The following is a 1,138,244-nucleotide window of genomic DNA, read 5'->3' on the forward strand; positions in this document are numbered from 1 at the left end:
CACCCTATAAATAGGACTCACAGGGACACAGCAGGGAAACTGCAAGCTTAGCAGGGAGTCTTAGAGGAGACAGGGCAAGCAAGCAAGGGACAGGCTGTGGGAGGGAAAGGGTGTGGAAGCAACATGCTGCCCAGGGGGCGTGGTGCACACTCACTCATTATGCTAATAGGCCTGTGTGGGGCAGCTGTGATGTGGGCTGTTTAGGTACCCAGACAGAGAGGTTTACTGGCAGGCGGCTACTTGCTACCAACACTGGGCACAATGGCTGGAACGCAGGTGGGGCTGCATGGACCATTCCCGGACCCGCAGGTCAGGTCGGGCACAGACTCGGATTCTGATTCAGACTCAGAGGGTCTGGGCACGGGCAGTGCTGGACCAGGCTCAGGCTCCCTGCTGCATTCGCAGGTCATCCACAGCGGCCACTTCATGGTCTCCTCGCCGCACAGCGACTCGGTGCCCCGCCGGCGCCACCATGGTACTGAGCCAGAGCCAGCTGATCCCCACACCATCGACCTGACCCTCACTCGGCTCTTCGAGTGCATGAGCCTGGCCTACAGGTGAGTCTGAGGATCCTTTTGCCCGGGACCCTTGGCTTCCCTCTCCCCTGGGATCAGTGATCCCCTTCCCCAGGATAAGCCTTCTGGCCCAGGACTCATGGGATGAGGAGGAGGGGGGACAGACTGGGGAGGCTGCTTAGGAATTTCCCCAACCAACCAGCCAACCTTCTCCCTCTTAACCAAGAAAGGAAGCAGCAAAGGCCCACAGAGCCCCATTTGGCTGACCAGATTCCCCGTCACCCTGCAGCCCTTTACAGGGCACACACTGGTGCTAAGGAGCTGCAAAGCAGCCACACAAACCCTTGGGGAAGGCTCCTGGGGCAGTAGGGTCACCCCTTCCCAGTGCAGAGCTGGCTTTGCTAGCTCTGGAACCTCCCCTCCCCCAGCGCTCCCTGGCTCAGGGCACATTCTAGGTGAGTGAGGAGCGTTCCAGAGGCAGAAAGGGGTATGGCTGTGGCAACTACATCCTGGCTGCCACTAGTTCCATAGGGACCCTTGGAAAGCCAGGTACAGGGTAGGGCAGATTTCAGGGCTGCCCTCAGTTGTGCCTGGGGCAGGAGGCTGAACGGAGCCCTGGTGGCTCTGGGATAGAGTGGTGCAAGCTTCAGCCCTGCACTCGGCACAGTGCTGAATTCAGCCAGCATTCACACTGGGCTCCTGCTAGTGCAGCCGGAGTCTGGGCATGGGGCAGAGGGGCAGGGGAGAGAAAGCCCTAGTGTTTCTGCTGAGTCTTTTCCCCCTCCCCGTCTCTGCCCTCAGCCAGCTGGGCACCCCACAAACCCACACCAAACAGGGATTACCCTTTTCCCAATCCCTCCCACTCCCTTTCCCACACTGGCTAGTGGGACAGAGGAGAATTTGGTCTTGTTTTGCGTTTTCCTTATTCAAGCTGCAGCCCGGCTCCTGTTCTAACCCGTTTACAGTCCCTCTGCACGTCCAGGCCTGGTCTCTGACCCAGGGGGGTTGTTCCCATTGGATCATTTGAGGAGGAGCCAGTTGTCTGCATTTGAGAAGCAGAGTGGGAAGCCAGTACTGTCACCTTTCCAGGGCTAGCTGTGCCTCTGTCCCTCACAGTGCACGCACCTCACATCTTAGGACTCCTGCCCCTACCTGTCTCAGGGCCCACATTCTGCATGGCAGGGGTTGCTACAGCTTGGCAGAATCTTGCAATTCTTCCGCTCTTAGACCGGGACATGACTACCCTACCCTGTGTCTACCAACCATTACTATCCTGCAGGTCCCACTGCATTTTGGACACCTGCAATCAGTAATACTGATCACCAGCCCTCTTCAATTATTTTTAATTAGTAACTGGAACAAAGCATTAGAGAAAAAAGATGATAAAAGCAAACAGGTGACACACATTTACTCCTACACTTCCCCACCCCAGAGATCAGCTTTTCTCTTTGGTTACAGGAGGAGACTAGAAACAACTCCTGTTCTCCTATCAAGCCCAGATGCTTCTGTAACCCAGGCTGGTGACCATTCACAGCATATCCTCTTGTTCTTCTCCCCACAATTGTCTGTGCATCTCTCAGGCCTCATCTACACACAAGACCTGCATTGCTTTATTTACACCCCTAGAGTTAAAGTGGTACAACCCCTTAGTGCAGATACACTGATACAGGTGTCAGAGTGCCTTATAGCAGTATAGCTAATTCCGCTTATTCTCTACAAGAAGACCTATACCAATGTACAGCGTCCTTATACTGGTATAGCTGCAGCCACACGAGCAGTTGTACTGCTATAACTATTTTGGTAACTAAAAAAAAATCACTCCTCTAACCAAAATAGTTATACCTGTGCAAAATCTGTGTAAACCTGGCCTACATCTTAGGAGTCAAGCACATCTATTGCATTTCGGATACAGATCAAAATAGACAACTAGTACAGGTGCTTCTGGCCACGGTTCACCCTGCAGTCACTTTTCCTGTTAGAAAATAGCTCCAGCAGCCTTCTTGTTTTTCTTTCAGAACAGCCCTGCAACTGAACATACTGAGGTTGAAATTGGCAGGGAGAAACCTTTGCATGTTAACACTGCCCCCCTTTTGTGTCCCTGTGGGGTGGGCCCTAACTCCATGATCACGGGCTCATTTGGTACTAATCTGATCTCATAGCCCCCAGCAGAATGATGGCAGATTCTGTGGCTTTGCAGTAGGTCAGTTTCTTATTAAAAGAGAAACTGGTGATGCAGACTTGGCAATTCCTGGTGTGATTTTCTGTTTACACAACTGCCCCGAATCCTGTTTCCCTTCATAGGGGGCCAGAACTGCACCCAGGCAATTGAACTTGCAGAAAGCCCAGCTATGGACTCACTGAGTCTTTGCTCCTGTTGCCAAGATGCAGTCCCCTTCCCTCATCCTTTGTCTTGGTCCCTTTGCTTTTAGAACACACTGTCTTCTCCTCTTTTCTGCCAGTGCCCTGGATGTTTTTCCTAGGTGCTGTGGAGTCACATGGCACTCATGTTCACAACGCTCTGCACGGGCTAGTTCACGTGGCCCCGGGCACCAAGCCTCCTCGTGAGCAGCTTGCTCTCACTGCTACACTCCTCAGCTAGACCCCAGCCAGAGAAGAGAGCATAATCCATTCTTCAGTGCACACCGCACTGTGACTGTGGCAGCCACCCCCATGGGGCAAACTCAGCCTGGACTCATTGGGCCCAATTCACTGCTGCCCTACACCTAGAGTGCTGATGTGCACATGTGCAAGGGGGAGCGGAGGGGTGGGGGGCAAATTTACCCCCACCACACCCCCTCCTGGCTGGATGTGGCATTGCAGCATGTTTTGCCTCCGTTTTACCCACCTTCCTATTGCTACTCCAGGGCAGGAATAACCTGGCACTCTGGGCAGACCACGTTACAGATGCCTGCCCCTGCTGGGGCTTCAGAGTGTCTTACCAAAGCCTGACAGAAATGCATAGAAACCAAACCTTCCACTCAGCTGGTAGCCACCTCACGGTGAGCGCCCCTCCGCTGCTCTAGGCTCTCCACCTGTGTGACCACAGACTTCTATGCCTCAATCAGTGCCCCATCCTGGGGCTGGCACACCTTCCTCTCATTCAGGGGTTCAGGCAGCTACAGCTCCACAGGGCCGCTCTCCTCACTCACGGTGAAGGAGCCAGCCTGCCTGTGTGCTCTTCTTAGCTGTGTTTCAGGCTGCCTCCCAGAGAACCTCGGAGGAACAATCTACTTCACCTCTTCTGGGTCTCCTCCCTACTGCTGGGCTCTTCAGCTGTTTATGGGGGGAGCCATCTCTCCCCAGCTGGGCTGTACTTCTAATGAGGCCTGGCCCACCTTCCAAACACAGGAAGACAGGTTAAGTGTCTTCCTGTTCAGGTCCATAGTAACTCTTTCACAGGGTCTGTGAGGTAAAAAGTCCAGCACAAGCTGTAAAGGGCTCCCAGTCTCATTTGTTAGCATTTTATACTTCCTTTGCACTGGTGTGAGGACAGCACAACATGCTGTGCACTGGAGAGGCAGGCCTTTGTGTCTAACCCTTTCCGTGGAGTTTCCCTAATCTCTCACATGCATTTCGTTAATGCCTTTACGTCCCGTCAGCACAGGCACACATCTCACCTAGAAACATGTTTAGCATCTTCTGCTAACGAGGCTGCCAGAGTTCAGCTCTGTGACTTCCAGGAAAGGACTCGGTAAACAGCACAGCACTGGGTCACGGTCGGCACTTTTCATCACAACAAGTTTTTAAGAGAAGCCTGTTCTGTTCCCCAGGACGAAGCTTTGCACCGACAAGCTGCAGTTTGGTAGACACTTTCCAAGTTTGGGATGAAAAGCCAGAAATGAAGAAATTTTTAATGTTTCTTCTTTAGGCAGCTTGGGCCTTTGCTATTTTTCTTCTGTACCAGGTAATCAGCAGACAAAGACCCATTCCTCAGAGCATAGCTTCAAAGGGCTCGGTTTTTGCATTACCTCTGCCACAGGATTCCCCAGGAAATCCACTTCACACTTATTGTCCCAAAACTCCATTCTGGTCTGGCACATTTTCACTATAACCTTTTGAACTCTTAGATCTTATATTTGTCACCCTAGAAAGGTTACACACAACCCCGGCCCACAATAATATGTACGCTTAATACAATATCCAGCTTCTCATCCACTGTAACTCCTAGGTCCTTTTCTACAGAACTGCTGCCTAGCCACTCGGTCCCTAGTCTGTAGCAGTGAATGGGATTCTTCTGTTCTAAGTGCAGGACTCTGCACTTGTCCTTGTTGAACCTCATCAGATTTCTTTTGGTCCAGTCTTCTATCTATATCCTATCCCTACCTTCCAGCATATCTACCACTCCTCCCAGTTTAGTGTCATCTGCAAACTTGCTGAGGGTGCAGTCCATGCCATCCTCCAGAACATTAATCTTATGGGGTTCCAGTGGCTTCTGTATAGATCATTTAGATTAATCTTTCTATCTACCTGATGGGACTCAGTGCTCAGTCTAGAAGATACCATCAGAGATGCTTAGTTTTGCAGTTCTCAAACTGGATTTGTGTGTCTAGAGATAACATGCTTGTTAACAGCAAAAATGTTTTTAAATAAACAAATAAATAATATATTGAGGTGAGAAATAACGGACCTCAACCCTATGGTGAGGCCTCATCTGGAGTACTGCGTCCAGTTTTGGGCACCACACTACAAGAAGGATGTGGAAAAATTGGGAAGAGTCCAGCAGAGGGCAACAAAAATGATTAGGGGGCTGGAGCACATGGTTTATGAGGAGAAGTTGAGGGAACTGGGATTATTTAACCTGCAGAAGAGAAGAACGAGGGGGGATTTGATAGCTGCTTTCAACTACCTGAAAGGGGGTTCCAAAGAGGATGGATCTAGACTGTTCTCAGTGGTAGCAGATGAAGAACAAGGATTAATGGTCTCAAGTTGCAGTGGGGGAGGTTTAGGTTGGATATTAGGAAAAAACTTTTTCACTAGGAGGGTGGTAAAGCACTGGAATGGGTTCCCTAGGGAGGTGGTGGAATCTTCTTCCTTAGAGGTTTCTAAGGTCAGGCTTGACAAAGCCCTGGCTGGGATGATTTAGTTGGGAATTGGTCCTGCTTTGAGCACAAACATCCTTGATATATGCCAGGCCAAACTCCCACAACCTCTCCAGTCACTGATCCTCCAGCTGCTGGAAGGGAATCAGGGCTCCCTTGAAGCCAAAAGGAAGCACCAGGAACTTAAAGAGCTGTGTTGGGGTGGCAAATGCCAATCTGAGCCTGGCACCTGAATCCAAAGGCATCTGAGTGAGGTCACTTGTGGTCAGGAATTGGCCTTTCCCACCTGGCCTGGTAGGACACCAGATGATTCTAGGCACGGGGTATGCATCCACCACAGTGACAGTTGCGACCTGTCTACAATCCCACAGCATCCGACTGGCACCAACGCACAGGGGGATGCCCCTGGAGTGTCTGACTGTTGGATCACCCCTAATTCCAGAATGTCAGTGATTTCCTCCTCTAGGCTCTGCTCTGTTTTCCCAGTAACCCCAAAGGGTGGACTCTTAGCCAAGGCTGGTCTCCACCCAGCGGACAGCAAAGTGATGCGTGTCCAGGCTTACTGGAAAATACCTGGTGCCAACCCTGCAGCACACCCCTGATCTCTGCTTGCTGTGCAGAGTTCAGTGATCACGGAGGGCTGTGGAGTCAGGGGAGGGGCAGTCCTCTGTTTCTGCCCCCAGATCTCTTAGAGGATCCTCTCCCTCCTCCTCCTAGTACTCGCACCCGGCCAGCGCTGGAGTCCTCGGAGCTGTTTCATGGTTTTAAAGGGCCCTTCCCAGGCAGCCTGGAGTTTATTCCACCACAGTGGAATGAGAACCAGCACTCAGTCCAGGCACATGTTGTGGTCAGACCAAGTCTCTGTTTCTCCTGAGTGCTCACTGGATTCTCCTGGGCAAAATCCAGTGGTTAAGTGAGTACTCCCAGAAGGCCAGCACGTACTGCAGCAAGGACTCCCCTTGGGAGAGGCTGTACCTTCCCACTCTGCCCTCATTAGGTTCAGGGGCCCCCATAATCTCCTCCCATAGAGCAGTTCAAAAGTGGAGAATCCTATGGATTCCTGGGGAACCTCCCAATAGGCAAACAGCTGGTAAGGGCACATTTATCCCAGCCAACAGGGGTTTGGTCCACAAAAATTTTCAGCATCATTTAAGGGTCCTATTAAATCTTTCATCAGCTCATTATCTTGGGGTGATAGAGAGGTGATGGTAAGTGCTGAACTCCATGTTTTTCCAATAGACCGACATGCAGGGCAGACATAAAGTTTGCCTCCTGGTCAGTCAAAACCTCCTGCAGAAATTTCACCCAGCTGAATAGTGCCAGCAAAGCGTCAGCCAACTTTTCTGCCTCTGTGGAGGATGGAGCTGCTGCCTGTGGATAGTGGGTGGTGTAACCTACTACCACCAGAATAGCCTTTTCCTCATATCCTGGCCCTTCGCCACCTTCTAGCAGGGGTTACAGGACTTACACTATTTTTTCACTGCCTCACAATCCCCAGGCCAGTGTGAAACATGTAGTAAGTGCCGCTTGGCGCACTATGCATGTGCCTTATGGCCAGACTTATGGCAATAAAAACACCTTAGCTCCCTGGGTTCCCTTTTTGGGTTTGCCTCCCATCCAGGTCTGGATCTAGCCCATTCTCCCTTCCCGGGATGTCCCCCTCTGGGAGGGCCAGATTGGGGTCCACTTTGTGGCTATCTCCCTTGATTTTCCTCTTAGATCCAGGCCTGCTATCTGCGTATTTGTTGTTCCATTCCCCAGCTATGGTCATATCTCTAGTATCTTGGTCTATTAACCATTATTTCAGGCCAGAGGGGTAGAATCGAGAGAACTGTTCTAAACCCATTAATTCACCGGCCTCATTGACTCTGGTAACCCCTTATCCAGTTCCCCATTTTCTTACATAACCCCTAATTTGAGCTGAAACCTCAGCATAGGTCATGTCCCCTTTTTTCTAAACTCCCCAAACCTTTTCCTGTATGTGTCAGGGGTCAGTTTAAACTTTTGCAACAGAGTTTGTTTACATTGCTCATATTCTATATAGTCCTCTCTATCCAAAAGGGTGAAAATGTCTAAGACCTTTGTCCCTGACAGCAGTGGAGCCAGATACCAGACCATGTCCTTCTGCCCCACCTTGTTCTATTCACAGCCCATTTCAAAAGCATTTAAAAACACGCCCATGTCATCTCACTCCTAAAGCGAGGAAATAATTTGGCATCTATGCCACGCACCATATGGGAATACAGGTGCACTTATCCTGAAACTGGGACACCAGGGATTCTATGTGTCCACCCATTCCCTCTTCTAGTTTCCTGATTCTCACCACAATCACTAGGGCTCTGCTCTTAAATGTGTTGAACAGTCCCTGAAATATTGGAATGTATTGGATGCAGTGGTCACATGTTATCACATTTCAGACAGAGAAATGCCATTGAATTGAGAGTAAGGCCTCACTTCGCTTGGCCAACTATATTTACACAACATACTGCTCTATGTGTACAACATAGAGGGAGAGGAAAAACTCCGGCATACATAGGTTCTTATTTGGGCCCCATTACTGTAGTTTCTGTGCACCTCTCCATCTTTAACACAGACACAGAGCAGGGTAGGAAGAACAGATGGGATGTGGAGGCAGAGAGACTAAGGCCATGTCTACATTAATTCATTAATGATCTGGATGATGGATTACACCCTCAGCAAGTTTGCGATGACACTAAGCTGTTGGGAGAGGTAGATACACTGGAGGGTATGGATAGGTTCCAGAATGACCTAGACAAATTGGAGGACTGGGCCAAAAGAAATCTGATGAGGTTTAACAAGGACAAGTGCAGAGTCCTGAACTTAGGACAGAAGAATCCCATGCACTGTTTCAGACTAGAGACCAAGTGGCTAAGCAGCAGTTCTGCAGAAAAGGACCTGGGGATTACATTGGATGAGAAGCTGGATATGAGTCAGCAGTGTACCCTTGTTGCCAAGAAGGCTAACGGCATTTTGGGCTGCATTAGTAGGAGCATTGCCAGCAGATCGAGGGAAGTGATTATTCCCCTCTATTTGGTACTGGTGAGGCCACATCTGCAGTATTGCATCCAGTTTTGGGCCCCCCACTACAGAAAGGATGTGGACAAATTGGAGACAATCCAGTGGAGGGCAATGAAAATGATTAGGGGGCTGGGGCACATGACTTACGAGGAGAGGCTGAGGGAACTGAGGTTATCTGGTCTGCAGAGGAGAAGAGTGAGGGGGGATTTGATAGCAGCCTTCAACTACCTGAAGGGGGGTTCCAAAGAGGATGGAGCTCGGCTGTTCTCAGTGGTGGCAGATGGCAGAACAAGGAGCAACGGTCTCAAGCTGCAGTGCAGGAGGTCTAGGTTGGATATTAAGAATAGGATATTTGGCTATTAGTTGCCAAAATAGCTCAGTCAGGTGTGCAGTAGACTGAAGATCTAGAAGTCCCTGGTTCAATCCCAGGCTTTGGTACATTGCTTGGGGGTGGGGAGAGGGATAGCTCAATGGTTTGAGCATCAGCTGGTTAAACCTAGGGTTGTGAGTTCAGTCCTTGAGAGGGCCATTTAGGGATCTGGGATGAAAATCTGCCAGGAGATTAGTCCTACTTTAAGCAGCAGGTTGGACTAGATACCTCCTGAGGTCCCTTCCAACACTGATATTCTGTGAAAAACTAGGAATGGGTTCCCTAGGGAGGTGGTGGAATCTCCACTTTTAAGACCTGGCTTGACAAAGCCCTGGCTGGGATGATTTAGTTGGGGTTGGTCCTGCTTTGAGCCCTAATCTTCTATGACACACTGGGGCACTATAGCAGCATAGCTACACTGCTGTAGCTATGCCTCTGTAAACCCATAGTGTAGACACAGACTACAGCCAGGGAAGGGGTTTTTCCATCATTTTAGGAGCTTCACCTCCCCAAGTGACTATAGCTAGTTTGACCAATTCTTCTGTCAGTCTAGCTGCATCTACACTGGAGTTTATGTTGGCATAGTTATAGCACTTGGAGTGTGGATTTCAGCAAACTAAATTCTAAGTGTAGACCAGGCCTGAGTAACTTGTCCAGAGTCACCCAGGAAGTCTGTGGCAGTGCAGCAAATTTAACACTGGCCCACACTTCCTTCCTGTGTAGGATACTAAATATGTGCATCGACGAGGCCAAGGACGAGGGGCCAGTAGTCACAACAGAAGATAACTAGGGCATGGACATGTGTTGTAGTTGTGTGGACAGGAAGAAAGGGATGGATTTTGGGGATGGGAAATGCAGTGGGGATGTGTGTAGGTGAGGAAGGGGGTTTGAAGATGAATCCAAGGTTGTGAGCCTGAGAACCAGCAAGGATGGTGTCTGCTGTGACAATGGTGAATAGACAGTTTTAGGGGAAACAATACAAAGCAGGGTTGTGGCTGTGGTTATCTTAGCTGAAGGATATGGCAGGGAAAGAGGACAAGATGAGGATCTGGGACAGGTCTGCAGAGGCAGCTCAGAGAACCACCAGCATAGACCCGAGGAGGAATGCTAACAGTTTACTGCCATAGCTACAGGGTATTTCAGGGTTCTAAATGCACCATGGAGCCTGCACTCTCAGGGGTGCATGGGGAGGGCAACCATTAGCATTCCGGGTCTCTCAATGCACCTTGAGGAGTGTTTGCCCTGGTGCCAGGATGTGAGCCCTGGACATGGCGAGAGCTCTCTGCAAGGGGAAATGAGGTACTAATGGAAGGGGTGCCCCTTTGTTACGCACTGGCGGGGTGTTTGTTTCAGGAGAAACAAATACAGGATTCAGGTGGAGGATCAGGATCAGCAGTTGAACAGGCCTGTGGAAGGCTGAATTCTGAGGCCAAGGATTTATCATGTGACCTGACAGCCAGGCCAGGCTGAGGTGGCTGCGTGTGTGACTGGCATCATATTTAATTGAAGTGGCATTTTATCCCAGGAAAGCAGTCAGGAGGGCCTAGAGGAGTCTTGTGCAACTCCACCTTGTCCATTCTCCCAGAGACCCAAGAGCAGGATGGTCTCTACAGTGCATTGCTGGCTGCTTTGTCTGGTCTCATTTAAATGGCTCAGGTCCTGGGGTTCCCGCTTCCCTTGGGAGATTGTTCCCCAGGCTCCTGGATCTCCCTGACAGGAAGGAAGATTTTCCTGATATTCAGCCTAAATGTTCCCTTTCTTCATTTCATTCCACTTCTCCTTGGTCCAGCCCTGAGCCCTAACCTGATTAATTCCTGCCCCCCTGGTATTCATCCCCATCACGTGTGCACAGATCACATTCCCCACCCCATGTGAAGTCATTTAGCCAAGCTCTGCAAATCTAGTTTTTCACTCTTCCTGCAGTCCCTCCATTTTTGTTGCTTCTTCTCAGAGCTCCTTCCCAGCTGTCTGTATTTATCTAGTTTTGGGAGATCCTGCTTTGAATGCCATATTCCAGTGGCAGTTGAACCAGAGCCACAGAGAACCACCAACCTGTCCCCTACCTGGTCTGTGATGTGATGTCTCCAGGTTTTCCCTGGGCTGGTCACGCTTACATTTCCTCTAATCGCTACCTGCTCTCACCCTGTAGTCTCAGGCCAGGGTCTCTCTCCCTCTGGTTACAGCCTTGCATGGGGGAGTCACTTGTGTGTCACAATGGTTCTCGTTCTGTTTCCTGGCCCTGTTTCTGGTCCCTCTGTTGCTCCTGCCTCCCACGCTGTGCAGTTTGCACCAACATTTTCTGAGTGTGCCTGGGAAAGGGCTGTGGTGTGGGCAGGGGGCTGTTGTGCTTGTGCGGTTGGGGGTGTTTTGGAGGGTGGGAGGGGTGCATGCATCGATCTGGGCACAGCTGAAGTTAGTGCTGTGTTAGGTCTCAGTGACATTGCTGCAAACTCCATCCAGGACCCTCCTTCACTGAGCTGCACTCAGGAATAATCCTCAGACTTGGCACTTTTTGACCATAGATCCCCCCCACCCCAAAGCTCCCCACTTCTGTAAGTACGTTGGTCCCCATTTTACAGGTGGAAAACTGAGGCACAGAAGTTAAGTGACTTGCCCTAAATCACACAGTGAGTCAATGGCAAAGCTAGGGATAGAAACCCGGAGTCCTGTGTTCCAGTTCCTTCCCTTTTCCATTATGACCTTATTGTTGTGCCTATTCCCTGGGGGCTGGCACTTCCTAGGCACCTAGATACATTTCCCAGCCTGGCTGAACTGACTCTCAGTGCAGGGTAATGACACCATGGGGAACTGACCATCTGGCTTGAAAAGAATCCCAATCATTTCCCATCTCAGGCCCAGGCCATGAAGGGGAAGCTGCCTCTGGACCTCCATGACATGCGTGTGATCAGGAGTTGAGGCTTCCCTTTCTGAGTTTCAGGTGGCTGGTCAAGTGGCTCATCTGTTTCTTCAAGTCCTGCTCCCCAGCTCAGCTGCGCTCTCCTCCAGGAGTTGTTTCTGAAGGGGTAGGGCTGTCTTCAAGGGTGGATCAGGGAGCAAAGATCAGCCTGATGAACTTGACAAATGATTACATGATAATTAATGTTGGGAAACAACATAAGGATAATTAAGCCCTAAATCCATCTCCCTCTTCTGTCCATGTTTCTAAGGGGGGGCTCCGTGTCCTGCCACAGGGAAAGAAGCTGGCACCATGTCCATTGTGGGCATAGGGGATTCTTTAAAGCCTTTTGCATAAGGGTGAGTTGCTATCTCTTTAAGGGGTCAAAGTTCAGCACTTTTGGCAGTGACTGAGCCTGGGTAACCTTGGCCGGCTGGCACTGGCCAAGCACCCAGGAAATTCTGCAACTCAATTGGCTCACCCGCTTGGCACTGGCAAGGTGTTTGCTTTGTAGCTCTGGGGAAAGTTCAAATTCCCTGGTGATAGCAGTTGCACCCCTCTGTGCACTTGTCTCCTGACCGCCTGATCCCCCCACCCACAGCTTCACAGCCCTTGATGGGCACTCCAGTGAGCAGGTGGCACTCACACCATCAGCACAGGAGCTACCCCGAAGTATAACCCCACTGCGCTGGTCCCTCTGGCTTTGCATTGCCACTGGACATTTGCTCCTCTCCAGTGCACCTGCCCTTTCTCAGTCAGCACCCAGGCTTATCACACCCTGGGCTAGAAAAGGTCCAGGCAGAGCTGAGGGTGGCCATAAGCTGTTTGCTTTCTCACTGTCTTTTGTTCTTGTGTGGGAAGGAGCAGCATGGAACATGGAGAGACCCCACCACCCCTTCCCTAGTGTGTTCATAGAGAGTGTGTGTGTGGGGGGGTCCTAACTGTACATTATAAACTCCCTCTCCCCTTAGCAGGGGTGATGGTGAGAGACCCTCCTAAGGGCTCACAGGCACACACCTCACTGTGCTAGGATTGGGCAGCACCTCTGAGGAGGGGGAAATCACAGGAAGCAGCCCCACCATACAGCCAGCGGATACTGAGTAGCTCTAGTGTGCCCAGCCTTCCAGCAAGGGTGCACCGCCAGGAGCTCCATATGCTGGAGCCTTAGAAATCCCAGGGGTCTCCTGACCTCCCTCCAGGAAGGGGTTCTAGATGCATGTGGTTCTTGCAGGATCCTGTTGTGCCCTCTGTCAATGACACAGTCGATGGCCCTAGGGACACTATGCAGAACTGATCATAGACACCATAGGCCAGGTGTTCAGAAGGACACGGCATGGCAGGTGCATGCTGGATGCTGAGCTCTTCTGAAACTCGGCTCCTGGAGCCTAGGTCACAGGAAATAGATTTCAGAGGAGAACATGCAGGAGGAGTGTTTCGTAGATTTGAATATACAAAGGAGAAAGCTGCAGGAGCAGCCTGCCTCAGGGCTCTCATCTTAGTGTGTCTGGCGGGACAGACTTTGCTCCCATGACATTCCCATAGAGACACACCAGGATGGTGCCTTCTCAGGCCCGGTCAGGACACTGCACGCGGGGGCAACTCTAGAAAGCTAGTGGGATGCTGGGAACAGCAGGGTGTGTTGCTCCCACTGCTCTGTATAAAGAGAGGATCCACGCCTCCTGCTTCTACATCCTGTGCATGGGAGGAGTCTCTGGAGAAACTGAGCTCCGCCCCCAATGCCAGACAAAACATAGCCTCACCTGCTTGCAAGGGACCTTTCCTGGGCTTGTCCCCAGAATCCTGAATGACATCCAGAAGCTAAAAGAACTCCAGTTCAGATCCCTGGCATCACATGCTCACTTCAGCTCGTGGCCCTGCCCAACTCAGCTGTCCCATACCCCTAGCCCGGAAGCCTGCCCTGCCCCAGACCTGGCTGTCCCATACCCCAGGCCCCGGCTCCAGAGCCAGCCCCTCCCCGGGCCTTGGCACACTCTTGCTGTGCACAAGCAGCCTGGAAACCCCTGAATGAAATTACACTTGGGGTGACCGCCCTGAACTCTGGTACCAGACATGGTCTCCCAGGGTTGCGGCTGCCCAGCTGCTCTCTGGGCTGGAAGTAGATGTGCTCTCCTGAGCCCGGGTACATGGATTAGTGTAATGAGGCTGCCAGCACCGCAGGCCCATTAGGGGCACACAGCCACCACAACAAGCTGTAAAACAAACACGGCTGCCTCTGGGAGCCTGGATACCGGGAGAGAGGGTGCAGGCCAGGCCCTGGAAGCAGGGAGGGGAAGGGAAGGGAGGCAGAGAGCAGGCCTAGACCCAGGGGAGGCAGAGATGAGGGGGAGCTTTTGAAAAATCCTAGCTGCAGATCTTCAAGTAATGGCCATAGATCACCACCAATGGAGCTGCACAGACTTTGGCAGCGCTGAATGGACACAGCCCAGTACTGTGTTCAGCCCCAGAGCAGTATGCAATCTCCGGCTGCCCTGTAGTTTCTTTTGGCTATGTACCCACATATGTACCCACAAACCCAGGGTTTGTGAGGCACCATTACTGCTGGTTTATAGAGCCCTGGAAACTCCTCTGATGGACAGTGCGGCTAGGACCAGCCATCTCCCATAATAGAATCACAGAATCTCAGGGTTGGAAGGGACCTCAGGAGGCATCTAGTCCAACCCCCTGCTCAAAACAGGACCATCCCCAACTAAACCAATCTCACCCCGTCCCTCTCCTGTGCGTGTTTCAGTGGGAAGCTGGTGTCTCCAAAGTGGAAGAATTTCAAGGGTCTGAGGTTGCTTTGCCGAGATAAAATCCGCCTCAACAACGCTATCTGGAGAGCCTGGTACATCCAATGTGAGTACACAGCCCAGCTGCCGTGGGGCCGGGCCCTGAATCCTCCCCAGGAGGGCGGACCTGTGGCTCCGAGAGCCTGGCCCTAGTCTGGGAGTCCTGGGGGAATGACTCTGGAGAGTGGGAGAATTCTCTCCTATGGTAGGGGCAGGGCAGATATTCACCCTGAGGAGGGACTCAGAGGGGGTGGGTGACTGAGTGAAAAGGGCAAGTCCTCTCCCTGGATGACGTGAGGGAAGGGGCAAGGCCTGTCCCTGGATGGCATGGGGGGGGTGACTAGACTCTAACTCGAGCCTCTTGTGGGCAGATGTGGAGCGGAGGAAGAGTCCCGTGTGTGGGTTTGTGACCCCCCTGGAGGGCTCCGAGGCGGAAGAGCACCGGAAACCCGAGGTATGTACACAAGGGCTCTTCCCAGCCACATGGGGGTAGGGTGGGAATAGATCTAGAGCCACTTGCTGGCGTCTGGGCTGAGGGTCTCTACTGGTCTGGCTCTGACAGGCTGGGGGCAGTGAGGGGGCGGTGGGGGCTGTTTCTGCAGTTCCCAGGGTCCAGCATACAATGGCTTCTCTTTTGGCTGAGGTAAACCAGCCCTGAGGCCAAGCGCCCAGATGGGAGCCACATTGCACTCCCGCAGCTGGGGAAGGGGATATGTGTGTGTCAGGCCTGCCCCAGCAGGGGATGCTGTGGGGAGGAGGCCAGAGCACTGACTGAGGGGGGGGGGCTCCCGGCTACGCCAGCCCAGCCTCCCCCAGCAGGGGTTGCTGTGAGGAGGGGGCAGGAGAGCTGGCTGATGGGGGGGGCTCCTGGCTATGCCAGCCCAGCCTCCCGCAGCAGGGGACTTTGTGGGGAGGAGGCAGGAGCGTTGGAGGGGATGGGGCTCCTGGCTACGCCAGCCCAGCCTCCCCCAGCAGGGGTTGCTGTGGGGAGGGGGCAGGAGAGCTGGCTGATGGGGGGGGCTCCTGGCTATGCCAGCCCAGCCTCCCCCAGCAGGGGACGTTGTGGGGAGGGGGCAGGAGCGCTGGCTGAGGGGGGGGCTCCCGGCTATGCCAGCCCAGCCTCCCGCAGCAGGGGACTTTGTGGGGAGGAGGCAGGAGCGCTGGCTGAGGGGGGGGCTCCCGGCTACGCCAGCCCAGCCTCCCCCAGCAGGGGACGCTGTGGGGAGGAGCTCTGGTTGTAGCAGGAGCTAACACCCAGGTGCTGGCTGAGGATGCCCGTGACCTATGTGCTGGCTGTGTCCTTGCTAGGCTGTCGTGCTGGAGGGGAACTACTGGAAGCGACGGATCGAGGTGGTGATGAAGGAGTATCACAAGTGGAGGATTTACTACAAGAAGCGAGTCAGCATCTCCCTTCCCCGCGGTGCTCATTGCTTTGGGGCTGTGAGGCCAGAGCGGGAGACTCCCGGGTGGCGGGGCCCAGACACTACAGCACTGGGCATGCTTGACATGCCCAGATCCTGAGCTGGCCCCTGACAGACAGTGGTGGCAGCTTGTTGGGAGCTGAGGGCTGCACCTGTCGCTGTGTAGGGCGGATTGCAGATGGCCCCTTGTCTCTGATAGAGGGCAGACCTCAGGTCTCAGCAGCCTGGCACAACTCACTCCCCAGACCACACATGGCCTGGCCTGGCCTGGCTTGCCTGCAGCAGGATCCTGGGGCTGCGATTCGCTGGGCGCTGATGGGCCCCATTGCCCCCATCAGCCACCCCAGGAGCAGGTGACCTGGGACAGAATGAAAGAGGGAAAATCAGCAACCAGAGTTCTGCAGTAATCTGCCGGCACCAGGCAGGGCGGTGATGCCACCCACTGGTTGTCTTAGGTTCCTGGTACGTGCCCTGTCTGCAGAGTCTCCCATTTTGAAGTGCTGCAGTGGCTGGCTGTGTAAGCCAGGAAGAGCAGCTGCTCCCCTGGAGGAAGGGTCTCTCATTCCCTGCTGCTTACCTACTGGAGCCAGCGTTCCAGCAAGACAAGGGGAGGATGCTGCCAGGCACCTGTGATATCCCCTCTATTCCCTGGGCAGCCCTTGCTTGATTCTCCTGGGGTTTGGTGAAGGAAAGGATCAGAGCCTTTATAAAATAAATATGCCAGTCACTTGGCCAGTGCATGAGGTCATGGTCCTGGCCAATAATGGGGGCTATCCATGCTGAGGGTGGCCAGAGTGTCTACTTTGGGGTGCCAGGGTACAGATGCCACCCTACAGCACTGCCCTTTGCCAGGGCACACCACATCGGGGCTGGAGACCACTGCTGTCTCGTCAGCCCTGCCCAAAGGGAAGCGCCATGGTGCCCTTGTTGGCTGCTTGGGGTGCACTGCCAACCTCGCCCTGGCCTGGCTCCCCCATCAGAAGGAGGGGCTGACAGGCCATGTTTTCTGTGCAGCTTCGAAAGTCCAGCCGGGAGGGTGAGATCTCCAGCCCGAAGCAGGTGAGTGCCCTACAGGGGTGAGGGGCGGCCCTCCGCAGGAGGAAGTGGTGGGAGGAGTGGAGCTTGCTCCAGATCCCCAGCATTGCCAGCTCCCATGGTTTGATCACTTGTCTCGTGGTACTTGGTGTTTTCTTAAAGCCCTAGCGGCTGGAGTCTGGTGATTACACTAGCATCTCAGCTTTGATGTCATTTAAAAAGTAAGTTTCTAGCCCTCATGGCTCTGTGAAAATGCCAGAAAGTGCCTCCAGAAGGCTCAGATCCCAGAAGGCAGGTACCACACTCCCCAAATACAGTGGTCTTTTCCAAAGGGCTCCTGGCTTTTAAGCCAGTCTCGTGACTTTTTGGGACCCAACTCTTTGGAGTTCATGGGCTGGAAATGCTGGAGCCTCATCTTCACAGTTGGAATGTATGAAATTAACAGGCGCAATGTCCTGGCAATGAGGGGTTAAATAAAGTCCTGTGCAGGTAAATATTCATTTGGTTAAAACCACTGAGCTGGCTTGGTTGGCTAAGCCCCCTACTCAGCGCTGGAAGGGGAAGCATTTCTGCAGCTTCAGAGCTGCCTTTGGGAATGGTTTGAAACCTGGCCAGCACCCAGGGGCCAGCATGCCCCTCCGGGACCCAGCTGGAGCACTGCTTCACCTCCTGGGCTGAATTCAGCTCCAAGAAATGGGACCTGAAATGGAGAGAAGAGTCCAGTTCTAGACTCCAGCCATCCTGCCCCTGGCCCCACCCTGCCTCTCTGAGCATGGCATCCTTGCCATCAAAAGCAGAGAAGAGACATGCCTCAGCTGGCTGCACAAGCCTGCCAGGTCTAGGAACTGGAGAGAGAAGTGGTAGAACTATGGCAGACCCCCATCGTGTCCCCCAAAAGAGGGGATTCAGACCAGGGTCAGAGAGAGCTCGAGGCCTGAGTGTGTGACTGGGAGACACAGTGGCATTCGACAAGTGTCCTTTCTGGGCTGCCACGTCCCCATTGTAAGTGGGGCTGTGAGGATGAAAGGAGACTTGTGTTGGTAAATGCAAATGTAGAGCCCTTCACATGGGCTAATTGTGCTCCCCAGACTGGCTGGCTGTGGGTCAGAGGGGGCTGCTCCTTGTCTGTAAATGTGGTCGGGAGGGACCGGACAGACTGTATGTTTGTGGGTAATCAAAAGGCTGGGGGCGGGTAGAGGGGTGATATTGTTCCATTTGCTGCCACGGTTGGATGAGAGCTGGGCCTGAGCTGCAAGGTCTCCTGGACTTGGCTCTGTGGTTTGAGTTTGGACCCTTCTGTGTCTGGAGTCAGGCGAATGTCGAGTGACCCTCATTCCAGCACTGATTCCTCTGGGTCCGGACGGCACTGCAGCCAGCTCTGCAGGTCCAGATTGTCCCGTCCCACCCTGCAGCCCAGCTGCCTCCAGGAGGGCAGTGGCTGACCAGCCCCACACATTGGATGGCTCCACTAAGGCAAGGGAGGGGAAATGGTGGGATTCCCCCAATGCCCCAGAATTCCAGCTGAATGCATTTTGCTCTGACTATCCCAGACTCTCTGGGTTTAGACAGGGGACGTGAACCAGGAAAACTTTCTTCAGGGAGAGGTCTTGGGTACAGAAGCATAGCAGCCCCGCCTGCTGAGGAAGGCTCTAGTACAGGAGTCATTTCCCATCGCAACATGCAGCCATTTCTGGGCTAAGCGAGGGCAATTGTTCCCGTGCATAGCTACACCCCAGCACTCTCGGGCAGGCAGCAAAGGACCGATGTCAGATCAAACTGCAGGGAAATGGGATGGAGCGCAGCAGAAGGTCCTTGCCAGAGTTTATGTGTGGCCAGGGCAGGGAGGTTAACAGCTCCCACCCCCCGGATTAAAGGCTCCCTGAGGACTGCAATGGCTGTGAGGGCAGAGGACCTGGAACCAGCACCAGCCAGGTGGAGTGAGACCAGGGGAGGCCGGGGGCTGCCAGGGAAGAGAGGTTGGGTGGGTGCCTGAGGAGAGGGGCTGGGGGAAGCTGGGGGCTGCCGGGGGAGAGGGGCCAGGGGGCTGCCAGGGGAGAGGGGTTGGGCAGGTGCCTGGGGAGAGGTGTGCAGGGAGAGGTATCTGGGGGGGCTCCTTTGATGAACTGTCTTGTGCAGGATGAGGGTGTGTGGAAGCCATCGGAGAAATGGTGCAACCAGCTGTTCTCTAGCGTGGTGCCCATGCTGCTGGGGGATGAGAATGAGGAGGCTGGAGGGAGGCAGCTTTTTGACCTGGACAGCTTCCTCTCGGACATCTCAGATACACTCTTCACCATGACGCAGTCCCCCTGCTCCCACCAGATGCTCCCAGAAAACGGTAAGTCCCTCAGACCACATTCTCAACCATGAACCTCACAGGCCAGGGTGTGTAGCTGAGGGGTTCTGCGGGGAGTCCTGCCCTAGTTACATTAGCTTCTTCACGTTTTCTTAGCACCCTCCCCACCCCCAAACGAGGCACTCTGATCCTGCCCTGCGCTAGCCAGGCCTGGTCTCCGGAGCAATCACCCCAGCGTGGCTCCTTCCAAAGCAGCCAGGTCAGGTTAACGAGGTGCCACAGACAGTGCCCACATCCTTTCCTCCAGTGCCCTGCCCCCACCCGGCAACCCACGAGCCATTCAGGCGGGCAGGGGCAGCACTTCCCATACGTGCAGCAGAGCAAACGATACAGGGTGCTAGTCCCAGGAGCAATGGCCCAGCACTAATAATAACAACATACACTTCCAGAGTGCCTTCCTGCCAGGGGACCTCAGGGCTCCACTCAGCCACCACGGACATACAGCCCCATCTGGGGTGGAATGTGGCCATTGTGTACCACTGCACAGCAAGGTGGAATGGCAGGCAGAGAATGCCATGCCCTGCTGAAAGTGGGCGCAGTGTAAAGCATGCTGATTGGTAGCCTCTTTGGTAGCCCCCTTCTCCCCCAGTGGCCAGGGCCATGGGCATGTCTCAGGAGGTCAGTGGGAGAGGTGGGGCTGAGACAGGAGTGTTCCCTAGCAGCTGCTGTAAGAGCCCCAATGGGGCAGAGTTCCAGGAAGGGCTTCAAGCTGCCAGAGCTTTACAATGGAGGGAGCAAAGTCACTACTGGCCCTGCAGGGAGGCAGTGTGGCCTACAGGCTGGCACACTAGGCTGGGACTCAGGAGCTGTCAATGTTCCTTCCCCACTCTGAACTCTAGGGTACAGATGTGGGGACCTGCATGGGAACCTCTAAGCTTAACTACCAGCTTAGATCTGGTTTTGCTGCCACCACCCAAATTATTTATGAGTTATTTGGGAAACTCTGTCTACCTCCCCTGCAGAATATTTTCCTCCCAAGTGCTATAAGCCTTCCCGGAGTAGCCCTGAGAGACTTCTCCACCAAGTTCCTGGTGAACACTGATCCAAACCCTCGGATCTTAAAATAAGGAGAAATTAACTATTCCCCCTCCTTCCACCCCCACCAATCCCTCGTGAGTGCAGATCCAACCCCCTTGGATCTTAAAACAAGGAAAAATCAATCAGGTTCTTAAAAAGAAGGCTTTTAATTAAAGAAAGAAAGGTAAAAAATCATCTCTGTAAAATCAGGATGGAAAATAACTTTACAGGGTAATCAGATTCAAAGAGTCTAGAGGAACCCCCTCTAGCCTTAGGTTCAAAGTTACAGCAAACAGAGGTAAACCCTTTAGCAAAAGGAACATTTACAAGTTGAGAAAACAAAGATAAACCTAACACACCTTGCCTGGCTGTTACTTAAAAGTTTGAAATGTGAGAGACTGGTTCAGAAAGATTTGGAGAGTGTGGATTGATGTCTGGTCCCTCTTAGTCCCAAGAGCGAACAACCCCCAAAACAAAGAGCACACAAACAAAAGCCTTCCCCACACCAAGATTTGAAAGTATCTTGTCCCCTCATTGGTCCTTTGAGTCAGGTGTGAGCCAGGTTACCTGAGCTTCTTAACCCTTTACAGGTAAAAGGATTTTGGTGCCTCTGTCCAGGAGGGATTTTATAGTATTGTACACAGGAGGGCTGTTACTCTTCCCTTTATAGTTATGACAGGAGCCCTGGGTGCTATTCTCTGCTGCTGGGTGACCTTGGGCAAGTCACAACCCTTCTCGTGCCTCAGTTTCCCCAACTATAAAATGTGTGTAATGACACTGGCCCCCTTTTCAAATGTGCTGAGACCCGTGGCTGAAAGGTGCAGGATAGGGGCTGGAGTTTATTGTTAATATCTCCCCTTCCAGGGCAGTTGTCCCCTGCCACATCCTTTTGCCTGGCTGAGCCCTCCCTGCCTTGTTCAGGGCAGGTCCTCTCCCTCCTGCTCCAGGGGCCCTGCCATCTCAACCCTCCCCTCCTGCCTGAGGGAAGGAGACTCTCCCACCAGAATGCAGCCCCCCTCCTGGGCTTCTGTCTCCCTCAATCAGCAGGAAGAGGGGATCCAGCCCCCAGGGCTGGGAAATGCCTTCCATCCCTTGTGCAGATGATGGAGGCTTCAGGCCATGGGAGGAACAGCAGGGGATTCTTGGGGGGGAGTGGAGGCTTCAGGCCAGGGGGGAACAGCAGAGGATTCTGGGGGCCTTCAGGCCATGGGGAAGAGGGGGCTGCCCAGCATTAGCGATGGAGCAGGTGAGTTCTCAGCTGCCCCCCTTTTACTGTCTAGTGGCACAGATACATTCTCTGCGAGGCCATGAGGTGAACGGTCTCCCAGAAGAGCCCGATAATGGGGCAGGGCAGAGAGGCAGGGCAGGAGGCTCCTTGAGGGCTAACAAACTGGCAAGAGTGAGCCAGGGAATGTGGGGCACAAGTGGAGGACTATGGGGAGCAGGAATCAGGGACCAGGGAAAGGGAAACTGATGGGCTGGTTCTGCCCTTTTGCAGCCTACACTGGGAACGCCGACATGATCCAGCCAGGCCTGACCCCACTGCAGCCAAATCTTGATGATTTTATGGAAATCTCAGGTAGGAGCCAGCCCTGGCAGAAGACAGTCTGTTTGTGGAAGCTGGATTTGTGCAGCGGGGATGGGGACGCATGGCCCATTTTCCCAGTGCCTCAGAAAGTTTAGCCACAGTGGCCTGGAGCTGAGTACTGTCCCCTGGCCTAGCAACAGAGGGGGCTGACAAATGGCAGTGGGTAGAGCTGAACGGGAATCTGCGGGGCCCCTGGAACTTCACATCAATGAGCCGAAGGAGGGGAAGCAGTGGCACTGCGGTGAAACAACCCAAGGGTACTAAGGTGGGGGGAGTTGCAAACAGAACAAGGACAGAGTATATAGCTGGTCCTGGGGAGCCAAGCTGCGCTGGGGCAGGAGGGCAGGAGGCCAGGTCCTGGGGAAATGAATTTCTCCAAATGTAGCTCTCTTTACAGGAATGTGAAACCACAAGGGGGTTTGGCTGCAGACAGAGGAAGGAAAACTCTCCCCACAAGAAAGAGGAAATCTCTTTGGGGCGAGCAGCTTTCTGCTGTGCTGCCAGGGCTGGGGAGCGGGATGGGGGAAGGAGCCTGGGGGGGATGGGAGGGAGCTTTCGGAGGGGCCCCCTCGTTGCCCCTGGAACTCTCCTGTCTGCCCCTGCACCCCTGGGCCATTGAGACAGCCTATGTCTGGCTGCATGGGGGCTGGGTCCCCCCAACAGGACCCTCAGAGAACTCTAGGTCACTGTGCATGGTTCAGGGCCCGGACAGAGGTGCAGCCCTGTGACAGCTGCTCCTTGCAGCTGAGAGGAAAGGAAGTAGGATCCTGATGGTGGTCCCCAGGGTATCAGGTCCTGATGGAGCTGGGCAGTGATTTGCTGCCAGGGGAGGGCAGTGACTTAATGCATATGGTGGCTGACCCTGCAGGGGGCTGTTCCTGCATCCCCTGGGCAATGCCATCCTCCCAGTGCTGCTCATGGAACCAGCTTCCGCATCTGGGGGTTGGGCTTGCAGGCAGGTCATGGGCCACCTGTGCAAGAGAGGGAGAAGGAAGGGGAGGGGGCACATCCACTAGGTGATGGGCTTCTCCATCGCGCTCCAGCAGCTCAGCCCCCAACTCTGCCCCAGAGAGAGAGGCAGTAAGGCCAGACTGGGCCACTGGGCTATGGGGCAATAGTTAATGGTGGACTTGCCCCATGATGCTCGCGCCACCAGCTCTGCAAAGGGGAACAGCCTAACCTGAGAGCAGGGGTGCAAGGGCTTCTAGGGGGTAGGAGTCATGGGATGCCCCATCCGGAAGGAGGGGCAGGAGTGTGAGCATCTGGGGGCCTCTGCCTCCACTGCTGGAGCGGGGCTAGGAGGAGAGAGGCCGCGGAGGAGGCTAAGAGAGCATGGGAGGTGAGAATATGCAGGCAAGAGTTTGCAGGGGGAATGGAGACAGAGTCAATCCATGAAAGCTGGACTAACGGAAACGCAGCTCTAGAGACTGGTGAGGGAGAGCAGAGACTCCTGCTCACAGCACTGCAAACCGGGCTAGAGCGAGACGCTGAGCAGCACTGAGGAGGGGGACAGGGAGCCAGGGGAGGAACACAAATAAGAGATACAGCTCAGGCCCCTCTGCACCTTTTTTTGGCCGTGGGGCAGCCCCATCTCAAGGCTCCAGCATGACCCCTTGCCTTTGATGGGCCCAACCTGTCCCCAAACCAACCTGCAGCTTTGGGCTTCAGCTAGGGGGAGTGCCCTAGGTGTGAACATGGAAAGCGCCCAGCCAGCACAACCTGTTGAGCTCAGCAGAGGTCAGTAAGAAGCTATGTAGAGGGCCAGTCACTGGCTGCACAATATCTCGCAAGCCAGGGGTGGCTGTCCTAGTGGAATGGCCTGGGCATCGGCACAGCTCTTGTGCCTGCAGCTTCGTGTGGGCTCAGGGCTGACCTTTGAGGAGGCTGGTTGGCCTGGGCCTCCTGGAGCTCTATTGCCAGTATCCACTTCCCACTTTCCTCCTTGAAAGGAAACAAGTGACCTTGCATCATTTGGCTGATGGCTGATGCAAGACCAGACGCTGGCAGAAAGCTGAGGCTGGGACGGCAGACGGTAGCGCAGCCTGCAGGTGCATTCCTGGGGCGCCCTGTGGATGAGCCAGACACGGAGGAAGTGAATGCAGATTCTGCACTCTTACACCACTTCCTGCAGCCCTGCTTGTTGGAGACACTGGGGATGCCCCACTTCTGGCCAGCCCCCCCTAATTCGTTTCCTACAGCACCCCCTGAGGGGAAAGGTCAGGACTGGAGCAGCTGGAAGCTCCCCACGGCCAGTGTTCCTGCAGCCAGGAGCTAGGGCTGGTGGGAAATTTTCTGCTGAACTTGTTTTTCGATGAAAAATCGGGTTTTCAGCAGAATGCTCCTGAAGACTGTCTGCTTTCCATGGAAAATTCCCACATCACTGAGAAACAGAACTACCTCTGTTACGTATAGCACCATGGTACCTCTTGGGAATTGTCGTGTGCATGCCTCACACTCCCATTCTCCTCCGTGGGCCGTGGTGTCTGACTTCATTGCTCATGCTGCACTATGGGCAGGGAACCTGAGATTCCTAGATTAGAAGGCCAGAAGGGATCCCTGGATATGACCTGTATAACACAAGCCATAGACCTGTCCTGAATTAAATCCTGGTTGAACTAGAGCAGAGCTTTTAGAAAAACATCCCAGATGTAACAATTGTGAATGCTCGAGAATCCACCATGACCCCTGGTAAATTGTTCCAAAGGTTAGTTACCCTCACTATTAAACATTTGCACTTTATGTCTAGACTGAATTTGTCTAGATTCCACCTCCAGTCATTTTATCTTGTTCTGCCTTTGTCTGCTAGATTGGAGAACTCACTAGCAAAGTTTTATTCCCTGTAGAAGTACCTAAAAACTATGATGGATAGATTGAACTCCTTGATTGTGTCACTAGAAGGCAGGTTTTCCAAACCTTTAATCATTTTCATGGCTCTTCTCTGAACCGTCTCCAAATTAGCAACATCCTTCTTGAGTGGTAAATGTCAGAACTGGACACAGTATTCCACCACTGCCAAATGCAGAGGTAAAATAACCTCTCTTCTCCTACTTGAGATTCCCCTGTTTGTACATCCCAGGATCACATTAGCCCTTTCGGCCACCGAGCACTGGGAGCTCATCTTCAGCTGATTATCCACCATGACCCCACATCTTTTTCTGAGTCCCTGCTTCTCAGAGTCTTTTGTCCTGTAAAGTATGGCCTACATTCTGGGGTCCTAGATCGATGTATGACTTTACATTTGGCCAAGTTAAATTGCATATTGTTTACTGCATTCAGCTTACCAAGTGATCCAAATCACTGTGTATCAGTGGCCTGTCCTCTTCATTGTTTACCGTCCCCTCTAGCTTTATGTTGTCTGCAAACTTCATCAGGGATTATTTTGTTTTCTTCCATGTCACTGACAAAACTGTTAAATAGTGTAGGGCCAAGAACCAGTCCCTGCAGGACCTCACTGGAAACACACCTGCTCGATGATGATTTTCCATTTCCATTTACATTTTGAGCCCTATCAGTTAGCCAGTTTTTAATCCATTTAATGTGTGCCATGTTAATTTTGTATATTCTGATTTTTTAATCAAAATGCTTTGCAGTTCCAAGTCAAACACCTTACAGGAGCCTAAGGATATTACATCAAGCGGAGTGCCACAAGGGTTGGTACTGGGGTTGATTTTGTTCAGTATCTGCATTAATGATCTGGACGATGACATGGACTGCACTCTCAGCAAGTTTGCAGATGACACTAAATTGGGAGGAGTGATAGATACGCTGGAAGATAGGGATAGGATACAGAGAGACCTAGACAAATTAGAGGATTGGGCCAAAAGAAATCTGATGAAGTTTAACAAGGACAAGTGCAGAGTCCTGCACTTAGGACAGAAGACTCCCCATGCACTGCTACAGACTAGGGACCAAATGGCTAGGCAGCAGTTCTGCAGAAAAAGACCTAGGGGTTACAGTGGACGAGAAGCTGGATATGAGTCAGCAGTGTGCCCTTGTTGCCAAGAAGACTAACAGCATTTTGGGCTGTATAAGTAGGGGCATTGCCAGCAGATCAAGGGACGTGATCATTCCCTTCTATTCAGCATTGGTGAGGCCTCATCTGGAGTACTGTGTCCAATTTGGGGCCTCACACTATATGAAGGATGTGGAAAAATTGGAAAGAGTCCAGTGGAGGGCAACAAAAATGATTAGGGGGCTGGAGCACATGATTTATGAGGAGAGGCTGAGGGAACTGGGATTATTTAGTCTGCAGAAGAGAAGAACGAGGTGGGATTTGATAGCTGCTTTCAACTACCTGAAAGGGGGTTCCAAAGAGGATGGATATATCATTAGTTTGATGGGAGCTATTTTCCATAAACCTGTGCTGATTGGCATTAATTATATCACCCTCATTTACTTGTATATTAATCGAGTCCCAGATCAGCTATTCTATTATGTTGCCCACAATTAATGTCAGGCTGACAGGCTTGTAATTACCTAGATCATCCCCTTTATCCTTTTGAAATATTGGCCCAACATTAGCTTTCTTCCTGTTCTCTAGAACTTCCTCCAAGGCTCCTAGAGTTATTGAAAATCAACATTAATGGTCCAGCAAGTTTCTTGGCCTGCTCCTTTAAAACTCTTGGATTATGTTATCCCATCCTGCTGATTCAAAAATATCTGACTTTAGTAGTTGCTGTTTAACATACTCTTATGTTTCTATGGGAATGGAAAGTATTTCACCTTCATCTTCATCCTCATCTCTGACATGACTACACTGGCTGTGTTTTTTCCCAAATACAGAGCAGCCATATATATTAAGCACTTCTGCCTTTTCCTTGACAGCCCTGCCAAGAGGGAGAAAGGGGTGCTTCATGGGAGAGGTAGCTAAATAGGCTAACATAAGGCACCCAAACCACAGTTCCCCTCAGGCACCATGGCACTAGTTTGAATAAAAATATTTCAGTTTTTAGCCAAAATATTTGGCTGAAAACTCAAAATTTTCCATGACCCCCCCTTCCCTAATTTCCAACTCGCTCTGCTGGGGTCTCCCCACAACCGGCACTCCTGAACCATGGCCTACATCAGCCATTCCTAGCCTGTGGTCCATGGAGCATGTGGCTGTGGCTCTGTGGAGGGCAGATTGGGAACGTGATGGTTCTTATTTCCAGCTGCTAAAATGCATGAATGGAAGCACAAGCTCCCTTTCCTGTTCTCTGCAGCTGCCCCGCACAGGTTATGTCATTGAGGAGCAGTGATGAATGGGAAGAGACGACTCTATGGAACAGTCTCCAAGATGCGACAAAGAGTCCTGTGGCACTTCATAGACTAACAGACGTTTTGGAGCATGAGCTTTCGTGGGTGAATACCCACTTCCTCAGACGCATGTAGTGGAAATTTCCAGATGCAGGTATATTTATACATATTTATACCTGCCTCTGGAAATTTCCACTACATGCGTCTGACGAAGTGGGTATTCATCCACGAAAGCTCATGCTCCAATACCTCTGTTAGTCTGTAAGGTACCACAGGATTCTTTGTTGCTTTTTACAGATCCAGATTAACACGGCTACCCCTCTGATATTCTCCAAGATGTTTCCTTTCTTGTCTTTCCTGGGGACAGCCTAGTGTGCTGGACAGGTGGAGTGACCACTCAGCCCAGCAGGGCTCTGAGCTGAAGCAGCAGTTCAGTTTGGCCCCTTCATGCTTACTCTCTCTGGGCCTGTGCTGCTGCTGCTGCTTTTGCACGGAGGCTGTGGGAAGTCGTAGCATTTCTGATTAGCACAACCAGAGAGGAAAATAACCTCCTGGTGGGAGGGGCTGGCTGGCTTAGGCCATATTTCTAGTGGGCACCAAAGGCCGAGTGCCCACCTGGTCAGTGCTCCTAGGCCTGGGATGGAGAGAGAGGCAAAGGTGTAGTGCGGGAGCTCGCTGCATGCAAATAGGAAGAGAATTGTTCAGATCCAGGACTCTACCCAGTGCATGGGAATGACACATCCCTTTCCCCAAAAAGGTTATAATCCAGGATCACAGCCTGTGGAAAAACCTGAAATGTGAGTGTGTGTGGAGGGGTATGTGTAGACGTGTGTGTTGGGGAGGTGCTGGGGGTAGGAGACATCGCAACACCCCCATTGCCAGGAAGGCTGCTGGAGCCAGACTTCCAGGTGCTCAGCGCTGTTCTCAACAGGAGCTGCTGGGTGCCCACTGCTTTTGACAATCTGGCCGCTTGGCTGAGTGGACTGAGTGGGAGCTGAGCTGCTCTGGAAGTCTGGCCCTGGGTTTCCTGAGAGATGCCTCACCCAGTGCTGGGAGACAGAAATGCGCAGAGTGTGGGAGAGTGCAGGGCCAGTGCAACCATTTAGGCGGTCACCTAGGGAGCTGGGATTTGGGGGGGTGCCATTTTCTTTGGCAGTGACTGCGGCGGCTGGGTCTTTGGCCGCCCCGGTCGCCACCAGCATTTAGGCGGAGGGAGCTGGGGCAGGGGAGCACGGGGAGGGCCGCCTGCAGCAAGTAAGGGGGTGGGGGCGGCACGACGGGGAACTCCCCACCCCAGCTCACCCCTGCTCCACCTCCTCCCCGAGCACGCCATGGCCGCTTCACTTCTCTTGCCTCCCAGGCTTGCGGCGCCAATCAGCTTAAGTGCTGCAAGCTTGGGAGGCGGGAGAAGTGAAGCGGCCACGGCGTGCTCGGGGTGCTTGTGCTTGTGTGTGGAGCAGGGGTGAGCTGGGGTGCCTCAGGATGGAGGGTGGGGGGTGGGGAGCTGTCACAAGGGGGGTGCCTCAGGGCAGAAGGGGGGAGCTGCCGCAGGGGGCGTGCCTCAGGGCGGGGGTACGGGGGGTGCAAGGTGGAAGTTTTGCCTAGGGCGCGAAACATCCTTGCACCGGCCCTGGGAGAGTGAGGTGGGCCTGGGGGGTTGCTGGCCCCATCACTAGCGTCAGGCAGGTCAGTACCTCACAGTGGAATAAAACAAGCAAAGCCCAAGAGGGAGACACAAGCCTGAGCTGAGGCTAAGCCTGAGCCCCGTCGTGGTGCCGTGTGCCTGTCAGTCAAGGAGCAGAAGCCAGTCCGGAATGAGGAACCACCCCGTGCCCTTAGGGTGCGTGGGAGAGGGGTCTGAGTCAGATGGAGAAGTCCTGATGGCAGAGCCAGGGGAGCAGCTGGGCCTGGTGTCTGACAGCTGCCTGCATTCTGCTTCAGGTAGGACCCTGCTCTTTGCTCTTGGGACTGCTGTGGGGCTGGGCTACCCCGGCTCTTCCAAAGGACAGCCCCTCCCTTCTCCACGGACTGGGGGCGGGGGGGGGTTAAAGCCCAGAGATGGCACTAAAGGGGCTTTGATTTGGAAGCTGGGGAAGGTGGAAAAGACATAAGAAGGAGCTGTACTGCCCCCCAGGAGTCTGCTGAGGACCGCCCCAGTACTCTTGCCACTGGGGCAAAGGGTTTGGAGCTCAGGTATTGGGCTGTCAGCGTGAGCTCCTGCTCTAAGCAAGAACTCCAGCCACCTGGTTACCGTCACCAGCCCAGGGTGGCTCAGTGGAAGGCAGCAGCCAGTGCCCAGGACCATGTGCTAGGGGAGGAGGGGAGGCGTGACTGGGACAGAGGGGTCTGGGGAGAGCATTGGACTGTCCTGTGGGGATAGGGGCACATACAGTCCCTGCACTGAGAAGCAATTGGGCAGGGCTTGCCGCCTGTCTCTGTTGTGTGCTTGGAGAGATCCCCCGAGGAATTGAATTGAGCACCAGGGAAATGCCTAAAATACACACAACCCGCTGCCGTGCCATCAGCTCATTCCCTTGGCCATGGGAACAGCCCAGCCCCTCTGCCAAGGATGACCAGGCTTTGCCGTCTCTGTGGATGATTGTGGGGCTTTGCACTTTGTATGGCTGAGCTCCTGGGATACTGCATCGAGTAAGCCAAGATGCCCACCCCAACACCTCCTGCATGGCCCCATGACCGAGTGGCACAGGGCTCCTGACTCTGCCCTGCAGTGGAGTTACTTACCCCTGTGCAAAGTGGGTGCAGAATGGCTGCCTTGAACAACCACTGTGGGCAGAGCAGAGCTGGGTCCCTCCTCTCTGGGACCCTAAAGGAGGCAACTTTACAAAGGTGAAAGTGGGGCCTCTGGGGTTACCAGCTCTGTAGAGAAGAGAAGTGTTTTCCAAGGCACCAGCACAGGGCTTGCTCCCCAGATCCTAGAATCTCAGGGTTGGAAGGGACCTCAGTCCAACCCCCTGCTCAAAGCAGCACCAATCCCCAGACAGATTTCTGCCCCAGATCTGTAAGTGGCTCCCTCAAAGATTGAACTCACAACCCTGGGTTTAGCAGGCCAATGCTCAAACCACTGAGCTATCCTTCCCCCCTCAGCCTGAGGAAACATCAGAGCCCAGGGAATCCCTTCCAGAATTATCTGCGCAGCTGCTGGGAGCTGAGCGCTAGAGACTAGGACCCTGCTGCACTGAGGAGTTTGCAGTGGACACGAGGCTGAGTGGGTCGGTTAGTGGTGGGGTTGGCCTGTGGCTGGTTAATGCCGGGATTCCCCAGGGTAGCTCATGTCAAAACAAGCTCTTGGATCTGCTGGGATCCCCGTTCCTTAGTGAATTCCCTGCTAGACACAATGCCTCTGGTCTCTGGGGTACGGCTTCGCTGCAGGGAGCAGTGTAAGTCCCATCTCAGACAGACATGCACGCACTGGTGCTTTGACTGAGCTAACATGAGACAACTAGCAGAGTAGCAGCAGCGGTGTGGCTAGCCACCTGAGCGTGTGCCTGGGACCTGCGATGGAGTTGTCATCAGGCAGCTGTGCTGCTGTTCTCAGCGCACCAGCTCCATCAGAGCTAGCCCATGTACATCTACCTGAGCTGGGAATTGCACCTCCAGCTCCAGTGTGATGAACCCTAGAGAGAACCAATCAGCTCTCCCTAGCCAGGGCAGTGCTGAGATCTGGGGGTTGGGTTGTGATGGGGCCTATGGCATCCCTGGCTCCAGCACATGGCGAACACCCTGCCACAGGCTCCTGGGGACCGGCACCCACATGAGGTCGGGGGCTGGGTTCACGGCCAAGGGATCATGCTAGGCAGTGCTGTGCCATAAACAGCACCCCTGGGGCAGTGGAAGGGGAAGCAGCAAAGCAGCAGACACCCAACAGCCTGTCCAGGGGAGACCGGTGCTGGAGAACTGCAAGCGTACGTGTGATAGGGCTGAGGAAATCTGGGGGAGGGGTGTCTTTGCCAGGCTGAATGGGCAGCTCCCAGGGGGACAGCAACTAGGCTATAGGACCAAGGTACAGTCCTGGTGGAGCCCAAATCCCTTCTTTTCTGGAGAGGCTGAGCTCAGTGAGACCCACTGCTGGGTGCTTGTGTCAGACATGGCCCTGTGGCATGTGTACAGATGCCTGGGCACAACCCCGCCTGGGCAGCCAGCTGCCCTCGCGCGCCTACCCTCACATGGAGCAGAAGGCTGCGTCCTTTCCAGCAAATCTGTTGTTGGGCTTGCAGCGCCCTGACTCCTGCTGGAGACCTGAGCACATGTCCTCAGCACTCTGGGATGCACAGTGCACAACCTAGGCCAACTCCACCCTGGCCCTCCTTCCTCTGATCTGTCTCTAACGGGGCCCCAGAGGGCAATGTGTGGCACAGAGCCCCTTGCCAAGGGGCATGAGGCACTAGCATGATCAGTGGCTGGGGCTAGGTGCTCAGCCAGGTCAATTAGAAGCCCAGGAGTCCCATGTGCCTGGTACTGCCCCAGAAGAGAGGGGGCAATTACAGGGCGAAGGTCATTCCCCGCATGGAGGTGGCAGGCCAAAACTGCCCGCCCAGCACTTTGTGCTGTGCCTGTCTGAGCTTGCGGAAGGAGCGGGGTTGGAGATGCGGAAAGGAAGGGAGAGCGGAGTCGCATCAGGGTCATGGGGCCTGGTTTCGGGAAGGCTGCAGGATGTGGTTAGCCACAGGCCACATGCAAGGTTAGAGCACGGGCATGAGGGACTCAGAGCCTACAATGAAAATAAACCTCCACCCAGACCGCCAGCGAGGTGTTAGCCTGTGTGATGGAGTAGGGGCTGTCTGTGTGGGGGATGGGAGAGCCGGGGATGTCTTTAGGTGAGGGACAGGATTTTTAAGCCTGTAACCTGAGCCAGATAGGAGGGAGGGGGTTAGCACCTTGGCCTGGGAAGCTGGACAAAGGAATCGGCCGGCTGGAGGAGGGGCAGTTCAGTTTCGGTTATGGGCTGGGTGAGGGGAATTCTGGGGATCCTATGCTGGGATCCAAGCGCCCTGAACCCTGAGAAGGACTTGATTAGGGGGTCCTGGTTGGGCCTCCAGGCTCTGCTGTAACCTGCATTCCTGTGTCCAATAAACCTTCTGTTTTACTGGCTGGCTGAGAGTCACTGTGAGTCCCAGGAAGAAGGGTGCTGGACCAGACTCCCCCACACTCCATGACAACTGGTTTCAGCGGTGGGATATACTGCACCCCGTGGACGGCGCTTCCTGCAGTTAGTGACTGGGGAGCAGTAAAACGAAGGGGTGATTAACCCCTGGGAGTGTGTGCCCAGTAAGAAGAACTTTGCAGTAACAGGGTCCCCCAGGGGATTGCAGCAAGCGGTCCCAGGGGCGGAGGAGTCTGCAGCTCCACCCTGGCAGAGAGGTGGTGACCTCAAGAAGGGCTGGTGCACTAGGGGGTCTCCCTGGAAACCGTGGGAAGTGACAAGCACCCCGGCCTGTGAGTGGCCAGCAGGAAGATGTATGCCCAGTGGCGCAAGTGCGACCTGGTGGAGCTGTGCAAGCAGAGGGGGCTGTGCAGGGGGAGACTCGCCAAAGACCAGCTGATTGCCCAGCTGGAGGAGGGAGATCGCTTAAATGAACTGATCACTGTCTCTGAGGGAAGCAGCCTGGCAGATGCAGCGCAGGCACCAGTGTCTGTCCCCGTTGGGAGTGATCAGCTGGCGGCTGAGGGCTCCCTGAGACCCCCCATTCCTATGCCTAGGGGAAGGGTGGGGAGGAGCCCAGCGGCTACCGAGGGCACTGTGACCCCCCCCCGGCCAGCAGAGGATCCTCCCGGCGAAGCTCAACCCCAGCAGGGGATCGTCCCGGCGGCGCTCGGCATCCATGGAGCGGAAGCGGCTGGAATGGGAGAGAGAGCTAAAACTGAGAGAGCTGGAGGATCATGAGAAACAGAGAGAACATGACCAGGAGGAGAAAGAGAGACAGAGGGAACATGAAGCGAGACAGAGGGAACATGAGGAGAGACAAAGACAGTGGGAACTGGAGGAAAAAGAGTGACAGCGTCATCATGAGCTGGAACTGGTGAGGCTGAGGGGCAGCGGGCCCCCAGCTGCGATGAGTGAGGGGTGCCCAGGACTGTGCGGAGCTTTGATAAGTGCATCCTGGCCCCGTGTAAGGAGGGGGAGGACATGGATGACTTCCTGGATGCCTTTGAGATGGCCTGCGAGCTGCACCAGGTAGATCCTGTGGACAGGCTCCAGGTTCTCACTCCCTTACTGGACCCCAAGGCCATGGCATTGTACCGCCAGCTGGGAGAGGAGGAGAAAGGGAACTATGAACTATTCAAGCAGGCCCTGCTGCGCGAGTTTGGGCTGACTCCTGAGATGTACTGGGAAAGGTTCCGGAGTCCGTATAAAACCCCTGAGGTCTCATACCTGCAGCTAGCCGTCCGCATGGAGGGATACGCCAGCAAGTGGGCAGATGGGGCCCAGATGAAGGGGGACCTGGTTAAACTGCTGGTACTGGAGCAACTGTATGAGCGGTGCCCATCCGACCTGAGGCTGTGGTTGAGGGACCAAAAGCCAGAGAACTCGCGACATGCAGGGCTGCTGGCTGATGAGTTTGTGAAGAGCCGGTCGGGGGGTGGCAGGGAGGAGTCCCAAAGGAACAGGCCCACAGCGATGCAGAGAGAGAGTCATCTTGGGACCTCCCAAAGGGGGAATAGGGAGAACCCCCTCCCAAGGGGAACGCCCAGCGTCAGGGACAACCGATCGGTTCGAGGGGACCAACGGGACATGAGCTGCTATCAATGTGGCTAGAGGGGCCACATATGGTCCCAGTGCCCTAGACTCAAGGACAGACTGAGCAGACCGACCCCACACCAGGTTAACTTGGTAGAGACCCAGCCGGATGAGGGGCAGCGTTCGCAGGAAAGGGGGGCTGGCCGCATACCACCTGCAAAGGAGGGAGGAGGGCCCCAGGTCAGCTCCTCTGGGGGGCTGGATGCTCCAGGCTCCGAGTTTTTGGTTTACAGGGTGGGTGCGGGGCTGTCCCTCCGGAAAGAGTGCCTGGTTTCTCTGGAGGTAGATGGGAGGAAGGTCTCTGGGTACTGGGACACAGGCACAGAGGTGATGCTGGCCTGGCCCGAGGTGGTGGCCTCAGATCGGATGGGGCCCGACACCTACCTGACCCTGATGGGCGTGGGCGGGACCCCATTCAAGGTGCCCGTGGCGAGGGTACACCTGAAGTGGGGGGCCAAGGAGGGCCCCAAGGACTTGAGGGTACACCCATATTTGCCCACAGAAGTGTTAATGGTGGGGGGGACCTGGAAGTATGGCCAAGTAACGCCCGAGGTGCTCTGGTCGTGACCCATAGTCAGAGTCAGCGCAGGGCACTGCCCCCTGACAACGGGGAAGGTACTCTGCCCGAGGCGCAGGACCGTAACCTGGTGGGGAGGGAATGCCCAGGGACACGGCTCAGACAGGCTGCGCCCTTAGACCCAGCCGATGAGAGAGAGCAGGTCCCCATCCCTGTCCCAGCTGCTGAGTTCCAGGCCGAGTTGCAGAAAGATCCCTCCTTGCGGAAGCCCAGGGACCGGGCTGACCTTAGTGCGGTACAGACCATGAGGAGAGGTTGCAAGGAGAGGTTCCTGTGGGAGAAGGGGTTCCTGTACCGAGAATGGGCTCCCCCAGCAGAAGTGGAGTCATGGGGGATCAGGAGGCAGCTGGTGGTTCCCCAGAAGTTTCGCCACAAGCTACTGTACCTGGCCCATGACATCCTTCTCGCAGGGCACCAGGGAATCCGGCGCACCAGGCAGAGGCTGCTACAGAACTTTTACTGGCCTGGGGTCTTTACCCATGTCCGACAGTACTGCCAATCCTGTGACCCCTGCCAGAGGGTGGAGAAGGCCCGGGACAAGCGGAAAGCGGCTTTGAGGCCTTTACCCATCATAGAAGAACCTTTCCAGAAGGTGGCCATGGACATAGTGGGACCTCTCAGCAGGGCGACCCAGTCGGGGAAGAAATACATCCTGGTGGTGGTAGATTTTGCCACTCGCCAGCCCGAGGCGGTGGCCTTGTCCTCTATCGAAGTAGACACCGTGGCAGATGCGCTGCTGACCATTTTCAGCCGGGTGGGGTTCCCCAAGGAAGTCTTAACGGACCAGGGGTCCAACTTCATGTCGACCCTACTCCGGTGCTTGTGGGAGAAATGTGGGGTCCAGCACAACTGGGCCTCAGCGTATCACCCCCAGTCCAACGGGCTAGTGGAAAGATTCAACGGGACGCTAAAGATGAGGCTAAAAACATTTATGAACCAGCACCCGCAGGACTGGGACAAGTACTTACCTCACCTGCTGTTCACGTACAGGGAGGTACCCCAGGAGCCTACTGGGTTTTCGCCTTTCGAATTGTTATATGGAAGGTAGGTAAGGGGGCCCCTGGACCTGATGAGAGACGAATGGGAGGGGAAGGCCACTCCCGATGGAGAGTCAGTGGTGGAGTATGTCCTGACCTTCCGGGAAAGACTTTCTGAGCTTATGGGCCTGGCCAGGGAGAATCTAGCCCGAGCCCAGAGGAAGCAGAAGGTCTGGTATGACCGCATGGCGCGGGCCCGCACCTTCGCCACCTGGGATCAAGTGATGGTTCTCATCCCCATGAGGAAAAACAAACTCCAGGCTGCCTGGGAAGGGCCTTTCAAGGTTGTCAAGCAACTAAATGAGGTAAACAATGTGGTGGAGCTGTCAAACCAAGCTCATTACCGCCGGGTGTACCATGTGAATATGATGAAGCCACACTATGACAGGGGGAATGTGGTGTTGGCCGTGTGTGGACATTGGGAGGAGCAGGGAGATGACCCTTTAGTGGATCTATTCCCTGGGACAAAAGCTGGTTCCCCCCTGGAGACAATTCCCCTCTCTGATCAGCTGACCCTGGCCCAGCACGCTGAGATCAGAGGGGTGCTGCAGCTGTACTGACAGCTGTTTTCCAACCAGCCTGGACGCACTAATTTGACTGTCCACTGGGTGGACACCGGGTCACATCCCCCGATAAGATGCTCCCCTTTTCGGGTCACTGGGAAAACTGCCCAGGACCTAGAAAGAGAGGTCAGGGACATGCTGGCTTTGGGGGGTGATCCAGCCGTCTTCCAGCCTTTGGGCCTCGCCTGTGGTACTGGTCCCCAAAAGGGATGGGTCGATCCGGTTCTGTGTGGACTATCGAAAGCTCAATGCCATCACTGTGTCTGATGCCTACCCCATGCCCAGGCCTGATGAGCTCCTAGACAAGCTGGGAGGCGCTCGGTACCTCACCACCATGGATCTTACAAAGGGCTACTGGCAAGTGCCACTAGACGCAGATACCAGGCTGAAATCGGCCTTTATCACCCCTCTGGGGCTCTACGAGTTTCTGACCCTGCCCTTCGGCCTCAAGGGAGCACCAGCCACCTTCCAGCACCTGGTGGATCAGCTACTGAGGGGGATAGAAAGTTTTGCCTTGGTGTATATTGACGACATCTGCATCTTCAGCCAGACCTGGGAGGACCACGTGTCCCAGGTTAAACAAGTGCTGAACCGACTCCAGGAGGCTGGGTTAACCATAAAGGCTGAGAAGTGCAAGGTGGGGATGGCTGAAGTATCTTACCTGGGCCATCGGGTGGAACCAGCCAAGGTGGAGGTGATCAGAGACTGGCCTGCCCCTCAAACCAAAAAGCAGGTCCAGGCCTTTATTGGGATGGCAGGGTACTATCGAAGGTTCGTGCCCCACTTCAGCGCCATAGCCGCCCCCCTCACTGAGCTGTGCAAGAAGGGGAAGCCAGACAAGGTGGTCTGGACCGAGCAGTGCCAGCAGGCTCTCCGGGCGCTGAAGGAGACTCTGGTTAGTGGCCCAGTTGTGGCAAACCCAGATTTTGACAAGCCCTTTATGGTGTTCACCGACGCCTCAGACACGGGACTGGGGGCGGTGTTAATGCAGGAGGATGTAAAGTGGGAGAGACACCCCATCTTGCACCTGAGCAAGAAGTTGCTACCCCTGGAGCAGAACTACATGGCCATCGAGAAGGAATGCCTGGCCATGGTGTGGGCCCTTAAGAAACTGGAGCCATATCTCTTTGAGTGACACTTCACCGTGTACACCAACCACTCTCCCCTGACCTGGCTGCGCCAGATGAAAGGAGCCAACACCAAGCTCCTGAGGTGGAGCCTGCTCCTGCAGGACTATGACATGGACGTGGTCCATGCGAAGGGAAGTGCCAAACCGATAGCGGACACGTTGTCCCGGAGAGGGGGACCTGGACTTCCCCAGGTCACTGGGCAGAGTGACCCTGCTCAGTTCAGTCTCGAAGGGGGGAGAGATGTGATGGAGTAGGGGCTGTCTGTGTGGGGGATGGGAGAGCCGGGGATGTCTTTAGGTGAGGGACAGAATCTTTAAGCCTGTAACCTGAGCCAGATAGGAGGGAGGGGGTTAGCACCTTGGCCTGGGAAGCTGGACAAAGGAATCGGCCGGCTGGAGGAGCGGCAGTTCAGTTTCGGTTTTGGGCTGGGTGATGGGAATTCAGGGGATCCTATGCTGGGATCCAAGCGCCCTGAACCCTGAGAAGGACTCGATTAGGGGGTCCTGGTTGGACCTCCAGGCTCTGCTGTAACCTGCATTCCTGTTGTACAATAAACCTTCTGTTTTACTGGCTGGCTGAGAGTCACTGTGAGTAGCAGGAAGAGGGGTGCTGGATCGGACTCCCCCACTCTCCATGACAGCCTGGCACTACCATGCTAGGCAGGGCCCGATCCCCCGGCACCGCTCTTAAGCCAGGAGCCTCATTGGGATAAAGCTCACCGTGGTGATGGGGAATGGCTGCAGGAGTTAACATGGCACCCAGAGCATGAGGGACCTGGACTGGCCGAGCTGTGGGAAGGGACACACATGGGACCCAGGCCTGGGGGAGATTATACATGTTGGACTCAGTGCTGGCCAAACTGGGGAAGGGGACACGTGGACCCAGGGCTGGGGGAGGGGACACACATGGGACCCAGGGCTGGGGGAGACGACATGTGGGACCCAGAACTGGGGGAGGGGACACACATGGGACCCAGGCCTGGGGGAGATGACATGTGGGACCCAGGGCTGGGGGAGGAGACACACATGGGACCCAGGGCTGGGGGAGATTATACTTATTGGACTCAAGGCTGGCTGAGCTGGTTACATCCCACTCAGCAGCGCATATGCTGACCCCACCAGCCTGTGGAATTGGAGGCTGCAGCTGGGGCTGCAGAGCTGGGTGATGTCTCCCTTCTGTTGTCCAGGGGCTTTCCACTCTGCTCAGGCTGCTGCAGGATGGAGCCCGGAGGGGCTCAGCCGTGCTGCAGGCTGGCCTCGCCCCGAAGACCATGCTTGCCATGGCTGGACGGATGGGTGAGGGAAGGAGGGTCCTGCCCTGCTGTAGGCGGTGGCTCCCCTGTGGTGTGGGAGGGTTTTCCTGTGTCCCTCTCCCTGTATGCAGCACAGCTGGGCCCCTGGTATAGGGGCTGCACGGAGCTGCCTCTTTCCTCTTTGCACCAGAAACGCCAGCATTTCACAATTGCTGCTGCCACATAAATCATGGGGAGCTAGGAACTCCCTTAGCCCCACTCCACTGCCCTGAGCCCCCAGAACCCACAAGGGAGAGCCAGGGGATGCTGATACCCCTTCATGTCAGCTAGAGGCAGAAAAATTGGAGAGCAAAACCCTGTCTCCCCAGGATATTCTGGAAGGCCCCCACCTCCGCCATCATCAGCATCCCCCAGCCCTGAGGAGATGCTGAAACGCCTGCAGTGGGCCTGTCCACATGGGCCGGGGGGTTAGGGAGGAGGAAAGGGCGAGGCTGCTTCTGAATTTGGGAAAGAAAGTTCTGTGGGGTGAGTGAGAAGCACAGAAAAGCCCAGGGTGTCTGGGGCCAGGTGTTACAGCTCCTGGTTATTGGAGGCTTGGAATGCCAGGGCACAGGCAGCTGTAGGAGCAACCTGCTATGCCTGTCTGAGCAGGGGGCAGGTGGGCACACTGCTCATCCAGTCTGATTATGTGGGGCAGCAGCTGTCTCTGACTGGCCTGGACTTTGTGGTTGGAAGCTAGGCACGGAGCCCTGCCACAAGCTGGGTTGTATCTGGCAGGATCTGGCCCAGCATGCCAGCTTCACCCTTTGCTTTAAGGAGTGTCTTCCCAGTTCCCAGCATCCCCACAGAGAGTCCCACCGCCCCCCCCACGGGAAAGTAACACCCCATCCCACTGTGCTGGGCCAGGAGAGTGTGCAAAGCCCCGGCCGATGCAGCCTGGGAGGGAGGCACTTTGTGGGACTGATGGAGGGATGGTGCTGGGAAGGGGAGAGTGAGCCAAGCAGCCCTCCCCTTGAGACCACCCCCAGCACCAGGGGCCACTCCCGGGCAGGAGACATGAAGGGGGCTGGTCCCCGGCAGGCAGGAGCCTGGGGAGTACGATACTGTAGCTGGGTTAAGGTGGGCTGGAGGCCTGCATGGCTTTAAATGTACGGAGCTGGGCTCTGACACAAGAGTCCCTCCCACGCCACAGGGGAGCCACCGCCTGCAGCAGGGCGGGACCCTCCTGTGGCTCCTTGCTGGGGTGCAGGGAGGAATGATTTTCCCCACGTCAATTCTTGCACAACTGCCTAGGCTCATGGTACGTTTTCTCTGCACCAGGGTGGGCTGCTGCGGCAAGCAGGCTGTCAGACTGCTGTGAGGGCAAACCCTGTACCTGCCCAGTGGGCTGGCTAGCATGAGCTTGGGCTGCCTCAGGAGGTGGGGGTCACCATGTCTCTGCTTTGCCTTGCAGATCTCTTCACCGGCCACCGCCCACTGCCTTCACAAATGCATCTGAGCTACCAAGAGCAGCCCTGCTTCACGCCCATGGCTGACACCCTATACAGCAGCAGCAGTACCCCACCTGCCAGCCACGCAGACCCACTGATGGCCTCCAGAGCCCTGCCTGCCAGCTACGTTGATGCCCCAATCCCGCCCAATGGCCACCTACAGGTGAGCAGGTCTCCAGGCAGGGATCACGTCCTAGTCTGCTTCTCTCTGGCCCTGCGATTGCTCTGCCCTCTGTGTTTGCTTCACCGAGGCAATGGTGCCAGGCCCCTGTGCTGCTGCGCAGCGGGTTCTATCCCCGTCTCCCCTGCTGTCTGTTATCCCTGTCCCTCTCGGTCCTGGTCCAATCCAGCAGTCCAGGGGCAAACGCTCTGTAATCTGCCTCTGTCTCTTTCAGTCTAGCAGCAACTGCTCCTCCCGGCTCAGCCTGCCTGGCTCCTTCCTCAGCTCTGATTTCCAGCCAGCCCCGCGGCCCGTGGACCCCCGCAGCGGCCTGTGCTCTGACCTCAAGCACAAGCCCCCGCTCCATTATGGGCTCCCCAGCAAGAGTCTCAGCATGGAGCCCTTCGGCCCTTCCTACTGCACCCCAGCAGCCCCCCAAGGAGCCTTCGTGCTGGGCCAGGACCCCCTGTACCCACCGGCTTCAGCACCGAGATCCAAATTCCATTACTCCAGCTCCATTAGCGGCTCTTCACTCTCCACGCCATGCTTTACCCAGCACACGCCAGGCTTGAGCTACAGCGTGGACCTCCTGCCAACAGCATACTCTGCTCTGTCCAGTGCCCAGCCCCTGCCCCCAGTGATGCTGAGCGGCCCCACGTTTGCCACCCCCAAAGAGCAGTTGCCGTCTGGGGGCAGCAGCCCAATGGTGAAGCCAGCCAGCCCCAAGACAAAGAGACCCATGAGACTCCCTGTGCCCCCTTCCGTGGCTGTGCCTAACCCTTGCCTGACCCAGCTCCTGACTGCAGGTAACAGGGTAGGGGATTGCTTTTGGGGGGGTTGCCGTTTGCCACTGGCTGAGGGCATCTGACTGCCCCCATCTGGCCAGCTGACTTTATTCAGCTGGAGCGGGAAGCTGGTACTAGGCTGTTGGGCCGGAGGATTTTGGCAGATGGGCTGACTCTGCGTTCTAGAGAGGGGAAAGGGAGCTGATATCTAGGCATGGGCTGGTAGTGCCCCCGCTTTAGGATCAATACTCATCTCATTCAATGCCACTATCCTGCCACGCCATGCTCCATGGCACTGCGTTGCTGCAGGCACCTAGCCTCCTCTCTTCATACCAGCGATGCTCTTTCCCTCGCCTGCTGATCCACAGGCTGCCATGATGTGGAAAAAGCATCTAGAGCAGGAGAGAGCTGGTGGGGGGGGAGTGGGAGCAGGAGGCCTGGTGGAGGAGGAGGAGTGCAGAGAAATGAGTCTGAGATGGTGGCTGAGCTGTAGGAGGAGTCACATTGGAGCTTGAGTTTGGGAATCGCTGCCTGCAGGAGGCACTAGGAGTGAGAGCCTTGAACCGCTGACCAAGGGCGCAAGGTGCTAACAGGGCAATGGTGTCTCAGCAGGCAGGTGAGGCTGGGTGATCACAGCACCTGTATCTGAGGCTGCAGGGAGCCCCAGAAGGGCAAAGGGCTGTGGTGACTCCGCCTCGGCTGGGAGGAGACCATTGGCGACCCTGGTGAGGGCAGGATGGGTGCAGTTGTCCACAGGGTGCTGTGAGTGCCCGGCTGTGGGGCAGGATCTGAACCCTGGGGCCAATGCTAGTCACACAGATTGGGAGATTGATTAGCACTGCCGTTTCATCCCCTGGGATCGTTCACCTCCCAGTGCAGTGCCCTGCCCCCAGAGCCCATGATAGTGACTGCCCTCTTGGGAGAGCCAGGGGACCTGCATGTTGAGCAGTATGGGAGGAGCTGCCCTGCCCCAGGCCGGGTACCTAGAAGAGAGGAGGAACTCAATGGCTGCAGTACCTCAGCAGGCACAGTCTGGGCCAGACATTCATAAGAACATAAGAGTGACCATGCTGGGTCAGACCAAAGCTCCATCTAGCCCAGTGTCCTGTCTTCCAACAGTGGCCAGTGCCAGGTGCCCCAGAGGGAGTGAACAGAACAAGTCGCCATCAAGTGATCCATCCCGTCGCCCATTCCTAGCTTCTGGCAAACAGAGGCTAGAGACACCATCCCTGCCCATCCTGGCTAATAGCCCTTGATGGACGTAAGAACATAAGAATGGATATACTGGGTCAGACCAAAGGTCTGTCTAGCCCAGTATCCTGTCTACTGATAGTGGCCAAAGCCAGGTGCCCCAGAGGGAGTGAACCTAATAGGCAATGATCAAGTGATCTCTCTCCTGCCATCCATCTCCACCCTCTGACAAACAGAGGCTAGGGACACCATTCCTTACCCATCCTGGCTAGTAGCCATTAACAGACTTAACCTCCATGAATTTATCCAGTTCTCTTTTAAATGCTGGTATAGTCCTAGCCTTCACAACCTCCTCAGGTAAGGAGTTCCACAAGTTGACTGTGTGCTGTGTGAAGAAGAACTTCCTTTTATTTGTTTTAAACCTGCTGCCCATTAATTTCATTTGGTGGCCCCTAGTTCATGTATTATGGGAACAAGTAAATAACCTTTCCTTATTTACTTTCTCCACATCACTCATGATTTTATATACCTCTATCATATCCCCCTTTAGTCTCCTCTTTTCCAAGCTGAAAAGTCCTAGCCTCTTTAATCCCTCCTCATATGGGACCTTCTCCAAACCCCTAATCATTTTAGTTGCCCTTCTCTGAACCTTTTCTAATGCCAATATATCTTTTTTGAGATGAGAAGACCACATCTGTATTCAAGATGTGGGCGTACCATGGATTTATATAAGGGCAATAAGATATTCTCCATCTTATTCTCTATCCCCTTTTTAATGATTCCTAACATCCTGTTTGCTTTTTTGACCGCTGCTGCACGCTGCATGAATGTCTTCAGAGAACTATCCATGATGACTCCAAGATCTTTTTCCTGATCCGTTGTAGCTAAATTAGTCCCCATCATATTGTATGTATAGTTGGGGTTATTTTTTCCAATGTGCATTACTTTACATTTATCCACAGTAAATTTCATTTGCCATTTTGTTGCCCAATCGCTTATTTTTGTGAGACCTTTTTGAAGTTCTTCACAGTCTGCTTTGGTCTTAACTATCTTGAGCAGTTTAGTATCGTCTGCAAACTTTGCCACCTCACATTTTACCCCTTTCTCCAGATCATTTATGAATAAGTTGAATAGGATTGGTCCTAGGACTGACCCTTGGGGAACACCACTAGTTAGCTCTCTCCATTCTGAGAATTTATCATTTATTCCTACCCTTTGTTCCCTGTCTTTTAACCAGTTCTCAATCCATGAAAGGACCTTCCCTTTTATCCCATGACAACCTAATTTGCATAAGAGACTTTGGTGAGGGACCTTGTCAAAAGCTTTCTGAAAATGCTAAGTACACTATGTCCACTGGGTCCCCCTTTTCCACATGTTTGTTGACCTTTTCAAAGAACTCAGATTAGTAAGGCATGATTTCCCTTCACAGAAACCATGTTGACCTTTGCCCAACAATTTATGTTCTTCTATGTGTCTGACAATTTTATTCCTTACTATTGTTTCAACTAATTTGCCCGTAACTGATGTTAGATTTACCTGTCTGTAATTGCCAGGATCCCCTCTAAAGTTTTTTTTAAATATTGGCTTTACATTCGCTATCTTCCAATCATTGGGTATAGAATCCGATTTAAAGGACAGGTTACAAACCATAGTTAATAGTTCCTCAACTTCACATCTGAGCTCTCAGAACTCTTGGGTGAATGCCATCTGGTCCCGGTGACTTGCTACTGTTAAGTTTATCAATTAATTCCAAAACCTCCTCTAGTGACAACTCAATCTGTGACAATTCCTCAGATTTGTCTCCTACAAAAGCCGGCTCAGGTTTGGGACTCTCCCTGATATCCTCAGCCGTGAAGACTGAAGCAAAGAATTCATTTAGTTTCTCCGCAATGACTTTATCATCTTTAAGTGCTCCTTTTGTATCTCAATTGTCCAGGGGCCCCACTGGTTGTTTAGCAGGCTTCCTGCTTCTGATGTACTTAAAAAACATTTTGTTATTACCTTTGGAGTTTTTGGCTAGCCGTTCTTCAAACTCCTCTTTGGCTTTTCTTATTACATTTTTACATTTAATTGGCAGTGTTTATGCTCCTTTCTATTGACCTCACTAGGATCTGACTTCCGCTTTTTAAAAGATGCCTTTTTATCTCTCACTGCTTCTTTTACATGGTTGTTAAGCCACAGTGGCTCTTTTTTAGTTCTTCTACTGTGTTTTTTAGTTTGGGGTATACATTTAAGTTGGGCCTCTATTATGGTGTCTTTGAAAAGCACCCATGCAGAATGCAGGGATTTCACTTTAGTCACTGTACCTTTTAATTTCTGTTTAACTAACCCCCTCATTTTTGCATAGTTCCCCTTTCTGAAATTAAATGCCACAGTGTTGGGCTGTTGAGATGTTCTTCCCACCACAGGGATGTTAATGTTATTATAATATGGTCACTATATCCAAGTGGTCCTGTTATAGTTACCTCTTGGACCAAATCCTGCGCTCCACTCAGGACTAAATTGAGAGTTGCCTCTCTGCTTGTGAGTTCCTGTACCAGCTGCTCCAAGAAGCAGTCTTTTAAAGTATCGAGAAATTTTGTCTCTGCATTTCGTCCTGAGGTGACATGTTCCCAGTCAATATGGGGATAATTGAAATCCCTCACTATTATTGAGTTCTTAATTTTGATAGCCTCTCCAATTTCCCTTAGCATTTCATCATCAGTATCGCTGTCCTGGTCAGGTGGTCGATAATAGATCCCTAATGTTATATTTTTATTAGAGCATGACATTACTATCCATAGAGATTCTATGGAACATGTAGATTCACTTAAGATTTTTACTTCATTTAATTCTACATTTTCTTTCACATATAGTGCCACTTCCCCCCACATGATCTGTTCTGTCTTTCCAATGTATTTTGCACCCTGGAATGATTGTGTCACACTGATTGTCCTCAGTCCACCAGGTTTCTGTGATGCCTATTATGTCAAATCCTCCTTTAACATGAGGCACTCTAGTTCACGCATCTTATTATTTAGATTTCTAGCATTTCTGTACAAGTACTTTAAAAACTTGTCACTGTTTATTTGTCTGCCCTTTTCTGATGTGTCCGATTCTTTTTTATGTGACTGTTTATCATCTGATTCGGCCCTTACATTATCCTCTTCCGTCCTCTGCTCCTGACTAAAACCTAGAGAATCTCTATCAATAGACTCTCCTCTAAGAGAAGTCTCTGTCTGATCCACATGCTCCTCTGCAGCGGTCGGCGTTCCCCCATCTCCTAGTTTAAAAACTGCTCTGCGACCTTTTTAATGTTAAGAGCCAGCAGTCTGGTTCCACTTTGGTTTAGGTGGAGCCCATCTGTCCTATATAGGCTCCCCCCATCCCAAAAGTTTCCCCAGTTCCTAATGAACGTAAACCCCTCCTCTCTACACCATCGTCTCATCCACGCATTGAGACTCTGAAGCTCTGCCTGCCTACCTGGTCCTGCGCGTGGAACTGGGAGCATTTCTCAGAATGCCACCACAGAGGTCCTGGATTTCAGTCTCTTCCCTAGCAGCCTAAATTTTGCCTCTAGGACATCTATCCTACCCTTCCCTATGTCATTGGTACCTACATGTACCACGACCACTGGCTTCTCCCCAGCACTACACATATGTCTGTCTAGATGCCTTGAGAGAACCACAACCTTCACACCAGGCAGGCAAGTCACCATACGGTTCTCCTGGTCATCACAAACCCAGCTATCTACGTTTCTAATGATTGACGCTCCCATTACTAACACCTGCCTTTCCTAGTGACTGGAGTTCCCTCCCCCGGAGAGGTAACCTCAGTGTGAGAGGACACCCTAACACAGGAGTCGGCAACCTACGGCATGTGAGCTAATTTTGAGTGGCACGCAGCTGCCTGCTGCGGACCCGACCCCCACCCCCACTCAGCCCCCCTGCCCACCGCTCTCTTTTGGGGGGGGCAGGAGGCAGAAACTTGGTTCTGCGGCAGCCAAGCTTCCCCCTTCCCCGCTTCTTTCCCCAGCATGGTGCTTTCCTGCCCCGCCCCCTCTTCTTCCCTGCGCCACAGCTGATGGCCCTAGCGAGAAGGGGAGGGAAGGGGAAGAGCGGCAGTGTGAACACAGCTCTGTAGAGGAGACAGAGAGAGGTGGGGACGGGGCCTTGGGGAAGGGGGTGGAACAGGGCACATCCCTTCCAGCCCCCTGTCCTGAGCCGCTCAGGGCAGGGAGCTGGGAGCACCCCCATGAGCCGAGAACCCCAACCCCCTGCCCTGCACCCCCCATGCCCCCAGCCCTCTGCCCTGCACCCCCCATGCCCCCAGCCCTCTGCCCTGAACCTTGCACCCACACACACACCCAGACTTCTGCCCTGCACCCCCAGCCCTCTGCCCTGACCCCCCCCACACTCAGCCTTCTGCCCTGCACCTCCCACACCCCCAGCCCTCTGCCCTGAACCCCCCCACACTCAGCCCTATGCCCTGCACTCCCCGTGCCCCCAGCCCTCTGCCCTGACCCTTGACCCCACACACCCCAGCCCTCTGCCCTGATCCCTGAACCCCACCACCCCAGCCTTCTGTCCTGAACCCCGTCCCCCAGTCGTCTGCCCTGACCCCTGAAACCACCTCTGCCCCCAGGTCTGGGGTCCCGGCCGCAGGCCCTGCTCAGCCCGCTGCCGGCCTAGGTGAACAGAACCCCAGGCTGGCAGCGTAAGATCAGCATTGTAATTTAATTTTAAATGACACTTCTTAAACATTTTGAAAATCTTGTTTACTTTACTTACAATAGTTTAGTTATATAATATACACTTCTAGAAAGAGACCTTCTAAAAACGTTAAAATGAATTACCAGCACTTGAAACCTTAAATTAGAGTGAATAAATGAAGACTCGACATAGCACTTCTGAAAGGTTGCCGACCCCTGCCCTAACACCATCTGGAAGGAGGGTCCCAACTATGGGAAGGTTTCCCTCTGCTCCTATTGACTGCTCTCCTTCCCTGGGCCTTTCATCCTCCTCAACAGCGCAGGGGCTGTCTGACCGGAGGTGGGACAATTCCACAGTGTCCTGGAAAACCTCATCAACATACCTCTCTGCCTCTCTTAGCTCCCCCCTTTCCGCCACCCTGGCCTCCAAAGCCCGTATGCCGTCTTTGAGGGCCAGGAGCTCCTTGCCCCGAATGCACACATACGCCACCCGCCCACAGGACAGGTAATCATACATGCTGCACTCAGCGCAATAAACTGGATAGCCCCCACTCTGCCGCTGGGCTTCTGCCTGCCTTGTCTCCTACAGCTGCCTAAGTTAATGAAAGGGTTTTGTTTAAATCGAGAAGTTTTGAATATAGTTTAGTTTACAGGTTTTAAAGAACGACAAGTGAACCTTGCCCCCTTCCCACTCCCCTTCCAAAGTCCTTTGTGAAAGTCCCTGTTAGCAGTCTTGTTCCTCCATGAACTTATCTAGTTCTTTTTTGAACCCTGTTATAGTTTTGGCCTTCACAACATGCTCTGGCAAAGAGTTCCAGGCACTGGTAATCTGTGTGAAGAAATACTTCCTTTGGTTTTTTTTTAAACCTGCTACCAGCTCCACGCTGAGCCTTGAGGTCTGCAGCCAGTGTCAATGTGAGCACATGACAAGCTCTGTCCAGCGTGGGGAGGGATCACACAATGCAACATTTGGTGATCATGTCAAACCTCTCGCCAGCCCTGCTTTGCCTGGATGCAGGGCCGGCTTTAGGAAGTGCGGGGCCCAATTCGAACAGTTTTGACAGGGCCCTGGCAGAGATGACTTAAAAAAAAACCAACACATGTAAAAAAGCACGTGGGGCTTGTACTCACCAGGCAGTGCTTTGAGACTTCGGCGGCGGGTCCTGCACTCGCTCCAGGTCTTCAGCGGCACTGAAGGACCCGCCGCCGAAGTGACGTCGAAGACCCAGAGCGAGCGAAGGACCCGCCGCCGAAGACCCGGAGCGCCGCCAGGTGAGTAAAAATTTTAAAAGTGCCTCTAGCCAGGGAAGGGATTCTCACTGGGCGCGGGGCCCGATTCAGGCGAATTGGTGGAATAGTCCTAAAGCCGGCCCTGCCTGGATGCTGTGCCTCATTCTGCTGACAAACCCTGCGGTTTCCTGGCCTGTATCTCTGTCTCTGTAACACCAGGTACCCTGGTCCCAGGAGTCCCTGTGAGTAGGTCAGCACAGTCCAGATCAGCTGTGGAGTGTCAGCACTCAGCCCCTGTCCAGTCCCTGTTTGGCTTGATTTGCAAAGAAACAAAGGTTGGAACCTTCATTCCAGCCCCACCCTAATCCCCAGGCTTGGCCAGCCCCTGCAGCACCTCCCTGGGGCTGCTGGGCCTGGACTATCTGCCCTGAGAACCAGGAGGCGGCGGCAGCAGTAAGTCCGCATCTCCCTGCAAGGCTTCCTTGTGCTGGCCACTCACTCTGGTGGGAGGGATGTCGTAGAGCCCCAGTCTGGCTCTCTCTCATGCTGCGTCCTCACCTTCTGCTGCCTTCTGTCTTGCAGCTAAACCAGAGCTGGCCCTGGACCCTCCGTCCACTCCCAGTACCACCCTTATCCCCACGTCGCCAGCCTCCCCGGTAAGAGCTTACCAGCAACACCCTCTGCAGGGCAGCTGAGGGCATCGGCCGTTCACCGCCGCGTGCTGGGTTCAGACATGGGCTCTGGCAAGCAGCAATGGGCAGGGAATGGCAGTGAGATCACCAGTCGCTTCTGTGGGTGCCTCAGTCCTAACAACAGGCAGGGCTGGACCAGCAGGGGGTTTCTCAGGGCAGGAGCGAGGTGCACTGGTGGAGCTGGGGGGCATTGGGGCTGGATGAGTAGGGGTGGGTCAGGGCACGAGCAAGGAGCATTGGTGGAGCTTGGGGGCATTGGGGCTGGACGAGTAGGGGGTGGGTCAGGGCACGAGCAAGGAGCATTGGTGGAGCTTGGGGGCATTGGGGCTGGACGAGTAGGGGTGGGTCAGGGCAGGAGTGAGGGGCATTGGGGCTGGACTAACAGGGTACATCAGATCATAGATCACAGAACTGTAGGGCATGAAGGCACCTCGAGACATTGTCTGCACTGAGGGGGGTTGTCTAGACCATCCCTGACAGGTGTTTGTCTAACCTGCTCTTAAAAGCTCCAGCGATGGAGATTCCACAACCTCCCTAGGTAATTTGTTCCCATGCTTAACCACCTTGATAATCAGGAAGTTCTTCCTAGTGTCCAACCTAAACCTCACTTGCTGCAATTTAATCCTATTGCTTCTTGTCCTTTCTTCAGTGGCTAAGGAGAACAATTTATCACCCTCCAGCTTATAACAACCTTTAATGTACCTGAAGACTGTTATCACATCTCCCATTCCCAGATTTGAAGAAGAGCTCTGTGTGGCTCGAAAGCTTGTCCCTCTCACCAACAGAAGTTGCTCCAATAACAGATATTACCTCACCCACCTTGTTTCATCATATCCCCCCCCCCGTTTTCTCTTCTCCATACTAAACAGACCCAGTTTTTTCAATCTTCCCTCATAGGTCATATTTTCTAGACCTTTATTCATTTTTGTTGCTCTTCTCTGGACTCTCTCCAGTTTGTCCACATCTTTTCTAAAGTATGGTGCTCAGAACTGGAACAATACTTCAGCTGAGGACTAATCAATGCAGAGTAGAGTGAAAAAATTATTTCTTGTATCTTGCTTACGACACTCCAGTGAATACAGCACAACTGAATGTTCGCTTTTTTTACAACAGTGTTACATTGTTGACCCACGTTCAGTTTGTGATCCACGATAACCCCCAGATCCTTTTCTGCAGTACTCCTTCCTAGGCAGTCATTTCCCATTTTGTATTTGTGCAGTTGTTTATTCCTTCCTAAGTGGAGCACTTTGCATTTGTCCTTTTTGAATTTCCTCCTCTTTACTTTAGACCATTTCTCCAGTTTGTCCAGATCATTTTGAATTATAATCCTACCCTCCAAAGCACTTGCAATCCCTCCCAGTTTAGTATCATTTGCAAACTTTGTAAGTGTACTTTCTATGCCATTATTTAAATCATTTGTGAAGATATTGAATAGAATTGGAACGAGGATAGATCCTTGCAGGACCCCACTCGCTATGCCCTTCCAGCTCGATTGTGAGCCATTGATAACCACTCTCTATGCACAGTTTTGGAGCCAGTTGTGCACTCACGATATAGTAGATTCATCTAGGTTGTAATTCCCTATTTATTTATGAGGTCATGTAAGACAGTATCAGAAGCCTTACTAAAGTCAAGATATACCACATCTATCGTTTCCTTCATCCACAAGTCTTGTTACCATGTCAAAAAAGGATATTATATTGGTTTGACACGATTTGTTCTTGACAAATCCATGTTGACTGTTGCTTATCATCTTATTATCTTCTAGGTGCTTAACAAATTGATTGATTATTACTCCATTATCTGTCCGGGTACAGAAGTTAAGCTGACTGATCTGTATTTCCCTGGATTTCCTTATTCGCTTTTTTATAGACAGATACTATATTTGCCCTTTCCTGTCCTCTGGGATCTCTGTCGTCCTCCATGAATTCTCAAGTATAATTGTTAATGGCTCAAAGATCTCTTCAGTCAGTTCTTTGAGTATTCTAGGATGTATTTCATCAAGTTTGAAGACCTCTAACTTGTCTAAGTAATTCTTAACTTGTTCTTTTCCTATTTTAGCCTCAGATCCTGCCCCATTTACACTAATGTTCTCTATGTTAGTTGTCCAATCATTGCTAACTTTTTTGGTGAAAACTGAAATAAAAACGGCATTTAACACTTCAGCCAATGCTGTATTTTCTGTTATTGTCTTTCCCTCCTGATTTAATAATGGGCCTACCCTTCACCTGGTCTTCCTCTTACTTCTCATGTGTTTGTAAAATACTTTCCTGTTACCCTTTATGTCTCTAGCTAGTTTAATCTTATTTTGTACGTTTACCTTTCTAATTTTGTCCCCACATGCTTGTGTTGCTTGTTTATATTCATCCTTTGTAATTTTACCTAGTTTCCACTTCTTATATGATACTATTTTGAGTTTCAGGTCATTGAAGATCTCCTGGTTAAGCCAGGGTGGCCTCTTATATTTCCTACCTTTCCTACGCAGTGGAATAGTTGGCTCTTGTGCCCCTTAATGATGTCTCCCTGAAAAACTGCCAACTCTCCTGAACTCTTTTTTTCCTTAACCTGGCTTCCCATGGGATCTAACCTACTGATTCTCTGAGTCTGGTAAAGTCTCTGCCTTCTCAAAGTCCACAGTCTTTATTCTCTGGTTTTCCCCTCCCTCCTCCCATTCCTTAGAACCACAAACTCTGTCATTTCATGGTCACCTTCACCCAAGCTGCCTTCCACCTTCAGAGTCTCAGCTAGTTCCTCCCTGTTTGTCAGAATCAAATCCGGAAGACCCTCTCCCCTAGTCGCTTTCTCCACCACCTGTAATAAAAAGTTGTCTCCAATGCATCCCAAGAACTTGTTGGATAATCTGTGCCCTGCTGTGTTATTTTCCCCAACAGATATCTGAGTAGTTGAGGTCCCCCATCATCACCAGGTTCTATGCTTTGGATTTTGTTAGTTGTGTAAAAACCAGTCTCATCCACCTCTTCTTCCTGGTGAGGTGCTCCATAATAGGCCCCCTCCATGACATCACTCCTGTTTTTTACCCTTTATCCTTTCTCAGAGACTTTCAATAGGTCTGCCTCCCACTGTTGTCTCCGTGCAAGTGTAGATATCTTTGATATACAAGGCAACTCCTCCTCCCCTGCCTGGCCTTCCTGAACAAGCTGTACCTTTCTGTACCAGTATTCCGGTCATGTGAACGATCCCTCCAAGTTTCTGTGATGCCACTTCTGTTCTGTTTATGATTATTCACTAGTATTTCTAGTTCTTCCTGTTTATTCCCCATACTTCTTGTATTAGTGTACAGACATCGGAGATATTTATTACGTTTCTCCTCTATATTCCCTCTGGTTTCTCCTTTGTCCATGCTATGATTTTCCATGTTCCCCCCAGATTCAGATCCTTCACCCAAGTCTCCATGTTCTAGACCAGGGGGAGGCAACCTATGGCACGCATGCCAAAGGCAGCACACGAGCTGATTTTCAGTGGCACTCCCACTGCCTGGGTTCTGGCCATCGGTCCGGGGGGCTCTGCATTTTAAATGAAGCTTCTTAAACATTTTAAAAACCTTATTTACTTTACATACAACAATAGTTTAGTTATATATTATAGACTTACAGAAAGAGACCTTCTAAAAACGTTAAAATGAATTACTGGCATACAAAACCTTAAATTAGAGTGAATAAATGAAGACTCGGCACACCACTTCAGAAAAGTTGCCTACCCTTGTTCTAGACTTACCTGTGGGCTTTTGTCTGCCACCCCTGTTGGACCTAGTTTAAAGCCCCCTCACTAGCTTAGCCAGTCTGTGTCTGAAGACACTCTTCCCCTTCCAAGGCAGGTGGACCCCATCTCTGCTCATCAGCCCTTCTTCTCGCAACAGGATTCCTTGGTCGAGGAAACCAAAGTGCCTGGTGACACCATCAGGGCAGGAGCGAGGGGCATCGGTGGCGTGGGGGGAAATTGGGGCTGGATGAGCAGGGGATGGGTCAGGGCAGGAGCAAAGAGCATCGGAGGAGTGAGGGGGCACTGGGGACTGGACGAACAGGGGGTGTACCAGGGCAGGAGCAAGAGGTATCAGCAGAGCTTGGGGAGGAACTGGGGACTAGACAAACAAGGGGTGTGCCAGCACAGGAGCGAGGGGCACTGGCAGAGCTTGAGGGACAGTCAGGATGATATTTTATGCCCTGTATTTCCAAGTGGAGAACATTTCCTGAGGTTAAAGAAAATTCCTTTTCCCCCCCATGCCTGGCTCAGGGCTGGCAAGGGGTCCATTGGCTGCCAAGGGGGCTGCATCACATGAGAGGGTCTGTCCAGTCTTTGGGAGCCCCAGGGCTCATGCCATGTTGCTGTAACCTTGTGAGAAATTAGGGGCCCTTCCTTCTCCCTATCCCCTTAGGTGTAGTTTGACTGTGAGCCTCGCGGGCAGTGACCTCGTCTACTAGAGTCAAACTGCTGTAGGTACTTCAGTGACTGTCTCCTGTGTGCTGGCTGGGGAAAGGCCCTGGCCCCTTCTCACCCTTGGCCTCCTGGGTCACGGGTCTGAGACTTTGAGCTGGGGAGCCCAAAGTGCAAACTCCTTCTCTCCGGCTTCTCTCTTTGCAGGCAGGGGGCCTTGCTGAAGTCCCCTCTAGCTTCCTGCCCCGCATGGCCCAGCTGAGTCCGGGGCTGTCTCCTGGCTCCAGCCCTTCGCAGTCTGTCCCCATCACACTGGCTGTGGTACAGCCGGGATCCCTGCTTGTCCCCAAGACGGAGCAGCTTTCCCCCACATCGGCCTGTGGTGAGCGGGGCAGCGTCTCTGACACCTCCTCTTTGATTACCAGAGAGAAACAAACACCCCTGCAGGTGATGCAGGCTCAACAGCCTTTCAGTGGTGGAAATCCACCTGAAGGCGGCTCCCCAGCTCCATATTGCCAGAGCCAAGCAGTCTGCTGGTGCTTCCCCCCCGAGATCCTTTTGAAGATCCACCGCACCCCTCAGTTCTGTTTGTTAACACAAGAGATGGATGGGTGGGTGTTGACAATACAGAGCGATTGGGGTTAGCAGAGGCTAGGCAGGCAGGCGAGAAAAGAGCTCCAGAAAAGCCAGGACATGGAGCCACACCAGGGACACAACACCAGAGCCAGCCCTGCTGCCGCACTGCTGTCCTAGAGTGGGCAGAATGATGCAGATAACTTGAATCAGCTTGAATTGCTGACAGGGTCCTGGTGGGCAGCTGCATGCAGGGACAGTGGGCAGTTCCAGGGGGAACTGGTGCCAAATATTGGAGAGTTGGTCACCAACAGGGCAACCCAAGGCAGCTGGTTGGAGTCTCTCAATGTTTTTTCTGCAAAAAAAAAAAAATATGTGCCTTTCACCAGATGGAAAATGTTCACAGTAACTCTTCATTCTGCTTGAAATGTTCTGCTTTTACAGTGGAAAAAAAAAGAAAACTCAATTCTTTCAGTAAAAATATCAACTTGGGTTAAAATGTTTGGTTTTTGGAAAAAGTAATTCAATATTTCATTTTCAAAAACCAAAAGTGTTTACTTGAATTTTTTAAAAAAAAAAAAACAAGCCTTTTTGGGTTGTGTAGCCATGCAGACTCACCCCTGCAGCACCTCCTGCTGGTCTGTTCTGGGAATTAGCTCATTCCAGCTCCAGAGCACCCTCTGTAGGCCAGGACCCACCTGTCCTCTGACCCCCATGTCCCTCCCAGGACCCAGTGCCCTGTTAGCTGGGGTGCTGCCCCCTGGCAGTAACCCCTTTCTCTCAGGATCTCCCCTTCCTGGGAAACCCCCACCCACTATCCCCACCTTGCCTCAATATCAGACTACTGCCAGTCGTCATCTAGCCCCCGCGCCCTGGGGCAGACTGCAGTATCAGCCTCTCATCACTGGCAAGGTTGGGTTTGGACCTGCTGCCTTTGCCTACCCCTGGGCTGCCCTCTGCAACCCCCAGTACCTGTTGGCCTTATGCTAGGCCACAGCCTGGGGCTTTCCAGGCTAGAGCTCCCCAGCTCCTCTACCTTTCCCCAGCCCTGCACCACTCAGGTACCTTCTGTCTCACTCCCTCTGTCCTGGCCATTCCCCCTCAACAGACAGAGAAAGACTGCCTGGGCCTCTGGCTCACAACCTTTATAAGGGCCAGCTGGGCCTGAGTGGGGCATAGCCCCAGCTGAGCCTACTTTCCCCCAGTCAGCCCAGGCTTTTAGAGCTGCAGCCCTCTGCAGGGCTGCTTTTAAACCCCTCAGGGCAGGAGCAGGTTGTTTCAGGTTTTCTTTGAAAAGCCACATTTTTTGCTGAAAGTTTTTGAAAAAAAAAAAACCACCTAAAAAAGTTCAACATTTCTCAGGGAACATTACTGGCATTTTTTGAGTAGCTCTGAAATTGGTGGGGATCTTCTCACCCGCGCTGGGATTCTGTACCCACATCAGGTCACTCATTGCAGCGAGAACAGAAAGGGGCAATGAAAGGTACTAGGGGCACCACTACTAGTTAGTGTCAGCTTGTAGAATCTCTCCCGGCTCTGCTACTGACCTACTCTGTGAACTTGGGCGAATCACTTAATTTGCCTAATGAGAATAGCTCATGCCTGCCTCCTGGTGGGATTGAGAAGAGTCAGTAAAAGCACTGAGGTTCCTCTGATGGAAAGTCCTACTGATGGATACGATGCTGTTAGCTTGTCAAAGACAAGGCCTGTTGGGATCAGAAAGGAGCACAGGGAGCTTTGACAGAGGTATGGAGAGAGGAATGAATTCACACACACACCCCCAATATAGGAACACAGGGACTCGTGGTGAACCCAGAGGCACCATAGAATAGCTAGAGTGACTCCGTTCTTTGGATGCAGTGTATAATCTGTGGGACTCACTGCTGCAGGACATTATGGAGGCACATAGCTTAGTGAGATTCATCAGTGATTAGACTGTGACCTGAGTGAGGCTAGGATTGCAGGGACAGTGTCTGGGATCAGTGTCAAGGGCCATCATCCCCTTCCTTCAGGGCATAGGCTGCTCTATCACTGCGTGGTCAGGAAGCAATGCCCCCCCCAGCTCTCCCTTGCTCAGCGTGGTGCATTATGGTGAGGTAACCCCTTTTCCTGAAGCCCCTGGCACTGGCCAGTCAGTTCTGGGCTGCTGCATCAGTGGGGCTCTTGGTCTGCTCCAGGGCACCTGTCCCTCTATCTCTGTGGCGCAGTGGGACAGGACCCTGAGTCATTATGACTGAGCCTGCCCTGTGCAGGAGGCTTGCAGGACCCAGCCTAGGCAGTCATGCCCCCAGTCCCAGCCCCTGCACTGGGGCAGGTCCTGGAACCAGTAGGTGCTGCCCACAGCCCCACCCAAAGAGTCTTGTTTTATCTTCCAGCCAGTGACTGGCTGAAGCCTGGACAGGTCTCTCCGGTGCCGGTTGGAGTGCTGACTGCCGGGATCTCGCTGCATCACTCCACCCCTAGCCGGGGTAGGCCGGAGTCCAGCAAGGTACGGAACAATCCAGGGCTCCCAGGGAGACTGTCTCCTCTCTGCCCACCCGACAGGCACAGCCCTCTTCTCCCCGCCCCTCCAGGGCTCCAGACTGCCCACTTCCCTCCCTTTGTGTTCACATTGCATCGCACCTGCTCCCCCCGTTGCAACATCGATGGATCTGCCCTGGCCTTGGCTCAGGTGGGCAGTGCTGGGGGGTATCCCCCCCACCCCTTGCAGTGCCTGACTCTGCCCCTGCCCTGCAGACAGAGAGCCGCCGCATCACACACATCTCCGCTGAGCAGAAGAGACGCTTCAACATCAAGCTGGGCTTTGACACCCTGCACGGGCTGGTGAGCACTCTGAGTGCCCAGCCCAGCATCAAGGTGAGTGAGAGGGTAGTGAACGCCAAAGCAGGCTCTGAGGGCAGGACTGGCAGCTCTCCAGGGGACACCCAGTGCCCAAAGTACCAAACCTCTCCTATGCGTGGTGCCCAGCCCCCCCAGAGAGTCCCCAGAGCTAGGAGAGGGAGTGCCAGGTTTGGGCTGCATCAGCCATTCAGCTCTGCCGTGGCCAGGCAGCTCCTGGGTGCCCCTGCGGCTCTAGGCCCCCAGCCAACCGCCCCCCTCAGCCCCTTTCCCCAGCTACAGACTGTCCCTTGGCCTCCTGTTGTGGAATGGGGCATTCTGTGCTGACCAACCATCTAGGTCTTGGAGCCCCTGTAGGGGCACCTGGGGGAGGCTGTTTCTCCCAAAAACCGTGATAGGCCCAGCCCCCTGCTGTGGAGCTCTTTCCTCCTGGGAGACAGAGAGGTGGGAGGGAGATGAGGGACAGCTGCAAGAGATCAGCGTCACTCAGCCCCCACATCTGGCCCCTCAGGTCAGCAAGGCCACCACACTGCAGAAGACAGCAGAGTACATCTGCAAGCTGCAGCAGGAGAGGGCCGCCCTGCAGGACGAGGCGCAGCGGCTGCGGGAGCAGATCGAGGAGCTCAATGCAACCATCAAGTAGGATGGGGGGAGAGAGGAGGGAGGCCATGCCAGGGGAGGGGAAAAGCAGGGAGGGGAGGGGAGAAGACAGGGAGTGTGCTGCAAAGGGTTACCACTCAGTAGGGGGCGCTCTTCCCTTGTCAGTGTTGAACTTAATCCCCCAGCATGATGCAAATGGGCACTGGGCTGCTGTCTGCTGAATGAGACATCACATCTAAAAGGGGGCCCTTCCCATGAGGCTGGCGGTGCAGCGTTGCTGTGCAGTGTGTGCTATCAGCAGCTGCTGTGTTCCACCCCAGAAGTGGCAGCACATCAGTCATGTGGGAGGAGGTTTCCCACTATGTTTGTAATGTATTTTGGGATCCAGAGATGGAGAGTGCCCCAGCAAGGCAGAGTTATTATTAATGGAGCCAAGGCACACTGCCCCTTTCCCTGAAGCGCCCAACCTGCCATGGTGTCAATGGAGGGGGGGGAGGATTAGCCCATCTGGGCACAGTTCCCCATAGAGCCCCAGGTCCTCTCTCCACAATTCAGTCACTCTAGTTCGATTGTAAACACCCCACATAGTCATGCTGGAAGTCTGGGGCTGCCTCTGCTACAGCCCTGGGAGACAGCCCCTCCAGAACGGGGCAGAACCTGGGGTCTTGAGAAGGATCACCTTCCTGAGGGGAACTGCGGAGCCTGCCAGCCCACCCCAGTGGGCCCCAGGTACCAGGGACAGGATGAGAGCAGAACGCTATGCACAGGCAGATAGAGGATGGGGAGCAGTGGGTGGATGGGGAGCAGTGCCCCCGGCAGTCTTCTCCCCCATGAGGTGGAGGGTGGCACCAGGAGCCTGGCACCTCTTAGAGAGCCTGGCATGGCCATCAGTATGGGGCAGCCCTCAGCGGGAGAGAGTGCATGGGGAGGTGGGCAGGAGCTGTCCGCTGCCCCAGGGATGGGGTTGCTGTCCACCACCATCTCTTGCTGACTCGTCTCAGAAGTGGGGCTTTCCTCAGGTGACCATCAGCCATGGAATCGCTAATCGCTGGTGAGCAGCTCGGCCGTGCTTAGGGCATGGTGCCAGTCCATCACTCCCTGCTGCAGCATCCCTCCTGGACAAGGCTTGGGGGTGAAGGCGGCTGGAGAGCTGGGCCTGAGGGTGGGACGTTGACTGTTCTCCCCAGTGCCAATCTCTGTGTGTGTGTGCCTGTCAACCGAGGCAAATGCCATCTTCTTGTGCCTCTGCAGCCTGTGCCAGCAGCAGCTGCCCGCCACAGGAGTGCCCATCACCCGCCAGCGCTTCGACCAGATGCGCGATATGTTTGACGAGTACGTCCGCTCCTGCACGCTGCAAAACTGGAAGTTCTGGGTTGTATCCTTGGAGACGGGCGCCCCACCCCATTGTCCCTTGCCCAATCATGTGGGGTCCTGCAGCTTCTTGGGGTGCTGAGGAGGGTCAAAGATGTTACTATGGTGACAGCCTCCTGCAGGTAGACACCTCACAGCCCCTCCCCTCTTCTGTCACCTCTTGAGGGGAGACACCCGTGCCTGCTAGAGCCTGGCTGCTGGGAAATGACTCTGAGTCCATGGTTTCTATGCCCTGCTCACACACCCCACACACGGGGACCGCAGGTATCAGCCTGCTCCCTGGAGCCAGCTGGACATTTTCAAGACTTTGAAGCCCGCTCCCCTAGGCTAGTCTCCAGATTCCCTCTGCAGCCCCCAGGGACCAGGGTCCAAGCTTGAGTTTTGAATAGCAGTGTCCCCTTGCTGCTCCCGCCTAGGGTGTCTCTTACACTGTTCTGCTAGTGAAAAGCAGCCCCTGCAGGCTCCTCTCACACAGCCAATAGCATGTGAAGGCACACCCAGCAAAGTTACACAAATGCTGCCACAGCCACTCCTTAACTGTATTACAAGGTGACACCCGCAAATCCCCCAGCCCCAGCCTTGCACCTCAGAAATGTGCATCTCACACTGCTTAAGGCCCCCTTGACAAGGGTAAGCTCATTAATTAGTTCATCATTTCATCAAAGGAAATGATCATGCCCCAGCCTCTGTTAACCTGAGTAGAGATTCCCCAGACACTTCAGTCAAAACACGCTGTCTTGGACAAAATATTAAAATAAGTTTATTAACTAGGGAAAGAGATTGTAAGTGATAAAAGCAGAATTTATTACAAAAGGAAATAAAGTGATAAAATCGCAAGCTAATTCCTACGCATTACCAAGGCTAGTAGTCAGGGCCAGATTAACTCTTCTGTGGGCTCGGGGCTATTACATTTTGTGGGCCCCTGGGGGTTTAGAGTGAGGGAGTGGGCTCAAGCCTGGGGCAGGGGATTGGGATGCAGGAGGAGGTGCAGCTCCAGTGGGGGGGGGGGCTCTGGGGTGAGGCCAGGGATGGGACAGGGGGTTGGGGTGCAGCAGGAGGTTCAGGGTGCAGGTTCTGGGAGGGAGTTTGGGTGCAGGCAGGGGCTCTGGGCTGGGGTAGGGGGTTGTGCTGCAGGAGGGGGTGTGGGATGCAGGCTCCGGCCAGGAGGTGCTTACCTCGGGTGGCTCCTGGTCAGTGGCGCAGCAGGGCTAAGGCAAGATCCCTGCCTGCCCTGGCTCCGCGCTGCTCTGCTACCCGAGGTGGTCAGCCCCTAGACAGAGGGGCCAAGCCACTCTGCACAGTGCACACTGCCCATGCCCACAGGTGCCACCCCTGCAGCTCCCATTGGCTGCGCTACCAGGCCAATGGGAGCTGCGGAGCTGGTGCTGGAGGCGGGGGTAGCACGCAAAGCAGAGATTCCCTGAATGCCCCTTGCCTAGGGGCCATGGGGATATATTGACAAGCTGGCGCTCACGGCTCCAGCCAGTGCGGAGACTTGCCGCTGGCCAGATGAAAAGAAGGAGCAGGACACATCTGGCCTACAGGCATGCAATGCCCCCCTTAGCCCGCGGCCCTGCGCTGCAGCCCCTAAAGCCCCTGCATTAACCCAGCCTTGCTAATAGTTCTAAAAGCAAAACCTGTTGTCGCACCATAAATTGCAATACATTTCACAGGCTGTTTCTGCTGAGCCTGGGACAGTGGGGATAGCTCAGTGGTTTGAGCATTGGCCTGCTAAACCCAGGGTTGTAAATTCAATTCTTGAGGGGGACACATAGGGATCTGGGTAAAAAATCAGTATTTGGTCCTGCCTAGTGAAGGCAGGGGGCTGCACTCAATGATCTTTCAGGGTCCTTTCCAGCTCTATGAGAGAAGTTTATCTCCATATATAACCCCTCCCATAGGTGCTGAGTTTCTAATCTGCCCAGGCTTCCCCCTCCCCCCGAGCCTGCTGCATCTCACTCCTCCCCCCAGCACCTCCTGAGCCTGACACCACAAAACAGCTGATCTGTAGTGGGGTGGGGAGGTTCTTGTAGGGGGGACTGCCAGTGGGTGCTCAGCACCTATCATTTTTTTTCCATGGCTGCTCCTGCCCCAGAGCACCCATGTAGTCAGCGCCTATGACCCCTCCCACAGTTCAATGATACATCTCGGTCTTTCAAACCATCTTGCTTCCATGTACGGAGGTGGGAGAAGAAAGGTAATGGGGAAGACGTTGTCTCTTATACTCTTTATACCCTCCTTTCTGTGAGGCACACCTACCCTCGGCTGCGGTTCAGACCATCACTCTGTGGTGGACTTGAGATTCAAAGCCCTTTTCAGGTGAATTGTAAATTTCTTGCTGACACCATCTGTGTTCTTGATGTTTGAAGCATTTTCAGGGATGACATGCAAGGCCTTTGTTTACAGTCCTTTTGTTATTTCTAAGGACCTAGTCTATGGGCATTCCCCAGACTCAAAATCATGTTTCAGTAGCAAACATATAGCAAAATCTCATGGCTCCCTACACAATAATGATACATCAGTTAACAGGACAGCAGTATTCTGTAGATCATGAGTTTTCAAATGATACTTCGTAAGGCATGCTTTGTACAAAATATATCAGAACAAAAGTGGTGAACATGAGGTACGGGGTATCACCTGATACCCCGCACACTCCTGGTAGCCACATCCCCTGTAGTCCCCCCCCGCAATCCCGGTGTTGGCCTCAGGACACCTGTTCTTGTTCCCAGCAAGATACTGTGAGCTTAGAGCTCATGCTCCTGCCACCCAGATGAGCCATGGCCTGGTTTGGCACCACGCGGGGTGGCACTAACTCTGCAGCCTGCTGTGTCGCTCCCCAAGTGCCAGGAGCCAGCAGGAAAGGGGCAGCAGCAGAGGGAGGGACATGGTGGCTGGTCAATCAGTTCTGCCTTGTGATGGGGAGTCCTTAACTGCTCTGTTCGCATTAGTTCAGCATCATCATCCGGCCTTTGTTTGAATCCTTCAATGGCATGGTCTCCACAGCCAGCATGGACAGCCTCAGCGAGACGTCACTAGCCTGGCTGGACCAGTATTGCTCCCTCCCAGCACTTCGGCCTAGTACGTAGTCTCACTTCAGCCCTTGCCTGCCCTGGAGAAGACGGGGGCTGGCCCTGCCTGCCATTTGCTTGCAGCCCCTGCTGTTCGCACCTGAGCTGGGTGGGAGGTCTCATAGACTCATAGACTTTAAGGTCAGAAGGGACCATTATGATCATCTAGTCTGACCTCCTGCACAATGCAGGCCACAGAATCTCACCCATCCACTTCTATAACAAACCCCTAACCTATGTCTGAGTTACTGAAGTCCTCAAATTGTGGTTTGAAGACCTCAAGCTGCAGAGAATCCTCCAGCAAGTGACCCGTGCCCCATGCTGCAGAGGAAGGCGAAAAACCTCCAGGGCCTCTGCCAATCTGTCCTGGAGGAAAATTCCTTCCCGACCATAAATATGGTGATCAGTTAAACCCGGAGCATGTGGGCAAGACTCACCAGCCAGCACCCAGGAAAGAATTCTCTGTAGTAACTCAGATCCCATCCCAACACAGACCACTGGGCATACTTACCTGCTGATAATCAAAGATCAGTTGCCAAATTAATTGCTGTGGTACACCACCCCATAAATGCAATAACTAAACAATGGAATAATTTCCCCTAAACCCTTAAAATATAGAAGCCATTGAAAGCTGGCCTGCCTATAAAACAAAAACACAGGAAAGTATGGGGGCAATTCCTCTGCTATGTCTGCACTCGGCAAGGGTATTTGTGAAAAAAAAAAAGAGGGCGGGGGGATATTCGTCTCAGTGCCGTGATCAGGAGAACTGCACTATGATGGGGGCATGTGAGGGGGCTGTGCTCGCATTGAGGGATGCTGTCTCGGGGGAGTGGCACTCTCAGGGCTAGCTCTGGGGCTGCCCAAAGCTGCTCTGGCAATGCTCTTCCCCCCTGCCTTGGGGTCAGCAAGGGATTCGCTTCCTAGCTCCATTTGGACCTGGTTCTCCCGCTCCTGAGCTTGGTCAGAGGGAGGTCCAATCGCTGCACTAGATGGGGTTCAGGGGCAGGGACCCACTAAACTGAGATGTGGTTCCGGGAGCAAGGTCAGGATTGGAAGGATGGGGATGGGAAGACTGGCTTGTTGGATATACAGTCTCCTGGTCTGCAGCTGCAGCAAGAGACATTGATGGTTTCCCAGTCTCATACTGTGGGCAAAGGGAAAGGCTGCGCATTGCAAACCCAGAGGGAGGAGCAGTGCTTTTCTCATCACACAATTAGCCTGTGAAATTCCCATCCACATGAGCTCCCCAAGGCGAAACTTAGCAGGATTCAATAGGGGATCGGACAAAGGTGCAGATAAAGAGAAGAGCCATGGGTACATGGGACAGGATTTAAACCCTGCCAGGGGTTAGGAGGACACCTCCCCTGGGGAAGGTTATGCCATAGCTGCCTATTAACAGGGATCTTCCTGTGCAACAGCTGGCCCAGCCAGTGTGAGAGCTGGGGTATGGGTTAGATGGCTGGGCCCTGTGCCCTATGGCAAGCGGACAGGCTGCCTGAAGCAGCTCAGAGCCTATCAGCAGAGGACACCGACCCGTCTCATTTGGTTTTGTCTCCCCAGCTGTCCTGAGCTCTCTCCGCCAGCTGAGCATTTCCACCTCTATCCTGACCGACCCGGCATGTGTACCCGAGCAGGCCACCCAGGCAGTGATGAGGACAGACCCCAGCAACAACTCCTCCTAGTTACAAGGGAGGGGCCCGTCACACCTGGTAAGATGCTCCATTTCTGCAAAACAACCACTCGCCTTTACCAGCAAGAGTCTCCTATTGCAGTCTCAGTCCCGCTGTCACCATACTGCCTCCCCCATCCATGCGGTGGGAGGCCGTCAGCAAAAGGAAAGACAAAATCAGTGCATGATCCAGGACACCTGCTGCATGGACACGTTCCACCACCCAAGATGCTGATGTCCAGAAGAGCTTTTCCTCAGAAAATTCCTTACCTGAAAATAGCACCGTGCAAGGCTACACGTGGGAAATGCCGACGGTCTTGGAGAACCTGGTTCCTTCACAACGACTCCCTCCAGGTGCTGACCTCAAATTAAAACACTGGTATACTCTAACTTGAAAAGAGGCAGAGTGGCAAAGCTTGGTGACTTTAGGGAGAGGGATAGCTCAGTGGTTTGAGCATTAGCCTGCTAAAGTCAGGGTTGTGAGTTCAATCCTTGAGGGGACAATTTAGGGATCTGGGGCAGAAATCTGTCTGGGGATTGGTCCTGTTTTGAGCAGGAGGTGGGACTAGATGACCTCCTGAGGTCCTTTCCAACCCTGATATTCTATGATTCTATTCTAAGTGGAAGCTGAGAGATGACCCTAAATGTGAACATGGAGAGCTTAGGTGAACATTGGCTGATGCAGTGCCCTGGAAATCATCCTGTACTCCTAAGGAATTGAGATCAGTGAGAACACCAGGTCTTGGCTGCAGTTTTGGAGTGACAAGCTATGATGATGACCAGTGAGAGTAGGGGCTCAGAGGAGTCCAGGGTGCCCACTGAGAGAAGAGTGCCTTCCCCAACTTACTGCTCAGCAATAGAGGCAGCAGCCACTGACCAGGGGAGGGAATCACTCAGCTGCCTCTGGCTCCTAAGGAGAAGGATTTGGGCCTTCAGTCTCCCTGAAGCCTTATCTTCTGAATCAAGCAATGGAACCTGGTACTGCATCCCCAGAGACCAAGGGACAGGGAGACCACAAGAGCTGCAGAAAAGCCCATCTCAGCAACAAGATGCTAGTGCCTCATCCCCGACCTGTCCTAGGGATGGAAGTGCCCCTGGAGAGTTGCAAACAATGAGGCTGGTGCATGAAGCTCTTTGTGGTTCCATGGAAGATGCCCCATGAGAAGGTCAGCATCTCTCACTGCCCAAGCCTTATCTTCACAAATATGGCTGCTTCCGTTCAGTATGCGAGGTCCTAGACTCTGGATAACCAACTCTATCCAGACTCTGTGTGTTTGCTTTAGTCTCCAGCCCATTGTTAATAGCTCCCATGTCCACACTAGGTCTGAGTGGTTACTCTGGCTGGTGGGTGTTAAATTCTAAGCAGTGGTTGTTCTGGTCACATCTCTGGTGGAATCCCCACCTCCCTTTCAGTCAAATTTGAACTCAGAAGCTGGCTTCTGGAGTGGAGAATACTGTACAAATCAACAGAAATCTCCTGTTCATATTGTTGTTGTGCTCAGCTGAATAACTGGGCTGCTCAGTTGTCTCCTGCTGCATTTTGTTGCCCTTTTGCTCCTTTTCCTGTAACGTGAGCAACATAGCCTCTTGTCTCTCATGTTTGGAACAGTAGCTCAAAGGCAGCTGCTGGATTTCCCCTTTATGGGTGTTTCCCAAGCAAATATTTTCTGTCTTTTAGTTTTAGGATGTTCTAGAATGCAGAAGTTTTCCCGTGAATGTTGTCTGATGTCATGTTGCCAAAGGAATGTCCTGTTCCTATATCCCATGCTGCATGCCCTGGCTCTGTAAGCAATGGCAGATCCTTTGTGATAAAGAGACTTTGTTCCTTCGCATTTTGATAGTGTATTTCTTAAGTTTTTCAGCATTTCTCACCCTGTTGCTGCCTCTGGAAATATACACAGAACTGAGCAACAGGGGCTCCTGCTGCCAAAAGCCCACACCAAAGAATTACTCCTTTCCCTGGGCTCTGTAATACTCCAAGCAGAACATACTGTGAATAGATGGTTTGCAAAGGAGCAGTGCATAGTAACCTGTACCAGCCCCAGGCAGACTTCAGGTGCTTATGACTATGCGGGTGTCTCCAGCTGCTGTGCCTGCATATGACCTGCTGATCCAAGAGCTGGAGCCACAGTCTGTGTAAGAAGCGGTGGAAATGCTCCTGTAGTATGTAAGGTGCGAAGGAATCACAAAAAAAGGAGACAGTCCAACTACAGGGAAGAATAATAGTAATAGTTCTGGGAGGGGAGGAGCCGTGGACGCAGGCCACACGTGGAGCAGTAGGATGGGGACAGGGCCGGTGCAACCATTTCGGCAAACTAGGCGGCCGCCTAGGGTGCCTAGTGGTTGGGGGCGCCTAAAAGCCGCCTCAGGCGAGGAGGTGAAGTGGAGGTGAGCTGGGTGGGGGGGCGCGTGGGGAGGGCTGCCCGCAGTAACGGGGGGGGGGCGCACAGGGGAACAGCCCCCCACCCCAGCTTACCTCCACTCTGCCTCCTCCGCTGAGCACACAGCCCAGCTCTGAGTCTCCTCCAATCAGCGCCGCAAGCCTGGGCGGGGAGGAGAATTAGAGCGGCGCCGGCGTGCTCAGTGGAGGAGGCGGAGCCGAGGTGAGCTGGGGCGGGCTACCCAGGCAGGGTTAGCTTCCGCGGGGGGAGTCTCCCCAGGCAGGGTTAGCTGCTGGGGATGGGGGAGGAGACAGGGTGAGTCTCCCTGGGCAGGGTTAGTTGCTGTGGGGGGACAAGGGGGAGAGGGGTTAGCTGTCGCAGTGGGGGGGTAGCTGCTGCGGGGGGGGGCTCTCCAGGTGGGGGGCTGAGTTAGCTGCTGGGCGGTGGGGTGTTAGCTGGGTGGGGGGTGCAAGGTGGAAGTTTCCTCTAGGGCGTGAAACTTCCTTGCACTGGCTCTGGATGGGGAAGCCACTCACCAGAGCAGAGCCATCTCCGCCAGTAGTGACGCACTCCTGCACCCTTCCTCCTGGACTGTGCCTCATTCCCACACTCACCACCCCCCTGCTGGAGCCCCCAGAGCTCCCCTTGCTTGGCACTGCTGCCTACAGGGTTGTTGTCTCCTGGGAACAGTCCAGGGTGGGTGTGACGGGCTCAGTCACAGAGACCTCCTTGGGACTGTCACCTGACATGCTGAAATTACCTCTCAGCCCGTTTTCCCTGATGGGTTGAGACTCCAGAACCCTGCTTTGTTGAGCCAGACACACTAGCCTGCTGCAACACAGACCCAGGTCTGAACCACACCCCCAAAGCTAAAGGCTTTAATTGAAAACCACTCAGCAGGTTACGTATCTCCAGCACCCAGACACCCAGTTCCCAATGGGATCCAAAGCCCAAATCTGTTTTACTCTGTATAAAGCTTATACAGGATAAACTCATGAATTGTCTGCCCTCTATAACACTGATAGAGAGAAATTCACAACTGTTTGCTTCCCCAGGTGTTAATCAAATACACTGGGTTTGTTAATAAACAAAAGTTATTTATTAAGTATAAAAGTAGGATTTAAGTGGTTTCAAGTGATAACAGACAGAAAAAAGTAAGTCACCAAGCAAAATAAAGCAAATCCATACAAGACTAAGCCTAATACATTAAGACACTGAATACAGGTACATCTCACCCTCAAAGATATTCCAATAAGCTTCTTTCACAGTCTAGACTCCTTCCTAGTCTGGGCCCAATTTTTTCCCCTGGCAATTCCTTGCTAATTCCAGTAGGCATCTTAAGTGAAAAGCAGGGGCTTTTTCATGACTAGGACCACTTTGTCCTGCTCCACCCCTTTTATAGCTTTGGCATAAGGCAGCATAGACCCTGACTCCACCCCTTCCCTGCCCCCTCCCACCCCCATTCCAACCCCTTCCCCAAACTTTCTGCCCCAACTCCACCCCCTCCCTGCCTCTATTCCAACTCCCTCAAATTCCTGCCCTGGCCCCACCTCCTCCCCTGAGTGTGCCATGTTCCCACTCCTCCCCCTCCCTCCCAGAGCTTGCTACAGCTGTTCGGCAGTGGCAAGCACTGGGAGGGAGGTGGAGGAGCAGGGATACCGCGTGCTCAGGGGAGGAGCTGGAGGAGGAGGCGAGGAGAGGTGGGGTGCTTGGCTGCCGGTGGGTGCAGAGCACCCACTAATTTTTCTCCGCGGGTTCTCCATCCCACTGAGTCAGCACCTATGCAAGGTGGGGATCCTTGGTTTCTCTGGGTCCCCACTCCTCTTTCTAAATGGAAAAGCACCAGGTTTAAGATGGATTCCAGTATCATGCGACATGGTCACGGCCCTAAGACCCCATTCTTCATTATTCATGTCAAGTACCCAGGAAGGCTTGCAGGTAAACAGACCCATTCACAACCAATTGTCCTAGTCAATGGGAGCCATCAAGATCCTAAGCCACATTAATGGCCCCCACTTTGCATACTTACAATAGGACTGCAGAGCAATACTTCATATTTCTAGTTTTAGATACAAGAATGATACATTCCTACAAATAGGATGAACACACAGTAGATTATAAGCTTTGTAATCAACAAATGTAATCAAACAAGAGACTGTTTGCATAAAGCATATTACAGTTACATGATATTCACATTTATAAACATATTTCCATAAAACAATGGAGGAGTGCAATGTCACAGTGGGTCTGCAGTTTTTCCCACTGTCTCTGTGTGCAGAGGGAAGGGCATGAAACTGGAAAACAGCAGGCAGTAGAGTGGCTCTGGTGGCCCACTGGTATGGCACATAGTGGTGCTGGGTTCTGTTCCTGGCTTGGTGGCTAGTCATGTCATCATTTTGTGCCTCAGTTTCCCCATCTGCTAAACAAGGCTACTGGAACCAGCCTCTTGGGGAGGGTGCTGTGCACAGGGCACTGCTGCCAAGAACCACACGACAGCCTTCCCCGTCGGTGCAGACAGGCTCAGCCAGGTTCACACAGAGGTGTGCGGCGGAGCTGGGATCCGAATCCACGTCTCCAAACTTCCTCCCGCACAAGCGTCTACTCATTGCCTCCAGGGCGCATGCGCACAGGGGACGGACTGCAGCGCACCTCTCCCGCAGCAGGGGTCGCTTTGCACGGACTTGTCAGGATGAGCGACTCATCCAAGAGAAGCCTCTCCGCGCATGCGTAAAGACGACTCCTGATGATGACACGCCTCTTCCCGGACTATGCGAGAAGTGCGCGTGCGCGGGTCGCTTCCTCGTCATTGACTCGCAATGCCGCCGGCGTGGTCTCAGCGTGCGCGTGACTGCGGCGCCGCGCTCGGCCCCGCGCGCTGACGTGGCGGCGGCAAGATGGAGGCGGCGGCGGTGATCGGGGTCTCGCTGTTCCTGGGCGCCCTGGTCCTGCTGCTGCTGGCGGGGCTGGGGCGGGGCTCGCCGGGGCAGCCGGCCGGTAAGCGGCGGGGGGAGGCGGCTCCGGAGCAGAGCCGGGGGGGGGCGAGGCGAAGCCGGCTGCGAGCTGCAGGATTAACGCCGGGGCGCTCGCCCCGCTCAGCGCCTCCCAGGCAGCCGGCAGGGCCGGCCAGGGCATCCTCCGGCCCGGAGCCAGGGACACGCTCTTCTAGTCATGCAGGGCGGCACACTAGAGCTTCCGAGCCCCTAGTTCCGTGCCTCAGCCCCAGTGCCCGTGTACCCATCGCCCGACATCACCCTGCGGGGTGAGCAGCCTGCTCCCAGCCCAGGAGAGCTCTCTGCAACACCCGCTCTTCAAACTTCTTTTCTGGCGACCCAGTTAAGAAAATTGTTGAGGCCTGTGACCCAGCAGAGCTGAGGATGAGTGGTTTGGGGTGTGGCGGGGGGCTGGGAATGAAGGCTCAGGGTGTGGGAGGGGGCTCTGTGCTGCGGCAGGGGGCTGGGGTGTGGGAGCAGGTCAGGCTCTGGGCTGGGGGTCTGGGCTTTGGCCCCGGGATGAGGGGTTTGGGGTGCAGGGAGGGGCTCTGGGTGTGATGGAGGCTCTGGGCTGGGGCAGGGGTTTGGGGCACAGACTTACCTCCAGTGCTCCCAGTCAGCAGCATCCCGCCTATTCTGGCACTGCGGATCTCACTATGCTCCGTGAGCAGCCAGCAGCAAGTCTGGCTCATGAGCAGAGGCATACAAGTGGCCCCTCGTGGCTCTGTTCCGCAGGCACTGCGCCCCCAACTCCCGGCCGGCCGGTGGGAGTGTGGAGCTGGTGCTCAGGGTGGGGGCAGCATGCGGAGCCCCGTGTCCTTTCCGCCTAGGAGCCAGATCTGCTGGCCGTTTCTGTGCACAGCACAGCATCGGAACAGGTAGGGACTAGCCTGCCTTAGCCAGGCAGCGCTGCCGCAAGGCTTTTAATGGCCTGATCGGCAGTGCTGATCAGAGCTTCTCTGACCTAGTACTGGGTTGCAACCCACAGTTTGAAAACCACCGCTCTACAACAGACAGCAGATTTTGATGAAGAACAGAACTCAAAAATCCACTTTCTGTTGTCCACCTGATTGGTAACAGCAGCATTCAGACCAAAGCATGCCGTTTTGTGGGGTTTTTTAACCAGTGTAGTTATGCTGATAAAAGTGCTAGTGTAGATGCCGATATACTGGTCTATTGTGCTTTGCCAAACCTGAATGAGTTATACCACTAACTGCCAGTGTAGCTGCATCCACATTATGGGGTTTGCTGCTTTGCCTATAGTTAAAACAGAAACTTCTAAGTGTAGAGAAGGCCAAAACCCACTAAATTAACAAGCTTCATAGCAAAAGGGCATCACGTGCAGAGGTTTTAGTCCTCTGAGACACCACCTTACACTGTAGCTCTGCCCCTCTCCTGGTTGCACTCTTAGTAGGACTGTACCTTTCCTGGGGTCTCTAAAAATGCATTCTTGCTCTGGTGGGAATCTGTAGTTTTGCTGGCACTAGCCAAATTCTTTTGCTTAAAAGAGTAAACGTGACTCACCTGTAGGAAGATCCAGATTTGCTGGCCTGGGTGTGAGTGCTTTCTTCCTTCTGGAGAGCAGCCTTCTATCTGTTTCTGGGGTCTGGGCCCCAGGAGCTATTGAATATTAATGTCAGTCCTCATAATCGGGAATGCAGTATGTCACCTTGATGTAGCTTCAGTCACTGCTTGTGGAGCAGGATAATGTACCAGGCAATCCTGAGTTAAATCATTTCTCAGGAATTTAGGAATAGGAACTCTTAGGAATAGTGGTGTGTATTTGATTTGCTAACATCATTATAATCCTGTTTTGTGTTCTTTTCTTCAGTAAATACACTCTGCTCTTGTTGATTAGGGCAAGAGCTGGTCTGCCTTAGTGTCCAGGATAAAAAGAGACCAGTCGTATTTTTGCTTCAAGTAGAAATCCAAGAGCCTTTTTTTTTTTTTCCCATACCACATGTGGAGAAGGAGAGGGATATGAGTGCAGATTACTAGTGGAATACTGTCAGCATGAGAAGGGGAATCTAGGCTGAGTTCCTAGTGGTGATTTTTGTCATTAAACTACGGTGTTTTTCTACAACTTTGCACCTGTAAATTACTGGTAAAAACTCTCAACCCTAACTCCAGCATATCATAGCATGGTATGTTAACTAGTGAGAATAATTTTCAGTTTTATGTTTCTAACAATAAGTGGTGCAAGCAATTGCTCCTTATGTTATGTACAAGCTTTCATACCTAGACAAGTCAGGGCACGTTAAGGGGGCAGTTAATTTCCCACACTCTTCCCAGGAACAATGAATTTATTTTGCTTTACCATGAGAATATCTTTTTAGGGGCTGTCTGTCAGGTGGGAATCTTTTAGCAAAGAGGAGGGAGCAGGCTTTCTAGGGCAGGGGTCTCCAAACTTTGAGACGAGGGCCATATTAGTTTTTTGAAGGGGTTTCGTGGGCTGAAGCGACTGTGAAAGAAATTAAATATATGCAAAATTGTTTTAAAAAAACCCACTATACTGTGTCAGTGTTGCATTAAATTTTAAATCAGATGTAAAAGTTAATCGATGCAGGTACTGTGAAATCACACAAAATATTTGTCAATACATTAAAAATCATTTCACTTTCTTTTATTTTATTTCTAAAAACTCACATTTGTATCATACAAATACTGTTTGGTTTTATTAGTGTTGTAGTTAAAATTTAACCATTATGAAATTGTTAATTTCCGTCTTCTTTACTCCATTTATTGGAGATGTAATTAAGCATCTGGCTTGTATTTTTACTCTAAGGCAGGGGTCCGTCTCTGCTCGGCTGTAGCAGCAACTCTCCCCTAAGTTGGCTCCCCTTCTGAGGGGACACTGGCTCCCGGGGGCACTCACTCCTCTGCACAGCTCAGCTGAGCTACCCCCCCCCCCCCCACGAGCTGCTGCTGGCAGTCCCTCCCCCTGCCTGCTCAGGGTGCCTACTCAGCTGCAGCCTGCCTATTTGCTTCTCCTTGTACCTGCTCGGCTGCAGCAATGACTTACGCCTAAGTTGTCTCCCCTTCTGGGAGGACACTGGCTCCCAGAGGCACTCAACCCTCTGCACAGCTCAGCTGTGCTGCCACGCGTGAGCTGCTGCCGACAGCCTGCCTGCGGGGTGCCTACTCAGCTGTTCACTTCTCCCCTGTTGGTTGGAGGGCTGGACAAATGGAAGCCCAAGGCCAGATCCGGCCTGTGGGCCGTAGTTTGGAGACTCCTGTTCTAGGGAATGCCTTAGCATCAGAGGTGCTTCATAACTCTTTCATGTGTCCCACTGTGCATGGTGGCTCTGGTTTACTCAATTTGTCTGTCTCTTTGTTTCCTAATGAGAGACAGATGTCAGGAAATCACCTTGATGCCTCTCCCTCCTCCTGTTTTTTTCTAGACCAGAAAGTAAATGGGGAAGCAGTAAGACAGACAACGGGACTAAAGAGACAAAAGCAGCACCAACGAAGCCGCAAGCATAAGCCCCAGCAACACAACTTCACACATCCACTCCTAGCTGCTGCTCTCAAGGTAACTGGCATATCAGTTGGTGAGCATCAGCACCTGTTTTTTTGCCTGGCAACGGACACTGACCTACTGTTATGCATGGGGACAGGTACCAACAGACTTCCATGCATCTGCACACACCTGCTGAGAGATCTGCCATTCAAGCATTAGGCGCAAGTTCCCTGCCCATTCCTGGATGTGCCCTCTTTGGGACTGCTTCGTTTAATGTCTGCGGCCCCTGAGCAGCTGTTTCTGGGAACTTGGAAAACAAACACTTCTTGTCACGTCCCTGTCCCCATCCCAGTCTGTGATTGCTGCTGCTCCTCACAGAGCTCGGTGCCTCTGCATTCCTCTGCTGGGCTTTTCTCTGCTGCTTCAGTCCCCACTGAAATGCTGAGAGTTCCTTAATGATGGGTATGTCTCTCCTTTTGTCGGTAGCTGCCTCCTGAAATCAAGCTGCAGGAAGGTGCTGTAGGCAGTGACACAGGCAAGGGGTAGCATGACATGATATGAAAAAATGCTATATAATAGCTTGGTGGTATTTTGGGGAGGCAATATAGCCTAGTGGAGAGGGCACTGGATTGGGACTCAGGAGACCTGGGTTCAGTTTCCAGCTCTAACACTGGCCTGCTTAGTGACCTTGACTTCCTTGTGCCTAAGTTTCCCCATCTGTAAAATGGGGATAATTATCCCAAACTCCTTTTGGAAGTGCTCTGAGATCTAGTGTTGTGTAAGTGTTAGGAATTATTATAATTCTTCCTATTGTAGCCCACCTCATTCTTCACACATAATCCTGTGTCCATTCCCTTTGATTTACTTGCCTAGTGCCCTGGAGAATCAGCTGTGAAAGGTGTGCTCTGGAACAGCAGAAGAGCAGGGGGAAGGAGAATGGGTGTGAGGACCTAGGGATGGTTATTGCTATGTTTGGATGGGAAGAGAGTCTTTGTCCTGTGAGTTTTTGCTCTTGAAGCAGATGGGATTCATGTACGTGGTTTTTCTCTCTCTGTGTCTCAGCTGTGGCCAGTGGTCCCTTCAGCAGGCCTTGGAGCCCTGGGATGGAACAGGCAGATTACCTGTTCCATTCATCACACAGAAAGCTGGTGCTAATCATGTTGGTTTTCTGCAGGGTCACAGTGGAAGCGTAACCTGCCTCGACTTCAGTAGCAATGGCAAGTACTTGGTGTCCTGCGCTGATGACCGCACTGTCCGGATCTGGAGCACCAAGGACTTCTTGGAGCGTGAGCACCGCTGCATGCGAGCCAATGTGGAACTGGACCATGCCACACTGGTCTGCTTCAGCCCAGATTCCAGGTGAGAAGTGACTGCTGGGGTAGGGCTGGGAAATCAAAGCAGGAGACTTACAAGGAAGGATTTTCTTTTCCTAGCTTAACAGGAAAGCCCTTCTTATTACAAAGGCCGAAGTGGGGGAGCAGGATCTTGTCCAGCACACTCTGCCCCTGAAGATTTATTAGATCCTTGCTGATCTGAACAAGTAAATTCCCTCACCTGAAAATTAGTTCCCCTTTTCACAGGGTTTAGTGAGTTCAGAATTGGCCTGTTCCTACTCCTGCAGGCTCCTAATGTCCCAGGAGCTAGGCTCTAACTTCAGCTTCTTTCTCCCTCTCCACACTTTCTGGGTCTGGCAACAGAAAAATGGATTTGAGTGGGAGGTCAACTGTGCAGGCCGGCGAGCTGCAGCACTTTCCAGGCTTTCAGGCCAGTGCTGTGAGCAGAGCTGCAGCTGTTTCTCAGCAGGTTTACATCACGCAAAGTGCAAATGATCCTGGAGTCTTTGTTTTATGACTTGTATTAATGTAGCTCCTAGGAGCCCCAGCCCTGGACCCAGCCCCCATTGTGCTGGTCACAGTACAAACCACAAAAAGACAGTCTCTGCCTCAAGGGCTTTACAATCAAAGTGCAAGACAAGAGACATGAGATGTATTCCCATCTCTCTATACCCAAGGAAACAAAGAGAATATTGCTCAGCATGATAAGCTGTGGTCTTTAAATATAAAAACTGGCCAAACCCCTTAACTGCAGTAATGACCCCAGCCATCTCTCCTAGGTTGTGCCTGATTACATGTAGCTGTAACCCTCTGCCTTATTGGTTTGAATCCAGCCCAGATTGTAGGGATCAAAAGTTTACCTCTGACTCTGACCTGTATGCAATGAGTCTTGGTGTAATACCCAGTGGGCAGGTGCCTGCATCACCAAAAAACACCATCAAAATGGGCACTAGGTGTCACACTTGGCATTCTCACAAAGGGAGTAGGAGCTATGGAGCTTATTTGACTGTGTCTGAGAGGAGGCATCGCTGGGTCAGAGCTGTGGTGATGGGGAAGCTTGCCCTGCAGCTGCCCATGTTCTGCCTACTCTGGGGACAAACGGAGGATTCAGTCATCAGAGCTGCCATCTGGAACTTCTCACCAGCACTAAATTCCAGACAAAGAGCTACACTCAGACCATTGCAAATGGGAGACAGGCTAGGAAAGCTCTAATCACATTTCTGGATTGGTTGCCTCTAGTCACCCAGCTTTATCCCTTGCAATCTAGCTAGGTGCACAAAAATAAGCTTAGTGTGAGATGAGTGTGCCTACATGTGGTCTGTGACATTCTGCAGTGGTTTGTTCATTATGTTGGCTACAGGAAATGACTGTCCTTCCTTCATTCAGAGCCTTCATCACCTGGCTGGCAAATGGAGAGACCATTCGTGTCTTTAAAATGACCAAGAAGGGGGATGGCAGCTTCACTTTCACTGCAGCCCCTGAGGACTTCCCAAAGAAGCATAAAGCCCCCATCATCAACATTGGAATTGCCGAGACAGGTACAGAGACAGGCCTGCCCCCTTTCGTCTGGGCTTGTGAGCCATCTGCCTTGTACTTTCTGAAGAGCAACAGCTGCTGGTTTGAGCATTGGTTACGCTTTGGATACAATTCCAACTCAGTAACTGACTGAGTGACCTTGGAGAAGTCAGTTAACACTTGTCTCCATGTCTCATGTGTTAAGTAGTTATATTTTTCCTGTAAGAGCCGGGAACATTCAAATTCACTTCCCAGTGCATATGTTCTCCCTTCTTGACTCTTCAGAGATTCTGCTTGCAAAGTAGTCTGGTCCCTAACACTGTACACGCTGTGTTCTGACACACACGTGTTTTTAACTGGTAAGAATTTCTCCAAGTGCAGGTTGATAGGATGAGGAAGGGGGTGCTCACCGAGAGCTTCTGGGATCCATGTAACAAAACATTGTTCTCAACGGTGGGACCTCAGCTGCTGTACTGTATACACACAGGTCCTGATGGATTAAGACTTACCTCTGAATGTCCTGTGACCGTGCTCAGAGTTGTGGCTGCAAGAGAGGTCACATCATCGTTTGTAGGAGTCCTAGCATTTCAAGGGACACTGTTGACCTGTGTGTGACTCCAGAGTGAAATGAGTATTTTCACTGGATTTATTTTTTTAGAGTTGTGGAGAAATGTTAGTTTTTAACACAACACTTGGCTGTGATGTTGGAATCCCAAATATTGCAGCAGAGAACCTGAGGGCAAACCTGACTGAACAAATGGGATGATGTAGCTGTGTCAGTCCCAGGATATTAGAGACAAGGTGGGTGAGGTAATATCTTTCATTGGCCAATTTCTGTTGGTGCGGGAGACAATCTTTCAAGCTTATACAGAGTTTTACTTCAAGTCTGGGACGCTTAGAGGATATGTCTACACAGCAGTGTAAGCCTAGAGTTAGTGGGACGTGAGTCAGCTGGCCTGTATCAGAGAACTCTGGGATTGAGCATCTACACTGCATTTTAACCCTAAACTAGGGATTTTCTGTCCTATGTTCAAACCGAGGGCTGTGCAGTGCACAGACCCAAGTCAAAGTAACCCTATCCCAGAGTGGCTAGCGTCACTCTAGCCCTGTGACTGTTTCACTGTGGGAAAACTCTACTGTCCACCCTGTTTCCTAACTGTGAGGTGCTGTTGATGGGACTCTGGTGCCATAAGGAGCACATAACTGCATAATTAGCTCCTTTGGTGGCTGTCTCAGTAGAATGACTGCAGTTCGAGAAGGCTTTATCCTGAGCTACTATCTAACCTGAGAACTGGGCTCTCCAGCTCTAGGTTGAGTCACATTGGCAGGAAAATGCCCGTGTGCGCCTGTCTGAGGATAATTAGCACATCAATCTCCAGGGCTGTCAAACTATTAAAATGAAAGGTTGCTATTCTTAATTTTTAAAATGGGATCTCTAGTGAAATTGTTTTTGTTTGGTTGACTTTTTATTTATTTTTGTCTGTTTTCAAGTTTGACATAAAATGTAGGTTTCACCTCTCTGCTGCCAGAGAGGTGAAGAGCTTCTCCAGGGTTTGGGGTGCAGTGTGCTCTAGCACCCCTTGGGGTTCCCTTAACCCTGCCACACCCCAGGAGGTAGGGAGAAGGGATTCCTGGGGGGCTGTGGAGAAGTGTTGGGACTGGCTCCCACTCACCGCCCTCACAGGGTACACTGCCTGGGTGCCCTTGGACACAGGCCCAGGGAGGGTAGGGGGACCCAGGAGCAAGGCGGCACCAAGCAGCTGCCCTGCAGGAAGGGGGAGCATGGTGGGGGAGGGATGACCTCCAGTACCTTGGCAGCTGGGAGCCATGTCCCAGGGCTGGTCAGCTTTGCTCCCTGATCCGAGCAAGCTCTGTGCAGCGGCAAGGAGAAGCTGGAGCCACCGCCACAGGAGGCTGCAGGGAGGTTTTTGGGCTGGCTCCTACTCACCACATGCACAGTGAGCCAGGGTTTTGGGGTCTCTTGCCCCCACCCCCTCTGAGCCGGGAGCTCTGCTGCATCCAGTCACTGCTGGGCAGCTACTTGGTCCCTGCTTCGCTCTCTGTCCCCTCCCCACCAGGGGGTGGGGGTGGGAGGGGGCAGTGGGGGCTATGTATGCAGGGCGCCTGGGGAGCATGCGTCAAAATCTGGCTGTGTTCTTGTGACCAGGGAATAGCTCTCTTTGCAAAAAGCTTCTTTGCATTGAAAACCCTGCAGGTCCTCTGATAGTGTGCTTGTTCAGCAGACAATGGGTTAACACTGATCTGAGTTGCAGAGGCAGGTGTGGCTTCTGCTGCAGTAGAGTGCAGTGGCATGAAGAGGACTAAGGAAGTTACTCCAAGGAACTCTGGGACCATGTACACACAGGAAAGCAATAGGGCTTAGAGACCCTCTAGCCCTGTAGGGTTCTGGGACCCTAGGTTTGAGCTGTAGATTAACAATTGGTGTGCAGATGCAAGGGGGCTTAGGCTTACATTGCTGTGTAGCCAGACCCAGCGTGTCTGAGCTAAATACCAGAGCATAAGTAGTTAGCATATCTTTCAAGGGACCATTCACGGTGAAGTTGTCTGTTATCTACAGCCAGGTACTCGGTTACTACAGAAAATGCTCCCAACACCTTAACACAGACAAAACTGCCTTCACCAAACAAGGACACTCCACCATTGAAATAGATTGCATCATGGAACGGGCCAGCCAAATACCCTGAGAGAACCTGCTTCAATACAGAAGTAAACCCCCCTCTGACCACATACCCCTAGTTGTCATCCACCACCGCAAACTGGAATCCATGTGGGGTACTATCAAACAGCTACAACCCATACTCGATGGGGACCCCATCCTGAAAGAAATCTTTCCTGAACCCCCTCCTCTAGCCTTCAGATAACCTCTCCAAGCTCAACATCAGACGCAAGCTCCCCACAGCCCAGGGGACTCCCAATGCAGAGCAGCACCAGACCCTGCCAGAACAATAGATGCAAAACCTGCAGACCTATCTCCACTGCTACAGCAATCAACAACCCTCCACAACACACCTTTCAAAATCCATGGTCCTATACATGCCTACCACAACACATGGTGTACCTCTCCCCGTGCACTAAATGCCCCAATAGCAACTATGTGGGTGAAAGTAGACAATCACTGTGCTCTCGAATAAACTCACATGGGAAAATGGTAACAGACAAAAACACCCTCTCCCTAATGGGTGAACACTTTTCACAAAGCCGTCTCTCTCTCACCTGTCAGTCCTCATCCTCAAAGGAAACCTAGACAACACTTTCAAAACGTGAGCTTAAAATCATAACTCTGCCAGACACTAGGAATCATGGACTGAATAGAGACTGGATTTATGGCTGCTTATAACAATTTGTAACCAGCCCACTAACAAACCTCCCCCCCCCCCCAATGCTCTTCCCACCCTTCCTTTCCTCCCTGTGATTGGAGGGGTGTTAATGGGCCACTTCACCTTGAATGGTCCCTTTGGTTAAATACCTACTTAACCCTAAACAATTTGTTCCACCATGTATTTAGCTGAGACACTCTGAGGCCAGGTCTACACTACAGAGCTATGTCAGTATAACTAAGTTGTTCAGGGGGGTGAAAAATCCACTCCCCGAGCGACATAGTTACACTGACCTTAACCCTCCATGTAGACAGTGCTATGTCAGTGGGAGAGCTGCTACCTCTTCTCGGGGAGGTGGTTTAACTATGGTGTAGATTCATAGATTCTAGGGTCAGAAGGGACCAATGTGATCATCTAGTCCGACCCCTTGCACAAAGCAGGCCACAGAACCCTACCCATCCACTTCTATAACAAACCCCTAACCTATGTCTGAGTTATTGAAGTCTTCAAATTGTGGTTTGAAGACCTCAAGCTGCAGAGAATCCACCAGCAAGTGACCTGTGACCCATGCCCCACGCTGCAGAGGAAGGCGAAAATCCTCCAGGGCCTCTGCCAATCTGCCCCGGAGGAAAATTCCTTCCCGACCCCAAATATGGCGATCAGCTAAACCCTAAGCATGTGGGCAAGACTCACCAGCCAGCACTCAGAAAAGAATTCTCTGCAGTAACTCAGATCCCATCCCATCCAACATCCCATCACTGACCACTGGGCATACTTATCTGCTGATAATCAAAGATCAATTGCCAAAATTAGGCTATCCCATCATACCATCCCTTCCATAAACTTATCAAGCTTAGTCTTGAAGCCAGATGTCTTTTGCCCCCACTACTCCCCTTGGAAGGCTGTTCCAGAACTTCAGTCCTCTAATGGTTAGAAACCTTCGTCTAATTTCAAGTCTAAACTTCCTAGTGTCCAGTTTATACCCATTCGTTCTTGTATCTACATTGGTACTAAGCTTAAATAATTCCTCTCCCTCCCTAATATTAATCCCTCTGATATATTTATAAAGAGAAAGCATATCCCCCCTCAGCCTTCTTTTGGCTAGACTAAACAAGCCAAGCTCTTTGAGTCTCCTTTCATATGACAGGTTTTCCATTCCTCGGATCATCCTAGTAGCCCATCTCTGAACCTGTTCCAGTTTGAATTCATCCTTCTTAAACATGGGGAGACCAGAACTGCACACAGTATTCCAGTAATCAAACAAGAGACTGTTTGCATAAAGCATATTACAGTTACATGATATTCACATTTATAAACATATTTCCATAAAACAATGGAGGAGTGCAATGTCACAGTGGGTCTGCAGTTTTTCCCACTGTCTCTGTGTGCAGAGGGAAGGGCATGAAACTGGAAAACAGCAGGCAGTAGAGTGGCTCTGGTGGCCCACTGGTATGGCACATAGTGGTGCTGGGTTCTGTTCCTGGCTTGGTGGCTAGTCATGTCATCATTTTGTGCCTCAGTTTCCCCATCTGCTAAACAAGGCTACTGGAACCAGCCTCTTGGGGAGGGTGCTGTGCACAGGGCACTGCTGCCAAGAACCACACGACAGCCTTCCCCGTCGGTGCAGACAGGCTCAGCCAGGTTCACACAGAGGTGTGCGGCGGAGCTGGGATCCGAATCCACGTCTCCAAACTTCCTCCCGCACAAGCGTCTACTCATTGCCTCCAGGGCGCATGCGCACAGGGGACGGACTGCAGCGCACCTCTCCCGCAGCAGGGGTCGCTTTGCACGGACTTGTCAGGATGAGCGACTCATCCAAGAGAAGCCTCTCCGCGCATGCGTAAAGACGACTCCTGATGATGACACGCCTCTTCCCGGACTATGCGAGAAGTGCGCGTGCGCGGGTCGCTTCCTCGTCATTGACTCGCAATGCCGCCGGCGTGGTCTCAGCGTGCGCGTGACTGCGGCGCCGCGCTCGGCCCCGCGCGCTGACGTGGCGGCGGCAAGATGGAGGCGGCGGCGGTGATCGGGGTCTCGCTGTTCCTGGGCGCCCTGGTCCTGCTGCTGCTGGCGGGGCTGGGGCGGGGCTCGCCGGGGCAGCCGGCCGGTAAGCGGCGGGGGGAGGCGGCTCCGGAGCAGAGCCGGGGGGGGGCGAGGCGAAGCCGGCTGCGAGCTGCAGGATTAACGCCGGGGCGCTCGCCCCGCTCAGCGCCTCCCAGGCAGCCGGCAGGGCCGGCCAGGGCATCCTCCGGCCCGGAGCCAGGGACACGCTCTTCTAGTCATGCAGGGCGGCACACTAGAGCTTCCGAGCCCCTAGTTCCGTGCCTCAGCCCCAGTGCCCGTGTACCCATCGCCCGACATCACCCTGCGGGGTGAGCAGCCTGCTCCCAGCCCAGGAGAGCTCTCTGCAACACCCGCTCTTCAAACTTCTTTTCTGGCGACCCAGTTAAGAAAATTGTTGAGGCCTGTGACCCAGCAGAGCTGAGGATGAGTGGTTTGGGGTGTGGCGGGGGGCTGGGAATGAAGGCTCAGGGTGTGGGAGGGGGCTCTGTGCTGCGGCAGGGGGCTGGGGTGTGGGAGCAGGTCAGGCTCTGGGCTGGGGGTCTGGGCTTTGGCCCCGGGATGAGGGGTTTGGGGTGCAGGGAGGGGCTCTGGGTGTGATGGAGGCTCTGGGCTGGGGCAGGGGTTTGGGGCACAGACTTACCTCCAGTGCTCCCAGTCAGCAGCATCCCGCCTATTCTGGCACTGCGGATCTCACTATGCTCCGTGAGCAGCCAGCAGCAAGTCTGGCTCATGAGCAGAGGCATACAAGTGGCCCCTCGTGGCTCTGTTCCGCAGGCACTGCGCCCCCAACTCCCGGCCGGCCGGTGGGAGTGTGGAGCTGGTGCTCAGGGTGGGGGCAGCATGCGGAGCCCCGTGTCCTTTCCGCCTAGGAGCCAGATCTGCTGGCCGTTTCTGTGCACAGCACAGCATCGGAACAGGTAGGGACTAGCCTGCCTTAGCCAGGCAGCGCTGCCGCAAGGCTTTTAATGGCCTGATCGGCAGTGCTGATCAGAGCTTCTCTGACCTAGTACTGGGTTGCGACCCACAGTTTGAAAACCACCGCTCTACAACAGACAGCAGATTTTGATGAAGAACAGAACTCAAAAATCCACTTTCTGTTGTCCACCTGATTGGTAACAGCAGCATTCAGACCAAAGCATGCCGTTTTGTGGGGTTTTTTAACCAGTGTAGTTATGCTGATAAAAGTGCTAGTGTAGATGCCGATATACTGGTCTATTGTGCTTTGCCAAACCTGAATGAGTTATACCACTAACTGCCAGTGTAGCTGCATCCACATTATGGGGTTTGCTGCTTTGCCTATAGTTAAAACAGAAACTTCTAAGTGTAGAGAAGGCCAAAACCCACTAAATTAACAAGCTTCATAGCAAAAGGGCATCACGTGCAGAGGTTTTAGTCCTCTGAGACACCACCTTACACTGTAGCTCTGCCCCTCTCCTGGTTGCACTCTTAGTAGGACTGTACCTTTCCTGGGGTCTCTAAAAATGCATTCTTGCTCTGGTGGGAATCTGTAGTTTTGCTGGCACTAGCCAAATTCTTTTGCTTAAAAGAGTAAACGTGACTCACCTGTAGGAAGATCCAGATTTGCTGGCCTGGGTGTGAGTGCTTTCTTCCTTCTGGAGAGCAGCCTTCTATCTGTTTCTGGGGTCTGGGCCCCAGGAGCTATTGAATATTAATGTCAGTCCTCATAATCGGGAATGCAGTATGTCACCTTGATGTAGCTTCAGTCACTGCTTGTGGAGCAGGATAATGTACCAGGCAATCCTGAGTTAAATCATTTCTCAGGAATTTAGGAATAGGAACTCTTAGGAATAGTGGTGTGTATTTGATTTGCTAACATCATTATAATCCTGTTTTGTGTTCTTTTCTTCAGTAAATACACTCTGCTCTTGTTGATTAGGGCAAGAGCTGGTCTGCCTTAGTGTCCAGGATAAAAAGAGACCAGTCGACTCGTTTAGTCATATTTTTGCTTCAAGTAGAAATCCAAGAGCCTTTTTTTTTTTTTCCCATACCACATGTGGAGAAGGAGAGGGATATGAGTGCAGATTACTAGTGGAATACTGTCAGCATGAGAAGGGGAATCTAGGCTGAGTTCCTAGTGGTGATTTTTGTCATTAAACTACGGTGTTTTTCTACAACTTTGCACCTGTAAATTACTGGTAAAAACTCTCAACCCTAACTCCAGCATATCATAGCATGGTATGTTAACTAGTGAGAATAATTTTCAGTTTTATGTTTCTAACAATAAGTGGTGCAAGCAATTGCTCCTTATGTTATGTACAAGCTTTCATACCTAGACAAGTCAGGGCACGTTAAGGGGGCAGTTAATTTCCCACACTCTTCCCAGGAACAATGAATTTATTTTGCTTTACCATGAGAATATCTTTTTAGGGGCTGTCTGTCAGGTGGGAATCTTTTAGCAAAGAGGAGGGAGCAGGCTTTCTAGGGCAGGGGTCTCCAAACTTTGAGACGAGGGCCATATTAGTTTTTTGAAGGGGTTTCGTGGGCTGAAGCGACTGTGAAAGAAATTAAATATATGCAAAATTGTTTTAAAAAAACCCACTATACTGTGTCAGTGTTGCATTAAATTTTAAATCAGATGTAAAAGTTAATCGATGCAGGTACTGTGAAATCACACAAAATATTTGTCAATACATTAAAAATCATTTCACTTTCTTTTATTTTATTTCTAAAAACTCACATTTGTATCATACAAATACTGTTTGGTTTTATTAGTGTTGTAGTTAAAATTTAACCATTATGAAATTGTTAATTTCCGTCTTCTTTACTCCATTTATTGGAGATGTAATTAAGCATCTGGCTTGTATTTTTACTCTAAGGCAGGGGTCCGTCTCTGCTCGGCTGTAGCAGCAACTCTCCCCTAAGTTGGCTCCCCTTCTGAGGGGACACTGGCTCCCGGGGGCACTCACTCCTCTGCACAGCTCAGCTGAGCTACCCCCCCCCCCCCCACGAGCTGCTGCTGGCAGTCCCTCCCCCTGCCTGCTCAGGGTGCCTACTCAGCTGCAGCCTGCCTATTTGCTTCTCCTTGTACCTGCTCGGCTGCAGCAATGACTTACGCCTAAGTTGTCTCCCCTTCTGGGAGGACACTGGCTCCCAGAGGCACTCAACCCTCTGCACAGCTCAGCTGTGCTGCCACGCGTGAGCTGCTGCCGACAGCCTGCCTGCGGGGTGCCTACTCAGCTGTTCACTTCTCCCCTGTTGGTTGGAGGGCTGGACAAATGGAAGCCCAAGGCCAGATCCGGCCTGTGGGCCGTAGTTTGGAGACTCCTGTTCTAGGGAATGCCTTAGCATCAGAGGTGCTTCATAACTCTTTCATGTGTCCCACTGTGCATGGTGGCTCTGGTTTACTCAATTTGTCTGTCTCTTTGTTTCCTAATGAGAGACAGATGTCAGGAAATCACCTTGATGCCTCTCCCTCCTCCTGTTTTTTTCTAGACCAGAAAGTAAATGGGGAAGCAGTAAGACAGACAACGGGACTAAAGAGACAAAAGCAGCACCAACGAAGCCGCAAGCATAAGCCCCAGCAACACAACTTCACACATCCACTCCTAGCTGCTGCTCTCAAGGTAACTGGCATATCAGTTGGTGAGCATCAGCACCTGTTTTTTTGCCTGGCAACGGACACTGACCTACTGTTATGCATGGGGACAGGTACCAACAGACTTCCATGCATCTGCACACACCTGCTGAGAGATCTGCCATTCAAGCATTAGGCGCAAGTTCCCTGCCCATTCCTGGATGTGCCCTCTTTGGGACTGCTTCGTTTAATGTCTGCGGCCCCTGAGCAGCTGTTTCTGGGAACTTGGAAAACAAACACTTCTTGTCACGTCCCTGTCCCCATCCCAGTCTGTGATTGCTGCTGCTCCTCACAGAGCTCGGTGCCTCTGCATTCCTCTGCTGGGCTTTTCTCTGCTGCTTCAGTCCCCACTGAAATGCTGAGAGTTCCTTAATGATGGGTATGTCTCTCCTTTTGTCGGTAGCTGCCTCCTGAAATCAAGCTGCAGGAAGGTGCTGTAGGCAGTGACACAGGCAAGGGGTAGCATGACATGATATGAAAAAATGCTATATAATAGCTTGGTGGTATTTTGGGGAGGCAATATAGCCTAGTGGAGAGGGCACTGGATTGGGACTCAGGAGACCTGGGTTCAGTTTCCAGCTCTAACACTGGCCTGCTTAGTGACCTTGACTTCCTTGTGCCTAAGTTTCCCCATCTGTAAAATGGGGATAATTATCCCAAACTCCTTTTGGAAGTGCTCTGAGATCTAGTGTTGTGTAAGTGTTAGGAATTATTATAATTCTTCCTATTGTAGCCCACCTCATTCTTCACACATAATCCTGTGTCCATTCCCTTTGATTTACTTGCCTAGTGCCCTGGAGAATCAGCTGTGAAAGGTGTGCTCTGGAACAGCAGAAGAGCAGGGGGAAGGAGAATGGGTGTGAGGACCTAGGGATGGTTATTGCTATGTTTGGATGGGAAGAGAGTCTTTGTCCTGTGAGTTTTTGCTCTTGAAGCAGATGGGATTCATGTACGTGGTTTTTCTCTCTCTGTGTCTCAGCTGTGGCCAGTGGTCCCTTCAGCAGGCCTTGGAGCCCTGGGATGGAACAGGCAGATTACCTGTTCCATTCATCACACAGAAAGCTGGTGCTAATCATGTTGGTTTTCTGCAGGGTCACAGTGGAAGCGTAACCTGCCTCGACTTCAGTAGCAATGGCAAGTACTTGGTGTCCTGCGCTGATGACCGCACTGTCCGGATCTGGAGCACCAAGGACTTCTTGGAGCGTGAGCACCGCTGCATGCGAGCCAATGTGGAACTGGACCATGCCACACTGGTCTGCTTCAGCCCAGATTCCAGGTGAGAAGTGACTGCTGGGGTAGGGCTGGGAAATCAAAGCAGGAGACTTACAAGGAAGGATTTTCTTTTCCTAGCTTAACAGGAAAGCCCTTCTTATTACAAAGGCCGAAGTGGGGGAGCAGGATCTTGTCCAGCACACTCTGCCCCTGAAGATTTATTAGATCCTTGCTGATCTGAACAAGTAAATTCCCTCACCTGAAAATTAGTTCCCCTTTTCACAGGGTTTAGTGAGTTCAGAATTGGCCTGTTCCTACTCCTGCAGGCTCCTAATGTCCCAGGAGCTAGGCTCTAACTTCAGCTTCTTTCTCCCTCTCCACACTTTCTGGGTCTGGCAACAGAAAAATGGATTTGAGTGGGAGGTCAACTGTGCAGGCCGGCGAGCTGCAGCACTTTCCAGGCTTTCAGGCCAGTGCTGTGAGCAGAGCTGCAGCTGTTTCTCAGCAGGTTTACATCACGCAAAGTGCAAATGATCCTGGAGTCTTTGTTTTATGACTTGTATTAATGTAGCTCCTAGGAGCCCCAGCCCTGGACCCAGCCCCCATTGTGCTGGTCACAGTACAAACCACAAAAAGACAGTCTCTGCCTCAAGGGCTTTACAATCAAAGTGCAAGACAAGAGACATGAGATGTATTCCCATCTCTCTATACCCAAGGAAACAAAGAGAATATTGCTCAGCATGATAAGCTGTGGTCTTTAAATATAAAAACTGGCCAAACCCCTTAACTGCAGTAATGACCCCAGCCATCTCTCCTAGGTTGTGCCTGATTACATGTAGCTGTAACCCTCTGCCTTATTGGTTTGAATCCAGCCCAGATTGTAGGGATCAAAAGTTTACCTCTGACTCTGACCTGTATGCAATGAGTCTTGGTGTAATACCCAGTGGGCAGGTGCCTGCATCACCAAAAAACACCATCAAAATGGGCACTAGGTGTCACACTTGGCATTCTCACAAAGGGAGTAGGAGCTATGGAGCTTATTTGACTGTGTCTGAGAGGAGGCATCGCTGGGTCAGAGCTGTGGTGATGGGGAAGCTTGCCCTGCAGCTGCCCATGTTCTGCCTACTCTGGGGACAAACGGAGGATTCAGTCATCAGAGCTGCCATCTGGAACTTCTCACCAGCACTAAATTCCAGACAAAGAGCTACACTCAGACCATTGCAAATGGGAGACAGGCTAGGAAAGCTCTAATCACATTTCTGGATTGGTTGCCTCTAGTCACCCAGCTTTATCCCTTGCAATCTAGCTAGGTGCACAAAAATAAGCTTAGTGTGAGATGAGTGTGCCTACATGTGGTCTGTGACATTCTGCAGTGGTTTGTTCATTATGTTGGCTACAGGAAATGACTGTCCTTCCTTCATTCAGAGCCTTCATCACCTGGCTGGCAAATGGAGAGACCATTCGTGTCTTTAAAATGACCAAGAAGGGGGATGGCAGCTTCACTTTCACTGCAGCCCCTGAGGACTTCCCAAAGAAGCATAAAGCCCCCATCATCAACATTGGAATTGCCGAGACAGGTACAGAGACAGGCCTGCCCCCTTTCGTCTGGGCTTGTGAGCCATCTGCCTTGTACTTTCTGAAGAGCAACAGCTGCTGGTTTGAGCATTGGTTACGCTTTGGATACAATTCCAACTCAGTAACTGACTGAGTGACCTTGGAGAAGTCAGTTAACACTTGTCTCCATGTCTCATGTGTTAAGTAGTTATATTTTTCCTGTAAGAGCCGGGAACATTCAAATTCACTTCCCAGTGCATATGTTCTCCCTTCTTGACTCTTCAGAGATTCTGCTTGCAAAGTAGTCTGGTCCCTAACACTGTACACGCTGTGTTCTGACACACACGTGTTTTTAACTGGTAAGAATTTCTCCAAGTGCAGGTTGATAGGATGAGGAAGGGGGTGCTCACCGAGAGCTTCTGGGATCCATGTAACAAAACATTGTTCTCAACGGTGGGACCTCAGCTGCTGTACTGTATACACACAGGTCCTGATGGATTAAGACTTACCTCTGAATGTCCTGTGACCGTGCTCAGAGTTGTGGCTGCAAGAGAGGTCACATCATCGTTTGTAGGAGTCCTAGCATTTCAAGGGACACTGTTGACCTGTGTGTGACTCCAGAGTGAAATGAGTATTTTCACTGGATTTATTTTTTTAGAGTTGTGGAGAAATGTTAGTTTTTAACACAACACTTGGCTGTGATGTTGGAATCCCAAATATTGCAGCAGAGAACCTGAGGGCAAACCTGACTGAACAAATGGGATGATGTAGCTGTGTCAGTCCCAGGATATTAGAGACAAGGTGGGTGAGGTAATATCTTTCATTGGCCAATTTCTGTTGGTGCGGGAGACAATCTTTCAAGCTTATACAGAGTTTTACTTCAAGTCTGGGACGCTTAGAGGATATGTCTACACAGCAGTGTAAGCCTAGAGTTAGTGGGACGTGAGTCAGCTGGCCTGTATCAGAGAACTCTGGGATTGAGCATCTACACTGCATTTTAACCCTAAACTAGGGATTTTCTGTCCTATGTTCAAACCGAGGGCTGTGCAGTGCACAGACCCAAGTCAAAGTAACCCTATCCCAGAGTGGCTAGCGTCACTCTAGCCCTGTGACTGTTTCACTGTGGGAAAACTCTACTGTCCACCCTGTTTCCTAACTGTGAGGTGCTGTTGATGGGACTCTGGTGCCATAAGGAGCACATAACTGCATAATTAGCTCCTTTGGTGGCTGTCTCAGTAGAATGACTGCAGTTCGAGAAGGCTTTATCCTGAGCTACTATCTAACCTGAGAACTGGGCTCTCCAGCTCTAGGTTGAGTCACATTGGCAGGAAAATGCCCGTGTGCGCCTGTCTGAGGATAATTAGCACATCAATCTCCAGGGCTGTCAAACTATTAAAATGAAAGGTTGCTATTCTTAATTTTTAAAATGGGATCTCTAGTGAAATTGTTTTTGTTTGGTTGACTTTTTATTTATTTTTGTCTGTTTTCAAGTTTGACATAAAATGTAGGTTTCACCTCTCTGCTGCCAGAGAGGTGAAGAGCTTCTCCAGGGTTTGGGGTGCAGTGTGCTCTAGCACCCCTTGGGGTTCCCTTAACCCTGCCACACCCCAGGAGGTAGGGAGAAGGGATTCCTGGGGGGCTGTGGAGAAGTGTTGGGACTGGCTCCCACTCACCGCCCTCACAGGGTACACTGCCTGGGTGCCCTTGGACACAGGCCCAGGGAGGGTAGGGGGACCCAGGAGCAAGGCGGCACCAAGCAGCTGCCCTGCAGGAAGGGGGAGCATGGTGGGGGAGGGATGACCTCCAGTACCTTGGCAGCTGGGAGCCATGTCCCAGGGCTGGTCAGCTTTGCTCCCTGATCCGAGCAAGCTCTGTGCAGCGGCAAGGAGAAGCTGGAGCCACCGCCACAGGAGGCTGCAGGGAGGTTTTTGGGCTGGCTCCTACTCACCACATGCACAGTGAGCCAGGGTTTTGGGGTCTCTTGCCCCCACCCCCTCTGAGCCGGGAGCTCTGCTGCATCCAGTCACTGCTGGGCAGCTACTTGGTCCCTGCTTCGCTCTCTGTCCCCTCCCCACCAGGGGGTGGGGGTGGGAGGGGGCAGTGGGGGCTATGTATGCAGGGCGCCTGGGGAGCATGCGTCAAAATCTGGCTGTGTTCTTGTGACCAGGGAATAGCTCTCTTTGCAAAAAGCTTCTTTGCATTGAAAACCCTGCAGGTCCTCTGATAGTGTGCTTGTTCAGCAGACAATGGGTTAACACTGATCTGAGTTGCAGAGGCAGGTGTGGCTTCTGCTGCAGTAGAGTGCAGTGGCATGAAGAGGACTAAGGAAGTTACTCCAAGGAACTCTGGGACCATGTACACACAGGAAAGCAATAGGGCTTAGAGACCCTCTAGCCCTGTAGGGTTCTGGGACCCTAGGTTTGAGCTGTAGATTAACAATTGGTGTGCAGATGCAAGGGGGCTTAGGCTTACATTGCTGTGTAGCCAGACCCAGCGTGTCTGAGCTAAATACCAGAGCATAAGTAGTTAGCATATCTTTCAAGGGACCATTCACGGTGAAGTTGTCTGTTATCTACAGCCAGGTACTCGGTTACTACAGAAAATGCTCCCAACACCTTAACACAGACAAAACTGCCTTCACCAAACAAGGACACTCCACCATTGAAATAGATTGCATCATGGAACGGGCCAGCCAAATACCCTGAGAGAACCTGCTTCAATACAGAAGTAAACCCCCCTCTGACCACATACCCCTAGTTGTCATCCACCACCGCAAACTGGAATCCATGTGGGGTACTATCAAACAGCTACAACCCATACTCGATGGGGACCCCATCCTGAAAGAAATCTTTCCTGAACCCCCTCCTCTAGCCTTCAGATAACCTCTCCAAGCTCAACATCAGACGCAAGCTCCCCACAGCCCAGGGGACTCCCAATGCAGAGCAGCACCAGACCCTGCCAGAACAATAGATGCAAAACCTGCAGACCTATCTCCACTGCTACAGCAATCAACAACCCTCCACAACACACCTTTCAAAATCCATGGTCCTATACATGCCTACCACAACACATGGTGTACCTCTCCCCGTGCACTAAATGCCCCAATAGCAACTATGTGGGTGAAAGTAGACAATCACTGTGCTCTCGAATAAACTCACATGGGAAAATGGTAACAGACAAAAACACCCTCTCCCTAATGGGTGAACACTTTTCACAAAGCCGTCTCTCTCTCACCTGTCAGTCCTCATCCTCAAAGGAAACCTAGACAACACTTTCAAAACGTGAGCTTAAAATCATAACTCTGCCAGACACTAGGAATCATGGACTGAATAGAGACTGGATTTATGGCTGCTTATAACAATTTGTAACCAGCCCACTAACAAACCTCCCCCCCCCCCCAATGCTCTTCCCACCCTTCCTTTCCTCCCTGTGATTGGAGGGGTGTTAATGGGCCACTTCACCTTGAATGGTCCCTTTGGTTAAATACCTACTTAACCCTAAACAATTTGTTCCACCATGTATTTAGCTGAGACACTCTGAGGCCAGGTCTACACTACAGAGCTATGTCAGTATAACTAAGTTGTTCAGGGGGGTGAAAAATCCACTCCCCGAGCGACATAGTTACACTGACCTTAACCCTCCATGTAGACAGTGCTATGTCAGTGGGAGAGCTGCTACCTCTTCTCGGGGAGGTGGTTTAACTATGGTGTAGATTCATAGATTCTAGGGTCAGAAGGGACCAATGTGATCATCTAGTCCGACCCCTTGCACAAAGCAGGCCACAGAACCCTACCCATCCACTTCTATAACAAACCCCTAACCTATGTCTGAGTTATTGAAGTCTTCAAATTGTGGTTTGAAGACCTCAAGCTGCAGAGAATCCACCAGCAAGTGACCTGTGACCCATGCCCCACGCTGCAGAGGAAGGCGAAAATCCTCCAGGGCCTCTGCCAATCTGCCCCGGAGGAAAATTCCTTCCCGACCCCAAATATGGCGATCAGCTAAACCCTAAGCATGTGGGCAAGACTCACCAGCCAGCACTCAGAAAAGAATTCTCTGCAGTAACTCAGATCCCATCCCATCCAACATCCCATCACTGACCACTGGGCATACTTATCTGCTGATAATCAAAGATCAATTGCCAAAATTAGGCTATCCCATCATACCATCCCTTCCATAAACTTATCAAGCTTAGTCTTGAAGCCAGATGTCTTTTGCCCCCACTACTCCCCTTGGAAGGCTGTTCCAGAACTTCAGTCCTCTAATGGTTAGAAACCTTCGTCTAATTTCAAGTCTAAACTTCCTAGTGTCCAGTTTATACCCATTCGTTCTTGTATCTACATTGGTACTAAGCTTAAATAATTCCTCTCCCTCCCTAATATTAATCCCTCTGATATATTTATAAAGAGAAAGCATATCCCCCCTCAGCCTTCTTTTGGCTAGACTAAACAAGCCAAGCTCTTTGAGTCTCCTTTCATATGACAGGTTTTCCATTCCTCGGATCATCCTAGTAGCCCATCTCTGAACCTGTTCCAGTTTGAATTCATCCTTCTTAAACATGGGGAGACCAGAACTGCACACAGTATTCCAGGTGGGGTCTCACCAGCGCCTTATATAACGGTACTAACACCTCCTTATCTTTGCTGGAAATACCTCGCCTAATGCATCCTAAAACCGCATTAGCTTTTTTAACGGCCATATCACATTGGCGGCTCATAGTCATCTTGTGATCTACCAATACCCCAAGGTCCTTCTCCTCCTCTGTTGCTTCCAACTGATGCATCCCCAATCTATATCTAAAGTTCTTATTATTAATCCCTAAATGCATGACCTTGCACTTTTCACTATTAAATTTCATCCTATTACTATTACTCCAGTTTACAAGGTCGTCCAGATCTTCCTGTATGATATCCCGGTCCTTCTCCATGTTAGCAATACCCCCCAGCTTTGTGTCATCCGCAAACTTTATTAGCACATTCCCGCTTTTTGTGCCAAGATCAGTAATAAAAAGGTTAAATAAGATTGGTCCCAAAACCGATCCTTGAGGAACTCCACTAGTAACCTCCTTCCAGCCTGACAGTTCACCCTTCAGTACAACCTGTTGGAGTCTCCCCTTTAACCAGTTCCTTATCCACCTTTCAATTTTCATATTGATCCCCATCTTTTCCAATTTGACTAATAATTCCACATGTGAAACCGTGTCAAATGCCTTACTGAAATCGAGGTAAATTAGGTCTACCGCATTTCCTTTGTCTAAATAATCTGTCACCTTCTCAAAGAAGGAGATCAGGTTGGTTTGGCACGATCTACCTTTAGTAAAACCATGTTGTAATTTGTCCCAATTACCATTGACCTCAATGTCCTTAACTACTTTCTCCTTCAAAATTTTTTCCAAGACCTTACATACTACAGATGTCAAGCTAACAGGCCTATAGTTACTCGGATCACTCTTTCTCCATTTCTTAAAGATAGGAACTACATTAGCAATTCTGCAGTCATACGGTACAACCCCTGAGTTTACCGATTCATTAAAAATTCTCGCTAACGGGCTTGCAATTTCATGTGCCAGTTCCTTTAATATTCTTGGATGAAGATTGTCTGAGCCCTCTGATTTTGTCCCATTACGCTGTTCAAGTCTGGCTTCTACCTCAGATGTGGTAATATCCACCTCCATATCCTCATTCCCGTTTGTCATCCTTCCATTATCCCTAAGCTCCTCATTATCCTTATTAAAGACTGAGGCAAAGTACTTATTTAGATATTGGGCCATGCCTAGGTTATCCTTAACCTCCTATCCATCCTCAGTGTGTAGCGGTCCCACTTCTTCTTTCTTCGTTTCCTTCTTATTTATATGGCTATAGAACCTTTTACTATTGGTTTTAATTCCCTTTGCAAGGTCCAACTCTACATGGCTTTTAGCCTTTCTCACTTTATCCCTACATGTTCTGACCTCACTAAGGTAGCTTTCCTTGCTAATCCCACCCTTCTTCCACTCCTTGTAGGCTTTCTGCTTTTTCTTAATCACCTCTCTGGATAAGCTTGCTCATCCAGCTTGGTCTACAACTCCTGCCTAGGGTTTTTTCCCCTTTCTTGGAATGCAGGCTTCTGATAGTTTCTGCAGCTGCGACTTAAAGTAATTCCAGGCCTCCTCCGCATTTAGATCCACAAGTTCTTCAGTCCAATCCACTTCCCTAACTAATTTCCTTAATTCTTTAAAGTTAGCCCTTTTGAAATCAAAAGCCCTAGTCCCAGATCTATTTTTGTTTATCCTTCCATCTAGTTTGAACTGAATTAGCTCATGATCACTCGAACCAAGGTTGTCCCCTACAACCATTTCTTCTATGTAGGAGCATCTTAAGTGCTACAGTGGTGCAACTGCGCTGATGCAGCGTTCTAAGTTTAGACCCGGCCTAGGTAAATTTCCCAGACCTGAAGAAGAGCTATGTGTAAACTCAAACGTTTATTTCTCTCACCAACAGAAGTTGGTCCAATAAAAGCAATTACGTCACCCACCTTTTGTCTCTGAACAAATGGGAAACATTCAGTGTGTCCAAGCTGAAAGAAATATACAAAGTAAATGGCATCAGCAGCAATCTGCAGTGCATTAGTAGCGTGGGTTGTAACCAAATCAGTTTCTTTATCCATGACTTTTAAATGGGCAGCGTCCCTTCAATTTTTTTACTTGCACCTGTCAGGGTGAGTTTCTTGTGGGGAGTCAGGTCCTTTAACTGCATCGTTATCCTGCCACCTCTGTAGACTCCAACTCTGACAATGGACTCTGAGAGGTGCCAGGCCCAAGAAGCTGTGACGTCCCAGGCAGCGCTCAGAATTCAGACTGGCAGCCTGTATGTTGGCTGCTGCTTCGAGTGATTGCTCATGTCCATTCAACTTCGGGGTGTGCGTGGTTGCCACATGCACAGGTGCCGGAAATTTTTCCCTCAGCACTACAGGTCTGTTGCAGCTTACACGCATTTAACATGCGCAATTTCAGTTTTATGCTGTAGGGCTGGAGTCGGGGGCGGGGGGGCGGGCGTGACCTCAAGATTTAAAGGTCCTGGGGCACCAGCTATATGGCTGGGAGTCACAAGGCCTTTAAATCACCCAGGGGCTCCCAGCTCCCACCCGCAGCTCCAGAGAAGGCCTGTAAATGCTGCCCCGGCCCGGCCACCAGAGCTGCGGGCAAGATTTAAAGGGCGTGGGGATGTAATTTTGAGTATACGTGGTTTTCGCTTTATGCCCTAACGGAAGCCCCGCGTAATATAAGACTTCCCTGTATCTGTAGGGGACTGGCTGTGGCGCCCCCTGGAGTGGCGCACATATGCCACAGCATATAGGGTGCCGCCAGCCCCCTCCACCCTCAGTTCCTTCTTGCTGCCAGTGACGGTGCATAGAACTGTTGCGGCTTCAGCTAGCGCTGTTGCTTCTCGTTTGTTTGAACGCATTTACCTCTTGTACATTATTGTATGTAGTTACCCTCTGGTTTTAGTTTCCCTATTTGTTAGTTAGAGACTTAGTAGGTCCCGAACGGGACTTCGCCTCGGGATGGGGCGTGCCCGTTCCCCAGGCTTTAAGCCCTGTGATCGCTGTAAAAGGCCCGTGCCCATTAGCGATCCACATAACAGTTGTTTACAGTCCTTGGGCAAAGGTCACATTAGTGATAAGTGCAGAATCTGCAAGTCCTTCAAGCCCAGGATGAAGAAGGAGCGTGACATTCGCTTGAAAGAGCTCCTTATGGAGTCTGCCCTTACCCTGATGCTGGAGCAGCACTCTGATTCAGCACCAAGCACTGTGACCTCAGTGTGCAGTGCCCCGCCAGTACCGTCTGTGAGCCAGCACCAATCCCCTTACGTGGCTCCAGCCAAGAAGGCGGGGCGAAGAAGGTCTCCAGCTTCCTGCAAGGGAAAGGACAAGTCTGGGGTGGATCAAGACCCTGTCTCGGGCACCTCTTTACCCCTTTCAGGATCTCAGGCCCCAGCTCAGGTCGAGTGGTGTACCCTAGCCCGCTCCCCGCTGGCTACCCTGGATAGCAACAGAGGTCCTTGTCAGCTCCAGGTGTCATCCACACCAGAGGCCTTGCAAGTGGTGCAAGAGATTGTCCCTCCCACTCTGCTGCCCACTCTGGCCCCTGTGGGGTCCCAGTCACAGGGTAAACCCACGTTTGGACCACCACAGTCTCCACCTCTACAGCAACACTCCCCATCGTAGGAGACATCCCGCCAATGGTCGCCCTGTCGCAGCTGACACGCTTCTGACCATGATTGGCAGAAGCTTCCAGCCCCATCTGGCCTCTGGACCTTGGACAAGGGCAGAGAGACTCATGGGGTGGCTCGCCAATGACCAAGTGCAGACCTCTGGAGGCACGCGTCCACCAGCAGGAGTTTGAATCGGCGCCCAGAATCTCTGCGGCACTGGTACTGCTCCAGGGACAGGTTGAGGGACTGATGGTACCATTCTCTGGAGCGTTGCCGATTCTCCAGGGCAGCATCACAGCATGCGGCTGCATCTTCATGACGCCAAGCCTGCTCTGGTTCCCAGTACTGCTCATTAAGTGTAAGGCGTAGATTGCCAGCCCAGGGCCATCGTGGATCCACCAAGTGCTGCCAGTTGCCGAAGCTCTGATCCAGGCGCTTGTCGAAGTAAGCCAGATCCAACTCTGGGAGGGGTGGCTGGTACCTCTCAGCCCCGTCTTGGTTGCAGGGTGCGACCGCTCGGGCTCTAGCTAAGGTTCGGAGCAAAGTTCCCTAGCTGCAGGACAAGCTCCCAATACCTACAGTGCAGACTACATTGACAGCACCACAGCCGGCCCCGTGGCCTCCGACTCCTTGGCCGGCACAGTGGTATCCATGGAACTCATGGGGGTTCACTCAGCCCCCCCCCAGGCTGCCCGCTTGGTATCCAGAGTTTTGGAGAGACCGGCTACCTCCCTCCTCTGTTCCCCTCTAGTTCAAGAGGCCTCGGCTGCAGGCACCCCAAAGGCACAGGAGGAAGTGGGCGAGCAAGCTCTGGACCACCTCTTGTTGTGGAGGACCCTTGGTACTGGTTTCCTCCTCATTGTTGCCAGATGAGGCTATAGTGGGGCCTCCTCCAGTGGTTCCCCAGGATGATGCTAAGATGCATCAGGAGCTGTTAAAGAGGGTCGCCACCAACTTGAGCCTCCAGGCAGAGAAGTTAGAGGAACCAGCAGACTTCCTCTTTGATATTCTCTGTTCCATAGCCCTGGCCAGGGTAGCTTCGCTCCTACATCCAGGGGTTGCAAAAAATACAAATGCCCTCTGGCAAACCCTCTGCTCCTTGCCTCTGATCTCCAAGAGGGCAGAGCACAAGTACTTTTGTGCCAACCAGGAGTCACGAGCACCTTTATACCCACCCTGCTCCCAATTCCTTAGTGGCAGAGGCAGTCAACTACAGGGAGGGAGAGAGTCAACCAGGGGCTACACCTAAGAATAAAGACTCAAGGAGACTAGACTCGTTTGGGCGTAAAGTTTTTGTCCTCCAGTCTACAGTTGCAGGTGGCCAACCATCAGGCCCTCTAGGCCGCTATGATTTTAATATGTGGCAGGCCATGACCAAGTTCAAGAGCGCCCTTCCTGAGGCCTCGAGGAAGAAGTTCTGGGTGATCCTGGATTAGGGCTCGACTGTGGCCAGAGCAACTCTCCAAGCAGCATTGGACACCACGGACACCGCCACCTGTACCATGGCATTGGCCATCTCATTGTTCAGGGCTTCTTGGCTGCTCCTCTCTGGTCTTTCCTCAGAGGCTTAGCAGTCAATGCAAGACCTCCCTTTTGACGGACACACCTGTTCGCAGAACAGACAGAGAATAAACTCCATGACCGGAAAGATTCCCACATGACCCTAAAAACACTGGGCCTTTACATCCCTGGCCCTGCCCACAAGCGGTTTAAGCCGCAGCAGCCTCAGAGCCAGGGGAGCCACCCTCACCAGAAGCTTCCCCATAAAAAATCCAGGGGTTACAAGAGGCACCCTGGCCACCAACCCCTGTCTACATCACAGTCAGGCTCGACCTGCAGTAAGCAGATGGGCAAGCACCCATTTTGAGAGTATGTCTGAGGGCGACCTACTAGCCTGTTCCCCAGATCCTTCCTCCCGTGTTTTCTTCCTTCCTCCCTGCATGGACGTCTATAACATCAGACCAATGGGTCCTCAATACAGTGTCACAGGGTTGCACCCATCAGTTACCCTCCTTCTCTGACCCTCTTCAGGGACCCTTCTCATGAGAGTCTTCTCACGCAGGAGGCAGAGGGTCTACTGCAGCTGGGTGTGGTGGAGGTAGTTCCTGTGGAGTACAGGAACAAGGAGTTCTATTCCCAATACCTTTTAATCCCCAAGGCCAAGGGTGGTCTATGGCCCATACTAGACGTGTGGGACTTGAACAACTACTTAGCGAAACTGAAGTTCCGCATGGTCTCCCTGGCCTCCGTCATCCCCCTCCCTGGATCTGGGGGACTGGTACGCCACTCTCGATTTAGAAAGATGCATACTTCCATATCGCTATCTTCGAGGGACACAGACTCTTTCTCCGGTTCATGGTAGATCTCAGCCACTATCCGTTTGTGGTCCTTCCGTTGGGCCTAATGACAGCACCGCGGGTATTTACCAAGTGCATGCCAGTGGTGGCAGCTTACTTCAGACATTGCGGTATCCAGATCAACCTCATAGAATATCAGGGTTGGAAGGGACCTCAGAAGGTCATCTAGTCCAACCCCCTGCTCAAAGCAGGACCAGTCCCCAACTAAATCATAACAGCCAGGGCTTTGTCAAGCCTGACCTTAAAAACCTCAAAGAGAGGAGATTCCACCACCTTCCCTGGTAACCCATTCCAGTGCTTCACCACTCTCTGAGTGAAAAAGTTTTTCCTAATATTCAACCTAAACCTCCCCCACTGCAACTTGAGACCACTACTCCTTGTTCTGTCATCAGGTACCACTGAAACAGTCTAGATCCATCCTTTTTGGAACCCCCTTTCAGGTAGTTGAAAGCAGCTATCAAATCTCCCCTCATTCTTCTCTTCTGCAGACTAAAGAATCCCAGTTCCTTCAGCCTCTCGTCATAAGTCGTGCTCCAGCCCCCTAATCATTTTTGTTGCCCTCCGCTGGACTCTTTCCAAGTTTTCCACATCCTCCTTCTAGTGTGGGGCCCAAAACTGGACACAGTACTCCAGATGAGGCCTCACCAATGTCGAATAGAGAGAAATGATCACATCCCTTGATCTGCTGGCAGTGCCTCTACTTATACAGCCCAAAATGCCGTTAGCCTTCTTGGCAACAAGGGCACACTGTTGACTCATATCCAGCTTCTCATCCACTGTAATCCCTAGGTCCTTTTCTGCAGAACTGCTGCCTAGCCATTTGGTCCCTAGTTTGTAGCAGTGCATGGGATTCTTCCGTCCTAAGTGCAGGACTCTGCACTTGTCCTTGTTGAATCTCATCAGGTTTCTTTTGGCCCAATCCTCTAATTTGTCTAGGCACCTCTATATCCTATCCTTACCCTCCAGCGTATCTACCACTCCTTCCAGTTTAGTGTCATCTGCAAATTTGCTGAGGGTGCAGTCCACCTCGTCCTCCAGATCATTAATGAAAATTTTGGACAAAAGAGGCCCCAGGACCAACCCTTGGGGCACTCCGCTTGATACCGGCTGCCAACTAGACATGGAGCTATTGATCACCCGTTGAGCCCAACAATCTAGCCAGCTTTCTATCCACCTTATAGTCCATTAATCCAGCCCATACTTCTTTAACTTGCCGGCAAGTTGATGCTTGCATGGATGCTGTGTGGCTGAACCCTGAAGAATGGACCTGTTCGGAGGGGATCCAGCAGGTCCTCCTGGAGAGTAGAAAACCCTCGATTAGACAGACCTACCCAGCAAAATGGAAAAAGGTAACTGTCTTATTTCAAAGTCAATCCTTCCTAGCCTGGTGCACCCTGTGGAAATTAAAGGGACTCAGCATCAGTGCAGACTCAGGTACTGAGCCTTCTTGCAAGTGATCTTTGCGGACACACTTAAAGCCTTATGTCACTGAAGCTTGTAGAATCCGGTTGGCATATTCTGTGCACTATGGGAAAGCTTTATCTGGCTGAACGCAGAAAGCCCATGGTCTGCTTAGTTAAAAAAGAGCATGCCCAGGGACAGAAGCATTTGGGACCTTTAGTTCCTGCCCTGTTCTTTAAACTCCTGCCCCCCCCCCCCCACTCCAAAAAATGTTAAGCCAGTCAAGTGCAAGGATCCTGCTCAGAGGGGAGAGTTTGGGTCCAACGGCAGCTGAAACTGCTGTCAATGAGCATTTGCCAGCCTTGTACCTCTCTCTGCCATTGCATCCAGGAAGAGGGGAGCTCAGAGTGGATCTCTCCCCTACCCCACAGCTCTCAGAATTGGGGAGTTCTTTTGCTTTTTCCTTCCCCTCCCTGATGTCTGGGAATGGATCACTTTCTAGACTAGACATTCCTCTCCTGGTGGTGGGTGGGACAGCCCATAGGAAGCTTGAGTGATATGACTGGTTGGCTGCTAGCATGTTCTTCTGCGTGGCTAGACTTAACACTAGACTTGGGAGACTACTAATCTTTGTCCTTCATTCCCTAGGGAAGTTCATCATGACAGCTTCCAGTGACACAACCATCCTGATCTGGGACCTGAAGGGTGAAGTCCTGGCCAACATCAATACTAACCAGATGAACAATGCCTATGCAGCTATATCTCCTTGTGGGCGGTGAGGAACACAAGACTGCTGCCAATGGGATGGGGGATCAGGATGCTATCTGCTCCGATCGGGGAGTGTGAGGGACACAAGAAATAAAACAGGCTAAGAGCCTCACTCCTTCCCCAAGGGGGCATCATCAACTTGAATTGTTTGCAGCTGATTAATTTTTAAATTTCAGTAAATTCACTTTTAAACAGTACATGCTACCCCTAAAAACCTTTGAGAAGCTATGAAAGGTCATGTTCGCCTGCTTGTTTAGAAGGGCCTTTGGGCAGGTCTAAAAGTGGTACCACCAGGCATGTTCTGGCTCATCTCTCCTTCCCTTTCTACACCTGCTTGCTGCCCTTTCACCTTCAGCATTGCTGCTGCTGTTACTGCTAACCGCACTCTTGAAGTCTGGGAAAGAGCGTACATCATCAGATCTGCGACTGACTAGACTTGTGCTGTCAGAGATGCAGAAGTGTTGCTGTTTTTTTCAAGTTTAAGGACATTGTAGGGGTTACTTTTACTAAATCTTCTGATGGAAATGTGATTTTCGTAGTGGATATTGTCCATTAATCAAGATCACTCTGTAATGATCTCTCACCACTGAGGCCATGAGCTCATCAGGCTCCAAGCTTAGGCACTAAAGGATCTGACCTCTGAGGGCAGGTGTTTGGGCTCCCCTTTCGCTGGGCTAAAAACATGCAGTGCCAGGATTTCCTTTATTTGGAGTGGTCACTCTGCATCGTCCTGTCCCATACTGACCCTTTGGGATTGCCATTCACCTGTCACTGCAGTGACTTCTTGGTGGCAGGTTAAACTAGTTTTCCATGTGACTCAAACTGTGATTCACATCTCCACACAGGATCAGCCAGCACCCTGAATGCTTTCTTATACACACTCATTTTTTGACACCCCCAGCTGGTTGCTTTTTATTCCTTCAGTTTGTTTAGGAGGGATCCAAAAGTGGAATCATGCTGGTGCTGTCACAGGCCTGGGAGATGCTTAGTGACTGGGCTGGCATAACTGATGAACACACATTTTCTCTCTCTCCCTCCTCCCCAGATTTGTAGCATCGTGTGGTTTCACCCCTGATGTGAAGGTATGGGAGGTGTGCTTTGGCAAGGGAGGAGACTTCCGGGAGGTGACCAGGGCCTTTGAGCTGAAGGGCCATTCTGCTGGCGTGTACTCCTTCTCCTTCTCCAATGACTCCAGACGGTAAGGAGCTACCCTGAAAAATATCAGTATCCTATGCCTTTGTGGCTTGTTAGCTGGTGCCTTCTAATGTATAGGAGCAGTAAGCCTGTATGGACTCCCCTTTCCCAGCAGTGTGTCCCAAAAGTGTCCATCCTGACCAACAGGAAGCTTGAGAAAAGGAATCCATAGCAGCAAATCTCTGAGCCAGCATGGAGACTGCACCAGGCAGGGTCCCACTTCTTCCTCTCCCACTCCAGACAGATTGCACTAACCTTGGTACATAGCCATTCTTCCCCACTTGGATGGAGAATGAAGACTCTCGTTTATATTAACATTTGAGATTTCCTGTTCCTTCAGTTTTGACCCAATAGGTGACAGGCTCATATGCTCGTGTTTGAAGGGAATTGCTTGTCTGAGCACTAACCTTCCCCTCTCCCCAGATAATGGGGACAGCTGCTCTCTACTTGCGGTCTGCACTGTTCAAGAGAGTTGTTCCTTCTTTCTGGTCCATAACGGGCTGTGGTTTGTGAGAGTGGAGAGAGAAATGGTGCCGCTTAGTCTCTTTGCAGCTGAGACATGTGTGCTGTCTCCTGCCATAGGATGGTGACCGTTTCGAAGGATGGTACGTGGAAGCTGTGGGACACAGATGTAGAATACAAGAAGCAACAGGATCCTTATCTGCTCCTGACAGGGAAATGTGAAGTGATGGAGCCTTGTCGCATTGCCCTGTCCCCTGATGCTCGTGTGCTGGCCATCTCTAGCGGCACCAGCATCACTGTGTACAACACCCGGAGGGGGGAGAAGGAGGAGCACTTTGTCAGCGTCCATGGAGAGTACATCATGGACTTGGTCTTTGACATTAACAGTCGCTACCTTGTGTCGTGTGGGGACCGGGCCATCAGGGTGTTCCATAACACGGCGGGTTATCGGGCTGTTGTGGAAGAAATGAAAGGCATGCTGAAAAAAACGACTACTGTGGCTACTAGAGAGAGACTGCAGCAGCAGATCACAGGTGCCCAGAATGCGCTGGACAGTATCTATGCCAAGAAGGATTAAACTTCTCTGGGAACTGGGTATGTTCAGACTCCTCCAGGCCAGGGAGCCTAATGCTGTGTGGTGGGTTTTTTAATAACTGAATGAGTTGTAATAAAAGAGTTTACTGACAGCCTGATCTCTCCTTGTGGTTGCCTTGTGTTGTTTCTGTACAGAGTTGAATGGAGAGTTACAGAGCTGAGTGGCTGGTGCCTTTTACCTCGTCTTGGCGGAGGGGGAGGGGGGCTGGGGCTCCGTGCTGCGAATTAGCTGCCTGGGGAGGAGAACTGAGAGGAGGAAGACTACTAATAAACTGCACCTCAAGCTTGGGCCACAGCGTGAGAGATTGTGCGCCAAATGGAGGATTGGTTTTGTGTGAGGAAGCTAGAAGGGGCTCACCAGTGCCACTCCTCAGGAGCAATGGAACTGTCTGGCAGAGGTGAAGCTTCTCCATGTAGGAGATAGGCCTTCCTAGGGGATTGCCCCAGACTGTTGAACTCTCACAAGACCTAGAAATGTGTACAGCTGTTACTCCAATGCAGTTCAAATGCAAGACCCATTTTTTTGACTTCATCTTCTCAAAGAACAATGCACAGCTCACTAACTAACCCACACACGCACATGCTGGGGGAGAGGGAATGGAGAGGAGCTGCATTTGATAGACATTTGCATTTGTTTCTTTTAGTTTAATGACTCTATGTTGGATTTCTTTGTGACCTCTAAGCATCACAAAAACAATTTGAAGGGCAAACAAAATTGAATAATAAATTTGTACAGGTATTGAAATGTAATAGCGTTGGGTGACTGACATTCTGTACCTTGGGGGGAGAATGCTGTAACCCCCATATTCCTCATTTTCATATAATCATGATCTTTCATATAAAACATGCCTTGTAAGGTATTGGGAAAGGTTACGATCTGCTGAAAGCCATTTCTCTATCCATAGATGTGTATCATTCATGCATTTAAAGTTAGGGGAATTGTGTTGTCTGGTCACTGAAACATGCTGTAAATTGGGGAATCAGCCAGATATTAGCTCCCCAGAGGCAACAGCAAGGAAAGTAACCAACGCCCGGGCAGGTGTCAAACAGCCATCAACAGCCACTGTCCAGCAAGGGAGCTACAATGCAGTGACTCACCTGCATGAGGCCCCACCAGGGGAATTGCTCAGCCTTGCCTGGGGACTCAGCAATGCCCCCAGACATGCCTGGACTCGTGTTCCCCAAGCACATGGACTGAGGGTATAAAACAGACAGAGTGGACAAGGCTCTTCTGCCCCCACCTCTACTGCAAGCAACCAGGACACTGAGAAAAAAGACAAGACTCCAACACAGGAGATTGGCCCGAGTTTCAGGAACAAACCTGTATATTAAAACTGCAATATCCAGTGGGGTCAGAAAAACTGCTTCATCTAGTTGCTTCCCAGTCTAATAGGGCTGAGAGTTTAGACTCTGTGCTTATATTTTATTTTCCTTTGGTAACCACTCTGACTTCTTATGCTTTGACTTACAATCACTTAAAATCCATCGTTATAGTTAGTAAACCTGTTTGTTTGTTCTACCTGAAGCAGTGTGTTTGGTTTGAAGTGCGGCAGAGGCTCCCCTTGGGATAAGAAGCCTGGTACATATCAGTTTCTTTATTAAATTGATGAACTCGTATAAGCTTGCAGTGTCCAGCGGGCATAACTGGACACTGCAAGAGAGAGGTTCCTTGGTTGTGCCTGGGACCGCAGATATTGTCATTTGGTTGCACAATCCAAGGAGCAGCTGACATGCCAGAGGCTGTGGGTGAACAGTCCAGGAGTGGGGTTCTCACAGCAGAACAGGGTCAGGCTGGCTCCCAGAGTCAAGGATTGGAGTGACCCAGCAAGTCACAGATAACACCAGAGGGGAACGTCACAGTGGCGCAGCAAGCAGGGTGTACGTACAGCTCGTTACTCAAAGCGAAGTTCACACTTTAAACACTGATCTTTGTGATTTTTAAATGAGTTTTAAGTGCAGTGGCTAAGAACAGTCAGGAGGAGGAGGTCATAGTTTTTCTTATTTTCTGTTTGCTTATTTCAGGAAAGGGACCTAGGGACAGAAAAGTAGGAAAATGAATGAAAGCAGCGAAGTGATTTGTGAAGTTGGAGCTTTTTAGGCTATAAATTGCAGAAAAGGAATAGGAGCACCAGAGATTACTGCAACTGAAAGAACTGGAGAGAGAACAAAATACAAATTGGACCTGCTAGAGAAGCAGAACCAGAACCCCCGACCCCAACGACTCCCATCACTCCAAAAATCCACAAGTGGGAACACTTATGTCCTGCATACAGTGAGGACGATGATATTGCTGAATATCTGACTATCTTCGAAAGGCTGTGTGATACATGAAATCCCTGACAAGAGAGTTCCTACCCTGATTGCAAAATTAACTAGTAAAGCTCGAAATGTATTCAATGGAATGCCTATTGAAGGTAAATTTAAAGACACTGTAAGTTTTCAGATTACCCCCTGAAACATATAGAGTTAAATTTAGGAATCTTAGGAGGGATATTGGGATGAGTAATGGGGAATATGTAAACAAATGAAAGATTTGTTGGGAAAGTGGGTGAGGGGTAAAGAGGTGGTAATTTTTAAGGGAATATTGGATCTTGTTGCTCAAGAGCATTTCCTAGGTATATGTAAGGCTGATGTAAAGCAGCGTCTCTGGGACAAAGATGTAAAGTTTGTGGACGAGAAGGCATCAGCTAAAAAAAGCCATCTAACAGAATCAGGTGTCTGTTGAGGGCAGGCCACAGAAAGAGGGGGTTAAAACTGGTGGGAAGGGAGGGTCCCATTTTGCCCCTGGGAAAAGGGCTGGGAGCCTGAACATTCTCTTACCCAAAAATGTTCCTCTAGTCCTCATCCCAAATCTGTAAAAGCAGAAGAGCCCAAAAGGTGCTGTTATAAAGAAAAGGCTGACAGCCTTTGTGTGTGCAGTAGCATGGAATCCGTCCTGGCCAGATGTACCGAGGGGGTCAAGAAGTTCAAATAACCTAGTTGGCACCTGACCAAAAGGACCAATAAGGAAAGAATCTGGGGGCGGGGAGGGAGGAGGCTGTGTTTGTGCTCTCTTTGTTGTTCCCTCTCTGGATGGAGAGAGAGACCAGGCAGGTAAAACATCTCTTTAAAACATACCTGAAATATACATCTAAAATTACAGAAATTGTAAGTAAGGGCAAGGAAATGTGTTTATCTCTTGTTTTAGCTTGTGAATTTTCCCTATGCCAAGAGGGAGGTTTATTCCTGTTTTGTAACTTTGAAGTTGGGCCTAGAGGGGAATCCTGTGTTTTTAAATCTTTTTATTACCCTGTAAAATTACCTTCCACCCTGATTTTGCAGGTGTGATTCGTTTACTTTTTTTCCTTTAAATAAAGTTCTTTCTTTAAGAACCTGTTTGATTTTTCAGTGTCCTAGAGACAAAGGGTCTGGTCGGTACTCACATTATTCTCAAGCCTCCCCAGGAAAGGGGATGAAGAGGCTTGGGGGAATATTTTGGAGAACAAGGGACTCCAAGTGACCCTTTTCCTGAATTTTTGTCTGAATCACTTGGTGGTGGCAGCAATACCATCCAAGGACAAGGAAAGGATTTGTGCCTTGGAGAAGTGTTAACCTGAGCTGGTAAAAATAAGCTTAGAGGTCTGTCCCCACATCTGTACCGCAGAGTTCAGAGTGGAGAGGGAACCCTGACAGGTTCCATTGATCACCTGAGGAATAAATGCCCTGTGCTAGGAGGAAGCAGGCAAACAATAGCTCATGTTAGTTCTGCTGTCCTCAACACAGAAACCCCCTCCCCCAAGCAATTGAAACCTGTCATACTGGTTTTGTGAGATTCGCCTGTGCAGAACCAGAGGTGGAGAATGTTAAGGTTGTCAAAACTAATGGCAGGGAATACTTGGGGCAGAGGGATACAGGTGCCCAGATCTCTCTGGTTAAGCAGAGTAGTTCCACAGGCCAATATGGTACCTGGCCAAATGGCAGAGATTATAGGGGTGGGCGAAAGCCGATTCCTTGTACCACTAGCTAGAATCCATGTGGTGTGGGAAGCTTTGGAAAGTGTTTTGACTGTGGGGGTAATGGAACACCTCCTAGTCCACCTGCTCCTTGGTAATGATTTTTTCCGTGTAGCTCAGGTTAAAGTATTTGCCTGCAGCAGGAGAGAGTTTTATGCTGGGACCCTGAGGGAAAGGGTAAGGTCTCAGGAACTGCTGAGAGAATGGGAGAGAGTCTCCTTGAATCTTCTGCAGCAGGGGGAAGCCATGCTTCCATGTGGGAGGGTGGTTGAGACCAACTTCTGCACTGCAGCTGGAGGCAACGCCACATCAGGAAGGGACGGGGGTGTGATGCCTGCCAGGGAGAGAACTGTCCAGCTTGTTAGCTGCCAGCAGCTTGCAGTTAAACCAGAGGCAAAACCAGCTCTAGGAGCATAGAGCAACATGTCCCAGAGGAGAACCCAGAGAAGGGGCAGGGGATCTCAGAAACCACTGAGGTGGGTGCGGATTCCTGTGACTCTGTAACACAGGGAAGCAGGGTGCTTCCAAGTATGGGAGGGGCTGAGCCTAGCTCCTTTCCAGCAGAAGCAAACATGCCCTGAGGGGCAGGAGAGGTGTTGTCAGCTGGAGTGACCAGACAGCAAATGTGAAAAATCAGGATGGGGGTGGGGGTAATAAGAGCCTATATAAGAAAAAGACCCAAAGATCGGGACTGTCCCTATAAAATCAGGACATCTAGTCACCCCACTCTTAGCTCATGGACTCTTTTCAGCTTGAGCTTCCAGCTGATGCCCTAATTCAGCTTTATCTGTTCTTCTAACTGTTCCCTCAGCATGGAGGAGGACCATTGTTGCAGGGGGGCAACAGTTGGGGTTCGTTTGCCCGGTGTGCTTATCCCCAATGACCACACCGGAGTGGAGAAGCAAGTATCTTTATTTGAGTCAAATAAGGTGCAAGGAGATATAAAATCTCAGATCATGCACCAATCATTATCCTTTTCCCCACCTTATATACCCCACTTGTTTACAAAGATGCTCACAGGTGCCACAATTCATCATTTACAATTCATTAACTACCGGATCTTTTAATTAACTATATCCTTAACCCATGCTACTGACCCCCCCCCTTTGATCGATTACATCTTGTACCATAAACAAAAGAACACAAGAAAATGATAAATGATTACATGTACTCATGCTAACTTTAAAGGAACATATTGTTTAGCTCGAAAGGCAGTCGTAGGCCTGAGAATGTAAACTTCTGACCCCACGCCATATTGCCAGTTACCTGGAGCCCTGCACCCCCCAACAATCCCCCCTTTGAGAATACTCAAAGGCCTTTCGTTGAGTTTTCTCATATTCATTACTTAGAATAAGGTCAAAGGGCAAGCCACCTGATGTTGGCAGCGAGACTTCCCTAAGGGGGTACATTTCTGTTGGTTGACGGAGGGCAGACAGACAACTTATACAACAAGGCACTCCTAACTGCAGACCACAGCAGAAGAGCAAACCAATCGCTATCACTACTAGCAGGAAGGTAAAAATGCTTTTAAGCCACCCAAACCAATTACCAAAACCCGAAGAACCCCACCAATCATTGTCACTATTTTGCGTTATGTGAGTGACAATGTCACGCAACTTAGCTAGTCTATTTTTAATGCTTTGGCTGTGATCAGAAAGGTTAAAGCAACAGAGACCTTTAAATTCCTCACAGCCATGATTATGCCTTAAGAGGAGGTAATCTATTGCAGCGCAATTTTGGAGTACCCCTTCTCGGACCCCTGTGAGTTCCAAGGCCAAGTCAGAGATTAAAATGGAAGTTAGATTAATGGACTTGGCAAGGGCACAGGGCACTTTAGCAAGCTAGAGCTCTGCATCTAAGGCCAGGCCTGGGACTCCGACCAATGAAGTAGCAAGGGCTATGGCCTGAGATTTAGACACCAAGTTTACCTTAGAATCACATGTTTCATCCAGAGGCAGGCCACGCCAAGCCCTCCGGGCTCGGGTAGGTCTAGGTGTCTTTAAAACTAGAGCATGGCCAGGGACAACCCCCATGGTTAATCGTCCGAGAGAACAAGGGCCTCCAAAACTGTTAGCTGGGACATAGGTAAATGTGGTTAGTCCGCAGAGCAAAAACCACCCACGGGAAGGTATAAGTGTGCAAAAAAATAAGAAGTCGGGGTTAGGGAAACAGAAGAATTCATCTCATGGTTGGTTAAATTAGTATCAACCTTCTGTGCCCCTACAATAGTAAAACAGGAAGTAACATTTGAGGACACGGCCATTAGCCTAATCTGAAGACGATGCTGGTTCGTATAGGGCTTAGGATTTGAGATAGAGCCAAACCGAGACAGATGCCCAGCTGTCAATTTAATATTGAAACCAGCAAGTTCAGTATATTTGTGAATTTCTTGCAAGGGCATAGCCACCCCCACAAAACAAGTAGTAAATACAGACCCTAAAGTGTAACCACTCCCTACACAAAAGTGGGAAGAATTAGAGGCTGTAACAGCTAACAGGGCCCACCAGTTATTTTCTGGGGAGCGGAAGGATAAAGGGGCCAGCTGTCCAGAAACAGTAAACACCCATACAAGTATTAAAAACATGGCCAAATTAGAGTGATTTGAGTTTAAACAATAACTTGAGTCCCAAATCTTCCGATGCTCTGGTTCCGGTCGGCTGAACCATCCACTGCTCGGGGTCTGGATTCTGCGGTGGATGTACAGCTTTTAGTCAGGAGTAGTGAATTCAGTTTTTGTGTCCCTCTACTTTAGCCGCCGTGTGGGACACCAGTAAGACGAGATAGGGTCCTTCCCACTGTTCCAGGAGGTGTTCGTCCTTCCAGGTACGGACAAGGACGAAGTCATCTGGCTGTAGAGAATGGACAGGTGCATCCAAAGGGAGTGGCTGAGAGTCCTTAATGTATCTGTAAAAAGAACGTAAAACAGCAGACAGAGAACACATATACTGAGACAAATATCCACACCCAGCCTCCCATTCCCCTAGCAGGATCGGGGTACCATTCACAGGCCATGCCCTTCCAAACATAATCTCGAAGGGGCTTAAACCAGTTCTACCCTTAGGAAGAGCTCGGATGCGGAGTAAAACCAAAGGTAGGGCATCGGGCCACTTTAAAGACATTTCCTGACATATCTTGGCTAGATGCCCTTTGAGTGTCTGATTAGTGCGCTCTACCACTCCACTGGCCTGTGGCCTCCAAGGGGTGTGAAGTTTCCAGTTGAGCTGGAGGATATCCAAGACATTCTGGACAATTTTGGAGGTGAAGTGTGTTCCCTGGTCAGACTCCATCCATCGAGGCAGGCCAAATCTAGGAAAAATCTCTTTAACAAGTTTAAGAGCCACAGTCTTAGCAGTGTTCCTCGGTTAATACTGTGATCCTTCTTTTGATGATCCTGTAGTGCATTACTGCTACCTTTAAGGGGAGTTGTACGGCCTCTAAAAGCCGAAGAATTTGTAACTCGTGCTTGACCGGGGATCCCTGAGCCATCAGTAATCCCCTTTGTTTCCACAGACCTGCGTGGGCATGTAGCACACCAAAAGCATATTTACAGTCCGTGAAGATATTAACTCTTTTCCTTTTGACAATTCAAGTGCAAGGGCTAAAGCCACTATTTCGGCTAGTTGGGCTGAGGTTCCAGGGGGCAGGCTTTTTGCCTCCACAGTTTCATGGGGAGACACAACAGCATAGCCCGCCCTTCTAAGTCCATTTACAACAGTGCTACTGCCATCCGTGTACCACTCATAGTCTGCGTTAAGGAGAGGTCGATCTTCCAAATCCTGACGGCTGGAATACTGGGCATCTATAACTTCCAAGCAGTCATGTTCTTGGCCCTCTGTTTCTGGCAGCAAGGTGGCTGGGTTAAGGGAGGGGCAAGCCTGCAGGGTAACTTCGGGGTTCTCTAAGAGCTTAGCCTGATACCGGGCTACCCGAGCTTGGGTGAGCCAGAGACCCCCCTTTGTGTCCAGTAAGGCTTGGACCATATGTGGAGTGTATACTTGAACAGCCCCCCCCAAAGTTAGTTTTTCTGCTTCCTCTAACACCAGAGCTGTAGCTGCAACTGCCCGTAAGCATGCCAGCCACCCTTTAGCAACCTGATCCAATTGTTTGGAGAAATAAGCCACTGGACGTTTCCAAGAGCCCAATAACTGTGTAAGTAGTCCCAGGGCCATCCCTTTTCTTTCATGTACGTACAATTGAAAGGGCTTAGAAAGGTCGGGCAGACCCAGGGCTGGGGCTTCCATCAATTTTCTTTTTATTAAGGTAAAGGCATTATTCGCCTCTGTTGTCCAGTAAAATGATTCCTGATCGGTCCCTTTAACACATTCATACAGTGGCTTAGCTAGTAGTCCAAACTCTGGAATCCATATGCGGCAAAATCCTGCCATTCCCAGGAATGCTCTGAGCTGCTTGCGATTCCGGGGAGTAGAAACTCGACAAATAGCTTCAAGCCTTCCCCTTGAGAGCTGGCATTCCCCCGTCTGATCTGGAAGCCTAGGTAACGTACTTCGGGGAGGGCAATTTGGGCTTTATTTCTTGACACGCGATACCCCCGCAGCCCGAGAAAATTTAAAAGACTTACGGTTGCCTAGAGACATACTTCTAGTCCCACTGCTGCGATTAATAAATCATCAACGTACTGCAGGAGAAGGACTTTGTTCTCATTTTCCCATCCTTCCAAGTCCCGGGATAAAGCTTGGCCGAAGAGAGTGGGGGAGTTCTTAAATCTTTGTGCCAGCACCATCCAACACGGCTGCCTTTTATTCCTGTTTGCATCTTCCCATTCGAAGGAGAAAATTTCCTGGGACTGGGGCATCCTTTAAATCAAAAACTGAGAAACATGAATACTGTCCCCCCACAGAGGCTAGCAGCTTCTATGGCTTGGGCATGAGGGGGTGTAGAGTCTTAACCCGCTCGTTGACTGCTCTTAAGTCCTACACCAATCGATAACTGCCATCAGGTTTCTGGACTGGTGAGATAGGGGTATTCCAAGCTGAGTGACACTCCTGTAATACCCCACACTGCAGGATTTTATCTATAATTTTCTGTAATTCCTCTCTGGCCTCCTTCTAAGCATCAGGACTTTGTTCATATCTCCGTTCTGCTTCTGCCCGTGCCTTAGCTAAAACCTGGTTTCGCTCCACTTCATAGAAGAGTGTTCACAGAAGTACCTGGCAGTCATCCCAGTCAGGTTTATGACTAACCAGACAGCCTTCAAAAACTGAAATAAATCGGGAGGGGTTGGTAGAGAATTCCCCTGCCTGCGCTTTGAAAGTCGCTAGATCCACAGAATTAAAAGGAACATGAGAGTACACCTGCATAGTGGTTAACTCCTGAGTAGCCGTAGCATTGCAAGCGATTCGGGTTTCAGTAATTAAAGGGTACAAACCTGTGGTGGGCTCAATTGGCGGGATTGATGGGAATTTGTCACCATACAATGGGGGTGCTGTGGCCGAATGTGACCCCGCTCCTGCTATTACAGTAAATGAGTTTTAAACATTTTCACAACTCTTCCCTAAGCCTGTTGGAATCAAATTACACTGCTTCAAAATATCTGTTCTGTTCCATAATAACATAAATATCTGACCATACATATGCTCATTCCATTTACCAGTTTGCTGACAAAATAAAAGAAGTTGGAGGATTGTATTATAATTAATCAAACCCTCCGGTGGCCACCGTTTCTGATCCTCCAGCTGATATTGAGGCCAGTCTATTGTAGAATATCTTTTTAGTTTACCTTTAGTTAGTGGATCCATTCCAAAGATTTTCCAATTACCGAGAATGCAACCAGAATGCATTCTAAAGGCGTGCACGCTACCTTATCCTGTGACTGTCCCTGTCCCATTCCTTACCGGGAGACCCTGGGCGTCCCCAGGTCTTAGCAGGTGACAGATTAAACCCTTTAACTTTTATCCTACCTTATCCCCGAGACCGGTTCCTCACCGTCGCTCGGGACCAAAGCTTCTCCACCTTCTGGGGCGTTGCACCGTTGTGCCTCCCGGGGTCGACCCTACCAGACTTCGCTGAGGCCCCCGGTGAAAGCACCGGTGCGCGCTGGGCATCAGTGACTGTCTCAGTCCGTCGGCCACCGGAGAGGGTCCGGGCAAGGCTAATTTTTCAGCCTCAGACCGTCCTGCCGCGGTCGCCAAAGCTGTTGCAGGGGGGCAACAGTTGGGGTTCGTTTGCCCGGTGTGCTTATCCCCAGTGACCACACCGGAGTGGAGAAGCAAGTATCTTTATTTGACAGATACTTGCTTCTCCACTCCGGTGTGGTCACTGGGGATAAGCACACCGGGCAAACGAACCCCAACTGTTGCCCCCCTGCAACACCATAGACACAAGTGCTATTGGGTGACTAAGAACAGTTGCCACTGAAACATCTCTTATGTCTCGCTAAGGACAGGGCTCTGCGGAAAACAGTTTCTGGACTTGTCGTAAACAGACAGTTAAGGGTTAATGCCTCTTTTACCTGTAAAGGGTTAAGAAGTTCACCTAGCCTAGCTGACACCTGAGCATAGGAACCAATGGGGGAACAAGATGTTTCGGAAGGAAGGAAGGAAGTTTCCTTTGTTTAGAGTCAGTTTCAGTTTTGACCAGAGTGGGAAAGCTCCAGAAATCAGCCTCTTATCAAGTAGTGAGTACTAGTGAAGGGAATAAATAGGTTTATGTTTATTTTCTTTGTAACTTGTCTTGGCCATTAGGGAATAATCAAATTGGGTGTTTTTTGTGTAACTAAGTTTTGCTCAGGGGAACATCCTCTGTGTTTTGAATGTCTTGTCTGTGAGATCAGCTTGTATGCTGTCTCCCAGAGGGTTTTCTTTACCTTTCTTTTCTTTTAAGTGTCTTATTTTTAAGAACCTGATTGATTTTTCCTTGGGTTAAGATCCAAGGGGATTGAATCTTGACTCCCCAGGAATTGGTGGGGGAAAGGAAGGGGGATGGTTAAATTCTCCTTGTGTTAAGATCCAAGGGTTTGGATCGGTGTTCACCAGGAAATTGGTGAAGAAGTCTATCAAGACTACCCAGGGAAGGGAGTTAGTACTTGAGAGTGGTGGCAGCAAAACCAGATCTAAGCTGGTAATTCAGTTTAGGGGTTCACATGCAGGTCCTCATATCTGTACTCTAAAGTCCAGAGTGGGGGTGAAACCTGTGACAGGACTGATAGCTGCTGTGGTTGTCACGCCCTTGCCAAACAAATTTGGTGGCCTTGGCCATGTCAATATGTAGTGCAGATCAAATGTTTACTGGTAAGCAAGTCACTCTACGTTGTTTAACTCTGCATTTGAGGCTCTGAATGCTCTGAAACTTTAGTCATTTGTTAAATGGTGTGAGCAGCACTCATGTAGTTCCAGCATTTGTCTGGCAAAGGTTAGCTATCACTCAAAAGGTGTTCGAGTCTGAAGACATTAAGTTCTTACATGTCCTTAAAGAGTCTGATGATGATGATGTAATTCAGCATATGCTACCAGGACTGCGGGGATTTCAAATGCCGGGTATGCCCAGTATCCTACATTCAAGTTTTGGGGTTATTTTCATCAAGTTATGCAGATATTACTCCTAAATGTCCATGCAGAGGGGCACGGATCAGCATTCATGTTGCGCTATCAGTAGCCGGCAAGCTAATGATCCAACCAGCTGCCCAAATTCAGTGCTGAGTCCCGGTCACATGCCACCTGAAGCATGTCGCGCATACGCTAAGGAGAATGTTCATACAGAGCGAGCATGTGATTGGAAACTTCACCTAGATACACAGCATGCTATGTTTCCATACTTTTTAGTCCAAATAGGCACAACTATGCCAGGTGAATAATAATCTACATTCTTTATATGTTAAAGCTGCCTGAAGAACACAGTGCCTCTGAATCTGGGAATTTACAGTCTGTTCAACTTCTTGTTCTTTCAGTGGAATTTGGAGTCACATGGGAAGAGAGAAAACTGTCATCAAAGACTGAGGTCAGCATTGGGACTGTAGGACTGATGAGAGAGAAGCCAAAAATGTCCTGAGTAAATATGCAAAAGCTACCAGAGAAAGAAGTGGCCTAACAAGTAGTGAACACAAAATCAACAAAATTCCTTGCCTCTGCACTGAATGGGGATGAAGAGTATTGTTGAAGAAAAACTTAGTTTTTACTTTTTGGTTGGGTGCAGCAGAGTCAGGGTTTGGCTACACCTGCAGGTGTGCAGCGCTGGGAGTTACAGCTGTCTTCGTACAGCTGTGTAGGGAAAGCGCTGCAGTGTGGCCACACTGACAGCTACCAGCGCTGCAGTGTGGCCACATTTGCAGCGCTGTTGAGAGTGTTGCATTGTGGGCAGCTATCCCAGCTTTCAAGTGGCTGCAACGTGCTTTTCAAAACGGGGGTGGGGTGGAGTGTGACAGGAGCGTGCGGGAGACAGAGAAAGTGGATTTTTGGAGCTGACACTGTGTCAGCTCCCTGCCTTGCAAGTTCTAAGGACTTGAAGATACATAGCACCAACCTTCAATCATTTTAAAAGTTGCGACCCCTTCCCCCACCCATCTCTCATTCACTAAATGCAAATAGCCTTCAGACCAGATAAGCAGCCGCTCCAAAACAGATCCCCTCTCCTCTCCCCCGCTCCCCCCACTCTCCTCAAGCAAACACTAGCTGTGGACATTCATCCCCCTCTGCTGGAGCAAACAGGAGCTGTGTTTGTGTTTTAGATAAGCAGCTCCGGGAGCCCCGAGTTCACAACAAAACAAAGAGTGTTATCTTGACTTAAAAAGCATTATGGGAAGCTTCCGGAGGTCAGTTACAGCGTAGTAAGATTAATCACTGTTTACACTGGCACCCCAACGCTGCAAGAGCTGCGCTATAGTCGTTATTCCCCAGGCCGAGGTGGAGTACAGCCAGCGCTGTAGCCAGGGAGATACAGCGCTGTATGTGCCTTGCCAGTGTGGACAGGGAGTAAGTTACAGGGCTGTAAAGCCACCACCAGCGCTGCAACTCTCAAGTGTAGCCAAGCCCTCAGATACTTTATTTTGTTTAGCAGCTATAAAAGGGAGAGAGTGCACTAGGACATTGGGTGGTTTTTTTAGACAGGTTTTTTAATAGGTAAATAATTATAGCAAGCATTTATACTTTTGTTAGACAATAATAAGCAACAGCGGCATTCTGTTTATACATAGGTTATTTTGATATTTTGTTTTTTTATTTAAGAGATTTTAGTTTATATTTTGTATTTATACATTATTTACATAAGGTCAAAACAACTTTTTACATAGTTTATTTGCTTTACATAATTTTTGTTTTTACAAATTTTGCATTATTAGGGTTACAGTTAGCCTAACTCTTGCTAACAGAGACTGTCATGCATTAAGATCCCCTGCAAATCCCTGTCAGTTCTTTCTCTACTTCCACACTCCCCCTTTTGTACTTCTGCTAGAACAAATATTTTTAAACCTTTATTTGCATTAAGCCATGGATTTCAGATTTTACATTAGATGTTTTAATTGTAATTTTAGAGGTTTTGATTGGATGTAATGACAATGCATTATTAGCTTGGACATGAAAGGTATTTTTTACTACAACAACATAATTTTAAACTAAAAAACAATAATATAAAATAACATTTTGATAATAACATGATGGGGCTGTTGTCCAGTTTTAGTGATAAAGCACAATACTTTATAAGCTGTATGGAAAGCATTTTTTTAATTTGGTATATATTTTGAAGTATATGAATTTGCTTTTTTGTTTTAGAGATTTTTTGAATTTTTGGTAACAATGAAAGCAAATTTTGAAACTATTTAGGTACTAAACTAGTTTAATTAAAAGGTATTTGGAACTTAAGGGCTCTTGACAAAATTTTATTTGCAGGCCAGTAAACAATATGATTGCCTGCAGTGGTAATGAGAGTAAAATGTATATTTTGCAATGTGGTGGTTTTAACATACATAGCTATTATTAGCTTGAAAAAGTAGGTGTTTTGTTAGGGTAGAGTTTTGGTTTTTATTTTTTTAATAAACGTTATGAACAGTGACAACTTTTTTTGGCTTTAGTTTATGGATACACTGAAGCTGTAGGGGTTTTAACAGCCAAAATGTTTATTGATTTTTTATTTTTATTTAAAACATTAGGTGTTACTTTAGGGGCACTGACTATAAATTGGCTAGGCATACCAGGTGGTTTAATTTTTTAGCTGTTAACGGTGAATAATTGAGTTTTATATGTATTTTTTTTGTATGGACCTGGCAGGATTTGGTATGTGGGAGCCCACACCCCAATAATTGGTCTAAATGCTTGGAAGGAGCACTGTGAATGTTCACATTTTTACCTACAAAGTGTTTAAGTATGTTTTTATGGTCATAGATTAGGTGGTACTTTCGATGTGTTTGTAAGGGCAGTGGGCCAAGCCTGGTGCTTAAGATTTTGAATGGCCATTAGCTGGTTATTTAGGAAATTTTGAATTTTTAAACATGCTAGGTTTTAGTGCAATGCTTTTTTAGCCTTAGTGATATTTAATACTATTTTTGTTAGCAACTTTTGGGTTATTGAATTAAGGGTGGAAATAACATGTAATTTACCAACTTTAGCCTGTCCTTGGGTTAGCTGAGCTTTAGAGATAAGGCTAGTGGCCTTTTCTAGTTGCTTTAATTTTTTATTATGTTTTTGGCTTTTAAGAATATTTTAAATGGCTGCTGCACTATTAACCAAATCCCTATGGGATAGGGCCGAGTTTTTTTTTTTTGAGGAAATAACTTGGGTTTTTTGTTGTGCTAATTTAATGGCAGCTTTTTGTGAGCAATTTGGGTATGTAGAGGTGATTTGGAAACTGGATAAGGGCAATGTAAATTTGATAGTTTTTAATGTTGTATTAATTATAGTTTATTGATATTTTAATACTTTTGTGGTGTAGTATATTATATTTATTTAACTAATTTTAGGTATTTTTAAGAGGCATTAACATTAATAGCATAGGAGGGAGTGTACTGAAATAAGGTATAGGTTATATTATTAATTACTGGAATAATTTTAATACAAGTAAAATTTTTAGTGGCAGAACACATTTTTTGGATATTTGTTTAGTTATTAATTGGGTGACTAAATAAACAATATGGGCTTTTTTATGTAATATATTGCAAACTTTAGGAATAGCTATTTATTTTATTATGGAACTTATTAATTTTAATTACAGATTTTGGGGGGTTATTTGTAGTGGTATTATATATTTTTATTTTTGATTTTTTTTTTTACTTGTTTGCTTATATGGGATATTTTGAACTTTAAAACATTTTTAAAATAATTTTTAAATAAATCACTAAAGTGATTTTTGACCATTGGTTTTATTAAATATATGGCATTGTCTGTATTTGGATGTATTACAGGGGTAATAGTGTAATGGAGGAGATGGCAGAGACAATGGCAAAAAGGTGCCTTTGGTATTTGTTATTTAAAATCCAATTAGGGAGGGCAATACATGCTGAAAGATTTATTTAAAACACAGGGCACAGCCTATAGAATAAACCCCACAACAACATAATTAATACCACATTCCCAAGCGTGGGTTTTACAAATTTCTTCCTGCCAGTGTACAATATTTTGTGTTTTTATTAGGGTTAGTTTTTAATGTTTTTTTAGTTAGGAATTTTTGGACTTTGGCAATTTTAGTGGAGTGAGTGTTTTGTTTGTTTGTTTTTTTAAACAGTTGTGGTTTAGCATTTTACAGGGGAGAGGTTATTAGCACATTACCCTGTAATGGTTTTGCTTCTTTTAGAAAAATTCAAAGGCACAGTAGGTTTGTTAGTGGACAAGGGAGAGGTTATTAGCACTTTACCTTGTCCTATTTTTCTGCTGTCCAGAAGGCACGGTAGAGCTAGGAGAAATAGGCTGATTATTAGTTGGAGAATTTTTTCGAAGTGGAGGGGTCTTTTTGCAGTGAGAGGCGTGGGTTTAGGCAGTTAGTTTTTGGCACTTTACGACACTGTTGCTGGTTAACAGGACTTGGAAAGGGCCCTTCCAGTGTGGAGCCAGAGCAGTTTTTTGCTGATGGACTTTTACATAGATTTAGTTTTTTGGTTTTAAGGAGTGGCAGGGCTGCTAGGGTTTTTGGGTAGCGCTTTTTTACCTGTGAGAAAAGAAACTTAACACATTTTATTAATGCCTGGCAGTGTTTTACAGATTTTATAGCTGCTTGGGCTTATTTAAGCCCTTCTTTTTTTTTGGTTGTTAGCTAAAGTTTAACTGTGAGCAGTGTCCTTGAATGGGGCTAGTATTTTATTTTTAGACTGAGCATGCTAGCTATTTTTTTTAGTGAATTAATTAATTTTTGGCTTTTTAATTTATAAAAAATGTTTTTTATTTATATATATATATATATATATATATATATATATATATATATATATATATATATATATATATATATACACACACACACACACACACACACACTTTTTAATAATGAACACAAACATTGCCATTATATAGTACATTAGTTTTATTATTTAATGTATGCCACATATACTTTTTTACTAAAATAACTTATTACAGAGCTTTGGAGCAACAAGCTAGGACAAGAACACCCACTTTTGAGGAGTTCACATAGTACAACCTCTGGTGTTTAATAGCTTTTTATTTCTTTTAGCCCTCTGGCTAGAAATTAGAGGGGTAGCCAGGAGGATTTTATGTGCAATATGGGGAGTGGGTTAATTTTTTTATGTTTTTGCTTTTAAAGAGTGTTGGTATGAAAATTTTAACAACAATTTTTTTTAAATTAACAATTTGGCCAATGAAGTTTTTTTTTACTTAAACAAATGTATTAGACTTTAGTATATTATGTTTTTTTGATTTATTCAAACACTTTGTATTTTAAATTGAATAAAACGAGTATTTGCATTTTAATTTTTTTGTTTGATTTTAAACTAAACTATTTTATGAAAATATTAAACACAACAGTTTTGGCCATGAGACAAACACCACAAGACAGGACATAGAACACAGAACATAATTCCTATTGTGCCAGTAAATGCATGGTACGTTGAATGCTGTTCAGCTGTTCAGCATCAGTTTTTTTTGATTATTTGAAAGACAAAAAACAGAGGTCTACTCCTTTTGGGCAGTTAGTTATTGCTTAAAATATACAAATACCCTTGTTGATTTTAGGCAAAACAGAGGAATTACTCCATATTTTTTTGTATTTGTTTTATAGGCAGCCCAGGTTTTAATGGCTTTTACCTTATTAGTTACATAATTTGTATTAATAGAGATGCTTTTTGGTTTGGTTTTGGATTTAAAGCTATTTACAGCTTGAAGATTTTTACTTAAAAGGGACACAATTGTTTTTACCAGAATTTTGATTCTTTTACTTTTAACTTTTGCTTTTAAATACTGAAAGAAAACATTACTACTTATAGTAGCTCTTTAGAGTTAATAGGGTTTTAATTACATAGCACTGTATAAATTTTTTTTAGCTAATTTGACTAAATTGTTTATAGCCAAATAATTTCAATTAGATAATTTTTTGCCTGGATTTATTTATAAACATTTTAAAGACACCAAGAACTTTTTTTTAAGCATTTTTACAAAGTTTAACTGCTGTTTTTTAGCAACTACAGAGTTAACTTTATTTTTTTTTAATTACTTGCTTGTTTTTTTAACAGCCACTTATTATCTTAAATCACCATTTTAAGTATTGTTTTGGGTATTTGACATTTTTATGCTTACACTTATTTACTTTTTTTATTATGCCCTTAAATTTTTTTAACCTTAATTTTAGTTAAGTACACTTTTTTTTTTAAAAAAAAAATTTATTTCCCAGTCCTACTATGACTGGGAGTAGATTTACCTGCCATTCTTTCTGGTCAACGAGGGTGGAGAGAGGAATGCTAAACCCGTTTTTAGACTTACTGTGGCTGAGAGTGGGCACATCTTTAATCATGCAGTTCTCAACATATAACACCAACAGTACTAAGCAAAGCAAACATAAAATAACAAGGGTAAAACAAATGGATGGTGTAAATTTTGCAGGGCTCCTCCCTTCTTAATTGCTCACCAAACTGTGACAAATTTTGGTTACCAATTTATTTTTTGTGTCAAGTGATTAGGCTGACACTACAGGATTGTTGGGGGAAGATAAAGAAAACACACCATATAACTGCTTTATTAATAAAATAATAAAAACAACAATAGTATTGGGAATGCTCCCACATTATTTAGGAAAAACATTAAATTCCCCAAGCCCTAAGCCACTTTTATACTTACACATGTGTGTCCAGACTGGCCACGGCTGTGTGTAACATTTAGAGAAGCGGGAGAGGGGGATGGGAGATTATTTTGTATACAGCTTGTTTAGAATTTCCAACATGCTTTTGCTTTGGGGAGGGCTGCTTCTTCAGTGTCACCAAGCCACACCAGCTCCAAGGTCGCAAAGGCACACTGTTGAATCTCACTGGACAGTTAAGCTTTGCAAATGTAATTTCAGTCCTGTAACTTGTATTGCCTTTGGTTTGCTTTTGTTTATATTTTTTTACAGCCAGCTGGGGCCGAAAGCAGTTTTTTTGGTACTTAGCATGGTCTGCGTTGATTCCTGACCTTGAACGCAGAGCAACTTTCTCTTTATTTTTGGGCTAAGCTGAATTTTAAATTAACCAATTTTTTTTATAGACAAATTGCTCACACTGTGTTAGAGGCTTTTTTTGATGATTAAAAGCTTTTCTGAGATGTATGATTTTATTTAGATTGAAGGTACCTTCTAGTTGGCATTGTTTAGATGGATTTTTATGCGTGTAAAGATTTTAATTTTTTAAATATCTGCAGGTTTTAGGACTATAATGTACATACATGTAATATGCTGGGGTGGGGGGAAATGGTCAGTGATTTGAGCATTGGCCTGCTAAACCCAGGGTTGTGAATTCAATCCTTGAGGGGTCATTTGGGGAACTGGGATAAAAATCTGGGGATTGGTCCTGCTTTGAGCACAGGGTTGGACTAGATGACCTCCTGAGGTCCCTTCCGATTCTGTGATTCTATGATTTTTAGGGGGTGGGGTGGGATGCTTAGACTGTTTTTTACCCATTTTTTAATTACACACACAGGGAGGATGCCCTGTCCGCGCTAGCAGCATATAAACTAAGGGTCTCTCCTTACAGGGTACTTACACAGGAAAGGCTAACGAGGATGGCCACGACCTTTTTACACCTCCCTTCAGCAAAGAGCGTCGGCTAGTCTCAGGGAGACAGCACCACTCACTTTTGTTGCATTTAATGAGATGATCAGACTGTCAGTAGCCCACCCGGAAAGGAAGAGGGAGGGAAGATGGGTTTACACGCTTTTAGACCCAGGTAGCTTCCTCACCGGACGATGCCAGGCTGAGTCAGCCACCCTGGGTCAGATCCTCTACAGATTCTTTAGTTACTGGGCTTGCATTAAGAGTAGTTCTGGTTATGAGTTAAACAATTTCGCAGATTACTCTGGACATCTTCCAGTAACAGTTATTTACACTGGTGTGTACACACACACACACACACACACACACACACACACACACACACACACACACCCTCCTCAAGGCCTCTATTTCTAAATACCACGATGCAGCTATACCTGATGTCCGGACTCAATACACATGAGGCGGTAAGAACCCCTCAGCACCGGTGCACCTAATGCATTTCCCTTATGCATTAACCTTATTGGGGGTGGCCAAACTAAGTCCTTAGTACTACTTTAAACTAACCTTGTTGGGGGCGGCAAAACAGTTTTTCAGTACTGCTCTGCATTTGATCTTGCTGCACCGTTAATAAGTTCAGATGGCATAAGCCCAACAGGGACAGATGGCCCCATGGACAGTTCTTCTCCGATACCCCAAAAGAGATTTTAAAAGGTCTTATACCTTTTTTGTGGTGCCATGGGGTTCGAAGGGGAATGATCCATAGCAGCTGCCTGTGTCTCGGTAGGCGTTGCCATCCCGGACGAGCCCCCAACTTGTTGGAGAAAAACTTAGTTCTTTAAGTGCTTGCTCATATCCTTTCCAGTTAGGTGTGCACGCACCGCGTGCACGTTCATCAGAAGATTTTTACCTTAGCAACACTCGGTTGGTCAGCTGGGTGCCCCCTCGAGTGGCGCCACCATGGTGCCGGATATATACCCCAGCCGACCCAACCACCCCTCAGTTCCTTCTTACCGCCTGTGTTGGTCGTTGAAACAGTGGAGTGCGGTTTCACTGACCTCCACCTCCCTAGCTACTCGTAGTTCTCTAATTATTTTGTTGTGTATATAGTTCAAAGTTATATAGTTATAGTTAATTTTTATTGTTCATAGTTAGTGTATAGTTAAGAGGGGTTCAGGGATTAGCCCCTTCCGCGCACCCGGTGCTGGGGCCCATGCCCGGTTCACCGGGTTTCAAACCGTGCTCGGCTTGTCATAAGCTGATGCTGACAGGAGATCCACACAACTCCTGCCTTAAGTGCCTCAGGGAATCTCACCTGACAGATAAGTGTCACATTTGCAAGGCTTTTAAGCCGAGAACAAAAAAGCAGTGGGACTTTCGGCTAAAGCAGCTCCTCATGGAGGCGGCTCTTACCCCTCCGCCTTCGGCACCGAGCGCTGGTCAATCGGCGGGCAGAAGAACCTCCTCGGCACCGGACTGCGCCAGTACTGCCAAGGCCTCTCAGCACCGGCCGTCGCCGGCACTGAAGTTGACTTGGCACCACTCCCTCTCCCCGAGGTCGAGAGAGCCTAAGACTCCTGCTGCTTCCGTGCCACCTGCACTACAGCCAGAGAGCTCGTCTAAGTCGGATCGCCTGGCACCGCCACCTGCCGCGGCACCGATGACGTCGGCACCGTCGATTCCGGTCCCACGAGGGCCGTCGAGTCCGGTGCCTGACAGCTCCCCGGCATGCACCGTGGTTGAGCCTACTGTTCCCTCCATGCTGGAGACATTCCCAACGGCGAGGGATCTGATTGCCATGACAAAGTCGACGCTGCCTCAACCCCCAGCACCACCGGTGCGGGTAATACAGTCTATCGGCAAGCCTGCCTTGATACGACCATCCTCTGTCGGCACAGCAGAGCGGCACCGTTCACGATCACGGTCCCGCAGACGCTCCAGGTCCCGTCAGCGCTCTCACTCCCAACGCTGCTCGCAGTCCCGGTACTGTTCTCCTCCTCGGTACCAGTCGCACTCGTGGCACCGGTCGATATCCCATTCGCCGGCCCGCTACTCTCGGCACCGTTCCAGCTCCTAGCACCGCTCCAGGCACCATGACTCCCGTATCCGCTCCCGACATCGAGCCTCGAGATCTCGGTCGACCTCCCGGCACCGCTCCGGTCGCAGGTCCCGATCTCGTTCCCGGTACCGCTACGCCTCCCGGTACCAGTCCCCGGTGCCGAGTAGGGCAAGGTCCACTAGAGACAGAGACTCTGCCCAGGGCTTTTCAGCACCTCCATGGCCATCCAGACACGCATCAGTGTCGTCCCAAGCGGACAGCTCTTATGCTCAGGACCGCGATTCTGATGTGCCCACCAGAGTCTTCCAAGAGACCCAGGCCCAGGACCAAGGACCCCATCAGTGGTCTTTCTGGACACCTTGGACGTACCACCAGGCCCAAGACATACCAGTAGTTCCATCCCACTCTGTCTCATCAGAGCACTGAGTGCCAGAGGCGACAGTTAGCTGTCCCCCTCCGACTGCTGCGGAGGAAGCCCCAGTTCACCCATCGGACTCCCAGGTTCCTCTGGAGCAGGAGATCGCCCAAGAGCAACAGTACACCCAGGACCCACTCGTCGCCGGCATCTCCTCTTCCTCTTCTCCAGATGAGGCGGTGGCAGGAACATCCTCCTTGGGCCCTCCTACAATCGACCCGAGAGCCCATCAGGACCTCCTAAGGAGGATAGCACTCAATATGAACCTCCATGTGGAGGAGGTCCTGGAGGTAGAGGACCCGGTAGTGGACCTGGTAGTGGACATTCTATTGGCGGATGCCCCCACTAGAGTGGCCCTACCGTTTATTCGGACCTTCCAGGCCAATGCCGATACTATATGGCAGTCCCCAACTTCTATCCCTCCTGTGGCCAGGGGAGTCGAGCATAAATATATGGTGCCCTCTAAAGCGTACGAGTACTTGTATGTCCATCCTCCTCCCTGCTCACTAGTCGTCCAGTCCATTAATGAGAGGGAACGCCATGGCCAGCAGGCACCAGCCCCGAAATCGAAGGAGGCTAGGTGAATGGACCTACTCGGCCGCAAGGTGTACTAGGCAGGGGCCCTACAGCTCCGGGTGGCAAATCAACAAGCCTTGCTTAGCCGCTATAATTATAACACCTGGGTGGCAGTGGGTAAGTTTACGGAGCTTCTCCTTCAAGACTCCCGCCAAGAGTTCGCTGCCTTCTTGGAGGAAGGGAAAAAGGTGGCCAGAACTTCCCTCCAGGCTTCGTTGGATGCAGCAGACTCAGCAGCCAGGACTCTGGCCTCAGGTGTTGCCATGAGGCGCATCTCATGGCTTCAGGTTTCAAACCTCCCAAACAGGGAGGGACACGGTCCTCCCCCCTTTGTCAGGAGGCCATCCAACTCTGGGATTTTTGCATAGCCCACTTGATAGATCTGGTAGTGTCCTTTCTCCCAGGCGTTCGGAACACCCTAGTGGATCGACTCAGGTCTTTCCTGTCTCACGAGTGGTCGATCTGCCCGGATGTTATGCATTCTGTTTTCCAGAAGTGGGGATTTCCCCACATAGACCTGTTCACTTCCTGCGAGAACAGGAAATGCCAGATGTTCTGCTCCTTCCAAGGTCTCTCCCCGGGATTGATCTTGGATGCTTTCCTGATGCCGTGGAAGAGCCAGCTCCTTTGTGCCTTCCACCATTCCCGCTGGTTCACAAGGTCCTGCTGAAACTCCGCAGGGACAGAGCACGCATCATCATGATCGCTCCAGCGTGGCCAGTCAGCACTGGTACACCACGTTGCTCGACCTGTTGATAGCCAACCCAATTACCCTGCCACTCCACCCAGACCTCATAACGCAGGATCAGTAAAGAAAGCTACCTTGCTGAGGTCAGAACATGTAGGGATAAAGTGAGGAAGGCTAAAAGCCGCATTGAACTGGAACTTGCAAAGGGAATCAAAACCAATAGTAAAAGGTTCTACAGCCACATAAATAAGAAGAAAACAAAGAAAGAAGAAGTGGGGCCGCTATACACTGAGGATGGAATGGAGGTTAAGGATAACCTAGGCATGGCCCAACATCTAAACAAGTACTTTGCCTCGGTTTTTAATAAGACTAGTGAGGAACCTTGCGATGATGGAGGGATGATAAACGGGAATGTGGATATGGAAGTGGATATTACTGCAACTGAGGTAGAGGCCGTACTTGAACAGCTCGATGGGACGAAGTCGGAGGGCCCGGACAATCTCCACCCGAGGATATTAAAGGAACTGGCGCGTGAAATTGCGAGCCCGTTAGCGAGAATTTTTAAGCAATCGATAAACTCGGGGGTTGTGCCGTATGACTGGAGGATTGCTAATGTAGTTCCTATTTTTAAGAAAGGGAATAAGAGTGATCCGGGTAATTATAGGCCTGTTAGCTTGACGTCTGTAGTATGTAAGGTCTTCGAAAAAATTTTAAGGGAGAAAGTAGTTAAGGACATAGAGGTCAATGGGAATTGTGACGAATTGCAACACGGATTTACTAAAGGTAGATCGTGCCAAACCAATCTGATCTCCTTCTTTGAGAAGGTGACGGATTACTTAGATAAAGGAAATGCGGTAGATATAATTTACCTAGATTTCAGTAAGGCGTTCGACACAGTTCCGCACACGGAGCTGTTAGTTAAATTGGAAAAGCTGGGAGTGAATATGAAAGTTGTAAGGTGGATAAGGAACTGGTTAAAGGGGAGACTCCAGAGGGTCGTATTGAAAGGTGAACTGTCGGGCTGGAAGGAGGTCACCAGTGGAGTCCCTCAAGGATCGGTTTTGGGACCGATCTTATTTAACCTTTTTATTACTGACCTTGGCACAAAGAGCGGGAATGTGCTAATAAAGTTTGCGGATGACACGAAGCTGGGGGGTATTGCTAACACGGAGAAGGACAGGGATACTATTCAGGAAGATCTGAACCACCTTGTAAACTGGAGTAATAGAAATAGGATGAAATACAATAGTGAAAAGTGCAAGGTCATGCATTTAGGAATTAATAATAAGAATTTTGGATATACGTTGGGGGCGCATCAGTTGGAAGCGACGGAGGAAGAGAAGGACCTTGGGGTACTGGTTGATAGCAGGATGACTATGAGTCGCCAATGTGATACGGCTGTTAAAAAAGCAAATGCGATTTTGGGATGCATCAGGCGGGGTATTTCCTGCAAGGATAAGGATGTGTTAGTACCGTTGTATACGGCGTTGGTGAGACCCCATCTAGAATACTGTGTGCAGTTCTGGTGTCCCATGTTCAAGAAGGATGAATTCAAACTGGAACAGGTTCAGAGACGGGCTACGAGGATGATCCGAGGAATGGAAAAACTGCCTTATGAAAGGAGACTCAAAGAGCTTGGCTTGTTTAGCCTGGCCAAAAGAAGGCTGAGGGGGGATATGCTCGCCCTATATAAATATATCAAGGGGGTTAACGTTAGGGAGGGAGAGGAATTATTTAAGTTTAGTACTAATGTAGCCACGAGGACAAATGGGTATAAACTGGATATTAGGAAGTTTAGACTTGAAATTAGACGAAGGTTTCTGACCATTAGGGGAGTGAAGTTCTGGAATAGTCTTCCGAGGGAAGTAGTAGGGGCAAAAGACTTTCCTGGCTTTAAGACAAAGCTTGATAAGTATATGGAGGGGATGTTATGATAGGATCATTAATTTGGGCAATTGATCTTGAATTACCACCAGACAGGTCTGCTCAATGGTCTGCGGGGAGATGTTGCATGCGATGGGTACTGAGTTGCTGCGGAGAATTCCTTCTTGGGTGCTAGCCGGTGACTCTTGCCCACATGCTCAGGGTTTAGCTGATCGTCATATTTGGGGTCGGGAAGGAATTTTCCTCCAGGGCGGATTGGCAGGTGCCCTGGAGGTTTTTCGCCTTCCCCTGCAGCGTGGGGCATGGGTCGCTTGCTGGTGGTGTCTCTGCAGCTTGAGGTCTTCAAACCATTTTTGAGGATTTCAATAACTCGGTCCTGGGATAGGGGTTGTTATAAAATTGGATGGGTGGGGTTCTGTGGCCTGCCTTGTGCAGGAGGTCAGACTAGATGATCAGATTGGTCCCTTCTGACCTATGAGTCTATGAGTCTATGAGAGACCTGTCTAGGAAGGGGAGACCCTATGTCCTAGTGCACTCTCTCCCTGCTGTAGCTGCTAAACAGAATAAAGTGTCTGACTCTGCTACATCCAACCAATAAGTGAGAAAAGACGGTTACTCACCTTTGTAACTGTTGTTCTTCGAGACATGTTGCTCATATCCATTCCAGTTAGGTGTGTGCGCGCTGCGTGCACATTCGTAGGAAGATTTTTACCCTAGCAACACTCAGTGGGTCGGCTGGGCACCCCCTGGAGTGGCGCTGCCATGGCGCCGGATATATACCCCTGCCGACCCAACCGCCCCTCAGTTCCTTCTTGCCGGCTACTCCAACATTGGGGAAGGAGGGTGGGTTTGGAATGGATATGAGCAACACATCTCGAAGAACAACAGTTACAAAGGTGAGGTAAAGTTCTCGAACGTTGTTAGCATTCCACCGTCACTGTTTTTTGTATAGCTATACCATCTTGTGCTAAAGTTAGATATGTTAGTATCACTGTATATATGATACGATATGTATCAAAATCGCCATTTTCTTTAGTGAGCACTTTGAAGTCCAGTATGAAGCTGTGTATTGTCATCTCTAACACTAATACTGAACTGTGCATTAGTACTTAGGCGCCAACTTTTCCTGGCACTGGTGGGTGCTCGTGCCCCCTTTGCCCTGCCCCACTCCAACCCCTTCCCCAAAATCCCCGCCTCCACCCTGCCTCTATTGGACTCCTTCCCCAAATCTCCGTCCCGGCCCCACCTCTTCCCTGAGCACACCATGTTCCCCCTCCTCCCAGCACTTGCCACCACAAAACAGCTGTTTTGCGGTGGGAAGCTCTGGGAGCTAGGGGGAGAAGCGGCGCACTTAGGGGAGGAGGCGGAGGTGGAGGTTAGCTGGGGTGGGGTAGGGAGCTGCCGATGGGTTCAGAGCACCCACCAATTTTTCCTCTTGGGTGCTCCAGCCGCAGAGCACCATGGAGTTGGTGCCTATGCTTAAATATCTGAATTGAAAAAAAGTTTCTAGAATATTTCAAAGGCTAGTGCTGCATGCATATGCATTTACAAATCAAAACCTTCTGTCAGGCACACTAGATGCTGTTTTGTATGTACAAAAGCTTACAAATACAGAAGCATTACATTAGGACAGCGTTTCTCAAACTGGGGTCCACGAGGATACTCCAGAGGGTCTGCGGGCCCTGCTGATCAACTCCTCTCCCAGTACCTCCTGCACGCTGTGGAACAGGTGCTGGGCGGGAGGGAGAGGAGCAGGGATGGGGCATGCTCGAGGGAGGGGATGGAATCATGTCTGGGGCCGCTGGTCCCACTGATCATCTCCTCCCTCTTCCTCCTGCATGCTGTGGAAGAGCTGTTCAACGGCATGCAGGAGGTGCTGGGAGGGAGGGAGGGAGAGGGATGGAGTGAGGCTTTGAAAGAAGGTGTGGATTGAGGGCTGGGCCTAAGGTGAGCGAGGGGCTTGGGGGTCTGAAAATTTTTAAATCAAAATGGGGGTCCTCAGGTTGCTAAAGTTTGAGAATCGCTGCATTAGGAATTAACATACATTTATATCTACCCACTATGCAGTACAAACTATAGGCATGCAATCTACTGCTACTGGTTCACTACCTACAGTGTGAGACTGATCTGGTCAGCGAATTTCAATTGAAAATATAGAAAAATATTATCACTTGTGACATACTTTGACAATTAAGAATAGAATATTACAAAATGTTGATATTTGCCATTTTTGACACATGCTATACAAGCAATTTCTTTTCAGAAATTATTAAGAATGGCCATATTTGGTCAGACCAGTTGTCCATCTAGTTCAGTATCCTGTCCTCTGATGTGGCCAGGGCCAGATGCTGCAGAGGGAATGAACAGAACAGGGCAATTTTTCCAGTCCCAGCTTCAGGCAGTTAGAGGCTTACGGACACCCAGAGCATGAGGTTGCCAATAAAAGCTTTTAATACATTGTGGTTTGGTAACTTTGCCAAACACCACATTAAGGTGCTGAAATTAATTTCAACAGTAAAAACTGTAGTTGTAGTCATGTTGCAATGTTTTTGGATCTTGGGAAAAAAAAAAAAGACTTTCATTTTGGGTACCATTGTTTCACCTCCGCTACAGGCTTACAACACCACCTGACAACTCCAAATCATCACACCTCATCTAAACATGCATAAAATAAGCTTTCAAATTATGCATGATGTAGGGGTGTTTGGGTAGGTACATTAAACTCCAAAAATACGACTTTTTAGAGAATTGCCTTGTGCCTAAAGAGAGTGTCTGAGAGAGCTGTTTCCTGCAGCTCTTAAATGACACAAGGCTCCTGCTTGCAGAAGAAATGCTTGTTGTCATGTTAAATATGTGAAATAGCAGCAAACAATAATCCTGGAGACTGGACATGAGATGGCAGCTAGTCTGAATTGAGGATTTGTAAACAGTCTAGTCCTGAGTTGTGCAGCTTTGCACTCAGCTGCTTCAGAAAGTGTTCCCACAGCTTCCTTTGTAAGTGCTGCTGCTAGAATAGCAGAGAGAAATTAAGTAGTCACTATTACCAGAGTCATTCCTCAGGTATGGCAAATTGGGTGACTGCTCTGGGCCCCACCGGCCAGTGCAGTCAGTCGCAGAAGTGACATATCAGTCCCGGAAGTGATGCATTCGTCACTTCTGCCCCAGGCCCCACACCCCCCTACAGACAGTGCTAACTATTACGTTACTTACTGTTCCTTTTGCAGCTTGAGCTCAAAGACTGTTTGGTGATAAGGCACATAGTCACACAGTTTTCTAGAGCACTGAAAGAACATTAAGGTTGCAAAGTCAAGCACGCAAAAATGAGGAAACAGGATGAACTACAGTATGGTGTGATGTGATGGACTTTTTTTCTTTCCAGTTTGCTTTTTTAAAAACCTAGGAAATTACACACACAAACTACTGTGACAAAGTTCCTCCTCTACCTTGGTGGGTCCTGCACTTATTGGCGGATTTGCTCGCCTCACAGATTCACCCTGTGGGTTGGGAAACGGCCCTGAGAGCTGCCCCTCTGGTAGAAGCCACAGTCTAGGTCAATTCCTCCTGTGTTTGATCAGGAGTTGGGAGGTCTAGGGGGAACCCATACCCGCCATTTATTCTGGGTTCCAGCCCAGAGCCCTGTGGACTGCAGCTGTTTTGAGTGCCTTCTGGTACAGCTGCGCAACAGCTACAACTCCTGGGCTACTTCCCCATGGCCTACTCCCAACACTTTCTTTGTCCTCACCACCGGACCGTCCTCCTGATGTCTGATAATGCTTGTACTTCTCAGTGCTCCAGCAGTATTCCTAGACACTCTCAGCTTCTTGCATGCCTCTTGTTCCCAGTTCCTCGTGCACACTTCCTCTCCTTTGGCCTGACTGGAGTGAGCCCTTGTATAGCATCAGAGGGGCCTTAATTAGAGTCAGGTGCTTAACAGCCTCACCTGACTCTTAGCAGGTTAATTGGAGTCAGGTGTTCTCATTTCCCTGCTCTGGTCACTCAGGGAACAGAAAACTGGTTATTCAGTGGCGAGTATATCTCCCTTCTACTACTCTGCTGTTCCCAACTGGCCTGGGTCTATCACATATCCCTCCCTCCTGCTCAACATCAAGGGGTTAGGCACCTTAGGACACCAGATAGTGTACACATGGTAAGCCATTGGCGTTGCCATGGCGACTCCCTGCTCTGTGCTGTATGCGGAACTGGAAAGATTGGAGGGATAAGAACCACCTGGTCACCCTTGTGTTCTTTTCCTTGTTCCGTTGCATCCATTGAAGTGGGGCATGGTCAGTCACGAGGACAAATCTGCGCCCCAGCAGGTAGTAATGCAACATTTCCATGGCCCATTTTACGGCGAGGCGCTCTCTCTCTACCACTGCGTATTTTTGTTCCCTCAGAAGGAGTTTCCTGCTGAGGTAGAGAATTGGATGTTCCTCTTCCCCAATCATCTGCGACAGGACAGCCCCTAACCCCACCTCGGATGCATCTGTCTGAAGGATGAATTCCTTGGTGAAATCCGGTGCTATCAAGATTAGGGGTTACTGCAGAGGGCAGTCCGTAGGTCTGCGAATGCCTTCTCTGCTGCGTTGGACCGTCTGACTGGATTCGGACCACAGGCCTTCAATAAGTCCATTAGGGGACTTACCCTTGTGGCAAAATGGGGGATGAAACGCTGGTAATACCCCACCACCCTTAGGAATGCTCGGACTTGCTTTTTACTAGTTGGTCGTGGCCAATTTTGGATGGCCTCTAACTTGTTCAGTTGAGGTTTTACCAGACCTTTTCCTTCATGAAGCCAAGATATTTGGCCTCCATGAACCCCACAGCACATTTAATAGGGTTTGCCGTAAAGCCAGCTCACCTGAAGGTATCAAAGACTGCCCCCACCTTCTTCAAGTGGGTTTCCCAGGCTGGGGTATGAATCACCACATCATCCAAGTAGGCCACAGCATAGCTGGCATGGGGGTGTAGTAACTTGTCCATGAGGTGCTGAAAAGTAGCTGGGGTTCCATGTAGTCCAAAAGGAAGGACCGTATACTGGAAAAGAACCTCTGGTGTAGAGAACGCCATCTTCTCCTTTGCATCTTCGGCTAGGGGAATCTGCCAGTACCCCTTTGTCAAGTCTAGGGTCATTAAGTACCGGGCATTCCCTAGACGGTCCACTAATTTGTCTATGTGGGGCACTGGGTAGGCATCAAACTGAGATCTCATTTAGTCGACAGAAGTCATTGCAGAACCTCATGGTGCCATCAGGTTTGGGCACCAACACTATTGGGCTGGACCACTGACTGTGAGATTCTTCAATGATCCCCATCTCCAGCATTTTTCGGACTTCTGCTTTTAATTTCCTCTTTTGGCTGCTGGCATCCTGTGGGGCCTCATTGTTACTCTGGCCCCAGGGTTTGTGATGATGTGGTGATATGTCCCAGTTGTCCGACTCGGCTTTGTTGACAATACGTCTTGATATTGGCCGATCATGTCAGTTACCTCTTTCTTCTGGGCTGTCGTTAGATCGGGAGACACCCTCACCTGTTCAGGATTTTTGTTCCCTGGGTGCAGGTCTTCCCAAACCACTGTGCCCACCTCTCAGGTATGCCAGGGTTTCAGAAGGTTGACATGATATATCTGCTCTAGTTTTCGATGTCCTTGTTGTCACACCTTGTAATTTACTTCCCCTATGCGTTCAACTATTTCATAGGGCCCTTGTCACTGGGCCAACAGCTTACTTTTGGCTGTGGGTACCAGTACCATTACTCGATCACCAGGCTGAAACTGATGAACCTCGGCTTGATGGCTGTAGTAGGTTTGCTGGGCCTCTTAGGCCTTCTCTAGGTGCTTCCTCACTATGGGAGTGACCCGGGCTCTACGGTCCCTCATCTGTAGCACATGCTCTATTCTGTTCTTCTCCTCACTGGGTTCCTCCTCCCAAATTTCCTTGGTTAGGTCCAGGATGCCTTGGGGGTTGCGCCTATATAACAGTTCAAAGGGGGAGAATCCAGTTGAGGCCTGAGGTACCTCCCAGATAGCGAACATAATGTAAGGTAGTAGGGTGTCCCAGTCCTCCCTGTCCCGACTTACCACCTTCCTTATCATAGCTTTGAAGGTTCGGTTAAACCTTTCTACCAACCCATCAGTCTGCGGATGACAGACTGAAGTTCTCAAGGTATGTATATGGAGCAGCGTACAGAGGTCCTACATTAGCTTTGACATAAATGGGGTTCCTTGGTCTGTTAATATCTCCTTCGGTAGCCCCACTCGGGCAAAGATCCCTACCAGCTCTTTGGCTATCATTTTAGAGGCCTGTTCCGCAGGGGGACAGCTTCTGGGTAGCGAGTAGCATAGTCCAAAACAACAAGTATATATTGGTGGCCCCGAGCTGTCTTCTCCAGGGGTCCCACTAGGTCCTGGCTATTCGCTTGAAAGGGATCTCCATGATGGGAAGGAGTACTAAAGGTGCATTCAAGTGGGGACAGGGACTGTGCAGCTGACACTCCGGGCAGGATGCACAGTACTTCCGGACTTCTTCATGTACTCCGGGCCAGAAGAACCGTCGTAGGACCTGTGCCAGGGTCTTCTCTACCCCCAAATGCTCCCCAAAAAGATGACTATGGGCAAGACTTAATACAGCGTTCTGGTGTTTTTGAGGTCCTAGGATCTGCTGTACCTTCTGCCCCTGTTCTGGTGCAACTCGATATAAGAGATCCTTCTTCATTATGAAGTAGGGTCCTGGCCCCTGAGTTTTCCCTTCCATGGGGACCTCATCTATTTCGGTTACCTCCTTCGTGATGTTGTCATACTTTAGGTCTTCTGCCTGGTCCCGTTCAAAATTTCCTCTCCCGGGGCTAATCTGCCCAAGATCTAGGGGCCTAGTCTCTGTTGCCTCTACTGGTTCAGAGGCGTTAGGTGGGGGTCAGACTTGGGTGCTTCTCCCTCCTGGGCGGCCTCCTTTTCAGCTGCTCGGGTGCGCCTGCCTACGAGAGCGACTCTCTGGCTTTGGGTCAGTATTCAGGTTCCCAGGGCCTCAGCTGCCCTCCTTTCCCTTTTCATCTTTCTACCCTGTGTGAGAGTGGAGAACAAATCTGGCGACATTTCAGAGAAGATTCGGGGTTGACAGTCTGCTGTGGATGCCTCACTAATTTCAGGCTTTCCCCTTTTCTCCAATTCCCCTACCGGGGGAGTAAGTCTCCAAACCCTGGGAAGTCCTTCCCTATAAGCACCGGGTGTGGGAGTTTAGGGACTACACCTGTTACTACCTCAGTAATGTTCCCCTGAATCTCGATTTTTACTGGGATGGTGGGGTAATAACCAACTGTCCCATGGACGTATGTTATCCCCGTACGCTTAGCCTGCAGCAGCTGACTACACTTCACGAGCTTCCCCGAGACAAGCGTGATAGCACTCCCCGAATCAACCAGTGCCGTGGTCTCTACCCCGTTTAGCTTTACTGGTCTGGTGTACATATGTGGGGTTAGTGAGACCCCACAAGGTGGATTAGGGAGCATGGGTCTGCCCAGTTCACCAGGTTACACTGCATAGGCTCCTCGGCATTGGGACACTGTGCAGCTATGTGTCCCCGCTCCCCGCAGGCATAACATCTGTATGGAGCCCTAGGTGTTCCCCGGTCTCTTGGTTTGGGCAATCTAACGTCATGATCTTCTTCTCCCTCCGTGCTCCGACTCTTTGTGGCCTCTGGTGGGCCTTCAGCCCCTCTCTTTCTACCTGGGCCCTCCTGGTGGCCCAGTCACCTAAGCTTTAGGGCTTAGTGCTGCTAGTTTAACCCGGGGTGCCTCTTCCTTAACTGGTCGGGTCAGCTCCCTCGCTGTCTTTCGCCTCTCTACCAGCGCAACAACCTCATCACAGGTGGAGGGTTCGTTCTGGCTTACCCAGGCACGAAGGTCTGGTGGTAGTCCCCTCATGTATCAGTTGATGACCAGAACCTCCAGTATCTCTTCCAGACTCCAGGACTCCGTTCGCAACCACTTTTGTGCGAGATGGATAAGGTCATACAATTGAGACCGCGGGGTTTTGTTTTCCTGGTACCTCTACTCATGATACTGCTGGGCCCGCACTGCAGTTGTTACCCCAGAACTGGCCAGGATCTCTGCTTTCAGCTGGGGGTAGTCTGCTGCAGCCTCTTCAGGCAGATCATAGTAGGCCTTCTGGGCCTCCCCACAAAGGAATGGGGCTACGATGCCAGACCACTGATCTCGAGGCCAGGCCTCCCGTAGGGCTGTCCTCTAAAAGGCCAGAAGGCATGCCTCTACATCATCCTCCTGCGTCATTTTCTGCAGCCAATGGCTGGCCCGTATGATCTGGGTCCCCTCATGATGGGGTTCAGCTCTGTAAGGGTCTTTACCTGGTTACCAGTTCCCACAACATAGCTCTGTCTTGAGCAGCCTGGTCTATCAGCAGGAAATGAGTCTCTTGCTGCAGCTGCACTGCCTCCAGTTGGGCGGCTGCCTGGAAAACGGGTAGCCTCCTGCTGGGCCACCATAGCTTGCATCAATGCCCGCACTAAGTCATCCATTGTGGTGAGGAAAAAAAACTTTTTTTAAAAAAATCACCCTCCTTCTTCTGCCACACTGTGCACACCAAATCCCACATCTAACACAAAGTTCCTCCTCTACCTTGGTGGGTCCTACGCTTATTGGCAGATTCGCTCGCCTCACAGATTCACCCTATGGGTCGGGAAAAGGCCCAGAAACCTTCCTTTCTGATAGAAGCCACAGTTCAGGTCAATTCCTCCTGTGTTTGATCAGGAGTTGGGAGATTTGGGGGAACCCAGGCCTGCCCTCTACACCGGGTTCCAGCCCAGGGTCCTGTGGACTGCAGCTGTCTAGAGTGCCTCCTGGTACAGTTGCGTGACAGCTACAACTCCCTGGGCTACTTCCCCATGGCCTCCTCCAAACACCTTCTTTATCCTCACCACAGGACCTTCCTCCTGGTGTCTGATGACGCTTCTACTTCTCCGTGCTCCAGCAGTGTGCCTACTCACTCTCAGCTTCTTGTTTTGTTTTGTTTTGTTTTTTGTTTCGTTCCGTTCCGTCCCATACCCATACCCATACCCATACCCATACCCATACCCATACCCATACCCATACCCATACCCATACCCATACCCATACCCATACCCATACCCATACCCATACCCCCTGGCTCCCATTGACCTGGCTGGAGTGAGCCCTTTTATAGCATCAGAGGGGCCTTAATTAGAGTCATGTGCTTAACAGCCTCACCCTGACTCTTAGCAGGTTAATTGGAGTCAGGTGGTTTCATTAGCCTGGAGCAGTCTGGTCACTCAGGGAACAGATGCTTGCTTCTCTAGTGGCCAGTAGTGTATCTCCCTTCTACTCCTCTGCTGTAGAGGGAAGGAGGAAGTGGGCTGCTGCTGCTCCTGCTGGGTATAGGGCCCTTGCTGGGCTAGACACCACTACCCACCCCCTTTCTCTGCTACCTGCTTGCTGACTGGCTAGTGAACCCCCCCACCCTCGGTTGCTGCTGTTACTCCAACTGCAGACCCTTGGGGGGGGTGCTGGCCTGCTCCCCAGAGGAGGGGAGTGCAGGACCCCAGCTCCAGCCCTTGTTGTAGAGCATACCACCACCACCACCACCACCACCATCTGAGCAGGGTCCCTCCTGCCTGGCCACCAGACCGTCACCTGGAGCTGCTGTGTATGTTGCTGGGGAGCTGCTGAAGCCCTGAGGAGAAGAAGAGGACCGCCTGCTGCTGGGGAATGCACAGAGGCTCTGAAGACCACTGTGGAGGGGGCAGTTAAGGACTGAGTATTTTTCAAACTGTGCTCTTGTGGTGGGGATTTGGACTGTGTTTGTGAGGACACCGGGGGTGTGGCATGGAGCCTGCCCCCGGTCTATCCGTGTCCCCCTTCGCCCCCACCACCATTGTTGCCCCCTTCACCACCCCTGCTGGCTGTTTTCCATCTCCCTCGACCTCCTGCCTCTGGGACTGAGCTGCTTGCCACACCCACTTCCACCGTTTGGGCCTGCAGCAGCAGCAGCCAAACATTGACTTTTTGCACAAGTGCTCGTGGGCGCACCCCCCACACCGCCTGGACTGACCCCCTCTCCTTTGCGACAGGCCCTCCCCGACTTTATCCCTTGCTACCTCTCCCATTTGCCCCTACAGCCTTTGCGCCTCCTCAACCTCAGCTTTGGGTTGGTTGCCTGCCCCGCCCGTTTCCCGCTGCAGCCCTGATTGTCCTGCCCCAGCCCTGAAGCCAGCCCCTTGGTCCCTCCGCCCCATTCCCAACTCGATCCCTGTGGTTCCCCCAGCCCTGATTAGCCCCTCCTTTCATGCACCCATGCCCCCTCCCATGCGCTTGTGCCCCTCTTGTTTGAGTTTACCCTTGTTCACTGCACTCCCCTATCCCGTTAGCACCCCCGATCCCCTAGTGCAGCTAGAGGAGCCGGACTTCCCCTCTGAGTCGGTGACTGACACCCTTCCCCCTAAGTCCTTGATAGCTCCCTACACCCATTTAGCCCTCCCCTTCTGGTGCCCTCCTCCCCTGCCTGCAGCCTAGTGGGGAGGGGTGGTTGCCTCCTCTCCCTCCCCTCCCTGCTCTCATTATGGTGGAGGACACGGTGGGGGAGACTCCTCGCAATGCTCCCACCGCCCCTCCTCCACCTGCCCTCGTGTCCATTCCCCAAGCCTCTACATCAACCGCCGCTGCCAGTCCATCTGCTACTGCCCTCGCTGGGGCACCAGCAGCAGCAAGTACCAGGGAGACCTCTGCTGCTGCCACGTCCCTCGCCCCTTCCGATTCGGGGGGAGCCCCCCCAGCCGGTGGGAAAGGTCAGAGGAGAAAGAAGGGTAAGGGTCCTGCTAAAAAAAACCAGGCTCTCCACGGCAGGGGCTACCTCTGTTGCCGCAGCCCTGCTACCGGCCGCAGCATCCCTCCCCACTGCTCCCTCCACCAGCTCTGTGGGTGCCCCTCCCCCAGCCCCCCAGGGCATATGCCCAGGTGGCGGCGGCCCCCCTGCCTGCTGTTACTCCTCCGACTACTGCTTCCACTACCATCTATAGCGGCCAGGGCCCCTTCCCCACCCTGACCAGGAAGCACAGTGTCCATTGCCTCCTGGTGCCCGCCTCGCCCCACGTGGAGACCTACCTGTGGGCGCTGGTGAGAGTGGTGGGGCTCATGGCCATCGTTGCAGTCTCCAAACTGTACGGGAGGGTGGTCTTCTTCCTGGCATCGGAGGCCACTGCCCAGGAGGCGGTGGTGATGGGCCTGGCGGTGGGGGGCATGTTTGTCCCCCTGGAGCCGTTGGAAGACCTGGGGGTCCACTTAATCCTGATCTCCATCCCTCCCTTCCTGCCCAATGCCGTCCTGCTGCCTGCCCCCTCTGCCCTGGGGCGCCCTAGTTCTGTCATCAGCTCGCTCCCTTTGGGCTGCAAAGACCCTGCCCGCTGTCACATCCTCTCGTTCCGCCAGCAAGTGCAGCTTCAACAGCCGCCAGCGGTGTGTCATGGAGAGGCGCTCGAGGGGTCCTTCTTGGTCCCCTACCAGGGAGCCCGCTACCGGGTACATTATTCTATGGAGGAGGCCCGGAGCTACCTCTGCCGGCTGATGGGGCACGTCCGGAGGGACTGCCCCTTGGCCCGGCATGGAGGAGCGTCTGGGACCCCCGGCGTGGCACCGGCCCGGTCATCGCCGATGCCTCTGGCTGCCCGGCGCCTGGAGCTGCCCCTCCTCCTTCCCGGTCCACCACTGCTCCCGCTCAGGTCCAAGGGATACTCCCTCCAGCGTGCCCAGACAAGCGGGAGAGCCCCACCTCTGCTGTCTGCGATCTGGCGGGGCCTGTGGAGGAGGGTGCGGTGGAGATACCGCCCGGTGCGGGAGAGGCCCGCCCCAGGGAGACTCCTCCCTCCTACATGCTGCCCCACCGTTGCCTCCCCGAGTCCCTGAGCCATCACCCTTGCCCCCCAACCCGACCTCTGTTAGCCAGCCCTCGGATGATGCCATGGAGGGGTGGTCCTTAGTGCAGGGGAAGCGGGCCAAGTGGAATGCTCGGGCCCCTTTCCATCTTTCAGATTCAGAGACCCCCCCTGGAAAAGCAGGAACGGGGGCACCGATTCCAAGCCTTCTGCTTTGCCCCCTGACAACTCCCATTCGTTGGTGCCAGCTGGGGACAACGTGGCAGCACTGGAAGGTAACTTCGCCCCTTCTCCAGAGTCCTTTCCTATGGAAGCCCCCGATGGAGCCCCTCTCGCCCCCCTACCTTCCAAACCCCCTGCTAGCACTGAGGCGAGCGTCGCTTCGGGTGCTGGCGGGGAGAACCCTGGGGTGGTGGAAGAGGATCTCCCCTCCATCTATGAGGAGATCGAGGTCCTGGGTCTGACTCCGATCACCTGAGGGAGGATGACCCTCTGCCAGCGGGCCTCGATCTGAGTGATCTCACCCCGATCCCCCTTTCCCTGGGTTCCCTACCCCTAACTGTTGCTTCTGCTCCCACCTCTGAGGGTCCCTGGAGTCTTCCATCTGCCCGGCCACAAGTGGCACCCTGCTGACGGCCGCTGAGCCTATTGAGGCGACAGCCGGTGCCACGCTGCCGGGACCTGAGTCCCCTGGGGTGTCCCTCTTAGGTGTGGGGCAACCGACCTCCTTCCAGGACAGGGACCCCACTGACGGCCATCCATCTCCAGATGCCATGGCTGCTACACCAGCCATAGTGGCTGAGCCCTGCATCATTGAGGGTCCTCTTCCCACTCCCCAGATCCCTGAGCCAGACCGAGAGGGGCCACCTTCCAGCGGCCCAACTACTGAGGCTCAGGATCCTGCTTCTGCCCCTCTCCCCGATTCTATTCCTGATCCCTGCCCTGCCCCTACCTGACCCCTGCCCTGTCCTGTCCCTGATGCCAGCCCCATCCTTGTCCCCTCCACTTCCCGTGCTGGGGCTGACTCCTGGGGCTGACTCCTTCCCACAGGATAACCCCCCCCCCCCCGGGAGCGGCCTCTGTATTTCCCTGTCCCGACCCACCAGGGGCTGCTGTTTTCCCTCCGCCCCTCCCTCCCATTGAATTGGGGAGCGGGGCAGGCAGTGTGGCGGCAGCCCATCGGAGCCACATCGGGGGTCTGCCCCCTGCCTGCCCACCTCGGTGGGCCATGGGGCTGTGACAGGGGCCCCACTGGGGGACAGTCATAGAGCGGTAACCCCACCCCCCCATACGCTGAGAGATGAGTTGCGGGAGTTCGAGGACGTCCGTGGCTCCCGTAACAAGGTCCAGCTTGTGCTCCAGTGGTGGGGAGATTTCCATCAGATCCTCTGGGCCGCGAGGGCCCTCATGGGGGAGGGTAAGAGGACTGGGAAGCAGGCCACCGTGGCCTACCAGCAGGTCCGCCTCTTCCGTGATTCCTTACTCACCTACGGGGTAGGTCACGGATTGCTGCGCAGCCCGACGGAGGCCCAGACGTGTCTGCTGGCAAGGGGCTCCCCCCAGCCCTCCTCATGGCACCAATCATCTTTGCATCATTAAACACCTGGGGCTGTAGGATGGGTCTCCGCTTTGCCCACCCACTTCCTGGATACCAACGGGACTACTCTGCTGTTCCCAACTGGCCTGGGTCTATCACACCACATTAAGGGAACAGTAAGGTTGCAAAGTCATGCACACAAAAGTGAGGAAATGCCAGAGTTAAGTGTGCTTTGTGCACCTGCATGTAACCTTAACTTTTGATATTTCCTAACTTGTGACGTTGCAAACTAAATGTTTTTTTAATGTCGTTCTTTGTGTGTAATTTCCTAGCTTTTTAAAACAGCAAAGTGAAAAAAAAATTCCATCATGTGGCATCATACTGACACCTATGTGCTCGATTAGCAGGATTTAAATCTTTACATCTGCCATCCCAATCTCTGCCACTTAAGCTAGTAAGTGACTGATAGTGGTAGGCTGTGATTCTCCGTGGACCAGCAGTAGAGGGTGTGACGAACTGGGAATGTTCTTGATGTTTCCTCTGAATACTGTGTTGGTGCCTCAGTGTCCCCTATGCAGTTCTTAATATCTAGGTGGTGGAATAAGGGTGTGTGATTGCTGCAGAGCAAAGGGCCAGTGCACCTAAATGCCTGGCACTCTGTCTCCTAGCAACTGATGGCCTGGGCCCCTTCTCTGCAAAGGTGCCAGCTGAAGGTGTTGGAGACAAAGGGATCAGGTGACCCCCTGGCCCGGGAAAGGAGCTGAGTAGAGAGGAGGGGCTGGGGGGGATTGTTAGTCTGGAGCTGTCTGGGGTTGAGGAGTGGAGGGCAGATGTGGAGGGTCTGGCTCACTGCCCCCCAGAATGGACCCGGCCGAGGGGTCCGGTTCACTGTATCTACAAGCTCTGTTTTAGACCCTGTTCCTGTCATCGAATAAACCTCTGTGTTACTGGCTGGCTGAGTCACGTCTGACTGCAAAGTGGAGGTGCAGGACCCTGTGGCCCCCCCAGGATCCCGCTGGGGCGGGCTCGCTGTGGGAAGCGCACAGAGGGGCAGAGGATGCTGAATGCTCCAAGGAGAGACCCAGGAGGTGAAGACATGTGAGCTTCTTGCCCTGAACAAGTCTGCTCCAAGGGAGAGGAGGCTCCCCAAAGTCCTGACTGGCTTGGTGGGGAGCAGTTCCAGAGCATCGCCCGGTGACTCCGTGACAGAGGGGGATGGGACTCTTTGCCAGTGGGTTTCACAGATATTTGCTGATAGCAGAGGAATGGTTGGCAACTATAGTTTCGGTGAGTCCTATTAAAAATTAGGGTGGCTTCAATTTGCTCCGTTTTATGTAAAAATAGCAAGATCCTAATGCTGGCAATATACAACCCTTAGAACCACACTGCTTGCAGCAAAGTTGGGATATTACGTGAAGCTAGAGAGTGAGTACGCTGTTTGAAAGAAGTGCCAATACTGTGTTTATTGACCAAAGAAGATAAATGATGCAGCCTGGTAAAAACTTTCCCTACTTCCATGCTCAGAAGGCTCTAGTTGTCAGTGTAATAGTGAGACTGACGAATTTCCTCATGAGCTGAACTAGGAAGTAAGAGAAAAGCACCTGCTGTAGAATTGAATCACGTGAACCTTGCTCTGTCTGTGAAATGCGATCTCAGTAAATAGTCATAACAAGCCCTAAAACTTGACAAGTGATTTTAGTGTATTATGGGGAGGTATAAAACTGGACAAAAGCATCAGAGAACACCACATGGCTAGCAGGACCCTGGACTAGATGGGACCGATTAACAGGGAGCAATGGATTCCCATTGGTGTATTCCTAGGTGTGTGACAGCTGCTGTCCCCAGACACCACATGGTCAAAGTACCCTGAGCAGACACATTGAAAAGCTGCTGTGAAAGGGGCATTTTGTTCTGTGGCTGCCCTGCTAACCGACTCGGGGAAGGAAGCAAGTTGTTGGAAATGGGTCGCTCTGAGTCGACTGCAGCTGACACTTGCTGGGCTGCGGGGCCCCTCTGTTGGAGAAGAGTTCCCTGCACAGGAGAAACAGCTCTGTGTTTTCTGCTGTATGCTGGGCTGGAGGCTGCAGGACTGTTGAGTGTCTGCCTGGGCGCTAGGAGACAGTCATGGCCTGCCCTGCCAGGGAAAGGCTGGCTGCCGCGCAGGGCTCTGTGCCCCACAGCAGGGGAGGAGCTGGGTATGCGGCAGCCGCTGGCCTGGCCCGTTGGGGAAGCAGGTGCCACCCAGCCCAGGCTGGGTCACTTCAGGGCAGCAACGCCCCGTTGCCCGCCTACTGGGGCAGGAGCTCTGTGGGGCGATGACCTCTGACCAGTGCTGGGTTTTCAATGGTGCCAGCGGCACCATGGAGCTGGGCCCATGCTCCGAAGGGGCCCTGACCTGCTCCGCTTGCTGGCTTCCTCCTGCGCACCACTTGCTTGTCTCATCCTGCAAGGTTGTCTGCATTTGTAGGGGGATCCTAGGGGGGGCTCTGGACATAGGGAGTCAGGGGGAGGGTGTTGCTGAGGTGCTGAATTTCTGATTTCCCCACAGGTGCTTGACCTCAGCTCTGTCCCAAGCCCTGTCCGCAGTCCACCCTTTCCCTCAAGGCCCTGCCACCACCGGCTTCCTGCCCCCGCTCCACCCCTGCCTCTTCCTGCCCCATTCCACACCTGCCCAGAGTGCCCCCACCTCTTCCTGCCCCTTCTCCTCCCCTCCCCCACAGCATTTCCTGCCCACTGCTGAACAGCTGATCAGCGGCAGGTGGGAGGCGCTGGGGATGTGGGGGAGGATCTGATCGGCAGGGCTGCCAGTGGGTGCTGAGCACATACACTTTTTTTTTCTGTGGGTGCTCCAGGGCTGGAACCTATGGGGCTTTGGGTGGAGAGGAGTCTGTGTGGCGCGGCACAGGCCAACCCTGGAGAGAAAGGGGCAGGCTGGCAGCACAGGGCTGGGTGGGTGACTGTGTCTGGCAACTGCCAGCTTGTAAATAGTGTCCTCACACGCAACTGGGCAGAGCGGGGCTACTCCTGCCATGCCCCATTGCACCCGGCTAGCCCCTTGCTCCGGGGACTGACCACGCCGTGCCCCACTGGCCCCGCCCGGCCCCTCGCTCTGGGAACTGACCACCCCACGCTGCGCCCCACTGCTCCTGGCCGGCCCCTCACTCCGGGGACTGACCGCCCCGCCCTCGGCCGGCCCCTTGCTCCGGGAACTGACCGCCCCGCCCTGTGCCCCACTGCCCCCAGCCGACCCCTCGCTCCGTGGACTGACCACCCCACCCTGGGCCCCACCGCTCCCGGCCGGCCCCTCGCTCCATGGACTGACCACCCCGCCCCGTGCCCCATTGCCCCCAGCTGGCCCCTCGCTCTGGGGACCGACCACCCCATGCCCCATTGCCCCCGGCTGGCCCCTTGCTCTGGGGACTGACCTCCCCGCCCCGCGCCCCATTGCCCCCAGCTGCCCCCTTGCTGCGGGGACTGACTGCCCTGCCCTGCCCCCCATTGCCCCCGGCTGGCCCTTTGCTCTAGGGACTGACCACCCCGCTCCATTGCCCCCGGCTGGCCCCTTGCTCTGGGGACTGACTTCCCCCTACCACACCCCATTGCCCCTGGCTGGCCCCTTGCTCTGGGGACTGACCTCCCCGCCCCGCGCCCCATTGCCCCCAGCTGCCCCCTTGCTGCGGGGACTGACTGCCCTGCCCTGCCCCCCATTGCCCCCGGCTGGCCCTTTGCTCTAGGGACTGACCACCCCGCTCCATTGCCCCCGGCTGGCCCCTTGCTCTGGGGACTGACTTCCCCCTACCACACCCCATTGCCCCTGGCTGGCCCCTTGCTCTGGGGACTGACCTCCCCGCCCCGCGCCCCATTGCCCCCAGCTGGCCCCTCGCTGCGGGGACTGACTGCCCTGCCCTGCACCCCCATTGCCCCTGGCCAACCCATTGCTCTAGGGCCTGACCAAAGAGCCCCACTGCTCCTGGCCTGCCCCTCACTTCGGGGACTGACCACGCCGTGCCCCACTGGCCCCGCCCGGCTCCTCACTCCGGGGACTGACCGCCTCGCCCCGCCCCCCATTGCCCTTTTGGGGGCCCACAAACATGTTTGGGGCCAGGCTCTGCCGCTGACCTTTCATCCCCCGGCAGTACCGCTACCGTGCCCACCGGGGGTGGGGCACGTTCCTGCCCGCGAGGATCCGACTTCCCCGGGGCGAGGCTCCACCACCCACAACGGCAGCATCGCGGCCGCTCTCGCACCTCCTCCCCACACGCGTACAGCCAAGGGGGCGGGGCTGCGCATGTGCACTGGGTAACAGCGCTCTTCCCTCTCGCTCCCTTCCCCCGGCGGGCGGAGCGGGCGCGCTGACGCATTACGCGCGGGGTGTGGGTGGGGCGGGTCGCGCGCATGCGCGGGGGGCGGGCCGTGGCGGCGGTGCTGCGGAGCCGTGGTTGCCGGGGCTCCGGACGCCATGTCGGGCCGCTCCGTGCGAGCTGAAACCCGCAGCCGCGCCAAAGATGACATCAAAAAAGTGATGGCGGCCATCGAGCGGGTCCGCAAATGGTGAGAGGCGGGGTCTGGGGGCGGGGCCTCGAAGCTTGTAGCCAATCACCGTGCCTCGTCGGCTTCGGTGGTGGGACTCCGATGGAGACTAGCCAATCAAAGCGCCTCCAGAGCCAGCGGCGGGGCCAGCTGGGGGAACATCCAATTACCTCTCCTTACGGTTTGAGAGGGGCGGGGACACGAATATTCCCGATTGGCAGGGGCTACGCCCAATCACAACTCCATCCAGGCGTGCTCCTCTGAGGGGCTGTAGATGGACATGTTCCGCGGTCAATCAGGCTCCGCGGGCTGAGGAGGCGGGCTCTTCTGTTACCAGGGCCCCCGGGTTGCCCGCCCACACGGACCCAACCTGTCCCGCGTACCGCGGGGTTATTGGCCGGGTGGGAGCGGCCCAGGGTCGCAGGCCGGGCTGGGCCCCGCCGCTGAGTGCGTAGCTGGCAAGCCCCGCCCCTCGCCCTGCCTCAGTTTCCTGCTGCTCTACCCCCCCCCCCCCGCCGTTCACAAGACTGAGTCAGTCCCAGGTTCGACTCCTGCCCCCAGCTGACGCCTGTCGCGTGACCTTGGATCCTAGATCGGCTGAAGAACGAATCCCCCCTGCTTCGACACAGCGCCGGGCGGTGGTGCGGGCTGCAGCTATTGCCAGGAACGGCGGTCCCGGAACAGAGCCGTGCAGAGCAGGAACAGTCCCTCCCCGGCAGGCTGGGAGCGGGGTAGCAGAGATCCCCCCTCTCCTGTCCTTACCGGGGGGAGAATAGCCGGGGTCATTACACAAGGGAGAGCTCCTGAGTAGGGACTAGAGCTGGGCAAATATCTGGTTTTTCAGTTCACTGGCAATTCCAAATGTTGGAAAGGAAACATTTTGTTCCAGTTTTGGGGTATTTTAAACTGTTTACAAAAAAAAAAATAGGTGGAAAGTATGTCACAGAATCTAGGTAGTCACCTCCCTTACAGTGATTAGGGCACTCAACTGGGATGCAGGGGACGTGAGTTTAAGTCTTTGCTTCAAAATAGGTGTTTTTCCCTTAGTGTCCCATATCCCTAACCACCAGGCTATCGGATGTTCTGAAGTGGGTGTCTGTCAGTCTCTTGTCGAAGCTGTTCCACTGTGGCTAAACAGTAATTGGAGCAGAGGCTGGAAGGTGGGAGTGCCACCAGGTTAGAGCGTTACCCTCCGCTATCCTTGCTCTGGCACAATGACTTTTAGAGTATTTTATAAAAAGTGAAACTGCTTCTGCAGGAGAGCCTTCCACCCCCTTCCCCAGTACCTAATGGCCCGAAGACAGTTCCCTTAGATGGTGGAGGCCCTAGTTCAAGTCCTTTTGCTTTGGAGCCTATGGTAAGGATTCAAACATAGGTCTCCCATATCTCAGGTAGCCCTGGGCTATTGGATGTCGTAAGAGGGGACATCACCTCCTTCGTTTTCGGAATGGTACCCAAGGCCCCTGTTTATCCCACCATCCCAAACTGCTTCCCACCCTCTGCAAAGTGCTGAAAGTCCCATCCACACCTGCCAAAACCTCCAGCGTCCTCCACCTTGACAACTTTAGGAAGCAGTTATTCACTGTCAACACACAAATTTGCCGCATACTGAAAATAGAGGAATACTCTGAATTTAATATCCAAATGAATAGCACAGGTTACTGCATTATTATTTCAGTAGCACCCACAATGTGTTAAATGCTGTTCTAATACAAAAGACCACCTCCTGCCCCAAAGAGCTTACGGTACTGATTGATGAACTCACAATTTTGTCAGAGAGAGAAGTCATGGGTAACTTTCAGACAGACGGAGGCGGCTGCCCCTGGTCAAAGTTCCCCTGAGCCAAGAGCTCAGCAGGCTGACAGTTAAGGCACATCAGTTTCATAGCCAATGGTTTAATGTGGCCAGCCTAACATTCAGGTGCCTTTAACTGCCCTGACCCACTGGCTCAGGCACACATTTTGCAGTTGGGTGAACTGGAGGTAGCCTTTCAGTGTGAGATCAAGCAAAATTAAACCTGTGGCTGCCGTAAAAGCCCATGGAAGTGGAACACCAGGGTGGCCAAGTTTTCATGGTTTTCTTTACAGTCCCAAGGGCCCACAGACCACTGTAAATCAACTCCTGCTCTGAGTGGATCCTCTGCAGAATGTCTAACTCTCCCATCCCCAGTCAACCACTACATTCCTACCCTTGTTTCAGCAAGGAGGGATTGATTCCGTCACTGCAAACCAGTTCTGCAGGCAGAGTGCAGATTTCGACACCACTGCACCTTGGCCCTGGTGATGGGAAGGTGAGAAGCACCAGTATAAAAACTAGGAAAGAGAGAGAGCCATGCTGAGCATCTGAGTGAGCAAAGACCCCCTCTCTTTTCCAGCCAAATCAGTGGGCTAGGAAAGCCCTGCTCTGGAAATAATTCGAAAAGGACCACTCTGGGGGGTCAAGGAGATAGTGGTCCCACAACCCCTGATTCCAGAGGAGTGTTTGTATTCCTAGCCCTCAGTGGTCCCCTAGCACCTTTTCTGCTGCTGTTGCTTTTCTGGAGAGTTTTGTGGTGAGATTGTGTCCATTTCACTCTGTTTCTCATCCTGCCTAGGTAAGTATATGCAGAAGTAGCAGCACAGGCATGATCCTGATCTGAATTTAATGGCTGGGTCCTGAGTAACTGCCAGGGCTTCCTCGGTTGTGTGGTTGGGAGAGGTGGTTGGCTCTGTTGGTCGTAACCTGTCTCCTGCTTGGTGGTAGGGAGAAGAAGTGGGTGACGGTCGGAGACACATCCCTTCGGATATTCAAGTGGGTGCCTGTAGCAGACAGTAAGGAGGTAAGTGCTAGGTCTGCTGTAAGGAACGCTCTTGAGGATTGTATGCGCTGGCTGGAGAGGAGGAGGCCATGCCTCACTGATGAGGGGAATGGACTCTAGTTCTGCCCTTCAGAATGTCAGCTCAGCTCCCACCAGGAAGGTCTGGTCTTGGGGATCTCCTCTGCATGGCTCAAACAAACCTGTGGGGCTCCCAGAAAAACAAACAAAGGGTGTGGTTTCCCCTGGCTGCCCCTCGCTAGTCAGAGAACAGTGAACAAATTGTTGCTTTTCTAAGGGGGTCTCTAGGACAGGAGTTTTGGGGCAGATGGGTCTTTGGCCAGTGTGCTCATTGGGAAATCCCCAGAGAGGATCTGGAAGGCAAAACCTTCCTTTTGCAATGGACTTCAGGCTCGGGGGTAGGCCCAGCAATCCACACAGCATCTATGATGTGACGTAGCCCCACCATTCGCTGCACTTGTGGCCTGGGCAGGCACAGTGTCCATAGGCGAATGCCCCTCTGGCTCTGTGCTGTTCCTGCTGCCTGGGGAGGGCAGTGCTCCACAAGGGCCTGCTGCCTCTCTCCCTTCTGCTTGCTGAGTGTGACTCTGTTAATCTCATGTTCTCTCTCTCCAAGAAAGAGAAGTCCAAAACAAGTAGCAGCACTGCCCGAGAACCCAATGGCTTCCCAGTGGACTCATCTGCCAACTCCTCCCTCCTCCTGGAGTTCCAGGGTGAGTCTGCCTACCCCCAGAATGCAGGCTGGCAGGAGGAGGGCACTGCTGCCATTCACACCAAGAGGATTTTGTAAATATTGAGGTGTCATTAGTATTTATGTCTTGCATATTCCCCCAGGAGCAATGCAGATTTCCACAAGGGATATTGTTCTGATGCGTAAAACGGACATATTGTGTCAGACCAATGGTTCATCTAGCCTAGTATCCTGTCTTCTGACAGTGTCCAATGCCTGGTGCCCCAGAGGAAATGAACAGAACAAGTAATTATTGAGTGATCCATCCTGTCATCCACTCCCAGCTTCTGGCAGTTGAAAGCTAGAAACACAGAGCATGGGCTTGAATACCTGCCTATCCTGCTCCGACTCCCTTCTCTCCAGTGTGTGCTGTGGGGAGAGGCTGTTAGCGGCCTGCAGCCAGCACACCTGTCCTACACCACTCCCTGCAGCAACTGGCACAGGGATCTCCTCCACTCTTATGAAGAAGCTCTTCTGGGTATGTCCCTCTTTAGGACAGTGGCTCACAAACATTTTACCGAGACGACCCGCCAGCTGCATTTTGTCTTTTTTAGCCATCCGCCCAGAGTCCAAATTCATGGGTGGATGTGTGTGCGCAAAATCATAGGTCAGCCTCCTCCTCCTCCACTGCTTTCTCTGTCCTCGCCCTGCCAAGGGGGCACTGACCCCCCACAGCTGCAGATGTGGCCAGGCCAAACATGAGCAAGTGGTGCTGTGACCCCATGAGCCAGGTTGCAATACCCAGAGCATGGAGCTGTGCCCAGCCCCATAGGACACGAGCCATCACTGCAGGGTGAATGTGGGGCAGGCTTGCTCTCAACCCCTTCCCCTTCAGGGCCTCTCCTTGGAAAGGCTGCTGTAGGAATCCTAGAAGCAGGGAGGTAGTCCTGGGGCTTCCAGGTAGCCTTTGTTTGTGTCTCACAGCAGGTGTTGCAGGCAGGAAGGGGGACTGTGCCCAGTATTTTACCCCCAAGTCTGTGGTGGATCCAGGATGGATTTTAATATTAAGGCCAGTCTTGTTCCTTGGCCCATTCCATTCAGCCATAAGGGCTTTAGGAGCAATGGAGGTCTCAGCCCCAGGGATTAGGAGCACTCTGTGATGAAAGGATTCCAGGAGGAGATGTGCTTTGGCACTTCCCTACCCCTCCAGTTCTGTCAAAGGCAATTCCAAGGTCTCCGGAGCTCATAAGCTGCTGAGAACTCTGGCCTCTCTGCGTCTCTGTAGGCAGAGTGGAAAGGCCTCAACATCTCATAGCCATGCACACTGTGGGGTTGGCTGCCTGCGAGGGGAGGTGTACAGGAGACTTGGCCAGCCTGAGGCCACCTGGACTGTATTCCCTGATGTGCTCTGTGACTATACCTGGTAGAGCACGGGTCCTGGATGGGGATGGGAGTCTAGGGGTCCAGCCAGTCACTTCACGGTGATGTCAGACAGTGGAACAGGAACCAGTACAGCCTGGGAACTGCTGCTGAACAGCTTTGTGTCCCATTGCCACGTCAGGTGCTCTTTGCTCAGCAAACACCCCAGGACCCCTCCTCTTCCTGCTCTCTCTTCCCATGCTTGGGCCTTTTCTTCTCTCGGAGGAGTGGTATCCTGGGGATTGACCATATAACTAACCCTGGAAATCCAGGGCAGCCTAGCATACACGGCTTGAGAGCCCCATAGGGAGAAGTGGGTGCAGAGCTCTTCTGCTGGCATGGGAATCCTCCCTGCTCCCTTGGGCTGTTCTCTGTGGGTGCTAACTTTCAGTGCTGCCCTCCCCCACCCCCCCCGCTGGGCTTCTTGTGTTGCTGCAGCTGTGAGCCAGGCATCCCCCCTAACATGCTGATGGTTTTTCAGATGAGACCAGTAACCAGAGCTCCTTATCGGACGTTTACCAGCTCAAGGTCGACAGCAGCCCAAACTCGAGCCTCAGCCCCCAACAGAGCGAGTCAATGAGTCCTGCACATACGTCCGACTTCCGCACGGACGATTCGCAGCCACCTACACTGGGGCAGGAGATCCTGGAAGGTATGATGCGGCCAGCTGCACTGGGAGAGGAGATGCTGGCGGGGGCGGGCCCTGAGGAAGGTGCAGTTCAGCCAGCCATTCTGGGCCTGGTGAGCCCTGGGAGAAGCACAGTGCAGCTGCGCATGATGGGCTGGGTGAGTTTCTGCTCCTTGCCCCGGGAGGGCATTTGCTGCCATGTTCCTGTGCAGGAAGCATGGCTGGGCATGTTTGGAGCAGCACTGCTATGTTAATGCTGCTGCATGTCCAACACGGTGCTGGCTTTTCCTAGGCCTCTCTGTGGTGCAAGGGCAGCAGAGACCTGAATGCCCTGTAGGCATGGTGCTCCCCACTGAGTCCTGGGAGTGTTGTGCCTGCAGGCAAAGGGGCAGTAGCTGGCTGGCTCACTTGGTGAGGCCAGGCAGAGCTCTTGCTGCTAACATCAGGCTCACGGGGCCAACACATCCGTAATCCTCTCCCTTCCCTTCCAGAGCCCTGCTTGCCTCCCTCGGAAGTTGCAGATGAGCCTCCCACTCTCACGAAGGAGGAGCCTGTCCCTCTTGAGACTCAGGTAAGGGGAAGGGGAACCAGAGCCTTCCCTACATATGTACAGGCGCAAACTACACCCTTCATCCCTCTGGTGCATTGACTCTGAAACCTAACAATGGCACATGATGTGTCAGCATTATGAACTGTTTCACTGCTGCTCGTTTGAGCAGAAGCATCCAGCTAATATACTTTCCCCACAGTCTTGGGCTGCCCTCTGCCCAGCTTCTCCAACTGTTTCTGTGCTGCAGTTTTGAGCTGTGAGTGCCAAAATCGATAGTGCCTGGAAAACTGAAAATGTGGGGACAGCCTGAAAGAATCACAATAAATATCCCGGGTCATTGCCCTGAGCCTGCTGTTCTTATCAGGTGTAGTTCATTAAAATGCTTCCCTGTGTCAGGTCATTGGAGCTGCCCCAACCAGAGGCCTGGCCTCAGAAGTGCGAGCATTTGCCGTGGAGTGTCCTGGGCCTTGAATCCAGGCATGGCACTGCTGGGAGCAAGCCCGTGCTGTTGGTGCCACTTGTGGCCCAGGCAGGATGCTATGGGCCGCTGAACCTCATGGTCAGAAAGTAGCCTCTGCCCTTCTCTTCAGTGCTGTTGGCTCCCTGTGAGCAGAGACCCCAGGGCCATGGCAGAGTTGTGCGCAGAGCTGGGAGCTGCATCCCGCATCGCCCATGACCTCTGCTTTCCTGCTATTCCAGGAAACTGAAGAGGAGGATTCTGGGGCGCCGCCTCTGAAGAGATTTTGTGCTGATCAGAACTCTGTGTGCCACACAGCCTCGGAGAGCTAGGGATGGGCCCCTCCCGCCAGCTCCTCCCCACCCACCCCACCCCGCTGCAGAGCCCTCTCCTGGGACCGGCCCCTCCTGTCAGTCCTGCCTGCAGAGCCGGCCTGCCCTTCCCAGAGATAGGCCCCTCCTGCCAGCCCCCTGCAGAGCCAGTCTGCCTTCCTCAGGGATGGGCCCCTCCCGCCAGCCCCCCGCAGAGCCAGTCTGCCTTCCCCAGGGATGGGCCCCTCCCGCCAGCCCCCCGCAGAGCCAGTCTGCCCTCCCCAGGGATGGGCCCCTCCCGCCAGCCCCCCACAGAGCCAGTCTGCCCTCCCCAGGGACGGGCCCCTCCCACCAGCCCCCCGCAGAGCTGGTCTGGCCTCCCCAGGGATGGGCCCCTCCCGCCAGGCCCCAGCAGAGCCGGTCTGCCCTCCCCAGGGATGGGTGCCTCCTTCCAGCCCCCCGCATGGCTGGCCTGCCCTCCCCAGGAATGGGCCCCTACCACCAGCCCCCCGTCCTGCCACAGTGCCCGCCAACCCTATCCAGGGATGGGTCCCTCCTGGCAGCCCCCCACAGAGCCAGCCTGCCGTCCCCAGGGACAGCCCTCCCCGCCCTCCTCACCCCTCTGAGCCTGCCTGCCCTTCCCGGGGACAGGCCCCTTCCACCAGCCCTGTGCAGAGCCTGTCTGCCCTCCCCAGGGATGGGCCCCTCCCACTAGCTTTCCGCAGAGCCGGCCTGCCCTCCCCAAGAATGGGCCTCTCCCGGCAGCCCCCCGCAGAACCAGCCTGCCCTCCCCAGGGGCAGCCCTTCCTTCACCCCCAGAGCCAGCCTGCCCTCCCCAGGGACGGGCCCATCCCAGCAGCCCCCCACAGAGCCAGCCTGATCTCCCCAGGGACGGGCACCTCTCTCCAGCCCCCCACAGAGCCCACCTGCCCTCTCCAGGGATGGGCCTCTCCCACCAGCTCCCCGCAGAGCCAGCCTGCCCTCCCCAGGGATGGGCCCCTCCCGCCAGCCCCCTGCAGAGCCGGTGTGCCCTCCCCAGGGATGGGTGCCTCCTTCCAGCCCCCCCCCCCCTGCAGAGCCAGTTTGCCCTCCCCAGGGTCGGGCCCCTCCCGCCAGCCCCCCGCAGAGCCAGCCTGCCCTCCCCAGGGACGAGCCCCTCCCGGCAGCCCCCCACAGAGACAGTCTGCCCTCCCCATGGATGGGCTCCTCCCTCCAGCTCCCCACAGAGCCGGTCTGCCCTCCCCAGGGATGTGTGCCTCCTTCCAGCCCCCCCGCAGAGCTGTCTGCCCTCCCCAGGGACGGGCCCCTCCCGCCAGCCCCCCGCAGAGCCAGCCTGCCCTCCTGAGGGATGGGATCCTCCTGCCAGCCCCCCACAGAGGAACTAGTCTGTCCTTCCCTCAGAGACAGGCCAGGGCACCTCGCACCATCAGTACGTGCAGACTTTTTCCCACTGATCTGTGCTGGTGCAGCAGGGGCAGAGCTGGTCATGCAGCCTGCTCATGTGAGAGGCTGAGTCCCCTGGGTCTCCTGCTCTGCCCGGGCCCCACCCACCAGCCCCTCTCCCCAGGGGTGGGCCCCTCCCACCAGCCCCCCTGCTGCAGTGCCCGCCTCCCCTCCCCAGGGATGGGCCCCTCCCACCAGCCCCCCTGCTGCAGTGCCCGCCTCCCCTCCCCAGGGATGGGCCCCTCCCACCAGCTCCCCGCAGAGCCCACCTGCCCTCCCCAGGGACGGGCTGGGCGAGAACTGCAGCCCGGCAGATTTTGTTCCCCTGCAGGACAATGGCGTCTAGGGCCCCATGCCCCCAGTTGCCGGGAATGGAAGAGCCGTTCCCACTCCACTAAGTAGTTTCTCTTCCCCCTTGTAACCATGTCCTGGAGCTTCCCCCAGTAAACGAGCCTCACTGATGGGCCGGGAGGGGTTAGGTGAGCATTCAGGGCATGGGACCTCCCAGAGCTGGAGCTCTGACATAGGCCTTCGCCCTGCGGGGCAGGAATCCCGAGCTGGGACACTGTGCAATAGCTGTTGGTTTAAGCCATTTGTGCTGGAGGAGACAGGAGCCCCTGCAGATGAGTGTGTCAGGGCACACTCCGCCAGGCATGTGCTATGGGGCCTCTGGACGTCTTGCCACTCCACCCCAGCCCCTGCAGGGTGGCAGCATTCAAGGGTGCAGGCTGTAGACACAGAGCCCTTAGTATTGGATCCAGGGAGGTTGCCACCAGGTCCCTGGCTGGCTCTGCACCCGACATGGACCCGTGGTTCCTAACGTGAGCGCCCATGGGAGAGGCTGAGGCAGCATAGAGTTTCTTCAGCTTGAGGGGGGGGAGGTCCTGCTGTGAGGCCCACTCCAAGTCTACCTCAGGGACAGGGAAGGACACAGCAGGGGCTAGGGTCTCTCGCAGAAAACCCAGGGGCCTTAGTTCTCACTCTCCCAGCACTGTCAGGGTGGTGTCATTTCCCAGTGCACCCTTACACTGCCTGCCCTTGGTGCCGGATCTGCACACCCTGGCACATTGCTCACCCGGCTCCCAGTCAGAGCTGCTCCCCAGGCTTGTTTACCATCGAGCTCCTGTCCCACCTCTCCAACGCCATGGACCTGTTTCCTCTTCGTTGCGATCTGCATGTCAAATAGAGTCTGTGATTGAGCCTCTGTTGAAACCGAAGGCGCCGGCTGTGCGTGGAAGTGGAGAGATATTTTAGCACTGAATAGAATATTTTTAAAATTAAACTATTTGAAATACAGTGTGTGAATTTCTCTGCAGCAACCTGGAGAGGGCCAGATCCCCACCATTCTCTCCATGGACCTCTGTGAGGGCAGAAGTAACAGGACACAGGGACAGCATCTTGCCTGGGAAGGGGTGTCAGGGGCTGCTGTGTTCACGTCTTCGAGTGGATGCAGCTGCGTATTCCACTTAGTGTGTGTGCCCTGTGTGCCGGAGCAGAAGGATTTTCCCAGCAGTGCCCCTAGAGGGGCAGGGCTCACGCTGTGTGGCCATAGCCCCTTCTCTGGCTGTATAAGGCGGTACTGCCTTGACCCCTCCGTACAGTTTTTTCTTACCACTCATGGCTGGGGTTGCAGCACTCTGTGTGTTTTACCTCTCCCTCTACTTAGTGATGTTTCAAGTTGTATGTATGCGGTTCATTAGGACCGTAGTACAGTGTGTGTTAAGTTACTGTCAGCTGTAGGTTGTGTTTTCCTGGGATGCCCCCATCAGCATTTAAACATTGTCCATGGAACACGGGGCATCCCCACTAACAATCCCCACACACGGTGCTGCTTGTGTCCAGGCATAGCCCATATCAAGGTGCGCTGTTCCATTTGCACTTCGTTCGCTACCCAGACTCAGGTGGCGAGGGATCTTCGTCTGAAGCAGCACCTGCTCCAACAGGCAGGAAGATTTACACCTCCTCTTCCTTGCAGATGCAGATTGCTAACCAGCAGCCACTGCTGCCCAAGAACGACTTTGCTACCTGGACAGTTGTGTCTAAATTTGCAGACCAGCTGCCTGAGGCCTCGAGGGAGGAATTTCAGGCATTGGTCACCAAAGGCTGTTTGGGGGCTAAGGCTTCTTTGCAGTCCACAGTGAACATTGCGATAATTCAGCCAGAGTGAAGGCACCTGCAGTGCCCATGAGGCGGTGTTCTTGGCTGCAGAATTCTGGCTTTGCTCCTGCTGTCCAGCAGGCCACTGAGGATTTGCCCTTCGATGGGCAAGAGCTGTTTCGGATAAGATGGATGAGACTCTCCACTCTTTCAAGGACTCTAGGCTGCCCTACGGCCCTTGGGGGTGTAAGCGCTGGTGGTGCAGAGGCCATTACAGCATTCAATGGCAACAACAGCAGTATTGTCCACAGCTCATCTTTAGGCAGCTTTTTGCTCCCGCAAGGCAGGACTGCTCCAGAAAGGGCTTAGGCCCCACAGGAATAAGCAGTTGGGTTCAGGATTCAGCCAGTTCACATGCCATCCCCAGCACCCAAGCACCCATTTTGACTCCTTGGTCCAGAGAAGTGTTCCAGCTATTGGTCTCCCTCCCCTCCTGCTCCCCCATCCACCTCTCTGTGGATGGGCTGACTCGCTTTTACAATGCTTGGGGCTCGATCACTACTGACAGCTGGTCCTACGCACCATCTGATCGGGAAGTGCCACCCAGTTCCTCTCCATCTTCAGGGACCCCTCTCACAAGATACTGCTCCTTGAGCAGGTGCGCTCTCTGATGGCATTGGGAGCAGTCGAGGAGGCTCCGCCAGAGCACCAGAGTCAGGGTTTCTACTGGTAGTTTCTGTGGCCCAAATCCAAGGGAGGGGTAAGGCCCATTCTTGACCTCTGCGGCCTCAACAAATATATCAGGTACACGAGGTTGCAAATGGTCTCTCTAGTGCCTATCCTCCCCACGTTGTATCAAACTGGTTTGCTGCCCTGGACTGTCAGGACACCTGCTTTCATACGGCCATTTTGCCGAGCCACAGAAAATTTCTTTGGTTTGTTGTGTTAAGAGCATTTTAAGTCCACAGTGTTTCCCTTCAGCCCCTCTTCTGCCCCTTGGGTTTTTATCAAATGCGTGGTCATCATCACGACATAGCTCCAGAAGAATGGGATCCACGGTTTCCCATAGCTGGATGACTGGTTGCTGAGGGGCAGATCCAGAGAAGAAATCCTTTCTCATGTGGACACCACACTGCGCTTGCTTGACCATCTAGGTCTTATCCTGAAGTCCATCTTGGTTCCCGCCCAGAAAATAGAGTTCCTTGAAGCACTAATAGACTCTACATGTTCAGTAGTGTTTCTGCTAACTGTCTGTTTTCAGGTGATTTGCCACCTCTGTCTCACTACAGCCTCAGCCTTCCTCGAGAGGTCGGATGTGCCTGAGGCATGCAGGTGGTCTGGTTTGCAAAGCTGTGTCTTCACCCCTTTCCAGTGTGGCTCAGGGCAATTTACTGGACTCTTCACTCCTTACACAGATTGGTGTGTCTCCCTCTCCTGGGCCTGGACTCCTTGCAATGGTGGATGCTTCTCAGGAATGTTTATCAGGACATTCCCTTTGTCCAGCCCTTGCCAACCAGGTCTGTTGTCACTGAAACCCCCCGGTGGGCTGAGGGGCACAGGTGGGGTTGCTGAAAGTCCAAGGTGTGTGGTTGGAGCAGGAGACCTCTCTGCATATCAATGTGCTAGAGCTTTGGAGCAATGCTTGTCATGCTTTTTGGGACCGTATCAGGGGCTCAGTTGTTCACATACTTACCGACAATACCACCGCAATGTAGTATGTGAAATTGAGGTGGCAGATTTGTATAATTTTTGATGGTGCCCCGAACAGGTCCAAGTCCGGCCCCCCACACACTCACACGCCTGCTTAAGGCTCTGGGAGAGAGTTTGGGTGTGGACTCTGGGCTGGGGAAAGGGGTTGGGGTGCAGAAGGAGGTGCAGGGGGCAGGCTCTGGAAGGGAGTTTGGGTGCGGGCTCTGGGCTGGGGCAGGAGGTTGAGGTGCAGGGAGCAGGCTCTGAGGGAGTTTGGGTGCAGGGGACAGGCTGGGGCAGGGGGTTGGGGTGCAGGAGGGAGTGTGGGGGGCAGGCTCTGGGAGGGAGTTAGGCTGTGGGCTCTGGGCTGGGGCATGGGGTTGGGGCACGGGGTTGGGGCACAGGGTTGGGGGACGGGGTGGGCTCTGGGAGGGAATTTGGGTGCAGGGTCTGGGCTGCGGAAGGGAGTTGGGGTGTGGGAGAGGGTGAGAGTGGAGTAGTTACCTCGGGCAGCTCCTGAAATTGACCTGCATCCCCCTCTGGCAGCAGCTCCTAGGTGAGGGGCTGGAGGGGTCTCCATGCGCTGCTGCCTGCAGGCATCACCCACACAGCTCCCATTGGCCAGAGTTGGCAGAGTCGGCACTCGGGGCAGGGACAGCATGCAGAGACACAGCCTTTCCTCCCCCCGGGGCTGCAGGGATGTGCCAGCTGCTTCCGAAAGCAAGGTGGGCAGGAAGCCACCTTAGCCCTGTTGCACTGCCGGTGGTGGTGGCTGGGTGCCCTGGACCTTTTACATTGCCTGGGGGTAGCTGATGGGGATGCTCCAGGGGAGGTGCGTGGGGGCAGCAGGCGGGTAGAGGGAGAGACCCAGCTCCGAATTTTGGTGGAGCCAGGCCCTCGTACTCTCATATTGGTGGAGCACGGGCACCACAGGCCCATAAAACTCACCACCCCTGTGTGAACTGGAAGGGGGAGAGGGTTCCCTGCCACGGTGCAATCAGGCTGTGGCAGTTCTGCATTGAGGAGAGCATCACTCCGATAGCTGACCACTTGCCCGGGGCACAGAATCAGCTCACAGACTGACTCAACAGGAATTTTTCTCTGAGTCACAGGTGGTTCCTGAAGACAAGTATCCTCTGGGCCATTTTTGTGGCTTGAGTTTCCTGATGATTGACTGTTTGCTACAAGGGACAACAAGAAGTGTCATCTGTTCTGCTCTTGAGGGGGTCTCAGGCCAGGCTCCCTGTCTGATGCCTTCCATCTCAGCTGGGAATTGGCTCTCTTCTGTGCCCTTCCTCCAATCCCGATCATCCACAAGCTGAAGGCAGATGGGGCCACGCTCATTTTCATTGCCCTGGCATAGCTAAGGCAATGCTGGTTCTCCAACCTTCTCACACTATTCAGCTTCCTCTCCATTCTGACCTACTCACTCAGAATCACAGCCACATATTGCATCCCATGCTCTGCTCCCTGCATCTCATGGTGTGGCTGCTGCATGGCTGAATGAGGAGGGAGGCCAGTGTTCGGTAGTTGTTCACTAGGTTCTACTCAACAGTAGAGAGCCCTCTGCCAGGATGGGATAGTCATCTAAATGGATGCAGTTTTCGGTGTTCTCATTGGTCTGTGGAATTCAACCAATGCTGGCTTCTGTCCAGGACATCTTTGCATACCTGCTGCACCTTCAGTCCTTGGGACTTGTGCATCTGAAAGCGATATCAGCATTTCATCCCCCCAGCCAGGGAAGATCAGTTTTCTCCAGTGCCATGGTAGCAAGGTTCTCAAAAGGGCTTGTTTGTCTACATCCTCCTGTCCAGGAGCCAGTTCCTCTGTGGGTCCTTAACAAAGTGCTAGCAGCTTTGATGGGACGTCCATTCGAGCCCCTGGCATCTTGTTTCTTTCCATTTTTATATCAGACAACTGTGTTCCTGGTAGTGATAAAACCCACAAGGAGAGTGTGTGAATTGCAGGCTCTGATGGCAACGGCTCCTTATATGCAATTCTCCAAAGTGACTCTATTACCACACCCAAAAGTTGGGTTTAAAGTAATTTCTCAGTTTCATTTTAGCTAGCTGGTATACTTACCTGTGTTCTTTTCTAAGCTACTTTCATCTCTGGTGGAGAAGTGCCTTCAGACATTAGACGTCAAGTGATGTCTAGCCTTTGATCTGGGCAGGACTAAACCGTTTCATGCTTTGCCTCACCTGTTTGTGTCATATTCAGATCATATGAAGGAGCAAGCAGTCTCTTCTCAGACAATCTCTAAATGGATAACATCCTGTATCAAGACCACATATGAAATAGATTTGACTATGCCCCCTTAGTGGGTGTGAGCTCAATCTAGAAGAGCACAAACAGCATCAAGAGCATTCCTCAGTGATGTTTTGAGACTGGACATTTGCAGGGCTGCCGCGTGGTCATCCAAACAAATGTTTACAAACAATTATGCCATAACGGCATCTTCCAGAACGGATGCATGCATCGGAAGGGTGGTCCTGCCGTCCTTGGTTAGGTGGACTTCAAGCCCTGCCTCCTTGTGAGGGGTACTGCTTCGGAGTCACCTAAGTGGAATCACGGCTGCATCTAATCGAAGAAGAAGAAATGGTTATTTACCGTACCTGTGATTCTTGGAGATGTGATGCAGATGTGTATTCCACCCTCCATCCCCTCTGCATCAGTCTCATCTTTGGATGTTCGGTGTGAAGGAAGTGAGGGGGTTGCGGCAGTGCCACCTCCTATAGCCACGGGAGGGGCTATGGCCATGAGGTGCAAGCACCGCCCTCTGGGGTACTGCTAGGCAAAATTCTCCGGCTCTGGTGCACTGGATTGAGTATGGTGAACCTGAACTACTGAGCTGCCATGTCCCCTTAGTTCTCTAGCCTAGGCTGTTTTTTCCAGTGCTTTGCTAGTGAACAACAAACCACTCCAGGCTCCATTCACTCATAGCCACCACCATGCAAAGTCTGTCCCAGCTGAATACATGAATGCTATGCCCAGCGATTCATGAATAGACAGGGCTACTACCACATATCCCTCAGTCCCAGCCTTGCACCCCAGAAATATATCTTGCACTGCCCAGCACACTACTGAACAGAGCAAGCTTATTAATTAGTTCATTTCTTTTTAAAGGAAATGATCATGCCACAGCCTTTGTGAACCTGAGCAGAGATTACACTGGTCTAGCTAAAATAGTAAAACAAGTTTATTAACTAGAGAAGGAGAGATTTTAAGTGATTGTAAGGGATAAAGGCATAAAAGTCAGAATTGATTACAAAAGAAAATAAAAGATAAAAACCACAATCTAATTCCTAAACATTTCCAAGCTAAATAAGATTTGAAAGCAAAAAGGTTTTTCTCGCCCAGCTTTCAGTAGTCCATGCTAACTGGATGGTCTTCCAGCTAGGACCATTCCCCCCACCCCTCCACTAGTTCAATGATAGTTCTTTGTCTTTCATGTGATTATGCAGCCATCAATAGAGATTGGGAAGGCAAGGTAAAGTGCATGTTCTCTTGCTGCCGGGGTGTAGACAAAACAGGCCCCTATGTATGTGAGATTCAGAGCATCTTTCAGGTGAATTGTGAATTTCTTGTTCACGCCTTCCATGTACGTGATGTTTGAGATGTCTTAGGGATGCTATGTAAATAGTTTGTTCACAGCCCCACCCCCCACGGTGAATGGTTGCTTCAGTAGTTGATAGGACTGACCTCAGATGTCAGAAAGCTTTGTTGACACTGAGGAGCTAGGCTGTGGTCATTTCCCAAAATTACAGCATATTTCGGTAACAAACATATAGCGAAATCTCAAAATTCCCTATACAATGTTGCAACACACTTTTTAACAGGACAATGATGTTTAATAGATTATGAGTTTTCAAATGATACCTCACAAGGCATAGTTTGTACAAAACAGATCATGACCATCTACAAGTGGTGAATATGGGGGTACAAGGTGTCACAGGTGCACACACCAAAGTGGAGTACATGGCCACATCACATCTCGAAGAACCACAGTTACAGTAAGTAACCATTTCATCTCTAGCCAGCTGCCAGCATGGCCCTCCCCCCCCCCCCCCCCGAGAATGGTGCTAGCAAGAAGCTCCTGCATAGCAGGACTGTTGAGTAGTCTCAGCTCTCCATGTCAGCTGCTGTACCTTGGAAGGAAGGTCTTGCCCAGCTGGAGACTGGAATCAGAAGAGCATAAGGTAGAGAGATCTCCACACAATAGCGATCACCACCACTCTGGTGGATCCCGCTGTCTTTTTTTAGCTCTGCATATTGTTTGGGAATCTATGACACTGGGTGGACCATGGTCTCCCCCATTGTCTTTTGGTCTGGATGGTCTTTGGGGAGAAAGATGGACAATGAGCAGCCCTCTCCCCACACTGAAGCTTCTCCCTGCGGCTGCAAGATTGTTGCTTGGGGGGAGGGCCTTTTTATTTATTTCCCTGAGTGTGAGCCACACTGCACCCACATCCCAGCACACTAACAACCGCAGCCAAATCCCATGAGAAAAATCATTCAACCGGGATTCAGCTCCCCCTCTCCCCTCTGCCTTACCCTGGGGGACAGACTTGGCCAATCTGACCCACTGCCATGTGAGTTGTGACCAAGTGCAATGTTTCAGCTCTTTGCAGTCCCCCTTCAGAGTTCTCCGAGTCTCTCTTCGCTCGGGAAAACAAGTGGCCTGGCAGTGTGCCCTGAACGTTGAGACAGTGACAATTTCTGACCAGGGTTGGGATGTGAAGCAAGTTGCAAAGCTGAAGGGCCCTCACAGAGACCAACCTGTCGGCAAGTCCCCCCTCCAATCTTGCTCAGACATGCCCTCTCATTTCAGCTATGGCAGGAGGCTCTGGGCTCTCAGATAAATAGGTCCTAAATTTAGGCTTTAATAGATGTAACTGTGCCATAGTGGGTCATAATTGAGAATGCCAAATTCAGGACAAACTGCTGAGAAATAGGGCAAACACAACCCAAAACTGGTGGTTATTCTTGTATAAGATATACCAAACCAGGCACAAAAGTAAACTCCTGTTTCACCACACTGGCTAACAAGAAAACATAAAGACAGTTTCCTCAGGCATTCCAGTTCTTATATCACCACCAAAACCACTGGATTCAGAGAGGAGTGGTTCTTTACAACCAGTATAATCAAATAATAGGTTCGTCTGATCCCAAAGGACCAGCCGCACACTCAGGTCAATGTATAACTTAGATCTTACCCCAAAATCACTCTGATGCCAATCCTCTAGTATCTAAAATCTAAAGGTTTATTTATAAAAAGAAAAAGAAAGGTAACAGTTAAAATTGGCTAAGGCAATCAATTACATACAGTAATGGCAAAGTTCTTGGTTCAGGCTTGTAGCAGTGATGGAATAAACTGCTAGCAAGTCAAGTCTCTGGAGTACATCCACAGCTTGGATGGTCATTCAGTCCATTGTTCAGAGCTTCAGTTTGTAGCAAAGTTCCTCCAGAGGTAAGAGGCAGGATTGAAGACCAAGTGAAGGTGTTTCCAGGGTCTTTTATAGCTTTTGCCATGTGGAGGGCATTCCATTGTTCTTACTGTGGAAAATTACAGCAACAAGATGGAGTTTGGAGTCACATGGGCAAGTAACATGTTCAAGCCCAATTTCCCTCAGTCATTGCAGGAAGCCATTACCTACACGCCAGACAACATGTTTACATGACAGTCCACTCAGTGTAGATGGGTGTCTCCCATGGCCCATTGTCAACCAAGTGTTTCTTGATGAGCCACTTAATTCAAATAGTTCCTCCAAGACGTGCTGGGTGTTTGCTCCTGAGGTAACGTCCACAAGGTAACATTTGAAATCCAAGTATAGAGCCAATACTTGTAACTTCAAATACAAAAATGATACATGCATACAGAGAGCATAATCGTAACCAGCAAATCATAACTTTTCAAAGACATCTTATTTGACAAGATTTGCTGCAAATATATAACAGTGGTTGCAACAATGATCTATATCGGGGTCGGCAACCTTTGGGACATAGCCCATCAGGAAAATCCGCTGGCGGGCCGAGATGGTTTGTTTCCCTTCAGCATCCTTAAGTTCGGCCAATCGCAGCTCCCACTGGCCACGGCTTGCCGTTCCAGACCAATGGGGGCTGTGGGAAGCGGCAGCCAGCACATTCCTCGGCCTGCACCTCAAATATGGCTCTTTTCTGCACCCTCTCCAGTTTAACCTAAGGTCATGTTAGAGCCCATTAAAGCAGCCCCATGTACTCACGATGCGTCCACACTGGCAAGACATGTAGAGTGCTCTGACTCTGTGGCTACAGCGCTCCTGGTACTCCACCTCGGCGAGTGGAATAACGTTGGATGCGCCCATGCTGGAGCGCCACAGTGCCAGGGTGGATGCCCTTGTCTATTAATGTGTTCTGACTGGCCTCCAGAAGTGTCCCACGATGCCTGTTCTAGCCACTCTGGTCAGCACTTTGAACTCAACTGCCCTGCCCTCAGGTGACCAACTGTCAGACCTGCCCTTTAAATTCTCTGGGAATTTTGAAAATCCCCTTCCTGTTTGCTCAGCCAGGTGTGGAGTGCTCTCAGCGAATCTTTCCAGGTGACCATGCCTCCACGCACCAGGTGATCCCCAGTATGGAGCAAGGGCGAGGTGCTGGACCTCATCAGGGTTTGGGGGGAGGAAGCTGTCCAGTTCCAGCTGTACTCCAGCCTTAGGAATTACAATACCTTTGGGCAGATGTAGAATCATAGACTTTAAGGTCAGAAGGGACCATTATGATCATCTAGTCTGACCTCCTGCACAACACAGGCCACAGAATCTCACCCACCCACTCCTGTATCAAACCCATGTCTGAGCCATTGACCTCAAATCATGGTTTAAAGACTTCAAGGTGCAGAGAATCTTCCAGCAAGTGACCCGTGCCCCACGCTGCAGAGGAAGCAGTAGCGTAGCTAGCGGGGTTAAGAGGAAGCTGCCGCTTCCCCTAAGGGCGGCAGGCGCGGAAGTGCCGCCTGCCGAGCCGACGCTGCCAGCAGCATGGCCCGAGGAGCCGTGGGGGGGCGGCAGACGCGGCTGGAGGAGCGAGGGGGCCGGCTCCTTGGCTCAGAGTTCGGCAGCCAGGTGCTCCCCGCACCCCCCCTTGCTAATGCAGCGGGTGGGGGAAGGTGAAAGGGCCCCTGCTCCTTTAAGGCCGCCTGGCTGGCGAGCCCCGCATGGAGGGCACTGAGCACCAGGAGCAGGCCGGGGACAGGCGGCGGTGTAGGACGGAAGGTGAGCCGGGGGGGCGGGTCCAGTGCCTTGCACTGGGGGGTCCAGGTGAGGGGCTCCCCGGGGTTGGGCCCGCAGGACAGGGGCCCAGGCCATGCTGTCTGGACGGGAGGGGGGGCTGTGGCGCGGCACAGGAGCCTGGAGTCTGTGGGGGGGGAACCCAGTGGGTGGGGCCGGCGGCACAACATGGCGGGGGATACCAGCAGAGCGCGCTGGGCAGGAGAGACTCTCCCGGGACCATTGGGGGATGGGGGGGTATCCACACCCCCGGGAAGCCTGCAGGAGTCCTGAGCTGGTCCCAGGATTAATCTAGAGGGGGAAACGGGAGGAGCCAAGGGGGTGTGGCCAGAGGAGGAGCCAAGGGAGGGCGCCTTTTTTATGTTTGCTCCCCCTACACTGAAAACCTGGCTACGCCACTGGCACCAAGCAGACTTAATCCAGGCGCTTGTAGCCATGCAGGCGGAGCACTACCGTGCTTGCCCCCCCTTGCAGCCCTTGTCCCAATACTCTTTCCCTTGTGCCACCATGTCACCTCCAAACCACTTTCCCCAACATCCAGGTTCTTATTGCCACCAAGTGCCTCCAACACCTGTAGCTTCACCACCTATCCCTGAAATCTACAACCCCTACCCACTGCACTCAACCCCCATCACCATGCAGTATAGCCATCCTGAAGCGTAGCACCCATTGTACAGCACTCCAGACAGGAAGGCTGAGTATGATAACAGGACACATGCAAATCTGTTCCCCACCCCACCCGCTTGCCCTTTCTGTTGCCCAAGCAGTTGTGTTCCTTTTCAATAAATGAATTTTCTTTTCAATAAATGTTTTTTTTTTTGGCTTCGAAAACATTCTTTATTATTTCAGAAAGTAAAAGATACCTTAGCCCAGGAAAGCAACAGGCACTGCAAGTCAGTGTAGCAAGCACAAATTCCTACTAACATTGGAACCACTGCACTTCACTCCCGTGCAGGACAGCTAACATTACTGGTGGCTTTAGGCCTCAAATGGCTCCCTCAAGGCATCCCTAATCCTTGCAGCCCTGCGCTGGGCCCTTCTAATAGCCCTGCTCTCTGGCGGCTCAAACTCAGCTCCTAGGTGTTGAACTTCCGAGTTCCATGCCTGAGTGAATCTTTCACCCTTCCCTTCACAAATATGGAAGGTACGGCATGTGGATATAACCGTGGTGTAGCAGGGTGCTTACCCTGCTCCAGCCCTGAAGGGCTTAAAACAGCTTTGGGGGAAGGTTGTGGCTGGGACCTGCTAAGCTGGGCTGCAGCTGGGCCATGCCCCAATCAGGCCCCAGCCGGCCTGTGTAAAGAGGCTGGGAGCCAGGAGCTCAACAGTCTCTCTCTGTTTGTAGAAGGAGATGGGCTTGGCTGCAGGGACCTGAGTGGAGTAGGGCTGGGGAAAGGCAGAGGAACTGGGGAGCTCCAGCCTGGAAAGCCCCAGGCTGCGGCCTAGCATTGGGCTAAAAGGTGCTGGGGGTTGCAGAGAGGAGCCCAGGGGTAGGCCAAGGCAGCAGGTCCAAACCCAACCTTGCCAGTGAGGAGAGGCTGATACTGCAGTCTGCCCCAGGGCGTGGGGGCTAGACAATGACTGGCAGTAACCATACACTGAGGTGAGGTGGGGATAGTGGGTGGGGGTTCCCCTGGGAGGGGAGACCCTAAGACTGAGGGGTTACTGCCAGGGGGCAGCACCCCAGCCAACAGGGCACTGGGGTCCAGGGAGGGACACGAGGGCCAGAGGACAGGTGGATCACCAGCCTGCAGAGGGCGCTCCGGAGCTGGAATGAGCTAATTCCCGGAACAGACCAGCAGGTGGCGCCGCAGGGTGAGTCCACACCTCTACACCTGGGAATGCTGTCATCGGCCAGGTCCAGCTTCCCAAACAGAGAGCACCAGCGGCCCTTTAAACGGCCAAATGCACACTCCACAGTCATTCTGCAATGGCTCCGCCTGTTGTTGAACCGCTCCTTGCTGCTGTCAGGGCTCCCTGTGTAGGGTTTCATGAGCCATGGCATTTAAGGGTAAGCCGGGTCTCCAAGGATCACAATGGGCATTTCAACTTCCCCTACGGTGATCTTCTGGTCTGGGGAAAAAGTCCTGGCTTGCAGCTTCCTGAACAGGCCAGTGTTCCAAAAGATGCGTGCATCATGCACCTTTCGGGGCCAGCCTGCATTAATGTCAATGAAACGCCCACCGTGATCCACAAGCGCCTGGAGAACCATAGAGAAATATCACTTCCGATTAACATACTTGAAGACTGGGTGGGCTGGTGCCAGACTTGGAATACGCATCCCATCTATCACCCCACCGCAGTTAGGGAAACCCATTTGTGCAAAGCCAGCCACAATGTCATGCATGTGACCCAGAGTCACGGTTCTTCTGAGCAGGATGCGACTAATGGCCCTGCAAACTTGCATCAACACAATTCCAACAGTCAACTGTCCCACTCCAAACTGGTTAGCGACCAATTGGTAGCTGTCTGGAGTTGCCAGCTTCCAGATTGCAATAGCCACCCACTTTTCCACCATCAGGGCAGCTCTCATTCTCGTGTCCTTGCACCGCAGGATGGGGGCGAGCTCCTCACACAGTCCCATGAAAGTCATCATCCCAGACTTGCAGGATGATGTGATCCACCACTCAGTGCTTGTTTCCCAAGCCCAAAAGCAGCGTTCCACAGTGGTGAGCATGTCTGTGAATGCCCCAAGCAATCTCGTGTCATATGTGTTACTCAAGTCAGTATCATCATCGGAGTCCTCACTGTCAATTTGGATCTTAAGGAGTAATTCAATTGCCAAATGTGACATGCTGGCGAGACTCGTCAACATATTCCTCAGCAGTTTGGGCTCCATCCCCGCAGATCGAAAGGGAAGACAGAGTGCGCAGTACAAAAAACCTTGTAAGATGGCACCAAATGTGGATGGAAGCACAGGGATTGCTGGGCTGCGAACCAATGCATCACGGGGCATTGGGACAGGACCCAGAATGCCCCGCCCCCTTCCCACAAGCCACAGCCCCAGAATGAGAAGATGTGCTCTGTGGAATAGCTGCCTATAATGCACCACTCCCAATGCCACTGCAAGTGCCACAAATGTGGCCATGCCAGTGTGCTTGCAGCTGTCAGTGTGGACAGACTGCAGCGCTTTCCCTACTGCACTCTCTGAAGACTGGTTTAACTCAAAGTGCTCTACATCTGCAAGTGTAGCCATGCCCTTCTTCTTGAAACATGGACACCAGAACTGGATGTAGTTTTTTAACATGGGTATGTAGTGGCTTGGAGTGATTCGTCTCTGTCAGCATCGGAGGGAAGTCACTTCACCCCACTATGCAAAGCTGATCAACAGGGAATTAGCATGTGCAGGCTCAGGCCCCCTGGGCAGGGCAGACCAAAAACAGTCTGTGGCCCAGCTCTCTGGATTGGGGAAGAGGGTGGCAGACAGCAAACAAACACAGGCCATCCAGCCTAAGGTAGGTATGAGTAGGCTGCCACCCCAGGGGTGGGGTTGGTATCAGGAGAGAGGCAGACCTGGACCCACCCACCCTGTTCTATCAGGTCTCAGGAAAGGACCCTAACAGTGGCAGGGAATCCCACTACTCAAGTGAGCTGGGATCCTGCTGAAACACACTGACTGTAGTTCCAGCAAACATGACCAGACTAATGTCTGGTTTCCCTGGGCTACTTCCTAACTGTTCATAGGGCATCATCACTCACAGGCCCTCAGGCTCCTTGGGGTACTTGGCAACCAGCCATTCAAGCAGCTCCTTGGGGAAGTCACCCTGTGATGAGTTGGATCACAGAACCCCCTTTGGGAACTGCCAATCGATGTGCCATGACTACTTCTGCTCCTGCTTTCCCTGCCAGCTTGGGATTCCAGCACGCTGTCCTGTTGAGCCAGACATGCCAGTCTGCTCCAACACAGACCCAGGGTCTGAACCACGTGCCCCAAAGCTGCAGACTTAACAGAAAGCAACTTAAGAAGTGTTCCTGTCTTTAACACTCAGATGCTCAACTCTCAATGGGATCCAAACTCCATATAAATCTGTTTTATCCTGTATAAAGCTTAAACACGGTAAACTCATAAATTGTTCACCCTCTATAACACTGGTAGAGATATGCACAGCTGTTTGCCCTCTCTCCCAGGTATTAATACATACTCTGGATTAATTAATAAGTAAAAGTGATTTTATTAAATATAGAAAGTAGGATTTAAGTGGTGCCAAGTAGTAACAGACAGAGCAAAGTGAATTACCAAGTCAAATAAAATAAAACAAGGCAAGTCTAAGCCTAGTACAGTAATAAAACTGAATACAGATAAAATCTCACCCTGAAAGATGTTTCCATAAGTTTCTTTCACACACTGGATGCCTTCCTAGTCTAGGTACAATCCTTAACTCCTGGTACAGCCCTTGTTCCAGCTCAGGTGGTGGCTAGGGGATTTCTCATGATGGCTTCTCCTTTTGTTCTCTTCCATCCACCTACATATCTTTTGCATAAGGTGGGAATCCTTTGTCCCTCTGTGTTCCCACCCCCTCCTTCTCAATGGAAAAGCACCAGGTTAAAGATGGATTCCATTTCAGGTGACATGATCACATGTCACTGTAAGACTTCATTACCCCCTTGCCAGCACATGTATACAGGAACACTTACAAGTAAAACAGACCCTTCTGCAGTCAATTGTCCTGGTTAATGGGAGCCATCAAGATTCAAAACCACCATTAATGGCCCACACTTTGCATAATTACAATAGGCCCTCAGAGTTATATTTCATATTTCTAGTTTCAAATACAAGAGTGATACATTTATACACACTCAGTAGATTATAAGCTTTGTACCTTACAAGAGACCTTTTGCATGAAGCATATTTTAGTTACATTATATTAACACTCATCAGCATACTTTCATAAAATCATATAGAGTGCAACGTCACACACCCAGTGACAGGAGTTGATACAACTCAGTCCCTGATTCAGGAAACAGCACATATACTCATACCTCCTGTTCCAACTCTCTGCTTCTGGCACAGGGGATGGGCCCATCCTGTCTCCACCCACCAGAGGGCAAGGAGTGTTTCCCCCCCCCCGTCAGAGTCAGAGGGAGGCCACTCCACCTCAGTACAGAGTAAAATCATGTATTCTTCCTTAGCCTCTCTCTGGCTCAGTGGTCTCAAGGTGAGACAATAAGTCTATGGTGGCAGCCTTCTCTCCTCCATAACTTTGCCTAGACATATGGGCAACCAGATAGCAAGTGTGAAAAATCGGGACAGGCTTGGGAGGTAATAGGTGCCAGTATAAAAAAAAGCCCCAAATATGGGGACTGTCCCTATAAAATTGGGATATCTGGTCACCCTAGTGTTGAAGGTCATTCCTTTGACTGGCCTGTTTCTGTGGATGGGGACCTTGCTTCCTCCCCCAGGGCTATGAGCTGCAGAACAGCCCAGTGGTCACCTGCCAGCCCTTTCTAAGCAAGCGCCTTTATTCCACAGGTCACAGTGTGACCGAGTGTGACGCGGCGCAGCCGCAGTTTGTCCCGCAGCAGGGCTGTGGGATATCCCACCGCCTCGCTGTCAGTAACCTTAAGCCCGGGCCCTGATCAGGGCGGGGCCACAACCAACGTGAGTCGCTACACTCGGGCCCTTAGGCAGGGCTGAGAAGCAAGCACAGTAAGTCAATAGGCTCAGGCCCTTAGGCAGGGCTGAGCAGTAACAGTTCTAGGCTTGGCCCTTAGGTCAGGGCGGGGCAGCAAACACAGCAAGTCACTAGGTGGCTTTCGGCCTCTTCAGAGCAGGGGGAAAGGGGGGCCTGCCACTCCACTGCGTCCCGGCCCGGGGCCCTAGCCGCGGCGGGGAATCGCTGCTGTCAGTGGGGATCCTGACCGCAACCCACTGACATTGGTTCTGACAGTGTTGCAGCCAGACTGGGGTCGGCTACCCCCGGACCACTTCCACTCTCCCCCTCATCGAGTACTTGAGTTGTCGTGATGTCAGCAGAGGGGTCAACCACCATCGGCTCCTCGGGGTAAGTGTTCACGGGTGGGCTTAGCGGGTCCTCTGGGTAGCTGGAGCGAGGCAGTCCCGGCCAGTCCTCCTCAGGGTCGCTGGTGCGGGGCAGGCTCGGCCAGTCCTCCTCGGGGTAGCTGGTGCGGGGCAGGCTCGGCCAGTCCTCCTCGGGGTAGCTGGTGCGGGGCAGACTCAGCTCTTCCTCCAGGTAGCTGGAGCAGGGCAGTCCTGGCCAGTCCTCCTCGGGGTAGCTGGGGCGGGGCAGACTTGGCTCTTTCTCCGGGTAGCTGGAGCAGGGTGGTCCCGGCCAGTCCTCCTCGGGGTAGCTGTCGCAGGGCAGGCTCAGCTGGTCCTCCTCAGGATAGCGAGCAAGGGGCAGGCTCAGCTGGCCGGGTGTGAGCGTTGGCTAGCAGGGGCCACAGGCCTCTGGCCACTGCAGGAGCTGGCAGCCCACTGAGTTCTGCGCGTCAGCTTTTGTACTTCCGGGTCTGCGTCGTGACCTCTGAGGGGCGGGCGCAGGCCCCGGTGGCCCCGCCTACAGCGGGGTTGGGAAAGGTTCGTCCCGCAGCGGGCTGTGGGATATTCCACCGCCTCGCTACCCGGAGAAACCATGAAAACCTACACACGGGCTCTGCTCAACATCACTACCCTTCTGAGCTGGGTGCATCACATGAGTACATGCTACTTACATCTAAGTGGGAGGACTAAAAGGCATGATATAATGTGTTCTATGATAGTTGTGGCAGATGCAGAAGAGGGTATCATAGAATCATAGAACATCAGGGTTGGAAGAGACTTCAGGAGGTCATCTAGTCCAATCCCCTACTCAAAGCAGGCTCAATCCCCAACTAAATCATCCGAGACAGGGCTTTGTTAAACCTGACCTTAAAAACCTCTAAGGAAGGAGATTCCACCACCTCTCTATGTAACCCATTCCAGTGCTTCACACCCTCCTAGTGAAATAGTGTTTCCTAATATCCAACCTAAACCTCCCCCACTGCAACTTGAGACCATTACTCCTTGTTCTGTCATCTGCCACCACTGAGAACAGCTGAGCTCCATCTTCTTTGGAACCCCTCTTCACTCTTCTCTTCTGTAAACTAAATTACCCCAGTTCCCTCAGTGTGTCCTCGTAAGTCATGTGCCCCAGCCCCCTGATCATTTTTGTTGCCCTCCGCTGGACTCTCTCCAATTTGTCCATATCCCTTCTGTAGTGGGGGGAACAAAACTGGATGCAATACTCCAGATGTGGCCTCAGTCACCAGTGCCGAATAGAGGGAAATAATCACTCCCTCGATCTGCTGGCAATGCTCCTACTAATGCAGCCCAATATGCCGTTAGCCTTCTTGGCAACAAGGGCACACTGCTGACTCATATCCAGCTTCTCATCCACTGTAATCCCCAGGTCCTTTTCTGCAGAACTGCTTCTTAGCCAGTCCATCCTCAGCCTGTAGTGGTGCCTGAAATTCTTTCATCCTAAGTGCAGGACTCTGTACTTGTCCTTGTTGAATCTCATGAGATTTCTTTTGGCCCAATCCTCTAATTTGTCTAGGTGACTCTGGACCCTATCCCTACCCTTCAGCATATCTACCGCTCCCACCAGTTTAGTGTCATCTATGAACTTGCTGAGAGTGCAATCCATCCCATCATCCAGCTCATTAATAAAGATGTTGACCAAAACTGGCCCCAGGACCAACCCTTGGGGCACTCCACTTGATACTGGCTGCCAACTAGACATCAACCCGTTGATCACTACCCGTTGAGCCTGACAATCTAGCCGGCTTTCTACCCACCTTATAGTCCATTTATCCAATCCACACTTCTTTAACTTACTGGCAAGAATATTGTGGGAGACCGTATCAAAAGCTTTGCTAAAGTCAAGATATATCACATACATTCTATTCAGTTATTTAGCTTTTCCTTTCCTTGCTTTCATTTCTCTTTGTGACATGTGTTAAGCGTGTTGCAATCTTAGCTGTTTCACAACGTATTTATAAAATAAATGCATTTCCTAGGTTTTTTTTTTGTTTGTTAGTTATATTGTTTAAGCATTTGAGGTGACACCTACATACTGGGGAATGAGAATGAACCCAGACTTGGGATGTGTGAGGCAGAGGAGGGATTAGACAAAGCATGGATTGTAAAGTTTTTTAAGTGTAGCAGATGTTATTTTACCATCTCCTCAGTTTTCCTAGCCCTGCTCCATGGCTAGTTCTACTCACAAGATCCTCAGCCAGTCTCTATTCCCTGCTTTAAGTCATAGGTTGGCACCTTCAGACCCCATCCATTTTCCTTTTTCGCTGTCCTGTCCAGGTTTCTGCTTCAAAGAAACTGAAAGGCAGCAGATTTTAACATGACAAAAGGAAATGCTTTTTTTACACAAAAATGAGCCAATGGAATTTACTGCCACAAGATATAATTGAGAACAAGATTTTACCAGGGTTCTACAAGGACTGGAGCATGCTCTGGATGAGAACATTCACAGTTACTGAAAATAGGATTTAAACATTTATGATCAGGCTTATAAGGATTACATTTGTATTTGGAAATGTCAGTCATTGTCAATTTCACCCTAGACAAAGTGGGTGAGGTAATATCTTTTTATTGCCTCAACGTCTGTTGGTGAGAGCAACAAGCTGCAAACCCCATACTGACCATAGACAGAGTGGGAAGGAGAGTCTCTCCTATTTACGAGCCAGCAGCTTAATCACACAGCAGCCAGAGGTACCAGTCCTGCAGGCAGGCACCCACAGCTGTAGCCAATAGAGGAAACCAGGCTTGCTATAAAGGGGAGAATGCAGCTACAGAAAGGCCTGTGATAGCAAGGTGATGACAAGGTGGCACCAGACTGCTTCTATGAAAACAGCCAGGAGGGCGAACGCAAGCCCAAAAAGTGAAAGGCTGACAGGCTTTAATTGAAGGTGAGGGTCCAGGAACTGACCTGGCTGATCGCAATCTAAGGAGGGTCAGTCATAGAATCATAGAATATCACAGTTGGAAGGGACCTCAGGAGGTATCTAGTCCAAGCCTCTGCTCAAAGCAGGACTAGTCCCCAACTAAATCATCCCAGCCAGGGCTTTGTCAAGCCTGATCTAAAACAACTCTAAGGAAGGAGATTCCACCACCTCCCTAGGGAACCCATTCCAGTGCTTCATCACCCTCCTAGTGAAAAAGTTTTTCCTAATATTCAACCTAAACCTCCCCCACTGCAACTTGAGACCATTGCTCCTTGTTCTGTCATCTGATACCACTGAGAACAGCCTAGATCAGGGGTCGGCAACCTATGGCACACGTGCCAAAGAAGGCACAGGAGCCAATTTTTAATAGCACTTGGCTGCCTGCTGGGACTCCGCGTGCCATTAAAAATCCTGCCCGCACGGCAAGCCGCAGGGTCCGCGCTCCGGGGCCAGAGTGTCCGGCAGAGCGCAGCAAGCTGCCGGCCCCTTCCCCACCTTCCCCTAGAGCCCTGCTGCCACGCACGCAGCGCTCTGGGGACTGGGACTGCGCACTCCGCGGGGCAGCATTTGGCTCCGCTGGGAGGGGAAGACGCTCCCCGCTCACGCAGAGCTCTGCTGCCTCGCGCACAGTGCTCTGAGGGGCAGGGTGGGGCGGGGCTGCGCACACAGCGGCAGGGCTCTGGATGAGCGGGGAGCCTCATGATAAGGGGTCTGGGACCAGGGGGTTTGGGTAAGGGATGGGGGCAGTCAAGGGACAGGGAGCAGGGTGGGCTGGATGGGGTAGTTGGGGCGAGGGTCTCTGGAGGGGGCAGTCAGGGAGCAGAGGGGGTGGATGGGGCATGGGAGTCCTGGGGTCTGTTAGGGGATGGGGGGTTCATAGGGGTCAGGGCAGTCAGGGGACAGGGAGCAAGGAGGGACCTGGGGGAGCAGTTAGGGTGGGGGGGTCTCTGGAGGGGGTGGTCAGGAGACAAGGAGCTGGGGGGGTTGGATGAGTTGGGAGTTCTGGGGGGGCTGTCAGGAGGTAGGGGTGTGGAGAGGGGTTGGGGCAGGCATGGAGAAGGGGGAGTTGTATGGGTCCAGAGTTCTGGGGGTCCTGTCAGGGGGTGGGGAGTGGTTAGATAGGCATGGCAGTCCAGGGGATTCTGTCTGCGTGTGGGGGTGTGGATAAGGGTTGGGGCAGTCAGGGGACAGGTAGGGGGTAGGGTCCTAGGAAGGCAGTCAGAGGACAAGGGGCAGGGAGGCTTAGATAGGGAGTGGGATCCCAGGAGGGGGTAGTTGGGACAAGGAGTGGGGGGGTTGGGGGTTCGGGGGGGCAGTCACCCAGCTCTCTGCCCTGAGCCCTGCATCCCCACACACCGCCAGGCCCCTGCCCTGAGTCCTGTGCCACCCAGCCCTCTGTTGACTATTTCACCCCCGCCCCAATGACCCCAGCCCTGACTGGCACCCCCACACATACCCAGCCTCCCTACCCTGACACCTGCACCCCCCTCACATGCCCCCAGCCCTCTGCCCTGACTCTTGCGCCCCCCACATCCCATGCGCCCCGCATATCTCCACCCCCACCCTGAGCACCAAACGGGAGCTCCTGCACCCCCACTCACATTCCCACCTGCACTCCTCACACCAAATGGGAACTGCCCTGGTAAATGTCCCCACACCCAAACCTCCTGCCCCAACTCTGAGCCCCCTCCCTCATTCTAGCTCCTGGCCAGACCCTTCACCCCCAGCCTGTGCTCGGTCCACTCCGACCCTCAGCTCAGTGCAGAGAGAGGAAGAGAATGGGCCAGAACCAGGGAGAAGGTAGTGAGCAGGGCCGGGACCCCAGACCGGCAGCGGGCTGAGCAGGTCCGGCAGCCAGGATCCTGAAAGGGGGTTCCAAAAAGGATGGATCTAGACTGTTCTCAGTGGTACCTGATGACAGAACAAGGAGTAATGGTCTCAAGTTGCAGTGGGGGATGTTTAGGTTGAATATTAGGAAAAACTTTTTCACTCAGAGAGTGGTGAAGCACTGGAATGGGTTACCAAGGAAGGTGGTGGAATCTCCTCTCTTTGAGGTTTTTTAAGGTCAGGCTTGACAAAGCCCTGGCTGGGATGGTTTAGTTGGGGACTGGTCCTGCTTTGAGCAGGGGTTGGACTAGATGACCTCCTGAGGTCCCTCCCAACCCTGATATTTTATGAGGTTGATCTGGATACCCCAATGTCTGAAGTAAGCTGCCAGCACTGGCATGCACTTGGTACATACCCGCGGTGCTGTCACTAGGCCCAAAGGAAGGACCACAAACGGATAGTGGCTGAGATCTACCATGAACCGGAGGAAGAGTCTGTGTCCCTTGAAGATGGCGATATGGAAGTATGCATCTTTCAAAATCGAGAGGATGGATCTAGACCAGGGGCGGCAACCTTTCAAAAGTGGTGTGCCGAGTCTTCATTTATTCACTCTAATTTAAGGTTTTGCGTGCCGGTGATACATATTAATGTGTTTTAGAAGGTCTCTCGCTACAAGTCTATATATTATATAACTAAACTAGTGTTGTATTGTAAAATAAAAAAGGTTTTCAAAATGTTTAAGATCCTTCTTGTAGTGTGGGGCCCAAAACTGGAGACAGTACTCCAGATGAAGCCTCACCAATGTTGAACAGAGGGGAATGATCACGGCCCTCGATCTGCTGGCAATGCTCCTACATATACAGCCCAAAATGCCGTTAGCCTTCTTGGCAACAAGGGCGCAGTGCTGACTCATATCCAGCTTCTCATCCACTGTAAACCCTAGATCCTTTTCTGCACAACTGCTGCCTAGCCCCTCGGTCCCTAGTCTGTAGCAGTCAATGGGATTCTTCCATCCTAAATGCAGGATTCTGCACTTCTCCTTGTTGAACTTCATCAGATTTCTTTTGGCCCAATCCTCTAATTTGTCTAGGTCTCTCTGTATCAGGAGAAGCTAGGTGACCAGATGTCCCAAGTTTTTAGGGACAGTCCTGATATTTGGGGCTTGTCTTATATAGGCGCCCGTTACCCCTTACCCCCGTCCCAATTTTTCACACTTGCTGTCTGGTCACCCTAGGAGAAGCTGAGCTGCCTCAAGAAACCACCCCAGGAGATGGTGACACCTACCTTGCCTCCCTAATATCCTGGAGCCAACATGACTAAACCAACACTGCATACAATCAAGTATCAGCAGGTAGCCGTGTTAGTCTGTATCCACAAAAACAACAAGGTGTTCGGTGGCACCTTAAAGACTAACAGATTTGTTTGGGCATAAGCTTTTGTGGGTAAAAAAATCTCACTTCTTCAGATGCATACAATAATTTCACCATATACATACATACCAACAAAAAAAAAATACTTCCATTGATAGACTAAATTTACAGCTAAATGAGGAATGCTTGTTTGAGAATTTATTAGCTGTATGATGACAATTGGTGTTTTAACAATTAAGTTTTTAAATCTCAACAGTTACCGTTAATAATTGTTTGACCCTCAAATTCCCACAAGTGTGAAAATTTAAATAAATAAAAATGTTTATTTTAAGCATTATGTGTTAGCATTTTTATACACACACACATAGAGAGATGTGTGTGTGTAATTCTGCCAAGTCTATTTATGAGGGCTCTAAATCCTCCAGCTTCAGCTCTCGTGCTCCCCAGTGCCAGAGGAGGGGCCTTCCTCTGTAGGACAGGCTCCTCCAGACCCTCTGATGGGGGACAGCACTTGCTGCAATCAGAGGCAGGCTAAGGGGAAGCTGGGTGAGGGAGCAGACCAGGCACAGGACTGGAACTCAAGGCAAGGGTCTGCACCCAGCACAGCCCCGGGCATAGATGCTGGAACAATTTGCTTAGTGGGGGTGCTGAAAGCGATTAAAACTGTAAACCCTGGACATCAAACCAGGGGTTGCTGCTGCTGCTGCTGCTGCTGCTGCACCCCCCCCCCCATTCCAGCCCCTATGCCACTGGGCTGCTGAGTGACTTTGGCTAAGCCACGTCCCCCTCTGCCTCAGTTTCCCGAGCAGTGAGATGACGGGGGTGTGGCTGCTCCTTTACCAGCGCCTGTCTAGGGGCGGGACTGGCCCGGCCCGGGACAGCCCTTCCCACGGGACTAGCCACACAGCTCTGCCCGCAGCGAGCGCCGCGCCCCGGCCAGCTGGAAACAGACCCCGCGCGCTCCCGGGCCGCGGGCGGGCTGCGCATGCTCATTGGGGAGCACGCGGGCAAGCCCCGCCCCCGCCCATCTCCATGGTGACTCGGCCGCGCTTTCCGGCGGGACGGGCCCATGGAGGAGGCGGGCTGGAGCTCGGACGCCGGCGGGGCGGTGTATCGCTCCCGGGACCCCGTGCGGAACCTGCGCATCCGGTCAGGGCCCGGCCGGGGGGGGGTGGTGGGAGCCCGCCCCCGGGGGGGGGGGGTTGGTGGGAGCCCGGCCCGGCCCGGCCCCGCCCCGCCCCGCCCCGCGGGCTGGGGTCCCTGCTGGGCGGCCCAAGCAGGCGGCCCCCGCCCACCGCCGGGCAGCGCCCCGGGCTCCTCCCCCGTGGGGCGGGCGGTCCCGCCCCGCCAGCAGCAGGCCCGAGCTGCCCCCTGCGCTCCCGCGGCCAAGCGGCTGACTCCTGCCTCCTCCTCTCCCTGCCAGGGTTCACATCCAGCGGGTCACTTCCGCCAGCCTCCTCCTGCGGCAGCGGCAGCCGCCCGCCGGCCAGCGGGGCCAGGAGCTCGTCCGCTTGGCCACCTTCAGCTCCCAGCCGGCTGCAAGTAGGTGGCTCGTGGCCGATGTCTGCTCGTGCGGGGCCTCGCAATGGCCAGCTCTGGTTTCTGCCGCTGGCTAGGAGCCCTGGAAGGCAGAGGCTAGAGATGGGGTTGCATCCCTGACCATCTTGGCTAATAGCCACTGCGAGCTCAATTCATGGAGGAGAAGTCTGATTCTTTTTAGAAATCCATTATAATTTTGGCCTTCGCAACATCCCCGGGCAACAAGTTCCACACATTGTGTGTGTTTATTTTAAACCTGCTGCCTATTAGGTTAATTAGGTCACTCCTTGTGATATGTGAGGGAGTAAGTAACACTTCCTTATTCATTTTCACCACACCATTTTATAGACCTCCGTCATATTTCCCCTTAGTCGATTCTTTTCCAAGCTGAAAAATCCTAGTCTTTTAAATTTCTTGTCATATGGCAGCTGTTCCAAACCCCTAGTCATTTTTGTGGCCCGTCTCTATACCTTTTCCGCTTCTACTATATCTTTTTGAGATGAGGCAACTAGAACTGCACACAGAATTCAAGCTGTGGGCATACCATGAATTTATATAGGGGCACAATGATATTTTCTGTCTTATCCCTTTCTTAATGGTTCCTAACATTGTTAGCTTTTTTGATTGCTAGTGCTCATTGAGTGGATGTGAAGTGAACCCCCCTGGCTGGTTTCTACTTCTCAACCCAGAGACCCGTAGAAAGCAAAGCATAAAGGAGGAAAAGTAAATTCCCTTGAAGTGTTTAGGAACCCCCAACTTAGTTATTCCAAGAGCATGAACCATGGGGACACTTTCCCTATCATCCACTGTCAACCAGCTTTCTACCCACCCCCATCTGCTATCTCTTAACATCCCTGTTGCAGCTACAGCAATTGCTTACCTGGAAAAATATTAGGCCAGGACTTGTAAAGACTTGAATTTGTAGCTTCTTTAATGCATCTGGCAAAGAGGAGAAGGAGCCAGTCCAGTAACTACTTAGTTCTCAGTGGCCTATAGCTTGAGAACTGATGATCTAAGCTAGTGTTTGTAACACAGCTAAAGAGAGACTCTGACCTGGCTGTGTCACTTCTACTCTTTCCTTTCAGATCTAGTCCCCTCAGTCATTCCCCAGTCCTGGGATGGGTTGGTGGTGCTCTATGAGCTCAGATCAAGTGTGAGTAGTCTCTTGGCTTATCCAAGGCCATGATCAAGTGTCTTGATGTTTTTGGTCTTTTAGCCTCAAGATGAAAACCTTGTCTGTGTCTCTGGGACCTTGCAGTAAAAATATTATCTAAGTTATTTTTGCCCGCTACTGGTGCCATTGATGTTAATAGTTGCACCATCCCTCTCAAAGGCCTGCAGGAAGCTGAGTGCCAAGTTTCTTGTTCATTAGGTGCAGGTGACTTGGAAATCCCATGTCTGGCAGTACAGCTAGTTTCTGGATTACAGGTCCTGCCGTTGAAACAGAAGAGAGGATGCTGGGAGGACTGTTGTGCTGCACAGTGCTCTTTGCTGGGGGGGAAGAGGCACAGGTGTGAAGAAGTGACCAGCACCCTCTTGTCTTTCAGGTGGCTATTGTCCTGATGATGAAGAAGAGGCAGTAATTGGCTGGCAAGAAAAACTGTTCAGCCAGGTGAGTAAGTCGAAGGTTGCCTTGAGTGGCAAATAATACTCAGAATTTTACAGCTGCGTAGTACCCTATTGGCACTAGTGCAAGGGGCCCTGGCTTCATCTCCAGGTCCCTAAAAGGAATGGAGGGCCTGTTCCAGTTAGATATGACACTCGCTGCTGCAATTCAGGAGGGGTCTGTGTTCTCTAACCTCTCATGGCCACTGCAGCCTCAAAACACGAGGAGGAGATGGAGCATGTTTCTGATCTAGAATTATCCCAGCTGGTTCCCTGTGCCATCTCGTCCATGTCTGTAAGGGATGAGTGGAGGGTACATGTAAAAGCTGTGGAAGTGACTCTGAACCGAGAGAGAAACAGCACTATGGTTACTGTCTGTCTCGGATCTAGCTCCTGGGATAGCAGTCTATGGCCCCATAGTTACAACCACAGCAATCTTAAATCCTAATCCTACAAACAAACAGTTAGGTATGTGAGTAGCTTTACACACTTGAGTGGCCCACTGGTGTGTAACAAACAATGAGCTGTGTCCTTTGTATGTATGTCATATGTATAAGTATTTGCAGATTTAGGGCTTAAGTCTTGTGTTTAAAAAAAAAGAAAACTCACAAACTAATTGCTCCAATATCACATTAAAAGCATCAAACATAATCACTCTGGCACGTACGGGGAGGGATAGCTCAGTGGTTTGAGCATTGGTCTGCTAAACCCAGGGTTGTGAGTTCAGTCCTTGAGGGGACCACTTAGGGATCTGGGGCAAAAATCTGTCCAGGGATTGGTCCTACTTTGAGCAAGGGGGCTGGACTAGATGATCTCCTGAGGTCCCTTCCAACCCTGATATTCTATGTATTATTTACAGAGCAATTTAGAGGCAAAATAGATTTTTTTTGAAGAAGCAAAACAATAAAAATGTAGTTTGATTTCCATGAAAACATGTCAATGTGTACAGAAAATCTTTAGTGTTTCCTTCCAATTAGTACAAGAAGTGGCCACCCTCATCTTACATATTTAGCTGCAGTGAATTCCCTTGAATGTTAACTGAATGCTGTGTAGCTCTTACATTCCATACTGATCTCATCATGTTTTGTGCTGTATTGTATTAAAAGGGCTCTGTAGCAGAGCACCGGCTCCTCAACTCTGCCTGTCCTAGGTACCCTGGTTGGTCTCCCAGGCAGCTTGGTCCTCTCTGCTTCCTAGCTGAACCAAGAATCTCTCTCCCACTCTCTCAGCCTGCCCTTTTATCAGAGTCAGCTGTGCCCTAATTGATTACCCAAACAGCCTCCCTTGGCTGCTTTTAACCCCCTTTCTGACTGGACTAGGGTGACCACCCCACTACAGTCTCCAACTTAATCTTTACTCTCCAACTGTAGGATGTCCCCAGTGTAATACTATAGAGATTTTATGCACTCTATCTGATTTCAGAGAGTAAAGCACCAAACCCACCTAAGGGACAATCCCATAAACACATATGAGCAGCTTGACTCAAGCAAGTTGTCCCACTGATGTCAATGGGATGCCCTGCATGAGTCAGGTTATTCATATATGCAGTATCACACCTCCCCCCCCCCCCCCAAAAAAAAAAAAACAACAAAAAAACACATGGGCATATAACTAGGAGCGACAGGGTGAAACCATGACAGGGAAAATGGAGGCTAAATGCAGAGTATCACTACCTGGCAGGGAGGTGTGTCACACTGTGGAATCACACCCCAAGGGAGTGGGGCATGCTGTGTCCTTTGGTACGTGCTAAAAATGAAACCAGATCAAGCCCAGGAGGGAGTGGACATGTAATAGGGAGTTAAAGGGGATGGAGGAACTGAGGTTATTTAGTCTCCAGTAGAGAAGAGTGAGGGGGGATTTGATAGCAGCCTTCAACTACCTGAAGGGGATGGAGCTTGGCTGTTCTCAGTGGTGTCAGATGACAGAACAAGGAGCAATGGTTTCAAGTTGCAGTGGGGGAGGTTTAGGATGGCTATTAGGACACACTATTTCACTAGGAGGGTGGTGAAGCACTGGGATGGGTTACCTAGGGAGGTGGTGGAATCTCCATCCTTAGAGGTTTTTAAGGCCTGGCTTGACAAAGCCTTGGCTGGGATGATTTAGTTGGTGTTGGTCCTGCTTTGAGCAGGAGATTGGACTAGATGACCTGAGGTCTCTTCCAACCCTAATATTCTAAAGGTCAAGACTGTGAGCTAGAGATACTAAGTGGGTTTTGTTCCTATTTCTGTCACTGATTGTGTGTGACCCCAGGCACACACTGTTTAATGCCTTTATCAGTGATGTGGAAGAAAACAAAGTTATCACTGCAAAGTTTGCAGATGACACTCAAATTGGGGGAGTTATAAATAGTAAAGAGGGCTGCTTGGTAAGCTGGGCACAAACAAACAATATATGTTTTAATGCAGCTAAACATAAATGTATACGTCTAGAGAACAAAGAATGTAGTCTGTACTTGCAGCATAGGGAACTCTAGCCAGGAAGCAATGACTCTGAAGAAGATGGGGGTGGAGGTAGATAATCAGCTGAACTTAAGCTCCCGGTGCAATGTTTTGGCCAACAGGGATAATGAGATCCTTGGATGCATAAACAGGAATCTCGAGTAGGAGTAGAGAAGTTCTTCTATCTCTGTATTTGACACTGGTGCGACTGCTACTGGAGTCCTGTGTCCAGTGCTGGTGTCCACAATTCAGGAAGAATGTTAATAAATTGGAGAGAGATCAGAGAAGAGCCACAAAAAATGATTAGAAAACATTCCTTATAGTGATAGATCAAGGAGCTCAATTTATTTTGTCTAACAAAGAGAAAGCTAAGGGCTGACTTTTTATAGTCTGTACGTACCTTCATGAAGAACAGACAATAATGGGCTCTTCACTCTAGCAGAGAAGGGTATAACATGATCCAATGGCTGGAAATTGAACCTAGACAAATTCAGACTGGACATAAGGTGTTCATACTTAACAGTGAGGGTCATTAACCACTGGAACAATTCACCAAGGGTTGTGGTGAAGTCTCTGTCGCTGACAATTTTTAAATCAAAATTGGATGTTTTTCTCAAAGCTCTGCTCTAGGCATTATTGTGGGGCAGGTCTCTGGGTTATGTTACACAGGAGGTCAGACTAGATGGTCCCTTCTGGTCTTGGAATCTAGAAATCTATTAAAGTCATGTCAGCCCCTGAGGGATGGACTAGGTATGCTCTAGTTCAAACAGGAATTATTTGGAGATGATCTCTGGCCTGTGTTGTGCCGGAGGTCAGGTCAGGTGATCCCAGTGGACCTTTCTGGTCTTGGGATCTATGAATCTGACTAGGTTGGAAGTAAGGCTGGAGGGTATGATTTTAAAAGGAACTTAGCTCCCTGAGGATCCTTTAAGAATCCCAGCCTAAAGGCCCTTCTTATCTCTGATCTCTTGTGATATGTTTTATGCCAAAGCAGCCCTTATGCTTTCTCTGTGCTGGTCTCAGTTTGAGGTGGATCTGTACCAACATGAGTCAGCCTGTCAGACCCCCTTGGACAGGCAGTACCACCAGGAAATCCTGAAGCTGGAGAAGTCAGGAGGCCGGAAGAATTACCGCATCTTCACCTACACAGACCATGACCGATTCACCAACCTGGAGGAGGTATCTGCCCTTAGTTGTGCCTAAGCTGCTGCTGTCTGTGCAATGGTAGCTCTCAACATGGCCAGGTCTGCAGTCTTTAGGAAAGAGGGATACATTCACCAGGTGATGGGCTCAAGAAACTGAACTGAATACCCTGAGAGGCCAGCTCCAGGGCAGCAGAATATATTTTAATGCAAGACACCTCTAGCCTCTGCCTCAACTCCAGGCTGAGTTCTGGGCCTTTCAGAAAGGTGCATGTTGAAAGTCTGGACAGAGCTATCAAGCATATCCAGCTATCAAGCCACTGCCATAACACGTAGAGTCTCAAATGTGCCCTGTTCAGAGAATGTAGGATGGATCAGTAGCATTTTGAGGGCTAAGCTTAGGAACTGGGCTTTCCCCTTAGAGGCCTTCCCACATTCACTTTGACTTTGGATCAGCTGAGAAGGGTGCGTGTTGTGCATGTGTGGCTGTGCACACATGTATGTGCCTGTTCCAGGACTGAAGTCAGGTCTGCCTGCAGCTAGGAAAGAAAAATCGCTTGTGGTGTGAATGCTCCTGCCTTTCCAAGGGGAAGGAGAGGCTTTGTGTATAACTGTAAGAGTTCCACTCCCTGCCCTCTCTTCCAGCGCTGTCAGAAAGTTACCAGCTCAGAGCAGGAGGTGCCATCCTTCCTGGCAGAGAGGATGGCCAATTTAAGGAGAAGACAGGACCGCAGACCAACGTGAGTGCAGAGAAGAGCTCAGAGCTCACTTCAGCCCTGTCTCAGAACTCACTAATGCAAGATTGCCAGCACTGGTGCCTGGGGGGTTTGAGTACCCCAGCTCAGGGAAGCTAGCAGTGTGGATTCCAGCACGTGTGCCCCCAAGGGTCTGGCTTCCAGAGCTTGGGATTCTGGCTCCTTGTTCTGGTGCTCCAGCATGTGGATCCCACCATGCATGTTATTGTCTATGTTGGGGCTGTATTGCACTGGGGCTGTGGGGTTTTGTACCTGGCAGCTTTGTAGACCATGGATAATACTGTTCTGTGGCTTCCTTGGCAGGGAAGGAAGTGTTTTGAAGTCCCGCATCATCACCTGGAAGCCCTCAGAAGAATTTATTAAGAATAACCACGTCATCAACACCCCTGTTCAGACCATGTATATCATGGGAGACTTGGGACCATATGGGATGTAAGTAAAGACTTGGAGTAACCTGGTCTCCTAGATGGGAAACCCCTGCTCTCCCCCTCCCTTATGAAACTACATCCCCCTGGCACCAGTCCTAGGAGGGGAATTCCAGGATCATCAGCAGTTCCAGCTGCTGTTGCTCCAATCCCTTATTTCAGTGGGAAACATTGTACTTGTCCCCCCACCTCAACCATCTTACTCTGATCAATAAGGGTATGGCTGGGTTTGTTTCCCCTCCCCCACATGCACAGGCAGGGCCATAAGTCCACTGGCAGCTGGTGCGCATGGACTCTGTTCAGGCTGGGTGTCTGTTTTATGGTCTCTCCCCTCAGGCTCGGCCACAGAGAGTATGAACACGTACTTTGCACAGTCAAGGTGGATGGCAATGGGGTGATCACAGTGAAACCTGATTTCACGAGCACTAAAGGTGCTTACAGGTGAGCAAAGCAGCGTGGGGCTAGTGCTGCAGGTGGGATTGGTGCAGAGGGGCTAAAATCACTTTTCCCAGGGTTACCTTGTATACTGTGGAATGGGGGACCCTGCAGCCTAGCACCTAGAATGGGAAGCATGGTCTCCAGAACTCAGGCAGGATCACAGCATGCTCCTCTCTTATACATCATGGGATCTGCTGAGCCTCTTGACCAGGCAGTCACCTCCATGGGCATGTAGGAAATGTAGGAGCAGGGACATCATGGGAGTTACCTTAATGATCCCTTGCTGCTGAGCAAACCCCCAGGAGTGTGAATGGTGGGACATGGCTGCTCCTGGGGCCGCCACCTCAGCCTTAGGGATGGTATAGCTGCTGTGGGCACTGCCTGTCCTGTTCTGAATCTTGCCTGTGGTGCTTTGGGGATGTGCAGGATTGAGCTGGATGGTGAGAAGCGGGAGCTCTGGAGGTACACCGTTGAAAATGCCTCAGCCCAGGCGCAACGAGAGGAGGAGGAGCGGGAGCAACGCATGTTCAGAGATGTAAGGATCAGCTTTGACTAAAGCCCTTGGGGACTCAGTTCAAGAGACTGATCCCATCACAACTGTTTCTGAAGTGGAGAGACCTTCCCAGAAAAAGCCCTGCCACTAACTCCCTCCTATTTAAATGGAGGCGGCTCAAGATCAAGCCCCTCACTGACTAATTGTGCCGACAGTAACACTGTAACAGTGAGAGCTGGTCTCTCAGGTAGCCAGATCTTAAGCTAGGTTAAATCCAGCACTGAGTTCCGCTGAGATGCCTACTGAAGGCCCCAAAGCACAGCTCTCATGTGCTTTGAGGCAGCTTGATAAGCAGGCATTTTGCACTAGCTTCATTTTCTGAATGGTTTTGCTGTGGAGCCCATTGCCTCAGGCCAGTCTGGATGGGAGTAAGGCCTGGATCATAGTAGACTCCTGTATCTGGAAGGAAAGGATGTTTTTCTAGCAGAGCACAGATGGGGAAAACCCTCTCAGGACTGCTGCTGTCTTGGGGTCCAGTAGTAACTGAAGAGCTAAGAAAACAGCCAGGTTGCAGACTAGAGTTACAAATGGTGGACATGTTCCTGCACTCTAGGCAGCTGATGCAACCTTTACCAGCTCTTCCTGCTGCTTTCCTCAACCTCTTATCCAGCTAAATTAGCCCTTTTCTGCGCACCAATCTCATAAGCGTTGGGTCATTCTTTCCATCTGCGGAGTTCTTGTGCTCCTTGCATGTGTGTGTAGATGTTTAAGTGTATAAATGTTTTATTTGAACTCTTATTCTTAATTTTGAGTTTCAGATTAACTTCCCCCTCTGGATTATCATGTAAATATTAAGAACAAGAATGCCCATACTGGGTCAGACCAATTATCCTTCTAGCCCAGTATCCTGTCTTCTGACAGTGGCCAGTGCCAGGTGCTTCAGAGGAATGAACAGAACAGGGCAGTGTTGAGTGATCCATTCCCTATTGTCCAGTCCCAGCTTTTGGGAGATTTAGGAACACGTGGAGCCACGTGTTGCATCCCTGATCATCTTGGCTAATAGCCATTGATGAACCTGTCCACTAGGAACTTACCTTGAACTTTTTTGAAGCAGTTATACTTTTGGCCTTCACCTCATCCACTGGCAATGAGTGCTGCAGGTTGACTATGTGTTGTGTGAAGAAGTACTTCCTTCAGTTTATTTTAAACCTGCTCATTACTAATTCATTGAGTGACTCCTGGTTCTTGTGTTTATATGAAGGGTAAATAACACTTAGAATCATAGAATATTAGAGTTGGAAGAGACCTCAGGAGGTCATCTAGTCCAGTCCCCTGCTTTGAGTAGGACCAACACCAACTAAATCATCCCAGCCAAGGCTTTGACAAGACGGGCCTTAAAAACCTCTGAGGATGGAGAGTTCACCACCTCCCTATGTAAACAATTCCAGTGCTTCACCACCCTCCTAGTGAAATAGTGTTTCCTAATATCCAACCTAGATCTCCCCCACTGCAACTTGAGACCATTGTTTCTTGTTCTGTCATCTGCCACCACTGAGAACAGCTGAGCTCCATCCTCTTTGGAACCCCCCTTCAGGTAGTTGAAGGCTGCTATCAAATCCGCCCCCCCTTCTTCTGCAGACTAAGTAATCACAGTTCCCTCAGCTTTTCCTCGTAAGTCATGTGCCCCAGCCCCCTAATCATTTTCCTCCACTGGACTCTCTCCAATTTCTCCACATCCCTTCTGTAGTGGAGGGACCAAAACTGGATGCAATACTCCAGATGTGGCCTCAGTCACCAGTGTCAAATAGAGGGGAATAATCACTTCCCTTGATCTGCTGGCAATGCTCTTACTAATACAGCCCAATATGCCGTTCGCCTTCTTGGCAAAAAGGGTACACTGCTGACTCATATCCAGCTTCTCATCCAATGTAATCCCCAGGTCTTTTTCTGCAGAACTGCTGCTTAGCCAGTCAGTCCCAGGCCTGTAGCAGTGCATGGGATTCTTCCTTCCTAAGTGCAGGACTCTGCACTTATTCTTGTTGAACCTCATCAGATTTCTTTTGACCCAATCCTCTAATTTGTCTAGGTCACTCTGAACCCTATCCCTACCTTCCAGTGTATCTACCTCTCCCCCCCAGTTTAGTGTCATCTGTGAACTTGCTGAGAGTGAAATGAATCCCATCATCCAGATAATTAATAAAGACGTTGAACAAAACCAGCCCCAGGACCGACCCCATGGGCACTCCACTTGATACCGGCTGCCAGCTAGACATCGAGCCATTGATCACTACCTGTTGAGCCCGACAATCTAGTCAGGTTTCTACCCACCTTATAGTCCATTCATCCAATCCATACTTTTTTAACTTGCTGGCAAGAATACTGTGGGTGACTGTATCAAAACACTTCTTTATTTTCTTTCTCTACACTACTCTTGATTTTATAGGCGTTTGTCATATTCCCCCCTTCGTTGTCTCTTTTCCAAGCTGAACAGTCCCAGTCTTTTTCGTTTCTCCTCGTATGGAAGCTGTTCCATACCCCTTGTCACACTGTCTGGAGACTCGTGACCATGCATGCCTACCTCAGAGCAAACTGTCAAAAGCAGGTGGTATGTTTCACCAACTCAGTACAAAATGTGCATTCCCAAAATACCACAGTAGTGTTATAATGAAGTCAGACAGTCCCCATAGACCCTCTAATCTATCTTGCCACCCAGGCAAGCTGGACTATGTGATAAATGGTCACTTACACAAAAAAATCACAAATATTCCAGTCCCATGAGACCACTCACTCACTCACATCGATTGGCATCCTACACCAAAAACAACGCTGTTAGCCAATTCTTTAGTAAACTAACTTAAGATTTATTAGCTAAGAAAAAGTAATGAGTTATCGAGAGATTAAAGCAGGTAAAAATTTATGTACATGTGAGTCATAGTCTCTATTTCCAAATGGTAGCAGAGATGTAGTAATCTGCCAGTTTCCCAAAAGTCTGAGCACAAAACTCCCCCGTTTGCTGCTCCTGTTCGCTTGATCCTTTCTCTTTTCCTCACCTAATTGGTAGCCTGCCTGATAATCAGCCTTGCTGTTTGAGCACAGTGGTTGGTGCCCCATCTGCTAACATAGACTGTAATTCAAGAGGCACGTCTCACTGCAGGAGGGATTCCAATATGCCAAGAATCTGAAATGTATTTCCACGCCATCAGCACTTGTATCAGATGACCTATTGTCAGGCACGAGAAAGCAGAGAAGTTCATGCATCCAGCCCATCTCTAGCTGACTTCCCAGGTCCCTAAAAACACCGGATTCTTGTAGGTTTCTTCACCCTGTCACTTGTTCCCACGTGGGATGCACCCAGCCGAGGAACTCTGTCACCTTTACAGACACTTCTGCAGCACTGGCACTGGTTTTCTTTATCTGTGTCCTGGACGTCTCGAGCCATGTTCCTCATACATCTCCTAGTTTGGGGCTGATCTCTGTAACATGTTTGGAAGTTGAAATGACTGCTTCATGATGGACCTTTTTCTAATCCACTCTTTTTCTTTAGTTGTATAGTCGGCACAAGGAATATCTCAACGGCCTTGTTGGCTCAGACTTTGAGATGGTGAGTAACAGATGCAGTAAGAATACGAATTCATCGGTGATCTGAGGCCAGAATTGTTAATAAATTGCTTTTGGAGAATGGTGACTCCAAGTCTCCTGGGGCAGTGTTGGCCCTGGTCTACCCTACAAAGTTAGGTCGATATAAGACAGCTTACGTTGATCTAATTATGTCAGTGTCCACACTACAGCCTTTCTCTCACTGATGTAAGTGCCCTGTAGTACACTGACATCATAACTCTACCTCCATGAGGCATGTAGGGCTTTTGTTGGTGTCATTAGGGAAACACAATGTCTGTATAGACCAGGGGTCGGCAACTTTTCAGACATGGTGTGCTGAATCTTCATTTATTCTATCTGATTTAAGGTTTCACATGCCAGTAATACATTTTAACATTTTTAGAAGGTCTCTTTCTATAAGTCTGTAATATATAACTAAACTATTGTTGTATGTAAAGTAAACAAGGTTTTTAAAATGTTTAAGAAGCTTCATTTAAAATTAAATTAAAATGCAGAGCCCCCTGGACTGGTGAGTGCCATTGAAAATCAGCTCGCATGCCACCTTTGGCACCGGTGCCATAGGTTGCTTATCCCTGGTATAGACACTGCGAGTTACTTACATTGGCTGTTGGCTGTCATTTTTGTGTCATGCTGGAGCTGTGAAATTGACAAGAAAGCTGGGCTCACTACCACCTGCCTTTAGTGTGAAGAAGTCTTATCTGGGCTCCAACTATAGCCCGGACCTCTCCCAGCCTCTGGGCTCCATGCTCCCAGTTGGGCTGCTGCTTAGGCTCCCTGCTCGGAACCGGGCTGCCTTTGGGTCTCGGCTCCCTGGTTGCTGCTGTACTGAGGCTTCCCACTGGGAGGATGGCAGGCACTTGGTCTCCAGGCGGGGAGCGTGGAGCCAAGAGCCCAGGGATCTGGCAGCCAGGCTCCCGGCGGGGAGTGCAGAGCAAGAGTCCAGACAGCCGGGAGCAGGGAATCCAGAGCAGGTGAGGGGCAGCTGGGCTCCCGGGGGGAGCAGGGAGCTGAGAGTGGGGGGAGGGGACAGCTGGCAGGGAGCTGGGAGCCCAGTGGGCAGCTGGGTTCCCAGTGGGAAGCTGAGAGCACAGGTTCTCAGCCCCCTACGCTGCCCCTGTTGGGTCAGACAGAAGTGCTCCTGGTGAGGACGGGCACCACCAACAGAGGGAGGGTAGTGTGGACATGAACCACCACATTAATTGCTGCTGTGGTTGTAAGTTGACTTAACATAGGTTGATTTACATTTCTAGTGTGGACATGCCATTAGTTACAGTGATGGCTGAAGAGGCACAGACGTTATATCTGAATTTTCTCCTGATCTTAGCATGGCATCCAAAGATTGTCTGGCTTGGGCAGCATGCTGACAACTAGCAGCGCTGTGATCCCTGCCTGCTGACTTGCATGAAGTGAAGTTGATTGTAGCAGCCTTTATCTTTAATATGGCTACTTTGCCTGCAGAGACTACCAGTCCAGCATGCCTTGGTCTGAGACAGAGCTGCCAGGATCCCACTGCTTGCTGAGAGTTGTAGTCTCTGTGGGACTGCACTCTTTGTAGGCCTTGAAATTAGATTCTGTGAGAGAAAAGGAGCACCACTTTGTTCTGGGGATCAGCTGCCACTGCCTTTTCAGAGCTGTGGAAGGCTCAGCGAGAGCCCAGGGTGTTCTATTCAAAGCCCCTATTTTCAGTCTCATGTTTGTTGCTCAGATTTTTGAAATCTCTTCTGCTTGGTCTCAGCCCCAGGGAGATGGCAAGTGTTTGAGCTGAGCGGGAACCAAGTGTTTTCTCTGTTTTAACAAAACTTCTAACGCTTTTTTTACAGGCAGGCTTGAGTGGAAGGGACAAGAGCCAGGATTTCCTGAGTGCTATGACTGGGACCAGTCTGAGATGCTGTAACGGGCCTGGTTTTAGCGAGGGTTGAACTGTCTAAGGAACATTGAGTTGGGCACTCAGATTGGCTGGTCACTTTTGGAAATCTTGGCTGGATCCTATGGGAAGCCAGGACACTCCCCCAGGGAGTCTTGTCGTCTTATGACCAGCAGAGAGAATTCCCTGGCTGGGGATTTTAGTGTAAATGACTATGAAGTGTCCTGCAGTGATGCCCTGGCTTAGGGCAGGGCCCTTTAGGGAAGTGAACGCCCAGTGATCAATCAGCTATTGCTGAGCTGCTTCTTACCATTCTGTTCTCTCTGTCACAGACTCTCCCTGGTGCACTTCGGCTGTTTGTGAATGGAGAGATAGGTGAGTGCCTGTTATAGACTCTCACTTGCTGTCATGTAAGGCTCTGCACTCAGTAGAGACCTGGGGACTAAGGTCTACAGTTCAGTCTAGGTCAGAAGCGCTTTGTCCACTGGGAAGGGTGTGAGCTGATTCCCTGCCAGTGACCCACATCTCTGCTGACTAATCCCAGGAGAAGTGTTTGCACATTGGAAGGTGCCTTTTGCCATCCCAGGCAGACATATAGGTGTGCAACAGCAGTAATGGAGACCATAGCAAAGAACAGAACTGTGAGGATAGAACCTCTAAGACTAGTATGCTGCTGGTGGGGAGAGGTGTTGCAGTCAACACCTCTCCCCACCAGGATTTGATAGCTGCTCTCAACTACCTGAAAGGGGGTTCCAAAGAGGATGGATCTAGACTGTTCTCAGTGGTACCAGATGACAGAACAAGAAGTAATGGTCTCAAGTTGCAGTGGGGGAGGTTTAGGTTGGATATTAGGAAAAACTTTTTCACTAGGAGGGTGGTGAAGCACTGGAATGGGTTACCTGAAGAGCTGGTGGAATCTCCTTCCTTAGAGGTTTTTAAGGTCAGGCTTGACAAAGCCCTGGCTGGGATGATTTAGTTGGGGATTGGTCCTGCTTTGAGCAGGGGATTGGACTAGATGACCTCCTGAGGTCCCTTCTAACCCTGATAGTCTATGTTTCACACAAGGAAGCCCCCTTTGAGAAGACCCTGGCTTGTCCCCACCATCTGCATTCTTCTTTCCTTATTGGGACCTTTGGGAACCCTCTATAGGACTGTCCCAGCCTGTGCAAATGGGGGATTCTGGAGGGCTTGGGCTGTGGTTAGGAGACCCCATTGTCATTGTCTTGTCTTCTCAGTTTCAGCCCAGGGCTACGAGTATGACCATCTCTATGTTCATTTCTTCCTGGAGCTGCCCAGCCGTGAGTAGCCGTGGTCTGGTTCCTGAGCCAATGTCTCTGCCACACTGCAGAATTACAAACTCTACCCTGCTTATAGGGTCCACCAGATCAGTCCTTCCCAAAAGCAAGCATAGCAGCAAGCAAGCAATTTGTTGGCCACCATCTTGGTTGGCACCAGGGATTGAACCAGATACTTTCAGAGCATGAGTCTCTATGGCTTGAGCCAAGCTTGATGCATCTGGGGGTACCTAGGGTTGTGAGCCAGCTCCCTGCCACCTGCCTTTAGTGTGAAGAAGCGTTATCTGTGCCTGTTGGGGGACAGTTTACCAACGCAAGCAGTTTCCTCCAGGTCTACCAGTCTTGCTCGCTCTCTCTCTCTCTCTCTCTCCAGGTTAGCAACCCCCAACCCCACCAAGCATTCCCCTGAAGTGACCAGCCCCTAGTCCTACTCACTCTCAGGATTCACAGATCTGTTGCTCCCAAAGAAGCAATGCACGCTAGCATGGCAGTTTCCCTTCAGTTCACTGCTCTGTTTAACACACAGCACTTCAATATGGGTATAGTGAAAACAAGTAAAAGTTTATTTAACAAAGCATAGAGATTTAAGTGATAGCAAGTAGAAATATTAGAAACAAATGGTTACAAGTAAAATAAAATCGTAACGGAAATTCTGGAACTTAGACTTACTTAACTAGGTACCGTTATGTCTTAGAGTTGCTCATCAGCATTTTTCAGCCAGGCAGGCTGTGATTCAATTTTCTTGAAACAAGTCACACTCTCAGCTTGCCTCCTCAGTGAAGGATACCATGTGTCTCTCTGCACTGTCCTGATGTGCCAGACTATTTCTTTCATCTTAATTGTAAATAGGACGCCCTGCTGCTGTGTGTTCCGCCTGTAGGTTGTGATCGCTTGACTTAGCAGTTGGCTCTGCGTACAAATAGACTTACGCTGTTAGATGCACGATGAACAACCAGGGAGATAAGTGTGTACTACCCCCTGCCTGACCAGAACTGTTTTATCACCTTGTGGCTGACCTGCTTAACTTGCATATCTTAAAGCATAGTTTTCAGCATAGACACACGGCTTTTTAAATAACATCCTTACAAACATTTAGCAGTGATTTGATGACCAGCGGGCTACAGGTTCTCAGTGAAGACCTTACATGCCTCCTTTTAGCTAGCTATTATACAGATGTTAGACCCAGGTGAACCCTTTAAAACCCCATGCACCCCTTATGCTCTTGGCCAGTCAGCACCAAGGTGTCCCTGGGTCACAAGGATGTGTAACATTTGCTGATCAGTGGATTACCCTTACTTTTCCCTTTGCAGTGTTGTGGTCCTTCAGGCTCCCCGAGCCCCCTCCTGAGCATACTGTAGAAAGCAGAACTTGACACCTCTTCCCCATCAGCACTGGGCCGCTCTCAGATCTCGCTGCCTGGTGGTGTCCAGTTTCCATGTGCTGCACTAACACTGAGCCATCAGTCCTACTTTTCTGAGACTGAGAGAGGCAGGCCACTGGCCCTAGGGTCGCTGTGGGTTGGAGTCGTGTTTGCAGGATGCTGTCAGCTTTCTGCTGCATCACTCTGCAGCCTGCCCAGCAGGCTTTGATCAGTGTTAGTGGGTTAGTTTGTCTGCCCCTGTTTTTAAACCCTTGGCTTTCCCAGTTCACGGGCTCTCCCAGGAGATGCAGCTAGAAAGGCAAGAGGGCAGCGAAGTGCCTAACGGGAGCTCAGTGAGAGAGGACTAACACTCTTGGCTGCTCCAGGACAGCCCACCCTGCTTTTCTTACAGCACTAGTCATTTCCCTCACAGCCTCCTCTTCTTCTGCCAGGTTGGTCGAGCCCAGCATTCCAGCAGCGCTCTGGCGTGACGCAGACCTGTGCCACCAAGACCCTGGGCAGAGTAAGGGGCAAAATAGGGGACTTTTTGGTGGTGTGATTTTGAAGGCTGATGGGGCTTCCTACTGCTTGTGAGGAGCTGTGTGCGCCCACTTTGGCTCCATGTGTTGAGTGTTACAGTGGGAGGTGTTACGGGGGTTCCTCATACAGCTCAATGGGATAGAGGTCTCAGGCCTGGTGTTATGTTGTGGATTCTCCAGGGTTGAGAGCACATTGAATGCCCTCTGTGTGACTGATCTTGGCCAGGAGTCACTCCCCAGCAGGATCTTCACCCCACACAGCTGGTTCTCTCAAGCCCTTGCCATGTACCGCATGCTGCTGGTGACCCTGCTCAGGGTCTGATCTCTGCCCTCTCATCTTCTTCTTGTTCCTCTTTCCCAGGACAATGTGGCATACTTCTCCTACCCCTTTACTCTGGAGATGTTTTTCACCCAAGAGGATGAGTCAGAAGGTGAGTCGCTTGCTGCCTGGGCCTTGTTTGCCAGAATCTGCTCGGGGCATTACACCATAGGCACTGCACAGCCTGACACAGACAGCCCTGCACCTAGGTTCTCCCTCACCCAGAGAGGAGCAAAGGAGCAAAATTCTGTATCTGGCAAACATTGTCCCCATGCCACATGGACCTGGGGCATCTGACGAATTAGTCGCTTCCCACACCAGGGAATATGAAGGGATGGGACATTCCTGCTAACGAGGTCCTGAGTGGCCAGCAGAGCTCTCGTTGGCTCGTTTATGACATTGCTCTCCCTCCTTTTAGGCTCTCTCCCACAGTGGCCTGTGATCTATTTTGAGGTTCTCTCGCTGGATTATTGGCAGAGGTATCGTGTTGAAGGTTATGGCTCTGTGGTGCTGCCAGCAGCTCCAGGTAAAACCTCTCCAGGTGGCCAGCTCCTCTTCAGCCTGGGGCTCAGCTGATCATTAGGCACTGGGAAAGGATTTCCCCCACTACTCAGTGAGGGGGCACAGTGGGCCTTCTATGAAACAGTGAGAAGGAGTCAGGTGGGCGTGTCCCATGCCGTGCTGCTGCTGGGGAGCAAGAAGCAGTGGTGACCTTTGTTTTGTCTAGCCATTCCCTTGGTAACGTCAGGCAGCCAGTCTTGATAAAATACTTCTGTTACTCACTCCCGCCCCCATACAAGGGGAGTTACCCTTCCCTACCCTACCTGGGGCTGTTTGCCACAAGCTCTGAGGCCTATGGGCAGAAGGCCCTACAGAAACACAGGGCATTCCCCTCGTGTTGAACAGGGAAATGTAATTGTTCTACTCAGGAAAATGCAAAGCTTGGCTTGATCTGAGGTGCCTGTGTTGAGTGCATGTGGTATTTCCATTGTTAGCTGTGTGTGCATGGGGGGCAAGGGTAGGTCCTATCACATGTGGTATCTCCATTGTTTGTTGCACGAGAACAGAGTGGGAAGGTCTGTCTCACATCCATTCCAGCCCGTTTGTGGAGGGAGGGAATCGGTGGACATTTGTCCTTCCTACCTTCCTCCCTTGTGATTCTCAATGGGTTTGTGGACATATCTCTCTAACTGGCCTCGTCCTTCTGGAACAGGGTTCCACACCCTGACAGCCCCCACCTGGCGACCCACTGAGCTAGGGACGGTCTCTGAGCTGAGGAGGTTTTTCATTGGTGGGTCCCCTGAACTGGAGGACATGACCTACGTCAGAGTGCCAGGAATCTTCAAGGTGAGTTCAGCCTCGGGGCTTGTGCCGCTTGCTCTAAGTCAGATTCTTCTCCTCTCACAGGAAACCCTTGGGGTGACTTGGGCCAGATTCCAGCCTGCTGCCCAGTGGCCATCGCCAGAACCATCATGAGAACTAGCCTCTTTGTTGGCTGTCTGAACAGGATCAAATGGGCTATGGAGATTGAACCATGCCCTGGGCGCATTACCATGGGGTGTCTGTAGGAGGCTTGTACTGCCCTGGCACGTTCTGGGCTTGCTCTCTGTAGAGTGGCTGTTGATCCAGCATCTTTCCTTTCCCTAGCACTAAACTCCCTTGCATGTGTAGAAAAGCAGGTGCAATTCCCCTTGAGAAGTGGAGCTGTGCTATAGCTGAGCTTGCTCCCTGGAGATGGGACTCATTGTGGGGAGAGGCAGGCAGGGTGCCCATGTGCTCTGGAGACTTACAGCAGTTTGTAGGGGAACAAACAAGGTGGGCTCAGTACGAGGCTGGATTCAGGACAGCCCCCGAAGAGCAGTGAGTGAAGTCTTCCACCCCCACTGCATGGTCAGCCCCCTAACAAGCCCTAAGCAGCGAGCCCTGCCCCAGCATGGCCTGGAGCTCTGTGTGCCCTTCTCAGCACCACTCGGGGGTGCCTGGCCTCAGTGCTTGTGACCTGCTGCAGGGAAAGGAGACTCCATGCACCCACCCTGTCGTTTACTGCTCTTGCAGGGGCCATGCTCACTCTCCCTGGAGGTCAGTCTGGCACTGCTGACTGCAGACAAGGGCTGCTCTGACTTGTGCTTTCCCCACAGGGAAAGTGCCTGAGCCGCTTTGGTTTCCGCACAGAGACAACAGGGAGCGTCACATTCCGGCTCCACTGCATGCAGCAGTCCAAGTAAGTGCTGCCTCACCTCCAGCTTGTGTGCCAGCGGCTCCTGCCCAGCCCTGACCTGATGTTTGTGCTTCTGTGCAGAGCCTTCCTGGAGTCTAGTGCCCTGAGGAAGCGCATGCAGAGTGTGCTGGACCGGCTCGGGGGCTTCAGCCAGCAGAACTCCCTCTACAGTGTCCTGGGTAAGGCTCTTTCCTGTCAGTCTCGGCCATGTGGAGAACCCCTGGCTCAGCTTGCTCCCTGCATAAGGAGTGGAGAAGCTGTCATTCCCCAAGAGCCCCTCTGACACCCCACCCCACGCATCTTCCCTCCTCCCTGCAGACTCCTTGTGCCTGACTCCAGCAGGGCAGAGGTTAAACCATGAGACAGGGAGTTGCTGGAAATGGCGAAGAAATGTCAAGCAAGTGGCAGGATGGAGTTTCTGTCTGGGCTAGCAAAGCTAATGAATTGTCTATCCAGTGCCCACCAGCACCTGGGACCCAGCATGACTAACTGCTTTGACACCAGATCCCAAGAGGAGGTTTGCTGCTCCCTGATGAAGTCAGAGTAGATAGAACCCCCAGTGCTGAGTGGCTGTTGAAGTGTCCTCTATATTCCCAATCTTGGAACTTCCGCCGAGGGTGCAGCAAGACAGTAAGTAGCACTTTCTGATAGCAGTGCCCATTAGGGCACCCATGTGCCCTCCCCCCTGCTCAAGCATGCTCTGAGAGTATGGGTATAAAAGGAGAATGACATTCATTGCCACCTCAGTTCTCCTCCATCCAACCACAGCAGCAAAAGGACGTGAACCTCTTTGGGTCTCCTAGGTTCATAGACTGTTAGTGCTCGTAATTACATAGTTTATCTAAACTAATGGTGTTAGTTTTTATCATTAGTAGTTTGAGTAAATTATATTACAGTTTAGGTTAGTTGGATAAAATCTTTATATATTTTCAATATGGTGGACCCTAGCATGAAGAAACATGGGTTCAAACGCTGCGTGTCTTGCCAGTGGTTCTCCTGGCATCTGATACACACGTTTGTTGTGTAAAATGCTGAGGGAAGAATCATTCCCCAACAAGTTGTGCTACCTGTGGCTCATTCACACTTTGGGCCTGCAAAGAGAAACAAAATAGACTTCAGACTTTTCTATTACAAAGAGGCCTTGTCAGCCTCTTGGATCCGATTGTTCTAAAGGATCTGAAAATAAGGCTAGGAGACTGGAATCAGCACTGAATACATCTGAATCTAAGAAATTGGCAACAACAAAGTCTTTGGCCTTGGTAATGAGGTTCAGTTCCAGGCTGACTGATCTTACTGGACCCCAGTCCTCAGACCTGGCTCCAAAACTTCTAAGACCTCCCTTGGGACCGCTACCAGACAGACCACCAAAGTATTCAGATGACTTACAAGAACCTACTATTTCGGTCCCCAGAAAAAGAGAGACTAAATTTAAGCATGTGTCAGGTAGGTCTTCAGACCATTCACACATGGATCTGAGACCTACCAGTGTTAGATCTCTGGATTGTTCCAGTAACTCAAACCTGAAGAAAAGACCATCGGATCCAAGCACGGCAGCTCAACAGCGTACGATCAGAATCACAGCACAGAATCACTCAGACCTGTATCTTCTCTCAGATCCAGCTATATTCATAGAATAATAGAGTTAGAAGGGACCTTGTGACAAGCTTCTAGTTATGCAGCACCTATGGCTTTATTTACACAATGTTCCCCCACCACCAGTGTTATGCTATGTACAGAGCTTGTAGGCCTGATAATCTCCTCTCCTAAACAGAGTCTGCCCTCAGCCTGGAGACTGACCTTCCCCTGGCCATTCCCCCTTCCTCTGACTGCCAGCATTTATAGCCCTTGAAGCTTCAGGCCCACAGGTGCAGCCAGTTCTAAAGGCCAGGCACCAGGCTTCTCCCCAGCCCCAATCTATTTCCCCTGATTGGGGCTAGCTGAGCAGGGGCTAATTAGGTGCCTTTGCACCAGCACCCTGCTATAGACCTCAACAGTCCTTCCTGAACAGTTTATACCCATCCATGACAGTGCTCCAGTCATGTGAACTGCCCCAGCAAGCTTCTGTTATTCCAATAACGAGTTTGTTCCAATAACAAGGGCAAGTGCAGAGTCCTGCACTTAGAAAGGAAGACTCCCATGCACCGCTACAGGCTGGGGACCAACTGGCTAAGCAGCAGTTCTGCAGAAAAGGACCTGGGGATTACAATGGGCGAGAAGCTGGATATGAGTCAGCAGTGTGCCCTTGTTGCCGAGAAGGCCAATGGCATATTGGACTGTATTAGTAGGAGCATTGCCAGCAGATTGAGGGAAGTGATTATTCCCCTCTATTTGGTACTGGTGAGGCCACATCTGCAGTATTGCATCCAGTTTTGGTCCCCCTACTACAGAAATCATGTGGACAAATTGGAGACAGTCCAGCGGAGGGCAACGAAAATGATTAGGAGGCTGGGGCACATGACTTACGAGGAGAGGCTGAGGGAACTGGGGTTATTTAGTCTGCAGAAGAGAAGAGTGAGGGGGGATTTGATAGCAGCCTTCAACTACCTGAAGGGGGTTCCAAAGAGGATGGAGCTCGGCTGTTCTCAGTGGTGGCAGATGGCAGAACAAGGAGCAATGGTCTCAAGTTGCAGAGGGGGAGGTCTAGGTTGGATATTAGGAAACACTATTTCATTAGGAGGGTGGTGAAGCACTGGAATGAGTTCCCTAGGGAGGTGGTGGAATCTCCATCCTTAGAGGTTTTTAAGGCCTGGCTTGACAAAGCCTTGGCTGGGATGATTTAGTTGGTGTTGGTCCTGCTTTGAGCAGGGAATTGGACTAGATGACCTCCTGAGGTCTCTTCCAATCCTAATATTCTATGCTTCTATGAGTCTAACCCCTGCCAAGATTCAGGATTGTTGTGTCTACGCCATCCAAGACAGATGGCTATCCATATCGCATTGCTCTTCCAAGAAGTAACTGAAATGGGATATTGAGTGAGGAGGATCCCCAGCAAGCAGGATCTCCAGTGAATAAGACCCAGTGAGTTTATTAAGAAACATAAAGAAGTGATTAATTCTATCTCAGATCCCTACCTCAGTCGTATCATCTGCTGCTTCAGGATCAGATCTTCATAGAATTAAAAGCTTTAGGTCCTCTTCCAGTTTGTTTATTTCATATAAAATAAACTGCAAGAGTAAGGCCATTTCATCCCAGACCCTATCTAGATGGGTTAGCCAGTGTATTGAACAGTGTTGTAGAGGGTCTGTCTCCTAGGCCTGATCCACTTAGAGTTTATTCTTCTAGAGCTGTGGCTGCAACTACGGCATTTGCCTAACATATTCCTCTTACTGAAATATGCAAAGCTGCTACATGGAAGACTTTGACAACATATTATGCATTGAATTTGGCTGCTAGGTCTTATGCTCATTAGAGTGGTGCTTCAGTCTCTGTTTAATTAAGACTTCACATCCCTCCTTCAAATCTACTGTACTGCTTACCAAACTATCCCAAGAGTGGGAATATGCAGAGGACACTCAAAGAAGAAAGGAAGGTTACTTACTTGAAACCAGAGTTGTTCTAGATGAATTCTGCATATTCACATTCCCCACTACTGCGGAGTCCAGATTTCAGTATCTTGGTATTCTGAATCAGCAGTGGAAGGAACTGAGGTGGCAACGGGCGCTATGCCCTTTTATACCTATTTTCTCAGAGTGCACTTGAGCACTGCAGCAGGGAAGAGCCCATGGGCACTCTAACATGCACTGCTACCGGAAGGTTCTACCTTCATGCTGCACTGGTCCGCACAAGTTCCAAGAATGTGAGTGTCAAATCCACCTCAAAGGACACCAGTTACAAGTAAGTAGTTGGCATTTATATTGTGCAGGCTGGCTGAGGGGTGCTGCAGTGTAGAGTCATGGGTGGAGGGGAAGGAATTTCAAGAGAGCAGCCAGGGTCTCATGCTTCGTGGATGGGAGAGTTTGTCATAGCCAGCCAGAGAGAGCACAACCGTGTTAGCCAGACAAGCCCCCATCCCTCCCCTCGCCTGACAGACTTCATTAGCAGGAGTGTCAGTGGGTCCTGAGCCCATTCTTGGATGCTCTGTTGCAGAGGCATTCCAGAGGGCGCGGCGCCGGATGCAGGAAGCACGTGAGAGCCTCCCTCAGGACCTGATCAGCACCTCTACCTCTGCCGTGCAGCAGCCATGAGCATTGGGCTCCCAGCGGCTCCACTGGCACTGGGCCTGGCTGGGCACAGCAGCCTCTCTTCTAAAAGCACCTTGTGCAGCAAGAGTTTCAGCTCCAGCCCCTTTAGGCTTTGCAAGTGCCTCCCACTGCAGTTGTCAGCGTCTCTAGAATGCCCAGCCCCCATACTCTCCTCTTGCATCCCTACTGGCCCCAGTAAAGGGGCATCTTCCCTTTGAGGTGATGTCTGCCTCAGGATCCCATCTGGTGTTCCAAACTGGAGCCAGAGCCACTTCCCACCAAAAAGCTGGGTGTGCTCAGCACTGCCTGGTTCCCTGCATGACAGGGTAACGAGTTGCTAGGCTGACCCTGGTGCTGATGTCCAAGCACTGTTTTAGAGCACTTCATACATGTTTGGTCCGAGGTAAAGCTCTGGGTTTTATTTGCTCACTTGGGGGTTCAGAGAGCCTCCCAAAGCCTGGGAGGAGCACTCAGGCCCTGGCTTTGGTAGCACCCTGTTTCCTCTGGGTAGTACCTAAGAGAAGTTTCATATATCACCAAAGATAGACACAAGCAAGCCCCTACCATTCCTTTCCAGCAACCCCCAGGGTTTGGTACCAGCAATCCCCTCCTTCCAGACCCAGAAGGTGGAAAGCTGGAGGCCCCTGTCCGTGAGTGCTGGGGTTACAGTAGGAGCACAGATGCCCAGCCAAGGTGAGAGCATGCATGCAGAATTCTGATGGGCAGTGGCATCCCGGCACTGTCAGAATTATGTCACACACCCTGCAATCCTGCCTGCTGCACATTTGCAATGGGGGCTGTGCAAGAGAAATGGATGTTTGATCAGATTGCCAGGAGTTAATTCTAGCCCGAATGGTTCTGACCACGCTTCAGGAATCCTTTTTCCTGACCACATGGCAGTTCTCTGTACCAGCAGCACTCATTGCTGGCCACAGCTAGAGATTTGTCGCCGAAGTCAACAAGGCTGTAAAACCATCTGAGACTGGATGTAGGAGCACTTGTTAATTTCTATAGTGATTGAGCAAGCAGCAAATCTCTGGGCTATATTAGTAACTGACCTGATTAGTTCTCTTTCCTACCGTGAGAAGGGGGATGATGTTGGAGATCACGGGATGGTGCCATTGTAGAAGTTCTGCTTAACTGAATGAGTAAGCAGATAGGTCCTTGAGAAATGCTAGTTGTTGGCAGTGATACAGTTCTTTGTAGAAACCAGGTCTACTGCTACTAAAATTGATTCTCTCCACCTGAGCCTTATGACTGGATCATTTCTCCGGTGTAGTGCTGCTGCCTACGGGTTATACATGTAAGCCAGCCAAAAACATGACAAGGAGTCAGAATAATGATAGGAGTAGATTCAGGGCCCATATTCTCTGGCCTCTGTCTCTGAAGCTCCCAAGGGTACAAGACCCCATTATGCTGCTGTTTCCAGGGTGTGCCCTGTAGTCTGTGAAGTTGTTTGCAGAAGGGACCTTTGGACTGGGTTATAAATGCAGAACTCCCTATTGCCCTCAGTTCACAGCAGAGCTCTGCCTGGGAGGTTTGCCCAGAGAGCAAAGGTAGAATGTGGCCGTCTCAGTTATCACTGTTTTATTAGTTGTTCCATCTCACTATGACAGGGTGTGCTGGGCCCTTTGAGGCTCCCTGCTTGCAGTCCTGTTACACCAGAGGTGGGCAAACTATGGCCTGCGGGCCACATCCAGCCTGTAGGACCCTCCTGCCCGGCCCTTGAGTTCCCGGCCGGGGAGGCTAGTCCCCGGCCCCTCCCCTGCTGTGCCCCCTCTCCCAGCTACACCACCGCACGGGCAGCACTCTGGGCGGCGGGGTTGTGTGCTCCTGCCGAGCACTGCGGCAGCGTGTCTGGCTCCAGTGAAGGGCGTGGCTGCCAGACATGCTGCTCTGAGCGGCATGGTAAGGGGTCGGGGGGTTAGATAAGGGGCGGGAGGTCCCGGCGGGCAGTCAGGGAGCTGGATGGGACGGAGGTTCTAGGGGACAGTTGAGGAACGGGGGGTTAGATAAGTGGGAGTCCCGGGGGGGCTTGTCAGGGGGCAGGAGTGTGGATAGGGGTCAGAGAAATCAGGGGACTGGGAGCAGGGGGGTTGAATAGAGGGTGAGGTCCCAGGGATGGTTAGGGGACAAGGAGCAGGGGGGGTTGGATGGGTTGGGGATTCTGAGGTGGGCAGTCGGGGAGGGAAGTGGGAGGGGTTGGTTAGGGGGTGGGAGCCAGGCTCTTTGGGGACGCACAGCCTTCCCTACCCGGCCCTCAATACAATTTTGCAACCCCGATGTGGCCCTTGGGCAAAAAAGTTTGCCCCCCCTGTATTACACCCTGCCCAAAAGAAGAGCAGTAAAGGTGGGTCCTCCAGGCCTGCCTAGAAAGGTTGCAGGGAAGCAGCCAATCAGAGCCAAGCAGGCTCAGTTAAAAGGAGCTGAAGGGCCTATGCAAGTCAGTTGCTTACTAGGACCAGAAGGATGAAGGAGGACTGACTGAAAGGCTATGAAACTCTGCAGATAAAGAGACTGGGGAGAAACCCTGCTCAAGCAGGGACAGGACTGAGAAGCTCTGCAGGCAGGGCAAACGAGAGAGGGGGAAGCCGGTACCAATTACCGGGGCCTGGCTTCGTCAACCCTGTTTAGCTGCTCTGCCCTTGCTGGGGGGCCCAAAATAATTTTTCACTGAGGCCTGAACCCGCTCTCGGCAGCCCTGTCTGCAGGTGCAGAAGCCTGGGAGTGAGAACCCTGATTAAAAAGGGGACAGAAGAACCTGAGAGAAGACCCTGAGACATCAGGACAAAGACAGAGAAACTCCAGACAAGGAGGTCTGGGAGAGACCCTGCTCAAACATGGAGGCCTACACAAGCAAATCTTCTTCAGCCACCCCAGGAGGTGCCTACATTAGTCTGGTTTTCCCAAGTAGCTTCCTAGAGAGAGTCCCTTTTTATCCAGCAAGTTTCTTTGTTCCTGTAATTTCCCAGACTCCAGCCCTGCTTCTCAAAACCAGTTTGGTAGGCCCTTCAGGAGGTTGAGACAGACTCCTTGGAGCCAATGGTTCCAAGTGTTTAACCACCAGTTTTGGAAGGGTTTGAGGGGTATCTTATCTTGACGCATTCTTCTTCCCTTCCTGCTTGTTTTTCCTTATATCCCATGTGACCCAGCGTTCCTGGGGCAGCCCTCACTGGAAATGCCACAGTCAGGGCAGGCTGAAAAGGGAGAGCAAACACTTCCAAAACTGGTGGTTAAGACTGAAGTTAAAACTCTTCAACCAGTCACAAACAGTGATTCCCCACACTGGTAATCAGGAAGCTAAATAAATAAATAAAGGAATCATACAGTTTCCTTCGTTACATTCCAGTCTCTGGCCCCCTCTCAGCACCTAGGTCCAGTACAGTGAGAGGTGGCTTGAAAATTTTGCTCACTCCACAAAATGTTCTTCTGACTCCACAAAGTGTCAGCTGTGTTACCAGGTCAATATTAGTTTGGTTCTTAACCTAAATACCATGCTGCCAGCCAATCCTTTAGTGTCTAAAATGAAAGGTTTTTTACAAAGAGAAGAAAAAGAAAGAACAAGAAGAGGGTTGTTAAATGGTAAAGCATTCACATACATACTGGTCTACACGACGAGTTTATTTCAAATTTAGCAGCGTTAAACCGAATTAACCCTGCACCCATCCACACGACAAAGCCCTTTATTTCAATATAAATGGCTCTTAATATCGATATCTGTACTCCTCCCTGACAAGGGGAGTAGCGCTGAAATTGTTATTGCCATTTCGGATTAGGGTTAGTGTGGCTGCAATTCGATGATATTGGCCTCCGGGAGCTATCCCACAGTGCACCATTGTAACTGCTCTGGACAGCAATCTGAACACGGATGCACTGGCCAGGTAGACAGGAAAAGCCCCGCAAACTTTTGAATTTCATTTCCTGTCTGCCCAACTTGGAGCGCTGATCAGCACGGGTGACCATGCAGAGCTCATCAGCACAGGTAACCATAACCATGCAGTCTGAGAATCGAAAAAGAGCACCAGCATGGACTGTATGGGAGGTACTGGATCTGATCGCTATATAGGGAGAATATTCCGTGTTAGCTGAACTACATTCCAAAAGACGAAATGCCAAAACATTTGAAAAAGTCTCCAAGGGCATGATGGAGAGAGGCCACAATAGGGACTCACTACAGTGCCGCGTGAAAGTTAAGGAGCTCAGACAAGCCTACCAGAAAACCAAAGTAGCAAACAGAAGGTCCGGGGCAGGGCCGCAGACATGCCGCTTCTACGCGGAGCTGCATGCAATTCTAGGGGGGGCTGTCACCACTACCCCATCCCTGACCGTGGATTCCGAGGAGGGGGTAATCTCAGCCACGCCTGGGGATTCTGCAGACGGGGAAGATGAGGAGGAGGAGGACAAGCTTGCAGAGAGCACACAGCACTCCATTCTCCCCAGCAGCCAGGATCTTTTTCTCAGCCTGACTGAAGTACCCTCCCAAGGCAGTATCCCAGACCGTGAAGCCATGGAAGGGACATCTGGTGAGTGTACCTTTGTAAATATAAAACATGGTTTAAAAGCAAGTGTTTTTTAATGATTAATTTGCCCTGGGGACTTGGGATGCATTCGCGACCAGTACAGCTACTGGAAAAGTCTGTTAAAGTGTTTGAGGATGGAGCAGAAATCCTCCAGGGACTTCTCCATGAAGCTCTCCTGGAGGTACTCCAAAAGCCTTTGCAGAAGGTTTCTGGGCAGTGCAGCCTTATTCCATCCTCCATGGTAGGACACTTGACCACACCATGCATGTAACAAGTAATTTGGTATCATTGCATGACAAAGCCTGGCAGCGTATGGTCCCGGTGTTTGCTGGCATTCAAGCAACATCCGTTCTTTATCTTGCTGTGTTATCCTCAGGAGAGTGATATCATTCATGGTAACCTGGTTGAAATACAGGAATGTTAGATGGGGTGGGGATCTGAGGTACTACAGAGAATTCTTTTCTGAGTGCTGGCTGGTGAGTCTTGCCCACATGCTCAGGGTTTAGCTGATCGCCATATTTGGGGTCGGGAAGGAATTTTCCTCCGGGGCAGATTGGCATAGGCCCTGGAGGTTTTTCACCTTCCTCTGCAGCATGGGGCATGGGTCACTTGCTGGAGGATTCTCTGCGGCTTGAAGTCTTCAAACCACAATTTGAGGACTTCAATAACTCAGACATAGGTTAGGGGTTTGTTATTGAAGTGCATGGGTGAAATTATGTGGCCTGCATTGTGAAGGAGGTCAGACTAGATCATAATGGTCCCTTCTAACCTTAAAGTCTGTGAGTCTAATTAAGGGAACAGAGGGGCCGTTCCTACTGGGCTGTTTGCCTGTGGCTGAAAAGAAATCCTTCCCTGCAGTTAGCCAAGCCAGGGAGAGGGGCATTGGTGCTGAGCTTTTCGCGTTTGGCTAGGAGCGATCTTCCCTGATACCAGCCACGTGGTGGGGGGAGAGGTAGAGATCATCCCAGATAATTGGATGAGGGGAGGCAGTTAGTTTGGTTTCCGCTGCTCCACGTTAACAGGAAAACCGCAGCACTGAAAGGGCTTTGCTTAGTATGTGGGAAAGGAGGGCGCTGGATATGTGAAGGCTGCAGAAGCCGAAAGACAGTGGCTTACCATGGCCACATGCAAGTCAAATTCTGTTGCCTGGACCTGTGTCTGTGATCTCTAACACCAAAGCCATTACAAACATTGAATCTATCTCCCCTTATAAGTATTTTCATACTTCTTATCAAACTGTCTGTACTGGGCTATCTTGATTATCACTTCAAAAGTTTTTTTCCTTACTTAATTGGCCTCTTAGAGTTGGTAAGACAACTCCCACCTTTTCATGCTCTCTGTATGTGTATATATATCTCCTCAATATATGTTCCATTCTATGCATCCGAAGAAGTGGGCTGTAGCCCACGAAAACTTATGCTCAAATAAATGTGTTAGTCTCTAAGGTGCCACAAGTACTCCTGTTCTTTTTGTGGATACTGACTAACATGGGGGCTGCTACTCTGAAACCAAAGCCACAGACGCTCAATATTAAGATGCAAAATACGACCTTGTACAAAATCACATGTGCTATGTAATGTGAATAGTGTTCACCATGAAAGAGTATAACCATTGTTCTGTAAATTGTATCTTTTTAAATACTTCTCTCCCTTTTTTCCCTCGCTCCCGCAGCTGCAAATTTTTCAAGCCTTCGGGACGGAGGAGGGAGGCTATCTCAGATAAGGCGGCGAAAAAAAAAGGACGCGAGACGAAATGTTCTCGGAAATCATGGAATCGACCTGCAATGAAAGAGCTCATCCGAATGAGTGGAAGGTCACCCTATCCCAGTACCGGAAAGCTGCCAGTGAACATGAGACCATAAGGGACAAACGTGAGGAGAGGAGAGACGCTCGAGATGAGAGGCAGTGGGATGCAACGCTGGAGCTGCTGCATGATCAAATTGACATGCTCCGGTGTCCGGTGGAGCTTCAGAAACGGCAGCAGGAGCACAGAGTGCCTCTACAGCCTCTGTATAACCACCCTCCCCCCTCACTATGTTCCATAGCCTCCTCACCCAGAAACGTAAGAACACGAGGGGGGGAGGCTCCATGCACCCACCCACTGCACCCCAGTGGACAGCCCAAGCAAAAGGCGGTCATTACTTTGAACTTTTTAGTGGCCTTTTCCTTTCCTCCTATTCTCCTCCCAAACCCAACCTGGGCTACCTTGTCAGTTTTTTCCCTCGTTTTATAATCAATTAATAAAGAATACATGATTTTTAAATGATAGTGACTTTATTTAAAGCCGACCTCATCAAGAGGGCTTTAAACTAGGAAGTTGGGGGAGATGGTTGGGAGATGTTCAGGAGATCTCCACGCCAGAATATAACCTGGAGAGGGAAGTAAACAAAGTGAGCAGGGATACCCTTGCGGCCCCAAGATTTGATCCAAGGAGGAATAGTGGAGTAGAAACCAGAGTAACGGGTGATGCTGGTGGTAGAAAGTTTGTGCACGACGGGGGAAAGAATGTCACTGACACCAAACGCCGAAAATTAAAAGGTCTGTAAACTAATGCGAGGAGCCTAGGTAACAAGATGGAGGAACTGGAGTTACTCGTGCAGGAAGTGAAGCCGGATATTATAGGGATTACCGAAACCTGGTGGAATAGTACTCATGACTGGAGCACGGGTATTGAAGGCTATGTGCTGTTTAGAAAAGACAGGAAGAAAGGCAAAGGTGGTGGAGTAGCCTTGTACATCAGTGATGAAATTAAATGTAGCGAAATAAGAAGCGATGCAATGGATAAGACAGAGTCTGTCTGGGCAAAAATCACACTGGGTAAAAAAGCAACTAGAGCTTCCCCTGAGATAGTGCTTGGGGTGTGCTACAGACCGCTGGGATCGGATTGGGATATGGATAGAGACCTCTTTAATGTCTTTAATGAAGTAAACACAAAGGGGAAATGTGTGATTATGGGGGACTTCAACTTCCCGGATATAGACTGGAGGACGAGTACTTGCACGAATAATAGGGGTCAGATTTTTCTGGATGTGATAGCGGATGGATTTCTTCATCAAGTAGTTGAAGCACCTACCAGAGGGGATGCCATTTTAGATTTGGTGTTGGTGAGCAGTGAGGACCTCGTAGAAGAAATGGTGGTAGGGGACAACCTTGGTTCGAGTGATCATGAGCTGATTCAGTTCAAACTAGATGGAAGGATAAACAAATGTAGATCTGCGATTAGGGTTTTTGACTTCTCGAGGGCTAATTTTAAAGAGTTAAGGAAATTAGTTAGGGAAGTGGATTGGACGGAGGAATTAGTGGATTTAAATGTGGAGGAGGCCTGGAATTACTTTAAGTCACAGCTGCGGAGACTGTCGGAAGCCTGCATCCCGAGAAAGGGGAAAAAAACCATGGGCAGGAGTTGTAGGCCAAACTGGATGAGCAAGCAACTCAGAGAGGGGATTAGACAAAAGCAGAAAGCTTACAGGGAGTGGAAGGAAGGCAGGATCAGTAAAGAAAGCTACCTTGCTGAGGTCAGAACATGTAGGGATAAAGTGAGGAAGGCTAAAAGCCACATTGAACTGGAACTTGCAAAGGGAATCAAAACCAATAGTAAAAGGTTCTACAGCCACATAAATAAGAAGAAAACAAAGAAAGAAGAAGTGGGGCCGCTATACACTGAGGATGGAATGGAGGTTAAGGATAACCTAGGCATGGCCCAACATCTAAACAAGTACTTTGCCTCAGTTTTTAATAAGACTAGTGAGGAACCTTGCGATGATGGAGGGATGATAAACGGGAATGTGGATATGGAAGTGGATATTACCGCAACTGAGGTAGAGGCCGTACTTGAACAGCTCGATGGGACGAAGTCGGAGGGCCCGGACAATCTCCATCCGAGGATATTAAAGGAACTGGCGCGTGAAATTGCGAGCCCGTTAGCGAGAATTTTTAAGCAATCGATAAACTCGGGGGTTGTGCCGTATGACTGGAGGATTGCTAATGTAGTTCCTATTTTTAAGAAAGGGAATAAGAGTGATCCGGGTAATTATAGGCCTGTTAGCTTGACATCTGTAGTATGTAAGGTCTTGGAAAAAATTTTAAGGGAGAAAGTAGTTAAGGACATAGAGGTCAATGGTAATTGTGACGAATTGCAACACGGATTTACTAAAGGTAGATCGTGCCAAACCAATCTGATCTCCTTCTTTGAGAAGGTGACGGATTACTTAGATAAAGGAAATGCGGTAGATATAATTTACCTAGATTTCAGTAAGGCGTTCGACACGGTTCCGCACAGGGAGCTGTTAGTTAAATTGGAAAAGCTGGGAGTGAATATGAAAGTTGTAAGGTGGATAAGGAACTGGTTAAAGGGGAGACTCCAGAGGGTCGTATTGAAAGGTGAACTGTCGGACTGGAAGGAGGTCACCAGTGGAGTCCCTCAAGGATCGGTTTTGGGACCGATCTTATTTAACCTTTTTATTACTGACCTTGGCACAAAGAGCGGGAATGTGCTAATAAAGTTTGCGGATGACACGAAGCTGGGGGGTATTGCTAACACGGAGAAGGACAGGGATACTATTCAGGAAGATCTGAACCACCTTGTAAACTGGAGTAATAGAAATAGGATGAAATACAATAGTGAAAAGTGCAAGGTCATGCATTTAGGAATTAATAATAAGAATTTTGGATATACATTGGGGGCGCATCAGTTGGAAGCGACAGAGGAGGAGAAGGACCTTGGGGTACTGGTTGATAGCAGGATGACTATGAGTCGCCAATGTGATACGGCTGTTAAAAAAGCAAATGCGATTTTGGGATGCATCAGGCGGGGTATTTCCTGCAAGGATAAGGATGTGTTAGTACCGTTATATAAGGCGTTGGTGAGACCCCATCTGGAATACTGTGTGCAGTTCTGGTGTCCCATGTTCAAGAAGGATGAATTCAAACTGGAACAGGTTCAGAGACGGGCTACAAGGATGATCCGAGGAATGGAAAAACTGCCTTATGAAAGGAGACTCAAAGAGCTTGGCTTGTTTAGCCTGGCCAAAAGAAGGCTGAGGGGGGATATGCTCGCTCTATATAAATATATCAAGGGGGTTAACGTTAGGGAGGGAGAGGAATTATTTAACTTTAGTACTAATGTAGACACGAGGACGAATGGGTATAAACTGGATATTAGGAAGTTTAGACTTGAAATTAGACGAAGGTTTCTGACCATTAGGGGTGTGAAGTTCTGGAATAGCCTTCCGAGGGAAGTAGTAGGGGCAAAAGACTTTCCTGGCTTTAAGACAAAGCTTGATAAGTATATGGAGGGGATGTTATGATAGGATCGTTAATTTGGGCAATTGATCTTGAATTACCACCAGACAGGTCTGCTCAATGGTCTGCGGGGTGATGTTGCATGCGATGGGTACTGAGTTGCTGCGGAGAACTCCTTCTTGGGTGCTGGCTGGTGACTCTTGCCCACATGCTCAGGGTTTAGCTGATCGCCATATTTGGGGTCGGGAAGGAATTTTCCTCCAGGGCGGATTGGCAGGTGCCCTGGAGGTTTTTCGCCTTCCCCTGTAGCGTGGGGCACGGGTCGCTTGCTGGTGGTTTCTCTGCAGCTTGAGGTCTTCAAACCATTTTTGAGGATTTCAATAACTCGGTCTTGGGATAGGGGTTGTTATAAAATTGGATGGGTGGGGTTCTGTGGCCTGCCTTGTGCAGGAGGTCAGACTAGATGATCAGATTGGTCCCTTCTGACCTATGAGTCTATTTCCTTAGAAAGCAAGCTGTGATCGAAGGGGGAGGATGGGTAGCTTACAGGGAATGAGTCAATCAAGGGGGCGGGTTTTCATCAAGGAGAAACAAACAGAACTTTCACACTGTAGGCTGGCCAGCCATGAAACTGGTTTTCAAAGCTTCGTTCATGCGCAGTGCTTCCTGGTGTGCTCTTCTAATAGCCCTGGTGTCTGGCTGCGCGTAATCAGTGGCCAGGCGATTTGCTCCAGCCTCCCACCCCGCCATAAAGGTCTCCCCCTTACTCTCAGAGATTGTGGAGCACACAGCAAGCAGCAATAACAACGGGTATATTGGCTTGGCTGAGGTCTGAGTGAGTTAGTAACATGCACCAGCGTCCCTTTAAACATCCAAATGCACATTCTACCACCGTTCTGCACTTGCTCAGCCTGTAGTTGAACAGCTCCTGACTACTGTCCAGGCTGCCTGTGTATGGCTTCATGAGCCATGGCATTAAGGGGTAGGCTGGGTCCCCAAGGATAACTACAGGCATTTCAACATCCCCAACTGTTATTTTCTGGTTTGGGAAGTAAATCCCTTGCTGCAGCCGTTTAAACAGAGCAGTGTTCCTGAAGACGCGAGCGTCATGAACCCTTCCCAGCCATCCCAGTTTGATGTTGGTGAAATGTCCCTTGTGATCCACCAGTGCTTGCAGCACCATTGAAAAGTACCCCTTGCGGTTTACATACTGGCTGCCCTGGTGCCAAGATAGGGATATGAGTTCCATCTATCGCCCCACCACAGTTAGGGAATCCCATTGCAGCAAAGCCATCCACTATGACCTGCACACTTCCCAGAGTCACTACCTTTGGTAGCAGCAGCTCAGTGATTGCTTTGGCTACTTGCATCACAGCAGTCCCCACAATAGATTTGCTCACTCCAAATTGATTCCTGACTGACCAGTAGCTGTCTAGCATTGCAAGCTTCCAGAGGGCTATTGCCACTCACTTGTGAATTGTGAGGGCTGCTCTCATCTTGGTATTCTGGTGCTTCAGGGCAAGAGAAAGCAAGTCACAAAGTTCCATGAAAGTGCCCTTACGCATGCGAAAGTTTCACAGCCACTGGGAATTGTCCCACACGTGCAACTCTATGTGGTCCCACCAGTCTGTGCTTGTTTCCCAGGCCCCAAATCGGCGTTCCATGTCTAGAACCTGCCCCATTAACAGCATGATCTCCAAAGCGGTTTGAGAAAATTCTGTGTCCATGTCCATGTCCTCGTCACCGCACTGCTGTAGCTGCCGCCTCCTCGCCTGGTTTTGCAGGTCCTGGTTCAGCATAAACCGCATGATAATGTGCGAGGTGTTTACAATGTTCATGACTGCTGTCTTGAACTGAGTGGGCTCCATGCTTGCCGTGGTATGGTGTCTGCACAGTTCACCCAGGAAAAAAGGCGCAAAATGGTTGTCTGCCTTTGCTTTCACGGAGGGAGCTGGAGGATGTACCCAGAACCACCAGCGACAATGTGTTTTGCCCCATCAGGCACTGGGATCTCAACCCAGAATTCCAATGGGCGGGGGAGACTGAGGGAACTCTTGGATAGCTACCCACAGTGCAACGCTCTGGAAATCGACGCTAGCCTCGGTACATGGACGCATACCTGCGAATTAATGTGCTTAGAGTGGCCGCGTGCACTTGACTTTATACAATCTATTTCCAAAAATCGGTTTCTGTAAAATCGGAATAATCTTGTAGTGTAGACATACCCATAGACTTCAAAGTCCTTATACCAACTTCTTAGCAGTATTGGTGAGTTTGCTGGCTTGAAAGTCCCACAGTTTGGATGGGTCATTCAGTCCTTTTTTCAGAGCTTGGTTTGTAGACAAGTTATTCCAGAGGTAAGAAGCAGGATTGAAGATAAAATGATGATGATGCAGCTGCCTTTTATAGTCTCTTGCCACGCAGCTTTGTCCCAGACACATGGCATGGAAGCCTTAGAGTTCTCTGTCCACAGGCTTGTCACCTACATGCCTTGCTGACTCAAGGTGTCTTCCCTGGTTCCTTTCAGTGGGTTCATTGTACAGTTGATGTCCCTTGATTGGCACCAGCACTGCCTAGCCTGTTCGAGGGCCTATCTTTCTGGGGCTTTCACCCAAAAACACTGCACAAGTTTGGAAATACAGATATACCCTACTCATCTATAAGTCAATACAAAGATGACACAAACATATAGACAAGATTAGCATATTTGGCAAATTATAACAATTTCACAAATACCTTGCATGGCATATTTGGTCAGATTCTTTGCAATTTTATAATATTGGTATCAACTAGATTATGAAGTGTCCTACATATTCCATACAGCGTCACATCCCACTATTAAACTGACCTAACGTGTCCATAGTAACCATCCTGATAATCCACTCAATATACTGTATTAATAAATAGCTAGACAGCAGCTCTACTTCTGTCTCACTGACTATAATGCTCACTTTATGCACCTTAGCACCTATTTCAGCATCCAAATGTGGGATTTGGACATTTTGTTAAGGTCCATACCTTTGAAAATTGGGCCTCAGTAAAACTCATAAGTCTGATTGGCTATTTACTTGCACATTGCTGGTAGTGACCACCAATAAACAGGTGGTTCTAGTAACCAAAGCCCTGCACTCTGATTCAGTCCTGTCCTCAGAAATCACTATCCATATGCCCAAAATAAATACGAGCACCTCAACTTGTTTAATCTAGGTATTATTTTAGTTTTACTTCCCTTTCAAAATAAACTTGGAGCCAACTTCTGCTCTCATGTACATATATGTGCTGTGAACAAAATCAGTAGAAATGGACTATACGTTTGAAGGCAGAATTTGGCTTGTAATTCAGAACTAATTAGAGCTTAACTATCGCTAATATCTTTAAATATTTAATGATATTCAGTGGAAGTTTTGCCTATGGTTGGGTAAAGACAGCAGGATTTGGTCTATTAATGAAAATAATAGTATTATAATACTGACTGGTGCTTTTTAATTTATTTCTCGTTTGTGGTTATCTTACAAACAGAAAGCATACTCCTTTCACATTAAAGTATACTATTTCATAGTAGGAAAAGTAAAAAATACTTAAAATATAAACTAACATAGATCTCACTACAGATGAGAACCTCAAACCTGGAGCAGCTAATCCTGGACCCACAAGGGGAGAAGCGATTCTTGCTTTAGTCCTAAGTGGAGCACAGGAGGTGAATGTAACTGAACCACTCAGTAATAGTAATTACAATAATATAATTAAACTCACCACCTTTGGTGGGGAGAGGGAGGAAAATACCAAAGAAACCCACCACAGTACCATTTAACTTCAGAAAGGGGAGCTATATAAAAATGAGGAAGCTAGCTAAATGGAAATTAAAAGGAATAGTCCCAAGATTGGGGAGAGGGATAGATCAGTGGTTTGAGCATTGGTCTGCCAAATTCAGGGTTATGAGTTTAATCCTGGAAGAGGCCATTTGGGGCAGAAATCTGTCTGGGGATTGGTCCTGCTTTGAGCAGGGGTTTGGGCTAGATGACCTCCTGGGGTCCCTTCCAACCTGATAAATGATTCTAAGAGTGAAATAGCTGCATAGAAACTATTTTAAAACACCATCATAGAGGCTCATATATGTATCCCCCCACCAAAAAAAATTAAGCAGACTGAAGAATGCCACTGTGGCTAAACAACAGAGTAAAAGAGGCCGAGGCAAAAAAATATTTTTTAAAATTGAAAGTAAAATCCTACCGAGTAAAATATAATGGAGCTTAAACTCTGGCAAGTCAAGTGTAATCAGGCAAACCAAAAAAGAATTTGAAGAGCAACTAGCAAAAGACAAAAATTACCAACATTTTTATTTAAGTACATCAGAAGCCTGCCAAAGAGTCAGCGAGGTCACTGGTCAATTGAGGTCCTAAACACACTTAAGGAAAACAAGACTGTTGTGGATAAGCTAAATGAATTTTTTGCATCGCTCTTCACTGCAGAAGATGTGAGGAAGATTCCCACACCTGAGTCATTCTGGAAAATTACGCACAGAAATGTTCAGCTGCTTCAGAGAGAGGCTGAGGGGCAAACCATGGTTTTACCCATGTTAAAAATTTCTGGTGACCTTTTCTTTAAGGAGGTCTGGCACCCCCATGCTTTGGCACAGAGACTTGAAATTAGGCAGGGAGCAGCCTTTGATGTCCCTGTGAAAATCTGCCCAGATTTGGCCCATTCATAAACCAATGAAGAAAAAACTACCTTTTGCACATGCGTAGTTAAGATGTCTTAGATTTGAGAAACTACAGTCTCCAAAGATTCCATCTGTACGGAGCATGCCCCAGCCTGGGCAAGAGCTGGACTCTCCTTGCAATTTCAATTCTGGGCTGCTGCGAGCTATGCCAGGTCCAGACATCTGAAATGAGAGCAGAGATTGGCTTTCCTGAGTGCTCAATGACTCCTATCCCTTGCCGGGCCCAGGAAGCAGGGAGGAGGAAGCTGTCAGATCTGAGCTCAGAGGAGACGACCTGGATCTGTGGAGGGTGCGATACAAGGGGCTGTAAAATGGAACAAGGAGCCTGTGTGGGAACAGGGAGGACAGAAACTGGAACTAGAGGCGGGCGGGGAACTAGGATTGGGAGTTGGGGTGGAGACTGGGATGCGGAGCCCAGGACAAGGAAGGGGGAAACAACACCAATTGGACAAAGAGACTGGGGAAGAAGTTTGGGATTGGAGGCCAGGATGGGGCAGAGAGACCAATCGTATGAGGAGAAAAGATGGAGGAACTGGCTGAGCAAGGGGACTGGGATGAAAAGCCTGAGAAGTGACAAGCCAGGGAAGGAAGACTGAGAGTGGATGAGGAGCCCATAGAGGGAGATCAGGGTAGGGAGACAGTTTGGGTGCAGAGCAGGGAGAGGCACAACTGAGACTGACTGGGCAAAAAGATGGTGAATGGGAGAAAATTGGGATTCAAACAGTGAGCCAGGAGACTGGGAGTGGGATGAGAAACCTGGGGAGTGGGTACTGGGACTGGGTAGACAAGGAGCTAGGGAGGGGGAGGAGACAGGACTAGGGCAGGGCAGAATGCATCAAGCTTGTGGGAAAACAGGCAGAAGTGTCTGTGCCCACTGGAGCACCCTCCCCCCCAGAGCCTGGAATGGGACCTGAAGTCCCTGAGTCTCACCATTCCTCTGCTGTCAGCAAGTATCTGTGAAACCCAGTGGCAAAGTGTCTCATCCCTCGTAAGTGCTGGTCCACAGAGATGACAATCTACTATTGCTATCCTTTTGTCCATTAGGTCAAATGACAGTGGTCTGTGGAACAGGTCAAAAGGCTCCAGCACTGCTGATGATCCATGTGTGTGGCAATATGATGCCATGTGATGGAATTTCTATTTGTTTTTGTGTTTTGCAAACCTAGGAAATTACACAAAAACGCCATTAAAAGAACTTCATTAAGGTTGCAGGTTTGAGGACTCAGAAGTTAGGAAATGCCAGATTTAAAGTTGGCTGTAAAGTCTTAATTCAGCCCCCTTGTGAACATGCACTGTAATACAAACTCACTGGGTGACCTTGGCGGTTAACTCACTTCCCCTTGGTGGATCTGTTTTCTCCACTATAAAATCTACACTAGGGAAGAAGGCCATGTGTCCCAACAATCACCTTCACCTGAGGGCATCTGGCACTTAGAGCTTAAACCAGTTGGACTTTCTGCCCCCTCACCTAAAGTGTCCCATCTTAGGTCCTTGTCCTGTGTGCTCAGCCTGGCCCCTTCCTGCTTTTCCCCTGACCTTTAAAGAACTATCCATGTCCCCCCCAAGACTGGTCCTGTTGGGGTCTCTCTCCTGGCTGAACACAGGCTGCCCTTATATCTCCAGCAGGCCTGGGTCCTTGGGGCCAGCAATACCATCTACCAAAAAAGCTGCCTGAACTGCCGAAGCAAGAAAAAAAAAAAGTCTGGACTGTGCCGCCCCAAGAATGGACGGAGTGCTGCCCCGTTAGCATGTGCCGCCCCAGACACGTGCTTCCTCTGCTGGTGCCTGGAGCTGGCCCTTGATGCTAGTCACATTTTGCTCCATGTCATAGGAGGGGGAGGGATAGCTTAGTGGTTTGAGCATTGGCATGCTAAGCCCAGGGTTGTAAGCTCAATCCTTGAGGGGGCCACTTAGGGATCTGGGGCAAAAATCAGTACTTGGTCCTGCTAGCAAAGGCAGGGGGCTGGACTCAATGGCCTTCTAAGGTCCCTTCCAGTTCTAGGAGATTGGTCTATCTCTAATTACTTTATTTTTATTTTTTATTCTCTTCCCCTGGGGAGTTCATAACCTGGGATAGGGCTGTTGAGCTTCAACCCCTTTAATGGCCATCTCACCCTTGGACAGGCTGAAGCTGGAAAGCGTCAGTCTAACAGTAACTGTTTGCTATCAGAGGGACTGAAGACACAATTGAAAAGGAAATGCTTTTGACTGGATTTAAATTATTCCAACTAAAATTGAATGAGAAAATATGTCCAGAGTTCTCTTCCTAGCAGAGCGAAATGAATAGATTCATCGACTTTAAGGTTAGAAAGGACCATTACGCCCATCTAGTCTGACCTCCTGTACAACACTGGTCATAGAATGTCACCAGGTTCCTCCATTGCGTTAGAGCCAGCTGGCTAACAGAGTCTCTTTCTTCTGCAGTGATGTGGAGTTAAGGGACATGGAGAAGAAAACATTTAGTTGGGCTGTGACTGAAGTTCGAGCAGAGAGGCCAGGATAACCAGAGCTAGGGCCCAGGACTGGCAACCAAAAAACCTGCCATTTTCTATTCCTGACTTTGTGGCTATGAGTAGGTCTCTTCACCTCTGTGTGCCTCATATGCATCTGACGAAGTGGGTATTCACCCACGAAAGCTCATGCTCCAAAACATCTGTTAGTCTATAAGGTGCCACAGGATTCTTTGCTGCTTTTACAGATCCAGACTAACACAGCTACCCCTCTGATACTGTGTGCCTCAGTTTCCCAAACTATAAAATAGAGAAAATCAAGGTTTTATTAATCCTATTTTACACACACAGTTGGGACCTGTCTACAGACCTGTCTACACTACAGCTCTGTAGTGCATTTATAAGCTGCTGACCCCGACATGTTGTTCAGAGGCTGAGCTCCTAAGCATCTGTTTGTTCTATGCTTAGCCCCTATGTAACAGCAGGGCTGGATGGCCTTTTCCCACTGTGCTGTGGGGAGTAGGCACTTGGTACTAAGGGTCTGAAGAGGCTCTCAAGAACTAATTTTTTTAAATCATTTTTATCAGCGAACTGAAAGAAAATATAAAATACCTGCTGATACCATTAGTGGATGGCAGAGTGGTATATAATCATGATAGGGCAGTCATACAGAGTGAAGTGGATCACTTGGTAAGCTGGACCCATTCAAACAAAACAAGTTTTAACAGCGCCAACTGCAAGCACCTAGCAACAAAGCATGGCAGCCACACGAATGGGGGAACTGTATCCAGGAAAGCAGTGACTCTGAACAGGATTTAGGGGTCATATTGGGCAAGCCACTCAACATGAGCTCCCAGTGTGATGCTGTGGAGAACGGGGTGAAAGCCACCAGTAGACATATGCACAGAGTATTGATTGGGTAGGAAGGTGACACAGCATTGGTGAGACTCCTATTGGAATATTGCAGCTAGTTTGGGTGTCTGCATATTTAAAAAGATGTTGAAAAATTGGAGAAGGTGCAGCAAAGAGTCATCAAATGTTTTGAGGGTTGGAGAAAAATGTCTTCTAGTGAGCTATTGAAAGAGCTCAATCTGTTTAGCTTATAGAAAAGATTGAGAGGAGAATTGATTGCAGAGTTTAAATGCCTTCACAGAGAGAAAATATCAGGTATTAAAGGCCCCTTTAATCTAGCTGGGAAAGGCATAAAAAACCCCCAATGGCTGGAAGGTGAAAACAGACCAATTCGTATTAGAAATAAAGCACAGATATTTAACAGCGAGGATGATTCGCCACTAGACCAAACTACCAAGGGAAGTAGTGGATTCTCCATCTCTTGATGTCTTCTAATGAAGACTAGATGCCTTTCTGGGAGGTGCTTTGGCCAAAAAAACAGTTATTGTGCTCTACAGAAGGCCTATGATATGTAGGGGTGAAGATGAGATGCTCTAATTCAGTGGTTCTCAAAGTTTTGTACTGGCGACCCCTTTCACATAGCAAGCCTTTGAGTGCAACCTCCCTTATAAATTAAAAACACTTTTAAGTATATTTAACATCATTATAAATGCTGGAGGTGAATCAGGGTTTGGGATGGAGGCTGACAGCTTGCGACCCCCCCATGTAATAACCTCCTGACCCCCAATTTGAGAACCCCTGCTCTAATGGTCTCTTCTGGCCTTAAAGTCTACAAATTATGAAAAACAGAGTGTGGCAGGGGGAGCAGCCTATGATCTTTTACTGAGTAGCTGGCTTGCTCCTCACACTCAACAGTGAGTGAGCAGCATGATCCACAGGGAGCAGCTCAAACATCCAAAGAGGCTGGCCAGGGGCAGGACATAAGCCTTGCATGGGAGGGGTGGGTGTGACAGTGACATCACTAGAGCTTTTTTCAGGACCTCAACCTCACTTCCTCAGCCAAAGGCCGTGACCTAACAGAGAGCCCCATGATTCCAGACAGGCAGGACAGGGCTGCAGGGCTGGGGCAACCTCGGAGACCCCTGTGGCTTTGCTGCAGCAAGTCTCCTTCTCGAGATCTCTCCTTGAGGACTGAGAGAGAATTCAGGTTCACATGCCTGAGCGCGAGGAGGAACCTCTTCAGAGTTTTCTCCTTCCCTGCTACTGATTTTGCTAGAAAATGGACATCCCTGGTTTAGAAGGGAAGAGCCTCAGAGCGCTTTGGAACCTGTTCAGTCTGATCTATGTGTTGCCGGCTAAATTCTAGGCACATAAAACACTAGGTTAAGGTGGCGGAATTTTATTTCCCATCTAGGACTTTGTCTCTTAGAATCACTGGGAACACTGGGGTTTGTCCTTTTAGTTTCCCTTTTCCTCCGTCCATCCCTGCTGGACTGGTTTTGGACTGGGCTGCTGTACATCAGTTCTCTTCGGAGCTGCTAGGAAAAAAAGTATCTTCCTATCCATTAACAAGACAGTACTTGGGGCCTTAAAGATTAGTCAGGGTCACTTGAATACCTGGAAAGATACTGGAACAAATTATTAAACAATCAGTTTGTAACCACCTGCAGGATTGTAGGGTTATAAGGAACAGTAAGCATGGATTTGTCAAGAAAAGATCATTCCAAACCAATCCTATTTCCTTCTCTGACAGGATTACTGGCCTAGTGGATTGGGATGGTGGTGGGGGAGAAGTAGATATCCTATATCTTGGTGTTAATAAGACTTTTGACACAGTCCCACATGACATTCTCATTAGCAAACTAGGGGAATGTGGCCTAGATGCAATCAGTATAATGTGGGTACACAACTGGTTGAAAGACAACTTTATATCAACATTTTGCTGCCAGAGTGTATCTAGTGGGGTTCCGCACAGGTTAGTCCTGGGTCCGGTCCTATTCAAATATTTCACTAATGATTTGGATAATGGAGTGGAGAATACGCTTATAAAAGTTGCAGATGACAGCAATTGGAGAATTGGTTTGAAATCAACAAAATGGAATTCAGTAAAGAGAAGTGCAAAGTACTTAATTTCGGAAGGAAAAGTCAAATGCACAACTACCAGAGCCATCTACAGTTTCTTTGGAAATGTCCCAGCAATGGACTCCTAGTCCTTCCCTTGTAGGAGGCTGTTCATCAGGCTGAGAGTCTCTGAGCTGAGCCAGGCCCTGTGAGCTGCTGTGGAGATCAACAGGAAACAGGGGCCCTGAGCTTCATATGATTAGGGAGGTTGTGAATTTGACGTGGGGAATGGTTTCCCAGGAGAAGTCCAGACTCCTGGGTTCTGTTCCTTCCCTCACCTGGCGGGAGCATGGCCTGGGATGGGACAAGGGGGCTGCCTGTCCACACTTAGGGTGACCAGACGTCCCGATATTATCGGGACAGTCCCGATTTTAGGGGACTTGTCCAGCATCCCGACCTTACATTGGTTGGGACGTCTGGTCACCCTATATGAGGGGGACTGCGGCAAGCCAGCGCCACCGGCGCCACTCACCTTTCCTCTCTGGGCCCTGGGGCAGTGTGCAGCTGAGCTCCCGGCATGGCGGCACCACTCAGCAGCGGTTCCAGGCCCCGCATGCCAGGATGGCCAGGCTCCTGCAAATGTTCAGGAAGAAGGTTCTGCAGGTGGCCCCAGAGCCTGAGGGAGGCAGCCGCCATCTTCCCCAGGAGCCGAGTGGCCCCTCAGTCTCCACTGATGGGGTAGCAGCTCCTGGCCAGGCCAGGAGGAGGAAGTGCCCAGCCTTCTGGAGGAGGAAACCAGCTCCCAGTGCAGGTGCCGAGGGAGAGAGGCACTGGCCAGGCTCAAATGGAGCTGGCCCAGGATGCAGTTGGGCAGGGGGGGACCCAGCGCAGGAGGGGAGCCAGGCAGGGTGGCTCTGGGGCTTCTTGTATGGGAAGCACCGGCCCCAGGAGCCCAGCCCTGATTTGCAGCAGGAGACATTTCCCTGGTCACTGCGGACCTTCCAGCCTCCCCAGGGCAGGAGGTGGAGGATTCCTGTCCCAGCACCAGCAGTTCAGCCCACTCCCCATGGGACAGCGAAGCTGATGGCTGCCACTGTTTTGTTGCAGGTGAGGAGCCCGGCTGAACTCAGGGAGGGAAAAGGTTGGGGCTGTAGTGATATGGGGTGAGGTATCCCAGCGCAGGTGTCTGGCCTGAGCCACATGAACTGCGATGACACCAGCAGGAGTAACACAGCTGTCCCCGGCAGGAAGGGGATCTGGGGGGTTGGGAAGCAGCAGGAGCTGATGCCACTTGGGTCCCAGATTCCCCATGGGGGCAGGGACCTCCCATGGAGACCAGGACAGTGGGAGGGTCTCTCTGAAGCTGCTGGAGGCCAAAGGCATCCCTCAGAGTGGGGAGTGTGGGGCTGGTCTGCCCTGAGTCTCTGAGGCGGGAAGGGGGGGGCATTAACCCTGCTATCCACACCACACCCTGTCCTTGCCCTGGGTGCCAGCAGGCATCACCCTGTCCCCCTTCTCTCCCTGGTGCAAGGACCCCCAGGGACACATTAGAGGAGGTGGAGAAAGGGGTGGACATGGCCACAGAGGAAACTGCCCTGCAGGTCCTGATGGAGCAGCTCCAGGGCAGAGAACAGGTACAAATGTTCCCCAGCTGGCCTGGAACCGACATTGCCTTGCCCCTTGCCAGCATCCTGATCCCCTGCAGGGGGGTCTTGTGTCAGCCGATCCACCACCCCAATGGGGATTTTTGTCCCAACTGATCTGGGACCCCCCAAGATGGGGGTGTTTGTCTCATGCAATCTGGGGTCCCCTCCCCAGTACCTGACTCTGTCTGTGCAGGAGTCATGGGTGATTTTGAGAATGAGGGGATCCTCACTATCCCCCCTTGAGGCCCTGGAGCTGGTGTGCATGGGGCAGGGCGGTCCCTGGCTAACAGGCTGTCTCTCACCCAGCACCACTCCTGCAGGGTGCAGAATGAGGCCGAACAGCTCAGATTCCTGTACACCATCCCTCGCTTGTGCATCGCCGCACAGCAGTCAGGGCAGGACACACTGGAGCTGCACTGCTCCAAAACAGCTGCAGTGGAGAGGATTGTGGTAAATGAGATACGGCGGCCAGCAGCTGGAGGGAGGCGAGACATGGGACAGGCAGGGGCCTCCCCACAGCCAATGGGTGGTGCTGGAGGACGCAGCAGAGGGCAGGGATTGCTGGGGTGACAGTTGGGGAGAAGAGAATGGTCATTATTGGGGCTGGAGTGGAGTGGCAGCTGAGGCTGGTGGAGAACAAAGAATCAGATCATTCCAGCTCGCTAGTCAGGATGGAGTCAGAAGGGGGCAATTTTGACAGGTAGGAAGGGGAAGGGGACAAGGGGCTAATTTTGATTGGCAGGAAGGAATCAGATCAGGGGATGCAGTTAGGGGGATCATGCTGGCAGTGTGGGGCGCTGGCTGTGTAATCTCACTGGGAAGCATCAGTGGGGCCTGAATCTCACATGCTCCTTTGGGTCTCACAGGAGCTCACTCAGGAGTTGCCCAGTGACTCTGCACCCAGCGCTGTCCTCGCCCACTCCCTGATCGCTGTGGGCAAACTCAGTTACTGAGACCCTCCCACCTGGCTCCCCTAATCCTGGTGCAGCTCAGGCCCAGGCCTGGGAATCACTGCCCCTCCCCCTCCCAGGTCACCCCCAGGTGTAGCTCCTCCACCAGAGGGGGCAGGAACATTCACCCTTTCCTGGCTGGGCTGTTATTTTCACTTCAGTAATGTTACAATGGCCTTGGGGAGAGGCTCGCTCCCGGGGTCAGATACAGGAGGAGCAACAGCCTGTGCCTATTTCTCTGTGGTTTCACATCTGTGTTGATGCCAGTCGCACCCCTGCACTGCATAGTCTAAACCCGGCTCTTCTCTCTTGCCAGCACAATGAAACTTGCCCTGGAGCCAGAGCTGGAGACCCACCTCCTGCGAGCTGTCCTGCATGGTGTCTTCATGGTGTCCTGCATGGGCACGGAGAAGGACACCATCCAAATCCAGGAAGGTCATTCTTCTACTCCTCCCTGACAGGAGCAGGAGTGGCCTCTGGCCCCTGCTCTCTTAATTAGCTGGAGCTACAGAGAGAGAGGATTGGGGTGGACAGAGATGGAACAGGCTACAGGGTTGGATTCCATCCCTCTGGGGTGATTACTTTACCCATCCAAGGAGGATTCCTTCCACGTGCTGTGTTTTGCCCAGCTTCCATACATAGCACCTTGGCTGTTCCGTACTCTGCTGCCTATGAGGCCCTCTCAGAGACCTGCTAAGGGCATTAAAGAGCCAGCTGTCATCCTGCCATGAGTCCTTGCTAATTGCCTGCAGTGGGGCATGAATGTGAGAGGCCAGGACATGTGTTTGGAGGCTCACCAGTGCTTCATAGAGAACCCTCTTCCTATCCTGTGGCAGGTGTAGACCCAGTTTCCCTAACGCTGACCCATGGCTCTCCCTTCCTTTGCAGGCTCTGCACAAGGGCTTGGCAGAGCTCCTAGCTGCCATGCCGGGGAACCCGCTGGCAGAGTCCCCAGACACAGACAGGCTCCAGTACATCTTGGAGGTGAGCCCAAAAAGGAATTGTAGGGAGCAATTTCCCCTTAATCATAGGACTAGAAGGGACCTAGAGAGGTCATCTAGTCCAGTCCCCTGCCCTTGTGGCTGGAGAGGACTGGAAAAGAGAGACTGGAAGATCCATTTTCTAGTCTGTCCTCCTAGTTGGGATCCCACTGGGCCCTCCTTGGTCAGGGCAGTCAGTGATCCTCACAAAAAAATCACTGTCTCCTTCCTAGAGAAACCAGAGGACCCCAGGGAATCAGCCCATCTCTCCTATGGGCATTGAGAGTCCTGAGGGGATTGTCGTCATAGTCACTCCCTTCATCCCACCAGGATTGCAGAGTCGGAGAAGAGTCGGGGTCTTTCTCCTTCCTGATGAACTGTTCATGAATCAGAAGTTCAGAGAGGACCGACACTGAACATTGTCCCAGTCTAGAGAGACAAAGGCAAGTTGTGACCTGCAGTATACATGGATCAAGCTGGGTGCAACAATCTCCTTCTAAAGCTTGACACTCACTGAATCAGATATTCCACCCTGAGCACGTCTCAGCCCCCTGGACATGGGGAAGGGCTCATTTGCACAGATGTGCACCTGCCCATTGACCCTGACCTGCTTCCTTCCCCCACAGCATGTCAACTTCTGGATTGGGTCCAGAGGGTCTCAGGAGAGAACCAGGGTCATAAGGAGCAGCACATCCCTGCTCCGATTCACCATCACCCTCCCTGTATTTGGTGTATGTGATGTCTGACTCCAGCTTCCTGCCTCCAGGTGGGGGTGGATGGCTCCGACAGGCTGTAGGATTTGCTGCTGCAGGGGCTGTGGGTTCAGAGTGTTCCCCTTGGGCAAGTGGAGTCAGAACAGGGAATGAGATGGGCTTGAGTCAAGTTCTTCTTTTCCTGGTTCAGTGGTGACCCTGGGCCTTAAGGGGACCATGGTCCAGCCCCTGCTCCAGCCAGGTTCGTACCTGGCCTTGTCATCCTGCAGCAGCCTGGGGTGCAACTCCTCATGGAGGGCTCTGCCCACATCCCTTTGCTCCAGGATCCCTTAGGGGCAGAGAGAACTAAGGGTCTAGTTCTAGCTCCTCTCCTCCAGCATCTGCTGCAGAGGGACCCAGGGGAGAGAGACTCCTGGCCCAGGGGACACTGGGAGCTGACAGTATAATGCTGATGGAGCCCCCTCTCCTCTCCCTTCCACTAGAACTCAGCACCGTTCCCCAAGATGGGGAGCCTCATGGCTCAGCTGTGTCTCCCAGCCATGGAGATCAGCAGGGATGCCAGGGAGGGGATTTACCACCTCTGCTGACGGCTGCTACACCAGAGAGGTAAGGAGACCTAGTTATGAAACAGGACCCAAGAGATAACTAAGACTTGCAGAAGCTGGGCAATGGGACCCCTAAAAAAACGAGCCCCTAGACATCTGAGATTGACCCCAGCTGGGTAATGGAACCCCTGCCAAAACCCGCCGACTCCTCTGAGATTGACTCCAGCTGGATGATGAGTCTTTCTCTATCTTTCCTTCTCTCCCTCCCCAATTTAGGATCAGTCCCCCCACCCGCACCCAGGATACTCCGTTCACTGGAGGCAGCCCTGCTATTCTGTTGGCAAGGGATGCAGCAAGGGTTCCTCCCACTGTGTAGACACCAGTGGGAATGGCAAGAGACAGACACCAAAACCAGCATGACAAACCTGACAAATGTGTGTCTCTCTCTCCCAGGGTTCACCATACATGAAGCTGAGGACCTGTGGTGCTGGGATTGACAGGCTTCTGGGATAGGGTGGGGGAGGTAAGGATGTTCTGCCAGGGCATTACACAGCTCAGAGCATGGGGCTGGCTGGGGCTCCCAGTGCTGGCTGGAGACTGGACAATCTCTTGCTACTTAATTCCAGCTCACTGAGTTCCTCATTCAGCCCCCATGGGAGAGGCTGGCGTTATAGGAACAAGGCTGGAGCCTTGCTAATGGCCAGGTGGGTGAGTTACTGCAGAATTGTGTCTCTGGGGAGCCGGCTCCTGTCCCTGCCTCACACCTGAGCATCTGAGAGGGGAGCCATTGGGTCAGTGAGTGGGCAGGACACACCCAGCTATTGCCTGACCAGATCCTTTTGGGATTCCCTGCTCCATGAGGAAGGAGGTGGGGTTTGCCAAGAGCCCGCCTAAGTCAGTAAGCAGAATCCCCCCTTTGCCCCTCCTCCCCAAGACTATTATTTTTGTCAGGCTGCAGGTTGGATTCCCCTTGGACCAAACCCACAAGCTGCAGACACTGGAGCCAGTTACTAGAGAAATCCCTGAGGGGAGGGGAATAGACCTTTGGTCTGTGGGCTCCAAAAACCCCATGCCCCTAGCAACAATTTCCAGGAAGTGTCTCTGTTGGACGCACTAGACTAAAGGCTTTAGGTCTTTGGAGATATATTCTTGGAGGGGCAGAAAAGATGGTTCCTCCAAACAGCAATGCTGGCCCTTTATGACCCCCTGTTCCAGACCAGCCAGGCTGGGCTGGTCCTAACCTACTCCATTCTGATGGGGGACGAGGTAAGCAGCTGGATTAGACTCAGGAGTTTGGGGGCAGCACCTGCAGCCTTTTGCCTGTAGGCCAGGGAAAGTCATTCCCATCCTACCACTGTTTGGTGGCTGGGGAGCAACAGGCCTGGAGGGGAATGAGAGTCAGAGCAGGTGCCATTGGGAGGGTAGACGAATTCACCTCCACCACCAGGATGGAACCAGCTTGTCCCTGAGCAGTGCAGAACCAGTTATTTAGCAAGGCTATTTAATTACATGTGTTACATCAGAAGGAGAAGCTGCCATTCTGCATGGTAAGGGCAGAAGAGTCCCCTTGTGACATCTGCCCACGGCCTCAGCCCAGTTCCCAGTGGCCTAGTGTCCACGTCACATGTCATCCATATCTGCATCCCCAGATGGCTCTGGAGGTGGAACAGCTGTCAGAGGGAGCCTGAGGGAATGGAGGCAGGAGCTCACCCTACAATGGGGTAGGGGGTGTTTGGCACTGGAGGTCACTAGAGAGGAAGAAAAGAGTCCATCCCAGGGGTCAGGAGGGTAAATCAGTCCCTAAGACATGGGCAGGTGGAAATGCTGCTGGTTCCAGTTGCCATTAATCCCCCCATTCCTGGGGGCATGCAAGACCGTGACAGGTTCTTGTTCTCTTGCAGCAGGAGGACATCATGGCCAAGGTGATGTGTCAGCTCCATGCCATACGATCCCTTCGTGGGTGCTTGAGGCTCTACAGGGGCTGTGCCTGACAGGCTGTCTGTATTGCGGGGGGGTATAAATCCCACACCTGGGCCAGGAGGGGTTAGAGAGCTGTCCTTGGCCACTGTGATCTGCCCCGCTGCACCTGCAGAACCTGCTCCAGCTGGAGGAGGAGTGTGGGGAAGCAGAGAAACTAGCATGGAAGGGGTTAAAGAGAGCCAGGGATGGGCCTACAATAAATGGGCTAGGATGTGACAATTTAAACCCAGTGACAGGCTTTGTTGTTGCTGCCAACCTCAGAGTCAAAACTGCTGGCCAGATGGCAAGTGTCAGGGGACTGTTGCCCCCTTACTAACATTCAGTGGGGGTGTTTGGTTGCTAGCTCCCAGCACTAAAACGGGAGGGGTCGATGGGAAATCAGGAGCCTGAGACTGACAGTCTCCAGGAATAATGTGGAGAGGCCAATGCTCCAGGTCAGCCTGATTGACAGGGCGGGCAGGCTAATCAAGGAGTCAGGAGGCCGAGAGGGTCCCGTTCTCCGTGTGAGCTGGAACTGTCTGAGTCAGATGGAGTGAGGCCGAGTTAAGGATTCAGCAGGGGCCCAAGCTAAGCTGATGGGAGCGGAGCTGCAGCCCAAAAAGCCAGAGCAGAGCCCAGAGAGAGCAGACCTGCCCTGGGAGCAGAGCTGCAGCAGCCAGAGCCAGAGGGACCAGACAAGCAGCCCAGGGAGCAGATGAGAGCTCAAAGCAGAGTCACAGAAGCAGCCTGCAGAGCAGCCCTGCCCTGGGAGCAGAGCTGTAGTAACTGGAGCCAGAGAGGCCAGAGAAGCAGCCGTGCTGAGGCAGTGTGGAGCTGGGGCTGGAGCAGTCCAGAGCTGGGTGCGGTGAGCAGCTGGGGAGAGCGAGGGGGACCCTGGGCAGTGGGCCCAGCACAGGGAGACGCCTCAGCCAAGAGGCTCTGTAGGCCAGACTTGGAGGGGACTTGTAACCCTGACAGGGTGGGGGTTACGCTGGGGAGAAGGGTCCTGCCACCCAGAGCCTGAGAGTGTGTGGCCACCGCCAGAGCAAATGTCCAACCCGCAGCGTCTCTGCAGCACAGCCAGGGCCTGAGAAGGAGGCCGGGGACCTACAAGGAACAGACTGTGAACTGCCCTGACATGCGAGACACTGTTTGTGATGTTCCCTGCCACAGAGCAGCATGATGTGTTTTCCTTTAACCTTTCCCATTTTTTCTTATTCTTTTTTTAAATTAAGTGTTAATTAAATAACTTGTATTTGCTTTAAATTGTATGATGTGATCAGTGGGTCAGGGAGGTGCGCAGTGCAAAGAGAGTACCCCGGAGTGGGGACACCCTAGCCCCTGTCCTGGGTGACCACAGCAGGGTTGGGGGTTGAGCCCCCCAGGAATCCTGGGCCCAGCCTTGTTTGGGTTATGAGGACTCTGCCAGACAGGAGAGTGGAAGGGGAGTCCTCAAGGGCAGGGAGGCCTCTGGGTAAAGGAAGTGGGCGCGAGGATTCAGATCTTTTCGCTAGCCCACTTCACCGGGGTAGTGCAGAAGCCAGGAAAGTTCCCCACAATAGTGGGACCTTTCCCCCGCTTACACAAGGACCATTCAACGCGGTAAAAAGGGCAGAGGCAGTGGATTATGAAATCCGCCATCCAGGGTAGAGAAAGGAGACACAGGTATACCACATGGACCTGCTGGAAGGACCAATAGAGCCTACTTATAATTCCTTTTCCACCAGATCCTGAGCTCAGCCCACAAGCGCCCTTAATCCATGATTCTGGCTCTAACAGAAACAGCAAATACAATGGCTAATCAAAGACTTTCCCTCGGTGTTCTCAGCAATGCCTGAACAAACCCACCTAGCCTACCATCATGTGGATACCAAACCAGGGGAAAAAGTTCCTGAGAATCTACAACCCATTCCATGGAAGTTGTGGGAAATGGTCTGCAAAGGGCTACGGCTTTGTTGGACCTAAGGGTCGTTGGGGAATCCCCTAGTGAGTAGAGGAATCCCATTGTACTTGGGCTAAAGCTGAACAGATCAACCCATTTTTCAATAGATTTCTGGAAGATAAAAGCACTCTTGAAATGTGACCCATATGCTATGTCTAAAGTGGATGAGTTGCTGGAGAGTTCAGTGGCCACCAAATGTATCTCCCCTTTGTCAGGTCAAGAGTGGGACAGGCAGATTCCTTTGATAACCTGAGTCACAGGAAAAGACTTTATTCTCCACCTCATTTGGCCAATACCAGTTCAAGACTAGGGCTGACCTGAGTGGTGGGCACCGTGTTGGGGGGTCATGTGCCAAGAGACAAAGGGCTGAAGCTCCTCCTCACTGCCTGCATGGTGCAGCATGGCACGGCAGCAGCGCCAGCCTCTTTGCTCCCAAATGGAGCCCCCCTGATCGCTGCCCCACCTGCTTTCCCAGCCCGACTCCTAGTCCCACCTCCCCATGCTGCAAGCCGGCGGGCTTTTCTCCCCCGCACCCCTGACTGTCTGCGCCTTCTGGGACTGTCCCAAGCCCAGGCTGTTCCTCCTTCCTGCCAGCTGGCCAGTGAACTCTGGCCCCTGTGCAGCGCCACAGGCAGTAGCCCAAGAGGAAATGCTGCTCACAAGCACCCTACACCCAGCCCAGACAGCAGCAGGGCTCGGGGCCAGCCTTATACATGGGCAACATGGTCAAGAGGGAAGGACAGGGCGGGCCTGGGATATGAGGCCGTGGAAGGGACCTTGGGGCAATGGGGGAGGAGGCAGCTGAGCCCAGGGGCAATGGGGGCGGGGGAGCCTAGGGAGGCAGTGGGGGCCAGAGGCACAAAAATACAAATTCACCCAGGGTGCCATTTTCCCTACACATGAGGGTGGGATGGGATTCAGCAATAAGACACAGAGCAAATAACACAACTGACACTTTACAAACATCTGGCATTTCGGAGCCAGTCCCCTGGTTTGGAGGCCAGGCTGGTGAATTTTGGGTCATGTCAGGCTCCCATCTGGGATGAATGGGTGCAGCACCATTGGGGTCAGTGGGGTCATGCCAGGCTCCCATCTGCGGTGAGCAGGTGCAGTGCCAGTGGGGTCAGTGGGGTCGTGCCAGGCTCCCATCTAGGGGGAGTGAGTGCAGTGCCAGTGGGGTCAGTGGAGTCATGCCACGCTCCCATCTGGGGTGAGCGGGTGCAGTGCCAGTGGGGTTGTGCCAGGCTCCCATCTGGAGTGAGCGGGTGCAGTGCCAGTGGGGTCAGTGGGGTCATGCCAGGCTCCCATCTGGGATGAATGGGTGCAGCACCATTGGGGTCAGTGGGGTCATGCCAGGCTCCCATCTGGGGCGAGCAGGTGCAGCGCCAGTGGGGTTGTGTCCTGTTACACCAGCTCTGCTCACCCACAGGATAAGGTTCAGAGTAAAGTGCCTCTGCCCCGAGGAAAAGCCCAGGAGTTTGCTTAGAAGAGCCACATCCCCTGCTCCAAAGAGACATATGACTTCCTGTCTGGGGTGGGGCCTCTCCAGGGCACTCTCTGGGCTAGGGCTGAGATTGTCAAAGCTGCCTAGGGGGGTTAGACACATCGCTCCCAGTACAAGTTCCAGGCAGCTGCCTGTGAAACCTTGGCCTCCCTCGCTGTCTGCTGCTTTGACCCAATGATGCAGGAGCTCCTGAAGCAGCTGAGGTCCTTCATGCTGCCAGGGGAATTTCCCTTTGTTAGAGGCTTTCCCTTCACCCTTTCCACTGGTTCTTGTCACGCAGACAGAACGCAGAAGACCAGAAGTCCGAAGTGCAGACAATGCGATGTTTATTGGGGTTTAAGTTTCCAAGCAAGCATATTCTGAAGCCCTTCACGCCAGTCGGGCTTATCTCTATACACCAATAGAATCCATTCCCCAGTGCTCCATTCCCAGCTCTGACACCGCAGAGCGTTTACCCCACGTCCGTTCCCTGTTCCTGTTCCCACCCCCCAGCAAACGATTCCAATTTTCCCTTCCACTTCCTGTTTGACCCCAGTTTATATAGTAATAGTCTTAGCTATACCTTAACCAATCATTTTACTGAAATTTAACTAACCAGTCCTAACATTGTAACATAATTTTCTAACCAAATATATCCCACTACCCTAATTAACTTACACCTAGCAACATTAATTATACAGCAGACAGAAACAATTCGAGACTCAAACAGACTAACGATAGAAAAGTGGGGGCCATAAAGATAAAACATAGAGAAATGAGGGTTTCACAACCACAGCCATTGAGAAGTGATTTCTTGCCAGACAGGATGCTCTCAAACTAAGTTTTCTTTATCCATCTTAAGCTCTGTTTCTTTCTCTGCTGGTGATGGGCACTATCAGGACAGGATTGTCTTCCTAACAGCCCTATAGCACCTTATTTCAGTGTGATGGGTTTGGGACGTGAGGATGTGATCATACGCTTCCCAGCTTATGGCTGCCCCTGCTGCTTAGCCAAAGGCCTTAGCCAAAGAACAAGGCCTCAGACTATCCTAGTCAGAGAAGGCCGATACACAGGTGGACTTGTGATTTTGATTATTTGTTTTTATACCTCTATAAATAGCTAAGTGATAAAAATACACCTAAGTTCTTAAAGTATAGGCCTTTACCGACAGGCCTGACTATCTATATTCTAATAGCCCTCCTTATCCTGGGCAAGGTCACAGCCGTCAGGGGTACGGTACCACCCTGTCACCCATTTGGGCCAAGCCTTTGTTCTACACGGTGGGTAGAGACAGAGCCGATCTGGTCCTGGATCCCAGCACCCTGTAAGCCTGGGGGTTCCCACCCCAAAGCCAGAGCTGGACACCAACGGCACAGATTGAACCCGTCTTTATAAAGAGCTGAACAAAACCCTGGGATCTGAACAGCCTGGGGTTGTGGGTGAGAGTCGCCCTCTCCCCACCTTTAGCTGAGGTTTTGGTTCCCTCCTGTGTCTCAGGGTCTATAGCTGCTGGGTCTGGGCGCACTGATGGGGTGTCACCATTGGCTCCACAGGCCTTGTCTCTGTCACACCCGCTGACTGCAGGAGACTCACGTTGTGCCCCGAGGACCCGCACTGTTTGCAGAGACCCATGTGTCCTGGGGCTGGAGGCTACAGCAGCATGAGCCCAGGGGGCATTGGGGGAGAGTCTACAGCATGAACCCTGGGGTGAGGGGGCGAGGCAGGGATGTACCTGTGCAGATTGGTTCCTGAATGTGGCAGGGTTTGTCCCCAGTGTGGTATCCCTGATGAGCCAAGCTGCTCTGTAATGAACTTTGTCTCAGTCCTGGACCAAGCCTCCTTTCTCTGCTCCCCCACAGCCATGTCGTGCATATGTGGAGCCATCTGTGTCTACCTGGAGAGCTGGGAGAGATGCTTTTACCCCGAGTAACTATGCAGAGCTCCTCCTACCGTCTTATGGGTCAGTGCTTCTGGTTGCTGAATCTGCCCTTAGTGATTATACTCAGGATACTCGGTCCATAGCTGCTTCGGGGCTGGAGCACCCATGGCTTTTTGGTGAGGACAGATGTGGACATGGGTTCAGGAAGAGAGGGCCTGAATCCACATGGGTCCTCACAGTGTCCTCCTGCAGCCCCTAGCTCCCCTGTTCCACTCATGTGAGGCAGGGGGTGACTCCATCATGGCCAGTGAGCTGCACCAGGATCAAAGCAGAATTTGGCCCTAGTCTGGCAGGGCCTCTGCATTGGGCAGAGTGTAACCCACACACCTCCTGGGTGTGGTGCTCTGTACCATCTAGTGACACCAAGACCACTTAGAGCAAGATTAACGAGTCTGCTCTACAGCCTCAGCTAAGGACCACATGTCTTTTAGCTCATGCACTAAGCTCCGGAGGTCCCAGGTTCAATCCCGCCCGTCAACAACTGGGGTCTGTTGGTGTTACAAGAGCTCCCCACTTCACCCTTTCCAGAGATAGTGAAGCAAACACACACAGAGACTCAGGTACCTCAGGAGTCTCTATGAGTGTCTGTGCAGCTCAGATATGCTGCTCCCCTGTGCCATCTCCACCTGATGCATCTCCCTATCTGTTGCAGGTTCTGGGACAGATCGTGGAGGCCTCTTCCTGCAATAACGACCCGATCTCAGAGGTGCATGTGGAGGCTATCTCCCATACACTGAGCTGCCAGGTGAGGAAAAGGGGCTGGCATAGGACTGCTGGAGACAGCAGATCTCAGGGACATCAGCAAGCATCCGTACAGTGCACGGTGCTCCCTCCCCATTCTGGAGACCTCCCTGTGCCCTCAGCACTGCAGGCAATGAGAGTCAATGGCACTCAGCGCCACAGAGGATCAAGCCCTTCATATCTATGAGCCCAATTCTCCTTTCCTGCATGGAGTCCAGTGGTGTTTCTCCTAATTTATCCAGGTGTAAGTGAGAGAAGGATCAGGCCCTTTAGTCCCTTCTCAGGGCTCTGCCTGTGTCATACGCAGTACGTACCGCAGGGCCTTTGCATGAATTCTTAAGTGTCTGTGATGGTCACATGGCCCAATCTGGTTCCGAATCCTACTCCCAGCCCCATCAGTGTGCATTTGCACTGGCGTCTGAGTCATCACTCTGCATTTACACCATGGGACTCAAATCAGAATGAGGCCCTGGGCCTTTTAGGAGATTCCTGTTTGAATGAGTAGGCTCCTCTGACCTGGTCCCATCTCCCCTCAGGTCACTTCCAAAGCATAGCATAAGAACATAAGAGTGGACATACTGGGTCAGACCAAAGGTCCATCTTGCCTAGTATCTTGTCTTCCAACAGTAGCCAATGCCAGGTGCTTCAGAGGGAATGAATAGAATAGGACAATTATTGAGTGATCTATCCCCTGTTGCCCATTCCTAGCTTCTGGCAAACAGAGGCTGGGGACACCATCCCTGCCCATCCTGGTTAATAGCCATTGATGGACCTATGCTCCATGAATTTATCTAGTTCTTTTATGAACCCTGTTATAGTCTTGGTCTTCACAACATCCTCTGGCAAAGTTCCACAGGTTGACTATGTGTTGTGTGTGAAGAAATACTTCCTTTTGGTTGTTTTAAACCTGCTGCCTATTAATTTCATTTGGTGACTGCTAGTTCTTGTGGTATGACAAGGAGTAAATAACACTTCCTTGTTTATTTTCTCCACACCAGTCATGATTTTATAGACTTCTATCATATACCTCCTTAGTCATCTCTTTTCCAAGCTGAAAAGTCCTAGTCTTATTAATCTCTCCTCATATGGAATCTGTTCCATACCCCTAATCATTTTTGTTTCCCTTTTCTGAACCTTTCCAATTCCAACATATCTTTTTTGAGATGGGCTACCACATCTGCATGCAGTATTCAAGATATGGGCGTACCATGGAATTATATAGAGGCAATATGATATTTTCTGTCTTATTATCTATTCCTTTCTTAATGATTCCTAACATTCGGTTCGCTTTTTTGACTGTTGCTGCACATTGATAGGATGTTTTCAGCAAATTATCCATGATGACTCCAAAATCTCTTTCTTGAGTGGTAACAGCTAATTTAGATTTTATATTTATAGTTAGGATTATGTTTTCCAATGTGCATTACTTTGCCTTTATCAACACTGAATTTCATCTGCCATTTTGTTGCCCAGTCACCCCATTTTGAGAGATCCGTTTGTAGCTCTTTGCAGTCTGCTTTGGACTTAACTATCTTGAGTAGTTCTGTATCATCTGCAAAATTTGCCGCCTGACTGTTTACCCCTTTTTCCAGATTATTAATGAATAAATTGAATAGTGCTGGTTCCAGTACAGACCCCTGGGACACAAATATTTACCTCTTTCCATTGTGAAAACTGACCATTTAGTCCTACCCTGTTTCCTATCTTTTAACCAGTTACTGATCCATGAGAGCCTCTTATCCCCTGCCAGCTTACTTTGCTTAAGAGCAACCCCGTTGGCTTAGCAGGGTGTGATGGGTTTATAATAATTTATGACTACTGTATGTTTACCTGATTATAGGGATCTTTGCTGTGTGAATATATTGGGTTAATTTAATGGTGGACTGTTGGGAAAACAAGCAGGAAGGAAAAGTGGCTCAGGATAAGCCAGTTCTTAGCAAACACTTCAGAGATGCTAGGAGACAATGCCAGGACAGGAAACGGCCCGGGGAGCAAAATAATAGTGATAGGTTTGAAAAGGAGCACTCTCCAGCTGTCTGGGGAACCAGGCTGAGAAACAGCCATCCACTGGAGTACTAAGGAAGCCAGGTCTGTGTAGGTACCATTATCGGAGGTTAGCCTTTAGATAGGATAAGCGTGTGTAGCCTGTTCATTGTTTTAAAGTCTGTGTTCCTACTGCTAAAATAACAGCACTTTTGCTTTACGCAGGCTGTCCAATCGCTGTAATAATTCTAGATAATACTTAGTCCTGCCATGAGTGCAGGGGACTGGACTAGATGACCTCTCGAGCTCCCTTGCAGTCCTGTGATTCTATATACACCACTAGTCTCGAAGGGAAGAACTATAGGTGTGAGAGCAGAGTTGGACCTGCAAGGTAAGAACAATGGATATGTAGATTGCCACGTACTTTAGGGGCGAAAGAAAAATGCAGACCTGTTATTTACCAGGCTGCACATGGCAATAGACTGTATAGGTAAGGGATGCAAGGAGAGTCTGGGTCACGATGCAAACTGCAGGCACGCACACAACTAAAACTAATTAATTTAAAGTTGTATTGGGGATAGTTACAAGGGGTAGGGGAGCAGCGTATGATTAGCTAATAGGGTTAATGGAACTTAAAACATACAATGGCTAAAGTATTTACTATCAAACAATATTTATAAACAAAGATGCAGTAAACAATATTTATAAACACAGATGCAGCATTTAGTAATAACCAATGCTTACGAATACAAACCAACTCATAACGACCGGCAGACGTAGAAACTCTGCTTAAAACACGTGAGCTGAGAGAGGCTTCGAGGTGATCAGGCTCAGTTACGGGTGTGCACAAGGTACACAGGATTCGTTTTTCTTTCTCCTCTTCTGCCTGCACATGGCAGATCAGCCTAAAGTACTCACTGTGACATCATAGAAGTGTCATAGCGGACAGGGCCCAAAAACTGTGTGTGTTCGTTTCTGATTGGTACAAGCAAAGTTTACACCAAGTAGGGGAGCAGGTGCCTAAAAGTCTGGCTTCGCCCCCAAAAGGTAAGGAAATGCATATAGTTTAGAATGCGTTTAACACTGAATGACAAAAGAAGAGGCCAGGGCAATACCGGTATGGGCAAGTTTTTAGGATGCAGACAGGAACTTATCTTAACAGGATACACAGGGTGCTGTAACCCAGGGCTTGGGCTAAGAGTGGGAGAATTACGGAGTTCCACTCCAGTAAAGCTAAAGGCCTGACACCTGTGGAATGCACACAGAGAGACCAGAGAAAGGTCCAGAGATGCAGAAATCTTGTAATCATGCCAAGTTACAGGGACAACCACACTGAGATCTGGATCTTCCAGCTACTCGGTAAGGTGAAGTGAGATGCTGCAGCCTGGCTGAATGGAGCAAGGAGTTGCCTCTGGCTCCTGTGCTGGGTCAGGATCCCTGATTCAGCACAGGCGAGGAGAGCTCACTCCTGCTGTTTTGCTTTCTGCTCCAGGCAACCCATTCCCACTCACTGGACCTGACAGGGATCATCCAGACCAAACTGGAGATGGGCAGGGGAAACACTCATATTGGGATCCTGGCCTTGATGGGAGAAATCATTCGTGTTGAAAATAAGGAGCAGGTGAGTGAGAGCTCAGAGATTTCCCCTTATATCCCATCAGTGTGAGAGCCTGCTGCAGCATAGGGCCCATGCAAAGGCAAATGAATGGTGCTGTGTAGCACTGCAGTATCGCCTCTGTCAGCAGCATCCAGTACACATACGGTGAGAGTAATAAAAAAGCTGAACGAGCTCCATGGTTGCCGTGCTATGGCGTCTGCCAGGGCAATCCAGGGAAAAAGGGCGCGAAATTATTGTCTGCCATTGCTTTCCCAGAGGAAGGAAGGAATGACGACATTTACCCAGAACCACCCGCGACGATGATTTTTGCCCCATCAGGCACTGGGATCTCAACCCAGAATTCCAAGGGGCGGGGGAGACTGCAGGAACTATGGGATAGCTACGGAATCGCTACTCACAGTGCAACGCTCCAGAAATCGACGCTAGCCTCGGACCATGGACGCACACCGCCGAATTAATGTGCTTAGTGTGGCCACATGCACTCGACTTTATACAATCTGTTTTACAAAACCGGTTTATGTAAAATCAGAATAATCCCGTAGTGTAGACATACCCTTTGTCTCTTCCAGTTCTTGGACTGGCTAGCCGGAAATCCCTGTTTGTGAAAACTTTGAAATCAGTTCTTACCAACGGGACCCCGCAGGGTGAGAGAACGAAAGTGCTGGGTGCAGGAGAGGCGGGCAGTGCTGGGTGCGGGACAGGTGGGCAGTGCTGGGTGCGGGAGAGGCTGGCAGAGAGTGATTAGCTCAGGCAGAGATTCTTTGGCCAGCATAAACCTCACAAGCCCCATTCCCTTCACAATCATACCAGCTTGACCACAGCATCTCTACATTGACTCAGTGGGTTACTCTTGATCCTCGCCAGGTTGAGAGAGAATCTGGCTCTGCGGGAATAGGGCAGGGTTCTTAGGGGTCCTTAGTGACACCAAGTTAGTGTCCAGTCACTGAGGGGTTAACTACAGCTCAGCGCCCCCTCCCCATATGCAGGAGTCAGGGTGGGGCTATAAACCTGGGGGCAGGCCACAGGTACAGGGACCCAAAGGGAGGGGGGCCAAGATCCAAGCAGGGATATGTGCTGGTTATTCTCTGATCATGTGAAATTTGGCTTTCTCTTTGTCCACACGACCCCCGAGTTGAGACCCTGTTGAATCCTGGCCTCTGCACTGAGTCACCCGCTGCCTTCCACAGCCAAACCTGGCCCTGCTGGGACTCCACTGGCCCCGGGCCATGAATTTGGCCCACTGTTTCCGTGAGCGAAGGCAGCAGAGCAGGGCTGGTGTGCCTGATTTCCCACTGATGCTGGCTCCGAGGAGCTGTGGTGCTGAAGGCAGCTCCCTGGCCATGTGCTGCAGGGACCAGGAGGGGCAAAAGATTCAGGCCCTGATCCCATGGAAAGGCCCCCATTGACTCTAGTGGGCTATGGATCAGGCTCTCAATTGGGCTCCAGGGGGAAATTCAGCTCTGGACCCCTGGGGCGGGGACTCTCTTTGGACTCTCAGCGGCACAGCGAGGCAGGGTCTGGCCCCAGAGGCTCAGAAGTCTCCCATCTCCTTCTCCAGTCCAGCAGGGCCTAGTGCTGGTCTGTGAAGGGACAGTGCCCAGCACTGCTGCAGGGACACGCTGGTGCCTGTGTTGCTGCCAGCCGTCTCGCCCTATATCTCACCACCACCAGTGGCAGTGTCTCGTCCTGGTCCTGCAGGCAAGAGAGCCATCCTGTAGGCCATTGGTACCCCTGTCAAATCTAGGCCTCTAAATTTAATCTCCCTGTAGCTTGGTGTGGGGGCCAACACTCTGGTAATGAGCAAGGTCAGTTCTCCACACCATGGACCCTGGAGTTACTCTGCTGCCTATGGCCCCTGAGCTCAGGATCTGGCCCGTTGAGTGACGCGATGCTATTTGCAATCAGAGATAGGGCTGAGTCATAGGATTTGGACCTGGATTTGCCTCCCTGATTTCTCCTTCCTCCTGCTGCAGCTGTTCCAACCATTGCCCTCCCTCCCCATGGCATGCGAGTCACACTCCTTTGCATCCCCCCAGCCCCCGAATGAAAAATCAGTGCAAATTGGCACCTCATTCCCAGCACGGAACTCTTTCCCCTAAATCCCTAGCTAATGCTCCTGTTGGATTTACCCCAGATACCCTTTCAGGATCCCCCTGGCCTCCAGGCTACGTCACTGTGCTCGTCTCTTCCTGGAGGATCCAATGCAGAGCCTGCCCCTGGGAGTGCTACAGGGGTAAATGGTCCAGAAAACTTGCCTGGACACTTTAGAAACAACCATTGTTTCAGCCAGGGGGACGAGCCAAGTGAGTGATCTGCTGCTGCTTCCTCAGGGCAGGGAGAGCCTGCTGTATGCCTGCTCCCCCATTGTCCCCCCCACTCCCTGCCCCCATGTCCCTCTGTCAAACCTTAGTCCCAGATTTGGACCTTAGCATCCAAAATATGGGGGTTAGCATGAAAACCTCCAAGCTTGGTTACCAGCTTGGACCTGGTACTTGCTGCCACCACCCAAAAAATTAGAGTGTTTTGGGGCACTCTGGTCCCCCTGAAAAACCTTCCCTGGGGACCCCAAGACCCAAATCCCTTGAGTCTCACAACAAAGGGAAATAATCCTTTTTCCCTTCCCCCCTCCAGGTGCTCCTGGAGAGATACACAGACACAAGCTCTGTGAATCCAAACAGAGTGACTCCCCCTCTCCGTTCCCAGTCCTGGAAACAAAAGCACTTTCCTCTTCACCCAGAGGGAATGCAAAATCAGGCTAGCAAATCCAACACACACAGATCTCCCCCTGATTTCTTCCTCCCACCAATTCCCTGGTGAGTACAGACTCAATTTCCCTGAAATTTCCCAGTAAAGAAAACTTTAACAGGTTTCAAAAAGAAAGCTTTATATAAAAAAGAAAGAAAATACATAAAAATGGTCTCTCTGTATTAAGGTAACAAATACAGGGTCAATTGCTTAAAAGTATATTGAATAAACAGCCTTATTCAAAAAGAATACAAATCAAAGCACTCCAGCAACTATAGACATGTAAATACCAAAGAAAAGAAATCATATAACTCACTATTTGATCTTTGTCCTTACAACTTGGAAACAGAAGATTAGAAAGCAGAAACTACTTCTCCAAAGCTCAGAGAAAGCAGGCAGACAGAAAACAAAGACTCAGACACAAACTTCCCTCCACCCAGAGTTGAAAAAATCCGGTTTCCTGATTGATCCTCTGGTCAGGTGCTTCAGGTGAAAGAGACATTAACCCTTAGCTATCTGTTTATGACACCCTCACAGGCGGTCAACAGCTGTGCTGTCAGGTGTGTAACTGGAGACTGTGGGCCTGATCCTGTTCTTAATTACACAGGGGTAAATTCAGAGCAATTGAAGTCAGTAAGCCTGATTCTGACCTCACCTCTGTGCAACTCCATCACAGTTACTCCTGATTTACACCAGGCTAAGTGAAAGCAGGACCAGGCCTGGGAGTTAGAGCACTTACAACAGGGTGAGTGAGAGCAGGACCAGGCCCAGCGTTATGGCCCAAGGATTAGAGCCTGCTCCCAGTTCCAGCTTCCCCACCCCAACCCTCCTAGTGCTCCCCGGGGGAGATGCTGTGCAGTGAGGTGTGTGTGTGTGCCTCACAGTTGACGTGAAATGGCTAGCCCACTCGGGCAGCCTCTCGTGGAGTGTAATGGCTGTGCAGTCCTGGGAAAGGGGACCCTGCAGCTCTGGGGCTCGGCTTCCAGCACCCCTGCTCTGAGTTACAGTATCCCAGGGCCAGACCCTGCTCACTCCCTGAGTTCAATGGACCTAATTCTCCTTTCACTGACCCACTTTCCCCTCAGCAGAGCCCCATTGATTTCAGTGGAGTCTCAGCAAGTCAGGACGGAACTGGAACTATTGGCTCCCAGTCCTGGGGTGTCTGCTGGATCCCATGTACCTTCCACTAATAACGACTCGAGTGCTGTCTCTTGAAGACGCATATGTCTGCTGTTTGGCAAGCTATTGGAGAAGCACTGGGAAGACCTGGCCTGTTCGCCTTGACTAGTCTAAAAGAGGGAACCAGCCTCCTTCTACTCTAGCATCAGGAGCCTCTCAGAAGTATCACGTCTCCTCAGTGACTTATCCTGCTAAGTGTATGTGCATGCAAGGATCCCCCCGAGCTCTCTCTGAGGAGTGACCCCATGTCCCCCTCCCATGTAACCACATTCCTTCTTGCCTTGCCCCCTCCTCTCAGTCTCTCTTTGTGCCCCTTTAGAGGCCCCTTGTGTTCCCTAATGACTCACTTCCCCCTGCCCCAGCTCGCCAGGATATTCTCAGCCAGTAAGTATTTATATGGCACCAGCGCTGTGCTAGGTGCTTTAAACAGTTGCTGCAGCCCCATTCCCTTTGGGGGGTGGGTTGTACTGCCCACCTGTGCCCCAGGGCAACTGGCATCCACGCTTAGCCCAGCCTGCCAGGGCAACCTGAGCAATTGCCATAACCGACACTTTGGGAAGGTACCGTTCCCATGGGGCAGGGAAGCAGGTTAGAGAGACTGCCCTGACCTGCAACAAAGATAAAACATCTCCTTTGCCTATGCACACCCCATTGAAAGAGCGGGCACAGAAGGGATTGGTGGTTCTCCATCAGCTGTTGCGCCTTGCATTGCCCCTCCTCATACCAAGGCAATGGGCCTTTCCCCCAGTTTCGGGCACGAGGGAGGGATAAAATGAGGCGGCCGTCGTTTGGTTCCCAAAGCAAGCTGAATATTTTCCTCAGATCGTTTGGTTGGGTTAATTAGTGATCAGGGGGTTGGAAAAAAACTCTGGGATTTTGTTTGGGGAAAGCCACCTCTTCCCCTGCTCAGCATGAGCATGCTACCTCCCTGCCCAGTGTGGTAGTTTGTTATTGACCAGCCTCTCACCGTTGGTGGGGGTGGGGGACGGAGCAGCCCTGGCTGGATTGGGGGAAGGGAGCTTTAAACAACACCCTGTGGATACAGGGGGTGACCCTGATTCCCCGTCTCACGTGATCTGTGTTATTCCACACCCAGCTAATACACGAGCATTATAATGGGTTAAACCCCCACTTTGGGGCCATTTTTTTATTATGGACCCAGCATCTTGTGATGTGCATGGCACTGTATGCACAAATGGCAGATCAACACTCGCCTCCAGTCTGCTCTGCATGGGTGGTAACACACCCAGGGTGCCTTATAGCAGGGCAGTTCACCCCTTCCATGTCTCTGGTGTCAGTTTCCCTGTGGCCCTCCACCCCATAAGACAAAAGACTGTCCTGTCCGCAGGAGTCTATAATCAAACCCCTTCCTCCTGCAGTGGGAGCTGCTGGTGCAGACCCTCATGTGACCAGGCACTGGCTCCTAGCACCTCAACCCAAGCTCCCACTCAGCCACTGAAAGTCTCCCAGTCACTTCCCAGAGACAGGAGACCACAGCTGCACACATCTCCTGGATAGCAATCGTGATGCCTGACGGGTATCACACATGCAAGGTATCACACATCCAGCCCAAAGTATAGGCTGGAATGCAAGGCTGGCCACTGGGGGAGCAATTGGTGAAGAACCTGGATGCCAGAGCCCATTTTCCCCAGAGCACGGACAGAAGTGGGCTGGCTGCATTCAGAAGCAGCTAATTCACAGGAGGCTGGGGCATGGCCGTCTCACAATAGGATAGCTGGGGGCAAAGGGGAAATGAGCCATTATTGGGCACACGGTGCCTCTATAAATGTATTTAATTGTTGCTGTGACCTGAACCCCTGTAAACAATGACGCTCAGTTCAATGACTGCCCACTAGATGGGTGGGAGTTTGGGGCACATAGAGCACCTCAACCCAAAAGAGGAATATGCCTCATCCCTTGCTTGCTATGATGCTTGAGAAGGATCTTCCTATTGATCTCTCATGGAAACAGCAGAGGGGTGGCTGCAGGGTGCAGCGAGAGAAGAATCCATGATGGTGTGAGAGGTTTAAAGCAGGCGATCCATAACCTATGGGTTGCAACCTGCAGTTGGATCATGTAAGTTTCAGGGGTGAGAGGTCACAACACCCTCTCTTTCCTTTCCTTTCCTTTCCTCTCCTTTAAAAATGTATTTCTAGCCTCATGGTTGCAAAGAGAACCTTGAAAATGTGAGGTTAACATCAGTGAATTCAGTGATGTCTGCCGGGATCTGCAGCCAGCCTGAAACAATCACTCGTAAGAGACGTGATTGTGAACTGCCCCATTCATCTCAAATCAAGGCCATGTGGATGCTGCAGCTATGGAATTTGGTGTTTTTGAAATGCCTCAGAATTCATCATTTCTGTCATGGAATCTGTCCATTTGCTAAAGTCAAGCAGCTGACATTTTATTTTCCATTCTCCTGCCCTGTGGAGACCTGCCTGCAGCTGCCTCTTACTCTCCAGCTTTCCCCACATCCTCCCTGTGCAGTACTACGGAACCAAGCAGAAGGGCAGTTGTGACCACTTCCTTCCCCTTTCTTCACTCTTCTAGGAATCTGCCATTTGTAGCCTGACTTCCCTCTCTGGTGGACTCAGACCATTACACCTGTGATCTACCAGGATATATCAATGGAGTTAGTCATGGCAACTGGCAAAGGATTGTGGGGCATGCATACACTCATTAGAAAGAGAGAGCTCTGAGACATTTGGAAACCAAGAATCCATCTTTATGAAAGACTCCACTGAATTCTCCAAGCAAAGATTTGTGGGTTTACAACATCAGAATACTATTTTCTGAAATGGCAGTTCTGTAAACATGAACATCCTCTGAGCACCAACTTGGAGTCGCTATGAAGAGCAATAGTCTGTTACTCCCAGACCAGGGGCCAGGGCCAGCTCCAGGCACCGGCTTAGCAAGCAGGTGCTTGGGGTGGCCACTCTGGAGCGGGGTGGCACATTCAGGTATTCGGCTGCAATTCGACAGAGGGTCCCTCACTCCCTCTCGGAGCGAAGGACCTCCCACTGAATTGCCACAGATTACGATCGTGGCTTTTTTTTTTTTTGTCTGCTTGGGGCAGCAAAACCCCTGGAGCTGGCCCTGCCAGGGGCTGTTTTCAACTGGAGCATTGTAGTTAAACTTTTGGCTGAATCCAAGCAAAGATACAGCTTGCCCCGTGTACTGTTATATTAGCAAACATATTCTAATTTTGGAGTGGTAAATAACTAAAGGGCCCACAATTAGTGGTATGTGTCCATCATATTTATTGTTAAAGGTTAGAGGAGGGTATCAGGGGACTGGCCCTTTCAAGGGAGTCAGGCATCAGCCTACCTGTGACAGGAGAGAGTGAACTCAGACGGCAGCTAATTAGCTAACAAGCATGGAAGTGTTACCAGGGCTCAGAAGGGGAACTCCTAGAGACAGGAACCTCCTGAGGAGAGGAGTTGCCAGGAGAGCTGAGGAGGCAGGCTCACCAGAGAAGGTGTGTTCTGAAGGACAGGGAACTCCCAAACAGTGGCAATTAGTCAAGCCTATCAGGAGCCCCTCACTGTAGACTCTCTGAAGCTCCCTGGCTCTGGTGAAGGATTATCCCCAGGTAGTGGCAAGGGGCCAGACTTCTCCAAGGATAGGATCCAAGCTGAAAGAACCCTGCTTTACGGGAGTGGTAGACCCAGAAGGGAACCAATAACAAGTGGTTCTCAACCAATTACCATTGTGGGCCACATCCAGTACTATCTGTATAGCCCTGAGGATGTCACATGCAGCTGTGTGCTGATTGGACCACAAGTGGCCCCTGGGCCGCAGGTTGAGAACCACTGCAATAAATTAAGAGTGACTCTATCTCCCAGATAAGAGCCTGGGGTGAAGGTTTGCTTGTATTTTCACTGAGTTTTGGTTAATAAACTATACCCCTCAGAAGGGGCATCATTCCCTATATACAACCTCACTGAACTTACTGATGACATTAGAGGAAACTGAGGCAGGGATCACCTACAGTGCCATACTTGGCCAGGAGGAGGGCACTATAGAGCAGGTACACCCTATGACAGAGGACTGAAGATTTTGGGAGCACTAGCCTTTTAAGGAATTGGCTTAGTTCTGAAAGCTTCTGTCTTGGCTCAATTCCTGTTCCCAGTTGGTTCAGAGCAGAGGTGAGTGTGCCAATGTCTTTTCTGTCCCACAACACAGGATTTTTGTTTACCTGTTTACCCAGTGGGACTGCAGATTGCTATATATATCAGAAATGTAAGAAAACCATTGAGAAAGATGCTGCTGTCATGGAAACAGACTATAACAGCAAGAAACATGGTAGTGGACAGATGGAGGTAGAAAGACTGGATTGACTCATCTGGCACAAGGCACAAGGGCATCTAGTAAAGAATTGCTATGGGTTGTGCACAGTGCAGGCCACGTGACTAAGTTTTTCAAGGACACTCATGGATATTTTCACAGCACTGCATGTACAACTCTCATACTCTCCTCTAGCTCAGAACCCACTAAGGGCCTGAGCACAAGTGACTGGAGGAACAGGAAAAGGCCATCATGCACAGCATTCTGGCCCTACACAGCGTTTAACCAGTGAGCAGCAGTCCAAGGCAGTGAGTCTTAGAACCTGGGGCAAGGGACACAAGCTCACAGGGCTCACAGCACAGTGTTAAAAATAGCAGTGTAGATTTTGTGACTCAGGCTCTGAAGCATCCTAAGCTCCAGCCTGGGCCTGAATGTCTGCACTGCTATTTGTAGCACCACATTGTGAGCCCATGTCTGTCAACTCAGGCTCTGCGAGTCATTGCTGTGGGCTGTGTAGATGTATCCTTAGTGGCTTATCTATGTTAGCTCAATTTTAACTCCTGGAGGAGGCATTTCCCCCAATGTCCCTCACTCCCCCTTCTCCGGGTGCAAATCTAGTTGACCCCAGCTCATCAACACTCTTAGGGCAGTGCTGAGCACTTACAGCTCCCATTGACTCCCACTGGAATTATTTGTGCTCAGCACCAACCAGCCTGATTGGGAAAAGAGTTTTCTTCCCATTAAAATGTTCGTGAATTTTTTTTCATTTTTTCCCCCCCAAATTTTGCGGGGGGGGGGGTAGGTTTGTCAGAAAATCAAAAACTTCCCATTTTTGGTTAAAGTAGGTTTTTTTTTCAGTTTTCAGATGAAAACTCCCTGAATGCTGAGGAAAATGGATTTTTTCTTCCTTCACAAATTTCTCTTAGGGGTAAAGCCACTCTCCATTAGAAGACCATTCTGAGTGGAAATTTTTCTCCTGGCTCCATTCTAATTGATCTAAACCTCAAAGTTCAGGGCCAAGCAATCTGGGCTAGGAGGACAATGGGTAATTCACAGTCTCTGGAGATGCGGTCCCTGAGGGAGACCGCCCACTTTTACAGTGTGGGAGAGACAAGTATCTAATGTCTGGTTTGTTATACTTTGCTCTTCTTGATCTTCAGAGGTTTGAGACCTCCAGAACTTTGATGCAAGATTGATTCTCTTCAGGACAGGCATTTTTACAACATTACACAGGGTCACTGGTTCCTCAAGCTTGAGATGGGAAGGGATGTGAAAAGGGAGGAGAACCTGAACCATTTGTGTGGTTTGCTGCTACACAAGAAGTGTCCAGATGCCACAGTGATGGGCAATATAAATATTTGTTTATAACAAGGAGAATAAAGACTAGTGATATTTTCATGCCTTTCTGAGAAGAAATAACTAAGTGAAAAGGGGAGAGGAGATATGACAGAGCCTTAGGGAAAGAAAGAGACAAAGAGACAGAGACACATGTCTTGTCTACATTAGAAGGGGGGTTACTGGCATAGCCACACCACTATAGCTGTACTGGCAAACCCTCCTAGTGGACATGAAGCATATACAGGGGGAAAGAGGACTGTTGCTAGCAGGGGCGGCTCCAGGCCCCAGCACGCCAAGCACGCCCTTGGGGCGGCAAGCCGTGGGGAGCGCTCTGCTGGCGCGGTGAAGGCGGCAGACAGGCTGCCTTTGGCAGCGTGCCTGCAGAGGGTCCGCTGGTCCTGCGGCTTTGCCTGACCTCCCGCAGGCGTGGGACCAGCGGACCCTCCGCAGGCACGCCACCGAAAGCAGCCTGCCTGCCGTGCTTGGGGCAGCAAAATGCCTAGAGCCGCCCCTGTTTGCCAGTATAGCTTACACCAGTTCCCCAAAAGAAATAATGTAAATGGACTTTTTTTTGCCTGCGTCACCATAGCTACACTAGGGCTTTCTGCTGGCATAATTTTCTCAGTTAGATGGGTGATTTTTTTCACATTCCTAACCAACATAGCTCTGCTGGCAAAACTTTTAAGTGTAGGACAGGCTAGAGCTAGAGACAGGAAAGGGGGATAGAAAGTGTAAGCCATGGCGAGAGAACAAACCTGCTGTCAGTAACACATGCTGATTTATGCCCTTGGGATCCCAGTGGAGCTGGGGCTGTAACTGTAAATGGAGAACTGTCATGGAGTGGGTTTGTTTCCAGTGGGGTCCTGCAGGAATCAGTTCTTGGCACTAAGCTATTTAACATTTTTATCAATGAACTGGAAGAAAACATAAAATCATCACTGATAAAGTTTGCAGATGACACAAAGACTGGGGGTGCGGTAAGTAATGACAAGGCTAGGTCACTGATACAGAGCAACCTGGATTGTTTGGTAAACTGGGCACAAGTAAACAATACGAATTTTAATACAGCTAAATGTAAATGTACACATCTAGGAACAAAGAATGTCGGCCAGACTTACAGGATGAGAGACGCTATCCAGGAAAGCAGTGACTCTGAAAAAGCTTTGGAAGTCATGGTGGATAATTAGTTGAATGTGAGCTCCAGATGTAATGCTGTGGCCAAAAGAATGAATGCGATCCTGGGATGCATAACAAGTAGCAGCAGAGAGGTTATTTTACCTCTGTATTTGGCACTGGTGCGAAGGCTGCTGGAATCCTGTGTCCAGTGCTGGTGTCCACAGTTCAAGAAGGATGTCAATAAACTGGAGAGGGCTCAGAAAAGAGCTACGCGAATGATTAAAGGGTTAGAAAACCTGCCTTACAGTGATTATCTCAAGGAGTTCAATCTATTTAGATTAAGAAAAAGAAGGTGACGGGGTGACTTGATCACAATCTGTAAGCACCTACATGGGGAACAAATGTATAACAAGGGGTATGTCAGTCTAGCAGAGAAAGATGTAACAGATCCAAGGCTGTAAGTTGAAGTTAGACAAATTCAGACTGGAAATAGATGTACATTTTTAATGGTGAAAGTAATTAACCATTAGAACCATTTACCAGGGGTCATGGTGTAGTCTCCATCACTGACAAATTTTAAATCAAGATTGGATGTTTTTCTAAAGCTCTGCTCTACGAATTATTTTGGGGTAGGTCTATGGCCGGTGCTATACTGGAGGTCAGACTACATGATCACAATGGTCCCTTCTGGCCCTGGAATCTATGAACATTCAGCAAAGAATGTTTCTGTCCTCAACCTTACCAAGAGTGGGAGAGGCTGTAAGGGGACAATCTGCTCTCCTCTCTGACTCTGATTCACATAGATCCACTCCTGCAGAGCACAGGACAAGACAGAGACCACGGTGGGGAAATGGGGATCCCAGAGCACAAAGAATGTCGCAGAAGGCACAGAATCCTTGGCAGGACACAGCACAGGAGATCAAGGAACATGTGGGGAGAACACATGTTGTCCCACAAACTTACACAGGATCGTTTTAGGGGTTAAGATAAAGATGCCACATTTATTATTAATCCGTAACTATTAGCAAATACCTTAATGCTTATACACATACACTCACACACACACACACACCCCAAAATGTTCTGCAGCTGCTGGATAGTTACCAGTCCTGACTGCAGTTTGAGTTCGCAGCTTGGGATCGGAGCTCGTGGCAGCTAACTGGCCAGGAAAGCTGAGCACGAGGAGGAGCCGGGTCTCTGTCGGGCACGCACCGATGCTCCTTGACGTTGGTAGCAGAACGTTACCCAAAGTCTCTCATCTCACCCTTCCCTTTTTACAGGAGTTTAGTTTGGATTCAAAGTTCCTAGTCTCGCTGTGTCACGCCGCCTCTGGGTTTGCTTGATCACCCGTCAATTTCAAGCGTGACTGTCAGCCTGGGACCTGACTTTGATCTTCCTTCTGTTGTTTCTTTTTAGGGTGGATGCTTCTTGCTTGAGTTAGGGCTGTTGTCTAGTTCTTCAGCCGTTGGTATTTGAACTTTATCTCATCAGGACGGGCTGGTGCTGGAGGTTGATTCTATCACCCATGCATACCTCATTCACACATCTCAACTAGACTAATAAAATTACAGTATGGCTTGCAATAATGGGGGCTGCAGCACAAGCCTTCTCCAAAATGGAGTCAGCATTTTAAAATGGGTTTTGAGTTACAATATTGCACAGAAGTTACAATGTTACAATGTAGGCAAAATGGCAAGTGTAATGAAATGGTGAACAGAAGTTACAATGGTACAGTGACTAACTAAAAACAATTTCATTCACATTGGTTCTACACACAGCGAGGGACCTGAGGGTTAATTGCAGCAAGCTCACATGTCCAGACCTCTTTGTGTAAGTACTAAGTGGTGAAAAACATATTAACTAACATTTCAGTTAACAAGTTTCAAAATACCACTCATGTTTCCAGGGCAGAGAAACCCTTATGGTACACTTTAGGGTGTGGTGCTGCTGGGAGGGCTTTCAGGAGGAGGGGAAGGAAGCTGCTCTGTAGAAATCAAGACCCAGCTTTCAGCTCAACTAGCCCGACTGGTTCCCTCATGCTCCCTCTTTCTGGTGTCTGTACCTATGGGAACATGAACTTTACCAAGCACCAGACTCACTTCTTTTACTAACTGGTGTTAACAATTGTGTCTCCTTCAACACTGAACAAATCTCACAGATTACACAAGCTGACACACAACTGAAGCTTATTTGTACTATGTCTCCAGTCCGTTTGGTAGAACTGGCTACATTGTCCACAGAAAGTGACATTTGCAAGATGCTAGACTCCAAGGACATGAATTCGTCAATAGTGCACTCCATTTCTCAGTATAAATAAGGTCAGAAAAACTTATTTTCCCAATAGATATCCACTGACTAGAGTAAAATGTGACATGTAATTTATATATTTATTTGTTTAGCTTTGAAGGTATTTGCAGCCAATAACTAGTTGTGGATTTCTGTAGGTTATTATTTGCATACTTGGATTAAATTGGTAATTCAACATTATTAATGGAAAGGGACCCTTCTAGATTCTCTCACAGGGGGCTTCCAAATTTCTTGTTATGGCCCTGCTCCTGACCAACTGCTTGGGAAACATTGAATTACTGCTCTCTCTTTGCATGGTCCACTTAGTTCTACTTTGCTGGGGTTGATGCTGGTCCTCCTCAGTTTCTGGTCATTATGTTTGTAAATAAATGTTGGGGCAAACAGAGCTGTCACTTGTGGTTCTTATGGATGGCCTTGAAATGTCTTCTTCAGATTTATCATTTCCGCTGAGGGAATCAGGAAAAATACCCAAAGTGTGATTCAAGGTCTTGTGATAAAATTTCATAGCATGGAGTTAAATTGTTGATGATTGATTAATGTTTAAACCATGAAAAATTGGTTGTGGTCCCAGTCATGGAGGAAGGACTACTCTGAAGTGTGCTTTGTATGTGGAATGGTGGGACACATATTAACTGACTGGGACTTTGGGCAAAGTGGTAATTTCTGGGTGTGTCCAGTGATAGGGGTTGGACTCTGCAGAAAGATGTCTCTGGAGATCTTGGGCACTGGGGTTCCCTGAATGTCATCTGCAAGTCAAGATTAAGACTGCCAGAGTCTCAAGGAGTTTGCTGGGGATGTGGGCAGACTGGCGTGGCGGGGAGCTGACACACAGTCTAAGCTCCAGCAAAACTCTCCTTTGCTAAGGCAGAGGGGTAACAATGGCTTATGTTTCTGGGCGCCCTGAGGAGAGTGTCACATGCTGAAAAGAGGACACACCTTCCTTTCAATCCCTCTGCTCCTAAGCCTACTGCAAGAACCTATTTCTAACTAAACTGTCTCAGCCCTTTAAAGTGATCACCTGACCTTTTCCCAGCTGGGTCTAATAATCAAACAGGGCTGACAGGACCCAGGACCCCAAAAGGCCAGCCCACCCTGTTACACAGAGGACGATGAACATGATGCCCAAGGAGATATTTCATCACAGGATGACCCAGGAGACACGGACATCACTCTTCTTGATGACAACATGGGCTGGTCATCTGCATTTCCACCTGGTAATCTGAAGCAGTCCATGACCTAGTGGGGAGAGTGGCAGAAACCCTTGGACTTCAATTTCTATCTGACCAGCAGGAGGAATAGGGAATCATTGCTATACTCCAATCCAATGAAAAGGGGAAAGTTGAAGTTACCTCTCTGCGGTAGACTGCTGCAGTCTGCCAAGGACATCTTGCTTTCACCTGTATCTACAGCTACAGTAGAGAAACAGGCTGATTGCCTTTATCGGGTGGTACAAGAGAGAACCGACTCACCTCTGCCCTTCCTAACAGAGAAGCCAGGAAACCAGACTTTGTGGTCAAGAAAATCTACTCATGTGCTATTCTGTGCATGAGGGTAGTGAATTATGCAGCCACTATGTTCTGAGATCTTTTTGTCTTTTGGGATGAAATCACCCCATATTTGGATCTGTTCCCAGATGCACAGTAGAAGACAGCTAAGGAGCTGATACAAGTGGGCAAGTTGGTCTCCACACACAATATGCAAGCAGCTTAGGACACAGCTAGGGTGGGAGGGATAGCTCAGTGGTTTGAGCATCGGCTTGTTAAAGCCAGGCTTGTGAGTTCAATCCTTGAGGGGACCACTTAAGGATTTGGGGCAAAAATCAGTACTTGGTCCTGCTAGTGAAGGCAGGGGGCTGGACTCAATGACCTTCCAAGGTCCCTTCCAGTTCTAGGAGATAGGTCTATCTCCAATTATTATTTTATTTATTTTTATCTGACACAGCTGTAGGGCTGTGGTCTCCAGCAGCTCTCTGCAGAGGTATTCACGATTGTGCTTTGCCAGTCTCTCTGCTGATATTCAACAAATATTGAGGACCTCCCCTTTGAGGGTGAAGGACTGTTCAGAGCTATCACAAGATGCTTCTTCAGCTACCCAGTGAGCAGCGCTGCCTAGCCTGTTTTCATGGTCTACTAGTCACAAACATACATAGTCTGTTTATCGTTCACCATGTGCCCCTTTAATCCTCAGTGTCCAAACATGGCAGGAGGGAGCCCAGGTATGCAGCAGGAGGAGCCTTCCAAAGCTCTCTTTCCTCCACCAAGCTCACTCGCTGACCTTTCCTGATGTCCTGTTCCTCCCAAATGGATATCTTCTCAGTTACTGTGCCATTTATCTCATTAGCCCCAGTTATTGCCACCAAGTGTCAGTGATCCCCCTCAGTGGTCGGTTGGTTGATTCCAACTAAGCCTGCAACCTTCACTGTTCTGCACCAACCTGGATGCTACAAATGGCCTCTGTTACACACACACCCCTTATTTCAATTTAGACCTTTTCTTGTCTCCAGAAGAGACCTTCTTCACCCTCTGAGCTCTGCCCTCTTTATGGGGTTCTATTGGAGCTCCCTAGGCCCTCTCAGACTGGGCTTCTGAGGGCCACAAGTGAGGGTCTCCTGCCTTCCATCCACACATCCCATGGACCTTTCCTCTAGTTTCCTTTGTCCATGCTCTGTAACTACTCTAGGAAATTGTCCCTCCAGAGACTCAATATTGGGATCCACTTCTCTTGCCCCACGCTCCAGACTACATCCTTTCCCCCCTTCTTGGTATATCTTTCATCCCAGGCCTTGCAACAAGATTCTGTCCTCCTCTTCCTATAGGTGTCCCAGCTTTTTCACTCCTGGATCCATTGCCTCCTTTTCAAGTTCTTCTCCTGAAAACCTCAAGTGTGTCGACTCTGAACTTGTTATGGTATATCTAGGGTCCTTAAACCTTGCACCTGGAGGGTTAGTTGGAGGGCCTATCATTGAGATTTCTTTACACAGACCCCACCATTGGGGTCTCTTTGTGTGTCCTGCTCTTTTGACATAAGGGAAATGGATTCTGGTCCATTCCTATCATCACTGCATAGGACAATGACTTTACAACACCCTCTCAGGCATTTAAACTTTCCCCCCACTTCCAGTGGAATGACTGCCACGGGGTAAGTATTCTTTTCCCCGTGTACATAGTGGATTGTTATAATCACCCCCTTCTGCTGCCACTGCAGTCTAACCAAGGTTCTTCATACAAGGAATATATGACTTCTGAATCCACCACACTCCTTGTCATTCTCCAGTCTACACTGATAGGGATTTACCCCAGGTTCACCTTTTACACCTGTCCACCCACAGAACTGCGCAAACCCACAGTCCATGTGTAGGCATGTCCTTTGCTATCACATTGGTAACAAACCACTGAGTGGGCTCTAGGGCCCCCCTTGTTTGCCCCTTGCATTTCCTTCCAGCACTTTGAAGACTGAAGTGCCTCATCCTTCTTTCCCTCTTCCACATACTCCTCCGTTAGTTTTACAGTGGACTCCAGTGATTATGACTGATGCCTTCAGACCCAAACTCTCATAGCCTCGGGGAGGCTCTGGGTAAACTGCTTAAGAACAACTGAGTCCATTATGGCCTCTGTGTCCTGCCTATCTGGCCTCACCCATCGATTGGCCCAGTCAGATCATTTTTGCACAAAAGTCCAGGGATGTATCCTGTCATTTCATCTGACTGCTCTAAATTGCTGGTGGTATTTCTCCACTGACAGGTCCACCCTGTCAAAAATAGCAACCGTCAGCATATCATAGTCTTCAGCTTGGTGCTCTTTCAGGGCCATCTCAGTTGTCTGAGCCTCACTGGTCGGGTAAGGGGCTAGTTGTAGTGCCCAGGCACCCTTGGATCATCTGGCTCAAGTAACCACCCACACAAAAGTTAGCAAAAAGGCTTCAGGGTCATCCCTGAGGCCATCTGACATAGTCCCAGGCTGCCTGACTTCCAGTTCTCTCACTGGAACTCACCAACCTCTGCCGGAGCTGCTGCTACTGTACCTAAAACTGCTCCTTGATGAATTCCTGCAAGACAGTGCAGAGAGGGTTGTGACACAGCTGGGATACCCCGTTGGGTTGAAGGATCTTCAGGTAGAGGGGAGAAACCAGCTCAACTAAGGAGAGGCCACACCCGAGAGCAGGAGGGTGGTCCTGGAGGAATGTGTCAGGGTAGGACTTGGGAGTTGAACACTGCAGGGGGCCTGCTTTCCAGAAAATATCCACTGACGAGAGTAAAATATGACAGGCAATTTATATATTTATTTGTTTAGCTTTGAGGGTATTTGCAGCCAATAACTAGCTGTAGATTTCTGTACGTTATTATTTGTATATTTTGATTAAATTGGTAGTGCAATATTATTACTGGGAAGAGGCCCTCCTAGGTTCTCTTACAGAGGGCTACCAAATTTCTCGTTAGAGCCCTGGTCATTGGTCACCCTTTGTTGGGGTGTTACCAGCTTTGCCCATTACTTTGGGGTATGCTCATTTATTAGGAAAAAGAACAGGAGTACTTGTGGCACCTTAGAGACTAATAAATTTATTTGAGCATAAGCTTTCGTGGGCTACAGCCCACTTCTTCGGATGCATAGAATGGAACATATATTGAGGAGATATATACACACATACAGAGAGCATGAAAAGGTGGGAGTTGTCTTACCAACTCTGAGAGGCCAGTTAAGTACGAAAAAAACTTTTGAAGTGATAATCAAGATAGCCCAGTATAGACAGTTTGATAAGAAGTGTGAGAATACTTACAAGGGGAGATAGAGTCAATGTTTGTAATGGCTCAGCCATTCCCAGTCCTTATTCAAACCTAAGTTGATTGTATCTAGTTTGCATATCAATTCCAGCTCAGCAGTTTCTCCTTGGAGTCTGTTGTTGAAGCTTTTCTGTTGCAAAATTGCCACCCGCAGGTCTGTCATTGAATGACCAGACAGATTAAAGCGTTCTTCTACTATTTTTTGAGTGCTATGATTTCTGATGTCAGATTTGTGTCCATTTTGCGTAGAGACTAGGTTTGGCCAATGTACATGGCAGAGGGGCATTGCTGGCATATGATGGCATATATCACATTGGTAGATGTGCACGTGAATGAGCCCCTGATGGTATGGCTGATGTGATTAGGTCCTATGATGATATCACTTGAATAGATATGTGGACAGAGTTGGCATCAGGCTTTGTTGCAAGGATAGGTTCCTGGGTTAGTGTTTTTGTTCAGTGATGTGTGGTTGCTGGTGAGTATTTGCTTCAGGTTTGGAGGTTGTCTGTAAGCGAGAACAGGTTTGTCCCCCAAGATCTGTGAGAGTGAGGGATCATGTTTCAGGATAGGTTGTAGATCTTTGATGATGCACTGGAGAGGTTTTAGTTGGGGGCTGAAGGTGATGGCTAGTGGCGTTCTGTTATTTTCTTTGTTGGGCCTGTCTTGTAGGAGGTGACTTCTGGGTACTCGTCTGGCTCTGTCAATCTGTTTTTTCACTTCAGCAGGTGGGTATTGTAGTTTTAAGAATGCTTGATAGAACTCTTGCAGGTGCTTGTCTCTGTCTGAGGGATTGGAGCAAATGTGGTTGTATCTTAGAGCTTGGCTGTAGACAATGGATTGTGTAGTGTTTCCTGGATGGAAGCTGCAGGCATGTAGGTAAATATAGTGGTCAGTAGATTTCCGGTATAGGATGGTATTTATGTGACCATCACTTATTAGCATAGTAGTGTCCAGGAAATGGACCGCTTGTGTTGATTGGTCTTGGCTGAGGTTGATGGTGGGATGGAAATTGTTGAAATCATGGTGGAATTTCTCAAGGCCTTCTTTTCCATGGGTCCAGATGATGAAGATGTCATCAGTGTAGCACAAGTAGAGTAGGGGCATTAGGGGATGAGAGCTGAGGAAGTGTTGTTCTAAGTCAGGCATAAAAATGTTGGCAGACTGTGGGGCCATGCGGGTACCCATAGCAGTGCCGCTGACTTGAAGGTATATATTGTCCCCAAATGTGAAATAGTTGTGGGTGAGGACAAAGTCACAAAGTTCAGCCACCAGGTTAGCTGTGACATTATTGGAGATACTGTTCCTGATGGCTTGTAGTCCATCTTTGTGTGGAATGTTGGTGTAAAGGGCTTCTACAGCCATAGTGGCCAGGATGGTGTTTTCTGGAAGATCACCAATGGATTGTAGTTTCCTCAGGAAGTCAGTGGTGTCTTGAAGATAGCTGGGAGTGCTGGTAGCGTAGGGCCTGAGGAGAGAGTCCACATAGCCAGACAATCCTGATGTTAGAGTGCCAATGCCTGGACATCCAGGATTTCCAGGTTTATGGATCTTGGGTAGCAAATAGAATATCCCTGGTCGGGGTTCTAGGCATGTGTCTGTACAGATTTGTTCCTGTACTTTGTCAGGGAGCTTTTTTAGCAGATAGTGTCATTTCTTTAGGTAACCCTCAGTGGGATCAGAGGGTAATGACCTGTAGAATGTGGTGTTAGAGAGCTATCTAGCAGCCTCTTGGCCATATTCCAATTTATTCATGATGACAACAGCACCTCCTTTGTCAGCCTTTTTGATTATGATGTCAGAATTCTCTGGTCAGCATAGGGATAAACAGAAGATGGGGAAAGGGGTAAACAGAGGGTATACAAGGTCTCAATCCATCCCAGAGCAACAACTGAAAGCCCACAATGAAATCAATGTGATGCTGAAAAACCCCATTCACCCCCAACGAGCCCTGTAGGCCTGATCTGGCAGTGGGGCTGGAGCTCGAAATGGAGGGCTGGGTCCCCTCGGGCAGCCTACCGCTCTCACTCCAGCTGGACGGTGTCCCAGGCAGGATGAAGCCCTGGCCAGTCGCTGGTTCCTGGTGCAGGGGGCTGTGGGTGTAGCAGTATCTTGGGGCTTGAACTCTGGGTTGTGGAACAGGGACCTCTGCATTGGCCTCAAGCTCCATGACAGGGAGAGTCAAAATGTCTGTCTCCCCTCCAGTGCTTTCTGCCTCATCACACAGCCCCTCAGACTGAGCCTCATAGGAGTAGGGTTGCCAGGCATCCAGTTTTGACCTGAACACCTGGTCGAAAAGGGACTCTGGTGGCTCCAGTCATCACCGCTGGCCAAACCGTTAAAAGTCCAGTCAGCGATGCAGCAGGAGCCCGGGGCTAAGGCAGATTCCCTGGCTCTCCGTGGCTCCCGGAAGTGGCCAGCATATCCCTGTATCCCCCTAGGTGCTGGGGCAGCCAGGAAGGCTCTGTGCACTGCCCCCGCCACGAATGCCAGCTCTGCAGCTCCCATTGGCTGGGAACCATGACTAATGGGAGCTGCAGGGGCGGCACCTGTGGGTGCAAGGGCAGTATGTGGAGCCTACCTGGCTGCCCATGCACCTAGGGGCTGCACGGATCTGGCAGCCACTTCCTGGGAACCACAGTAAGTGCTGCCGGGACCCTACACCTCAAGCCCCCTCCCACACTCCAACCCCTGCCCTAGCTCAGAGCCCCCTTCTGCACCTCAAACCCCTCATCTCCAGCCCCACCCCAGAGCCTGAACCTCCAGCTGGAGTTCTCACACACATACCCTGCACTCCAAACCCCTGCCCCAGCCCCAAGCCCTCTCCCGCACCCTGAACCCCTCTTTTCTGGCCCCACTCAGAGCTCACACCCTACCCCCCACAGGACTGGGCGCAGTGCCAAGGCAGGCCAGTGTAAAGGGGGAGAAACACCACAACACGTAGCTGAGCCGGAAGCTGCTGTCCCAGGAGCAGGGCTACGTGGCCACAGAGAAGGAGTGCCTGGGCATGGAGTGGGCTCTTAAAAGGCTGCAGCTGGATCTATTTGGGAGTCACTTCACTGTGTACACTGACCACTCGCCCTGCCAAGCTCCTGAGGTGGAGTCTGTCCTTCCAGGACTAGGAAATGGAGGTGGTCCACATTAAGGGGAGTGCAAATGTTATAGCCAGTGGTGAGCTGGGGCCAGTTCCCACCGGTTCGCAGGAACCGGTTGTTAAATTTAGAAGCCCTTTTAGAACCGCTTGTCCCAGTTCTAAAAAGGCTTTTAAATGTAACAAAATCTGTGCCAGCTCCCTGCCCTGCCCTTGGCCCCAGCTCACCAAGCTCCACCTCCTCCCTTGAAGCTCCCCCTTGCTTCTCCTCCCCCTCTCCTGCTTCCCACGAATCAGCTGTTTGCGCGGGAAGCAGGGCTTCCTGCGGGTGAACTGGGGCGGGGGCAGGGCACGAGGAGAGCTACAGGTGCCATAGGGCCCCACTCTGGCCGCGTGGCGCAACTCTGGGCCAGGCCCCAGCCCAGGCCCCGATTCTGGCTCTGGGTCAGGCCCCGGGCCCTACTCCAGCCGTGCGGCTTCAGCTTGGGCTGGGCCCTGACTCCAGTCCCCAGCCCCGACTCTGGCCGTGCGGCGCAGCTCCGGCCCGGCCCCGGCGGGGGTAAGAGGCCGGGGTTGGGGGCATTGGATAAGGCAGGGACAGGGACAGGGAGCGGGGGTGGGTTGGATGAGGCAGAGGCTCTTGGGGGGTGGTCAGGGGATGGGGAAGAGGGGGGTGGGTAGGCACCGCGTGGGGGTTCTAGGGGTCTGTCGGGGTGTTGGTGGATGGGGTCAGGGCAGTCAGGGGACAGGGAGCAGGGCGAGTTGGGCAGGGGGTGGAGTCCTGGGGGAGCAGCTAGGGTTGGGGGTCTCGGGAAGGAGTGGTCAGGGGACAAGGAACGGCGGGGGGTTCTGGGTTGCAGTTTCTGAGGGGGGCAGTTGGGGGCAGGACATGGGTGGGAGGTGTACTCACAGGGCGGTTCCCTACCAGGTATTCGGCGGCGAGTCCTTCACCCGCCGGAGCCGTGCCTCCAAAGACCCGGTAGGGAACCGGTTCCTAAGATTTTGGCAGCTCATCACTGGTTATAGCTGATGCTTTGTCCCAGAGAGGGAGGCCTGAACTTCCCCAGGTCACTGGTTAAAGTGACCCCACTCATTTGGTCTCAAATGGAGGAGAGATGTGACGAAGTGGGGATTTTCCCTTATTACGTTGTGTGGGTCCTGCTGTTTTGCATGGATGCTGTGTGTGACTTTTGTGGAGGCTGCTCCAGCTGCCTGCATGGATGCTATGGCCGCCCCTTCATAATCTGAGACCCAGGAGAGGAATGTAACCAGGTGACTCTGGCCCAGGAAGCGAGACAAAGGCCAGAGGAGGTGCAATGGGCAGGGCAGGGTCCAGGCAGCTGGATGCGAGTCTCGGCTGGCTTGAGGTCAGGGGGAGGACCAAAGCCCTGGCTCTGGGCTCCCTTCCCGCCAAGATGGACGTGGTTGAAAGTCACTGATTTCTGTACTAACAAGTTCTGCCCTATGTTGTGCTCCTGTCGACTAATAAACCTTCTGTTTACTGGCTGGCTGAGAGTCACGTCTGACTGCGGAGTTGGGGTGCAGGGTCCTCTGGCTTCCCCAGGAGCCCCGCCTGTGCGGAGTCGCTGTGGGAAGCGCACGGTGTGGAAGGGGGTGCTGAATGCTCTGAGGTCAGACCCAGGAAGGTGGAAGCTGTGTAAGCTTCCTGCCCTGGAGACAGTGCGCTCAGAGAGAGGAGGCTCCCCAGAGTCCTGACTGGCTTCCTATGGAGTAGTTCCAGAGCATCACCTTGGTGACTCTGTGACAGCCCACACCACAGCCCAGAGCTCATATCCCCCCGCATCCCAATCCCTTGCCCTATCCCGAAGCCCTCTCCCACACCCCAAATCCCTCATCCCAGGCCCCACCCCCAGCCGGAGCCCTCACTGCCTCCCACACCCCAACCCCCTGCCCCAGCCTGGTGAAACTGAGTGAGGGTGAGAGAGAGTGAGTGATGGAGGGAAGGAGCGAGCAGGGGCAGGGCCTTGCAGCAGGGGCGGGACAGGGGTGTTTGGTTCTGCACAGTTAGAAAGTTGGCAACCCTACATAGGAGCCTGCCCAGTGCAGGCTCTTCTGGGCCTGGTTGTGGTCAGCTTGGCATGCCAATCAATTCCAATCTGGAGGTGGGGGGCTCTAGTACCAGCTGGCATTCTCAGTGGTAATTACAATCTTTGCCTCTGTGAGCTGGGCTGAGGAAGCCCCAAACTGGCGGAGCTACATAACAGTTTGTTGCTAGCCTGCAGCTGCCATGTCCTATTTATGTGGGAGTCTGCTGGAGCCCCAAACTCAGCAGCCAGGTACATACTGGCAGGTTTGGTCTGTTGTCTTCTTCCTTTCTCCAAAGCCACCCTCCTTTGCTTTTGCTCAGGAAGCCACAGCACAAGGCTCAAATTAGCGCTGTTGTTCTTAGTTCAGAGCAGAGGGGAGGGAGAGGCACCTCTCTTGGCATGCCTTCTCATCCCTCCTCCGCCCCCTTCCTGGAGTACAGCTGAGGGGAGGCAGAGAAGGCTGGAGAAACACAAAAGCACAGGAAGAAGGTGGACTTCATAAGCCATCTTGGTGGGAGGCATCGTGGGTGTGATTACAAAGGGAGCAGCGTCTCCTCTGGAAACACAAAATGATCTTGTCATGCAGCTGATTTAAACTCTGTTAGTGCTGAAGAGAAACTTGCTCCAGATCCCCCCATTTATTATTCTGCAGGCTAGTCAGGTCACAGCATGGGCCCCTGAGCTACCATTAGGACTTCAGTTCCTGTGGCAGATGGCTTAAACAGACCCCAAGAGAGGCAGTAGGGTGCGTCACCATGACACCAGGGGGCTGATTTGGACAAAGATCAGACCTAAAAATAAGTCCTGGAACTGCCTAATCTGCCTTGTTCTTCAGAGACTGAGGCTGCATTTCTGGGCCTAGCAGGCTTCTTGACAGGTGCAGCGGGTTGCCTGGCACAGAGAATGTTACAGCTAATATCTGGCACGACACACTATAGAAGCTTTTATTCCATAAGTGATGACCTGAGTGTCCACTGAAGTCACTGTGCAGAAAGGACATGCCTCGTCTAATGGAAGAGCAGGCCTGTTCCCAGTGCATTGTGGATACAGGAGAACCTCATGGCTACTGACACCTCACGAATGGAGGTTGTGAGTAACTCTGAACAAAACTTTATGGTTCTTTCAAAAGTTTACAACTGAACATTGACTGAATACAGCTTTGAGACTTTACTATGCAGAAGAAAAATGCTGCTTTCAACCATCTTAATTTAAATGAAATAAGCACAGAAACAGTTTCCTTGACATTTTTTTTTAATTTCCCTTTATTTTTTTAGTACTTTATGTTTAACTCAGTACTGTACTGGATTTGGTTTTTTTGGTCTCTGCTGCTCCTGATTATGAATGGGTTCCAAATGAGGTGTATGGTTGATCAGTCAGTTCATAACTCTGGTGTTCATAACTCTGAAGTTCTACTGTAGTTGGGGCAGCCTAGTAAGGGGGCCACTTAGGCACCTTTCACTGTATAATACAGCATCCTACCTGGCTTAACTACAGTGCACATTGCACGTGTACAAAGAGCAGCTGGGGGTTGAAATGGACTCACACTTGGACTTGCATGGCTATTACTCTATGAAACAGGAACTGTGCCTCAAGCCCGTTGAGAGAGAGCACAGGAGGCCTGGTGGATGGCTCCTTAAACACACATCTGCATTTTCAGCCACTCTACCTGTTTGATCCTGCTTAATGCTTCCTGGGAGGTGCTGAGTGCCCTGAACCCACTTGGGTGCATTGTGGGTCTGTGGCTTGGCAGTGCCTTTACTACATATCTTGATGAGATTTATTTTGAATAACAATCAGCATTTCTGCAACACTCTTCACATGCAAACATTAATTCAGGCCGAGCGCAGAGTAGCACAGGATCCTGATTAGGGCCTCTAGGTGCTACCACCAGTGCAGAGGGATACTAAATAACAAGGGTCACTAATTTTCCTAACGCTCCTGGAAAGGGCACGTTATTCTCTGCTTTGCAGGTAGGGAAATCAAAACCAAAAGGAGCTAGTTTGAACACCTGCAGCTCCCATTGACTTCTGAAACGTGCCCAGATTGCCTATGGACAGACAGGGAGCCAGCGGCAGAGCCAGGAACAGGGTCTGTGGGTTCAGAGTGGCCCAGCTCTTTCCAGACCATGCTCTGCTCAGGCCTTGCAAACACTGCCCAACATTTTCAAACAATCAGGGGGCCGCACGTTAAACACTTAAGTCCGAGGCACCGAGAGCGTTTCATAGTATTCTGTTTATTCAAAATTCCCCTTTTCCTTTGCCACACATGAAACCAAACTAACCCACGGTTCCCTTGCCATTTGCTTAGTGCCCAAAAGAATGACCAGATAACCCTTGTGGGCCCCTCTAGCCGTCTGGTTCAATGACTTCCCCATGCCTCTTCCCTGCTGCTTGGGGTTTCAGTACATCAGCGCAGGGCCTGTTGGATGGCCGTAGTGTCTCAGCCTCATGCATAAATCCTGTTTTGAGTCCATCAACCACAGTGGAAAGAGATATTGCTTGACAAGGAGAAATGCCACAAAGACTCAGGTATTCCTGTTCCATTTGGGGGTGAAATGGGGTGAGTAAAACCCCAATATTCATACCTAGCTCTGTGCCAGAGAGTCTAATGAGTACAGATGGTCCCAGTTTAGCCTGAGGGGACCAGCACACCTCTTCTTAAGGCCAGCAGCAGTATTTGTCCGTGGCTGTGGAAGCTCCTGTGCTTGCTTGTTCCCCACTTTGCTCTGGCCTTCTTCCAGTCCTGCCTCGCTCTGCTCCAACCATTGTCTCATTCCAGGTAAGCTAGCTTTTCCCCTCAGCTCCAATCCCTGACTTCTGGCTCTGACCTCTGCCCCTCAGCTCCGATTCAGGATGTCCAACTCCTGCTCCAACCACTAGGCATGACTCGTACTCCAGTCACAAAGCACCCTGGTCCCTGACACCTAGCCAGAGATTGATCCGAGTGGCGATCAGTCTCAAGGAGGCCACATCCCTTTGTGGGATTTACCATGACAATGATGATGACTGACACCAATGGTACAACTTGTATGGGGAAGGTAAGCATGTGCCAGGGCCAGCTCCAGGCCCCAGCACGCCAAGCGCGTGCTTGGGGCGGCATGCCGTGGGGGACACTCTGCCAGTTGCCGGGAGGGTGGCAGGAGGCTCTGGTGGACCTCCTGCAGGCATCCCTGTGGAGGGTCCGCTGCTCCCGCTGCTCCAGTGGAGCATCCGCAGGCATGCCTGTGGGAGGTCCACCGGAGCCGTGGGACCGGCGAGCGGCAGAGCGCCCCCTGCAGCGTGCCGCCGTGCTTGGGGCAGCCAAATGGCTAGAGCCAGCCCTGGCATGTGCGTAAGCATTCATGGCATCAGGGGCTGCAATTTTATTTGTATTAAAGGTTTCTTTTAGTGGCATAACATCTTTGTCCCTTCAGAACAAAACAGTGATAGCAGTGGAAGCGATTGAGATTTTCAGTACATTCACTAAGTCATTGGGAGCTGTTTTATGCCCCACACGAACATTTTCAGAAACAGAAGCTGAAGTTAGACTCCAGTTCAGAGCTCATATTGAGAGGCCAAAGGGTGGTACTGGGATGGCTTAGGAGCACAAGTCCCATTGCCTTCCAGCCATGATGGAGAAGTGTAGCTTGATGGAAGTGTGCCAGCTTTCTCGGCTTGTGGCGGCTCAAGGCATGGGAAGGCAGTGGTGAGTATAAATAAAGCACAGGGTATTTTCTTTTTCATTTAGCATTTGGTTAGTGGTGTTCTCACAGTAAAGACATTCATGCTATTGTGATGCTGACTCTCATCCCTGCTGCCAATGATGTCAATCTTCACTGCCTACTTGTGACATTTTCAAACAAGCACCTTTATGCTTCCTCCCACTCCGCCCCTCACTTGGGAGGAGCTCCCCTGGAACATCCAGGAAACCACCTGATTTCCCTCCTTCAAATCCCTCCAGTGCTGTGATGCCAACAAAACCTTCACAACCAGGCAGCTGGTGTGCTGAGACCACTGTCTGCCATGCTGATCAGTATTGCCTCATTGTTTTCTTGGGCTCCCCGTCTGTCTGTCTCCAACTGTTGTCTCTTGTTTTAGATTGTAAGCTCTCTGGGTAGGGACCATCTTTCTGTACAGGTCCTGGCACAGTAGTTCCTTGGTGATACACTTATTATTAATGTCCTAATGTCCTTTTCCAGCAGAGATGAACATTATAAGTGTGAAATTTCTTAGTAGAAAAAGTCTTTATTCTGAAATTCTTTTAACAATCTGGAAACTGATTAAAGAAACAAGCACAAAATATCCATGTAGCAATTTAAGATTATCAATAGGCTTTGCAGAATTTGATTTTTAGTTTTTGATAATTTTGACAATGTTTATTTAAAAGCTATTTTTTAGCTTTTCATTTATTTAAATGTTCACAGTTGCAGGATATTGTGGGGCTCAGATAATAATTATGTAATTAGAAGAAGACACAGATTCAAAAAGTTAAAGCTTTAATAACTGTTAAAACATAAATTGTATATTTTGACATGTGACTCTGACAAAGTAAATATCCTTAAACTCTAATATGTTTCTCAAGCAGCATTGCCCTTACCTTGCCTATCTGTAAGTTTCGATTATTACTGATGGAAATATTTTTTCATCAGTTTCTGTGTGTACAGTGAAATCAACATTTATTGACATTTACTGATAAAAATGTAATCCCCCCCAGCTCAACTATAAGCCTGGGAAGAAAATGAAGAACTAGCGACATGCAAGTAAAAAAGCCGATTTAGATAAAAATTAACAATCATGATTTAAATGTATTAAATTTTTTTTTGTTTTAAATCAGGATTTTTATACTCTTGTAGCTTCAGCTGTCTTGGCTCTTCTGATAGCTTAGGTGGGCGACCTACGATACTGTTTAAGCCCTGCAGGTGGCAGCATGTCCTCACTACTGGGTTACAAGAGGTCAGTGGCTTTTTACCGTGCTGAGACCACAGCTGTCCATAATACTGCTGTATGTTTTCTCTGAATACTGTGTTGGTGCCTCAGTGTCCCCATGGCAGTTCTTAAGTATCTGGCAGAGTCAAGGGCCAGTGCACCTAAATGCCTGACCCTCTGTCTCCTAGCAACTGATGGCCTGGGCCCCTCCTCTGCAAAGGTGCCAGCTGAAGGTATTGGAGACAAAGGGATCAGGTGACCTCCTGGCCCGGGAAAGGGGCTGAGCAGAGAGAAGGGGCTGGGAGGGGTTGTTAGTCTGGAGCTGGCTGGGGTCGAGTGAAGTGCAGACCTGAGGGTCTGGCTCACTGACCCCCAGAATGGACCCAGCCGAGGGGTCCGGTTCGCTGTACCTACAAGCTCTGTTATAGACCCTGTTCCTGTCGTCGAATAAACCTCTGTTTTACTGGCTGGCTAAGAGTCACGTCTGACTGCAAAGTAGGGGTGCAGAACCCGGTGGCTTCCCCAGGACCCCGCTGGGGTGGACTCGCTGTGGGAAGCGCACGGAGGGGCAGAGGATGCTGAATGCTCCAAGGAGAGACCCAGGAGGTGAAGCTGTGTGAGCTTCTTGCCCTGAACAAGTCTGCTCCTAGGGAGAGGAGGCTCCCCAAAGTCCTGACTGGCTTGGTGGGGAGCATTTCCAGAGCATCACCCGGTGACTCCGTGACAATCACCCAATTCCCTCCTGTTCCTTACAAACATGATTTGCTTTTGCCTTTGGTTTGGGGTCCTAGTTGGAGCATGAGTTCTTCTCATTGAGCTAGCCACCTGGCCCCATTAGAGGCAGCTGGCCCGGCATCAGGGACATGTTGGACAATGTACACCACGCTCACCTAGGGACCCTGCTGTAAACTTGAATGGGATTCTTGTGAAGGCATCACCATCTCTTGCTCACGGCATGCAGCAACAGAGGGAAATTGAACAGGAAGCGTTATCCTCTGGATAAAGGGGAAAGGCCAGCCAGTGTCACCTTGTACCATTCATAGCCTATAGATAAAAGAGGATGGCTCCAGTGTGGGACAGAATATGGCTCTTAAATACCTTCTTATTCTGGCCATCCAAATCTTGTTTCCTATAAAACCTTCACCATCACCTGGATTCAGTTATAGGCCCTGGGACTTACTCTGGGGCCAGAATGGAACCAACATCCTCTCCCAGTAAAGGTACCAGTCACCTCTCTCTTTCCCTCTTGTACAGTCACCATGAGTTGGATCATCTAGTCCAGCGGATCTCAACCTGTGGGCCGCATGTGGCCCAATTAGCATAAAGCTGTGTGCTAAAGGCCACTGAGCCACACAGCGGGTTGGGTCTGGGGCTGCCTACCGGCCAGCCAGTCCCACCCAACAGGGGTCCAGGGTCGGGGCTGGCCGCCGGCCCCGCCCAGCGGGAGTCTGGAGTCAGGTCTGGGGCTGCCACCCTGCCACCCAGCCCCATGTGGTGGGGTCCAGGGTCACTGCTGCCTGGCCCCCCGCCTGAGACTCTGCTCCTGGCCCCACCGTGGAGGGGTCTCTGGGTGGGAAGCACTGGGCATGGGGGGCATCTGGGGTCTTTGGGGGTGATTCAAGGGGCCCGCTGTGGTTCTCAACCTGCAGCCCAGGCCCAGCCCCGGGGAGAGGAGCCTCTCCCCTGGCCCAGGCCTGCCAGAACTGCTACAGCTGGGAAGAGGCGCTTCTCTCCTAGCCCCGAGTTGCTGCAGCGAGAGAGTGCTAGGGGGGGAATCCTCTATCCCTGCCGCAGCCTTGGGGCAGACTTTACCCTAAAGCCCTCATCCTTGGCCCCATCTCAGAGCCCGCACTCCAACCCTCTGCCCCTGCCCGCACCCTGAGCCCCTTATCCCCAGCCAGAGCCCACACACTCCCACCCCCACCATATTGGTGCACATAACAAAATTCTGCACATGGATGTAAAAACTTAGAGAGAACTCTGATGGTGATCTGTTCAAAGGATGTCCCCACCATCAGCAAGGGCATCAGGGGGGCCTTCGGGGTTCCTACAGGTGCCACCCACTGGTATTTGGGGCAGGATACGCAAAAGTTCTTAACATCCTGGTGCACCCCAGAAGAACTGGGCCGGTATTCAGGCTAAGGTCTTCTCTTGGCCCAAATGGCCAGTGGCTGGGACATCATGGGCCATCCTCAACCCCGCCCATCGATGACAACAGGGTACAACCAGCTTGGATTGGCGCTTGTGGGTGTGAGGGTCCTGGGAAACCTGGCAGAGGCATTCATCATCAAGTCCGAAGCATGGCCACTGAGTTGCGCATCATGGGTCTGTAGCAACACCATTGACATAGGCCAACTGGTCATAGGCAGCTCTTCTCCAACTGAGCTGGAAGGCCTGTCTTTTATATTTCCAGTTCCTGTCTCGCCCCTCTGCTTCTGGCAGTGCGGCCAGCCGTGGTTCTCTCCATCAGGGCGGGAATAACACAGGGTTTAGTTTGCTCAGAGTCTCACCAGCAGCAAGTTTCTCTGGCTAAGGTGCTCTCTGGTGAAGCAAATACGGAATGCATCTCTGCATTCTGGAGTACTGTATCCAGTTCTGGGCCGCACACTAGAAGAAAGAGGTGGAAAAATTGGAGAGTCCAGCGGACAGCAACAAAAAATGATTAGGGGGCTGGAGCACATGACCTATGAGGCGATGCTGAGGGAACTGGTTTAGTCTGCAGAAGAGAAGAATGAGGGGGGATTTGATAGCTGCTTTCAACTACACCTCTACCCCGATATAATGCTGTCCTCAGGAGCCAAAAAAATCTTACTACATTATAGGTGAAACTGTGTTATATCGAACTTGCTTTGATCCACTACAGCGTATAGCCCCGCCCCCCAGAGCACTGCGTTATATCTGAATTCATGTTATATCGGGTTGCGTTATATTGGGGTAAAGGTGTACCTGAAAGGGGGTCCAAAGAGGATGGATCTAGACTGTTCTCAGTAGTGGCAGATGACAGAACAAGGAGCAATGGTCTCAAGTTGCAGTGGGGGAGGTTTAGGTTGGATATAAGGAAAAACTTTTTCACTAGGAGAGTGGTGAAACCTAGTTACCTAGGGCTTCCTTAGAGATATTTAAGGTTATGCTTGACAAAGCCCTGGCTGGGATGATTTAGTTGAGGATTGGTCCAGCTTTGAGCAGGGGGCTGGACTAGATACCTCCTGAGGTCCCTTCCAATCCTGATATTCTATGATTCTATGATTCTTTCTCTCCCCTTCCTTCCCAGCTGTGATCCCTGGCAAAGGCTCCAAGATGGGATAGGTGTCCTCAAGGCTACATTTGGGGGCCAACAGGAAGCTTAACCCTTCCCTTGCTGTGCCCCATGGGAGACCTGGGTTTTTATCTTGCTGGGAGAAGATGGGGCGAGTTTTGCTCCTTTCCTGAGTTGCTCAGTCAAAAATCAAAGCTGTTTGACAGCTTGGCTTCTGTCTTGTGTTTTCCTGTCAGGCAGAGAGTTGCAGAACAGGCTTGCCATGGCTCTTGGCACCCCGCACATGGGGCCCGTGTTTGTCCCAACCCTGTGATGTGTCCACACCCACTAGGGCCCTCCCCTAGAGGCATCTGGGTGGCCCCATCACCATTCCTCCTGGACCAGGGTGGGTCTCTCGCATCTTCAGTCCCTGTCTTTGGGAGGGGCAAGGTCTGTCCCAAAGGAGGGAGGACTCAGCCCCCAACCATGCTTCTGCATGGGGCTGCATCCTAGCAAGTTCCACAAGTTCACATTTCACCTTTCACATGAATGAGAGGAGGGGGTCCAGAAATGTAGCCAGATGCGGCACGGGAGCTCTGAAAAGAGTGAGTCACTAATAACATCTGTAAGAGTCTGATCATAAGTTACACAGTGAAGTGTATCCTTTGCATCTCAGTTGGTGTAGCTCAGCTAATACCCCTACCCTAATCTCTCTAGCTATCCTCATACCACCCATCTATCCAACTGTCCTTCTATCTAGGTATCCTCATACACACCCATCATCTATCTGTCCATCTATCCCCATACACACCCCTCTCCATCCATCTATCCCCATACACACCCATCCATCCATCCATCTATCCATCCCCATACAAATTATCTATCTTCATACACACCCCTCTATCTCTCTATCTGTTAATGCTGCTGCATCCAGTGCTGGGCTGCACCGTGAGGAAATGCCATTTGTTTCTCACTCCAGTTGCTGTTCGTTCTTGACGAAGTGTGGATTTAGGGTTAGGATTAGGCTGCTCAAATACACCTTTGCATAGAGCCACAATGCTGCTGGTAAAATTATGCATATCATTCTCTGTTCAAGCATTCTGAGCTCTGAATGCAGAAGTATTGGTGGAGTTTAATAAAGCTGCTACAAAAATAAATCCCAAGGTGTTTAACAAAGCTAACAAGTAATATTTCAAACTCGATGACAATCACAAAACTCTCCATGCAGTGCACCACTCAACTGAATAACCAGATCATATAGACTAAAGTAGTACCCCCAGATCAAACCCACTCTTACTCCGCCTCTCAGTTCTCCAAATGCCAAGGACTTGCCTCCTCCGTGCCTTCCTTATTGTGAATCCTTTCCCGCATTTCAGAGCTTCACACGATTCGTCTCCATTTGCAGAAGAATATACTCTTAGATGAGAGAGCTCTTAAAGATACTGGGGCACACACACATCCCTGGCTTAGTCAGTGCAATTACATCCGGAGGAGGGGGATTTGGCCCATTCTGTTCAATAAAGAGCTGTGCATTTGAAAAGGGGGCTTGAAGTCCCCTGGGCTGGGGGAGGGGCTCCTCTCCCCTGGGCCAGGCCACACAGCTCCTTTCCCCAGCAGCTCTGGTGGGGCTGGGCTGGGGGAGGGGCTCCTCTCCCCTCCTGTGCAGCCACACAGCTTACAGGGAACGTAGGTCACCATGGATCTGCTAGGACCCCTCGTGAAGAGTGCTGAGGGCTATTGCTACATCCTGGTAGTCAAGGTCTATGCTACACGCTTCCTTGAGGCCATCCCTTTGTGTCCCCTCCGCCGCACAGAGCATCTCTGCTGACTTGCTGAGCTTCTAAAAATCTTTGCTCTGGTAGGCTTACCTAGTGACATCCTAACTGACCAGGGGACCAATTTCACCTCCCAGCTGCTCTGTGAAGCTTGTGGCCTTCTAGGGATCCAGAAATTATGAACCTCGGTTTACCACCCTCAGACACATGGCCTCATTGAGTGGTTCACTCAGACCCTCGCGGGGATGTTACGCAAATCCCCCCCGGAGGACTTGCGCTATCGGGACTGACTCCTCCCACCTTTGCTGCTTGCCATTTGGGAGGTACTGCAAGCCCACATCCAGTTTTCCCCATTTGAGCTGCTTTACGGGTACCAGCTGCAGGGGCTGCTAGATCTGATATGGGAGACTTAGGAGCAGACCCCATCCCTAACCCAGGGACTCCTTCAATACGTCATGTGACAGTGCACGAGAACCTGACACAAGCCGGGGACCCAGCGAAGGAAAACCTGCAGGCTGCCCACAGGGGCCCAAGCCTGAACCTACAACCAGGGAGCCTGAGCATGGACCTTTGAACCTGGGGACCAGATCCTTGTTTTGTTCCCCTCTGAGGAGTCCACACTGGGGGTCTGCTGGCAAGGCCCCTAAGAAGTCATCCTCCTTTCTCTGTTAGACTGAAGAACCCATTATTAACTATTTGATCCCCATGTAGGTGCTTAATATAGGCTGTAATCAAGTTGCCCCTTAACCTTCTCTTTGTTAAACTAAACAGACTGAGTTCCTTGAATCTATCGCTACAAGGCACGTTTTTCAATCCTTTCATCATTCTCACAGCTCTTCTCTGAACCCTCTCCAATGTATCAATATTCTTCTGGAACTGCGGCCATCAGAACAGCACACTGTTTCAGTAGCAGTCACACCAGTGCCAAATGCAGAAGTAAGTGTTTGACTTAGTACCACACCACATTCAGATTATAAAATTAGCATTGTAAAAATCAATATAGCCTTTATTATCTGGATTAAAAACTCACTGACAGATCAGAAAATCTAATTGTTTATGGGGAATTGTAAAAAAGTGGGATTGTTTCTAGTGGGGCCTTGAGGAGATCAGTTCTTTGCCAATATTATTTAATATTTGTATCAGTGATATGGATTAAGACATCAAACCACTGATGACAACATATGCAGACAACACAAGGATGGCACAGATACAGAGTGAACTGGATTGCTTGGTAAGCCAGCTCCACCGAACATGCACTGTAATATGGCCAAATGCAGTTTTCTACATTTAGGAACAAGCAGGCCATACTTACAGGACAGGAACTCTACTTCTGGAATGCAGAGACTCTGACATGGATTAGGGCTCACGGTGGTTAATTAACTGAGCTGGGCTCCCAGTGTGATGCTGTGGTGTTCATATGACACTTGGCTAAGCAAACGGGAATACCAGGTAGGAGTAGAGAGGTGTAGTTACCTCTGTATACAGCACTGGTGAGACTACTATTGGATTAGTGTGTGCCATTCTGGTGTCCATACTTTTAAAACAATGATGAAAAAGTAAATATATTTCAGAGAAGAACTATGGCAGGGGTGGCCAACCTGAGCCTCAGAAGGAGACAGAATTTACCAATGTAGATTGCCAAACAGCCACAATAACACATCAGCACTCCCGCCACCATCAGCTTGCCATCCCAGTTCCCAGCACCTCCTGCCAACCAGCAGTCTCGCTGATTAGAGCCTCCCCCTCCCTCCCTGCACCTCCTGATCAGCTGTTTCGTGGCATGCAGGAGACTCTGGAGAGGAGGGGGAGGAGTGAGGGCACTGCAGGCTCAGGGGAGGGGGTGGGAAGGGGTGGAGTGGGGGCAGGGCCTGTGGCAGAGCCAGGGGTTAAGCAGTGAGCGCCCCTGGCACATTGGAAAATTGGTGCCTGTAGCTCCAGCCCCCAAATTGGTGCCTATATAAGGAGCCGCATATTAACTTCTGAAGAGCCACATGTGGCTCCGGAGCCACACGTTGGCCACCCCTGAACTATGGGAATGATTTGTGGCCTGGACAATATGCCTTACAATGAGAGACTAAAGGAGCTTAATCTATTTTGATTATGGAAGAGAAAGCTAAGAGTTGCCTTGGTCATGTTCTGTAAATGCCTACACACTGCCCTTAGGACAGAAGAATCCCATACACTGCTACAGGCTGGGGACCAACTGGCTAAGTGGCAGTTCTGTAGAAAAGGACCTAGGGATTACAGTGGACAAGAAGCTGGATATGAGTCAGCAGTGTGCCCTTGTTGCCAAGAAGGCTAACGGCATATTGGGCTGTATTAGTAGGAGCATTGCCAGCAGATCGATAGAAGTGATTATTCCCCTCTATTCGGCACTGGTGAGGCCACATCTGAAGTATTGCGTCCAGTTTTGGTCTCCCCGCTACAGAAAAGATGTGGACAAATTGGAGAGAGGGAGTCCAGCGGAGTGCAACAAAAATGATCAGGGGCTGGGTCACATGACTTATGAGGAGAGGCTGAGGGAACTGGGCTTGTTTAGTCTGCAGAAGAGAAGAGTGAGGGAGGATTTGATAGTAGCCTTCAATTACCTGAAGGGAGTTCCAAAGAGGATGGAGCTAGGCTGTTCTCAGAGGTGGCCGTGGCAGAACAAGGAGTAATGGTCTCAAGTTGCAGAGGGAAGGTCTATGTTGGATATTAGGAAACACTAGAAGGGTGGTGAAGCGCTGGAATGGGTTACCTAGGCAGGCAGTGGAATCTCCATCCTTAGAGGTTGACAAAGCCCTGGCTGGGATGATTTAGTTGGGGTTGGTCCTGCTTTGAGCAGGGTGTGGGATGACCTGAGGTCTCTTCCAACCCTAATCTTCTATGATTCTAAGGTTTCTCATAGTAGAGGGCTATCTAATCTAGTGCAGTCAACAACAATCAAACTGGCTATAAGACAGACATGTCTGACAGTGAGAGTATTTAACTACTCAAACACATTATTAAGGGATGTGGTGAATTCTGAATTCAGAGTCTCCCAGTGAATGAGTCTGGCTGTTTTTCTAAAAGATATGCCTTAATTTAATCACAGATTGCTGGATTAGATGCAGGAATGACTGGATGAAATTCTAAGGCCTGGTGCTGTGCAGGAGGTCAGACTAGAAATTAGATGACCATAATGGTCCTTTCTGGACTTAAAAAAAAAATCTATGAAAAATTTAACCACAGGGTGGCATACTAGAGTCATGCCATAGACCATGGAGTTTCTGAAACTATTCCCACATAAATAGCCTGCCTTCACTTTTCTAGGTTAGCTTTGTGAGAATGAGCACCATCTAATCAACAAATGTCCTGACTGCAAAACAAATATGAACAAAAGTGGCTTGCTAAATAATTAAGGATCCTTCCCAAGCTCCAAAACACAATGCAATCCCTTCCAGAGCCATTTAGACTTCAGTAATCACTCCCTAAACACAGTAGAATTAACAGCTTGCCCACAGTATCTTAGAAATGTCTGATTTTTATACAGCAAACTGTCAACTTATAATAGCCACCAATACAGATCCACACAAAATACACCTTTATTGGATTGGGACAACTCGACTGTGACTTTGGTTTTGAAGAAAATCATTTTAAATTTCAAATGATGCTCCAGAGTTGGGACTTTTTGTAAACCTAAGCTGCTAGATGGACTGGAGAGGCTGCAGAGGTTGGTAATACATGAAAGCTTCCAACATAAACTGCCAGTTACCTCAGAAAATATATATATTTACACAACAGATAACTAAGTGTAGGAATACATGCTGGTGAAACATCCCAGCAATTAACACTGACAGCCCAATGACAGGTTTGTACAGGCCTGACACGGAATATGTCACAACCAAGAAAGTAGAATCAGTTTTACTGTTAATATTTCTGCACGCAATGCAGAGAAGTCTAGTAGTGCTCTAGGAAAAGTCATTCTGAAAAGCATTAACTCATTTGGCTCATCATCCAAACTGGTGCCCCTGACATCTGTGGCTGTTCAGTAATAATTAATCCACCTTCTCAGCTAGAACAGTTTATCACCTTGAACAATAGCAGCCATTCACCAAATTACCGAGACTCTGGGCAATAACTTTTCTCTTTGATGTGATAAGTTCCTTGAAGTTGGGTCGCAAACAGTCAGCAGACTTTTCTCTTTCCAGGTCTTCAGCTTCTGAGGCTGCTCTACCAGTGAACAGGAGAGCTCAGTTGGGTGGGACCAAAGACACAATGGCACTATACAGATGCTTTTCCTGGCACTTTTCCTTTTACCATGTGTGCCCCTGTATCTCTGCTTGTCTTTGTGGGAAGACTGCTACCCTGGGGTTGGTTCATCCTGTCCATATAACATCACAAACCCCCAGAATCAGTGCCCCTCAGTTTACCTTCCTCAGGATCACCCCCAGTGTAACACACCTGGGTGAGGGGCACAGCTTGCTCAATCCACTGCAAACCCCAGGGATTGCTCCTCCACTGTAACCCCCATGGAGTTGCTGACTCCCACTTGAAATGCCCCCGAGATGGTTCCCCTCATTGCAACCCTGGGAATGCTCCCTGAAGGGTCAGCCTGCAGCTCTCCCCCTGGGATGGCCTCACTAGCTGGAGCCCCTCACCACTGCTTCCCCTACTACCTCTGCCCAGCACTTTGTGTTTGTTGTAAGCCCACACTGACTAGGGTTGCTACCCTCAGCGCATGCACTGCTCTCAGGGGTGCTTCCCTCTCCCCCGGGGTCACGCCCCAGCAGCACTGTGCCCATGCCCTCGCTCTCCCTGCTTAGCCATGCCACCCCTGGGACTGGTGCCCCTGAAGTAAACCCCTATTTGGCTCACCCCCCCACCCTGTGTAACCTCCCATATGGGCACACCCTCACCCAAGGGTAAATTCCCCCCATATCCCTAGGTGCAACCCACCCACAGGCATACCCTCACCCAAGGGTAAATCCCCCCCACCCCTTCCTGCAACCCCTTTGCCCCTGCATCCCTCACCCAAGGGTAAATCCCCCCCCAGGTGTAACCAGCCCTGCTGAAGTGTAACTCCACCCCCCAGTGTAGCCCCCCACTCCTGCACCCCCCACCCAAGGGTAAATCCCCTCCCAGGTGTAACCAGCCCTGCTGAAGTGTAACTCTGCACCCCAGTGTAGCCCCCCCTGCACCCCCCACCCAAGGGTAAATCCCCCCCCAGGTGTAACCAGCCCTGCTGAAGTGTAACTCCGCCCCCCAGTGTAGCCCCCCCTGCACCCCCCACCCAAGGGTAAATCCCCCCCCAGGTGTAACCAGCCCTGCTGAAGTGTAACTCCGCCCCGCAGTGTAGCCCCCCCTGCACCCCCCACCCAAGGGTAAATCCCCCCCCAGGTGTAACCAGCCCCGCTGAAGTGTAACTCCGCCCCCCAGTGCAGCCCCCCACCCCTGCACCCCCGTGGGACCCCCACGCGCACTCACACCTCCCAGCTGCCCCCGAGACCCCGCAGCCCCAGGCCGGTGCCCCCGATCCCTCGCTGCGCCCGGCGGCCCGGCCCGGCTGAGGCGCATGTGCCGCGCCTCCTCCCCCGCCCCCGATCGCGGCCGGAGCCGGGGAGGCAGCGCCGAGCCGAGCGGGTGCCGGGCGGAGCGAGCATGAAGGACCGAACGGGGGAGCTCCGCGCGGTGAGCGCCGGGCGGGCCCGGGGTGCGGGGGGGCCGGTCCTCCTGGGGGCGAGATGGGAGCGGGGGGGCCGGTCCCTCCTGGGGGCGAGATGGGGGCGGGGGGGCCGGTCCCTCCTGGGGGCGAGATGGGGGCGGGGGGGCCGGTCCCTCCTGGGGGCGAGATGGGGGCGGGGGGGGGGCCGGTCCCTCCTGGGGGCGAGATGGGGGTGGGGGGCTGGTCCTCCTGGGGGCGAGATGGGAGCTGGGGGCTGGTCCCTCCTGGGGGTGAGATGGGGTGTGTGTGGGGGAGATGGGGTGTGTGTGTGTGGGAGTTGGCCTCTCCTGGGGGTGAGATGGGTTGGGGGGGCTGGTCCCTCCTGGGGGTGAGATGGGTGTGTGTGGGGGAGATGGGGGGTGTGTGTGTGTGTAGGGGGGAGCTGGCCTCTCCTGAGGGTGAGATGGGGTAGGGTGACCAGATGTCCCCATTTTATAGGGACAGTCCTGATAATTGTTGCTTTTTCTTATATAGGCTCCTATTACCCCCCCATCCCAGTCCCAATTTTTCACACTTGCTATCTGGTCACCCTAGATGGGGGTGGGTGGGCTGGTCCTCCTGGGGGGGAGATGGGGTATGTGGGGGGGAGATGGGGTGTGTGGGGGCAGAGATGGCCTCCCCTGGAGGTGAGATGGGGGCTTTGGTGGGAGCTGGTCCCTCCTGGGGTGAGGAGGGGCAGAGGGCCTGGCCTCTTCTGGGGTGAGATGAGGGGTGTGGGAGGGAAGCTGGCCCCTCCTGGGAGTGAGATGGGGGCTGGCCTATCTTGGGATGGGAGGTGGAGGGAGGTGTATGTGGCTCTCTGACCCCCTGGATCCAGGCGTGCAAGAGTCGTACCCCTCTAGGGAGGTGTGTGTGTGTTGAGGTGACACTCCCGGATGCAGATGACCCCCAAGCACTCCTGTCGCCAGGGGGTGGCAGACCCTCAGCACCCCAACTTTGACAGCTCTGGCACATGGGATGATGACAGATTGTGTGTGTCTGGATGGGGTGGGTCTGGCATTTCTGGAAAGACGGAGGTGGTGTGAGGGGAAGTAGTTGCGTTTCTGCAGTGGGGTGGAGTGGCCAGGGAGGTTGTGTGAGTGAATGTGACAAACAAGTGATCAAACCCTAAACACATTGTGATGCTCCATCCCGGGCCAAGGTTTGGGGTATGGGTGTGTGGTGGTCACATCAAACCCTGTCATTGCTGGGTTGGGGCTTGGTGTGTATGTGTGTGGGGGACTGGATGTGTTGGAGCAAGAGGGGGCCTGCACTGGGGAGCTTGATGTGTTGTGTCTGCGTACAGAGGTGATCTGAAGTTTCTGTTTTGTATGCTCTGACAACATAGAGCTTGACATGGCAATGAAGTATTATTGAATGTGACACGCTTGCTGCAGGGTCTGGGTGGCCGATTGCGTGAGTGGCTCTGACACATTCGCAGGTGTGGAGGGAGGGCGCGCTTGTGTGAGTAGATTGTCATGACTAGAATAAAAAGTCTCCCCACATCCCATATGGCAAAGGAGGGCAGTAGCGCCGTGTAAGTTTTGACACCCTCTAGGGTAGGTGCAGCATACTCAGGGTGGGGAGAAGAGATGTGAACCTCTGTGAGAATGTTGGGGGTTGAGGGAGGGGAAAGACCTTGGGGGAGGTTGTGTAAGTGGACTTGACCCACTTGCTGGGGGTGAGAAGGTTGTGTGTGTGGGTCTAAAATTCTTCCCAGGAGCTGTGGGAGAGGCTGGCTGAATGGCTGTTCTGAGGAGTGGCAGATTGACAGGAGGCTGTAGGAATGGATCTGAATGTGCATTGAACAGTGTCTTCGTCCCTGATCCCACCTGTGAGGCTGCTTCACCTTGACTTCCAGAGGGCTTTCCATGGCTGCTGTGTGACTGTTCGAATCAGTTGGGCCAGGTTTTATTTGTAATATCATGGAATCATCAAAGTGTATGTGGCGCTGGGCCACATAAGCACTTTTGGGGAAGTGGGGTATAGCTTAGTGATTTGAGTATTGGCCTGCTAAACCCAGGGTTGTGAGTTCAATCCTTGAGGGGGCCATTTAGGGATCAGGGCAAAAATCTGACTGGGGAGTGGTCCTGCTTTGACAAGGGGGTTGGGCTAGATGGCCACTGAGGTCCCTTCCAACCCTGATATTCTATGATTCACCTGTTCTTGTCATCCTCCCTCTGGTTTTTGCTACACCCATGTGTTGCAGCTTGTACTCCCACACTGCTGCAGTTGAATCAATGCAGACAGACCCTTGTGACCACACAGAACCCCCTTAAAGTTAAGGGTCCATCCATGTGGATCCAGCTGTAGGATTGTAAGCTCTTTGGGTCAGGAACCATATCTTTCTGTGAGTTTATGCAGAACCGAGCATAATGTAGCCCAGATCTTCATTGGAGGGTCTGGGCACTATCCCATTATAAATAGTAACACCATTAACCCAGATTTTACCTGACTCTCTGCATCTCAGCAGGCATCTTTTGCCTACAGTCTGGAGAGTATTTATGCTTAGTTATGTTTCCTAGCAAAGGCATCTGCTTCAGAATGAAACTGAACAGAGTTGCTGAGGTTTTGCCTTCATAATGGTGCTTGGGGGCTACTTGCAGAAAAGTTCTTCCAAGAAGCTGGAGCAGATCCCCAGTGACAGAGAAATTAGAGATTGGGAATCTATACAAAAGATCTCGCAAATGATTTCAGATATCCAGACTGTTTTCCTTTGTGGAATTTCGTACCATTTCTCCTAGTTTAATTGTCCTTTTTGAGATCTATTGGTATTCTTGCTTTTCAGGTAATTGTAGTTTGATATTGTAGCTTTTTAGTTGCTATTTAACCCGGGTGTACATATTTAGCTATTTAACTCTTCATAAATCAGTCCCTCTGACCCTTACTCATTTCTATTTTTTCATTCTCTTTGGTTTGCAGGTATCGCTCAGATAATGAGGAACCAAGAGCTACATAGTAGTAGGCACAGATGCATTAGTGCCACTGAGACACTTTTGCTTTCTTGTTTCTGACCTGATAGTTGCAACTGTCCATTGCCATCATATCACACATTTTAATTTTCTCTTCACTATTGCCAGCATCCTGTGTATTCTGTGAACATGGAATTGTGCTGCAGAATCTCAGCTTTTCCTGAAGGTGGGGGGAAAGGGGAAATGGTGCTTCTTGCCTTCATAGTTGTGAAGATAACTGAAAATGTGAGACCAGTGTAACCAGTGTCAGGTTGTCTGCTCTGAGAGACGTGAACTGGCACATTCGGGTCCAACAGAGAGTTGGCTCAGAAACCTAACAATGCTACTTTAAATGGAGGCGTTAGCTTTGGCATTATTGGTCACGTTAAAAGAAACACTCAGTTAAGCTGCCAGCCTCATCCCGTTCCTCACCAGTTACCACAAGCCCAGCAGCTAAAACCTCTAGATTCCCCTTGATAACATCTATGATGCAGTTACTCATAGTCACCAAACCCCTGCACTGTGGCACATGAAAAACTGAACATGTGGTCAGGGCTTTGGAACTGTGCTCCGGCTCTGCTCCAGCTCCAGGCAAAAACCTGCAGCTCCACTGCTCCGGAGCTGCTCCGCGCTCCGGCTCCGGGCTCCGCTCCAAAGCCCTGCATGTGGGGACACAGTAAATGCACTTTGTCTATCAAAATAAATAACGCAAGGGCCACTGTCATAGTAGTGAACATTTATATCCTGGAAGCCCCCCAAAGGTCCCAGTCGGGACTGGAGCCCCATTGTACCGGGTGCTGTATAAATGGGTCAATTGCTGCTGCTGAACCAAAACATATTCTTCTTGTTTGTCCTGCCAAAATAGTGGTGATGCTTGTTCACAGGTCTGCCTCTTCTGGAGTCCTGAGTTCAAATGTGCAGCTAGGTCAGAAATAAGAATGAAGTAGGTTAATCAAAGTTTTACAGTGTTAGACACTAGTATAGAGCGACATTCCTGCTACTCCCCTCTCACCCATATTTTGAAATTAGCAAACTAGTGCAAATAGCAGTTTCTGCTCTAGGAAGTCCAAGGACTAGAGTAGATGGGGTGTGGGATGTGTGTCAGGGTTGAAGTCCACTGTCAGAGCTGTGATTGATGAACTCGCTCAGTGCCTGTCTGTGGAGTCTCTGCTGCAGGCAGTGCTGTTCCTCAGTTTCGTGAATGCTATTTGAAACGTGTTAATCCCAGATAGAGAGAGAAATCATTTAGGAATGATACAATGGGGTTAAACCTAGGATGAATAGAGGAAAATGAAGAAAAGGAAAATGTAGGCTGAGTGCCAGGGGAAAGTTGTAATGGTGAGCTCTATAGACTGTGCAATTGTCTCCCAAGGGAAGGGGTAGATGCCCTGCTACTTTGGACTCCTAAAACTGGGATGGATGGAAAACTATAAAACGTACAATAGGGAAGTCTCTCTCTTTTCGATGATTCTAAAACAGAAAGGCGTGTGTGTGTGTGTGTGTGTGTGTGTGTGTGTGTGTGTGTGTGTGTGTGTGTGTTTTGAGGGGGATGGATGAAGGAAAATTGCAGCCATTCTGTTCAACAGAAGCAATTGGAAAGCTCCCAAGGCAAGGAACTCTTCCTCTATGTACAGTGCTGACTGTGAAATAGGTTTGAAAATAGAGTTTTAAATAAAGAAATAAAGTCACATGAGTGCCCTGTTGGCAGCCTCTAGCTGGCTGAGGAGTGACACTGGCAGAGTATTTGAAATATTTATTTTTAAATATTAAAAAAAAAAAAAAAGAGAACGGGCCATTCAGTTTCTATCCTGCTGTGTTATTGGTTCAGCAACTGAATGAAATAAGCATAGCTTAATGTTGAACGTTTTTAAAGATTGTAAACATGAATGTCCTTCTGGTCCTGACAACAGCATTCCAGCAGGACTGTGTCTCAGTGGGACCCCTTCTCTGCCAGTATCATGCTGTGTGTGTCTTCAGCAAGATGGCTGCCACCAGGTGTATGCTTGGAAAAAACATTTTTAATTAAAGCCTTCAGCTGCAGATCCTTTCTGTTCTCTGAATGGCAGGAAGGGCTTCACACCCTGTGAACGTCTGAGCCAAATGGGAGCTGGTCTTTAAGCACCTGTGTGTCCCTAGAAGACAGCATTAAGGTCCCGTGGGCTGGGAATGTGTATCGTGATTAGAGATGAAAACCCTAGGGCTAGAGAAGCGAGAGGTGAAATTTCTGCAGTAGGTGCAAACAGCACGTCAGATAGGCAAAGCATGAAAGTAATGTTTATTTAAAGAAATGATAAAGGGGGCTCTATCTGGGGAGATCTACTCATTTGCTAGTGGTTCCTCTAATGAACTGAAGTTAAGAGGAGGCTAGGCTTTGCTTTGCCTGTACTTGAGATGCAGGTCTCTCTAGCCAGCCTCATTAATGATCTGGGCCAATTTTTTCTCATTTTCATTGAACTTGTAAATTGAGCTAGTAAGAAGATGAAAAAATGGCTTCAATCAAAGCAAAAGGAGAACAGCACAAGGGTTCTGCTGCCCCATAGGCTGTAGCATTGCATTTTAATGGGATTCTAAAAATTACACTTGAATTTTAAAATTTAAAGTGCAAATCCTTGGACTTCCCTGCAATGTTCTGGGTACAGTGACTTTTAAGCCCGTCTAATGTCCTGGGAAGGGAAGGGCCCTGCTCACAGAAGAATGGGCATTCAAAACAACCAGGGAATGGGAGATTCATATATCCCCTCAGAGCTAAGAAATGTACTCTAATGTGAAGAAAGAGTCAATTGGAGACCTGATCTTGAAAGGTTTTTATACTGACATCAGCCCTGGTGTAAGCAGATTGCAAATCCTATTGAAATCAGTAAGAGGTGAGCCTGTTTACACCAGGGCTGAATTTGTCCCTTTGACTACAGAGTAATGTGTTGCCTCTCAACCCCATCTGTTCCCTTATATCTAGGGTTAAATTCAGATGTGCACGGGCGTCCCCAGTGAAAGGGGCAGCTGCTGACACAGTCTGATTCTTCCTCTGGCAGACATCCTTGGGGAAGTATAATTTGAGCAATTGCCAAGTTCTGAGCTTGCTTGGGAGCCAGAAATCCAAGATCAGAAAGTCCCAGGCCTGCTGAATTTGATTGGTTGCTTTAAAAACCATGGCACAAGCTGCTGCGCTCTCCTGATATCGCCTCTTACCTGTTGCATCCCACCGTCTCTGAGATTTCTCCAAATACTCCCAAGGAGACATAACTGAGGAAAGGAGCGCAGCCTCCTCTGATCTGGGTGACTCATTGTTTCAGAGCAGCATCCAAGTAACTTCTTTTACCTCTTCACAGCGACTGATTTGGGCAGTACGACCCTTGGACCAGCTAGACCTGTTCCTCTTCAAAGAGCTGCATCTTCTTTAAACTGCCGTTTTTCTTAACATTTCCCACCATTGCACAGTTGTGCTACCATCAATGCAGCTCCACTGCTGGGAGTGCTAGTGTAGACCAGCCACTGGCATTCATGGCATTGTGTCATCTAGATGGGCCTGAGGGAGGCTAGATGCCAGAGTAAGAAAATGTCTATGCTGGTGTGGCCAGTTAGATGATTGGAGATTTTCAGATACACTCTAGTGTAGACACAGGCTATAACACTTTCTGCAGGTGTCATGCTAATATAGCAGGCCATTTGTTCTCATTGTTGTTTCTTTAATTTAGCCTCATTGCAGCTGCTTTTATTCAGACCCAGGCCTGTGGTGGGGAAACTAGCTAGTATTCCTCTGTGTGACGTACTGGGCACAATCCAGGCTAGATGGAGGCTGTAGTAGCTCCAACCTGTGTCACTCGCAAACAGCCTTCCAGCATGCAAGCTACGACTGTGTGTAACTGCAGCCTGCCAGCTGTACCCTGGCTCTCAGCAGCCTGGGTTACACTGCAGGGTGACCCTAACCCATCCCCAGCCTTGGATCTTCCCCCAGAAATGTGTGTCCTGTACTGCCCAGCCCTTTCCTGGACAGTACAAATATATAAAGTCCATTATTCCTGTAAGGGAAAAATATGGCAGTTTATTACCTTAAATAGTTACTCAGACACTTTAATTTAAACACTCTGAATTAGATAAAACAGTAAAACAAGTTTATTAACTACAAAGAACTACAAAGAGAGAGATTTTAAGTGGGTACAAATAATGAGGCATAAAAGTCAGAAATGGTTATAAGAAAAATAAAGATAAAACTCTTACTAGTATCTACTTAGGGAATTATCTTAGTTGCAAAGCACCCGTTCTGACCACATGCTCCAGCAGATTACTGACCAATTTTCAGGTCAGGACCCTTCCCCTGAGTCCAACAGCTGTTTCCTTTTGTATTCTCAGGTGCAGAGAATGAGGTGTGCAGGGGGAGAGAGAGGGGTTTCTTGGGGTGTTTGTCCCTCATTATTATAGTTTCAGTCACCCTCTCAAAAAACGTTTCCAGTTGAGAACAAGCAGACACAGAGTCTATGAGGAAGGATGTTCCCTGCTGGATTTTTTCATCTGTTTGAACGTCCTTTGTTTCCTTTTGTGCTTGATGACTCTGTTGACTGCTTAAATGCAAATTAAAGCAAGCACACATTGCTTTGTTTAGGACAGATCGGTCTCCTGACTTCTGCTTGGGTGGGGCTGTTGGTTTTGGAACACGGGTTAGTAACATCATCCAAGGGAATTTTATAACTTCACATACATGTTACCACACATATTTTATCAGGACAATACTGACCAGCAAATTATGAGTTTTCAAATGATACCTTAGAAGGCATACCTCATACAAAGATTATTGCAATAGTGTGTAGAATGGGAATACAGGGGTGTATTCCATCACCGTCTGTCTATACTGCAATCCAAGGGTGTGACTGCATCTTGTGTAGACACACCTGAACTAGATTCTGTCTAGCTAGCTTGTGCACAGGAGCAGGGCAACATGCGCTTCCTTGTGGGCTAACCTGTGCTAAAGTGCACACTGCCATAGCTTCACTGCTCTGGTGCTCAAGCTAGCTCAGATATGTTTACTCAGTCTGCAGTCACACCCAGTGACTGCAGTATACCCAGACCCTAAGGCAATGAGTGCTAGTCTACGCTACACAACACACACTATTTGAACTGTGCAGTGTCAGGTTAGCTGACATGTTGACCATGGGTTTGGAGTCAGTATAGACCAGCATCGTGTCAGCTAATGCTGATTAAACCTGGTCTGTGTTGATTGCAAAATCATGCTTAGTGTCATGTCAGCTAACTTGATTCTTCACATCTATATTCAAAGATGGTAATATTTTGTAGTTGGAGGCCAGCCCTGAGAATCTCTGCCTAGCCTCTGTAGGCCTGAGCAAGTCTGTCTTTCAATAGAATACCAGGGTTGGAAGGGACCTCAGGAGGTCATCTAGTCTAACCCCCTGCTCAAAGCAGGACCAGTTCTCAGCTTCCTAAATGGTCCCCTCAAGGATTGAACTGACAACCCTGGGTTTAGCAGGCCAATGCGCAAACCACTAAGCTATCCCTCGCCCTGACAGATACACTCTGCTGAGGCTGGAGCATGGGTGTTCTTTGAAGATGAGTCCAAGTAGCCATTGACACCTTCATACCTTTCCCTGACTCTGAGAGTAAGAAGATGGTGTGTTGGAATATGTTCTAGGAATTATCATGGGGAAGTTCAGGGGGTCAGACTAGGTGATCATTGGTCCCTTCTGTCCTTGAAATCTATGGATTTGTCCCTGTGTCTCTAGCACAGCGCACTACAGCCACTACAGTGGAGTTTAGAAACCTGATCCGATTTAAGTGCTATTCACTGTGATCTCTTAAAATGCTGTATGAAGCTATCAGTTTTACAGGGTCTGAAATTCTGCACTGGTAAAATAGTGAACAGCAGGAATTCAACAGTAGAACTCAATGCAATATAAATATGGGAGATATGACGCGGAATTGATGGGAAATCCCTTTGAGGTAACAGCAAAAATCAGCGCCTTGTCCTAACTAATAGCATAAGAACTCCACAATTAAAGTTGTAAGATAAGTTCCATTATAAGACTGATTACTGACAACTCCTCTCAACTTCCCTCAAGAGGTCCTTTCCAAGTGGAATTCTCCCTATATGGTGTCCTACCATAGGAGGATTTATTTATTTTTTTTAGATTGAGGTGAGATGGGAGAGAAGTGAGTTCAAAAATCAATTATTTCACTTTTGGAAGAGAGTCATCATGCTTTTTTGGCCTTTAGCTCAATAATAAAGCTTACAAGAAGTGGAAGATTGGACAGATGACCAGGGAGGAGTATAAAAATATTGCGCAGGCATGCAAGAGTGAAGTCAGGAAGGCCAAATCACACTTGGAGTTGCAGCTAGCAAGAGATGTTAAGAGTAACAAGAAGGGTTTCTTCAGGTATGTTAGCAACAAGAAGAAAGTCAAGGAAAGTGTGGGCCCCTTACTGAATGAGGGAGGCAACCTAGTGACAGAGGATGTGGAAAAAGCTAATGTACTCAATGATTTTTTTTACCTCTGTCTTCACAAACAAGGTCAGCTCCCAGACTGCTGCACTGGGCAGCACAGCATGGGGAGAAGGTGACCAGCCCTGTGTGGAGAAAGAAGTGGTTCAGGACTATTTAGAAAAGCTGGATGAGCACAAGTCCATGGGACCGGATGCGCTGCATCTGAGGGTGCTAAAGGAGTTGGCGGATGTGATTGCAGAGCCATTGGCCATTATCTTTGAAAATTCATGGCGAATGGGGGAGGTCCCAGATGACTGGAAAAAGGGTAATGTAATGCCCATCTTTAGAAAAGGGAAGGAGGAGGATCCGGGGAACTACAGGTCAGTCAGCCTCACCTCAGTCCCTGGAAAAATCATGGAGCAGGTCCTCAAGGAATCAATTCTGAAGCACTTAGAGGAGAGGAAAGTGATCAGGAACGGTCAGCATGGATTCACCAAGGGCAAGTCATGCCTGACTAACCTAATTGCCTTCTATGAGGAGATAACTGGCTCTGTGGATGAGGGGAAAGCAGTGGATGTGTTATTCCTTGACATTAGCAAAGCTTTTGATACGGTCTCCCACAGTATTCTTGCCAGCAAATTAAAGAAGTATGGGCTGGATGAATGGACTATAAGGTGGATAGAAAGCTGGAGCACATGACTTATGAGGAGAGGCTGAGGGAACTGGGATTGTTTAGTCTGCAGAAGAGAAGAGTGAGGTGGGCTTTGATAGCTGCTTCAACTACCTGAAAGGAGGTTCCAAAGAGGATGGATCTAGACTATTCTCGGTGGTAGCAGATGACAGAACAAGGATTAATGGTCTCAAGTTGCAGTGGGGGAGGTTTAGGTTGGATATTAGGAAAATCTTTTTAACTAGGAGGGTGGTAAAGCACTGGAATGGGTTCTCTAGGGAGGTGGTGGAATCTTCTTCCTTAGAGGTTTTTAAGGTCAGGCTTGACAAAGCCCTGGCTGTGATGATTTAGTTGGGAATTGGTCCTGCTTGTAGCAGGGGGTTGGACTAGATGACCTCCTGAGATCCTGTCCAACCTTGATATTCTATGAATGTCTTAGTTGAATGTCAAATGTGCTGTGCTTTCCATACTTCAAGGAGAGCTATATGCATGAGGGTATATTGAACTCACTTTGTGAACAATAAAAGCTATTCATTGGGTGGTGGTGGGGCGGGCGGTAGGGAAGCCTGTGTTCTAGGCGAAATCTCTGCAAATACTTTGCTCCTTGTGAAGAGTCTCCCACATCTCAACAGGAGCAAAGTGGGAGATGGTGTGAAATGCCCCAGTAGCTTTTAAACTGTGCAAGACCAGAGAAAGCAAGAATGGGCTAAAATTTCCGTGGAGAATATTGATTCCAGAAGAGTCTTGAATCATTCTTCTTTGCTCCATACAATAGGAACTCTCTGAACAGGAGACATTTGCTCACCCAGGATATAAAAGAGTTTAAAAAAATAAGAAAATTCACAAACATGTTAATATGGATTCAAGAGGGGGTGGATGTGTCCTGGTGGCTGGCTGCTGAAGGGCTGGGGCTAGCCAACCCCGATTACAGAATGAGCGTCACCTTGGCCTATAAAGAGCTGCAGTGAAGGGGAGAAGCTCAGAAAGTGGTAGAGAGACTGCAGAGTGCGAAAAGCTCCTGCAGGGAAGATCCTAAGCCCAGGGGAGCTGCCGTGATCAGGAGGCGCCTGCTAGGGTTCCTGATGGAGGGAAAGGTTTGGGCCTGGAAGCCTGACCCAGAGTGCTGAGGGAAGACTGCGTCTGGTGGTATTGGGCCCAGGTCTTGCTAGAGATCCTGATTGAGAAGATGGGGCCTGGAAGCTAGGGGGCTGAGGAGGGCTGAGCTCTAGCCAGGTGAAGCCTGAGAGAGTTTGAATTGGGACCTAGCTCTGGGAAGGAGGACTGGGGACTACGTAAAGGGAGAAAGCAGGTGAACTGGGTTTGGGGCCTGGAATCCCAGTATGCAAGGACTCAATAAATGGGACCCCAGGAGGGAAAAGTTCAATTACCTGTGGACTGTGAGTTAAGGGGCCCGGAAGAGAGGAGAAACTGGTGGCCGGATACCACATAGTGACCTCTGGCCACAAGGAAGTGCTCAGGAGGCAGCCAGCCCTGTTACGGCATGGGACAGGGAAGCAGGAACTCCTGGCTCCCAGTCCCAGCTCTGGCACTTGGGGCTTTATGCATATGTTTTTTAAAACAGTCTGCATCAGTTTCCCCATCTGAAAACATGGATTGGAGCTGTGGAGTTGGAGGCCACTGTGCCACTCCAACGAGACTTCATGGATCAGAGGTTGGAGGGTCTGAGAAGGCAGCTAGTGTAGGGAGAAGGTGGGTTCATGGCTGTGCAAAGCCCCAGCCCTCGGTAACATTCGCTGATGTTTCAGGAACCTGGATAGCAGAGTGGGGCTCTCCAGTTTATTACAGTGGATGCAGTATGTGTGATTACCTTCCTTGTGGACACATTACATGTGTGTGCATTCAGTGCATGTAGCTCATGGACCTCAGAGACTGAGTATGCGCTGTTGAGATGAGCGTGGCTGAACTGGAGGAGCGAAAGGAGACAGTTACATACATGAGACTTTTCAGTAGAAGCAGATCCCACCCCCCGTCTGACAGCCTCTGTGCTGTTGCGAAGGATGAAAGTCTCAGGGAAGGAGAACATCAAGCTGGAGTGGAGGGAAGCGATCCCATAGTTGGGACCCTCCTTCCAGATGATGTCATGGTGTCTTCTTGGCACTGAGACTGTCCCTGCAGGGTTTCAATGGTGGATAAGACAATGGTGTTGGGAGGAGGGATGTAGGTTTATTAGGAACTAGGAAACCTTTTGGGAAAGGAAGGAGCTGTAAAGGGAAGATGGCCTCCATCGACACCAAATGGAATCAGATTGCTGGTGTGTATAAGAAGTTTGTAGATGAATTATTAAACTAAGGGCTGGGGAAAGCCGACAGTTGCAGAGGAGCACATGGTTCTGATAGAGACATCCCTTAGGGGAGGATTTATTAAAGGGGATTCTCTATATCCTAGTAAAAAGGAGAGAATAGAAGTTGATAAAGTACAGGTAAGAAAGAGGCCCATTCAGTAAAATCCCATGAAAGCAGACAACTAAATATTCACACATTTTATTAGTGCTTGTCACAAATGATAGAAGATAAATATTAAGATGCGTGAACTTGAGTGCCTGGCATTAAATGAGGATATTAATGTAACAGGCCTCACAGAACCTTGGTGGAATGATGATAATCAATGAGACACAGTAATACCAGGGAACAAAATACATAGGAATGACAGAGTAGGTCATGCTGTTGGGGAAGTGGCACTATATATGAAAAAAAGCATAGGGTCAAATATAGTAAAAATCTTCAGTGACTCAAACGGTACCATGGAGTATTTATGGATAGAAATTTCATCAGTAGGAATATACTGCTGACCAGGATGGTGATGGTGACTGTGAAATGCTCAGGAAGATTAGAGAGGCTATCAAAACAAAAAACTCAGTGATAACGGGGGATTTCAGCTATCTCTGTATTGACTGGGTATTTGCTACCTCAGGATGGGATGCAGAGATAAAATTTCTAGATGCCATTTATGACTCTTGGAGCAGCTAGTCCTGGAACCCACAAGGGGAGAGGCTATTCTTGACATAGTCCTAAGTGGCAACTCAGGTTCTTGTCCAAGAGGTGAATATAGCTGAAATGCTTGGTAATAGTGACTATAATGTAATTAAATTTAACATCTTGTCTGGGGGAAAATATCAAAGAAACCCACCACCATATCATTTAACTTAAAAAAAAAAAAAAAAAAAGGACCTACACAAAAATGAAGAAGCTGGATAAATGGATTTTCATAAGAGTAAAATGCCTGCAAGCTGCATGGAAGCTTTTAAAAAACACCATAACAGAGCCTCAAACTAAATATATACCCGACCCCATCCTCCCCAAGAAACAGTAAGAGGACCAAAAAAATACTACCAGGCTCAAGAACAGATTAAAAGGCGTGGTTAGAGACAAAAAGACAGCCTTTAAAAATTGGAAGTAAAACCTAATGATGAAAATAGAAAGGAGCATAAACTCTGGCACATCAAGTGTAAAAATATAACTAGGCAAGCCAAAAAAAGAATTTGAAGAGCAATTAGTAAAAGATGCAAAAAATAACAGCAAAAAAACTTAAGTACATCGGAAGCAGGAAGCCTGCCACTGAATGGTCAAGGAGCTAAAGGAGCACTCAAGGCAGACAAGGTCATTCTGGAGAAGCTAAATGAATTCTTTGCATCAGTTTTCACTGCGGAGAATGTGAGCCAGTTTCGTACACCCAAGCCATTCTTTTTAGGTGACAAATCTGAGGAATTGTCCTAGACTGAGGTGTCAATAGAGGAGGTTTTGGAACAAATTTATACATTTAATGATAATAAATCACCAGCAGCAGATGGTATTCACCACTCAAGTATGAAATTGTAGAAGTACTAACTGTGGTATTTAACCTTAAATCAGCCTCAGTACCAGATGGCTGGAGGATAGCTAATGTGACACCAATTTTTTAAGAAGGCTCCAGAGGCGATCCTGGCAATTATAGGCCAGTAAGCCTAACTTCAATGCCAGGCAAATTGTTTGAAACTGTAGTAAAGAACAGAATTATCAGACTCATAGATGAACCCAATATGCTGGGGAAGAGTCAACATGGTTTATCAAAGGGAGATCATGCTTCACCAATCTGTTAGAATTCTTTGAGATGGTCAACAAACATGGTCCAGGGTGATCCAGTGGCTATAGTGTACTTGGACTTTCAGAAAGCCTTTGGAAGGGTCCCACACCAAAGGCTCTTAAGTGAAGTAAGCAGTCATGGGATAAGAGGGAAGGTCCTGTCGTGGATCAGTAACTGGTTAAAAGATAGGAAACAAAGGGTAGGAATAAATGGTTGGTTTTTACAGTGAAGAGAGGTAAATAGTGGGGTCCCCCAAGGATCTGTACTGGAACCAGTGCTGTTTAACATATTCATAAATGATCTGGAAAAAGGGGTAAACAGTGAGGTGGCAAAGTTTGCAGATAATACAAAATTATTCAAGACAGTTAAGTACAAAGGTGAAAGCACAGAGTTACAAAGAGATCTCACAAAACTGGGTGACTGTGCAAGAAAATGGCAGATGAATTTCAATGTTGATAAGTGTGAAGTAATGCGAAATGGAAAACATACTCCCAACTATATATACAAAATGATAGGTTCTAAATTTGCTGTTACCACTCAAGAAAAAGATCGTGGAGTCATTGTGGATAATTCTCTGAAAACATCTGGACAATGTGCAGCGGCAGTCAAAAAAGCTAACAATGTTATGAACCATTAGGAAAGGGATAGGTAAGATAGAAAATATTATAATGCCACTATAAATATCCATGGTACACCCACACCTTGAATACTGCATGCAGTTCCGGTCGCCCCATCTTAAAAAGATATACTAGAATTGGCAAAAGTACTGAAAAGGGCAACAAAAGTTATTAGGAATATGGAACAGCTTCCATCTGAGGAGAGATTAAAAAGACCGGGACTGTTCATCTTAGAAAAGGAACGACTAAGAGGGAGTATGATATAAGTCTATAAAATCATTACTGTTGTGGAGAAAGTGAATAAGGAAGTGTTATTTACCCCTTCACGTAACTCAAGAGCCAGGAGTCACCCAATGAAATTGATAGGCGGCGGGTTTAAACAAATATAAGAAAGTATCGTTCGGTAATTGCCCTGCTCTGTTCATCCCCTCTGAAGCACCTGGCATTGGCCACTGTCAGGAGTCAGGATACTGGGCTAGATGGATCATTGGTCTTACCCAGTATAGCCATTCTTATGTTCTTATTTGATCACTTTCCCCAAGTTAATTGTGTTCCTCAAGACAATGCAGCTGGATCAATGCAGATAGTGACAGGTGCTGCAGACAGAGTGTTTTCAACAATGAGACAAGTTTTGTGAGATGCTGCCGAAAGAGAGCAGATTGTGCCCAGGTCTGATGGCATTCAGATCTAGATGGAAGTCTCTCCAGTTTAATGGAGGCTTCCACTGGGAATGGTGCCAGAGACAGGAGAAAAGCAATTCACGCCCAGACAATACGTGCAAGTCACCCACCTATTGGAAGGGGGAAAGGAACACACCTCTTTTTGGTTGGAGTTTTCTTCTCTTAATTCTGTCTATGCTTTGATACCATGGTGATAGGTGTCTTTTACAAAGCTGAGCTCTCTAGCTGGCTAGTATGTTATCCACATAATGGGCATATCTGACTACCTTACTGTGTGGAAGCGAATGAGCTGCAACAGGAATTGCCACTTTCCTCTAAAGCAGGAAAGGGTTTTTAGGGTTGACCAGGGCTTTAGTCCTGCGGATGCTCACACCCGGGTAATGTTATATACTCAGTGGGACTGCTCACATGATCAGGGCCCGGACTGTTGTGTATTATTTCTTTTTCATTGACAGTGTTATAGAACTTACTTAAAGAGTAGCTTGTGGATCCCATCTGCTCATTGGATCCAATTCTCATCTAGCTCAAACCAGTGTAAATCAGGAACAACTTTACTAAAGTCATCTGTGTTGCACTGGTATTAGTGAGCTGAGAACTGGGCCCGTTGTTGTTATTTTTTGAGGGAAGGGTCTGAGAGTACCACAGCAATAGCTCAGAGGTTCTTAACTGAGACGTGCATGAATTACAGCCCACTGTTGAGGGGTGTGTAGCATATTTACCTTCTCTTTGCGCTAATGGGAGGGGGGGATATTGGGAGTGGAATAAGGAGTCTCCTTTTAACAATCCCTGTTTCAGAACAGTAGCAGAAATGGCTGTGCATCATCCTTTCCTTGTGAAACAGTTATTTTTTGGTAAACCTTTAACATTACTTCAACATACCCCTCCCTAGAGCTGTCCATGTGTTTCTACCACACTGTATAATTCAACTGCAGCAGGCCACGAATGCTCATATTCTCTCTGTCTATCTGGTTTGCATCCAGTTTGCAAGTCTTGCTTTTTGTCTTTGGGAGTGGATGGGTGTGTTTTTGAAAAAGATGTGACATTCAGAATCCAGCTCCAAGGATAGCTGTGTAGCTACACCGCCTCCCTTCTCCCACGGCCCCAGTGAAATGTCAGGGGGGTTTAAGTTGTAAATTAAAACTTGCAGCCAACCCTTGCTCCATCTATTGTCATTAATAATACATTGTTGCTTCTGGAAATGACTGCTCTGTTCCAGGCACAGTCATGAAACATGTTTTTCTTTTTAGCAGGAGTAGTGTGCCTTTGTTCTTCATCTGGGTAACAAGAATTTTAGTAACATACTATTGCCAACCCCAAGCCTTCAGAATCCTGAGTCTGGCTTAACAATCATGAGATTTTTATTTGGATTGGATTTTTGGATATTTGGATTTTTTTTTTTGCCTACTTGTTTTCTGAGCTTATAGGGCGCACTTGCTTCATGCTTCCAAGCTTTTCTCTGCAACCATGAGCACTAGAAACTTGCTTTTTTAAAACAAGAAAGCTGAGTTTCTCATGCCATCTGTTGATACCAGCAGCTGGGGCTTTAAGAAAAACACCAAATATCATGAGGCTCACAATAAAATCACAAGAATTGGCAACACTGAAACTTTCATTAGGCATTTTTTATTTTAAAACTATTGTGCTGGGGATATGGTGGGCTGAAGAGCAGGTCGTTACCCCTCTAGAGAACTGAAGTGCTGTCCTGCATCACAAGGGCAACTGTGTTGCTGGTTTTCATAATCTTTAGTGAACATTTGGTTCACTTCACAGGGAAACTTCCCATTTTGGCTTGAGTGTAACGTGATCAGGTAAGACCCAGGGCTGGAGGTTAAGGTTGAGGTGCACTGGACGGATTAAACAGCAGATGTTTCAAGTCAGGGTTGAGGTGCATGGACCTTATTCTTAGCAGATTGAACTCCTGCTTCTCAGATTCAATCTTTTAAACAGGAAAACAAGAGACCCTCAGATAATTGTTGTGGAATCCTTTTCTTTTTGGTTTTGCTGCTTTTTTAAGAGCACATGTACATATTTTGGAGCAAAGGTGGTTGTTCTGCTTCCTTGCATGTGAGACCCCCTCAGGGCCCCTCCCTTGGGATTCACTTGACAGACCTTGGCAGCGTGCGCAGGCTGTGACTGCCAGCTAAGTGTCAAATGCTCCCTGGCGTTCCTGAGGTAACAAGTGAGCAGAGCAGAGCCTGAAGCTCGCAGCTCCTTCAGATGGCTGTGAGGGTCTGTGGGTGAGGTGAATTGGCAGCGCTGTGTGGGGAGGAAGCCTGCACTGCTGCCCACACAATGCCAGTGTTGTTAGTTCCTTACTTTCAAATATGTGTCGGCAGGGTCAGAATGAGCTCTCCCCTGACATCTGGTGGTGAGCTGTGGAAAAGGACTTCAGGGACTGACATCGTTTGCATGGGCACATCCACCCTGCCTAGCGTGAAGGGACTGCTTGTCCAAATGGTCACTTTGGCTGCTGTGGGATCCCCAGTCTCTTTGTTATTGGGGCAGGAGTAATAAAGGGGTGTTATCCTGGTTATGTGAATCAAAGACAGTAGAACTGTACTTGACATTTTATGATGGAGGGACTTGCCCTCAACTAAGTAGCACTCGCTAGGCAAGGGACATGGGTTCCAAAGCCCAGTGTATTGAGAGGTGCTGGGGATAGGTATGTGCTCCTTTTGAGAGCCCTAAACAACACTTTTATATCTCCTCTCTCTAGTGAATGATAACAGCTAATTTTGACTTGTTTAGGAGTCTTCTTACATGCTGCAGAGCTGAAATCAGTGATACCTAGGTCTAAGTGTTAGACCTATTTTGGGCTAGTGGTGTACGAGCACTGAGGCTCCCCTACTACCAGCTAAAATCATTGAGAGCTGAAGTCACTAAAGAGCTGAGATTGCTGAAAGCTGTGTTAAAGGGTGGGGGCTGAAGACAAGTTGGTGAGCAGCTTGCAGGATGGCTAGCAGAGAGGAGCAGATAGCAGAGAGGTGTGGTGAGCGGAGCAGATAGCACAGTGGCTGGCGAAGAGGAGGGGCTAGCAGGACTGCTAGCGGAGAGGAGCGGATAGCAGGACGACTGGCAGTGAAGACTGTAGTAGACCCCCCCAGAGAGGTGTGGCAATCAGCTGTCAACCCAAGCAGCGGAGCATGTAAAATGCCCCCGCCGATACCTCCCCCCACTTCCACTCAGGCTGGGAGATAAACTCTGCAGAGGAACTTCTGAACTCTGGGGGCTGCACTGACCAAGGTCAGAAACTGTGGGTGGGGTGACTGTTGGGTGGCTGGACTTAAGACCCCGAGGGGAAAAGGACACTGACAAACTTACTTGGGGGTGGGTCTTTTGCTCATGGTTTGTGTTATGAATCCTGTTTGTGGTGTTTCCCCAATATAATGCCACATTGTTTCCCTCCTTTATTAAAAGGCTTTTTCTACACTCAGACTCCGCTTGCGAGAGGGGAAGTAATGCCTCGTAGAGGCATCCACGGGAGTGGTATGTAATTGTCCCATGTCACTGGGTGGGGGCTCGAGCCAGTTTTGCACTGTGTATTTGAAAAGGAACCCCTGGATACTGAATCCGGCCCTTGTTGCTGCCAACTGTGACGGGCAGGAGGATTACATATGCGACATTCAAATAGATAATTAAAAACATCAAAAATCCCTAAAAGCTGAACATACGTGATCTGGGAGAGAGCGTGAGCAGCTCAGCTTCCTGCCTGAAGGGCACCAAGTGTGGTGTCAGGGCTGAGCAAACGGAAGCAGAGGAAAACGTAAGTGACTAACTCCGTGTCTCCTGACCCTGTCTTCTATCCACTCTGACCACCCTTCTGCCCTATAACAACTATAAATTGTACTGCCCCCCATTCATTAAGCCAGCACTTGTGAAGACTTTAAAATATCAAATAAATAGACTTTAAACCGATCAGGAACATCATTTCTTCTGCTGTGTACCTGCCTGGTCCTGAGTTCAAGTGTGGTGTCGCCCCTGGTAGTGCTGATGTCTCTAGCACCCAGTCCAGGGAAAAACGAGCTGCTCTCTGTGCTGTTTGTGCTTTAACTGATGCTTCTGCCTGCTGTAGAACACAAGCTGGAGTTTCTATCACCGGTTCAGCTCTGCTTGTGTTAGCAACAGTGGGAGTGCTAGTGTAGACAAGCTGCTGGTGTTTCAAGCACTGCATTGCCTAGGCCATGTCTGAGCATGATTAGTGTAAAAACAACAGCAACTACCTTGAGCCCTGTTCACCCAAGAGCTCCCACCATTGGAGCCAATGGTAGCAATGTTGGGGTTTTTGGCTAAAAGGCCTCGTGCAGAACCCATCATAGATCCCTGCGATCTTTGGGATATTAGCAGGTTTTAAAAAGGATATGTGTAATGTTTAAGGCTGCACAGGCATCCCCATAATGATCGGGGTTGGAAACTGTGTTGGTATTGGGAGAATTTCAATTCCCATTAGAAACAGTTAGGTCCTCTGAAGTGTCTCATTCAAATGGCACCTGAAATGCATGACAGAGTTAAAGAATAGTTCTCTGCCATTTAAGAATGTCAAGGCAAGCGTTGAGAGAGCGAATCCAGCTTCTAAATGGATTGCTTCTCATGTTAAAGATGTACATCCTGTGAGCCAGTGAAAATGGAATGCAAGCCAGATAATGATGTCTGAAGCATCTGGGCCAACAGGTGTATTCATCCCTAAGTTCGCATATGCATGAATTTGATGTGTGTTAATAGTGCTGCCTTAGTACAGTTTAACCGGCTGCTGATCTTTTGGGGCAGCCCAGAATGCCTTGTATGAGGAGGTAGTTCCTTTAGGGCTGGGTTTTTGGGAGTGGTAATTTGCAGATGGGACACATGACAGTGGAGTCATATGACCACAGGATGGAAACAAGGTGTACTAGAAAAGAGCCAGCTGCTCATAGTAGGTGAGATCAGGGCTGAGGCAAGACCTGAGGGTAAGATTCTATACAGCCACCAGGCAGAATGCCTGGAAACAGAGTCCCAGGGTCTTAGCACGAAGAAGGGAGGAATGGAAGAAACCTGAGGAAGGGCTGGGGTAAAGGATTTAAGAGTAAAGGCAGCCAGCCAGAACAGGAAATAGCCCTGTGGGAATAGTGATGCTGATTAATGAGACTGAAGCAGGTGACCTAGATATAGGGTGACCAGATGTCCCAATTTTATTGGGACAGTCTTGGTATTTGGGCTTTTTCTTCTGCAGGCTCCTATTACTCCCCACTCCTTGTCCTGATTTTTCACACTTGCTGTCTGGTCAGCCTACCTAGATAGGGCTTCAGGGCTGGAGCACAGGATAGAAGGGGGGGGTGAGCTCCTTCACATCTTTGGCTGTACCTCCTGGAGGGGTGAATGGACAATGCTGTGCCAAGGGGAAGAGAACGGGATGGAGAGTCCTGCATCACGGAGCAGAAAGAGCTATGCCTAGAGGGGTAGAAGCAACATGCTAATTATGAAACCCTGTTTCGCAAGGAAGGAACTGCTTGTGCCTGTGTTTGCTGTGTCATGTCTTAATAAACCTGTCCCTGGCAGGGAAGATTATGTTCAAAATGTGTGCATGCGAGAGAATTCTTCTGAGAACCAGAGGGGAAATGGAGACATGAATGATCAGGCTCTGCGATGGACCTGTACTACACAGCTAAAATCGACATAGGAGATGAGCTGGGACAAGCTCTTCTTTAGTTATAAAATGGTAACGAACATGAATGTAAAATGTAACCCAGTCTTTACAGGTTGGGTCTGAGAGCTACACGTTTAGGTTAGAACTGTCAGAACAATGGGGGAGACCTTATCTATCCCCTTGAGATTCTGTTCATCTGTGCACATGGGGAAAGAGTGACAGGCACAATGACCTTCATTGTGAGCATGAGCTTGATGGCTAGTCCTAGTGTCTGTGTCCTAGAGCAGTGGTTGTCAACCTTATTTCATTTGGGGACCTCCCAAAAATTTCAAATGGAAGCACAGACCCCTTTGGAAATCTTAGACATCGTCTGTGGACCCTAGCGGTCTGTGGACCACAAGTTGAAAACCACTGTCCTAAAGGATTCTTCTGAAGCAAAGAGGGCATCGTTAGTGCCAACTGGGTTAATGGTGTCCAATAAGAATTTGAAGGCATTGCAAACACACTGCTCTCCACCTCCACCCCAGAGAGAGGGAGTGGATGGCCAGCCTTACTCAGATGGAGCCAGGGAGATGTGTTTGTAAACATAGCCAGCCAATTTATGGATTCTGATTCATATAACACACTTATCAAAACAGCTGTAGGTGCATGCACCATTTACAATAAAAACATTCTGTCACATCTGAGCTGAAATAGGCCACTTACAACGCTACAAGCTGTGAATGCTAAAGTATGCCCCCCCACATTAAAAAGCAGTGGAAAATGGGCTTTCCATGGTGTCCTGAAGGTCAACAAATTGGGACTCTGCTGGATTGAGGTGGGGATTACACAGATGGGTTTAGGACTAATGTTTGTAAATGTATGATGCCGTGGTGGCTGGAAGGATTGCTACACTAGGAAGGTTTCATCTTTACATGTGCTTTCTACCTTCAAGTAACAGGTCACTGGGTTTGCTTTGTTAGGTGAGGTTTTGGTTTTTGGGTGGGTTTAAGAGGTTGGCTGATCTGTGAAAGGAGTGTGTAGCTATCTCTTGGTTGTATACTGTTATCCTTGGTAAAGACTTAATATTAAAAATAGGAGCAAGAAGCTGTATGAAGACTGAGACTGTAAAGGGTAGTACATGTACTCTAAGGTGACAGATGGAGTCTCTCCTACTGAAGACTGTTGCTTTTACTAGGGGACTCTGAGCCTGATCTGATGGGGAGCTGAGTTCCTTGTATTTCCATTAAAGTCAATGGGAATTGAAGGCACTCTTCACCTCACAGAATTAGGTCCCATATGATTTGAGTTTAGAAGAATGATGAGACACTGTGGTTACAAACCATGGTTCATTTGCTGAGTAGGTGCTGATTATCTGAAGATATATAAGTCAAAGGGGGTTTAGCATGAGTTCCCATTGCTTTGTGAGAATGGCTTTGTCTTTGTATGAGTCACACAGATGCTACACAAATGTTTGGTTTACTACATATCTCCTTAGTTAACAAGGGCCTTACAGTTTCTAAGGAAATATGCAAAATTATCACTACAGGCAGAACATGTACATTAAGGCTTATTAAGCTAAGTACTGTGATAAACTGTTACTTCCAGAACATGTATGCATATTAATAAAGAGGAAAGTTAGCAGAACTGTGCGTGAGGCTAGGAAAGGCGAAATCTGCAATAGTGTATGGACTCCAGCTGGAGCCAGAAGCTTACCTTAAGCAAACACAAATGGCAAGAGACGTTAGAATGTCCCTTGGCTTCAGGAATGATATGTAAAGCAAATGCACAATGGAGGGGAAGAAAGCAGGGAAATATGGCTGAGGAAAAGGAAACTGAGTGACAATGTGCAAATATCAAGCCAAGCATAAAGAGGCATCAGGCCAGAGAGCAAAATTTTAAGGTAGAAGAAGTGATGCACATTAAATAGAGTCTGAAAAGGCCCAATGATAGAGCGGTAAGAACCAAATGAGGGGATAGCGGAAAAAACAGAGGTTTAAAGGAGGTTATGGAACAAATCAATCAGTAGGGGACAGAGACTGAGCAAGTCTGGAAGCACAAATGGTTAAAAGACTCAGTGAATGGGAAAGTTTGGGTATGTATTCAATGGGACGTGTAATAAGCTCCCTGCACATTCTCATTAATACTAACTGGAGCTGTGTGGCTGCATTGCAGCAGGTTAGAACATAAGAACAGCCGTACCAGGTCAGTATCTGTCTACCGACAGCGGCCAATGTCAGATGCCCCAGAGGGAGTGAACCTAACAGGCAATGATCAAGTGATCTCTCTCCTGCCATCCATCTCCATCCTCTGACAAACAGTAAATAGTCCCATGTAGAACAAGAACTTCAAGGTAAGAGTGGGAGAAATAAACCTAATAAAAAGAATGTTTGTCATCGTTACAGGGTGGCTGGCCCTTTTAAAGGGAGATCGGTTTGAGCCCACCTGTGGCACAACGGGTTTGTCTGCTCAGGTTGAGGGAGTGAATTAAGTTATGTGACAGATAGTCATGTGACTAAACCAAGTCCTTTTCTGAGGGGAGGGGAAAACAGAAGCCTGTGGGCAGCTAAGAGGGGATTGCAGGGTGACACTGAGGGACGAGAGTATCTTCCGCAGTGCTCCCTGAGGAAGGGAGTCAGGCTGGAAAGCTGTAGCTGGAAGGTTTGTCCCTGTTGGGGGAAGGTAAAGAAGCCAGAAGAGATAGTACCTCAGGGAGGAAGGGCTGGGCTCAACCTAAGGCTAGGGTAGAAGACTTTTGTGTTAATTTTGAAGTTCATCTCAATAAACCAGACCCCAAGAAGGGCTGTTGCTGGGACTTGTGAAAGTCTCTCATGAGTATTTGAGGAGTCCAAGAAGGGAGACTGAGAGAGGAGGCTGCAGAGCCACTCCTGGCGACCAGGGGTACTTGGGAGACAGCTGATCCTGTTACAGTGGTTTAATGTTGGGTCTCGTGGGAGCCCAGGCAGGTCAGAGCTATTGGAAATGCAAGTCCCTGTCTGAAGTCTGCTATAAGTCTGTCTTTCTGCTGTTGTCAAAGGTGTTGCTGTTGTTTAAAAAGGCAATTGTAGGAGTGATGCTGACATGGAGAAAAGAAACACAAATGTTACCAGGGCAAGGACTGGATCTCCCTCTTCCTAGTGTATGATACAGGAGCACAATTGGTGCTCAGGAAATAAACACAGAGGTACTGAATACTTGCACCTCTAAGATTAAACAGAGAGGAAGCAATAGGCAGTGTTTTCCTTTCTCTGAAGTCTGTTCACCTGTATTACGCTTTGAAAATTGGTCAGTGTTTGGATAAAGAAAATGAGGAAAGGTTGTCAGCTTTAAGCATGCGCTGAGTTTCTGGCTGGATTCCAGTCCAGGATTAAGGGTCTGCAGAGCTCTGGTTGCAGCTTTTCCATTTCCTTTAAGTGTTCCTCACTGCCTAGGGTGACTGTATTTCCCAATGAGACACCCTCAGCTGCTTGCCTGAAACCCCCCCACACCTACCCTCAGTGCAAGGCTGTCGCCAGTTGCTGGAACCCTGCCTCTCCCCACCCCCCCATGCTGGAACACTGCCCCCCTGCTTGGGCCTGGCATCTCCACTCGCTCCCCGCATGTTCCTTCACACCGCACCCCTCTCTTTTGATAAAAGTGGGCATTTGTCCTGTTTGCTCTTGCCAACTGATCAAGTCGGCAAGAGAAAATGGGACAAATGTCCACTTTTGCAAAAAAAAAAAAAAAAAAAAAAGGTTGGGACAGCCGGGACAGAGCTTCAAAAAGGGACTGTCCCGGCCAAAACAGGACGTATGGTCACCCTGTCACTGCTGATTACTGAGCTTCTCTTCCAAAGTTCCGGGAGCTACAGGCTGTCATTTGGAGCCTTTCTTACCAGTCACCTTCTTTTTTTGGTAGTACTTTAGGATGCAAGGTTGCTGAGTCATGGCTGCTCCATGCTTCAGTTTTGTCACTTTGTAAATTATTCCCATGGAGCTTGATAGTACCGTGTGTAGTAAGACCTTTCATAGACCAGCTGGGCTTTGGGCGGTTAATTTCAGACTCCCTAGGTCTGATGATGCTGTTTTGAGCCCAAGTTATTCTAAGGCTGTGGTTGAGTGTGCATCTTGTCCTTAGCTGCCAAAATATCACCCATCCCAGCTTTGTGAAATGCTGATTGCAACACAACTGCCTTTCAAGTAGGTTGTAATACATGCTGATAAAATAGCTAAATTGACCAGATTTGACATACTTTCTGGGACTGAATTTAGAAACTGACCATGGTTCTGTTAAAATGAGTGGGCTTTATGCCAAGGGTTGATAACAGTATTTTCACAGTAATAAAAGTTAGCGCCTGAGGATGAAATTCATTTGGAAGCCTTATGATCCGTTGCATTACCATTGCTGTCAAGTGCTGAAAAATGTCTTCACTCCGACTGGATTTCAGCTGCTACTGTAGCTGGTTTCTGACATTTTATTCGCTGAAATTTCTTCTCTGAAATCTGGGCTGGTATCAGTGAAAGGTGAGATCAGATGTCTCAGAGCTAGAATCACTGTACAGACTGTAAAATATACAGCTCTTTATGTTGAATATATGTTCTAGACATACAGCCCATAAAATGTGTGACTGAGACCCTATAGCTATTGACTTGAGCGTTCACTCCCAAACCCTGGTACTGTTGTCCCTTTCCAGAGCAGGTTCTCTCAATGTGCAAATTATTAGGGAACTGTAAGGCATAGGCTACACTAGGAAATTAGATTGATATAACTGTGTCACTCAGGGGTGTGAAAAATCCACACCCCTGGACGACGCGGTTAAACTGACCTAATCCCCAGTGTAGACAGCACTAGGTCATTCTCCCGTTGACCTAGCTACCTCCTCTCAGGGAGGTGGAGTCCCTGTGTCATCCAGAGAACCCCTCCCCTCGGTGTAGGTAGCGTCTTCCCCGAAGTGCCACAGTGGCACACTACGCCGCTGCAGTGTTTTAAGCATTGACGCGCCCTGTGTGTTTTCTTGTAACGACTCAGGAAATTTCTTGTCACTTGCCTGACAAGAAAGTAATTGGAACTGGGCCTGAAGCAAACTTCTGGCTCAGGACACCCCGAACTTTGAGGAAGGATTTGACTTTTGCCTCTTGGGCCTGTCTCTAAATGTAACCAGAAGGTGAGTGGTAAATGCCACACTGCATAGCAACAGAAGGTTTTATTTTATTTGTAGCAGAGTAAAATAGCAGCCTCTGGATTCTTGAATCTAATTTACATGAAGTTCTAATGGCAAAAATGCAGTAAACTTCTCTCATCTTTCTGCCTAGCAGGGAGTCTAGGTCCAGGGGTGAAAGTACCATAAAAGACTTACTGGTACAGGGGCCTGGCCCCGGGCCCCCAGAGCCTTGGGTGGAAGGGACAGGGCTGGGAGTCAGCCTCCCCCAGCCAGCCCTTCAAAGCTGCCCAGCGCACACCGCCTGGAGCTCTGGCAGCGATTTAAAGGGCTCAGGGCTCCAACCACCATCCCAGTAGCAGCAGCAGTGGCCAGGAGCCCCGGGCCCTTTTAAATCACTGGGCCCCAGGATAGCTACCTCTTTTGCCCCACCCCGTCGGCGGCCTGGAGGGGAGAGGGAGGGGCAAAAGGGGCAGCGACGTTAAAGCGCTTTAACGTCGGCTGTGTATGGGCTGGTACCGGTGGCCACTTCTTACCGGTACACCATACCAGCCCACTTTCGCTTCTGGCTCGGTCAGACTGCATTTCCAGGGAGTCTGGCATCCAGTCTCTTTAATATGTGCCTCATAGCATTTTGAGGGCTATGGAGAAGCTTCCATGTGGCCAGGGCTGGCTTTAGGCTGATTCCCCCAATTCCCCTGAATCGGGCCCCGCGCCTAAGAGGCCCCCATGCCCGTGCCTAAGAGGGCCCTGTGCCCTAAAGAAGAGCACCTAACTTTTTAATTTTCACTCACCCGGTGGCGGTTCGGCACTTTGGTGGCGGGTCCTTCACTTGCTTCGGGTCTTCGGCAGCATTTCAGTGCCGCGGAATACCCGGAGCGGCTGAAGGACCCGCCGCCGAAGACCCAGACTGCCATCAGGTATTCGAATTGGGCCCTGCACTTCCTAAAGCCAGCCCTGCACGTGGCTCTCTGCAGAATTATTTTTGCCTTGTGCATCTGTTGCAGCTGCTAAACTGCGTGTGCAGTAGCAAACCTGTGCTCCATGCATGTCATGAGAACTGGCTTCATTTGTGTACTCAAAATTACAGCCAGAGCTTTGTGATTGGAGCACATTAGTGTGGGTTCCTTTGGCTTGAAAGGAAAAATTAGTGAGCTAATTACAGTTCCGTATAGCGTGATTCTCTGTACGTGCCAGTGAACACACTGCTCTGTGTATACACATGCCAGGCCAAATCCTGCAGTCTTTGCTTGGGCAAAATCCCCCTGCAGGAAGGGGCCTTCCTTCCTGCTTTGCTGAGAGCAGTGGGCTGTATTGTGTAGTTTGTTCCAAACAGTATGTTGCTTTCCTCATAAGAAAAAGACAGACATTTTACAAAGTGAATCAGGTCGAAAGTCTGAGATTTCACAGTGAATGGCAAGGTGCAGCTTTGGAAGCCTATATACATCAGTGGAAATGTGTCTGATAAATGAGAATAAACTGTCAACGCTGAAGATGGGAGCCGGTAGGTTAAGTCTCATGGGGCCATGGTCTGTTCTTATTAAAGTTAATGGCATTTAAAACAGGTAACCGACCTGTAGTGGCCGCTATTTTTTCATCCAGCTTGTTGTAAAGCTCCCAGTGGCTCTTTTAGGAAAACAGTCACACCAATATATGTTGTTAAATCTTCTCTCTCCCTCACACTACATTTGCATGGGTTGTTGGGGGGAACATGATCTGAGCTAATGAGCTAACTTGGCCATTTCTCGTCATGTTTTTACTGTTACTCTAGTTTGTGTCCCATGCTAAGTGATGGATGTTACTCTGGAGCTGTCGCCCCAGCTGAGCTGTACATGTGCTGTATCCAGAGGCAGGATACACCCAATCTGTTGGCTCAACTGAGGATGCCCACCTGACTTTAGTATAACAGCACTGAGATGATTTAATAATATAAGAATAATGTGTTAATAAAGAACAGAGATTGAAGTGATCTCACACAGAAATGACTGAAACAGAAAATGGTTACAAATAAAAATGCTTTTTACAATCTAAAATTTAACAGATGACACTCCTGGTCTCAGGTAATTTCACACCTACAATCAGTCCGCAGAATCCTCATCCCACATGGCTGGGGGGATCCACCTTTCACAGATTCCAAAAGGGCTGGCCCCTTTTGTCCCTTAAATGACAATGACAAAGGCATCCCCTTTCTTCCCTTTAATAGTCCAGCAACCCTTCTGAAATGTATGCTTTGGAAAGGAAGCCCAGACAAAGTTCCTCTCCCCGGCTGCTTTTTCATCCTCTGATCAATTGGCTTTTTCAGTTGGCTTGATGACTTCGTTTATCTTAAATGCAAATGTACTTTTGTTGTCCTTGACTTGTGATCAAGCCCTGCTGTTTTCTCATCCGCCTGTTAGCTTGGTCCATGTAGACGTTTAAAGCCACATCACTTTGTGTAGGGTAGGCTTGTTTGTCAGCTGCCTCCATAACACATTTTAAGAACATATTTCCAGCACACATACATAATTCTGTAGACACTCCCTGTACATATATCACACAATGATACTCATGACCAGTGTGTCACCAGTTTTCATACGATACTGTACAAGGCACCATTTGCATAAATATTCTGACAACAGTACGTTGGGTATTGTAAGTTTGTCAGACCTGCTGGGATTTACTGTTACACAAGTGTGCCCTTTACCCATTGGCATAACTGGGCTCTTGGGGCTCACAGTGCCCTTATCTGACCTGCAGTAACTTGGCAATAGTGGCAGGAGCCCACAAAACCATGAGGCTCCATCCTTGTAATTTCCCCTTAGCTAGGCTTCCGTCCAGCTTGCGGTGTATTCAGGAGGCAGCAGTATGTGTAGTCACAGGCCTAAAGAACCACCATAGTGCCATCTACACCTTGCATTCTTTACACCAGCTGCTTGGAAAATAGTGGTTTGAGTTTAACATGGTAAAACCCTTTAAAATGCTGGCTGGGGCTATATCAGAAATCCCCTCCTTGAGCCTCGTGTTCATTTCTGATCACCCTATCCCAGAAAGGACATAACAGAAATGGAAATAGCCCACAGAAGGGCAATGAAAATGATAGAGGCATGGCAAGTCCTCAGGAGGAGGAGAGATTGTTCCATCTAGAGAAAAGAGGAGTAAGAGGCAACAAGAAAGAGAGATCTACAGTAATGCATGGCAAGGAGGGTAATTCTACTGCTCCGGTTTACTCTCTTACAATACAAGAACAAGAGGGCACCAGGAACTATAAAAGGCATGTATTTAAAACTGCTGAAAGGAAATATTTTGAGCAAATAACAGCCCATGGAACTCAGTGCTACAAGGTATTATTTGGGTTAGTAGGATTCCAAAAAGGGTTAGACACTTCTTTGAATGAAAATATCCTCGGAGGTTAAACATTTATAGTGGGTATAACCGTCCTGCTTCAGGACAAAAGCCAGCTGCTCGCTGCCTGGGTTTGGATGAGCTTTTCCTATGGATAGTTATTCAATCACATGGCCAAAAGGGTTTGTTTTTTTTTAACACTTTCCTATGAAGCATCAGTTGCTGGCCACTGTTTGAGAAACCCACTGGGCTGGGCTGGATTGATTACGTTATACTATCCTCTCTTTGGGACTGGGACTCATCTCACTCTGTGTTTGGAGAGTCTCTAGCCTGGCAGAGTGTGATTCTGATTGGAGCCTCTGTGCACTACTGCACTGCAGATAATTGGCACTAATAGTGGATCTTTGGTCTCATTGTGTGTGGGGATTTCTCTGTGAAATGGCTTGAATTAGTTTATCACCTTACTTTTCACTTCCTTCCCAATTAGAAAGCTCTGCTTTTGTATGGAGATAGGGAGCTGTCCCTCCTTCAGTGTGAGTGGGATGCTAATAGTAGTCATAACTCTCTTAAGAGGTGTCGAGTTGGGAAAGTCTCACAGGTCCTTTTCAGCCCAGCCTGTCCGATAATTTTAACCAGACCTCGGAACTGATGATGGCAGTGTCTGCATCTGAGTCAGAGCCTGGCTTGGATAAGCACCCTCCCTTTCTCATCATGGTGTGTCTGCTACACATGCAGCTCTCCAGTGAGCTTTTATTCTCCTGCATCATTCTGGGTTGTGAGATGGCATTCTTCAGTGACATAGAATTGGGGACCCATGGCCCAGAGTTCACTTATCCAGAGAAGGCCACAACCCTAGGGGAATCCAGGAGTTAGGAAGGGGATTCGTTAAAAAGAGGGATAGGTTACCAGAAGTACTAATACGATCCGTGTTCCATTTATACTTATGAGACAAGTTGGTTTGATTGCGTAACCTAGCTCACAAAGAGCGGTTTTGCTGCAGGGTTTAAATGTCCCTTTTCAAGGCCGCTGTATTCTAAAAATGCTCCATCAAAATGTGTTTTAGTTAAAACGAGGGAGCTGGTGTCTTGCCTGTAGTAATTGGCCGAGGTCTCATTACAAAACGTGGGTGGATGAAGATTGAGTGGCTCTATTCTGAGAGTTCCCAGCCTGTTTCTGTCCGGAAGTGGGTCAAGAGGGGTAGCACCAACCTTAGGGCAGGCTGTTACAAACCAGCGCACAAACCTCAAACTGGCTGAGAGTTCTATACTTAGATTTCACCAACCAATTATCAGATGTAAACTCCTCAGGCACTACCACTACAACAGTCTTAACATGGAGTCACAGACAGTCCACTTGGGTACCCCAGTCTGTCGTGCCACCCAGGTGAACCTACCTTTGTGATAAATATTCAGGTTACTCCCAATCCCAAAGGATCAGTCACTTATCCCAGGTCAATTGAACCTTAGATCTCACACCATCAATCCCTTTCTTAATGATTCCCAACATTCTGTTAGCTTTTTTGTATTAACAGGAAAAGGAAACGAGAATTATTTACACGGTTAAAGCAGGTAAATGTACATATACAAATGAGTTACATTTCTAAGTGTCAAAAGATAATAGAAGCTTCTATAATAAGGAGGGGGAGGGATAGCTCAGTGGTTTGAGCAGTGGCCTGCTAAACCCCGGGTTGTGAGCTCAACCCTTGAGGGGACCATCCAGATGCTCATGAACTTCAACAGAAGCAGGATGCCATCCAGGGCCTGTTTAATCCTGAGGTAACTTTCCCTGGGATATATTGGTTAGAGACCTTGGATTTATTTCACCTTCCTCTACAGCAGTGATCAAGGATCATTTGTCAGGATTAAAGGGCACATTGTCCTCACATCCAGACAGCTTCCTGACGTTGCAGGGGGATTGGCTTTGGCAGACGTTGGTGTTTGTCATCTTCCGTGCCTGGTCTTGCCAAAACTGTTTGTGAAGTTTGCTGGTTAATCTGGGAACCTGTCCTTGAGAACACATGTCAGATGTGCAAGGGTTTGGCTGACTAGGGGACCCGCACATCCCAACATTCTGCAGCAAGCCACAGGGTACTGAGAGGAGGAGCTGCTGATGTGAATCTCCCTAAATGCAGTTGCGTGTCTCTTCTAGTGAAACAAAATGCATTTGCTAACTGCAGTGTGGCAGCCTGGAAGATTTGTTCTAACAGAAAATACAGTCATATTGCTAAAGGGTAAATAAAATGAATTCACAAGACTGCCTGTCTCTTGTGCTTTCTCACTCCCATTTCTGATGTGTTCTCCTCTCCAGCCAGTTTGTCACCATCGCTGTAGGAACATCTCAAGTCAGCCTGTCCCCATGACGCTTTGTAGATTACACTTGACAGGAGTACCGTGACCCCTAGGGGTGTTATAGATGATGTCTTCAGAGTTAGAACGATGTTGAGGCCACCTCCCCTGACCCAGTATTCATATGTATTTGGTATAATGGGGCCTTCCTATTGTGTGGGTATGTTTTTAGCAATGAGCACTGAGGGTTGAAACATGTGGTAAAGAAACAGGCATTTTAGGTGAATTATCTCCCTGCTGGTGTGCACACAGACCCAGCAGTCTGCTCTGATTCAGTCTCATGGGACCTAGATACCTTGGTGCTGTGTGCCTTAGAAATGTTGCCACCCAAGAGAAATGTTCATGTCATCTCAGAAAAGAGATAGGAAAGGTGGATATGAGCCCCTTGGAACTGAAGTGATTGTGTGTTTAATATTTTCCCAAGGGACAAGCCCCTTGTGTTCTCTGCATTAGGAGGGGTTTCCTTTGGTAGAGGCACCAGGTGTTGTCCTAGGTGAACCCAGAGTAGAAAAGGGAGAAGGCTGCACCCACACTTCGAGGTTGGGTTACAGTGCCATTTCAGGTGTGTCTACACAGCAAATGAACACCTATGGCTAGCAGGGGTCAGTTGACTTGGGCTCACGGGGCTCAGCCTAGGGGGTTGTAAAATCGCTATGTAGACACTCGGCCTGGAGCCTGAGCTCTGGGACCAAGCCAGGGAGGAGGGGCTCCAGCCTGAGCCCGAATATCTATACTGCAATTTTTAGCCTCTGAGCCTCAGTCCAAATCAGCTGAGCCAGGCAGTGATGTGCGGTGTGTCGTGGGTCTTTTGTTCCAGAGTCGACCTATGCTTTGTATAACACTAGCTGATCAGTATTGATGTATTCAGTTGCGTACACTGGGCAGATGATTTTCTGATTAAATCTTCCCTGGCATGTACAGGTGTTGAGAGTCCGTGCGACAGGCTTACTAACTTTTCTCGGATTCTTCCTAGCCATTTGGCAGTTTGAAAATGCAGTCCATTTTAATTCAGCATAGAGAGTCTGCAGTGAAACCTAAGTAAAGTGCAAAACAAATAGATTATCTGGTGGCACAAAGCCAAATGACTAAAACAGGCTATTATACTAGTTCTGGGAGATGATGAATTTATAAATATATAGAGGAATTGATAATTATTTATGGGAGCATGTGCATGAGACACTGCCTCATTTGTGTGCAAAGCTTGTTTGTGGATCCTGTGCAAACATAGGGATAAAGTAGCTAGGGTATATCCTGCCACAAATCAATAAGCGAATGAGTGGGAGGAGATCTGTGTTTATCCCCATACTGACCTGGCTTGGGCCATCAGGAGAAGGGAAAGGGAAGAACATAGAATAATAGAATATCAGGGTTGGAAGGGACCTCAGGAGGTCATCTAGTCCAACACCCTGCTCAAAGCAGGACCAATTCCCAACTAAATCATCCCAGCCAGGGCTTTGTCAAGCCTGACCTTAAAAACCTCTAAGGAAGGAGATTCCACCACCTCCCTAGGTAACCCATTCTAGTGCTTAACCACTCTCTTTGTGAAAAAGTTTTTCCTAATCTCCAACCTAAACCTCCTCCACTGCAGCTTGAGACCATTACTCCTTGTTCTGTCATCTGGTACCACTGAGAACAGTCTAGATCCATCCTCTTTGGAACCCCCTTTCAGGCAGTTGAAAGCAGCTATCAAATCCCCCCTCATTCTTCTCTTCTGCAGACTAAACAATCCCAGTTCCCTCAGCCTCTCCTCGTAAGTCATGTGCTCCAGCCCCCTAATAATTTTTGTTGCCCTCCGCTGGACTCTTTCCAATTTTTCCACATCCTTCTTGTAGTGTGGGGCCCAAAACTGGACACAGTACTCCAGATGAGACCTCACCAATGTTGAATAGAGAGGAATGATCACGTCTCTCGATCCGCTGGCAATGCCCCTACTTATACAGCCCAAAATGCCGTTAGCCTTCTTGGCAACAAGGGCACACTGTTGACTCCTATCCAGCCTCTCGTCCACTGTAACCCCTAGGCCCTTTTCTGCAGAACTGCTGCCTAACCACTCGGTCCCTAGTCTGTAACAGTGAATGGGATCTTTCTGTCCTAAGTGCAGGACTCTGCACTTGTCCTTATTGAACCGCATCAGAGTTCTTTTGGCCCAGTCCTCTTATTTATCTAATTCCCTCTGTATCCTATCCCTATCCTCCAGTGTATCTACCACTCCTCCCAGTTTAGTGTCATCTGCAAACTTGCTGAGGATGCAGTCCACGCCATCCTCCAGATCATTAATGAAGATACTGAACAAAATCGGCCCCAGGACCGACCCTTGGGGCACTCCACTTGAAACCGGCTGCCAACTAGACATGGAGCCGTTGATCACTCCCCGTTGAGCCTGATGATCTAGCCAGCTTTCTATCCACCTTATATTCCATTCATCCAGCCCATACTTCTTTAACTTGCTGGCAAGAATACTGTGGGAGACCATATCAAAAGCTTTGCTAAAGTCAAGGAATAACACATCCACTGCTTTCCCCTCATCCACAGAGCCAGTTATCTCCTCATAGAAGGCAATTAGGTTAGTCAGGCATGACTTGCCCTTGGTAAATCCATGCTGACTGTTCCTGATCACTTTCCTCTCCTCTAAGTGCTTCAGAACTGATTCCTTGAGGACCTGCTCCATGATTTTTCCAGGGCCTGAGGTGAGACTGACTGGCCTGTAGTTCCCCAAATCCTCCTTCTTCCCTTTTTTAAAGATGGGCTCTACATTAGCCATTTTCCAGTCATCCGGGATCTCCCCCGATTGCCATGAGTTTTCAAAGATAATGGCCAATGGCTCTGCAATCACATCCGCCAACTCCTTTAGCACCCTCGGATGCAGCGCATCCAGCCCCATGGACTTGTGCTCGTCCAGTTTTTCTAAATAGTCCCGAACCACTTCTCTCTCCACAGAGGGCAGGTCACCTTCTCCCCATACTGTGCTGCCCAGTGCAGCAGTCTAGGAGCTGACCTTGTTTGTGAAGACAGAGTCAAAAAAAGCATTGAATACATTAGCTTTTTCCACATCCTCTATCACTAGGTTGCCTCCCTCATTCAGTAAGGGACCCACACTTCCCGTGACTTTCTCCTTGTTGCTAACATACCTGAAGGAACTCTTCTTGTTACTCTTAACATCTCTTGCTAGCTGCAACTCCAAGTGTGATTTGGCCTTCCTGATTTCACTCCTGCATGCCTGCGCAATATTTTTATACTTCTCCCTGGTCATTTGTCCAATCTTCCACTTCTTGTAAGCTGCTTTTTTGCATTTAGGATCAGCAAGGATTTCACTGCAAAGCCAAGCTGGTCGCCTGCCATATTTACTATTCTTCCTACACATTGGGATTTTTTTTCATGCAATCTCAATAAGAATTTTTTAAAATACAGCCAGCTCTCCTGGACTCCTTTCCCCCTCATGTTATTTTCCCAGAGGATCCTGCTCCCTGAGGGAGTCGAAGTCTGCTTTTCTGAAGTCCAAGGTCTGTATTCTGCTGCTCTCCTTTCTTCCTTTTGTCAGGATCCTGAACTCGACCATCTCATGGTCACTGCCTCCCAGGTTCCCATCCGCTTTTGCTTCCCTTACTAACTCTTCTCTGTTTGTGAGCAGCAGATCAAGAAGAGCTCTGCCCCTAGTTGGTTCCTCCAGCACTTGCAGCAGGAAATTATCCCCTACACTTTCCAAAAACTTCCTGGATTGTCTGTGCACCGCTGTATTGCTCTCCCAGCAGATATCAGGGTGATTAAAGTCTCCCATGAGAACCAGGGCCTGCGATCTAGTAACTTCTGCTAGTTGCCGGAAGAAAGCCTCATCCACCTCATCCCCCTGAACTGGCGGTCTGTAGCAGACTCCCACCACGACATCACCCTTGTTGCTCACACTTCTAAACTTAATCCAGAGACTCTCAGGTTTTTCTGCAGTTTCATAGCGGAGCTCTGAGCAGTCATACTGTTCTCTTACATACAATGCAACTCTCCCACCTTTTCTGCCCTGCCTGTCCTTCCTAAACAGTTTATATCCATCCATGACAGTACTCCAGTCATGTGAGTTATCCCACCAAGTCTCTGTTATTCCAGTCACATCATAGTTCCTTGACTGTGCCAGGACTTCCAGTTCTCCCTGCTTGTTTCCCAGGCTTCTTGCATTTGTGTCTAGGCACTTAAGATAACTCGCTGATTGTCCCGCTTTCTCGATCTGAGACAGGAGTCCTCCCCTCTTGCACTCTCTTGCTCATGCTTTCTCCCTGTATCCCATTTCCTCACTTACCTCAGGGCTTTGGTCTCCTTCCCCCGGTGAACGTAGTCTAAAGCCCTCCTCACTAGGTTAGCCAGCCTGCTTGCGAAGATGCTCTTCTCTCTCTTCGTTAGGTGGAGCCCATCTCTGCCTAGCACTCCTCCTTCTTGGAACACCATCTCGTGGTCAAAGAATCCAAAGCCTTCTCTCCGACACCACCTGCGTAGCCATTCATTGACTTCCACAATTCGTCGATCCCTACCCAGGCCTTTTCCCTGCGCAGGGAGGATGGACGAGAACACCACTTGCGCCTCAAACTCCTTTATTCTTCTTCCCAGAGCCACGTAGTCTGCAGTGATCTGCTCAAGGTTATTCTTGGCAGTATCATTGGTGCCCACGTGGAGAAGCATGTGAAGGAGGGCACCAGGTGGGTGAAAGCACACTCAGAATAATACAACTGGACATAGGTGACATTTTATAAAGGAAAATGTGGCTTGGGTTTGGTTTTTTTGGTATTTAGAAACAAAGAGGGAGGCAGCAATATAGGATTGTCGACAAGGGATGCCCTCCAGCTTGCATTTGGAGGAGTACCAGGGCATGATAGGTAGTGTTACAGAGGGAAACACAATGTATCCGGTTTCTGAAAGTCCCCCGAGTGAACTTCTTGGTCATGGATAACAGTGACCATGCCACTGAAGTGGGTGGATTGGAGGACTCCTGTTTTACTGAGGAATATGAGCAGTGCAATCTATGTTGAAGTTGGGGAGCTTAGGGGAGACACCTTCCTATCTCTCTGGATGAAGTCAGAACTGGACTAATGGGGCACAGTGGGTGGAAGTGAGGTGTAGAGGTGAAGTTGTATTGTAGCCCAGTAATAGAATTTCCAGGAGAGGAAAGCTGCAGACCACGACTGAGATACATTAGATAAGGGGTCAGCAACCTTTGGTATGCGGCTCGCCTAGAGCAGCAAACTTCACAATATACACACAGTGTACATTTTAAACAAACAATTTAATACTGTTCACAGCTATGATGATTGTGAAGTGGCCAGTGGGAGCTGCGATTGGCCGAAGCTGCGGACACGGCAGGTAAACAAATGGGCCTGTCCGGCAGGGTGCTTACTCTGGTGAGCCACGTGCCAAAGATTGCAGACCCCTGCATTAGCTAGAGCCAAGGGCAGGCTGCTGAGAGAGGGAGAAAGGCAGGGACAATTGTACTGGGGCACTGAGCTCAGCTCCGCCCTCCATCCTGGTAAAAAAAATGTCTGTAACCAGGGTGAATTGGGAAGGGGTAGGGATCCCAGAGAACATAATGTACTGGGGACCCAGATTTCTTGTCAGGCCTGAGGGATGGTCTGTGCACTAGAATAGCAAGGGCATTGCAGGCCAGAATTGTGCCATATTGGCGTATGTGTGGAAACATCCACAAAATGTCTCCATGCCCTGAAGAGATGCTAGGGCCACGAAAACATACATGAAACATCAGGGGAAACATGAACTGTACAAATTGCCGAGAGAGTCTGTGAGATGCGAGGCTGGACTTCATGTCTGTGTGTCTGCCTGTGATCAATTCGGGTAAACAAATCAAGGCTTCCAGGAGGCAGAGGGAGGAGGGAAGTGACTTACTGGTGCCCCTCAATTCAAATGATTCAATTCAAATAGGCCAAATAAGCTCGTGGCTCCATACTGAATAGCACGTGGCTCCAAATTCCTAAGTTGCTTTAAAAGCAAACTTAGGAATTTCCGAGTTTGTGCTTGTGCACCTGGGAGTTAGACTCACATACGTGTGTTCTATGTTGCCTGCTTGTACCTCTGTATTGCCTGCGGCAGGGGAAGCTAGGAATGGGCGACAGGAGATGGATCACTTGATGATTACCTGTTCTGTTCCTTCCCTCTGGGGCACCTGCCATTGGCCACTGTCAGAAGAGAGGATACTGGGCTAAATGGACCATTGGTGTGACCCAGTATGGCCATTCCTGTGTTCTGGAAGCTCTGTTTCTGTTTAGCTTGATATGACTGATACAGCGTTGCCAATGCTTGTGGTTGTATCACAGATCTTTCCATATTTGGTGTTTTTCTCAAAGCCCCTGCTCCTGGAGTCAGGTGAACACATCAGAATCTCAACTTGCTTTTACAAAAAGCAAACAGAAATAGAGCTTGTAGCCCTCAGACTTGCTGAGAAAAACTTTAAATGTGACCTCTCAAGGTTCGAAAACCAGAAGGAAAATGAAAAAAACCAAAGAACCCAATATTTGTTTCTAAAAACTGATGATTATTTGGAGTTTGACTTGTCATTTTTGAAGGCTTGAAGTTGACAGTATAGAGGATACTACTCTTGCCAGGGAAGGGACTAATCCTTCTAACCAGTCCTGCAGTGCAGCTTTCCAGGAAACCCACAGGGCTGAGTCTGTTATGTATGTAACCCCAGGGGCTGGGCTGCCTGACAGCACAGCCGGAGTCCTCTGCAGCACCATGTGAGCACACTGGCTTGGGTCACTGCGCCTTCTGGGTCTCCTGCTTGCCGGGGCTGGTGGCTCTGTGGAGGCAGCATTCTCAGGTGTTCGAGGCAGAGGAGTCCTTATGTAACTGAACTGCAATCCCTTTCTGGTGAGGAAGGAGCAGTGGTAATGGGCTCCGTGGGTGTCTTTGGAGTCAGGCTTCGTGGGTGCAGGGTTGGATTTGGGAGGAGGAATGTTTAAAGTTTAGGGGGCTTAGAAATATGTGGGACAATTGGCCTGCACAGAGGTGGAGGATTGTCATGCGGGGGAGGAGGGAGGGTGTCGTCCCCTCCCATCCCTAGGCATTCAGGTGTGAGGGTTATTTGCTTTGCTTGATGAAATCATTTATATGATCCTTTAGCAATCGTGTGTGCTTCAGTGCATCTGCAGCTCTAGTGACTGCAGAGTGCCCTGGGCTGCATGTGAGGAGTGTTTAGGCAGTGCACTGTACAGGAACTCCTCGCTTAACATAGTAGTTTGTTCCTGAAAAATGCGACTTTAATCAAAACGATGTTAAGTGAATCCAATTTCCCCATAAGAATTAATGTAAATGGGGGGGGGGTTAGGTTCCAGAGAAATGTTTTTCACCAAACAAAAAACTATATGTTATATAGATATACACACACTATACGTTTTTAAACAAACAATTTAATACTGTTTACAGCTATGATGATTGTGAAGCTTGGTTGAGGTGGTGAAGTCAGGGGGTGTTGTTAATGTAGCCTCTCACACAAGACAGCACGAACACGAGGGAGGGGAGCCAGCATAGCAGACAGAGACAGACACACGCCTTGTATGTGGGAGAGAAAGAGATGCACACTGCCCCTTTAAGTAAGCTGACCCACTCTTAAGTGCATTGTCTTTTTAAGTGGGTCAGGAAGTTTTGATAGCAGCTGCTGCCCCAGGCTCGCTCTGTCTCTCTCCGTCTGTGTCCCCTCCCTGCTCTATATGGAGAATGGGTAAGGGGAGTGCAGGAGTGGGGGGAGGGGGTCACCCTGACATTAGCCCCCTCCTTCCCCCCCCTGCACAGCAAGCAGGAGACTCTGGGAGCAGCTCCAAGGCAGAGGACAGGAGCAGCACATGGCAGTGGAGGGAGGGACAGCTGAACTGCTGATTGATAGCCTGCTGAGTGGCTGCAGCACAGGCAACTTAGGGGGGCAGGGAGCTGATAGGGGGGCTGCTGGTCCACCCTGGTTCCAAGCCCCCACCAGCTAGCTGCAAGGGGCTGCTCTTCCTGCAAGCAGTGGACAAAGCAGGTGGCTGCCAAACGAGTTAGAAGGAAGCGTTGCACAACTTTAAATGAGCATGTTCCCTAATTGGTCAGCAAGGTAACCATAAAACAATGTTAACCGGGACAACTTTAAGTGAGGAGTTACTGTACCTTTGCATGATCACATAGTGCTCTCTTGACTATCTCCTTTTAATTTAATAGCCCTGTAGGTCTGGGGCTGATTCAGCACATCTTGTTAGCTGAGCAGATGAGGGTGAGAGTCTGTTAAGCCTAAATTGTTCTCTGACTTAACCTCACAGGCTGCTTTCTGGAGTTGTAGCCTGGAATGCAGAGCTCTGCGGGAGAAGGGCCTCAGAGTCTGCACCTGAGAGAGGCTGTTCTGGGGCTGGGCTTTTCCTCCTCCATGTGATGTACATGCATGTTCTGAATATTGATACACCTGCCCCCTGCCCATAAGCAATACTCTTGGAAACAAAACAGGCTCTGTCAGCGACAGCTGGAGAGGCTTTTGCCTCCATAATAGCCAATGAGAGTTTGTGCTTACACTGTCTGTGTGTTGGGTCTGAAAGTGCTTTACAAATACAGCTTGATGAAGCCTCGCCCCTGTAGTCGAGATTTAGGAACAACCAGTCTGAATCAGATCAGGGTAATGGCTACTCCAGGATCCGGCCTCGAAGGTCATGTCTTCACTCCAAAGAGGTGTGTTTTTACAGTGAGAATCCTGGTGAAGACAGGGCAAGCTTTAGTTTTATCATGGTAAAGCTGGTTGAGGTGCCCCCAAGGGGAGATTAGAGTTCACCTCAATCAGTTATACTGAGGTAAAATGTCAGTTTGCCTTGTCTTGGATTTTCACCATGTCAGCTATATCAGTGTATGATGCACCCTTTTGTAGTGCGGATGTGGCTTGACAGTGCCCAGCACCAGCTGCTGTAGAAGAAGGTGTATAAAACCCCTATAACAGACAATGCTAGAATCACTTGCTCTTCCTAACTCCAGACAATTCATGGTTGGCTTGTAGACTGAAGCACTGGGGTTTAGAGCCCTTCTATTTTTTTCCTGTCTACAGTATTTGTGAATATTCTCATTATCCACATGCATGTCAAACTCTTCTTAGGATCCTGGTAAGCTCCTGGGCTCCAATACCATGTGACAGGGAGTTCATGGGTTAATTCTGCATTGAGTCAAAGAGAATCTTTCTTTTTGTTAGTTGTAAATTTGTTCCCTTTCAATTTCATTGCATCTCCCCTTGTTTCCATTGAGTGTGAAGGTAAATAGGAGCTTCCTATCCATTCATTATTTCCTCTCTCTCTCTCTCTCTCATGTCTCCTCTCTGCATAAAACCTTTTAACTGTCTCCTTACACTAAAGAGGAGGTGGGTGAGTTCGATATCTTCCATTGTTGTGTGCAGTGCTGTAGCCCTGTTAATCCCAGAATATTCACGAGACCTTGTCTTTCTAATATGCTGGGAATAACACGGCTATAACAACTCCTCATGCTGAAGACTTTCTAGATCCATAATTTTGGTCCCCTGTCTGTGAACCTTGCCTCCTCTATTTCTGCTAAAGTTTTACTGCAGTAGGACCACCAAAAGTGAATATTGCATCCATTTTCTATCCCATGTTTTGTGCATGGAGCAGATGTTTTCATTGAGCTGTCCTCTGCTGTGTGTATGAGGACATCAAATGATTCATTTCAGCACACTTTGGAAAGATGTAAATATCATTATTCTTATTTTATACTAGGGTAAACTTAGGCACAAAAAGCTTAAGTGACTTGCCCATGAGTTGCAGTGGTGATTTTCACCATGCCTATGTGTGTGAGCCTGATCTTGATATTTCTTTAACTCTTTTAGTAACACACTAAATACAGTGTCCAGGGGTTGATTCTTTCCTAGGTTTTTCCTGTTCCATTAATTTAATTAGTCCCCACAGCTTCTAAAGGGTCAGCATTTACTTCTCGCATCACAGGAGTAAGCTGTTCCCAGGCTAAGTTCAGGGGGAAACCCACATTCTGCTGACTCGAGAGAGGACCATTGGGCTAAGTGCACAGTGACATTTGTAGAGAGCAGCTTGCTAATGTCTGGGTTTGTGTCTGCACAGGCTAAGGACAGCGATGATGATGATGAAGTCACCGTTAGCGTGGACCGGGATCGCTTCATGGATGAGTTCTTTGAACAGGTGAGATGTTTGTTCTCTCAGCAAAGCTCAGAGCTGGTCAGAACTAAGTGGTGCTCTCTCCCTGACCTCCCACTGGACTCTAGCCACAGAATACATGGCCACATGTGTTCTCATCCCTGTCCCTTAGTTGATGCCACTGTTAGGATTCACAGTCACATGTGTAGGAATTGCCAGTGGGAACAGAGTCTTTTTCCCATTGACACAAGGTCTGCCAATGCTCAGACTTCAGCCGTTGTTAGCTCCTCCTCGGTCACACTCTGGAGCATGCCCCATAAAGGTTTAGGCACCAATTAGAATCCTGCAGTCTTCATAGCAGAACCAGGGTTGTAATGTGCAGTTACAAAGCCTATGATGTAATGTAATTTGATCCTCTAGGTGCGTCCATCGAAACCACAGGGACAGCTTTAGCAAGTGTTGGTAAATTAGAACAGATGCCTCTATGCTGGTGTGGAGGAAAGCCACTATCTTTGGGGCAGCAGAAAGCCTCAAACCCTGCAACCTTTCTTGCCTCAGTACTTTGATTAAAGCAGAAAGGCACTAAAACAACCCTGAAAGTCCCGCTGCATAGGACTGGTTGACTTTTTCTGTACATATCTAGCTTACAGATGAGAGGTTCTATTCTGGCATGTGGGTGGCTGTGAGCAGTGCATGCAGCTTTTTAGAACACCTTTATCATAGTGTGTTGGGGTGTGTGAAGACATCTCAAGTTGAATGTAGGATATAAAACCCCATTGGAAAGTCACTCAGTGAATTGAAGGTAGAGCTATTCTAGATAGGCAGCCTGGAAAAACAGCATAATGCAAACCCTGACTGCACTTCCCAAGACATCAGGAACCTTCCTTAAAGTGCAGTATGATGGAGAAGTGCATCTTCTCACTCGCTGTCTGCTCTCCCAGTGTATCGGCCAAGTGTGTTTTCCTTAATGACTAGAAGGTTAACCCTGTGGATCCAGCAGTTATGGAGGAGCAAGCTGGTCTGCAGTTTAACTTGTGCATTCAAACCTCCCTGCTGCACTTTAGAGAGTCTCTTTTCATGGTATAGCCATGCTTTAAGAAGCCAGTCAGATGGTAGGCAGCTAAACGCTCCTGCAGGAAGCAGCCTATGCTGGCCCAGGTCTCCTATGACTGCTTTCAGATTGGGGAGCACTTGAGTCTAGCAGGCTCTCCCCTTCCCATAGATTCGACTGTCATGAATATGCTGAACAGCTGTGTTCCTTTGGGCCATGTCTCCATAGGTGGAAGAAATTCGAGGGTTCATCGATAAGATTTCTGAGAATGTGGAGGAAGTGAAGAGGAAGCACAGTGCTATTCTTGCGTCCCCCAACCCAGATGAGAGTGAGTGAGGCGTTCTTGGCTTTCTGCTCCCGCAGGCTATGGGGTGTGGGGAACACAGGTGTGCTCCCGTGGCACATGAGGCTTGATCTGCTTTCTTGAGTGGATGGGTGGGACGTGTGCAAAGAATTAGATGCTGGTGTAGCGTGACAATGGTCATGCTGGTTGTGATGTAACCAGAGGGAGGTGTAAAGTAGGAGGCTGATGAGGTGTGTGATGACCATGGAGCTGATAGAAGCCATCTGGGGAAGAGGGAGACCGGAGATGGGCTGGGCAGCTAGGAAGGGAGACTAGATGACTTGCTGGGGGCTCTTTTGGCTGGTAGGAAAGGAGATGAGGAGGAACATTGAGGGCTTCTTAAGGCTGGTGCAGAATAATTCTGTGCCTAAGGCTGGTGGATGCAGTGAGGCTGCCAAGAGCAAATGGCCCCTTTAATCCAGGTGAGTCATTTTCCTGTTCCACTCAGCTAGAAAACAAATGTAATTTTCTGGTTATTGCTGCTGAGATCTGGAGCTTGTACTCTTGCCACTTAGGTATCAAATATACTAACTTACAGACACCGTTGCCACTTCCAGACTGTGTCATCACTAGGAAAAAGTAATGTCCTCTGGCTCTGCAAAGAGAACGAACAGGAGGGTTTGATTGAGAGAACTGGTGATATGCTGCCTGCTTGCTCCCTGGCAATAGCTCCTGGCCAGACAGGCTGCTAAAGGAGAATACACTAATGAGGCAGGATTCTCAGTGAGTTCCCAGCACTGTAGGCACAGCGTGAGAACTGATGCAATCCTTTCTGGGCCTCCAGATTTGCAGCCTGGGTGTGTGACCACCCTCTGGAGCTGGGTCTCTGAAATGCCTGCTCTGGAGTGTAGAGTGTATGGTTGGAAGGACTCCCGCTTTATACCATCCTTTCTGCTCCTCCTGGCTAGATTACAGTTTTCACCAAGGGTGGGTGAACCAATCAGGTTTCAATAAGAATTGACTTGAACGTTATTCTGAACTGCAACCTAAGCCCTCTTAAAGATTGCCTGAAGTTCTGTTTCTATCTGGCTATGGTGCCCATCCCTGTGGTCTCTGAGTGCAAACATTCAAGTACGTCTTTTCTCTCCCCCGTCACATGCTGATCCTTGGTATAAATGAAGGCTCAGTCCCCTGTAAGGTAGCTAATAGCTATTATCTCCATTTTACAGAGGGGGAAATTGAGGCATTGGGAGGTTGAGGTTTGCCTGAGGTCACAGGAGTAGCTAGTGGATTCCCAGTCCCAAGCGCTAACCACTAGATAAGAGAGCGCGTTAAATGCAGAGGATCTGAACTGGCAGATGCCTGACTGATCATCCCTGTTCGTGCTGTTGCTCAGCGGACAGGCTTTTACTGGACAGTTTTTCCTGGCCCGATTTCTGGAACCTGCCCCCATGGGGGAAAAGATTTAGGAAATGTGAACTGGAAAAAACAGTCTGTGACTTTGTCTTCCCACAGCGAGCGTTTGGGTGAGTTAATATGCGTGGGGCAGTTATTCAGCACAGCTTGGTGGGACGCAACTGGGCCTGCTGCCATGTGCTCCCGACAGGCCGTTCCATATGCTACTAAGGTACAGTAGGCAACACAGAAAGAAATGCTCCTGTTTCAAAAAGACCCTGTTTAAACTGTACAGTTACAGCCTGTGTTGCTCCCCAAAGTGCTGCCCCCCACCTTCCTTTGGTATCTGATCATAGGAACGTAAACCAGTGAAGAGTTTCAGTTTCCAAACACTTGCCTCTGGAGGTCTCCCCCTGCTACCCTCCAGTATTGTGAAGAGAGCCCTGGGGGTGCTGAAGGACTGAGACTGGTTCTGGTTGACAGCAGTTTAGCATCAGATCCCTTGTCAGGAGGGCTGCAGTGGGGGTGACCGCGAGGGAGAAGGCTGCTTTTCAAATGATGGGAAGCCTTTGTCTTTGGCAGTAGAGTAACCTTTACAGGCTAGATTGCAATTGTTCCTGATTTGTATACTGTGCGTATGCTGTGGGTGCAATAGGACAGCTTCCTTGCTGCAAAGAGCTCATCTCAAGAGGGGACACAGGGGAGGGCAAGGATGAGGGAGAGGATGTGAAGGTTCGATGTTGATCGATTGGCTTGTCCTTCCTATCCCCAACCTCCCTTCTTCCTCCTTTTGTTTTCATCCTCTTCCCTTCGCTCCACACACTCTCTCTTTCTGCTCTGTCCTCTGCACACCTTCCTCTTTGCCTCCTTTCTGGCTCTTCTATCTACAGTGTCAAGTGCTAGGACACCCAGGCCCTTAATCCCTAATTCCACTGGAACAGCTTCTCAATTAATTTTCACCAAGCCTTCAGCCTGATAATGCAGTTCCTCCGTGCCTTTACATTCATCCCTCACCTGCCACCTTGGCTTCTTTGTCCGTGTTTGCACCATGAGGTCCTGCAGTAATTATTTAGGGGCCTCTTTCTGAGGGATCGGCTGTGTTCCCAACACAAAATGTTGGGCTCACTGTGGGACTCCTCGGGTGGTGGTTTCTGGCCTGGGATGTGCATTAGGTCAGAGTAGATGCTCAGATTGGCTCCCGTTGACCTTACAGTTCATGAATCTATTTAACAGACTGAGAGCTGATAGAAGGTAGGAGCTCATGTGCGGTTTACAGCATCCCAGAGTTGGAGACAGGATTTTAAAAAGTGCCCAAAAAGTTCGAGCCCAACTCCCATTGTCTTTCAATGGGATATGCTTCTGCTCCCCTCAGTGATTTTGTAATTCCTGCCCTACATGCCCATTGGGTAGTAAAAGTAGAGCCTGTGTTTTTTCCTCTCACATCAGTGCAATGATTTAGCATGAGCTATCTTGTCGGGAGGGCTGCAGTGGGACTTAATTAGGTGCTGGAAGCCAGGAGCCTTGCAGCAAGTTACAAGGAGTTGTTAGTAAAAACCTGCTGAACCATGAAAGACTCTCATCTAGAAGGGTAAGTGCCAGCTTCAGTCTCAGGAGGCCAAGGCCCAATGAACTCTGCTCCTCTGCATCATTATGACCTGGAGGAGCTGTGGATGTTAGCTACATTCAGGCTTTAGGATGGGGCATGACCAGCACGTTCACGAATGGATCGCTGAAATAGATGTCAGAGTGGTAGTCGTGGTAGTCTGCATCAGCAAAAACAATGAGGAAGTCTTGTGGCACCTTAGAGATTAATAAATTTATTTGGGCATAAGCTTTCATGGGCTAAAACCCATTTCACCAGGTGCATGGAGTGAAAAATACAGTAAGACGAATATATATTATAGCACAGGAAAAGATGGGAGTTGTCTTACCAAGTGAGCGTACCCCCACTTATTCTCTCAGTTTCCATTTGTCCTCGGGAGGAGCTCTCCAACCTGCTCTTGTGAGGTGCTGCAGAAGTGCAAAGGCTACTCTGTGATTAATCCTGGTGTCCCGTTTACCTTGAGCGCAAATCTGTGTCTCAGTTAGAGAGTGTCAAAGAACCAATGCCTTTCCATTCCAGTAGCAAGTTAGAGGTCAGGAGAAGATGCCTCTTTCTGCTGCTTCCACCCACTCTGCCAAAGTCTAGCCTGTTCTTTTGTGCTTTCCAGGATACTTTGCCTTGATTTTGTGCTCCCAGAAACATCTAGACCTCTTCAGACTGGGGCTAAGAAATGCAGTTGGGAAAGTGAGGCTCCCTTGTCTCGCTTCTCATTCCAGATGACAGAGCACGCAGTATGCTGGTTCAGAGCGATCACTAATGTGCCATTCAGCACAACCCAGAGTCAGTCTGGAGGTGCTGTGCTTTCAGGAGGCCATTGTGGTAACTGATTACCAAAGGCTAGCAGGGGGCTGGATAGTCTCCATGTGGTAAGCATGGCAGCTGGCATCAGCTGAGCAGCATTTCATTAATGTCTTCTGCTTTTTGACATCGCATCAGGCATTTTCACTCAGCAGATTGCTCCTGCCCTGAGCTTTCTAAGCAGGTACCGGAGGAACAGGGGGGAGATGCTGTTTGCAGGACAGATCAGACAAGTAAAAGGAAATTTGCTAATTATTTGTGTCAGTGGGAAGAAGGCTTCAAAAGGGAATCTGGAGCCAGCTAATAATCAGCAATGAGAAACGCAGCTTTGCACTCTTCAAACAGACGGATTTGAAAGAAAGTGATTATAGAAATTGCTTTGCTTGAGCAATAAGTGATTCTGTAGCAAAGGATTATTTTGGACAGAGTTTAATTATTTATAGGGGAGTTCAGAAGCTGCTAGGTTGATATTTTATTCTGATCTGACTGAGGAGGATTTTTTGATCCTCTTGTATATTAGGGGTGAATTTTGTGCTAATAACTGAGGGATTAATAGCAGCGATCTCGTGGCTAGGCAGGCCCAGTGCACTCAGTGCATGCCATGCCACTGCCAAACAGCTCATGCCTGGAGCGGCTGATCATACCTACTTGCCTTGTGATGTGAAGTTGAGACCAGCACAATGCCCTTTTACTTTCCATATGAGTCAGAGTTTGAACCCAGGAGTCCAGAGGTGAAAGGCCTGGTGCATTTCACCACTGATCTGTCTGACCCTCCCCAGCCCTATCCCCAAGTGCTCTGTGGTCCATTAAAGATGCGTCATCAGGCTTTCTTGTAATCATGGCCTAGTAACTTGATATCAGGGACTGAGAGGTACTTCCAAACTCTGCTTGGATACATATCAGGCACTCTATTTAAACTACAAGGAGTCTGGTGGCTAGGGTGACCAGATGTTCCAATTTTATAGGGACAGTCCCGATTTTTGGAGCTTTTCTCTACACAGGCACCTATTACCCCCCACCCCCTGACCTGATTTTTCACACTTGCTGTCTGGTCGCCCTACTGGTGGCACTTATTTAAACTGACTTTGATATCAGTACTCTTGCTTTAATAATATACAATGGGGCCATTTAGAAATATCCGTATTAAAAGGATAGAGCGTTGCGTGTGTTTAGGTGTTTTCTTTTGACCAGGCAGTATAGCTGAGCTGCAGTAGTGATCACAGCAAAGGTAAGAGGCCACCACTGTCTGAACAGGGCCAGACTCAATGGTGATTTGGGTGCATTGTTTTGACAGTGCCATGCAAAGGAAAGTATTATAGTCATTATTTCCAAACAGACCTAATCACTTTAGCAGCGTATAAAGTAGCCCACAAAAACTTATGTTCAAATAAATGTGTTAGTCTCTAAGGTGCCACAAGGACTCCTGTTCTTTTTGCAGATACAGACTAACACGGCTGCTACTCTGAAACCTCCTTTTGATAGGCGCCCTGTTTGAGGAGGCATTTTAAAACCGATTTATAGGGAAGTCAGTCTGCATATTTTTACAAGAAAGTAACTGACGCCTGACTCATGTATCATGGAGATGTGGCTATGAACCGTGCAGGATAGTTTGCTTGCACTTTATAGCCCTAACTTTAAAAACATGTCCTCTTTAAATGCTTGGAACCAAGGTGCATGGACCGAACTGCCTGGGGCCCAGGACTGAGATGGCATAGAAATAACAAGTGAACAAGCAAAGGAGAAGTGGGGCCATTAGGCAGTGAGGAAGAAATTAAATATAATCTAGGTATGACCTAAAAACTAAATTAATGCTTTGCCTAAGTTTTCAATAAGGGTGATGATGTAGAACATGGGGGCAAAGGCAGGATGGCTCATGGAAACGAGTGTTTGGAAATGGAAATTGACAAATCTGAGGTGGAGGCAAAACTCAAGGAGATGGATGCGCTCAAGCTGAGGGGACTGGATAATCCACACCCCAAAGCACTGAAGGAACTGGCACATGAGACTACAAGGATTTTAATCAATCTGTCAGATCAGGGATGGCATTGTATGGCTGGAGAATAGCAAAGGTAGGGTCTATATATAATGAAGGGGGGAAGAATGATCTGAGCAGCTAGAGACTCATTATTCTGACCTCAGTAGTATGCAAGGCTTTAATTATTCTTTCCTTCAAAATTTGTTCTGAAGACCTGGAGGTATATGGGAAATGGGATAAATTACAACACGGGTGTACCAGAGATAGATCGTACCAGTCTAGAGTGATAGCTTTCTTGGATACAGGGCCGGCTCTAGGCATCAGCGCTCCACGCACATGCTTGGGGCAGCACTTTCCAAGGGGCAGCATTCCGGCTTCTTTTTTCTTTTTTTTGGCTTGGGGCGCAAAAAGCCGAGAACCAGCTCTGAGCAGAGGTGAGCTGCGGCAGTGGGGAGCGCGGGGAGGGCCGCAGGAAGTAACCCGGGGGGAGGGGCAGAGGAACCTTTCTCCCCTACAGCTCATCTCCGCTCCACTGCTGCTGCTCCCCTGAGCACGCTGTTGCTCCGCTTCTCCCCCCTCCCTCCCAGGCTTGCCACATGAATCAGCTGTTTTGCGGCAGGCCTGGGTGGGAGGAGGGAGAAGCGGAGCGGCAGCAACGCACTCAGGGAAGCAGGCTGAGTGGAGGTGAGCTGCGGTGGTGGGGGGTGCAGGGAGGACCTCAGGAAGTGACTCCAGCTCACCTCCTCCTCCTCCCCTGAGCACGCCACCACTCCGCTTCTCCTCCCTTCCTCCCAGGCAAGCCTGGGAGGGAGGGAGAGGTAGGAGGGGAAATGCAGCGCGCCCGGGGGAGGAGGCGGGGCCGTGGATTTGGAGAAGGGGTTGGAATGGGGTGGGGAAGGGGTGGGGCTGGGGGGCATGGGAAAGTTTTTTTTGCTTGGGGCGGCAAAAAACTTGGAGCTGGCCCTGCTTGGATAAAATAACTAATTCTCTAGACAAGGGAAATGCATATCTCATCTATCTGGATTTAAGTAAGGCATTTGATACAGTGCCACAAAATTATTAGTCAAGATGGAGAATATTGTGGGGATTAGTACAAAAATTGTAATGTGGCTACAGAACAAGAGAGAAAACAAAGGTTGTGCCGAAAGGTGAACTGTCAGGCTGGAGAGAGGTTCCTAGTGGATTTTCTCAAGAGTTGGTCTTGGGATCAATCTTATTTAATATTTTCATTAATGATCTTGGGACAAAAAGCAGGAGTGTGTTAACTGTACTTGCTGATGACACAAAGTTAGTAGGCACTGTCAACCCAGAGGAGGATTGGAATATCACACAGGAAGAATTGGATGACCTTGAGGACTGGAATAATAGAAATGGGATAAAACTGAATAGTACAAAATGCAAGTTCATGCACTTAGAGATTAATAACAAGAAATTCTGCTATAGACTGGGGGCTCATCGGTTGGAAATCGCAGAGGAGGAGAAAGACTTGGGTGTTTTAGTTGATATGACTATAGGATATGGCCATGAGCTACCAATGTGATACAGCCACCAAAAAGGCAAATGCCATCCTGGGATGTATAGGATGTATTCACACTGGCACAGGTGTAGTGAAGGGCTACTAGGATGATTGGGGAATGGAGACCCTATTTTATGAGAGGAGTCTGAAAGAGCTGGGCTTGTTTAAGCTAGGGCAGCAAAGGCTGAGAGGGGATCTGATTGCTCTCTATAAATACACTGGCGTGGTAAACACCAGGGAGGGAAAGAGCTATTTAAGGTAAAGACAATGTTGGCACAAGAACACATGGGGCTAAACTGGCCAGCAATACACGTAGGCTGGAAATGAGAAGAAGGTATCTAATGATGCAGGAGTGAGGCTCTGGAACAGGCTGCCAGTAAGAGAAGTTGGAGCAAGAAACATGAATGGCTTTAAGATGGAGTTTGGTAAGTTTACACACAGGATCATGTGACTGGGTTGCCTGTGATAGCAGAGAATTGTATACTTTCATGCACAGCAGCCCAAGGAGCAAAGGGTGAAGTGCTTAGGTGCCATGGCACTGAATGGAATTTGGTTTGCTACTTCTGCCCTCCTATGGATATAGAGATTGAGTTAGGTCTCATCACTGTGAAAGGGTAATCTTTTCCTACAGTTCTCAAGGATTTCTCTTCTGGGACTGGGTATGTTTGAGTTGTAACTGCTAGTGTCATTTAGATTCTGGCCTCCTGTGGGTGTGCATCTGGCTCACTTACCTATCATGCTAGTGAATTCTTATTCCATTAACTGACATTTGTTTAATTTACACTGTATGGCATCTTTTGTGATCAGAACTCTAGATCGGTGGTTCTCAATCAAAGGTTCATGTGCCCCAGGGGGTATGCAGAGGTCTTTTGAGGGTACATCAACTCGTCTAGATATTTGCCTAGTTTTACAACAGGCAACATAAAAAGCACTAGCAAAGTCAGTACAAACTAAAATTTCATACAGTGACTTGTTAATACTGCTCTATATACCATACACTGAAATGTAAGTACAATATTTATAATCCAGTCATTTTGTTTTATAATTATATGTTAAAAATGAGGAAGTCAGCCATTTTTCAGTACTATTGTGCTGTGCCACTTTTGTATGTTTATGTTTGATTTTGTGAGCTAGTCGTTTTTAAGTGAGGTGAAACTTGGGGGTACACAAGACAAATCAGACTTCTGAAAGGGATACAGTAGTCTGGAAAGGTTGAGAACCACTGCTCTAGATCATAATAATGGCAATCAGCTGTGACTCTCGATGTGCACTTCCAGAGCATATAGGAAAAGAGAGGGTGTCTGGGAGCTAGCTGTGTGAGTGGTGCATGGACTGGAGTGGACAGCAGCAAGCTCCACAAGATGGCAGTTGGACTGCAAAGTTTGGTAACCTCAGGGAGAGGCTGCTCAATGAACGGAGATTCCCTTTGCCCAGCTTAAAAGAGATGTACAGTAGAGCCTTAGAGTTCAGAACACCTTGGGAATGGAGGTTGTTCGTAACTCTGAACAAAACATTCTGGTTGTTCTTTCAAAAGTTTACAGTTGAACAATGACTTAGTGCAGCTTTGAAACTTTACTATGCAGAAGAAAAATGCTGCTTTCCCTTTATTTTTTTAGTAGTTTATGTTTAACACAGTACTGTACTGGATTTGCTTTTTCTCCCCATCTCTGTTGCTACCTGACTGTGTACTTCCAGTTCCAAATGAGGTGTGTGGCTGACTGGTCAGTTCATAATTCTGGTGTTCATAACTCTGAGGTTTTATTGTATTTATAATTCACTTGGCAGTTTCGTTTTTGTTAAGGTTTGTGATTTGAGTCCCAAGTCCCTTGATAAATCAGTCCTTAAATTTGTTCCAACTGACTGTTATAGCTGTTGTTACTTTTTGTCACTTAAGAGAATGTATTTTGTTTCAGACTCTAGGACTCAATTCTGTCCATGCTCCCAGCAAAGAGAGTTTAGATGTTTAATGGGGAAGAGTTAATTGTATTTTGGAGCCATCGATAAGCATGCTGAGTGATTTCTGCCATGCCTTTTCTCCATACACAAGTTTTCCTTACAGGTTCCTCACTAACGAGTCTCCTTTACTGCCTTGTTGTATAATGGATTATGTTCAGTGAATGAATTACTCCTGGGAGCATAAATCCTCAAATCCCATAGCCAGTTTCCTTCAGTCTGTCAGTTCAGTCCATCTCCAGTGGACTTCAGAATGCTTGATAAATATTTAAAACCTCTAAGTGCTTTTGGGTAACAGACAGCAAGGAACATTTCAGTTACACATAAATTTAAATCCAAGTTGGAGTTCTACAGTTCATAAATCTAAATTACATGAGACTGAGATGGTGGCTTCTAGAAATCAGGATGCACTTTGCTTGTACATTTTTCTTTGGGTTCCTCATCTTCAGAATGGGATTTGACTGAGACTGTTTCTGATCCAGGGAGGTAAATGGGCGTCATCATGCTCTGTAAGGTACTGGGGCCATGGACATGGTTCATTTACAGAGTAGACTGGTAGGGACCATTTTGATTAAAAAACTAGAAGGATATAAAATAAAGATGGCACATGTTAAAAGGATTAAAAGCTGGCTAAGTGATAAGTCTCAAAATTTAACTGTAAATGGAGAAACATCATTGACTGGGTGTATGTCCAGTAGGGGCGTGCAGAGTTCGGTTCTTGGCCTTATGCTATTTAACATTTTTATCAACAACCTGGAAGAAAACAAAATAATCACTGATGAAGTTTGCAAATGACCTAAAAACTGGGGGCGTGGTAAATAATGAAGAGGACAGGTCACTGATACGGAGAGATCTGTATCGTCTGGTAAGCTGGGCCCAAGCAAATAAATATGTATTTTAATATGACTAAATGTAGGAACAAATAGTGTAGGCCTTACTTACACAATGGGGGACATTATCCTGGGAAGCAGTGACTCTGAAAAAGGTGTGGGGGTCATTGTGGATAATCAACTGAATGCGAGCTCTTAGTGCTGTGGTCAAAAGGGCTAATACGATCCTGGGATGCATAAATAGGGGAATCTTGAGTAGGAGCAGAGAGGTTATTTCGCCTGTGTATTTGTCACTTTTGTGACCATTACCTTAATACTGTGTCCAGTTCTGGTGTCCACAGTTCAAGAAGGATGTTGATAAGTTGGAGAGGTTTGAGAGAAGAGCCACAAGAATAATTAAAGGGTTAGAAAACCTGCCTTCTAGTGATAGGTTGAAGGAGCTTAATCGATTTTACTTAACAAAGAGACGGTTAAAGGGTGACTTGATAACAATCAAATATTTAATCTTCAATCTAGCAGAGAGAAGTATAAAATCCAATGGCTGGAAGTTGATGCTGGACAAATTCAGCCTGGAAATAGGGCATACATTTTCAGAGAGAGATGAATTAACCATTGGAACAATTTACCAAAGGTCGGGATGGATTTTCCATCACTGGCTATTTTAAAATTGAGGTTGGAAGTTTTTCTAAAATCGTTGCTCTAGGAATGATTGTGGGGCAGGTCTCTGGCCTGTGCTATGCAGGAGGTCAGATTAGATGGTCACAATGGTCCCTCCTGGACTTGGAATCTGTGATTCTTCTTTAAGCACTTGCACGTATCCACTCACTGTAAGTGTGTGAGTGCCCCGTGCACAGTTGTCAGAGAACTTTTTCCTCTCGGCAGTACCTGCTGGGGAGTCTCAAGTTCCCTCTGCTGTCACACACCGCCGCATGCAGGTATAGAAGAGCAGAGCCCTCCTCCTCACACCAGTCTTCATCAGTTCCTTCTTACCAAGTAATGTTGTTGGAGGGCTTCCAGGCTTCTTGGAGCAAGTTCCTCTCTCACTTCATTGTATATACCATTCTCTCTGAAAATTCATTATTTTCTTAGGTATATTTTAGTTAGATATTAGAATTATTTTTCAGTTTTTAGGTCTTTTTGACCAAAATTTAAGATTTGGTCCTGGGAGTGAGACCAGAACACTGCCTTGATCTCTGGGGTCCTGTAGTGAGCCAGAGCTGGTCAGCAGCCCACACCCCGCCTTCCTGAAATGCTGGGGAAAATCCCACGCGTGACATGTGTCACATTTATAAAGGGCTCATGCCTCACTTGAAGAAAGCTAGAGTGGCCGGGCTCAGGTGTTTGCTTATGTAGGCAGCACTTTGCCCTCTGTCAGAGCCATCGCATTCGGCACACAGTCCCGGTACTTCAGCTTCAGTGTGGAGTGCCCAACCAGAGATGCCTGTGGCTCCTTAATCTCTTTCGCCAGCACTGAAGAAGAGGCACAGGCCCTCCTCAGGCTTGGTACCCTGGTCAAGCTCACTGATACTGAAGGCAGCTAGAGGCAGAGTCTCAAGAAGTGGATCTGAGAAGAGGCACTTCCTAGAGCACTCATCAACTAAAAGGAGGGTTTCTCTGTCCCTGGAACTTGTGCCAGGTCCATCAAGGCTATCCCTGAAAAATCTTTGCATCCTGGATAGGAATCATTACTGCTACCAACCACTTCAGAGACATATGCAGCCACAACAGACCTGTTTAGCTTCTTGGTGCTGGTTCCCCCGGTGGTACAGGAAGGATTCCAGTTGGTACTGTGATGGGGCAAGGCCAGATGGCTACAGTAAAGTAGTGCACAAGGACTCTTAGTTAATAGGGACAAATCAATCCTAAAAGTGGTACAGAGAGTTGGGTTTATTGGAGAGATCTTAGATTCCACAAAGGCCAGGGCTGTTCTATCACAATTAGGGTTTGAACGCTATGGGGCTTAGGGCTGGAGCTGAAAGCACATGCTTTCACCACCATGGCACGCAGTTGCTTCAGGCTCCTTCAGGCTCACATGGCAGTGTGTACCTATGAAGTTCAGCATGTCAACTGCATCTCAGAAAGCCACAAGGATGGCTAGCTTCAGTGTATGTCCTGAGTCATCATCACTTGGACAGAGTGGTTTGAGTGCTGATGTTAGTTTTGTTATCTCTGGGTTGGTAGGTGGATCCTCTGAAAGTTGGTAAGGGGTCCCTTTTGTTCCCCCACTACCAACTCTCATTTTAGTCACAGACATACCATCCCTGGGTGGCGGGGGAGCGGGGCACTATGGAGTCCCTGCAGACTGGAGGTCTCTGGTCTTCGCAAGATCTAAAGGGTCATGTAAATGTCAGGGAGTTGAGAGCTGTATGTCTAGCCTGTTCAGCCTTCCTTCCGCATAGGGGAGGCAATAATCTGTTAATTCTAACAGTCAACTCTGCAGCTGTTATATATAAACAGGCAAAGAGGGGCACATTCAAAACAGTTGTGCCAGGAGATAATTCGTCTCTGGGACGCTAGCATAATCAGTTAGATTCACCTCACAGCTGCTTACCTTCCAAGGAGGCAGAATACCTTGATGGATCAGCTAAGCAAGTCCTTCTCCAATCACCACGAGTGGTCATTGCATTCAGATATTGCCAGATCCAACTTCTAGCTCTGGGGAACTCCCCAGGTGGACCTGTTCGCAACAAAGACCAACAGAAAATGTCACCAGTTTAACCCCCATGGAGGTCTCAGCCCAGCCTCACTGATGGATGCTTTTGTACTATCCTAGAAGAGCTCCCTCCTGTACCCTTCCCTCTGATTCCTTTGTTACCCAGAATCTTGTTTCATCCTTATAGCGCTGGCATGGCCTGAACAACTCTGGTACTCGTCTGTACTGGCCTTGTCAATCAAAATCACTGCTGTGTCTGTCTGATTCAGATGTGATTTCCCAGCACATGGGCACCTGCTCCATCCCAACCTGCGAGCCTTCCACCGGTTGCTTCACAATTACACCAGTAGAAAGAGCTTATTCTAAGGAATTTCAGGAGGTACTTTAGTAGAAAGCCTTTGACTAGGGCACTTCCCTGGCTAAGTTGAAGAGTTTTTCCAGCTGTTCCCATCACAAAGGCATATTTCCGGAACAGGGTTCCTTGAATCTCAGACTGAACTATCTTCTGTACCTAAAACATCAGACTCTGGCTATTAGCTCTGTAATCTGGCAGCTATTTTGGCCTTCCACTCTCGGTGGATAATAGCTCATTTTTCTCCAACCCCATTGTCAACAGGTTCCTAAAGGTCTTGGACAGATTATACCCATAGGTACAAGAATCTATCCCTCCTTGGGACCTGAACTTGGTTCTGGCAAAACGGATGAGACCACTCTTTGAGCCCCTTACAACTTGCTCTCTTGTCCACCTCTTTATGAAGGTATCCTTTTTAGTTGCCATTATCTCAGCAAGAAGCATGGTGAGTTGAGAGCCCTGGTGTCAGAGAGTCAGTATACAGTTTTCCATAAGGATAAAGTGTATCTCCACCCTCACCCTAAGTTCCTCACAAAGGTGGCCTCCAATTTTCATGCTAACCAGGCAGTTTATTTGCTGACTTTCTTTCCAAAGTCTCACGCTCTTGGCAATGAGGAGAAGTTTTATTCGCTGGATGTGAGAAAAGTTTTAACTTTCTACCTGGACTATATTATGTCTTCTATATCCTCTGTGCAGTTGTGGACAGAGTTAAGGGTTGACCAGTTTCCTCTCAGAGGCTTTCATCATAGATTTCTTTGTGTATTTGGTTATGCTACCAATTGGCTAATATAACTCCACCTGCTAGGATATCAGCCATTTTGCTAGCGCACAGGCACGTTAGTGGCTTTCCTGGTGCAAGTACCTACCATAGACATTTGCAAAGCAGTGACTTGGTCATCAGCCCACACCTTTGTTGCTCAGTATGCTATTTCCCATCAGTCCAAGGATGATGGCAGTTTCGGAAGAGTTGGTCTACAATAACTGTTCAGGTAGACTTCAAGCCCACCTCCATGTTAATTTGCTTGTGAGTCACCTACAACAGAATGGACATGTGCAAGCACTTGAAGAAGAAGAAACAATTACCTACCTTTCCATAGCTGTTGTTCTTCAAGATGTGTTCACATGTCCATTCCATGACTTGCCCTTCTTCTCCTCTTCAATGGAGTCTATCCGCTGGGAAGGAACTGAGGGAGGTCTCCACTTTTTTATACCTGCATGCAATGGCGCGTGACAGCATAGCGTGCTTCAGTCATCTCAAGATATATTGCTAATGGAAAAAAGTTTGACAACTGCACATGGGGCATAATCGTTTTGTCTATAATCTTGCAGCTTCTATTAGAATAAGCTTCTTGGTCTTCAAATACACACCTAGTTCTTGATCGCCTTTTCTTTTGATGCAAACCTGTCTGGTGCTGAAATTGCAAGGAGCAGTTCTGAGGCGTGTCTGTGCATGGGCAGTGAAGATAACGTTTCTGAGCAGATTCCTTTAATACTATATAGCAGAAAGGGTGAATTCATTGCTGTATATTCCCTCATTGATGGTGACCTCTGGCATTCAACAGATTTCCGTAGCCAGCCCATATAATAGGTGTCACTGGTGGAACAACGCCTTGTTGTTTTTGTGGATACGGACTCACACCCAGGGCCGTCCTTAGGCATAGGCAACATAGGCAGCTGCGTAGGGCACCTGAAAATTTGGGGCACCACTGGGTCTTAGTGTCCACCCTCTTGTTTTCCTATCCCTGTTTTGACCCTTCCTGCAGGCTTCCACAGATGGCTGGTCTAGCCTGGTGAGTCTTCCTTGGGAGGGAATCTAGTAGTTAAAAGTGAAAAAACCTCCAGCCTGCCAGACCTGTTAGCACAACATTGAAACTGTTAAAGAGACATTCAAGGGGTAATAAAGCCATTTAACAGGCATTTGCCAACCCCAAGGTATATACTGACAGGTTTCAGAGTGGTGTCTGTATCAGCAAAAACAAGGGTGAGTCCTTGTGTCACCTCAAAGACTAACAAATTATTTGGGCATAAGCTTTTGTGGACTAGAACCCATTTCATCAGATGTCCACGAAAGCTTATGCCCAAATAAATTTTTATACTGTCAGTCTCTGACTTTACTGACAAAAACAGTTGTGCAGTAACGTAATAATTTACCTAGAACATGTCAGTCTACAGGACCTTAGTTTAAAATTTGCTTTAAAAATATTTCATTAGTGAGCTGGTGAAGATTATAAAATCACATTTCTAAAACATGCTTGCATAGAGTTTTAGATGCACATTCATCTTTAGCCTTAAATGTGTGGATCTTCACACATAGTTTTTTAAATAAATCCTTCAAAAGACCTCCCTTATCTAAAATACACATTTTAATTACTATAGTTAAAAATAAAAGTGCTTCCAAGTCTTCCTGTCCTTTCTGTCCATCCCTTCACCACCTCTCCCCTCACTCCCCACTGAAGAGAGCCCTTAAAGGGACAACAGTCCTTCCCTTCCAGATAGCTGGACAAAGAGTTCCCTTTCTTTACTTCTGACTATCCGACAAACTAGTTTTAAAAGAACCCTCCAGCAAAATCAGTACCTTAGTAAGACAAAATCCTTATTATACCTAAAATCTTTGGAAACATATTTTTTTAAAGTTGGTGAAATTTCATAACCATGTCTCTTGTTATGGAGATCACACAAAGTAAATTACTGTTCCCTTTTTCTAAAAGCAATGAACATTGTTATGAACACACTAAATCTCTCTGATTAATTTAAAAGAATGCCTTTGTTTCAGTGAGTTAAATATGTAGTAATCTGGAATGCTGGTTTAAGATTTGAGTACATTTAAAATATAAATTCAACTTAGAAATACTGATGAAGAAAATGTAAAACAGAGAAGAGCTGCATCATGTATTCCATTATATGTAATGTTGTATTCAGCAGGACAGCTGACTCACCCTTACTATGAAGTTTTTGCAAATAAATCTCTGACAAACTTCAGGGCATATCAAAAAACCTGTGACTGACATTTTTTATTCCCAAATTTTAGTGCTTTTAATTAGGTACTTTCTTCATGTCCATTCTGCATGAGGGAGAGTGCATGGAGGTCTCTGCGGGGAACTGTGACTCTCCGCCACCATGAGGCAGGCTGGGCATCTCATTATCCTTTGCTGTCAAGTCTCTCCTCCCCCTCCCCCACCAGGCTGTGAGCTTGGGCTGTGATCTGGCATAGGGGCACCAGTTTAATAATACTGCCTAGGGCCCCATAAATCCTAAGGACGGCCCTGCTCACACCCGTCTGATACTGATGGAATTCCAACCTACTGAGAGTGCTTGATACTGCTTGTGGCACTGATCGCTCACTTAGACACACCAAACTACCAAACAGAACGACAAGCTGCTTCTCTTTGCTACAGAGAATCTCACTTCCTTCTTGCCTTTGCCCCCGCTTCTGTGGCTAACTTGTGCTTCACTCTCTGGTGTAATAATAATAACAGGCATTCGCTGTCAGGGCTAGAGTCTATTGAGACTTTGTGTGCGGCAAGCTGGGGTGTGAATATACAGTGCGGCCGCCTGGTGCACACGTGTGGACTCTGTTCTGAGCACTAAAAGTTCACTAACATGCTATGATGGCCTATTGCTGTTTCACTTCAGAATGAACTACAGAACTTTTAGGCTAGGTCAACGCTACAAGCTTGGGGTGTGATTCCTGGCTCATGAAGACGTACCTGCACTAGCTCTTACGGAGCTAGTGTGAATCTAAATAGTAGCCTAGCTGCAGTAGCATGGACAGCAATGGCATGGCTTATCCATGGCAAGAACCTGCCCATGGGGTTCAGGTGGGCTTGTACTCGACATGGCTGAGCCACACTCCCTGTACTACCACCACTATACTGAGAGGGAGCACAACTAGAAATAGTAGGGCAACTGCGGTAGTATGGGCAGCAGCGGCAGGGCTTATCGTTGTGGAGTGCAAGACCACCTGAACCCTCAGGGTATGTACTTAGCATAGCTCAGCTGTGCCACTGCTGCCCGTGCTGCTGCGGCTAGGCTATGATCAGGGCCGACTCTAGGATTTTTGCTGCCCTGAGCATAAAAAATCCCTCCCCCTTTTATTTTGTGCCCCCCTGCCCCCAGCCCTGCCCCAACTCCACCTCTTCCAAACCCCTTCCCCAAATCCCAAGCCCTGCCTCCTCCCCCAGGAGTGCTGCATTTCCTCCCCCATTGCTTCCTGGGGGCCCCCCGCGACCTCCCGCCCTAGCTCACCTCCGCTCCGTCTGCTCCCCCGGGTGTGCCGCTGCTCCGCTTTTCCCCCCTCCCTCTCAGGCGAGGGAGGGCGTTGCAGCGGCGCGTTCAGAGGAGCAGGCAGAGTGGAGGTGAGCTAGGGTGGGGGGGCGCAGGAAGTAACGGGGGGTAAAGGAACCGCTCCTCACTCCAGCTCATCTCTGCTCCACCACCGCCGCCTCCCCCAAGCACCCGCCGATTGGCTTCTCCTCCCTCTCTCCCAGCCTTGCTGTGCAAAACAGCTGTTTCATGTGCAGCAAGCCTGGGAGGGAGGGGGGAGAAGCAGAGCAGTGGTGCATTCAGGGGAGCAGGCGGAGCGGAGGTGAGCTAGGGTGGGGAGGCACAGGAAGTAATGGAGGGTAGAGGAACCGCTCCCTGCTCCAGCTCACCTCCGCTCCACCACTACTGCCTCCCCCGAGTGCCCTGCCGCTCAGCTTCTCCTCCCTCTCAGCCTTGCTGTGCAAAACAGCTGTTTTGCATGCAGCAAGCCTGGGAGGGAGGGGGGAGAAGGGGAGTGGCAGCAGCACGCTCAGGGGAGCCAGGTGGAGGCGGAGCGAAGGTGAGCTGCGGCGCAGAGCTGGTGCGGCGGGGTCACTTTTCCCCCATGCCCCAGAGTCAGCACCTATGATGGCCGGAGCCAGAATGCCGCCCCTAGAAATGTGCTGCTCCAAGCACCTGCTAGTTTTGCTGGTGCCTGGAGCTGGCCCTGGCTGCGATTTATACTGCGTAAGAGCTAGTATGAGTATGTCTTCATGAGCTGGGAATTGCACCCCTAGCTCACAGTATAGACATCGCCTTAGTGCGTGGAGCAGGGTCCACATGATGACGTAGCACAAAGCAGACTAGAGTGCTGTAGACTTACGCCCTAGGTTTGCCGAGCGCTAAGTCTCCAGACAGATGAGCCTCTGTGTTCAGTCCCTAACGCAGACCTCACTACGCCTCTATGCCAAAACGAGGGAAAGTCGAACAGAGCAGGAGTGATTCATGGCTAAGAGCATATACTCCCTACGTGTCACTGAGGCACTACCACTCGTGAGCCATTGGCTCACGTGCCTTTGATGAGCTGGGCCTGGTATGTGCTCTGAGACCAGACTGGAAAGCCCCTGTGTTCCTGTAGTTAATGTGGCATTCCTTTGTAAGATCGGTGCATGAGTAAAAATTAAAAGGAGTATTTCTGTGAAAAAGACATGGATTTGTTCTCCTCCACGTTCTCTTCAGTTCTCTTGCCTTTTGCCCTGGATCTCCCCTCAAAGTTGTCCTTCGTAACCTCTCCCTCCCTGAAAATGAAACTCACTTCAATTAAAATAAAAACAGCAACAAGGGAATGGAGCAGGACAGATCAAGTGGCTGCAGCGAAAGCTAGCTGGCTGGACCAACACGCCTGCCCAGCTCTTAGGGGTTAATAATTTTGTAGCTTCGACAGGGTGTTCAGCTTTGTACAGGGCACAGAAAACAAGCTGGTGCCAGTCCCTTTCTGTGTCATTAGATTCCGCTCTTATCCCAGCTCCCTTATGTGCTGTCGGCTTTGCGTATTGCTGCTCTCTTTACCCATCATGAGTCGCATTGCCAGCACAGGGGATGTGTTATGTCTTTGTTACCACCTGGCTGGTGGCAGTGTCTTGAGGCCACAACCCCATTGTGCTATCTGTGTGAGTCTCATTGCCAGCACAGGGGATGTGTTATGTCTTTGTTACCACCTGGCTGGTGGCAGTGTCTAGAGGTCAAAGCCCCATTGTGCTAAGTAGTGAACAGATGTGTAACAAAGACAGGAAGTTACAGTCTTAAGTGCAGAGCTTACAAGTGCTCTACACACCTAGGTCACTGCAGACATTTCAAGGAATAGCAGAGTTTTTAAGGAGGCCTGACTGGAAAACAAGAATTCCATTTCACACAAAAATTTGAGGTTTTGCCATTTGTTTTTGTTCCGCATTGGAATGAAAACTCGACCTTTCAAAATTCTTCACGAAAGAGAGAGAGAGAGAGATTGAGAGCATACCATCCCAGAACAGCCAATTGGCCTGGGATGTGAAGGACCCAGGTTCAAGTCCTCACGCCAAGTCAGGCAGAGTTAGGATTTGAATCTGGGTCCTCCACATCCTTGTGTGGGCTATTGGCTGTTCTGAGGGGTGTTTCTCACTCCCTCGCACTCCTGACATCAGAAATTCCATCCTAGACTGAGAACTCATCCTGATGGAAGTTTTTTGTTGAAACTGATAAGGTTCTGCAGAAAGTTTTGATTTCAATAAATTGGCATTTTTAGTGAAAAACATTTTGCTGAAAAATTCCCAACCAGCTGTTTTTAAGTGCCTCTTACTTGCTGCATGAGTGCCTACACTGTCCAGGTGAAATTTCCTTCTTGCTGACTTAGCAACTGCCCCAGTCCAACAGTCCAACACCCTGCCTTTTACATCTTCGAAACAGGCACACAGATTCTAAAAAGAAAGGGAAGTTGTGTCATCACAAAGACATGCTTTACTTTGCAATTTGTGCCAATACCACTGAGCATGAGAGAGGGATCAGACTGCTCCTCTGGCAAGCGGTGGAGTCGAAGAGGTGTTGTCTGTTGCGCTATTGCTTTGTGATGCCCTGGTTTCATGTCTTTGACATTTTTCTTTATGTTTGTATGGAGGGAGATGGTAGGTAGGCTGATAAAAGTTAGATTGAGCTGTTTAAGTCTTTCTCTTCCTATCCCCTGCTTAGAATTTCCTGGCGCTGTGGCGTGTGCACAAGAACAGGGCAGGTTTGTTCCTGCGGTGAATTGTATGGGATGAGTGTGTGTCTGTGCTTCATGCTTCATTTCTCATTTTCTGTGGATTATTTCCAGATTCCTGCTTTGCACAATTGCAGGAGGAAGGGATTTTATTGTGAGTTTCCTTGTAACAGCTAGTCGAGGTGGAAGCACATTTTCCAAGTATCTATTATTGTTTAACTGTGCGATTAATCGAGATTAATTTTTTTAATTGCACAACAGCTCTAGTGATTTCTCATTGCAGATTAGGAGTTTTACAAACATTTATTTTCCCTTGAAGGCACTGGGCATTGGAATTTCAGGGTTTCCAGACTGGTTTCCAGTTCCTGTGTCAGTGGTATGCTGAGGTGTTTCAAGGGAAGGTGAAGTGGTCTGTGCAGTCCGTTCACTCCTTCCCCTCTCCCACTAATGTCCAGGACAACCCTAACATCCCAACACTGCGTAAGGAGCTGAGATTGCTGCTGCCAGGCAGGGAGATTCTGATTTGGAACAAATAAACAAGAAAATTCCTCCATACGGTAATTTCTAGGGACACAACTTCATGTCAGAATAAATGAAGCAAGAAGATTACATGGGGGTGAATTCTTATGCAATCATTTTCTGGGTGACTCACACTCTGTGGACAATTGCATTTGTCTCAAGGGTAAGTAAATCGTTCCAGTTCATGGGATCCTTTTACAGTATGCCTTCCCCTAGTATTTCTGTAGACAAAAATTGCATCCTCACTGCTAGTCAGTTTGTTCTGTGCATGTTCAGTGACCCTTTGTGGAAAGGTGTTTGCGTGGAACTGTCGCTGCTCAGGGCTGCTCAGTTATTAGAAGTCCCAGGATCAGAGGAACACTCCTTCTCTGCTCAGATAAATGTTACTCAGCGCTGGGGCCATGCTCCAGTTGTGTGACTGCTTCACAAGGGTCCCAGTGTCTGACGTTCTGTCTCGCTTAAAGCCTCCTCTCAAATGAGTCATGGCCGCCTGACCAGAGCTGTAATGTTTATTATTGTGATTGTTTATGTGTTTTATGGGAGTGCCTAGTAACCAGCCACAGAGGGGTCTGTTCTCCTGGTGCTGCACATGCCCACTGGAAGAGCTTACAAAATATCGCCACCAAAGTGCCTTGACAGGGTAGGAGGATGGACAAGCAGGTCGAGCACTGGACTGGGCCTCAAGAGACACAATTCTCAGCTCAGTCAGACATCGGGCAAATCACTTCCTCTGTGCTATAAAATGCGACACCTCACCTCACCTTGTGAAGGGCTTTCAGATCTCCTGATGAAAAGTGCTTCCTAAGAGCTAGATATTTGTTATTATTCATTTAGCCTGTGCCTCAGATCCCCCATCTGTAAAATGTGCATCAAATTCATTAACGTCTGTGAGGCGCCCAGGTTCTGTGGTGGAGGGTGCCCCATAAGGACCTAGATAATGTGTCAGTTCCTGTCTAACCCTGAGGGATGAGGAAGCTCCTTGCTTGTTTTCTTCTTTGTCTGCCATTATGTGGCACTGTTAATCTTCCGAGCTCTTTGTGAACATTCCTCCTCCTTGGAGAGGATGAGCCTTTTCATTTTTGCTAAACGGTTAGTGTACTAATCAAAGCCACAGCCCTTTTGCTACATGCAGGAGGTCAGGCCTGCATCCCTGCTTGGTACCTGTCTGCCCTGTTCATACAACATACACCATTTGCTCAGTTCTCATGCGCGTGCACAGCCCACCTTATGGCAGTGCTTATACCAGTGCATTCTAACACTGCTGGAGCACCAGGACTGAACTCCAGGCCTCAAAAAAGAGCTAGATAAGTTCCTGGAGGATGGGTCCATCAATGGCTATTAGCAGGGATACAAACTATGCACTGAAGTGTCCCTTGCCTCTGACCGCCAGAAGTTGGGACTGGGCGACAGGGGATGGATCACCTGAAATTACCCTGTTCTGTTCAACCCCTCTGAAGCCTCTGGCACTGGCCACTGTTGGAAGACAGGTTACTGGGCTAGATGGACCATTGGTCTGACCCAGTATAGCCGTTCTTACCTGTTCTGTTGTCTTCAGCACTGTTGTGAAGAGCAGGGGCTTTTGGGTAATTTCCTTCTGCAAGCCATTGAGTTGTTAGCTGGAATCAGAGGGCTGGGTAGTTGAGAAGGGTAGTGGGTGGACTGGTACAGCTGCAATACTTGTGGCTCTCTGTTTGTACTGGAGAAAAGCACGGTAAGCTGTACTGGCGAGACTGGAGTTGGGCAGCAAACTTCATGCCAGGGATTTTATTGACTCTTTGGAGTCAGCTCTTGTGGAGCACCTGTGCTGGCAGTTGGGTATGGCTGCATAGCGTTGTAGCTTACGGTGTCCCAGGCTGTTACTAACTGCAGCCCTTTTTCACTTAGGGCTTGTCTACATCAGAAAGTTGCAGCGCTGGTGAGGGAGTTACAGCGCTGCAACTTAGGAGGTGTACACATCTGCAGGGCACCACCAGCGCTGCAACTCCCTGTTTGCAGCGCTGGCCGTACTCCCGTTTTGTCTCGGGTGTAGAGGATCCAGCGCTGGTGATCCAGCGCTGGTAATCAAATATAGACACTTACCAGCGCTTTTCTTGACCTCCGTGGAATAAGCAGGTATCCCAGCATACCTGAGGAAGCCTCTGGTAATCAAGCTGGTCTCCTTCCCCGGCTTGCTCTCGCGTTCCCCGAACCCCGAGCAAGCAGGTCTCCTTCCCTGAGGTTTGCTGGGTGGTTCCGGGAAGGCGAGAGCAAACCGGGGAAGGAGACCAGCTTCGCCGCGGTTTGCTCTCGCGTTCCCCGAACAAGCAGGTCTCCTTCCCTGCGGTTTGCACGGTGGTTCGCGGAACGCGAGAGCAAACCGCGGCGAAGCTGGTCTCCTTCCCCGGTTTGCTCTCGCGTTCGCCGAACCCCCGAGCAAGCAGGTCTCCTTCCCTGCGGTTTGCAGGGTGGTTCGCGGAACGCGAGAGCAAACCGCGGCGAAGCTGGTCTCCTTCCCCGGTTTGCTCTCGCCTTCCCCAAAACCCCTTGAAGCCGCCCAACAGCGCTGCAGTGTGGCCACATCTAACACCACTTGCAGCGCTGGTTGCTGTAAGTGTGGCCACTCTGCAGCGCTGGCCCTATACAGCTGTACTAATACAGCTGTAACGACCAGCGCTGCAAAATTTTAGATGTAGACATGGCCTTAGTCTGGGTTGGTGGAGGCTGTTAGGGTGACGAGTTTCACACTGAAAAATGGGAGCAACTGTAGCAGAGGAGGATAGCAGTTCTGGTAAGGTGTCAGGGAGGGTTTGGAAGTTCTGTGTGAACGAGGAGCTGGGGGCTTGCTGGAAGGCGAAGGGTAGATGACGGTATGACAGGCTGCTTGGAGGTCATCCTTGAGTGAGCACGCAGCCAGCCAGCATGCCATCTGTTTCCTGGCTCAGCCAGTTGATGGCTTCAGGGCTCTCCAATTGGCAGGGGTTGCCAAACCTTGGACAAAACACTGTATTTTTGTGAAACCAGCAGAGTCCCTGGCAAACGATCAGTCTCAGTCTTCCAGACACATGGGGTCTGTCTACACTGCCGTCAGATCCCTGTGGCTGGCCCATGCCAGCTGACTCAGAATCGCGAGGCTCAGGCTAAGGGGCTGTTTAACTGCAGGGTAGATGTTTCAGGCTCAGGCTGGAATCTGGACTCTGAAACCCCGTGATGTGGGAGGGTCATCTTGAAGCCCAGGCGCCAGCCCAGCAGGAAGCTATGCTGACGTTTTTAGCCCCACAAGCCTGAATCAGCTGACCCGGGCTCTGAGACTCGCTGCTGCAGGGTTTTTTTTTGCAGTGTAGACGTATCCTTTGGGAAAGAGCCCACAGGGAGGAGCAAGAGACTCAAGCTCAAGCTGGCGTAGCTGCTTCAGGAGCAGTTCAAGCAGGGCCCATGGGATGGTGATTATGTCATCAGACTGCTGTTTGCATTTTTCACTGGACATCCTCTCCCTGGTGCTAATTGGCTGTCTGCTCCAACTCCTCCCCTCCCCACTTTACTTCTCTTTCCATCTAGCTACCTCCCCCCGTCCCCCGCCTTATGTAGCCCCACTGAAGGGATTTAAATAACAAACAAAACATTGCGGCACTCCCAAGCTGTTTGCAGCCCTCAGCTTGTTCTCTCTGTGTGTTCTGCCCCTTTCCCCTACCCTGTAAGCTCTTCCGGACAGGAACTATTGCATATTATGTGTTTGTACAGTATCTAGCACAATAGAACCCATCTCACAGTGTGCCCATAGGCCAGGAGTTGGCAACCTTTCAGAAGTGCTGTGCCGAGTCTTCATTTATTTACTCTGATCTAGGGTTTCGCGTGCCGGTAATACATTGTAACATTTTTAGAAGGTCTCTTTCTATAAGTCTATAATATATAATTTAGCTATTGTTGTACATAAAGTAAAAAAGGTTTATAAAATGTTTAAGAAGCTTCATTTAAAATTAAATTAAAATGCAGAGCCCCCTGGACTGGTGGCCAGGACGTGGGCAGTGTGAGTGCCACTGAAAATCAGCTCACGTGCCGCCTTTGACACCCGTGCCATACGTTGCCTACCCCTGCCATAGGCACTGCTGTAATAAACATGATAAATCATAACCCCAGTTCCTGGTGAGTAACCTAGATACTGTCTATCAGGAGAGCTGCAAGGGTTGAACAAAGCCAGGTTGTTGAAATGCACAAGGGTGTCATGTAAGCAAATAATATGAACATACTGCAAAGAGTATGTGCTCTGCCACGGAGATAGCACTGAGGCCGCACCAGGAGGCCACTATGCTGTTAGCAGATTGTGCCCTCGCTCATGTGTTCTCACATCTGCTGTTTGACAAAGCCTTTCACATGCTTTGTGTTATCCCAGGTCGAGTTCTCTTTTACCAGGTAGCTGCCATTGCCATATAGAACTTTCTGTATATTTAAGCTCTGTTGTTACTGATGCCTATTGTCTGTGCTGTCAGCCTGAACAATACTGTATTATCTGAAATACCGAGTGTATGCGGAGTAAATATCAATTAACTTTAGCCTGATTCATGTGAACATAAAAAATAAGCTGCTCTGTAATTATTTCTGCCTTAATTTAGACCACATAGTTAGCAGCGCTTTGGTAAGGCATGTTCTGACTGCAGCAAGCTATTCATAGCAGAGCTGGGTAGTTTTGGAGGAATAGATGTGTGTCCCCTTCACTGTATGCACCCCACTGCACCCCAGAGACTACATCTCAGTTCTCAGCAGAACATTGCCCCAGCATTGGGCCCTTGGGAGATTTTCAGCAGGGAGCTGTCTTCCTGACCAGAGTTCAGTCTGTTACTGCTGGAGGTAGGGCTGCTTTTTCACTGTAAGAGGCAGCTGCTGTGCCTCATGTAGGGTTAACACTGCGTAAAAAAGAACTTGGTGGTGGTGAATAAACACTGAGCTGTCTCAGTTTCTGTCCCTGGTCTCCTGCTTTTGTCTCTGCAACTCTGCCTTAGACTTGTTGCCCAGTTGCACGCTCTCTTTCCCGAAATACCTGCCTAGCTGATGTAGTAGTGTTATGTATGTAGGGACCCTTAGCATTCAGGGAGCTTTACTGATAGCTTTCAAACAGGTCTCTGCCCTGAGGCTCTTACAATCCAAATATTTGTGCACTAATCTCTGAACTCCTTGGTAGAGGTGACTAGAGCCAATTAGACCCTTAAAAGGCCAGTGCATGCTGTTACCCTGGCATTTTGGCCGCGGGCTGGCTGCAGTCTCCGGATTCTGAGGAGAACAGCAACTAAAGGTGAATGTGTCATTAGGGTGACCAGATGACAAAGATGAAATATCGGGATATGGGGCGGGGAGGGCGGAGGAGGAAAAAAAAAAAGCCGCCAGAGTGCCTCTGCCTGCCACTGCCGCCAGGGGGCACAGCCCCATCTCCACCCGACTCTGTGGTGGCCGCAACAGCTGAGTGCGCCCTGCCCAGGAGCTGCCAAGCCCACATGCTGCTCACCGCTAGATCCCTAGGGCAGCCCGGCTTGCTTCCCGGCTTGCTTCCCGGCTGCCCTCCCCGCCCGGGCTGGGCCGCTCCATGAGCCATAGGCGCGGCGCAGGAGGCCCAGGCCTGCCTCGCCTTCTCGGGTGGAGGGAGCTGCTGCGGGATCTCTGCTGGGCTGTGCTCACCTTCTGGAGAAGCTGGACTGGAGCAGTTCACAGGGTGAGTGCTGGGGACCACCCCCTCCCTCCAGGCTTGCATCACCATACAGCTGATCAGCACAAGCCTGGGAGGGAGGAGGAATGCAGCGTGCTTGGGGAAGAGGCGGGGATTTGGGGAGGGATCCAATGGGGGAGGGAGGGGATGAGGCTGGGGGGGGCGAGAGCCCCTCTGGGCTCTGCCTGTGCCAGAGCAGAGGGCAAAATTGCTTGTTTGTCCAGTGTCCCAACCGAACATTGGTCAGGACGTGGGACAAACAAGCAAATATTGGGACAGTCCCGATAAAATCGGGATGTCTGGTCTCCCTAATGTGGCATAGACCTGAAATCTACCTGGTTATCCCAGTTCTAGATACAGTCACCCACAGACTTGCTTCAGAAGGTCTCAGAGCAATGGCTGAACACTGTTACAAGGGATACAAACCAAAGGCTCCACCTTAAAACTTGCCAAAATAGGACCCTTTTGGAGGAGTGAATAGCAAGAGGATTTAGGTAAGGGGAGATGGATTGCACGCCATGAACAGATCTACTTCTTGCAAAATTACAGCTAGTGTTTGCTGTCTGGGCTCTGAGCAGGGCTGGCTCCAGCTTTTTTGCTGCCCCAAGCAGTGAAGCAGAAAAAAAAAAATGAAGCCCTGGTTGGTGGCACTTTGGTGTCAGCTCAGTCACGCCGCTTCATTCTTTGGTGGCAATTCGGCGGTGGGTCCTTTGCTCTGAGCAGGGTCGGCTCCAGGGTTTTTGCCGCCCCAAGCAAAGAAAAAAAAAAGTCACGATCAGCGGCAGGTCCACCGCGCCTGCTTTCTTCTTCGGCGGCAATTTGGCGGCAGGTCCTTCCCTCCGAGAGGGACCGAGAGACCCACCGCAGAATTGCCGCCGAAGAGCCTGACATGCCACCCCTTCCCTTGGCTGCCCCAAGCACCTGCTTGCTCAGCTGGTGCCTGGAGCTGGCCCTGGCTCTGAGAGGGACTGAGGGACCTGCTGCTGAAGACCTGGACATGCCACACCTTTCCATTGGCCGCCCCAAGCACCTGCTTGCTCAGCGGGTGCCTGGAGCTGGCCCTGGCTCTGGGATTTTTCATAGTTCAATTTTCTTTAACCTTGAGTTAGGAGAGAGGTTTCCAGTCCTGATTTCTTTTCTGCACACTGGCAGGAGCCCTGAGTTGCCCTTCTGTTACAGCGTCACAGCTAGTGTATCCAGCGTTGCTGTGTGGCTGCAGCTCATGCTGTGCACTTGTGGCTTGGGCTGTAGATCCACTGTCCTGTCTTGCTTCCAGTTGGGTGTAAGTAATTTAGTTAACAAATGAGAGGGGAATGAAGAGGGAAAAGGCCGTGGAGCGGAGTGACATCCAGCAGGTGCTGAGCATTTTAATCTCTAGCCTGGCTCTGGGTGGGTGAAGAGATTGCTGCAGGATTGCTGGGACATGGGGTCTGGCAGGGACTTGTTTCCCTGTCACCAGCCTGCTACGATGCAGGCTTGGTCTCACATTAAACATTCATCTCTGGTAAATTAATTGAAACAGCTATTCCCCTGTTCCTTTCTGCTCAACCTCATTTGCCTTCCTATGCTGGGCTCTGCTTTCGGAACTCCCTGTTCAAAATGGATAAAGGGGATTGTTTATCCCAGAGTATTCCTCCTCCTCCTGGGGCAGCAGCAGTTAATGGCTGTAATGGGGATCTGTGGTGAGGTTGCTTGTCAGGTGCCCCCAGTCCCCACAGCACAAGGCTGTCTAAACGCAGCTCTTGTTTGGGCAGAATATAGCAGCAACTGAGGTGAGCATGGAAGTGGGCCAGCTAACAAGCGGGGATGTGGGAGTGTGGAGGAAGCCAGCCCTTCCATGGTGCTCCCTGGAAGGTCCCTTCTCATCCAACATCTGCTCAGATTTGTGAGGCTGGGACTCTCCCCAGCAAAGCATGGAAAGTCTAGCCAGAGCCAAAGCTGCTTGCTGAGGCACTTGGCCACAAGTCTGCCCCTCTCCCTTCCCCTCTGTGCCCTTGAATGTATAGGGGCTGGCATAGACAGGGCACGAAGCCACAGTTACCAGATGTGCGAATTAAGCAGCTGTACTGCGGAGGCAGCTGTTCCTTCTGCTGACTCCCTAGGTTTGCCAGAAGGGAGCCCTGCTGCTGTGACAGTCACCAGGAAGCCCAGGAGGCTGAGACTCTGCAGGAGGTTGGGTTAGGAGATCATAATGGTCCTTGTGGCCATTAAAGCTAGGAATGAGGAATGAGAGCAGGGGTGGCCAGCCCAACCCTGAGAAGGAGCCAGAATTTACTAATGTACATTGCCAAAGAGCCACAGTAATACATCAGCAGCCCCACATCAGCTTCCCAGCCCCCCGCTCCCAGCACCTCCCACCCACCAGCAGCTCCACCAATCAGCACTTCCCGATCAGCTGTTCCGTGGCATGCAGGAGGCTCTGGGGGGGAGGAGTGAGGGCACTGCAGGCTCAGGGGAGGGGGTGGGAAGGGATGGAGTGGAGGCAGGGCCTGTGGCAGAGCCAGGGGCTGAGCAGTGAGCACCCCCTGGCACATTGGAAAATTGGCGCCTGTAGCTCCAGCCCCAGAGTCGGTGCCTGTACAAGGAGCTGCATGTTAACTTCTGAAGAGCAGTGTGTGGCTCCGGAGCCACACGTTGGCCACCCCTGAATTAAGGAACGACTGCACTGCACTGCACAATGTGAGCTGTGGGACGTGTGGGGCTGGTGGGTGCTGAGGTAGAGAGAGGAAAAAACTGTCAGACTGGGCACATTTTTAACATGTTCTGTCTGCCAAGGCTAGTCGGTATTTTCCTTAAATCATCCCATGAAGAATTCAGGACCCTCTGCACTGCTATTGTTTGGTTCTCACCATAACACAGAAGGCTGGGGCTGTGGAGCACCACTTAAAGTGCGGGAGCCATAGTGGAGTCACCGCCAGTTCTTCTGTAATTCAAACCTACACGCTGCATTCTTGGTGTGGCAGTCACTCATAGGCTGTTCAATGCGAGAACCTGAAACGCAACCTTAGTGCTGTGTGCATACGGGAGAGAGAATCACATGGTGCTGTTTCTGTTCCCTGATTGGATGATTTATGTAATTAACCCACAATGTGCTGCTCCAGCAGCCTGTTGCCTAAATTGCAGTTTGCAGTTTCAAAATCACACTGTTGTTGACTGAACAATTTGCTTTCAGCAGGTATTTGACTGGGCAAAGTAAACTTTTTCTTTTGCAAACCCGCCACCCTGTCCTCCAAATCCCTCTGTTAGATTTACCTCTGCCAGAAGGCTGGCAGCTGATAGGAGCTTGGAGGTGATAAACTGTGACTGATTTGCTTGTCTCCATGTGGAAAAATCCAAACCTATGTCTATACCTGATGATGCAGCTTGTCAGTGAAAACACCTGATTGTGTAATTAATACCCCCACCTCTCTCTCTCCCTCCAGCCTGTGCATTGTTTCACTCATTACATCTTGTCTTAATCTAAGGTTATGCACTCTTTGGTGGACAGGGATTATGTCTGTACACATCAGCGCAAAGGGGCCCTGGCCTAGTTGAACCCCTACGCGGTATTTAAATGGAGGGATTTGTTGGAACTCATCCTGTTGAAGCTTGTTCTTGAGAATATTTACAAAAAGTGAATGCAATGGGGTCCCACTCACAGCTGGAGCTAGCACCTGACACAGTCCCAGATGGTCTGCGCAGTGCTGGCCTAGTTGAATGGATGAACCTGGCAGAACAACCCCCTCCCCCCCCCAGCTGTTCAGACACAGCATTGAAACCCTCCTGTCCAAATCATACCATGCTCTAGATTAAGCAAAAGAGAGGCTGTGTGAGTGTGACATTTTGTGATTCAGCCCAGACCAGTGAGGGATTGTCCCACAGCTCTGAATTCCTGAAATGCTATAGTGCTGTGACATCAACCTCCCGCAGACCGCATGCACGTCACTGCCTGGCTTCCAATTCCCAGTTACTATTTGCAGCATGACTCCAACACTTCCAATCCCAAATTCCCCCAAAACTGTCTCCCTGCAGTGTCCAGCCCTCTCCTGGAACACTCCTAGAAGTTATTCAGTTTACTGCTCCTTTATCGAGAGAGAAACAGCAGCTTGTTATCTTGACTGGAGTTACCAATCACTGCAATTCAGTCAAAGCACTGGGCTGGGTTAGAGAAAAAGTAAAACAAGTTTACTCAATTAAAAAGTGAGAGGTTTTCGGTGAGTTGAAGGATACAGGACAAAGAAAGAAAGGGTTACAAACACACACAAGTAAAACTACGCTTCCCAATGGCTACGACCTAACTTCACAAGTCACAGTCTTTGTTCATGGTAGTGTCCTCGACAGTCTTCCTTTTCCAGCAGTGGCTGACTAGCCCTCTGTCCAGATCCCTCCAGAGTCCGAGGCACTGGTTTTCCTTGTCTCCTCAGGGTTCTCTGTCCCTCTTTTTATAGGCCAGTAAATCTTTGAAAAGTCTCTCTCTCAAGTTCTCTGACCTGCTTCAAGAGGCAGAAAGGAGTCCTGGGGGTGCAATCTCCATCCGCCATTAAGAGATTTTCAAGTGATCACTTTTTCCCCAAGGGCTCTCCTGATAGCTTTGTTTGCCTGGCCTGCAAATATGCTTTTCTTTGTCTCTGGGCACACCTTGCTCTATTTGCATGGAAGAAACATTCAAGCAGGTGGAACCACATTCTTATGCCTGGAAAAAAGCATTTTATCACTTCCTCTGACAGGCCTGGTTTAAACACGTTAGTTATCATTCTAGCACATCTGTATAATCCTTTGTGGGTTGGCCCTAAAAACATCATGCAAGAATATTAGTGATCAGTGTTACGCCTCTACCTCGATATAACGCGACCCGATATAACAGAAATTTGGATATAACGCGGTAAAGCAGTGCTCCGGGGGGGCGGGGCTGCGCACTCTGGTGGATCAAAGCAAGTTCAATATAACACGGATTCACCTATACGCGGTAAGATTTTTTGGCTCCTGAGTACAGCGTTATATCGAGGTAAAAGTGTATTAGTTTTCCAGTGACATCTCACATGACACCTTTAAGATACAGATTGGAACAATAGAGCGCTGGGGATGCTGGGCTGCTCAGGCCAGCTGAAACTCACTGCCCCTTTCTGGGTGATAGTGAGCAACCCCCATAACTCCCTGTAATGCAGTGCACAGATGGGTCAACTGCCAAATGCTGCTTAAACTGCATCCCTGGGCTGGTACTGCTGCTGTGGTGCATCACAAAGGTTTTCCTGCCGTTTATGGCTCAGATTTTCAGATAACAAAGGGCAGAGTCCCCTGAGGTCAGGGGAGGGTGTTGTTTATTGAATCAGATGTAAATCACATGGCATATGCTTTGCTGTTGGATCTCATCTTTAGCCTGGTAATTCTCGACTGTCTTGACATTGACAGATGGGGATAATCCATCTGCTGAGATTAAGTTAGGAAGGCTGAGGTGAAAGTGAGCCCCAAATCCATTTGCTGTGGTTAACTGGGGTTATTCTGGAGCTGCGGCATGCTGCTAAGCCAAGAGCGGGCTCTCTGCTGTCAGAAAATCCTGAAAACACAGCTTCATCCAGCAGGCTGGTGGTCAGAGGAGGTGAAGCCTGGGAGCTGGGATCCCACGTGTATTCAGGGAGTGAAGTTTGAAAGCATATTGCATGAGGCTGTTTGTTTCTGTTCTCGACAAGTTGCTTAAAGATGTGTGAGGGGGAAAGGCAGAGGATGCCAATTACACAGTGACTGACTTGCTCCAGTGCAGTGGTCCCCAACCTTTTTTGTCTGGCGGGCGCCAGACGATGAGCCACGGAGGACTCTGGCAGTGGACGAGCATCTGCCGAAATTCCACTGACAAGTGGCAATGTCAATAGGCGTCGCTGCTGAAATGCCGCTGAAAATCGGCAGCATTTTGGTGGCAACGCCTGTGGATGAAGCAGCTTGTCGGCAGCATTTCGATGTATGCTCGTCCGCCGGCCAGTACGTGGGTGCACTTAGATGCCCTGACGGGCACCATGGCACCCGCAGGCATCGCACCGGGGACCCCTGCTCCAATGATTAACAGGCAGCTCTACCTCTCTGTACCAGATGGGTTGCTGGAGCTTTGGAAGGTGCTCTCACATACGTGAACTGTAGAAGTAAATCTGACACAAACTACAGGACAGCCATCCCAGTCAGAGAACTGTCCATCCCACTTGCTCTGCAGAGCCCTTCTCCGAATGGGACCTTCCAAGCAGCCAGTGGGAGCTGTGTATGGAGAATTGTCTGCTGTATTTTCCTGTGAGTGGTACTTCCAGGATAAGAGACTCTACCCTGGGAAGCAATGACTACGAAAGACTTGGGGGTCATGGTGAATAATCAGCTGAACATGAGCTCCTAGTGTGATGCTGTGGCCAAAAGGACTAATGCAGTCCTTGGTTGTATAAAGAAGGGCGGTTATTTTACCTTTGTGTTTGGCACTGGTGCAGCTGCTAAAGGATAGAAAACCCTCCATAGAATGAAAGTCTCATGGAGTTCAGTCTCTTCAGCTTCAGAAAAGCAGGGCAAGGGGTGACTATAAGTACCTAGATGGGGAACAGAAGTTAGGTAGCAAAGGGCTCTTCAGTCTAGTAGACAAAGATTTAACAAGATCCAAAGGGTGGAAGTTGAAACTAGACAAATTTGGTTGGAAATAAGGCACAAATTGTCAGTAGTGGGAGTTATTAGTCACTGGAACAACTTGCCATAGGCCAGGTAGGGGAGAGCAGCGCTGTGGGGGCCTGGGTCCCTACACCTGCCCTGGGTGGAGGACCCAAGCAGCCCCCAGTCTGTGTCCCTGCCCCTCAGGCCCCCAACCTAGGGCAGGTGGAGGGACCCAGGCTTCCCATAGCTGCCAGCATTGCTCTCCCTGAACCAGCTCCAGCTGGGAGGGGTGGGGCAGAGCAGGGCGGTGCAGCTCAGAACTACAGCCTAGCCACAGTAAGAGCCGGGTGGGCAGCTGTGGGGAGCCTCGGTGGACCTTCCATTTGCCCTCAGTGGGAGGCCCGAGCAGCCCCCAGGCAGCTTGACAGGTCACCCCGCCCCCAGCCAGGCCAGTGTGGAGCCCAGCCAGGTGCCACAGCAGACCCTACATCTGCCTGCCATGCGGGGGCTGGGGGAGGGCTGAGAGCAGCTCCCGGCTGTATCCCCACCTCTCAGGCTCTCTGCCCAGCCAGGGTAAGTAGAGCCCTGCAAACTGGATATCTGGTCCATGGATGTGAATATCTGCAGAAAATTTTTGCGGATTGTGGATGGATGTGAATATACATATTTGTATCTGTGCAGGGCTCTAGCAATGGGTACCTGGGAGCTGGCGCACCCATAGTAGGTGCTCAGCACCCACCAGCAGCCCTGCAGATCAGCTTCTCCCCCTCTCCCCAGCACCTCCCACCCGCCACGATCAGCTGTTCAGTGGTGTGCAGGAGATGCTGGGGGAGGGAAGAGGCGGAGCGGGAGTGGGGCTTGGGGAAAGGAGTGGAGTGGAACCGGAGCAGGGGTCGAGCACCCTATGGCAAATCACAAAGTCGGTGCCTCTGATGGTGGTGGATTCTCCATCCCTGGCCATTTGAAGATGAAGATTGGGTGCTCTAGTTGGAGTGGGTGTTAGTTCAGAGAAGTGCGATGTTCTGTGTACCACAGGAAGTCAGACTGTGATGATCACAAGGGACCCCGCTGGCCTTCTGATCGGTGAATACAGCAGCTTCCCTTTGTCTGTAATAAACTCAGTGCTCTGAGGGGGAGGACCTGGAGAACTTTTCACTACACAGAACCCCAGGGAGGAAAGGAGAAATCTGTCCCCTGGCTGTGGTTGAGTACATGCAGGTTTGTTCCTGGAAACTCTGTGACTCCCTCCTTGTACTGACATTTACAGCGGTACCAGCAGGTGCCAGCACAGGGTTACACCTAGCAGTGCCCTGTCTGCACTAGCTTTGGAGCTACACAATATGACACCAGCAAGGGGAAAACGTTCTCTCCACTCTCGCTGCGCTCCAGGCATGCACTTCTCGCCTCCGCTTTCACAGCCCCTCCTGCAGCATTTAGAGGAAGAACCTAAAATGATGTGTCGTTCAGGGGCCTGGGTGTTCTTGGTGCTGGCCCAGGGCCCACAGTTTCCCTGCCTATCAGCTGGTACCCCTGCCCACAGTCTCGCTGTCTAGGCATGCCTGTCCACCCCTTCCTAGTACCCACCATCTCAGTGGCTGCTTGCTCACCCGCTGCCTACAGTCTTGCTGTCTTCTGACACACCCACCGGCATCAGCTGCTGGCCATGTGTCTGTCTGCTGCCCACTCTTGCTGCTTACCACCACGTCTACCACTCCCCAGTTTCTGTTGCTGCCATTACACCCCCAGCATGTTTGCAGGCTCTCTGCCTACCTGCTCCATTGCTCTGCCCTTGCTTTGGTGCCTGCCAACTTGCCCGCCCAAGGACCCCTGTTAACATCAGACCTGCACAGCCTGCCTGCTTTTTGCTTTTTAATGTTAGTTTTTCAGTAATGGTGCAAATACTGATTGGAAATAACAGTCCAGAAAGATGAGTGTTTGCCGCACAGAGCTGAGACATTAAATCCATTTGCAATTAATTGGGAAACCTACAATGACCATAAGAGTGTTGGCCAGAATGCTGGCAAGCTGCTCTTCCATGTGAGTGCAGAACATTCCCCGACTGAGTCAGCAGCCTGTGCAGCGTGGAGAGAGTGCGAAGTGCAGCGCTGACTATCGCTAACCATGTCTAGAGCCTGGCTGCCCAAGGAGAAGCTGCTGTGACCTCCTGAAAAGGGTGGCTGGATGGCTAGTGTGGGCAGTGCCAGATCCTAGGAATTTCCCCGATGAGAGAGCCAGAACATTCGTGTGTGGGCACTGGAGTTTGCCTGCATACAACTGTGCACACCTAGCTCCTGTGCACAAGTGCTGTTTGTGTGCACACGCCAGGTGTCAGGCTGGCTTGTCCGTGCACGTGCATCTTCGACAAGCTGGCGGCAATGTCTGTGAGAAAGCCACGTGCTTACGTGCAACACTGAATTTCCCAAAGCTGGTGAAATTGGTAGTTGAGGGCTCCTCTCCCATCAATAAACCTGCCTTTGTGCTACTGTGAGGTGGCTGCCCAGCTCCCTCTGATCTCCCCTAAAGAAAGTGGGTTTAGTCATGCTTTGGCTGCAGGGGTCAGCACCTGGCTTGTTTGGGGAGCAGGAATCTCTGAGTATCAGTGAGAGAGGAGATTCAGTCCTGATCTAATGTATACGTTACATGTGCCTCCCCCTCAGTTCAGCTGCTGCCAGGCCCATCTCTGATTACCATGGAATAATTATGGCTGTTTAGCAGAGAGGGGAGTTCATAGAATATCAGGGTGGGAAGGGACCTCAGGAGGTCATCTACTCCAACCCCCTGCTTGAAGCAGGACCAATCCCCAACTAAATCATCCCAGACAGGGCTTTGTCAAGCCTGACCTTAAAAACCTCTAAGGAAGGAGATTCCATCACCTCCCTAGGGAACCCATCCCAGTGCTTCACCACCCTCCTAGTGAAAAAGTTTTTCCTTATATCCAACCTAAACCTCGTCCACTACAACTTGAGACCATTACTCCTTGTTCTGTCATCAGGTACCACTGGGAACAGTCTAGATCCATCCTCTTTGTAACCCCCTTTCAGGTAGTTGAAAGCAGCTATCAAATCCCCTCATTCTTCTCTTCTACAGACTAAACAATCCCAGATCCCTCAGCCTCTCCTCATAAGTCATGTGCTCCAGCCCCCTAATCATTTTTGTTGCCCTCCGCTGGACTCTTTCCAATTTTTCCACATCTTTCTTGTAGTGTGGGGCCCAAAACTGGACACAGTAACTCCAAATGAGGCCTCACCAATGTCGAATAGAGGGGAATGATCACGTCCCTTGATCTGCTGGCAATGCCCCTACTTATACAGCCCAAAATGCCATTAGCCTTCTTGGCAACAAGGGCACACTGTTGACTCATATCCAGCTTCTTGTCCACTGTAATACCCAGGTCCTTCTCTGCAGAACTGCTTCCTAGCCATTCGGTCCCTAGTCTGTAACAGTGAATGGGATTCTTCCGTCCTAAGTGCAGGACTCTGCACTTGTCCTTGTTGAACCTCATCAGATTTCTTTTGGCCCAATCCTCTAATTTGTCTAAGTCCCTCTGTATCCTATCCCTACCCTCCAGCGTATCTATCACTCCTCCCAGTTAAGTGTCTTCTGCAAACTTGCTGAGAGTGCAGTCCACACCATCCTCCAGATCATTAATGAAGATATTGAACAAAACTGGCCCCAGAACCAACCTTTGGGGCACTCTGTTTGATACCAGCTGGCAAATAGGTATGGAGCCATTGATCACTATCCATTGAGCCCGATGATCTAGCCAGCTTTCTATCCACCTTATAGTCCATTCATCCAGCCCATACTTCTTTAACTTGCTGGCAAGAATACTGTGGGAGACCTTATCAAAAGCTTTGCTAAAGTCAAGGAATAACATATCCACTGCTTTCCCCTCATCCACAGAGCCAGTTATCTCCTCATAGAAGGCAGTTAGGTTAGTCAGGCATGACTTGCCCTTGGTGAATCCATGCTGACTGTTTCTGATCACTTTCCTCTCCTTTAAGTGCTTCAGAATTGATTCCTTGAGGACCTGCTCCATGATTTTTCCAGGGACTGAGGTGAGACTGACTGGCCTGTAGTTCCCCGCATCCTCCTCCTTCCCTTTTCTAAAGATGGGCACTACATTAATTTTCCCAGTCATCCGGGAAGCTCCCCGGATCGCCATGAGTTTTCAAAGATAATGGCCAATGGCTCTGCAATCACATCCGCCAACTCCTTTAGCACCCTCGGAGGCAGCGCATCCGGCCCCATGGACTTGTGCTCGTCCAGCTTTTCTCAATAGCCCTGAACCACTTCTTTCTTTTTTCTTGAACATGAAGGGGCTCCCCAGGGGGTGTGATACATTCTGTGTGCACCGCTTTGTTCTGATAACAAAGGCTGTGGATCTGACATCTCCACGTTCTGCCTGTGCCCAGCCTCCACCCCAGCACTGGTGAGATTTTCTACCATTAGAACAGTCTTATCTGGAGCTACACAGATTGCTGGTGACAATGGCACTGTTTGCCCAGGAAAGTGGCATTGAGTGGTGAGGAATATTGTTTCTTGATACATTTGGGAAGGAGAAGCCAGCAGAGAGAGATTGAGGATGAATTATAGCCTTGTGTTCCTCCAGCTAATAGCATCGCTTGAGTCACCTATGCCATTATCAAAGGAAAGAGTTGAGTTCTGCCATATAAATGAATTCTGGGTAGCAGGCAAGCACTGGGCCTGAGTGCGCAGAAAATCAGCATTCAGTGCCTCTTTATCCTTTTAGTGCAGGACTTTGTCATTTTGCAAGCTCCCTATTCAGGGGTTGCAGATGGTGTCATTTGTATTGTGGAAGCCTGTAGGGGTCCCCGTCAGGACTGGGACCGCATGGTGCTGCACCCTGTACAGACATGTGGAAGGATACAGTTCCTGCCCCAATGACCTTGCAATCTACTTTAAGTTGTGTGCACAACTAGTTGGTTTCTGATGATTTCAAATAAGCTCTCTCACCTGCTGCTTGGTGGCTGATCTCTGTCAGGTCAGGTCAGAGGTGGGTTGGAGGAGGGATTTGAAGACAGACGGCTAATGGCCTTCTGGATCAATTCTGTGCATAAAGAGTAGGATGGGAGAAGCAGACAAAGGAACATTTAAGGCCGTTACCATTTGACTCACTAAGAGATGATTATTTGTTGCATTTGAGATTAATGCTGAACTAAGAGGCCCATCTCCACACACAAGTAGATAATTGAGAGCTGCCTAGATGCCTGTGAACTTTTGTTTTCTGCCTGTCCATGACTTTTACTAAAAATGCCCATGACTAAAATGTAGCCTTAGTTACATGGGTACCTACTGCAGCCTTTCATAAGGGAGGGGGCATGCAAATGCTTTCCCCCTATCCCAAGCATCTTGAGACCTGGGAACCCTGGAATTCCCTGCCGGGAGATTATTGAGTCAGATCTAGTGCCTGGATTTTAAAAAGGGACGCTGTCAGCTGGGATTTTGTTTGGAAATGCCCTAATTATGATCGAGCCCCTTTACAGAGTGTCCTGACTTTTTTTTTTTCCAAGAAATCATTTTGCAAAATGTATTCCTAAGAGGTTTTGCTCCTTGATTATGTTCATTAGAGTCTTTTCAGCAAGGGAGCCTTTGTTGGTGCAAGGGAAACTGAAAATGATTGGACGCAAAGTGCTGTGAAATGGACAAACCAAAATGAGTGGGAACAAGAGAGAAATTGTTTTCTCTGCTGTTGTCTTTGACTGATAATCCTGGCGCCTGCTTGTCACTCAAGTAGGCATGAAATTTTCACACAGAGAGGCTACCTTCATGAAAGCAGCATGTGTTTAGAGCCAATAATAAATCCATGACCCTCTAGGGTTTGGTTGGACCAGTCAGCTTCAGGCCTTGGTCCCTCCACTCCATATTCCATCAGGCTCAGTTGGTGCTGTGGACTCACCATTGATTTCCTTCCATTTAATCCGTCAATTATCCTGTGGGTGTTTATCCACATATCCTTCCCATTGGTGCCCTTCTCTGTACACTGGACATGCAAAAGACCCTCAGTTTTCATCTGAGGAGGATGGAGTTTTGCTGTCAGTTGCCATTAATGTGGTAGTATAGTTGTGTTGGAATGCATTCCTCATTTCTATTCCATAACAGGTTTGAACCTTCAAGGTATGTTTAATTGTTTGTACATCAGCAACTGTAGCCACCTGGAGGTCAGTCAATGTCTTAGAGACCTCCAGGTCCGTGTGTGGCATGGAGCTCTCACTTTTACAGAACACTATCGATTGAATTCATTGTTGCAACATATATTTAAACCTTGTTATCACATCTCCAGGCACAAGTTTCAACTGAGTGTTATATTGGGTGGTTGGATTTCGTTATTTTGTAACTTCCTCATAAGCATTAATCAGGGATCATCAGTAAAAAGGGAAATAATACTAACCAGGGTGTGTATTGCACCTCCTTTTCCTGTGATTGCAGAAGGAGAAGATGGGCAGCTCATCCTGTACCACCTGTCATTAAGGCTGTCTACACTACAGACCTTGCAGTGACACTCAATTTTGTGTATTGCTACAAAGCAGCACCAGCAGTCAGTGCAATTATTGTCCCTTGTGCTTTCTGCTGTCGAGACAGCGTAATATGTCTGCATTTTGAACTGGAGACGTTCTGACCATATGGTGCCCATGAGTTCTGGTTTATTACATATTATACCTTTTCAGAAGTGCTATGGTCAGAAGGGCCAATTCACTTCCTCTGGTCTGATCTCCTGCATAACCCAGACTCATCCCAGGAGTGCTGCATCCTTGCTGGAAACAAGCATAGTGGGAACGTAATGATCTCTGTCTCCTTTCTTCCTCTCCCCCCAACATGCTGTGACTGGTAACTCAATTAGTCTCATTCATGAAATGAAATCAATCAAACAGCAGTTTGGATATAACTTCCTGTGTGGAGACCAAGTATGATGAATTTCAGCCCCAAGTAATTATTTTTTGGTTAGGCTGGTGCACATGGGTGGTTACGCCAGTAGTGCTGAAATGGGGCTCCATAGGTCTGCAGGCCCAGAGGGACCCCTGTGATCATGATCTGACCTGCATAACAGAGGCCCGAGAACATCACCAGTGTTGAAAGGGCATCCAAGACCCTGTGAAGCTGGACACCTGTCGCTCCATAGTCACACTGGGATTTTCTTCTATTAGGGCATATAAAATAAAAAAAAAACAACTACCAGGCTTAAATAATCTGAAGAATCCCAGCTAGTGAGCTAAGCACAGAGCAAATCCAGGAGGGGAGATGATTTGTTAGGGCTGTGGATATGTGCAGGTTAGGAGGAATGTTCATCCCCTGGTTAGGGTACTAGCCTAGGACTTGAGACACCTTGGTTCAATTTCCTGCTCTGCCACAGACTTCCTGTGTGACTTTGGGCAAGTCACCTAGCCTTTCTATACCTCAGTTTCCCATCTGTACAATGGGGTAATAGCACCTATCTACCTCCCAAGGGAGTTGTGCAGGTAAATACATGAAAGAGTGAGGCACTCAGATAATATGGTGATGGGACCATAGAAGTACGTAAGACAGACAGATAAGAAAACAAATAAATGGATCAGCAGATGGTGTGTTTCTGTCCCTGCTGCTGGCTGCCTTTGTTTGAGGCCCGAATTTGCTGAGCCCGCCTGGAGAGTGGAGGAGCAATGTGGCATGCACACATGCACTAACATCAGGACATGCTTCTTGCTGTGATTTCCAGACTGCTGCAGCCCTCATTTCTGAGGTGGGGTGTTTCTGCACGTGGCCATGTTCTTTTAGCTAAAGTGGCACTGAAGGGAGACAGCTCAGAGGCATTTCTGTGTTAATTCATCAAGCAAACAAAGCAAATGTCCTTAACAGAGGTCTTGAAATCACTCAATTATGGGCAATGGGGTTAATGAGAAATTAAGGGAAAACACTGCAATGATCCTGTCTAGCGGCTGGCGGTGAGCTAGAGATTATTCAGAAAGAAAGGGGAAAACCCTCTTGACCTACCAGTTAGCATATGCCCATATAATTTGTTGTTTAATTGTAAAGGCTTGATCCTGCCTTTCAATAAGTGAGAGTTCATTGCTATGTGCCATACATAATCAGCTGCTTTGCATGCAGCTGAGAGCAGGATCCAGTCCTTAAAGCTTCATTTTCAGTGTGATTGACATAGCTGTTTTTAAAGGCTCCTGGAGACCCTTTCCCTAGCTCAGTGAGCAATCCAGCCCACTGGAATTATTACACCGCCAGCTGAGAACTGCTCCACTGGGGGTGGATCTGGCTGTTGGTGCTGGCTCCTGTGGTGCATCATTTGACAGTTTAGTAGGCTAAAATCCAGTAATGGAGCAGCTGTGTTTAATTTCTCCACATTCTGCCTGACAGGGCCATCTCCCCGGAAAAATTCACACAATCTTTACAACTCGCTGGACTGACCTGTCAGTGACCTGGATAGCTGTCGCTGCTTTCGGTGTCTGCTCTGTGATCAGTGGCTCGCAATGAATCAGCCAGTCCGATTTCAAGACTAACTCCAAAGGGCACTTGAATCATTGAAATTGCCCAGGAAAGTGGCATTGAGTGGTGAGGAATATTGTTTCTTGATACATTTGGGAAGGAGAAGCCAGCAGAGAGAGATTGAGGATGAATTATAGCCTTGTGTTCCTCCAGCTAATAGCATCGCTTGAGTCACCTATGCCATTATCAAAGGAAAGAGTTGAGTTCTGCCATATAAATGAATTCTGGGTAGCAGGCAAGCACTGGGCCTGAGTGCGCAGAAAATCAGCATTCAGTGCCTCTTTATCCTTTTAGTGCAGGACTTTGTCATTTTGCAAGCTCCCTATTCAGGAGTTGCAGATGGTGTCATTTGTATTGTGGAAGCCTGTAGGGGTCCCCGTCAGGACTGGGACCGCATGGTGCTGCACCCTGTACAGACATGTGGAAGGATACAGTTCCTGCCCCGATGACCTTGCAATCTACTTTAAGTTGTGTGCACAACTAGTTGGTTTCTGATGATTTCAAATAAGCTCTCTCACCTGCTGCTTGGTGGCTGATCTCTGTCAGGTCAGGTCAGAGGTGGGTTGGAGGAGGGATTTGAAGACAGACGGCTAATGGCCTTCTGATCAATTCTGTGCATAAAGAGTAGGATGGGAGAAGCAGACAAAGGAACATTTAAGGCCGTTACCATTTGACTCACTAAGAGATGATTATTTGTTGCATTTGAGATTAATGCTGAACTAAGAGGCCCATCTCCACACACAAGTAGATAATTGAGAGCTGCCTAGATGCCTGTGAACTTTTGTTTTCTGCCTGTCCATGACTTTTACTAAAAATGCCCATGACTAAAATGTAGCCTTAGTTACATGGGTACCTACTGCAGCCTTTCATAAGGGAGGGGGCATGCAAATGCTTTCCCCCTATCCCAAGCATCTTGAGACCTGGGAACCCTGGAATTCCCTGCCGGGAGATTATTGAGTCAGATCTAGTGCCTGGATTTTAAAAAGGGACGCTGTCAGCTGGGATTTTGTTTGGAAATGCCCTAATTATGATCGAGCCCCTTTACAGAGTGTCCTGACTTTTTTTTTTTCCAAGAAATCATTTTGCAAAATGTATTCCTAAGAGGTTTTGCTCCTTGATTATGTTCATTAGAGTCTTTTCAGCAAGGGAGCCTTTGTTGGTGCAAGGGAAACTGAAAATGATTGGACGCAAAGTGCTGTGAAATGGACAAACCAAAATGAGTGGGAACAAGAGAGAAATTGTTTTCTCTGCTGTTGTCTTTGACTGATAATCCTGGCGCCTGCTTGTCACTCAAGTAGGCATGAAATTTTCACACAGAGAGGCTACCTTCATGAAAGCAGCATGTGTTTAGAGCCAATAATAAATCCATGACCCTCTAGGGTTTGGTTGGACCAGTCAGCTTCAGGCCTTGGTCCCTCCACTCCATATTCCATCAGGCTCAGTTGGTGCTGTGGACTCACCATTGATTTCCTTCCATTTAATCCGTCAATTATCCTGTGGGTGTTTATCCACATATCCTTCCCATTGGTGCCCTTCTCTGTACACTGGACATGCAAAAGACCCTCAGTTTTCATCTGAGGAGGATGGAGTTTTGCTGTCAGTTGCCATTAATGTGGTAGTATAGTTGTGTTGGAATGCATTCCTCATTTCTATTCCATAACAGGTTTGAACCTTCAAGGTATGTTTAATTGTTTGTACATCAGCAACTGTAGCCACCTGGAGGTCAGTCAATGTCTTAGAGACCTCCAGGTCCGTGTGTGGCATGGAGCTCTCACTTTTACAGAACACTATCGATTGAATTCATTGTTGCAACATATATTTAAACCTTGTTATCACATCTCCAGGCACAAGTTTCAACTGAGTGTTATATTGGGTGGTTGGATTTCGTTATTTTGTAACTTCCTCATAAGCATTAATCAGGGATCATCAGTAAAAAGGGAAATAATACTAACCAGGGTGTGTATTGCACCTCCTTTTCCTGTGATTGCAGAAGGAGAAGATGGGCAGCTCATCCTGTACCACCTGTCATTAAGGCTGTCTACACTACAGACCTTGCAGTGACACTCAATTTTGTGTATTGCTACAAAGCAGCACCAGCAGTCAGTGCAATTATTGTCCCTTGTGCTTTCTGCTGTCGAGACAGCGTAATATGTCTGCATTTTGAACTGGAGACGTTCTGACCATATGGTGCCCATGAGTTCTGGTTTATTACATATTATACCTTTTCAGAAGTGCTATGGTCAGAAGGGCCAATTCACTTCCTCTGGTCTGATCTCCTGCATAACCCAGACTCATCCCAGGAGTGCTGCATCCTTGCTGGAAACAAGCATAGTGGGAACGTAATGATCTCTGTCTCCTTTCTTCCTCTCCCCCCAACATGCTGTGACTGGTAACTCAATTAGTCTCATTCATGAAATGAAATCAATCAAACAGCAGTTTGGATATAACTTCCTGTGTGGAGACCAAGTATGATGAATTTCAGCCCCAAGTAATTATTTTTTGGTTAGGCTGGTGCACATGGGTGGTTACGCCAGTAGTGCTGAAATGGGGCTCCATAGGTCTGCAGGCCCAGAGGGACCCCTGTGATCATGATCTGACCTGCATAACAGAGGCCCGAGAACATCACCAGTGTTGAAAGGGCATCCAAGACCCTGTGAAGCTGGACACCTGTCGCTCCATAGTCACACTGGGATTTTCTTCTATTAGGGCATATAAAATAAAAAAAAAACAACTACCAGGCTTAAATAATCTGAAGAATCCCAGCTAGTGAGCTAAGCACAGAGCAAATCCAGGAGGGGAGATGATTTGTTAGGGCTGTGGATATGTGCAGGTTAGGAGGAATGTTCATCCCCTGGTTAGGGTACTAGCCTAGGACTTGAGACACCTTGGTTCAATTTCCTGCTCTGCCACAGACTTCCTGTGTGACTTTGGGCAAGTCACCTAGCCTTTCTATACCTCAGTTTCCCATCTGTACAATGGGGTAATAGCACCTATCTACCTCCCAAGGGAGTTGTGCAGGTAAATACATGAAAGAGTGAGGCACTCAGATAATATGGTGATGGGACCATAGAAGTACGTAAGACAGACAGATAAGAAAACAAATAAATGGATCAGCAGATGGTGTGTTTCTGTCCCTGCTGCTGGCTGCCTTTGTTTGAGGCCCGAATTTGCTGAGCCCGCCTGGAGAGTGGAGGAGCAATGTGGCATGCACACATGCACTAACATCAGGACATGCTTCTTGCTGTGATTTCCAGACTGCTGCAGCCCTCATTTCTGAGGTGGGGTGTTTCTGCACGTGGCCATGTTCTTTTAGCTAAAGTGGCACTGAAGGGAGACAGCTCAGAGGCATTTCTGTGTTAATTCATCAAGCAAACAAAGCAAATGTCCTTAACAGAGGTCTTGAAATCACTCAATTATGGGCAATGGGGTTAATGAGAAATTAAGGGAAAACACTGCAATGATCCTGTCTAGCGGCTGGCGGTGAGCTAGAGATTATTCAGAAAGAAAGGGGAAAACCCTCTTGACCTACCAGTTAGCATATGCCCATATAATTTGTTGTTTAATTGTAAAGGCTTGATCCTGCCTTTCAATAAGTGAGAGTTCATTGCTATGTGCCATACATAATCAGCTGCTTTGCATGCAGCTGAGAGCAGGATCCAGTCCTTAAAGCTTCATTTTCAGTGTGATTGACATAGCTGTTTTTAAAGGCTCCTGGAGACCCTTTCCCTAGCTCAGTGAGCAATCCAGCCCACTGGAATTATTACACCGCCAGCTGAGAACTGCTCCACTGGGGGTGGATCTGGCTGTTGGTGCTGGCTCCTGTGGTGCATCATTTGACAGTTTAGTAGGCTAAAATCCAGTAATGGAGCAGCTGTGTTTAATTTCTCCACATTCTGCCTGACAGGGCCATCTCCCCGGAAAAATTCACACAATCTTTACAACTCGCTGGACTGACCTGTCAGTGACCTGGATAGCTGTCGCTGCTTTCGGTGTCTGCTCTGTGATCAGTGGCTCGCAATGAATCAGCCAGTCCGATTTCAAGACTAACTCCAAAGGGCACTTGAATCATTGAAATCTCATCAGGTTGTCTCCTGCTGCCCTGTAGCAATAGTTACTTTGTCAGGGTCCTTCCAGCCTACCTCAGGAGTGGTTCACATTTTGGTCTGTGTTTTCTTGGTGACAGATATAGTCCGGGCCTTGGATGGGAGATTTTGTTTACTGTCTCTCTTTGCCCTTTCCTCTCAGAATGAAGATTAGAGCACTCAGGTCTGTTTCTTCACGTTACTGGGATGTTCAGATGACTGCAGGGATGAATATTTCGAAGTGGCTTCATCTTGTGGCATTAGATCTTATTGTTTCCACACTGAGTTGAGTCTTCAGTGGTTTCTTAAAAGCTCGGCATTCTCCCACTCCTCCCCATGTTACTTCTGCCCACAGAGGGAGCTTTGATGTGATACATCTGATGGGTCATTATCAAAGCACTGGTGACAGAAGTTAGCAATACTTTGGCTGCAGAGCCAAACCGCTGAACTGGATCATTCTTGAGTCCGTGTGTAGTAACATGTCATTATCTGAGAAGCATTAAACTGCCAGCAGGAAAAACATTCCTGGAAGATGCTTAAAAGATGTGGATGTTCTGTAGCAGCAACAGCTGCCACGTTTTGGGCCCTTGAGAGTCTGTGGGGACAATGTGACATCAAGCTTGAGCCCAAGTTGCGGCGCTATAGACCCACAGTTGTAACCGCTCTGCTGTATGGAAATGAACCGTGGGTGGCAAGAGAGGCTGAAGAATATTGGATTGACATTTTCAGTTCTCTGTCAGCTCCTCCATATCAAGTGGCAGGACAAGATGAGAAATGAAGATATTTAAAGCCAAACCCAGCAACTGCCTCAGTCAGCACCAGTTTGATTTCAGTGGCTTTTTTGGTGTGGACAGATTATAAGACTAGAAGACCAACAAATTCTGAAGTGTGTGTACCAAGTAATGCTGCTACATGGCCAATGATCACATGGGTGCTAAAGTTCGGTGGTATGACGAGATTCCCAATGATGGACATGAATTGTACAATCAATATTGTACCATAAGCACCTTGCCAGAGATTGATGTGGGTGGTGCTTGATTTGTAAGGAGGGTGCATCCCGTTAGAGTTTGCTGTGATGATGATAAGGGCAGGGGAATGTCACATTCTTTGCTGGCATGGTCTTTTTAAGAAAATTTTGTTGCTACTCCAGAGTGACTTGGTTTGATAGGCACTTTGTCTGGACCTCACATTGTTTGCTTGTGTCTGTGTCTGGTATTGGAATACTTTCTTTGCTTCTTATTTTTACCCCAGACCTGGGAGCTGTGAATTGTACACTCTCTTTTCCTGATTGGACTGCTCTGACATGGCTAAATGCGGTGGGGTGGAGTAGAGTGTCTGCCTTTTCTCTATCCTCATTAACTCATGAAACGTGGACTCATTTTCTAAACAGGACTGTTTCTGAAAATCCATAGTCAATGAAAAGGAAAGGTCTGTGTGTCAGGGAGGATGGTCAGAGCAGGAACACCTGGCTCCTACTGCTAGCACAAAGGTTCGGTGTCTATCCCCTGTGCCTCTGATCATGGGGTCTGAGCCAAAACCCTCTGATGTCAATGGGCGTCTTTTCACTAAATGAGTTTTGAATGAGGCCTATGAAGCCCCTGTGATGCCCTCTAGTGGTGTCCCATTACCGCCACCCCAGGACTTCTGTGAGGGGAAGCTAATCCAAAGCCCATTCTTTGTAGTAAAAAGGAAAGGAAGTAACAGGGATGAGAGAACCTGACAGAGCTGAAATAAAAGGTAATAAAGCCCGGTAAATAAGCTCAAACACCTTATACTCTGTATGCAGCATACGCAGATAACTCTGGTAACACAGCGCAGGTGACTCTGAGATCAGCTCTAAGACTTTCAAGTTGTCTCATTGGGCGTTGTGGAGTCTTTTAGGTATGTTGCTACTTTCCCATTGTTCTGACCTAAGCTGCTGTCCTTCCTGCATCATTTGTAGCCAGGGATTACAGGACCTTATCGATTTTTGTTCTTGTTGTCATTTCACTTTGTTTCAGTAGTGCCGTTTCTGGCAAGCTCCTCTTCTGTTGCTAGGAGTTCTCCTGCACCTGGTTTGGCTTTCAAGCTTCTCACGCTGGTGTCTAGTCACTTACAATTTTACTCTTGGTAATGAGCCTGTCTTTATTCTGTTATCCAGTTACTTTTCTGGCTTGTTGCTCCGTGAGCTCTTGTTTTTCTCCACCAGTCCTGCAGTAACTTCCCTTCTGTCCTTCACTGCCGGGAGACCCATGTGCGACTTATCTCCGTAAAGGTTGTCTTTGTGTCTCCTGAATGCCTTGCAGCACCTGGCAGCTTTTCTTCCTAGGGTATGTCTACACTACGAAATTAGGTCAAATTTATAGAAGTCTATTTTTTAGGAAGTGATTTTATATAGTCGATTGTGTGTGTCCTCACTAAGTGCATTAAGTCGGCTAATTGCATCCACAGTACCAAGGGTAGCTATCTGTAACTTTCACTCCATACATCTGAAGAAGTGAGGTTTTTTACCCATGAAAGCTTATGCCCAAATAAATCTGTTAGTCTTTAAGGTGCCACTGGACTCGTTGTTGTTTTTGTGGATACAGACTAACACGGCTACCCCCTGATACTTGATGGGGAAAAGACATTGTCACGGGTGGTTTTGAGTACATGTTGTCAGTCACTCCTCCCTCTGTGAAAGCAATGGCAGATCATTGTTTCGTGCTTTTTTTCTGTGTGGGAGCCATACTGCTTTTCAGCAGACGGTGCTGTAGGACTGCTAACCGTCGTCATCAAACGACCACTTCTGCTGCAACTCTGCTCTCCTGCTCTGGCCACAGACAGTGCAATAGGTTGGAAAAACTAGTCTTCCAACCACCGCTTCCACTGCCACTCTACTCTCCTGCTCTTGTCTCAATCATTAGTGAATTTCTCCATGTTGGCTGTCATGGGCTCCTGCTTCCGCTGCAACTCTGCTGTCCTGCTCTCATGAATCCACCTTGCAGGTCCTCTCATTGTTCTCTATAAATATCTATTCTCGTGGCACCTCTATAAATATCTATTCTCGTGGCATCCATTGTCAGCCACTGCTTCCGCTGCAACTCTGCTCTCCTGCTGTCCTGCAGACGCCATACCATGGCAAGCATGGAGCCCGCTCAGATCATCATGGCAATTATGAGCATTGTAAACACCTTGCACATTATCCTGCAGTATGTTCAGAACCAGAATCTGCAAAAGCAGGCGAGGAGGTGACGCAGCGCGGTGACAAGAGTGATGAGAACATGGACAAAGAATTCTCTCTAAGTATGGGCCCCAGCAATTTGGACAACCTAGTGGCAATGGGGCAGGCTGATTCTGGGCCTAGGAAGCAAGCACAGACTGATGGGACTGCACAGTGTTGCACATCTGGGATGATTCCCAGTGGCTGTGAAACTGTTGCATGCGTAAGGACACTTTCATAGAACTTTGTGACTTGCTTTCTCCTGCCCTGAAGCACCAGAATACCAAGATGAGAGCAGGCCTCACAGTTCACAAGCGAGTGGCAATAGCCCTCTGGAAGCTTGCAATGTCAGACAGCTGCCAGTCAGTTGGGAATTAATTTGGAGTGGGCAAATCTACTGTGGGGGCTGCTGTGATTCAAGTAGCCAACGCAATCACTGAGCTGCTGCTAAGAAGGGTAATGACGCTGGGAAATGTGCAGGTCATAGTGGATGGGCTTTGCTGCAATGGGTTTCCCTAACTGTGGTGGGGCGATAGACGGAACACATATCTCTATCTTGGGACTGGACCACCTTGGCAGCCAGTACATAAACTGCAAGGGGTACTTTTCAATGATGCTGCAAGCACTGGTGGATCACAAGAGGTGTTTCACTGACATCAACGTGGGATGACTGGGAAAGGAACATGACACTCGCATCTTCAGGAACTCTAGTCTGTTGGAACAGCTGCAGGAAGGGGCTTACTTCCCAGATGAGAAAATCACCATTGGGGATATTGAAATGCCTATAGTTATCCTTGGGGACCCAGCCTACCCCTTAATGCCATGGCTCATGAAGCTAGATACAGGCAGCCTGGACAGTAGTCAGGAGCAGTTCAGCTATAGGCTGAGCAAGTGCAGAATGATGGTAGAATGTGCATTTGGACATTTAAAAGCGCGCTGGTGCAGTTTACTGACTCGGTTAGACCTCAGCGAAATGCCAGTTACGGAACAGGTAATTGTCCTTTCTCTAAAAAGAGAACAGGAGTACTTGTGGCACCTTAGAGACAAACACATTTATTTCAGCATAAACTTTCATGGGCGTACAGCTCACATCTTCAGATGCATAGAATGAACACACAGACAGGAGATATTTATACACACAGAGAACATGAAAAGGTGGAAGTAGCCATACCAACAAGAAGACTCTAATCAATTGAGATGAGCTATCATCTGCTGCTGATAGCTCATCTCAACTGATTAGACTCTTCCAGTTGGTATGCATACTTCCACCTTTTTCATGTCTCTGTGTGTATAAATATCTCCTGTCAGTGTGTTCCATTCTACGCATCCGAAGAAGTGAGCTGTAGCCCACAAAAGCTCATGCTGAAATAAATTTGTTAGTCTCTAAGGTGCCACAAGTACTCCTGTTCTTTTTGCGGATACAGACTAATACGGCTGCTACTCTGAAACCTGTCCTTTCTCTGTGCCCATCTCTCCTGAACAGCCACAACCTCTCCCCAAAGTTCCCCAGTGCCTACGAAACTTAAATCCTTTCCCTTTCTGCTGCCGTCTACTCTCTATACTCAGACCCTGACGTTCCCCCCACCTCAGTGGTATTGCATGGTGCAAAGCAGCATTTCAGAGTAAGCTACTGAAGAAGCTCTGAACGTAGGCCCTCTGCTAGCGACTAAGCTGAGCTTCCAGGACCTCGCTCTTACAGCTTCCTAAATCATCGGTACCAGTATGTGCCATGACCACAGGCTCCTCTGCTTGGCAAGTCACTGAACGAGTTGCCAGTTGCTCAGTGGTTGATATTTCTAATGATTGAATCCCCTTTCACCATAGCCTGTCTGCACCTTATCACTGGATCCCAGCTCCCGGAGGGTCTGTCTTGGTGCATGGGGATTGATCACTAACCAGCTGAGCTAGGGTGATCAGATGAGAGGGAGAAAATATCAGTACACATGGCGGGGTGCTGCCAGTAGAGGAAAAAAAATAAAAATAAAAATAAAAGGCAAGTGCTGCCGGCACAGAGCAGCAAGAGGAGGAAAAAAAAAAAGCCGAGTGCTGCCAGCAGAGCAGCAAAAATAAATAAATAAATAAAGGTGAGTGCTGCCCGTGGAACGAAATATCAGGGACAAATTGCGTCCCCGACCAAAGATCGGTCGGGACGCGGGACAAGCACCTAATTATCAGGACGGTCCTGATTTTATCGGATGTCTGGTCACACTTAACTGAGCTAGCAGCCCTACTTGCCTGCAATCAAAGTGCCCTGTGCTCCTTCCATCAGTGCTCTTGTTGTCACTGTCGGGGGCCCCCTCTTGGCTCTCTTTGAATGTCTCCCCTTACCCTGGGATCATGCAGTGTGTCCTGTGTCCTAGTGTCATGTGATTGAATCAGTGGGCCGATTCTAAAGTGAGTGGAAGCACCGATTCAGAATGGAAGCCCCATCTTCTCTGTTGTGGTGCAGTGTGGTCACTGCTATGCTGCTGGCATTCTTCACAGGGCGAGAGCATCATGTGGCCAGCTAGGACGAAGGACGCACTGTTATCGGGGGAAGTGGGGAGAGTTTAACTTTGTTTGTTAGACTCATTCAGAATCGCGATTTCAGCTGCAAATGGTGGCCTGGTGGCAGGGAGTGAGGGTACAGCTGGGAACACAGACGCTGTCATCTGGTTCAAACACTTCAAACAAGAGCCCAGAGGGAGCAAGAGGGCTGGGGGCTGCTTGGCCCCCTTGCAATGCCAAGGGGCAGATCCCTGGCAGGAGTTGTAGGCAGTGTGGGTGATTCAAAATGAAATGACAAGAAGGGAGGAGAAGCAGAGACATCAAGGGAAGAAGCTGAATTTACTGGAGGCTTTGCATCTAAAATCTACTTGCCTGTGTGCTGGGTGAGGGATGGTACCTATAGGTCACTGTTCTCCCCTGGACAATTCTCTGTGATTCTGCTGCAGCCTGGGAGCATCCTAATGCAATAAGAAATGTGACCCCTTCCCCTCCCCTTGGCTCATCGCCTTGCAGATGCTGCAGACACCACTGATATTTGTAAACATAAAATGGTTGGCCACAGTCACATGGTGTGAGGCCAGGTTCTCGCTAGTAATTTGCATTCATATTGAGTGAGATTGAGTGTGTTATTGTAGTTCAAATGCTTCTATTGAATTAATAGGGAGGCCATCCACAGAGAGCCTGGCAGCTACCCTGAGTATAATTTTACTTTTAACAATTTAACTAGCTCATCCCAGCGCTGCATGATTTCTCAGCATCTAACGGCATCACTACCAAGCAGCTCAGACATTACTGCAGATCTTCCTAGGCTGTCTCGAGGAGTGAGTGACAAAGCAACTCCTTGGCATGGTATTGACTGATTTTTCCCGCTCCATGGGAAATGCATATAAGTCCATGTAGTTCAGGTTTGTAATAGCTTTGTGAGGGTGTTAGCCCTTTCTACCTCCTTCCCTACAGAGAGAAGCTGGGAATGGAAGGCATATAGTATTAATATTACAGTGTGTGGCAGCTAAGCAGGAATGGAGCAAACATGGAAGATCCATGTAAAAACCCTACCAGTAAATAGTCAAAACTCTGGCTCTTGTTTCTAACGTGTAAGAGAAATGAGGAAAAGGCAAGTGAAACTCTACGTGCGGCAGTTATGTCCTCATCGATGAGGACTCCCTGACCTTGTACGCTGTAGACTTGATGATGACTCTGGCCATGGAGGAATGGGCACACCATGGTAGAGCTGAGGAGTTAGGTTGGCATTTACATCCTGCCCAGCCTCTCTGCTCGGCTTGCTAGTGTGCATGGCATCAGGAGGCTGTATGTGATCAGTCCATCTGTGTTCTTTCTGTTTCAGATGCCCCGTCTGTAATCAGTGTGCTGGGAACTGAAACGCTGGTAGCTTTGTTGGTACATATGGCAGAATCCCAGCTCAGCTCACTCCCTGCAGCCAGCTGGGCTCAGCAGTGCTAAGAGTTGAGGACCTGAAGGAGTTGACTTACAGTGGGCTCTGCAGGGCCCATGCTCTCTGAAAAGCCATCTAAGCATTTTATGTAGTCAGTAGTGACCAGAACTAACTGACATGGAGAAAAAAATAAGCACAGGGACAAGTTGCATAGATCTGCCCATATGGCACGTTTAAGCGAGTCCAAGCTGATTGTAAAACTAAATGTGAGCGTTGTCTAACTTGTATTACACTGGGGCTATGTGAATGGACCGGAGTATCCTGGGACTGTCTGTATCCTGAAGAAGAACTCTGTAGCGCAAAAGCTTGTCTCTTTCACCAACAAAAGTTGATCCAATAAGAGGTATTACCTCACCCGCCTTGTGTCTCTCATGGTTTATTTATTATTGGCTTTTCTTGCCTTAGGGGAGCCCTTTGTGGGCTCAGAATAACATCAGATCCGTCTCTTCATGGTATTTCTGCCATCCAGGAAAACTGAGGGAGTCCAGCCTTCAAATAAAAATAAATAACTAAATAAAGCCCGTGGAAAAATATCAACACAAATGCCAATAAACCCAGATAGTACTGCTGGAATCTATGCACACTCCTAGGGAATATTGAAACTAACATTCTGTACGTCTAGAATAAGTAAAATGATGAGCCACTGAAGTAAAACAAAAACGGTGTAGATCTAATGCAGTTGGTTGTGAATTCTAGGGACGTGTCCTCCTTCAGCAGGGGCAAAGTTTGCCCTGGCCACAGTGCCAGTCGTGTTTTTTCTGTAGTCTTTGCAGTTGGGAGATCTGCAGTGAAGTATAAACTCATTGTGCATAGTCACATACCATAGGGTCTGTAACATCCATGCACTGGTGTCTGAAGTTGTGCTATCAATTTACCAATACATTTGTTTTTAAAAAATTGCTTGTGCAAAATTTATGTTGCGTCCAAAAGGATTCCTTTGGGTCCCCAATTATCAGATGCTAGCTCCAGTATCTAGAGGCTGAGGATCTCTGATGGAGGCGAAGCTTGTATGCGCCACTCTTTTAGTAGCTGTGCCCCCTGAGGCCTCTTAGACTCTCCTAGCCCAATTGTGTCTCAGTGTGTTCAGGTCCACTAGAGAGAAATAAGTTTCCTGAAGACAGACAATATAAATCTTGTACTGCTTTAACACCAGCAATGCCTAGTTAATAAATTTAAGCTTCTTCCAATCTCAGAAAGTCATTACTATGTCTCCAGTCTCTGTTCAAGTGTGGCAGTGCCTATTTCCCTGAGTCATTAGATTATTAGCAAAATGCATGTAAAAAACTGCTTTGGTGGTAATTCAAAAAGTGACCCTCTCAAGGTGCACTCCACTCCGAAAGCCAGAACTTTAAAGCCCATTGGGGGTGGTCTAGTAAAAGGAGAGAGACAAGGTGGGTGAGGTAATATCTTTCATTGGACCAAGCTTTGGAGCTTCCCAGAGCTCTTCCTCAGGACTGGAGAAGGTAACCAGGGTGTCTGAGCTAAATCCAGGGTGGGCAGATTGTTAAGCATAAGGGGTTCACATATGCTGAAGGAGGCCACTTACAATGAAGTGGACAATTAAGGGTTAGCAGGCAGCAGGGGTTGTTACATGTTGTGGGAATGAGCCATAAAACCAGTGTCTCTGTTACCTCCATACCTTTTAGTGTCCAGTTGAGTGATGAATTTCAGTTCCCAGGCTCGTCGTTTGAAGGTTTTCTTTGAAGACAAGGCCTGAGAGGCCAGAGATGGAGTAATGCTTTGTGAAAAGTGCTTACCCAGAGGTGATAGGGTGCTTTTGTCTGTTACCATTTTTCTGTGTGAGTTCATTGAAAAGCGCAGTGATTGCGTGGGTTTTCACCCATGCAGTTGTTGTTGGAGTAGGTTAGAATTATTGTGTGTGAGTGAGAGAAGCTAATTAGGATAGCCATGAGTTGGCCTCCTGCCTGGAGCTGGACCCTGAATTTCTCATTAATGATGTGAAACTCTTTCACACTTTATAAATGTACCCTAATGTAAAGAATATGTAAAGGGTTAATAACTGATTAATAGATAGTGTTATTAATGCCTAAGCAATTCTTCTAGAGTCCAGCAGGTTAATAGGTTGCTTATAACCATCTAGAACAACTTCTGCTGAAGTGCTTTTAACCATCTAGAACACATACTACTCGTGTAACATGCTTTTAATATATATTAATCATTTATTAACACGCTATAAACTTTTATAGATATACCCTTAATATAAAGTGTGGCCCATTATTGTGTTTCTCAGTTAGCTGCTTGCTTAGATTGTCTGATTTCTAATAATGACACCTGTGTAGTACTCTTCATTTGTAGATCTCAAAGCACTTTAAAAGGAAGGTAAGTAATGTATCATTATTCCTAGCTTACGTGTCGGGAAGTGACTGGCCCAAGGCCACTGTGTGTGTCCAAGCCTGGAACTGAATACCTTTCTCCTCGAATCCCAACTCCAGAGCCCTATCCACTGACCATGCGGATAAAGCTCTTGTTTGCAATAGCGGCTTCTGTAGGTGTTTGGCATTAGCTTGCTGCTCTTGGTGGTAGAACTCACTTAGCAGCAAGTAAGAATTAATCACGTATGGGCTGGGAAGAAGAGAAGCGATGTTGGGCAGCAGGTTTGGAAAGAGTGGCTGAGAATGGCAGTGAAATAAGGGACAAAGGCAAAGAATAAAGAAATGCCATCTCAGCTTGCATAGGGTTTCAAAGAGGGGAAGTTCTTTTTGTACCTGAATAAATTCAGAGCTCTCACGTGTTGTGGATTTCACAGGTTGTTCGGTGTGGTAGCTGAATTGGGCTGCCCGTTACACTATGCAGCCCTATCAAGCAGTGTTCTGTGGATATGAGAGAGAGAGTGACCATCTCTTCTGGAATACCCTGACTATCTGGAAAGGTGCACTGAGCTGGGAGTGAGACCATGCATTCTGAGCTCATTGGCACGGACTGTTCTTTATATTTCTATGCACTTTAGACACCCTAAAATTGAGCAAAGGCTCGTACTCTACCTTAGAAGACAATCGAGTGTCAGGGTATGTCTACACTACGGGGTTATTCTGATTTTACATAAACCGGTTTTGTAAAACAGATTGTATAAAGTCAAGTGCACGCGGCTACACTAAGCACATTAATTCGGTGGTGTGCGTCCATGTACCGAGGCTAGCGTCGATTTCCGGAGCGTTGCACTGTGGGTAGCTATTCCGTAGCTATCCCATAGTTCCCACAGTCTCCTCCGCCCCTTGGAATTCTGGGTTGAGATCCCAGTGTCTGATGGGGCAAAAAACATTGTCGCGGGTGGTTCTGGGTACAGCCTCACCCCTCCCTCCGTGAAAGCAGCAGACAACTGTTTTGCGCCTTTTTTTCCTGGGTGAACTGTGCAAATGCCATAGCACAGCAAGCATGGACCCTGCTCAGATCAAGACCGCAATCGTGGATATTGTAAAACACCTCGCACATTCTCGTGCAGTCTATGCTGAACCAGGACCTGCAAAGCAGGCGAGGAGGAGGGCGGCTACGGCAGAGTGGCAACGAGAGTGATGAGGACATGGACACAGAATTCTCTCAAACTGCGGGCCCCTGCACTTTGGAGATCCTGCTGGTAATGGGGCAGGTTTCTAGCCATTGAACGTCAATTTTGGGCCCGGGGAAACAAGCACAGACTGGTGGGACTGCATAGTTTGCAGGTTTGGGACGATTCGCAGTGGCTGCGAAGCTTTCGCATGTGTAAGGGCACTTTCATGGAACTTTGTGACTTGCTTTCCCCTGCCCTGAAACGCCATAATACCAAGATGAGAGCAGCCCTCACAGTTCGCAAGCGAGTGGCAATAGCCCTCTGGAAGCTTGCAATGCCAGACAGCTACCGGTCAGTCGGGAATCAATTTGAAGTGGGAAAATCTATTGTGGGGGCGGCTGTGATGCAAGTAGCCAAAGCAATCATTAAGCTGCTGCTACGAAAGGTTGTGACTCTGGGAAACGTGCAGGTCATAGTGGATGGCTTTGCTGCAATGAGATTCCCTAACTGTGGGGGGGGGGGGCGATAGATGGAACCCATATCCCTATCTTGGCACCGGAGCACCAGGGCACCCAGTACATAAACTGCAAGGGGTACTTTTCAATGGTGCTGCAAGCACTGGTGGATCACAAGGGACGTTTCACCAATATCCACGTGGGAGGCCAGGAAGGGTTCATGACGCTCGTGTCTTCAGAAGCACTGCTCTGTTTAAACGGCTGCAGCAAGGGAATTACTTCCCAGATCAGAAAATAACAGTTGGGGATGTTGAAATGCCTGTCGTTATCCTGGGTGACCCAGCCTACCCCTTAATGCCATGGATCATGAAGCCATACACAGGCAGCCTGGACAGTGGTCAGGAGCTGTTCAACTACAGACTGAGCAAGTGCAGAATGGTGGTAGAATGTGCATTTGGCCGTTTAAAGGCGCACTGGCGCACATTATTTACTCGCTCAGACCTCAGCCAAACCAATGTCCCCATTGTTATTGCTGCTTGCTGTGTGCTCCACAGTCTCTGTGAGAGTAAGGGGGAGACCTTTATGGTGGGGTGGGAGGCTGAGGCAAATCACCTGGCCGCTGATTACGCGCAGACAGACACCAGGGCGATTAGAAGAGCACACCACGAAGAGATGCGCATCAGAGAAGCTTTGAAAATGAGTTTCATCACGGGCCAGGGTACGGTGTGACTGTTGTGTTTGTTTCCCCTTGATGAACTCCTCCCCCTTTGATTGACTCATTCCCTGTAAGCAACCCACCCTCTTCCTTCTATTACAGCTTGCTTAAGGAAATAAAGTCACTATTGTTTAAAAATCATGTATTCTTTATTAAAAAGTCATTATAAAAAGAGGGAGAGAACTGACAAGGTATCCCAGGTATGGTTTGGGAGGAGGATAGGAGGGAAGGAAAAGGCCACTAAAAATATTTCAAAGTAATGACAGCCTTTTGGTTGGGCTGTCCACAGGGGTGGAGTGGGCGGGTGCACGAAGCCTTCCCCCACGCGTTCTTACACGTCTGGGTGAGGAAGATATGGAACATGGTGAGTGGTGAGGGTGGTTACACCCTGTGACCCTGCTGCTGTTCCTGAAGCTCCACCAGACATCGGAGGATGTCAGTTTGATCACGCAGCAGCCCCAGAGTTGCATCCCGCCACCGCTGATCTTCCTGCCTACACCTCTGATCTTCCTGCCGCCACCTCTCATCTCGAGCGTCTCTCCTCTCCTCACGTTGGTCCCTCCTGTCCTCACGTTCACTGGCATCTTTCCTGTAATTTGATACCATGTCCTTCCACTCATTCAGATGAGCTCTTTCATTGCAGGTTACTTCCATGATTTCCGAGAACATTTCGTCTCACGTCTTTTTTTTCCTCCAGCTTCGGGGGTGGAGTAGGGAGGCTTGAAAAATTTGCAGCTGCATGAGGGAGGGAAAAAACGGAGAGAAATATTTAAAAAGATACATTTTACAGAACAATGGTTATACTCTTTCACAGTGAACAACACTATTCACCTTACATAGCACATGTGATTTCACTACAAGGTCGCATTTTGCATCTTAATATTGAGTGCCTCTGGCTCTGGTGTTAGCGATCTCACAGACGCAGGTCCGGGCAGGCAGAATTCAGCTTGCATGCGGCCATGGTAAGCCATTGTCTTTTGGCTTCTTGCAGCCTTATATACTCGGTGTCCTCCTTTCCCAAATACTAAGCAAAGCCTGTTTAGTGCTGCTTCTTTCCTGTTAACATGCAGCAGCAGAAACCACCCCCCCCATCCAATTCTCTGGGATGATCGCTTTACCCCTTCCCCCACCGTGTGGCTGGTATCATGGAAGATCACTGCTAATCACCCCCTTCCCCCGCCACCGCGTGGCTGGTAGCAGGGAAGATCCCTGCTAGCCAAACGCGAAAAAGCTCAGAGCCATTACTCCCCCACCCCCGCCCCCGCTTGGCTACCTGCAAGGAAGGATTTCTTTTAAGCAACAGGCAAACAGGCCAGTAGGAATGGCCATCTCTGTCCCCTTAATTAAATTCCTGAATTTCAACAAGGTTACCATGAACGATATCACCCTCCTGAGGATAACACAGCAAGGTAAAGAACGGATGTTGCTTGAATGCCAGCAATCACCAGGACCATACGCAGTTAGGCTTTGTCATGCAATGATACCAGATTACTTGCTACATGTATGGCGTGGTCAAGTGTCCTACCGTGGTGATGGAATAAGGCTGCCTTGCCCAGAAACCTTCTGCAAAGGCTTTTGGAGTACCTCCAGGAGAGCTTCATGGAGATGTCCCTGGAGGATTTCCGCTCCATCCCCAGACATGTTAACAACTTTTCCAATAACTGTACTGGCCGCGAATGCATGCCAAGTCCTCAGGGCAAATCAATCATTAAAGAACGCTTGCTTTTAAACCATGTTTTATATTACAAAGGTACACTCACCAGAGGTCGCTTCCATGGCTTCGTTGTCTGGGCTACTGGCTTGGGAGGGCTGGGAGGGTAATTCCGTCTGGGTGAGAAAAAGCTCCTGGCTGTTGGGGAGAACGGAGTGCTGTGTGCTCTCTACAAGCTCATCCTCCTCTTCCTTCTCCTCATCTTCCCCGTCCGCAGAATCCTCAGCCATGGCTGAGATTACCACCCCCACCTCGGAATCCACGGACAGAGGTGGGGTAGTGGTGGCGGATCCCCTAGAATTGCATGCAGCTCCGCGTAGAAGCAGCATGTTTTTGGCCCTGCCCCGGCCCTTCCGTTTGCTGCTTTGGTTTTCTGGTAGGCTTGTTTGAGCTCCTTAACTTTCACTCTGCACTGCACTGAGTCCCTGCTGTGGCCTTTCTCCATCATGGCCTTGGAAATTTTTTCAAATGTTTTTTCATTTCATCTTTTGGAACAGAGTTCTGTTAGCACAGAATCCTCTCCCCATATAGCGATCAGATCCAGTACCTCCCGTGCGGTCCATGCTGGAGCTCTTTTTCGATTCTCAGGAGACTGCGTTGTTACCTGTGCTGATGAGCTCTGCGTGGTCACCTGTGCTGGTGAGCTCTCCATGCTGGCCAAACAGGAAATGAAATTCAGAAGTTCGCGGGCCTTTTCCTGTCTACCTGGCCACTGCATCCGAGTTCAGATTGCTGTCCAGAGCGGTCACAGTGCTGCACTGTGGGATACCGCCCGGAGGCCAATACCGTCGATTTGCGGCCACACTAACCCTAATCCGATATGGTAATACCGATTTCAGCGCTAATTCTCTCATCGGGGAGGAGTGCAGAAACTGTTTTAAAGAGCCCTTTATATCGATATAAAGGGCCTCGTTGTGTGGACGGGTACAGCGTTAAATCGGTTTAACGCTGCTAAAATCGGTATAAATGCGTAGTGTAGACCAGGCCTCAGCCTCTCATTTTACAAATAAGTTAACAGAGGTTGCACAAGGCACCTCTTAGCAGAGCTGGGATTGGAATCAGACTACAGGTATGTGAGATCTAGGTCTGAGCTGCTCAGCCTCTCAATATGAATGTGCCAAACCTCTGGGCTTGACTTTTTTTGTCTGTAACCACGTCTGTGACCACTCTCCTCACCCAGAGCCAGGATGATATCCCAGGACTCCTGATCTCCATCATTCTACTGCTGGTTAGCAAATAGTTTTGTTGTCCGCTGGCAAAGTGTGTGTCATGCCCCCTCTTCTAGTTAGTCCACCTAGAGGATAGTAGCTACGTCTTCCTCCCAAGTGGAAGAGATCTGTTCTGAGGTCCAAGATTCAACCCCTGCTAATGACAATGTCTTGAGTTCCTATGGTTGCACAAGACAGAATTTAATTTTCAAGTTTCCTTTGTATTTAATTCACAGCGAGAAAGATCCTTACCAGGTTCTCTATAATTAAAAATGTAATCTGTTAATTATGGCATAACATGCAACAACCCAGCTGTTCCCCTTTTTGTCACTTATCGCGCATTTGGATTGTTTGTGTCATATACTGGCAGGCTTGCAAGTTGAGAGATATGAGTAAAGTGAAGATTGCAGAATCTTTTAATAGAGTGAGAAAGAGGTGAAAGAAGATACAGGCTGCAGGTGGTTCAAGGGAGAATATGGACTGGGTAGCAATAGCATTTTGTATCTTTGATCTTCACAAACGATAAAGTAGTAAATTTTTCATAGTGCTCAGAGGAGAAGGGGATGGAGTGAGACGTGCTGGGGTGCCAACGATGGAGAAATTCTTTCACAACAGGTGCTAGCACTCAGAATGAAGATAAATGAGAAAACTGGGTCTTCATACTGTGGAAGAAGGTATGGTAGACCTTGGTCGGTGATTTCTACTTTTCTTAATATGCCAGCATCTCCCCAGACTTCAGCAACTGGTTTAAAGTTTGCGAAGAACTCAAAGAAGGAAAAAAAAAGGAGGAGACAGACAGCAGATTCATAGGATGAAAGGAGGGAATTGGATTAAACCATGTCAGTTTATTATTTGCATATTTGCACAGATATTATGGTGATAAGTGTGATCTAAGTACATAGATAAATAGTAAGTGATTATGGTGAGTGGGTGGTGGGAGGAGGCTCCACACTGCCAGGGAGTAGTTAATGATGAATACATTGAAAAGACAAAATTATAGGTATCAAAAAATGAGTTGCTGAAGGAACTCAGATCAGGGGAGGTTAGCAGGGGAGGACTCAAGCAGATGTATTTATTATTTTAGTGTATTCATGTGATCTCTAGAGAAGGGTGACCTTTCCCCATTCATCTCAGTGCAGGATTAATTTTGCAATCCAACAGCAGTGCTGTAAATATCAGCATTGTTACTTATGTGACTGATGATTGTCTTGTTGGATACAGCCAGCAACACTGGCAGAGCTAGATAGGAAACCGCACCTCCTCCCCAATCTGGCCCAGAAGCTTTGACTACTGGTGAACCATAGAAGGGAAATGCACTTCACACAGCTGCTAATCCAGGGGCAGCGGGGATGGATCCAAGATGTTTCCAAGACTGATATATGCAGACAGGCCTTTCCATGAGGTGCTTCCCTTAAGGTCTGTATCACTATCCCTTCTGTCTTATCTGGATTGCAGCTCAGCTGGATTTCTCCCATCTGCTGCCTCGTCATCGGTAGAGCACAGAGACCATAGTATTTGGCTGCAATGAAATAGATTGCTTATAATGGTGACAAGTGCAGCCCTAAACATCTCACTCTCTCCCTATACACTCAGTTAGAGGGGCAGGAGCGTGGGCCGCTGAGGGATCCCACATGGCATGCTCTTGGGGAGGAAGAGTACGTGCCTGTTACCTCTCTTTGGGGACCTCTTATCGTTGCTACAAAGGGATTCTTAGTCACAGATGACAGCTTCTGTATTCTGCGCACATCAGCACCCAGGCTGTGAGGGATCCGACATTCATGAAATCAAGATGTGACTGGTGCTGTTTCTACTCTCCTTTTTATTAACCATCTCCAAAAATGGCAGGTGTGAATGAGTGATAGTGAGATTGTTACTATCAAAGGCAGCCTCATTAAAGAGCATTGTCACAGTTGTCCCCTGGCCCTCTGCGAAACAGGAGTGTTAGAGTGAACCTACTTAAAACCTTTCCCTTTCGGACACTTTCCAAGTGGTGATGAAAGTGCTGCAACCTCTTCTTCCCCAGTCTCTCTAATCAGAGCCACCCAGAGAGCAACTTTGGGGGGGAACTTTTGATGGAAAATAGTTTAAAATGGAAAAGGCTGTTAAGCGCAGACTCAAATCTTTCCTCCGTTGCAGCCCTTCTCTAATGCCTTTTAAACATGAAATCATCATTCGTTCCATGCCTGTGATTTGATGCTTTAAATATTACTTGGCTTTTCACTGCAATTTTAAAAGGTTCAAAGTTCCATTAATATTTTAAAAAACCCATAATAAACAGCTGGGGTGTTACTTACTGCTGGAACGGTTGCACTGAAGGATTTAGAGTTCACTGATTTTATCTTCAAGACTTAATTTCCACTTCAGAGGATTATTGATCTTTGATCTCTTGAATTAAGTGCCTTCTTAAATGATACCAGGACAAATGGATTGGGAAAGTAGGGCCTAAACCTCATAAAGAGACGTCTGAGTTCAAGAAGGAGCTAGCCCACTGTGAAATCTCTAGCAGCATGGAAAAGGGGATGATGGTTCGGCTTAGTGTGTGTGGAGATCATTAGAGAGAATGAGAAAGTAAAGTACTGGAAAGAGTGCAGTTGCTGTCTCTCTAATTAACTGAAATGGACTGAATATGGACAGAAAACTGAAAATGCCTCTCACAACTTCTTGGGTCAAAGGTGAAGTGGAGGCAAACTCGCCAGAACTACAGGGATTAATTAAAACTTTCTCTTTGCTTTTCTTCTTTTCTAGTGGCTTTGTGTATGTTGTATTGGAATTACTCCTGGTACCTTAGCGCTCTTCTTGGCTCTAGTGAGAGCACTAGATTAAGTCCGCTGCATCTTCTCCGCAAAAGCTTTGTGTTGGAGGGGTGTCGTATTGGCTCGGCTGACTCTTCTGGGGTGATGTAAAACTGGCGTGCTAGAACAAGAAGCAGCTGGTGAGAAGTCAGAGTTTACGCTGTCCCTGTTTTGTTTTGTTTCCAGCACAGCAGGGAGGTTTTGAGAGGAAGAAGAGATGCCAACATTTGGAGAGAAGTCTCCTTTCAAAGGGAGAGGGGTAGGAATATCCAAACACTAACTCAGGTTTTCTGTTCAAGCAGCAAGTTCAGAAATGCGGTGGACCAGGGTTATGGTGCAAGGGTTTAGAAACGGAGGCTGGTGCATGGGGTGGGATTATTCACTTTCTGCATTCTAGGAAGGGAATATTTTTGATGACTGAATTTACTCCGTCCAGCTCAGGTGTGTGGGTGCACTGAATAAAGGGTAGGCACGTGCAGTCTGTGAAAAGTCTGAGGGGAACTATGGTATCTTTTGAGCACTTGACTGCCCTTTGCCCAGCTGATGGGTTAGTATTAAAATATAGCTCCTCTTCTGGCTTCCCAAATTGGCCGTCCTAGCGAATGGGAAGAGGAATGGAATCCCTGCTTGCACTCTTGACATCTTCTGCACCATCATATATGGGGGAAAGTACATTCTTTGCGGGAGGAAATGTCAAGGTTGTTATTGCCAGGACCAGCCTGGGTGGATATTGGGTAGCAGATTAGATGTGTGCTTCTAATGTAATATGGAGATAAAAGACCATGCTTCTGGCTTCAGTTCTAACATCACAGGCTGAGGACAGGATGTATTTCTCTTTGCAGAAGCCTGGTTGGCTACATTAGGAATAATACATGCAATATAGCGTGCTCCTCTTCTGAGGCTTGGAGTAAATGAATCGTGAAGAAAGAGCTAGTGATATAAATCTGGCAAAAAGGTGATTCAAGGGGACAGGCTAGTCTACAGCTGTCTCTAGGAGGCCATGCTGAACTTTCCTTCTGTCTGCAGTGCAGATTTCCATCCAACCTGAGTGACCACAAGTAGGGCTCCATGTCTGTCACGGAGGTTGCAGAAGTCATGGATTCTGTGACTTTCCGCAACCTCCGTGACTTCTGCAAGGGCCGGTGTGGTTGATCCCAGGGCCGTCCAAGCAGCTGGCTGCGGGGCCAGCTGGTCAGGTGGCCCCTGAGACAGCCACACCAGCTGCTGCCCCGGCGGCCCCAGGCAGTGGTCCCCAGACAGCTGGCCAGATCAGCCCAGTCTCCAACCCCAGGGTGACTGGAGAAGCCACGGTCCATTGGCCCCAGCAGCAGTCCCCAGGCAGCTGGCTGGAGTACCTGCGGTCTGCGACCCCTGACATCTGGTTCTGCTGGCTGCAGGTGCCCCCACCAGCAGAAGCTCCCCTGGGATGCCCTCCCAGCAGCAGCCTCCCCACAAATCCCCAGCACAGCGGGAGGGATAGCTCAGTGGTTTGAGCATTGGCCTGCTCAATCCAGGGTTGAGTTCAATCCTTGAGGGGGCCACTTAGGGATCTTGGGCAAAATCAGTACTTGGTCCTGCTAGTCAAGGTCCCTTCCAGTTCTAGGAGATAGGATATCTCCATTAATTTATTTTATTAATTTAATTTACCCTCCCCCAAGATGTAATCACAGGTATTTTTAGTATAAGTCATGGACAGGTCATGAGCCATGAATTTTGGTTTATTGCCTGTGACCTGTCCATGACTTTTACTAAAAATACCTGTGACTAAATCGTAGCCTTAACCGCGAGTAACTCACACTGGGGTTAATTATTTGTACTGAGGCAGTGTGCAGAGGCCTCAATCCAGGACTAGGGCCCCAGTGTGCGAGCCAGGCTCCTCCCAAATAATGAAAAGATGGCCCTGGCCCCAGGGAGTTTGTAATCAAAATGCAAGTGACAATAGAGACATACCACAAACGGATGGGGCAGCACAAAATAGGTCAGACAATTATGATCGGTGTAATAAGCAGTGGTTCATTCCACCATCCATTCACACTTCCTGCACGACAGTATGTGGAGCAGGGAGGGAACAGTCCAGAGTACAGATGGATGGATGGACACAGTCACAGAGTCTCAGGTTAGATCGCCTAGATCACAGTAGGGGACGTCAAAATGCCCATTGTGATCCTTGGAGACCCCACTTACCCATTAATGCCGTGGCTCATGAAACCGTACACAGGGAGCCTTGGCAGCAGCAAGGAATGGTTCATCTACAGGCTGAGCCGGTGTCGAGTGACTGTGGAGTGAGCTTTTGGCCGTTTAAAGGGCCGCTGGCATCTCTGTATGGGAAGCTGGACTTGGGGGAAAACAGCATCCCCGCTGTCATATCTGCGTGCTGTACCCTTCATAATATTTGTGAAGGGAAGGGTGAAAGATTCAGTCAGGAATGGACCTCTGAGGTTCAATGCCTGGAGGCTGAATTTGCACAGCCATAGAGCAGGGCTGCTAGAGAGGCCCAGCACAGGGCTGCAAGGATTAGGGATGCCTTGAGGGAGGAACTTGAGACTGAAAGCCAACAGTAATGTTTGGTGCCTTGCATGGGAGTGAAGTGCAGTGGTTACAATGTTGGTAGGAATCTGTGTTTGCTAAGCTGATTTGCAGTGCCTGTTTCTTTCCTGGGCTAAGGTATCTTTAACTTTATGCAATAATAAAGACTGTTTTCAAAGCCAGAAATTCATTTATTGAAAAGAAAATTATTTTATTGAAAGAAACACAACTTCTTTGGAATCTGAAAGGGCAAGGGGGTCGGGTGGGTAACTGTACAATCATAGATTTGCATATGTCCTGTCTGGAGTGCTCTGCAATGACTGCTGCACTTCAGGCTGCTATACTGCATGGTGATGGGGGTTGAGTGCAGAGGGTAAGGGTCATAGTTCTCAGGGCTGGTTGGTGAACATACAGGTGTTGGAGGCAGCTGGTGGTGGTAAGAACCCGGATGTTGGGGAAGTGGGGTTAGAGCTGACATGGGGGCACAAGGGAAAGAGCTTTGGGACAAAGGGTGTGGGGGGGGCGGGGGCGATAGTGCTTCGCCTGCATGGCTAAGAGCGCCTGGATAGAGTCCGCTTGGCGCTCCAGGATGCTTATCAGCTGCTCCATGCTTTGCTTCCTGTGCATTGCATTTTCCTTGCGGATCCTGCTTTCCCCATCCCTCCACTCCTGCGCTTTCTGATTCTCTGTGAGAGATTAGTGCATCACTTCATGCAGCATCTCGTCTTTGCTTTTTCGCAGTCTCTTCAGGAGGTTTTGCAATCTCTCAGCCGGTGATAACACAGACAGCCGAGATCTCAAGGTTGCATCTGTAAAGGCAAAATGCAACACTTGGCAGAGGCAGCATTGTTTATACCAGACAGAGTAATTCCCCCGCACTTAAGGAGGGCACATACAGTCTTCACAATACCATAATTTTCCCATCTCAAAGAGAGCGCACATAACCCATGGGAGCCCCGAAATGGTGAGTAAGGGGGACTGATTGTGTCAGGGCTGTACTGTCCTCTGGGTTTCTGTGCATTGGGGAGAGCCAACAGCTGCAGGGAGCACATACACTGAACACTATCCCAACATTTTCCACAGGAGTTTCTCCTGGAAGATAGCTCGCTGCTGCGGGTCACCTGGGAAGCACTGGAGGGTCTTCTACTGCAATGCGGATTCCGCCCTGGCCCCTATGCAGCTTGCCTGTGTGCAGCAATGGTCCCCCCACCCCTCGTGGCACAGTGGCACGGACACGTTAGCCTGACTGGGACAAGGACCACACTGGCTCTCCCAATAAACCTGAGCAAACGCATTGCCCACACTCTGGATGAGACTTTTGAAGAGATTCCCGAGGCCGATTACCACGACGTGATAGACCACATCAATGCGCTGTTCCGCATCTAGGCATGACCCTCCCTTCTCTCCCGAAAAATTTCTATCATGAATATAAAAGCTGCTTACCGGGAACCCGTTTCTCTGTTTGTCCTCCACCAAGTACCGGCTGCTGCGACTGGCTACCTTCCTCCTGGCTTGAGAAGAGCTCCTGGCTGCATGCCTCCTGGGACTCCGGGGTGTCTCCCCCCACCCCAGTACCCTCACTCTCACTTTCTTCCTCCTCCTCCTCCTCCCCCCGCTCTGAAGTGTCCATGGTAGTCCTCGGAGTGGAGGTGGGGTCACCCCCAAGTATCGCATCCAGCTCTTTGTAAAAAGGGCAGGTCGTGGGGGCAGTTTCCCTCCTGGGCTTTGCAATAGGCACTCCGCAGCTCCTTCACTTTAATCCTGCACTGCACCGCGTCCCGGTCATGGCCCCTTTCTATCATGGCCCTTGATACCTGCCCAAAGGTATCGTAATTCCTACGGCTGGAGCGCAACTGGGATTGCACAGCTTCCTTCCCCCAAAAACTGATGAGGTCCAGCAACTCGCCATTGCTCCATGCTGTGGCTCGTTTGCCGTGTGGAGGCATGGTCTCCTGGAAAGATTCACTGATTGCACTCCGCACCTGGCTGAGCAAACAGAAAGGGGATTTTTAAAATTCCCGGGGAATTTAAAGGGCGAGTCTGACGGTTGGTCACCTGAGGCCAGGGCAGTAGAGTTCAAACTGACGAGCAGAGTGGCTAAAACAGGCATTCTGGGATACTGCCGAATACTGCTGGAGGCCAATAACAGCGCTTTTGGTGGCCACACTGGCGGGGGAGCGCTGCATCAGCAGCACTATAGTCTTTATTCCTCTTGCAGAAGTGGAGTATAACCAGTGCTGTAGCCAGGGAGATACAGCGCTGTATGTGCCTTGCCAGTGTGGACGGGAAGTGAGTTGCAGTGCTGTAAAGCCACCACCAGCGCTGCAACTCTCAAGTGTAGCCAAGCCCTTAGGCAGTTGGTAACCATAGGATAATGATTGTTAAAATCACTGTAAATCTACAGAGTGCTTTATGAATACAGAGCAAGGTGGAGCCCCTGACTGGAGAGCTCCTGGTGGGAGTGGTGAGCTGCAGAACTGTAGCTCCGGAAAGGAGAACAAGCAGAGATGGCTGGGGAGGAGAACAAGCTGGAAGTAGTCCTGGCAAAGGGAGACTGTAGGGAGGGATTTGAAGCGGGGCTGGGCTCTACAGATGGGGACTGAGAGTCTGTTCCCAGCCTGGAGCAGCCTGGTAGGAGCTGTGAAGCTGAGTGTTTGTGACAGGAGCAGACCCAGCAGCAGCTGACCAATGATGTCATCCTTTGGCAGGTTTCCCTGTGATTGTCTCTCTCCTCTACTGATTGGCTGGTGACCTCAGTTCCCTCTCTTCTCTTCCCTGCAGTCTCACCCCAGCTGCCCCCCCATCCCTTTTAGACACCCTCCCCTCAGCCCCTCTCTGTGTTACACAGTTACAATAAACAAAAATACCCTTTACAGCAACCCACCCCCAGAGTGTGAAAACCAACCAAATGAAAAACCCTGCGGCACTAACCTGAGGCTGTCAGACTATCGCTCGTTGTGCTGCTGTCTCGGTTCCTGGGTTTGTCTGGTTAGACAGTAAACTCTCTGGGGCACGGAGGGTTTCTTAGTTTGTGTATACAAAGCACCTTGCTCAACAGACCCTGATCTCAGCTGGAATCGCTAGGCGGTCCCATAACACAGATGATAAACAGAAAGCATGGGGCAAAGGGAGAGAAAAGGTAGTACAAAACTCTCAGGGAGGCAAATGGATTGATGTGTGTAGTGGAAAATTTTTGGCTTTTTTCCTTAGTGGAAAGTCCCTCTTCAAAGTCTTGTCATCACCCTGTCCTGTTACTTTCCAATATGAATTGCATAAAAGGCAGTGCCCCAGCTTTGCTGACACTGTGTGGCCCAGTGGATAGAGTACTGGACTGGAACTCAGGAGATCTGGGTTGCATTCCTGGCTCTGCCATTGGCCTGCTGGGTAACTTTAGGCAAGTCACTGCCTATCCATGCCTCAGTTTCCCAATCTGTAAAATGGGAACAATGATGCTACCTTCCTTTGAAAATGCTTTGAGAGCTACTGGGGAAAAGCATGATATAAGAGCTACATATTGTTAGCTTGCTAAGGAAACATGTTAGGATTCAGCCTAAGCCACGGGGAACCAGCCTTCACGCCTTTGTGCCTTACTTTCCCACATGCAGCATGGAACATAGGCCCCAAAATACCAGCTGTGCTTGTGCACTGCAGATCAGCTAGTGATACATCCAGGGCACTGTTACACAAGCCAGGAGCAGGAAGCACAAAGTGCTCAGCCTAGGGGCAGGAGATCTTACCTGTTTGCTCCGGCAGAAAGGAGATACCTTCACAGCTGGGAAGCTGCAGAAGAAATTTCAGCAACTAATTCTTAAAATTTTGCAGACTCTTTTTGGTATCTGGTAAAATGTGAAATAGTTAATGCATACAGGAAAAATGGGTTTGACCTGAATAAGGTACTAGCCGTGTGAAGTGTGCAGGGGCAACTGCTCCAGTCCTTATCAGCCACATATGTCTGTAATCCAAGACCAAGGCCATACTGAACTAGCCTTTGACTATGTTAATAGTCTAGACAATGTTTTAGTGTGAAAGCTTCAGAAATATATGGTGAAGTAATAGGTCCTAGAAGCGAAGTCCTTCAGAAATAGGGCTGACAATCCTAGTGCTTCTGGAACCAGGAAAATTTTTCCTACCATTGCATTTTATTGCACAGCCAGGTTATTGCTTAATTCTACAGCGTTGTGGGCATGCATAGTGCTTTACAGATAAATAGGCACACTGCAGCTTTTTTATCTTCCCCTAAAACATCGGACATTGGTCTCTGCCGGGTATGTGAGCTACTTGATAGACCACACACAGAGAAAAGCTGCTTTTAGATCCTGCAGGCCCTTTGAGTTGCTGGTAGCTGGTTTGGAAAGAAGCAGGACGATGTACTCACATCACATGAGAATGATGAAGTATTTTCTAGTCCATTAGTGACTAAGGAAAATGTTAGCATGTATTTAAAAAACATTTTTAAATCAGCAGGCCTGGTTACCTTGCACACAAGGACCCTAAAAAAGTTGGCCGAGGAGATCTCTGACCACTCCTATTAATTTTGAATACATCTTGTGTGACAAAGTTCCTCCTCTACCTTGGTGGGTCCTGCGCTTATTGGCAGATTTGCTCACCTCAGTGATCTTCCCCACAGTCTGGATCAACTCCTCCTGTGTCTGATCAGGAGTTGGGAGATTTGGGGGGAACCCGGGCCTGCCCTCTACTCCAGGTTCCAGCCCAGGGCCCTGTGGACTGCATCTCTCTATAGTGCCTCCTGTAACAGCTGTGTGACAGCTACAACTCCCTGGGCTACTTCCCCATGGCCTCTTCCAAACACCTTCTTTATCCTCACCACAGGACATTCCTCCTGGTGTCTGTTAACGCTTGTCCTCCTTAGTCCTCCAGCAGCACAGCCTCTCACTCTCAGCTCCTTGTGCCTCTTGCTCCCAGCTTCTCACACGCACTTCCTCTCCTCTGGCTCCTCCTCGCCTGACTGGAGTGAGCTCCTTTTTAAACCCAGGTGCCCTGATTAGCCTGCCTTGATTGGCTGCAGGTGTTCTAATTAACCTGTCTGCCTTAATTGGTTCTAGCAGGTTCCTGATTACTCTAATGCAGTCCCTGCTCTGGTCACTCAGGGAACAGAAAACTACTCATCCAGTGACCAATATATTTGCCCTCTACCAGACTCCTGTACCCCACTGGTTTGGGTCTGTCACACTTGGAATAGTGGGGACATTCCAGAAGACTGAAAGAGTGCTAATATATAAGGCTAAGTTTTTGTCATGGATATTTTTAGTAAAAGTCAGGGACAGGTCACAGGCAATAAACAGAAATTCATGGAAGCCCATGACCTGTCCCTGACTTTCACCAAAAATATCCCTGATAAAAGGGGCAGGTGGGTTCAGCACCCATCTCTGCTGGGGCTCCCGGGTCCCCCACTGCTGCAGTGTGTGGGAGCTCCAGGGTCCCTCTGGGCTGGGCTGCTGTGTGGTCCCTTCGCCTGCCCCTGGGCAGCTGAGAGCTGCATGGTCCCTGAGCCACTAGTTGCCACCCACTGCGGCTGGGCAGCTGTGGGGAGTCCCTGCTGCCCACCACAGCTGGGAAGTTGCAGGGAGTCCCCCCACCAGGGTGGAGCAGAAAATGTCATGGAGGTCAATGGAAGTCATGGATTCCATGACTTCCATGATATAATCATAACCTTACTAATGTACTGCCAGCAGTCAAAAACTCAATCTGGATGACTGGGTTAATTGTAGGCTGGTTAGCCTCATATGAATCCCAGACAAAGTAATGGAAAAGCTGGTACAGGATTCAGTTAATAACAAAGGAAAGGATGGGAATATAATTAATGCCAGTCAACAAGGTCTTATGGAAAATATGTCTTTTCAAACAAATCTGATTTCATTCTTTGATGAGATTACATGTTCAGTTGATATAGGTAACTGTGCAGATGTAATATAATTAGACTTTTGTAGAAGATTTTTCTTAGTAACGTGACATTCTGATTTTAAAAATTAGCATTAGACAACGTCAGTAGAGCACATGTTAAACGAATGAAGACCTGGATGCCTGACGTATCTCAAAAAGTAGTCATCAGTGGGGAATCATCACTGAATTGGGGTGTTTCTCATGGGGTTCCAAAAGGACTGGTTCTAGGTCTAGAACTGGCTGCAAGAGGCCTCCAGCATGTTTCCCAAATTAAAGTCCCTATACCAACATCTTTGTCTTTCCACTCACTGCAGACAGGTGTGTATGGAGCAACTCATCCTGTTCTCTGGTTTGATTTGATGGTCTGTAACAGAGCCCCACGTCCTGGGTGCAGTTCGCGCATTGATCCATATGCATTCAAGACCTTGCACTTCTGAGTAATCATTAACTCTAAAACAGCGAATGGTGTCTTTAATACAGAGGGCTAACCCCTCACCTCTGTTATTCACTGTGTTCTTCCTGAACAGATTATTATAACTAGTGATATTACTACTGCAGGTGTATGAATCATCCCTCCAGTTATGTCAATGAGAATTTTCCAGTTCCTCTTGCTTCTTACCCAGACTCCTAGCTTTGGTATATAAACAATTGGAAAATGTCTTCTTTCCACATTCTTTGCCATATCAGTTCAATGTGTTCTGAATTTGTACCATATTTGTCTCCATAGCACCCTCTCATTGCATTATTAGTTAAACAGCTTCCTGGTTGCTGCAGCTATTTTCCAACCAAGATGATTAGCTCCCGCCCGCATAACCATGAGATACAGGCAGTCCCGTTCATACAGCCCCATCTCCCAGTCGATTGTGGCCCAATGTTCAGCAAAACCAAAACCTTTGAATTCACAGGCAGTGGTTCAGCTCTGGTATTTTTTGCCTTCGCTCACTCATGGGACCGGAAGGCTGTCTGAGAGATCACTTGGATTTTCCAGTTCTTCAGCTGTCTTCAAGATTCCTGCAGTCTTTGATAATCTGTGTAATTCCATGCAGTGCAGTGTCATTGGTTCTAATGTGTGCCATCACTAGTGGAGACTTGCCAGCCTGCTTCAGAATCATAGAATATCAGGGTTGGAAGGTGTGATGCAGTAGGGACTGTCTGTGTGGGGAGTGGGAGAGCAGGGGAGGACTTTAGGAGATGGACGATGCCAGGGCCTGTAACCTGAGCTAGGTAAGGGAGGGAAAGGTCAACACCTTTGCCCGGGAAGGGGAACAAAGGAAGGGAGTGGCAGGAGGGAAGCAGTTGGAGTTGGGGCTTGGGGCTGTGTGGGTGGAATTCAGGGCATCCTAGCTAGGATCCAAGCACCCTGAAAGCCAGAAGGACTCGGTGGAGGGGTCTTGACTGTGCCTGCAAGCTCTGCTGTAACCTGTGTTCCTGTTGTCCAATAAACTTCTGTTTTACTGGCTGGCTGAGAGTCACTGTGGGCCCAGGAAGAGGGGTGCAGGGCCGGACTTCCCCACAATCCGTGACAACTGGTGGCAGCGGCGGGATATACTGCACCCCGTGGACGGCGCTTCCTGCAGTAAGTGACTGGGGAGCAGTAAAACGAAGGGTGATTAACCCCTGGGAGTGTGTGCCCAGTGAGAAAGGACTTTGCAGTAACAGGGTCCCCCGGGGGGATTGCAGCAAGCGGTCCCAGGGGCGGGAGGAGTCTGCAGCTCGACCCTGGCAGAGAGGTGGTGACCTCACGAAGGGGCTGGTGCACTAGGGGTCCCCTGGGAAACCGTGGGGAGCGGCGAGCACCCCGGCCTGGGAGTGGCCAGCAGGAAGATGTATGCCAAGCGGCGCAAGTGTGACCTGGTGGAGCTGTGTAAGCAGAGGGGGCTGCACCCAGGGAGGCTCAGCAAGGACCAGCTGATTGCCCAGCTGGAGCAGGGAGACCGCATGAATGAACGGAGCCCTGTCTCTGAGGGAAGCAGCCGAGCAGATGCAGCGCAGGCACCAGTGACTGTCCCTGCTGGGAGTGGTCAGCCGGCAGACGAGGGCTCCCGAGACCCCCCCTTCCTAGGCGTAGAGGAAGGGCGGGGAGAAGCCCAGTGTATACCGAGGGCACCGTGACACCCCTGGCCAGCAGGGGAGCCTCACGGCGAAGCTCACCCCCCAGCAGGGGATCCTCCGGCAACGCTCGGCATCCGTGGAGCGGATGCGGCTGGAATATGAAAGGGAGCTGAGACGGGAGGAGCTCGAGTTAAAGAGGCGAGAGAGCCTGGAGGAGAAGGCGACCAATCAGGAGACAAGATACTTGCAAATCTCGGTGGAGGGAAGCCTTTGTTTTGGGCTGTTTCACAGGGTTTTTGTTCTCTCTTGGGATTAAGAGAAGCCAGACATGTAACCGATTCCTCCCATCTTCTGAAACAGCCTATTCTGTTCAATTTAGTAAGTACCAGTTAGAAAGGTGGTTTAATCTTTTGGATTGTTTTCTTTATATGCAAATATGTATTTGCTGGAAGGATTGTATCTCTGTTGCTGAAACTTGTATTTGTGCTGGGGGGAGGATTCTCTCTAGCGTCTATAAGCTAAAAGACCCTGTAATATTTGCCATCTTGATTTTACAGAGACAACTTTTACTTTTTTCTTTCTTTTATTAAAAGCTTCTCTTTTTAAGAACCTGATTGATTTTTTGGCTATCTTGTGTAAGACCCAAGGGGAGAGAGTCTGCACTCACCAGGGAATTGGTGGGAGGAAGGAGAGAAGGGGGGAGGAAAAGCCTGATTTCTCTCTGTGTTAAGATTACTGTCTCTCTCTCAGGGAGAATCTGGGAGGGGGAGAGAAGGAGGGGAAGGTGAATTTCCTCTCTTTTTATGATTCAAGGAGTTGAATCAAAGGGATCTCCCAGTGTTACCCAGGGAGGGGAGAATCTGGGAGGAAGAAAGGAGGGGGGAATGGTTTATTTCCCTTTGTTGTGAGACCCAAGGGGTTTTGAGTCTTGAGGTCCTCAGGGAAGGGTTTGGGGGCCAGAAAGTGCCCCAAAACACTATATTTTTGGGTGGTGGCATCTGTATCATTTCTAAGCGAGTAATTAAACTTAGGGGGGTTCATGCTGGTACCCCATCTTTTGAACGCTAAGGTTCAGAGTGGGGGTTCATACCGTGACAAGTGTCATCTGCAAACTTGCTGAGAGTGCAGTCCACTCCATTCTCCAGATCATTAATAAAGATATTGAACAAACCGGCCCCAGGACCGACCCTTGGGGCACTCCGCTTGATACCGGCTGCCAACTAGACGTGGAGCCATTGCTCACTACTCGTTGAGCCCGAGGATCTAGCCAGCTTTCTAGCCACCTTATAGTCCATTCATCCAGCCCAAACTTCTTTAACTTGCTGGCAAGAATACTGTGGGAGACCATATCAAAAGCTTTGCTAAAGTCAAGGAATAACACGTCCACTGCTTTCCCCTCATCAACAGAACCAGTTATCTCCTCGTAGAAGGCAATTAGGTTAGTCAGGCATGACTTGCCCTTGGTGAATCCATGCTGACTGTTCCTGATCACTTTCCTCTCCTCTAAGTGCTTCAGAATTGATTCCTTGAGGACCTGCTCCATGATTTTTCCAGGGACTGAGGTGAGACTGACTGGCCTGTAGTTCCCTGGACCTTGTGCCTTCCTTTTTTTAAAGATGGACATTACATTAGCCTTTTTCCAGTCTTCCGGGACCTCCCCTGATAATCACAAGTTTTCAAAGATAATGGCCAATGGCTCTGCAATCACATCCGCCAACTCCTTTAGCACCCTCGGATGCAGCGCATCCAGCCCCATGGACTTGTGCTTGTCCAGCTTTTCTAAATAGTCCCGAACCACTTCTTTCTCCACAGAGGGCTGGTCACCTCCTCCCCATGCTGTGCTGCCCAGTGCAGCAGTCTGGGAGCTGACCTTGTTTGTGAAGACAGAGGCAAAAAAATCATTGAGTACATTAGCTTTTTCCACATCCTCTGTCACTAGGTTGCCTCCCTCATTCAGTAAGGGGCCCACACTTCCCGTGACTTCCTTCTTGTTGCTAATGTACCTGAAGAAACTCTTCTTGTTACTCTTAACATCTCTTGCTAGCTGCAACTCCAAGTGTGATTTGGCCTTCCTGATTTCACTCCTGCATGCCTGAGCAATATTTTTATACTCCTCCCTGGTCATTTGTCCAATCTTCCACTCCTTGTAAGCTGCTTTTTTGTGTTTAAGATCAGCAAGGATTTCACTGTGAAGCCCACCTGGTTGCCTGCCATATTTAGTATTCTTTCTACACATCGGGATGTTTTTTTTCTGCAATGCAAGCTCAATAAGGATTCTTTAAAATACAGCCAGCTGTCCTGGACTCCTTGCCCCCTCATATTAGCTTCCCAGGGGGTCCTGCCCATCAGTTCCCCGAGGGAGTCGAAGTCTGCTTTTCTGAAATCCAGGGTCCGTAGCCTTTCTTCCTTGTGTCAGGATCCTGAACTCGACCATCTCATGGTCACTGCCTCCCAGGTTCCCATCCACTTTTGCTTCCCCTACTAATTCTTCCCTCTTTGTGAGCAGCAGGTCAAGAAGAGCTCTGCCCCTACTTGGCTCCTCCAGCACTTGCACCAGGAAATTGTCCCCTACATTTTCCAAAAACTTCCTGGATTGTCTGTGCACTGCTGTATTGCTCTCCCAGCAGATATCAGGGTGATCAAAGTCTCCCATGAGAACCAGGGCCTGTGACCTAGTAACTTCTGCTAGTTGCCGGAAGAAAGCCTCGTCCACCTCATCCCCCTGGTCTGGTGGTCTATAGCAGACTCCTACCACGACATCACCCTTGTTGCTCACACTTCTAAACTTAATCCAGAGACTCTCAGGTTTTTCTGCAGTTTCATACTGGAGCTCTGAGCAGTCATACTGCTCTCTTTCATGCAATGCAACTCCCCCACCTTTTCTGCCCTGCCTGTCCTTCCTGAACAGTTTATATCCATCCATGACAGTACTCCAGTCATGTGAGTTATCCCACCAAGTCTCTCAATCCTATCCTTTCCAATCTCTCAATTGCATTTTGTGTCTTTGCTCCAGGAAGGCAGCATGCCATCCTGTTGTCCTTGCGTTCCTTGCTGAATTCTCTCTACATTCTACTTAATATGGAGTTGCTGTTGGTGATTGCTTGTTTTCTTAGGAACATTGAAGACCTTCTCTTGGTAGCTAAATTCATCATCTATGTCCCCTGTCGCTGTCTGTTCCTTTGCTCCATGGAAATGGGAGGCCCTTCATGCTCACTTGGACCATGGGTTGGTTTGGGCCTGGAGCTGGCAATGGCACTATTAAATGCAGCTGCTCAGGGGTGGCCTCCTCCATGTTAATAGCCTCATGCTTGGTACAGGCAATGCTCCCTGTTAATGTAATCCATTGCACAGGAGTATTTTGCTGTTTTGCAGCAGCACTGCCTTTTTGGCGCATATCTGATTTCTCCCTGATTCTAGCCCCAGGCCCTTCTCTGTGGTTCTGTTGAAGACCCAGCATCCCTCGGGCTGTATGTAGTCATTTGCTTATTCCTTTCCAAGCTCCTTTAGATTTGTCTCTTATCAATACTACCATGATTGATTTTTAGCCCGTTTTGGAAATTAATCCAACTGGTGCTGCTTTAAATCATTTACTCAGAGAATGCCTGGCTCTCCCTGTTGGGAATCCTCAGTGCATTTGATGAGCAGACTCTGATCTAACCTACTGGTTGGTGATGAACACATTGAATTGAACTGAATCTGCCCCCTGAGCAGGCCTCATCTGGAAACTTCCCCCAGCCTAACTCCTTATGAACTGTTCTCTGTGTTCTGTTTTCAGCGACTGTATAAATCATATTGTCGTTCCCCCACATCCATAGCTCCCTATTTATCCTATGAGGGTGTCAGGTGGCACTTTGGTATATGCCCAATTAAAGCCCAGAGAGTCTCTACCTGTTGCACATCATTTATTGACAAACCTTGTTATTTTGTCAAAGAATGTAATGTGGTCTGGCATGATTTTGCTTTTGATGAACCCATGTTACCTCCATCTCCAGGCATTCAGCAGCAATAGGTCTTCTGTCTCTCTATATGTCCTATTCCCACTGTCTGTCCTCAAAATCGGCTATCTGTATGTAATTCCAAGTTGTTTTTCACTCACCGTGCTGTAATGTTACCAGAGACGGATCAAATACACTTGAGTTTTATATCTCATGAGTAGGAAGTCCCCTTAACTGAAATGTATCCCTCCAGCAGTACACTTTACTGTACAGTGTTTGCATTAGGTTGGAGCCCAGGTCTGAAATAGCTGTTTGTCATCACAGAAGAGTCAGATACTTTTGGTATGAATGCCTTTATTTTAGACTAAGGAGGCATTGGGGAAAGATCACAACCGAACAAAACTAGAGTCTCAGTGAGAGAGCCCATGATATGTGTGTCTCCTCTGTTGTAGGGTGCAGCTGAGCTGAATGCATACATTTCAGTGTCTCCAGCAGAACTCCTAGAAACGTAAAGGTGCCGTGCTCTGCTGTGTCCCTCACAGTTATCATACAGCTCAAAGGAGAGTGCAAAGAGACCAGGAGGAGGTTAAGAAGTGACTTGAGCACAGTCTGTAAATACCTACACAGGGGAAATATTTCTGATAATAGATGGCTCTTCAACGGTTAATGCAGACAATGCTCCGTTTATGTCACTGTTTTTAAAACCTGGATTGTGAAGCACTGGTGTTAATCCTGGAACAGTTATGAGGAGCAGGTGTAGCTGAGGATGATGTGTGATGCAGAAACAATGCAGTTCAGTTTTCATAAGCCATATTGACCTCTGGGGATACAGTGAGAAGGAAAAGCGAATCATTGCTGGGTCTCTCCGATTCTCCACTGCAGTCTGTGCTGGCCTTCAAAGGTAGCCTGCTGAGAACATGTTGCAGCGTTCCAGCATGGAGGTTGCTCAGGGCTGGCTGCTGTGAGGAGGTGGTAGCTATCTAGCCTGGTGCAGATGGCATTGCCTACAGAGTAGTTAAATTTTAAATAGACTTCTTTAAACTATATTCAGATGATTAGACATATAGGTAGCAGTGTTTGGCCTAACCAGCTGCCACTACCAGATGTGAGTGGTAAAGTGTGAATGCTGGCACTGCAAAACCTTCTGTAGTGTTAAATAATTAGCAAAGAATGAGTTTGCAGAAGGCAGCAGTACAAATGGGGATTAGATTCAGGAAAGCAAATCTTGGCAAACTAAGGAATCTAGTGAGTTAAGGGGCAATGAGAGGGGGCATTAAAATCAGTCGGTGGGGAGTGGCTGGGGAATCCTAAAAAACACACCTTAATTAAGGTGCAACAGACTGTGATTCCTCAGCAGAGGAATAATGCAGGACCAGGAAGAGTCTAATGGGGCATCATAAGAGGCTGCTCAGAGATCTGAGAGTTGGGGTTGGGGCAGAGAATCTGAAAGTCAAATGAGACACATGAAACAGCCAAGGAAGAGTCCACAAAGTCATTGTGATAGGGGAAAAGAGAAAAGCAGCAAGTGTGAGCTGTGAGCCAGTTCCTGCACAGTCCTGGAACGCATGCCCTCTCGCCTCACCCATCGCTGGTGTTCAGGGGTGATGCTCATTTCCTTTCAGTCTCTTTATCAGTGGTTGATCTGGCAGGGGCTCCCTTGCTGTCCAGTTGTTCAGACTTTGTTTATTCATCTTGTTAAAGAAAAACATTTAAAACTGGTTCAGTATCTTAATCATTAAATTCATCCCTTCCTCATATATCAATGGATCTGGTTTCTCACTGATATTTTTGTCATAGCCCTTCTTATTCAAAACCGTTGGCATGTTCACTTGCTCTGCTTTATGACTAATGTGGCATGAGGAAGGTTGGAGAATAGCAAATGTCACATGAGAAGAGTGAACCTGGCAGGCAGTACCCAGCAGTCCAGTCCTCCTACCCTTCCTAGCTACGTGAGCTTTTCTTGGCACATAGAATGGGATGGTTTGGCAGGTGAGAGTGAAGCCCGCTGAGGTGGGAATTGTGTTTTACTGCAGGGCAGGAAAGGGGAAAACAGAAGAGCTGGAAAGACAGATGCTGGGGAGTCCAAGAGCGAGTCCAGAGAGGGCTGTTCTGACACCAGTGTAATGGGCAGAACATTGGTGAATGGTAACACACAGCTGTCAGTGTGACACATTACACACATTACAACCCAGTACTGGCAAATTCCACCTTCCCCCATGGACGTGATTGCAGTTCTCCCCCCACCCCCTTTTCCTGTTTAGCTGCATCAGTCCCTCAGTCTTCTCTGAGGCAGGCCTAAATGCTTCTTTGTTGCGTTTAGCTAGCAGGAGACATTGCAAAGCAAAGTAGTGAAACCCGCCCTCCCGCGATCTCTAGCCTGCAGTTGGTCTGGGACCCTGGTTCTCTAGCCTGGCAGTATGGTGGTGTTGCTGCTGTGCTTGTTGGCCAGTCATTTTCTGTAATCAGAACATTACTGGATCTGCAAGAGAGATCTTGTGAGGTGCAGTCCAAGACTCAAACTGGGGATCAGGACCCTTCAGGGGGTCGTGAGGTTATTACATGGGGGGGTCGTAAGCTGTCAACCCCCCTTTGCATCCACCATTTATAATGGTGTTAAATATATTTAAAAGTGTTTTTAATTTATAAGGGGGGTTGCACTCACAGGCTTGGTATGTGAAAGGGGTCACCAGTACAAAAGTTTGAGAATCTCTGCCATAGAGGTTCTGGGGATGTAAGTCCCACTTGCTCAAGCCAGACTCCGGGGAGCCTCCTGATCAATAGTAGTTTGCTTTCTGCGTGTAAAAAGAACAGGAGTGCTTATGGCACCTTAGAGACTAACAAATTCATTTGTGCATAAGCTTTCATGGGTTCAGCAGCTTGAATTAATATGCAAACTAGATACCATTAACTTAGGTTTGAACAGAGACTGGGAATGGCTTGGACATTACACTAATTGAATCTGTTTCCCCATGTTAAAGTATCCTCACATCTTCGTGTCAACTATCCAAAATGGGCCATCTTGATTATCACTTCAAAAGTTTTTCTCCTCTGCTGATAATAGCTTCTCTTAATTAATTAGCCTCTTACAGTTGGTATGGCTACTTCCACCTGTGATGAACTGGGAATGTTCTTGATGTTTCCTCTGAATACTGTGTTGGTGCCTCAGTGTCCCCTATGCAGTTCTTAAGTATCTAGGTGGTGGGATAAGGGCATGTGATTGCTGCAGAGCAAAGGGCCAGTGCACCTAAATGCCTGGCGCTCTGTCTCCTAGCAACTGATGGCCTGGGCCCCTGCTCTGCAAAGGTGCCAGCTGAAGGTGTTGGAGACAAAGGGATCAGGTGACCTCCTGGCCCGGGAAAGGAGCTGAGCAGAGAGGAGGGGCTGGGGGGGGGTTGTTAGTCTGGAGCTGGCTGGGGTCAAGGAGTGGAGGGCAGACCTGGGGGTCTGGCTCACTGACCCCCAGAATGGACCTGGCTGAGGGGTCCGGTTCGCTGTATCTACAAGCTCTGTTTTAGACCCTGTTCCTGTCATCAAATAAACCTCTGTTTTACTGGCTGGCTGAGAGTCACGTCTGACTGCAAAGTGAGGGTGCAGGACCAGGTGGCTTCCCCAGGACCCCGCTGGGGCAGGCTCGCTGTGGGAAGCGCACGGAGGGGCAGAGGATGCTGAATGCTCCAAGGAGAGACCCAGGAGGTGAAGACGTGTGAGCTTCTTGCCCTGAACAAGTCTGCTCCAAGGGAGAGGAGGCTCCCCAAAGTCCTGACTGGCTTGGTGGGGAGCAGTTCCAGAGCATCGCCCGGGGACTCCGTGACACCACCTTTTCATGTTCTCTGTGTGTATAAATTTCTTCTTACTGTATGTTTCAGTCTATGCATCTGATGAAGTGAGCTGTAGCCCACAAAAGCTTATGCTCAAATAAATGTGTTAATCTCTAAGGTGCCACAAGTACTCCTGTTCTTTTTGCTGATACAGACTAACACGGCTGCTACTCTGAAACCTTTCTACTTGTGTAATTTATGAGCAGATGGAAACACTAAGCTAGCCGCCTGAGGATTAAGTGCCACACAATTCCATGGGAGGAGGAACAGTTTCAACCTGGTACTTTGGCTCCTTTGGGCAGATCAAGGCTAAAGGTATTATGAAGCAACTGGTTAGCACATAGGTGCTGACTTTTATTTGTCCCCATGGGTGCTCCACCCCTGCCCTGCCCCAAGGCCCCACTCTCACTCCTCCTGTCCTCACTCCACCGCTTCCCCCAAGGTCCTGCCCTTGCTCCACCTCTTCCTGTCCCTGCTCTGCCCTCTCCCCTGAGGCCCGCCACTCTCCACCCTCCCTCAAGCACCTTCCGCCAGATGCTGAATAGCTGATGGCGGTGTAACCAAATAGCTGTGGCTGATGGGTGCTTGAGCTCCTATGCACCTACCGAGTCGGCGCCTATGGCCCAGAGTGCTGCTGTACAGCCATGGAGGAGACTGATTGCACCCAAGACCTCAGACTCAGCACTGTGAAAGGAGAGACAGAGGAAAAGATACTGTTATTAGGTCACAGCAGTGTCTCCAGAGTGAAGTCAGTGGAAGCAGAATTTGGCCCCGAGTTTACATGAGGATTTGGACTGCTCCCAATGAAGAGTGAGGATGAAGTGGCTCTCTGAGATCAGGCTGCAGCTGGCACTGCTTCATGGCGCTTTCTGAGAAGTCTGTGGGTGGAAGGGGCCTCAGTTCATCCCCCAGCATTGTGCCAGCAGAGATCCTTTCCTCCTAAACCATTGCTGACAGATGTGTGACTCATCTAGCCCTGAGTCTACCCAGCGATGCCAATTCCACAACCTCCACTGTTGTGCCATCGGTTGTTTTTTCAGTTACAAGATTTCCCTGATATTTAACCTACATTCTCCCAGCATGGCTTAGGCCCAGTGATATCATATGACTTGGTAATTACACATCGTTTCCATCTGAGGACCTAGAGCTGTTTTACAAACACTGATGAAGTTAACTTCTCAAGCCCCTAGTGAGGTAGTGAAGTGTTAAAAAACCCATTTTACAGATGGGGAAAGTGAGGCACCCCCGGTCACCAGGCAGTAACCCTTTGGCTTGGGAGGGCTGCCTAGGGACTGCATTGATTTCTGCTGAGACGCTTACAGGGAAAGGACCTGGTTTCAAATGCGCAGTGCAGTGCAAGCTCCAACATTCATATTCAAGCTGCAGTTCAAACCAGTGAACGCTGCCATGCGTGCACGGTGAGGAAGAAGCCCTCGTTTCCAGTGATGTGCCCTACTGCAGCTCACAGATACTTTGAGGACTTTTTCTGTTCCCATCACTGAGGAAACAAACCACTTAGCATAAGAGTCATGCTTCTCTGTGAATTCCTATGGACAAGTACCAGGAGTTCTTCCCTCTGGTACAGAGTGGCTGGGCTCTTATATGGACCCACACCATCAGCAGGGTTAGGAAGCTGCTGAAGTGCTGACTCATTAGGGACACTGCACTTTGAGCTGGAGGTGTAGCTCCCAGCTCGAGGAGACATACCCTTGCTAGCTCTGACTGAGCCAGTGTGCTAAAAATAGAGTGTAGCTGCAGCAGTGTGCATGGTGGGAGGGGCTGGCCGCCCATATGAGTACCCGCAGCACTGGATTTACAACGATGCCAATGGCTCCATAGCCGGGCCCAAGCTCAGAAGGGGGCCCATAACACTGACTTCCTCCCCTCTCGTGCAGCGCTGCAGAAGCGAAGGCTCTGAGAGCGAGCCTTGGAGCAGCAGGGATCCAGCATGAGAGCTGACAACCCATGGGGCCCTGGGAACTGTAGTTCCTTGGCCAGCTCCCTGCCTATAGAGCCAGCTCTGGAGTAGGGAAGGAACTACATTTCCCAGCATTCCTTTGGCAGCTATCAACAGGAAAGGAAGGGGGAGGGAGTGGGGAAGCTGTGAGACCCCATGCACCGCAGCTTGCTGTGGGTGGAGAGCTGGCTGCTAGAAGGGGATGGCACTGTGAATGGGGAAGAAGTATGCCCAAGGAGTGGAAGGATTTGGCTCGGATAGCACCCTCAGAAGACATCCCCAGACTGGATTAGGGATGCTGATGTGACCTTGCCTGGCAGCCTCCAAAGAAGGAATTGGGTGGACTAAATGGACAGTGCGCCCCTCCATCTGAAGCCTAGCAAGGGAGGTATGTGGATGCCACCAGAAGTTAAAATAAGTAAGGGAGGGAAGGCTCTTCTAGAGGACCTGGGCAGCTTTAGATACAGTACAGGAGGATTTCCACTTCTGAGCCATGGAAGCAGAAATTGGCTTTTCCTTTCCAGATTTATCTAATATTCAGAAAGGGAATCTAGCACCTGCCTTCCAGATTTGAACAACTTCAAAATTCAGGAGTACTCAAGCTCAATTTAGGCTGCTGTTACTTTATTTCTCCCAAATCAAATATGCTGATCCACTGTAATTTGCTTTAGAAAAAGTAGGATAAAATTCAAGTATCAGGGGGCAGCCGTGTTAGTCTGTATCCACAAAAACAACAAGGAGTCCGGTGGCACCTTAAAGACTAACAGATTTATTTGGGCATAAACTTTTGTGGGTAAAAACCCCACTTCTTCACATGCAAGATAAAATTCAGCAATAAATGCTGGCATCTTCCCAGTGCTAACTAGGGCTGGAATTGCTATTTTCAACAGCCATTACCATTTTTTTTTTTTTAGTTTTGTTTGTTTAAAAAAAAGACAGTAATATTGCATTGGCAAATTCCCCACAGAAACGAAGAGTGAAACAAAAGAATAATAAAGACACCTTATCTTTTCCTCATTTATGTAGGACAGTCTTATAATATGGATCCAGATATTCTCCAGTCACACAAGCTGAAAATTGTTCCACTTTACTACAGGCTCTGTAACCATGCAGGAACCAGTCCTGTCTGTGTTCTGTGCACATCCAAAATTCCTGCTGAATTCAGAAGTACCTTGCTTTTGTAACCATACTACATGATATTTTCAGCCCTTGTAAGCGAAGCAGGTTCACATTTAGTAATTGGGTGGGAAGCCTCTCAGAAAGCGTTAGATGCTGTAGGAGGTGCTGCTTATTCACTAGGTAATGTGAGATCTTCCTGTTACAATAGTAAACCAATGCAGCATAGAATGCACTTTGCTCCTAGAGTCCAGAATGGGTCTTTGCTTCTATACACAGCCCATTAAAGACAATGAAAAGATTCTCACTCACTTCAACAGGCTTTGGACAGAACTGTTATACACAGGGTAACTCCACTGTCTTAACAGGGTCCTGGTGCCACAGTGGAGGGGGGCCGTGTGAGCTTGTTGCAGAGTGCTGCTCAGGGATGGGAACCCCCTGGGACCCCAGCCTCCAAAATCATTCAGGCTGCACTTTCTGCTCGACTATGTGCTAGCTGAGGGGTGCGTGGGAATTGGTGGCCTCTGCTGCAGGTGATGGGCATCTCAGGTACTTAAAGCCAGGGCCTAGAGGAGGGAAGTGCTGAACTGCAGAGTCGCAGCTGCCTAAGGCCAGCGCTGAGGATTTAGAGTCCATAGTGCCGCCGTTGCAAGGTTCAACCATGCTCAGCCTTGGAATTGCCACCCCTCCTGTGGCTAGTAGCTGCAGCTGTCTAAGGCTGGCCTCAGGCAACTGGCCCCATGGCTGTAGCCAGAGCAGCTGCAGGTGGCTGTGTGACTACTGGGGGCCATTAAGCTAGAGCAGATAAAGAAACTGGAGTTAACCTCAGGGAACAGAGGTCACCTGTAGGAAAGGAATGTCAAGGGAAGCAGGGAAAGAGGAAGCAGGTCAGGCTTGCAGGGGAGAATAGTGTCCAAGATAGAAAGAAAACAGGCATGGGGAGAGGTAGTGGTGACCAGGTAGCAGACTAGTGTATAGATGGGTGCAAAGGGAGAGAGGCTGGTGACTTCACTTTCCCAGGGGCTAAGTCCTCACTTTGGGGAAATGGTGTTTGCAGGTGGCTTGCTCAAATGGCAGGATGGGGCCTGAGGGAGGCATTTGTCAGAACTGATCACGTATCTGCTGGCTGTGGAACTTTATTGAGCTGAAACCAGAACCACATACAGTGACTGGTGACATAGGATGGTACTGGAGACATGACTATAGAAGGTATGAATGAGGAAGGAAATAAACCTGTAGCGCGTTTCCCCTGATCACTATGAAAGTTCTGCTCGCTGTGGACACTGGCAAACACACATGGGTGTACAGCTCAATGAAGTAAACTGGGAGCTGAGGGAACTCTGTATGGCAATGCATATAGTCGTGCAGAGGTGTGTGATCAAAATGAAAAATGTCTCTGAGATTCAGTACCAGGTATCACCAATGGCACTATTACACCAGGCCCACACTTGGAGCCCACAATGACTACAATGGCCGTGTTGTGGGGTGGTTACCCACTCTTGCCCTTTGGGATTAAAGCAGCCCTGGAGAGGGCTGCAGCTCTAAAAGCTGAGCTGATTGGGGAAGCAGCCGCAGCTGGGCCACGCCCCAATCAGGCCCCAGCTGGCCTGTATAAAAAGGCTGTGAGCCAGGAGCCCAAACAATCTCTCTCTGTTTGTAGAGGGAGAAGGGCCTGGCTGCAGGGAGCTAGAGACAGGATACCTGAGTGGAGCAGGGCTGGGGAAAGGCAGAGGATCTGGGGAGCTCTAGCCTGGAAAGCCCCAGGCTGTGGCCTGGCATAAGGCCACCAGGTACTGGGGGTTGCAGAGGGCAGCCCAGGGGTAGGCTAAGGCATCAGGTCCAAACCCAACCTTGCCAGTGATGAGAGGCTGATACTGCAGTCTTCCCCAGGGCGCGGGGGCTAGATGATGACTGGCAGTAGCCTGATACTGAGGTGAGGTGAGGTGGGGATAGTGGGTGGGGGCAGCACCCCAGGTAAAAGGGGCACCAGGTCCAAGAGAGGGACATGGGGGCCAACAGCAAGAGACAAGTGGATCACCAGCCTGCAGAGAGCGCTCCGGAGGTTGGAATTGAGCTAATTCCCTGAGAGACCAGCAGGAGGCGCCGCGGGGGTAAGTCTGCACCCTTACAGGCCCACTAAAGGTTAATCCGGCCATGAGTACCTGTCCCAGACCTTGGGCATGAACACAGGGTGGCATGCAGTTAGCTCAGTTAGAACCAGGAATTAAAGCAGCTTAAAGTGTAGCCCTGCCACGTGGGGCAGGTGTAGCTTGTTATCTCTGCTGGGGTAATAGGGAGTAGGGGTGAGCAGTTTGGGAGGTAGGAAGTGACAGCTCTGGAGAGAAGCTCTTGTAAGCTGACTGATGATGCTTCAGTTGAAGATTTATGTTTTACTATGGCTGAGTTTCCCCTAAAGCCACCGCCCCGGGGAGGGGAGTTTGGACACTGGGGGCCTGCATGCCCTGTTGGGAACAGCAATCTGGTGGGCACCTCTAGAGAACCTTCATCTGTTACCATGAGGAGCAGAGCAGAGCAGAGCAGAGCTGCCATGAAGGAAAGTGGCGAAGAGTGTGTGGGACACGGAGGGCTTCTCTGTGCAGGACGCTCAGGAAAGATCAGGCAAGTCAACTAGAGTGTGACCGCCCTCCACCCTATGGGGATGCTTCATTCATAGGGATCAAAGAGAATTACATTACAGTGAACTAAGACCCCTTGACTGGTGAGTGAAAGCAGTTTTTTGGGAAGAGGGAGGTTTGACACACTTTAAATTCCCTGCATTAACTTCACACCTCTAGGTGAGCTATGTTAACGTTCCTGACCGTCCCAGTTAAACAAGCCCTTACAGCGAGACAGGCCAGAGGAAATGTGCAACAGGGACTGACCCTGCTATGCCGAGAGAGGGACGAGGGCGTCCTTCCATGTAGGATACCAAGTCTGCCTTTTGGGAGCGGCGTGCCTCTGCCTGGAAGCTTTGGCAGTGGAAGGCGACACTTGTGTGTGATTTATACTGATCTGGCCTCATGGCGTTTATGTGCAGATTAGAGCACCGTGAGGAATGCAGGCAACCGCTGGTCAGCCAGCATCTGCTCAGCAGTCAGAGGAAAATGATTTAGATATGCTGTGTTCTTTCAGAAACATCGAGTTCATAGAATCATAGAATACCAGGGTTGGAAGGGACCTCAGGAGGTCATCTAGTCCAACCCCTTGCTCAAAGCAGGACCAATTCCCAACTAAATCATCCCAGCCAGGGCTTTGTCAAGCCTGACCTTAAAAACCTCTAAGGAAGGAGATTCCACCACCTCCCTAGGTATAACATTCCAGTGCTTCACCAATCTGAGTGAAAAAGTTTTTCCTAATATCCAACCTAAACTTCCCCCATTGCAATTTGAGACCATTGCTCCTTGTTCTGTCATCTGATAACATTGAGAACAGTCTAGATCTATCCTCTTGAAACCCCCTTTCAGGTAGTTGAAAGCAGCTATCAAATCCCCCATCATTCTTCTTTTCTGCAGACTAAACAATCCCAGTTCCCTCAGCCTCTCCTCATAAGTCATGTGCTCCAGCCCCCTAATCATTTTTGTTGCCCTCCACTGGACTCTTTCCAATTTTTCCACATCCTTCTTGTAGTGTGGGACCCAAAACTGGACACAGTACTCCAGATGAGGCCTCACCAATGTCAGATAGAGGGGGATGATCACGTCGCTCGATCTGCTGGCAATGCTCCTACTTATACAGCCCAAAATGCCGTTAGCCTTCTTGGCCACAAGGGCACACTGCTGACTCATATCCAGCTTCTCGTCCTAGGTCCTTTTCTGCAGAACTGCTGCCTAGCCATTTGGTGAATGGGATTCTTCCATCCTAAGTGCAGGACTCTGCACTTGTCCTTGTTGAACCTCATCAGATTTCTTTTGGCCCAATCCTCTAATTTGCCTAGGTCCCTCTGTATCCTATCCCTACCCTCCAGCATATCTATCACTCCTCTCAGTTTAGTGTCACCTGCAAACTTGCTGAGGGTGCAATCCACACCATCCTCCAGATCATTAATGAAGATATTGAACAAAACCGGCCCCAGGACTGACCCTTGGGGCAATCCTCTTGAAACCGGCTGCCAACTAGACATGGAGCCATTGATCACTATCCGTTGAGCCCGACGATCTAGCCAGCTTTCTATCCACCTTATAGTCCATTCATCCAACCCATACTTCTTTAACTTGCTGGCAAGAATACTGTGGGAGACCATATCAAAAGCTTTGCTAAAGTCAAGGAATAAACACATCCACTGCTTTCCCCTCATCCACAGAGCCAGTTATCTCCTCGTAGAAGGCAATTAGGGTAGTCAGACATGACTTGCCTTTGGTGAATCCGTGCTGACTGTTCCTGATCACTTTCTTCTCAAAGTGCTTCAGAATTGATTTCTTGAGGACCTGCTCCATGATTTTTCCAGGGACTGAGGTGAGACTGACTGGCCTGTAGTTCCCCGGATCCTCCTCCTTCCCTTTTTTAAAGATGGGCACTACTTTACCCTTTTTCCAGTCATCTGGGAGCTCCCCCGATCACCATGAGTTTTCAAAGATAATGGCCAATGGCTCTGCAATCACATCCACCAACTCCTTTAGCACCGTCGGATGCAGCGCATCCGGCCCCATGGACTTGTGCTCGTCCAGTTTTTCTAAATAGTTCCTCCTGTTACGTCCCAGAACAGATGTGTTTGCACAGATTATATATTGCAGAGCTAATCCTTTGTGCTCAGTACATCTCTCTGGCAGTGCTCTGGGAGTTTAAGATCATCTCTCATTATTGTGCAAAAATGTCCAGCAACTGTGGGACTGAATGTTGTCCTGACAAATATACACTTGTGCATTTGCCTTTTGATGGCAAGTCACCAACCCTGGAGGCTGTAGTTTCTCTTCAGCAGAAACTGTCACACAGAACTCATTTCCATGTGCTTTATAACTTACTCCTTATGTGTTCTGTGCTGGGACCTAGACTTGGCCTGATGGCAGGTGCGAAAGGACCACCACCAAAGTCTCCAGATATCACAAGGGGGCCACTTTCTGTTTTGATTAAGCTCATTATATTTATTGTCTGTTAAATGACTATTAGAATAATCAGCCTGCCGAGCACCACGTGACCTGGCATACTCTGGAAGATGTTCCCACTCAGCGAGTTAGCTCTTCCTTAACCATACAAAAACTAGCCCTTTCTGGCAGGGCCTGTCCAGGGCCAGGGCCAGGTAGCTGTACGTTATGGGTGTCACTGGAATACGGACATCACAGGATGATAAGCAGAGTATTCAGTAATTCCAAGATGTTGTGTCTTAATTAGTCACACACTGGGGTTTCTCTGTAGTTGAATGAAAAGTGAGGAAGGTCCCGAGAGAGAGAGAGGTGTGGAGACACCCTCTCTAATCAAGACAGGGAGAAAAGTTTGCAGAGGAAGGATCTTGAGTGCGTAGGCTCATCTGCTATAACTTAGCATTAAAGCTATGTGAGTAATGCACAATGAATAGTTACCTGCCAAATTTATCACTATGATTTGTATTATGCTAGAGATTCCAACCAAAACCCACTGGCGAAGCACTGTATACCCACACAGTAAGAGATAATTCCTGCCTGAACAGTTTACAACCCCAATAGACAGGCAAGACAAAAGTTGAGAGGAAGAAGAGTATTATTTCTGTTTTACAGATGGGGAATCTGAGGCACAGAGCGACTACGTGGCTTGTTCATGATAACACAGGAAATCCATGCAAAGCCAGGAACGTAGCCTCTCTCTGCTCCTGAAATAGCTGAGAGCAGAGCATGATTGCCTCTTATTTAGTCCAGATTCAGTAGTATCCAGTGTATCTTTGTGCATATCTCAACTCTCGACTGATCTGGAGCCGTTTTCAGTGCGTGTTAGATAAGTGACATAGTATGGATTTCCCTGGTTGGATGAGTAGTGCACAGCCACTTCTGCCATGAATACCTACAGCATATGTATTAATTTTAAAATTCAGGATCTGTAACTACTTGTTTATGAGACTCAGTCCCTTGCTCTGCGTAGGTTAACAGCAAAGCTGTATTGTAGGGATGCTATAAGTGAAAAACACAAACCTGGTCTCAGCAAATATTCTTGACACGTTTTTTAGTACTCTGCCAGTTCTCCTTATCCATAAATAGTGTCACCAACTCTCCCAATACTTGGTGTTTTTCTTAAAGCCCCAGTTCCTGGAGTAATGTGATTATGTGAGACTCCCTTTTGTTTCCCTTTATGTGAACGTTCAGTTTGTAGCTTGCATGATTGCAGAGGAAGCTTGAGAACACAACCCCCAGAGGCTCAAAACCTAAAGGGAAAGAAATACTACCCAGAATGTAGTATCTGTAAAATCTCATGATTTGGGGGGGTTAGAGTCATGATTTTTGAATGCTGATGTCATAAACAGATAGTTAAGGGTTAATGTCTCTTTTACCTGTAAAGGGTTAAGAAGCTCAGTGAACCTGGCTGACACCTGACCAGAGGACCAATAGGGGGACAAGATACTTTCAAATCTTGGTGGAGGGAAGTCTTTGTTTGTGGTGGTGGTTGTTGTTGTTGTTCGCTCTCGGGACTGAGAGGGATGGGACATCAATCCAGGCTCTCCAAATCTTTCTGAATCAGTCTCTCATGTTTCAAACTTGTAAGTAATTAGCCAGGCAAGGAGTGTTAGTCTTATGTTTGTTTTCTCAACTTGTAAATGTTTCTTTTTGCTAGAAGGATTTTACCTCTGTTTGCTGTAACTTTGAACCTAAGGCTTGGGGGGGCCCCTCTGGTCTATAGGAATCTGATTACCCTGTAAAGCATTTTCCATCCTGATTTTACAGAGAGAATTTTTACCTTTGCTTTCTTTTTAAGAACCTGATTGATTTTCCCTTGTGTTAAGATCCAAGAGGACTGGATCTGAACTCACCAGGGATTGGTGGGGGGAAAGGAGCGGGATGGTTAATTTCTCCTTGTTGTAAGATCCAAGGGGTTTGGATCTGTGTTCACCAGAAAATTGGTGAAGTCCCTCAAGGCAACCCGGGGGGGGGAATTTTGGGGGGACAGAGTGCCCCAGACACTGAAATTCTGGGTGGCGGTAGTGTATACCAGATCTAAGCTAGTAATTAAGCTTAGAAGTGTCCATGCAGGTCACCACATTTGTACCCTAAAGTTCAGAGTGGAGAAAGAAACCTTGACAGCTGAGGACTGGCCATCCTGCATAAATTACTAAGGTGGGGAACTCTGAAGCTCTTTTAAAAGTAGAACAGTGAGATTATGATGTAACACGGAGCTCTGGTGAGCACAAACTGTCACCTATGTGGCTGCTGGGTGTGAAGTGGCAGCATCAGTGTGCTGAGAAAGCCACTGTAGAGTAGCTGTTTGGATTGCATGAGCTGTTCCAGGGCCAGGTATGTTTCTTTTGTCACCCATTATTAAAACCATCTTCCTTCTCACTGCAGATAATACCTGCTCTTCATCACAGAGACATGAGATTCTAAAAATAACCCTCCCTTGGCTGGCTGCTTTCCTTCACTGCCTCATTGCTCTGTTCGTTCAACTGGGGCTGCCCTCACTGCAGTTAAACACCTACCACTGGCCTGGGTCAGCTGACTCAGACTCATGGGGCATGGGCTAAGGGACTGTTTAATTACAATGTAGATGTTCAGGCTTGGGCTGGAGCCTGAGCCCTGGGACCCCGCAACGGGAGAGGGTCCCAGAGTTTAGGTGTGGGCATCTACATATCAAGTAAGCAGCCCCTTAGTCCGAGCCCCATGTCAGTTGACCTGGGCCAGCCGCAGGTGTCTAACTGCAGTGTAGACATACCTTGTGTATGGTAGCTAACCCACAATACCAAAAATTAAACCAGGGTGTTCCTCTGCCTCCACGAATGCACATTGTGGGCCTGAGTCTGCTTCCTGCATGTCACTGCTTCTGCGGCTTGCTCCCAGATTGCTAAATATTCAGGGGTCCTTTTCACTTCAGACTCTATCACATGGACCCTCCCCATCAGCTTATCTCTGGAAATGAGCTGCATTAATATAGCATTCAAACATCAGAGCGTCACTGCAGAGGCCCTGGATCAAGGAAGCCAGGGACGGGATCATTTGGAAGGTTGCTGAGAGAAATGTGCAAGGAGTTAGCTTGCTTATGTTTTAGCTGGGGGAGTGGCAGTGGGGAGACTTGGAGTGAATGGGAGCTGCACAGAATATGGCTGTCATGGTCCCCACACAAGCTGTGACTCTGGGCCCCACAGAAAGCTGCTGCTACTTTTGGGGCTCCAACCGGTGCTCTTGTCTTCTGGCTGGTAGGAGTCTGCCCTGACCTGCTGGAGGAGGAGTGCTTCAAGGATGACAGCTTTGATGATGGGATCCTGCATGATCAATAGTTCTCATTTAGCTGGCGCACGAGTTGTGGAGGTCTGTCCGTGGGGTGAATTGAAAGCAGCCCACCCCAGAGCCGATGTCCATTGTGGTGGGAGGGGGCTGTCTCTCAGCCAGTGTTACCTGCTTGGAGCGTATGAAAAGAAGGCTGGTGGCTCTTGCACTACTTTGCATTCTGCAGGAAGCTACACAGCTGTCAACTAGCCACCAGAGAGACCTGATCAAGCAGAGGAGAGAAAAATAATCATAGAATATCAGGGTTGGAAGGGACCTCAGGAGGTCATCTAGTCTAACCCCCTGCTCACAGCAGGACCACTCCCCAGTCAGAGTTTTACCCCAGTTCCCTAAGTAGCTCCTTCAAGGATTGAACTCACAACCCTGGGTTTAGCAGGCCAATGCTCAAACCACTGAGCTATCCCTCCCCCTCCCAATGGTGGTGGTGGTGGTGGGTGGTGGTGGTGAGGGGGGGTCACTTCTGCTCTGCTTACTGGGCATGGAGTCACTTCCATTGCAACAAAAAAAAGATGTGTAGAATTCCCATGCAGAAAGGGAATCGCACCTGCCAGCCCTATTTGTGTTCTGCTCAGTAACGTCCCATCCAGAGCCCAGAATCACCATGCGCTCCTTTGGACTCTGGGTGGAGGGGCAGACTCTGCAGAGCCATCTAACTGGTTCACAATCAGGTTTTAACTTCATTCCAGGGATATCAAAGGCTGAGAGTCTATCAAAGGAAAGGAGCTGGAAGGTGAGACAGGAAGGAACTCTGGCTGTGGCCTCAAAGTACGGCCACCAACTCTTGCTGGTGGCCGGTATGACAATTTTTCCAAAAACTTAATTAGCTTTAGGAAAAACAAACAAATATGCACATATACCTGTCCAAACAATTGTAATTTATTTATGTAGGGTTTTTTTTTTTTTGCAGACTCAATAATAACAACAACGTACAGTTGTCTCTATTCTTTACTGGACCTAAACAGAATAGAAACACAAATAACGTGTTTTGCATGTTTTTTTCTTTTTTTGTTGTTCCTTTTGTTTTTTGTTTTGTTTTTTTTAATAGTATTGCTAGCTAGTATCAGAGGGGTAGCCGTGTTAGTCTGGATCTGTAAAAGCAGCAGAGAATCCTGTGGCACCTTATAGACTAACAGACGTTTTGGAGCATGAGCTTTCGTGGGTGAATACATGCATCTGATGAAATGGGTATTCACCCACGAAAGCTCATGCTCCAAAACGTCTGTTAGTTTATAAGGTGCCACAGGATTCTTTGTTGCTAGCTAGCAAGTCTAGTAAGTCTTCTGTGAAACGAGATGTTTGTATCTTTGTTAATATCACTTTTCAAAGCAATAGACTTGTTTGCTGGCTGGGAGGCAGTGAAAAGTGTTATTAGCAAACATACAAGTATCACTTTTCACAGCAGACTTACTCAGGCCTGGCAAGCCAGGAGACAAATTAAGCCTTGGATGGGGAGTTGGGTAGGGAGGCATTGGGGGCTGGGGTGATGGGCCGGGGAAGGCAGCTGGGGCCAGAAACAATGAGGGGGGTGGTGATCCTGAAGCCCAGTGGCTGGAGCCTGCCACCTCAGAGCTGAAGCTGGAAACCTGAGCCCCACTGCCCATGGGAAAGTGGAAAATTGACAGCAGCTGTCTGCTTCTCCGGTGTTTGTGGCTCCGGGGGGTGGGGCTGGGAGCAGGGGCAGGGCCCAACCCATACTTGCAGATCCAGGGGAGAGGCAAATGCTTGGTCCCCCCCAATCACTGCCCAGGTGGCTGTGGCCACAAGAGAAGCCTCTGTGGCTGCATTTGAGAAATTCTGCTCTAGGGTATAAAACAAAGCCTCACTTGTCTTCTTGAATGGGTGGGGAGAGGGAGAGGCACAGAAATGCCCTGGGAACTACGTCCTTGCACACTTCCTTCCAGGGCTAGAAAATAAGTTCCTGGCTCCCTGGCAATGGTGAGGAATAACCTGCGAGATGTTGTGCTGACAAGTGAAAGAAACCCTTCTTGGTGCTGTTTCCAAAGCTGGGTCTTTGCTTTCAGTCTCTCTTCTCCTGCTATGGCACCTTGCTGTGCAGAGATGGATGGCACTGTAGGCTGGCGCTGGTTTAGCCAGGACAGGAGGTGACCTGAGGGACATTAATAAACTGCCCTAGCAGATTATTGATGTGTCCCACATTAGCAGCACTTGCCATCTCAGAGGTGCCTGCAAGAAACCAAACACTCGCAACCTGAGAGCCAGGGAGTGCAGCAGCACCACCAGCACCCCTAGCTGCAGCAGCTGTGCTGAGAACTGTCCCTCCACGGGCTGAGGCTGAACTAAACCATTTCCTGGGGCACACAATAGGCTGAGGCAGCCTCCTACACCTGCTCTGTTGCAGTAGCAGCCTGCTCCAGGCCTCTGTTATCCAGGAGGTCAAACTGGATGAAACTCTGTGACTCTATCAAGGCCCCACAAACTGATATTTCCCCTGTCCTAGAATAGCTAACTTCTCTACAGAGCCTTGCCTCGTCACTAAACTTTCCTCTTCAGCAGTCTGGCCAGTAGGCTTTCTTCAGGATCTCACAGAGGTCCCAGGCCCAAGTAACATAGCTAAATATCATCTGATCCAGGCAGCAGGAAGTTAAACAGTGGACTGGGCTGCCAGCCCCTGGAACTGCCTTGCTGGCCTCTGGTAGTTAGATCAGCATGGGGCCTTGTCAGAGTTCCCTCCCCACTCAGAACTTTGGGGTACAGATGTGGGGACCTGCATGGAGCTTATTTCTACCATCTTAGGTTAAAAACTTCCCCAAGGCAAAAATCCTTTCCTTGTCCTTGGCCACCACAAACTGAGTTAGACAAAGATCCAGGAAAAGGACCACTTGGAGCCCTATCCCCCCCCAAATATACCCCAAGACTCTTCACCCCCTTTCCTGGGGGTGGGGGGAGGCTTGAGAATAATATACTAACCATTAGGTCAACAAAGTGAGCACAGACCAAATCCCTGGTTTTTAGGACACTGAAGATCAATCAGGTTCTTAAAAAGAGGATTTTTTTTTTAAATGTAAAAGAATCACACCTGCAAAATCAGGATGGAAGATAACTTTACAGGGTAAATAAAAAGATTTAAAACCCAGAGGATTCCCCTCTGATTCTGCTTCCCAGTTACAAAACAGGGAATAAAATTACCAGTACCTCTTAGCATAGGGGAAATTCACAAGCTAAAAAAAAAGATAATCTAATACAATTCCTTGCCATTATTTACAATTTGTACTCTTAGATACGCTTAATTCAGGTAGGGCTTTAGGAAATGTTTTCTTTTGCTGTCCTGGTCCCTGTCTGTCCAAGAGAGAACTACAAAGAGAGCACAAACAAAAACCTCCCCCCACGGATTTGAAAGGATCTTCTTCCCGTATTGGTTCTTATGGTCAGGTGCCAACCAGGCTATTTGAGCTTCTTAACCCCTTACAGGGAAAGGAGGGATTTTGTGCTCCCCTTAGCTGTGTGTTTATGACAGGCCTGCTGGATTTAGCAGCTGGGTTGGCTTCATGCCTTAGCGCTTCAGTAATGTTTCCGCTCTGCAAACTCCCCTGTTGTTTTGCTCTCTGTTCCCGTGGGTTCAGGGCTGGGTGGGTGCTGCGAAGTGTCATGTAATTTCTATGTAAGTGACCCTTTGAATTCTTTTTGGAATAAGTAAGCTGGAAGAGCATAGCACTGACTTCCTCTGGCTTATTATTGTGTCCCAGATCAATAACTCATGGCACAGACCTGCATCAAATGTGTGTGTGAGAGTCATGCAGCCACTCCTCACATGAGAAGAGCTCCGTTCTAACCTCCAAGCTTACAGAGCCTGCTGTAGAGCTCATCATTATGCTCAGGCCTTGGTTTCTCGCAGCAGTTTGCTTTGATGTTCATTTCAGAGATGTAACTTAGGTACAGCAAATCTATATCCAATGACAGCTCCTGAGACAGCTGCTGTGTTCCTTGAAGGTGAGAGATGTGCATTCCCTCATGCCTTGGCAGTTCTTTTCTAGAAATCCCTAATAGGAAACCAGTTCTTAAAACCACCCCTGCCTGGGCGTGTCACATGGCACAGCAGCAAGCACACGGTAGCACATTAGCGGTTTGAGCCAGTGCTCCAGTCACTGCAAAGCCTTCACTTGTGACTCCCTGATCCTGGGGCTGGTTCTGCCTGCTCGCTGTGGCCCGAAGGGGCTAGTGCCCTGGCCTGCCAGCATTGGAATGCAGCAGTGCTCTGACAAAGCTCCTTTTGTCCAGCACACCCGGATGCCAGAACACAGGCGTGGTGTAGGACTTACTGGGCAGCAGGTGCGGCGGAAGGCCCCTAAAAGTGGGATGGCCACTTGTGCTGGAACTGTGGCGGTGGCCCCTACACCACCCCTTCCCCTAACGCTCCGCCCCCATGCCGCCCCTTCACCCAAGCCCACCCCTGCACCTCTCCCTGCTCACTCCTCTCCGTCTCCTCCCTCCCATTGCTTGCATAGCTCTCTCACTTTTAAAAGTGACAGGCCATGGCCCCCAGGCCCCGCCTGTTCCAGCACCCCTGCTGGGCCGGAACTGAATCGCTCAGGGATGCTCTTGACACCAGTGCTCTGGTACACAGGCAGTGACCTTCATCTTTCTCTGCTTCTGCCATGGTCAGATTTCAGCCACCTCCAAAGAAAACAGGTTGCAGCTGTCCCATGTAATTCAGATCATGCCCAACTCCGTTCCTTTTCGACAGAATTGGTATTAAATGGCAATCGTATAGGAGTATAGAGAAACCTATCAAATAAGAATACATCCCCTCAGTGGGATAATATCAAAGTAGTAGAATGCTGGCATTGCACTAACTGTTCCAGGGTATGACAAGATTACCTGGTAAATTTCCCACAATGAAACTCTGGCTTCTGGGAGAGATGAGATAAAGCAGAAATGGCAGGTGTCTCAGCGACAGATCCAACGGAAAGAGGGAAAGATGAAAAGGGGGAACCGATGAGCACTCATTTAGAGCAACAGCAAAATGTTCTGAACAAAATTAATCAAGGCACTAAGAGATGTGAAGAGAAGAGATTCTTCAATTGCCCATGTGCCAGTGCTAGGAGCCTGGGTAATAAACAAGAGAAACTGGAATTACTTATTTATAAGCATAAATGTGACCTAGTTGGTATAATTGAAACCTGGTGGAAAGTGTCACAGGTTGGGAATGTTAAAATCACTGGTTATAACTTATTTAGGAAGTACTGAACGGGCAAAAGAGGAGTGGGAGTGTCAAATACCATTCCTTGTTTCTGAGTTACTGACAACTTTGATACAAATAATGTTGAATGCTGATGGATCAGTATCCTCACAGATAAACACAGCATCAGATGGTAGCTGATGTGTGCTGCAGACAACTGAATCTCACACAGGCACAAGATAAGCAGCTCCTTGAGCACATCCCTGTAATGTGTAGGGGAAAAGCAGTGTTATCATGAGGGATTTCAGTCTGAGTGACATAGTCTGGAGGTGTCATGTTGACAGTACAGTACTAAATTGTCCTTGGAATTTGTGACATTCTGTACCTTGGGGGAGCGTATGGTAACCCCATAGCCATCATTTTCATGTAACCGTGATCTTGCATATAAAGCATGGCTTGTAAGCTGTCAGGAGAAAGGTTACGATCTGCTGAAAGCCATTTCTCTATCTATAGATGTGTATCATTCATGCATTTAAAGTTATGGGAATTGCGTTGTCTGGTTGTCACTAAAGCATGCTGTAAGTTGGGGAGTCAGCCAGATATTAGCTCCCCAGAGGCAACAGCAAGGAAAGTACCAATGCCCGGGCGGGGTGTCAAACAACCATCAACAGCCATTGTCCAGCAAGGGAGCTACAATGCAATGACTCACCTGCACGAGGCCCCACCAGGGAAATTGCTCAACCTTGCCCGGGGACTCAACCTTGCCCGGGAACTCATAAATTGTTCACCCTCTCTAACACTGATAGAAAGATATGCACAGCTGTTTGTCCCCACAGTTATTAATACATATTCTGGGTTAATTAATAAGTAAAAAGTGATTTTATTAAATACAGAAGGTAGGATTTAAGGGGTTCCAAGTAGTAACAGACAGAACAGAGTGAATTACCAAGCACAATAAAATAAAACACACAAATCTATGTCTAATCAAACTGAATACAGATAAAAACCTCACCCAGTAAGCTTCCTTTTACAGACTAGTCTCCTTCTAGTCCGGGTCCAGCAATCACTAACACCCCCTGTAGTTACTGTCCTTTGTTCCATTTCCTGTTAGGTATCCTTGGAAGTGGAGAGGTTCTTTCTTTAGTCAGCTCAAGACAAAATAGAGGGGTCTCCCAGGGGTTTAAATAGACTTTCTCTTGAGGGTGGAGACTGCCTCCTTTCTCCTATGCAAAGTCCAGCTTCAGTATGGAGTTTTGGAGTCACATGTCCGTGCATGACTCAGTTTTTACCAGCCAAGCCACATTCCTGGGAAGTCTCAGATGTGGATTGGCATCTTCAAGTTCATTTTTGGCTTAAGTGGTTTTTGATTGGGCACTTAATTTGCACTTTTCTCAAGAAGCTGACCAAATGCTCTACTAGGCTAGTTAAAATCAGAGAATATCAGAGTTAGAAGGGACCTCAGGAGGTCATCTAGTCCAAGCCCCTACTCAAAGCAGGACCAATCCCCAGACAGATTTTTACCCCAGATCCCTAAGTGGCCCCCTTAAGGATTGAACTCACAACCCTGGGTTTTGCAGGTCAATGCTCAAACCACTGAGCTATCCCTCTCCCCTATAATCAAGGGGGGGGGGAGGGATGTACTGGCCACAATCAAGCCAGTACACAGACAATATTCATAACTTCAAATACAAAAATGAGACATGCGTACAAATAGGATGAATACATTCAGTAGATCATAACCTTTATGTAGCTATGTTACATGGCATATGTAGCCTAAAACATATTCCAGTACAATCATATACAATCATAAGCATATTCCATAAAGCCTTATGGGGGGCACCATCACAATGATGATAGAACACTTTCTGTTCTGGCAGTAACCCATGAGGTTTTTAGGGACATAGGACTGGAAGAGACCTGGGACACTGATCCAGTCCCCTGTGGTCACAGGTAACCCTGTCAAATAATCCTATTCATACACTTATCAAGATACATCTTAAAACTAGTTAGGTTTCTTTCCCCCACTACTCCTAGTGGGAGACTGTTCCAGACCCTCACCCCTCTGTTGGTTAGAACCTTCTTTTCATTTCCAGCCTAAATGTATTCTTGGCCAGTTTATCCCCATTTGTTCTTGTGCCAATATTGTCCTGTAACTTAAATATCTCTTCCCCTCACTGGTGTTTATCCACCTGTTATATTTACAGAGAGCAATCAGATCCTCTCAGTCTTCCTTTCATCAGGCTAACCAAGCCAAGTTCTTTTAGTCTCCTCTCAAAAATAGTTCCTCCACTCCTCTGCTCATCCTACTAGTCCTTCTCTGCACCTGTTCTGGTTTCAATTAATCTTTCTTGAACATGAGTGAACAGGATTGTACACAGTATTCCAAATGAGGTGTTACTAGTGTCTTGCATGAACACTTCCCAAGGGTGGTGGTAGATTCTCTGTCACTGTCCATTTTAAAATCATGACTGGATTTTTTTTTTCCTAAGATCTGTTCTAGAAATTATTGTGGGGCAGGTCTCTGACCTGTCACACACAATGGTCCCTTCTGGTCTTAAACTCTATGATCTCTACTGGAAATTCCTTGCTGGCTATATCCTAGGTTCTCATTTGCCTTTTTCATGACTACATCACATTGATGGCACACAGTCTTCTGTAGTGCAATCGACTAATACAGCCATGGTGGGTGATGTGTTTGATATATTCAATTGTTGTATGCAGTGTAGTTGTCAACCATGTCAGTCCCACCTTGTCTCTCTAATATTCTGGGATCAACACAGCTACAACTTCACTGCATAATACAGCCACGTCCTTACTCTTCCTTTGTCATTTCCTACAGATGAGCCCCCAATTTATAGCAGATTCTTGCTATAAGTGCATTACCTTGCATTCAGTACTATTACATTTAATGGAATTTCTATTACCATGTTAAATGGGAGCATCTGTATTTCTAAATCAGCAGGTCCAAATAACGTGCATCTGAAAGTTTTAAAAGAGCTGGCTGAGGAACTCTCTGGACCAGGGTAGGCAACCTATGGCACGCGTGCCGAGCTTATTTTCAGTGGCACGCACACTGCCCAGGTCCTGGCCACCAGTCTGGGGGCTCTGCATTTTAATTTAATTTTAAATGGAGCTTCTTAAACATTTTAAAAACCTTGTTTACTTTACATACAACAATAGTTTAGTTATATATTACAGACTTATAGAAAGAGACCTTCTAAAAACATTACAATGCCAGTAATCTGGCATGCGAAACCCTAAATTAGAGTGAATAAATGTAGACTCAGCACACCACTTCTGAAAGGTTGCCAACCCCTGCTCTGGACCATTAAAATGGATTTTCAATAAATCTTGGAACACCAGGTAAGTTTCAGAGGACTGGAAGAAAGCTAATATTGTGCCAATATGTAGAAAGGATAAATGAGTTGACCTGAATAATTATAGAGCTGACAGCCTGACATCAATCCTGGGCAGATAAAGGAACAGTTGATAATTGACTTGATTACTAAAGAATTAATGAAGGGTAATATAATTAATGACAATAAACAGATTAATAGAAAATAGATCTTATCAAATGAACTTTATATTTTTTATGAGATTATCGGTTTCATTGATGAAGATAATAGTGTTGATGTAATATACTTAAACTTCAGTAAGGAATTGGTTTTGATAACTGCATGACTTTTTTAATAAGAAACTAGAACAATATAAATTCAACATTACACATATTAAATGGTTTAAAATCTGGCTTACTGAGATGTTTCAAAATGTAATCGTACATGGGGAATCACCATCGAGTGGGTGCGTTTCTAGTGGGGTCCCACTGGGATTTGTTCTAGCCTAACAGTATTTAAACATTTTTATCAATGACCTAAAAGAAACTTTTAAAATCATCACTGATAAAGTCTGCAGTTAATGCAAAGATTAGGGGAGTGATAAATAATGAAGAGAACAGGTCACTGATACAAAGCGATCTGGATCACTTGGTAAGATGGGTACAAGCAAGCAATGTGTGTTTCAGTATGGCCAAAAGTAAGGTCATGCATCTGGGAACAAAGAATGCAAACTACGCTTGCAGGATGGGGTGCATTGTATCTTGAGAAACAGTGACTCGGAGAGGGACTTGGGGATCCTGTTGGATAATAAGCTAGACATGAGATCCCAGCATGATGCTGTGGCCAAAGTTTGGGCTAATGCGACTGTCATAACATTTTTTCCCAGATCTGGACCTTAGCGTCCAAAATGTGGGTGTTAGCATGAAAACCTCCAAGCTTAGTTACCAGCTTGGACCTGGTATCGCTGCCACCAGCTAAGAATTATACAGTGCCTAGCTCACTGTGGTCTCCCCAAAACCTTCCCTGAGGGACCCCAAGACTCAGATTCCTTGAGTCTCACAACAAAGGGGAATAAACCATTTCCCTTCCCCCTCCTCCCCTCCAGGTGTTCCCTCCCTGGGTTCCTGGAGAGATATACAGAAGCAAGCTCCGTGAATCTAAACAAAGGGATTCTACCCTCCCTGTTTCCAGTCCTGGAAACAAAAGTACCGAGAGAGCTAATCTCTCTTCCCCCCTCACCCAGAGGGTATGCAAAGTCAGGCTTAGTAAATCTAACACACAGAGATTTTTCCCCTGACTTCTTCCTCCCACCAATTCCCTGGTGAGCTGCAGACTCAATTCCCTGGAGTCCCCGCTAAAGAAAAACTCCAACAGGTCTTAAAAAGAAAGCTTTATATAAAAAGAATGAAAAAAGGACATAAAATGGTCTCTGAAATAAGATGACAATATAAAGGGTCAATTGCTTAAGAAAAAAAGTGAATAAACAGCCTTATTCCAAAAGAATACAGTTGAAAACATTCCAGCAACTACACACATGTAAATACAAAAGAAAAACAATATAAACCTATTGTCTTACTATCCTTGTACTTACAACTTCTAATTAGAAGATTAGAAAGCCTGGAGATAGAAAAATCACTCTCAGAGCCGAGAGGGTCAGACCCAAGACAAAGAACAAAGAACTCACACCCAAACTTCCCTCCACCCAGATTTGAAAAAGTCTTGTTTCCTGATTGGTCCTCTGGTCAGGTGTTTCAGGTTCCCTGTGTTAACCCTTTACAGGTAAAGAACATTAACCCTTAGCTATCTGTTTATGACAGCGACCCTTGGCTGTATAAGCAGGGAAGTCTCAAGTCAGAACAGAGAGGTTATATTATCTTTGTATTTGGCACTTGTGTGAATGCTACTGGTTATGTTTTGGTGTCCACAATTCAAGAAGGACAGTGAAAAATTCGAGAGGATTCAGCCAAAAATCACAATAATGATAAAACTATTGGAAAGCATGTCTTCCAGTAGAAGTCTCAAGGAGCTCCATCTCTGTAGCTTAAGAGAAGGTTAAAGGGTGACTTGATCACAGTCTCTAAGTCACTATGAGGGGAACACAAATTTGTTAATAGAGAGTCTCTTCAGTCTAGCAGACAAAGATATAATAAGATTTAATGTCTGGAAGTGGAAGCTAAACAAATTCATACTGGAAATAAGGCACCAATTTTCAGCAGTGAGGGTTTTCAGTCATTAGAACAACTTACCCAGGGTTGTAGTGGATTCTGCATCGCTGGGAATCTTTAAATCAGGACTGGACGTTTCTCTAAAAGATGTGTTCTAGTTCAAACAGGAATTAATTCAGTGCAGATCTCTGGCCTGTGTTATTCAGGCAGTCAGATTAGATGATCACAAATGGTCCCTTCTGGCCTTATACTCCTTGAAAATATGTAGCTAGCTACCTCTTCCAGTGTTCTCCTCCTTCCTTGTAGATCTTGTATGACAGGGCAGTTATTTCCAGGGCTTCATGTCTGCTCATTAACAATGAGAGAACAGTAGGCATTTACTGATAAAAGATCCTGTTTAAACTGTGTTTCTTGCTCTGAAGAACATACCTGGAAAGTAGGTTGCGCATGGAAGCCTCCATTTCTCCAGTCTACATCAAATGTTCCAGCTCTGCTCCCTAGTGTTGTTGTTTATTTCCACTGTGGCTCTTCCCGATACAGATTTCCCCACAAAGAAATGCTGTTGTTTTTCCCTAAGTCTTATTTGCATATCCCTTAGCTTCTCTACATAGCACCCCAGTGATACTATATTGCTATGCAAATAGAAGAAAACTCTAATTTGCAATATAGCTAAAAATAAAGAAGCATTATTAAGATTAATTATTAAAATCTTCGAGGGCTGTCGATACAATTTAAATGTTCTTACGTGCCAAAACAGTGACCTGTCAGCAATCTGATTGGCTGCAGTTCCTTTAAAGTTGACAGTCACCTCTCATTTCCCAGGCCATTCTGCACAAGCTGGCTTTGAGGAACATCACAGGCATTCTGAGGTGGCACTGTGTCAGTCTGGGAGGTCACAGTACAGTGTAACAAAGCTGTGATACCCCAACTACAACGTTTTCTCTGGAAGGCAAAACTCTAGTTTGAGCTCACGCCCTCGAGGACAGCTCATAAACTCCATTGCCTTCTTTCACCTCACTGCTCGCTGGAGGGGAAGTGAAACTTAAAGAGGCTCTTGCCTATTCATTTCTAAATGATTCTTTCCTTTAAACATGCCACTGTTGGAAATGCTTGTCCCATTCCATGTCTGCTGTATCTCCTACACTGCTCCATGTGCTCGCAAGTGTGTGCGGTCGTCAGTGTTTGCATTTGAATATGCCTCTTGTGCAATGTTTTGAACTTCGTGACACAAATTTTAATGTCACTGAATTTATATAATATGCAAATTAGCCCGTCATATGGAGTCATAATTGCTGAGCATAATTTGCATGCCAAGTGAGTGCAGGCTTCAGATATGAAGTTTGAGTCTTAGTGGCTCCGAGGGGTTGTCGCTGTATGAACTGCTTCCGTAGGCGGCAGCTGCTCTGACAGGCTACCCAGCTACTAGCTGAGGGCCTGTTGTAGGACAGGTATGCTCAGGAAATCATGCTATGGCAGTTGTGCTTATTTGGCATGTCAGGTCCTAGTTTACATTAATGGCCAGACTGTGCCTGCCTCTCTTCTGCCTCCACCTCCTCGGCGTGGAGCAAAGAATTGTTATTCTTGGCTCATCATAACTGTGAGGAAAATCAAATCCCATCTGTTTCTTTCAAAAGGAGGGAACAGAATGAGAGAATCGGCAGCAAACTCCTCTTGCTAAACACCCCCATCCTGCCCATCACCATCTCTAGCCTTGCTGTGCCTCATGCTTGGGTCAGTGGTATAAACAAAGTGCCTTTCCTCCTGGCACCATCAGTCATCTGGCTGGTCCCCAGGGGGCCATCCGAAGCCACCTTGATAGCTACCTACCGTGAGCATTAGCCTGGTAGATGGCACTTCTGTGCACCTCAGTATTAAAACAACATTTGTTGGACTACTGTGCAAGTTAGAATGCTCCTACAGCACCAAGCACAATGGGGCTCTGGTCTTTATTGGGATTTTGAGCACAGCCAAAGTATAAATAGCTCTAATAAGTAATTAGCTGAGATTTCTTTAGCTCTGTGGCAAAACAGGCAGTTCTTCAGTAATCTCCTGTTTACTCCTATGTTACATTGTTCACCTAAAACCCAGATAAGAATCATACCAGTTTCCATACCCGTTTTGTTTGGTCTCCAGAGGACAGTTGTGCAGCTCACTTAGCTGTTTGCTTCTTTTTCTTTTTTGTACTTAAAAAAGTGAATATTTGATTAAAATGTTTGGAAAACGAACCTGCGACTGCTTCCTGCTAAGTCAGTAGCAGCCACACCTCGGGCCCATGAATTCCCTTCTATAAAAACCTGGGCCTTCAGCCTTGACATGAGTTCTGGGACTCCAACGCCTGAGTTCCTTGGATCTGCCTGTGCGACTCAGGCAAATCACTTAATTTCTTTGTGCCTCAGTTCGGGGTAATGAATCTCCCTTTCATCCTGTCTTTTCTCTCTCCTCTCTTTGAGGAGGGAATTTTCAAAGGCAGACCTGGGAATTGATGCCTAGTTCCCATTTGAGAAACCACTTTCCCACCTCCCCCTCAACTGTTCAGCTCTCTCAGGTAGGGCCTGTCTCCTGTGTGTGTTCAGCACCTAGAAAAGCGTGGCTCTGTGCTTTGTTGGGGTCCAGGCACTGCCATATTAAAAATGATTACAGCTGGGTAAAGAATTGAATTCCATTTTTGCAAAACATTTCTAACAAGTCTGAAAATTTAATTTTTTAGTAAACAATGTTTTCAGTGAAAAATTAAAAATGAAACTTTTTTCAAAAGACATTTTTCTTCCCTACTCCCCCACTTTCTTCTTGGAAAAGGGAGAGGGAAGCAAGTGAGAGAAAATTGGAGGGGGAACCTTAAAAAAACCCCACCCAAACAAATAAAAAAACCCTAAACTAAAATTTGTAAAAGATTCAAAAATTTTCATTGGAAAAAATACAAATTTTACTAAAATGATTTTTTTCTGTAAAAATGTCATTTTGGTCAAAGAGCCTCTCATCCCCCCAACCCAACAAAAAAACTGCCAAAAAGTTTTTGATTAGCTCTACACATTATAATAATCATTGGAGAGATGGATGCCTCCCAAGTGGAGAGCACACAGCTTTTTCCAGCATTTGTTCACCTTCAAATACAAGGAAAGAAATCAGTGAAGCTCAGAGACTGTAGAGTTAGGGTAGAATTTTCAAAAGTATCTAAATAACATGAGAGCCTAAGTGCTATTTTCAGAAGTGACATTAGTCCCTTGTGAGCCTAGATCTCATTAAATGTCACTGGGACTTAGTCTCCAAAGTCACTTTGAAAAGGGCAACTTAAACTCTGAGATCTTTTAGGTGCTTTTGAACTGTTACTTTTAGCTAATACATCATCCCCCTTCCCATCACTGGCACATCTTCCCTTTAAGCCACTTGTGCTGATGATATAGCCTCAGTGGTGGGAACCGTGTGTGTAACAGCACGTTTTATTATTGCTCATTGAGCTTTTAATGGAAATACTGCTCAAGCAGCAGTTCAGCATACACAAGAAGACCCAGGGGACTGACTGTTCTTTGGACGCTGTGAAGTGCTGTGTTATAGACATTTCGAATTGACAATGTTTTGTAACTATTACCTTTTCCCTTCACGTCTGCAGTCAGTGTAGCAACAAACGGCAGTGACTTTCAGATCTCACTGCTGAATAAATTGTCCCAAGTCCTCTGCTGGAATGATGGGGAAGAGAGTGGGAGAGTGCAAGTTTCTAATCTCTCCTTCCTATGAGCCTCCCTTAGTGGCCTGGGGCAAGTCTGGTAGCCTGCTGGTGCTTGGTTTCCCCGAGACAGCTTTGAAAATATTGGTCCGAGTATTATTATTTAATCATAAATTGGTATTTTCTCTTCCTAGTACGTGGATGGGAGGGAATGGCGTTCCTGTCGCCCCTGGTACTGGTTAGCAAGTGTTTTCCTGTGTCTCAACAGGAGAGCCTTGGTAGTCTCTCTCTGCTCTGAAGAGTGGGCATAGTTGTAATAAGGCAAAACTCACATTTGAGTGAGTGCCCTGCTCTCAGGAACCAGGAGTAGGAGAGGGAGAATTGAAAGGTGAGCCAGGCAGGAGCCTCTGAGTTCCTTGGTACAAAGTCTGGCGTCTTTGTCTTGTTATCTGCAAATAGGCAAGAGGAGAAATGCGTGTGAAATGACAAACCGTACAATGATGTGATGGATTTGCCTCGAGCACTTTGGGGCAGACATGAGGGGAAATTTTTTTTTCCAGATGATGTGAGGAAGGCTCCTGGCTGAAATGGCTGTTCTAACAGCTCCTCTGCCTGGAATTTTATTAACACTGTTTTTCATTTTTATTACTTTGATGCCATAAAATGTTATGAAAAAGGTTCACCTAGCTCTGTTAACCTCCAGGGAGGAATCTTTGGGGTTTGCACTCTCCTGCCTCTGAGGCCAGATCAGCTGTGAAGCACCCTGCTGGGTATAGCTGGAAAACCCTAAACACCTCTGTGCTTTCCGCTTTGCTTTTTCTTGTACAATATATTGTTCTTTTTGCAAAGAAAGCAGCAGGATAAATAGTTACATTAAAGCTGACTTGCAGAGGAGAATAGCAGTGAGATTGTGTCCTTTCCTTCTCTCTAGGATTAACAAAGAAGGGTTGAAAGGTTCTTTTCAACCTTTAAATATAAATAATGTTAAATATTGTGTTCCCTGTTTTTTCTGGAGGCCTCCATCGGGAACTTGAGAATTAGAGTTTTCTCCGCTGTTAACTGGAGGGGCTGAATCATTAAAGAAAAGAAATTTTCTCCCAACTCTTCATCAGACATTTTGAGTTAAAAATGTTCAACAAACAAAAAACCTCCAGAGTTTTAAACAATCTGATTAAAAATCTCTTCCCTGCCAGTTACTCAGGTTTCACTTTGTGATATTATGTCATGATCCTATTAATTCTCTGTGGAAATTATCTGTAAAGCCTTCCAGGTAAACAAGATCTGAATGTCTATTAATATGATTAATAATCCCTCCCCCCCAAAAGTTGTATCACATATATCATAAAGATGCAAAAATGGTACAAACCCTTATCTTTCCTTTTGAGGCTATCTTTATTGTAACAGTAGGATCTATTTAAAACTCACAAGACAAAGGAAAGTGAGTTTTTAAATTCCATCTCAAAATATATTAATACTTTGGCAGAATTTGCATGCTGTACGTTACAATGGCACAATAGAGCAGATACTGAATTTCAGACATCTAATGCAGTGCTATGTGGTTTGCAATGATCTTTTTATTGTTTTTCCCTGCTTAATAAAAGTTAAATATACAAATTTGAAATTAACATGCTATTGTCTTGGCAAACAATAAAGCATGTTCTTAATCACCACTTTGGCCTGTATGGCACCTTGCTATGACAAAAAAATCCTTTGCTTCACTATCATTGATGTCTGGGTGGCTCTGGGAATATTGTTGGCTAGTGAACTGCTGGAGGGACAGTATGGGGAGCACAAACCATTGGGCTGAATTCTCCCCTGCATCCGCCCTCCTGTCGGCACAGGGGATGGGGTCTGTCAAGGCAGCCAGTTACATCCAATGCTGCATCCACCCAGTGTTAGTTATGGCACCACAGGAGCAGCTCTAACATATACCACTGGTTGCCCTGAATGATCTTATGTGAGTGGAGGGTTAGCAGTGGAGCTCTGCTCTGCCTTGCCCACTCCCTCCCCTGTGCATGGGGTGGGGCATCTGGCACAGAAGACGGCTGTGCTGGGCTGTATCCTGTGCCTGGGGAATTCTCTGCTGGGAAGCAGTAGCCATAAAAATCTCCGCACTGTCCCTTTAAAGTGGTTTTATCGTCATGAAAATGACTGTAGCTGTAATTATAATGATCTCGTAATGTTGTGTGTAATTTCCTGTTGCTATGTATTCCTTGCAACCAACAGTAAAACACGCATGAAAGAGAGTCACTTAAAAGGACAGCGTCAACTTGAAAACAAAATCCTGACTGAAAAGCCTGGATCTCCTAAATTTACAAGTTATCCTGAAGATTATTATAACTCAAAGGTTGGCCAAAAAGAAATGTGTTCTCTCTTTTCAGTGTGTGAGCATTGTCCGTTTGACAACACGGTGGGTAAAGGAAGCTTCACACTCCCCTTGGATAGGAAGGTAGGGAGACCCAATCCCGTCTCACTTCCTAACATGAGTCCTCCTGTTGGCATTAGTGGGGCTTCTCATGGGATCTGTGGCCTCCTTGTTGAAAAGACCCCTCCAGAAAATCAGCAGCTGAACAGAAACCCCTTTGTGAAAAAGTAAGAGGGTTTTTTAAAAACTTCCTACATGCTGTTCTTAGGAGCCTCTGCCAGGAACTGGATTTTAAAAAATTTAGTTCTAAAAGAAGTCGCACTAACAGCGTCCCTTTAATCTCTCTGTGCTTGTGTTTACGTATGTGAACTGGGTAGTCAGACTGATCTCCCAGCAATAGGGCATGGCACTCACAGCCTGCATGAAAGCACTGCACAAGGAAGGGGGAGTTTTACTCTTCTGGAACATCCCTGAATCCCACAGGAGCCTGTGCTTGAGTCAGAGATGTGAGCTGCTGATGGACTGTCTAACGGCACGTCAGCATCATGATGAGTTTTCTAATTATGGCTAGAGATTGCCAGCAGAGCACGTGGCCTTGGGGCGGCTGCAGCCATTGAAATGCCTCAGTTAATGCAGTGAGTGTCTATTAAACAGTTTTATTTAATCAAAATATGCCTTGATCTCATCAAAACCAAGAGGAACCATGGCTGGGTGGGCGGTTTGTTCCTTCAGTCACACTTGGACATGAAGAAACTGCAGTGTCCTGTCCATCTGCTTCATCCTGACATCTTCCTGCCTCCTTGGGAGAACCTGTAGCTGTGTCAGGGTCACAGCCTATGGCAGCACTTCCCTGGAGACAGCAGCATGAGTGCTGATAGGGTCTGTCAAACACTCTGCTCCATGTCAGCACAACTGGTTAAACTTCTCCCTTTCCTGGGTCCCTGGGAGAGCGTTCCCTTTCACAGGGGGTTCGCTGGAGAGCTGTGCAAGTGCAGGTGTGTTGTCTCTGGCTCTGTGCACAGCATACTTAATGTGAAGGACTCGCACATGCACGGTGGAGTCCTGATGCTCATGTTTGCTAACAATATGCAACACACGTGCTCTAGGTACAGGGCTTCTGGAACACAGTGGACAGTGAGGGCAATGAGAAGGCTCACAAACTATTTAAAGCGATACACTCAATTCCCATGCACGACAAGATTTATAAATCTACCTGCTTCAGGGGGAATCAAATCAAATCTGACTGGAGCACTCGGCCACATCACACCTCCTCTTTCCCCTCCCTTCCTGGATCTAGTGTCATGGGTGGCAGGTGAAGCCCCCTGTTGGGAGGCTAGCTCCCCATCTCCACCTCATCTGCCTGAGGCCCCATCCCTCCTGTGGCCAGAGGATCCCCAGCCAGCCCAGCCCAGCCCAGCCCAGCCCAGCCCAGCCATGCTGGCTAGCCACCACCCAGGACTGCTGACCCGACTCCCTGGCTGTCCCAGCCCGTGGCTGCCAGCCTGAGTTCCAGGCCACCAGCTGGAGCTGAGTCTCCGTCAGCTTCAGGGGAGAGGGGGAACGAGAGTGGGGCCTTGAGTGGAGCGTGGGTGGGGCCATGGCCTGGGTTAGGGAAAGTTTAGCCTTCTCTGGCCTTTGGTACCTGTCGCCCATGTCTAGTGTCCTAGTTAGATTTAGCATGTCTAGTTTGGGCAGCCCCAAGTCCCATTATTTCTAAGCAGGGATCTCCCTCCCCATGACAGGCCTTTATGGGTTGCTCTTTATTTCATAGAGCAGGTTTTTAAAAATCACTTTTTGCTAAGACTGCAGTGAAAAGCCCAAGCCCTTGTGCCTGTGAGAAGGGGGCGGCCAGCGCTTCAGCTCACCCCACGGCCCTGAGCGCTGCACCGCCTGCCGGGAGGGCTCCGTGCCACTCCGGTCAGTGGGGAGAGAAGAACCCGGGCTGCCCTTTCGAGTTTGCTGCGGGTCGCTCTACTCCTCCGCCCCGCCACCCCCTACGGGGCGATGGGAGCAGTGAACAACAACAGTAAAAAGCGGCCGTGCCGCCCTAGGTTTGGGCAGAATGCTGCCCCCTAGAATCTGCCTGGAGCCGGTCCTGGCCTTACCCTACTTTGCTGTGAGAACCCCCACTCCTGGGCTTTTCATGCACAGCCTCTGGCATGTAAGCTGCTCCTTGGATTGTGAAACTGAATGACACTAGCCAATATCTCTGGCCCCAGACACAACCCAGGAACCTTCATCTTGCAGGGTCCAGTTATGCCCACTGGATGCTGAAAGCTTATATGAGTTTGTCAATTTAACAAAGATATTGATATGTACCAGGCTTGTTATCCCAAGGGGAGTCTCTGACACACTTCAAACCAAACACACTGCTTCAGGTAGAATAAACTAACAATTTTATTTACACAAAGATAGATTTTAAGTGATTATAAGTCAAAGCACAACAAGTCGGATTTGATCAAATGAAATAAAAGAAAAACACATTCTAAGCTGATCTGAACACTTTCAGTGCCCTTACAAACTTAGATGCTTTTCACTACAGACCGGCTGGTTGCCCTTCAGCCAGGCTCTCCCCTTTGATCAGTGCATAGGTCACTTGGTGGTGGTGTCTGTAGATAGAGGTGGAAGAGAGAGGAAGAGCCTGGCAAACATCTCTCCCTTTTATCATGTTCTTTCTTCCCTCTTGGCTTTGCCTTCCCCCCTTCTTCAGAGTCAGGTGAGCATTACCTCTTCATAATCCCAAACTGACAAAAGGAAGGGGAGTGACTCATTCAAGAATCCAAAGGATCCTTTGTTGCTGCCTAGGCCAGTGTCCTTTGTTCCTGTGAGACTGGGCTGGGTTTGTCCCATACATGCCCTGAGGACGTGTGAACTGCCACTCTGCTCTTGGATAGTTTTTGCCTGGGCTTGTTTTAAGCCATGAGGACACATTTTCAGCCTCATAACTATATACATGAAATTACAATCTATAACATTACTGTATTATTAAGGATGAACATTGGGGCATAGGGTGTTCCCCCGAGGTACAGAGCATCGCACCTCCCCTCTTAGTTTACTGCAAGAGGGTTAGTCACTGACTAGCCTGAAGGCAGTTTGTGTTATAGTTATCTTGGCATCCAGCACCTGCCATCATAGGCATGTCTACACTACGATATTAGGTTGATTTTATAGAAGTGGATCTTTAGTAACCGATTTTATACAATCGATTGTGCATGTCCCCACTAAGCCACATTAGGTCAGCGGAGTGCATCCTCAATACCATGGCTAGCATCAACTCATGGAGTGGTGCACCGTGGGTAGCTATCCCACAGTCCCCACTGCCCATTGGAATTCTGGGTTAAGCTCCCAATGCCTGATGGGGCAAAAACCTTGTCACGGGCGGTTTTGGGTACGTCATCAGTCGCCTCCCTCCCTCCTTGAAAGCAATGGCAGACAATCATTTTGTGCCTTTTTTCCTGGGTTATCCATGCAGATGCCATAGCACAGCAAGCATGGCGCTCACTCAGCTGCACACTGCTTTTGTGAGCATTGTAAACACCTTGCGCATTATCCTGCAGTATGTGCAGAGCCTAGCTAGGAGCTGCCAGCATGAGGAAGATTGTGAGGAGGATGTGGGGACAGATGTTCCTGAAAGCATGGGATGTGGTAATTGTGATATCATGGTGGCATTGGGGCATGTTGATACAATGGAACGCTGATTCTGGGCCTGGTAAACAAGCACAGATTGGTGGGACTACATAGTGTTGCGGGTATGGGATGATTCCTTTGTGAAACTTTCGCATGTGTAAGGGCACTTTCCAGGAAGTTTGTGAGTTGCTTTCCCCCGCCCTGAAGCACAGGAATACCAAGATGAGACCTGCCCTGACAGTTGTGAAGTGAGTGGCAATAGCCCTGTGGAAGCTTGCAACGCCTGACTGCTACCGGTCCGTTGGGAATCAATTTGGAATGGGTAAATCTACCGGGGGGGCTGCTGTGATCCAAGTGGCCAGGGCAATCCAATACCCTTCTGCTAAGAAGGTTAGCGACTCTGGGAAATGTGCAGGTCGTAGGGGATGGCTTTACTGCAATGATGTTCCCTAACTGTGGTGGGGCGATAGATGGAACACATATCCCTATCTTGGGACTGAACTACCTTGCCAAAGAATACATAAACCGCAAGGGGTACTTCTCAATGGTGCTGCAAGCACTGGTGGATCACAAGGGTGATTTCACCAACATCAACATGGGATGGTTGGGAAAGGTGCATGACACTCGCATCTTTTGGAACTCTGGGCTGTTCAGAAAGCTGCAGGAAGGAACTTTCTTCCCAGACCAGAAAATTACTGTTGGGGATGTTGAAATGCATCCGACGAAGTGGATATTCACCCACGAAAGCTCATGCTCCAATACGTCTGTTAGTCTGTAAGGTGCCTCAGGACTCTTTGCTGCTTTACAGATCCAGACTAACATGGCTACCCCTCTGATACGAAATGCCAATAGTTATCCTTGGGGACCCAGCCTGCCCCTTGCTCCCATGGCTCATGAAGCCAGACACAGGCAGCCTGGACAGCAGTAAGGAGCAGTTCAACTGTGGGCTGTGTTACTAGATCTGCCCATTACTTTGGGGTACGCTCATTTATTAGGGTTACCCTTCTGGGGAGAGGGGGTGTTCTGTAATTATGTCAATGTACCGCTTGTGTCATGTGTTTTCATACGGAGCTCTACTTCTCCCTTATGCAAGTCCACTCCCAATGGACCTATCCTGCGGGACTTAGCTTCCCCAGGGCTGGGTTTCTCCAGCCCCAGCACCGGATGAGCACACCCACCCACACATACGTTAACAGAAGAAGTCTGAGCAGACTGGGGCAATCAGCACTGCCAGGCTGACCCCTTACATGTCTCTGGACTCACTGAGCTGGATGAAGCAGCACTTTCAAACAGTTACCCTTATGTGTCCCTATCCCCACTCTCACATCACAATTGTACTGGCAGTCACCTACTTGATGAGCAAACCCCACAGTATTCTGGGAGCTGCAGGGATCTTTAGCTTAGGGAAAAGAAGCTTTGCTGTAGAGTGAATGGGGGAAGCTAAAAACACAAAAGAGTAAAGTTCAACAAGAGAGAGAGAAGCAACCAGCTTAACCATACAAGTTATTTATTGAATACTAGTGATAACTACACAAGGAGCCTAAACCTACATAACATACATTATTAAAGGTTAATACCTAAGGTAGAAAGGAAAACAGAGCGAGAGAGGGGGATCTCACCCAACCCATGAGGCTTGAACGGGTCAGAGTTCCCAGGTTATGGTGGTAGCTCAGGATCCGGTGCTTTTCCTCTGGATCCCCAAGCCCATCTCGATGTAGACATGACAACAGGAGACGATCCCACTCCAAGTCTAAGCCACCCAAGAGAGAGTGGAAGAGACCGAGTCCATCGCGCAGACCTACCAAAGTGCATGTTGGGAGACTCACCAGAAATGTGACCGAAGATAATCAGCTGTACAGGAGCTCGCACTGCAATGCTGTGACCAAAAGAGCTAATGCTCTCAGAAGGCCAGTACCATTGAATTGCACAGCGCTGTGTCTACGCTACCCCAAATTAAACCCAGGAACGCTGATTTTAGCGCTACTCCCCTCATCGGGGAGGAGTACAGTGGTCGATCTTAAGGCCCCTTTAGGTCGGCAGAACTAGTGTTACCATAAGGTTTAACATCAGTAACAAAATTCTTATCCCAAAATGTAACATTAATACCAATTTTTTTTATCACAGATGGGTGTTTACAAGTATCTTTATGACACCACGCCCTCTGTTCAGATAGTGTAGTTTGAGGTTAGTTTGTTCATTACCCATGGTGTTCTTCGAGACTCTCCCATGTAATCAGTCACTGGCTTTTCTTTCCCTCCAGTGTTCCCCTCTGTGTGGAATTTAATCATGTTTCTGGGATTTTGATATCTCAGGGTCTGGCAAGGTAAGGGTCCAGGGGGATCCTGCACATTGGCTGGCCCTTTGGGGAGTGGTCTCTGAACCCCAGGACTGTATATATATACAGAAAATCCAGCTCCCTTTTTGGGATTACCAGGTGTTTCCCCCTCCCAGCACCGAGTCCTTCCTTGCCCCTGTTTCCTAGAGGACTATGATCTGGGCTCTGTGGGTTAGGTATGTTTACCCTTTCATCAGATGCACCTTTTCCAAGCAACTTTCCCATAACTGCTCCCTGTCTCTCACCAGCCTAGGGGAAAACACCACCTTCTCTGTCAATTGGGTTATTTGTATTCTGGCAAACTACCACCTGGCAATTTCCTGGTCCCAACTCCTCTGTTATCACAGGCCTTGGAGCTGCATCTTGATTTAAAGAGACACAGTTACTTTCCTTAAACTTTTCAGCCATAAGGACACATTTTCAGTCTCATAACCATATAAATGAAATTACAACCTATAACATTACTGTAATAACAATGCTCGGGGCATTATGAGCCTTCCAAAGACACCTGACATGACAAACTGTGCATTAGATACCACACAATCATATTATAAGGATCAACATGAGGGTGTAGAGTGTTTTTCTGAGGTACAGAGAGTCACAACAGTGCCTGGAACAGATTGGTGCCTCTAAGCCAGTGGTTCTCAAACTGTGGGACCCCAAAGCTGGTCGCAACCCTCTTTTAATGGGGTTGCCAAGACTGGCTTAGAGTTGCTGGGGTCTGGGGCCAAAGCTGAAGCCCCACCAGCCAGAGCCGAAGCCGCAGCCCAAGGGCTTCTCCTGGGTGGCGGGGCTCAGATTACAGGCCTTGCATTTGGGGCTGAAGCCCTTGGGCTTTGGCTTTGCCCCCCCTGCCCCTTCGGAGCAGTGGGGCTCAGGCAGGCTCAAGCTTTGGTCCCCATTCCTGGGTTCATGTAGTAATTTTTGTTGTCAAAAGGAGGTTGCAGTGCAATGAAGTTTGAGAACCCTTGCTCTAGGCATTACTGCCACACAAATAATGGTCATAGAAATGCAGGGCTGGAGGGGACCATGCGAGGTTATCTAGCCCAGCTCCCTCCGCTGAGGCAGGATCAAGTCGATTCACAGATCTCAAGGCCAGAAGGGACCATTGTGACAATCTAGTCTGACCGCTGTATCACACCGTCTGGACAGACTGGAAGAGAAGAGTGAGGGGGGATTTGATAGCAGCCTTCAACTACCTGAAGGGGAGTTCCAAAGAGGATGGAGCTCAGCTGTTAGTGGTGGCAGATGACAGAACAAGGAACAATGGTCTCAAGTTGCAGTGGGGGAGGTCTAGGTTGGATATTAGGAAAAACTATTTCATTACAAGGGTGGTGAAGCACTGGAATGGGTTCCCTAGGGAGGTGGTGGAATCTCCATCCTTAGAGGTTTTTAAAGCCTGGCTTGATAAAGCCCTGGTTGGGATGATTTAGGTGGGGTCCTGCTTTGAGCAGGAGGTTGAACTAGATGACTTCCTAAGATCTCTTCCAACCCTAATCTTCTGTGATTCTATGGCACCTGCCCCAACATGATTACTATAGCAGAGCTTTAGAAAAACATCCAATCTTCAGTTAAAAATTGCCAGTGATGGAGAATCTACCACGACACTTGGTAAATTGTTCCAAGGGTTAATTACTCTCACTGTTAAAAGTACACGCCTTATTTCCAGTGTGAATTTGTCTAGCTTCAACTTCCAGCCATTGGATCATGTTAGAACTTTTTCTGATTAAAGAGCCTGTTATTAAATATTTGTTCCCCATGTGAATACTTATAGACTGTGAACAGGTCATTTCTTAACCTTCTCTTTCCTAAACTAAGTAGCTTGAGCTCCTTGACTTGGTCACTGTAAAGCAGGTTTTCTAATCCTTCAGTCATTCTCATGGGTCTTGTCTGGACCCCCTCCCCCGGGCCACTGGCAGGGGGCAAAAGGAGCAGCTGCCCCGGGGCCATGATTTAAAAAGGCCCAGGGCTCTGGCTGCCGCTGCTGCTACTGGCCCCGCCCCTTCCGCCTGAGGCCCCACCCTAGTCAGCCCCCGTGTCGGTAACTGCTTAATGTTACTTTTATCCATGGCTGGCAGCATGTGTCACTCAGATTGAAGTCCTGCCTGATCATGCAGCTATTTTTCCTACGTTATACATAGGTGTGTAAGAAGATAGTCATTCTGTGCCTATGTGTGATTTGATGGTCTGTAGCAGACACCAACTAATACCCTGCATTGTGCTTTATCTGTTAGGACATTGCTCCATAAGCATTCCAGATCATTTTCTTCCAAGTTATCAGTGACTCAAAAACGGGTAATGCCATTTTTGACAGAGTGCCACTCGCCCTCCGCTTTTGCCCACTCGATCCAGCCGTTGATTTTAACATTCCAGTTGTGTGACTCATCTCATCAGGTTTCAGTAATACCAAGTAGAACAAACTTATGCCCATAAACAAGCAATTCCAGCTCCTTGTGTTTGTTACCCAGGCTCCTAGCACTGGTGTGTAGGCAAATCAAGAATTCCTTCTCTTCACGTCCTTTGGTTCCTTGATTAATTTTTCTCAACATCTTGATTTTGTGCTGAGTGCTTATGTTGTCCCTCTTTTTACTCTCCCCTTTTGCTATTAGTTTAGCGCCCTCCCGACTCCTCTGAGCAGTAAACCTAGAGCATCCCTGACAGGTGTTTAGCCACTGCCAATGGTGGGGATTCCGCATTCTCCCTTCAAAGCCTATTCCCTAATTTAAATCCCTGTGTAGTTTGAAAGTTTTCCTAATATCTAACCTGCATATCCCTTGCTTCAGATTAAGCCCATTACTTCTTGTCCAACTTTCAGTGGACATGGAGAACAACTGATCACCGTCCTTTATAGCAGCCTTTAATATATTTGAAGGGTGTTGTCAGAGCCCCCCTCCATCTCCTTTTCTCAAGTATAAACATGCCCAGTTTTTTAACCTTTCCTCACAGGTCAGGTTTTCTAAACCTCTTATCATTTTAGTTGCTCGGCCCCAGAACCACACACACTACTCCAGCTGAAGCCTCACCAGTGCCAAATAGAGTCCTATAATGTAATAACAATTGTGGCTGTGCCTAGAGACATTCTAATTATTCAGATATAATAATAATTATTAAGTGAGTGGCGCTGATCCTCCCAGCCTGGTTTCTGCGTTCTCCCCAGTTAGATAGAAAGGATAGTCTTGTGCATAATAACATAAAGGAGTCGGGAGCCCTGAATTCTATTCACTTCCCTTGTCTTTGAGCAAGTCACTGGTGAGCTCAGTGCTTCAATTTGTTATTCTGTAAAAGGAGGTGACTATTCCCAGCCTCACAGAAGTGCTGAGGTTTAATCACGTCTATGGAGCACTGTGAGAGTCTTGGATGGAAGGCTCTAGAGGAATACAGAGAATTATTATTGGTGCCTTAATGCTCAGCAGGCCTGCTCTTCTTGGTGGAGCGTGCATGACTGAGGTGAGTTGCATTGTCCATATCCTTGGAACTGATGCAGCTGGTTCCTGGAGGGACGCTGAGTGATATGTGCTCGTTACATGAAGATAATTTGGAGAAGCTGGGTTGCTGATGGAAGGGAAATGACTTGCCTTCCCCTATGAGTATTTTTGTTTGCAACTGTAAGTCTTTTGTTCCTTCCAGTGCTGAAAAAGGAGATTTGTGTTAAGCTGTCATTCTGCTGACAGAAACATTCATGAGAAGTGGGCCTGTGAATGTGCTGAGATGTGGTGCCATTTCAGGGCCTATATTTCTGCCGTAGGCAGTGAGTTCTGGGGAGCAGGTGGGTGTGCAGTCTGGTAATTAGCAGAGCAATGTCTTTGAAGGCTGCAGGCTTCGGGGCAGAGAAGAGGCTGGCTGCTGCAGAGAGGCCTTAGGGCTTTGACTGAGAAGGATGAACCATTTTATAGTGGCCTGTGGAGAATTGGCCAAGTCAGGTCAGATCCTGCAAGGTGCTGGGCATGGCGATGTGGGCACTTGGCTGTGTTTGTGTAGCTGAAGCCTGGAGCAGTGCCACTGCTCTCACACGGCCTGGAACTCTGGACAGCATCTCTCTCCTGCTGTGTTCCCGGCTAACCTGCTGCAGTTCGGATCTCAGGGGACTGCTCGGTTCCCTTCTCCCTGCTGGTTGACAAGGAGGTGGCGAGACGCCTGCCTGCTGATCGGGCCCCTACTGAAGTGACAAAAGCCAAGTGATTGAGTTCTGTGAGAGTCTAGTGCTGATAGGGTGACTGGACAGCAAGTGTGAAAAATCGGGACGGGGGTAGGGGGTAACAGGAGCCTATATAAGAAAAAGACCCAAAAATCGTGACTGTCCCTATAAAATCGGGATATCTAGTCATGCTGCAACTAACCCTAGCACATCTGACAGCAAGGCTCAGCCCACTCAGTGGCTGGGTGGGAGCCTTGGCACAGGCATGCGGGAAGCCCAGGGTCGGTTCTGGTCCCATGGGTCTCGCTTTCAGGCTGGCAGAGGCTCCTTGGAGAAGGGAGCTCCTGGCCTGCTCTGCAGTGTGACCCTCTGATCTCCTTCCCTAAGCGAGGGGAGGAGTGCTGCAGGGGCTGGCTGCTCAAGCCCAGTGGGAGGCAGGTGGAGATTGAGTCCTGTCCAGTGACCAGGGGGGCGGGCTGAGGGCAGATTCACTAAGTGTCTCCAATGCATCCATCTTTCTTCTCTCCTTTCTCCTTCTAGAAACAAAGGAGGAGCTCGAAGAATTAATGTCTGACATCAAAAAGACAGCAAACAAAGTGCGCTCCAAGTTAAAGAGTGAGTATTAGTCTGCAGCGACACAAGGGAACTGGCCCCTGGCTGCTGCTCGTCTGTCCCTCAGCTGCCTGAAGGGTCCCTGCTGGACTCAACGCCTGCTCCCAGGACTGCACCAGCACTGCTGCAGCTGTGCGCAGGCCCCACACAGAGTGGGTGAGCCTGCAGACTTGGTTAGCTCTGCTGTTGCCCCTCGGGTCACTGCTCACTGGCTTTCAGGAGACATGGGAGATGGGTTTCTGGTGATTAGGTGTGAGGCTCCAGAGGTTTGTTCCATGTTCTCTTTCCGTGCTGCCAGCTCTGACCTCCGTCAGCACTGCAGTCTGACAGCCCCAGCTGCTCCCAATTGTCTTCTACAAACCAGAGACCAGCCCATGATGTAGAGTATTTGAATTTTCCTCTTTGTGCATCTGTATGGTCAAGACTCAGAGGTAGGTATTGTTAGCATCTCTAGAGCTTGGTTTGGCTGCAGAGAGCCAGCTCTACTCTTGAACCATATGGCAAGGGCTCTTGGATCCTCTCCCACAGAGTTGCCAGGTACAGTACACAGAGTCACTGCAACCCCGGGCCCATGTCTCCTGAGCAGTGACTCCGGTTTATTGACACTAATTTCACTGAACTGTGGTCAGAGCCCTCTGTGTTCTGTGGTTCCACGGGTGCACAGTGTGCCACAGGATTCACACAGTTGTGTCCAAAATCTCAGCTTTCGCTTTTTACAAAATATGTGTCTAGCCTTTCAGTTATGAAGATAACCTCAAAAATGGGACCTGGGCTGGGTCTGCAAAGAGCCCAGAACAATGGCCTTGAGAGGTGGGAACTCCTCCAGCCATCTCACTCTGGGCCCCCTGGACTCTGTGATCATGTGTCTGTGGAATATGGAATTTTCCCAGGGACCACAGAATTCAGTATTTTGCAGCAGAAGGAATATTTCCAGCTGTGAGCCATAGCGGTGTGAGTGTGGGAGGATGGGCATGAAAAGCATTTCATGGATGTACAATTAATTAACTTGGTTGTAGAATTTCGGGGTGCTTGCCTCAGTTTGGTCCCATTGTGCTGTGGTGTACACAGGGCCCTGCCTGGGTTTGGCCCTATTCCTCCGTGCATTGGCAAACTGAACTAATGTAGGAAGGGCCAGAGAAATTAGAGTAGAAAAAGCCATAGTAGGTTGCCCAGTGCATCCCCAGCAAATGCAAGCTGGGCCCCTACAGTATTTTCACTAGTGTCTTCTCCAGTCTAATAGGAAATATCCCAAGCATGGATCTCCCTCCCCTCCTGGTGAGAGATGGCTCCACAGTCTGACAGCTTCGTGAGCTATTTAGCTGATTCTTGTATGTGAGGCCTTGGTTGTGCCCCACTGAATCACACTGAACATTTGCTCGCTGGTCTTGGTGGTTGCACCTTTCTCAGGTAACCCTCTGTCAACCATTAGACATCTTTAGCTTTTAATCTGCCCTCGTAAATACTCTCTCTAGTCCTCTAACTCGCTTTTGCAGCCTGAGGACAGGCCCACATTAACAACGGCCCAGGCAGAGGCAGAATGACAACCAGCTGGGCTGGAGCATAGCTCCATTGTACAGACTCAAAAATGAGCAACAAAAATTATTGGGGGGCTGGAGCACATGACTTACAAGAAGAGGCTGAGGGAACTGGGATTCATTAGTTTGCAGAAGAGAAGAATGAGGGGGGTTTGATAACTGCTTTCAACTACCTGAAAGGGGGTTCCAAAGAGGGTGGATCTAGACTGTTCTCAGTTATACCAGATGATAGAACAAGGAGTAACGGTCTTAAGTTGCAGTGGAAGAGGTTTAGGTTGGATATTAGGAAAAACTTTTTCACTAGGAGGGTGGTAAACCACTGGTATGGGTTACCTAGGGAGATTGTGGAATCTCCTTCCTTAGCGGTTCTTAAGGTCAGGCTTGACAAAGCTCTGGCTGGGATGATTTAGTTGGGAATTGGTCCTGCTTTGAGCAGGGGTTGGACTAGATGACCTCCTGAGGTCCCTTCCAACCCTGATATTCTATGATTCTGTGATTTCTTAACGGTCCTGTGAGGGACATACCTGCTGGAGGGGCCTTCCCTGGGGCCCTAGCAGTGGATGCAACTTTCCAAGGGTGGAGAGGAATTATCTCTGCTTTATGACATGAGGCCTCTTCAAAATATGCAGGTGGAGCTGGCACGTCCCCGCCGAGGTAATAGGGGAAACAAGTTGGTGTGCTGAAGCAAAGAGGCACCATCCTCTGTGTGTGCAATGGCAGGGTGTAAGGGTCCTGAACAGAAGTTCTTTTTCAAGTGCAGTCCTCTGGGTGCTCCACTCCAGGTGACAGTGTGTCCCGGCACTGCTGATCGGAGATCTTTGGTAGCAGTGCCTGGTCGGGATGCACGTGCCCAGCTGCTGTCTCGCAGCAGCGTTAGAGTCTGCCTGAGCGTGTGCAACCCGCACCCCCCTCAGTCTCAACCATCCTCGGCTGAAGACGGGACACAGGGCAGTGCTCATCTCTTCCCTGGTTACTGTAGGAAACAGGTAGAGAAAAACAGAAATAGTTAGCTAGCCATTTCCCAGTTCTCCCGTTCTATTAGCATAGTTTGTTAGTTAAAAAAAAAAATTTCCCCCCTCAATTTAGTCTCTCGTTGAGACTTCCCCGGCCGCTCATACTTTCATTATGGTGGGGTCTCCAGGCTTTAAGAAATGTGGCTCCTGCAAGGAGTCTATGCTGCGGTCCGGTGGGCACTCACTCTGCATCAAATGCCTTGGCGAGACACACGTCCCTGCAAAGTGTGTCCACTGTACCAACTTAAAAACTAGAGCTCACCATGACAGAGACTTGTGGCTAAAAATGCTTCTCGTGGAGAAAACTCTGCAGCTGCCTATGGAGAATGACAGTAAACCCTCTCCCTCACGCTCCCCTGCCAAGTCAGAACCATCTGGGAGCGCGGCTTCGCCCTCTCACGAGAAGAGTCAGGAAGCCCTAATGTCTCCTGTCAGAGACACTCAAAAGGGAAAAAGATCTCCTGCAAGGTCTTTACCTTGGTGCCAACAGTGGCGAGAACAGGCAACTCTGATCGCCCCAGCACCCCAGCGGCAAATCACACAGGACGCAAAAGCAGGGACCCGACTTCCCGCAGCGGGAAGCTCTCCTCAGCACCAGTCCCGCCAGCACGGATAATGGCCCCAGTGCTGGCAACGTGTTCCGCCCCTTTCCAACAAGAACGTCGGTATCGAGCCTGCCCGCCGCCCCCACTGGAGCAGATTCAGACCCCCTGTGGGGCTCTTACAAATGTCTCGGGGCTCCTACTAAAGCCAAGTAAAAATCACACCGGGTTGCCGCTCACACTCCACGCTCTGCAGCACACCAGCCTGGGGAGCAGCAACAATTTCTGCACCAGCAGGATATCTCTGTGGCCGCTGAGCCTGATTCTCTGCTCCTAGACACAGAGCACTCACTGTCTGAACAGCAGCACTCGCCACCTGACCTGGCTACTTTAACTGACAGTGAGAACGACATACAGTAGCTGGCAGAGTTCTCCCCGTCTGAGTCTCCCCCTCCACCGGAGCCATACATATCCCAAGACACAGCACATCATAAGAACTAGCCTCAGTTTCCCTACTTTGTCCCTCAGTGGCCGGGACCCAACTTTTCCTACCCGGTGCCCTGGCCTCAGTGGTACCCGTGGTCGGCTCCTGCCACTGCTCTTTTTTGCGCTCCTTCTACCAGGCTGCAAGCTGGTCCTACGCCTATATCCCCAGCTCCATCAGCATCTAGAGCTCCTGAACCCCCTCTTGAAAGAGGTGAGCTATGAACCCTTCCCAGATTTACCAGCTCCTGCTTCGCCATCATCCACAGAGGACACCCTCATGCCTCCACCTCCACAAAATGTGGATGACTTTAAGCAATACCAGGAACTTTTCAAGAGAGTGGCACTCAGCCAGGACATCCCTTTAGAGGAAGTCCAGGAGACACAACATAGACTCCTCAAAATGCTCCAACCCTGTGGACCCTCAAAGATTGCACTACCCATAAACAAAGCCCTCTTAGAACCGGCTGATACTATCTGGCAGACCCCTGCCTCTGTCACCCCAAAATGCAAGAAACCTGAATGTAAATACTACATGCCCGCGAAGGATGTCGATTTCTTATTTTCCCACTCACAACCCAATTCTCTTGTGGTGGATCCAGTGACACATAGCACAAAGCAGCCACACTACCGGCCCACTCTGCAAGACAAGGACCTCAAACGCCTTGATCTTCTGGGCTTCAAGGTTTTTACGTCTTCCACTCTGCAATTTAGGATTGCAAATTATTCCGCCCTCCTCGCAAGCTATGACTATGACAACTACAACAAGCTCTTTGATTTTACCTCCCATATCCCAGAGGACAGGAAAGTGGACTTTAAGTCAGTCCGCATTGAGGTCAGTTGGTGTCTAGGATGGCTCTACAAGTGTCCATGGACATGGCAGATACAGCAGCCCGCACCACTGCCACTGCAGTGGCGATGCACTGGTCTTCCCGGTTGGCTGCATTTGGTATCCCCAAAGATTTGCAGACCAAAGTGGAGGCTTTCCCCTTTGACAAAGATAAACTCTTTTCCAAAAAAAATGATGAAGTCCTTCACACTCTGAAAGAATCCAGGGCCACTTTTGCGCACATTGGGCATATACCCATCAATCGCTAGGAGACAGTGGCATCAACCTTATCAGAGGCCCTGCGCACAACAATATCACCATCCCCAGTCCAGACCGTATGACACTGGGAGAAACCGCAACAGACCTCCTAGGTGCAGGCGCAACCAACTACTTCCCACTCATCGGGACATAAACAACAATTTTGAGGTGCTAGTCGGGGGGTCTGCATGACCACCCCTTGACTCTGCTGCCTATTTGTCCATTTGGCCACCACCTCCAGGCTTTCCAACGTCTGGCAACAGGTCACGCAGGACCGCTAAGTCCTGGAAATAGTTCAGTCAGGTTACTCCATTCCTTACTTATCTTCCCTGCCCACTTTTCCCCGTCCCTCTTCAGAGACCCCTCTCACAAGCGTCTCCTCTGTGCAGAGGTTGTTCATCTTCTCCACCTAAGTGCAGTGGAACATGTACCGACACAGCATCCCACTACTTTCTGACCCAAAAGAAAGGCAGGGGATGGAGACTTATATTAGACCTACACTGACTGAACAAGTTTGTATGTGTACAAAAATTCAAGATGTTTACACTGAATCATAGAATACCAGGGTTGGAAAGGACCTCAGGAAGTATCTAGTCCAACTCCCTGCTCAAAGCCGGACGAATCTCCAAACAGATTTTTACTCCAGTTCCCTAAATGATTGAACTCACAGCCCTGGGTTTAGCAGCCAATGCTCAAACCACTGAACAGAATAATACCTGCGCTGGAACAAGGGGACTGGTTCACAGCCCTTGACCTACCAGACGCCTATTTCCATATATCCATTCATCCAGCACACAGATGCTTCCTGCGATTTACACTTGGACATGACCATTTTCAATACAGAGCACTTCTATTCGGTCTCTCCACAGACCGAGGGTTTTCTCCAAGACCCTAGCTGTATTCGAACCCACATCCGCACACACAGGATTATACTTTTCTTCTTTGAGTGCTTGCTCATGTGTATTCCACAGTAGGTGTGTGTGCTTGCCACGTGCACCGGTACCAGAAGTTTTTCCTTCAGCAGTACCCGTGGAGGGAGCGCTGCTGCGAGTGGCGCTGCTATAGCGCGCTAAAAGGGGAGCCGCACGCTCCCCCCACCCTCAGTTCCTTCTTGCCGCCAGTGACGGTGCATTGGAACTACTCACTCCAGCTTTGCTGCAGCTCATCCCAAATCTTGTTCGTTGTTCAGTAGTACCTGTATCAGTTAGCTTGTAAAAGTTCTAGTTTAGTTAGTTATTCTTCAGGCCAGGACATGTCCCAGGCCCCAGGGTTTAAATCGTGCGAGTCTTGCAAGTGATCGATTTCCAGGAGTGACCCACACACGGACTGTCTCCGCTGCCTGGGTGAATCCCACATAGCGACTTCTGTCAAATCTGCAGGTCCTTCAAACCCAGGACAAAAAAAGAGAGAGACATTAGACTTTGGCCATTCTCATGGAGTCGGCACTGACTTCGGTGTGTGGCGATCCCCCAGCACCTTCTGGTGGCTGGCACCACTCTCCATCAAAAAAGCAGAGGAAGGCTTAGTTGTCTCAGAAGTGTAGAGAGAAGGCACGGGGGGAGGCTATACCCACGTCGGGCAGCCTCGGTTCCCCCTCGGGCTCTAGAGCCCCAACTCAAGTCAAGTGGAGCAGCCTGATTGTGTTGACTCAGACCTCTCCAGCTAGAGTTCACATACCTTCGAACCCGGAGGCCCTGCAGGCAGCCAAAGATATTATGACCCTGCAGGTGCTGCTGGGATTTCGTCAGCCAACGCTGACCAGACGTAGATGCCGGTCAGGAGACTGCTCTCGGGACCGCTCGTCACCCAGTGTCCTATCAGGACACAGCCCCCAGCCTCCACTCTTGTTGCCTTCCAGGTTGTCTGGCAGGGTGCCATCGGAGCACAGTTCTAGTCACTGCTCCACACCGAGTGCAGAGCATCGACAGGACAGGTGCTGATGCCGTAGATGCTCCCGCTCTCAGCGGATCTACCGGAGCCGCTCCCAGCTTGGACGCTGTCACTGGTCACGCTCCAGCTTTCGCGGGTTTAGGCACCGTGCCCACGACTCCTGGCAGGGATCGCCAGCTTGGGGTCATCGTGGATCCAGGATTCAAAGCGTCTCGAGGAGTAGCAGCTCAAGGCAGCACAGTTCGTTGACATCGGAATCCTGGTCCCGTGGCAGACACCATGCTCGGTACCACCACGCGTACCGCTTGCACGGCACTGACATGTCATTGGTAACCCAGAGCTTGACCCACACACAGCGCCCTATGCTCCAGTCGGGCCAACCCAACCAGCTGGTGCTGCCAGTGGCAATGGCAGGTACCCTCATGGCAGAACCAGTGGTGCCAGTGTACCCCCTGGCTCCTGTGCATGCCCAGCAAGGCCTTCAGTTGATAGCAGGAGCATTGGAGGCTCCATCAGCCGCGCTATCCAGACCTCCGAGGGATAGATCAGCAGGTCACGGATCCTCGGCACTGCATGAGTCCAATCAAGGAGTGGACCCCGTGGCACCAGCTGATATTCAGAACCTGGTACCGGCCCCCTCTCCCACACCGGATGACAAGATCGCAGCTCCACCCCCCTCCGTAACGCAGGAGGACTTCAGGGCTCATCAGGAGCTGCCAAAGCAAGGAGCATCCAGTCTCCATCTCCAAGCTGAGGAGATGGAGGGACCCTCAGACTCGCTGTTTAACGTGCTCTCATCCTCAGCACCGGGCAGAGTGACCCTCCCACTCCATGAACGGGTGGCCAACATCTCCAATGCCCTCTGACAAACACCAGCCTCCCTGGCCCCGATATCGAAATGGGCAGAGTGCAAATACTTCGTGCCCACGAAGGGGCATGAACACCTCCATACTCACCTGGTCCCCAACTCCTTAGTGATGGATCTGTGAACCACAGGGAAAGACTAGGCCAACCAGGACCCGCAACCAAGAATAAAGACTCCAAAAGATTGGACTCGTTTGGCAGAAAGCTTTATTTGTCCACCAACTTCCAGCTCCGAGTGGCCAACCACCAGGCCCTCCTCAGACATTATGAGTTTAACTTGTGGGGGTCACTGCCAAAATTCAAGCCCTCCCTTCCGGAGCACAAAAGGAAGGAATTCAAGTCGCTGGTGGAGGAGGGCGCCGCTGCTGCAAAGGCTGCTTTGCAGATGGTGTCAGATGCAGCTTACGCAGCTGCTCGATCCATGGCCTCGGTGGTGTCCATGTGCAGGACATCATGGCTTCTGCTATCCAGGCTCTCCGCGGAGGCTCAGTCTGCGATGCAGGATCTTCCCTCTGATGGCAAGGACCTGTTCGCGGAACAAACAGACGTGAGGCTCCACGGCATGAAGGACTCACATGCCACCCTTCAAACCCTCGGGCTCTACGTCCCGCCCAAGGAAAAGCCTAAGGCACAAGCCTCCGTCCCTGCGCCTCAGCCTAGATACGAGCCCACCTACAAGAGGTCCAAAAGTTAGAAGAGACGACCTCAGAGGCAGTCTCGCTCTGCTCAACAGCCTGGGTCCTCCAGGGGCAAGCAGCAGGGCAAGAGGTGGTTTTGATTGGCTGCGGGAGGGTACTCCGGTGACCCCCGAAAGGACCCTCCCACCAATAAAGTTAGTTTTCAGCAACTGCTTGTCTGCATTTCTTGTGGAGTGGTCCCGAATAACATCAGACCAGTGGGTCCTCAGCACCATTTCCCAGGGTTATTTGCTACAATTTACCTCACACCCACCCTCCCTCCCCACTCCCTTGGACAGCAGGGGGGACCCGTCACGTTTACCCCTGCTACAGCGGGAAGTGGGTTGGCTCCTCAGCCTGGGAGCTGTGGAGAAGATTCCATGGGAATTCCGGGGGAAAGGATTCTACTCTCGTTACTTCCTGATCCCCTAGACGAAAGGGGGGCTCAGAGCCATCCTGGATCTGCGAGGCCTCATTGATTCATGGCAAAATGCTGGTTCCGCATGGTCTCTCTGGCATGTATCATACCCTCTCTGGACCCTGGCGATTGGCATGCGGCCCTGGACCTTCAGGACGCTTACTTCCATATCCACATATTCGAGGGGCACAGAGGCTTCCTTTGCTTCCCAGTAGGACAGAACCACTACCAATTTATGGTCCTCCCCTTTGGCCTGGGTGTTCACAAAGTATATGGCAGTAGTGGCAGCCTACCTCAGATGCCAAGGGGTACAGATATTCCCCAATCTCGACAACTGGCTACTCAAGGGCAGCTCATGATCCCAGGTACGCAACCACGTGGACCTGCTCTTGGCCACATGTGCCAAACTAGGCCTCCTAGTAAACAAGGCCAAGTCGACACTGGTCCCGGTGCAGCGCATAGAATTCATAGGCGCTTTCCTGGATGCCTCCAGTGCCACAGCCTCCCTTCCCATGGACAGGTTCCGGACCTTAAAGGGCCTTATAGCCTTGGTCACGGGTGTTTCCCATTACCATGGCCAGTGCGTGCCTACAGCTCCTGGGCCACATGGCAGTGTGCACATATGTGGTCCGCCATGCCAGGCTTCGTATGAGGCCCCTCCAGCTCTGATTGGCCTCAGAGTTCTCCCATGCCCAGGACAAACTCGATAAAGTCCTCTCGGTACCGGCGCAGGTGAACTCCATGCTACAATGATGGTCCTGCCCAGCCAATATGCTTTAGGGAATTCCCTTCTGGGACCCTTTCTTGTTGCTGAAACTAGTGTCCGACGCGTCGAACTTGGGCTGGAGGACACACATAGGGATCTCACTGACCCAAGGTTTCTGGTCCACCGGAGAGGTGTCCCTTCACATAAATATCAGGGAATGCAGGGTGATACATTTAGCCTGCGTGACGTTCAGCTTGCAGCTACGTGGCAAGGTGGTCAGAGTACTCAGGGACAACACCACCACTATGTTTTACATCAACAGGCAAGGTGGGGCGAGGTCCTGGGCCCTCGGCCAGGAAGTTCTCATCTTCTGAGAGTTTTGTATAGCCCACAACCTCTCCCTGAAAGCTTTCCACCTGCCAGACGCCAACAACACGCAGGCCGATCGCTGGATCAGGGTTTTCTCCTCCCAACACGAGTGGTCGCTTCACCCGGAGGTCACTCATCAGCTCTCTTCCGAGAGTGGGGCACTGCCCAAGTAGACCTGTTTGCGACCTGACAGAACCACTGCTGCCAGGGGTTCTGCTCCAGGGAGTGTGTGGGGAGGAACGTGATCTCGGACACCTTCCTCCTGTCGTGGTCAGGTCAACTTCTTTACGCTTTTCCCCTGTTTCCCCTCATTGCCAAGGTCCTGGAGAAAGTAAAAACGGATGCGTCCTTTTGATCGCCCCAGCATGGTCCCGACGGCATTGGTACAGGACCCTCTTAGACTTACTCGTGGCCCCTCCCCGGCCATTGCTGCTTCTCCTGGACCTACTCTCTCAGCACGAGGGCTGCCTCCTCCACCCCAATCTGGCCAGCCTCCATCTGACAGCGTTTCTGCATAACACTGACTCCACCCCCAAATGTATTGGCCTCCCTACGTTTGTGGACAAAACCAGAGAACCTATGCATGGGTGTTCCCTTCCATCCACACTCCCCAGTACTCATGCTCACCACAGACGCTTCCCTGATAGGTTGTGGAGCGCACGTAGGAGACCACAAGATACAGGGCTGCTGATCCCTATCTGCACATCAATCTTCTCCTTGACACCGACACACTCAGCAGACACTTCTCCGAGGAACACAAATGGGAATTACATCTCACAATACTGCGACTGGGGCTCTCCGTCGATAGACATGTTTGCCACTCCTCAGAACCGCAAATGCCATCTATTTTGCTCCAAAGTGTGACTTAGGAACGCATCTCTAGGGGATGTGTTCCTCATTCCTTGGAACAGCTCTCTCAGGTATGCTTTTCCACCGATTCTCTCAGGTATGCTTTTCCACCGATTCCACGATACACAGGGTTCTACGCAAGATCACAGAGGACAAGGCCTGGGTCATACTTACTGCCCCATCTTGGCCCAGACAAACATGGTATCCTTACCTGCTATGCATGTCCATCCGTCCTCCAAGGACTCTCCCCAACAGACCAGATCTCCTCTCCCAGAACTGCAGTTGGCCTCTTCATCTGCAGCTCCGGAAACTCCATCTGATGGCGTGGTTCATTCATGGTTTCAATCCCACGAATTAGCCTGCTCGGAACAGGTCCAATATGTCCTCCTGCGCAGTAGATGGGACTCCACTCATAAGACTTACCTGCAAAAATGGAAACGCTTCTCCCTCGGTGCTTCCACAGACGCCTGACACCCCAGACTGCAACCTTCCCTCACATCTTAGACCATCTTTATGAACTAAAACAGGACGGGCTTTCGCTCAGTTCTATCAGAGTACACCTCACGGCTCTTACCACCTTCCATTACACTCTGGACAGCTATTTACTTTTTGCCCACCCTACCATGAAATGCTTCCTCACGGGCCTGCAAAATCTCTACCCTGAGATTCATTCACCAGTAGCTTCCTGGAATCTCAACCTAGTTCTCTGCGATCTCACGAAACCTCCTGGCTACCTCATCCCTGCTCCACATGTCCATGAAAGTGGCTTTCTTAGTTGCCATAACGTCAACAAGAAGGGTTGGTGAAATAAGCACCCTGATGGCCTACCCTCCCTACACCATTTTCTCTAAAGGCAAGGTTACAATGCTACCCCACCCCAAATTCCTCCCCAAGGTGGTGTCTCCCTTCCACCTTAACCAGCCAATACACTTACCTGTATTCCATCCCAGGCTTCACACGACTCCACAAGAAGTGACATTACATACCCTTGATGTTCGATGGGCCGTTGCATTTTATCTTGCCAGAACTAAACTATTTTGTAATTCCCCTAAGCTATTTGTTTCTACTACCGAGAGATCAAAAAGTGATGCTATCTCTAAGCAAAAACTCTCCAAGTGGATCTCAGACTGCATCAGATCCTGCTATCAGACCCAGAATGTTCAACCACCAGAGAGTATTAGAACTCACTCTACTCGGGTGATGTCAACATCTGTTGCCTTCCTCCACAACATACCTATTACAGACATATGCAGGGCGGCCACATGGACATCTAATCACACATTTGCCAAACATTATGCTGTCACACGGGATACCACGGCAGACGCCATAGTCGGCCAGATGGTACTGTCTACCACTGTCCCTCACGCAACTCCAAAATCCCACCAACCATAGGGGTACTGCTTCACATTCACCTGGAGTAGAGCACCCACAGGGATAGCACTCAAAGCAGAAGAGAAAGTTACTCACCTTGCAGTAACTGAGAGTGCTCCCCTACCCACCCTCCTCCCCTCTCAGACAACTCTACAGTAGAGAAGGAACTGAGAGGGCTGTGGGATGCACGCGCTCAGGCAGACCCTAATGATGCCACAAGACAGCAGCTGAGCGTGTACATCCTGACCAGACACTGCTATGAAGATCTCCTATCAACGGCGCCAGGATGCACCATCACCTGGAGTAGAGCACCTACAGGGACACACATCTCGAAGAACCTCAGTTACTGCAAGGTGAGTAACTTTCTCTTCTACCTTGTCCTGGGTTCACATCACCCGGATGGAAATGGACTCGTCTTCACTAGGTCCACCATCAGCTGCACAGGCTGCGTCTCCAGTGTCCAGCACAATAATCAGAATCTTCCAGACATAGATTTCTCCCTTCCTGTGTCTCTCAGACTGAGATCAGGTGCCTGTTGAGAAAGCATGGGGCTCTGGAGGGGAGGACAGGAGTGCGGGGAGAGAGCAGACATAGAGTCAAGGAAGGTAAACTTATTTCATCAGTGTGCTCCGTTTTGTTAGCATCTTCCTGCCTCAGGGAAACACAGAAGGGGAATGGAGTGAGCTTGATTGACAGCTTTCATTACCAGAAGAATCAGTCTTTGTAACAACTAGGAAGTGAGGACAATGAAAGCATCGACCTGAGGGTTATATTACCGCGTGTTGGGGTGCTCTGATTAGGAGAGAAAACATTTGAACCAAAGAGCATGGAACCCCCCAGGAGCCCATGAGACGTGTTCAGCTAGGGCTGCACTGCCTCTCCAGCCAGGATTTGGGCAACCACAGTGGCTGGAGACTGCAGCCCAGCCACAGTTTAACTGCAGTGGATATAGGGCCTTATATGAGATTGAGCTTGCTTTGGTCAGTGAGCGCAGCACAAAGTTGCAGACTGCTTGTCCTTTGGGAATGAACACAACCCTCCTGCTGTTCTTAATGGAAGAATTGGCTGCGTCCTGTAGGATTAAGAAGGCAGTTCCATTGTATCTGTATTCTGTGGATTTCAAGAGAAGGAATTAAACATGGCTGGCCTGTAGAATGCCCTTCTCCGGCTCTGTGGCCCGGTAACATCTGGAACTAGCATGTTTTGATCTGGGAGTGAAAAAAGGGCATCCCTGTTTTTCATCTGAGCGCAGTCACATTTCTCATTCTTTCTCTGTGCAGCAAGCAGAGCAGCCCTTCTCCCACATGGCTAAGCAGTGCTAGACCCTCCCTGGCTCTCTGCTTGATGGGGACTGATACAGTTGCTCCTCTCTGTACAGTAATGCATGTCCTTTGGGGCAGGTGAAGCATTAATTTCACTTGGCTGCAGTACCAGGCATAGTTAAAAAGGCAAATCTCTTTTTTGCTGCTGCTGAATAACACAAATATTGGGGGTTGGTAAATAACAAAGAGGACAGGCCAGTACAGGACTGGATACACAGCAATCTGGTATCAGAGGGGTAGCCGTGTTAGTCTGGATCTGTAAAAGCAGAAAAGAATCCTGTGGCACCTTATAGACAAAGTGGTTATTCACCCACGAAAGCTCATGCTCCAATACGTCTGTTAGTCTATAAGGTGCCAGAGAACTCTTCACAGCAATCTGGATCACTCGGTAGACTGTGCACAAGCAAACAATGTGCCTTTTAATATGGCTAAATGTAATGTATACCTCTAGAACAAAGAATGTGGGCCACACTTACAGGGTGCGGAGCTCTATCCTGGGAAGCAGGGACTCTGAAAAGGACTTGGGAGTCATGCTGGATAATCAGCTGAACGTGAGCTCTCAGTGCTACGATGTGGCCAAAAGAGCTAATGCAATCCTGGGATGCATAAACGGGGGAATCTCAAGTAGGAGCAGAAAGGTGATTTTACCTCTGTAGTCGACACTGGCGTGACCACTGCTCAGATACTGTGTCCAGTTCTAGTGTCCACAATTCAAGAAGGGTGTTGATAAATTACAGAGGTTTGAGAGAAGAGCCACAAGAATGATTAAAGGATTAGAAAACCTGCCTTATATTGAGAAACTCCAGGAGCTCAATCTATTTATCTTAACACAGAGCAGGTTAAGGAGTGACTTGACCACAGGGGGAAGAGATAGTTGATCATGGGCTCTTCAGTCTAGCCGAGCAAGGTATAACACAATCCAGTGGCTGGCAGTTGAAACCAGACAAATTCAGAGTGGAAATAAGGTGTAAATTTTAAACAGAGTAATTAACCACTGGAACAACTCACCAGTGGTCATGGTGGATTCTCCATCACTGGCCATTTTTAATCTAGATTGGCTGTTTGTCTGAGAGAGCTCCTCTAGGAATCATTTTGGGGAAGTTCCATGGCCTGTGTTACACAGGTCAGATGATGGTCCCAGTGGTCCCTTCTGGCCTTGGAGTCTGAGTCATTCCCCAGAAATGAATAGCACAGCCCCAAAGTCCATCCTTTAGTGTTACTGGATCACTTCCTAATACAAAGCCTCCTGTGGACAGGGACTAGCCACCTGGCCTGTTTTATTTTGTAAGTGTGTCTATGTCACTTTGAGCGTGGCTCATTTACTGGGGCCTTTCAGCTCTGGAATTTCTCACTGCATCTAGTGATGTGCAAATGATGTTGTGTTCCATTGGGGAGTCCATGTGAATGCTTTAGAAATGCAGTGATGACTCTAGGTGAGCTCTGGAGGGGAAGCCATATCAGTGCACTCACATCCCAAGCTGAAAATGGCTGGCACGGTTATAGAGAGTGTCTATCGGAGAGGGAGGTGCACACAGTGACTCCACCAAGTGTCCATTAACAACTTGCTTATACTTTGGCCCGTACAGACAAAGTCACTTTGAGAATTGCTGGGTATCATTCCAGCTTCAGAGGAGCAGCATGATCTCTTACCAGGGTGAGAGGTTGGGGGCATAAGTGGGGAAGAGCTAAATTAGAAAACAGGTGAGGGTTCTGTACAGACTACCAAATCAGGAGGAGGAGCAGCTAGATGAGGCATTTCTAGAACAAACTAAAACATCCAAAAGATGGGACCCAGAGTAATTTTACTACCCAGAGATCTGTTGGAAAAACAGCACAGCAAAAACTCAGTGTCCAGGATCTGGGGATTACAGTGGATGAGAAGCTGGATATGAGTCAGCACTGCGCCCTTGTTGCCAAGAAGGCTAACAGCATATTGGGCTGCATTAGTAGGAGCATTGCCAGCAGATTGAGGGAAGTGATTATTCCCATCTGTTTGACAGTGGTGAGGCCACAACTGGAGTATTCTGTCCAGTTTTGGTTCCCCCACTCCACATCCCCCTTTTGTACAAATTAGAGAGAGTCCAGCAGAGGGCAATGAAAATGATTAAGGGACTGGGGCACATGACTTATGAGGAGAGGCTGAGGGAACTGGGCTTATTTAGTCTGCAGAAGAGAAGAGTGAGGTGGGATTTGATATCATCCTTCAACTACCTGAAGGGGGGTTCCAAAGAGGATGGAGCTCGGCTGTTCTCAGTGGTGGCAGTGACAGAACAAGGAGCAATGGTCTCAAGTTGCAGTGAGGGAGGTCTAGGTTGGATATTAGGAAACACTATTTCACTAGGAGGGTGGTGAAGCACTGGAATGGATTCCCTAGGGAGGTGGTGGAATCTCCATCCTTAGAGGTTTTTAAGGTCAGGCTTGACAAAGCCTTGGCTGGGATGATTTAGTTGGTCCTGCTTTGAGCAGGGGGTGGGACTACATGACCTCCTGAGGTCTCTTCCAACCCTAATCTTCTATGATTCTATGATAAGTGGGGACTGGTTTCACACCTTTGGGGATGACGAACCAGAGGGGAAGGGTCTGAGTGTCTGGTGGTTAAGAACTGAGGAAGGATGGATTTGGGAAGACTCAGGACTAGAAAGGCTGCTGAGGTCACGCTGCAAGGAGTAACTAGGCTGCAGAATTGCTGCTTAGCCAGTCGGTCCCTAGTCTGTAGCAGTGCATGGGATTCTTCTGTCCCAAGTGCAGGACTCTGCACTTGTCCTTGTTGAACCTCATCAGGTTTCTTTTGGCCCAGTCCTCTAATTTATCTAGGTCCCTCTATATCAGGCCTGCACAACATACGGCCCGTGGGCCGCACGCGGCCCGCAGAGGCTCACTGTGCAGCCCGCGGCAGGGATTCAAAAGGCTCTGGGCTGCCCGCAGTGGCGGGGAGCTCAGAGCTCTTTAAATCTCAGCCATGGCAGGGATTCAAAAGGCTCTGGGCTGCCCACAGCGGCGGGGAGCTCAGAGCTCTTTAAATCCCAGCCGCGGCCAGGATTCAAAAGGCTCTGGGCTGCCCACAGCGGCGGGGAGCTCAGAGCTCTTTAAATCTCAGCCGTGGCCAGGATTCAGAAGGCTCTGAGCTGCCCACAACTGCGGGGAGCCCAGAGTCCTCTAAATCCCAGCTGCGGCTGCAATTCAAAGGGCTCTGGGCTGCTCGCAGTGGCGGGGAGCTCAGACCTCTTTAAATCCCAGCCGCGGCCAGGATTCATAGGGCTCTGGGCTGCCTGCAGCGGTGGGGAGCTCAGACCTCTTTAAATCTCAGCTGCAGCCGGGATTCAAAAGGCTCTGAGCTGCCTGCAGCGGCGGTGAGCCAAGAGCTCTTTAAATCCCAGCCGCGGCCGGGATTCAAAAGGCTCTGGGCTTCCCGCAGCAGTGGGGAGCCCAGAGCCATTTAAATCTCAGCCGCTGCCGGGATTCAAAAGGCTCTGGGCTGCCCGCAGCGGTGGGGAGCCCAGAGCCATTTAAATCTCAGCCGCGGCCAGGATTCAAAAGGCTCTGAGCTGCCGACAGCTGCAGGGAGCCCAGAGTCCTTTAAATCCCAGCCCCGGCCGCGATTCAAAGGGCTCTGGGCTGCCCCCAGCGGTGGGGAGCTCAGACCTCTTTAAATCTCAGCCCTGGCCCAGATTCAAAGGGCTCTGGGCTGCCCACAGCCACAGAGAGCCCAGAGCCCTTTAAATCTCAGCTGCCAGGGCCGACTTTAGGCCAATTCATCCAATTCCCCTGAATCAGCCCGCCCCTAAGAGGGCCACATGCCCAAGCCCCAGTACGGTGTACCGGCAAAAGCTTCCCCAGGGGGCTATTTAAAAGGCCTGTGGCTCCCAGGCCCTTTAAATTGCCACCAGAGCACCACGGCTGGAGCCCTGGGGTAGGACTGTGGGGCTCTGGGGGCTATTTAAAAAGTCCAGGGTTCCTGTCGCTTCTACCACCCCGGCCCTTTAAATAGCCACCGGAGCCCCACCACTTCCCCAGGGTTCCCGTGGCTATTTAAAGGGCTGGGGCAGTAGAAGAAGGGGAGCCCCGGGCCCTTTAAATACCTCCAGAGCCCTGGGGTAGCGGGGGGCTCTGGGGGCTATTTAAAGGGCCGGGGCTCCAGCTGCCTCTGCTGCCCCGGTCCTTAAATAGCCGCTGAAGCCACACCGCTTCCCCAGGGCTCCCTCAGCTATTTAAAGGGCTGGGGAGGTACAAGCAAGGGAGCCACGGGCTCTTTAAATAGTCCCCAGAGCCCTGGGGTAGCGGGGGGGTGGGTGTCTCCAGATGCCTTTCCTGCCCTGGTCCTTTAAATAACCCCTGGAGCCCCACCACTTCCCCAGGGCTCCTGCAGCTATTTACAGAGCTGGGGCAGTGGAGGCAGGGGAGTCCCAGGCCCTTTAAATAGCTCCTGAGCCACGGGCTGCTACTGCTACCCTGGTAGGGGAGGCAGGAGGAGGGGGCACTCACCATACAGGATGGGCTATACCCCCTGTACCTGCACCAGTTGCCCGCAGCCAACCCCTGCCGCACCTCCTGCCCTGCCTGCACCAGTTCTTGTCTGCAGCCAGCCCTGCATCCGCTGCCCACAGCCAGCCCGTCTCCAGCCAGCCCCTCACCCCCTGCCTTGCCTTCAGCCCTGCACCAACCCCTGTCTCCAGCCAGCCCTGCACCCCCTTCCCTGTCTCCAGCCAACCCCTGCCGCACCCCCCTGCCTGAAGCCAGCCAGTCCTGCACTCCTTTATCTCCAGCCCTGCCAACCCGTGCCGCACCCCCCCTGTGGTCCTGCCTGAAGCCAGCCAGCCCATCCCAAACGCTGTCTCCAGCCTGCCCCACAGCCCTTGCCCAGCCTGCAGCCAGAGCCTACCTCCAGCCAGCTCCATGTCCACTGGTGCCCTGTAGTTCCCAGGGAAGTAACCCTGCACACCTGCTTCAATGAGGTGGGCAGGATGGAGCTGGGACCCACACGTGCACCCTAGCACACCCTCAGGGAGTGGCAGAGCTCATTTCTAGTTCAGACCCATCTTTTTAAAAAAGAACTTTAGGTAGGGTTAACATACATCTGTACTTTCCCAGACATGTCAGGCTTTTTGGATCTTAAATCGCCATCCAGGAGGAAAATACAGACGTATGGTAACCCTACTGGTACAAAAAATACATACTGTGGCAGAACTTTTTATAGGGAACCAGTTGCTAAGAAATGAAAGGCTTTTTTTTTACATGTGTTTTTTTTTTCAGTCATCCCTGCCGGGGCCCCACCGAAAATGTTTGAATTGGGCCCCACACTTCCTAAAGCCGGCCCTGCCAGCTGCGGACGGGATTCAAAGGCTCTTGGCTCCCCACAGCCGTGGGAGCCCAGAGCCCTTTAAATCTCAGCCGCGGCCGGGATTCAAAGGGCTCTGAGCTGCCCGCAGAGATTCTCAGCCGCGGCTGAGATTTAAAGGGCTCAGGGCTCCCCGCCGCCACGGGCAGCCCAGAGCCCTTTGAATCCCGCCGGCGGCTCCAGCAGATGCGCTGGGGCTAGGATTTAAAGGGCTCAGGCTCCCCTCAGCAGCAGGAGCTCTGGGCCCTTTAAATCCCTGCCCCAGCCCCACAAAGCTCCGGGTTCCCGCAGCCGCCGGAGCCCCGGACCCTTTAATTTGACCCTGAGGGCTCCCAGCCAGCTGTTCAGCTGGGAGCCCATGATTGATTTAAAATCAAGTATCACCTCCCCACCCCCAACCTTCCTTTTTGGCCCACAGCTGTTCTGGTGGGGCAGCATTGGGAAAGGAGGGTTTGTTTCTGCAGGGCTGAGCGGTGCTGGGGCGGAGTGTTTCCGCTGAGCCCGGGGGGGGCGGTGTTTCCGCGGTGCCGGGGGATTTCGGCCCTCAGCTGTTTTCTTTGGAGTAATGTGGCCCTCGCCGCTTTACGAGTTGTGCAGGCCTGCTCTATATCCTATCCCTACCCTCCAGCATATCTACCTCTCCCTCCAGCTTAGTGTCATCGGTGAACTTGCTGAGGGTGCAAACTCACTTTGGCACTCACACTCCGCACAGTCTGCACACCAGAGGACTGTGAGGAGTAAAAATAAACAAAAGGTGTATTTAACAGAAAAACCACAAACTTGGAGATGACAGAGGAAGGGAGAGCACACAGATACAAGTTACACAGTAAATAAATGGCACCACACTTCTGGCTTCACATTATAATATTAGATAAAATCCCCTTTCTAATACAAGTTCGCAATTTCCTTTGAACAGTTTCCCAGCCTACCCACTAGCCATAGGCTGGATCCAGCATTCACAGACAGCCTCCCACCTTCCAGACAGTCCCCCAAATTCTGGATGAAAAGCCTCAGACACAAGCCTGTTTTGAAAAGGCTTCCCCCACCTGCCTCGCTTTTCTTTGTCTCTTAGTCCATGGTGACTCATATTTATTCAGAACGTGGAAAACCCCTCTTGATTTAAGAGCCAGGATGTCTGTGTCTTTCCATTAAATTTAATGATTCTCCTTTGTACTTCGCTGGGCTGGGTGGGTACCCGAAGTTGGTTTCATGTAGACAAATGACTTGGGAGGTGCCTCTTCCTTTCTGAACACTCACTGTAGTGTGAGCGTGGGGAGGGATAACTCAGTGGTTTGAGCATTAGCCTGCTTAAACCCTGGGTTGTGAGTTCAATCCTTGAGGAGGCCAAAAATCTGTCTGGGGATTGGTCCTGCTTTGAGCAGGGGATTGGACTAAATGACCTCCTGAGGTCCCTTCTAACTCTGCTATTCTATGAGTCTTGCTGGAGCTGAAGTTTTATGAGCACAGTTCTCTATAGACACAAATGAAAGCATCACAAGCATGGCCTGCGTACATACCTCATAATGATTATTAAGTTTAGAGCATGAGAAGCTTTCATAAAAGACCTTCGTTTGCATGTGGTTCTAGTGTATTAACATTGTGTACAATCAGTTTGTTCAAGTACTTTTTCTTTCGGGTTCAAACTCCCTGTTCTCCCATTGGGGTGTCTGGACCCTGATTGTCACAGGATCCCATGGGAAGAAAATCAAGGGGAAAATGTAGTTCTGGAGAGTTGGCAGTTTCTTGAAGAGACAATATGAAACATAACACCAAACGATACCAGTACAAAGGAAAGATTGGAAAAATAGTAAGAGGCCAATATGGCTCCATTAGGAACTCTTTAATGACCTGAAAATCAAAAAGGAATCCCACAACAAGTGGACATACGACAAATCACAGAAAGAATAGCACAAGCATGTAGGGACAAAATCAGAAAGGCTAAGGGACAAAACAAGTTACTAGCAAGGGACATAAAAGGCAATAAGATCAAGTTCTCTAAATACATTATGAGTGAGAGAAACACAAAGTATAGGCCCGCTACTTAGTAGGGAAGGAGAGCTAATAATTGAAGATCTCAAGTAGAAATGTGTTTAATGCCTGTTTTGCTTCAGTCTTCACTAAGAAGGTTAATTGTAACTAGCTGTTCAATACAATTAATATTAACAAAAGACTAAAGGAACCCCAGCCAGAATAGGGAATGAACAGTTTAAAGAACATGTAGATAAAGTAGATGTAGTCAAGTTGGCAGAGCCTGACAAAGTTCACCGTAGGGTATTTAAGGAACTAGCAGAAGCAATCTCAGAACCATTAGAATCTCTGAGAACTCACGGAGGATGGGTGAGGTCCCAGAGGGCTGGAGAAGAGCTGACATAGTACCTGTCTTTAAAAAGGGGAACAAATTGGACCTGGGGAGTTACAGACTAGTCAGCCTAACTTCAATCCACGGAAAGATTCTGGAATAAATAATCAATTTGTAACCACTAAGAGAATAATTGCAAGGATTCCAACAAGGACAGTCATGGCCAAGGATCAGAGCAAGGGCAACCCTGAGGTGGGGAGTTGCAGAGGAGTTTGTAGTCAGGTCCAGGCCAGAGTCAATACCAAGGGTCATAGTCCGAATCAGGTGGTTTGAGCATTGGCCTGCTAAACCCAGGGTTGTGAGCTCAATCTTTGAGGGGGGGCACTTAGGAATCTGGGGCAAAATCAGTACTTGGTCCTGCAAGTAAAGGCAGGGGGCTGGACTCAGTGACCTGTCAGGGTCCCTTGCAGCTCTATGAGATAGGTATATCTCCATATATTTTGTAAAGGGAGGAGGGATAGCTCAGTGGTTTGAGCATTGGCCTGCTTAGCCCAGGGTTGTGAATTCAGTCCTTGAGGGGGCAACTTAGGGATCTGGGGCAAAATCAGTACTTGGTGCTGTTAGTGCAGGCAGGGGGCTGGACTCAGTGACCTTTCAGGGTCCCTTCCAGTTCTATGAGATAGGTGTATCTCCATATTTTTTTTTTAGATGTAGTCTTCAGCTGTTTAAATTAGTAACCAGTACTGCACTTGTCTGTACTTGTCTGGAAAGGTAAGAGACAGCTGGAGCTAGTGGTTGTGCTCAGGAAAACTGCTTTCAGCCTGGGATAAAATGGGCTAGTATCTCAGGACATGAGGATTGCAGTGGGATCCAGATGCGTCTCAAATCCACATGTATTCTGGCTTTTAGAATTGGTTTGCAAAGCAACCTTTATTCCCTTCTAAACAGTCTAAAATAAGCTGCATTCTTCTGTCCACAACCAGGTATTGAACAGAGTATTGAACAAGAGGAAGGATTGAATAGATCATCTGCTGACCTGAGGATAAGGAAAACACAGGTGAGTCTCTATCCTGGTGAATCTTGGTTTGGGAGGGTGGAGGTTGAGACAAGCTTTGCACACTAACGTGTCCCAGAAGGTGATGGAGGCCAAAGGCTGCAGGTATTCTGCCCAGAGCCCTGAAAAGCACTTCGCAGTAATGGGGCAGATTGCTAGGTGTGTCTGCAAAAGAGTGTGCATGCTTTGTGCACCCCCAGCCTGTATGCCTGAAGACCCAATGTGACTCCCATGATCTGTGTCTGTAATGTAAGAAAGGGGTGTGTGCATCCAATTCCTCACATAGGTGTGCACATCAGGGCTTCTGTGTGAGTAACTTGCGTTTGGAGGGGGTGTTGCACATGTTTTGAAATATCTGGCCCAGTGGGATTTTATTGAACCAAGAAATAAAGTATAGTACACGCACTTTGGGGACAGAAAGGTCCCTTCTGCAGTGTGTGCTAAACCTGGCTCCTCAGTGTGCTTTAAAGAGCATGTGCGGGATCATAAGTGATGTCAAAGCTGAATGACACTGTCGGGAAGTTTACGCCCTAAAAGTGATTAGAATATAAACTTCTGGATTGCACTCTGCAGGCCCATAATCTGCTCCTGGAAATTCACTACCTTAATGGGGCACCGCCCTGGCTGGCAGACAGGGAAATAGCAGTGTTTGAATAGTTAAAACAATTCTATCTCCCATTGCAAAGGAGTTCTTTGGTAAGTGGCATCATCTCAGTTAGCAGGTTTCTTACTGTATTGTCACAGCGATGTGGCAGTAAGTCCTACTTTATTAGCAAAGGGTTTTCAAAGGAATAAGAGGAAATTGCTGTAAGTATATTAGAATCGTTGTAAAAGCAAGTCTAATGCTGCCCTGGGTTCCATTAATGGGAGCACCAGGTGAAACAAGGGGGTGATTACTTCCCCCTACTCAGCACCAGGGAGACCCAGGGCTCATGTTATATGTTCAGTTTTAGGCACATGGACAGAGAGATTCCAGAGGTGAGCAACAGTAATGATAACTTAAGAGTTGTGAGAACAGAAGAGGAGATGTGGGATGTTTGTCACAGAAGAAAGCCAGACAGAGGGTGGACACAGTGCTGGTCTACAGGGACATCCAGGCAATGCTTAGATACTCCAGTAGTGGGCGCCATAGCCAAATCTTTTACAGATCCATAATAAGCTGTTCTGAGGAAGGCGTAGCACTAGAGGGCACTGCCCCGGGCGAGGCATCTGTCAGCATATCTCCTATACCAGTGAAGAGCAAATTGGAGGTGGATATAAACTGGCTATCAACAGGTTTAGGCTCAAAATTAGGTGAAGGTTTCTAACCATCAGAGGAGTGAAGTTCTGGAACAGTCTTCCAAGGGGAGCAGTGGGGCAAAAACCTAACTGGCTTCAAGACTGAGCTTGGTAAGTTTATGGAGGGGATGGTATGACAAGACTGCCAGTAGCAAAAATCCCCAAATGGCTGCAGACGGGACACTAGATGAGGAGATCTCTGAGTTACTAGAGAATTTTTTTCCAGGTATCGCCTACATTCTCAGAGGCTAATTGATCTCCATATTTGGGGTCAGGAAGGAATTTTCTCCTGGGTCAGATTGGCGGAGACCCTGGGGTTTTTCACTTTCCTCTACAGCATGGGGCATGGGTCACTTGCAGGTTTAAACTAGTGTAAATGGTGAGTTCTCTGTAACTTGAAGGGTTTAAATTGTGATTTGAGGACTTCAGTAACACAGCCAGAGGTTAGGAAAGGGACCTCAGGAGGTCATCTAGTCCAACCCCCTGCTCAAAGCAGGACCAACCCCAACTAAATCATCCCAGCCAGGGCTTTGTCAAGCCTGACCTTAAAACCTCTAAGGAAGGAGATTCCACCACCTCCCTAGGGAACCCAGTCCAGTGCTTCACCACCCTCGCAGTGAAAAAGTTTTTCCTAATATCCAACCTAAACCTCCCCCACTGCAACTTGAAACCATTACTCCTTGTTCTGTCATCTGATACCACTGAGAAAGGTCTAGATCCGTCCTCTTTGGAACCCCCCTTCAGGTAATTGAAAGCAGTCACGGTCTTTTGGAACAGGATGTGATTAATGGCCCTGCACACTTCCATCAACTCAAGTCCAACGGTTGACTTTCCCACTCTGAACTGGTTAGTGACTGATCGGTAGCAGTCTGGAGTAGCCAGCTTCCACAGTGCAATCGCCACATGCTTCTCCACGACAGGGCAGCTCCCATTCTCTTGTCCTTGCGCCGCAGGGCTGAGGCGAACTCTTCACACTCCCATGAAGGTGGCTTTCCTCATCCAAAAGTTGTGCAGCCACTGCCCGTCATCGCAAACATGCATGACGATATGATCCCAATGCTCAGTGCTTGTTTCCTGAGCCCAAAAGTGGTGTTTCACTGTGGTCAACACCTCCATGAATGCCACAAGCCATCTCGTGTCAGAGCTACTGCATGTGTCGAGATCAATGTCGAACTCCTCTTGCCTTTGTAGTTTAAGAAATAACTCCACTGCCACTCGTGACATGTTAGTGAGAGTGAGCAGCATATTGGTCAACAGTGCAGGATCCATTCCTGTAGAGGGAAGAAGCATAGCCCGCAGTACACAAACCATTGAAAGATGGTGCCAGATGCAGACAGAAGCACAGGGATTGCTGGGATGCAAAGCAGGGCATCACACGGCATTGGGACAGGACCCAGGATGCCCCCCTCCACCTTCCCACAACTCTTAGCGGCAGAAGAGGAAGAGATGCTTTGTGGGATAGCTGCCCAGAGTGCACCACTCTGAATACCACTGCAAGTGCCGCAAGTGTGAACATGCTATTATGCAGGCAGCCGACAGTGTGAACACACAACAGTGGTTTCCCTTCAGCGCTCTCTGAGCGGCGCAGTAACTGCCAGCAATGTAACTCTGCTAATGTAGACATACCCAGACACTTTTTCCCTGATAAAGTTGTAAAAGTTCTTTAAGGGCACCTTTAAGAAAAACATGTTGGTTATATGCCCTTTGCTGCTGCTTAGAGATCCTAAAGGGACCTAAATCTTTTTTTCTCCTGCTTGTTATTTTACCTGAGAAATAGCAGGAATATCAAATCTTGTCTTCTCTGTTTCTATGGATGGATTTCATAGCTTTTAACTGGAGAGCTTAGGTGCTGGAGCTTTGAGGGGGAGAGAGAACTTTTCTTCCATCTGTTCAAGAGTTTGTGTTAAACAGTGTTGACCATTTTTTTAATATCTTTTCACTCAGTAAAAACCCCTTCCCCTCTCAGTTAATCCTGTTTTATCTTCCTTGGTATCGTCACCCTGCTAGTTCTCCAGACTCATACAGAGTCTTCTGAGTTAAAACAGGGTAGGCAAGAATTGAATTTCTAATGAAAAAAGCAAACAGTACCCTCCTCCCACTAAAAAACAAACTGTTCCAGCCCCTCTCTCTGCATTATGAAGAAATTGAGTGGGGGAGACAACCTCAGCGTTCCCCTGTGCAGATCACCTGTAGTCCCTTTGGCAGCATTACACTGTTCTGGACCAACCCCTGCTGATCTGAGCCTGTGATGCAGAGGACAGCTGAGCAGTAATTGACTTGTAGGTTTTGGAGCTGAACTGAAAAATCCCAAAAACCCCTTTGGTTCAGTTGAAACCAGACCTGAATGTTTTCAGTTTTTCTCATCAAAAAGAAAAAAATAAATAATTTGGGGGGCAGGGGTCAAATTAAACTAAATTTGTTGAACTAGAAAATTTTTTTCAGTTTGTTTTTGGTGGGGTTTTTGGTTTTGGGTTTTGTTTTTGCTTTTTAAAAAATCAGTTATTTTCAAAATAAAATGTTGTTTCAGAACAAACAAGCAAATTGAAACGTTTCATTTTGAATTGGCCAAAGTGTAACATTTTGGCATTTCCATTTTCTTTTTCTGGCCAAAACTGTTTGCTGATTTGACTTGAATGCGTGAATAGTTTTGGTGCCCTGAAACATGCGTTTTGCCCAGCTCTTGTGCAGAGCACCCTCAGGTCGAGGCACCTTGCAGGACTGGCCTGGCCCCTTGGCCACAGCTGTGCAGCTCTGTTCAAGCCATGGAAAGAGCACTGCTGTTGTAAGTGAGGGCACCTCTGCTGGTTTATCTTTCCCTGCAAGTCCTAAATGACTGGTAGATTCTTGCTGGGCTCTCGCCGCTCCATTCCCAGCACAGATTTTAGTTTTGGAGCAGCTCACCATGAAGCCACTTCAGCTGCTTTTTGTTCTTTATATTCTCTCTCTCCTGAGCAGCTGTAGCCGTAATCGCTGCTCAGATTCCACAAGTGGCCTTCCTCTCGTTTGGACTTGTAAGAAGCCGTTGCTCAGTCCGAGTCCCCCGAAATGTGCTTTCTTGAAATCTAATTGCAGCACTGGATGTGACTGCTGTGGGAGGGGTCACATCCCCTTGTGCTGCTGTGTCCTAGGAACCCATCACTTCACGCCTGTTAAGCCTGCTGGTTCCAAGGGCTCAGATTTCCGTGTGCAGTTCTTGGTCGTCACATTGCTCCCAAGGGCCTTCATTTGTTCAGTGCTCGAGGTGCCTTTTTCTGATGGGTGCATGCTTGTTTGGGGGTATGCCTTGGGAAAGAGCAGCAGCATGTTTTAGTCCTTTACATTCAGCAGCATTCACTCCCTGTCTCCTCCTGAGGAGCCTCAGCACGCACCAGTTAGCTCAGACTTGTTTCTTCAGGGATAAGGATATTTCGATGCACTGGGATCCAGATGAATTACTGTGAAGGGTCCCCCATCCTTGGGTCTGGAGCTTAGTGGCATGTAAGGGGCTGCTGGTTCTCATGCACCCTAGTCTTATCCAGGAGGGAGTATTTCACAGAGATTGTGATCTTCACTGGGCTAGTAACTGATTATGTAATCCCTAGAGATTTTGCAGAGAGGGCTTGCTCCACAGAAACCACAGGTACGCCAGGAACAGCTTTGGAAAGTGGAGGAGCAGCATGGCGGGATCCCAGGTGCATTCTCTTTCACTGATTTCCAGCTCACATGTGCTCTCGTTACAAGACACTGTGCCTAGCAGCCAGCACCACAAACTCCCTCCTTTTCAGCCCAGGATATCAGGCTTCAGTGACACCTGTGCACCCCCAAAGAGTTTGTACAGTGGCAACTGACTGGCACTAAGGCTTTGTCTTCACTGCCAAGAGAAGGGCTGTGCTTATCGCAGGATAACTAATGCAGGTTAGCAGTTCCAGCAGACACAAGGCACCTGATTTTTACTGTAAGATAGCTAGGCAGGTCAGTGCTGTACTCCCACCTGTGGTAGACCTCACCTTGCTATGTCATAGTAAAAACTACAGGCTCTCTCTCCACTAAGGTTTATCGCTGGATCGCGAACATGCATTAGTTCTCCCTCTAGAAAAAACAGCTTTTTTGTAGTGAAGCCTTAGTAAACGATTGTATTGATGATGGCAGCGTTCCTCAAATGCGGCTACTGTGGCCGCATGCGGCCACCAGGGGCTTTTCTTGTGGCCACAACCTTCTGGGCAGTGATTGTGTGTGGGGTGGGCGGGAAAGCAGCAGCCCCTCCCCTGGGGCCGCCCAGAGGGGTTGGGTTCTGCCTCCATCTGGAAGCACAAATTCCTGAGAAGCAGACAGCCAGCGGTGGAGCTCAGGCTTTCAGCTTCAGCACAGGGGTGGCAGGAAGCAGGCTGTCGCCCGCACAGCAGCAGGCTCTGGCCATGGGTTCCGGCCGCATGGCGGCAGATTCCAGCCATGAGCTCCCTCCCCCAAGAACAGGGCTCGGCAGGCTCCATCCCCCAGTCCCTCAACCATCCACCCTATCACCCCTGACCCCTGCTGCCTCCCTACCCACCTCCCCATCCAAAGTTTAATTTGTTCCCTGGCTTGCCAGGCCTGAGTAAGTCTGCTGTGATAAATGATATTTGTGTGTTTGTTAATGTCACTTTTCACTACCTCCCAGCCAGCTAACAATCTGCTGTTGTGCAGAGTGATATTAATGAATATACAAACATCACTTTTCACAGCAGCAGACTTAGTAGCTAGCAAGTCTAAAAAAAAAAAAAAAAAAAAAGGCAAAAGAAACAACAACGAAAGACAAGAACGTGTAAAGCACTTTATTTGTGTTTCTCTTTTGTTTAGGTCCAGTAAAGAATAGTCACAACTGTACATTATTTGTATTATTGAATCTGCAAAAAAACCCTACACAAATAAATTACAATGATTTGGACCTGTGTATGTTGTTTGCTTTTCCTAAATTTAAATATTTTAGGAAAAATTGTCAGAGTGGCCACCAGCAAGAGTTGGTGGCTGCACTCTGAGGCCACCAAAAAATTTGTTTTGAGAATCCCTGAGTAAACAACATGGAAATGACCCCAGCTCCCTCTCCCATCGCTGGGCTGGCTGGGCAGGGCTCACGGGGGTAGAATCCAGCTCCCTCTCCCATTGCTGGGCCGGCCGGGCAGGGCTCATGGTGGTAGAATCCAGCTCCCTCTCCCATTGCTGGGCTGGCCAGTCAGTGCTAATGGGATAGAATCCAGCTCCCTCTCCCGCTGCTGGGCCAGACAGGCAGGGCTCATGGGGGTAGAATCCAGCTCCCTCTCCCATCGCTGGGCTATCCGGGCAGGGCTCATGGGGGTAGAATCCAGCTCCCTCTCCCATCTCTGGGCCGGGGCAGGACTCATGGGGGTAGAATCCAGCTCCCTCTGCCATCGCTGGGCTGGCCAGGCAGGGCTCATGGGAGTAGAATCCAGCTCCCTCTGCCATCGCTGGGCCAGCCAGGCAGGGCTAATGGGCTAGAAACCAGGTTCCTCTGCTCTTACTGGGCCGGCCGGGCAGGGCTTATGGGGGTCGAATCCAGCTCCCTCTCTGGCTGGGCCAGCCAGGCAGGGCTAATGGGATAGAAACCAGCTCCCTCTCCTGTCGCTGGATGGTCAGGCAGGGCTAATGGGATAGAAACCAGCTCCCTCTGCCATTGCTGGGCTGGTCAGGCAGGGCTAATGAGGGTAGAATCCAGCTCCCTCTCCCTTTGCTGGGTTGGCCAGGCAGGGTTAATGGGATAGAATCCAGCTCCTTCTTCTGTCGCTGGGTCGGTTTCATGAGAGTAAAACCTAGAAAAAACCTTCAGCAGTGAAGTCAGTAGCTCTGATTTTGGGCTGTGCACCCTTTTTCTGATGCCCTCACACTGTCACCACCATTGGCTTAGGTCACTTCTTCCTAGCTTCGTCACCCCAACCAGTTCAGGAACTCAGTAGCTGCACTGGCTTTGCCCAGGGTAGGCAACAGCAGCCTTATCTGTGCATGGACAAATTGATATTTTAATGTAGTGCATCAATGTAGCCGATAACTTCGCTTCAGGCTCAGCCTGTCTGAAAACCCCTTTCAGAGGAGGTGAGAGTGGTTTCAACGTTTGGGGTTTAATCTCATTTTCCTGCTTGAAACTGCTGCATTAGGTCTGATAGTCCGTTCTGCAGCTGGTGTCTAGTCAGTAGAGCGGCCTTCAGCACTCGACATAATAGATTCTGCCATGCCCTGCGCAGCTGTGGTAGGCTCTTGTCAGCTCCACCCTGATTCAGTCTGGGAAAAGTTCTACACAAAACTGATTTAAAGCAAATGATTGAAAGGAATCCCTCCAGACCATGCTGCAGCTCCCACCTACTGGGATGTTCGTTGGAGCAGGACATAACAAAGCTCCCAACTTTTGCCACATCACAGCACTTCCTTCCTGACCCAGCCAGGGGTCTTCGGCAGACGGCAAAAGCAGCTACTCACTAGCTCTTCCTGGGACAGTGTGCATGTGGGCAGTAGTGAGCATCTTGTAGCAAAATCTTCCCATTATACAAATAACTGCCTGAAAATCAGGGAGAGGAAAATACAGAGGGCAGGAAAAAAAAAACACAGAACCCATGATTTTAAGGGGGCTCCATCATTTTTGCTGCATTCTACAACATGCTGCTAATTCTAAACTTGCTTTTTAAAAATTGGTTTCTGCCCTTTCCCATTGCAAAGTGTGACAAAGTTCTTCCTCTACCTTGGTAGGTCCTGCGCTTATTGGCGGATTTGCTCACCTCAGTGATCTTCCCCTCTGTTGGAACCCACAGTCTGGGTCAACTCCTCCTGTGTCTGATCAGGAGTTGGGAGGAACCCGGGTCTGCCCTCTGTTCCGGGTTCCAGCCCAGGGTCCTGTGGTTTGCTGCTGTCTATAGTGCCTCCTGTAACAGCTGCATGACAGCTGCAACTCCCTGGGCTACTTCCCCATGGCCTCCTCCAAACACCTTTATCCTCACCACAGGACCTTCCTCCTGGTGTCTGATAATGCTTGTACTCCTCAATCCTCCAGCAGCACAGCCTCTCACTCTCAGCTCCTTGCACCTCTTGCTCCCAGCTCCTCACACGCAAATCTCATTGACTAACTGGGAGGCTTTTAACTAGTTCCAGCCATCCCTTGATTGGCTTCAGGTGTCCCAATTAATGTAGCTATCTCCACTGCCTTCTAGAAAGATCTTAATTGGCCCCAGGTGTCTTGATTAACCTGGAGCAACTGCCATTTGGTTACCATGGTACCAGGGATTTGTGTAGACTGGGGCTAACATACCTGTTCCTCACTACTTTACTGTAGCCATCTGGCCTTGCCCCATCACAAAAGATACAGCTGCTACTATCTGAGTGCAGTAGCGCCCACAAACCCCAGCCTAGGGTAGAGCCCCACTGTGCTAGGCACTGTGCGCACACATCCTGAGAGGCAGTCCCTGCCCTGAAGAGTTTGAATACATAGACAAGGACAGGGAAGGGAACCGAAGGAGGGATAGCTCAGTGGTTTGCACATTGGCTTGCTAAACCCAGGGTTGTAAGCTCAATCTTTGAGGGGGCCATTGGAGGATTGGTCCTGCTTTGAGCAGAGGGTTGGACTAGATGATCTCCTGAGGTCCCTTCCAACCCTGAGATTCTGTGAGGCCCAGAGAGGGGCAGTGACTCGTCAAAAAGCAGTTCATAGGGACAAGAATAGAAGCAAGATCTCTCACTTCCAGTCTAGTGCCCTACCCACTAGATCACACTCTGTGAGCTGCCTGTTAGGCCTAGTCTACATGGGGGGGAGGATTGATCTAAGATACGCAACTTCAGCTACAAGAATAGCATAGCTGACGTTGATGTGACTTAGATTGACTTACTTCACGTCCTCATGGCGCAGGATCGACGGCCGCCGCTCCCCCATCAACTCTGCTTCCACCTCTTGCCCTGGTGGAGTTCCAGAGTCAACGGGGAGCATGTTCGGGGATTGATCACTACCTCCCAATCCAGCGGGTAGTGTGGACATACCCTTAGAGCAATCTTGTGGGAAGTGCAAGCAATTATCAGCCTACCTGGAGCACTCTGCTCCCCGACCCCTTCACATCTTAGCAGGGACCGTACGTGAAGCACGGGCACTTTCTTTTATCCTCTCTTTAAAAAAGACCTTCCCATGAATGCAGTTGGGAAATGCAGGAATGACATTTCCAGGCACCAAGTGATCTTGGCCATGTTGTACCCATGGAGTATTTTCTAGCTCTGGTTTTGTGAGCATATATGTTCCCATTTGTGGCATGAAATGCTTCTGACAAAACTAGAGAAGGCTCCAAATGGGAATGTCCTGGTCCAATCTTCCTGAATTCTGGGAGGATTCAGATTTGTAACCCCAGAACTTAACTCATCTAATGAGATGAAAGACGGCCCAGTGGGTAGGGCACTCACCAGACTTGGGAGACCTGGGATCAATTCCTTCTTCCACCACAGAGCTGTGTGACCTTGGGCTAGTCACTTAGTCTCTCTTGGCCTCAATTTCCATCTGTACAATGGGGATAATGGCACTGCCCTGCTCCTGGGGGGTAAGATGCTCTGATAATGGGGTCTGTATAAGTACTGGAGATCTGGTCGGGAATTCAGGTCTCATCCAGAACCAGCAGGGGCCTGTTTGCTTGTCCCTGCCCTTTGGCTGTGATTTTAGTACCAGTTTCACAAACCAGTGCGGTGCCACTGCCAGGGGTAATACAGGCTTGTTGATGTGAGAAAATTGTGCTCCTTTCCTAAACTGTACAGCTTTATAAACCAATTTAGTTAAAATGGGACAAACCCCATGTGCAGATGCTCTTGTCTCAGTTTAAACCATCTTGTATCGATTTGGGTATTGTTTTGTTTTGGCTGAAACAGTTTAGTGAATTTTACAAGAATCAGTGAAATGATTCCAAACCCAAATCTAACTTTGGCCAGCTAGATCCACCCAGCTCTACTCATAATCTGAAATTTGAGCTGCAGCTACTTAACTAAATAAAAAAGAACAGGAGTACTTGTGGCACCTTAGAGACTAACAAATTTATTTCAGCATGAGCTTTTGTGAGCTACAGCTCACTTCTTCGGATGCATAGACTGGAACACACAGACAGGAGATATTTATACATACAGAGAACATGAAAAGGTGGAAGTATGCATATTTCATGTTCTCTGTATGTATAAATATCTCCTGTCTGTGTGTTCCATCCTATGCATCCGAAGAAGTGAGCTGTAGCTCACAAAAGCTCATGCTGAAATAAATTTGTTAGTCTCTAAGGTGCCACAAGTACTCTTGTTCTTTTTGTGGATACAGAACACAGCTGCTACTCTGAAACTTAACTAAATCAGTTTCTAAAGCAATTTCGTTACATCAGTGCAACTTTGTAGACCAGGCCCAAGACAATGTCAGTCTCGCACATTTCGAGCAAAGTACACAGAGTTCCTGAGGCAGCCTTTACTAGCGGAGCAAAGTGAGATCAGAGGAAAATGTGTGTACACGCAAATCCTCCAGGGCGCCATGTCTGATCCTAGACAATCCCCTTTACGTTCACTCTCAAGAAACTCCTGCTTTGGATCCTCATGGTCATTCCCTTCCTCCCATGAGGACCCTTGCTTAGAATTATTGTAGTCTTCACGGAACTCCAGCACTTTGTCAGTTGCTCCCAGGTGTTGTCCTAGCCGCTAGCTGGGAGCATTTCCTGGTTCTGCCCTCCCAGTATGCTAGCGTTTATACACCTTGTGTGGGCTCTTCCTGAGAGAGGTCTCTGGAACTTCTCAGAGGAGGCAGGTGCAATGTTGTCCCCTTCTGTATCAGTCTGAAGGGGAGTCTGAGAAACAAAGTCCTGTACATCAGGTGATGCCGCAGGGCTGCAGACTCTGCTGTGTCTGTACTGAACATTACAGGTAGACAGAGCTGCACTCTCTCAGGCTGCAAGCTCCAACAGGGTGATCTGAGGCTGTAACCAGGGAAAGAGCATGGTGGCCTTGTGTCAGGCAGAGGACACTGAGAGCCTGCTGTGTCTGCCCTGAGCACCAGGTGCCGCTGTTCTCCTAGGGGGACGGCTGTAGCATTTATTTTGATGTGTAGCTCTTTGGACAGAATACCCTGTTAGGAGTGTAAAAATCCTCAGTTACTTGGGTGCGACACCATGTGGCAAAGGGTCGTTTCCCCCTTCCCCTCCTTCAGCATGTGTCCCATGAAGCCTGAAATGAATGCCGTGGAACAGCTCCTCAGCGGGTGTACATTATTCACACTTACAGCAGTGTTCAGTGTACAGCATAGCCACTGCCCTCAATACAACTGCAGGAACAGGGCTTGTTTGTTTCATAGCCCTCTTTGCTGGCACAGCCCTGAGCGAAGCATAAAACATTATAATCCCTTGGCATTTTATAGTGGGGCAGGCGGGGGGCGGGGGAAGAGTGAGAGAAGTGATGGGCAAAGGAAAGAACTGGTCCTGACCAAACTCTTAACGGTGTGATGGTTCTGAAGATGTCATGTTTGAAGGCAGCCCTAAATTCTGGGATTGCTGCAGAGAGGACTGTAATTGCTATATGTGTGCCCTTTCCATTCCTGCATCGCATTGTCAGCATGAAAATAGTGGTACAGTAATAACTTGAACTTAGTAAAACTTACTGGTGCCTACTCACCATTTTGGATTCACCAACCTGAGACCAGAGAAGCACGAAATTTCCTGCTTGCAGGATCAGTCCGCTTCACTTAGGTGACTGATCAGCAACGAGTGCTCTCCCATTTGAGCCTAAGGGTTTGGCTACACACAGATGTTGCACCAGTTTAACTAAAGGTGCAATGTTAAACAAGTGCAACTTTGTGTGTGGATGCTCTGAAATGAATTTAAACCTGGCTTATATTTATAGAAGGAAGCCAATCGGATAGAAGCCAGATTTAAACTGATTTCAAATCTTGTCTACATGGGATGTTTTCACTGGTTTAACTTCAATGGGTTTTAAAACTGAATAGTTAAACCGGTACAAACCTGTGTGGACACTCTTATTCTGGGGTGGCTTAAACCTGTTCTCAGTTGTCTTTCACTAACCCTTAAACCAAAAAACATCTGTCCACACAGTTTGTAAACCATTTGAATTAAAAGTGTCTTAAGTCCATAAGTACCCAAATGGCAAACAGAACTTTGATAATGGGCCCTAGCAGACAAAGGTATAACAAGATCCAATAGCTGGAAGCCGATGCTAGACAAATTCAGACTAGAAATAACAGGCAAATGTTTAACAGTGAGAGTGATTAGCTATTGGAACAGCTCACAAAGGGATTCTCCATCACTGACCATTTTTAAATCAAGTTTTTCTAGAGCTTCAAACAGGAATTCATTCAGAGACGTTCTCTGGCAGAGGTCAGACTAGATGGTCACAATGGTCCCTTCTGGCCTTGAGAGCTATGAATAAACTGGTGCAAACTGGTGCAAATGTGTGCTGTGGACAATCAGGGGCAAGCCCTGCTCCTGTGGGCTACTCTGGGACTGGCGGCACTGGGTCACTGTAGCTTAGCCAGCAGTTGGGGGAAATTCAGTCAACATCCCATCAAATGTGCTAAGCTGTCATGCTCCTGGTGATGGCTAGGAAGCCTGCCAGATTCTGACGGCCATTCTGACCTTCCAGGTTCTGTGATTTGTAACTTTCAAAAACTTGTCTACTGACCACAGAGAATGGGTGCCAGCCCTGAAGCTGAAAGGGCTTTGGTGGGGAGGGGTTGCCAGGGAATGGCCAGGGGGCAAAATTGGGTTTATAGTGGAAAATGAGACACCACCTTAAGCACTTAACTTCTGCTACTCTGCATAGCAAATGGAAATGTATCTTTAAGCTGGTCCCTAGAGCTTCATTTATGATGTACTAATCAGAAGCTGGACTGTTGGGGCTACAGAGGAAGAAACATTTGAACTGCCTTGTGCATCAGTGATTCTTGGCCTTGCAGAGCTAGAGCAATAATGCAATAGTGCAGGGAGTTGTGGAAATTCGACTGCAGCATTTGCATGCTGACATCAAACATGGCAATGTCCTGATGCAAACATGGCAATGCATCAACCAGCCGTCAGGTCAGGATTATTGTGTTACCTTCCTCGCCACATTCTCTGACTCCCAGCAGGCAGAGTGGGGGATGTGCTGAAGGGTGTTTCTCACTTTTGCTTCTCACCCTGCTCCTGTCTGCTTGAAAAGGTGGAGTGGAATTTTGGCTGCCTGAATCGATGAGCTCAGCACTCCCTCTGCTCCCTTCTCTGTATCAGGCAACGTGGGGAGCACTCCTGTGATCGGTGCTCCACTTGCTCTGCCTGAGGCTAAGCTCTACCATAACAGCCACGTGTTGTGTGGGGGCTGGGCCAGTGGCTCGGGCACTGGACTGGGACTCAGGAGATCTGGGTGCAGTTCCTGGCTCAGCCCCAAATGCTGCGTGGTCAGTCATCTGCTCAGCCTCAGTTCCCATATGTAACATGGGGAGCAGAGATGTTTCCCCACCTTCCAGGGTGCTGTGAGGGTCATCCTCAGTGCTTAGTGGTCCCACATCTTCTTTCCTTGTTTTCTTTTTATTTATATGGCTATAGAACCTTTTACTATTGGTTTGAATTCTCTTTGCAGGGTCCAACTCTGCTTGGCTTTTGGCAGTTCTCACTTTATCCCTACACTTTCTGACCTCCAAAAGGTAGCTTTCCTTGCTGATCCATCCCTTCTTCCATTCCTTGTAGATTTCTGGTTTCTCTTAATCACCTCTTTGAGATACTTGCTCATCCAACCTGCTCTGCAACCCTTCTGGAGAATTTTTCCCCTTGCTTGGAACGCAGGCTTCAGAGAGCTTCTGCAACTTCGATTTAAAGTGATCCCAAGATTCCTCCACATTCAGACCCTGGAGTTCTTCAGTCCAGTCCATTTCCCTCACTAATTCCCTTAAGTTTTTTTAAGTTTGCCCTTTTGAAATCAAGGCCCCTAGTTACAGATCTGTTTTTGTTTATCCTTCCATTTACTTTAAACTGAATTAGCTCGTGATCACTCAAACCAAGCTTGTCCCCTACAGCCAGCTCTTCAGTGAGGTCCTCACTACTCACCAATACCAAATCTAAAATGGCATCACTTCTTGTTGGTTCAGCAAGTATTTGGTGACAAAATCTGTCAGCTATCAGCTCCAGGAAAATCTTGGCCCTGCTGGTATTAGTAGCACTTGTCCTCCAGTCTATAGCTGGGAAGTTAAAGTCTTCCATAATCACCCAATTCCAAGTAGTATTTATTTCATTAAAAGCATTAAAGAGGTCTCTATCTATATCCAAATTGGATCCTGGGGGTCTGTAGCACACCTCAAGCACTATCTCAGGGGGCCTCCAGTAGCTTCCTTCCCCAAAGTGATTTAGGCTCACACAGACTCTGTCTTATCCATTCCAACACTTCCAATTCCTTTACAGTCTACCTCACCATTAATATACAATGCTACTCCACCACCTTTGCCTTTATTTCTGTCTTTCCTAAACAGCACAGACCCTTCCATACCTGTACTCCAGTAATAACTACTGTTCCACCATGTTTCTGCTATCCCTCTAATATCTGGTTTCATTTCCTGTACCAGTAGCTCTAGGTCCTCCATTTTGTTACCCAGGCTCCTTGCATTGGTCTACAAACATCTTACCTGTTGCTGCTTGGCTTTGCCAACATTCTTCACTCCATTGCGTATAGTCATTCTGAGGCCACTATCACCTATCTGACTGGTGTCAGCACTATCCTTCCTCATAATGCCCATTCTCCTATCCATTGCTGTTCCTTTCTGCATTGCTGCATCCTTTCTTATTTGATTTTCTTCCCTCTCAATGTTAAAATCAGGACTAGAGATTACATGAGCATCTCCCAACTGTCTCCCCCAGCTCCAGTCACGTGAGACACGTGTGAATCCAGCACCTTTCTGAATGGCTAATACTGGGAAATAACAGTGCTAATCCTGTCATTCGTTCAGTAATGCCATTTACTGCTTCCCCAAACGCAGAGTTTGAAACCTCCTTCCCAAAAGTTTTGGGGTGTTCAGACCTGGCGTTCTAGTTCTGACCCACTTCTAATGCTCTAGTAACATTGGTGACCCCTGTAAATTACAGGTGGAACTCCAGGTGGGAGACCCAAGTTTGTCATATTTATATCATTAATCAGTTACATTCAGTGCTCTCTCCTTTTCTCCCTTCTCCTCTCCTCTGCACCCCTTTCTCTCCCCTCTCCTTTCCCTGTTTCTCTCTCTTCATGTCCTCTTCATTGCTCCCTGACTCTTCTCCTTCAGTCTCTGTCCATGTAGAGTTGAGAGAATTATTTGCAGGAGGTGACATATTGTGCTCCTGGAACCTCCCTTTGTGCTTATGGAATGTCCATGAGCCAAACAGTTTCCTCCAATTTGTTTACTATTGACTTTAAATCTCTGATTGAGTGCAAGTCGTTCTCTGCAAGTACTCAACAGTCACTGCTCAAGCTGGGTGTGTTCATTGTGATTGGTCAAATAAGTCCCCTGGTATTTTGTGTTACCTGACTGAATGAGTGTGCAAGCAGTTCCTGCACAACACGTCAATGTAAAATTTGGTTTCCACAGATGCTTGTGCACAAGACTTTGAAATCTGCTTCTAGTGAAAGCTCAGTCACTGACATGTTGGCGGAAAGCGATCACAAACATGCTGGATGTGGATTCATTTAGCAATTGACTTGATCTTCCTAGCATACATTTGGGGCTATTTTCCCAGCTCTGGTATTAGCTAGATATCTAAATCAGGTACTGAGCAGGATCCCGGAGACTACATTCCTGCCTGACCAAGCTCCCCCCTTAGCACACACCACAAATTACAGTCAGTGAGTTCTGCAGTGAGCACCCAGCTGTGGTTAGCGTCTGTATTCCACTTGGGTCTTGTTAACTGTTATTCACAGATTTTCTGGAGCACTTCCCTGGGTAATGGAAAGAAAGACAGCAAGATCACAGTGTTCTGTCTGCTGAGGGCCTGTGAATCTGACAGGCAGCTGAGTTCTTGGAGAACAGTCCCTGTTCACCAGCTGAATGGAGAACAGTTAAAACGTTTAAGGCCATAGTCATCGTGGTGTGCTCCAGCAAAGCGTCCCCCAGGCCTCAGTGATAAACAGAGCTGGCGGGTCTATTAGAAAGGAAACATTGGTTCAGTCGTTCTTTCCCCAGGCTGTGCTGTGAACTAGAGCTGGTGTTACAGGGGAGCCACAAAGATTCAGCATAAACCAAACATTCTGCATCAATTGTAACTCCATATCCACCCGCACTGGAGAGCTACACACATAGCCCTGAGCCCCCCCAACCCAGAACCCTTTCCTCCACCCCAAACCCCTCATCCCCAGCTCCATCCCAGAGCCCTTAACCACCCCCTGCATCCCAATCCCCACCCCCAGCCCTGAGCCCCCCCAACCCAGAACCCTTTCCTCCACCCCAAGCCCCTCATCCCCAGCTCCATCCCAGAGCCCTTAACCCACCCCCTGCATCCCAATCCCCTGCCCTAGCCCTGAGCCACCCCCAAACCCGGAGTCCCCTCCTGCACCCCAAACCTCTCATCCCCAGCCCCACCCCAGAGCCTGCACCCCCAGCCCTGACCCTCTCCCACACTCCTGCCCCAGTTCTGACCCCCTCCCACACCCTGAACCACTCCTTTCCAGCCACAGCCCTCACCCCAACCCTCTGTCCCAGCCCTGAGACCCTCCCATACCCCAAACCCCTCATCCCCAGCGGGCATCAACAATTTTCTTCAACTAGGTGGCCAGAAAAAAAGTTTGAAAACCACTGCTCTTGAGAGTCCAATCTAGATCTAGGGCCAGCAGTGCCACCTGTTGGCAAAGCGCTGCAATGAACTTTGAACATTCATTGTTCCATGTACATTGTTGTGGCCAGTTCTGGAGATCCTTGTTTCACAAGTAAGGCTGCGTATTAGTCACTGGTGTTTTTTGGTAAAAGTCATGGACAGGTCACGGGCAGTAAACAACCTGTCCATGACTTTTACTAAAAATACCCATGACTAAAACTTGGGCGGGGGGGAACGCAGGTGCTCCCGGGGGTGTGTGTCTGGGGGTGCTGCAGGTGCTGGGGGAGGTGGCTTGGGGGACCCCGCTGTTGCTGGGGGGAGGGGGTGGACAGCACGGCCCAGGACCCCCGCTATTGCTGGGGAGCAGGGGAGGGCTGGCAGGAGCTCCCTACACAGCGCTGCATCCCTGCAGCTCCTAGGTGGCGGAGGGCTCAGAGGGCTTGGTACCCTGCGGCGCAGAGCCCCCCTTTGCCCTCTAGGAGCTGCAGAGCCATGGGAGCTGGGGAGCCCCTCCACCCCAAGGTAAGTGTCCACCCCAACCCGCTGCCCCTAGCCCCTTCCCACACACCCAAACTGCTGCTGCTGACCCAGGAGCTACCCGGCTTGGGCAGCCCCTGACCCACACCAGCGGCTGCAGAAGTCACGGAACGTCACGGAATCCGTGACCTCTGTGGCAGACTCGCAGCCTTAACAATGAGTGACGCTGAATGCAGGTTAAGGTGAACAACTGCGGCTTTGTTAGCCTGTGTGCACTGCTCTGCTCGCATGGCTGAGTTACTTCCAGCCTCATTCCCAGGGTGCTTGTGTCTTGGTATCCCCTCAATAGCAGTCCCTCCAGGGCAGATGGACCCTCTGACTCCAGTTCCACTGTTCTGCTCTGCATCTTCCCTATTTTACAAACATTTTAAACATTAAAAACAAATAACTGACACCCAGACCCCACCCTGTGCCCCTTCAGCCAGCGGCTGGCAGCACACAGCCAAGTTGGAATCTTGTCTTTCCCACAGACTCAGCTGGTTACATAGGCTTTGGTTTCTTCAACAGATGACGTATCTCTGTCTCTGAGTTTTGCATACTGTCTCTCTCTGGAGTCTCCTCCCTCCCTGTGGGTTTGTCTCCAGTGGTTCCTTGTCTGTCCACTCTGTAATGGGTTTTCTCTGAGTGTTGTGTCTGCTCACTTGGAAGTGTCTCCTTGTATCACTTGTCCCTCTTTATTAGTCACTTCATATGACCTGGTTGCCGCTGCACCCCTCACTACTCCTTTAGTCCTCTCCTTCTGGTGTCTCTCTAATGGCTGGCTCCTCACAGAGGTGCCTGTATCCAGGACTTACAGGTCCTGGGCTGACCAGTTGTACCCTAGTGCTTGATTTCGCTGGCCATCTCCTCTCAGTGATATCTCCACCCTTCTGGCTGTCACGGGTCTCCCCACATTGGTAGCAGGGTCCTTTGTCCCATAAGTGTCTGGGTTCGATTGTTTGGCACCCCTGTGCTGGGGTATTTCTGTGTGCCAATGTTAACAAGGGATCCAAACCAGAAGAAACAGCCTTGGATAACAGTCTTGTAGCCATTTTCACAGCTGATCCTATCTCACCATTGCTCTGTGGACATGCTGGGCTGGAAATGTGTGGTCAAACTCCCATATGCCTGCAAATTCCTTGACTACTTCTGAGGCAAAATGAGGCCCATTGTCAGTGAATACAGAGTCTAGAGTGCCATACCCCGCAAAGTGGGCCCTCAGTTTCCCAATCTTGACTTGCTTGTGTCAGACAGGGCATTGACTTTCCAAAAATGTGAGTAGTAATCCACTGACCTCAAGTATTGCTTTCCCTTGAAGGTAAGTCAGTCCACTCCCACTTTCTTCCATTGTTGGGTGGGCAGCTCATCTGGTAACAGTCACTTTGTGCTGGCGGTTCTCACGTGACGGACAGGTGTCACACTCTTCTGTCAAGGAGTGGAGTTGTGTATTCATTCCTGGCCGGTAGGTGCACACACAAGTGTGCCTCAGACAGCTGTCAGTGCCCAGGGATGAGGCACGTATCTTTTGCAAAAACACCCCATGACAAGCAACTGTCACCTCTTGTGAGTGCTCCCTGTCACCTGAGTGCAGTGCTGCGCCTGGTGTTGCCTGTAAGTTGCCAACCTCGCTAGGCGGGCTTCAGCGGCTCAGCCCTCCGGCCATGTCACACAGTCAAAATGTACAAGTCCCTTCTGGGTTAGCAAAAGTCCAGCAAAACTCTCTGCCCTCACCAGGGTGTCTGGACCCTTTGGGTCTAGCCCCTTTCCTTGGGCATTTTAAACTAGCCTCGTGCCCTTTCCAGGGCTTAGGCCACTCCAGCACTGGCTGGTCAGGGGCCTGGGCTGGCCCATTACTCTGGGCCCCAGCCCAGAGACTCTAGACACAGCAGCCATGTACCGCTGCCTCCAGTTTGCTGCTGCTTTCCCCGAGCCTTTTCCCACATAGCCCCTCTCCTTTCACCTGTTCCTTTACAGTTGTCAGGTCCTCTCCTTCCTGTGGCAAGAGCAGAGCCAGCGTCCTCGCCTCGGGTCCCAGACAGGCTCTGACCTGCTCAGTCCTTTCAGCTCCTTTTATCTGAGCCTGCAGGGCTCTGATTGGCTGCTTTTATGCGGTCTTTTTAGGCAGGCCTGGAGGACCTTTTAAACTAAGCTGAGGGAAGAGGTAGATATGCTGGAGGGTATGGATAGGGTCCAGAGTGACCTAGACAAATTGGAGGATTGGGCCAAAAGAAATTTGATGAGGTTCAACAAGGACAAGTGCAGAGTCCTGCACTTAGAATGGAAGAATCCCATGCTACAGGCTGGGAACCGACTGGCTAAGCAGCAGTTCTGCAGAGAGGGACCTGGAGATTACAGTGGACGAGAAGCTGGATATGAGTCAGCAGTGTGCCCTTGTTGCCGAGGCTAGCGGCATATTGGGCTGCATTAGTGGGAGCTTTGCCAGAAGATTGAAGGAAGTGATTATTCCCCTCTATTTGGCACTGGTAAGGCCACATCTGGAGTACTGCATCCAGTTTTGGGGCCCCCACTACAGAAGGGAGGTGGACAAATTGGAGAGAGTCCAGTGGAGGGCAAAAAAAATGATTGGGGGCTGGGGCACATGACTTACAAGGAGAGACTGAGGGAACTGGGCTTGTTTAGTCTGCAGAAGAGCAGAGTGAGGGGGGATTTGATAGCAGCCTTCAACTACCTGAAGGGGGTTCCAAAGAGGATGGATCTAGGCTGTTCTCAGTGGTGACGGATGACAGAACAAGGAGCAATGGTCTCAAGTTGCAGCGGGGGAGGTTTGGGTTGGATATTGGGAAACACTGTTTCACTAGGAGGGTGGTGAAGCACTGGACTGGGTTCCCTAGGGAGGTGGTGGAATCTTGATCCTTAGAGGTTTTTAAGGCTTGGGTTGACAAAGCCCTGGCTGGGATGATTTAGTTGGGGATTGGTCCTGCTTCGAGCAGGGGGTGGGACTGGATGACCTGCTGAGGTCTCTTCCAACCCTGATAGTCTATGATTCTATTGCCCACCTCTGCTGCGCCTTCCTGAGGTGGGGCATAGTAGGACTGCACGGCCTCCAGCAGGGGGCACCAAAGAGCCAGGTATACCCCATCACACGTCCCTTTGTCTAATTCTATCCTGCACACTCAGCTCATCTTTAATTTGACAGTATAGAATCAGATTCATAGAATCTCAGGGTTGGAAGGGACCTCAGGAGGTATCAAGTTCAACCCCCTGCTCAAAGCAGGACCAATTCCAAACTAAATCATCCCTGGCTTTGTCAAGCCAGGCTGTAAAAACCTCTATGATTCTGTTCTGGCAGGTACTTGGCTTTTGTCATCTAGCCTCTCTGCTAGGATCACTCGTTGGACTGTCTGTAGTTGGATGTCCTTTGCAGTAGCCTCGTTGATTTCCGTCAGCGTAGGGTTGCCATTTTTCTAATTGCACAACACTGAATCCCCTTGCCCTGCCTCTCCCCTTCTCTGAGGCCCGGCCCCCACTCACTCCATCCCCCTTCCCTCTCTTGCTTGCTCTCCCCCACCCTTATTCATTTTCACTGGGCTGGGGCAGGGGGTTGGGGTGCAGAAGGGAGTGTGAGCTGTGGGGTGGGGCCAGAAATGAGGGGTTCAGGGTGCGGAAGGAGGCTCCGGGCTGGGGTAGGGGATTGGGGTGTAAGACGGGGTGAGGGCTCCAGATTGTGGTGCAGGCTCTGGGGCCAGGGATGAGGTGTTTGTGGAGTAGGAGAAGCTCCAGGCTGAAGCCAAGGGGTTTGGTGTACAGGAGGGGGCTCAGGTTTGGGGCAGGGTGTTGGGGTACAGGGTGGGGTGTGGGCTCCGGGAGGGAGTTAGGGTGCAGAAGGAGGTTCCGCCCTGAGGCAGGGGGGTCGGGGTGCGGGCTCCAGCCGAGTAGCGCTTACCTCAGACGGCTCCCACTCAGTGGTGCAGTGGGGCTAAGGCAGGCCCCCTGCCTGCCCTGGCTCCATGTGGCTCCCAGAAGTGACTGGCATGTCCAGCTCCTAGTCACAGGGGCCAGAGGGCTCTGTGTGCTGCCCCTACAGCTCCCATTGGCTGCAATTCCCAGCCAATGGGAGCTGCAGAGCTGGTGCCTGGGGCAGGGACAGTGCATGGAACTTCCCTGATCTCCCCTGGGCCTTCGGTCTGCAGGGACATGCCAGCCGCTTCCGGGAGCTGTGTGGAGCCAGGGCAGGCGGGGAGCCTGCCTTAGCCCTGCTGCACTGCCAACCAGACTTTTAATAGCTCCACTAGGGTCCCTTTTCAACCAGGCATTCCAGATTCATGTCCTAATCCCCTTCCCCTGTCTTGTGGGTGCTGGGTATGTATCCCCTGCTCAGGGTGTCAGCTAACACTAGTAATTGTCCTGGACAATGTCTGATCTCTACCTGTAGCACTGGAAGTGCATCAACATGCGTTGCTATCTCTTTGGAGCCCTAAGAAAGGACTTTGCCAGGATTGTCTCTAGGGGTTTGTGGGCTGATTGCACTATTACTGGGTGGCCATAGGGGCACTGATGGAATCGCTCTGCTCCAAATACGACAGCCAGAAGCTCTTTTCCTGTTTGGGTCCAGTCTCTGACAGGGCTCTGCTGGCGTAAGCAACCAGCATCCTTTGTCTGACGCATCATACTGGAATGTCCGTGTGACACTGCCCCTTGAACAGATCCGGGGCTTATCACTAAGGATAAGATTTGGTCACAGGTTCCGTGACTTTCAGAGATCTCCACAACATTTTCTTCAGCTTCAGCTGGAGCTGTCAGCTGCTGGGTTGGAGGCTGGGAGCTCTCAGCCACCTTGGGTGGCAGGGGCTCTGCAACTCTGAGCCACCAGCCCCAGAGCTCTAAGCCATCGCTGGCAATGGGGGCCTTGGAGCTCTGAACCATGCAGCGGGGACCCCGGAGCTATGAGCCATGTGGTGGGAGCCCAGAATTGTGAGTCACCGGGACCAGAGCTGTTATTCCCCCTTTGTCAGCTCCCCCCATTATTTTTAGTAAAAGTCACAGACAGGTCACAGCTTTTGTGAATTTTTGTTGATTGCCCATGACCTGTCTGTGACTTTTATTAAAAATACCCGTGACAAAATCTTTAACCTTACTTCTCGCTGTGATCCCCCTGACGGGCCAGCAGTGCTCACCATCCACTACCACAAACCTCCGCTCTGCCCTCTGTTATTTTTCAGGTGAGTTGCGACGAGGTCATGTTTTCCTACGGGCTGCATTGTGCTCTCCTGGTACGTTATTAGATTGTGCCTGCTGTCTGTAATGGGTGTGTCTGAGACCAATTCACCTCAAGGAATCCCACCGCAGGAGGCCCCGCTGCAGGGTTCAGAGCAAAGCCCGTTTTCCTGGTACCATTGTTGCATGCACAGAGGTTGGTATTGTCCCTTGTTGCTTTCCCGGCCTGACGGCCTGAACCTGATACGCTCTCGGACTCAAGGAGAGAGTCATAATGTCATCACCGGTGTCTCATGTCCCCTCCCCCACTTGTACAACCTCCTCTTCTCTTGCAGACACTGCTGCCAGGGTCCAATTTGCCCTGTTCCTTGCAGTGCTGTCCTAGGGCGGGGTACTTCTCCACTCGCTCATGCTCTCCCACAGGATGGGAATGCATCTCACTATGGATATGGAACCCTGGCTGCCTGCCCTCCTTTGCTGCTGTACTTCCGGTGTGTTGGGCCTTGGGAAGCTTCCATCCTTTGTCTTGAGGCTGCCGCTGCATGCCCCAGGACTAAGCATCTGTCTAATGTGAGATGTACTTAGCAGCTGCTCCTGCAGGTGGTGACCCCAAGTGCTGCAGGCTGATCTGAATTAGGTACTCTGTCAAGTCCCCAAAATTGCATGGAGCAGCCTGTGTGCATACGGCAGTGACACTGGGCTCTATCCTCTCCCCTCTGCATCCCTCTCAAGTGAAGAACCTGTGTTGCTCTACCGTTTAATTCAGTGTTGAGGAGCTGTAGGCCTGCTGTGAGGCTTGAGGCAGTGCTGAGCTCCCCAGGGGTGCAGCCCTCTCTTCCTTGTTCCCCAATAAGGTAAAATAACTGTTTTATTTTCCTGCTGATGTCATCATCCTGCATGGCCAGGTCTGTGCACAGCTCGAACTCCTCCTCCCACCAGGTCTGTTGCTGGGTTAGGTTTGTGTCTGCAAAACCCGGGGCTCCGGACCCAGTCTCAGGGCTCACGCAGCCAGCTGCTGCACTGCAGATGCTGTGTTAGCAAAGAGCGAAGCTGCTTGCAGGTTACATTGAATAAGTGGAACTTCTGCAGGGCTCTCTGTCTATGTGGCTGCCTTGCTTCCAGCCCTGATGCCTTGGTGTCCCCTCAATAACAATCCTTCTAGGGAACAGGGCCCTCTGACTGCAGTGCCACTGATCACGAGAAACTTGCTTAACTTTCTGCTCAGCAAATCTCAGTGACTTCTCTGGGCATCTTCCTGAGTAAGGCAGGAGTAACGTCTGAGTGTAGCTCTCAGATTTAAATTAGAACAGCGACGTTTTCTCTTTCAGTCAGCCTTGCCAAACTCTGCTCCCAGGCAAATATTTTCCTTTGACAGGTAAAGTATCATCAAGTTTGTGCTTAGAGTGATAAATATTCATGACAAGCTGTCTTAACCCCACCTGGCTGATGTCATCAGATGATATTTCTGCAGAAGCTGTAAAATGTCTGTGCAGTCATCACCTGAGTTACTGTGTCTGGAATGGAAATTCCAAGTGTGGTGGGGGAGTTTTAGTAATGTGGGGTTCAGAGCTGTGAATTTCTCATCCTGACAAAAGCCTTGATGGAGAATGGCCCCTCTCCCTATGAGACTAAGTAAAATGTGACTTTCTTTGTTACTCTTCCCTCTCCAGCATTCCACATTGTCGCGCAAGTTTGTGGAGGTGATGTCTGAGTACAATGCCACCCAGTCTGACTACAGGGAGCGCTGCAAAGGGAGGATTCAAAGACAGCTGGAAATCAGTGAGTACAACCACCCGCAGCAGCAACCCTGGGCAGCTCAGTGCCTGGTGTGTCCAGAGTGCGGGTCGATTTCTGGGCTGATTAACAGGCAATCAAAGCTGCTTCAGGGTTTCAGTGCTTCATGCAAAGCTCACTCACTGTAAATCCTGTGTCTGCTGGCTGTGCGTGCTGCAGGAGTGGGCCGCGGCTGCAGCCACTTGTGTGTGAGGATGACGTTGCCCTCCAGCAGCTTGGCCTACAGAGAAGGTAAGGGACATATTTGCTACTAGAGAGACAAGGAGGGTGAGGTAATTGCTTCTATTGGACCAATTCTGTTGGTGACAGAGACGATACAGAGCTCTACTTCAGGTCTGGGAAACTAACTCAGTGTCACAGCTAAAAACACTGGCAGCTAAAGGACTTGACACATATGGTAAAGGTCTGTATTTCTTCAGCTGAAGGGCTAAGTTCTGCAGATATGTTTGTGATTGATATAGTAAATGGCTGCTTTTGGCAGACATGGCCTCACTCTGCCCTCTTCTTTCTCTTCTTCCCTTCTTTCTCGCCTTCAGAGTAAGAGGGTCTCATAGATTTGCGAAGCAGAGGCATGCTGGGATCCTGGCTGAGGCCCCTGTGCGTGTGTGTCACTAATACAGCATCACTTCAGGAGTACCTCCTCTTACAAGTGCACAGCTCTGGCAAGGCTCACTGGGCCCGCCACCTTGTGCTGCAGGGGAGTTCAGGGCTAGTGTGCTCCCTGGGTATTCAGACGCTGACAGTCTTGGTAGAGGGAAAAGCTGTTTTTGAAGGGAGCTCCAGACTGCTGAAAGGTGCCGGGTTGCCAGCGCAGAAGACTGGAAATGTCTGCACCAAATGGGTCCTGTACAGGGAGCCTGTGGGCCTGAGCCCTGGCTCCAGGAGCTATTTACTGTCAAGGGTGTGAAGGAATCCTGTCTCCAGGGCCTAATTCATCCTTGGCTTTTCTGCTGAGTCTGATGGCAAAGGGGCCAATTGGTGCCAGCTGTGATGGTAGTTTCGTGAGAGGTCACATATCCAATGAGGGGAGAGGGATAGCTCAATGGTTTGCTAATCCCAGCATTGTGAGCTCAGTCCTTGAGGGGGCCGTTTAGGGAACTGGGGTAAAAATCTGTCGGGGTTGGACTAGAAACCTCCTGAGGTCCCTTCCAACCCTGTGATTCTATGGACTGGCATCCCAGGGGCCTCCAACTCTGGTGCACCCACATTTTCATTTCCTGTCAATGTTACCTTGCTCTCAACTGCAGGTCATAGCATCATAGACTATCAGGGTTGGAAGGGACCTCAGGAGGTCACCTAGTCCAACCCCCTGCTCAATGCAGGACCAATCCCCAACTAAATCATCCCAGCCAGGGCTTTGTCAAGCCTGACCTTAAAAACCTCTAAGGAAGGAGATTCCACCACCTCCCTAGGTAACCCATTCCAATGCTTAACCATTCTCTGAGTGAAAAAGTTTTTCCTAATATCCAACCTAAACCTCCCCCACTGCAACTTGAGACCATTGCTCCTTGTTCTGTCATCTGGTACCACTGAGAACAGTCTAGCTCCATCCTCTTTGGAACCCCCTTTCAGGTAGTTGAAAGCGCTATCAAATCTCCCCTCATTCTTCTCTTCTGCAGACTAAATAATGCTAGTTCCCTCAGCCTCTCCTCATAAGTCATTAGCTCCCTAATAATTTTTGTTGCCCTCCGCTGGACTCTTTCCAGTTTTTCCACAACCTTCTTGTAGTATGGGTCCCCAAACTGGACACAGTACTACAGATGAGGCCTCACCAATGCTGAATAGAAGGGAACGATCATGTCCCTCAATCTGCTGGCAATGCTCCTACTTTTCCAGCCCAAAATGCCATTAGCCTTCTTGGCAACAAGGGCACACTGCTGACTCATATCCAGCTTCTCATCCACTGTAACCCCTAGGTCCTTTTCTGCAGAACTGCTGCCTAGCCACTCAGTCCCTAGTCTGTAGCAGTTCATGGAATTCTTCCGTCCTAAGTGCTGGACTCTGCACTTGTCCTTGTTGAACCTCATCAGAGTTCTTTTGGCCCAATCCTTTAATTTGTCTAGGTCCCTCTGTATCCTGTCCCTACCCTCCAGCATATCTACCACTCCTCTCAGTTTAGTGTCAGCTGCAAACTCGCTGAGGGTGCAGTCCATGCCATCCTCCAGATCATTAATGAAGATATCGAACAAAACCGGCCCCAGGACCAACCCTTGGGGCACTTCTCTTGAAACCGGCTGCCAACTAGACACGGAGCCATTGATCACTGTCCATTGAGCCCAATGATCTAGCCAGCTTTCTATCCACCTTATAGTCCATTCATCCAGCCCATACTTCTTTAACTTGCCAGCAAGAATACTGTGGGAGACCATATCAAAAGCTTTGCTAAAGTCAAGGAATAACACGTCCATTGCTTTCCCCTCATCCACAGAGCCAATTATCTCCTCATAGAAGGCAATTAGGTTAGTCAGGCATGACTTGCCCTTGGTGAATCCATGCTGACTGTTCCTGATCACCTTCCTCTCCTGTAAGTGCTTCAGAAGTGATTCCTTGAGGACCTGCTTCATGATTTTTCCAGGGACTGAGGTGAGGCTGACTGGCCTGTAGTTCCCCGGATCCTCCTCCTTCCCTTTCTTAAAGATGGGCACTACATTACCCTTTTTCCAGTCATCCGGGACCTCCCCCATTCGCCATGAGTTTTCAAAGATAATGGCCAATGGCTCTGCAATCACATCTGCCAACTCCTTTAGCACCCTCGGATGCAGCGCATCCAGCCCCATGGACTTGTGCTCATCCAGCTTTTCTAAATAGTCCCGAACCACTTCTTTCTCCACAGAGGGCTGGTCACCTTCTCCCCATACTGTGCTGCCCAGTGCCGCAGTCTGGGAACTGACCTTGTTTGTGAAGACAGAGGCAAAAAAATCATTGAGTACATTAGCTTTCTCTACATCCTCTGTTACTAGGTTGCCTCCCTCATTCAGTAAGGGGCCCACACTTTCTTGTTGCTAACATACCTGTAGAAACCCTTCTTGTTACTCTTAACATTCCTTGCCAGCTGCAACTCCAAGAGTGATTTGGCCTTTCTGATTTCACTTCTGAATGCCTGAGCAATATTTTCACCCGTGGATTTGGATACAGAGCATTTGGGCTGTTTTCTGTGTTTTGTCAATGAAGGAGAGCTGCCGATTGCTTTCAGATGGAGCAGGCTAAGGGATAAAAGAGCCTGTGAAATCTAGGCCTGTTATGTGTGGTGGGGGGACCCCGTGTTCAGCTGTGCGTTCACCACACTCTTCCCTGCCCCGCCACACAGGAGTTTACTGTCCAGTCAGCAGACCCAGTCTGGGGAGTCCCTGCGTGGCGGCCCCTAGCAGCTGGAATTACAGGAAATAAGGAAATGTCACTTCAGTGTGGTCAGGGAGATGGTGAAGCACATGGAGGGGGAATAAAGCTGTTTCCTGGCTCAGCCCCTCGACTCTCCTCCACCCCTTTGGCAGCACTTTTCCTGCACACGGCGAACACTGGGATGTGCCTTTATTTTGTAATGCTAGCTGGAAAAGCTGCCCGAGTGTTACTCTCCTTTTCAAGTGTAGGGGTGTGCTGCCTGGCACACCCTCTAATTGCTTCCATGTTGGCAGTCAAGAGTGTTTGAGGGAAATGTGCAAAGGTTTCAATTAATAGCTGCTAAATTAGCGAGGAGGGAGCCCTTTTCAGCACAGAGACTGGGTTATTGTTTAATTAGTGCCCTGTTTTTAGAAAGCCAAGTTGTTGAGTCTTGCTGAGGCTTCTCAGTTGTGTCTAGCCAATGTCCTTATCGGGCTGGCATCCTCCCCAAAACTTCCTGTACTGTTCCTCACATCTCCTCTCTTTACGCTTGGAAGGATTAGATTTTTATTGGGAAATGTCAGTAAACGGCGATTTCTCCACTCACACACAAAGCCACCAAGAAATAGTTTCAGCAATAATAATAAAAATGTACAGACAGACAACGCAAGAAAAATGCTGCTTGAGAATTGACTAACATCCCCCCTCAGCGTGTTTAAAGTGTGATGCAATGAATGCTGCATGACCCACGGCTTGACAGTTCTGCTAAAACAGCCGACTGGGGCATTAGCGCAGCTGGAGCTGCAGGGAGCTGTCCAGCACTCACAAAGCTGCTACTTTCCCATCAACGTTACTGTCATTAAAAAATTAGTGTCTGACAGCCCCTCCCCCAATAATATCCCACAACAGTGAACATTTAAATAGCAAAAAATCTAAGAAAAGTTGAAAGATAAACTTGAATCGAATCGAGACAAATACAGTTTGAATTCTGCCAAGCCTCTGTAGCCAGGAACTAGCAGCCTCTCATCATTGGCAAGGAGGTTGGACCAGCTGCCTCTGCCTAACCCCGGCTGCACCCCTGCAACCCCAGTACCTGTTTTAGGTCTTGCACAAGGCCTTCAGCCTGGGGATTTACCAAGCTGGAGCTCCCCAGCTCCTCCTGCCTTTCCCCAGGCCTACTCTGTTCCCCGTACCCTGAACTCCCAGGCATTCAGGCCCTTCTTTCCCAAGAGCTAGAGAGAGACTACCCCAGCTCCTGGTTCACAACCCCTTTATAGGGCCAGCTGTCTCCTACTTGGGCATGGCCCCAGCTGTGGCTGCCTTCCCAATCAGCCTATTCTTATTGGCTCTCAGGCCCAGCCCTCTCTAAGGGCTGGCTTTTAACCCTTTCAGGGCTGGAGCAGGGTGACTTCCCCGCGACAGGGCCCTGCGACCCTCTGACCACACTCCTGTCCCTGTTCTTTTAGTAGTTGTCCCCCGAACTCAGCTGGGTTTTGAGGTCCTGTGGATCCTTCCCTTAGGCTGGAGGGGGGGATCCTTAAGCCCGCTCACTTCCCGGAACCCAATAGGTACAGGGCCCTGCGGGCTGGTGTGATTGGCCAGCGCAGTCGGTCCCGGATTCATCACCTCCGCCACGGGCCCCGCACCCCGTTAGGGATGGCCCTGGCCCTAAGGCCCGACATTGCTGTCAGCGGGCCTGCTCCTCCACTCGGGAGCAGGGGTGGAAACCCTCCAGAAACAGAAACTTAACAAAGCACCAGTCCCATTCAGTTCAGTGTGAGAAACGCTGCTTGGAACAGCTGAGCTGAAGGGTAGGCTCGTTTCATCTGGGCTGTAAACAGGGGCTACAGCATGTGCCACTTGTATGGAAGGTCTTGAAAAGGCTCCTTTAAACCTGATCCTTTCTGCTGGGCTGTGGAGGAAGCAGAAAGCTGAGTCAATTCCTGACCTTCCATTTTTCAGCTGCCAGATCCCCAGGTAGGAAGCACTGAGGGTGAGTTTGTAAATAGCTCATGTTTTAGAACATAAGGGGAATTACTTCTCGGCCTTTCCAAAAACACTGGTTGAGCTTCCTTCCAGCAAAGTGAGTGAGTTTCATAGTGACTGCAGCTTCTTCCTGCACTGGAAACTGGGCAGTTAGTTAAAGCTTCTCCTCTCTGCTTTTGTTTTTTGTGACAGATGCCTTTTCTGTCAGCGCCAGCCTGTTTCTCACACCACCCTTCACTCTTCTCAGGGAAGATGGTTGGTGGACAGATACAGAAATAGCTCTCAGCCACAATGAGAATGGAGGACTTCAGTCCCATTGGCAGATTTTCCCTTCTGGCAATGTAGATCTGTCGTGGTAAATGGCAGGGAAACGCAGGGTGGGGCGCTGGTGGTGACATCACAAGCCAGGAAAATCCTGGCAAATACCTGAAAATCACAGACTACCCTAATTATGAAAGAGTAACTGTCCCAAGCCCTGCAGCATTCCCCTTGTAAATTGGGAGATTATGGCTCATAGAGTGGTACTGTTTTCAGTAAGGAGTGTTTAATAAGGATCAAACTACCTTTGCAGAGCCGAGCCACGCTTCTAAAGAGAAGCACATCAGAACCACTGGACTCCTGCCTCCTTATATAGTCCTCCTGGTATTTTTATGTCCCACAAACACTGACTTAATGACTTTAGTGGGCACCTTTTTCTTGTTGCTCTCCTGTGTCCTGTATATTGTGACGGTCTAGTCTAGTGCTTGGTCATTTCAGACTCCTTCAATCTGATCCTTGAGCCCCTGCAGCGTGGAGACTGGTCCCCCACTCTCTAATCACTTCCAGAGCAGTTTTCTGGGCCATTCGCATTAGACGCAGTTTAAACAACTTCACCTGCTCTTTCTCCACACGTCAATCCACCCACGCACTCACTCACTCTGCCTCCAAAATCGCCAAGACACCAGATGTCATGGAGATTTTTTAGATACATGGACATCCTGGAATTCATGACAGCCAGACAAATTCCTCCAGAGCCATTCTCCTGCCTCAGCTGGGTTCTATTGAAATTGCACTGGGAGAATCTAAGTCAGCCTTGATTAGGAGCTTTCCCTAAGTTAATGTGTTGTGAAGTCTGAGCATTACATGCTACTTATGACGGGATGACGTGCTCTTATTTCCTCTTCAGCTTTGCCGGGTAGGAGCAATGAGGTTTGAAATCTAATTTGATTTCTGCTCCCTGAGAACGTTAAATGAGGGCTGGATAAAGGCCTCAACTTCTGTGTTTCATTAGCACTTCACAATGGCTTGCACTGAGGGGCCCTTGGAGCCCTGCCCTCTCGGACCTGAGTGACCAGCATTTGGATAAAAGGAAAAGAGTAAGAGGGAACAGGGCTCTGGCTGCGACAGAGAGCATGCCCAGTGCACGTGTACCCATGTAGCAGGGGGGCGTCCCAGAGCATCCCCTTGTGACATGGCATGGCCCTGCACGCACGCACGTGCGCACACACTCACACACACACAGAGCTCCCTGGTGGTTCTTGCAATAACTTGCTCCTAGGACAGAATACTTAGAGTAACCTCCCGCTGGAGGGGTCTTATTAAGTCTTTGCAGAGTGCAGACTCCTTGGCCCCTCCATCACAAATCTCTTCGCCGAAGAGCCCTGCAAGCGTTTTCCGTGGGGGGGCTGACTGGCATTCTCCTTACAGGCTCTCTGCCCTCTCCCCTTTGCTTCATAGGAGGCCTCTCTTTTGACTCCAGGCCTGCACTGATTTAGCTGGGACCCTCCTGTCATGTGGTGACTGACTTTCCGCACCTTGGGAGGAGAGCTGACTGAGTCACAGTGCCTCTGACTGGGCCACTCACCCCCTGACATCCCAGTAACATCCTGCATTAATTCTGCCTCACAAAATGGCAGCTGCAGACAGACGCCTTAGACATGTAAAGAGGCAGTATGCTGAAAACGAAGCCTTGAGTGGTCAATGCCCTGCCCTGCCGGGAAGGTCTGAAGAGGTATTCAGTGACCCAAGCCTGTGTCCGGTGTGGAGAACAGACGGTGCAAACGAAGGCTCCCTTAACGACTGGGCACTCGCAACAGTGTAGACTTCTGGCAGCAGGGAGGGGATTCTCCTTCTCCAGGGGTAAAACTCTGTCTCCCCCACCACTATACAATACATTTAAACAAGCCCATTAGCCACCGGGGGCCCTGGGGAGCTCTGGAACTGCAGAGCAGAGGGCAGTCATGCCTGAGACGTCACTCTCACAAACCTTCCCAGCTCCACTGGCAGGTTTGGGGAACCCTCACACTGTTGCACCAGTGGCAGCACAAGTGTAGACAAGCCACCCACATTTTTAACACTGTGTTCGCCCTGCACCGATGATAACAGCGTACAAACGCCTGAGCCCTGATTGGCTCCATCACCAGTGGAGCTCCCCAGGTGGGAGATCTCCCCTTTCCAGTTCTGCTGCACTAACACTGGCTGTATGTTTGGGTTGCAAACATTGAGGGAATGTTGACATCTGAACCAAAAGCTATCTGCATTTGAATTACAAATACACCGTGGAAAGATTTGTATTGCTCACAGGCTTGGTAAAACATGGATTATACACAACCTATATGCAGGGCCCAAATCTCCCTGGTGCTCTCACTAAGGGACAGACTGGGCGATGTGTGGCGCACAGGCCTGGGAGCATAGGAGAGATTTGTGTTTTTCTAAACTGAGGATACTGTCCCTAAAAGATCGTGACTAGCTTCAGGCTGCCTTGCATGGATGAGTACTGAATCAGCCTGTATCCAGGTCAGGGATTTTTGATGATGGGGGATTTTAATCTCTCCATGTTTTCCTCTGTTTCTTGTATTTATAAATTATTGTCTTGTGTGTTAGATTGAAGGTCCAAAAGTCATAGGCTCCTCCAACTCCAGCAAAACCAAAACATCAAGGGAATCAAGCTGACTTTGTGTCCAGCACCCTAGTCTCTTAAACATAAGAACGGCCGTACCGGGTCAAACCAAAGGTCCATCTAGCCCAGTATCTGTCTACCGACAGTGGCCAATGCCAGGTGCCCCAGAGGGAGTGAACCTAACAGGCAATGATCAAGTGATCTCTCTCCTGCCATCCATCTCCATCCTCTGATGAACAGAGGCTAGGGACACCATTCTTTACCCATCCTGGATAATAGCCATTTATGGACTTAACCACCATGAATTTATCCAATTCTCTTTTAAACACTGTTATAGTCCCAGCCTTCACAACCTCCTCAGGTAAGGAGTTCCACAAGTTGACTGTGCGCTGTGTGAAGAGCTTCCTTTTATTTGTTTTAAACCTGCTGCCCATTAATTTCATTTGGTGACCCCTAGTTCTTATATTATGGAACAAGTAAATAACTTTTCCTTATCCACTTTCTCCACATCACTCATGACTTTATATACCTCTATCATATACCCCCTTAGTCTCCTCTTTTCCACGCTGAAGAGGCCTAGCCTCTTTAATCTCTCCTCATATGGGACCCTCTCCAAATGCCTAATCATTTTAGTTGCCCTTTTCTGAACCTTTTCTAGTGCTAGAATATCTTTTCTGAGGTGAGGAGACCACGTCCATACACTGTATTCGAGATGTGGGTGTACCATGGATTTATATAAGGACAATAATATATTCTCAGTATTATTCTCTGTCCCCTTTTTAATGATTCCTAACATCCTGTTTGCTTTTTTGACCGCCTCTGCACACTGTGTGGATATCTTCAGAGAACTATCCACGATGACTCCAAGATCTTTTTCCTGACTCGTTGTAGCTAAATTAGCCCCCATCATATTGTATGTATAGTTGGGGTTATTTTTTCCAATGTGCATTACTTTACGTTTATTCACATTAAATTTCATTTGTCATTTTGTTGCCCATTCACTTAGTTTTGTGAGATCTTTCTGAAGTTCTTCACAATCTGCTTTGGTCTTAACTATCTCGAGTAGTTTAGTATCATCTGCAAACTTTGCCACCTCGCTGTTTACCCCTTTCTCCAGATCATTTATGAATAAATTGAATAGGATTGGTCCTAGGACTGACCTTTGGGGAACACCACTAGTTACCCCTCTCCATTCTGAGAATTTACCATTAATACCTACCCTTTGGTCCCTGTCTTTTAACCAGTTCTCAATCCATGAAAGGACCTTCCCTTTTATCCCATGACAGCTTAATTTACATAAGAGCCTTTGGTGAGGGATCTTGTCAAAGGGTTTCTGGAAATCTAAGTACATTATGTCCACTGGATCCCCCTTGTCCACATGTTTGTTGACTCCTTCAAAGGACTCTAATAGATTAGTAAGACACGATTTCCCTTTACAGAAACCATGTTGACTATTGCTCAGCAGTTTATGCTTTCCTATGTGTCTGACAATTTTATTCTTAACTATTGTTTCAACTAATTTGCCCGGTACTGACATTAGACTTACCTGTCTGTAATTGCCAGGATCACCTCTAGAGCCCTTTTTAAGTATTGGCATTACATTAGGTAACTTCCAGTCATTGGGTACCGAAGCCGATGTAAAGGACAGGTTACAAACCTTAGTTAATAGTTCCTCAACTTCACATTTGAGTTCTTTCAGAACTCTTGGATGAATGCCATCAGGTCCCGGTGACTTGTTAATGTTGAGTTTATCAATTAATTCCAAAACCTCCTCTAGTGACACTTCAGTCTATGACAGTTCCTCAGATTTGTCACCAACAAAAGCCAGCTCAGGTTTGGGAATCTCCCTGACATCCTCAGCCGTGAAGACTGAAGCAAAGAATCCATTTAGTTTCTCCACAATGACTTTATCATCTTTAAACGCTCCTTTTGTTTTTCAGTCGTCAAGAGGCCCCACTGGTTGTTTAGCAGGCTTCCTGCTTCTCATGTACTTAAAAAACATTTTGTTATTACCTTTGGAGTTTTTGGCTAGCCGTTCTTCAAACTCCTCTTTGGCTTTTCTTATTACACTCTTGCACTTAAGCTGGCAGTGTTTGTGCTCCTTTCTATTTGCCTCACTAGGATTTGACTTCCACTTTTTAAAGGAAGTCTTTTTATCTCTCACTGTTTCTTTTACATAGTTATTAAGCCAGGGTGGCTCTTTTTTAGTTCTTTTACTGTGTTTCTTAATTTGGGGTATACGTTGAAGTTGGGCCTCTATTATAGTGTCTTTAAAAAGCACCCATGCAACTTGCAGGGATTTCACTTTAGTCACTGTACCTTTTAACTTTTGTTTAACTAACCCCCTCATTTTTGTATAGGTGCCCCTTTTGAAATTAAATGCCTCAGTGTTGGGCTGTTGAGATGTTCTTCCCACCACAGGGATGTTAAATGTTGTTATATTATGGTCACTGTTTCCAAGCGGTCCTGCTATAGTTACCTCTTGGACCAGCTCCTGCGCTCCGCTCAGGATGAAATCTAGAGTTGCCTCTCCCCTTGTGGATTCCCGTACCAGCTGCTCCAAGAAGCAGTCATTTAAAGTATCGACAAATTTTATCTCTGCATTTTGTCCTGAAGTGAAATGTTCCCAGTCAATATGGGGATAATTGAAATCCCCCATTATTATTGGATTCTTAATTTTGATAGCCTCTCTAATTTCCTTTAGCATTTCATCATCACTATTACTGTCCTGGTCAGGTGGTCGATAATAGATCCCTAATGTTATATTTTTATTAGAGCATGAAATTTCTATCCATAGAGATTCTATGGAGCATGTGGATTCGCTTTAGATTTTTACTTCATTTGAATCTACATTTTCTTTCACATATAGTGCAACCCTCCCCCTGCACGACCTGTTCTGTCCTTCCGATATATTTTGTACCCCGGAAAGATTGTGTCCCATTGATTGCTCTCAGTCTACCAGGTTTCTGTGATGCCTATTATATCAATATACTCCTTTATCACAAGGCACTCTAGTTCACCCATCTTATTACTTAGACTTCTAGCGTTTGTGTACAAGCACTTTAAAAACTTGTCTCTGTTTATTTGTCTGCCCTTTTCTGATGTGCCAGATTCTTTTTTATGTGACTGTTTATCATCTGATTCGGCCCTTACATTATCCTCTTCCGTCCTCTGCTCCTGACTATAACCTGGAGATTCTCTATCATCAGACTCTCCCCTAAGAGAAGTCTGTGCCTGATCCACATGCTCCTCTGCAGCAGTCGGCTTTCCCCCATCTCCTAGTTTAAAAACTGCTCTACAACCTTTTTAATGTCAAGTGCCAGCAGTCTGGTTCCCCTTTGGTTTAGGTGAAGCCCATCTCTCCTGTACAGGCTCCCCCCATCCCAAAAGTTTCCCCAGTTCCTAATGAACGTAAACCCCTCTTCTCTACACCATCATCTCATCCACGCATTGAGACTCTGAAGCTCTGCCTGCCTACCTGGCCCTGCGCGTGGAACTGGGAGCATTTCTCAGAATGCCACCATAGAGGTCCTGGATTTCAGTCTCTTCCTTAGCAGCCTAAATTTGGGTTCCAGGACATCTCTCCTACCCTTCCCTATGTCATTGGTACCTATATGTACCACGACCACCGGCTTCTCCCCAGCACTACACATAAGTCTGTCTGGATGCCTCGAGAGATCCGCAACCTTCGCACCAGGCAGGCAAGTCACCATACGGTTCTCCCGGTCATCACAAACCCAGCTATCTATGTTTCTAATGATCGAATCTCCCATTACTAACACCTGCCTTTCCTAGCAAGAGGCAACCCCAGCACCATCTGGAAGGAGGGTCCCAGCTATGGGAAGGTTTCTCTGCTCCCATTGACTGCTCTGGTTCCCTGGGCCTTTCTTCCTCCTCAGCAGTGCAGGGGCTGTCTGACCTCTCTTAGCTCCTCCAGTTCTGCCACCCTGGCCTTCAAAGTCTGTACGTGGTCTCTGAGGGCCAGGAGCTCCTTGCACCAACTGCACACATATGCCACCCGCCCACAGGGCAGGTAATCATACATGCTACACTCAGTGCAATAAACTGGATAGCCCCCACTCTGCTGCTGGTCTTCTGCCTGCATTGTCTCCTAGTTAATGAAAGGGTGGTTTAAAGAAAGAGGTTTTGAATGTAGTTTGGTTTATAGGTTTTAAGGGGACTAAACGGGCACAGATAGAACCAACAAGGGACCCCTGCTCCCTTCCCACTCCCCTTCTAAACTCCCTTGCAAAACTCCCTGTTAGCAACCCCTGGTCGCTTGTGCCTGGCTTTATAAAGCCCTGGCCTGAGTGAATGCCCCACCCACTGATTAAGGCTCAGCCAATTACCAGAGGCTTCTAGCTTTCAAACCTTCCTTTGAAACTCAGGGCCTCCAACTGCCAGCCACAGCACACGGTCCTTCAACCAACCAAACAAACAAACAGACTGACAAACACAAGCTCAGCACACAGCAAGTAACCCCCAACCACAAACAAACACACACTACAGACAGTCATTTACCGTACAGATGCTGTATTTGCTCCTCCTTCACCTGGAGAACTCCCTTGCGAAACTCCCTGTTGGCAGCCCCTGTTCGCAAAGCTCCCTGGTCGCTTGTGCGCAGCTTTGTAAATAAAGGTGCAGACAGATGTGTCGTGGGATTTTTGAAAGCCTGTGGGTGCCTTATGTGGTTTTGTAAATCTTACCAAGTGCCCATCTGCATCTTTAGGCACGTCCATGCCTTTACAAATCTGGCCCTCAGTGAATGGGACATAGGTACTTGTGAAAATTTTAGCAATTTGGATTAGTTCTGACCTTGATGAGCTGCTCCTCCTGGACACTTACCAGGCTGCTGTACTGATCCAAACCTTGGGTCCCACATGCACTTGGCTGGCTGGGGCAGGGCAGAGATGGGCACTAGCTCTCTGGTTCTGGGCCCCTAGGCACACACTCCAGGAGCAGATTCTGTGTCTGCGACCCCACAGTCCAATTGCCTAGACCCTGAAATTAGTGCAGGCTTTCCAGAGGCTGCTCCCCTCCTCCCCAGTATCTTCTGCATGCTCCAAGAGTTCTACCACAAGTGGGGACCCTCTGGCTTTCTGTTTCTCTCTTCACGGGTACATGACAGTGTAACACCCACTTTGCAAAGGAATTCCTGAACCCATGCACACTTCACTCAGAGAGAAAGCCCAAGAGAGAGACAGATTTCCAGAAAAATATGCTCCTGCCTCAGTTTCCTCACCTCTCCTGAAAGTCCTTTGAGTCTAAGTGTCTTCCAGGGAGTCTCCTGGATTCTTCTTCACCCCGTCTCGTCCTGCCCAGTCTTGTCTTTTGGTGATGGTCTCTGCTCAGGCATGCACAGGTCCCTCCTGCTTACCAACATAGTTTTGAATCCCATGCGAGTAAGAGAAGAGCGCATGCCCTAGCCAAGCAGCATTCACATGCCCAGCCCTTTTTGTCTCAGAGTAGGGGTTGGACCATAAGAGGCATTAGCAAATCAATAGTTCTTCCAGGGAGTCTCCATTGTCCTGCTAGAGCAAGATTGTTCAGTTGTTGATGGGGCATTCAGGGGCAGACACCGAGGTGCCAATTACCCTACCCTTAACACCAGATAGGAGATCTCCATAAGGGGATGAGCAAACGAAGAGTACATAACATCTAACTGGAATTCGTAAATTCCCACTGGCAGATTCCGAGACTGTCACAGCATTACAATAAAATCTTTGTTAGCCTGGGGTTAATCTGCTTCTGAGTCCCCAGATGAAGTCATAAAAGTGTCTGTGACATCATAATCCTCTCCAGAACAATAAGTTAAGATATCACAAACATGGGATTATGGCTTGAAATGGGGAATAAGGAGCAGGAAGAGAGGCACTCCAAAGCACTTGGGCTGCTCTTTTCATTACAGTGTCTCTAGGGCAAGAGAGAAATAAAGGAGGCAATGAAAAATGAAATTTTTGGAGACAATCTTCAGTGCGGACTCAGCCGCCTGTCAGGGATTCATGACTCTCACAAGGGGATTTGCTGTGGAGCTGCAGACAGACCTGGTTTATTCTTCTAGCAGGAAGCCCCAGCTGGTGGAGCCAGACAGAACCCAATACAGATATCAACGCCAAATATCACATGAGAAGGCCTGGAGAAGAACAGCAACGTTCAGGACTGGTGCAGCTAAACTTCTGCTTCCATCCAAAACTGTGACTGCTTATACGCAAAAGGCATTCTGCCCTTAACCCTCCCCTTGCCTCGTCCATCCTTGTGTAGGCTTGGGATCCTGGCTCCACGCCAGAGCAGCCTGTTGCACTGCAGGAGTGTCTGTTCAGCCCTGCATGACACTGTGGCGCTGTGCTCAGCAGAGCTGGTATTGTGCATGGACACTCCAGGAAGCTCAGTGTCACCCTCTCAAAGGTTAATGCAGTGTCGCTCCCATTCAATCCATTTCTGGACCCTGTTACTTCTCAGTTGCAAGTTCAGTTTGTTGATTGTTGCCCCATTTCACAAAAGCTCTTTCAGGAACAATTTGGATTTTTGGGGTTCTTCGTGCTTGCTAGCAGATTGCGGTAGATGCCTAGAATCATAGAATATCAGGGTTAGAAGGGACCTCAGGAGGTATCTAGTCCAACCCCCTGCTCAAAGCAGGACCAAACCCCAACTAAATCATCCCAGTCGGCATTATCAAGCCTGACCTTAAAAACCTCTAAGGAAGGAGATTCCACCATCTCCCTAAGTAACCCAGTCCAGTGCTTCACCACCCTCATAATGAAAATGTTTTTCCTAATATCCAATGTAAACCTCCCCCATTGCAACTTGAGACCATTACTCCTTGTTCTGTCATCTGGTACCACTGAAAGCAGTCTAGATCCATCCTCTGTGGAACCCCCTTTCAAGTAGTTGAAAGCAGCTATCAAATCGCGCCTCGTTCTTCTCTTCTTCAGACTTAACAATCCCAGTTCCCTCAGCCTCTCCTCATAAATCATGTGCTGTAGCCCCCTAATCCTTTTTGTTGTCCTCTGCTGGACTTTTTCCAATTTTTCCACAACCTTCTTGTAATGTGGGGCCCAAAACTGGACACAGTGCTCCAGATGAGGCCTCACCAATGCTGAATAGAGGGGAATGATCACGTCCCTTGATCTGCTGGCAATGCCCCTACTTATACAGTCCAAAATGCCCTTGGCCTTCTTGGCAACAAGGACACACTGTCGACTCATATCCAGCTTCTCGTCCACTGTAACCCCTAGGTCCTTTTCTGCAGAACTGCTGCCTAACCACTCAGTCCCTAGTCTGTAACAGTGAATGGGATCTTTCTGTCCTAAGTGCAGGACTCTGCACTTGTCCTTGTTGAACCTCATCAGATTTCTTTTGACCCAATCCTCTAATTTGTCTAGGTCCCTCTGTATCCTATCCCTACCCTCCAGCGTATCTATCACTCCTCCCAGTTTTGTGTCATCTGCAAACTTGCTGAGGGTGCAGTCCAGGCCATCCTCCAGATCATTAATGAAGATATTGAACAAAACCGGCCCCTACCTAAGCATGATGTGCAGGCCAATGCTGGACTCGGGATACTTCTCTGCATGGATAATTGCTCTGGCCTGCTATGCAACCCCATTGTTCTAGTTCAAATTGCCAGTGAAAAAAACCCCAGCGGAACATGGGCTTTTGCTTGTGTGTGAGCAGCAATTACATTGTCAGTGTCCAGGTGTGGCCTGCCCAGCAAGGAAAGCTCCTCCCTACCTCCAGCACCAGCACACAAAAGTGGAGCAGTTCCATGGTAGAAATCTCTGCAGGGTCCTACCTGGGAGCAAACTCATGGCTATTTTAGAAGCTGCCTAGCACTGGTAGGAAGCAGAGGTATGGACTGTAAGAGCGTTGTGTATAGTACAACGCACCTTGACTCTCAGTAGTGCACTGACAGGCTGGGTGACCTGAGGAAAACTGTTGAACCCCTCTGTGCCTTGGTTTACCCATCAGGAAAATTAGGATCATACTACAGTCACTCGCAGGGGGCGCTGTGAGCCTCAGCTAATGTTTCTCAGTTGTTTAGGAAATGGATCCCTGATGAAATACCTTTCAGTGCAAAGTACATTGAAATAGCTCGCCACATTGACTGGTGTTTGCAGCGCCTCCTGATTCAGTGCAGTTTGCAAATGCAGAGATCATGTTATCTGGCTTTTTCCAAGTGATTAATAAAGGTACTAAATAACTGGGACTGGAACACCCACTGCAGCAGCACCCGCTAGACACCACCCTATTTCCCATGGGGTACACTGTCCTCATCCTTTGCTGGCCTTCAGCCACTTTCCAGTTCCATCCTCTGTGGAATGCTCGAAGGACCTGCAGCAGTGCTCACAGAGTGTATGTCCACGCGACGGAGCGCTGTGCTGGTATGACCCTGTAATGCAGGCACAGCCTATCCTGAGGGAAGGGGTTTTTCATTGGTGTAGGAAACCCCCACCCCCAATGAGGAACTATGATGTCAAAGAATTCGTCCGTTGGCATAGCTGCGTCTGCAGTGGGGAGGTAAGTCAACATAGCTGTTGCACTCAGGTGTGGATTTTCCACATCCGACCAACCTAGTTCTGTAGGCCTAACTTGGAAGTATAGAACAAGCCTGGGAGGTGGCCGTTGGCTTGGGTGGGCGTTTTACAGCTCGTGATGTCCAAGGGGTTTGACAGTCAGACCCCTAAGCCCCATTAATAAGGCGGCCTCATAAACCCAGCACTTGTGGGCTCCTTTTGGTCAGTTTCTTCCTCTGTGTCCCCATCCCATCTGTGTAGCCTGACTCTGGCCAAGTTCAACATAATATGACATAGCTACAGCACTCAGGGATGTGCAAAATCTGCCCTGTGCCGCCCCAACCCCTGTCTAGACACAGCCAGTTTAACGGCAGAATGCTGCTGTCAGCCTAGCTACCCTCGCTTGGGGAGGTGGCGTTCCTACAGGACAGAAACCCCCTAGTCGCCGTAGGCTGCATCTACATTACACGGTTATGCTGGCACAGCTATGGCTACAGTCTCTGTAGTGTAGACATGGCCACAGGCAGCCATTGGCCTTTCCTGTCGCTTCTCGTTCATTAAACAAGCCTCATTTGAGCGCTCTGTATTAGTTCAGCTCTGTTCTCTCACTTCCTTAGCTGTCACTTCTTGAGTCTCCCCTGGGTTCTCTTTTCCCCATTGTTAACACAGCCCGATACCTGGGCCCTCTCTGCTGACCTTCCCTGAACCTGTCCATTAATCAGGAGACTCCTAGGAGTCACTAACCAACACTAGCAACCCTGGCTTGTACATGAGCCTCTTCGTGGGGCCTGTCCAGCCATTGGCCTGGAAGAATCCAGTGTAATTAGATGTGGCGTGTCTATGAGTAAGTTGCAGAGCCATTACTGCATCTCCCTCCTGCAGCTGCATGAAAGGGATCTGATGGTGGCTGCCCTGCAGGACAGGGAGGACACAATTAAACAAACCACTTACCCCCAAAGAAACCCTGGGGCCGGGGTACACACTGAGCCAGAGGGATGCGTGTGGGGCGCAGGAGCGTATCTGTTAATTCACAGCACTGTGCAGCTGAGTGGGCAGAATGCTTTGGCCTAGACGTGCACAGCACTTCCGAGCACGCTCAGCACAGGACCTCCCGACAGCAAGGGCAGTAGCTGAGGAGATGCAGCAATATCCAGCCTGGCTTCTTCACGGGGAGGGGCGGGGTAGCTGGGTAGAGCAGAGCAGAGCTAACTGCAGACTAGACCTCCCCATCCTCCTGGTGCTGCTTCCAAGGTTAAAGCTCACGCGCCAGGGAGCCATATTGGACAGTATCTCCATCGGGAGCACAGAGGGTGCCCTTTGCCAGCGCCCGGCCAAACAGGGACATCAGCAGGCAAACCCTTGGCTCAGATGGCAGCAGGAAACTGCAGCCCTCCCTTGATTACATGCCAAGCTGCTGCTGCTGCCTCCCTCCTTCCTCAGAGCCGTGGAGATTCCTCCAACAGGTCAGAAGGAAACTGATTAGCCAAAGGTGGGCCTCCGAAGTACATATGGTGCAGCGGTGCGGCAGCCCAGTCCCCTAGGGCAGAGTGTGAATTGGGTCTGTCCGACACCAGCCGGCATAGGCACTTGGCTAGCAAGGCGGTGGCTGTGGGGTTGATACTCAGCTAACTATAAATGGCACTTTTCCGGCATGTGCTAGGCCCTCTTCTGGCAGCATTGCCCCCTGCGCTCTGGGAGACCATCCTGCTGGGATGACATCTAGCAGTATAAGGGCGTGATTGATGTGTGTCCCTCCCTCCCCAGCTTCTGTAGGGCTGCGGGCAGCCGTGCTGGAGCTCGGCTTGCCACCTTGAATGAGCCAGACAGGAGAGAGGAGTCAGCTGAAAGCCAGCGCATGCTGCTGCTTTCCACCTCCCCCATATTTGTGACTGCACCTCCCTTCCTCCCCCCAGGACGGGAGACTCGGGGCCTCACTGAAGCTGCAAGGTGTGGGCCAGGCATCGTGCTTCTGGTGGCCTGGCTTGTGTTCCCTCAGGAGGACTGACTAGCTGTGGAAAATGGGCATGGGAAGGGCCGAAGGAGCTGAGCTCGCTCTCCTGCCAGCGTGAGGGTGGTAGAGGGTAGGGTTGCCACGTTTTCAAGCTCTTTTAACGTCCAGATGTTAATAGTCCAGTTGGCGGTGCAGTTGGCGCTCTAGATCTGCACGGCTCCTGGAAGCGGCCGCCAGTTCCTTGCAGCCCCAGCCAATCAGCGCTTCACGCTCCCTACCCACAGCTCCTGATCAGCTGTTCCGTGGCATGCAGGAGGCTCTGGGGGGGAGGGGGAGGAGTGAGGGCACTGCAGGCTCAGGGGAGGGGGCGTAAAGGGGTGGAGTGGGTGCAGGGCCTGTGGCAGAGCCAGGGGCTGAGCAGTGAGCACTCCCAGCACATTGGAAAGTTGGCGCCTGTAGCTCCAGCCCCAGAGTTGGTGCCTGTACAAGGAGCCGCATGTTAACTTCTGAAGAGCCGTGTGTGACTCCAGAACCACACGTTGGCCACCCCTGCCCTACGCACTAGGGCGGCCAGGGAAGCTCCACACACTGCCCCCGCCCCAGTGCCAGTTCCACAGCTCACGTTGGCCAGGAACCAATGGGAGCTGCAGGGGCGGCGCCGGTGGGCACAAGGGCAGCGCGCGGAGCCTTCCTGGCCGCAAATATGCCATGGGGCTGTAAGGACCTGGCGGCCGCTTCCTGGAAGCCACAGTAACCCTGAACCCCTTCCTGGACCTCAACCCTCTGCCCCATCCCGGTGAAAGTGAGTGAGGGTGGAGGAGAGAGAGCGTTGGAGGGAGAGGGAATGGAGCGAGCAGGGGTGCGGCCCTGGAGAAAGGGCAGGGAAGGGGTGTTTGGTTTTGTGTGATTAGAAATTGGCAACCCTAGTAGAGGAGTCCTTTGGGGACAAGGCCCCTCTGACCAGCTGGGGCAGGGGAATCATAGTGGGACAGGGGACTGCTGTCCTGTGGAGGGACGAGGTTAGTGAATGGTTCAGGACCAGGACCCCCGAGGATCAGTTGGGACCAGGGTCCCTTTCCAGCTGGAGGGCAGGTTGGTTTGGGACCAGCCCCTTTTTCCTTGGGTCAGGTTCCCACTTATCCTGCTGGAAGTAGGGGAGTCTCAGGTCTTCACACCTTCCTCTGATCACATGACACACAGGCCATCCTGCCCCATAGGGAGAGCCATCCCGCAAGGCTCTGGGGCACCAGTGTGTGTGGGGGGGAGCTCCTCTGCCTTTACCCTAAGCCCACCCCTGATGTCACAGACAGGGACCCATCAAACTCCTGCTGCCAGTTTGAGCTGCTGACACAGCCCCCCCCACGCGCAGGTGTCCCAGCCTGGCTTGAGGTACAACGTGCCACCCGTGAGCTGCTAGAAGAACCCAACGTGCTGTACAGGGGCATCTCCAGGCAGGGTGCCGCACGCCGGCTGGAGAGAGCTGCGCTGTGGCCTTGACCAGCTTGTTCAGCTCCCAGGGCACCAGCCAGCTGCATGCACTGCCAGTTACAGTTGACCTTCCCTTCCCTTCCCATCAGAGCCCAGAGCTGTGCAGGGTTAGTGAGCCCTTTGGGGCATCAGACCCAGTGTGGGGAACTCCCCAGAGTCGTCTCAGCTGGGAAAGGCCAGTCGGGGGCGTGCACCTTCCCACTAGGCCGGGCTCCTCTCTGAGCCCGGCTGGGCAGCAGAATAGCGCCGCCCCAGTGCTGTTCGAGCACTGGCTACCAGGGACCTGAGGAGGGGCATTCGGAGACAGAACTTTCCCGTATGGGCAGGGATTTTGCCATGGGACTCCCACTAACATTCACAGCAGTGCTCGTGGCTCAGCCCCGCCTGCACCCCTGAAGGCCCAGACCAGTGCTGGGTGGCCTGGGCATCACCTGGAGCTGGCAGGGCCCAGCTTGGAGAGAATGTGCCCAGCTGCCCACACATTGCTGGGATGCAGCATGTGATGAGCTAGCTCAGGGCCTAAACTGCCCTTTACATGTTTCTCAGACCTTAATGTGGCCCTTTGAGGTGGGACCTGCCCCAGTTCTCCCTGCTCTGCGCTGGGGCAGGTGGCCCTGGGCGGTATCAGGTGTGACAGAGGAACCTTTCTGCCTTTCCCCGCACCCTGCTCAGCAAGGTTGTGCTAACGGTAAAGCAGATGTGTCCTCTGACCTCTGCTTAGCCTCCTGTGGTCTCAGTCCTGACATGCCCCACTGATTGAGCGGGGAAGATTTCACAGCCTTCCTGTGCTGCTGTCACAGTCGATCCCACTCTGTCCACCTCCTGTCTGTGGGAAATTCATCTGTGCCAGGCTACAGATGACTCTGCACCCTCCCACCACCAGTCCTAGGTCTGCTAACAAAATAGAAGAGCACCTCGGTGTACCATGTTCTGTGTCTGAGCTGGCTGCTGCCCGCCACCCCAGAAGCAGCTGCATTTCACTGACTGTGAATCTGAGTACTTTGTGGTTAAAAGAGCCACAAAAATACTGAAAATAGTAGCAGAGAAAGTATCAGGTTCATGCTGTCAGCTCTTTGCGCCAGGAGCTGGTTTTGCTCCATGTTTGTACACATCCTAACACAGTGGGGCCTCTGGGAGCTGCCTGCTTCTGCTAGCCCCAGTGGACACAGCAGCTCTGTCCAGGTGGCAGGGCCGGCTCAAGGTTTTCTGCCACCCCAAGCGGCAAAAAAACAAAAAAGCCGCTGCCGCGTGATCATGCCGCTCCACTCTTCAGCGGCAATTCGGTGGCAGGTCCTTTGCTCCAAGACGGACTGACGGACCCAACACCAAATTGCCGCCGAAGACCCAAACGTGCCGCCTCTTGGAATTGGCTGTCCCAGCACCTGCTTCTTTAGCCGGTGTCTGGAGCCGGCCCTGCCAGGTGGGCCAGCTCCGAGGAGAAGGTTGTGCTGGTGACTGTGTTTTAGATACTGAGATTCCTGTTGTCCTTTCTTGTGCTGCAGAACCAGTCCCGAGAGCTAACACGGCCCAGCAGTCAGTGCCTCCCAGCTCGGAGTGCTCAGAAATACCAGGCAGGGCCGGAACATAACACGCCAATTTTCAGTTTGTTCCAGGAGCCAAATCCTCAGCTGGGGTAAATCAACCAAGCTCCATTGCCTTCAGCAGAGGCTGGTGGATTTACTCTAGATGAGGGTCTGGCATCAAGGCCTGAACTAAGCAAAACTCTTTCAGAGCAGCTCAGGAAGTTTCCCGTGTTGGAAGAGAAGATTTGTCAATCCTGCTGCTGGGAATGCAGGCCTTGCCTCTGCCCCCGTCTGCCTCCGGCCCCAGGTCCAGCCAAAGTGCTGGCACTAGGTGGCTCCACGACACTGCCCAGCCATCCCAGGCTCTGATCTCTGCAAGGAGTCAGGAGATGGCAATACACGGAGTGAAGCTGAAACCCACAGGCAGGTACATTCCTAACGCCTAATGACAAAGTGCCCAGAGTGCCAGCCACACTTTCCTAGGCCGGGGTGCCCGAGAGAAATGTTACACCAGGGATCAACAACCTTTCACCAGTGGTGCGCCGAGTCTTCATGTATACACTCTAATTTAAGGTTTCGAGTGCCGGTAATACATTTGAACGGTTTTTAGAAGGTCTCTCTATAAGTCTATAATATATAACCAAACTACTGTTATATGTAAAGTAAACAAGGTTATCAAAATGCTTCAGAAGTTTTATTTAAAATTAAATTAAAATTCAGATCTTATTAGTTTAGTGTGATCCTTGCCCTTGCTTTTCCTTGCTGAGTTTTCCAGTGTCTGGTGGCACCTATTTAGATACTTTAAACTGCAAACAGGCTTCTGAGTTATAAGTTGATAACCAGCTGGCAGAAGGTCAGTGGCTGGAACCCCTGATCCGCAGCTGAGGTGAGTGGAGCTGGCGGCTGGTAGGGCTGAGCAGGGCCAGAAGCCTGGACCCTGTCTGGCAGGAGGCCTGTGCTGAAACTCCAACTGGAAGCAAGGTGAATGGGGCTGAGGGGACCCCGGCTGGCAAAGGAGCCAGCAGCCAGAACTCCAGAGCAGCCGGGGGCTGACTGCCACCTCTCTGGGGTTTCCACCACCAGCTCCTGCCAACTGGGGTCTCAGCCCACTGGCAGCCTGGGGTTCCATCCCCCAGGCCAGCAGCTGGGCTGAGTGGGACTGGTGGCAGGACCCCGGCTGGCAGGAGCCAGCAGCGGGAACCCCAGAGCCGGGGCGGGCTGAGCAGCTCAGCCCGCCGCTGCTCTGGGGTTTCCACCACCACCTCCTGCCAGCTGGGGTCTCATCCCGCTGCCAGCCTGGAGTTCCTTCCCCCAGGCCAGCAGCAGATGCTGAGTGGGACCCCGGCTGGCAAAGGGCCAGCAGCGGGAACCCCAGAGCGGCGGTGGGCTGAGCAGCTCAGCCCGCCCTGCGTGCCATGAAAGATCAGCTCTCGTGCCACCTTTGGCACGTGTGCCGTAGGTTGCCGACCCCTGTGTTACACTACCGGGCTCCTCGCAAAGTGCAAGGATTCTGAGACTGCCCCAGGGCATGAGAACCGGCCCCTGCCGAGTGCCTGAGTATGCGGGAGTGGATTGCTACCGGTGATCACCTCTGTGGCAGCAGGCACTGCTGAGCCCCAGGAAGGAAGGAATATCTGGGGGGAAGTGGGAACTGGCACTAGGGAACTAAGCCCAAGATGCTGATAAAACGCTGATGGAGCAGTTTGTTACAGGGTGATATGCTGATACGTTACGGAAGGTTACTGCACAGTGTGGAAAGCCTGCTTGTCCCATGCCTGCCTGAGTGCCCCTTGGCTTGGGCTCTGAGCAGGGTGGTGCTACACTGTTGCTGAGAATCCTCTATCCTCAGCAACTCTCTCCAGGGGCATCCTCCCTGTGGGGTGAGCTGTCTCTGCGGGTCCCTGAGGTGGAGGAGGTCTGTGACGTCACCAGCTCCCTGTCTGCTAAGAGCTCAGGGGATGGGGGCCAGGACTTCAGATTTAGTCCTGACATGAATGGGAAGCCAGTGGAGTTTGTGGCACGCTCAGTCCGACATGCCCACCCAACCCACATTGTGTATGAGCTGAGCACCAGTGGCAGGCTTTGTGTAGCTAGGTGCAGTGGTCCAGCCTAGAGGCTGATGGAAAGGCCTGTCATTGCAGCCAGCACCCCCAGGTGTGGGAAGGGTCCTGTCTGGCCAGACAAGCACAGAGGGAAGGAGAGGGAGGGAGAGTCTGGTCCATCTCCCTTCCGGCAGTCAGAGGCAGTCAGAGGGCTCCATGTGTATCAGACACCTGAGCAGGGCGAGGGGCTGTGACATCCCAGCCTTGCCCCACCCCTGCCCATTTGGACACCCCATCCCAGCCTTTGCTCCTGGGCTTTGGCTTGCAGGGTGAGCGCTCCAACTGCTAGGCCTGTGTGCAGGGAGGAAGTGAGCAGGGGAACCAGTGAGGGGGACCAGGAGGAGAGATGGGAGACGTTGGGAAAGGAAAAGGGGCGATGGAGGAGGCACAGGGTGAGAAAGAGAAGGGTGGGAAGAGGGGAGGTGGAAAAGGGATGAAGGCACTGCAGGGAAACCACTCCATGCCTGGTCCAATGTGCTGGACAGAAAGAGACTGAGCATGTGTGCCTGGCCCTTGTGTTCCTTGAAAAGGTGAGGGCCATGCAGGTATTTCCCCCGAGCTGTGGGGTGCATTGAGCAAGCTGTAGGGAACGTGTGCTGCTTGCCCTGTGTCCTGGCCCCCAGTTCTCTGCAAACCAGAGAAGCCTGTGAGCCTGTGTCAGCTGCCAGCGGCCCTAGTCGATTGCCAGGGCAGAGGACAACGACAGCCCCGCCCGCAGCAGCCAGGAGGATCCCGCTTTCCTCTGACACTGGGAATCGGGTGGTCCCCCCATGGTGTAGCTCAAAGCAGCAGCCCTGGGCCTATGAACCCACTGCTCAGGACACTTGCCAGGCCAGGAGCTGGCCCTGACAGTCCATGAGCGTAATCCCCCTTTGGGCAGTGTCACCAGAGCCCTCCCAGGAGCCAGAAGAGGGAGCAGTTACAGTGGGGTGACCATGGGGGCAGGAGACCCCAGTGAGGACCAGACGCGTGGAACCACTGTGCCTCAGAGATGACCTTTAAGCTGAGGGGAGGAGGTGGATTTGCTCTTTTTATCTGGATGTGTGACTGGCCCCCGCCTGTGCCATAATACCATGGTGATTGGGGCATCATAGAGACACACAGCATCCAGCAAACCCTGGCTAGGCTCAGCCTCTGGACCGTGCCAGTGGGCATGGCTGGGTCAGGACTTCCCCTTCCTCTGGCTGATGTTGCCCAGGGGGAGGGGGAGCTGCTGTGCTCTGCTATATCCACATGAGCGTGAACACCAGCTGGCTAGCACGGTGTGGCAGATCCCAGCTCCCACGGCCACTGGGAGAGCGTTAGCCACTGGCCAAGGGGGTGACTCATGCAATGGGCGGAGCTCCTGCTCCATCATAGGTAAGGGGTCTTGGCCGCCAGGCCAGCCAGCGGTCGGGGAACTGTTCTCAAGAGCTCATTGGAGGCCTTGGCTTGCTTTGCCTTCCAGCAGGCTCTGTGCTTCGCTGGCTGGAGCGTGTCCTGTCTGCTCTGCCAACGCAAGGCAGATCTGGCCTGTAGTGTTTGTATCTATACCCCACAGCTATGTGGAGCTGGACAGGGGCTTCTAGGAGATCCCTCGCTACTTTCTGCCCTCCCCCTGATTATTGCCATTTGTGTGCATTGCAGCTGGCAGGACCACAACCAGTGAGGAGCTGGAAGACATGCTGGAGAGCGGGAATCCGGCCATCTTCTCCTCCGGGGTAAGTGCCCGGTGATTTTGCCCCCTCAAGCCCACGCTTAAACCTCAGCCCTCAGCTTCGCCAAGAGGATGGTTCTGACAACAGCACCTGTGTGCAGTGACGCCCAGTCCCAGCCTGACTTGGGTGTGTGCTGCAGGCCCTGCCTGTGCTGTGCAGCCGTCTGCACCCATTCACTGACCCAGGTTGCTGGGCGGATTGTGTCCACAGCAGCTTTCTTCAGAGCACGTTGCAGGGGAGCTGCTGAGTCTGCACCAAATGCACTGCCGAACTCTCTGGGTGTTCTCAGAGCATGCTGGGAAAGTCCGGGCATCTCTTCCATAGTACTGCAGCAGGGACAAGGCACCAGAGAACGCCCACACAGCGGCCCCAGCAGCACGGGGGCAATGCACCTACTCCAGACTGGGAGGAAGGGGCACCGGCTAGCTCAGGCATGGCTGGCAGGTCCTCTCTGCCCTGTAGCACCAGCGTTACAACCAGGGAGACAGCCCTGTGTTAGCCCAGGCTTCTAGCCGTGATGAAATGGCCGCCAAGTATTAACCTGCTTGCAGCAGGTGTGCAGAGCACGTCATGCCTCCCATCTGCCCTCCACGCTCAGACACCACTCCAAGCCTCGTTGCAGCAGCATCTCCCCAGGCTTGAACTCATGGATGCGTCCACGCAGGGCCTACGTGCTGCTCTGCTTGTTACGGCAGGCCAGTGCCGCTCCAGCTGGCCATGCTTTCCTTAGGCATACGCTCCAGCGCCGCCTGGCTTGTGCGCCCTTCACAGACCAGCCCCTCTGGGCGCAGCGGAGGTGAGATGAGGAGGAAGTCTGATTTTTCCTTTGTCCCTCCCTGCTGCTGGGTGTTTGTCTGGCACCACAGGGCCTGGGCGAAGGCAGCTAGGGCACCACAGGGCCTGGGCGAAGGCAGCTGACCTGCAGGCAGCTGGGATCCCGGAAGCAATGACTGACCAACGCTCCCAGTAAATAGCATGAGCCGCCCCTTGATCTGTGCCAACGAGCCTCTGCTGCCAGTCCCCTGGGAGTCACTTGATGCCTACCAAGAAGTCAGGGTTTAAGATACTGTTGTGGATTTCTCTGCAGCTCCCACATGGAGCCTGGGGATGCGAGTATCACTGGTGAGAGCCCTGGATTTACGCTCTCCACATGCAAGCGACTGATGCCAGCACTGACTGTTCTGGTCACGGGCATAGGATCAGCATCAGGAAGCTGCTCCCTCCGCAGTCTCTCCAGTCCTGCTGGGTCACTAGATAGCAACTTACAGTCCCGTCATTGTTACTGCTGCCCCACTTCAGTCCCTCGAGTAGCCTGCATCCCCTGAGCTACTAGAGCTGCAGCTCCTTGCTCTGCATGGTCTGGAAGCCGGGATTCAGGGGCTAGGAAATCAAACCAGCCGCTTGCCAGGCCACAAGCGCAGTGAGGGAAGAGGCAAGTGTTGGGTCAGAAGGATGTGCTTTCACGGTTCGCTGTCTCACTCCCTGCTCAGACTAGAGACAGAGGCAATTCACCACCAGACGCTCCCCGGCTGGATCAGGCAGGGGCTTCATGAGACCATAGACCTTAAACTCTCACTGTTTCTATGGCCCAGCCACCCTTTTGAAGGCTAATCCCAGGCTGAGCCTGCGAAATCCAGCTTACCTGCCAGTGCTGCCTAGGGTGAGCCAGCAGCCCAGACCCCGTCCAGGAAAGCGATGGCAGTGAGAGAGGCAGGACAAAGCACCCTGGGAGCAGAGCCCCTTGCACATGCAGTGCCACCCAAGGTGAGGTTCACCCTGCTCCAGCCTGCTGGAATCAGGGCCAACACCCTGCCCTGGCACAGGCATGAGCATGGGCTGTGCCGAGTGTGTCTGAACTGTAAGGGGACTGGATTGGCCTCCATTAGCCACAGATCAAATTGAAGCACGGGCAGTGGCAATACTCTTCCCTCTCTCGGTCCTGCTCTGGAGAGACCAGCACTCTCCTGGGCCCCCGTTCCAAGCCGGGCTGGAGCCAGGGCTGTAGGGCACGAGCTATTGCCCTGAGACCCCCCATCATTTCACACAGGCACTGAGCAGCGTTAGACGGGGACCGCTTCCAGCCATGGCTAGTCTGGGCTCTCTTTGGCCTGGAGGGGAAAGGCTCCAGCGCTGGATCCCAGAGCCAGGCAGACCCCTGGCTAACCAGAGCCAGGGCGGCTGCATGGAAGAACAGCCCCATTTCCCAGCTGAGCTGCACCCCTAGAGTGGGCAGGTCCCTGCCCTTCAGCAGGGCACTTCCCTGGGTGCCCTCTGCTCCGTGTGGCGTGCAGAAACGCCCAGACCTCTCACCCACCCGTGAGCAGGCAGGGATACAAGTGGATCTGCCCAGCCCAAGGGAGGCCTGCTGGCCCCAGCGCTCTGCTAGCTAGTCTCAGGTGCGTTCACACAGACAGGCTGGCAGGGTTCCACGCCCCACATCCCATCCACTAGCACCACTGAGAGGAGGCTCCAAGCCTTCAGCTCCCCGCAGGGAAAGGAGGCAGAAGCCCAGCTCAGTGCAGAGGGTTTCAGCGTCTCTCGTGGGAGCAGCTCGAGAGCCTTCTGGGGAGCACATCCAGCTTTGTGCTGTGGGACAGCGTCACCAAGTCCTGGCATCACACATGGTCCCGGCCCCAGAACGACACCTGGTTGTGGGAGCCAACTCCAGCCCTGTCAGCCCTGTCTGCCCATGTGCCCTAGGCTGCGTGTGATGTCTGGGCAGCCTGTGGGCACAGTCACTGCAGTAACACCTGCATGCGGCTAGGTACCCGACCCTAGTGTCTCTGCACAGGCCTATAGAAAACATGGCTAAGGAACCTGCCTGGGCTAGTGCCCTGGGAATGGTGCATGGTGCCCGTGCTCAGGAGGGCACTCCCTGCTGGCGGAGCCACCCCCCAGGAATGGTCCCTGTCTCTCCTTCTCCTGGCAGATCATCATGGATTCCAACATCACCAAGCAGGCACTGAATGAGATCGAGACACGGCACAGCGAGATCATCAAGCTGGAGAACAGCATCCGGGAGCTGCATGACATGTTCATGGACATGGCCATGTTGGTGGAGAGCCAGGTCGGTGGGGGCAGGGGCCACACCCGCTCCACGCTGCTTGGTGCTGCAGCTTCTGCTGGGCCTTAGGACCCCTGCCAGGTGCAGCAGCAGAGACAGATCCTGTCTGCTCCAAGGGAGGGCACTTGGGCCATGTGCATGACTCTCCTCTCCTCTAGTGCCCTGCCTACTGCTGAGGAGATGCTGGCCATGGGGTCGGGGTGGAGGGCTTTGATCTGACCCATGCACCCTGGCAGGGAATATGTGCCCCACGTCCTGCCTCGCTGCAGGCAGGCACGTGCCACTGACTTCAGCAGAATCTCAGCTGCTGCCCCACGGCTGCAATTGATCCCTTCTTTTCCAGGTGGCCATGTGGTCATTTTCTGGGGGCAAGGGAGATGATGTTGGCACCCACTTCCCCATTATCTGAATGATCCCTGTGTTCCACCATGGCTTCAGAGCCTGCCATGTGCTAGCAGGTCCCAGCAGAGCCCTGTGGCAGACGGGGCGCTGGGGGCGGTGAGGCAGGGCCCTGGGGGGAGAGGGTGTAGAACAGAGGAACGGAAGGACCTTGGGGCACTAGGTGCTGTACGTGGGCAGGGAGGTGGAGACCTCGCAGAGAGGCCTGTCTGATCCTGGAGTCCCTCTGCAGGAACCTTCTGTAAATGGGTTTCTGACCCCGTGGCTGTGGACCCCAGGCTGGGCCCTGGGAACCCAGATGGAGGTGCCCATGGGGATAGGCCCCAGAGCATGTCCTCCGGCAGAGGCTCACACTGCGCTCTCTGCAGCAGCAGGCAAACAAGCCCAGCCAGCTTCCTCGGGCAGTGAGCATGTAGCAGTAGGCCTGGGCTTCCTGGCAGAGCCTGTGAACCTGGCCTGCTCTCGTAGGCCCCTTCCTGACCCCTCTTCTTGCCTGACATGCTGCCACCAACTCCTTGGATGAGCGTGTCTCAACCAGCAGGTAACGTGCATACCCTGGTGTGGGCCAGACATCTGCATGATCTCGTCTGCATGGCCTGTGCTTCCTGCATGTGTGTGCGATGCCTCCCCAGCCCAGAAACCAGCAGTGAGGAGGGGCAGGATCTCGGGAATGCTGGGCACCACTCACTCCAGCTCCCCTGGGACTGCAGCGCATGGGTACCTTGAGGTGGTGGAGAGTGAGGCCGGTCCACCTTCCTGGGCTTTTGCAGCTGGGCTCTAGAGGGGTGGGGCCATGCACCTCAGCATGGGGGACAGGTGCCATTGCAGCCAGGCAGCTCCCAGAGGAAGAATCCCCCCCAGAGAAGGAGCCTGGCTCCAGGGCCATGAAGCTGCAGGACACTGGCCCCTTGGCAGCCTGCTCAGCCCTCCCTAGCTGTGCGGAACGTCTCAGAACTAGCAACCCATGGCTGCGCAGGCTTCAAGCCAGTCCCCCAGTGCGCCAGGAGCCTGCCTCTGCCTCTGGAGATGCTCCAGCAATTCCCTTCTCCACTCATCACCTGGCTGGCTCAGGGCTCTGACAGCGCGGGAGGGTAGTTCCGTTTGTCTCCTGCTGGCCCCCAGGGAGCCCCTTGCAGAGTGTGGGCTGTGCCTCGAGTGACCAGATGTCCCGATTTTATAGGGAAAGTCCCAATACTTGGGGCTTTTTTTCACATAGGCTCCTATTACCCCCCACCCTCGTCCTGATATTTCACACTTGCTATCTGGTCACTCTAGCTGTGCCCAGCCTGGGATGGCATGTGAGGGGACACTGCTCCATGCAGAGGACTGGGCCTGGAGAGCAACAGCCTTGCGCCCCCCCACGGGCATTGGCAGGCCTTGCAGGATCCAGGCTGACCCACCCCCTCACCTGGTGCTGAGCTCTCACTGCTTTGATTGGGTGTCAGATCTGAGGGCAGAGCTGCCCTAAGCCATGTCCCCTACCCAGGAGGACCCCACGCAGCTGGCACTGCCTTGGGAGTGTTTCACACGCCCGGGAGAACAGCCAGGACTCCAGCTGCCTGCCGCTAACCCAGCACCACTGCCGCCCACAGCCAGGCACTTCAAGTGACACCATGCCCTTACACCAAAGCAAGGCTGGGGGGGGTCTCAGTGGGAGGTTCCAGCCCCCCCCATCCATTGTGGAACTGTCCTGGATCTCCCACACGCTGGGGGCCTGCTGGCCCCGTGACACCAGTCGTCCGCACAGCATGGTGGTGCCAGCGCAGAAGGGTGCTGCATTGCCACACAAGCCCATTGCTGAGGCCACCTGCAGCATGCTCCATACACTGTTACTGCCCTGCGGTAATGCCTACTGTTACTACCCCTCTTCCCATCTGGGGAAACTGAGGCAAGGAGGAGCTGAGTGGCTTGCCCAAGGTGTCATGAGTGGAATGCAGGGCTCTTGGCTCCCGGGTCCTGCTGGGACCACTAGCCATGCTGCCTGCCTTTGCTCTCTGATCGCCCCACGGGTCACCGGGAGGGCAGCTGGGGCACGGGGCTGTGCTGGGATGAGGAGCAGGGAGCGTTCCCAGCTCTTGGGATATGGGACATGTCAGGCACTTGACTGGGACCGGTCCTGCCCCACGTCCCATTGTGGGATGCCCCCATCCCCTCGATACCTGACCTCAGGCAGAGGGGTAGCTGTCAGCCCATTGGGATGGGGTGTTCCAGTGTGTGATGGGGGGCTGAACGGTTGGGATGGGGCGGGCGTGGGCAGGGAGGGGGTATCAAGTGCTGGTGGGGTTGAGAGGGGTGAGATGGGGCAGGCGTAGGAGGCAGGGAGGGGGTATCAAGTGCTGGGTGGGCGAGGGGCTGGGGGGGAAAGGAGGGGGGTATCCAGTGCTGGGGGGGGTGAGGGACTGGGATGGGGCAGGCATGGGGGGGCAGGGAGGGGATATCCAGTGCTGGGGGGGTTTGAGGGGCTGGGGGGCAGGGAGGGGAGTATCCAGTGCTGGGGGGGGGTTGAGGAGCTGGGGGGGCAGGGAGGGGGTATCCAGTGCTGGGGGAGGTTGAGGGGATGGGGTGGGCATGGGGGGGCACTGAGGAGGTATCCAGTGCTGGGGGGGGAGTTGAGGGGCTGGGGGGGCAGGGAGGGGAGTATCCAGTGCTGGGGGGGGTTGAGGGGCTGGGGGGAAGGGAGGGGGGTAACCAGTGCTGGGAGGGGTGAGGAGCTGGGGGGCAGGGAGGGGGTATCCAGTGCTGGGGGGGGTTGAGGGGCTGGGGGGAAGGGAGGAGGGTATCCAGTGCTGGGGGGGGTGAGGGGATGGAGAGGGCGTGAGGGAGTAACGAGGGGGGTATCCAAGGCTGGGGGAGTGAAGAGCTGGGGGGGGCAAGCGGGAGTATCCAGTGCTGGAGGGGTTGAGGGGATGGGGAGGGCGTGAGGGGGCAAGGAGGGGGTATCCAGGGCTGGGGGTGATCAGGAGCTGGGGGGGCAGGGAGGGGGGTATCCAGTGCTGGGGGGGTTGAGGGGCTGGGATGGGGTGGGCTTGGGGGGGCAGGGAGGGCATAGCCAGTGCTGAGGGAGGGGTTGAGGGGCTGGGGGGGAAGGAAGGGGAGCAGGGAGGGGGTATCCTGGGCAGGGGGGGTGAGGAGCTGGGGGGGCAGGAAGGGGAGTATTCAGTGCTGGGGGGGTGAGGAGCAGGGACGGGGGTATCCAGTGCTGGGGGGGGGTTGAAGAGCTGGGGGGGCAGGGAGGGGGTATCCAGTGCTGGGGGCGGTGAGGAGCAGGGAGGGGGGTAGCCAGTGCTGGGGGGGGGTTGAAGAGCTGAGGGGGCAGAGAGGGGGGTATCCAGGGCTGGGGGGAGTGAGGAGCTGGGGGAGAAGGGAGGAGGGTATCCAGTGCTGGGGGTGGTGAGGAGCAGGGAGGGGGGTATCCAGTGCTGGGGGGGCATGAGGAGCTGGAGGGGGCAGGGAGGGGGGTATCCAGTGCTGGGGGGGGGTTGAAGAGCTGGGGGGGGCAGGGAGGGGGGGTATCCAGTCCTGGGGGAGGTGAGAAGCAGGGAGGGGGGTATCCAGTGCTGGGGGGGGTTGAAGAGCTGGGTGGGCAGGGAGGGGGGTATCCAGTGCTGGGGGGGTTGAAGAGCTGGGGGGGGCAGGGAGGGGGGTATCCAGTGCTGGGAGGGTTGAAGAGCTGGGGGGGGCAGGGAGGGCGGTATCCAGTGCTGGGGGTGGTGAGGAGCAGGGAGGGGGGTATCCAGTGCTGGGGGGGTTGAAGAGCTGGGGGGGGCAGGGAGGGCGGTATCCAGTGCTGGGGGTGGTGAGGAGCAGGGAGGGGGGTATCCAGTGCTGGGGGTGGTGAGGAGCAGGGAGGGGGGTATCCAGTGCTGGGGGTGGTGAGGAGCAGGGGGGGCAGGGAGGGGGGTATCCAGTGCTGGGAGGGTTGAAGAGCTGGGGGGGGCAGGGAGGGGGGTATCCAGTGCTGGGGGGGTTGAAGAGCTGGGGGGGCAGGGAGGGGGGTATCCAGTGCTGGGAGGGTTGAAGAGCTGGGGGGGGGCAGGGAGGGGGGTATCCAGTGCTGGGGGTGGTTGAAGAGCTGGGGGGGCAGGGAGGGGGGTATCCAGTGCTGGGGGGGTTGAAGAGCTGAGGGGGGCAGGGAGGGGGGTATCCAGTCCTGGGGGAGGTGAGAAGCAGGGAGGGGGTATCCAGTGCTGGGGGGGTTGAAGAGCTGGGGGGGCAGGGAGGGGGGTATCCAGTGCTGGGGGGGTTGAAGAGCTGGGGGGGCAGGGAGGGGGGTATCCAGTGCTGGGGGGGTTGAAGAGCTGGGGGGGCAGGGAGGGGGGTATCCAGTGCTGGGGGTGGTGAGGAGCAGGGAGGGGGGTATCCAGTGCTGGGGGGGTTGAAGAGCTGGGGGGGCAGGGAGGGGGGTATCCAGTGCTGGGGGTGGTGAGGAGCAGGGAGGGGGGTATCCAGTGCTGGGGGGGTTGAAGAGCTGGGGGGGCAGGGAGGGGGGTATCCAGTGCTGGGGGTGGTGAGGAGCAGGGAGGGGGGTATCCAGTGCTGGGGGGGTTGAAGAGCTGGGGGGGCAGGGAGGGGGGTATCCAGTCCTGGGGGGGTTGAAGAGCTGGGGGGGCCGGGAGGGGGGTATCCAGTGCTGGGGGTGGTGAGGAGCAGGGAGGGGGTAATCCAGTGCTGGGGGGGTTGAAGAGCTGGGGGGGCAGGGAGGGGGGTATCCAGTGCTGGGGGGGTTGAAGAGCTGGGGGGGCAGGGAGGGGGGTATCCAGTGCTGGGGGAGGTGAGAAGCAGGGAGGGGGTATCCAGTGCTGGGGGGGTTGAAGAGCTGAGGGGGCAGGAAGGGGGGTATCCAGTGCTGGGGGGGTTGAAGAGCTGGGGGGGCAGGGAGGGGGGTATCCAGTGCTGGGGGAGGTGAGAAGCAGGGAGGGGGTATCCAGTGCTGGGGGGGTTGAAGAGCTGGGGGGGCAGGGAGGGGGTATCCAGTGCTGGGGGGGTTGAAGAGCTGGGGGGGGCAGGGAGGGGGGTATCCAGTGCTGGGGGAGGTGAGAAGCAGGGAGGGGGGTATCCAGTGCTGGGGGGGTTGAAGAGCTGGGGGGGCAGGGAGGGGGGTATCCAGTGCTGGGGGAGGTGAGAAGCAGGGAGGGGGGTATCCAGTGCTGGGGGGGTTGAAGAGCTTGGGGGGCAGGGAGAGGGGTATCCAGTGCTGGGGGGGTTGAAGAGCTGGGGGGGCAGGAAGGGGGGTATCTGGAGAGTGAGAGGTTCAGTGGAAGTGACTCAGGAGTGTACTGAACCCGCGCCCTGCGGACAGGCGCCGACCCTGCTGCCGTCATTCTCCCTGGTCCTTTCAGCCTGAGCCGTTAAATGGCTGCCAAGAGCCTTCCCGCGGGCGTGGAGCAGGGGCTTTTCTGCTAGCCCTGCCTTGGGGCTGCGTCGGGGCCAGGCCATCCTCCGGGTCCACGGGCAGGGCCCTGGCTGCAGGGCAGGCTGAGCAATAGCAAGGCCCCTCCGTGCCCTGAGGGAGTAGCTTGGGCAGGCGCTCGCTGTCTTGGCTCTGGGCAGGGGCAGGGAGCACTGTGGGCTGCCTGCTGGCTGGGACGCCCTGCTCCTGCCCCAGGCACAGCAGGGACAGCAGAGGTGCCCCATCCTGAGCGAGTCTCTGGCTCCTTCCTCCCTCGTGCACGGGTCACTTCTAATAGGACCTGCACCAAAAGCAGGGTAGGAGCCATCCTCCCTATCAGTTCGCTGAGGCTGGCACTGCCAGCCATATGCCAAGGCCCATGGACAGGGTGATGGGGCTCTGCGGGTGTAGGGGGGACTCCCTCTCCCATATAAAAAGCCATAGACCCAAATGAATCCTGGACCAGCTGGTTCAGAGGCAAGGAACAGGAGACCAGACAGCCTGGGCTAACACAGGACACTGCAGTACCACCCCACTGTACACGGCCAATCCTTCCCCTAGACCCACATTGCACCCCCATTGCCGTCCCCCATCCTGCACCTCCTGCTGTAACTGCTGACGCTCTGACGGAGGGCACAGGATTCCCAGCCGGGATCAGCCTGCCCCAGGCTGGTTCCCTGTTGTTACAGACGGGAATGGACCTCAGCCATGTCTCTCTCCTGCCCCGTCCCACAACTCCCCAGAACTGGCCTTTGCAGCCGGCAGAACCTCTCACCGTCAGGGCAGGCCTCACTCTGCTCTTGGCAACTTGGCAGCCTCATAGGTCAGAAGGGACATTATGATCATCTAGTCTGACCTCCTGCACAATGCAGGCCACAGAATCTCACCCATCCACTCCTGTAACAAACCCCTAACCTATATCTGAGCTGTTGAAGTCCTCAACTTGTGATTTAAAGACTTCAAGGTGCAGAGAATCCTCCAGCAAGTGACCCGTGCCCCACGCTGCAGAGGAAGGTGAAAAAACCCCCAGGGCCTCTGCCGATCTGCCCTGGAGGAAAATTCCTTCCCGACCCCAAATATGGCGATCAGCTAAACCCTGAGCATATCGGCAAGACTCACCAGCCAGCACCCAGGAAAGAATTCTTTATAGTAACTCAGATCCCACCCCATCCAACATCCTATCACAGACCACTGGGCATATTTACCTGCTAATAATCAAAGATCAATTAATAGCCAAAATTAGGCTATCCCATCATACCATCCCTTCCATAAACTTATCAAGCTTAGTCTTAAAGCCAGATATGTCTTTTGCCCCCCACTACTCCCCTTGGAAGGCTATTCCAGAACTTCACTCCTCTGATGGTTAGAAACCTTCGTCTAATTTCATGATTGAATGGTGCCCAGAGCCAATCCCAGGGACCAGGCTGTGGGTTTGCACGGTCCCAGCTGATGGTGCAGAGCACCGCCAGCAGAGGGGTTGGCTCCTTGTGGCCATGGGGGGTGTGCAGAGTATTGCTGCGGGGGGGGGCGGGGCGCGGATTGTGCATGCATGGCTGTAGCTTTTGTGTCTGTCTCTGTGCAATGTCCGCTGTATGCAGGCCGGTGGCTGTGGCTGCTGGGGCCTGCTTTCTTGGTAGAGTTGTGAGTCCTTGGTGACAAATGCCAAAAGTTTCTCTAGTAGCATACCCTGACCCCCCAAAGTCCTATGCCGACGGGTCAGTCCCGGACGGGGAAAACAGCCCTGCCAGCCCACCCATCTGGGTCGCTTAGACCAAAGCAGGCGTATCTGCCTGTCCCACTGAGCCACGCAGCCAGGAACTGCTCAGTCTTCGCACTGGCACCTGGCACAGCTTGGCCACTTGTCTGCCAAGGGACTGCCTCAGAGCACATCACTTGCCACTGTAGGGTTCTGCAGCTGCCTGGCCACTGGGGGGAGCTGGAGTGTCCAGTGGGGCAAGGAGCTGGGGGTCCAAGCAAGCTGGCAGCTGCAGTGCAGACATCTCCATGCGACAGCTGGGTCTGGGGACTCCCAAACGGCCTGGGCACTGAAGTTCTTCATCCCCCAGCCCGGCTCAGGCCCCCGAGTGCAGGGCAGGGCTCAGCAGGAGGCAGGCTGAGAGACTCACACACACTCGCTCTCTCTTTCCTGTGCAGGGGGAGCAGTGACCATGGTGCAGTGGGGAGCCCCTGCGTTCACACTGTGGAGTGTGAAGTGCCAGGAAGGACCCTGGCGTGCACTGCAGAAGGTGCAGCATGAGAGCAGGCAAGTAAGGGGAGCAGGTGGGGGACGGGTGCCTGGAATTCACGTGTGTCTCTGCCTCTGTGTGCTCTCTGGCTTGGCTGTCTGTGTGTCTCCGATGCTGCGCAGGGCGAGATGATTGACCGCATTGAGTACAACGTTGAGCACTCTGTGGACTACGTGGAGCGGGCTGTGTCTGACACCAAAAAAGCTGTTAAGTACCAGAGCAAAGCCAGGCGGGTGAGTAGCGTGTGCGGCGAAAGCCCCTCTCCGCTCTGCCCCAGGGGCTAGGGATGTGCCACCCACTGCTGGATAGCACACAGCAGGGCTCCTGCTGTGGGGAGCGACCCATCAGCCCTAGGGTCCTGCTCCCCATTGTCTGGCACAGGGTGCTCCAGCCGCCATGTGGGCTGGGGAGCGGGCAGGCACAGGGAGCAGGTGGTGTGGGCTGGAGAGCAGACCCCAGCAGGTCGTCACCCAAATCACAGGCAGTGCTGAGAGCGGAGAAGGGCTCCGAGCGAGAAGGCGTTAGGGCCGTGCCTGCACACTAGGCTGGGCCCAGGAACTGGGCTCCAGGGCTCAGCTCTGGAGAAGGCCTGGCCTTGCCGTGCCAGCTCCTGTGGAGGGACAATTTCCTTCCCTTCAGAATGGGCCGGAGCAGACCTGGGTCTAGCCTGTCCGACGGGTCAGGGACTCAATGTGGAGAACTCCGGGCAGAAAGCACAGCTGGGGAGTGGAGGGGCATGGCAGCTCCCACCCACAGCGCAGCCAGCTGGGCGTGGAGATGGTGGGGGACATGGCAGCTCACAGGGGGCAGCCGGCCAGGCGTGGAGGGGCGGACGTGGCAGCTGGGCGTGGAGATGGGGGGAACGTGGCAGCTCACAGGGTGCAGCCGGCCAGGCGTGGAGGGGTGGATGTGGCAGCTGGGCATGGAGATGAGGGGGACGTGGCAGCTCACAGGGTGCAGCAGGCCAGGCTTGGAGGGGCGGACGTGGCAGCTGGGAGTGGAGAGGGGGGGAACGTGGCAGCTGGGCAGGGAGATGGGGGGGACGTGGCAGATCACAGGGTGCAGCCGGCCAGGCGTGGAGGGGCGGATGTGGCAGCTGGACGTGGAGATGGGGGGGACGTGGCAGCTCACAGGGCACAGCCGGCCAGGCGTGGAGGGGTGGACGTGGCAGCTGGGCGTAGAGATCAGGGGGAATGTGGCAGCTCACACCGCACAACCGGCCAGGCGTGGAAGGGCGGACGTGGCAGCTGGGCGTGGAGATGGGGGGGAACGTGGCAGCTCACAGGGTGCAGCTGGCCAGGTGTAGCGGGGCGGCCATGGCAGCTGGGCGTGGAGAGGGGGGGAACGTGGTAGCTGACAGGGTGCAGCCGGCCAGGCGTGGAGGGGCGGATGTGGCAGGTGGGCGTGGAGATGGGGGGGACGTGGCAGCTCACAGGGTGCAGCCGGCCAGGCGTGGAGGGCTGGACGTGGCAGCTGGGCGTGGAGAGGGGGGGAACGTGGTAGCTGACAGGGTGCAGCCGGCCAGGCGTGGAGGGGCCGATGTGGCAGCTGGGCGTGGAGATGGGGGGGACGTGGCAGGTGGGCGTGGAGATGGGGGGGAAAGTGGCAGCTCACAGGGCGCAGCCGGCCAGGCGTGGAGGGGTGGACGTGGCAGCTGGGTGTGGAGATGGGGGGGACGTGGCAGCTCACAGGGTGCAGCCGGCCAGGCGTGAAGGGGCAGATGTGGCAGCTGGGTGGGGAGGCTCTCTTAGGCAGAAGCGGTTCTGTCCTGCTCCCTGCTCGGCTACCAGGAAGAGCGGCCAAATGTACGGGGGAGGTGCAGGGAGAGGACAGACCCTCGCCCCTGCAGGTACCCTGGGATGGAGAGCGGGTCACCGGGCAGAGGAGATACATGGGGTGGTCATGTGCCCCCACCCTCTAGATTGTGCCCCCCCCAGAGGCACGAGTCGTCTATGCTGGCAGGAAGTCGGGACTCGCAGCCCGTACAGGCAGGCCCGCGCCGTCTGCGATTGCCCTGCCCCAGTTACACCCCAGCCCTCCGGTACCATTGCCGCCAGGGCTGTGGGCTTCGCCCCAGACCAGCTGGGATCTGTCACACGGCGTCAGAGCATCCAGTGACTAGGCCAGGGTCCCCACCCCGGTGGTGGCCACAGGCTGCTGCTCCAGAGCCTGGCTGGTTCCCTAGTGCTGAGTGGCGGGTGATCTTTGGTGACTCACAAGGACCCCTCCTGCCCGGAAGCATGAGCACAAGGAACACCCGGGAGATGCTCTGGTGAGGTGCTGTGGGGGCGTTTCTAGCCCCTGGAACAATGTGTCCATCCCTCTCGGGGCAGCTCGGTCCAGGCCTCATGGCCCTGGGCTCTCTGTGACCACGCCTGGCCCCGAGCCCTCAGGCACGAGCAGCCACAGATGGGCCAGGTCCGCAGCAGCCTAGTGAGCAGGGAACGACGCCCACGGTGACAGAATGGGCAGGCTGGGGCTAGGCCTGGCCAAGCCTCGGGGCCACAGGGTGCATTCCCCCTCTCCCCCAGCCCTCTGGCTTCGAGGCCGTGGGGCGAGCAAGGCCCTCCTGAGAGCTACCAAGCGAACATTGGCTGAACCCAGCTCAGCGCTGCCCTGCAGGCATTTGCCCAGGGCAATGTAGGTGCAAACAGAGCCTCTCTCTGCCGCCCCGTGTGGCCGGCTTCGCACGGAGGGAGCCCCTGGCCCAGGGATCCCGGCTGGCCTGGCACTGACATGCTCTCCAAGCAGGAGAGAACGCGCAGTGGTTCTGCCCTGGTGGCTGCATGGGCGGAGGGGGGTCTGAGCCCTGCCCCCGGGCTGCAGAACAAGCTCAGCCCAGCTGGTGAGACAGAGGTGCTGGAGGATCCTGTATCTGGCTGAGCCTGGGTTCCAGGCGGGCACAGCCCTGCAGGGGGCACTGGGCGGCTAAGGGGCTCATCCTGGGTGCCGGGGTTTGGACTGTAACCTCTCCCCCTCTCTCCCCTGTCGGTGCTGTGGGGCGGCTGAGCAGAAGAAGATAATGATCATTATCTGCTGCGTGGTCCTGGGCATCGTCATCGCCTCCACCTTCGGCGGCATTTTCGGCTAGACCTTGCCAAGGCGAAACGTTCTCTGTAGACAATGCGATGGAGCTGCTGAGCTGCCAGGGCCCAGCTGTGCCTGAGGGGGGGCCAAGCCCTGCAGCTGCCAGGGAGGGGCCTTCCCAGCAGAATTTCAGTTTCTAATGCATGATCGTTTTGTAACACTGTGTGTACGGTGCGGTGCGTCTGTGTGGTGAGGGGGGGCTGGGCCATGGGGGGAGCTGGGCCCAATGGAGGGCAGAGCACGCATGCAGCACTGAGCCTAAAGCAAGGCAGCCAGCTGGTGCAGTGGGGGGGAGGAGGGAGGCAAGCTGCCCTCATGTACTGAGTCTCCTAGCATGGTGCCAGGCACAGGACAGCAGGGCATGCCAACGGCACTGGGCGAGAGAGAGCAAGGGGCAGTGCTGTGTCCCCCACAGAGCAGAGCTAGCCAGCCAGTCCCCACCCAGCTTTGTAGCCTGGCACTGCCAGTCTGCGTTCACTGGCAATCATAGCGCCTTCTGCATCTGCTATGCGAGGGCATTACTGACAAAGTGCCACATCCCTCTGCCTGCTCCCTGCAGTGCCCCATCCCTAGGGTACAGCTGGCCTGCATCTGCCCCACTGCGGCTTCCCGCAGTGCCCCTCTCCCTAGGGTACAGCTGGCCTGCATCTGCCCCTCTGCGGCTTCCCGCAGTGCCCCTCTCCCTAGGGTACAGCTGGCCTGCATCTACCCCTCTGCTGCTTACCGCAGTGCCCCTCTCCCTAGGGTACACCTGGCCTGCAGCTCTGCGGCTTACCGCAGTGCCCCTCTTCGCAGGGCATGCCTTGCATTGCTCCTGCCCCTCTGCTGCTTCCCGCAGTGCCCCCCTCCCCAGGGCAACTCTGGCACTGCACCTGCCCCTCTGCTGCTCCCTGCAGTGTTTCCCTCCCCCAGCCATATGTGGCACTGCACTCACCCTGCTTCCTGCAGACAAGGCGCCATACACACCTCTACCTGCTCCCCACAGTGCATGCCTTCCCCGGCCATACCTGGCACTGCATCCACCCCACTGCTTCCTGCAGTGCACCCCTCCCCAGGGCATGCCTGGCACTGCACCTGTCCCTCTGTTGCTTTCCACAGTGCCTCCCTCCCCAGGGCACTGCTGACAAAGCATCATGCACACCCTGCCTGTTCCCCACAGTGCTCCCTCCCCTGACCATACCTGCCACTGCACCCACCTCTGCCTGCTTGCTGCAGTGCCCACCTCCGCTGGCTGGCTCTGACCTCCCCTCTCTGGCTGTTTGGTGCAAGGCCCAGTCCCTGGTGCTGCCCCTTCCCCTCCCCTCTGGCTGGCTGCAGGGGGGCTCATTTCCCTTTGCTGCTGTCCTGCTGTGGCTGGAGTGTGTTTTCCACAAGGCTAGAGTTCCTGTGTGGTTGGCTGGGCCCGGTTCCGGGGAGAGGGGGCCAGGGGTTGGGGTAGGATGGCATGTGCTCTGGTGCACTGCCCCCCACCCCCAGCGAGCACTAGGACCCTCCTGTGCTGATGCTTCCCAAGTGCTGGTGCAGGTTCCCTGGGGGGCTGCACCCCTTTAGAATCGGCCCACGGCATCAGCACTCCCTGGGCTGCTCCGTGCCCGGTTGTCCTAGGGGAGATGGGCAGCGCCAATCAGGCAAGGAGCTTGGTGGCCACTGCATGGGCCTGGCGCCACCTGAGGCTGGGCAGGAAGCATCTAGGGATGAGGCTAGAGCAGAGGCTCAGGCTGTCCTGGGTGTGGGTCACTGGGGAGCCCTTCCAGTGCTGGGGCTCCTGCAGGCCCCTAGCCCCCTCACCCATGGTGGTAAGGGGCACCAGGGCCCTGCACTGCCTTGTGGCTGCATTCAGCCCTCTGAGGCTGGCACATGGGGGTGGAGAGGTGACCAACTGCTTGGCACTGCCCCGGGGAGGGATCCCACTGGCTGCTCTTTCCTGTCCCCCTCCCCGCTGAGCATGGCACTGTGCACCTGGGGTGGAGCTAGGTGGGATTTCCCAGCCCCCCATCACCCTCCCTTGCGACAGACCTGGGCTCTTAGGTCTCCCAACCCTGCTGTGTCTGGCCCATTGGGGAAGGGCACAGGCTGCACATGGGAGCCCTGAAGCTGCCCCCCCCCCAACAGCCTGAGGCCCCCACAGAGCAGCCAGGCTCCTGCGCTGCCCGTGGGCAGCTGCCGTTGGGTGTTGTAAGCTCCGTCTCTTCCAGCTCCGTACAGGACAGTATTGCAGGCAGGGCCGGCGCTTCCATTTAGGCTACCTAGGCAGTCGCACAGGGCGCCGGGATTTGGGAGGGCGACATTTTGCGGCCCTCGGCGGCAATTCCGTAGCAGGGGGGTCCTTCCATGCTCCATGTCTTCAGCAGCAATTCGGCGGCAGCGGGTCCTTCTGCGCTCCAGGTCTTCGGCAGCAATTCTACGGCGGGTCCTTCACTCACTCCGGGACCTGCTGCTGAAGGACCCCCCTGCTGCAGAATTGCCACCAACTGGGAGCATGGAAGGACCCCTGCCTAGGGTGTCAAAAATCCTGGCGCCGCTCCTGGTTGCAGGGCTGGCTCTGGCCCTCCCCCAGCTGGGGCACCCCCCTCACCTTGGCAATAATGCAAGAGCCATGCCAGCCCCCTGGCCTTCCCCTGGGGGTGCCCCGCCCTCACTCAAGGGACCATTTTACCAAGCCACCCCTAGCTTCGGGGCACCACATTCCCTCCCCCCAAGGGCTGCAGTGAATGTGTGAGTGGGGGCAGCCTGCACACCTGCTGGAGGGAGCCCACAGCAAGAGCCTGGCCCCCTGACCCTTCCCAGCCCGCGGCCCTGCAGCTCTATGAGCCTGGAGACAGCTGGGAGCAAGAGCCCAGCTGGGCTCGCCTGCCTGGAGTGGGGCTGCACCAAGGCCCTGCCTGGATCCCCACAGCGAGTGGGGAGGGGCTTGCCCTGTGCATGGCAGGCGAGGGCTTTCACTGGAGCTGGTCATGCAAGTCCACGTGCCTATGCCAGTGCCAGAGGGTTCGTCCCTGGGCTGGGAGAACAGCCAGGGCTAGCCCTGGGAGCCAGGCCCCACAGACCCCCATCATCCAGCATCAAGGCTTGACCTGCAACGGAGTCACCACCACAGCTGTGGGGCTCCGAGGGGCCATCCCTCCCTGCCCCACCTTTGGCATCAGTTCTGCAGTGCCATCACCAGAGCACCTGCTCCCTGGGAGACAGCCAGGCAAGGGCTATGCTGGCACCTCCGGGCCCCGAGGGCAGCACCCCAGTGAACTAGCAGAACACCCCTTGAAAGCCAAATCCCCAGTGACTGCCTGAGGCTGCGCTGCGACTAGTGGCAGGGGGAAGGCTGCCCAGGTGGGTTCTGCCATGCCAGTGTCTGTCGTGCCCAGCTGTGCAGCTGGGACTGTGGGGCCAGGGGCTGTGCCCATACCCCCACCCCCGGCACTGCTGGGTGGGGCTGGCCCTTAGCACCCTGGGGAGAGGAGCTGAGGGGCAGTACCTGGAGGGTGACCAGCCCTAGCAAGCAGGGCTCACAGGAGGCCAAGATTTGAGGTCAGCAGGTGGCTTTCAGGAGGTGGCCAGCTGAGCTGCATCCCAGCAGGCTGAATGGAGACGGGGCTGACCCAGGCCTGCTGGGCCCCATCTGCTGGGGTGCAGTGGGACACTGGCCACCCAGCCTCTGCCTTGGTGTGATAGCACCTGTGCTGCACTATTTAGTCCCCAGCGGCCCCAACCTGCTGAGTGGGCCTAAATGAGCGGCCCCACCTTGCACCACCAGTACTGAAGGCCCTGCAAAGCACCTGCCCCCCCCCAGGTGCCAGGCACAGCCTGGGTATCGGGGTACATCTGGCTGCTGCCACATGAGGCGTAAACTCCAGCCCCCTCCCCCCGCAGCCTGGGGGCCACTGCGAGAGAAAGGCAGCATGTCTTCGGTCTGGGCTGGTGCTTGGCCAGGCTGCTGCTGGTGCCTCCAGGTGTGGCAGGGCAGGCCGAAGATGGTGCTAGAACTGGCCTAGGCTGGGCTCCCTCCAGGTAACCAGCCTCTGGCCTTGTGCAGCTTGAGTCCCACAGGGGTTCAGGGCCTAACCCTGCTGTAGTCCTGAGCTGCGAGCAGCTACTTCACAGCAAGCTTGAGTAACGGGCAGGGGCAAGGGGCATCTTCCCCCTGGCGCTGGCAGCCCTGCTAGGGGAGAAGGGCTGCGTATGGTCAGCTCCTGGGCTAGGCTGGGGCCCGGATTCCAGAGCCCAGCGCCAGCAGAGATTTAATACTATGCTGCTCTGCTCTGCCTCATGCAAAGCCTGGCCCACGCGACCGCCAGGGGAAGGCTCCTGCCGTAGGCGAGGGCTGGACAGCCCCTGGTGAGCCAGGACTGGTGGTCGCCCCTTCAAAATGCAGCTGGGGTGGAGGCTGACCAGCTGTTTCTTCCTAACCCCCCCTTGCGGGGGCGAGGCACCACAGCACCGTTGCAGCCTTTAGCAGCAGGGCTAGACCACCGGCCGGAATGAGCCAGACAGCCCTGCCCCCATCCTCAGGTGCAGGGGCTGCATAAGACCCCGCTGCAGGGACCCCCTGCGCTCAGCACAGAACCCTGCGGCCGAACAGCTGAGCATGCAGGGGCCTGGGGAGGGGGGCAGTGAGGAAACCAGCAATACAAAATGGGCAGGTACAATTGGGGACACAGCAATACAGCAAGTGGGATCCTGCCCAGCTAGGGCTCTCCTCCCAGCAGCTGCTCCCACCGCTGCCATAAGCACCAAGCAGTGGGGCTGAGAAGCCTGCAGCAGGCCAGGCTTAGGGGAGGGAAGGGGGGTTGGTGCAATAGTGCAATCTCTGCACCTCGGGAAGCCCTGGCCTGTCCCTCTCCCACCTACTGCACGAGGGGATGCAATTAGCCAGGCTGTGCTGGGCGTGGGGAAGATGTTTTACTTTTCCTTTGGAAACATGTCTTTTCTCAAGAAGCACCTGTGCTATGTGCCCCCAGGCCTCCCAGTGCCAGGGGCTTGACACAGTATTGCAGGGGAGGGGAGCACATGCAGCTTTCACTCATACTGGGATTTGTTTTTTAATTAATGTACTTGAAAGAGTTCAGAGCAACCCCTTGGTTGTAACATCGCTGTACCGTGAGCTAAGTGTCCTTGTTTTCTATGTGGACCTTGAACCTGACTTGCTCTGCCCCCATGGCTAGAACAACATTGTATGTTGCCTCCTGTCTACACCCAGCTCCCGGTCCCACCCTCAGTTCGCTCGCCGCCCCAGCTTTGGGTGCAAAACAGCTTCCCACGGGGTGGAATTTTTATGCAGAATAAACATTTGTAGCCGTAAACCCAGCAGTGGGCTCCTCGCTCTGTTGCGGCTGAGGGGAGGGACGAAGAGAGGGCACCTCCATTAGCTGGCTGGGCAGGGCCGTGCTGCAGCCAGGAACAGAAGTGCTCCTCCAAGGGCCCGTTGAAGCCCTCAACTAAAGGAGGAATGGGCCTCTGCGGAGTGGGCAGCATACAGCAGCCCCTCACCTCCAGCTGCCAGCCCAAGAGCGCTGCGGAAGTGCTTAGTCTGGTCGACTGGTAGGTTTTCTTAGTGCTCACTGAGCACACGCGACACGAGTGGAGTCTGTAACCCTGCAGCAGCCAAGCAGAGGGCACAGCACTGTGCAAATACTCCTGTGAACCAGGGAGGAGCAGTGGAGACCAGCGCTAGGTCCATCAGCCCTTGCTGTGCACAGAACCACCCCCGGAAAGATGACAGCTCTGCAGTACTCATAACCAAGGGCCTATTTACTGAGTAGGCTGGAAGCTCAGCAGGAAAGGTCCCATCACCCAGGGCACTTTGCACCCATTACTGGGGCAGGCCGCCCACCAGTGTTTCTGACTCCCCTCCAGTTGGCTCTCATAACAGATGGCCAAAGAAAGGGGGTCTGCAAGTGTCAGCTCAGTGTCAGCACCCAGCACATAAAAATAGATGCAGAGTCTGTTCCCAACCGGCATCATCCCATGAAATACGACCAGAAGCATCAAATGGACAGCAGCAGAGATGGCCCAGCCTTCCACTGCAAGGGCCACAGACAGACCCGCTCCATACAAGCAGCTTTCAGACCAGGGGGGTCCTTCCAGGGAGGCACAAGAGCTGCAGGGAAGTTCCACAGGGGCTGTTGCATGGCGACCATCGAGCTGGAATATGCAGGGCAGTCAGAAGCGAGGCCGCCGCTTTCGGCCAGTGTATCTCGTATCTGCCCTCACTTCCCTGCAGAGCAAGGCACAGAACAGATCACGCTGTAGGGAGGGGTGGGCTAGAAGCGAATCAGGCCACAGAGCCAGAAGGGCTGGAGCCTTCACTGATAGCCAGGAGAGGGGTCAGCAGAAGCATTAAGGACAAAAGGGTTGTGGCCATGCCGCCCAAAGGCAGGTAGTGGCTACAGTGAAAGTGAATTGCTGATGTCCTTGTTACCATGCCCTGAAACAATGGTGGTAGCCACTGTCTGCGTGGGAGACAGAGGCAGCCGGGTTACAACACATACAATGCCCACTACTCGCTCCCTCCCACCCACGGGAACCTGGGCAAGGGGAGGCACCACGGTACGTACTTGCCCTGCCGCCGTCTGCGTTCCTTCTTCTCCAAGACCCAGTCCCGGCTTTTCTTTACAGACTTGCCCTTGACATTTCTGAACCGTGTTCTACAGAGAAACAGAAATGATGGCGCTGATGGGGGTCCACGCAAGGAGGATCAGTCTGGAGGGCTCTGGGCTGCCTCTGGAGGGCTCTGGGATTCAGTTCCTAGCACAGGACAGCTTTTGTTCCCATGTGTCAGGGCAGTGAGCACTGGCCAGTATTCCCCAGCCCCTCTCAGGCCAGCCAGGACAATGACAGCCCAGGTGTGGGGGAGGCTGGAAGCTAAGGCAGCCAGCAGCGGCATGGGCAAGCAGCACTGGCCAGAGCAGGACAAAGATGCAGGCAAGGAAAATGGTGACAAGTCCTCAATCAAGGCAACCACTGCCTCCAGCACTGGGCAGGGCTCAGTGCTACCCCATGCGCTCTGCGAGAGCACAGACCAGCAGGCCATCACCACCACAGGCGGGTAGAATACTCCACAAAAAAAAGCAGTTAGCTGTCACCTCAGCTCAGAGAGGAATGCACCTGGGTGGGGACTGCACATCCCAGCATGCAGGGCACCAACTTTACTGGAGCAGACTCTAGCCTGACAGCCAATTGCAGGCGGGAACCACGGGTCTCCATGGGACATAACCCCAGATTACAGAGGAAGGCAGCTGCAATCTGGTTTTTTGTAAGCAAGTTGCCAGAACGCTGCCCTGGTAATTAGGAGCCATAAGCTGGGTACTGTTAAGGAGTGGAACAGTGTCAGAGGCAGGAAAACATGGCAGCCAACAGCTCCTGGCAACCACGACAACTATCCTCTGGCTGGTGCTCTCAGTCTCTCCTACTGGCTGCAAGGGGAGCTTTGCCCTGCACCACCACCTAGGGAGGAGACATGCCAACAGCAGAGAAATGCAGCAGGTACCCAGAAAGCCTGGTATCACAAGAGACACGGTCAAACAGCTGAGAAGGAAGGGAATTTAGGGCTACAAAAGATAACTTACTGGCACAATTATACCAGTATGACTGCCCATGTGGACATTCTTATGCCAGTGAATGTCCCCATGCAGACAAGCCCTGGGCCAGCCTGCCTGAACAACTACCACGCACTGAACTGGGGAGAAAGGACATCTTAAAAATCCAACAGCCCCACTGCACGTCATGCCCAAACACTCACAACTCAGCCCCACCCCAGAATTCTCCCAGCCAAGATCAGACTGGATGGTCTAAGGTATAAACAAGCAGAACGGACCCCTTCGGGCCATCTTATATGCCATGAAGCAGCTACATCTTCTGCTACTCCACAGTGGCCTAAACCACAACTGGAAATGTCTGGGTCAGGAAAGGCCAAGGCCAAGGCCAAGGCCATCCTGAAACTGAGCACCCAGAGCTAGAGTCCTCCCACCACAGGGTCCTGGCCCTCCAGCTCCCTGACTCCGCAGCCCAGCATCAGTGACACCCCCCTCCCCACTAGCCAGGCCCCCAGAGGCGCTCTCTCCCCCAGGGAGAACCTTGGTGAACATGGTACCTTTTGTTGGTGAACTTGGCGTGCTGGGACTCCTCTCCATCAGCGCACTCAGCACCAAGGGCCTGGAAACACAAAGCGATGGGCCTCAGTGCCACAAAGCGCAGCCCCAGCCACCGCCCCTGGACAGAAGGGGAAGGGGGCCTCTGCAGGAGCAAGGACTGGTATGAGGCCCGTCTCAGCAAGCCTCAGGGACAGGCTGTGCCGTAGGGAAGGAGCAAACTGATCTCCCAGTGTTTGAGGCAAAACCAGGCCAGCCCCGAGCTGGCTCAATGGAAGGTCTGGAACAGGATGAGCCAAGGCTGGCAAGGCAATCCTGGTACTAAGGACACAGGGTTAGGTCCCCTCTCCCATAGTGCTGCTGGGAAGGGACCAGTGCACGACAGGTGGCCACAGCAGACTTCAGGCACAAAGGCCACTGGAGCTGCACATCAGGGATGGCAATCAGCCCCTCCGTGCAGATCCCTTTTCCAAAGGTTTGATTCTGAAGCCCAGGTTGGCCCCGTGGTGGGACGATGTCACATAGCCCACTGGAGCCTCGGGCCAGGCTCCCTGTGTTAAGGTTACCTAGCAACCACACCTACCAAAAGAGCATCCCTCAGCAGGAGATCCTGAGCACTACCCCCCTGCTCCCTCCCTCTTTGCCAGCTGCACCATTGTCTCTGAGCCGCAGCTCATTACCTTTGGTAACGCACCAGCCGTCCCAACAAAGAGACAGAGGAAGAACCTGAAAGAGAGAGAGAGAGAGAGATGAAATTCCTGGGCCTCAGATTGAGAGTTTGGGACTCTGAACATCCAGAGGCCTAGTCAAGAGCTTCCCACACAGCTTCCAGAAGCTGACTTGAGGCTAGATGTCCTTCACAGGCCATCTACCTCACAGATCAGTAGTAGGGTCTGTAACAGGAACTCCTGCCTCTGTCATGGGGCAGTATTTCCACACGGGGGAGACAGCCATGTCAGAGTCTCCAGTAAAGTAACACTACAAGGATGGGCTCACCCCAGCTCAGATCAGTCAATGGCCCCAGCCCAGCAGGAGACAGAACTCACTTCTTGGCTTTGGCGCTGTTGGGATAATCCACCACCATTCCTCCCGTGAACCCTGCCTTCATGGCCTGCGCAGTGATGAGCTCCAGCTGACAGAGACAGAGAGAGAACATGCTTTCTGGAACTGTTCAGCCATCACCAGGCCAGCAATGTACAGCACAGCACCTGAGTGCAGCTTACTGCGGGGTCTAGCCGGGCTAGGACTCCCCAATGGTGAGATCACCCCCGCTTTCATAGCAACCCCTAAATCCACCCCCCAGGCAGCAATCCCTCCAGAAACCACTCTTTGGCTGTATTTTTTTTTTTAACTCCTCTCTCCTTTCCCCACCCCCGTTCGTCTGTTGTCTTCATGCTCTAGCTCAGTCTAACTGACAGTAAGTCTTCAGGAAAAGGCCTGTGGGTTGACACTGCAAAGCTCTGGTGCTACATAACACTGAATAGCATTCAGCCCAGCGGCCTGCCCATGGCTCCTCGAGGCCCCGGCTTTTCCCAGTGCCAGTGAACAGACCTCTGGGAAATCTTGCAAACCAAATGCTCAATGCTGTTCTGCTGGGTCCTTAAAGCAGCCCATCTTCACACACTCACCTCAGCTCCCAATGCGCCCTGGAAAAACAGCCAAACTTTGAACAGGGCTTCTCTGCCTCCTCCCTCCCTGCATCCCCTCTCCCCATCAGCCAAAGTCACCTGTTCTGAGTTTTCAGGGTACAACTGCAGGATGGCTCGGGACCCTCGGGCCTACAGGAAACAAAGGTGGTTATAAACCCCTAGTTCCAGACCAGGCTTTCCCCCCAGCACACAGTCTCCCAGCCCAACATGGCACGATCAGAACTGGGAGTTCTTGTTAACGGTGCATGGACATTACCACCCACTACAGCCTGCTGGGGAACGTCACCTGAAAGAGGACATCTTTTCCCTTGACATTCTGGGAGAAGGAAGGGACAGCTGGCTGGCTGAGAAGGCACCACTTACCAAAACAGAATAAAGGATTAAGAAAACTCAAAGTTCTAGAGTAACTGCACCTGTTTCCCCCTCTGAGATCCATCAAGGGCACTCAAAAGTTTCTAGCTCTCTCGGGCAGAGACCCCCACTTCTCTCCCTCAGCAGGGTTTTTCCAGGCTGCACAGTTCACTGCCTACACCAGGGGTAGGCAACCTATGGCACATGTGCCAAAGGCAGCATGCGAGCTGATTTTCAGTGGCACTCACATTGCCCGGGTCCTGGCCACCAGTCCGAGGGGCTCTGCATTTTAATTTAATTTTAAATGCAGCTGCTTGAACAGTTTAAAAACCTTATTTACTTTACATACAACAATAGTTAGTTATATATTACAGACTTATAGAAAGAGACCTTCTAAAAACGTTAAAATGTATTACTGGCATGGGAAACCTTAAAGCTGAGTGAATAAATGAAGACTCGGCACAGCACTTCTGAAAGGCTGCTGACCCCTGTCCTACACTGATATTCCCAGCAAGTCAGATGCCTAAACAGGCCAGCCTCTGCGCTTTACTTTCACTCCAAAGGCTCTGACCAGCGTATTTACCAGGAGTTAAAAGTTACCACGCAGCTCTTTCTAAGCAAGCACATTTATTCTGACATTGCAGAGGAAACATATTAAAACAATCAAAGAACCTACACACATGCTAAAAAGTTACCAGACATGACCCCAACTCCAGCCTTGGGCTCTGGCAGGAGTTAGACGTTCAGTGGGGGATTCACTGTGGTTACAAGTTCAGAACTGTCTCACATTCAGAACCAGAACTGAAACTGGGAAGTTCAGCTGCTTCTTCACCCAACCCGGGCCTTCCTGGGTAATCAGCAGACCATGACCCACTCCTCAGGACATAGCTTCAGAAGGCTGGGGGTTTGCGTAGCTGACGGTGGGAAACTTGCATGAACCTTTTCCTGAGGATTCCCCAGGAAATCCACTTCACCCTTATTGTTCCAAACATCCACTCGTGTCTGGCACATTTTCATTACAATCCTTGAGCTCCCAGGCCCCACATCACATCTCCCCCCAGGGAGGTTACACACAATCCCACTCACAATACGCTTAATACAATAAGGTTTTTCAAGGACATTGCAGGAAATGGTCATATCTGTCACTCACCACTTACCAAGGCAGAATAAAGGGTTGAGAAGAATCGATACAGGCGTTTTGGGGGACTGTGTGTCTTCTTATCAGCGTTACAGAGCCATTGCACTGCAGAAATACTGAAAGAGAATGCATGACCTAAGTGACACTGAGCCACCAAGCCTCCCACGTGGGCAACCAAAGCCACATTCTTTAACAAAGACTCGAGTCCCCTAACATCGTCCTCCTACCAGTGTCCCTCACATCTATTCTGTAGTCCAAGATAGCATGTGACATACTGTTGGGCCCAAGACAACTACTGCATTTGCTTCATCAGTGCATTGCCTCTTACTTTTTAGGAGCAAAGGTGTTGTATAAGCCCATTCTAAAGAGATGCTGTCTAGCACAGGAGGTCACGTATTTGATTCGCAAGTCATGCCTGACCCATTTGGTGTACTTATCTGTCAGATCTAGATTCTGCAGAACACAAGCTTTCATTACAACAGAGTTTCTAGTCCTTATGGATACAAAACCTTCCAGATTTGAGTGGATGTAGTGCAACCGTAGACCAGGAGTGCTGAGAAAGACATTTATAGAAATGGTGGGGGTCACTCTGGAGCCCAGCAATGACACCTCAAGGGCATTCGACAATAACCAGAGTCCATAATTGTGAGTGATGCTGTGAGAGGAAGTTGGAATTTCCTGTAGTATTATGGATCCTATATATGCCTCAGTTTCCTCCCATACCCTCCACTGCTATCCAACGAGGGCTAAAAGGCTAAGTCTGCTCTTGGAGCAGCAGGAGACATGGGATGGGAGGGTGGGTGGGGGGTTATCTCGCTGCCTGGGCACAATGAATTTTAAGGACCTGGCTGGAACCAACCCAAACCAATCAAGAATCATAGAATATCAGGGTTGGAAGGGACCTCAGGAGGTATCTAGTCCCACCCCCTGCTCAAAGCAGGACCAGTCCCCAGCTAAATCATCCCAGCCAGGGCTTTGTCAAGCCTGACCTTAAAAACCTCTAAGGAAGGAGATTTCATCACCTCCCTAGGGAACCCATTCCAGTGCTTCACCACGCTCCTAGTGAAAAAGTTTTTCCTAATATTCAACCTAAACCTCCCCCATTGCAACTTGAGACCATTACTGCTTGTTCTGTTATCTGCTACCACTGAGAACAGCCTAGAATAGATCTATCCTCTTTGGAACCCCCTTTCAGGTAGCTGAAAGCAGCTATCAAATCCCCCCTCAAGTCATGTGCTCCAGCCCCCTGATCATTTTTGTTGCCCTCTGCTGGACTCTTTCCAGTTTTTTCACATCCTTCTTGTAGTGTGGTGCCCAAAACTGGACACAGTACTTCAGATGAGGCCTCACCAATGTCGAATAGAGGGGAATGATCACAACCCTCAATCTGCTGGCAATGCTCCTATTAATGCAGTCCAATATGCCGTTGGCCTTCTTGGCAACAAGGGCGCAGTGCTGACTCATATCCAGCTTCTCATCCACTGTAACCCCTAGGTCCTTGTCTGCAGAACTGCTGCCCAGCCACTTGGCCCCTAGTCTGTAGCGGTGCATGGGATTTTGTCATCTTAAGTGCAGGATTCTGCACTTGTCCTTGTTGAACTTCATAAGATTTCTTTTGGCCCAATCCTCTAATTTGTCTAGGTCTCTCTGTATCCTGTCCCTACCCTCCAGCGTATCTACCGCTCCTCCCAGTTTAGTGTCAGCTGCAAACTTGCTGAGGGTGCAGTCCACGCCATCCTCCAGATCATTAATGAAAACATTGAACAAAACCAGACCCAGGACTGACCCTTGATACTGGCTGCCAACTAGACATGGAGCCATTGATCACTATCCGTTGAGCCTGAGGATCTAGCCAGCTTTCTAGCCACCTTATAGTCCATTTATCCAGCCCATACTTCTTTAACTTGCTGGCAAGAATATTGTGGGAGACCATATCAAAAGCTTTGCTGAAGTCAAGGAATCCACAGAGCCAGTTATCTCCTCACAGAAGGCAATTAGGGCAGTCAGGCATGACTTGCCCTTGGTGAATCCATGCTGACTGTTCCTGATCACTTTCCTCTCCCTGAAGTGCTTCAAAATTGATTCCTTGAGGACCTGCTCCATGATTTTTCCAAGGACTGAGGCGAGGCTGACCGGCCTGTAGTTCCCCGGATCCTCCTCCTTCCCTTTTCTAAAGATGGGCACTACATTAGCCTTTTTCCAGTCACCTGGGACCTCCCCCGATCGCCATGAGTTTTCAAAGATAATGGCCAATGGCTCTGCAATCACATCCGCCAACTCCTTTAGCACCCTCGGAGGCAGCGCATCCGGCCCCATGGACTTGTGTTCGTCCAGCTTTTCTAAATAGTCCCCAACCACTTCTTTCTCCACAGAGGACTGGTCACCTCCTCCCCATGCTGTGCTGCCCAGTGCAGCAGTCTGGGAGCTGACCCCAAGAGGCGATGGGAAGCCCCAGTGACCAGATAATTCACACCTAGCAAACAACCATCAAGAGGAAGATTTCCCCCCACCTCTCAGCAGGGAAGCTGAGCAGAGGCCAGCTCCAGAACAAGGGAATAAGAGGCACCAGGCAGGGAATAAACAGTAGCTTTTGAGAGAGGCTGGGCTGCTCTCCCTGCGGAGGGGCAAAGGGCCCAAGAGCCTGAAATGGAACCTGGAGCAGCTTGGCTGGCGGATTGCTCTGGCCTGGCCAGATGCACTATATCCTACCCTTGATTTCTCTGTGCTAACCTAAGGACTCCCAATGCTGCCTTCCAGATGACTCAGGCCATGTCTACATCTAAAATTTTGCAGCGCTGGTTGTTACAGCTGTATTAGTACAGCTGTATAGGGCCAGCGCTGCAGAGTGGCCACACTTACAGCAACCAGCGCTGCAAGTGGTGTTAGATGTGGCCACACTGCAGCGCTGTTGGGCGGCTTCAAGGGAGGTTCGGGGAACGCGAGAGCAAACCGCGGCGAAGCTGGTCTCCTTTCCCGGTTTGCTCTCTCGTTCCCCGAACCCCGAGCAAGCAGGTCTCCTTCCCTGCGGTTTGCAGGGTGGTTCGGGGAACGCGAGAGCAAACCGCGGCGAAGCTGGTCTCCTTTCCCGGTTTGCTCTCGCGTTCCGGAACCACCCTGCAAACCGCAGGGAAGAAGACCTGCTTGTTCGGGGAACGCGAGAGCAAACCGCGGCGAAGCTGGTCTCCTTTCCTGGTTTGCTCTCGCGTTCCCGAACCACCCTGCAAACCGCAGGGAAGAAGACCTGCTTGTTCGGGGAACGCGAGAGCAAACCGCGGCGAAGCTGGTCTCCTTTCCCGGTTTGCTCTCGCGTTCCCGAACCACCCTGCAAACCGCAGGGAAGGAGACCTGCTTGCTCGGGGTTCGGGGAACGCGAGAGCAAACCGGGGAAGGAGACCAGCTTGATTACCAGAGGCTTCCTCAGGTATGCTGGGATACCTGCTTATTCCACGGAGGTCAAGAAAAGCGCTGGTAAGTGTCTATATTTGATTACCAGCGCTGGATCACCAGCGCTGGATCCTCTACACCCGAGACAAAACGGGAGTACGGCCAGCGCTGCAAACAGGGAGTTGCAGCGCTGGTGGTGCCCTGCAGATGTGTACACCTCCTAAGTTGCAGCGCTGTAACTCCCTCACCAGCGCTGCAACTTTCTGATGTAGACAAGCCCTCATAAACCCTATTCTGCTTTGAAAAGGCTGCCTGGTGTCCCTGCAAATACCTGCTGAGGTGCAGTAGCCCCTAAACAGTGTGAAAGTGTGACCAGGAGTCCAGCGCAGTCAGACTCACTGGACAGAGCCTATGGTGTGAATCACAAATGCTAGACCCAGGAGCACATCAGAGGCAGTGAGGCTGTGGGCCTAAACTGAAGGAAGATTGGGCCATTTGAGGATCTGGCACACCAAAGGGGTTCCTCCAACAGACTGTTTAAAAGCTGGGGCACAGCACAGATCCTATGGATCTGTGACACGCTAAATATAACAGCAGCATTAACCAGCGAACAGGTTATATGCTTGGGCAAACCACCCGTTAGTGTCAGGGGTTCTGACCTTCCCATCCCTCCTCAAGTGAGCAGCATGACCATGATCTAGTTTCTTATGGCATGTTCAGCACAGGTAGTCAGCACCTTCTTCTAGCCTTAGTTATCAGTGACTCTCAGAAATTCCTCGATTTCTGGATAAGTCGTTCCCTGTTTTCACAGTCCAATATTATGAGAGTCAAAGGTAATTTTCCAGCAGCTGCTCCCAAATACGGGAAGAAGCATCCCTAATTCAAAGCCTGTCCCAATTTCAACGACCTGCTATGGAGTGCCAGCTAACAGGGCCAGGCTTGTGTTGTGTCTTCCTGCTAGGCAGAGCTCTGAGAACTAAGAGAAGAAAGCAAAGAGCAATGTCTTACCTGACACAGCCATCAAACATGCCTGGCCTGAAGGGAATCCCCTGCCCCATGTCCGCGAGGATGAGGTCTCCTTCCACCTCTCTCTCCATAGCAACATCTGCACAGCACAAAAGACAAGTCAGGCAGATGGCCACAAGTCTTCAGATCATTATCCAGGGCTGCATTTTATACCTTTCTAACTCTCCCACTGCACATATGTATTGTCTGCCCACTAGGGCATGCAGTGGAAGAGAATCTGCTTACCCAGCATGGCAGAACTGATGTCCATCCCAACCCAGTGATGTCCCTCTTCAGAGATAAAATCTCCACTCAAACCAGAGCCACAGCTAAAAGCAAAAGAACAGGTCTTAGAAATGCAGATCTATCCCAATATCCAGCCCTTTTACTGACTATGACAGGTTGGATCACAGAAACCCCCCGGGAGCTGCCACCTGATGTGTCAAGACTACTTCTGCCCCTGCTTTCCTGCCCTGGCAGCTTAGGACTTCAGTGCCCTGCCTGGTTTGAGCCAGACCTGCTAGCCTGCTGCAAACCCAGATCTAGTGTCTGAACCACGTCCCCTAACAGCTGCAGACTTACCTGGAAGCAGCTTACAGATGTGTTCCTGTCTTTAACACTCAGATGCCCAACTCCCAATGGGGTCCAAACCCCAAATAAATCCATTTTATACAGGGTAAACTCATAAATTGTTCGCCCTCTATAACACTGATAGAGAGATATGCACAGCTGTTTGCCCCCCCCAGGTATTAATACATACTCTGGGTTAATTAATAAGTAAAAAGTGATTTTATTAAATACAGAAAGTAGGATTTAAGTGGTTCCAAGTAGTAACAGACAGAACAAAGTGAATCGCCAAGCAAAATAAAATAGAACACACAAGTCTATGTTTAAGAAACTGAATACAGATAAAAACCTCACCCAGTAAGCTTCCTTTTACAGACTAGTCTCCTTCTAGTCTGGGTCCAGCAATCACTCACACCCCCTGTAGTTACTATCCTTTGTTCCAGTTCCTTTCAGGTATTCTTGGGGGGGTGGAGAGGCTCTCTCTTTAGCCAGCTGAAGACACAATGGAGGGACCTCGCGGGGGTTTAAATAGACTCTCTCTTGTGGGTGAAGACCCCCTCCTCACTTCTATGCAAAGTCTAGCTCCAAGATGGAGTTTTGGAGTCACATGGGCAGATCACATGTCCATGCATGACTCAGAACTACAGGTAGCAGCCATGGTTCACATGCTACCTTGAACATCCTCAAATAGACTTCTTATGTGGATTGGAGCATTCCAAGATCCATTTTTCCTTAAGTTCTTCTTGATTGGGCACTTAACTTTGCAAATTCCTTTCTAAAGAAGCTGACCAAATGCCTTACAAAGCTTACTTAGAAATCAAGCAAGTATACAGCCAATATTCATAACTTCAAGTACAAAAATGGTATATGTGTACAAATGGGATGAATAGATTCAGTAGACCATAACCTTTACAGAGAAATCACATGGCACATGTAGCATAAAACATACTCCAGTTATGTCATACTCCCATAAAACATTATGGGATACGTCGTCAAACTGACATGTCTGCAAACCGTTCAGGACAATGATGTTCTTTCTCCTCTCTCTAAGCAGCAACTGTGGAAATTAAGTACTGAGACACCCACGTTCTTTCTAGATATTTGAGCCATGGTCGTCATCATCATAGCATCCACTATAATTTGTAGTACATACTTAAAACCCTTACACTGACAATTCAGAGTTCTGTCCTTCTCTAACTGCAACATGAAGACCAGTGAGGTTAGGTGGGAGGAGGAAAGCAGCATCCTTACAGTTCTACACAGCTCATATGCATGGTCTTACCCAACATCCAGAAGGAAACATGGCCGATCGTCTGGCAAGCCCAAAAGCTCCACGGCCCGCTCTGACATCTGCGACTGGATTGCAATCATTCGAGAGCTGAGAAGAAAGAATCCTCCTTAGAATCACAGAATCTCAGCGTTGGAAGGGACCTCAGGAGATCATCTAGTCCAACCCCCTGCTCAAAGCAGGGCCAATCCCCAAATAAATCATCCCAGCCAGGGCTTTGTCAAGCCTGACCTTAAAAACCTCTAAGGAAGGAGATTCCACCACCTCCCTAGGTAACCCATTCCAGTGCTTCACCACCCTCCTAGTGAAAAAGTTTTTTCCTAATATCCAATCTAAACCTCCCCCACTGCAACTTGAGATCATTACTTTTATTCACATGAAAGCACTAAGGAAAGATCTAAGTGGCATCTGCTCCTACCCAAAACAAAGTCACAGCCAAGGTAACCTCCGGCTCAGACCTTATTTATTCATGAAGACAATGGAGTACTTGGAAGCACAAGGAAAGGCCTAAGATGGGAACCGGCCTTGTGGTGGAAATTTCCATGTTCCGCTGGGGGCCCATGGGCCCTGCATAAACTGACTTAGGCGTTTTTCAACCACCTGCTCTTTAGTCAATATAGCTCTCCACATAATTACTAAGACTGAAGTCAGGCACCCAGCTCTGCCATTCCTCAGGAGTTTAGAGCTAAGAGCACAGCAGCAGACGGCACTCCAGGTGCTCTGGACACCAACACAGAGATGGGCCAAGACCCATCCTCAGCACCTCCACTGGGGACTGGCCATGGGCACCGCAGCAAGGGGGCAAGCACGCCGGGGAAGTGTCCTTACTTCTGGGAGTATTTCCGGGCCTCGGCCTCATCGTAGAACTGCAAGAAAAACAAAGAGCGTGAAACCCGGAGAACGACAGGCTGATGCTCCCCTCCCGCCCGGGCCCAGAGACCTCCGCTACTTCCCGCGGGTCAAGCCGCGCCCCTGAGCCCCACAGAGCCCAGCCCCGCGCCCCCCCCCGGGGCACAGCCAGCCCCAGCCCCAGCCTCACCCCCACCCCCACCCCCACTCCCCAGGGCAGCCCCTCCACAGGCCGAGACCCTCCCGCCCGAGCCTAGAGACTCCGCTACTTCCCGCGGGTCAAGCCGCGCCCCTGAGCCCCACAGAGCCGAGCCCCGCCCCGCCCCCCCAGCCCCGCCCGGGGCCCCCCCAGCCCCACCCCCGGGGCAGCCCCTCCACAGGCCGAGACCTCGCCGCCCAGGGCCCCCCCCACACCCAGGGGCGCCGGGCCCGGACTCACCAGCTCCGGGGGGCCGCGATGCTCAGGCCTCCGGCCGCTCCCCGCCATGCTGACGTCATCTCCCCGCGCCGCGGCGCACTGTGTGAGGCTAGCGCGCCGGCAGCTCCCATTGGTCGAGGCAGCCGTCCGTCCGCGCGACTTCGTTCAGTCCATTGGCCAGGGCCTGTTGCTGCCCGGCCCTCAGGGGAGCGCTCCCATTGGCCAGGCCGAGCCGGCGGCCCCGGAAGTCGGGTTGAGGCGGGCGGCCTCGCTCCCGCTCCCGCTCCCGCATGGCGCCGGCTCGCTCCGCTCGGGGCTGGCCCCGCGCGCTCCTGGGCCGCGTCCTGCCCGCCCGGCCCTACGGCCGCAGCGCCGCCGACGGGCGCCCCGCGGGGCTGTACGAGCTGCTGGGCGTGCCGGCCAGCGCCACGCAGGCGCAGATCAAGGCGGCCTACTACGAGCAGAGCTTCCGCTGCCACCCGGACCGCAACGCGGGCAGCGCGGAGGCGGCCGCGCGCTTCACGGCGCTGCACCAGGCCTACGCCGTGCTGGGCAGCGCCGCCCTGCGCCGCCGCTACGACCGGGGCGCGCTGAGCCGCCAGGAGCTGCGCGCGCCCGCCCCGGCCCCGGCGCCCGCCCGCCGCCCGCCCGCCTTCGACTTCGACGCCTTCTACCGCGCCCACTACGGCGAGCAGCTGGAGCGGCAGCAGCTCCTCCGCCAGCGGCGCCAGCGGCTGCAGCGGCAGCGCGAGGAGGCGGCCCGGCGCTGGCAGCCGGACAGGCTGGCGGAGTTCTCGGTCGCCGTGCTCCTGCTCTCCGCCATGGCGCTGCTGGTCGGCACGAAGTGACGGGCCGCCCCCGGACTCGGCCCAAGGCTTTGGCGGTGCCGACGGACAGGCCCCGCCTGGGGAAGGGTCGCTGCGGAGAGATCTACGGATGGGGCCGCCCCGGGCCTTGTGCTTTTGCGGGGACACCTTAGGGGAGCTGGGATGCCATTAAAATGTCTTCACAAATCGCTTTGAGATCCCAATTCCTTCGCTGCACGTCGGGACAAACACAATCGCCCTTCCACATGGGAAGGCTCCTCTGACACTTGCCTGCTCCCAGCAGAGTTCAGGGAGCTGCCCTGCACCTGCCAGCGTTGGAGATGTTTCTGCCACTCACTGCGGGGGAAAGAATGCAGCTTGCTGCTGGGTTTTACTGTTAATACAACTCTCTTCCCTGAACTGTAGTTCTAGTGGGTATAAAATGCATTTCAAAGTTCACCTTTTGAGGCTCAGATCCTGCAATCTCATCCAAACAGAGTCCTCTGGACCTGCCCACTTCAGGTATGTCTACACTTGAAATGCTGAAGTGACACAGCTGTGCCATTTTAGCGCTTCAATGTAGATACTATATACACCGACAGGAGGGATTCTCCCATCAGTGTAGGTAATCTGCTTCCCTGAGAGGCGTTAGCTAGGCCGATGAAATAATTATTGTCAACCTAGCGCTGCCTACACTGGGGTTAAATTGATATAACTGTGTCTCAGCAGTGTGGAGTTTTCACAGCCCTGAGAGGTAGCTCTACTGATGTAAATTCCTAGTGGAAAGCAGGCCTAAAATCAGATTGTAGGGTGAGCCTAACTAGGCAAAGACTGGGTCCTCCCTATTTTTTGCACTTTATGAATGAGTAGATTGTATTCTCAGTGGTACTGAAGAATAGTTTGCTGTGGGTCTTGAGTTATCAAGAACTGACAGATGCTGTCTCCACAATGTATAGGTAGCTGGGTGCTCTTACCACCTCTCTGATGTACTGTATTTCAGGGCTACCGGTGTCTGTCACTCAGCTGGACTTGCTGCCTTTGTTATTGGCTCCCCTGCGCCTCTTGGAGACCTGCCTGACTTCTAGTACACTTGGTACCAAAGGTTTTTGGGTTCATTAGAACAGCTCAGGATGGCGGTAGCAAATATTCTGTCTTGTGGTGTGAGGCCACCTGCCTGGGTCTACAGGTAGAGAAGGGTTCCTGTCTCCCCACTTTTTAGGGTCTTCCATAAGCACTGCTCAATGTTTAAGCTGTGGGGAACCTGCCCTGTCTAGGGCTGATGTACTTGGCTCCAACCTATCTTCCCAGAGGGCTTCGTAACTTGGAAGCGAAGCATTCTGAGTACTGAACTTCATTGTGTCCTGATCTCTGTGTCCTGTGTGTAAGAGGTGTTCAGACAAATAGGGATATTTATATTTATATGTAATGAAATGTTGAGGTGGTTTAAGACAGAGAATGTTGCAGTGGAAGCTACCTTCTTTCCTCTGCAGGTGAGGGTTTTACTTGTGTTTCACTTGCACTTTGCCACACAGTATGGAGTGAACAAAACCCATAGCTGAAAATGGGCATCACAAGGTAGCTGTTGGAGTGCCAAGGATTTCACTTTCCTACTTTCTCATTTGCATTGGATCCACTGTGCTTGGCTCATAGCCTTGAGCACTGAATCCCAGCACTCTGCCTCTCACTGCAGGAAATTATTTCCCTGTAAATAGGGAAATGCATAGAACAGATCCATGAAACAACCACAGAATCCAGAGATGCCCTCTGTCTGATCAGAGGAACACTTGCCCTGTGGGTGAGGGTTCTGCCACAAGGAGTGTTGTCAGGTAAAAGGACTACTTTGCTTGTCCCTCTCTCATTTGGTATTAGGCACTGAGTCTAATCCCCCTGGCTGGCCTGGGGGGGCGGGAGTTCTAGCTCCCAGCATTGCCATCTTATAAGGAGATGCTAGGAGTCTGGGAGAGAGGCCTGGATTAGATTCCATGGAGTGAGGGAGGTTTGGAGTGCTGGGACTTCCAGTCCTACTTCTATTAATGCTCCTTCTCAACTGAGGGTTCTCTAGCTGCATTTGGTCTGCAGTGTGGACTTGACACTGTTGTATTTCAGGCCAAGTCTGATTAGGATTTGGCCTTCGAATTTGACAACTCTCCCAGTCATAGTATCTGGAAGAGGCCAAGTCACGTGGAAATGTGATGGAGAAGTAGGTTGGAGAAACTGCTTCTCCCTCTGATCCCCAGTGCAAAGGTTTATGGGCTCCTCATGCAGTCCTGCTCAGGGCCCTTTGAATTGGCACTTCTTTTATGTCTGCGGAATGCCCAGTATCTGGGGATCTTGGGTCTTCCCCTGCACGCAGACTCCATGCACTATTGTGAGCTCTGCTGCTGGGCTGTGCCATGGCTTGGTACGGTGCAATGAGGATCTTCCACACTGGTGCCTGGGAGGATCCTGCAAAGAACATTTTTGTTCCTGATTCATTTAATGTTGCCATCTTCAATTGGGAGTAGGAGTAAACCTGCACAACTGTGCCAGACATGTGCACTGCTCCTGGCACACTTAGGGTGGAAGAGGGGCCAGGTTATTCCACCAAAGTAGCACCTCTGTGAATTGCATATACTCTTGGTGGATGGCTGGGTCTGATTCAGAGGTGGAATATACTGAAACAGATCACTGTATTAACCCATGTGCTCTAAGAATATGCCTTAGAATGTGGATCTGTAAAAGGAAAATGCAGCTGTTGCCAAGAATATTAAAAGTTGGACATATCATGTGCAGATGAAAACCTGTGTCTCTTCCTTTGGCACAGTGAGACAGCCCCTGCCCTGAGGAATCCCAGTTCAAGAAAAGGGAAATTGTGGGGACAGGCAAAGCAGATTTGTTATGAACAGACAACGTAAGAGTCTTTTAGCCTAGCTGGCCATCATTAACTGGCTGATTGCTAATAGGTATCCCAGCAGAGAGAGGTCTGCAGGAGGGGTTTGAAGAAGTGTTTTCATGGATTAGATTCCTGAGTAAGGGGTAAGATGGAGAAAGGCAGCATGGAGATGATTGTGGGAGAAGCTAGCAAGCTGGTGTTGGTGGAAGGGGGGTGTAATAGGAGAGGACAAGTTGGACAGTGCAGAGTTGTGGAGAGACTTGAAGACAAGGGTAAATGCTATAAGGAGAGGACCTAGCAAAGCCTGCAGTGAGCATGCTCTGTTATGGGGAAAGAGGGACAGAGATTTCCCCTGCTCGGATTTGGGGCTTCACTGGGTTCTCGCTGCCATTAAAAGCTTCCACTAGCATGTGTCCTGGTGCTGTCACCAGCTGGTGGAACTGGTAGCAGTGCTGTCAATCTGAGCCCCAGCATGAAAGTGCTGTGCTCACTAAACTGGTCCTAGCAGCTTTGTGTCTCCATTGCTTCACGTCACTGTCCCCAGGGAAAGGTGCATCCTGTTTGCAGTTCGTAGATTCGGAGGCCCCAAAAGACCATTGTGCTAGTCTTACCTCCTGTGCCAGAGAACTTCCCCCAAATCACTCCTAGATCAGAGCTTTTAGAAAAACATCCAGTCACGATTTAAAAATCACCAGTGAGGGAGAATCTGCCATGACCCTGGGTAAATTGTTCCACAGTTAATTACCCTCATTGTTAAAAATGTACACCTTGTATCCAGTCTGAATTAGCCATGCTTCCACTTCCAGCCATTGGATAGCACTGTCAGGCAGGTTTTCTAATCCTTTAATCGGTCTTGTGGCTCTTCTCTGAACCTTCTCCAGTTTACCAACATCTTTGAATTTTGGCTACCAGAACTGGACACAGTTTTCCAGCAGGGGGTCGCACCTGTGCCAAATACAGAGGTAAAATAACCTCCCTACGACTCCTCAAGATTCCCTGTTTGCTCATCTTGGGATCCTATTAGCTCCTTTGGGTCAGAGTCATTCCATCCCAGGATAGAGCCCCCCGTCATGTAAATCTGGCCTATATTCTTTGTTCCTAGGTATGCGTGTTTACATTTAGCTGTATTAAAATGCATAGTTTGCTTGCATCTGGCTTACCAAATGATCCAGATGGCTCTGAATTGGTGACCTGTACTGGTCATTATTTACCATGCCCCCAGTTTGTGTCATCTGATGAGTTTCAGTGGTAAGTTCGTTTTCCTCTGGGTCATTGATAAAAATGTTAAAAAGCACAGCCCAAGAACTAACCATTGTGGGATCCCACTAGAAAAACACCTGTTTGATGACTGCCCATTTTACCATTTTGAAACCTATCCATTAGCCAGCTTTTTATCCGCTTGATGTGTGTCGTGTTAATTTGCTGTTGTAGTTTCTTAGTCAGAATGTGCAGTAACAAGTCCGATACCTTACAGAAGTCTAAACTTATGTCGTCAACACTATTACATTTCAGCTAAACTTGTAATCTCATTAAAAAAAAAGTCAAGTTTGTGTGACAGGATCTATTTTCCATAACCCATGTTGATTGACATTAATTGTATTACCCTCCTTTAATTTTTATTGAGTCCCATATCAGCTGCTCCATTACCTTGCCTGGGATCAATTAGAGTCTAACAGGCTTATAATTACCTGAGTTTTCCAATTTACCCTTTTGAAATATTGGCACAACATTAGCTCTTTTCCAGTCTTCTGGAACTTCCCCAGTGTTCTAAGACGTGAAAATCAACAGCAGCAGCACAGCACGCTGCTCAGTCAGCTCTTTTAAAACTCTTGGATGGACCTGCTGATGTAGAAATGTCTAACTTTAGTAGTTGCTGTTGAACATCCTCCTGCGATACTAGTGGAAGGTTGAGTTTTATCATGTAATGAGACTATCTGTGTCTTTCTCAAATACTGAACGGAAATATTTAGTCAATGCTTCTGCTTTTTCTGCATCATTGCTGATAATTCTACTATTTCCATGTAGTAATGGATCAATACCATTGTTAGGATTTTTTTGTTCTTAATATACTTTAAAACCTTCCTCCTCCCAGCTGATTTGGCTGTGTGAAATCAGCCCTTTTAAAGCAGGGCTTTGGAGCAGAGCAACTTTGGAGCAGAGCAGTGGGGCTGCAGGTTTTTAGCTGGAGCGGAGCCGGAGCACAGCTCCAAAGCCCTGTTTTAAAGCACCAAGTATATATATTACAGATCTGGACTCTTTTTGTTTGCTCATTACAAATGTGATCAAGTCATGATCACTTGTACTTAAGCTACCATTAATTTTTAGTGCTGTGATCAGTTCTCCATCTGTAAGGACGAGATCTAATATAGAATTCCTTTGTGTTGGATGCAACAGTTTATTAGGAAATTGTCATTTCTAATGTTTAGAAATGCCAAGGATGTGTTCCAAGTATTAGCAGCATGAGCCCTCCAGTATATAGCACTCAGTTTGAAATCCCTCAGGATCACGTGGCTTTTTTCCCCTACCTATTACAGATAGGTGTGTAAATCCCATTCTCGTGTGATTTTAGTGTCTGTAGCAGATAAACTTTTTGGTCCAATGGCCACATTGCAAAACTCTATGGAGGGCCAGGTAGGGGAAGGCCATGCCTCCCCAAACAGCCTGGCCCCTGCCCCTATCCATCCTCCTTCCACTTCCCGCCACCCTACCGCCCCACTCAGAACTCTGACCCATCCAACCCCCCCGGCTCCTCGTCTCCTGACTTCCCCCTCCCGGGAACCCTTGCCCCTAACAGCCTCTGGGACCCCACCCCCATCCAACCCCCCTGTTCCCAGTCCCCTGACTGCTCTGACCTCTAGCCACACCCCCACCCCTTGACAGGACCCCACGCCTATCCAGCCCCTGCCTGTTCCCCTTCTCCTAAACCCTATCCACACCCCCGCCCCCTGACAGGCTCCCCTGTGACTCCCACACATATCCAACCACCCCCCAGAACCTCTGCCCCATCCAACTACCCCCTACTGTCTGTCCCCTGACGGCCTCCTGGAACCCCTCTGGCCCCCTTACCATGCTGCTCAGAACAGCGTGTCTGGCAGCTGCACTGCCTGGCGGGAGCCAGACATGCTGCTGCTCAGCTCGGCAGGAATGTGCAACCCCATCACCCAGAGCGCTGCCCAGAGCCATGGTGGCGTGGCTGCAGGGGAGGGGGGACAGCGGGGGAGGGCCCAGGGGCTAGCCTCCCTGGCTGGGAGTTAAGGGGCTGGGCAGGATGGTCCCACGGGCTGGATGTGGCCCATGGGCCATAGTTTGCCCACCTCTGAGCTAGTACCTCTTCATGTACTTTACAAATCTTGAATCCTAACACATAAGCATTCAAGATCACTTCCTTCTGAGTTATCAGTGGCTCGGAAACAGATAATGCCATTTTGGACAGAGTGCCTCTTCCCCACCCACCCACTCTTTTTGCCCACTCAATCCTTCCTACGTAGGTTATAATAATTGATTTTAACATTCCGGTCAGGCCATCCCACCAGACTTTAGTAATACCAATTGGATTGAGTTTATGCTCTTAAAGAGCACTTTGTCAAGTATCAGAGGGGTGGCCGTGTTAGCCTGGATCTCTAAAAAGCAGCAAAGAGATCTGTGGCCCTTTATACACTAAGAGTCTGTCTACACCATGAAATTAGGTTGAATTTATAGGAGTCGTTTTTTAGAAATCGTTTCTATACAGTCGATTGTGTGTGTCCCCACACAAAATGCTCTTAAGTGCATTAAGTCGGTGGACTGCGTCCACAGTACCGAGGCTAGCATCGACTTCTGGAGCGTTGAATTGTGGGTAGCTATCCCACAGTTCCCGCAGTCTCTGCTGCCCATTGGAATTCTGGGTTGAGATCCTAATACCTGATGGGGCGAAAACAGTGTCAAGGGTGGTTCTGGGTACGTGTAGTCAGACCCTCCTCTCCCTCACTCCCTCTGTGAAAGCAACGGCAGACAATGGTTTTGCGCCTCTTTTCCTGGGTTACCTGAGCAGACGCCATACCCCGGCAAGCATGGAGCCCACACAGCTCACCATCACAGTACGTCTCCTGGGTGCTGGCAGACGTGGGACTGCGTTGCTACACAGCAGCAGCTCATTGCCTTTTGGCAGAAGATGGTGCATTAAAATTGGTACTCTTGGGTGCTCTTTTAGCCGACCTCGGTGAGGTCGGTCCGGGGTGCCTGGGCAGAGATGGGACTGACTCAGCCAGGTCATTCCCATTTTCTGCCGAGCAACCAGGAGATGACGATGGCTAGCAGTCCTACTATACCGTCTGCTGCCAGTCTAAGATGTAAAAGGTAGATGGAGTGGATAAAAACAAGAAATTGACCCGTTTTGTTCTGTGAAATCAATGGCCTGCTAAACCCAGGATTTTGAGTTTGATCCTTCAGGGGGCCATTCTGTGTGATCGTTGTTTGCGTTTCTCCTTGATGCGAAGCCATCCCTTTCGTTGATTTTAATTCCCTGTAAGCCATGTCGTCAGTCGCCCCTCTCTCCGTCAGAGCAACAGCAGACAATCATTTCACGCTTTTTTTCAGCGCAGAACCAGAAGCTGCAAAAGCAAAACCAGATTAGGAGGCGACGGCAGTGTGGTAACGAGTGATGAGGACATATAGACATGGACTCAAGACTTCTTACAAAATACAGGCCAGGCAATGTGCCCTGGCAATGTGCACATCATGCGGATGAGCTCTGCATGGTCACGCGTGCTGATCAGCTCACCACGCTGGCCAAACAGGAAATGAAATTCTAAAGTTCGCGGGGCTTTTCCTATCTACCTGGCCAGTGCATCTGAGTTGAGAGCGCTGTCCAGAGCGGTCACAATGGAGCACTGTGGGATAGCCCCCGGATGCCAATACCATCAAATTGTGTCCACGCTACCCCAAATTTAACCCAGCAAGGCCGATTTCAGCGCTAATCCCCTCGTCAGAGGTGAAGTAAAGAAATCATTTTAAGGAGCCCTTTAGGTCGAAAAAAAGGGCTTCCTCGTGTGGACGGGTCCAAGCTTAAATCCAGGTAACACTGCTAAATTCAACCTAAAATCATAGTGTAGACCAGGCCTAACAGACATATTGGAGCATAAGCTTTCGTGACGTGTGTCTGACGAAGTGGGTATTCACCCACGAAAGCTCATGCTCCAATACATCTATTAGTCTATAAGGTGCACTGGACTCTTTGTTGCTTTTTAAAGAGCACTTTGAATTCCCTTTGTTTGTTAGCATTGTCATATAGGCAATTCATTTTTTCTCTGCATGTTCTTTGGTTCCTTAATTAAGTTTTTTTCTCCACATCTCAACTTTGTGCTAAATGATTGCCCATTTCTTACCTCTTTTTGCTCCTAGTTTAATGCCCTCCTGGCTAACCAGCTTGTCCCTAAGGAGATTAGTTCAGATTCTACTGCAATGAAGGCCTCCTCTCCTCTTAGAAGGTGGACCAGTGTTCCACAAAATCAAAGCCTTCCACCCTACACCACTAACCTAGCCAGCAGTTCACTTCCAAAGTTTTCTGCCTTCTATCCTCGTCCACTTGTAGGAAGGAATGATCTTAGGGAAGGTCTCTTTGAATATTCTTCTTCAATATGGTTCCAAGTTCCCTGTTATCTATCGGATATCCCTGTCATGCCATGTAGAGTGGCTCACCGAGTGCCAACCTCACTCAGGGCAGACTGTCAGAAAGCAGGGCAGACACCTGAACTGGTGATACATTCTATATTTAGATTTCACCAACCCAGTAACAAGTCTGAACTCCTAAAGCACTATTACAGTCTTACCATGGAGCCACAGACTGTCCCCATGGGCATTCCAGTCTGTCTTGTCACCCAGGCAGGCTGGATTAGGTGATAGAGGGTCATTTTACACTAATAATATCAACAATATTCATGTTACTCCCAGTCCCAAAGAATCAGTCACTTACCCCAGCTCAGCTGTACTCCAGTCTCAAACCAAAGACCATGCCTGTAGCCAATCCTGTAATTAATTAAGATTTATTAACTAAGAAAAGAAATGGCGTTATTTACCAGGTTAGAACAGGAAACACACATGAGTTACAGTCGTAGATTAAAAAAGGTAATATGAGCTTCTGTAGTAATCATCTCTGTGTTTTTTAGGGCTGACCATGGGGATCTCTTGCTTATGTGTAGGAATCTTTGCCCCTCTGTCATAGTATAATTCCCCAATCTGAACCTTAGAGTCCAAAAGATGGGGTACCAGCATGAATTCCTCTAAGCTTAATTACCAGCTTAGATCTGATAAGCTGCCACCACCCAAAAATATAGTGTTTTGGGGCACTCTGGTCCCCCCCAAAACCTTCCCTGGGGACCCCCAAACCCAAATTCCTTGAGTCTTACAGCAAAGGGGAATAAACCATTTCCCTTCCCCCTCCTTTCTTTCTCCCAGATCTTTCCCGCCCTGGGTACACTAGGAGAACCCCGTGATTCAAACTCCTTGAATCACAACACAGAAAAATTAGGTGTTTTCTCCCCCTTTTCTTGGTATTGAATCTTGGTATTCTTGCACTTCAGGGCAGGGGAAAGCAAGTCACAAAGTTCCATGAAAGTGCCCTTATGCATGCAACAGTTTCGCAGCCACTGGGAATCGTTCCAGACTCGCAATACTATGCAGTCCCACCAGTCTGTGTTTGTTTCCTTGGCCCAGAATAAGCGTTTCACAGCATGAACCTGCCCCATTAACACCATGATGTGCACATTGCCGGGGCCCGTACTTTGCGAGAAGTCTCTGTCCGTGTTTATAAGTCCTCATCACTCTCATCACTGCGCTGACATTGCCTCCTCGCCTGGTTTTGCTTTGGCAGATTCTGGTTCTGCATATACTCCAGAATACTGCGCGTGGTGCTCATAATTTGCCGCAGTGATCTGAGCAGGCTCCATGATCTCAGTGCTGTGGCACCTGGGCTGAAAAAAGGCGCGAAACGATTGTCTGCTCTGATGGAGGAAGGGGCGACTGACGACATGGCTTACAGGGAATTAAAATCCACAAAGGGGGTGGCTTTGCATCAAGGAGAAACACAAACAACTGTCACACAGAATGGCCCCCTCGAGGATTGAACTCAAAACCCTGGGTTTACAAGCTGTTGATTTCACAGAGGAAGGAAACAAATGAATACAAAACAATCAGGTCTATTTCTTGTTTTGATCCACTCCATCTAACTTTTACATCTTTAGGCTAGCAGCAGATGGTGCATTACCACTGCTAGCCGTCATCATTTCCTGGCTGTTTACCAGAAGACAGCATAGTAGGACTGCTAGCTATTGTCATCTCCTGCATGCTTAGCAGAGAGGGGAATGACCTGGCTGAGTCACTCCCATGTCTGCCCAGGTGCCCCTGACTGACCTCACTGAGGTCAGCTAAAAGAACACCTATAAAAATGCAATGATGATGGTCACCCATTGTAACACACTATCTGCTACCCAAAGGCAATGAGTTGCTGCTGTGTAGCAATGCAGTCCCATGTCTGTGAGCACCTAGGAGACGTACGGTGACGGTGAGCTACGCGGCTTCCGTGCTTGCCCTGGTATGGCGTCTGCACAGGTAACCCAGGAAAAAAGGCACGGAATGATTGTCTGCCATTGCTTTCACAGAGGGAGGGAGCGAGACGGGGGCCTGACGACATTTACCCAGAACCACCCGCAACACTGTTTTTGCCCCATCAGGCAGTGGGATCTCAATGGGCAGCGGAGACTGCAGGAACTGTGGGATAGCTACCCACAGTGCAATGCTCCGGAAGTCGACGCTAGCCTCGGTACTGTGCACGCAGTCCACCGAATTAATGCACTTAGAGCATTTTTTCTGGGGACACACACAATTGACTGTATAAAAACGATTTCTGAAAAAATGACTTCTATAAATTTGACCTAATTTCCTAGTGTAGACATACCCTTAGAGTGATGTCCGAGATCTTGGCTTCAGAAAGGTAGCACGCCACCTGTTGTCTGCCTGTTCCTTGCAGAATCTTCTTTTAATTCTTCTGAGTACTGAATCCCCAACAACAATCCTTTGTCTTCTCTTCCCTGGATGATTTGAAAACTCTGTGTGGGCAAGCTTGCTTTTTCCTACAGGGTGACCAAGCTGCCATCCTCAGGTGTACCCGATGGATCTCTCCACTCCTGTCATAAACAGATAGTTAAGGGTTAATGCCTCTTTTACCTGTAAAGGGTTAAGAAGCTCAGTAAACCTGGCTGACACCTGACCAGAGGACCAATAAGGGGACAAGATACTTTCAAATCTTGGTGCTCTTTGTTTTGGGGGTTGTTCACTCTTGGGACTAAGAGGGACCAGACGTCAATCCAAGCTCTCCAAATCTTTCTGAATCAGTCTCTCATGTTTCAAACTTGTAAGTAATAGCCAGGCAAGGTGTGTTAGTCTTATTTTTGTTTGCTCAACTTGTAAATGTTCCTTTTTTGCTGAGAGGATTTTACCTCTGTTTGCTGAAACTTTGAACCTAAGGCTAGAGGGGGTTCCTCTGGGCTATATGAATCTGATTACCCTGTAAAGTATTTTCCATCCTGATTTTACAGAGATGATTTTTACTTTTCTTTCTTTAATTAAAAGCTTTCTCTTTAAGAACCTGATGATTTTTTCCTTGTTTTAAGATCCAAGGGATTTGGATCTGTGTTCACCAGGGAATTGGTGAAGTCCCTCAAGGCAACCCAGGGAGGGGAAAGTTTTGGGGGGACAGAGAGTGCTCCAGACACTGGAATTCTGGATGGTGGACAGATTTAAGCTAGTAATTAAGCTTAGAAGTGTCCATGCAGGTCGCCATGTCGGTACCGTAAAGTTCAGAGTGGGGAAGAAACCTTGACAACTCCCTTGGACTAGCTAGATCTTGAGAGGTATCTTCCACAGTTTTCATGCTGAGAACCTGGTATTGATTGGAAACATCTAGGTGTGTGGAATTCCTCTGGGTCGTCTTCTACCTGATGGCCACAGCCTGCCCAGCTCCTCGTCTCCAGACAAATAGAATGCTACTGTGACATCTTACCACTGGTGGGTAAATATCTTCATTATACATATGGGGAAACTGAGGCATAGCAAAGTGATAGGACTAACACAGAGATCTTATGGAGCCAGGAATAGAATGTAGATTTCCTGAGTCCTGTATTTTGGCTTTAACTGCAAGGCCTTCCTCTGATGGACATAGGAGGTGCTTGTAATAATTTGTGGATACTACATGTTCTATGGCATGAACTCCCTCAGGAACTAAGGACCCCCTACCTTCTAGTCTAAGTGCAAGGTGCATGTCTTTGTCTTGTTTTCTCTAACATGAACATATAGCAACATGTATGTTAACCCCACCACCACCACCAAACACGACACTTCACGTCTCCACTTGGGGAGGCGATGAGAGACCAGCACGTGCCAGATGTTAGTCACATTACTTAATGCAGGACTGGAAGGTGCTGAGGTGCGACGGTGCTGAGCGCAGGATAGGAACCTGGATAGAAGAGAATTTGCGCGCGCGCTCTCTCTCTCTGAGTGTTTTGTTTGCACTGTGATTCCAAGGGGTTGATTCCAGCAGGAGCTGACTGCATGTACACAGGAGAGTGGAGAATAGCTCAGCCAGCCCCATTCACCAATATTTGAAGGACAGTGCGGGTGCACCTCCAGCTGCGCTGAGTTTGTCTGGCCCATGATTGCAGCAGGGGGTATCCGGGTGGGGAAAACCGGAACCAAGAACATTGGGGTGAATAAAAGGACAGCCCTGAAAAACAGAGAGTGGGAGGCAGGGATTGCTGGGGAGCAGATGGAACCCCAGCCCTCTGAAGCAGAGATTTCTGGGATAAGCTTAGGCCTGTCTAAGCCTGTAGGTAACACAGATATGGGTGTAGAACTGTTAGTGTGTTGAAACTTTCAGCATTTGTTCTGCTTTGTTTTGGTGTTCAGATTAAATGCTATGTTGTTCAGAAGGAGCGGTGTGGAGCTTTGCATTCACCACTGCTTGCAGCTTCTTGAAGGAAAGACGGGCAGGATGCAAACCCAGCGATCAAGGTTGGCACACAGGGAGCTGCGCCCTGAGGCCCTTGTCTGAGAGTGGGAGAATCACGGGATTCTCACCTGAAAGAGGTGGAGGAGCAGGGCCTGTCACCTGAAGGGATGCTCTCAGCAACGAGAGCAGGGCCGCAGCTATATCTGTAACCGGGACACCTCTTTCCACACATGCCCCAATGATCTAATCCAGTGTGGCAAGAGTGAGGTGTAGGATTATGTGCATCATTGTTCTGCCAGGAGCCAGGGGACTGCACGAGGCAGGACTGTTCCATAGTGCAAGTCTGGTCCAGTCTGCAGAAGGTGGGATACCAACCTATGTACAGCAAGGGCTGTTCCAACGCCGGATCCGGTATAACCACAAATGGTTTTGGAGTTGAACTGCTGTTCCTCAGTTGTCCTGCAGACGGAGCCCGTATCCCTCCTGCTGGAGCCTGCTGTGTGTAAAACAAGTGGAGATTCCTGCTTCGGTTCCTTCCAGCAGCTGAGCTGTTAGCTGCTGGTGCAGGGGGCAAGCAACCCTGGCATGGGGAGAAGACCCATTAGTCCTAGATTCAGTCATGCAGCAGGCTTCCTTGCTCTGCTCCTTTCTCTTGAGTGCTCTGTGGGGGAGCCGTGTTCCCCATGGCCCCTCACTTCAGGAGAGCGTGTGTTATGCTGCAAGGTTGAGGGGTGGGGCTGGGGCACCCGGCCAGCACTTGGCCGTATCATGGGCAGTTGGGCTTCTTACACATCTGTTGCTACAAGGCGCTGGGAAGGGATTGGAAGAGGGAGAGAAAATGGCCACAAAGCCCCAGAGCTAATCCAGCAAGGAGGTGTCCCACCCTCTGCCTCTCCAGCTGGCAGCCTGGGCTTGTCCTTGAGTTCTGGGCTTGACTGTGGCAGTTGTCATGCTGCCACTGGCAGGAATCCTGCTGAAAGCCAAGGGGGGGCTGAACTCCTGGAGGAACTGGGGCCAGCCACTCCGCAAGTTTCTTACTGCAGCGCCAGCCTGTGCTCCACCAGCTGTCTGTCCTGGCCACTTCCCGACTCAGCAGCACCTCCTGGAAGTGCTTAGCAGACACACCTCCCCACTGGTGTCAGCGCAAGCTGGTGGGTCCGCAGCTCTGAAAAATCCAGCCCTACTCATGTGCCAGCGGGAATTGGAGTGATTCAGCCCGCTCCACTCTACTCCCCCGGCTCGCAGCCTTGGGGCTCGGGGGGGGGGGGAGGGGGATCCACTCCCCAGCACTCACCAGGGTAGCAGAGCAGGCTGAGGCCAGGTCGCTCCACTTACCGCTGCCGGTGAGTGCAAGACCCCAGCTCAGGGTCTGACAGTGTGACAGCTGGGTCCGTTAGGCTCTGTGCCTCAGTTTCCCCATCTGTAACATGCAGCTAGCACTAGCTGCCTGTGTCCCAAGGGTTGTTCCTGGGAAGGGGCTTTGAGCTCCCAGAGGATGTGGTAGAGGGGCAGAGGATTATTATGGGATGACTTGGAGAGCAAAGGGCTGTTCCGGTTCCAACACATTTCCCCTCGCTCAGCCCTTCACGGAGTGGGCAGTCAGGGTAGGAGCAGAGTGTGGGTTTGCTTTATGCTGACAGCTGCTGTTCCTCATGTGGTGACCTTGCTGTGACCCCAGAGGAATGAGGAAGGGAGTTTCCATGTCCTCCCCCTCCTATACTGGGTCTGCAGGGGACAGGAGCTGCAGCATGCTGGCTTATCAATACTGCAGGAGTCCCTGGGAACGGCTCTGCGCAATGGTCAATGCAGGGATCCATGCAGGGGTAGCCCCCAGGACTCAGCCACCGCTGTCTGCTTGTCCTGCCCAGGGAGCAGGACACTGAATTTAAGGCACCTGCTTACTTGTGAGGACAAGCTGGATGGAGCTGCTCTACTGTGTGGCAGGGAAAGAGTTAAACGTTTTTGCTGGTGCACAGAGCAGGGGTGCAGGTTGCTGCCCTTGGGGCAGGGCCTGGTCTGGGGCCAGCTAGGTGGGAGGAGGATGGAAGGGGCAGGGTTGAGGGAAGCCAGCGTGCTCCGGGTAGGGCTGTGGGCCTGTGACACCCCCACCCACCCACACACTTTGCAGCAGGCAGGGCACTGCACCTGTGTGCTGGGTTTGAAACAGCCCCATCTCAGCAACAGACACAGCCCAGGGCAGCAGCACTCCTGGTAGTGTGACTATATTTCCCAAAGTGAAAAGGGGACATTGTATCTGTAGAGCTCCCCCTCTCCCCAGGCTGGGATGGCCTGAGCTGCCTGGGATTGTCACTGCTAAGCCCTGCTGCCTGGGGTTGGGGTTGACACCCCCAGCCAACCCTGGCACCCAGTGCCTGTTGCTGCTCCCTCCTACCCCAAAAGGTTCTCTGCATTTGTCAGTTTTGCCAAAACAGTTGGGATGTCCTAGAGGGGCTTAAAAAGGGGCGTCCCCCAGCCAAACCGGGCTGGACGGGCACCTAAGTCCTGGAGATGGGGTCACTAAGCTGGGGCAGCAGGCAGGAGCGCCGAGGAGGGAAGGGTGGCAGATCCTAGTGCTCACAGAGAACCCAGCCCAGTCAGGGCTAGTAACGCCAGGAAGGGCTGGACTCCGAGCTCTTGGGCCTCTGGCCACAGAACCTCCCAAGCACCCCCACCCTGGTAAAATCATCCATAGGCAGGGGGCTGCTCCAGCCCCTGCTCCGCCTCTTCCCCATGGCCCCAGGACTGCCGCAGGGGTCGGGCGCAACCTGCACTCACCGGCAGCGGTAAGTGGAGTGACCTGGCCCCAGCCTGCTCTGCTCCCCTGGTGAGTGCTGGGGAGTGGATCCCCCTTGCCCCCCCAAGCCCCAAGGCTGCGAGCCGGGGGAGTAGAGTGGAGTGGGCTGGATCACTCCAATTCCCGCTGCCACGTGAGATGGGTCTGCCCTGCTGTGAGGAAGTGGGACTGGTTTTAATGTTCCCTCTGAATACTGTGGGGGGGCCTCAGTTCCTGGCTGACCCTCTGTCTCCTGGCAGCTAATGGCCAGGCCCTTCTCCCCTGCAAGGGGATGCTAAAGGTGTTGGAGACAGAGAGATCAGACCTCCTGGCCCAGGAAAGAGACACAGCCGGAGAGGAGGGGCTGGAGGGGATTTGGGAGTTTTTGGAAGCTGGCTGGGAAATGGAGGGGAGCCCCGAGGAGGCTCTGGCCTCCCAGCAGGGTGGTGGCCTCCTTGGGGCCCCAGATGGACCTAACTAAAGGGGGGTCCTGTTATCTGTACCGGCAAGACCTGTTTTGGACTGTGTTCCTGTCATCTAAATAAACCTCTGTCTTACTGTCTGGCTGAGAGTCACCTCTGACTGCAAGGTGGGGGTGCAGGACCCTCTGGCTTCCCCAGGACCCTGACTGGGCGGTCTCGCTGTGAGAAGCACACAGAGGGGCACATGCTGAATGCTACGTGTGCGCTTCCTGCCCTAAAGACAGTCTGCTCCAAGGGAGAGGAGGCTCCCCAAAGTCCTGACTGGCTTTGTGGGGAGCAGTTCCAGAGCATGGCCCGGGGACTCCGTGACACTTGCAATCACTGGGTGGCAGGAAGTGGAGCGACCTGCCCCAACCCACTCCACTCCGCCGGGTCATGCTGGGGGATGGTTCCCCCCTGCCCCCCCAAGTCTACTCCTGCCCCCCTGGTGGAGGCCTGGGGCTAGCCCCACACAGCCCCTCCCCGCCCCCCCCCCCCATGCGGGGGCTGCATAGGGCACCAAAATGGCTTGGGATGGCCCTGTACGTTCCTGCTCTGATTAAACACAGGTCAAACCGCACTTAAGGGAGCGGCCAAGGAGTGTTCCACCACGGGCTAACCTGGGACCAGTGTGGCCTGCTCTAGCAGTGATGGCCAGAGCACAGCACCTTTGGAGGGCCCCGCTAGCTAGCCAATGGCTGATGAAATACGTACGCTCCCCGGTGAGGAGCCCCAGGCCCAGTAGGCCCATCTGGAGATCCTGCCTTGACCCTGGTCCACTTTCTGCATGTGGGCAGGAGGTGTTGCCGGGGGCAGTGCTAGGGTCAATGGAGGGCCCAGTGTGGCAGGGCTGGGTGGGTCTAGAGTAAGCACCTTCACTGCTTGGTGCCGACACTACGCTGGTTAGTCGGCGTAGCTCCAAGTACGGCCCTTCATTCAATGCTCAAGAGGAGGATCTTGCCCTGCCCCCCGCCCCACATGTGCATCTGATGCTGAGCCCATGCTGCAGCGGGGGCTGCCTCTGACCACGGCGGGCCGGGGCAGCCATGCAGAAGAGACCAGGGGGAGGGTGGGGCTCTGCCCCAAGGGCACAGGGCACTGATGGGGAAGCATAGCAGTGCCTCAGAAAGGGCTGCTCTGTACAGGGGCCGGGAGCACATAGAGGGGGGGGTCACGGTGGGGCAGCTAATCCCTCGAGCTGAGGAGGGTCTAGCTAGCACTCCTATGCCCCCAGCCTGCTGTGCCAGGCTCGCCCTGTCCCTTCTCTCAACTCTCTGCCAAAGGGCATTCCCATCCACACCTGTTCCTAGCAGCCCACCCCCATGGCAGCTTTGTCATCAGAGAATGCCCCGTACTGCCCTGGATCCCCCATGCTGGGCCCTATGAGGACCCCAAGTCCACGCAGCTCCTGGCTGAGCCTTCTCCTGACCCCTGGAGGTGCCAGGCCAAAGTCTATGAGCTCCCCAGAGCTGGCCATGCGTGGCTGGACGTGCATGCAGGCTGCAGGGCTGGATCGTCTCACGTAGGCAGGAACCCCCTGGAGCGACACTTCTGTTAATGCCGTTCCCTATTAACCTGCTGCCTGTGATGCCAGCTTCCCACCCAGCAAGGAGCAGACACTGCCTGTGGTAGACCCCAGCCCCAGCTCTCAACCCCCGTCACCCTAGTGCACCCCACACTTGCAGGTGATCTGCCTGCCTGGCAGGGTGTGCTGGCCCCTCCAGGGGTGCAGCACACCTCGCCTTCCCTGGCATTGTGGGTTTTTCCACACCCCCACCCCCAGGTACACAGCCTGCCTGGCCCAGCCTGGATCTTTTGGGGGCACCTGTCCTGGACACCCTGGGTTTGCCTGCCTTGTGCCTGCATGCAGTGGAAGTAGTGGGGCTTGGGGGAAGGGGACACTGCAGCTTAGCGCAGGATGTTTCTTGTAGCATTGCTGGTGAAGCTGGACCGGGGCTGGATTTGGAACTGAGATCGGCCCAGCCCTCACCGCCAGGACCCCGGTCGCACACCAAGGAGCTGTCCCAGAAAGAGTCACAGGCAGTGGGGAGGGCAAAGCTGACTAAGATCCTAGGGCAGGATTGTTCTCCCTGACTGCCGTGCTCCCTGGGCTGCCCCTCCCCGTGGTCTTGGCTGCACACCAGCTGGCAGCAGCTGCTTAGCCTGGCCCCCCGGGCGCAGCGTGGATGGATGGACGGAGCTCCACTGAAATGAATGCAGGATCACGCCCGACCAGGCTCCACTTTCAGAGCAACCCAAACCCTCCCCACAGGGCTCAGTTTAACTCTAGTCCCCCAGAGAGAAGCAGATTCCCACTGTGCAGACCACCACAGAGACCAAACTCCCCAGTCCCTGCAGTGCTTGCACTCCCTATACCTTGTTGCCTCCCTCCAACCCCTAGATCTGGCAGCTGGAGAGACCTCGAGCACATCCCTCTGGCGTGTGGCTGGCTGGGACAGGGCTGGGCTCTGAGGAATCGCTCCAGCTCTTGGACTCTGTTCCAGTCTATACACTCTCCTTAACAGATCTACCTGCCTTCTTCCCTCACATCCTGCTAGGGGCTGACCCTCTGCCCTTAACTTTGCCTTTTGCTCCAGCAATGCAAGGATACAGAACTCTGGCTGTGTGCATCCCTCAGAGAGCTGCTGGGACAGCGCCCCCTAGAACAGGCAGGGGGCGGTCACTGACACTGAAAGGTGGCAAATTCAGAACAGATACAGGGAAATACCCTTTTCAGATACAGTTGACCTGAGGAACTCACTGCCACAAGATCTCACTGAGGCCAAGAGCACAGCAGGGTTCGAGAAGAGATTGGAGAGTTCTACGGAGAACAAGCCTAGCCACTCACAACAGTAAATACTTAAACCCAGAGAAGAGCTAGGAAGGGACCGGGACTCTCTGACTCGGGGCATGAGCCAAGCACTGGGATTGGGAGGAAAATCGCCCCCGCCCCCCAGGGGGCTGGTTACCTCATAACCCCCAACTCTAGTGAACATGCTCACAAGGCGTGTGGCCAGGGATGTCATCCTTGTCTAAGGACCCCTGGTGTCAGCTCAGTGGTAGTTTATCTGGCCTGTGCAGAAGGGGCTGAACTGGGTCATAAAAGGTTAAAACAACTATGCTAGGCTTGGGCTAGGCCACATTTCTTGTACCAGGTTCTAGTGGATTGACCCAGTCCACATCATCCAGCCAGAGCCAGGAGGAGACCAGGGATTCCTGGAGCACCTGGGCATCTAGTCTGCCTGCCCAGAGAGGCGAGCGAACTCTCCCTGAGCAGGGGCAGCTCCAGGCATCAGTGCTGCAAGCATGTGCCTGGGGCGGCAAGCCGTGGGGGGTGGCCTGCCGGTCGCTGTGAGGGCGGCAGGCAGGCGGTTTTCGGCAGCGTGCCTGTGGGAGGTCTGCCGGTCCTGAAGGCTTCGGCAGCAATTCAGCGACAGGGACACCGATGGTGCGGCACTGATGGACCTTCCGCAGGCGCGCTGCCGAAAGCCACTCGCCTGCCGTGCTTGAGGGTGACAAAAAACGTAAAGCTGCCCCTGTCCCAGAGTCCCTCACAGAGCAGTACAGTGTGGTTGAACTAGAGCAGCTCTTACAGAACGATACCCAGGAGAGGCGAAGGGACTTGGCCAAGGTCACCCAGAGGTCAGTGGCAGAGCCAGGACCAGACCCCAGGTCTCCAGAGTCCCATTCATACTGCCTGCTTTGCACCATTATCTGCTAATGAGATTCATTAATGTGTGTTTAAATGCAGTTTTTAAAGCAAGTTAAAAAGCGACATCAACTGGATCAAAAAGACAAGGCAATTTTGATTGGGGTTCAAGAGTCAGAGCTTGGCACTCGTGAATCCAGCTGGACAATAACCCAGTGAATTGTATTTTTTAAGAGTCAGTGTGTTACTCCCACACCAGCCTTGGTCGCTTTCAAGCAGCCAGGAGACTAGCAGTCAATTACAAGACAGAGGAGTTTCAAATTGCCTGGCGCTGCTGGTGTCTCTCTGGTTTCTACTCTGCACCTCACAAGGCGACATCTCTGGACAGAACCCAGTTTCTGTTGCATTTGCAAAACATCCCCAGAAATGGGACTATTCGGGATCACACGGATGAGAGGAAAGGAAACGGGGTCTGTTCAGGCTTGGAGGGGGAAGGTGTAAGGTGCTGAGCCTGCAGAGGTGCATGTGATTAACTTTACCCATAGCTATACCGGTTACCTGTGCTGTTGATAGCACCTCATTGCTGTCGGCAGCCACTTCTCTCTGCCAGCTGCACGTTTGTGCTCATACGCCAAGGTGCGGACTCCGCCAGCATGTGAAAGGCCAGTTCCAAACCCACAGTCTGGGGCAACAAGCCCAGGCAGTGGTCAGCTTGACCCAGCACACTGATGGCCAAGCAGATTGTGGTCACTGACTCTAGCATCACCCTGCCAGGCAGCCAGTGCTGGGGGTGACGTGCAGGACACTCAGTATCAGCGTACCAGCCAGGAGCCACAAGTTTGGGAATAATCAGATCACCTGCTCTGCCCAGGATGAGCTGGATGCTGTTCTCATCACCCGGGCAACAACCTGGCCATCCATGTACTTGAGTGCCCTGACTCTTCCTCTGATGGGAGAGTGAGGTCAGCAGCCAGGAGCCGGCGATTCCTCAGTCACCATTGGCTGAGGACGTCAGCAATTCTTGCAGGGTTTCCAGTTAGCCTTGTGCAGGGACAGCTGGCACTGGGCCAGGGGCGGGTCCCAAGCTGGGGTGTGGTTGCTGGGTTCTGGGCTGGCACGTGTCACTGACAGCAGCACCAATGGTTACTGAGCAGAGTCACTAGTGCCTGCGGCGCCTCTTACTGCCGCTGTATGTTCACTGCTGCCAATCCATCACTAGCCTGGCTGGCCCCAAAGCCACATGGAATACCTCTCCCAGCCCTAGAACCCAGCTAATGCCAGCCACAGACACAAAATCCCGCTCCCAGCCCCCAGAACGCCACTCCCCACCAATGGTTGTTCTTTGGGGCAAACCACCACAAATGAGGACAGGAGCCCACTGGCATTCACAGCCATTATGGCATCTGCAGAGAGTTACCTGCCCAGCAGTGGGGCCTGGACTCGGAAACATTAATAAGCATGAATGACACATGAACAACGTATTCCACTGAGGGCCACCTCAGCACACCCAGCCCAGGCACTAGCGATGCCGTGTTACCAGCCCATCCCACTCAGTGGCAGGAGCTGCCCAGAGAGCTAATGGAGTGGAGAGGTGACCTCTGTCCAATCTGCAGCTCTCACAGCAGCAAATCCCTCAGCCTAGGCTCTGCATGGAGTTAGGCGGCATGGCTGCCTCTCTTCCTGCTGCTCCTGCTCAGATTAACCAATCCATGCAACTGGGCGAGGAGCACCAACGTGAGAACATCACCAGGGAATTTCGCTCCCAGACAGTGCACAGAAGGGTGAAGTTTCACCAGTGAGCTCTCTGGAAAGGGCAAGCCATTTCGCCTTCGGGCTTCCTTCCCTACCATGGGCTTGCCAGGGCTAAAAGCATTAGCCCAGAACACTCAGTCTACCCACTAAAAGCTGGATAGTTCAAAATAGCCATTGGGGGAATGTAGGACCAGAGTTTTAGAATTTAGCATGAGTGATTTGCCCTCACATATTCACAGCCATTGTGCCTATGGGCAGAAATGTCATCTGCATGTACCAGCTGCTGCGACTGCTCATGCATTTCGTCTGCACAAGTCTAACTATTCGCCCCACCATTCCCAGGCTGGCTGCAATTCTTGTGCTCCCTAGTGTTTGGAGCCTGAACGCACCCTGTGTGTAAAAGTGCTGGATAAAATTCTCCAGGCCACAGGACACTAAGCAATGTGACGTTTCTGTCACAGCCTTGTGAGGATACAGGAGTGGTCTGTTACATGGGTGTGTATTAAAAATTATCCAGCAGTATCTACGTCAAGGGCCAGTCACTCTTTTTCAATGGGTGTATCCATAAATCTAAATCAGTACACATCCTGGAGGAGCTTTCCAGTAACAGAGGCTTTCTCCTCACACCCACATTGAGAGAGGAAGGAGCAGGGAGGATGGGAGAGGGCTCAGGCCCCCTCCTCCTGCAGCTGTCCGCTAGAGAGATCAGAGCACAACCAGGAGTGCTGCCCTGGGGATCACAGGTGCAAACGGTCTGAGCCACTGGCAGAGTTGGAGTGAGCTCCCTCTTGCTGTGTCCAACCAAGAGCAGCCTCAAAGAGGCAACCTTGCTCATCAGTTAGGCAGGCCCCAAATGGAGCTGGAGCCAGGAGAGACTGGGGATGCAGGGCCGAAAAGGCCTGAATTTCTACTGTAAAGAGTGCAAGCAGTTAATACCCACCCAGACTGGCCTGATCCCCACTGTTACTCTTTGCTGGTAACCTCTGAGGACACAGGTTTTCTATTTGCTACCCAAGATCCATAAACCTGGGAATCCTGGATGCCCCATCATCTCAGGCATTGGCACCCTAACAGCAGGACTGTCTGGCTATGTGGACTCTCGCCTCAGGCCCTACGCTATCAGCACTCCCAGCTATCTTCGAGATGCCACTGACTTCCTGAGGAAACTACAATCCATCGGTGATCTTCCAGAAAACACCATCCTGGCCACTATGGCTGTAGAAGCCCTTTACACCAACATTCCACACAAAGATGGACTACAAGCCATCAGGAACAGTATCTCCAATAATGTCACAGCTAACCTGGTGGCTGAACTTTGTGACTTTGTCCTCACCCACAACTATTTCACATTTGGGGACAATATATACCTTCAAGTCAGCGGCACTGCTATGGGTACCCGCATGGCCCCACAGTCTGCCAACATTTTTATGCCTGACTTAGAACAACACTTCCTCAGCTCTTGTCCCCTAATGCCCCTACTCTACTTGCGCTACACTGATGACAGCTTCATCATCTGGACCCATGGAAAAGAAGGCCTTGAGGAATTCCACCATGATTTCAACAATTTCCATCCCACCATCAACCTCAGCCTAGACCAATCCACACAAGCGGTCCACTTCCTTGACACTACTGTGCTAATAAGTGATAGTCACATAAACACCACCCTATACCGGAAACCCACTGACCGCTATACTTACCTACATGCCTCCAGCTTTCATCCAGGAAACACCACACAATCCATTGTCTACAGCCAAGCTCTAAGATACAACCACATTTGCTCCAATCCCCCAGACAGAGACAAACACCTACAAGATCTCTATCAAGCATTCTTAAAACAATACCCACCTGATGAAGTGAAAAAACAGATTGACAGAGTCAGAAAAGTACCCAGAAGTCACCTACTACAAGACAGGCCCAGCAAAGAAAATAACAGAACGCCACTAGCCGTCACCTTCAGCCCCCAACTAAAACCTCTCCAGCGCATCATCAAAGATCTACAACCTATCCTGAAAGATGATCCCTCACTCTCACAGATCTTGGGAGACAGACCTGTCCTCATTTACAGACAGCACCCCCAGCCTGAAGCAAATACTCACCAGCAGCCACACATCACTGAACATAAACACTAACCCAGGAACCTATCTGTGCAACAAAGCCCGATGCCAACTCTGTCCACGTATCTATTCAAGTGACACCATCATAGGACCTAACCACATCAGTCACACCATCAGGGGCTCATTCACCTGCACATCTACCAATGTGATATATGCCATCATGTGCCAACAATGCCCCTCTGCCATGTACATTGGCCAAACCGGACAGTCTCTATGCAAAAGAATAAATGGACACAAATCTGACATCAGGAATCATAACATTCAAAAACCAGTGGGAGAACATTTCAACCTCTCTGGCCATTCAGTAACAGATTTAAAGGTGGCAATTTTGCAACAGAAAAGCTTCAAAAACAGACTCTAACGAGAAACTACTGAACTTGACTTGATATGCGAACTAGATACAATCAATTTAGGCTTAAATAGAGACTGGGAATGGCTGAGCCATTACACACATTGAATCTATTTCCCCATGTTAAGTATCCTCACAGCTTCTTGTCAAACTGTCTTAAATGGGCTATCTTGATTATCACTACAAAAGTTTTTTTTCTCCTGCTGACAAGAGTTTATCTTAGAGTTGGTTGGGCACCTCCCACCTTTTCATGCTCTCTGTATGTGTATATGTATCTCCTCACTATATGTTCCATTCTATGCATCCGATGAAGTGGGCTCTAGCCCACGAAAGCTTATGCTCAAATAAATGTGTTAGTCTCTAAGGTGCCACAAGGACTCCTGTTCTTTTTGCGGATACAGACTAACACGGCTGCTACTCTGAAACAGGTGTTGCAAGGGTGCAGGAGGCCCAGTGTCTGGTTTAACACTGACCCCCACCCTCGGGGGGAAGGGGCAGGGGGATAGCATTAGTCTTGAAACAAGCCCCGGCAGCCTTCCTCTGAGACGCGTACAGTGCAATCACTGTCCCAGTTGTTCGCCAGCCCTTTCGCAGAAGCCGTATTATTGCTAGGAGATCAGGGAACAGCCACAGCCAATTGTGGATGACCGGGGCTGTTTCTGCTCCTTTCAAATGCAGACTTTGCAACCATCCTTGATGCCTTTGTCACCTTCAGATTAGACTGTCCGCAGGGCTATGCAGTGAATCTTGGCAGAACCTGCAACTGGTGCAGAATTTGGGGGGCTGCTTGCCCAATGATCTCTCTTTCCAGGAATGCATTAACCTGTGCCCTACAATCAGCACTAGCTGCCTGCGGGTTTCCAGGCTGCCTGTTGGTTTTGACCTCCAATGTCCTAAGGGGCCTGTGACCTGCCTATCCACAAGACCCCTCTCCCTGACCCACTACACAGCTCCATCAGCAGAGGTATCTGAGCTGAAGCCCTGCTGCTCTAATAGAGATGGTGGCTGGCAGGGCCTCCTTCCCAATGCACTGTGACCCCAGGCCTAAGCCACATTGTCTGTCACCCTTCAGGGCACGGAGCCAGCCTGACCCATTCCCCCTTCCTTTGCTGCGATAGGCACAGGCTGGAACAGGTGGTGGGGGATGCTAGGGGCACGGAGGGGAGATCAATGGATTAAGGTTGTATTTCCACTCTTGCTATTGATCTGATCTAGGGGAGCAGACAGCTGTTTGTGTCTTCAGGAGGCTCTGTAGGGCTCCCAGCACAAGGGGTGGGTCGTTTGGGCTAAAGGTGTGTCAGGCCTTCCTCCCCACACACAGCAGCTCTAGCACCAAGACTCGAGGAGCTCCGCTACCTCCCACGGCGGGCGGCACAGTCGGCCCCTATCTAACGTGAGCGACTGCCAGGGGGCCCGAGGAAATGCCTGCTCCTGCCAGCCCTCTCTGAACGAGCCCTTTGTGCTGCTAACCTCAGTGTCTGAGTAAAACTCCACAGCCCCTCCTCTCCTGCTCACTCCCATTGCACTGAGATCCTCGCTGAGCAAACGCTTACAGCTCTGCTGTAGCCGCCCAGACCTGAGGGGACAGAGCCTCAAACAATGGGAGACACAGGGGCTCAGCACCTCTTAGGATTGGGCCTGTAATGATTGAGAATTCCTGTTAGTTCATCCAGAGATTGGGCTGCTGTCCCCTATGGGCCACCTACGAAGGCACTTTCCCTCTAGCTTCCATGTCCCAAGCATGGGGCCGAAACCCCTCCCTGGGAGACCATTCCACAGCCTCCCAGAGCCCACTGGTGGGAAGCTGGTTTGATTCCTGTGCTACCCACACACCCTCAACAACTGCTGCCCTGCCTTGGGGATTACACCCATCACAGAGCTGGAGCATGTTATGATGCACCTCCAGAGCCGTGACAGCCCCAGCTCCATATATCTGCACATGGAGACAGCTCTTTGCACGGCCTGCAATCTTCCCATATCTTCCTGTGAGCCAGGCCAGAACCCTACACTGAGTGTTATTGATCTGAGCCATGGAGGGCAGAGCTCTCCCCTCCCTGATCTGTGACGTGACAGCTCTGCCCATGCAGCCTAGAAGGGCATTGGCCTTTTTGGGCAGCCATAAGATATCGCAGGCTCCTGGTGAATCCTTCTTGGTTCCCATTATTCCCAGATTTTATTAGGTTAGACTTTCCTATGCTGACTCTCACTGAGCAGTTACCTGTCCGTGTGTTCTCCAGTATCGATTTCCAGCTCCATCTGCCAATTGCATGAATGTAGTGCTTAATCCCCACATCCAGATCATTAAGGGAGGGGTCAAGTAAGACTGGAGTTTATCCTTCCCCCTGCTAGACACTTCCCCATAGCTAATACAGTGCATTGGTCTTTGCCTGTTGCTTAAGGTCATTCTAGCAGTTTTAACTCCACTTGACCCTGTTTTTATCCAAGCCAAGGTTGGATCAATTCTGTAGGAATTTGTGAAACAGCATCAGATCCTTTACAAAACCCCAATATACTACAGTCACTGCACTCCCATGAGCCACAGCCTGGGATTTTTCTATCTGTGCCATCATTTTACAATTAGAATTATTTATATTTATGGTAGCACCCAAAAGATGCCGGCCGCTTCCAAAGGAGCTGCAGTCTGTTCCAGTCATTCCTGTGTCCTCATTCATTTCAGCCCCTTATTAATGGGCCTACTTTTCTCTGCTGGGCTTTCCCCCTGCAATAGCTGTCAAATCTCTTATGTCTTGCAACACATTCACTTTGCATTTCTGCTGCCCTGCCCCTGAGCATTTCTGTCTGGTCACCTCCCCTTTACCCAGTTCTTGTCTGTAGCTTTCTGAGCAGCCTTGAAGCCACACTGGTCACCACCTGCCTCTTGCACTCTTCCAATTCAGAGGAGTCATGGTCTGTCACCCTTTAAGATTCCCAGTCTTCTCGCCTTTGTTCCTTATTCATAAGGGCCCCAGTCCTTCATTGCACACTCCAAGAGCTTTCAAAGGGGGTTCTGGCTACACAAGGCAATCCCCCAAAATTTGCTTCCTGAAATCTGTAATTCTCCTTCATGAAAATGTACACAAATAGCTCATGATCACTGGTTCCAAGACTTCCTTTTAGTCTCAGTCAGACAAACCCGAGCTAGGGCACCTTCTCCTCAGGGTTGGGATCTTTAGGTTAAGTTGGGCTATAGTTGGTTGCTTAGATAAAATCTCATATGCATATATCATCTTTCATTCCCGGTGCCTTAAGAACTAAGGGCTTTTTCAGTCTCACTGCTCTCCAGCCCTAGTGGCCTGTAGTAGATACCCACCCTCATTTCTCCCATTATATCCTTGCTTACTGGAGTTCCCCACCATAATCTTGCCAGGGCTTCCCTGCAGGACATGGACCAGAACACAAAAGACTCCAAGGAGTGCTGAGGACACCAGGAGGGAAATGCACTCAGATGTCTGTTGTTTTTCCATCACTGTGGGTGCTGTCTATGAGTAAAGTGTGTACACGCGGCTAAGAAGTTCCTTTGCAAAACCTGTGTTCCTTGCTTTACCTGTCACATAGTCCCCACAGAGCTAAATTATAACCCCGACCACACATGGAGGATGGACTCTGGGGATAGCATGCACAGGTTGGCAGGTTCTCAGAGCTGAGGGCAGTTGAACTGCAGGGTCCCTCAGTGCCAGGGATAGAGTCTGCTCCTCAGCAATGTGCCTGAGAGGCAGGACTAGAGCCAGTGCCTTGGCACTGCTCTGCCCCAGTTGGCTTACAAGGATAAGGGATCCAAAGGTGGGATCCAGTACAACCAACTGCAGAACATCGCTGGGGGCTCAGCCAGGGCAGTAAGCGATAATAATGCTTCCTCCATGGCAGGGGAAGCATAAGTGGGATGTAACATTGGCAGGAGGACACTGGAGTTAAAAAGCCCACGCTTGGTGAGACCCACTATAGGGCTTCCATGGCCACTAGGGGTTGGGAGCTTGCCCACGCGGCAGCAGGGGTGGGAGGCTTCTGTCTAGGTACTCTCCTCCCTCCGGCACAGAGGCTCCCAGGGATGAGAGGGCTGTCTCTGGTTACCACAATTACACACTCAGTGAAGGGTGAGAGAGACGCAGAGCCACTGGGAGAAGGGCCCACAGATACTGCCATTAGGGGAAACCTGAGATCCCTGTGACAGACAGGGCCACAAATCGACCTCTCTCTCCATTGTCCCTGGCAGCAGGCTGCTGGGCTGTACTGAGCAGGGAGTCAGTGCAGTCTGGATATCACAGCAAGGCCTGGGACACCCAGGGGAACAGGGGTGTAGCTCCCACCGCAGCACCAGAGAAGAGATGCGGGGAGAAGGAGCAGGGACAATGGAGACTTTCAAGATTTCCCTTTGATAAATTCATTCACTCCATTAGCCCCTCCTACATCCTAGCGCATCTGCCATTTCCCCCAGGCTGTACTCTGGTGCCCCGTGGAGCAATCTGCCATAGCTGCTCCCCTTCCCACAGCACAGACTCCCCCCTCTCCCCCAGTCCCTTCCATTTCCTCAAGCACAGCACAATGCCAGCCAGGATTAAACGGCTCCCTCCCCAGCACAGCCCTCCCCCCATCTGCCCCCTCTTCCCTGCAGCACAGGGCACTGCTCCCCACTCCTCGAAGCTCAGTGCTGGACGCTGGGATCCCTCCTGCTGCGAAGGGCACTCAGTGACCTGCCTGGGAGGGCAAATTCCCCTCCTCTCACAGCACAAGAACAGAGACTGGAAAGTGCCTTTATTTGGAAAATGATCTTGGTGCCCCGTGCTCCCCGACAAACTACCACGTACCTGCCTGGGAGGCCCTAACACTGTACAGCATGGCACCAGGGCCCTGCACTGTCGTCCTCAGCCCTGCCCCTCACGCCTCCCACACCCCTGCCCCTGGCTATCGTGCCCCTCTCTCGCTCTCTCTCACACAGACAGGCTGGCAGAGCAGGAAGGGGAGGGAGACAGCAGGAGCCCTCCTTCCATGAGTCATCTGCACCCAACATGGCCCTGTTCTTATCCTGCTCACTGTAACCTCAGCCCCCTGCCTGGGTCTGCATTCCCCTCTGTGCCCCACGGACCTGCTGTGGCCCTCCTCCCTGTCACCGTAGCCTCCTCTCATCCGCATTCACCTCCAACCCATGCAGGGCAGCTGGGATCCTGCCCTGTGCCTGTAATCTGCCAGCCAGCCCCCACGCTGTATATCCCCCGACCCACCCAGGCCTGCTGCGCGCCCACTGACACTGCCATCTGACAACCCCCCTCACCTCAGCTTGAATTCCCCCTAGCCTGCTGCCCCCGTGCAACATCTGCCCATTATAATTAGCCCCTTCCAGGCTGCCTCTGACGCTCCCCCTCTGGCCACGTGGCAGCCACACAGACCCCCGGGAGCTGCATCCTGGAGCAGTTCATTACATCACCCCCGCAGACTGCAGCGCCCCCTGGAGGCTTCCTGAGAACGCAGGGTGGGAGTGAAGAACGGCTTCGCGCCGCCCAGCTGGCAGGGGCGGTGTTTGGTTCACGTCCATTCTCTAGCACAGAAAGCTCACGTGCACTGGCCGGCTGCTGTGTCAAGGACTTGGGTCTGAGGACATCTCATCGCCCCAACAGCTACCGGTGGGGCGGCTCCTGCTTCTGTGGGTAAGACAGGTGCGCATGCTGCACACGGAAAGGCCGCGGGCTGAGCAGGGGGATGTGTCCAATCAGACGCAGAGGGGAGCCCAGGCATGGGATGCTGGAGTGCGGTGGTGGCGACTGGCCTGAGCAAGAGGCCAGGGGAGGCAGGTTTCGGCTAGGAGGGGCAACGGGCACAGGGAATGGTATGATGGCGTCAGAAGGCACCAGCAGGGCAGGTGTGTAGCCATAGCGGAGCTGGAGCTTCTTGGGAGAGGCTGCGTTTTGCACCAGGGCAACTTGGGCTCGGGCTGGGTTCAGCGGGGCAGCTCGCTGCCCCTCGCAGCACGTGGGGAGCCACCTGGGCTGCTTCTCCTTCTGCAGGAGCTGCTCCAGTTTCTCCACCTGTGTCCTGCGGAGATGGGACAGCATCCGGCTCTCCTGAAAGAATTCCAGGAAGGCATCCAGGGGCAGTTCCCGGCCCAGGAACATCTCCACCTGCGCCTGTGGGGCACGGAGAATGAGATGTCAGCCTGGGGTGGGGGCAGGAGGCAGGAACACACAAATCTGGGAGGGCCCATGGGACCTCCGAGACCTACAGCAACAATGAGCCAGAGAGCAGGCAGGAGCCATGCAGAGCAGCAGGGAACTCCCAGGAACCCGATGGGGCAGCTGTAGGAGAGGATGCTTTGGGGGTGAAATCCTGAAGTCAGTGGGGGTTTTGAGATCGACTTCAGCAGAGTCAGGATTTCACCCATGGCACATGCAGTCTCCTGAGAGGACGCAGGTGACACATGGCTCGGTGGCCAGCTCCACGCAGCTCCCATCGCTGACAGACAGTACTGACAGCGGCACCAGGCTCAGAGTCAGAAAGGGCCCCAGCCAGTCCGATCCCCCAGCTGGCTAGGAAAGCCACCCCTGCTCCACCCCCACCTCTTCCCACCCCTGCTCCGCCTCCGCCCCACCCCCATTCCACCCCTGCTCCGCCCCCACCTCTTCCCACCCCTGCTCCGCCCCCACCTCTTCCCACCCCTGCTCCGTCTCCGCCCCACCTCCATTCCACTCCTGCTCCGCCCCCTGTCCTTCCCACCCCTGCTCTGCCCCCACCTCTTCCCACCCCTGCTCCGTCTCCGCCCCACCCCCATTCCACTCCTGCTCCGCCCCCTGTCCTTCCCACCCCTGCTCCGCCCCCGCCTCTTCCCACCCCTGCTCCACCGCCGCCTCTTCCCACCCCTGCTCCACCGCCGCCTCTTCCCACCCCTGCTCCGCCTCCACCCACCTCCATTCCACTCCTGCTCCGCCCCCGGTCCTTCCCACCCGTTTCACCCCCACCTCTTCCCACCCCTGCTCCGTCTCCACCCCACCTCCATTCCACTCCTGCTCCGCCCCCGGTCCTTCCCACCCCTGCTCCGCCTCCACCTCTTCCCACCCCTGCTCCGCCTCCGCCCCACCTCCATTCCACTCCTGCTCTGCCCCCGGTCCTTCCCACCCCTGCTCCGCCCCCACCTCTTCCCACCCCTGCTCCGCCCCCGCCCCACCTCCATTCCACTCCTGCTCCGCCCCCGGTCCTTCCCACCCCTGCTCCGCCCCCACCTCCATTCCACTCCTGCTCCGCCCCCGCCCCACCTCCATTCCACTCCTGCTCCGCCCCCGGTCCTTCCCACCCCTGCTCCGCCCCCACCTCTTCCCACCCATGCTCCGCCCCTGCCCCACCTCCATTCCACCCCTGCTCCGCCCCCACCTCTTCCCACCCCTGCTCCGCCTCATCTCCATTCCACTCCTGCTCCACCCCCGGTCCTTCCCACCCCTGCTCCACCCCCACCTCTTCCCACCCATGCTCCGCCCCCGCCCCACCTCCATTCCACTCCTGCTCCGCTCCTCGGTCCTTTCCACCCCTGCTCCACCCCCACCTCTTCCCACCCATGCTCCGCCCCCGCCCCACCTCCATTCCACCCCTGCTCCGCCCCCAGTCCTTCCCACCCCTGCTCCGCCTCCACCCCACCTCCATTCCACTCCTGCTCCGCCTGCGCCCCACCTCCATTCCACTCCTGCTCCGCCCCCCGTCCTTCCCACCCCCACTTCTTCCCACCCCTGCTCTGCCTCCGCCCCACCTCCATTCCACTCCTGCTCCGCCTCCCGTCCTTCCCACCCCTGCTCCACCCCCACCTCTTCCCACCCCTGCTCCGCCTCCACCCCACCTCCATTCCACCCCTGCTCCACCCCCACCCCACCTCCATTCCACCCCTGCTCCACCCCCACCTCTTCCCACCCCTGCTCCGCCCCCACCTCTTCCCACCCCTGCTCCGCCTCCGCCCCACCTCCATTCCACCCCTGCTCCGCCCCCGGTCCTTCCCACCCCTGCTCCACCCCCACCTCTTCCCACCCCTGCTCCGCCCCAGCCCCCCACATTCCACCCCCGCTCCACCCCCACCTCTTCCCACCCCGCTCCACCCCCACCTCCCCCACATTCCGCCCCCGCTCTGCCCCCACCTCTTCCCACCCCTGCTCTACCCCAGCCCCACCCCCATTCCACCTCTTCCCTTGAGCACTGCAGCAGGGGTCGGGCCTGCCCTGCACTCGCTGGGTGGTGGTAAGTGGAGTGCCCCAGCCCCAGCCAGCTCCAGTGCCGCTGGCTCCCAGCTGCGCTGCTGGTGAGTGCGGGAGGGCAAATTTTATTTGTGGCAGAATTTTAAATTGTTTGGTGCAGAATCCCCTTACGAATATGAGGTGCTGTGCAGCTGTGATGGTGGGTCTGTGAGGAAGGGGGTGGGCAGCTCTATGGGGGGTCACTGGGTGAGGGGTGAGGTGTGCAGGATGCTGTGTAGCTGTGATGGTGGGTCTGTGAGGAAAGGGGTGGGCAGGTCTATAGGGAGGCGCTGGGTGAGGTGTGCAGTCTGCTGTGCAGCTGTGATGGTGGGTTTGTGAGGAAGGGGGTGGGTAGGTTTATGGGGTGGGGCGCTGGGTGAGGGGTGTGGTGTGCAGGGTGCTGTGCAGCTGTGATGGTGGATCTGTGAGGAAGGGGGTGGGCAGGTCTATAGGGGGGCGCTGGGTGAGGTGTGCAGCGTGCTGTGCAGCTGTGATGGTGGGTCTGTGAGGAAGGGGGTGGGCAGGTCTATGGGGGGGGCGCTGGGTGAGGTGTGTAGGGTGCTGTGCAGCTGTGATGGTGGGTCTATGAGGAAGGGGGTGGGCAGTGGCCAGGTCTAGGGGGGGGTCACTGGGTGAGGTGTGCAGGATGCTGTGTAGCTGTGATGAGGAAGGGGGTGGGCAGTGGGCAGGTCTATGGGGGGGTCACTGGGTGAGGTGTGCAGGATGCTGTGTAGCTGTGATGGTGGGTCTGTGGGGAAGGGGGTGGGCAGGTCTATGGGGAGAGGGCAGGGCGAGGGGTGTAGTGTGCAGGATGCTGTGTAGCTGTGATGGTGGGTCTGTGAGGAAGGGGGTGGGCAGGTCTATGGGGAGAGGGCAGGGTGAGGGGTGTAGTGTGCAGGATGCTGTGTAGCTGTGATGGTGGGTCTGAGGAAGGGGGAGGGCAGGTCTGGGGGGGCACTGGGTGAGGTGTGCTGGATGCTGTGTAGCTGTGATAGTGGGTCTGTGGGGAAGGGGGTGGGCAGTGGGCAGGTCTATGGGGGGTCACGGTGTGAGGTGTGCAGGATGCTCTATAGCTGTGATGGTGGGTCTGTGAGGAAGGGAGTGGGCAGTGCGCAGGTCTATGGGGGGGTCACTGGGTGAGGTGTGCTGGATGCTGTGTAGCTGTGATGGTGGGTCTGTGGGGAAGGGGGTGGGCAGTGCGCAGGTCTATGGGGGGTCACTGGGTGAGGTGTGCAGGATGCTCTGTAGCTGTGATGGTGGGTCTGTGAGGAAGGGGGTGGGCAGTGCGCAGGTCTATGGGGGGGTCACTGGGTGAGGTGTGCAGGATGCTGTGTAGCTGTGATGGTGGGTCTGTGGGGAAGGGGGTGGGCAGGTCTATGGGGGGCACTGGGTGAGCAGTGTGGCGTGCAGGGTGCTGTGTAGCTGTGATGGTAGGTCTGTGGGGAAGGGGGTGGGCAGCGGGCAGGTCTATGGGGGGTCACTGGGTGAGGTGTGCAGGATGCTGTGTAGCTGTGATGGTGGGTCTGTGAGGAAGGGGGTGGGCAGTGGGCAGGTCTATGGGGAGAGGGCAGGGTGAGGGTGTAGTGTGCAGGATGCTGTGTAGCTGTGATGGTGGGTCTGTGGGGAAGGGGGTGGGCAGGTCTATGGGGGGTCACTGGGTGAGGTGTGCAGGATGCTGTGTAGCTGTGATGGTGGGTCTGTGGGGAAGGGGGTGGGCAGTGGGCAGGTCTATGGGGGGTCACTGGGTGAGGTGTGCAGGATGCTGTGTAGCTGTGATGGTGGGTCTGTGGGGAAGGGGGTGGGCAGTGGGCAGGTCTATGGGGGGTCACTGGGTGAGCAGTGTGGCGTGCAGGGTGCTGTGCAGATGTGGTAGGAGGCCAGTGGGGAAGGGGGTGGGCAGTGGGCAGGTCTATGGGGGGTCACTGGGTGAGGTGTGCAGGATGCTGTGTAGCTGTGATGGTGGGTCTGTGGGGAAGGGGGTGGGCAGTGGGCAGGTCTATGGGGAGAGGGCAGGGTGAGGGGTGTAGTGTGCAGGATGCTGTGTAGCTGTGATGGTGGGTCTGTGGGGAAGGGGGTGGGCAGGTCTATGGGGGGTCACTGGGTGAGGTGTGCAGGATGCTGTGTAGCTGTGATGGTGGGTCTGTGGGGAAGGGGGTGGGCAGTGGGCAGGTCTATGGGGGGTCACTGGGTGAGGTGTGCAGGATGCTGTGTAGCTGTGATGGTGGGTCTGTGGGGAAGGGGGTGGGCAGTGGGCAGGTCTATGGGGGGTCACTGGGTGAGCAGTGTGGCGTGCAGGGTGCTGTGCAGATGTGGTAGGAGGCCAGTGGGGAAGGGGGTGGGCAGTGGGCAGGTCTATGGGGGGTCACTGGGTGAGGTGTGCAGGATGCTGTGTAGCTGTGATGGTGGGTCTGTGGGGAAGGGGGTGGGCAGTGGGCAGGTCTATGGGGGGTCACTGGGTGAGGTGTGCAGGATGCTGTGTAGCTGTGATGGTGGGTCTGTGGGGAAGGGGGTGGGCAGTGGGCAGGTCTATGGGGGGTCACTGGGTGAGCAGTGTGGCATGCAGGGTGCTGTGCAGATGTGGTAGGAGGCCAGTGGGGATGTCTCTGGGAGGGATGGGGGCTGGACATAGAGATCTGTGGTGGAGGTCTCTGGGCGAGGGAGCACTGGGCACAAGGGTAGGGCGCTTGGCAAGTGGGCGGTGTGGTGCGGGCCCACCCTCCAGGGGAAGGGGCTGGCAGCACAGGGCTGGGCAGGCTAGTGTGCGTCTGGCAGCTGCAGGTTCGTGAACAACGCCCTCCTGCTGGGCTGCGAGCGGCGGGGCGCCCCACCCTGTGCTGTGCCTCATAGCCCCCAGCCCGCCTGTCACTCTGCAGACTGACCATCCCGCCCCCCCTGCACCTTGCCCCGGGGGGCCCACAAATATGTTTGGCGCCGGGGCCCAGAAAAAGTTAATCCAGCCCTGCTGAGACATCCCAGGGACTGAGTGGGGGGAAGCTGAGTAGCTACAAGGTGTCCGGAGTCAGGCAAGTCAATGGCAAAGCAGGTCCTGCAAACTCACCTCCGACTCCGCCTCGGCTGCCTCCAGAGCAGCTTGGAGTTGCCTCAGGGCGCTCTGTGGGCTCCACTTCCTCAGGCAGGTCTCTGCTTGGGGGGAGAGCAGCTTCAGACAGGGACATACAAGAGAACCCAGCCCTGCAATGGGCTCCAGCCACCTTCTCCGGCTAGTCCAAGGAGAAGCCTCCAACCCCATCGCCCAGCCTGTTCCTGCCCTTGGGGGGCTGTCACTTGGTGAGCCAAAAGCTCCTCCTGCAATGGCCATCAAGGCAGGGCTCAGCCAGTGAGTAACAGGCCAGAGCCGACTCCCTCTCTGCATCCCAGAGCCAGAGCCTGGGGACAGCAGCCCTCAGGGACACAGGGTGGCTCCACTCACCCACTCGCTGCTGCTTTTCCTGACACGCCTCCCTTGTCTCCCGCAGCTCCTGGTACTTTATGGCCAGTGAGGCTTTGCCGTTCTCCAGCCGCGGCTGCAGGGACAGGTTCTCCTTGGCCAGGGCATGGTTCGAAGCCAGGCACGTTTCCCGTTCCAGCTGCAAACTCTGAAACTGCAGGGACATCATAGCTCAGAGCTAGCCACTCCACAACTCAATGCCACCACCACCTGCAGGGCCTAACCTCACCCTCCAGAAAACACCCCTCAGCACACTGCCAGCCCCACAACGCTCTTCTAACGCTAACCTCACTGACCAGCCCATCACAGCTCAGCCAGCCAAGTACAAAGGGTGTTAACCAGAGCACTGGCCAGAGCAGCCAGCTCCTTATCAAAATAAGACCTTTTACCAGCTCCACCTCTCAGTACCATTCTGCTCCCTCCGCCCCGGCTTCCCCAGAAGCAGTGGGGGCCGGGGGCAGAGTTCCTGGCAAGAGGCTGCAGCTGCATTAAAATCCAGCCACATGGGTAGGAGCCCCACACACCAACTGGCCTGGGGGAAATTACACAAAAACTCCACACATCTTGAATGAGTGAGACAGCTTCTCCGAGGGCTAAACAGGCTAACACTCCCTATCCCCCCCACGCACAGGCACGAGCCAACCACGGAGATGGGTTTGCTTTCTGACAGGCCCGGGGAAGAGATGCTGGAAAACAGGCTGAGAAAGACTAAAAATAATCTGACCTGATTCTCCAGGAACATATCCCAGCACATCAGAGCCTAACGAACCTTCACAATTAATTCTAGAGGCACTAGCATTCCTGTGCAGAGCCTGGAAAATGAACTGGCCATCTACCAGCCAGGGATCTGGCGGTCAGAAGAGAGAAGGGTAACTACCTGCAGGGTCAAGGCAGCAGTTCAGCTTCCCTGTTCGCCCAGCGGCTGGTGCAGGGATTTCCAGCAGGATGTCAGCCCCAGGCCATGCTGAGGCTCCACTTTTCATGTCATCCTCTGGCTCAGATAAATTGTGTCTGATTACAGGAACTCCTCACTTAAAGTCATCCCAGTTAACCTTGTTTCGTTGCTGATCAATTAGGGAACGTGCTCGTTTAAAGTTGTGCAATGCTCCCTTCTAAGGTCGTTTGGCAGCTGCCTGCTTTGTCCCTGCTTGCAGGAAGAGCAGCCTGGTGGAGTGAGCTGGTGGGGGCTTGGAACCAGGGTGGACCAGCAGCCTTTTTGTCATCATTGGATCGATGGACTACCAAGGAGGGACCGGCAGCCCCCCCATCAGCTCCCCACTCCCCTAAGTTCTCTGTGCAGCAGCTGCCCAGCAGGCTAGCAATTGCAGCTGTCCCTCTCCCCATTGCCATGTGCCGCTCCTGCCCTCTGCCTTTGAGCTGCTCCCTGAGACTCCTGTTTGCTGTGTGTGTGATGGGGGGAGGTGAGGAAGAAGGGGGCTAATGTCAGTATTAAATTGTTTGTTTAAAACTTTGTGTGTGTGTGTGTGTGTCTGTCTGTGTCTCAAGGTTCCTTCCCCACTCTGAACTCTAGGGTACAGATGTAGGCACCTGCATGAGAACCTCTCAGCTTAATTACCAGCTTAGATCTGGTTTTACTGCCACCACCCAAATCCTTTAAGAGTTATTTGGGAAACTCTGTCTACCTCTCCCGCAGACTATCTCCCTCCCAGTAGCCTTGAGAGACTTCTCCACCAAGTTCCTGGTGATCACCGATTCAAACCCCTGGATCTTAAAACAAGGAGAAATTAATCATTCCTCCTCCTTTCCCCCCACAGATTCCTGGTGAGTGCAGATCCAACGCCCTTGGATCTTAAAACAAGGAAAAAAATCAATCAGGTTCTTAAAAAGAACACTTTTAATTAAAGAAAGAAAGGTAAAAATCATCTCTGTAAAATCAGGATGGAAAATAACTTTATAGGGTAATCAGATTCAAAGAGCCCAGAGGAACCCCCTCTAGCCTTAGGTTCCAAGTTTCAGCAAACAGAGGTAAACCCTTTAGCAAAAGGAACATTTACAAGTTGAGAAAACAAAGATAAAACTAACACGCCTTGCCTGGCTGTTACTTACAAGTCTGAAATATGAGAAACTGGTTCAGAAAGATTTGGAGAGCATGGATTGATGTCTGGTCCCTCTTAGTCCCAAGAGCGAACAACCCCCAAAACAAAGAGCACAAACAAAAGACTTCCCCCCACCAAGATTTGAAAGTATCTTGTCCCTTCATTGGTCCTTTGGGTCAAGTGTCAGCCAGGTTACCTGAGCTTCTTAAACCTTTACAGGTAAAAGGATTTTGGTGTCTCTGGCCAGGAGAGCTTTTATAGTATTGAACACAGGAGGGCTGTTTCCTTCCCTTTATAGTTATGACAATATAAGATAGTCTTTTGTCTGGTGAAAAAAAATTCCCTGGAACCTAACCCCCTCATTTACATTAATTCTTATGGGGAAATTGGAATCACTTAACATTGTTTCGCTTAAAGTTGCATTTTTCAGGAACATAACTACGTTAAGTGAGGAGTTCCTGTAATTTGAAGCACTCCCACTTCCCTCTCAGCTGCTTGAAGGTAAAAGGAGATTCTTGTCTTGTTCCCCCCTGACTTGTCAGAGCCTCCTGGCTGATCTTATGCGGGGAGGGGTCAGTCTCCATTGCACTGTCTGCATCAAGAGGTGGAGAGGCAGCTGCTACTCTCAGCTCCCATTTTTCTACCCTGAGTAACTCCAGCAACTGTACCTTTCCCAAGCAGCAGCAGAGTGAAACTGAGTTGGTTCTGGTTATGATCACTGATGCTCAAATGGTTCTGCACAACCACTGCGTAACTGACTAATTTTCAAATGCTTGGCAAAGCTCAGAGCAGCAGCAGAAGCTCTAGAGCTGACTGCAGGCTCAGTCACACAGCCCTGCACCGGTTGTCTTTGAAAGGTTTTCTTCACAACCATAAGGATTTTCATTTGTCAGTTACTGAAAGCTTAAACTCTGCAGAAATAGATGGTGCAGGTCTTCAAACTCACCAGGGAGACATTCCACTCTCTGCAAGCACGGACCCTAGGAATTCTTCAAGCCCTGATGTAATGGGAATAAGTTACCTTTTCCCAAACAACCTGAACTTTGGGAATATTCTGGTGCTGGAATATCTGATCTTGCAGACTTAGCATTGCAATAGTACCACCTGCAAGGACATTAAATGCAGGTGCTTGGCTGCTGGACACTAACCCTCCCTGGAACTGACATGCCATGTCCCTGCAGTTGTTGGTGGCAGCCTGGGAAATATTACTCAGCTGGGCTGGGGGTGGGTGGGATATTGAGTGAGGAATTGCTTTTCATGTCTGTCCTAGAAGCTATGTGATAGGCATGAGGATTTGCTGGTGCATTCTGTCAGCACCTTCTGGGGGCAATTTCTTTGGCTCTACATTCTGGCCAGAAAGCCAACAAAGTGCAGACAGAAAGATCCACATAGCACTTCCTCTGGGGTTGTTTTCAGTGATGCCCCCACCGTACCAAAGGGTAGGGAGGAACCGGCTTTGGGAAAGAGGCTAATTAACCACTGGAACAATGTACCAAGGGTCATGGTGGGTTCTCCAAGGGTCACTGGCAATAAGAAAAACCTCCAATCTCGATTTAACAGATCTGCAACAGGAATTACTTGGGGCAGGTCTCTGGCCTGTGTAATACAGGAGGTCAAACTAGCCGGTCACAGTGGTCCCATCTGGCCTTGGCACCTATGATCTAGATTAGTGGTTTCCAAACTTTTTTGATCGCACACCCCTATCAGTAAAAAAAAAATTTAGCACCCCCCCCCTGCAAAAACAAACAAAAACCTCGGACTCCCACCCAAACTGCCGAAGCAAAAAAATAAATAAATAGAGGCTCCTCCTGCAGCGCACCCCCAAGGATCCTCTTGTGCACCCCCTTTGGATCCAGATCAGCAGTTCTCAGACTTTAGCAGCCCAAGGACCCTCATTTTGATTTAAAATTTTTGCAGACTCTCAAGACCCCCGCTCAGCCCCAGACCCCACCCCCACTCCACTCCTCTCCCCCCCCATGGCCCCACCTCTACCCTTCCTCTTTCCGCCCCCTTCCCCGAGCGTGCCCCGTCCCTCCCAGCACCCCCTGCCCGCCACTGAACAGCTCTATCGTGGCATGCAGGAGGCACTGGATGGATAGGGAGGAGTTGATCAGCGGGGCCGGCAGCTCTGGACAGGACTCGCGGACCCCCTGGAGTACCCTCACATTAATCTATATATTTAACAAAAGGCAAGCAGGCCTCTGGAGGGGAACACTGGCTTTGGGAGAGGGATCCCTTTTCTCCCTTCACACCTAGCTTTTCCCCGTGCTGACCCAGGCCTACAATTTGGGATATTTTGCTGGTCCAGCTGGAGATGATGGGGAACTCTTTGGACCATGGCGACTCTTCCTACCTAATTACCCAGCCCAAGGCAAGCTCCCTTGGTAGCTCCAATCCTCACCATGGCCTACATTAGCTTTTAGCACTATGAGTAGTCAGGGTGGCTAACAGAAAGTCCAATCCTTTGGAACAAGTTACTGTATCTAGTAATGACTTCAGACCAATTCCCACAGCTCCCCATGCTCCCACCCGGTAATTAGCAAATCTTTAGGTGACAAAGTCAACACTGTAAATCTCCCAGAAAAAACTCAATTCCAAATGACAGAGAAGGACTTTGTTGATATGGAAGCACAGGAAGCATCAAGACACTAAACTAGAGTCTTAATTAAAGGTAATTCCTCACTGCCTTGGAATATACCAAATCGAGAAGATTGGAGCAAGAATATTGGATTTGGCTTTGATATCTGGGTGGGGAGCTTCTAACTCTCCCTGTTATTAAATTCTTTGCTAGATTGTAATCCTCTCCTCTGGCTATCTAAGATTTTCAAGATATCCAATAAAGGTTCTGCACTGAAATCTTTAGACAAATCTATTCTCCCTCCATCCTATTACTGTAACATTTACACATCTTTTGAGATAAGGGGTATGGTAATAGTCAAGAAAAAGATGGAAACATTACGTATGATAACAAGCAAATATCTTTCCAAATATATCTAAACCCACCCACGCTAGATGGAAACAACTATTTTTGCTTAAGGATGCTTTTGATTTCTTGCCCTCCCTTCTCTTCCCTGCCAAGCTCGGATTAATCAAAGCTCAAAAGCATGACATGTCTTCTGAGTACGACAATGGGAAAAACTTTCTGGGTTCCATTAGCTCCCATTCAGTTTTTGTGATTTGATCCTTCTTAGACGACTAATCTCATCTCTATTTAACAATTAGTCTTGCATCAATTTGAGCAAATTCAACTGCTTTTTTGAGACTTGCGTAAGATTTTTTTTTAAAATTAATTTTGAATGATTTTTCCTTGTTATCCTTCAATAAGTCCTTGCCTGAGGACTAATCTCTGAAAAATGTATTCAAGAATTCCTGCAATATTGATCTTCATTCAACTTTACTCTGTTGTTGATTATGAATTAAAGAACAAAAGGCAAAGGCCCTCATTGATATAACTTCGATGTTGAAAATTAAACCACAGCACACTCAGGAAATGAGAGCGTCACGGGCCTCAGAGCCCACACAGCACATCCTGTGCAGCTTGAAGTAAATCTTTAACAGCCTACCTAGAAACCAAAAATACTCCCTATGTGTAATATGGGTAAAGCGACAACGTTTGGGAGTGCGGACTTCTGCATTTCTTGGCCTGACATGTTTCCTTTTGCAACATTAATATGGGTTTCCGCATTTCACTGGTATATTATTGACTCGCTATCTGGGCCAGCCATGCCGTGAAGAGACTCAAGGCCCAATACAGCATCACCTGCCCCAACATCTCCAGCATGACCAGGAAGAGGTATGAGGCAGTAGGCACTGGTCACTGTGGGGAGACAAGGAAGAGAAAGGCTCTACGCTCCCACAGCTGGTGTTCCCCTCTGTTGGTCTCCTACCTCTTCTTCTTAACCCAGGTCCCGGGGATGCCAGATCATGAGCCTTGCAGGACAAATCTCCCCATGGAAGTGCCAGCTGCATGTGGTCTGCCTGCCTGCCTCCCTCCCCTCCTGGCAGCTGCCCTAGCCTGGCACAAGACCAACAGCAGTAGTGCTAAGTGGTGGCAGAGGGATTGGCTCTCAGAGGCGGCTGAGGAGGAAAGCATGGTGCCTAGCAAGGCCCAGGATCTGGCCTGGGGCAGAAGGGGTGAGAGATTTGGGAAGCCACCTCTAAAGTGCCAAAAGGGAGCAGACAAAAGCCCCCCTCAGACTCCCCCACACTCAGACCAGGGGAGGACGGGAGCAGCTAGGGGTGAGTTTACAGGATGGAGTCTGCCCCAGCCATCCCTGCAGGCTAGGTGCTAGGGGCTGGTCGAGGGGCTGAGTGGGAGGAGTGTTTGGTCCCACTAAGCTCGGAGGGGGTGAAGTCCCTGCAGCTGTGTGCTCACCCCAGCGGTGCCTTGAGAGGCTCAGCCAGGCCTTGCCACAGGGCCCACCCAGGAGACTGCCGGGAAATACGAAGGATGCTGGTGTTTACATTAAATGAGTTGTCTCCATTTCCCCCCTGGCTGACCCTTACGGACAGAGTGTTGGGGAGCCCAGCCTGGCCCCCAACCCCCATCACCTGGGTAAGGGGCTGCAGTGTAGACCCTCACAGCACCTGCCTCTCTGCCAGCCAGGTGTGATCTCACCTTCATCCTCACAGCATCTGAGCCCCGCATGGCGCACCCCCGTCCCTTCCCATGGGCGGCTACAGGCCGGGGCAGCCCCAGAGTGTGGCCAGACCAAACTGGGAGGAGAGGGATGCCCCATGGAGGGCAATGGGGCACAGGAGGAAAGAAGCCAGGGGATGGTGGGGTGGAGGGGAACAGGGTACGGGAAGGGAAGGTGCTGACGGGAAGGACAGGGCATGGGAGGAAAGGAGACCGGGGGATGCAGGGAGACAGGGAGGAAGGAGGGGGATGGGGGGGGAAGGTGCTGAGGGGATGGGAGGGGACAGGGCATGGGAGGAAAGGAGCCCGGGGGATGCAGGGAGGGGATGGGGTACAGGGGTGATGGTGGGGTGGAGGGGAACAGGGTATTGGGGGGGGAAGGTGCTGAGGGGATGGGAAGGGACAGGGCATGGGAGGAAAGGAGCCCGGGGGATACAGGGAGATAGGGAGGAAGGAGGGGGATGGGGGGGGGAGGTGCTGAGGGGATGGGAGGGGACCGGGTATGGCAGGGAGACAGGGAGGAGATGGGGCGGAGGGGAACAGGGTTCGAGGGGGAAGGAGCTGGGGGGATGGGGGGGGGACAGGGCATGGGAGGAAAGGAGCCTGGGGGGATGTAGGGAGACGGGGGGGATGTTGGGGTGGAGGGGAACAGGGTACATGGGGGGGGAAGGAGCTGGGGGGGACAGGGCATGGGAGGAAAGGAGCCGGGGGGATGTAGGGAGACGGGGGGGGGGATGTTGGGGTGGAGGGGAACAGGGTACATGGGGGGAAGGAGCTGGGGGGGTGGGGGGGGGGACAGGGCATGGGAGGAAAGGAGCCCGGGGGGATGTAGGGAGACGGGGGGGGGGATGTTGGGGTGGAGGGGAACAGGGTACATGGGGGGAAGGAGCTGGGGGGGTGGGGGGGACAGGGCATGGGAGGAAAGGAGCCCGGGGGGATGTAGGGAGACGGGGGGGATGGTGGGGTGGAAGGGAACAGGGTACATGGGGGGAAGGAGCTGGGGGGGGGGGATGGGGGGGACAGGGCATGGGAGGAAAGGAGCCTGGGGGGATGTAGGGAGACGGGGGGGATGGTGGGGTGGAGGGGAACAGGGTACATGGGGGGAAGGAGCTGCGGGGGATGGGGGGGGACAGGGCATGGGAGGAAAGGAGCCCGGGGGGATGCAGGGAGACGGGGAGGGGATGGGGCACAGGGGGGATGGTGGGGTGGAGGGGAACAGGGTGCATGGGGGGAAGGAGCTGGGGGGGTGGGGGGGACAGGGCATGGGAGGAAAGGAGCCGGGGGGATGTAGGGAGACGGGGGGGGATGTTGGGGTGGAGGGGAACAGGGTACATGGGGGGGAAGGAGCTGGGGGGGTGGGGGGGACAGGGCATGGGAGGAAAGGAGCCAGGGGGATGTAGGGAGACGGGGGGGGGATGTTGGGGTGGAGGGGAACAGGGTGCATGGGGGGAAGGAGCTGGGGGGGTGGGGGGGACAGGGCATGGGAGGAAAGGAGCCCGGGGGGATGTAGGGAGACGGGGGGGGATGGTGGGGTGGAAGGGAACAGGGTACATGGGGGGAAGGAGCTGGGGGGGGGATGGGGGGGACAGGGCATGGGAGGAAAGGAGCCTGGGGGGATGTAGGGAGACGGGGGGGATGGTGGGGTGGAGGGGAACAGGGTACATGGGGGGAAGGAGCTGGGGGGTGGGGGGGACAGGGCATGGGAGGAAAGGAGCCCGGGGGGATGCAGGGAGACGGGGAGGGGATGGGGCACAGGGGGGATGGTGGGGTGGAGGGGAACAGGGTGCATGGGGGGAAGGAGCTGGGGGGGTGGGGGGGACAGGGCATGGGAGGAAAGGAGCCGGGGGGATGTAGGGAGACGGGGGGGGATGTTGGGGTGGAGGGGAACAGGGTGCATGGGGGGAAGGAGCTGGGGGGGTGGGGGGGACAGGGCATGGGAGGAAAGGAGCCGGGGGGGATGTAGGGAGACGGGGGGGGATGTTGGGGTGGAGGGGAACAGGGTACATGGGGGGGAAGGAGCTGGGGGGGTGGGGGGGGACAGGGCATGGGAGGAAAGGAGCCGGGGGGGATGCAGGGAGACGGGGGGGATGTTGGGGTGGAGGGGAACAGGGTACATGGGGGGAAGGAGCTGGGGGGTGGGGGGGACAGGGCATGGGAGGAAAGGAGCCGGGGGGGATGTAGGGAGACGGGGGGGATGTTGGGGTGGAGGGGAACAGGGTACATGGGGGGAAGGAGCTGCGGGGGATGGGGGGGACAGGGCATGGGAGGAAAGGAGCCCGGGGGGATGCAGGGAGACGGGGAGGGGATGGGGCACAGGGGGGATGGTGGGGTGGAGGGGAACAGGGTGCATGGGGGGAAGGAGCTGGGGGGGTGGGGGGGACAGGGCATGGGAGGAAAGGAGCCGGGGGGATGTAGGGAGACGGGGGGGGATGTTGGGGTGGAGGGGAACAGGGTGCATGGGGGGAAGGAGCTGGGGGGGGTGGGGGGGACAGGGCATGGGAGGAAAGGAGCCGGGGGGATGTAGGGAGACGGGGGGGGATGTTGGGGTGGAGGGGAACAGGGTACATGGGGGGGAAGGAGCTGGGGGGGTGGGGGGGACAGGGCATGGGAGGAAAGGAGCCGGGGGGATGCAGGGAGACAGGGAGGGGATGGGGCACAGGGGGGATGGTGGGGTGGAGGGGAACAGGGTACATGGGGGGGAAGGAGCTGGGGGGGTGGGGGGACAGGGCATGGGAGGAAAGGAGCCGGGGGGATGCAGGGAGACGGGGGGGATGTTGGGGTGGAGGGGAACAGGGTACATGGGGGGAAGGAGCTGGGGGGTGGGGGGGACAGGGCATGGGAGGAAAGGAGCCGGGGGGGATGTAGGGAGACGGGGGGGATGTTGGGGTGGAGGGGAACAGGGTGCATGGGGGGAAGGAGCTGGGGGGGGTGGGGGGACAGGGCATGGGAGGAAAGGAGCCGGGGGGATGCAGGGAGCCCGGGGGAAGAAAGGGGACGGGGCGGGAAGGAGCCCGAGGGGAGGGACGGGGCGAAGCACCGGGGGGAAGATCTGGGGCGATGGAGGGGGCCGGGGAGAACGAGGGAAGGAGCCGGGGGGGGGGGAGGGGAGGGCGCAGGCGGAGGGAGGCACCGGGGAAAGGATCCCGGGGGACGGGCGGCACCAGCCGGATCCGGTCCGGCCCGGCCCCGCCGCTGCAGCCCCAGCCCCAGCCCCAGCCCCAGCCGCGCCCGGTCCCGGTACCTTCCTGCTCATGCTCAGCCGCACGATGCGCTCCAGCTGCGGCTCGTCCTGCAGCAGGCCGCGGAGCTGCGCGGTGCTGAGCCCCGGGGCGCCGGAGCCGGAGCCGGAGCCGGAGCCGGGCTCGGCCGCCCGCGCGCCCGCGCCCCTGCCCCGGTACATGCCGCCCGCCGCCCCGAACCGTCCGCGGGGAGCGGGCTGCGGCCGCACCGACCCGGCCCGCCAGGGGGCGCCGCGGGGGCTCTTAAAGGGGCCGCGCCCCTGTGGGCGGGCACTGCTGGGGCGAGCGCAGCAAGGAGCCCCTGTGCGCCAGGACCGGGGGCTCGCTCCTCAGTGCTGCCTGGGCAGCTGGTGCCATCGCCCCCTTCATACGTGGAGCAGCCCCGGGGCTGCCAGGGCTTCAGGGGAAGCTCAGCCCAGCTGCTGGGAGGCCACAGGACCCTACGCCGGGGATCGGGTGCAGGGCCCAGGACTCCTGGGCTCTATGGCTGGCCGCGCAGGTCGGCATGCACCTGCCGTCCCCTCTGCCTTGCAGTGAGGGTCGTGCCTGGAGCTGTCCCCCTGGAAGGGCTCCGCCTGTCTCCGGTTTCTCGCTCTGTGACATTAAAGGGACATGTTCAAGGTTGCAGAGTGGAGAACTCAAAAGTCAGAAAATGCCAGAATTACAGCTTAGAGCCCCTGCACTGAGTGAGAGAGGGGCCCATGGGGTGCTGCCATCAAGGAGTGGGTCGTCATGCACAAGGGGGCAGAGTCAAGGGTGCCCAAGCAGTCGTAAACCTGGCCTTTCCTAAGGTTTGACTGCTTGGCTCTGCAACTGGAACATTCTTTTCATGTAGGGGGTTTGTGTGCAATTTCCTGGGGAGTCTGAAAAAGATAGAAATAAATTCTGTTATGTGCAATTAGGTGTCATCAGTATCAGGGGCAGCTCCAGGCCCCAGCACGCCAAGCATCCGCTGGTCCCACAGCCTGCCTGCCGTGCTTGGGGTGGCAAAATTCCTAGAGCTGCCCCTGATCAGCATATCATGTGTCACCAGTAGGGCTCCAGCCCAGTCTTCAGCAATGACTTACACCACTTGAACTACAGGACTAATTACATAGGATAGCAGCAGAAGGCTGTTATCCCTGGGGGAGAAGAGTGGGGATGGGCTGTGCCCCTGTGGGTAGGCACTGCTGTGTAAAGGAGGTAGGCTCCAGCTTTCTGTCCCATCCCCCTAGGAGGTGATGCTCCATGTGACGTCCCAGGAGAGGAGGATGGGATACTAGGACCATGTGCAAGGCCCAATGGGTGCAGATCCAGGGCCAGCTATTACTCCAGCACCTCCCACTGCAGCCTCTGCTACTGTGGTGGCAGGGCCCAGTTGTCGAGAATGTTCTTGTTCAGTCATTTGTTTGGCCTGATACCAACATTTTCTGGAGAAACACAATCCAGAGCAGGGAAATGGTGTATCCCAGCCAAAGCTGAATGGACAGGGAAAAAGAAAAGGCATGCTCCTGCCCCCAGGGCTTTCTCCCTGAGGAATTTCAGAGACCAGCTGGAAACAATGGAAGTGCTGGAGCTTCTCAAAAAAGGCTCACCAGAGTTTTTGATAATGGAAAATGATAGGCAGACTAAATATAGAGGCCTCTACCAGCTTCCCTGCAATTATTCCTGGTATTCTGGAGATGACACTTAGCATGCTGCGAGCTGTCCTCACTGCAGGCTTCCCTGTCACACTAACACTGGGGGGGTGGGGAGGAGGGAAGACCTGCATTTGCTTTCCCCTCCTGGCCCAGTGATCCCTGTTCCTGTGGGTATGCTGGGTGCTCCGACCAGCCCAGCAGATGGCATGGAGTCACTGCCAGGCTCTGAGAGGCTTCTGTTAAAATCAGTCTGACATTCCTGATGCCCATCTCCCTAGCAGAAGGGCTTGATCTGGACTTTCAGTGAAAGGATGCAGTGCTGTGGAATCATAGTATCAGAAATATCAGGGTTGGAAGGGACCTCAGGATGTCATCTAGTCCAACCCTCTGCTCAAAGCAGGACCAACCCCAACTAAATCATCCCAGCCAGGGCTTTGTCAAGCCAGGCCTTAAAAACCTCTAAGGCTGGAGATTCCACCACCTCCCTAGATAACCCATTCCAGTGCTTCATCACTCTTTCAGTGAAATAGTGTTTCCTAATATCCAACGTAGACCTCATCCACTGCAACGTGAGACCATTACTTCTTGTTCTGTCATCTGCTATCACTGAGAACAGTCTAGATCCATCCTCCTTGGAACCCTCCTGCAGGTAGTTGAAAGCAGCTATCAAATCCCCCCTCATTCTTCTCTTCTGCAGACTAAACAATCCCAGTTCCCTCAGCCTCTCCTCATAAGTCATGTGCTCCAGCCCCCTAATCATTTTTGTTGCCCTCCGCTGGGCTCTTTCCAATTTTTCCACATCCTTCTTGTACTGTGGGGCCCAAAACTGGACACAGTACTCCAGATGAGACCTCACCAATGTTGAATAGAGGGGAATTATCACGTCCCTCGATCTGCTGGCAATGCCCCTGCTTATACAGCCCAAAATACCATTAGCCTTCTTGGCAACAAGGGCACACTGTTGACTCATATCCAGCTTCTTCTCCACTGTAATCCCTAGGTCCTTTTCTGCAAAACTGCTGCCGAGCCACTTGATTCCAAGCAGTGCATGGGATTCTTCTATCCTAAGTGCAGGACTCTGCACTTGTCCTTGTTGAACCTCATCAGGTTTCTTTTGGCCCAATCCTCTAATTTGTCTAGGTCCCTCTGTATCCTATCCCTACCCTCCAGCGTATCTACCACTCCTTCCAGTTTAGTGTCATCTGCAAACTTGCTGAGGGTGCAGTCCACCTCGTCCTCCAGATCATTAACGAAGATATTGAACAAAACCGGCCCCAGGACCAACCCTTGGGGCACTCCGCTTGATACCATCTGCCAACTAGACATGGAGCCATTGATCACTACCTACTGAGCCCGATGATCTATCCAGCTTTCTATCCATCCAGCCCATACTTCTTTAACTTTCTGACAAGAATACTGTGGGAGACCATATCAAAAGCTTTGCTAAAGTCAAGGAATAACACGTCCACTGCTTTCCACATCCACAGAGCCAGTTATCTCCTCATAGAAGGCAATTAGGTTAGTCAGGCATGACTTACCCTTGGTGAATCCATGCTGACAGTTCCTTATCACTTTCCTGTCCTCTAAGTGCTTCAAAATTGATTCCTTGAGGACCTGCTCCATGATTTTTCCAGGGACTGAGGTGAGGCTGACTGGCCTGTAGTTCCCCGGATCCTCCTTCTTCCCTTTTCTAAAGGTGGGCACTACAGTAGCCTTTTTCCAGTCATCTGGGACCTCCCCCATTCACCATGAGTTTTCAGAGATATGGCCAATGGCTCTGCAATGACATCCATAGTCATGTAGGGCCACCTGGGGGGGGAGGGAAGAGCAAGTGGGGCAACTTGCCCCAGACTCCGGGCCCTGTTGAGGCCCCCATGAGAATATAGTATTCTACAGAACCCCCAAAATTGCTTTGCCCCAGGCCCCTTGAATCCTCTGGGCAGCCCTGTAGTCGTGGCGGTGCTGGGATGCTAGAGAGACGAGGTGGGGGAGGGAATATGTTACTGGACCAACTTCTGTTGGTGAGAAGGGCCTGAAGAAGGGCTCAGGGTGGTTCCAAAGCATGTCTGTCTCACCAACAGGAGATGATCTACTATAGACTTGGCCAAACTGCGGCTCTAGCACTTTTACGATTAAAGTGTGACTCTTGGAGCCCCCCACGCCTCCCCTTTCTCCACCTACTAGACTGAGAAAGGGGCTCAGGACCTCTGCCTTGCAGCAGGGTGGTGGGGTAGGGCCTTCTACCCTGCAAGAGGGGGCTCTTGGGGACTCAGCCTTGTGGGGCACACCTTCTGGGGCTTGGGACTTCAGCAGGAGTGGGGCTGAAGCCCCATCAGGTCAGTGGCAGATTAACAAATTTGGCACCCCTAGGCCCTCAAAAAATTGCCCCCCTCCAGCTCACCTCTTCTCCCCTGTGGTAAGCCTGGGTGGGTGGGAGGGGGGAGAAGGGGAGTTGTGGCATGCTTGGGGAATGGCAGTGGTGGCACAGAGGTGAGCTGGGGCAGGGAGCGGTTCCCGGCCCCCCCAGGTTACTCCCTGCGCCCACAGGCCCCTGCTCACCTCTGCTCTGCTCTGCCTCCTCCAAGCACACCGCTACTCGCTTCTCCCTCCCTCCCAGCGCTTTTGCGCGGCAAGCCTGGGAGGGAGATGGAAGGAGGGAAGCCTAGGCGACGAAGTGGGCTGGGGATTTGGGGAAAGCACAGAGTTGGGGTGGGGGTCACGAGCAAATTTGCTGCCCTAGGCCTAGGCCTTGTTGGCCTAGGTGATAATACGCCGCTGTGTCAGGTGTGCCCCGGTTCTCAAACTTCTATTACCTCCCACCCTTTTCTCTCTGTCCCAGTGACAGGGCAGGAAGGGTCAGTCCAGGTCTCCAGGGTGGGGGCATGCAGGAGGAGCAGGATATCTGTTAGCTAAAGAAACCTGAGGTGCCAGCTGGGAGAGTGGCCCTGTAGCAGGGTGACCACTCGCTCCAGCCTGGAAGGGGTTAGAAAAGCCCTGCAGAGGGCAAGGTAAAACCCGGGCTGACTGGGGGAAGTGGCTGCAGCTGGGGCCACGCCCCAAACTGAGCAACAGGGCCTTAGAAGAAGGCCAGAGAAGCCAGGAGTCAACAGCCTTCCTCTGCTTGTAGAGGGAGAGGGGCCTGACTGCAGGGAGCTAGGGACAAGTTACCTGAGTGGAGCAGGGCTGGGGACAGACTGGGAAGCTCCAGCCTGGAAAGCCCCAGGCCGCAGCCTAGCATGGGGGGGTTGCAGAGGGCAGCCCAGGGGTAGGCCAAGGCAGCAGGTCCAAACCCCTTTGCCTATGATGAGTGGCTGATACTGCTACTGCAGTCGGTCCCAGGGAACGGGGACTAGATGGAGACTTGGCAGTAGCTAAAACTGAGGCAAAGTGGGGATAGTGGGTGGGGGTTCCCCAGGGAGGGGAGACCCTAAGACTGAGGAGCTGCTGCCAGGGGGCAGCACCCCAGCTAAAAGGGCACTGGGTCCTGGGAGGGACACGGGGGCCAGAGGACAGGCAGATCACTGGCCTGCAGAGGGCGCTCCAGAGCTGGAACAAGCTAATTCCCAGGAATAACCAGCAGGAGGTGCCATAGGGGTGAGTCCGCACATCTACAGGCCCATCCAAGCTATTAAGCTGCTCGCTGGGGTGAATGCAAGTTGCTGGGGATAGAAGTGAAACACCTGGTGCAGAATGTGTGGCCCCCTGCCCCAGTAGCACGTTCCCCAGCCCTCCTGAGGACCCTCCCTGTGCCAGTCACTTAGGAGCCAGGAGCAAGAGCTGGAATTATGCTTGCTCTTGGCAAACTGTATCCTTTCCTGTGTGCTCAAATGCAACCCACACCAGCTCAGCTGTTCACATGGGGGCCACTTGCTGGTTGGATGCAATTGTTTCCGATTGTCTTACATCTGCAGGCTCAGGGCTGTGGGTCAGCTGTGGGGGGAGAATAGCACCTCACACTGAAGTAGAAGGCAGTGGAAAGGCTGATGAGAAGACAGAGTTGTGTCTGTGTGCAGGTGACTGCCCATGTGTGGGGAGGCTGTGTGAGAGAGGGTAGTGTGTAGCCACATAGCAGGGAGATGAGGCATCTGTTTCCACCCAGACTGCTATCTGAGTATTAATGAAAACACATTTCAGAGGCATTAGGCTCTGCTGTCCCTGCAGCTCTCAGCCCGTATGCAGTTATGTTCATTCCCCATATCCAGCAATGCAACCAAGGAAAAGGGAGCAAAGGCATCTGGCCTAGTCAACGAGGTCAGTTACCTGTGTAGTGAACCCAGTGCCCCATGCTAGGGCAGGCAGGTTCTATGCCCTGCCTGTTGTCAGAGTGAACATAGGGCGGGAAGTATCAGAGGGTAGCCGTGTTAGTCTGGATCTGTAAAAGCAGCAAAGAATCCTGTGGCACCTTATAGACTAACAGACGTTTTGGAGCATGAGCTTTCGTGGGTGAATACCCACTTCCTCAGATAGGGCGGGAAGGGACCTCAAGAGGTCACCTAGTCCAGTCTTCTGCACTCAGGGCAGGACTAAGTATTATCTAGACCATCCCTGACAGGTGTTTGTCCAACCTGCTCTTAAAAATCCCCAATGATGAAGATTCCACAACCTCCCGAAGAAATTTATTCCAGTGCTTAACCACCCTGACAGGAAGTTTGTCCTAATGTCCAACCTAAACTGCACTTGCTGCAATTTAAGCCCATTGCTTCTTGTCCTGTCCTCAGAGGTTAAGAACAACAATTTTCCCCCCTTCTTCTTATAACAAACTTTTACATGCTTGAAAACTGTCCCCCCTCAGTCTTCTCTTCTCCAGACTAAACAAACCCAGTTTTTTTTTTCAATCTTCCCTCATAGGTCATGTTTTCTAGACCTTTATTCACGTTTGTTGCTCTTCTCTGGACTTTCTCCAATCTGTCCACGTCTTTTCTGAAATGTGGCACCCAGAACTGGACCCAATACTCCAGTTGAGGCCTAATCAGCGCAGAGTAGAGGAGAAGAATGACTTCTCGTGTCTTGCTTACAATACTCCTGCTAATACATCCCAGAATGATGTTTGCTTTTTTTGCAACAGTGTTACACTGTTGACTCATATTTAGCTTGTGATCCACTATGACCCCCAGATCCCTTTCCACAGTACTCCTTCCTAGGCAGTCATTTCCCATTTTGTATGTGTGCAACTGAGTGTTTCTTCCTAAGTGAAGTACTTTGCATTTGTCCTTATTGAATTTCATCTTATTTACTTCAGACCATTTTTCCAGTTTGTCCAGATCATTTTGAATTTTAATCCTACCCTCCAAAGCACTTGCAACTCTTCCCAGCTTGGTATCATCCACACACTTTATAAGTGTACCCTCTGTGCCGTTATCTAAATCACTGATGAAGATATTGAACAGAACTGAACCCAGAACTGATCCCTGCGGGACTCCACTCGTTATGCCCTTCCAGCATGACTGTGAAGCACTGATAACTACTCTCTGGGAAAAATTTTCCAACCAGTTCTGCACCCACCTTATAGTAGCTCCATCTAGGTTGTTTTTCCCTGATTTGTTTATGAGAAGGTCATGAGACACAGTATCAGAAGCTTTACTAAAGTCAAGATATACGACATCTATCACTTCCCTCACATACAAAAGGCTTGTTACCATGTCAAAGGAAGCTATCAGGTTGATTTGACATGATTTGTTCTTGACAAATCCATGCTGACTGTTACCTATCACGTCATTATCTTCTAGGTCAGGGGTCAGCAACCTTTCAGAAGCGGTGTGCTGAGTCTTCATTTATTCACCCTAATTTAAGGTTTCCCATGCCAGTCATACATTTTAATGTTTTTAGAAGATCTCTTTCTATAAGTCTATAATATATAACTAAATGATTGTTGTATGTAAAGTAAATAAGGTTTTTAAAATGTTTAAGAAGCTTCATTTAAAATTAAATTAAAATGCAGAGCCCCCTGGATCAGTGGCCAGGATCCGGGCAGCGTGAGTGCCATTGAAAATCAGCTCACGTGCTGCAGGTTGTCTACCCCTGTTCTAGGTGTTTGCAAATTGATTGCTTAATTATTTGCTCCGTTATCTTTCCGGGTATGAAGTTAAGCTGTCCGGTCTGTAATTCAATGTGCCCTCCTTACCCCCTGGCTCACTGGTGCATCTTGCAGGCACTTGGTATCCCACAGTGAACATGTCCTGTCCCCTGGCACCAGTATCTGCTAGGGTCCTGCAGGTGCACAGTGGCAAAGGTGCCAGCTGAGGCTGCATTGGGCAATGAGCACCCGTTAAACACTGTTCTTGGAGGAGTAATACAGAGCCAGGACCCTGAGCACCTCTTCTGGGATGGCCACACTCACGTTTCTGACAGGACATCGGAAAAGGGAACGAGCCCTGTGCTGTGCGTTCAGGCCACTCAATTGTGCCCTGCCTGCCCAGCCATGAGTGAGGGCAGCTTCCTTGCTTGATGTGAGGGGAACAGGTGAAATAATGTATTATATGCGTGAGACTCCGGCCCCATCTCTTCTAGCCCCTTCTCTGTCAGCAGCACCAACAGCTGCAGTTCCTTCTGCTGCCAACCCAGAGCTTGTGGCTCAGGCTCAGGAAACTTTTGTTAACGGACTGATAAAAAGCTTCAGAGAATGTCTGAGATGCTGCAAATACCCAGCTTGGCCAGGGGCCTCAGCACCCAGCTCCTTCAGTGCACAGCCTCTTTGATATACACACAGTCCTCTGTGTGCATTGCACCACACACACACACACACACACACACACACACACACACACACACACACACACCCTCTGTGTGCATTGCACCACACACACACACACACACACACACACCCTCTGTGTGCATTGCACCACACACACACACATCCTCTGTGTGCATTGCACCACACACACAGCTCTCTTGGTGCACTGCACCACACATGCACACACACATGCACACACAGAGCCTTCCGTGCATACTGTACCACACACACAGCCCTTTGGGCACACTGCAACACACACCCACATACACACACAGCCCTCTGTGTGCACTGCACCACACACACAGCTCTCTGGGCACACTGCAACACACACCCACATACACACACACAGCCCTCTGTGCGGACTGCACCACGCACACAGTTCTCTGGGAACACTGGACCACACACACACACAGCTCTCTGTGCACTGCACCACACACACAGCCCTCTGTGTGAACTGCACCACAGACACAGCCTTCTGTGCACATTACACCACACAAACACACACACAGAGAGCCCTTCTGTGTGCATTGCACCACACCCCCACACACAGCCCTCTGTGCAAACTGCACCACACCCCCACACAGAGCCTTCTGTGCACACTGCATCACACACACACACACACACACACACACACACACACACACACACACACACACACACACACACACACACACAGCCCTCTGTGTGCACTGCACCAAACACACAGCTCTCTGAGCACAATGCACCACACACACACACAGAGCTCTCTGTACACACTGCACCAAACACACACACACATCTGTGTGTGAGAAAGAAAAGGCAGGAAGGCACTGTGGAATACAAGGTCTATCTATTCTATCTATCCCCATACACACCCATCTATCTACTCTAAGCTATCGAGCTATCTAATTTCCTTCTATAGCTTTGTAGATCTATAAAGGATTTTTTTTTTGTAGTTTTAACCTGGGGTCGCAATCATCAGTCCGTATGTGCAGAGCTCAGAGGGAGAGAAAATAATCATCTGAATAAATCTTACCCCCACCACCTCCAGCATGACCCGAGTTCTCTAAACTGGAATCCCAGGGCTCTGAGGTCTGATAGCGCAGGCCCAGCGAGTGGGAACTGGGAATCTCTTGGTGGTGTGTGACAAATGTGGGAACTTTCGGTAATGTTTTTATGAGCTATCTGTATGACACTGTCCCAATCATGGTGACACTGTGACCCCTCAGGAGAAGAATCCGTTGTCTCCTTAGCACATGGACATCAGCACAGGTGTTTCAGACATAGAGTGGCTAGGATTGCTTGGGCTGGAATCAACACATTGGAGTGGCAGCCCCAGGGCCGGCCCACAACATTTTGGCACCTGAGCTAAAATGACACCCCCATGCCCCTCGCTTGGGCCAAAACTTTGAAAGGTCTCAATTCTCCCTTCTTCCTGTTCTACTCCTCTCATGGTACTGCTCTGCTCCTTACCCAGGGCTGGTGCAACCACTAGGCAAACTAGGCAGCCACCTAGGGTGCCAAAAAGTGTTGCCCAAAACGTCTGGGATGCTCACCCAGTGCCAGCTAAACGTGTAACCCTCTTCCCGCAGCTGTGCGAGGGGGCGCTGCGGCTTTGATCAGCTCTGGCCGTCTGGGAAGTGATGTCATTCCTCCTCCGGCCCCCGGGGGCGCTGCGCTGCTCTGGCTCTGCCCCAGGGCCCCCGCCCCGCCCCCACTCCCCCAAGCTCTGCAGTGGGGGCGCGGGGGCTGCACTCATCGGCGGGGGGAAGTGCGGAGACCCGGCCCCAGCTGTGCTGCCGGGGGCTGCTGGTGGGTGGTTCCTCCTGCCCTCCAAGTCAGCCCTGCCCCCCCTGTGGATGGGCCTGGTACCCGCCACCCTGCCTCCAGCCAGCCCCTGTCTCACACCCCCTGCCTCCAGCCAACCCCTGCTGCACCCCCTGCTCAAAGCCAGCCAGCCCCACACCCCATCTCCAGCCAACCCCTGCCCGAAGCCAGATAGCCCGCCCCACACTCCCTGCCTGCAGCCAGCCCCTGCTGCACCCCCTGCCCTGTCTCCAGCCAGCCCCACACCCCCTGCCTGCAGCCAGCCCCTGCTGCATCCCCTGCCCTGCCTCCAGCCAACCCCTGCTGCACCCCCCTGCTCAAAGCCAGCCAGCCCCACACGCCATCTCCAGCCAACCCCTGCCCGAAGCCAGACAGCCCGCCCCACACCCCCTGCCTGCAGCCAGCCCCTGCTGCACCCCCTGCCCTGCCTCCAGCCAACCCCTGCTGCACCCCCTTGCTCAAAGCCAGCCAGCCCCATACCCCATCTCCAGCCAACCCCCGCCCGAAGCCAGATAGCCCGCCCTACGCTCCCTGGCTGCAGCCAGCCCCTGCTGCACCCCCTGCCCTGCCTCCAGCCAACCCCACAGCCCCTGCCTGAAGCCAGCCCCGCCTCACCCCACTGCTTGAAGCCAGCCAGCCCGCCCCACAGCGCCTGCCCGCAGCCAGCCCCGTACCCCTTTGTCTCTAGCCAATCCCTGCCTGAAGACAGCTAGTTCCACACCCTGTCTCCAGCCAGCCCCTGCTGCAGCCCTCTGCCCGAAGCCAGCCCCACGCCCTATCTTCAGCCAGTCCCCACAATGCCCCCCTGCCCGAAGCCAGCTAACCCTGCATTCCTGTCTCCAGCCAGCCCCTGCTGCACCCTCTGCTCAGAGCCAGCCAGCCAGCCCCACATCCCGTCTCCAGCCAGTCCCCACAATGCCCCCCTGCCAGAAGCCAGCTAACCCTGCATTCCTGTCTCCAGCCAGCCCCTGCTGCACCCTCTGCTCACAGCCAGCCAGCCAGCCCCACATCCCGTCTCCAGCCAACCCCTGCCGCACCCCCTGCCTGAAGCCAGCCCCACACCCCGTGCCTCCAGCCAGCCCCTGCCACACACACCCCCGCCCAAAGCCAGCTAGCCCCACACCTTGTCAGGTTATTCATTTATTTTCATTAAATATGTAGACTAAATAATGAAATTAATAAATTTTCAAGCCAAATGTGTATTAATTCTAATGAACAATGCCACATTATGCAGTATTCATTTTTGAAAGTTTATAAAGTGGGGGTGGGGGGCGCAAGGTGGAAGTTTCGCCTAGGGTGCAAAATATCCTTGCACCAGCTCTGTACCTGCCCCAATAAAGGAGAACTAATAACTTAAAATGCCTTGTTCAAAAATTGTAAGTAACACTTAACTTTCAACCCCCTGAGCAGCAAATGTAACTTTTCTTGTCTGCATAGTAAACGCTGGCATTTTTATCTGTTTGAATAATCAAAGTGGTGCTTTTCGTGCCTTCTTGGCTGAAAAGATCTGAACGGCTTCCTGAAGGTTCACAGTCTGGGCTAGCTCATGCTCTATTGAGATGGTTGGTTGCAAGCCGACCAGCCTCTCCTGTGTCATTGTGGAGCGTAGATGTGTTTTTATTAACTTCAGCTTGGAGAAGCTGCAGTCTCCACTGGCAACTGTTACAGGAAGCGATAGAGCAACAAAAGCATTTGGAAAGAGGGTGGTCATTGTAACGAACTGGGAATGTTCTTAATGTTTTCTCTGAATACTGTGTTGGTGCCTCAGTGTCCCCATGGCAGTTCTTAAGTATCTGGCAGAGCAAAGGGCCAGTGCACCTAAATGCCTGGCACTCTGTCTCCTAGCAACTGATGGCCTGGGCCCCTCCCCTGCAAAGGTGCCAGCTGAAGATGTTGGAGACAAAGGGATCAGGTGACCTCCTGGCCCGGGAAAGGAGCTGAGCAGAGAGGAGGGGCTGGGAGGGGTTGTTAGTCTGGAGCTGCCTGGGGTCGAGGAGTGGAGGGCAGATGTGGGGGGTCTGGCTCACTGCCCCCCAGAATGGACCCGGCTGAGGGGTCCGGTTCTCTGTATCTACAAGCTCTGTTTTAGACCCTGTTCCTGTCATCAAATAAACCTCTGTGTTACTGGCTGGCTGAGTCATGTCTGACTGCAAAGTGGGGTGCAGGACCCTGTGGCTTCCCCAGGACCCCACTGAGGAGGGCTCGCTGTGGGAAGCGCCCGAAGGGGCAGAGGATGCTGAATGCTCCAAGGAGAGACCCAGGAGGTGAAGACGTGTGAGCTTCTTGCCCTGAACAAGTCTGCTCCAAGGGAGAGGAGGCTCCCCAAAGTCCTGACTGGCTTGGTGGGGAGCGGTTCCAGAGCATCGCTCGGGCACTCTGTGACAGTCATCTTATTTGTGCACATATGGGGTGGGGAGATAGTTCAGTGGTTTGAGCATTGGCCTGCTAAACCCAGGGTTGTGAGTTCAATCCTTGAGGGGGCCATTTACAGAACTGGGGATTAGTCCTGCTTTGAGCAGGGGGTTGGATTAGATGACTCTCCTGAGGTGCCTTCCAACCCTGATATTCTATGATATATTCCAGAACAGCCTTTGGAATTGATCCTGAAATGTATCTTGAAAGGGCTTTCAGTTCATTACCTAAATCATTCACATCAATATCACACATCAACACTGTCTCTAGTGCCCTGCATTGTTGGTATAAGTGGTCTTCAGGTATAGTGAGGAGTTCTAGAATATCATAAACATCCCAAATATACTGCTGTGTTCCTTGAGCTGCATGAAACATTCTTCAACTGACTGTATTAAACAATCTAGCACCTGGTTAAAGAATTCAACTTTGAAATGTTGTTTGGAGTCTCTTATGGGATTATCCCATGCCTCATAATCAAAATGCCATCTTCTTTGGTGACTGAATGGTTGGGAAAATAGCTTCAGCATGAAATTCCTCTCCCAACTTCTGAGCACTCTTCAGAACATTTTGAAATCCCTCATCTGATCAGTAAGACTGTAGCTATGATTTTGCTTTGTCCAGTTGTTCCATTGCTCCAGATATATCTAGGTCAACACCTTGGAACCTCTTGCTTACATTTATTTTAAACCATATGTCACGCCACAACACTAAGCCACATAGAAATTTGAAATTATGCATGTTTCTGGTGATTCCATTTCCCTCTGCCACTGTTCTCCCATGAACAGTTCCTGTCATAGCATTGTCCTCCATAATGGCAACTATGGCATCATCTATCTTCCCAGTTTGGTATTCTATAGGCTTTATCGCCTCCACTCGACTTTCCCATGGTGTGGCACGCAGTGGTTTCAGTGTCAGAGAGAATGTTCCCAGATGTCGCTTCAAAATTTGCCATTGATGAGTTGAAAAATACATAGATGCTTTGAATTACATTAAAAAATTCAGCAGCCTCACTAGAAGCTGATGCTGCATCACTGACCACCAAGTTCAATGAATGAGAACTGCATGGGACAAAAAAAGCTCGAGGGTTTAACTCTTGGATCCGTGTCTGCACTCCTCTGTTCTTTCCTCTCATGTTGGCACCATTATCATAGCCCTGACCTCTCATGTCAGCTATTGCAATTCCCGTATCTTCCAGCTTTTTAAGAAGCATATTTGTCATACCAGCTCCTGTAGTATCATCAATGTCAATACATTCTAGAAAATGTTCTCTTGACAGTCACCATTGCAGGGACATTTTCACTAGGTTCTGTTGTTGTTACAAAACGCACCATTAAAGTCATTTGTTCTGTATGGCTGATGTCAGGTGTGCAGTCCAGAATAACAGAGTAATATCTTGCTGACTTCAGATCTGCCACAATCTTCTGTTTGACTTTTGTTGCCAGTAACTGTATGATCTCATTTTGAATGGTTTTTCCAAGGTAGTGGTGTGTGTATATTTCTTTGGTGGTGACTCTTCTTAGATGCTTGTGGAGTACAGCATCAAACTCAGTCATCAGCTCCATATGTGGCTAGAACATTAGACTGGAAGAGTCTGCAAAAAAAACTGCATGCAGCATTCTGGGTTTTTGAATACATAAGCCATGGCCTCTCCACTTTGTCACCGTTAGGGATTTCACACCAGTAATGTGTTGGATGGAAACTTCTATTTTCATTGTCTTTGGGGAACATAAAGTTTTTCACTTGCTGTGGCCCACGCAGCACAAGGAAGTCCCTCAGGCTACTGCTCAAGTGAGTCCACAGCCCTGGCTCATCTAGACTTAAGGAACTAAACTCAGCAGCAGCTATTTCTTGGGCCTCCACCACACTCTTCTCTGATCTACACTTTTCTTCAGGAATGTGCCTGGTTCCATCCATTTCAGATGGAGATATGGATGCTGCAGTAGCTGCCAGGTCACCTGCACTCTGACTAACTGGAAGATCAGGCATCTCCTCACCACTCCCATCCTCACTGGGGCCGGAAGGCTCCCCGTGACCATTTGTGTCTATGTATCTCAGGAGAGCTCCTTCCTGCTTAGATCGAAAAGCTTCCTTTGCTTGCTTTCTTTTCTTTCTTTCACTCATGACTGCTGTTCTGTGCCAGCTAGAGTGGCTCTCAACACTCAGTTGAAGGGGACGAATAAGCAGGCTGGTAGCAGGGTCTGAGTGAGGGAAGATCTCAGTGTCTTAAGGGCCTAACTGGCTCCCACTACTTCAGTTGACTGCCTGTTCTCCTCAAGTGGGTTCAGGGAAGCAGCAGAAAACAGAAAGCTCCCTGAGAAGCTGGTGTGAATCAGTCCGGGCTCCTGGGGGTTCTAGAGAGGTATATAAGAGGCTCCTCCTCCTCTCTCCCCCTGCAGCTCCTGCTGCTTTCTGTTATTCCCTCTCACCTTTTCTCCTGCCGGCTTGTTATGTCTCTTGTGCCCTCCTTCCTCCAGCACAGCACTCCACCATCTCTGTGCAGCTAGAGCAGAGAGAATACATCTGCACCAGCAGCAGACACAATTTTCTACTATCTGGGTCCTAGTGGCTGTCACGGAGTCACCGGGGGATGCTCTGGAACTGCTCCCCACCAAGCCAGGCAGAACTTTGGGGAGCCTCCTCTCCCTTGGAGCAGACTTGTTCAGGGCAAGAAGCTCACACAGCTTCACCTCCTGGGTCTCTCCTTGGAGCATTCAGCATCCTCTGCCCCTCCGTGCGCTTCCCACAGTGAGCCCGCCTCAGTGGGGTCCTGGGGAAGCCACCGGGTCCTGCACCCCCACTTTGCAGTCAGACGTGACTCTCAGCCAGCCAGTAAAACAGAGGTTTATTCGATGACAGGAACAGGGTCTAAAACAGAGCTTGTAGATACAGCGAACCGGACCCCTCGGCTGGGTCCATTCTGGGGGGCAGTGAGCCAGACCCCCAGGTCTGCCCTCCACCCTTGACCCCAGCCAGCTCCAGACTAACAACCCCTCCCAGCCCCTCCTCTCTCCTCAGCCCCTTTCCCGGGCCAGGAGGTCACCTGATCCCTTTGTCTCCAACACCTTCAGTTGGCACCTTTGCAGAGGAGGGGCCCAGGCCATCAGTTGCTAGGAGACAGAGTGCCAGGCATTTAGGTGCACTGGCCCTTTGCTCTGCCAGATACTTAAGAACTGCCATGGGGACACTGAGGCACCAACACAGTATTCAGAGAAACATTAAGAACTTTCCCAGTTCGTAACATCTCTCCCCCCTTCGAGACCGAACTGAGCGAGGTCACTCCAGCCAGTGACCTGGGGAAGTTCGAACCCACCAACGTTCCCATGGATGCCCCAGCATCTCTCCCATTCCTTGGTGTGAGTTACGCCAGGACAGTCCAGTCTCACGCCCTCCCTTAGGTCGGGTGTGCTTGATGGCACTTGCAGGCCGCAGGTGGGAAAGTTTATGCAGCCCACACCCTTTGCCACCCCAATACCCCTGGGGTTCAAGCTGGGATTGGGTCTTTCCCCAGCCCTTCGGTCTGTGATTCGGGCTCTCTTGGTTAAGAGCCCTCATCTTGGCCTTTGCCAGCTCTGGGCTTGGGCAGCCGCTTCCCACTTTGTGGCCCAGACACAACACCTCTGCCGTCCCCCCTTACACTTTCCAGCTTTTAAGGTCAGTCCCACCTCCTTGAGGCAGCCCAGCCCCCTCTTCACCTGGGACACCTGTTCCTCCCAGGTCTGGCTAAAGATGCACATGTTATCAGTGTCTGCCAGGGCCAAGTTCTCCATCGCCCTCTGCTTGTCTAGAATCTCCCCAGGCCTAGGCATGGGGTCGGCATCGGACACTGTGATGGCTTTAAGCTTCTGATAGCCCCCATAAAACCAGATCATCCTGTCTCCCTTGGGGATCAGCCCCACGGGTGAGGCCCATGGGCTGTAAAACGGCTGGATCCCATCTAAAGCCAGCATGTTCCAGACCTCTCTCTCCAGGTTCTGGGCTGCTTTCCCAGTGACTCTGAATGGGGAACACCTGATGGGGAGATTGTCTCCCACCTCAGGGAAGAGATCCCCCGGGGGTCTTCCCCCTTCTTCATCCAATCCTCCCTCTTCAGGTTCAGGGGTCCCCTCACTCTCCTCCCATCCAGCAGCTCAAATGGGAAGAACCCTGTGGATTCCTGGGGCACCACCAGCTGCCTCCCGATTACCCCCAGTTCTACTTCCCCTTGGGGAGCCCATTCCCGGTACAGGAATCCCTTCTCTTGCAGGACTCTGTCCCTGCAGCCTTCCCCAAGGGGGTTTGCAGCGCTGTGGCCAGCAAGTTCCCTCAGCTTCTCCAAGGAGGGATCCCTCTGCAGCTCGGTCTGGGATTCAGCGGCTGGGGCAGGGAGTGGGACCTGCTCCCTTTCGCTGGCTGGGCCTGGGGTCACAGCCCCCCTGAGCCCTGTCCCTGGTAGCTCCCTCCCTGCTGTGTAATCACTTCCTAGCAGCACGTCTGGACCAGGCAAACCTGTTTGGCAGCTGACCTGCCCTGCCTGGGTGTCCCTGCACTCAGCTGGGGTCTCAGCTCCCCCTGTGCTCAGCGCTGCCCTTGCTGTCCCAGTGGGGGCAGGCAGCGAGCTCTCTGCTCTGGTCACAGCATCAGAGCCAGCCTGAGCCCCGTCTCCGGTGTGCAGGGGCGCGGGGAGCATCTCTCCCTCCCACTCAGCCTCAGGGGGCTGGTTACAGGTAGGCAGGTATCCTGAGCCCAGCAGCCCCTCCCCCCTGCCAGCCAGGTCATTTGCATTTTCACTGACCATTTCCATCCTAGCCAATTGGTTCCCTGGATTTGAATTCAAACCCTCAGCCGTTACAGGAGCGGGGCCTGGATCCTGTCCCAAGGGGAGACAGTCACCCCCCAACAGGGCCTCCCAGCCGATATCCCGGAGAACCCCAACCACCAGCCAGCCCAACCCCTCCTGGGTCTGCACAGGGATCTGGGCCATAGGCAGGGTGAGGGGCTTCACCCCAGGGAACTTCACCCAGGTTCCACAGTCCCTCAGCATCTGGGGCTGCACCACCACAGTTCTCTCTGTCCCAGGGTCTCGCCCCCGCAGGCGTGTTTCCCCACTAACCCCTGGGCAGCCCCCTATGTCTCTCTGATCCACCATCACCAGTCCACGCTGCTGCTGCTTCTCCTGCAGCTCTTCCTCGGGCTCTTGCTCTCTCTCACGGTCCTCTCGCTCTCTCGGGCTCTGCTCCCATCCCATCCGTCTCCAATCTCCTGATGGGGAACCCAATCGTGAAGACCCTCGTCTGATTGGGGACCAGACTCCCAGGGATGCCTGGCTGATGCTCCAGCCGCTCTCAGATCCTCTTGTAGCCCCATCTGGGCCAGTAATCTGCTCCTCAGAGCGGTCCTTCTCCTCCAACTGCATGATTAACTGTGCCTTGGTGAATTTCCCCATGCGTAACCCTCTCTTTGTGCACAGGATCACAATGTCCTTCTCAAGGAGATGGTGATAGGCCATCACTTCACCGTTCCCAAGTGGCTCTGGACTCACAGGCCTGTGTGCTCTTGGCTCCCCCACGGTTTCCAGGAAGAACCCCTGGTGTGCCAGCCCTTCTCGTGATCACCACCTCTTTGCCAGGGTCGAGCTGCAGACTCCTCCGCCCCTGGGACTGCTCCTGCAATCCCCCGGGGAACCCTGCTACTGCAAAAATCCTTCTCTCTCCCAGGGTCGAGCGGCAAGCTCCTCCGCCCCTGAGACTGCTCGCTGCAATCCTCAGGGGGACCCCGTTACTCCAACAGTCCTTCTCGCTGGTCACACACTCCCAGAGGTTAACTGCCCCCTGAAACCGTCTCTCTTTGAGCCTTCAGCACGCCTGGTCCTCATTATCCCTCCTCTGTTTTACTGCTCCCCAGTCACTTACTGCAAGCAGCGCCATCCACGGGGTGCAGTACGTCCCGCCGCTGCCACCAGTTGTCACGGAGTCACCGGGCGATGCTCTGGAACTGCTCCCCACCAAGCCAGGCAGAACTTTGGGGAGCCTCCTCTCCCTTGGAGCAGACTTGTTCAGGGCAAGAAGCTCACACAGCTTCACCTCCTGGGTCTCTCCTTGGAGCATTCAGCATCCTCTGCCCCTCCGTGCGCTTCCCACAGTGAGCCCGCCTCAGTGGGGTCCTGGGGAAGCCACCGGGTCCTGCACCCCCACTTTGCAGTCAGACGTGACTCTCAGCCAGCCAGTAAAACAGAGGTTTATTCGATGACAGGAACAGGGTCTAAAACAGAGCTTGTAGATACAGCGAACCGGACCCCTCGGCTGGGTCCATTCTGGGGGGCAGTGAGCCAGACCCCCAGGTCTGCCCTCCACCCTTGACCCCAGCCAGCTCCAGACTAACAACCCCTCCCAGCCCCTCCTCTCTCCTCAGCCCCTTTCCCGGGCCAGGAGGTCACCTGATCCCTTTGTCTCCAACACCTTCAGTTGGCACCTTTGCAGAGGAGGGGCCCAGGCCATCAGTTGCTAGGAGACAGAGTGCCAGGCATTTAGGTGCACTGGCCCTTTGCTCTGCCAGATACTTAAGAACTGCCATGGGGACACTGAGGCACCAACACAGTATTCAGAGAAACATTAAGAACTTTCCCAGTTCGTCACAGTGGCGCCCTCACCCCCACAGTCTGGCACCTGAGATGGCTGCCTCAGTTCGCCGCAGCCCCTACTGAGACAGTGGGCACCCCAGTGACTGAAAATGCATCCCTATGCGCAGAGGCAGCTGAACATGTGCACACAGCATGCTTGGGGCTGGCAACCACAGACAAGAGGGGGCAGGTGGCTGTATTAAGAGCTGAGCTTTCAGGCTATGTCTACATGGCAATGTAAGCCTGGCCTCAGGGTCAAGCCCTAAGTCCCCTTCAATCTGCATACAACTCTCTTGGACTCTGGCTCAGACCCAGGGCCCTAGGGCCCCCCGGGGATGGAGGGTCTGAGCCTGGGTCCAGTCGGGACCCAGGGTTCTTGTCCTGTTGTTTTGCAGAGTGGAGGCAGCCAGGCTTAGAGATAAAGGGCTCTCCCCTGGGCCCGACTGCCCCGGGCCAGAGACACAGAGTTAGCCAAGATGACTGGAGTCGGAGTTCTGCCTTAGCCTGAGCTTCTCTGTGCTGACCTCAGGCCTTTCAGAGGCTGTAGCCAGGGGACTAACATGGGACTGTGTTTTGAAAAGGTGCCTGGTGTGGCTACAAATACTCACTGAGAACACTGCGCTCTGAAGGGGACAGGCCAGATCTCCCGCTGGAGCCTGACTCGGCTGGCCTCACTGCAGGGAGCGCTGGCACCTGAAGGTCCAGGTTCAGTGTCTTGGAGGCGGCAGGCCTGCCCTGGCTCCTGGGGCCCAGCACACTGGGTCAGGTCATGGGGATCAGTTATCTCCTCCAGGGAAGAATAACCTCCAGGAGCCAGAGTCTGAGCATGCAGGAGCCTCCACACTCCAGCTGTGCAGCAAAACCCAACATTAGACAGCTTGTTGTCCTCAGCAACCTGCCTGCCTGCGCCCCCGCCGCTCCCCAGCTGCCTGTGCCCCCGCTGCTCCCCGACTGTCCGTACCCCTGCTGCTCCCCAGCCCTACCCAGGGCCATGTGGCGGAAGGAACTCAGGGCTCAGAAATGCAGAGAAGCCATCTTGAATAACTAGGGGTCACACCTTTTGTTGTCTCTGCAGGCTGAGCTCATTGCACAAGCCAGGGCCCCGTCGTGTCCCTCTGTTCCCCCCTTACCACAAGCTCCCTTGTGTGCCACCCTCCCATCGCCCTCTATGTTAGGGGCTCCCTACAACCACCCCACACCCACTCCCTCATGCCAGGAGATGTGTGTGTCTCCTATCCAGGGCCCCCATTCTACCTCCCATCCAAAGGGCTCTGTATGCCCCTCATATCCCCCTTTCCCACCATGACAGGGGTTCTGTATTCCTCCCCTTACCCACCTTTTCTCGCTATGCCTCCCATTCTCCCCTCTGCCACATACCAGGGGCTCTGTGTGCCTCCAACTCCTGCTCCTCCTATGACCTCTATACCAGGGTTTCACCGTTCTCCTTCCCGGAGGGGTTCTGTGTGACCCCCAGCCTTCCCTCAGGCCAGGTGCTGTCTGTGTGCCCCATTCCTCTGCCCCCAGCACCTTTCTCACTTCTTTTCTGTGTGTCCAGAGGGAGATCAGTCATTCAGAGTGTCGACATTTCCCACTGTATTGGGAGGATGGGCAAAGCTGAGCTGGGGGTGGCTGCTGTCAACCAGACCTCCCCGCCCCCAGAATAGACCATAGACCAGCACACGGGGCATTTCTAGGCTCAGACGTTATGGAGCAGCCATGACTCCAAAGCACTAGGCAGTTGCCCCAAAGGTGTATTCGTTCCTTCAAACGCTCGTGACCCCTGAATGTCTTCTCTGACTTGCTTCCAACACCCCAGAGGAGAGTCTACCTGGACAGAAATTCATCCAGGTGAAATGTCAGCTTCAGTTCGGGGTTAAAATGGGGCTTGGGCAGATTCACGCATCTCCGGCACGTGCCAGCACTTGGCTGGGGCTGGCGCCTTTCAGGCCAGTCGGGCCCTGGCTGTCCCAGAGCTACGCTGCTGCGGCAGGATCGGGTCAGAGGCCTGAGCAGGGCTGTAGTGAGCGCTCTGCTGCCGTCTGGCCGAGGCTGAGTCAGGCTGCCCCAAAGGCTGCAGAGCGAGGAGAAGGGGGAGGCCCTGGGCTGGTGTTCGGGGCAGTGGGAGCAGACAGAGGGGCACTTCTAACTAGCAGCTGAGGAGCACGGGAGCAGCTGGCCAGGTTCATGCTTCTCTGCACCCCAGCACTTCTCCCCCCAGCTTCCCACTCAGCCTAAGCCTGGGCTTAGTGAGATCTGCAGCTCACCAGCCCTCTCTGTGGGCAGGTGGATGCAGTGCACGTGCTGAGGCTGTGCATGTGCTAGGTAGAGTTCTCTCATTCTGAATCGCGCGTTTTCTTGGTAACCCGCCCAAAACCAGACACCCAGCCCCGAGTCGTGTCACACCAAAGGGCAGCACCACGCTCCGGAGCACAGGGCAGATCACAAATCACCTTGAATTGTTCCTTGCAGACATGAAGTGTCTGCAGTGAAAAGATGCAGCCATGACCAGGACCAGATTAACTCTCCCGTGGGCCTGGGGCTATTACATTTTGTGGGGCCTCTGGGGGTTTAGAGTGGGGGAGTGGGCTCAGGGCAAGGGATTGGGGTGCAGGAGGGGGTGCAGCTCCAGCTGGGGGTGGGTGAGCTCTGGGGTGAGGCCAGGGAAGGGCCAGGGGGTTGGGGTACAGCAGGAGGTTTAGGGTGCGGGCTCTGGGTAGGAGTTTGGGTGCAGGCAGGGGCTCTGGGCTGGGGTAGGGGGTTGTGCTGCAGAAGGGGGTGTGGGATGCAGGGTCCAGCTGTCAGGCGCTTACTTTGGGCGGCTTCTGGTCAGTGGCGCAGCAGGGCTAAGGCAGGATTCCTGCCTGCTCTGGCTCCGTGCTGCTCTGCTCCCCAGGATGGTTGGCATGTCTGGCCCCTAGGCAGAGGGGCCAGGCCACTCTACATGGTGCGCACTGCCCATGCCTGCAGGCGCCACCCCCACAGAGTCCATTGGCATGGAACTGGGCCAATGGGAGCTGCAGAGCCAGCGCTGAGGCAGGGGCAGCACGCAGAGATTCCCTGAATGCCCCGGGTGTGTGTGTGTGTGTGTGTGTGCGCTGAGGCTCAGGGACTGGTGTCCAGCCCACAGCACAGAGACTTGCTGCGGGCCAAATGAAAAGAAGCAGCGGGATGCATCCAGCCTGCGGGACCCCCCTTAGCCTGAGGCCCTGGGCTGCAGCCCCTAAAGCCCCTTCATTAATCCGGCCCTGGCCACGACCAATCCCAACAATTGGTGAAGGATGGGCCGCCATGCCCTTCCCATCAGCCCCAGGGCATCCAGTCCTGGGTCCTGCCTTGTCAGGGACCTGTCCCCTGACCAGGAGTCACCACCTTTCACATGGCCCTGAGCCACATCCTCAGTGCCACAGAGCTCGCAGGGCCTTCAGCTTCGCTCATGTCCGCTCCCCAACACAGCAGTGAGAACACCCAGCCAGAGCCCATGCGAGAGCATGTGGCCACGCGGGTGGGGGATGACACCGTCAGGGATGAAGTAACAATGTCTCGCCAGGCAAGCTGTCTGACTGGTGTCTCCAATGCTCCTGTGCCACTTCCCAGTGGCTGGTAGGGAACCCAGGCCTGCCTGCTACACTGCCTACGACAAACCCAGCCAGTGGGGCTTCCACTGTCATCCATGGCTTTGCTGCTGGCTGTGTCCCAGCTGCACCTCCGGCCCCACTCCCAGCCATGGCCCTGATCCCAGCCCCTGACCGCAGCCCCTGGCTCCACCGCGACTCCCAGGACACTCTCCTGGCTCTGGCCCCAGCTCCCATGGGGGCACAGGCCAGGTAAGGGGAAACACAACCAAAAATTTTTTTTGCCCAAAAGGGGCTGGGGGTGGGTGGGTGGGAGGTGAGCAGGGGGGCTCAGGCTGGCCCTGTCTGCACGGGAGAGGAGGCTGAGCAAGTGGCTGAGGCTGGTACCGCATGTGGGGGGAGGAGGGAGGGGAGAGGGGGCTTGGCCACTTCCGCTCAGGGGTATAGAGGAGAAGGGAGAGGGCACGGGCCCCGTCAGCCCATACAGTGATCTGCCACTGCTAGCACTCATACAGTATGACTGGGAGTAACATACATGCTAGAGGCTGTGTGTGAGCAGACCAGGAGTGGTGGCCCACACTGCAAAGCAGTGTGAAAGGACCTCCAGGTTAGAAAACTGAGGGGATACGGCTGAATCCAGATTGTACCCTGGGTAATGTCACATCCTGTCCTGCAAGAAATTCCCATAGTTCAACATCTGTTTTTGCCCCACAAGTTGAAATACTGACTGAGGAATTTTGATTTGGAAGTGGTGAAATATTTCATTTTGAGTCAGTTCAGCATTAAAGTAGGGTGGCACATTGCCTCATGGGGGGTGTAGTTCAGGTTACCTGCTGCAACCATTCTCCCCTGTGGGTGAGGCTCCCTGGCTGACTACATCTCCCATTACACCTGTAGCCACTTGACCCCCATGAGCTCCCAAGATGTGCTCAGTCTGTGAGGACACTGTTAGATAATGGAAGATGCAGTCCAGCCAGGGAGCCCCTCCCATAGCAGAGAACGCGGTCCTGGGGCCCAATGAGGGGAGCACTACAGTAGACTGAGGTTTAAAATGGAGTTAAATTTGAACCAAACTGAAATATTTTATTTTGGGGGGTTTCTGATAATTTTTAGGGGGCAAATTTGAAATTTCCCCAAGGAAACTGCATTTTCCATTAACTCCCATTCAGGTGACAATTCCAGATCTACGGATCACACAGTGGGACCAGCAGGGCAGGCAGTCACTTTAAGATGGTATTGCTCTGCCCTCTCAGCTGTGGTGTACCGAAGGTGGAGGGACCTGGGTTTTCACCCCCACCCATTTTCAGTAGTGTCTGCCGTCTGCAGAAGCGATTGTTTGACCTTGTCCAGGGGCTGCTTGGAAGTGAATGCTGAGCTGTATGTTTGGTCTCCGAATAGCGTTCCTGAGGGGTGCCAGAATGTCAGGGGAGAAGGGAGTTTCAGCACATGCCCCCAGGCACAAGGTCAGGGAAAGTCACTGAATGGGCTGAAGTGTCTAATGGACAAACAATGGAGCAGCCACCACGGAGGCGTTGTCTCCGCCAGCCTGGCTGGGCAACTAGGAAAAACCAGACTGGCCAAAGTGACCATGTCACACCTAGGCCCTATAACAACAACCACTGAGCAAAACGGTAGCTGGGCTCTGTGACAAAGTGGGACTGTTCTTAATGTTTCCTCTGAATACTGTGTGGGTGCCTCAGTTTCCCCTATGCATTTCTTAAGTCCTGACTGACTTTGTGGGGAACAGTTCCAGTGCATCGCCTGGGGACTCCGTGACAACTGGCGGCAGTGATGGGATGTACTGGAGCAGCAGCCAGGCATCCCCAAGAGTCTGGTCCCCAACCAGACGAGAGTCTTCACCATCGGGTTCCCCATCAGGGGGTCGGAGATGGATGGGATTGGAGCAGAGCCCGAGAGAGTGAGAGGACCATGAGAGAGAGCAAGAGCCCGAAGAAAAGCTGCAGGAGAAGCAGCAGCAGCATGGACAGGTGATGGTGGAGCGGAGAGGCATAGGGGGCTTCCCAGGGGTGAGTGGGGATAGACTCCGGGCTGCCGGTTCCACAGGGAACCTCGACACTAAATTGCTGCCCCTGGTTAAGGAGGGAGGGGATGTGGATGCCCACCGCACTACCTTCAAGCAGGCGGGTGATTTGAACCAGGGGGACCCTGTGGAAAAGCCCTGGTATCTAGCTCCCTTGCTGGGTCCCAAGCGCCGTGACTGGCGCTTCTTGCAGTAAGTGACTGGGGAGCAGTAAAACGAAGGGGGGACAATGAGGACCAGGCGTGCTGAAGGCTCAGAGAGGGACAGTTTCAGGGGGCAATTAACCTATGGAAGTGTGTGACCAGCGAGAAGGACTGTTGGAGTAATGGAGTCCCCCTGGCAGAGAGAAGGACTTTTGCAGTAACAGGATCCCCCTGGGGATTGCAGTGAGTGGTTCCAGGGGCGGAGGAGTCTGCAGCTCGACCCTGGCAAAGAGGTGGTGACCACGAGAAGGGCTGGCACACTAGGGGTTTTTCCTGGAAACAGTGGGGGAGCTGAGAGCACATGGGCCTCTGAGTCCAAAGCAACTTGGGAACAGTTAAGTGATGGCCTATCACCATCTCTTTAAGAAGTACATTGTGATCCTGTGCAAAAAGAGAGGGATACACATTGGGAAGTTCACCAAGGTACAGTTAATTGTGCAGCTGGAGGAGGAGGACTGCTCTGAGGAGCAGATTCCTGACCCAGATGGGGCTACAAGAGGATCTGGGAGCAACTGGAGCAGCAGCCAGGCATCCCCAAGAGTCTGGTCCCCAACCAGACGAGAGTCTTCACCATCGGGTTCCCCATCAGGGGGTCGGAGATGGATGGGATTGGAGCAGAGCCCGAGAGAGTGAGAGGACCATGAGAGAGAGCAAGAGCCCGAAGAAAAGCTGCAGGAGAAGCAGCAGCAGCATGGACAGGTGATGGTGGAGCGGAGAGGCATAGGGGGCTTCCCAGGGGTGAGTGGGGATAGACTCCGGGCTGCCGGTTCCACAGGGAACCTCGACACTAAATTGCTGCCCCTGGTTAAGGAGGGAGGGGATGTGGATGCCCACCGCACTACCTTCAAGCAGGCGGGTGATTTGAACCAGGGGGACCCTGTGGAAAAGCCCTGGTATCTAGCTCCCTTGCTGGGTCCCAAAGCCATAGATGCTGTCAACCAGATGGGTGGGGTGGTGGACAGGCTCCCACTCTTGGCCCTGGCCTATATGTCTGCATAGAGTCTCCTGGGCTCAGGCCCCTCGGACCCCCAGTGGGAGCAGAAGGTGGTGGTCAATGGGGAGACCTGCCTGGGGTGGCGAGACCCTGGGACAGAGAGAACTGTTGTCAGGCCCCTGGTGGTGCAGCCGCAGATGCTGAGGAGCTGTGGGACCTGGGTGAAGGTCCCCGGGGTGAAGCCCCTCACCCTGCCTATGGTCCGGATCCCTGTGCAGACACAGGAGGAGTCAGGCTGGCTGGTAGTTGAGGTTCTCCAGGATATGGGCTGTGAGATCCTGTTGTGGGGTGACTGTGTCTCTTTGGGACAGGAGCCAAGCCCTGCTCCTGTAATGGCCGAGGGTTTGAATTCAAATCCAGGGAACCAATTGGCTAGGATGGAAATGGTCAGTGAAAATGCAAGTAACCTGGCTGGCTGGCGGAAGGGGCTGCTGGGCTCGGGATACCTGCCTACCTGTAACCAGGCCGCTGGGGCTGAGTGGGAGGGAGAGATGCTCCCCACCCCCCTGCACACCGGGGAGGGGGCTCACGCTGGCTCTGATGCTGTGACCAAAGAAAGGAGCTCGCTGCCAGCCCCCACGGGGACAGCAAGGGCAGCGCTGAGCATGGGGGGAGCTGAGACCCCAGCTGAGTGGGGGGACACCCAGGCAGGGCAGTTTGACTGCCAGCCAGGTTTGCCTGGTCCAGACGTGCTGCTGGGAAGTGATTACACAGCAGGGAGGGAGCTACCAGGGACAGGGCTCAGGGGGGCTGTGACCCCAGGTCCAGCCAGCGAGAGGGAGCAGGTCCCACTCCCTGTCCCAGCTGCTGAATTCCAGACGGAGCTGCAGAAGGATCCCTCCTTGGAGAAGCTAAGGGAACTTGCTGGCCACAGAGCTGCAAATCCCCAGGGGGAAGGCTGCAGGGACAGAGTCCTGCAGGAGAAGGGATTCCTGTACTGAGAATGGGCTCCCCAAGGGGAAGAAGAATTGTGGGGAATCGGGAGGCAGCTGGTGGTGCCCCAGGAATCCACAGGGTTCTTCCCATTTGAGCTGCTGGATGGGAGGAGAGTGAGGGGACCCCTGGACCTGAAAGGGGAGGATTGGGAGGAGAAGGGGGAAGACCCCCTGGTGGATCTCTTCCCTGAGGTGGGAGCCAATCTCCCCATGAAGTGTTCCCCATTCAGAGTGCCTGGGTAAGCAGCCCAGAACCTGGAGAGAGAGATCAAGGACCTGCTGGCTTTAGATGGGATCCAGCCGTTCAACAGCCTACGGGCCTCACCCGTGGGGCTGGTCCCCAAGGAAGACCGGACGATCTGGTTCTGTGGGGACTATCGGAAGCTTAAAGCCATCACGGTGTCCGATGCCCATCCCATGCCTAGGCCTGGGGAGATTCTAGACAAGCTAGACATCCAGGGGGATGGAGAACTTGGCCTTGGAGTACGATGACGTGTGTGTCTTTAGCCAGACCTGGGAGGAATATACATCCCAGGTGAAGAGGGTGCTGGGCTGCCTGAAGGAGGCAGGACAGACGGTAAAAGCCGAAAAGGGCAAGGTGGAGGTGATCAGAGATTGGCCCATTCCCCAGACCAAGAAGCAGGTCCAGGCCTTTATCAGGATGGCGGGTGCTACTGGAGGTTTGTACCCCACATTAGCCCCCTAGCTGCCCCCATCCCTGAGCTATGTGAGAGGGGGAAGCCAGATGAGGTGCTCTGGACCAAGCAGGGCCAGAGGGCTCTCTGTATACTGAAGGAGGCTCTAATTCAGGGCCTGGTAAATCTGGTAAATCCAGACTTTGCTGAGCTTTTTGCTGTGTTCACCGACGCCTCAGACACAGGGCTGGGCACGGTGCTGATGCAAGCCGATGCTGACGGGGGGAGACATCCCATCGGGTCCCTGAGCAAGAAACTGCTGCCCTGGGAGCAGAACTATGCGGCGACAGAGAAGAAAGGCTTGGTCATGGTGCAGGCCCTTAGAAAGCTGCAGCTGGATCTATTTGGGCAGCGCTTTACTGTGTATACTGACCACTCTCTTCCAACGTGGCGGCGTCAAAAGCAAGGGGCTGATGCCAAGCTGCTGGGGACAGAGACAGCTGTTCAGAGAGTGGCCAAGGTTAAGCTGGGGGCTCTTAACCAAGAGAGCCCCAACTGCAGCCCTCCAAACTGGAGTGCTGGGAAAAGACCCAATCCCAGTTTAAACCCCAGGGGTACTGGTGTGGCAAAAGGGCACAAGCTGCATAAACCTTCCCACACGCAGCCTGCAAGTGCCATCAAGCACAAGAGACCTACGGGAGGGTGTGAAACTGGAAGGACCTGGTGTAACTCCCACCAAGGAATGGGAGAGATGATGGGGCATCTATGGGAACGTTGGTGGGTTTGAACTTCCCCAGGTCACCAGCTAAAGAGACCTCGCTCAGTTCAGTCTCGAAGGGGGGAGAGATGTGACTAAGTGAGACTGTTCTTAATGTTTCCTCTGAATACTGTGTGGATGCCTCTGTTTCCCCTATGCATTTCTTGAGTCTCCAGTGTGCATAAATGGCCGACACTCTGTATCCTGGCAACAAATGGCTGGGGCCCTTCCCCCCTGCAAGGGAATAGCTAAAGACGAACAAAGAGATCAGGTGACCTCCTGGCCCAGGAAAGAGACAAAGGCCAGAAAGGACGGGTTGGAGGGGGTTTGAGTTTGGAACTGGCTGAGGATGGAAATTGAGGGCAGACGGGATGGTCTGCCTTGCTGGGCCCCAGAATGGACCTGGCTGAGGTGTCTGGTTCTCTGTATCTACAAGCTCTGTTTTAGACCATGTTCTTGTCATTGAATAAACCTCTGTTTTACTGGCTGTGATGCAGTAGGGACTGTCTGTGTGGGGAGTGGGAGAGCAGGGGAGGACTTTAGGGGATGGACGATGCCAGGGCCTGTAACCTGAGCTAGGTAAGGGAGGGGAAAGGTCAAACACCTTTGCCCGGGAAGGGGAACAAAGGAAGGAAGTGGCAGGAGGGAAGCAGTTTGAGTTTGGGCTTGGGGCTGTGTGGGTGGAATTCAGGGTATCCTAGCTAGGATCCAAGCACCCTGAAAGCCCAGAAGGACTCGGTGGAGGGGTCCTGACTGTGCCTGCAAGCTCTGCTGTAACCTGCGTTCCTGTTGTCCAATAAACCTTCTGTTTTACTGGCTGGCTGAGAGTCACTGTGGGTCCCAGGAAGAGGGGTGCAGGGCCGGACTCCCCCACACTCCGTGACAACTGGTGGCAGCGGTGGGACATACTGCACCCCGTGAATGGCGCTGCTTGCAGTAAGTGACTGGGGAGCAGTAAAACAAAGGAGAGATAATGAGGACCAGGCGTGCTGAAGGCTCAGAGTGGGATGGTTTCAGGGGGCGTTAACCTCTGGGAGTGTGTGACCAGCGAGAAGGACTGTTGGAGTAACAGGGTCCCCCTGAGGACTGCAGCGAGCAGTCTCAGGGGCGTCGACCCTGGGAGAGAGAAGGATTTTTGCAGTAGCAGGGTTCCCCGGGGGATTGCAGGAGCAGTCCCAGGGGCGGAGGAGTCTGCAGCTCGACCCTGGCAAAGAGGTGGTGATCACGAAAAGGGCTGGCACACCAGGGGTTCTTCCTGGAAACCATGGGGGAGCCAAGAGCACACAGGCCTGTGAGTCCAGAGCCACTTGGGAACGGTGAAGTGATGGCCTATCACCATCTCCTTGAGAAGGACATTGTGATCCTGTGCAAGCAGAGGGGGCTGCACCCGGGGAGACGCACCAAGGACCAGCTGATTGCCCAGCTGGAGCAGGGAGACCGCATGAGTGAACGGAGCCCTGTCTCTGAGGGAAGCAGCCGAGCAGATGCAGCGCAGGCACCAGTGACTGTCCCTGCTGGGAGTGGTCAGCCGGCAGACGAGGGCTTCCCGAGACCCCCCCTTCCTAGGCGTAGAGGAAGGGCGGGGAGGAGCCCAGTGTATACCGAGGGCACCGTGACACCCCCGGCCAGCAGGGGATCCGTCCGGCGAAGCCCACCCCCCAGCAGGGGAACCTCCCGGCAACGCTCGGCATCCGTGGAGCGGATGCGGCTGGAATATGAAAGGGAGCTGAGACGGGAAGAGCTCGAGTTAAAGAGGCGAGAGCTGGAGGAGAAGGCGAAACAGCGTGAACATGAGGAGAACCAGCGTAAACATGAGGAGAACCAGCGTAAACATGAGGAGAACCAGCGTAAACATGAGGAGAGCCAGCGCCAGCGTGAGTGGGAGGAGAAGGAGAAACAGCGTAAACATGAGCTGGACCTGGCCCAGCTGAGGAGCAGTGGGGCCCCGGCTGCAGTGAGTGAGGGGGGACCCAAGCCTACAAAGAGCTTTGATAAGCACTTGCTGCCCCGGCGTAAGGAGGGGGAGGACATAGATACCTTCCTGACGGCCTTTGAGAATGCCTGCGAGCTGCACAGGGTTGACCCTGCAGACAGGATCGCAGTTCTTACCCCCTTACTGGACTCCACAGCCGTGGAGGTGTACAGCCGACTGAAAGGGGCGGAGGCAGGGGACTACGAACTGTTCAAACAGGCCCTGCTCCGCGAGTTTGGGCTGACTCCTGAGATGTACCGGAAAAAGTTCCGGAGCCAGCGTAAAACCCGTGAGGTCACATACCTACAACTGGTCAACCGGGCGCAGGGGTATGCTCGCAAGTGGACAGCTGGGGCCCAAACTAAAGAGGACCTGCTTGACCTATTCATACTGGAGCACCTGTACGAGCAGTGCCCGTCCGACCTGAGGCTGTGGTTGATGGACCAGAAGCCGGAGAACCCACAGCACGCAGGCCAGCTGGCCGACCAATTTGTGGACAGTCGGGCAGGGGATGGCAGGGAGGAGTCTCGAAGGAGCAAGCCTGCCTCAACGCAGAGAGAGAGTCATCATGGGACCTCCCAAAGGGGGCCTATGGAGAACCCCCCCAAAAGGGGAACATCCAGCGGCAGGTCCCTCCGACCCACTCAAGGGGACCCACGAGATATGGGCTGCTATCGCTGTGGCCAACAAGGTCACATACGGGCCCAGTGCCCCAAGCTCAGGGACAGACCAAGCAGACCCAACCCGCAGAGGGTGGACTGGGTAAAAACCCAATCGGAGGAGGGGCTACATTCCCAGGAAAGGGGGGTTGGCAACATACCACCTGTGGATGCTCCCGGTTCCGGGTTTTTGGTTTACCGGGTGGGCGCGGGGCTGCCCCTCCGGAAGGAGTGCATTGTTTCCCTGGAAGTGGATGGGAGGAAGGTCACTGGGTACTGGGACACGGGCGCAGAGGTGACGCTGGCCCGGCCCGAGGTGGTGGCCTCAGATCGGATGGTGCCCGACACCTACCTGACCCTGATGGGCGTGGGCGGGACCCCATTCAAGGTACCCGTGGCAAGGGTACACCTGAAATGGGGGGCCAAGGAGGGCCCCAAGGATGTGGGGGTACACCAATATTTGCCCACTGACGTGTTAATGGGAGGGGACCTTGAGGACTGGCCTAGTAACACCCAGAGTGCCCTGGTCGTGACTCGTAGTCAAAGTCGGCAAATGGCACTGCTCCCCGACAACGGGGAAGGTACTCGACCTGAGGTGCAGGACCCTAACTCAGGGAGCGGGGAACGCCCAGGGGCACGGTGCAGAGAGGCTGCGGCCTCAGACCCAGCCAGCAAGAGAGAGCCGGTCCCCATTCCTGTCCCAGCTGCTGAGTTCCAGGCCGAGTTGCAGAAAGATCCCTCCTTGCGGAAGCACAGGGACCGGGCTGACCTTAGTGCGGTACAGACCATGAGGAGAGGTTGCAAGGAGAGGTTCCTGTGGGAGAAGGGGTTCCTGTACCGAGAATGGGCTCCCCCAGGGGAAGTAGAGTCATGGGGGATCAGGAGGCAGCTGGTGGTTCCCCAGAAGTTCCGTCACAAGCTGTTGTACCTGGCCCATGACATCCCTCTCGCAGGGCACCAGGGAATCCGGCGCACCAGGCAGAGGCTGCTACAGAACTTTTACTGGCCTGGGGTCTTTACCCATGTCCGACAGTACTGCCAATCCTGTGACCCCTGCCAGAGGGTGGGGAAGGCCCGGGACAAGGGGAAAGCGGCTTTGAGGCCTTTACCCATCATAGAAGAACCTTTCCAGAAGGTGGCCATGGACATAGTGGGACCCCTCAGTAAGACGACCCGGTCAGGGAAGAAATACATCCTGGTGGTGGTGGATTTTGCCACTCGCTACCCCGAGGCGGTGGCCTTGTCCTCTATCGAAGCAGACACAGTGGCAGATGCGCTGCTGACAATTTTCAGCCGGGTGGGGTTCCCCAAGGAGGTCTTAACGGACCAGGGGTCCAACTTCATGTCGGCCCTGCTCCGGTCCTTATGGCAGAAATGTGGGGTCCAGCACAACTGGGCCTCAGCGTATCACCCCCAGTCCAACGGGCTGGTAGAAAGGTTCAACGGGACGCTGAAGATGATGCTAAAAACATTTATGAACCAGCATCCGCAAGATTGGGACAAGTACTTACCTCACCTGCTGTTTGCGTACAGGGAGGTACCCCAGGAATCTACCGGGTTTTCACCTTTCGATCTGTTGTATGGAAGGCGGGTGAGGGGGCCCCTAGACCTGATGAGGGACGAATGGGAGGGGAAGGCCGCTCCCGAGGGAGAGTCAGTGGTGGAGTATGTCCTGACCTTCCGGGAAAGACTGGCCGAGCTCATGGGCCTGGCCAGGGAGAATCTGGCCCGAGCCCAGAGGAGGCAGAAGGTCTGGTATGACCGCACAGCACGAGCCCGTGCCTTCGCCACCGGGGATCAGGTGATGGTTCTCATCCCCGTGAGGAGAAACAAACTCCAGGCCGCCTGGGAAGGGCCCTTCAAGGTTATCAAGCAACTGAATGAGGTAAACTATGTGGTGGAGCTGTCAAACCGGGCACATCACCGTCGGGTGTACCATGTGAACATGATGAAACCATACTATGACAGGGGGAATGTGGTGTTGGCCGTGTGTGGACATTGGGAGGAGCAGGGAGATGACCCCTTAGTGGATCTATTCCCTGGGACAAAAACTGGTTCCCCCCTGGAGGCGATTCCCCTCTCTGAGCAACTGACCCCGGGCCAGCACGCTGAGATCAGAGGGGTGCTGCATCTATACCGACAGCTGTTTTCCAACCAGCCTGGACGCACTAATTTGACTGTCCACCGGGTGGAGACCGGGTCACACCCCCCTATAAGATGCTCCCCTTTTCGGGTCACTGGTAAAACTGCCCAGGATCTTGAAAGAGAGGTCAGGGACATGCTGGCTTTGGGGGTGATCCAGCTGTCTTCCAGCCCTTGGGCCTCGCCAGTAGTGCTGGTTCCCAAGAAGGATGGGTCAATCCGGTTCTGTGTGGACTATCGAAAGCTCAATGCCATCACCATATCTGATGCCTACCCTATGCCCAGGCCTGATGAGCTCCTAGACAAGCTGGGAGGTGCTCGGTACCTCACCACTATGGATCTTACCAAAGGCTACTGGCAAGTGCCGCTGGACGCAGATGCCAGGCTGAAATCGGCCTTTATCACCCCTCTGGGGCTCTATGAGTTTTTGACCCTGCCCTTCGGCCTCAAGGGAGCGCCGGCCACCTTCCAGCGTCTGGTGGATCAGCTACTGAGGGGGATGGAGAGTTTTGCCGTGGCGTATATTGACGACATCTGCGTCTTCAGCCAGACCTGGGAGGACCACGTGTCCCAGGTTAAACAAGTCCTGGAGCGACTCCGAAAGGCTGGGTTAACAGTAAAGGCTGAGAAGTGCAAGGTGGGGATGGCTGAAGTATCTTACCTGGGCCATCGGGTGGGGAGCGGCTGCCTGAAGCCGGAACCAGCCAAGGTGGAGGTGATCAGAGACTGGCCTGCTCCCCAAACCAAAAAGCAGGTCCAGGCCTTTATTGGGATGGCGGGGTACTATCGAAGGTTCGTGCCCCACTTTAGTGCCATAGCCGGCCCCATCACTGAACTATGCAAAAAGGGGAAGCCAGACAAGGTGATCTGGACTGAGCAGTGCCAGGAGGCTTTCCGGGCGCTGAAGGAGGCTCTGGTTAGTGGCCCAGTTCTAGCAAACCCAAATTTTGACAAACCCTTTATGGTGTTCACTGATGCCTCAGATACGGGACTGGGGGCAGTGTTAATGCAGGAGGATGAAAAGGGGGAGAGACACCCCATCGTGTACCTGAGTAAGAAGCTGCTACCCCGGGAACGAAGCTACGCGGCCATCGAGAAGGAATGCCTGGCCATGGTGTGGGCCCTTAAGAAACTAGAGCCATATCTCTTTGGGCGACACTTCACCGTGTACACCGACCACTCTCCCCTGACCTGGCTGCACCAGATGAAAGGAGCCAACGCCAAGCTCCTGAGGTGGAGCCTGCTCCTCCAGGACTATGACATGGACGTGGTCCATGTGAAGGGAAGTGCCAACCTGACAGCGGATGCGTTGTCCCGGAGAGGGGACCCTGAACTTCCCCAGGTCACTGAGCAGAGTGACCCCGCTCAGTTCAGTCTCGAAGGGGGGAGAGATGTGATGCAGTAGGGACTGTCTGTGTGGGGAGTGGGAGAGCAGGGGAGGACTTTAGGGGATGGACGATGCCAGGGCCTGTAACCTGAGCTAGGTAAGGGAGGGGAAAGGTCAAACACCTTTGCCCGGGAAGGGGAACAAAGGAAGGAAGTGGCAGGAGGGAAGCAGTTTGAGTTTGGGCTTGGGGCTGTGTGGGTGGAATTCAGGGTATCCTAGCTAGGATCCAAGCACCCTGAAAGCCCAGAAGGACTCGGTGGAGGGGTCCTGACTGTGCCTGCAAGCTCTGCTGTAACCTGTGTTCCTGTTGTCCAATAAACCTTCTGTTTTACTGGCTGGCTGAGAGTCACTGTGGGTCCCAGGAAGAGGGGTGCAGGACCGGACTCCCCCACACTCCGTGACACTGGCTGGCTAAGAGTCATGTCTGATTGTGAAGCAAAGTGGGGGTGCAGGACCCTCTGGCTTCCCCAGGATCCCGCCAGGGTGGACTCACTGTGGGAAGCGCACGGAGGGGCAGAGGATGCTGAATGCTCCAAGGTCAGACCCAGAAGGTGAAGCGGTGTGAGCTTCTTGCCCTGGAGACAGTCTGCTCCAGAGGAGAGGAGGCTCCCCAAAATTCTGACTGACTTTGTGGGGAGCAGTTCCAGAGCATCGCCCGGGGACTCCGTGACAAACTGGGCTCAGGCTCACACTGGGGGCAGGGGGAGAGGCAGCACTGAGACAAGACATTTCCCTGGGGGAGGCAGACAGATTTGGAAGGCAAACTGGGACCAGGCTGGGTCTGAGAGCACCTGGGCTTGCTATGCAATGTAAGCTGGGTCTGTCTGATCCCGTAACAGGAGGGAGACCCAGCTAAGGGCCTGTCTAATGTAGCTTGTAGGGACGAGACTAGTTGTGTCAGCTGTTTGGTTGTGTCATTCTCTCTGGTGCTTCGTTCCATCTGCTAATAAACCTGCTCGTTTCAGGGAAGCTGTTGGTCACTGGTCTCCAAAGAGAGGACCAAACCCGTGCCTGAATCGCAATCAGCAATGAGCAGTTGGCAGAGCTGGGACCTGTATCAAGATCCTGGTCTGAGAGTGGGAGAATGGCAGGACTCCACCCCAGCCAGCGAGGGCAGGAGGCCGGACAGCGGAGGGGTCACTCAGAGAGCCCAGCAAGAGGACACTCAGCCATGTCACTCTGCTATATATGCTACTGTAGCAACAGGCCCCAATTCTCTCCCACCATGTTCCTTGTGGCATCAATGACAGCTCTGGTGCCAAGCAGGCGGTAAATGCTACAAACGCCAACATTCCAATCCCTGGTGGGAGCGTGGAGGTTTCAGACTGGGCAGCGCTTTGCCCAGGTGTGAACGATGACACAGGAGACAAGCAGGGGAGAACCAGGTACTGTGTGCAGGGGCCTGACACTCAGTTCTACACCTCCTCCATGAGCCAGGCGGAACTGGGTCCTGGCTCTCCCGATGTCTGACGGGATAGGAACCTGGGCTCCCTCACTGACTTTGTCTCCCCACCTGGATTACAGTGCTGGGAGCCTGGCAGCATGATCTGCCTCCATCCGCAGAGCAAGGACGGCGAATAGAGAGGTATGAACTGGGAATGGCAATATCTAGAAATGCCAGTTTATTGGCAGCTCCAGGGGCTGGGGGGGGGGAGCATTTTGAGGAAGTGGCAAAGTCTGAATATGCCTCAGCTGAGAGCATCAGCCTCCCTGTGTCAGCAACGTCCCCCTGAGCCTCTCTAGGGTCCCTGTGCTCCTGAGTCCCCAGGCAGCAACAGTGGCCAGGAACATTTCCTTTCTCTTTGCCTGGCCCAGAGATCACATCCCTCCTCAGATTTGGACCTTGCCACGTTCACGCCCACCCTCACCATCTCAAGCACAACACCATAATGTGTGACAATCCTTCTCTCTCTCACTAAGAAGAGGATTTTTCAATGTGAAAACCCTTTAATAAATGTCCTACACTGCGACACATCTCTCGTGTTTAAACTCAGTCACCTGGATTTAATTTCCTTATTTGGATATTTTAGTTTTTATGTATTAATTGCCATTGCACTGCAGTCCCAAAGATCTGTCCTTGGGAATGACTTCTCTAGCTAGGTTAGACTGGGTGAGCCTCTCGACACGTGGAATGGATATCTGCCAATTGGAGAGAACTTTTGAAAATGCGATTTTATTCTGAAGCTTCAACACCCACTACAGAAGAGACACAGAGTGTGAGAGAATTCTTCAGCCTTTATGGCCTCCTGTTTCTGGTAACCTCTAGGGGGTGCTCGTTCAATCTAATGAACAATCACGGCAGGGTTGAGCGTGTTTTCTCCACCACACCACATGCTTGGAAAAAACAATTTTTGCAGACAACTGTTCTGATTTTTAATATAATTAAAATGAATCAACCCAAAGCCCAAAGGGGAAGGGCAGAGAAGAGCTCAGAAAGTCTGCAGGGAGGGAGAGGAGAAGGAAAAGTGGCCCCATTTCCTTGGTAACCCGGGTACCTTCCCCAGCAAGGCCTGTGAGGGCGGGCAGGAGGTTTGGCCATGACACACTCTGACCCTTTCTATCCCTTCGTGGAGCAGAGGTTGGCCTCACTGCAGACAGAAGGGTAGGAAAGGGGTAACTAACAGTAAGATGCTGGTTTGATGAGGATGGCAGAGGCTTGGCAGTTCCCACTACAGAAACTACCCCAACGGATGCTTCCTTTGACGTTCAGTTGAGCAGAATAACAAGCCGAGTACCACCAGCCCCCACCATAGCTAGATGCACAGTTCCCACTGGAAGTGTCCTGATCCAGGTCTTTAGTGGAGAACTTCATGTTGTCATGCATGGAGTTAGCATTGTTTGGGGCCATGGCGTCCCCTGCAGTCCCAGTGTAAGAGCCCAGCCTCAGCCTGTAGCCGTTGGACTCGTCTTCCAGACCAAAGAGGTTGTAGTCTGCATATTTCATGGTGCCGGATGAATCGTGGATGACAAACCTGACCTGGTAGACCTTCTGCTTGGCGATCCGATAGATGTACTCCGTCCCCAGCCAGTAGTCATCCTGCACGTTGCCAAAGCCATACTTGTAGGTGCTCCAGGACTCGGCCCAGGTGATCTGCGTGTTGCGCTGGTTCCGCTGGAGGACTGTCCAGCCCCCGGCTGTTTCGTTCATGTCACAGTACACCACGAGCTGGTGCAGTCCTGTGGGCTGGATGAGGTAGATGCCGCTGGGGCTGCCTGAGGGGATCTCACTGCAGTCCTTGGGCCAGGCTGATGGCAGGAGAGAGAGGCTAATTTAACCAAATCCCCTGACGCTAGACGCCAAAGCATTCAACAAGGCCATAACCAGGGCGAGGCAAGTGGGGCAGCCAACTAGGTTGCAAAATCACGGGGCCATAAAAGTGGGGTCATCATGGGGGGCACGTGGGGTTGTGTGTCCCACCAGATTTCAGCCTTCCCTTTAGCACAGAGATTTTCAAACTGGGGGGCATGTCCTCCCAGCATGCCCCCCCAGTTTGAAAACTATCACCTCCTGCCAGGAGCCGGCAGATTGGGAGCTTGGCCTGGCCTGGTCTGGCCCACCCCAAACACTTTGACTGCATGTGGCCCCCTGAGTTTGGATTCTCTCCTGAGAGGTGGCTAAGCTTCCATCAGCCGCAAGGGCTTGGGGGCTCTCCAGTTACTTAACACTAGAATCCAGAGCAGCCAGGAATAGTAATAGTGGAAGTGTGCTCAGAAATGCTGCCCCACCCCTTTACTCCGCAATTTCAGCCCTCAGAGTGCAGCTGCAAGGAAGTACATAACATAAAGGAGCAGAAATGAATCAAATATAAATTAATGAGACTAAAGTCCTATTTTTTAAAATTTTTTTTGCTTGGGGTCTTCTTGCATTTCTTTAACCTCCTTTCCTCTGCAGCGTGACACCATTTATTTCCTTATTTCTGGGCTCTGTCTTTTCTCTCTCCTATTCCTCTTTCCCCAGACTGGTGAAGTATTCATTATCAGTTCTCTTATTCATTTAACCCCTTTCTGGTTAGCAGATAATTCACAAACCAACCCTGCATTTTGTTCATGGTTTTGCAGTTCCCAAGTACATGTCAGATGCTTTCAGCCAATGAGGCATTTGCAAACTATTCACTTTGGCTGTCACATAAGACAGGCCATACTGGGTCAGACTAAAGGTCCATTTAGCCCAGTATCCTGTCTGCTGACAATGGTCTTCCACCATGCTCCAGAGGGAATAAACAGAACAGGCAATTATCAAGTGATCCATCCTCTGTTGCCCATTCCCAGCTTCTGGCAAACAGAGGTAGGGACACCATCCCTGCCCATCCTGGTAATAGCCATTGATGGACTGACCCTCCAGGAACTTATGTTCATTTTTTGTTATTTATGGTGTGTGATTTTGTTACTCATGGTGTGGGACTGGTCACCTACATCACAGATTAGATGTCTGAAACAGCAAATAATGAGTCAGGCGCCCTATAGCAGTTCACTCACGTTAAAAGATGAGCTGCTGTGTCTTCACTGGTATTTTAAGCTGAATTAGCTAATGTGAATCAGCTCCCCCAAATTATGAACACACCTTTGTTTGCAGTGAAGACCTCACCATAGTCACGCCCGTTCAGGGCTGTCCTTCCCCATGTTACTGTACCCTCTCCCTCACTCTACTTCTTTTCGCTCCCTGTGGTCTCACCTCTCTGCCCCCCTTGCTCCCACCTGGATGCCATCAGCTCTTCACATTCCAGCCCAGCTCCCTTGCTCCTACTGACATAGGTGGTGCGTAAAACCTCACACCTCCACTGGGAGGGGGGGCAGTGATGGATTGCGGCACAGGACCCCTGTGCCCGTCCAATTTGGGGCCCTGGAAAAATCTCCCCCCTGTTATGGTGCCAGGACTGGAGGAGCTCTCACTCCCTGCTGCGACCCCGGGGCCATGGTCGGGGAGGGTGGTGCAGGGCTTTTGTGGTCTCAGGGCTGTCGTGTGGGGGTGGGCAGAAAGGAGCGAGTAGGGGCAGGGCCTCAGCGGGAAGAGATGAAGTGGGGAAGGAACAGGGGCAGGGCCACAGGGGAAGGAGCAGAATAGGGTGAGGCCATGGACAGGGGAATGGCCATTGGGTGGTGCCATGGTCCCGTCCGGGGCTGAGCCCTGCAGTGGGGCCCGGCTGGAGTGGGAGCCTATGCCTGTGACACAGCTTTCTCCAAGGGCTAACTGGTGTGGTGGTGCTAAGATCTGGGCTTGTCTGCAGGGCTGGGAGTGGAGAAGGACAGGTAGATCCAGTCCCTGGGCTCCTCCGGCCTCAAAGAACTGGTACCTGTGGCCGCAGCAAGAGCCCCTGGGGTGCTGTGCTCCACCCTGGACAGACAGTGCAGGCTCCTTTGTGGGCCTCTGGTACCTATGTAGCCTGGCAGAGGCTGGGGGCCCTCCATACGCCCAGAGGAAGGTGCGGTATTTGGGCGCCTGTGTTTGTGAAGCTCTTCATGAGCCATGGACAGTGCTGTGTGAGTGTGATGTTATCAGTAATGCTCCGAGTGACTCCATGTGCTGGTCTGCTGGCTTGCTCCCAGGAGATGCCCCCTACAATGGGCCTAAGCCAGCCAGATGGGGTATTCTGCCCTTTGCCAGCCCTTTGCAGCCTGATGCTAGCTGAATAGGGCTATCTCCAGTTCTTCTGGGCTCTCAGCTAGGAGCTGGTGCACTGAGCAGACAGATGTTCCACAGTGCATAGGCGGCAAGTTTGTATAATTTTTGGTGTTGCCCAAAATGATGGTGCCCCCCTGCCCTCCCGCTCCCACCCTGTAAGCCGATATAAAATGAAACTACAACGCGTCGGCACCACAAGATTACAAGGGTCAATTAAAAGTGGAAAGTCAGAAGCAGCACTTGCCTGCTTCAATATACGGTGTTATATTTTGTTGCACCTGTTGTGACAAAGTGGGAATGTTCTTAATGTTTTCTCTGAATATTATGTGGGTGCCTCAGTTTCCCCTGCAAGGTGCCAGCTGAAGGTGTTGGGGACAAAGAGATCAGGTGGCCTCCTTGTCCAGAAGAGACACAAAGGCTAGAGGAGGGAGTGTCAGTTTGGAGCTGGCTGGGGAAATGGGGAGAGGCCCAGAACTTGGGTCTAGGCTCCCCACCCTCCAAGATGGATCTGACTGAGGGGTCCTGTTTTCTGTACCTACAAGCTCTGTTTTAGACTGTGATCCTGTCATCTAATAAACCTGTTTTACCGGCTGGCTGAGAGTCATGTATGACTGCAGAGTTGGGGTGCAGGGACCTCTGGTTGCCCCAGGACCTGCCTGGACAGACTCGCTGCGGAAAGTGCACGGTGTGGAAGGGGATGCTGACTGCTCCGAGGTCAGACCCAGGCGGGTGTAAGCTTCTTGCCCTGGAGACAGTCTGCTCAGAGAGAGGAGGCTCCCCCACAGTCCTGACTGGTTTTGTATGGAGTAGTTCCAAAGCATCCCAGCATCCCCTTCCACACCATGCGCTTCCCGGAAGCCGGACACAGGCACCGACACTCCCTCCTCTGGCCTTTGTCTCTTTTCCAGGCATTAGGAGGCCACCTGATCTCTTTGTTCTCCAACACCTTCACCTTGCAAGAGAGCGGCCCAGGCCATTAGTTGCCCGGAGACAGGGTTTTGGCCATTCTCTGTGCAGACTGCATCACACTGGCCCTCTAGGGCTCTACAACAATCACACCCCCTTATCCCACCATCTAGATCCTTGAGAAATGCATAGGAGAAGTTGAGGCACCCACACAGTATTCAGAGGAAACATTTGTAACACCTGTATACTTTAAAGGGTGTAAAATAATCAAGTATTGTGCTAAACACAATGATACTCCCAACTGACCACCAAATTTAAGTTGCACATTTTTCCCCTCAAGTGAGGGCTCTGGGGATGAGGGGTTCACAGTGCAGGAGGGTGCTCAGGGTTGGGGTGCTGGGGGCGCAAGCTCTGGGGTGGGGCAGGACTGGGGATAAGGAACTTGGGATGCGGACAGGCTGCCCCAGGGCTAGGGCCAGAGAGGACTCCCTCCCTTACTGGCAGCAGCAAGGTCCAGGGGAGGGACCCCTCCTCTCCCCACCCCCCGGCAGCACACTCACTCTGCACCACAGTCACTGCACATGCTCCTAGGGACTCTCTCAGGTCCAGAAAGCCCACTCGCCTCCCCTATGGTGGGTACCGGGGTGGGGGGTTGCCATCACTTGTGGCCTCCCCTGCTGCTGCCCGTGGGTGCTGGGGGGCGGGGGAGAGAGCTCCCAAGCACGTGTGTGCCTCCTTCCCCCTCCTCTCTCCCTGTTCCTCTCCCCCCATGCTCCAAGAGGCTGCCTGCTGCTGATCTCTATCGCCTTAGGCAAAAGCAGCACAAACAAGGGCGAGAGGCACTGGCTGTTTTCTTTCAGGCAGGGAAGCTCCGAGGTGGGGGCAGGACCAGCTCCAGGCAGGGCCAGGGGAGAAACCCAGCTCCAAATGTTGGTGGAGCACAGCCCTCAGCCTTGAATATTCCTGGTGCTCGAGCACCTTGAGCCCATATAACCTGCCGCCCCTGCCACAATGAGATACTTACCACGTCCTGCCGGTAGTGGGGTGTCATTGGCTCGCTTCCCCCGGCTGTGTCCCAGACTGTGCACTGTATGGGCGAGAACAGAGCAGAGATGTCAGACCCTATTCCAGCCCCAGGGAAGAGGTTTATCTGCTGGTCAGTATCACTGCACTCAGATAACTCCGGCCACTTCTTTACTTCTCATCTTTCTCCTCAATCCTTTGTGACTCCTGACCGTTTAGCTGATGCCGTATCAGATAAACCTGCGTGGACCTGTCTCAGGCTCCCACCCTCAGCTGCTGCTCAGCCAAGGGTAGCTCTGCTTCAGCCTCATACCCAGGCTGTTGCTTCCCTTGCTATGAGTGATTTGTGCCATCCAGGAACTGGCTCCACTGTACCAGACATTTTTATTCTCAGCGGGACCCAAACAGGATGCACAGTGGCAAGGTAGTGTGTGAAGGGACATGGATTCAGTGCATCAGGGTATCAGTGCCAGTCGGGCAGGAACTAGAGCATGGAGAGGCACCACGAAACAAAAAGATTCTTAGAGGAGTGTCTTGTTGTGAGCTGATGTTCTCTGGGACAGTGTGTGCTATACGGACAGAGATGAAACAACTGGAGAACAGCTGCAGCATCTGCTATTTCATAGCCTGGTGGAGAAGCTGAGGTTTATTGTGACCTTCCTTTGCTGGTGCCTGAAGCCGGCCCTGATGGAAAGAAACGTGAAGGAAAAGGGATTAGGGGCTCTGGACAGGGGAGCAGAGGTCAGAGGGGCAGGTGTGGAGTGAAGCTGAGGGGAAGAGATTCTGAGAGAGGAGTTGGAGCAAATGGCCGATCAGCACAGGGCAGAGAAAGTCACCAAAACGGCGAAAAGTTCTCTGGCTGTCCAGCGGTCACTGCTTTGGTGGCTGTGCACAAGGCAGGAGGAATGCAAGGTGCAGCCACGGGAGAAACTGTAATTACATTGCTACCGGCCTAGGCTACCTCGTCGTTTCGTTGCCTAGTTTTATATTATGACTTTGGGGGTTTACAGGAAATTTAAAATTCTGACCATTCATTCTCATTCGGGGTGAAAGGAAACTGTCCAAGGGAAGGGGGGTGACTCACTCAAGAGTTCAACAGATCCTTTGTTTCTGCCTAAGCCATTGTTCTTTGTTCCTGTGAGGCTGGTCTGGGTTTGTCCCATACATGCCCTGAGGAGGTGTGAACTGCCCCTCTGCTCTTGGAGAGTTTTAGCCTGGGCCTGTTTTAAGCCATGAGGACACATTTTCAGCCTCATAACTTATACATGAAATTACAACCTGTAACTTTACTATAACATCACTATAACAACAATGCTCAGTGCATCATGAGCCTTCCAAAGACACCTAACATGATAAACTTTACATTGGATACCACACAAGCATATTATAAGGATGAATATGGGGGTATGAGGTGTTCCCCCGAGATACAGAGTGTCACACCTGCCCTCTTAATTTACTGCAAGAGGTTTAGTCACTGACTATCTGGCTAGATTGTGGGGCTCAATGGGTAGTGATCAACAGCTCAATGTCTAGTTGGCAGCTAGTATCAAGAGTAGCAGGGCCTTCCCTAGGCATAAAAAGCATACGCGGCTGCATGGGGCACCTGACAATTTGGGGCAGCACCCTTGCTGGAAACCTCTCGTCTCTGGACCCTCCCCTGCGCTGGGCTGGCAGGCTTCTCCACGACCCTAACCCTCCCTCACTCCTCAACTGGCCGGTGAGGCCTCCAGCCTCCAGCTCTGCTGAGTCCGACCCAGCCTTGGGAGTCCAGAGTGGTGCATCCCAGCGCCACCCGGAGCGGAGTTCCTCCCTACACCCTGCCTGCCTGGGGGGGCAGGCGGGGCCAGGACAGGAGGAGCGAAACTCTCAAGGGGGGATTTAAAGTGACAGTGCGCTCACTGTCTCTCACACTTCCCGAACACACAGTCTCTCTTGCACACAGACTGGCTTTCACACCCACATACACTCTGCATCTCATGAGTCACAGTCCCCCAAAACAGATTGTCTCACACACACAGACACAGTCTCACAGTCCCCAACACACACTCAGTCACAGTCTCACACACGCACACACACACACACAGACACACACACACAGAGTCTCTCTCTCTCTCTCTGTCTTGCTCAGTGCACTGGCTCTCTCTCACACACACATATACACACATACACTCTGTCTCACACACACACAGTCACGCACACACACACACATTTATATTATTGTTGTTGTTATTACTGCTTGGTACTTCCTGTCAAAATGCTGATGGTGAGCCAGGAGTGGCTGGAGCTGCAGAAAGGCCATGGGCTCTGGCAAGATGCAGCCTCCATGTGACAGTTTGAGTCACTGCTGCAGCGTCTGCTGCGTACGAAGCTCAGCGGGCGTCAGCAATGGGGGGGGGGTGTTTCTGGGAGTCCCTGTGCAGGGGTGGTGGCTGTGCCCCCTCAACACACTGGGGTCAGTGGAGCCGGCTGGAGACTGCCTTCACTGGAGCATAGGGGCACCAGTTTAATGATACTGCTTAGGGCCCCATAAATCCTAAGGACGGCCCTGTGTGTGCTATACAGACTGAGATGAAATAATCGGAGAACAGCTGCAGCATCTGCTATTTTTCTTCCACCAGTAATGGTGAGAAGATTGTCTGAAGGGTAGAGCAGGGCACTGGTGGAGGAGAAGGGAGAGCTGGAAGGGAAATAAAGAGAGAACATTTCTAGGATGGGATCAAAGGTAAATCCATGGAGGATTTCAAAAATATGGGGGTTGCTATTTCAACTGGCTCCTGAAATGAATGGGAATCTGGTGGAGTTGTTTGAGGTGTCAGTGATTCATGCCAGAAGGGCGGGCATCACCATTGTGCACGTGCAGGAGTCTGGAGAGCTAGAACCTGGAGTGATTTATTAATTATATTATTGCTGTAGTGCCTAAGGCCAAGTCAAGGAGTATGGACCCGTACACAAACAGAGTAGAGTGGATGGTCCCTGTCCCGAAGAGCTGACTATCCAGATAGACCTGCCAGATACAGCGTGGGGGAAGGTGTAGAACCCACCAGCACCAGCAGAGGGCGCAACGGGATGGCAGCAAACAGCATGGTAGTGCCAGAGTTTTGGGCGGGTGAATTTAGTTCAGAGGGGCTCAGTTAATGGAAAGAAACGTGAAGGAAAAGGGATTAGGGTCCCTGGGCAGGGAAGCAGAGGTCAGAGGGGCAGGTGTGGAGTGAGGCTGAGGGGAAGAGATTCTGAGGCAGGGGTTGGAGCAAATGGCCAATCAGCACAGGGCAGAGAAAGTCACCAAAACAGCAAAAAGTTCTCTGGCTGTCCAGCGGTCGCTGCTTTGGTGGCTGTGCACGAGGCAGGAGGAATGCAAGGTGCGGCCACGGGAGATACTGTAATTACATTGCTATCGGCCTAGGCTACCTTGTCATTTCATTGCCTAGTTTTATATTATGACTATGGGGGTTTCCAGGAAATTTTAAATTCTGACTTTTCATTCCCATTCGGGGTGAAAGGAATTTTCAAAATGTCAGAATTTCCTTCCCACCTGCTCTGCTGTGTGTAGAGTCTGAGATTGGCAGGGTCCCCCAGGGATTTGGGCAGCAGTCCCCATGAATTTTAATGAGAATTGGGCACCCAAATCCCGTAGGCAGATTTGAAAATTGGTTCCCTCAGGCTAGTGGGTGCCAGGTAGACAGGTGATGGCCCTGCTCCCACTTCAGAGGTAGCCCTAACATTAGGTTCCAGAAGGGAAAATTACCAGCAGAGCCTCTCTGAGCTGTGGCATTGTCAACGCCTGGTCCTCAATATGATTTGTATTGGGTGACCCACAGAAGGCAGGGCATTTTGGTTGGGTATCTTATGCCTCGTTTCTCTGAAAGTGGGCTGAAGACTCATGAAATGATCAGCTCCTTTCACAAAGGTTTGGGGTACTTCCTGGTATTGGATGGGCGATAAATACAGAGAACAAAGCTCTCGTGGAATTTTTGCATCCTTCCTGGCTGAAACCAGAGAATGCAAACTGAAAAAATTGTCTGAACTGCCAAATCTCAAACTGCTGGGGTTTGGTTTGAGTTGGGATGAAGGTTTGTAGAGGTTCTTACTGGATCTGAACTGCTTTGTCCCTCTCTATCAATAACACCTGGTCCGTCTTGCTCATGTTCTGTCTGTGTGGAGGGTCTGGGACTCCAGGACCTCAGAAGAGCAGTGTTTAAGGACAGCAGAGATAAATTGCATACCAGGCACAGGATCCCCTGGGCTGAGGTTCAGAATTTTATCTGAAGTTCCATTGAAGATATTCAGGTTTTCTATTTCCAGGGTGAGAACTGTGACTGACAGGGCCAGCAGGCAGGTGAGGAGCAGGAGGTGCTGGGCAGCTGAAAAAAGGAAGAGATTGAGTGACACTAGAAATACAAACCCTCCCTTCAAGGAACTGAGAATCACAACTGACCCAGCTCCACCAAAGTTACACCAGACTCACCGACTGGAAAAATCCACAGGGTACACTAGTGCTTCGAGAGCCAACAACAGTGAAAAATTCTTAACCCAGAACAAAAGCGAACAGCATCAGGAACAAACCTTCCTCACCAAGTCACGTGGTTACAAGCAGAGCCTGTAGAGAGAGTTTGCAAGGCCCTACAGGTGGGTAGCTCTTCTGCATTGCCCTGGCTCTCCACAGCATGGACTGGAACTAGGGGTGCTGGCTTTCAGAGACTGGTGTTGAGAAGGCACCTGGGCATAGTCCAAACTGCAGATTAAGGATAAACGTTCCCCTTATGGAGCAAAGTGCATCATTGCTATTGCAGGAAAGCAGGTTGTGTTTGTATTTTCCTGAAAGGGGCTTAGCTACTGCAAGGATGGGTGAGGGATAAGAACCTAGCTCAATAGATAGAACCAGAAAGCATTAGGCAAAACCCCACCAAACGGCCCAGCATGCGTCCCTCAAGAAACGTGTGGCATGACCCATAACACACAGCACTAGCCATAACAACCACACACAGGGAAGTCATGGCACTTGGCATCACTGCTGCATACATCCCTGTCCTGCAAGGAACCGACGGCATTCTACCAGGAGCAAAACAACGAGGAGTCCTTCTGGTACCTTAGAGACTAACAAATGTATTGGGCGTAAGCTTTCGTGGGCTAAACCCCACTTCATCAGATGCATGAAGTGGAAAATACAGGAGCAGGTATAAATACATGAAAGGATGGGAGTTGCCTTACCAAGTGTGAGGTCAGTCTAACGAGCCAATTCACTTAACAGCAGGATATCGAAGGAGGAAAGATAACTTTTGAAGTGGACAGTGACAGCTGCTCTGGTTTTATGGTTTATAGGCTGGCTGAGCTGTTCTTTCCCTTCGACTGTTAAATGCAGTTACTAACACTTGTATCTTACTATTTAATGCTACTGTGGAGTTCTCCTCCTCGTCCGTTTAGAGCTTCTATTTCCACGTTTTAGTGCTGTCTGTGTGAATACAAATAAAGCCGTGTACAGCAGAGTGGCTCTCATATGTCCCAAACTGCAGGAAAACCTTGATGCTGGGGCCTCTCTCCTGTAAGAGGAGAATGTGTCTCACCATAGCAGGCTCAGACACTTTCTCGCTGCCTTCCTGCTAGCACCTGAGAGCTCTCCCCCGATTAACGGAGCCGGCTGCACGCGGAGGAGAGCTTCCTGAGGGCCGGGCTAGGGAAACCCTCAAACGGGGACTGTCCCTTCTAGGCAGGGTTGGTTTGTCCAGTAGTGCAGCATTGCCTGCACTAGACTCCTCCCTAGGAGAGACTCATTTTGCGTGAGCTACTGTTTAGTTTTCACTCTCACACACTTGTACCTATTCACCTACTCTGAGCCATTCCTTAGGCCAGGAAAGGTTGGTGGACGTTAGTGATACTGGTAACTCAGTGCACAAGCCAATACAGCGAGGGGCTCTTCCCCGTTCATGACTTCCCTGGAAGGAAGGGCCACCTCTGGGGCGGAGCAGTGCGCACATGCATGGCAAGGGGCACAGAGTGGGCAGTTAAATAGCTGCACTGCCCATTTGCTGCCACTCCGCTATTTCCTAGAAGGGCAGGAAACACAGCAAGTTACTGATTAATTTGGATTTTGTCAAACGGGCCCTCCGGCACTCCAGACTCGTGTACAAAGATTATAAAGCAATATGCTCCCAACTCCCACAGCTGCCCTCAAGAGCACCAGCTGTCATAGGCACACAGAGGCTGTGGCATGGGAAGTGTTATTCCGGGGAGAGGTTGAGGCCCTGGGAGCAGAAATAGCAGGGGTCAGAGACACGCTAGGAAAGCAAGGTGCCAGGAGAGGAGCAGCAGCTTTCTCAGACATGCGGGTGCATACAGCAGTGCAGAGAGGCACATTTGCTGTCCCACTGCCAGAGCCCAGACTCACCCATGCCGTCTCTGCAGGGACACACGTGGAGCTGGAAGCTGCTGCAGGTGCAGGCTGGGTGGAGGGATGCTCGGTCCAGTATTTATAGCTCCCTCCTGCCCCGTGGGCGGGGCATTGCTGTGACCGCTCCCAGCGAGCCCTGCTTGTCCTGTTGGTGTCTGTGCTGGTGGTTTCATGGTTTATGTGCTTTGTGTCTCCTTGACAGGTGACCTGAGGCACAGGCTGCCGTGGTTCTGAGGAAAGATACCGTACCAGAAGTGAAGCAATGATATTTGGGGCTATCAGGTGATTCTCTGGCACAGCTCAGGTTTGTGGCAGCCAGCGCTGAGTGGGGCTTTCCCAGAGAATTCATATCCTTAATAGCTCTGGAAACCTCAGCCCAGTAAATAAATACTATGCAGTAAATAAAGGCTATTCACTTCCTTCCCAGAGAAACCCCCTGTGATGCTGCACTCCATATGTTTCATGGAACTATGCTAATGAGTGTAAATATAATGTAACTGAAATATGCTTTGTGCTAAAGGTCTCTTGTGAGGTATCACTACAAAGCTTGTTATCTACTGAGTCTGGTCATCCTATTTGTAGAAATGTATCATTCTTTAAAAGCAGCAAAGAGTCCTATACAGATCCAGACTAACACAGCTACCCCTCTGATACTTGTATCGTTCTTGTATCTGAAACTAGAACTGTGAACTATAACGCTGAGGGCCTATTGTAATTATGCAAAGTGTGGGCCATTTATGATGGCTTGGAATGTTGATGGCTCCCGTCAACCAGGACAATTGGTTGTAAATGGCTCTGTTTACTTGTAAGCCTTCCTGTATAGTGTGCTGGCAAGGGGGAAATGAAGTCTTACAGTGACATGTGACCCTGGCACTTGAACTGGAATCCATCTTTAACCTGGTGCTTTTCCATTTGGAAGGAGGGTGGGAACCCAGAGAGAGACAAGGGATTCCCGCCTTGTGCCAAAGATATATAAAGGGATGGAACAGAACAAAGGGGGCTGCCAGTCATGAGAAATCCATGGAGTTACCACCTCAGCTGGAGCTAACAAGAACTGTACAAGGGAAAGGATTGGGCCCAGACTAGGAAGGAGTCTGGTCTCTGAAAGAAGCTTATTGGAACATCTCTAAGGGTGAGATTTACCCGTGTTCAGTTTCTTAATGTATCCGTCTTAGACTTGCATGTTTCGTTTTATTTTGCTTGGTGACTTACTTTGTTCTGTCTGTTATTACTTGGAACCACTTAAATCCTACTTTTTATACTTAATAAGTGATTAATACCTGGGGGAGCAAACAGCTGTTCATTGGGAACTGGGTGTCTGGGTGCTGGAGATAGGTGACCTGCTGAACAGTTTTTGGTTAAGTCTGCAGCTTTGGGGGTGTGGTTCAGACCCTGGGTCTGTGTTGCAACAGACTGGAGCGTCTGGCTCAACAAGACAGGATTCTGAAGTGCCAAATGGCAGGGGAAACAGGCTCAGAAGTAATCTCAGCACATTGGGTGACAGTCCCAAGGGGGTCTCTGTGTCTGAACCCATCACACACACCCCCACACACTGCACGTGAACCCCAGAGCTCAAGATAGCAAAGGTATCTAGTGAAGTCAAGTAGCTCGGTACTGTGGATTCAGTGTCTGAATGACACGTAGTTAAGAGTTGGCTGAAGTGTTCATGGGAGAACCTGAGCACCACTCCTCCTATTATCAGTAGTGCCTGTCAGCTCACCAGTGATAGCTCCTATCACAGAGCCCTTGTCAACTCTTTGCTGTCCCTTGCACCCTCCCTGGTGCTAACCTCTGCCAGGCAATGATCCCAGGGAGGGGAGCAGGATGGCAGTGAGCTGCCCTGCTCTCCCTCTGCGTAGCATCAGGGAGCCTATGTAACTGTATCAGTTCTAACAGCATGTCTCCAAGCACAAAGAGCCTGTAGCATTCTTATCAGCCATGGGAGGTTTCCAGGATATTTCTGCCTTTGGAAGGCAAAGAGGGGACACAGGTCCCATGAGCATGACCCACCTGGCACTGGGGGACAATGTGAAAAAATGTGAATGTGACCCGTCTGGCACTTAAGACACCATGAAAGGATGTGGGCATGACCCGCCTGGCACTGGGGACACTGTGGAAGGACGTGAGTATGAACCACCCAGCACTGGGGACACCATTGAAGGATGTGAGTGTGGACCGCCCGGCACTGGGGACACTGTGGAAGGACATGAGTATTAACCACCCAGCACTGGGGACACCATTGAAGGATGTGAGTGTGGACTGCCTGGCACTGGGGACACCATTGAAGGATGTGAGTATGAACCACCCAGCACTGGGGACACCATTGAAGGATGTGAGTATGAACCACCCAGCACTGGGGACACCATTGAAGGATGTGAGTGTGGACTGCCCGGCACTGGGGACACTGTGGAAGGACATGAGTATTAACCACCCAGCACTGGGGACACCATTGAAGGATGTGAGTGTGGACTGCCTGGCACTGGGGACACTGTGGAAGGACGTGAGTATGAACCACCCAGCACTGGGGACACCATTGAAGGATGTGAGTGTGGACCGCCCGACACTGGGGACACTGTGGAAGGACATGAGTATTAACCACCCGGCACTGGGGACACCATTGAAGGATGTGAGTGTGGACTGCCCGGCACTGGGGACACTGTGGAAGGATGTGAGTATGAACCACCCGGCACTGGGGACACCATTGAAGAATGTGAGTGTGGACTGCCCGGCACTGGGGACACTGTGGAAGGATGTTGGCGTGACTCCATGCTCCCGCACTGAGGACACCGTGGAAGGACGTGGGTGTGACCCACCTGGCTCTGGGAATGAGGTTTGGGAACAACCTCCTACTAGGAGCAGTGGGAGCAAACAACTTAATTAATTTCAAACCAGAGCATGATAAATTTATGAGCAGGGCTGTATGAGGGGCCTGCCTGTTACAGCGGGAACTGGATTTCATGACCCAGAATCCCTTCAGTCCTAAAATCATAGAACCGGAGAGTTAGAAGGGACCGCAAGTAGGGTGACCAGATAGCAAGTGTGAAAAATCAGGACGGGGGTGCGGGTAATAGGAGCTTATATAAGAAAAGGCCCCAAATATCAGGACTGTCCCTATAAAATTGGGATATGAGGTCACCCTAACTGCAAGGGTCATCTAGTCTAACCCCTGCCGAGATGCAGGATTTGTTGTGTCTAAACCATCCAAGACAGATGGCTCCAGCCTTCTTTTGAAACCTCCAGTGAAGGAGCTTCCACAAGCTCCCTAGGCCTCTCTTCTGTGCCATTGTCTCACTGCTCTTACAGCTCGGCAGTTTTTCCTGAGGTCAATCTGCTAAATTGCTCTGCTGTAGTTTGAACCCAGAGTGTCATGTTCCTGTGTAGAAAAGGAAAAACAGCACAAAGACCCACCAAGTCCCCTTCTCCCCCATCTGCCAGCCACACTGCATCAGTGCTGGAGGGACGACCTCTAGGTAGGCTCTGCACAGAGACTGCAGCCCACGGGCTCAGCTAGTGCCAGCGCAGGGGATGGGTTCTGTGCTGCTCGCACCTGGCAACCGGACTGAGCCCAACCGCTCATTCTCCCTTCCCCTTGACCGGCCAACAGGTGGTAACAAGCAGCGACTCTCGACCTGCCCTTGCCCATCGGGTTATTGACATTGCTTGGCAGGTCCTACAGAGCCCAGATTCCCCCCATCCTGTCTGGATTGATCTTTTCATATGTTTCCTTATTTGCTCAGGTGCCTGGACAGTTCTTCAGAAATGCTTCGAGTTGGGACAGTGTCAATAACAGAAATCCCTGGCTCACTGCTCTGTGATCGTGGGCGTATCTGGCGTTCTCAGGAAGGAGGGAGGATTGTCCGGCTATTTTCTACTATTGTGGGTAATAAAACCGCCCAAGACTCACAAGCAGTGACTATTTCCTTCTGCACATGCAAATCTTCCTTGCTGGGAGTTGAGATTCTGAGGTAAACTGGGTGAGGACGGAGGTGCCGGCTCTGCTATAAAGGGACAAATCGCAGCTCAGTGCTCAGGAGCAGGCAGACGGACCATTCAGTTTTCTTGCCCATCTGCTCAGCAGCACCATCAGAATGGGTGAGTTATTTTCCTACCCAAACCTTTCATTCTGCGCCAGAGGCTGGAGCGCCTCATGCAGGCAGAGTGCTGTGGGTAGGACAAGGCAAAGAGTGACGGGGGGGGGAGGGAATGCAAGGGGCCCCAATCCTGTGTCAATGAGGGGCTGCTGGGCAGCCATCCGAGCTAGCAGCAGAAGGGAGGCCAGAGAGGAGAACACATATCTAAGCACCTCGTTAGCATCAGGAGGATCAGGCCCAGGCCTTCCCACACATGCTTGTTCTCCACCCAAGACCTGCCCCCTCTATGACCCTGCACCATGGAGGACTGAGGCATTGTCCTGACACGCTACTTACCAACATCTGGCGTGGCCCCATCCCCACTCGCACGGGAGTGTGACAGCAGCGTCTCCCCCCTCACTCCACAGAGGGCTGGCGGGCTGAGGCCTAAGTAACTTCACCTTCCTTCTCTTCCCTTCACCCAACCCCAGAGCAAACCCTTCATCCAGCCCCAATCCCTTCACCCAACCCCAGAGCAAACCCTTCATCCAGCCCCAATCCCTTCACCCAACCCCAGAGCAAACCCTTCATCCAGCCCCAATCCCTTCACTCAACCCCAGAGCAAACCCTTCATCCAGCCCCAATCCGTTCACCCAACCCCAGAGCAAACCCTTCATCCAGCCCCAATCCGTTCACCCAACCCCAGAGCAAACCCTTCATCCAGCCCCAATCCGTTTGTCACGGAGTCCCCGGGCGATGCTCTGGAACTGCTCCCCACCAAGCCAGGCAGGACTTTGGGGAGCCTCCTCTCCCTTGGAGCAGACTTGTTCAGGGCAAGAAGCTCACACGTCTTCACCTCCTGGGTCTCTCCTTGGAGCATTCAGCATCCTCTGCCCTTCCGTGCGCTTCCCATAGCGAGCCTGCCCAAGTGGGGTCCTGGGGAAGCCACCGGGTTCTGCACCCCCACTTTGCAGTCAGACGTGACTCGCAGCCAGCCAGTAAAACAGACAGGAATGACAGGAACAGAGTCTAAAACAGAGCTTGTAGATACAGCGAACCGGACCCCTCGGCCGGGTCCATTCTGGGGGGCAGTGAGCCCAACCCCCAGGTCTGCCCTCCACCCTTGACCCCAGCCAGCTCCAGACTAACCACCACTCCCAGACCCTCCTCTCTGCTCAGCCCCTTTCCCGGGCCAGGAGGTCACCTGATCCCTTTGTCTCCAACACCTTCAGCTGGCACCTTTGCAGAGGAGGGGCCCAGGCCATCAGTTGCTAGGAGACAGAGTGTCAGGCATTTAGGTGCACTGGCCCTTTGCTCTGCCAGATACTTAAGAACTGCCATGGGGACACTGAGGCACCAACACAGTATTCAGAGAAAACATTAAGAACTTTCCCAGTTCGTCACATCTCTCCCCCCTTCGAGACCGAACTGAGAGAGGTCACTCCAGCCAGTGACCTGGGGAAGTTCGAACCCACCAACGTTCCCATGGATGCCCCAGCATCTCTCCCATTCCTTGGTGTGAGTTACACCAGGACAGTCCAGTCTCACGCCCTCCCTTAGGTCGGGTGTGCTTGATGGCACTTGCAGGCCGCATGTAGGAAGGTTTATGCGGCTTGAACTCTTTTGCTACCCCAATACCTCTGGGGTTCAAACTGGGACGGGGTCTTCTCCCAGCACTTAAGAGCCCCCCTCTTGGCCTTGGCCAGCTTTGGGCTTGGGCAGCTGCTTCCCACTTTGTGGCCCAGACACAACACCTTTGCCGTACCCCCTTACACATTCCAGCTTTTAACGTCAGTCCCACCTCCTTGAGGCAGCCCATCCCCCTTTTCACCTGGGACACCTGTTCCTCCCAGGTCTGGCTAAAGATGCACATGTTATCAGTGTCTGCCAGGGCCAAGTTCTCCATCTCCCTCTGCTTGTCTAGAATCTCCCCAGGCCTAGGCATGGGGTGGGCATCAGACACTGTGATGGCTTTAAGCTTCTGATAGCCCCCATAAAACCAGATCATCCTGTCTCCCTTGGGGATCAGCCCCACGGGTGAGGCCCATGGGCTGTAAAATGGCTGGATCCCATCTAAAGGCAGCATGTCCCTGACCTCTCTCTCCAGGTTCTGGGCTGCTTTCCCAGTGACTCTGAATGGGGAACACCTGATGGGGAGATTGGCTCCCACCTCAGGGAAGAGATCCCCCAGGGGGTCTTCCCCCTTCTCCTCCCAATCCTTCCTTTCCGGGTCCAAGGGTCCCCTCACTCTCCTCCCATCCAGCAGTTCGAAAGGGAAGAACGCTGTGGATTCCTGGGGCACCACCAGCTGCCTCCCGATTTCCCCCAGTCCTACTTCCCCTTGGGGAGCCCATTCCCGGTACAGGAATCCCTTCTCTTGCAGGACTCTGTCTCTGCAGCCTTCCCCAAGGGGGTTTGCAGCGCTGTGGCCAGCAAGTTCCCTCAGCTTCTCCAAGGAGGGATCCCTCTGCAGCTCGGTCTGGGATTCAGCGGCTGGGGCAGGGAGTGGGACCTGCTCCCTTTCGCTGGCTGGGCCAGGGGTCACAGCCCCCCTGAGCCCTGTCCCTGGTAGCTTCCTCCCTGCTGTGTAATCACTTCCCAGCAGCATGTCTGGACCAGGCAAACCTGTTTGGCAGCTGACCTGCCCTGCCTGGGTGTCCCCCCACTCAGCTGGGATCTCAGCTGCCCCCGTGCTCAGCACTGCCCTTGCTGTCCCAGTGGGGCCAGGCAGCGAGCTCTTTGCTCTGGTCACAGCATCAGAGCCAGCGTGAGCCCCCACTCCGGTGTGCAGGGGGGCGGGGAGCATCTCTCCCTCCCATTCAGCCCCAGGGGGCTGGTTATAGGTAGGCAGGTATCCTGAGCCCAGCAGCCCCTCCCCCCTGCCAGCCAGGTTATTTGCGTTTTCACTGACCATTTCAATCCTAGCCAATTGGTTCCCTGGATTTGAATTCAAACCCTCGGCCGTTACAGGAGCAGGGCCTGGATCCTGTCCCATGGGGAGACAGTCACCCCCCAACAGGGCCTCCCAGCCGATATCCTGGAGAACCCCAACTACCAGCCAGCCCAACCCCTCCTGGGTCTGCACAGGGATCTGGGCCATAGGCAGGGCGAGGGGCTTCACCCCAGGGAACTTCACCCAGGTTCCACAGTCCCTCAGCATCTGGGGCTGCACCACCACAGTTCTCTCTGTCCCAGGGTCTTGCCCCCGCAGGCTTGTTTCCCCACTGACCCCTGGGCAGCCCCCTATGTCTCTCTGCTCCACCATCACCAGTCCACGCTGCTGCTGCTTCTCCTGCAGCTTTTCCTCGGGCTCTTGCTTTCTCTCACGGTCCTCTCGCTCTCTCGGGCTCTGCTCCCATCCCATCCGTCTCCAATCTCCTGATAGGGAACCCAATCGTGAAGACCCTCGTCTGATTGGGGACCAGACTCCCGGGGATGCCTGGCTGATGCTCCAGCTGCTCTCAGATCCTCTTGTAGCCCCATCTGGGCCAGGAATCTGCTCCTCAGAGCGGTCCTTTTCCTCCAACTGCACGATTAACTGTGCCTTGGTGAATTTCCCCGTGCGTAACCCTCTCTTTGTGCACAGGATCACAATGTCCTTCTCAAGGAGATGGTGATAGGCCATCACTTCACCGTTCCCAAGTGGCTCTGGACTCACAGGCCTGTGTGCTCTTGGCTCCCCCATGGTTTCCAGGAAGAACCCCTGGTGTGCCAGCCCTTCTCGTGATCACCACCTCTTTGCCAGGGTCGAGCTGCAGACTCCTCCGCCCCGGGACTGCTCCTGCAATCCCCCGGGGAACCCTGCTACTGCAAAAATCCTTCTCTCTCCCAGGGTCGAGCGGCAAGCTCCTCCGCCCCTGAGACTGCTCGCTGCAATCCTCAGGGGGACCCCGTTACTCCAACAGTCCTTCTCGCTGGTCACACACTCCCAGAGGTTAACTGCCCCCTGAAACCGTCCCACTCTGAGCCTTCAGCACGCCTGGTCCTCATTATCCCTCCTTTGTTTTACTGCTCCCCAGTCACTTACTGCAAGCAGCGCCATTCACGGGGTGCAGTACGTCCCGCCGCTGCCACCAGTTGTCACGGAGTCCCCGGGCGATGCTCTGGAACTGCTCCCCACCAAGCCAGGCAGGACTTTGGGGAGCCTCCTCTCCCTTGGAGCAGACTTGTTCAGGGCAAGAAGCTCACACGTCTTCACCTCCTGGGTCTCTCCTTGGAGCATTCAGCATCCTCTGCCCCTCCGTGCGCTTCCCATAGCGAGCCTGCCCAAGTGGGGTCCTGGGGAAGCCACCGGGTCCTGCACCCCCACTTTGCAGTCAGACGTGACTCTCAGCCAGCCAGTAAAACAGACAGGAATGACAGGAACAGAGTCTAAAACAAAGCTTGTAGATACAGCGAACCGGACCCCTCGGCCGGGTCCATTCTGGGGGGCAGTGAGCCCAACCCCCAGGTCTGCCCTCCACCCTTGACCCCAGCCAGCTCCAGACTAACCACCACTCCCAGCCCCTCCTCTCTCCTCAGCTCCTTTCCCGGGCCAGGAGGTCACCTGATCCCTTTGTCTCCAACACCTTCAGCTGGCACCTTTGCAGAGGAGGGGCCCAGGCCATCAGTTGCTAGGAGACAGAGTGTCAGGCATTTAGGTGCACTGGCCCTTTGCTCTGCCAGATACTTAAGAACTGCCATGGGGACACTGAGGCACCAACACAGTATTCAGAGAAAACATTAAGAACTTTCCCAGTTCGTCACACCGTTCACCCAACCCCAGAGCAAACTCCTCATCCAGCCCCAATCCGTTCACCCAACCCCAGAGCAAACCCTTCATCCAGCCCCAATCCGTTCACCCCACCCCAGAGCAAACCCTTCATCCAGCCCCAATCCGTTCATCCAACCCCAGAGCAAACCCTTCATCCAGCCCCAATCCGTTCACCCAACCCCAGAGCAAACCCTTCATCCAGCCCCAATCCGTTCACCCAACCCCAGAGCAAACCCTTCATCCAGCCCCATTCCCTTCACCCAACCCCAGAGCAAACCCTTCATCCAGCCCCAATCCGTTCACCCAACCCCAGAGCAAACCCTTCATCCAGCCCCAATCCGTTCACCCAACCCCAGAGCAAACCCTTCATCCAGCCCCAATCCCTTCACTCAACCCCAGAGCAAATTTCCCCAGCTTGCCCCAGATTCAATGTTGCAAGGAGGTTTTAGGGGCAGAATGGAAGGTGTTTTGAGTTGGGGAAATCTAACAACTGAGGTGAAGCCATTCATGTTTAAAAATTGCATCTAAGCTGGGCAGTCTGGCCTTAGGGAAAATGGTACCCTGGGAGAACTTGCATTTTGGTGCCTCTGGCCCCCATGGGCATGCTGCCCCCCACTGCCCCTGGTTCCCCACAGGCTTCCCAAGCTCCCCACCCTCCCTTCCCCCCAACCTCTGCCCTGTGCCCCCTTTGCTCCAATGCCTGCTCCCCCTCCTATGCTCCTAATCCCTACACCCCCTTCACTCCCAACCTCTGCTCCCCTTCCTGCACCCTAACACCTACACTGTGCCACCATCACCCCAATCCCTGCCCCCCATTCACTCCTCCCCCTGCAACTCCCTCTTGTGCCCCAACCGCTGCACTGTACGTGCCCCCTTCATGCCAAACCCTGCCCCCAATCCCTGCACCCCCTTCACTCCTACTCCCTGCACCTTCCTTCTGAGCCCCTAACCTCTGCATTGTGCCCCCTTTGCCCCAATGCCTGCTCCCCCTCCTATGCCCCTAATCCCTACACCCCCTTCACTCCCAACCTCTGCCCCCTTTCCTGTGCCCTAACACCTACACTGTGCCACCTTCATCCCAATCCCTGCACCTCCCTCCTGCACCCCAACTCCTGTCCCCAGTCCCTGCCTCCCCTTCACTCCTACCCCCTGCACCTTCCTTCTGAGCCCCTAACCTCTGCACTGTGTCCCCATGTTTCCCCTTCTGCACCCATGTGGTGAGGAAACTGACCTGGATGCACAAAGCAGCTGGCATTGCTGCTTGCTCCCACACTGGACTGCTGCTGTGAGGAGCGTTGTCAGGGCTCCCTGCATCCAGGTCACTTTCCCTGCCTGGGCTGTGTAAGAGGAAGGCAGGAAAGCAGCAGCTGCTGATGCCTCCACTTAGCCCAGGTTGGGAAAGTGATCTGAATGCAGGGAGCCCTGGCATGTGTGTGTTGGGGGGAATATGTGAAGGTGTGTGTTGTTTTGAGGAGAGTGTGTGTGTGCCTGAGTGTATGAGTGCGCTGTCTCTTTAAGAAAGCACTCCAGGTCAGGAGCCGGAAGACTTGTTCAGACACAAACAGCAGCCAGCAGCTCTGAACCCGGAGAGCAAGGAGCACACACAGGTTCCCTTTGTCCCATGTCACCCCAGCTTAGTGGAAATTGGGTACATGGGTTGGGGAGAAGGGGGACACCTTGACTTCAGTCCCCCCAGCAGACAGGAGGAGGCTCCCAGTCAGAGGGCACGGGTGGTGGTGGGGAACAGGAGCAGCAGCAGCTGCACACGTGGAGCAGGGAGTTTGGATCTGTGTTACCAGGAAATTGGTGAAGTCTCTCAAGGCTACCCAAGGAAGGGAAGTAGTGCTTGTGAGTGGTGGCAGCCAGACCAGATCTAAGCTGTTAATTGAGCTTAGAGCTTCTCATGCAGGTCCCCCACATCTGTACCCTAAAGTTCAGAGTGGGGAAGGAACCTTGACAGTGCCCCCTTTTGCATGCCCCTCCTGGGCGGGACCGTACGGCCCACCCCAAAGGCTGGCCCTGAAGCTGGGTCAGAAAGCATGCAGCTGCACTTACAGAGAGTGCAGCACCTCACACAGTTTGCACATTTGTATGTAACTGTAAATGCAACAGCTGGCTTTAAGCCAATAGTGCACCTAAAATGTGGTGCTTTTTAAATTTTTTGGCATTTGATAAGTTTCACAACTGGTTTTTATGCGCATCCCTATCGGACCAAAATGTGACACACTCTCTCATCTTACAGCTGCAAATTTAAGCAAATAAGAGATGTGATTTGGTAAAAGACATAATTTTTTTGTTAACGGATATAGATTTTCTCGTATTAAAGAGTTTAAAATGTTCATAATGGTCTGATGGCACAAGATTAGACAGTGTGTTGTTATTTTTTATATTTATTATGACTAGGGGCCTCAAAAGCTGGAAGTGGCCGAGGCCTCTCTGGACCTCTGAGAGGGCCTGTCTCCTGTAGGGTAGCACAGACTTGGTCCTTACAGTCTGTTGTTCTCCAGTCTAGTTTTAAGGACTCAGAATGAGACTTCTACCCATTTCTTCAGGAGTCTATTTCAGCCTAATGGGCCCCAGCTTTGGCTTAAAGCCAGCTATTGCATTTATAGTTACAGACAAATGCACAAATTGAGTGAGGTGTTGCACGCTCTGTAACTGCAGCTGCGTGCTTTCTGGCCCAGCTTAGATGCATTTTTTAAACATGAATGGCTTCACCTCAATTGTTAATTTCCCCAACAAATAGGCTTTTTTTCCCAGCTCAGAACACCTTCCATTCTGCCCCTAAAACCTCCTCGTGACATTGAATCTGGGGGAAATTGTGGAAATTTGCTGAGGTTGGATGAAGGGTTTGCTCTGAGGTTGGGTGAAGGGTTTGCTCTGGGGTCAGGTGAAGATGTTTCTCACCCGAGTTCACAGTTGCAAATGGTGCAATATCAACCTTGGCCAAAGTTGCCACTTCAATAAATCTCCATCTGCTTTGATCCCAGATTCTATTTGCATCAGCAGGAGGCAGACTGGGAGCCCCCAACTTGGCTTCACTGGGTCAGATTCTTCTTGGGACCTGTCAGCCACCAGTGAGCCACTGTCTGAAGGAAAATGAGCCTTCCTGGGGTGATGCTGGAGGGCTGCGGCGTCCAGCCCTCACTCTGTTAGGTCAGTCTCACAGCAGCTGTTCCTGTTCCTCCAGGGTTCCGGGCCAGGATGAGCCGTCTCCAGGGATGCCTGGCCCTCCTGGCTGTGGCCTCAATGACTCTTTTCTGCACAACCCCTGTCCAGAGCACTGAGCATGGGGGTGGCACGAGTGTCACTTCCCAGAGTGGTGAGTATGGACCCTGCGGCCGCCAGGGCCAGTGTGGAGTGGTGGTTTGGGCTGCACCAGGTCGTCGGCCCAGAGCAGTAGCTGCAGGACACAAGCATTTCTGTGGGGCCTGTCATGCCTGCCATGCTGAGTGCACAGGGGCTGCTGTGTGGTTTGCTCACATAGGCACTGCTCTGCTGCTGGCCTACTCACTGCTTCTAAGGCCCGGCAGGAACGCTGGCATATGGCAGGAGCTGTATTTACATCTGAACCAGGCTGCTGCATGCTATAGAATAATGGGCTCTGCAAAAACAGGCTTTTGTGAAAGGCAAAGCTATGTCTCCAGCTGCCTTTTTGTTGCGATCACCAGTATGTCACCCATGTCACACGTGGCCTCTGCACGCTCAGTGAGTCTGGAATTTCTCTAGTCTCTTTGGAGGCTTCAGGGTAAACTTGGGTGAATGTTGAGAAAGAATAGCTGTGTGTGGTCTGTTGCATTTTCTGTGGGATTTGCCGTGGCCAAGCTGGTGCCCCATTTGTTCACATTCCAGCTGCAATGCGTGAGCAGCTCTGTGGCAGGGTTGTTTGCTCAAGCAGCTCATTTTGGGGGTTATACTTAAGAAAAGTGAATTCCGAATTCGTAACCAGAGTTATGAAACCGAAATTTTACCACGTGACTTGGGTGTTCACCTAAAATCAGAACCATCCCTTGGGTATGGTGAATCGGGGCAACCACCCCAGGCTCTGTGCTCTGGGGGGCCCCCGCGCTTCCATAAAATCATGAGGAAGCAGGAGGGGTGTGGAGGCAGAAGGGGAGGCAAGTGGCTAGTGGCAGACGGATGGGGGAAGGGCAAGGAGGAACTTGCCAGAACCTCCCGCCCACTGTGGGCCCCGCGGATCAGCACCTCCCTCTCCCTCTCACTGCCTACCACCTGCCATAGATCAGATGTTTTGCAGCATCAGGAGGTGCTGTGGGGAAGGGGAGAGGAGCGAGAGGAAGGGGCTGAACTGGGCAGGGAAGAGCAGGGTGGGAAGAAGCAGGGTGGGGGTGAGGCTTTGAGAGATGGGCTGGAGTGGGGTGGGGCCCGGACGGAGCCAGAGGGAGCATCCCCTGTAGATTAGAAACTTGGTGCCTATGTCCTGGGCCCTGCACCCCCCGGGGATGGCCCTGCCTAATTCCTCAGCTTTGGAACAGCAAACAAACTGCTCTCAAACACACTAAAGACAAAATTATTCCTGAATAATTGTAAATGACCAATTGAGAACATGGAAAGCTGCTCACAGACAGCTCCAAAGAAAAGAGGCAAAATCCTCAAATACATTACTGCAATTGCTTGCTGAGGCCTTCCTCAGACTCTGAAATAGCCACAGCTGACTAACGTAACTTGAGTTTATAGGGATATGGCCAAGAGTGCGAGTCCCTAAATGTTCCTCCTGGCGAAGTCTGTGCAGTTGGTCTAGACCAGCCTGTTGTTTGCTTTTGCAAATGCATCCTCACAGGAGTAAATCATTCCACTACAAGTCAGCGCACTGCAGGCCCCACACAGAGACTGGGTGTTTCTGTTTGGGCCAGGGGACCTGCTATGCTCTCCTGCCTGCTGCCACGCACAAAGCCCTCTGCTAGGGGGTGTCGGGAGCCCCAGAGCAGTGAGTCTGGGCATTCCCACCCCACAGAGAGAAATGGGGTATTACCCCACCAGAGCTGTCATTCCAGGCTCTGCGGAGGCAGGTGGGGCCACTGCAGCGGTTATATTGAGGTCACGTTTTCAAGCTTTTCTTCCCAACCCCAAGAAATGGAACTGTAACTCTGATTCTGGTGTAATGGGCCTATGGTTTGAACATTGGCCTCCTAAACCCAGGATTGTGAGTTCAATCCTTGAAGGGGCCCCGTAGGGATCTGGGGCAAAAATCAGTACTTGGTCCTGCTGTGAAGGCAGGGGGCTGGACTTGATGACCTTTCAAGGTTCCTTCCAGTTCTAGGAGATAGGTATATCTCCTATTATTATTATGGTGCCTATCCCTTAAGGTAGCCCTATCTCTGGTCCCACCTTGGTGCAGAAGGTGCTTGTGTTCTGGATTGGCACTGGCATATATGGATATCTCATGACAGCCTGACATCTGGCTCTGCTCCGGCAGCCCCCAGTGAGCTGACTGCTGTGTCCAGCTCTCTCTGTTACTGACCTTGTTGTACATGGTATTTCAGGGCTCCCCAGAGACTGCAGCTACATTCCCAGGGACAGCCCCAGTGGGGTGTATGCCATCCAGCCGGCAGGCTCTCCCCCTCGGGTGGTGTGGTGTGACATGGACACCGAAGGCAAAGGCTGGACTGTTGTCCAGAGAAATTCTTACAACACAGAGATCACCTGGAAGGAGTCCTGGAGCACCTACAAGTATGGCTTTGGGAACGTGCAGCAAGATTACTGGCTGGGCAACGAGTACCTGTCCCTGCTCACGCGGCAGAACGCCTATAAGGTCCGTTTTGCCGTGGAAGACAAATCCAACAACACCCTCTACGCTGAGTACGACATCTTCAGTGTCGAGGATGAGCCCAGCGGGTACTCGCTGAGGCTGGGTAGGTACTCTGGGGATGGCAAGGACTATTTTACCACCTACCACTCCGGCCTGGGGGGCATACATGACAACATGAAGTTCAGCACAACTGACAAGGATCAGGACCAGGCCAGTGGGAATTGTGCAAGTAGCTATGGAGGCTGGTGGTACAACAAGTGTCAAAACGTCCTGCTGAATGGGAAAGGCTACATCTACTGGGCAGGATTTTGTAGTTCCGGACAGTGCAAATCCTCCACCATTCTGGTTAAACCAGCGGACGTGTGCTGATCCTGCAGCAGCCCAGCCTTGCCTAGCTTGTCTCCACTAGCAGAGTTGGTACCCATATTTCAGCAGCTGCCAGGAGCAACGCATCTACTCTGATGGCAACCATAGTGCAGTCACTAGTGGATTTTTAATGCATTTTTACTAGTGTGACATTGAAACCTGGTTTGAACCAAAGTTCCCCTGAGCTGTTTGCACCAGTGCAGTTGCACTATTGCTGGCAGCTGTTTTAATATGAGTAGTGACTTTGTGTTCCCCGTATAATCAGTGTACTCCCTGCTTCCACACTTGCTCCTGTAACCATTCTAGTCCCTGTAAGTGGTGTATTCCTGGAGATTTCAATGTGATAAATCATCAGTAATAAATTCTTAACTGTGTTATCTACCATGTTTTAGCTAATACTAGTGTGACAGGATCCCTGGGGTGCAACCTGGAACTGGGATACCACTGAGTCATTTCCCTGCTTAGACTGCCTTGCTCCGCACCATGGGGGCGTGCAATGGGAGGAGTGGCAGTTTGGGGGAATCGGTTTTAGGCAGGGTTACCATCAGGCAAATCCCTGTGCCAAACCATTCTGCATTTGCTTACCCAGGCCAATGAGTGTCACCAGCTCAGAGAGGGGTCAGGATGAGGGGCAGAGGTCTTCAGCACCAGCATTCCCATGAACTGATTTCAGCCTCGCCCGACTCTGACCCCAGTGTGTCTCCAGAGAGCGATTCCTGAGTCCAGGGGTCAACAGGGCTGCAAAGATGCCTGCTCTGGAGTCTCACGATAGTTGATGGTTTTTTTAAGTTACTCAGAGTGCTGCCACCAAACTCAGCAGCAGCGGCTATTTTTTCAGCTTCAGTCTCAGGCCTTCTGGTGGTTAAAAAAGAGTCTCAGTACGTGCAAATGATTTAAACAATGGAATTATAGTTCAAACACCAGAGCTAGTGCAGACAGGGATACATGTAGCAGTTGCTTGCATCCCAGCACGTACTGGGGTAACAGGAGATGAAGCGGCAGACAAAGCAGCTCAAAACGCTGTAAGAAGTGGAAGGATTGCCTTAGAACAGTGGTTCTAAACCTATTTACCATTTCAGGCTGCTTATGTGGCCCACAATGTGTTATGTGGGCCACAGTTTGAGAGCCACTGCACCAGACACACACTGGCTCGCACAACCATCATGCTCCTTCCCCTCAGGGGAAGGCCCATGCCACGTGCCACACCGATCACCTGCCCAGCACCCCTCATTGGCCAGAGCTCCTCCAGAAACCCCCCGAGAAACCCATTCCCCTGTGCCCTGCCCCTGGCTGGGCTGGCCGGCCCCACTGGGAGGTGACTGTGTCCACCAGGCAGTGCCGGCAGTGCGACTGTGGCTGGTCGGGGATCTCTCTGGCCCCTCGGGAGACGCGCAATCAGCCAGGCTGGACCAGGAGAGGGGCCTGCCTGGGCTCGGCTCCTTCAGGACACACTTGCCTCACCCTGTCCCCTTCACTTCCCTGCCCCCTCTCCACCTCCCTTCTGCCCCCTCAGTACCCTGCCTCCCCTCAGGCTGCTTCCTGCTCCTCACACTCCCATCTTTCCTCATAGTTCTCTCTCCATTTTCTTAACCGTAGTGCCCAGGGGTGGCCATTGTCCTTGCAGGCGACCTGACTTCAGCCCCCTGGGAAGCAGTGGGAGTTGGATGGTGCCCATCCTCACTGAGGGCATTCTTTGGTTTACAGCCCATGGATAGGGCAAAGGGTTGGAGCTGCTGGGTAATAGTTTTACCCCCATGCTGACCTGGCTACGAGGATGTTTGCTGTGTAAATATATTGGGTTAGGTCAGTAGGGTGCTGTCGGAAAAAACAAGCAGGAAGAGAAAGAAAGCCAGTTCCCAGCAAACCCTTGAGAGATGTTAGGAGACAATTCCAGGATGGGAACAGGCTGGGAACACTGGGAAACCAAAGAATTGTGGCAGGTTTAAAAAGGAGCACTCTCCTGGAACAGGGGTAGTTGTCTAGTGGAACCTGGCTGAGACACTGGCACCCGCTGGAATATCTGCCTAGGTTAGCATCATCGGAGGGTTAGTCTTTAAGGAAGACAGATGTGTGGAGACTCTCCTTTTTCTCCAAAAGCTTTGTTCCTACTGTTAAAATAATCAGTACTGTGGTTTAAGTCGGCAGTCTGCCCGGTCACTGTGCTTGCAGACTCCCAAACAGAAGAGCCACAGGTGCCAGAACCCAGTCGGACCTGCTGGGTATGAATGGTAGATTACATTTTCATCGAAATGCTCTATGTCGCACTCACACAATGCTTAGACACAAATTCGAAATAACTCCCAGTTACCTGTCTTAGATTTCCAGGCGGGTATTTTCCATCAGCTTCAACCTCACTTCGCCTTTGAAAAGCAGTAAGTACAGGGAAACGATCGCTCCCCATTCCTTCTTCCCACTTGTATTTACTTGCACTATCCCAGGTCTAAGCAGCAAAAACTACCTTCTGCTGCATTAAATCTAGCTCGGTGCCATTGTTTAAAACCACTCGATAGTTTTCATCAATGAACTTTTCTAAGCATGCACCATGTTTATTAGTTGTCTTACTTCCCACAATTTATTATGACTATTTAGATCACCACATATAGCATCTTTAGCATCTTTACTATTTCTTGAAGCTCTGAACTTTCTAATTTCCCACATGAATTATAGATATTATAAATCCTTAAAGAAAAATAACATTGGGATCTCAACAGCATTATTGTGACTGGGGTCCTAGCGTGGAGCCAGCCCAGCTATGGGCACTCACTGCAAAGAATGGGGCAGCCAAACCCCAAAAAGCTGGTGGATATTCCAATTCTTTGATTTACCAAGCCAGCATAAACCAGGTTCTTTATTACCTTACTAGTTACTCAGACGTCCAAACAAAATAGTTCCCTTAAAGTGATCCAGCCTCAGGCCTCCATCCAGGTACCCATGTCAAATATGATGAACATTTATGTAAATCTTATTTCATCATATAAAAGAAAAGGTTCTACCAATCCCAAAGGATCAAACACATCACCTCCCAGATTAATGAATGTTTCAGATCTCACCCAAATACACGCTGTAGCCAATTTGTATAAACTAAACTAAAATTTATTAAAAAACAAAAGAGAGAGAGTATGGTTAAAAGATCAATATACAGACAGACATGGGTTCCGTCTATTGATGTTCAGTTTCACAGCAGAGATGGTGAGCTCTGTAGTTGCAAAGAGTTCCTTTAGAATTCAGTTCATAGGTTATAGTCCAATGTCCAGATATCATATTCAGGGCGCACCAGCATAACTGGGACCTCAGTCTTGTGACTCAAACTTCCCCTGATGAAGCCTAAGCAGATCTGAGATCACAGAAGCAGGACCCAAGGATCTTTTATACAATCTCATATCTTTTGACAAGTTGGAGTTCAAAAGGTAATTAGCGTGTGTCATCAGCTGCCCCAGCTCTGCACAGATCGCTGACTGTTGAGCACCTGTTTATGTGGTCTGACGGCTATTTAGGAGTGCATAGTTAGCATTTAGTGAATAAGAGACAGGTGGGGGAAAGGTCAAAACTTTTCCCAACAGCGCTGCAAATGCTGCAAATGTGGCCACACTGCAGGGCTGGTAGCTGTCAGTGTGGCCACACTGCAGCGCTTTCCCTACACAGCTGTACGAACACAGCTGTAACTACCAGCGCTGCAGAACTGTAAGTGTAGCCATGGCCTCAGGTGCAGCTAGCTAGTACTTATGTGCTCCCTGACAATGGACTCAGTTCAGTCAGAGGTGGGACTTTCCACTGCCCCCTAGGCAAAACCCCGTACACCGCCTCAGGGATACATTCTTATACACAGGTACAAACAAGTTACACTTCACTCCTGACGTATTGAGGTGCAATCCTTCTACGTAGCAAGGTACCACCCCTCACCTTGTACATGTTGGGTCGAATAAAACAACTCTATCCATCATATTACCCTTTTGGCCCTGTCATTGGGATGGGTCAGCTTGTTCCCTGTTATCTTTGTGGAGGGTACAAGTATGTGAATGTTCTGATATCCGGTGTCCAGTATCTTTTAGGTATGTCTCTTTTTGCAGCATCAGCCCTTTCCTTGCCAGCTCCTGTGAGCAGGGCCTGCCTCTGGCTCGCAGCTTCACTTTGCTTTATGTGAGCAAAGTCTTGACCATTACTTTAGTTCAGGCCTTAGGCCTCATGCCGGGCCTCTGATACCCAGGTTTATGTCTCAGGGCCTCCTCTTACTACAGCCTGACTTTGAAGGAGGTCCATCATGGGTACTTAGCTATACGAATTAAAATGAGGCCACTTGCTTTTTCCTTCACCATTCACAGTACATTTCAAAGAGAGAGGATTACCGAGAAATCCCATATTTACGATTTATTTACATGATATCAGAATACAGCATAGACAGGGACTGTTGATTACATTGTCGACCCTACTCATACAGATGTAAATACACAAAAACACAAACATTATCTCCCTCAATGTCTTTTGAGGGTTATTTATTTTGCTGGATGTTCAACCCTTTCTAGCCATGTCTCAGAATTATTTTCTAAGCTTACTTCTTCATTTTCTACTGCTGTGTATTTTATTGTTCCCTTATGAAAGTACAAACACCTCCTCCTAGTCCTACTTTTCCATCTTGCCTAAAGACATATAGCCTGGAATTTTAAAAGCTTTTCAACCAGCCATGTATCCTGGATGCATATGACACCTGGTTTAGTTTTCATTGGCAGGATATTTTCTTTTAGTTCTTGACCATATTCTATCAAACTGTGTGCATTCCAACAAAAGACTGAGCTCCCCAAACTAGTCATATTTCTCCATTAATGCTATTCAAAATTGCATGAATACAGTCCACTGACAAGTGGCTAATATACAAGTATTTTCCCTGCTGCCTTAGCTATAATTTTTATTTTTTCTGATTTTTTCCACAGTTTCAGATGTGCAATTGATCACTTCTAGCATAAATGCAATTAACCTTTCTTTTTTCATTCCTAGAACGTCACTGCCTATTCCTTCCAGGGTGCTTATACAAGGAGGCTGTGTCTGCAACTGCAGTTCCCCGTTTCCTGTGCTGATTGTCTCTTCCCTCCCCACCTGATGCTTTGAGAGTCTCCTTACAGCTTCTGCATGATGTTATTAACAATTTTTTGTTTGTCTATCTTTAGCTTGCCTTGCTGCAATACACCCTCTACATGCCAGAGTGTGATTGCAACCAGTTACTACATTTGACCTCTATCCCAGCTGTACAATTTCATAGGAGTGCTCTCCCCAACATTTACTGCATCTTGGTTTTCCCTTTACAAACAGTTGCTACATGCCCAGAGCATTGGCACTTAGCACCCCTCAGGAGAAGGAGGCATATATGGCTTGGTTCTAAATATCTGAAACCCTTGCATTACTTTCTCAGTTAGAGTCCCTCCTTAAATATAATCTATACAGCTTGTTTGCTCCAGCTTATTTACTAACTAGTTACAAAACTTACTACCACTTTATCTTCTGCTGTGCTTATCTCATCGTTGGGAGCAGGTGAGCAGCCCTCAGTGGTGAAAGAACAGGTTAAGGACTATTTAGAAAAGCTGGATGAGCACAAGTCCATGGATCTAGATCTAATGCATCCAAGGGTGCTAAGGGAGTTGGCAGATGTGATTGAAGAGCCATTGGCCATTATCTTTGAAAATTCGTGGCGATCAGGGGAGGTCCCGGATGATTGGAAAAAGGCAAATATAGTGCCCATATTTAAAAAAGAGAAGAAAGAAAACCTGGGGAACTACAGCAAAATCATGGAGCAGGTCCTTGAGGAATCCATTTTGAAGCACTTGGAGGAGAGGAAGGTGATCAGGAACAGTCAGCATGGATTCACCAAGGGCAAGGCATGCCTGACCAACCTGATTGCCTTCTCTGATGAGATAACTGGCTCTGTGGATATGGGGAAAGCGGTGGATGTGATGTATCTTGACTTTAGCAAAGCTTTTGATACGGTCTCCCACAGTATTCTTGCCAGCAAGTTAAAAAAGTATGGGCTGGATGAATGGACTATAAGGTGGATAGAAAGCTGGCTAGATTGTCGGGCTTAACGGGTAGTGATCAATGGCTCGATGTCTAGTTGGCAGCCGATATCAAGCGGAGTGTCCCAGGGTCCTGGGGCTGGTTTTGTTCAACATCTTTATTAATGATCAGGATGATGGGATGAATTGCAGCCTCAGCAAGTTCGCAGATGACTCTAAACTCGGGGGAGAGGGTGTGACGAACTGGGAAAGTTCTTAATGTTTTCTCTGAATACTGTGTTGGTGCCTCAGTGTCCCCATGGCAGTTCTTAAGTATCTGGCAGAGCAAAGGGCCAGTGCACCTAAATGCCTGACACTCTGTCTCCTAGCAACTGATGGCCTGGGCCCCTCCTCTGCAAAGGTGCCAGCTGAAGGTGTTGGAGACAAAGGGATCAGGTGACCTCCTGGCCCGGGAAAGGGGCTGAGGAGAGAGGAGGGGCTGGGAGGGGTGGTTAGTCGGGAGCTGGCTGGGGTCAAGGGTGGAGGGCAGACCTGGGGGTCTGGCTCACTGCCCCCCAGAATGGACCCGGCCGAGGGGTCCGGTTCGCTGTACCTACAAGCTCTGTTTTAGACCCTGTTCCTGTCATCGAATAAACCTCTGTGTTACTGGCTGGCTGAGAGTCACGTCTGACTGTGAAGTGGGGGTGCAGGACCCGGTGGCTTCCCCAGGACCCCGCTGGGGCAGGCTCGCTGTGGGAAGCGCATGGAGGGGCAGAGGATGCTGAATGCTCCAAGGAGAGACCCAGGAGGTGAAGACGTGTGAGCTTCTTGCCCTGAACAAGTCTGCTCCAAGGGAGAGGAGGCTCCCCAAAGTCCTGCCTGGCTTGGTGGGGAGCAGTTCCAGAGCATCGCCCGGTGACTCCGTGACAACTGGTGGCAGCGGCGGGACGTACTGCACCCCGTGAATGGCGCTGCTTGCAGTAAGTGACTGGGGAGCAGTAAAATAAAGGAGGGATAATGAGGACCAGGTGGGCTGAAGGCTCAGAGAGGGACGGTTTCAGGGGGCAGTTAACCTCTGGGAGTGTGTGACCAGCGAGAAGGACTGTTGGAGTAACAGGGTCCCCCTGAGGACTGCAGCGAGCAGTCTCAGGGGCGGAGGAGCTTGCCGCTCGACCCTGGGAGAGAGAAGGATTTTGCAGTAGCAGGGTTCCCCTGGGGATTGCAGTGAGCGGTTCCAGGGGCGGAGGAGTCTGCAGCTCGACCCTGGCAAAGAGGTGGTGATCACGAGAAGGGCTGGCACACCCGGGGTTCTTCCTGGAAACCATGGGGGAGCCAAGAGCACACAGGCCTGTGAGTCCAGAGCCACTTGGGAACGGTGAAGTGATGGCCTATCACCATCTCCTTGAGAAGGACATTGTGATCCTGTGCACAAAGAGAGGGTTACGCATGGGGACGTTCACCAAGGCACAGTTAATAGTGCAGTTGGAGGAGAAGCACCGCTCTGAGGAGCAGATTCCTGGCCCAGATGGGGCTACAAGAGGATCTGAGAGCAGCTGGAGCATGAGCCAGGCATCCCCGGGAGTCTGGTCCCCAATCAGACGAGGGTCTTCACGATTGGGTTCCCCATCAGGAGATTGGAGACGGATGGGATGGGAGCAGAGCCCGAGAGAGCGAGAGGACCATGAGAGAAAGCAACAGCCCGAGGAAAAGCTGCAGGAGAAGCAGCAGCAGCGTGGACTGGTGATGGTGGATCAGAGAGACATAGGGGGCTGCCCAGGGGTCAGTGGGGAAACACGTCTGCAGGGGCGAGACCCTGGGACAGAGAGAACTGTGGTGGTGCAGCCCCAGATGCTGAGGGACTGTGGGACCTGGGTGAAGTTCCCTGGGGTGAAGCCCCTCGCCCTGCCTATGGCCCAGATCCCTGTGCAGACCCAGGAGGGGTTGGGCTAGCTGGTCGTTGGGGTTCTCCAGGATATCGGCTGGGAGGCCCTGTTGGGGGGTGACTGTCTCCCCATGGGACAGGATCCAGGCCACGCTCCTGTAACGGCCGAGGGTTTGAATTCAAATCCAGGGAACCAATTGGCTAGGATGGAAATGGTCAGTGAAAATGCAAATGACCTGGCTGGCAGGGGGGAGGGGCTGCTGGGCTCAGGATACCTGCCTACCTGTAACCAGTCCCCTGGGGCTGAGTGGGAGGGAGAGATGCTCCCTGCCCCCCTGCACACCGGAGAGGGGGGTCACGCTGGCTCTGATGCTGTGACCAGAGCAGACAGCTCGCTGCCTGGCCCCACTGGGACAGCAAGGGCAGCGCTGAGCACGGGGGGAGCTGAGATCCCAGCTGAGTGGGGGGACACCCGGGCAGGGCAGGTCAGCTGCCAAACAGGTTTGCCTGGTCCAGACGTGCTGCTGGGAAGTGATTACACAGCAGGGAGGGAACTACCAGGGACAGGGCTCAGGGGGGCTGTGACCCCAGGCCCAGCCAGCGAGAGGGAGCAGGTCCCACTCCCTGCCCCAGCTGCTGAATCCCAGACCGAGCTGCAGAAGGATCCCTCCTTGGAGAAGCTGAGAGAACTTGCTGGCCACAGCGCTGCAAACCTCCTTGGGGAAGGCTGCAGGGACAGAGTCCTGCAGGAGAAGGGATTCCTGTACCGAGAATGGGCTCCCCAAGGGGAAGTAGAACTGGGGGGAATCGGAAGGCAGCTGGTGGTGCCCCAGGAATCCACAGGGTTCTTCCCATTTGAGCTGCTGGATGGGAGGAGAGTGAGGGGACCCCTGGACCTGAAGGGGGAGGATTGGATGGAGAAGGGGGAAGACCCCCTGGGGGATCTCTTCCCTGAGGTGGGAGAAAATCTCCCCATCAGGTGTTCCCCGTTCAGAGTCACTGGGAAAGCAGCCCAGAACCTGGAGAGAGAGGTCAGGGACATGCTGGCTTTAGATGGGATCCAGCCATTTTACAGCCCATGGGCCTCACCCGTGGGGCTGATCCCCAAGCGAGACAGGATGATCTGGTTTTATGGGGGCTATCAGAAGCTTAAAGCCATCACAGTGTCCGATGCCGACCCCATGCCTAGGCCTGGGGAGATTCTAGACAAGCTGAGAGGGATGGAGAACTTGGCCCTGGCAGACACTGATAACATGTACATCTTTAGCCAGACCTGGGAGGAACAGGTGTCCCAGGTGAAGAGGGGGCTGGGCTGCCTCAAGGAGGTGGGACTGACGTTAAAAGCTGGAAAGTGCAAGGGGGGACGGCAGAGGTGTTGTGTCTGGGCCACAAAGTGGGAAGTGGCAGCCCAAGCCCAGAGCTGGCAAAGGCCAAGATGGGGGCTCTTAACCAAGGAAGCCTGAATCACAGACCAGAGGGCTGGGAAAAGACCCAATCCCAGCTTGAAGCCCAGGGGTACTGGGGTGGCAAAGGGTGTGGGCTGCATAAACCTTCCCACATGCGGCCTGCAAGTGCCATCAAGCACACCCGACCTAAGGGAGGGCGTAAGACTGGACTGTCCTGGTGTAACTCACACCAAGGGATGGGAGAGATGCTGGGGCATCCATGGGAACCTTGGTGGGTTCGAACTTCCCCAGGTCACTGGCTGGAGTGACCTCGCTCAGTTCGGTCTCGAAGGGGGGAGAGATGTGACGAACTGGGAAAGTTCTTAATGTTTGCTCTGAATACTGTGTTGGTGCCTCAGTGTCCCCATGGCAGTTCTTAAGTATCTGGCAGAGCAAAGGGCCAGTGCACCTAAGTGCCTGACACTCTGTCTCCTAGCAACTGATGGCCTGGGCCCCTCCTCTGCAAAGGTGCCAACTGAAGGTGTTGGAGACAAAGGGATCAGGTGACCTCCTGGCCAGGGAAAGGGGCTGAGCAGAGAAGAGGGGCTGGGAGGGGTTGTTAGTCTGGAGCTGGCTGGGGTCAAGGGTGGAGGGCAGACCTGGGGGTCTGGCTCACTGCCCCCCAGAATGGACCCAGCTGAGGGGTCCGGTTCGCTGTATCTACAAGCTCTGTTTTAGACCCTGTTCCTGTCATCGAATAAACCTCTGTGTTACTGGCTGGCTGAGAGTCACGTCTGACTGCGAAGTGGGGGTGCAGGACCCAGTGGCTTCCCCGGGACCCCGCTGGGGTGGACTCGCTGTGGGAAGTGCACGGAGGGGCAGAGGATGCTGAATGCTCCAAGGAGAGACCCAGGAGGTGAAGCTGTGTGAGCTTCTTGCCCTGAACAAGTCTGCTCCAAGGGAGAGGAGGCTCCCCAAAGTCCTGACTGTCTTGGTGGGGAGCAGTTCCAGAGCATCGCCCGGTGACTCCGTGACAGAGGTAAATATGCTGGAGGGTAGGGATAGGGTCCAGAGTGACCTAGACAAATTGGAGGATTGGGCCAAAATAAATCTGATGAGGTTCAACAAGAACAAGTGCAGAGTCCTGCACTTAGGAAGGAAGAATCCCATGCACTGCTACAAGCTGGGAACCGACTGGCTAAGCAGCAGTTCTGCAGAGAGGGACCTGGGGAATACAGTGGACGAGAAGCTGGATATGAGTCAGCAGTGTGCCCTCGTTGTCAAGAAGGCCAATAGCATATTGGGCTGCATTAATAGGAGCATTGCCAGCAGATCGAGGGAAGTGATTATTCCCCTCTATTTGGCACTGGTGAGACCACACCTGGAGTATTGCATCCAGTTCTGGTCCCCCCACTGCAGAAGAGATGTGAACAAATTGGAGAGAGTCCAGTGGAGGGCAGTGAAAAGATTAGGGGGTTGGGGTACATGACTTATGAGGAGAAACTGAGGTTATTTAGTCTGCAAAAGAGAAGAGTGACGGGGAATTTGATAGCATCTTCAACTACCTGAAGGGAGGTTCCAAAGAAGATGGCGCTCGGCTGTACTCAGTGGTGGCAGATGACCAAACAAGGAGCAATGGTCTCAAGTTGCAGTGGGGGAGGTCTAGGTTGGATATTAGGAAACACTATTTCACTGAAAGAGTGGTGAAGCACTGGAATGGGTTATCTAGGGAGGTGGTGGAATCTCCAGCCTTAGAGGTTTTTAAGGCCTGGCTTGACAAAGCCCTGGCTGGGATGATTTAGTTGGGGTTGGTCCTGCTTTGAGCAGGAGGCTGGACTAGATGACCTGCTGAGGTCTCTTCCACCCCTGATATTCTGTGATTCTATGATTCTATGGTCAGCTCTAATGGCACTCCATATAGTATTCCCTTCAGTTCAGTCAAATACTTTGGTAGCTGGCAACTTATTTTAACTTTCCCCAGCATTTCAGTTTTTAGAAGTTCATCAGTTTGCTCATTGTCTTCACATTCAACTGAAAGATCCCCACCTCACAGCCTCCTATGCTTTTTTAACCCAGTCAGCTACTTCCACAGGGGTAACATCACTGAATCTTGTTTCTTTGGCAAGGGATCACAAGATAACATTTGGATGTATTTCCTTCAGCATGGTTTGTTTGGCTGGTATCATCGTCATCATCGGAGTCTGCTTTGACTCTCTTGTTTTCCCTCTACCTTGTATCCATTCTCCTCTCTAACAGACTCTTCTTCAATTTCCAGAGTGACTTCATTTGGGGTTAGAAAATCCTCCACCAGCCCAGCTGGGCACCTAGCCTCAGCCCCTTTCTGCTGCCAGTTTCCTGGCTTTATAATCCACCCTGCTCCTGCCCAGCTGGGCTTCTTATTCAGTTAGGCCTTACTCTCCATCTCGGTGCCGCCAGCTACCCTGACTGGCTTTTCAAAGCCTGTGTGTGTGTGTGGGGAGAGGGGGTGGGTTTACACACACCATCAAAATGGGGTGCAAAAGACTGTGGGGAGCAGAGGACAGACTGATGGGGTGCAGGGGAATGTGGAGGGCAAGAGACTGAGGGGGTGCAGGGGGATATGGGGGTAGGAGGAGACTGACGAGGTGTAGGGGGTTTGGGGAGTGGCAGGAGGCAGCCTGAGGGATATGTGGGAAGGGCAAGAGGAGACTGAGGGGATGAAGGGGGATGTGGGGGCAGATGGAGACTGAGGAGGCACAGGGGGTGTGGGGATGGGCAGGAGGAGATGGAGGGGATGGAGGGGTATGTGGAGGGCAGGAGGAGATTGAAGGGTGCAGGGGATGTTGGGGAGAAGGTGGCTGGGACAGGAAGGGAGGCAGGATGGTGCTGAGGGGAGATGGGGCAGTACGGGAGCTCCCACGGGGAGATGTTTGTGCCACACCATGCAGGTTGAGATGCTCATGGCTCACATCCCCACGGGGTGGGCGGCTGCCCCTCCTCAGGCTCAGACACCACCAGGCACACGACAAACCTCAGGGTTTGTTATTCTCCATCATCACCGAGTTTTTAGTCAATCTCTGGATATTTTGGGTTGATTTGTGTGTTTTGAATGTTTGGGGCTGAGTTATGGCAGTCGGAGATCCTGGGCACACCCCACCCATGGCCCTACCCAGGACCTGTCCCTGTTCCTATCCCTGTCCCAGACTGGGTTGTAGTGGCCCAGGGCACTGGTGTGTGACAGGCTGTCCCAGAGGAGGCCTCAGCTCCACAGCCCAAGCAGGGATTGGGGTCGGGAGGCCCTCCATCCCAGCTAGCAGAGGACCTGTGTGAGGAGTCTTCTGCCCCCCTCACAGAGGGTTCTTTGTGAGGGACCCACCACTGGGCGGGTGGTACCCATCCCCATACATAGGACCCCTGTGCCCCAGAGGGGCCCTTTGCTCCCGGGGAAGCTGTCCCAGTGGTCTTGAGGAAGGAGGAAGCCCCCTGCATCTGCCTGAGGAGAAGTGGCAGTGATGACTGGTTGCCAGAGGGTCACAGTGGTGGAAGAAGGTCCCCAACTCTGGGGGATGTGAAATGACAGGGTGCCCCACACAGGGTCCTACTGCCAGAAGGTCAGAGGCAGGGCCTGCTGGGGCCTCCTCCCTAGCTGCTGGGAGAGGGGAGGCCCTGGTGGCTAGGGGCAGATGGACTTGGTGTGGCCATTCCTGATTCTGAGCCGCACTCTTGTCCCTTTGTGTCACTGCACTCTCGCCCAAAGCAGCCCTACCTCAGCCAGGGGAGGGTCACTCCAGCCTTGTGGGGGTCACTAGAGCTGCCGCTGTGGCTGCCACTATAGGGAATGTGGCTAGGAAAGGGGACGTATAGGAGGGCCATTGCTGGCTGGACTAATTTAGAGTAGCAATTGAGCCCTCATCTGTGCTGAGTTCTCCTTGGCCATAGCTGAGGATCTGTCTGTAACGTAGATGGAGCTACAGGATCTCTGCTGGCACGCAGTGTGGGCTGCAGCCCGAACAGCTGGCACTCCCTTTGCCCAAGGGAAAATGAGAATACAAGGGAGGAGCAGGCATTGTGTGTGTGCATGACACTCGGCTCTACATCTCCTCACTGAACTGTGGGCCTGGGAGAAAGCCCATGGACAGGCTCTCCTCTGCCTAAATATGGTTACTCAGGAGCAGGGAGGGGCAGTGTTTGAACTAGCTTTGGGAGCACAGGCACATCAGGAATTGGAACTGGAGCAGTGAGAGATCCCCTGCCTGGCTGGTCATACAGATATTTACACCTGTGCAAGAGGGGGATCAAATGGAAACAGCATTTCACACCCAATAGAACTCACTTTGCATGGGGATAAGGGACTCCACAAGGCACAGGGCAGTGTGCAGTCAGGCCCTGCTGTAACACCAGTGAAGCCAAGAGGCCTCATTCTCCTTTTCCTTACACCAGTGTAAACGAGGAGTAACTCCACTGAAGCCAGTGGCACTATACCCATGCAAACCTGGAGTAATAATGCAGTGCTGAATAAGGAATGAGTTTCCCTGGTATGAAACTCCAGAGTTCAGCCACATCTCCTGTGCTGTGTCACAACTCAGCCAGACATGGAGCAATGACGATTAAATGCCCTGATTAGAACATTTAACCGTTTCCTTTCCAATGGTGAGGAGAATGGGATGAGAACCTGAAGAGCGCAGAATGCCTGTTCCATTGTCACCTATGTTAGACTGTATGAGCACATCCGAGATGCTGCACGGGGGTATGACGCAGACGTCATTGCTAGAAATGCAATTTTAATCTAAAGCTTTAATGCCCACAAGGAAGGAGAAAAAGAAGTTTGTGGAAACCTGTCTGGGTTTGTGTCCTTCTCACCTGTGTGTGGCCACCCACTGAAGCCAAGAACTAAGTGTATAAAGAAAAGTCACTACAAGGCCATGCACATTCTCTCCCCGGAGCTGCTACATTTGGAAGCTAAAATTTTTTAAAATCATTGTTCTGATTTTTAATATAATTAAAATGACTCAACCCAGAAGGGAAAGGCCCAGCAGAGAAGAGCTCGGAAAGTCTGCAGGGAAGGAGAGGAGAAGGAAAGTGGCCCCGTTTCCTGGGTAACCCTGATACTTCCTCCAGGAGGGCCTGTGAGGGTGGGCAGGAGGTTTGGCCATGACACACTCTGACCCTTTTCCATCCCTTTGTGGAGCAGAGGTTGGCCTCACTGCAGACAGAAGGGTGGGGAAGGGGTGACTAACAGTAAGAGGCTGGTTTGATGAGGATGGCAGAGGCTTGGCAGTTCCCACTACAGAAACTACCCCAAGTGATGCTCCCTTTGACGTTCAATCGAACAGAATAACAAGCCGAGTACCACCAGCCCCCACCATAGCTAGACGCACAGTTCCTGCTGTAAGTGTCCTGATCCAGGTCTTTAGTGGAGAACTTCATGTTGTCATGCATGGAGTTAGGATTGTTTGCAATCATGGCATCCCCTGCAGTCCCAGTGTAAGAGCCCAGCCTCAGCCTGTAGCCATTGGACTCGTCTTCCAGACTGAAGAGGTTGTAGTCTGCATATTTCATGGTGCCGGATGAATCATGGATGACAAACCTGACCTGGTAAACCTTCTGCTTGGCGATCCGATAGATGTACTCCGTCCCCAGCCAGTAGTCATCTTGCACGTTTCCAAAGCCGTACTTGTAGGTGCTCCAGGACTCGGCCCAGGTGATTGGTGTATTGTGCCGGTTCCGCTGGAGGACCGTCCAGCCCCCCGCTGATTCGTTCATGTCACAGTATACCACGAGTTGGTGCAGTCCTGTGGGCTGGATGAGGTAGATGCCACTGGGGCTGCCTGAGGGGATCTCACTGCAGTCCTTGGGCTTGGCTGAAGGCAGAAGAGAGAGGCTGATTTAACCAGAGCCCATGAAACTAGGCACTAAAGCTTCCGATCCTCCTGCTGTGGCTACATTCAGGGCAATGCTGAGATGCTGCATGCTTGCACAGGCAAACAAAGGCCTGGAAAGGGTTAAAATGATGTTTGGGTCTCGTGTCATCTCAGGACAGAATCCAGACTGAGGGAGCCATATGTAGTCAAAGTGTTTGGAGTGGGCCAGGCCAGGCTGTTCCATACCATTCCCAGCCGAACTGGCACAGTTGGCAGCTTTTGCCCCAGACGGGATTCATCAGGGATTCATGCCCCCCAGGGCCTGTAACATCAAAGTTCCCCCCTCTTAATACCCATGATACAAGGCCATTCTCTACCCACCCTGCTGTCCCATGCCCAATCCCCAAGCTCCCTGTTCAGGTCATCTAGGATCACTGCGAGTGGGGAGGGGTGGGGTGGTCAGTTTCATTTCCACCATGAGGAGTCTGCCTAGGAGTTATTGCTGCAGAGAAAAATGCTGGAGCAGCTTTCTATTGACATCCTTGCTGGTACGTAGTGTCAAGTCTGCAGAGCAATGGGAACAGGCTCACTGCATGCTGGGTCAGGGGCACAGATTGATGCCCGGTTTTGTGTTTCTTACTGGGAAAATGCAGAATCCATGGGTGTGTGTCTGCCTGAATATTCCCTGGAGATGAAATGCTGCTGGATCCCTCTCTAGTCCCTCCCAGGGTATCACTTGCCAGAGGCCTGAGTAAGGTAACCACATCCACCATAGCCCTTTGGTATCAGCAAGTCACTTGGTCTGTTCCCTCCATGTTTCCCTGATTATCAGTGCTTAATTTGTGCCAGAGCTCGCCAACGCTGAGGCCCAGCACCGCTGGACTTGGCAGTTCAGAGCCCTGGCACCTATGGGCTTGCTGCATCAGTGGCACCCCGTCACCTCTTTCATAACAAATTAAGCACTACTGATTATGGTCTGATCTGACCTGGTCATGGATGAGATCCTGATCTGGGATGCATCAGCCATGTCTGAGCAGATGATGTAGGAAACCCAATGCCAGTCCTAGTTACCAGTAGTTCCTAGTTTGCTTCCTCAGTCCCAGCAGGATAAGGAAGGTGGCAGGGCCCTATTATCCCCATCTGACATGTAAAATAAACTAGGCCTCATATGAATGTGCCCACCTGATCCATGAGTCCAGCGATTGAATAAACATAGAAATGCCAGTAGAAACAGGACACCAGGTTGGGCAATCCCCAAAGGACCAGGCAGAGCTTCTGCCAGACTTGGGGAGGGAGCTCCAAAGATTCACTGTCCTGGAAAACTTCACCCCCAGTGGAGACTATACACTCGGCCTGCCAGCTCAGGCCTCAGCCCTCATGGTAGCCATGGACTTCCCCCAGCTTGTCACTGGCCACATTTACAGGTCTGCACAATCACTAGGCCTCATTTTCATCCTGCCTTTAGACCTCAGCAGTGTCAGAATCACATAGTTCTCCTGGACAGGCCAACACCTTCCTGCCACAAAGATCAAAGGGATCCAACCACGGGTGCACCAACCAATTTAGTCAAACTAATGGAGGCCAAAGGGTAAGCTCCTGATGCCAGAGAACTTCCAGGAGGCCCTGGATGGCAAACAGCCTATCTGTAGTACTGCAGGGTGAACAAGCCTTGGAAAGACTGAGGAATGCCAGTCCACCCCTTGCAAACAGACCTCTTGCACTTCATAGTTGGGGAAGGCTGGTACAGGCCACATGATGGCCAGGGTAACTTCAATCATCTCCCTCTCCTTCAAAGAGAATGAGGTACGAGCCACCCTACGGAATACCAGATCGGGCCTACACCAGCAGCCTGCCCCAGTTCTGGCCAATTTTCAGTCAAGCTTCAAGTACTCTTCTGATCTCCCTGATCCCTCTGATGGTGGGCTAGTATATGAACAGACAGATAGAAAGAGTGCTCTCCACGGGGTAAGACTCAACATGAAGACATTCCCTGCCCCAAAGAACTTTCAATAAAAATGACAGAACTGGAGGAGACAGGATGCCCTGGGAAGCCCACAGGAAGGTGTAACTTTGAGTGATACTTTTTTGTGTGTGTGTGTAATAGTGTCTGCGTGACTGTGAGGTCACTTCTTGTGGGTGCCATGGAAGAAGCGAGGCCTAGGCCAGGTCTACAACACAGACTTCTGCCAGCACCGCCAACTCAGTCAGGGATGAGAGGGGATATGGTCTTGGACTGACAAAGCTGTGCTGGCAAAGCTCCTAGTGAAGACACTTCTTTACCAGCAGAACTGCACTTTGACCGGGCTGGCTTGTTTCACTCCGGATGTGTAGGGAAAGCAAAGGCCAGCTTGACTGATAGAAGCTGCGACCAGACTAGCAGGGCTTTGTCAGTACAGTACAGATACAGCTACACCAGTACCACACTCCTAATGTAAACCTGGCCTGGGATTTTCAGAGCTGCTTAAGGGAGTGAGGCACATGAATGGGATTTGGGTAACCAACTCCCTTAGGCACTTTTGAGATGCCCAGCCTGAGTCTAACAGACACTTAACTGTTGGGAGGCTGGGGCCATGGCGTGCCAGATGGAGAAGGTGCCTCATTCACAATGCTCAGTGTGGGGAAGGGCTTTGAGCTGGGAAGGGGTGAGTGGGGGTGTGTCTGTGGAGCTGACATTGTTGGCAAAGGGGACGGGTGGCAACCAGGGAGTGAGCGATGAGATCAGAGCCATGGGCCAAGAGGGAATAAGGAGTGAAACCATGATGGGGATCTGGAGGGGGTGATGCAGTCTGATCGAGAGGCAGGGGAGATCGTCTGAGCTGTTGCATGGCTGGAGGAGCTGCTAATACCATGGGTCCAGAAAGCTGGAGGTTTTATGCAAATGATGCAATGCCCTAATTTGGATATGAAGTGAATACAGAAATTTCCCCACTGTCTCCCTTGTGCCTCCTCCCCAAATTCATAAACTCATCCTGTCAAACCCATCGTTTCCCTCTGGAGTTACCTGCATAGACCCATCTCTGCTTCTCAATGTGTCTCCCCCTGCCCCCTTCCTCTCTCAGGCTCCCCTGCATGAATTTCCCCCTTCCCTTGGTCTGGCTCCCTCCTGGCTCCCCTCTATCCATGGTGCCCCACATCCACCCCTTTGAGTTCCTCCTGCCCCCAGAGCACCCAATGTAGATCCACAACTCATCAGTCTAGCCATATTTCTATCGGGGGGTGGGGGAGTGGAGGTCCTAGAGAGGTGTAACCATGGCGACCCTACCTAGAGACATGGCCTGGTCCCAGTGAGGACTAGGCCTCGGCCCCCTTCAGCTCTGCCGCTCACCCCATCGGGAGTCTAGTAGGAGGTGTCCAAGCCGGTGGGATCCCAGGCCAGTAGTACTGGAACAATGTTTATAGTGGGGGTGCTGAGAGCCATTGAACCAAACTGTAAACCCTGTATATGATGGAAACCACTTCAAGCCATAGGGGTGGGGCAGCACCTCCAGCACCCCTTGTTCCAGCACCCCTGATCACAGCCAGACTGGGCTATGCTGGTAGCAGGACAGCAGAGCGATTCTGATGTGGGCCGGTCCACTCCCCCAGTACCCAAGTAAACAGGGTAGCACCCCTGAGTCAGTGGGGTTACCCCAGTGTGACAAAGAAGAGTGTCTGTTCCCTGGTGCACCCCAGAGCTCCTCCTCAAGACCACAGGATATGGGACTAGACCACAGGCTGCACCAGTCGCTGCAGCTCACTGGCATTGGGGAAGGACTCTCCAAGCGAGGGTGAGGGGTTGGGTACAGCAATAGCCTCCCATCCCCATCCCTGGGCGAGTGTAGGGTACAGAACTAGCCTCCTGCCCCCTCTACTCCCCTGGCAAGGGTAGGGTACAGCAAATTTGGCAATAGCCTCCCACTCCCACCCCCTGGGAGAGGGTCAGGAACAGCAAAAGTCTCCTGCCCCCAGGCGAGGGTAGGGTAAGGAAACAGCATCCCACCACCCTCTGCCCCTCTGGCAAGGGTAGGTTACGGCAGTTGTCAGCATTACCTGAACACACCACACTGGCATCTTCTCCATGGTTACAGTTGTGGACTCCCCAAGGCTTTAAGGTGCACTCTGTGAGGGCAGATTCTCCTCCTCTGCAATTAACATCGTCCAGTAGGATGGGACCAGATCCTTGTCCAAAGTGAGCTGTGCCTGGTGCCGATACCCCAGCCCCACAGCCCAGCTGCCGACACACCACTGATGCATCATTTAAGTCCCAGCTGTCATCGCACACAGTGCCCCAGACATTGTTGTACAGAATTTCCACCCGCCCAGCACAGTGGCTGGGGCCATTCACCAGCCGGATTTGACCTGGGAAAATGCAAACCAATGGTTAAAGAGAAAGCATCTGGGGAATTGTGCAGGGAAACAGGAGCTACCTCTTGGGAGCTACCTACCAGCTTCAAATGCCTTTGGAGCTGTCTTTGTGATATTAGTGATGGATCTCTTGAAGACGTGCAGGTTGTGTGTGTCCAGGCTGAGAACGGAGACTGACAGGGTCACCAGACAGGTGAGGAGCAGGAGACAAAGGCGTGGGACTGCTGAGAATGTGAAGAGACAGAGTGAAGCTCCCTTCAGGAAATGGAGAATCACAATTCACCCAGCAACACAGCTTGTAATAGAGACCCACAATGCTACTAGGTAGCAATAAACAGCCTCTTAGGTGAACATGAGGACTCTCCAGCTCTGGGCAGTGTCAGAAGCTAGCCGTATCCCGGGTGGCCCACATTTCTGTGCTAACTTCTTTTCATGGTTAAAACTGCAGCAAGAGTCTATTTCCAGTTCTTTTCCCAACCCCTCTATAACTTCGATCAGCAAAATTCATTTTAACGGACCAGCACTGGAACTGTCATGTATTCACTGCACAAGCTTTTTGTTTCTTTGTTTGTTTGTTTTGTTACCAATCCTAATAAAAATGCGCCCGGTTTTGAAATTGGGACTTGTGTCTGATGCTTCTGTCTGTTCGGCTCAGTAAGAACTCATGAGTACCGTTTCTCAGACTTTCCACTTCATTAACGCTTGAGCATTCATGTAAAGAATAGAGGCTGTAATTAATCCAATTGACTAATGATTATTGTATCTAATTGTACCAGTCTTTCACCAGATAAAATGCTTGGGTACAGCTGGTGTTAAGGTTGGGCCATTGGGATTTAAGTCTTGAATACGAAAACACAAGACTAAGGCCCACATTTCAGATGCTCACATTGAGATGAATCCCCGTCTCTGCAGGTACTTTTGAAACATCTGGCCGACAAGCTTAGCATTGGTGTGGGCTTGAACTTAACGCAATCCTCCCAGGACCACCTGGCTTGCCCAACCTTTTCAGTGCTGCACATATGGAAATCAAGTGGTGTTTACACACGTGCCGAGCGCAAATGCTTCCTCTAATGGGAGTGAATGATTGGGAATTTGGCTTGCCCCACTTTGCATAAGTGTAAATGAGGACCCATGCAGCAAGGCAGGGAGAATTGGGCCTGTCACAGTTTCAAGGTAACTGCACCTGTATCCCACTCTCTGTGGTCCACTTCTGGAGTCCCCTACATATCCCTTCGGTGGAAGGACATCCTGCTGTGGTGGGTACATGGCTCTAAGGTGAGTGGACAGCCAAGAGAGAAAGAAATGAGGGATACGGTAAGCCACCTGGGTTGGTGGCCTTCCTGGAAAGGGGATGTTAAAGCTTGGCTAGCGGCATGTCTGGAGTGTGCCTGACACTAGCCAGCCACAGCTGGTCACGAGGGAGAGCTCATGGAGTGACCCTTGACTGGTCCCTGGGAAAGAATACAAATGGACCATGCGGGCCCCCATCCCATACTAAAGCTGGGTATCGGTTCATGCTGGTAATTGTGGAGACATTCAGTAAGTGAGTAGAAGCCTTCCCTACTCCAAACCGCCAAAATCATGGCCTCACTGCTTGTTACCCAGGTCTTTGTTCGCTGGGGGGTTCCCTGAATCATGGATTCAGATCGAGGGCCAGCATTTCACAGTTCTCTATTGCAGCATCTCAGTGAACTGCTGCGGGTGGAGTGGCAACTCCATATCCCCTACCACCCTCAAGCCGCTGGGCAAGTGGAGTGCATGAATCACACCACCAAGGAGGAGCTTTGGAAGGGTGCCCATCTGGGAGGCACCAATTGGGCCAAGCTCTTGCCTTTCATTTTAATGTGTATCCGAGCCCAGCCTGCCAAAGGCTTCAGTCACGAACTGCTAACAGGCAGACCAATGCCTCAGTGGGAAATCCTGCTCTCACCCTCACCAATGGAACAGGTCGTGCAGACAAACATGGAGGTCTGGATCCTCCAACTTCAGGAGCGAATCCAAATACTACACAGGGAGGCTGCCCAATCAGAGGGCAAGGCTAGGGCCAAAACCAAAGCCTGGTACCATTTCCACCCCGCCCCCCCCCCGCAATCCCCTGGATCAGATACAAACAGGGATGCTGGTAATGTATAGTGCTCATAGTCCCACCACTTTCCAGTGCCCTGGTGGGAGGATCCTTATCTGGTAGCTGACATGATTCATCCATCTCTGGTGCGCTTATCCCATGAGGATCAGCACTGGTGAGCTCATGTCTCTCAGGTGAAGCACTGTAATGCCTTCACCAAATGCCAAAAGGAATGAAGTGATTCTGTTTTTTCAGGACTATGGCCGCTTCTGTGGATACTTCTCATGGCTGCATGGGTCAGATTTAATCTGCCTCTTTATCCAGCCCTAATCTGGAGGACATTGGAATACAACGGTAATCCAAGGACTACATTCCAGAACAAGTCCAACAGTGGCCCTGGTATCAAAGGTGAACAATTCCCTGTTGGCAGGGAGGAAATTGTGGTTTAACAAATTGTGGTACTGCATACTATTGGGGATTTATTCCCTATGCTCGTCAATGTAAATTTGGAGAGGTGGGATCAGGGTGTACAGCCTTCCCTGAAGCACCTGAAATGGTCAGTAATTTTAAACCTACAACCGTTGTGCTACCACACACCAGGGCACATAAGACAAAAACCCCATGTCAATCCACTCTCTCTTCTCCTTCTCCTAGCCCACCATCTACTGACCCTGATACCCTCAGTGACTGATGCCAAGTATACTTGCAAAATGAATATGGTCCAACCAATCATTTTGTTCAATGGTTTAATAACGGCTTCTTATAAGCCCCCAAGTATACCCACAATAGTTCAGCAAAGTGGACTTTTAAAATGGAGGGAGTAAATGGTCACTTAAATCACTTCGTACAAATTACACAGCAATTGTTTATGCAGGAGTGTGTAGCTTTTCCACCTTGTTATCCCTCTGGAGAAATGGTTCGGCTCTCTGGGGAATGTGGACATTGGATGGAAATCTCACTCTCGTCTGGATTTCCCTAAATTCTTCAGGCATGACATCCCCTTTTAATTGGACATGTTTTGCTGCCCCTTTTTGGACCAAGGGAAAATGTATCCTAATTAAATCTCTTCCACCACCCCCTACTCCTCCACATCCCTCCAAATAGTCTGTGACACACCCATCTCCATGGTGGTTTACCCCAATCCAAAGACCTGTGGTTCTTAATGCATCTGGTTTACAAATCATAGACCCATACAATATCAGGGTTGGAAGGGACCTCAGGAGGTCATCTAGTCCAACCCCATTCTCAAAGCAGGAACCAATCCCCAACTATGTCCATCACTCTGTTCCCCACTGATTAGTATCTCAGTACACCTCTATCTTGATATAACGCTGTCCTCAGGAGCCAAAAAATCTTACCGCGTTATAGATGAAACCATGTTATATTGAACTTGCTTTGATCCACCGGAGTGTGCAGCTCCGCCACCCCTCCCCCCGCGCTTTACTGAGTTATATCTGAAGTTGTGTTATCTTGGGTCGTGTTATATCGAGGTAGAGGTGTACTACATTTGCTAACTGTTCTCAGTTTACCAAAGTAGGTGAAAGAATGCTGCTATGGACAACTTAAAACTCATTAGAAATGGTTGGATGGGAATTAAAAAAGAACATCCAAAAATGGCTAGCCCTCAGAAACTACCTCTGGGAAGGTTGGAAGTCGCTGCAGGAGGCTGACTCAGAGGCTCTAATCCAACTCTTGGAACATGCCCTAGGGCTACGGGACATGTGGGAGATTATTACAGGGATCTGTGCTTGGCTCAAAGATCGTTTGTTGGGAAATGTTATTCTAACCCTTGAGAATATTACAGAATCCCTTATGAGTGAACTGGTGAACAGTGTAAAGACTATTTTGTGGGAAGAAACATGTGGCCAGGCTCAACAAAACCTCACCAATCATCTTGTAAACCTCTTGCAGGATGCCCGTCGGGGTTTATGGCCATCTGGTTTGGAGGAGACTAATGTAGCAAATCAATTAAAGGTGTATTGGCCCTTTAGAGCCACCTGGCAGACAATTTTGGGGGACTGTACACTAAGCCTATGTACACTTACTGTCAGGGGAGTGGCTAAAGGAAAATGGACCTCAGCCATCCTTTTACAGCCAGGGTTCGGGCATGGGTGCAAATGAAAAAGGTCCCAAGAACCCGTATGGCAAGTAGTTATAACAAATAACAACACCCGGTTTCTAATGGGATCCGAGGTATACTACCCACACATGGGTCTCGTGTGGCTGGGACAGGGAAATACCTGGAAGGGATGGCCGCAGGAATCGTCACCCCTGCAGTATTCAGAACCTGTACCCCCTCAGCATTCGGTAGAACAGGGAAATACAATTTGCTGGGAGGGATCGGCTGTGCTTAATGCCCAGGTTTTGGACGGTGGAAGATGTGTAGCGTGGGTGGGATTTGGACCAGGAAACTTTTCCTTGCAACTGGGAAACTCCACTTATCAGATTCATATACTAGCTATGCATTGGCTTAATGTAACAGGACACCCAACAATACCTACTAATTGGACTATGTTGGTACCTGAACCCACTGGGACCATATGATAGAATTACTCTGGCAGCTCCAGGTCAAGCATCGCCAAATGCAGATTTTGGAAGCCAAGGCTCTTGCAGGAATAAATGCATTCCAACTGTCTACTGAACTGTCTGCTGATTGTACTTGGACTGATGTTGCCTGTGCCCTTTGGACAGGCCTAATGGACACTCATTCACTTCTTGGTCGTATTACTCATGTTGTAGGAACGTTATTCCTATTAAATGTAGTATTGATCATATTCATGGGGTGTTTGAAATTATGTGCTGCCTTAGCCTCTCCCAGAAAGCCATATTTGTAAATTCAGTGGCTTACCCTTTTTTATGACCTGCCTTTTCTCTTTCCTTGTAGCATGATCAGTGGACCAAGCATATCAGCATAGCTGGAGCCAGGGCCTCCAGCCTGAATGCCCCCATCGTTCAGTGTGCGAGAAAAAGGGACGCCTGGACCCTTCTTTGAAGAGAGTGAGGGAGTGTTGGGATATGTTAGGGTTAAGTAAAGACCTGGGAAGTTGCTGGTGTGCTTACATGGCATTAGGGGATAAAGGCATAAGCAGGCAGTACGTCTTTGTTTGTTAAATAAGATGCCATATTTCCCCTTCCCTGTTGCTTGTAAGAATTGATAAGGCCTGCAGCTGCATGAAAAATGTACTAGTCAAATGAACACCCTTTGTGTGAAAGAAGGTAAAAGTAATGTTATCACAGAATCATAGAATCTCAGGGTTGGAAGGGACCTCAGGAGGTATCTAGTCCAACCCGCTGCTCAAAGCAGGACCAATCCCCAACTAAATCATCCCAGCCAGGGCTTATCTCCCCTTCCCTTCCTTTCCCAGCTACATAAACAAGCCCTGGCTCATGGCCCCTTCCTCCCTCCCCTGAGAACCTCTCGTGGCCCCTTCCTCCCTCCCCTGAGAACTGCTGATCAGGGGAATTTGTAGCAATAGATTATTGCAAAGAAAGGTATTTTCGAGGTGAAAATGCCTGTATAACACGCTTAATGCTGTGAACAATAAACAGGGGTCGGTATACAAATTGTATGGGTGTTTCTATTACTTAATAAGGGTTTTGGGGGTGCTGTAACAAACGCAGGCCTTTACATACTAACTACATACTAGATAAAAAGAGTGTGCTGTAACTAATCCAGGGCTTACTCGACAATTGGGTCGAGGGGAACAAGTATCGCAATAAACAAGCCTGTACTCAAATCCGCCTCTGGGTCAACCTGCTCCTTTTTTCTTCTAACAGATCCAAGCAGCTTACATGCCAGAGGCTGTGGGTGAACAGCCCAGGAGTGGGGTTCTCACAGCAGAGCAGGGTCAGGCTGGCTCCCAGAGTCAAGGATTGGAGTGACCTAGCAGATCACTGGTCCAGATAACACCAGGGGAATGTCACAGTGGCCAGGGTCGGCTCCAACGTTTTTGCCGCCCCAAGCGGCAAAAAAAAACAAATAAAAAAAGCCATGATTGGCAGCAGCTCTACCACCATTACTTCATTCTTTGGTGGCAGTTCGGCAGCAGGTTCTATCCTCTGAGAGGGACTGAGGGGCCCGCTGCCGAATTGCCGCCAAAGAGCCGGATGTGCTGCCCCTCTCCATTGGCTGCCCCAGGCACCTGCTTGCTGCACTCGTGCCTGGAGCCGGCCCTGGCAGTGGTGCACCAAGCAGGGTGTATGTGTGGCTTGTTACTCCAAACAGAGTTCACACTTAGCACTGATATTTGTGATTTTAAGTGAGTCTTAAGTGCAGTGGCTAAGAACAGTCAGGAGGCGGTCACAGCTTTGTTATTTTCTGTTTGTTCATTTCGGGTGAGGGAACTAAGCACAAGAAAGCAGAAAAATGACCACCAGGGAGGCAGCTACAAAACTAGAGCTGGCCAGACAGGAAGCGGCAGGGAAGGAAAAGGACTGCGAGTTTCAAATGTGGCAGGCACAAATGAGGATCAAAGAAGAGGAGGCTGCACATAGAAGGGCTATGGAAGAAAAAGAGAGAGAGAGAGAGAGAGAGAGAGAGATCAGACACCAGCTGGACCTGCTAGAGAAGCAGAACCAGAGGCCCCCAACCCCAATGACTCCCATCACTACAGAAATCCACAAGTGGGAACACTTATGTCCTGCATACAGTGAGGAGGACAATATTGCTGAATATCTGACTACCTTCGAAAGGCTGTGTGTAATACATGAGAGTTCCTACCCTGATTGCAAAATTAACTGGTAAAACTTGAAATGTATTCAATGGAATGCCTACTGAAAATGCTTAGACTATTGTAAATTTAATGATACTCCTTTGCAAAGTCTTCAGATTACACCTGAAACATATAGTGTTAAATTTAGGAATCTTAAAAGAGATATTGGGATGAGTAATGGGGAATATGTAAACAAATGAAAGATTTGTTGGGAAAATGGGTGAGGGATAAAGAGGTGGCAAGTTTTGAAGGAATGTTGGATCTTCTCGCTCAAGAGCATTTCCTAGGTATATGTAAGGCTGATATAAAGCAGCATCTATGGGACAAAGATGTAAAGTTTGTGGACGAGAAGGCATCAGCTAAAAAAAAGCCATCTAACAGAATCAGGTGTCTGTTGAGGGCAGGCCACAGAAAGAGGGGTTTAAAACTGGTGGGAAGGGAGGGTCCCATTTTGCCCCTGGGAAAGGGCCTGGGAGCCTAAACATTCTCTTACCCCAAAACATTCGTCTGTTGGTAACTCCTATCCCAAATCTCCTGTAAAAGCAGAAGACCCCAAAAAGTGCTATCAGTGTAACTCCAGGGTGTGATCACCTGAGGAATAAACGCCCTGTGCTAGGAGGAAGCAGGCAATCAACAGCTCATCTCAGTTCTGCTGTCCTCAACACGGAAACCCCCCAGGGAATCGAAGCCTGTCATATTGGCATTGTGAGATTAGCTTCTGCAGAACCAGCCATGGAGTATGTTGATTGTCAAAATTAATGGCAGGGAATACGGGGGCCCAGATCTCCCTAGTTAAGCAGCGTGTGGTCCCAAAGGCCAACATGCTACCTGGCCAAATGGCAGATTGTGGGGGTGGGCGAAAGCCGATTCCTTGTACCACTAGCTAGAATCCATGCGGTGAGGGAAGGTTTGGAAAGTGTTTTGACTGTGGGGGTAATGGAACACCTCCTACTCCACCTGCTCCTTGGTAATGATTTTTTCCATGTAGCCCAGGTTAAAGTATTTGCCTGCAACAGGAGGGAGTTTTATGCTGGGACCCTGAGGGAAAGGGTAAGGTCTCAGGAACTGCTGAGAGAATGGGAGAGAGTCTCCTTGATTCTTCTGCAGCAGGGGGGAAGCCACATGCTTCCAGGTGGGAGGGTGGTTGAGACAAACTCCTGCACTGCAGCTGGAGGCAACACCACATCAGGAAGGGACGGAGGTGTGATGCCTGCCAGGGAGAGAACTGTCCAGCTTGTTAGCTGCCAGCAGGTCACAGCTGAACCTGAGACAAACTTAGCTCTAGGGAGCAGAGAGAAATGTGTCCCAGGAGATCTCACAAACCACTGAGGTGATTGAGGATTCCTGTGACTCTGTTACACAGGGAAGCAGGGTGCTTCCAAGTATGGGAGGGGCTGAGCCTAGCTCCTTTCCAGCAGAAGGAAACATGCCCTCAGGTGCAGGGGCAGGAGAGGTATTGTCAGTGATTAAGGAAACTGCCCTAGTTGGTAGCTGGCAGAGACACTAGAATATCAGGATTATAAGGAACCTCAGGAGATCATCTAGACCAACCCCCTGCTCAAAGCAGGACCAATCCCCAAACAGATTTTTACCCCAGTTCCCTAAATGGCCCCTTCAAGGATTGAACTCACAACACTGGGTTTAGCAGGCCAATGTGCAAATCTCTGAGCTGTCCCTCCCTCCTAGAAGATAGGTAGGTTAGCATCTGTGCACCCAGACACCCAGCCTGTGATCCAGGCTTTGAGAAGGAACTGTGTACCTGACCTCCTGGAGGGGAGCAGTCACACAGCTGACTTCTCAGGGACAGAGAAAGGGGCGGTGGAGGGTCTCCCAATCGAGGTCCCAGTTTGTCAAGCTGCTATTTCTGACACATTTTTGGAAAATAACTGTGTCTCTTTAAATCAAGATGCCCCTCCAAGGCCTGTGATAACAGAGGAGTTGGGACCAGGAAATTGCCAGGTGGTAATCTGTAAGAATACAGATGACCCAATTGATGGGCTGTGCGTGTGTGTGTGCATTCCCCCAGGCTGGTGAAAGACAGGGAGCAGTTATGGGAGAGCTGCTGGGAAAAGGTGCATCTGACTAAAGGGTAAACACACCTAGCTCAGAGAGCACAGATCACAGCCCTCTAGGGGGTAGGGAAGGACTCAGTGCTGGAGGGGGAAACACAGGGTAACCCCAAAAGGGGAGCTGGGTTTCTGCATATATATAGTCCTGGGGTTAGGAAACTGCTCCCCAAAGGGCCAGCCAATGTGCGGGATCCCCCTGAACACCTACCTTGCCAGACCCCGAGGCACCAAAATTCCAGAAACATGATTAAATTAAGAGCCCACACAGAGGGGAACACTGGAGGGAAAGAAAAGCCAGTGACTGATTACATGGGAGAGAGTCAAAGGGAACCATGGGTAATGAACAGACTAACCTCAAATTACACTATCTGAACAGAGGGTGTGGTATAAGATACTTGTAAATGCACATCTGTGATAAACATTTTGGTATTAATGTTAAGTTTTGCGGATAAGAATTTTGACAAGGATGTTAAACCTTATGATAATGCTACTTTTCAATTAATACTTGTAAACAGACTTAAAGCTGACCACAGTGGAGAAACCCTAACCAACCTGGTTTGCTTTGTGAGGGGGAAACTGAGGCACGCTGCCTCATGGCCTTAATGGTTGGATGCCAAGAGAACTATAACACAAACTGCCTTCGAGATCATAGACTCATAGAATATTAGGGTTGGAAGGGACCTCAGGAGGTATCTAGTCCAACCCCCTGCTCAAAGCAGAACCAACCCCAACTAAATCATCCCAGCCAGGGCTTTGTCAAGCCTGACCTTAAAAACCTCTAAGGAAGGAGATTCCACCACCTCCCTAGGTAACTCATTCCAGTGCTTCACCACCCTCCTAGTGAAAAAGTTTTTCCTAATATCCAGCCTAGACCTCCCCCACTGCAACTTGAGACCACTACTTCTTGTTCTGTCATCTGCCCCCACTGAGAACAGCCGAGCTCCATCCTCTTTGGAACCCCCCTTCAGGTAGTTGAAGGTTGCTATCAAATCCCGCCTCACTCTTCTCTTCTGCAGACTAAACAAGCCCAGTTCCCTCAGCCTCTCCTCATAAGTTGTGCCGCAGCCTCCTGATCATTTTCGTTGCCCTCCACAGGAGTCTCTCCAATTTGTCCACTTCCTTTCTGTAGTGGGGGGCCCAAAACTGGATGCAGTACTCCAGGTGTGGCCTCAGTCACCAGTGCTGAATACAGGGGAATAATCACTTCCCTTGATCTGCTGGCAATGCTCCTACTAATGGACCCCAATATGCCATTAGCCTTCTTGGCAACAAGGGCACACTGCTGACTCATATCCAGCTTCTCGTCCACTGTAATCCCCAGGTCCTTTTCTGCAGAACTGCTGCTTAGCCAGTCGGTCCCCAGACTGTAGCAATGCATGGGATTCTTCCATCCTAAGTGCAGGACTCTGCACTTGTCCTTGTTGAACCTCATCAGATTTCTTTTGGCCCAATCCTCTAATTTGTCTACGTCACCCTGGAGCCTCTACTTATGCTCCAGTGTATCTACCTCTCCCTCAGGTTAGTGTCATCCACGAACTTGCTGAGGGTGCAATCCACCCATCATCCAGATCATTAATAAAGATGATGAACAAAACTGGCCCCAGGCTGTCCTGCGGGCCCTAAGCAGTATCATTGAACTGGTTCCCCTATGCTCCAGTGAAGGCAGTCCCCAGCCGGCTCCACTGACCCCAGTGTGTTGAAGGGGCACAGCCACCACCGCTGCAGAAACACCCCCCCCCCATTGCTGACACCCAACGCCGCAGACGCTGCAGCAGTGACTCAAACTGTCACACGGAGGCTGCATCTTGCCAGAGCCCATGGCCTTTCTGCAGCCCCAGCCACTCCTGGCTCACCATCAGCATTTTGACAGGAAGTACCAAGAAGTAATAACAACAACAATAATACAAATGTGTGTGTGTGCGTGACTGTGTGTGGGTGACAGAGTGTATGTGTGTGTATATGTGTGTGTGAGAGAGACCCAGTGCGCCGAGCAAGACAGAGAGAGAGAGAGAGACTCTGTGTGTGTGTGTGTGTGAGACTGTGACTGAGTGTGTGTTGGGGAGTGTGAGACTGTGTCTGTGTGTGTGAGACAATCTGTTTTGGGGGACTGTGACTCATGAGATGCAGAGTGTATGTGGGTGTGAAAGCCAGTCTGTGTGCGAGAGAGACTGTGTGTTCGGGAAGTGTGAGAGACAGTGAGCGCAGTCACTTTAAATCCCCCCTTGAGAGTTTCGCTCCTCCTGTCCTGGCCCCGCCTGCCCCCCCAGGCAGGCAGGGTGCAGGGAGGAACTCCGCTCCGGGTGGCGCTGGGATGCACCACTCTGGACTCCCAAGGCTGGGTCGGACTCAGCAGAGCTGGAGGCTGGAGCCCTCACCGGCCAGTTGAGGAGTGAGGGAGGGTTAGGGTGGGGGAGAAGCCTGCCAGCCCAGCGCAGGGGAGGGTCCAGAGACAGAGGTTTCCAGCGAGGGTGCTGCCCCAAATTGTCAGGTGCCCCACGCAGCCAGGTATGCTGTGTATGCCTAGGGACGGCCCTGCGGGGGATACTGGGGTTGGGGGGCAGAAGGGAGGTGCAGGGATTGGAGTGAAGGGGGCACACTGCAGACGTTAAGGGCTCAGAAGGAAGGTGCAGGGGTAGGAGTGAAGGGGATGCAGGGACTGGGGACAGGAGTTGGGGTGCAGAAGGGAGGTGCAGGGATTTTGGTGATGGTGGCACAGTGTAGGTGTTAGGGTGCAGGAAAGGGAGCAGAGGTTGGGAGTGAAGGGGGTGTAGGGATTAGGGGCATAGGAGGGGGAGCAGGCATTGGGGCAAAGGGGGCACAGGGCAGAGGTTAGGGGCTCAGGAGGGAGGCGCAGGGGGTAGGAGTGAAGGGGTGCAGGGATTGGGGGCAGGGTTTGGCATGAAGGGGGCACGTACAGTGCAGGGGTTAGGGGCACAGGAGGGGAATGCAGGGGTTGGGGGAAGGAGGTGCAGGGATTGGGGTGATGGTGGCACAGTGTAGGTGTTAGGGGGCAGAGGTTGGGGGTGTAGGGATTTGGGGTATAGGAGGGGGAGCAGGCATTGGGGCAAAGGGGGCACAGTGCAGAGGTTAGGAGCTCGGAGTAGGAGTGAAGGGGGTGCAGGGATTGTGGGCACAGGAGGGTAATGCAGGGGTTGGGGTGAAAGGGGCATGCACAGTGCATGGGTTGGGGGGCAGGAGGGAGGTGCAGGTGGTAGGAGTGAAGGGGGTGCAGGGATTGGGGTGAAGGTGTTAGGGTGCAGGAAGGGGGGCAGAGGTTGGGAGTGTAGGGATTAGGGGCATGGGGGGGAGGGATTGGGGCAAAGGGGGCACAGTGCAGAGGTTGGGGGGAAGGGATGGTGGGGAGCTTGGGAAGCCTGTGGGGAGCCAGGGGCAATAGGGGCAGGGGTGAAAGTAAAATACAGGACTTGTACTGCTGGAGTCTTGAGAGGGCGTGGCCTCATCCAGAAGAGGCGTGGCTCAACCGGAAGGGGCGGGGCCGCTCAAGGTTTAAAGGTCCTGGGGCACTGGCTGTGTCTGGGAGCCCCAGGACCTTTAAATCAACCCGGGGCTCTCAGCTGCAGAGGTGGCTGGGAGCCCCCGGGGCTCAGGGGCAAATTAAAGGGCCCAGGGTTCTGTCCACTGCGGAGCCTGGGCCCTTTAAATCCCCACCACAGCTCAGGCAGGGCGGGATTTAAAGGACTCGGTGCTCCTGCCACTGTGGGGAAACCCGAGCCTTGCCAGGTTGGGATTGGGTTTTAAAGTGCCCAGAGCTCCTGCCGCAGCAGGGAGCCCCAAGCCCTTTAAATCCAGCCCCAGCCCGGCCGCTGGAGCCGTGGGCAGTGTTCAGAGGGCTCTGGGCTGCCCCCAGCCGCGGGAGTTCTGAGCTCTTTAAATCCCCGCCTCGGAAGCCGGTGTGGTCCGGCACGGCGTACTGGTACCGGATGGTACCGGCTTACTTTCACCTCTGAATGGAAGGCAGCATGCCCATGGGGGCCAGAGGCACCAAAATGCAAGTTCTCCCAGGGTACCATTTTCCCTAAGGCCAGCCTTGCCCAGCTTAGATGCAATTTTTAAACATGAATGGCTTCACCTCAGTTGTTAGATTTCCCCAACAAATAGGCTTTTTTGCCCAGTTCAAAACACCTTCCATTCTGCCCCTAAAACCTCCTTGCAACATTGAATCTGGGGCAAGCTGGGGAAATTTGCTCTGGGGTTGGGTGAACGGATTGGGGCTGGATGAAGGGTTTGCTCTGGGGTTGGGTGAAGGGATTGGGTCTGGATGAAGGGTTTGCTCTGGGGTTGGCTGAAGGGAAGAGAAGGAAGGTGACGTTACTTAGGCCTCAGCCCGCCAGCCCTCTGTGGAGTGAGGGGGGAGACGCTGCTGTCACACTCCCGTGCGAGTGGGGATGGGGCCACGCTGGATATTGGTAAGTAGCGTGTCAGGACAACGCCTCAGTCCTCCATGGTGCAGGGTCATAGAGGGGGCAGGTCTTGGGTGGAGAACAGGCATGTGTGGGAAGGCCTGGGCCTGATCCTCCTGATGCTAACGAGGTGCTTAGATATGTGTTCTCCTCTCTGGCCTCCCTTCTGCTGCTAGCTCGGATGGCTGCCCAGCAGCCCCTCATTGACACAGGATCGGGGCCCCTTGCATTCCTTCCCCCCCGTCACTCTTTGCCTTGTCCTACCCACAGCACTCTGCCTGCATGAGGCGCTCCAGCCTCTGGCGCGGAATGAAAGGTTTGGGTAGGAAAATAACTCACCCATTCTGATGGTGCTGCTGAGCAGATGGGCAAGAAAACTGAATGGTCCGTCTGCCTGCTCCTGAGCACTGAGCTGCGATTTGTCCCTTTATAGCAGAGCCGGCACCTCCGTCCTCACCCAGTTTACCTCAGAACCTCAACTCCCAGCAAGGAAGATTTGCATGTGCAGAAGGAAATAGTCACTGCTTGTGAGTCTTGGGCGGTTTTATTACCCACAATAGTAGAAAATAGCCGGACAATCCTCCCTCCTTCCTGAGAACGCCAGATACGCCCACGATCACAGAGCAGTGAGCCAGGGATTTCTGTTATTGACACTGTCCCAACTCGAAGCATTTCTGAAGAACTGTCCAGGCACCTGAGCAAATAAGGAAACATATGAAAAGATCAGTCCAGACAGGATGGGGGGAATCTGGGCTCTGTAGGACCTGCCAAGCAATGTCAATAACCCGATGGGCAAGGGCAGTTCGAGAGTCGCTGCTTGTTACCACCTGTCGGCCGGTCAAGGGGAAGGGAGAATGAGCGGTTGGGCTCAGTCCGGTTGCCAGGTGCGAGCAGCACAGAACCCATCCCCTGCACTGGCACTAGCTGAGCCCGTGGGCTGCAGTCTCTGTGCAGAGCCCACCTAGAGGTCGTCCCTCCAGCACTGATGCGGTGTGGCTGGCAGATGGGGGAGAAGGGGACTTGGTGGGTCTTTGTGCTGTTTTTCCTTTTCTACACAGGAACATGGCACTCTGGGTTCAAACTACAGCAGAGCAATTTAGCAGACTGACCTCAGGAAAATCTGCCGAGCTGTAAGAGCAGTGGGACAATGGCACAGAAGAGAGGCCTAGGGAGCTTGTGGAAGCTCCTTCACTGGAGGTTTCAAAAGAAGGCTGGAGCCATCTGTCTTGGATGGTTTAGACACAACAAATCCTGCATCTCGGCAGGGGTTAGACTAGATGACCCTTGCAGTCCCTTCTAACCCTCTGGCTCTATGATTTTAGGACTGAAGGGACTTCTAGGTCATGGAGTCCAGCCCCCACTGTTGCAGCAGCCCCCTCGTAAATTTATCATGTTCTGGCTTGAAATTAATTAGGTTGTTTGCTCCCACTGCTCCTATTGGGAGGTTGTTCCCAAACCTCATTCCCAGAGCCAGGTGGGTCACACCCACGTCCTTCCACGATGTCCTCAGTGCAGGAGCATGGAGTCACGCCAACATCCTTCCACAGTGTCCCCAGTGCCAGGTGGTCCACGCTCACATCCTTTCATGGTGTCTTAAGTGCCAGACGGGTCACGTTCACGTTTTTTCACATTGTCCCCAGTGCCAGGTGGGTCATTCTCATGGGACCTGTGTCCCTCTTTGCCTTCCAAAGGGAGAAATATCCTGGAAACCTCCCATGGCTGATAAGAATGCTACAGGCTCTTTGTGCTTGGAGACATGCTGTTAGAACTGATACAGTTACATAGGCTTTCTGATGCTGCAGAGAGGGAGAGCAGGGCAACTCACTGCCATCCTGCTCCCCTCCCTGGGATCATTGCCTGGCAGAGGTTAGCACCAGGGAGGGTGCATGGGACAGCAAAGGGTTGACAAGGGCTCTGTGACAGGAGCTATCACTGGTGAGCTGACAGGCACTACTGGGACTAGGAGGATTTGTGCTCAGATTAAAAAACACACATTCTCCCATGAACACTTCAGCCAACTCTTAACTAAGTTTCATTCAGACACAATCCACAGTGCTGAGCTACTTGACTTCACAAGGTACCTTTGCTATCTTGAGCTCTGGGGTTCACATGCAGTGGGTGGGGGTGTGTGTGATGGGTTCAGACACAGAGACCCCCTTGGGACTGTCACCTGATGTGCTGAGATTACCTCTGAGCCTGTTTCCTCTGCCATTTGGGACCTCAGAATCCTGTCTTGTTGAGCCAGACACTCCAGTCTGTTGCAACACAGACCCAGGGTCTGAACCACGCCCCCAAAGCTGCAGACTTAACCAAAAACTGTTCAGCAGGTCACCTATCTCCACCACCCAGACACTCAGTTCCCAATGGGATCCAAACCCCAAATAAATCTGTTTTACTTTGTATAAAGCTTGTACAGAGTAAACTCATAAATTGTCCACCCACTATAACACTGACAGAGAAATATGCATAGCCGTTTGCCCCCCCCACAAGTATTAATCACTTATTAAGTATAAAAAGTAGGATTTAAGTGGTTCCAAGTAATAACAGACAGAACAAAATAAGTCACCAAGCAAAATAAAGCAAAACCTGCACGTCTAAGCCTAATACATTAAGAAACTGAACACGGGTAAATCTCACCCTTAGAGATGTTCCAATAAGCTTCTTTCAGAGACCAGACTCCTTCCTAGTCTGGGCCCAATCCTTTCCCTGGTACAGTTCTTGTTAGCTCCAGCTGAGGTGGTAACTCCATGGATTTCTCATGACTGGCAGCCCCCTTTGTTCTGTTCCATCCCTTTATATATCTTTGGCACAAGGCGGGAATCCCTTGTCTCTCTCTGGGTTCCCACCCTCCTTCCAAATGGAAAAGCACCAGGTTAAAGATGGATTCCAGTTCAGGTGACAGGGTCACATGTCACTGTAAGACTTCATTTCCCCCTTGCCAGCACACTATACAGGAAGGCTTACAAGTAAACAGAGCCATTTACAACCAATTGTCCTGGTTGATGGGAGCCATCAACATTCCAAGCCATCATAAATGGCCCACACTTTGCATAATTACAATAGGCCCTCAGCGTTATAGTTCACAGTTCTAGTTTCAGATACAAGAACGATACAAGTATCAGAGGGGTAGCTGTGTTAGTCTGGATCTGTATAGGACTCTTTGCTGCTTTTAAAGAATGATACATTTCTACAAATAGGATGACCAGACTCAGTAGATAACAAGCTTTGTAGTGATACCTCACAAGAGACCTTTAGCACAAAGCATATTTCAGTTACATTATATTTACACTCATTAGCATAGTTCCATGAAACATATGGAGTGCAGCATCACAGGGGGTTTCTCTGGGAAGGAAGTGAATAGCCTTTATTTACTGAATAGTATTTATTTACTGGGCTGAGGTTTCCAGAGCTATTAAGGATATGAATTCTCTGGGAAAGCCCCACTCAGCGCTGGCTGCCACAAACCTGAGTTGTGCCAGAGAAGCACCTGATAGCCCCAAATATCATTGCTTCACTTCTGGTACAGTATCTCTCCCCAGAACCACGGCAGCCTGTGCCTCAGGTCACCTGTCACGGTGACACAAAGCAGATAAACCATGAAACCACCAGCACAGACACCAACAGGACAAGCAGGGCTTGCTGGGAGCGGTCACAGCAATGCCCCGCCCACGGGGCAGGAGGGAGCTATAAATACTGGACCGAGCATCCCTCCACTCAGCCTGCACCTGCAGCAGCTTCCAGCTCCATGTGTGTCCCTGCAGAGACGGCATGGGTGAGACTGGGCTCTGGCAGCGGGACAGCAAATGTGCCTCTCTGCACTGCTGTATGCACCCGCATGTCCGAGAAAGCTGCTGTTTAACTGCCCACACTGTGCCCCTTGCCATGCATGTGCACAGTGCTCCGCCCAGGGGGTGGCCCAATTTTTCAGGTGCCCCACACAGCCATGTATGCTTTGTATGCCTAGGAACGGCCCTGCTACACTTGATACCAGCTGCCAACTAGACATCGAGCCGTTGATCACTACCCATTGAGCCCCACAATCTAGCCAGATAGTCAGCGACTAAACCTCTTGCAGTAAACTAAGAGGGCAGGTATGACACTCTGTATCTCGGGGTAACACCTTGTACCCCCATATTCATCCTTATAATATGCTTGTGTGGTATCCAATGTAAAGTTTATCATGTTGGGTGTCTTTGAAAGGCTCATGATGCACGGAGCATTGTTGTTATAGTGATGTTATAGTAAAGGTATAGGTTGTAATTTCATGTATATAGTTATGAGGCTGAAAATGTGTCCTCATGGCTTAAAACAGGCCCAGGCTAAAACTCTCCAAGAGCAGAGGGGCAGTTCACACCTCCTCAGGGCATGTATGGGACAAACCCAGCCCAGCCTCACAGGAACAAAGGACACTGGCCTAGGCAGCAGCTAGGGAGTGCGAAGAGGTAATGCTCACATGACTCTGAAATGTGTGGGGAGGGTGGGGGCAAAGCCAAGAGGGAAGAAAGAACACGATAAAAGGGAGGATGTTTGCCAGACTCTTCCTCTCTCTTCCACCTCCATCTACAGACACCACCACCAAGTGACTGAAGTGCTGATCAAAGGGGAAAGCCTGACTGAAGGGCAACCAGCCAGCCTGTGGTAAGAAGCATCTAAGTTTGTAAGGGCACTGAAAGTGTTGAGATCAGCTTCAAATGCATTTTGCTTTCATTTCGTTTGACCAACTCCAACTTGTGTTTTGACTTGTAATCACTTAAAATCTATCATTTGTAGTTAATACATCTGTTAGTTTATTCTACCTGAAGCAGTGTGTTTGGTTTGAAGTGTGTCAGAGACTCCCCTTGGGATAACAAGCCTGATGCATATTAATTTTTTCGTTAAACTGATGAACTCATATAAGCTTGCAGCATCCAGCGGGCATAACTGGACACTGCAAGAGGGAGGTTCCTAGGGTTGTGTCTGGGACCAGAGATATTGGCTAGTGCCATTCACTTGCAAGTAGCTGGGAGCAGCTTACATGCCAGAGGCTGTGCGTGAACAGCCCAGGAGTGGGGTTCTTACAGCAGAGCTGGGTCAGGCTGGCTCCCAGAGTCAAGGACTGGAGTGACCTAGCCGATCATCAGTCCAGATAACACAAGGGGAACATCACAGTCCAGAGAAGAACAACAAAAATGAGGAATGGTCTAGAAAACATGACCTGTAAGGGAAGATTGAAAAAATTGGGTTTGTTTAGTCTGGAGAAGAGTGTGGGGTGGGGGGACATAATATCAGTTTTCAAGCACATACGGCGGAGGGAGTAAATTTGTTTTTGTTAACCTCTCAGGATAGGACAAGAAGCAATGGGCTTAAATTGCAGAAAGGGAGGTTTAGGTTGGATATTAGGAAAAACTTCCTAATGGTCAGGGTGGATAAGCACTGGAATAAACTGCCTAGGGAGGTTGTGGAATCTCCATCATTGGAGGTTTTTAAGAGCAGGTTGGACAAACACCTGTCAGGGATGGTCTAGATAATACTTAGTCCTGCCATGAGTGCCGGGAACTGGACTAGACGACCTTTCAAGGTCCCTTCCAGCCCTACGATTCTATAGGTCATAGCAGAAGCGTCTTTGTGGCAGCCTAGGGGACAGGATCCTGGTGTCCTGACTGAAGCAGTACCGTTGTCATGGGTATCCACGTGTTAGTGTATCTGTATGTCCTAGGGGGTGCTAGTACCAGGCCTTCACAGCCATAAACCTGGCCAAGTGCTTTTGCTACTGAACTGAGCCCATAGCCTCTCTTCATAAAGAACATTGAGGTTTGCTGAATCAGCATTGCAGCGTCTCTGCAATGCACCCAGGGCCAGCTCCAGGCACCAGCTTAGCAAGCAGGTGCTTGGGGTGGCCACTCTGGAGAGCAGCGGCAGGTCCAGCTATTCGGCAGCAATTCAGTGGAGGGTCCCTCACTCCCGGTCGGAGCGAAGGACCTCCCACTGAATTGCCGCAGATTGTGATCGCGGCTTTTTTTTTTTTCCCCAGCTACTTGGGGCAGCAAAACCCCTGGAGCTGGCCCTGAATGCACCTCCCATCCAGACACCAGCCTCATCACAAGCTAAGGTAAGGGAGCTTTCTAAGGGAGCCCCGGGTTAAAGTATTGGCAGTTCTTCACTGCACAACCGTCTCCTCCCCTTAGCCTGGCATGCTCTGAAATATCTGTCAGCTGGTAAGTCCTAACAGCACCTGGTAAAATGTAGCCACCGTGTGCTAATGACCAGGGTGCATGTGGATGGAGGACAGGACACTGGAGAACAATACGCGTGGCATATTCTGGGTGTGATTCACCATCTTGTTAGACCCGAGCTGAGAGAAATGGAATCGCACCCCATCCACCTGGAGTGGTCCAGTGAATAGTGCTTAACATGGGATACTGCTTAATAACACAGTATTGGCTAGGCCCCCAGCTGGTGCCCTGAAGTCAAGACTGTTATGGGGAACCCACCATGCCTTTCCTGATGGCTGTACAACCCTACACATACACCTGCCCCACCCCACACCTAATGTCTGCCCGGTTTGTGACCATGCCGGTGGTGAATGCGGAGAGGGGACAGAGGGCTGGAAAGAAGTACAGTGTGGTTGACATTAGGGCTGTCAAACAATTTAAAACAGTAATCGTGTTTAATCGCATTGTGAAACAAGAACAGAATACACGCAGCGAACTTTATTATATCCATTTTGGGATGTTTTTCTACATTTTCAAATATATTAATTTTAATTACAAGGTAGAATACAAAGTGTACAGTGCTCACTTTCTTTTATTATTTTTGATTACAAATATTTGCCCTGTAAAAAAAGATAAATAAAATAATGTTTAGCATATCTGGCACCTAAATACCTTGCAACACCAGCTACAACAGTGCCATGTGAACTCTTGTTCTCATTTTCAGGTGACATTGTAAATAAGAAGGCGGCAGCATTATCTCCCGTAAATGTAAACAAACTTGTTGTCTTAGCAATTGGCTGAACAAGAAGTAGGACTGAGTGGACTTGTGGGCTCTAAAGTTTTACATTGTTTTGTTTTTTGAGTGCAGTTATGTACAAAAAATGTTTCTACATTCATAAGTTGCATTTTCATGGTAGATTGCACTTCAGTACTTGTAAGAGAGAAACTGAAAAATACGATTTCTTTTTTTCTTTTTTATAGTGCAAATATTTGTAATAAAAAGTAATAGAAAGTGAGCACTGTACACTTTGTATTCTGTGTTGTAACTGAAATCAGTATATTTGAAAATGTAGCAAAAACATACAAAATATTTATAATAATTGTAAATTGGTATTCTGTTTAACAGCGAGATTAAAACAGCAATTAATTGCAATCAATTTTTTAATCGAGTCAATTTGTTTTGAGTGAATTGCTTGACTTAACTGTGATTAATTGGTGGCCCTAACTGAAATACAAAATGTTGCTGTGCTGTATGTGGGAAAGGTTCAGGCCTGGACCCACAAAGGACGTGGGTGTCGCAACAGCATAACACCGCTTCCCTGTTAGGTGCCTAGCAAATCACTGGCACATACTGCAATCCACGAGCCCACGGTAGGTGCCCAGGTTCCCTGTACACTGCCCGGGGTGAGATGGGCTCCTGAGAAAGGGAGCATGCTAGGTGGGAAGCTGTCTAAGCTAGCCAATGGGAGAAGCTGCCCCGAGAAACAGCTCCAGAAGGTGGGTGCCTCTAGCAACAAGCTGGCAGGAGGGCAGAGCAAGACACCCTTCCTTGTAAGACTTGGCCCAGTGCTTAGTGAACTCACCCAGCCTGCGAGTGGGCCCTGGGTCCAGTCCCTCCTGCCTGATGAGAAGGGGACTGCTCCAAGTTGGCTAAATAACGAAAGGTGGGGTGGGAAGGAGCACAGGAGCACGACGCTGCAGCCTGGGGGGAGAGTGAAGACCCTGCTCCAATGACTCTCAGCATGACCACCAGATCAGGCCCAGCAGGCAAGCACCTCTCCTCCCCCCAAGTGTGCTTCACTCTGGGGCTTAGCTGGGTGACAAGTGTCCAGACCCCTAGAGGGAGGAAGCAGAGCACAAGTCCAGAGGCAGAAATGGAGACACTCGGGAACTTTTACTGCAAGAACTTGGCTCCTGGGGAGTGAAGGTGCCTGCAGGGATTGGTGGGGGTGTGAAGTGCATCAGCACCTGCCTTAGGCAGCTATGTGCCAGCCCAGCGCAGCTCCATGGGCACAGGACCTGGGCGCTCACTGAGTAAAACACAGTAGCCAGGCTGTGTCGTGAGCCAGCCCTGCCCAGTGGGCACCGGGAAGACCTCTGGCCCAGTCGCCTTTGTAGCCAGGCCCATGCATGAGCCCAGCCCAAGCTGTTATTCTGAAAGCAGTGAGGCAGCTGGAACTGCCCTAGGGCTGCAGCGGTGCCGGCAGGGTCCCAGCGCCGTGTCTCTAGCAAGGCCTGTTTCTGGTGGCTCGGGGGGACACTATGTAGTGTAAGTTCCCCCCCCTTGCGGGTCCTAGCTCCATGCACAGCTCACACCCTTGCTGAGGGCCTGTCAGGGATTCTCACTCACCGCAGGTGGTGCCTCCTCCTGGCTGCTCTGGGGAACACCTTGCTTCCAGATCCGACACATCCCCTTGTGGTCTCCCCTCACTGTGGCCCCTCTCCCGCGCCAGGAGCTGCAGCTTTTTCTTGATGACTCAGCCCTCTGGCCAGGTCACTACGGGGTGTCCCCTCTGGGGTACAGATCTCACTGGACCCGCTGTCCAGGCAGTGCCACTCCGCCAGTGGCTGATAGGGGACCTGGGCTCACCCGCTACTCTGGGTCCAGGGACCCTACAAGATGCAGCCAAGGTCTGCTTGGTCCCCAACTGTGCTGCTTTCTCCCTGGGCTGCTTCCTACCTGCCTCCCACAGGCTTCCCAAGTCCGCCCTTCCCCCAGGGCCAGGCCCCCAGGGGTCCTGCTCTTTTCCTAGCTTCCCTCCTTCCCTCCCTAATGCACAAGAGGATGGCTGCAGCCTTCCTCCCTGCAGCCAGTTCTGGAACCAGCTTCCTGGCTTTACCTAGCCCAGCCTGCACCAGCTCCATCACCCAGTCAGGGGTTGCATCTCCAGCCTGAGCCCCTCATGTGGGGCCATTCTCCCTAATTGGCCATTTCTCCTCCCAAAAGGCCTGATCGGAGGGGACTGGTCACACAATGGGGTTAACAACAAGGGAAGATCCATGATGGCCACAGAACTGCCTGACTCCCATTCGTTTTAATGGGATTTGGGTGTCTAAATCCCTGCGGCTATATAGAAAGTCTCAGCCATGGTTCCCAAATGCCCCAGAGGCTGGAATTCATTTGGATAAAGTATTCATCGAACAATTAAAATAAAAAAAATTAGGAAAAATCAATGTTTGTGAACAGTTTGGGCCAGTCTGAGCCCCAGGCCTGGCCCTGCTGGTGTCACTGGGGCTAGTCAAGGAGTCAGGCACTAGTCACCATGAGCCAAGGATCAGAACCCAGTCTTCTGGAACCAAAGTATGGGCCAAATCCACCCACTGAGCTGTTTGTTATAAACTGGCTGCCCAGCCCAAGGCCTGCATTCTGTCATGCCAAAACCTAGAGCCAGGTAGTAATGTTTAACATGGGATTCTTCTCATTGGCACACACCTTAGCACAAACACACCTTGTGCACTCCCCCCCCCTCCATGATTACAAACATACACACACTCATGCCAGGTTCCTGTTACAAGAGGTAATTCACATCAGCCATATTTATTGAGAACTTTGTGGAAGGATACAAATATTTCCACTGAAGCGATACGATTTTATAAACCTATATTCTTTATATACTTTATATACTTTAATAAATGCCTCTCTGACAATCATGCAAAGATAGGTATTTCTGTAAGAAAATAGCTAGATAAAAAAGGAAATGGAAAGCACTAATCCATCTAGTGGGGCTCTCCTGCCCTGGACAGCTGCATGGTCCCTCACGCTTTTTGGCCTTCTCAGGAATGCAAATCACTCATGATGTGATACAGTTTTCCCACAATGCCCTGCTTCTATCAGACTAGCCAGACCTGTCCCCTCAGAGTGTGGACTGACCTACAGACCTCTAGCCAAGCACAGGAGACGTCCTAGAAAAAGCTGCTTTGACCTATACTGACTACAGCGAAGGGCGGCAGGGAGACTGTTTGAGCTGAGCTTACAAGGGAAAGAAACAGCTTCCTTTCCTCCTATTGCAACTCTGTCCAGCACATCTGGAGAGACAGAGTGTCATTCGCGTCTCAGAAATGCTGTGGCCAGGAGGCTGACTGGCAAGTGCCCACAGCTTTGATGTAGCCTGTGATGGGGGAGTGGAAAATGGTGTTGAACCAGAATGTGCAAAAGCAGCCAGAATTTGAAGACAAATACACGTCACTGAGTGAAAAGCAAATTCGCAAAAGGCAGAAGAGAAGGGAGTAGCCCAGCAGTCAGACCTGAGCTCGGATTCTGACCACCCAGCATGGGAAGGATGGGATCTGGGTGGGTGGTGAGCTTATCTGCACAAATACACACACCAGTGGCAGGAAGCTTCTCTGTTGCATCCTGCCCTGCACAGGAGGAAGTCTAGCACACAAGCTGCGAGTGTCAGTGGCACCGAGACCGGGAGCAGGGACATGGCTGTTTGAGGAAAGCAGGCCACCTACTCGGACTTCCCAGCAGAACTCAGCCATTTCCTAATGGTGGCACTAAGGGGAATGAAGCCCAGTTAGGCCTAGGAAACTGTCCTGACCTCCCATGAATGATGCCTTGAAAGAACCTCAACTTGGTGTGGCAACCTGCTAAGAAGCAGACATGTAGCCATCATATTGGGGAGAAGGTTCTTGCCCTTGTTTATTAGGACCTTTACATACAAACAGGACCACTGGGGCTTAGACATCCATGGGTTGCTTCTTGTTCCCCAGATTCTTCTGTGTGTGACATCACAGTGGTTGCTATGGAGACGATCATGATGTCACACAGAGGGTTCTCACTACGTCTGGGGAATAAACACCAATGAGCCTGCTTTCATACAAACGCCCCTTGTAGGAGACAGCATAGAGGTGACTTCTAAAGCTGCCGGACTCGCAGCGTGTTATTCAGAGCTCTCAGCTGGTCTGTACGGGGAAGGAATGGGCTTGCACTGCACAGCATCTGGTTGGTGCATCCGCATTTTCTATGTTCCTCACTGGCTCCTCTGCTGAGAGGGAGGAGCTAAGTGAGGTCAGCTGTGCTGGGGCAGATGCAATGACCTCAGTGGGCTCAACCTGTGAGCTACAAAACCAGAAAAGGACTCTTTTGCCACCTGGAGTCTGATTGTTCAAACCCAGGACTGCCTCTAGCTGGGGTTGCTCTGGCAGAACTCTCTCACTGGGGTAATGATACTGTGGGTAGCATGGGAATTGCTATCGTCAGTTGTATAGGACAGCTGCTTAGGACTGATGCTCACGTGGGTGGAACTTTGTTGCTGAAAATGCCGGTCTGAGCCAAGCTGCTCAGAAATCACACAGTGCTTGAGAAGAAGTTCAGGAAAGCCTTCCCCATTGGTCACTGAACGTTTGTTTCAATGGACATTTTTGATGGAGCTTTAAATCTCAGACAGCTAAAGATGTCTCCATGAAGTGAGAGCTAATTAATACACCGGCATTTCAAATGAGCTGATTGCCATAGTACCTGAGCACCAGACATAAGAATCTGAAGAATTCCCCAGGTGAGGCCACATCTGGAGAATTGCATCCAGTTTTGGGCCCCCCACTACAGAAGGGATGTGGCAAATTGGAGAGAGTCCAGCAGAGGGCAACGAAAATGATGAGGGGGCTGGGGCACATGACTTACAAGGAGAGGCTGAAGGAACTAGGCTCATTTAGTCTGCAGAAGAGTGAGGAGGGATTTGATAGCAGCCTTCAGCTACCCGGAGGGGATTTCCAAAGAGGATGGATCTAGACTGTTCTCAGTGGTGGCAGATGACAGAACAAGGAACAATGGTTTCAAGTTGCAGTGGGGGAGCTCTAGGTTGGATATTAGGAAAAATGATTTCACTAGGAAGTTGGCAAAGCACTTGGATGGGTTACCTAGGGAAGTGGTGGAATCTCCATTCTTAGAGGTTTTTAAGGCCTAGCTTGACAAAGCCCTGGCTGGGATGATTTAGAAGGTTTGGTTCTGCTCTGAGCAAGGGATTGGACTAGATGACCTCCTGAGGTCTCTTCCAAGGGAGGACCCTGAACTCTTTGCTAAAGGGATGCTGAACCAGAGACAGCAGCTGGTGCAGGGGCTTCACATGGAGATTGACGTGACACAGGGACACCCACAAGAATCACCCATCTTTCTCCAGATGGCACTGGTCACCATCTGACAGAGGCAGGATGCAGAGAAAGTGATGGGAACACCTCAAGGACCTGGACTGTGCCCTGAAGTGACACACCCCAAAGGGCAGAAGCTTCTCAGAATTTATCCAAACTATCTTGAACCTAATGAGTCTGCAAAGTTGGGCTGGATGACTCACAAGAACCAGCTTCCTCAGGAGATTTCTAGTTTTCTTAGCTTTGCTGGGCTGGAGCTGCTGTCAGGACAACACTCCTCTCCATTGTTCAACACCTGTGTTTCGCGGCAGAATGCAGGCAGACAGGCAAGCATGGAAATCCCTCGAAAGGTTTGGTTCACGTTTTGGGCAAAGGTTCAAGTCAGTCTATTTTATTCAAACTGGTTTCTCCATCCGCGGTGTCCCAGAATGATAGAAATACCAACCGTCTGAATGAGGAATGCTCTCCGGGCACATCCCAAGAAATTAGTTGTATGGGGCAGAAGCTCTATGAGGACCATTGAGGCAGGTCTTTAATCTGGTTTTCCATTGTGTTTGTGAGTGATATTTAGTAGGAGACTTCGTGAGACAATGCAGAAGACACTGAGAGTGGAGGTGTGGGTGCGGATAGATGAAAGCTGCTTCTGTCTTTGAAATGGTTTGGCCAGTCTCCAGGCCCCACCTTGTTGCCAGAGCTGGCTGGGAGGGTGAGCTCATCCAGGTCTTCTTGGTTCCTGTTCTTTGCAGTGATGCTGAGAAATCCACTATGGACATTGTGAGTCTGTGGCCTCACCCACCAGTTTGCTACAGTCACGCTCCTTGCAAGGCGGAGTCTGCGATCAGCAAGGGAGGGTTACAGGGAGCTGTCAGCTGCTGTGTCCCTGGACTGGTGTGCAGCACCCTGAGGGATGGGAGACTGGAAATGGGGCCTTAGCCTCCAGTGTGGCCAATCGAGGCTCTTCGAACCTCTCCCAACAAGGCAAGCACATTGGCTGAAACAGGGCACAGAACGGCAAATTGCGTGGCCAGGGGATTTCTGGGAGGGCCTAGCGTCAGGGATCTCCTTGTGCACTGCCATGTACAACTCACAATGAAATGCTGTCTTCCTACCCCCATCACCCAGCTCACAGGAGAGAGATGGGGCCCTGCAGTGTCTGTGTGCACGTCAGGAGGGGGGACCTCGTGCCTGCTGTATGTGTGCATAGGCACCTGTGCCAGGCCAGGGCCCTGCAGCGTATGTGTGAGCAGTGCAGCACACACAGTGCTGCTCCCATTGCTAGGCCAAGTGTGTCTCTCACTGCCCTGCTGGGGGAGTGGCTCGTGTGGGAGATGCTGCCTGGCCACACCCGGATTAGTAGAGCAGATGGGGGGCACTGGAGGATCCTGACATCCAGTCCCTTGAGGAAGGTGAGTTCCTGAGCATATTTACCACTGGGACTGTTTCTATCATCTCTGCTCCTCTCCCACAGGTGCCACTGGGCCACACTCTTCTCTGAGTGCCACGCGTGGAGCCCACTGGCCTCACTAGCATAGCACATGTAGGAGAGAACAGAACGTGGCCCACCCGCCCTGAGTGGGTCCCTGAGAGTGGCTCTCAGCTGGTGGCTGGGGGAGGGGGCTCACAGAGGGTACAGGCACCCAGCAAGCTGTGACTGTGGTTTGGGGACCCAGACCCACACTAGTTTTACTCTCGCGAGGGTGGGTAATGAGAAGTGAAGCTAACTGGAGTATGGACCCAGCGTCCCGGGAGGGCTTTACTTGGGTGGCAAGCCCATGTCAAAGCCTGTGCTGCCATCATTACTCATGCTAGTTAGACTGATGCTAACAGGGGCATGAAACCTCTGCTACAACCCCCTCTTTGCTTGCTGTATTGACATCCTGTACACCAGGGTCGGCAACCTTTCAGAAGGGGTGTGCCAAGTCTTCATTTATTCACTCTAATTTAAGGTTTTTGCGTGCGGGTGATACATGTTAATGTTTTTTAGAAGGTCTCTCTCTATAAGTCTTTATATTATATAACTAAACTAGTGTTGTAATGTAAAATAAACAAGGTTTTCAAAATGTTTAAGAAGCTTCATTTAAAATTAAATTAAAATGTTGATCTTACGCCGCCGGCCCGCTCAGCCCGCTGCTGGTCTGGGGTTCTGGTCACCTAGGCCGGCAGTGGGCTGTGCGGGGCCAGCGGCTGGGGACCCCAGAGTGGCAGTGGACTGAGCAGCTCAGCTCCCTGCTGCTCAGGGGTTCCATCCGCCAGCTCCTGCCAGGCGGGACCCCGGCTGCCGGACCCGCTCAGCCCGCTGCCGGTCTGGGGTCCCGGCGCTGCCCACATACAGTGGGTATCTACCTTCTCCCTGGTTCTGGCCCATTCTCTTCCTCTCTGCACTGAGCTGAGGGTGAGAGTGCACTGAGCCAGGGCTGGGGGTGAAGGGTTTGGCCAGGAGCTAGAATGAGGGAGGGGGCTTAGGGTTGGGGAAAGAGGTTTGGGTGTGGGGCACTTACCTGGGTAGCTCCCATTTGGTGCAAGGGGTGCAGGTGGGAATGTGTGTGTTGGGGTGCAGGAGCTCCCATTTGGTGCTCAGGGTGAGGATGGGGATGTGGGGAGTGCAAGAGTCAGGATGTGGGGGGTGCATGGGGTTTGGGGGGCTGGGTATGTGGGGGGGTGCAAGAGTCAGGACAGAGGGCTGGGGGCATGTGAGGGGGGTGCAGGTGTCAGGGCAGGGGCTGGGGGGCTGGGTATATGTGGGGGTGCCAGAGGCAGGGCTGGGGTCATGGGGGGGTGAAGGAGTCAAGCAGATAGCTGGGTGTGTATGAGGGGGGTTCAGGGCTCAGGGCACGGGCCTGGGATGTGTGCAGGGCTGTGGGTCTCAGGGCAGAGGGCTGGGTGTGTGCGGGGGTGGGGTCAGGGCTCAGGGTAGAGCGTGTATGAGGGGAGGTCAGGGCAGGGGGCTGGAGGGGATATGCCCCTATTCCACCCCCCCTTCCCAAGGCCCTCTCCCATTTCTTCTCTGCCTCCGCCGGGAGCAGCAAGCACACTGACTCTGCTCCTTCCCGACCCCCTCCCTCGCAAAGGCCATCGGCTGATCGGCCAGCAGGGAGGGAGGGAGGGACGGAGAGCCGGAGAGGGGCAGGAACCCAGCACACCACTGGAAGAGGCAGGGGAGCTGGCAGGACCAAGCTTCTGCCCCCTGCCCCCACGGGGGAGGGCGGGGGGGGCAGAGGGCAGAGAAGAGCGGGCAGGGCCGGGCTGGGCAGGGCAGGATTTTTAATGGCACGCTGCTGCCTGCCAGGACTCTGGCAGGCAGCAGCGTGCCATTAAAAATTGGCTCACGTGCCATCTTTGGCATGCGTGCCATAGGTTGCCGACCCCTGCTGTACAACTGCTCTGCCTGGGCAGGGCGCTGGGGCAGCAGCTCATGCTTTGTCGGGAGCAGTGTGGAGCACCCTGCAGAGGGATAGCTCAGTGATTTGAGCACTGGCCTGCTAAACCCAGGGTTGGGAGCTCAACCCTTGGGGGGACAGTTAGGGATGTGGGACAAAAATCTGTCCAGGGATTAGTCCCCCTTTGAGCAGGGGGTTGGACTAGATACCTCCCGAGGCCCCTTCCAACCCTGAGATTCTATGAGCTGCCTTGGGGACCGAGAGTTTTGCTCCAGAAACGCTGACTTCACTGGCTCCTGACACAGCTGGCGAACACACTGGGCACACGGCCATGGCCACTGCGCTGCACCAATGAGCCACGTCCCAGGCCTGCGCCTGCAGCACGAGGCCTGCTGTGGGGCCCAGCTGGGCAGAAGCCTTGAGGGGAAAATGCGTGAAACCCGGCTCGGTGCAGAGAGCGGGGGCTCTGCAGACAGACACACGGCTCTGCACACAGACAGGCAGCTCTGGATGAGAGAGGCTGCACACATTCAACGCGAGGGAAGCAGCCCAGTGGCTGGGCCTGACTCAGTCAGACCATGGGGAAGCGCTGCAGGAGAACCAGGCTGGGTTTGCAGGAGCCTTGCCAAGGAAACAGGCTGAGTCTAAGCCAGGGGAGGGTGGCTTCAGAAGCTCCGGTGCAGGTCAGCCTTTATTTCCTGTAGGTCACTGAGGAAAGCTCAGCGAGGGTCCATAATAAGGCGTATCGCATCAGCTTAAGGTGCTAGGTGCATCGTTGGTACCGAGTAGCAGAGCTGGCTTTGATGGCTGGGGTTTGATGTAAACATTTCTGGTCTGAGTGGGGCGGGAGCTGGAGGGGAATGTGGTGGCTAGTGGGAGTCGTTCATCTGTCTCTGGATCTTCTGCAGCATCTCCTGCATCCTCTGCAACTGAAACGTGAGAAACACATGTGAGGGCCAGCTCCCCGCAGCCCTTTGCTGGGCACTCAGCACTCTGCTTCAGAGACTGGGACTGCAGTGCTGTGAGCTTCCCCATGGCAGTGCCAGCTGGGACACACCGCTGAGCTTCCTCGTGCCAGCCAGTGGGAGTTCCAGCACAGAAGACTAGTCCTCCAGGCAAAGCCATGGGAATACAGAGAAAGGGGTTTCTCCTGGGAACTCCAGCGGCAGGAGATAATGAGAGCAATGCAGCGAGGAAGGAGGGGCTAGTGAGGCGGAAGGGGTCCAGGCCAGGTCTGGCTTTAGCTCATATCTTCAGTCCTGAACTGGTCCCGGGAGTGTGGAGACGACATCAGCCTCAGGGTGTGTCAGGGCCAGCAAGGGCAGGGAAATGGGCCAGTTAGCACCATGGACAGAGCAAACTCGACCTTCAAAGGGTGCAGCTAATTCCTGTGGAGGAAAAGAACCCAAAGCCCAGTTCTGCGAGAGGGAGACCCAGGGAGGCGGTAGTGGCTGCAGGGGGACAAAGGGCACTGGACAGCTTTGCACTGTGGATGGAGCTGGACTCTGTTAGCTCTTCCAGTGGGATAGATGTGGAAATACGCAAAGCGGGGAGTGTGTCAGGCCCTGCTGCAGGCTGCCTGTGCTGCCATAGAGAGCGAGGGGACCAGAGCCCAGCACAACTGCATGCAGGGGGTGGGAGAGAGTGCAGCTCTCAGTTCTAGCCAGGCCTCCCACATGCGGGAGTGGCTCTGGTGCAGCCCCTGGCAGGAGACACAGGCCCCAGCCCTGGCACTCACCTCTTTGTCCTTCTCCCGAATGAGTTTCTCCGTCTCAGAATCTGGCACTGCTGGGATAGCTGGGATGGGGAAATCGGTCCCGCTTTCCCGCGTCAGTTTGCTAGGAGGCAAGAGAGGAAGAAACATGAGTAGTTAGTACGGCCCTCAGTGTGCTGGAGAGGCCAGGCCAGCTGGGCAGGAGGCATTCAGAGTGATGGCACAAGGGCGGTGGAACCACCGGAGACTGTGCCCCACGTGCCACACCGTCCAGTCCCTGTGAGACAGTGCACCAGTGGTACCAGCACCAGGGGAACTGGACTGGGCCTGAGGCTCCCGTGCCCTGTGCCTCGTGTCCATGTTTGCACCGGCGGAAGGGGACGCGAAGGCAGAGCAGCACCATGCTGACAGGTCGGTGTGTCACCCCCAACCTGCACTAGGGAACACGACCCCACAGACAGTGGACAAGACAGACTCAGGCTGCGGCTGGGAAGGCTCCTCAGAGTTGCTCTGGTGTCTGTGCTGCCCATGGTCATGCACTGCCGGGCCTGTCTCCTTCTGGGGAGCACCAGGGACAGGGCAGCCCACGTGCTCACTCGCTCTCCAGCCTGAAGGGGAAATGAGCAGGGTCTGCTCCCCTCCGCAGAACCCCTGCCCCCCGCAATGGTCATGGTGCACAGGTGACTTCCCATCACAAGGGGCAGGCCCACAGCAGGATCTTGCTGGAGAAATGGCAGATCAGAGAAAATCAAAATGCACAGAGGGATGGATTTACCACAGAGCCCAGAGCCAGGGGAGGGGAGTGACAGAACAGGCCAAAGTTCCTAATTCCCCCCGGGTGGGGCCCACACTCAACATCTCTTTGCCACTCAAAGCGTCAGGTCTTGGAGATGGGGGAGCCCACTGGTAGGGCCCCAGCGCCTCCTCCCTCTCCTGTCACCTGTGGTGACCTGCAAATATGCACACTGGGTCTGTGCGTGCTGGGGCTTCTTCCCGAGAAGTCAAGCCCCAGCAAACGGCACACACAAGAGGGCCTGCCACTGGGCCTATCACCTTGGTATCTGAGTGTCTTCCAGAGAGGCATTCATGACCTGACTGGCCCCGGGCCCGCTCCTGCTGCTGTGCAGTGCTGGATTTCAATTGGGGATGGCAGGCTGAAGCAGTGAACCTCAACTTGGAGCAGGACGGGGAGAGATTTCTGGAGGTTCTCGGTCCCAGTGGAAGTGAGTTCCACAGTCCCAGCCTGGTCCCGGAGAAAGCTCTGTCCCCAGCGCAAGTGAGCTACATCCGTGCCACCGGCTGCCAGTGCTGCAGGTGACAGAGTCCTGCTTCACTCTTGCTGCTGAGGGGCCTGCCAGACAGGCTCTGGGGCCACTGCTTGACCCCATTTGGCTGTATGGGGACGTTACATTCCCCACCCTAGAAGGCCCAGGCACACAGGCTCTGTGGTCACATCCATCTACCCAGAGAGGATGCTAACGCGTCCTCAGACCACGGTGCTCAGGAACAGTCCAGCTGGCAAGTGCAGCCTGGCCGCTTCATGGCAGACACTCTTAGTCACTAGCTTTGCATCCATTTATCTCAGGGTCAGTCAGCAGCTAGCCATAGACCCTGCGCTCTGGCCTTTACAAAGGACACACCCAGGCCCTGCTCAGTGAGACAGCTCTTCCTAATGCACATGCTGTGTCTAATGTAGGGATCAGCCTTTTAATCCCCACAATAAGACTCATCATGAAATGTGCTGGCCCAGTACAACTTAATCCACCCAAGGCTTTGCCATGTGGCTGGACCACAGAGCATCACCCTGGGACCCAGGGACCTGTTCCTCCAGCATTCAGGAAAATTCAACAAGAGCATGAGTGCCACCTTGTGGGGCATCCAGGATTGTTAGGATGCCCCACAAGGTGTCCCTACAACCCACCGGCCCTTGCATGTCTCTGGGCACTAGGAATAGCTGACAGTCCCTGAGCATACTCCCATGGGGAAGACAGGCTGGCCTCCCCTTGCCACTCTGCAGACAGAATGGGCCCATCAGCAGCCTCTCTCCTGTACATGCATCTGCGGTGCTTCTGGTGTGTCAGGCACCCTAGCAAGGCCCTTCCCCTCCGTCAGTGGTCAGTGTCCTCTCTCAGCCACTGGCCGATGTTAGGATATAGATATTCAGGCCTGTCTGCAAAGGCCTATACTTTAAGAATGTAGGTGTATTCTTATCACTTAGCTAGTTATAGAGGTAGAAAAGAAAGAATCAAAATCACTGTCTGTGTAATGGCCTTCTCTTACTGTGACAGGCTAAGGCCTTCAGCTAAGATGTAGTTAGGCAGCCATAAGCTGGGAAGTGTGTGGTCATATCCTCACATTCCAAACTAGTCACATTGAAATATGGTGCTATTGGGCTATTAGGAATACAATCCTGTCCTGATACTCCTATCACCTCCAGAGAAAGGGAAGAGCCTAGAAGATGTAAAAGGAAACTTAGTTTGATCGCATCCTGTCTGGCAAGAACTCACTTATCAATAGACACAGCTGGAGAACCCTTATGTCTGTATAGATGTAGTTGTGAAATCCTCACTTCTGTATTGTTTTGTATGATTATTTGCATGGTCTCTGTCTGGTTCTGTGATTGTTTCTGTCTGCTGTATCATTCATTTTGTTGAGTGTAAACCAATGAAGGTGGTGGGGTATAATTGGTTAAATAACCATGTTACAATATGCTAGGATTGGTTAGTTAAATTTCAGTAAAATGATTGGTTAAGGAATAGCTAAGCAAAACTCAGGTTTTACTATATAGTCTGAAGTCAATCAGGAGGTTGCGGGGGGGAATGGGAACAGTGACTGCGGATGGGGGAATTGGGATCATGTTCTGCTAAAGGGGGAAATGGGAACAGGGGATAGGAACAGGGACACAGGCAAGGCTCTGTGATGTCAGAGCTGGGAAGGGGGACACTAAGGAAGGAAACTGGAATTGTGCTTGCTGGAAGTTCACCCCAATAAACATCGAATTGTTTGCGCCTTTGGACTTCGGGTATTGTTGCTCTGTTCATGTGAGAAGGACCTTGGAAGTAAGAGGGTGAAGGAATGAGCCCCTAACAGCCGACATCCGGACCCATCAGCCAGACACTGTCACACAGCTTGGGGACCTTGACACTTGCCATCAGACGATCAGTTTGTAAACAGACAAGAACAGCTGTTGAGAGAAGTCCAGGTGAATGGGGATGGTCCAGGACAAGTAGAATCCAAGACCAATGCAAGGGCAAGCGCTAGGACTAGAGCCCACCCTGCCATTTGTGCAGCAACTCACTGTTCGACAGGCAGCGCTCACCACGCAAGCGCTTGCTCCAGGAACTGCTGGATTCCAAACTCGGGTGCAAAACTTCACAATACATTTCTCTGGGAGGAAACTCAATTTGTATAAACCTGGCCAGATTGGGACGGTCCCACACTTCCCATGGGCAAGGGGCCATTTCACAGAAAGTGAGATTCCTGGGTCTAGAACAAAACAATGGTGACTCTTGTTACATGAGGCACAGCTCCTGGGGACAACTGCTCTGGCTGAGCTCAGTGACAAGTGATAACCCCGGTGCAGAGGGTTACCGCATGGCCTGTGCCCTGCTTCCCTCCCACCTAAACTCATGCCATTTCAGTGCTGCCCATTCCCTGGGCTTGCCCTCTGCCCAGCAGCAAACACCACCCAACAGCAGACTGCAGACAAAAAGGCAGCATGTGTAGAGGAGCGGGAGAGCGCTGGGAGGGTGGGGTGTCGCCCCAGGTAAGAGACTAAACTGGCAGCTGGAACGGCTCATTCTGGGTGATAAATGTCTCCCATGTCTCTTCACATGCGGTGTTTTGCCACTTGCTCCTCGAGAACGAGTAGAGACACTGTGCTGCAGCGACAGCTCTCTGGAGTGAGCCTGTGGAGCGCTCGGCATCGGCTGACACCAAGCAGGCCTGTCTCCCAGGGACGCCAGCAGAAGTGGAGAGGCTGTGGCTCTATGGAGCACTGGACCCTCCCCATTGGGAGAACCTTGGTGCTGGTTCACATCCATCCTTTGGTGGAGCGTTGCTCTGACTTGTCACAGATCGTGACCCCCTTGGGGTGGATCTTCAGACGTGCTCAGCCCTGGCCTGGTTCTGCTCTCACTCACGTCAGGAGGAGTTTTCCCACTGACTTCACGGGCACAGAGAAAGGCCAGCACCGAACACTAACCAAACTCCCACCCCAGGGACTTTGTTATTTATGATCTCACGTGTGGTCGTGCCCAACGTCCCAGCTCTGTCCAGACCCCATTGTGCTAGGCGCCATACAAACCCAGAAGATGGAGACTGCCCCTGCCCCAGTGAGCTACAATCATATCACAGCGCCTGGAGGGGCCTGCTGCTTGTCACTAGCAAAGCACTGCGGGAGACAGCCCAGGCTGGGGAGAGTTCAGGAGGCATAGTGCTCCCCCGGTCCCAGCCTGCACCCCGGGGAGCAGGATGAAATACACAGCCTGTTGTACTGAGCAAGATTTGCACTTCATACACTGGTGTAAAGATTTTAAGTGTGGTGGCTAAGCAGAGTCAGGAGGAGGCTACTGGCTTATTTTCTCTTTGTTTATTTTGGGAAAGGGAAGTACGGACAGAAAAGCAGGGAAATGACTGAACGCAGTGAAGTCTTTGCAAAGTTGGAGCTTTTTAGCCTGCAGGCTGCAGAAAAAGAGAGAGAACACCAGAGACTCTTAGCACTAAAGAAACTGGTCATGGAGGAGAAGGAATGAGAGTGGGAGGAAAGAGAGAGAGAGAGAAAACGTCAACTGGACCTGCTAGAAAAGCAGAACCAGAAACCACCAACCCCAACCATTCCCGACACTCCAAAAATTCACAATTGGGACCACCTATGGGCTACATAAAACAAGACCAGCTGCTGCACTGCAGTTGGAGGCAACACCCATCAGGAAGGGATGGGGGTGTGATGCCTGCCAGGGAGAGAATAGCTGCCAGCAAGTTGCAGCTGAACCAGACGGGAGCATAGAGAAATCTGTCTCAGAGGAAAGCCCAGAGAAGGGGGAGGGGATCTCAAAAACCACTGAGGTGATTGAGGATTCCTGTGACTCTGTAACACAGGGAAGCAGGGTGCTGCCAAGTATGGGAGGGGCTGAGCCTAGCTCCTTTCCAGCAGAAGGCAACATGCCCTCAGGCGCAGGGGCAGGAGAGGTGTTGTCAGGGATTAAGGAAATTGCCCCAGTTGGTAGCTGGCAGGGCTTTGCGGCTGAACAAGGGATGGATCCCTTCTCAGGGAGCACAGAGAAATGTGTCTTGGAGGGGAATCCAGAGGAGAAAACTGGGGAAGGAACAGTGGGAGTACAGGAATATCTCCTCATTGGTCACTTGGGAGAGGATGCTCAGGACCGAATGGATGATTCAGCATCTGATCAGCCTGTGACCCAGGCTTTGAGAAGGAACTGTGTACCTGACCTACTGGAGGGGAGCAGTCACACAGCTGACTTCTCAGGTTCAGTGAAAGGGATGATGGACGGTAGCCCAATACAGGTCCCAATTTTTCAGGATGCTATTTCTGATAAGTTTCTTGAAAGTAACTGTGTCTCTTTAAAAGCAGCAAAGAATCCTGTGGCACCTTATAGACTAACAGACGTTTTGGAGCATGAGCTTTCGTGGGTGAATACCCACTTTGTCAGATGCATGTACATGTATTTACCCACGAAAGCTCATGCTCCAAAACGTCTGTTAGTCTATAAGGTGCCACAGGGTTCTTTGCTGCTTTTACAAATCCAGACTAACACGGCTACCCCTCTGATACTTTTGTCTCTTTAAATCAAGATGCAGCTCCAAGGCCTGTGATAACAGAGGAGTTGAGACCAGGAAATTGCTGGAGAATGCAAATGGCCCAACTGACAGAGAAAGAGGTGGGACACAGAAAGCAGCTGTGGAAAAGCTGCTGGGAAAAAGCGCATCTGATCAAAGGGTAAACACACCTAGCTCAGAGAGCACAGATCACAGCCCTCTAGGGGGCAGGGAAGGACTCAGTGCTGGGAGGAGGAAACACAGGGTAACCACAGAAGGGGAGCTGGGTTTCTGCATATATACAGTCCTGGGGTTAGGAGACCCCTCCCCAAAGGGCAGCCAGTATACAGGATTCCCCTAACTACCTATTTTGCCAGACCCTGAGATACCAAAATTCCAGAAACATGATTAAAATAAGAACCCAGGGAGAGGGGAACACTGGAGGGAAAGAAAAGCCAGTGACTGATTACATTGGAGAGAGTCAAAGGACACCGTGGGTGATGAACAAACCAACCTCAAACCAGACTGTCTGAACAGAGGGCGTGGTATCATAACGATGCTTGTAAACACCCATCGTGATAAAAATGCTGATATTAATGTTAAATCTTGGGGTAAGAATTTTGATACTGATGTTAAAACTTGTGGTAATGCTAGTTCTCAGTTAATACAGGTAAACAGATTTAAAGCTTATCACAATACAGAAACCATAACAAACCTGGTTTGCTGTGTATGGGGGGAAACTGAGGCACGCCGCCTCATGGTCTTGATGGCTGGATGCCAAGAGAACTATAACACAAACTGCCTTCAAGTTAGTCAGGGACTAACCTTCTTGTAGTAAACTAAGGGGGGGAGGGAGGTGTGACATTCTGTACCCTGTATGCCTCATTTTTATATAATTGTAATATTACATAGAAAACACGCCTTGTAAGGTATCGGGAAAGGTTACGATCTGCTGAAAGTCATTTCTCTATCCATAGATGTGTATCATTAATGCATATAAAGTTATGGGAATTGTGTTGTCTGGTTGTCACTGAAACATGCTGTAAGTTGGGGAATCAGCCAGATATCAGCTCCCCAGAGGCAACAGCAAGGAAAGTAACCAACGCCCGGGCGGGTGTCAAACAGCCATCAACAGCCACTGTCCAGCAAGGGAGCTACAATGCAATGACTCACCTGCATGAGGACACCCCAGGGGAATTGCTTAACCTTGCCTGGGGACTCAGCAATGCCCCCAGACATGCCTGGACATGTGCTCCCCAAGCACATGGACTGAGAGTATAAAACAGAACACCGGGGGGCCCATGCTTGGACTTTCTCCTTCACCCACATGCACTGCAAGCAACAAGGACACTCAGAAGCCTCCAACTGAGGGAACTGGCCCAGATTTCACCGGTGAAATCTGTGTACTATGAACTGCAATATCCAGTGGGGTGAGAAAAACTGCTTAGTCTAGTTGTTTCCCAGTCTAATAGCGTTGAGAGTTTAGACTGAGCGCTTAGAATTTTTTTTCTTTTGGTAACTAACTCTGACTTTTGCCTATCACTTAAAATCTATCTTTTGTAGTCAGTACATTTGATTTACTGTTTATCTTTACCAGTGAGTCTGTATGAAGTGTGTGGCAAATCTGCTCAGATTTTGCAAAGGCCGGTGTCCACTTTCCATTGATGAAGTGGTGAACCAATTAATAAATTTGCATTACTCAAGACGGCATATTCCTGACGTACAGTCCTGGGAGCTCTGGTGCCTTTCTCTGTGTGATTGATGAGTGGCTCTGGGAGCGTTCATGCAATCTAGCTGGATGTGGGGCTCCACATGCTATTGTGCTGAGTGATCACAGCACCTGGAGGGGTTTGCTGCTTGTCACTAGCAAAGCATTGTGAGAGACAACCCAGCCTGGGGAGAGTTAAGGGAGCACAGTGGTCCCATAGCCCAAAGCTGCACCCCAGGGAAACCGTCACAGTTCACACTCTGTACTGTGGCCAAATAAAGCCTCCTCTTGCTACCCCAGAGCCTACAATTGGGTAGCACAGGGCATGAAGGAAAGCTCTGGTTAGCTATGTAGACCATGTGATATTTTTTGTGTTACCAGATAGGATGACTTTTGTAACTAGTCATAACCTCAGCACGACCCCGATACCTGGTATTGACCCTCAGCCCGATTCCTGACTCCGTCCCTGACCCTTGGCTTGACTGCTGACTTCGACCTCAGCTTGTTCTTGACATGGATACGGGCTCTGACACCTTGCTTCAGTTCCTGGCTCCCAAGCTGTTGCCACTAGTTATGCCTATCTCCGCTCTGGATCCTGAGAGTTTGCCTGGACCCCCACATAACCCATGGAGAAGGTCAGGCTGGTGGGGACATGGAGGCAGCGGGACACCCCTTACCCGGTGTGACGTTGTGTGTGATGTTGTATCCCATAAGGCTTCAGGGAAATATGCTTGTGAATGTATATATGATATAACTGGAATATGTTTTACGCTACATATGCCATGTAACATTTCTATGTAAAGGTTGTGATCTACTGAATCTATTCAGCCTATTTGTATGCATGTGTCATCGTTGTATTCGAAGTCATGAATATCGGCTGGGTAACTGCTTGATTTCTAAGTAGCCTTAGTAAAGCATTTGGTCAGCTTCTTGAGAAAGGAATGTGTAAATTAAGTGCCCAATATTGGAAGGCTCCAATCCACATAAGAAGTCTACCTGAGGACGTTCAGGGTAGCATGTAAACAATGGCTGCTGCCTGGAAAGACTGGGTCATGCATGGACAAGTGACTTGCCCACAGGACTCCAAAACTCCATGTTGGAGCTGGACTTTGCATAGGAGAGAGGAGGGGGTCTCCACCCACAAGAGAAAGTCTATTTAAGCCCATGGGAGACCCCTCCATTTTGTCTTCAGCTGGCTCAAGAGATAGCCTCTCCACCCCCAAGGATACCTGAAAGAAACTGGAACAAAGGACAGTAACTACAGGGGGTGTGAGTGATTCCTGGACTCAGATTAGAAGGGGTCTAGTCTGTAAAAGGAAGCTTACTGGAACACCACAGACGGTGAGGTTTTATCTGTATTCAGTTTTATTACTATATTAGGCTTAGATTTGCATGTTTAATTTTATTTTACTTGGTAATTCACTTTGTTCTGTCTGTTATTACTTGGAACCACTTAAATCCTACTTTCTCTATTTAATAAAATCACTTTTACTTATTAATTAACCCAGAGTATGTATTAATACCTGGGGGAGCAAACAGCTGTGCATATCTCTCTATCAGTGTTATAGAGGGTGAACAATTTATGCTTTACCCTGTAAAAACTTTATACAGTGTAAAATGGATTTGGGGTTTGGACGCCACTGGGAGTAGAGCATCTGAGTGTTAAATACAGGAACACTTCTGTAAGTTGCTTTCAGTTAAGTCTGCAGCTCTGGGGCACGTGGTTCAGACTCTGGGTCTGTGTTGTTGAGCCAGACACGTTAGTCTGCTCCAAGATAGGGTGCTGGAGTTCCAAGCTGGCAGTGAAGGCAGGGGCAGAAGTAGTCTTGGCACATCAGTTGGCAGCCCCCATGGGGTTTCTGTGATCCAACCTGTCACACCCGGCATGTCCCAACAGGCACTAGACATTCCTGAATGGGTTGACAACCCCCCAGAGGAACTTCCTCCATTGCGAACACAAATGGTGCAGCTCTCATCTGAGAAGCAGGCTCTGCAAGTGCAGATCATCCAGTTACTGCGAGAGCAGGCTGCCCAGGCTTGGGACGAGAACACTACGCTCCAAGCACGTGGTGCAGTGGTTCACCTGGACCCCAGACTGACACTCCTCTTCCCAGAGCACTTCAACAGAGACTGCCAAAACTTCAGCAGGTTCCTAAACCAATGTTATCTGCTCCACCCCTACTTCTACTCCACTGACCAGGCCACAGTAGGACTCATAACTACTCTCCCATCGAGGGAGGTGCTGGATTGGGCTTTGCCTCTACTAGAACGACAGAGCCTGACACTGTCATACTGGGAGACTTTCCTCCAGGCCTTTCCCTCTATTTTTGATGACCCCATTGTGCTCGGTTGGCTGAGGCAGCTCTGCAAAAACTATAGCAAGGGCAGAGATCACCTGCCTCCTCGTCCACCCACTGTAGGTGGCTCCTCTCCAATACAGAGTGGAACAAAGTGGCCCACCTCTACGAATTCTGGTGAGGGCCATGTGAAAAGACCAAAGATGAGCTAGCTCACGTGGAAATGCCGACCTGTCTGGATGCACCATATGCACTGACAAATTGCATAAGTGAAGTGAAGAAAGGAAGGGGACTGCGTTGCCACCTAGCTGATGGTCCCGAGTACCCATCTCCAAGCTGATCCCAGAAACCAAGCAAATTGGTGCAGCTCATCATCATGTGACCCCAAAGAAGAGGGAACACCACCAAGTATTTCTACTGTGGAGAGTCCAGCCATACTCTTGCCAGCTGTCCCCTGTGGGCTCTCACACAGAAAAAGACAGTAATGACCAAACACAGGCCCGGAGATGTGTGCCTGCATGGGTGGGCCCTGGGGCCCACATCCAAGGCACAGCAAGCCCTCACCATACTTGCAAATCCAGGTTTTCATGCACATCCCAGGGAAGCCCCAAACAAATTCCCCACAGCGGCGCTTGTGGACTCCAAGGCCACAGTCACTTTTATAGATGCCGATATGGCACAAGCCTTGGGCATTCCACTGCAGCAAAAAACAGCCCCCAGCCTCATAGAGACTATAGATGGATCACACCTGTCCTGGCCCAGTAACACTGGAAACTGTGCCCCTGAAAGTTGTTATCCAGAACCACGAAGAAATCCTATGGTTCAGAATGATTTGCTCGCCCCACTTCCCCATAATTCTCAGCATCTTATGGCTGCCCACTCTTGACCTGCATGTCCTTTGGCATGAGCAGAAAATCAGTTTCTGCTCTGAATTCAGTCAGCAAGTTTGCCTGAGTGCACCAACAGACGAGTCCTGGCTTCAAGATACACTCCTCCAGGCCAAATCCAGGTGCCTCCAGAGGTGCCCTCAGGCCCAGGGTGTGGCCCAGCTGTGTTCCATCATCCAGGCTGAATCCTGCTCTTCCTGCTAAGCACCGTGACTATGCAGATGTTTTTGAGAAGAACGCTGATGTCCTACCACCACACTGTGACCGGGATTGTCCAACTGAGCTGTAACCTGGGGCCAAGATACCTTTTGGCCACCTCTATGCCATATCGGAGCTGGAGATGGCCACCCTGTGATCCTATGTCCAGGAGAACCTAGCTCAGGGGATTATCCATCCCTCTACCTCCCCTGCTGGGGCCCCTGTGCTTTTTGAGCACAGATTACTGGGAACCTCAACCAGGTGAACCATCAGAAACCGGTATCCTCTCCCACTCATTCTGGAATTGTAGGACTGTGTATGATCATCCCAGATGTTTACCAAGCTCAGTCTGCGAGGAGCCTACAAACTGGTGTGGATCTGTGCAGGGGATGAGTGGGAAACAGCCTTTTGAACCTGGTCTGGCTGCTACAAATGCCATTTGGTCTTACAAATGCTCCAGCAACATTCCAGCACTTTGTGAACAAGGGATTTTGTGACATCCTAGATCACTGTGTCTTAGTCTACCTTGATGATCTATTTGTTTTGTCGGAGAGCCACGACTAGTATATTCAACATGTCCAGTCAGTCCTGGATTGAATCTGCTGACATGATCTATACGCACAGCATCAAGTGCACCTTCGATCAGCCCTCCATGGAGTTCTTAGATTACATCTTGTCCCCTGAGGGCCTCCGAATGGATCCTGGAAAGGTGAATGTTGTTCAGTCCTGGGCAGTCCCCCAGAACATTAAGGAGCTGCAACGCTTCCTGGGTTTGCTAATTTTTACAGGCACTTTTTCAGTCCTGGATTCTCAGACTGAAATAGCCCCATTGACAGTGCTTCTCTGCAAACACAACTCCTTCACCTGGTCTCCAGAGACTCAACAGATGTTCAGTTAACTGAAGATGGCCTTCACCAGTGCTCCAAACCTGATCCATTCCAACCACATGTGGGCCTTTGTCCTCGAGACTGATATATCTAATGAAGCAATTGGGTCAACATTTTCACAAAGATATGGGCCCCTAGCAGCAATTGCTCCCCTGTGCCTATTACTCCCAGAAACTCACTCTGGCAGAATAAAATCATTAGATTTTAAATAAGGAATTTCCATCAACTAAGGCTGCCTTTGATGAATGGTGCCACTGCCTTGAAGGTGCCTGATACAGGTTTACAGAGAACATAAAAACTAAGAGAATCTGCATAGGGCAAAGGTGCTCAGTCAAAGACAGCTGTGATGGGCCCAACTCTTCAAAGGCTTTCATTTTCCATCACCTATCACCAGGAACCCAGACCAAGGCAGCCGATATCTGGTGTTTCATATGTCTCTTTTAATGCCGTACATCCCAACCCTTTGTGCATCAAACACAACTGCCTCCCCACCAGTGCAGGTCCAGGGTCATAATGAACATGTGATCCACAAAATACTGGATTCTAAAATGAAACATGGCTCTTTCAGGTATCTAATTGACTGGGAACGCTATGGCCCTGAGCACTGATTCTGCTCCTAGGATCCCAGCTCCAAACCTCATGGCAGCCTTCCATGCAGACCACCCAGATAAATCTGGCCCAGCAGGAAGCACCCATAGAGGGTGGGAGGTAATGTAAGGATCAGTGGCACTTGAAGCTGGGCTTGAAGAGCCACCTGGCAACCAACAGCCTCACATGGCCACCTGCTGGCAGCTGTAACCTGGCCACTCCCTGCAAACTGCAGAGATGGCATGCCACAGGAAGTTTTGCCCTAATCAGTGATCTGACTGATACTTGTCTTGGTGATCCTTCATTTGCTCCTTGATCCTATATAAGCCCATGAGGTGTTCCAAGAAGCATCCAGTTAACAATGTGGAAACTGACTCGCTGCCACGACTGCCCTGCTTCTCTGTTCCTGAACTCTTGGTATTGACCTGAGCTCCAACTTGGATTCTGAGTCCTGATCAACCCCTGGAACGCCAACATGGACCCCGATACCTGGTATTGACCTTCAGCCCGATTCCTGACTCCAACCCTGACCCTTGGCTTGACAGGGATACTGGCTCTGACCCCTGGTTTCAGTTCTTGGCTCCCAAGCTCCTGCCACAACTCCTGCCTGTTTCTACCCAGGATCCTGACAGCTCCTTCTAGTAATCCAACTAGTACCATCATATGCTACTGAATCAGTCTGGCTCTGGGCTTTGGGCACATGGAGACCTGAATAGGGGTGCCTCACTGAATCTGGAAATACATTCTGCAGCATGAACAGCTCCAGGTGGACAAGAAGAGGAGGATGCAGCAATCTTTGGTTCTAGACTTGAAAGGAATTTTGGCTTCTTCTGTTCACGCCCACTCCACAGTTATCTTCAGTTATTCAGAGGAGCCAATAAAGCAACAAAGGTCTGTATGTATCTGTGGTATCAACCTTCCGTCTCCAAGCAGCATTAGGTTTCCTTCAGATTTCAGGGAGGGAAGTGAGGTTGGAATGACTGTGTAGTTTTGGTCTTCTCTGGCATCTGCTCCAGACCCATCTGCCCCTGACCCTGCACCCAATTGTAGCTGGACTTCCTTCTGGTAGAAAAGACTGAGATCACCTCAGGTGTTCCAACAGCTGCTATTCTGAGAATCAAGGAAGACTCCGACAGAGATGAAACAATTCCCTCCCTTTGAGATGCTCAGGCCTGGGGTTCATGCACAGGATTGAAGGTCAGGAGACCTGGCTTTTATTGCTGGTTGGGAACAGACTCATGGCGTGACTTGAGACAAGTCACTTTAGCTCCCTTTGTCTCAGCTGCCAGTGGGGGGATGACAATCCCAAGTGCCGTGTTTGTACAGTCTGCCAGACCCAAGCATAGAGGATGCTATATTGAGCAACGGCAACTATTATAGTGTCAGGGCCTCTGCTGGAGTGGATCAGCACAGCTTCACTGCCTACAACAGGGTTACACTAGTTTACACCCCCTGAGACTATGGCCCAAAATACATATAAATCACCACATGCACACACGGTCACTGACACTTTTGGGACCCCAAAGCAAACCCCTGAATCAGTGCAGTCCATGTGGAATGACAGAGGCAGGCTTCTCCCTGATCACAGTATCTTGTGTGCTGGGCATGGACCTGTCACTTACGCCATGGAAGCCGGCCCAAGAACCAGTGATCCTACTTTTTACACACAAGAAACAGGAGCCACCCGCAGTGATGGAAATGGCTCACCAGCATCACCACTGTTTTACTGCTCAACGGCCTTCCCAAGTGACTGCCAAGCCTGTATCTTCCTCACAGGCAGAGCACCTCAATAGTTCGTACAGATGTATCAGTCCAGGCTGAGGGCTGAAAACAGGAGGCCCCTATCTCTTGTGGCCTGGCCATTGAGTGGGATGCTAGGACCAGAAGCTTATCACCACATCTGTGTATCAACGGGGTTGGTAATATGGCCTGTTCCAACTCCCAGGGATATGGGTAGAGGTTGCTAGCCAAAAACACATTAGCAGCATTCACTTGTTTTAGGGGGCTGGACTCCTCTTCCACACCATAACAGAGGCTCAAATTAAACATGTATCCCAAATTAAAAAACATATTAAGAAGACCAAAAAAGTGCCACTGTGGCTAAACATGAAAGTAAAAGAGCTGGTGGATTCTCTGCAGCTTGAGGTCTTCAAACCACAATTTGAAGACTTCAATAACTCAGGCATAGGTTAGGGGTTTGTTATAGAAGTGGATGGGTAGGGTTCTGTGGCCTGCTTTGTGCAGGGGGTCGGACTAGATGATCACATTGGTCCCTTCTGACCCTAGAATCTATGAATCTATGAAAAAGAGGTGGTTAGAGGCAAAAAGGCATCCTTTGCAAATTGGAAGTGAAAATCCTACAGAGCAAAATAGAAAGGAGCATAAACTCTGGCAAGTCAAGTGTAAAAGTATAATTAGGCAGGCCAAAAAAGAATCTGAAGAACAACTAGCAAAAGACACAAAAGCTAACCTCAAATACATTTTTAAGTGCACCAGAAGCAGGAAGCCTGCCAAACAATCAGTGGGGCCACAGGATGATCATGGTGCTAAAGGAGCACTTAAGGAAGATAAGGTTGTTGGGGAAGCTATATGAATTCTTTGCTTCACTGCAGAGGATGTGAAGGACGTTCCCACACCTGAACCATACTTTTTAGGTGACAAATCTGAGCAACTGTCCCAGACTGAGGTGTCAGGAGAGGAGGTTTTGGAACAAATTGATAAATTAAGCAGTAATAAGTTACCAGGACCAGATGTTATCATCCAGGAGTTCTGAAGGAACTCAAATGCAAAATTGTAGAACCACTAACTGGTATGTAACCTATCGCTTAAGTCAGGCTCTTTCTCAGATGACTGGGGGATAGCTAATGTGACATCAATTTTTTAAAAAGGCTCCAGAGGTGATCCTGGCAATCACAGGCTGGTAAGCCTGACTTCAGTATCAGGTAAATTGGTTGAAACTATAGGAAAGAACAGAATTATCAGACCCATAGATGAACACGATTTGTTGGGGAAAGAGTCAACACAGGTTTTATAAAGAGAAATCATGCCTCCCCAATCTGCTAGAATTCTTTGAGGGACTCCACACACATGGAGAAGGGTGATCCAGTGAATATAGTGTACTTGGAGTTTCAGAAAGCCTTTGACAAGTTCCCTCACCAAAGGCTTTTAAGCAAAGTAAGGAGTCATGCGATACAAGAGAAGGTCTCTCATGGATCAGTAACTGGTTAAAAGATAGAAAATAAAGGATAGGAATAAATGGACAGTTTTTAGAACAGAGAGAGGTAAACAGTGGCGTCCCCCAGGGGTCTGACCAATGCTGTTTGACGCATTAGTAAATGATCTGGGAAAAGGGGTAGACAGTGAGGTGGCAAAATTTGCAGATGATACAAAATTACTCAAGATAGTTAAGTCCAAAGCAGACTGAGAAGAGCTACAAAAGGATCTCACAAAACTGGGTAACTGGGTGACAAAATGGCAGCTGAAATTCAGTGTTTACAAATGCAAAGTAATGTACATTGGAAAACATCATCCTCACTATATATCCAAAATGGTGGGATCTAAATTAGCTGTTACCCCTCAAGAAAGAGATCTTGGAGTCATCGTGGTGAGTTCTCTGAAAACATCTGCTGACTGTGCAGAGGCAGTCAAAAAAGCTAGCAGAATGTTAGGAACCATTAAGAAAGGGATAGATAATAGAACAGAAAATATCATAATGCCACTATATAAATACTGCAGCAGTTCTGTTCGCCCCATGTCAAAAAAGTTATATTAAAATTAGAAAAGATACAGAGAAGGGCAACAACATTGATTAAGAGTATGGAACAGCTTCCATATGAGGTGAGATTAAAATGACTGGGACTTTTCAGCTTGGAAAAGAGACGACTAAGGGGGTCTATAAAATCATGACTAATGTGGCAAAAGTGAATAAGGAAGTGTTATTTATGCCTTCACTTAACACAAGAACCAGGGGTCACTCAAGGAAACTAATAGGCAGCAGTTTTAAAACAAACATAAGGAAGCACTTCTTCACGCAACACACAGTCAGCCTATGGAATTCGTTGTTAGGTGATGTTGTGAGGGCCAAAAGTAATATTGTGTTCAAAACAGAACTAGTTAAATTCATGGAGGATAGATCCATCAATGGCTATTAGCCACGATGGTCAGGGATGAAACCCCATGCTCTGGGTGTCCCCAGCCTCTGACTGCCAGAAGCTGGGAATGGGAGACAGGGGATGGATCACTTGATGATTACCTGTTCTGTTCATTCCTTGTGAAGCACCCGACATTGGCCATTGTCAGGATACTGGGCTAGATGGACCTTTGGTCTGACCCAGTGTAGCCATTCTTATGCTCTTACCCATGGGAAGAAACAGTAGCAATAACCATGTCAAGAGGAACCCTGTAGGTTCTAGGATGCTCCTCTGTCTTGGGGCCTTCTACAGCACCTGTCACCACTGCATCTGAGTGCTATATGGAGTCTTTAGCCTCCTCCCTTCTCTGGTTATGGTCTGAAGGCACAGACTATCCAATAAGTTCCTGGACTGCATTGCAGACAACTTTTTAGTTCAGAAAGTTGAAAAAGCTACCAGGGGGGAAGCTGTTCTAGACTTGATTTTAACAAATAGGGAAGAACTCGTTAAGAATTTGAAAGTAGAAGGAAGCTTGGGTGAAAGTGATCATGAAATAATAGAGTTTGCAATTCTAAGGAAGGATAGAAGGGAGTACAGCAAAATAGAGACAATGGATTTCAGGAAGGCGGATTTTGGTAAGCTCAGAGAGCTGATAGGTAAGGTCCCATGGGAATCAAGACTGAGGGGAAAAACAACTGAGGAGAGTTGGCAGTTTTTCAAAGGGACACTATTAAGGGCCCAAAAGCAAGCTATTCCGATGGTTAGGAAGGATAGGAAATGTGGCAAAAGACCACCTTGGCTTAACCACGAGATCTTGTGTGACCTACAAAATAAAAAGGCGTCATATAAAAAATGGAAACTAGGTCAGATTACAAAGGACGAATATAGGCAAATAACACAGGAATGCAGAGGCAAGATTAGAAAGGCAAAGGCACAAAATGAGCTCAAACTAGCTATGGGAATAAAGGGAAACAAGAAGACTTTTTATCAATACATTAGAAGCAAGAGGAAGACCAAGGACAGGGTAGGCCCACTGCTCAGTGAGGAGGGGGAAACAGTAACGGGAGACTTGGAAATGGCAGAGATGCTTAATGACTTCTTTGTTTCGGTCTTCACTGAGAAGTCTGAAGGAATGTCTAATATAGTGAATGCTTACGGGAAGAGGATAGGTGTAGAAGATAAAATAAAAAAAGAGCAAGTAAAAAATCTCTTAGAAAAGTTAGATGCCTGCAAGTCACCAGGGCCTGATGAAATGCATCCTAGAATACTCAAGGAGTTAATAGAGGAGGTATCTGAGCCTCTAGCTATTATCTTTGGGAAATCATGGGAGACGGGGGAGATTCCAGAAGACTGGAAGGGGGCACATATAGTGCCCATCTATAAAAAGGGAAATAAAAACAACCCAGGAAACTACAGACCAATTAGTTTAAACTTCTGTGCCAGGGAAGATAATGGAGCAGATAATTAAAGAAATCATCTGCAAACACTTGGAAGGTGGTAAGGTGATAGGGAATAGCCAGCATGGATTTGTAAAGAACAAATCGTGTCAAACTAATCTGATAGCGTTCTTTGATAGGATAACAAGCCTTGTGGATAAGGGAGAAGCGGTGGATGTGATATACCTAGACTTTAGTAAGGCATTTGATACGGTCTCACATGATATTCTTATAGATAAACTAGGAAAGTACAATTTAGATGGGGCTACTATAAGGTGGGTGCATAACTGGCTGGATAACCGCACTCAGAGAGTAGTTATTAATGGCTCCCAATCCTGCTGGAAAGGTATAACAAGTGGGGTTCTGCAGGGGTCTGTTTTGGGACCGGCTCTGTTCAATATCTTCATCAACGATTTAGATGTTGGCATAGAAAGTATGCTTATTAAGTTTGCAGACGATACCAAACTGGGAGGGATTGCAACTGCTTTGGAGGACAGGGTCAAAATTCAAAACGATCTGGACAAATTGGAGAAATGGTCTGAGGTAAACAGGATGAAGTTCAATAAAGATAAATGCAAAGTGCTCCACTTAGGAAGGAACAATCAGTTTCACACATACAGAATGGGAGGAGACTGTCTAGGAAGGAGTATGGCAGAAAGAGATCTAGGGGTCATAGTGGACCACAAGCTTAATATGAGTCAACAGTGTGATTCTGTTGCAAAAAAAGCAAATGTGATTCTGGGATGCATTAACAGGTGTGTTGTAAACAAGACATGAGAAGTCATTCTTCCGCTTTACTCTGTGCTGGTTAGGCCTCAACTGGAGTTTTGTGTCCAGTTCTGGGCACCGCATTTCAAGAAAGATGTGGAGAAACTGGAGAGGGTCCAGAGAAGAGCAACGAGAATGATTAAAGGTCTTGAGAACATGACCTATGAAGGAAGGCTGAAGGAATTGGGTTTGTTTAGTTTGGAAAAGAGAAGACTGAGAGGGGACATGATAGCCGTTTTCAGGTATCTAAAAGGGTGTCATCAGGAGGAGGGAGAAAACTTGTTCACCTTAGCCTCCAATGATAGAACAAGAAGCAATGGGCTTAAACTGCAGCAAGGGAGATTTAGGTTGGACATTAGGAAAAAGTTTCTGTTAGGGTAGTTAAACACTGGAATAGATTGCCTAGGGAAGTTGTGGAATCTCCATCTCTGGAGATATTTAAGAATAGGTTAGATAAATGTCTATTAGGGATGGTCTAGACAGTATTTGGTCCTGCCATGAAGGCAGGGGACTGGACTCGATGACCTCTCGAGGTCCCTTCCAGTCCTAGAGTCTTTTAGAGAGAGTCTATGGTGATGACGTGTTAGCCAGCTGCTAGTGGAAATGTGGCACAGAGACAGGCACATGTCACGACCCACCATGGAGGCTGGACAAATGCATTGTCCTTGCTGGAGGGTGAGGATTGACTAACAGGTTCCTCGATCGTTCAAGAACGTGTGCGAGAGAGAGAGCACCTCAGATCCATCAGGCTCATCGTGCATGAGCCCTGTCGTACCCCACCAGCTGCTGCAGAGGGAACGTGGCGGCCCAGACTGAATTTGCTACAATTGAGTGGAGAAGGAGCTTGTCCTTTTTCAGTCTGTTAACTGATACTTTCACTGTGGCAGTGTATGGCAGCCACACTCCCCGAACTCTTCTTATCTCTTTCCTCCCTAAGAGCCTGAACAGCTAATCTGTCCAAAAGCTGCAGGCCTTTACTACCCGAGCACCAGGGCCGATGCACTTGAAACAGCCCCTCTTGGCTCACTGCTTGGGTGTGTCCTATGACCATATCACTTCACATTCAGATATGGTAGGGCTCCACCCGTACGTCCAAACTAAACTCCCTGGTCGTATGCTGCTGTTGGATTCTCTCAAGGCAGCAGCTCCCTATTATAATCCTAGAACGAAAGGCCATTGAATGTTGGCTCAGATTCTCAAGTGTAGTTAAGCGCCTAATGCCCATTGATTTCAAGGGGAGTTAGCTGATTAACCCAATGAAATCAGTTAGGCACCTAAATATCACTGAGGATGTGAGCCACTGGGACTGAATTCTAATCCCTACTCTGGCATCTAACCATCAGGCCTTTGCTGTATTCCATCTTTAAGCACAGAACTTGGGTATGGCCTGAATTTCCTGCTCTGTCAGTTGTCTGAAGGCTAGAAATTGTTCCCATGGCTCAGTAATGCAGGAGGCTTAGCTCAGGAGAGCCAGCACCATGCTGGGCTCAGCAGGGTAAGTGCCTGTGTCTGCCTTTGGTGGAATGGTCCATCTCCTGGCCACCGTTTAAGGAAGTGGTTCCCCTAAACGCCTCCTGTGTCCACTTCGCCCAGATCTGGGGCTCTGGCCAAGCTGCCTCCAGAGCCACTACAGGGATGAAGTGGGACTGTTCTTAATGTTTCCTCTGAATAGTGTGTGGGTGCCTCAGTTTCCCCTATGCATTTCTTAAGTCTCCAGTGTGCATAAATGGCTGAAAATCTGTCTCCTAGCAACAAATGGCCAGGGCCCTTCCCCCCTTGCAAGGGGATAGCTAAAGATGAACAAAGGGATCAGGTGACCTCCTGGCCTGGGAAAGAGACAAAGGCTACAAAGGACGGGCTGGAGGGGGTGTCAGTTTGGGGCTGGCTGGGGATGGGAAATGAGGGCAGGCGGGATAGTCTGCCTCGCTGGGCCCCAGAATGGACCCGGCTGAGGGATCCCATTCTCTGTACCTACAAGCTCTGTTTTAGACCGTGTTCCTGTCATCTAATAAACCTCTGTTTTACTGGCTGGCTGAGAGTCATGTCTGACTGAGAAGTGGGGGTGCAGGACCCTCTGGCTTCCCCGGGACCCCGCCTAGGCGGACTCGCTGTGGGAACCACACAGAGGGGCAGAGGATGCTGAATGCTCCAAAGAGAGACCCAGGAGATGAAGCCTTGTGAGCTTCTTGCCCTGAAGACAGCCTGCTCCGAGGGAGAGGAGGCTTCCCAAAGTCCTGACTGGCTTTGTGGGGAGCAGTCCCAGAGCATCGCCCGGGGACTCTGTGACAGGGGTGCTCACAGACTGTGCATGCTTTAGTAATACTAGGGCTGCACAAGAAGGAACGCCTTCCCAACAGCACTGGTTACTGAGTCCCACTCACAATGCCAGCCCGTTAGACTACTGCATGCCCACTGGTGATTCTGGCTGCAGAACCTACATGATTGATGATGATGCATAAGAAAGGAAGAGACCAACTTGATTCTCAGATTCCAAGCAGAGTCTGAAAGAGACAGTCATAGTAACTGAGCCCTGCTGGACTGGAAATGACTGGGGCACAAAAACCCATGGGCCTAGCATGCCATTTCACATGGTCACATTCCGGAGTAGATACGGACAGGACCAAGACAGCATTTGATACAACAAAATACTTTTTATGAACTAACACAGGTAGAACAGATACACAGGGCCAGCTGCAGCCTGTGACAGCAGCTCAGAGTCACACTCCACCGAAGGTCAGCCATGAACCAGCGCAAGGAAAGGGACCAGGGGGGAGTTCAGCACTCCAGAGAGCTCCCAGCCTGCTGGTGTCCTGGGGAGACAGCACTGCCTGGTGTCATCTGATGCCGGGGATCAGTGGGGTCACTCCATAGAGCAGTCGCTGCAGCACAGTCCCAAGGTGGAGGACTCTCGCCTTCTTCCCCAGGGGGATGCCGCAAAACAACGTACACGAAGAGGCGAGCTGAGATTCATCACTATGAATGAGCCATTAGAGCTGCCAGTTTGGCCTGCTACCTGGGTGTCACCATCCACTCAAGCTATGGGCAGACAGCTCCTTACGGGACCGACCTGCCCTCTGCTGTGTTGGCCTAACTCAGGAGTAGCTCTGCTGAAGCCACTGGAGTTACACCAGGGTGAGAGGAGAAGCAGCAGTAGGGGCCAGAGCCACAGCTGCTGTAAATGGCAGCCAATCTCTGATTGCAACCCGGTACGGAGCTTTTCCCCAGCGGAGGTTCTGGCCCTACAGCTCAGTGCATATGTGAAGGCACTGCAGATAGCGAGCAGCAGATACATGGGCAGAGGGCCTGGCTCTCTCCTGCCCTGCACCCTAGGCCAGCACCTACACCTGGGCAAAATGTGACTGGAGAAGCCAGAGCACTGTGCACAGCAGCGAGTGACTCCACAGGGAGCTCTCCCTCCCTCCCTCCCAGAGTGCTACCGGAGAGACCTGTGCTCCCAGACCTGTGCTGGCCACAGAGCTGCCCCTTGCTTTCCGGCTGTGCACGTGGGGGAGGGATTCACTCTGGCACTGCAGCCGTGTCGTGCCAGCTACACACGGGGTTGTATGTCCCGCCCAGGCAGTACTGCTGGCACAGGCACCTTCCGGGCTCGCTCGGAGCTAACTGACCTGGTGCCAGGGGTAGCCTGGGGCAAAGGGGCTTGTCGGGGTGGGAAGTGGCATGGCTGGGATGTTCCAATGATCTGGCCGGTGTCTGGCTGCTGCAAGGTCCATCTGGCAGGATGATCTAACCAGCCCCCATCAGCCACAGGAGTGGGTGCTTCAGGACCCCCCTACCCCCAGGGCTCTGCTCTGCGCAGAGATGAATGTGACCCCTGTTTTTTCCGCACAGCGCCTGTCATTGTGGTTTGGTGTGCAGGGAAGGGCGGCCTCACCCTGCATCCCTGCTGCCTGCACTCCGGTATCATGCCACATTCCTTCCCCAGCAAGGGAACCAGCCCAGCCTTGGGCTAACCCCCAAAGGGGAGAGGCTGTCTAGGGTAGACGGTCTCCTCTAGCTCTCGTCCCTGACCTGCCTCTCCCAGGCCCATTCCGAGATGCAGGCATCATGGCTCTGCTCCCCTGGACTTCCCCGTGCAGAGCTCAGTGCAGAGGCTGACAGACGCTGCTCATGACTCCCAAGGTTCTCAGCAGGGTGGGCACTTGTGCCTGGCTCTGTCCTGCTGCTCCTGTGCCCGCTCCCCCGTGCCCCCACAGACCCTGAGCCCGCTCCCTCCATTCACCCCCAGGCCCTGGGCCTGCTCCCCCCCATATCCCCCACAGGCCCTGTGTCTGCTCCCTTCATACCACCACAGGCCCTGAGTTCGCTCCCCCCATACCCTCATAAGCCCTGTGCCTGCTCCCCCCATACTCCCCCAGGCCCTGTGCCCATTTCCCCCTATGCCCCCACAGGCGCTAAGCCCGCTTCCCCCTATGCCCCCACAGGCCCTGTGCCCGCTCCCTCCATACCCCCACAGGCCCTGTGCCTGCTTCCCCTATGCCCCCACAGACCCTGAGCCCGCTCCCTCCATTCACCCCCAGGCCCTGGGCCTGCTCCCCCCCATATCCCCCACAGGCCCTGTGTCTGCTCCCTTCATACCACCACAGGCCCTGAGCTCACTCCCCCCATACCCCCATAAGCCCTGTGCCTGCTCCCCCCATACTCCCCCAGGCCCTGTGCCCGCTCCCTCCATACCCCACAGACCCTGTGCCCGCTCCCTCCATACCCCCATAGACCCTGTGCCCGCTCCCTCCATACCCCCACAGGCCCTGTGCCCGCTTCCCCTATGCCCCCACAGGCCCTGAGCTCGCTCCCCCCATGCCCCCATAAGCCCTCTGCCTTCTCCTCCCATACTCCCCCAGGCCCTGTGCCCGTTTCCCCCTATGCCCCCACAGGCACTAAGCCCGCTTCCCCCTATGCCCCCACAGGCCCTGTGCCCGCTCCCTCCATACCCCCATAGACCCTGTGCCCGCTCCCTCCATACCCCACAGACCCTGTGCCCGCTCCCTCCATACCCCCATAGACCCTGTGCCCGCTCCCTCCATACCCCCACAGGCCCTGTGCCCGCTTCCCCTATGCCCCCACAGGCCCTGAGCTCGCTCCCCCCATGCCCCCATAAGCCCTCTGCCTTCTCCTCCCATACTCCCCCAGGCCCTGTGCCCGTTTCCCCCTATGCCCCCACAGGCACTAAGCCCGCTTCCCCCTATGCCCCCACAGGCCCTGTGCCCGCTCCCCCCGTACCCCCACAGGCCCTGTGACCGCTCCCTCCGTACCCCTACAGGCCCTGAGCTCATGTCCCCCTATGCCCCCACAGGCCCTGTGACTACTCCCTCCATACCCCACAGGTCCTGTGCCCGCTCCCCCCTATGCCCCCATAGGTCCTGTGCCCGCTCCCTCCGTAACCCCCCAGGCCCTGAGTCTGCTCCCCCCTATGACCCTACAGGTCCTGTGCCTGCTCCCCCCATGACCCCACAGGTCCTGTGCCCACTTCCCCCTATGCCCCCACAGGCCCTGTGACTGCTCCCCCCTATGCCCCCACAGGCTTTGAGCCCACGTCCCCCTATGTCCCTACAGGCCCTGTGACTGCTCCCTCCATACCCCACAGGGCCCGAGCCCGCTCCCCCCATACCCCCACAGACCCTGTGCCTGCTCCCCCCATACCCCCACAGACCCTGTGCCCGCTCCCCCCATACCCCTACGGACCCTGTGCCCGCTCCCCCCATACCCCCACAGGCCCTGAGCCCGCTCCCCCCATACCCCTACGGACCCTGTGCCCGCTCCCCCCATACCCCCACGGACCCTGTGCCCGCTCCCCCCATACCCCCCAGGCCCTGTGCCCGCTCCCCCCATGCCCCCACAGGCCGTGCCCGCTCCCCCCGTACCCCCACAGACCCTGTGCCCGCTCCCCTCGTACCCCCCAGGCCCTGTGCCCGCTCCCCTCATGCCCCCACAGGCCCTGTGCCCGCTCCCCCCATACCCCCCCAGGCCCTGTGCCCGCTCCCCCCATACCCCACAGGTCCTGTGCCCGCTCCCCCCGTACTTGCGGTTCCTCTCCTTCACCACCATGCGGGTCATGCTTTGGATGCACTGCGCCCGGTAGTTCTCGTAGTGGGTCTCTCGTGTCACATCCTTGAGGTCCTGCATGTGGGTCTTCACCAGCATGGTGCGCAGCTTCACAAAGTCACAGTGTGCTGGGTTCTCCACTGCAGGGGAGGGGCCTGGCTTAGACGGGCAGATTTCGGGGCCACCCGGCAGAGCAGGGCCTCCCCCAGGTGGGGGGGGAGCTGAGGGCTGAGAGAACAAATGGCCCGGGACTGCAGAAAGGCAGAGCACTGCTTTGAATTGGCCTGGCTGCACAAAGGGCTAAACAGGGCCCTGCAGCAGGCCGGGGACCTCGCCCTGGCATCCCCCATCATATGGAGGCGGGGCAGCACCTTTGTGCCCCCGAGCACCTCCATTGAGATCGCCGGCCAGGGTCTGTCTGGTGTGAGTGCCACAGCCCTGCCTGCTGAGACCGGCAGCAGTCCCCGTCCGTGAGCACCACTGCCCTGGGGGTGGGGGTGGGTGCAGGAACATGGAGGAAGACGTGGTCCCTGAGCCTCTGAGCTATAAGCCAAACCCGCCTTACCTTCCACAATGCCCCAGGGATACAGTCGCCCACGGACTCGCCTTCCTTTGGCCTCCACAACCATGTTGCTGCCGATCACAGCGAAAGGGATGCTCTCCTGGAACAGAGCCATGGGGTTATTCCTGGGCATGGCCTCCCCAAGCCCTGGCGCTCTGGGACCCCAGGGTCCATCTGCACTGGAGTGGGCACTATCATTCCCCATGGGGGCAGACACACCCGCACCAGCTTGCTCACTACTCTGGTGTAGCTCTGGCTGCCCTGAGAACAATCCCATCGGAGCTCCTATGCACGTACTTGGATGGCCTGTGCAGCTGCGGCGACGCTGCTATTTTTTGCACGTGAGCTCTGACCAGCTAGCATGGGTGCGTTCACCTGAGTGGAAGTTACACGGCCAGCTCCAGTGTAGACGCACCCTCTGTTTGCTCTGCAGTCCTGCTAATGCATTCACTGGGATCGCACTAGCCACCACCTAGCACAGAGTTGCCCAAACAACAACTGGAAGGACACACTGTGTCTGAGCCCTTGCTAAATCCAGCCCCTGGCATGGGAGTGAAAGTAGCTTTCTACTGTTGGTGCTCCTTCCCCTTGAGATCAGCACTCAGGGAAGGAGTGGGGCCAGTGGGAGAGAAAGTGGAGCAGTGAGAGAGGAGATGGGCTGGAAGAGAGAAGCCAGCTGCAAAGGGTCACACAGGGTTGGCAGTACCAGGTATGTCCCGCTCAACTGGAGCCAGAGCACCCCAGAGCAAAGGCTGGAAAGGACCTGGAGAGCTGCTGCTGGCTAGCAGCGGAAGAGCCATGTAAACTGACAGTTCAATGGGAGCCGGAGCAGGGCCCGAGTCTGGCCAGACGCTGATCTAGCAGCCCAGCAACAGTGGACTCGTGACACATCACCGCTGTTTTCATCCTGTTGCAATTCCTAGCAGCTGGGCTGGGAAACAGCATCTTACTGGCCCTCCTGGTCCTTTCTGCAAGCCCATCACTCAGAAGCTCACCTCCCACACTCTCAGTAGCCAGCAGAGATCACTGGCGGATCCCCTACTAGTCCAGAGAACCAACTGGATGGCTGCCCCTCCCTCTGCTCCATACAGCACAGTGTGATGCTGGGGTCCACCATCCGGGCCTGATGTGCCATGCTACAGGCTAGGGCAGCTCGGTACCTCGTGCTGGGCCACCAACCTGATTCTGTGCCCCCCGAGCTCAGAATGACAGCAACATGACAGTGACGCTGCTGGCTGGGCAGGGGGAGCCCAGGGTGGAGGCTGGGAAATGCCACTGCAGGCATCAGAGGGGTAGCCATGCATCTGACGAAGTGGGTATTCACCCATGAAAGCTCATGCTCCAATATGTCTTTTAGTCTATAAGGTGCCACAGGACTCTTTGCTGCCATTGCATGCGTGATCCTGCCCATGCTGGACTCAGTGGCAGGTTTGCTGTCGACGCCAGCGGGAGCAGGAGCAGGCCCAGGGTGCTTTACAGGCCACTCTGGCAAAGGAGCCGTGAACTCAGCTGACACGCTCAGCAGTTTGTGTCCAGCTCTCCTCACTGCCAGCAGCTGTCAGCAGCTAGTAACACCAAGTCCCTGTGACCACAGTCTATATTCTTTCCTTCAGGTTTCTTTTAAAAGAGTTATTGTCAAAGGCAGCTGTCACTCTCCTGGCTCTGAAACCTCCCTAACCTTCATTTACACCTGGGCACTGTCTCTCTCTCGTGCTTCCCCCCAGGGTTCTTCTAATGCTCACACTTTGGAAGACCTAGCTGCCTTTGTCCTTCGGTACATGTCCACTCATTCCTTTATCTGCCAATGGTCGCTCTCCCTCCAAAGCCCAGGCTGGTTCGAACACGGACTGGTCTGGTTGCTTCCTCCACACGTTATATTTTCAGGGTGTCAGATCTCTGGGCAACCCCTCCTGCAGCCACACTGGCTGATTCGTGCTCCTTGCCTCTTTCCTTTTCAGAGGATCTAGCCTTTGGGGATCCCCCACCCTTCTCCCATGCCTGTGGATTTTAACCCTCCCTTCCACCCTCCCATTGCTCCTTACTCACTAGGTCAGGTGATTCCCCAGAACTGGCTAATGCCCTTGTGGCGTCTAATTCCATTATCTCCTGTTCTTGGTCACAGCCTCCCTCCCAGTAAACAGATGAGCCAGGAAGGTTTCCCTTCTGGCTGGACTATAAAGTTGCCCTTCTCAGAGTGTAGAAGCCACTGGGCTGAGGCATGGCTGGCTGCATTTGTCACACAAGATATACCTGGGGCTTAGCAAGTGACTCTGACCCTGTTCCTTGAATTGCATTCAGAGGGACGGCTGCTCTCATCTGCTCACCTTCAATGCCTGGTCCTGCAGCTTGAAATCCTCATCTTCATCAGAGTCACATTCAGGGAACTGGTAGATCCGGATCCCGTAACGTTCGATTTCTTCTCGAATCTGAACAAAGAAACAAGCCCACTGACTGACGGCTCTGGTGCTCAGCCCTGTCTTACGGCACCTTCATTTTAGGGGCATCCCAGGAGAAAGAGGACTATGTTATGCTCACCGACATGCCAACTACTGTCTGTTCTTCCATCTCACACCGAACAGTAGAATCCAGACACCAGTGGTTCATTTCCTATGGTTTCCAAACAGGCCAGGTCCCCGACATGGTACATGGGCCACTTTCTCCCCAGGGCCAGTTCTGACCATTGTCTTGTGCCCCAGGGACCCTCTGGCACACAGGGTGTGGCAGCTGCACTCTCTGCAGCCTGGCCTGTACCTCTCTCCCTCTTCTCATCAATCCTCAGACTCCAAGAGGCCACAGGGACCAGCTCTTGTCTCTTACATCCTCCATTTCAAAGGGGTTGCACCCTACTGTCCCTTCCCTTAGTATCCTGTAGGACTCTGCAGCTCCCTCTCTGTCCTGTCCTCTCCCAGTCCTGGGATACCGAGGGAGGCACTCGGGTAATCTGAGAGAACCCTATAGAAATGCCTGTTTAAAACAGGCCTTGGCTACAGTGCCAGTGGCATAGCCAGGTTTTCAGTGTAGGGGGAGCAAACATAAAATAGGCGCCCCCTTGACTCCTCCTCTGACCACGCCCTCCCTTGGCTCCTCCTCTGGCCACACCCCTCTTGGCTCCTCCTCTGGCCAGGCCCCTTGGCTCCTCCCATTTCCCCCCCCAGACTAACCCCGGGGCTGGCTCAGGACTCCTGCAGGCTTCCCGGGGGTGCGGATACCCCCCCATCCCCAGGAGAGTCTCTCTCACCCGGCCCCACCTGCGGGGTCTCACTCCCCCACCCCCAGCTCCAAGCTCCTGTGCTGCGCCAGGGCCCCCCATCCAGACAGCACAGCCTGCGCCCCTATCCTGTGGGCCCAACCCTGGGGAGCCCCTTGCCCAGCCTGTGATGCAGTAGGGACTGTCTGTGTGGGGAGTGGGAGAGCAGGGGAGGACTTTAGGAGATGGACGATGCCAGAGCCTGTAACCTGAGCTAGGTAAGGGAGGGGAAAGGTCAACACCTTTGCCCGGGAAGGGGAACAAAGGAAGGGAGTGGCAGGAGGGAAGCAGTTGGAGTTTGGGCTTGGGGCTGTGTGGGCGGAATTCAGGGTATCCTAGCTAGGATCCAAGCACCCTGAAAGCCCAGAAGGACTCGGTGGAGGGGTCCTGATTGTGCCTGCAAGCTCTGCTGTAACCTGTGTTCCTGTTGTCCAATAAACCTTCTGTTTTACTGGCTGGCTGAGAGTCACTGTGGGTCCCAGGAAGAGGGGTGCAGGACCGGACTCCCCCACACTCCGTGACAACTGGTGGCAGCGGCGGGAGATACTGCACCCCGTGGACGGCACTTCCTGCAGTAAGTGACTGGGGAGCAGTAAAACGAAGGGGTGGTTAACCCCTGGGAGTGTGTGCCCAGTGAGGACTTTGCAGTAACAGGGTCCCCCGGGGGATTGCAGCGAGCGGTCCCAGGGGCGGAGGAGTCTGCAGCTCGACCCTGGCAGAGAGGTGGTGACCTCAAGAAGGGCTGGTGCACTAGGGGTCCCCCTGGAAACCGTGGGGAGCGGCGAGCACCCCGGCCTGTGAGTGGCCAGCAGGAAGATGTATGCCAAGCGGCGCAAGTGTGACCTGCTGGAGCTGTGCAAGCAGAGGGGGCTGCACCCAGGGAGACGCACCAAGGACCAGCTGATTGCCCAGCTGGAGGAGGGAGACCGCATGAATGAACGGAGCCCTGTCTCTGAGGGAAGCAGCCGAGCAGATGCAGCGCAGGCACCAGTGTCTGTCCCCGCTGGGAGTGGTCAGCCGGCGGACGAGGGCTTCCCGAGACCCCCCCTTCCTAGGCGTAGAGGAAGGGCGGGGAGGAGCCCAGTGTATACCAAGGGCACCGTGACACCCCCGGCCAGCAGGGGATCTGCCCGGCGAAGCCCACCCCCCAGCAGGGGATCCTCCCGGCAACGCTCGGCATCCGTGGAGCGGATGCGGCTGGAATATGAAAGGGAGCTGAGACGGGAGGAGCTCGAGTTAAAGAGGCGAGAGCTGGAGGAGAAGGCGAAACAGCGTGAACATGAGGAGAACCAGCGCCAGCGTGAGCAGGAGGAGAAGGAGAACCAGCGTAAACATGAGCGGGAGGAGAAGGAGAAACAGCGTAAACATGAGCTGGACCTGGCCCGGCTGAGGAGCAGTGAGGCTCCAGCTGCGGTGAGTGAGGGGGGACCCAAGCCTACAAAGAGCTTTGATAAGCACTTGCTGCCCCGGCGTAAGGAGGGGGAGGACATAGATACCTTCCTGACGGCCTTTGAGAATGCCTGCGAGCTGCACAGGGTTGACCCTTAAGACAGGATCGCAGTTCTCACCCCCTTACTGGACTCCACAGCCGTGGAGGTGTACAGCCAACTGAAAGGGGCGGAGGCAGGGGACTACGAACTGTTCAAACAGGCCCTGCTCCGCGAGTTTGGGCTGACTCCTGAGATGTACCGGAAAAAGTTCCGGAGCCAGCGTAAAACCCGTGAGGTCACATACCTACAACTGGTCAACCGGGCGCAGGGGTATGCCCGCAAGTGGACAGCTGGGGCCCAAACTAAAGAGGACCTGCTTGACCTATTCATACTGGAGCACCTGTATGAGCAGTGCCCGTCCGACCTGAGGCTGTGGTTGATGGACCAGAAGCCGGAGAACCCGCAGCATGCAGGCCAGCTGGCCGACCAATTTGTGGACAGTCGGGCAGGGGATGGCAGGGAGGAGTCTCGAAGGAGCAGGCCTGCCTCAACGCAGAGAGAGAGTCAACATGGGACCTCCCAAAGGGGGCCTATGGAGAACCCCCCCAAAAGGGGAACATCCAGCGGCAGGTCCCTCCGACCCACTCAAGGGGACCCACGAGATATGGGCTGCTATCGCTGTGGCCAACGAGGTCACATACGGGCCCAGTGCCCCAAGCTCAGGGACAGACCAAGCAGACCCAACCCGCAGAGGGTGGACTGGGTAAAAACCCAATCGGAGGAGGGGCTACATTCCCAGGAAAGGGGGGTTGGCAACATACCACCTATGGATGCTCCCGGTTCCGGGTTTTTGGTTTACCGGGTGGGCGCGGGGCTGCCCCTCCGGAAAGAGTGCATTGTTTCCCTGGAAGTGGATGGGAGGAAGGTCACTGGGTACTGGGACACGGGCGCAGAGGTGACGCTGGCCCGGCCCGAGGTGGTGGCCTCAGATCGGATGGTGCCCGACACCTACCTGACCCTGATGGGCGTGGGCGGGACCCCATTCAAGGTACCCGTGGCAAGGGTACACCTGAAATGGGGGGCCAAGGAGGGCCCCAAGGATGTGGGGGTACACCAATATTTGCCCACTGACGTGTTAATGGGAGGGGACCTTGAGGACTGGCCTACTAACACCCAGAGTGCCCTGGTCGTGACTCGTAGTCAGAGTCGGCAAATGGCACTGCACCCCGAAAACGGGGAAGGTACTCGACCTGAGGTGCAGGACCCTAACTCAGGGAGCGGGGAACGCCCAGGGGCACGGTGCAGAGAGGCTGCGGCCTTAGACCCAGCCAGCAAGAGAGAGCCGGTCCCCATTCCTGTCCCAGCTGCTGAGTTCCAGGCCGAGTTGCAGAAAGATCCCTCCTTGCGGAAGCACCGGGACCGGGCTGACCTTAGTGCGGTACAGACCATGAGGAGAGGTTGCAAGGAGAGGTTCCTGTGGGAGAAGGGGTTCCTGTACCGAGAATGGGCTCCCCCAGGGGAAGTAGAGTCATGGGGGATCAGGAGGCAGTTGGTGGTTCCCCAGAAGTTCCGTCACAAGCTGTTGTACCTGGCCCATGACATCCCTCTCGCAGGGCACCAGGGAATCCGGCGCACCAGGCAGAGGCTGCTACAGAACTTTTACTGGCCTGGGGTCTTTACCCATGTCCGACAGTACTGCCAATCCTGTGACCCCTGCCAGAGGGTGGGGAAGGCCCGGGACAAGGGGAAAGCAGCTTTGAGGCCTTTACCCATCATAGAAGAACCTTTCCAGAAGGTGGCCATGGACATAGTGGGACCTCTCAGCAAGACGACCCGGTCAGGGAAGAAATACATCCTGGTGGTGGTGGATTTTGCCACTCGCTACCCCGAGGCGGTGGCCTTGTCCTCTATCGAAGCAGACACAGTGGCAGATGCGCTGCTGACAATTTTCAGCCGGGTGGGGTTCCCCAAGGAGGTCTTAACGGACCAGGGGTCCAACTTCATGTCGGCCCTGCTCCGGTCCTTATGGCAGAAATGTGGGGTCCAGCACAACTGGGCCTCAGCGTATCACCCCCAGTCCAACGGGCTGGTAGAAAGGTTCAACGGGACGCTGAAGATGATGCTAAAAACATTTATGAACCAGCATCCGCAAGATTGGGACAAGTACTTACCTCACCTGCTGTTTGCGTACAGGGAGGTACCCCAGGAATCTACTGGGTTTTCACCTTTCGAACTGTTGTATGGAAGGCGGGTGAGGGGGCCCCTAGACCTGATGAGGGACGAATGGGAGGGGAAGGCCTCTCCCGAGGGAGAGTCAGTGGTGGAGTATGTCCTGACCTTCCGGGAAAGACTGGCCGAGCTCATGGGCCTGGCCAGGGAGAATCTGGCCCGAGCCCAGAGGAGGCAGAAGGTCTGGTATGACCGCACAGCACGAGCCCGTGCCTTCGCCACCGGGGATCAGGTGATGGTTCTTATCCCCGTGAGGAGAAACAAACTCCAGGCCGCCTGGGAAGGGCCCTTCAAGGTTATCAAGCAACTGAATGAGGTAAACTATGTGGTGGAGCTGTCGAACCGGGCACATCACCGTCGGGTGTACCATGTGAACATGATGAAACCATACTATGACAGGGGGAATGTGGTGTTGGCCGTGTGTGGACATTGGGAGGGGCAGGGAGATGACCCCTTAGTGGATCTATTCCCTGGGACAAAAGCTGGTTCCCCCCTGGAGGCGATTCCCCTCTCTGATCAGCTGACCCCGGGCCAGCACGCTGAGATCAGAGGGGTGCTGCATCTGTACAGACAGCTGTTTTCCAACCAGCCTGGACGCACTAATTTGACTGTCCACCGGGTGGAGACCGGGTCACACCCCCCTATAAGATGCTCCCCTTTTCGGGTCACTGGTAAAACTGCCCAGGATCTTGAAAGAGAGGTCAGGGACATGCTGGCTTTGGGGGTGATCCAGCCGTCTTCCAGCCCTTGGGCCTCGCCAGTAGTGCTGGTTCCCAAGAAGGATGGGTCAATCCGGTTCTGTGTGGACTATCGAAAGCTCAATGCCATCACCGTATCTGATGCCTACCCTATGCCCAGGCCTGACGAGCTCCTAGACAAGCTGGGAGGTGCACGGTACCTCACCACTATGGATCTTACCAAAGGCTACTGGCAAGTGCCGCTGGACGCAGATGCCAGGCTGAAATCGGCCTTTATCACCCCTCTGGGGCTCTATGAGTTTTTGACCCTGCCCTTCGGCCTCAAGGGAGCGCCGGCCACCTTCCAGCGCCTGGTGGATCAGCTACTGAGGGGGATGGAGAGTTTTGCCGTGGCGTATATTGACGACATCTGCGTCTTCAGCCAGACCTGGGAGGACCACGTGTCCCAGGTTAAACAAGTCCTGGACCGACTCCGAAAGGCTGGGTTAACAGTAAAGGCTGAGAAGTGCAAGGTGGGGATGGCTGAAGTATCTTACCTGGGCCATCGGGTGGGGAGCGGCTGCCTGAAGCCGGAACCAGCCAAGGTGGAGGTGATCAGAGACTGGCCTGCTCCCCAAACCAAAAAGCAGGTCCAGGCCTTTATTGGGATGGCGGGGTACTATCGAAGGTTCGTGCCCCACTTCAGTGCCATAGCCGGCCCCATCACTGAACTGTGCAAAAAGGGGAAGCCAGACAAGGTGGTCTGGACCGAGCAGTGCCAGGAGGCTTTCCGGGCGCTGAAGGAGGCTCTGGTTAGTGGCCCAGTTCTGGCAAACCCAGATTTTGACAAACCCTTTATGGTGTTCACTGATGCCTCAGACACGGGACTGGGGGCAGTGTTAATGCAGGAGGATGAAAAGGGGGAGAGACACCCCATCGTGTACCTGAGTAAGAAGCTGCTACCCCGGGAACAAAGCTACGCGGCCATCGAGAAGGAATGCCTGGCCATGGTGTGGGCCCTTAAGAAGCTAGAGCCATATCTCTTTGGGCGACACTTCACCGTGTACACCGACCACTCTCCCCTGACCTGGCTGCACCAGATGAAAGGAGCCAACGCCAAGCTCCTGAGGTGGAGCCTGCTCCTGCAGGACTATGACATGGACGTGGTCCATGTGAAGGGAAGTGCCAACCTGACAGCGGATGCGTTGTCCCGGAGAGGGGACCCTGAACTTCCCCAGGTCACTGGGCAGAGTGACCCCGCTCAGTTCAGTCTCGAAGGGGGGAGAGATGTGATGCAGTAGGGACTGTCTGTGTGGGGAGTGGGAGAGCAGGGGAGGACTTTAGGAGATGGACGATGCCAGAGCCTGTAACCTGAGCTAGGTAAGGGAGGGGAAAGGTCAACACCTTTGCCCGGGAAGGGGTCAAAGGAAGGGAGTGGCAGGAGGGAAGCAGTTGGAGTTTGGGCTTGGGGCTGTGTGGGCGGAATTCAGGGTATCCTAGCTAGGATCCAAGCACCCTGAAAGCCCAGAAGGACTCGGTGGAGGGGTCCTGATTGTGCCTGCAAGCTCTGCTGTAACCTGTGTTCCTGTTGTCCAATAAACCTTCTGTTTTACTGGCTGGCTGAGAGTCACTGTGGGTCCCAGGAAGAGGGGTGCAGGACCGGACTCCCCCACACTCCATGACACAGCCCCCCAGTGCAAGGCACCAGACCCTCGCCGCTCACCTTCCGTCCTGCGCCGCCGCTTGTCCCCGGCCTGCTCCTGGTGCTCGGTGCGCTCCACGCAGGGCTCGCCAGACAGGCGGCCTTAAAGGAGCAGGGGCCCTTTCGCCTCCCTCCTCCCGCCACATTAGCAAGGGGAGGGGAGCACTTGGCTGCCGACCCCTGAGCCGCTGCCGCAGAAGGTGGCTGCGGCGATGTTGGGGCCATGCTGAGTGTGGGGCATGATGGCCAAGGAGCCGGCCTCCTCACTCCTCTAGCCGTGCCTGCTGCCCCCCCATGGCTCCTCCGGCCGTGCTGCCGCCAGCACCGGCCCGACAGGCACCGCTTCTGCCCCTGCCGCCCCCACACCCCATGGCTCCTCTGGCCGGGCTGGTGCCGCTTTTTGAAAACATGCTGACTGGAAGCGGCTGCTTCCCCTGAATCCCACTAGCTACGCTGGATGGAATACCCTGAGGTACAGCAGCACCCAGGGAGTGATGGTGGAGGCTGGGGTGTAGACAGGCTCATTGTACCAGGCCAGTGCCAGACGCGTGCAGGACACACTGACTGAGTCCCAGGAAGCACACAGCTGCTCCCCTGGCTGTCAATGGTTAACGGAACTGGTGGGGAATTGTGGCTCCCATTTTCCCAGTACAGATGTATTGTCAGAGTGAAAGACCCTAGTGTCAGCCAGGGGCGGGGGCGGGAGGAGCAGTCCATTACTTGGGCTGGGGGGAGGGAGGAATTCAGAGGCAGCTGGGCCTCCTCTCACCTTGCTTTTCTTGCGCTCCACCTCTGAGGGTGTCAGGGTGTCAGCTTTTGCCAGGATGGGCACAATGTTCACCCGCTGATGGAGAGCTCTCATGAATTCCACATCCAGGGGACGAAGGCTGCCAACAGAGAGCAGAGTTAGCCCTGTAAATTGGGGCTGGATGGTCTCGTAGCTACAGGACTCTGGCAGTGCGAGCATCCGCCAAGCATTGCCCTGGCAGTGCCAGCTGGGGATTCCACAGTGTGAGCTTCCCCAGAGTAGTGCCCTGGCAGTGCCCAGCCAGGACTCCAGCAGAGCATGCATCCCCCGGCAGTGCCAGCTGGAGACTCCACACTGTGAGCTTCCCCAGAGCAGTGCCCCGGCAGTGCCCTGGCAGTGCCAGCTGGGGACTCCACAGTGTAAGCTTCCCCAGAGCAGTGCCCAGCCAGGACTCCAGCAGAGCGTGCACCCCCCTGGCAGCACCAGCTGGGGACTCCACAGTGTAAGCTACCCCAGATCAGTGCCCTGGCAGTGCCCAGACAGGACTCCGGCAGAGCGCACATCCCCCTGGCAGTGCCAACTGGAGACTCCACACTGTGAGCTTCCCCAGAGCAGTGCCCTGGCAGTGCCAAGACAGGACTCTGGCAGTGCGAGCATCTGCCAAGCATTGCCCTGGCAGTGCCAGCTGGGGACTCTACAGTGTAAGCTTCCCCAGAACAGTGCCCAGCCAGGACTCCGGCAGAGCATGCATCCCCCTGGCAGTGCCAGCTGGGGACTCCACAGTGTGAGCTTCCCCAGAGCAGTGCCCTGGCAGTGCCCAGCCAGGACTCCGGCAGAGCACGCATCCCCCTGGCAGTACCAGCTGGGGACTCCACAGTGTAAGATTCCCCAGAGCAGTGCCCTGGCAGTGCCCAGACAGGACTCTGGCAGAGCGTGCATCCCCCTGGCAGTGCCAGCCGGGGACTCCACAGTGTGAGCTTCCCCAGAGCAGTGCCCTGGCAGTGCCCAGCCAGGACTCCGGCAGTGTGAGCATCGTGCAGTCATTGCCTCCCCACTGCCTGCTGAGCCCCCTGCAATGCAAGCGTTCCCACAGCAGCTCTCAGTCAAGACTCCTGCAGCAGAGCTGTCAGTGCATCACAGTGTGGGCCCACCCAGGGCCAGCACCCATTTACTGAGCAGCAAGTCCAGCTCACTAGCAGCTGTGTCTCGGACTTGTGGGTAAGGTGGTTTTGAGCATTCTCAGGGAAGGAGGGAGGGATCGGCTGTGGCTGGATTTCCCATACCCATGTCCAAAGGGTGAGATGAAGTAGAGGCAGCAGTGCACGCGGTTGTCCTGGATATTCTTCCGGTTCAGGCCACTCTCATCCCGGAAATATTGCTCAAATTGCTGATCTATGTAATCAGCCACAGGTTTCCAGCTGGGAAGAGAGGGGACAGGGTGGAGAGAGCCAAGTGAGCCCAGTTCCCGGTGCGCCAGCCAGCATGTTAAAAGAACTCCCTGCACTAGAAAGCGTAAGACCATCAGCTCGGAATTAGCCTGCTTCCATTGTCCTGCGGGAGCTGCTGTGCCTCTCCAGCTGGGAGCCAGATGTGAGAAGCTACGAGCTTCACTAGGCTGAAACACAGGGATGGCTGCACCAGAACCCAGGCCAGCATCTGATCTCTGACAGTGCAAATGAAGGCGGGCAATTGGGAAATTCTCATCCTCTGTCAGCCTCGCATGCCGAATTAACCTCGCAGGCCTGGGGAAATGTCCTTCATCCAGGCCTCAGCTAAGACAACGGAGCATGTGCAAGAGCACATCATAAAGTGCTGAAAACGTAACAGAGCCACCCCTCACCTGACAGCAGTGATGTGCCAAACCAAGTGCTTCTGTACCCCACTAGCACAGTGTGGCTCTGTATCACTTGCTAGTAATTACACCACAGCTAGAGATCTGGGACTCTGCTATTAGACCCATTTTATGCTAACTGCCTCTTTAGCTCAAGCAGTAAAAGCTCAGATTCAGTGCCCCCAACGACCCACACACGGGCACAGCACTATGAGCACTAGCTCGCAATCTGCTCCCACAGCCAGGAAGATAAACCACAGATCCCGCTGCCCCATGTTCTGCTGCTGTCTCACAAACACTTGTGTAGCCCACTGGAGAGAGGAGAGTTGTGTCCTCCTGTACAGGTCAGCCCACAGAGAACAGCAGCTAACATAGAAAAGGTCTGAGCTATGGAACTAAAGATGGTGGGTTCACAACCAGCTGCTAAGCCAGAGGAGCAGTAAATACAGACGCGTTAGCTGCTAGTGTGACTGTTAGCAGGGGTCTAGCCTGGAAGCTGTGCTCTGAGAAGTCAATGGGGACACTATGCTAACATTCGTTCTGCTGGTGGTTTATTATTTATTGGGTTAATGGGAGCTGGCTGTTTGCGGCGGCCTGAGATCGAGAGCAGTTGTTGGGGTGGGATTTTGCCTGTGTCCAGGGCAGGAGAGCCTGGTCCTGAACTTGATTTAAAAGAGCAACCTCACTCTCTTTCGCACCTGTTACAGCTGGGGGAGGGGGAGAGAGGGTGCTGGGTATCTGTCACTAGTTTGATTCCTGCCCAGTGTAGCTCCCACACGTCTGGGGGCTCTGCCCCATTTCCAGCTCCCATAGCCCCACTGCATTACACTGAAAGCTCTTCAGGGTAGGGCTGTCTCTGATGTGTGTTCAGACAGAGCTTAGCAACATTGGGGCCAAGCCCAGCATATCCCTCTGTGCAGCAGGAACCACAGCTGCCTCCCTGGCCATGTGGCAGAGCTGGTCCTGCTGTGACTGGCACAGAGGGGGTTGGATGCAGATCAAACAAACAGAGAAAAAGCCACTCATCTTTTCTGGTAAATCTCTGGGTCGCTGGGCCAGTCTCATCATCTGTTGGGGTCTGGGTCAGGATTGTTGGACTTCTAAGGTTTGTCTGATCTGAAGCTGTGTCTGGGGAAAGGCAGTGTTTCCCAGTGGGTAGAACACTGTACTGGACTGGGACTTTGGAGACCTGGGTTCTAGTCCCAGCTCTGCCACTGGCGGGCTGGTGACGTTGGGCAAGTCACTGCCCTGTGCCTCAGTTTCCCCATCTGTAAAATGAGGATAAAGACCCTACCCTCTGGAGTGCTGTTTAAGAGCTAGGTGGCATTATTTCCTTTGGTGCAAACTTAAGCTAGACTTCCTGGCAGAAATGAATCCGGAACAATGGGGTTTGTTAATGGGGGAACCTCACACCACAGGTGGGTCAGGGCCTGCATGCACACATCCCTAGCCCTGGAGCTTTGGCAGATGTAAGAGCTAGAGTGTGCCAGGCTGGCTTTCCAAAGTCATGTTACTGGCTGAGTCCCTGCATGCATTGTGTAAATAAATCACAGGAGCAACAAACAGCCGGTCCAGAGCAGACATTTACCCCACAAGGCAGCCTGGGAAGCCAGGAATTCTGTGCCAGCCATGAACATTGCCACTTGTTCAGCTCCCTCTCTGGGGTATTGCCAAGCACCGACACCAGGACTGCCCTCCGGGACTGCCCCCTTTGCACCCGATGGCTCAGTTACTGCTGCTTTTATGTTCCTCTCTCCAGACTGCTGAGCACCAGGCTTCCAGGTCAGCAGCAGAAAGCCTGATCTGCACCCCGAGCCTCCTCCCATCTCTGCTGCCCCACCCCAGGAGGATGTGAGCACTTCAGTGAGGCAGGGCTGCTATGTGTGCAGTGGCCTGCGCTCATCTAGTACTTGGTGTCAATTCTGTTCTCTCCAGGGGCCAGACTGCCCAGTGGGCGTGGCTGCCCGGGCTCCTGCTCATCCTGCCAGGTGAACTGCGGAGCCATGGCCCCTTCCTCTCCTGTGGGACGTACCATTCCGTGTTGTTCACGGCCTCGCCGAATCCTGGGGTGTCCACGATGGTCAGGCGCAGTTTGACCCCCTTCTCCTCTATGTCCACCACGTGTTTGGTGATCTCCACTGTCTGAGTAATGCGCTCTGGAACGGCAACAGCAGCAGTCAGTGGGCTGATCCGGCAGGGGCCGGAGGGAGCTGAGCTTGGCTGCACCAGGACGGTGGAGAGCCAGATCAGTTACCCATGGGGCAGCTGCAGGGCCAGCCTGTGCCAGGTACTGGTGAGCACAGGCACGGCCTGGGGGCGATGCAGAGCTGTGCCTTGCCAGTGAGCACTAGCAGGGATTGTCTCAGCTCCACAGCACACAGGGGCAGGGCTGTATTGGGGCAGGACCATGGCCTGGCCTCTTCTCAGCTGCTCCCCTTGCTCTCTGGGGTGATCTGTGCCACACGACTGCTCAGAGGGGACAGCCTTTGTGCTCTCCTGACTGCAGGCCCCTCGACTGGGCCTGGTCCTTGTTCAGGGGTGCAGGGGCTGGGAGCTACCTCTTCCCCACGGCACGCCTGTGCCAGGGGCACTTGGAGCACTCCTCTGGTGGTAGCGCACCGTGGACAGGGAGCTGGGAGCACGTTGGAGAGTAGAAAGAAACAAGTGGAGAAGAGGGAGCTGCAGGGCACTCCTGAGAGAGAGGAAAAGGGGCAGCAGCCACTGTCGGGGAGCGACTGGGCAGGGCGGCATGAAGGGAATGATGGGAATATCAGTCCCACGGTGATTTTCAGGGGAGTCTGGGCTCTTTACACTCACCAGGGCAAGGCAAGAGGCTGAGGAGGAGCCGCTCCCCAGCCATGCCCAAGGCCCCATGCTGCAGTCTGTGCCTACATTAACACTGCCACACTGCCCCAGTGCCCTGGAGCAGGAACGTAGTGCAGGGAGGGTTGCAGCCTTGGGGCCCGAGTGAAGGCCCACTGGCACTGCTCAGAGATAGCAGCTCCTATGGCTGCAGTGTGGGGACAATGGAGATGTGGGAACTGCCTCGGTCATGGCCCTGCACCGCAGCAAAGGAGCTGGCCTGCTGTAGACTGACTGTACGTAAACAAATCTGGTTCATCTCCGCAGAGCCCAGACACATTGCTCAGGGCCCTGGCTGTGACAAGTGCTTGGTTCCCACGCAGCTCCCCAGACCTAGAGAAGGGAAGCTCGTTCTGGACCCATCCCAGCCCTGTAGGAGCTGATTCTGGGGGCTGACACGCCAGGAAATGTGTGAGTCTGCCCCCCTGTTAGGATATAGATATTCAGGCCTGTCTGCAAAGGCCTATACTTTAAGAATTTAGGCGCATTCTTATCACTTAGCTAGTTATAGAGATAGAAAAGAAAGAATCAAAGATCACTGTCTGTTGAATGGCCTTCTCTTACTGCAACAGGCTAAGGTCTTCAGCTAAGATGTAGTTAGGCAGCCATAAGCTGGGAAGTGTCTGGTCACATCCTCACATTCCAAACTAGTCACATTGAAATATGGTGCTATTGGGCTATTAGGAATACAATCCTGTCCTGATATTCCTATCATCTCCAGAGAAAGGGTAGAGTCTAGAAGATGTAAAAGGAAACTTAGTTTGATCGCATCCTGTCTGGCAAGAACTCACTTATCAATAGACACAGCTGGAGAACCCTTATGTCTGTATAGATGTAGTTGTGAAATCCTCACTTCTGTATTGTTTTGTATGATTATTTGCATGGTCTCTGTCTGGTTCTGTGATTGTTTCTGTCTGCTGTATCATTCATTTTGTTGGATGTAAACCAATGAAGGTGGTGGGGTATAATTGGTTAAATAACCATGTTACAATATGTTAGGATTGGTTAAATTTCAGTAAAATGATTAGTTAAGGAATAGCTAAGCAAAACTCAGGTTTTACTATATAGTCTGCAGTCAATCAGGAAGTAAGGGGGAGGGGGAGAATGGGAACCGGGACTGGGAATGGAGGAATTGGGATCATGTTCTGCTAAAGGGGGAAATGGGAACGGGATGGGAACAGAAACAGGGACACAGGCAAGGCTCTGTGGTGTCAGAGCTGGGAAGGGGGACACTAAGGAAGGAAACTGGAATCGTGCTTGCTGGAAGTTCACCCCAATAAACATCTAATTGTTTGCGCCTTTGGACTTCGGGTATTGTTGCTCTGTTCATGCGAGAAGGACCAGGGAAGTGGGAGGGTGAAGGAATAAGCCCCCTAACACCCCCATCCCCCAACCCCTGCTCAGCTAATGCAGCGGAGCCCTTTGGATTGCGTAAATGGGCCTGGAGTCATTTCAGCATCTGTGACCTGTTTGCAGTTCTCAGGCTCTGCCATTTAACTCGCCCTTTTCAGAGGCTATTCCTGGGGTGCTGCGTTCTACAGCTCCAAGCCAAGGCGCAGCGCTGGGCCCACCAGCATCTTGGCACACGTGGGGTGGAGGGAATCATTTGGCAGAGATCTTCACTCTGCCTTTGTCATTGATTGGGCTACACATGGGCCATCCTGAATATCACCTACAAGGTTTTTTTCTCCTGCTGATAATAGCTCACCTAATAGCTCACCTTAATTAATTACTCTTGTTATAGTTGGTATGGCAGCACCCGTTGTTTCATGTTCTCTGTGTATATATATCTTCCTACTGTATTTTCCGCTGCATGCATCCGACGAAGTGGGTTTTAGCCCACAAAAGCTTATGCTCAAATAAATCTGTTACTAAGGTGCCACAAGGACTCTTCGTTCTTTTTGCTGATACAGACTAACACAACTACCACTCTGAAACCTGACACTGATTCAGACAGCCTTAAAGGGGGTGTCCCCAGGCAGCGCTTCAGACTTCATACAGGACAAGCTCCAACAGGCCAGAGGGGAGCAATGGACCCCCGAGCCAAGCTGTGCATGAGCAGGGAGGAATGGGGACAGTGCACCACCATGGAGGCAGCAGAGCCCCCAATTTCTGTGGGATGGGGGAGAGCTATACACAGAGTTCCCTCTGTGCATGGCTGAGGGGTACAGTGCTGCCCCCACTTCCCCAGTACCAAGGCCCTGACCATGCACACAGGACTCTGCCCTGGCCGCCCGGGGCATCTCTCCTGTTCTTTTGGTCGTTTGATTTCCTGTGGAAAGTCTGTAACCACCCGGACTCCAGTCGTCCCCGAGGAGGGGAGCGTGACGTCACACTCCATGTGCTGCATGACAGTATGTTCATGAATGTAAATATGATGTATCTGGAATATGCTTTATGCAAAAGGTCTTTTGTAAGGTATCATTACAAAGCTTAGAACCTACTGAGCGTGTCCATCCTATCTGTATAAATGTATCATTCTTGTATCTGAAGCTAGTACAACTCTGAGGTCCTATTGTAATTATGCAAAGGGTGGGTCGTTAATGGTATTTAGAATCTTGATGATTCCCATTGACTAGGACAATTGGTTGTAGATGATTTATTTACCTGCAAGGCTTCCAGTGTACTGTGGGCCAGCCCATGGGTAATGAAGAATGAGGTCTCACAGGATACTGGAATCTATCTTAAATCTGGTACTTTTCCATTTAGAAGGAGGGGTGGGAACCAGAGAGACAAAAGATTCCCGCCTTGTGACAAAGCTATAAAAGGGGGTGGAACAGGATAAAGGGGGCTGCCAGTCATGAGAAGACCTAGTTTCCACCTAAGATGTCTGCTAGAACTAACAAGAACTGTACCAGGGGAAAGGATTGGGCCCTGACTAGGAAGGATTCTAGCCAGGAAGGATTCTAGCCTGTGAAAGAGGCTTATTGGACCATCTCTGAGGGTGAGCTATTACCTGTAATCAGTTTTTTAATGTACTAGGCTTAGATTTGCGTGTTTTTGTTTTACTTTGCTTGGTGACTTACTTTGTTCTGCCTGTTATTACTTGAAACCACATGTGGCAAAGTACTTTCTTCTCCTCCGCAGGCTCAGTCCTTTTTAGCCTTGGAGACACAGGCTTGGGCAAAGCAAACCCTTCTAGGTAGCACAGGGTCTGGCTAATCCTTCCCTCAGTCAGTCCCTTGTGCTGGTTTTCTCCCCTTCTGGGGACAGCGCGCAGCCTTCCTTGCTGGAAAGGTTCAGAGCCTTATTGCACCTAACTTGCTGGCAGCTTCCCTGCTTCTCTCACTCTCCCCCATGCTTCCAAGCCAGGGAGGGTTTAAAAAGGTCTCCAGCAGTTGGGGCCAGCTGAACCTAATTAGTTCCCTGGTAACCCCTTTTCCAGCTGAACCTTATTTCCCCGGTTATCTCCCCTCAGTGGATAAGAAGAGGCGTTTTAACCCCCTGGGACTAATTACTACCCCTCCCTTTGTAGCCATTTGTCCTGAGTTTTCCACACCACTTAAATCCTACTTTTTATACTTAATAAAATCATTTTTGTTTAATAATTAACCCAGAGTAGGTGATTAATATCTGGGGGAACAAACAGCTGTGCATATCTCTCTATCAGAGAAGAGAAGAGTGAGGGGGGATTTGATAGCAGCCTTCAACTACCTGAAAGGGGGGTTCCAACGAGGATGGAGCTTGGCTGTTCTCAGTGGTGGCAGGTGACAGAACAAGGAGCAATGGTCTCAAGTTGCAGTGGGGGAGGTCTAGGTTGGATATTAGGAAACACGATTTCACTCAGAGAGTGGTGAAGCACTGGAATGGGTTCCCTAGGGAGGTGGTGGAATCTCCTTCCTTAGAGGTTTTTAAGGCCCAGCTTGAAAAAGCCCTGGCTGGGATGATTTAGCTGGGGTTGGTCCTGCTTTGAGCAGGGGACTGGACTAGATGAGCTCCTGAGGTCTCTTCCAACCCTGATATTCTATGATCAATGTTATAGAGGATAGACAATTTATGAGTGTATCCTGTATAAGCTATACAGAGAGTAAAACGGATTTATTTGGGGTTTGGATTCCATTGGGAACTGGGTGTTTGGGTGCTGGTGATGGGTGACCTGCTGAGCAGTTTTTGGTTGAAATCTGCAGCTTTGGAGTTGTGGACCAGACCTGGGTCTGTGTTGCAGTAGGCTAGCGTGTTTGGCTGAACAAGGCAGGGTTCTGGAGTCCCAAGCTGGCAGTGAAAACAGGCTTAGAGGTAATTTCAGCACATCAGGTGACAGTCCCAAGGGGGTCGCTGTGACTGAACCCATCACAGGGAGCTTTGAACGGGAGCTGGGATCAGAGGGAGAGCCTGGAAAGGGCACGGAGCATAGCAGTGACACACTGCCTGCAGTTCCCCCATCTGCTGGGTGACAAGCAAGCAGAAGTGACAAAGGGGGCTGCAGTTTGGCTGGATCTCAGGTGTTAGGCCCTCTCCTGAGAGGAACAGGATTGGGCATAGGAGGGGAGAGCTCTCCTGCCCCTGATCTTATCCTGGGCTCCAGAATCGGGAACAAGCCTAATTAGACTTACTTGCTCCATGGCGTCTCTTTTTCTGCCAGTCACAGGGTAACTGCTGAACGCCAGAGCCGATACTAAAAGATACGATAGTATCCTTGCCAGCAAGTTAAAGAAGTATGGATTGGATAAATGGACTATTAGGTGGATAGAAAGCTGGCTAGATCGTTAGGCTCAATGGATAGTGATCAAAGCTCCGTGTCTAGTTGGTAAACGGTATCAAGTGGAGTGCCCCAGGGTTTGGTCCTGGGGCCGGTTTTGTTCAACATCTTTATTAAAGATCTGGATGATGGGATGGATTGCAGCCTCAGCAAGTTCGCAGATGACACTAAGCTGGGAGGAAAGATAGATAGGCTGGAGGATAGGATTAGGGTTCAGAGTGAACAAGACAAATTAGAGGATTGGGCCAAAAGAAATCTGATGAGGTTCAACAAGGACAAGTGCAGAGTTCTGCACTTAGGACAGAAGAATCCCATGCACCGCTACTGGCTGAAGACCGACTGGCTAAGCATCAGTTCTGCAGAAAAGGACCTGGGGATTACAGTGGATGAGAAGCTGGATATGAGTCAGCAGTGTGCCCTTGTTGCCAAGAAGGCTAACGGCATACTGGGCTGTATTAGTAGGAGCACTGCCAGCAGATCGAGGGAAGTGATTATTCCCCTGTATTCGGCACTGGTGAGGACACATTTGGAGTAGTGTGTCCAGTTTTGGGCCCCCCACTACAGAAAGGATGTGGACAAATTGCAGACAGTCCAGTGGAGGGCAACGAAAATGATTAGGGGGTTGGGGCACATGACTTGCAAGGAGAGGCTGAGGGAACTCGGGTTATTTAGTCTGCAAAAGAGAAGAGTGATGGGGGATTTAACAGCAGCCTTCAGCGACTTGAAGGGGGTTCCAAAGAGGATGGAGCTCGGCTGTTCTCAGTGGTGGCAGTGACAGAACAAGGAGCAATAGTCTCAAGTTGCAGTGCAGGAAGTATAGGTTGGTGTGATGAACTAGGAATGTTCTTAATGTTTTCTATGAATACTGTGTTGGTGCCTCAGTGTCCCCTAGGTAGTTCTTAAGTATCTGGCAGAGCAAAGGGCCAGTGTACCTAAATGCCTGACCCTCTGTCTCCTAGCAACTGATGGCCTGGGCCCTCCTCTCCAAAGGTGCCAGCTGAAGGTGTTGGAGACAAAGAGATCAGGTGACCTCGTGTCCCGGGAAAGGAGCTGAGCAGAGAGGAGGGGCTGGAGGGGGTTGTTAGTCTGGAGCTGGCTGAGGGCACACGTGGGGGTCTGGTTCACTGCCCCCCAGGATGAACCCGGCCGAGGGGTCCAGTTCGCTGTATCTACAAGCTCTGTTTTAGACCCTGTTCCTGTCACTGAATAAACCTCTGTTTTACTGGCTGGCTGAGAGTCACATCTGACTGCAAGGTGGGGGTGCAGGACCCGGTGGCTTCCCCAGGACCCCGCTGGGGCGGACTCACTGTGGGAAGCGCACGGAGGGGCGGAGGATGCTGAATGCTCCAAGGATAGATCCAGGAGGTGAAGATGTGTGAGCTTCTTGCCCTGAACAAGTCTGCTCCAAGGGAGAGGAGGCTCCCCAAAGTCCTGACTGGCTTTGTGGGGAGCTGTTCCAGAGCATCGCCCGGGGACTCCGTGACAGCTGGATATTAGGAAACACTATTTCACTAGGAGGGCGATGAAGCACTGGAATGGGTTACCTAGGGAGGTGGTGGAATCTCCTTCCTTAGAAGTTTTTAAGGTCAGGCTTGACAAAGCCCTGGCTGGCATAATTTAGTTGGGGATTGGTCCTGCTTTGAGCAGGTGGTTGGACTAGATGACCTCTTGAGGTCTTTTCCAACCCAAATCTTCTATGATTCTATGAATTCCAAACTCACCAGGAATGTTCCCAGCAGGGGTGGCCAGAATGCTATTGATTTGGGGATAACTCAGAAGAGGGAAAGTGGGAACACACGGAGCCATGTGCAACTGTTGATAGCACTCCCTGAGCAGCACACACCACTGCACTACCGTCACAAAGGGGCCCAGGCACCTCGCCACCTCATTAGGTATCACTGGCATCCACAAACCCTCGCTCAGCTTCCACCGAACCCTGCAGGTGCCTAAACTCGACGGTTTCCGAGTGGAAGTTCCACACACACTGACACTTCTGCCTCTGGGCATCGCACTGCAGCCCCCCAGCAGGCCTGCAGCACCGGAGTCCCAGTGCGAGCCACGAATGGGTCATTCCTCCACTGCTCTCTGCTGTGGGGTCCAATCCCACAGGCACACTCACAGCCTGCCCAGCTCCACCCAAAGCAGCCACGAGATGTAGAGGAGCAGGCGTTCCCTGCTACCCGCCAGCCCAGCAGGCAGGGCACTCACCCGGGAGGGGAGACGCACGGTTCTGGTCCCCCACTCCAATTGCTCTAATTCTGTACCCACTATGGAACAGCTTCACCGGGAGAGACTGAGGAGCCCAGGGCAGATCAGCCCTTGGCCCCTGGTGAGGGCACTCTCCTGAGAAGTGGCAGATCCCTGTTCACAGGTCTTCTGCTCCAACCACTGGACAAGCGGTTAGGGGCTCATGGCAAGCAGAGACAGGCGCCGCTCTGCAGCTTGGATTGCATGCCACAGGCCCTAGAACTCCCTCCAGCGACTGGAGGCCCTTTTCCACCCTAGCGTTGGGGGAAGAGGAGAGTGCCAATGCAGGGGTTGGGTCAGACCCAACTCAAGGTCTGAAAACATGTAGGAAGCTTCTGCTGGGGGAGGTTGCTCATTCTCCCCCAGAAGCAGAAGCCCCCACTTTAGAGAAGACTCCTGGCAGGAGCATTCTCTGTCTTCAGCCCAGAGAGACACATGGGGGATTGTGCCAGAAACTAACCATCTGTGACTCTCCGTCCATTGTGGCTGAGGTGCTGACAAGCGATGGCAGGGCAGCACCGGGGGCTTGGCAGTTAGTCACTCCAACACAGAGCTTCAGGGTAGTTAGGACTTTAATTGGACTAAATCAGTGGAAGTTAGGAGCCCAGTTACATTATCTTGGAGGATCTGGGCCTCAGTGACTTGCCCAGCAAACAGGTTCCATTATAAATCCAAGGATAGTTTCTCTAACTGCCTCCAGTCCAGCCAGGATCTCAAACCCCAGCTGTACTCTGCATACATCCTACCGTATAACAGGGCGTGAACCCCGCCCGAACCCAGCTGCAGAGCTCAGAGCTGGCTGAATTTAGCTCCTGCTCTAGTCCACAAACGTGCGGGATTAATCCTGATCTTCCATGGAGGCAATCACTACACCCAAATACGTGAGCAAAATGTTCAGCCTGTGCGTTGCTCAGGCTGTTGTGAATATTTCTTACTCGTGGGGTACGACTGGTCGTCTGAGCGACCCGATTCTGTTTCTGTTCACTGACCGGACGGCTGAACAATGAACAATCCAGAAGGGCCCATTAGACCATCTAGTCATGTTTCAGACTCAGGTATTTACGGGAATGGATGTGCAAGAGAACACTCACTCAAGCTGCGACCCGTGAAGCTTCCAGCACTCACAGGCATCTCCATTAAACCTGAGGGAAAATTTGTCTAAACGTTGAAATTCACAAAATTACAAAATAAAAACAGGGCAGTTTGGAATGAGATTTTTGTGATTTCCCTGCCCCCACCCCCTTCCCCACCCCAAGTGTTTGAACTAGGGGTGAAAATGTTTCAGACTCTGAGGAGATTCTACCCGGCTGCCGCAGATGATCAGTGGGCCCAACAAGGGGCTCTGATTCCTCCTCTGGCCGTGCCTCCAGGAGAAGGTGCTATTTACATTGCTGTAGTTAAACTGTAGTTAAACAAAGCTCTGTGTGAACACTCTGATTTCCTTTAAAGAGCAGCTACAGCTGTTTGGCTTAAGCCTGTTTGTCAGCGACACAAGCAAAAGGGATGGGGTTGGTACAGCAGACGTGTTCTCCTGAGCATAAGGCAAGTGCTCAGGTGGGAGGGGCCTGGGCAGGCTGAAGACTTTCTAAACCCCACCCTTTGTAACCCAACCCTTGGGGGACAGTGATCCTGTGGGGCCACCTTTCCTGCCTCTCAGTCCAAGCAGCTCGTCTCTCTGGCAGCAGAGGGATGAGGGCAGCTCTGTGTGGCAACCATCGGCTCTGCTCCGTCTGGGACACAAGAGACTGCCAGACCAGGCCATCTAGCCAGATGTTGAGGAAGGATCCCTGCAGTGGACACTTACGATCAGCGATGGTCATTCAAGTGACGCACTTTGCTCCGGGGGGCTGAGCTTGCTGTCCCCCACCAACAGGACACAGGCAGGGAGCCAAGCGGCTGGGAAAGGAGGGGACACCCTTCAATGGATATGCGGGACCGTTACCAGGGCACCACAAGAGCTGGCAATAGCTACAGCGGTTTACAAAACCCCTCAGAGACAAAAGCAGTGTTTCATTTGCAGCGGGAAATGGAAACTCCTTTCTGCTCACAGCAAGCGGGCATCAGCACACCAGCTAACTGCAGCGGAGGTGAAAGGAACCAAGCCTTTGAGAAGCCAGACAAGATCCTCATTGCACTAATCAGAGCAGTAAGCAGGCCTCCTGCTGGATGTTAGAGCAGGAGATGTGCCTGTGACGGAGTGGGAATGTTCTTGATGTGTTCTTTGAATGCTGAGTGGGGAGTATTGACCTGGGAAGGTTGCTGGGGAGTTTTGCTGGGACTGGCTGCATTGGGGAAGGGAGGATACCTGAGCATGTAATATGAGAACCCAGGAGGGGGGTTGGAGTCCAGGTGACACCTCTGCCCGGGACACTGGACAAAGGACACAATGGCTGGGGGAGGAGCCAGGGGAGGCTGAGTGAGAGGCTGGGGGGAGTTTCAGTTTGGAGCTGGCTGGGAAATAGACAGGGGCCCCAATGGGGCTTGGGCTTCCAAACAGGGCTGTGGCCTCCCTTGGGCCCCAGATGAACCTAACTAAAGGGGGTCCTGGTTGTACCTACAAGCCCTGCTTGGGACTGTGATCCTGTTGCCTAATAAACTTTCTGTTTTACTGACTGGCTGAGAGTCACGGTGAATCACAGGAAGCCGGGGGTGCCGGGCCTGGTCTCCCCCACACTCCGTGACAGTGCCACCTGCCTAAGGTCTAGCACAGTCTGCCTGCGCCGAGAGCAGCTGGAGCCACCCCAGGAACTGCGTTAGAGATGATCCCAGTCAGGAAACAGCCACCCACCCACCAGGCCCCTCCTGGAGCTCATCAGCAGGGGGCGTGGACCAGGTCAGCTTGGGCCAGTGGAACCAGCAGGGAGCACAGACGGAGCCGCCTGCCAAGTGGACCTGACGGGGATTAGGACACCTGTGGGTCAAACCCTTTGCCCTTGTTGTGCAGGGCTGGGTCTCCATGTGCCAGCGTGAGAGGGCCAAAGCAAAGCTCCCACTAGCGTCAGTGGGAACCAACCCAGGCCCACAGGCAGGAACTCTACACAATCTCTCCAAATAAACACCACCCAGAGGGCCTCAGTCAGAGCTCCCTTCGGGGGCGAGGAGGCTTCTCCCAGAGGGTCCCCCGTCAGGGCTCCCCCGGTGGAGAGTGTTTTGCCAGAGGGCCACGAGTCAGTCTCACTCCTCCCAGCAAGGTCTCTACAACAGCATCCCACCCCCTCACTGTGGTCTCTGAAGCTTCGTCTAAGGAGTAGATGCTTTCGAGCAGCTTCAGGGCGCTGATTTCCACCAGCCAGAGATCTTGCCCAGTCGCCTGTTTCACTTCACTCCTAAGGCCCTGGCATAAGAATGTCCTCAAGAGAGCAGGAAACCTGACCAAAGATCCCTCCCTCTCACCTTCCAGGCAGGAGCATGGGGCCGGCAGCCTTTCCCAAAAGCTGCCTCCTACCAGGCACTGAGCTCTAGCAAGCCAGGCTGCTCCCTCCCTGCCGATTTCCTGGCTGCTCCCAGCTGGCTGGGAAAGGGAAGGTTTTGATCTCTCCTCTTACCTTCTGCACTGAGGAGTTTGCGATCCCTGTACATGTCAGTGAGGAAGAGGCTGTTCACCAGGGTGGATTTCCCCAGGCCAGACTCTCCTGGGGAAGCAGAAAGACAACAGTTCATGGAGGTCAGAAGCAAGGCAAGAGATTTGGGTTCCTTTGGCCCCTCTTAGGGTCCCAGGGCACGTGCCAAAGAGACAGGAGCAGGAGCTGCTGCTCCAGAAATGAAGGCACCACAACCAAGGAAGTGTGACCCCAACCCACAGACCCCGTGTCTCTGGAATCCTCTGGGATTTCTGCCTCCTCCCCAAAGCAGCAGCAGGGCCATGGCTGGAGCCCAGGCACTCCCAGGGGAGAGGAATGGAAGACACGGATCTCTTCCACTGTGCTCTGCAGCTGAGTTCCCGGGACATGCGAGCTCCTGAACACGGGGAGGTGAATCCACCTGCCCAGCTCCCGCAGTCTACACAGCTGGGGTCTCTTCTTCCTTCCTTCTCTGCCCATTTTCACCCAGCGTGCAGGTCAGCTCTGCTCCCGCAGCACGACGCACATTCCCCCACAGCCTGTCCCAGCACACCTGTGCCCGGGGGCCCCTTTGAAGGGCTACTGGGTGAGGCCTCAGGGGCGCCCCTACCTGCCACCATCAGTGTGAAGTCAAACCCCTTCTTCACCGATTTCCGATGGACCTGATTAGGGAGCGTCGCAAACCCCACGTACTCCTTATCGTCCTGCAGGGCAGAGGAGGGGGGCATGTGAATCTGGAGTGCCACCCCCATCTCACTCCCCCCTTGCCCCCAGGGCATACCCGCCGCTGGGATGGAGAGCAGTCAGCCAGCCCCATTCTGTGCCCTGGTCCTTGTCGCCAAAGCCCTAAGCAGGCTAGGGCTTCCTCTGACCTCTGCACTTGGCAGGGATGCTCCGGCTGAAGGAGTCCAGCGCTCACGATGAGCAGGGGAAGAGCCTCCGCTGATGACTACAGAGTCCATCTGCTGGGATTGAGGCCGTGTCTGAATTCCCCAGCGTTGAGGCTTGCCCTGCTCAGGCTGGCCAGCTGTGCACAGGATGCCTGCACCGCTCTCACAGGCCTGAGCAGGCAGACAGCGTCTGAGACCGGGGCAGGCGAGGCCGCCCTCCACAGGGGTGAGGGCCAGCACCTGCATTTCACAGGGTACCTGGCCGCTGCGGCAGTGCACAGCATCGTCCTCACCACCTAGCAAGGAGAGGCCAGGAGGCAGGGACAGGCCTTCCCTTTGCACAGGGACTTGGGACACTTAGGAGCCAATCCTGGCACAAGTCGAGTACCCTCAGCTCCAGGGAAGTCCATGCGAGATCTAGGAGCGCTTGGCCCCGCGCAGGCCCAGCTGTCAGGCACAATGGATTTAGGAGCCCATGCGAGCCCTAGCCCCGGTGTGTAGGTGTCCTTGATCCCTAGCGTCTCGCACAGCGAACGGGCAGATCCTTCAGCAGATCAGAGCTGTACAAGCCACCTAGCTCCCTGCCCCCAGTGACCCACAGGCTGGAGCTCCTCGTCGACTGAGAGGCCTGCCTTGGGATGCACCGTACCTCAGAAGAGTCGTATGGATCAAGCTTGCCCCATGGGCTCCTAGGCCGCGAGGGGCTCAGTGGTGCCGGAGCTGCGATGTGCTGCTGAAAGTCCAGGGGCCGAGGCCGGGAGAAGGGCCTCAGTTCCTTCTCGTCTAGCAGCTCATCAGCAATGGGCTGGGCTATGCTGGAGAACACGCCGGGATCTACGGGCCCCTGGCCAGGGGCCCTCTTGCCCTCCTCCAGCTCCACCTTCCTAAAGCTCTCGCCTGAAGGGAACTCCTTCAGGAACTGGGCCAGCTCTGCCTCCTCCGAGTCTTCTTTCAGGAAGCGCTTTATCTGCAGAGAAGGGAGCGCCGGGGAGGGAGAGTGGCGGGGGAGATCAGGGGCAGCCAGGGGGAGCGGGGCAGAGAGAGCAGGGTGCTGGTTTATGGAGAGTTACACATGATGGAGCGAGGGCAGGTGGAATGAGCCCATGCGCTCCGCCCACTAGTCTCATCGCAGGGCTTGTTACCACCGTTTGCAGGTTACTTTCAGCTAAGGTGGAACTTTATAGGCTGGGAGCTCAGCAGCTGTTGTAGATATCTAGTGCCACCAGCCCCAGCCTCACACCCCACCAAATGAGTCGTTAATGCAGGCGTGCAAGGAATCTGCTATTAATAATCACATGCACCAAGAGGGGGGCTGGGAGAGCATGGGGAAGAATCAGGGAAGTGGTAGGATCTCTCTCACACCTGAAGGGTTCAGGGCTCCCGAAGGTCAGGGCTGGGGACCCATTGGGGAGGGGTGTGGGGATGGCCCAGGCTGGAGGGACATTCCCATGCACCTCTAGATACAGTTCAGACTCTTACTGCTTGCTCCCCGTGCGTCTCAGCCAGCTCCTCAGCATGCTCTGGGAGGCAGGGGCTGACCCTTTCCCCAGGGACGGCCTGCTCCACTGCACAGGGCTGGGTCTCTTCAGGGTCTCCAGGAGCAGCCAGGCCCCCCTCACACTCTGCTGCCTGATTGCAGCATGTGAGGGGTGAGAGAGTATGGGGTGGATGGAGAAAAGGAATCAAAGACAGAAAAGATTAAAGGCAGGGAGAGAAGGCAGCTGGCTGGGGAAACCCACTGGGGCTCGAGCCAGAACTGCACAGCTCCCTGCAGAGAGCACAGCCGGGCATGTCTGCGAGCCCTGCATGAGCTCTGTACGGACATTGGCAGAGATCAATGGAGAGGCTACATTACCAAAGGAGACCATCAGGGGCCACAAGTAACTCTGGGTGCTGGGAACAGCTCGGCACTTGCTGCATTTTCAACACAGCACAACCCGTGCACCCTGCAGCCTCCCCCATGTGTGCCGAGGCGATGGACACTGCAGGCGGTGCTAGCCAGCGCCTCCTGCCCCAACTCCTGTTGCCATAACTATAAAAAACCAACTGCCCAACCCAAGAAAGTGGTTAGAAGCAGAAGCGAAAAAGGCTGGCCTCACCCTCTGCAGGGTTCTCCAGCTTAGCTTTGTCCCATTTCGCTGAGAAGGCCCAAACAATCCCTGCTCCACCCTGCAAAAGGCCTTTCAGCTCCCCTGGGAGATGGCTCTGCAGCCTGACCTAGATCAGTCAGGCTCATATTGGATTGTGTGGCTGCATGTGCGGGGAGCGTGTGGCTCCGTGTGTCTGGCTGCACATGCAAGCCCCTGTGTGTATCTCCCGTGTTCACGCATTCACCGGCACGTGACAGAGCTGCATTACGGACCGTGAACGTCATGGCCAGACCAAGAGTTGGTTCCAGTTTTTGCTCAGTTTGGGGACCACTCACAGACTTTCACAGGTCAGGCCCAGGCCCAGGCCTCTCCCCTGCAGTGGTGAAGGTCCCTCTCCTGTGCTGGGAGGCTGAGGCCACAGCAGCTGAGCGGGCTGGGGCAGCTGGCAGTTCCTGCTCACCATTTCAGGCACACTGCTCACAGCACAGGGACCAGGGAGAGCAGCCCAAGGGGCGGGCTCACGTCCTCGCTCCCGCCTTCCCCAGCAGAGAACAAGTCCTGTTTGCAGGCGGGCAGTGATGGAGAGAGAGCCTGCTGTCCTGTAATGGGGAGCACTAGGAATAGCTGGCATGGCAGAGTGGCTCAGGAAAGGATTAGGTGCTGCTCTTCCCATCCCTAAACGGCTCCCCGGGGCTTAGAGCCTGGGAGGAAAGGTTAAGCAGGGGCCTGGCCTGCATGCCTCAGGCAGCCACAGGTCCCTAAATGCACCTCAGCAGGAGCCAGTGCCTGCAAATACCACAGGAGCCAGCCCTGCCTGAGAACGGGGCCCAGCCAGGACCAGGCCGCAGATGGCGCAGCAAGGAGCAGCTATGTCACTTCCTCCCATTCCTGTGCTAGCAGATTTGCCTTTCGCCCTGGAGAGCACAGGCTGTCGCCGCTGCAGGTGAAATCCCTGTGGGACTGGAGAATTACCGTCCTCCCTCGCTGGAGTCCCAGCCCACTGGGTCAGGGTGGCAGGGGGCACTCCCATTTCATGAGAGTCTTTCTACTCACCATGAAACAGAGAATCATAGAATCTCAAGGTTGGAAGGGATCTCAGGAAGTATCTAGTCCAACCCCCTGCTCAAAGAAGGACCAAGCCCAACTAAATCATCCCAGCCAGGGCTTTGTCAAGCCTGATCTTAAAAACCTCTACGGAAGGAGATTACACCACCTCCCTAGGGAACCCAGTCCAGTGCTTCACCAGTGCTATCTTGGCCATGGCCGAGAACAACGGGAGTCCCCTAGGCTGTGGGAAGCCTCTACAGACATGCCCGGGGCCCTCCCCAGCCCTCTGGCATGCTGCACTGCTCAGTCACTGCCCTAACGTCCAGGGCGCCTCCCTCCATCCAATCCACGCTCCCCAGGAGCTTGCTGCTGACACTTCCCCAGCAGGGAGACTGTGCCTGGGCCAGGCCAGGGCATCCTGTTCAGTGAGAGCCGAGTGCTAGGCTCTGCACACACGGTCTGCCCCTGATGGCAGGTTGGGCTCCAGTCTCTACCCAGCCTGGGCATGCAGCTCCCTCTGACACCGGGAGCAGAGAGACAGACAGCTTGGGAGCGGGGAGGAGCTGGCCAGAGAGGGACACTGCACACACCTGAGCTGTCGCAGGTCAGCAGGCTCATGGCTTCTGACCCAGGAACTGGGTCCCTCTGGCCTCCAGTGACACAACTCTCCACAGCCTGTTTACAAGGCATCCCAAGCAAGAAGCGATTCCCTGGAGGGCCACCAAGGGAGGCTCTGAGAACAGAGACCTCCAACCTGGGGGCAACAGCCCTGAACTCAGTGCAAAGTAGCTCTGCAGCACCCAAGAGCCCTCCAAAGCATGCAGGAGCCCCCTACCCCTCTCTGCTGCCCACATGAGACCTGAAGAGGGGCCTCAGGCCAGACTGGAAATCCCTCCCGACCTCCACAATACTTGGGAGCTGGGCAGTGGAGACATATAGGTTCTCTCCCCCTCCCAGCCTGGAGGGTCACTTCCTATTGCTATGTCAGATAGATCATTTTGCCGGGCCAGCCATGGCAGGGCTAGCAGAGCTCAGGCTGGGTGAGCCAGGGCAAGGCACAGAGGGGCCAGCCATGCTGAGAGCTGGTGTAGAGCAGCTTGTAAGCAAGGGGGGAGGGATAGCTCAGTGGTTTGAGCATTGGCCTGCTAAACCCAGGGTTGTGAGCTCAATCCTTGAGGGGCCCACTTAGGGATCTGGGGCAAAATCAGTATTTGGTCCTGCTAGTGAAGGCAGGGGGCTGGACTCAATGACCCTTTGGGGTCCTTTCCAGTTCTAGGAGACAGGCATATCTCCAAGACTCAGGTCTGAACCCCACAACCTGGAAGAGACACTCAGCTTAGTTCTCCTTCTTTGGACCCCAGCTCTGGCCAGATAAGTATGAGCCAGAACCATTCCCCCACATGATGAGTTCAGAGATCTCAACTGCCAAACCTGACCAAGCAGCTTTTGCCCCAGCAAAGCCAGTGTGGGTATGGGCTGTCTCTGCCCAACTGGCTTTGCCCCAAACTGCTGCACCTGTCCTTGGGGAGGGGCTCTGTATACCCCCAAACCAACTGAGACACAAACATTTCCCACAGCCCTCCCTGCACTTGCTCTTTACTGGGATGGGAAGCCCCGTAAACGTGCAGCACTCTTGTAGGCCATTTTCCCCAGGTCCCAGATGGGATCCTGGCCTGGATGCATGCAGTCATGCTGGCTGTAGCCCCAGGCTCACCAGCAAGCTCCTCCACATGGCAGCTGTCCTTTCACAGCCTGGTGTTTCTAAGGGCCAGGGAGTGCTCCCAGCTACCCTTTGGACTCCTGCCCTATGAGAGACAATGAGATTGACAGCAGCTGCAGCTGGAGGCAATATGTAACTCAAACAATTAACTGGCTGGGCTGCACCAAAACCAAGGTCATGCTGCTTCCCGGGCTCCCTTGTCTTGCTCAGCTGCCTCTCCTGCACCATCTTCCCCTGCAGGGTTCTCAGCACCTCACACCCAACCTGCTGCTCCCATTTCCTCTGCTAAGTCACCTGAATACCTCTCCCCCCGCGTCCTACAGGCAGCAAGGAGCCATCTCCATAGTGGGCTGGAAGAGGCTGGAATTGGGGTCGCTGTGGGTCCCCTCCCCCAGCAATCCGCCATCTAGAGTAGAGTTTGCTATTACAAATCAATGCTGTTCATTATGTTTGTGGAACTGCAGCATTTCCCCCACCCCTGCTGCCGGCCTCACTCCCTCTCCACCCTTATAGAGGTCACCACGCAAGACAACAGAGCTTCGCAGCAGCGCACACACACTGCCTCAATGCTCCAGCACTGCTGCTCTGTCTGCCCACAGGTGCTCAGCACAGGAACCCCCACTGCCACGCTGCCGGCTCACGTCCTGGAAGGGCGAGTGAGCAGCCCTAGACAGCAGGCCAGTCTGTGTCAGGGTGGTGCAGCTCACAATAGCCCATCTGGGTGCTAGCGCTGCTAGCTGGGCTAGGCTCTCTGGACGTCTACACTGCAACAGAAGACCCATGGCCCAGCCACCGCTGGTCTGGGTCAGCTGACTCGGGCTGGGGCTGCAGAGCTGGAAAATTGATGGTTAGATGTTTGGGCTTGGGCTGGAGCCTGGGCTTTCAGACCCTATGGGGGGCAGGAGTGGGAGGGTCCAGCCCAAGCCCAAATGGCTATTGTGAGCCCCCCAGCCCAAGCCTGAGCCAGCTCACCGGGCTCTGAGACTCAGTGCCGGGGGTTACTGCAGAGTAGATGTACCTTCAGTGGTCACACTCAGCAACTCTAACCGCTGCTAGGGCTCCCCTGGCTGAGTTTCCAGCTTGCCATGGGAACGAGCCCACAAAGTAAACCCCCCAGACAGACACGGCAGGTCCCAGCAGGCTGTGCCGAGGGGGCAGACCCTTCCTGAGCAGGGGCAGGCTAGGAAGGAGGGTGCAGCATGAGAGAGGAACAGGACCAAGCCCCTCAAGGTGGGAGTGGGGAGAAAATGCAGGGAGAAGTGTCTCTGCGCCCAGCATAGCGAATGCCCTGCACAGAGGGCCCCGGTGTGGGGTCAGCCCCCAGGACAGCGTTTAGGGCAGCCTGAGCCATGCACACGACACCCTCCCCTCCTCCCAGAGGACGTGGCTGGATACTCTACCTGCAGCTCGCGCTTTGGCTGAGCGCCGGAGGCCATGTCTGACCCTGGCGATGTCCAAGGGCGAACAAGGATGCGAATGGGGACGCGGTGCTGCTGGGGATCATTAATAGGGGCCGGGGATGGCCCTGGCAGAGCTCCGCCCTCCCAGGGAAGCTGAGCCCTATGGCTACGGAGCAGAGCTCAGGGAGCTGCCACTCCAGAGGGGCGCTCACAGTGGCAAGAGCTGGAGATGCCTGCACACGGCTCTGCCATGGCAATCGCTGGTGCACGGGGAGGGCAGCTGGCCTGTGGCTCCCAGTGTGGCCACCGTGGCTCAGTCACACACTGCCTGGCTCACGGGCAGGAAGACAGGAGCAACTTGCCATACAGTAATGCACGTCCAGGGCCTCCCAGCCATTCCAGGGAGCCACAGACACTGCTGGGGAGGCGGGGGGTTCTGAACAGAGCCAGGGACAGGGACAAGAAGATAGTCTTATCCCCAGTTCAAGATGCAGAGACCAGGACAGGCAGCCCAGCCCAGGAGAGGGGCAGTCCTGCAGGAAGGCTGAGAAGCGGCAGGGGATGGCGCTGAGCTAACCCGAGGGCGCTGGGAGAGAACAATCTGGGAGAGTCAGTGGAGGCCTGGGCTGGAACATGCAGAGCTTTTACCCAGGCTGCACAAAGGTTAATGGCTGAAAAGTCAAAGCCCAGGAGGCAAAGCAGAAAACTGGCTGGGGAGCAGGCGCCAAAGGCTGAAAGCGCTGGCTGAGGGGCTCCCGGGCCCTGCTGCTGGGAGCTGCCCCCAGGCTTGCACACGAACCCCCTGCCTTCACAGATCATTATTCAGGTAGTGGCATCATGCACAGGGAAGTCAGGAAACGCCAGAATTATGGTTTCCCGGGTGACCCTAATTCAGCCGCCTCGTGTCTGCGCTCTGAGGCAGCCTTCGCCGCATGCCCACGCTCGATTCTTCCCACAGGATCCGGCTCCCTCCCTGCCAGGACGGACGGTGCGCAGAGAACGAGCAGCTTGTGATTCTTTGCCCTCGTCATTCAGTGCATGGCCCCGGCCGCACCAGCACCCAACCTAGAGCCTGCCCTGAACACTGAAATACCTGTTCCCTTGTGGGCTCTCCCACGGGTGCTCGCTCAGCACCGGAGTACCAAGTGTGTCACGGCACTGGTGACGCTGGGAGAGGAGAGTCCAGCGTCACCCCAACTCACAGCCGGGAAAGAGACAAAGGGAGCAGCCCACGCAGGGAACCCGTGACAGAGCAGGGATTCGCACTCGGGACCTGTCCCTCCAGAGAGCGCTGAGGGATACTGAGTGCTCCCAGCTCCCACCAACGGCAACTGCAGCTGGTAGAGTCAGCAGCCCTGCAAAGCTGAGACCAGCTCACTCAAGAGGCACACAGATAAGTGAGCCTCCCCTTCGCAATCAGTGGCTACACCCTTTATGCAGGTGGAACGGAGGTGGCGGCATAGGAGCCCCCCTCCACTGTACGCCCCCGGGAATCCCAAGGGACCAGTTATGGCAGTTTTCTGGCTGCTTAATGCAAAGTGCAGGGCAGCCATAGGCTTGGGCTGAGCTAGCTCTGATTGACAGCAGTGGGAGAGAGGAGAATCAGGCTGGTTTTACAGGACTCTCAAACTGGAGACAGAAAATAGTGATGAAAATGCAACCAAGCTCCAAAGGATCCGGCTGGTGAGCTGGCAGATAACACAGTGGGGAGCCCTTGGGATTCAACAGGGACTGTGGGCTGAAGGGCCCCAGGAGAACTTCTCAGCGAGTAGGGTTTGGGGCCTGCCAGGAGGCTCTAAAACCACTTGCTTGCTGCAAGAGAGAGCCTGGCTGTAAGGCCCATGGGCACCATACAAAGGCGAAGGGCTGAACCTGGTTCTGCAGAGGGGACTTGGGGGACATGGTGGGGATGGTGTCCCTACCTCTGTTTGCCAGAAGCTGGGAATGGGTGACAGGGGAAGGATCACTGGATAATTGCCCTGTTCTGTTCATTCCCTCTGGGGCACCTGGCACTGGCCACTGTCGGAAGACAGGACACTGGGCTAGATGGACCTGTGGTCTGACCCAGAAGGGCCGTTCTTATGTTCTTATAACATCCAGCGCCCAGAAGGAGCAGTGAGAACCAGTGGCATTGCCCAGTGTGAACAGAGGCAGCGCACCTGCATGTAGAGCCAGGCGCTTCCCACCAGACGACATGATAGACTCCAGGGGCAGCAGAGATGCAGATAACTCAGCTCTGTGTCTTGTCATCATGAGGACTTTACCTAGTGGGAGTTACTCCAGCTTTTCCCAGAGTGTCTGAGTTATGGGGGCTCCAGTCGGGAAAGAAGGGGGACTTTGAGGTGACAGCAGGGGAGGGAAATGGTTCACTCTAGTGAGGAAACCAGGGGACATACAAACCCCTTCAGGCAAAGAACTCATCCCTAGGGAGAGATCAGTCATGCTCCACTGGCATGACAGCTGGGACGAATGTGGCCCCATAGCCATGTGCAGCAAGTTACTTGGGAAAATGACTGAAGCAGAGTCCAGGGGAGTTAGATGGACTCTTTCTGGAAAGGATTGAGAGATCTGGCGCAATAGCTTTTCCCTTCTCTGAAACAGCCTTCTGTTCACACAGCCCCATGCCCTCCCAGAGCTGACACGCACTCAGGAACACATGCGTATGGTCCCTACCCACATGCAAAGGCAGGCCTCTCTACTAATTATACATCCAGCACCACTGAAATGCAGCCACTTCTGGGGTGGAGGGTGGACAGAACAAAGCACAACAGTAGGGGCATGCTGGCCTAGAGTGCCAGGTCACTCCCTGCTCTAACAAACAGGGTGATGGCATCTTCAATGTCCATGCATGGTGGACAGGCACCTGAGGAAAGCTGAGCGGATGTCTCCCCCTGGTTTGGGGTGGCAGGGTGGGGAGTGGAGCACTCCCTCTTACACAGGAAAAGCAATCACAGAATATCAGGGTTGGAAGGGACCTCAGCAGGTCATCTAGTCCAAGCCCCTGCTCAAAGCAGGGCCAATCCCCAGACAGATTTTTGCCCCAGATCCCTTAGAGAACCCCTCAAGGATTGAACTCACAACCCGGGGTTTAGCAAGCCGATGCTCAAACTACTGAGCTATCTCTCCAATCAAATCACAGCTCTGAGCACTTCCACAATCTCTCCACACAGGGAGCTGACAATACCTTACAAATATTCACCTGCTAAGCCCCCTCCCCTGCGTGGGGCAGGATCACCATCCTCATTTCACAAATGGAGAAACCGAGGCACAGAGTGGGGCAGTGACTCGCTCAAGGTCTCCAGGGAATCAGTGGCAGAGCCGGGTCTAGGAGGAACACAGTGTCCTGACTCCCAGTCCGGTGCTCTGACCTCAAGACCATGCTGCCTTTATGAGCCCCATCAGCACAGCAAGGGGTGGGGGTGGGGGCGGGCAGAGCCACAGTCCCAGGCAGCCTGCAGCAGCTGTTTGTAGCGATACCAGAAGCGCCTGCAGTCCCAGCTCCTGAGCTCGCTCTATTCCCAGAGCATATTAACCCCCCCATCCCCGGCCCTCGGAGCTCCCCTGTGAGGGTTCAGGCCTGCAGCAGAGCAAGCAGCTGGAATGTCTCTGCCCAGCCGTCCTTGCCAGCAGGAGACTGGGAGCAAGAGCCACCCTGAAATGTACACCAGTCCCTGCAGAGCCAGACCTTTCACCAGCACATGGGCAGCCACCAGAGAACTCCTCAGGCTCGCCAATGGGAGCTCATCTGCAGCCACTCAGCACCGAGAACACACACAGCAGGTGGAAAGACAGCCCATTGTCACTCAGATATGACAGTCGCACTGTGCCCAGAGAAAGCAGCTAACGCCAGAGTCTACCTGCTTCTGCTGACCCGCTGCCTCCAGGGTCTCTTACCACCAGGGCTGTGTCCTAAGGGCAGGGCAGCCCCTGGCTAATGCTGAGGAGTTCCTGCCTCTCGCTGTGTGGGCTTCTGTGCTCGCACTGGGTGGAGGGGCAGAGCAGATCGGAGACAGCTACCCCTGCTGGCCAGTCCAGCTGGGGCTCTTTCAGACGGTCACTAATAACAACAGCACCATCAAGCGACCCAGCTCTTTTCATCCCAAAGCAATTTACCCCCCCACACAAATGTAGCAAATTGATACACAAACTCTATACAGATCATGTACAACAGAGGAATGCAGCTACCTCGAGGGTGGAATGCAGCAGCAGTTCAACAGTGCACAGCACCACTATCCACAGGCCCGAGTAGACATTGAAGAGTAAGACCCAAAGGAAATGGCAGGGGGTATTTTTGTTGGTAGTATGTAACCCTCCAGGCTGGTATTTTCATGACAGCAAGGGAAACACCCCTTCTGTTGGGAAGTGTGCCATGGGGTCTCTTGTGCCCATCAGCGGGCAGAGCCTTAGTTTCAGATCCTGTTCAAAAGCTGGCACTATCGTCTCAGAATCAGACTGACAGCTGACGAGGAGAGATGGAGTTCTTTGCCCCCCATGCCCTGGGTCTGGAGGCTCAGATATCCCAGTAAATTTCATCCCCTGGGGTAAGCTGGATTTTGTCTCTATTTTGTTAGCAAAGAGCATGGGTGGGGCTGGCTCATAAACAAAAGCGCACGCTCACTAATTACTGTTATTACAGCCCCAGCAGCTTGGGATTCTCATACTGCCTCCCATCTCGCTCGGCATGAGGTTTGAATGACAGGGTGTCCCTAGCACACGCGCTATCCAGATGTGAATCCAGTAGCATGACAGCCACTGCTGGCTGGAACTACAACAGCTCTACGTCATGACTCAAGACAGCTATTTGTTCCAGAGGAACATGAGCAGGGAGAGCGTCTCGCTGCCCTGGCCTCCTGGGAGTACAGGGGCTCCCGGCCCCATGACTCCATCATTTCCCATCTCTCGGTCTCTGCCACATGGGGGTCCTTTTGCAATGGCCAGCTAAGCCTGTTTGAAACACCAGATGTTGTCTCCCCGACCTGGGCACACCTGGAGGGGCACAGGCATACAAGGACAGAGAGGCTCCCTTAGACCAGTATCTTGCCTGACAGGGATCAATACTCATTGCTTCACTGGAAAGTCCAACTCCCTGCCACGTGCAGTACTAGAGCACGGGAGGATATTACTTCCTGCCCCCAGTAACGCCCTGAGCATTTTATCATAGTTAGGGTCACTGCAGATGCTTTTCTTCTCCACGTGACAGCTGAGCCTGTACTAGACCTCACTAGTGACTTGCCTCAATAGCGTCCCGCCGCAGCGTTTCACCAGTTAGTTACGTGCCACGCTGAAAGCATTTTCTTCCATTGCCTTTTACACTGTCGCCTTTTAGTCTGAAGGACTTCCTTTATCTCACACACTGTCAGGGGTGGCCAGCGTGTGGTTCTGGAGCCACATGCTGCTCTTCAGAAGTTAATATGCGGCTCCTCGTACAGGCATCGACTCCGGGGCTGGAGCTATAGGCGCCAATTTTCCAATATGCCGGGGGTGCTCACTGCTCTGCCACAGGCCCTGCCCCCACTCCACCCCTTCCTGCCCCCTCCCCTGAACCTGCAGTGCCCCTGCTCTTCCCCCTCCCCCCCCAGAGCCTCCTGCACGCCACCAAACAGCTGACTGGGAGGTGTGGGGAGTTGATCAGTGGGGTTGCCAGTGGGTGGGATGCGCTGGGAGTGAGGATCGGGTTTGATAAGGGGCTGCTGATGTATTACTGTGGCTCTCTGGCAATGTACGTTGGTACATTCTGGATCCTTGGGCTCAGGTTGGCCACCCCTGCATTATGTGATGGGACACATAGAAGCAATTGCCTGGCCTCCACTATGCCAGCCAGCAGCCCTAGAGACACATTGTGGCCAAAAGGGCTAATGTGACCCTGGGATGCATAAACAGGGGAATCTCGAGCAGGAGCAGAGAGGTTATGTTACCTCTGTATTTGGCACTGGTGCGACTGCTGCTGGAATCTGTGTCTAGCTTAATAAAGGGAAGGTTAAGGGGTGACTTGATGGCAGCCTGTAAGTACATCCACGGGGAACAGAAATGTGATACTAGAGGGCTTCTCAGCCTAGCAGAGAGAGGTCTAACAGGATCCAGTGGTTGAAAGTTGAAGCTAGACAAATTCGGACTGGAAATGAGATGTGCATTTTTAATGGTTGAGAGTAATTACCCACTGGAACAACTTACTACGGGTCGTGGTGGATTCTCCATCACTGGCCAGTTTTAAATCAAGACTGGCTGGTTTTCTGAAAGCTCTGCTCTAGTTCAACTAGGAATTAATTCAGGGCACGTCTCTGTCCTGTGCTATGCAGGGGTCAGACTAGACGATCACAATGGTCCCTTCTGGTCTTAGAATGTATGAATCATTGTATTTCACACTTAACCCATTTCTCTTACTCTTCCTGTTCCCCTGGGCTCACTCATCTCCTTGCTTGATAGCCCCAGCCCTAACACACACACTCAGCCATGTTCATTGTTCATCTCCGGGTCTCCAATTTCATCTGCATCTTTTCTGAGATAAGATGACTCTATCCCCACAATGATGTTCCCTCAATTCAGACGGCATTCTAATCTTTTCTACATTAACCTCTACTCCTTTTTAATACAACCTGCCATCACGCACACCCCTGACAGCATGCAGCTCCTCTGGGCCGGCTGGGCAGGGCTAAGCAAGGAAACACAGTTTTGAATTCACATCTGTCATAAACAGATCGCTAAGGGTTAATGTCTCTTACACCTGGAAAGAAGTACCTGAAACACCTGACCAGAGGACCAATCAGGAAACCAGACTTTTTCAGATCTGGGTGGAGGGAAGTTTGTGTCTGAGTTCTTTGTCTTCTGCCTGTACTCTCTCGGCTATGAGAAGTGATTTTTTCTGTCTCCTGCCTTTCTAATCTTCTGTTTCCCAGTTGTAAGTATAAAAGATCAGATAGTGATTTATATGGTTTTTTTGTATTTACATGTGTGTAGTTGCTGGAATGTGTTAAATTGTATTCTTTTGAATAAGGCTGTTTATTCATATTTCTTTTAAGAAATTGACCCTGTATTTGTCACCTTAATACAGAGAGACCATTTTTATGTATTTTTCTTTCTTTTTACATAAAGCTTTCTTTTTAAGACCTGTTGGAGTTTTTCTTTAGTGTGGAACTCCAGGGAATTGAGTCTGTGCTCACCAGGGAATTGGTGGGAGGAAGAAGTCAGGGGGAAATCTGTGTGTGTTAGATTTACTAGCCTGACTTTGCATTCCCTCTGGGTGAGGGGGGAAGAGAGATTAGCTCTCGGTACTTCTGTTTTCCAAGGCTGGGAACGGGGAGGGTGGAATCCCTCTGTTTAGATTCACGGAGCTTGCTTCTGTATGTCTCTCCAGGAACACCTGGAGGGGGGAAGGGAAAAGGTTTATTTCCCTTTGTTGTGAGACTCAAGGGATTTGGGTCTTGGGGTCCCTAGGGAAGGTTTTTGGGGGGACCAGAGTGCCCCAAAACACTCTAATTTTTTGAGTGGTGGCAGCTCTGCCAGGTACAAGCTGGTAACTAAGCTTGGAGGTTTTCATGCTAACCCCCATATTTTGGATGCTAAGGTCCAAATCTGGGACTAGGTTTATGATATGAGTGGCAGCATTTGTGGGATAGATAGAATCCAGAAGCCAGTAGGAATATTATATTTTTCTTTTCTCTGCTAGGGGCTTTTAAGCAGAGAGGAACGGTTTGGTTTTAAAAGGAACCAGAGAGAATTTTTTTTTCTGCTCTCTCTGGCAGTTTTTGGCTTGCATATTAAGCAAGGAACCATTAAACTGTGACAAACAGGTCTTTTGTCAGACAATAGCACTCCCATTAGGAGGCAAATACTAGCACTATACACATGCAAATAAAGTGGTTTTTCTGGTTTACTTTACATTAAAAAGATTAGCTAGAGGAAGAAAGGGAAAAAGGCACTGTTGCTAGGCAGACCTCAGGAGGCAACAGAGCCTGCAGTTCAGACAATAAACACCGGAGGGCACCCCCACACAAGAAAACAGGAACCATGACTTCTAAGGCAAAAATGGAGGCCGAAGCACAAAGCAAAGAAGCAGAACACAGGCGACAACTGGAAAAAAGAGAAAAAGAGGTGGAGCTGAAAGAAAGAGAAGAACAGATCAAACAGGCAGCCCATAAAAGAGAACAAGATGCCAAAAATGCAGCCCACCACAGAAAACTAGAAGAAGAAGAGGTGGCCCACCGCCGAGACATGGAAAAACAACAAAAAGAGATGGAACTCCAGAGGGAAACCCACCAACAGGCCATGGAATTAGAAAAGGCTAAGCAACAGGCTCCAGCCAATCCTAACAATCCTTCACCAATTATGGTTCCACATCCCAGGAAATTTCCCACCTACAAGGCAGGTGATGACACCGAGGCCTTCTTTGAAAATTTTGAAAGAGCCTGTCTTGGGTACCGCATCTCTGAAGACCAGTACATGGTAGAATTGAGGCCACAGCTCAGTGGACCTTTAGCAGAGGTGGCAGCTGAAATGCCTAAGGAGAACATGAACGACTATAAACTTTTTCAAACTAAGGCCAGATACAGAATGGGGATAACCCCGGATCATGCCCATCGGCGTTTCGGAAACCAGATGTGTCATTTCCCAAACACGCCTACTACTTTGGAAAAAATTATGAGGCCTGGATATCAGGACACAATGTTAAATCCTTGGAAGAACTGCACCTCCTCATACAAATGGAGCAGTTCTTGGATGGTGTTCCTGAGGACATAACACGGTACATACAAGATGGAAAACCCAAAAATCTCACCGAGGCGGGGGAGATTGGAGCCAGATGGATGGAAGTGGCAGAAAGCAAGAAAGCTACTGTCAAGGGGAACAAATACCCCAGAGGGCACACCAACCATAAACCCTACAACTGAGGGCAGCCAAAAACCCCACTTACAACCCAAGTAAAGCCACAGACACACTATTCTTCCACCTCACCAGTCTCCAGTAACTCACCTCGGCCCAGTGACCCATCAGATGGAAGATGCTTTAAGTGTAATGAACTGGGACATATCAAGGCCAACTGTCCAAAGAACACCATGCGAGTGCAATTCATTACACCACCATCACACCAAAGATCCCCAGGCCCGGATGCCTCTCAAATACCCTTGGAGCGGAGGGAAAATTTGAGAGTGGGCGGAAAGAAGGTTACTGCGGGAGAGACACGGGGGCACAAGTGTCAGCTATCCACCAATCCTTCGTAGACCCCAAATTCATCAACCCAAAGGCCCAAGTGACAATTTACCCCTTCATGTCCCAAGCTGTAGACTTGCCTACAGCTGAACTGCCTGTCCAGTACAAAGGCTGGTCAGGAATGTGGACTTTTGCAGTCTATGACAATTATCCTATCCCCATGCTGCTGAGGGAAGACTTGGCCAACCAGGTGAAGCGGGCCAAGAGAGTGGGAATGGTTACACGTAGCCAAACCAGGCAAGCTTCCAGACCCATTCCTGTTCCTGAGCCGTCCACAGAGGTCCCGTCTGTGTTACCAGAGACCCAGACAGAGGTAGTGGACCCGAAGTCCATGCCAACCACTGAAACAGCCACAGCGCCTCCAGTCCCAGGCCCGGAACTGGAACAGCAACCAGCACCAGCAATTGCAACCACATCTTCAAACTCAACACCAGTGGGCGCCAGTGAGCCAGAACTGGCAGAAGCAACAGACAGCCATACCCAAAAGGCTCAGCCAGAGCCTGAAATACCCTCAGGTGCACCAGCGGAGAGCGGTTCACCAGCAACGGAAACAACCCCATCACCTACATCGCTTCCAGAGGGACCAAGCCCAAGTCCACAGTCTGAGGAAGAACTGGTGACCCCAGCCTCAAGGGAACAGTTCCAGACTGAGCAGGAAGCAGATGACAGCCTTCAGAAAGCTTGGGCGGCGGCAAGAAGCACCCCACCGCCTCTCAGCTCTTCTAATCGATCCCGGTTTGTTATAGACCAAGGACTTTTATACAAGGAGATTCTTTCTGGTGGACACCGGAAAGAATGGCAGCCGCAAAAACAGTTGGTGGTTCCAACTAAGTACCGGGGGAAGCTCTTAAGCTTAGCCCATGATCATCCCAGTGGCCATGCTGGGGTGAACAGAACCAAGGACCGGTTGGGGAAGTCCTTCCACTGGGAGGGGATGGGCAAGGACGTTGCCAAGTATGTCCGGTCTTGTGAGGTATGCCAAAGAGTGGGAAAGCCCCAAGACCAGGTCAAGGCCCCTCTCCAGCCACTCCCCAAAGGAATGCTACGCCATTGTGTACGCTCTGGAAAAGCTACGCCCATATGTGTGGGGACGGCGGTTCCAGCTACAAACTGACCATGCTGCACTAAAGTGGCTTCATACTGCCAAGGGGAACAACAACAAACTTCTTCGTTGGAGTTTAGCTCTCCAAGATTTTGATTTTAAAATTCAGCACATCTCAGGAGCTTCTAACAAAGTAGCTGATGCTCTCTCCCGTGAGAGTTTCCCAGAATCCAGTAGTTAAAAAGTGTTCTTAAAATGTAGAAGTCTGTTAGTTATATACTTAGTAGTATATGTAAAGGTGCATGTGTTGTATTATTCTGTTTATTTTAAAGTTCTAGAAGGAAATCGCCGCCAGTGAGCTTCCCCACTGTCTGCAATTTGGGGGGCGTGTCATAAACAGATAGCTAAGGGTTAACGTCTCTTACACCTGGAAAGAAGTACCTGAAACACCTGACCAGAGGACCAATCAGGAAACCAGACTTTTTCAGATCTGGGTGGAGGGAAGTTTGTGTCTGAGTTCTTTGTCTTCTGCCTGTACTCTCTCGGCTATGAGAAGTGATTTTTTCTGTCTCCTGCCTTTCTAATCTTCTGTTTCCCAGTTGTAAGTATAAAAGATCAGATAGTGATTTATATGGTTTTTTTGTATTTACATGTGTGTAGTTGCTGGAATGTGTTAAATTGTATTCTTTTGAATAAGGCTGTTTATTCATATTTCTTTTAAGAAATTGACCCTGTATTTGTCACCTTAATACAGAGAGACCATTTTTATGTATTTTTCTTTCTTTTTACATAAAGCTTTCTTTTTAAGACCTGTTGGAGTTTTTCTTTAGTGTGGAACTCCAGGGAATTGAGTCTGTGCTCACCAGGGAATTGGTGGGAGGAAGAAGTCAGGGGGAAATCTGTGTGTGTTAGATTTACTAGCCTGACTTTGCATTCCCTCTGGGTGAGGGGGGAAGAGAGATTAGCTCTCGGTACTTCTGTTTTCCAAGGCTGGGAATGGGGAGGGTGGAATCCCTCTGTTTAGATTCACGGAGCTTGCTTCTGTGTGTCTCTCCAGGAACACCTGGAGGGGTGAAGGGAAAAGGTTTATTTCCCTTTGTTGTGAGACTCAAGGGATTTGGGTCTTGGGGTCCCTAGGGAAGGTTTTTGGGGGGACCAGAGTGCCCCAAAACACACTAATTTTTTGGGTGATGGCAGCTTTACCAGGTCCAAGCTGGTAACTAAGCTTGGAGGTTTTCATGCTAACCCCCATATTTTGGATGCGAAGGTCCAAATCTGGGACTAGGTTTATGATAACATCAGAAAGCATCTTTTTACACAGATCCTTTTCAGAGCACACTTGCCCTCCAGTTGCCCCTTAGGAGAAACATGCTCACAATTTTATAAATTAGATTCACCAATTTGATTTTAAGTCTTTTAGAAAGTGTGACAGGTTTCTAACCTGTACAGCACAGCCTTAGAGAAGCCAAGCCGATTACAACACATTCCTCTAGCAGCTTTTTATCCTCTTTAGTGACTTCACTATTTGTCCTGGTATTTAAACATGGCTCCCTGGCCCCTAAATCCTGCACTTTACCTTTGATCCATTGTAGAGACGTCAACAGTGCTATCTGCCTGGCAGCCACGCAGTTATCTAATGCTACATTGCATATTTCTGAAGGGCAGGTCAGACAGTTCTTCCACAGAGCCCCTGGGCTGTAATCCCTTTGGGGCAGGGACTCCAGGTTCTGCAAAGTGAATGCTGTATTTCCGGGCAACTCTCTGGTCTGTGCTATGTAGGAGGTCAGGCTATATGATCACAGTGGTCCCTTCTGGCTTTGGAAGGGACTCAAAGAATCTATATACAGTACATTGTTATTAACAATGATGCCACCAAGCCCTGTTGAGTGCTGTGTAATTTTGTGAGCTACCTATTCTCCTGTCTCTCATCTCTGCCTGTGGGGAGTAATGCCAGGCTGGTATTTCACCTGACACTCTATGTGGTGAAGGCCAGTGGAAAGAGAGGATTTCACTTTCCTGAAGTCCCTTTAACCTCTCCGACCTGCCACCTGCCACAGCCTTCCAAATTGTGATATCCATCAAAAGTTTATTAGAATTTTACAGCTTTGCCTAGTTGTTCTGCAAGTTTCCTTAGTTTCCACTTTATGTTTTACCAGGGAAACATGATGTGCTCTCAGACCGGCCTCATTTGGGCTGGATTTCTATGTTTAAAATGCATTTGCAGTAAACCACAGTAATCTCTTCTAGCCATACACATCTGCATGAGGCGGAAAGCCAGCTCTGTTCATTTTACCTTTATTACAGAACTACGAAAGCACAAGCTGAATGCAATTCTGCCTCTCCCAACAGTCAGATAAGTTCCAGCGACAGAACCTTTTGCCTGACACCAGTGTGCATGGCAGAAACCACCAGTTCAGACCCCACACTGAGCGCCTGGTGCTGATGCTTTGCAACACCAACTTTCGATTTGCAAACTGCATCGATTTGCTCTGAAACTCTTTGAGAATAAACACCGGTCCTACGGGACCTGTTCTGCACTGATTTCTCTAATTGCAGCAGCACACTAACACACTATACCCTGGCCCATATATACTCTTGTATAAGTTGCATTCGTCTCTGGCCCTATGCCTTGTCCTGGGCTGGAGGTGCCCTCTCCTGGCCTGGCAGATCAGCTGCCTCCTACCCAGCCCAGTGTCACTTTGGTCTCAGTGGCTGAAGGGGCAGCAGTTAAACTCTCCAGGAAACAAACCTCACTTGGAGCCCATCTCCCAGAACAGACCTTCCTCCTTCCAAGAAATGGGTAAACAACTTCCCAATGACAGAATGGGGGACACAAACTGACAGAACTCAACCTCCACTGGTGCCCACTGCCAGCTGGTGCGCATGGTCATGGCTGAAGGAAGCAGGGTCACCTTTTGCTGTCAGGTTCCCGGCTTGGGTGACTTTGAGTCACAACCAGAATGTTAATGAGCACAAGTCACATGACCCAGAAGGACAATGTGTTTCCAGCTCTGGTAACTGCAGAGCAGATCCTATACTGGGATTTACCCTGAGGCTGTCCCCAGCTCATATTCCTCTGCCTGAAGCTAGTCAAGCCCTTTATCAGCTGCATAGAGCCTTACAGCTGCCCCATTCCCTATGCCATGCTACGTGTTGGACACTCCAGGGCCTTCCATGCCTGGGGCAATACATTAATAAAGGCAGGGCACTTCCAGAAGGCTGTCACCGCTTTCTGTGCACTCCCTCCCCTTTTCTGATCCCTCGTGTGCCTGGATGGAAGGTGGCGCTGCTCTGAATGTTAGGAACGCACCACAGAGAATGTTTATAGTTTGAACTATAGCTTTGATCTGTATTTCTCCTTTAAGGGCTCCCATGCAAGCATGGAGGCTACATGTAGGTGCCCAGGCACCATGGTGATGGGCACAATAGGAGACGCTAGCTGGATCGCTTTGCAAGGTTGCACTGATCTGTGTGTGGTCTCTTCCTGGGGTCCCATCCCCAGGTTGGCATGGTTTCTGACAGCTCTGGCTGCTGTGCTTGTGTTTCGCTCCCCCAGTGGAAGGAACCACCTGTGTCTCTCTCCTGCGGTTCATCACGGGGCAAAGGGGTGGGGGGTGGTGTCACGTCCTGCCCCGTGGGGCTGATCTCTGTGACTGTTTCTCTCACATGGGCCCTGTCCCCGGAGGGTTTCGGGTGAGGACAGATGTGTGTGTGCCATGAGCCTCATCACAAGGCAGGGGCGGGAGCGGCACTGACCTCGGGGTGCGAGTCCCATCCCTGCACTCAGCACCTCTCTCTCCCTGCTCGCTGGGCTGGGCCCAGCTACAGCGTCCATTGCATGGAGCTAGTGCTGCTCTGTCCCTGCGGCCCAGGGTCCCAGCAGGTGACGGGGGGGCTCTGACCTGCACATCGCTGCGGCGGGAGCCCTGACAGGTGAGAAGCTGCCCGCGGGCCGGGGGCAGAGCAGGGTCCCCGCTCTGCGTCGCCTCCAACTTCTGCAAGCCCAGCCCGGCGCCGGGCGGACCCGCACTCACTGGCCGTGCCCCCGCCCGGCTCCCCCAGCCGGGATTCCCCGGGACCCACCTGCGCGGTGCCAGGGCGGCGAGCCAGCGCCCGGCTCCCCCCGGGCACGGGGCGGGTCTGACTGCAGGCGGGGCCCCCGCGCCCCCAGCCCCCCGCGGCCGAGAACCCAGGCTCACCATGGCGCAGCTCCGGCGGCTCCCGGGGACCGCGCACAGGCTGCTCCGGCGGGCTCGGAGCGCAGCGCAGCGCAGCGCGGGGGGGCCCTTGGCGTGGCTGGCTGCAGTCAGTGGGTCACGTGGCGCGCGGGGGGGGGGGGGGGCCCGCAGCGGGCCCGCAGCGGGCCCGCAATCGCGCTGCCCGGCCCGGCTCTCGCCTTGCGGAGGCTCGGAGGGAGGGGGCGAGCTGGTCACCCGCACGCCGCGCCCCCACCTGCCTCCTCCCGAGCGCCCCTGGCTCCCCACCGCCGCGCCCGGCCTGCTGCCCAGAGGTCCCGGGACGCGCCAGACTCTGCCCCCGCTTCGGGGGCTGCAGGCGGCCGGGGGAGACGCTCCATCTCTCGCCCGAGCCTCCAGCGGGATTTTTCAGAAGCACCTGAGTGGTTTAGGAGCAGTTGGCCTGTGATTCATGCCCTTGGGCGCCTAAACCCCAATGACAACCAGTGCCGCGCGCACTCCTGAAACTGGCCTTAGCCCCCAGGTCAGGCAGGCGCTTGGAAATGTTACCCCTCGTCTGCCAGCCCCCCCAGATTGCTCCAGAGGACCAGCAGTAACGGGGCAGCGCTGTGGCGGTGTGGGAGGGCATCACAGGGCCCATCTGGGCCATGCATGACAAGGGCTGAGATCAGATTTTGGAGACAGTCCTCCTGAGCACTTGGGAAATCTCCCAATTAACAATTGTTTAGCAGAGCCCTGACTGTACCTGGCACATGGCAAAGCAGGGAGAGCTTCCCCTGGAGAGAAACCAGCCAAGAGGATGCAGGACAAAGGTTGCTGAGTCAGGTCTCATCTGGTGGTTCTTGAATGTCCCTGTTCCACCACAAGAGAGGTCTGTGCTACACTCAGGGTCTGGGCTCTCCCACTGCACCTTCTGAGCCCAGCCTGAGGCAGCAGCTTTCCCAAAGATCCCTCCGATCACCAGACTTGGCAGTCCCTGCTTGGGAAAAGGTGGTCAGGCCCTCTCCACACAGGATGATGAAATCGTTGTTGGAGTGCACTAGCCTAGGTAACATGCTCTGCATTCATGGGTGTTGGCATGTATTGCAGAGGAAGGGTGGTCCAGTGGTTAGCACACTAGACCCAGGTTCAATTCCCGGCTCTGCCACAAACATCCTGTGTGACCTTGGGCTAGGTACTTAGTTTATCTGTGCCTCAGTTTCACATCTGTACAATGAGGATAAGAGCCCTGATCTACCTCCCAGAGGTGTGTGAGGCTAAATATAGCAGAGATTGGCACTCAGGTGAGAGTACAAGTACTTAAGATAGCTACGAAATCGCAAGGTGACTAAGGCAGGCTCCTGCAGTGGAAACCTCCTGCTCTGCAGCCTTTGGGATTTCCAGAGGGATTCCTCCTGTGGAACAAGATTGGTTTGCTGTGTCCAAGATGCCCTCAGCATTCTCCTCTGATTCCCAGAGATGGCAGCCATGCCCAAGATACCATTGTGGCCTAGGAAGCAGAGCAGCATTGCTGAGGATCTGGTGGGGCAGGCCCTGGGATGGGGCACTCATATCTGTCAGGAATGGCATGGGGAGAGAAGGCTAAGATGAGCACAGCTGGTTATCTTGGTCTGGCCTGGGGTCATTTCAGGAAGAAGAGGTTGCAGGCTCACACACTTTGCCTGGCCCTGTGTCATGGAAATCTAGCTGGATTATTCAGCTGGCCCAGTGCTGACCTGCTTGCATCCAGCCAAGAAATCATGCACCATAAAGGGTGGGCAGGTAGGAATGGGATAGGAGGCAGTTGCAGTTGTGCTTCTGTGCAGCTGGTCCCACCCCAGAGACAGTGCTGTGACTGTGTTAACCTCGTCCATTAGTCCTCACATGGAAAGAGCTCAGGGATTCTAGGACTGCCCACCCCTATGCTCCTGACTTCGAGCCCTACATGGCTGATCTCTCTTCAGATTTGGCTTTGGAGTTGCCCAGGTTAAATGCCCTGAGTTATTTTAACGCTCACTTATGTGAACTCAGGATTTCATGAGTTCCATGGCAGCTCTGGGGCTGCCCCACATAGGCGGGTGTGCTCTGGCTCTGAGCTGTGGTGTGGGACTGGAGACTTGGCATTTGGACATTCCTTTCCTGGGCATTGCCCCCTGCGGGCTACTGCTGTGCAGATGGCAAGTGGGACACAAAATGGCAGGAGAGACAGGAATGATGATGGCTGTCATTCGCTCTCAGTCTGACTTACTGAAGCAGGGGCATTTTTATATTCCTGTGCCAGGGAAGTGGTAGAAGCACAAATGTCATATCTGCCAAGACAGGGCCAGCAGAACTACTCCTGGAGTGGCCATTGTGGGAAAGCCTGTGCTCAGTCAGAGAGTCGAGTGTTTCTAACACTCAGGAAGTTTCTGTCCACTCCACCAACAATCAAGTGGCTCTGGACTGATTTCGCCAAGGTAGCAGAGCCGGAGTGTGAGGAGAGAAAACATACGGCCATCTCTGGTTGAGTTTAGTGCAATTTCATCAGTGGAGATGCTGGGAGAGTGACAGAATCCAGCACAGAGCTTCCGAGCGCCTAATGGGTGGGAATTGTTAATACCTCCCTTCAGGAGCGCAAACTATGCTCCAGGATGCAGTGCTGGAGCTTTGCTCAGAAAGCTGCCTCTTCTCTAGTTGGAACTTTTGGGTGTTCGGGAGGAGTAGGCCATAGCTATGTCCACAAGAACCAGTGTTTCTCCACCTTTTTGATACCAGGGACCAGCTTGCTGCCTTCCTAAACTGCCAGGGAGATCTCAGGGACCGGTGCTGGGCCATGGACTTGTCATTGAGAAACACTGCGCTAGCCCACAGTGTAATGTAGCCCTTCTGTTCCTCGGTTTCCCCATCCGTAAAAGGAGGACAATGCTATTTGCCATAAGTAAAAGGTGGAGCTAACTGCATGGTAGAGGAGTGGATGAAGAATGGGCTTGTTCTGGTAATGGCTCGAAATGAGGTGAAGGTTTCTACCCATCAGAGGAGTGAAGCTCTGGAACAGCCTTTCAGGAGGAGCAGTGGAGATAAAAAACCGAACGGCCTTCAAGACTGAGCTTGGTCAGTTTATGGAGGGGATGGCACGATAGGACTGACTACAATGGCATGTGGCCATTGGCGACCGTCAGTAGCAAATATCCCCAGTGGCCAGCAATGGGATGCTAGTTAGGGAGGGCTCTGGGTTACTAGAGAATTCTTTTCCAGGTATCCTCCTCCTGGGTCTTGCCCACATGCTCAGGGCTAACTGATTACTGTATTTGGGGTTCAGGAAGGAATTTTCCCCCAGGTCAGATTGGCAGAGACCCTGGAGATTTTTCACCTTCCTTGCAGCATGGGCACGGGTCACTTGCAGGTTTAAATTAGTGTAAATGGTGGATTCTCTGTAACTTGAAGTCTTTAAGCCATGTTTTGAGAACTTCAGTAACACAGCCAGAGGTTTGTGGTCTATCACAGGAGTGGGCGGGTAAGGTTCTGTGACCCGCAATGTGCAGGAGGTCAGACTAGATGATCACGACGGTCCTTCCTGGCCTTGAAGTCTAGTGTGTGTGACAGACTGGCTGATGGCCTTGGACAAAGCTCATAGCCTCTTTGAGCTTCAGTTTCCCCTCTGTAAAATGGAGATAATGATATTTCTCTACTTTCTAGCATTTGCCAAGTGCTAGCTGTGTGCCTAGTGGTCTCAGGGCCAGGGCAGAGCGGGGCACAGAGTTCTGACTTCCACGCTCACTCCTCTAGCCTGTGTGGCTAATTCAGGGCATTATTCTTTCTGTCTTTGCAACCATCCACACAGACCAAATATTGTGCATCCCATTTGTGATAAATGAAGTGCGGGGGGCGGGGGGGGAAGAGCTCCCTTTTATGGACACCTAGCCAGCCAGTTAGCTGCAAAATCCCTCTTGGTGGCTGTTCTCTGCTTGCTTTACCTGTAAAGAGGTAAGAAGTCCCCCAGGTAAAGGAAGTGGGCACCTGACCAAAAGAGCCAGTGGAAAGGTAGAACTTTTTAAAATTGGGAAATAAACTTTCCCTTTGTCTGTTGTTCTCTCTGGGCTGCAGGGACACGGAGCAGCAATGGTATAAGCAGGAATGCTGTGTAAAGTTTGAACCAGGTATGAAAAATTATCTTCCATACCTAGAAGGAATCATTGGGATGGAATGTTTAGATAGACGCAATCAGGTTTATTTCGTTATTTTGGCTTGTGGATCTCCTCTGTGCTAACTGCAGATGCTTTTGTTTGCTTGTAACCTTTAAGCTGAACCCCCAAGAAAGCTATTTTGGGTGCTTAATTTTTGGAATTTCTCTTTTAAAATCTAGCAAAAGCCTTAAATTCCAGATGTATTTTCTTCCTTTTTGTTTTTAATAAAATTTACCTTTTTTAAGAACAGGTTTGGATTTTTGCTGTCCTAAGAGGTTTGTGCATGTTGTTTAATTAACTGGTGATAACAGCTAATTTCCTTTGTTTTCTTTCTCAGCTCTTCCCCAGAGTGGGGTGAAAAGGCTTGAGGGTACCCCACAGGGAGGAATTCCCAAGCCCTCCTTCCTGGGTCCAAGGGTTTTTTTTGCATTTGGGTGGTGGCAGCGTTTACCAAGCCAAGGTCAGAGAAAAGCCGTGACCTTGGGAGTTTAGTACAAGTTGGAGTGGCCACTATTAATTTTTAAAATTCTTGCGGGCCCCCCCCTTCTGCACTCGAAGTGCCAGAGTGGAGATTCAGCCTTGACACCATTTGATCAGAAAACAGAAACGTTTAAGAAAATAGCTGTAGTTCAGGGACACTTACACTCACTGGAAACAGGCAAATTTGCTTGGAGAGGACGTTTGCATTGATATTTGCCCAGCTTCTGCCCCAGTTGAGGCTATGGCATGGGCAGGGCCTCCCCGTCTGCAGTGTTGGAGTCTGAGATCTCTGTATGCCCCGCTGCTCACAGCGCCCCTCTAGGGTGAGGGATAAACTTCATTCCACTCTCTGTGCTGCCAGCCCCACCTTGCTGGGCCCCGGAGGAATCATATTCTTGAACTCAAGGCTCTGACTGTATCCTTCCAGTGGGAGTTCTCAAGACACAGATGGCTCTTGCCCTTCACGCAGAGAAGCTCACTAACAAAGTGTGATGAGATGAAGCCCGTCCCTTGCCTGGATCTCATGCACGCGCACAGGCTGCAGAGGCAGTGCTCACACGTATGCAGGCTCTGGGGTTAGGAGAAGCTGGGAGAGGGAGGAGACTGTAGATGTCTAAATCTCTAATCCCCCCAGCGAATGCTTTCCTCCAAGACTCGGCATTACTGAGGATTACCCTCTTAAACTCTTCAGGAGATCATCTGCATCTCTCTGTGCCCTTCAGGGGCCAGCAACGCTGCAGTCAGGGCCGGCTCCAGCTTTTTTGCCACCCCAAGCAACAAACAAACAAACAAACAAAGAAACAAAAAAACCCTGATTGAGCTTCCGCTGAAGTGCTGCTGAAGAAGAAGAGACGGAGTGAAAGACCCGCTGCCAAATTGCCACTGAGAACTAACGCGGAGCACTTGATCAGCCACGAAAGTGCTGCCGAAGACCCGGATGTGCCGTCCCGATACCAGACGGAGTGCAGCCCCGTTCTATTGGCCGCCCCAGGCACCTGCTTTCTTCGCCGGCGCCTGGAGCCAGCCCTGGCTGCAGTGCTGGATTAATGTTCACATGCCCCTTGGGAGGAGAGGGAAATCTGCTCCTGAGATGAGCTTAGCAGCCTCGGCTCAGCGGGGGAAAGAGACGGGGCCACAAATTCCCATGCAGAAGCACCAAGCAACTAACAATAAGCCAGCCGGTCGGGGCCCTGTGTAAACTGCAAGGTCTGAGGCAGGTCATGGCTGGATGCAGCTGCTTGGGGTAAGATAGGTAAGATGCGGCCGTGCAGCTGCGGCATGACCTTTAAATAAGGCATTAAAATCCCAGGGGGATCAAAGGCCCAGTGTAGGAGGGTGAGACAGAAGGGAGGAAGATGCTTCCAACCAGGAGCAGGTTTCTGCACTCACTCTGCCCTGGCCTATGCAAGAAGCTAAACGGGACTGGGCTGGGCCCATGTGTGGATCGGAGACTTGCTTCACCCCTGAGTTGTAAACAAAGTGATGCTCAGTGGAGTGGTAGGGGTGCTATGCTGCTGCAGATGCAAGCTTTCTTCTGAGACTGCTTCTAAGTATGAAAGATCCCCAAGAGGCAGGCACTGACTCTATCATCCGGTCAATTCCAATCGGAGTAATTACATCCTGACTAATCCCCGCAGGTTCACATGCTGCCCTGCAGCCTTTTACTGTTAAACAGCAGCTGTATTTCACCCCAGAGGCGGCTGCACTTCAGTGGTGGATGGGGTCATTCCTGTGTTTAAAAGTATTTTAGGATAAAAGGAAAAATATATTATGAAAGATCCTCAAATGCAGGCGTCAGGCAGACGCTGATGGGCGCCTGCACTGCTTGGCACATTTGAGCATTCAGGAAGCTAATTCTGGGCATTCCAGGGGGAGATGGGCTGGGAACTTGCGATCACACTGAATGGTTCCCTTGGGCAAGGAAGGAGCAGAAACAACTATTCCTTCTCCCTTAGGTCCCCAGCCAGAACTGTTCCGGGAGAAGCACTTCCAGCTGGTGAGCCCTCCCCAGAGAGCCCCACCAGAACCCCGGATTGGTTTCCTTCGGTCACAGCTTCCAGGGAATGCAGCCTGTCTGGCTGTTCCCTGGAGGAGAGTAGCTCAGTGAGACTGTCCAAGTCAGGCAGAGTGCAGCACGGTTCCCAGCGCCTCCCTGGGGCTCTGTGAGAAGACGGGACTGCTGACCCTGGAGAGTGCTGGCCTGGACCTCTGGGGGCTGCAGGAATGTACTTTCCTTTGGCCAGGCCCATTGCAGAGGAACAGATTCTTGTGCCTGCTCTCTCAGCCCCAGGATGGCGAGGCCCTGGGAAGCACCACCCCACATGCAGAAGGTGTGGGCAGAGGTGCCCAGCTGGACCACCAGAAGGGAGCTCCTGCCTGCTGGGGTGTAGTGGATGAGACCTGACTGATCAGTTCAGCCTTCCTAGTAGAGGCAGAAGTGGTTGCTCCAATGGCTGGGGGAAGCCCAGTGCCCTGACCCGTTAGGCAGATGCTACTATATCCAGCTGGCATTTCCTCTGCAGAGTCCCTCCCTAGCAAATAAGAACCAGAGAGAGTGCTGCCTGCCACTCAGAGCCAAGGGCAGGCACGGGGCATGCTCTGTGGGCTCTCCCGAGGTGAGGGGCATTGTGGTGGCAGGATGCAGAGAAGATGGGCAGAGACTGGCAGAGTTTTTAGCAGACTTGCTGATGAAGGGACCTTCCCTTCTCCAGCTGGGGTGCAGTGACTGAGCTCCCCCATGCCTGGGCCTGGCCCATAGCAAAGGGGTTAGTGAGGACACGGCAGGGAGAATTCTCATGCCGTGTCCTGGGAAGTGGCACTTCAGCCAGCAGCTAATGGGCTAGAGAGCTATAATTATCTTTGGAGGCTGAGTTATTTTGGGAAGAGGCCATGCTGCTGCCAAGGTTTTTATTCTCCAAACCAAAACAAGATGGAAAGAACCCAGCCCAGAATGTCCTATCCAGAGTGCAAGGGATGATTAACCCCGCGCCTGACAGTGTGCAGCAGGGTCCTGCGCAGATTGCTGCATTCCAGGCGGCCATTGTCTCGCTCTGTAATGCCCAGAGCAGACTAGCTCACTGGCTCTGCCATCGGAGATTGTGGCACACCAAGGTCTGGACAACTCAAACACGGGTCACGCTGCCCAGGGTCACAGCGTGTTCTGCAGCACCGCATCTGATGCTAAGCGCCTCCTCATGCCCACACCCACCAGCGGGGGCCACCAACACTCTCCTGTGGTTCAGAATCAGTTGTCAATGTTTCCATGTGGACACAGGATGTGTTTAAAACACCAAACACGTCTGTTTCCTTAACGCACAGGGTCCTAGCAAATCGCCGAGGGCAAGATAGTCAAAAGTGCCCAGTGCTTTCGCTCAGAGTGGTTGCTTTGAGTCCATGGCTCACTGTGAGTGTTAGACCATGAGAACCAATGTGTCTGAGAGGAAGCCACAGGGGCGAGGTGCAGGAGGAAAGGTTTCCCCCAGGGGAGCCAGGACTTCTGGGCCAGGTTGGCCCTTGGCCGAGACTGTAGCTGAGACTGCACCTGCTGGTGCTTCCTCCTCCATCCTGCTCCCCATGTGCTCTGCCTTTCTCCCACGTGCCCCTTTCCACATGCCACCCCCACCACACCGGCTCCTCCCAGGGAACGTTCCTAGGTCACAGGTCTGAGGTTTAGCGGAGAGGCTATTTGCAGATTGGAGCTGGAATGGTCTGTCTGTGGATGTCCACTCCAAACACACTCAGCAATGACTTGATGGACAAGCGCTGGGTTTGTATTCAGAGCTCTCCAGTGCACGGGACTTTGTGAACTGTTCCATGCAGGAGCTAATGCTGGCTGCCTTTCCCCGGCCATGGCAGAGTGACAAAGCCCACCCAAATGCCTGGGCAAAGGCCATTGGATATCCCTGCCAGCCAGGAAGCCAGGCACTTTACTCCCACCCCTACAGACAGCTGGTTATATTTCTGTGCACCTCAGATCCCAGCCTTCCCATCATCATCTTACAAAGGAGTGAATGGAGACTTGGCTCAAAGTCACTGCAGGCAGAATTGAGAAGAGAAGCCAGGTCACTGATACGGCCTGCTCTAGTCTCATATGCTCATGTGCACTGCCTTATAGCAGCTTGGCAGTGCCAGATTTATGTGCTTCAGCTAGACTACGTCTAACCACTCTACGCCACTCCCCAGCCAGACCTGAGGATGGAATCCAGGATTCCTGAGCTCCAATATTCTACTGCTGTCTTGTGTAATGCACTAGAAGGGGGTGTGTCACATCCCCCACTAGTGGTTGGTCCACACGGGGAAGAACAATTTCTCCTGGAGACCCAATGGTTGAGCTCTGTGGTGGGGATCTGCAGGTTCAGGGTGTAACACCTGATGAGCCGTGTGCACAGTTCCTTACCTGGCTGCATGGGATAACATTGGTTGTCTAGTTTCCTTGGTTTTTTAAAGTGGTTTATTTAATCCACACCTTGAGAAGAGATCCTGAGACTCAGGTTTGATAAGCCTCGCCCCTCTAGTCCTTATGGCGTGACAGGCGACTGGTGTTTCACAGCTGGCCCCGTGCCATGTGCTGGCAGTGCTGATGTCACACCTGGGCGGCTGCGAGGTCTGCTTGCTTTGCCTTTGGGCGGGCGGGTGGGGGGGGCTATTTTTGGAGATTTCAGTTATTAGAGGCTGTAGTTTTGGTGTCTCTCTTTTCTGCAAGTTCTGAGTGATCAGAGGAACGTTACCATCATCCACGTGAAGCCTTGGGGTTGAAAGGAGGTTCCCAGCCCTCTCCCGGATAAAGAGCCTTCCTAAGGGAACGGGGCCAAGTACTGGCATGAGGGGGAGAAGGGTAGTGAACTGGGGCTGCATATATAGAGACACCCTGGCCATTTCGGGGGTTGAATCTGGGCCCTTGGGGTGAGCAGAGAAATCACACTAGAATTTGTACAAAACAGCAGGCTCTTCCCTTGCCTGGAGCCCGTCGCTCAACACACCCCGTCCTAACCCAGGAATTCCACACCCCCTCCCTCCCCAGACAAAGGTCCACCTGAGCATCTGAAGTTCACAGGAATCCAGTTACACCTGCGGAGCCATTTTATAATTTCCAGACTAGCCCAGCCCATCCCCCAGCACCAGGAGCCTGAGCCACGTGCCCTCCCCACCCCTCCAGTTCTGTATGTCTAGTGCTCACCTGTCTTGCCCCACGTGAGTAGGCCAAGCCTCACCCCAGGGCTGCCCTGCCCTCAGAGGAGTTTACATCATTAAAGGGACGTTCAGCTGCCTTACTGCCTAGGGCACCAGCACTGGGGTGGAGCTACTAGGGCTGCAGCCCAGACAGCAGCTCCGAACCACTTCAGGACACAGCCTGGGTGGAGCAGCAGCCTAGACGGAAACATGGTCACTCCCCTGGCCACGCTGCCACACTCCTTTGCGCGAGCTGCAGAGAAAGGGCCTCGTCCCCAGCAGAGATGGGACAGCATCATGTAGCCAGCGAGGGAGCTGATGCTTGGTTCTTGCGCTCAGCTTCCTGGAGGGCCCCTGGGAGCAGGCTCCTGCGGTATCACAGGGCATTCTGCCCATTCCAGCCCATCCACATGGCCCAAATCTCATCCCACTCCCTGAGCTCTGTCTCCTGGGGGCCCCAAAGCCAGCTGGGGGCTGACAAATATGGGACCCTCCAAGATGCAGCCTAAGGAATGTTCAGAGATAACTAGATGGAAAAGACCTTAATTAGGTCTCATTGAGTCCGTTTTCCAACTGGCCTCAGGCAGAGCAGAACCAGGCCCAGAGCCACATGTTTACTGGAAACACTCAGCAGAGAGAGGAATGAGGAGGGGTCATGAGGATGGTAGGACAGACAGCAGGCCTTGGAGTGTGTGACAGCATGATAGTTGTCCTGCATTGCACCCTGTAGTGCATGACAGTGCACCCTGCAGTGTGTGACAGTGCACTCTGTAGTGTGACAGCATGCCCTGCAGTGTGTGACAGTGCACTCTGTAGTGTGACAGCGCACCCTATAGTGTGTGACAGCACGCCCTGCAGTGTGACAGAGCGCCCTGCAGTGTGTGACAGCTCACCCTGCAGTGTGACAGCGCCCCCTGATAGCGCGCCCTGCAGTGTGACAGTGTGCCCTGCAGTGTGTGAGTGCACCCTGCAGTGTGACAGCATGCCCTGATAGCACGCCCTGCAATGTGACAGCGTGCCCTGCAGTGTGTGACAGCACTCCCTGTAGTATGACAGCGTGCCCTGCAGTGTGTGAGTGCACCCTGCAGTGTGACAGCATGCCCTGATAGCACGCCCTGCAATGTGACAGCGTGCCCTGCAGTGTGTGACAGCGCGCCCTGTATCGCGCCCTGTAGAGGGGAAGCACATCTCCGATTAAAGGTGGAAATACGATGAAGGCAGCCAGATGGTGACAGTCACGTTCACTAACTCATTCTAAGTGTGCAGGCCTGTACCTATTGGGTTCCAGGAAGTGGGCGGGCAGAAGCCTGCCCACTGCTAAAGGATCCCCCCTCCAGCCTAAGGGGAGGACCCACAGGACCTCAGAACCCCACTGATTTTTGGGGACAACTAATAAAAGAACAGGGACAGGAGTGTGGTCAAAGGGTCATAAGAAGGGAACCTGACGGGGACACCGAGCAGAGAACCCCGGACAGCGCCCACTGCTCCTCGAAGGCGTCAAGGGAGCCAGTGGACGCCGCCCAGAGGAACTCTGCCCGGATACATGAATGGACAATAGATCGGAAACAAGCCCCACAGTCACCGAAGTCTCCATCGGCCAACCTGGTTGTGTAGATGGCCATTTTAGCCAGGGCGAGGAGGAGGTTGACCAGAAGGTCCCCCGACTTTGTGGAGCCATGGACAGGGAGTGCATAGAGAAGGAGGTGAGGGGAAAAGTGCAGCCAGAAACGCAAGAGGATAGTGGTGAGGAGCCGGTATAGGGGCTGCAACCTGGCGCACTCTAAGTAAACGTGCGCCAGGGTCTCCCTCACGCCGCAGAAGGGGCAGGTGTCTGGGACAGGGGTAAACCGCTTATGCAGGCCTGTAGCGGGGTGGTTCCCCGCTCCTGCCCTGAGGGGTTTAAAACAGCCCTGGAGGAGGGCTGTGGAAGGGCAAGATGCCTAGGCTCAGCTGGGGCCATGCCCCAATCAGGGCCCAGCTAACCCTATAAAGGCTTCAGCCAGACGCTCAAACAGAGAGTCTGTCTCTGTGTTCAGAGAGAGAAGGGCCCGGCTGCAAGGAGGTTAACCAGGTATCTGGAGTGGAGCAGGGCTGGGGAAAGGCCAGGGGAGCTGGGGAGCTCTGGCCTAGGAAAGCCCCAGGCTGCAGGTGCAGCCCATGGGTAGCCAGAGGCAGCAGGTCCGAACCCCTTTCCCTGTGATGAGTGGCTGATACTTGAGCCTGCCTCAGTGAACGGGTGCTAGATGGAGACTGGCAGTAGCCAAGACTGAGGTGAAGTGGGGTAGTGGGTGGGGGTTCCCCTGGGAGGGGGAGACCCAGAGCTGTGAGGGGTGACTGCCAGGGGGCAGCACCCCAGACAACAGGGCACCAGGTCTGGGAGGGACATGGGGGGCCAAGCGATAGCAGGACACCAGCCTGCAGAGGGCGCTCCAACAGCTGGAGAGCTAATTCCTGGAGACGACCAGCAGGAGGCGCCGCAGGGGTGAGCCTGCGCCCGCTTACAAGGCTTCACAGCAAAGTCTGTGCTTAAACTCCCTGAATTCCCCCTGAGCCCCTTCTTCCAGAATCTGTTCCCTGCAGAATTAGCTAACATTCACTGTCTATGTTTTTGCTGACTAGCTATCGATGTTCCTGAGTCAGTGTAAGAGTGTGCGTGTTTGTGTTTCTCTGCACATGTGATAACCAGACAGCTGGGTTCTCCCCTCGCTCTGTGGAAGGGGAGTGCTGGTGAAACATGCCAGCTGGCAGCCTGTCACGGAGTGAGGGAGAGTCCGACCCTGCACCCCTCTTCCTGGGTCCCACAGTGACTCTCAGCCAGCCAGTAAAACAGAAGATTTATTGGACAACAGGAATGCAGGTTACAGCAGAGCTTGCAGGCACAGTCAGGACCCCTCAATCGAGTCCTTCTGGAGTTTCAGGGTGCTTGGGTCCAGCATAGGATCCCCTGAATTCCCCTCATCCAGCCCAAAACCGAAACTGAACTGCCCCTCCTTCAGCCGGCCGATTCCTTTGTCCAGCTTCCCAGGCCAAGGTGCTAACCTCCTCCCCCCTACCTGGCTCAGGTTATAGGATTAAAGATCCTGTCCCTTACCTAAAGACATCCCCGGCTCTCCCATCCCCCATGCAGACAGGCCCTACTCCATCATACAGCCTTAGCATCTAAGCCAACTATGCAAAGGCTGAGCAAGTTTCCTCCATGCTGCCCCACCAGCCTGCCCCAGTCCTGAACTAGAGCCCCACGTCCAGTGAGATGAGAGAACTGTGACCCATTAACTACTGTCTCTACCGAGACAGGTGACCAGGGTCAACTAGTACCAATGGTCATGGTGCATTCTGAGATATGGGCACCTGTTCTATCCCCAGCTCTCCATGCAGTTAGTGACAGGAGGGCATGAAGCCTTGTTGTAAATTATATCCAGCTCCAAGGATGACAGCTTTGCAAACCGTATCTATGCGCTCCTTTAAAAATCCTCTGTAACAAAAGTGTGTCCCAGCATTGGCCCTCAGGGCAGAGCTTAGAAAGAGCAAATAATTAAAAAGCTAATTAGTGGATAGTTTTGTGAATAACAATGAGGAGCCAAGTGGCATCCTTATTCGTTATTCCTGAGCATTTGGACAACCCCAGGGATTACTAAAAAAGCTTGTGAACACTGGAACTGTCACAGATTCACACACATGGTTCGTAGGGAAATCTGCACCAGAAAGTGCACTGTTCGGTGTTCTCCTATTGAAAATGTTTTGTTCACCCAAACAGGGAGCAGAAACAAACCAAGTCACTGAGCTGACCAACCACCCAACGCGAACAGCCAGCACCCATTGGGCTGGAAATTATCTGCCTAAGCTATTCAGCAAATCTTGCCGAATGGCAAACCTGCCCGAGGCTCAGCCTCAGACCATAAAGGCTGGGCTGCGCTGGTGCTGGCCCCTTTCCAGAGTGGCTGATGTTCCCGCTCACCATTAGACCGGGAACCGCTCTCGCTGCCCAGGGGCTTTAGGGCAGCAGCAGATCACGTTCCCACACCGTGTGAAAGGCCTCGCTCTGCCAGGCAATAGGCTCCCCTCTCCGTCCTGGCCACATGCAGCAGTGTCCTCTCGTTCCCATGCAATTCCAGCCCAGCTCTACCAGGTTGTGTAACTCCCGCCATGCACATCGCACAGCACACCCTCCTGGGCAGCTGCTCTCCCCCACAGAAGCCCTTCCCCTTATGCAGTCTTTCCAGCCCCTAGGATCCTCTGCCCCAGTGAGCAACCCCCTGCTTAGCTGCACCTGTGCAAGGTGCACAGCCGCTGTAGCCAGCCAATGTCTGGGCTATTGGCACTCAACACTGGCATCTGCTGAGCCAATGCGTTGTTACACAGATGACATGCCTGCATAGCCCAGAGCACAGAACCCTTCACAGGCCAGGGCAGCCCTTCAGAGGAGACTCCCTGCTGTTGTCAGGGTGATTCAGAGCCTGCCCCACTGCCCCCAACCTAGGGCAGGAAACAGGCTGCCAATGTAGGGTTTCCAGCCCGTAACAAACCCTCAAAGCCGTCGAGTTGTGTGCGCCTTTGAGCTCGGGCAGAAAAGATTCATCCTGCTCTCATTTCCAGTGCCTTGGCAGGGGCCCTGCAGGCCGTGTGCTGTGCATGCCCCTCTGACGAACTGGGAATGTTCTTAATGTTTTCTCTGAATACTGTGTGGGTGCCTCAGTTTCCCCTATGCAGTTCTTAAGTATCTAAGTGGTGGGATAAGGGTGTATGGTTGCTACAGAACAAAGGGCCAGTGCACATAAATGCCTGAAACTCTGTCTCCTAGCAACTGATGGCCTGGGCCCCTCTGCAAAAGGTGCCAACTGAAGGTGTTGGAGACAAAGAGGTCAGGTGACCTCCTGGCCCAGGAAAGAGACAAAGGCCAGAAAGGAGGGGCTGGAGAGTTTCAGTTGGGGGCTGGTGAGGGACGAGGAGTGAGGGCAGATGTGGGGGTCTGCCTCGCTGGGCCCCAGAATGGACCCGGCTGAGGGGTCTGGTTCTCTGTACCTACAAGCCCTGTTTGAGACCATGTTCCTGTCATTGAATAAACCTCTGTTTTACTGGCTGGCTGAGAGTCACGTCTGACTGCAAGCAAAATGGGGGTGCAGGACCCGGTGGCTTCCCCAGGACCCTGCCTGGGCAGACTCACTGTGGAAAGTGCACAGAGGGGCAGAGGGTGCTAAATGCTCCAAGAAAAAACCTAGGAGGTGAAGCCATGTGAGCTTCTTGTCCTGAAGACAGTCTGCTCCAAGGGAAAAGAGGCTTCCCAAAGTCCTCACTGGCTTTCTGGGGAGCAGGGCCAAAGCATCACCTGGGGGCTCTGTGATATCCCCCCATTGTGGGGGATCCAGGGCAATGGTTTCCCTTCCTCAGTCAGAAGGGTGAATTCAGCGAAGCCCAGAAAGTGCCCAGACCCCAAGGTACATCTTCCAGGTGCCCAGGCCAGTGAGCACACATGGCAGCACTGGCGAAGCAGGGCACTCGCTCTGAGTGTGACAGGGCAGTTTGCTTGTGCTGGGAGAGCCTCGGGCCAAGCCAACCCGGATTACGGAATTAGCCCACCTGAGAGGAACCAGGCCATTGCCCACAAGGAGCAGAAGGTGGCTGCCATCAGGGAGGAAGCTCAGGAGACTGCAGTGAGGGAGGGAGGTTCCGGCAGGGAAGACCCTGAGCCAAGGGGAGTTGCTCCGGCTAGGAAGGGCTGGGAATAGCCTGCTAAGGCAGGAAGGATGCTGACCAGACTACGGGAGCTTGGGCTGTACTAGGCTGGAAGGAAGATTTCTGTGTTGAGCTCTGAACTTTCATTTAATGTGTCAGATCCTAAGGAGGGCTGTCAGGATGGGACTGGAAAAACCCTGTGTGGTGTTTATTTGGGGTGCCAAGAAGGGAAACTCCGGTGAGGGGCTGTGTGCAGGGCTGCTCAGAGGCCAGCAGGGGGTGCTGTGAGGTGACAGGGTATGCTGGAGGCCTGAGCCATGGAGCTGACAGCACCTGCCCAGATGCCCTGCTCCTTGCCAGGGTGGGTAAATGGGAACAGTGCTGTCCAGGAGAGCTGAGAGGGTACAGGAACCCACCTGCCCAGCTCTGGTCTCTCAACGAGGGGAGACCCTGGAGAAGTGGGGCCAGACCAGGCAAGGGGCTACAAGCAGGAGAGAAGTGTCGTGCCAAGGGATCTCTTACCTCTTCGTCTGGTGACACGGGAGTTTGGCAGAGGAGCCACATGCAGGGAGGAGTACAAGGATTTGGAAACAGGTGGAGAAAAAACAAGAGGGAAGGAGAGAAACAAATACAGGTTACTTCACTACTCAGCGACATGCACTCCAAAAACACCCAGGCAGCTGCTGACGGATCAAACAGACAACCAAGGGAAAGCTGTGGGGAAGATGCAATCTGCTGTCACAGCAGGGCAGCCATCCTCCATTGTCTGAAAGCTCAGCAGACTGGCGGTGTATTGCTGGGTTTAGACACCAGCCAAAATTCACTTGCTGGCTTTTGTTGTAGAAATTTCAGCTTCAGAAGCACCTGATCGCACCCTCCATCCCTTGGCTGCAGATGCCTCATAGATGGAGAAAGATGCCCCAGGAAAGAACTCCAAAAAGATCACAGGCTACAAAAGCTTAAAATCCATCTTTAATGCAGTCTGTGATTCAGGGTTTAGCATGCATAAGCAAAACACTGTGTTTGTGTAGGTTCTACAAAAATAGCAACTTGGGATTCTGGTTGCAATTTCTTGGTGAGATGATAATGTGTGGGGCAAGGGAGCCTTAGCGAAAGGGAAATCAACAACCAGGGAGGGAGAGATGTGAGCTCTAACCAACCATTAAAACAGAGCAAACCCTGTATCTAAGACTCTGTACGAAATGAGGTGAGACACCAACCTCTCAGCCACCACAGGATGTCAGTGTACATTTCATCGGTGAGATCTGCAAAGGAGAGAGCGAGAGAGGATGAACTGAATCCTGGCTGTGATGCCATGGAAAGCCCTGCGCTGACAAGAGTTCAGTGCTGTCCCGGAGCTCAGTGCAGGGCAAGACACAAGCACACACAATCCCTGCTCCACCTTCCCTCTTTCCTGCTCAGATTAACTGCTGCAGTGAGTGGCCAGGCTAAAGAATTGGTAAGGGCCCCAAAATCTCCCACTCCTGGGTCCGCTGGCTGCTAGATGATGTATCCCAAACTCGGCAAAGTTCCTGCCCTTCCCTTATACTACACTGGTTTCTGTCCAGGGGCCGTCTCAGCAGCAGGTAACAACACATCCTCTCGCTACGTGAAGGGTCAGCAAGCTGCCCCGAGCTGGCGTCAGGGCTTTTGGAGCAGCTGCCATGTCACCTTCGGTAAGGGTAGTCTGGTGGTTGAACCACACCCGTACAGAAGGATCCTATGGAGTTTAAAGCACATGAATGCCTTTCTGCAGGTGCATTGAGCCAGCCTATACTCATGAACAGACTGGACGGCTGGAGAATTCTGCAGGCTGGTTCCAAAATCTATGGCTGCGATCACATTTTCTATTTAATGTTACAGATATTTAGAGTAATTTCTGTAAAGACCTGTCAAATATCTACCACGCCCTAACACTTTCTTCCCTGCTGACTGTGACAGGACTTTTCTGTGAGGGCTCTGGGTGGCTATGACTCACCCCCATCCTGCTGATAACAACAATACCTTCCATTTATCTAGAATCTTTTACTTGTGGATCTCAAAGTGTTTTAAACACATTCATGAATTACACTTTGTAACAACCCTGTGACAGAGGGGGAACCCAGGGCACAGAGTTTAAGCAAGTTAGGAGGAGAAGCTATGTCTCTTGACTCCAGTCTCCTCTCCTCATCCACTGCTGACCACAGAAATGTGTTCCAGGTTCTCAGCTTTGAAGCATATACACTTTGTAGCCATATGTGGCTGTGTGAACCCCCCTGGCGCCTGCCCGTGTTGCTTCTAGCCCTCACAACCATGAAAAGAACTTCAAAAATGTGAATCAGAAACTGGTGCAGTAGTCACTGCCTCAGTACTGAGCTGAAGGAAAATCTCTGTTCTCTGTCAGCAATATGGAGCCTGTGACACACCAGAGCAATTCTGAGTCTCAGTGGAGGGCAGAGGTGCATACACACGCACATGCACGCATGACAGCTCACTACTATATATTTTGAAGGACTGATAGAAACAGCCCCAGTAAAACAGCGAAGTAGGGTGGTAAAGTCTTTGGCAAACAGATCTGACAAATCAATGAATGGTGGAGATTAAGAATCAGTTTCCCCCCTAAGCTTTATAAATCCAGGCTACTCCTGGTTTACTGGCTGTCACTGGAGTCTTCAACAACAGCAGGGATCACTGTTATTCCCTAACTGCAAACACCCTCTGTGACGAAGTGGGACAGTTCTTAATGTGTCCTCTGACTACTGTGTGGGTGCCTCAGTTTCCCCTATGCATTTCTTAAGTCTCCAGTGTGCATAAATGGCCGACAATCTGTCTCCTAGCAACAAATGCCCAGGGCTCTTCCCCACCTTGCAAGAGGATAGCTTAAAGGTGAACAAAGAGATCAGGTGACCTCCTGGCCCAGGAAAGAGACAAAGGCCAGAAAGGATGGGCTGGAGGGGGTTTCAGTTTGGAGCTGGCTGAGGATGGGAAGTGAGGGCAGATGGGGTTATCTGGCTTGCTGGGCCCCAGAATGGACCCAGCTGAGGGATCCTGTTCTCTGTACCTACAAGCTCTGTTTTAGACCCTGTTCCTGTCATCTACTAAACCTCTGTTTTACTGGCTGGCTAAAAGTCACGTCTGACTGCAAAGCAAAGTGGGGGTGCATGCAGGATCCTGTGGCTTCCCCAGGACCCCGCCTGGGCGGACTCACTATGGAAAGCGCATGAAGGGGTATATGCTAAATGCTCCAAGGAAAAACCCAGGAGGTGAAGCCGTGTGAGCTTCTTGCCCTGAAGACAGTCTGCTCCAAGAGAGAGGAGGCTCCCGAAAGTCCTGCCTGGCTTTGTGGGGAGCAATTCCAGAGCATCGCCTGGGGACTCCGTGACAACTGGTGGCAGAGGTGGGATGTACTGCTCTCTGTGAATGGTGCTTCTTGCAGTAAGTGACTGGGGAGCAGTAAAACGAAGGGGGGATAATGAGGCCCAGGCATGCTGAAGACTCAGAGAGAGATGGTTTCAGGGGGCGATTAACCTCTGGGAGTGTGTGACCAGCGAGAAGGACTGTTGGAGTAATGGGGTCCCCTTGAGGACTGCAGCGAGCAGTTCTGGGGCAGAGAAGTCTGCCGCTCGACCCTGGCAGAGAGATGGTGACCTTGAGAAGGGCTGGCGCACTAGAGGTCTCCCTGGAAACTGGGGAGCAGTGAGCACCCAGGCCTGTGAGTGGTCAGCAGGAAGATGTATGCCAAGCAGCTTAAGAGTGACCTGGTGGAGCTGTGCAAACAGAGAAGGCTGCGCAGTGGGAGGCTCACCAAAGACCAGCTGATTGCCCAGCTGGAGGAGGGAGACCACTTGAATTAACTGATCCCTGTCTCTGAGGGAAGCAGCCTGGCAGATGCAGTGCAGGCACCAGTGTCTGTCCCAGCTGGGAGTGGTCAGCCAGCTGCTGAGGTCTTCCTGAGATCCCTCCTTCCTATGCCTAGGGGAAGGGCGAGGAGGAGCCCAGCAAATACTGAGGGCACCATGACACCCCCGACCAGCAGGGGATCCTCCTGGAGATGCTCGGCATCCATGGAGCGGAAGTGGCTGAAATGGGAGAGAGCTAAAAATGAGAGAGTTGGAGGATCGTGAAAAACAGAGGCAGCATGAAGAGAGACAGAGGCAGCATGAGCTGGAGCTGGTGAGGCTGAGGGGCAGTGAGCCCCCAGCTGCAGTGAGTGAGGGGGGACCCAGGATTGCGCAGAGCTTTGATAAGTGCATCCTGGCCCAGCGTAAGGAGAGGGAGGAAATGGATGACTTCCTGGAGGCCTTTGAGACGGCCTGTGAGTTGCACCAGCTTGATCCTGTGGACAGGTTCTGGGTTCTCACCCCCTTACTGGACCCCAAAGCTGTGGCATTGTACCACAACTGGAAGGGGCAGAGAAAAGGAACTATGAACTATTCAAAAAGGTCCTGCTACGCAAGTTTGGGCTGGTTCCTGAGATGTACCGGGAAAGGTTCTGGAGCCAGCATAAAACCCCTGAGGTCCCATATCTGCAACTAGCCATCCGCATGGAGGGATACACCAGCAAGTGGGCAGATGGAGCCCAGATGAAGGGGGACCTGGTTAAACTGCTGGTACTGGAGCAACTGTATGAGCAGTGCCCATCCGACCTGAGGCTGTGGTTGAGGGACCAAAAGCAAGAGAACCCGCGGCATGCAGGGCAGCTGACTGATGAGTTTGTGAAGAGCTGGTCAGGGGGTGGTAGGGAGGAGTCCCAAAGGAACAGGCCTGCCACGATGCAGAGAGAGAGTCACCCTGGGACCTCCCAAAGGGGGAATAGAGAGAACCGCCTCCCAAGGGGACCACCCAGTGGGACATGGGTTGCTATTACCGTGGCCAGAGAGGCCACATATGGTCCCAGTGTCCCAAACTCAAGGACAGACTGAGCAGACCAAACCCACAGTGGGTTAACTGAGTAGAGACCCAGCCGGACGAGGAGTAGGCTTCCCAGGCAAGGGGAGCTGGCAGCTTATCAACTGCTCAGGAGGGAGGAGGGCTCCAGGCGAGCTTCTCTGGGGGGTTGGATGCCCCGAACTCAAAGTTCTCCGTTTACAGGGTGGGCACAGGGCTGTCCCTGCGGAGTGAGTGCCTTGTTCCCCTGGAGTTGGATGGGAGCAAGGTCAATGGATACTGGGACATGTGTGCAGAGGTGATGCTGGCCCAGCCCCAGGTGGTAGCTCCAGATCGGGTGATGCCCAACACCTACCTGACCCTGACGGGGGTGGGTGGGACCCCATTCAAAGTGCCCATGGCGAGGGTACACCTGAAATGGGGGGCCACGGAGGGCCCCAAAGAAGTGGGGGTGCATCACCATTTGCCCACTGAGGTGTTAATGGCAGGGGAACCTGGAGGACTGGCCAAGCAACCCCCAGGGTGCCCTGGTCGTGAGCCGTAGCCAGAGCCGGTGAGGGGCACTACACCCTGACCTCGGGGGTGGGGGGTACCTTGCCTGAGGTGCAGGGCCCTACCCTGGAGGGAGGGAGTGCCCAGCTACATGGCTCAGGGAGGCTGCAGCTTTAGATCCAGCCAGCGAAAGGGAGCCGGTCCCCATCCCTTTGCCAGCTGCTGAGTTTCAGGCTGAGTTGCAGAAAGATCCCTCCTTGCGGAAGCTAAGGGACCTGGCGACCTCAGTGTGGTACATACCATGGGGAGAGGTTGCCAGGAGAGGTTCCTGTGGGAGAAGGGTTTCCTGTACTGAGAATGGGCTCCCCCAGGGAAAATGGAGTCATGAGAGAGCAGGAGGCAGCTGGTGGTCCCCTAGAAGTTTCTCCACAAGCTACTGTACCTGACCCATGACATCCCTCTCGCAGGGCACCAGGGAATTCGGTGCACCAGGCAGAGGCTGCTACAGAACCTTTACTGGCCTGGGGTCTTTACTACTGTCCAACAGTATTGCCAATCTTGTGACCCCTGTCAGAGGGTGGGGAAGGCCCGGGACAACGGGAAAGCGGCTTTGAGACCTTTGCCCGTCATAGAGAAGCCTTTCCAGAAGGTGGCCATGGACATAGTGGGACCTCTCAGTAAGACGACCTGGTCAGGGAAAAAATACATTTTAGTGGTGCTAGATTTCACCACCCGCTACACCGAGGCAGTGCCCTTAGCTTCCATTGAAGCAGACACTGTGGCGGATGCGCTGCTCACCATTTTCAGCCAAGCGATGTTGCCCAAGGAAGGCTTGACCGACCAAGTGTCCAACTTCATGTTGGCCCTGCTCTGGTCCTTGTGGGAGAAATGTGGGGTCTGGCACAACTGGGCCTCAGCATACCACCCCCAGTCCAACGGGATGGTGGAGAGGTTCAACGGGACACTAAAGATGATGCTGAAAACCTTTATGAACCAGCACCTGCAGGACTAGGACAAGTACTTACCTCACCTGCTGTTTGCATACAGGGAAGTACCTCAGGAGTCTACTGGGTTTTCGCCTTTCGAACTGTTATAGGGCAGGTGGGTAAGGAGGCCCTTAGACCTGAAGAGAGATGAATGGGAGGGGAAGGCCACTCCCGATGGAGAGTCGGTGGTGGAGTATGTCCCCACCTTCTGAGAAAGACTGGCTGAGCTCATGGGCCTGGCCAGGGAGAATCTGGCCAGAGCCCAGAGGAAGCAGAAAGTCTGGTATGACCGCACGGCGCGGGCCCACGCCTACGCCACCAGGGATCAGGTGATGGTTCTCATCCCCGTGAGGAAAAACAAACTACAGGCTGCCTCGGAGGGTCCCTTCAAGGTTGTCAAGCAGCTAAATGAGGTAAACTATGTGGTGGAGCTGTCTAACCAGGCACATCACCGCCCGGTTTACCATGTCAATATGATGAAGCCATATTATGCCAGGGGGAATGTGGTGTTGGCCGTGTGTGGACATTGGGAGGAGCAGGGAGATGACCCTTTTGTAGATCTATTCCCTGGGACGAGAGCTGGTTCCCCCCTGGAAATAATTTTCCTTTCTGATCGGCTAACCCCTGTCCAGCAAGCTGAGATCAGAGGAGTGCTGCATCTGTACCAACAGTTGTCTTCCAACCAGACTGGACGCACTAATTTGACTGTCCACCGGATGGAGACTGAATCACATCCTCCTATAAGAGGCTCCCCTTCTGCGTCACAGGAAAAACTGCTCGGGACTTGGAAAGAGAGGACAGGGAGATGCTGGCTTTGGGGGTGATCCAGCCGTCTTCCAGCCCTTGGGCCTCGCCGGTGGTGCTGGTCCCAAAAAGTACGGGTCTATTCGGTTCTGTGTGGACTATTGAAAGCTTAATGCCATCACTGTATCCGATGCCTACCCCATGCCCAGGCCTGACGAGCTCCTAGAGAAGCTGGGAGGCGCTCGATATCTCACCACCATGGATCTTACAAAGGGCTACTGGCAAGTACCGCTGGATGCAGATGCCAGGCTGAAATCGGCCTTCATCACCTCTCTGGGGCTCTTCGAGTTTCTGACCCTGCCTTTCAGCCTCAAGGGAACGCCAACCACCTTCCAGCGCCTGGTGGATGAGCTACTGAAGGGGATGGAGAGTTTTGCCGTGGTGTATATTGACAACATCTGTGTCTTTAGCCAGACCTGGGAGGACCATGTGTCCCAGGTTAAACAAGTGCTGGACCGACTCCAGGAGGCAGGACTGACTGCAAAAGCTGAGAAGTGCAAGGTGGGGATGGCTGAAGTATCTTACCTGGACCATCCGGTGGGGAGTGGCTGCCTAAAGCTGGAACCAGCTAAAGTGGAGGTGATCAGAGACTGACCCGCTCCACAAACCAAAAAGCAGGTCCAAGCTTTTATTGGGATGGCGGGGTACTATTGAAGGTTTGTGCCCCACTTTAGCACCACAGCTGCCCCCATCACTGGGCTATGCAAGAAGGGGAAGCCAGACAAGGTGGTCTGGACCGAGCACTGCCAGGAGGCTCTCTGGGCACTGAAGGAGGCTTTGGTTAGTGGCCCAGTTCTGGAAAACCCAGACTTTGACAAGCCCTTTATGGTGTTCATTGGTGCCTCAGACACGGGACTGGGGGAGGTGTTAATGCAGGAGGATGAAAAGGGGGAGAGACACCCCATCGTGTACCTGAGCAAAAAGTTGCTACCCTGGAGCAAAACTACGCGGCCATCGAGAAGGGATGCCTGGCCATGGTGTGGACAGAGTGGACAGGGAGCTGCAGACAGGGGAGTCTGAGAGGGAGAGCAAGAGATCCCGCTGCTGAACAGGCTACCAGGTGAGAGTACTAGCTGTTGGTGTGAGTGAGTGTGCTCGACTGTTTGAATTTTAATTGTGATTTCAGGTGACTTCAGGTTCAGTCACAGTTGCTGTGGGAGTTGGGACTGAGTGCCTGACCTTGTTCCCTTAATTGCCTTTGACTGGTCTTCCCCAGTGTGAATCACGAGGGGGAGGGACTGACCTAGGCAAGCAGGCTTTAAAAGCCAGAGGCAGAAGGATCAGGGGAGCAGAGCAGACAGGGAGCTGCAGACAGGGGAGTTTGAGAGGGAGTTTGACAGCGGGAGGCTTATGATGGTTAGGAAAACCCGCAACACCTGTGGCAGCACTGCTTCTGTCTCCTCCACCTGTGCCTGTAGCCAGACAGAGCACCTGAGCATGGATGCTTGTACTCAGATCCTGGTGTGGTTTTGCAGGATTGTATTTTGCAATTTCCACTTATTGATATCCAGGCTGAGGGGGGGAGGCATCCAATGTGAAAAGTGCTTACTGGTGGAATCTCACAGGCAGCAGGTGGCAGAGGTACGGAAGGAGGTGGCTAGGTTGAGGAGTATCCGAATCCACGAGCAATTCCTGGACAGTGTCCATGTGGAGACAGCTGAGGTAGCTGTCCCAGTACATAGGACTGCTGACACACCACTGGTGGAGGAGGAAATGGCTCAGGGTGGACACTGGCAGCTGGTTACTTCTGGCAGCAGGCAGTGCTGCACCCCTGCTCTGAATCCTCCCACCATGGTAATAGGTAACCGTTATGCTCTTCTTGATACAGGAGAGAAGGAATCACCCCTTACAGTAAAAGAGGAGAAGCCTCGTACCCCTAAGGCTGGGAGGTCTGCTGCCACCACTGCGAATAGGAAACATAGGATAGTGGTGGTTGGAGATTCTCTGCTGAGGGGGACGGAGGTGCCCATCTGTCACCCTGACATTTCATCTCGGGAGGTATGCTGCCTGCCGAGGCCCCGTATCTGAAATGTTACAGAGGCATTGTCGAGGATTATCCAGCCCTCTGACTACTACCCCATGCTACTAATCCATGTGGGCACAAATGATACTGCGAGGTGTGACACTGAGGGGATCAAGAATGACTGCAGGGCTCTTGGGTACGGGTGAAGGAGTTTGGAGTGCAGGTGATATTCTCTTCGATTCTTCCTGTCAAAAGTAGGGGCCCGGGCAGAAGCAGATGCATCATGGAGATGAATGCCTGGCTGCGAAGATGGTGTCACCAGGAGGGCTTCGGCTTTCTCGATCACGGGATGCTATTCGAGGAAGGACTGCTAGGCAGAGATGGCGTTCACCTTTCGAGGAGGAGAAAGACCCTATTTGCACACAGACTGGCTAACCTAGTGAGGAGGGCTTGAAACTAGGTTCGACAGGGACAGGTGAGCAAAGTCCACAGGTAAGTGGGGAACATGGAGACCTGGGAGATGGGTTGGAAACAAGAGGTAGTGTGGGCTATAATGGCAGAGAGAAAGGAGGGTCAGGGCAAAACTGGGAGGCAAGATCAAATCAGTCTCTTAGATGCCTATATACCAATGCGAGAAGTAACTGCTAATAAAAAAATACAACTATGACATTGTTGGCATCACTGAAACTTGGTGGGATAATACACATGATTGGAATGTTGGTGTGGATGGGAACAGCTTGCTCAGGAAGGATAGACAGGGGAAAAAGGGAGGAGGTGTTGTCTTATATATTAATAATGTACACACTTGGACTGAGGTGGAGATGGACATAGGAGATGGAAGTGTTGAGAGTCTCTGGGTTAGGCTAAAAGGGGTAAAAAACAAGGGTGATGTCATGCTAGAAGTCTACTACAGGCCACCTAGCCAGGTGGAAGAGGTGGATGAGACTTTTTTTAAACAACTAACAAAATCATCCAAAGCCCGAGATTTGGTGGTGATGGGGGACTTCAACTATCCAGATATATGTTGGGAAAATAACACCGCGGGGCACAGACTATCCAATAAGTTCTTGGACTGCATTGCAAACAACTTTTTATTTCAGAAGACTGAAAAAGCTACTGGGGGGGAAGCTGTTCTAGACTTGATTTTAACAAATAGGGAGGAACTCACTGAGAATTTGAAAGTAGAAGGAAGCTTGGGTGAAAGTGATCATGAAATCATAGAGTTCACAATTCTAAGGAAGAGTAGAAGGGAGTACAGCAAAACAGAGACAATGGATTTCAGGAAGGTGGATTTTGGTAAGCTCAGAGAGCTGATAGGTAAAGTCCCATGGGAATCAAGTCTGAGGGGAAAAACAACTGAGGAGAGTTGGCAGTTTTTCAAAGGGACACTGTTAAGGGCCCAAAAGCAAGCTATTCCGATGGTTAGGAAAGATAGAAAATGTGGCAGAAGACCAGCTTGGCTTAACCAAGAGATCTTGCATGATCTAAAAAATAAAAAGGCGTCATATAAAAAATGGAAAATAGGACAGATTACAAAGGATGAATATAGGCAAACAGCACAGGAATGCAGGGGCAAGATTAGAAAGGCAAAGGCACAAAATGAGCTCAAACTAGCTACAGGAATAAAGGGAAACAAGAAGACTTTTTATCAATACATTAGAAGCAAGAGGAAGACCAAGGACAGGGTAGGCCCACTGCTCAGTGAGGAGGGAGAAACAGTACCAGGAAACTTGGAAATGGCAGAGATGCTTAATGACTTCTTTGTTTCGGTCTTCACCAAGAAGTCTGAAGGAATGTCTAATATAGTGAATGCTTACGGGAAGGGGGTAGGTTTAGAAGATAAAATAAAAAAAGAACAAGTTAAAAATCACTTAGAAAAGTTAGATGCCTGCAAGTTGCCAGGGCCTGATGAAATGCATCCTAGAATACTCAAGGAGCTAATAGAGGAGGTATCTGAGCCTCTAGCTATTATCTTTGGAAAATCATGGGAGACGGGAGAGATTCCAGAAGACTGGAAAAGTGCAGATATAGTGCCCATCTATAAAAAGGGAAATAAAAACAACCCAGGAAACCATAGACCAGTTAGCTTAACTTCTGTGCCAGGGAAGATAATGGAGCAAGTAATTAAGAAAATCCTCTGCAAACACTTGGAAGGTGGTAAGGTGATAGGGAATAGCCAGCATGGATTTGTAAAGAACAAATTGTGTCAAACCATTCTGATAGCTTTCTTTGATAGGATAACGAGTCTTGCGGATAAGGGAGAAGTGGTGGATGTGATATACCTAGACTTTAGTAAGGCTTTTGATACAGTCTCGCATGATATTCTTATTGGTAAACCGGGCAAATACAATTTAGATGGGGCTACTGTAAGGTGGGTGCATAACTGGCTGGATAACCGTACTCAGAGAGTAGTTGTTAATGGTTCCCAATCCTGCTGGAAAGGTATAACAAGTGGGGTTCCACAGGGGTCTGTTTTGGGACCGGTTCTGTTCAATATCTTCATCAACGACTTAGATGTTGGCATAGAAAGTACGCTTATTAAGTTTGCAGATGATACCAAACTGGGAGGGATTGCAACTGCTTTGGAGGACAGGGTCATAATTCAAAATGATCTGGACAAATTGGAGAAATGGTCTGAGGTAAACCGGATGAAGTTTAATAAAGACAAATGCAAAGTGCTCCACTTAGGAAGGAACAATCAGTTTCACACATACAGAAAGGGAGGAGACTGTCTAGGAAGGAGTATGGCAGAAAGAGATCTAGGGGTTATAGTGGACCACAAGCTAAATATGAGTCAACAGTGTGATGCTGTTGCAAAAAAAGTAAACGTGATTCTGGGATGCATTAACAGATGTGTTGTGAGAAAGACACGAGAAGTCATTCTTCCGCTCTACTCTGCGCTGGTTAGGCCTCAACTAGAGTATTGTGTCCAGTTCTGGGCACCGCATTTCAAGAAAGGTGTGGAGAAATTGGAGAGGGTCCAGAGAAGAGCAACAAGAATGATTAAAAGTCTTGAGAACATAACCTATGAAGGAAGACTGCAAGAATTGGGTTTGTTTAGTTTGGAAAAGAGAAGACTGAGAGGGGACATGATAGCAGTTTTCAGATATCTAAAAGGGTGTCATAAGGAGGAGGGAGAAAACTTGTTCACTTTAGCCTCTAAGGATAGAACAAGATACAATGGGCTTAAACTGCAGCAAGGGAGGTTTAGGTTGGACATTAGGAAAAAGTTGCTAACTGTCAGGGTGGTTAAACACTGGAATAAATTGCCTAGGGAGGTTGTGGAATCTCCATCTCTGGAGATATTTAAGAGTAGGTTAGATAAATGTCTATCAGGGATGGTCTAGACAGTATTTGGTCCTGCCATGAGGGCAGGGGACTGGACTTGATGACCTCTCAAGGTCCCTTCCAGTCCTAGAGTCTATGAATCTATAACTAGAGCCATATCTGTTTCAGCGACACTTCACTGTGTACACCAACCACTCTCCCCTGACTTGGCTACACCAGATGAAAGGAGCCAATGCCAAGCTCCTGAAGTGGAGCTAGGGTGACCAGACAGCAAGTGTGAAAAGTCAGGACGGGGGTGGGGAGTAATAGGCTTCTATATAAGAAAAAGCCTCAAATATCGGGACTGTCCCTATTAAATCGAGACATCTGGTCACCCTACGTGGGGCCTGCTCCTGCAAGATTATGACATGGACGTGGTCCATGTGAAGGAAAGTGCCAACATGATAGCAGATGCGTTGTCCTGGAGAGGGGGCCCTGAACTTCCCCAGGTCACTAGGCAGAGTGACCCTGCTTAGTTTAGTCTCAAAGAGGGGAGAGATGTGACACAGTAGGAAATGGGGTGGATTGACCTAGGAATGTCGTTTAGTTTTACTGGGACTGTCTGCATGGGGCATGGGAGAGCAGGGGGTGACTTTAGATGAGGGACGGTACCTGAGCCAGGAGCGGGGTGGGGTGAGTCGATACCTTTGCCCAGGAAACTGGACAGAGGGAGAGAGCCTGCTGGAGGGGTTTTTGGTTTCAGTTTTGGGCTGGCTGGGAGGAGGCAGGGAACCCCAAGTCTGGGGTCTAAGATCCTTGCCCCCCAGAGGGACCTGGCTGGAGGGTCCTGGTTGTACCTACAAGCCCTGCTTGGGACTGTGTTCCTGTTGTCTAATAAGCCTTCTGTTTTACTGGCAGGCTGAGAGTCACGGTGAATCACAGGAAGTGGGGGGTGCAGAGCCCTGACTCTCCCACACTCCATGACAATGCCTTATAAACCTCTAAGGAAGGAGATTCCACCACTTCCCTAGGGAACCCATTCCAGTGCTTTACCACCCTCCTAGTGAAATAGTTTCCTAATATCCAACCTAGACCTCCCCCACTGCAACTTGAGACCATTGCTCCTTGTTCTGTCATCTGCTACCACTGAGAACAGCCGAGCTTCATCCTCTTTGGAACCCACCTTCAGGTAGCTGAAGGCTGCTATCAAATCCCCCCTCACTCTTCTCCTCTGCAGACTAAACAAGCCCAGTTCCCTCAGCCTCTCCTCATAAGTCATGTGCCCCAGCCCTGTAATCATTTTTATTGCCATCTGCTGGACTCTGATTTTTCCACATTCTTCTTGTAGTGTGTGTGTGTGGGGGCAAAACTGGATGCAATACTCCAGATGTGGCCTCACCAGTGCCAAATAGAGGGGAATGATCACGTCCCTCGATCTGCTGGCAATGCTCCTATTAATGCAGCCCAATATGCCGCTAGCCTTCTTGGCAACAAGGGCACACTGTTGACTCATATCCAGCTTCTCATCCACTGTAATCCCCAGGTCCTTTTCTGCAGCTGGTGTTAAGCCATGTAGCCCACTGAATTCAGCCCAGATCCATTGACTTCAATACAATGTCACAGATTTACACCAGCTGATGATCTGGCTCTAGATCAGTGGATCTCAAACTGTGGGTTGGGACCCCAAATGGGGTCAAGCCATCAGCAGATGGGATCATTGCAATCCCTAGTGTGTGGAGAATGCCATTTTGCTCCGCTCAGTGTGACCTTGTGTGCACAGTGTGTTCGAGGTCAAAAATGCATGGAGGATGCCATCCCTCATGCGGCCTGACCCCGCATGCACCATACGTGTGAGGTCACACTGTGCCGAGGACATAAAATGCCATCCTCCATGCTGTCTGGGATTCTGGGAGGAAATAATTTATTAAAATGGGGTCATGCTGTCAAAAAGATTGGGAACCACTGCCCTAGATTTTGCAGAATGCAGCAAAACACTGCCCTGTCTGAGACCCCACATGAATTGTCTGCGATTCTGACCCCTATCGCCCTTATGTGTGCCCTGGGAAGGTGCTGCACCCAGGACTGTCTGCTTGGCATGGAACTCGAAGTTAACAGGAAGTTCCAAACCTGTCCTTCTTGCTTTCCTGAACACTCAGTGTCTCCTTTATTTGACTTCCCCTCCACATATTTCCATATACTGGTGGGTTCCTCCCTGAAAGCCTCTGCACCAAAGTGACCCTTAGTGATAGCTCCCTCCATGGGAGCTCTGCTCCCCTGATGTTTGGATGCATAGTCTCCCCCGATGCTCTGGAGGGTCTGCAAAAGCCCTGCAGAACTTTCCAAGGACTGTGTATTCCTTCTGCTCCATCCCTGTGAAGCCTCTTTCAGGCTTATATTTGGGGTGGGGGGATGTGTGGCTATAAGCAGCAGTGGAGACCCTGCTTCCAGTATGAGGCCCTGGACTGAACATACCTAAGGTTGTTTCTTACAGGAAGCCAAGAGCTTCGCACTCAATCCCATCCAGCCTCAGCGTGAAGCAGTCACAGTGACAGCTGCTACTATAGACGCAGGACTGACTACAGCCCTGAAGTGGTCATAGCGGAATAACAGGACACCAGTCCCAGCCAGCAATGTTCACTCTGAGAGGCCCCAGTAAATTCATGGTCCAAGATTGTTTATACATACCCACAAAGAAAGCACTAAACCTGGGAATTGTTCTTTCTCTGGCTGGCTTGATCATGTCTACTGCTTCATAGCTGGGCCCAGCATGCTCTGGCTCATCCTTATGCGATGGGACAGCAATGAGTTGCTTGCCTGGTAACACTGGCATGGCCAAGTCTTTGCATGAGATACCTGTGCCTTCACATATACAATCTGAGACCATGTCTGTCTCCATAGGCAAAGTTCCAGCAGAGAGTGGCTCAGCCGCTGACACTGACGACCCTGGCCACGCGGGAGCCTGGCTATCTGGCTGTCCGGTGTCTGGCTGGAGTAAGGACCACCACGTTGATTCAGGTCCAAACTTGGCTAAGGCCCTAGGAGGTAAATCCCTGGGGATTAATGTAGTCTGTGGCAGGCGCGAGCCCCTGTGGGTGGCTGCACTCGCAGCCTGAGATGAGCCCTTGCAGGTTGAGTCAGTCTCTGAGTGGAGTGGGACCCTAAGGAAGGGTTCAGTCTGTGTTGATGCATCCTTTGGGATAGATAAAGAGCTGCTAGTCCATCTGGTCTGTGGGTGGAATGAGGTCCTGGGAGTCACTCTGGACTCTGGATGGAGTGAGCCCCTGTGAATTGATTCCATCTCATGGTGCAGTGCGCACCTGTAGCTTGACTCACTCTCTGGATGGATAGAGCCCCTGTGGGTCACTTCGGTGTCAGGATGGGGAGAGCCCCTACGGGTCACTTCTGTGTCAAGATGGGGAGAGCCCCTGTGGATCCCTTCAGTGTTGGGAGGGGGAGAGCTCCTGCAGATCCCTTCGGCGTCAGGATGGGGAGAGCCTCTGCGGGTCCCTTCAGTGTTGGGAGGGGGAGAGCCCCTGCGGGTCCCTTCGGCGTCGGGATGAGGAGAGCCCCTGCAGGTCCCTCCAGTGTCGGGATGGGGAGAGCCCCTGCGGATCCCTTCGGCATCGGGATGGGGAGAGCCCCTGTGGGTCACTTCGGTGTCGGGATGGGGAGAGCCCCTGCGGGTCCCATCAGTCCTTGGCAGAAAGGAGACTGCATAGATGGGTTCAGTCTGGGTCGATTGGTCCTTTGGATTGAGGATGGTTCTGCGAGCACGTTTGGTCTGTGGCTGAGGAGTCTCGTTGCTGGCTGAAGCCGCCTCTGGCCGTGGTGAGCTCCTGGGGATTGATCCTGTCTGCAAGGATTCGCTCTTTGGGAGAGCAGGAGGCCTGTGAACGTGTCTGCTATCTGGTGTCGATGTTCCATGGTTCCGTTCAGTCTCTGGCAGGTGGCTAGCTCTCTGGCGTGGTTCCACCCTCTGGGCACTGAGACCCTGCTGCACAGTTAGCAGCAAGTGGCTAGCTGTCACCGACAACTTCCCTGGCTGGACCGAACATTTGCCACTTCTCAGTTCCATTACTGTTTGTGGGGAGACGCTTCGGGGGATCTCGCTCCCTCGCTGCGGTGAGGCACTTTGTGGGAGATCATGCCCTTGCTGGGGGAAGACACTACGCAAGAGCTCACTCTCTCGCTGAGGTGCGGCGTTTCGGGGGGGAGCACTCCCCCTTCGGAGCAGGATGCCCTGGCAGAGCTCATTCCCTCGCTGGGATGAAGCACTTAGGGGAGGCTCACTCTCTCGTCGGAGCAGGATGCCTTGGGAGAGTTCTGCTCGCTGGGGCGAGGCGCTTTGCGGGATCTCGCTGCCCCGCTGGGGCAAGGTGCCTCGGGGGATCTCGCTGCCCCGCTGGGGCGAGGCGCTTCGAGGAATCTCGCTGCCCTGCTGGGGTGAGGCGCTGCGGGGGATCTCGCTGCCCCGCTGGGGTGAGGTGCCTCGGGGGATCTCGCTGCCCCGCTGGGGCGAGGTGCCTCGGGGGATCTCGCTGCCCCGCTGGGGCGAGGCGCTTCGAGGAATCTCGCTGCCCCGCTGGGGTGAGGCGCTTCGGGGGATCTCGCTGCCCCGCTGGGGTGAGGCGCTTCGGGGGATCTCGCTGCCCCGCTGGGGTGAGGCGCCTCGGGGGATCTCGCTGCCCCGCTGGGGCGAGGTGCTTCGGGGGATCTCGCTGCCCCACTGGGGCGAAGTGCTTCGAGGAATCTCGCTGCCCCGCTGGGGTGAGGTGCTTCGGGGGATCTCGCTGCCCCTCTGGGGTGAGGCGCTTCGAGGGATCTCGCTGCCCCGCTGGGATGAGGCGCTTCGGGGGATCTCGCTGCCCCGCTGGGGTGAGGCGCTTCGGGGGGGTGCACTTGCTTGTCGAAGCACGATGCCTTGGCAGCGCTCGCTTCCCTGCGGAAGCGAGGTGGTTCGGGGGGGCACACTCCCTTGTTGGAGCAGGATCCCTTGGAGGAGCTGTCCCCCTTGCTGGGGTGAGGAGCTCCTGGGGAATTTTGTTGCTGGCTGACCTGAACTATACCCTTTCTGAGTAGAATCCATAATCTGTTGCCTTGAAGGCTGGCTGGCCTGCAGGCTGAACAAACACCATGTGTTAAGAAATTCGCATTTTTGACTTCCATAAAAAACTTGTTTTGCTGGGAGCTGTTCAATCATCAGTTCCCTTAGCTATGAGCCAGCCTAGTAAAGTCATAAAGAAGTGATGTAATCAGTTTCTCTATGACATCACTCCAGTTGCAGGTCACATTGGCAGCCATCTTTTTTTTTTTCCTGCTTACTTTTTATTAATTTTTAAAAACTATATATAGAAAAACAAACATTATAAAATATACATAAACTTGTTATAATATATTAACTTCTTCTCATATATTAACGTTCTGCTGCCTAATCTTAGCTATACTTCAAACATTTAATTACATATAAGATGAATGGTTAAAATATAAATCAATTATTTGTATTATACAACTTACAAACAAACAAACATTGTTTAAAAAAAATCCGATTAGTTAAAGAAAATTATTTAAAAAGATAAAGACTAGAAGCAAAATTCAGAAGAGGGGGATCCAGATGGAAAGGGAAGGAAATGGGTAGAGAAGAGAATGAGGTGAGGGGGAGCCATGGATTTCATAGGATCATTCAGATATTTCTAGAAAAGAATCCCATATCTCCAGAGGTGAAAGTAAGCAGGTCCGGTCTGGTCCGGCATACCAGCAAGAGCCAGTATACCGTGCCGGACTGGACCGGCTTCCGCAGCAGTGATTTAAAGGGCCCAGGGCTCCAGCCGCTGCGGGGAGCTCCGGGCCCTTTAAAGCCCTGCCGGGGCTCCGGCAGCCGTGCATGGGTGGGGATTTAAAGGGCCTGGGGCTCCCCTCAGCGGCCAGAACCCCAGGCCCTTTAATTTGCCCCTGAGCCCTGGGGCTCCCAGCTGCCTCTGCAGCTGGGAGCTCCAGGGTGATTTAAAGGCCCTGGGGCTCCCAGTCACAGCCGGAGCCCCAAGGCCTTTAAATCTTGAAAAGTCCCGCCTCTTCTTGTTGAGGCCACGCCTCTTCTGGTTGAGGTCACACCCCCGCTCAGGACTCTGGCATACTGGTAAGTCCTTTAAGTTACTTTCACCCCTGCATATTTCTGAGAATTTTTCTTGGGCATTTCTGTTACAGTATAAAATTCTTTCCATGGTGGCCAAACTTACGATGTTTGACCCAATAGGGTTGTTCTTATATTCTGGCTCTCACCAGCCCTGGCTATATTGCAGGGTGACACCAAGTCTTAGATTTCCCCCCTATATTGTGCAGCTCTCTTCTGCACCACACAAGTTATATAAAGTCTGTTATTTCTTTAATAGAAATAATTTGCACACAACTTGCCCACCCCCCCAATGGAGTTTCCCAGACACTCCAATTTAAACACACTGGATTATGTCAAAAACAAAAACCCAAGTTTATTAACTACAAAGAGATAGATTTTAAATGAGTACATAAGAACATAAGAACAGGCATACTGGGTCAGACCGATGGTCTATCTAGGCCAGTATCCTGTCTTCCAACTGTGGCCAATGCCAGGTGCCCCAGAGGGCATGAACAGAACAGGGAATCATCAAGTTATCCATCCCCTGTTGCCCATTCCCCTCTTCTGGCAAACAGAGGTAGGGACACCATCCCTGTCCATCCTGGCTAATAGCTATTGATGGACCTATCCTCCATGAACTTATCTAGTTCTTTTCTGAACCCCGTTATAGTCTTGGCCTTCATAACATCCTCTGACAAGGAGTTCCACAGATTGACTGTGAAGAAATACTTCTTTTTGCTTGTTTTAAATATGCTGCCTATTAATTTCATTTGGTGACCCCTAGTCCTTCCATTATGAAGAGTAAATAACACTTCCTTCTTTACTTTATCCACATCAGTCATGATTTTATAGACCTGTGTCATATCCCCCCTTAGTCATCTCTTTTCTAAGCTGAAAACTCCCAGTTTTATTAATCTCTCCTCATATGGAAGCTGTTCCATACCCCTAATCATTTTTGTTGCCCTTTTCTGTAACTTTTCCAATTCCAATATATCTTTTCTGAGATGAGGCGACCACATCTGCACACAATATTCAAGATGTGGGCGTAACATAGATTTATATAGAGGCATTATGATATTTTCTGTCTTAGTATCTATCCCTTTCTTAATGATTCCCAGCATTGTTAGCTTTTTTGACTGCTGCTGCACATTGAGTGGATGTTTTCAGAGGACTATCTACAGTGACTCCAAGATCTCTTTCTTGAGTGGTAACAGCCAGTTTAGACCCCATCATTTTATATGTATACCTGGGATTATGTTTTCCAATGTGCGTTACTTTACATTTATCTACATTGATTTTCATCTGCCATTTTGTAGCCCAGTCACCCACTTTTGTGAGATCTCTTTGTAACTCTTTGCAGTCTGCTTTGGACTTAAATATCTTGAGTAGTTTTGTATCATCTGCAAATTTTGCCACCTCACAGTTTACCTCCTTTTCCAGATCATTTATGAATAAGTTGAACAGTGCTGGTCCCAGTACAGACTGGGACACCACAATTTGCCTCTCTCCATTGTGAAAGCTGACCATTTATTCAGACCTGTTAGAGGGTTTCCCTTCACCCTCTCCCCTGGTTCTTGTCACGCAGACAGAGAGCAAAAGACCAGAAGTCCAAAGTGTAGACAATGCGATGTAGTGGGGTATTGTTCAAACCAGCTTGATGATGTGGTATGGAATTTGGTAGTATGCACTGGTTCGATTGGTCACAGCAATGAGTTCCACAGATCCATTTGTGAACCAAATATGTGGAATTGTGCTAGATGCAGGTGCACTTACATTCCCAAGTGTTATATTGCGGAATTGTGTTCATTCCCGGCAGAAGACCCCATATTCCATGTACATCACACCTAATCATCCACCACTGGCAACATGCCATTGAGTCTGCTCCTCCCTGGCCATTGGGGAGGGGCAAACAATAACTTAACTGAATTATTGTCCAATTTGCACCATTCCATCCTCCCCATCTATCACCCAGTGGTTCCCAGCAAGGGCTTCCCTTTCTCGGTATTCCCATAGGGCTCATGGGGACCACCTTAGTTGCTGTCCAGTCTCAAGGCACCGCGGTAATATTACACAGTTGTCACGGAGTGTGGGGGGTCACAAAGCCCTCCACCCACGGCTTCCTGCGATTTACCGTGACTCTCAGCCAGCCAGTAACACAGAAGGTTTATTTAGACGACAGGAACACAGTCCAAGACAGGTCTTTCCGGTACAGCCAACAGGACCCCCTTTAGTTAGGCTCATCTGGGGGCCCCAGGGAGGCCACAGCCCCGTTGGGGAGCCCAAGCCCCGTTGGGGCATCCCTCTCTATTTTCCAGCCAGCTTCCAAAACTGCCAAACCCCCTCCAGCCCTTCCTCTCTGGGCTGTCCCTCTTCCCCCGGGCCAGTCTTGTCTCCAACACCTTCAGTTGGCACCTTTGCAGAGGAGGGGCCCAGGCCATCAGTTGCTAGGAGACAGAGTGTCAGGCATTTGGGTGCACTGGCCCTTTGCTCTGCAGCAACCATACACCCTTATTCCACCACCCAGATACTTAAGAACTGCATAGGGGACACTGAGGCACCAACACCGTATTCAGACAAAACATTAAGAACATTCCCAGTTCGTCACACGTCTCCCCCCTTCGAGATCGAGCTGAGCAGGGTCACTTTAGCCAGTGACGTGGGGAAGTTCAAACCTACCTACATTCCCATGGATGCCCCAGCATCCCGCCCCGCCACTTTCTGGGGGAGAATTACACCAGGCCCTTCCAGTTTCACACCCCCCTTTTGGTCAGGTGTGTTCGAGGGCACTCGTAGTCTGCAGATGGGGAGGCTTATGCGTCCCGTGCCCTTTTTCCATCCCAATACCCCTGGGGTTTAAACTGGGATGGGGTCTTGAGGGCTATGATTCGGGCTCTCTTGGTTCAGAGCCCCCCTTTTGACCTTGGCCATCCTCTGGAAAGGCTCCTCTGTGCTGGGCAAGGGTCCTAAAGCCATTTTCCCTGTGTCCCAGGCCTTCTTCACCCTCTGGCAGGGGTCACAAGATCAGCAGTACTGCCGGACATTAGTAAAGACCCCAGGCCAGAAAAAGTTCTGTAGCAGCCTCTGCTGGGTACGTCAGATTCCCTGGTGCCCTGAAAGGGGGATGTCATGGGCCCAGCACAGCAGCTGGCGGCGATACTTCTGGGGTACCACCAGCTGCCTCCTGATCCCCCCTGACTCCATTTCCCCTGGGTAAGCCCATTCTCGGTACAGGAACCCCTTCTCCCATAGAAACCTTTTCAGGCAACCTCCCCCTATGGTCTGTACCACACTGAGGTCGGCCAGGTCCCTTATCTTCCGCAAGGAGGGATCTTTCTGTAACTTGGCCTGGAACTCAGCAGATGGGTCAGGGATGGACACCTGCTCTCTCTCACCAGCTGAGTCTGAAGCTGCAGCCTCCTTGAGCTGTGTCTCTGGGCGTTCCTTCCCCACCAGGTTAGGGTCCTGTGCCTTGGGCGAGGTACCCTTCCCAAGGTCAGGGCACAGTGTCCCTTACAGGCTTGGACTACGGGTCACGACCAGGGCACCTGGGGGTTGCTTGGCCAGTTCTCCATGTCTCCTCCCATTAACACCTCAGTGGGCAAATGAGGGTGCACCCCCACTTCCTTGGGGCCCTCCTTGTCCCCCCATTTCAAGTGTACCCTCACCACAGGCACCCTCGTCAGGGTCAGATAGGTGTTCGGCATCACCTGATCTGGAGCCACCACCTTGGGCTGGGCCAGTGTCACCTCAGCGCCCGTGTCCCAGTATCCATAGACTTTCCTCCCATCCAGCTCCAGGGGAACAAGGCACTTGCTCTGCAGGGACAGCCCCGCACCCACCGTGTAAATGGAAAACCTGATGTCCGGAGCATCCAGCTCTGCGGAGGAGTTGGCTTGGGGCCCTCCTCCCTCCTGAGCAGTTGATAAGCTGCCAGCCCCCCTTGCCTGGGACCTCTGCCCCTCGTCCAGCTGGGCCGCCACCCAGTTAACCCTCTATGGGTCTGGTCTGCTCGGTCTATCCCTGAGCCTGGAGCACTGGGTCAGTATGTGGCCTCTTTGGCCACAGTAATAGCAGCCCATGTCCCATTGGTCCCCCTGAGCTGGTCAGTTGGCCCTGACGCTGGATGTTTCCCTTGGGAGGGGGTTCTCCATGTTTCCCCTTTGGGAGGTCCCAGGGTCACTCTCTTTCCTCATTGTGGCGGGCCTGTTCCTTTGGGACTCCTCCCTGTCATCCCTGCCCGACTGTCCATAAACTCGTCGGCCAGCTGGCCTGCGTGCTGCAGATTGTCTGGCTTCTGGTCCATCAACCATCACCTCAGGTCAGATGGGCATTGCTCATACAGGTGCTCCAGTATGAATAGGCCAAGCAGGTCCTCTTTAGTTTGGGCCCCAGCTGTCCACTTACGAGCATACCCTTGCATCCGGTTGACCAGTTGTAGGTATGTGACCTCACGGGTTTGACGCTGACTCCGGAACCTTTTCTGGTACATCTCAGGAGTCAACTCAAACTCATGGAGCAGGGCCTTTTTGAACAGCTCGAAGTCCCCTGTCTCCATCTCTTCATTCGGCTGTACACCTCCACGGCTGTGGAGTCCAGTAAGTGGGTGAGAAACTGAAGCCTGTCTGCAGGGTCAACCCTGTGCTGCTCGCAGGCATTCTCAAAGGCCATCAGGAAGGTATCCATGTCCTCCCCCTCCTTACGCTGGGCCAAGAAGTACTTATCAAAGCTCCTTGTACTCTGGGTCCCTCCTCACTCACTGCAGCCGGGGCCCCACTGCTCCTCAGCCTGGCCAGCCTCAACTCATGCTGTTTTTCCCGTTCCTCCTGCTTCAGTTCTTGCCTCCTTAACTCGAGCTCTTCCCGTCTCATCTCCCATTCATATTCCAGCCGCATCCGTTCCAGGGACGGGGAGCTCTGCCGGGACGATCCCCTGCTGGCTGCCGGGGTCAGGGTGTCCTCGGTATTCGCTGGGCTTCCCCCAATCCCTCCCCTAGGTATAGGTAGGCAGCATCTCGGGATGTCCTCAGCAGCAGTGTGACCCCTCCCAGCCATGTCAGGCCCCAGGGTCCCCTTTGCATCCGCCAGGCAGCTTCTGTCAGGGACAGGGCTTGGTTCATCCAAGCGATCTTTCTCCTCCAGCTGGGCAATTAGCTGTTCCTTGGTGGACCTCCCAATGCGCAGCCCCCTCTGCCTGCACAGCTCCACCAGGTCGCTCTTAAGGCGTTTATCATACCTCTTCCTGCTGGTCACTCACCGGCCTGTGCTCTCAGCTTCCCACTGTTTCCAGGGAGACTCCTAGTGCACCAGCCCTTTTTCAGGTCACCCCCTCTCTTCCAGGGTTGAGCTGCAGACTCATCCGCCTCTGGGACCGCTTACTGCGATCCCCCGGGGGCCCTGTTACTGCAAAAGTCCTTCTCTCTGGTCACACATTCTCAGGGTTTAATCACCCTCTGAAACCATCTCTCTCTGACTCTTCAGCACGCCTGGTTCCCATCAATCCCCCTTCGCTTTACTGCTCCCCAGTCACTTACTGCAGGAAGCGCCGTCCCCGGGGTGCAGTAGATCCCACCTCTTTCACCAGTTGTCACAGAGTGTGGGGGAGTCAGGGCCCTGCACCCCCGGCTTCCTGTGATTCACCGTCACTCTCAGCCAGCCAGTAACACAGAAGGTTTATTTGGACGACAGGAACACAGTCCAAGACAGGTCTTGCCGGTACAGACAGCAGGACTCCCTTTAGTTAGGTCCATCTGAGGCCCCCAGGGAAGCCACAGCCCTGTTGGGAAGCCCAAGCCCCGTTGGGATGTCCCTCTCTATTTTCCAGCCAGCTTCAAAACTGAAACTCCCCTCCAGCCCCTCCTTCTCTAGGCTTTGTCTCTTCCCCTTGGCCAGGAGATCACTTGATCTCTGTCTCCAGCACCTTCAGTTGGCACCTTTGCAGAGGAGGGGCCCAGGCCATCAGTTGCTAAGAGACAGAGTGCCAGGCATTTAGGTGCACTGGCCCTTTGCTCTGCAGCAACCATACACCCTTATCCCACCACCCAGATACTTAAGAACTGCATAGGGGACACTGAAGCACCATATGGGGATTGGTCCCCCTTTGAGCAGGAGGTTGGACTAGATGACCTCATGAGGTCCCTTCCAACCCTGAGATTCTATGATTAAAGCTCATGCTCTGAATAATTGTCTCTTTCAAGAGCTCTACAATGAAATGGGTGGTGAATATGAAGTTCTGCTTTTCCACACTCAAGTCCAATGGCTTTCTAGGGGATGCACATTAAAGCATGTTTTTATACTTCATGAGGAGATGGCAGAATTTTTCCTGCGAAAACAGAAACGAACTGAATAAAATGTTCAGTGACAAGAAATGGCTTCTCTGCTTGGCATACCTAGTTGATATCTTTGGTAGCCGTAATGATCTCAATCTGTCATTTCAGGGAAAATGTTCAACATTAGTAGACCTGAGTAATAAAATCAAAGCCTTCCAGATGAAGTTGGATCTGCGGTGCAGGAAGCTGGACATAGACATATGGCATGTTTCCGACACTTTCCTCGTTCAGCAAGTCAACATTGATAGTACTCTCAAGTCAGCGATCTGTGAACATTTGAGAGCCCTTCATGAAGAGTTCTCCCACTCCTTCCCAGCACTACCAGAAGCACTTCATTCCCTGATGAAGAACTCAGATGATCAGTTACCTACTGACAATATTCACACCCAGGAACAGTTTGTCGACATGATCAGTGATGATGAAGTGAAAGCAAAATTCACACAGCTGCCTCCAAACCAGTCCTGGGGTTCAGTTGCAAGTGAATACCCACTGGTGTCTGAAATGGCCCTGAGAGTCCTTCTGCCACTTCCCACTACCTACGAATGATTCTCCAGCCTTCTCACAATAGAGACGAAATCTCGAAACCAGCTTGATATGAAGGATGACATCAGATGCACCCTTTCTAGAACAACCCCAAGAATAAAACTTCTTGTGTCAAATAAACAGCATCATCCATCTCACTGATTTTTGGCTGCTTCAGGTCATTAACTGCTGTCCAGTATTAAAATAAAATTCTGCTTAAATAGAACTTTTCCACTTATGTTTAATTCAATAAAAATGTGTTTTAGTCTTAATTTAAAAGCAGTGAGAAAAGGTAAATTCATTTTAAGCAATACAGTTTACATTTAGTATTAAAGATAGTGTTAAATATCAAAACTTCGTTTTTAATTTCTAAGGGGAGGTCGCACTCAGAGGCTTGGTGCTCAAAAGGGGTCACCAGTACAAAGTTTGAGAACCACTGCTTTAGCCCTTCTGTGTCTGTACTGCAGTTGGGGGTGCACTGGGTCCGCCCACCATTCTCTGGGATGTACCACCCATGTGGTGGACTGGAAAGACACGTTGAAAAGTGTTGGTTGCACCCGTTCCCACGTTGGCTCCCACAGTTTCGGGGTATTCCCGGCTCCAGGTTGTGGCCAGATTAGTATTCTTCCAGCATGGCATCTATATTATCTGTAGGGTTACAGTCTGCAAGGCAGTTAAATTGTCATATACCCAGCATCCCAGGGGAGACTTTATGCCCAATGAGATGTGTACATAATTGCACGTCCAGGGATTTTCCTCTGAGAAGTATCAAAGGGGTAGCCATGTTAGTCTGGATCTGTAAAAGCAGCAAAGAGTCCTGTGGCACCTTATAGGTTAACAGACGTTTTGGAGCATGAGCTTTCGTGGGTGAATCCTCACTTTGTCGGATGCATGTAGTGGAAATTTCCAGGGGCAGGTATATATATGCAAGCAAGAAGCAGGCTAGAGATAATGAGATTAGTTCAATCAAGGAGGATGAGGCCCTCGTCTAGCTGATCAGGTGTGAAAACCAAGGGAGGAGAAACTGCTTTTGTAGTTGGCTAGCCATTCACAGTCTTTGTTTAATCCTGAGCTGATGGTGTCAAATTTGCAGATGAACTGGAGCTCAGCAGTTTCTCTTTAAAGTCTGGTCCTGAAGTTTTTTTGCTGCAGGATGGCTACCTTTAAATCTGATATTGTGTGTCCAGGGAGAAGGTACCATTATGATTATATATGGTAACATCACACCCCAATTGTGGGACCCCATCCCCCAAAGATGGTTCATGCACTCCGGGAGACCATAGGAAGATGCTTTTTGGGACCTCTGCGGCAAACCACAAATCTGGATGACTGTGTTTCCCACTGTCATTAATCATGGCATAGCCTAGGAGATACCATGCAATATTTCCTGATACATTTGATATTCTCCACTGGGTCAGGACTCCCCCTTCCAATTAATAGGCCACATACTGACACTGCCAAATTCCTGTGGAGGGGATTAGTGGTACAGTTTTCTGTGGGTAAATCCTTAAAACCGTCCTCTGCCTCATTACCACAACTTGGCGATGTAGCATTCCACGTGTTTCCTCCTTTTACCACTTCACATCATGGGATCTAGTTAGGATTTACAACAGCAACAATTGTGATTACAGGTCTGTCTCATCTTACGCTGGGGTTCCGCAGTCAGTGCCTAAAGCGAAAATTGCTTATAGTCAAAATTACATTGAGTGTAATGGCGGGCAGAATCACCCCCACTACAGAAACAGTATTTAAATTGTTATTTTTCTCTTTTTCTTTGTTTTTGCCGACTGCGTAAAGCTGAAATCGCACATGTTAAATGCGCCTAAGATGCGACAGACCTGTAGTAGCAACAAGTGTTCCATATCAGGTTGGAGGGTCCTTGATTTTCTGTTGCAAGTTCACCTGTAAGATGCATGCAATAGAATTTATATATCCTCCTTTTTAACTCCCATTTTGTACTCTTTTAACTGACTGCAATGAGCCCATTCTTGCCCTCCATTCCAATAGCAGCAGGCTTGCCCCTAATTGGTCAAGGACTAGGTAAGGGCCTCTCCATTTAGGAGCTGGGAATGGATGATGATGTCTTGGAATTTGGTATATCACATGATCTCCCGCCATGGGTAGATCGTGCTCTCCAGGCAGGTCATACCACACTTTGATCTTTGCTGATCCCTGTTCATCTTGCCAGGCCACCGCCTGCTGTGTCTGCCATACATGATCAAGTAGTGTTAAGACCCACTCCTGTGTTAGGCCATGTGTGGAGACTTCCCCTGGTATTGGAGTGAGTAAATTCTCCCATTGCTCCATGGGTCTTCCCATAAGAGCTTCGTAGGGGGAGAACCCTGTTCCCTTTGATTCCTGGGCCCTTATCCTCATTAAGACAAAGGGCAATAGTTGTGGCCAGTTTCTCCCTCCTATTTCTGCTCCCTTTTTCAGTTCACTTTTGATAGTGCAGTTCATGTGTTTCACCTGCCCCACAGACTGCGGGTGATGGGTGATACGGAACAACTGTGTTATCCCAGTGAGTGCTGTGAGCTCCCCCATCAAGTCTGACTGAAAGGTGACCCCTTGGTCAGAGTCAATCATCTTTGGGAACCCCCAGCGAATGAATATCTCATTTACCAGCTTTTCAGCAGTCACCCAGTGTGATGCTCTGTACCTCGAGGGAACACCCAGCACCCCCATGTTCATCTTCATAAAATAATTGTGTGGTATCCAACGCAAAGTTTGTCACGTCGGGTGTCTTCGAAAGGCTTATGATGCACTGAGTATGGTTGTTATAGTAATTGTTACAGTAATGTTGGTTATAGGTTATAATTTCATGTATATAGTTATGAGGCTGAAAATGCATCCTCATGGCTTAAAGCAAGAGCAGAGGGGCAGTTCACACCTCATCAGGGCAATGATGGGACAAACCCAGCCCAGCCTCCCAAGAACAATGGACACTGGCTTAGACAGCAACAAAAGAATCTGTTAGATCCTCGAGGGAGTCACCCCCCTTCCTTTGGGCAGTTTGGGACTGTGATGAGGTAATGCTCATCTGACTCCAAGAGGGAAGAAAGGACATGATAAAAGAGAGAGGCATTTTTCCATGCTCTCTCTCTTCCACCCACATCTGTGACTGATGCGCTGATCAAAGGGGAGAGCCAGATTGAAGGGCAATGAGCCAGCCTGTGGTGAGAAGCATCTAAGTTTTTAAGGACATCGAAAGTGTTAAGATCAGCTTAGAATGCATTTTGCTTTTATTTCATTTAACCAAATCTGACTTGTTGTGCTTTGACTTATAATCACTTAAAAATCTATCTTTATAACTAATAAATCTGTTTCTTTATTCTACCTGAAGCAATGTGTTTGGTTTGAAGTGTGTGAGCGGCTCTCCTTGGGATAACAAGCCTGGTACATATCGATTTCTTTGTTAAATTGGCAAACTTATATAAGCTTGCAGCATCCAGTGGGCATAACTGGACACTGCAAGTTGGAGGTTCCTGGGTTGTGCCTGGGACCGCAGATATTGTCATTTGGTTGCACAATCCAAGGAGCAGCTTACATGCCAGAGGCTGTGCGTGAACAGCCCAGGAGTGGGGGTCTCACAGCAGAGCAGGATAAGGCTGGCTCCCAGAGTCAAGGATTGGAGTGACCTAGCAGATCACTGCTCCAGATAACACCAGAGGGGAACGTCATGTCTGGGCAGTCTGATGCCTTGTGGAGAATGCCTCCACCCACCTGCTGGAGGCATCTACCACCACCAGCATAAACTGGCTTTCCTTTTTATCTGGTGGTAAGGATCCTGTGTAGTCTATTTGTATCCTTTCCCAAGGACCTTGTGGGGCCTGTCTCATTAACTTACCCCTAAACACCTTATGTGGCAGGTTGTGCCTAGCACAGTCCAAACAGCGTTCTAGGTGTGACTTCAAATCAGCCACCTTACCCAGCCACCAGCACAATATTTTCAGAGTCCCCAATGCCTCCTCAAACCCCAGATGTCCCCCTGACAGGCTCCCATACACCCAGCTTGGGAAGGCTGCCCGACTACCCTGAGGGCACAGCATTACTGGTCCTTGGGCTGTGAAAGCACATGCAATATCTTCCCTCCGTTCCACCTTTGGTACATGTGTAAGCAGAGTCGGGATGAGCTCTACCCTGACATCTGGTGGTGAATTGTGGCGAGTTGTGGAAAAGAACTTCAGGGGCTGATCTTGTTTGCATAGGCACACCCACCCCGCCTAGCATGAGCCTACAGCTGCCCAAATGGTCACTTTGACTGCTATGTGATCCCCAGTTTCTCTGTTATTGGGGCAGGAAGACTAAAGTGTTGTTACCCTGACTATGTGAATGAGGGACTATGAAGCAGTTTTATGACAGAGAGAGTCACCATTAACTAAATAGCACTCGCTAGACAAGGGATGTGGGTTCCAAAACCCAGTGAACTGAGAAAGGGGTAGGTATTTGTGTGTGTTGTAGGCTGGGCCCTTTTGAGGGTCTGAAATGTTAATTGCATCTTCTCTTTCCACTGTAGAATATCAGAGCTAATTTTGATTCTGTTAAGAGTCTAGTTGCAGGCTACTGTGCAGAATTCACTTTGGGCCCATGGTGCACTAGCACTGGGGCTCCCCTACTACAAGCTACAATTACTAAGAGCTGAGATTACTGAGTGCTGTGTTAACTAGTTGAGGAGCCTGAGGATATATTAAGTGGCTGGCAGAGCGGAGCAGTTTGTGGGATGGCTGGTGGAGTGGAGTGGCTGGTGGTGAAGGCTGCAGCAGAACCCCATGGAGATGTGGGGCAGTTGGCCTTGAACCAAGTAAGGTTCCCCTTAACACTCTATGTACCCCTTTCCACCCTGCCCCATTTCCACCCAGCTGCAGGGTGTGTGTGTGTAAAACTGCTGATAAACTATTGAACCCCGGGGTCTGCACTGACCAGGGACAGAGACTTTTGGGTGATTTTTGGCTTGCTGGACTCAAAAGACTTTGGAGTGTTGGACTTTTGGATGATTTTTTGGGTGGTTGGACTTAAGCCCATGAGGGGAAAAGGACACTGCCAAACTTACTTGGAGGTGGGTCATTTGCTCATGGTTTGTGTTATGAATCCTGTTTGTGGTGTTTCCCCAACATGATGCCGCATTGTTTCCTTCCTTTATTAAAAGGATTTTGCTACACTCAGACTCCGTGCTTGCAAGAGGGGAAGTCAAGTATCAGAGGGGGTCGCCGTGTTAGTCTGGATCTGTAAAAGCAGCAAAGAATCCTGTGGCACCTTACAGACTAACAGACGTTTTGGAGCATGAGCTTTCGTGGGTGAATACCCACTTCCTCGGATGCATGCATCTAAGGGTATGGACGTGATGCCTTGCTGGGCACCCCTAGGTTTTGGTACACCCCACTCCCGTTCCTCCCAACCATTCAGGTAGAGGTCGGGGATTCTGACAGCGATAACACTCCTGTCTCCTAGCAAAATTATGTGTTTGACACCGCAAGCAATCCCAATCTCCTGGTCACTGTGGCCACACCCCTTCTCATCTGGTAAGATCCTGGGTAACCAACTTAGCCTGAAGTTTCTGAATCTGCTGCTCTATGATGGTCCGTTCATCCCTGACTACTCCCCGAAACCGCAGCCCCTTCTTTTAGACCCTCCCTTCTGAGCCAACCCACTCCTTTCCACCTGGTACTGACCACCCAGGGTGAGAACATGGATTGACTCTCCCCCCAGTGCATTCGCCTCCACACATCCACCGGTTCCAACAGCTGAGGCAGCTGAGAGAGAACAAGTTCAGGGTGCTGCAGATGTAAGTGCCCCACAAACTGTGGATCAACCATTTCTCCAACAACTCCACACCCACCCCAGGTCCCGGTGCCCCTGCCTGGGGTATCACTCATGGGCTCTCCGGGGGATCCACCAAGCACCGTGCCCATGCCTGTATGTGATTAAGTATATCCCACCGTGTTTTCCCAGGGATTCTCTTCATCTTATTCATCCCTGCTGTACGAGAGTACACCCTGAACAGCTGTTTTGCCACCTGCCCCGGAATCAGAAATGCATTTTTCAGCCCTGCCACATCAATGCCCAGTGTGCCCCATCTCAACAGACTGTGCCATACGGCTACTTGGTCCTCACAAGTTAAACCCTGCATCTCTCTGCCCACTTTCACAAGCCACAGCACAGACTGATCCCAATCATCCTGGGGCACCTTCCCCAGATGACTCAGCAATGCATCCCAGTCCTTTAGAGAGAAGAGGGGAATTTCCACCTGGACTACTCTTTGTGGAGCCTGTTCCTTCCCCCAACCACCCTTGGAGGCTACTATTTCCACCAGCTAGAGTGCCTGTGGGGAGCGTCTCTCACAGGGATACTGACTGTGGATCTTTGGCTTATGACATTGTGGGTGCAGTGTACTCTGAGGGGATGGGGGAGGGGGTGCCTCCTTTTCTGTCATCAGAGAGGCAGACGGTTCTGGACCACCCAGACCATTACTCCCCTGCTTACACTGGTACACTTCATCCTCTAAATCTGCCACCCGCCCCACCAATTCATCTCTCTCCCACCGAATTGCCTCACAGGACTCTTCTGCTCTTCCAGCGTCCCGTGTACTTAAATCCGCTACTCGCACTGCTAGCACGGATTTTTCTGTCAAAATCCATTGTTGGTGCGCTATCCCCTCCAAAGCCTTCATACACTGGAGGAGATCAGCTTCCCGTTTAATCAAGTATGCTACCCCAGAGCACAGATCTTGTAGTACCATCCCCTTTTCTGATACTCCTTTCCCTGGGAGCCTCCCAAAGCCTCCACCATCTCCTTGTCAATCTCACCCCAGGGAGACCCCGACACCTGGTATGGGCGCTGATTCTTCCTTATTCATTTATTTTAAAAATCTGTTACCCTAGCTTGCCAGAACCTGCACCTACCATCATGAGAGCCCACCATACTCATGCCAAACAGCTGCACAGACAGTTGGCAGAAGGGACTTACCTGGCTGCTACTCACCTGTCCAATGTGATGCATCCAAGTCATGGCACTAAGATGTTAGAGGCTTTGCCTTCACTCTCTCCCCTGGTTCTTGTCACGCAGACAGAGCAAAAGACCAGAAGTCCGAAGTGCAGACAATGTGATGTTTATTGGGGTTAGCAAACGTGTCCCAAACTCTGATGCTGCAGAGCCGTATTTTCCATTATTCCCACTCCTCCCTCCTCAAGAGGCATAATTATACGTGAAATGCTCACGCACAGTCCCATCCCTTACAACTTTGGTCATGTTCAGTTTTGGGGGGGTTGTTGGGCTAGGGTTTTCATTTGACCCTTTTTGTACCCCATGGGAGGGGTAAGGAGTGAGGTTGTGCTTGGGTCAGGGGCAGGTATTTCTCTGGTCTTTTCGTGTTTTGCCTCCCCCCTTTCCCCTCCTGACCGGTTGAGTTGAGGCAGTCTTCAAGTGTGCACTCATATATCACCTTCCCCCCACGCTCTGTAACACTTTAACTGCTCTTGTCTGTTCCATTATACTAAGAAACCCATTTGGTTTAGGTAAAAGCAACATTTACAGTATCTGGCTTTGTTTTTAGTAAGAATTGTTTGTTCACACATATTCATAGATATGTATATATATCAAAAACCAAACAAGCAAGCAAAACTCAAAGTACTGTCTCAGGCCTGCATCCTACATTGACACTAATACTCCTAACACTCCACCCCTTTTCTTTCTGTTTTAATCTGGGACCCTGCTGCCCAGGTGTCCCGGGAAAAGCATAGGGGACATGGTGGCACATTTCCTGAAAGGGCCAGGTATCAAGACAGAATGCTTCATTTACCCCACTGCCCCTGTGCAGTATGATGCCCTGTCCCTTCCCTCGTACAGGCATACCGGACATATTCGAGTTAGTGTTCCAGACTTCCCATAGTGCTGGGCCTGATAAGGTTGGAGCTGGGTTATCCCTTATAGACTCATAGACTTTAAGGTCAGAAGGGACCATTATGATCATCTAGTCTGACCTCCTGCCCAATGCAGGCCACAGACTCTCACCCAGCCACTTCTATAACAAACCCCTAACCTATGTCTGAGTTATTGAAGTCCTCAAATTGTGGTTTGAAGACCTCAAGCTGCAGAGAATCCACCAGCAAGTGACCCGTGCCCCATGCTGCAGAGGAAGGCGAAAAACCTCCAGGGCCTCTGCCAATCTACCCTGGAGGAAAATTCCTTCCCGACCCCAAATATGACGATCAGCTAAACCCTGAGCATGTGGGCAAGACTCACCAGCCAGCACCCAGGAAAGAATTCTTTGTAGTAACTCAGATCCCAACCTGTCTAACATCCCATCACAGACCACTGGGCATACTTACCTGCTAATAATCAAAGATCAATTGCTAAATTATTTGCCAAAATTAGGCTATTCCATCATACCATCCCCTCCATAAACTTATCAAGCTTAGTCTTGAAGCCAGATATGTCTTTTGCCCCCACTACTCCCCTTGGAAGGTTGTTCCAGAACTTCACTCCTCTAATGGTTAGAAACCTTCGTCTAATTTCAAGTCTAAGCTTCCTAGTGTCCAGTTTATATCCATTTGTTCTTGTGTCCACATTGGTACTAAGCTTAAATAATTCCTCTCCCTCCCTGATATTAATCCCTCTGATATATTTATAAAGAGCAATCATATCCCCCTCAACCTTCTTTTGGTTAGGCTAAACAAGCCAAGCTCTTTGAGTCTCCTTTCATATGACAGGTTTTCCATTCCTCGGATCATCCTAGTAGCCCGTCTCTGAACCTGTTCCAGTTTGAATTCATCCTTCTTAAACATGGGATACCAGAACTGCACACAGTATTCCAGATGAGGTCTCATCAGCGCCTTATATAACGGTACTAACATCTCCCATTATCTTTGCTGGAAATACCTCGCCTAATGCATCCTAAAACTGCATTAGCTTTTTTAATGGCCATATCACATTGGTGGCTCATAGTCATCCTGTGATCAACCAATACTCTGAGGTCCTTCTCCTCCTCTGTTACTTCCAACTGATGTGTCCCCAATTTATAACTAAAATTCTTGTTATTAATTCCTAAATGCATGACCCTGCACTTTTCACTATTAAATTTCATCCTATTACTATTACTCCAGTTTACAAGGTCATCCAGATCTTCCTGTAGGATATCCCAGTCCTTCTCTGTGTTAGCAATACCTCCCAGCTTTGTATCATCTGCATACTTTAGCACTTCCCACTTTTTGTGTCAAGGTCAGTAATAAAAAGATTAAATAAGATTGGTCCCAAAACTGATCCCTGAGGAACTCCACTAGTAACCTCCTTCCAGCCTGACAGTTCACCTTTCAGTACGACCTGTTGTAGTCTCCCCTTTAACCAATTCCTTATCCACCTTTCAATTTTCATATTGATCCCCATCTTTTCCAATTTAACTAATAATTCCCCACGTGGAACCGTGACAAATGCCTTACTGAAATCAAAGTAAATTAGATCCACTGCCTTTCCTTTGTCTAAAAAATCTGTTACCTTCTCAAAGGAGATCAGGTTGGTTTGGCACGATCTACCTTTTGTAAAACCATGTTGTATTTTGTTCCAAATACCATTGACCTCAATGTCCTTAACTACTTTCTCCTTCAAAAAATTTTCCAAGACCTTACATACTTCAGATGTCAAGCTAACAGGCCTATAGTTACTCGGATCACTTTTTTTCCCTTTCTTAAAAATAGGAACTATGTTAGCAATTCTTCAGTCGCATGGTACAACCCCTGAGTTTACTGATTCATTAAAAATTCTTGCCAATGGGCTTGCAATTTCATGTGCCAGTTCCTTTAATATTCTTGGATGAAGATTATCTGGGCCCTCTGATTTTGTCCCATTAAGTTGTTCGAGTTTGGCTTCTACCTCAGATGTGGTAATATCTACCTCCATATCCTCATTCCCATTTGTCATCCTTCCATTATCCCTAAACTCCTCATTAGCCTTATTAAAGACTGAGGCAAAGTATTTATTTAGATATTGGGCCACGCCTAGATTATCCTTAACCTCCATTCCATCCTCAGTGTTTAGTGATCCCACTTCTTCTTTCTTTGTTTTCTTCTTATTTATATGGCTATAGAACCTTTTACTATTGGTTTTAATTCCCTTTGCAAGGTCCAACTCTACATGATTTTTAGCCTTTCTCACTTCATCCCTACATGTTCTGACCTCACTAAGGTAGCTTTCCTTGCTAATGCCTCCCATCTTCCACTCCTTATAGGCTTTCTGCTTTTTCTTAATCACCTCTCTGAGATGCTTGCTCATCCAGCTTGGTCTACAACTCCTGCCTATGATTTTTTCCCCCTTTCTTGGGATGCAGGCTTCTGATAGTTTCTGCAACTTTGACTTGAAGTAATTCCAGGCCTCCTCCACCTTTAGATCCATGAGATCTTCAGTCCAATCCACTTCCCTAACTAATTTCCTTAATTCTTTAAAGTTAGCCTTTTTGAAATAAAAAACCCTAGTCCCAGATCTATTTTTGTTTATCCTTCCATCTAGTTTGAACTGAATTAGCTCATGATCACTCGAACCAAGGCTGTCCCTTACAACAATTTCTTCTATGAGGTCCTCACTACTCACCAAAACCAAATCTAAAATGGCATCCCCTCTTGTTGGTTCTTCAGTTACTTGGTGAAGAAATCCATCAGCTATCACATCCAGAAAAATCAGCCCTATTATTGTTATTAGCACTTGTCCTCCAGTCTATATCTGGGAAGTTAAAGTCTCCCATGATCACACAATTCCCATTAGTGTTTACTTCATTAAAAACATTAAAGAGGTCTCTATCCATATCCAAATCAGATCCCGGCGGTCTGTAGCACACCCCAAGCACTATCTCAGGGGAGGCTCTAGTAGCTTTCTTTCCCAGTGTGATTTTTGCCCAGACAGACTCTGTCTTATCCATTCCATCACTTATTTCTTTACAGTTAACCTCATAATTGATATACAATGCTACGCCACCACCTTTGCCTTTATTTCTGTCTTTCCTAAACAGCACAGAGCCTTCAATACCTGTACTCCAGTCATGACTCCTATTCCACCATGTTTCTGTTATCCCTATAATATCCGGTTTCACTTCCTGCACCGGTAGCTCTAGGTCCTCCATTTTGTTACCTAGGCTTCTCGCGTTAGTGTACAGACATCTTAATTTTTGCCGTTTGGCTTCACTGACATCTGTTACCCGGTTAGGCACAGACATTCTACCACCAGTATCACCTATTACATGGGTATCTACACTATCCTTCCTCCTTATGTCCAATCTTCTGCCCACGGCTGTATCCTCTCTTACTTTGTGTTCCTCCCCTCTCAGTGCTAAATTCCGGCATGGAGATCACCTGGACATCTCCCAACCATCTCCTCCAAATTCCTAGTTTAAAGCTCTCTTAATCAGTTGGGCGAGCCTCCATCCTAGAAGTCTATTTCCCTCCCTACTCAGGTGAAGTCCATCCCAAGAGAACAGTCCTCTGTCCATGAATGCTTCCCAGTGGCCGTACATCCCAAAGCCCTCCTTATAGCACCACTGCCTGAACCATCTGTTGATCACCATAATCTTGCAACACCTTTGTTGCCCTTCTCTAGGAACAGGCAGAATCCCACTGAAGATCACCTGAGCCTCGATTTCCTTAAGTGTCTTCCCTAGTCTGGCATAGTCTCCCTTGATACGTTCCAGCGAGAATCTAGCCGTATCATTCGTTCCCACATGAAGGACAATCAACGGATTCTTTCCCGCTCCCATTAGGATCCTTTTCAGCCTCAGGTCCACATCCCGTATCTTAGCACCAGGCAGACAGCACACCCTTCTGTTCTCCGGATCAGCTCTAGTTACAGGCCTGTCTATTCTTCTCAGTAAGGAGTCCTCAATCACGTCGACCTACCTTTCCTGGTGACCGTGTGATTCTCTGGTCTATCCCCTGTTCCCTCTGGCTGCATGTCCTCTCGATTCCTATTCACCCTTGCAATCCTCCGCAACCCATCCCGTATCCTCCTGGGGCTCACATTTGGTGTTGTCGCCATTGATTCTTCCCATAGGACTAACTGCTCTTCTCTTCTTCCTTGCCCTCTCACCTTCAGCGACCACCTGCTGTGCCCCATCTTCATTTTCCAACTCTGCAGACCTGTTCCTGAGTTTTATTTCTCCTTCACTGGCCTGTCTTTTCTTCTGCCTGGTTCTCTTAGTCACAGGCTTCCATCGTCCACTTTCCTCACCCAGCAATCTCCCCTCAGAATTCTTTGGTCCTGCTTCCATCTGCAAGTCTGAGCTTATCCCTTCAGCTTCCTCATGTCTTTGCTCCATCATCTGCTCGAACCCCCTTCTAAACTCAACCAGAGTTTCCACCTGCATCTCCAGTCCTCGAATCTTTTCTTCCTTCAGCTCTATCAGGCGGCACTTCATGCAGATGAAACTCTTTCCAGGTACCCCCTCCAGGATCATGTACATGCCGCAGCTTCCACTTCCAGTCATCCTCATTGTGTCTTTCACTGCTGCCTCTGTATCGGTCACAGCCTTCCCACCTAAAACCTGTTAGTCCAGGAAACACAAACCAAAACAAAGCCCCAACAGGCACCAGAACACTGACAGACACCACCCACTCCCTTCACTAGCCTGTCAGTTCCTTTTCCTAGGTCTCCACGTCTCCCCCGCAACCTTCCCCCTGTAAACTCCCACTGAAACTCCCCTGTTTACAGCTCTGTTTGCTGTGCCACTGCAGCTGTCTATGCTGCTGCCTGACTGGCTGGCTACCTTTATAGGACCCCCTAAGCAGGGAAGCCCTGCCCCCTAAAGCAGGGCTCAGCTTCTCTCCCAGCACACTGCCCCTTACACTGTGGTGGAGGGGCTACATTACTTTGTCCCCTTTAACCATCACCGTATGCATTGCAGAATTAGTATACCTAATAATAAGCTAATAGCCAGGATAATCTGCAGTAATATTGTAAGCCCTGACCATTGAAATATAGTTCAACATCTGGGCCACCACCAGAAACACTGCTTGTCCTCTTTTGACAGGGTTAAAATTCTTTTAACACCATTCTGGATAATATATTTTAAATGTGTCCAATTGATGGCAGTTTCATGGAGCTGCTCCTGCAGGTTTCGCATGCTTTTGTCCATATCATGAGTCCATTGACTGTCCACAGAGAAATGGGGTATTGTCCAAACCAGCTTGACCACGTGGTATGGAATTTGGTAATATGCAGTGGGTCAATTGTTCACAGCAATGAGTTCCACAGATCAAGTTATGCACCAAAATCCTGATGGAAGCATGTAAATATATGTAATTGTGCTAGATGCAGGTGCACATGTACTCCCAAGTCTTATATTGCAGAATTGTGCAGGAGAAAAAGAATTTATGTGGAAGGATGTTCCCTGCTGCTTTATCCTCACCTGTTTGAGCTTCCTTTGTTTCCATTCTTACTTGGTGATTCTGTTTACTGCTTAAATGCAAATTAAGCAGCGTTCACAGACCTATTTGTTTGTAACGTGTTAATAATACCACAGAGTGGAATCTTATTGTGACATTCTACACTTTGGGGGAGCATCCTGTAACCTCATTTTTATATAATCGTAACCTTACATATAAAGAAGGCCTTGCAAGGGATCAGGGGAAAGGTTATGATCTGCTAAAAGTCATTTTTCTATCTGTATATGTGTATCATTAATGCATATGAAGTTATGAGATTGTGTTGTCTGATTGTCACTGAAACATGCTGTAAGTTGAGGAATCAGCCAGATATTAGCTCCCCAGAGGCAACAGCAAGTGTCAAACACCCCAACAACAGCCATTGTCCAGCAAGGGAGCGACAATTCAATGACTCACCTGCATGAGGCCCCACCAGGGGAATTGCTCAACCTTGCTTGGAGATTCAGCAGTGCCCCCAGACGTGCCTGGACTTGTGTGTTCCCCAAGCATATGGGACTGAGGGTATAAAACAGAATAGAGCAGATCCATGCTTCACCTTTCTCCTTCCCTCACCCATGTTGTAAGCAACAAGGACACTGAGAAGACTTAAGCAGAGGACACTGGCCCAGATTTCAAGGGTGAAATCTGTGTGCTATGAACTGCAGTATCCAGCGGGGCAAGAAAAACTGCTTAGTCTAGATGTTGCCCAGTCTAGTAGGGTTGAGAGTGTAGACTGCGCTTATCTTTTATTTCTTTTGGTAACTAACTCTGACTTTTTGCCTATTACTTAATATCACTTAAAATCTATCTTTTCTAGTCAATACATTTGTTTTACTGTTTATCTTTACCCGTGAGTTTGCCTAAAGTGAATGGCAAATGGGCTCAGGTTTTACAAAGGCCGGTGAATGTCCACTTTCCATTGATGAAGTGGTGAACCAATTAATAAATTTGCACTGCTCGTCTTGAGCAGTGCAAGATGGTATATTCCTGAGGTACAGTGCTGGGAGCTGGTGCCTTTCCCTGTGTGATTCATGAGTGGCTCTGGGAGCATTCATGCACTATATCTGGGTGGGGGGGCACCACACGCTGTTGTGCTGAGTGATCACAGTGCCTAGAGGGGTTTGCTGCTTGTCACTAGCAAAGCATTGTGAGAGACAGCCCAGGGGTACAGCAGGGGGTAGAGCGGACCCACAGTCCCTGACTGCACTCCAGGGTTCCTGTCACACTTATAACTTCACATACGGTGTTGCCACACATATTTTATCAAGACAGTACTGATCATCCAATTATGAGTTGTCAAATGATACCTCTCACTTTGCATCCCATATTCTTCATAGTGATATTATTATAATATTAGTATGGCATAGTTATAATGTATTTTATGCAAGATAAATCATGTGAGGTGTCATTGGAAAGGTTATGGTTTGCTGAATATGATTATCTTATTTGAATGCATGTATCATTTTTGTATCTGAAGTTACAAATACTGACAATGTATCTGTATTTCAAAATGTAGTTACACCTGGGTGACTAGACAAGATGATTTAAGCCTAGATAGTGGGTGGGGAAGGGACATTAGAGAGAACAATAGGCCTTAGGAGAATCTTATCTCCCACCTGGGAAGCCTTCCTGAGGATGCTAGAAACAGCCTCCGAGAAATGGCTGCTGTGACACAACAGGGACATGTGACCAGGTCACCTGTTGCAGATCTCCATCTTGGGACATCAGTATTTTCCACTGACTGGCATGGGAACCAAGCTTTGATACAAAGGATTCCCGCCATATGCAAAGGCCGTATAAGGCAGGGGAGTGACATCATTGTGGCTCTTCACTGACTCCCCCACCCAAGAAGGCTCCTGGAAACACCTAAGGAACAAAGACTGAACTGGGGGAAGTGCTGGACCCAGGCTAAAGGGATTTTTAACCCGTGAATGGAACCCCTAGGGATTCCAAGCTGTAAGCAAGTGCAGCTGGCCCCTTAAGAATCTGCAGCTTCCTTGTGTCATCACTCACAGTGAGGATCTGCTATTCATATCCCACATTATTCTTGCCAGCAAGTTAAAAAAGTATGGATTGGATGAATGGACTATAAGGTGGCTAGAAAGCTGGCTAGATTGCCAGACTCAATGGGTAGTGATCAATGGTTCAAAGTCTAGTTGGCAGCCGGTTTCAAGCACAGTCGGTTCTGGGGCTGGTTTTGTTCAACATCTTTATTAATGATCTGGATGATGGGATGGATTGCACCCTCAGCAAGTTCACAGATGACACTAAGCTGGGAGGAGTGGTAGATATGCTGGAGGGTAGGGATAGGATACTGAGTGACCTAGACAAATTAGAGGATTGGGCCAAAAGAAATCTGATGAGGTTCAACAAGGACAAGTGCAGAGTTTTGCACTTAGGATAGAAGATCCCATGCACCTCTAGAGACTAGGGACTGAGGGGCTAGGCAGCAGTTCTGCAGAAAAGGACCTACGAGTTACAGTGGATGAGAAGCTGGATAAAGTCAGCAGTGTGCCCTTGTTGCCAAGAAGGCTAGCGGCATTTTGGGCTGCATTAGTAGGAGCATTGCCAGCAGATTCGAGGGAAGTGATTATTCCCCTGTATTCGGCACTGGTGAGGCCACACCTGGAGTATTGCATCCAGTTTGCCCCCTCCCCCCCCCCCCCCGAGAAAGGATGTGGACAAATTGGAAAGAGTCGTGCAGAGGGCAACGAAAATGATTAGGAGGCTGGAGCACATGACTTACAAGGAGAGGCTGAGGGATCTGGGATTGTTTAGTCTGCAGAAGAGAAGAGGTGGGATTTGATATCATCCTTCAGCTACCTGAAGGGGAGTTCCAAAGAGGATGGATCTAGACTGTTCTTAGTGGTGGCAGTGACAGAACAAGGAGCAATGGTCTCAAGTTGCAGTGGGGGAGGTCTAGGCTGGATATTAGGAAACCCTGTTTCACTAGGAGGGTGGTGAGGCACTGGAATGGGTTCCCTAGGGAGGTGGTGGAATCTCCTTCCTTAGAGGTTTTTAAGGTCAGGCTTGACAAAGCCCTGGCTGGGATGATTTAGTTGTGGTTGGTCCTGCTTTGAGCAGGGGGTTGGACTAGATGACCTCCTGAGGTCCCTTTCAACCCTGATATTCTATGAATCAGGCGAGAAGTGCTGCCAAGCGTGAAATACTAGTCACCACAGGAGGTGTTATCTTCTCCCCAAAAAAAGAAGGTCTGCGGACATCAGACAAGCCATTGTGGACAGACTTTTTTGACTGCTTCCCCCCAGCCCCCACTGGAACAGAATCTGTGGCAATGGTGGTTCTGCCTGGTCGCAAATAGGTCTACTTGGGAAGAGCCCCACGCTTGGAAGACTTGGTGAGTAACCTCCAAGTGGAGCAACCACTTGTATTCGGAGGAGAAAACCCTGCTCAGGTGATCGGCCTGTGTGTTGTTGATGCCTAGCAGGTGGAAGGCCTTCAGGGAGGTGTCGTTGGCTATACAGAGGTTGATGGCTTCCTGGCAGAGGGCAAGGACTGCGTCCCGCCTTGCCTGTTGATGTAAAACATTGTGGCGGTGTTGTCCATGAATACTCTGATTACGTTGCCGTGCAGCTGCGAGCTGAACGCCACGCAGGCTAATCGTATTGCCCTGAGCTCCCTGATGTTTATGTGAAGGGACAGCTCCTTGGCCGACCACATCCCTTGGGTCTGAGAATTCCTAAGTGGGCTCCCCAGCACAGGTCTGACGCATTGGACACCAGGTCTAGTGTTGGGGTGGGGTCCTGGAAGGGAATTCCCTGGAGCATATTGTCCAGGCAAGACCACCATTGAAGCGCGGCGATCACCCCTGCCGGTACTGAGAGGACCTTGTCCAGTTTGTCCTGGGCCTGGGAGAACTCCCAGGCCAATCAGAGCTGGAGGGGCCTCATACGAAGCCTGGCATGGTGGACCATGTACAAGCACGCTGCCATGTGGCCCAGAAGCTGTAGGCATGCCCTGGCCATGGTAATGGGAAACTCCGTGATCGAGGCTATAAACCCCTTCAGGGTCCGGAACCTGTCCATGAGAAGGGAGGCTGTGGCCTTGGAAGCATCCAGGATAGCACCTATGAATTCTATGCACTGCACCGGGACCAGTGTCGACTTGGCCTCATTTACTAGGAGGCCTAGTTTGGCACACATGGCCAAGAGCAGGTCCACGTGGATCTGAACCTGGGATCGGGAGGTGCCCTTGAGCAGCCAGTCATCGAGGTAGGGGAATATCTGTACCCCTCGGCATCTGAGGTAGGCCACTACTACTGCCATACATTTCGTGAACACCCAGGCCAAAGGGGAGGACCATAAATTGGTAGTGGTCCTGTCCTACTAAGAAGCAGAGGAAGCCTCTGTGCCCCTCGAATATGTGGATATGGAAGTAAGCGTCCTGAAGGTCCAGGGCCGCATGCCAGTTGCCAGGGTCCAGAGAGGGTATGATACATACCAGAGAGACGATGAGGAACTGGCATTTTGCCATGAACCAATGAGACCTCGCAGATCCAGGATGGGTCTGAGCCCCCCTTTCGTCTAGGGGATCAGGAAGTAACAAGAGTAGAATCCTTTCCCCCGGAATTCCCACAGAACCTTCTCCACAGCTCCCAGGATGAGGAGCTGACCCACTTCCTGCTGTAGCAAGAGCAAATGTGACGGGTGCCCCCTGACATCCAAGGGAGCGGGGAGGGAGGGCAGGCGTAAGGCAAGTTGTAGTGTATAATCCTGGGAAATGGTGCTGAGGACCCATTGGTCCGATGTTATTCAGGACCATTCCACAAGGAACGCAGACAAGCAGTTGCTGAAACCCAACTTTATTGGTGGGAGGGTCCTTTTGGGGGTCACCAGGGTACCCTCCCGCAGCCAGTCAAAACTGCCTCTTGCCCTGCTGCTTGCCCCTGGAGGGCCCAGGCTGTGGGGCAGAGCGAGACTGCCTCTGAGGTGGCCTCTTCTGACTTTTGGGCCTCTTGTAGGCGGGCTCGTATCTAGGCTGAGGTGCAGGGACACAGGCTTGTGCCTTAGGCTTTTCCTTGGGCGGGACGTAGAGCCCGTGGGTTTGAAGGGTGGCATGTGAGTCCTTCATGCCGTGGAGCCTCACGTCTGTTTGTTCCATGAACAGGTCCTTGCCATCAAAGAGAAGATCCTGCATCGCAGACTGCGCCTCCGCAGAGAGCCCGGATAGCAGAAGCCATGATGCCCTGCGCATGGACACCGCCGAGGCCATGGATCCAGCAGCCGCCAGCCGTATCCGACCCCGCCTGCAAAGCAGCCTTTGCAGCAGCGGCGCCCTCCTCCACCAGCGACTTGAATTCCTTCCTTTTGCGCTCCGGAAGGGAGGGCTCGAATTTTGGCAGTGATCCCCACAAGTTAAACTCATCACATCTGAGGAGGGCCTGGTGGTTGGCCACCCAGAGCTGGAAGCTGGCAGACGAATAAAGCTTTCTGCCAAACGAGTCCAATCTTTTGGAGTCTTTATTCTTGGTTGCGGGTCCTGGTTGGCCTAGTCTTTCCCTCTGGTTCACAGATCCATCACTAAGGAGTTGGGGACCAGGTGAGTATAGAGGTGTTCATGCCCCTTTGTGGGCACGAAGTATTTGCACTCTGCCCTTTTCGATATCGGGGCCAGGGAGGCCGGTGTTTGCCAGAGGACATTGGAGATGTTGGCCACCCGTTCATGGAGCGGGAGGGCCACTCTGCCCGGTGCCAAGGATGAGAGCACGTTAAACTGCGAGTCCGAGGGTCCCCCATCTCCTCAGCTTGGAGATGGAGACTGGATGCTACTCGCTTTGGCAGTGCCTGATGAGCCCTGAAGTCCTCCTGTGGTAGGGAGGGGGGCGGAGCTGCGATCTTGTCCTCTGGTGCAGGGGAGGGGGCCAGTACCAGGCTCTGCACACCAGCTGGTGCCGCAGGATCCGCCCCTTGGTCGGACTCCTCGTGCGGTGGCAAGGAGTCGTGACCCACCGATGTGTCCCTCGGAGGTCTGGATAGCACAACTGATGGAGCCTCAGATTCTCCCGCTATCGACCAAGGGCCTTGCAGGACGTGCACAGGGGGCAGGGGGTCCACTGGCACCACTGGCCCTGCCATGGGGGTCCCTGCCATTGGCCCTGGTGCAGCACCAGTGGCACCAGCTGGTCGGTTGGCCAGGCTAGGTCATAGGGTGCTGTGTGCAGGACGAGGTCGGGGTTGCCAATGACCTGTTGGTGCCAGGCGAGCGGTAGTGCGGTGGTACCGAGCACGTCGTCTGCCATGGTATCTGGACTCTGGCATCGAGGAACGGTGCCACCTCAAGCTGCTGCTAGTTGAGACACTTCAATGCCTGGATTCTTGACGATGTGGAGCTGGCGATCCCCACCGGGAGTCGTGAGCTTGGTGCCTCAACATGTGAGAGTTGGAGCGCGACCAGCAATGGCAGCCGTGTCGGGAGCGGCTCCTGTAGGAGGGGGGAACCGGGGCTTCCCGACATGGGTCTAGCCTCCCCCCCGTACCTCCTCTCTACACTTCTGAGATGACAAAGCCTTCCTCTGCTTTTTTGACATGGAGCAGTGCTGGTCACTGGAAGGTGCTGGGGGATCGCCACGCACCGAGGACAAAGTATCCGGTGCTGATTCCGCTCGGTGCACCGGGGTAGGAGCCAGTGCCGACTCCATGAGAATGGCCGAAGTCTAATGTGTCTCTCTTTTTTCATCCTGGGTTTGAAGGGCCTGCAGATTTTACAGCGGTCGCTGATGTGGGATTTTCCCAGGCAGCGGAGACAGTCAGTGTGCGGGTCACTCCTGGGCATCGAACACCTGCAAGACTCACATGATTTATATCCTGGGTCTTGGGGCATGCCCCGGCCCAAAGAATAACTAACTAAACTAGAACTTTTACAACTAACTGATACAGGTTGTCATAAACAGATAGCTAAGGGTTAATGTCTCTTTCACCTGAAGCACCTGACCAGAGGACCAATCAGGAAACTGGATTTTTTCAACTTTGGGTGGAGGGATTTGAGTGTCTAAGGTCTTTGTTTTCTGGCTGCCTGCTTTCTCTGAGCTTTGGAGAAGTAGTTCTATTTTCTAGTCTTCTGTTTCCAAGTGTAAGGACAAAGAGATCAGATAGTAAGTTATATGGTTTCTTTTCTTTGGTATTTGCATGAATATAAGTGCTGGAGTGCTTTGATTTGTATTCTTTTGGAATAAGGCTGTTTATTCAATATTCTTTTAAGCAATTGACCCTGTGTTGTATCATCTTAATACAGAGAGAACATTTGTACTTATTTTTCTTTCTTTTTATATAAAGCTTTCTTTTAAGACCTGTTGGAGTTTTTCTTTACTTCAGGGAAATTGAGTCTGTACTCACCAGGGAATTGGTGGGAGGAAGAAATCAAGGGGAGATTTGTGTGTTGGATCGCTAGCCTGATTTTTGCATTCCCTCTGGGGGGAATAGGAAAGTACTTTTTGTTTCCAGGATTGGGAACAGAGAGGGAGATTCACTCTGTTTGGGTTCACAGAGCTTGTGTCTGTGTATCTCTCCAGGAGCACCTGGAGGGGGGAAGGGAAAAAGGATTATTTCCCTTTGTTGTGAGACTCAAGGGATTTGGGTCTTGGGGTCCCCAGGGAAGGTTTTTCAGAGGGACCAGAGTGCCCCAAAACACTCTAATTTTTTGGGTGGTGGCAGCAGGTACCAGGTCCAAGCTGGTAACTAAGCTTGGAGGTTTTCATGCTAACCCCCATATTTTGGACGCTAAGGTCCAAATCTGGGACTAAGGTTATGTCATGAGTGGCAGCCGGTGGGATGATATAGACAGAATCCAGAAGCCAGTGGAAATATTTTATTTTTCTCTTCTCTGCTAAGGGCTTTTTAGCAGAGAGAAACAGTTGGTTTTAAAAGGGAACCAGAGAGAATTTTTTTTTTCTGCTCTCTCTGGCAGTTTGTGGCTTGCATGTTAAGGGTCTTTTGTCATGCAATAGCCCTCCCATTAGGAGGCAAGTACCGGCACTTATATGCATGCAAATAAAGTGGTTTTTCTGGTTTCCCTTCATTGAACATTAGCTAGAGAGAGAAAAAGGAAAAAGCACTGTTGCTAGGCAGACTCCAGGAGGGAACAGAGCCTGCAGTTCAGAAGATAAACACCGGAGGGCACCCCAACACAAGAAAACAGGAACCATGACTTCTAAGGCAAAAATTGACGCCGAAGAACAGATCAAAGAAGCTGAACACAGGCGACAACTGGAAATAAAACAAAAAGAGATGGAGATGAAAGAAAGAGAAGAACAGATCAAAGAGGCAGCCTACCAAAGAGAACAGGCAGCCAAAGAGGCAGCCAAGGAGGCAGAACACAAAAGAAAACTAGAAGAAGAAGAGGTGGCCTACCGAAGGAAACAAGCAGAAGAAGAGTTGGCCCACAGAAGGAAGCAAGAAGAAGAAGAGGTGGCCTACCGAAGGAAACAAGCAGAAGAAGAGTCGGCTCACCACCGAGAAATGGAAAAACAACAAAAAGAGAATGAAGAGAAGGAAAAACAGAGAAAACATGAACTGGAGTTGGCAAAAGCTGGGCTGCCTGTGCCAGCCAACCCTAACAACCCGGCGCCAAATATTGCTCCACAGCCCAGGAAATTTCCCACCTACAAGGCAGGTGATGACACCGAGGCCTTCTTGGAAAATTTTGAAAGAGCCTGTCTTGGGTACAGCATTCCCGAAGACCAGTACATGGTAGAATTGAGGTCACAGCTCAGTGGACCTTTAGCAGAGGTGGCAGCTGAAATGCCTAAGCACCAAATGAATGACTATAAACTTTTTCTAACCAAGGCCAGATACAGGATGGGGATAACCCCAGATCATGCCCGTCGGCGCTTCAGAACCCAAAAGTGGAAACCAGAGGTGTCATTTCCCAAACACGCCTACTACATTGCAAAAAACTATGAGGCCTGGCTAACAGGAAACAACATTCAAACCTTGGAAGAACTGAACCTCCTCATACAAATGGAGCAGTTCTTGGATGGTGTTCCTGAAGACATCACGCGGTACATACAAGATGGAAACCCCAAGAATATCGCTGAGGCGGGGGAGATTGGAGCCAAATGGATGGAACTGGCAGAAAGCAAGAAAGCTACTGTCAAGGGGAACGATTACCCCAGGGGGCACACAGACCATAAACCCTACAACCGAGGACAGCCAAAGACCCCACATACCACCCAAGTAAAGCCACAGATACCCTACCCTTCAACCTCACCAGTCTCCAGTAACTCACCTCGGCCCAGTGACCCATCAGATGGAAGATGCTTTAAGTGTAATGAACTGGGACATATCAAGGCCAAGTGTCCCAAGAACACCATGCGAGTGCAATTCATTACACCACCATCACACCAAAGATCCCCAGGCCCGGATGCCTCTCAAATACCCTTGGAGCGAAGGGAAAATTTGAGAGTGGGCGGAAAGAAGGTTACTGCGTGGAGAGACACGGGGGCACAAGTGTCAGCTATCCACCAATCCTTCGTTGACCCCAAATTCATCAACCCAAAGGCCAAAGTTACAATTTACCCCTTCATGTCACAAGCTGTAGACTTGCCTACAGCTCAACTGCCTGTCCAGTACAAAGGCTGGTCAGGAATGTGGACTTTTGCAGTCTATGACAATTATCCTATCCCCATGCTACTGGGGGAAGACTTGGCCAACCAGGTGAGGCGGGCCAAGAGAGTGGGAATGGTTACACGTAGCCAAACCAGGCAAGCTTCCAGACCCATTCCTGTTCCTGAACCGTCCACAGAGGCCCCGTCTGTGTTACCAGAGACCCAGACAGAGGTAGTGGACCCGGATTCCATGCCTACCACTGAAACAGCCACAGCATCTCCAGTCCCAGGCCCGGAACTGGAACAGCAACCAGCACCAGCAAGTGCAACTACATCTTCAAACTCAACGCCAGAGGGCGCCAGCGAGCCAAAACTGGCAGAAGCAACAGACAGCCATACCCAAAAGGCTCAGCCAGAGCCTGAAATACCCTCAGGTGCACCAGCGGAGAGCGGTTCACCAACAACGGAAACAACCCCATCACCTACATCGCTTCCAGAGGGACCAAGCCCAAGTCCACAGTCTGAGGAAGAACTGGTGACCCCAGCCTCAAGGGAACAGTTCCAGGCTGAGCAGGAAGCGGATGACAGCCTTCAGAAAGCTTGGGCGGCGGCACGGAGCACCCCACCGCCTCTCAGCTCTTCTAATCGATCCCGGTTTGTTATAGACCAAGGACTTTTATACAAGGAAATTCTTTCTGGTGGACACCGGGAAGAATGGCAGCCGCAAAAACAGTTGGTGGTTCCAACTAAGTACCGGGGGAAGCTCTTAAGCTTAGCCCATGATCATCCCAGTGGCCATGCTGGGGTGAACAGAACCAAGGACCGGTTGGGGAAGTCCTTCCACTGGGAGGGGATGGGCAAGGACGTTGCCAAGTATGTCCGGTCTTGTGAGGTATGCCAAAGAGTGGGAAAGCCTCAAGACCAGGTCAAGGCCCCTCTCCAGCCACTCCCCATAATTGAGGTCCCATTTCAGCGAGTAGCTGTGGATATTCTGGGCCCTTTCCCAAAAAAGACGCCCAGAGGAAAGCAGTACGTACTGACTTTAGTGGACTTTGCTACCCGATGGCCGGAAGCAGTAGCTCTAGGCAACACCAGGGCTAACACTGTGTGCCTGGCCCTAACAGACATCTTTGCCAGGGTAGGTTGGCCCTCCGACATCCTTACAGATTCAGGGTCTAATTTCCTGGCAGGGACCATGGAAAAACTGTGGGAAACTCATGGGGTGAATCACTTGGTTGCCACCCCATACCACCATCAAACCAATGGCCTGGTGGAAAGGTTCAATGGAACTTTGGGGGCCATGATACGAAAATTCATCAACGAATTCTCCAATAATTGGGACCTAGTGTTGCAGCAGTTGCTGTTTGCCTACAGGGCTGTACCACATCCCAGTTTAGGGTTTTCACCATTTGAACTTGTGTATGGTCACGAGGTTAAGGGGCCATTACAGTTGGTGAAGCAGCAATGGGAGGGGTTTACGCCTTCTCCAGGAACTAACATGCTGGACTTTGTAAGCAACCTACAAAACACCCTCCGACACTCTTTAGCCCTTGCTAAAGAGAACCTAAAGGATGCTCAAGAAGAGCAAAAGGCCTGGTATGACAGACATGCCAGAGATCGGTCCTTCAAGGTAGGAGACCAGGTTATGGTCTTAAAGGCGCAACAGGCCCATAAGATGGAAGCATCATGGAAAGGGCCCTTCACGGTCCAAGAGCGCCTGGGAGCTGTAAACTACCTCATAGCATTTCCCAATTCCTCACTAAAGCCTAAAGTGTACCATGTTAATTCTCTCAAGCCTTTCTATTCCAGAGACTTACAGGTTTGTCAGTTTACAGTCCAGGGAGAGGATGCTGAGTGGCCTGACGGTGTCTACTACGACGGGAAAAAAGACGGTGGCGTGGAAGAGGTGAACCTCTCAACCACTCTGGAACGTCTGCAGCGGCAGCAAATCAAGGAGCTGTGCACCAGCTTCGCCCCATTGTTCTCAGCCACCCCAGGACGGACTGAACGGGCATACCACTCCATTGATACAGGTAATGCTCACCCAATCAAAACCCCACCCTACCGAGTGTCTCCTCATGCCCAAGCTGCTATAGAACGGGAGATCCAAAACATGCTACAAATGGGTATAATCCGCTCATCTACCAGTGCATGGGCATCTCCAGTGGTTCTCGTACCCAAACCAGATGGGGAAATACGCTTTTGCGTGGACTACCGTAAGCTAAATGCGGTAACTCGTCCGGACAACTATCCAATGCCACGTACCGATGAGCTATTGGAAAAGTTGGGACGTGCCCAGTTCATCTCTACAATAGACTTAACCAAGGGGTACTGGCAAGTACCGCTAGATAAACCTGCCAAGGAGAGGTCAGCATTCGTCACCCATGCGGGGGTGTATGAATTCAATGTCCTTCCTTTCGGCCTTCGAAATGCACCCGCCACCTTCCAGAGGCTGGTAGATGGTCTACTAGCTGGACTGGGAGAATTTGCAGTTGCCTACCTCGATGATGTGGCCATTTTTTCAGACTCCTGGCCCGAACACCTACTACACCTGGAAAAGGTCTTTGAGCGCATCAGGCAGGCAGGACTAACTGTTAAGGCCAAAAAGTGTCAAATAGGCCAAAACAGAGTAACTTACCTGGGGCACCAGGTGGGTCGAGGAACCATAAACCCCCTACAGGCCAAGGTGGATGCTATCCAAAAGTGGCCTGTCCCAAAGTCAAAGAAGCAGGTCCAATCCTTCTTAGGCTTGGCCGGATACTACAGGCGATTTGTACCCCACTACAGCCAAATCGCTGCCCCACTGACCGACCTGACCAAAAAGACCCAGCCAAATGCAGTTAAGTGGACTGATGAGTGTCAAAAGGCCTTTACCCAACTTAAGGCAACGCTCATGTCTGACCCTGTGCTCAGGGCCCCAGATTTTGACAAGCCATTCCTAGTAACCACAGATGCATCTGAGCGTGGTATAGGAGCAGTGCTCATGCAGGAAGCAACAGATCACAACTTCCATCCTGTCGTGTTTCTCAGCAAGAAACTGTCTGAGAGGGAAAGTCACTGGTCAGTCAGTGAAAAGGAATGCTATGCCATTGTGTACGCCCTGGAAAAGCTACGCCCATATGTTTGGGGACGGCGGTTCCAACTACAAACTGACCATGCTGCACTAAAGTGGCTTCATACTGCCAAGGGGAACAACAAGAAACTTCTTCGTTGGAGTTTAGCTCTCCAAGATTTTGATTTTGAAATTCAACACATCACAGGAGCTTCTAACAAAGTAGCTGATGCACTCTCCCGTGAGAGTTTCCCAGAATTCAGTAGTTAAAAAGTGTTCTTAAAATGTAGAAGTCTGTTAGTTATATACTTAGGAGTATATGTAAAGGTGTATGTGTTGTATTAATCTGTTTATTTTCAAGTTCTAGAAGGAAATCGCCGCCAGTGAGCTTCCCCACTGTCTGCAATTTGGGGGGCGTGTCATAAACAGATAGCTAAGGGTTAATGTCTCTTTCACCTGAAGCACCTGACCAGAGGACCAATCAGGAAACCGGATTTTTTCAACTTTGGGTGGAGGGATTTGAGTGTCTAAGGTCTTTGTTTTCTGGCTGCCTGCTTTCTCTGAGCTTTGGAGAAGTAGTTCTATTTTCTAGTCTTCTGTTTCCAAGTGTAAGGACAAAGAGATCAGATAGTAAGTTATATGGTTTCTTTTCTTTGGTATTTGCATGAATATAAGTGCTGGAGTGCTTTGATTTGTATTCTTTTGGAATAAGGCTGTTTATTCAATATTCTTTTAAGCAATTGACCCTGTGTTGTATCATCTTAATACAGAGAGAACATTTGTACTTATTTTTCTTTCTTTTTATATAAAGCTTTCTTTTAAGACCTGTTGGAGTTTTTCTTTACTTCAGGGAAATTGAGTCTGTACTCACCAGGGAATTGGTGGGAGGAAGAAATCAAGGGGAGATTTGTGTGTTGGATCGCTAGCCTGATTTTTGCATTCCCTCTGGGGGGAATAGGAAAGTACTTTTTGTTTCCAGGATTGGGAACAGAGAGGGAGATTCACTCTGTTTGGGTTCACAGAGCTTGTGTCTGTGTATCTCTCCAGGAGCACCTGGAGGGGGGAAGGGAAAAAGGATTATTTCCCTTTGTTGTGAGACTCAAGGGATTTGGGTCTTGGGGTCCCCAGGGAAGGTTTTTCAGAGGGACCAGAGTGCCCCAAAACACTCTAATTTTTTGGGTGGTGGCAGCAGGTACCAGGTCCAAGCTGGTAACTAAGCTTGGAGGTTTTCATGCTAACCCCCATATTTTGGACGCTAAGGTCCAAATCTGGGACTAAGGTTATTACACAGGTACTACTGAACAACGAACGAGATTTGAGATGAGCTGCAGCAAAGCTGGAGCGAGTAGTTCCGATGCACCGTCACTGGTGGCAAGAAGAAACTGAGAGAGGGGGAAGCGTGCGGCTCCCCTTATAGCGCGCTATCGTGGTGCCACTTCCAGGGGTCACAACAGAGCTCCCCCTACGGGTACTGCTGAGGGAAAATCTTCTGGCACCGGTGCATGTGGCAAGCACACACACCTACTGTGGAATAGACGTGAGCAAGCACTCGAAGAACTAAGTTCCTGGCAGAGACCATGAAACATCTTTGGGAAGCTCATGGAGTGAAGCACTTGGTTGCTACACCTTTCCACCATCAAAAAAATGGCCTAGTGGAGAAGTTTAATGGGACATTGGGGGCCATGATACGTACATTTGTGAATGATTCACTCCAATGATTTGGGACCTAGTGTTGCAGCAGTTGCTCTTTGCCTACAGGGCTGTACTACATCCCAGTTTGGGATTTTCACCCTTTGAACTCATTTATGGCCTCGAAGTTAAGGGGCCATTACAGCTGGTGAAGCAGCAATGGGAGGGGGTTACATCTTCTCCAGGAAGTAACATTTTGGACTTTGTAGCTAATCTGCAAAACACCCTCAAAGACTCTCTAGCCCTTGCTCAAGAAAACCTACAGGATGCTAAACAAAGGCAAAAGGCCTGGTATGATAAACATGCCAGAGAGCGTTCCTTCAGAGCAGGTGACCAAGTCATGGTCCTGAATGTGCTCCATGCCAATAAGATGGAAGTGTCGTGGGAGGGGCCATTTATGGTCCAAGAGTGCCTGGGAGCTGTAATTACCTCATAGCATTCCCAGATTCTACCCTAAAACCTAAAGTATACCATGGTATTTCCCTAAAGCCCTTTTATTCCGGAGAAATCAAGGTTCTCCAGTTTACAGCGCTGGAAAGAGATGACGCTGAGTGGCCTAATGGCGTCTACCAAGAAGGAAAAAGCAATGGTGGCATAGAAGAGGTGAGTCTTTCCACAACCCTTGGGTGTAAGCAGTAACAGCATATCCAGGAGCCGTGCACCAGCTTCGTGCCAATGTTTTTAGCCACCCCAGGATGGATAGAACGGGCGTACCACTCCATTGACACAGGTGATGCTCGCCCAATTAGAGCCCAACCCTACCGGATGGCTCCTCAAGCCAAAACAGCAATAGAAAGGGAGCTCAAGGACACGTTACAGATGGGTATAATCAGCCCCTCTGAGAGTGCATGGGCCTCTCCAGTGGTTCTGGTTCCCAAACTAGATGGAGAAATCTGCTTTTGCATGGACCACCATAAGCTAAATGTTGTAACTCGCCTAAAAAACTATCCAATGCCATGCACAGATGGGCTATTGGAGAAACTGGGATGTGCCCAGTTCATCTCCACCTTGGACTTAACTAAGGGGTACTAACAAGTGCCGCTAGATGACCCAGCCAAGGAAAGGTCAGCCTTCATCACCCATTTAGGGCTGTATGAATTTAATGTGCTCCCTTTTGGACTGCGAAATGCACCCGCCACCTTCCAGAGACTGGTCAACAACCTTCTGGCTGGATTTGAGGAATCTGCAGTTGCCTACCTTGATGATGTGGCCGTATTCTCAGATTCATGGGCAGAACACCTGGAACACCTCCAAGCTGTCTTCCAGCATGTAAGGGAGGCAGGATTAACCACTAAGGCCAAAAATGTCAAATAGGCCTAAACAGGGTAACGTATCTTGGACACCAGGTGGGTCAAGGAACTCTCAACCCCCTACAGGCCAAAGTAAATGCTATCCAAAATTGGCCTGCCCCTAAGTCAAAGAAGCAGGTCCAATCCTTCTTGGGCTTGGCCGGGTATTATCGACAATTTGTACCATACTACAGCCAAATTGCCACCACACTGACAAACCTAACCAGGAAAAAATAGCCAAATACAGTTCAGAGGACTGAGAAGTGTCAGAAAGCCTTTAACTGGCTTAAGGCAGCCCTTACGTCTGACCCTGTACTAAGGGCTCCGGACTTCAACCAACCGTTCGTCATAACCACAGATGTGTCCAAGCTTGGTGTGGGACCAGTTTTAATGCATGAAGGACCAGATCAACAATTCCATCCTGTCGTGTTTGTCAGCAAAAATCTTTCCGAGAGGGAAACCCACTGGTCAGTCTCAGAAAAGGAATGTTATGCCATTGTGTATGCTCTGGAGAAGCTACGCCCATACATTTGAGGACAGTGTTTCCACCTGCAGACTGACCATGCTGCACTGAGGTGGCTTCACACAGTAAAAGAGACTAACAAAAAACTTCTTCAGAGGAGTTTAGCTCTTCAAAACTTTAATTTTGAGATACAACAAATTTCAGGAGCCTCGAACAAAGTGGCTGATGCACTCTCTCGGGAAGGTTTCCCACAATCAGCCGGGTAAAAATGTCCCTGTATTCAAAGTCACTGTAGTCCTTAAAATGTAAAAAATACTGTTAGTTCTTCATGTAATTTGTAGTAAAATTAGAGATGTATGTATCTTATTAACTCTGTTTCCTAAACCTCCAGAAAGAAATCCCAGCCAGTGTGGACCCGACCTAAACCAGGCTGGCCAGCACTGTCTGTGATTTGCGGGGTATGTGATAAATGAAGGTGGTGGTGGCGGGAGTTCCCTGTTATGGACATCCAGCCAGCCAGTTAGCTATAAAATCCCTCTTAGTAGCTGTTCTCTACTTGCTTTACCTGTAAAGGGTTAAAAAGGATCACTGCTAGGCATAGGTAAAAGGAAGTGAGTGGTTATCTGGCCAAAAGAGCCAATGGGAAGGCTAGAACTTTTAAAAATTGAAACAAGACCCTCCCTTTTGTCTGTCTGTTGTTCTTCTCAGACAGCAGATGACACAGGGCTAGAACTATGCTGTTGGGGCCAGGTATGAAAAATCATCTAAATCATACCTGGAAACTACTCTCTTGAAACCCTCAGATATGTCAGTAGATCAGGAAATGTCTAGGAAGATGCGATTAAGGGTGGGGTTGGGGGTGAAAGAGCTTGAGGATACCCCACAGGAAGGAATTCCCAAGTGCACCTTCCTGGGTTCTCAAAGGGATTTTTGCACTTGGGTGATGGCAACATCTAGCCATCAAAGGTCAGAGAAAAGCTGTAACCTTGGGAGTTTAACACCAGCCTGGAGTGGCCAGTATTAATTTTTGAGAATCCTTGTGGGCCCCCACCTTCTGCCCTTGATGTGCCAGAGTGGGGAATCAGCCTTGACATGGTCACTCCACTGTCTAGCCCCAGAATGACTGACGTTTCTCCCTGAAGCCTCCTTCTAATCCGGGCTTTCTTGCTCTCTAGTTACCACCCAGCTCAGCTTCAGTGTTAAGCCTTGCCCATACTCCAGGTCAGCCAGGTAACGGACCTGGCCTCTCAGATCCACACTGACCCTTTCAATGCCTATACATCCCATCCCAATTCTCCTCATTATCACAGGCCTCTGGCCTCCTGGAGTTTCATGGAGTTCAAGGCTAGAAGGAATCATCAGTTCATCTAGTCTGCCCTCCTGGATCACACAGGCATTCCTTTCACTCAGTTACCCTGTATTGACCTGGGTTAGACCAAAGCACATCAGTCCTCAGGAGGGAGACTAACCTGGTGTGTGCCATGGTGCCAGAGGCCCCTGCAGTGGGAGGGAATTTACCCCCCGCCATCCATGCCTGCACTGAATACCAAACTGAGTGTCTCTGCAATGCTCTCACCAGTGTATGTCAGTGCTTCCTAAATATTGATGAATTACAGTCACCCTGCGAGAACAGGAGGGGTTGTTATAACCAGGGCCAGTGCAACCATTTAGGCGATTGCTAGGATTTGGGGGGCGCCATTTTCTTCGGTAGCGACTGCAGGGGCCGGATCTTCAGCCACCCTGGTAGCTGCCAGCATTTAGGCGGAGGGAGCTGGGGCAGAGGAGCGCGGGGAGGGCCGCCTGCAGCAAGTGGGGGTGGGGGGCAGCACGCAGGGGAACTCCCCGCCCCAGCTCACTCCTGCCCCGCCTCCACCCCGAGCACACCATGGCCGCTTCACTTATCCCGCCTCCCAGGCTTGCAGCGCCAATCAGCTTAGGCAAGTTTACAGATGGAGAATTGAGACAGAGAGTTTAAAGCAAAAATTGTCCAAGTGTCCACTAATTTGCGGTGCCCAACTTGAGATGCCTAGGACCTGATTTTCTAGAGTACTTGGCATTTTTATGTTCAAAACGCTGCTCCAGTCGTCTTCAGTTGCAGAAGCAAGTGCTCAGCACGTCTACAACTCTCACACACACACACACACACACACACACACACACACACACACACACACACACACACACACACACACACACACACACACACACACACACACACACACCCCTAGTCTGATTCAAGTGACATGCCCAGAATCAAACAGGAACTCTGTGGCAGAGGCAGGGATAGAATCCAGTTCTCCAGGAAAGCACTCAACATCAACTGATGTGAGGGAGCTTCCCACATCTGAGACATTCTTTTTAGGTGACAAATCTGAGGAACTGTCCCAGATTGAGGTGTCAATAGAGGAGGCTGTGGATCAAACTGATATATTACACAATAAGTCATCAGGACTATATGGTATTCGCCCACAAGTTCTGAAGGAACTCAGATATGAAATTGCAGAACTACTAAACATGGTATGTAATTTAGCGCTTAAATCAGCTTCTGTACCAACTGACTGGAGGACAGCTAATGTGATGCCAATTCTTTAAAAAGGCTTCAGAGGTGATCCCAGCAATTACAGGCTGGTAAGCCTAACTTCAGTTCCAGGGAAATTGGTTGCAACTGTAGTAAAGAACAGAATTATCAGACACTTAGATGAACACAAAATGTAGGGGGAGATTCAACACAGCTTTTGTAAAAGGAAATCACACCTCACCAATCTATTAGAATGGTTTGAGGGGGTCAACCAACATGTGCACAAGGATGATCAAGTGGATATAGCATAGTTGGACTCTCGGAAGGCCTTTGACAAGGTCCCTCACCACAGGCTCTTAAGCAACGTGAGCTGTCATGGGATAAGAGGGTCCTGTCATGGATCAGTAACTGGTTAAAAGATAGGAAACAAAGGGTGGGAATAAATGGTCAGTTTTCAGAATGGAGCTAGGACCGGGGCTGTTTAACATATTTGTAAATGATCTGGAAAAAGGAGTAAACAGTGAGGTGGCAAAATTTTCAGATATAAAATTACTCAAGAGAGGGGGGAGGGATAGCTCAGGGGTTTGAGCATTGGCCTACTAAACCCAGGGTTGTGAGTTCAATCCCTGAGGGGGCCATTAAGGGAACTGGGGTAAAAATCTGGGGATTGGTCCTGCTTGGAGCAGGGGGTTGGACTAGATGACCTCCTGAGGTCCCTTCCAACCCTAATAGTCTATGATTCTAAGATAGTTAAGTCCAAAGCAGACTGAGAAGAGCTACAAAAGGATCTCACAAAACTGGGTAACTGGGTGACAAAATGGCAGCTGAAATTCAGTGTTGATAAATGCAAAGTAATGCACATTGGAAAATGTAATTCAAACTATACTATGTGATACAGCATGGCCAGAGGGCAGCAGGAGAATGTTAGAAGGGAGCCTTATTCCCTGTAAGGGGAAGAAAGTTTGCTATAGATTAACTAGAGCACCTGAAGGCAGTCAGTCACATGATAAAAACCCTGCTTCAATCAGACAGTGTGGGAGTTGGAGCAGAGAACAGTTTGAAGGTGCTGCAGCAGAGAACAGTTTGAAGAGAAGCAGAGGACAGTTTGGAGAAGTGCTGCAGTGGGCTAAGAAGTCCAAGATCCTAGGTAAAGGGCACCTGGCTTGTGCAGAGGGAGGGCAGGAAGCCCCCCACAAGCTGAAGGGCAGGAGAGGGAAGTAGCCCAGGGGAAGGAACCATCAGTTCAAGTGGTTTACCACTATCCTCAGGGCCCCTGGGCTGGGACCTGGAGTAGAGGGCGGGCCCAGGTCCCTCCCTCTTCACTCTCCTCCTCAAGGACACTAGTGGGGCAATTAATATTCCAATTCAGGGGCAAGAAATGGTGCCCTGAACCCACCCCCCAAAGAAGAGAAAGCAGAAACCCCATCATAATAGTGCCGGCAATATGCCACAACATGCAAAATGACTAAATTAGCTGTTACCAGTCAAAAAAGAGATCCTGGAGTCATTGTGGAGAGTTCTCTGAAAACATCCACTCGCTGTGCAGCGGCAGTCAAAAAAGCGAACAGAATGTTGGGAGTCATTAAGAAAGGGAGAGATGAAACAAAAATATCATGTCACTATATAAATCCATGGTACACTCACACCTTGAATACTGTGTGCAGATGTGGTCGCCCCAGCTGAAAAAAGATATATTGGAATTGGAACAGCTACAGAGAACGGCAACAAAAATGATTAGGAGTATGGAAAAGCTTCCATGTGAGGAGAGATTAACGAGACTGGGACTTTTCAGCTTGGAAAAGAAATGACTAAGGGGGATATGATAGAGGTCTATAAAATCTTGATTGGTGTGGAGAAAGTGAATAAGGAAGTGTTATTTATTTCTTCTCATGACACAAGTACTAGGGGTCATCCAATGAAATTGATAGGCAGCAGATTTAAAACAAACAGAAGGACAAACGCACAGTCAACCTGGGGAACTAGTTGCCAGGGGATGTTGAGAAGGCCAAAACTATAACAGGTTCAAAAAAGGACTAGCTAAGTTCATGGAGGATCGGTCCATCAATGCCAGTTAGCCAGGATGGTCAGGAATGCACCTCCATGTCTAGTTGGCAGCCGGTTTCAAGTGGAGTGCCCCAAGGGTCGGTCCTGGGGCCAGTTTTGTTCAATATCTTCATTAATGATCTGGAGGATGGCGTGGACTGCACCTTCAGTAAGTTTGCAGATGACACTAAACTGGGAGGAGTGGTAGATACGCTGGAGGGTAGGGATAGGATACAGAGGGACCTAGACAAATTAGAGGACTGGGCCAAAAGAAACCTGATGAGGTTCAACAAGGACAAGTGCAGACTCCTGCACTTAGAATGAAAGAATCCCATTCACTGTTATAGACTAGAGACCGAATGGCTAGGAAGCAGTTCTGCAGAAGAGGACTTAGGGGTTACAGTGGACGAGAAGCTGGATATGAGTCAACAGTGTGGCCTTGTTGCCAAGAAGGCTTATGGCATTTTGGGCTGTATAAGTAGGGGCTGTCATAAACAGATAGTTAAGGGTTAATGTCTCTTTTACCTGTAAAAGGTTAACAAACAGGGAACCAAACACCTGACCAGAGGACCAATCAGGAGACAAGATACTTTCAAATCTCGGTGGAGGGAAGCCTTTGTTTGTGTTTGTGATTTTTCCCCTTGTTGAGCCTCAAGGGAATTGAGTCTGTACTTAACAGGGAAGGGGACGGGAGGGGAGAAGGTGTTTTAGATTCACGGAGCTTGAATCTGTTTATCTCTCTAGGAGCCCAGGGAGGGAACACCTGGAGGGGAGGAGAAGGTGGGGGATCAAACCTAATTTCTCTGTGTTGTGATTCAAGGAGTTTGAATCACAGTGATCTTCCAGGGTAACCCAGGGAGGGAAATCCTAGGAGAGGCATGGGTGAGGGAAAGAGTTTACTTTCCTTGTGTTAAGATCCAGGGGGTCTGGGTCATGGGGGTCCCCAGGGAAGGTTTTGGGGGGGACCAGAGTGTATCAGGCACTGGAATTCCTGATTGGTGGCAGCTTATCAGATCTAAGCTGGTAATTAAGCTTAGAGGAATTCATGCTGGTACCCCAACTTTTGGACTCTAAGGTTCAGATTGGGGAAAGATACTATGACAGGGGCACTGCCAGCAGATCGAGGGACGTGATCATTCCCCTCTATTTGACATTGGTGAGGCCTCATCTGGAGTACTGTGTCCAGCTTTGGGCCCCACTACAAGGATGTGGAAAAATTGGAAAGAGTCCAGCAGAGGGCAACAAAAATGATTAGGGGGCTGGAGCACATGACTTATGAGGAGAGGCTGAGGAAACTGGGATTGTTTAGTCTGCAGAAGAGAAGAATGAGGGGGGATTTGATAGATGCTTTCAACTACCTGAAAGGGGGTTCCAGAGAGGATGTATCTAGACTGTTCTCAGTGGTACCCGATGACAGAACAAGGAGTAATAGTCTCAAGTTGCAGTGGGGGAGGTTTAGGTTGGATATTAGGAAAACTTTTTCACTCAGAGTGGTGAAGCACTGGAATGAGTTACCTAGGGAGGTGGTGGAATCTCCTTCCTTAGAGGTTTTTAAGGTCAGGCTTGACAAAGCCCTGGCTGGGATGATTTAGTTGGGGTTGGTTCTGCTTTGAGCAGGGGGTTGGACTAGATGACCTCCTGAGGTCCCTTCCAACCCTTATATTCTATGGTGCCCCTAGCCTCTGACTGCCAGAAGGTGGGAGTGGATGAGAGAGGATAGATCACTCAGGAAATTGCCCTGTTCAGTCTGTCTCAAGTATCTGTCGTTGGCCACTTTCAGGGTACAGGATATCGGGCAAGATGGACCATCGGTCTGATGCAGTATAGCCGTTCTTATAGTCTTAGCCATGAGACCATCCTTTCTCTTCCTGCAGTCTCTGCCTCATTCACTACATACTTTGTCACTAATGAGGCAGGGGTCTTACAGATTCCATTCTCAGAGCACTGAATGATACAAGGATCTGGTGGAAAAAAAATAGTATAGGCTCATGTAATTTAAGATGGTATAACGCAGATGCAAAAGGAGGCTGAATTAAAGTTGCACAAGAAACCTTAATTCCTGCATTTTCTAACTTTGGAGGGCCTTGCCTTTCTTTGAACATAAGATTGTTGTGTTCAATTTCTCAATTTAAAAACAAACAGAAATTCCATCATGTGGAACTATGCTGACTACAGCTTGGATTAGGAACAGTGTTTGACTTTAGATCCACTACACAGAGTTTTGCCATCTGAGCAAAGGATGAACTGGTAGCAGTAGTAAGCTGTACACTGCTAGAGGGGGATGAGACACACAGAAGACTTTTTAGAAGCTCGTAATAGCCTAACTGGGGTGAATTTTTCCAGGGACAGCAAACAGCCCCTCTTTGACACCAGAGCAGCCCTCCTGCCAGATTCCAAGCCCTTGCTCCAAAACACGGGGCCAGCATAGGGTTGTAATCATGTTTCAACATGGTCAAAGCACCATATTGTCCCTTGAACTCATTCCAGAAAACCTTCCATACTCTTGGCATGGGGAATTTCAGCTTGAACAGTTAAAACCTGGCAAAACATACTAGGGTGGTGTAAGTGCTGGGCAACCTTCATCACAGACACTGCTACCCATGACCACGCCCTCCTCTGGGGAAAACTAGGTGGGGTGTGATACAGCTGATGCAGCCACAGTGCAGCTGGCCCTACTAGCAGGCAGAAAGAGGACTGAAGAGCCTTCCCACCCTAGCTGTAGCCCTGCAGTTCAGCATCAAGGCATGTTGGGGGGTGAGGAGGCTGGCCCCGCCCTGCCCATGCAGATACAGACACCAAGCAGCTGGACAGTTGTTGGGTGGATGTTTGCATTTGGAAGGCATTGCAGGGAATGTTTCTGACACGTGCGCTTTTCCAGCTAGTGCCCCCATGTCCCCTCTGCCGGTAACTGCTACATCCTCCTCTGACTTGAAAACTAGCCTGGCCCCTTCTGCCTTCCCTGGGCTGTCCACTGCTCTCCCAACTCGGGGGAAGAGCTGCTCTTGCTTTCTGGCTGCAGGTCTGTAGTAGCAGGTAGCTGGGCCTCTCCGTTCATGGCTTCTATGCCAGCAGGGAGAACCCTGGCAGAACTGAGCACAGGCAGTCACAATGAAGAGGGGATTTAGGCTTTGCTATTCAGCTCCCCCCTCCCCCCAGCACCTGCACAGCACAAATGCTGTGTGGTCATGTACGAGTGATGCCTGCTTTAAGCTCAAGGCATTGGCTCTGTGGAGTCCCCGTCATATCAGGAATGGGGGCTCTGCTGGGTGACTCCCCAGGACTGTCCAGGGAGCCCAGACACTTTGCCAGTGACTCCTGGGCACGCAAACTGGGACAGCCTAGAAGTTGATGCTGTTTGAGACAGAGGATGAGCCACCACAGCCTTGGGGCACGTGGCTCAATGAAGGAGTGACTGGGGGCCATCGTGTGGTGGCCTGAACCACCAACACCTCCAGAGGGGCCACCAGCGGAGATGGCAGGGCAGGGCCCTGCTGTGCTGAGCGAGGCAGTCAGAGGGGAAGGACTGGATTTATTGAGTCATGACTTGTTACATCACAGTTTGAGAATTCTCCTTCCCGCCTCCGAGGACATCGGTTTTACTTCCAGGTAAAAGTGCGCAGAGACGCTTCACAGTTTGAATGCTTCCTGTAAGCAGAACTGAGGCAGAGTGACAATGGCAAACTCCAAATCGCCATGGCAGCCATATGAAAAAATAATACAAACTCTTCTCTTTAAATATATTACAGAAAATTAACCTGAATAAACGTAGCATGAACAGCACCGCACTGCAAAAACCACCGGGGGGCGCCCTCCAGACCAGAGCCCCTTTGCCAGTGCTTTCCCACAAAGACCCCGCATGGTGCTGGGCAACGGGTCAGCAGCCCCCTCATGGAGACTTTGTAGTGGGTGGGAAAGGAAATGAAACCAACTGTGTCCCCCCACAGCCTCTCCCCTGGTTCAGAAAACCCAGAGCTGTGGGCCTGTGACAAACGGGGAGGGGTGGGGGTGCACACCCTCCACAGAGGGACACCTTCGTAGGCATGTGAAGGGAGCAGGAGTCACATACGCTGCAACAGAGACATGCACATCACTGTACAGTTACGGGAGAAGAGACGCTCCAGCTACATGTGCAGGGCGTTGCGCCCCCTTCAAGGGACTCCCAGCACGTATTCTCTCCTTCTCATGCACGCAGGCAAGACACCGCCACACAAGAGACACACCCAGAGCATAGCCATGCTCCTACCCCGCCCAACTCGCTCACGTCGGCGGGTGCCTCACCCCTGCTCAACAGGAATTTGGCTGGGGGAGCTTCACAGCCAGTCACCCAGGAGGGCTCCTGTCCCTCTGGCTTGGGCTCTGCAGCTGGGACCTCAGGCGGACGCGGCGTGAACACGGAAGCAGGGAGTGTCATGGCCCGGGAGATACACAGTGCAGTCCTAGAGAGAGGGGAGCTGGCTCCTAGAACACCAGGGCACAAGAGAGGCCAAGGCCCCTGAGCAGAGCTGGGAGACGTTTAATGAGAGAGGGGATGTGCCAGAGGAGAGCAGAGGCCCCGGCAGCCTGCCAGCAGGGCAGGAATGGGCTCAGACCCCCTCTGGGAGTGCTCCCCTCTGCTGGAGGGCCCAGGTCCCCTTCTCCGACCCAGTTGGCCTCATGCCAAGGTGTTCTTGCACTGAACTAAGCACTAGCAAAGAGACGGGGGCTGTAGGCCCAGGGAGGAGAGGGTAAGGGGGAGTGACACACAGGGATTCCAAGATGGAAAAGAAAGAGTTTGTGGGACCCCAGCCATCTCTACAGAGGGGGCATTGCAACAGTTATCTACTGGGATCAGAGGCATCCAGCCCTGAAGCAACACCCTCCCTCCCGGCACCATCAGAGAGACACACGCCTGACTTGCACATGCACCCCATCACACGCATGCACACGCCTGCCCGCAGAGCGCCGCTGAGCTCCCACGGGCCCAGAGAACCCTTCAGCTTTGCAATGCAAGTTCACAAACCCAAGGCACCACTTTGACAGGCCAAGCGGCTGCACAGGGGAAGGCCGGGGCACCCTGCAGGCTCTGAGTGAGGCCTAGTGCCCCCCAGCCACTGGGGCAGAGCCCGGGTTTGGAGCTGAGGAGTGTGCAAAGGGCCGTGCAGGCAGGCGGCTCCCCAGGGAGTGGGGCTGCAGGCTGCACTCAGCTCCTGCAGGTCCTGCCGCATGGCAGGCTGCCGCACACCCAGCATGCTGCAGGCTCCGCATGGGGAGGGGCTATGTACATTCAGGACCGGCGGCTTGCTGCCGTCCCGTGGGGGCCATGGGCAGGGATGCAGGGAAAGTGCAGTGGGTGGGGAGGGCTGGCTCCCCCAAGGGAACTGAACGGCAAACGGCAAGGGTAGCAACCAAACTGGCCTTGTTGAGAGGGCTTGGCCACCGGCTGCTGCTGAGGCACCCCAGAGATCCAGCCCTGGGGGGGCCGGTGGCAGGAGGGGGCAGTGCTTGCCCTCTGGGCTGTGCTCCCCATGCGTTGTGAGTGTGAGGGAGGAGCGTGTGAGAGCTCTTCCCCCACGCCAGGGGCTGGCTGCTGCCTGCGGCCCGGTGCTCAGTCAGGGACCTCGGGGTGCATGGGCAGCCCGCCCTCGCCCCGCCGGTACGACTCCCAGAAGGCCCGATCCAGCTGCTCCAGCTGCGAGCTCAGCGGCAGGTGGATCTCCAGGTGCATGTGCAGTGCTTCCAGCCACTGTGCCAGCCTGGGGAAGGAGGGCCTGGGGGAGAGAGGCCAGGTTAGATCCTGAGCACGAGGGGAACCCTTCCCCCAGCACAAGGGCAATCCCTCGCCCCCTGGGCACAAAGATCAGACCCTCCCCCCTAGCACCCTGACCGCTTGGGCCAGACCCCTCCCCGCAGCACCCTGAGCATGGAGGTCAGACCCTCCCCCCCAGCATCCCGGGACACAGGGGTCAGACCTCTCCTCACCCAGTCTGAGCTTAGCATGAGGGTCAGAGACCCCACAGCCCCAGGGGGAAAGTGCCCTCTGCAGGGGGCAGGAGCACTGTTCAATTCCCCCCTCCAGCCCAGACTCTCTCGTTCCATCAGCAGGGAGCCAGGTGCATGGGGCATTGCTGTGCGTGTACAGGCAGGGGGCACTGTGCGAGCGTTTATGGGACCAGCGGTCCCTTTCTCTCCCACACTCACTGCCTGGGGCTGGCCAGGGCTCCCCTGCTCACCTCTTCTCAGGGTCCAGGTCGCAGCAGTGCACGGCGATGGGAAAGAAGCTTGGGGGGCAGGCAGGAGGGCAGTATCGCTCCAGGAACCCTCGCACGTTGAGGCCGAAGTCCATGGTCCTGGGCAGGTAGTCGGGGTCGGCGCTGACCCGGCCGATGATCTGGGGTTGGGGGAGCACAGAGGTTAGGAGTGGGACCCAGCACAACTCAATGGAGAGCTCCGTCCAGGCAGCATGAAGCCACCTAGCGCTGCAGGGACACCCGGACACAGGAACTGGGGGGCTGGGCAAGGCGCAGAAGGGGGTGGGGCAGGGCTGCAGGGATGCACAGCAGCTCTGAGCCCCTGGGAAGACACTTGCCTCGCACAAGAGAATGCCAAACGAGAAGATGTCGACTTTCTCATCATAGCTCCTGCCTGCAGGGAGAGAGGAGACGGGTCAGCCCCCACCAGGCCCTGCTTCCCCCTGCCCCTTACACTGCCCTCCGGTGGCGTGAGGACAGGCAGGCCCAGCACTGCCAGGTCATGGATGTGCCCCCCGGCTGCAGATGCCCGCGATACCCTGGCTGCCACTGGGGCAGAGCCCGGGCTTGGAGCTCCCAACCGTGCCCTAGCCTCTCCGCTTACCATTGATCATCTCCGGGGCCATCCAGTAGGGGTTCCCCACCACCGTGTAGCGTTTCTTGCGGTCCGGTTTCTTCAGGTTCTTGAGCTGCTCAGGCTGGTTCTTTTCATCCACCATGAGCCGGGCCAGCCCGAAGTCGGCCACCACCACACTCCTGTTCTGAGCAGGAGAGACGGGCACAGGTCACTGGCGGCAGGCAGAGGCCAAGGCAGCTGCTTGCAGCCACTCATGGTAGCAGAACCACGCAGCGCCGAGTCTGGAGACAGCCCCTGCCGCACACCAGCCTGGGCCTTCTCAGCCACGGCTGCCGGCCGCCTGCCCGGCTCCCAGCCAGGTCCAGGGCTCTGTGCGGAGGCCAAGATGGCACCCGGGCCTGGCTCAGCAAACAGCAGCACTTACCTCCCGCACCAGGCAGTTGTGAGAGTTGAGATCACGATGGATGATGTTCATCGAGTGCAGATAGGCCTGGGGGAGCAAGGACCGAGGTCAGAACGGCACCAACTCACTGCACCCTCCTACATGGGGGCAGCATGCTGGCACTCAACGCTGCCTATGGCACCCCTGCCTGTACGTGCACAGCAACGCTCCCATAAACACCTGCACAGCGCCTCCGCTGTACATGTACAGCAACACCCCCATAAACACCCACACAGCGCCCCCACCTGTACATGCACAGCAACAACCCCCTAAACACCAGCACAGTGCTCTCGCTGTACATGCACAGCAACGCTCCCATAAACACCTGCGCAGTGCCCTCGCTGTACATGCACAGCAATGCCCCCCTAAACATCCGCACAGCACCCCCGCCTGTACATGTACAGCAACGCACCCCTAAACACCTGCACAGTGCCCCGCCCCCACATACACAGCTATGCCCCCAGAAAAACCCACACACCACCCCGGCCTGCACGTTCCCATAAATACCCATAAAGTGCCCCTGCCCACACATGTACAGCAACGCTCCCATAAACACCTGCACAGTGCCCCCACCTCTACATACACAGCAACACTCCCATAAACACCTGCACAGTGCCCCCGCCTGTAGATGTACAGCAATGCCCCCATAAATACCTGCACAGTGCCCCCGCCTGTAGATGTACAGCAACACCCCCATAAATACCTGCACAGCACTCTCACCTCTATATACACAGCAACTCCCCCATAACCCCCTGCACAGCGCTCCTGCCTGTATGTGCACAGCAATGCCCCCATAAACACCCGTACTGTGCCTGTCTGTACATGTACAGCATCTATAGGCGAAGACTGAGCTCCCGACTGTTCCCCTGCGTGGTGCAAGTAGAAATCGTTTCTTGCCGGTATGCTGCACGCATGGGAGGGACACAAAGGGGGGGGGGGTATGGGACGTCCCCACGTGACTCCTCCCCACCCCGTCCCAAGCCTGAGGCCCCTGCACTCTCCCGTCCCCTCCCCATGATCCACATCCATCCCACATTACCTGCGGGGGGGCTCTGTCCTCTTCCTGCTGCACCGGAGACTCCGGGCCGGAGGACTCAGGAGAGGCAGTTGTGTAGAAGGGCTGGGGGCCAGGCTGGGAGCGGTACAGCCGCACCAGAGGAGCTGCCGGCGTTCTGTTCATTTCCCCACTGGGCACCGCAGAAAGGAAAGGAGCAGAATGCCGACAGCTCCCCGCCCCCAGTCCTCCGGTGGGGCTGCTATACAGACAGAGGAGACACCGCCCCATGGAAGGGCTGGGGGCAGGCTCCTCCTCTGTCTTTCCGGTAGGCTATACCAGCTATAAATATCTTACTGGTATGGCGGACCGGACCGGACCACCGGACTTACCCCACTGGTTCCCCTGCATGCATTCCCTCGTGTACCTTTGTTTGGAGTGTCCCATTGCCCCCACCAATAAGCCAGGTGTGTATGTGCACAGCAAACACTCCCACAGCAATTCAACCGATGGGCAACACCTCTGCTGAGATCCCACACTCACCATGCCAGACGCAATGTCCTTGGCAAAGCTCACGCGCTGGCTCCATGGGTACTGGCTGTCCTGTGGGTGGAAGGGTTCCATTAGTGGCAGGAGAGGGAAGGGGTGCTTGCCTGCACGCCCTGTCCTGCAGCAGGCCCTGGGCCATGGCTCTGAGGCTGCCCAGAAGCGCTCAGCAACGGCTTGCATGAGCACAGCCCAACCGCCCCTGCCCCAGGAGAGCCCTGGCCATCGTCAATGGGCACAGCCCAGCCACCCCTGCCCCAGGAGAGCCCTGGCCATCATCCAATGGGCACAGCCCAGCCACCCCTGCCCGAGGAGAGCCCTGGCCATCGTCCAATGGGTACAGCCCAGCCACCCCTGCCCCAGGAGAGCCCTGGCCACCATCTGCACAGGCACAGCCCAGCCACCTCAAAGACGTACGTTCTACCAACAGTGTCATAATGTCCAAGATTTCTCATGTCCAACCCCCGAGTTGTGCCTGGAGCTCTAGGCCGGGGCAGCTCCCCTACTCACCATGCTCTTTATGATGCCTCGTAGGGTCCCCCCCTTGATGTATTCTGTGATGAAATTCAACCTCTTGTCCTTGTACAGCACCCCGATAAACTTCAGCACATTGGGGTGCTCTAGGCATCGCATCACTTTCACCTATGGGAGCCAAAGCACCATGGTCATCGTTTCATGGATCTCAAGGCCAGCAGGGTCACTGAGGCCATCTAGTCTGACCCCTGTAGAGCACAGGCCGGAGACCTGCCCCACATTTATTCCTAGAGCAATGGCCCATCTTGATTTAAAATAGAATCCATCACAACCCTTATCAGTTGTTCCAAGAGTTAATTACTCTGACTGTTAAAAAAACTCAATTATTTCTAATCTACCCCTGTTCAGTTTCAGCTTCCAGCTGTTGGGTCTTGTTAGACCTTTGTCTGCTAGACTGAAGAGCCAAATTTCTGTTCCCCAGGTAGGTACTTCCAGACTGAGATCAGCTCACCCCTTCTCTTTCTTAGGCTAAATTGATAAAGCTGCTTGAGTCAATCACTATCAGGCAGGTTTCTAATCCTCTAATAATTCTTGTGCTTTTCTCTGAACCTTCTCCAATTTACCAACATCCTTTATGAACTGCGGGCACCAGCACTGGACACAGGATTCCAGCAGTGGTCACACCAGTGCCACATACAGAGGAAAAATAACCTCCCTGCTCCTACTTGAGATTCCCGTTTATGCCTCCCAGGATCACATTAACCCTTTTGGCCACAGCATTGCACTGGGATCTCCTGTTCAGCTGATTATCCACCACGACCTGCACATCTTTTTCAGAGTCCCTGCTTCCAAGGGCAGTGTGGCTGACTCTCTTTGTTCCATAGACATTTACATTTAGCTGTATTAAAAACACACATTGTTTGCTTGTGCCCAGTTTACCAAGTGATCCAGATCTCTCTGAAACAGTGACCTGTCCTCTTCGTTATTTACCATCCCCCAAGTCTTCTGTCATCTGCAAACTTTAGCAGTGATGGTTTTGTGTTCTCTTTCAGGTCATTGATAAAAAAGGTTACATAGCCTAGGGCCCAGAACCGATCCCTGCAGGACCCCACTAGAAATGCTCCCACTCAATGACAATTCCCTGTTCACAATTACATTTTGCGATGGGGTCACAAAGTGAGTAGCCTAACACAGCGCTGCTGCCTGTTGGCCAGCCTTGGCTGCCTGGCCAAACCGCTGAGAGCCCAAGAGGGCAGGGACGGAGTCCAAGAAAGGGCCTTTCCCCTGCCCCCACTGGGCTGGGTCCCCTCAGAGTCATAGAAATGTCAGGCTGGAAGGGACACCAAGAGGTCACCTAGTCCAGTCCCCTGCACTGAGGCAGGACTAAGGATTGTCTGACTCTGACCATCCCCAGGATTTGTCTAACCTGTTCTTAAAACCTGTGACAGGGATTCCAGAACGCCGCTTGGCAATTTGTTCCAGCGCTTAACCACCCTGACAGTTACAAAGCTCTAATGTCCAACCTAAACCTCCCTTGCTGCAATTTAAGCCCATTGCTTCTTGTCCTGTCCTCAGTGGCTAAGGAGAACAATTTATCACCCTCCTCCCTGTAACAACGTTTAACGTATTTGAAAACTGCTATCATGTCCCCTCCCAGTCTTCTCTTCTGCAGACTAAACAAACCCAATTTTTTCAATCTTTCCTCGGAGGTCATGTTTTCTAGACCTTTCATCATTTGTGTTGCTCTTCTCTGGACTTTCTTGAATTTGTACACATCTTTCCCGAAGTATGGTGCTCAGAACCAGACACAATACTCCAGCTGAGTAACAGTGCTGAGTAGAGAGGAAGAATTACTTCTCGTGTCTTGCTTACAACACTCCTGTTAATACAGCCCACAGTGATTTTTTGCACCAGTGTTACACTGTTGACTCATATTTAGCTTGTGATCCACTCTGACCCCCAGATCCCGTTCCGCAGTACTCCTTCCTAGGCAGTCATTTCCCATTTTGTATGTGTGCGACTGATTGTTCCTTCCTAAGTGGAGTACTTTGCATTAGTCCTTATTGAATTTCATCCTATCAACTCTAGACCAGTGGTTCTCAAACTTTTGTACTGGTGACCCCTTTCAAATAGCAAGCCTCTGAGTGCGACCCCCCCCCAATTAAAAACACTTTTTATATATTTAACACCATTATAAATGCTGGATGCAAAGTGGGGTTTGGGGTGGAGGCTGACCTCCCATGTAATAACCTCGCGACCGCCGAGGGGTCCCGACCCCCAGTTTGAGAACCCCTGCTCTAGACCATTTCTCCAGTTTGCCCAGATCATTTTGAATTTTAATCCCTCCCAGCTTGGTATCATCTGCCAACTTTATAAGTGTACTCTCTGTGCCATTATCTAAATCACTGATGAAGCTATTGAATAGAACCGGACCCAGGACAGATCCCTGCGGGACTCCACTCGTTATGTCCTTCCAGCTTGACTGTGAACCACTGATAACTACTCTCTGAGTGCGGTTTTCCAGCCAGTTGTGCAAACATCTTACAGTAAGTGCATCTAGGTGTCCCTAGTTTGCTCATGAGGTCTGTTGAGACAGTATGAAAAGCCTTCCTGCAGCCTTGAGGAGTAGGAGAGGGACAGAGACTGGGTTGGATCAGGATCAGGGTTGAAGGACAGAGACTGTGATGGGCCAGGGTGTGTTTGGAGCGAGATCAGGGCTCAGGGACAGCAAGCAGGGTGGACTCACCTCTTTGAGGAATGCCCTCTGGGTCTCCTCATCAAAGCGGATCAGTTCCTTCATGACCATCACCTCGCCTGTCTCCCGGTGCGTCACCTGGCAGAGAGGGGCAGAGTGTTGGGAGAGCAGCCACATCCCCGCAGCTCCCTGCTGCAAGGAGCATTTCTCAGCAGGGTGGGGCTGCAATGGATACTGGAGTGGGGAAGGGCCCTCACCTCTCTATGGCAGCCACTGGGAGACCCACCTCCCCGTGTGGTGGGACAGTTACAGGATAATAGGGGGACAAGGGAGATGAGCCCATCACACAGGTGACACTGGGAGAAGGGACAGGGATCTGCAATGCAAACCCTGACAGTGGCCTGAGGGGCCTGGCCGCTGCTCTCCTGGGCTCTCAGCTTAGAGAGTGGGGAGGGTTAACCAGGGAGCGAGGGGCGAGAGGGGAAGCTGGGTTACCAGATGGGTGGGTATGGGGACCAGCGGAGGCCCAAGCTGGGTGGGCGGTACCTTAATGGCCTGTCCAAAGCAGCCCTTCCCCAGCACCTCGCCGTGGATCAAGTCTGAGGGACGGAAAATGCGATGCGTGCGGGAGACGATGCGGAGCGACTCGGAGCGGCTGATGTCCTTGCGCTGGGAGGCAGGGGAGCCCAAGGAGCTGGAGCACGGGGACTTGTCGATGCTGCAGCTCCTCCTGCAGAGCCAGGCAAAGCACACAGCAAGTCAGCTGGGCCATGGCCACAGGGGCCCCAGGTTCTATCCCACCGGAGCTCTCACCCCCTCAACCCTTCCTTCGGCCCACCCAGCAGCATGCTGGGCATGCGTGTAGCTCTGTCCTTACATGACTGTCCTCTGGCTGACAGCGCTGGCCTCACCGCCAGGCATGCAGGCCGGTGAGCGCTGGGGGCTGTGCAGGTCGGCCAGGGAGCTGCTCTCCAGCGCCGACTCTCGGGCCACCACCTCGTGGGGGTCGTGTTCTATGGTCAGCTGGAGGAGGCGGCTGGTCTCCTGGATGAGCAGGTCAATCTGCAGGCACAGAGTGAGGGACTCAGGTCCCTGGGCAGCTGCCTAGGTCCTGCCGGCTGGCTGGGGGAGCATGGGGAGGGCACGTACCTCGTCCAGTGGAACGTGCCTGATGGGGGTGCCGTTGATCTCCAGGATACGGTCTCCAATGTGGATGGAGTTCTTCATGTCGGGGCTGATGCAGTCAGGGTTCACTCTGGGGACAGGGCACACACAGTGCAGTGAGCTCCCGCCACACCTGCAAGGCGACAGGCTCACGCAGCCCCACGTCCAGCCCCCTGGATGGAGTTCGAGGGTCCCAGGCATCCTCACCCCACACAGCCAAGAGGCTTTTAGGTTTCACCCACTGGGGGCAGAGAAGGCACCAGTGCCCCCCGCCCCCCTGCATACAAAATGACACCTGGTCACCCCCAGCACCACAGGCTAATGCCCCAGCCACCCCTGCAAGAGACTGGCCCAGACACCCCCAGCCCCAGTGGCTTCTGTGTCCTCCACTTGGGCAGGGCGGGGGGATTCTCCCCTGTTCTCAGGTCTGGAGGATTCTCCCCTGTTCTCGAGGCGGAGGTATTCTCCCCTGTTCTTGGCTGCTCAGTGGCCCCTTAGGCAAAGGGGTTTGGGGGATGGTTTTGGTGCTGCACACACAGATCCCATTGCAAGTGGCTCTACCTGGGGCCCTCCTTTCTGGCACTAGACGGGATGTGAACTCCCACCCCTCAGAAGGGTGAAGCAGGGTGTGTGCATGGGGTGGGGGGGCTGGATTCAGTCTGCAGGGCTCTTTGGCCTCCTCCCCACGCACAGAGCTGTGAGAACTGGCAGAGGGGCTCCCACTGCACCAGGGAGATCTGTGCCCACTAGCCCCAAGCCTGCTACCTGTGGAATGCTCCCCTCTCCCTGCTGGTGCTAGAGCATCGTCCCCCTGCCCCGGGGCAGATACTTACTCTCGGACCCGGACCGTGTGGGAGTGTTCTGAGCCACAGTCCTGGGAGCTGCAGTGCTGGTCAATGGACACAGAGAGCCCTCGCTTCCCGTCGCTGCAGGCTGGGATGGACACCAGTGTGACAGTGTGTGGGATCCGGGCACCCGGGGAGTCCGGCAGGATCTGCTCTATCACCGGGGTCACCACCATCTGGTAGTAGCAGTGCCCGCTGGGAGAGGTGGGGAGGAGGGCAGCGAGGCAGAGACCCAGCCGGGGGAGACAGGAGAGAAGCCATGAGCAGTTTGTTAGCAGTTTTTCTTTGCAGATGGGTTCAGGGCAAGGGGGACCCAGGCGCTGGCCCGTGGAGGGGAACAGCCCCTCTCAGGAGAGGCAGTGAACAGCAGGCTGGGGCTCACCCTGTGCTCCCTAACAGTGCATTTCAGTCTGTGGCATGTCCCAAGAGGAGGACTCGCTGAGCACCCACTCTGCAATGTGCCACAGCTGGGCTATACTCTGCCCCACTCTCCCCACTGTGTCCAGAAGGCTGCACTGGGACGTGGGCCCAAGGACAGGTGCACAGTGGGGCCATAGCAGTCCCAAGAGTTAGTGGGACAACACAGGATGGCCCAGATCAGCCCATTGGCCACTAGCCCAGTACCCCCCTCCCACATGCCGGAATGGATCCGCCCACTGGCCACTAGTCTGGTACCCCCTGCCACGCGCTGGAATGGATCAGCCCACTGGCCACTAGTCTGGTACCCCTGCCACGTGCTGGAATGGATCAGCCCACTGGCCACTAGTTCGGTACCCCCCACCCACCCACGCGCTGAAATGGATCAGCCCATTGGCCACTAGTTCGGTATTCCCCCGCCTGCTGGAACGGATCAGCCCACTGGCCACTAGTCCGGTACCCCCCCACCTGCTGGAATGGATCAGCCCACTGGCCACTAGTCCGGTACCCCCCCACCCGCTGGAATGGATCAGCCCACTGGCCACTAGTCCGGTACCCCCCCCCGCCCGCTGGAATGGATCAGCCCCCCGGCCACTAGTCCGGTACCCCCCCCCCCGCCCGCTGGAATGGATCAGCCCATTGGCCACTAGTCGAGTACCTGCTGGAATCATTGCCACTGCTGTTTGCGGTGGGCCCCTGTGGGTGTGACTGTGCCCCTGTAGGGGGCATGACGCTGGCCCGGGTGGGAGGGGACGTGAGCCCGGCCCCGGGGGGAGGGGTGTGACCCCAGCCCCACATACCAGTAGAGCTTGGAGCGCTCCACGAGCGCGTAGGTGTCGCCGTCACCGATGAACGCCCGGCAGCTGAGGCAGCTGAAGCACTCCGGGTGGTATTTCTGCTCCCCAGCCACCTGTTCAGGAGAGACAGAGCGAGGGCTGAGCGTGCACACCTGGCTGCACCCCCACCGCTCAGGCAGCAGCCGGGCGAGCGCTGGGCCAAGCATCCTGCCCAATCCACTCCTCTGCTGTGCCTGGAAGAGCCTCCTGCAGCTGGGCCTGAGCCCCACAGGCTGCTGGCCCCACAGCTGGACAGGCGCATGCGACTGGTTCATGGGGGGTCTAGGCCAATGATGGGGCGAGGCAGGAGTTACATCCTGCATCCCTGCTCTGAACCCCGGCAGCCTCATGGTGCCACTGGCAAAGATCCACTTCCCTGCTGCCCTGTGCTATAGCCCATTCCTCCTCTCTGGTCCTCTGCCCGTGAGCTCTGCCCATGGACACCGGGCCCCATTCGCTGGTGCTAGGTGGCTCCTTGGCACCAACATACCACACAGCAGTAAAGCCCCCTGAGAAACTCCCCCATGCAGGGGCCCTCTGGTAGGAGAGGAGCCAGCTCTGACAGCTTTGTGCCTCCTCTACAGGAACCTCAGCACCGGGGGTGCGACAGCAGCTGGAGCAGGTCTGGCCAGGCAGTGCTTTGCCCCACTATTCCTCAACTGCATTTGGGGCACAAGGAACGGCAACCCTGGGCCCCCTCGTGGCTCTGGGCCAGGCTCTGAAGCAAGATTACCCCAAGTCCTCTTCTAAGGGGTTGCACCAGGGATCCTGCCTTCAGGGCTTGGATCCCTGCTCCCTGCTGCAGGAGTCCGCCTCTCACATGCCATGTGCTGGGAGCTCACCCCCAGCCAGGCGGTGAGGGGAGCCCGCCAGGCAGGGATCTGTCTGTGAGGTGGTGTGGAGTGATGGCCTCGTGCCCTAGCAGGGAGGGGCCCGGCCCTTCTCTCCTGCTTGGGGAGCCAGAGCCAGGATCACCAGGCTCTGCTCTGGGTGCCTCAGGAGAAAAGCCAGACAGGCTCCGGGGCTGGAGGGAGCCCACAGTGAGAGGAGATTCAGGGAGCTGGCCTAGGGACAAGTGGGGGACAGGGACAGCACTAAGGCCCTGCAGAGCCCGAGCAGGGAGGGCAGCTACTCAGCCAGGGCACCTCAGGAATCACAGGATTAGATGTAGTAAAGGAAAACGCGCCCTGATGGCCAGGCCAAGGCTGCTGAGGGTGAGAGCTCTTTGCCCCTGGCTGGACAAAGCCCTGGGAGCAGCCCTGCCCAGTGGGGACAGCCTGGATGGGACCCCAGGGCCTGCTCTCATGGCCAGGGCACTACATCCCGTGGCTGGGGTGGGGCAAAGAGCCCCTCCCTGCCCTGTGCTTGTAAACAAGGGGAAGTGCCCTGGGCTGCAGCATAGTCACATGGCTGGCCTCCCCAGCCCAGCCTTTCCCCGCTGTGGCAATGACAGCACTTCACTGAAGCACCCTGGGTAGGAGACGGGAAGTGCAGAGGCAGGGCTGCCCGGAAGGCACTTGCTGACTCGGCTCCCTGCCTGGCTGGACCAGACCTCCGAACACAGCTCTTCTGGGGTGACCTGGGCGGGGACAGGCTCTCCTGGGGGGCATGCAGGACATGCACAGGTTAAGCCCTGGGGTTCGGAAAGAGATTCGAGCATGGAGGAGAGCTGCCATGGGGGAACCCCTGGGCTCAGCCTCAGAAGCCCTGGTCCTAGGGGGACCCCTGGGCTCAGTCTCAGAGGCCCATTCCTGGGGTGGGACCCCTGGGCTCTGTCTCAGAGGCCCAGGCCCTGGGGGATCCCTGGGCTCAGTCTCAGAGGCCCTGTCCACATGTGCTGGGGTGAAGCTGTATGAACCCAGCAGGACAGTGTTCATGAACAGAAAGGCAATCAATTGGCAGGTAGTGACTGTCGGATATAAACATCCCCTGCAGTCCAAACCCTGCGTGCTGAGCGGGCGCTGCAGCCCCAGCACGGCACTGACTAGCACAGCTGCTCGCACGGGGAAGGTTGGGAGTTTGCCAGTAAAACCTGCGCCAAATCGCTCCCCACAGAGGGCCCACCAGACAAACAGAAGCAAGAGGTATCAGCAGCTCTGTGCTGCCCACGCTGAGCGAGTGAGACGCAGAGTGAGTCACGGACAGGGAGGTGAGACTGCCAGTGCTGTCAGCTTGGGGCTCCCCAGGAATGGAGGACAGGAGGTTTGAGTCGCTTTTGACGTGACAATGTCCCGTTAACTCCTGGGGCTGGAACCTCTCTCACCAGGCGTGACTCCACTGCCATCACTGCGGTCCCACCAGGGGTGCTGAAACCACGTATTTGGGTTTTTACTGCTACTTCCACCAAGGGGGTGCGGCAGCATCCCCCAGCACCTATGGGTATCACTACTGACCCCTTGTCTGCAAAGGGGATGGATATGGCACTCGACCACGTCAGTGCACCCTGGCTATTCTCCCAGCTCCCTGACTAATTGCCACTTATCTGCCTCAGGCAAGAAATCTGAGGTTACAAGTTTCCACCCAAAATCCAGTGACATTAGTGATATCAACAAGCCCCTCAATCCCGCCTCCAATGGCCAAGGGGCCCGGTTGCTGGAAAGCAACATCATTCCTGGCCCTCCCCTTTGTGGGCAGTGGCCGCAGCTCCCAGTCTGGCCCTTACCTGTAGCATGAAGCTGTACCAGTTCCCCTGCTGGTGCATGAACCTGGCTTCTCCTACCATGGTGCTGGGTACGTGTGACAGGCTCCCTGCTGTGTGTGTGACTTATTTACTCGCCCACTGCTGGAAACTACCCCCTTTCCAATGACCTCATCTCTAGATGACACTAGCTAGCAACGCCCACATCTTCAGCTTCAGCCCCAGGTCATGTCCCACGCTGCCCTGCAGAGAAGCTGGGCTGGGAATGTCCAGTCACTGCTAGCCACAAGCCCATCAGGTTTGTGGGAATCCCCAGAATCCAAGGAGCCCTGGGCCTGAGTCTCTGCTTGTCTGCACGCTGTGACAGCATTGATCTCAGTGCCGGTCTGGCTGGGCAGTGCTCCACCGGAGTAAATGACTGCATAGGGTCAGGCCTCGCACCCGGGTTGGGCTGATCGCACAGAGCCCTGTGCCCCTCACTTTAAGCTGTTCCTTAGGTGCACCCACATTCAGGCTGCTCACAGGGGACGACGCCTCTGCTCTGATGAATGGTACTTACCATGACCAGCCCCTTGGTGATCTGCTCTGAGCAGCCGTGGCACAGCTCCCCAAACCTGGCCCAATAGTCCTTCTTGCAGTATAGGCGACCATCCTTCTCGTAGTACTGGTGGGACAGCAGGGCCCCGCACTCACAGCACCTGCAGTAGCAAGAGGGCGGATCACGGATAGCAAAGCCCTTTGAAGAGCCTGCCCGTGACCTATTGGGATCCGAACGAGGGCACCATGCAAGCGTGACCCTCCCCACTGCCCGGCCACAGGAAAGGCGCAGTACCATGGGACTGGGCTGCTCCTGCTGTGCGCTACCTCCCCAAATGGCTGCAGGGCTGAGCTCTGGGCCCTTGCAGAGGAAACTCTGCCTGTCCGCGGCATCTGCAGCCCCAGCCCCTGATTGTGCACCCCACAGTAGAGGACTAGCTGCTATACTCCGGGCACGGGGGCTGCCCCAGCTAGCGCCGGCCCTCCATGCTGAGCTGCCCTTCATCCCTCCCGTATGGCCCTGCCGGTCTCTGCTCCTTGCCACCCATCCCGCACCCCACCCAAGCTCCCCTCCCTCACACATCTGCACGAGCCACCATGTCACCGCGACCTGGCAGCTGCAGACAGCCAAGTGACCTTACAGACCTCACTCCTCACTCGCTCGCCAACCCACCCCGGCCCTGCGGCTGTCCCAGTGACTGCAGGGGAATTGCACCAGACGTGCATTGGGTCCAGCCAGCTTCGCCTGCTCTCCAGCTCACGCTGCATCCTGCTGGCCTCTCCCAGGCCTGCTCATTTCCCCTGGGCTGACAGTGACAAGGCAGGTGGCTCACGCTCCCTCCCAGCATAGCAGGAGTTAATGCTCAGCCCTTCCTGGTCAGGTCCCAGCTACGCTCAACCCCTCCCCCATCCTGGGACCAGGGTGTGTCCCAGGGACATTCAGCCCCTCCCCCATCATGTAACTGCCCCAGGGACAATCAGCCCCTCCCCCATCACATAACTAGCCTGGTGACGCTTAGGCCCCCCCATCCCCCCATGCAGAGTGAAGAGCAGACGTGAGTTCAGGGCTGCAGCCTGACAGTGTCTGCGCAACTGGGAAGCTCTGGAACCCTGACTCCATCTGTGTGGGCACCTCTGAGCTGTGCCAAATGCTGATGGAGAAAGAGAGAGACCGCTGCTCCTCTGGCAGGGGGCTGCCAGCCTCCTGTGCGCTTCTGGGAGAGCCGCTGTTCCAGCTCTGGGGCAGATGTATGTCTACACTGCATGTAGACGCCCCCTGATCCGGGCTAAGGGCTGTTTACTTGTGGTAAAGGTGTTTGAGCTCAGGCTCTGGGATCCTCCCACCTCGCAGGGTCCTACAGCCCAGGCCCTAAGCCTGAGCCCGCGTGCCCGTGTCAGTGGGCGCAGACCAGCCGCGGGTGTCTAACTGCAGCGTACACATACCCAGAGAGATCACAATCACTGCACGTCGCTCTGTGCTGCCGGCGCTTCTCCGGGAACCTAGCACCTCTGGGTCAATGGGCAGGCTCCATAGTGGAGACGGAGCCAAAGGCTCCACGGACTATGCTCAGCAGGGGATGGCAATGGCTGGCAGACGGGGCTGTGATGGCCAGCGGTTATCAGCACATGCAGCACCACAGCAGCCTGCTGCCTTGGGGAGAGAGCCCGTTCTACTGCTCTGGAAAAAGCCATGACCATTCTGCACCCTGTGCAGGGAGAGGCTGCAGCAGCCAGGCCAGGAACCACCCAGGGCCATTTCCCGTCGTTGATCATGGCTTTTGCAGAGGGCCCCAGTAAGTGGCAATCCCCGTTCTCTGACCATGCGATGAGAGCCCTGCTCGCTGTGTGCCCACCAGCCAGCCAACAAGGCACTCACCAGTCCCAGCACCAGTGGCTAGGGGACTCCCAGCTGCCTGGTCCCACACAGACTGTTCTCAATATAGTGATGCCCAGGTGATGCTGGCTTCCAGTTCCCTTCTCTGTCATCCCCTGCTCACTCTAGGGCTTTCGGATGTCAGGCCCCAGGCCCAGGATTCTTTGCCACGTGCAGTCTCTATGTTTGTCCCATCCCCCGGCTCCCACAGACATCCCCATGTCTAATCCCACCCATCCCCCCGGTTCACACTGATTCAACCCCTTGCCCCGGCTCACACTGACACCCCCATCTCTAACCCACCCCTCCCCCTGGCTCACACTGACACCCCCGTCTCTAACCCACCCTTCCCCACTATTCACACAGACACCCCCATCTCTAATTCAGTCCAGGCTCTGCAGTTCACGTAGCCTCCCCTGGTGTCTAATTGTGGCTGAGCTCTGTAGTTTGGGTGACCACTATTGGTCTCTAATAGCATCCCAGATCGGTAGCTCGGGGAGCCACTGCTGGTCTCTAACTGTGTCCTGTCTGTGTTGCCTGCAGATCCCCCGCTAATTCCAGCCGGGCGCCATGGCTGAGGGAGCCCTCCCTCGGAGATACGTTCCCAGTGTGGTAACGCTGTGGGGCATTGGGAAGGCACTGGCTGTGTTTGGGTCACTACTGGCTCTTGGTTTCTCCTGGTGTGGGGAGAAGAGGAAGCAGTGTCACAGAATCACATCCTGTTGCATGTGGGCCGCAATGCAGCAATGGATTTGTGCACATCACGTGCTGTCCAGCCACAGCCTGGGACCTGCCCCAGAGGGAAGTGGGGCCACAGCACGACAGCATCTCTCGTGTTAGCTGTACTTGGAGCTGGGAGCCCAGGCTGGTGCATGGGTTTGGCAGGTGAGCGAAGTGATCCACATCTGTGCCATCTCCCCCAGCCAATCAGTCCCAATTAGCTGCAGAGTATGGGTGGTGAATGGTTGAGTTACCTCTGAAGACGCTTGGGCCCAGTCTAGACTAGGAACGTACATGTGTTTAGCTACAGATGGGGTGTCTGTGTGAGTCATGGGGATGGAGTGAGCAGGTGATGGAGGAGAAGGGAACTGAATAGCAGTCTTGTGACCCCATTGGCCAGGAAGCCACACCCCAAGAGCCACAGCTGTGCGAGTGAAACCCTGCGGTACGCAGCACTTGCTGGAGGGAAGAATTCTTCCATCAACCTAGCCGCTGCCTCTCCGGGCGGGGGCATGGGAGAACTCCCCCTATCCACATAGGTCGCGTCTTCACTGAAGCACTCCATTGTGCTGCTGCAGCATTGTCAGTGCAGACACGCCCTCGCCGTGCCTCGCTGTATGTCGCACGGCTGGAACGTGTAAGCTACCAATGCCTGCGAACTGGATGGTAACATACTGTGGATCTCAGGGGTGACTGAACCTGGTGACAGTCTGAACAAAAAGAGCTTTCCATCATGCTTGTAGCTGTTTCCATGGTTTCATGGTTTCTAGTGTAGCCCAGGCCAATATTCCAGGCTTCAGAGTAACACAGACAGGTAATAGGCCTGGAATCTCAGGCCTGGGCTACACTAGAAATTTACATCCATGTGAAAATATCCACACCCTCAGAGACAGTCATACCACCTGAGTCTGGTATAGACAGCGTTAGGCAGATGGCAGAATTCTTCCATGGACCTAGCTACTGCCTCTCAGGGCAAAATCCCTCCTGTTAGCATAGGGAGTGTCTACACTGAAGCTCTGCAGCTGCACCGCTCTAGTATCTTAAGTGCAGACGTACATGTACTCAATTTGTGGTGCAGTAGCAGCTAGGGCCCCAGTCAGGGATCAAGGCCTCGCTGCGCTAGGCACTGTACAAAGAGTCCCTGGCTGGTTCTCATCTTTCACACTGCAGCGCAGATCTGCCTGGCTCAGACTGTGCTCAGCAAGAGATACCATCACGCTGTACAAGATGCATTAAAGAATGAGTTCCATGAGCAGCACTGTCTTTCCCATTGTCTGGGCAGTGCCATCCTGCAGATGTGCTGCTCTCCCCCGCCACGGCAATGTGCCCTTAGGCCTGGCACAGTGCTCTGACTCACACTGCACTCACCATAACGATTTCCAGCTGCTGGAGATGAGCAGAACCCTTTGCTCCCCATGAACCCCCAGTCCCGGTGGGGAGGCCCCAGCTGCTGTGCTTTGTCTACAGCTCTCCACGACCCCCCCCATTCCCACCCCGCTAGCAGGTGCTAGGCTTGCTGGAGATGTTGGGACTGCACAGCACGCATGAGCAGTGCAATTCACGATAGCTCCAGATGTATCCTGCTGGAACTCGGGCTCTGGCAGGACACTGCTGTGGAGAAGCTCACAGCATGGGAAGATCACTTTTTATGTACCTGGTAGAGAAGCGGCATGCAGAAAAGTGGGGAGCATGTGCCTGGGAGAACTGTTCATGAGAGCTGTGAGGGGTAAGGATCATAGGGTATGGAGAGAGGTGAGCTGGAGTTGGGGCACTGGAGTGTCAGTGTAACGCTGGAGTGGGGGGCAGTATGGAGACTGAGGGGCAGGGGTTGTGGGCTAGAGTAGAGGGTATGAGTGTGGGACTGGAGTTTGGGGGTGTGGGAATGGAGAGCGAGGGGTGGGGGTCGGGCTGTCAGTGTGGGGATGGAGGGTAGGGTTAGGCATTGGGCTGCGGGTGTCAGTGTGGGGATAGAGGTTGTGGGATGTTGGTGTAGGGCTGGCGTGGGGGTAAGGAATGGAAAATGCGGGGCAGGAGTGTTGGAGGTATTGGTGTGGGGCTGGAGGGTGGGGATTGAGAGTGAGAAGCAGTGGGGCTGGGGCTGTGGGGGTGGGGCTGGAGAGAAAGCAGTGGGGCTCAGGGTGTTGGTGTAGGGCTGAGGGGGGACAGGAATGAAGAGTAAAGAGCAGTGGGGCTGAGCTGTCAGTGTGGGGCTGGAGAGGGCGGAGATGGAGAGTGAGGAGTGGTGGGGGTGGGGCTCCAGTGGAGTATGGAGAACAGGTGCTGGGGTGGTCAGTGTGGGGCTGGACAGGTGGGCAGGAGGGTTGGGACTGTCAGTGTGGGTTGGAGGGAGGTGGGATGGAGAGTGAGGAGTGGTAGGGCTGGGGCTGTCAATGTGGGGCTGGAGAGTGAGGAGCGGTGGAGCTGGGGCTGTCGGTGTGGGGCTGTAGGGGGCAGGGATGCAGAGTGAGGAGCGGTGGGGCTGGGGCTGTCGGTGTGGGGCTGTAGGGGGCAGGGATGCAGAGTGAGGGGCAGTGCGGCTGGGGCTGTCAGTGTAGGGTTATAGGGGGCAGAGATGCAGTGAGCAGCAGTGGGGCTGGGCCTGTCGATGTGGGGCTGTAGGGGGCAGGGATGCAGAGTGAGGAGCGGTGGGGCTGGTCCTCTCGGTGTGGGGCTGTAGGGGGCATGAATGCAGAGTGAGGAGCGGTGGGGCTGGAGCTGTCGGTGTGGGGCTGTAGGGGGCAGGGATGCAGAGTGAGGGGCGGTGGGGCTGGGGCTGTCGGTGTGGGGCTGTAGGGGGCAGGATGCAGAGTGAGGAGCGGTGGGGCTGGGGCTGTCGGTGTGGGGCTGTAGGGGGCAGGGATGCAGAGTGAGGGGCGGTGGGGCTGGGGCTGTCGGTGTGGGGCTGTAGGGGGCAGGGATGCAGAGTGAGGGGCGGTGGGGCTGGGGCTGTTGGTGTGGGGCCGTGGGGGGCAGGATGCAGAGTGAGGAGCGGTGGGGCTGGGGCTGTCGGTGTGGGGCTGTAGGGGGCAGGGATGCAGAGTGAGGGGCGGTGGGGCTGGGGCTGTCGGTGTGGGGCTGTAGGGGGCAGGATGCAGAGTGAGGAGCGGTGGGGCTGGGGCTGTCGGTGTGGGGCTGTAGGGGGCAGGGATGCAGAGTGAGGGGCGGTGGGGCTGGGGCTGTTGGTGTGGGGCCGTGGGGGGCAGGATGCAGAGTGAGGAGCGGTGGGGCTGGGGCTGTCGGTGTGGGGCTGTAGGGGGCAGGGATGCAGAGTGAGGAGCGGTGGGGCTGTCGGTGTGGGGCTGTAGGGGGCAGGATGCAGAGTGAGGAGCGGTGGGGCTGGGGCTGTCGGTGTGGGGCTGTAGGGGGCAGGGATGCAGAGTGAGCGGCGGGGGGCCTGGGGCTGTCGGTGTGGGGCTGTAGGGGGCAGGATGCAGAGTGAGGAGCGGTGGGGCTGGGGCTGTAGGGGGCAGGGATGCAGAGTGAGGAGCAGTGGGGCTGGGGCTGTCGGGGGCAGGGATGCAGAGTGAGGAGCGGTGGGGCTGGGGCTGTAGGGGGCAGGGATGCAGAGTGAGGAGCAGTGGGGCTGGGGCTGTAGGGGGCAGGGATGCAGAGTGAGGAGCGGTGGAGCTGGGGCTGTCGGTGTGGGGCTGTAGGGGGCAGGGATGCAGAGTGAGGAGCGGTGGGGCCGGGGCTGTCGGTGTGGGGCTGTAGGGGGCAGGGATGCAGAGTGAGGAGCGGTGGGGCTGGGGCTGTCGGTGTGGGGCTGTAGAGGGCAGGATGCAGAGTGAGGAGCGGTGGGGCTGGGGCTGTCGGTGTGGGGCTGTAGGGGGCAGGGATGCAGAGTGAGGAGCGGTGGGGCTGGGGCTGTCGGTGTGGGGCTGTAGGGGGCAGGGATGCAGAGTGAGGAGCGGTGGGGCTGGGGCTGTCGGTGTGGGGCTGTAGGGGGCAGGGATGCAGAGTGAGCAGTGGTGGGGCTGGGGCTGTCGGTGTGGGGCTGTAGGGGGCAGGGATGCAGAGTGAGGAGCGGTGGGGCTGGGGCTGTCGGTGTGGGGCTGTAGGGGGCAGGGATGCAGAGTGAGGAGCGGTGGGGCTGGGGCTGTCGATGTGGGGCCGTAGGGGGCAGGGATGCAGAGGGAGGGGCGGTGGGGCTGGGGCTGTAGGGGGCAGGGATGCAGAGTGAGGAGCGGTCGGGCTGGGGCTGTCGGTGTGGGGCTGTAGGGGGCAGGGATGCAGAGTGAGGAGCGGTCGGGCTGGGGCTGTCGGTGTGGGGCTGTAGGGGGCAGGGATGCAGAGTGAGGAGCGGTGGGGCTGGGGCTGTCGGTGTGGGGCTGTAGGGGGCAGGGATGCAGAGTGAGGGGCAGTGGGGCTGGGGCTGTTGGTGTGGGGCTGTAGGGGGGCAGGATGCAGAGTGAGGAGCGGTGGGGCTGGGGCTGGGGCTGTCGGTGTGGGGCCGTAGGGGGCAGGGATGCAGAGTGAGGGGCGGTGGGGCTGGGGCTGTCAGTGTGGGGCTGTAGGGGGCAGTGATGCAGAGTGAGGAGCGGTGGGGCTGGGGCTGTCGGTGTGGGGCTGTAGGGGGCAGGGATGCAGAGTGAGGGGCGGTGGGGCTGGGGCTGTCGGTGTGGGGCTGTAGGGGGCAGGGATGCAGAGTGAGGGGCGGTGGGGCTGGGGCTGTCGGTGTGGGGCTGTAGGGGGCAGGATGCAGAGTGAGGAGCAGTGGGGCTGGGGCTGTCGGTGTGGGGCTGTAGGGGGCAGGATGCAGAGTGAGGAGCAGTGGGGCTGGGGCTGTAGGGGGCAGGATGCAGAGTGAGGAGCGGTGGGGCTGGGGCTGTCGGGGGCAGGGATGCAGAGTGAGGAGCGGTGGGGCTGGGGCTGTAGGGGGCAGGGATGCAGAGTGAGGAGCAGTGGGGCTGGGGCTGTAGGGGGCAGGGATGCAGAGTGAGGAGCGGTGGAGCTGGGGCTGTCGGTGTGGGGCTGTAGGGGGCAGGGATGCAGAGTGAGGAGCGGTGGGGCCGGGGCTGTCGGTGTGGGGCTGTAGGGGGCAGGGATGCAGAGTGAGGAGCGGTGGGGCTGGGGCTGTCGGTGTGGGGCTGTAGAGGGCAGGATGCAGAGTGAGGAGCGGTGGGGCTGGGGCTGTCGGTGTGGGGCTGTAGGGGGCAGGGATGCAGAGTGAGGAGCGGTGGGGCTGGGGCTGTCGGTGTGGGGCTGTAGGGGGCAGGGATGCAGAGTGAGGAGCGGTGGGGCTGGGGCTGTCGGTGTGGGGCTGTAGGGGGCAGGGATGCAGAGTGAGCAGTGGTGGGGCTGGGGCTGTCGGTGTGGGGCTGTAGGGGGCAGGGATGGAGTGAGGAGCGGTGGGGCTGGGGCTGTCGGTGTGGGGCTGTAGGGGGCAGGGATGCAGAGTGAGGGGCAGTGGGGCTGGGGGTGTCGGTGTGGGGCTGTAGGGGGCAGGAATGCAGAGTGAGGAGCAGTGGGGCTGGGGCTGTAGGGGGCAGGAATGCAGAGTGAGCAGTGGTGGGGCTGGGGCTGTAAGTGTGGGGCTGTAGGGGGCAGGGATGCAGAGTGAGGAGCGGTGGGGCTGGGGCTGTCGGTGTGGGGCTGTAGGGGGCAGGGATGCAGAGTGAGGAGCGGTGGGGCTGGGGCTGTCGGTGTGGGGCTGTAGGGGGCAGGGATGCAGAGTGAGGAGCGGTGGGGCAGGGGCTGTCGGTGTGGGGCTGTAGGGGCAGGGATGCAGAGTGAGGAGCAGTGGGGCTGGGGCTGTAGGGGGCAGGGATGCAGAGTGAGGAGCGGTGGGGCTGGGGCTGTAGGGGGCAGGATGCAGAGTGAGGAGCGGTGGGGCTGGGGCTGTCGGTGTGGGGCTGTAGGGGGCAGGGATGCAGAGTGAGGAGCGGTCGGGCTGGGGCTGTAGGGGGCAGGGATGCAGAGTGAGGAGCAGTGGGGCTGGGGCTGTAGGGGGCAGGGATGCAGAGTGAGGAGCGGTGGGGCTGGGGCTGTCGGTGTGGGGCTGTAGGGGGCAGGGATGCAGAGTGAGGAGCAGTGGGGCTGGGGCTGTAGGGGGCAGGGATGCAGAGTGAGGAGCAGTGGGGCTGGGGCTGTCGGTGTGGGGCTGTAGGGGGCAGGGATGCAGAGTGAGGAGCGGTGGGGCTGGGGCTGTCGGTGTGGGGCTGTAGGGGGCAGGGATGCAGAGTGAGGAGCGGTGGGGCTGGGGCTGTCGGTGTGGGGCTGTAGGGGGCAGGGATGCAGAGTGAGGGGCGGTGGGGCTGGGGCTGTCGGTGTGGGGCTGTAGGGGGCAGGGATGCAGAGGGAGGGGCGGTGGGGCTGGGGCTGTCGGTGTGGGGCTGTAGGGGGCAGGGATGCAGAGTGAGGAGCAGTGGGGCTGGGGCTGTAGGGGGCAGGGATGCAGAGTGAGGAGCAGTGGGGCTGGGGCTGTAGGGGGCAGGGATGCAGAGTGAGCAGCGGTGGGGCTGGGGCTGTAGGGGGCAGGGATGCAGAGTGAGGAGCGGTGGGGCTGGGGCTGTCGGTGTGGGGCTGTAGGGGGCAGGGATGCAGAGTGAGGAGCGGTGGGGCTGGGGCTGTCGGTGTGGGGCTGTAGGGGGCAGGGATGCAGAGTGAGGAGCGCTGGGGCTGTCGGTGTGGGGCTGTAGGGGGCAGGGATGCAGAGTGAGGGGCGGTGGGGCTGGGGCTGTCGGTGTGGGGCTGTAGGGGGCAGGGATGCAGAGTGAGGAGCAGTGGGGCTGGGGCTGTAGGGGGCAGGGATGCAGAGTGAGGAGCGGTGGGGCTGGGGCTGTAGGGGGCAGGGATGCAGAGTGAGGGGCGGTGGGGCTGGGGCTGTCGGTGTGGGGCTGTAGGGGGCAGGGATGCAGAGTGAGGAGCGGTGGGGCTGGGGCTGTCGGTGTGGGGCTGTAGGGGGCAGGGATGCAGAGTGAGGAGCGGTGGGGCTGGGGCTGTCGGTGTGGGGCTGTAGGGGGCAGGGATGCAGAGTGAGGAGCGGTGGGGCTGGGGCTGTCGGTGTGGGGCTGTAGGGGGCAGGGATGCAGAGTGAGGAGCGGTGGGGCTGGGGCTGTCGGTGTGGGGCTGTAGGGGGCAGGGATGCAGAGTGAGGGGCAGTGGGGCTGGGGCTGTCGGTGTGGGGCTGTAGGGGGCAGGGTTGCAGAGTGAGGAGCGGTGGGGCTGGGGCTGTCGGTGTGGGGCTGTAGGGGGCAGGGATGCAGAGTGAGGAGCAGTGGGGCTGGGGCTGTCGGTGTGGGGCTGTAGGGGGGCAGGGATGCAGAGTGAGGAGCGGTGGGGCTGGGGCTGTAGGGGGCAGGGATGCAGAGTGAGGAGCGGTGGGGCTGGGGCTGTCGGTGTGGGGCTGTAGGGGGCAGGGATGCAGAGTGAGGAGCGGTGGGGCTGGGGCTGTAGGGGGCAGGGATGCAGAGTGAGGAGCAGTGGGGCTGGGGCTGTAGGGGGCAGGGATGCAGAGTGAGCAGTGGTGGGGCTGGGGCTGTCGGTGTGGGGCTGTAGGGGGCAGGGATGCAGAGTGAGGAGCGGTGGGGCTGGGGCTGTCGGTGTGGGGCTGTAGGGGGCAGGGATGCAGAGTGAGGGGCGGTGGGGCTGGGGCTGTCAGTGTGGGGCTGTAGGGGCAGGAATGCAGAGTGAGGAGCGGTGGGGCTGGGGCTGTCGGTGTGGGGCTGTAGGGGGCAGGGATGCAGAGTGAGGAGCAGTGGGGCTGGGGCTGTAGGGGGCAGGGATGCAGAGTGAGGAGCGGTGGGGCTGGGGCTGTAGGGGGCAGGGATGCAGAGTGAGGAGCGGTGGGGCTGGGGCTGTCGGTGTGGGGCTGTAGGGGGCAGGGATGCAGAGTGAGGAGCAGTGGGGCTGGGGCTGTAGGGGGCAGGGATGCAGAGGGAGGGGCGGTGGGGCTGGGGCTGTCGGTGTGGGGCTGTAGGGGGCAGGGATGCAGAGTGAGGAGCAGTGGGGCTGGGGCTGTAGGGGGCAGGGATGCAGAGTGAGGAGCAGTGGGGCTGGGGCTGTAGGGGGCAGGGATGCAGAGTGAGGAGCAGTGGGGCTGGGGCTGTAGGGGGCAGGGATGCAGAGTGAGGAGCGGTGGGGCTGGGGCTGTCGGTGTGGGGCTGTAGGGGGCAGGGATGCAGAGTGAGGAGCGGTGGGGCTGGGGCTGTCGGTGTGGGGCTGTAGGGGGCAGGGATGCAGAGTGAGGGGCGGTGGGGCTGGGGCTGTCGGTGTGGGGCTGTAGGGGGCAGGGATGCAGAGGGAGGGGCGGTGGGGCTGGGGCTGTCGGTGTGGGGCTGTAGGGGGCAGGGATGCAGAGTGAGGAGCAGTGGGGCTGGGGCTGTAGGGGCAGGGATGCAGAGTGAGGAGCAGTGGGGCTGGGGCTGTAGGGGGCAGGGATGCAGAGTGAGCAGCGGTGGGGCTGGGGCTGTAGGGGGCAGGGATGCAGAGTGAGGAGCGGTGGGGCTGGGGCTGTCGGTGTGGGGCTGTAGGGGGCAGGGATGCAGAGTGAGGAGCGGTGGGGCTGGGGCTGTCGGTGTGGGGCTGTAGGGGGCAGGGATGCAGAGTGAGGAGCGCTGGGGCTGTCGGTGTGGGGCTGTAGGGGGCAGGGATGCAGAGTGAGGGGCGGTGGGGCTGGGGCTGTCGGTGTGGGGCTGTAGGGGGCAGGGATGCAGAGTGAGGAGCAGTGGGGCTGGGGCTGTAGGGGGCAGGGATGCAGAGTGAGGAGCGGTGGGGCTGGGGCTGTAGGGGGCAGGGATGCAGAGTGAGGGCGGTGGGGCTGGGGCTGTCGGTGTGGGGCTGTAGGGGGCAGGGATGCAGAGTGAGGAGCGGTGGGGCTGGGGCTGTCGGTGTGGGGCTGTAGGGGGCAGGGATGCAGAGTGAGGGGCAGTGGGGCTGGGGCTGTCGGTGTGGGGCTGTAGGGGGCAGGGTTGCAGAGTGAGGAGCGGTGGGGCTGGGGCTGTCGGTGTGGGGCTGTAGGGGGCAGGGATGCAGAGTGAGGAGCAGTGGGGCTGGGGCTGTCGGTGTGGGGCTGTAGGGGGCAGGGATGCAGAGTGAGGAGCGGTGGGGCTGGGGCTGTAGGGGGCAGGGATGCAGAGTGAGGAGCGGTGGGGCTGGGGCTGTCGGTGTGGGGCTGTAGGGGGCAGGGATGCAGAGTGAGGAGCGGTGGGGGCTGGGGCTGTAGGGGGCAGGGATGCAGAGTGAGGAGCAGTGGGGCTGGGGCTGTAGGGGGCAGGGATGCAGAGTGAGCAGTGGTGGGGCTGGGGCTGTCGGTGTGGGGCTGTAGGGGGCAGGGATGCAGAGTGAGGAGCGGTGGGGCTGGGGCTGTCGGTGTGGGGCTGTAGGGGGCAGGGATGCAGAGTGAGGGGCGGTGGGGCTGGGGCTGTCAGTGTGGGGCTGTAGGGGGCAGGAATGCAGAGTGAGGAGCGGTGGGGCTGGGGCTGTCGGTGTGGGGCTGTAGGGGGCAGGGATGCAGAGTGAGGAGCAGTGGGGCTGGGGCTGTAGGGGGCAGGGATGCAGAGTGAGGAGCGGTGGGGCTGGGGCTGTAGGGGGCAGGGATGCAGAGTGAGGAGCGGTGGGGCTGGGGCTGTCGGTGTGGGGCTGTAGGGGGCAGGGATGCAGAGTGAGGAGCAGTGGGGCTGGGGCTGTAGGGGGCAGGGATGCAGAGGGAGGGGCGGTGGGGCTGGGGCTGTCGGTGTGGGGCTGTAGGGGGCAGGGATGCAGAGTGAGGAGCAGTGGGGCTGGGGCTGTAGGGGGCAGGGATGCAGAGTGAGGAGCAGTGGGGCTGGGGCTGTAGGGGGCAGGGATGCAGAGTGAGGAGCAGTGGGGCTGGGGCTGTAGGGGGCAGGGATGCAGAGTGAGGAGCGGTGGGGCTGGGGCTGTAGGGGGCAGGGATGCAGAGTGAGGAGCGGTGGGGCCGGGGCTGTCGGTGTGGGGCTGTAGAGGGCAGGATGCAGAGTGAGGAGCGGTGGGGCCGGGGCTGTCGGTGTGGGGCTGTAGGGGGCAGGGATGCAGAGTGAGGAGCGGTGGGGCTGGGGCTGTCGGTGTGGGGCTGTAGAGGGCAGGATGCAGAGTGAGGAGCGGTGGGGCTGGGGCTGTCGGTGTGGGGCTGTAGGGGGCAGGGATGCAGAGTGAGGAGCGGTGGGGCTGGGGCAGTCGGTGTGGGGCTGTAGGGGGCAGGGATGCAGAGTGAGCAGTGGTGGGGCTGGGGCTGTCGGTGTGGGGCTGTAGGGGGCAGGGATGCAGAGTGAGGAGCGGTGGGGCTGGGGCTGTCGGTGTGGGGCTGTAGGGGGCAGGGATGCAGAGTGAGGAGCGGTGGGGCTGGGGCTGTCGGTGTGGGGCTGTAGGGGGCAGGGATGCAGAGTGAGGAGCGGTGGGGCTGGGGCTGTCGGTGTGGGGCTGTAGGGGGCAGGGATGCAGAGTGAGGAGCAGTGGGGCTGGGGCTGTCGGTGTGGGGCTGTAGGGGGCAGGGATGCAGAGTGAGGAGCGGTGGGGCTGGGGCTGTCGATGTGGGGCCGTAGGGGGCAGGGATGCAGAGGGAGGGGCGGTGGGGCTGGGGCTGTAGGGGGCAGGGATGCAGAGTGAGGAGCGGTGGGGCTGGGGCTGGGGCTGTCGGTGTGGGGCCGTAGGGGGCAGGGATGCAGAGTGAGGGGCGGTGGGGCTGGGGCTGTCAGTGTGGGGCTGTAGGGGGCAGGGATGCAGAGTGAGGAGCGGTGGGGCTGGGGCTGTAGGGGGCAGGGATGCAGAGTGAGGGGCGGTGGGGCTGGGGCTGTCGGTGTGGGGCTGTAGGGGGCAGGATGCAGAGTGAGGAGCGGTGGGGCTGGGGCTGTCGTTGTGGGGCTGTAGGGGACAGGGATGCAGAGTGAGGAGCGGTGGGGCTGGGGCTGTCGGTGTGGGGCTGTAGGGGACAGGGATGCAGAGTGAGGAGCGGTGGGGCTGGGGCTGTCGGTGTGGGGCTGTAGGGGGCAGGGATGCAGAGTGAGGAGAGGTGGGGCTGTCGGTGTGGGGCTGTAGGGGGCAGGGATGGAGTGAGGAGCGGTGGGGCTGGGGGTGTCGGTGTGGGGCTGTAGGGGGCAGGAATGCAGAGTGAGGAGCAGTGGGGCTGGGGCTGTAGGGGGCAGGAATGCAGAGTGAGCAGTGGTGGGGCTGGGGCTGTCAGTGTGGGGCTGTAGGGGGCAGGGATGCAGAGTGAGGAGCAGTGGGGCTGGGGCTGTCGGTGTGGGGCTGTAGGGGTCAGGATGCAGAGTGAGGAGCGGTGGGGCTGGGGCTGTTGGTGTGGGGCTGTAGGGGGCAGGGATGCAGAGTGAGGAGCGGTGGGGCTGGGGCTGTCGGTGTGGGGCTGTAGGGGGCAGGGATGCAGAGTGAGGGGCGGTGGGGCTGGGGCTGTCGGTGTGGGGCTGTAGGGGGCAGGGTTGCAGAGTGAGGAGCGGTGGGGCTGGGGCTGTCGGTGTGGGGCTGTAGGGGGCAGGGATGCAGAGTGAGGAGCAGTGGGGCTGGGGCTGTAGGGGGCAGGGATGCAGAGTGAGGAGCGGTGGGGCTGGGGCTGTAGGGGGCAGGGATGCAGAGTGAGGAGCAGTGGGGCTGGGGCTGTAGGGGGCAGGGATGCAGAGTGAGGAGCGGTGGGGCTGGGGCTGTCAGTGTGGGGCTGTAGGGGGCAGGAATGCAGAGTGAGGAGCGGTGGGGCTGGGGCTGTCGGTGTGGGGCTGTAGGGGGCAGGGATGCAGAGTGAGGAGCAGTGGGGCTGGGGCTGTAGGGGGCAGGGATGCAGAGGGAGGGGCGGTGGGGCTGGGGCTGTCGGTGTGGGGCTGTAGGGGGCAGGGATGCAGAGTGAGGAGCAGTGGGGCTGGGGCTGTAGGGGGCAGGGATGCAGAGTGAGGAGCAGTGGGGCTGGGGCTGTAGGGGGCAGGGATGCAGAGTGAGGAGCGGTGGGGCTGGGGCTGTAGGGGGCAGGGATGCAGAGTGAGGAGCGGTGGGGCCGGGGCTGTCGGTGTGGGGCTGTAGGGGGCAGGGATGCAGAGTGAGGGGCGGTGGGGCTGGGGCTGTCGGTGTGGGGCTGTAGGGTGCAGGGATGCAGAGTGAGGGGCGGTGGGGCTGGGGCTGTCGGTGTGGGGCTGTAGGGGGCAGGGATGCAGAGTGAGGAGCAGTGGGGCTGGGGCTGTAGGGGGCAGGGATGCAGAGTGAGGAGCGGTGGGGCTGGGGCTGTCGGTGTGGGGCTGTAGGGGGCAGGGATGCAAAGTGAGGAGAGGTGGGGCTGGGCTGTCGGTGGGGGCTGTAGGGGGCAGGGATGCAGAGTGAGGAGCGGTGGGGCTGGGGCTGTAGGGGGCAGGGATGCAGAGTGAGGAGCGGTGGGGCTGGGGCTGTCGGTGTGGGGCTGTAGGGGGCAGGGATGCAGAGTGAGGAGCAGTGGGGCTGGGGCTGTAGGGGGCAGGGATGCAGAGTGAGGAGCGGTGGGGCTGGGGCTGTCGGTGTGGGGCTGTAGGGGGCAGGGATGCAGAGTGAGGGGCGGTGGGGCTGGGGCTGTCGGTGTGGGGCTGTAGGGGGCAGGGATGCAGAGTGAGGGGCGGTGGGGCTGGGGCTGTCGGTGTGGGGCTGTAGGGGGCAGGATGCAGAGTGAGGAGCAGTGGGGGCTGGGGCTGTCGTGTGGGGCTGTAGGGGGCAGGATGCAGAGTGAGGAGCAGTGGGGCTGGGGCTGTAGGGGGCAGGATGCAGAGTGAGGAGCGGTGGGGCTGGGGCTGTCGGGGGCAGGGATGCAGAGTGAGGAGCGGTGGGGCTGGGGCTGTAGGGGGCAGGGATGCAGAGTGAGGAGCAGTGGGGCTGGGGCTGTAGGGGGCAGGGATGCAGAGTGAGGAGCGGTGGAGCTGGGGCTGTCGGTGTGGGGCTGTAGGGGGCAGGGATGCAGAGTGAGGAGCGGTGGGGCCGGGGCTGTCGGTGTGGGGCTGTAGGGGGCAGGGATGCAGAGTGAGGAGCGGTGGGGCTGGGGCTGTCGGTGTGGGGCTGTAGAGGGCAGGATGCAGAGTGAGGAGCGGTGGGGCTGGGGCTGTCGGTGTGGGGCTGTAGGGGGCAGGGATGCAGAGTGAGGAGCGGTGGGGCTGGGGCTGTCGGTGTGGGGCTGTAGGGGGCAGGGATGCAGAGTGAGGAGCGGTGGGCTGGGGCTGTCGGTGTGGGCTGTAGGGGGCAGGGATGCAGAGTGAGCAGTGGTGGGGCTGGGGCTGTCGGTGTGGGGCTGTAGGGGGCAGGGATGGAGTGAGGAGCGGTGGGGCTGGGGCTGTCGGTGTGGGGCTGTAGGGGGCAGGGATGCAGAGTGAGGGGCAGTGGGGCTGGGGGTGTCGGTGTGGGCTGTAGGGGGCAGGAATGCAGAGTGAGGAGCAGTGGGGCTGGGGCTGTAGGGGGCAGGAATGCAGAGTGAGCAGTGGTGGGGCTGGGGCTGTAAGTGTGGGGCTGTAGGGGGCAGGGATGCAGAGTGAGGAGCGGTGGGGCTGGGGCTGTCGGTGTGGGGCTGTAGGGGGCAGGGATGCAGAGTGAGGAGCGGTGGGGCTGGGGCTGTCGGTGTGGGGCTGTAGGGGGCAGGGATGCAGAGTGAGGAGCGGTGGGGCAGGGGCTGTCGGTGTGGGGCTGTAGGGGGCAGGGATGCAGAGTGAGGAGCAGTGGGGCTGGGGCTGTAGGGGGCAGGGATGCAGAGTGAGGAGCGGTGGGGCTGGGGCTGTAGGGGGCAGGATGCAGAGTGAGGAGCGGTGGGGCTGGGGCTGTCGGTGTGGGGCTGTAGGGGGCAGGGATGCAGAGTGAGGAGCGGTCGGGCTGGGGCTGTAGGGGGCAGGGATGCAGAGTGAGGAGCAGTGGGGCTGGGGCTTGTAGGGGGCAGGGATGCAGAGTGAGGAGCGGTGGGGCTGGGGCTGTCGGTGTGGGGCTGTAGGGGGCAGGGATGCAGAGTGAGGAGCAGTGGGGCTGGGGCTGTAGGGGGCAGGGATGCAGAGTGAGGAGCAGTGGGGCTGGGGCTGTCGGTGTGGGGCTGTAGGGGGCAGGGATGCAGAGTGAGGAGCGGTGGGGCTGGGGCTGTCGGTGTGGGGCTGTAGGGGGCAGGGATGCAGAGTGAGGAGCGGTGGGGCTGGGGCTGTCGGTGTGGGGCTGTAGGGGGCAGGGATGCAGAGTGAGGGGCGGTGGGGCTGGGGCTGTCGGTGTGGGGCTGTAGGGGGCAGGGATGCAGAGGGAGGGGCGGTGGGGCTGGGGCTGTCGGTGTGGGGCTGTAGGGGGCAGGGATGCAGAGTGAGGAGCAGTGGGGCTGGGGCTGTAGGGGGCAGGGATGCAGAGTGAGGAGCAGTGGGGCTGGGGCTGTAGGGGGCAGGGATGAAGAGTGAGGAGCGGTGGGGCTGGGGCTGTAGGGGGCAGGGATGCAGAGTGAGGAGCGGTGGGGCTGGGGCTGTCGGTGTGGGGCTGTAGGGGGCAGGGATGCAGAGTGAGGAGCGGTGGGGCTGGGGCTGTCGGTGTGGGGCTGTAGGGGGCAGGGATGCAGAGTGAGGAGCGCTGGGGCTGTCGGTGTGGGGCTGTAGGGGGCAGGGATGCAGAGTGAGGGGCGGTGGGGCTGGGGCTGTCGGTGTGGGGCTGTAGGGGGCAGGGATGCAGAGTGAGGAGCAGTGGGGCTGGGGCTGTAGGGGGCAGGGATGCAGAGTGAGGAGCGGTGGGGCTGGGGCTGTAGGGGGCAGGGATGCAGAGTGAGGGGGCGGTGGGGGCTGGGGCTGTCGGTGTGGGGCTGTAGGGGGCAGGGATGCAGAGTGAGGAGCGGTGGGGCTGGGGCTGTCGGTGTGGGGCTGTAGGGGGCAGGGATGCAGAGTGAGGAGCGGTGGGGCTGGGGCTGTCGGTGTGGGGCTGTAGGGGGCAGGGATGCAGAGTGAGGAGCGGTGGGGCTGGGGCTGTCGGTGTGGGGCTGTAGGGGGCAGGGATGCAGAGTGAGGAGCGGTGGGGCTGGGGCTGTCGGTGTGGGGCTGTAGGGGGCAGGGATGCAGAGTGAGGGGCGGTGGGGCTGGGGCTGTCGGTGTGGGGCTGTAGGGGGCAGGGTTGCAGAGTGAGGAGCGGTGGGGCTGGGGCTGTCGGTGTGGGGCTGTAGGGGGCAGGGATGCAGAGTGAGGAGCAGTGGGGCTGGGGCTGTCGGTGTGGGGCTGTAGGGGGCAGGGATGCAGAGTGAGGAGCGGTGGGGCTGGGGCTGTAGGGGGCAGGGATGCAGAGTGAGGAGCGGTGGGGCTGGGGCTGTCGGTGTGGGGCTGTAGGGGGCAGGGATGCAGAGTGAGGAGCGGTGGGGCTGGGGCTGTAGGGGGCAGGGATGCAGAGTGAGGAGCAGTGGGGCTGGGGCTGTAGGGGGCAGGGATGCAGAGTGAGCAGTGGTGGGGCTGGGCTGTCGGTGTGGGGCTGTAGGGGGCAGGGATGCAGAGTGAGGAGCGGTGGGGCTGGGGCTGTCGGTGTGGGGCTGTAGGGGGCAGGGATGCAGAGTGAGGGGCGGTGGGGCTGGGGCTGTCAGTGTGGGGCTGTAGGGGGCAGGAATGCAGAGTGAGGAGCGGTGGGGCTGGGGCTGTCGGTGTGGGGCTGTAGGGGGCAGGGATGCAGAGTGAGGAGCAGTGGGGCTGGGGCTGTAGGGGGCAGGGATGCAGAGTGAGGAGCGGTGGGGCTGGGGCTGTAGGGGGCAGGGATGCAGAGTGAGGAGCGGTGGGGCTGGGGCTGTCGGTGTGGGGCTGTAGGGGGCAGGGATGCAGAGTGAGGGGCAGTGGGGCTGGGGCTGTAGGGGGCAGGGATGCAGAGGGAGGGGCGGTGGGGCTGGGGCTGTCGGTGTGGGGCTGTAGGGGGCAGGGATGCAGAGTGAGGAGCAGTGGGGCTGGGGCTGTAGGGGGCAGGGATGCAGAGTGAGGAGCAGTGGGGCTGGGGCTGTAGGGGGCAGGGATGCAGAGTGAGGAGCAGTGGGGCTGGGGCTGTAGGGGGCAGGGATGCAGAGTGAGGAGCGGTGGGGCTGGGGCTGTAGGGGGCAGGGATGCAGAGTGAGGAGCGGTGGGGCCGGGGCTGTCGGTGTGGGGCTGTAGAGGGCAGGATGCAGAGTGAGGAGCGGTGGGGCCGGGGCTGTCGGTGTGGGGCTGTAGGGGGCAGGGATGCAGAGTGAGGAGCGGTGGGGCTGGGGCTGTCGGTGTGGGGCTGTAGAGGGCAGGATGCAGAGTGAGGAGCGGTGGGGCTGGGGCTGTCGGTGTGGGGCTGTAGGGGGCAGGGATGCAGAGTGAGGAGCGGTGGGGCTGGGGCAGTCGGTGTGGGGTTGTAGGGGGCAGGGATGCAGAGTGAGCAGTGGTGGGGCTGGGGCTGTCGGTGTGGGGCTGTAGGGGGCAGGGATGCAGAGTGAGGAGCGGTGGGGCTGGGGCTGTCGGTGTGGGGCTGTAGGGGGCAGGGATGCAGAGTGAGGAGCGGTGGGGCTGGGGCTGTCGGTGTGGGGCTGTAGGGGGCAGGGATGCAGAGTGAGGAGCGGTGGGGCTGGGGCTGTCGGTGTGGGGCTGTAGGGGGCAGGGATGCAGAGTGAGGAGCAGTGGGGCTGGGGCTGTCGGTGTGGGGCTGTAGGGGGCAGGGATGCAGAGTGAGGAGCGGTGGGGCTGGGGCTGTCGATGTGGGGCCGTAGGGGGCAGGGATGCAGAGGGAGGGGCGGTGGGGCTGGGGCTGTAGGGGGCAGGGATGCAGAGTGAGGAGCGGTGGGGCTGGGGCTGGGGCTGTCGGTGTGGGGCCGTAGGGGGCAGGGATGCAGAGTGAGGGGCGGTGGGGCTGGGGCTGTCAGTGTGGGGCTGTAGGGGGCAGGGATGCAGAGTGAGGAGCGGTGGGGCTGGGGCTGTAGGGGGCAGGGATGCAGAGTGAGGGGCGGTGGGGCTGGGGCTGTCGGTGTGGGGCTGTAGGGGGCAGGATGCAGAGTGAGGAGCGGTGGGGCTGGGGCTGTCGGTGTGGGGCTGTAGGGGACAGGGATGCAGAGTGAGGAGCGGTGGGGCTGGGGCTGTCGGTGTGGGGCTGTAGGGGACAGGGATGCAGAGTGAGGAGCGGTGGGGCTGGGGCTGTCGGTGTGGGGCTGTAGGGGGCAGGGATGGAGTGAGGAGCGGTGGGGCTGGGGGTGTCGGTGTGGGGCTGTAGGGGGCAGGAATGCAGAGTGAGGAGCAGTGGGGCTGGGGCTGTAGGGGGCAGGAATGCAGAGTGAGCAGTGGTGGGGCTGGGGCTGTCAGTGTGGGGCTGTAGGGGGCAGGGATGCAGAGTGAGGAGCAGTGGGGCTGGGGCTGTCGGTGTGGGGCTGTAGGGGTCAGGATGCAGAGTGAGGAGCGGTGGGGCTGGGGCTGTTGGTGTGGGGCTGTAGGGGGCAGGGATGCAGAGTGAGGAGCGGTGGGGCTGGGGCTGTCGGTGTGGGGCTGTAGGGGTCAGGATGCAGAGTGAGGGGCGGTGGGGCTGGGGCTGTTGGTGTGGGGCTGTAGGGGTCAGGATGCAGAGTGAGGAGCGGTGGGGCTGGGGCTGTTGGTGTGGGGCTGTAGGGGGCAGGGATGCAGAGTGAGGAGCGGTGGGGCTGGGGCTGTAGGGGGCAGGGATGCAGAGTGAGGAGCGGTGGGGCCGGGGCTGTCGGTGTGGGGCTGTAGGGGGCAGGGATGCAGAGTGAGGAGCAGTGGGGCTGGGGCTGTAGGGGGCAGGGATGCAGAGTGAGGAGCGGTGGGGCTGGGGCTGTCGGTGTGGGGCTGTAGGGGGCAGGGATGCAGAGTGAGGAGCGGTGGGGCTGGGGCTGTAGGGGGCAGGGATGCAGAGTGAGGAGCGGTGGGGCTGGGGCTGTCGGTGTGGGGCTGTAGGGGGCAGGGATGCAGAGTGAGGAGCAGTGGGGCTGGGGCTGTAGGGGGCAGGGATGCAGAGTGAGGAGCGGTGGGGCTGTCGGTGTGGGGCTGTAGGGGGCAGGGATGCAGAGTGAGGAGCGGTGGGGCTGGGGCTGTCGGTGTGGGGCTGTAGGGGGCAGGGATGCAGAGTGAGGGGCAGTGGGGCTGGGGCTGTCGGTGTGGGGCTGTAGGGGGCAGGATGCAGAGTGAGGAGCGGTGGGGGCTGGGGCTGTCGGTGTGGGGCTGTAGGGGGCAGGGATGCAGAGTGAGGAGCAGTGGGGCTGGGGCTGTAGGGGGCAGGGATGCAGAGTGAGGAGCAGTGGGGGCTGGGGCTGTAGGGGGCAGGGATGCAGAGTGAGGAGCGGTGGGGCTGGGGCTGTAGGGGGCAGGGATGCAGAGTGAGGAGCGGTGGGGCTGGGGCTGTCGGTGTGGGGCTGTAGGGGGCAGGGATGCAGAGTGAGGAGCGGTGGGGCTGGGGCTGTCGGTGTGGGGCTATAGGGGTCAGGATGCAGAGTGAGGAGCGGTGGGGCTGGGGCTGTAGGGGGCAGGGATGCAGAGTGAGGGGCGGTGGGGCTGGGGCTGTCGGTGTGGGGCTGTAGGGGGCAGGGATGCAGAGTGAGGAGCGGTGGGGCTGGGGCTGTAGGGGGCAGGGATGCAGAGTGAGGAGCGGTGGGGCTGGGGCTGTCGGTGTGGGGCTGTAGGGGGCAGGGATGCAGAGTGAGGGGCGGTGGGGCTGGGGCTGTCGGTGTGGGGCTGTAGGGGGCAGGGTTGCAGAGTGAGGAGCGGTGGGGCTGGGGCTGTCGGTGTGGGGCTGTAGGGGGCAGGGATGCAGAGTGAGGAGCAGTGGGGCTGGGGCTGTAGGGGGCAGGGATGCAGAGTGAGGAGCGGTGGGGCTGGGGCTGTAGGGGGCAGGGATGCAGAGTGAGGAGCAGTGGGGCTGGGGCTGTAGGGGGGCAGGGATGCAGAGTGAGGAGCGGTGGGGCTGGGGCTGTCGGTGTGGGGCTGTAGGGGGCAGGAATGCAGAGTGAGGAGCGGTGGGGCTGGGGCTGTCGGTGTGGGGCTGTAGGGGGCAGGGATGCAGAGTGAGGAGCGGTGGGGCTGGGGCTGTAGGGGGCAGGGATGCAGAGTGAGGAGCGGTGGGGCTGGGGCTGTAGGGGGCAGGGATGCAGAGTGAGGAGCGGTGGGGCCGGGGCTGTCGGTGTGGGGCTGTAGGGGGCAGGGATGCAGAGTGAGGGGCGGTGGGGCTGGGGCTGTCGGTGTGGGGCTGTAGGGTGCAGGGATGCAGAGTGAGGGGCGGTGGGGCTGGGGCTGTCGGTGTGGGGCTGTAGGGGGCAGGGATGCAGAGTGAGGAGCAGTGGGGCTGGGGCTGTAGGGGGCAGGGATGCAGAGTGAGGAGCGGTGGGGCTGGGGCTGTCGGTGTGGGGCTGTAGGGGGCAGGGATGCAAAGTGAGGAGCGGTGGGGCTGGGGCTGTCGGTGTGGGGCTGTAGGGGGCAGGGATGCAGAGTGAGGAGCGGTGGGGCTGGGGCTGTAGGGGGCAGGGATGCAGAGTGAGGAGCGGTGGGGCTGGGGCTGTCGGTGTGGGGCTGTAGGGGGCAGGGATGCAGAGTGAGGAGCAGTGGGGCTGGGGCTGTAGGGGGCAGGGATGCAGAGTGAGGAGCGGTGGGGCTGGGGCTGTCGGTGTGGGGCTGTAGGGGGCAGGGATGCAGAGTGAGGAGCGGTGGGGCTGGGGCTGTTGGTGTGGGGCTGTAGGGGGCAGGGATGCAGAGTGAGGGGCGGTGGGGCTGGGGCTGTCGGTGTGGGGCTGTAGCGGGCAGGGATGCAGAGTGAGGGGCGGTGGGGCTGGGGCTGTCGGTGTGGGGCTGTAGGGGGCAGGGATGCAGAGTGAGGGGCGGTGGGGCTGGGGCTGTCGGTGTGGGGCTGTAGCGGGCAGGGATGCAGAGTGAGGGGCGGTGGGGCTGGGGCTGTCGGTGTGGGGCCGTAGGGGGCAGGGATGCAGAGTGAGGGGCGGTGGGGCTGGGGCTGTCGGTGTGGGGCTGTAGGGGGCAGGATGCAGAGTGAGGGGCGGTGGGGCTGTCGGTGTGGGGCTGTAGGGGGCAGGGATGCAGTGAGGAGCGGTGGGGCTGGGGCTGTTGGTGTGGGGCTGTAGGGGGCAGGGATGCAGAGTGAGGAGCGGTGGGGCTGGGGCTGTCGGTGTGGGGCTGTAGGGGCAGGGATGCAGAGTGAGGGGCGGTGGGGCTGGGGCTGTCGGTGTGGGGCTGTAGGGGGCAGGGATGCAGAGTGAGGGGCGGTGGGGCTGGGGCTGTCGGTGTGGGGCTGTAGGGGGCAGGATGCAGAGTGAGGAGCGGTGGGGCTGGGGCTGTCGGTGTGGGGCTGTAGGGGGCAGGGATGCAGAGTGAGGAGCGGTGGGGCTGGGGCTGTAGGGGGCAGGATGCAGAGTGAGGAGCGGTGGGGCTGGGGCTGTAGGGGGCAGGATGCAGAGTGAGGAGCGGTGGGGTTGGGGCTGTCGGTGTGGGGCTGTAGGGGGCAGGGATGCAGAGTGCGGAGCGGTGGGGCTGGGGCTGTCGGTGTGGGGCTGTAGGGGGCAGGGATGCAGAGTGAGGGGCGGTGGGGCTGGGGCTGTCGGTGTGGGGCTGTAGGGGGCAGGGATGCAGAGTGAGGGGCAGTGGGGCTGGGGCTGTCGGTGTGGGGCTGTAGGGGGCAGGATGCAGAGTGAGGAGCGGTGGGGCTGGGGCTGTAGGGGGCAGGATGCAGAGTGAGCGGCGGGGGGCTGTGATTCCTCCTGCAGCCCCCTCCTGCCTCCCCCCTTCTGCCCACTCGGCCGGCACGTGGGTCGCATGTCAATCAGCGATGATGTCATTCTCCGGGCAGCCCCATTACGTCACCCCTCAGGGAAGCCGCCCTCCGATTGCTTGAGTCAAACTCTCCCGGGAGGACGCTGACCAATGAGGACGCGCGTCCGGGCGCAACCCAGCTGCGTTAACCTTCGCAGTGCTGGCGCGGGAGCGGCCCTGCTGTTGGTGCGCTGGGCACTACCCCAGCCCTGCCCTGTCGCACCCTGCGGGTGGGTCACGCTCTCACCACCCGCCCTGGCCCTGCCAGAAGGGTGTGCAGTTGGGCACCCTGCACAGGGGGACCTGGTGCAGCAGTGTTCTGGGTGCCCTGCTCCTGGGCTAGGACCACAGACCCTGACTGGGGCTTGTGTGCTCACAAACACAGCTGCACACGTGTGTGCTCAGACATATAGCACCAGTGTGCACACACATTGTACAGATCTCAATGGGAGAACCCCACTTCCTAGATTGCAGGAAGTTCCATAGGAAGAGACGAGTAATTCCAAGACATTTGGGGGTGATCTGTGATCCTGGGAGGGGTGCAGTGGCTGGGTCACTGAACATGGCACCCTCTTGCCATGCTGCTTGGGCTCTCTCAGCTGACAAGGAGGTGCAAAGACCCTGTGCAGCTCTGCTGCAGGGTACAGTGATAGTGAGCGCCTCAGGGCATGTTCTCTAGCCCCGCTCAGAGCAGGCAAACCCACCTGCCTTTGATCTACCCTGGGACTCCCATTGGCAGGGTGCAGTGTCCACTTGGCCCAAGTCAGATCCCGAGTAAGAACCCAGCTCACTCACCTGACTCCCCAACCCTTGCTCAGTCCAACAAACCCCAGCATCCCTCCCCTACCCATATAAGTCACTTCCTTTCATGGTGTTTCAGGTTCCCCATCTGATAAAGGAGATACCGACACACACACCTAGACGGCTGGTAAAGCTGCCAACTTTGGAGCAGTGGGGTTTTCAGTTCCTCAGTGCTGGGGAGGGGGATATTTCACACAAAAAGCAGCCAGACTTTTTACCAAGTGCATAACAAGGTATCAAATGCTGCAACGCACCGAAAGGCCAATTCCCTCCAGCCGCAGCCCCCAGAAGGTTATCAGAATCTCACCATCACCCCCACCCTGCTCAGCTCCTCCACCTCCCACAGCTGGTGTGGCCTCAGCTGCCTGCTAACTGGGCGAGTGCAGGAGAAGCAGTGAGCAGGCTGTGAGGAGAGAGATTGGGGACAGCGGGGGGGGAGGGAAGGGGACATTTCCTGCCATGGTTTCTATTTTCTTGGCAGTATGTCTCCAGGCACACTCCTTTCCCTTGGGATTGCTGCCTTCCCTCTATCCATGTCCTGGGCTGGGACCCCAGGGTGCTGTCCGGACTCCATCACAACCTGTCCCACACTGTGGCCCCAAGCCCATGGTGACGCAGTGCCCCTAGCCACGGCAGAGGTACAGGTGCGAGCCAGAGCAGCCCCACACACTTACTTGGCTCCAGCACTCAGGAAGCGGCTCTTCTTGAGCACAGCAGTCAGCATCCTCCGAACCAGAACGAGTCCGGGGCCGTGCGGGCTGCGCCTCAGTGAGCAGCTGGGGTGGTGGGGCCCTGCACTCAGCCGTGGGGGCGCCTCCCCCAGCTGGCCAGGGAGGCTCTGCACACACTTCTGTGGCTTCTAACTCCTACAGACACTTCAAAGAGCTGGAAGCATTAACTGAGAGGGAGAGGAGGGACCAGGAACCCATGACATCATCTCCTCCTCCCCAGCCTGCTCCCCACAGCTCTGGCCTCAGTGACTCAGGGAGAGACACTTGCTCTCACTTCCCCCCACCCCCAGGCCGCAGCCAGCAGCCTGAGGAGGAAAGGAAACCAGAGTTGTAATCACACAGGGACGGTGCTTCCTCAGCGACAGCCAGCAGCCTGCCCTGCATCAGCCATTGCTGCGCCTCCCCTGGGCTGGCTCCTCATGGGGACTCACAGGCCTCCCCTCCCTAGGGCTGTGCAATGGCACTGCTGGCACACTCCTGCAAACACAACACCAGCCAACCCACTTGGCACCCCCACTGTTCCATGCATAACATCAGCACCACCGTGTGTAGCTTCACTGTCCAAACGGACATGGCCCTGTTGCCACCTGTACACGCCCTCCCACATCTCTGCTCCCATTTGCAACAGCACTGTGCATGCACATGCCCTGCCTTCCAGCATCACGGCTCACTCCCGCCCACAAACTCGCGGTGTCCCTGCCAGTGCACCCAACCCCATTCGCGCATCCCTGCAGACGCATGCACACCCTCTGGCATGCAGATGCACAGGTGCACACCTGCCAAGTGCAGAGAGCCCTGGGGCACTCCTAGGGAACTGGGCTTTCCCAGCTCCAAAGAGCCCTGCTGCGCTGCCAGCCAGGGGAAGGGTTGCACTTGCACTGGTGCAAGCAGCGATTCAGTGGCTGGCTGCGCTGCTGTCCACAAAGCTCCAGGGCAGCTGCCAGCATTAACCACTATGCTGTCTAACCCTGCTCACAGGGGCCAGCACGAGGAGGGCACCATCACGACTTCCACCCCCTCCCATGCCCCCCATCAGATTGAGGAAGAAACACCTGCCGACCCCCTTGCCTGGGCAGAAGGGGCTTGGCTCTGTCCTGGCCCCAGTATGCCTAGCAGAATGTCCCCCACTCTGGGGACTCCAGCGACAGGATGCGATGCACAATCCACCCCTCCCCTCCCTGGCTCAGGCTTAGCAGGCACACAGGCTAATGAGGAGCAGATGGCCCTGCTCACATGCTCTCCAGCTGCTGCTGCTATTAATGGCTGCCCAGTTGCAGGAGCGCATGGGGCTGTGGAGTGCAGAGAGCAGCCCAACTTCCCATGGAATCTGGGTCACTCCCAGACAGGCTTCTTGCAGACACCACTGTGCCCCAGGGACAGGCCAAGGGGTCAGCTTGTTCTGCATTTGTACAGCACCTAGCACAATGGGGTCCTGAGCCATCTCAGGCTGCTAGGTGCTCCGGTAACACAAACAGTAATAATAATAATGAAGGGTGCCATCCTCACACTGCCCGACAAAGCCCACTGCTGGGAGGTGCCAGGGCAGAAATAGCAGGGAGCTCCCCCACACCCAGCACTCCTGCCCTGCTCCCTGCAGTGCCCCCTGCTGGAAGAGGCCAGGACTGATGCAGCTGGGAGCTCTCCCACAATCAGAACTCTGCCCCACTCCCTACAGCGCCCCTGCTGGGAGAGGCCGGGACTGCAGCAGAATAGCAGGGAGATCCCTTCGAGCAAGCATTGGCACACAGAGTTCCAGTAAGGTTTGGGTGGGTCAAGCTGAAGGCAGGTTGCAGCGAGAATGCCAGGGAGCTGGGCACTCCCATTCTCCCAGGCTAGGGACACACTCCATGCTGTGTGCCAGGTGTCCGAGCCCTCCCTGTGGAATGACATTTATCTGTGCTGCAACCACAGACGTGAGGGGGCAGCACACCGGTGTGGCACTGAAGGGCAGGCCCTTTGAGAGGAACGGCTGGTAGCCTGCAGGCTCCTAGTGACAGGGAGTGTAGGGGCCCAGCAACACCATGCTCACACTCCGGCAGCCACTTTACCCCAGCTGGCATCCAGCTGCAGCAGCAAACGCTCCTTCACTCTGGCTGGCCTGTCCAAAAACCTGGCATGCCTGGGGCGCCTGGCTCGGAGGACAGCCCTCTCTGACTGAGTGCTGGAGAGGCTTCAAGCCCTGCTCAGTGCACAGGGCTCCCACCTGTGGCCAGACCACAGGGCAGTCTGGGTGACATGACCAGTGCTAAGGCCTGGGAAGATGCCTACAGAGCAGGTGCTGAGGGGAGAGAGGAATCCAGGCAAGCACGCAAGAAACCAAAGCAGACTGCAAGGGTCACAGGCTGCTAGGGCCCCAGAGCCCCAGCCCCAGCCTGGCTCTGCTGGGCTGTGGGGAGAACTGCAGCCCATCCTGGGAACGCCTCACCCCAAGTCTAACGGCTGGCTGGGACCAGGGCCCTTAACCCAGGGAGTTGTGCGCCAGAGGGGCATTGCATGTGTGTGTGTTTGTATGTCTGTGCACGACATTTGTGTGTGTGTATCTGTGCAGGACATGGACTGTGTGTCTGTATGTGTGTGTGTATCTGTGCAAGGACATTGTGTGTGTGTGTGTGTGTGTATCTGTGCAGGACATGGATGGGGTGCGTGTGTGTGTGTTTATCTGTGCAGGACATGGACGGGGTGTGTGTGTGTATCTGTGCAGAACATGGACGGGGTGTGTGTGTATCTGTGCAGGACATGGACGGGGTGCGTGTGTACCTGCGCAGGACATGGACGGTGTGAGTGTGCGTACCTGTGCAGGACATGGACGGTGTGTGTGTGCGCGCGCGCGCAGGACATTGTGTGTATCTGTGCAGGACATTGTATGTGTGTGTAAACATGCGGCCACCTTGACAGGGAGGTGACACCAGTGTCTGTCCCTAGACTTCCAGCCTTGGCCAGTCATGGCAAGCCCAGCGCTGGGGAGCGCAGGCCGGAGAGCTCCATGCCTACCCCGCGTGGCTCCTACCTGAAGCAGTCGGCATGCCAGTCAGCGTTCAGGGCCTGGAGGTATTGCCCATCGTAGATACTGTGGCCACAGCTCGCACATACAGGCAGGTCGCTTCCTGCAGGGCACAGAAGAGGCACAGGCTGTTGCACCCCCATGTGAGGGCACAGCCAGCCCCGGCAGAGCCAGTCTGGCTTGGGGAGCTCTGAGGGCCCTTCTCCCATGGAAGCCCAGCACCTAATTTCAGCTACATGCATTGAGGCAACTTTGGAGAGAGACATGCATAGCAGTAGGAGCTGGTGGTAAAGGGACAGGACAGGGCAGCAGGACTCCTGACTTAGGGGGATATAGAACATCTCTTCCCTGCTCTGTGCCTCAGTTTCCCCAATCAATAAAAGGGGAATGTGACGTAGCGACTGCCTGGCAGGCTATGCAGCAGCATGGTCTGGTGGGTGTGCAGGATACGGCAAGCCTTGGTGGAATGGCACCGGAAGCGGGCACGCAATTAGTTCCACAGGCCCCTGTGTGAGAAGCACCGAAACTGCTACAGAGCAGGAACAACTAGGCCGGGCACATCCCCCCTCACACCTGAGAGCCCCCAGCCCGCCCGCCACCGGGAGCCATCCTCTTCTCCACAGGGCCTGCATTGACCCTCCCCCACTCCCACCTACCCAACACCAGGACCCACAGTAACTCTGAGCCTCCTCCCCCCACCACATGGACTCGCACTGACACTCACCCCCGCCACACACACCCCACCATCCTGTCACTGCAACACCTACCGACCCTGACTCCCCTCCCACACTGGAACTGCAGTGACCCTGATGCCCCGCCCCACTAGGACCCACACTAACCCTGCCCCCTGCCCCCACTGGGACCTGCATGGACTCTGATCCCCATCCCCCAGACCCACACAGGCTCTGACCCCCCCATCCCTCACTGGGACCCACGCTGACCCTGACCTCCCATCTCTGGGCCCTGACCAAGCCTGGCTTCTGGCCCGGGGGAGGTGCAGCATAACCAGGCATGGCCGTGCTCTCCCAGCCGCTCCCCACTCACCTTGCCTGTACTTATTGATCCCCTGCTGGCAGGGGCCCCACACCAGCCACAGCCAGAGCTGCCCCTCCAGTGCCCACGGTCTCTGCTGGCAGGGCAGAGCAGGGCTGGGACAGAGTCACATCGGATGAGAGGCACTGGGCGTGTGGTGTCTGGCAGGGGTCAGGACCTGGCCTGGGCCAGCTTGGGGCCCTGGGGAGCGGCGGGCTCCCTGGGGGTGCCAGCACTGCCCTGCGTGCCCACGACTGCCGCTCTGTCTCCTCTGACTGGCAGGTGCAGGGGCAGGAAGAGCCAGTCCAGAGCTCAGGGGAGAAAGCAGCGGAGGCCGCTGGTTGGGGGAAGGTGCGGGTGGGGAGCCCTGCTAGCCCTGAGGGTGCAGGAGTGGGTGAGGGAAGGTTGTGAGGAAGATGCTGTGAGGCAGGTGACTTGCTATGGAGGGGAAGAGCAAAGTGCATGAGGGGGAAAGAAGGGGGAGGCGAGGATAGGATGAGGCATGGGGGGTGAGGAGGGTGAAAGCAGGACCTGGGCAGCCAGGAACGTGGGGAGGGGAGGGCAAGATAAGGGGGTAGAGGATGAGGTATGAGGAGGAGGGAGGGAAGAGATGTGGGGTGACAAGAAGATAGGGGGCAAGTCAGCAGGCTGTGTGTGCAGGGTGTCAGTGGGCGCAGGGGGGCCCGCTGTCCATGGAGAGCCAGCTGTCAGGAGAGAGGCCCCCAGTACTGAGTCATGGAAGGGTGCAGGGAGCCCGGCTCCGCGGGGGGTGGAAGCAGAATGGCTTGAAAGCGGAGCTGCAGGAGGCAGTAAGGCGATAGGAGGCACGGAGAGGCGCCATGCGCTGGTGTGGGAGGCAAGGCAGCCAGGACAAGAGGGAACCGTTAACCATGAGGATCATCTAGGCCAGGCCAGGGTCTGCTCCCCACTGCTTTGGGAGCCAGGGCCCCAGCTCTCAGGGGGAAAGGAGCCAAGGGGCTGTGACAGGCCACGCCCTGAAATTTTGAACCCCCAGCAGCCAGGGCCAGGGAACAGCTGGCAAACGGCATTGCAAGGGGCTGGGAGTAGGGTGACTAGATGCCCTGACTTTATGGGGACAGTCCTGATATTTGGGGCTTTGTGTTATACAGGTGCCTATTACCCTCCACCCCCATCCCAATTTTTCACACCTGCTGTCTGGTCAGCCTAGCTGGGAGTAAGGGACCTTTGATGGGGGGGGGTTAGGTGACCCCCAGAGGGCCAGAGAAAGGTCCCTGAGAATAGAAAGCTGCAGCCCAGCATGCGCCTCCTGGCTGGAGGAGTGTGTGCAGCGAGATGGGAGCCCCAAGCCAGGCAGAGAGCCTCACTGCAGGAGGACCGAGGGGGCCATGGGCTGCTGGCTCTTCACCCTCGAGCCCAGGGCGAAGAGCTGGCCACCAGCCTGCCCGCAGGCCTCCGCTGTATCACAAAGGGCCCGCCGGGCCGGGGGCACCAAGCCGCGTCAGGGGGAGCCCCCCCCTGCACCTGCCCAGCGGCGTGTCAGAGCCCTGGGCTCCCACCCGTCCACACCCACTGCACCAGGGGAAGCGATTCGCTCAAGGTCACAGCGAGTCCCTGCGGGCGGAACCCGGGAGCTCGGGAGCCCCTGCGCCAAGCGCTGGCCCAGGCTTCAGCCCGCGGGGAGCGCCGGGCGCGCCGGGCTGGGAGAGCTGCCCCTGCCCGGCAGCCGGGGCTCCGGCATCCGCAGAGGCAGCGCAGCGGCCCCAGCCCGCGGTACCTTCCTCCTCTCCCATAGGCTCGTCCCTCCAGGTGCAGCAGAGGAGCATCAACCTCATCCACCCCGCCGGCTGGCCCCGGGCGCGACCCGCGGCGCCAGGCTCCGCCGCCCGCTCCGGCTCGGGGCGCGTCTGGCTCGCAGGCAGCGCAAGGGGCAGGGCTGCGCTGGATGCTCCGCGGGAGCACAGGGGCTGGCCGACCGCACGGCATCCCTGGGAAAGCGGGAGCGAGAGCCGCCGCGGCCGCGGCCCTGCAGGCGGGGGAGCTGGGGCAGGAGCGGGGGCAGCAGGGAGCCAGGCCGGGCCGAGTGCAGCCGCCTCCCTCCCGTTAACCCTTGGACAGCCCGGCCCCGCTCCTGGCGCTGCCAGCCGCGGTGACACTGAGCAGGGGTCCCACTCCAGGGGGGCTCTGGAAAGCGGGTCAGAAGTTGGTCCAGTAACAGATATTCCCGCCTCTCCAAGGCCCCGGGACCCACAGCTACACCAGCAGGGCCGGCTAGTGTGGGGCTGAGTCCCCTCATTGCCACTGACTGTGTGACCCTGGGGGAGTTGTTTTACCCTCCCGGGCACACATTTACACCTCCTTGCCAGGGTGCATTTGGATCCGGGTACACACTTCTCTGCTAGATTGCAGAGCCCCGGAGTCAATATTGGTAAAAGCAGCAAAGAGTCCTGTGGCACCTTATAGACTAACAGATTTTTTTTTTTTAAAATCAGTGGTGTCGCGGAGATAGCTGGGAGTGCTGGTGGCATAGGGTCTGAGTAGAGAGTCCATATATCCAGACAGTCCTTCAGTGAGAGTGCCAATGCCCGAGATGATGGGGAGTCAATATTGCTTCCCCACCTAGGTCCTCAGAGACTGTAATCAAGTCGCCCCTTGTGTTAAATAGCTCAGGCTGCTTGAGTCTCTCACTGTAAGGCAGGTTTTCTAGTCTTTTAATCATTCTCATGGCTCTTCTCTGAACTTGCTCCGCTTAGCAACATTCTTTGTGAGGTGTGGACTCCAGAACTGGACTCCAGTGCATTCCAGCTGTGTCAAATACAGGGGTGAAATCCTCTCTCTGCTCCTACTTGTGATTCCCCTGTTAATATATCCAGACATCGTGTTAGCTCTTTAGGCCACAGCGTAGCATGGAGAGCTCATGTTCAGCAGATTATCCACCATGACTCCCAAGTCCGTTTCGGAGTCTCTGCTTCCCAGGATGGAGCCCTCCCCGATAGTATGTCCGTCATTCTTTGGTCCTAGAGATATGCTACCTTTGCATTTAACTGTATTAAAATGCACTTTGTTTTTTTGCACCCAGCTTACCATGTAATCTAGATCGCTCTGTATCGGTGACCTGTCCTCTTTGTTATTTACAACTCCCCCAATGTTTGTGTCATCTGCAAACGTTATCCGCGATGATTTTATGTTCTCTTCCAGGTCGTTGATAACACAGAGCCAACAACTGAACCCTGTGGAACCACACTGGAATCACATCCGCTCAGTGACGATTCCCCGTTTACAGTTACATTTTGAGACAGTTTTTAATCCATTTAATATGTGCCGTGTTAATTTTATATTGTTCTAGTTTTTTATTCATGTTATGTGGCACCAAGTGAAAAGCCTGAGGTCTAAGTACATTATGTCAACACTGTTCCTTCATCAAGCAAACTTGTCATCTCATGGGGACCTGAGGGACAGAAAACTTAAGTGATGGCCTAGGATTGCAAGGGAGTTGGTAGCAGGGTAGGGAATTGATCACCGGTTGCTGTTCAGGCCTTTGTCACCAGCTTAACCACTGGACCATCTGTTCTCTCTTTATGACCCTCCCTTTTGCTGTAACACAGGCCATAGAATTTCATGAAGGAATTCCTACATCCATAAGACTGGCCATACTGGGTCAGACCGAAAGTCCATCTAGCCCAGTATCCTGTTTTCCAACAGTGGCCAATGCAGGAGCAGCACCAGGGTTTTTGGTGCCCTAGGCGGGGGTCCTTCTGTGCTCCCGGTTGGCGACGGCAATTCTGTGGCGGGGCATCCTTCCACGCTCCCGATCTTTGGGGCACTTCAGCGGCTGGTCCCGGAGTGAGTGAAGGACCCGCCGCAGAATTGCCGCCGAAGACCTGGAGCACGGAAGGATCCCCCGCCGCTGAATTGCTGCCGAGAGCTGCAAAATGCCGCCCTCCTAAATCCTGGCACCCTAGGCGACTGCCTAGGTCACCTAAATGGAAGCGCCAGCCCTGGGCCAATGCCAGGTGCTTCAGAGGGAAAGAACAGAACAGGGCAATTATTGGGTGATCCATCCCGTCGCCAGTGATGAGCTGCCAAAACCTTAAGAACTGGTTCCCTATTGGGTCTTCAGTGGCACGTTGGCAGTGGGTCCTTCACTCTCTCCGGGTCTTCAGCAGCACGTCAGCGGCAGGTCCTTCAGTGCCCCGAAGACTTGGAGCGAGTGAAGGACCCGCCGCTGAAGTGACGCCGAAGACCCGGTAGGGAACCGCCCGGTGAGTACAAGCCGCACATGCCTCTCAAAACAGCCTGTTCCCCCCCCATGTCCTGCCCCCGACTGCCCCCCTCAGAACCAGCAGTCCATCAACCCCTCCCATTCCTTGTCCCCTGACCACCTCCTCCCGAGACCCCCCCACCCTAACTGTCCTCCAGGACCCCACCCCCTACCCAACTCAGCCTGCTCCCTGTCCTCTGACTGCCCCGACCCCATCCACCACCACCCCGACAGACCCTCGGAACTCCCACGCCTACCCAAACTCCCCGTTCCCCGTCCCCTGACCAGCCCCCCCCAACCTCCATCCCCTCCAACTGCTCCCTGCCCCTTATCCAACCCCTCCTCCCAGCCCCAGCCCAGCCCCCTTACCATGCTACTCAAAGCGGCAGTAGCTGCAAAGCTGCCAAGCAGCGGTTCAGAGCTCTGGCGGACTGGCACGCTGAGGCTCTGCGAGAGCGGGGAAGGCAGAGGAGGGGCCAGGGGAGCCTCCTCAGCTGGGAGTTCAGGTGGGATGTGGCCCGCGGGGCTGGAATTTGCCCACCCCTTTAACAACCGGTTCGAAACCGGCTTCTAAATTTAACAACCAGTTCACGCGAACTGGTGTGAACCAGCTCCAGATCACTACTGCCTGTCGCCCATTGCCAGCTTCTGGTAAACAGAGGCTAGGGACACCATCCCTGCCCATCCTGGCTAATAGCCACTGATGGACCTATGGTCCATGAATTTATCTAGTTCTTTTTTGAACCCTGTTATAGTCTTGGCCTTCACAACGTCTCTGGCAAAATTCCACAGGTTGACAGTGTGTTGTGTGAAGAAATGCTTCCTTTTGTTTCTTTTAAACCTGCTGCCTATTAATTTCATTTGCTGACCCCTAGTTCTTGTGTTATGAGAAGTAAATAACACTTCCTTATTTACTTTCTCCACACCAGCCATGATTTTATAGACCTCTATCATATCCCCCCTTACTCTCTTCTCCAAGCTGTAAAGTCCCAGTCTTATTAATCTCTCCTCATATGGAAGCTGTTCCATACCCCTAATCATTTTTGTTGCCCTTTTCTGTAACTTTTCCAATTCCAATATATCTTTGTTGGGATGGAGCTACTGGAACTGCACGCAGTATTCAAGGTGTGGGTGCGCCATGGATTGATTTACAAGCAACATGATATTTTCTGTCTTATTATTAATCCCTTTTTCTTAACGATTCCCAATATTCTGTTTGCTTTTTGACTGCCGCTGCACATTGAGTGGCTGTTTTCAGAGAATATCCCCAGTGACTCCAAGATCTCTTTCTTGACAGGTAACAGCGAATTTAGACCCCATCATTTTATATGTGGCCCAATAACTTCTGGTTGAGCTAGAGCGTATCTTCTGACATCTGAGTTCGATTTAATGACTTCAAAGGAGCCCAGCCCCCAGCACACTGAGCTCTTTGGATTGTGGGTGCAGCACCCTTTTGAACGTTCGGGCCAGAGGCTGCAGATTGGCCAGCGTTTGAACAGCTCACTCGCTCGCAGCATTGGGTTTGGCAGAGGGCTGCACGAGGCATGCTCACAGGTCAGGTAAAGTCACAGGAAAACACATAGGGTATGTCTACACTCCGAAATTAGGTCGAATTTATAGAAGTCGTTTTTTCAGAAATCGGCATACTGCGTGCACAGTACCGAGGCTAGCGTCAACTTCTGGTGTGTTGCACTGTGGGTAGCTGTGAGTAGCTATCCCATAGTTCCCACAGTCTCTGCTGCCCGTTGGAATTCTGGGTTCAGATCCCAATGCTTGACGGGGCAAAAACAGTGTCGCAGGTGGTTCTGGGTAAATGTCATCAGGGCCCCCTCTCCCTCCCTCCATCCATGAAAGCAACGGCAGACAATGGTTTTGCGCCTTTTTTCCTGGGTTACCTGGGCAGATGCCATACCAGAGCAAGCATGGAGCGCTCAGCTCACCATCACCGCACGTCTCCTAGGTGCTGGCAGACGTGGGACTGCATTGCTACACAGTAGCAACTCATTGCCTTTTGGCAGCAGATGGTGTGTTATGATTGGAAACCATTATTGTCATATTCCTGAGTGCTCTTTTAACTGACCTCAGTGAGGAGTGCCTGGGCAAAAAGCAGATATGGGACTGCATTGCTACACAGCAGCAGCTCCTTGCCTTTTGGCAGCAGATGGTGCGTTATGACTGGTAGTCCTCGTCATATTTCTGAATGCTCTTTTAACCAACCTTGGTGAGGTTAGTCACGGGCGCCTGGGCAGACTCCTTCTGCTGAGCATCCAGGAGACGACAATGACTAGCAGTCGTACTGCAGCATTTTCTGCCAAGCACTCAGAAGCAGACAATGGCTAGCTGTCAAACTGCACCGTCTGCTTCCACCCTAAAGATGTAAAAGCTACATGGAGTGGATCAATGCTAGAAATAGACCCGATGTGTTTTGTATTCATTTGATTCCTCCCGCCCTCTGTGAAATCAACAGCCTGCTAAACCCAGGGTTTTAAGTTTGATCCTTGAGGGGGCCATTCTGTGTGACAGTTGTTTGTGTTTCTCCTTGATGCAAAACCACCCCCTTTGTGGACTGTAATTCCCTGTAAGCCATGTCGTCAGTCCCCCCTTCCTCCGTCAGAGCAGAGCAGTGCCTTTCTTCAGCCCAGACGCCATAGCATTGGGATCATGGAGCTTGCTCAGATCACCATGGCAATTATGAGCACTGTAAACACCACGTGCAGTATCCTGGAGTATATGCAGAACCAGAACCTGCCAAAGCAAAACCATGCGAGGAGGCAACGGCAGCACGGTGATGAGAGTGATGAGGACATAGACATGGGTATAGACTTCTTGCAAAGTATGAGCAGGTTCTTGCTGTGGAATGCCGCTTCTGGGCCCAGGAAACAAGCACAGACTAGTGGGACCTCATAGTGTTGCAGGTCTGGGACAATTCCCAGTGGCTGTGAAACTTTCACTTGCATAAGGGCACTTTCATGGAACTTTGTGACTTGTTTTCCCCTGCCCTGAAGCGCCAGAATACCAAGATGAGAGCAACCCTCACAGTTGAGATGCGAGTGGCGATAGCCCTGTGGAAGCTTGCAACGCCAGACAGCTACCGGTCAGTCGGGAATCAATTTGGAGTGGGCAAATCTACTGTGGGGGCTGCTGTGATCCAAGTATCCCACGCAATAAAAGACCTGCTGATATCAAGGGTAGTGACTCTGGGAAATGTGCAGGTCATAGTCAATGGCTTTGCTGCAATGGGTATCCCTAATTGTGGTGGGGCGACAGATGGAACCCATATCCCTATCTTGGCCCCGGAGCACCAAGCCAGCGAGTACATAAACCGCAAGGGATACTTTTCAATGCTGCTGCAAGCACTGGTGGATCACAAGGGACGTTTCACCAACATCAACGTGGGATGACTGGGAAGGGTTCATGACGCTCTCGTCTTCAGGAACACTACTCTGTTTAAACGGCTGCAGCAAGGGAATTACTTCCCAGACCAGAAAATAACAGTTGGGGATGTTGAAATGCCTGTAGTTATCCTGGGGGACCCAGCCTACCCCTTAATGCCATGGCTCATGAAGTCATACACAGACAGCCTGGACAGTAGTCAGGAGCTGTTCAACTATAGGCTGAGCAAGTGCAGAATGATGGTAGAAATCATAGAGTCTAGGACTGGAAGGGACCATCGAGTCCCCTGCCCTCATGGCAGGACCAAATACTGTCTAGACCATCCCTGATAGACATTTATCTAACCTACTCTTAAATATCTCCAGAGATGGAGATTCCACAACCTCCCTAGGCAATTTATTCCAGTGTTTAACTACCCTGACAGGAACTTTTTCCTAATGTTCAACCTAAATCTCTCTTGCTGCAGTTTAAGCCCATTGCTTCTTATTCTATCATTAGAGGCTAAGGTGAACAAGTTTTCTCCCTCCTCCTGATGACACCCTTTTTAGAATGTGCATTTGGACATTTAAAAGCATGCTGGCGCAATTTACTGACTCGTTTAGACCTCAGCGAAACCAATATTCCCATTGTTATTACTGCTTGCTGTGTGCGCCACAATCTCTGTGAGAGTAAGGGGGAGACATTTATGGCGGGGTGGGAAGTTGAGGCAAATTGCCTGGCCACTGACTACATGCAGCCAGACACCAGGGCAGTTAGAAGAGTACAAGAGGGCGCGCTACGCATCAGAGAAGCTTTGAAAACCAGTTTCATGACTGGCCAGGCTACCGTGTGAAAGTTCTGTTTGTTTCTCCTTGATTAACACCCCCCTCTTGGTTCACTCTACTTCGCTGTAAGCCAGCCGCCCGCCCCTCCCCCCTTTGATCTCTGCTTGCAGAGGCAATAAAGTCATTGTTGTTTCAAATTCATGCATTCTTTATTAATTCATCACACAAATAGGGGGCTAGCTGCCAAGGTAGCCTGGGAGGGAGGGGGCAGAGGGAAGCGCAGGGTGGGGTGGGGGAGGAGAGAAGGACAAAGCCACACCACAATTTAAAACTTAAACTTAAAAATTTTAAAATTTATTGAAGGCCAGCCTTCTGTTGCTTGGGCAATCCCCTGGGGTGGAGTGGCTGTGTGGCCGGAGGCCCCCCCACTGTGTTCTTGGGCATCTGGGTGAGGAGGCTATGGAAATTGGGGAGAAGGGCGGGTGGTTACACAGGGGCTGCAGCGGTGGTCTGTGCTTCTGCTGCCTTTCCTGCAGCTCAACCATACGCTGGAGCATATCAGTTTGATGCTCCAGCAGTCGGAGCATCGACTCTTGCCTTCTGTCAGCAAGCTGACGCCACCAATCCTTTTCAGCCCGCCAGCTTTCCTCGTGTTCCTGTTGTTCTTTCCTGCACTGTGACATCGTCTGCCTCCATGCATTCTGCTGTGCTCTGTCAGTGTGAGAGGACAGCAGTAGCTCTGAGAACATCTCATCCTGAGTGCGTTTTTTTTTGCCTTCTAATCTTCGCTAGCCTCTGTGAAGGAGAAACATTTGCAGCTCCTGGGGGAAAACGGAGATTGGTGGTTAAAAAGACACATTTTAGAGAACAATAGGATCAATCTTTCACGTTAAACCTTGCTGTTCACATTACACAGCACGTGTGGTTTCCTTACAAGGTTGCATTTTGCCTCTTACATCGAGGGCCTGTCGGTGTGGTGTGAGAGATCACTCACGCAGGGCCAGGCAACAGAATTTGGCTTGCAGGCAGCCATGGTAAGCCACAGTCTTTTGCCTTCTTTAACCTTCATAACATGTGGGAATGGTTTCAAACAGCAGCGTCCTCATTTCCCATACCAAGCGGTCGTTGAGTTGGCCATTTAAAATGGGTTGGCAATTTAAAAGGAGGGGCTGCAGTTTGTGGGTTAGCATGCAGCACAAACCCAAATAACTCCCCCCACACACACGCTATTCTCTGGGATGATCACTTCACCACTTCCCTCACCGTGTGGCTAACGGCGGGGAACATTTCTGTTCAGCCACAGCCAAACAGCAAAGCAGGAACGGGCACCTCTGAAGGTCCCCTTAATAAAAGCACCCTATTTCAACCAGGTGACCATGAATGATATCACTCTCCTGAGGATAACAAGAGAGATAGATAAGGAATGGATGTTGTCTGAATGCCAGCAAACACTGGGATTTGTGCTCCATCCCCATACATGTTAACAGACTATTGCAGTAGCTGGGGCAGATTAATCATTAAACACGCTTGCTTTTAAACCATGTGTAATATTTACAAAGGTACACTCACCAGAGGTCCCTTCTCTGCCTACAGGGTCTGTGTGCATGCTTGGGTTGGTTCGGGGGGTACTGGCTCCAGGTCCAGGGTGAGAAACATATCCTGGCTGTTGGGGAAACTGGTTTCTCTGCTTCCTTGTGTAACCCTTCTGCCCCTCTGAGTTGTTAGCAACAAGGGCCGGGTTCAGTATCCAGGGGTTCCGTTTCAGTAACACAATGCATAACCGGCTCGAGCCCCCACCCACTGACCTGGGACACTCACATACCACACCCCCCTGGGTGCCTCTAGGAGGCAATACTTCCCCTCTCGCAAGCACGGAGTCTGAGTGTAGCAAAATCTTTTTTAATAAAGGAAGGAATCAATGCGGCATCCCATTGGAGAAACACCACAAACAGGGTTATAACACAAACCATAAACAAAAACCCACCTCCAAGTATGTTTGGCACTGTCCTTTTTCCCCTTAGGGTTTTAAGTCCAATCACCCCAAAGTCCAACAACCCAAAAGTCTCTGGTCAATGCCACCCCAGAGTTTGAGAGTTTATCTGTAGAGGTCCCTCCCCCCAGCCTGGGTAGAAAGGGGCACCTTACGTGGTCCGGGGCCAACTGCCCTGCCTCTCCGTGGGTTCTGCTTCCGCCTTCTCCACGAACTGCTCCGCTTTACCAGCCGCTCCACTCTGCTCCTCCAGCCGTCCTCAGAAACTGCTCCGCTCCACCAGCTGCTCTGCTCCATGAGCTGCTCCAGTTCTTTCTGCAAACTGCTTGGCTCCGCTCACTCTGTGGGCCGCTCCACCTGTCCCACAGCTACTCCGCTCTGCCAGCCGCTCTGCTGCCACCAGCTGTCCCGTGATCCGCTCCAGCCGTCCCCGCAACTGCTCCACTCCACCAGCTCAGGCTCCCCCACTAGTTAGCACAGTACTCACTGCTCTAAACTCAGTAATTTTAGCTCTTTAGTGATTTCAACTCTTAGTGATCTCAGGTCTTCGTGGGGGAGCCCCAGTGCTAGTGCACCATTAGCCCAAAGTGAGCTCAGCTCAGCAACCTGCATTTAGATTCTTGAGGGAATAAAAAATTCAACTCTGACATTCCACAGTGGAGAGAGGAGGGGGTGCAACTGGTGCTTCTGGCTCCACAAGGCAATTGCACCACCAGGCACAGATACCTGTCCCCAGCCTCTCTCAGTTCACTGGGTTTTGGAACCCATGTCCCTTGTCTAGCAAGTACCACCCAACTGAGGGTGAGTCATTTGTCACCAAGCAGTCCCACCACTCAGCAGTCTGGGATAGGGTAGGCGTGCCTATGCAAATACACTCTCTGAAATTCTTTCCACCAGATGTCAGGGTAGAGCTTATCCTGACTCTGCTTACATCTGCTATGAGTTATATTCAATCTCTTTGTCATCATCTTCCTCGTCCCCAAAACCCGCTTCCTTGTTGTGTGACTCTCCATTGATGGAGTTAAAGCACAGGGTTGGGGTAGTCGTGGCTGCACCTCCTAGCATTGCATGCAGCTCAGCGTAGAAGCAGCATGTCTGCGGCTCTGCCCCGGACCTTCCGTTTGCCTCTCTGGTTTTGTGGTAGGCTTGCCTTAGCTCCTTAATTTTCACGCGGTACTGCTGTGCATCCCTGTTATGGCCTCTATCTTTCATGTCCTTTGAGACTTTTTCCAATGTTTTGGCATTTTGTTTACTGGAACGGAGTTCTGATAGCACTGATTCGTCTCCTCATATGGCGAGCAGATTCTGTACCTCCTGTTCGGTCCATGCTGGACCTCTTTTGCAATCCTGGGACTCCATCATGGTTACGTGTGCTGATGAGATCTGCACCCACCTGCACCTTGCCACGCTGGCCAAACAGGAAATGAAATTCAAAAGTTCATGGGCCTTTTCCTATCTACCTGGCCAGTGCATCTGAGTTGAGAGCGCTGTCCAGAGTGGTCACAATGGAGCACTCTGGGATAGCTCCCGGAGGCCAATACCGTTAAATTGCATCCACACTACCCCAAATTCAACCCGGAAAAGTTGATTTCAGCGCTAATCCCCTCGTCGGAGGTGGAGTAAAGAAATTGCTTTAAAGAGCCTTTTAAGTAGAAAAAGGGTTTCATCGTGTGGAGGGGTCCAGACTTAAATCAAGGTAACTCTGCTAAATTTGACCTAAAATCGTAGTGTAGACCAGGCCATAGTAAGCCCTGCAGCTCAGGTGCTAGGGGAGCACAGGATATTTGTAGGAATGTGGTTGTAGTGTGTCACGGAGTGTGGGGGAGTCCGGTCCTGCACCCCTCTTCCTGGGACCCACAGTGACTCTCAGCCAGCCAGTAAAACAGAAGGTTTATTGGACAACAGGAATGCAGGTTACAGCAGAGCTTGTAGGCACAGCCAGGACCCCTCAATCAAGCCCCTCTGGGGTCCAGGAAACTTAGCCCCCTGAATTCCAACCACCCAGCCCAAAACCGAAACTAAACTCCCCTCCTCTAGCCAGCCGATTCCTTTGTCCAGCTTCCCGGGCCAAGGTGCTAACCCCCTCCCCCCTACCTGGCTCAGGTTACAGGCTTAAAGATCCTGTCCCTCACCTAAAGACATCCCCAGCTCTCCCATCCTCCATGCAGACAATCCCTACTCCATCTCATCTCTCCCCCCTTCGAGACTGAACTGAGCGGGGTCACTCTGCCCAGTGACCTGGGGAAGTTCAGGGCACCCCTCCGGGACAACACATCCGCTATCAGGTTGGCACTTCCCTTCACATGGACCACGTCCATGTCATAGTCCTGCAGGAGCAGGCTCCATCTCAGGAGCTTGGCGTTGGCTCCTTTCATCTGGCGCAGCCAGGTCAGGGGAGAGTGGTGGGTGTATACGGTGAAGTGTCGCCCAAAGAGATATGGCTCCAGTTTCTTAAGGGCCCACACCATGGCCAGGCATTCCTTCTCGATGGCTGCGTAGTTCTGCTCCCGGGGTAGCAACTTCTTGATAAGGTACACGATGGGGTGTCTCTCTCCCTTTTCATCCTCCTGCATTAACACCGCCCCCAGTCCCTTGTCTGAGGCGTCAGTGAACACCATAAAGGGTTTGTCAAAATCTGGGTTTGCCAGAACTGGGCCACTAATCAGAGCCTCCTTCAGCGCCCTGAGAACCTGCTAGCACTGCTCGGTCCAGACCACCTTGTCTGGCTTCCCCTTCTTGCACAGCTCAGTGAGGAGGGCGGCTATGGCACTAAAGTGTGGCACGAACCTTCGATAGTACCCCGCCATCCCAATAAAGGCCTGGACCTGCTTTTTGGTTTGGGGAGCGGGCCAGTCTCTGATCACCTCCACCTTAGCTGGTTCCGGCTTTAGGCAGCCGCTCCCCACTCGATGGCCCAGGTAAGATACTTCAGCCATCCCCATCTTGCACTTCTCAGCCTCTACGGTTAACCCAGCCTCCCGGAGTCGGTCCAGCACTTGTTTAACCTGGGACACATGGTCCTCCCAGGTCTGGCTAAAGACGCAGATGTCGTCAGTATACGCCATGGCAAAACTCTCCATCCCCCTCAGTAGCTGATACACCGGGCGCTGGAAGGTGGCCGGTGCTCCCTTGAGGCCGAAGGGCAGGGTCAGAAACTCGTAGAGCCCCAGAGGTGTGATAAAGGCCGATTTCAGCCTGGCATCTGCATCCAGCGGCACTTGCCAGTAGCCCTTTGTAAGATCCATGGTGGTAAGGTACCGAGCGCCCCCCAGCTTGTCTAGGAGTTCGTCAGGCCTGGGCATGGGGTAGGCATCAGATACGGTGATGGCATTGAGCTTTCGATAGTCCACACAGAACCAGATCGACCCGTCCTTCTTGGGGACCAGCACCACTGGCGAGGCCCAAGGGCTGGAGGACTGCTGGATCACCCCCAAAGCCAGCATGTCCCTGACCTCTCTTTCTAGGTCTTGGGCAGTTTTCCCGGTGACTCGAAAAGGGGAGCATCTTATCGGGGGGTGTGACCCGGTCTCCACCTGGTGGACAGTTAAATGAGTGTGTCCAGGCTGGTTGGAAAACAGCTGTCCGTATAGATGCAGCACCCCTCTGATCTCAGCGTGCTGGGCCATGGTCAGCTGATCAGAGAGGGGAATTGCCTCCAGGGGGGAACCAGCTTTTGTCCCAGGGAATTGATCCACTAAAGGGTCATCTCCCTGCTCTTCCCAATGTCCACACACGGCCAACACCACATTCCCCCTGTCATAATATGGCTTCATCATATTCACATGGTACACCTGGCGGTGATGTGCCCGATTCGACAGCTCCACCACATAGTTTACCTCATTTAGTTGCTTGACAACCTTGAAGGGCCCTTCCCAGGCAGCCTGGAGTTTGTTTTTCCTCATGGGGATGAGAACCATCACTTGATCATCGGTGGCGAAGGCACGGGTCTGCGCCATGCGGTCATACCAGACCTTCTGCTTCTTCTGTGCTCGGGCCAGATTCTCCCTGGCCAGGCCCATGAGCTCGGCCAGTCTTTCCCGGAAGGTCAGGACATAGTCCACCACTGACTCTCCATCGGGAGCGGCCTTCCCCTCCCATTAGTCTCTCAGCAGGTCCAGGGGCCCCCTTACCCGCTTTCCATACAACAGTTTGAAAGGCGAAAACCCAGTAGATTCCTGGGGTACCTCCCTGTACGCGAACAGCAGGTGAGGTAAGTACTTGTCCCAGTCCTGCGGGTGCTGGTTCATAAATGTTTTTAGCATCATCTTCAGCGTCCTGTTGAACCTTTCCACCAGCCCGTTGGACTGGGGGTGATACGCTGAGGCCCAGTTGTGCTGGACCCCACATTTCTCCTACAAGCACCGGAGCAGGGCCGACATGAAGTTGGACCCCTGGTCCGTTAAGACTTCCTTGGGGAACCCCACCCGGCTGAAAATGGTCAACAGCGCATCTGCCATGGTGTCTGCTTCAATAGAGGACAAGGCCACTGCCTCAGGGTAGCGAGAGGCGAAATCTACCACCACCAGGATGTATTTCTTCTCCAACCGGGTCGTCTTGCTGAGAGGTCCCACTATGTCCATGGCCACCTTCTGGAAAGGCTCTTCTGTGATGGGTAAAGGTCTCAAAGCGTCTTTCCCCTTGTTGCGAGCCTTCCCCACCCTTTGACAGGGGTCACAGGATCGGCAGTACTGTTGGACCCCAGGCTATTCCACGAGCTTGGGTTAAAAACTTGTCCAAACTTGCCATCCTTCCTTATCCTTGGATGGGTACTGCTGCCACCACCAAGTAAGTTATGTAACCCCTTTGGGATTCAGAGAGAATGGCCCCTTTGAATCTTTTTCCCAGGGGGAGCCAGAAGGAGCCGTGTGCCGGGGGGAATTGCCTGAGAAGGACAGGCCGGAGCTGGACCCAGTATCATGGCTGCCCAGAGCTACTTGAGGCTGGGAGTACTGGGGCCTGGGACTCTGCATGGAGAACAAGAAGGGAGGCTGTAGCTAGTTAAGTGGGGAGGTGGCCGCTCTGTGGGGCTTTGCAGAGAGCAGCACGAGAGGGCACCTGAGGGGTCTGTTGGGGAGAGTTCACTGGCGCTGAAGATGACCAAGAGCACCCAAGACTCACCACTGGATGGGAACTTGGCCCAGGACACCTGAACTCTGTGTGCAGACACATTGCTCAGTGTCTGCCCATCCAGACTGTGCTACCGCTGGGCCTGTGGGGCCTTGGCTTGGATGCAGCCCTGTTTTACTGCTTCCCCTATATTCCCTCTTGTTGTATTTCTCCTCTCATCCCTCTGTAAATAAATACCTCCCTTTGTTATAGCCACTGTACTTTTCCTGTGTGTGTGTGTTCACTCTGGGGGTTTGGAACAGGTAGCCCTGGGGTGGAAGGGATTTCTCCTGCTGCATTCCTGCGTGCACCTTCTCTTGGCCAGAGCTGCCTGCAGAGCAGACTCCATCTTGGCCACGAGGGCGCTAAAGTTACAGTTAGACAAAGATTCAGGAAAATGATGACTTGGAGTTCCCGTTTTCCTAAAATATCCCCCCAAGCCCCTTCATCCCCTTTCCTGGGGATGCTGGAGAATAATCTACCAACCAAATAGGTTAACAAGGTGAGCACAGACCAGACTCTTGGGTTTTTAGGACACTAAAAACCAATCAGATACTTAAAAAACCAGAACTGTATTATAAAGAAAAAAGTAAAAGAAGCCCCTCTGTAAAATGAGGATGGAAAGTAATTTTACAGGGTAATAAGATTCAAAACATAGAGGATTCCCAGTAAAGCACCACCCATATAGATCCAGCTGCAGCTTTTTAAGGGCCGGTACCATGGCCAGGCCTTTCTTCTCTGAGGCCACTTAGTTCTGCTCCCAGGGCAGCAACTTCTTGCTCAGGTACCCGATGGGGTGTCTTCCCCCCGCAGCATCGGCTTGCATCAGCACCATGCCTAGCCCTGTGTCTGAGGCATCAGTGAACACTGCAAAAAGCTTGGCAAAGTCTGGATTTACCACATTTACCAGGCCCTGGATTAAAGCCTCCTTCAGTATACAGAGAGCCCTCTGGCCCTGCTTGGTCCAGACCACCTCGTCTGGCTTCCCCCTCTCACATAGCTCAAGGATGGGGCAGCTAGGGGGCTAAGGTGGGATACCAACCTCCGGTAGCATCCGCCATCCTGATAAAGGCCTGGACTTATTTCTTGGTCTGGGGAATGGGCCAATCTCTGATCACCTCCACCTTGCCCTTTTCGGCTTTTACCATCAGTCCTGCCTCCTTGAGGCAGCCCAGCACCCTCTTCACCTGGGACGTATATTCCTCCCAGGTCTGGCTAAAGACACACACGTCATCGTACTCCAAGGCCAAGTTCTCCATCACCCTGGATGTCTAGCTTGTCTAGAATCTCCCCAGGCCAAGGCATGGGGTCGGCATCGGACACCATGATGGCTTTAAGCTTCCAATAGTCCCCACAAAACCAGATCGTCCTGTCTTCCTTGGGGATCAGCCTCACGGGTGACGCCTGTAGGCTGTTGAATGGCTGGATCCCATCTAAAGCCAGCAGGTCCTTGATCTCTCTCTCCAGGTTCTGGGCTTCTTTCCCAGAGACTCTGAATGGGGAACACTTGATGGGGAGATTGGCTCCCACCTCAGGGAAGAGATCCACCAGGGAGTCTTCCCCCTTCTCCTCCCAATCCTCCCCTTTCAGGTCCAGGGGTCCCCTCACTCTCCTCCCAAACAGCAGCTCGAATGGGAAGAACCCTGTGGATTCCTGGGGCACCACCAGCTGCCTCCTGATCCCCCCCAGTTCTACTTCCCTTTGGGGAGCCCATTCCCAGTACAGGGATCCCTTCTCCAGCAGGACTCTGTCCCTGCAGCCTTCCCCAAGGGGGTTTGCAGCGCTGTGGCCAGCAAGTTCCCTCAGCTTCTCCAAGAAGGGATCCTTCTGCAGCTCCGTCTGGAATTCAGCTGCTGGGGCAGGGAGTGGGACCTGCTCCCTCTCGCTGGCTGGGCCTGGGGTCACAGTCCCCCTGAGCCCTGTCCCTGGTAGCTCCCTCCCTGCTGTGTAATCACTTCCCAGCAGCACGTCTGGACCAGGCAAACCTGTTTGGCAGCTGACCTGCCCTGCCTGGGTGTCCCCCCACTCAGCTGGGGTCTCAGCTTCCACCGAACTCAGCGCTGCCCTTGCTGTCCCCGTGGGGGCAGGCAGCGAGCTCTCTGCTCTGGTCACAGCATCAGAGCCAGCATGAGCCCCCTCTCTGGTGTGCAGGGAGACAGGGAGCATCTATCCCTTCCACTCAGCCCCAGGGGACTGGTTATAGGTAGGCAGGTATCCTGAGCCCAGCAGCCCCTTCCTCCTGCCAGCCAGGTCATTCGCATTTTCACTGACCATTTCCATCCTAGCCAATTGGTTCCCTGGATTTGATTTCAAATCCTCGGCCGTTACAGGAGCAGGGCCTGGATCCTGTCCCAAAAAGACACAGTCACCCCCACAACAGGACTTCACAGCCGATTGTTACAGAGTGTGGGGGAGACCAGGCCCTGCACCTCCAGCTTCCTGCAATTCACGATGAATCACAGTCCAAAACAGGTCTTGCCTGTACAGACAACAGGACCCCCTTTAGTTAGGTCCATCTGGGGGCCCCAGGGAGTCCACAGCCCTGTTGGTCGGGGCACCCCTCTTTATTACCTAGCCAGCTCCAAACTGAAACTCCCTTCAGCCATCTCCTTTCTGGCCTTCCCCCGGCTCCTTCCCCAGCCTTTGGGTCCTTTGTCTAGTGTCCCGGTCAGAGGTGTTACCTGGCCTTCAACCTCGCTCCTGAGTTCTCAGGTTACATGCTCAGGTATCCTCCCTTCCCCAATGCAGCCAGTCCCAGCAAAACTCCCCTGAAATCTTCCCAGCTTAATACTCCCCACTCATATACGCTCCAAATAAGATATCAAAAACATTACCTCTTCATCACACAGGGCACTCTGGGGGTTGATTGGCCAGTTCTCCATGTCCCCCCCATTAACACCACAGTGGGCAAATGGTGGTGCACCTCCACTTCTTTGGGGCCCTCCTTGGCCCCCCATTTCAAGTGTACCCTCGCCATGGGGTCTTTGCATGGGGTCCTGCCCACCCCCTTCAGAGTCAGGTAGGTGTTGGGCATCACCTGATCTGGAGCTACCACCTCGGTCCAGGCCAGCGTCACCTCAGTGCCCATGTCCAGTATACATAGACTTTCCTCCCATCCATCTCCAGGGGAACAAGGCACTCGCTTCGCAGAGACAGCCCCACGCCCACCCTGTAAATGAAGAACTTGGTTTCTGGAGCATCCAGCTCTGCTGAGGAGTTGGCCTGGGGCCTGCCTCTCTCCTGAGCAGTTGATAAGCTGTCAGCCCCCCTTTGCCTGGGACCCCTGCCCCTTGTCCATCTGGGTATCTACCCAGTCGACCCTTTGTGGGTTTGGTCTGCTCAGTTTGTCCTTGAGCCTGGAGCACTGGGTCCGTCTGGCCACAGTAATAGCAGCCCATGTCCCATTGGTCCCCTCGAGCTGGTCGGTGGGCCCTGATGCCGAATGTTCCCCTTGGGAGGGGGTTCTCCATGTTTCCCCTATGGGAGGTCCCAGGGTGACTCTCTTTCTGCATTGCTGCTGGCCTGTTCCTTTGGGACTCCTCCCTGCCACCCCCTGACCGGGTCTTCACAAACTCATCAGCCAGCTGCCCTGCATGTCGCAGGTTCTCTTGCTTTTGGTCCCTCAACCACAGCCTCAGGTCGGATGGGCACTGCTCAGACAGTTGCTTTACTACGATCAGTTTAACCAGGTCTTTCTTCTTCTGGGCCCCATCTGTCCACTTGCTGGCGTATCCCTCCATGCAGATGGCTAGTTGCAGAAATGAGACCTCAGGGGTTTTACGTTGGCTCCGGAACCTTTCCCGGTACATCTCAGGAACCAGCCCAAACTCATATAGCAGGACCTTTTTGAATAGTTCGTAGTCCCCTTTCTCTGCCCCTTCCAGTTGGTGGTACAATGCCACGGCTTTGGGGTCCAGTAAGGGGGTGAGAACCCGGAGCCTGTCCACAGGATCTACCTGGTGCAGCTTGCAGGGCGTATCAAAGGCATCCAGGAAGTCATCCATGTCCTCCCTCTCCTTACACTGGGCCAGGATGCATTTATCAAAGTTCTGTGCAGTCCTGGGTCCTCCCTCACTCACCGCAGCTGGGGGCTCACTGCCCCTCAGCCTCACCAGCTCAGTTCATGCTGCCTCTGTCTCTTTCCCCTCCAGCTCATGCTGCCTCTGTCTCTCTTCACGCTGCTTCTGTCTCTCTTTCTCCTCCAGTTCATGCTGCCTCTGTTTCTCATGATCCTCCACCTCTCTCATTTTTAGCTCTCTCTCCCACTTCAGCCACTTCCTCTCCATGGATGCCGAGCGTCACTGGGAGGATCCCCTGCTGGGGGGGGTGAGCTTCACCGGAAGGATCCTCTGCTGGCCGGGGGTGTCATGGTGCCCTCGGTATTTGCTGGGCTCCTCCCCGCCCTTCCCCTAGGCATAGGAAGGGGGGGTCTTGGGAAGCCCTCAGCCGCCGGCTGACCACTCCCAGCTGGGACAGACACTGGTGCCTGCGCTGCATCTGCCAGGCTGCTTCCCTCAGAGACAGGGATCATTTCATTAGAGGGATCTCGCTCCTCCAGCTGGGCAATCAGCTGGTCTTTGGTGAGCCTCCCACTGCGCAGCCCCCTCTGCTTGCACAGCCCAACCAGGTCACTCTTAAGCCGCTTGGCATACATCTTCCTGCTGGCCACTTGCAGGCCGGGGTGCTCGCTGCTCCCCACAGTTTCCAGGGAGATCCCTAGTGTGCCAGCCCTCCTCGAGTCACCACTTCTCTGCCAGGGTCGAACAGCAGATCCCTCCATCCCTGGGACCACTCGCTGCAATCCCCCGGGGGATCATGTTACTGCAAAAGTCCTTCTCTCTGGTCACACACTCCCAAGGGTTAGTCACCCCCTTTGTTTTACACTCTCCCCAGTCACTTACTGCAGGAAGTGCCGTCCACGGGGTGCAGTTGTCACGGAGGGTGGGGGAGTCAATGCCCTGCACTCCCGACTTCCTGTGATTCACCGTGACTCTCAGCCAGCCAGTAACACAGAAGGTTTATTTAGATGACAGGAACACAGTCCAAGACAGGTCTTGCCAGTACAGACAGCAGGACCCCCTTTAGTTAGGTCCATCTGGGGGCCCCAGGGAGGCCACAGCCCCATTGGGAAGCCCAAACCCCGTCGAGGCCCCTCTCCATTTCCCAGCCAGCTCCAAACTGAAACTCCCTTCGGCTGTCTCCTTTCTGGCCTTCCCCCGGCTCCTCCCCCAGCCATCGTGTCCTTTGTTCAGTGTCCCGGGCAGAGGTGTTACCTGGCCTCCAACCCCCTGTGATGAACTAGGAATGTTCTTAATGTTTGCTCTGAATACTGTGTTGGTGCCTCAGTGTCCCCATGGCAGTTCTTAAGTATCTGGCAGAGCAAAGGGCCAGTGCACCTAAATGCCTGGCACTCTGTCTCCTAACAACTGATGGCCTGGGCCCCTCCCCTGCAAAGGTGCCAGCTGAAGGTGTTGGAGACAAAGAGATCAGGTGACCTCCTGGTCCGGGAAAGGAGCTGAGCAGAGAGGAGGGGCTGGGGGAGGGTTATTAGTCTGGAGCTGGCTGGGGTCGAGGAGTGAAGTGCAGACGTGGGGGTCTGGCTCACTGACCCCCAGAATAGACCCGGCTGAGGGGTCTGGTTCGCTGTATCTACAAGCTCTGTTTTAGACCCTGTTCCTGTCATCGAATAAACCTCTGTGTTACTGGCTGGCTGAGAGTCACATCTGACTGCGAAGTGGGGGTGCAGGACACTGTGGGTTCCCCAGGACCCCACTGAGGCAGGCTGGCTGTGGGAAGCGCCCGGAGGGGCAGAGGATGCTAAATGCTCCAAGGAGAGACCCAGGAGGTGGAGCTGTGTGAGCTTCTTGCCCTGAACAAGTCTGCTCCAAGGCAGAGGAGGCTCCCCAGAGTCCTGACTGGCTTGGTGGGGAGCAGTTCCAGAGCATCGCCCGGTGACTCCGTGACACCCCTCTCCTGGGTTCTCATGTTACATGCTTAGGTATGCACCCATCCCCAAGGCAGACAGTCCCAGCAAAACTCCCCTGCAACCTTCCCAGGTCAATACTCCCCTCTCAGCATTGACATAACACAGCCAGAACATTCCCACTTCATCACAAGATGTTGAGCTGAGGATCCTCACAAAAGGAAGAAAGGAGAGAAGCAAAATATGGACCCTGGACTTCAGAAAAGCAGACTTAGACTCCGTTAGGGAACTAATGGGCAGGATCCCCTGGGAGGCTAATATGAGGGGGAAAGGAGTCCAGGACAGCTGGCTGTATTTTAAAGAAGCCCTATTGAGCGTGCAGGACCAAATATCCCGAAGTGCAGAAAGAATAGCAAATATGGTAGGTGACCAGCTTGGCTTAACAGCAAAATCTTTGGTGAGCTTAAACTCAAAAAGGAAGCTTACAAGAAGTGAATTTGGACAGATGATGACTAGGGAGGAGTATAAAAATATTGCTAGAGCATGCAGGGGTGTAATCAGGAAGGCCAAGGCATAACTGGAGTTGCAGCTAACAAGGGCTGTGAAGGGTAACAAGAAGGGTTTCTACCGGTATTTTAGCAACAAGAAGAAGGTCAGGGAAAGTGTGGGAGGCAACATAGTGACAGATGATGTGGAAAAAGCTGAAGCACTCAATGCTTTTTTGCTTCAGTCTTCACAGACAAGGTCAGCTCCCAGACTGCTGCACTGGGCAGCACAGTACGGGGAGGAGGTGAGCAGCCCTCAGTGGTGAAAGAACAGATTAAGGACTATTTAGAAAATCTGGACGTGCACAAGTCCATGGATGCAGAGCTAATGTATCCAATGGTGCTGAGGGAGTTGGCTGATGTGGTTGCAGAGCCACTGGCCATTGTCTTTGAAAATTCATGGCGACTGGGGGAGGTCCTGGATGATTGGAAAAAGGCAACTATACTGCCCATATTTAAAAAAGGGAAGAAAGAGACCCTGGGGAACTACAGACCAGTCAGCCTCATTTTAGTCCCTGACAAAATCATGGAGCAGGTCCTCAAGGAATCCATTTTGAAGCACTTGGAGGACAGGAAGGTGATCAGGAATAGTCAGCATGGATTCACCAACGGCAAGTCATGTCTGACCAAGCTAATTGCCTTCTATGATGCGATAACTGGTTCTGTGGCTATGGGGAAAGAGGTGGATGTGATATATCTTGACTTTAACAAAACTTTTGATATGGTCTCCCACAATATTCTTGCCAGCAAGTTAAAAAATTCTGGATTGGATGAATGGACTACAAGGTGGATAGAAAGCTGGCTAGATTGTCGAGCTCAACAGGTAGTGATCAATGGCTTGATGTCTAGTTGGCAGCCAGTATCAAGAGAAGTGCCCCAGAAGTCAGTTCTGGGGCTGGTTTTGTTCAACATCTTTATTAATGATCTGGATGATGGGATGGATTGCACCCTCAGCAAGTTCGCAGAAGACACTAAGCTGGGGGGAGAGGTAGAACAAAAATGATTAGGGGACTGGAGCACATGAGTTATGAGAAGAAGCTGAGGGAACTGGGATTGTTTAGTCTGCAGAAGAGAAGAATGAGGGGGGATTTGATAGTTGCTTTCAACTACCTGAAAGAGGGTTCCAAAGAGGACGGATCTAGACTGTTCTCAGTAGTAGCAGATGACAGAACAAGGAGCAATGGTCTCAAGTTGCAGTGGGGGAGGTCTAGGTTGGATATTAGGAAACATTATTTCATTGGAGGGTGTTGAAGCACTGGAATGGGTTCCCTAGGGAGGTGGTGGAATCTTCATCCTTAGAGGTTTTTAAAGCCTGGCTTGACAAAGCCCTGGCTGGGATGATTTAGTTGATGTTGGTCCTGCTTTGAGCAGGGGATTGGACTAGTTGACCTCCTGAGGTCTCTTCCAACCCTAAAATTCTGATTCTATGAAAACACCAACTGGACCTGCTAAAGAAGCAGAACCAGAACCCACCAATCCCAATGACTCCCATCACTCCAAAAATCCACAAATGGGAACACTTATGTCTTGCATACAGAGAAGAGGATGATATTGCTGAATATCTGACTACCTTTGTAATACATGAAATCCCTGATGATAAGAGAGTTCCTACTCTGATTGCAAAATTAACTGGTAAAGCTCAAAATGTATTCAGTGGAATGCCTACTGAAGATGCTTTAGACTATTGTAAATTTAAAGATATTCTTTTGCTAAGTTTTCAGATTACTCCTGAAACATATCGTGTTAAATTTAGGAATATTATGAGCGATATTTGTATGAGTAATGGGGAATATGTAAACAAATGAAAGATTTGTTAGGAAAATGGGTGAAGGGTAAAGAGGTGGCAAGTTTTGAAGGAATGTTGGATCTTCTCACTCAAAAGCATTTCCTAGGTATATGTAAGGCTGATGTAAAGCAGTGTCTATGGGACAAAGATGTAAAGTCTATGGATGAGGTGGCTTTTTTAGTTGATGTCTTCGATCAGACTCAGGCATCTATTGAGGGTAGGCCACAGAAAAAGGGTTTAAAACTGGTGGGAAGGGAGGGTCCCATTTTGCCCCTGGGAAGAGAGAAAGGGCCTGGGAACCTGAACATTCTCTTACCCCAAAACATTCATCTGCTGGTAACTCCTATCCCAAATCTCCTGTAAAAGCAGAAGACCCCAAAAGGTGCTATCAGTATAATTCCAGTGTGTGATCACCTGAGGAATAAACACCCTGTGCTAAGAGGAAGCAGGCAACCAATAGCTCATCTCAGTTCTGCCGTCCTCAACACAGAACCCCCCCAGGGAATCGAAGCCTGTCATATTGGCATTGTGAGATTAGCCTCTGCAGAACCAGCCATGGAGTATGTCAAAGTTGTCAAAATTAATGGCAGGGAATACAGGGGCCCAGATCTCTCTAGTTAAGCAGCGTGTGGTCCCAAAGGCCAGCATGCTACCTGGCCAAATGGCAGATTGTGGGGGTGGGCAAAAGCCGATTCCTTGTACCACTAGCTAGAATCCATGTGGTGAGGGAAGGTTTGGAAAGTGTTTTGACTGTGGGGTAATGGAACACCTCCTAGTCCACCTGCTCCTTGGTAATGATTTTTCCGTGTAGCTCAGGTTAAAGTATTTGCCTGCAGCAGGAGAGAGTTTTATGCTGGGACCCTGAGGGAAAGGGTAAGGTCTCAGGAACTGCTGAGAGAATGGGAGAGAGTCTCCTTGATTCTTCTGCAGCAGGGGGGAAGCCACATGCTTCCAGGTGGGAGGGTGGTTGAGACCAACTCCTGCACTGCAGCTGGAGGCAACACCACATCAGGAAGGGACGGAGGTGTGATGCCTACCAGGGAGAGAACTGTCCAGCTTATTAGCTGCCAGCAGGTCACAGCTGAACTAGAGACGGGAGCATAAAGAAATGTGTCCTAAAGGAAAGCTCAGAGAAGTGGGAGGGGAACTCCGAAACCACTGAGGTGGGTGCGGATTCCTGTGACTCTGTTACACAGGGAAGCAGGGTGCTGCCAAGTATGGGAGGGGCTGAGACTAGCTCCTTTCCTGCGCTCAGGCGCAGGGGCAGGAGAGGTGTTGTCAGGGATTAAGGAAATTGCCCCAGTTGGTAGCTGGCAGGGCTCTGCAGCTGAACAAGGGATGGATCCCTTCTCAGGGAGCACAGAGAGATGTGTCTTAGGAGGGGCCCAGAGGAGGAAACTGGGGAGGGAATAGAGGGAGTACAGGAATATCTCCTCATTGGTCACTTGAGGCAGGATGCCCAGGACACTAGGAGGATGGCTGGGTCAGCATCTGTGCACCCAGGCTGTGACGAAGTGGGGGGTTTTCTTGGGGTTTTCTGTGTTTTCCAGGTGGGGTTGCATGCAGAGGGAGTGGGGAGGGTGTTCTTGGTTTAACCAGGTGAGGGGAGAGGGAGTTTGTTGTTACAGAGGACTGGGGAGGGAACTTGGGACCCTGGCCGATGGCTGGAGCATGGAGACCCCAGCGACTGGTGACCTGGAGACCCAGCTCAGGAGTCTCAGCCAGTTCTGGCCAGTGGGAGGACAATGGGCTGTAGAGAGAGGACACCGGTGACCTGACCAGCCGGTTCCAGCCAGAGGGGCCAGAGGAGGGCTGAGAGGAGAGGAGACCCAGGCGATCCTGTTTCCGACCCTGTTTACCTGGAGAGAAGACAATGGACAGAGGGGGCTTGGGGCCGGGGATATCGAAGGCCCAGCTGGGAAGCAGGGGTCTCTGGGCTGGAGAGGGGGAGCAGGCAGAGCCCATTTGGCTGCAGGGGGACTGGGATGTGCTGGGCTGAGGGAGGCCAGGCCTGAGGCCCTGAGAGTTCCTGTGCTGGGTTCAACTCTCAATAAACCCTCCTGTTTTATGCTGGCGGAGAGTCACTCCGGTCTAGAAAACAGGGTTGCATTAACCCCTTTGGGGGTGGAGGCCCGGGGGGTCTAGAGTGAGGGGAGTCCCTGAGGGGGCCCACGGTGAGAGACAGACGTGCTAAGGCTCAGAGAGGTGCGGCTCCAGGAGGTGGAGAGGCCTGACCCCGAAAGAGCGTGGACCCCCGAAAAGGGCTGTCTCACTGAAAGAGGCACTCCCCACGGACCGCATGGGGCCATGAGTGGGCACAATCTGTGAGTCCGTGACACAGGCACTCAGCCTGTGACCCAGGCTTCGAGAAGGAACTGTGTACCTGACCTCCTGGAGGGGTGCAGTCACGCAGCTGACTTCCCAGGGACAGGGAAAGGGTGGGGGGGGGGTCCCCCAATCCAGGTCCCAGTTTTTCAGAATGCTATTTCTGAAAAGTTTTTGGAAAGTAACTGTGTCTCTGTACACCAAGATGCAGCCCCAACGCCTATCACAGCAAAGGAATTGAGATCAGGAAATTGCCAGGTGGTAGTTTGTGAGAATGCAAATGGCACAAATGATGGAGGTGTGGGGTATGAGGGGGTGCGGTGTGGCTTCTCCCACACTCTAGAGACACAGAAAGCAGTTATGGGAGAGCTGCTGGGAAAAGGTGCATCTGACCAAAGGGTAAACACACCTAGCTCAGAGAGCACAGATCACAGCCCTCTAGGGGGCAAGGAAGGACTCAGTGCTGGAGGGGGAAACACAGGGTAACCCCAAAAGGGGAGCTGGGTTTCTGCATATATACCGTCCTGGGGTTAGGAGACTGCTCCCCAAAGCTTCAGCCAATGTGCAGGATCCCCCTGAGCACCTACCTTGCCAGACCCCGAGGCACCAAAATTCCAGAAACATGCTTAAATTAAGAGCCCACACAGAGGGCAACACTGAAGGGAAAGAAAAGCCAGTGACTGATTACATGGGAGAGAGTCAATGGACACCGTGGGTGATGAACAAACTAACCTCAAACTAGAATATCTGAACAGAGGGTGTGTTATCCTAAAGATACTTGTAAATGCATATCTGTGATAAAAATGTTGGTATTAAGTTTTAGGGATAAGAATTTTGACACGGATGTTAAACCTTATGATAATGTTACTTTTCAGTTAATACTTGTAAACAGGTTTAAAGCTTATCACAGCAGAGAAACAAAAACCGGTTTGCTGTGTGTGAATGGGGAAACTGAGGCACATCACCTCATGGCCTTAATGGCTGGATGCCAAGAGAACTATAACACAAACTACTTTCTAGATAGTCAGTGACTAACCCTCTTGCAGTAAACTATAGGGGCAGGTGTGATACTCTGTGCCTCAAGGGAACCCCCTGGACCCCCATGTTCATCCTTATAATATGAATATGTGTATCCAATTCAAAGTTTGCCATGTCGGGTGTCTTCGGAAGGCTCATAATGCACTGAGCATTGTTCTTATAGTGATGTTATAGTAATGTTATAGATTGTAATTTCATGTATGTAGTTATGAAGCTGAAAATGCCTCCTCGTGGCTTACAACAAGCCCAAGCAAAAACTGTCCAAGAGCAGAGGGGCAGTTCACACCTCCTCAGGGCATGTATGGGACAAACCCAGACCAGCCTCAGGAACAAAGGACACTGGCCTAGGCAGCAACAAAGGATTGGTTGGACTCTTGAGTGAGTCACCCCACTTCCTTTGATTAGAAATGGGCATGGGGGCGGGAGGCAAAGCCAAGCGGGAAGAAAGAACACGATAAAAGGGAGAGACATTTGCCAGGCTCTTCCTCTCTCTTCCATCTCCATCTACAGACATCATCACCAAGCGACTGATGTGCTGATCAAAGGGGAGAGCCTGGCTGAGGGGAACCAGCCAGTCTGTGGTGAGAAGCATCTAAGTTTGTAAGGGCACTGGAAGTGTTCAGATCAGCATTTTGCTTTTATTTCATTTGACCAAATCCAACTTGTTGTGCTTTGATTTATAATCACTTAAAATCTATCATTTGTAGTTAATAAATCTGTTTGTTTGTTCTACCTGAAGCAGTGTGTTTGGTTTGAAGTGTGTCAGAGACTCCCCTTGGGATAACAAGTCTGGTACATATCAATATCTTTGTTAAATTGACGAACTCATATAAGCTTGCAGTGTCCAGTGGGCATAACTGGACACTGCAAGAGGGAGGTTCCTAGGGTTGTGTCTGGGACCGGAGATATTGGTTAGTGTCATTCACTTGCAAGTAGCTGGGAGCAACTTACATGCCAGAGGCTGTGTGTGAACAGCCCAGGAGTGGGGTTCTCACAGCAGAGCAGGGTCAGGCTGGCTCCCAGAGTCAAGGACTGGAGTGACCTAGCGGATCACCAGTCCAGATAACACTAGGGGAAGGTCACAGGGCCCCCTTAGCCTGAGGCCCTGGGCTGCAGCCCCTAAAGCCCCTGCATTAATCTGGCCCTGCACGCCTCCCCCCTACATCACCTCTGGGAGAGGGAGCGGCATTATCTCCCATTAGCCCTGCCCAGCCGGCCCTGCAACAGGAGAGGGAGCGGGATTATCTCCCATTAGCCCGGCCCAGTTGGCCCAGCAATGAGAGAGGGAAATGGATCTTACCCTCATGAGCTCTGGCCAGCTGGGCCAGCGACAGGAGAGGGAGCTGGATTTTACCCCCATTAGCTCTGCACATAGGGTGACCAGGTGTCCGGTTTTGGACCCGAACACTTGGTCGAAAAGGGACCCTGTTGGCTCCAGGGTTAAAAGTCTGGTTGGTGGTGCTGCGGTGCTCAGGCAGGCTAGTCCCTGTTAGAAACCTTATTCCTTCACTCTCCCACTTCCCTGGTCCTTCTTGCACAGAGAGCAACAATACCCGAAATCCGAAAGGGGCAAACAGTTCCATGTTCATTAGGGTGAACTTCCAGCAAGCTTCAGTCCAAGTTCCTTTTTCCTTATTGTCGAATCCCAATTTACTTCCTGTTTGCCCCTAATTTATATAGTAATAGTCTCAGCTATACCTTAACCAGTCATTCTACTGAAATGTAACTAACCAGTCCTAACATTGTAACATAATTTTCTAACCAATTATATCCCACTAACCTAATTAACTTACACCTAGCAATATTAATTATACAGCAGACAGAAACAATTCGAGACTCAAACAGATTAACAATAGAAAAGTGGGGGCCATAAAGATAAAACATAGAGAAATGAGGGTTTCACAACCACAGCCATTGAGAAGTGATTTCTTGCCAGACAGGATGCTCTCAAACTAAGTTTTCTTTATCCATCTTAAGATCTGTTTCTTTCTCTGCTGGTGATGGGCACTATCAGGACAGGATTGTCTTCCTAACAGCCCAATAGCACCTTATTTCAGTGTGATGGGTTTGGGACGTGAGGATGTGATCATACGCTTCCCAGCTTATGGCTGCCCCTGCTGCTTAGCCAAAGGCCTTAGCTTAAGAACAGGGCCTCAGATTGTCACAGGGAAAGAGGCCCTGACACAGATTCTTTCTTTTATACCCCTATAACTAGCTAACTGATAAGCAGACACCTACATTCTTACAGCAGAGGCCTTTACCGGCAGGCCTGCCTAGCTATACCCTAACCATCCCGGTACTGTGCTGCGCCCCGGAACCGGCCAGCTGGTACAGCTCTAAGGTTGAGGAGGCCATGGGGCTCCATGTGCTGCTCCCGCCCCAAGCAACAGCTCCACACCCCCACTGGCCAGCAGCCACAGCCACTGGGAGCTGCAGGGGCAGTGCCTGCGGGTGAGAGTAGCGTGCAGAGGCTCCTGGTCCCCCTGCTGACCAGGAGCCACCTGAGGTAAGGCCACGCCCCAACCTCAAGAGCCAACCTTGTGCCCCAGCCCGGAGCCCTCCCGCAATCCGGAACCCCCTCCTGCACCCAAACCCTCTGCCCCAGCCCAGATCCCCACCCAACCCGGAGCCCCCTCCTGCACCCAAACCCTCTGCCCCAGCCCTGAGCCCCACCCAACCTGGAACCCCCTCCTGCACCCAAACCCTCTGCCCCAGCCCAGAGTCCCCTCCCCGACTCTGAACCCCTCTGCCAGCCTAGAGCCCCCTCCTGCACCCAAACCTCTCATTCCCAGCACCACCCCAGAGCCTGCACCCCCAGATGGAGTCCTCATCTCCCCTGCATCCCAACTCCCTGCCCCAGCCCAGAGCCCCCTCCCACAGCCGGGAGCCTCCTCCTGCACCCAAACCCCTCATCCCCAGCCTCACCCCAGATCCTGCACCCCCAGATGGAGCCCCAACACCCCCCTGAATCCCAACCCTCTGCCAAAGCCTAGAGCCCCCTCCTGCACCCCAAACCCTTCATCCCCAGCCACAGCGCAGATCCTACACCCTCAGTCAGTGGCCTCATCCCCTCCCACACTCCAATCCCCTGCTGCAGCTCAGAGCCCTCTCTCACACCCTGACCCCTCATTTCTGGCCCCAGCTTGGAGCCCGCACCCCCAGTTAGAGCCCTCACCCCCTCCCCGCACCTCAAGACCCTGTCCCAGCCCAGTGAAATTGAGTGAGGGTGGGGGAGAGCGAACCACTGAGGGAGGGGGAATGTAGTGAGTGGGGGTGGGCAGAGCCTCGGGGAAGGGATGGGGCTAGGGTGTTCCGTTTTCTGAGATTAGAAAATTGGTAACCTACCTGCCCAGCCGGTCCGGTGACAGGAGAGGGAGCTGGTTTCCACCCCATTAGCCCTGTCCTGTGGGACAGTGACTGGAGAAAGAGCTGGATTCTACCCACATTAGCCCTGACCAATGATGGGAGAGGGAGCTGGATTCTATCCCATTAGCCCTGCCTGGTCAGCCCAGCCCAGGAACAGGAGAGGGAACTGGATCTTACACATATGAGCCCCCGCCAGCTGGCCCAGTGACAAGAGAGGGACTTTGGTCTTACATCCATGAGTTCTGCCCAGCCGGCCCAGTGACAAGAGAGGGGGCTGGATTCTTCCTCCAGTAGCCTTCTCTGGCCAGCCCAGTGATGGGAGAGGGAGCTGGATTCCACCCCCATTAGCCACACTTGGCTGGCCCAGCGACAAAGAGGTATGCAGCATCTGTTCCTTCTCGTGTATCATAAGAGAATTGCTTCCCGAACTCCAGTCAGTGAGAGTCCGGTGGAGGCAGAAGGGTGTGCACCATTGTTCCTGAGGGCACACTCTGCCTGCAGCACCTTTGTTACTGGAGCGCTAGCCAGGTCAGCGCTGTGAGCCCTGGGGAGTTGTGTGGCGGGCCATTGAAAAGCTCCCAGAATGCTGATGAAGGGAACAGGTCAGAGCCAGAGATGGCACATGGCACTTTCCCGAGTAGCACTGGGCTAGGGTCACCTGCCAAGAGCTCCTCCTAGTCACTCGCCCAGTCATTGTTTTCCCATACAGCAGTACAAGGGCCCTTGGCTTGGTCAGCAGGAATTGACTCAAGCCCCTCAAAGAGCAGCTGCTCGGAGACTCCGTTACTAAAGAATGAAAGGAGGGTGATGTAATTAATACCAACCAACATGGTTTTATGGAAAATCGCTCCTGTCATACTAACTGGATTTCTGTTTTGGATGAGATTGCAAGTATGGTTGGTAGAGACTGAGATGTCCATCGGCATTTGACTTGGCACCAGACGACATTTTGACTAAAAAACTAGCAAGATATAAAATTAATATGGTGCAAACTAAATGGATTAAAATCCTCACTGCTAAAGTTTGCAGATGACACAACTCTTGGGGGATGGTAAATAACGAGGAGGACAGGGCACTGATTCAGAGCAATCTGGATCACATGGGCACTAGCAAACAATTGGTTTTCATAGGACTAAACAAAGCCTGCAGGCCACCCTTACCGCCTGGGGGGCTCTAGCCTGGGAAGCAGGGACTCTGAAAAAGACTTGGGGGTCATGGTGGATACTCAGCTGACCATGAGCTTCCAATGCGATGTTGTGGCCAAAAGAGCTAATGGGATCCTGGGATGCATAGACAGGGGAATCTTGAGTAGGAGCAGAGAGATTATGTTACCTCTGTATTGGGCACTGTTACAACCAATGCTCAGATACCGTGTCCAGTTTGGTGCCCACAATTCAAGAAAGACATTGATAAATTGCAGAGGGTTCAGAGAAGAGCCAGAGAATGACTGAAGGATTAGAAAACCTGCCTTCTAGTGGGAGAATTAATGAGCTCAACCTTGTTTAGTTTAACAGAGAAGGTTAAGGGATGACTTGATTATAATCTATAAACGTTTTCATGGGGAACAAATACTTAGCAGTGGGCTCTTCGGTCTAGCAGAGAAAGGTCTAACACAATCCAATGGCTAGGAGGTGGAACTAGACCAATGGTTCTCAAACTGTGGGTTGGGAGCCCATTTTAATGGGGTCATCAGGGCTGGTGTTAGACTTGCTGGAGCCCAGGGCCGAAGCCTGAGCTCCACCCCCACCACCTGGGGCCAAAGCCAAAGCCCAAGGGCTTCAGCCCTGAGTGGTGGGGCCCAGGTTACTGGTCCCTCCCATCTTGGGCTGAAGCCTTTGGGCGTTGGCTCCCCCGAGGGCTGGGCTTCGGCAGGGTCAAGCTTTGGTCCTCCCTCCTTGGGTCACATAGTAATTGTTGTTCTCAGAAGGGGGCCATGGTGCAATGACGTTTGAGACCCCCAGAACTAGACAGATTCAGACTGGAAATGAGATGTACGTTTTTACCAGTTAAGAGTAATTGACCATTGGAACAATTCACCAAGGACTGGGGTGGATTCTCCATCCCTAGCAATTTTCCACTCAAGATGGGCTGGTTTTCAAAAAGACCTGCTCTAGGGGCAGGGCTCTAGCCTGCGCTGTACAGGAGGTCACACCAGGAGATCACTGTGGTCCCTTCTGGCTTTGGGATCGATGACTCCACCTGTGCTACTCAGACCTCAGTGGCTCAGGAGCCAAATTAGCACTCAACATTGCCCAGAAGAGCCACAGTCGTGTGACTCCATTGGCTCAGTTATTATTATTTTCCATCTATTATTCTCACAGCAGAATGACGGCCTGTGAGGCAGTAGGAACTGTCGGTGTGGGGGGTGGGAGAGCAGGCTGACTTTAGGTGAGGGACAGGACCTGAGCCTGTAACCTGAGCCAGGCAGGGGGTGAGGGGAGCGGGAAGCTGGACAAAGGGAGAGGGGGAGAGAAGGAGGGAGAGAGATCCTGCTGGAGGGGTTTTTAGTTTCAGTTTGGGGCTGGCTGGGAAGAGGCTGGGAACCGAGTCTGGGGTCTAAGCTCCTTGCCCTCCTGAGGGACCTGGCTGGGGGGTCCTGGTTGTACCTACAAGCCCTGCTTGGGACTGTGTTCCTGTTGTCTAATAAATCTTCTGTGTTACTGGCTGGCTGAGAGTCCCGGTGAATTGCAGGACGTGGGAGGTGCAGGGCCCGGACTCCCCCACACTCCGTGACACTGACCAAACGTTACTTATCAACTGCAATTGGTTAATTACGTAGTAAAAACATCCCAATTGGTTACTAACTTAGACTGGTTAATAATGAAATCACCCAGCATTTTCAAGTCACGTGCTGCAAGGAGCATTGACTAGCTGTTTGCAGCCCATGAGCCTCATTCGGAGTCTCGCTGCTCTAGGGTCTGGCCAGACACTCCTGCGCTGGGGCCCCAGCACTATGCACGCCAGCTATGGGTCGGGCTTGCAGAAATCCTACCACCCTTGCCTGGTCCCTGCCCCTTCCCTTCCCTGAGGCCCCACTCTCCGCTCACTCCATCCCCCGTCCCTCCTTGCTCGCTCTCCCCCTCCCTCGTCGCTCATTTTCACCAGGCTGGCCCCATGTGGAATGGGCACATTACATGGCAGGTACCTGCAGCCGGAGGCAGCAGGGGCTCAGCTGCTGCAGGCAGGCAGCGAAGCTGAAGAAATGGGACAGGTCCCAGGCAGGTGCAGTGAGGAATTGGGTGGGGCAGATCCCCAGGTGGGCAGAGAGGCAGTGAGAATCTCCAGGGGGTGGGAGGCCGTAAGGATCTTGGGGAGGCAGGGCAGAACCATGGGGGGGGAGCCGGATCCCTGTGGGGGACAGATTGCTGGGGTGGAGCCCCACCTCTGGGTCTGGAGAAGCAGTGCGGAAGGAGCAGGAGGCCGCAGTCGTTTAGAAGTCATTGTTTATTAGTCGTTTGGAAGCAGTTACTTTCCCTCTTTATAACATGTCCCACCCGAGCTATACCAAGTGAGTAACATGGAGAGGTGCGATTCCTTCTGGCCCACGGCTCTCAGGAACACACGGGCATCCAGGGCAAGAGGAAGGGCAGGTCCCAGCAGGGCCTCGGAGACACGGCAGGGCTGGGCTGGCGCTGGCTGCCCGTACAGTACTGCTGAGTGAGGGCGGGCGCATGGCTAATCCCATCAGTGTTAGTGACTTGGCTCTGCTGATAGTGCCAGCCCCTCCCCACGCACCGGGAGGGTCGTGTCCTCCAGCGCGAGGACAGGTCAGCCAATCAGATGGCCCTGTCGCAAAGAACTCTGGGGTGAATTTAACCCACTCACGAGCCCCTACTGGCCCCACTGGCATAAGTGTCTGAGCAGGAGGCATTCCCCTGCCCGCCTGCATGGAGCCCACGAACCCCATCCCGTGGCACCCTGCCCTGGGGCGGGCAGGCACGGATGGGGCTGACGGACACAAAGGTGGGGGATCAAGGCTGGCTAGCTGCTAAGCAGTCCCTGGCACGTGGCACCAATGCCAGCTGGACAGAGTCTTGGGAGCAGCTGGGATGTGCTGGAGCCGGGCGCTGCTGATGGGCCATTCGCCCATGTGCTGGCGGCAGGTGGAGCCCAGCCCCTCGCTGGTCTCTTGGAAACTAGCCCCCATCTCCTCCCCGCCAGGGCCCCTGGGGAGGGGCCCTGCCCAGAGAAGCCCCCGCCCTACGGAGGCCTGCCCGGCTCTCTCCGCAGGGAGCTTTAGCACCAGTGGGATCGTTGTTTCCCGCAGTTTGTTCTGTGCTTCCCGCTGGAGAGAGGGCGGGGACCCCCGGGCCAGAGTGAAGGGGGCGTCAGGGGCCGTGGAGTTCCCTCCGGGGGGCCAGCGGGGGGAGCGGGGGAGGGGGGCGGGATCACTGCTTTACTCAGGGTTTACATTCTAGACCATGCAGTAGCACCAAAGTTCATGAGGTTAATGGTAGCAGCCTGGCTGGGTTACTTCCGCTTCCTGCCACAGTACTTCCCTTGCGCACAGCCCACGCCACCTGGCAGGGGACAAAGGAGGTGTCAGTCCCAGCACTCCGAGCCCCTGGGCTTCCCCCAGACAGGGGCATGGCATGTGCTGCGCGAGGCTGCCACCAGCAGGCCCCCTGCTTCCAGCTGGGGCGCGCGGTGGGATGTGCCCCAGGCCAGGCACAATGCTGCGGGGGGCCCAGGCTGACGCATGTGCTGCTGCGTGAGGCAGCGAACATGAGGCTGGGGCAGGCAGCAACATGCCATGAATGAAGGGCTTGTCGCTGGGCCAATGCCGCCCTGTGGGCACAGCTGCAATGTGGGGAGACAAAGGCTGCTCCCAATGTGGGAGTGGCCTGGGGGCGCCCCTGGCAGTGGGGCAGGCTGAACCAAGCACCAAGGCTATGGCCTGGTGGGCACAGCAGCCGAGCCTGAGCATGGGCAGCATGGGCACCTCGACTGGCACCTGGAGCGGCCAGCGCAGCAGAACCAGGCTGCACCAAGTGACAAGGCCGGGGGAACCCCAGGATGAGGAGTCATGAGGCTTCTTCCTTCCAAGCGCAAACGGGCAGTGGGGCTTTCCCATCCTGCTCCCCCGGTGTGTGCCTTGCCCCGTCTGGCACAGTCCCTGTGCAGGGCACCTACCTATGTATCCCAGGGCTCCCAGGGCCCCACCATAGGTCTTGAGAGGTTTTCCTGTGGAGAGGCAGAGAAAACAACCCATCAGCACAGGCCCAAGGAGTGCGCAGCCCGTCCGTGGGCAGCAGGGAGCATGGGCCACCGGATCCCCGCTCTCCGAGCCAGCCACAGTCCCTGGGAGTCTGAGGAGGGGCGGTGGGCCTCATGGACCCCCTCTCCCCAGCACCTCTCACAAGGGGCACTTTGTGGGTGCAGCAGGGGCTGTTGGCAGCTCATCCAGGATGCCAGTTCCCAAAGGCAGCAGAGAGCGGCTCCCCGCCCCGAAGCCACGGACCCCTATCGACCAGCAGAGCAGTGACGCAGCTCAGCAAAGCGATCGACTCCCTTTGCCCCAGGGCCTGGCTGCAGCTGCAATGCACAGAGAGGTGCCCGCCCCTGCTGTGTGCAGCAGGCTGGGTGCAGGGCCCACCTCGCAGGCAAGCTAAGGCAGGGTTCCTGGCTGCAGAGGGCACCCTTGCTCAGGTGGGAGAAGGCGGTGGGTAGGGGTAGGGGTAGGGGTAGGGGAGCCCAGCACTGGAGCCTGGCTTGCCCACTGGAAGTGCTGTGTGCTAGTGATGGGCCCACTGCCTCCACAAAGCAGGGGAGTCTGGGCCTGCCGGAGCCATCCCACCTGACTGCTGTGGGGGTGCTGCTGAGGAGGGCGGATTTAGGAGCTAAGGCACTGCATGGGCAGTCAGGAGATGAGGACTCTCTTCCCTGGCACTGCCACCCAGGGCAATTCACTCTGGGCCTGGGTTTCCAGTGGGTGCACACGGCCTGTGGGGAATCTGGCCCCACGGCTGTGGAGTGCTGGGGAATCCAGGCTTTGGGAAGGGGCTGCAGGGTCCCCATGTATAACGCGAGCAGAGGCCCAGCCTGTGTCTGCTGGTTTGGGCTGCATGCGCCTGGGGCAGGGCCAGGCTGAAGCGGGTCCTGTCTCGGGTCCACGTCCCAGGGCCCAGGTACCGTACCTAAGGAATCGGGAATGGGCTGCTCTTACCCCATCCCCCGTTACCCTGGGGCAGCCCCGGAGAAGGTGAGACCTGAGCAGAAACCACTGTGCTGCAATGAGCCCTCGGGGAGAGCAAATGGCTCTGCGCTCACAGGCCGCACGCCCATCCCAGGCACGGTGCCCACCCCCTCACACTGGCGGCTGCCTGGTATCGTCCTCAGGAGCTGGGAGAACTGCCCCAGCTAAAGGCTGGAGATAGCAGGCTCTGGGTCCCCCCAGCCACACTGGGCTTCCCCAGGGAGAGGGGCTGGTTCTCCGGGCATCAGTGAGTCCTGCCTAGCCCAGCCCTGGCTGGCACGGGCACCCACTCACCACCGTATCCCAGCTGGCCAGCGAGTCCACCTGGAAGAAAGCAGAGTCCTCAGTGCCAGCCCTGTCGGTCCCTCACCCCCTCCTTCAGACACCACTGTGCTGAACTGGGGCCTCTCGCAGGGGACCTCGCATCATCCCCCGAGGGCTGCCCCAGCCCCACGGGCTCAATAAGTCTCCCAGACAGACCGAATGTATACGGCATGGACCAGGGCCCAGCCAGCGGGCACAGCCCCCTTGGCATAGGCCCCAGTCCTAGGACCATCCCCCTGGGCAAAGGCCCCCCTCCTGGGCCCCAGCCACTGGACACAGCGCCCTGGGCACGGGACCTGCCCGGCGATGTTGGCCTGGCCGCAGCACAATGTGGTGGAGCTATGCTGGGACCCCAGGTATGGCCAAGAGGCCCATGCAGGGGGATAGGGCCCTAGCCCGGGCTCGGGCCCGACTGCTAGGAGACAGGAAATGAGCTGACAAATATACCTGGGTAAATGGGAGACAAACCGAAGCCAGGAACTCCAGCCCCTAGAACAAAATGAGAGCGTGTGAAGCAGGGGTGAGCCACTGGCCTGGCTTGCGGAGGGTCGTGCCATGCACCCCACAGCATACTCTGGGCCTGCAGGTCACAGTAACACCCTTCCCCTGCTGGGGGCTGCCTGGCAGTGCCACAGGCTGTGCCAGAGGAGACCCAGAGCATGGACTGGCACCACCTTGGGCCGCAGCTCTCCTGGCCCCACTCTGGGCAGGAAGATGAGCCCCCAGGCTCCAGTCCTCATCTGATCACAGCAATGGCTGTGAATGCCTGGCCCCATCCCCCCAGGGCACCCAAGGCCAGGACATCTGGCTGTATGGGGCCCCGCTGGCTCCTGTGCCCTAGAAAGCCCTCCCAGGCCATGGCTGGCTAAAGAGTAGTTTGGTTCCCTGGTGCCCAGAGCACATCGCCCATAGGTCCTGGCAGCTTGTCCGGGGACTAGCCTGCCTGTTGTCACGGAGTCACCGGGCGATGCTCTGGAACTACTCCATAGGAAGCCAGTCAGGACTCTGGGGAGCCTCCTCTCTCTGAGCGCACTGTCTCCAGGGCAGGAAGCTTACACAGCTTCCACCTTCCTGGGTCTGACCTCAGAGCATTCAGCATCCCCTTCCACACCGTGCGCTTCCCAAAGCGACTCCGCACAGGCGGGGTCCTGGGGAAGCCAGAGGGCCCTGCACCCCAACTCCGCAGTCAGACGTGACTCTCAGCCAGCCAGTAAACAGAAGGTTTATTCGATGACAGGAACACGGACTAAAACAGAGCTTGTAGGTACAGAGAACCGGACCCCTCAGTCAGGTCCATCTTGGGGCCAGGGAGGCCAGAGCCCCATCTGGCCCCCCTCCATTTCCCCAGCCAGCTCCAAACTGAAACTCTCCAGCCCCTCCTCTGGCCTTTGTCTCTTTCCCGGGTCAGGAGGCCACCTGTTCTCTTTGTTCTCCAACACCTTCAGCTGGTACCTTTGCAGGGGAGGGCCCAGGCCATCAGTTGCCAGGAGACAGGGTGTTGGCCATTCTCTGTGCAGACACCATCACGCTGGCCCTCTAAGGCTCTGCAACAATCACACGCCCTTATCCCACCACCTAGATACTTAAGAACTGCATAGGGGAAACTGAGGCACCCACACAGTATGCAGAGAAAACATTATGGATATTCCCACTTCGTCACACCTGGGTTCACTCCTCCTGCCAGAACAGCACAGTCTAGCTTCTCCAGCACCCTACCTGGGGAGCAGCTAAAGAACAGGGCCATGCCGAAGGCAGCACTGGCACCAGCATCCCAGCCCAGGGAGGCTAAGGCATTTCCTAGGCAATGCCCGGCACAGCCGCAGGCGGGCACAGCATGAGATCCCCCCAGCCCCATTCACTCACCTGGCTGCAGGCCCCCAACACCGAACCCTACAACAGCAAACACAGTTAGTCACTAACTGACAGCAGCGCCCGTGTCACAACATCCCTGCCACCTCCCCCCACAGCACCCCCTGCTGGGAGCGGCTGGACTGGCATAGCCAGGAGCCCCCTCCCCCCCAGCCAGCACTCCTGCCCCACTCCCCGCAGCACCTGTGCTGGGAAAGGCTGGGCTGGGGTAGCGGGGAGACTCCCCCCCAGCCAGCACTCCTGCCCCACTCCCTGTAGCACCCTGTGCTGGGAGAGGCTGGGCTGGGGTAGCGGGGAGGCCCCCCCCCCAGCCAGTGCTCCTGCCCTGTTTCCTACACTGACGCTTGATGGGAGGCCCTAAGTCTAGAGATGCTGCTCCTGGTGTCCCTCCCGCTGCAAGTGGCAAGGCACAGCTGGCTGATCAGCTGAGGCCAAGGGCTTTGGGGACTGGCCAGAGGAACGGGGCACTGGTGATTGCTGCTGGTGTCATCTGGTGCCGCTCCAGTGAGGTTCATCTCATAGGCCCACATCCCTCTCCCCAGGACCCTCCCTCCCCAGGGCTGCTCTGCACCAAGAGATGCCAGCGTCTGGAAACAGGCTCCTCACAGGACTGCACCACATTGAGATGGGGGGCGGGGGTCAGCCTAACAGCCGGGGGCTCCCTGCAGTCCAGCCACAGCCCAGCTGGGCACAGAGAGAACGTTTCCCTCATCTAATTACAGCTCCCCTGTGCTGGGCTGCCCCTCCTGTGTCCACGCTTCACAACCAGCTGCACAGGGAAGGGCGTGTGCTGGGGAGGCTCGTACCTGGCTGCACCAGCCAGGCCACCATGCTCGGGTACTGAGGGGATGAGCAGGGAGAGGTGGCTGCTCGGGGCACATGCCATCACCCTGCAGCCTCTGACGGGGAAAGCTGCCTGGACCAGCCAGGTGGGCAACCAGGGACTGGGACCCCCAGATCCATGGACAGAGCCAGAATACAAAACAGCATGACAAGGCAGGGCTGGATGAGGCAGGGCTGGGCTCACAGCCCCCAGACTGACATGCGGCCCAGTGACAATCTCCTGGGACCAGTCACAGCTCAGAGGGCCTTAAGTGCAGGCAGCCCAGATCAAGCTGCTCCCCATGGCCTGGTGAGAGGCGCTGGCCTGGTGTGAGCTGACAGCTGGGCCAGGGAGAACCCAGGTCCTGGTTTATTGCCGTGGCTGCAGACGTGGCATAGGTTGCCTACCTTTGTTGGATGGTAGTAAGGGGAAAGCACATGGGAAATACAGGACAAGACTGTATTTCATGGGCCATTTTAGGGACACACCATTTTTCTGAGCACCACCTGGATTTCTCTTCAAGTGAACATTTCTACTGCCCTGCCCTCAGGTGTCCAGTGCAGTTACCACCTGTGTCAACGTAACGTTCCAGTGGCCAAGGGATGGCCCTCAAACTACGGGACAGGAGCCCGACCCATAACCTGCTGGGCAAAGGCTCCCCGAGTAACTCCCTAGAGACACTAACACTGCACTTTCCCCAGTGAGCCTGCCCCTACAGCACCCCCTGCTCGGAGCCAGGTGCTCCCTACAGCCAGCGCTCCTGCCCTGCTCCCTGCAGTGTCCCCTGCTGGGAGAGGCTGGACCCAGTGGGGCGGGGCCAGTTACATGGCTTGAGAGGTTTGCCACTAGCCTCTGGATACAGAAACACTGTGGCACAGAACAGGTGGGAAATTCACACCCTCAGCATTCAGCAAACCTTAGCATCCCCGGCTTGGTGATGGGGGTGGGGGAGGCCCCAAGTGGGCACAAGCCTTTGGCTCGTGGCTCCATGACAGTGTGGGGGGCCCAAGGTGCTGAGAGCTCGATGGATGGGGGCCCTCAGGGCAGCAGTGGAGTCTCCTGGCTCTGAGATGCTACGAAAGGAACATCCCTTCATTGCCACGATTTGGGGGCTGCTTTGGATAGGACTGAGGGGCAGCGGGGTGGGGGCCCCCTTCCCCTGGGACCAAGGCAGGCGACATTCCCCAAGACTGGCATCCTGCTCCGGCACTCCGTAGCCATGCACCCTGCCATCTGGGGGAGGCCATCCCTCCCTACCCCCCCGTGCCTAGCAGGGGCCACCCAGTCCTGAGGCCAGGAGCTCTAGGAACTGGCCCAGCAACCTCCTCCCCACAGGGCCAGGCATGGAGCAGAACAGGTGCTCTTGGTAGTGCGCATGAGAAGGCCCTGGGACATTAATGTGAACCTGTGCACCAGGCAGACACACACGTACGCATGCACACCCCCCCCCAGGTATACACGCACATGTGTACAGTATGCACACACTCAGCACACATGTGCGTGCAGGGCTGTCCATGCTAACCGAAGCACTGCACCTGGCCCTGGAGAGATGTGTGCAGGTCTGGCTGCTCTGGGGGGAACATGGGCACACACTGCTATGTGGGGAGGAACCAGGCCCTATGAGCCTCTAATGCTGGCTGACCCTCGGCAGCCCAGCTCCAGTACTGTGGCCTGCCAAGCAAAGGCTCCATCAGCCACCGGCCAGTCCAGATGCTTTGAATGGATGACAGGGGATGGATCACTCAGTAAATTGCCCTGTTCTGTTCACTCCCTTTGAAGCACCTGGCATTGGCTGCTGTCAGAAGACAGGATATTGAGCTAGATGGATCTTTAGTCTGACCCAATATGGCCGTTCTTAGGTTATGTCTGCCCTGTTCCCCTCAGTAGAAGAGGGGTGTGGAACAGCGCAGGAGCAGCGGCTATGGGGAAGCTGCCTTTGCTGGATCCAGCCTAGGCTCAGGAGGCCCTAGCTCCCTAGAGGGGCAGTGCAGGGCAGGAGAGGGGCAGAGTTTCACAGCCAAGGCCGGTGGGTGGAGACAGGGGCCCCAGGATGGATGTTGGCGGCTGCGGCCGGAAGTTGCTGTCAGTCTGGAGAGACAGGTGGCTGGCTCTGGGTGTCTGTGCTGAGCGACAGGACAGCTCCTCAGCCCTCCCCCCAGAGGGCAGAGGGGAAGAGTGGGCAGGATGGGCCACAGTTGATGGAGGGCAGAGAAGAGCCACTGGCTGGGCCAAGGTGGGGAGGTGCCTACCGTACTTTGGAGGCTTGGCGCCTGGCTGCACGCCCAGCTGGGGAATCCCTGCAGGGTGAGAAGAGCATTGCAATTAGAGTCAGGAGCCACATGGCGCCCAGTGCCCGCCCATCGCCAACCCGCCTTACTTGGCTTCAGGGGACAGATGGCGCATGGGTGATTGTTCTGCCCTTCACATGCAGAGCCACCTGCTACTGCTCACAGCAGGGCCCAACCCTCCTCGTGCTTCGATGCCAGAGCTGCCCCAGTGCCCAGGAGATACCCTCTGAGGGGCATCCCATTGTGCTGTGGGAGGAGTCCGTGGGAACCAGCACCACTGAGTGACAGGATATGCACTTACCTGCTCCAGGTATAATGCCCGTGCCTGGCACTCTTCCTGCACCGGGCACAAAGACTGGCACTCCCCCAGTGCCCGGCGTTACAACTGGCAGCCCACCAGCCCCCGGCGTTGCGACTGGCAGCCTGCCGACCCCAGGCACTAAGCCTGGCACCCCGCCGACTCCAGGTGCGAGGCCAGCACCTGTGGAGAGGGACGGGGGTTAAGGCCAGAAGAGCAGGCTGGGGTGGAAGGGGACACGAGGTGCCTGTGTGGGCTCAGTGTGAGCATTTCTGAGCATAGCCCTTTGCATTCCTCGCACTCACTCCGCATGGGGGTGGGGGGTGGTGATGGGCAGCCAGGTGGAGGGCTGGAGGGAAGGTGGGGAGGGTCGGGCTGGAGGGCGAGGGCTTGAGGAAAGCAGGGAGGGTCAGGGCTGGAGGGGAAAGGCTGGAGGGAAGGGGGGAGGGTCAGGGCTGGAAGGGGAGGGCTGGAGAGAAGGGGGAGGGTCGGGGCTGGAGAAGGAGGGCTGGAGGGAAGGGGGAGGGTCGGGGCTCGAGGGGGAGGGCTGAAGGAAAGGAGGAAGTGTCAGGGCTGGAGCGGGAGGGCTGGAGGGAAGGATGAGGGTCGGGGCTGGAGGGGGAGGGTTGGAGGGAAGTGGGGAGAGTCGGTGCTGGAGGGAGGGGGAGGGTTGGGGCTGGAAGGGGGAGGGTCAGGGCTGGAGAGGGAGGGCTGAAGGAAAGGGGGCAGTGTCGGGGCTGGAGGGAGAGGGCTGGAGGGAACGGGAGGGTCGGGGCTGGAGGAGGAGGGCTGGAGGGAACGGGAGGGTCGGGGCTGGAGGGGGAGGGCTGAAGGAAAGGGGGCAGTGTCGGGGCTGGAGGGGAAGGGCTGGAGGGAACGGGAGGGTCAGGGCTGGAGGGGGAGGGCTGAAGGAAAGGGGGCAGTGTCGGGGCTGGAGGGGGAGGGCTGGAGGGAACGGGAGAATCGGGGCTGGAGGAGGAGGGCTGGAGGGAACGGGAGGGTCGGGGCTGGAGGGGGAGGGCTGAAGGAAAAGGGGCAGTGTCGGGGCTGGAGGTGTAGGGCTGGAGGGAACGGGAGGGTCGGGGCTGGAGGGGGAGGGCTGGAGGGAACGGGAGGGTCGGGGCTGGAGGGGGAGGGCTGGAGGAAAGGGGGCAGTGTCAGGGCTGGAGGGGGAGGGCTGGAGGGAACGGGAGGGTCGGGGCTGGAGGGGGAGGGCTGGAGGGAACGGGAGGGTCGGGCCTGGAGGGGGAGGGCTGAAGGAAAGGGGGCAGTGTCGGGGCTGGAGGGGGAGGGCTGGAGGAGGAGGGCTGGGGAAGCCCCACTCACCGTACTTGGCTGCTTTGGCAGCTGCTTTAGCTGCTGCGGGACTGAGTCCTGGGGAAAGAGCGAGAGGCAGGGATCAGAGTCCTGCCCTGGCGAACAGCCTGGCTCATCCACTCTCTCTCCTCTGCCCAGCCAGGCCCACAGGCACCACTGCCCCAGCCCAGCTCTACCTCTGCTGAACCCCTCCTGCTCTTCCCCTTACACCAGTGCAGCCTCCCTCTCCGGCCGTGTCTGCACTGGCACGAGGGACCCAGCCTGCTCACAGGGGCACAGCAGCCTGTGTCTGTCTGATCCATCCCTGCGCAGGCTCAGCTCACACGTTGGCACCAGCGCCTGCCCCCTCAGCGGGCACAGCAGCCTGTGTCTGTCTGATCCATCCCTGCGCAGGCTCAGCTCACATGTTGGCACCAGCGTGGCGCTGCCCAGGGAGCTGGGCCAGTGGGATCAATGGCTCTGAGCCTGGGGGGGGCTGGGAGGGCGCTGACTCTGGGCTGCTCAGACACCAGCACAGCCTGGCACTGCTGCCTGCCTGTGACACAGCCAACTCCACCAGCTCCCATTTGGTTACGGGCAGGTCCCAAGCCCGTGCCTGAATCGCAGTCAGCAATGAGCCGTTGGCAGAGCTGGGAGCTGTATCCAGATCCCGGTCTGAGAGTGGGAGAATGGCAGGACTCCACCCCAGACAGGCAGGGGCAGGAGGTTGTTCACCGGAGGGGTCACTCAGAGAGACCAGCAAGGGGGCAGGGGTGCACTCAGCCAAATCACTGTCCAACCCTATCGTATGGTACCAGGGAGTCCAACACACTCATCCGCTACTGGAAAAAAATGAGATTGTCTCCAACTCTGCCAGCACCTGGGATGCCTCCGACTCCACCGGGCACCAGGCCTCCAACTCCACCAGGCACCAGGCCTCCGACTCCACCGGGCACCAGGCCTCCGACACCGCCAGCTCCTGCAGAAAGTTAGATATGTGAAATGCAGCCGTGGTCTGGGAATGCAGGGTCTATAAAGGTATGGAAGATGGCACAGACTGAGGTAGGTAGAAAGTGTGGAGCTTTCAAATAGCATGCAGGTGGACTGTAATGGAGAGCGATGCTCAGATTGCAAAACACTGGGTGCAGTATAAGAACCGATTAAAAGAGAGAGAGATCTGTAGGGAGGTGGACAGATAGTGGGTGGGTCTGTTTGGGGATGGCTGGATGGACAGTGGGCAGGTCTGTTTGGGGACGGGTGGATGGGTCTGTTTGGGATGGGTGGATGGATAGTGGATGGGTCTGTTTAGGGATTGGTGGATGGATAGTGGATGGGTCTGTTTGGGATGGGTGGAGGGATAGTGGATGGGTCTGTTTGGGATGGGTGGATGGATAGTGGATGAGTCTGTCTGGGATGGGCGGATTGATAGTTTATGGGTCTGTTTGAGATGGGTGGATGGATAGTGGATAGGTCTGTTTGGGATGGGTGGAGGGATAGTGGATGGGTCCGTTTGGGATGGGTGGATGGATAGTGGATGGGTCCGTTTGGGATGGGTGGATGGATAGTTTATGGGTCTGTTTGAGATGGGTGGATGGATAGTGGATGGGTCTGTTTGGGATGGGTGGATGGATAGTGGATGGGTCTGTTTGGGATGGGTGGAGGGATAGTGGATGGGTCCGTTTGGGATGGGTGGAGGGATAGTGGATGGGTCTGTTTGGGATGGGTGGATGGATAGTGGATGAGTCTGTCTGGGATGGGCGGATTGATAGTTTATGGGTCTGTTTGAGATGGGTGGATGGATAGTGGATAGGTCTGTTTGGGATGGGTGGAGGGATAGTGGATGGGTCCGTTTGGGATGGGTGGATGGATAGTGGATGGGTCCGTTTGGGATGGGTGGATGGATAGTTTATGGGTCTGTTTGAGATGGGTGGATGGATAGTGGATGGGTCTGTTTGGGATGGGTGGATGGATAGTGGATGGGTCTGTTTGGGATGGGTGGAGGGATAGTGGATGGGTCCGTTTGGGATGGGTGGATGGATAGTTTATGGGTCTGTTTGAGATGGGTGGATGGATAGTGGATGGGTCTGTTTGGGATGGGTGGAGGGATAGTAGATGGGTCCGTTTGGGATGGGTGGATGGATAGTGGATGGGTCTGTTTGGGGACTGGTGGATGGATAGTGGATGAGTCTGTTTGGGATGGGTGGATTGATAGTTTATGGGTCTGTTTGAGATGGGTGGATGGATAGTGGATGGGTCTGTCTGGGATGGGTGGATGGATAGTTGGGGGTTTTGTTTAGGGATGCGTGGATGGATAGTGGATGTGTGTTTGGGGACGGGTGGATGGAATTAGCTGCATTATTTCCTAAGAGGCTCTCCAGACTCCACCAATCCCTCAGTGCAGAGAAGAGGAGTTTCCCAGCTGACATCATGATGGGTTCTGGGCTAGTACTCATCTGAGGTGCTGAGTTGCCCATGTGTCATATGTAACACCAATAGACCTGTTTGCCGGTAAGCGGAATCAAATCTGTGGCCTCTGGAGCTTAGTGCCTGAGCCTCAGCTAAAAGTCATGTGGCCCTTAGCTAAGGCTGTAGAACAGACTCATTAATCTCGCTCTAAGTGGTCCAGGAGGTGTGTGGGTTACATATACATTGTGGTCAATACATACCACCCCCCACAAAGGAATCTCTGCCTCAACTGGGTTGGCAAGGTGATTGCCCTCAGCATGTACCATTACTTCTGGTCTGTTCACATGTGGCTCAGGCAGTGGTCTCAGCCCTTCTCAAGAGGGACCAGAATGCTCTGAGTGGGAGGGTGCTACAATCTGGAACCCCAAGCCCCAGCTCTGGCCATGACCCCCTCCTGCAGAGACTCGCAGGGAGCCAGCAGTCGCAGGGCATTGTGGATAGCCCGAGGAGGAAGAGCCAACTCACCGTACTTGGCTGCTTTAGCTGCTGCTTTGGCTGCTGCTGCTGGACTGACGACTCCTGGGAACAGATATGTGTGGAGAATGAGACTCGGGTGGAGACGCATTCCCCAGGGATGGAATCCAAGAGACCCCTGGGCATATCCCATCACAGAAAAACCTTGTTCCTGCAGCATGCTCTCGCACAGCAGGGACAAAGGAGATGCACCTGGGGATGCGCCAGATTGCAGCAGGGCATCATGGGACTCTTAGCCTTCCCCTGCAGTGGCCATTACAGATCACTGCAGCAGTGAGGATCCCAGACCAAGTGGCAAGTCGTATCTCCCAGTTAAAGCAATAGTTACCTCCAACACCGGGCACCAGGACTCCACCAACACCAGGCACCAAGCCTCCAACTCCGGGTGCCACACCTGGTATGCGTCCAGCCCCTGTTGAGAGGTTCAGTGGTGAGGCCAGGGCAGGAATCAGGACTGTATCCCCCTGTACTCGAGGGCCCATGATGAGGCTGTAAAGGGTGCCCTGCCATTAGCTTTAGAGAGATATGAATGGAGATCCTGGTTTGCCATCTGCTCCCCCATTATCCTCTCAGCCCATGACCAGGCAGGCATCTTACTGCCTGCTCTGGGAGTCCGGCTCCGATAGGGGCCATCCAGCCATCCCAAAAGAGACCCACCCACTATCCTTTCCATGTCAATCTATTCACCCTTGTGATGCATAAGAAGCAGGGCCCCAGTGAAGTGCCCAGCCCCAATGCTCAATGTGCCCCACTCTGGCAAAGGCAGGTGTCATGCGCTCCGTGGACATGGTAGGGTGCAAGGCTGCTACTAGCAGGTCAGACTGTTGTACCAGATATGGACTGCCCACAGAGCTTCCTTCTTGGAGAGACACATCAGAGATGTTTCTTCCATGAGATCCTTTAATGCACTCTCTGGCTCTAGCTGTGATCTGCTCAGATAAGGATGTTACACCTAGCTCTAACTCGTGGCTGATCAGTATAGGACAATTTAGCATTCATTACATCTCCCCCTTCAAATTCTACATTCCCACCAGTACAGATCAGATTGTTCAGTGTCTCTAACTCGTATTGGTTTTCTAATTACATGACCTGAATACATAACAACTAGGTCATCTGTCCGTCCATTGGCTGCAACAACTGTCTTTGGTCAGTTTGGAATCTTTGAGTCTTCTTATTCTGCATCTGCCATCTGTAGAATTTGCTCATTGATTTTTCGTTCTGAGGAACAAAATGTAGATGTTGATCGCTTCTAGATGTTGAATTCTCCACTGTTGGTCTCAATCACATAAGATCGGGGGGCTGAGTTCTCTTTTTTTATAACAGCTGGAGTTGTCCATCCTTTTTCTCCATCCTGTTTGACACAAACATGGTCTCCAGGTTCTAGATCCGGCAGGTGCCAGAGTGATTTCTCTTGTAAAAGTTTTCCATAAGCTCTTTTTGCCTTTGTATCCAATTTGGCTACCGTCTTCATGTCTGGCCACTTTGGCGATCAATTCTTTTCCAAAGTTGGAGCAGTAGTTCTGAGTTGTCTTCTCACCAGGAGTTGTGCTGGACTATATCAAGTAGCCAATATTGGTGTTGATCTGTAGCTCAGAAGACCAAGGAATGGATGTTCCTGCCTTAGGATTTTCTTGGGTGTCTGTACAGCTCTCTCAGCCTCTCCATTTGCTTGTCTGTAATGTGGGCTACTAGTCAGGGGCGGCAAGCCGCGGGGGCACTCTGCCGGTCGCTGAGAGGGCAGCAGGCAGGTTGCCTTCAGCGGCATGCCTGCGGAGGGTCCGCTGATCCCGCGGCTTTGGCGGACCTCCCACAGGCTGCCGCCGAATTCGCGGGACCGGGGACCTCCTGCAGGTAAGCCGCTGAAGGCAGCCTGCCTGCCGTGCTTGGGGCAGCAAAATGCCTAGATTTGCCCCTGCTACTAGTAATACGATCAACATCATATTTAGTTCAGAATGACTTAAATTCTGCTGCAGGTAATTGTAGTCCATTGTCGTGCACTAGTTGTTCTGGAATATCAAAGTGAGCAAAAGTGCATTTCTGTTTCTCCATAACACATGTTGTGTCTTTCAATTACATTACTTCTATATATCTGGAAAAATAGTCCACAATGACCTGGTAATGATATCCTCTGAATTTGCATAAATCTGCAGCTCATCTCTTCCAAGGTCTCTCTGGTAGGAGTGTCTGTGCACTGCATGATCTACCATTGTCTCAAATTTATTTGTACTGAATCTCTTTCTAAAGTCCAATATCATCAAATCCTCTAGGCCCATGATGGCTGCCCCGCTGTGGCTGAGAAGGTTGTTGGTCTTTGATCACACACACCCTGAGTGCCCAGCTTTTGTCTTGTGTTACTGGTGAAGTGGCCCGTGCAGTTCGGAATACCCCCAGGGCTAGTCAGAGCTGTGTCAGCGACTTCAACTCTGGGAGGGGCAGAAGGGGATTGTAAGTCCCTTCTGAGATGATGGTCACATCTGCTCCTGAGTTAATATTAAAGTTAATAGTCTCCCTATGAATATTCCGTTTCAATCTCCAGGCTGTCATCACATGTGATAGATTGTTTTAACAATGGCACTTGATCGTCTGGAATGTTAGTCAACTCCCTGACTGCCTTGGTATGGCAAACAGTTACAAAATGTCCACGTTACTTACAGGTGCATTTACTATACCTTGCACCTTTGACTAAATATACATCTGCAGGGCTATGAATTTTTCCATGTTTTGTACATTCTGTCTGAAAGGCTTTGTAGTTTGCCTGGGACTCCCTCACAGCCTCAGGGTTTTTGAGGTAGTGCCTTTTTCAACTCATGCTGTGTCTGTTTACAGCTTCTAAGTTACTTTCAGATGGTTCAAGTTGCTCCTGCCTTTTGTACTACTTTTTGACAAGCTCAGCCTGCTTTGCTCTCTGTGTAGCTGTGAGTAGGTTTAAATCCGTCTTTAATTGCCATTCATGTAGCAGTAGTTGTCTGTTGACTCAATAACCAGCCTATCTCTGATATTTTCATGTTCTGCATTCCCAAAATCAGTTGTCAGCCAATACATGCAGAGCTATTATAAAACATTCAACATTTTCTCCTGGTTCTTGAATTCTCTGGTGGCAACATGCTCTTTCGTAAACTACATTTTTCTGAGGTATATAGTATGCCTCAGACATAGAGAGGGATAGCTCAGTGGCTGGAGCATTAGCCTACTAAACCCAGGGTTGTGAGTTCAATATGTGAGGGGGCCACTTAGGAATCTGAGGCAAAAATCAGTACTTGGTCCTGCTAGTGAAGGCAGGGGGCTGGACTCAATGACTTTCCAAGGGCCCTTCCAGTTCTAGGAGATTGGTATATCTCCTATTATTATAATAACCCTTTCCTAGACCTCTTTGTGACTGTCGGCAGTAAAGGTAAAAGATTTAAAGATATGCTCTGTCTGTTTCCCACAGCATCAATTAACATTGATACTAGACTATCCCCCAGTTTCCTTATGGAGTCTTGTAGCAATGCAAAAGCTTGAAAAATGTGGCTTCCCGTCTGTCCATTCTGAAGGTCAGAGAAGAGTGGCACGTTGATGAGATCCCACAACCTTTGTTGCTTCTGTTTGCAACCTTTGCTGCTGTTTTCCTTTTGCTTCTGTTCTCCTCTGGCGCTAGTTCACTTTCAACACCATGTTGTAGACAGAAAATTGCACGGTTCCTACTACCAGATACGGACTGGCTACAGTGCTTCCTTCAGAGAGAGAGACACTGGAGACGTGTTCATTACAAGAGCTCTCAGTGCTCTGTCTAACTTTAGCTATGACCTGCCCAGATAAGATAAGTGACACAGGGCTCCACCTAGTGGCCAAAGAGTAAAATATAGTTTAACATCCTGTTACAGCGGGGATAGGTCTGCAAAGGCCTGGGCTGTGCCTGGTGGCATCAGAGACATGTAAGGGGAATGCAGGCTGAGCATTCCCCTGCAGGTGATCCCCTGTGCCATGGGACCCTCGTCTCCTGCTGCGCAGCACGGACGGGTCTCCGTCTGCGCTCCATGCTGACGACCTTCCTGCACGATGGCCTGTCTGAATTAACAGATGCCAGTGATGCCAGAGGCTACAGATGCCAGCAAAAAGGATTCTGTCCTGCAACTGAGGAGCCCTGGGGGAAAGGGCATAGTTGCAGAGCAGTAAGAGAGGAGGAGCTCACTCACCGTATGCTGCTGCTTTCGCGGCTGCTTTCGCTGCTGCCGGGCTTACAGCTGTTTGGGACACAGTATAGAGAGAGTCAGGGCTCTGAGGTGGGGAGAACACAAGCCCACAGGCCCGTCGACAGGGCCAATCATGCAACTTCACCTCCAACTCCTGGGACACCACCGACACCAGGCACCACGCCAGGGATCCCGCCGACACCAGGCACCACACCAGGGACACCAGGCACCACACCAGGGACACCAGGCACCACACCAGGGACACCGGCAACACCGGGCACCAGGCCTCCAACACCAGCTGCGCCTGCAGAGTTAAAGGAGAGAAACCCAGTCCCACTCAGTTCAATTCTGCTGCTGTGCGCTCCCATCATGTCAGACACACTGTAAACATCCTATGCCATCCTGCCCGTTCCTCTCAGCCCTATACGAGAGGGTCAGTCCGATGGGATAGGGATTCATTCTCCAGGGGGATGAAGACTAGAGAAATGCCAGTGTGCGCCAGTATTCAAATGGGCAAGTGGGACGACCTGGGTAGCTATAGGCCAGGTAGCCTGACATCAATCCTGGGCAAAGTCATGGAAGGCTGACACAGACTGCAGCTAGGAAAGTATTAAGAATGGCAGCATGGCATGCAGCATGGTCAGAGAAGAGATTCTGTCAAACAAGCCTGGCATTGTTTGTGAGGAGAATACAAGTCTCGGTGACAAAGACAACGATGTGGATATTAACAGAGAGGTGTGGCTCCTTCACAGTGCCCAGCCAGAGCGAAGACAAAGCGGGAGGCCAACAGGGGCCAGTCGTGACTCTCAGCTCCTCAGCACTTGGCCCCTGACTAACGTAAGGTGCAGGGGGGAATTTTAATTTACGTTGTTGGTGATAGCTCCCTCTGGGACCAGGTGTCAGTGGGAAATTATCTGTAGCAGAACCTAGCTCTGGGAGATGCCCTCCCTTCCCTTGCCCTGACTACCCCTCATCTCCCTACCTGACACCCCTTCCTCCACCCCAACATGCCCCTCCCCCTGACCATCCCTCCCCTCCTTCAGTTGACAGCCCTCCTCTCCTACACCTTGACACACGTCTCCTCTCCCTCATCCAGAGTGCTCCTCCCCTCCTTCACCTGACACTCCCTTTCCTCTCCCCCAGCACGCTCCCTGCCTCACCCAGCACCAGATGGCAGAGCTGGCTTGAGGTCAGCGGAGCCAACTCAGCCAGCGTTCCACCACATGGATTCCCCCTACAGCAGGAATTCCCCATGGCCCTTCTCTCCTTTCTTGCATGCTGCAGCGTGCGCTTGATGGACTGCGAACTGAGGCTGTTATGTATGAAGTGGATTCACACAGGCTGATGGAGCTTGTGAAAGTAGAATGAATTATATTGTAAAAATAGAAAGGATTAAAGAAATGCTGTAGACTTGCAAGGGGGGAGGGATAGCTGAGTGGTTTGAGCATTGGCCCACTAAACCCAAGGTTGTGAGTTTAATCCTTGGGAGGGAGATTTGGGGATTGGTCCTACTTTGAGCAGGGCATTGGACTTAGATGATCTCTTGAGGTCCTTTCCAACCCTGATAATCTATGATTCTATACCTTAAAATAAATAATGTTAAAATACAGGTGTCAGGAAAAGAAACATTAAGGCATAAACAATGAGTCCACATAAGCTAATGGTGAAACATTAGTAAGGAAATTAACTATGTACATCTAGCCTCCAGTGAACTTGTCAAGTTTGCTCCCATTTTATCTGTATAAATTGCGGTAGTGTGGGTCTTGCATGGTGCTCACATTATCTGGCTGTGCTAATAAAACAGTGTTCCAACAAATTGTGAGTCCTGAGTCTGACTTTGACAAACTGAAAAGATCATGCCCCAGGCCCTGGCAAGGGGGTCTGGGAATTCACTGACCTGCACATCCCAAACAACTACGCCCGCAGCCCTCCAAACTGAGCCACGGGGCAACAGCCTGCCCAGAGTGACAGGGGAACGCGCTTTGTGCCATCATACTGTCCTAGGCTTCCCCACGCTCTCTGCTGGCTGCGGGGAGCCTGGCTTGTAGCCAGAGCTGGGCTTCCATATCGCTTGCTGCCCACCCTGCCCCCCATCGCCAGTGGACATAATGCAGGAGCTCTCTGCCACGTGCTGCAGGACAGGGTGAAGCTCCCAGGGGAACAGGGAGGGATGTGAGTACTTCCCAGACATGACAGTGGCTCTGCTGATCGCTCCCAAAGGGACAGACGGTCTCTGGGCTCGGGCCCCAGGAGCGACATGATTCCAGGAGTGACAGGTGGGCACCCCATCACTACGGGCTGCATGGAGGGAGAAGGCGGAGGGAGCCAGCTTACCGTACTTGGCGGCTTTTGCTGCTGCTGCTGCTGCTGCTGCCGCTCCCAGTGGTATTCCAGCTGTTTGGGACACAGCAGAGAGAGAGTCAGGGCTCTGAGATGGGGAGAACACAACCCCACAGGCCCATCGACAGGGGCGATCATGCAACTTCACCTCCAACTCCTGGGACACCGCCGACACCAGGCACCACGCCAGGGACACCAGGGACACCGGGCACCACACCAGGGACACCGGGCACCACGCCAGGGACACCGGCAACACCGGGCACCAGGCCTCCAACACCAGCCGCACCTGCAGAGTTAAAGGAGAGAAACCCAGTCCCAGTCAATGCAAACTCTAGTGCCAGCGCAGCCGGGCCAGTGCAATTCTGCTGCTGTGCGCTCCTGTCATGTCAGACACACTGTAAACATCCTGCGCCATCCTGCCCGTTCCTGTCAGCCCTATACGAGAGGGTCAGTCTGATGGGATAGGGATTCATTCTCCGGGGGGGGAACAATCTTCTCCAGCAGGAACTAGGGAGGGTGTTAAAAAGCAACTGCTAAAGTTATACAAATCTGTCAGATTGGATAACATACACCCAAGAGTCTAAAAGAGCTGGCCAAGGAGGTCCCAGAGCTGTTGATAATACATCTTCAAACCCGGGCAAGTCCCAGAAGACTAGGAAAATGCCAGTGTGCACCAGTATTCAAATGGGCAAGTGGGACGACCCTGGTAGCTATAGGCCAGGTAGCCTGACATGGATCCTGGGCAAAGTCATGGAAGGCTGATTCGGAATGCAGTCAGGACAGTATTAAGAATGGCAGCATGGCATTCAGCATGGTCTTAGCATGTGAGGAGAATACAGTTGGGGAGACAAAGGCAATTATGTAGCCATAACAAAGGGGGGACTGGCACCTTCATGGTGCCAGGTCAGAGTGCAGAAAAAGGAGGCAGCCAACGGGGGCCAGTCGTGACTCCCAGATTCTCAGAACTCGCTCCCAGACTAAGATAAGGTGTGTGTGTGGGGGGGATTTTAATTTACATTGCTGGCGATAGGTGCCTTTGGGACCAGGTGCCAGTGGGAAATTATCTGTAGCAGAACCTAGCTCTGGGAGATGACCTCCCTCCCCTCCCTTTGACCCCCTCTCTCCTTCCCCATCTGACATCCCCTCCTCCAGCCCAACATGCCCTTCCTTTCCCCTGGCTGCCTTTCCCCTCCCTTGCTGATACTCCCTCCTTCACTCCAACACCCCCCTCTCCCTGACAACCCTTCCCCTCCTTCACCTGAGACCCCCATTACAGCCTGACACACCTCTCCTCTCCCTCACCCGAAATGCCCTTCCCCTCCTTCACTGACACCCCCTTTCTTCTCCCCCAACACGCCCCCTGCCTCGTCCAGCACTAGATGGCAGAGCCGGTTGGAGGCAGCAGAGTCAACTCAGCCAACCTTGCACCCCACGCATTCCCTCTATATCAGGAATTCCCCATAGACATTCTCTCCCTGCTTTCATGGTGCAGAGTGCTTTTGATGGGCTGGGAACTAAGATCCTTATGTATGAACTCAGGCAGCTGGAGGCTGACAAAGAAAACACCGCCCACCAGCAAACCCTGGACTTAAAAGACAAAGAAATTGATGCCCAGAGGCAAACAGGGATTTTACATGTTCTGCCTCTGCCATGGAGTGTCCAAGGAGGAGGGTGTGATGTTGCACTCCATATGCTTTATGGAAATATGCTTATGAATATGATGAAACTGGAATATGCTTTACACTAAATACTCCCTGTATGGTGTCATTAGAAAGCTAATAATATACTAAATGAGTTCATCTTATTTGTTTGTATGTCTTATTTCTATATCTAGAGTTAGGAGAATAAGATATAGACTTGTATCACTGATGTTTACATATTAAGTGGAGGCCATCATGGGTGCTCCAGAAAGAATCAGTTGTAAATGGCCTTAGCTACTTGAAAGCCTTCCTGTGTGGGTGTGGGTCAGCCCATGGGGAATGGAGACAAACGGTCTTACAGTGACATGTGACCATGTCACCTGGTACTGGAATCCATCTTAAATCTGGTGCTTTTCCATTTAGAAGGAGGGGTGGGAACCAGAGAGACAAAAGATTCTTGCCTTGTGCCAAAGCTATAAAAGGGGGTGGAACAGGACAAAGGGGGCTGCCAGTCATGAGAAAACCCCTACTTACCACCTGAGATGGCTGCTGAAACTAACAAGGACTGTACCAGGAGAAGGACTGGGCCCAGACTAAGAAGGATTCTAGCCTGTGAAAGAGGCTTATTGGACCATCTGGGAGGGTGAGCTATTACCTGTAATCAGTTTCTTAATGTATTAGGCTTAGACTTGCGTGTTTTTGTTTTATTTTGCTTGGTGACTAACTTTGTTCTGTCTGTTATTACTTGAAAGCACTTAAATCCTACTTTTTATACTTAATAAAATCACTTTTGTTTATTGATAAACCCAGAGTAAGTGATTAATACCTGGGGGAGCAAACAGCTGTGCATATCTCTCTATCAGTGTTATAGAGGGCTAACAATTTATGACTTTACCCTGTATAAGCTTTATACAGAGTAAAACGGGGTTCAGGCTCCCAAAAAGGCTGGACACTGGGTGCTGGGAAAGTCCCTGTTAACTAAGAAGCCCCTGGGCTGAGTGAATCTCAGCTTCAGTGAACTGCAGACAGGTGTGGCCCAACCTCTGGGTCTATGCTGGAGCTGACTAGAGTGTCCAACTCAGCAGGACAGGAGTGGAGGGGGGCCTGTTCTGGCAGCAGGCATGTTCTCAGTGTATCCCAGCTAACTGAGTGACAGTCTTGAGGAGAGTCTCTGTGACCAAACCCGTCACAGGCTCATTAAGGGGAATCCACGCTACCAAGGGCTATCACAGGATCTGTGTACAACGAAGATTCTCAGACGGAGCACGTAAACAGTGGGCAAATTTTGACTCGGGTCATAGCAAAAGATTTTTCCAGCAAGCTGGAAGAACCTATAAAGGAGGGGAAGTGACATCATCACTTGGCCTCACTCCCCTCACAACTCAATACCTGGAAACATGTCTGGAGAACAAAGCCTTTGAACAGGGGAGGTAGTCTCAGGCTGAAAAGAGGAACCCCAGGCTGTGTATGAAGGAACTATACCATTAGGGTGAGACAATGCTTGATTCAAATCCTATCTAGTTTATAGAACTCAGATTGCACTTTTATTTTCATTTCTTAGGTAACCAACTTTGAGCGCTACGCTTACTACTTATAATCACTTTAAATATCTCTGTCTGTTGTTAATAAATCTGTTTGATATTTTACCTAAAACAGTGTGTTTTGGTTGAAGTGCTTGGGAAATCTCAGCTCAGTTTACAAAAGCTGGTGTGTGTCCTCTCTGCATTGAGGGATGGGTGGACTGGGTAATGAACTTACACTGGTCAGGCTTCTGACTACGGCAGAATAGTACAGCCCTGGGGTCCTAGGCAGGGGAGCTGCGGGAATTGGCTGGAGCCCTTCTTGTTGGTTAGTGAGTGGCTGGCAAAAGCATTCAAGTAACTCAGCTGGGTGTGTCCCTGCCCGTGGATGTCTGTGTAAGTGTAGTACCTGGAGAGATTTGCAGCTTGTCTCAGCTTCACAGTGTGAGAGGGAGTCCAGGTTGGTGAGACAGAGGGCTCAGCAGTATCCCAGGTCCAGGAATCCATCACACCCAGGGCCTGGCAAGGGGCTCTGGGAATTCACTGACCTGCACATCCCAAACAGCTTCGCCCGCAACCCTCCAAACTGAGCCACGAGGCAGCAGCCTGCCCAGAGTGACAGGGGTACGTGCCCTGTGCCATCACACTGTTCTAGGCTTCCCCACGCTCTCTGCTGGCTGCGGGGAGCCTGGCTTGTAGCCAGAGCTGGGCTCCCAGATCGCTCGCTGCCCACCCTGCCCCCCATGGCCAGTGGACCTAAGGCAGGAGCTCTCTGCCACGTGCTGCAGGACAGGGTGAAGCTCCTGGGCGAACGGGGAGGGATGTGAGTACTTCCCAGACATGACAGTGGCTCTGCTGATCGCTCCCAAAGGGACAGATGGTCCCTGGGCTCGGACCCCAGGAGTGACATGGTTCCCGGAGTGACAAACGGGCACCTCATGACTATGGGCTGCATGGAGGGAGAAGGCGGAGGGAGCCAGCTTACCGTACTTGGCGGCTTTTGCTGCTGCTGCTGCTGCCGCTCCCGCTGGTATTCCAGCTGTTTGGGACACAGTAGAGAGACAGTCAGGGCTCTGAGATGGGGAGAACACAACCCCACAGCCCATCGACAGGGCCAATCATGCAACTTCACCTCCAACTCCTGGGACACCGCCGACACCGGGCACCACGCCAGGGACACCAGGGACACCAGGCACCACACCAGGGACACCGGGCACCACGCCAGGGACACCGGCAACACCGGGCACCAGGCCTCCAACACCAGCCGCGCCTGCAGAGTTAAAGGAGAGAAATCCAGTCCCAGTCAATGCAAACTCTAGTGCCAGCGCAGCCGGGCCAGTGCGATTCTGCCGCTGTGCGCTCCCGTCATGTCAGACACACTGTAAACATCCTGCGCCATCCTGCCCATTCCTCTCAGCCCTATACGAGAGGGTCAGTCCGATGGGGTAGGGATTCATTCTCCAGGGGGGTGAACAATCTTCTCCTGCAGGAACTACGGAGGGTGTTAAAAAGCAACTGCTAAAGTTATACAAATTTATCAGACTGGATAATTTATACCCAAGAGTTTAAAAGAGCTGGCCGAGGAGGTCCCAGAGCTGTTGATAATACATCTTCAAACCCGGGCAAGTCCCAGAAGACTAGGAAAATGCCAGTGTGCGCCAGTATTCAAATGGGCAAGTGAGACGACCTGGGTAGCTATAGGCCAGGTAGCCTGACATGGATCCTGGGCAAAGTCATGGAAGGCTGATTCGGAATGCAGTCAGGACAGTATTAAGAATGGCAGCATGGCATTCAGCATGGTCTTAGCATGTGAAGAGAATACAGATGGGGAGACAAAGGCAACTATGTGGCCATAACAAAGGAGGGACTGGCACCTTCATGGTGCCAGGTCAGAGTGCAGAAAAAGGAGGCAGCCAACGGGGGCCAGTCGTGACTCCCAGATCCTCAGAACTCAGCCTCAGACTAAGATAAGGTGCGGGGGGGGGGACTTTAATTTACATTGCTTGCGATAGGTCCCTGTGGGACCAGGTGGCCCTTCTCTCCCTTCTTGCATGCTGCAGCATGCACTTGATGGACTGGGAACTGAGGCCATTATGTATGAAGTGGATTCATACAGGCTGCTGATGGAGCTGAAAAGATCGTGCCCGAAAGTGAGGAAGTGGGACTGGTTTTAATGTTCCCTCTGAATACTGCGTGGGGGCCTCAGTTCCTGGCCGACCCTCTGTCTCCTGGCAACTAATGGCCAGGCCCTTTCCCCCTGCAAGGGGATGCTAAAGGTGTTGGAGATAGAGAGATCAGACCTCCTGGCCTGGGAAAGAGACACAGCCCGGAGAGGAGGGGCTGGAGGAGGTTTGGGAGTTTTTGGAAGCTGGCTGGAAAATGGAGGGGAGCCCCGAGGAGGCTTTGGCCTCCCAGGGGGTGGTGGCCTCCCTGGGGCCCCAGATGGACCTAACTAAGGGAGGTCCTGTTATCTGTACTGGCAAGACCTGTTTTGGACTGTGTTCCTGTCATCTAAATAAACCTCTGTCTTACTGTCTGGCTGAGAGTCACGACTGACTGCAAGGTGGGGGTGCAGGACCCTCTGGCTTCCCCAGAACCCCGCCTGGGCGGTCTCGCTGTGGGAAGCGCACGGAGGGGCACATGTTGAATGCTCCAAAGTCAGACCCAGGAGGTGAAGCTGTGTGAGCTTCTTGCCCTAAAGACAGTCTGCTCCAAGGGAGAGGAGGCTCCCCAAAGTCCTGACTGGCTTTGTGGGGAGCAGTTCCAGAGCATCGCCCAGGGACTCCGTGACACCCAGGGCCTGGCAAGGGGGTCTGGGAATTCACTTACCTGCACATCCCAAACAGCTTCGCCCGCAGCCCTCCAAACTGAGCCACGGGGCAACAGCCTGCCCAGAGTGACAGGGGAACGTGCTCTGTGCCATCACACTGTCCTAGGCTTCCCCACGCTCTCTGCTGGCTGCGGGGAGCCTGGCCTGTAGCCGGCGCTGGGCTCGCAGCTCGCTCGCTGCCCACCCTGGCCCCCCATGGCCAGTGAACATAAGGCAGGAGCTCTCTGCCACGTGCTGCAGGACAGGGTGAAGCTCCCGGGGGAACAGGGAGGGATTTGAGTACTTCCCAGACATGCCAGTGGCTCTGCTGATCGCTCCCAAAGGGACAGACGGTCCCTGGGCTCGGACCCCAGGAGTGACAGGTGGGCACTCCATGACTACGGGCTGCATAGAAGGAGAAGAGGGAGGGAGCCAGCTTACCGTACTTGGCGGCTTTTGCTGCTGCTGCTGCTGCTGCCGCTCCTGCTGGTATTCCAGCTGTTTGGGACACAGTAGAGAGAGAGTCAGGGCTCTGAGATGGAGAGAACACAACCCCACAGGCCCATCGACAGGGGCAATCATGCAACTTCACCTCCAACTCCTGGGACACCGCCGACACCAGGCACCACGCCAGGGACACCAGGGACACCGGGCACCACACCAGGGACACCGGGCACCACACCAGGGACACCGGCAACACCGGGCACCAGGCCTCCAACACCAGCCGCGCCTGCAGAGTTAAGGGAGAGAAACCCAGTCCCAGTCAATGCAAACTCTAGTGCCAGCGCAGCCAGGCCAGTGCAATTCTGCTGCTGTGCACTGCCCTCATGTCAGACACACTGTAAACATCCTGCGCCATCCTGCCCGTTCCTGTCAGCCCTATATGAGAGGGTCAGTCCGATGGGATAGGGATTCATTCTCCAGGGGGGTGAACAATCGTCTCCTGCAGGAACTACGGAGGGTGTTAAAAAGCAACTGCTAAAGTTATACAAATCTGTCAGATTGGATGACATACACCCAAGAGTTTAAAAGAGGTGGCCGAGGAGGTCCCAGAGCTGTTGATAATACATCTTCAAACCTGGGCAAGTCCCAGAGGACTAGGAAAATGCCACTGTGCGCCAGTATTCAAATGGGCAAGTGGGACGACCTGGGTAGCTATAGGCCAGGTAGCCTGACATCGATCCTGGGCAAAGTCATGGAAGGCTGACTCGGAATGCAGTCAGGACAGTATTAAGATTGGCAGCATGGCATTCAGCATGGTCTTACAGAGAAGAGACTCTGTCAAACAAACCTGGCATTGTTTGGGATGAGAATACAAGTCTGGGTGACAAGGGCAACTATGTGGCCATAACAAAGGGAGGACTGGACCCTTCACGGTGCCGCACGCACTGAAGGAGTAGACGGCCATCTTACCGTACTTAGCTGCTTTTGCTGCTGCTGCTGCTGCCGCTGCTGCCGCTGGGCTTTCAGCTCCTGGGGATAAAGGAAGGAGAGGAAATCTCAGAAACCTGACAATACATATACACAGAACACAGCAGGCACATCGGCAGAGCCCGGTAAGCATATTCACTTGGCACCCTTGCAGCCCCTGGGATTTCCCCGATTCCGGGCACCAAACCAGGAGCTCCACTGCCACCAGGCCTGGAGCACCACCAGACCCTGGCAGGGCTCCCGCACCTGCAGAGAGCAACAGGAGTGAGACACAGCACGAGATAGGAGCACAGGGAGGAGAGCCAGTCCTCCAAGGGGAGAGGAGGGAAGTCCAGGAAAACGGAGACCTGCTCTGCCCTGCTCTGTCCTGGGCAGGCGTGAAGAGCAGACTGGCCTCTGGCTCCAGGAACATCCTGCTTCACCAGTGCAGCTGGAGTCCAGCTTCGACTGGCAGCTGTTTCTGGAGTGAGAAGGAAGCCCCACTTCCAGGATGCCCCCTCCCAGGCCTCCGCCCAGGAACTGGTCCTGGAGTGCCAGCACCACCACAAAGGGATGATGGAGCAAGACAGGAGTTTTGCCTCCATCCAAATCCACCCTGGACACTCATGACTGAAAAGAGCTGACTAAACGGGGTGCCCTTTGCAGGAGAAAGCTGGGAGCAGCTGTCCAAGCCTTCCCGCTGCTCCCAGTGCAGAGCCCACCCCGTCTCTGCGAGGCCAGCCTCTCCCAGCCCGGGACGGGACACACCCCTGTGTGCGCTCTGGGCTAAAGCCCTGGGAGCCGGGACGCACTCTGATCCTGCACTATGGACCTGATTGTCCTGGTTACACTTTGCACAGTGGGTCACTCCCGGGCAGTGACACTGGTGATACGGTAGGAGAACCTGCGCTCGCCTTTGCGTTTATAAGGCGAGACAGCAATGTTGGGACGGGAGGGGACACAGCTGGCACCCTGTGCTGTGGTGCAACAGGCATTGCCTGCACTCAGAGGTGGTGTACTCAGAGCTGCCACTAGAGGGCACTCAAACCCTTATGTGCCTGCCTGTCCTGTGGCTGACAGTCTGACTGAGCATCAATGGAGCTGGTTGGGGAGTGAGGAGCAGGGGCCCTTTGTGCACACACGCACTAGTGCACTGCACTGATGCCACAGCTTGCGGGTGCTCCGTGTGAAGGACCCTACTGAACCCATTCACAACCGGGGCCCAGCGTTGCTGTGGAAATGAATCTGATGTGCATACCCCCACTGAAATCAGGGGGTGCCTCTTAGCTGAGTGTTGGAGGGGAAACAGAGCCGTGTCGCACGCACATTCACCATTGCTCGCACACTCACACATGACACTGTCTGGCAGCAGCATTTTCGAAAGCAAAGATTGCACACACACCCCAGCTTCCAAGAGAATGCAACTGCTTTTGTGGAGCTGAGAGCTCCTGGGGAAACACGTTACAACACACAGCTAGCAGAACGGAATCTACCCGGACAAGCTGCCCTCCTGCCCATCAATGCTCCGCTAGTGCAGATCTGCTTGGAGGGACACTAGTGTGAATGCACAGATCTCCCCAGACCCCAGAGAGCTTCTCCCGCTGATGTAGCTACCGCCGCTCGCAGGAGCTGGAGTAATTAAGGTGACGGGAGCGCTCTCCCACAGCACTAGCAGCCCTGCAGTGGCACAGCAGCAATGCTGTAAGCTGTCTAGTGTAGCCATAGCCTGGGTTCCCATGAGCTCAGCTGTGCAGGTCTCAGAGGGAGCCATAAAACCCTTCTGACAGGAAGAAAAGAGCTGTGAAACATCATGGCTTTAAAGTCTGATATCGGAGGCCATTCTAGTGCAGGAAACAAGTGCAGAATATCCCATCAGGCTGCTGAAATCCCCCTCTGCAGGCAAGGGATAACATTCCCCCTCTTGCCCTGCAGGGCTGCGTAAGCCAGCTTTAAATCAGGACAGAGAAGAACTGTCCCTGGGGCAGGGCTGAGTCCTGCCTGCCCTGGACCGTGGCATCCTTTATCCTCTGAAACTGCTCCAGGTGGGTCCATCCCGGGGAGATGGATTGTGGGCTCAGGACAGGTGAAAAGGTCAAAGGTGCACCATCAATCTGTTTATCTCACAGCTCAGCTGTTTGCCCTATGGTGCTGATTCATCAGAGACTCTGTGCCAGGCATGCCACAAGGGAGACCCAGCACCTCCCAGACAGCGACTGCCCGAGTCAGCCCTTAGGAGCTGCTCGTTCCAGTGGGCCTGCAGGGAACAATCAGAGCCCACGCACCATACGCAGCTCCTGGGTCACAAGGGAAGAGTCAGGGTTCTGAGATGGGGAACGCAGCCCCACAGGCCCATCGGCTGGGCTAGTCAAGCACATTTACCTGCAACCCCAGGGACACCTGCAACTCCAGGGAGACCCCCAACTCCGGGCACCAGGCCTCCGAGACCTCCGACTCCGGGGATGCCAGCAGCACCAGGCACGACGCCAGCACCTGCAGAGAGCACAGGAGCCAGACGAGCATTGGCACTCTGGTGCAGAGAGTGCAGAATGGCCCAAACCCTGGGAGAATCAGGGTTACAAAGTCAGGGCCCACTCCGGAGTGAACGGAGCAGCAAGCTCCCCGCAGCGTCCCGGAGGGGCCCCGCTCACCAGGCAGCCCTGCCGGTGCCCCTGCCTGCTGTGGAACGGCACAGTGAGGCCAGACCTCCCAGCTAGGCAGTGCTCGCGGGAAACGTCGTTCTCACTGGCTTCTCCATGTCGCCCCATGCACCAGTTGTTATGTAATTCGTGGGGCACTGGCTGCAACACGCTTTCCCAGCCAGAGGCGAGGCCTGGCCTGGCAGGTGGAGTATGCCCAGACTGAGGTGCTGACTCCTCTGCTGGGCCCATTAGTCCCTGTTGCCCTGTATTGTTGCTGATTCTAACCCCGCAATGGCGTGCTACTGCCCGAGAGGCCTGGGAGAGAGCAGTCCACATGCCTCCACCCTGGCCAGAGCAGTGCAGGACATGTGAACACACACATGATGCCCATCCCCTCCAGGTGGCAGGGGAAGTTGCTCCCATGCTCTGCTCCTGGGTGTCCCCCAATGGGTCACCAGTGCCTGGTCTTCAGGGGATCCCTCTCCTGGGTCTCCATCTTGGTTCACTGGTCTCCCAGTGGGACCTTTACCCTGCCCTGGGGCACCCCAGTTCCACATCCCTAGGTTTTCCCTACTGCCCCGCACTCTGAGCTGCAGGCCCCACCTGGTCTGCAGTTCCATGGCTCACAACAATGGCTCTACCAGGCTGTACTGAGCGGTGCAGGGACAGTCTGAGGGGCTCACCCCAGAGCTGTGGTTGGCAGGTCAGTGTGGGGGTCTCAGGCTTTTGCCTCAGCTCTCCGGAAACCCCCCAGGTGGGCTGGGCCCGATGCCCCATCGCTCCCTGCCTTCTGCTCACGCGCACTCTAGCCCACAATGGCACCCCAGGGCTGGGGTTTGCAGCAGCTGTGGCTCCTTCGCAGGATGAACGGGAACAGGGGTCCCAGGTGCTGCTGCCCAGGGATGGAGCCAGGGTCTGCAAGGAGCAGGTTTATCCATCTGTCTCCATCCTGCCTTCCCGAGGGAGCCCGTTACCCACCTGGCTTCTGCCAAACACACCACTTTGGTGGTGCAGGCCCTGCAGTGCCACTCTCTAGCATCTTGGCTCATGCCCATCACCATGGCATCTAGGCTCAGGCTACTCACCATATTTAGCTGCTGCTTTAGCTGCTGCTACCTGAGCTCCAACTCCTGGAGACACAAACAAGGAGACGTTCAGGGATCTGGACTTCATCACATGCCAGCAGAACAGCTGCCCCCAGACCTCCTCGGCTATCCCCGGCCACCCCATACTGAGCTGGAGAGACCCTATTGGGTCCCCCTGTGATGTGAGGGGAACTTGCCTTGATGTCTGTGCAGGCGCTGGCCCTGCAGCAACCTGGCCTCTCCCTGATGAAGAGGCTCAGAGTCAACCACTGCCCGGACGCCTGGCCCCAGGATGGTTCTTCTCTCCACCGAGAGGAACTCCACCGCCATGCACCTCCACCGCCCCTGGAGCCAGCCCCATGCACCCTCCCCCCAGTCAGCCCTTCTTCCCTGCCCCAACAACTCCCCCTCCCCTAGAGTTAGCCCCCCACTTCCCCAGAGCCAGCCCCTCTCCCACTGTCCCTGGAGCCAGCCTCATGCCCCATGCCCGTCCCCACAGAGCAGCTGCAGCCTGAGCAGACTGGGAGGGAGGCTGGCTGGGCAGTGGCAGGGCCTGGCTCAAGGCCCCATTCCTGTGCCAAGGAGCGTGGGAGGCTCTAGGCAGCTGCCCCCTCAGCTCCCTGGGAAGAGGCCAAGCAGCGCACCTGTCCCTGTGGGGTATCCTGCCTTTCCCGCAGCACCAGCACCTAGCCCGCCTGGTCCGTACCCTGCAACCACAAAAAGCAGAGGACTCTGTTAGTCCCTCCCATCAACGCAAGTAGCTGTGACAGGAGCTGGGCAGCCCAGAGGGCTGGGCCTGCCGCAGCCTGGGGATGTGGCAGAGTCCTGCTAGGTGGGAACCAGATTTCCGAGGTGCCAATCCAAACATCTCTGAGTGAGGCTGGCTGCGGCGTGAGGCATGTCCTCAGGAAGGGCCAGCACTCAGCTCTCCGAGCCGCCGGAGGGAGCGAGGCTGGGGCCTCAGCACATCTGGCTTACAGCCCTGCACTGCCGGGATGCCAGGAATCCAGGGAGACGGCTCCAGTTCGGGCCAGCCTCCAACTGGGAGATGTTCACAGTTGTCAGCATTCTTCCTCCCCGGCTAGTCGGCCCAGGGAGGCCGCTGCTCCGCGGGGGAAGCAGGAGGGTGTGTGGGCCTCCAGGCCGGGAGACTTGCACTCAGGACTCAGATAACAAAGTACAGCAGTAAACAAAACCTGCCCTCCTCGTGGAGCCCTTGGGCTGGCTCATTGCAGGCCCACAGCAGGGCAGAGAAAAGGCAGCTCTGAGCCATCTTCACTCTCCCCTGTGCTGCCCTGGTCCCACCTGCTCACAGCCCCAGGGGTCACCCAGGCAGCCAGGATGGGAAGCGGGTGCCCGAGGGTTAAAAGCTGCCTTGTGCTGGGAGAGCAGTGCTCAGCACCCCCGTCTCCAGGCTAGGAGCTTGTGAGCATGACCGTGAGCAGCCCCAGTGCTCTCTGCTCGGCGTGTCTGATGCTGTGCATTCTGAGACCCTCCCAAGGTGGGAGGCCAGGTCGTCTGAGCAGGCAGCTGGCACTCGAAAGGCAGAACTTTCCCTGAGCTGGGGGAAGAGCAGGGCTCACACAGGATGTCTGAGTAGCCCCCGAACCGCCTGCAGCCCTGTGCAAACCTCTCTATGAGCTCGCCAGGCCTCTCTCGACACCAGCTGCTCAAGGATTTGGTGCCAGTTCACAGCCTGACTGGCCACAGGTCTCAGCTCCTAGGAGATTCCAACCATCAGCCATCCTGGATGGGTGTTGGCATGGACCCCTCTTTGGTTTGGAATGGCTATGGAGTCATCCAACGCTATGGACTCATCCCTCGTCTCTGCTGGGAAGCCGCATTTAGGGTTAGAAGGGGGAAGTCACTGAACCCTTGTGACCAGATGGCCCTGACCTCATCCCGGGAGGGCTGAGAATGAAAGAGCTCTCACCGTAAGGCAGCTTTCCAGTGCTGTAGGGCAGCCCATAGCCACCTAGCAAGAGAAAACACACAGAGACGGGAGTGAGTGCAGCAGCCTGTGGGTGTGAGCTCCATCCCACCTGCCTTGCAGGCCCTGGGGCATCGGGCCCCTGCCACAGCCAGGCAAGCCCGGCACATCGGCCATGCCTTTCCAAGCCCTGCTCTGCTCCACTTCAGAAGTGCCCCATTTGCCAGCAATCTGCGAAACATGAGCTGTCTAAGCTTAACTCCAAGGGAGAGTGTCTCAGAGCCACCCCTTCCTGTGGAAAGCCCATGCAAACTCCACTTCCTGCCAGCCACTGGGCCAGGGTAGTGCCAGGAGGTGAGACCCCTGGCCCCGCATTCCTGGTAGTGGCAGCAGAACCCTCCCAGCTGGTGAGGTGGCCATTTCTCTGATGCTCTGAGGAGCTTCTGCCCCAGGCCGAGGGCCACACTGCCCACAGCCCACCTCCAAGCAGAGCATGTTTCCGAGCATGTCCCCCAATGCAGGCTTAGCAAGGGACCCCTGGAAGCCCTGCAATGAGAGTTGCTCCCACCTGGTCTTGTGCTGGCCACAGCCAAATGAAAGGCTTTGGGAGCTCCTGCTGAGGTCAGCAAGGGGGCTGGGGCAGCGTGCGGAGAGGAATGTTGCTGCTGAGGAGAAGGGGGAACGTCCTAGAGAAGGGCTGGGAGCCCCATTGGGTGGGACATCTGAACCAAGGCTGGACAAACCACACGTCAATACGGAACCCCAGCAGCCTGGCTGCAGGGAGTGGGGCAGCCTGCTCCATCTCCAGAGTGAGCCAGTATCTGGGGCGGGGACCAGCACCTCAGGCTCTGACAGGAGCAGATTGAGAAGGAGGAAGATTGAGACCCAAAGGCTGAAGAGAGGCTGCTGATTTCAGGCACCTCCATTTTTGATGCCCAGCCTGAGACAACTTGAGTTGAGCCCACGTTAGAAACCGTGGGCCTGATTGTCCTCACAGCACTCCTGGGGGGGCTTCTCCCCTGGCACCAGAGCCGTCTCCAGCCTGAGGAGGCCAGGGTGCAGGGATCAAAGTGAGTCAGAGCTTTATTGCTCATGTCTCTGCGGGTGGAGAGTGCTCTCGCCCCTCCTGCAAGCCAACATGTGGAGACCAGATTTCCCTGTGCCCGTTCCAGGCGTTCCCACATCAACACGGCCCTGACAGAAAGCAGAGCTCTCTGGCCAGATGCTGCTGTGAGCTCTGTGCTGGGGAGGCTCAATTTCACAGGATTTTAGCAACCCACCAGTCCCTAGGGCCAGCTGTCTCCGCATGCCCCACGGTACCTTCGGAGCCTAGACATGCCTGCCGGGCTCTTACTGGTGATTAGATAGGCAGGCTGGGCTGCGAGGCCATGTTAGTGCCCTGATCTCTGCCTCCCTGCATGCTGCACAGACAGGGGAATTAAGGCACAGCACAGCCTGCTGAGAGACCACAGATTTAGCCTGGACTATAACCCAGCTCTCCCAAGCTCAGGCCTGCACGTGTCGGCCACGAGAGCTTTCTGATAATTGGCTTGGCAGTGGCGACAGTGGGCCATTTTTTCCTCAGCAATCTAAACAGAAGCAAAAGGCATTGATGGCTGCATTACTAGTCGGCTGTGTGCTGGGAACTGACCCAGCCGGGAGGTATAAACAGCCTGGGTGGTGCACAGCCTGGCTTCACTGGGAGCATGCCCACCGGGTTGTGGGATTCCAGTCCGTTATCCCCACAGACTGCAAGTGGGGACACTGGCTGAATACTGGGCTAGCCAGCAGCCCAAGGAGCAGCAGTCTATGAGCCTCAGACCACATGGCCTTGGCCAGTGCCCAGTGTGCACCAGATCAGAGCTGCTGCTTACAGAGAAGACGTATGTAACTCAAAATGCAACTCCGGGTTGGCCACCATTGACCGCAGCCTGCGAAGGAACGGCCTTTTCTCAACCACGCAGGGCAAAAGTCATCTCTGTGTGCCAGGCTGCAGGGCGCCTTCTCCTTGCAAAATGGCCACCGTCCACGGACTCCAGTGAGGCCAGGGGTTCACCCACAGGTTCAGAGATGTGAAGGCTAGAGGGAGCACTGTGATCATCTAGGCCAGTGGCTTTCAAACTTTTTTTCTGGCGACCCAGTTGAAGAAAATTGTTGATGCCTGCGACCCAACGGAGCTGGGGATGAGGGGTTCAGGGTGTAGGAGGGGGCTCAGGGCTGGGGCAGGGGATTGGGGTTCGGGGGGTGAGGGCTCTGGGATTAGGGTGTGGGCTCTGGGATGGGGCTGGGAATGAGGGGTTTGGGGTGCAGGAGGGGGCTCTGGGTTTCTGGGATCTCAGGGCTGGGGCAGGGGATTGGGGTTTGGGGGGTTAGGGCTCTGGGATTAGGGTGTGGGCTCTGGGATGGGGCTGGGAATGAGGAGTTTGGGGTGCAGGAGGGGGCTCTGGGTTTCTGGGATCTCACGGCTGGGGCAGGGGATTGGGGTGCACGGTTGGGGTGTGGGCTTACCTCAGGTGGGTCCCGGTCAGTGGTGTAGCCGGGATGCAGAGGCAGGCTTCCTGCATGTCCTGGCGCCACGGACTGCACTGCACCCCGGAAGTGGCCAGCAGCAGGTCTGGACCTAGGCAGAAGTGCGCAAGCGGCTCCGCGTGGCTCTTACTTGCAGGAACAGCCCCCCAGCTCCTATTGGCCAGGAACTGGCCAATGGGAATGCGGAGCAGGTGCTTGAGTCAGGGGCAGCGCGTGGAGCCCGTGGCCCGCTGCCTAGGAGCCAGAGCTGCTACTGGCTGCTTCCGGAGCGCAGCACGGTGTCAGAACAGACAGGGACCAGCCTACCTTAGCCAGGCAGCACCGCCGACGGGACTTTTAACAGCCTGGGTGGCAGTGCTGACCAGAGCTGCCGCGACCCAGTGCCTGACATTCCCCAACCCAGTTCTTTTCTCACTGTGTAATGTATCGAAATGTTGAGAAAATCACAGTGAAAAAAAGTGGGAGAGGGAAGAGAAAGAAGAAAGTAGAAAAACCATTTTATTGCACTCAGTGGCAAAAACTAAAAATTCAAAATGTCAAAGAAATATGTTGTGAACAAAATTTTAATTTTTTCCCTCAGTTTGAAACCCCATAAACAGGGAACAACTTCACAATTCAAAAATTTGCAAGAAAATGTTGATTGCTGTCTCTTGAAATAACCCACCGACAGGGCAAACAGATCTGTTACAGCCTGGGGTGTCTTACACCCCGCCACTCAGGTAGTTGCCACCATTACTAAGCTTTGCACTTGGAAATTTTACCTCAGCTCCCTTATTCCAAGGGCTCTGTCCTCTGGTATGTAAAGTAGGTGCTCTTCGAAGGCCACTGCGGGAAAACCCAGTCACCACAGTTCCACTGCAGACTTCTCAAACTCTGACTGTGATCATTACAAGTCAGCCCAGGAGTGAGCTAATTTAGAGTCCCTTCCTGTCACCTTCAGCCAGGTCGCAGGACAACCTGCCTCCAGCCGGGAAGCTCAACTGTCTTTCCCAAAGCTCTTCGCCTGGCGTTCCAACCAATACTCTCCGGTGGCTCCTCTTCAATACTGCCTGGTCAGAAAACCCATGGAAAGGGAGAGTGCTGCTATTCCCCCAAGAGACACAGGGTGATCGCTGCCTTGTCCACCAGCCTACAGAAAGGGCGATAGCTCCTTAGTCAAATAACTCACAGAAAGGGTGAGGTCAGCCTACTCTAAGATTAAATGGCTGTTTGCTTCCTATTCTGGTCACCAATAAAAAGGCAATGTCTGCCTAGAGCGATCACTATGAAAATAATCCACACAAAGAGCTAGCACTGCCTAGTCAAATAACCCACCATAGAAAGGATGATCACGGCCTAGTCTAATAATCTCAAAGGGCCATTGCTTCCAATTCTAATCAATAGAAAGGTAATGTCTTCCTAGAACGGCAACAAATACTTGTTTAAATTTCCCATGGAAAGGGTACACAATGCCTAGCTAAATAACCAATAGAAAGGAGGATTTCTAGCTATGCAAGTAACCCTTGGAAAGGGCTACGGCTGCCTTGTCAAACAACCCCTGGAAAGGCCTATCCCTGCCTACTCCAATGGCACGTGGAAGGGGCAATCCCTTCCTCTTCTAATAAACAAGAGCAAAGGGAATTGCTGCCTATTCAAATAACCAGTATGAAGGGTGATTGCTGATTATGGAAATACCCCACAGGAAGGATGCTCAAGACCTAATCACTTACATGACAGAAAAGGTGATCCCAGCTGATTCAAACAGCTGAGAAAGGGTGACCACTGCCTGGTCAAATAACCCAGAGTAAAGGCAACGGCTTTCTTGTCAAATAACCCATAGAAAGAGCAATCACTGCCTATTGAAATAGCACATAGAAAGGGTGAGCCCTTCCTATCAAATTAACAGACCCATCCTATCTCCTAGAGCTGGAAGGGACCTTGAAAGGTCATCAAGTCCAGCCCCCTGCCTTCACAGCAGGACCAAGTGCTGATTTTGCCCCAGATCTCTAAGTGGCCCCCTCAAGGATTGACCTCACAACCCTGGGCTTAGCAGGCCAATGCTCAAAGCACTGAGCTATTTTCACTATCAAGAAAAAAAGACAGCCGCTGCCTAGAGAAATAAGCTACATAAAGGGAGCTCACTGCTTGGGAGAGATGGATGCTTAGTCTAATAACCCATATACATGGGGAAAGCTGCCTAGTCAAACAACCCACAGAGAGGGCCATCTAGGTGATCTTGGCCTAGTTAAATAAGCCATAGACAGGGTGAAATCTGCTGAGTCAAATTACCCACAGAAAGGGCAAACTCTGCCTGGTCAAATAACTCATAGAAAGGACAATCACAGCTTAGCCAATACCTGATAGAAAGGGTGCTCATTGCTTGGTTTAATAACCCATAGAAAGAACAATCACAGCTTAGCCAATGCCCAGTACAAAGGGGGCTCACTGCTTGGTTTAATAACCCACAGAAAGGGCAAGCACCGCCTAGTCAAATCAGCACAGGAGAGGCACTCCCTGCCTGGTCAAGTAATGTATAGGGTACGTCTAAACAGCCGCTGGGAGCAAGGCTCTTGGCTTAGGCAGACAGACTCATGCTAGCAGGGCTCGAGCTAGTCCATTAAAACTAGCAGTGTGGACGCTGCAGCTCTGGTGAAGACTCAGGCTAGCCACCCAAGCTCAAGCCTAGGTGGCTGAGTAGGCGTGAGCTCAGGTGGCTAACCTGAGTCTCTGCCCGAGCTGCAACATCCACACAACTGTTTTCAGTGCCCAGCTTGAGCGGTGCTAGCACATGTCTCTCTGCCCAGGCTGGGAGGCTTGCTTCCAGCTGCACTGTAGACACACCCTAGAAAAGACAGTCATTTCCTGTTCAAACAGCCAATGGGAAGGGCGGACGCTGCCTAGGCTGGAAACGGAGATAGTCAAATAGCCGATATATGTGGCTGCAGCAGGGTGGTTTCTACCTCTTCAGGAAAGCCATAGAAAAGGCTATAGCTATCTAGTCAATTAACCCAGAGAAAGAGCTGGCAAGGCGCAGGCAAATAACCCACCAAAAGAGCAATCTCTTCGGAATCAAACAGCTGATAGTAAGGCCAAACAATGCCTAGTCAAAACACCAATCAAGTCATTGCTGCCCATTCAAATAACCATGCAAAGGGCGATCGCTGCCCAGCCAAATAACTCACAGAAAGGGCCAGAGCATCATATTCAAATAACCCACAGAAAGGGAGATAGCATCAGGGCCGGCTTTAGGCTGATTCCCCCGATTCCCCAGAACTGGACCCCGCACCTTAGGCGTCTTTTTAATTTTTAAAATTTTTTTTACTCACCCGGCGGTGGGGTGTGTGTGTCTGCTCCGGATCTTCGGCAGCATTTCAGCGGCAGAGGGTCCTTCAGTGCTGCGGAAGACCCGGAGCAGACTCCTCCACCTCCGAAGTGCCGCCAAAGCCCCTGACTGCCACCAGGTATTTGAATCGGGCCCCACTGTTCAGAAAGCCGACCCTGGATAGCATCCAAGTCAAATGACCAAATGGGCTATTGACACCTAGTCAAATATCCTTCTGAAAAGCTGAGTGTATCATATTCAAATATCCTGTAGAAAGGGTGATTGCTGATTATTGAAATAACTCACTGAAAGGACGATCAAAGTGTGGTCAAATAAACAGCAGAAAGGGTGATCCCTTTCGAATAACTGATAGAAACCATGATCGCTGCCTATTCAAATAACCACAGGAAGAGCAATCACTGCCTAGTCAAATACCTCACATAAAGGGCTTTCATCACTTAGTCAAATAACGATGGGAATAATTTATAAAAAGGCTATTGCATAATATTCAAATAGCTTTAACAGGACGATTGCTGACTAGTCAAATAACTTAGAGAGGGTGATCGCTGCCTGTTGAAATAATGCATAGAAATGGAAACTGATGCCTAGTCAACGAAACCATTGAAAGGGCAGACTCTGCTTATTCAGATTACTGATGGCAATGGCAATCGAGGCCTAAGCTAATAACAGACAGAAAGAGCTATCGACACCTGGTCAAATAACCCACAGAAAGGGTGAAAGCTACCCATTCAAACAACTTGTAGGGAGGTCAATGGCTGCCTAGTCAAACAGCTAATATACAGAGCGATTGCTACTTACACATAGAAAGGGTGATCACTGCTTAGGGCACTGCGTACACTCCAGCGCTTACCGCTAACCCGATCCAGCTGTAGTACTGCTAGTGCCGAGGGGAGAGAGCTTGCCCATCGACGTAATTAATCCACCCCAATGAGCAGCGGTAGCTATACTGGCGTGAGAAACACTCCTGCCAACATAGCGTTGTCCACGCTAGCACTTAGGTCGGAGTAACTTACATCGCTCGGGAGGCTGGCTAATTCACACCCGTGAGCAACACAAGTTGTACTGACCGAAGCTGTGGCATGTACGTAGCCTTAGCCAAAGAATTGATGGAAAGGGTGATTTCTGCCTACTCAAATAACCATAAAAAGGGTGATCCCGGCCTACTCAAATGACATACGGAAAGGGCAAACACATCTCATTCCGTTATCGCTGCCTATGGAAATAACCCATAAAAAGGGTGATGATGAGGACAACCTATTGAAATAACCAATACAAAGAGCGATTGCTGTTCTTCAAAAGGCCATTGCTACCTAGTCGCTGGCTGATCGCTGTCTACTCAAAGAGTGGACAGGAAGGGCAATCAGTGCGTAGTCAAATAAACAATAGAAAAGACAATGGTTTCTGATTCAAATAACCAAAAGAAGGGAGATTGTTTCCTCTTCAAATAACCATAGAAAGGGTGACTGACACCTAGTCAAATAAGTGACGGAAATGTCAATCAACATCAACTGAAATAACTGTTAAAAAGGTGACTTCATTCTATTTTAAAATAACCCATAGAAAGGGCAATAGGTGCCTATTCTACTAACCACAGAACAGGTGAGGCATCCTGATCAAATAACCAACAGAAAGAACACCTGAGGCCTCGTCAAATACCCATAGAAAGGGGGATTGAGGCCTAGTCAAATACCCATAGAAAGGGGAACTGAGGCCTAGACAAATAACCATAAAAAGGGAGATTGAGGCCTCGTCAAATACCCGTAGAAAGGGGGATTGAGGCCTAGACAAATAACCATAGAAAGGCGGATTGAGGCCTAGATAAATAGCCATAGAAATGGAGATTGAGGCCTAGACAAAGAACCCACAGAAAGGGGGATCATATCCTATTCAAATAAGCCTATGGGAAAGGCAATTGATACCTAGTCAAGGTAGAACCCTTGCTGCCTATTCCAATAATCATAGACAAGGTGAGTGCTACTGTCACAGAGCTATAACCCAAGGAGGAATCCCTTCAGTGTGCCAGAACTCGAAGGGGTCCCACTCCTCCTTCAGGGTAGACCATGTGGCCTCAACACCTTTGAGACTGAGCCTCTGGGCTCTAGCACTCCTGTTTCACACCATAGCTCTAAGATAGACTCCAGTTCTGAGACTTTCTGTCCTCTTCAGGGATCAATGAACCTCAGCAGCTATTTGTGGTGACACCAGGCAGCCTTTTCAGAACAAAGACGTATTTATTAGTCAACTGGCATGCGACCTTGGGAAGTCTTTAGGATACAATAAAGAAGCAAAGGTTAAGGCATAGTCTATATTGGCTAAAGCAGAGGTAGGGAACCTTTTTTCTATCTGGGGTCATTGACCCACAGAAAAAATCAATAGTGGGTTCAGGATGTGGGAGGGGGCTCCGGGCTGGGGCAGGGGATTAGGGTGTGGGAGGGGGTGAGGGCTCTGGCTGGGGGTGCGGGCTCTGGGATGGGCTGGGGATGAAGGTTTGGGGTGCAGGAGGGGGCTCCGGGCTGTGGCTAAGGGTTTTGGAGGAGGTTCAGGATGGAGGCTCCAGGAGGAAGTTTGGGTGTGGGAGGGTGCTCAGGACTGGGGCAGGGGGTTGGGGTGTGGGATCTGAGAGGGAATTAGGGTGTGGGAGGGAGTTCCAATCTGGGCCAGGGGGTTCGGGGTGTGGACTCCGGCCAGATGGCACTTACCTCTGTTGGTTCCCAGTTGGCAGCGCAGCGCAGCAGGGCTAAGGCAGGCTCCCTGCCTTCCCTGGCTCCTTATTGCTCCCAGAAATGGCTGCCATATCCAGCCCCCAGGCAGAGGGGCCAGGGGGCTCTGCACAGTGCACACTGCCCATGCTCACAGGTGCTGCGCCCACAGCTCCTATTAGCCATGGTTCCCAGCCAATGGGAGCTGTGGAGCCGGCATTGGGGGCAGGGACAGTGCACGGAGTTTCCCTGATTGTCCCTGCTCCTTGGGGCCGCAGGGTCATGTTGGCACTTCCGGGAACTGGAGCCGACCTCATCTTCTCCCCACAGCGGGGCGAGCCAGCGCTCGTGGCTCCAGCCCTGCTGGGGGTGCCAAGGCTCCAGGCTTATGGCTCCAGTGCGGAGACTTGCTGCGGGCCATATAAAATGAAGCAGCGGGCTGGACCCAGCCCATGAGCTGTAGGTTCCCCACCCCTGGGCTAAAGCCAAGGGCCCCTTGACCATCCTGCTCCAGGAACCATCTTGGTTTCTTTTCAGTCAATTTCTGCCCCTTGTCTGTCAGTCCCAAGTCAGACCTATATCTAGAGCCCTGCTTGGATACAAAATTTGTATTCACATCAGATCTGTGATCCACAAAAATCGTCAGTGGATTTGCAGGGCTTTACCTGTGTTTCTCAAAAGGCCAGTTCTTATCCTAGCCTCTGGTCACCTCTTGGTCCATTGTCCTCCTGTAGGACACTTATTGAGTTCACATGTTCTGCCTGCTCGAGTTTCCCATTGTTACGCATCAATTGTTCAGTCCTTGGGCTTCCCATTGTCTTTCTGGATCCTCTATTGATAGGGGTCAGTTTCAGCCACAACAACACATTCATATCACCCCAGGCAGTTACGTGACCCAAACACCTCGTGGATCCTGCTTTGCCCTGGGAGCAGCAATTGAACCCTTCTGCAGTTGCAATCCCTAGTCGAGTAAGTCCTGTCATGCATATCATCCATCAGAAAACTCCCATTGCTCACAGCTACCTAGTCAAATGACCCATAAAACAGGTTCAAATAACTGCCTGTTCAAACCACCACAGAAGGAGTGCTTGCCGCCTACTCAAATACTGACAGAAAGAGTGACTGGGGCCTATTCAATTAACCCACCAAAATTGCTGCCTATGGAAACATCCTCTAGAAAGTGTCATCGCTATCTGGTCTAATAACCCATAGCAAGAGCAATTGCTGTTTATTCAAAAAACCCACAGAAGGGGTGATCGAGGCCTAGCCACAGTAACCGACCAAGGCCTATTCAATTCGACTGGAGTTTATGTACAGGGAGTTTCACAAGAGTAATAGCTAGAGTCAAACCTTCATTTGTAGGCCTGGAGCTTGCAGGTGGAGACTCAGAATCCTTGTTTTCAGGGCAGTGGCCCTTTATAAGTGGGACAGTCTATATTCCGGCCTATGTTAGACAGAGGTCCAATCAGATGATCCCAATGGCCAAGCTACGAAGTCTATGAATAACCACCAGGACACAAGATGATGCTTCCTGCCACAAGGAAGCTGACAACTTCGAAAATATCAGCTGGTGTTAAACGTGCTTGGTGGGGCAGCTAGCCCCACCCAGCTCCACTCCAACCCCCCAAACAGAGGCACATTTTGTGAAAAAATGTCTTACTGTATCAAGCCTGGGGACTTTTGCCCCTCAACCCCTATTTAGGCACCCAGAAAAGTTTCCTGATTCAGTCTGGCCAACTGCAAGTATTCAGAAACAACAGGTCAGGCCCAAACCCCATAAAATCAGGAGACTGGTTTAAAAATAAGCCATGCAGGGGGTTCACAGACAAGGGAAAGCTGGCGAAGCTGAGCTCAGAGCCTGTGAGATCATGGGAGACTTTGAACAACACTCAATAGGGTGAGACTCATGCTGAAATGGCAGGAGTTTATAGTGCAGGAGTAGCACTCACCAAACTAGAGTGCCTGGGAGAAAAAGCCCTTCTCCCTGCCCAGCCTGGGTGTGGGGAGCGACACCAGCACTCCGACAAGGGCTTCTGCATTTCTGTAGAGGGCTGAGCAGAGAGGCAGAGGGACAGCGCTTGGTGGGGAGCCCTGCAGCATCGGGGAGGGATCCTGGAGCAGGGAGATGCTGAGAGCATGGCTCCCTGGTGGTGCTGTCTCCTGCGATTTATTAATGGTGGCTCCCCAGTAAGTGGGTCAGCTGGCGGCAGGGCCACGTCTGGGCTCTGGGCCACCGATGGGGCTGTGCTGCAGAAGAAGCCAGGTGCTGCCTCAGCCATACATGGCTGGCTTGCTCGTTAGCACCAGGCACCCCATCAAAGACAGTCTGGGGCAGCGGCTAGGCGGCGGAAGCCGTGCTGTGGGGGAGACGCCAGACAGCTCTGGGAGAGATCTCACTGAGCGGTTCTTTGGCTTCCCAGGAATCAGCAGCCTGGCCTGCTCAGGAAGAGAAGGGCCCTAATGAGTGTAACTCTGCCTCTGCGGGAGGAAGTCGGCCTGGTTCAAGTATTTCTCCCTCTCACTGCGATGGGCCCCAGTGGGGGAATCTGGCTGGTCTGGCGAGGAGTTTCACATTGCACTGCCTTGTCTGTCTGGGACCCTGCCCAGCACCAGGGCTCTCGAGGCTGGGGTCACCTCTCTCCAGGGAGGCTGCTACCAAAGAAGCAGTTTGTGACCATGGAAACCAGTTATCCTCAGAGACAGGGCTTAAGAACTACCCCTTGCTAACAGCCCTGGGGAGCAGCTTCCCTGGCCTGGCTTTGACCCCCTTCCTCCTGTCCCCCGGCGGCGTCTGCTGCAGAGTCCTGGATCAGCATGTTGCACAATAAACCTTGGCAACAGCGTTTCCCCAGCCTGCCAGTAAAGATGTTGCAGCGCTCCCAGGGCCTACGGGTCCAGGCTGCTGGGGCTGGGACCCATGCTACCTGCAGCAGCTCCCAGCCCTCGCCTGCGTGTCTCTGGACAGCCCAGACAAGGCTCGCACCCGACATGTCCCCGGCCCTGCACTCGCATTCTCCCACTCATCTCCTGTGGAGTAGGGGTAAAGCAAGACGGGTCTCACCTCCATATTACCCTCGCCTACACTACTGTTCCCCTCCACCCCCGGCAGACGCAAGGAGCCAGCCCTGCTCCCCACAGGGAGACAGACCAAGGCAGGGACTGGTGTCCTCACACATTGGAGGCTAAAGCTAGGACCCTGGCCACGTGATGCCTGAGCCCAGCAGCTCTCACGGACTTCCAGGCAGGCCACTTTCTAGGTGCTACTATGGATTCGGGGCTAATGTTGGAACTGTCACCCACAGATCAGCCAGCAGCAGCCCTGGAGTAAACGTTGCACCAAATATGAACATGATTGTACAGCACCGAGCGCAGCATGGCCCTGGGCTAAGCGCTGCAGTAATACAAATAATACAGAAGAAGTCTATAGGATCCAAAGGAAAGGAAGAGCTGGTAACATGTATTGCCAGCCTCTCTGTGCCTCCCCCTTCCCCTGCCCCCTCCCTGCTCTGGCAGAGAGTTCGGTGCTGTCCATTCCTTCCTGGGCTCACCCTGGGCACAGGGCTTTCCCGCTTCCACATGCCAGCGCTCAGGGCGGGGTGGCTGCCCCGGGGATGGCAGGAAGGGCTGGGGCTGGGGCTCAGGCTCAGGTCTAAGTGCTGCGGGAAAGACGGGGCTCAGCTAGCGGAAATCCCCCAGCCGAGCAGTAGCAACTCCAGCTTTCCCCAAAGGCAAAGCTAGAGAAGGCTTGCCCACTTCTGCCCAGTCCGGCTACTTACCTGGGAGCTTGGGGGGTTTGATGGGATATCCCAGAGGGACGCCGGGCTGCTGGCCCCCGAAGCCTCCAAATCCTGAAAGACAACAGCAGAAACTCTCAGGGGAATGCCCAGTGCTCCGTGAGCCCACCACCAGCCGAAGGGCACCAGGGCAGTGTCTGTGGGGTGTCCAGAATCCCAGAGCAAGAACAGAGCAGAGCAGGAAGCAACATGGGTATAAACTGGACACTAGGAAGTTTAGAATTGAAATTAGACGAAGGTTTCTAACCATTAGAGGAGTGAAGTTCTGGAACAGCCTTCCAAGGGGAGTAGTGGGGGCAAAAGACATATCTGGCTTTAAGATTAAGCTTGATAAGTTTATGGAAGGGATAGTATGATGGGAGAGCCTAATTTTGGCAATTGATCTTTGATTATCGCCAGATAAGTATGCCCAGTGGTTGGTGATGGGATGTTGGATGGGATGGGATCTGAGTTACTGCAGAGAATTCTTTTCTGAGTGCTGGCTGGTGAGTCTTGACCACATGCTCAGGGTTTAGCTGATCGCCATATTTGGGGTCGGGAGGGAATTTTCCTCCAGGGCAGATTGGCAGAGGCCCTGGAGGTTTCTCGCCTTCCCCTGCAGCATGGGGCATGGGTCACTTGCTGGTGGATTCTCTGCAGCTTGAGGTCTTCAAACCACAATTTGAAGACTTCAATAACTCAGGCATAGGTTAGGGGTTTGTTATAGAAGTGGATGGGTAGGGTTCTGTGGCCTGCTTTGTGCAGGGGGTCGGACTAGATAATCACATTGGTCTCTTCTGACCCTAGAATCTATGAATCTATGAATCCATAACATGAGGGCAGAGCTGGGGGCTCTGAGACTCTGACTGCAATATGGGCAGGCCCTGAGGCTGTACAGACATCACTTGGGTATATGGATCATGCAAATGAAAGCTGCAGCAGGCTGGGAAACCAAGCAACTCACCGGGAATTCCTGCAAGGGCTCCTGCTGCTCCTGTTAAAGAGAGAAACCGGTATATGAGCCTCACAGACAGCCAATATGGGACTGAACTAGTCCATACAGGCCTGAGTTGGTCCATGTGGGTCTTAGCTGGTCCAAGTGGGTTTATGCAGGTCCATACAGGCCTGAGCGGGTCTATATGGACCTGAGACAATCAATGTAGGCCTTCACCTCACCCAAATCCCCCCTACACCCTGTGACAACTCCAGGAAAATGTGCCCTCTCCCACCCCGTGCACTCTTGGCATGATGAAGAATTCAGCCTCCTATAATCTTTGCCCAGCCCTGGCCGCCCACCCCAGCCCACACAGGAGCCATGGCAGCCCCCACCCCACTGGTACCTGATACTCTCTGGGGGAAGGGCAGCATACCTGGGGCTTTTGCCTTGACTCCAGTCCCAATGGGCACACCAGGCAGGACGCCTATGCCAGGGTAACGGACCCCTACAACACAGTGCAGAGGGAGCCAACTGAATGCAGGGCAGGGACACTCCCAGTGACAGCCCCACCAGCCCCCCTGCATCGCATTGTGGGGCCGACTGCAGGATGCACCCACCCCTGTCCCAACGCAGACTGTGGGACTGAGAGCCAGGCACCTGTCTGTGTCCCAATCCCTGCTCTGTCTCAACTCCCACTAAGTGGCTGCTCTGTTCCCTGGCTCAGATCCTGTCACTTCCTGTCTTCTGCAGTCTTGCTCCCCTTCCCCATTCCCATCCGTCTCCTCTTGATCCACGTGACCCTCAGTGCCCAAAGGGGTCATTGTCTGTAGCTACAGTTGTTTTCGGGGCTGGCAAACTTACTACGCAGAACACACTGTTGTCATAATATTTATCCAAAAAGGATCTTGCAAGGTATCATATGGACCGGTGACACTGGTCACTGATGTTGCATGATGCCCGTATGTTTAGTGTATAATGTTATGGAGCTGTGCTGGAAATACGGTACTATACTCTGTTTAGACCAAGCAATCCAAGCAGAGTGGGTAACGTCTGTCCTAGCCAAAGGAATGCTGGTTTGCCTGTCTGCCTGTGTCTCCAGTGTCACTGAGCAAGGCCATGCCAGAGACAGTGGAGATACACTTGCAACTGACTAACAGGACAAGCCCATTGAGAAAGAATCACAGAATCATAGAATATCAGGGTTGGAAGGGACCTCAGAAGGTCACCTAGTCCAACCCCCTGCTCAAAGCAGGACCAACCCCAACTAAATCATCCCAGCCAGGGTTTTGTCAAGCCTCACCTTAAAAACCTCTAAGGAAGGAGATTCCACAACCTCCCTAGGGAACCCATTCCAGTGCTTCACCACCCTCCTAGTGAAAAAGTTTTTCCTAATATCCAGCCTAAACCTCCCCTACTGCAACTTGAGACCATTGCTCCTTGTTCTGTCATCAGGTATCACTGAGAACAGTCTAGATCCATCCTCTTTGGAACAACCCTTTCAGGTAGTTGAAGCAGCTATCAAATCCCCCCTCATTCTTCTCTTCTGCAGACTAAACAATTCCAGTTCCTTCAGCCTCTCCTCATAAGTCATGTGCTCCAGCCCCCTAATCATTTTTGTTGTCCTCCGCTGGACTCTTTCCACATCCTTCTTGTAGCGTTGTGCCCAAAACTGGACACAGTACTCCAGATGAGGCCTCACCAATGTCGAATAGGGAGAATGATCACGTCCCTCGATCTGCTGGCAATGCCCCTACTTATACAGCCCAAAATGCCATTAGCCTTCTTGGCAACAAGGGCGCACTGTCGACTCATATCCAGCTTCTCGTCCACTGTAATCCCTAGGTCCTTTTCTGCAGAACTGCTGCCTAGCCACTCAGTCCCTAGTCTGTAACAGTGAATGGGATTCTTCCGTCCTAAGTGCAGGATTCTGCACTTGTCCTTGTGGAACCTCATCAGGTTTCTTTTGGCCCAATCCTCTAATTTGTCTAGGTCCCTCTGTATCCTATCCCTACCCTCCAGCGTATCTAACACTCCTTCCAGTTAAATGTCATCTGCAAACTTGCTGAGGGTGCAGTCCACGCAATCCTCCAGATCATTAATGAGAGGACAGCAGGGCACCAGCTTCCTGGAGCACAAGCACAAGGGAAGGAAGCTTCATCTGGGGCAGAGGTAAGCAAACTACGGCCCACGGGCCAGATCCACCCTGCGGGATTGCCCCCCGTGGTGCTGCAGGCCTCGTGCTGCTTTCAGCAACAGCCGGCCCAACGTCCCTGCGGCCCCCAGGCCCTGGCCTCCAGGTACGTCCCCTGAAGCTCCCATTGACTGGGAACGGGGAACCGCAGTGGCAGCCAATGGGAGCTTTGGGGGAGGTACCTGGAGGCAAGGCAAGGGCAGAGCACGGGGAGCCCTCCACCCCCACTCCTCCAGGGGCTGCAGCATTTCCGGGAGCAGCACGGGGCCGGGGACAGGGCAGGCAGGCAGGGAGCCTGCCCTGGCCCTGGTTCATGCCACTGGCACCCCGGAGCCCAAACCCCTTCTGCATCCTGCCCCCCAATGCCCTGCCCTAAGCCCCCTGCCTGCACCTCATACACCTTCTGCACCCCAACTCCCTGCCCTGAGCCCCCTCGTACACCCTGCACTCCAACCCCCTGCCCTGAGTCCCCTGCTGCACTCCGCACCCCTCCTGTACCCCAACTCCCTGCCCTGAGCCCCCTTGTACATGCTGCTCTCCAACCCCCTGCCCTGAGCCCTCTGCTGCACCCTGCTCCCCTGTGCACTCCAACCCCCTGCCCTGAGCCCCCTGCTGCACTCCGCATCCCTCCTTTACCCTAACTCCCTGCCCTGAGCCCCCTTGTACATGCTGCTCTCCAACCCCCTGCCCTGAGCCCTCTGCTGCACCCTGCTCCCCTGTGCACTCCAACCCCCTGCCCTGAGCCCCCTGCTGCACTCCGCATCCCTCCTTTACCCCAACTCCCTGCCCTGACCCCCCTTGTACATGCTGCTCTCCAACCCCCTGCCCTGAGCCCTCTGCTGCACCCTGCTCCCCTGTGCACTCCAACCCCCTGCCCTGAGCCCCTTGCTGCACTCCGCACCCCTCCTGCACCCCACCCCATTCCCTGAGCCCCCTCATACACTCTGCACTCCAACTCCCTGCCCTGAGCCCCCTGCTGCACCCTGCTCCCCTGTGCACTCCAACCCCCTACCCTGAGCCCCCTGCTGCATTCCGCACCCCTCCTGCACCCCCACCCCCTTCCCTGAGCCCCCTCATACACCCTGCACCCTTCCTCTGCCCCAATCCCTTGCCCTGAGCCCCTTCCTGCACACCGCACCCCCTCACCCCACACTGCCTCCCACACCCCAATCCCCTGCCCCAGCCCTGCATACAATTTCCCCACCCAGATGTGGCCCTCAGCCCAAAAATTTGCCCACCTCTGATCTGCAGAAACACTTCCCAAGAACACATTGCTGAAGTTTGCTGGATTATAAAAGGGAAGAAATGGGACTTGGTTACCCATCACTTAGGGGACAAAATTCTGTGCATGGTGGGTCCTCCTGCCTGAGGGGCTGGAGATGCTGGTAGCTGGAAGTAAGTAAGAAAGCTACTCAGGCAAAGACTGTAGCTTGCCGGAGTGAAGATTTGCTCACTAGAAAGCAAATTATTCTTGTTTTGTTTGTAACCAGACCTGTTCCTTTTTCTCTCGCTCAGTATCATATAAACAGCTGTTCCTTATCAGTAGGGATAGCTCAGTGGTTTGAGCATGGGCCTACTCAGCCCCGGGTTGTGAACTCAATCCTTGAAGGGGCCACTTGGGGATCTGGGGCAAAATCAGTACTTGGTCCTGCTAGTGAAGGCAGGGGGCTGGACTCGGTGACCTGTCAGGATCCCTTCTAGCTCTGTGAGATAGGTGTATCTCCATATATTTATTTAGATAGCTATAACCCATCTCTGTGCTGGGTGCTGAAGGCAGATGGAGAATTTCAGCTGAGCCTCTTTGGAGGCAGCTGCCTTGTTAATTTCTGTGCATGGCCAGTGATGGGGCTGGACGCTGCAGAGATGTCTCTGGGGATCTTGGGCCCTGGGGTTCCCTCAGTGTCACCAGGAAGGCTAATTTAAGGCTGGCAGTCTGGAGGAGTTTGCTGGGGAGGTGGGCGGACTGGCATGGAAGGGAGCTGACACAGCCTAAGCTCCAGCAGGGCTCTCCTCCTCTAAGGCAGAGGGGTAACACAGAGGGCTGTGGTTCTGGGCACCCTGAGGAAAGTGTCACACCCTTCCCCTCTCATTTCCTCATCTCTCTCCCTGCCCCAGTGCTCCTGGGATGGATGGACCAATTCCTACCATCCCAGGAGCACAGGGGCAGGGAGAGAGATGTGTCCCCTCTGCACGCCAGGGCTGCGTTCAGTGTCTGGGATGCATGATATGCCCCTATCCACTGGGACTTGCCTTCTTACAAGCCACACCAAGATGGGCCATTCTAAAGCAGAGAGCGTATCTAGCTGCCTCGAGTCACATCTAAAACCAGTGGACAGGGATGGGCTTGGGAGATGGGGCCCAGGTTCAAAGACTTGTTCTGATCCAATCCAGGTGAGGGAGATTGGATGGCTTAGGGGGTGGAGAATGGGACTCTGGGCCTTTTAGGAGGCACCAGCTCCCATCTGGCCCCTGCGGGGCTGAGGGCGGGCAGTGGCTGGCTCCAGGGAATCGGGGATGGGAGGTGGGGTTTTTCTTCTCGAGGGTGGGAATCTAACCCCCAGTGGCAGTAACCAGAGACTGTTCAGGGTCTCCCGTGGCCCTGGGGATGGGAGGGAGTTGGACTTCTGGTGCAAGGCACTGAACAGCCCAAGCAGCCATACTCTGAGGTGGTTGTGGGGGCAGCTTGCAGCCAATGTCTCTCTCACGGGCAGCATTGGCACACAGGTCTCCCGGCAGGTGGGCAGGCCCAGGGGCTCCTCCCCTGTGAATGTGGAATAGGAGCTCAGCACACCCCACCGTGGAAATGGCCCAGCAGGCCCCTGCTCCCACACCTGCAGGCTTGTGCAGGGCATGGGGGTGCTCCCCATTAGAGCTGTGGTTCCCAGGGCCTGGAGCCCTGTCCCCAGGAATTCCACCCCCCTCTTTGCCAGGTCTGTGGCAATGCCAGTTGCCGTCTCTCACCCCGCGTCTCTCCTGCACCCCCTTCACAGCAGCCTCTGAGCGCTCTGGGGTTCACAGCCCCAGGCAGAGGTGGAGGCTTCCAGGGCCCTGAATTTTCCCACCCCACCCCCCAGCTCGGGGACAGGGGAACTGCACCGGGTATCCCTGGGGATATAAGCCACTGAACTAGACAAGGGCACTGCCGTGATTTCCATACGACTCCCTGCCCTGACATTTTCTGAGCTTTGCTGCCAGCGGTTGCCCCATGCCAGGGCTTTGCCTCTAGCCCCACCACTGCTTGGTCTCCATAGCAGCCGCCTGGGGGAGCCTGGGCCGTCTCCACACAGAACAGCGGCACCAATTCCCGCAAGCGATTTCAAACCCACCTGTGGCCTCTTTGCATTTGGGAGGAGCTGAACCCAAACAACCCCTGTCCCCCCCCATGCTCCAAACCCAAACAGCCCCTCTTCCCCCCATTCCCCAAACAGCCCCTGTCCCCCCTCATGCCCCAAACCCAAACAGCCCCTGTCCCCCCATTCCCCAAACAGCCCCTGTCCCCCCCATGCTCCAAACCCAAACAGCCCCTCTTCCCCCCATTCCCCAAACAGCCCCTGTCCCCTCTCATGCCCCAAACCCAAACAGCCCCTCTTCCCCCCATTCCCCAAACAGCCCCTGTCCCCTCTCATGCCCCATACCCAAACAGCCCCTCTTCCCCCCATTCCCCAAACAGCCCCTGTCCCCCTCCATGCTCCAAACCCAAACAGCCCCTCTTCCCCTCATTCCCCAAACAGCCCCTGTCCCCACCATGCTCCAAACCCAAACAGCCCCTGTCCCCCCCATGCTCCAAACCCAAACAGCCCCTCTTCCCCCCATTCCTCAAACAGCCCCTGTCCCCCCCATGCTCCAAACCCAAACAGCCCCTCTTCCCCCCATTCCCCAAACAGCCCCTGTCCCCCCCATGCTCCAAACCCAAACAGCCCCTCTTCCCCCCATTCCCCAAACAGCCCCTGTCCCCCCATGCTCCAAACCCAAACAGCCCCTCTTCCCCCCATTCCCCAAACAGCCCCTGTCCCCCCCATGCTCCAAACCCAAACAGCCCCTCTTCCCCCCATTCCCCAAACAGCCCCTGTCCCCCCCATGCTCCAAACCCAAACAGCCCCTGCCCCCCAAGCTCTAAACCCAAACAGCCCCTGTTCCACCTCACGCCCCCAACCCAAACAGCCCCTCTTCCCCCCATTCCCCAAACAGCCCCTGTCCCCCCCATGCTCCAAACCCAAACAGCCCCTCTTCCCCTCATTCCCCAAACAGCCCCTGTCCCCCCATACCCCAAACCCAAACAGCCCCTCTTCCCCCCATTCCCCAAACAGCCCCTGTTCCACCCCACGCCCCCAACCCAAACAGCCCGTCTTCCCCCCATTCCCCAAACAGCCCCTCTTCCAACCCCATGCTCCAAACCCAAACAGCCCCTCTTCCCCCCATTCCCCAAACAGCCCCTGTTCCCCCCCCATGCTCCAAACCCAAACAGCCCCTGCCCCCCCATTCCCCAAACAGCCCCTGTTCCACCCCACGCCCCCAACCCAAACAGCCCCTCTTCCTCTCATTCCCCAAACAGCCCCTGTCCCCCCCATGCTCCAAACCCAAACAGCCCCTGCCCCCCCAAGCTCTAAACCCAAACAGCCCCTGTTCCACCCCACGCCCTCAACCCAAACAGCCCCTCTTCCCCCCATTCCCCAAACAGCCCTCTTCTCCCCCATGCCCCAAACCCAAACAGCCCCTGTTCCACCCCATGCTCCAAACCCAAACAGCCTCTGTTCCCCCCCATTTCCCAAACCCAAACAGGCCCTCTTCCCTCCCACGCCCCAAACCCCAAACAGCCCCTTTCCACCCCATGCCCCAAAACCAAACAGCCCCTGTTCCACCCCATGCTCCAAACCCAAACAGCCCCTGTTCCCCTGCATTCCGCAAACCCAAACAGCCCCTCTTCTCCCCCATGCCCCAAACCCAAACAGCCCCTGTCCCCCCCAAGCTCCAAACCCAAACAGCCCCTCTCCACCCCACGCCCCCAACCCAAACAGCCCCTCTCCACCCCACGCCCCCAACCCAAACAGCCCGTCCCCCCCATGCCCTAAACCCAAACAGCCCCTCTCCATCCCACGCCCCCAACCCAAACAGCCCCTCTCCACCCCACCCCCCAAATCCAAACAGCCCTTCTGAGTCCCATGCCAGGGCCTGCACCCGTGTCCAAAGTGCACAGTTTCTGGGCTAGATTCAGTCTAGACTGAGCGAGATCCTTCCCAGAGCGAGCTGGTGTTTGTCAGGCTGGCTGGGCCATGTCCTGACGGACAGGGGACATTGCCACTGGTGGGTCCCTTGGCCACAAACTTCATCAGCAGAGCCCAGTATCAGGGCCTGGCTACTGCTCACCTGTTCCTGGAAGCACGCCACCCGGGTACACACCTGGAATGCCAACACCTGCCAGCCAAGAAAGGAGGAGCAGTGACTGTCTGTCCAGCTGAATGGTCCCACCCTTCCCAGCCTTCTCCATCACCTACCTGGTACCTTGGCAGGTTTCCCTCCAGCGCCTACTCCTGGCTGCACCCCAACCTGGGGCACTACAGCACCTGCAGGAGAGCCAGAGGCCATGAGCACTGGACCAGTGGACAGCATGGCAGGCCTCTGCTCCTCTCAGGGCATGGCACGGAGTAGTCAGAGTTGTGCCCAGGGGTGGGCAAGCCCTGGACTGCAACACACCTTACCTGTGGAGACCCCAACACCGCCGGGTCCACCCACACCGTTGACTCCGCCCACTCCGCCCACACCAGCACCTGGTCATGAAAAGGAAGTTCTGAGCCACAGTGCACAGCGGGCTCCCAGCAGGAAACTGGATCCCTGGGTATTTCAGGCCCAGCCATGGGTCCTGTGCCCAGCTTCGATGGACCATATGCTCCAGCGGTGCGGGGGAAGTTCAACCTCAGTGGGCACTCTGATGCAGGCTTCCCCATGCTGCCCTCCCGCCGATGGGTGGCATCCAATGTGGGCTTCCCGTCACTGTCCCACAGGCTGCAGGAGTGACAGCCTCTGTTGCATCAGATAGGGAGAGGCCTCCCTGAGCCTGGGCAGCAGGATCCCAGCCTGTCCGGTGCCAGGCGCTGCACACCCAGCTCTGCTCCCTATGCACCGACTCCTAACTCCAGCCAGTGCACTCGGCTCAGCATGTGGCCCACGGGCACAGTCTCTACTGGGCCCACTCCTGCCCCTTCGCCTCCAGTTCCCTACCCCACCCCCAGGGCCAGCTCTAGCCCAAGAGACCAGCGCCTCTCATGTGCCGCTTCACACCTGGGTGGAGACCAGGCCCTACTCCAGAGAAGGCAGGAACCCCAGGGCTCATGGCAAGAGAGCCAGGCAAGAGGGCAAGATGAGGGGGGCAGCAGGCACCAGGGAGAGGCAGGGGCATGCAGGCATCCTGGATAACCCCCTGCACTAGAAAGTCATGTGCACTCACCAGCTTTTGCAGCAGCTTTATAGGCTCCCAGCCCAGCCCCCGGGTAGAGGCCGCCCGGGTAGAAACCTGGCTGGACTACACCACCTGCCAGGGAGAAGGAGAGTTAGCTGTGACCCGGGGATTCACCCCTGCCCTGGGCCCCCCACTTCCAGCTGTGCTGTTCCAGGCCAGTGCCTTGGCTCTGCACTGTCCCAGGGGCTGGGGGGAGAGTGGAAGGCAGGATCCCCCACTGCCACAAGACTCATGGCAGGGGGAGGGCAACCTGGCCTCAGGGCTGCTCCAGGGACTGAACTGGACCCTGCCAGCTCTGCAGAGCAGAGACACAAGCAGCCTCCCCTCATCCCCACCCTGGGGACTTGGCCACGTCTCTGCCCTGCTGCCTGGGTCAGAGAGGGGCTCCCCTGTAAATCAGGGCCGTGTGCTTGGAGTCATACAGCAGCAGTATTCTGAGATCCATCAAGCAAATGGTTGCCAGGGCCCACAGGGGCTCAACTCCATCCCCAGTGGGTCTCCAGGGCACCCATCAGCAGGCGTCGGGTTGAGCCCTTGTGGAGGGAGTGGGACCGCCTCCTTGGAGGACTCATGCTGGTGTGGCTGCGAGTTTCCTAGTGAGTCCCTGCTCCCGGCACACTGGAGTGAAAGCAAGGTCTCAGCATCAGCTGAACTGTGTAGGGGAGCCCAGGGCTGGGACTGCAGGGCAGGAAGAGGGTGGGCACTGGCAGAGCTGTTGGGGGAGCCCCAGACTGGGACAGCTGGGGACTGTGGTCAGGATTAAGGTGTATCAGTAGATCTATGGGGGGAGCCCTGGGATGGGATAGCAGGGGGGCTGCTGGAGTGAGCAGACTGTTCCTCCTTGCTCTTATACGATCATTTTCTCCCCTTTTCGATGTTTGCCCAGACTCTTTAACTCCCACTGCATCCCCTGCCCAGCTCTGCCCCACTGTACCTGTCGGCCCGTGTCTCTGACCACGTTTCTCCTCATGCCAGCCTTGACCCCCTGCACCACAAATATCTTTGTGCTCTCCTCCATGCTCTCTGCCTTATCCCTTGGCACCCTCATCCTCTGCTCCATGCAGCCCCTGGTAGGGATCGGCTGGCCAACCACAGCCAAGCTGGGCTGCAGACAGTTAAAAGATCCCGAGATGGTGTGGAGCATCCAGCTGTCCTGTGGCTCCCCAAAAGGTGGGCTCCATCCCTGCTCCCTGCCCCATGTGTTCGTGCCTGTGCAGTGGAAGCCAGACCTGGAGTGCCTGGCACAATGAGGCTCTGACCCTGATGAGGGGGCTGAGGCTGAATCCCCATTGCTCAAGGCTGGGAACAGCCCCAGCTCCCTGGATCCCACAGCTGTGAGGGAGCCTGGCTCCCCAACCTCCGTGCACTGCAAGGTTGTCCAACCCCCTTGGCAGCCTTGGCACATCTCAGCACCTGTCTCTGTGGCTTGGGCAAACGGGAATCAGGAAAAGCGCACAAGGATCTGCAGTGTGCGCTGTATGCAAAGGAGTGCCTTGGGTGAGGGCTCCCATGCCAGTCCCTCCGGGGCAGGGCTCAGCCTCCCCAGAGATCCCCTAAGAGTCAACGTACTCACCTGGCTGCAGGCCAAGTGCGCCAAGTCCCCCGAGGCCTGGAAAGAGAAGATTGGTGAGAAGGGGCACAGGGGGACCACTGCTGGATAAGGAGGGAAGGCTGGCGGCAGGCACAGGAGATGGGAGCAGTTAAGCTCGGCCCAGTTAGTTCAGCCAGGCTCTGAGTAGACACAATAGTAGTGGTCAGGTCCACTGTTTCCAGCTGCCACCTCTGGGACTTGCTCTTTCCCCGAAAGCAGTGAAGGAAGGCCTGGGAAGGACACGGGCTTTATCACTCCTACTCTCCTCCCACGGCCCAGTTCTCAGAGTGGCTGACTGCCTGCACAAGGCAGGGGAGGGCACTGGTGCTCAGCCTGAGCTCTGCACCCCTTCTGCAGCACACACACTGGCTGGTGTCTATGCTGCCGCACCGGGTAAAGGATTTAAAGTGTCGGATGTGTCACCTGGGAGAGGCTGGAGCACTACAGTCTCACCCAGCACCATGCCAGGGGAAGGCCAGAGAAACCCTCCACTAACACAATTCCCAGGCGGTGTTGTCTGTGTGGGTGTGAATGGTTCTAGCCCATTCAGCCACACTCTGCTGGAGCCAGTTGGCATGAGGGTCCAGTGGCCAGCAGCCCACTGGCTCTTGGAACTAGAGCCATGGTGACTGCTGGAGCCTAGAAGCTGCCTTGTGCCCTGGGATTTCTCTGCCTTCTAGGCTGGGGAGTGGGAGTGACTGGGGCCAGCTCCAGTCTGTCTGGGAGGCTGCCCCCCGGCTCCCAGAATTCCAGCTTTCATTTAGATAACAAGGGAGTCTCTCTCCTGCATGGCTGCCGGGGTAACTAGAACCATGCACCCCGAGTGTAACCAGTGCAGGGACTCACAGGCTCATGGATCTGCAGGCCAGAAGGGACCAGCTAGTCTGACTGTCACGGAGTGTGGGGGATACCAGGCCCTGCACCCCTGGCTTCCTGTGATTCACCGTGACTCTCAGCCAGCCAGTAAAACAGAAGGTTTATTTAGACAACAGAAGCAATGGGCTTAAACTGCAGCAATGGAAGTTTAGGTTGGACATTAGGAAAAAGTTCCTAACTGTCAGGGTAGTTAAACACTGGAATAGATTGCCTAGGGAGGTTGTGGAATCTCCATCTCTGGAGATATTTAAGAGTAGATTAGAGAAATGTCTATCAGGGATGGTCTAGACAGCATTTGGTCCTGCCATGAGGGCAGGGGACTGGACTCGATGACCTCTCGAGGTCCCTTCCAGTCCTAGAGTCTATGAGGATCACAGTCCAAGACAGGTTTTGCCGGTACAGACAGCAGGACCCCCTTTAGTTAGGCCCATCTGGGGGCCCCAGGGAGGCCACAGCCCTTTTGGTCGGGGTGCCCCTCTTTATTTCCCAGCCAGCTCCAAACTGAAACTCCCTTCAGCCATCTCCTTTCTGGCCTTCCCCCAACTCCTTCCCCAGCCTTTGGGTCCTTTGTCCAGTTTCCCAGGCAGAGGTGTTACCTGGCCTCCAACCCCCCTCCTGGGTTCTCAGGTTACGTGCTCAGGTATCCTCCCTTCCCCAATGCAGCCAGTCCCAGCAAAACTCCCCAGCAACCTTCCCAGGTCAATACTCCCTACTCAGCATTCAAATAACACATCAAGAACCTTCCCACTTCATCACCTCTCTCCCCACTTCGAGACCGAACTGAGAAGGGTCACTTCAGCCAGTGACCTGGGGAAGTTCAAACCTACCCACGTTCCCATGGATGCCTCAGTGTACCCCCACTTCCTGGGGGAGAATTACACCAGGCCCTTCCAGTTTCATGCCCCCGTTTAGGTCAGGTCTGCTTGATGGCACTCGTAGTCTGCATGTGGGAAGGCTTATGCGTCCCGTGCCCTTTTTCCACCCCAATACCCCTGGGGTTCAAGCTGAGCCTGGGTCTTCTCCCCATGTTCCAGTCTGGGGGGCTGTGATTTGGGCTCTCTTAGTTCAGAGCCCCCCTTTTGACCTTGGCCACCCTCTGGAAAGGCTCCTCTATGCTGGGCAAGGGTCCTAAAGTCATTTTCCCCTTGTCCCGGGCCTTCCTCACCCTTTGGCAGGGGTCATAGGATTGGCAGTACTGTTGGACAGTAATAAAGACCCCAGGCCAGTAAAAGTTCTGAAGCAGTCTCTGCTGGGTACACCAGATTCCCTGGTGCCCTGAGAGGGGGATGTCATGGGCCCGGCACAGCAGCTGGCGGCGATACTTCCGGGGTACCACCAGCTGCCTCCTGATCCCCCCTGACTCCATTTCCCCTGGGGGAGCCCATTCTCAGTACAGGAATTGCTTCTTCCACAGGGACCTTCTCCCCATGATCTATACCGCACTGCGGTCAGCCAGGTCCCTTATCTTCCGCAAGGAGGGATCTTTCTGCAACTCGGCCTGGAACTCAGCAGCTGGGACAGGGATGGGGACCTGCTCTTTCTTGGCAGCTGAGTCTGAAGCCGCAGCCTCCTTGAGCTGTGTTCCTGGGTGTTCCCTCCCCACCGTGTTAGGGTCCTGCACCTCGGCCAAGGTACCTTCCCCGAGGTCAGGGCACAGTGTCCCTTGCAGGCTCGGGCTACGGGTCATGACCAGGGCACCTGGGGGTTGCTTGGCCAGTTCTCCACGTCTCCTCCCATTAACACCTCAGTGGGCAAATGGTGGTGCACCCCCACTTCTTTGAGGCCCTCCTTGGCCACCCATTTCAAGTGTACCCTCACCACAGGCACCTTGTATGGGGTCCCAGCTACCTCCGTCAGGGTCAGATAGGTGTTGGGCATTACCTGATCTGGAGCTACCACCTTGGGCCGGGCCAGCATCACCTCAGCGCCTGTGTCCCAGCATCCATAGATTTTCCTCCTATCCACCTCCATGGGAACAAGACACTGTGACAGTCCCGCACCCACCCTGTAAACGGAGAACCTTGAGTCCGGGGCATCCAGCCCCCCAGAGAAGCTGGCCTGGGGCCCTCCTCTCTCCTGAGCAGTTGATAAGCTGCCAGTCACCATTGCCTGGGAAGCCTGCCCCTTGTCCAGCTGGGTCTCCATCTCGTCAACCCTCTGCGGGTTCGGTATGCTCAGTCTGTCCCTGAATCTGTGGCACTGGGCCCATATGTGGCCTCTCTGGCCACGGTAATAGCAGCCCATGTCCCTTTGGTTCCCTCGAGCAGGTCGGCTGGCCCTGATTCTGGATGTTCCCCTTGGGAGGGCGTTCTCCATGTTTCCCTTATGGGACGTCCCAGAGTCACTCTCTTTTTGCATCATGGTGAGCCTGTTCCTTTGGGACTCCTCCCTGCCACCCCTCGTCCGACGCTTCACAAACTCATCAGCCAGCCGCCCTGCATGTCGCGGGTTCTCTGGCTTTTGGTCCCTCAACCACAGCGTCAGGTCGGATGGGCACAGCTCATAGAGTTGCTCTAGGACGATCAGTTTAACCAGGTCCCCCTTTGTCTGGGCCCCATCTGCCCACTTCTGGCGTATCTCTCCATGCAGATTGCTAGTTGCAGATATGAGACCTCAGGGGTTTTACGTTGGCTCCGGAACCTTTCCTGGCACATCTTGGGAATCAGCCCAAACTCACATAGCAGGGCCTGTTTGAATATTTCGTAGTCCCCTTTCTCCAACCCTTCCAGTTGGCAGTACAATGCCATGGCTTTGGGGTCCAGTAAGGGGGTGAGAACCCAGAGCCTGTCTGCAGTATCAACCTGGTGCAGCTCGCAGGCCGTCTCCAAGGCATCCAGGAAGTCATCCATGTCCTTCCTCTCCTTACGCTGGGCCAGGATGCACTTATCAAAGCTCCGAGCAATCCTGGGTCCCCCCTCACTCACCGCAGCCGGGGGCTCGCTGCCCCCCAGCCTCACCAGCTCCAGTTCATGATGCCTCTGTCTCTCTTTCTCCTCCAGTTCATGCTGCCTCTGTCTTTCTTCACGCTGCTTCTGTCTCTCTTTCTCCTCCAGTTCATGCTGCCTCTGTTTCTCATGATCCTCCATCTCTCTCAGTTTTAGCTCTCTCTCCCATTGCAGCCACTTCTGCTCCACAGATGCTGATCATCACCGGGAGGATCCCCTGCTGGGGGCTGAGCTTCGCCGGGAGGATCCCCTGCTGGCCGGGGGTGTCATGGTGCCCTTGGTATTTGCTGGGCTCCTCCCAGCCCTTCCCCTAGGCATAGGCAGGAGGGGTCTCAGAAAGACCTCAGCAGCCAGCTGACCACTCCCAGCTGGGACAGACACTGGTGCCTGCGCTGCATCTGCCCATCTGCTTCCCTCAGAGACAGGGATCAGTTCATTTGAGCGATCTCCCTCCAGCTGAGCAATCAGCTGGTCTTTGGTGAGTCTCCCCCTGTGCAGCCCCCTCTGCTTGCACAGCTCCACCAGGTCACTCTTAAGCCCCTTGGCATACATCTTCCTGCTGACCATTCATAGGCCTGGGAGCTCGCTGCTCCCCATAGTTTCCAGGGAGACCCCTAGTGTGCCAGCCCTTCTCAAGGTCACCATCTCTCTGCCAGGGTCGAGCGGCAGATCCCTCTGCCCCTGGGACCGCTTGCTGCAATCCCCTGGGGGACCCTGTTACTGCAAAAGTCCTTCTTGCTGGTTACACACTCCCGGGGTTTAATTGCCCCCTGAAACCATCCCTCGCTGACTCTTCAGCACGCCTGGTCCCTGTCAATCCCCCTTTGTTTTACTGCTCCCCAGTCACTTACTGCAGGCAGTGCCATCCATGGGGTGCAGTAGATCCCAACCCTGCCCCCAGTTGTCACGGAGCGTCGGGGGAGTCAATGCCCTGCACTCCCGGCTTCCTGTGATTCACCGTGACTCTCAGCCAGCCAGTAACACAGAAGGTTTATTTAGACGACAGGAACACAGTCCAAGACAGGTCTTGCAGGTACAGACAGCAGGACCCCCTTTAGTTAGGTCCATCTGGGGGCCCCAGGGAGTCCACAGCCCTGTTGGTCGGGGCACCCCTCTTTATTACCTAGCCAGTTCCAAACTGAAACTCCCTTCAGCCATCTCCTTTCTGGCCTTCCCCCAGCTCCTTCCCCAGGCTTTGGGTCCTTTGTCCAGTGTCCAGGGCAGAGGTGTTACCTGCCCTCCAACCCCACTCCTGAGTTCTCATGTTACCTGCTCAGGTATCCTCCCTTCCCCAATGCAGCCAGTCCCAGCAAAACTCCCCAGCAACCTTCCCAGGTCAATACTCCCCCTCAGCATTCAAATAACACATCAAGAACGTGCCCACTCCATCATACTGACCTCCTGCATAACGCAGGCTGGAGACCTGTCCCTAAATCATTCCTAGGGCAGAGCTTTTGGAAAAACACCCACTCCTGAGCTACACTTCCCCAGTGCTGGAGAATCCTCCATGCTAGGGTGACCATATTTCCCTAAGGGAAAACAGGACACCCCCAGCTGCTTGTCTGAGCCCTACCCTTTCCCCTGCAAGGCTGCTGCTGGTCTCTGAAACCCTGCTGCCCCACCCCCCTGCATGCTGGAATGCTGCCTCCCCCCAGCAAGCCCTCCCTCCTTCTGCACAGGGCTGGCATCTCCACTCGCCCCCCATGTGTTCTTTTGCACTGTACCCCTGAGCAAGTCGGCAAGAGTGAGTGGGACAAATGCCCACTTCCATAAAAAAAGTCAGGATGGCCAGGACAGGGCTTAAAAAAGGGACTGCACCGGCCAAAACGGGATGTATAGTCACCCATGCGCCTTGGTAAATTGTTCCAGTGGCTAGTTATTCTCAGGGTTAAACATTTACGCCTGATTTCCATTCTGAATTTGTCTAGCTCCAACTTCCAGCCCCGGGAGTATGTTGGACCTTTCTCTGCTACACTGAAAAGCCCATTGCTAAGTATGTTTTCCCCGTGGAGACACTTAGACTGTGATCTAGTCACCGCTGAACCATCTCTGTGCTCAGACACTGCATGGGTCTGCAGAGATCCTGAGCAAGAGCATTGTGTGGGCCACCTGCCTCTCTTCCTTTCCAGCCGCTGCTGACCTGGAGCCTCAGGAGGAGCAGCATTGGTAACTATTTCCTTGCTGGCCGCAGCACACAGGAATGGAGAGGGGCTGGATCCTTGCTTCTGGCTCCTCAACTGGGTGGTGCTTGCGGTGTGAGAGGAGCTTTGGAGAGTCACTTCCCTCCCCACGTGTGCCCTGGAGTGAGGAGCTGGTGCAATGAGACGGGAAGCGCCCTCGGAGCAGGCCTGGGATAACGAGAAGAGCTGCACGCTGGGGCAGGTGGAGTGGCTCCCTGCCCTGCCCTGCTGTGCTCATCTGTCTCTCCTCCATGACTGTGTCCCATCCCTGCCACTCGCTGGGCTCTGTCCCCCCATGCCACAGGAGGCAGCAATGGGACTGGATCTGAAATGTTTACGAGTGTGGAGCAAGTCGCTCTGGCTCAGGACTTTGATGCCTTCCAACATCTGTGCCTAATCATCCGCTCGCTCCCTCCAGGCACAAATTCCTCTGCCCTTGGCTGAGGGCGGCTGCCAGCACTCATTTTGGGCCTGCACAGCTCCGTACCGTTTGGGTTTCATTACCCACAAACACAGGCCTTGTTTTTCTTTCCACACACTGAAATCGGAGACATGCCTTGCCAGGGACACCCGCGGAGACGCAGACGGACAGGCCCAGAGGCCAATCGCATTGCTGCTCACTTAGGCTCTGGGCAGGGCCAAGGCTGGACGGGCAGTCTGACCTGAGAGTACCCCAAAGGGGTTGGAGCCTCCTGGCCCCACTGAGACGGGCACCTGGCAGCACGGGTGATCTCCAGCCCCAGTCCCCGGGCCTGACGCAGCATCTCTCACCTGCCTCCCAACATGCCAGGGGCCCAGCCCACTTCCTTCCTGCCCCCTCTCCAGCAACCAGAGAAGCTAGGACCCAGCTGCATGCCCCTGATCTGGTGATGACACACTCACTGGCCCAGCCATCCCACAGGACAACACAGTGATGACACATGCGCTGGCCCAGCTCAGGGGCCAGTGCAGTGATGACCAAACACACTGGCCCAGCCTGGCATAGCAGAGGGCCCCATGATGAGACGTGCGCTGGCTCAGCTGTCTCACCGGATGGCGGGGTGATGACACGTGCACTGCAGCGTCATGCCTCTTGAAGTAAGTGTGGGTCCATCCTACAACAACCAGATGATTCCTCAGCAACTCCATCCACAGCTAGAGGATGTCTCCAGGCACCATCGCAGCCTTGGGGCAGCCTCTTACCCCAGAGGGCTGAAGCCATGTCTAGCCATGCCAGAGAGGTTTCTGGGAAGCACCCTGCCCAGCTGACCCCACTGCAGGCATTGCAGGGGAAAGGCTGGGCTGGGCAGGCTGGGCACTGCCATCTGTGGGACCTGAGCAGGCTTCTGGTGGCCCTATGCTGAGCCTCCTGCAGGCTGCATGTCTCTCACTGTAAATGGGACCCTCTGCCTCACAGATGCCTCCTGCTCCAGGGTGGGGTTTGCCTGAGCAAAGGCACCTTGCTGGTCATTTGGCCTGGCACTGAATTCTGCAAGGCGGAGAGAGGCTCTGCCAGCTTTCCAGGGCACAGTCTCCTGGCAGCTGCTGGATTTGGCATGGGGCTGACATTACTGCAGCTTTACGTCTGCCCTGAGATGGGCACAACTGACTTGGAGCTCCTGAGCTCTGTCCCTAGCGCCAGGATGGCTGACTTACAGACAGACAGGGACAGACAGGAGCCAGGATCCTCTCCCGGCACTAGGTATCTGCATGCTGCAGTTCCCCCAGCGGTTCTGGGCACCAGGGAGTGCTGGGATCTGGCTCAGTCTCCTGGAGTTGGCATTTAACTTCAGGCTAGCTGAGGCCTGACATGCCTTCACCAGGCCTCGCTGGCAGCGGAAGAGCCTGCCTGGAACCAGTGCCCAGGGGCTGCCAGGCCCTGAACCAGCTCTGTTGTGGCCTGGGCCTTCCTCTCATCAAGGCATTGGCTGCCACTCTGCCCCCTGCGGAACGGGGACAGTGCCAGCCAGGGCCGCAGCCCCACACCTCGTGCCAGTGCTGCAAGGGGTCATGGGCTGCCAGCCCCAGGGTATGAAGAAGGCCAAGGCCGCCCAGCCTTTCCTTTCCCACACGAGAACCCGGTGAGTTCTCTGCTCCCAAGGTGCCCACCGGCCTGAAGTCCTGCATTGGACACCAGGCATGGACAGCAGTGGTCTCAAGGCACTGGGGGAGGAGGCGGAGACCGCCGGCAAAGCAGGGAACTACCGAGTGTGGGAGGGGGTCTGAGCTGGGGCAGTGTGATGTGCTGGCACGGGCACCATCAGGGCACAGCGAGCAGGGCTGAGGCTGGGAGGCGAAAGGCAGCTGCAGAGGAGTCGTGTTTGCCAATGCAGCGTCCTGAGTGGTGACCCCCCACTCAGCCTCATGCAAGAGACGCAACGGCAGAAGCTGATGGGAAACCCCTACATGTCCATGGCTTCTGCCAAGCCCTGCCCCTAGCAAATGGAGCCCTGCACTGTCCAGCCGAGAACCCACAAACAGGGAGATGTCCCTTACCTGGCTTGGCAGGTTTCGCGCCAACACCGAGCCCTAGAGAGAAGCAAGAGCCCAATGGATGCGGTGAGTCTGGTGGTTTGGAGCGAGATGCGTAAGGCACCACCCAACCCCTGGCCTCGGGAGATTGTGTCGCACAGGTGGCTGGCCTGGCGCCCCAGGGATGAACCTGGCACACTGGCCATGCACCTCTGGGCAGAGAACCGCCCCTGTACTGCCCCACCTGAGAGCCAGACACGTGGGTTCGAAGGCCCCACGAGGCTGGTCCCCTGGACAGCATGGGTATGAGAATTTCCCTGACTTGATCCCTAAGTGGCTGGAGCAGAAGCTTCCAGACATTAGTCTGCGAGACCGAAGGGCCCTCCCCCTGGATAATCCAACAGCACTGCAGAAGAGGGCATGGGCCACCCTCTTTGGTTATGGGGGGACGCTGTAGCTCAGGAAGCAGATGCCTCCACACCAAGGTGAAGGACCCACTACAGGTGCTTCTGCACATGGGGCCGGGGGGGGGGAGCCGCTGTCTTGTGCCCCCATACCCAGGAGAAGTGCTTGCTCCCAGGGACTCAGCCAGCAGCAAGCTTGCTTGCCAGCCACTGCTGCCTCGGGCCAGGTAGGTGAGGACTGGGGTTGTGTATCTCAGGGCAGCACTCACCTGCACCTCCGAGTCCAGCTCCAACCCCTAGGCCTCCAACCCCAACAGCTCCTGCAAACAGCAGCACATGCTCAGCACCCTGCCCTCCAGCCCTGCCCGCATCACGGCTTTGGAGTAATCAGTACCCTCGGGTGTAGCCCTGAGAGCTGCCATCCCTGGGCTTCCACTCCACCACGCTCCAGCCCAGAGCCACAGGAACAAGAGCCAGGAAGACGTGGGCAGCTGGTCCCCTGCCAGCTTGGGGTAGGACTGCCCGAGAGAGACCCCTCTTTCCTGTGAAAGGTTGCTGCAAGCACCTTGCTGAAGGTCACTGCCTCTGTCGGCCACACCCCCACCCAGTCAGGGCTGCAGGCTGTGGCTCTAGCTACGCAGTGAGACGGCTCCTTTCCAGTGCGCTCTGCAGCAGGGACAGCCCGTGCTGCACTGCAGCAATCCTGCACTCTCAGTAGATGGTGCTGCAGAGCACAGAGTCCTGCAGCCAGAGCTGGGCTCTCGGGCCAGTGATCTGCCAGGTTCCCTGGCTCCCAGAAGGACTTGAGGGGCTGGCTCTGTGCCTGGAATGCAGGCTCTGAACTCTGTCAGGGCCCGGCACAGGGGCTGAGCCCTGATCTACATAGGGATGGCAGTGCCTAGTCCAGGATTTAGGCACCCAAGTCCCAGGTCTAGGCCCCTCTGCAATCCACAAAGTTTCCGCTCATGCCTGGAGGTGCCTAAACTCTCAGCACCTAAGTTTTAAGGGTTAAAGTTCCCTCAGTGCCTAAGTTTCTGCATCTGGGTACATGCCCTGCTGCCTTCTCTAGGCACCTGACGCCCACCTCCTGCCTAAGCCCCAGTGCAAAGGGGGGGAACACAGGCATTCCTCCACCCAAGTCATGGGCTAAGCCCCATCCAGGGGGTGGGCTCAGAGGCCACCTGCCAGATTAGGTTCCATTCAAAATCCAGCTGGAGGAGCAGTGGTGCTTATCTTATAACCCGTAGCCAGGGGCTAGTGTGCTCACCTGGGATGTAGGTAACCCAGGTTCAATTCTCATCCCCTGCAAGATCTGAACAGGAGTCTCCCATTGCTCACCAAGGTGCTCTAATGATGGAGCCATGGGATATTCTGATGAGGGGAGGCTCCCTCTGGCTCTCCTGCTGAAGCTGTTCTATGGTAGGGTGACCAGATGTCCTGATTTTGGGGGCTTTTTCTTATATAGTATATGTGACGAAGTGGGAATGTTCTTTAAATGCTGAGTGGGGAGTGTTGGCCTGGGAAGGTTGCAGGAGAGTTTTGCTGGGACTGTCTGCATTGGGGAAGGGAGGATACCTGAGCATGTAACATGAGAACCCAGGAGGGGGGTTGGAGTCCAGGTAACACCTCTGCCCCGGCCACTGAACAAAGGCTGGGGAAGGAGCCGGGGGAGGCTGAGTGAGAGGCTGGAGGGAGTTTCAGTTTGGAGCTGGCTGGGAAATGGAGAGGGGCCCCGACAGGGCTTGGGCTTCCCAACGGGACTAGGGCCTCCCTGGGGCCCCCAGATGGACCTAACTAAAGGGGGTCCTGCTGTCTGTACCGGCAAGACCAGTCTTGGACTGTGTTCCTGGTGTCTAAATAAACCTTCTGTGTTACTGGCTGGCTGAGAGTCACGGTGAATCACAGGAAGCCGGGTGTGCAGGGCCTGGTCTCCCTCACACTCTGTAACAGGCACCGATTACCCTCCACCCCAGTGATTTTTTACACTTGCTGTCTGGTCACCCTATTCTATGGGGCTAACTAATCTGAGCTTAGAGCAGAGGGTGGGCCTAGCAGCTTCCACCTCCAAAGCGTGTGCCCTAACCACAGAAAGTCTCGCTCTCTCTGGCCAGCATTAATCCCCAGAGGCTCAACCACTGGGGCAGAAAGAGAATGGCCCTGTAGTCCAGTGCTTTGGGGCCCCCTGGTTCACTGAGAGGGCCCCACAGCAGAATAACCCTGTGCTCTCACCCCTGCAGTGATAGTCACAAGGTGAGCTGCTCCTCCTCCAGCTGTTGTGTGTGGAGTGAGGCACATACCTACTTCACACCCATGAGAAACCAGTAGGTGCCTGTGCCCTGCAGACTCCATAGAATATCAGGGTTGGAAGGGGCCTCAGGAAGTATCTAGTCCAACCCCTGCTCAAAGCAGGACTGTAGCAGAGTGGATCTCTGTCTGGCCCTGAAGGGGTTAAAACAGCCCCTGGATAAGGGCTGGGGGCTGGAGAAAGCAGCCTTTTAGGCTGGGCTGATTGGGAAAGTGGCAGCAGCTGGGGCCACTCCCCAAACTGAGTAACAGGCCCTTATATAAGGGCAGCAGGGCTAGGGAAGGGCAGAGATGCTGGGGAGCTCCTGCCTGGAAAGCCCCAGGCTGCAGCCTAGCAGATGGCTAAGAGGTACTGGGTGTTGCAGGGTGCAACCCAGGGGTAGGCCAAGGCAGCAGGTCCAACCCTCTTTGCTGATGATGAGAGGCTAATACTGCAGTCTGCCCCAGGGTATGGGGCTAGCCAGTGACTGGGCAGTTGCCAAGACTGAGGCAAAGTGGGGCTAGAGGGTGGGGGGTTCCCAGGGAGGGGAAACCCCTAAGAAAGAGGAAGGGGTTACTGCCAGGGGGCAGAACCCCACATAAAGGGGGCACTGGGGTCCAGGGAGGGACACAGAGCCAGTAGCTGAAAGGCAGATCACTGGCCTGTAGAGGGTGCTCTGAGCTGGAATTTGAGCTAATTCCCGAAGCAACCAGCAAGAGGTGCCACGGGGGTGAGTCCACACATTTACAAGGACTAACCCCCAGACAGATTTTTTTCCCCAGATCTGTAAATGGCCCCTCAAGGATTGAACTCACAACTCTGGGTTTAAGCAGGCCACTGCTCAAACCACTGAGCTATCCCCTCCCCCAAGCCTGTCTGCGTGCGGCTGCTCTCACTGCTGGGGACCCTTCCTGGGTTGCTAGCAGAGCCAGGTGCCTGTCTGAGGATACGTCCCTGCCATTGGCTGTGCCCACTGACTAGCTTAGGTGGCTCCTTGCCCCATGTGCTGACTTCTGTGCCCAGCAGTCCAGGCACTGTGCAGGGAGCCTGGGCACCTATGCAGGCTTTGTGGATTGCAGTGTGTTCTGGTGAATTTCGAGGCCCCTTCACGGTTAGGCACTGCAGTGCCTATGTCCCTTGTGGATCTGGGCCTGAGCCCATGCAGCGACTCAGGCCTGGATGGGACCCCCAGGTGTCATCAACCAGGGGCAAGACAAAGAAACTGTGCTACAACATGACTCATGTGCCAGGGCTGGGCTACAGCATGCCTGGCTGATGGGCTTCCTTCTACTGTGTTACCAGGTGTCACCCTGCTGCCACCACCCCAGCTGCCTGGATTGTCCCTCAGGCACCGGTCGGGGCAGCCTGCGCACTAAGGTTCTGTGTCTCCCCGTCCCCACGCAGTGCCTCAGCCGGGGCCACGCTGCAAGTGAGCACCAGAGCTGGGACAGGAACCAGGCTCTCCTGACTCTCAGCTCAGGCCCAGCCACGCCGAGCAGCTCTGCCTCTGCCCAGAGAGACCGTGGCCAGCCCTGCTGGAGGGGGCTTTGTGGAGGGGTGACACAGGCAGCTCTGCTAGCCTGGATCCACACCTGACTGTCCCTTGGGGGTTCCCACCCCTGCACATGGCTCCTGCTGGCCAGATTCATCCAAACACACTCCTGTTGGGGCGAGGGAGACATTCCCTGAGCTCCCAGCCCTGGATACCCCTCTCCCCTGGGGCCAGGCTGATATTTCCATCCACCAGCCTGGGGACCCCGCTCCCACTGTGCTCTCACTTCCCTTCCCATGCAGGGGAGAGCATGCCCTGCTGGCTGGGGAGACAGTCCCATTCCCTGCCGCTTCCCGTGTCCCGCTGGGGAGTGTGGGTTCTTACCTGGGTAATATCCTAGAACCGGAACTCCCGCTCCAGCACCAGGCACCCCTGCAAAAGGAACAGGTAGCATCACACACAGCCAGCCAGGGGACACACCCGCCAGGCCACGTCCACCCAGTAGTTGGCTCACAGGGAGCCCAGAAACCTTTCCAGGACAAACAGAGAAAGCAGGACTACCACTTGAGTGCACGAGCTCCAGGGCAGTGCCAGGTCCCAGCTTTGCTGTGGGATTCCCTGCACCTCCCTGTGCCACAGGTTGCCCATCATTACCATAGGGAAAATGACACTGACTCGCCTTGGGGAAGTGCTTTGAGATGTACAATTGGCAAGTGCGATGTAGGTAGCAGCATGGGGTCAGTGCACTCAGAAGCCCTGTCATTTTGCTAACAGGACTCAGAAAAGCCACAGGTGACCCTGAGACTCAAGGTAGAGGGCCGTGACACCCTGTACACCCCTGAGGGCCCTGGCGAGGGCCATACATGAGGGCCCTGGCGGAGGACTGGAACCCCTGAGGGCCCTGGCGGAGGGCCGTACTCCGCTGAGGACACCGGTGAGGGCCGTACACCGCTGAGGGTCCTGGTGGTGGGCTGTTCACCCCTGAGGACCCTGGTGAGGACCGAACACCTCTGAGAGCCCTGGTGGCAGGCTGTTCACCCCTGAGGCAAGGGAGTACCTGGCTCTCCTCCCTGGGGCAGGAGTCTGGCCTGGCTCTAGCTCCTATCCAGCTGGTGTAAGACTCTGGGGAGTGTCTCCTCATGATGGGGGACAGTGTCCCCAGGCCCTGTCTGGGGCTAACAGACCAGTCTCCAGGGCCCTGATCTCTGAGCAGCTGAGCATGCTGCGGGGAGAAGGGCTCGGCTCTGGGATATCGGCTTTTCCTGTAACATCCCACACAGCTGTGCTCTGGGACAGCCCCAGAAAGGGGGAGGCCCACGGTTGTGTCAGGAGAGGCAGCCCTGCTGCCGTGTCTGTGCCAGTCCAGCGCTGCCTGGGATTCAAGCCAGCATCATTTCTCAGGCTGGGGAGGTGAGCTGAGCTACAATGAACCTGCCTACTGCCATGAGGCTAGGAGAGCCCCAGCTGATGTCCTCAGGCAGGATCCCATCGACAGCTGTCCTCATGCAGAGCGGGGACAGGGCCCACCTTTGCCTGCCATCGCCCTGCTCCTAACTAGTGTTGGACAGCCCCAGGTTGCTGCTGCGTGAACCTCCATCCCTTTGTATAGAGCCATATGCTTCCGTTGACAAGCTCTCTTGTGCGGACTCAGTGCTAGGAAGGCTGTTGTATTTAGAGTGAACCCTCCATCTGGCAGTTCTTGGTCTCTGCTGAGTCTCCCAGACAGTACAAAATGGGCCGTGGTGTTTGGGATGTGCGAGCTGGAGTTCCAGGGAGTATCCCAGGCCCAGATCACTAAGCGCCTCGAAGGCAGGACCAGGACCTCCTTGCAGGGGAGCCAGCAGAGGATGGGTTATCTGTGCTGAGCAGGGAGCCCAGGGCTGCCATGCTGGGCAGGGAGTTCTGCCCGGGGTGGCCTAGTGCGACCTCTGTGTAAAACAGGGCACAAGGCTTGCCTGCCTGTCCTGGGCAGGGCCTGCATCTGGAAGGGCTCAGATGTCTTACCCGCTGCCTGCAGGAGCTGGCCCGGTCCCAGTGTGCACAGCTGCCCCAGGCAAGAGCTGGTCTGAGGGGGCATTGCTCCCACATTGGAGAGGGCTGACGAGTGGCAGTCCTGCTCCCATATCCGCCCAGCCCATGCATCAGTCTCTACCTAGCCAGGTCCTTCTGGGCCAGCCCGCCCAGCTGGGTTATGGTCTTTGGGGGCGGACGGTGAGGGAGTCACTAGCAGCTGCCCAAACAAACATGCCCAGCAGATGGCGTCGAGGGGCTGAGACAGCGCCTGCCTGGCTGCCTGGCTGCTCTCACGGCTGGGCAGTTTTATCAGGCTTTGGAGAAGTTCTCATTTCCTCTCCAGCGCCCAGCCCGGCGCCCTACAGCTGCCTTCTCACCCGCCCCAGCCAGGGACACGGACACGGACACGTGTCCAGCTGGGACAAGCCTTCCAAGCGCTCCATGCTCCAGCTCCTTCTGCCCGGGGGAGGACACAACGTCCTGCCTGAGCCATAGACAGCCCCATGACATAGATATAGACTCCCAGCCCCCAGGCACGCACAGGGCACTAGTGCCAGGGTTCATGCTCACAGCCTCCTCCCCCACAGAGGGCACTAGTGCCAGAGTTCACACTCAGCCCCCAAGCACACACAGGGCACTAGTGCCAGGGTTCACACTTCCAGACCCAGACACACAGGGCACTAGTGCCAGAGTTCACACTCAGCCCCCAAGCACACACAGGGCACTAGTGCCAGGGTTCACACTCAGCCCCCAAGCGCACACAGGGCACTAGTGCCAGGGTTCACACTTCCAAACCCAGACACACAGGGCTAGTGCTGGGGTTCACACTTCCAGACCCAGACACACAGGGCACTAGTGCCAGGGTTCACACTCACAGCCTCCTCCCCTGCAGAGGACACTAGTGCCAGAGTTCACACTCAGCCCCTAAGTGCAAACAGGGCACTAGTGCCAGGATTCACACACACAGCCTCTAAGTGTACATGTAACTCACACACCTCCTGGGTATGGTGTTCTGTCTCATCTAGTGGCACCGAGACCACGTACAGAGACATTAATGAGTCTGTTCTACAGCCTTAGCTAAGAGCAATATGGCTTTTAGCTCAGGCAGTGGAGGCTCAGGCACTAAGCTCCAGAGGCCCCAGATTCAATTCCACCTGCCAACGACTGCGCTCTGTTGCCGTTACACACAAAGGGCACTAGGGCCAGAGTTCACACTCCCAGCCCCCAGGTACAGACAGGGCACTAGAGCCAGGGTTCACACTCCCAGGCCCAGACACACACACATAGGGCACTAGAGCCAGGGTTCACACTCCCAGGCCCAGACACACACACATAGGGCACTAGAGCCAGGGTTCATACTCCCAGGCCCAGACACACACACAGGGCACTAGTTCCAGGGTTCACACTCCCAGACACACACACACAGGGCACTGGTGCCAGAGTTCACACTCACAGCCCCCAGGCACACACAGGGCATTAGTGCCAGGGTTCACGCTCACAGCCCCCAGGCACACACAGGGCACTAGTGCCAGGGTTCACACTCCCATACCCCAGGTACACACAGGGCACTAGTGCCAGAGTTCACACTCAGCTCCAGACACACACAGGGCATTAGTGTCAGGGTTCACACTCTCAGATCCCGGGTGTACACAGGGCACTAGTGCCAAGATTCACACTCAGACCCAGATACACAGAGGGCACTAGTGTCAGGGGTCACACTCATAGCCCCAGACACAGAAAGGGGACTAGTGCCAGGGTGCAAGAATGGGATCCATGAGTTATAGGTGCCATCCCCACCTGTGCCAATGAATTGCCAGGCAGCCTAGGGGTTTCCCCTCCTGCCTTGGGGAAGCTGCCCCGCATGTAATGTGAGGTAGCTCTAGGTGCCCCTGATGGGGTGGGAAGGTCACAAGACAGCAAAGTGTTTTGAGACCCTTGGGTGTCAGGCCCTGGAGAAGGCAAAGCCCAGTGGATCTCTGCTGCACTGCCAGGCGCTTGCATGCCCAGGTCCGCAGCCCTCGGCCCGCACAGCTAGCACAGAGCCTGCCTAATGTGGAGCACATTTCACTGATCCTCCGCAGGCTTTGGAATTGGTTCCAGATTCCAGACCAGCTGATCTCACTTTGCGTGGAATTCAGAGCCTGATAACACGTTCCCCCAGCCAAAGGCACTCATTCCAGTCCTCGCTCTCCTGTCTCCCCATCCGTCTGTCTGTCTGTCTGTCCCTCTCACTCCCCTGGCCTGGCCCTGCCCCACTTTCCCTTAGCGGAGGCTGCACTATTGGCTGGGATGAATGACAGGGCTCTGACCTTTTCAAACAGGGATTAGAGCCCTGGCTCCCACCCCACTCGCCTCCCGCTGGCTCGGAAAAACAAATCCCAGATAATTCCTTGTTTAAAAACAAAAGCAAAGTGTCTGTGCGGCTCCTCCCTGTCCTGCGCTGCAGGCCAACGCCAGCCTCAGCTGCTGCAAATGTCTACCAGGGGAGCTCCCCAGACTGGGGTGCAGCTGGCATGCCAGTGCTGTGACGTTCCCCACAGCAGTGCCTTGTCCAGGTCACAGATTCACTCTGAGGGCCAACTGCAGCCCTGCCGTAAATGGCAGAACTGCACTGATGTTTGCACCAGGCTGCAGCTTGGCCCTGTGAGCTATGTGCTGCGATGTGCTCCCGAGGACCCAAGGCTACAGGAAGGGACAGCATGGCAAGGGGAACTTGCCTCCTGCCCACCCCTTGCCTGGCTGCTGGGAGGAGTGGGGGAGCTGAGGTGGGAGCAGCTTGTATCTGGCTGGGGATCTCAAGGGGCTTCAGGACTCCCCATCAGTAAGCCGTGCAGCCCTGGTCCTGGAGAGCTGTCCCAGTCTGCTGCCTCTGCCCGCTGGGAGAGAGAGGGGAAGGGAATGGGGACAGACTCATTCTAGGGGAAAGGGAGACACCCCCAGCCAGAATCCTGGGAGAACCAATGGCTCCTCAGGTCCCTCTCCCCTCCTGGCTCCCTCTCTGGGCTGGTCACCGACAGGGCTCCACACACTGTCTGCCTGGTGCTGGCCCTGCCCGGGGACATGGGCTCCTTTTGGGTCTGAAGATTCCCTCTTCCCGGCACTGTGTCACCACATGATGACAGGTGCGCTCCCTCTCCCCAGCGGATTCTGGGCTAACTGACCCGTGGGGGGCAGTGTGAGGAGAGTGCAGTTGGGGCTCTCGGGGTAGCCCCTGTCCCCTGCCTGCAGGGCTCAGAGCCCAAGGCTCATAGCTGCCAAGCTGGTTATTGTGTTGGCGGGAGCTCTGCGCGCTAGGCAATGGTTATCTGGCACGGCTGCCAATGTGACACGGGGCTGAGGGTGTGTGGCTGCCCCAGAGCTCAGGGGAGCGGCAGGACTGCTGCTGGGAGAAATGGTCTTACACGGCGGCTAATGTGGCTGGCTGCCCAGTGCCAGCTGGGCTGGGAAGAGGACATTCCTCAGCAGGACTGGAGCCAGAGGCTCCATTTGCCCCTCCAGAGAGGTCAGAGGGGGTAAAAGTCTGAGCCTTTGGCCCCCAGTAAGTTCTTTGGTGCTGAGTCATCCCAGCCCAGCCTCCCTGCAGAGTTTGGGTTCCCAGGAAGAGCAGTCTGAGAGGCCGAGTGTGAGGAGAGGAGCTGGCAGTCAGCGGGGGCATGACCCATCGGCAGGAGCTGGCCATGTGCTGGTGCTGCTTGGTGCCGCACCTGGCACCACCACACATGTGACAGGAGCCTTCCTGGAGCTATGGCTGATGCATGTCTCTGCCCAACCTGGGTAGGCTGGGGTGGGAGGCTGGAAGCAGGGCCTCCTTCCTCCCAGGCCTAGTTCGCCTTTGCCCCAGTGCCCACTCCTAATTGGCGTCACTCCCCAGCACCAAGGGAAGGTCCCCTGTTAACTCAGGATTCGTCACTGGGACAGGCATGTTCTGTGCAAACCTTCTTGCGTCCGGCGCCTCAGCCACGCTTCTCAGCTGCTGGGCAAAGGGCTCCATCCATCAGGCTTATACGTCTCTCCTGGGGCCCTGCTACCTTCAGCGTTATCTCCCACTCAGCCCTCCTCACCAGCTGTTCACTGACTGGCTGTCGCAGAGGTTTCCATTTCTCCTAGGCCCTGATCCCACCTTCTCCCGAGTCTGCCCTTCCCAGACAGGGCTGAGAGGGGAGCTGAGCTGCGTGAGGAGTGTGCCAACCTCCCCTGGATCTTGGCAAAGCTCACCGGGGCCTTTTGTGCTGCTGGGCAGGGGGCCATTGCCTGGCTCGCAGGAGGGTATTGGAATCCTACAGTCCAGAGAATATCAGGAGGTGACATCTACTAATGGCAGACTCCCCTGTTCTGAGCTCGGTTAGCTTGGCCCACGGCTGGACAAGATGCATCAAGCTGGCTAGTTCATATCCCAGCCCTTGATACTGACGGTAGTGAGTCCCAGGCCCCAGCTAGCAGCCGGCTCTTCACTGCGCGCTCTGAAGAGCCCACGGGTCAGATCTCTGAGGCGAAAGTGTGGCAACTTCCCTGGCTCAGCATGGCCATCGCTGGTGCCAGATGTTGGCCGTCCTGCTCTTTTGTTGGAGCGGGAGGGTAGCTTGGCCTCCCAGCCCGGGCAGACAGATGTGCTAGCGGGGCTCGAGCTAGCTTGCTGGAAATAGCCGTGTGGGCATTGCAGCTCGGCTCTCAGGCCCACCCAAGCCCTGTGCCTCAGCTGGGTGGCTACTTGCATGTTGGCCACAGCCACACAGCTAGCTAGCACACTAGCTTGGGCCCTGCCAGAGCACCACCCCGGCTGGGTGCTGGCTGCCAACTGCAGAGCAGAGCAGATGGCCCCTAGTGGCTCCTTCACAGGCTCTCAGAAGGCGAGTTTGTTCGGGCTCCTCCCAGCTGGCTTCAGGGGCTGCTGCTCACACGCCAGGCAGGTCTCTAGGGTCTTGTGCTAAGGAGACTGCTGAGCCCCAGACGTCCGGACGTGCAAGGCTGGCCCTGTGGGGCCCTAACTTGTTGAGCTATAAAGCCAATGACCAGACACGAGGATCCAAATTCAGCCCCAGTGCAAGAGATAGCATTGAAACCAACAGAGCTGCACCCACTTACTCACTTCCCAGTTTGTGCCAGAGAGAGCAGAAGCAACGGTCGCCCATTGGCATCTCTGACCCAGGGGGGCTCATCAGGGGCAGCTCCGCATGGTGCAATCCCAGGCTCCTGCAGACCTCTCGCCTTCCAGCCAGCACAGAGGCATTTGTGCTCTTGCCCACTGGCGTGAGGCTGAGATCACAATGCCCCTCTTGGACCTGCCCCCTCAGCAAGGACCAGGCTACAAGGCTCTGATAAGCTGGGTGGCACCATCTGGCAGGAATCAGAGGCCGATCACTCACTGCCATATGGCTAACGCTCCATTCAGGGCCCTTGTCCTGGCTTCCAGGAGGCCTCTGCCATGCTGCTTGCTGCTGCCAGCTGTGGAGCAGGGCTCACCTGTGCTGGGCGTCGCTGCTTGCAGGGCCAGCTCCAGCTGTTTTGCCACTCCAAGTGGTGAAGAAAAAAAAGACAAAACCGATTGAGCTACTGCCAACATGCCACGGAAGAGGAACAGATGGACTGAAGGACCTGGACGTGCCGCCCCAACAACGGACAGAGTGCTGCCCCTTTCTATTGGCCGCCCCAGGCATCTGCTTCCTTTGCTGGTGCCTGGAGCCCGCCCTGGCTGCTTGCCCTGCGAGGTGAGTGACTGCTTGGCAACCAGAGGTCTTCCTTCACCTCTCTGTCTCTCTGCATCTAGGGCAGGAGGGAACTGGCCACAGACCTTCTAAGGAATTGAAGAGCTTTCAGTAATGTGCCTGCCCTGGCTTCTCTTCACAATCATCTCAGGGCAAATGTGAGTCAGCAGCTCTGAGGGCCTGCACGTGCAGAAGCTTCTGGATGCTCACCAGCGGCGTTGAGACACAAGACCCTGCCCCATATGCAGCATTTTGAGGCTTAGCAGAGCTCACTTCTGGGCCATGTGACATCCTGGGCCTGGTGCATGTGATTTGAACATGGGGCCGTGTCCCAGCCCAGAGCTCTCCATCTGCCCCGGGCCAGCAGCAAAGCCACACTCAGCCACGTGTCCACCTGCCATCATTTACTGCAATGGTGATGGAGCGAGGGGAACAATGCCCAGTGTCTTCAATACAGAGCCTTGTGGGTTTCACCCCCTTTGCTTTGCTGGTGCTCGTGCTTGAGCTGCCTTCCGGGGAGCTGGCTTCAGACCCAGCAGCTGTGGAGCTGGGTGGTGTCATGAAGGGTTAATGGGATGAACAGTGGTGAGAATTTGCACTAAAAACTGCGACTCCAGATGCTTCCCAATCAGGAAACAGAAACATACCATGTGACCAACAGCCCACAGTTCAAACATGGCTGCCTGCGTGGGTCCCAAACCACTGAGCACGGCAGCTCCCAGTGAAAGCTCTGCTGAAACAGGCCGCTTCTTAGGAACCTAAATGCAGATTAGGAGCCCTCGTGTTGGGCCGCAGGCCTAGATTTGAAGATTCTGTCTCGTGTCCACTCCAAAGAGCTTGAATTCTGATTTCCAAACTCTGACAACTTCCCCTGAGCAGTTCATGAATGAACTGTAGATGGCAAATTATTCACTGAAATCACTGGGAGAAAGTCAAGTTCTTGGTGAACAATTCACGAGCAGGAAAAGAGGCAAAATCAGAGCTGAAAGCCTGGCCATCTGTGAGAACCTGCCAGCCATCAACAGGTGTGCAGCATAAGGGGAGACACATGAGCTGAAAATGGGGCCATGCCTGCTGCACAGGTACAGGCAATAGGGCAGCTCCCATCCTCACACCCAGCTGCTGCGCACTGTACTGGGGCAAGCTCACAGCAGCATTGTGGTCTCTGCCAGCAGGAGGCGCTGTAGAGAATGAAGGAGCACTAGTTCCCTGCCTGTCCCAGCAGGAGGTGCTGGAGGGACCAAGGGAGGAGTGCTGGCCGTGAGGCAGCTCCCAGCTAGTCCATCCCAGCGACGGAGCGCTCGTACTTTGGGCAGTGTGGGCGCCATTTCTGTAGGGTCCCGAGTGAGGAGGGCATTGCCCAGATGGGGCAGAGCGTGTTGCACAGAACAAAGGCCTCTCTGTCCGTGTCGCTGTGGGCTCAGAGACACGGAGCTTAGAGCACGGTGTCAGGCGCTGCAAGTCCCCCAGAAGCCCCCCACGGGCGGCGTTGGCTTTTCACAGCCTGACACTCGCCTCTGAGGTGCTCAGTGAGCATGTGACCGTCACAGGTTGAGTCTGCTCAAAGAGCAGCCTGTGCTAATCGCCTTACAGCGGAGCTGGGCCGGGGCAGGCGAAGTCACTGGCTTCTCAGCGGCTTTGGGCCTGACTCAGGCATGCTCGCATTATCCCGCGTGATGCAGCAGGCAGGCAGAAGGATGGGCCTGGGCACTAAAAGCCACAGGTGCGATGCCCTGCGCTCCAGGCCTATGTGATCCAGGCCTGGGTTGCACATCTGGCCCCAGCCTGGGCTGGGAGTCACTCTCCATGGTCCCTGCTCCCTGGCTTGTGGGACTCCTGCCCTTTGAGCCCCAGGATTTGTCAGGGCACAGCTGGGAGACTGAAGCTTGATGCTGTAGCTAGTGCAGCCTGGGCTCTTCCAGCTCAAGCCTGTGGAGGGAGTGCAGTGTACGACTGCCAACGGGCAGCGGGGTGCCACATGGAGCCGGGAAGAAAGCCCTGGCCTTCCCCACTTCCCCAGCACCCCTTGCCCCACCGCCCTCACCTGGCAGGGGAGAGGCACACTCAGGGTCTCCAGGCATGTTTCGGGGCGGGGGGTGAGCCCTGTGGGTGCAGAGACCCCATGGGCATGGGGGGAGGGGAGGGGAGTCTGGACAAACAGCAGTTCCCTGGCAGGATCAGGCCCACTGAAGGGAGATCCCTTGCACCTCCCCCATAGGCAGGCCCAGTCCTACCGCCGAGCCAGTGTGGGCACTACCTGGGTTACCGGCTGCAAAGCGGGCAGGATCTGAGCCCACTGCAGCCGGCTGGACAGTCTCATGGCTGGGCAGAAAGCTCTGCCCTGCCTGGGAAAGTCAGACATGCCACAGGCCCCAAGGAGACGGTCCGTGTGCTGGCACCAGCCCCTCCACTTCCAGGCAGCAAAGAATGTTCTGCCTGCAGCCAGCCCAGTCTGCGGCACGGCCCCCGACACACGAGCGCACTGCGCTCCTGCCCGCCTTCCCCGCTGTGCTGGGACCCGTCCTCCTTGCTGCCCCCTTCCCACGGGCATGCTGGCCTTTCCCGCAGGCGGGCACAGCGCAGCTGCAGAGCAGGGCCCTCGAGAGCCTGCTGCAAAGCACAATCCTGCCACACCCCGCCAGAGGGGGGCAGGGACCCTAGCTGCTCCCCTCCTCCGGCCTGCCCAGGGTGCATAGGCCGGGAGCCACCCAGCATGGGCCGTCCTGGGAGATCTCGCTCCCCCCAGCCGAGTGACTCACAGAGAGCGCTGGCCCCCCAACAGGCCCACCTGAGGAGTGCTGGTGTCAGAGCCACCCCACAGCCATGCTCGTTCTTCCCCACCCCACAACCAGGCTCGCCCCACCTCACGCACCCAGGGCCACGCTTCCCCTGCCCACCTCCCCACACAGCCATGCTCGCTCTTCCCCACCCCACAACCAGGCTCGCCCCACCCCACGCACCCAAGGGCCATGCTCTCCCTGCCCACCTCCCCACACAGCCACCGCTGGCCCTACCCCACAGCCGCTCCCAGCCTTGCCCCACAGCCATGCTCGCTCTTCCCCACCACACAGCCACCCTCGGCCCTACCCCACAGCCACTCCCAGCCCTGCCCCACCCTGCAGCTACACTCACTCTTCCCCACTCTACAGCCACTCCCAGCCCTGCTCCACCCCACCTCTATGCTTGCCCAGCCCCACCCACTCCCACCACACTCGGTCTGCCCCGACCCCATGGCATGCTCACTCCGCCCCATCACCACACTCTCTCTGCTCCCACCGCACTGCCAGGGTAGCTCTGCCCCACCCTCACTCCCCTGCCATGCTCGCTCTGCCCTCACCCCACAGCCCCTCCCATCATGCCCAGCAGAGTGCTGGGGGTGCTCATGGCTGGCTTTGCAGGGGTGCTGCAGCTCAGGGTGGATCACTCTCTGCCATGCTGCAAGGAGTAAAGCTTCACACTTGTTCTCACAAACCCGCAGGTGCAAACTCCCCTCGCCTGCACGGCTGCCCAGCTGCACTGGCTCCCTCCAGGGCCCCGCCTGGCTCGCAGGGCCGGCTGAGAACTGGAGCTGGGTCAAAGGGCCCAGACATCTCAGAGCAGGGTTTCAGACCCCAGGCTCCTGTCCCAGCGAGACCGTCTCCAAGGTGAGTTTAGACATGGGTCTGAGACTCCCTGCCAGGGGCGCTGCCGTGTAGATGCCCCTGAAATGCCACTGAGCTCTGCCCTGGAGCTTCCTGCTTCCTTGGCTGGCCTGGGCCGTGGTCGAGGAGGCTGTGAGCAGCCAAGTCTGCCCTAGCGATTGCCAGCGTTCTCCCCAGAAAGGGCACCTCTCCCTCCCGCCTGCGATCTAGGTACCCATCCAAGCCGCAGTGGGGCCCAACCCTGCACAGCTGTGAGGAGCTGCCTGCCCCGGGTCCTGGGGATCAGTGCAGAGAATCGTGGCCTGTCTGCGGACGGCTCTCTCACCAGAGGAATGGCTGGCCCGGCTCCAATAGCATCTGTCCTCTCTACAGGGGGCCCAGGAGTCCTGGCACCTGCACTGAGCGTTCCAGGGGTCGCTGACCCCCAAGAGTGGGCCTGAAGGGCTCTCCTCTGGGGAGGGGGCAGCACAGCCAATGGCGGCCCCCTCCCACCCACTGCCCTGCCAGTGCCCCTTCCCCCTCTCCAGCTTTGCCAAAGCATCCAGCCTGCAAATGTGCATTGAGAATTATAGGCTGCACTTTCATCCCCTTTGCCTTCAAGAGTGCTCCACACGGCTGTGTCAGAACTACACACACACAGAGTGCTCCACACGGCTGTGTCAGAACTACACACACACACAGAGTGATCCATATGGCTGTGTCAGAACTACACACACACACAGAGTGATCCACATGGGCTGTATCAGAACTACACACACACACACACACATACACACACAGTGACCCACACAGGCTGTATCAGAACTACACACACACACATACACACACACACAGAGTGCTCCACACGGCTGTGTCAGAACTACACTCGCACACAGTGCTCCACATGGGCTGTGTCAGAACTACACACACACACGCACAGAGTTGTCTACACAGGCTGTGTCACACCGACACACACACATGCACACAGTGATCCACACGGGTTGTGTGTGTGTGTCTCTCTCTCTCTCACACACACACACACAGAGTGATCTGCATGGGCTGTGTCATGCCTACACACAAACACAGAGTGTTCCATATGGACTGTGTCACACATCTACATACACTGATACACACAGGCTTTGTCACACACACACACACATGGAGTAATGCACTTGAGTGTTGTCTCACACACAAAGTGATACACAAAGGCTGTGTCACACACACTGCAATTTATACACAGGGGCTTTGTTCCTCTCTCTCTCTTTCATACACTTGCTCACTGAGGGTGCTACACACGGGCTGTGCCATACATACACACGCATACAAACACACACATAGAGGGCTCCAAACAGGTTGTGTCTCTCATATCCACACATCAAGGGGGCTATGAACGGGTTCTGTCACACCCACACCCGCAGTGAGAGTGCTACACAGGCACCGTGTCTCACACACTCACTGACAGTAATCCACACACGCTGTGTCTCTGTCACACAAAGCAAAACACGCAGGCTGTTTCAGACACACACAGAACGAGACACGTGTTTTGTGCCTCTCACATACACACTGAGGTGGCTACACAAGCTGTGTCACATGCGGGGAGGGTAACACACACAGACACAGTGACACGAGACACTGAGAATGTGATACACATGGGTTGTGTCTCACACACACACACACACACACTGAGAGTGAACCCCGGACTCTCACACACATCCCATGCCTGCTCTCTGTGCCCCAGTCCCTCACGCTGGCAGCCTGGCAGGCCCTGGCACCCCCAGCTGGGGCTGGGATCTTGCCTTCTGGGATGCGCTAGGGAGGACATTGCATGACCCGGTAGGAGCCCCTCACCAAGAACTTCGCCCCCAGGGAGAGCTGCTGTCCAGTGTCTGTCAAGCAGGGATCCCCAGGGGCAGCCCCTAGCCGTGCTCCCAGCTCTCCCTGCCCCAGGAAGAGCCCTGGTGTGGTGTCATGTCACGCTTGGGCATAGATAGCTGGGAGCATGCCTGTCCCAGCGGGGTGGTGGGGGGGAGCAGAAGGGACGAGCCAGGCTCTGCGAGGGGCTCTGGATGGGACCCAGGGACGGCTGGGGCAAGGAGAGCCCAGAAGCAGCGCGGGCACGGTGAAGTCTCCGTTTGGCTCGGGGGCTTCATTGAACTGCTCCGTTCCCAAAGGGGGTGCGTGGCATTAGCAACCTGCCCACTGGGCAGTTCCCTTCCCTTGGGGACACACGCCCCAGAACCAGCCCCCTGGGAGCCTCGTCCCCGCCAGCGAGTGCCTGAGGTCAGGTGCCCCAAGAGAGGTGGCCCGGCTGGCTCAGGCTGGGGAGAAGCAGCCGTTGCTTTCCTTACCTCCTTGCCGAGAAGTCGGGAGGATGGCGAGGAGGAGGAGGAGGACTCCGGGAAGGAGGGATGCAGCCAGCTGCCTTGCCATCTCTTGAAGCAATGCCCCAGTCCTCCTGCAGCCAGTGTGTTTTATCCCAGAGCCGCTTAACTGTGGCTTCCAAGGCTGTGAGGGGCGAGGGGTGGGGGCTGGCCGAAGGGAGGGGAAGGGAACGAGGGGAGAGGCACAGGACACTACGTCATTACAAAGGGCAAACATACAAGTCTCTCCAGGCTATTGGGCTTTTTTCCCTTTTTAATTTCTCTCTCTTGCTGCTTTCTCCAATTCTGGCGGGTCTCTGCCAAGAGAGCGGGGCAGCTGCCAAGAGAGCCTTCAGCGAGAGGAAGCGGGAGGGATGGGCTGCCGAGCGCTCCCTCCCCCTGCACCATAATGGCCAGGCCATACATCGCGCCTCCGGGGGCAGGTGGGCATGGTAGGCCCCAGACCCAGCACCTGGAGCCTTTCCCACCTGCTTGCCCCTTGCAGCCGAGGCAGGGCCATCGGCGAGCCCTGTGCAACCTCATCACCCTTGCCAGGCCAGGGCCGGAGCCCCAGCGGAGGGTGCAAGGCTTGTCGGGGCACAAGTGTGGGATATCCCTTCCCCCGGAGGTGGGGAAGGCTGGGGCAGCCAGGCAGAAAGGGGGAGATGGAGTGGCAGGAACAGACCAAGCTCTCAGCCCCACCAGGCTGGAGCAAGGGGGCAGGGGAAAGGGGCGGAAATGAGAGGCCAGAGATCTTGGTGGGTCTGCTTTGGGTTTCTGCTCCCAGCCCCTGCAGCTGAGGCCTTGGGCGGCTGCCAGCTGGGCCCCTGCGTCCTGCTCCCAATTGCTAATGCTGTATGTGCTGGACACCCTAACCTGAACCTGTGCTGCCACTACAGGGTACGGGGGAGGCCAGCGACTCCCAGAGAGCCCAGGGGTTAACCCTGCCACTCCATGGGATGCAGCAGGGCTCCGGTGGGAGGAGGGGAAGTCAGCTGTCTGGTCCTGGGGCCAGCCCATGGGATACCAGCAGTGCCATGTGGGAGGGGCTGGGGGAAGGAGACTGGCAGGTTATGGGGCAGGGAGTGGGACCCCAGCAGCTCTGTGTGGGGTGGAGTTGAATGCGGATGAGGACAGTTGTGATGTTATGAGAGTGCAGTGATGGGAGGGGGTCACAGCCGGCCCATGGGGCACAGGAGGGATGCAGATCTGGGGTGGTAAGAGTACAGTGGTGAGGGGGTCATGGCAGGCCCATGGGGCGCAGGGGGGATGCAGATCTGGGGGGGTCAGAGTACAGTGTTGGGGGTCACAGCTGGCTCATGGGGTGAAGGGGGGATGCAGATCTGCGGGGGTCAGAGTACAGTGTTGGGGGTCACAGCTGGCCCATGGGGTGCAGGGGGGATGCAGATCTGGTGGGGGTGAGAATACAGTGATAGGGGGCTCACAGCCGGCCCATGGGGTGCAGGGGGGATGCAGATCTGGGGGGGTCAGAGTACAGTGTTGGGGGTCACAGCTGGCCCATGGGGTGCAGGGGGGATGCAGATCTGGGGGGGTCAGAGTACAGTGTTGGGGGTGACAGCTGGCCCATGGGGTGCAGGGGGGGTGCAGATCTGGGGGGGTCAGAGTACAGTGTTGAGGGTCACAGCTGGCCCATGGGGTGAGGGGGGTGCAGATCTGGGGGGGATCAGAGTACAGTGTTGGGGGTCACAGCTGGTCCATGGAGTGCAGGGGGGATGCAGATCTGGTGGGGGTGAGAATACAGTGATAGGGGGCTCACAGCCGGCCCATGGGGTGCAGGGGGGATACAGATCTGGGGGGGTCAGAGTACAGTGTTGGGGGTCACAGCTGGCCCATGGGGTGCAGTGGGGATGCAGATCTGGTGGGGGTGAGAATACAGTGACAGGGGGCTCACAGCCGGTCCATGGGGTGCAGTGGGGATGCAGATCTGGTGGGGGTGAAAATACAGCGACAGGGGGCTCACAGCCGGTCCATGGGGCGCAGGGGGGATGCAGACAGGGTTAGGGGGTGGTGAATTTGAGGTAGGGAAGGGGCTGGCTGTGGAGTGACAGGGCCATGTGGGGTGGGGGGGGGCGGTGAGCAGTGTCCTGATGCTCCTTCGGTTTCTGTGCCAAGAGCAGATAACGGGGCAGACTGTGGATGAGCCGAGCTGGTGCCAGGCTGCCATCTACCCGGCGGCCATTAGGGGGCATCCGTGAGGTGTTCAAAAGCCCAAGAAGCAGCATTTCCCAACAGAGGCTTCCAAAGGAGAAAGCAGAGTTTTATGATGGACATGAGCGGAGAGCAGCTGCAGTGCCCTGCCTCCTCATGCCAGAGCACCAGGCTCTGGGGAGCAGCCGGGGACACGCTTCCCCAGCCCCCCTCCCCAGTGCAAGCTGTCCTGGGACACGGGGTGCTGCCCTGCAGGAGATCTCCAGGAGGCCCAAAGGGTGTGAGAGCCAGCTTCACTTTCTGCCTCCCTCCAGGAAGGAACAGCCCCTGGAGAAGGCATTTCAGGACCTGGGGCTGGGTGGAGCAGCTGGGGGGGCAGACCGCACCCCGAAGCGAAGGCCCAATGGGCAGCTTTTATAACTGCACAGAAGTTTGAAAAGGCTAAAGCAAGGGACGGTGGCCCCTGGCACACATGCTTCTGCCTCTGCAGAGAGCCCAGGACTGTGATCTCCAGCCAGTATGTTTCTCAGGGACCCTGAGCCACAGAGCATTCAATGCCACATGGGTGCAGTGGGGAAACCAGCTCCAGACGGGAGATGGAGAAAACATCCCAGCTATATGCCGTGCAGGAACGGGGCAGGGAACGTGCCACCTCGCTGGGGGGTGTCAATGAGAGCTGCACACTCCGCAGCTGGTAGCACAGTCAGGCAGCCTGATCACCAGGTGCTGAGCAGCTGGGCCTCTTGCTGAACTGGAGCAAGAACACTGGAAACCCACCGTCTTGGAACATCTTCTCCCCTACAGGTGGAGCCAAGAACATGAAACATTTGGGGAGGGCTTCCGAACCTCGGACACCACTTAAAGAAGTGCTGCTCACATCCTTGCTCAAGACAGTGTCGCTGGGTGCCGCCTGTCTGGGTTGTTTCGCCTCCTCACGCTTTTTAGGGAAGCTGCTGGTAGCTACGGCCACAGGAAATCTGGGGGACAGTTTGCAGTACTGGGCAGGGTGGGGATGTCTGTTAGAACTTGCCAAGCCAATGAATGCAAACAGCATGCAAACACAACAAGCAGGCAGTGTCTCCGCTCTGGCTGGAAGGGTTTTCAGTCAAATTAACTTTTTATTTCACCTGCTCTTGCTTTCCCTTTGCAAATCCTTAGCCACCGTGTGCAGAACCCCTGCTAGGGGGTGTAAGGATGTGGGGTGTGGCCACAGAAAGAAAAGGGCATCTTCCATGTTGGACAGCGGGTAGTGGTAGAGCACGCTGTGGCTGGCTGGAGCACGCGGCAGGCTGTCCGTGCTGTGCTATGGAATGTTTGAACAAATGAATGGAGCTGTTAAACACAAGCTGTCCTTGCCTTTGTGAGAAGAACACCACATGGGGCAAGGAGTGGATGGATTTGAGAGCAATCAAGAAGAATTTTCATAGCAATTCCAGACGCCTGAATTGCACATACCCAGCCAGCAAGGATGGATGGTCTGAAACCACCATGAGAATGAAGGTTTGGGAGCAATGTGGAAGGGGTCTGGAAGCATTTCAGACAGAGGTTCGTAGTGTTTATGTCTGCAGTGTATGCAGACTCTCTGAGCGTGCCAGGAAAGTGGCTTTACTATTAACCATAGCTGGTGCAGCCAGAGATTTATAATAGCTTCCAGCTCTCACCTGTGGACAGCACAGATTGTGACAAAGTCCTAGCACAGTTCAAAGCATATTGTGTACTTAGGAAAAGGGAAACCTATGAAAGATTCCTGCTCTGCACAGAGTACCAAAGGCACAAGGCATGGAGGAGTGAGGTACAGACGTGAAGCTAAGATGCCAGTGTTGCAGTTTGGGCCTTAAGTGATTCCCTGCTCAGGAACAGCCTGGTGGGGTCCTGCAGTGAGCAGTCGCTCAGAGCCTGTGAGTGGCTGATTGTACAAACCTGTATAGCAGTGCAGCTGGCAGAACAGCAGGGGAAGCTGGCTGGGAGGGAGAGCTAGAAAACCACACGTGAGGGCCTCAAGCAGGCAGGAGGATGGGAAGGATGAGCATGGGATGAACACATAGGCGCACATCAGGCAGGGCAGAGAAAGAGCCCCCAAATCTGCCACAGGCAGACAGCCCAGATTCCTGTGTGAGAGGTGTGGACATGAACATGGGTACAAAGATTGTCCAGTGTTGGGCAAAAGTGCAGAGTCTGCCTGAAGGACAACCATTCCGTACAGCAATGCAGGCAAACAGGACCTGTACATGCAATGAAGGACTTCAGTGATAGCTCTAGTGATGAGGCATTTAGCATTAATTCCTTGCAGCAACTGATACTGGCAGACAAAAGATGGCCCATTTCACTTAGTGGCATGCACATTACATACAGTTTGGACACAGGTGCTGAAATGGATGGTACTCCCACAATTGTGGTGCAATCTGCCAAACAGACTTTCACCGATGTAGCAAACCCATGTCCTGAAAACACACAGTGAGCTGCCTGGGTCAGCAGTGGGAAGATATTGCCATATAACAACAGAGAAGTAGACAATACCTTTACCCAGGTTACAGGGGACAGAACACTTATCTTTGGTTGGGGGTCAAGCAATTGATTGGGGGTGAGACACAAGTTGTTTACTGTAGAACAATTCTTGACTCAGAATGTCACAACATTAGTGAAGAAATGTGAAGGTGTGGTTCCGAAGATTTGGAATGATAACTGGTTATAAAAAGTCACCATAAGGGAAGATGCACCGCAGCCTCTCCTACATGCAGCCAGGAATGTGCCGTGGTCCTGAGAAACACATTACAGAAAGGACTTCAATGTGTCATCTCAGTGAACACAATGGAAGAAGTGGAGTAGCCAAGAAGATGGGTGCACTCCCTGGTGATGGTGGAGAAGGAATCAGGAGCTCTGTGCTCGTGTTTCGACCCCAGAGAATTGAAAGCCAGCATGAGGAAGGAGCATTATCACTCCCTTACCAGACATGAAATGCTAGAGAACATTGAAGGAGATGTATTTTTCACCATTTTCAATGCATGCAGTAGGTCTTGGCAAAATCGTCTGACCCAAGAGTTAATGATTTTGCCCATTTAACACACTTTTGGGCAGGCACTGTTTCCGACATCGCCTGTTTGGAATTTGCTGTATACCAGTGGACTGTTCAGCAGCTCCTGGATGGTGCTGATGGATTCAAGGTGTCAATAGATGATATCTCATATGGGCACTGTAGCAGGGTGTCACCCCACTCCTGCCCTGAGGGGGTTAAAGCAGCCCTGGAGAGGGTTGTGGTGGAGAAAAGCCAGGCAGACCGGGGGAAGCAGCCACAGGTGGGACCACGCCCCAATCAGGCCACAGCTGGCCCTATAAGAGGGCTGAGGGCCAGAGGCTAAGAGACATTCTCTCTAGCTTCTCTGAGAGAGAAGAACCTGGCTGCCTGGGAAGCAGAGAAGGGTACCTAGGGTGGAGCAGTGCTCGGGAAGGGCAGAGGGAACTGGGGAGCTCCAGCCTAGCTAAGCCCCAGGCTGCAGGCCGAGTTAAGGGCCCACAAGGGTACTGGGGCTGCAGAGGGGCAACCCAGGAATAGGCAGACGCAGCTGGTCCAACCCCCCTTGCTGATGATGAGTGGTTTATAGACTGCAGTCTGCCCCAGGGAGCAGGGGCTAGATGGGGACTGGCAGTAGTCTCTGAGGCAAGGTGGAGATTGGGGGTTGTGGCCTCCCTTGGGAGGGGAGACCCAGAGATGGAGGGGTTACTGCTAAGGCAGACCCCTGGTATACAAGGGCATGGGTCTGAGAAGGACACGGAGGCCAACAGCAGGTGAGGCATCAGTCGGCAGAGGGTGCTCCGGAGCTGAAAAACAGCTAATTCCCTGGACAACCAGCAGGAGGCACTGTGCTGCTGAGTCATCGCCCCACCACAAGCACCACAAAACATAGACACGGTGACAGGCTTGCACAAGTCCTGCAGGTTGCTGGGGACAATGGCCTGAAAGTGAATAAAGTAAAACGCCAATTCCAAAAAAAGGAACTTTTGTGTTTGGAGGAAACTCAAGAAGAAAATGGTGTCAGGCCAGATCCTACAAAGAATACAAGTTGCCCTATGAATGCCAGGCCCAGACAAAAGAATGGTCTACAGAGGATCCAGGGTGTGGTGAATCTATTGGGAAATTCATCGACCATCTGACTGCTAAAGCGTACAAGAAGGATACTGCTCCAGGGTGTGGCATGGAAGTGGACTGAGGAACTTGAGTCTAAATGCAAAAGACTGAAAAGATTACTCACCAGTGCACCTACGGAGTGAAATGTTGATGTGTCCTGGCTTACAAGAAGTTCTACAGATGTCTCTGAAGATGGACTAGGAGCTGTGTTATTGCAAAGAAAAGACTGTGCCAGGAGACCTGTGCATACTCACCCAGAGCCTTCCCAAACCCAGATATCTCAATGTCATTGGCTTTATAAAACAAGATGGATGAGTAGAGCAGCTGCTGCAGCGGTGTGAGGATAGGAGGACGGCTGCATTGGCCACAGGACAGTAGTGGCAGGGCAGACTTCCATCCTTGGATTATATTATATTTACACAGGCTTGGAAGGATTCAGTTTTGATCAGTAAATGTCAGTTTCACTGTATACAAACAAACCCAACACAATGGATTTCCGTCACTGATAATCACCATTTACAGAGAGGCAATGTATGAAACACGCTGCATAAGAACATCTTAGAGTTTGACTTCAGGATATCTACTTTGGATAGTTGACATGCGATGTTGACAATTTGTGGTTTAGCTGTTTTGAATCTCAGTGTGTCTACCATCTGTCACGGAGTCACCGGGCGATGCTCTGGAACTGCTCCCCACCAAGCCAGTCAGGACTTTGGGGAGCCTCCTCTCCCTTGGAGCAGACTTGTTCAGGGCAAGAAGCTCACACGGCTTCACCTCCTGGGTCTCTCCTTGGAGCATTCAGCATCCTCTGCCCCTCCATGTGCTTCCCACAGCGAGCCCACCCCAGCGGGGTCCTGGGGAAGCCACTGGGTTCTGCACCCCCACTTTGCAGTCAGACGTGACTCTCAGCCAGCCAGTAAAACAGAGGTTTATTCGATGACAGGAACAGGGTCTAAAACAGAGCTTGTAGATACAGCGAACCGGACCCCTCGGCTGGGTCCATTCTGAGGGGCAGTGAGCCAGACCCCCAGGTCTGCCCTCCACCCTTGACCCCAGCCAGCTCCAGACTAACAAACCCTCCCAGCCCCTTTCCCGGGCCAGGAGGTCACCTGATCCCTTTGTCTCCAACACCTTCAGCTGGCACCTTTGCAGAGGAGGGGCCCAGGCCATCAGTTGCTAGGAGACAGAGTGTCAGGCATTTAGGTGCACTGGCCCTTTGCTCTGCCAGATACTTAAGAACTGCCATGGGGACACTGAGGCACCAACACAGTATTCAGAGAAAACATTAAGAACTTTCCCAGTTCGTCACACCATCATTAAATAATTACTGTCTCACTCCCTTCATTTCTGATGCCTCAGAATTTGCTGCAACTGTGAAAATGGAAATAGGTAAAAACTGGGGAAAAATGCTTAAAACCCATAATTTTGCATACCTGTGAAAATTTTAATGACTAAAAATAGAAAAAAAATGCTTAAAAATACATATTGATATTATCCATTGAAATTATAAAATAAGAAAAAATGGAATTCTGCTGAGCCTATATTTAAATACAAACAATGCAGCATTCAAAACAAAAGGGATCATTAAATCATCCAGTCTTATCTCCTGGATACACAGGCCAGAAAATTTCATCCACTTACCTCTGTATTAAGTCCAATAGCTTGTGTTTGGCTGAAACATCTCTTCCAGAAAGGCGCCCAGTCTGGATTAGCAGACACCAAGAAACAGAAAATCCAGCACTTCCTTTGGTAGTTTGTGCTGGGGTTAATCACGCTCACTCTTAACGTGCACCTTATTTCTTCTTGTAATTTGACTGGGTTCAACTTCCAGCCATTGGTTCTTGATCTGCCTTTCTTCACTAGATGAAAGAGCCCATTAATACCCACTGTTTTCTCCCTTTGAAGATGCTGATACACGGTGATCAAATGACCTCTCTGTGTTGGAACCAGATTGAGTGGTCTACGGGTACTGTGATTGGCCAGTGGGGATGGACCAATCTCTGTGGCCCAGGAGGCCATTCCCCGTTTCCCCTGCTGTGGATGCTCCTGGTGGAAGAGCCAGATAAAAGGAGGCAGCCTAGCTCAGTCGGGGCAGGCTACGGAGGAGGAAGGACATGTACTGCAGGTTCCTGCAGAGGTGCCTGTGACACTCCAGGCGGTAGACCCCCTGGACCCAGACTGTGCTGCAGGCGACTCTCTGACTGCCAGGGAAGCCAAGCTGCCACCAGCTGAGGAGGTGCCCAGGATACAACTTTTGGTAGGAAGTGACCCAGGAAAGCTGATACCTGAACTCCTAATAGGGAGTTCCCTGGGTTCATAGGGCCCTGGGTTGGAACCCAATGGAGAGGGTGGGGCCAAGTCCCCCTACCCAGTACCAGCTCTAAATTTTTTGCCACCCCAAGCAAAAAAGAAGAGTGCCGCCCTGCTGTACCCCCACCATGAGCGCCGCGCTGCCGAAACCCCCACTCCCCCAAGCACCATGCTGCCCGAAGCCCCGCCCCCGAGCGCTGTGCCGCCCAAGCTCCACGCCCCCGAAGCCCCCGCCCCTCTCTGAGCGCCATGCCGCCGAAACAAAAAAAAACCCTCCAGCACTGTCCCGATGAACCAAAAAAAAACCAAAAAACCCCCCCAGAGCACGGCCCCACCCTGCCCCAAGGTGCCGCCCCAAGCACGTGCTTGGTTGGTTGGTGCCTGGAGCCGGCCCTGCCCCTACCACACCCCACAGGCCACCAGGCATGGCCGTTGTCTGCTCTACATCCAGTGCCATTGGAGAGGATAGGCATGGACCTTTGACTCCAGTGTAGACGTACTTTAAGCCCATCAGTGTAAGGCATTTTCTGCAGTCCTTGAATCATTTTTGTGGCTTTTTTTCTGCATCATCTCCAATTTTTGGACATTCTTTTTACAGTGTGGACCCCAGAGCTGGCTGCAGCTGTGGGGGGAAGTGGGGTGCTCAGGAGGAATTTATGAATGCTGGGTTGTTGACCTGGTTATTGAGATATTTTCTGTATGACTGTGGCAGGAGGTTTGCTGCATTAATGTTGGTTGAGTTTAACAGCAGGCTGCAGGGAAACACACAGGAAGCCAGGAGATAACCACCTATCTGCCAACAATCACAGGACAAGGCAAGAAGCCAGCAATTGGATGGACAACATGCCACCCTCATAGAGTTCACCAACACTGGATTGGGGCAGCAGGCCCGAGGCTGGGAAACTGAGAGGTGAAGGATATCTGGGGAGATAAACAGAGCCAGAGCCTCAAGCAGGGGAGAGACAGAGTTCTGGGGAACAGACAATCACCCAGATTCCGGGATCTGGGTATCAAGGAAAGGAGACCTTTTTAGGGTCTGTGCTGGGGTCAGCCAGCCAGGCAGCTATACCTTTTGTTGTTTTAAAATCCTTTTCTCTTAAATAGTGCTTTGTTCTTACTGTTAAGATTGAACAAGACTTGGTTTCAGAAGGCTGTCCGGTCACAGCGCCCAATGGGAAGACCCACAGGTACCAAACCCAGCTGGATCTGCATGTGGATACACCAGCTGCTGTAGCCCAGGGCCTGGGCTAGGAGTTGGAGAATCACATGATTCCATCCCAGGACAGGAAAAAGGCTCAAGGCCTGAGAGCTGACGGGGTGCATTCAGAGAGACCCCAGAGGGGTCAGAGGTGCAGCTAGCCCTGTAGCTGGGACAGCAGTATCTAGTTCCGGTCTCACCAGTGCTTTAGCCATAGATGAAATTGTCTCCCTACTCCCCTCTTTATACACCAAGGTTGCCATTAGCCCATTTTGCCACAGCATCGCGCTGGGAGCTGGTGTTCAGTTGCTTGTCCACCATGACCCCTAAGACCTTTCCAGAGTCCCTGCTTTCCAGGGTACAGTCCCCATTTGTAGGTATGGGCTGCGGGCCTTGTGCCTAGATGTGTCACTCTGCATCTGGCTGTGTTAAAGCACATTTTATTGGAATGGGCCCAGCTTACCAAGTGACCCAGCTCACGCTGTATGACTGCCAGTCGTCGCATTACCACTCCGCCAATCTTGGTGCATTCCTCCAATTTCAGCAGCAGTGATTTTTTCTTTGTGACTTAACAAGAACAGTAACCCAACTCCCTGAGTCTTTGCATCCCCTTGGAGATCTCCTTCCAGGCATCATCCACATTCCCTCTCCCCTGAGACTGTACAGTTCTGACTGCTCTTAAGAACATAAAAACGGCCAGACTGGGTCAGACAAAAGGTCCATCTAGTCCAGTGCCCTGTCTTCCAACAGTGACCAGTGCCAGGTGCCCAGGGAGAATGAACAGAACAGGGAATCATCCAGTGACCCATCCCCTGTCGCCCATTCCCAGGCAAACAGAAGCTAGGGACACTCAGAGCATGGTTTTGCATCACTGCCCATCCTGGCTAATAGCCACTGATGGACTGATCCTCCAGGAACTTGTCTTTCTCTTTTTGGAACCCTGTTATAGTTTTGGCCTTCACAACATCCTCTGGCAAAGAGTTCCACAGAATGATTGTGCTGTGTGTGAAGAAATACTTCCTTTTTTTTGTTTTAAACCTGCTGCCTGTTAATTTCATTTGGTGACTTGTTGTGATGCAGTAGGGACTGTCTGTGTGGGGAGTGGGAGAGCAGGGGAGGACTTTAGGAGATGGACGATGCCAGAGCCTGTAACCTGAGCTAGGTAAGGGAGGGGAAAGGTCAACACCTTTGCCCGGGAAGGGGGAACAAAGGAAGGGAGTGGCAGGAGGGAAGCAGTTGGAGTTTGGGCTTGGGGCTGGATGGGCGGAATTCAGGGTATCCTAGCTGGGATCCAAGCACCCTGAAAGCCCAGAAGGACTCGGTGGAGGGGTCCTGACTGTGCCTGCAAGCTCTGCTGTAACCTGTGTTCCTGTTGTCCAATAAACCTTCTGTTTTACTGGCTGGCTGAGAGTCACTGTGGGTCCCAGGAAGAGGGGTGCAGGGCCGGACTCCCCCACACTCCGTGACAACTGGTGGCAGCGGCGGGAGATACTGCACCCCGTGGACGGCGCTTCCTGCAGTAAGTGACTGGGGAGCAGTAAAACAAAGGGGTGGTTAACCCCTGGGAGTGTGTGCCCAGTGAGAAGGACTTTGCAGTAACAGGGTCCCCCGGGGGATTGCAGCGAGCGGTCCCAGGGGCAGAGGAGTCTGCAGCTCGACCCTGGCAGAGAGGTGGTGACCTCAAGAAGGGCTGGTGCACTAGGGGTCCCCTGGAAACCGTGGGGAGCGGCGAGCACCCCGGCCTGTGAGTGGCCAGCAGGAAGATGTATGCCAAGCGGCGCAAGTGTGACCTGGTGGAGCTGTGCAAGCAGAGGGGGCTGCACCCAGGGAGACGCACCAAGGACCAGCTGATTGCCCAGCTGGAGGAGGGAGACCGCATGAATGAACGGAGCCCTGTCGCTGAGGGAAGCAGCCGAGCAGATGCAGCGCAGGCACCAGTGTCTGTCCCCGCTGGGAGTGGTCAGCCGGCGGACGAGGGCTTCCCGAGACCCCCCCTTCCTAGGCATAGAGGAAGGGCGGGGAGGAGCCCAGTGTATACCGAGGGCACCGTGACACCCCCGGCCAGCAGGGGATCTGCCCGGCGAAGCCCACCCCCCAGCAGGGGATCCTCCCGGCAACGCTCGGCATCCGTGGAGCGGATGCGGCTGGAATATGAAAGGGAGCTGAGACGGGAGGAGCTCGAGTTAAAGAGGCGAGAGCTGGAGGAGAAGGCGAAACAGCGTGAACATGAGGAGAACCAGCGCCAGCGTGAGCAGGAGGAGAAGGAGAACCAGCGTAAACATGAGCGGGAGGAGAAGGAGAAACAGCGTAAACATGAGCTGGACCTGGCCCGGCTGAGGAGAAGTGAGGCCCCGGCTGCGGTGAGTGAGGGGGGACCCAAGCCTACAAAGAGCTTTGATAAGCACTTGCTGCCCCGGCGTAAGGAGGGGGAGGACATAGATACCTTCCTGACGGCCTTTGAGAATGCCTGCGAGCTGCACAGGGTTGACCCTGCAGACAGGATCGCAGTTCTCACCCCCTTACTGGACTCCACTACCGTGGAGGTGTACAGCCGACTGAAAGGGGCGGAGGCAGGGGACTACGAACTGTTCAAACAGGCCCTGCTCCGCGAGTTTGGGCTGACTCCTGAGATGTACCGGAAAAAGTTCCGGAGCCAGCGTAAAACCCGTGAGGTTACATACCTACAACTGGTCAACCGGGCGCAGGGGTATGCCCGCAAGTGGACAGCTGGGGCCCAAACTAAAGAGGACCTGCTTGACCTATTCATACTGGAGCACCTGTACGAGCAGTGCCCGTCCGACCTGAGGCTGTGGTTGATGGACCAGAAGCCGGAGAACCCGCAGCATGCAGGCCAGCTGGCCGACCAATTTGTGGACAGTCGGGCAGGGGATGGCAGGGAGGAGTCTCGAAGGAGCAGGCCTGCCTCAACGCAGAGAGAGAGTCAACATGGGACCTCCCAAAGGGGGCCTATGGAGAACCCCCCCAAAAGGGGAACATCCAGCGGCAGGTCCCTCCGACCCACTCAAGGGGACCCACGAGATATGGGCTGCTATCGCTGTGGCCAGCGAGGTCACATACGGGCCCAGTGCCCCAAGCTCAGGGACAGACCAAGCAGACCCAACCCGCAGAGGGTGGACTGGGTAAAAACCCAATCGGAGGAGGGGCTACATTCCCAGGAAAGGGGGGTTGGCAACATACCACCTATGGATGCTCCCGGTTCCGGGTTTTTGGTTTACCGGGTGGGCGCGGGGCTGCCCCTCCGGAAAGAGTGCATTGTTTCCCTGGAAGTGGATGGGAGGAAGGTCACTGGGTACTGGGACACGGGCGCAGAGGTGACGCTGGCCCGGCCCGAGGTGGTGGCCTCAGATCGGATGGTGCCCGACACCTACCTGACCCTGATGGGCGTGGGCGGGACCCCATTCAAGGTACCCGTGGCAAGGGTACACCTGAAATGGGGGGCCAAGGAGGGCCCCAAGGATGTGGGGGTACACCAATATTTGCCCACTGACGTGTTAATGGGAGGGGACCTTGAGGACTGGCCTACTAACACCCAGAGTGCCCTGGTCGTGACTCGTAGTCAGAGTCGGCAAATGGCACTGCACCCCGAAAACGGGGAAGGTACTCGACCTGAGGTGCAGGACCCTAACTCAGGGAGCGGGGAACGCCCAGGGGCACGGTGCAGAGAGGCTGCGGCCTCAGACCCAGCCAGCAAGGGAGAGCCGGTCCCCATTCCTGTCCCAGCTGCTGAGTTCCAGGCCGAGTTGCAGAAAGATCCCTCCTTGCGGAAGCACCGGGACCGGGCTGACCTTAGTGCGGTACAGACCATGAGGAGAGGTTGCAAGGAGAGGTTCCTGTGGGAGAAGGGGTTCCTGTACCGAGAATGGGCTCCCCCAGGGGAAGTAGAGTCATGGGGGATCAGGAGGCAGTTGGTGGTTCCCCAGAAGTTCCGTCACAAGCTGTTGTACCTGGCCCATGACATCCCTCTCGCAGGGCACCAGGGAATCCGGCGCACCAGGCAGAGGCTGCTACAGAACTTTTACTGGCCTGGGGTCTTTACCCATGTCCGACAGTACTGCCAATCCTGTGATCCCTGCCAGAGGGTGGGGAAGGCCCGGGACAAGGGGAAAGCAGCTTTGAGGCCTTTACCCATCATAGAAGAACCTTTCCAGAAGGTGGCCATGGACATAGTGGGACCTCTCAGCAAGACGACCCGGTCAGGGAAGAAATACATCCTGGTGGTGGTGGATTTTGCCACTCGCTACCCCGAGGCGGTGGCCTTGTCCTCTATCGAAGCAGACACAGTGGCAGATGCGCTGCTGACAATTTTCAGCCGGGTGGGGTTCCCCAAGGAGGTCTTAACGGACCAGGGGTCCAACTTCATGTCGGCCCTGCTCCGGTCCTTATGGCAGAAATGTGGGGTCCAGCACAACTGGGCCTCAGCGTATCACCCCCAGTCCAACGGGCTGGTAGAAAGGTTCAACGGGACGCTGAAGATGATGCTAAAAACATTTATGAACCAGCATCCGCAAGATTGGGACAAGTACTTACCTCACCTGCTGTTTGCGTACAGGGAGGTACCCCAGGAATCTACTGGGTTTTCACCTTTCGAACTGTTGTATGGAAGGCGGGTGAGGGGGCCCCTAGACCTGATGAGGGACGAATGGGAGGGGAAGGCCTCTCCCGAGGGAGAGTCAGTGGTGGAGTATGTCCTGACCTTCCGGGAAAGACTGGCCGAGCTCATGGGCCTGGCCAGGGAGAATCTGGCCCGAGCCCAGAGGAGGCAGAAGGTCTGGTATGACCGCACAGCCCGAGCCCGTGCCTTCGCCACCGGGGATCAGGTGATGGTTCTCATCCCCGTGAGGAGAAACAAACTCCAGGCCGCCTGGGAAGGGCCCTTCAAGGTTATCAAGCAACTGAATGAGGTAAACTATGTGGTGGAGCTGTCAAACCGGGCACATCACCGTCGGGTGTACCATGTGAACATGATGAAACCATACTATGACAGGGGGAATGTGGTGTTGGCCGTGTGTGGACATTGGGAGGGGCAGGGAGATGACCCCTTAGTGGATCTATTCCCTGGGACAAAAACTGGTTCCCCCCTGGAGGCGATTCCCCTCTCTGATCAGCTGACCCCGGGCCAGCACGCTGAGATCAGAGGGGTGCTGCATCTGTACAGACAGCTGTTTTCCAACCAGCCTGGACGCACTAATTTGACTGTCCACCGGGTGGAGACCGGGTCACACCCCCCTATAAGATGCTCCCCTTTTCGGGTCACTGGTAAAAGTGCCCAGGATCTTGAAAGAGAGGTCAGGGACATGCTGGCTTTGGGGGTGATCCAGCCGTCTTCCAGCCCTTGGGCCTCGCCAGTAGTGCTGGTTCCCAAGAAGGATGGGTCAATCCGGTTCTGTGTGGACTATCGAAAGCTCAATGCCATCACCGTATCTGATGCCTACCCTATGCCCAGGCCTGACGAGCTCCTAGACAAGCTGGGAGGTGCACGGTACCTCACCACTATGGATCTTACCAAAGGCTACTGGCAAGTGCCGCTGGACGCAGATGCCAGGCTGAAATCGGCCTTTATCACCCCTCTGGGGCTCTATGAGTTTTTGACCCTGCCCTTCGGCCTCAAGGGAGCGCCGGCCACCTTCCAGCGCCTGGTGGATCAGCTACTGAGGGGGATGGAGAGTTTTGCCGTGGCGTATATTGACGACATCTGCGTCTTCAGCCAGACCTGGGAGGACCACGTGTCCCAGGTTAAACAAGTCCTGGACCGACTCCGAAAGGCTGGGTTAACAGTAAAGGCTGAGAAGTGCAAGGTGGGGATGGCTGAAGTATCTTACCTGGGCCATCGGGTGGGGAGCGGCTGCCTGAAGCCGGAACCAGCCAAGGTGGAGGTGATCAGAGACTGGCCTGCTCCCCAAACCAAAAAGCAGGTCCAGGCCTTTATTGGGATGGCGGGGTACTATCGAAGGTTCGTGCCCCACTTCAGTGCCATAGCCGGCCCCATCACTGAACTGTGCAAAAAGGGGAAGCCAGACAAGGTGATCTGGACTGAGCAGTGCCAGGAGGCTTTCCGGGCGCTGAAGGAGGCTCTGGTTAGCGACCCAGTTCTGGCAAACCCAGATTTTGACAAACCCTTTATGGTGTTCACCGATGCCTCAGACACGGGACTGGGGGCGGTGTTAATGCAGGAGGATGAAAAGGGGGAGAGACACCCCATCGTGTACCTGAGTAAGAAGCTGCTACCCCGGGAACAAAGCTACGCGGCCATCGAGAAGGAATGCCTGGCCATGGTGTGGGCCCTTAAGAAGCTAGAGCCATATCTCTTTGGGCGACACTTCACCGTGTACACCGACCACTCTCCCCTGACCTGGCTGCACCAGATGAAAGGAGCCAACGCCAAGCTCCTGAGGTGGAGCCTGCTCCTGCAGGACTATGACATGGACGTGGTCCATGTGAAGGGAAGTGCCAACCTGACAGCGGATGCGTTGTCCCGGAGAGGGGACCCTGAACTTCCCCAGGTCACTGGGCAGAGTGACCCCGCTCAGTTCAGTCTCGAAGGGGGGAGAGATGTGATGCAGTAGGGACTGTCTGTGTGGGGAGTGGGAGAGCAGGGGAGGACTTTAGGAGATGGACGATGCCAGAGCCTGTAACCTGAGCTAGGTAAGGGAGGGGAAAGGTCAACACCTTTGCCCGGGAAGGGGGAACAAAGGAAGGGAGTGGCAGGAGGGAAGCAGTTGGAGTTTGGGCTTGGGGCTGGATGGGCGGAATTCAGGGTATCCTAGCTGGGATCCAAGCACCCTGAAAGCCCAGAAGGACTCGGTGGAGGGGTCCTGACTGTGCCTGCAAGCTCTGCTGTAACCTGTGTTCCTGTTGTCCAATAAACCTTCTGTTTTACTGGCTGGCTGAGAGTCACTGTGGGTCCCAGGAAGAGGGGTGCAGGGCCGGACTCCCCCACACTCCGTGACACTTGTGTTACGGGAAGGAGTAAATAACACTTCCCTATTCACTTTCTCTGCACCAGCCATGATTTTATAGACCTCTATCATATCCCCCCTTAGTCGTCTCTTCTCCAAGCTGAAAAGTCCTTCTCTTACTGAGTGTTCTTGCTGCTCCAGCATCTATGCCTGGGGCTTGGGCATTCCTTAAACCACATTACTGCATTGCCAGCATTGAAAGGGCTGTTCAGGAACCACTCAGGCTTGCCAGCCTATCCCTGCCAATCTGTTCACTTGCTGGAAGATCCTATTGCCTGTGTACTTGTTGGGTCTGTTTGGGTTTGATTGAGCAGCTGAGGAAACCTGATCCGTACCCCACCCTGGCTCCCTTTCAATCAGCTCTTTTCTCTTTGGCAATACCCTCTTGGTGTTTGCTGGAGAGAAGGATTCCACCAACACAAGGTTATACTTGGTAGGTCTAGGTCTGTAGCCGAAACAGTACATGTGTAATTGGAATCTCACTATCTGTGGTGGCAGGTCCTTTAGAGATTGCCCCACCAGCAAGGCTTGTCTTCACACCACAGCCACCAGGAAAGCACTTCAGTATATGCAGGCCCAGGTCTCATCCAAGCACGGGGGGCTGGACTAGATGACCTCACATGGTCCCTTCCTGCTCTACATTTCAGTTTGATTCTATGCCTATACCTTTGCATCAAACCTCAGCAGAGAGAGGGTCTTATAGCCAGCAGCCCACATAGTGGATATGCTACCCAGACACCACACATCTTATTTCTGTTCTCCTTCTCCTCCGTTTTACTGGTATCTCTGTGGTGAGAGCTGCTCATGGGGTTTCCTTTCTCTTTCTCCATAGCACAGGTTGTGTGGGATATTCTGTGAGAGTTTTCATGTTGCTATTTTCGTACTTCTGCACGCTGGCCATGTACTTTCCAAATGGTGATTAAAAGGTGCCATCACTTAAAAATGCACTGGGCCTGTGTGGAGTATAATTTTCAATAAGTCAAATATAATGTTTACTGGAACACTCAAAAGTTCTTTTCAATCAGCACTGATTCTCTGCCAAGTTTTAGCTTTCTGCCCCCAGCAATTTCTGCAGCAGAGCTGCTTAAAAAAGTGTGGAAAGTTGTTTTATGTTATGAAGAAAGTGAATTTTTATTATGGGGAAGAGTGGATTGTTTTTCACTCTTCACACTCAGAAATGACTGCATTGTAATCAGAATCCAAACAAATTGCTTTTGGGCAGCAACTAAGCCTGGAAAGTATCAAGCCAAAGGTGAAAGTTTTGGAAAGTTGTAACAAGCCTGGTGGAGGGCTATTCTGCATGAGAGCACTAAAGAGTGGTGGGGCAAGCTGGAGGCCAAGTTATGTTTTATCTCACTCAGGTGGGGGTAAAATAGAAATCAATTAAGGGCGGAATAATCACAAGTAAATCAGAGTTAGTTGTTTTAGCAGGAACTGCTACATAGGCTTACATTGTAAAGAACTATAAATGAGTACGGTTATCTGCTGTATATTACCTACTAGTATCGTAATTAAACTCCCTCTATAGGTAACAGTTTCCATTGATAAAATAACAGAATTTTGAATTACAAACTCTGCATTAAAGCATAAACCCCGACATCGTACGTTCTGTTGTCAGTTTCTCAGTTTTCAGCCTCTAAGCTTTGACTTTGGAGGGAGAGTTCTTCGGATGTTTAGTTATATCTTGAGCAATCCTCTTGTGCAATCTTTGTTTACGGTTTTAAATTCCATCTCAAAGACAGACGTGTTCCTTGATATGCTGTGGTGGCTTCTTGCTGGAACTTCCCTCCACTCCTTTCTGGCTTCCAGTCCCTCTGCTCTCTGACAATTGCTCTGTTCCCGTATGCCTTAAGATGCTGTCCGGATGTTTTCTTTTACAGTCCTTACTATCTACTTACTTTCACTGCAGCTCATTTCCTCCATATTTCTTAAGTCTATTTCTCTTCGTTACGGTTTCTGTTTTATTACATTTAGCCTTCACATTTCCTTCTTCGCTTCCCCCCACTGTTTTCGAACCATGTTTTTCTAATAATTGCTTAGGTTACTTAGAGACTATTTAGTCATTTTTCCTTTAGTTTAACTGCCCTGGTTTTCCTTTAACTTTTCCTCTTTCCCCCTTCGCCGGCTCTTTCCTCTTGCTAGGTACAGCCCCTTTGTGGCTGTCCCCACTGTTCCTACTGCAGCATCTCTGTTTTTTCTCTCCCTCCGGGGCTGGACTGTGTCCCTTTCAGATCTGTTCCTGGCACCTCTCCGACAATGCCACGTGGCCACTGGCTCCCCACTTCTGCATCCCTTCTTCTCTGGTACCAGTTGCTGCCTTGCTGGCTACAGGCCTCTCTCCCTTGCCCCCAGCATGGGGCAGCCTCTCTTCAGCCTTCACCAGCTGTTTCCATCGATGCCAGTTTGGCCTGCTTGAAGCGGTTCCAGGGGGGTGCTGCTGCCTGCTTCCCCCTGCCGTGTTTTTCCTTTTACATCCCCACCCCCTTAAAAACCATCCCAGGCTCAAGTTCCCCCCACTTCAACTGCCGAGGAATCCTGGGAGTTCTTCCGAGGACCACAGAGCAGCGGTTTTGGGTTTCCTCCCATTTTTAAAAACAAATAAAACAAAACAAACAAACAAACACGCCCATGAGGCTGCTTCTGAGCAGCCAACTTGCACTGCTCCCATTTCTCTTTTGACCCAACAGTCTCCAATACAGGTGGGGCATACATTGTGAGCAAATGAGTAAGGGGGATTAGAATGGAAATGCTCAGACAACCTTACCTCCAGATGTTTTGCTCATGCTTTAGCTTATGTCTGCAGAACACGGGATCTCTGCAGAAAAGGCAATAGTGCTTGTATTGCCTTTCCAGCAGATTCCTTCTGGGGGTGGGGGGAAAAAGGCAAATCACACACTGGGTCCTGCTGTCACCCACCCCTTATGAGCAGATCTCCCACTCTGCCAGGGCCACTCCGTGGACTCCAGGACACAGCATCGAAGAATTCAAAAGTCATGACTTTAGCTTAAAATCATGGGATTTTTTTTAAGATAACGGATGTTGGGTCCATTCATCAGCCTGTTGGTTTCTGAGCCCTCGGGGGTTATGTTTCCCAACTTCCCTCTGCAACCATGAGGGCAAAAAAGTCACTTTTTAAAAATTAAATCTAAGATTCTCCCACAGTCCCAGGACTCCAGGAGTTGGTGCTTTAAGAAAAGCTCCAAATATCACAAGATTAGTGATAAAATTGCTAGAGTTGACAACACTGTACGTCAGGGACAGTTCCATGGAGATGCCTTTCTTTGAGCACGGCAGGTGGGGGACGTGGGGGTAAGAAGGGCGACTACACTCTGCTCTAGAGAGAAAAGCATATAAAGAGACAGTAGTCACAGAGGCTCAATTTGCAACAGGCCATTACAGAGCCAATTGTAACCCATTCTGAAAAGACAGGTGATTAACAGAGATGTGGCACCCCAGGCAGAGGCCTGCCCTGCAGTGAGGTGACCTGGTGTCAGAGCAGGAGCCAGAAGCAGGGTTGGGTCAGATACCAGGAGATGAGAGTCTGAGACAGCCCAAGAGTCAGGGGAAGCAGTCCTAGGCAGGGGAACCCAGTTGCATGGACCTTTCCTGTGCCTGTGCTTGGTTTTAATAGAAGCTGGGAACCAATCAGGACCCCCTGCATTCTGCCAATCAGATCCTAAGACTCCAGGAGGCAACATGTGATAATGTTATCTAATTGTGAGACAAATAAAGCCCATTGAAGCTGCCATTGGTTTGCGGCTTTTGGCTTACGTAGATATTCCAATGTCATGAGATCCACTCACCGCTGGGGCACCTCCATGTTGCTGCATCTAGGGATTAGCTTCGCTCTGGCCCAGCGCCCCTTTCTGCTGCTTGCTGCACACCCTGCTGCTGTTCTTTCTGTCACTATCTGTAACTCAGGGTGCTCTGTCTGCATGGTTTGACCCTCCGGCCAGGTTGCCAGCTGGTGAGGTGGCCAGGTTCTCTGGAGGTATTCTCAGAGTGCTGACAGCTCAGGGTCTGATATGGTGTACATTTGTCCAAATGGTATTTTGGCTCCTGGCTGCTGCACTATTGGGCTGTCATAGTCCTGGTGTGGCAGTTGGGTCTGCATTCTTCTTTTCAAACAAATAGGTGTAGTCGTGGTAGTTTGGGGGAGTTCAGATGCAGCTCCATTGGAAGGTTCTGCCTGGATAATTGCCCTCGCCTGAGCCTCTCGAGGTTCGAATTCTGGGATAGGATCTACCAGTGCTGCCGACAAAACTGCAAAGGAAAGCAGAGTCCCTGTTCTTGCCAGCACATAAGCGGGTTGTGGAGGGCCAGCCAGGACGTCCCGAGGATCAGGGGAAAGTGTAGAGAATGGATCAAGCCAAATCGCAATGTTCACAGTGCCCCCAATTCGTCTTTAATTGCTCCTTGCAGGCCCCACCAGACTGGTACAGCTGTGCCACCTCACTCAAGTCTGTATCAACTGTGAGCTGGCAGAATCGTGCGTCAGAGGAGGTTACGGTGCCCTGCCCTGTCTTAGGGCGGCCTCCCCAGTTCAAGCTCAGTGCGGATTGTCAAATAGCACCGAGATGGCTTGGAGGAAGGCGTCCCAGTTCAACAGTAGTGGACTGTCACGTGCCAAGAAGGAGGATGCCTAGTCTCATGCTTCCCCGCACAGCAGCTGACAACCAGACTCCCCTTTGCAGGATCAATAGTACAGGACTGAACATGCCTCATGAACAGGAAGCACCACTGGTTTATAAAATCCCAGAATCGTTGGCGATTACCATCAAACTATTCCTTTAGGGGGGAAACAGGGCTGCATGAGCCGTGTCTGGAGTACAGCATTTTCACCACGCAACTGTGTGACTTGCTCCTACAATAGCTGGTTCTCCGAGGTCATCTGGATGACCCAGGCCTGCAGAGCTTGGATGTCTGCCTGAAGGCAGGCAGCCGCCTCGAGCATGTCTGGTGCTCCCGAAGGGTTAGCCAGGTCCATTCTGCTGGCACCTGGCCACTTCTGTGGCTTACGTGGGCCCTACAAACTGTCATGACTGTGGTCTGACCTAGTGGTCTGAGCAGGGGTCGGGAGTCAGCTTGGGTCAGATACCACTTCAGAGCCTGAGACAGGCCAGGGGGCAAAACCAAGAGTCAGGTGACAGGCAGGGTCAGGTTACCAGGAGAGCGGCAGCTATTGCAGGGGAAGCAGTCCTAAGCAGGGGGAACCCAGTCGTATGGACAATTTCCAGTTCCTGTGCTTGGTTGTGATGTTATTGATATAATCTGGGACCATATAGAACATGGTTGCAACCAAGGTCCTGTAGTGGCACCAAATCTTATGTAAAGGGGGTCATATAAGGTGTGTAAGACCAGGTTATGGGTTGCTGGTTATGATTATGCTGTCTATATGTATGTATCATTTTGTAGTTGAAGGTATGAGTATTGGCTCTGTATTGTCTGTATTTCAAATTTGTGCTGTGTTTCTGAGAAACATCCCAGACAAGTTGGTATTGGCTCTGCCTAGCCTGCTTGATGGCCTATTAAAGACCATCAACTGTACAACTGACCCATTGAGAGAAGGCAGATATGCCTTGTAACTCAGCAAACTATGCAGGGACTTGCCCATGTGACTCCAGATTTCATTTTGCTATAATTTTCCACAGTAAGAGAAAAGAAGTGTTCTTACACCTGGAAAAGGCTGTAAAAGGCTGATGCCTCATCTCCATCTTGTCTTCAATCCTGCTTCTTACCTCTGGAGGGACTTTGCTACAAACTGAAGCTCTGAACAAAGGACTGAATGACCCATCCCAGTGTGGGATGTACTCTAGAGACTTGATTTGAACCTGCAGCTAATTCTATCACTACTACAAGCCGGAACCAAGAACTTTGCCATTACTGTATGTAATTGATTCCATTTAACCAATTCTCGCTCTCATCTATACCCTTTTCCTTTTACAAATAAACTTTTAGATTTTTAGATTCTAAAGGATTGGCAACATCATGATTTGTGGGTAAGATATGATGTGTATATTGACCTGGGTCTGAGGCTTGATTCTTTGGGATCAAGAGAACCCTTTTTCTTTATTGGAGTGTTGGTTTTCATAACCATTCATCCCCAGGACGAGTGGCACTGGTGGCGATACTGGGAAACTGGAGTGTCTAAGGGAATTGCTTGTGTGATTTGTGGTTAGCCAGTGGAGTGAGACCAAAATCCTCTTTGGCTGGTTTGGTTTGCTTTAGAGGTGGAAAAACCCCAGCCTTGGGCTGTAACTGCCGTGTTTTAAGCGATTTGTCCTGAATTGGCTCTCTCAGTTGAGTCCCGCCAGAACCGCATCGTCAGAGTGGCGTAGTCGTGCTAGGATCCACAGAACCGGGTCAATTAAGCTTTGGATCAGAACCCCATGCTATCCAAATTTGAAATTTTGCTATTGAAAGTTGGTTGGTGAAAGATCAGTGACCATGAGCCAGAAAACATCAGCAGAAGCAATAAAACCGCAAGCCCCGATGGACAGCCTGCGGTTTGAACATGAGCAAAAACTGGCAGAAATTCGAATGAAAGAGAAGCAAGCCTTGGGCCAGCTGGAGAAAGAGGCTGCCGAGAGAGAGAAAGAGGCTGCTAAGAGAAAGAAAGAAAGAAGCTGATAAAAGAAAGAAGGAGCTTCTGGCTGCTGAGAAGAAGACGGTTAGACTCCTGCTCCAAGTCAAAAAAGCAATGGAAGAACAGCAGAAACTGTGTCCTCTTGAAAATCCAGTTTATAACTATGTTGATATGTGGTATTACTCTGGGCTGTTTTCTGTGTTTAACCAGTTTTGCTATGGCTGGGGAGAGGGGGATTCTAACTTGGTGGGTAATAGCTGTTTGTCTGTGCAAGAAAGCAGTGTGTTTCTGAATGTCTGTCTAATGTCTCAGAAGTCAATCTGGAGTTAGATCAAGAGCAGAAAGATCTCATAGGTGAGGAAAATGTTTCTCAGGAACAGATTCAAGTAAATGGTCAGGTGGAAGCCCTAACTGAGGAAGGAAAGGGGAGATTTGTGATGGGTGATGGATCGGTGGCTAGTGCAGCTTGTAAAAGTGAACCTGAAATGTGTAACTGTGATTTGCTGAAAGTAGCTCAGTGTAGTGAAAAGAGCAGCAGCTTATCTGTGGGGAGTGGCAATGTGCCTGGTGAGAAAAGTTTGGAGAAGCCTTGTGAGCTGATGGCTTTGTCTAGTCAGCAGTTTGGGAAGACAAGGATAGTGGAAGATGAGTGTCCCTATCCCTTACCTGTGTGGAGAATTGTGACAGTGAAGGAAATGTGCCTGTGTCTGTCAGGGGTATTGACTTGCCTACGGAGGAAGCTACCTCCATCTCCAAGCAGTTATCTGTGAACAGTCCTGTGTGCTGGGACAAGGGAAATGAGATCCCAAGCTGTGTGTCTGGTAAAGGAGAATGTGTCTCTGGCTTTTCTTTGTCTGTGGAGCAGACAGAAGGGGCCTTTCAGCCTGTGATGGTTGAGAATAGTGCAGTTGTCTCAGGGCTTGTCTACATCAGAAAGTTGCAGCGCTGGTGAGGGAGTTACAGCGCTGCAACTTAGGAGGTGTACACATCTGCAGGGCACCACCAGCGCTGCAACTCCCTGTTTGCAGCGCTGGCCGTACTCCCGTTTTGTCTCGGGTGTAGAGGATCCAGCGCTGGTGATCCAGCGCTGGTAATCAAGTATAGACACTTGCCAGCGCTTTTCTTGACCTCCGTGGAATAAGCAGGTATCCCAGCATACCTGAGGAAGCCTCTGGTAATCAAGCTGGTCTCCTTTCCCGGTTTGCTCTCGCGTTCCCCGAACCCCGAGCAAGCAGGTCTCCTTCCCTGAGGTTTGCTGGGTGGTTCCGGGAACGCGAGAGCAAACCGCGGCGAAGCTGGTCTCCTTTCCCGGTTTGCTCTCTCGTTCCCCGAACCCCGAGCAAGCAGGTCTCCTTCCCTGAGGTTTGCTGGGTGGTTCCGGGAACGCGAGAGCAAACCGCGGCGAAGCTGGTCTCCTTTCCCGGTTTGCTCTCTTGTTCCTCGAACCTCCGAGGAAGCAGGTCTCCTTCCCTGCGGTTTGCAGGGTGGTTCGGGGAACGCGAGAGCAAACCGGGAAAGGAGACCAGCTTCGCCGCGGTTTGCTCTCACGTTCCCCGAACAAGCAGGTCTCCTTCCCTGCGGTTTGCAGGGTGGTTCGGGGAACGCGAGAGCAAACCGCGGCGAAGCTGGTCTCCTTTCCCGGTTTGCTCTCGCGTTCCCCGAACCCCCCTTGAAGCCGCCCAACAGCGCTGCAGTGTGGCCACATCTAACACCACTTGCAGCGCTGGTTGCTGTAAGTGTGGCCACTCTGCAGCGCTGGCCCTATACAGCTGTACTAATACAGCTGTAACAACCAGCGCTGCAAAATTTTAGATGTAGACATGGCCTCAGAGTTGGTTGTGGATTCAACTGAAGCCCAGGAAGGGAATAGTCCTAAATTTGTGTCTGCTGGGGAGAATGGCACTGTAATTAGGTTGCATCCAGTTAGTGTCATAGCAAAATCCCAGAAACCAAACAATTCTGGTACTTGTAATTTGCCAGTTGCTAATGTGTGGTTGGAAAAGGGTGTAGCAACTCTGTCTGATCAGGGTGATTCCCTAGCCAGGGCACAAGGAGAGCAGAGAGGTGATTTGATTGTGTTACCTACTGATGGTATGGAAACTGGTAGCAAGAAGGAAACGATTCCTGAACTTGTGTGTGGCAAAGGGAAGGAGAATGCTTCTAACCTTTTATCTAGTGAGTCTATGGGTTTGCCGGAAAGAGGATTGTGTAGAAATCCGCCTGATGGGCCAAAGGTAATCCTGGATGTAAGTAAGACCCAGAAAGAGTCTGTTGTTGCTCTGGGAAGTGTTCCTTTAGAGCAAGCCCTAGGTGAAGAGGGAAAGGTCAAAGTTTCTGTAACAGGTGAATTGCTGCTTAGAAAAGCGCCTAGGGAAAGGAATCTTCATGGTAATCTGGGCAAGCAATTTACTGCAACTGAGGGGTGTAAAAGTGATTTAATCAATGAAGTTTCAGTTTCTAACAGCTGGAAATTTTCTGTTGTAAATGGATCCACTGACTTTCCTTTTGAAAGATCCAGTGGGGGTAGCTTTGAAAAGGTCTCAGATGGAGTAGAAGCTGTTAAGAAAGTTGAGCAGCCATATAACCAAGTGGCTGTGTGTGGCCAGATTGTTGGGAAGACAAGGTTGTTAAAAAAGGAATGTCTCTGTTCTGATTCTTTAAGTGAGCAGTCTGTGCTTCAGGATCTGAGAACAGATTGGGTTACTGGTGTTTAAAGAGCAGGACAGTTTTATGGCTGAATGCTTGACGATGCAGGGGAGAATAAGCAGACTCACCCTCAGACTCTTCGGATTTGTGTGGTATCTCTGTAAGACAGAGTCCAGCATTGGAATTGGTAGCAGCTAAGAAGTTAAAAGCTGGTGTTTGTGTTAATGCAAATTACCTGAGTGGCAGGGAGAAGAAAAACTTGCTAATAGCCGTTAGCACAGAGAACCCACCCCATCAGCCCCTGAATTCTGTTAAGCAAGAGAAATCAGGGTTTGATCCTGCAAGGCAAGGAGGAAAGAGAAAACTGAATGTTGCAAAGGGAAGCCGCAGGTTAACCCTAAAATGCCCAAACTCCAATGGTACTGATCCGAAGGTGTGGCATGACAAACATGATTGTAGATGGACACTTGCAGTGAATTTGTTGTTATTACTCATGGTGATTTTTGTAACTAATGTGTTGCTATTACCAAGAACTGTAAGAATGTACAATGTGCCTAATCTTGTGGAAAATCCCTTGAACATGTTGAAAGCAATACATGAGAACACATTTTATGTTAAAAGGCCTTGCTATATTGATGCCTGTAAACAGTATTGGAACTTTTCACGGGGTAAAGACATTCCAGACCTAATGTGCTGTATGAAAAGGGAAACTAAGGCACAGTACCATGTGGCTTGCATGGCTAAATGCTAAGATTCCTGTACTATAAACAATATTAATATCTACATTGTTTTGATGTTAATTGGGTTCCAAACATTTGCCAGAGCTGGTATGGATAAAGTAGCTGTTTTCTTTAGCTCTTGGCAAGATCACATGAAACATACAAGAACCATGCTGCAAAAGCAGATCCAATCCCCTGTTGTTCTAACCAAGTTTTACCTTAAATTGGTAAAGAAATTCAATCATGTTATTGAACATGACTTTGATAAACCATTTCTGTTATACACTGGTACGGCTTCTAGCCCAACACTAACTGTAGTGAGACAGACCCAAGGATGGGGAGCTCTTGGGATGCAGTCAGTGATGTTTTGTCATCTCTTCCTGCATCAATTTGCATTGGGGGTGTGACGTTATTGATATCTGGGACCATATAGAAAGTGGTTGCAACCAAGGTCCTGTAGTAGCACCAAATCTTATATAAAGGGGGTCATATAAGGTGTCTAAGACCAGGTTATGGGTTGCTGGTTATGATTATGCTGTCTGTATGCATGTGTCATTTTGTAGTTGAAGTTATGAGTATTGGCTCTATACTGTCTGTATTTCAAATTTGTGCTGTGCTTCTGGATGACTGTGATAGACCCAGGCCAGTTGGGTATAGCAGAAGGCAGATATACTGGCCACTGGGTTAACAGTTTTCTGTTCCCTGACTGACCAGACCAGGGGCTGCTCCAGGTTAATGAGAACACCTGACTCCAATTAACCTGCTAAGAGTCAGGTGAGGCCATTAAGCTAATGTGACCACCTGACTCTAGTTAAGGCCCCACTGATACTATAAAAAGGATCTCACTCCAGTCAGGCAGGGGAGAGCAAGTGGGATTGAAGGGCTGGTTAATGAAGACACCCTCAAACCATTGGTAAGGGAGCTCTAAGGTAAGAGTGAAGAAGGGAGAAGCAGGAGAGCTACGTGAAAGTGGTCCAGGGAAATGTAGCAACTCTGGCAGTGAAAGGTTGGCTGCCAACAGCTGCTACCATTAGGATCCCTGGGCTGGAACCTGGAGTAGAGGGCGGGCCTGGGTTCCCCCCAACCCACCACTACAGCAACATCTCCTGGGAGCGGAAGTCAGGCCCCTGTCAGGACAGGAGGCTAAACTGTTCTGAAATAAGCTCCCAGGGACAACAGAGACTGTGGGAGTTGTCTCACCAAGCACCTTGATGGCCTATGATGAAAAGGGCTCAGTAGACTGTAACCCTGGCGCTAGAGAGAGAAGGGCTACGTGGAGGGTCACAGTGAGCCACTGAGGCTAGCATAAACCACCTAAAAGCACAGGACTCACAGGAGCAAGGTCAGAGCTCTGCCACAGTGATGTCCCAGACAAACTGGTGTTAGCTCTGCCTAGCCTGCTTGATGGCCCACTGAGGACCATCAGCTACACAACTGACCCATTGAGAGAAGGCAGATATGCCTTGTAACTCAGCAAAGTATGCAGGGACTTGCTCATGTGACTCCAGACTCCATTTTGCTGTAATTTTCCGCAGTAAGAACAGAGAAGTGTTCTTACACCTGGAAAAGACTTTTAAAAGTCTGATGCCTCATCTCCATCTTGTCTTCAGTCCTGCTTCTTATCTCTGTAGGGACTTTGCTACAAACTGAAGCTCTGAATAAAGGACTGAATGACCCATCCCAGTGTGGGATGTACTCCAGACTTGATTTGAACCTGCAGCTAATTCTGTCACTGCTACAAGCCGGAACTAGAACTTTGCCATTACTGTATGTAATTGATTCCATTTAACCAATTCTCGCTCTCATCTATACCCTTTTCCTTTTATGAATAAACTTTTAGATTTTAGATTCTAAAGGAGCAGTGGAGAGGTTCTCCAGACTGCAGGCCTGGCTGCCTGAAAGAGCAGCAGGGCCACAGACAGCTCAGTGTGGGCAGGGACCAGGGGAGCGAGATGCTCCTGGCTGGCTGCTAGGACGGAGCCTAAGACAATTTGATAGCAGGGACAGTGGAGCATTGAGGGAGCTCCTGGCTGGCTGTAGGGACTGAACCTGGGCAGGGCCGCAGGAAGATAGTGTCTCCTTGGGGCTTTGGCCCCATACTGGGGCTGGATTGGTTTAAAGACCATGGGTACACCCAACCAGAGGGGGTGCTTGCAAGAGATAGGTGCCAACACCATTACATATGGTATCAAAGTGGGGATTTTTGGACTGACCCCTGATTAACAAGGGGCATGATTATGGAGGAGGTGATCCGCATGTTGGTGGCAGGCCAACAGCAGCAGGTAGACGTGGTGCAGCAGCAGCAGTACACCCAGACCCTGTTGATGCAATACATGGAGATCCTGCAGAGGCAACAGGAGGCCCAGTTTGTGGCCCAGCAACAGTGGCAGGAGATCCAGTCCCACAATCAGGAGTAGATATAGAGGCGTTTGGGTCACACCATGCTTGAGAACCCAGTTGGTGATGGAACTGGTGGTCGGTTGGCTCCAGGCCTAGCAAAGCTCAGATCAGACGATTTCTCCAGACTTTTGAGCAGGTAGCCAAGACTGGAAAGAGTCAACTTGGGCAGCCCGCATAGCACCATTCCTGATGAGTGAGGCCCAGGAGCCTTAGCAGGCAGTAAGCGATGAGCAGGCGAGTTCCTACCCTGTGGTGAAGGTAGCCATTTTGGTTCAGCTAGGGCTGACTCCCGAGGCATACGAGCACAAGTTCCAAACCGTACCATTCCCGCAGCTACCAAACCCCCCTCATTCTTCTCTTCTGCAGACTAAACAATTCCATTTCCCTCAGCCTCTCCTCATAAATCATGTGCTCCAGCTCCCTAATCATTTTTGTTGCCCTCCACTGGACTCTCCAATTTTTCCATATCCTTCTTGTAGTGTGGGACCCAAAACTGGAGACAGTACTCCAGATGAGGCCTCACCAATGCTGAATAGAGGGGAATGATCACATCCCTCAATCTGCTGGCAATGCCCCTACTTATACAGCCCAAAATACCATTAGCCTTCTTGGCAACAAAGGCACCCTGTTGACTCATATCCAGCTTCTCATCCACTGTAACCACTAAGTCCTTTTTTGCAGCACTGCTGCCCAGCCATTCGGTCCCTAGTCTGTAGCAGTGCATGGGATTCTTCCTTCCTAAGTGCAGGACTCTGCACTTTTCCTTGTGGAACCTCATCAGGTTTCTTTTGACTCAATCCTCTATTGTGTCTAGGTCCCTCTGTATCCTATCCCTACCCTCCAGCATATCTACCACTCCTCCCAGTTTGGTGTCTTCTGCAAACTTGCTGAGAGTGCAGTCCACTCCATTGTCCAGACCATGAATGAAGATATTGAACAAAACCAGCCCCAGAACCGACTCTGGGGGCTCTCCACTTGAAACCGGCTACCAACTAGACATGGAGCGATTGAACACTACCCATTGAGCCCGACAATCTAGCCAGCTTTCTATCCACCTTATAGTCCATTCATCCAGCCCATACTTCAACTTGCCGGCAAGAATACTGTGGGAGACCGTATCAAAAGCTTTGCTAAAGTCAAGGAATAACACATCCACTGTTTTCCCCTCATCCACAGACCCAGTTATCTCCTCATAGAAGGCAATCAGGTTAGCCAGGCATGACTTGCCGTTGGTGAATCCATGCTGACAGTTCCTGATCACTTTCCTCTCCTCTAAGTGCTTCAGAATTGATTCCTTGAGGACCTGCTCCATGACTTTTCCAGGGACTGAGGTGAGGCTGACTGACCTGTAGATCCAGCCCCATGGACTTGTGCTTGTCCAGCTTTTCTAAATAGTCACGAACCACTTCTTTCTCCACAGAGGGCTGGTCGCCTCCTCCCCATGCTGTGCTGCCCAGTGCAGCAGTCTGGGAGCTGACCTTGTCTGTGAAGACTGAGGCAAAAAAAGCATTGAGTATTTCAGCTCTTTCCACATCATCTGTCACTATGTTGCCTCCCTCATTCAGTAAGGGGCCCACACTTTCTGTGACCTTCTTGTTGCTAACATACCTGAAGAAACTCTTCTTGTTACTCTTAACATCTCTTGCTAGCTGCATCTCCAAGTATGATTTGGCCTTCCTGATTTCACTCCTGCATGCCTGCGCAATATTTTTATACTCCTCCCTGGTCATTTGTCCAATCTTCCACTTCTTGTAAGCTTCTTTTTTGTGTTTAAGATCAGCAAGGATTTCACTGTTAAGCCCAGGTGGTCACCTGCCATATTTACTGTTCGTTCTACACATTGGGATGGTTTGTTCCTGCAACCTCAATAAGGATTCTTTAAAATACAGCCAGCTCTCCTGGACTCCTTTCCCCCTCATGCTGTTCTCCCAGGGGATCCTGCCCATCAGTTCCCTGAGGGAGTCAAAGTCTGCTTTTCTGAAATCCAGGGTCCGTATTCTCCTGCTCTTTTCTTCCTTGTGTCAGGATCCTGAACTCAACCATCTCATGGTCACTGCCTCCCAAGTTCCCATCCACTTTTGCTTCCCCTACTAATTCTTCCCTGTTTTCGAGCAGCAGGTCGAAGAGCTCTGTCCCGAGTTGGCTCCTCCAGCACTTGCAGCAGGAAATTGTCCCCTACAGTTTCCAAAAACTTCCTGGATTGTCTGTGCACTGCTGTATTGCTCTTCCAGTAGATATCAGGGTAATTAAAGTCTCCCATTAGAACCAGGGCCTGCGATCTAGTAACTTCTGCTAGCTGCCGGAAGAAAGCCTCATCCCCCTGGTCTGGTGGTCTATAGCAGACTCCCACCACGACATCACCCTTGTTGCTCACACTTCTAAACTTGATCCAGAGACTCTCAGGTTTTTCTGCAGTTTCATACTGGAGCTCTGACCAATCATACTGCTCTCTTACATACAATGCAACTCCCCCACCTTTTCTGCCCTGCCTGTCCTTTCTGAGCAGTTTAGATCCATCCATGACAGTACTCCAGTCATGTGAGTTATCCCACCAAGTCTTTGTTATTCCAATCACTCCAAGGAAGGCAAGGAACATGAAGGAGAGGAATGGCCCAAGCTATACGGTAAACTCAGAGGGTTCACGGGGGGGGGGGTGGGGGGGACGGGGGTGGTGACTCCAGGAGGCTTGCAAGAGAGAGAGACGCCAAGGATTCTAGACTCAGGGGGGCTCACCAGAACAGCAAGGGGTCCGGGGAGCCCTGCAGCCAACGGGTGGTATTAGTTGGAAGAAGCTAGGAGATCTGGTATTCTGCTACAGGTGTGGCCAGTCCAGGCATATTAAAAAGCACTGCTCATAATGGAATGTGACTACCTGAAGTGTTACAGTGGAACTAATCAGTGGCGGTCTACCTTGAAGGTCAGGGCTGTCACTACCCATGTTGGGACTATCAGGCTGGGAGGAGCTGCTGTTAAGGGTCTGGTAGACTCAGGATGTGGGTACACCCAGGTTTGGGAAAACCAGGTGACGGCAATTGACTTAGACCGGCACCTCCCTAGTACATGTCTCCCGTGTACACAGGGAAACCTGAGTCATGGCAGAAGTTGGGCCGGAGGTACATGGCTGGAGAGCTCGACTCCAGGTTGGCACGGTCAAGGACCTGCCGTGGCCTGTAATCTTGGGGAAAGACTGGGTGGGCTACTCATCCCTCACGTGGAAAGGCCCAGGACAATGACCCAGGACTGAGAGGGTCTGTGCCCAGCTGGGAAAGAGAGCAGAGGGACTGGGAGCCAGGGTAAGGAGACCCCAGAAAAGAGTTCAGAGCTGAGACCAGAATATCCCAGACATGAGGGACCTGCTGAGGAGCTGCCAACAAGAGTTGAACAAGGCTAATGTCTCCAGAGAGAAAGTTGTTAGCCAGCTGGTCCAGGTAAAGAAGGAATTGTCCCAGGTACAGGTGGAAGCCAAGGGACAGAGGGAACAATGCTTGACCTTGCAGGCAGCATTGGCCCATGCCCAGAGGGAGAAGGATCAGAGGGCCCAGCAGGATACGTAGAGACCCAGACAGAGACCTGGACTCAGCAAAGTACAGCAGGGATCCAGAGAGAGTTCAGAGTTCAGCAGAATACTGTGGGAACTCAGGCTAAAATATCCAGGGTGCTAACTAGCAGAGAGGCACAGACAGACTTGCCCTAGCTGGGAGAAGCAAAAGAGAAGGGCTCGGATAGAGAACAGGACCCTAGGATAGGGAGGGGAATAGCACAGGCAAGCTTTATGAGCTCCCTCCTAAGAGAGGAGGACCTGGCGAAACAACTGGAGGCAGCAGGAAAGGAACTGGAGGATCTCAAGTTCAAAAATGAGCAGCTGACCAAGGAGCTCCAGTTCAACATGGAGGAAAAAGAGGGCTTGCTCCACATGGTATATGATTGTGAAATGCAGTTAGAGACTCAGTGTACAGAGACACCAAGGCCCAGGAGGTGAAAGTGAGTCAAGGGACCATGAACACATTCTCCAGGTAAGAAAGACCTAGGAGAGTAGACTTGGGACACCAGAGGAAAGCCTGGCTAGAAGCCCTCCAGACAGTGAGGCCTGGGGGAGGGACCCTTGATTGAAAGTGATGAGGACTAATACAGGCTCTCAAGATGAAGAGGCCTGAGAGGAAAGAACCCTGCTAGACTGGGGAACTGAGAAACTATAACTAATAGCTCTCCCAGCCAGAGAATTCTGGGAGGGGGAAGACCCTGCTCATGTGGGGCAAAACAGGGTAAAATGTGAGAGTATCATCTACAGAACTATCACCCCAATCCTGTTGAGGAGGGGAGAAGTGTGATGGGGTGGACCAGGCCCAAAGGCCTCCTGCTGGAAGCTTCAGAGTTCTGCCACACCTATTCCAGGAAAGGAGCAATGGAGAGGTCCTCCAAGCAGGCTAGAGTGGCTGCAGGGGAAGCAGCCAATCAGGTCCCAGGAGGGCCATATAAAAGGAGCTGCAGACCAGAGCAGAAGGTGGTTGCTGCTTGGAGCTGGAGAAAAGGGGACTGCAGGTCTGGCTGCCTGGAAGAGCAGCAGGGCCACAGACAGCTCAGTGTGGGCAGGGACCAGGGAAGCGAGATGCTTCTGGCTGGCTGCTAGGACCGAGCCTAAGACAGTTTGCTCCCCTGGTCCCTGCTAGCAATGAGGGAACGCATGGCTGGCTGTGGTGACTGAGTACGGACTGAGCTTGGGGAGGGCCACAGGAAGATAGTGTCTCCTTGGGGCTCTGGCCCCAGACCAGGGCTGGACTGGTTTAAAGAGCACAGACACACCCAACCAGAGGGGGCACTCACAAGATGGGATGCTGACCCCATTACACCAAACTTGCTGCAAACTAAGCCCGTTAGTCCTTGGCCTACATGGAGAACAATTGATTCCCCAGCCTCTTTATAACTACTTTTTACATATTTGAAGACTACATTCCCATTCATCCGTCCCTCCTCTGCATTAAACATCCCCAATTCTTTCAGCCTTTCCTCAGAGGCCACATTTGTTAAACCTCTATCCTTTTTGTTGCTCTCTGCTGGGCTTATTCCAATTTGTTCACTGTCTTAAAGTGGGGTGCCCAAAACTGGACACTGTACTCCAGCTGTGGGCTCAGCAGTGCAGAGTGGAGTGGAAGAATTACCTCCCGAGTCTTGTATACAACACTATTGTTAATACACCCCAGAATGAAATTTACCTTTTTTTTGAAACAGTAGCACACTGTTGATTGGTTATTCAATATGTGGTCTTTTACAAACCCTTGATTCTTTTCTGCAGTACTGCCACCTGGCCAGTTATTCTCCCTTTTGTACTTAGACTCACAGACTTTACAGCCAGAAGGGACCATCATGATCATCTAGTCTGACCTCCTGCACATCGCAGGCCACAGAACCTTCCCCCACCCTGTGATAGAGCCCGAACCTCTGGCTGTGTTACTGAATTTCTCAAATCATGGTTTAAAGACTTCAAGTTACAGAGAATCCACCATTTACGCTAAATTAAACCTTCAAGTGACCCGTGCCCATGCTGCTGAAGAAAGAGAAAACCCCTCAAGGTCTCTGCCAATCTGACCTGAGGGAAAATTCCTTCCTAACCCCAAATATGATGCTCAGTTAGACCCAGAGCATGTGGGCAAGACCCACCAGCCAGACACTTGGAAAAGAATTTTCTGGAGTAACTCAGAGCTCTCCCCACCTAGTGTCTCATCCCCATCTGTTGGAGATATTTGCAAATTGCTATCACTAATGGGCTACATGCCATTGTAGGCAGGCCCACCATACCATCCTCTCCCTAAAATGATCAAACTTAGTCTTAAAACAAGTTAGGTATTTTGCCCCGCTACTCCCCATGGCAGGCTGCTCAGCAGAGTCAGGGCTGTGCTGATTATTCTTGCTTGCTATAGTGTGATTGTGGAACAGGAAAGATCCCACTCATGCAGATAAGAGAAGAGTGAATCATCTGGTGGTTTCAATGACCTCCACATGCACTGCAGCTATGAAGAGATGACAAGTAATGAACCCACCTGAGACAGACATTGTGGTGGGCAGGGACACAGCTGAGAGGTTTCACAGGGGCCCAGATCTCCTAGTGAGAAAAGCAAAGAACACAGTCCCAACGAAGTGAGAGAGTAAGAAAAAGACAAACCTGCTGCAAATTTCCACTGGATAGTGCAGTAGAAGAACGTTAAGGCTACACATCTGAACACTCCAAAGTGAGGAAATGCCAGAGTTAGCCTCCTTTGTTGTGCAAACTCAGTTGTTCCCTCTTGTGCTGTGTTCATCTTCATTGTGATGACACAGGAAGTACGTATATGATGTATGTAAGAACATGATCCTATAGTCTTTCTCACAGAAGAACATATGAGTGTTTCTACTATCTTAGATACACAGTAACCCCTTCTGTCACTGACTCCTAAAGAAAATAGGAAACAGAGGAATTGCTCGCCTGGGTCAGATTGGTGGTCCACTGTCCTATCTCAGATGGTAGCCAGCGCCAGGTCATTAGTGAACAACACCAGCCTTTGACATCAGTGGCTTGGGATCAGGTCACTAGTATAGAACCTTGGGGCACCTTGCTCTTGTCCTTTTGCCATTGGAAGATGTGACTATTTACTCCCACACTTTGCTTTCTGATTGCAGAGTGTGCTTTGCCTTCACCCCACGGGCACGCAGCTTTCCTAAAGAGAGAGAAAATAAACTCCCTGCTGCAGAAGTGCTCAGCTCAACAGCTGCTGAACGCCCAGCCACACACACATCATGGGCCCACAGGAGAGGGTGAGACCCTAAACATTCTTCAGCTTTTCCCTGGCCAGAGGAACCAGGAACAAGCCCAGGATCCCCAAGGTGCATTTCATTTCCTATCCCTGTTTCTGACTTTCCAGCTCCCTTTTTACTGTGTCTGCATTCACAACACGTCCCGGCTTGGCATCATCTGCAAGCTGATGAATGTTCTGGCCACCCCTTTCTTCCAGATCATAAATCCAAGCATTAAAATCAGGATGATGAATGTAAGCGGCCCTAGCTCAGGCCCCGACAATCCCCCCCGGGGCCCTTCCTCTCATCTCAGCGCATTGCCTTTATTTCCAGGACTTCACTCACTTCTCAGGCCGGGTGACACTCATGTCTGATCCATTTGAATTTAGTTTTCAGTCAGCTTTCTGGAGAAATTATCACATGCTCTGCAGTTATCTCTCAGGCAGGATTTGAATGTTAACATCCTCCAGCACCCCGCCCAGGCTGACTTATTGTTCCTGATTCCAGCAACCGCTGGGTGCCTGAGTTTTCTGCTCTCACAATTTGTGCCATTATTTTACATTGGTTCCCCGACTGTATTCATGTGTCACCAGGTCCTTTCTGGCCTTCTGTTGGAGCCAGCTCTTCATCCAGGGTGCGATTTCCTGAGATCCCCGTGCGATCATGCAGTTGGCTCTGGGTGAGGGAGATACACGGACTATCTTGCAGGTGTACTGACACCCCTTTTTGGCAGTCTGCGAGCACTGAATGCAGCCCCACTGGATGGAAATGGGTAAGCCTCTGTTCCACTGTTCTCAAGCACAGGTGCTGAGGACTTTTGAAAACTGATATGAATCCTCTGAATTTTCTGCTCCTCATTTTATACGGTGAGCCCCTCTGACAATTCTGCCTACGCTGCCACCTCAGTGCCTCTCCATCCCGTTTTTCCTACCCGACATATTACTATTTATTGTATGTAGAGACCGTAACTGAGTTTGGGGCCCCATTGTCCTGGGCCCACAGCCAGAGGTGGTCCTTGCTCCAAAGGGGTTACAATGCAAACAGACAAGGCAGAAGCGTGGTGGGAAAGGAAAGCGTGCGTGCCCAACAGATTTTCACTGTTGCCAGGACCGGCTTTAGGCCTATTCCCCCAATTCCCCTGAATCGGGCCCCGCACCTAAGAGGGCCCCACGCCCAGTGAGAATCCCTTCCCTGGCTAGAGGCGCCTTTTTAATTTTTACGCCCCTGGTGGCGCTCCGGGTCTTCAGTGGCACTTCGGCGGCGGGTCCTTCTCTTGCTCTGGGTCTTCAGTGGCACTTCGGCGGCGGGTCCTTCAGTGCCGCCGAAGACCTGGAGCGAGTGAAGTACCCACCACCAAAGTGCCGCCGAAGACTCGGAACACCGCCCAGTGAGTACAAGCCCCACATGTTTTTTTTTTTTTTTTTACTTTAAGTCATCCCTGCCGGGGCCCCGTTGAAACTGTTCAAATTGGGCCCCGCACTTCCTAAAGCCAGCCCTGACTGTTGCCCACTAACAGAATTATCAGTTGGTATCTCTTCCAGCTTCTCTTGTCTGTGCAAGTGAAGCACCTTCCTATAAGGCACGTGAATACATTAAAATGACCCTCTAACATTCCCTAGGTCCCTTTGTTGTACAATACCTCTATCTTCTGTCCATTGTGCACGCCAAAGAGATGCCAGGCTTTTGGAGTTAAGAAAAAGCTCCCTTCCTCTCCCTGTTCCCTAGTTTAAATCTCTGACAGTTTTGAACCTAGAAGGTTGGTATCCCATCTGCTTAAGCAAAGACCATCTAATCTGAGCCCTCTCCTCTCATCAGAGGCATTCCAGTGCTCTGGGAACCCAGAATGCAAACATCAAATGAAAGAGTACACTGATTTGTGAGCAAACTGTTCCAGCAAGGAATCAAAATGGGGATCTGTAACGGAGTCCCCGGCCGATGCTCTAGAACTGCTCCCCACAAAGCTGGTCAGGACTTTGGGGAGCTTCCTCTCCCTCGGAGCAGACTGTCTTCAGGGCAAGAAGCTTACATGGCTTCACCTTCCTGGGTCTTTCCTTGGAGCATTCAGCATATGCCCATCTGTATGTTTCCTACAGCGAGTCTGCCCAGGCGGGGTCCTGAGGAAGCCAGAGAGGGTCTTGAACGCACCCCCACTTCGCTTCGCGTCAGATGTGACTCTTAGCCAGCCAGTAAAACAGAGGTTTATTAGATGACAGGAACACGGTCTAAAACAGAGCTTGTAGGTACAGAGAACCAGACCCCTCAGCCGAGTCCCTTCTGGGGCCCAGCGAGGCAGACAACCCCATCTGCCCTCACTCCTTGTCCCCAGCCAGCCCCAAACTGACACCCCCTCCAGCCCCTCCTTTCTGGCCTTTGTCTCTTTCCTGGTCCAGGAGGTCACCTGATTTCTTTTTTCACCTTTAGCTATCCTCTTGCGGGGGGAAGGGTCCCAGCCATTTGTTGCCAGGATACAGAGTGTCAGCCATTTATGCACACTGGAGACTTAATAAATGCATAGGGGAAACTGAGGCACCCACACAGTATTCAGAGGAAACATTAAAGAACAATCCCACTTCATCACAGGATCTGACTGTGAAGGGAGCAGAGTTGGTTCTGGAGACTCCAAAGAAATGTGCAGAGAAAAACTCTGTAAAGTCAAAGAGCCCCTCCTACTAGTCTGAATCTGAAGGCTCCTTAGGGGAAACTTAGAAGGTATCTGCGTAAATCCCAGAGCTCCTAGGGAAAGCTAGAGTGTTTGCCATGGGGACATGGTGGAAAGAGAGAAGCAATGGGAGCTAAAGACAGGCAGGCAGGGCAGGGAGCTGCAGAGATGGGTCGGGAATTGGGAGGAAGCTTTGAAAGCAGCCAGAGCAGGGACAGAAGGTGAGAGGACCAGCATAACTGGCAATGAGTGGGGACAAACAGAGTAACACAGACAGCAGGAGTCTGCTGTGAACTTCCCGCTCAGAAGTGAGATGGAAAGGACTGGACAGCATGCAAATGAGTGATGTGACAGGGCCTTCCCACTGGGACATGACATGGTGAGGATCCAAAGGGGGGTAAAAGAAGAGGCCACCAAGGAGAGACAGAGGTATAACACAGTTCAGAAGACTAAGTAGCAGGGGTTGGTGCAAGGACGCTCTGGGGAGAAGGGGGAACGGAGGCAGGAGGGGAGAAGTGTTCTTATAACTCAAGTATCAGAGGGGTAGCTGTGTTAGTCTGGATCTGTAAAAGCAGCAAAGAATCCTGTGGCACCTTATAGACTAACAGACGTTTTGGAGCATGCGCTTTCATGGATGAATACCCACTTCAGCGGATGCAATTTACCCACGAAAGCTCATGCTCCAATACGTCTGTTAGTCTATAAGGTGCCACAGGACTCTTTGCTACTTATAACCCAAGTCTTTCAGACTCTGAATCTTGTCTCTCAACTAGAAGCTCTAAACAGAAACAAAGTTTCCAGCCGTAAAGCTTATGGCAGTGTGTACCTTGTACCTATTGGGTTTCTGGGAACTGGGCGATTGCTAACAGATCCCTCCCTCCCCCCCAGCCTAAGGGGAGGATCTACAGGACCTCAGAACCCCACTAGCAGGGTAGTTACCAGCTCCTGCCCTGCAGGGCTAGAAACAGCCCAGGAGAGGGCTGGGGCTGAGGCAAGAAGCCTGGGCTGACTGGGGGACAGTAGGCTCAGCTGGGGCCATGCCCCAATCAGGCCCAGCTGCCCCCTATAAAAGATTGTGAGCCAGAGACCCAGGCAGTCTTGCTCTGTCTGCAGAGGGAAAAGGGCCTGGCTGCAAGGTGCCAAGTAGGGAGCCTAGATTGGAGCAGGGCTGGGGAAAGGCCAGGGGAGCTGGGAAGCTCTGGTCTAGGAAAGCCCCAGGCCGCAGGCCTGGTAAGGCCTATCAGGTACTGGGTTGCAGGCAGCAAAGAATCCTGTGGCACCTTATAGACTAACAGACGTTTTGGAGCATGAGCTTTCATGGGTGAATACCCACTTCCTCAGATGCATGTAGTGGAAATTTCCAGGGGCAGGTATATATATGCTAGCAAGCAAGCTAGAGATAACGAGGTCAGTTCAATCAGGGAGGATGAGGCCCTGTTCTAGCAGTTGAGGTGTGAAAACCAAGAGAGGAGAAACTGGTTCTGTAGTTGGCAAGCCATTCACAGTCTTTGTTCAATCCTGAGCTGATGGTGTCAAATTTGCAGATGAACTGAAGCTCAGCAGTTTCTCTTTGAAATCTGGTTCTGAAGTTTTTTTGCTGCAGGATGGCCACCTTAAGGTCTGCCATAGTGTGGCCAGGGAGGTTGAAGTGCTCTCCTACAGGTTTTTGTATATTGCCATTCCTAATGCCTGATTTGTGTCCGTTTATCCTTTTCCGTAGAGACTGTCCAGTTTGGCCGATGTACATAGCAGAGGGGCATTGCTGGCATATGATGGCGTATATTACATTGGTGGATGTGCAGGTGAATGAACCAGTGATGGTGTGGCTGATCTGGTTAGGTCCTGTGATGGTGTCACTGGTGTAGATATGTGGGCAGAGTTGGCATCGAGGTTTGTTGCATGGATTGGGCAGCCCACGGGTAGCCAGAGGCAGCAGATCCAAACCCCTTTGCCTCTGATGAGTGGCTGATACTTCACCCTGCCCCAGTGAACGGGCGCTAGATGGGGACTGGCAGGAGCCTAACACTGAGGTGAAGTAGGGATAGTGGGTGGGGATTCCCCTGGGAGGGGGAGACCCTGAGGCTGGGAGGGGTTACTGCTAGGGGCAGCACCCCAGGTAAAAGGGACACTGGGTCCTGGGAGGGACATGGGCCAGCAGTAAGGCAAATCACTGGCCTGCAGAGGGGGCTCCAGATGCTTAAGAGCTAATTCCTGAGGACAACCAGCAGGAGGTACTGCAGTGGTGAGGCTGCATAGTGGCAGATGCCTTAGCCTTCCTCCTTCAATCCCAGAGAGAGGGAGTCCCCAAACTGCTCCCTATGGGGCAGTCGCCTCTGGCTGAACCTACCCCATGCCCTCAGGGCTGCATCTCACTGCAATCTATGCAGCCATATGAGCTTCCTCCCTCTCCTACTCAGGAAGGGAAGGGGTTTTTACCCCTGGCCTCACCCAGCCAGCAGAGGCACCTTGGGCGCCTGCAATACTGGTGGTTTCTGCAAGAGAAGATTCAGGATTGAGGGACCTGAGCAGGTTATAGCTGACTGGTAAGCAGGCTGTCCCATGCATGCTCTCAGGGGCCAGATCTAAAGCTGGTGGAAATCCACCCAGCTTCACTGTATGCATTGGAAGGATGTCAGTTCATAACAGCTGAGGTTCTGGCCCTAGGGCTGTTCTCTTTGGATAGAGTCAGAGGAAGATGAAGGGGAACTAGGAAGAGATGTTGCAGGGCTCTGTGAACCAGGGTTCAACGACAGAACCAGGGACACCGACAGAATCAATCCCAGGGCCAGACCCAAAGGGAATTATGGGTAATATATTGAGCATGACTAAGGCCTGGCCTATGCTACAAAGTTAGGTTAATATGAGTCGCCTTATGTTGACGTATTTGGGTACGTGTCTGCTCTCAAGTGAGTCTCTGAGAAGTGTCCCGTTACAGCAATGCAGAAAGACCACCTCCCCAAATGGCACAGAGCCATGCTTGACCTACTGAGGTTGACACAGTGCCAGTGTAAGTGCTGCGTGACCTAAGTCAAACCTCCCAGTCCTCCAGCAGCTGTCCCCCAAGATCCTGTTCCCTGCAACAGTGACTGCTCTGGTTGCCAGTGTGAACTCCACTGCCCAGGGGCTGCAAGCCATACACCACCTGTATCCCTCCTGCATGTGTGTGAAATGCCTTTTCTGGATCAGCCGCCTTGGCGAGCACACCTGGCTGCTCAACCTTGTGGTGTGTGACTGCCCAAGCGACGATGCCAGCTCCAGGCACTAGGCACACTCCTGGAGTAGACAGGAGATATTGGCTCTCCTGGGCCTGCAGGGAGCAAGGGCTTTGCTGACACAGCTACAGACCAGCCAGAGAAAGATGGACATCTATGAGCAGATTACATGGAGGATGCAGGCAAAGGGGCAACACAGAGATCAGCAGCAGTGCTGCAAGAAAGCCAAGGACCTTGGCCAGGGACACCACAAGGCCAGGGGAGCACAACAATAGACCTGGTGCGGAGCCACAGACCTGCCGCTTCTCCAAGAAACCGCATGCCTGACTTGGAGACCCCCATTGATGCCCCATCGACCACTGTGGATATCTCAGAGGAGCCCAAGACAGAGATCCCTGCCATGAACAGTGAGGAAAAGGAGGAGGAGAAGCAGACACATGGAGTGGAGGGTGGGCTCCATCCATGGGCCTTTTTGAGTTTGCCAAAGTCTAGCCAGTCCTGCCATGCAAGTGTGGGTGAGCCCAGTGACGGGGAAGGGAACTTTGGGTAAGTGTGTGCATGAATTCTCCTTATAATGTTTCTGTTAAAAGTTGGAGCCTGGCCTGACCCCCAGTTAACAAGACATAGGTATCCTCTCATCATCATTTGGCTTGTATGAGACGAGATAGAATTGGCATCTGCTTTTCATTCCCCTGTTGGGTTCAGCAGAGGGTCATGTGGAGCACTTTGTTTATGTATACAGGGATATCCCTTGTATCCTCCTGTCATAAACAGATAGCTAAGGGTTAATGTCTCTTTCACCTGTAAAGGGTTAACCAACAGTGACCTGCAACACCTGACCAGAGGACCAATCAGGAGACAAGATACTTTCAAATCCCGGTGGAGGGAAGCCTTTGTTTGTAGTTTTGGGGTTTTTTTTTTTTGTTCTCTCTAGGCTCTGAGAGTGACCACACGTACCTATAGGCTCTCTAATCTTCTGTTCCAATTTTGTAAGTACAAAAGTAGAAAGACAGTTTAGTCTTTTTAATTGTTTTTCTGTATTTGCAACTGTGTATCTGGCTGGTAGAGTTTTAATGTGTATTTGGGTGAAAGTACTTTAAATTGTATTTCTGCTGGAGAAAGCTTTCTTTCTATTGTCTATAAGCTGAGAAACCCTGTAACTTTTTACCATCTAAATTGCAGAGATAGACCTTTTATTTTTTTCTTTCTTTTTATTAAGTTTTGCTTTTAAGGCCTGCCTGATTTTTTTTCCCCCCTTGTTGAGGCTCAAGGGAATTGAGTCTGTACTTAACAGGGAAGGAGAAGGTGGGGGGGGGAAGGGTGGAATCCCTTTTGTTTTAGATTCATGGAGCTTGAATCTGGATTGCCTCTGGGGGAAGGTATCATTCCTCTCTGTGTGGTGATTCAAGGAATTGAATCATGGTGAGCTCCTAGTGTACCCAGAGCGGGAAAGATCTGGGAGGAGGTAAAGAGGGGAGAGGGAATGGTTTATTTCCCTTTGTTGTGAGACTCAAGGAATTTGGGTCTTGGGGTCCCCAGGGAAGGTTTGGGGAGACCAGAGTTTAATCAGGTACTCAGAATCCTGATTGGTGGCAGCCTATCAGATCTAAGCTGGTAATTAAGCTTAGAGGAATTTATGCTAGTACCCATATTTTGGACACTAAGGTCCAGATTTGGGAATTATACTATGACACCTCCCTCCTGAGCGATCTCAATGAATCTCTCATGGAGATACTCTGCAATCCTCTCCCAAAGATGTTCAGAGATGGCTTCTTTCATGGCAGAGTGGCATGGGAATGTGGCTGGCATCATTGCAGTAAACAAGCTAGTAGCCTACAACCCTGGGTGACTTCAGGACACCAGGTGCAGCTGTGTTCTCTGAGTCTTTGTGATCCTCACGAATGAGATATTAAGCAAAAACCACCACTACCCTTTGAAAACAGTGCCAGTATTCAGTGCGGTTGCCTTAGGCTTGTACTGATCAAATAGGGACTGAAATTCTATAGCTTCATGCAACAGAAAATCCTTCTCCGCCTCACCACGGCTGGGGCTGGAGGGCCGTGCTGTGCCAAGGTGCTCCAAGGCAGTGTCAATACCCATTTCTCATTAAAAGGGTTTATGGCAGCGGGGGAAGGGAGCTTTGCAACTTAATCTTCCCCTTACATTGTGACTGTAAATCCAATGTAAAAATGTGTCTGTTTTATCAGCAGCTTCGGTCATGGCAGCCTTGAGGAGTGCCCCCTTCACACCTGCAGAACATGGGATTCTGATGAGCAGGAGAAAGAAGAGGACCACAGAGGATATGTAGGAAGACCCTGCAAGCCTGTGCTGCATTGGGCTATGAACATGTCTGACAGCCTGGAAAAGGAAAGAGAGGCCTAGGAGTCCCAGCAGGAGAAGGAGAGGGAAATGCACCAGGACATAATGGGTGTTCTCAGGCAGCAAACCCAAATGCTCCAAACCCTGGCTGACCTACGGGTCCAAAATCCCAGACTCTCTCTACCCTTGGAGAACTCCATCGTCACTGCTCCTTACACTCCCGAACTTTCCACATGGCATCCCTGGGTGAAGCCTTACCCCTACCACTAGTGCTTTGGGACAGCAAGGGAAACCATGCCATCACATACACTGACCTATGAGAACCATGGCTGGTGTATGTATAGCCACAACAGACTGTTTGTTTGTGCACTGAAATGGACAGAAATGTTTACTTCCTTTCTCAGTTTAAATTGTCACCCCCTTAAGTGATATTAAAAGTTTGTATAACTCTGGCTGTGAGGGCTTTTGCTCTATCTTTGCTCACTCAGTAAAGCTCTATTTTTGGACAATCAAATGCATAGGAGTAGACAAAGCAAACAGCGCTTGCAAATACACAGAAATCATAGCTCCAGGAAAATACCCAGCATATTTATAAATGTACAGCAAGCACGAGGCAATTCTTAGCAGCACATATGGCTCCAGGCCCAGAGAAAACTCCAGCAGAGAGCTCTCCTGCACTGACTGGCCGAGTGCTCTTTCAAAGCCTCTCCCCATTGCATAGTTCCACATGGGGCTCTTGTAACAGCCTTTGTGTTGGGTCTGGCAGCAGGTTTTCACCTTTTGTCCTTATGCAGGACACAAAAGGCAGCTATAACCATTGGGACGTCTTTCTCACTGTGATCCCCTCTAGTGAGTAATCACCCCAGTGCCCTTTCAGTCTGCCAAAAGTGCATCCAATTGTCATTCTGCATATGCTGAGCCCATAGTTGAATCTTCCCTTGGTGCTGTTGAGGTGGCCTGTGTATGGTCACATGGGACAGGGGAACAAGATGTAGGCTGGGTCCCCGAATCAGTTGGCATTTCAATAGCGCCCATGGTCCTCTGGTCGGGAAAGAACGTCCCTGCTTGTAGCTTGCTGAATAGTCCTGTGTTCTTAAAGATGCTAGTGTCATGCACCTTCCCTGACCAGCCTACGCGGCTATTGGTGAAGTGTCCCCATGATTGACCAATGCTGGTATAACTATGGGAAAAGTAGCCCATTCAGTTGATGTGCTCTGGGCAAAGCTGTGCTGGTGCCAAATCGGGATACATGTGCCGTCTATTGTCCCACTGCAGTTCGAGAACCCTGTTGCTGTAGACCCAGCCATTCTTTCCTGTACTTTGACAAGAATCAAAGGCCTGTGTAGCAGGAGATGGTTAGTGGCTGTACGCACTTGACTCCATGCTCTCATAGATTGTAGGGCTGGAAGGGATCTTGAGAGGTCATCAAGTCCAGTCCCTTGCCTGCCTGGTAGGACCAAATACTATCTAGACCATCCCAGATAGACATTTATCTAACCTACTCTTAAATATCTCCAGAGATGGAGATTCCACAACCTCCCTAGGCAGTTAATTCCAGTGTTTAACCACCCTGACAGTTAGGAACTTTTTCCTAATGTCCAACCTAAACCTCCCTTGCTGCAGTGTAAGCCCATTACTTCTTGCTCTATCTTTAGAGGCGAAGATGAACAAGTTTTCTCCCACCTCCTTATGACACCCTTTTAGATACCTGAAAAGTGCTATCATGTCCCCTCTCAGTCTTCTCTTTTCCAGACTAAACAAACCCAATTCTTTCAGCCTTCCTTCATAGGTCATGTTCTCTAGACCTTTAATCATTCTTGTTGCGCTTCTCTGGACCCTCTCCAATTTCTCCACACCTTTCTTGAAACGCAGTGCCCAGAACTGGACACAATATTCCAGTTGAGGCCTAACCAGAGCAGAGTAGAATGGAAGAATGACTTCTCGTGTCTTGCTCACAACACACCTGTTAATGCATCCCAGAATCATGTTTGCTTTTTTTGCAACAGTATCACACTGTTGACTCATATTTAGCTTGTGGTCCACTATAACCCCTACATCCCTTTCTGCCATACTCCTTCCTAGACAGTCTCTTCCCATTCTGTATGTGTGAAACTGATTGTTCCTTCTTAAGTGGAGCACTTTGCATTTGTCTTTATTAAACTTCATCCTGTTTACCTCAGACCATTTTCTCCAATTTGTCAGGGTCATAATTCAAAATGATCTGATCTCCCAAAGCAGTTGCAATCCCTCCCAGATTGGTATCATCTGCAAACTTAATAAGCGTACTATCTATGTCAATTGTTGATGAAGATATTGAACAGAGCCGGTCCCAAAACAGACCCCTGCGGAATCCCACTTGTTATACCTTTCCAGCAGGATTGGGAACCATTAATAACTACTCTCTGAGTACGGTTATCCAGCCAGTTATGCACCTTATAGTAGCCCCACCTAAGTTGTATTTGCCTAGTTTATCGATAAGAGTATCATGCGAGACCGTATCAAATGCCTTACTAAAGTCTAGGTATACCACATCCACCACTTCTCCCTTATCCACAAGACTCATTATCCTATCAAAGAAAGCTATCAGATTGGTTTGACACGATTTGTTCTTTACAAATCCATGCTGGCTATTCCCTATCACTGTACCACCTTCCAAGTGTTTGCAGATTTCCTTAATTACTTGCTCCATTATCTTCCCTGGCACAGAAGTTAAACTAACTGGTCTGTAGTTCCCTGAGTGGTTTTTATTTCCCTTCTTATAGATGGGCACTATATTTGCACTTTTCCAGTCTTCTGGAATCTCTCCCGTCTCCCATGATTTTCCAAAGATAATAGCTAGAGGCTCTGATACCTCCTTGAGTATTCTAGGATGCATTTCATCAGGCCCTGGCAACTTGCAGGCATCTAACTTTTCTAAGTGATTTTTAACTTGTTCTTTTTTTATTTTATCTTCTAAACCTACCCCCTTCCCATTAGCATTCACTTTGTTAGGCATTCCTTCAGACTTCTTGGTGAAGATTGAAACAAAGAAGTCATTAAGCATCTCTGCCATTTCCAAGTTTCCTGGTACTGTTTCTCCCTCCTCACTGAGCAGTGGGCCTACCCTGTCCTTGGTCTTCCTCTTGCTTCTAATGTATTGATAAAAAGTCGTCTTGTTTCCCTTTATTCCTGTAGCTAGTTTGAGCTCATTTTGTGCCTTTGCCTTTCTAATCCTGCCCCTGCATTCCTGTGTTGTTTGCCTATATTCATCCTTTGTAATCTGTCCTAGTTTCCATTTTTTGTATGACTCCTTTTTATTTTTTAGATCATGCAAGATCTCTTAGTTAAGCCAAGCTGGTCTTTTGCCACATTTTCTATCTTTCCTACCCAGCGGAATAGCTTGCTTTTTGGGCTCTTAACAGTGTCCCTTTGAAAAACTGCCAGCTCTCTTCAGTTGTTTTTCCCCTCAGTCTTGATTCCCATGGGACCTTACCTATCAGCTCTCTGAGTTTATCAAAATCCACCTTCCTGAAATCCATTGTCTCTGTTTTGCTATACTCCCTGCTATCCTTCCTTAGAATTGCAAACTCTATGATTTCGTGATCACTTTCATCCAAGCTGCCTTCCACTTTCAAATTCTCAGCGAGTTCCTCCCTGTTTGTTAAAGTCAAATCTAGAACAGCTTCCCCCTAGTAGCTTTTTCAACCTTCTGAAATAAAAAGTTGTCTGCAATGCAGTCTAAGAACTTATTGGATAGTCTGGGCCCGGCGGTGTTATTTTCCCAACATATATCTGGATAGTTGAAGTCCTCCATCATCACCAAATCTTGGGCTTTGGATGATTTTGTTAGTTTAAAAAAAGCCTCTTCCACTTGGTTAGGTGGCCTGTAGTAGACTCCTAGCACGACATCACCCTTGTTTTTTACCCCTTTTAGCCTAACCCAGAGACTCTCAACACTTCCGTCTCCTATGTCCATCTCCACCTCAGTCCAAGTGTGTACATTATTAATATATAAGGCAACACCTCCTCCCTTTTTCCTGTCTGTCCTTCCTGAGCAAGCTGTTCCCATCCACACCAACATTCCAATCATGTGTATTATCCCACCAAGTTTCAGTGATGCCAACAATGTCATAGTTGTATTTATTTATTAGCACTTCCAGTTCTTCCTGCCTATTACCCATACTTCTTGCAATTGTATATAGGCAACTAAGATACTGATTTGATCTTGCCTCCCAGTTTTTGCCCTGACTCTCCTTTCTCTCTGCCATTATAGCCCATGCTCCCTCCTGTTTCTGACTCATCTCCCAGGTCTCTATGTTCTCCACTTACCTGTGGGTTTTGCTCACCTGTCCCCATCGAACTATATTCATCCTTATAATATGATTGTGTGTATCCAATGCAAAGTTTGTCATGTTGGGTGTCTTCGGAAGGCTCATGATGCACTGAGCATTGTTATAGTGATGTTATAGTAATTGTTACGGTAAGGTTATAGGTTATAATTTCACATATGTAGTTATGAGGCTGAAAATGTATCCCCATAGCTTGAAGAAAGCCCAGTCAAAAACTCTCCAAGAGCAGAGGGGCAGTTCACACGTCCTCAGGGCATGTGTGGGACAAACCCAGCCCAGCCTCACAGGAACAAAGGACACTGGCCTAGGCAGCAACAAAAGAATCTATTGGACTCTCGAGGGAGTCACCTCCCTTCCTTTGGGCGGTTTGGAAGTGCAATGAAGTAATGCTCACTGACTCTGAAGGGGGGGAAGCCAAGAGGGAAGACAGAACATGATAAAAGGGAGAGACATTTGCCATGTTCTCTCTCTTCCACCTACATCTACAGACACCACCACCAAGTGCCTGAAGTGCTGATCAAAGGGGAGAGGCTGGCTGAAGAGCAACCATCCAGCCTCTCATGAGGAGAATCTAAATTTGTAAGGGCATTGAAAGTGTTAAGATCAGCTTAGAATGCATTTTGCTTTTGTTTCGTTTGATCAAATCTGACTAGTTATGTTTTTCACTTATGATCACTTAAAAATCTATCTTTCCATCCTACCCAACTCCCATAATTTTCTGTTTGTTTGTTCTACCGGAAGCAGTGCATTTGGTTTGAAATGTGTCAGAGACGCCCCTTGGGATAACAATCCAGGTACATAACAAGCCCCCTGGCCCCACATATAAATTTGTTTGTTAAACTGATGAACTCATAAGCTTGCAGCATCCAGTGGGCATAACTGGACACTGCAAGATGGAGGTTTTTAGGGTTGTCTCTGAGACTGGAGATATTGGCTAGTGTCCTTCAGTTGCACAATCCAAGGAGCTTACATGCCAGAGGCTGTGCGTGAACAGCCCAGGAGTGGGGGTTCTCACAGCAGAGCCGGGTAAGGCTGGCTTCCAGAGTTGAGGATTGGAGTGACCTAGATAACACCAAGGAGGCACATCACAATGTGCCACCTGTTGTCCCACTGCAGTTCAAGAACTCCATTTCTGTAGATCCAGCCACTCTTTCCTGTACTTTGCCAAGAATCAAAGGCCTGTGTAGCAGGAGATGATTAATGGCCCTACATACTTGCATGACAATGATCCCCACTGGGGATTTTCCGGCTCCAAAATGATTTTCCACTGACCAGCAGCAATCTGGTGTTGCAAGCTTCCAGAGTGCAATCATCACTCACTTCTCAACTGTCAGTCCAGCTCTCAGTCCCGTGTCCCTGTGCTGGAGGGCTGGACTGAGCTTGGCACATAGGCCACACTCCTGGATCTTTCACATGTGAAAGTTCTGCAGCTACTACTCATCAACTCAAACCTGTATTAGGATGCAATCCCACCAGTCAGTGCTCATTTCACAGGCCCAGAAGCAACACTCCCCTCTCTGCAGCTGTGTGATGACCAACAACCTTGAATTGTTTTTCACTATGTCCCTCAGCAATCTGTCCTAGAAGAAATCACCGTGTCCCCCGTTGTTGCAGTACTTCTTGCAGATCTGCAGGAGATTTGTGTGTCCTGTATTTACAACATTCATGTGAATAGTGCAGAGCTCTGCAGGCTCCATGCTTTGTCAGAGATAGCAAGCACTAAACTGACTTGTGGGATTTTTTTGTAAACATGAAAATTATGGGATTTGGATGGGATGGAGAAAGCTGCATGCTGGGAACTTGAACCCTTGTTCCCAGAGGTCGCTGGCCAAGACATTTTCTAGCCCACAACATATTGGGAAAATTTCTCAGAAGAAATGATGTTGGACGGTAGCACGTGGCATCATTGCACTTTACATTGACAGAAGCACTCCTAGTGAGTACACACAGGGCCAACCCTAGCAGCCAAGAATGCATGCCCCTGAGCAGTAGGCAAACTTCAGCAGCTGTACGCTGACATAACTTGCATCAAGCCTAGCTTATAATGTAGACATGACCTGAATGGGCTGAGGGGATGAACAGTGATCATGACAATACTGTGTGCTGTAAAGGGGTCACTGGGTACCTGGTCACCCTATCCCTATTACAAACAGCTACAGTAAGTCTCAGCTCCTGTTACTCCCCATGGGGAATGGGCTAGGTAAACACCCTGCCCTTCTCATCTGCACTGGGGCCTGCAGGAGGGAGATGGGGACCGCTAAGCAGAGCACAGACCAACATGTGGAAATCAGACTCCTTCCAGGGGTAGGCAACCTATGGAACGTGTGCCAAAGGCGGCATGCGAGCCGATTTTCAGTGGCACTCACACTGCCTGGGTCCTGGCCACCGGTCCAGGGGGCGCTGCATTTAATTTAATTTTAAATTAAGCTTCTTAAACATTTTAAAAACCTTATTTACTATACATACAACAATAGTTTAGTTATATATTATAGACTTATAGAAAGAGACCTTATAAAAACGTTAAAATGTATTACTGGCATGGGAAACCTTAAATCTGAGTGGATAAATGAAGACTCGGCACACCGCTTCTGAAAGGTTGCTGACCTCTGGGCTAGCCACTGCTCCTGAGCCACGGAGCAGGGAATTCTGCCTGCGGAGAGGGAGAGGAGATAGCCTCAGAGCCCTCCAACACCACACTAAGGAGGCAAACACCTATGTGCGCAAACAGCACAGGTACATAGAGCTCTGAGGGACAGGGGAAAAAAAAGCTAAGAAAACAAGATATTCAGGTGGATTGTAAAAGGGAATGACCTAGTCCTGAGAAAGACAGGCTGTGGGGCAGCGATCGGGAGAACGCAGAGATGGATGGACTGTGGGGCAGTGTGTGTACGGGGAGATGGATGGGCTGGGGGCAGTGTTGGGGTGGGGGGAGATGGATGGGCTGGGAGACAGTGTCAGGATGTGGGGAGATGGATGTGCTGTGGGCCAGTGTCGGGTGGGGGGAGATAGATGGGCTGGGGGCCAGTGTTGAGATGGGGGGAGATGGATGGGCTGGGGGCAGTGTCAAGGGAGATGGATGGGCTGTGGGGCAGTGTAGGGGAGATGGGTGGGCTTGGGGGCAATGGCGAGGGAGATAGACGGGCTGGGGGGCCAGTATTGAGGTGGGGGGAGATAGATGGGCTGGGAGGCAGTGTCTGGAAGAGGGTGGAGATGGATGGGCTATGGGGCAGTGTCGAGGGAGATAGATGGGCTGGGGGACCAGTGTTGAGGTGGGGGGAGATGGATGGGCTGAGGGGCAGTGTCAGGATGTGGGGAGTTGGATATGCTGGGGGCCAGTGTTGAGGTGGGGGGAGATGGATGGGCTGTTGGGCAGTGTCTGGGGACATGGACGGGCTGGCGGGCAGTGTCCGGGGTGGAGGGAGATGGACAGGCTGGGGGACCAGTGTTGAGGTGGGGGGAGATGGATGGGCTGTTGGGCAGTGTCTGGGGACATGGATGGTCTGGGGGGCAGTGTCTGGGGTGGAGGGAGATGGACAGGCTGGGGGACCAGTGTTGAGGTGGGGGGAGATGGATGGGCTGTTGGGCAGTGTCTGGGGACATGGATGGTCTGGGGGGCAGTGTCCGGGGTGGGGGGAGCTGGACAGGCTAGGGGCAGTGCCGGGTTTACAGTGGCTCCATGGAGCTGGGCCCATGCTCAGAAGGGGCCCCGGTCTGCTCCTCTTGCACTGTGCCCCAAGACCCCGCTGGCTCCCCCCACCCACCACTAGCTCCTCTTGGCCTGCCCCCCGCCTGGCCGAGGGCTCCTCTCTGCCCCCTGACCCCTCCGCCCTTGCTCCTCTCAGCCCCCTGGCTGGACCCCAGTGCACCTCGGCTCTGAGCAGTCTCTGCTTCCCGCCACCTGAGGGGCCCCACCTGTCTCCCCAGAGCTGAGCCACCTGGGGCTGGTGCAGAAGCCTGGTCAGTCCCAGGCAGGTGTGTGTGTGTGTGTGGGGGGGGGTGGGAACAGTGCGCAGGGCTTGGCTGGGCCCCTCCAGGCAAGTGGGTCCTGAGGAAGCCCGGCTGGGACAGGTCCTGGCCTGGTGGATCGTGCCACTGCCGAGGGACCAGAGTGATTCCCGGCCCTGGGACCGGCCCTGGCTGCACTGCCGGCTCCGCCCAGCAGACACAGTTGCCGCTCAGCAGGACTGGTGACTGCAGCCGGGAGGCAGGGGCTGGGGAGTGGGTCTGTGGGCAGCCTGGGCGGGTGCTGAAGGGGCAGGGAAGATCTGTGTGTGTTGGGGCACTAGTAAGTGAGTGTTTGGGGGAGGGTGCTGGGCAGTTGTGGTGGGGCTGTGGGCAGGGGTGTTGTTGTGCAGGTCACTGTGCATTTGTGGGTGGGGCTCGGGAGGCGCTGGGCATATCGGGTCCAGGGGGGTTCTGGCCACATGGAGTCGGGGGGTGTTGGGCGGGGGGACTCTGTGGCGCAGCATAGGCCCACCCCCGAGGGGAAGGGGCAGGCTGGCAGCACTGGGCTGGGCAGGCCACTGTGTGTCTGGCAACTGCTGGTTTGTAAATAGTGTCCTCGCATTGGATGGAGCAGGGCCGCCCCTGTCATGCCCCATTGCCTCTGGCTGGCCCCTCACTCTGGGGACTGACCTCCCCGCACCACGCTCCATTGCCTCCATGGCGGCCCACAAATATGTTTGGCGCCCGGCCCACAAAAGGTTAATCTGGCCCTGGCTGAGGGGCAGTATTGGGGAAGATGGGCGGGTTGTGGGGCAGTGTCTGGAAGAGGGGAGAGATGGATGTACGGTGGGACAGTGTCTGGGCAGATGGATGGGCTGGAGGAAGTGTCGGGATGTGGGGAGATGGATGGGCTGGGGGGCAGTGTTGGGGTGTGGGAAATGGATGGGCTGCGGGGGCAGTGTCGGGGGAGATGGACGGGCTGGGGGACAGTGTCAGGATGTGGGGAGATGGACAAGCTGGGGGCAGTGTCGGGATGTGGGGAGATGGACAGGTTGGGGGCAGTGTTGGAATGTGGGAAGATGGACAGGCTGGGGGGCAGTGTCGGGATGTGGGGAGATGGATGGGCTGTGTAGCAGTGTCTGGGGAGATGGACGGGCTGGGGGGCAGTGTCGGGGTGTGGGGAGATGGACGGGCTGTGGCATTGTCGGGATGTGGGGAGATGGATGAGCTGGGGGAAGTGTCGGGGTGTGGGGAGATGGATGGGCTGGGAGGCAGTATCTGGGAAAGGGTTGGGAGCCCCATCACTTGGAACATAGAAGGAGACAGGCAGAGCCATGAGCAGGCTGCCATAAAGAACATAAGAACATAAGAACGACCACACTGGGTCAGATCAAAGGTCTGTCCAGCCCAGTATCCTGTCTACCGACAGCGGCCAAAGCTAGGTGCCCCAGAGGGAGTGAACCTAACAGGCAATGATCAAGTGATCTCTCTCCTGCCATCTGTCTCCACCCTCTGACAAACAATGGCTAAGGACACCATTCCTTACCCATCCTGGCTAATAGCCATTTATGGACTTAACCTCCTTGAATTTATCCAGTTCTCTTTTAAACACTGTTATAGTCCTAGCCTTCACAACCCCCTCAGGCAAGGAGTTCCACAAGTTGACTGTGTGCTGCGTGAAGAACAACTTTTTATTTGTTTTAAACCTGCTGCCCATTAATTTCATTTGGTGACCCCTAATTCTTGTATTATGGGAATAAATAAATCACTTTTCCTTATCTACTTTCTCCACATCACTCATAATTTTATATACCTCTATCATATCCCCCTTAGTCTCCTCTTTTCCAAGCTGAAAAGTCCTAGCCTCTTTAATTTCTCCTCATATGGGACCTTCTCCAAACCCCTAATCATTTTAGTTGCCCTTTTCTGAACCTTTTCTAATGCCAGTATATCTTTTTTGAGATGAGGAGACCACATCTGTACACAGTATTTGAGATGTGGGCATACCATGGATTTATATAAGGGCAATAATATATTCTCTGTCTTATTCTCTATCCCCTTTTTAATGATTCCTAACATCCTGTTTGCTTTTTTTGACCGCTGCTGCACACTGCGTGGACATCCTCAGAGAAGTATCCACGATGACTCCAAGATCTTTTTCCTGAGTAATTGTAGCTAAATTAGCCCCCTCATATTGTATGTATAGTTGGGGTTATTTTTTCCAATGTGCATTACTTTACGTTTATCCATATTATATTTCATTTGCCATTTTGTTGCCCAAACACTTAGTTTTGTGAGATCTTTTTGAAGTTCTTCACAGTCTCCGCATGGAGCTGGTCACTCCACAGCACCCCATGTGCCCACAAGGGCGTTTCCATCCCCTGCCTGTGGCCCCACATGCTCGGACATTGATACTGGATAGGGCAAGCCGCCTGGCAGGAAATCAGGCCTGGTCATTAACAGGGCAAGCAAGGGCTGAGGGCAGCATGTCTCACCCTCCGTTCTCTCCAGGCAGGTTTAATGGGGCATGTCAGTCTCTGAGTGGGGAGGGGGTCTCACACTGCCCCCCATTAGTGAGCCCTGTCCAGTGCAGGGAGAGTTTGAGCAGGGATGCAGAGGAGCCAGGGAGCTACTGCAGTTCCCCGGGGCTCCATTTTGTCTCTGAAGCTTCGGTGCCTGAGCTCCAAAGGCTGCAGCCATGGGGAGCGCACAGGGGTGCTGTAGGAACACCAGTGATCTGTGTGCTCTGTATAACCTGTATGCTCAAAAGGTCTGTTACACTCCTCCCTGCCCCAGGTCTCCTCTCCCTCTCTGAATACGTATGAAGTGGCTTTCCCCCTCCCGCTCCCTTCTGGAATGCTTGTGGGATGAATGGGCTGGTTGAACAGCTGGAAGATCAGAAGAACTCCCAGGTAGACAAAGTGTCTGGAACTCTAATTAGGCAGTGATCACACACCCAGTGCATGGATGCTGCATGGACACTGCCCAAGGTGGAGTGTGACCAACCAGACACAGCCAAGTCATCTCTAGTAGCAGGCCATGAGGAGCAGGTCCTTAAAAGGGGAAGGGGCCATGTGCTCAGGGGTGCACTCACAAGCTTGTACCTCCCGTGAAGGCCCTTCTCCTGGACCGCCTGGCCAGTGGTTCACTGCACTGCATTCCATCATGCCTTGGGAAGACTTACCTTCATTGCCCCGTCCATCGCTGCGCTGTGGGACACTTACCTTGAAGAATCCCAACATCTCTAGGGCCATGCCTGCCCTGGGAGCGTGAGTATGCGAGTGTGAGTGTGACACCCCCGCCCTTCTTTTGAGCTTAGCTATCAGTATAATAAATATGCTGCTTTCTGCCAAACTCTGGTGGGTCATTAGTCCTTCCTAAGCTTACTAGCTGGCCCAATTTCAGGTAACATTGGGGGCTTGGAGGAGCTGGGCCTGCATCCCTCCCTGAGAAGGCACCCACAGCTCTCCCTGGCTCCCAGACAGCTTTGGCTTGCTCTGGATGCCTGCAGTCCCCAGAGCCTGGCTGTCGAGCGAGGAGGGGGCAAGGCTAGGAGAAACAAGGCCCGGGTTATTTTCGTTCCTCTGAGAGCTTTGCCCTGCGTTCCTGTTTCCCTGCGCTATGTTTAGACGACTTTGCAGGATACACTTGTTTCAATTCCAAAAACATCTTCTGCACGACTCAGGATTCTAATAAAATGTGTGCACACGAAAGCCAAGGCGCATTCCAAGGGGTCTGCGCGCTGGGGCCAGGCAGACGACAAGAGCCATGTTGACCTTGGCTCCCTGTGGGCTTTGGAGGGCTGGCTTGGCTTGCTCTTTGTGGATTTGTATGGATAATCGCTGTCTCCCACGCCGGATTGCTGGCTTCCCTGAAGAGGCATTCCTGTTCCTCTGGCTGTGGGCAGGGGGTGGGGAGTGCAGCTCTCTACAGCACCAGTCTGGACCAGTTGTTTCCTGCATTGTTGTAGGTGGTGAGGCCAAAGCAGGAGATTCTGGGCATGCACAGCCCCACACAAAGGGCAGGGAGAGCATGGAGGCAACATGGTTTGCCTCCCAAGCCCAAGCTCTGCAAGATACTAGCAAAGGACTTGCCTACCTGTGCCCCATTCTTGGCATGGCCACAGGACAGCAGCAGCTTAATGAGACATATACAAAGCACCCATGCGACCTGGTGTGGAGAGTCTGCAGAGCCCATAGCGGCATCTTGAAGGCCCAGCCTGTGCACATGGCACCTAACGCTTCAGTCCAGCATGAGAGGAGGGACAGGGACGCAAACTGGCTCTTATGGGAGCAAATGGTAAAACATGCCCCCTTCCTCTCCTGGCTCCAGCAGCTGACAGCTCAGTTCTGCAAGGCCTAAGTGGGGAGATTATTAAGCAAATATGAACATCCTTGAGTCTAATCCACACGCAGATGCAAAGTTAAATTGAAACCAGAAGACCGCTCTAGCAGTGGAGTTTATAGCCATTAACCCTTGCGTGACACAAACTGGCCTCCCAAATGGCAAACAGGGCCTTCGTGGGGCAGCAGTGGGATCCAAGCATGGTCAGCAGCTCGGAGCACCTAGGAAGGAAGGAGGGTCACAGAGTTACTGTCCCATTCTCTCTCTGCACCGGCCCACCCGGCCCCTGGGTTGGGCCTGAAACCCGAGCTCACCCCCGTGGGGAGTGCAGGGGCAGGGCTGGGAGGGTCTCTCACCTCAAAGGGCTGTTCGTGTGGAGGAGGAAGAGGGGAACCGACAGCTCTGTCACAGAATCCCAGGGAAGGAGCAGCTGCAGCAGTGAACAGGCATCGAAGCCCAGTGCCAGCTCCTGATACTCTCTTCTCGCTGGCTGGATGCGAGGACCCCAGGGGTCTGACCAATCCCACAGCCGGCTCCCCACACACACTGTGGCTGCTGGAACCAGAGGCGGCCCCATCACAGTTCTGACAGGCCTGATAGGTGAAGGGTTATTGAGGCGAAGCCAGAGAACACCCCCCACACCCCCAAGAAAGGCAGAGATCATTACACTGCAGTGATGGCTGATAGCACTCCTGGCAGGGCTGGGGCAGGGCTGGGATTTACAAATGTTCAGCACATGATCTGCACCCCACATGCTGGGCACTTGGGAGAATCTGTCCCCAGCTGTGGGTGCTGGGCCCTTCTAAAAACCCACGCTCCCCGCTCCCACTTCACCTCATAGTCATTGGCCTCATCCCCCCATCCCCTGCCAGGGGCCGCCCAGCATCTCCCACGCTGGGCTCCTGTCGCAACTCCCTCTTCCTCCAGTTGCTAAACTGCATCAAAGGAAACAGCCAGACAGGACTGAATGTCCCCTGAGCAACTGTAGTTGAAACAGGGATGTTACTCAAATGCCTTGAATGGGCAGTGGGATGGCTGAAGGGGAATTGGCAGTGGGGGTGGAGTAGAGGAGGGGGAGCAGGAGGAGCGATGGGGTGGGAGAGGGGAGCGGGAGGTGAGATGGGGCTAGGGGGAGCGGGAGGCAAGATGGGGTGACAGAGGGAGCAGGAGGCAAGATGGGGTAGGTGAGGGGGAGCGGGAAGTGAGATGGAGGGTGGGGTGAGTGGGAGGCCAGATGAAGGGTGGGGGGTGGAAGGCCAGCTGGAGGGTAAGGGGGAGCGGGAGGAGAGATGGGGTAGGTGAGGGGAGCGGGAGGTGAGATGGGGTGAGAGAGGGGGAGTGGGAGGCGAGATGGAGTGGGAGAGGGGGAGCGGGAAGTGAGATGGGAGAGGGGGGAGTGGGAGGTGAGATGGGGTGGGTGAGGGGAGCAGGAGGCGAGATGGGGGGTGAGGGGGAGCGGGAGGTGAGATGGGGTGAGAGGGAGTGGGAGGTGAGGTGGGGGAGAGGGAGAGTGGGAGGTGAGATAGGGTGAGAGGGAGTGGGAGGTGAGGTGGGGGAGAGGGGGAGTGGGAGGTGAGATGCTGGGCGAGGGGGAGCGGGAAGCGAGATGGGGTGGGTGAGGGGGATCAGGAGGTGAGATGGGGGCGAGGGCGAGCGGGAGGCGAGATGTGGGGTGAGGGGAATGCAGGGGCTGACGAGGTGCAGGCAGGGAAGTGTCTATGGGATGATCCACGCTTGTCCCAGGCCGTTGCTGATTTGCCCTGTGTCACTCTCTCACTCTGTCGCACGTCGCTCTCCCCATCCGTCTCCATCTCTTTTCCATCCCTCTGCCTCCCCCCTGCCCCTAGCCTTCTCCCTCTCTCCCAGGGTTCCCCATGTGTGTCTAGACTGGAGCAGACCCCGCTGGGGCAAGGCAAGCACCATGCAACCCTCACGTAATGCCCCAGGGAAGAACGCTGGCCCCAGAGTGGTTGATGGGAGATCTGCCGGTGACTCCGGTGGGGCCAGGGTTTCACCCAGAGTCTCTGCTATTCGCCTCCGGCTCTGCATCCCCCCACGCCCACACCTCCAAATAACCCCCAGGCCCCGCCAAGAGCCTGTCACTCGAAGACATGCTTGGCAGCCCATGGGGTGACATAAGAATCCCAAGTCCAGAGATTCTGCGGGGAATATGTTCCAAGGAGCACGAGCTGCATCCAGGCTGCCTAGAAGGTGAATGGAAGGGGAGACTTAGGACATGGTTGGCAGGAGAGTGGCTGCCCCTGCTCCAACAACCACAGAAATATGTAAATGAGATGCTCGGCCCCGTATTTATGAGCCTGCGATTCATTTTTCATTTGGGGAATGTGAACAAATGAAAATATGAAATAGTTCTCCAATGACAGAGTTTCCATTCTGAGAGCACATTCCTTGGAGTGTGCACAGGCAGCATGGACAGAGAACAAGCATGTACCTATAGACTGGTGTGGTCGGGGAAGGCAGCCCCATGGTGCTGGAGGCCGTGAGAGCTGCCCCCCCCACTGCAGAGGCCAGATGGGGCAGAGGTTGAATTCTGGTTCCCAGATGGCAGGGGAGCTACACCCAGCCTGGTGCCCAAGGAGAAGGGAACTGCACCTGGCCTGGCCCCCAAGGAGAAGGAAGCTGCACCCAGCCTGGTGCCCAAGGGGAGGGGAGGGGAGCTGCACCCAGCCTGGCGCCCACAGGGTGGGGTGCTGCATCCAGCCTGGCATCCGAGGGGAGGGGAGCTGCACCCAACCTGGTGCCCACGGGGAAGAGAGCTGCATCCAGCCTGGCCCAAGGGGAGGGGAGCTGTGCCCAGCCTGGTGCCCAAGCGGAGGGGTGGGGAGCTGCACCCAGCCTGTCCCCCAAGGGGAGGGGAACTGCACCCAGCCTGGTGCCCATGGGAAGGGGAGGGGAGGGGAACTGCGCCAGCCTGGTGCTCAAGGGGAGGGGAGCTGCACCCAGCCTGGTGCCCACGGGGAGGGGAGCTGCACCCAGCCTGTCCCCCAAGGAGAGAGGAGGGGAGCTGCACCCATCCTGTCCCCCAAGGGGAGGGGAGCTGGACCCAGCCTGGTGCCCATGAGGAGGGGAGCAGTGCCCGCCCTTGAGCCATCTGTGAGCTGCTTGTGAATGAGACAATGGGCAGGGGCACCAGGGAGGGGAAACCCAGAAAGGACTAAAACACAAAATGATAGAAACACGGAGAGAAGGAAACAGAATGGCAAGGCTGGAGATGCAGAGAAGCGTGCCAGGGCATGGCTCCAGGTGCCCTGGGGGTGTAGTACAGTACATGTGTTTGGGGTGCCATTGCAGGGTTCGGAGGTGTTTGGGGCTTTGGAATTACAAGGATTATGGGAGTTAGGAGGGGGTCTGGGGTATGAGGGTGTAACAGGGCACAGGCCTGGGGCCAGCCAACCCCGATTCCTAAGGAGCCACACCAGGGTGCTGGTCAGGCGGTTTCCCTATAAAGAACAGTGGGTGGGATGTCTAGGCTGCACTGGGGATGGAGCCTGGGCAGACACACTTGTGCTAGTTTGCTAAAAAGAGCTGCATGGTGGTTGTGAGACAGGCTGAGTCTCAGGCTAGCCCCACTGAGCTCAGACCCCGGGGGCTGGGTGGCCCAAGCCTCTGCCAGTGCCGCAACGGCCACTCAGCTATTTGTAGCTAGTGTGCGCCCCCGGCACACGTCTGTCTACCCAGGCTGGGAGGCTCAGGCCCAAGCAAAGTGGAGTTGTACCTGCAGAGACTGCCAGGAGCAAGCGGGTACCAGCTACACGTCTCGGAAGTGAGACCCTAGTCAGGTAGGGCTGGGAATGGCCGGCCAAAGCAGGAAAGCCCCAGGCAGGAAGTCCTGGGAGTAGGGTGACTGATGAGACTGTTAGGAGTGGGCAGGCTCCAGCAGATCCCTGGGACTGGGGACTCAGTCTATAGGCAGGGAAGGCCTGCGAGTGACCTGACAAGAGGATAAAATGTATTGAGTTGGTTGTGGGATAGTTTTATTTCTGAGTTTCTTTTCTCGGAATAAACCCAGACCCTAAAGAGGGCTCTTGTGACTGGACAGAAGGGGGTGTGAAATCTGTTTGAGAAGCCCTCTGGGGGGAAACTGAGGCAGGCTGCTTGCAGGGTGGCCACTTAGTTACAAGAGGTTAGAAGGTATATGGGGGAATTTGGAGGTGATGGGACTATTGGGGGCTATGAGAGATTTGGGACTGTCCCAAAGTTACAGCATTTATTCTTTTGGGTAAAAATGAATTTTATGAGAATTTACCAGGAAACACATTAATTAGTTGTCATTAAAACAGATAAAAATCTGTGTCCCTCAAAAAATTTACCAGCTGGGTCGGCCTTTTCTTTGCCTAAATAACCCTAATAATGGAATAACACAGACTCTTCAAATTTTCTATGTAGGTTAAATTAGTTGGGCATAGGCTGCATTAGAAAAATTAGATGGTAATTAAGTGACATTGTTAATTACTGCTGTATGTGATTATGGAGGCTTTGGTTATCACTCATAAGGTTGAGTTCTATTTTGCACTTAAAGCAGGAACGTCAATCTCTTTATTATGTTTGAAAAATACAGTTTATCCCCCCCAAATCTACAGTACTTACTCTTCAGTTAAAGAATAAATTTTCTGAGAATTTGTGTGTAAATCCATTAATTATTTGTGGAGTTACAATTAATTAAAAACTGAGTCCTGTAGAAATTTAGCATCTGGGTCAGTCTTCGTCCCAAACGGTCTTCATAACAAAATACAGCAAACTCGTCTAACGTTCCATATAGTTAACATTCATTGAAATCTTGTGTTTTGGCTACATTTGTAGGAATTAGGTTGTGAATAAGGAAAGTTGTTGACAATTGTTTTATTTGATTGTTGTCATTATAATAGGCTATAGGCAGACTCAGCTCAAATAACTCTTAAATGGGGCAATTGTGACATCCAGGGTAACACAGCCAATAATCAGCAGTCCTCTACAGCTAATTTCCATGCCGCAATTCTGTTGGTTGTACTGAGTCAGTGGTATAAAGGAGACTGGATGTGAGTCAGAATTCTGTTGTAATAACTGGGCCTACAAATTTACCGTAATTGTGAGCTCAACTATAAAAAACGAGTGAGAGTGTCACAGTAACTTATAACAACAATGGTGATGGGAGAAGGTACAAAAGGGAGAGAGGGAGACAGACTGAATTACTCCAAACAAACCGGCCTACCAATAAAATTCAAAGATTGTGTTAAAAATCATGCCTGGTAAACAAGAACCACGTGAGACCAAAATTCAATGAACCAAAAGTGATGTGTCAGAAATTAGGTCTAATTAGTGGACAAAATAATGAGGGGATGGGCCTTTCGCTCCCTTCTGGGTCCTTAAAGAAAGTCTCTGGGGAGCAGACTTGGCTACTGGAGTGAGCTTCACCATCATGGCTGCCAGCCCCGCCATCTCCTGCGATCCTAGGTCTTCGTCAGCCTGATCCCGAGAGCCATCCTGTCTAAACTGGGCCAGAGAGAGGGACCCACATGACATTGCTGTTTCTGCCAGCCCTGCCATCTCCTGGGATCCCAGGTCTTCGTCAGCCTGATCCCGAGAGCCACCCTGTCTAAAATGGACCAGAGAGAGGGACCCACATGACATTGCTATCTCTGCCTGCCCTGGCTGAATCCCAGCCACTGGGGACTTTGTCATCCCGCCCACGCTGTGTGTCCTTTTCCTTCCACACCTTATTTCTTCCTTTTCCCATCCCTCTCTTTTCTCCTTCTGTCTAATAACAGTCTGGCTCTGCTGGCCACAGCTGTATAATTTGCAACACTGCTGTGAGGCTCTGACCAGAAAGAGGCAGATACAAGTATGAAGAAGTGGGACTGTTCTTAATGTTTCCTCTGAATACTATGTTGGTGCCTCAGTTCCTGGCCAACCCTCTGTTATCTAGCAACTAATGGCCAGGCCCTTCCCCCCTGCAAGGTGATGTTAAGGTGTGGGAGAACAAAGAGGTCAGGTGACCTCCTGGCCCGGGAAAGGAACTGAGCAGAGGAGGAGGGACTGGAGGGGGTGTCATTTTGGGGCTGGCTGGGGACGAGGAGTGAGGGCAGACGTGGGGGCCTGCCTCACTGCCCCCCAGAATGGACTCAGCCGAGGGGTCCGGTTCTCTGTACCTACAAGCTCCGTTTTAGACCCTGTTCCTGTCATCAAATAGACCTCTGTTTTACTGGCTGGCTGAGAGTCACATCTGACTGCGAAGTGGGGGTGCAGGACTCTCTGGCTTCCCCAGGACCCCGCTGGGGTGGGCTCGCTGTGGGAAGCGCACGGAGGGGCAGAGGATGCTGAATGCTCCAAGGAGAGACCCAGGAGGTGAAGCCGTGTGAACTTCTTGCCCTGGAGACAGTCTGCTCCGAGGGAGAGGAGGCTCCCCAAAGTCCTGACTGGCTTTGTGGAGAGCAGTTCCAGAGCATCGTCTGAGGACTCCATGACAACAAGCAATGCCCTAAATCAGTGGTGTCAAACTTTATTATACAGTAGGGCGTGTAAACCTAAGCACCTCCTTGTGTGGACCAAACAGATTCACCGCCCAGGGCTGACAGCCCGAGTCCAGCCCTGGGCCATATGAAATGCTCTGGTGGGCCATGTATGGTCCGCAGGCCGTATGTTGAGCACCCCTGCCCTAAACAGCCCACTGGTGGTACAAGTTTGCCAGGTCTCGGAGTGGCTGCTCAGGTTGTGTGCTGTGCCTGTGTTACTCCAGCAGTGAAGGTCCAAGTGAGAGTCAACACCAGAGACAGAAGCTGCATTTTCTCTTTGCTGTTCTTTTCTTGCCCCTCTTGTGCATGGTTCTTGTTTTGTCTTCTAGGAAACGGGATCAGACTTTGACAACAACTCCAGCCCGGCCCAACTAACTTCTCTGTTTCCAAAGGACAGTTATCACCATCTAAGAGACTGTCAAACACAGGGTTTTTTTCTTCTAAAAACTCTCTCCAGCTATTGGGAAAGGGACCAGGAATGTTGTTAACATAAAAGCCTTATTTAATACTTTACATTTCAGATGCTTTAACTGTTTTCCTTCTTTTCTGTATCTTTATATGATGTTTAATGGAGAGTTTGTCTTTGGACTACGCAGGCTGAGGTCTCTGTGTACCAAACCCCGAACTCTGTTTAACACTGTTTAATGTTGGGCAGTGACTGGGTTATGAAAACACTGTTGGCTCGACAGCTCAGCTAAATTAATACAACAGTTCTCAGAGGTAGATTCCTTCACCCAGCTGTCACTCCTCTGAAAAGGTTCTGTGGCCCCAGCGGCGGCTCCAGGCACCAGCGTGCCAAGCATGTGCCTGGGGCAGCAAGCCGTAGGGGGGCGCCCTGCCGGTCCCTGCGAGGGTGGCAGTCAGGCAGCCTTTTGCGGCTTGCCTGGAGGAAGTCCGCCGGTACTGCGGCTTCAGTGGCAATTCGGCGGTGGGTATGCCGAAGCCGCGGGACCACCAGACCTCCCGCAGGTGTGCCGCTGAATCTGCGGGACCGGGGACCTCCCGCAGGCAAGCCCCCAAATCCGTGGGACTGGGGACCTCCTGCAGGCTTGCTGCCGAATCTGTGGGACCGGGGACCTCCTGCAGGCATGCCACCGAATCCGCGGGACCGGGGATCTCCCGCAGGCATGTCGCCGAATCTGCGGGACCGGGGACCTCCCGCAGGCGCACCGCTGAAGGCAGCCTGCCTGCTGTGCTTGGAGTGGCAAAAAAGCTAGAGCCGCCCCTGTGTGGCCCCCAGCTGGCTCCCCATGGCTCGGCTCCACTGCCCACAGAGGGCACTACCAAGGCAGCTGAAGCAGGAGCACAGGGGAACCCTTACACATACATTAGCCCTGCCCTGGAGTGACCACAGAGGAGGGAAAAGGAAATAAAATGAATGTTTAAAAATCTGGGATAACAGACATTAATGTCCCAGCCATAGTCCTGTGGTTATTGCATGATGTCACCAAAGGGCAGAGTTAAGGCTGTTTGGGTGCGGGAATGGTGCTGCTCCAGCCTTTGCCATGTCTGGATTGCTTTGCAGTGTAACCTTCCCTCTGGCGCGCCTGGGTTTGTGCTGCGTAGGCTGGGAGAGTTCCAGCAGCCCTGCAGTGTTTGTTACCCTGCTCTGACTGGTGCATGCTTGCAGCCTTCAAGCTACCGAAATGGAGCTTTTTGTCTTGGAATATAAATAATCTCCTGTTATCAGGACAATTTGCCACCTCATTCTTCAGCCCTTCTTCTGAGCTGAGGCTCTGCTAGATTCTGCTTCTAGCTCTGCTACTCAGGCCCAGCTCCTCAAAGGGATTTGGGCACCTACATGTCAATGGGAGTCAGGCCCCTAAATATCATATGTGATGGTAGCCAAGCCTCACAGCCTCTCTGTGCCTCTGTTCCCCTGCTGATAACATCATGGGAGACCCCTAATAGATCAGCTAGTCCAGAGGTGGGCAAACTTTTTGGACTGAGGGCCACATCAGGTTTCTGAAATTGTGTGGAGGGCCGCTTAGGGGGGGCAGTGCCTCCCCAGACAGCCAGGCATGGCCCGGCCCTCACCCCCTATCCAAGCCTCCCCGCTTCTTGACTCCTGATAGCCCCTCCGGGACCCTTGCCCCATCCAACCCCCTCGTTCCATGTCCCTTGATGGCCCCCCCAGGATCGCTGCCCCATCCACCCCTCCCTGTCCCCTGACTGCCCCTGGACCCCAACCCCTAACTGCCCCCTGCCACCTCATCCAACCTCTCCTTCCTGACTCCCCCTCCCGGGACTCTTGCCCCATCCAACCACCCCTTCTCCCTGACCACCCCTGGAAACCTTTCCCCTGACTGCCTCCCACTGCCCCATCCAACCCCCCTTCCTTCCTGACTGCTCCCCCAGGACCCCTGCCTCCATTCAACCCCCCTGTTCCCTGCCCTCTGACTGTCCCAATCCCTGTCCACACCCCTGCCCCCTGACCACCTCCCCAAACTCCCCTGCCCTCTAGCCAGCCCCCTACACACACACTCCTTGCCCCCTTATCGTGCTGCCTGGAGCACCGGTGACTGGTGGTGCTACAGCCGCACCTCCCAGAGCACCGGATCAGGCCGGCTGTGCAGCTGCCCTGCCAGGCAAGAGCTAGCAGCCCCACCACCCAGACCACTGAGCTGGTGATGCAGTAAGCTGAAGCTGCTTGGGAGGGTGAACAGCAGCGGAGGGGCCAGGGGCGAGCCCCCCAGGACAGAAGTTCAGGGGCAGGCAGAAGGGTCCTGCAGGTCACCATAGTTTGCCCACCCCTGAGCTAGTCCATCTCCTATTGCCCTGCCTCCAGGGCTGCTGGGAGGCTCAGCGACAGCCTCAGATGCCAGAGGAGCCCCTGCGTCATGATGGATGTATTATTAGTACGATTAGATCTTAAAGAATAATTCAAACCCAATTATTATTCAGTGCGTTTTGCTTTTTCTTCACTTTGCTCCCTGTGTGTGAGCAGATGGCAAGATTCTCAAACTCACTCTTTGAAATTATGCGTGAGCCTCTCGGCGGATAATTCTTGCTCTGCAAATCACTTGTGCCAGGAAGCTGCCCTACATCCAGAGTACACACCGTGGGGCTTAAGCCTGGCATGAGCCCTAGCACATGGGCGAGCTGCTCTGTCAGTGAATAGTGTAGCTAAAAATAAGCTTTTTTGACTAGTCTGTGGGCTAAGGGCTCAGATGGCCATGAAAGGCCAGGGCAATGAGTCCTGTCACAGATGAATCAAAGTTTGCTTTTGAATGCAATGGAATATTCCTAGGGAGTTCCTTGCGCTGCTCGCTCTGCTCTCATCGCTGTGAGAGTGGCTGTACTTACGTCTGAAATGCAGTTTCCTTTCTAGGTCCTTTTTCATTCCTTATAACTCAACCCAAGCCTTTTGGGATGGAAATTTTCCATACTTGGTATCAATCCAAAAGGCGAATTTTTCAGGGAACTGGAGCAGAACTAGTTCAGTCATTTCTGAGACAACTACATGGGAAAATATACAAATTTTGCCCTGTGTTTTGCAGAGGAATTTTGGACATGTACAATTCAAAAAGAGACGAAGCTCGAAACATCAAACTTGACTTGTTTGATAATCCTTACTGACAGGTAAAAATCAGTCCAAGTTTGGAGAAAATCAGGTTGGCATTTTTCTATGAATGTTAATGCTTCCATCACAGAGTATCTGGACGCTGTATACAATGCAGAGAAGAGCTTGTCTGTGTGTGGAAATGCTGTACTTCCCACCTCCTCTCACTTACAGCTTTCCAAAATGGGATAATCCTGGGGGATTAGTTTTGAAGGTAAGAAACAGTTAGAGTTAGTGACAGAGGAATTCAAACAATGCTCTATCATTTAAACGCCTTAACTAGACATCAGTGAAGGGGGCCTCACTTAGGGAGACATTTGTTAGCTCCAAAAGTCAGTTGGCACCTACATAGTATTTTCTTCTTGTTTCATGTAAACTAACATGAATTCTATAGTTCTCCCATAGGAAGCTGTGAAAGGGCTTTGGTTAGACTAGCTTCTCAATCCCTGCAGTGAAGTAGGGAAGTATTAGAACCATTCCTGTTCTGCTGGGAAACTGAGGCAAGATCAATCACATGATTTGCCCAAAGTCACACAGTGAGTAGCAGAGAAGGAAAAGAATTCAAGTCTTATGGCTCCCGAACCTTCACCATAACCACAAACCCTTCCCTTCTTCCCTAAGGAGTTATGGTGACACTACACTGAGGCAGGTTTCAGAGTGGTAGCCTTGTTAGTCTGTATCAGCAAAAACAATGAGGAGTCCTTGTGGCACTTTAAAGACTAGCAAATTTATTTGAGCAGAAGCTTTCGTGGGCTAAAACCCATTTAATCAGATGCAACACTGAGTCTGCAGCTTTCCATTCCTGGCTCATTGTGACCATCACTGTACAGCCATAGTGTAGTGCGAGCGTGTGCTATGAGATTCCACTTGGGATCAGTGTGCAAGTTACTGTGTTTCCTTCCGAGCCCCTGGTGAGAACTGTCATAAATTTGTTTGGAAGGGACAGCCCATGACAGTCACTGATTTGGCTTTGTTGTGTTGATCTGGACAGAACTAGGAAGGAGCCTGGATGCTGGAGTCCAGCCCCTACCCTTTGAGCTCAGATGCAGCTCCAAACTCATCTTCCTAGGCCAAAGGTGAATAGTGTCTGTGCTAGCCCCAAAATCCTGGGAAAAGGACCTCAAGTGCTACTCTCCGTGGGTGGACTAGAATATGGGACACTCCAGCGTCCCTGACCCCAGACCATCGCAGAGTCCAGGAGAAGCGCAGAAGCCAGGCTGATTAGTCCCTGTAGTTCATTCACAGCACATCTTTGTCTGCACATTCTCAAGCACCAGAGCCCTGCTGTGGATAGCTGTGGCCAGGCGGGGGACCTTTGACCTCTGCCTGACCCTCCATCATCCTGTCCTCACCCTTCCAACCTGCTTACCTCATGTCTGGGACAGCTGCAGTGCTGGGAGGCCTCTGGCACACACGAGCGGCACAGGAATAGCCAGAGAATGAAGGCCGGGCGCTGCGATAAGCCGGGCATTTCACACCCTTCCGTGCCAAGGAAGGGTGGGACAGGGAGTGAGCTGTGCAGAAGGTGCCAGCAGAGCATGGAGAGGAAACAGGCTGTGAGTCACCGAGCCACTCCGGTGACCTGGAGACAAGCGACCCACAGGAAACGCCGTTTCCCCCTGGATGAGGTCAGGAGGACAGACTGGCACCAGTCCACAAACACAGGGTGCCATAAACAACCTCCTGATCACAAGCCGCCTGCGGCGCCAGGCCAGGCAGGAGAGAAAAAGCTGTCTGGGCATTGATGCAAAGTCACTTGCACTAGGACTTAATGTGCAGGCGCTGCAGAGAATCACATGGAGACTACGATGAGCAACACAGACTGAGTTTCCCGCAGGCTAGCACCTGTCTCTGCTGGATCCACTTCATGTACCTGCTGCATGTCAGCATGCCTACCCAGGAAATAATGAACGTTCCCACAGCAGTGCCCTGGCTGAGTCATCCAGTACTCCAGTGCTGTGAGCTTCCGCACAGCAGTGCCCTGGCAGAGCCAGCTGGGACTCCAGTGCTGTCAGCTTCCACATAGCAGTGCCCTGCCTGTGTCATCAGGACTCCAGTGCTGTGAGCTTCCACATAGCAGTGCCCTGGCAGAGCCAACTGGGACTCCAGTGCTGTGAGCTTCCCCACAGCAGTGCCCTGCCAATGTCACATAATCGTATTTTCTGGACCCTTCATATGATCTGCCTTAGTCCATGTTACAGAGCTTGCCTCCCCCATTCCCTAGGCAAGGGCATCTTGTGCAGTTTGCATGTTGTGGCCCTGCACCTTTTCTCCCTGCCAGCTCAGAAACGGGCTCTCACATTGGGCATGACGGCAGCTTGTTTTGCAGCTGTGGGGAGAAAGAATATCGTGCTGCCCTGCAAGCGGTGTGGCTGGTGGCCAGGCACTCACCAGCTCCGCAGGCTGGTGCTGGTCTCTGGGACACACTGAAGGGGAGGCTCTGGGCAGCAGTATGCAGTGGTGGTAGGATCCTCGCGTATGGCTCAGCAGGGCGAGGCATCCCTGGCCTCTCTGGTCATAGTGGGTTGGGGGAAGGTGATGCAGCTGAGCAGCACAGCACCCCACGCCAGGCTGTATGCTGGGCTGTGGGGCTCACAGGTAGCCTGGCCCTCACTTCCTCAGGACAGGGGGAGGGGAAGGGCCTCCCTGCTGATCCCATCCACCCATAGTCCCTGACTTGTCCAAAAGCCTTCCAGGTGACCTGACTTCCCAAGGCCCCCCAGTGCTGAATTCTAGGTGAGTGCCCCCTTTTGGGCCTTGGCTCAGGCATCACTGCCTCTCCATCAGTGGTGCAGGAGGGGGGCGTAAGCAGCACTTTGGTGACATCAGCAGGTGGCACCAGTGGGGGAGGAGCTGCAAGGGCTGGGGAGGACAGAGAAATGGCTCAAGGGTGCAGAGAGCTCAGCACAAGGTGGCTGCATATTTGGCCAAGCAGAATGGTTAAACTCGGGATACATCACCCCAGGAGAGTCGGGCTACTGACTGCAGGGGAACAGGCCTATTTCAGGACTGCGAGGCCCTGTGATGTGCATCCAGCTCCGAACACAGCAACAGTGCCTTCTGCCCTCGCCCGAGGCAAACACAGGCCTCAGCCTGGCTGTGCAACACGGGCACAGAGAACACAAGGACCCCTGCACAGGCATTGACACACGTGAGCAGTGCTTGTCATATGCTCCTCTGGCATTAGGTTTGGCCTTCAGATTAACTGCTGCAGCTCATAGCCCTTGTAAGATCAAAGCCAAGGACAAATCTCCCTCAAATACCTCCTTTGTCATCTGCCTCTCATGTGATCATAATGCAAACTCCCAGCGGAGGGAAAATGGCCAGTACAATGGGTTGCTGAATGAACTAGAATGCCTGGAGACAAATGACCCGAAATGGGCCATTCTTATGTCCCAGTGTGACAAAGGGGGAATGTTCTTAATGTTTTCTCTGAATACTGTATGGGTGCCTCAGTTTCCCCTATGCAGTTCTGAAGTATCTAGGTGTTGGGATAAGGGTGTGTGATTGTTGCAGAGCCATAGGCAGATGTGATGGTGTCTGCACAGAGAATGGCTGACACCCTGTCTCCTGGCAACTGATGGCCTGGGCCCCTCCCCTGCAAGATGTCAACTGAAGGTGTTGGAGAACAGAGAGATCAGGTGGCCTTCTGGCCCAGAAAAGAGACAAAGGTCAGAGGAGGGGCTGGAGGGAGTTTCAGTTTGGAGCTGGCTGGGCAAATGGAGGGAGGTCCAGACCCAGGGTCTGGGCTCCCTGCCCCCCAAGATGGACCTGACTGAGGGGTCCTGTTGTCTGTACCTACAAGCTCTGATTTAGACTATTCCTGTTGTCTAATAAACCTTCTGCTGTACTGGCTGGCTGAGAGTCATGGTGAATTGCAGGAAGTGGGGGGTGCAGGTCCCTAACTCCCCGACCCTCCGTGACAACTGGGGCTACAAGAGGATCTGGGAGCAGCTGGAGTGGTAGCCGGGCATCCCCAAGACTCCTGTCCCCAACCAGATGGGGGTCTTCATGATCGGGTTCCCCCTCAGGGAATCGGAGATGGAGAGGATTGGAGCTGAGTCTGAGAGGGCTGGAGAAAGTGAGAAGGAGCAAGATGACTATGAGAGACAGCGAGAGCCCCAGAAAGAGCTGCAGGAGAAGCAGCAGCAGCATGGACTGGCGATGGTGGAGCGGAGAGGCAAAAGGGACTTCCCAGGGGTGAGTGGGATAGACCCCGAGATGACAGTTCTGCAGGGAACCTTAATACTAAATTGCTGCCCCTGGTTAAGGGAGTAGGGGGGATGTGGATGCTCATCGTACTGCCTTTGAGCAGGCTGGTGATTTGAACCAGGGAGACCCTGAGGAAAAACCCTGGCATCTAGCTCCCTTGCTGAGTCCCAAGGCCATAGAAGCCATCAGCCAGATGGGTGGAGTGGTGGACAGGCTCACACTCCTGGCCCCAGTATATATGTCTGGTGGACTCTCCTGGGCTCAGGCCCCTCGGACCCCCAGTGGGATCAGAAGATGGGGGTAAATGGGGAGACCTGCCTGCGGTGGTGAGACTCTGGGACAGAGACAACTGTTGTCAAGCCCCAGGTGGTGCAGCTGCAGATGCTGAGGGGCTGTGGGACCTGGGTGAAGATCCCAGGTATGAAGCCCCTTGCCCTGCCTATGGCCCAGATCCCTGTGCAGACACAGGAGGGGTTGGGCTGGATAGTAGGGGGTTCTCCAGGATATCGGCTGTGAGGTCCTGTTGGGGGGTTACTGCGTCTCTTTTGGATTCAGGCCCTGGTCCTGTAAAGGTAGAAGATTTGAATTTGGATCCAGGGAACCAATTGGCTAGGATGGAAATGGTCGTGAAAATGCAAATGACCTGGCTGGCAGGGTGGAGGGGCTGCTGGGCTCAGGATACCTGCCTACCTGTAACCAGAGCCCTGGGGCTGAGTGGGAGGGAGAGATGCTCCCCGCCCCCCTGCACACCGGAGAGGGGGCTCACGCTGGCTCTGATGCTGGGACCAGAGCAGAGAACTCGCTGCCTGCCCCCACGGGGACAGCAAGGGCAGCGCTGAGCATGATGAAGAAAACTTGCACGGGGCTGTAGTTAGGAACCATGGGACAGGCTTGAGCAAAGGAAAATTTCTTTTGGCTCCCAGAAAATATTTCCCGTGGAGCTGTGTCCCAAGGGAAGTGGTGGAAATCTTAGGGAGTGAGTCACTGCAGACCAGCTTGGACAAAGCCCTAGAGAGCAGACTGCAGGGATCAACAGTCAAGGAGCAAGATGGACAAGACGATCTTATAGGGCTTTTCCATCTCATTTTGGGGCCTGGGTCACCTGAGGCAGTCTGGTGGGAGAGACCCCAGAGAAAGGTCTGTGCAGGAGCCAGAGACCCCAGATTGGGGCTCATGGAACAGGACAAGGCCCCTTCTGTTGTGTGTCCTCGCCATATGGATGTAATGAAAGTGCTGAAGGTGGGAATGGCAACGTCTGGTTGGGCTCAGCCTCTAGTGACAGGATCTGTCCCCACAGCCTGTACAGGGGCCCTGCCTGCCACAGATCAGTTGTGTGCTGAAGAGGCCCTTGCATGGACCCCACTTGTGGCCAAGCCTGTTTCTCTGGTTCTGAGATGGAGAAAGACCCCAGATAGAGGGGGCCAGGGTCAGGCAGGCAGAGCTATGAGCTCAGGGAAATGGGGTGTGGTCAGGCAGACAGGATCAGAGTCACGGCCACGGTCAGGCAGATGCGGGTGGAGTCAGGCAGACAGGGCTCTTACAGCTTCTTTTTTTCCACCAATGTTTTCTTTTTGTTGTTTTTTTAAGGTTTTTATTTTTATTTTCTCCTCCGCCAAGTGCTAAATGCTTCGCTCTCTCCCCTTGGCAGGCGCTGCCTGTCTCGTGGTGTTGACCTTGGCTGGACTCTCCCCCAGGCTGGAGTGGGATTACACCATAAATGCCTGTCTTCTAGGAATCCAGCATGGGAAAGAGAAGAAACACTAAAGAGAATATTTGATTAAAATATTTCACGGCTTACCACAGAGCAGAGCAGTTTGGCACAGGGAGGGGAGGTGTGCTGCAGGAGTCAGGGGGCACAGGGAGGTGTGGGAAGGTGTATTGGGGTGGGGGAGTCATCAGGTGGGTGCACTGGTGTTGCAGGTGAGCGTGTCTGCTCACGGGGATGTCACTGCTCACATGGTGCATTGTCATCTGCAGCGGGAGTGGGACACCCGTCCCCGCACAAACACACCCCTCTGATTCCACACACACAAGTGTTCACACCTGCCAGAGGACACAGAGACACCTGAGCTGTAGGCTGTTGGTTTCCACACAGGGTGCAGTGTACAGCCATGTCATCCCGGGGGAGCCCGTTGGGGGTCAGGCACAGCCATGTGACGCAGGGGACAGTCAGGAGATTGCCCACATTCCCCTCAGGCACGGGGACAGACTGTCAGGGGGTCACCCACACACCCCTCAGGCAGGGGAGACCATTAGGGGGTTGCCCGCACTCCCCTCAGGCAGGAGAGACAGTTGGGTGATCGCCCGCACCCCCCCAGGCAGGGGAGACAGTTGTGGAGGTTACCAGCACTCCCCTCAGGCAGGGGAGACAGTCGGACGATCACCCATGCTTTCCTCAGGAAGGGAAGACAGTTGGGGGGTTGCCAGCACTGCCCTCAGGCAGGGGAGACAGTCGGACGATCGCCCACGCTTTCCTCAGGAAGGGAAGACAGTTGGGGGGTTGCCAGCACTGCCCTCAGGCAGGGGAGACAGTCGGGCGATCACTCGCACCCCTTCAGGCAGGGGAGACAGTCGGGGGATCGCTCGCACTCCTCTCAGGCAGGGAGGACAGTCCGGGGGTCGCCCACATTCCCCTCAGGCAGGAGAGACAATCGGGTGATCGCTTGCACTCCTCGCAGGCAGGGAAGACAGTCCGGGGGTCGCCCACATTCCCCTCAGGCAGGAGAGACAATCGGGTGATCGCCCGCACTCCCATCAGGCAGGAGAGACAGTCGGGCAATGGCCTGCACTCCCCTCTGGCAGGGGAGACAGTCGGGGGATCAAACATGCTCCCCTCAGGCAGGGAAGACAGTTGGGAGGTCGCCAGCACTCCCCTCAGGCAGGGGAAACAGTCGGGGGATTGTCCGCGCTCCCCTCAGGCTGGGGGAGACAGTCAGGGGATCGCGCATACTCCCCTCAGGCAGGGGAAACAGTGGGGGGATCGCCCACACTCCCCTTAGGCAGGGGAGACAGTCAGGGGATCTCAGTGCTGGCTCAGGCACAGCTGTCTTCCTCTCATCCCCCTCACACTTGGGTGAGGTCAGGGATGAGGTTTTTGGATGTGGCAGGGGGTCAGGGCTGGGGCAGAGGGTTGGAGTGCAGGGGGGGGTGAGAGCTCCTGCTGGGGGGGTGCTGAGGATGAGTGGTTTGGTGTGCAGGTTGCCCCGGGGCTCTGGCTGGGAGGGAGGAATCCTCGCAGCCTTCGCTTGCCGCAGCAGCCCAGAGCCGGGGGAGAGTGCCTGCCCCTCAGCCACAGCAGCTGCAGGGCTGGTCTGGGGCCAGGGGAGAGATGCTTCTCCCGGGCTATGGCAGCTCCAGAGCTGGGCTGGCCTGAGAGAGAGGTGTCTCTCCCTACCTGCTTGGCCCTTGATAGCATGACTGAGCAGCTCAGAGGGAACTTAGCCCCGGTTCCAGTTTGTACCCTGGGCATCCTGTCAGAGGCAAGTCAAAGGTAAGCCTTGCTACTGGCTTCACCTCTCTCCCAGTTTTACACATTGCAGTATGCACTTTCCCTGTAATTCTCCATCAGGTTCTGCATGCAGCACAGGAGGGCTTCCTATGGATGGTACTTCCCCTTCCTTGAATATCACCAAGAGCACTTCATCCTCTGCAGCCATATTCATCTCTGGGGGCTGTAGTGCAGGATCCACAGTCATCAGGCCCTCACAGGGCATTGTGATTCAAGGTTCTGGGGGGTTGACAAAAGTAGTTAAACTCCAATCATCAGATTCATCACCAGAGAGATTCTCACCTTTATGTCACTGTTCAGTCACAACCAGACCATCACAGTCACATGGAACAGCCTAATTTTGAGTAGTAGACTTAGTTGCCATCTTTCTCCCAGACTCACTTTCAGGGAACTGCACCAACAGCCCAACAGGCAACAGGTGATTCCTGTGAAGAGTTCTGACCTCTCTCCTTCCTTCTTCTCTCTGGAGCTGATATACAGGAATCCCAGGTCATTTCTGATTGACCTGATGACGGTCTGATTTCCATATGTCTCCCAGCTTCTTCTTCCCTTTTACTCCCAAGTTCCTTTTCAAAACCCACTCACCTGGGAGTAGTTGTTGCTCCCTTATGCACTGGCCATGTCGAGTCTTACATTGAGTTGCAGTCTTTGCTGCTGTGTCTGTAGCCAGTCAAAAGGTGTTCTCCTGTTGTTCCTCTAATTTCATTACATATTGAAGATATGTCTCAGGGCCACCTCCATCTGGAGTCACTCCAAAACAAATGTCCACTTGTAGTCTGGCTTCCCTCCCAAACATTAGATAATAAGGGGAGAATCCAGTTGCATTGTCCTGGTGCAATTACAAGTGTGTGCTAGTTGTGAAATATGTTGGCTCCATTTGTGATTTTGTATTGGGCTGAGAGTCCCAAGCATGTTCAAAAGCATCCTATTGGAACTTCTGGCTGTGGGTCTCCTTGTGGGTGATATGGAGATGTACGGGATTTCCTTACCTCAATTATTTGTGGTAGTTCTTTGATAAGTCTATTTTCAAAGTTACGCCCCTGATCGGAGTGAATTCTGGCACGCCAATTTTAGTGCACAAATAACTTTTCCTATAATATTTGGCTACAGTGGCAGCATGCTGGTGTTTTTTGGGGGATGCTTGTGTGTAGTGAGTGAAATGATCTATTACCACTAATATGTTAGTCTTGCCTTTGTTGTCAAATTCTAAGAGCAGAAAGTTGATACACACAAGATCCATGGGTCCCTTGCTGTGGATGTTAACTAACTGGGCAGATGCTTTGAGTGATATCATCTGAGCTAAACATCTGGCGCAATAATTTCCATATTCCACTTCATCCCTTGCTAATCTGGGCCAACAGAACCTTCTTCTTACTATCTCAAGAGTCTAGTCTACCCTGAAATGCCCTCAACTTCAGCACCAGGTCCCTGAATTTTCCTGGTGACATCAGTTGATGATGATGAAGTGAGTCCCTAGTCTCTTGATATAACAGGCCTCCTTTCAATGTCAATCAGTCCCACTTTTTCAAGGTCAGTTTGCTTTCCAGATGGACATTCTGCATGGTATTCACAGGTCTCCCCAGTCTTCTTGCAGTCAGGATCACTTTCAGGCTAAGATCTCTAAGATAGGGAGTGCGGATATCTTCCCTGTGCAATTTGGGTAATGAAGTAAAATCCAGATGGGTGGCATTTGTACATACCTCAGGAATAGCATTGGGAAAGGCTCCAAGCATATTGATGGTCCTAATCTTGTTCACAATGGCATCAGTACGCTGGGTCTCAGCCAGTTTACACAAAGCTCTCACTCTAGAAGCTGGAATGTCAATCCATTCCTCATTTGGCAACCTTACTCCATGTAGCCTTTGTGATATTGCATTAAGATCCAAGTTCACTGTATTTGGAAATCATAGGTGGCCAATGCTGCTAACCATCTATGCCTTGTGGTACCCAAACAGGCTGACTTCACAATATAAATTAAGGGATTGTTATCAGTATGCACTGTGAATTTCACTCCACAGAGATAATTGTGGAATTTCTTGGTCACAGCCCACTTTAATACTAAGAACTTTACTTTGTGAAATAGATAGTTCTTCTCCAGTAATGCTAGCTTCGAACTAGCATAAACAGCTGGTATCCAGGGGGGATATGGTTGCTCTTTATAAATATATCAGAGGGATAAATATTAGGGAGGGAGAGGAATTATTTAAGCTGAGTACCAATGTGGACACAAGAACAAATGGATATAAACTGGACACTAGGAAGCTTAGACTTGAAATTAGATGAAGGTTTCTAACCATTAGAGGAGTGAAGTTCTGGAACAGCCTTCCAAGGGGAGTAGTGGGGGCAAAAGAAATATCTGGCTTTAAGACTAAGCTTGATAAGTTTATGGAGGGGATGGTATGATGGGATAGCCTAATTTTGGCAATTAATTTGGCAATTGATCTTTGATTATCAGCAGGTAAGTATGCCCAGTGGTCTGTGATGGGATGTTAGATGGGATGGGATCTGAGTTACTATAGAGAATTCTTTCCTGCTGTGCTGGCTGGTGAGTCTTGCCCACATGCTCAGGGTTTAGCTGATCACCATATTTGGGGTCAGGAAGGAATTTTTCTCTAGGGCAGAGTACAGAGGCCCTGGAGGTTTTTCGCCTTCCTCTGCAGCATGGGGCGCGGGTTACTTGCTGGAGGATTCTCTGCAGCTTGAGGTCTTCAAACCACAATTTGAGGACTTCAGTAACTCAGACATAGGATAGGGGTTGTTATAGAAGTGGATGGGTGAGATTCTGTGGCCTGCATTGTGCAGGAGGTCAGACTAGATGATCATAATGGTCCCTTCTGACTTTAAAGTCTATGAGTCTATCTGGATATTCTTGGTAGAGGACTCCTCCAAGTCCTTCCATACTAGCATCAATCTATAGCAGACACGTTTTTTTAATGTCAGTGGAAGCTAACACAGGAGCATGCATCACTGCATCTACTAACATCCAAAAATCATTCTCACAATTTCCACTCCACCAGTCTCCAAAGGGTTTTTTTGACTTTGTAGTAGTTGGTGTCTGGATGAGATCCTGACCTCTTTCTATGGGCGGATACCCTTTGATGAGTTCATTTAAGAGTTGACAAAGGGCAAAAAATCCCTTTACAAATTGCCTATAATAATTGCAGAATCCCAAGAAACTCTGCAATTCTTTCAAGGTTTTGAGTCTTGACCACGTCCTCAGGGCTTCCAGCTTGTCTGGATCTGCAGCAACTCCATTTCAAGAGAAAATATGCCCTACGTCATTTACTTTCTCCTGACAGAACTGGCATTTGTCTAAAGGTAGTTTCAACCATTGTTCCTGCAAACAGTCCAACACTTTCAACAAGCAATCTTCATGATCTTCTAAAGTGAGACCGAACAGTAACAAGTTATCCAGATACATCAGGACTTCCAGAAGGTTCATGTCACCAACTGTCTGCTCCATTAATTTCTGGAATGTGATCGGAGCCCTAGCTATTCCATGGGGCACTCTTGGAAATGTGTAGAATCTGAGTGGACAGATGAAGACTGTCTTTTCCATATCAGCTGGTCCCATGTGTATTTGATAGTAGCCGCTTCTCAGATCCAAAACAGAAAACCAACAACTTCCCTTTAGACAGCCTAAGGCATCATCCACTCTTGGGGTGCATAGTAGTCAGGGATTGTACGTCTATTCAAAGTACAATAATCTATGCACATGTTTATGTTCCCATTCTTTTTTCTGGCTACAAAAATAGAGAAGGTATGAGAACTTCTAGAGTTCCAGATGATTCCTGCAGTCTTCAACTCCTCAGCATGTTTCCAAACATCTTTGACGTCCTCAGGTGCTAGCCTCCTCAATCTTTCAGAGAGTTCCCACCCATTGCTACCTTCAGTTGCTAGCTGTGCTCCCCAGTTACCCTACTGGGAACATGCAGGGGCCAGGAGGAAGCCAGAGTTCAGCGCTGAGTGGCAGTGAGGTTCCCAGGAAGCTTCTTTGTGCCCCCCAATCATGCCTCTCTCATTACCACAATGTTTTCACAAACAAGGGAAATGCACTGCCCCAAGCTTCCTTGCCACAGAGTTAAGGCTGACAGGCTATGCCTCATACACTTCCACAAAGCCAGCTGAAACCTCTGAAAACCAGGAATCGAGGGACTGTCCATAGCAGCCCCATCTGTAGCTTTAGCTGTGATGGATGGATGGAGTTTGAGTGGAAGAAAAGCCCCAGCCAGGAAGGAAATGCAGAGGGAGAAAGAGAGGAGACTCCCAAAGACAGGGAATATACATGGCCTAAAGTGGAGCTGATTCTCCAGTGACTGATGTATACGATAAGGCCCAGAACAACCCATACATGACTAACTGTTTAGATCCTCTCTGGCAAAAAGCAGCGCACATTGGGCTGGTTATTAAAGTGGACAAAACCAAGTTCCCAGTGGTTACCATCAATCAGACTCCAGCTCAGACTTATCCTGGCTGGCTGGGATATGGAGTAGCTGGCACCTCTCAAATACTTGGCAAATGTCACAGACAGTGCTCAGAGAGCTTAAGGACAGAAGGGAACCACCAGATCATCTGGTCTGACCCCCTGTACAGCACAGACCACCAAATCACACCCAATCACCCATATACTAACCTGACACCAGGGGTGAGACCACAGCATACAGTCACCAGGACACTACACTTGTGTGTGCCACAGGCTGAGAATGGGGACGCCAAGCTGCCATCAATGGCTGAGGCCTCTGCAGGTGAGCTATTCTCAGATGCTCTTCGGTGGCCTTGGTGGGGACATTGTGCCATGAAGCTGAAGCTGAAGATCTACAGAACCGTGGTTCTATCACTCTATCACCCTGTCACGGAGTCACCGGGCGATGCTCTGGAACTGCTCCCCACCAAGCCAGTCAGGACTTTGGGGAGCTTCCTCTCCCTTGGAGCAGACTTGTTCAGGGCAAGAAGCTCACACGGCTTCACCTCCTGGGTCTCTCCTTGGAGCATTCAGCATCCTCTGCCCCTTTGTGCGCTTCCCACAGCGAGCCCACCCCAGCGGGGTTCTGGGGAAGCCACTGGGTCCTGCACCCCCACTTTGCAGTCAGACGTGACTCTCAGCCAGTCAGTAACACAAAGGTTTATTCGATGACAGGAACAGGGTCTAAAACAGAGCTTGTAGATACAGCGAACCGGACCCCTCGGCTGGGTCCATTCTGGGGGGCAGTGAGCCAGACCCCCAGGTCTGCCCTCCACCCTTGACCCCAGCCAGCTCCAGACTCACCACCACTCCCAGCCCCTCCTCTCTGCTCAGCCCCTTTCCCAGGCCAGGAGGTCACCTGATCCCTTTGTCTCCAACACCTTCAGCTGGCACCTTTGCAGAGGAGGGGCCCAGGCCATCAGTTGCTAGGAGACAGAGTGCCAGGCATTTAGGTGCACTGGCCCTTTGCTCTGCCAGATACTTAAGAACTGCCATGGGGACACTGAGGCACCAACACAGTATTCAGAGCAAACATTAAGAACATTCCCAGTTCGTCACATCTCTCCCCCCTTCGAGACCGAACTGAGCGAGGTCACTCCTGCCAGTGACCTGGGGAAGTTCGAACCCACCAAGGTTCCCATGGATGCCCCAGCATCTCTCCCATTCCTTGGTGTGAGTTACACCAGGACAGTCCAGTCTCACGCCCTCCCTTAGGTCGGGTGTGCTTGATGGCACTTGCAGGCCGCAGGTGGGAAGGTTTATGCAGCCCACACCCTTTGCCACCCCAATACCCCTGGGGTTCAAGCTGGGATTGGGTCTTTCCCCAGCCCTCCGGTCTGTGATTCGGGCTCTTTTGGTTAAGAGCCCCCATCTTGGCCTTTGCCAGCTCTGGGCTTGGGCAGCCGCTTCCCACTTTGTGGCCCAGACACAACACCTCTGCCGTCCCCCCTTGCACTTTCCAGCTTTTAACATCAGTCCCACCTCCTTGAGGCAGCCCAGCCCCCTCTTCACCTGGGACACCTGTTCCTCCCAGGTCTGGCTAAAGATGCACATGTTATCAGTGTCTGCCAGGGCCAAGTTCTCCATCCCCCTCAGCTTGTCTAGAATCTCCCCAGGCCTAGGCATGGGGTCGGCATCGCACACTGTGATGGCTTTAAGCTTCTGATAGCCTCCATAAAACCAGATCATCCTGTCTCCCTTGGGGATCAGCCCCACAAGTGAGGCCCATGGGCTGTAAAACGGCTGGATCCCATCTAAAGCCAGCAGGTCCTTGACCTCTCTCTCCAGGTTCTGGGCTGCTTTCCCAGTGACTCTGAATGGGGAACACCTCAGGGAAGAGATCCCCCAGGGGGTCTTCCCCCTTCTCCCCCCAATCCTTCCTTTCCGGGTCCAGGGGTCCCCTCACTCTCCTCCCATCCAGCAGCTCGAACGGGAAGAACCCTGTGGATTCCTGGGGCACCACCAGCTGCCTTCCGATTCCCCCCAGTTCTACTTCCCTTTGGGGAGCCCATTCCCGGTACAGGAATCCCTCCTCCTGCAGGACTCTGTTCCTGCAGCCTTCCCTAAGGGGGTTTGCAGCGCTGTGGCCAGCAAGTTCCCTCAGCTTCTCCAAAGAGGGATCCTTCTGCAGCTCGGTCTGGGATTCAGCAGCTGGGACAGGGAGTGGGACCTGCTCCCTCTCGCTGGCTGGGCCTGGGGTCACAGCCCCCCTGAGCCCTGTCCCTGGTAGCTCCCTCCCTGCTGTGTAATCACTTCCCAGCAGCATGTCTGGACCAGGCAAACCTGTTTGGCAGCTGACCTGCCCTGCCTGGGTGTCCCCCCACTCAGATGGGATCTCAGCTGCCCCCGTGCTCAGCACTGCCCTTGCTGTCCCAGTGGGGGCAGGCAGCGAGCTCTTTGCTCTGGTCACAGCATCAGAGCCAGCGTGAGCCCCCTCTCCGGTGTGCAGGGGGGCGGGGAGCATCTCTCCCTCCCACTCAGCCCCAGGGGGCTGGTTACAGGTAGGCAGGTATCCTGAGCCCTGCAGCCCCTCCCCCCTGCCAGCCAGGTTATTTGCATTTTCACTGACCATTTCAATCCTAGCCAATTGGTTCCCTGGATTTGAATTCAAACCCTCGGCCGTTACAGGAGCAGGGCCTGGATCCTGTCCCATGGGGAGACAGTCACCCCCCAACAGGGCCTCCCAGCAGATATCCTGGAGAACCCCAACTACCAGCCAGCCCGACCCCTCCTGGGTCTGCACAGGGATCTGGGCCATAGGCAGGGCGAGGGGCTTCACCCCAGGGAACTTCACCCAGGTTCCACAGTCCCTCAGCATCTGGGGCTGCACCACCACAGTTCTCTCTGTCCCAGGGTCTCGCCCCCGCAGGCGTGTTTCCCCACTGACCCCTGGGCAGCCCCCTATGTCTCTCTGCTCCACCATCACCAGTCCACGCTGCTGCTGCTTCTCCTGCAGCTTTTCCTTGGGCTCTTGCTTTCTCTCACGGTCCTCTCGCTCTCTCGGGCTCTGCTCCCATCCCATCCGTCTCCAATCTCCTGATAGGGAACCCAATCGTGAAGACCCTCGTCTGATTGGGGACCAGACTCCCGGGGATGCCTGGCTGATGCTCCAGCTGCTCTCAGATCCTCTTGTAGCCCCATCTGGGCCAGGAATCTGCTCCTCAGAGCGGTCCTTCTCCTCCAACTGCACGATTAACTGTGCCTTGGTGAATTTCCCCATGCGTAACCCTCTCTTTGTGCACAGGATCATAATGTCCTTCTCAAGGAGATGGTGATAGGCCATCACTTCACCGTTCCCAAGTGGCTCTGGACTCACAGGCCTGTGTGCTCTTGGCTCCCCCATGGTTTCCAGGAAGAACCCCTGGTGTGCCAGCCCTTCTCGTGATCACCACCTCTTTGCCAGGGTCGAGCTGCAGACTCCTCCGCCCCTGGGACTGCTCCTGCAATCCCCCGGGGAACCCTGCTACTGCAAAAATCCTTCTCTCTCCCAGGGTCGAGCGGCAAGCTCCTCCGCCCCTGAGACTGCTCGCTGCAGTCCTCAGGGGGACCCCGTTACTCCAACAGTCCTTCTCGCTGGTCACACACTCCCAGAGGTTAACTGCCCCCTGAAACCGTCCCTCTCTGAGCCTTCAGCACGTCTGGTCCTCATTATCCCTCCTTTGTTTTACTGCTCCCCAGTCACTTACTGCAAGCAGCGCCATTCACGGGGTGCAGTACGTCCCACCGCTGCCACCAGTTGTCACGGAGTCACCGGGCGATGCTCTGGAACTGCTCCCCACCAAGCCAGTCAGGACTTTGGGGAGCTTCCTCTCCCTTGGAGCAGACTTGTTCAGGGCAAGAAGCTCACACGGCTTCACCTCCTGGGTCTCTCCTTGGAGCATTCAGCATCCTCTGCCCCTTTGTGCGCTTCCCACAGCGAGCCCACCCCAGCGGGGTTCTGGGGAAGCCACTGGGTCCTGCACCCCCACTTTGCAGTCAGACGTGACTCTCAGCCAGTCAGTAACACAAAGGTTTATTCGATGACAGGAACAGGGTCTAAAACAGAGCTTGTAGATACAGCGAACCGGACCCCTCGGCTGGGTCCATTCTGGGGGGCAGTGAGCCAGACCCCCAGGTCTGCCCTCCACCCTTGACCCCAGCCAGCTCCAGACTCACCACCACTCCCAGCCCCTCCTCTCTGCTCAGCCCCTTTCCCAGGCCAGGAGGTCACCTGATCCCTTTGTCTCCAACACCTTCAGCTGGCACCTTTGCAGAGGAGGGGCCCAGGCCATCAGTTGCTAGGAGACAGAGTGCCAGGCATTTAGGTGCACTGGCCCTTTGCTCTGCCAGATACTTAAGAACTGCCATGGGGACACTGAGGCACCAACACAGTATTCAGAGCAAACATTAAGAACATTCCCAGTTCGTCACACACCCATGGCAGCGAACCGTGGGTGAGGAGAAAGGCTGACAAGGACCGGATTGAGGTTTTCGATTCTTATCACTTCGTCTGCTGTTCCATATCACCTGGCAGGAGGAGATCAGAAATAAGGATATTTGGAGCCGAACCCAGCAGCTGCCTCCATCTGCGCTGGGTCAGTCTCTTTGTATGGACATATTATAAGGAGGGAAGACCAACAAATTCTGAAGCATGTTTACCAAGGAATGCTGCTGCATGGCCGGTGACCACTTGGGTACCAAAAGCTTTGGTGGTGCAACAAGACTGCCAGTGATTGACATCAACTGAATGTCCAGGCAGACCACCCTAAAGACCGAGCTAGAGATTGATCCAGTTGGTGCTAAACCTGAAAAAAGGCCATGTCCCACACAGGGGATAACCCACACCCTCCATACTGCCCCTCTCACGGCATTATAACCCCAAGTGCCTGGCATTATAACCTCCACGCTCCCCTCTCGCAGCGTTATAACCCCCACACCTCCAGCATTATAACCCCCATGCTCAATACCGCACTTCTCGCAGTTTTATAATCCCCACACTCAATACCACCTCCTCACAGTGTTATAACCGCCACGCTCAATACTGTCCTTCTCGCAGTGTTATAACCTCCACATCCCCAGCATTATAACCCCCACGTTCAATACTGCCCCTCTCACAGCATTATAACCCCCACACCCCCAGCATTAAAACCCCCACGCCCTATACCACCCCTCTCACAGCTTTATAACCCCCATGCTCAATATTACCCCTCTTGCAGCGTTATAAACCCCACACTCAATACCACCCCTCTCGCAGCTTTATAACCCCCACACCCTCAGCGTTATAACCCCTATGCTCCATCTGCCCCTCTCATGGGGTTATAACCCCCACGTGATGAAGTTGAGGGTTTTCTTGTTTTTTTCTTGTTTGTTTCAATGGGGAGCATGCAGAGGGGGTGAGAATCAGTGTCCCTGGGTGTTACTGGTTTAACGAGGTGATGGGAGAGGGAGTTTGTTGTTACAGAGGACTGGAGATGGAACTTGGGACCCCAGCCAATGGCTTGGAGAATTGATACCCCAGCAACTGGTGACCGGGAGGCCCAGCTCAGGAGTTACAGCCGGTTCTGGCCAGTGGGAGGACAGTGGACTGTGAAGAGAGTACCCTGATGACCTGACCAGCTGGTTCCAGCCAGAGGGGGACAGAGGACAGAGAGAGGAGAGGAGGCCCAGGTGACCCTGTGTACCTGGATAGAAGACAATGGACAGAGGTGGGACTTGGGAGAGGTGATATCAGATACCTAGCTGGAAAGTGGGTTGGGTGAGGGGGGAGGCGCCTGGGAATGGAGAGCGAGAACAGGCAGAGCCCACCTGGATGCAGGGGAGATTTGGATGTGCTCTGCTGAGGAAGGTGAGGCCTGAGGGCCCTGAGAGTTTCCTATGCTGTTCTCAGACACTCAGTAAACCTTCCTGTTTTACGCTAGCTGAGAATCACTCCAGTCTAGAGAATAGGGTAGAGTTATTCCCTCTGGCAGTGAAGGCCCTGGGAGTCCAGAGGGAGTGGACTCCCTGAGGGGGCCCACAGTGAGTAGGGTGACCAGAAAGCAAGTGTGAAAAATTGGGACAGAGGATGGGGGGTAATAGGAGCCTATATAAGAAAAAGCCCCCCAAAATCACGACTGTCCCTATAAAATTGGGACATCTGGTCACCCTAATGGTGAGATGCAGGCATTCTAAGGCTCAGAGAGGTGCAGTTCCAGGAGGCAGAGGGGCTTAATCCCCGGGAGAAAGTGAACCCCTGAGAAGGATTGTCGCACTGAAGGGGGTCCCCCGCAGGGACCGTACGAGGCCAAGAGTGGGCACGACCTGTGAGTCCATGACAACGTGGTAGCAGAGGATGGTTGGTGAATGCACCTTGTAGACAGTTGGCTGTGAGTGCAGGTGCTTTGCAGTGAGTGGCTTCTAGTGATAAAATGAAGGAATTGAAGGAACCAGCCTGGAAATGGCCTAGAACCAGCTCCGTAAGAGGGACCTGGCACATCTGTGCAGGGAGAGAGGGCTGAGCATTGTGAGGCTCACTAAGGAGTGGCTGATTGCTCAGCTTGGGGAGACTGACCAGTTTGAGGAACAGGCTCCAGACCCCAGGGGGGCTCCTGGGGTGCCCGGAGAGGTGGAGAGTGGCTCCCTGCTGGGTCCCAAGGCCATATAGGTGTTCAGCCAAATGGACGGTATTGAGATGGGGGAATATGACGTGTTCAAACAGGCTTTGCTGTGGAAGTTTGAACTGATCCCCGAGGCGTACAGGAAACAATTCTGGGGTATGAGCAAGACCTCAGGTGTCACTTACAAGGAGATGGCCAACCTGCTGGGGGAATATCTCCACAAATGGAGGAAGGACACAGGGACCACTGCAGCAGAGGACGTGTATAACCTGGTGGGGTTGGAGCAGCTATATGACATCTGCCCTCCAGGCCTTAAAATGTGGTTAGGCGACTAGAAGCCTAAAGCTCTGCAGTGCAGGTGCACTGGCAGAGGAGTTTGTGGACAGCAGACCAGGGGCAGGAGGGAAACCCACATTGGAGACTCAGAAGGGGAGTCACCCAGAGACCTCTCAAAGGTGGGACTCCAGGAAGCCCAACTCAGGGGTGCCCGTGAATGCTAGGGTGGGCTGGCCCCCCTCGTGGGACTTGAGGGACCTGAAATGTAATTACTGTGGCCAAAAGGGACACAAGGTGGCACAGTGCCTAAAGATGAAGGAAATGGCAGCCAAGCAGAACCTGTGGGGTGTCAATTGGGTGTAGGGTGGCCAGATTTTTCACACTTGCTGTCTGTCACCCTAACTGGGTGGAAGCCCACCGAGAGGGGGCACTGCAAATCCAGGGGGCCATAGTTGATAGGGCTGTGCCAGGGGGAGGGTCACTGGGAAAACAGCCCAGGACCTGGAGAGAGGTCAGGGATATTCTGGCTTTAGGGGTGATCCAGCCGTCCGCTCACCTATGACCTCCTGGTCCTGCCTTTCGGCCTCAAGGACGCACCTGCCACCTTCCAGCGCCTGGTGGATCAGTTGCTCAGGGGGCTGGAGGACTTTGCTCTAGCGTATATTGAAGATATCTGTGTCTTTAGCCAGAGCTGGGAAGAACATGTGTCTCAGGAGAAGAGAGTGCAGGGTTGCCTCCAGGATGCAGGACTGACCATAAAAGCTGGAAAGTGCAAGGTGGGGATGACAGGGGTGTCATACCTGGGCCACAAGGTGGGGAGTGGCCACCTGAAGCCAGAGCTGGCCAAAGCGGAGGCAGTCAAGGACTGGCCCACTCCCCAGACTAAGAAGCTGGTCCAGGCTTTCATTGGGATGGCAGGGTACTACTGGAGGTTTGTGCCCCACTTTAGCTCCCTGGCAGCTCCCCTCACGGAGCTGTGTAGGAAGGGAAAGCCAGACAATGTGGTCTGGACCAAGCAGTGCCAGAGGGCTCTCTGTGCACTGAAGAAGGCACCCATCCAAAGCCCAGTGCTGGTAAACTCGGATTTTAACAAACCCTTCCTGGTGTTCACCGACACTTCAGACATGGGGCTGGGGGCAGTGCTGATGCAAACTGATACTAAGAGGGAGAGACACTCCGTTGTTTACCTGAGCAAGAAGCTGCTGCCTCGGGAGCAGCACTATGTGGCCATCGAGAAGGAATGCCTGGCCATGGTGTGGCCCTCAAAAAACTGCAGCCGTATCTATTTGGGCAGCAATTCACTGTGTACACTGACCATTCACCCCTGACATGGATGCACAAACTGAAAGGGTCTAATGCCAAGCTGCTGAGATGGAGCCTGCTCCTCCAGGGTTATGACAAGGAGATGGCCCATGTGCAGGGGAGTGCCAATGTTATAGAAGATGATTTATCACAGGACAGGGGCCCTGAACTTCCCCAGGTCACTGGCTAAGTGACTCTACTCTGTTCAGCCTCGAAGGGGGAAAAGATGTGACAAAGTTGGGGGTTTTCTTGTTTTTTCCAGTGGTTGAATGCAGAGGGTGTGGGACTTGGTTTCCCTGGGTGTTACTGGATAAACAAGGTGATGGGAGAGGAAGTTTGTTGTTCCAGAGGACTGATGACGGAACTTGGACAATGGCCTGGAGAATGGATTCCCCAGCTTGTGGTGACCTGGTGACCCGAAGTCCCAGCTCAGGAGTCACAGCCGGTTCTGGTCAGCGAGAGGACAATGGGCTGTGAAGAGAGGACTCGGTTCCAGCCAGAGGGGAACAGAGGACAGAAGAGAGGAGGGGAGGCCCAGGCAACCCTGTTTACCCACAATGGACAGAGGCAGGACTTAGGGGAGGTGATATCAGATACCCAGCTGGAAAGTGGGCAGGGGCGGCTCAGGACTGGAGAAAGAGATCAGGCAGAGTCCACCTGGATGCAGGGGAGACATGGACATGCTGTGCTGAGAGAGGTCAGATCTGAGGGCTCGGAGCATTTCCTATGCTGTGTTCAGACACTTAATAAACCCTCATTTTTACACTGGCTGAGAGTCACTCCAGTCTAGAGAACAGGGTTGCATTATTCCCTCTGGGAGTAGAGGGGTCCAGAGCGAATGGACTCCCTGAGGGGGCCATGGCGAGAGGTTCAGAGAGGTGCGGTTCCAGGAGGTGGAGGGGCTTAACCCTCAAGACAGAGTGAACCCCCAAGAAGTGCTGCTACTCTGAAGGGGGTTCCCCCAGGGACCGTACAGGGCCAAGAGTAGGCACGACCTGTGAGTCCGTGACAACTACACCCCCAGCGTTATAACCCCTACACCCCATACCGCTCCTCTCACAGCATTATAACCCCCACACCCTCAGCATTATAACCCCCATGCCCCATACCGCCCCTCTCGCAGCATAATAACCCCCACACACCCAGCATTATACCTGCCCCATACCGCCCCTCTCACAGCATTATAACCCCCACACCCTCAGCATTATAACCCCCATGCCCCATACTGCCCCTCTCACAGCATTATAACCCCCACACCCTCAGCATTATAACCCCCATGCCCCATACCGCCCCTCTCGCAGCATAATAACCGCCACACACCCAGCATTATACCTGCCCCATACCGCCCCTCTCACAGCATTATAACCCCCACACCCTCAGCATTATAACCCCCATGCCCCATACCGCCCCTCTCACAGCATTATAACCCCCACACCCTCAGCATTATAACCCCATGCCCCACACCACCCCTCTCGCAGCATTATAACCCGCACACCCTCATCATTATAACCCCCATGCCCCACACCGCCCCTCTCGCAGCATTATAACCCCCACACACCCAGCATTATAACCCTGCCCCATACTGCCCCTCTCACAGAGTTATAACCCCCACACCCCCAGCATTATAAACCCCACGCCCCATATTGACTCTGTCGAAGCATTATAACCCCCATCCCCATACTGCCCCCTCACAGCGTTATAACCCCCACACTGCCAGCATTATAACCCCCAAGCCCCATACTGCCCCCTCACAGCGTTATAACCCCCACACTGCCAGCATTATAACCCCCATGCTCCATACTGCCCATCTCGCAGTATTATAACCCCCACACTCCCAGCATTAAAACCCCCATGCACCATACCGCCCCTCTCGCAGCGTTATAACCCCCACACCACCAGCATTATAACCCCCACGTTCCATACCGCCCCCTCACAGCATTATAACCCTCATGCCACCAGTGTTACAACCCCTACATTTCACCCCACTCACAGCATTGTAACCCGCACATTCCACATCTCTCCCCAGTGGTATTACCCCTACACACCACAGTGCCCCCCCAGCATTATAACCCCATACTCCATCCTGCCCCTCTCCGGCTGTTATAACCCCATGCTCCACTCTCCCCATGTTCTGTCCCCATGCTCCATACTGCCCCTCCCCTAGTGTTAGAACCCTCCCCCTGGCCTGGGTCCATACAGCTGTGTGCCGTGCACTGCTCCCTCACAGTGCTGAGCTCCATGTGGCGAGTGTCACTAGCTGGACTGGGAACAGGCCCGTTTCTGAGTCTCTTCTGCGCCAGGCTGGCTCCACAGCTGAGGCCCAGGCAGCCAGGCACATTTCTCCCAGATGTGCACGCCCTGAGCCGGCTCCTCCCCTTCAATAACAGCGCCTGCCTCACTGCATGGATGGGACAGGCTGTGCAGGGGGAGCATTATGGGGTGCAAGCACCAGGGCCTGGGGAAGTAGAGAGACCTCCCCCCATCCCGCTGCACTCCTGGGGCAGACTGTTCTGCTTCCATAGCATGGCCGGAGGGGCGGCTTTGCCTCAGCCCCAGGCCTTGGGGAGGGACTCAGAACCAAGGCCCAACCAGACCAGTTAGGCTGACGACATTAGACTGAGGCAATGTGGGGGCAGAGGATCAAGCTACCCCCCACGGGGACCTGTTCCTTCAGGTTAGGGCAGTCAGAGGTGGCGGAATGGGATGCCAGCCACGTCAATCCCTTATGCACCCTCAGCCATGAAACTGACAGGCCTGAACTGCATCAGCCCAGTGAGCCACTGGCTCGGGGAACTTGCTGCACCCCCACCTTGCCACTAGGGCTGAGAGTGAGGGGGCTTGAGCGGGAGAGGGAAGGGGTAGGTTAGGGTGAGTGCAGGGAAGGAGAGTGAGGTTGGGGAAGTGCGGGGGAGGGGAAGGAGGTTGGGAGGGTGCAGAGGAGAGGAGGGGGACATTTGGGTATGTACAGGGAAGGGGAGGGAGGGGTTCAGACCCTCTGGCCCCTCATACCCCAGTGCTTTGGCGACACTTGCAGTGCCGAGTCAGCATTAACCCTGGCTCGGGGGAGGGTCTCTGGACCGTGGCTGTGCTGGATGGAGCCTAGGGGTGCCTGCTGTCCTGTACCAGCCCTGCCCCCTGAGCCCTGCCCCACAACTTCCTGTGCCATGTCCTTCTAGTGAAGGGCTATTGCCCACCGCACCCCATCCTGGGACCCAGACAAGCCCTGTCCCAGAGCTGGGCTCCCTGCGTCAGGTAGGGTTGCCAACTTTCCAAATACCTTAGTCCCACCCCTGCCCTGAGGCCCTGCCCCTTCCCCAAGGCCCCACCCCCAACTCACTACATTCCCCCTCCCTCGATGGTTTGCTCTCCCTCACCCTCACTCACTTTCACTGGGCTGGGGCAGGGAGCTGAGGTGCAGGGGGTGGATGGGTGTTCTGGGCTGGGGCCAGGGATGAAGGCTTTGGAGTGGAGGAGGGGACTCGGGGTTTGGAGGGGGGCTTAGGGCTGGGGCAGGGGCTTTCAGCAGTGCAGCAGGGGGGATTAAGGCAGGCTGCCTACCTGTCTTGGCACCATGCTGCGCCCCAGAAGCGGCCAGCAGGTCTGGGTCCTAGGCAGGGGGGCCAGGAGGCTCTGTCCAGCTCTCACCTGCAGGCACCACCCTTGGCCAGTGCAGAGCCGGTGCTAGGGGTGGGGGCAGCACGCAGAGCCCTATGGCCCCCCCGCCAGGACTCAGACCTGCTGGCTGCTTCCAGGACACAGTGTGGTGCCAGGACAGGTAGGGACTAGCCTGCCTTAGCACCGCAGCACCCCGATTGGACCTTTAATGACCGGTGCTGACTGGAGCCGCCAGCGTCCCTTCTGGTCAAAAACCAGACACCTGGTTACCCTAGTGTCAGGCTCCCTTCTTGGCTGAGAAGGCCTGTCCCTGTGCCCTGCGCTCAGGAGCCCGGTGGCCATGTCGCCTGCATCCCTGCTGCCCAGGGCTCCCTGCCGCTTGGCTGACGTTTCACTCATTTGCTGTTTCAGAGGAACTTGTAGGGCTGCCAGGAGCTCCCAGGGAAATAAACAACTGCTCAGTGGGAGCAAGAATGAATGAAGTAACATGGAAGATATGAGCTGCCTCTGGCCTCACCCTATCCCCACCAGACTAGAGTGCTCCCACTCTGGGCTCCGGGCAGAACCTGCCCCACCAGGGCCACATGCCCAGCCCAGTGGGATCACAGCAAACCCCAGTGGGAAGGGCCTGGAGAGGAAGGTGAGAATCCTGGCAAGAGGGTATTGCCCAGGCCTGCAAGGTTCCTGGGAACAGTCACATTCCAGTCCTCCACCGGGCAGCCGGCTGTAATGAAACCCCTGAAGCCCAGCCCCAATTTGAGGCTCGGCCCCTCACTGGCAGAGTCCCAGAGCAGCCGATCCCATCTAAAGCCAGCATATCCCTGACCTCTCTCTCCAGGATCTGGGTTGCTTTCCCAGTGACTCTGAACAGGGAACAGCTGATGGGGAGATTGGCTCCCACCTCAGGGAAGAGATCCCCCAGGTGGTCTTCCCCCTTCTCCATCCAATCCTCCCCCTTCAGGTCCAGGGGTCCCCTCACTCTCCTCCCATCCAGCAGCTCAAATGGGAAGAACCCTGTGGATTCCTGGGGCACCAGCAGCTGCCTCCAGATTCCCCCCAGTTCTACTTCCCCTTGGGGAGCCCATTCCCAGTACAGGAATCCCTTCTCCTGCAGGACTCTGTCCCTGCAGCCTTCCCCAAGGGGGTTTGCAGCGCAGTGGCCAGCAAGTTCCCTCAGCTTCTCCAAGGAGGGATCCCTCTACAGCTCGGTCTGGGATTCAGCTGCAGGGACAGGGAGTGGGACCTGCTCCCTCTCGCTGGCTGGGCCTGAGGTCACAGCCCCCTTGAGCCTTGTCCCTGGTAGCTCCCTCCCTGCTGTGTAATCACTTCCCAGCAGCACGTCTGGACCAGGCAAACCTGTTTGGCAGCTGACCTGCCCTGCCTGGGTGTCCCCCCACTCAGCTGGGGTCTCAGCTCCCCCCATGCTCAGCACTGCCCTTGATCGGCTGACTTAAGCGAGCAGCAGGAACAGAAACCTGTCTGAACAACTGGGGTTCCACCCTGCTCTGACCACATGTGTTGTAAAAAGAACAGGAGTACTTGTGGCACCTTAGAGACTAACACATTTATTTGAACATATGCTTTCGTGGGCTACAGACCCACTTCATCTAATGCATGTAGTGGAAAATACAGTAGGAAGATATATATATACACAGAGAACATGAAACAATGGGTGCTGCCATACCAACTATAGCAAGAGTAATTAATTAAGGTGAGCTACTATCAACAGGAGAGAAAAAGAACTGTTTGTAGTGGTGTCACGGAGTCCCCGGGCGATGCTCTGGAACTGCTCCCCACAAAGTCAGTCAGGACTCTGGGGAGTCTTCTCTCCCTTGGAGCAGACTGTCTTCAGGGAAAGAAGCTCACACAGATTTACCTCCTGGGTCTCTTCTTGGAGCATTCAGCATCCTCTGCCCCTCCGTGCACTTCCCACAGTGAGTCCACCCAGGTGGGGTCCTGGGGAAGCCACTGGGTCCTGCACCCCCGACTTCGCAGTCAGACATGACTCTCAGCCAGCCAGTAAAACAGGTTTATTTAGATGACAGGAACAAAGTCCAAAACAGGTCTTGCCGGTACAGACAGCAGGACTCCCTTTAGTTAGGTCCATCTAGGGCCCCAGGGAGGCCACAGCCTCGTTGGGAAGCCCAAGCCCCGTCAGGGCCCCTGTCTATTCCCAAGCCAGCTTCAAACTGAAAACTCCCCCCAGCCTCTTACTCAGCCTCTCCCTGGCTCCTCCCCCAGCCATTGTGTCCTTTGCCCAGTGTCCCGGGCAGAGGTGTCACCTGGACTCCAACCCCCCTCCTAGGTTCTCATGTTACATGCTCAGGTAGCTCCCTTCCCCAAGGCAGACAGTCCCAGCAAAACTCCCCTGCAACCTTCCCAGGTCAATGCTCCCCACTCAGCATTCACATAACACAGCCAGAACTTTCCCACTTCATCACAAGTGGTAATGAAAATGGCTCATTTCCAGCCATTGACAAGGGGATGTAAGGAACTGGGGGGGATTAGCATGGGGAAATAGTTTTACTTTGTGTAATGGCCCATCCACTCCCAGTCTTTATTCAAGCCTAGTTTGATAGTGTCCAATTTGCAAACTAATTCCAATTCAGCAGTCTCTAGTTGAAGTCTGTTTCTGAAGTTTTTTTATTGTAATATTGTGACTTTTAGGTCTGTAATCGAGTGACCAGGGAGATTGAAGTGTTCTCCAACTGGTTTTTGAATGTTATAATTCTTGACGTCTGATTTGTGTCCATTTATTCTTTTATGCAGAGACTGTCCGGTTTGGCCAATGTACATAGACTCATAGACTCATAGACTCAAGGACTGGAAGGGACCTCGAGAGGTCATCGAGTCCAGTCCCCTGCCCTCATGGCAGGAGGGGCATTGCTGGCAGGGAAGAAGAGTGAGGTTGGGGAAGTGCAGGGGAGGGGAAAGAGGTTGGGAGGGTGCAGGGGAGAGGAGGGTGTTTCCTGCTCCTGCCCTCCCCCTCCCAGCTTGATTTCCTGGTATCCCAACCCGTGGTGATTCCTGGCATCTGACCCATGGTTCTGATCTCCAGTTTGCCTCCTGCCCTCTGCCCCCATGGTGTCCTGATTAGGGTGACTAGATAGCAAGTATGAAAAATCGGGACAGAGTGTGGGGAGTAATAGGTGCCTATATACGAAAAATTCCCAAATATCAGGGAAATACCTATAAAATGGCGATATCTAGTCACCCTAACCCTGACCTGTCATAAACAGATAGTTAAGGGTTAATGTCGCTTTTACCTGTAAAGGGTTAAGAAGCTCAGTAAACCTGGCTGACACCTGACCAGAAGACCAATGGGGGGACAAGATACTTTCGAATCTTGGTGGAGGGAAGTCTTTGTTTGTGCTCTTTGTTTTGGTTGTTGTTCACTCTTGAGACTAAGAGGGACCAGACGTCAATCTCGACTCTCTAAATCTTTCTGAATCAGTCTCTCATGTTTCAAAATTGTAAGTAACAGCCAGGCAAGGCGGATTAGTTTTAATTTTGTTTTCTCAACTTGTAAATGTTCCTTTTTTGCTGAGAGGATTTTACCTCTGTTTGCTGTAACTTTGAACCTAAGGCTAGAGGGGGTTCCTCTGGGCTATATGAATCTGATTACCCTGTAAAGTATTTTCCATCCTGATTTTACAGAGATGATTTTTTTACTTTTCTTTCTTTAATTAAAAGCTTTGTTTTTTAAGAACATGATTGATTTTTGCTTGTTTTTAAGATCCAAGGAGATTGGTTCCTGACTCACCAGGAATTGGTGGGGGAAAGGAGGGGGGATGGTTAATTTCTCCTTGTTTTAAGATCCAAGGTGTTTGGATCTGTGTTCACCAGGGAATTGGTGACGCCCCTCAAGGCAACCCAGGGAGGGGAAAGTTTTGGGGGGACAGAAACTGCTCCAGTCACTGAAATTCTGGATGATGGCAGTGTACCAGATCTAAGCTAGTAATTAAGCTTAGAAGTGTCCATGCAGGTCCCCACATTTGTACCCTAAAGTTCAGAGTGGGGAAGGAACCCCTGACCTTGCCAACACTTAACTTGTGTCTCATGGCTGCACACTCAGGCTTTGACTACTAGGTCTGGCTGCCCATGACCCAGCTGTGACAGCTAGTTCACATCCAATAAACGTACAGGACTGAGCCTACTGGGAGCAGGATGGACCCAGCAGCACCAATACAGCACCCAAAAGCACTGGACTTGCCTGAAGGGACCCTTGGCTGCCCAGTGGCCCAAGTTTCACAGCTGACCTCAGACAGCCGGGAGCTGCAGGATCAGGTGAAGCAGCTCAGCACCAAGAACACCGTGCTGCGAACAGGGCTCCTAGAAGAAAAGGGATGTTAATTATTGAGTTTTATATCAGCCTAAATGTCCTGCCAGGGTGGAGGCATGGTACAGCTGAAGAACTGCCACTTTTGCAGGTCCTGGTGGGAACATTGATGCAGTTCCTGACACATGATCCCTTCCCAGGTTTTGTGCAGTTCTCAGTTGATAATGCTCAACTCTTCAAGTGGAATTCCAGAGACAGGCAGATAAGATGAGCACGAGCAGGTCCTGGCGGCAGGTTGCATTGAGGAAATTATAGGACTTGAGAATGTGGACTGGTTCCGGACTGCAGCCTTGTGGGTGACAGCTGTACCTTTGGGACAAAGTTCAAGGGCTACAGGTCAAGATAAAGTTAAACTGGGAGAAGAATAGGGCCTACTGGAGCTGTCCTACCACACTCAGTTGAACTGCAAAACGGAAACAATCAACCAGAGCCTCGAAAAATGCTTATGATGCTAGATAGATTTCACCACAACATCCTCCCCCAACCCATCTGCCTCGGACCTTGTACAACACGTCCATCACAGGCAACAAGGGGTGAAGGGGTACCTTGGAAAGGTGAAGGAGGACTACAAAAGGCATGTGGCCAAGTGAAGACCATAGATGAGATGGGTCCAGAGATGCCACCAGTTGGCTCAGGCTGGGCCAGCCTGAAACTGCACCTACTTCGTCACAGGTTTAGGCTCAGGGATGCAGAGCTGCTCCCCTACCAGTCCAGCCTCTGGAGTTTGGCCAGAGGCCCTATTGTCAGTCCTTCTCTCTGGCCCTGGAACATGCACCTCTGCTGTCTGGCCAGCCAGCACATAGAGCTGTCCCAGGCCCCGTGTCTCAAAGACACCACCACTGACAGCAGGGCTTCGGGCAGGCAGGAGGCTGTAGTTCATCCTGCTCACCACCAGGGCCTCCATGTCCTCGCGAGTCCGCAGCCTCTCCATCTCCTCCTACTGCTGTAGGCAGGGAAGGAGGTGGACATGGGGCAGTGACCCCAGTGCAGGTGGAGGGTACTGGGAGGCAGTGTTGTGAGGGAATGATGGGCTAAGGGGAGGGGGATGGGGTGCAGGGGCCAATGCCACCCACAGCCTCCCACCCAGCAAACCTCTGGAGGATGGTGCCAGTCCGGGCATGTAGCAACGTCTGCCAGCACCCGTCCAGCAGTGTAGCCGTGTTCATGAGAACATAGGCCACTTACGCCAATATGCAAACGAGTCCAGGAGCGAAACTGAATGAAACCTCACCCATGAAGCTGCATCAGCCTTGGAAGCAGTCAGCCCGGTGTGAGTGTGGCAGTGCTCCCTCTAATTTTTCCCACCCATATGCGGAATGAATTGCTTTATGTGCTCCAACATGGAGGTGATGTGTGACATGAACCTGTGTGACACATCTCCTTCATATTGGGGCACATAACACAATTCATGTGGTGGGGGTGGGGACGAGGGGTTTGGAGTGTGGGAGGGGGCTCAGAGCTGGGGCAGAGGGTTGGGGTGCAGGAGTGTGAGGGCTCCGGCTGGGGGTGCAGGTTCTGGGGTGGGGCTGGGCATGAGGGGCTCAGGGCTGGGGCAGAAGTTTAGGTTGGGACCGGGGGAGTGGTGCCCATCCCCCAGCCACTGCAGGTCTGGGTTGGGGCTGGGGGAGGGATGCCCCTCCCCTGGCTGGGCGGGTTCCCTGAGCACTTAATAGGTGTGTCCCTACTTACAGGGAACGTAGGAGCACGGCACAGGGGGAGGCACTGGCCTATGTTCTGAGAGCGGGCCAGACACAGCATGGCAGGTGCTGAGCACTTCAGCTGCCAGGCCCAACAGCCTCCTGCAGCTGCCAGTGTTTTTCCTTTGGCCACAGGGCAGAGACACAGGCACAAGCTTCCAGGGCTGGTGGTGGCAGTACTGGGGCAGCCCTTGAGAGCCCCGCCGTTGCAGTCTCCATACATGCACGTCAGCCTGTCTGCACTGCATGGCCTCCCCCAGCCCCATCTCTGCATGGATGCTGGCCTGGGAGACCCAGTGGCTGGGCTCGCTTCCCTGCTTCCCAACCAACCTGAGTGCAGCAGCCGGGGGAACAATGTCCAAGTGGAATGAACTGTGCTCGGGGCGGCCCATCCATATAGGCGAAGTAGGTGGTGGCCTACGGTGCCGAGCTAAATGGGGCACCAAATTCGAGGAAAAACTCAAATAAAAAAAAATAGAAAAGTGAAAAAGATGAAAAAAATACAACAATGTCAGTATTTCAATTCCCGTGCGCATACAGAGGGAATATGAATTATAATTCATTTCTCTACAGGTCTGAGAATTTATTAATATGTCAGATCTTTTATTTACTACAAAAATAAATAATATTTTAGTGATTTTTTTTTCAATTTGTGATGTAGGGTCAAGATGACCCACATTGCAATTTTGATAAGCAATAACTCAGCCACAATGAAACACATCTGTCAGTGGAAAGAGCTGCAATGCTAGTGACACCTAACTCGAATATACATCAAGGTCGCATAGCCTGAAATTCATGTAGAGCGGAGATATCGCGAATTGATACATGTCAAACGGTCATTTTAACACACGGTGCAGGTAGATGGTTAAGAATTGAGCAAATACTGTGGAAAATTGTGTTTCTTGGTGCCAAAGAATAAAGAATAACCACTTTCAGCATTATAAATCCAAAATGTGAGTATCTTTAAGCGTTATTAAACCTTAGCATTATTATTGGGCTGTATAATTATGAACTTTTTTTTGTTATAACTGGTCCACATATAATAAATAAGGCCCATAAATGAAAAGTAACAGCGTTAACGCTGAATAGATTACAGAAGTGATGACATCACACTCCAAGCGGGTAACCGTGAGGAAGGGGGTTACTTTCCAAACAACTGGTGTCGGGTTAGAAAGTTGAAAAAGGTCATTTTGTTTCCATGTAAACACTGTAACTAACTGTTTTAATAAGTAAGTGAGGTGCATGTTACTAATTATTGAACCTTTAAGCAGTGAAAAGCTGTATTAGGATGGAGGGATAGCTCAGTGGTTTGAGCATTGGCTTGCTAAACCCGGGGTTGTGAATTCAATCCTTGAGGGGGCCATTTGGGGATTGGTCCTGCTTTGAGCAGGGGGTTGGATGAGATGGTCTCCTGAGGTCCCTTCCAACCTCTATGATTTTATGGCTGCAATGTGGGTTAAATCACCAATTATGTGGTGGGTGTGTCAGTCATCCTTAAGGCTATAATGCTTGCAGTCAGGAGCACAGTACATAACAATATTCAAATGCCCCATGGCAGAAAGAGAAAGAGAAAGAGAAAACCCTCAGGAGCTGAGTATAGTAAATGAAAGGCAGAAAAGGACCAAGCAAAACAACAGGAATCGTTCCTGAAATATCTTCTCTCTAATCCGAATAAAGATGGAAGCCCTTCACAGCATCCTGATGACGGAATTTTACTTGGAAAGGAGGTTAGCTCACATCCGTATGGAAGCAGTTAGGAACATCAAGTTGATGGAAACTTAATTTTAGATGAAGGCAGTTCACAGCATCAGACTGATATGGAAGCAGAGAAAAATTATTCACCTTCAGAGACACATGCAGAAATTGAAATAAGTGAAGTAGAAGGAAGAAGGGATGAGGAAGTTACAAACAAGTTACAGTTTGGGGATCCAGCTTCATGGCCCAGATATGATGACAATGTGCGGCAAATTCTCTTGGAACGTGGACCCGAACAAGTTCATGAATTTGCCTTCTCAAAGAAGGAAATAAAAGAAAATTCTCTGATCAGCATTACAAGAGGAAACTCATTAATGGGGAAGAAATTCATCAAAACTGGTTACAATATTCAGTGTTGCTTTTTCTGCAAGTTGTTTAGAAATCAAGCAATTGGTACATCACTTAATGAAAATGGTTCAAAGGACTAGAAAGGCATATCTGCAATTCTCTCTTCACATGAAGGAAGTACAGAACATTTGGAATGTTTGCAAAATTGGGAAGAACTTGAATTATGATTGAAAAAAAGAAAAAAACTATTGATGAAGAAAATTTACGTGTGATCAAGGAAAAAGAAGAATATTGGCAACAAATATTAGACCATCTGATTGCTGTAGTGAGAGTTCTCAGTGGGAAAAATTTAGCATTCCATGGCTGCAGTAGAAATGAAAAATTATACACTCCAGGTAATGGAAACTTTTAAAAATGTGTTGAATACCTAGCTTTGTTTGATCCAGTCATGAAAGAGCATCTACGTAAAATAACTGATCATAAAACACAGGTTCATTACTTAGGAAAAAATATGCAGAATGAACCGATTCAAATCCTAGCAAATGCCATTAAAAAGAAAATTGTAGAAGCTGTCCATTCTGAAAAATACTTTTCAATAATACTGGACTGTACACCAGATGATCATGGTGATGATGATCACTCATTTTGTGAAAGCAGCAAAGAATCCTGTGGCATCTTATAGACTAACAGAAGTTTTGGAGCATGAGCTTTCGTGGGTGAATACCCACTTCGTCGGATGCATGTAGGGGAAATTTCCAGGGGCAGGTATATATATGCAAGCAAGAAGCAAACTAGAGATAACAAGGTTAGTTCAATCAGGGAGGATGAGGCCCTGTTCTAGCAGTTGAGGTGTGTGAAAGTAAAATAAATTATATTGTGAAAATAAAAAGGATTAAAAAAATGCTGTCTGTACCTTTAAGCAAAATTGTTGGAATGCTGCAATCCAGGTGTCAGGAATACAGACATTAACGTAGAACAATTGCACCGTTTAAGGGCAATTGGTAAAGTATTAATCTTAGATCGATAAGAGTTAGTAAGAAAGTAGGATATGCATGCTGTGCCCCAGGTGAATTTTACTGTTTTGCTTTCTTTGTCCCTTTGTCTAATTCCCGCTCTTTTATCTGCATAAATAAGACTGTTTGGGTCTTGCATGGCCACTCACATTATCTGGGTGCTATTTGCAGAGGGCTGTGCTAATAAAACAGAGTGGTCTGACAAATTATAAGTCCTGATTCTAACTTTGACAGGTGTGAAAACCAAGGGAGGAGAAACCGGTTTTGTAGTTGGCAAGCCATTCACAGTCTTTGTTTAATCCTGAGCTGATGGTGTCAAATTTGCAGATGAACTGAAGCTCAGCAGTTTCTCTTTGAAGTCTGGTCCTGAAGTTTTTTTGCTGCAGTATGGCCACCTTAAGATCTGCTATTGTGTGGCTAGGGAGGTTGAAGTGTTATCCTACAGGTTTTTGTATATTGCCATTCCTAATATCTGATTTGTGTCCATTTATTCTTTTCCGTAGAGACTGTCCAGTTTGGCCGATGTACATAGCAGAGGGGCATTGCTGGCATATGATGGTGTATATTACATTGGTGGACGTGCAGGTGAATGAACCGGTGATGGTGTGGCTGATCTGGTTAGGTCCTGTGATAGTGTCACTTGTGCAGATATGTGGGCAGAGTTGGCATCAAGGCTTGTTGCATGGATTGGTTCCTGAGCTAGAGTTACTATGGTGCGGTGTGCAGTTACTGGTGAGAATATGCTTCAGGTTGTCTGTAGGCAAGGACTGGCCTGCCACCCAAGGCCTGTGAAAGTGTGGGATCATTGTCCAGGATGGGTTGTAGATCCCTGATGATGCGTTGGAGAGATTTTAGCTGGGGACTGTATGTGATGACCAGTGGAGTCCTGTTGGTTTCTTTCTTGGGTTTGTCTTGCAGTAGGAGGCTTCTGGGTACACGCCTGGCTCTGTTGATCTGTTTCCTTATTTCCTCGTGCGGGTATTGTAGTTTTGAGAATGCTTGGTGGAGTTTTTGTAGGTGTTGGTCTCTGTCTGAGGGGTTAGAGCAGATGCAGTTGTACCTCAGTGCTTGGCTGTAGACAATGGATCGTGTGGTGTGCCCGGGATAAAAGCTAGAGGCATGAAGGTAAGCGTAGTGGTCAGTAGGTTTTTGGTATAGGGTAGTGTTAATGTGACCATCACTTATTTGCACCGTGGTGTCTAGGAAGTGGACCTCCCGTGTAGATCGGTCCAGGCTGAGACTGATAGTGGGGTGGAAGCTGTTGAAATCATGGTGGAATTTTTTCAGAGTCTCCTTCCCATGGGTCCAGATGATGATGATGTCATCAATGTAGCGTAGGTAGAGAAGGGGCATGAGTGGACGAGAGATGAGGAAGCGTAGTTCCAAGTCGGCCATAAAAGTATTGGCATATTGTGGGGCCATGTGGGTGCCCATAGCGGTGCCACTGATCTGGAGATATATATTGTCATCAAATTTGAAATAGTTGTGTGTGAGGATAAAGGCACAGAGCTCAGCCACCAGTTGAGCTGTGGCATCATCAGGGATACTGTTCTTGACAGCTTGTATTCCATCTATGTGTGAGATATTTGTGTATATGGAAAAGTCTGCAGATGAAGATAATGTTGAAGTGCTCATAAAGGAACATTTTTGGGGGGGTTGTACCACTGAAGGAAATGACTGAAGCATTTATGACTGAAACTATTCTACAAGAGCTTGAAACAATGTCATTATCTGTTGAAAACTTACGTGGCCAAGGCTATGATAATGGGAGTAATATGAAGGGTAAAGACAATGGTGTGCAAAGGAGAATGATGGAAATCAATCCAAGGGTCTGTTTTGTTCCTTGCAGTGCACATTCTCTGAATTTGGTTGTCAGTGATGCTGCTAGATGCTGTTTGGAGGCAAGCAGTTTCTTTGACCTGGTACAATGTGTTTATATGTTTTTCTAAGGCTCGATATGCCGTTAGGAGATTCTGACTCACCATGTTAATTCTCTAACTGCGAAACCACTTAGTCAGACAAGATGGGAGAGTCTCATTGATTCTTTGAAGCCTCTTTGCTATGAACTTGGAAACATTTATGATTCCCTAATTGAAATTTCTGATGATACTACCTTTACTGGATCATCTGGCAATACAGCATGTTCAGATGCAGAAGCTCTTGCAAATGGCCTTTCCAAGTTCAAATTTGTGATTTCACTCATTTTGTGGTATAATATCCTTTTCAAGATTAACCTCGCTAGTAAGCAGCTTCAGGAAAAGAACTTGAACATACATTCTGCTATTCAAAAACTGCAGCAAACAAAATATTCTGGAGGAATTCAGAAGTGATGAAGCATTGCAAAGAACACTGGTAGATTCTCTCGAGCTTGCTGAAGAAATAGACTTTCCAACAGAAATTGAACTAGAGCCAGTTTGCATTCGGCAAAAGAAACAGCAGTTTTCATGTGAAGGATGAGACACACCCATTCAGAACCCAAAACAAAGGTTCGAAGTGAATTTCTACTTTGCAGTCCTTGATACTGCTATTCACTCAGTTGATGAAAGATTTCGACAGATGCAGCAGCTAGAGTCAGTATTTGGCTTTCTATATGATATCCACAGCTTGAAAAAGAAAACAGCAAAACAGATAAGAGAATTTTGTATAAAACTGGAATCGGCATTGACTCATGAAAATTCAAAAGACATTGATGCTACAGATTTGTGTAGTGAGCTTCTGGCTTTTTCGAGACAACTTAAGAAACATTCCACTCCTGAAGAAGTACTGAAGTTTGTTTGTGAAAATAAACTCACAGACAGTTTTCCAAACATTTTTATAACTCTGCGTATTCTTTTAACTTTGCCAGTTTCCGTAGCTAGTGGGGAATGTAGCTTCTCAAAGTTAAAATTGATAAAAACATATCTGTGTTCAACAATGGCGCAAGAGAGACTTGTTGGAGTTGTCACAATGTCAATAGAGCATGAAATGCTGGAAAACTGGATCTGAAAAAACTAGTGACTGAATTTTCAAAACTTAAAGCAGGAAAAGTCATGTTTTAAGAGCACTGAGTGTTTTTTATTTGGAGTGTTTTGTAAATACAGGTTAAAGTTCATTGAAGAGTTTTCTTATTTCTTTCTGTATTGGATGTGGTGGTAATGGCAGTTAAAGCAGGATAGCGTAATGGCTGATTTTGGATTTGTAATATTAAAAATTATAATTAATTTTAATGCATTTTTATTTGAAATCGGACTGAAATATCATCTACTGTCGTGTACAGATCTATTCTGAAAATGTCATGTCTCTATTTTATCTGATCTCAGAAACATTGGTTGGACAGACGGATGATCAGACAAACCAAATAATTAAACTGCTGTTTAAAAAAATGTTTAAAAAACATTAAAAAGAAAAAAGGTGCAAAATGTTTCCCAGTTTACCAAAACCCTCAGCCTAGATCTGCCCTTTGGGTTTGGGGGTGGGGGTGCTGACTGCATGGTTCGACTGGGGCGCCAGTTGCTGGCAGCTAGTCTAGGGCCACAGAGCTACACCCTCGGGCATCTCATGGAGCATGGGTGGAGCAAAGCCACAGCAGAGCTCCTCACAAGGAGCTTCTCTAGAACCGCCTGCTGTTCTCCTAGCCCCCAGGGAGCTCACTTCAGTGGATGTGCCAGAGGAACAGGGACACCTGCACAACCCAGGCTGGAAGCAGAATGGAGAGGAGAGAAGGGGATTGCACCTCCTCACTACATACATTCAATTCCTCTGCCACCCGGCCGGCACCTTGCCCAGCTAGTCACACAGGCTTGTGCTCATGTCAGGCCCTCCCCATGGGATAAAAGTCCCATAGACTTCACTAGAACAGCTGACATTTCCTTTCGGCCATATCGACACTCAATAGAGCTTAACAGGAAGTTCTAGTCCTGCAGGGGTCCTGCCAGAAGGCCCCATTCTCCAGGCTCCATAGAGCCTTGCCCTCGAAAGACCCCTGCTCATTTGGGTTGATCCTCTGCTCTCCTGCCAGTTTGCTGGCACTGGGGTGCACTGAGACATGAGCTTCTGGGAAGTGGGATCTTTCACATTGCTCCTGTGGCTCTCTGGGCTTCAACACTGTCCAGATCTCACTGTCCAATTGAGTGTGGGAGTGCAGATAGAATTTCCCATGGGGATTAGCTGTGCTGCAGCTAAGGTGAATCTCTGGTCCATCATCCTGTCTCTTCCAGAGCCCTCTGCGTTGTTTCTCTGTACTCACTGGAGTTTGTGCAGTATCCCAGGTCTCGGGAAGGCTCTGCCTATGGTGATGAGAGGCAGAGGCAAGCCAACGCACTGAAAATAACCTTATATTTTAAACTTTATAACGGAAACTCCAGAAATTGGGCTGGAACAATAACAGAATCACAGAGAAACAGCCAATACTTGCCTAGGGAAATAATCAACAGTAAATCCCCATCCCAGTAAAAGATAACTTTCCAACATCCCGCTGTGTCACCCCAAGAGGGAATTGACTCCTCTTCCAGTCCATTGTCACCCCCACTGTCCTGCCATCCTCTCCTTTGCTTCCACACTGCAATGACCTCACCTTCTTCCAGAAGGCCCTCTCGCGAACGACAGCTCCTTGCTTCTCTCCTGGAGAGCCAAAGGCATTCCCCAGATGCCCAAGCAGATGGCACTAAACTGGGAGGAGTGGTAGATATGCTGGAGGGTAGGGACAGGATACAGAGGGACATAGACAAATTAGAGGATTGGATCGAAAGAAATCTGATGAGGTTCAGCAAGGACAAGTGCAGAGTCCTGCACTTAGGACGGAAGAATCCCATTCACTGTTACAGACTAGGGACCGAATGGTTAGGCAACAGTTCTGCAGAAAAGGACCTACGGGTTACAGTGAACAAGAAGCTGGATATGAGTCAGCAGTGTGTCCTTGTTGCCAAGAAGGCTAACGGCATTTTGGGCTGTATAAGTAGGGGCATTGCCAGCAGATAGGGGGACGTGATCTGCTGGCATTTGGGATTGATGAGGTCTCATCTGGAGTACTGTGTCCAGTTTGGGGCCCCACACTACAAGAAGGATGTGGAAAAATGGGAAAGGGTCCAGCAGGGGGCAACACAAATGATTCAGTGGCTGGAGCACATGACTTATGAGGAGAGTCTCAGGGAACTGGTAATGTTTAGTCTGCAGAAGAGAAGAGTGAGGGGGTGGGTTGGTAGCTGGAAAGGGGGTTCCAAGAGGATGGATCTAGACTGTTCTCAGTGGTACCAGATGACAGGAGTAATGGTCTCAAGTTGCAGTGTACGTGTGTGTGTGTGTGGCAGGGGGACTAGGTTGGATATTAGGAAAATACCACTAGAAGGGTGGTGAAGCACTGGAATGGGCTCCCTAGGGAGGTGGTGGAATATCCTTTCTTAGAGGTTTTTAAGGCCCAGCCTGACAAAGCCCTGGCTGGGATGATTTAGTTGGGGTTGGTCCTGCTTTGAGCAGGGGGTGGGACTAGATGATCTCCTGAGGTCCCTTCCAACCCTGACATTATATGATTCTATGATAAGCTGTATCCCTCTGTCAGGGTCCCAACAGCCAACCTCACGAGCTCAGTTCCTCTTGCTCCCTTCACGGTCCAGTTTCCTCTCCAAATCCCCTTTTCACCCCAGTGGCGTCTCTTTTCACCTCCTTCTTCTCTGACCACCTTTGGGCAGATTCCAGGCCCTCTGCCCCTGCTGAAACTGCCCTTTCCTTACCTGTCTCTCCCTGCAGGGTAGCCGTCTGTGCTGCAGCAGGTGCTAGTGCTGGGCCAGGGTCAATACATGTGCAGTTCCTCCCCGTTTAGTAGCCTCTGCCACAGTCAAGAATGTGCTCTTTCCTGACGGCTGGTAATGAGCCCTGGCTGTGACGCCAAGCCCTGCTGTGCTGCCTCAGACATATGCCTGGCTCTGCCCGCACCTAGACATCAATGCCCTCTGCTCACAATCCTGGATTTCAGCCCAGGCGCCATCCCAGCCAGCAGCATTACCTGTACGCCAGAGTTTGGAGTGAAGCTGCCAGGGCTTTGCGGCCCTGGGGCTGCTTCTGCCATTAGGCCAATCTTACCATAGTATCTCAGGGTTGGAAGGGACCTCAGGAGGTATCTAGTCCAACCCCCTGCTCAAAGCAGGACCAATCCTCTACTAAATCTTGTCATGGTTGGTTCTTTGTCACATATCTGTCCCTACCCCTTCCCATTGTCTCCTCTCCTTTGTACCTCCCCCTTCTCTTCTGTCCCCCAAGCCTGCTATGGCAACCCCTCACTCCTCTGGACTCCTTGCTGCCAGCAGGCTTGGGCTTTCTCCTTTCCAGGATTAGGGGAGTTCTGACCTTTGGAGCAGGCAGGCTCCTTTTCCTCAATCCTGGGCAGAGCCACCATAAGCACTGCTTAGCGTGCCAGGAGCCTGAAGTGTTAGGGTGGGTTTTGAGTTGCAGAGAGGTCACTGGAGGAGCTAGAATCCAATCCATGGATGGCACATCCCACCACCCCCAGCTTTGAAACCACTAACCACAGTCCCAGCAGCTGTTACGGGAGCCAGGGTGAAACAACAGTGGGGAATCTGATTGACTGGTGCTGTCATAGCTGTGACATGGGTTGGGAACCACACTTGGAGCCAGGGTGTCATAGCTGTCATAGCTGTGACATGGGCTGGGAACCACACCTGGAGCCAGGGTGAAACGACATTGGGGAATCTGATTGACTGGTGCTGTCATAGCTGTGACATGGGTTGGGAACCACACAGAGAGGGACTTGGGTTGAGTTCCCTTCCCATGGCTCTGGTCCCGCATTATCACTGCTGTGCTGCAGGGCATGAGGCAAAGGCATCTGTCCAAGGTGTCTGGTTCTGCTGGTCGCGGCTCTGCCCTGGGGCTCTGCGCTATGGACTATTCACAGCAGGATTTGGATCCCAGCCGGGTTAGTATTTGGTGGCCCTGGCTCCCTTCTTGGCAGCCATGCCAATGGGATGGGGCCAGGAGAAAGCTGAAAATGGCAGCCAGCCAATCCAATTCAAGTGCCCAGAGCTCTCCCAACTGGTCACCCATGGTCAAGAAAGATGAATTCAAACTGGAAGAGGTGCAGAGAAGGGCTGACCAGGGGAGTGGGACCCCTTGGGGGGTCTGGCACATCAAAGAGATTGTTCCGAGGCTGGGGCATGGCACAGATCTCATGGATTCATGGCACATCCCCCCTATGTGTGCCAGGCAGCTCATCCCCAGAAAGTAACAGAGTTCGGGAGCCTCAGTCAGCCCTCACACACCTGCCCCCTCAGCATCTCTTCTCTGAACCCTGCCAATGGAAGCTGGAACAGCCCAGGGCCAGCAGCGGGGGAGTCAGGATTAGAGTGGTGTCCTTGCCTTCCCCCGCCTGCCTCCAGTGCCAGAACCAGGGAAACCCACCCAGGACACGGGGGCCCAGCTGCATCTCCCAAGGCAGACCCCAGCCTTGCCCCATGTATCTGCCAGCTCCAAGGGTTCAAGCCAAAAGCCCCAGACAAGAGCCCTGGTCTCTGGGCCTCAATGATCTCTTGAACCCTCCCCCTATTTCCATGCTCACCCTGTAGTTTCCATGTGCTTCTTGTGGTGTGCCACCTGGCAGGGCCACAGCACAGCCCACGCCAGGTGTGTGCACGGGGTCTGGGTACAGAGAGATACATGCCGGGGAACGAGCACCTGTGCCTAGTGCTCAGAGATCCAGGGTCTTAACTCCCCTCAGAGTTAGAAGCTTTTACTAATATACACCCCAGAAGGGTATTAGCCATTTTTGCAATTGCTTGTGTTCAGTATGGGCAATCCTGCATCATGGCAGGGGTCAGACTAGATGACCCTTTGGTCTCTTCTAACCCCTGGTTCGATGTTTTTCTGAGCCACTCCAGCCCCAGATCCCTTCCAACCAGAGCCGGCTCTAGGCACCAGCTAAGGAAGCAGGTGCCTGGGGTGGCCAATCTGAATGGGCGGCACTCTGGCCGTTCTTGGGGCGGCACTCAGATTTCTTTCCTTCGGCAGCAGTTGTGAGGCAGCTTCTTCTTTTTCCCTTCTTCAGCGGCACTTCTACAGCAGCTTCTTTTTTTCTTCTTCGGCTGCAGTTTGGAGGCAGCTTTTTCATTTTTTCTTTTTCAGTGGCACTACCGAGGCCTCTTCTTTTTTTTTACTTCTTTGCTTCGCTGCTCGGGGCGGCAAAATAGGTTGAGCCGTCCCTGTTTCCAGCTGTGCTACCACCTAGCCAGTTATTCCCCGTTCTGTAGTAGGACAGGTCTCTGGACTGTGTTACTCAGGGGGGCAGACTACGGTCCCTTCTGGCCTTGGAATCTATGAATGTCCCCCCGCTAATTGTGCGTTGGGTGAGAAAGTATGTCCTTATGTTTGTTTTAAACCTGCTGCCTGTCCAAGCCGTGGGGTTACCCGGTTTGTGCGTTATGGAAAGGGCAGGTAACACAAGATCTCCTTGGTCTGTGTAGGGAGGGGAGGAGGAACCAACAGACCCTGCAGGAGCTGACATTGACAGTGTGTGGAGGGGGCTAGGTGGGGAGTGGGTCTCTTGGCTGATTGCATTGGGATGACATGGGACCCCCTGGGTGTCTTTTCTGGAAGCCAGTGGGCTCCTGAGAGAGGAGCAGGTGAGTGGGGCTTCCTTCTCCCATCCCTACCACTGCTCTGGCAGAAAAGATGCTGGAGGGGAGGGCGGAGGGTCTATCTGAGGCTTGTGACCCAGGGCCATCTCCAGGGCGCTGAGTAGCCAGCAGCTACACAGCAGCTTTGCAGGAGTTACTGCAGGACCTCGGCTGCCATGTGCACATCTCCGTATCACCCGAGAGCAGAGACAGTGCTCCGCACTCTGCCCCCAGGCCACCTAGCCCATGGCTGTCAGGCTGTGTGCTGTGCAGCATTCCTGGGACTACACAGCTGCAGCCACACGCGGAGCAGAGCAGCTCTCACGCTATGGCCCTTCTGGGGGGCTCTCTGGGGCTAGGGCCTTACTCTACTATTGAAAAGACAGCTGAGAGTAAGCCCAGGACTTGAGAGTGATGCCAGCTCAGACACGCAGGATCGTGCCTGCTCGTGGATCTCCGGAGAAAGCCCACGCTGGTAATGGGGAGGGGCTGTTAGACTGGTGCACAGGACAAACAGCTCTTACACATCTAGGTAGAGTGGAGAGAGAGGAGCTACGTTATCATGGGGCTGGGTGCTGGACGGCTCACGTCTTTGGAGGCTCTAAAAATGAAAGACAAACCTTTTCCACCACAGAAGGTGGAACATTGTACTCCGAGCTATTCTCCGTTAGGCCTTGTACTTCGCAGTTGTCTCTCCAAGACCTGGTACGGACAGACAATGGATGGAACATGGCAAACAAGTGATCACGACTTGACGACATTCGTTGTGTGCAGCCGGAACGCAGTCCTCACCAGTGCTATGGTTCCTTGGCTCCTTAAAAGGGCCAGTTTCCTAAATCTGAAAACAATTATGAGCAAAATTGACTGTAAGGAAAAATTTAAACAGGAAAATGTGAAGGCTAAGTGGGAGTTCAGAATAGTTTCCTAAATGCCACAAATGCTGGCGGGGGTGTTAATAAAAACCCAGCTATCACAGGAGTCACCAGCCTGACGGACTGCGGCTCTCAGCTGGTCTGGGCTGAGGGGAGGAGACCCAGACCCCTCTAGCCCTGTCTGGGTGGATGAAAAGTGAGGCCAGAGGAATGAAAAGCTGTTGCACAGAAGCCTTACATGCAGCTCCTTTGTCCATGTTTCAGCACCTAAGAGTGCTGAGTCCCTAGCAGCTGCCTGTGGCTCCTCTAGCAATCCCGGGCTCTGTGCACAGCTTGGGAAGGCTGTTCAGTCTTGGGGCTCTGTGGGTCAGACTGCAGGCTGCCTGTTTACCTTCTCAGCTGTCTTTTGCCTCCATACTAAGCTAAACCCCACAAGAGGTGTCAAGCAATTCTTGCACCTGGCACAGTGCTAATAATGGAGGGTCGCCCACCGCTGATGCTGGTCCGGTCATCTGGAGCCACTGGAAAAAGGACAAGGCTGCTGCCCAGGACACACTAGTTTCAAGTTTGAACTCCAGGCAGAGATAGCTAAACAATGGGACCTGTGTGGGACTTCAATGTCCTGACATGGCTGGATCGGGAGCCACTGATAGAGCGGCCTGGAAGTTACAAAAAAGAGGGTCTGTCCTGGGCCATTTTAGGAAAGCTTGGGCAGGAGAATGGAAAGAGAGACTCAGACTCCATAACTGGGAGGAGAAGCCATGTGGAGGAGGGGGATCCTGAACATCCCAGAGGACTCTGGCCAAAGCCCGAGAATGCTCCAGAGTGATAAGGAAACTGAGGCAGGGAAAGGCAAAGGGATGTGTTATTGTTTTGCCTAGATCTGTGTATCCTTGTAGTAGCTACGGTTCTTTGGAACCTTACCAAGCCCATGTGTCCTTTGGCTTCCAGAATCCCACGTCCCTGAAGAGGGGAACTGTAGACTCAGAGAGCCCATGAGAGTGGGGCTCCGGGCGAGCCTGGTAGCTCAGCACTGGTCCTGGGGGTCTAGAGTCACAGGTTCCTATTCCTGTGAAGGGGTAACAGGCAGAGCTTGTGCCTAGGAAACATGCCCGAGAGGCCAGGAAAGAGACAAGGCTCTCAGACCAAGGAGAGCTTAGGGCACACAGACCCCTGGTGTTGGGACCCAGATGCAGCAGCTGGGGCGTGTCCAGCAAGGGGAGCTCTGCCAGGCTTGGGACAGCTCCTGTCCCTGAATGTCATGGGCCAGTAACTGCAGTTACCTGTTCCCCAGGTGTGCAGAGCTGGGCTAGCAGAGTCATCCTTCCTGCACACTTAGGGAGGTTAGAGGGACCCCTACTTCACATACTGGCCAGCTTCCTAGCTGACTCAAAAGCAAGCTCTCCCAGGACACTCCAGGCTCTTCTCCTCAAAGAGGGCTGTTTTCCTGACAGGGCTGGCCTTACAGGTGGATGACATGGGTGACAGGCCACCCCAGGTGCTGTGGTCAGGGGGATGCCCTAAACAACCCCACCCCCCACCAGCCAGCCCAAGGCACCTTTAGTGCCCGAGCGCTGGGCCTGGAGCTGGGAGGGGCAGGGCTGGGGTTGCCCTGGCAGGGGGCTCCTACTATGAGCCGGTTCCAGCTTAGGACTTCCTCTTCCTCTGCACAGGCTGTTCCTGAGGCTGGGTCAGACCCAGCAGCTGCAGGAATCTCTGCCCTCCTCCCCCGCTTCCTGCCCCATTGCTCCCCAGCCGCAGGGGGAGGGGTCACTGCATGGGGAGCTCCCCTCCTTCCCTGGTCACCCAACCCCCGTGCATCCAGGCTCAAAGAAAGGGCACCATTTGCCGTGAAGCCAGCCCTGTTTGCTGGCAAATGGCAGCCACCGCAGCTGGATGGACTGCACGGGGCAGCATCAGCTAGAGTGGGCCACTGTTCCTATGATACTAATCCACGGTACCCACAGTATGCAAGCACCTCGCCAGCGTTACTGGATTTGTCCTTCCAATCCCCCATGGGCAGGGCAGGCGCTTAGCCCTGTGGTCAGCTGGGAAGCAAGGCCCGGACTACGGCCTGGCCCAAGGTTACACAGGGAGCACAGAGCAAAGCCAGGGTCCCTACTCGATGCACTTGCCATCCCGCCAGCTGTTAACAGCTGTCTAGCCAGCACAGCTGGGCAGAGGTCTGTTTGCAGGATTCTCTACACACCATTATAACTGGGTGTTGTCTGTTGGTCACACCCATTGGGCCATCTCTATCCAGTACTGCAGCTGCATTGTGCGCCCATTCTGAACTCCAGGGCCTGCGCTGGCCAAGCAAGCCACGCTCCCGATCCCCTGCTGCTGCCTGTTCCTAGCCTCAGGCTGGAGTGGATGCAACACCCACTTCTGGCTGAGAACTGCTGAGACGGGGAGATGCATGAAGTGAGGCACAGCGAGTGGGCCAGCAGTGTCCCTTGGTGGCAGGAGGAACAGCTCCTCTGCCCACTCACTGTCCCCATGTTCCTAGAGGGAGGCTATGTTCACCAGGCCTTTCTCATTTTGGATCAGAGTTCGGGGCGAGCATGCATTTCCTGGCTCAGAAGCTGGTTCTGCACAGAGAAACCTGCTGCCTTATCCACCCAATGGGAGGTTTTGGATGCACAAAAACTTGTTCACCCAAAGTGAGACATGCAAAAAAACTTGGGGGCAATTTTAGTGGCTGCTTTGGAACGCTTATCTGTGTCTTTGTGTTTGCTGTGCTGGAGGCAGGACATTTAACAACCCCCAACAGCTCTGGCCAGCTCACATCCCCAGAGGCCTCAACAAATACCGGATGAATCTGTGCCGTGTATCTAAAAGCTCAGGCTGGTGTACACCACACTCAGTGCCCTTCTGGGCCAGCACGTGCCTCATCACTGTGCCCAGGTGAGAAAAGCACAACGGAGCCACATCTCACTCGAGGATGGGTCTCCAAACCTCCACGGCACCCTGCCTTCCTGCTGGGGGTCATGCTGTCTTCTGCCTGGCCCCTTTCAAGCCAGGTTGCATACCTCACCCCAGGGCCCAAGAAGGACAGCCATGCCCACCTGGGAAGGCTGCAGCATTAGCACTGATACTGGAGGGGGCAAGACATTGGCTTTAAACAGCGAACAACGTCCTCTGCACCTGGGATAAGAAGCCACCTTAAGCTCCCATCTTGGACTGCGCTGCTTGGTCCTTGGGGCGTTCCCACACTTCCCCAGGAGGCTGTTTGGTTTTCATTTCCAGCACCACTGGGATCTGGTGCAGCACAAATTCCCGGCCAGTCTGCCTGCAAGAGACCCTGGAGTGGTTGCCTTCAAGGGTGGTTGTTATCAGCCTCCTAGCTGCTGTCTCCTGTCGTTTCCCAGCCAGTACCAGTGCCAGAGCCCTTGCCTCTGTCCTGCTGAACACAGCCCTGCACGTCCGCTGGCCAGTCAGCAGGAAGGATCTGCTGGGGTCACAGAGTCTAGTATGAAAATGATGAACTGTGGGCTCCCTGTGCCCTCAGGCCTCTGGCACCCCCACAAAACAAGCTGAACACAAAACGATAATAAACAGAGGCCCCGTGCCAGCAAGACTCACCCGAGCTGCAGAGAGAACAAAAACAAACAGCCTCGGTGCTCCACGCCCCAGCGTCAGAGGGAAGCATGAAAATCCAGACTGGAGAACATGGCAGACAAGCAGCTTCCTCAGTGGCTACCCTGGGTATCAGGTCTCACCAGGGCACTTGCATGATGCCTGGGGCCATCCTAGTGAGGCTGGGAAGAACAGCCTGGGAGCTGTGTGTTCCTGCCCCTTGGGGAAAGCACCCAGCCAGCATGTAGCCAGCCCAGAATTCAATAGTCTGAACCAGGATGTCAGTGCTTGCTGGACCTCACCACCATGGCTGTGAGGTTGCTCGACTGAACACCTGCCTGGAGCAGACTGAGGGCACTCAGTGCCCCACAGTGGCAGGGCTTAGGACAGTAGTGTCAGAGCAGATCCCTTTGGATGGAGCACACGTGAGCTTAGTAGCAGCACAGCACCAGACTGTCAAGTCCTCTCGCCAGGCACAGGACCAAGAGGGATTCACCCTGGGCTCGGTTAGGAGTCAGAGGTGCTTGGTTGGTCCTCAGAACCAGGAAATCCTTCAGCCCTCGGCACTGCTAGTGTCTGAAGGGAAAGGTGGGGACTGGGTGAGCACTGAGGGGGGCACAGTGGCCAGACAAAGGGTGTAGGGGCTGGGATGGGGAATCCTAGGAGGAACCAGTCTCACCTTGTTTGCCTCTGGATGGGAACTTCTCCTTCCTCAGCATATCTCTGAACCTTGCTCCACCTCCTCCTGCCCCAGCTATGGCCTCACCCCATGCCGAGCAGCAGACACTGGGCTGAAGGCAGGGTCAGTGCAGAGCCCAGGATGCTGCTCAGATGCTTTCCAGAAGGGAGGTAGGGACTCCTTCACTGCATTTGGTGGGGATAGAGTGGGGCAGGGACGGGGAAGGGATTTCATCGACCAGCTGTGAGGGAGAAGGAGATGGATGGGGGCCAAGGGAGGAGGAGAAAATCAGCAGCTAAGTGACTTCGCCCTAAATTCACAAAAGTACTTTGGTGCCTAAGAGTGTGTCTACACTACGAAATTAGGTCCATTTTATAGAAGTTGGTTTTTAGAAATCGATTTTATACAGTCGATTTTGTATGTCCCCACTAAGCACATTAGGTCAGCAGAGTGCGTCCTCACTACCATGGCTAGCATTCACTCACGGAGCAGTGCACTTGTGGGTAGCTATCTCACAGTTTCCGCAGTTTCCGCCACCCTTTGGAATTCTGGGTTAAGCTCCCAATGCCTGATGGGGCAAAAACATTGTTGCGGGTGGTTTGGGTACATGTCGTCAATCTCCCCTCCCTCCCTCTCTCCTTCTGTAAAAGCAACTGCAGACAAGCATTTTGTGCCTTTTTTCCTGGTTACCTATGCAGGTGCCATATCACGGTAAGCACAAAGCCCGCTCAGGTCACTGCTGCTGTTGCGAGAATTGTAAACACCTCGTGCATTATCCTGCAGTATGTGCAGAACCTGGCTAAGAGACGCCAGCACAAGGACGATTGTGAGGAGGACATGGACACGGAAATTCCTGAAAGCACGGGATGTGGCAACTGGGACATCATGGCAGCAGTGGGGCTGGTTGATACAGTGAAACGCCAATTCTGGGGCCAGCAAACAAGCACAGGCTTGTGGGACCACATAGAATTGCGGGTATGGGATGATTCCCAGTTGTTATGAAACTTTCGCATGTGTAAGGCCACTTTCCTGGAACTTTGTGAGTTGCTTTTCCCCGCTTTGAATAGCAGGAATAGCAAGATGAGACATGCCTTGACAATTGAGAAGCGAGTGACGATAGTTCTCTGGAAGCTTGCAACATCAGACAGCTACTGGTCAGTCGGGAATCAATTTGGAGTGGGCAAATCTACTGGGGGGGCAGCTGTGATTCAAGTAGCCAAGGCAATCACGGACATTCTGCTATCAAGGGTAGTGACTCTGGGAAATGTGCAGGTCATAGGGGATGGCTTTGCTGCAATGGGTTTCCCTAGCTGTGGTGGGGCGATAGACGGAACGCATATCTCTATCTTGGCACCCGACCACCCTGTCAACCAGTACATCAACTGCAAGGGGTACTTCTCAATGGTGCTGCAAGCACTGGTGGATCTCAAGGGACGTTTCACTGACATCAATGTGGGATGGCTGGGAAAGGCGCATGACACTCGCATCTTCAGGAACTCCGGTCTGTTTGAGCAGCTGCAGGAAGGGACTTACTTCCCAGACCAGAAAATTACTGTTGGGGATGTTGAAATGCCAATAGTTATCCTTGGAGACCCAGCCTACCCCTTGCTCCCATGGCTCATGAAGCCAGACACAGGCAGTCTGGATAGCAGTAAGGAGCAGTTCAACTGTTGGCTGAGTGTGGGATGTGACAAAGTGGGAACTCCGTGACAACTGGTGGTAAAGGTGGGATCTACTGCACCCCATGGACAGCGCTTCCTGCAGTAAGTGACTGGAGAGCAGTAAAATGAAGGAGAATTGATGGAGACCAGGCATGCTGAAGAGTCGGAGAGAGATGGTTTCAGAGGACAATTAACCCCTGGGAGTGTGTGACCAGAGAGAAGAACTTTTGCAGTAACAGGGTCCCCCAGGGGATTGCAGCGAGTGGTCCCAGGGGCGGAGGAGTCTGCCGCTCGACCCTGGCAGAAAGATGGTGACCTCGAGAAGGGCTGGTGCACTAGGGGTCTCCCTGGAAACTGTGGGGAGCAGCGAGCACCCCGGCCCGTGAGTGGCCAGCAGGAAGATGTATGCCAAGAGGCTTAAGAGTGACCTGGTGGAGCTGTGCAAGCAGAGGGGGCTGTGCAGAGGGAGGCTCACCAAAGACCAGCTGATTGCCCAGCTGGAGGAGGGAGATCACTTGAATGAACTGATCACTGTCTCTGAGGGAAGCAGCCTGATAGATGCAGCGCAGGCACCAGTGTCTGTCCCAGCTGGGAGTAGTCAGTCAGCTGCCGGAGGCTTCCCGAGACCCCCCTTTCCTATGCCTAGGGGAAGGGTGGGAAGGAGCCCAGCAAATACCGAGGGCACCGTGACCCCCCCGGCCAGCAGGGGATCCTCCTGGTGACGCTCAGCATCCATGGAGAGAGCTAAAAATGGAGAGATGGAGGATCGTGAGAAACAGAGGCACCATGAACTGGAGGAGAAAGGGACACAGCATCAGCATGAACTGAGCTGGCGAGGCTGAAGAGCAGCGAGCACTCAGCTGTGGTGAGTGAGCGGGGATCCAGGACTGCGTGGAGCTTTGATAAGTGCATCCTGGCCCAGCATAAGGCAGGGGAGGACATGGATGACATCCTGGATGCCTTTGAGACGGCCTGCGAGCTGCTCCAGGTTGATCCTGAGGACAGGCTCCGGGTTCTCACCCCCTTACTGGACCCCAAAGCCGTGGCATTGTACTGCCAACTGGAAGGGGCGGAGAAAGGAGACTACGAACTATTCAAACAGGCCCTGCTATATGAGTTTGGGCTGACTCCTGAGATGTACCGGGAAATGTTCCAGAGTCAGTATAAAACCCCTGAGGTTTCATATCTGCAACTAGCCATCTGCGTGGAGGGATACGCCAGCAAGTGGGCAGATGGGACCCAGACGAAGAGGAACCTGGTTAAGCTGTTGGTACTGGAGCAACTGTATGAGCGGTGCCCATCCGACCTGAGGCTGTGGTTGAGAGACCAAAATCCAGAGAACCCACGACATGCAGGGCGGCTGGCCGATGAGTTTGTGAAGAGTCTGTCAGGGGTGGCAGGGAGGAGTCCCAAAGGCAGGGAGGAGGCCCACCATGATGCAGAGAGAGAGTCATCCTGGGACCCCCCATAAGGAAAATGTGGAGAACACCCTCCCAAGGGGAACATCCGACATCAGGGCCAACCGACCAGCTCGAGGGGACCAATGGGACATGGGCTGCTATTACTATGGCCAAAGAGGCCACATACGGACCCAGTGCCCCAGGCTCAGATACAGACCGAGCAGACCGGACCCACAGAGGGTTAACTGGGTAGCGACCCAGCTGGATGAGGGGCGGGCTTCCCAGGAAAGCGGGGCTGGCAGCTTATCAGCTGCTCAGGAGGAAGGAGGACCCCAAGGTAACTCCTCCGCAGAGCTGGATGCTCCGGATGTCTGGTTCTCCGTTTACAGGTTGAGCGCAGGGCTGTCCCTGCGGAGCGAGTGCCTTGTTTCCCTGGAGGTGGATGGGAGGAAAGTCTATGGATACTGGGACACGGGCGCTGAGGTGATGCTGGCCTGGCCCGAGGCGGTAGCTCCAGACCAGGTGATGTCCAACACCTATCTGATCCTGATGGGGGTGGGCAGGCCCCATTCAAGGTGCCTGTGGTGAGGGTACACTTGAAATGGGGGGGACAAGGAGGGCCCCAAAGAAGTGGGAGTGCACCCCAATTTATCCACTGAGGTGTTAATTGGGGGGGGCATGGAGAACTGGCCCTAGTCGTGACCCGTAGCCCAAGCCTGCACAGGACACTGCGCCCTGACCTCGGGATGGGTACCTTGCCCGAGGGGCAGGACCCTACCTTGGTGGGGAGGGAACACCCAGAGACACAGCTCTGGAGGCTGCGGCTTCAGACTCAGCCGGTGAGAGAGAGCAGGTCTCCATCCCTGTCCCAGCTGCTGAGGTCCAGGCCGAGTTGCAGAAAGATCCCTCCTTGTGGAAGATAAGGAACCTGGCCAACCTCAGTGTGGTACAGACCATGGGAGGAGGTGGCTGGAAAAGGTTCCCGTGGGAGAAGGAGTTCCTGTACCGAGAATGGGCTCCCCCAGGGAAAATGGAGTCGGGGAGATCAGGAGGCAGCTGGTGGTACCCTGGAAGTATAGCCACCAGCTGCTGTGCCGGGTCCATGACATCCCCCTCTCAGGGCACCAGGGAATCTGGCGTACCCAGCAGAGGCTGCTACAGAACTTTTACTGGCCTGGGGTCTTTACTAATGTCTGACAGTACTGCTGATCCTGTGACCCCTGTCAGAGGTGAGGAAGGCCCGGGACAAGGGGAAAATGACTGTAGGACCCTTGCCCAGCACAAAGGGGCCTTTCCAGGGGGTGTCCAAGGTCAAAATGGGGGCTCTTAACCAAGAGAGCCCGAATCACAGCCCTCCAGACTGAAACACTGGGAAAGAACCCCATCCCAGTTTGAACCCCAGGGGTATTGCTGGGGGAAAAGGACACGGGCCTCATAAGCCTTCCCACCTGCAGACTATGAGTGCCCTCAAGCACACCCGACCTAAAGGGGGGCATGAAACTGGAAGGGCCTGGTGTAATTCTCCCCCAGGAAGTGGGGGTATGTTGGGGTGTCTATGGGAATGAAGGTAGGTAGGTTTGAACTTCCCCGGGTCGCTGGCTGAAGTGACCCTGCTCAGTTCGGTCTCGAATGGGGGAGAGATGTGACAAAGTGGGAATGTTCTTGCTGTGCTATGTAAATGCTGAGTGGGGAGTATTGACCTGGGAAGGTTGCAGGGGAGTTGGGATGGCCTGACTTGGGGAAGGGAGGATACCTGAGCATGTAACCTGAGAACCTGGGTGGAGGTTGAGGGCCAGGTGACACCTCTGCCCGGGACACTGAACAAAGGACACAAAGGCTGGGGGAGGAGCTGGGGAGAGGATAAGTGAGAGGTTGGGGGGAGTTTTCAGTTTGGAGCTGACTGGGAAATGGAGAGGGGCCCTGAAAGGGTTTGGGCTTCCCAACGGGGCTGTGGCCTCCCTGGGGCCCCAGATGGACCTAACTAAATGGGGTCCTGTTGTCAGTACCGGCAAGACCTGTTTTGGACTGTGTTCCTGTCATCTAAATAAACCTCTGTTTTACTGGCTGGCTGAGAGTCACGTCTGACTGCAAAGTGGGGGGGCAGGACCCTCTGGCTTCCCCAGGACCCCGCCTGGGCGGGCTCGCTGTAGGAAGCGCACGGAAGGGCATATGCTGAGTGCTTCAAGGGAGAGGAGGCTCCCCAAAGTCCTGACTGGCTTTTGTGGGGAGCAGTTGCAGAGCTGCGCCCGGGGACTCCGTGACACTGAGCAAGTGCAAAATGGTGGTAGAATGGCCCTTTGGACATTTAAAATCTCACTGACGCTGTTTGCTGACTCGGTTAGACCTCAGTGCAACCAATATTCCCATTGTTATTACTGCTTGCTGTGTGCTCCACAATCTCCGTGAGAGTAAGGGGGAGACGTTTATGGTGGGGTGAGAGGTTAAGGCAAATAGCCTGGCTGCCAATTCTGAACAGTCAGACACCAGAGCAATTCGAAGAGCACAGGTAGGTGCGCTGTGCATCACAGAGGCTTTGAAAACCAGTTTCATGACTGGCCAGGCTATGGTGTGACAGTTGTGTGTTCCTCCTTGAAGCAAACCCACCCACTTTGTTGATTTTAATTCCCTGGAAGCCAACCACCCTCCCCCCTTCAATCACACCTGGCAAAGGAAATAAAGTATCAGAGGGGTAGCCGTGTTCGTCTGGATCTATAAAAAGCGACAAAGAGTCCTGTGGCACCTTATAGACTAACAGACATTTTGAAGCATGAGCTTTCATGGGTGAATACCCACTTTGTCAGATGCACATGGCGAAGTGAGTATTCACCCACCTGAGTATTCACCCACGAAAGCTCATGCTCCAAAATGTCTGTTAGTCTATATGGTGCTGCAGGACTCTTTGTCGCTTTTTAAAGGAAATAAAGTCACTATTGTTTTGAAGCCATGCATTCTTCCTTTAATAAGTAAAAAAAAAAAGGGAGATAACTGATAAGGTAACCCGGGTGGGGTAGGGGAGGAGGGAAGGACAAGGCAACATTGCTTATTGTAACCACACTACAAATCAAACTGTTTGAATGACAGCTTTCTGTGGCTTGATGGAGTGGCTGGGTGCCCAGAGCCTCCCACCTCCGTGTTCTTGGGCATCTGGGTGAGGAGGATATGGAAGTTGGGGAGGAGGGCAGGCGGTTTTACAGTGGATGCAGTGGCGGTCTGTGCTCTTGTTGGCTTTCCTGCAGCTCCACCAGCTGCCTGAGCATGTCCGTTTGTTCCCCTTTTAGCCTGGGCATTACATCCTGCCTCTTCTCATCATGCTCACTTAATGCTTTCCTGGACTCTGCCACCGAATGCCTCCATGCATTCAGCTGTGCCCTGTCAGCGCGGGAGGATTGCATGAGCTCGGAAAACATGTCATCGCAAGTGCATTTTTTTCACCTTCTAATCTGCAATAACCTCAGGGATGGAGATGATGGGGGAGCAATGAAATATTTGCATCTCTAGGGGGATAAAAAGGGAGAGTAAAATTTAAGATGATATTTCTGAGAACAAAAGGGAGACTCTTTCACAGTGAATCAAGCAATTCACAGCAGACAGCACATGTGCTTTAGGTACTGGTCTCATTTTGCCTTTAATATTGAATGCCTGCTGGTATGGTGACATCACACACAGCTGGGCAACAGAATTCGGTCTCCAGGCAGCCATGGTAAGCCAAAGGGTACGTGGGTTTGGCTTCTTCTGCATTCATAACATGTGGGAATGTTTTCAAACTGCAGCGCCCTCCTTTCTCCATAGCAAGCAATGCCGGTTGGGTTTGCCATTTAAACGAAGGGGCTGCAGTTTTCAGGGGGATGTGCAGCACACACCTCTCCGCACCCCTCTGCGTGGCTATTTGGGATGATTCCTTCACTTCTCCCATTGCCGTGTGCCTATTCTCAGGGATGACCCCTTTTAGCCAAGAGCAAACAGCCCAGCACGAACAGGATCCTTTTACTGTTCCCTAACAAAAATTCCCCTATTTCACCCAGGTGACCATGGATGATATCACTCTCCTGAGGCTAACACAGAAAGCTATAGACCAAATGCTGCTTGAATGTGACCAAAACCCAGGACCATTCGATGCCATGCTTTGTGCTGCAATGATTCCAGACTACTTGCTACTGGCTCAGAGTGGTAAAGTGTCCTACCGTGGAGGATGAAATAAGGCAGCTCTCCCCAGAAACCTTTTGCAAAGGCTTTCATAGTACCTCCAGGAGAGCTTTGTGGAGATGCCCCTGGAGGATTCCCGCTCCACCCCCCGACACGTTAACAGATTTTTCCAGTAGCAAATGCATCCCAAGTCTTCAGGGCAAATCAAACATTAAACACTATTGCTTTTAAACCCTGTACTATAGTTACAAATGTGCACTCACCAGAGGTGCCTTCTCTGGCTTCAGGGTCAGGGATCCCACCTTGGAAGAGTATTGGCTCCAGGTGATGAAAAGGTGCTGGCTGCCAGGGAGAACTGATTCTCTGCTTGCCTGCTGTGCATTCTATCCTCCTCCTCCTCTGCCTCATCCACAAAATCCTTCTCCCTGTTGCTTGAGACTCCCTCCTTGCAGGTGTCCACGGACAGTGGTGGGGTAATGGTAAGGGCCCCCCAACAGTGCCATGCAGCTTATCATAGAAGCAGCATGTACAGGGCTCTGACTCAGAGCGACCGTTTGTCTCCTTTGTCTTGTGGTAAACTTGCCTGAACTCCTTGACGTTCAAGCGGCACTGCTGTGTGTCCCTGTTGTAGCCTCTGTCCATCATGCCCTGTGCGATTTTGGCATATATATTAGAATTTCTTCTTTTTTATCAGAGTTCGGCCTGCACAGAATCTTCTCCCCATCCAGCAATTAGAGCCAGTGTCTCCCATTCGCTCCATGCTGGAGCTCCTTTGCCATTCTGGGGGGACTGCATGGTCACCTGTGCTGCTGAGCTCGCCACGCTGACCAAACAGGAAATGAAATTCAAAAGTTTCCAGGGCTTTTCCTATAGACCTGGCTAGTGCATCATAGTTGAAAGTGCTGTCCAGAGTGATCACAGTGGAGCACTCTGGGATAGCTCCCAAAGGCCAATAACTTCAATTTGCGTCCGCACTACCCCAAATTCGACCCAGCAAGGTCGATTTTAGCGCTACTCCCCTTGCCGGGGAGGAGTACAGATGTTGATTTTAAGAGCCCTTTAGGTCGATGGAACGGGGTTGTTTGTATAGACGCATTAATTATAAAATTGACCTAACGTGGCTAAATTTGACCTAACCCTGTAGTGTAAACCAGAGTGAAATCTCGGACTTTCTATAAGCACCTACCTGGGGAACAAACCGTTAATAGCGGGCTCGTCAGTCTAGCAGAGAGTGGTCCAGGGCACGATGTTTGGGAGTTGGAGCTAGACAAATCCAGACAGGAAGTGAGGCATGCATTTTTAACAGTGAGGGGAATTCACTGTTGGAACAGCTGATCAGATTCCTGGGGGATTCTGCGGCTCTGGCCGGTTTTCAGTGTCGATGGGCTGTTTTTCTAAAGCTGTGCTCTAGGAATGATTTGCGGGGAGGTCTCAGGCCTGTGCCCTATAGGGGTCAGGCTAGATGGTCACAACAGCCCTTGCTGGCGCTGGGATCTAGGAATCTATGAAGTCTGGGTCTGGGTGGGTAAGTCCCAGTTTTAAGCTCCACTTATGACCCCCGTAGTTGCCTAAATTGTTGCAGTAAAAATTTCCCTCTGCGCCTCTGTTTCTGCCTGTGACATGACTCTGGCTGCAGGACGGCAGACGAGAGAGGCTGGCCAGTGAGTGGCCTCTTGGCTGCACGTGGCACTGAGTGATCTGGGTTCCTGCCTGTCCTGCATTGGCCACAGAGAAACCGTGACCCCTCTTTAACTGACTCCACAGCTCTGACAGAGGGAGGTTCTGTAATCCAGCAGGCAAAGGCAGGGCAAGATCCAGTGGCTGGGAGCCGATGTCAGCAAACTGCAAGCAGGAAATAAACACAAACGTGTAAGGATCAGGCTGCTTAGCCACTGCCCAGCTTGCCAGGGGACAGGGGGCACAGCGTCACTTGGAGTCCTTCAGTCAGACCTCGGTGTCTCTGTACGATCTGCTCCAGCTGAACCCTGAGTTCCGGGGCTCCGTGCAGGGCTCGCTGGGAGAGAGACTCGGGTCCATGCTATGCAGGAGGCCAGACTAGCTGAGCAGAATGGTTTCATGTGACCCTAAAAGCTAAGACTCGATGGAACCCTGAGCCTCTCCTTCCCTGGGGCAGCACAGAGCCATTGGTGGTGCCTCACTGGCACAGCTACTTAGTGCTGGGAAGGGCATGCATCCTCCAATTTTGGTCCAGGGGGTTTTTACCAAAAAGTCTGATAACCCTACCCTGCCACCAGTCCTGAGTCAGCAAACCATGCCCCACAGCACAGAGCCCCCAAGCACCACACAGGGGCATTGGGGTCACTTCTGACTCTAATGGTGACTTGTCCCCAGTGCTTCATGGAGCTGCCCCCAGCACTCTCCAGCTCAGGATGGCATGGAGGGAAGAGTACCACCCAGTGTTTCACCCATGCCACTTCCTGCAGGCCCTGGGGAAGTCTTCCATCCAAGCAGTGGCCTCCTTAGCTAGTGAAATGCAGTGGGTGCCAGCTCAGGTTTCTAGGCATTGTCTCTAGTGCACTGGCTGATCGGAGAGGACACACTTGAGTTTGTTGTTCTGATAACTCTATTTTCCTTTCTCACAACAAGATTTATGAGCCCAAGAGCTGAGCTGTGCCTGCCTGTGCAGCTCCTGCTCTTCTGGGCCAGGGGGCTGTGTGCCAGTTCCTGCCATTCAATTCAGGGAGCGAAGGAACAGGAAAGGAGAGCAGGGAGGACATGTGGTGGGAAGGAGGGACTTAATTGCTAGCTCAATGCCAGAACATTCTGTAGCCCAGGTTGCCCCTTCTCCCAGGCCATGCTCCATGACAGTTCTCTGCTTCCGGAGCCTCTGAGAGCTGCCTGCTCATCCTCTGTGGAGTGTCTGTTTACAGCTCAGTCAGCATGGGGGCGCCACTCAACCAGTCACCACCTCCCTGCACACTCTAGACAGGCAGAAACAAATGAGAGTGAGTGGCCCTGGGCATGAGGGATGGGTGCAGTAGCTGTTCTCCTCTCAGTCACCAGGTCAAAGCCAGGGTAGGCTGGTAGCAATGCTAATGGCAAGTGGTGATGGTGGAGACGTTGAGATGGACCAGCCAGGAAAGAAAGGCTGCCTGTGTGACATCTGGTCTGAGCATAGCAACATTGTGCATGCGTCATGGAGACAAAATCAGGCACCTGGTGGAGACAGTGCCCAAAGGAGATGTGCCGTCCATCCTAAGCATAAGAATCCTGATTTAGAACCGGCTGAAGGACACTGGCGCTCATAGAATCAGAGAGCCAGGATCGGGCACAGGAACAGAGCATGTGCCCGTGTCATAAACTGATAAGTAAGAGTTAATAGAACAGAAGTACTTCATATCTCTTTTGACTGTATAGGGTTAACAAGATCAGTGAGCATGGCTGTCACCTGACCAGAGGACCAATCAGGGGACAGGATACTTTCAAATCTTGAGGAAGGGAAGTTTGCCTGTGTGCTGTTAGTTTTTGGTTGTTGTTCTCTCTGGGTTCTGAAAGTGACCAGATATGCAACCAGGTTTCTCTCCAATCTCCCTGATACAGGTTCTTATAGATGCAAAATAATAAGTACTAGGTGATAAGGCGAGTTAGGTTTATGTTTGTTTTCTTTATTTGCAAATGTGTATTTGGCTGGGAGGAGTTCAAATGTGTATTTGGCTGAAAGGAGTTCAAATTTGTATTTTGCTGAAAGGATTTTTATTCGTACTTGTATACTTAGGCTGGGAGGGTATTCCCAGTGTCTATAGCTGAAAGACCCTGTAACACATTCCATCTTAAATTTTCAAAGATAATTTTTACTGTTTTTTCTTTCTTTAATTAAAAGCTTTTCTTGTTTAAGAACCTGATTGTTTTTTCATTTTGGTGAGACCCCAGGGGACGGGGTCTGGATCCACCAGGGAATTGGTGGGGAGAAAGGAGGGAAGGGGGAGAGAAAGATTATTCTCTCTCTGTGTTAGGATTACTTTCTCTCTCAAGGGGAGTCTGGGAGGGGGAGAGAGAAGGAGGGGGGAAGGTGAATTTTCCTCTCTGTTTTAAGATTCAAGGAGTTTGAATCACAGTGATCTTCCAGGGTAACCCAGGGAGGGGAAGCCTGGGAGAGGCAACGGTGAGGGAAAGGGTTTACTTTCCTTGTGTTGAGATCCAGAGGGACTGGGTCTTGGGGGTCCCTGGCAAGGTTTTGGGGGGACCAGAGTGTACCAGGCACTGGGATTCCTGGTTGGTGGCAGCACTACAGGTTCTAAGCTGGTAATTGAGCTTAGAGGAATTCATGCTGGTACTCCATCTTTTGGACGCTAAGGTTCAGAGAGGGGAATTATACCATGACAGCCCGGCTATGTGTCATTATTCTAGCTCAGACAACAGCAACTTCTCTCTTAGCATGTTCTAAAAATTCAAGTTGAGGAAAAAGTAGAAAAACTATTCACAGAGCAAACTTAAAACTACAGCTCCAGAGGATATTCACACACACGGGCCGAAACAGAACAGACAGGCTACAGCCCGTTGTCCCAAGGGTCCGGTACTTTCTCTTCCAAGTTTGATTCTTCCCGTGCACAGAGGAGAGCTCGGGGCCGCCAGTGTCAGAACTGCACGTTTGTGACGTTCTCTTGTTCTTTTAACAGCAGCCCAAATGCCCACAAGACAGAAATAGTGTTTTCTTTCCCCGCCTATGTTTGTCCAGACTTGTCGGTACTAACAGAGGAATGAGCTACTGTTTAAGAACTAGGTCATAAGTCTCTTGCCAGGACTGCGTAGCATCACCAGAAA

General features: G+C 52.3%; 14 protein-coding genes across 48 annotated transcripts; 8 read left to right on the forward strand and 6 right to left on the reverse strand.

The window, feature by feature from the left end:
- Positions 1-261: 261 nt before the first annotated feature.
- MLXIPL (MLX interacting protein like) lies at positions 262-65,177 on the forward strand. The gene is made up of 17 exons (XM_050929201.1): positions 262-557; positions 14,609-14,715; positions 15,020-15,102; positions 15,957-16,046; positions 17,084-17,128; positions 19,241-19,439; positions 21,973-22,053; positions 40,067-40,266; positions 40,499-41,069; positions 48,742-48,815; positions 53,451-53,625; positions 56,192-56,304; positions 56,553-56,672; positions 57,166-57,293; positions 58,506-58,629; positions 61,574-61,703; positions 63,254-65,177. Exons 1-17 carry the CDS (start codon positions 262-264, stop codon positions 63,373-63,375), a joined length of 2,658 nt encoding a protein of 885 aa, XP_050785158.1. The 3' UTR covers positions 63,376-65,177.
- A 6,921-nt stretch (positions 65,178-72,098) lies between these two features.
- TBL2 (transducin beta like 2) lies at positions 72,099-101,871 on the forward strand. Of its 5 annotated transcripts, XM_050929210.1 has the most exons (7): positions 80,349-80,487; positions 83,898-84,028; positions 85,131-85,315; positions 86,677-86,828; positions 99,404-99,530; positions 100,569-100,721; positions 101,300-101,871. In XM_050929210.1, the coding sequence occupies exons 1-7, from the start codon at positions 80,388-80,390 to the stop codon at positions 101,754-101,756; spliced, it is 1,305 nt and encodes a 434-aa protein (XP_050785167.1). In that variant the 5' UTR covers positions 80,349-80,387; the 3' UTR covers positions 101,757-101,871. The 5 variants fall into 5 exon arrangements, with proteins under 5 accessions (XP_050785162.1, XP_050785163.1, XP_050785165.1 ...); XM_050929205.1 differs by lacking the exons at positions 80,349-80,487; positions 83,898-84,028; positions 85,131-85,315 and adding exons at positions 72,099-72,265; positions 73,368-73,552; XM_050929206.1 differs by lacking the exons at positions 80,349-80,487; positions 83,898-84,028 and adding an exon at positions 72,099-72,265.
- A 42,443-nt stretch (positions 101,872-144,314) lies between these two features.
- Positions 144,315-154,056, forward strand: BCL7B (BAF chromatin remodeling complex subunit BCL7B). Its single transcript, XM_050929234.1, has 6 exons — positions 144,315-144,488; positions 147,210-147,285; positions 147,899-147,995; positions 149,853-150,023; positions 150,491-150,570; positions 151,249-154,056. The coding sequence occupies exons 1-6, from the start codon at positions 144,397-144,399 to the stop codon at positions 151,336-151,338; spliced, it is 606 nt and encodes a 201-aa protein (XP_050785191.1). The 5' UTR covers positions 144,315-144,396; the 3' UTR covers positions 151,339-154,056.
- Positions 154,057-177,013: 22,957 nt separating this feature from the next.
- Positions 177,014-200,783, forward strand: MKS1 (MKS transition zone complex subunit 1). Of its 3 annotated transcripts, XM_050929202.1 has the most exons (18): positions 177,014-177,097; positions 177,372-177,490; positions 179,035-179,099; positions 182,554-182,709; positions 183,318-183,412; positions 183,731-183,859; positions 184,189-184,293; positions 184,717-184,825; positions 188,328-188,384; positions 190,598-190,640; positions 191,501-191,563; positions 193,373-193,443; positions 193,821-193,890; positions 194,197-194,304; positions 194,992-195,125; positions 195,917-195,999; positions 196,078-196,175; positions 200,083-200,783. In XM_050929202.1, the coding sequence occupies exons 1-18, from the start codon at positions 177,018-177,020 to the stop codon at positions 200,178-200,180; spliced, it is 1,683 nt and encodes a 560-aa protein (XP_050785159.1). In that variant the 5' UTR covers positions 177,014-177,017; the 3' UTR covers positions 200,181-200,783. The 3 variants fall into 3 exon arrangements, with proteins under 3 accessions (XP_050785159.1, XP_050785160.1, XP_050785161.1); XM_050929203.1 differs by lacking the exon at positions 191,501-191,563; XM_050929204.1 differs by lacking the exon at positions 182,554-182,709.
- A 74,100-nt stretch (positions 200,784-274,883) lies between these two features.
- On the forward strand, positions 274,884-526,666 carry STX1A (syntaxin 1A). 4 transcript variants are annotated; one of them, XR_007770371.1, is made up of 11 exons: positions 274,884-274,967; positions 316,884-316,961; positions 318,196-318,295; positions 438,166-438,240; positions 459,981-460,054; positions 484,461-484,569; positions 509,967-510,040; positions 512,967-513,104; positions 521,258-521,368; positions 524,149-524,836; positions 524,895-526,666. XR_007770371.1 is itself a non-coding variant. In XM_050929224.1 (10 exons), the coding sequence occupies exons 1-10, from the start codon at positions 274,938-274,940 to the stop codon at positions 524,224-524,226; spliced, it is 867 nt and encodes a 288-aa protein (XP_050785181.1). In that variant the 5' UTR covers positions 274,884-274,937; the 3' UTR covers positions 524,227-526,666. The 4 variants fall into 4 exon arrangements, 2 of the variants coding, with proteins under 2 accessions (XP_050785181.1, XP_050785182.1); XR_007770372.1 differs by having other exon boundaries at positions 524,952-526,666; XM_050929224.1 differs by having other exon boundaries at positions 524,149-526,666.
- On the forward strand, positions 391,304-660,586 carry LOC127037472 (uncharacterized). Of its 2 annotated transcripts, none has more exons than XM_050929233.1 (2): positions 391,304-391,321; positions 659,896-660,586. In XM_050929233.1, the coding sequence occupies exon 2, from the start codon at positions 659,945-659,947 to the stop codon at positions 660,569-660,571; it is 627 nt and encodes a 208-aa protein (XP_050785190.1). In that variant the 5' UTR covers positions 391,304-391,321; positions 659,896-659,944; the 3' UTR covers positions 660,572-660,586. The 2 variants fall into 2 exon arrangements, with proteins under 2 accessions (XP_050785190.1, XP_050785189.1); XM_050929232.1 differs by lacking the exon at positions 391,304-391,321 and adding an exon at positions 618,723-618,805.
- Positions 529,947-543,048, reverse strand: BUD23 (BUD23 rRNA methyltransferase and ribosome maturation factor). Its single transcript, XM_050929226.1, has 12 exons — positions 542,977-543,048; positions 542,517-542,554; positions 541,683-541,778; positions 540,080-540,162; positions 539,837-539,933; positions 535,464-535,560; positions 534,034-534,084; positions 533,353-533,438; positions 532,987-533,032; positions 532,309-532,370; positions 530,774-530,863; positions 529,947-530,433 (listed from the first exon to the last, which is right to left on the reverse strand). Exons 1-12 carry the CDS (start codon positions 543,022-543,024, stop codon positions 530,379-530,381), a joined length of 849 nt encoding a protein of 282 aa, XP_050785183.1. The 5' UTR covers positions 543,025-543,048; the 3' UTR covers positions 529,947-530,378.
- Positions 543,236-543,966, forward strand: DNAJC30 (DnaJ heat shock protein family (Hsp40) member C30). Its single transcript, XM_050929235.1, has one exon. The coding sequence runs from the start codon at positions 543,246-543,248 to the stop codon at positions 543,801-543,803; it is 558 nt and encodes a 185-aa protein (XP_050785192.1). The 5' UTR covers positions 543,236-543,245; the 3' UTR covers positions 543,804-543,966.
- Positions 572,443-589,452, reverse strand: VPS37D (VPS37D subunit of ESCRT-I). Of its 2 annotated transcripts, XM_050929221.1 has the most exons (4): positions 589,294-589,452; positions 579,339-579,510; positions 578,967-579,052; positions 572,443-573,826 (listed from the first exon to the last, which is right to left on the reverse strand). In XM_050929221.1, exons 1-4 carry the CDS (start codon positions 589,450-589,452, stop codon positions 573,320-573,322), a joined length of 924 nt encoding a protein of 307 aa, XP_050785178.1. In that variant the 3' UTR covers positions 572,443-573,319. The 2 variants fall into 2 exon arrangements, with proteins under 2 accessions (XP_050785178.1, XP_050785179.1); XM_050929222.1 differs by lacking the exon at positions 589,294-589,452 and having other exon boundaries at positions 578,967-579,049; positions 579,339-583,353.
- LOC127037463 (fibrinogen-like protein 1-like protein) lies at positions 625,964-685,831 on the reverse strand. Of its 4 annotated transcripts, XM_050929218.1 has the most exons (5): positions 685,679-685,831; positions 672,153-672,296; positions 671,758-672,066; positions 667,455-667,728; positions 625,964-626,722 (listed from the first exon to the last, which is right to left on the reverse strand). In XM_050929218.1, the coding sequence occupies exons 1-5, from the start codon at positions 685,680-685,682 to the stop codon at positions 626,368-626,370; spliced, it is 1,086 nt and encodes a 361-aa protein (XP_050785175.1). In that variant the 5' UTR covers positions 685,683-685,831; the 3' UTR covers positions 625,964-626,367. The 4 variants fall into 4 exon arrangements, with proteins under 4 accessions (XP_050785175.1, XP_050785174.1, XP_050785177.1 ...); XM_050929217.1 differs by lacking the exon at positions 667,455-667,728 and having other exon boundaries at positions 625,965-626,996; XM_050929220.1 differs by lacking the exons at positions 667,455-667,728; positions 671,758-672,066; positions 672,153-672,296; positions 685,679-685,831 and adding exons at positions 631,301-631,363; positions 635,523-635,660; positions 637,682-637,838 and having other exon boundaries at positions 625,965-626,996.
- Positions 641,549-653,008, forward strand: LOC127037468 (fibrinogen-like protein 1-like protein). The gene is made up of 3 exons (XM_050929227.1): positions 641,549-641,776; positions 649,698-649,829; positions 652,012-653,008. Exons 1-3 carry the CDS (start codon positions 641,773-641,775, stop codon positions 652,644-652,646), a joined length of 771 nt encoding a protein of 256 aa, XP_050785184.1. The 5' UTR covers positions 641,549-641,772; the 3' UTR covers positions 652,647-653,008.
- A 15,651-nt stretch (positions 685,832-701,482) lies between the features above and the next one.
- On the reverse strand, positions 701,483-774,888 carry SEPTIN4 (septin 4). Of its 4 annotated transcripts, XM_050929211.1 has the most exons (12): positions 774,829-774,888; positions 754,779-755,096; positions 753,850-753,943; positions 753,225-753,311; positions 741,904-742,027; positions 739,324-739,458; positions 738,062-738,179; positions 730,332-730,433; positions 728,011-728,107; positions 727,423-727,585; positions 702,733-702,832; positions 701,483-701,923 (listed from the first exon to the last, which is right to left on the reverse strand). In XM_050929211.1, the coding sequence occupies exons 1-12, from the start codon at positions 774,829-774,831 to the stop codon at positions 701,864-701,866; spliced, it is 1,401 nt and encodes a 466-aa protein (XP_050785168.1). In that variant the 5' UTR covers positions 774,832-774,888; the 3' UTR covers positions 701,483-701,863. The 4 variants fall into 4 exon arrangements, with proteins under 4 accessions (XP_050785168.1, XP_050785171.1, XP_050785170.1 ...); XM_050929214.1 differs by lacking the exon at positions 754,779-755,096 and having other exon boundaries at positions 774,829-774,885; XM_050929212.1 differs by lacking the exons at positions 701,483-701,923; positions 702,733-702,832 and adding an exon at positions 724,208-724,297.
- A 79,862-nt stretch (positions 774,889-854,750) lies between these two features.
- On the reverse strand, positions 854,751-898,709 carry LIMK1 (LIM domain kinase 1). Its single transcript, XM_050929237.1, has 16 exons — positions 898,597-898,709; positions 895,815-895,911; positions 868,045-868,183; positions 864,812-864,921; positions 863,583-863,789; positions 862,735-862,840; positions 862,463-862,647; positions 862,132-862,315; positions 861,637-861,723; positions 858,927-859,058; positions 858,414-858,473; positions 856,859-856,924; positions 856,462-856,618; positions 856,196-856,251; positions 855,840-855,997; positions 854,751-855,377 (listed from the first exon to the last, which is right to left on the reverse strand). The coding sequence occupies exons 1-16, from the start codon at positions 898,652-898,654 to the stop codon at positions 855,215-855,217; spliced, it is 1,965 nt and encodes a 654-aa protein (XP_050785194.1). The 5' UTR covers positions 898,655-898,709; the 3' UTR covers positions 854,751-855,214.
- A 32,033-nt stretch (positions 898,710-930,742) lies between these two features.
- On the reverse strand, positions 930,743-1,013,020 carry ELN (elastin). Of its 18 annotated transcripts, XM_050929182.1 has the most exons (36): positions 1,012,707-1,013,019; positions 999,408-999,455; positions 995,517-995,567; positions 994,868-994,900; positions 986,374-986,409; positions 984,789-984,872; positions 984,043-984,111; positions 983,839-983,907; positions 983,711-983,758; positions 976,589-976,660; positions 976,183-976,212; positions 975,222-975,293; positions 962,899-962,940; positions 961,610-961,672; positions 960,966-961,010; positions 959,621-959,731; positions 957,245-957,304; positions 956,424-956,561; positions 956,273-956,329; positions 954,155-954,292; positions 954,008-954,061; positions 950,011-950,148; positions 949,857-949,916; positions 947,668-947,826; positions 947,526-947,573; positions 943,679-943,762; positions 943,342-943,395; positions 941,291-941,389; positions 940,441-940,488; positions 939,118-939,297; positions 938,778-938,825; positions 935,700-935,726; positions 934,284-934,325; positions 933,807-933,836; positions 932,450-932,500; positions 930,743-931,836 (listed from the first exon to the last, which is right to left on the reverse strand). In XM_050929182.1, the coding sequence occupies exons 1-36, from the start codon at positions 1,012,954-1,012,956 to the stop codon at positions 931,787-931,789; spliced, it is 2,688 nt and encodes an 895-aa protein (XP_050785139.1). In that variant the 5' UTR covers positions 1,012,957-1,013,019; the 3' UTR covers positions 930,743-931,786. The 18 variants fall into 18 exon arrangements, with proteins under 18 accessions (XP_050785139.1, XP_050785142.1, XP_050785140.1 ...); XM_050929185.1 differs by lacking the exon at positions 976,589-976,660 and having other exon boundaries at positions 1,012,707-1,013,020; XM_050929183.1 differs by lacking the exon at positions 962,899-962,940 and having other exon boundaries at positions 1,012,707-1,013,020.
- Positions 1,013,021-1,138,244: the final 125,224 nt, after the last annotated feature.

The sequence above is a fragment of the Gopherus flavomarginatus genome, chromosome 19 (assembly GCF_025201925.1).
Source record: "Gopherus flavomarginatus isolate rGopFla2 chromosome 19, rGopFla2.mat.asm, whole genome shotgun sequence".
Taxonomy (NCBI): Eukaryota; Metazoa; Chordata; order Testudines; family Testudinidae; genus Gopherus; species Gopherus flavomarginatus.

Excerpts from the sequence above, each read along its gene's own strand:
- SEPTIN4 (XM_050929211.1), bottom strand. Across the intron at positions 739,459-741,903 it reads GCCGTGAACAACACGGAATG|CTGGAAACCTGTGGCTGATT; the intron begins GTACGTCCCACA and ends CTCTCTTCCCAG. Across the intron at positions 738,180-739,323 it reads ATCTCACCCTTTGGACATGG|CCTTCGTCCCCTGGATGTGG; the intron begins GTATGGGAAATC and ends CTCTGTTGGCAG.
- MLXIPL (XM_050929201.1), top strand. The coding sequence starts at position 262 with ATGGCTGGAACGCAGGTGGGGCTGCATGGACCATTCCCGGACCCGCAG. Across the intron at positions 16,047-17,083 it reads GGATTTACTACAAGAAGCGA|CTTCGAAAGTCCAGCCGGGA; the intron begins GTCAGCATCTCC and ends TTTTCTGTGCAG. Across the intron at positions 19,440-21,972 it reads CCAGATGCTCCCAGAAAACG|CCTACACTGGGAACGCCGAC; the intron begins GTAAGTCCCTCA and ends GCCCTTTTGCAG.
- DNAJC30 (XM_050929235.1), top strand. The coding sequence starts at position 543,246 with ATGGCGCCGGCTCGCTCCGCTCGGGGCTGGCCCCGCGCGCTCCTGGGC.
- LOC127037463 (XM_050929218.1), bottom strand. Across the intron at positions 667,729-671,757 it reads TGCCAGTGTGGTGTGTTCAG|CCAAGCCCAAGGACTGCAGT; the intron begins GTAATGCTGACA and ends TTCTGCCTTCAG. Across the intron at positions 626,723-667,454 it reads CAGAAGGTTTACCAGGTCAG|GTTTGTCATCCACGATTCAT; the intron begins GTTTGTCATCCA and ends CTACCAGGTCAG.
- LOC127037468 (XM_050929227.1), top strand. Across the intron at positions 649,830-652,011 it reads GAGTGTCACTTCCCAGAGTG|GGCTCCCCAGAGACTGCAGC; the intron begins GTGAGTATGGAC and ends ATGGTATTTCAG.
- MKS1 (XM_050929202.1), top strand. The coding sequence starts at position 177,018 with ATGGAGGAGGCGGGCTGGAGCTCGGACGCCGGCGGGGCGGTGTATCGC. Across the intron at positions 177,098-177,371 it reads GTGCGGAACCTGCGCATCCG|GGTTCACATCCAGCGGGTCA; the intron begins GTCAGGGCCCGG and ends TCTCCCTGCCAG. Across the intron at positions 183,860-184,188 it reads GACTTGGGACCATATGGGAT|GCTCGGCCACAGAGAGTATG; the intron begins GTAAGTAAAGAC and ends CTCTCCCCTCAG.
- ELN (XM_050929182.1), bottom strand. The coding sequence starts at position 1,012,956 with ATGTTTGCCCTTTGTAATGACGTAGTGTCCTGTGCCTCTCCCCTCGTT. Across the intron at positions 983,759-983,838 it reads GAAACCTGCCAAGGTACCAG|GTGTTGGCATTCCAGGTGTG; the intron begins GTAGGTGATGGA and ends CTTGGCTGGCAG. Across the intron at positions 943,396-943,678 it reads CCTGGTGCCCGGTGTTGGAG|GAGTCGTCAGTCCAGCAGCA; the intron begins GTAACTATTGCT and ends ATCTGTTCCCAG.
- LOC127037472 (XM_050929233.1), top strand. The coding sequence starts at position 659,945 with ATGGGGGAGCCAAGAGCACACAGGCCTGTGAGTCCAGAGCCACTTGGG.
- TBL2 (XM_050929210.1), top strand. The coding sequence starts at position 80,388 with ATGGAGGCGGCGGCGGTGATCGGGGTCTCGCTGTTCCTGGGCGCCCTG. Across the intron at positions 84,029-85,130 it reads TCCTAGCTGCTGCTCTCAAG|GGTCACAGTGGAAGCGTAAC; the intron begins GTAACTGGCATA and ends GGTTTTCTGCAG. Across the intron at positions 86,829-99,403 it reads CATTGGAATTGCCGAGACAG|GGAAGTTCATCATGACAGCT; the intron begins GTACAGAGACAG and ends TTCATTCCCTAG.
- BUD23 (XM_050929226.1), bottom strand. The coding sequence starts at position 543,024 with ATGGCGGGGAGCGGCCGGAGGCCTGAGCATCGCGGCCCCCCGGAGCTG. Across the intron at positions 535,561-539,836 it reads ATGTTTGATGGCTGTGTCAG|TATTTCTGCAGTGCAATGGC; the intron begins GTAAGACATTGC and ends ATTCTCTTTCAG. Across the intron at positions 530,434-530,773 it reads CGCAGACGGCGGCAGGGCAA|GGAAGTGAGGGCAGATACGA; the intron begins GTACGTACCGTG and ends CTTGCTCTGCAG.
- LIMK1 (XM_050929237.1), bottom strand. The coding sequence starts at position 898,654 with ATGAGGTTGATGCTCCTCTGCTGCACCTGGAGGGACGAGCCTATGGGA. Across the intron at positions 862,841-863,582 it reads CACACGGTCCGGGTCCGAGA|AGTGAACCCTGACTGCATCA; the intron begins GTAAGTATCTGC and ends CCCTGTCCCCAG. Across the intron at positions 855,378-855,839 it reads GACCTGGACCCTGAGAAGAG|GCCCTCCTTCCCCAGGCTGG; the intron begins GTGAGCAGGGGA and ends TCTCTCCCCCAG.
- VPS37D (XM_050929221.1), bottom strand. The coding sequence starts at position 589,452 with ATGTACCGGGGCAGGGGCGCGGGCGCGCGGGCGGCCGAGCCCGGCTCC. Across the intron at positions 579,511-589,293 it reads GGCTGAGCATGAGCAGGAAG|TTTCAGAGTTTGCAGCTGGA; the intron begins GTACCGGGACCG and ends ATGTCCCTGCAG. Across the intron at positions 573,827-578,966 it reads CAGCCGAGGCGGAGTCGGAG|GCGCAGGTGGAGATGTTCCT; the intron begins GTGAGTTTGCAG and ends CGTGCCCCACAG.
- BCL7B (XM_050929234.1), top strand. The coding sequence starts at position 144,397 with ATGTCGGGCCGCTCCGTGCGAGCTGAAACCCGCAGCCGCGCCAAAGAT. Across the intron at positions 147,996-149,852 it reads CCTCCTCCTGGAGTTCCAGG|ATGAGACCAGTAACCAGAGC; the intron begins GTGAGTCTGCCT and ends ATGGTTTTTCAG. Across the intron at positions 150,024-150,490 it reads GGGGCAGGAGATCCTGGAAG|AGCCCTGCTTGCCTCCCTCG; the intron begins GTATGATGCGGC and ends CTTCCCTTCCAG.
- STX1A (XM_050929224.1), top strand. The coding sequence starts at position 274,938 with ATGAAGGACCGAACGGGGGAGCTCCGCGCG. Across the intron at positions 484,570-509,966 it reads TCAAAGACAGCTGGAAATCA|CTGGCAGGACCACAACCAGT; the intron begins GTGAGTACAACC and ends TGTGCATTGCAG. Across the intron at positions 510,041-512,966 it reads CGGCCATCTTCTCCTCCGGG|ATCATCATGGATTCCAACAT; the intron begins GTAAGTGCCCGG and ends TTCTCCTGGCAG.